Consider the following 1,059,209-nt stretch of genomic DNA (forward strand, 5'->3'; position numbering starts at 1 on the left):
TGTCAAAGAGTGTTTTTCCTATGTTTTCCTCTAAGAGTTTTATAGTGTCTGGTCTTACATTTAAGTCTTTAATCCATTTGGAGTTTATTTTTGTGTATGGTGTTAGGTAGTGTTCTAATTTCATTCTTTTACATGTAGCTGTCCAGTTTTTCCCAGCACATTTTGTTTATCCATCAATGGACTTTTGGTTTGTTTCCACCTTTCAGCTATTGTGAATGATGCTGCTTTGAACCCTGGTGTACAAATATCTGTCTGAGTCCCTGCTTTCAATTCTTTAGGGTACATACCAAGAAGAAGAGTTACCAGCTAATATGGTAAATCTATATTTAACTTTGAGGAACCGCCATAATGTTTTCCGCCATGGCTGCACCATTTTACATTCCCAGCAGCAATGTGTAAAGGGTCCGATTTCTCTACATTCTCCCCAACACTCATAATATTTTTTTAATAATAACCATAGTAATGGGTGTGAAGTGGTATCTCACTATGGTTTTGATTTGCATCCCTCTAACGATTAGTGATATTGAGCCTCTTTTCATGTACTTATTGGCCATTTGTAAATCTTCTTTGGAGAAATGTCTATTTAAATTCTATGCCCATTTTTAAATTGGGTTGTTTGGTTTTGGTCGTTGTTGTTGATGGGGTTAGGATTTTATTCTCAGTGCTGTGGCAAGGCATCGTGGCACTCAAGCAGGGAGTGACATTTTAGGAAGAACCTGTGCCTTTTTCTGAGGGATTGTGTGATATTCTCCAGCAACTCTGGTTGCTGAGTCCAGAAGCATGGTGGGTGGATACAGATGACATCACTAACCACAAGCGTCTTTGTTCACTGTGAGCTAAAAATGTAGTGTAATAATTAGGGCGGAAGGCTTGGGTTCTATTTTTCCTCCCACAAACTTCAGCAACGTCCTATACGTCTATGCTGCTCCCATAGTGTCCCATATTTTCCATAAACTGGGGCTGAGGTGGGGGGGGGGGCTGGCACAGACAGCTCTGAGCCTGTGAAAGGTGATTCACTCTCCAGGGCCCGCTTAGTCCTGCGGGTTTTTTAAAAAATTCAAGTGTAGTTGATATACAATGTTTCAGATATACAGCAAAGTGATTCAGTTACATACATATATGTATATGTTATATATATACATAAACACATATATGTTATATATATAACACATATATGTGTCTATATATGTGTTACATATATTTGTTATATATAAAGCACACGTATATGTTATATATAAAACATACACGTTATATGTTATATATAAAACATGCATGTTATACATGTTATATATAAACATGTTATATATAAAACATGCACGTTATATATGTTATATAATACATATGTTATATAAAACATATATGCTATATATAAAACATAGTATGTTATATATAACATATATGCCTTATATATGTTATACATATAAAACATACATGCTATATATACTCTTTTTCAGATTATTTTCCATTATAGATTATTACAAGATATTGAATATAGTTCCCTGCACTATACTGTAGGTCCTTGTTTATCTATTTTATATATAACAGTGTGCATGTGTTAATCCCAAACTCCTAATTTATCCCTTCCCCTAGTTCTGTAAGTCTTAAAGGGCCTGACGAGGGAAACCCAGTTAGTACAGGCACTGGTCTCGGTTGCTGTGATTACGGCAGAGACACCTGTTCCTCGGGGAGCTGGTGACGTTGCTAATTCGCCTCACACCAGCCCAACGGGAACAGCAGAATCTGAGTAAGAGGTCAGTGATGGGGAAGTGGTAGGGTTTCTGCTGTCCTGGGAACCAGTTCCCTCACCCCTGGGGTTATTGCTTTTATACAGCCCAGTACATTCAAGTCAGAACTCGATATTAGACTTAACAGAGCACTTGACAATTTTACCAGTTTTTCATATTTTGTTCTTCCTGTATGTTCTTGTTTACCCACTAAGGCAGTGGTTCTCAAACTTGAGTGCATTAGAATCACCTGGAGGGCCTGTTCAGCTACAGAATGCTGGGCCCAATCTCCCCAGACTTCTTACTCAGTAGGTCTGGGGTCGGCTCAAGAATATGCTTTCCCCACAAGTTCCCAGGGGTTGCTGCTGCCGCTGATCTGAGCCCCCTCTTTGAGAGCCCTCACATGAACACACTAAGCCTAGCTTTGTGGGATTGTAGAGCAGCTGATTTAGAGGTCTTCAAATTGCCGTGATTGCAGCTGCTTTTCACCATGGCCTGGAGATAGGCTGCTACCTCCTCTGGGGAGGTTTTCTTCTGCCCTACAGTACGCAAGGTGTGTGTGCGTGTGTGTGTGTGTGTGTGAGAACACAGACATGCCAGCCCATGACCTCTGGGGATTCTTCAAAGCCCACTGTTTTTCTGTGCAGACACTGTAAGTAGAAAGCCCCAGGCCCTGATACGGCTGGGAGAAAATCACTCACTCTTTTTCTGCTGTTTGTTTCACATGATGAAAAGGAATAATGCTATTGTCTCTATTGCTCAGGAGTACACAAACATTTTTTAACACCCATGAAAACCTTCTATCTCATTCAGACAGTTCATTAAAAAAATATTAATCGAACATCCAATTTATGATACATTCGTTCTACATGCTGGAGATACAGCAGTGAACACAACAAAATAAGTCCCTGATCAAGTGGCAGGGATATGAAATAAACAAATAGAAAGGTAAGTATGTTGTACGTCCAATGGCAATAGCTGCTGTGGGGAAAACAGGGTAGAGTGTGGGAGGCAGGGTGAGGTGGGAATGGAAGCATTTGCCCTTTATGTGTGTGTGCATGCACACAGTGGTCAGGGGGGCGTCTCTGAGAAGGTGGCACTTGGGCATAGATGTTGAGGAAGTGAGGGAGTGAGCCACATGGAAATCTGGAGGAAAAGTGTGCTAAGCAGAGGGAACAGCATGTGCAAAGACCCTGAGGCGAGACCACCCTTGGCATTTCAGGGAATAGCCAAGAAGCTAGTGTGGCTGGTGCAGAACCACGTAAAGAGGAGAGGGTGAGAGGAAAAGTCAGAGAGGTAGCCGGGACCAGCTTGCATGGGACCTTGTAAACTACTCCAAAGACTCGGTGGCTTGGGCGCATCATCGTCATCGGAGGGTTTTGAGCAGAGGAAGGGTCCAGTGGGATTTACATGTTAAAAGGCTCTTCCTGGACATCAGTGGAACGTGCATGGTAGGGGAGTTATGGGCAGGGGGAGCAGGAAGACCAGTTAGGATGCAGGTTCTATAACCAAGACAAGTCTTTTTTTTTTTTTTAACATCTTTATTAGAGTATAATTGCTCTATAATGGTGTGTTAGTTTCTGCTGTGTAACAAAGTGAATCAGCTACACATACACATATATCCCCATATCTCCTCCCTCTTGCGTCTCCCTCCCACCCTCCCTATCCCACCCCTCTAGGTGGTCACAAAGCACTGAGCTGATCTCCCTGTGCTATGCGGCTGCTTCCCACTAGCTATCTATTTTACATTTGGTAGCGTATATATGTCCATGCAACTCTGTCACTTCGTCCCAGCTTCCCCCTCCCCCCTCCCCCTCCCCCTCCCCCTCCCCCTCCCCATGTCCTCAAGTCCATTCTCTACGTCTACATCTTTATTCCTGTAACCAGGACAAGTCTTTTTTTTTTGGCTGTGTTGGGTCTTCGTTTCTGTGCGAGGGCTTTCTCTAGTTGAGACAAACGGGGGCCACTCTTCATCGCGGTGCATGGGCCTCTCACTATCGCGACCTCTTGTTGCGGGGCACAGGCTCCAGATGCGCAGGCTCAGTAGTTGTGGCTCACGGGCTTAGTTGCTCCGCGGCATGTGGGATCTTCCCAGACCAGGGCTCAAACCCGTGTCCCCTGCATTGGCAGGCAGATTCTCAACCACTGCGCCACCAGGGAAGCCCCCCAGGACAAGTCCTAATGGTTGAGGGGATCAGGTTGCAGAGGTGAAGGTGATGACAAGTGGTGGGGTTTCGAAGGAAGAGCCAACAGGATTTACTCATTTAGTTGGGAGGCGGGAGAGAGAGGATCCAGGATGACTCCAGGTCCTTTGGCAACTGGAATAACAGTTGCCAGTAATTAACTGAGCCGGGGAAATCGGCAGGAGAAGCAGGCCTGTGGTCTATCTAGCTGAGCACCCAGGAGAAAAGGAAAATGGAACAATGAAAGGAAAACAATATAAAATATAAAGGGAAATCACCCAGGTCCTACAACCTCTGCAGAGCTGGTGTTTTTATTTTTTTGTGATTCTTTCCATTTCCTATTCTTATTCATTCCTAGTTTGCACATAGGGGTAGTTAACATTATTGAGCAGTTAATATATGACAGTCACTGTAATAAGCATTTCTCATGCATTATCACATCAAATCCTCCCAACAGCCCAGAATAAAGATCACAAAAACTTAGACTGGTCGAGTAACACCCAGCTAGTAAGCAGAACTTACTGGAACTAGAATCTCACCCAGGACTGTTTGACTTCAAAAATCCAAGTTATTCCCTACTATGCTCCATTTCTTTATTATGTACATATATATAAAACCCAGAGAACCCTAAGTCTTACATCTTTTGGAGCCATCCTTTCCTTTCTCTGGTACTGATGGAATTCTTCACCTTCCACAAGATTCTTTTTACGGATCACTTTCCTTGGAATGTCTGAAATAAAGTGGAGATCTCCAGGGATAAACGTGTAATCTGCCGTGAGGCTTATTGACTTGTTACAATGGGGGAGAGCATTCCAGGGGAAACAGAGTGTCTTATCACACAAAGGAGGTGATGAGGTTATCACAGGATTGGGGGAGATGGTGGGATTTAGCTCAAATTCAAATAAATCAATGTGAGGGGTTTGAAGCAAAGTAGAGCTGTATGTAAAGGAATTAACATCAGCCTGGGCTAAGGGGCAGACTCAAGTTTCCTTGGAAATGACAGGGTTAAGAGAAACGTGGGCGGTTGTATCCAAAGCCCCTTACTTGAGGCTCTGCACCTGGGTTGGAAATCCGGGCTGTTTCGTCTGCGTCCAAGATGGCTGAGATCTCCCAGGTAGGAGAGAGGGGTTCCATTCTTATGGAAATGATTTCGAACAGGAAAGCTTCTGGAAGCTTATAATTTTAGAGAATAAGGTTTCTAATGGCTATGTCTTTTTGCTCATTAACAAAAGTGGTTTTTCCGAGATTCTCAGAAGGAAGCTGGCTTCGCCGCTCCTTGCCCTTGTTCCTGGGGCTCCTGTTTTTTTTTTGCCAACCAGGATCGCCCTGCTGTGGTCCTGTGTCTCTCCGTCCCATAAGTTCCACTCACATTGGCTGCTGATGCGTGTCTGTGTGTTAGGGGTCATGGTGTGGGATTACAGGACCATGAAGATGACGCTGCCAGATTGCACTACCAAGATGACTGTCTTAAAAATCGTTTCCTGCCTCAAGGAAGTTGTCCACTGGCAAGTCTTGCTTACTACCCTTTTCTTAGGCTTCTCTGCTCTCCTTGGGTTTCTGCGTCTCCGAGCTTTCCTCTTCTCTCCTGTTCTGAGGCTTCCACTGCTCTGCTCAACACTGTATCCCCAAATATGCCGCGCTCTCTTATGCAAAGCAGTTCCAGCCTGTCTTTCCCTTTTCCTTCCAAATCCTGGCCGGGTGGCTGATGGTGGTCGAAGGTAAAGCGACTCCCCGGGATGGTGGCGCCAGAGCCCAGCTGCAGGGGCTCAAGAGAGCCCAGGAGATGCAAGGAAGGGAGGCTCCCGGGGCTCATCCACGTAGAAGGTTCATGCCATGAAGACGCAAACGCAGGTGCAGTGTGGTTTATTTAAAATGCAGGGGCTTTTCTCGGCGTTACAGTAACGTTACATTAACAAGATTCACCTGCTTTGGAATCGGTGTGCCCAGAATGAGCAGCCGGTGTCCTGTATCTTGAAGACAGACCTAGGAGAAGCGAACTGGAAGGAGATGGCTCGAGCAACGGTGTTACCCGCCGTGGGCAGGAGCCGGGACCTCTCTCGGGCACGTGCTTTTAGGTCATCGAAGAGCTCCAGCTGGGCGCCAGAGCAAGGAAACCAGTTCTGAGTCATTGCACAGAGCAGCCGCTTATTTACTGAATACAGTTTTTATTGCTTACCGAGTGCCAGGCACCATGCAAGGCTTATAGGTAGAAGGTGAATCGCATGTGGACTTGTCCTCAAGGAGCATAACCCAGTAGGAGAGACAGAGAGAAAATAAACGATTTAAATAAAACGCACAATGACAGCAACGGGAAAAGAACTTTAGTAACATGATACCCAGGAATAACTAGACGTCAGAAAAGGAAGGGAACTTAGGCTGGATTAGAAAGTCGGTACAATTAGGAGATGAAGTTTGGGCTGAGGCTTTATGGATGAAAAGGGGACAGTGTGGGAGGGAACAGAAAGCGCAAATGGTCCATGTGCCTGGGGTGGGAGATTCAGGTAGGAAATTGGCTGGCAACCAGGCTGGATAAATAAGCAGGAGCTGCTGGTGGGAGTGTTTGCGTGACTGAAGAGCCGGCAATTGTGGGGAAGCCATTAAGACTCCCTGAGCTGCCCTCCTTGAAGACGGGATGTCTCTGGTCCCCCTTTCATATGCACGGTACTTCACTCAATGCATGTAAACAGAAGTGAGTGAGGGCGTCCCATTTGCCCTTTAGGAAAGACATCTGGATGCACGCAGATGAAGTACCAGAGGCAGGGAGGCCAGTTAGGAGGGTTAGGAGGCGATGTGGACAGTCCATCCCCTGGGAGAGCCCGAACTGAGGCAGCTGTGGGAGGGTTGAAGGGGAGCAGAAAATCACATCCCAAGAAAGGCTGGAGGATGGCTGGGAGCGACCACTAGAGACTCTTGTGCGGTAACCAGGGCCTCACTGAGGACAGGAGCCCAGTGGAGGAAGAGACGCAAGCTCTGTAAAGTTTGGGAGCAAATGCCATGACCCTAGGGAGCCCCTAGAAGACACTCACCACTGCCCAGGTCACAGCTGGTTCGGGCACATGGGAGAGACCATTTTAGGATTGCTTTCTGTTTTTTGGGGGCTTGTGCCTGTGACTTGGTAGGTGAACTTGGATGGGTTATTTCACCCTCATTTCACATTTCTACTTCACTGCAAAGTGGCCGTGCCCGTCAGGGTGTGACTGATGCTCTCCATTAGGCTGCCTGGGGCCATGAGGGGTGTTCAGTGGTGTGTAATTAATAACTGCTAACAGCTCTATTATAGTATACATTCAAGAGTAAGCCGTAGCATTTATCTTCACCACATGAGTAAGAAGCATCATTTGATGAGATATTGGAGGAATTTGCTGGAAGACATGCCCGTGATATAGTGTGAGGATGAAGAACAAAGGAAGACCTGGCTTTTTTTAAGGTGACATTGCTGATCCAACAAGTATTAACTGAGGACCTACTATGTGCCAGGAACTGTACTAGGCGCCAGGGATAGAGCCTAGTGAATGAAGGAAGCAAGACCCCTTCTGATGGAGCTGAGCTTAGTGGGGGAGGCAGGCAATTAACAAGTAACAAACAAGCAAGATAATCAGATGGTGGTTCAGTGCAGTGAAGAGAGGGAATTCCTGTGGCTGAACTCAGGTTAGGGTGCTCGTGGCTCAAGAATCCGATACTGAGAGACAGGAGTTGGGTAAAAGGAAAGATAGCTTTATTGAGGAACCGGCAATGCTGGGCAGGAGGCAGAGTCATGTCCCAAAGAACCAGCTCCCCCTTGTGGGCCAGGGGCAAGAGCTTTTAAAGGGGAGTTTCAAGGGTATGTGGGGAGGGGGGTCCGTGCAGAACAGTACAGGCAGCCCTGACCATCGTCTCGATACTGCTCATCGGTGGTGGTCTGACCAGCATCATCTTGATCGTTTCAAGTACAGTTAGTCTTTAGTTCCGGGGTACATTTGTTCCCATTTCCTTGAGGGCAGTTCTTGGAGCTGTGGCAGCTTGCGTCTCAGCTGCAGTCTGCTCATCATGTGGTGAACTTCTTCCGCCTGGTGGGGTTTCAGGATCTACAAAACAGCTCAGAGGACGTGGCTCAGAATATTATCCGCAGCCCTTGAGGAGGAACTACAGGTCCTTGACTTTGTTTAACGGCTAAACTATTATCGTTTTGTCTTGTTGGACTGTTTTCCTTTGTTTCTGCATTTTCTCATTTCTCTGCTTAAGTTCGTTCTTTGGCTGAAGTTCTCCTTCAGACAAGAGGCAGGGGGAGGACATGGTTGGGGGGCGTGGTCTGTCCTGAGAAAGCCCCGTAGGGCCCTGCTCCGTTACGTTAACATGGCAACAGGATCGAGTGTGTAAGTCAGGGTGGTCAGGGCAGGCGAGGCTGAGGCCGGAGGGTGAGCTGCAGTCAGCTGGTGGAGAGCAAGTGGTGCCCTGACGGGGGACTCTGGAAATCCAGAGAGCCTGGGTGGAGGATGGGCTTGTGCTGGAGCAGAGCAGAAGGGGAGGATAAACTGGGGGCGGGGGCAGTGAGCAGGTGGGCTGCAGATCGCAGAGCCCTTCATGTGGTCATGAATGTTCACTTTATTCTCAGAGCAGCTGGGGGCTGCAGAAGGGGTTAAGTGGAGGAGAGACTGGTTTGCCCTGCGGGAACGTCACCCCGCCACTGAAGGGAGGAGGAAATGGAGAAGGGTAGGAGTGAAAGCAGGCAGCCCAGCTGGGAGGCCGAAGCAGCTTTCAGAGCTGCACGAGGGTGGCTTGCATTAGGTAGCTGTAAACACGGGGAGCATAGGGCGAGGCTGGGAAGTGTTCTTGAGGCAAAGTTGATGGGCTTGGTGTGTGATCCAGTGTGTGGTTTGAGGGAAAGAGGGATCCAGAAACACCTCTGCAGTTGGACTCGAGCACTTTGGGTGGAGAATGGGCATCGTGTACTACGATAAAGCGTCCAGGTAAGGCCAATGCGCCATGCTGGACACCTGGAGTCTGAGATACCCCTCGGCCATCCAGATGGGGGCATCCAGAAGGCAGAGCTGGGCTCTGAGTCCGTTGCCCAGAAGCCAGGCGTGGGATGGAAATTTGAGAGTCACCCATATATAGATGGTTCCATTCAGACTGTAAGACGGGACAAGCTCGCACGCAGAGGCTGGGAAGGAGGTTCCAGCCAAGGAAATGGCGGAGGAGCGGCAGGTCAGGTAGAAGGGCAGTCCGGGGCGCACGGCACACAGAAAGGCGAGAAGGAGAGACTTCTGGAAGGAGGCAGGTCAAATGCTGCTGACCCAACAAGTCCGGGGAACTGAGAGCAGAGGATGAACAACCCGGGGCAGCTGGTGACCTTGACTTAGTAACACACTTGAGCCATGGCGCCACTGCTTCAAGCTGGCAGGAGATGGCTGAACTGAGAACTTTCATTACACCTCAGCTTGGTAAGGGCCCTCCGGTCTCCCCGGGCCCCGGATCAGGTTGATATAAACAGTTAAGGAACAGTGATTGTGGTAAGAGCTGAGGATGGCTAGTTGTCTATATTGTCAGGAAACAGCCACAGGCTTTTCCTCAAATCCATCCTCAAATCCATCCTTTCTTTAAACAAGTGTCAGAGCAGAAACAGCAAAATCTGACTTCAGAGTGGGTTCCAGAGACTCACTGCCACATGTTCCTCCAAGAAAAAACAGTCCAGGGGACTTCTCTGGTGGCGCAGTGGTTAAGAATCCACCTGCCAATGCAGGGGACATGGGTTCGAGCCCTGGTCCGGGAAGATCCCACATGCCGCAGAGCAACTAAGCCCGTGCACCACAGCTACTGAGCCTGTGCTCTAGAGCCTGCGTGCCACAACTACTGAAGCCACGTGCCTAGAGCCCACGCTCCACAACAAGAGAAGCCACTGCAAAGAGAAGCCCGTGCACCGCAACTGAGAATAGCCCCCGCTCGCTGCAACTAGAGAAAGCCCGCGAGCAGCAACGAAGACCCAACGCAGCCAAAAAAAAGAACAGTCCAGATCTGACTATTCATTTGGCTCAAACCACGGAAGTCTCCATAAAAGGCAAGTTGAAAGCAATGGTGGTCTAGGCTTCAGGCAACTTTGATTAGGGATACTATAGGAACTCGGGTAATCACCGTCAGAACTCACATAACCGCCTTCTTGCAGTGGCCTCTTTCCATGTTCCTGACTACCTCGGAGTACAGGCTGCTTTGGCCTTGATGAGACGTGGAAGTGTTGAGAAGAAACGAGAGCACAGAGGGTGTGACCTCCCCGGGTCTCAGGGCCACCGTGGGAGGAACAAGGACTGGGGCGGAGGGCTTTGGACCCCCAGCTTTGCGTTCTTCCTACTCCAGCCAGGGATCCTGAAAACTGCTTGTTGGTACTTCCTTTACCCACGTCCTCTTAGGGGCTTCCCAGTCATGTTAACGGCCCTTGTCATCTGCTCCCTTACCTCCTTCTCTTTCCTACAACCATATGCCCTGAAGAGAAAATGTACCTAGGGCTAGAGAGAGAGTTTATTACCTTATGGCCTTCTACTTTCTAGAAAGACCACGCAGGGATCAGCCTCAAAGACGCAAAATAAAACAGTTATCTGTATGTGTGTGTGCAAGGACTCACTCTCTCTCTCTCTCTCTCTGTCTCTGTCTCTGTCTCTCTCTCTCTCTGTCTCTCTCCCTCCCTCTCCCCCACCCTCTCTCTACGTATATATATATATATATATATATATATATAAAATATATATACACACACATATCTTTGTGTGTATATAAATATATATCTAAATATATTTTATATAAAATTTTAAAATTATTTCATTATATGTATTATATCTTTTTTTTAATCTTGTGATAAAATTAAAGTATCAGCCATTAGGTCCCTATAGGAATGAAATATTTGAACGTGGCCGTCCTTTGGCCTTGATGTCCAGTACAGACTAACCAGAGCAGGACGGCTTTGGTGGAAGAGGGACAGCGTCCTCTGCTCTTTGTTCAGGACGGTCACAGCCCTCGAGCCGTGGTGGCCAGGTGCTCAGGTCGCCCTTGGCCGACGCGCCTCAGGATGCCCAGTCCGAGCGATCCGAGCCCACCTCCGGCGCGTGGTTCATCTCCATAACTGCTACAGCTCTCGGAGCCCCATGCTCGCTGTGCTGACCCGGCGGAGGCCCCTGGGGACTCTTTCATGCTGTCACTGCCCGAGGCTGGCTGGGACCAGATGGTGTAGGTGGGCCCTGGACATCCGGGGAAGCTCTCTGCCCAAAATGATCCCCCTCACTGTGGCATGAAACACCCTTTCTGTTAAAGACCAGCAGATCAGTTACTTAATGTGTTTATATTGAAAGTATAGTTGCCTTACACTATTAGTTCCAGGTGTACAGAATAGTGACTCAATATTTTGGTAGATTATACTCCATTTAAAGTTATTATAATATATTGGCTATAATGCCTGAATTATACACTATATCCTCGTAGCTTATTGATTTCATACATAGTAGTTAGTACCTCTTAATCCCCTGCCCCTATCTTGCCCTTCCTCTCTTCCCTCTCCCCACTGGTAACCACTAGTTTGTTCTCTATATCTGTGAGTCTGTTTCTGTTTTGTTATATTCATGCATTCGTTTGATTCTGTATATGTGATAACGTATTACAGTATTTGTCTTTCTCCATCAGACTTATTTGACTAAGCATAATACCCTCCAGGTCCATCCATGTTGTTGCAAATGGCAAAATTGTATTCTTTTTTATGGCTGAGTAGTATTCCATTGTATATGTATGCATGTGTGTGTATCATCTTCTTTATCCATTCATCTGTTGATGGACCCTTAGTTTGCTTCCATATCTTGGCTATTGCAAATAATGCTTCTGTGGACGCTGGGGTGCATGTATCTTTTTGAATTACCATTTTTGGTTTTTTCTTTTCGGATATATACCCAGGAGTGGAGTTGCCGGATCTATTTTTAGTGTTCTGAGGAATGTCCATACTGTTGTCTATAGTTGCTGCAGTAATTTCCATTCCCACCAACAGTGCGGGAGGGTTCCCTTTTCTCCACACCCTCTCCAGCACTCGTTGTTGTTGTTGTTGTTTTTTTCACACACACACACTGTATTTTATTTTTACAAGAGATAAATAGACTGACACCAAGCATTGTACATGGATGACCACAACAAAAGCAACAATGATTGCAATTACCAAACATGAAACACACTCATACTATGTCATAATATTGACATTCAGTCCAGTAATCCTCCACTGTAACAGCTCCTTTACTTTGCAGTGAAAATTGATTTGTATATTCTTTGCCTCTGAGACCTTGTGGGATTTTTTTTGTTTTAATTCAGACAGAAAGTCACAAAAATTATACTCATCCTCATCAGTTCACTCAGTCCCATGTAATTAATTTTTTTTTTCATCTTGATCTTTTTTTAGCACTTTTATGAGTTCATCAGTTTTTCATTAGAGTTCTGAAAATGCTTCTTCATTCAGTTCAGCAGTACAGTCCGTTACCAGAAACCTGTACTTGTCAGAGTCTTTTCCATGAATTTCTTGAAGATGAAACCCTTTTATAGGAACATATTTGCAAAAGCATCAGAGTACACCCAGAACTGTCTGTAAATGACAAAAGACTTAGAAATGACCACAGTTAAAGTTTTTATGAAAGTTCATAATAATGCAGTTGACAAGAAAATTAGTTATTTCTGAGATATACATTTTAAAGTAATAACTAGGATTATTACTTATAACATTATACCAGAACATGTAAGATTTTTAGAAATTTCATGTAATGTCTGAAACATTTATATTAACATATTTCCATACATATTTCCATACAAATACAAATATAAGATTTTTAGAAATTTCATGTAATGTCTGAAACATTTATATTAACATATTTCCATACAAATAACCCAATGAAAGTTTAGTATTAGTTGTTTTGTTTGTTTGTTTTTTTATACTGCAGGTTCTTATTAGGCATCAATTTTATACACATCAGTGTATACATGTCAATCCCAATCGCCCAATTCAGCACACCACCATCCCCACCCCACCGCAGTTTTCTTTTCTCCACACCCTCTCCAGCACTCGTTGTTTGTGGTCTTTTTGAGGATAACCATTCTGAGAGGTGTGAGGTGGTGTCTCATCATGGGCATTTCTAAAAGTGCTGGACAGGGAGGGGGCAGTTTCTAGACAGTCTTTTCTTCTGTGCCCAGGGAGACGAGGTCGCTTAGGGGGAATGCATCTCCTCTTTCCTGTATTTATTCATCTGACAAATATTTGAGGGAGTATTGTGTGTCAGGCGCTGTTTAGATGTGTGGATATGATGGTAAACAAAACAGATTGAAGCCCTCAGTCTCACAGAGCTTATATTCTAGCATGGGGCGGGGGGAAATAATGGAGAAATAAATGAGTAAAATGAATCGTGTGTGTAGTTGGTGGTTAGTACTTTGGAGGAAGATAAAGCAGAGGGCGGCAAGGAATTCCAGTGGGAGGGGGATTAATGATGCCCTTTTAAGTAGGATGGTCAGGAGAGGCCCCCAGGAAGGAGGGAGGTTATGCAGTTATGGGGGCTGGGAGGTATTCCAGGTAGAAGGAACAGCAAGGGCAGAAGTCGGGAGGTAGGGTTCTGACGGTGATTGAGGAGCAACAAGGAGGCCCAGTGGCTGGAGTGGAGGAGGTGGGGAGAGTGGAGGGGAGGGGGTTAGAGGCTGGAGGGTAGCAGCTCATGCACAGCCCTGCGCTCTGAAAGCAGCGGGCACCATCGCAGGCTTTTAAGCTGGGGAGCTGGATGGTCACACTTACAGCAAAAGTATCACTCTGGCCACCGTGTTCAGGATAGATGGAAGCGTAAACCGTAGGTCAGCTGGGAGGCTCTGGCCACGGCCCAGGTGGGAGATGGCAGTGGGGACCCTGCAAAGGGAGGTCTGTACAAGGGATGATTCAGGGACCCTGAAGACAAGAGCTACTTTCTCCATAACTTGGTCTGTTGTGGAGTCTGCCCCAAATCTCCCTGGCAGACACACGTGACTCCAGAATCACTGATAAGCCCACTGGAGGGGGTGTCCACTCACCCTGCTGTCCCAGGCCCCAGGGCTTGGACCGTGTGTCCCCACTGCCGCGCGTGTCCTGGCCCAGCCGCAACTTGTGCTGGGGCGCGGCACCTCATCACCTCCTGCGCAAGCAGGACGGGTTGAAGCCTCGTCGGTGGCAGGGCTGAAGGCACCGACGCTTCTCACCTCTTCCTCGTCCTCTACGCCTGTTCAGGTCTGGTCTCTGTGACCTTGGACATGCTGCTAAATGTATAACCTCCCTGAAGACCAGCTTTTGTTGGGTCAGAGGGGGGGGAATGTTTGAGCTGTGATTTCTGTGTTTATTCAGCCAGGAGGCAGGAACCCTGAGTTCTTGGAAGGGCATCTGTTAGACGGATGCAGATGGACATGGCCACGGCCCGGCCCTGGCACGTTTGCTGTCCAGAAAGGCAGCTCCTGCCCCTCCCCACCCGTGGACAGGAAACCACAGATGGCCGGGCAATTTGATGTGCTGTGGTGTTTTCAAAGCTCCCAGAGTGGCGCGTGCGGCCACGCTGCTTGCTTCCAGGAGGGTGCCTCCAGTGCGGGGAGTTTGTCATTTGTCTACAGCTCCATCAGAAGCGTTGTAGTAGCACAGACCCCCGGCAGAAGTGGCCTTTCTCTAAATGCCAAGAAAATCACTGGGTTCAGTTGCACTGGGTTTGTAAAAAGAGCTAAGCCAGAGTGATTTTTCACACCTGGTGCTTCCCCCGGTTCACTGTGAACGTGACAAAACATTCCGGTGATACTGAGATCATTTGCCCTATTTTCATGATCTATTTCCTTAGAAAAGATGATTCTTTGTTGCCCTTTTAAAATTTTTATTATGAGTTATTTTGAAAAGATGATTTTGTTTTTCAGTGTGCAAAAGATACCCTTCTTCAGACTTGGCTTTTTTAGGTTTTGTTTTAAGTTTAGGAATGCCATGCCATAATAGGTACAAAATGACAAATGCATTGGCCTTTTCATGCAGAATTCCCACTTTTGGAATTTATAAGTTCACTTCCGTGTGTATGAAATAACATCTCAGCATTGTTTGTAAAGACAAAGAGAAAACTCGTTTAAAAAAAACAATGCCACACCTTCACAGTGGGACCCTATGCCATGTAAAGAGGGATTAGGATGTGCTTTTTATCGACATGGTAAGGTTTCTAGGATATGTGATTCGGTGGAAGAGAGAAAGAAGCCAAACAGCATTAACTTCTGCATAAGAAATGGAGGAAAGTGACATATATTTGTATTTGCTTACATATCATAAAGAAACACTGGAAAGGAAAAGAAATTGATGGAAATTATTCCTTCAGGGCAAGAGGAATGGAGTGGATGAAGACACGATGCAGGAGCCTTCAGTGTATTTTTCTTTTTTTTTTGGCCTCGCTGTGCGGCATGTGGGATCTTAGTTCCCCCACCAGGGATCGAACGTGTGCTCCCTGCATTGGGAGCGTGGAGTCTTAACCACTGGGCCGCCAGGGAAGTCCCCTCAGTGTATTTCTTTATTACAGTTTTGATATTAGAGTCACTCAAATGTTTTACCCCCGCAATTTTTTTTTTTAAATAAAGACAGACACACCTGACTATGTCCAGGCCCCAGTGCCTCGTCGCTTGACTTCTGACAGTGGTGCAGGGAAGGGCAAAGAGTTTTGATAATCATGTAATTTTTGAACACCAGCCAGTGAAAGGCAGGGGTTGAGGGGGGGCTCCAGGGGGAGAGACTAAGACCCAGGACCTGCCTGGAGGCACTTGCAGCCTAGTGGAGGGGGGCAGGTGAGTAAACAGCTGGTGATAACACATTGCACTGAGGGCCAGGTGAGAGGAAAGTACAGGATGCTGTGGTGTTGGGTGGGGAAGGAGAGGGTCATGGAGCTCCCACAGAGGATGGGGCTGGAGATGGAGGTGGGAGGTGAGGAGCTGGAAAGAGAAACGGAGAGGCTCAGCCCAGCAGAGAGAAGAGGACTGAGTGTGGAGGTTTGGTGTGCTTGGGGAAATGCAGGTAGTTCAACACAGCTGAAATGGAAGGGGGGGGTGTGTCGACAGGGGACTGATGGGAGGTCAAAGGCAGGAGAGAAGTGACCTAATCTTAAAGGTCCTTATTTGTCATCCTGTGACAGATGGTGCTTGTTGTACTACCAACACCCTTCCTCCCTTTATCCAATCTGCCATTTGTGGTTGGCATATGAGCTCTTGGAATCGAGACTACATTACCCAGCCTCCTTTGTGAATGGGTATGGCCATGTGACTAAGTCCTGGCCAGTGGGATGTAAATGGAAGTGATATGTGCAACTTCCAGGAAGTGCCTTTCAAAGGAAGGAGTGTGCCTTTTTTCCTTTTCCCCTTCCTCCTGGAATGCAGATGTGATGGCTAGAGCTAGAGAGCAGCCATTTTGGCCCCAATGGAAGACACTTGTAGAGATGAGTAGAGCACTGAGACTTAAGTACCTACATTTATATAAGAGAGAAATAAATTTGTGACCTAGTTTAAGCCACTATAAAAGTTCTCTTTTACTTGTAGCTAAATCCAATACTAATTAACCTGGGTTTTAAATTTCTACTACATATATTCCTCAGTAGTTTGGGATTATGTTTCCAATATATCCAACTTCCCTTTAATAGCTTTATCTCAAGCTAGGAACCCTAAGTTTAGCCTGCGAATATTTTTGGTCTGCACAATGTCTTTGAGTGAACATCTCTTTATTCTTTCTACCCGTTCAGCATGTGTTTTTTGAATCATTGAAAACCCATGTCCTTCTAGCTTGATATCACATGTTTAAGTTAAGTCAGTATTGCAGAGTGGCTAAAAGGGTGGGCTGTGACACCAAATTGCCAGCATTCAAATCCTGCCTCTGTCACTTACCAGCTGTGTGACTTCAGATAAATTACTTGTTCTCAATAAATCCCAATTTCCTCCTCTTTAAAATGATGAAACAGATAGTCCTTCCTTCATGGCCTTGTTAAGAGGATCGACTGATAAAATGCAGGAGGAGCAATTAGCACAGTGCCTGGTGCTTGTAACTGCCCGATATATACTAACTGCTAGTACATTTAGGGTCTCCCATTCTTGAGAATCTTTAAGCACATTTCAAAGTCTCATCAACATACCCCAAACTCCCAAAAGTCGTATGAGTAACTTAGATTCACCCTTTCTATTAATAGGTACAAAGAGGTGAAATTGTCTTTTCTGCAAAGCATGGACACAGTAGAATCCAGATCTACTCATGTTCACAGATTAAAGTTAATATGCATGAAAAGAGTTTTGTTAGTTCAGAGATTTATAAAGGAGAGAGTCTGGCATTATTTCCTTGTCCATTTTAATCTACGTGCTAACATGTAAGCCTCCTAGTGCTTGCCCCTTCCCTCTTGCATTTATGTTCCCATCTTCCTCTTTCCATCTGGCTCCCATGGATGACAGAAGCCTCACAGGAGGGGAGGGACGTCCTTTCCCCCCAGTCATCACCACCAGACACTGAGCTCCCATTCTGTGCCTCTCCTTACCTGCCACCCCCAAAACTTGTGCAATAAATGGGAAAAATTATTCCTTCGAGCATCTGCTCTCATTGGCAGGAAGAATGAGGTGAGTATAAAGTATTCAATGTGGAATTACAGGGCTGCTCCTTATGGGGTTGTATCTCACAGCTGACGGGCAGGGCACAAGATGGCCCTAGAATTTGCATGTTGGATTTTGCATATATTGCCTGTGAATTTAGGAAAACTATTTGATGCAGGCTGTGTTCTGCAGTGAGACTGCCTGGATTCAAATTCTGGCTCGGCCACTTTCTCCCTGTGTAGATTTGGGCAAGTTCCCTAACCTCATCTGCAAGTGGGGACAAAAACCCAGCCCTGCCGTAGGAGACGCAGAGATAGGAGAGAGCCATACATGGAGCGTGCACGGCGTAGCACCTGGCCCCGTGGAGCACATGACGAGTGTTTGCTGGGTTGATTAAGTGATGTCTCTCAAGGAGGGTTAAAGTTTCCTCCTCCCTGAGAACTTGGCTCTCATTTGACTCCTAGCTGTAACTCACTGGGTTTCTTTATAGGCAAAAGTCTTTCTTCTCAACTAGATTATGGGCTCTCTAGTTTCTTTCTCCTTCTTTTCAGGAATCCTTTGCCAAGTCTAGCATGCACCTGTATCAGCTTTTGCTGCGTAACAAACTACCTTAAGACTTACTGACGTGAAATAATAATCATTTATGTAGCTCATCATTTTGTAGGTTGGCAACTTGGGCTGGGCTTAGCTGGACAGTTCTGGTCTCAGCTGGGCTCGCTCATGTGTCTGTGGTCAGCTGGAGGGCCAGCTAGGGGAGGGCTGGTCTGTCACAGGCCCGCCTTGGATGGCTGGGTGCTGGGGCCTCTTTCCGCATGGCCTCAAATGCTCTAGCAAGGTAGCTTGAGTGTGTTAACAGATTGGCTCCAGGATCCGAGAGCACCATAGAGACATAAGCATTCTACAAGACCTTCCTACTGTCCTGTTGTGCAAAGGAAGTCCCGTGGCCAAGCCCAGAGGCGGTGGGGGAAGGGATACCAGAAGCCATGGAGACAGGGGGTGTGAACAAATTAGGGCCCATCCTTGCAACAGTCTATCATGGACCTCAGAGCAGAGTTTTCATAACTGTTTACCAGTTGAGTGGTTACAGTCTGGCCCCCTTTCCAAGCTGGGTAGCTGTCAGAAGCTGCTGAATCTCTGCTTCATTTTCTGAGGCTGGCATCCCAGCCAGCTCTCTGCAGCATTCTGGGCTCCACATGGGCAGCCAGGTGTGAAGTGTCTATCCCCCTCGTTGGCTCCACCTAAGAAGACAAAGTAGCGAAGTCCAGGGATCCATGTTTCAAAATCCCAGGGGGTACCACTTCATTTTTTTTGTTATGAATGCACTCCCTTAATTGTGCAGTGCACGGCCTGTGCAACCATATGTGCCAGTGCTGAGGCCCCAAGCAGAATCTCTCTCTGGCGATGGGAAGCGTTTCCAGCTGTACTGGGTGCTAGGACACTGTGTGGTCCAGAGGGAGGGGGAGAGGTGGCACAGCCGTTAATTCTTCCATGTTTTCAGACGGGGTTCATCTCGACCTCATCTTCGTTTGTAAACGAAGCAGCTTGCACCCGAGTCCCTCAAGTAACTTTTCTTCCAGCTCTAACTTTCTTAGAGGTTCACAAAATACAGTGTTAATGATACCAGTTAATACCACTCTAGCTGAGGGGAAGGAATGGAAAGGGAACTAGCATTTATCTAAAGCCTCTTAAGTACCAGGCACTGTATATATATGTCATCTTATGTAATCCTCACACCAGTGATGAGGATGGTTAGCCCAATTTCTGTAGAAGCAGAAACTGGAATTCAGAGAGGATAAGTAACTTGCCTGAGGTCACACAGATGATATACAGTGGGGCTGGCATTTGAACTCTGGTCGGCCTGGCACCAAAGCCCTTTGCCCTCTGCTGTGCTACAGCAGAACCCGGGAGAATAGCAAACAACTTGCTATAACACTTTCCCCCAGTGTTCCACTGACAGTCACCTGTTGCCGACATCAGACCTGGCAGGGGAATAGGGGCCTCGGCAGGTGACGGGGCGCTCCGAATAGCATCATGAGTGAGGAAATAGCGCAGCTGATCACCTAGGCCGGAGGGCAGGTCATTGGCTGACTGCCGACTTTGGGGAAAATCAACTGTTTACCGGACATAATCAAACAAGGAGTCTTCCAGCATCAAGGTATATGAGTTTTGGCAGGGAAAGATTTGATGACTTAATGGTGAGCACTGGAGGCTAATTTGAAAACGGCAGATAACTCCATCTATACCTAAGCTGGTAGGCTGAGTTATTCAACTGGAGTGCCCGCGAGCCTGGAGACAGTGTCGTTTCCGTTGGATGGGCTAGAGGCTGCTCAGTCCCAGAGGGTGGCTTCTGTTGCTCTTCAGGACCTGCGACGTGCTGGGCCCGTTCGGGACAGCGGCCTGCCTGCAGGGCTGGCACCTCCTGAGGGCTCAGTTGACTGGAAGCAGCTGTCAGCCCTGCTGGACGGGTCTTGGGGCTTCAGAAGGGGACGTGGGAGAAGCTCACAGCTGAGCGTCCAAGTCCCTCATCTGCCTCTGGGCTCTCTACAGCCAACGCTTTACCTGAATTGAGGACGAGAGCTTGGCTAATCTGCAGATAATTGTGCATTTCGACCATGGCTGCCAATGCACCCATCTGGGCTTGGTGCCGGGCTGTGAAGGTGAATTAGCGTTTCCTTCTCCTGGCCTCACCTGTGGTTACAGGCGGAGGGCAACCAGGCGACTTCAGTGTGACACGCTAAGTGATCGGAGAGCACGAGCGTGGGCAGCCCTGGATGGGGGCATGGGGGTCCAAGTGTGTATCAGCCTGTCAGGTATCCTGAGGAAGCTCCCGTTCCCAGGTCGGACAGGGGAAGGCGATGCTGATGGAGCCCTGGATGCCGGTGGGGGGCTGCCTCCTCGGGCCATAGGGGCCCCTGCCGGGATGCCATCATTGTCACCAGGCTGGTCATCTCCCTTGCCACTGTCCAGCCCCACTCCAGCTGAGGAGGCCATGCGGGGAGAGGGACCTCAGGAGGGTCAGGCGGGGCTACTTGGTGGTCATACAACAGTACCTCTTTACCAACTGGACAGTCTAGGCGGGCTGTGCGTTCATCTTTTCACCACGTTGCAGCTGGACCTGTGTGTCCAGGGTCCATGTCACACAGGAAGAGCGCCTAGGGCAGGGGGAAAGGCTTCCTGGAAGAGGAACATGAAAGAAAAAGGTGAGAGGAGGACTCCAGGAAGAGCGAGTGGTTTATAAGGGCCACGCAGTTGGGTGGGGCTTGAATTAACCGCAGACGTAGAATGAGGTGACAAGGCTGGAGACACGAGGGGGGAAACTCGAATGCCATTCTCGGGAGCTTAGAATACTTTCTGCTGGTGATGACATGTTGTTTAAGGGTTTTAAGGGGCCATTAGTAATAATGATAATAGCCATTTAATGAGTACTTACTGTGTGCTATATTTATAGAATATGCTAAGTGCTTTACAGTCTTAATTCTGGAATTCCTAACCTTATGAGTTAGGAATTACTGTTCTCCATTTTACAAAAAAGGGAACCAATGTATAAGTTGACTTTCCACAGCTTGTACACCCAGTGTCTAGAACAGCAGGGATTTATACACAGGTCTTTCTCCAAAACCCACCCCCTTAACCAGTTTCCTATGTACTACTTCAAAGAGAAGAGGGCTTAGACTAGAAATCGCCACTTGCAACATGGATGGCGAATTGAACGTGGACAAGATTGTAAGCCTTTGTCCACTGAGCCTTGCGCCTGGCATATAGTGGGAACTCATAAGGAATTCATTAAATAAAGAAATGATTGGAGGCGGGGTGGGGCTGGAGAGTGAGGAGACTACCGTGCTCGTGCATGGGCGGGAAGGCATCCTGAGCTAGAAGGTGGTCTCATGCATCTGGAATGGTTCGAAAGGTATGGAAGAGGTAATGTCTCACACTTCACTGAGTGGTCTGTGAGAGACCTATTCTGGGCACAGCCAGGGTTGAGTGGGACAGCCAGGGGAAAAATGTCTTTTGGGTATGTGTCTGTTGGATGTGCGTGTCCAAAGCTCATGGGGAGGTTGAGGCAGCAGATAGAGACTTGGGGTCCGAAGATACAAAGTTAAAACTCTGTGAGTGTCCACGAAAGGCCAGGAGGATGGGAGGGGAACCAGGAGAGAGGGTGAGAAGGAGCCTGGGGACGGGGGGGACAGACCGTGGGTGTGAGAGGCCACCCTTTGTTGCCGTGGAGAGGACAAGGATTCCCATGTGTTGTGCTCCCAGCGTGTGAGGTCCACACTGGCCCCGCTGTGGCCTCTGAGGGCTCTGCTAGGCTCTTGGTAGCCCCAGGGGAAAGGTACTGGGTGTTGAAGGAGAAGCAGGGGAGTAGAAAGGGTGCATAACTGTTTTTAAGCATCTCATTTGGAAGCCATGTGTGGGTGACTCTGATGTATACGGCGGTTCCCAAGGGTCTCTGTAGTGTGGTGTTACTACCATGTCTAAGATCTTTTACAGTTTAGCACGCTAAGATTTAAGTGTAAATATTTAAGTGTAATTGTAGCCTTTGCGACGGGGGGGAGTGGATCTTAAAATATAACAATAGTGTATTTGTCGTGTTCTCTTAACATTACAGGATGTGCTAGCAATCTCCCTTCCACAAGGGTGCTCTCTAAAGCGCATCCTACTTGGCTACTTTCTCTTGACTTCATATTTGCACCTGATGATACAGAAAAAGAGCAGGGGCTGAAAACACCTAATGTGTCTTGTGGTTAAGACTTGGGTTCAAAGCCTGCCTGTCACTTTCTATCATTGTGACCCTGGGCAAATCGTTTAACCTCTCTACCCGATCTCCTCATCTACACGACGGATGGGTATAATAATAGCAATAGCTGGCGTGGCTAAGTAGAAGGCATTTCACACGAATTTCCTAGTGAGTCTTTGCAACAATCCAGGAACTGTTATTATGTTTTTGAATTGAAAAACAGAGTCATTTGGGTGATGGAAATGTTATTATTTTAAATAAATTAATAAGTGGCCATTTAAAAAAATCTCAGTTTTAAGTTCTATTATGGAAAATATGAATAGATAAAATCCACATAAAGGAAAACTCCCTGGGGCCCTCAATTAATTAATTAATTAAGGCTGCGTTGGGTCTTTGTTGCTGCACACGGGCTTTCTCTAGTTGCAGCGAGCAGGGACTACTCTTCATTGCGGTGCACGGGCTTCTCATTGCGGTGGCTTCTCTTGTTGCCTCCTTCCTTGGAATCTTAGGAGACTCCCTCTGATGATCAGCCCTCCCCTAGGCACGCAGGCTTCAGTAGTTGTGGCACGTGGGCTCAGCAGTTGTGGCTTACGGACTCTAGAGCGCAGGCTCAGTAGTTGTGGCGCATGGCCCCAGTTGCTCCGCGGCATGTGGGATCTTCCCGGACCAGAGCTCGAATCCGTGTGCCCTGCGTTGGCAGGCAGATTCTTAACAACTGCGCCACCAGGGAAGCCCTGCTATTCTACCTGTTAAGAAGGCAGATGGCCCCTAGCGTCTAGTACAGGACCTGCGCATAATTAATGAGGTTGTGGTCCCTCTCCACCCTGTAATCCCAAATCCCTGTACCATCCTCAGTTCAATTCCTCCTAACACTCAGGTATTTACAGTCCTCGATCTAAAAGATGCTTTCCTCACTATCCTTCTCTCCCGAGATTCTCAAGGCATATTTGCTCTTAACGTGGACGGACCCTGACACCCACCGCTCTCAACAACTCACCTGGACCTCCCTCCCCCAGCGATTTAGGGGTAGCTGCACCTCTTGGGTCAAGCCCTAGCCTCTGATTTATCCACCCTGTCACTTCCGGGCAGCACTCTTCTTCAATAGGCTGATGACCTCCTCCCGGCAGCCCAGACCACAGCGCCTCCCCTCCCAAAACCGTAGCCCCCCTCACCGACTTGGCTCTACGAGGCTACTGAGTCTCTCCTTCCAAAGCACAAATTAATCAGGTCACAGCCAAATGTCTAGGATTTCTCTTGTCCGCAGGACAATGAACAATCACTACTCAGCACAAAGAGCTTACAGCCTTTCTCCTCCGCCCCATAACAGAAAGGAATTAAGGGCCTTGCTGGGCCTCACTGGTTGCTTTTGCATCTGGATCCCCACTATGGCCTTACAGCAAAACCTCTTTATGTGGCCCTCTAAGGACCCGAAAACGAACCCCTGGCATGGAACTCCTCTCTCCAGTCAGCCTTTACCTCTCTCCAGACAGCCCTCACCTCTGCCCCTGCCCTGGCCCTCCCAAACTTAGATAAGCCCTTCTTACTGTGCACCCATGAATGAAGAGGGATCGCGCTGGGAGTCTTGAGACAAAAATACCACCCAGCTTTCACCTCTCAAATTACCCAACAGGTGTCTCAAGCTTTAGACGTTAAATACAAACTACATACAGCCTGACATCCGCAATTGCAGGTAAAATAGAAAAGGCTCACTCTTCTCTTAAAAAGACAACTTACCATGTTTGCCTTTGAACTCAGTCAGAGCTGGCAGAACTCCTTCCCTGTGCCCTTTTCCGACTCCAGACTGCTCTGAAGGCCCCTCGTGCCTCAGTCCCTTTGAACTCATATACGGATGCCCAGCTCTTCTTGTTCCCTTTTCTACCGTGAAACCGCCTCCTCTGGGCTCTTACCTCCCAGCCTTAGAACTAACTCGCCACCTTTTACGGACCCATACTAATAGATACCTACCCCAACTTCAGGACTTGCCCCCATCTACAATCCTACAACCTGGGGAATGTGTCCTATTAAAGGACCTCACCTAACAGAACCAATAGTGTGTATCTGTATCTCTCTCTCCCCCCTGCTCCCGCCCCATAGATAGATAGATAGGTAGGTAGAGAGAGAGATGTATGGATATACAGATATAGATATATAGGAGGAGATTTATTATAGGAATTGTCTCGTATGATTATGGAGGCTGAGAGCTTCCATGATCTGCCATCTGTAAGCTGGAGATCCAGGAAAGCCAGTGGCATAATTCAGTGTGAGTCTGAAAGCCTGAGAATCAGGAGCTCTGATGTCTGAGGGCAGGAGAAGATAGATGTCCCAGCTCGAGAAAAGAAAGGGAGAGAGAGAGAGAGAATCAATGAATTTGCCCTTCCTTCACCTTTTTGTTCTATTCAAACACTCAATAGATTGGATGATGCCCAGCCAGGCACGCTGGGGAGGGTGGTCTTTCCTCAGTCCACCAATTCAAATGCTCATCTCTTCTGGAAACACCCTTACAGACACACCCAGAAATAATGTTTTGCCAGCTATCTGCCTTTGCTCTTTCTGGCCTTTTGTATTTTCTTATGAATTTTAGGATCAGCTTGTCAATTTCTTAAAAAAAAAAATTCTGGGATTTCGATTGGGATTGCATTAAACTTATAGATATATTAGGAGAACATTTAATTATAATATCACGTCATACAGTCCATGTACATAGCATACCCCTTGATTCATTTGCTTTTTCTTTATTTTCTCTGTGTAGTGTATTTTTAGTTTGCATTGCAGAGTTCTTGTATACCATAGCGGTTATTGAAGCTCTGAGATGTTTCAAAGGCAACCAAAGGATAAATTGAGAAGGCTAGACACATTCTATTGAGTGAAAGTTGAAATATTTTTCAATTAACTCAGCAACCACCAAACTACACAGCCATCACCACAGCAAGAATCTGGAGTGAACTTCAATCCTCCTTTCCAAAGGAAAAAGAAGACTGCTGTGGTTGAATTGTGTCTCCCTCCCCCCTGCCCCAAAAGATATCTTGAAGTCCAAGCTCCCCTTCGCTTGGATGCAGGAGAGTCTGAGAAATACAGTTTTTGACATTTGAGTCTCTGTAATGCAGGAAGGCACACGGAGCAGCAGGAGTGGGTGCTGAGTGAGCCAGCTCGTAGCATCGAACACAGGGTGGAAGGGTGTTTCTTTACTGCTTGGCTTGTGTCAGGAAGAGAAAGTCCTCCAGGTCAGTTTAGAGGGTCTTCCCCATCTCTGAACTTCTCCACAGTGTCTTCTTTTGGCATGCTGTTCATTTCTACCTATGTCTCACTCCTTGACCCCTAGTCGTCTTGGGTTTTGAGATTTAACTCTTTCCTGCCCTTTCCTTCGTGAAGGTAACATTAGCACCGGTTTCAAAAGCTCTGACAATTCACAGCATCTATTTCCCAGTCCATAGGAAAAACTACCAGACGGTTGGTTCGTGTGCCTTTCCAACATGTTTGAGGCAGAAGGTGATTCTCGAAACCTCTAAGCCCCTCCTCCCTTTGCTATCACTTTTGTTCTCGCAGTTCTATTCCTGGGACAGGCTGCAGCTCTGTCTAACGATAGCACCGCGTGGCATCCTGCCTCTTAGTCTACCTCTGATCGGCAGTACATTCTTCTCTCCCCTGGTGCAGCTGACTGTCGGGTGCTTTCGAAATAGGATCAACAACACATGCTGCTAGCTGGCAGCAGTGCACACTCACACATATGTAATGTGTGTGGTCTAGCCACTCTTCCACTATGGCAACGGGGCACAAGCCCTCCGAGATTGCCCTGGCACAGCCCACAGCAGCCAGTGGCGTGTGGATGGGCTCTGGCAATGGCACCTGTGTGATCTGGTGAGGAAGAGTGTGACGTTGCCACAGTGCCCAAACCCAGGCGCCATCTTGCCCCTTCTTCAAGTGTGAGAATGACAGTAGAGCTGGTTGCACTTGTATTGCTTTGGGGGGAGGTAAAGAGCGGGGGTTTTCATGGGCTCCCGTGACGGTTGGCTCCACGTTCTCCTGAAAAGCAAGCTGCACTGAAAGCTGCTCTCTGATCTTGCCTAAGCTCTTTGACAGACATAAATTTGCTGCTGCAGCTGCTCAGATCATTTTTAATCTTGGGCAAAGGAGAGGCTGGCTCTTGTACTTGACAACGGGATGTGATTGGTTGAGTCAAGCTGGCTATCGCTTCCTTGATTTCTCGACTTGAATTCATTTTTACTGTGTGTATCAGGCAGGGTCCAGGCAGGAAACAGATGGACTCCTCTCACTGGTGAGTTAATTAAAGCGATTTTTATAAAGTGGAGGCGAGTGGTATAGGGGTACCAGCAAGGAGCTGTTAAGCATCTTTTGGTGAGATGAAGGGGCAAGAGGAGGGAGCAATGCTGAGAACTCTGGGGAGAGGGATTGTGCGGAGAGGCTGCCTGACTGGAGCTGTGACCTTCAGTTCAGAGAAGCAGCCACTCCGTGGCGCCCAGCAGGGAGGGGCTGGGGGAAGACACCCTAACCTCAGATTCTTCCTGCCCTCCAACCTCTTCCCCTCATTGAGCCAACCCAGCCAGAAACCACAGGGCAGGGAGCTCACATACAGCCTACATAGGTCAGCCTCCCGGGGTTCAGTGAAGGGTACAAAGTGGAAGTGGAAAAACAAGTAGAAAATCACCAACAACTACACTGGAACGTACTAGAATGAGTTCCCCCCACTACGCTTGGGCACAAGAAATGTCTCATTGCTTAATTTTTCTAAACTGAGATAAAAATGCCTCAAGATGCCATTATTATCATAGATCACAAGTGAATATCAATCACTAGGAAGCACCCCTGTATGACACTGGGTGATAAAATATCCTGGCTCTTATGTGACTGTGGGAAAAATTGGAAGGGCCTTTTCCTTAGCTCACAGGGGCCCCTTTCTGTAGCAGACACCTGTGTTTTTGCCAGTTTGTTCCTTTGTTTTAGCAAACAGCCTCTCGTGTTCATGTGGGAAATCACTCCCTCTTAGTTGTATGTATACTGCTTGGGGAGATTGTGAGCGAAGTGCCCTGCCCTTCCTTGGCCAAGGGGGTGGGCAACCACCCCACCAAGCCAATCACCCTCAATTTTGAATTGAGTGTGATTTTGAAAGTTTGAATTGAAGCTGAGTACTGGATACCTGGACAGAAAATAGTTGAAACCAAAGCATCCCAACAGTGGAACCCCAAGGAGAGTGGACATCACTGGTTACCTTGATACCCTGAACTTGCCTGATTTCTGTCCTTTTGGAGACCTCGGTTTTCAGTTTTCTCTTTGGTTCTGTGAGACGCCCTTCTTAATCACTGCCATTGCTTTTTTTGCTTACAACCAAAGCATCCTTATAGCTACACAGTTGTTGCCATGGCAATGCCTGCTACATTGGTACCTTTGCTGCCCTGGTCTCTGATCTCCCAGCTGCACTGGGAGAGCTGCACGGAGCTCTTTGCTAAGGTCTTCTCCCAACCACAGGCTTGGCCAGAAGGGACCCTTGTCACGGCTTGGAGAGCTGCAGGCTTAGTGTCCAGCCTGTCATTCTGTCTCCAAGGAGCTGCCTGGGGACAGAGGACATGTCCCCACCACTTGTACAAAGAACTGTCCCTGCACGCCCTGTTCGCCTCCTTCATTCCTGAGGAGTCAAGACTGGGTTGGGCCAGTTCCCTCTCTTCCAATCCTCAGCACTCTCCTCTTTTGGACAAGTGACCTCTCTTACCTTGGTAGCCCACAGTTTTAAAAATAAAATCTAACTCTTCCCAGGCAAGATAAGTTTTGATTTCTAGAGTTCAAAGGCCTTAGACTATCTTCTTAAATGGTGGAGTGCTGGAAAAATACATTATTTTGTTGTGAGAAAACTTCAGTACAAAACCAAAACAAAACAATACAAAAAAAAAGTTCATTTCTCAAATAGCTTATCCTGTAATATTACTTTCTATATCTTTTGACAGAATGAACCTAAACCTACAATGTGAGTATCTGGGGGATCTTCTCTCTTTCTCTCTCCTCAAATATAATTGTCATGAATATAATTTACTAGTAAACTATAAGGGATTTCTGTGTTTGCAAGTAAATTATATTTATCCATAATTGAATATATGCCACTATATATAAACAGTATTTCTTCTGAAACTGCTGGAAAAATGAATGAAATAATACCTACAATAAATGAATCCCTACTGATTCACTGGCACTGATCTTTAATGATCTTAGTCAACATAATTAAGACTAAAACTCACTGTTTTGCCCTGACTTCCCTCACTGTATCCCTTTGTCATCACTCACTCATGCATCAAGGCTCATCACTGTTCCCTCCACAACCCTTCCTGTAAGCCTCTATCTTTGGTGGGTAATCTCCTTCTGGTAAGCCTTTTGTCCTTCCATTCTTTTCCATGTCTAAGTCATATCTCACCACCTGTAAGAAAATTTCCAAAATTGATTGGAATTTTGCCTTTATATAATATGAACGTATAATATAAATTCAAATACATGTTCACTCTCTTATGCTTGTATGTATTTATGTCTGTCTCTAATCTATCTCTCTACCTATCCATCCATCATCTCTGTGCTTATATAAGAGACTTTGTTCATGTATTAAAACTTAATTATGAACAAGAACCCATTTATATATAAAGCAGAAGAAGCAAATGGGGGAAAAACTCTTCTTTCCCTTGAATATGTCAATTTGCATTTATTGAAGTTTAGACAAATAGAAATAATTTTCTCTAATTTGCTTCTTGAAGAAAATGAATTAAAACCATCCATAATAACTTAATGGTAACAGATTAGGACTCTGTACTGACAAGGGAGTCATGAGAGTACAAAAGGGCACAATGCTAAACGTAAGCAAAGTAGGGGCGGAGTCAAGATGGCGGTGTGGGAAGACGTGGAGTTAGCGTCTCCCAACAGCTAGGGCGCCTGCCGGCTGCTGGTGGGGGACTCTGACCCCCAGGGAGAGGAGAGGAACCCCAGAGTGAACCAGTAGGACGTAGGGGGACCGAGGGGGGAGGAGAAGTGGAGGCCAGACAAGATTGGTGCCTCTGAGGCTGGGGAGATCAGGAGAGGCAGGTGGGAGGGACTCTCCGGGAAGAGCAAGAGAGGAGTGGAGGGTGATCCCCTGGCCCACGTGGGCTGGGGAGCCTGCTGAGCTCCCAAGCCAGTTACCCTGCCCTCCAAACCCCCCTCTAGGCCACGTGGGTCCTTGAGGGCATAGGAGGGAGGCTGGGGAGATCAGGAGAGGCAGGCAGGGGGCCCTGCGGGAGGAGCAGGAGAGGAGCGGAGGGCATTTGCCCTGCCCACTCGGGCACAGGGAGCCTGCTGGGATCCCAGGTGAGGTCCCCTGCCCTCTGAGACCAGGGATGGGGGGCACACCTGGGCCCATTCTGTACCTTGAGCCTAAGCCCCACCCCCCAGAGCCCCCAGGGCCTTTTCCAGCCCTGTGGGTCCTCAGCATTGGCCCCACCCACTGCCCAAACCTCACCCTTGCTTAGGCCCCACCCTCCACAGCCAAGGCCTTCCCCCCCACCCTTTTTTTTTTCTTTCTTTTCCCTCCTCTTTCTTACTGTTGTGGTACTGATGTACCTTCTGGTTGTTGATTCATCTATATTTTTATATTCTTTCTAACATATCTGTTAGTGTCCTAGTCTAATTTTATTTTTTACTTTGTTCTCTTTTTTTTTTCCCACCCCACGTGGCTTGCGGGGTCTTGATTCACGAGCCCGGGGTCAGGTGGAGGCTCCTGTGGTGGGAGCTTCAAGTCTGAACCACTGGACTAACAGAGAACCTCAGACCTCAGGGAATAGTCATGGAAGTGAGGTCTCACAGAGTTCCTCATCTCAACACCAAGACCAAGCTCTACCCAATAGCCTACAAACTCCAGTGTTACAAGCCTCAGGCTAAAGAACCAGTAAAACAGGAACTCAATCCCACTCATAAAAAAAAAAAAAAATGAGATGGCAAAAAAATATGTCACAGATGAAGGAGCAAGGTAAAAACCTACAAGACCGAACAAAAGAAGAGGAAATAGGCAATCTACCCTGAAAAAGAATTCAGAGTAATGATAGTAAAGATGATCCAGAATCTTGGAAATAGAATGGAACCACGGATTGAGAAAATACAAGAAATGTTTAACAAAGATCTGGAGGAACTAAAGAACACACAAACAGAGATGAACAACACAATAACTGAAATGAAAAATACACTAGAAGGAATCAATAACAGAATAACGGAGGCAGAAGAATGAATAGGTGAGCTGGAAGACAAAATGGTGGAAATAACTGCCAAGGAGCAGAATAAAGAAAAAAGAATGAAAAGAAGACAATCTCAGAGACCTCTGGGACAACACTAAACATACCAACATTCGAATTATAGGGGTCCCAGAAGAAGAAGAGAAAAAGAAAGGGTCTGAGAAAATGTTTGAAGAGATTACAGTGGAAAACTTCCCTAACATGGGAAAAGAAATAGTCACCCAAGTCCAGGAAGCACAGAGAGTCCCATACAGGATAAACCCTAGGGGAAACACACCAAGACACATATTAATCAAACTAACAAAAATTAAATTCAAAGAAAAAATATTAAAAGCAGCAAGGGAAAAACAAAAAATAACATACAAAGGAATCTCCCCATAAGATTATCAGCTGATTTTTCAGTGGAAACTGCAGGCCAGAAGGGAGTGGCAGATATACTTAAAGTGATGAAAGAAGAAAAACCTGCAACCAAGGTTACTCTACCCAGCAAGGATCTCATTCAGATTTGATGGAGAACTCAAAAGCTTTTCAGACAAACAAAAGCTAAGAGAATTCAGCACCACCAAACCAGCTTTACAACAAATGCTAAAGAAACTTCTCTAAGCGGGAAACACAGGAGAAGAAAAAGACCTACAAAAACAAACCCAAAACAATTAAGAAAATGGTAATAGGAACATACATAACGATAATAACCTTGAATATAAATGGATTAAATGCCCCAACCAAAAGACACACACTGGCTGAATGGATACAAAAAAGACCCAAATATATGCTGTCTACAAGAGACCCACTTCAGACCTAGGGACACATATGGGCTGAAAGTGAAGGGATGGAAAAAGATATTCCATGCAAATGGAAATCAAAAGAAAGCTGGAGTACCAATACTCATATCAGATAAAATAGACTTTAAAATAAAGACTGTTACAAGAGACAAGGAAGGACACTACATAATGATCAAGGGATCAATCCAAGAAGAAGATACAACAATTATAAATATACATGCACCCAACATAGGAGCACCTCAATACATAAGGCAAATGCTAACAACTATGAAAGGAGAAATCGACAGTAACATGATAATAGTAGGGGACTTTAACACCCCACTTACACCATGGACAGATCATCCAAACAGAAAATAAATAAGGAAACACAAGCTTTAAATGACTCAATATATCAGATAGATCTAATTGATATTTATAGCCTATTCCACCCAAAAGTGGCAGAATACAGTTTCTTCTCAAGTGCACATGGAACATTCTCCAGAATAGATCACATCTTGGGTCACAAATCAAGCCTTGGAAAATTTAAGAAAACTGAAATCATATCAAGCATCTTTTCTGACCACAATGCTATGAGATTGGAAATCAATTACAGGAAAAAAAACTGTAAAAACCACAAATACATGGAGGCTATGAAATAACCAAGAGATCAAAGAAGAAATTTAAAAATACATAGAAACAAATGACAATGAAAACACGAAGACCCAAAACCTATGAGACGCAGCAAAAGCAGTTCTAAGAGGGAAGTTTATAGCAATTCAATCTCACCTCAAGAAACAAGAAAAGTCTCAAACAATCTAACCCTACACTTAAAACAACTAGAGAAAGAAGAACAAAGAAAACCCAAAGTCAGTAGAAGGATTAGAAATCATAAAGATCAGAGCAGAAATAAATAGAAACAAAGAAAACAGTAGTAAAGATCAATAAAACTAAAAGCTGGTTCTTTGAGAAGATAAACAAAATTGATAAACCCTTAGCCAAACTCATCAATAAAAAAAGGTAGAGGACGCAAATCAATAAAATTAGAAATGAAAAATGAGAAATCACAACAGGCACTGCAGAAATACAAAGGATTATAAAAGACTACTACAAACAACTATATGCCAATAAATGGACAACCATGAAGAAATGGACAAATGCTTGGAAAGGCACAATTTTTCAAGACTGAACCAGGAAGAATTAGAAAATATAAACAGACGTATCACAAGTAATGAAATTGAAACCGTAATTAAAAATCTTCCAACAAACAGAAGTTCAGGACCAGATGGCTTCACAGGTGAATTCTATCAAACATTTAGAGAACAGCTAACACTGATCATTCTCAAACTCTTCCAAAAAATTGCAGTGGGAGAAAAACTTCCAAATTCATTCTACGAAGCCACCATCACCCTGATAGCAAAACCAGAAAAAGATATCACAAAAAAAGAAAATTATAGACTAATATCACTGATGAACATAGATGCAAAAATCCTGAACAAAATACTGGCAAACAGAATCCAACAGCACATTAAAAGGATCATACACCATGGTCAAGTGGGATTTATCCCAGGGATGCAAGGATTCTTCAGTATACGCAAATCAATCAGTATGATGCACCACATTAACAAATTAAGGAATAAAAACCATATGATCATCTCAATAGATGCAGAAAAAGCTTTTGACAAAATTCAACACCCGTTTGTGATAAAAACTCTCCAGAAAATGGGCATAGAGGGAACCTACCTCAACATAATAAAGGCCGCATATGACAAAGCCACCACAAGCATCATATTCAATGGTGAAAAACTGAAAGCATTTCCACTAGGATCAGGAACAAGACAAGGATGTCCACTCTCACCACTCTTATTCAGCATAGTTTTGGAAGTCCTAGCCACGGCAATCAGAGAAGAAAAAGAAATAAAAAGAGTACAAATTGGAAAAGAAGAAGCAAAACTGTCACTATTTGCCGATGACATGATACTATATATAGAAAATCCTAAAGATGCCACCAGAAAGCTACTAGAACTAATCAGTGAATTTGGTAAGGTTGCAGGATGCAAAGTTAATGCACAGAAATCTCTTTCTTTCCTATACACCAACAATGAAAAATCAGAAAGAGAAATTAAGGAAACACTCCCATTTACCACTGCAACAAAAAGAATAAAATACCTAGGAATCAACCTGCCTAAGGAGGCAAAAGACTTGTACTCAGAAAACTATACAACACTGATGAAAGAAATCAAAGATGACATAAACAGATGGAGAAATATACCAGGTTATTGGATTGGAAGAATCAATATTGTGACAATGACTATACTACCCAAAGCAATCTACAGATTCAATGCAATCCCTATCAAACTAATAGTGGCATTCTTCTCAGAATTAGAACAAAAAATCTTACAATTCATATGGAAACACAAAAGACCCCAAATAGCCAAAGCAATCTTGAGAAAGAAAAACGGAGTTGGAGGAATTAGGCTCCCTGACTTCAAACTATACCACAAAACTACAGTAATCAAGACAGTATGGTACTGGCACAAAAACAGAAATACAGATCAGTGGTACAGGATAGAATGCCCAGAGGTAAACCCCGCACATATGGGCACCTAATTTATGACAGAGGAGGCAAGAACATGCAATGGAGAAGAGACAGCCTTTTCAATAAGTGGTGCTGGGAAAACTGGACAGCTACATGTAAAAGAATGAAATTAGAACACTCCCTAACCCCATACACAAAAATAAACTCCAAATGGATTAAAGATTTAAATGTAAGACCAGAAACTATAAAACTTTTAGAGGAAAACATAGGAAAAACACTCTTTGACATAAACCACAGCAAGATCTTTTTTGACCCACCTCCTAGAGTAACAGAAATAAAAACAAAAATAAACAAATGGGACTTAAAAGCTTTTGCACAGCAAAGGAAACCATAAACAAGACAAAAAGACAACCCTCAGAATGGGAGAAAATATTTGCAAATGAAACAACAGACAAAGGCTTAATCTCCAAAATATACAAAAAGCTCATGGAACTCAATATCAAAAAAAACAAACAATCCAGGTAAAAAAGGAGCAGAAGACCTAAATAGACATTTCACCAAGAAAGATATACAGATGGCCAACAGGCACATGAAAAGATGCTCAACATCACTAATTATTAGAGAAATGCAAATCAAAACTACGATGAGGTATCACCTTACACCAGTCAGAATGGCCATCATCAAAAAAGCTAGAAACAGGGGCTTCCCTGGTGGCACAGTGGTTGAGAATCTGCCTGCCAATGCAGGGGACACGGGTTCGAGCCCTGGTCTGGGAAGATCCCACATGCCGCGGAGCAGCTAAGCCCGTGAGCCACAACTACTGAGCCCGCGGATCTGGAGCTTGTGCTCCGCAACAAGAGAGGCCGCGATAGTTTTGTAAGGAGGATTAGCCCGTGCACGAGAGGCCTGTGCACCGCGATGAAGAATGGCCCCCACTTGCCGCAACTAGAGAAAGCCCTCGCACAGAAACAAAGACCCAACGCAGCCATAAATAAATAAATAGAATTTTTTAAAAAAGCTAGAAACAATAAATGCTGGAAAGGGTGTGGTGAAAAGGGAACCCTCCTACACTGTTGGTGGGAATGTAAATTGATACAACCACTATGGAAAACAGTATGGAGGTTCCTTAAAAAACTAAAAATAGAACTACCATATGACCCAGCAATCCCACTACTGGGCATATACCCTGAGAAAACCATAAATCAAAAAGAGTCATGTACCACAATGTTCATTGCAGCACTGTTTACAATAGCCCCGTCATGGAAGCAACCTAAATGCCCATTGACAGACAAATGGGTAAAGAAGATGTGGTATGTAGATACAGTGGAATACTACTCAGCCATAAAAAGAAACGAAATTGAGTTATTTGTAGTGAGGTGGTTGGACCTAGAGTCTGTCATACAGAGTGAAGTAAGTCAGAAAGAGAAAAACAAATACCGTATGCTAATGCATATATATGGAATCAAAAAAAAAAAGGTACTGATGAACCTAGTTTCAGGGCAGGAATAAAGAGGTAGACATAGAGAATGGACTTGATGACATGGGGTGGGAGGGCAAAGCTGGGGCGAAGTGAGAGTAGCATCGACATATATACACTGCCAAATGTAAAATAGTTGGCTGGTGGGAAGCAGCAGCATATCACTGGGAGATCAGCTCAGTGCTTTGCGATGACCTAGAGGGGTGGGTTAGGGAGGTTTGGAGGGAGGCCCAAGAGGGAGGGGATATGGGGACATGTGTATGCATATGGCTGATTCACTTTGTTGTGCAACAGAAACTAACATGGTATTTGAAGCAATTATACTCCAATAAAGATCTATTAAAAAAATAATGGTAAGCAAAGTTGATCTACAAGGGCTTATTGTCTAAAAAAAGTTAACTATCTAAAAATAAACAATTAGTAATAATTTTGGTAGTCTGGAAGATGAAAATTTTTATGAATTACTGAAAATTCAAGTTACTGTTGGGAGAAGACAAAGAATACTGTACTGTGATTTACGATTATGAATCATAAAATGTCAAATTTCAATGTAAAAGAGAAAATTCTTTATTGTTTATATTTTATGTTCCAGGGAGCAAAGAGTGATTTCAGTTTCTTGGTGGTTTACGTCCCTCAAGTACCCTTCAAAGAATGCTTACAAATTTACGCATGTCTGCAGAAGTTGATGAGTCCCACAAGAAAAGACTTCTAGGTACAAAAAGTTTTTCTTTACTATACTCAGGTGTCACACAGATTGGAATTCTATTAGAGACAATTCGTTTGTATGATATGTTGGCCATATTTTCATGATTTAAATTAATTTTGCAAACCTTTATTGAGCATCACCATCTTCAGGGAACTGCAGAATAACATAAAGATGCTGAAGACTTGGTTCTGCCAAAGGATATTTAGGTTGGTGGGCTCCCTAGGCATGATAATAGATAACCATATGTGGTAAAACAGGAAATGTGCTCCAAGAGGATATAAACACAGTGGTGAAGGAGGGAGCTTGGGGAAGGGGTGAGGGGTTCCCATGGAAAGAGGTCTTCAGGGGTCCTGAAGCTGATGGTCCTTAAGCCTGCGTGGGGACTTGGAGAACAATGGAGTCCCAGGACCAGAGAGTCACTAGAGCACTGGGGACACAGACTCGAGCAGACTTTGCTTAGGATTGGCCCTGTCTACAAAATCACTAATGGAATTCAAACTCGCTAGGAACACATCCCCTGACATTTGAAAGCTGGCCTTCCAGGTGGATTTTTCTGGACTCTCACTATGTATTTTGAGCCTCTGAGTCCAGAAGTAGAGGTGTCAGCATGCAGTCTGACTTGTTGAGTTGGAGTTTGCTCTAATGCCTCCCTCTTGTTCCAGGTCCCCGCTCCTTCCTTTCAGAACCTTTTTGAATTCTGTCTGAGCGCATTTCTTGCTGCCCTGCCTCTTAGACTTGTCCCCGTTTTATTCAATAAGATGTCAATGCACCGACTACCTAAGGACCTGGGAAAGTTGAGCAGCATCCCAGATTGATTTCATTTCATCTCATTGGTCCCAACCGCTTTTTAGATACTCCAACGACTTTCACCTCCTGCCCACTGTATATGCCCCTAGAATTTCCCTGTCCCTACAGGAATCCATGCCAACAAAAAGGGGTGAATCAGAAAGGAAAAATCAATTATATTACATTTCTAATAAGCTCATTGACCAAAGTCTACCAGGCCATCACTTGTTCTGGTCCTTCATGCTCTAGACCTTCAGGCCAGTGTTTCTTTTTATACTTGTGTTAAGGAGTTGGGTTTGGATAGGAAGGAGTCTGAAGTACAGCACTGGTTGCTGCAGCAGCAAAAAGGATGCTGCCTGAGTTTCCACACTACCGGCCAGGATTGATGACTCAGCAGTACTGATGCGTGCCTTCCATTCAAGGTCGTAACAAGGGATTTGTCCTGGGCAGAGAGCCAGTACACCACCTGACTGGCAGATGCCTTTGCCCAGAGCTCTTAGGTTCTCTTCCCACGCAGAGGGGCCCTAGTGGTCCTGGGAAGAAGCAGTCCTATGACCTAGTATGTAAATGAACTCCTTGGAATGGATTTTGGGGACTTGGCGCCCTTTTGCAGGTTTTAAAAGAAGGGCTAATCCTCCTTACAAAACTCTTTTAGAAATTGTGCCAGCCTGGGAATGGCATTATAGGGCCCTAATGAGCAGATAACTGGGACATCAGGAGACCTGTCTGGTCACTTTGATGTAAAATGAGAGAGATGGATAGATGTTATGTGTAATTAGTCTTTGTCTTAATCACATTCCAGCCACATAATCAACACCTAGTCCCAACAGCAGCTACAGATGAAATGGACAAAACTCTAGTAATTAAGGTAGACTTCCCAAACATTTATATATATTCTCTCATTCTATGTGAACACATGGTGTATAGGAGCATTAGTATTTAACATAACTGCATGGTTGAGACCATTTCACAATATGTGGCTGGAGGAGTCGGAAATTTACCATCTACTTATTGACTTTTTGGGCATTTGGTATTAATTATTTTATGTTGAACATTCTAAGCATTTTTTTTCAGGGACTAATTAGGATGTATTTCTGTTTCCATTTGGGAAACCTCAGAAGGGGAGGGAGGCTTACCTCTGTACATTGTGTAATTAATTCTTTTTTAGCTCTTATTCTATCAAAAGTAAGGAATGAAGATATCTCTATGGCTTTCTCATTCTAGCCTCAACTGTCTTTTGTTCTTGTGTTGGGCCCAGCGCAGGGGCTCCTAGGTCCCTCCTGTTAGCAACGAAGAGAAAGAATGAGGTGCTGGCTGCCAGCATCTGGTTTGATTCTAAAGTAGAAACAATATTTAAATTACATGTTAATGCTGGCCCTGCCCCTATGCAGCCCTGGGAGAAATAATTACTAAGACAGGAGTTAATGTGATGAAAGAACAAGTGATAAACATGGAAATAAAGTACTTAATGGCAACTATTTCATAAGATAGTGTAATAATATTTAGCAAAGACATTACATTTTCTCTCTTACATTATTTATATTTTTAGGTTAATTTCCCTCTAGTTTCTATATTACATGATTTGTATAATTTTGTTTTTAAAAGTACTCTGGAATGGAAAACTTTCCTGTATTGCATATGGTGAATTTAACTAGTTTATCCTTTAATATCTTTAGTATTCTTAAGGAGACTTCTTCCTGAGAATGTGATTAGAAATATTTAGTACATTCCTATGAAATGCTAATATTGTTCTCTTTTTTACATTAGTAAATATTTAAAGTATAAAACCATTTTTTAAAAATAGCATGTTAGTGGTGGATTTGCTCATGGTCATAGAAGCTACACCTTTGGAAATAATTCCTGAGGTTCATTCCCAAACCCCTTTGCTCTCTCTCTTGTATTAAAACACATCGCTAGGGAGTGTTTGGTCTCCAATCTCCTGTGAGGGAAAAGTTGGAAGTCAACCCTGAAAGAGACATTCACAGAGAATCGCCATGCAGGGATTTGTCTACTCAACTTCACAGCAATGCTGAGTTTATAAACCCCAAATTTTCTTTGCTCCCAGCTCTTCGCTTGACTTTTCCATCTTGACACTAGCTCAGGGTGAGGAGTAAAGAATGATGACTTCAAGTTGTGAGTTGTATGTCTTCAACTTGTTGACCTGATAGGACCCAATCCTGTTAGTTCCTATGGGATGACAATGAATTTATCATTTATTGTCCAGTTGCAGGAATTTTTCCTTCTGCCTGATGCTCTGACTTCAGTTGTACAATTAGGGCTGAAACTCTCTGATCTTTGTGGTTGTTGCTTGGCTGGCTGACATCTGTGTTCTAGGGTGATCTTTGGTTTGACACAACTGGATAGCACAGTTTGCTGTCTGTAGAAGTATGCATTCCTTTAAATAAATCTAGTGCACAAAAATCAAGATTTGAAGAATCCACTGGTAGTATACTTTACAAAGAGATTATTAGTTTTGAAAAAGTTTTTATCATAGCACTCAACTTTTACAAAGTGGGATCCATCCATATCTGTTCTTTATCTAACATTCCATTTGTCAGTTAGAAGCAGTGTTGCTATCTTATTTGTTTGGATTTTTGTAAAGATAGGCTACTTTCACAAATATAAGCAGCAGGAAATATTAAGACAATCATCTAGATAATTCAAGCCAAAAATTACTTTGACATCATCACAAAATTATAGGAAAAGTATACCTGAATCCATATTACCACTTATCTTGAATTTTCACATATAGCTTTGGAACTTTTTTTCATCATCAATTATGAAAATAAATCACATAATAATTAATATTTTGGGCCAAATTTTAGCCATGTTCACAGTTCTATTTTTTTAAATAAACTTAAAAAAATTTTAGACCAGAGTTATATTTGTAGAAAAATTGAGAAGATAGCACAGAGAATTCTCCTTATAGTCCACACTATAGTTTCTTTTATTATTAATGTCTTATAATATGTATGTATGGTACATTTGCCAAAATTAATGAATCAATGTTGATATATAATTATCATATCAATAATAAGATAAAGTCCATACCTCATTCAGATTTTCTTAGTTTTTACCAAATGTCCCTTTTCTGTTTTAGGCTCCCATCCAGGATAGCACATTTTACATAGTTGTCATGTCTCCTTAGGGTCCCCTTGGCTCTGACAGTTTTTATAGACTTTTCTTATTTTTGATGACTTTAACATTTTTAAGGCACACTGGTTTGGTATCTTGTAAAATGTCCCTCCATTGGGGTTTGTTTGGTGCTTTTCTCATGGGTAGACTGGAGTTAGGGCTTCTGGGGAGAAAGATATAAGTAGAAATAATCTACCACTTTCATCACATCGTATCAAGGGTACATACTGTAAGCATAGCTCATCACTGTTGACATTGACCTTGATCACCTGGCTGAGGTGTAGTGTTTGTCAGGTAGAACACTCTTTTAATAGGCAAATTCCCACTGCATATTTAAGAGATGATGAAGAAATTTCTTCATGTGCCACCTGTTAGGACACAGCTTTTAACTGGAGGAAATTACACCCATAATGTTAATTTTGGGCAGTGAGAGATTGCATGGATATGGAATGAATCAAAACTACCTATAATTGACCAAACAACTGAATTTCTGATCAAGTTAAAATTTCATTTGATTTTTAAATGTTTGTAAGTATGAATAAAACACAAAAATTGCTTTTAAGTATTCTGAATCCTATACTGTAGTAAACACCAGACTTTTTACTATTGAAAGACAAAGGTTAATTGTAATTTATTCATTAAAGTATTTGAATACTTCTCTGTGCTGGTATCACAGATAGATATGTTAGAATTAAAACCTATCTTTTACTTCTTCTTACCTGTGGGCCTTTTATTTGTAGGAAACAGTAAGGATTAGGGAAACGGCTAGACGTTGGTGAATGAGTTAGGTCATTAAGGAGGTTAAAAGAAATTATAACTCGTGGGCTATGTAATATGACTATGAAACATTGTCTGCATAAAAGTAGTTGTTGATAACTGGAACTCCCGTCAACTAACCCAGACGCAGTCATTCATCAACATTATATACACAAACAAAGAAGGCGTATTCACAGGGGTCAATTTGAAATATGTCTGTGAAGCATTTTCTCTTCATCTTGCTTAGTTTCATGCTGGCCAAATCATTAGAATTTCCTCTTTTTTGCTCTCTAGTGGATCAGCTATTGGTCTGTATCCATGAGAAGGCAAAATGCCCAGTTGAACAATATATCCAGTACTTTTAGGAATATCCCTGGAGATTAATTTTATTTGACCATTTAAGGGAGAAATGTTTAGTGAAATACATTAACGCTCTGTAGGATGACATAGTATATAAAATTACACCTGCCTGATGAGATGTTTAATAAAATTGAGCACCAGTTCTCAAACCTATGAAAAGAAGGAACAAAATATTGTTCTTTAACATGATAAAAAGTTCTACTTAATATCATAGGTAAAAATCATGCTGAATTTACATATATTCAGAGTTATTCACCCTCAACCTGCTACAAAACAATTTCATCCAATACAGTACAATTCAATGCAATTATGTACTGAGCACCTACTTTCTAATGCTCAGGATACAGTAAAGAGCAAAACAGGCTTGCTGTCTAAAGCTCACATTTTAGTTTAGGGGTGTATGGGAGGGAGACAGGTAGGGAGATGGGAAATAAATACATATATGCAATGTCACATGGTGAGAAGTGCGGTGGAGAAAAATAAAGCAGGGAAGGCTTAGGAAGCCCAGGGGAAGAGGATGTAATTTAAAATAAGGGAGTCAGGAGAGGCATCACTGAGAATCTAGCACTCGAGCAAACACCTGGAGGAGGTAACAGGAAGAGCTCTCCCCGTACCCGGGGAAGAACTTTCCAGGCATCCACAGTAGCAGGTGCAAAGGCTCTGAGGCAGGGACATATCTGATATGTTCAAGCAATAGTGGAGTCTCTGTAGCTGGAAAGAAGCTAATGAGGAACAGAGTCTTAAGTTGCATAGAGGGAGGAGGTAGACCATTTGGGGCTTTGCAAGGAACTGTCAGCACTTTGGAAGATTTTTGAGCAGAAGTATGACAATATCTGACCTAAGTGCTCAAAAATTATTCTAGCTTCTCTTTTGGATTGTGCTAAGGAGGCCATTGCAATAATGCCTGTGAGAGAGCTGGGTTGCTGACACGGAGGAGTGGAAATGGTAGGGAGGAGTGGGATTCTGGAGGAGTTTTGCAGGTAGAGTCAGCAAGTTTTGCTGACAGGTGAAGGTGGATGTGAGTTTCTTTTCAGCATTGGCAGTAGGCAGGATGGAGTGGCCTTCATAATGACTATTTTATAGAGATTTCTATTTTCTTGTCCACATAATAACGTACAAAAAAGAAATGAGCTTTTTTTTTTTTTTTTTTTTTTTTTTTTTTCCACACACACACACACTGTATTTTATTTTTACAAGAGATAGACTGACACCAAGCATTGTACATGGATGACCACAACAAAAGCAACAATGATTGCAATTACCAAACATGAAACACACTTATACTATGTCATAATATTGACATTCAGTCCAGTAATCCTCCACTGTAACAGCTCCTTTGCTTTGCAGTGAAAATTGATTTGTATATTCTTTGCCTCTGAGTCCTTGTGGGATTTTTTTTTTTTTAATTCAGACAGAAAGTCACAAAAATTATACTCATCCTCATCAGTTCACTCAGTCCCATGTAATTAATTTCTTTTTTTTCATCTTGATCTTTTGTTAGCACTTTTATGAGTTCATCAGTTTTTCATTAGAGTTCTGAAAATGCTTATTCATTCAGTTCAGCAGTACAGTCAGTTACCAGAAACCTGTACTTGTCAGAGTCTTTTCCATGAATTTCTTGAAGATGAAACTCTTTTATAGGAACATATTTGCAAAATCATCAGAGTACACCCAGAACTGTCTGTAAATGACAAAAGACTTAAAAATGACCATGGTTAAAGATTTGATGAAAGTTCATAATAATGCAGTTGACAAGAAAATTAGTTATTTCTGAGATATACATTTTAAAGTAATAACTAGGATTATTACTTATAACATTATACCAGAACATATAAGATTTTTAGACGTTTCCTGTAATGTCTGAAACATTTATATTAACATATTTCCATACATATTTCCATACAAATACAAATATAAGATTTTTAGAAATTTCATGTAATGTCTGAAACATTTATATTAACATATTTCCATACATATTTCCATACAAATACAAATATAAGATTTTTAGAAATTTCATGTAATGTCTGAAACGTTTATATTAACATATTTCCATACATATTTCCATACAAATACAAATATAAGATTTTTAGAAATTTCATGTAATGTCTGAAACATTTATATTAACATATTTCCATACATATTTCCATACAAATGCAAATATAAGATTTTTAGAAATTTCATGTAATGTCTGAAACATTTATATTAACATATTTCCATACAAATAACCCAATGAAAGTTTAGTATTAGTTGTTTTGTTTGTTTTTTTATACTGCAGGTTCTTATTAGGCATCAGTTTTATACACATCAGTGTATACATGTCAATCCCAATCGCCCAATTCAGCACATCACCATCCCCACCTCATCGCAGTTTTCCCCCCTTGGTGTCCATATGTCCATTCTCTACATCTGTGTCTCAACTTCTGCCCTGCAAACTGGCTCATCTGTACCATTCTTCTACGTTCCACATACATGCATTAACATACGATATTTGTTTTTCTCTTTCTGACTTACTTCACTCTGTATGACAGTCTCTAGATCCATCCACTTCTCAACAAATGACTCAATTTCGTTCCTTTTTATGGCTGAATAATATTCCATCGTATATATGTACCACAACTTCTTTATCCATTCGTCTGTTGATGGGCATTTAGGTTGCTTCCATGACCTGGCTATTGTAAATAGTGCTGCAATGAACATTCGGGTGCACGTGTCTTTTTGAATTACGGTTTTCTCTGGGTATATGCCCAGTAGTGGGATTGCTGGGTCATATGGTAATTCTATTTTTAGTTTTTTAAGGAACCTCCATATTGTTCTCCATAGTGGCTGTATCAATTTACATTCCCACCAACAGTGCAAGAGGGTTCCCTTTTCTCCACACCCTCTCCAGCATTTGTTGTTTGTAGATTTTCTGATGATGCCCATTCTAACAGGAGTGAGGTGATACCTCATTGTAGTTTTGATTTGCATTTCTCTAATAATTAGTGATGTTGAGCATCTTTTCATGTGCTTCGTGGCCGTCTGTATGTCTTCTTTGGAGAAATGTCTATTTAGGTCTTCTGCCCATTTTTGGATTGGGGTGTTTGTTTCTTTGATATTGAGCTGAATGAGCTGTTTATATATTTTGGAGATTAATCCTTTGTCCGTTGATTCATTTGCAAATATTTTCTCCCATTCTGAGGGTTGTCTTTTCGTCTTGTTTATGGTTTCCTTTGCTGTGCAAAAGCTTTGAAGTTTCATTAGGTCCCACTTGTTTATTTTTGTTTTTATTTCCATTACTCTAGGAGGTGGATCGAAAAAGATCTTGCTGTGATTTATGTCAAAGAGTGTTCTTCCTATGTTTTCCTCTAAGAGTTTTATAGTGTCCAGTCTTATATTTAGGTCTCTAATCCATTTTGAGTTTATTTTTGTGTATGGTGTTAGGGAGTATTCTAATTTCATTCTTTTACATGTAGCTGTCCAGTTTTCCCAGCACCACTTATTGAAGAGACTGTCTTTTCTCCATTGTATATCTTTGCCTCCTTTGTCATAGATTAGTTGACCATAGGTGCGTGGGTTAATCTCTGGGCTTTCTATCTTGTTCCATTGATCTATGTTTCTGTTTTTGTGCCAGTACCATATTGTCTTGATTACTGTAGCTTTGTAGTATAGTCTGAAGTCAGGGAGTCTGATTCCTCCAGCTCCATTTTTTTGCCTCAAGACTGCTTTGGCTATTCGGGGTCTTTTGTGTCTCCATACAAATTTTAAGATGATTTGTTCTAGCTCCGTAAAAAATGCCATTGGTAATTTGATAGGGATTGCATTGAATCTGTAGATTGCTTTGGGTAGTATACTCATTTTCACAATGTTGATTCTTCCAATCCAAGAACATGGTATATCTCTCCATCTGTTGGTATCATCTTTAATTTCTTTCATCAGTGTCTTATAGTTTTCTGCATACAGGTCTTTTGTCTCCCTAGGTAGGTTTATTCCTAGGTATTTTATTCTTTTTGTTGCAATGGTAAATGGGAGTGTTTCCATAATTTCTCTTTCAGATTTTTCATCATTAGTGTATAGGAATGCAAGAGATTTCTGTGCATTAATTTTGTAACCTGCAACTTTACCATATTCATTAATTAGCTCTAGCAGTTTTCTGGTGGCAGTTTTAGGATTCTCTATGTATAGTATCATGTCATCCGCAAACAGTGACAGTTTTACTTCTTCTTTTCCAATTTGGATTCCTTTTATTTCTTTTTCTTCTCTGATTGCCATGGCTAGGACTTCCAGAACTATGTTGAATAATAGTGGTGAGAGTGGACATCCTTGTCTCGTTCCTGATCTTAGAGGAAATGCTTTCAGTTTTTCACCATTGAGAATGATGTTTGCTGTGGGTTTGTCATATATGGCCTTTATTATGTTGAGGTAGGTTCCCTCTATGCCCACTTTCTGGAGAGTTTTTATCAGAAATGGGTGTTGAATTTTGTCAAAAGCTTTTTCTGCATCTATTGAGATGATCATATGGTTTTTCTTCTTCAATTTGTTAATATGGTGTATCACATTGATTGATTTGCGTATATTGAAGAATCCTTGCATCCCTGGGATAAATCCCACTTGATCGTGGTGTATGATCCTTTTAATGTGTTGTTGGATTCTGTTTGCTAGTATTTTGTTGAGGATTTTTGCATCTATATTCATCAGTGATATTGGTCTGTAATTTTCTTTTTTTGTAGTGTCTTTGTCTGGTTTTGGTATCAGGGTGATGGTGGCCTCATAGAATGAGTTTGGGAGAGTTCCTTCCTCTGCAATTTTTTGGAAGAGTTTGAGAAGGATGGGTGTTAGCTCTTCTCTAAATGTTTGATAGAATTCACCTGTGAAGCCATCTGGTCCTGGACTTTTGTTTGTTGGAAGATTTTTAATCACAGTTTCAATTTCATTACTTGTGATTGGTCTGTTGATATTGTCTGTTTCTTCCTGATTCAGTCTTGGAAGGTTATACCTTTCTAAGAATTTGTCCATTTCTTCCAGGTTGTCCATTTTATTGGCATAAAGTTGCTTGTAGTAGTCTCTTAGGATGTTTTGTATTTCTGCGGTGTCTGTTGTAACTTCTCCTTTTTCATTTCTGATTTTATTGATTTGAGTCCTCTCCCTCTTTTTCTTGATGAGTCTGGCTAATGGCTTATCAATTTTGTTTATCTTCTCAAAGAACCAACTTTTAGTTTTATTGATCTTTGCTATTGTTTTCTTTGTTTCTATTTCATTTATTTCTGCTCTGATCTTTATGATTTCTTTCCTTCTGCTAACTTTGGGTTTTGTTTGTTCTTCTTTCTCTAGTTTCTTTAGGTGTAAAGTTAGATTGTTTACTTGAGATTTTTCTTGTTTCTTTAGGTAGGCTTGTATAGCTATAAACTTCCCTCTTAGAACCGCTTTTGCTGCATCCCATAGGTTTTGGGTCGTCGTGTTTTCATTGTCATTTGTCTCTAGGTATTTTTTTATTTCCTGTTTGATTTCTTCAGTGATCTCTTGGTTATTTAGTAACGTATTGTTTAGCCTCCATGTGTTTGTCTTTTTTACGTTTTTTTCCCTGTAATTCATTTCTAATCTCATAGCGTTGTGGTCAGAAAAGATGCTTGATATGATTTCAATTTTCTTAAATTTACTGAGGCTTGATTTGTGACCCAAGATGTGATCTATCCTGGAGAATGTTCCGTGTGCACTTGAGAAGAACGTGTAATCTGCCGTTTTTGGATGGAATGTCCTATATATATCAATTAAATCTATCTGGTCTATTGTGTCATTTAAAGCTTCTGTTTCCTTATTTATTTTCATTTTGGATGATCTGTCCATTGGTGTAAGTGAGGTGTTAAAGTCCCCCACTATTATTGTGTTACTGTCGATTTCCTCTTTTATAGCTGTTAGCAGTTGCCTTATGTATTGAGGTGCTCCTATGTTGGGTGCATATATATTTATAATTGTTATATCTTCTTCTTGGATTGATCCCTGGATCATTATGTAGTGTCCTTCCTTGTCTCTTGTAACCTTCTTTATTTTAAAGTCTATTTTATCTGATATGAGTATAGCTACTCCAGCTTTCTTTTGATTTCCATTTGCATGGAATATCTTTTTCCATCCCCTCACTTTCAGTCTGTATGTGTCCCTAGGTCTGAAGTGGGTCTCTTGTAGACAGCATATATATGGGTCTTGTTTTTGTATCCATTCAGCCAGTCTATGTCTTTTGGTTGGGGCATTTAATCCATTCACGTTTAAGGTAATTATCGATATGTATGTTCCTATGACCATTTTCTTAATTGTTTTGGGTTTGTTTTTGTAGGTCCTTTTCTTCTCTTGTGTTTCCCACTTAGAGAAGTTCCTTTAGCATTTGTTGTAGAGCTGGTTTGGTGGTGCTGAATTCTCTTAGCTTTTGCTTGTCTGTAAAGCTTTTGATTTCTCCATCAAATCTAAATGAGATCCTTGCTGGGTAGAGTAATCTTGGTTGTAGGTTCTTCCCTTTCATCACTTTAAGTATTTCATGCCACTCCCTTCTGGCTTGCAGAGTTTCTGCTGAGAAATCAGCTGTTAACCTTATGGGGGTTCCCTTGTATGTTATTTGTCGTTTTTCCCTTGCTGCTTTCAATAATTTTTCTTTGTCTTTAATTTTTGCCACTTTGATTACTATGTGTCTCGGCGTGTTTCTCCTTGGGTTTATTCTGTATGGGACTCTCTGCGCTTCCTGGACTTGGGTGGCTATTTCCTTTCCCATGTTAGGGAAGTTTTCGATTATAATCTCTTCAAATATTTTCTCTGGTCCTTTCTCTCTCTCTTCTCCTTCTGGGACCCCTATAATGCGAATGTTGTTGCGTTTAATGTTGTCCCAGAGGTCTCTTAGGCTGTCTTCATTTCTTTTTATTCTTTTTTCTTTAGTCTGTTCCGCAGCAGTGAATTCCACCATTCTGTCTTCCAGGTCACTTATCCGTTCTTCTGCCTCAGTTATTCTGCTATTGATTCCTTCTAGTGTAGTTTTCATTTCAGTTATTGTATTGGTCATCTCTGTTTGTTTGTTCTTTAATTCTTCTAGGTCTTTGTTAATCATTTCTTGCATCTTCTCAATCTTTGCCTCCATTCTTATTCCGAGGTCCTGGATCATCTTCACTATCATTATTCTGAATTCTTTTTCTGGAAGGTTGCCTATCTCCACTTCATTTAGTTGTTTTTCTGGGGTTTTTTCTTGTTCCTTCATCTGGTACATAGCCCTCTGCCTTTTCATCTTCTCTGTCTTTCTGTAACTGTGGGTTTTGGTCCACAGGCTGCAGGATTGTAGTTTTTCTTGCTTCTGTTGTCTGCCCTCTGGTGGTTGAGGCTATCTAAGAGGCTTGATGGGAGGCTCTGGTGGTGGGTAGAGCTGACTGTTGCTGTGGCGGTCAGAGCTCAGTAAAACCTTAATCCACTTGACTGTTGATGGGTGGGGCTGGGTTCCCTCCCTGTTGCTGTGGCGATCAGAGCTCAGTAAAACCTTAATCCACTTGACTGTTGATGGGTGGGGCTGGGTTCCCTCCCTGTTGGTTGTTTTGCCTGAGGCAACCCAACACTGGAGCCTACCCGTGCTCTTTGGTGGGGTTAATGGCAGACTCTGGGAGGGCTCACGCCAAGGAGAACTTCCCAGGACCTCTGCTGCCAGTGTCCTAATCCCCACGGTGAAACAGAGCCACCACTCGCCTCTGCAGGAGACCCCCCAACACCAGCAGGTACGTCTGGTTCAGTCTCCCCCAGGGTCACTGCTCCTACCCCTGGGTCCCGATGCACACATTACTTTGTGTGTGCCCTCCAAGAGTGGGGTCTCTGTTTCCCCCAGTCCTGTCACAGTCCTGCAATCAATTCCCACTAGACTTCAAAGTCTGATTCTCTGGGAATTCCTCCTCCCTTTGCCGGACCCCCAGGTTGGGAAGCCTGAGGTGGGGCTCAGAACCTTCACTCCAGTGGGTGGACTTCTGTGGTATAAGTGTTCGCCAGTCTGTGAGTCACCCACCCAGCAGTTATGGGATTTGATTTTACTCTGATTGCGCCCCTCCTACCATCTCACTGTGGCTTCTCCTCTGTCCTTGGACGTGGGGTGTCCTCCTTGGTGAAGTCCAGGGTCTTCCTGTCAATGATTGTCCAGCAGCCAGTTGTGATTCTGGTGCTCTTGCAAGAGGGAGTGAGAGCTCGTCCTTCTACTCCGCCATCTTGGTTAATCCTCAAGAAATGAGCTTTAAAAGGAAGTCCATTAGAAAAGTATGATTATATACCTAGAAGAGGTAAAGTAATCAAGCAAAGCTATTAGAGATAATAGAACAGTAGAGAAAAACTGCTGGTCAGAAGATAGGATCACACGAATAAGTCCTATACTCAAGTGCCTTTATTATCCAGCTAAAAAATATACTAAGAAAAGACTTCCAATTTATGATAGCCACAAAATTGGATTATGTGTTAATTACACTTGTATGACGGTATATAACACATATCAAAAAAATCTACAAAATTTTCATGGTGAAAAAAATGACTGAATACATAGAGAAATATGTCCTTTTTCTGGATAAGAAGATCGAATGGGAGCGGCAATTATTTTCTGTTTAATTTGTAGTTTTAAGACAACTTCAGTTGAAATACCAGTGATGTCACTGGTGTTTTGTTAAAGAATTCAAAATAATTGGTTCTATAGTATACTTGGAAAGACAGACAAAAACATGAAAGTTTTAATGAAGAACTAATAATTATGAAATAGACTGTTTAAAAAACAACAACTGAGCCAGTGTAACCCTGGATTAGAAGGAAAAATATAGACCGTTGAAATAAAATAGAGCTTGCATAAATATTTTTTAGTATGTATGAAAAGATAATATATGGCAAGTGAGTATAATAGAATTATACAGAGCATAGTTATTTTATACATGCTTCTAGAATAATTTGATTTCAATGTGGCAAAAAACAAATTTACCTCAAAGAATTAAAATAGAAAATTAAGTCATATGCAAAGAGTTTATTTAAGCAAAGACAAAAACCATTTTAGATTATTAGAGAAGTTATGAAGAAAAAATGGGCAAAGCTTTTAAAATAAAATTCAAACATCTGTACAATTAAAATAAAACAAAGATAAAATAGCAGCAAAATAAAGAAAAAATATATATATATTTTAATAAATTTATTTATTTATTTATTTATTTATTTATTTATTTATTTATTTTATGGCTGTGTTGGGTCTTCGTTTGTGTGCGAGGGCTTTCTCCAGTTGCGGCAAGTGGGGGCCACTCCTCATCGCGGCGCGCGGGCCTCTCACTATCGCGGCCCTCTCACTATCGCGGCCTCTCCTGTTGCGGAGCACAGGCTCCAGATGCGCAGGCTCAGTAATTGTGGCGCACGGGCCTAGTTGCTCCGCGGCCTGTGGGATCTTCCCAGACCAGGGCTCGAACCCGTGTCCCCTGCATTGGGAGGCAGATTCTCAACCACTGCGCCAGCAGGGAAGCCCCCAGAAAATATTTTTAAGTACTTGCAGGAAGTCCAAGTGTCACATGGGCAGTGTTATTAAATGTTCTTTAGGGTTTCTGATGTTTTACAAATATATTTATGCAACAGATAGAAATTTAATAGGTAAAATATATAAAGAGCTTATAAAATGTCTAAAACTACCACCAGATCTCCCACAGACAAGCATATATGTCTACATCTATTTACAAATATTGTGTAAGCAAATAAGTCACACAAAAGAAAAACTTCTTAACCTCATTTATAAGAAAGTAAATAGAAATTAAACTAGTTCCAGAGTAAATTGCACGCCTATTAAATAAGTCAACATCAGAGGAAGTGCTGATGAATCCTGAAGGTGCCACTGCAGTAGAGATGACACGATAAATTGATTCAGTCCTTCAACAGGGCGATAGTTTAGGCAACATGAAAATATTTTTAGCTTTATTCTAGGAATCTTAGTATGGGGAAGCTTCTGTATGAAAATAATCGAAAGGAAAACAAATGTTATCTGTACAAAGGTGAATTATAGTGGTATTACCTGGGATAGTTACAACAATAACTAGAAACCAAATAAATGTTCAACACTTGAGAACAGTGAAGTAATCTATAGTTTAATAATCCGATGCAAGGCTGTTTATTATGAGCTTAAGGCGGGGAATTAGAAAAATAATTATCAGATAAGGATTATAGGGAGAAATAGCAAAGGACAAAATTTTGATCATGATCCAAATATCACAGAATGTTTACCTATGGTTAAAGGTGAGAGATGTTATCAAGAAAGGTAGTTGAGTCTAGATGAAAGAATTTGGGATGTAATTTGTGTAACGTTTTAAAAAATCAACATTAAAGAATTAACGTTAACATCTGCGTATAGCAATGCATTAATTGGAGGTATTCGGGTGTTACAAGAAATGTATTGATTTGCCCATTTCCTACGCTTTGTCTTCCTTAAGCAGTATTGCTCATTGCATTTTGGAACTGGGGGGGCAAAACACCAAGACTGTCGGCACCTTCATTCTGTGGGCCCTTGGGGAGGGGAGTCCTGGAGTAGGTGGGGCTGGGGGAGTTGACCCAGGCCTCTGTGCTGCATGGAAAACACATGACCTAGGGTTGGGGACAGAGTTGGAGTCTCTTGTGGAACTGGAATGCTGGGCATAGGACAAAGGCAGAGCCAGCTACGTGGATCCAGCCAGCCCAGCACGGATGTGGCAGATGAAGGCTGTGCGTACATCTTGGCACAATATCGGATCCCACTGGGCTCCTTGCTCTGGTTGAGAGCTAAGAAGGACTGTGTTTGCTGGTGAGAGGCATTTGTAACCCCCCTGGATGGCCCAGGGAGGCCAGGGGTGGGGCTACCATCCGCAGTTGTACTTCAGAGGAGCAGGTAGAGACCTGGTGTTTGAGCCTGGGTCTGGGCTACAGCAGGACAGGGTAGGTTCTGGGCTGGGGTCTCTGAAATACATTACAGAGAATGTCCAAGGGAAGCATGCCCTCATGTAGGCCTTGTAGGGGGTGGTCATCCACTCTGGAACCCTGTGCATTCATGTTAGGCAACAGCTCCGAGTGAGGGGCCTGGCATGGGGGGCAGGGTGGGGAGAGAGGAGGTGTGAACCATCCAGGGCATTTTATCCTGGTGAAGCAGAAACATGAGGACTGTCTACTGAGATCAAGACCATGGAGTGAAGGTGCTTCAAGCCCTCCTTAGCAGATTAAAATATCTGTTTCCACTCCTCCTTCACATTTTCTCAACATTTCTGTGCATTTCCACCTTTCTCTTCATCTCATGGGAAGACGCAGCCCTCTTTCCGGTGAAAAGTAATGCCTCTGTCTGGGATCCATTCTCCCTTGATTCCTTTGGGATTTATAGCGCCCTTTGTCTTTTCGTCTTGCTGGCTTCTTTTTATGTGCCTTAAAACACAGCCGGAGCTCTTCTGCTTTCCATAGCCACAAACAAACAGCAGTGTCTTCTCTTGACCCTACTAGCTCCTCAATCTGTGCCTTCCTTCTTATTTAGGTATTAAATGATTTCTAAAAACATCATTATTTTACGTATTGAAAATATAACGTAAGGACAATTTGAAAAGTTTTAAACAGGAAAAAAATCATACCATTCTAAAAGAACTAACTTAATTCTGGGGGTAATTATCATATCATCACATTCCTTAAAAAACAACTTTATTGAGGTAAAATTAACATGCAGTAACCTGCAGATATTTGAAGTACACAGTTTGAAAAGTTCTGACACATTTCTACATCCATGAAACCACCACCCTAATGAAGATAATGACCTACTCATCACCCTCCAAAGTTCCTCGTGCCCCATGGTAATCCCTCCCTCCTGCCTACCCCTTGTTAGGCGTCCACTCCTTCCCACCCCATCCCTATTCCCCAGGCAACTAGTGATCTGCTTTCTCTCACTATACATTAAATTTTCCGATCCATGAGTCCAGTATATCTCTCCATTTATTGTCTTTAATTACATTTAATAATGTTTTATAGTTTTCAGTGTAAAGACGTTTCACATCTTTGTCAGATTTATCCCTAAGTATGTCATGTTGTCAGATGCAATTATAAATTCTATTTTTAATTTAAATTTCCTATTGTTCATAGTTGGTGTATAGAAATACAGTTGATTTTTGAATATATCTTGTATCCTTCAGCTTTGCTAAACTTGCTTATTAATTCTAGTAGGGTTTTTTTTGTGTGTGTGTGTAAATTCCATTGGATTTTCTACATGAGAGATCAAGTTGTGTGTGACTAAAGACCATTTTATTTTTTCTTTTCCAAACGAAATATGTTTTATTTCCTTTTCTGGTCTTATTGCGCTGTCTGGTATCTCTAGTTTGATGTTGAAGAGAAGTCCAGAGAGTAGACAACCCTGCCCTGTTTTTGATGTTAGGGGGAAAGCATTTGGTCATTCTCACTAAATATGATAATAGCTGTAATTTGTTGTAGATGCTCTTTGTCAGGTTGAGAAAGTTCCCTTCTATTCCTGAATTTTTTAAAAAATCAGGAATAGATTTTGAATTTTGTTGATTGCTTTTTTATACATCTGTTGAGCTGATTTTATGGTTTTTCTTTTTTAGTTTTTTACTATGATGAATTATACTGGTTGCTTTCAGAATGTTAAATCAACTTTGTATTCTTGGGATAAGCCTTCGCTGGTCATGATGTATTATCTTTTTAATATACTGTTAAGTTCTATTTTCTATAATTTTGTTTAGAATGTTTGCATCCTTGTTCATGAGGGATAATTAATTTTTAGTTTTCCTTTCTTATATTGTCTTTGTCTGATTTTGACATCAAGGTAATGCAGGCCTTATAAAATGAGTTCAGAAATATTTCCTCCTCTTCCATGTTCTCAAAGAATTTATGTAGAATTGTTATTTCTTCCTTAAATATTTGCTATAATCAGTGAAGCCATCTGGGCCTGAATTTTTGGGGGGGGGGGGGTGGGAAGTTTTACTTCTTTCTTTCCAATCTGTTTGCCTTTTATCTACTTTGTATTTCTGAAAAAGTCTGTATTTTGCTTTTGTTTTTTTAAGTTACTTTTGTTGGATTAAAGAATCCTAGAATGATGGTTTTTCCTTTAAATTTTTTAAAGGATGTTGCTCCACTGTCTTCTTGCTTATGTTATCAATATTTCTGATAAGAAATCTAATGTTACCTTTACATTTGTTCTTCTGTGTGTAATATATGATTATTTCCCTCTGGTTGCTTTCAAAATAGTTTCCTTATCACTGATATTGTGCAATTTGATTATGATGTTCCTTGGTGTAGTTTTCTTCTTGTTCCTTATGCTTAGGGTTTGTTCAGCATATAATATGGGGAAGTTCTGGCCGTTATTTCTTCAAATATATTTTCTGTGTCTCCCTTTCTTCAGGGGTACAAATTACACATATATTAGGCTGCTTGAAGGTACCCCACAACTCACAGATGCTCATTCTGTTTTGTTTAAAAAAATTTTTTTAATCTCTGTCTTTCAATTAGAATAGTTTTTAATGTCTGAAAGTTCAAATTGGTTCTTTTTTTTTTTTTTTTTTAAATTTCTAAGAAGCACATGCTTTTTGTTTTTTTTAATTGTATAGCTACTTTATTTATTTATTTATTTATTTATTTTTGGCTGTGTTGGGTCTTCGGTTCGTGCGAGGGCTTTCTCTAGTTGCGGCAAGTGGGGGCCACTCTTCATCGCGGTGCGGGGACCGCTCTTCATCGCGGTGCGCAGGCCTTTCACTATCGCGGCCCCTCCCGTTGCGGGGCACAGGCTCCAGACGCGCAGGCTCAGTAGTTGTGGCTCACGGGCCCAGCTGCTCCGTGGCATGTGGGATCTTCCCAGACCAGGGCTCGAACCCGTGTCCCCTGCATTAGCAGGCAGATTCTCAACCACTGCGCCACCAGGGAAGCCCTAAATTGGTTCTTTTTTATGTCTCTACTTAACTTTTTGAACATATTTAATAAAATTATAATAACTCTTTTAATGTTCTTTTCTGCTAACTCTAACATCTGTGTTAGTTCTGGATGATTTTGATTGATTTGTCTGTTATTAAATGGTCATACTTTCCTACTTCTTTCCATACCTGGTAATTTTTATTAGATGCCAGACATTGTAAATTTTACCTTTTTGGGTGCTGAATATTTTTGTATTTCTATAAATGCTCTTTAGCTTTGTTTTGGAACACAGTTAACTTACTTGGAAGTAGTTTGATGCTTTCATGTCTTGCTGTTCAGATTTGCTAGGCAGACTCAGGGGAGTGATCAATCTATGGCCAATTATTCATCACTACTGAGGCAAGAACTTTCTGAGTGTCCTACCTAATGCACCATGAATTATGAGGCTTTCCTGGCTGGATGTGTGAACAGGTACTATTCCTGGCCCTGTGTGAGCACTGGTCACCAATCTTTCTAATCCTTTTAGGTGGTTCCTTCCCCAGTTTCTGATAGTTTCCTCTCAGTGATCACTATTCAGCTGAATACGCAAAGGGACCCTTTTATAGATCTCTGAAGTTCTCTCTCTCTGTACCTCTCTCATCTCCAGTACTCTGCCCTGTGAACTCTATCCATCCTGGTGTCCCCTGACTCTTAGCTTTGTCTCCTAAATTTGGGGAATCTGCTTGATTCCACTTGGGATCCCCTCTCTGTTCTGTGGCCTGGAAACACTCTTAATTCAATAATTTGGGACAATTAGAAGGTGTATTGTGGATCATTGTCCTTTGTTGTCCTGCGCCCAGTATCTTGAAAAGTATTGGTTCATATAGTTTGTCAGTTTTTTTGTTTGTTTTAGGTGGGATGGTAAACTTGTTGCCTGTTACTCCATCTTGGCTGGAAGCAGAAGTTCATTCATATCCTCTTAAAATACAACTATTTACATGGTTGCAGTTAGACTATATGTATCATTTTATGGTCATATAAACATTATATCTTAGACAGACAGTTTCCCTATTTCTAAATAGTTTTCATAATTGCCCTTTTAGTAGCTGCAAAATATTCCACCGTGTGCCAAATTTATTTGAGAGCATTTTATACATTAAAGAATGATTGATTCCAAAAAGGAATTTCAGATGGCTTACTGACAAAAAAAGCCTACTAAATAAGAGTAATACATTATGAATTAAAAGGAAAAACAAGGCTGAGAAAAACCAAGGAAGTGATAATGTCAACTATGATAATATCTGCTCTAATTGAAAGTAAAATTAAGCTTTGGGTATTCTGGCAGCCAAATGTGCCAACTGTGATTAGTTCCATTATTTTCACTATCCGAATGTAAAGGAGACTTAAGGGGAGCTAACAGTTACTGAATGCCTACTATGCGCTGCTTAACCTAAGGTATAATAATATTTGATTTGATTTTCACCTCACCCTCCTGCTACCCACTTGGGGTCACAGAGCAAATGACAGGATAGCTTTCTGACGTCCAAGAGTAAAATGGCACAGCCGGGATTCTGAGGCTGAAGCCGTCGGTCACACCGGCTGCCTCAGGAGGGACAGACATTTTCCTTGTACTAAATTCCAAGAGAAGTTTCTCACATGGGGCAATTTATACAGGCAGCAGTGAGTGACCCAAACATCAGAGTCTACCCAACAGTTTCATACTAAATACAGAAGAGGTTTTTATTGGCTTTTTTTTTTTTTTTTTTGCAACAGCTTTTCGTGGGTATGACATTGAACTGTCCTTCAACTGAGGAGCTTTTAGGAGGAGCTACACGGAAAGGAATTATGTCGCTTTCGTGGGATGTAACATTAGCCAAGGATGGAACTTAGTTACTTAGAGGACAGGATTACTGTTCTCCACATGTCCTAGTTCTGTGATCTTGATTGCTCTTGGACAAGGTTTTGAAAAGACCTAGATAGCTCATATCTCACTGTTTGTTTGTCTGTTTGTTAAGTGTCTGTTTTACACTAATTGACTCCTCTTCCTTACAGATTGCCCCACAATCCTTCCACTTTGATTTCTAGGTCCATAGCTCTACTAAGAGCTCTGGGCATCTTTGTTGAGGGACCATTGTCACTGGAATTCTGGGGTTCTCTCCCTCCTCCTCTGTCAGACTGCTAGTTTTCCTCACAAACTCCCCATGTTGTACCCAGCCCTTCCCGGGTGCTGTCTTTGCCCCTTTCTTCTTGTATTTAATATTTTAGCGTCTCCACTGGTGCCCAGTTGAATATTACTGAGCACCTGCTGCTCTGAGCTTGATGCTCAGAGCTATAGGATTTCACAGAGAGGAGTGGTACCTAGTTCTGACATCTGGTTGTCCATGACGTTTGGTTGTTCATGTTATTATACTCCTAGTAGGAGGATAATAAAAGAAAGTGAATGATTGTCATCAAAAACAGTAACTTAAAAGCTGTACAGACAAAGCAAATTTGAATGCCCAAATGGAAAAATGAGGAAATATTGCGTGGAGGATATAACTTCTGACATTGAAAGTTTTGTAAACATACACACTTTCGCCGGACTCAGTTGATGTGGCCCCCAGCCTTGCTTGGCCCTGCCGTGGCCCCCGGGATTTAGCTGTGTGCTCAGTGGGGAGCCCAGCTGCGCCGTCACCGTCCCTTCCCTCCTCCTGGCACTGCCGGCCGTCCCAGCCTCCTTCAGGGCGTGGGCCAGGCTGCGGGCCAGCTCCCATCACACGCACTGAGGAGGGACCTTCAGCACTTCTAGTGCCTGCGTCCCATCTGACTGACCCACAAAGGCTGCGGGTGTCCCTCTGTTTCTGGGCTCAGATGCCATGCCTTTCTGTTCACAGCTACCTGGAGGAGCTGGTCAGGTCACTCTGAAATGTAAGGGAGCTCATGACCTGTGGAGTCCCTTTGGCCAACCAGAGTCAGCTGATGGGCAGGAGCAGGCTGGTGACCCGCCCGCCCCCCCCCCCCCCACTTCCTCTCCTTGATGTACTATCCCAGGGAATAAAGTTCCATGCCTGTCTGGACACCCTTCCTCACCACCGAGCGTCTGTACTGTGACCAGCTGCGTAGGTACCACCTAGTACCCACTCTCATCCCCTCCCATCTCCTTCATTCTCGCTGCCCTGAGATGACACCTCCCAATAATGTCTTCATGTGTGAGATCTGCTATAGGCTCTGTTCTCTAGATTCTTTCTTCTAGGGCAAAGATTCAGGGTGAGGCTTTACAAGCAAAGTAGAGAGAAAGGAAGGCAGGTGTGCCAAGGTCCAACATTGGTGGCTGACATGAAATCTCTCACCCTAGTGTGTTTTAGGCTTCTCAACATCCAGAACTTCTTGGGCTGGGCCCTCTTCGGGGTACACCCTCCCTCTGCCCACATCCGCCGGTTGCAACAGCACCGATGTTCACTTTTTCCTTATGCTTTCTATATTTTCCAAGTACTTAGTCCATGTGGAATCATAAACCAGAAGTCATAAAAAAGAGGTTCTGCTTATTCCTTAAATTCCAGCTCAAAAACAATGACGTTCTTAAAGCTGAAAGTAAACTCTCTCTGCTCTGTGCTGCCTGAACGGTTTTTAGGTCACTTAATAGCATTTATCACATAACGTCTTGTACCATAAATGATTCTTGGGTATCATCACATCTACCAGATAAAAAGCTCCTTGAGGGGAGAGATTATGACTGAGTTTTGCACCTTCTACCAAGCCTATCTTAGAACACAGCACACAGTAGGCACTCAGCAAAGATCAGTTGAATACACTTAGCAACCTATCCATGAGGTTAAGATAACCCTGTAGATACATTCCTTAAATCATTACTATTATTATGGTTAATTTTGAATTTTTTTTATGAAACCCACCAGCACATCTAGAATGTTCTGACAGCTTGGTGCAAAGCCACACTCACGTGACTCAGATCATACTGTGAATTTCCAAGCACCTGACAGTGGGGAGTGATTCTCAGAAGTTCCTGAGGTCAAGGGCATTAAAGTCCAATCCAACAACATGGAAGGGAGTTTTGACCCATTGGGCCACCATAGGATAAACAATGAGAGAAGAAACTTTTCATTCACTCAGTTAATATTTTTGAGCACTTACTTTATGCCAAGCACTGTGATGATCAAATAAATTGCTTTTAAAAGTATAAATTATATAGGGGCAACAGCTATACCCATCCATAGGAACTTTTAAAAGTTATTAATTTCTTCCCCCCAGTTTTTATTTGGAAAATTGTTTTCCATGTTCCTATACTTCATACTGTGTAGTTAATTCTAAGGAGTTTTTGGAGTCATTACAGCAGGTGAGTAAAGGGAGAAATCGGAAAAGGACATGAGAAACTGTTGCCAGAAGTATTAGTAATTGCTATTTTTAGTTGAAAAAGTGGACTCCATAATAAGATATAAGCTTGGCAGTGCTCATAAAAAAAGATGCTTTAATTTTCTTAAATCTCTGATTCTGGGAAGCCTTTGGAGCCAGTCATTATATAACAAGACTGGGCAGACTTCCTTTTTTTTTTTTCCTTTGACATCTTCCCAGGAAAATGCTGCATGATATGATTTTCAAAGCTAATTTCCTTTTTTTCTTGTCTTAAGCAGTGTCCCTTGCTACAAATTAGCCTCCCTAAGCTAGAGAGTCTCCTTCAAAATTCCTAACAGGCAGCCTGGTGGAGAGATGGGAGGGAAGGGAAGGGAGGGAGCAGGGCGGGAGGGAGGGAGGGAGAGAGAGGTAGAGGGTGTCTGTCTGCCGTGTACATGTGGTGCAGGCAGGGAGATCAGAACGCTCACAGAACAGGCAGTGTAATTACATGGTCCTTGGAAGTATGTTAGCCCCACGGGGAACTTGGCTTGCCCTTCTACTTAGGGAGGAAAAGTAGATTTGGGGATGGTGGAAGGGGTCAGTTCATAACTGACTTCCTGCTCAGTGGTGATGAGGGCATCTGCCGATCTCCAGTGACTGCCTGATGCTCGTGGTCAGGCTTCACTCTCTTGCTCCCAGATACTTGATTTTGCAAAAGGAACACACCTTTCTGCAGGAAAGAAGATACTGACCAGCTTGCGAGCGGTAGGTTGACATCCAGCGTGTTTATGCAGCAGAATTGCTGAGAGATGCAGAGAAAGCGGGGGGTGGGTGGGGTGTTATTCGGGCTGATTGATTTATCTCCAATAGGAAATGATTTATTTTAATTGTCAGTTAAAAGAAGAGCTGCTGCCTAGGCTAAGGTATCAGTTAAGCATCCTATGTTGTAAGCTTTTATGTTTGTGTTTGATGTGGCTTCTGTGCTTGTACAGCTTAGGGAAGCTAGGCAGGACTCACCTTTAAATAACCTGCAGCTTCCTATTTTTCCTTTTTTTTTCCTCTCTCCCTAAGCACTGTTCCCACCCCTTCTTGCCAACATCCCCCTGACCTCCCCTGCCACCCCATGTGAAATGTGGCCGCTCGCATCCCGAGCCCTTTGCATCCTGAGTCTGGATTTCTGGCTGTTTTTGCTGCAGGTTTCTGTGGATGCTTTGCAGTCACCCAGGGCCCAGGCGGACTGACTGTGCAGGAGGTTTGTGCGTGGGAATCGGAGACCATGGCAGTGCAGCTGGTGCCAGACTCCGCGCTCAGCCTGCTGATGGTGAGTGCTTGGGAGGCGGAGCCCAGGCAGCGCCCAGCTCCAGCCTCCCCGCATCACACCCGCACACCGTGGTCTGCCGCTGCTGCTTCGGTGGCTGCAGACACGTTCAGGCTCGCTCTGCTTTATCCCGCATGCTCTTCTGAGATGATTTCTGGGGTAAGAGTCTCAGCCATGACAAAGCATTCCCAGGGAAAAGAAGCGTTAGATTTGCCATTTTAGAAACTTGTTGCTTAATGCTATTTTGAGAGATGTGCTGGCAGACAGGTGCTGAGAGCCCCTGGAAATAGATTCCCACCAACGCCTCCCCCTGGCTCTCTGCATCCTTCCCCCCTGCCCCACCCGCGCCTTTTGTATCTAAATCGGGGTAATCATGTTTGTTTACATCTTCTGTGGCAACTGTGGAATTTTTTTGCCCGCAGGGCGATCGAATAGGCTCTCCTTTCTAGGTACCCGTGTGTCTGCTTAGATTTCCCCATAGAAGCAGCCCAGGGGGTTGGCTGTGGCCTTTTGTGGCACTTGGGCTGCAGAGCTGGAGAATGCTTATCTCCCAACCACATTGCTGGGGAGACCCTGGCAGGCCTCACATGGATCACTGACCTACTTTCAGCTGCTCTGTGGTTTCCCTCATGTTAAGAAGGCCTCCTCTCTTAGTATATTTAAGCAAACAAGGTCAGTGGCATCACCTTGTTTTAACCCAGTCGACCTTTTGCTTGGCCCTAGGTTCAGGGTTTGCTTTTGCTGTCCTGTTGCTATACCCTCCTCCTCACCGAGTAGCCCACATGCCCTCAGAGATGCTGACGGAAGCTGCCTGTGTCAGCTTGGTGTCACAGTGGCCCGGGAGATTTTACACACAAAGCATAAGTACTTCTGCTGTGTATATTGATCTCTGTTTTCCCACTGAGAAGGGGAGATGCTGCTCTTTGAGACCTGGGGAGTTTATTAAGTTCACTGGGAAGAGGAGCCAGCTGGGAGCCTGTCTCCTGGGTGGTAAGCCAGGTCAAGCTAAGAGACAGATATACCTTGGTTCTGTGTTACCCCGGGAGTGGTTTCGGCCACAGAGGTATTTGCAGTGATTGAGATCTCACGGGTCTCTGCTGACTTCCGATGTCACTGGGAGAGAAGGATGGGAAAGAATGAAATTTGTTTTCTGGGGAAATTACCCTTTAAACATCTTCCGTCCCTCACGAATTCTATTGTCTGGTGATGCTTTAGCCTCCATTGTCTGCTTGTGACCACATAAGTGGATGGTAGGGGTTCTGAGTATCGGTGACCGTGGCAGGCACGGAAGTGGCAGTAACTGCGAGGACCAGGGGACTCCCGGGAAACTGGGAGTCTGGGTTATGTGCGGAAAAAAAATAGACATGTGTACACTCATGTGCAGGTATGCACGTGTATATTATCTAATATCGTTTAATAATACAGAAATAAATCCTGCATTATGCTAAGGGAGAGAAGAAACATGTTCTTGAAAAATGGCCTGCTTGCCTCCAGATTTCTGCTCTGAATTCTCCCTCGTGCTTCTGAGCACTCGGATTTGTGTCTGTTTTACTGGGATCCCTAAAGATACATCCTCGGTGCCCAAGCAGCTCAGCAGCCTGGCCCAGCTGCTCCTGCCACATACACACCCACGTTCTACTGTTCCCGGGGCTCCCAAATATCATGGTTGCCACCCTGGAGGTCTCTGCAGCCCAGACTTTATCCTCTGTTTGTCAGCGGCCTCTGCCCTCAGATCTCTCCCCAGCGCTCACCTCCTGCCCGGATTAAAGGATTGTGTGCACGTCTTGCTCGGAAGCAGGGGGAAATAGCTCTTGACACTGTGATGGACCATTAGATTAGAGAACCCTGGAGCATTGTGTGTAATCGGGGTCAATGCATGTTTTCTGGTTCACATGTGGTTTGCGGGAATTTTCTGCTACGGACTTCATTGCTTTTTTCATTTTTAAAGGGTAAAACTTAAAGTAATTGCGTCCCTGATCAACTACATGATGAGTCTCAAAATTTATAAGCAAGTCCAGGAGGAAAGAAAGGAGGAAAAGAGGCCATTTAACAGAGTTGCTTTGGCTGTGAGTTCAGGAAGGAAGCTGTAGACATTATTACTTATTAGCTAATCAATCAGCCGATCAGTTCTCAGTATTTATGGAGCGCTCACTGACTGAGGGAAGCAGCATGGTGTAAGACCAAGAGCGGGAGCCCGAAAAAATACCCAGTTTGGGGGAAGGTCACTATCAGGTTTCCTGATGGCAATTCTGGTTCTGTGCCATGGAGTCGCTGGGCTGCAGGGAAGGCCAGGCAGGGGGATACAGCCGTGTCCCTTGCTTTTGGATAAGGAGACAGCCAGAGGTTGTATTCAGTGTAGACTCCGAATGGCTCAGGGCAGAAGATGTTTACTTGGTTGTGGAAACGGCAGCAGAGTCGAGAGTTGGAGAGCCCTGTGTCCTGTTCCCAGCTCTGCCACTCACTGGGTGATCCTGGGTGTGTCACATCCTCTCTCTGTTCCTTAGCCATTTGCTAACTGAGGGGGTCATACTCATCACTAGGGTCCTCTTCAGCTCTGTTAAGCACGGTTTGAGACCTCTAGGGATGATATCTAGAACAGAGCTCCTAATGCTTTATTCAGCATTGTGTCTTATTTGCATCCTTAGCACGTGAACAGTGGTGCTTTTGGAAATGTGTTTCCATCCATGAGGCTTTTAAGCCAGGGCAAGTATGCTTCATAGTATTTTCTGGAATGGGTGATCATTAGGGTTCATTCACACTCTGCTATCAGGAGTCCTACCCCACGGGAGCTTCATTTGTATGACTGAACAAGAGCAGGTGACTTTTGAGAAATACCTAAGGTGCCTTTGCACCGTGGTGCTGGTTTGGGGCATCTGGGAGGGGTCCTGGGCTGTGAGCATGCTCTGACTCTTTATGGTGGGGGATTTCACTGATGCTTTCAGTGGGGAGCTGCCATGGGGGTGATGAGCAGCCGTGTAATATGGAGCCCCTCAAACAACCAAAGAAGGGTGGTCTTGGAGAGGATGAGTGCCGGTGGTGGAGACAGCCTCCCGTGGTGCGGAAAAGCCCATCTTTGCAGAAATCTTGGGAATCAAGAAAAGATAATGCTGCGTTCACCACGCTGTTGGGAGCCTTCAGCCTGATGTGACTAATTGTAGAGCAGGGAGCTCTTGGCTGTGTGTCATTTTCTGAAGTCATGTGAGTTTGGGGGACACTGCAAGGGCTGGAACGTACTAGAGCCAGGGATTCGTTGATTATTTCTGAGTGACAGGATAGAGATTCATAACCGAGGGCATACCGAGGTGGTATTATGACATTTTGCCTCTTAGATTCTGAAAGCTCTGACGCTGATTAAAATGGTTTTAAACGTAAATTAGCTGGCTAGGTAATAGTGCACATTATGCTTTTCTACAAACAAAATTTCTTTATATACATTATCTCACTTAATCCCTTCAACAATCCTATTTTTAAGACAAAAAAATTGATAATCAGAATTAGGGAAACTGTCAGTGATCACACATCAGAATTTGATATGCAAAGTCTCAAAATTGGGGTCCTCAGACTCTCAAGCCAGTGCTCTGACACTGTATCACAGCTTGAGAACTTGGCTACCAGGATCTTCTAACACTTTGGATCAGGCCCTCAGGGGGGCCTTACCTCGGAGCCCTTCTGCATTTTCCATGTTTCTACGAGGGTAACCCTGTCTTCTTGATTATCATTATTGTTTTACATGTAGAAATGTAAAATCAAAAATTGATACCACAAGTATGGCTCAAGACATGTGGTTTGACTCTAGCCAAATGAAGTATTTTTATATCCATAAAAGACTTGCCATGTTTTCAAGGTCCCATTCTCTTGGACTCTGTTTCTAAGAAATTGCCAAGAGTCATGTTTTACAATAGGAAAATTAAATACGTAAAAACTCTAATTCATAATTCAGAGAAATTAGTAGGTGGTTATTCACAATGAATGAAGGGTGTGAATTAGACTATCCTGAAGGTTCTTTCCATTCCAAGAAAAATCGATTTCATATTTCTGGGATTTTCTCTAATAGAGTCACTCCTTGATCTGTTTTCAATAGATTCCAGTTGATAACCTGCTGTCCTGTAACTTTATCTCTCTCATTTCATTTCATTTCATTTCATTATAGATTCTTCTGTCGTCAGCCATTTTCCTCATGTGAACACTTTCCTTTTTAATTATCCAACAAATATTTGCTGAGTATCTACTCTGTACAAGAAGACTATAAGGGGGTCACTGGCTTTAGTGGACTTACAGTCTAATTGGAGAAACAGGATAGAGACACATGGAGACTATGTTAGGAATTCACAGGACAGCTTCAGAGAATCACAGAAGAACTATAATAATACAGTGTATACCATCACCAAGCGAGCCCTGGGGTGTGCTGAGTTCAGAAGTCCTGGTGTGCACTGATTGTTAGAATGGAGGAACTGGCAAAGCTAGGCAATATGTTGAGGAATGGATGTGTTAAGAGAGCAGATTTGAGGTGAGGAGAGTGACTGAATTACAACCAAGTCTAGATGGTGTTTGCGAGATGGAAAAGTCATCTGGTTTCGATAGAGTGGCTGTGGGTAACACAGGGTTACATGGTCAGAAGGGCAGGCTGGGGTGTGACCAAGGTTCTAGTTCTATTACTATAACCTAATTTTCATCTAAATTCGACAAGTGACAGATCTGTATTCAGAATTTCTGATAAGACCACAGATTTTTCTCCAGATCCCCATTGGCAAAGGGCATAGAATAAAATTGAGTTCTGTCTTGAGGAATCTTGCTCTTGAGTTAATAATAATAATCCTTATGTTTTTTCAAAGTGCTTTTGCATCTGTTGTCTTACCAGATGTCCTCTGCAAGCCGAGTGGGACAGGCACTCTTTCTTTTATATAATGAAGCTGAGACTCAGAGAAGTTAAATGATTTGCCCAAGGTGAAATTGAGATATTACCCAGGTTTCCATGATGGCTAACTCATAAGTTTGAAAATGTGATATTGACAACCTTTATGGAAATTCAGAGAATATTACAGAGTGTAACCATCTAAAATATTATACACGGTGTGGGACCATCTAAACATGGGGCTTGGGACAGGGACCCTGGATGTTCTGGTCTACAGGTGTGACTGGTTCTTAGTATCATTTATCTTTCTGGTTTAGTTAAAGTAGAATAATTATTCAGAAGTCTCTGGGAAATCTCATGTCATTGTTACAACTAAGGCAGTAGCTAAAATACTTCTTACACGCAATTATCTAGTTTCTAAGGTGCAATTTTCTATGGGTAAATCTGAAATCTTGATATCAACAATTTTTTTCATTAGTGTTTAATGTATAAATTTATTCGTCTCAGAGGGTGAAATTTGAAATCAATGACAGTCACATCACCTCTCTTAGATCATTTTTTTTTTTTGCTAAATATATTTTTATTTCATTTTATGTCAAATCTGTCTCTCTGGTTGAGACAGAGACCTACTCAAACTAGCATTAGTGAAGAGAGAAAGGTATTGACCGATGTAATTGGGAAGTCCAAGAAATGACACAGCTCCAGAAAAAGCTGGATTGAGGACTTTGAGTGACTGCATCAAGACCCTGTTTCTCTGCCTCTCCCGGTGTCTTGATTCTAGTTTGCTCTCTGTCACCTTCAGGCTCTGACAGATTCTTCCCCCGGCAGCTCTGGGGTTACTTGTCCTCAGAGTTAATGAACCCAGATAAATGAGCAAGACTTTCCTTACAAGTTCCTTTCTTACCATCTGTTTGGCCCTGTTGGATAATAGCCTTGTCCCAGGCAAATCACTGGGTCCAGGGGTGGGTTCTTTGACTAAGCAAGTTGGCTTTTGTTTCTGGACCTGAGGTGAGGAAGGAGATGGGTCAATTGGCTGATAACTCCATCTGAATCACATGGAATGGGAAGGGCAGGTTCCAAAAGGAAAAGAACCTCCAGAAGAGGGGAAGGGATATAGCAAGGCGAAAACAATAGAAGTCCCTTACAGTGGTCATTGCACCTAGTTTACCATTATGGGGCTCCTACAGAACTAGTCAGGGAGGTAAAGCATCAGTGAACCCTAAATCATAGGTTCCGTTTCCCTCAAAATAAAGATAAATGGGAAAGCCCAGTTGTCTAAATAGTTTATGTCAGGTTGAACTAGTCCTGCCATCTCTAAAGTGGGGTAATAATAGCTACTACATAAGATTTGGAATAATTCAATGAGATGTGCATGTAAAGTACTTAATACTGTTCCTGGACCAAAGCCAATTCATAGTAAGTACAGTTGTACCTCAGTATCCCTGGGAGGTTGGTTCCAGGACCCCCGTGGATACCAAAGTCCTCAAGTTCCTCATATAAAATGGCATAGTGTTTTAATATAACCTACACACATCCTCCCATACACTTTAAATCATCCCTGGATTACTTATAATACCTAATACAATGTAAATGCTATGTAAAGAGTTGTTATACTATATTGTTTAGGGAATAATGACAAGAAAAAAGTCTGTACAGGTTCAGTACAGGCACAACCATCATAGGCCTAGCTACGTAGTACATGTCAGCAACAATGTAATATTATTAGGGACTGCTTTCACTTAATGACCTGAAAGAGAAATACATAGAATAAAACACAGAATATTTAAAATACAAGTACAAATAGAAAATATAATTATAAATAGAAAAATATAAATTTAAATAGAAAATATAAATTTATTCTTTCTCTCCCTCTCTCCCTCTCTCTCTCTCTCTCTCTCTCTCTCTCTCTCTCTCTCTCTCACACACACACACACACACACACACACACACACACACACACATACACATATCCCAAAACCCTGGTTCTTCTCTCTTGGTGACCCTCGTGTGATGATGGTGATGGTGATAATGGTGATGACGATGGCTGCTGTATGGCGCCTACAGTGCGGATGTGATGAGGTGACAAGGCATGTGGGCTCTAGGTAAGTGGTGAGACATCAGGCTAACTTGAAGCTTCTCACAGGACGTCAGAAGGATCATCTGTCAATACGTAGGAAGAACTGGGTTCCGACTGTAGAAACTGATGCTTTGGAGGAGGTCAGTGATCTGTGGAGGTTGAGGGCTTGGGATCTTCAAGCGTCGAAGGTTGAGGCTTCAAGGTTGCAGATGCTTTAGTTAGAAGCATTGTTACAGGAAGCTGGTTCTTCTTTTTCTTTGCATCAGCAAACACATCTTGTGGTGGTTGTAGGCATGTTGTTATCCCTCTGGTGACACAGAAGCCTCGTTCCATGGAAGGATCGTGCTCAAGAATCATATCCTTTAACATTTGTGCATGTTGAAAGCCTGCCTCAAAATTTTCAAGTGTCCAAATTGATGGCTCTGCCTCCTATAATTTTCTGCATCACCATCATCTCTGGAGAATTTCAGCGTTGGTAAGGGTTTCTCTATGCTTTTCTACACGTTCCTCAACATCATCCTCAATCATGTCAGAGAATTCTTTCCCACCAATTTCCCTTGCAGCATTCAAGGTGTTCCTGACTTTTTTATCAAGAGCAGGGAAGCTCCTGAAATCACTGACTACCTCACTCCATAAAGTCTTCTAACGTGCATTGAGTGTCTCCACTTGATGGCATCCACAGCCTCTGGAATTGTGAAGCGCTGCCACAAATCCGTGATGCTGCTGTCAGGTTGGCATCAAGGGCAGCACAAATCCTCCCGAAGGTGAGGGGGTGTAAGTCACCTTGGTGCACTTGATGATGCCTTGATCACGGGGCTGCAGCAGTGATATAGTGTAGGAGATGGGAACATCACTTCCACATCCTTGGCGGCAAAGTAGAGAGATTGGAGGTGGCTGGGAGCATTGTCACTTCCAAGGAGGACCGTGAATGGCAGCTCCTTCTTTTCAAGGTCTATTTCTTCACTTGAGGAATGAAGCGCTGGTGGAATCATTCCAAGAACAAGATGGCCATTACCCAAGCCTTCTTGTTGTGGTGCCAGAACAAGGGCGGGAAGTTTTCATTTTTGTTCTTAAGAGCCTGGGGATCGTTTGTTCATTTGCTCATGTGACCTGCTGTGTCATCACACGGCACCAGAGTAAGAAGATCTTTCCAGGCTTTGAGCCTCAGGGCTTGCTTGGCACTGGCACTCAGGGATGTAGATATGACTGGGCATCTTCCTCCAGAACAAGCCCGGATCATCACAAGTGAAGGCTTGCTCTGGAAGGTAGCCTTTCTCTTCCATGAGTTTCTTGAGCTCTTCTGGGAGCTCTGATGCTGCCTTGGCATCAGGCGATGTGGATTCTCCCGTGATCTTTATGTTCTTGAGGCCGTAGCACTATACATAGCTACATGGCCACCTCTCACTAGGTCTGAACTCCTTCCTCTTCTCGACCCTCTCACGGTAGTGCTCATACAGGCTAAGTGCTTTTTCACACATAATTTGGCCATCAACAGGGACATGCTTCTGTGACATGTCCTCTAGCCACACACTTAATGCTTTCTCAGTCTTGCAAGCACTTTATCACCAACCAGAGAGACCCCATTTGTTGTTGGAGGAGCAGCGCAAACACTTCCATGAACTTCAGATTCTTTCTGGTTTATTGCTTGAATGTTGGATTTGAACTCACCGACTCTGGCCCTTTGGCAAGCGACACGACACTTTTCAAAAGATCTATGATTCTAACTTTCCTATCAAGAAATAGCCCTTTATGCTCTCTCTCAGCCTTTGAGGGATGGCTTTGACCACTTAACTGCTTTGTAGGAGCCATCTTTTCACAGAGAGAAAGGGTGCACACAACACAAGCAATGAACAAATAAGACAGGAGGTGAAACATGGTTCACACAGCAGTGCTGTGGAGTGACTGAGGGCCTGAGAAGGTGGAGGCTACAGCAGGGTGTGCCTACACGTCACTTCATTTGCGTGGATTCAGCAGTGCTCAGCACACGGCTAATTTAAGTTCCACTTTTTGGAACTTTCTGGAATTCTTTTTCCGAATATTTTTGATCTGTGGTTGGTTGAATTTGCAGATGCAGAACCTATGGATATGGAGGGCCAACTGTATTAACAGTTGCTTGCTTTATCATAAAATGATATGAAACGACCATCCACCTGAACTCATCTCATTGGGTTTCCTGCATGAGCCAGAGTCAACCTAAAATAAAAAGTTGCCCAATTCCCTCTTTCTGCAACCCAGTCTCTGGACGATCTGTGACCACTTTTGGACAATCAGCCAATGGTTTTAGAAAAACAGATGCTCCGAGGGTCAGGTGAACCATTCCAGTTGTGAGCAAATCTAAATTTGCATTCCTGTCTTGAATAACTAACAAAATTTTCTTACCCTCTGAGAGGAGATGATTAAAATATGGGCTGCAATATGTTCTCTCTGGCAAATGCAAAATGCACGCCATCCAGGCCTGGTACACTTGACTAGGCAGCTATTAGTGCATCTCTGCTCAAAATTAACTGTGTGGCTGCTTTGCAGAGTTTAATAGCGGCGTGGAGAGCATGTGCTCCTGGTGCAGGTAGCAGTTTCTCATTGAATTCTCTGCCAAAGTAGGAAATTGGGACATATGATATGTAGTCTGGTCGTAATCAAAGGTCCTGGAAACATGCTTCACTAAGACCATGTGGTACATACTGAGTGAGACACAATTCCAATGTCAAGGTAACATTGACCTGCATCTCAGTGATGAGTGCTCTCTATAACCTTGGATATTGAAATCTTAGTCTCACCATCTAGACCTGGAGACCTAATTTTCCTGAGCGGTAGATGCACTTCCTGTCCCCAAGCAACGTCATGCACACCCGTGATTTTAACTTTCGTCTTACATTCTCCACTCTCTGATTATGTTTGTGGCTCAGGCTTGCCCCAAGCTCCTGATGACTACCAATCTAAATGCTTGTCGATTTATCCTCCTGCTTATCCCACAGGTACCTCAGACTCAGCACACCCCAGAGAGGACTTACGTTCTCCTCATTAGTCTGCATGTCTTAGCGTCATTGGTGAAAACATCATTTTCCCTGTCATCCCAGAATTCACCTTCGACTGTTTCTTCTCCCTCATCCACCTTGACCAGTTATCACCTGGTCCCGGTGCTTCTGCTTCCTCCTCTTCTCCCTCATCTGGCCCCTCCTCCCCATCCCCCTGCCTCTGCCATCATTCAAGTCTATAATCTCATGCACCTGGGCTACCTGGAGAGCCACCTGCCTGGTCTTCTTCCTTCTATGTCTGTCTTCTGTACATTTTCCAGAGTGATAGTTATAAAATGAAGGTCTACTTTCTAGACCTAAGATCCTCTGATTACACCTGATTACACACGGAATAAGGCTCAAGCTTTTTAATATAACACATATCACTTCTAGCTCTGGCCTCTGCCCGCCTGCCTGGCCTCATGTCCCACTGTTCCCTCCACCAGCCCTCCAAATTCCTATTCTAGCACTTGTACGATTCCTACCCCTCACCCCTCACAAATGCCATGATGGCTCAAGCCCATGCACTATTGGATGTGCTCTTTCCACTATCCGGATTATCATTCTTTAAGTTTTTCCTTTATTTCATTCATTCATGTATATTTCATTCATATATTTTTGTCTGTCTCACTTATTGGTAACACTGCTGTATGATATTTGACTTTTATATCTATTTTCCTTAATAGAATGTGAGCACATCAAAAATAGAGAGTAGGTGCCATCCATTCATTCAACAAATATTTACTGAGCAGCTACTATCTTCTGACACTGTTTTAACGTAAAGGATGCAACAGGGAACAAGCCGGATGGGGCTTCTGCTGTGCTTGAGCTCACATTCTCTGGGTGAGAGATTGAAAATAAATAGAAATATCCAAGAGTCTTAAGTGCCCTATCGGGAATTTAAAACAATGACGGGGAGACAGTACTCTAGCTTTAGAGTGGGGGACCAAGGAAGCCTCCTCTGAGGAGGTGGCATTTAGGCTGAAGGGTGATTGGTAAGCAGGAAACCGTGGTTGAAAGCTATGGCCTGGGCTTTCTAACCAGGGAAAACGCTGTAGGACCGGAAGGAGTTTAGCAAGCCTCAGCTCCTGGCACTGCACTCAGTAGATTGGGTAGATTGAGGTCTGGCTTGAGCATTTCCAAGCTTTTGCACTGGACCAGGCTCTGGGAGGAATTTGAGGTAAGTCCAGCACATGGCCCTTACCCAGAGCTTTAATCTCATGAGAGAAATAGAATTACAGACAACGTCAAGGTACCATTGCATGAAAGGAAATGGCCCTGCATTAATGGGTGTGGTACCAACAATGTGCAGGAAGGAGTTCAGAGGAGTGGTGGTGGTCGTGTGGGCAGGGGGGACGGGAGGGAGGCTTAGAGACCTAGCTAAGACAGTCTGCAGGATAGAAGGACATCAAGCCATTTCAAAGGTGCACTTCCCCCAGTTTTATTGAGATATAATTGATATATAACACTGTGCAAGTTTAAACTGTACAACATGTTGATTTGATACAGTCATATATTGAAAAATGATTACCACCATAGCATTCGCTAACACCTCCATCATGTCATATAATTACCAACTCTTTTTTTTTTTTTTTCTTTTGTGGTGAGAATATCTAAAATCTACTCCCTAGCTACTTTCAAGTGTGTAATACCTTATTAACTATGTTCACCATGCCGTACATTAGATCCCTGGAATTTATTTATCTCCTAACTGGAAGTTTGTACCCTTCAACCAACATCTTCCCTTTTCCCTCACTCCCCAGCCCCTGGTAACCACCATTCTACTCTCTGTTTCTGTGAGTTTTGCTTTTTTAGATTCCAGATATAAGTGAGATAACACAGTATGTCTTTCTCTGTCTGGCTTATCTCACTTAGCACAATGTCTTCAAGGTCCATCCATGTTGTTGCAAGTGGCAGGCTTTCCTTCTTTTTTATGGCTAAATAATATTCCACTTTATATATATTCCACATCTTCTTTATCCATTCATCTGTTGATGGGCACTTAGGTTGTTTCCATGTCTTGGCTATTGTAAATAGTGCTGCTGTGAACGTGGGGGTGCAGATATCTCTATGAGATCCTGGTTTCATTTCCTTTGGTTAAATACCCAGGAGTGGGATTGGGGTGTGTTTATTTTTGATGGGAGAGGGAAGAGAGGAAGTGTCTTCCCAGCAAAAGGAACAAAGTGATAAGGGAGATTCAGGAGGAAATGATTATAAACAGCCAAGTGTAGAGAGGGGACGAGGGCAGAGGCGGGGATGTGAAGGAGGGATTGGTCGGGAGCGTATGGGACGAAATGAAGGGCAGGAGTTGGAGGAGGAGGAAAGCTGGCGAAGTGAGCTGCATCCAGATGAAGGAAGAGGCTGCAGATGCTTCTGTGAGCACCTGGAGGGGAACCTGTCTTGAGTGAGGACTGACTTAGTGGGTGTGGCAGTGGGGAAGTCGAACGTGGAGGTGGCACGCAGGCTGCACTGGGGAGACGGAAGGGAGAACACCAGAGTCACTTGCACAAATTCGGGTGGGAGGTGAAGAGGCAGCGTAGTGGTGGCCGTGAGCGAGGAGCAAAGTGGATGAATTCAAGGAGCATCCTGAAGGCAGACGCATCAGAACGATATGACGGGTTGATGACAGGGGACCGTGCCCAGGGAGGGATCAGTCAGGACGACAGCGTGTTGGCTATTGGAGCTGCAGGGAGTGGTGGCAGATAGGAACAACTTCGGGGTGGGAAATACAATTTGAAGGAGGATGGGCTGCAATTCACGTAGGATCCTGAGTGGAAGGGGCTGAGGTAATAACAGGATTTCCCGGAAGAGATGTTTGATGGGCAGTTGGAGATGCTGGTCCCTTTAGGTCCATGATTAGATTTGGAGGGCCAGAACCGGAAGTTAGTCCAGAAACTCAGGAACCCTGAAGAAAGATCATGGGGAGAAAAGAACAGGAGGCCAAGCCTGCGAAAGGGGAATTCCAACAGTTGTGGTTAGAAAGAGTTCATAGTAGCTTGGTGCACAAGGCCACATTTGGACCAGATCAACGTCACCTTGACTGTGGTAATTTTCCTTACGTTAAATGCACCACATGGCCTCACTGGAGCAGCCAAGGAGCTCTTCTGCTAGGTGTCGGTTACAGATTTCTGTAGTGCACGGCTGAGCTAGGAATGTACATAAGCAAACTATTACTAAACTTCACAAAGCAGCTGGAGTTATCTATCCTGTGTGTGCGTTCCACTTAGTACTGCTGCGTAGCAACTATCCCACACTTCGTGACTTAACACAACCGTTTTTTTGTGCTCACTAATGCTACGGGTCAGGAGTTCCAACAGGTGACAGCGGGAATGGTTGTCTCTGCTCTACAGTGTCCAGAGCCTCAGCTGGGTAGGGTCGGAATCTGGGCTCACTGGACAGCTGGGCACTGGCATCTCCTGGAGGTGTCTCCATGCACATGTCGTGGCGGTGGTGTGCTGTCAGCTGGACCACAGCTGGGTCTGTTGACCACAGTGCCCGTCCAGGGCCTCTCCCTGTGGCTTGGGCTTTCTCACAGCATGGCTGCTTCAAGGTATTGCACTGCTTACGTGATGGCTTAGGGCCCAAACCTGAGTATCTGAGCTAACAAGGCAGAGCTGTATGACCTGTGGTGACCTAGCCTCAGCAGTCACGCAGACTTGCTTCTGGTTGCCAACAAGTCACTAAGGCTAGACTCGAAGGGAGAGGATTAGCCCTCACCTCTTGATGCAAACATGTCAACATATTTGAAGATGTGTTTAAAACCACCACAGTGTGTATTCATTCTTTGTAACCTAATTTCATCGTCCTTGAGGGTCTTTTACTTGTTCAATTACTCACAGCTTGTCTATGGGACTTTGCTCAGTGGAAGCATTCCATAAATATTCACTGATGGAATGGTAGGTTGATATCTGAAGAAGCCAATTTTTAATTTTTTTTTCCATATTAGCAAAGAGTTGCATTAGAGTTTTCAGGTTTTCATCCGAACTCTGAATATCTGGGGAGTGACATGTGTTTAGTGCTTCTATGTTATACCTTCAAAGAATGTCCAGAGAATGTATGAGTCATGAAGAATGGCCTGACCTGCCAGATCTGTGACCTCTAAGGTTCCCGGGTTTAGTTCCCCCTGATGATTGGGAGCTAATAAAGCAATAGTCTTGCTTCCTTTACATGCTTGGTATTTGGACTCCTGATTTGTTTCATGTCTTTATTGCCCATGTGTCAAGGTAAAAGACGGGACAGAGCTTGGTGTTAGGACTGAAATGCTTTTTTTTCCCTCTTGAGGAGTGTGAGCAAAATGGAGCCGTAATGAACACGGCTGAGGTCATTTCCCAGGGATTAATGACAGGGAGAATGTGTTCATGGCCTGAGGCTTAGTCTTCAGTCATTAACCTAGCTGGTCATTAATATTGTCAAGGAATGCTTTATGTTGGGCCATTACAACCACTGCCATATGCTGCTACAATTGGGGACATGAACATTACCCATGTCAACAACTGTTTGTTTCCTCTCGATTCCCCATGATTACTGGGCCAGGCAGCCCTTTTAATAAACACTTGGAAGGCATGAAGCACCAAGGGCAGGAAAATTTGAAGCTTCCCTTCCCTCCTCTTCCCTTCCCTCCTCTTCCCTTCCCTCCTCTTCCCTTCTTCCTCCTCCCTTACCCTCCCCTCTTCTTCCCTTCTCTTTTAAAAAAACATTTATAGGGGGTAGCACTCAGACATACATTGTGGTAAAGCACTAGGATATGGGAATAGATTTATTAATACCACCTGGTCCCTGCTCTCAAGAAGTTTAGCGTTTCCATTGGAAAGGTCAAAAAACAAATAATTCCAACACAGCGAGTTAATGTTATGGCAAAGAAATCGTCAACATGCTGTAGAACACAGGAGCATAGAGCAGCAACCTCTAAAGGGCGCTGGTGTTTCAGGTGAGTTTTGAAGGATCAGGGTTGGGAGGTGGATCATGGCGGTGGGAGTTCCAGGTATAGGGAAGAGTAGACACAGATGCAAGTGAGAAAGTTGTATGTTTCAGCAACCATGTGACATTTGGGTATGGGAAAAGCAAGAGGGAATGGCAAAGGTGAGGCCAAAATCCTGGCTAGGGGCACACACAAACTGTTTTCTGAACAAATGGTAAGGAGTTTGAACTTGAAACTTACTAACATCAAGTCATTAATGATTTTAAGCAGGGGATGATGTGCTCAGAGCTGAGATGCAGAGCTATCACTCAGGAAGCAGTATGGAGAATGGATAGAAAGGAGGAGTGACCTGAGGGGAGGGAGCCTGGGCAAGAAGATATGGAGGTCATTCTGTTGACAAGCTAGCTGGACTAATGCCGGGCCAGTGGGGATGGAGGAGAGGAATGGACTCATGGGCCACTGCCGTGGGAGACAGAGAGGGGTGGTTCGTCATGACTCCCGTTAATAAATAAAATAAATGCCTGCTCCAAGTAGCTTTAAAACGGAAAATTCTTTAGTTCATATATCAAGTCCAAAGGTAAAGCCGTTGCCAGGCTCTGGTCCCACACCCACTCCCGCCCACTTTGATCTCTTAGCTCTGCTCTGGTCTGTGGGCTCTGCCTGCAGGCTGGCTTCCCTCACATGGTCACAAGGTGGCTGCCGGCAGCACCTGTTCAAGCCCAGGTGGAGAGAGGAAACATCTCTCCTCAAGATAGGAACAGTAAATTCTTCCTTTCTTTTTGAGAGTGCCTACTCAGATCACCCACCCTCCCCAGGGGAAAGTCAAGCACCCATTGGCTGAAGCCTGGGATTCTGAACCGGCCACTAGCCAAGGGGCATGGAGTCATCCTGCTCGGCTTGGATGTATCAGTATTTCCTGCTGCAGCTGGGAATGGGGTCAGTTTCCCATCTCACATGAAAGGGAGGGAAGAAGGTGGGTGTGCTTGCTGCAGAGACAACCAACAGTATCTATGCCTGGAGCACAGAAAAGGACACTGAACCCACCAGGGAAAGCTGGAAGAAGAGGGAGGCCGGTATGTGGACTGCAAGTTTTTTGAGAGCAGGACCTTTGTCTCATTCACTTTTGCTTCTTTAGCTCTTAGCTCAGTGCCTGGCACATAGTAAGTGCTCAGTAAACATTTGTTGACTGAGTAAAGGCATCTAGGAAGAGGCAGTACCTGAGCTTGAAGGTACAGACCATGAAATGAAGTAGACGAAGGGTTTCAAGCCAAGTTAAAAAGAATTGGGGAAAGTAAAGAATCTTACAGTTGCATGATACCTTTCAGAGAAGGCAAGGAGTTCAGAATTACTGGCACAAATGTCCAAGGCAGGGAGAGGCCAAGGGTGAGGCTCGAGAGGTAAGGAAGGACCATACTCTGCTGAGGAGCTTCGATAATCACTTATAGAGAATGGAAGACACTTGGAAACTTTTAGGCAAGAGAATGAAATCATCCCATCTGCATGTGTATAGATCACTCTGCTAAGGAAGTGTGGCAGACTGCTGTAGGACCATGAGAAAGACATGATGAGGTGAAATCAGCAGTTGATTAGCTCTTGATTGGATATGCTAGGCAGAGGGAAGGGTCAAGGATGACCTCAGGTCTTTATGTTGGGTGAGAGGGCAGGTGGAGATCACAGGGCGGAACCGATTTTAAAGGACTAATGATACCTTCTTTTTGGACAGGTTCATTTCAGGAGCCAGTGAAACATTCTAGGGGAGGTGTTTAGCTGTGGTCAGATGTATGTGTGTGAAGTTGGGGAAGAGTTCTGGTCAAGACATGCATATTCAGAGTTGTCAGTATTCAGGGGGTGGTTAGAACAACACGAGAGAATGAAACCACCTGGGGAGTATAGACTGGGTGGAGCTGTGAGCCCTGGGTGAGGCACTGAAAGGGTGGGGAGTGGAAGGACAGCCCATAAAAGAGGCAAAGAAAGAAAGTCAGGGAGGTGGAAGGAGGTCCAAGAGTATGTGCTGTCTTGGATGACAAGAGAGTGGAGGGTTCCAGAAAAGACCGAGGTGTGACGATCAAGACTGTGAAGTGCAGCAGAGACTAAGGAAAATAAACACTGAGACACTGAATTTGCCAGTCACGATGGCAGTGGTGACCTTATGGCGAGATGCTTCATGAATGTGGTAAAATCAGAAGCCAGGTTACAAATGAATGAAGAGGAAATAGGAGGTGAGGAGTAAACACAGAGAGGATATAGGAGATGGGGAGAGGAGATGGTAGCCTGAGGAGTGGGAGGAAACGAGGTATTTCAGAGATGGGGAAATCACAAGCATTGTTATAGACTCAAGGAGAGAGGCTCAGAGAGATTGCAAGATTAAAAGTGTAAGGGGTTTGGGGGGATGTTGGCAATGCTTGCCCTCACAGTTCCAAGATGGCTGCAGCTCCAACCATCACGTCCCTCACTCCTGTGTCCAAAAGCAAAAAGAAGAGGAAGAGTAAAGAGAGCTCTCCTTGTGTCTCTTAATTTCTATCAAGGAGGAAAATCTCTCCCAAAATCTCCCCTTATTTTCCCTGGTTAGAACAGAGTTCCCGTTATTTTCCTTGGTCAGAACAGAGTCATTTATGTGACATGTTGCAGATTGGTTCACTCAGCCCCCCTCTCATAACCCTTCCCCAGAATGCCCTCTTAAACTATTGGCTGGGGATCTAAAACATGCATTTCCCAACCTCCCTTGCAGCTGGGGTTCTGCATGTGATCTGGCTTCCGCCAAGCTAGCTCTCTGGCACCAGACTTGGAGGAGCGAAGTGAATGAGTAGAACTGGCTGTTGCAGATTTTCTTGCAAGCAAGATGGCAGAGTGTTAGGTTCTTCGGGACCAGCTGTTGTGGAGGTGCTGGTGTCCAGTCTCTGATGTCAGAGGTGGTGGCTGAGTGACACTCTGGGGTCTGGAGATATGTTTTGGCATCACTCTTGGCTCGGTGGTGAATGACCTTGATCATCTGGTTTTCCCATATATTCTTAAACTACCTAATACCCTGTAGTAATTTCCTGTCCGCTTACACTAATTAGAGTGGATTTTGTTGTCTGCAACAAAGAACCTTGAACAACACGCAAGACCGCTCCAGCTGTCAGGGAGGCTGGGAAAGAGAATCACTGATTTTTCTAGGCTCTTCCAGTAGAGATGAAGGTTCAGGGTAATGGCTGTTTTGTAGGGAACCAAAAGGATCTGCCATAGATAAGCATGGACCCAGATAGGTTTGCAAATAGAACAGACTAGGTGAGTGTTTTATTTGGTACACGATGTTTTTAGGGGACCATCAAAATATTTAAAGTATAACCATCATTCTGTGACAATGGCTTATGTGAAAGAGCTATTAGTACAAAAGCTAAACCTATTTCATCTCTGTTGTCATTGCTGACAACAGCCTTTGAAATACTATTCAGGCCACCATCCAAATTTGGGAGATGACAGTTACAAAATAGAATCCAGGAATGGGAAGAGAGGAAGGAAGAAAGATTGTCTTTTTAATAAATATTATAATTTTAATTATGATTATGTAGACAAACAGGCAATATGATTTTTGAAACTCTTGGTAGATATTTAGCCATTTGAATCTTGGATCCAAATCCTTTTGACTACTAATACCATTTTTTGCAAATTAAAGTTTCTGGCTAGTTTTTAAAAATACAATTACCTTTACATGATATATGTAGCTGTTGTATATATATATTTTTTACACTCTGGAAACCTCACATCCTAGTTCCTTAATCCTTTAGATTATTGTGTATCCTTCCAGAAGTTGTCTCTACATATGCAACATCTTTCCTTGTCAGTCCCTCTAGTGCTACCTCATTCTTTTTAAAGACTATATATTGGTAATATTATATTGTATGAATGACTCATAATTTATTTAAACAATCCATTATTGATGGACATTAGGCTATCTTCAATATTCTGTAATTACAAACAACCCTACAATGAAGATTCACGGTGCATCCATCTTTGCAGATGGCTTGAATATACTGTAGGACAAATTCCTAGATGGGGAATGCTGAATCAAGGGTGTATCATTCAAAATATTTATGGATATGGACATATTACTGTCTTCAAAAAGGCACCATGCAAATTTGTTTTTCAAAATTACACTTTCAAAGCTCTAGGTTTATAAGAACCCATTTCTGGGACTTCCCTGGTGGCACAGTGGTTAAGAATCCACCTGCCAATGCAGGGGACATGGGTTTGATCCCTGGTCCGGGAAGATCCCACATGCCGTGGAGCATCAAAGCCCGTGCGCCGCAACTACTGAGCCTGCACTCTAGAGCCCACAAGCCACAACTACTGAGCCCACGTGCCACAACTACTGAAGCCCACGTGCCCTAGAGCCCTCATGCCACAACTACTGAGTCCACGCACCACAGCTACTGAAACCTGCACGCTCTAGGGCCCACGTTCCGCAACTACTGAGCCTGCATGCTGCAACTACTGAAGCCTGCATGCCTAGAGCCTGTGCTCTGCAGCAAGAGAAGCCACCGCAATGAGAAGCCCACGCACCACAATGAAGAGAGCTCCTGCTCGCCTCAACTAGAGAAAGCCCTTGCGAAGCCAAAAAAAAAAAAAAGGATCCATTCCTATCTGCTGGTACAGAATACAGGGACTATAGGAAAAGTGGGCTATTCTCCAAAGGGTATTTAGAATCTTACTGTATAAACAATTACTGCATTAAATGTCTGCAAAATTGAAGTGGCAAATGAGCAGTGAATATCAATTACACATCTGTTCCATCTCAAAGGCAAATGGCCTTTTAATTTTATATCCCAAGTATTATACTCAAATTTCATCTCTTCCTCAGATTGCGCCTCTCTCTTCTTTTACTTTCACTGAGAAAATGGTTTATTGCATTTTTCACATATTAAATTAATTTTAACAGAAAGCACAATGGAACTTTCTTACACATTTTAGTAAGCACATATCTTGGATTGGGATTTAATCCATTAACATATATAGGGTCCCAGTAAGTGTTTAAACACTGAGGAGTGCCATTCAAGAAAAGTTATAAGGTCCCTGCCTTCAGTGATCTTACAGTCTGGGTTGAGAAATCGACATATAAAATGTAAATGATTAAAGGCCAAATACAAAGTAGTATCTAAATGCTATAATGTGTAATTTAACTATTCATACTTAGCAAAGCAAAGAAGGAAGAGGTTGCTTTGCGTGGGGGGCCATCAGGGATTCTGTGAGACAGATGGGTATTGGTTTGGTTTTGAGGGGTGGGAGGGGAAATGGAAAAGCTCTCCCCAAAGAGATGGGGAGCAGGGTGTGGTTGCCATGAGCCGGTGGAACTGAGCGAGACCTGGGTTTGGGTGGATGAGGTGGGATGTCGTAACAAAAGGCCATGCTTTTTGGTAGGAATATATAGGAAATAATAGAAACTGAGTGTGATCCACTGGAAGGAGCCTTTGGGAGAAAGAGGTGTAGTGTGTGCAGAATGGCCCCCGAGAAGCAAAGTGGCTCGTGGTCTGGGCTCTCACACTGAGCCACTTGAATCTGAAGTGGACCCTTCTTAGTGTCCCACATATAAATGCCATCCTTCTTTGTTCCAGCACTTTGTGAATTTATCTAAATTTGTCCATCCTCTAGAGAATGAGAGAGCTGTTTTCCAGGACTGGATGTTCAAGAAAAGATTAAAGACGGGGACCGGTGGTGGGAGAAGAAGATGGAAGCTGGGCAGTGTTCCAGGCATTCAGCTACAAAGGGGCTGAGCTGGTGGTGCACGGGTGGGAGATGGACAGTGTGGGTGGAACTCGGAGGAAGAGCAAAGCCAGAAGCCACTGGCCTTGGTGCCACATGCAGGTGAGGGGCAAGTCTGTTCAGTAACCCAGTAAGTATTTACTGCTGGTCAGCTGTGTTCAAACCCCATGCTAGATGCTAGAGGGCAGTAAAAGATGACCAAGAGAGCTTGAAGGAGCTACATATTGTGTGCATAGAGAAAGAAACAGGCCAAATAAGGTGAGAACCCAGGAGAGGTATCAACAAAATGCTGCAGAGATTCAAGGAAGAAAATATCTTAGGTGGCTAGGGGTCAGGGGGACATCCGAGGTGGTGGCCCTTGAGGACACATTGGAATTCAGCTTGTAAGGTTGAAGAAGAGGGTCTGGGAGAGCAGATGCCCAGAAGCAATGAGCAAGAACAAAGGAAGGCAGGCGTAACAGTGGTGCACCCCGCCACTGATGCACGGGAACAGTAACCGGTCGTTCTGGGGGGGTTACACAGATGGCGGACAGGGAGCGGGCAAGGGAGGGCGAGGGAGTCAGGCCAGAAAGGGATCTTCTTTCAAGCTCTGAATTTGAGGCTGAGGAGTTTCCTTTGAATTAGGTAATGAGGATCCACTACAGATTTGTGAGCAGGGACGGGTGGGGAGGTGTTCATGGGGAGGGGCCATGGCGGTGAGCCAATGAATTGGGAGTGGTCACAGGAGATCTGGAGGACACGAGTAGCTTGAGTGGTGAAAGTGGTGTCCTCCCAGTTAGACAGGGAGTCAGGAACAAGGACCAGAGTGGCTGGAGTCTGAAGTGCCCACTCAGTGCATCCCTAGTGACGGTAGACCTTGGGCCACCTTGGAGGTTCTCAGAACTTTAGATGACCCAAGAACCAGCGTGGCAGTCTGTTCCAAATTCAGGTTCCAGAGCCATAACCTCCAAGACTAATTCTCTACATCTGGTGTGGCCCCATGAATGAGCGGTTTGTAGAAACCACTCCAGATGATTCTGTTTCAGGTGGCCCGAGGAGCACACGTTGAGAGCTTCTCTGTCCCTACATGTTTATCTGTGCATTGACTGTGGTTTCAATGCAGGCTTGCATAAAGCATTTTCCCCACCAAGGAAGAAGGGGATGGAAGGAAAGGAAAATGTCAAAGAAGGACATACCACTGAATCCTTGAATAGCTCTTCAGATACATTAAAAAAGTTGGCATCTGCTCATTGAATTTTCACAGTTCTTCCCAATATTAGCTGTGACTTATAGACGATGTCTTATAAGATGATTAATCAAAGGGTGATTTGATAGGTTGCATTTTCAGTTTTTGTGAAAACGATGTGTCTGGTTCCTTCAATCCCAACCTGATTTTGTCAGTACCGTGTCATTATGGGGTGGTGGTTTTTTTGCCTGTCTCAGACTGGTGTCTTCCCAGCGATCAGGGCGGTATTTCATAACAATGGCAGCGATGGTCATGAACATGCTTCCCATCAACGCTTGAACCTTTTTAAAGAGTGTGCTTATCTTTCAACCTGAAAACAGACTTAAAAGAGGCACAGTAACTACTCAGAGATGAAAGATATTTGCAGGGAGAGAAAAACCTTTGAATTTATAAAAGAGGTAGCTATTTCATACGAAAGCCGAGCTATATTTCTCCCTCAATCTGCTCCTGCATAATTTTATCCGACTTTTCTAATTATGGTAACAGAACAAGAAAAATCCAGACTGCTGTTCACATTCGCACTACTTTCCTCAAGGGGGGAAAAAAAATTGGTAGTCAGTATCTATGCCAGAGAAAGGGAAACAAAGACAGCATGTAAATTTTCTTTGTGTGAGTTATCCTTGGCGTGTTTCTCCCTCTTCTCTTCCCAAAGTCATTTAAAAGAGTGTCACTTAAGACCAATTAAAAGGATTTGGATGAGAAACTTAGAGTTTACAATTGGTACCAATCAATAGTACAGTTTGTCCATCAATAGACTCTGAAATGCTCTTCAAAAATGACTATATTTAACTGTGGCTAAATGATTAGAAAATGAAATTTCATTGAGCAAGGTCTCCTTTGTTTGAAAGACTGAGCTTCAGAGCACTGAAAATCAGTTTCCTTTTGTTTGTTTATGTCAAAGGCTTTCAATTAGGTAAGGAGAAACTGATGTATCTTAGATATTTTCCAACACAAAGGTTTTGCTGCTGACTTTTCAATACATGCCTTGTGATGAATCCTGTGGAGAAAGGAAGTGAGAAATTGGGAATCAGGACCCCAGTAAAGACTAGGAACCAGGACTAGAGTCGGTTCTAAGATGAAGGCAAATATGTCTTTCTCACCCAGAGAGTATGTTTAAACTTAAAGCTCTGTTAAGACTAATTCCTTATCTTCTCTGGAGTTTGGGAAGGCAAATAAATGTTGCTAAACAAAAACTGTCCATGGAATTTTCCCACTGTTTTCTCCTCGTTTCTGAAAGAACCTCAGTGGAGTTGATGATCCCTGTCACAAAAGATGTCGCTCTGAGCAGGGAATACTTTTGTTTCTTCCCTTTTGGTTTTCTTCTGCAGTTACCTGAACAGTGTAGCTGGTGAGAGAGGTGTTTTCTCACCCTCAACAGGACGGACAGTGGGTAGGTTAGTAGTTCTGGCTCTGGAAGATGTGGAATTAAAAGGAGAAGAAAGAGGTTTAGCGTTTGCATTTCAAGATATCTTTTAAAAGCATTGTGTAAATGTCACTACTGGCAACCTCAAACCAGACCAAGTAGAACGTGTCATGTGATCATGTTCTTTTTCTTTTCATGACTCATTTTTGGGGAGAGTGATTTCTCAGTTGGGGACATTCTCCTTGATTAATATTGATATATGTATTAGTCAGTATATTGGGCTGTCATAACAAAATACCACAGACTGCATGGCTTAAACAACAGACATTTATTTCTCACAGTTCTGGAGGCCAGGCATTCAGGATCAAGGTGCTGTCCAGTTGGATTTCTGGTGTGAGCTCTCTTCTGAGCTTGCAGATGGTGTTACCAAACCAAACTTGGGTCTGCTCGCCCACATGCAGTAAAGCCAATCTACTGACACTGGGTTATGGTGAAGGAAGGTACAGCATTTATTGCAGGGCACCAAGCAAGGAGAACAAACAGGCAGCTCATGCTCAAAAGATCCGAACTCCCTGATGGCTTTCAGGGAAGGGGTTTTAAAGGCAGTGTGAGGGAGGGCTGTAGGGTGTGGGATCAGCTCATGCACATTTCTCAGATTGGTTGGCATCAAGGTGAAGTTTCAAGTAGTTTAGGGTCTGTGCTCTTGCAGTCAGCAGTTTTCATCTGGTGGAGGTCTGCTTCCTGTAAAAACAACTTAGGAATGTGTGTCAGGCCTTTATCTCTATCTTTCAGGGAAATGGGAGTTTGGTGATTCTGTGCTGTGGCAGAATTATAGTCTAAATTGTTACCAGTTCTCCAGCCCATCAGCTATTCTTTGTTTCTTCATCTTCACATTCCTAATCATTAACTCTTGAGTCAGCCTTTTGAGACTCAAGGGAGGCCTGGGAGACTAAAACAAAAGCCTTTTACTTCAAAGGACAGGTACACAGGGGCTTGTGTATACGGCTTCATTGTCAGCCTTCTCACTGGGTCCTCCCATGCCAAAGAGAGCAAGAGAGTTCTTAGTGTCTCCTCTTATAAGTACACCAATCCCCTCAGATTAGGGCCCCACTGTTATGACCTCATTTCACCTTGATTACTTCCATAAAGTCCCTATTTCCAAATATTGTCACATTGGGGGTTAAAGCTTCAACATACAAAATTTGGAGGAACACAAACATTCAGTCCATTAAAACTGGTTGACATAGCTTCATGCAAAGCCTAGCCCTTTCTGGGGTGTTGCTTTTCCCTTCTAATTGTCTCTGATTCATCCTTGGCTTTAAATTAATAGCTTTATTAATGTGTATTTTGTTTCTAGTGACAAATGCAAATGTGTTATCAAAGAGAAATATCAGAAGTCAGAAACTGAGAATCAAAGAGAATTGATAAACAGTATTAATGGCTGATAAGTGTGAATAGATCCCTAAGATAGCAGAAGTATTTGACTTTTATCAACACTGCTGCTTTTCAGCTCTTGCATTTTCCTGCCTCCTATACTAATCACGGGAGTAGAGTCTTTTTGGAGGTTAAAAACAAATTTTTATAGGCTCTTGATTTTGCTAAATGTTATCAGATATTCTCCCTGGTCCCCCCGTCCCCCTCCTCACCATGCCCCCCACCAAAGTTTCAGATGTATAAAGTCATAGCTTTTGAATGATGGACAAGCCATTTTACCCTTTTCAAGAGCTGGAGAAATTTAAAATAAAAATTTTAACCACTACACCTTAAACAGAAGACTTCACTGAATATTTACTAAGCTGTTACATCTACATTTCTTCTTCTTCTTTTTTTTTTTTGTAGCATATGCGTTTCCCTCAGAGGGGCATGGGGTTCCTATTATGGACCTACATCAAAATATCAGAACCGACTCCCTTAGTTCTTTTCCATGGAGAAAATGAGCAGATGTCTGGTGGGGAGTCTCTGTAACCCTCTGTCCACATCCTGAAGTTCAGAATTGCTTGGGTATTACTGCTGCCTGCTGTTATGACATCCATAACCTTGAAATGGAACATTGGATCTTTCTAATGGCATCTCAGTTTGTTCAGCTGTTCACTACATTCTCAGTATTAACTCGTTACTGTTTTCACTGCAACTTAGAGCAGTCTCCTGGCTTCTCTTGGGTAAACGTTTACTTTCCCACCAGGATGGTACTGATGACCTCTCAGTATTGGGAGAAGATATTTCTCAACTCCTTCCCCTCATTTCCATTTTGAACTTGGCTCATTTTAATTTTCACTCTCCTACTTGAAACGTGTATATAATTCCCTTCAGGAAAAAACTTTTATGTTTTTCATACAACAGTTGCTTTCTGGGATCTCACTCTCGGTATAAGGGTTATGAACCAGATATTTACGAAGGCGCAACTAACCACCAAGGGGAACCAATAGAGAAAACATCTGGTACAGAAGATTGCCACGATTATGAGCTGTATTATCTTATTACTAGCATTAAACTCTATGGAGATGTTTCCTTGGATTGACATGTATGTGGGTTCTAATACATGTTGTACTGTGCTGGAGACTCAAGTATTTTTAATGGGAAAAAGTACAAACCATATTACTTAAAATGCTTTTTTTCAGCAGTTTCCCATGTGCAGTATGCTATTTTGAAGTATTTTATAATTTGAGGTGAGTTTATGGGACATATGACTCTCCTTGAGGCACATGCATATCTGGGGAAAATGTGAATAATAGAACCTGGCAGAAAGGTTAAAGACAAAACACAGAGTCTCTTGAGCATTTTCACAGACCTAAAAATCTTTCCCTAACTTTTTTCACACCAACCAAGAAGAGGTATGTGCTATTAACAAGTGTTGGTGGCTGAAAGAAGGATAATATCATCCGTATTGATTTGGGTTCCCCTGAGGCCAGGATTTGAGCACAGGTTGTTTATTTAGGATGTGATCCAAGGAGATGCGTGTAGGGAAGTAGGGAAGTGGGTCAGGGAAAGAAAGGAAGCCAGAATAGGAGGCATCATCAAACTAATTTCCTCTGTGGACATGGGTCACTCAATCAGGAAACTCCTGGAGAAGTGGAGAAATGCCTCAGACTTATCCCAGCACAGGGGAGAGGCAGCTGGGGTATTTATCCACCAGCCCTCCATCTGCCACTTGCTGCAGGCTGCTCTGGGGCCATTCATTCTCCATCACTTCTGATTTGGCACTTCCCATATGCTCTGAGATGAAAGAGGATTCTCCCACTGCCAGGCAAAAAGTCCTCAGGCAGAGTTTTTAAGCAGTGATTGAGGAAGGGATCTGGGGGAACATGGGGAGTGCCCACCATAGTGTCAGTGGACAGAACAGCCACTCTGGCTTAGCTGGAATCGACATGATTCAAGCAGTCTTCCATCTAACTGTAAACTAAGACTGCCACCCATGAGTAGTAAATAATGAGATGCTGTCTATAAATGCTGAGAGTGAGATGACCTATTTTTATTAAACCTATTGCTCTCAACATCACTGATCAATAGGGAAATGCAAATCAAAACCACAATGAGATATGACCTCATATACATTAGGGTGGCTACTATCAAAAAAGAAAGAAAGAAACCCAGAAAATAACAAGCGTTGGTGAGAATGTGGAGGAATTGGAACCTTTGTGCACTGTTGATGGGAGTGCAAAATGCTGCAGTTACTGTGGAAAATAGTATGGCAGCTCCTCAAAACATTGAAAATAGAATTACCATATGATCCGGCAATTCTGTTTCTAAACATATACCCAGAAGAATTGAAAGCAAGGTCTCAAGGAGTTAGTCGTTCACCTATGTTCATAGCAGCTTATCTGTAATAGCCAAAAGGTGGAAGCAACTCGTGTCCATTGACAGAATAATGGATAAACAGTGTGGTATATCTGTAGAATGGAATATTATTCCGCTTTAAAAATGAAGGAAATTCAGACACACGCTACAACATGGATGAAACTTGGAGACATGACGCTAAAGGAAATAAGCCAGTTACAAAAGGACAGATGCTGTATGATTCTACATGTAGAATCATATGTAGAATGATTATGTGTATCGAGAGTAGTTAAGTTGCATAGAGAAAGCAGAATGATGGGGCTCAGAGGTCAAGGGGAGAGGGAATGAGGAAAGAACAAAAATCTGCTGCTGCAACTTTGTTCTTCTACTTCTTTTTACTTTGAAGTCTTAGATCCTTTCCTTCTGGCTGCAAATGCTGCCCGTGCCAGCCCTTGTCTCCACTCCCCAGCTCAGCACAGCTGAATTCACTGGCTGCCCACATGTGCAACCTCAGACCTGCCGGAGAGTCCTGACCATCTGGAGAAGAGCATGATGGATTTCAGTGCTTTCTCCTTCTGTCCAGTGGGTCCTGGATAGAGGCACGCTTCCCAACCCAAGGACCTAGTAGCCAAGTCGCAGTTACTAAGCAGCCACTTGGGGCTTTTCTGCAGATAATGTGTGTGCTGCCCGGCCCCGCTGTCCACAGTCCCCCGACGAGCAGCCTCAGCCTCACCAGGGCACTTGTTACAAGTGCAGAATCTGGGGTCTCACACTGACCTACGGAATCACGATCTGCATTTTGACAAGAAGCCCCAGTATCCTTTGCACATTAATATTGGAGAAGCAGTTGGATAAACTCCAGAGCAATGTTTCTCACCCTGGATGTACATTAAAATCATGGATATGGAGGAAGCTTTTTAAAAATTGCCAATACTCTGAAATTCTAATTGCGTTGCCTTGGGATAGAGCGTACTAATTGTTCAATCATTTACTGAACAATTATGTGCTAAGCACTGTTCTAAGAAGTTCATATGTGTTAACTAATTTAAGCCTCACAAAACCCCTATAAGGCAGGCCCTATTATTATCACCATTATGCATTGAAAGCACAGAGAAAGTCAGTAACTTGCTCAAGGTCACACAGCTGGTCCATGGCAGAGTTGGAATCTGGAGTCTGACTCCAAAGCTCATGTTCTTCACCATTATGCTATTTTTGAATAAAGTTCCTTTAATACAAAGTGAGAAGGCCTCTGTGAATACAGGAGGGCAGGGCAGATCGAACTTACATTGTGTAAGTTCAAGGCAGAATACAATCCATGCAGGGCAGATTTCACTATGAAGCTCACTCGCTGAATTCAGCTTGACTCTGCATGACATATGAGTTTGATTTTTTAACACTTACGAGTTGCCCCTTACACCCACCTGCAGGCCAGCCAGGTCAGCCTCTGGTGGTCAAAATTTGTCATTGCCCTAGAACTGGTTTCAGGCAAGTTGGAAGAAAGAAGAGTTCTGGAGAAAACCAGCATGTAAAGAGCGGACTGAAGGGGATGAAAAATGCAGGAAGGGACTTTGGAAGAAAGGCATCTGATGCACTATGTAAAAATCAAAGCTTTCCCACTTCAGTGAGGTCTGTTCCATAGCCACCTGGACTTGCAGGACACAGTTTCTCAGTTCCTTTTCCCACACTCATTTGGAAAACTCCCCTGGGAATTATTCTCCTCTCTCAAGCCTTTCCTAACTGGCTTCCTTGGGTCAGTTGATGCCCTGCAGTCATGACTCACTGAGTTCCTTCAACCTGTACCCAGTCATTCAGGGTTCTGCCTGTTCCTTCTCCAGGCAATTTCTCTTTGCCTTTTTAAAAGCACTGGCTCAATTCCCCGTTCTTGAATCTCATTATCAATTTTACTCTCTGTAGATCTTTTCTGATTCATTATAAATTTAGCATTTCTAAATCCTACCATTACATTGGAAGATACGTTTTCTTATAGGAAAATAAGTACTACACATAGTGTGTAGTTGTATTCATAGGTCTTGAAAGAAGATAATGTAAAAAACAAAAAACAAAAAACCCCAGCAGCATTTACTAGGCACTGAGTGTTTTTTTGTAATAGCCAATATTCAGTCAATTGAGTAAAAGAGTGAGGCTTGGGGGTTTATACAAAAAACAATTTTGCTGTTAAGAGCAAATTGGCCCAGTGCTGAAAGTAGAATGCCCTGCCCTCTGCCCAGGGGACTTTTCCTCTTTCAGCACCTGAGATGGGAACAGTTCCCACAGGAGACCATTCCATTCCACCAATTCCTAGTTTGAGGGGTTCCCCAAACCACCTTTAGTTTCAATAATTCTCTAGAAGGACTCACAGAACTCAGTGAAAGCTGTTATACTTATAGTTACGGTTTATTACAGTGAAAGGATTCAGACTAAAACCAGCCAAGGGAAGAAGCACTAGGGCAGAGTCCAGGAAAGTTACTAGATGTGGAGCTTCCTTTGTCCTTTCTTTTTTTCCAGCTTCAATGAGGTATAATAGATATATAACATTGTGTAAGTTCAAGGTGTACAAGGTGTTGCTTTGATACATGTATATAAGGTGCAACATTATTACCAACATAGCATTAGTTAACACTTCCATCCTGTCACATGATTACATTTTGTGTGTGTGTGGTGGTAAATTCAAGATCTATGCTCTCAGTAACATTCAAGTATATAATACAATATTATTAGCTATAGTCACCATGCTGAACATTAGTTCCCCAGAACTTGTTAATCTTATAACTGGAAACGTATACCCTTTGATCAATATCTCCCCATTTCCACCTACCTCCCAAACCCTTGTAACCACCGATCTACTCTCTGTTTCTATGAGTTCAGCTTTTTTTTAGATTTCACGTATAAGTGATACCGTACAGTATTTGTCTTTCTCTGTCTGACTTATTTCACATAGCATAGTGCCCTCGAGATTCTTCCAAGTTGTCACAAATGATAGGATTTCCTTCTTTCTCAGGGCCGAATAATATTCCATTGTATATATACATATAACACATCTTTTTTATCCATTCATCCATTGATGGACACTTAGGTTGCCTCCACTGTCTTGGCCATTGTGAATAATGCTGCAGTGAACATGGGGATGCAGATATCTCTGTGGGAACCTGATTTCACTTCCTTTGGATATGTACTCAGAAGTGGGATTGTTGGATAATATTCCATTGTCCTTTCTGTGGACTTGGGACGCATGTTACTTTCCTGGTATAGGTGTTTGGCAACCTGCATGGAGTATTGCCAACCAGGAAAGCTCACCCAAGCCTTTGGTGTCCAGAATTTTCACTGAGGTTCAGTCGTATACTCGTATACCTCCCACATGGCTGACATTCAGTCTCCAAGCCTTCCAGAGGTAGAATTAATGCAATGTGGTCCAAAGCCCCCATCATAAATCATACTGTTAGACTGTCCAGTGACCAAAGCCCCCAGGCAAACTAAGACACTCCTATCAAGCATCATATTCTGGGGGCCCAGAGATCACCTCCCAGTATCTGAGGCAAAGGCGAGACCTCTCTTTGGGTAAAAATTCTTCAGTACACAACCCCCTCACCTCCTCCCTAAGGCCTCAGTCTTACTGCCCTTTCTTTAGGGAAGCTTTTCTTTTACCTCAGGGCTGTCCTTTTGTTTTGTGGTCTCATACACACCACATTCTTTTCCTTCATAATATTTCACACCATCTTACATCAATGATTTGAGTAAGTATCACATGAATCTCTGTTTCCCTCATTGGATTATGCATCTTGTGAGGGCAGGGATTGAGCCTGCCTTGGTCACCCATACAGGCCCAGATTTTAGCACAGTGCTGGACTCATAAAATTACCTAAGAAACAAATTAGTAGAGATCAGGGCCTGGAATTAAAAAAAAAATAATACTTGGAGACAGGCTAACCACTTATGTGATCTTGGACAGGTGAATAAAAGACAATGTTTATACAGCACTTGACTCAGGGACCGGCACAGTGGTACTTGGGTTAATCTTCCACGTCTTCAAGCCTGTTGTCTTTTGTGTAATTGAGAATTGACTCTGGGGTAGAATTCAGCAGTTCAGTGTCACAAATGAGAGACTTGGGGATGATCCGAAGGCTGGAGAGACATGGAAGGACCTTGAATTTTGTGCTTTGCTAAGGAAATGCATCCCACTTGGAAAGAGGGAAACCAGAGCTTTTATGCATTCACCAACCTTGTCAAGTAGATCTTTCTGGATTACATCACACAGGGTGGGTGTCTAGCTAGGTTCCCTTCTGAATTCTGGGGCACAATTTGTTCCATGGGAGATCCTTCTAGAGCCTTCCTTGTGTGCTTCCACTTTCTTGCCGTCCTCTCAGCCATGCTTCCTTGTGCTGTCCTGAGCAGAAAGCCCACCCATTCTATGATGGCTTTGCTTTCTTTCTCCTCCCCACCCACAGCCTCCTCCTCCCTTGGCCTCAGCTTAGCCAAACCACACATACTGAATTCTTCCAATCTTTCCTGACAGATCAGTCCTTCTCAGACCTTAATTATACACGTTACTCTCCTCCGAATTCCCTTCAGGCTATTGGCTCTTTTCTGGCCGTTGACGTGTTTTGTCTAAAGCAGCTCATGCCGTTCTCGGGAGGTGGGCATTGGTGCTTATGGCCAGGACCCCACAAGGACAGATGAGGGGGTGACTGGAGTTGGGGAGGTAAGGTGTCCTGCAGGAGTAGAGGTTAGGACGACTCTCACCTTAAATTCTGGCTCTCACACTTAATAGCTGTGTGACACTGGGCAATACTCAACCTCTTCAGCTACCTCGCTTGAAAAATGGGGTGAAAATAATACTTATATTGACTGGGTTCTTATAAATATCAAGTGAAGTTCTCGGCCATAACAAGTACTTCTTCGTGGGGGCCTTTATTATTAGCAGCAGCCGTCAGCTTGCCCTCCCTCCTCCACACAGCTCACTACCCATTAGCTTCTCCACTGGCCAGCCATATGCCTACAAATCAGTGTAGTCCTTCAGGGTAAGGTTTTGCTGCTAAAAGGTCATGGTTAGAATGCACCTGGAGCAAGGCATAAGCAGAGAAGAGGAGGCCTTTCCTTTCCACGGAAACTTTGGCAGGAAGTTGTCTATCAGAACAGAATGGATTACAGGTTCCTTAGCTTAGGAGTTTTGTCACCTTGTGTCTGGACTACAGGAATCGCTTCTGGACAGATCTCCTTGTTTCTGCAAGGCTGAACAAATGTCTGGTTTCCCAAGACTGTCCCAGTTTAAGCACTGAAAGTCCTACCACCCAGGAGACGGGGCAAATGGGAGCAGTAGGTCATCCTACAGAGAATGCCCCTTTTCCCCAATACCTTAGATAATTCCCTCCTAAAATTGATCTTGGCACACCCCTTTATCATGCGAACAACCCAGGCTTCCCCTTGTTCAGTCGGGCGGTTGTAGCCTTTCCCAGTATGGTCCCAGCTTGCTTCCCAGCCTCATTTGAATGTCCTCACGCCCACACTTTGCTCCCAAGGGCTCCTCCCTGTCCTCCTGGCATGTTCCTCCATTCATAGACCTTTGTTCTCCTGTTCCTACCCATTTCTGAAGTGCTTGTCCCTACAAAGTCTGCTAATAACACAAATACAGCCAGTCAGAGAATAGTTGATCCCAAGTTTATGAGTGGTTCCAATAATCTCCCTAAACCTGGCGTACTTCCCCAATTTATGTTCCCTGTCTGATTCACGTAGGCATTCGAGCTTGGCAGTTACGATACAGTGCAGGGGTTGGCCTGCCTTCTCTTAACCCACCTGCTCCTATCCACTACTACCTGAAGGCAAGAAAACACAGAAGGCAAACAAACAAAATCAGGAAATCAAAGCATGAAATAAAATGAGAACTTTAGTAAAAAAAAAAAAAAAAATAGAAACCATAAAAATGGACCAAACAGAAATATTATGTCCCACAGAGCCTAAAATATTTAGGGCTTTGTGGGACATAAGTTTACTGTTGCAGCAACTCTATTCTGTCTTGGTGGTGTGACAGCAATCTTAGCTAATACGTGAATGAGTGACTGTGCCTGTGTTTTAATAAAACTTTATTTATAAAAACAGGCATTGGGTTGGGCTTGCCCCTTGGTGCATACTAGTTCCTGATCCAGTTTATCTCTCTCATTTTAGAGATGAGGAAACCAGAGAGATAACATCAGTTACTAGTTTGTAGAAGAATCGACACTAAGATCTCAGTGTTTTAGATCTCAAGAGCCCAACACAAATACTTCTACTTCGTGTCATCATTCATCCACTACTGGTCAGCCTCACTCCTGGGCTGTAATCCTGCCCTGCTGGATGCAGTGATATGATTGGAGCTGTAGGAATAAGGGTGGAAGGTACAGGTGGTGGAGCTTATTCAAGCCTATGATAAGGAGATCCTTCTCCCCTGGTGGTCTATAACAGCTTGACACTCATGCACCTTAGAAGTGGTGTATGCTTCACTACATTCTTCACTCTTTCTCTGAGTATGATTTCTTAAAATGGAAGCCTGAATGATTTGCATAGTCTTCTTTATATTCTCTTTTCTAAGGAAAAAAATTTAGAAAAATATCATCTGAAAAGAGCCTATGGAGAGCTGGGGTTCTCTGGATCTGGCAGAACTGTAGCTGGTGGAGTTAAGGGGGAGATGACAAATAGGATTTGTCTTGTGGGATATTTCTGTTCAGTTGTTCCAGGATGCCTGCAGCACTGTGGTAAGAACTATGGAGTATTCAGGCTCAGAGAGAGAGAGAGACAGAGAGCTCTGTGACTGACCACTTATCTCTGCCGTGGCACAGAAATAAGGAAGCGGGCATCCAGGCTACGTATTTCCACCATTAATTTTAGGACAGGAAGATAATTGGGAGGACAAAGTTGCATTAGCTTTCTTCTCCCTTGCTGTTCCTCTCTGGGACAGTAATGAAGACAAAGCTGTAAGAAAGGAGGCTCCTGTGATGGAGAGATGCCCAAGAGGGAACCGAGTCAGGGAGGAGAGTGGTTGTAATTCATGGTGATGACTCTCAAGCAAGTAAATGAGCAGATAGACAGGAATTCATGCATTAATCCCCCTTTGGCATTAGGCACTTGGTCTCTCTTCTTCTCATGTGGTCTCCACATTAGCATTTTATGTTAATGAGCAGCTAGAGCTGCTAACCCGTTTTGCTGGTATGTCTGCGATCCTCTGAATGTTACAGATGATGTAGGGAGATGGATCTTGCTGATACCCGAGGGCAGATGGAGGCTGATGACAAATGCTTGGGGATCAGAAAAGTGGCTTCTGGATGGCCTAAGCCTGACAAGGCAAGGGCAGGAAGGCCTTTCTGAGAAGATGACAAACAGGATGTGGGGAAGCAGAGAGTTCCTGCTGCAGGTCAAAGGACATGCTGCACCCACATCTTGGAGCAAGAGACTAAGATCTGTTCTTTCTCTTGAGCACCAGCCCCTATTTTTCAGTCTGTATGTTCCTGCCTGTGAGTAGCCTTGTCAGGTCAGGCCAGAATTTTATTGCTTTGGCCAAAGGCCTTTACAGGAAATATCCTCATCCAATAAGTGTTTATGACGTTGTGTACATCACCGGGTCCTTGGCTCTATTTTTCTTCTGGTGGGAGCAGGATGTGAGTTATGACTACAGTAGTTGCCCTGTCATGCCAGGTGACTCACTTTTGCATTCTATCTTATAGCCATAAAGACACTTCTTGTTAAGTAATTAAAAAGATAGAAACAGTCATTGGGAAAAATTTTTCTTAACGAAGTGCTTAGGCAAAGAGAACTGTATCATGCCTCACCACTTCCAAAAGGATTGTTTTTTCATTATGTTTATTTCACACAGGTTTAGACTGCTGCATCCTGTTTTCTGAAACTATTTTTGAGATAATAGAGCTTTTTAAAAGCTTATGCTATTGGATTTATGTAATTTTAGTATTTGCAGAAGATTTTGACATTAAGCAGTAAATTTTATTCTTTAAAATGTGTGTTAAACTAAAATTTCTGTATTTCCTGCCCACCTCCCTCTCCCAAACTTCTTGTAAGGGAAGGCTGTCCACCCATAGCCCCTGCTGCAGTCTTATTTTATACGCTGTACCACCTCCCCATCTCCTCTCACCCCGGCACATTGGACAAGGGGTAGCCCAGAATTTAGACAGTGCCTTTGACATATGAGCCTGATGGGCCTCCCACAAAATGTGATCTGGGTGCAGCAGATTCCTTGGTCTGGAACTGGGAAGAATGGAGAGATTGAGGCAGCAGAAACTGACATAGAAAGTTCAAGAAATACATGGGGTCAGAGAAGCTACAATGGGCTTATTCTTTGTACCTCGAAAAGCAAAACAGAAATGAAATTAGTCTTTATTTTCCTCTTGATGTATGGTTTTTTAATCACTTGACTTTTTAGCAAATTAGAGCTTCCCAGTGAATTATATCTTTGGTGGAAGTTAGTGTTTCGGCAGCTATGGTAAATCCTAGAGTAGACTAGGGCATCACACAGAGGGAAATGTGGCCTAAAGCTGCCTCAATGGGCTCAGCCCTTCAGGTAACCTGGAAGGGTCACATCATGTTGATGTGGGGCTCTCATCATCTCTTCCGCTCCATGTAAACTTGTCCCAAAGCCCAAGTTTATAGAGGCTGACCCTCCTCGGAATCACTACTTTAAGGAGGGAGAGGATTAATCTCATTATAGGCAGACCTTGGAGATACTAGTGTTTGGTTCCGAACCACCGCAATAAAGTGAATATCGCAATAAAACAAGTCTCACGAATTTTGTTTCCCAGTACATGTAAAAGTTATGTTTACACTGTACTGTAGTCTGTTAAGTGTGCACTAGCATTATGTCTAAAAAAAAGTACGTACCTTAATTTAAAAATACGTTATTGCTAAAAAATGCTCACCATCATCTGAGCCTTCAGGGAGTAGTAACAGTAGCATCAAAGATCTCTGATTACAGATCACCCTAACAGATATAATCATAATGAAAAAGTTTGAAATATTACGAGAATTATCAAAATGTGACTCAGAGACGTGAAGTGAGCAAATGGCGCCTGTAGACTTGCTTGATGCAGGGTTGCCGCAAATGTACACAATTTGTAAAAATCGCAGTACCTGCAAAGCGCAATAAAGCAAAGTGCAATAAAACAAGGTCTGCCAGTACTAAAAATGCTTTGTCTTTGTCTGACTCTAGTTTCCCCATTTACAGAAAGTGGAGACCCCGGTTTACCCCATCCCCATGCTGCTAGGGTAGATAGAGAATTAATGTGAGACCCTGAAGTAGATGTGCTGAGTGATGCAGAGGGCAGATGCTATGCAAATGAGGGACAGAATAATAGCCAAGCTCAGCACACCTGAGCCCATCGTAACCTTTGCGTGGCCTCCTTGGAAATAAGACGGGAGCTGATATTTAATCAAGCTTGTGTTTTTTAGAAGACTGTGGTGGGGAATCTTGCCAAGCAGATTTAGGCTTCGTGACCTTTCTTTGCCATTACAAATAGTGTCAGTAGGTTAACGCGATGCAGGATGTACTCACTGTGGTAGAGAAAAAAACCTTTATGCCTTTATTAGGCTTTTTTTGGAAAGATACTAAAGGCCTCCATTTCACTGGTTTGTCCATTTGAATCTGCCTGAATTTGGGGCCAGGTTTCACTACGGATGAAGGGACCGTGGTCATCATGCCTCTATCAAGGGTCACTGAGCTACGGATTGCAGTACTTGGCAGGGATACTGCATTTACTGCAAAGCCACAGGCAAGGCCTTATTATTTTATCTGGAGGACGTGGAGGACACCTAATATTTGTACTCGTCCCTTTTTTATTAGTCCATGCCATTTGAAGTCCTCAAGGTCCTGACTTTTAACATCACGGATGGGTTAAAGCAAAGACTGCCTATTTTTTAATTAAAACGTAGGAGATAGGTCATACATACGAAAGAATATATAAAAATGTATGTCCATTCTAAAGAAGAAGAATGAAATGAACATCAAAGTACACTTCAGTCTGAATAGGTAACAGAATATCAACAGCACTTAGAAGTCCTGGGTCCCTTCCCTGTCTGCACCCTCTCCCACCCCACGTGGAGGTACCAACCTGCATTTTACGTTAATTGTTCCATTGCTTTTCTTGGTGGTTGCACTGTGTCACTATCCCCAAGCAATACATTTATTTTTGCCTGTTTTTGAATGTTATAGAGATGAAATTATCCTGTATGTATTCTTCTCTGAATTTCTTCTTTAACTTGACAGGATCTTTGAGATTCCTTCACATGGATATAATGTTTAATTATGAATATGCCATCATTTATTTATTCATTAGACTGTTGATGAGCATCTGGATTGTTTCTGGATTTTTGCTAGGATGACAGTGGTGCATGAACATTCTTGAATGTGTTTTCTGGTGCACACGCTCGAGAGTTTCTCAAGGGTTTATACCAAAGAATAGAATTGTTGGGGCTTAGAGTAAACACAACATGTGTAATGCAAAATGTTTTCAACAAAGTTGCACTAATTTAACCTCTAACCTCTAATGCCATGGGCAAGCATTACCTGGCCTATCTACATCTTCATGAAAACTTATAATTGCCAACCTGATACTGTGAAATGATAATCTAACTCTAAGCATGAAATGATTTTTGTTACTGCCCCAGTTTGTGAAATAGGGCACTTTTGTTCACTGGACATTTGAATTTCCCCTTCTATAAAATTCCTGTTCTTTCACACATTTTTCTATCAACTGTTTGTCTTTTTCTTATTAATTTTTAGCAGTTTGTTATAAGCTCATAATACTTATCCTTTGTCAGTTGTAAGTGTTGTAATATCTACATTTGGTGGCTTATATTCTCACTCTTCTTAAGATAATAGCTTTTAGTGAGCAGAAATTCTTGACTCTAATGTAGTCAAACTTATGAATCTTTTCTCTATGGATTACACATTTGTGTGTTCAAGAAGTTCTACCTGGAGGTCATAAAGATAACTTTTACTTCTTCTAAAGTTTTATCATTTTCTCTGTGGAGTTTCATAAAATCTACCGGGACTTATGTTTGTGTAGGTAAGAAGGAAGATATGCAATCGAATTTTTTCATTGAATTGTCTGTCCTTTTCCCACTCATCTCCAGTGCTCTTCTGTGATAAGTAAAATCTCCATACATATATGGGCATTTTTGCCCATGGGCATATTTCTGAGCATTCTATTCTGTTCAGTTGGCCTGTTTCTCATACCCTGTGCCAACATCAGGAAGTAATGTTTGAGTGTAGAAGATCACAATCCAGTTTTTTCACTTTATTTCTCTTCCCAACTTGCTGTGAATAAATCTCACATTCCTAAAGTGTCAGTTATTTACAATGGAGTCCAAAACCAGTTTCACTGCTAGTAATAGATACCTTTTATTGAGTTCCTCTGTGCCAGGCATTGTGCTAGGCATTTTGCATATATTTCACACATTTTAGAACCCAAGACACTGTGAGGTAGCTATCATTATTTCCATTTGACAGACGAGGAAACTGAGTTTAAAAGAAATGGAGTAACTTGCCCAAGATCCTACAAGATGGAAACATGCAAGACCATTCTCCTTCAATGCCTCAGTGCTGCTTCATTCAGTTTATTCAGGTATTTTTAATACATGGTGATGGCTTACTTGGACTGAGGAAAGTTTAAATTCCCAGCATGAAATTGCACATATTCCCTCTTGTATGATAAATTGCAGTTTAATTGGAGCAAATCGATCCCCCCCTTCTCCCATCCCCTCAACTCTAGGCAAACTACACTGGTGCATCCCAAGAGGCCTGGAGGCTTACTTTAAAGTAAGATTTTGCAGTTTCTCTCTGGGAGGACCGGAGCATCTCCGGCTTCGCCGCAGGGAAATTGGGCCGTGAGCTTTGTGATGAACACCCCACTCTTAGCCATCTGTTCAAATATTTTAGCCCTAGTCACATTTCTTGAAAAAAAATAATGGTGAAGATGAAGAGGCTCACGGGGGGGTGGGTTGGCATACATCCTTCCTCTCAGGGCTGGTGTCTTTTCATCCCCGTGTTTTTCCCCTGGGGAAAGTCGTTTCCTCTGGAGCCTCAGTGTCCTCTGACAGTGGAGGATGAACAGCCTCTTCTCCACAGGGGTCCAGGGGCGATGCTGTGCTTAGTTTGTAAGGCGCTCGGAGGTTTTTGGCTAAGAGTTGTTTTGTCATTTCTGACGTTAAGGAATTACTGTCTTAACATCCTAGTTTTCTGAAACCTGATATTTACCGTTTTTTCCATTTGCCTGGTTTTTGCAAAAGAGACCTCAAGAGCTGGCTGAGAGGAAAGGCTTAAGAAGGTTGAGAATACTTCTTTAATGGGGGTGAGGGGCGGTGATGTGTAACAAGAAAGGAATATGGGCATGGGTGAAGAGGGACCTTGTTTCTTCACTGGTAGAAGGACAAATATCTTTATGATAGGAACTGTCTTATTTATAAGAGTTGTTGTTATCTACCAATACTACTGAGCCTTAGAGGATGTTGGGTGGGGTATCCCGCCCCCTTTGACTGATATCTCACTCCTTGGATCCTAAAGATCTTCTGATCCTTTGTAATCTCTTCTACAATGTTTATGTGTCTGAGAGAAAGATACTGAAGGTGTTATCACTGGTATCTTAACCAATTTATTCAGTTGCTTTAAAAACGTATTCAGTAGCTAAGTGTGAAAACCAACACTAAGGTCAGGGGATATAAAAAGAAAGGAAATAGCGCCTTCTTCTCCCTTTAGGACCTTGCAGGCTGGGGCAATATACATAAGAAAGCTTTGTGTGTAGCAGGATCTCTGTCTACACACACACACACACACTTTCTATAGAAACTCAGAAGAGGGCCATCCTGATCCTGATGGCCAGCCTGCGCTGCAGCAGGGGTGACCTGATGGCCATCTGAGAGCATGAATGTGTCATAGAGGGGGCGGCATATCAGAGAATAAGAGGGTGACAAGAAGAGAAATTGGCACACTGGTAGGTGAAGCTAGAAGATAAACTTTGCCTGCTTTGCAGTTTTATTAAAGATTGACCCTAACAGTACGGAATCCCAAAAGCAACTTGAAACATATTCTTTGTGAGAATGGAAATGTGCTGTTTCTATTGCTTCACGGGGGGCCGTGGGACTGCCACCATTTTGAGTCTTTCAATGGTCCCACCGTGCGGGCAACTACATTCCTGTCCCTGAAAGTCCTTGGCGAACTTCCCCATGTGGACGTGGTCTCCTCCCGCCCCCTCCCAGCCTCCAAACCAATCTGATTTTTTGAAGGGTTACTTTTTTAGGTTTCATTTGTACAGAGCAGATCGAGGGCTCTCCATCCTCCCCATGCTGGGGAAGGACGGTGCCTTCCCTTTGCAACAATGAAAGTGGCTTCTGCCTTCGAGGCAGGCGTGCACCTGGCCTTGTGCTGGGAAACACAGCTGCTTGACTGCGGGGGGTTATTAGAGACTCAACCTCACTGGGGAACTGGGAGGTATGTTTCTCTTCACGTAGCTCTTTCCCCATCATGGCAATTTCAGTTTTACTGGCACATTTTTCCTCAAGCCATTACTTAAGAGAGAGCAGCATGAATATGAATAATGGAATTTGAGCAGAAAATTTCCAGTGGCAAGAAGAGGCTGAGCCGCCAAGTCTCGTTCAGCCTGGAGACTTGACCACATGCCTGAGGAGCACAGGGGTCTGGGCCTGCCCATGCTTTCATTTAAGAGACAGGAGCTAGTTGAGTGAGAATAGACTCCAAAGCTATCATATCCTTTCTTTCTCTTTTTGACTGTGTTTCTAAAAGAGCGAAGAAATATCTAGCGAGAATCTGCAGTTCCTTTTCTGAGGCAGCCAAGTACAAATCCATTTGCTGAGTCCAAGAGGAACTGGGGCTTAGCTGAGAATGCCAAAGCTTTGCAAAGCAAAATAGGAAGGGCAATTTCTGATCTTAAATTAGCACCATCATGCATGAGGAGAATTCTAATGGTCCACATGTTGTGTTACACGGCTGTGATATTTTAGGAACTTTAAAGTTCTCGCACAGATCCGCCATTTTGCGTTCTTGAATAAATATGTAGGAAACTAGTATTTCCCAACCCAGACTGTTCAGACCAGAACATCATCACCACCATTTGATTAGCTTACTGGCCCTTGAGGCCAGTGGAGCTTCTGATCTATTGACTGCCAGTCAGCTGGCACTGATCCGTGATCTTAAAACTTGAGACGAGAGAGTCATTACTTTTCAGGGGAAGCTGGTGTTGGGCTCACGAGAAGAGCCGGGGAGCAGGTATTTATTGTGCATATTCAGTGCCGTGTCCTATGGTAGGTGCTTCACAGGTAGTAATTTTCTATAATCCTCACAACAGCCTCGAGATGTATTATGATCCCATTTTACAGATGGTCAGATAAGTTGAGTAACTTGCTTACATCTCACAGACAGCGTGTCTGTGAGGGGACAGACCAGAGTCACTCTGAAGCTGCCCTCTTTCCACTACACCAAGGCAGTGATGGGAACAGCAGTGTCGGCTAGGATTCTGCATCCCATGTGCTACAGGGGTGGGTGCTGTCTAACGTGGCATTTTGTAAAACTCCATTTGCGTTAAAGGGAGAACCAATCTCGAAGCCTCCGATGTTCCCTTCAGTTGAACCTCACTATTCAGACTAGTGTTTTCCACCCATGTCTTGCTCATGTCTAGGATATTGGTAGCTGCAGGAGTCTACAGGTTGTAGCCCCAGTGGGACACTGAACCCTACAATGGGCTTTGTGAAGACAAGAATTGGGCCCAGACCCAAGAACGTAAATATGGAAATTAGGCACGTGAGCTGGGGGAGTCCTGCTGGAGGGATTCGCTTCGGGGGTCCATAGTATGCTTTGCTCATCACCCCAAGTCTGACCCTTCACTGTAGCCTTACTGGGAAGTGGCATCGCTCATTCTAATGTAAGAAGTCAAATGAACGTTAGACTTTGCAATACTTAAACATATTAAACCCTGCTTTATAGTACCTCAACTATTCAGATTATTAGGAATTTTAAGTCAGCACATTCGAAGTATTCCTTCATTAAATGAACAATTACTGTGTACCTTCCATATCTCAAGCCCCATGTTGGACCTGGGTATCAAATATTTCCTAAGTGCAGTCCTCACTCTCAAGTACCATCTAGGGGAGCTCCATAGTAGTGCAGAGGAGAAGGCAGCTCCCTTCTGCTGTGGATGTAAGAGAAGGCTCCCCAGAGAAAGATACTTTTGAGAAGGGCCTTGAAGGATGAATAGGAGTTTTCTAGGAAGAGAAGGCAGGAATGAGGACTGGAGATATATTACCACCACACAAACATTTAGAATAAGTACTGCAGAAGTGCATATAGCACAGTACAAGTTTTGCCGTCACTACACTTATTTTATTCCCAATGTGTTTAGCTCTGCAACAGTATTTTATAATTTTTTTTTTGTTGCTGTATATTTCGGTTACCACCATCACTATCTAAAAGTGTGATTTGGCATACATACATTAAGTTCAAGTAAGTAGAGTTTATTCAATGGTGATATGCATAGTGACAATTTGGGGCACCTTAGGAAGGTATACAATATTAGCAACCTGATATTTATTGAGTACCTACTTTACGTCAGCCTCTGTGGTATTGGTTACCCATGTAACCTCATTTAACTTTTACAACGATCCTATGAGTGGAGTATTTTTGCTCATATTTAACAGTTGAGATAACTAAGACTCAGAGAAGTATAATAGTATATTTGGACTGTTTGGGTTTAGATAACAACTCCTTACTTATTAGTTTTTGTTTGACCATGAGCCAGTTACTTAACCCTTCCAACCAGCAAGCTGGTAGTAATAATAGCATACTTATCAAAAGGTTGTCGAAGGATCAACTGAGTTGATCTCTGTTCAGCCCTTGGCCCAGTATAGGTGCTCAATGAAGTATAACTATTTTTAGTTATTATTCCAGAGGTTAACAAACTTGCCCAGAATTAATCACTATTCTATCTGATTCCAAAACATGTACTTGTGTGTTTTAAAATTAGAGCTCAGATTCCATGACCTACAAGGATTATTCACGAGATAAGCAAAGTTGTTGAAACAACATGTATTACAAATAAATAGTTGAAGGTCAACACTACACACAATCAATGGAATTCTTATAATTATGAGGCAGTGAGTAAATGGATGTAAACCCAAGAGAAAATAAATATTCAAGAGTTTTGAATGCCAATACATGGGCCAAATCTGAAATCTAAAAATCTTCCATTCTTGAATTTATTTCTTAGTCTATCTGGTTGGTTAAGGGTTTTTTTTTTTTCCAGTCTTTTCATCTTTACCATGGATATAGAAATATATAGGGTAAAGCAATGATATAAGTCTGTAATTAGGTGTGTTAAATATTTTATATCCAGCCTTATTTCTTTTCAGTTAGCAGCTTTTCGACCATTACCAATTCGAACTCTGCTGCTTTAACAATTGCAAATTTTGGCAGAGGTCATTCTGATTTAAAGCCATTCGAACCCTGAAATCTTGCTAAGTTAAAGTCAGCTCCTGCTAGGAATCCGAATCTGAAGATGGGAGGTTTAGCTGAGAATTAGGTTGGAGGAGAGCTTGTGAATGACATTTAGCAAGTGCCACTCTCTGCAGACGCTGCTGTTTGATAATCCCGTCATATTTGTGAGTTGGAGCTTCAAGCTCATGCCTGGAACTCACAAGAGACAGTAATGTCCTTTGAGGACACAACTCTAAGTGTACAGTAGCAATGCTATCTGGACTTTGGCTTTCACAATCCTTTCTGGAGGGATGCACTTTGGTGTTAGGGCAAACCCCAAGCAACTGCTTTTTTCTGGTTGTAGCTTAGGTGTAAGCAATGTTTCCTGACCCAACAGTCCAAGGAAGGGAAGGCAAGGAGGACCTTCCAGCCTGTCTGATAAGATCTCTCTGAGAGCAGGAGAGAGAAGGGAGGAGGTTGCATGTATAAATTTTTGCTTGGAGGACCCTGATTTCAAATTCTCACCACAGCTAAATGATTGATAATTGATGAGCAAACTTGTACGTATCTCTTTCCAGACGGGTTCTCATCAAACCTGTATCTTTCCAGGTACAAAGTTCATATATGACCTGGAGTCTGAGCTCTGTTGATTCTCAGTTTCTTTATATAGTTTATTTCTGCATTTTTTTTTTTTTTGTCCTGGAAGGTTCCTGCGCTTTTAGCTCCATTGAACTCCATTTAGCATTGGGAGTAACTAAGGGGCATCTCTTTGGAAGCCTGTGACAGAACTGTATTCTAGAATGCATTCATGTCCCCGTCTCTCCTACCTTTGTTTAATCTGCTAAACTGTTGCTGCCTCCTCACAGCTAAAGCAAAGGTGATTACTCATCTTATTAGAGTGTTCGCCTGGAGACTTCTGAGCCTTCTGGAAGGATAGATGAATCACAGTTGCTAGTTTATCTTGTCTGTAAGCAGGAGAGGTGACTTAGCAAGCTGTGAGCTTCTTGGGATCACGGTCTAGAGCAAGCCCCTACCTTTAAAAAGGGTACTTGCCAGCCCCTCATAAATGCCTTCACACATACTTAATTTATTGACTAGCTTGTTCCTACATGTCCCTGTATGAGTCTACTATGTCTGGGTTAAGATCAAGCGAGAAGAGGTTATCATGGCTCAGAACAGGCATGGTTAAAAGTAGATTAAAATGGAGAGTTCGCATTTAATGGGTACAAAGTTTCCACTGGGGAAGATGAAAAAGTTCTGGGGATGGATGGTGGCATCGCATGGTTGTATGACTTTGCGAATGTCCTTAATGCCACTGAGCTGTAGACTTAGAAGTGATTTAGATGGTAAATTTCATGTTATGTATATTTTACCACAGACTGGGTGGTATTTAAACAACAGAAATTCATGGTCTCACAGTCCTGGAGGCTAGAAGCCTAAGATCAAGCAGAGGTGGTTTCTTCTGAAGCCTCTCTCCTTCACTTGTAGGTGGCCGTCTTCCCCAGGCATCTTCACATGGTCATCCCTCTGTGTGTGTCTGTGTTCTAATCTCCTCTTCTTAAAAGGTCACCAGTTGTATTGGAATAGGGCCCATCCTAGTGACCTCATTCTAACTTACCTACCTCTTTAAAGGCCCTGTCTCCAAATACCATCACATTCTGAGGTCCTGGGAGTGAGAACTTCCACATATGAATTTGAGGGAACACAATTCAGCCTGTAAGAAAAATAAAATTTTAGAAAGTAGTTTGGACTTGGTTATCAGAAGGAGTTCAAAACTTGCAATTTCTAACGCAGTAGATCTCAAATGAGGCGTGAGAATGGCCTGCAAGTTCTCCACAATTCACACACCTTTCAGAATTTTAATATATGGGCCTAGATCTTTTGAAACACCTCCCTGGGAGCACAGTCTGGCAGGAAAGGAGGAGAGAATGGATCCACTTATTTCACAGCTAAATCTAGAGCTGTTTGAAAAGGATTCTTTTTTAATTTAAAAATCGATTTGGGTAAATTTAGATGATGTTGTTTATACATACAAGTCACTTACATGGTGGGCTTGACCTTGGTAGGTCTGAGACGTAAGCAATCTCATAATGTGCATGGCCCGGGTCAGGGTGGGATAAAGCCACCCCGTCAGGAGCGGGAGTCACCATGATGCTTTTCCACCAGCTGGGCTACAGGGAGCTTAGACGGCCCCCTCCCTTCCCCCTCTGCTTTGTCCCAGCACCACATTGCACTCCCCAATCCCAGGAAGTATTGTCCTTAAAAAATAAATGACCAGTTGTGTCCCCAGAGGGTCAAATTCTACTCAAGAGCTGTCAGGAGCCCGGGGTGGTCTGCTTACTCTAACACCAATTAACATGGTGATATTGGGCAGTTCACCTCTGTGGGCTCCAGTTTCCTCATCTGTAAAGTGTGGGACACACACTGGATGGCAAGAATGTGTCGTGGTTATGCACGTGGGCTTGAGTCAGGCAGACCTGGGTTGGAAGATTGTGTCGTCTTGAACAAGTGACTTCATTTTTGACCCCCAGTTTCTTCAAAATGGGGGAGATAATGGACACTCTGTTTCTCGTAGAGTCGTGAGGATCAAGGAGATAATGCACGTAAACTCTAGCGTCTAGTAAACTCCCATGTCTTATCATCATTACCACCATTACCATCTACCATTCCAAACTCAGAACAGCCTGGTTCTATGATTCTAAATCACAACGAAGGGGATTCAGTTTGACTAGATGAGAAACTAACTGTCTCTTTCTTTTTTTGGAATTGAAGTATAGTTGATATACAATATCATGTTAGTTTCAGGTGTACAACACAGTGATTCAATCATATATATGGGGTTGGCCAAAAAGTTCATTCGGGAACTTTTTGGCTGACCCAATATATTTTCTTCTTCAGATTCTCTTCCCCCAAAGGTCATCAGAAAATGTTGAGTATAGTTCCCTGTGCTATATAGTAGGTCCTTGTTGGTTGTCTATTTTATATATAGCAGTGTGTATATGTTAATCCCAACCTCCTAATTTATCCTATCCCTTACCCCTGTTTCCCCTTTGGTAGCCATAAGTTTGTTCTCTATGTCTGTGAGTCTCTTTCTGTTTTGGAAATAAGTTCATTTGTGTCCTTTCTTTCTTTCTTTCTTTCCTTTCTTTCCTTTCTTTCCTTTCCTTTCCTTCCTTCCTTCCTTCCTTCCTTCCTTCCTCCCTCCCTCCCTCCCTCCCTCCCTCCCTCCCTCCCTCCCTTCCATATAAGCAATATCATAAGATACTTATCCTTGTCTGGCTTACTTCACTTAGTATGATAATCTCTAGGTCCATCCATGTTGCTTCAAATGGCATTATTTCATTCTTTTTTATGGCTGAGTAATATTCCATTGCATATACACACACCTTCTTTATCCATTCATCTGTCGATGGACATTTAGGTGGCTTCCATGTCTTGGCTATTGTAAATACTGCTGCTATGAACATTGGGGTGCCTGTATCTTTTTGAATTGTGATTTTTTCTGGGTATAGGCCCAGGAATGAGATTGCAGGATCATAAGGTAGCTCTGTTTTTAGTTTTTTAAGGAACCTCCATACTGTTTCCCATAGTGGCTGCACCAATTTACATTCTCACCAACAGTTTAGGAGGGTTCCCTTTTCTCCACACCCTCTCCAGCATTTATTATTTGTAGACTTTTTGATGATGGCCATTCTGACTTGTGTGAGGTGATACCTCATTGCAGTTTTGATTTGCATTTCTCTAATAATTAGCTATGTTGAGCATCTTTTCATGTGCTTTTTGGCCTTCCATATGTTTTCTTTGGAGAAAAGTCTATTTAGATCTTCTGCCCAGTTTTTGTTTGGGTTGCTTGTTTTTTTGATGTTGAGCTGTATGAGCTGTTTGTATATTTTGAAAGAAGTGTGAAGAACGTTATGAGCAGTAAATTCAGATTCTTGACCTGAGTTTATAAAAGCTGAAAAACCCCACTTCTTCAAGGAAATAGTTTACTTTGATAGTGGCTTTGGGTTTATGCTTTCTAAACACCCACAGATCAATGCCAGGCGATCGATGACCCAGGCCAGGTGCTCAGCACACCCTGAAATGGCTCGGACCCTGCGAGATGCCCATGTCTCCCCCAACTGATGCACCAAGTAAACCAAAGTACAGAGAGAAAGGGGAGAGTTCCAACAGCACAGCTGAGATTAACTAGAGAAAAGAAATCCATGCATTTCATCCTGAGAACACAGAATTAAATGCAAAATAGCAGAAAATAAAGATTGCCCTCCTGCTGTCCTTGCTGCAGGTCTCCTTTGTAACATTTGTCAGACAGGATGAAATTGATGGCTTTACTGGGCCAGGCGCAAAGCTCCGTGATCGAGCTGCAGACTACACAGTCACGTGGTCACCTGGAAAATGCATGACCCCCGTCAAACTCCAGGCCTGGGGCCAGGTGGGATTCTTTCCCCCCATCTCATTCGTGAAACATCTCAAAGTATGCCGCTTTTTTGTGCCTTCATTTACGTTCCTAAGAAAATGGAGTCTGGCCCTACTTACTTATTTCAACGAAAGGTTATAAGGATAAACATGTTCAAAGCTGTTTAGCAGCTAAGATGTAGACTTGTATGAATGTGGGGAGATTGTTGAATTTTCATGTTGATATGGTGACCTTAGATAAACGTTTTCCAGCTGACTCTTGAATAAAGTGGGTTTAAACTGCACTGGGTCCACTTTTACGTGGGTATTTTTCAATAGTAAATGTTGTAGAACTACACGATTCGCAGATGGTTCAATCCACAGATGTGGAGGAATCATGGACATGGAGGGCTGACTATATATGTGGCTTAACCCCCTGCACTGTTCAGGGGTCAATTGTATTGGAAAAAAAATTACTAATTGATTTAAAGCCATATTCCGAGCCTTAGTCTCATAGCCCACTGGGGAAGATGGAGACCCCCTGGGTGTGGGGGACAGTAGAGTGGGGAATAAATTAAACCTTGATTTGGAAATGATTTGTAAGTTAGAGGAATGAGATAAACTGCAGAGGAAATCTAGAAATAAGTTAATGTAGCCTTCACTGGTTGAGTCCCTACAAACGGAGTTTCAAGCAAGGACCACTTTTCATCTTTATCCCTTAGACTGAACATCCTGAGACTAGGAACCCAACAGGGTTGCTTTCCTTTCAGGGGATCCACAATTTCAAATTCTTAGAGCATCCTAACTGATTTGAAATTTAGGGCTCCAGGCTGTCAAAGAGGTCCCTTTAGTTAGAACCCCAGAAAAACTGATGGACAGGACCCAGGGTCCTGTTGCTGGGAGCTGAGTTGGCGGGCAGGTCAGGTGTTGGCTGAGGGACCTGGGCTGGGGGAATTGGGTGCCATTCAAAGCCTGGCACGTCATGATGTGTTCCCTTGGTGTTGAATCTAACCGCAGTGTTCGAGGTGCAGAGCTCAGGCCATTGGGAGGAAATGACCTTGAGAAGTCAGCGAGTGCCAGGGCTCCCCTACCCCTAGGTCCTGCTGGGCTGGAGCCCCTTCCCTGGCAGGCGAAGAGCTTATGGATCCACAGAGAGCATCCTCAGTAGGCAGCTGGACACGAGGGGAGGAGGGGCTGGAAAGGGAGACCGAGTGGAAGGTATAGTTAACAACGTGTGGAAAGGGCTTCTTGCCTCCTTGTTTGCTGAGAGGTTTCCCTCCATCTCTAAACCAGATTTCTCCATCCTTCCTCGTGCTCAGACGTAGATTCAGACCTTCCTCCCTAATGACTGTGAGGGCTTCTCCTGAGAACCTCATCTGGTTGGGGATGGCGGGACACTGGGCCTTTGACACCGCCCACAAGTGTGAGAAACGTGGGCTGGGAAGCATGGAGGAGGCAGACACACCGCTGATCACATTGGAATGAAAGGCAAGGCTTAAAAACCACAGAGAAACAAAAAATAAACGGAAAGCAAAGAAAACCCTCTTTGGCTCGGGAGGCTCTGGTGAGGTGAGGATTCTAGCCTTTTCCTCCTGCCTGTGGGAGCCTGTGATAAGGGGCCAGCTTTCCTCACATGATTTTAGACAATTTCCAATTTCCCTGGGAGGGAATGGAAGCCAAAGGCAGGGGGCCAAATGGCAAGTTGGACCTTGAAAACGGGGACATGGAGTTCCTGAGCTGAGAGGCCATAAGCCGGGGCCTTCTCAATAAGGGATTCTGGAGGGAGCTCCAGAGGTGGGGAGGAAAGCAAAAGAGGGTGGTGAGGTTTGTTCCAAGTGACTTTTTGTGGGGGTCTTAGGAAGCCTCCTTAGAGGAAGTATTTAAGTTGAGCCACGTTGGGCCAGATTGTGAAGCTGGGTACTTTGAACTTGCACTCAGCTCTCGGAAGCGCACAGTGCACTCAGAGGGCGGTGTTTCAGGCAGCGTTTCACAGTCATGACACTGAGGCATGCATTTTAGAGCCAAAAAGGTCCTTACAGATTAACATAAAATACTGTCTTCTGCTGGGGAAAAAAAATCCCTTAGAGGTCATTTGACTTGGTCAATGTCAAACACGGGCAGGCCAAGGCCAGGTCCTCAGTCTCCTGATGCACTCTGATGTTTTGTGTTTTTAAAGACCAGGGATGGACTCCTGATGGAAAAGGCTTCAGTGTTTACCTAAATACAGAGATGTTTGCATTTAACCACCTTTATCATCTAATGGCAGTCTGGTTGTATGTAAGACAAGGCAAAACTTCAAAACACACAGAAACAGCTTAAATATTATCTGAAAGTGTAAATTGGCTTGATGCTCTGCTCTTGGACATTTTTATTTGTTTGTCCTTTCTATATTCCCCTTCTTTGGGTTGCCTGACATCTTTTTTTTTTTTAAGTTCTCTTGGTTCTTTTTTTTTAAATTTATTTATTAATTAATTTATTTTTGGCTGTGTTAGGTCTTCGTTTCTGTGAGAGGGCTTTCTCTAGTTGTGGGAAGTGGGGGCCACTCTTCATTGCAGTGCGCGGGCCTCTCACTACCACGGCCTCTCTTGTTGCGGAGCACAGGCTCCAGATGTGCAGGCTCAGTAATTGTGGCTCACGGGCTTAGTTGCCCCGTGGCATGTGGGATCTTCCCAGACCAGGGCTCGAACCCGTGTCCCCTGCATTGGCAGGCAGATTCTCAACCACTGCGCCACCAGGGAAGCCCCTGCCTGACATCTTTGAATAGGTTCAGCATATTCAAACGGCCACTAACTGGCTGGCTGATGATCAAAATACCACTTGTGTTTGAATATTTTGGCTAAAAAGAAAGGCAATATTGCTGTACACACTTCCTGATATTTTGTCCGTCTATGCCATAAGACATTATACATTTTTAATACTCCCCTTATAAAGCTTAGGTGGGTTTTATTTTCTTTAATCTTATTGGGAGAGGTTGAGACTTTGGCACTCAGCATTAAATGTTGTTCAGTCAGTCTAAGTGCTATGAACATAAGTCTGGGAGGTCAGTGATGCATGCAAGGTTTTCTTGACAGTCTCCATGTGCCCAGGATGGGACAGAGAGCCTGACACCCAGGAAATCAGACCCTCCCCTCATCGAGACAAGGTGAAACTGCCTGGCACTGGCCAGAAGCTGGAGTCAGAAGGTGGATTTTGAAGGGTTGACCAGAGCAGGAAGTGTCTTACCAGTGACTGTAGGAAACAGGAAAACCAAGACTAAAGCTTAAGAGAGAGAAGGGTGTCAACCTGGAAACTGAAATTCCAGTGCTGAGACCAAGGGTCAGGGGTAGGAACCCGTTTGGGATTCAGCTGCCAAACTGAATCTTGATATCCAGAGATTTTAATCAAAGGACCCAAAGTCCCATCCCCATTCATCCAGAGGACATGGAGTTCTGTTTCAAATAAGAATCCTGGAGTCAACTCTGACCACCCAGAGCCCCGAGCTGAAGGTATGTAGAGATTAGGTCCCACCAAGACTCTTGCCACATCTGTGTCTAGTGTTTGGATCTGGAAGGTCTATGAAAAGGTTAGAATTCACTTCTACCTTGAATCTAAGCCCTGTTTTATTTATTTTTATTTTTTGGCCACACCTCATGGCTTGAGGGACCTTATTTCCCCGACCAGGGATTGAACCCGGGACAAGGAAGTGAAAGTGCCGAGTCCTAACCACTGGACTGCTATGGAACTCCCTAAGCTCTGTTTTAATTTGAAAAGGTGAGCAGGGAAGATTGCTAATTTCATTCACTCAAAAAAAAAAATTGCCAGCTCTGTGAGCTGATAGGTTTAATATCACCTATTTTAATATTTCATTTGCAAAACGAATTTTCTTGAATATTGTTGGGAGCCAGTGTTATGACTAAGAAATGACAATTGAATACTTGAACATAGATCAACTGAATAACAGGGAATCTTTTTTTAAATAAATTTATTTATTTATTCATTTTTGTCTGCACTGGATCTTCGTTGCTGCACGCAGGCTTTCTCTAGTTGTGGCGAGCAGGGCTACTCCTCATTGTGGTGTGCAGGTTTCTCACTGAGGTGGCTCCTCTTGTTGTGGAGCATGGGCTCTAGTTGCGCAGGCTTCAGTAGTTGTGGCACACGGGCTCAGTAGTTGTGGCTCGTGGGCTCTAGAGCACAGGCTCAGTATTTGTGGTGCACGGGGTTAGTTGCTCTGCAGCATATGGGATCTTCCCAGAACAGGGCTCAAACCTGTGTCCCCTGCACTGGCAGGCAGATTCTTAACCACTGTGCCACCAGGGAAGTCCCTATAACAGGGAATCCTTAACTGGCATTTCTCCATCTTGCTGTGTAACTTCAAATCACCATAGCTCTCTACAGTGGCAAAATTGGTTACTTCCTTACCCCCAGGAAAGATATGTTTAAAAAAAAAATAATAGGATCAGGAAACTTGCACAAGCCTCTTAGACAGCCTCATCCACCAAAGGGCAGACAGCAGAAGCAAGAAGAACTACAATCCTGCAGCCTGTGGAACAAAAACCACATTCACAGAAAGATAGACAAGATGAAAAGGCAGAGGGCTATGTACCAGATGAAGGAACAAGATAAAACCCCAGAAAAACAACTAAATGAAGTGGAGATAGGCAACCTTCTAGAAAAAGAATTCAGAATAATGATAGTGAAGATGATCCAGAACCTCAGAAAAAGAATGGAGGCAAAGATCGAGAAGATGCAAGAAATGTTTAACAAAGATCTAAAAGAATTAAAGGAAAAAACAGAGATGAACAACACAATAACTGAAATGAAAAATACACTAGAAGGGATCAATAACAGAATAACTGAGGCAGAAGAACGGATAAGTGACCTGGAAGACAGAATGGTGGAATTCACTGCCATAGAACAGAGTAAAGAAAAAAGAATGAAAAGAAATGAAGACAGCCTAAGAGACCTCTGGGACAACATTAAATGCAACAACATTCACATTATAGGGGTCCTAGAAGGAGAAGAGAGAGAGAAAGGACCCAAGAAAATAGTTGAAGAGATTATACACGAAAACTTCCCTAACATGGGAAAGGAAATAGCCACCCAAGTCCAGGAAGTGCAGAGAGTCCCATACAGGATAAACTCAAGGAGAAACATTCTGAGACACATAGTAATCAAATTGGCAAAAATTAAAGACAAAGAAAAATTATTGAAAGCAGCAAGGGAAAAACGACAAATAACATACAAGGGAACTCCCATAAGGTTAACAGCTGATTTCTCAGCAGAAAGTCTACAGGCCAGAAGGGAGTGGCATGATATGCTTAAAGTGATGAAAGGGAAGAACATACAACCAAGATTACTCAGCCCGGCAGGGATCTCATTCAGATTCAATGGAGAAATCAAAACCTTTACAGACAAGCAAAAGCTAAGAGAATTCAGCACCACCAAACCAGCTCAACAACAAATGCTAAAGGAACTTCTCTATGTTGGAAACACAAGAGAAGAAAAGGGCCTACAGAAACAAACACAAAACAATTAAGAAAATGGTAACAGGAACATACATATTGATAATTACCTTAAACGTGAATGGATTAAATGCTCCAACCAAAAGACACAGGCTTGCTGAACGGATACAAAAACAAGACCCATATATATGCTGTCTACAAGAGACCCACTTCAGACCTAGGGATGCATTCAGACTGAAAGTGAGGGGATGGAAAAAGATATTCCATGCAAATGGAAATCAAAAGAAAGCTGGAGTAGCAATACTCATATCAGATAAAATAGACTTTAAAATAAAGAATGTTACAAGAGACAAGGAAGGACACTACATAATGATCAAGGGATCAATCCAAGAAGAAGATATAACAATTATAAATATATATGCACCCAACATAGGAGCACCTCAATACATAAGGCAACTGCTAACAGCTATAAAAGAGGAAATTGACAGTAACACAAAAATAGTGGGAGGTTTTAACACCTCACTTACACCAATGGACAGATCATCCAAACAGAAAATTAATAAGGAAACACAAGCTTTAAAAGTGCACAGTAAACCAGATAGATTTATTTGATATTTATAGGACATTCCATCCAAAAACAGCAGAATACACTTTCTTCTCAAGTGCACACAGAACATTCTGCAGGGTAGATCACAGCTTGGGTCACAAATCAAGCCTCAGTATATTTAAGAAAATTGAAATCATATCAAGCATCTTTTCTGACCACAACGCTATGAGATTAGAAATCAATTACAGGGAAAAACACATAAAAAACACAAACACATGGAGGCTAAACAATACGTTACTAAATAACCAAGGGATCACTGAAGAAATCAAAGAGGAAATCAAAAAATACCTAGAGACAAATGATAATGAAAACACGACGATCCAAAACCTATGGGATGCAGCAAAAGCAGTTCTAAGAGGGAAGTTTACAGCAATAAAATCCTACCTCAAGAAACAAAAAAAAATCTCAAATAAACAATCTAACCTTACACCTAAAGGAACTAGAGAAAGAAGAACAAACAAAACCCAAAGTTAGCAGAAGGAAAGAAATCATAAAGATCAGAGCAGAAATAAGTGAAATAGAAACAAAGAAAACAGCACAGATCAATAAAACTAAAAGCTGATTCTTTGAGAAGGTAAACAAAATTGATAAACCATTAGCCAGACTCATCAAGAAAAAAAGGGAGAAGACTCAAATCAGTAAAATTAGAAATGAAAAAGGAGAAGTTACAACAGACACCACAGAAATACAAAGCATCCTAAGAGACTACTACAAGCAACTCTGTGCCAATAAAATGGATAACCTGGAAGTAATGGACAAATTCTTAGAAAGGTATAACCTTCCAAGACTGAACCAGGAAGAAATAGAAAATATGAACAGACCAATCGCAAGTAATGAAATTGAAATTGTGATTAAAAATCTTCCAACAAACAAAAGTCCAGGACCAGATGGCTTCACAGGTGAATTCTATCAAACATTTAGAGAAGAGCTAACACCCATCCTTCTCAAACTCTTCCAAAAAATTGCAGAGGAAGGAACACTCCCAAACTCATTCTATGAGGCCACCATCACCCTAATACCAAAACCAGACAAAGTTACTACAAATAAAGAAAATTACCGACCAATATCACTTATGAATATAGATGCAAAAATCCTCAACAAAATACTAGCAAACAGAATCCAACAACACATTAAAAGGATCATACACCATGATCAAGTGGGATTTATCCCAGGGATGCAAGGTTTCTTCAATTATGCAAATCAGTCATTGTGATACACCATATTAACAAATTGAAAAATAAAAACCATATGATCATCTCAATAGATGCAGGAAAAGCTTTTGAAAAATTCAACACCCATTTATGATAAAAACTCTCCAGAAAGTGAGCATAGAGGGAACCTACCTCAACAAAATAAAGGCCATATACGACAAACCCATAGCAAACATCATTCTCAATGGTGAAAAATTGAAACCATTTCCTCTAAGATCAGGAACAAGACAAGGATATCCACTCTCGCCACTATTATTCCACATAGTTTTGGAAGTCCTAGCCACAGCAATCAGAGAAGAAAAAGAAATAAAAGGAATACAAATTGGAATAGAAGAAGTAAAACTCTCACTGTTTGCGGATGATACGATACTATACATAGATAATCCTAGAGATGCCACCAGAAAACTATTAGAGCTAATCAACGAATTTGGTGAAGTTGCAGGATACAAAATTAATGCACAGAAATCTCTTGCATTCCTATACACTAACAATGAAAGATCAGAAAGAGAAATTAAGGAAACACTCCCATTTACTATTGCAACAAAAAGAATAAAATGCCTAGGAAAAAACCTACTCGGGGAGACAGAAGACCTGTATGCAGAAAACTGTAAGACTGTTGAAAGAAATTAAAGATGATGCCAACAGATGGAGAGATATACCATGTTCTTGGATTGGAAGAATCAATATTGTGAAAATGACTATACAACCCAAAACAATCTACAGATTCAATGCAATCCCTATCAAATTACCAGTGGCATTTTTTACAGAACTAGAACAAAAAATCTTAAAATTTGTACAGAGACACAAAAGACCCCGAATAGCCAAAGAAGTCTTGAGAGAAAAAAATGGAGCTGGAGGAATCAGAGTCCCTGACTTCAGACTATACTACAAAGCTACAGTAATCAAGACAATATGGTACTGGCACAAAAACAGAAATATAGATCAATGGAACAGGCTAGAAAGCCCAGAGATAAACCCACGCGCCTATGGTCAACTAATCTATGACAGAGGAGGCAAGGATATACAATGGAGAAAAGACAGTCTCTTCAATAAATGGTGCTGGGAAAACTGGACCGCTACATGTAAAAGAATGAAATTAGAACACTCCCTAACACCATACACAAAAATAAACTCAAAATGGATTAGAGACCTAAATATAAGCCTGGATACTATAAAACTATTAGAGGAAAACGTAGGAAGAACACTCTTTTGACATAAATCACAGCAAGATCTTTTTTGACCCACCTCCTAGAGTAATGGAAATAAAAACAAAAATAAACAAATGGGACCTAATGAAACTTAAAATCTTTTGCAAAACAAAGGAAACTACAAACAAGATGAAAAGAGAACCCTCAGAATGGGAGAAAATATTTGCAGATGAATCAATGGACAAAGGATTAATCTCCAAAATATATAAACAGCTCATGCAGCTCAATATTAAAAAAACAAACAGCCCAATCCAAAAATGGGCAGAAGACCTAAATAGACAATTCTTCAACGAGGACATACAGATGGCCAAGAAGCACATGAAAAGCTGCTCAACATCACTAATTATTAGAGAAATGCAAATCAAAACTACAAGGAGGTATCACCTCACACCAGTTAGAATGGGCATCATCAGAAAATCTGCAAACAACAAATGCTGGAGAGGGTGTGGAGAAAAGGGAACCCTCTTGCACTGTTGGTGGGAATGTAAATTGATACAGCCACTATGGAGAACAGTATGGAGGTTCCTTAAAAAAGAAAAAATAGAATTACCATATGACCCAGCAATCCCACTACTGGGCATATACCCAGAAAAAACTGTAATTCAAAAAGACACATGCACCCCAATGTTCACTGCAGCTCTATTTACAATAGCCAGGTCATGGAAGCAACCTAAATGTCCATCAACACATGAATGGATAAAGAAGATGTGGTACATATATACAATGGAATATTACTCAGCCATAAAAAGGAACGAAATTGGGTCATTTGTAGAGACGTGGATGAATCTAGAGACCGTCATACAGCATGAAGTAAGTCAGAAAGAGAAAAACAGATATCGCATATTAACGCATATATGTGGAACCTACAAAAATGGTACAGATGAACCGGTTTGCAGGGCAGAAATTGAGACACAGATGTAGGGAACAAACATATGGACACCAAGGGGGGAAAGCAGCAGCAGGTGGAGTTGGTGGTGTGATGAATTGGGAGATTGGGATTGACATGTATACACTGATGTGTGTTAAATGGATGACTAATAAGAACCTGCTGTATAAAGAAAGAAATAAAAAAGAAACCTGGGACAAAAAAAGAATAATGATAGGAAGGTGTTTCAGTGCCTGAGATGACTAGTTGAGTAAAATATTTGCCAATTAAATTGATTAAAATATTAACTTCAAACATAACTGAGAAGTTGGCATTCAAGCCCCTTTTGAAGGTGTAAGCTTTGAGTGAGTCGACATTATCGACCATCCTAAAGCTAAATCCTTCATGGAAAGACAAATGAGGTGGCTTCAAAATGTCAGTCACTGAGATTGCCATGACTTTAATGCAAATTAATTGTTTTAGGAAACCTTGAGAGACTGTCTTAGAGAAAATGAACCTGCCCTCAGAAAATTCCAGAGCTGCAAAATGGCAGAACAGCAATGGAGTTGTTAGGATAGAAGGTGGCTTGGATAGCTTAGCTGCAGATCACTTCTACTTCCATCCGTTCATCTTTCACGATATGAAGGTAAAGGAAGTCAGTGAAAGGAAGGAAGGTGATGGTAGTGGCAAAGACAGTTAGCCCTGAGCAAAGGTCCCATGCGCTCCCCTCAATTTCCCAGCATTCTTTGAAGGCAAGGTAGGATCATGTGACTATTTCTGGCCAATGTCCTGGGAGAGGAAGTGATACTTGTCCCTTTTCAGCTGAGGCAGTTAAGAGCAGGTACACCTTCTCCATCTCTTTCCTTCTGCCTACACCAACTTGGCTGTAGGAAACCATGCTTTTCTGATGGCGTAGCAACAGGATGGGGGAAGGTTACCTGAACTGCATCGGGCTTTGCATGAGAAGAACAAAAATAAAAAAGCATTATTTTACCAGAGTTTTTTGAGATACCAAGGTTTGTTAGGGTCAGTCTCTCAGAGTTATCTGAGATGTTGTGTCCCGGGCTTAAGTCCTCAGATTTGTCCACGGAATAAAACGTAACTCTCAAATAAAAAAAAAAAAATCAGGATTTGTTTGTTCCTGTACGATAGCCTGTCCTAACCTGATCAATATGATAGGTCTCTTTATGACTTTTCTGACAAGTGATTGGGTAAAGTAACAAACAAAATAATACATTATTAATTAATAGAAAGGTTAATTATAAATGTACTTATTAAGCTAATTATTAAGTAACAGCCATAAGAGTTCCAGTGAAAAGAGTATAGAAATGCCATGATGTTGGCCACTTCCAGGCCAGGGTGGGTTAATTTTACCCCAGCTAATACACTTATAAAGTATGTTTTTAAAAATGCAGATTAAGTCACAGAACATCAAGAAAATGCCTCTCTCAGGAGTTCCCTGGTAGCCTAGTGGTTAGGATCCTGGGCTTTCACTGCCATGGCCTGTGTTCAGTCCCTGGTCGGGGAACTGAGATCTTGCAAGCCACGCAGTGTGGAAGGAAAGAAGGAAGGGAGGGAGGGAGGGAGGGAGGAAATGCCTCACTGTCTTCTTAGCTTAATTTTTTTTTATCAGATGCTGATTATTTAAATAAAAAATGATTTAATGCAAAGATATCCTGAACCCAATATTGTAAGATGTTCTTAAGAGTAAACAAGAAGGTTGTAACTGATTACAGCTGTATTCTTTTTTTTTTTAACATCTTTATTGGAGTATAATTGCTTTACAGTGGTGTGTTAGTTTCTGCTTTATAACAAAGTGAATCAGCTATACATATACATATATCCCCATAGCTCCTCCCTCTTGCGTCTCTCTCCCACCCTCCCTATCCTACCCCTCTAGGTGGTCACAAAGCACCGAGCTGACCTCCCTGTGCTATGCGGCTGCTTCCCACTAGCTATCTATTTTACATTTGGTAGTATACATAAGTCCATGCCACTCTCTCACTTCGTCCCAGCTTACCCTTCCCCCTCCGTGCATCCTCAAGTCCATTCTCTAGGTCTGCATCTTTATTCCTGTCCTTCCCCTAGGTTTTTCAGAACCTTTTTTTTTTTTTTTTAGATTCCATATATACGTGTTAGCATACAGTGTTTGTTTTTCTCTTTCTCACTTACTTCACTCTGTATGACAGACTCTAGGTCCATCCACCTCACTACAAATAACTCAATTTCGTTTCTTTTTTATGGCTGAGTAATATTCCATTGTATATATGTACCACATCTTCTTTATCCATTCATCTGTTGATGGACACTTAGGTTGCTTCCATGTCCTGGCTGTTGTAAATAGAGCTGCAATGAACATTGTGGTACATGATTCTTTTTTTTTTTTTAATACATTTATTTTATTTATTTATTATTTTTGGCTACATTGGGTCTTTGTTGCTGTGCATGGGCCTTCTCTAGTTGCAGCGAGCAGGGGCTACTCTTCGTTGCAGTGTGCAGGCTTCTCACTGCAGTGGCTTCTCTTGTTGTGGAGCACGGACTCTAGGCACGTGGGCTTCCGTAATTGTGGCATGCAGACTTCAGTAGTTGTGGCTCATGGGCTCTAGAGCGCAGGCTCAGTAGTTGCGGCACATGGCCTTAGTTGCTCCGCAGCATGTGGGATCTTCCTGGACCAGGGCTCGAACCCATGTCCCCTGCATTGGCAGGCAGATTCTTAACCACTGTGCCACCAGGGAAGCCCTACATGACTCTTCTGAATTATGGTTTTCTCAGGGTATATGCCCAGTAGTGGGATTGCTGGGTCGTATGGTAGTTCTATGTTTAGTTTTTTAAGGAACCTCTGTACTCTCCTGCATAGTGACTATATCAATTTACATTCCCACCAACAGTGCAAGAGGGTTCCCTTTTCTCCACACCCTTTCCAGTATTTAATGTTTGTAGATTTTTTGATGATGGCCATTCTGACTGGTGTGTGGTGATACCTCATTGTAGTTTTGATTTGCATTTCTCTAATGATTAGTGAGGTTGAGCATTCTTTCATGTGTTTGTTGGCAATCTGTATATCTTCTTTGGAGAATTGTCTATTTAGGTCTTCTGCCCATTTTTGGATTGGGTTGTTTGTTTTTTTGATACTGAGTTGCACGAGCTGCTTGTAAATTTTGGAGGTTAATCCTTTGTCAGTTGCTTCATTTGCAAATATTTCCTCCCATTCTGAGGGTTGTCTTTTTGTCTGTTTATGGCTTCCTTTGCTTTGCAAAAGCTTTTAAGTTTCATTAGGTCCCATTTGTTTATTTTTGTTTTTATTTCCATTTCTCTAGGAGGTGGCTCAAAAGGATCTTGCTGTGATTTATGTCATAGAGTGTTCTGCCTATGTTTTCCTCTAAGAGTTTTATAGTGTCTGGCCTTACATTTAGGTCTTTAATCCATCTTGAGTTTATTTTTGTGTATGGTGTTAGGGAGTGTTCTAATTTCATTCTTTTACATGTGGCAGTCCAGTTTTCCCAGCACCACTTATTGAAGAGGCTGTCTTTTCTCCATTGTATATTCTTGCCTCCTTTATCAAAGATAAGGTGACCATATGTTTATGGGTTTATCTCTGGGCTTTCTATCCTGTTCCATTGATCTATATTTCTGTTTTTGTGCCAGTACCATACTTTCTTGATTACTGTAGCTTTGTAGTATAGTCTGAAGTCTGGGACCCTGATTCCTCCAGCTCCCTTTTTCTTTCTCAAGATTGGTTTGGCTATTTGGGGGCTTTTGTGTTTCCATACAAATTGTGAAGTTTTTCGTTCTAGTTCTGTGAAAAATGCCATTGGTAGTTTGCTGGGATTGCATTGAATCTGTAGATTGCTTTGGGTAGTATAGTCATTTTCACAATGTTGATTCTTCCAATCCAGAACATGGTATATCTCTCCATCTGTTTGTATCATCTTTGATTTCTTTCATCAATGTCTTATAGTTTTCTGCATACAGGTCGTTTGTCTCCTTAGGTGAGTTTATTCCTAGGTATTTTATTCGTTTTGTTGCAATGGTAAATGGGAGTATTTCCTTAATTTCTCTTTCAGATTTTTCATCATTAGTGTATAGGAATGCAAGAGATTTCTGTGCATTAATTTTATATCCTGCTACTTTACCAAATTTGTTGATTAGCTCTAGTTTTCTGGTTGCATCTTTAGGATTATCTATGTATAGTATCATGTCATCTGCAAACAGTGACAGCTTTACTTCTTCTTTTCTGATTTGGATTCCTTTTATTTCTTTTTCTGCTCTGATTGCTGTGGCTAAAACTTCTAAAACTATGTTGAATAATAGTGGTGAGAGTGGACAACCTTGTCTTGTGTTCGTGATCTTAGTGGAAATGGTTTCAGTTTTTCACCATTGAGAACAGTGTTGGCTGGAGCACAGCTATATTCTAACGGTTGTCATTATGGCATCTGCCAGAAGGAACTTTGAGAGTTTGCTCTATAAATGAGCAGAAATACTAATGGGTTCTCTAGTGTCAATATGCAGCAGGCAAAATTGCTTCTGCAGTGGGTGGGAGGGATTTCCCTTTAAAGGGGATGAATGGGTAAAGGATTCTTCAGATCATGGACCATTTTAGTAGGCAGGTTAATAGTTCCCAAAAGATATCCTCATCCTAATCCCCGGAACCTGTGAATATGTTACCTTACATGACAAAAGGGATTTAGCAAATGTGATAAAGTTAATGACCTTGAGATAGGGAGACTATCCTGGCTTATCCAGGTTGACCCAGTCTAATCACACATGTCTGTAGAAGCAGAGAACTTTTCCCAGCTGGGGTCAGAAAGAGAAATGTGACAATGGGAGCAAGTCAGAGAGATGCTTCTTTGCTGGCTTTGAAGATATAAGAAGGACCACGAGCCAAGGAATGTGGGCAGCCTCTAGAAAGTGGTAAAGGCAAGGAGACAGATTCTCCCCTGGAGACTTCAGAAAGTAATGCATCCCTGCTGACACCTTGATTTTAGCTCATGTCATTAAATGTAAGATAATACATTTGGGTTGTTTCAGCTGCTACATTTGGAGTAGTTTGTTACAGCATCAATATAGCATACAACCACGGCAGATTCTAAGGCCACTTGTAAAAGCTGTGATGTAGTTGCCATTTCAAGCCTCTTCTTTGTTGGGCTTCTGAGCAGTGTGGTATTTAGTGAGAGTACCCACCTGTCCCCCACTCCTTTCAGTCACCACCCCTTCCCATGGCCTTGCCCAACCAATGCATCCACAGACCTGTTGTAGTATGACTTTATGGTTCAGGATGGTTTCTCTGTAAACACAGAGAGAAATCGAAATTTATCTCAGGTTTCCCCTCTCTTAGCCCCAATTACTTTACCCAGACCTCAAGTAGTTGTGTCACTGGCTGCCTGTCCTTGGCTTTTATCCCAAGGGATATGCTTAGTGGACAACTCTTACCCAGTGGTTGCTTCCAATGTGAGACTATTTTTTTTTAATACTATTGCTAGTTGATTTGGAGCATTTTTAAATTGAGGATGAGCACAAAATATGTAGGAACTCTGAACAGTTAGCTTTGGCTCTCTGGATGGTTTGACGTGGCCGGGAATGCTGACTTGCTTCTATTAGCTGTTGGCTTAGCTTGGACAAAGCATTGTCTCTGACTGTCTCATGCATGCACATGAATTGCAAATGAAGAGCCACCAAGCTTTGTATTTCCACAGGGATATCATGTCGATTTCATAATGCATCAGATATTTTAGACCTTAAGTGGCTTTCTCCAAATATTAGTTAATCTGCACTAGTTTGTTGGAGCCCTTGGCAGGTAGGTAGCACATGAAGAACTATAGCAATTTATTTGCTATATTTTTTTATGAAGATGACTGAAAAAGTAAATGAATTGAGGGAGTCTTACAGTATATTGCATTTGCGGTGTTTAGGCCTATTTGCAGAAAATAAATAGACCTAGGGCTGAAGGATTATGGATGAAGAGGGTCCAGGGTGTTCATTGATTAGATGAAGACATCTATACAAAGAATTCATGTTCAATTTTCTGTCATGTGTATTATTGTGGGCAGTACAAGTGACCTATAGCATTGGAAGAAACTGCCTTTTGCTACCTAATGTATTTGTTGAAAAGTATCTCTTGTTTCGTGTCTACAGCTATGCCATGATTTGACAGTTGTGTTTCATACTTGAAGCAAAAAACAGAACAAAACAAATACACACACACACACACACACACACATACATACCTACACACAGGTTATCCCACTAATAAATGGCTAAATCTGAGCTAGACACTTAAAATATGTGTCCTCTGTTTTAAATTAGATTGCATTCTAATATTTGTAAATCAGTTATTTAGAATCTAGGATGCATTATTTCCTATAAAATAATCCTACAGTGATTAGGTATATGGGGCCTAGGTCACAAACATCTATTTATGTCATAATAAAGCTAAGTGATGTTTGCCAGGATGCACAACTAGTAAATCGAAGAGCCAGGACTCAAATCTGAATTCTGAAAATGTGTTCATCTGCTTCTATTAATTTATGCTAACATGTACATGATTTATAAACATTTAACCTAGAGTACTTAGCGTTTTAAAAGAGGTTTTTTGTTCACTTAAATGAATTCTTAATTGGCTGAATTGCAGACACTGAAAGAAAATGAATAGTCATCCATTCGGGAAATAAAAATATATATTTTGGCCAGAGAGGCTATATCAAGTGGCTTATGAGTAAGAGGAGGGCCTTGAAATTTGACAAAGCCATAATGTCTTTATTGCTTGACGTTGGGCAAGTTACATAACGGGCCTCTTGTTTCCTCATCTTTAAAATGGGTCAATATACACCCAGTTCCCATATTGTAATGAGATGATATATGAAGATACAGCTTTAAGCTATGTGTGTTTTTCCTGGTTTCTTCTCTTCCTTCTTTGAAACCTCCAGACACATGTTCACAAGAAGTACAGTACACATAGACCTAATTTGTCTGAAAGAAACCTGTGATATATAAAATAATAATTTAAAAAATCCCAAGGTCTTGATCTCTTACCTTTTTTAACCTCTCTTTCTTTTCTTCAGCCATAGACTTGATTTGTAGAACTGGAGCCAATTATGTTTTCTCTATGTGCTTTTGTTCTGCATCTATCTGCCTGCCTCAGGCATTGGGTCTCTCAAATAAAACATGTTTTGTCAATACACAGTGCTAGCAACACTGAAACTTAAATGCTGCTTAGGAATTCTGAAGAAAAAAATAGCTTTGTTCTTGATTATTTCCATGACACAGTGTGGGAATTCATTATATTTAATGGTAGCTCGATGATCTAAATTGTGTATGGACTACAGCATGAACATTTATACCCATCTCTTCACCCTAAAATTCTTAGTGTCGTCCAGAGAGTAGTAAAAGGATATAATTTATAATAGTATAATTAACTTTTGATTATATTTGCAATTACATTTCTTGGAGTCTCTTCATAAGAAAGAAAATAAAGGGAGTTAAACTAATGTATACTCTCAAGTATGAAAATATGATATTTTTTCTCATTCCTCATTTTTTCTCTATTTATGAATGTATTATCTTTATGTCATTAATATCTGGGCGAGCATTTTTCAAACAGCTTTTTCTGCTTTCTGCTTTATTGAGTGTTTGTGTGAAACAATCCTGCATAGCCTTACACACACACACCCCACCCTGGGAGTTCCAAGCATCAAATGAAGCAGAAATGGGCTCATTTAATTCAGTGGTTCAATGGCATTTTACCAGAAAATATTATTAATAATCTTAAGGCACCTCCCCACAGTTTTTCGAATTTGGAGAGAAACTTCTTGAGGGATAAGGGATAAGCAGTCGTTTTCAATCGGGGGCTATTTTATCCCCCCAAGACCCACCCACTAGGGGACATTTGGCAACGTCTGGAGAGATTTTTGTCTGTCACAGCTAGGGAGAAGGGGTTACTGGCATCTAGTCCGTAGAGACCAGGGGTCTGCTAAACATCCTGCAGTGTACAGGAGAGCCTCCCAGTACAGAGAATTAACCAGCCCCAAATGTCAATAGTACCAAGCTTGAGAAACCTGCTCACAGCTTGCAGCCAGTTCAGCTCCCTGGTCCCCATGACTCAGCAGTTTTTATGTTGGCTATCTTAAGTTTATCTTCTTTGTTTCCAAGTCTGAAGACTTGTGCTGGGGGCAAGAGGGGATTTGGGGGCAAGATGCTGAACTACTCTACATACTTCTCTATTTTCAAAGTACATCACAACCTGCTCTCTATGTCTTCTTCCAGCAAATGGCTGCTCTTATCCCGTTTGACATCCAGATCATTCTTTCTCAATTAGGACATGTTATAAGGTCCATTTTTCATCATGTTCACCTTATTTTTTAGACTGAATAAATAACTCCTGTTGAAATAATAGGGAGAGACAGACATGGCACACTTTGACAGTCCATTGTTGTAGTGGTTTTGGGGGCAGGTAGAGATGATGTCTTTGCTTCCACATGAGTTGAGGGGGGCGGTGATGGGGCAGCACCAGGTGGGATTTATGATGCATGGTTGCTTCTTTCTCCTTGGTTGCTCTGGCAACCAGCAACACACACATGTGAAGTCACAGTCCCAGCCTATCTGGAGGGCACTGATTTGGGATTTTAATACGCAGATATGAAATATCTCTACTTCCTAGAATTCCATCGCTACATCCCATCACTTAGAACCATTCCTAAATCCTTGTCGCGTACCTAACGGGCCATTCCATTTTAATCCTGTTAGGATTATTAGAAGTCACTATAGAAATAATCAGTTTTGATTTTCTACCCTCGGAATGTATTGAATCTTTAAAAAATTATATTCTGTTGTTTCTAGCTGTATAATTTTATGTATCAATATATGAGTCCTTGTTCTAAAGTTTATATGATTTACTTAAAATTTTTTCATCTAAGTTGATGGGAATGTAAATTGATACAGCCACTATGGAGAACAGTATGGAGGTTCCCTGAAAAACTAAAAATAGAACTACCATACGACCCAGCAATCCCACTACTGGGCATATACCCTGAGAAAACCATAATTCAAAAAGAGTCATGTACCACAATGTTCATTGCAGCTCTGTTTACAATAGCCAGGACATAGAAGCAACCTAAGTGTCCATCAACACATGAATGGATAAAGAAGATGTGGTACATATATACAAAGGAATATTACTCTGCCATAAAAAGAAACGAAACTGAGTTATTTGTAGAGAGGTGGATGGACCTAGAGTCTGTCATACAGAGTGAAGTAAGTCAGAAAGAGAAAAACAAATACCATATGCTAACACATATATATATGGAATCTAAGGGAAAAAAATGGTTCTGTAAAACCTAGGTGCAGGACAGGAGTAAAGATGCAGATGTAGAGAATGAACTTGAGGACACGGGGAAGGGGAAGGGGAAGCTGGGACAAAGTGAGAGAGTGGCATGGACATATATACACTACCAAATGTAAAATAGCTAGTGGGAAGCAGCCTCATAGCACAGGGAGATCACCTCGGTGCTTTGTGACCACCTAGAGGGTTGGGATAAGGGATGGTGGGAGAGAGATGCAAGAGGGAGGAGATATGAGGATATATGTATATGTATAGCTGGTTCACTTTGTTACAAAGCAGAAACTAACACACCATTGTAAAGCGATTATACTCCAGTAAAGATGTTTAAAAAAAAAAGAAGTAATGGGTTTTCCTGAATATTGTATACATCCAGAAACATCTGCCAAATCCCTATGGAAACTTTTAGGTTAAAAAGAAAAACTTATTGCTATGGTCCTACAGATACAACCAAGGAGAAAATACCATCTGTTCATTTTAATCAGGCATAACCTTAAACTAAGGGCATTGAATGAGAGATTTTTTAAAAGGACAATGATAATAACATTAACATATTTTGTTATAATTGTGTGACACTTTAAAATTTAGAAATCATAATAGTTTACCTTTATTTGGGGAATATTATAGATCAGGCACGCAAAGTATTTTGTATGGATTATTTCATTTTATCCTCACCACCATCCCATGAAATGCTACGACTCTTACTCTGCTTCAGAGATGAAGAAACCAAGGACCTGGAGATGTTTGTGTCTCATCGAAGTAATAAGTGGTTGAGCCACAATTAGAACCCAGACCCACGGGATCAGATGGTGGGTTCTTAACCACATGCTTTCACGGGCACCATCACGCTGATTAGAAAGGGTACAGCATCCGGAGCAGCCACTCCAACTCCCACAAAATATATGTAGGTTGACTGCCTTCATTCATTCATCTCTCTGTTTTCTCCTTGACACATATCCACCCCATCTCTGCTACCCGTCAACTTGGCATCCATGCTTGATGCCACAGGGCAGTGATGGCTATGTAAGTTGGCACCTTTGATCCCTGGACCTTTAAGTCTAACCCTGCTTCCTTCTGATTCCCTCTAGTGCTGGCTCATTATTGCCCCCAGATTAGACAGAGACATGATATGATGGTTTAGACCCACAGTGCCCCTCCAGCTGTCTACCCTCAGCGTCTCATAGCAGTGAGCCAGCTGGAGGTGGGCCGTGAGCTTGACGTTTCTTTAGGGCTTGAGCTTAACTCCATAACTTAATTTTCTTTGATCGGAAAATTAATATTTTAAGTTACTCACCAGGTAATTGTCTTAACTTCTACCTCCTGAACCTTTGACAAGAGTGAACACCCTCGAAAATCACACATCGTTCACCAGCGGTTTCCTGCTCTAGGACACAAGGAATCATGCCTACTACAGATGTCTGCTGTGCTTTGGGAAACAAGGGGAGGGATCCAACTGTTAGCACAAGGGGCTGTGGGAAAAGTTCAGAACAAGTAATGGGCAAAAGGGTCTTTTCTTTTCCAATACTTGGGATAATGTTTATGGATTACAATATTAAGTGATTAGTTCATTCCTATGTCAATGAAATGTAGAGGAAGCAAAAGTTGAGGGCAGGGAAAATATGGAACAATGGGTTATTTTAATTAAATATTCCATAGGAATTCCCTGTATTCAGGCTAAGTAATATTACAACAAAATTTAGGGGGCATCCACATTGTTTTCTTTTAAGCTAAGTTAGCACTGAGCACAGGGCATGATATAGCGTTTGAAATATGGAAGACATTCAATAAATATCTGTTGATTAAATTAATAATTCATTGTTGGCTATGCATCGGTCATCAGCAAGAGTCTGGCAGTACCTCAGCTATGAAACAGTAACGTTGGGGTTAATGACTATTTTAAAAGGGAATTAGTCAGCCGTTACGTGACATGGAGATCCAGCCCGTATATTTTCTACCCTCTTTCGGGATGATCTTGGAGGGGCAGCCGTGAGCGGTGGCTTGAAGTGAGATCTTAGTTCCCAGCCCAGGAATTGAACCTGGGTAGCCTGGATGAAAACCAGGAATCCGAGCCGCTCGTCCACCAGGGGCTAGAGGCTAGAAGCAAAACGCCCCTGGCCCTTGCCCCCACTGAAAAATGCATTTCTCAAGGAGGCAAAAACTGTAAAAACAGGTGCAAAGTGCATTATTAGAGACACAGCTCAGTAAATGGGAGAGCACACCGAGAAGCAGTTTGTTTAGTTAAGACCGAAGCAAGGCAGAGATGCACACCTGGAGAGGAAGGTGTGGGCGTCCTCCCTATTGAGGAGGAGCTCAATAATGAGGCGGTTAAGTCATTTATATAGGGCAGTTCTTCTGGGTCTTTGTTTACCTTTGGCCAATTATCTGGTTTCTTTTTCCGCACCTGACCTGCCCTAGGACCCTCCCCAATATGCGTGTGCAACTTTTTTCCAAGATGGATTCCAGCCCAGAGGCCCATAGGGTGGCCTTAACATCACATACTATGGGGTGGTGCCCCCTCCTTTTTGACCCCCAAGGAGCCTTTCTGCGCATGTGCAATGTCTCCCTTTCCCCAAGGATGGGAGATACATGACCTCTTGATCTTTTCATCAAACAGGGTTTAGCCCCTCTCTGTCCGTTCCATAACTGTTATCTTCAAGGGTCCGCAGGAGGCAAAGTCCAGCTATTTACCCTGTTCCTGTTGTTATTTCCATCTCGAAGTGCAAAGAGGAGGGTGGTTGTAATAAATATCCAGCCTAGAGCCCACCTGCCTCCTTCCTCAGGAAATGTAAACAGGAGGCTAGTTGTAAATGCCTAGCCTAGAGCCCATCTATCTCCTGCTTCAGGGATACTCATATCAGTGGAAGCTGGGATAAAAGAAAAGACAGGAAAATGCATCTCAGAGACTTGTGCTTTCTTTTTTTTTTTTTTTTTAACATCTTTATTGGAGTATAATTGCTTTACAATGGTGTGGTAGTTTCTGCTTTATGACAAAGTGAATCAGCTATACATATACATATATCCCCATATCTCCTCCCTCTTGCGTCTCCCTCCCACTTGTGCTTTCCTTTATGGAGAGAGAAGGGCTGCAGTGTGCCTAGAGACTCCAGGAAGTAGCTTCATCTCTGCTCAGTTACTCCATCTCTGAACTGGGCATACTCATAATTACCAGCTTCACGGGAGGGCTGTGTGGATTAATGAGCTCATCTCATGAAGTGCTGGGCAGGTGGAAAGGTCTTGAGGGGTGCTATGATTGCACTCATTAGTTTTCGTAGACACTCTGGGAGAGAATCTCTAGCAAGGAGACGTGCAGTTAATGCTGCAGCTCTTTATGGGGAGTGTGGGGATGTTTGTGCAGGGAAGAAGAGCCTGCTGCGTCTCTGCCCAGTCTCTTCCCTTGGGTACCGCTGACTGCTTATGCCCCAGCTCCAGTCTACGCCCACGCGCCTTCTCTGGATCGCCTCTACTGGCAACTGAACTGTCTGCTGGAATGTCTTAATTAGGTTTGGGACTTGCTTATTGCCTTAGTCCATTCAGACTGCTATAACAAAATACCAGAGGCTGGGGGGCTCATAAACAGCAGACATTTATTTCTCACGGTCTGGAGGCAGGGAAGTCCACGATCAAGGTGCCGGCAGATTTGTGGTCTGATGAGAGCCTGTTTCCTGGTTCACAGATGTCTGTCTTCTCGTTGAGTCCTCACAAGGCGGAAATGGCCAGGAAGCTCTCTGGGGTCTCTTTTCTAAGGGCACTAATCCCATTCATGAAGGCTTCACCCTCATGACCTAATCACCTCCCAAAGGCCCCACCTCCTACTGCCATCACATTGTGGGTTAAGTTTCAACACATGAATTTTGAGAGGACGTGAACCTTCAGTCTACAGCTCGATCAAGGGCAGGCATGAGTCACAATGGAAATTAAGTGCCTTATAGCTCTTCTGATGATGCCAAGAGCTCCTTGAACATTGTCCCTGCCCTGCCCATGCCCTAACCCCAGAATACTACGGCGTTTGGGGGCCTTGTCTGGGATCTAAAGACCCCACCACTGACGCTGCCACCTCTGTGATAGTCCCTACAGCATCTTCCTGGGGCAGTGGGCGATGGTGTATGGTACACTGACAGATTCAGGAAACTCAGAGTCACCTGTGGGCAGGGGTGACTTTCCTGTGAAGAAGATTTACAGGGAACAACCTGGATATTTTGAGATTCCAAAGCACATGGAATGGATCCACTATTAATATTTGTTTAAAAAAAGAAAGTTTATGAAACCAAGGGAAAAAATGGAAAATTTTCGCAATTCTTAATAGCCAGCTTGTTCAGCAGCTTTACAAGTGATTTATGTGGCCAGCCCTCACCTCCTCCTGAATTAGCTGAAGGCAAGGCCATGGGCTCAGTTTCTGAGCCAGGGCCTCAGCTCTATCAAGAAAGAGCTTCGCTCGGATGGGGCCAGTGGGGAAGGCCCCACGCTGGGCTATCAGGCTGTCGTGCCAGCTCCTGAGAGGGGGTATCAGTGTCCTGCTTCCTCGAATTAAGTCGGTTCAAACTTTATGGCTCTGTCTCCTTAAACACTGCCATCAGAAAATAGCACATGAGTCCCCTCCAGGCCATTTGTCCTGAAAGGAAATTTCCGAGCAGGGCTGGGACGGGGATCCAGGCCAGGGGGCTGCTGTACTGGTTCATTTACCCCCTTTGCCAGCTCTGACTGACAGAATGAGAACAGCATGGACCGGATTTGCTGTTTCCTTCTTTTATGGCTTGCCCTCTGGTTTCCCTGATGAATTAGAGAGCTCTTCAGTATGCTGACTTGTTTAATTCACGTGTAAAAGAAGATGTTCTTGAGGAGGGGATGCTGTCACCAGGATGCTTAACACACCTGAGGTCTGAGGCCCCAGGACAGCCACCCTGGGGTCTGTGATGTGCTTTCCGTCTTTTTCCCCATCACTGGAGCGTTATCATTTGTCTCTCACCCCCTCAGGGATGGGAAAGAGGCTCATTCTAAATGCCTTCTGCTGCTCACCACCCAGAAGCCTTTTGCGTATTTGTAGATCACCAGCTCTGACAAGGGTCTGAGTCTGCAGGACGAGGTGAGGGCAAGTCAGCCCTCTGAAGAAAGACCCTCGGCTCCAGCTCCTTTCTGCCTGCTCCGCCATCACCATGCCAGCGGCACTGTGTATGCTTGCGCTCCAAGGCCTTCTGGATGAGCCTCATTACACAGAATATCATCACGAATATTTACATGTAATCATTACCAAGAATTTGCACGGTGCCAGGCGCTGAAATTTTTAACACGCATGACGACCGCATGCTGTATTTTAAGCAGGTATTTTAAGCCCGTTTTATAGAACCAGGATTCAGAGGAGGTGGTAACTTGGCCAGCGGTACCTAGTTAGTGTTAGGGACCAAGAGAGGAGATAAGCAGGCTAGGTAGGTGATGGGAAGCAATGTCTCAGCCCAGTTTTCATGTAGATATTTGGAGAAAAGCACAGACTGAAGTATGACATCTGTTTGCATTTTGCGGCTTTGCCACAAGAAGACGGGTTTTCCCCAAGACTTTCTACCTGTGAATCAAAGATTATTCTTCAAGAAGGTTTTGGAAGTGTAAGGTGGAAGGAGTATGTTGAGGAATGAAAAAAGAGGTGAAGAGACAGAGAAGTCAAGATTGGGGGACGGGGGAGATGAAGGGTGTGTGTGTGTATGTGTGTGAGACTGTGAATCGCTGCCTCCCACCAGCCCCTGGTTGGTTAACAACCTCTCTTGAAACCAGTGCCTGGGGTGGAGTCTCTCAGTTACTTTGCTTTGGACACAAGTGGATTCAAAAGGACTTTGTAATTTTTTAAAATAAATTTATTTATTTATTATTTTTGGCTGCCTTGGGTCTTCATTGCTGGGCACGGGCTTTCTCTAGTTGCGGCAAGCGGGGGCTACTCTTCGTTGCGGTGCGCGGGCTTCTCATTGCAGTGGCTTCTCTTGTTGCGGAGCATGGGCTGTAGGCACGCGGACTTCAATAGTTGTGGCATGCGGGCTCAGTAGTTGTGGCTCGCGGGCTCTAGAGCGCAGGCTCAGTAGTTGTGGCGCACGGGCTTAGTTGCTCCGCGGCACATGGGATCTTCCCGGACCAGGGTTCGAACCCGTGTCCCCTGCACTGGCAGGCAGATTCTTAACCTCTACGCCACCAGGGAAGCCCAAGAACTTAGTAATTTTAAAAGATGTTTATTAACTACATTAATGTCGATAAAAGATCCTTCCTGGCTCTCTCCTTCAGGCTATAGAAGAAGGGACTAAGGTACAGAGAAGTTAAACGATTTACCCAAGGCCACTAAATCACCATCGGCAGAGCTGGGACGAGAGCCGGGTCTTCTCGCACGGTGCCTGAAGCCTCCCTCCCTGGGGCCGACGTGCACCAGGTTGAGATAGGACCGAGCAGCACTGCCATGGCATCCTCCCTGGAAGGGAAAGCGTTTGGAAAAGGAAGCTGTTGGAAAGCAGCTTCTCTGACAGCTCTTTCAATGGTGGAAGAAGCAGCTTTGATTTGGGTCCTTGCAAGGGAAGAGCTGGGCATTAGGGCTGGTGGTGAGGAGGTCACCTTTCAGTTCAGGACCACCTGGATGGCGAGATAACAGGGACATAGTGACAACCAGTTTTGCAGCAAAATCCATTCTGGGCACCAACTCTGATGTTCAAAAAAAGAAATCACTGGAAAAAGATTTGCTCTAAAGTGACTCCAGAACGTCAGGCATTTTGTGATGCCTTGGGGATGTCTGCTCTCTTTGAGCCTTTGTTTCTTTTTATTTTCCTTCTTCTTCTAAAAGGGGAACTACTGCATGGAGAATAATACTTAAAAAGAAATACCCCCTCCCCATCGCTGTGATGTAGGACTCCTTGGTGGCAGGGCTAATGATGACTTGGAAGTGAGGCCACATGGGTTTGAATCCTATAGTTAACCTTTACTCACCTTCTTCACCTCACTTTCCTCATCTGTAAAATGGGGATTAGGATAGTACCTACCCCATAGGATCGTTCATAAAGATCAAATAGGCCAACATTCATAAAACATTCAAAACTACCTGGCATGTGACATTAGGTCTGTATATATATTTGTTAAATAAATAAAAACAATTAACTACCAGCCAAGCAGAATACAGAAGTGGTGTTACGGGTCAAATGTGGGTGAGGACTTCATTCAGTTATGACTCGGCCCCAGGTTCACTTAGATACATGGAATGTGGTCCATGTGTTGGCAAGTGCCACAGCCATGAAGGTAAATTCACTCTTTTGCCATCTTGGATGAGTGATCCAAATAGCACGGCACTCATCAGCCTTGGATCAGTAAGTACAGGTCCCTTCTTTATTTTATTTTTTTAAAATTTTTATTTATTTTTGGCTATGTTGGGTCTTTGTTGCCGCTCGCGGGTTTTCTCTAGTTGCAGCGAGTGGGGGCCACTCTTGGTTGCGGTGTGCGGGCTTCAGTAGTTGTGGCTCGAGTGCTCTAGAGCGCAGGCTCAGTAGTTGTGACACACAGGCTTAGTTGCTCCGTGGCATGTGGGATCTTCCCAGATCAGGGCTCGAGCCCGTGTCCCCTGCACTGGCAGGCGGGTTCTTAACCACTGTGCCACCAGGGAAGACCTAGGTCCCTTCTTTTTGATACTCACAGTACGAAGGCATGAGTTCTCACCATATTCATAGCTAGAATCAGCTCCCCTCAGTCACACTGCCCAGTTGTCCCTGAGGTCCCCCGAAGAGGTGCCCCACGTGCTCTCATTTTACACGTGTTCTCCTGTCAGTGCCCCCTCCTCCCACATGCCCAAGACTGTTGACCTCAGAGCTGCTTGGAGCAGCCTCATGCCTGCCCCTGCCCTTCATGGGGAGGCAGTGTCCATGTCAAGATAAATCAGTCCACATGACTCAAATCAGGCCTGACATGCAGTAAGTGCTCAGTAAATGCGCACTATTATTGCTAAGACTGTTTTCTCGGGATGCCTCCTGAGCTTCTAGTTCCCACAGTGCTGTAGCCTGGTTAGTTTCCCTGCAGATGTGGGGAGACCGGATGCTTCCTACTCAGAAACATTTCATTTTCTGGGTGCTGCTGTGCCTACCATTTTATAACATTTTTCTTAAGTATTCCGGTCAGTTTCTGGCCCATACTCCTCGCGTGAATCCCATGAAGTCTCTCCTGAAAATCTTTTGTAGCTCTCCCTTTTCTAATCGGATGGGCTCACCCTCAACCCGAGAGGTCAGATCGTAAGAACAGCCAACATTTATTGAACTCTTGCTAGATGCCAGGCACTCTTTTATGCGCTCGGTAACTGTGATATCATTTAATCCTCTCAACAACCCTATCAGGTTGGAATTATTAGCAATCATTTTATACATGTTGAAGCTGAAGCCCAGAGAGCATACCTTGCCAAAGGTTTCCCAGCTAAGAAATGGTAGAGTGAGAATTCAAACCAGTGATCTGTTTCTGGATCCCAGGTCCTAACCAGTTCACCACAGTGATGGAGAACAGAGGTCATGTTACCCTAATCATACTCTGACCCTCCTTTATTTCCTACCTTGCCCAGTGGTACCAAAATCCCTTCTTTACTCCTCAGTTGAGATAGGAATCTTTCTCCATATCTCAAACTGATGTAAACATTTCCTGGGATGCGTTGGGGTGGAGGAGTTGGTTATACCTTTGAAGCATCAGCTACACATCAAAGCTATCTGTTAATAAGGGCTGCTATCCTGAAGCACAAATAGCTGATTCGTATGGCAGTGGTCTTAACCCCAGGACCCAGAATGGTCTTATTCATTATCCTTAAAGATTCTGTCCATTGTCCCATACGTGTCACTATGCTCATTTAATAATGCAGTTGTAATGCTTACTGTGTAACTGCTATATATCTAATAGAAATGCTTGCTAAAGTTCTCTTCTTCTCTTTTTGATATCTGTTCTTTCATTTATTGGTTTCTGCTGCTGTCCAAGTAGATGAGAGCAGTCAAGTTAGCTACATTAAAATGTGGTCCAGAGAATTCTTCACATTTAGTTTCTTCATTCATTTATTCATTTATCAAATATGTATTTAGCCCACCACATGTAAAGAATTCATAAACAAGCGTAAAAGCAAATGTAAGGGGGATAATATTCCCGATATTAAGCCAGTATGATTTGATGCCCCCTTAAATCGTGAATCCATGCAGCCTCTACCTGCAAGACTGACTCATGAGGCATATTGCCCTGAGGAAGGAAAGGTTGGACGCTGCTTGAACAGAGAGACCAGGGACCATGTTGATGGTGCAAGACCAGACTCCAGCCTCTCAATCTCATGTGTTCACTGCCCAGACGACCATCTTGTATTAAAATTCCCTCCAAGTGGTTAGGCATAAAGCTTTTAGAGATCAGCTACTTCAACACACTCCTTTTCCCAGTGAGAAAACTGACTTAGAGAAGTGAGTGACGTACTCAAAGAAGTTAGTGGCAGAGCCAAAATTGACCCTAATGCTCTTTTTGGAATCTAACAATTCTGAACTTTATAGCACCGTATCTTCTTTGTTACTGGGGGAAATATCTAGGTTTTCACCCATATTCATGTTTTATTTTTAATTCATTTTTATTGTCAAGGAAAGAGTTTGTCCTGACAAAATCCGTGTTTCGTCATTGCTGGCAGAGTTTCTCTTAAGAACAAAGGCGGAGTTTGTGAGCCTGGCTGTGAATGTGTCATCTGTTCTGCCCCTTGTCATCTGGTAGCTAGCGGTGGCCAATTTGAAGTGGTTAAGATCAGCATGTGCCTTGAATGGTGATCATTCTGGCTTCAGTTCTAATCTTCACAATGATTTGACACTGTCATTAAGGTGTCAGGCCATGAAAGAAAACACTCTTTACTTGTGATTGAATGAGTATTTGGGACAACTGGTAACCCCCTGATTGGATCAGTATGTGAATCTTGAGCCCTAGAGGACTTTTCATGTTTTCTCTGTGTTGTTGCAGCTGTTTTGGGCTTGACCCATTGACACAGTCACTGTTTGGTGTCCATATCTGCAGACTGGACAGTTTCCCTCTGCTAGATGGTTTGACCTGTGGGGACTAAAACTGCTTTATTGGTTTACTTGAGGATAAACAGATCCCCATCTAAAACTCGGATCACTATGAAAGCAAATGAGAGTCCACATGGTATAGAAGGAAGAGAGGGCAATGGATGGAAGTTGGATCATGGCGGGCTGGAGTCTGGGTCTTTCCATGACCTGATGAGGCTCTACTACATGTCACTTCATGCATTCCACTTTGTTCCCCTTTCTTCATGGTGTCAGTGATATCCTGCCCTGTGAGTCGGGGTTAGCTGCCAACCAGACGAGGCATGGATTGTATTTCTCCATCTCTGGACCTTATCTATGACATAGAGATCCTTAGAGATTTTCTCTTTCTTGAGAAGCTAGTATTAATTTCCTCTAAGTATTGTTAGGAAGAGTTAGAGGCATATGTGAGAGAATAAGCTGGAACCATGTGTGACTGGGAGATGCTAATGGGACACTGTGGTCATTGTGGTATGCATCCAATGAGCCCTCCAGAAGCTGATTCCATGGTGACAGTGTCATGCTACCCCTCCCCCACTGTGGGAAACCCATAGTCAATAGGTAGGAGACCTACAAGGTACATCCAACTCTTTGTGCTTGTACATTTGCCAAATGAAGCTAATTCAAAGATTTTCCTTTTTAAGAATATTTTCTCGGATGAAAGAATTTATGGTCACTATTAAAACTGTGAAAAGAGGAAATTATAGAGGAGAAAATTAAGATGACTTCATATTGCAACATCTAGAGGTACGAAGATTTTAATATTGGCAAATGGCTTCTCTGAAAAGTTTTCCAGTTGCGTTACCATTGCTGGAATATGAATGCCCATTTCACTGCATCGAAGCCACATTCATTATTAAAATTGAAAAGAAATGCCACTTTTATCAATGAGAACTGGGAGGCAAAGCATTGTTTTAAATAATATTTTTGTTAATATAATTATTGAAAACTATATATTTTTAGTTGTGAATTTTTTTTTTACACTTTTGACTATTTTTAAAATTTGTTTATGTGTTCTTATTGAATTTTAAGGCCACTTTGTATGTTTGGTACATTAACCATGACATGTCATTGTTATAAATATTTCCCCATACTTTTTTTATGATTCCATTCTTTTTGTTACAGGGTTATTGAGGTATGATTAATGTATAATACACTGCACATATTTAAAGTGTACATTTTTGATAAACTTTGACATATGTATACAGTCATCAAACCATCACCACAATCAAGATAATGAACATAGACATCATTCCTAGAAGTTTCCTTGCGCCCCTTGTAATCCCTCCCCCCAACCCCCCGCCATCCTCAGTAGCAACTGATCTGCTTTCTGTCACTGTATGTTAGTCTGCACGATCTAGAATTTTATATAAATGGAATCATACAATACATACTCTTTCTTTCTGGCTTATTTCACTTACCATAATTATTTTGAAATTTATCCATGCTGTTGCATGTATCAATATTTCCTTTCTTTTCTTGTTGTTGAATGGTATTTCATTGTATGGTTAAACCACAATTTATCTATCTTTTAAACCACTTGGTGGACATTTGGGTTCTTTTCTGTTCGGGGATATTACACATAAAGCTGCTGTGAACATTCCTGATCGAGTCTTTGTGGAGCCATATGCTTTCATTTCTCTCAAGTAAATACTTAGGTACAAAATGACTGGATCACATGCTGGGTGTAGGCTTACCTTTTTAAGAAACTGACCAGCTGTTTTCCAAAGTGATTGTAGCATTTCACATTCCCACCAGCAGTGCAGGAAAGTTCCAGTTGCTCTACATCATTACCAACACTTGGAATAGTCAGCATTTTTTTTTAATCCTTTTTTTAAAATTGGGAGATAGTTGCTTTAGCATTTTAAATTTGAGCAATTCTAGTGGGTGTGTAATAGTGTCTTTTTGTGGTTTTAATTTACTTTTTCCTAATAACTAATGACGCTGAGCATCTTTTCATGTGCATATTGCCATTCTTATAGCTTCTTTGGTGAAGTGTCTGTTAAAATCATTTGTCCATTTTTTATTTATCTTATTATTGAATTTTGAGAGTCAATATATGTTTTAGATAAAACCCCTTTGTCATATGTATGCCTTGCAAATATTTTCTCCCAGTCTGTGACTTGCCTTCTATTTTGTAACATGTTTTTTAAGGGCATAAGTTTTAAATTTTGATGAAGTCAAATTTATTGATTTCTTTTTTTTTATAGTCTGTGCTTTTGGTATCCTATTTTAGAAATCTTTTCCAAACCCAAGGTCACTAAGAGTTTCACCTATGTTTTATTCTAAATGTATTGTAGAAAGTGATCCTGTTTTAGTCAACTTTTGTATCTAGTGTGAATTTAATACAAATTGTGGAGAGTAAAAGATTATAACCTATTGAATAAAGTAAGAATCCATGGGTCTAGTTTTATTTATTTTTCCATATGGTTATTCAATATTTCCAGCGCCATTTGTTGAAAAGATTTCCTTTTCCCACTGAATTTTTTATTAGTGTCCTAGGGCTGACATAACAAATTACTACAAACTGGGTGGCTTAAAACCCAGAAATTAATTTTCTTCTAGTTCTGGAAGATACAAGTTCAAAATCAGATGTTGGTAGAACCACACTCTCTCTAGAGATTCTAAGGCTGAATCCTTCCTTTCCTCTTCCCAGCTTCTGGTGGTTGTTGGCAATCCTCAGCACTCCAAGGTTTACAGCCACTCCAACTTCTGCTTCTGTCTTCACATGACAATCTTTCCTCTATATGTGTGTCTCTGTTTTCTCTTCTTATAAGGACACCAGTCATACTGGGTGTAAGGACCACCCTACTCCATATGAACTCAACTTAACCAATTACATCTGCAAAGACCCTATTCCTGATTAAGTTCACGTTCTGAGGTTCTGGGTGGACATGAATTTAACCCAGTATAAGTTACTTGGGCACCTTTGCTGGAAATCAATTAACCGTGTATGTGACTTATACTCTTTGATTTGGATCATTGCTTTTATGCTTCGAAAGTCATTTCTCATCCCGAGATCAGTTTAAATATTAACCTCTGTTTTATTCCAATTTCTTAAATGATTTAACTTTTAAAAATTTGAAGTAAATTTTGGAGTATGGTATATGGTTACACTGTAAGGTTATTTTTTTCTCCAAAATAACAATTTTCTTTTTTCTGCCTAGTGCCTAGTATTTATTTAATGTCTTAAATTCTAAAGATATATACATGATACTTTATATAAATGTCTGTATATGATTACATATACTTTTTTAAAAGAGCCATTTTCCATTTGTGGGATAATTCATCTCTTGCCCTTACTGCTGCTTCCTTTAAGTTCTTATAAGCGTATACATTAAGAACAATTTAATGACCACTTTGTTCTATTACTGTTTTTGAGATTTGTACCAGTACTACACTCTAATAATCATTGTAACTTTATAGTTGGCTTTAACAGTTATTAGGGAAAATCTATTACTTTCATTTTTTTTCCTCCTTATTTGTCAAAATGAACTTTAAAATAATTTGGTCAAAATTGTTCAAGTCCATTGTAATTTCTACTCAACTAGCATTGTACCAATGCATAATTTTGTGGAAGACTGCCACATTTTCAATTTTAGTCACACCATAGAGATATCTGTTTATGCCTTCTTTTATGTAAGTTTTTTATATCTTTCATTGAAGCTTTATAGTTTTCATCACATGGGTTTCTATTACACATTTCTTATTAGCATCATTCCTAGATTTTTCTACTTATTGCTTTCTGTCATAAACTGAGTCTTTCTTTTCCCTATTATATCTTTTAACCAGTTTCGGCTAGTGTATAGGAATGTAAATGTCTTGGTATATTTATATTTTATCTGGTCACTTAAACTACCTTTATTAATTCTGTGATTTTCAAAATTGCTCTTATCTCCTTTTGGCATCCAAACTTTAAACTGTGTTTACTTATTTATTTTGGGTCCCTTTCATGATTGTTTTCTGGTGTCCGGACTAATCACCTTTTCAGATCTGCAATTTGAGGCAGGTTTGTGTCTTCAGCTCATAACTAAATTCCCAGTGTCAGGTGGGTGCTATTCTGCTAGTCGGATTATCTCTTGCCTTCACTGCTTTGTTTTCTGAAATTCTCAACATTGTGGGGCATTAAAATGTACAATTCCCAGTGAACAGTACTACCAGGGCTCTTCTTTGGTCCCATCTACATTTCCTTTTGGAGGTCATACTTTGGCACAGTGTCCCCTGCCATTTCCTGTCCTGGGTCATAGCCTGCTTGTTTCCTGAGAACTGCTCTTTCCGGTCGGGTGGAGGAACTGGAGTGGGTCGTAGTGTGTTGTAATTCTTTGCCAAACTGTTGTTGAAATGTTAGGATAGTTTTCTTAAATTCTTAGAAGAGATGCTTACTATTTATCTGGAATGCGTCATGCTGTCATGCTCTGTAGAAATGATTAATAATGACACCAACTCAGTTACTTAGTCTTCAGTGGAACTAACCTTGACCAGAGCAAGGATGAAGACAACATAAAATTCTTAGCATGAGCAAAATCTTTGCTCTAATAAAAGAAAAATATACCCATGTCTTTTAGAGATGAATATATCTACTCCTGGTCCTTAAATGTTGTCAAAGCAATCTATTTGATTCAGAACTATTTAGATTTGTATTTGGCTTTAATACAAATTATGGAGAGTAAAAGATTATAACCTATTGAATAAAGTAAGAATCCATGAGTCTACACTGATATAAATAGATAAATAAATAAATAAAGGAAAGCTCTTCCTTAAAGTAGAATGTCAACTAATAAATGCAAAATAAATTATGGAATTAGAAAAACACCATTTGCCAACTAGTGTAGTGATAATTGGGTTTAGCATAGTGGGTCAAAGTTTGAGGAATAAAAGGGTATTTACATAGTCTCCAAGTATATCCCCACAAGCTACTTTTTGTTACAAAGAGAAAATAGTAACATTACAGTATAGATACATGGCAGACACCACCTGAACCAATGATTAAAGGAAACATTGCCAGAAATGGCACGAATGGACAGCCTGTGCCACCTGACACCATGCTCTGAGAACTTCGCATTACTTCTAGAGTATTCCTGCCAAAAAGCATAACTGGGATCTAATTATGAGGAAGCATTGGACAAACCCAAAGTGAGGAATACTCTCCAAAATAACTAGCTTGTATTCTTCAAAAATATCAATATCATAAAGTACAATGACAAATAAAAGAGTCAAGAATTGTTGTGGATTAGACATGACATCTGAATGCAGCATGTGATGTTGGATTTTCTTTTGCTGTAAAGGGCATTATTGGGACAAATGACAAAAAAATCTCAATAATATTTGTAGGTTAGATGATAATGCATCAAAGTTCATTTCTTGATTTTGATGATTTTCTGTGGTTATGTGAGAAAAGCAAGTGGAAAAATGTTAACGTCTGACAAATCTAGAAGAAGAGTGTCTGGTCACTCTTCTTTCTCTTCTTGAAATTTTTTTGTAAATCTGAAGTTTTGTCGAAATGCAATACAAGCAAATACAAATTTTAAATTAAAAATACAAAGAATGATAGTGATGTCTCATTTTGTACTATGTTTTAATTGTCATAATGACAAGCACTTACATAACACTCTTTGGCACGTATTTTATATATATATATATATATATATATATATATATATATATATATATACGCATTTAGTCTTTCTCCTGTGAGCCAGGTGGTGGTGTTATTCCCATTTTCAGACCTGGAAATTAAGGGACAGTGAGGTTAAATAATTTGCCTGTAGTTATATGCTGGTAAAGGGAGGACATAGGATATGAACTCCCAGGAATCTGGATCCAGAATCCATGTAAGGGCTGAATGAATCACATAGACTTCTTATTTCGACACTCATTAATACCACCTGGAACCCCTTTTTGGAAATTTCTATTTGGAGTCTGTAATAGTTATCTGCTTCTGTACAATGCGTTACCCCCAAACTTAGTGGCTTGAAATAATAGACACTTAATATCTCACAGTTTCTGATGGTTAGGAGTCTGGGTGCAGCTCAGCTGGGTGTCTCCGGTCCAGGATCTCTCAAAAGGTTGCAGTGAAGCTGTTGGCTGGGGATGTGCTCTCATCTGAAGGCTTGCGTGGTGGATATTTGCTTCCAAGCTCACTCATTTGGTTGTCAGGGGCCCTGGGTCCTGTACCACATGGCCCTCCCACGAAGCTGCCTTGTGACAAGGCAGCTGGATTCCCCCAGGGCGAGCAAAGAGAAAGAGAGAGAGAATGCCTAAGACAGAAGCCACAGTCTTCTTATAATTGGGCCTCAGAAGTGGCATCCCATGCTATAGTCTATTCATTAGAAACAGATCAATAAGATCATCTCACTTGGAAAGAGAGGGGATTTCACATTTCACTAGGGAGTAAATGCCGGGAGGTGGGGATCATTGGGGGCTGTCTTAGGGGCCACCTACCACAGAGTTTATGAATCAGTTGTGTACACGTTTTCGTATTTATTCTCGTTGGGTATAATGATCTCTTGAAAGAGGCCAGTTTTTGAATGTAGCTAGAAACCACGTGGCAGGGGAATGGAATGGTAACTTACTAAGAGACAACCTTGCTTTGTCCTGGCAGTGAGTACAAATTGGCTTCCTATTACCTTTTTCAATCCAGTACCATTTTCCCTCTAGGTACTGGACATTCCTCCCAGTACCAGCAAGTAACCGGCTGTGACTTTGGGGCCTCCCCCAGAGACTGTCCATTTCCTTTCTGCTCACTGCATCCATGTCTTCATCGGCCTGGCTGTGCTGGATTAGTGGACTCCCTGAGGGTAGAGAATGTGTCATTTTTGCCAAATCTGTTACTTCCCACCTAGCACAAACCCTGGGCCAGGAACTGGGTTAAGAGAGCACTAGCTTCTTCCCTAGGAGAGCTTGATTGATTTTTGGCTGTAGCAGAGGGTCTGACATATGCCATGTGCTTTGCACACTTGGTTGGTTCTGTAAGACAGGCTATTATACCTGTGCAGTTGTAATGGGGAGACCAAACCGATTTTGGACTCGATAACTTCCCAGGATTACAGCCTTAATCTTTTCCCCTTAATTGGAAAATCCTTTTGCAGGGCAACACCTCTGTGAAAGTAATCCAGGCAACAGTTTATAAAACAATACATCATTTCCACCCTGTTCTGTCTCCTGCCATTCCACGTGGCCTGTTTCCTCTTTCTTGACCCCCAGATTCTCACTGTTGGAGTTATGTTTTTGGGATAGGCGTGACTTCGGAAGGGGGAAACAGAAAAATAAAAATGAGAAAATAACCACCTCATTTAATTCCATCTCCCAAGATTAACTAAGTTAACCTGTTGTTGTGCTTCTTCCTAGTCTTTATATATATAGCCTTTTATTTAAAAAAATAATAAAGCTAGGGAATTCCTTGGCAGTCCAGTGGTTAGGACTCCACGCTTTCACTGCTGAGGGCCTGGGTTCAATCCCTGGTTGGGGAACTAAGATCCCACAAGCTGCGAGATCAAATAATAATAATAGCAAAGCTAGAAGCATATTACACCACCTCTCATTTTTTCCACTTAATATTTCATGAATGTTAAATACGGCTGCTTACCATTCCAATGTGAGTATATAGTTAGTTTAGCACATCTCTCATTGTGGATGCTTAGTTTGTTTCCGAGGTTTTTCCCTTAAAAATAATGCTATCATGAATATCCTTGAGCTGAATAATCATGCACATTTCTAATGGGTTCCTTCTGATAAATTCCTGTAAGTGAAATTATTGGGTCAGAGGAAGGGATGAGAATTACCTTGGATTCTGAGAGCAGCAGGGAAGCTCTAGAAAGGGAATTGGCTGCAGAAAGTGGACATGAGGTCAAGGGCCACATGGGGGGAGCACGGGCAGTGGTGTTGGCGGTTCAGCACTTGGCCCTGCCGAACGGCAGTCAAACACTAGCTTTTAGCAAAGTTACTTCAACCTCTGAACCTCAGTTTTGATCGGTAAAAGGGGGTGAATGATCTCATGTAAATCAGAACATAGGTCCAAAGGCTTTTGCCAAAATCATCCCTTAGGAAAGAAGGCATGTCCAAAAATTCAAATCCTTATAAAGTGTCTCAGATTTTGGGATGCTGTCTCACTGACTTTAACTGAAAAAAAAAAGAAAAAAAAAAGGATTGTTTAAAGAAAATACATTGGCCTGAAATGACTTCAATCAGTGCTTGTTTGGTATGCTTACAGAGGTTTTTTGACAGAATCAGTCAACAGAAGGGAGGCAAATGACTTGAACACAGATTTAGCAGTTATTTCTGGGAATCCGACCTCATGAATTGCGAATGCTGGATGCCATTGTAAGCAGACCTTCTGAAGATTCCCTTCAAAGGCAACAGTGGTTACATTGTGGTCCTCGTAAATATACACCTATAGTTTCAATACATAAAACAGCTGTCCTAATGCTGTATTAATGGGTATTCGTGGCTTGGGATAAACTTTCCAGTGACAGTGTGCTGTATCTCAAACAACTGAGATGGAAATGAAGATGACGTGTCCTGGAAAAAATGAATTGACTCAAAAATTGACTCTGGGGATAATGAACATGCAATGAATAAAATTATGTAATGATATGTCAGACTGGAAAAAGACAATATTTCTCCATTAATGTATAATTTAAATAGTATGTGGTTATAAATATGTATGTGCAACCGAATTAATAAATTAAATTTTGTTAAGTCATATTTACTTTAGCTACTGCCCTAAGAGTTTACTTAATTGACTGGATAAAAAATTGGTGTTAGGGCTTCCCTGGTGGGTCAGTGGTTAAGAATCCGCCTGCCAATGCAGGGGTCCCAGGTTCGAGCCCTGGTCCGGGAAGATCCCACATGCCGCGGAGCAACTAAGCCCGTGCGCCACAACTACTGAGCCTGCGCTCTAGAGCCCACATGCCACAACTACTGAGCCCGCGTGTCTAGAGCCTGTGCTCCACAACAAGAGAAGCCACTGCAGTGAGAAGCCCGCACACCACAAGAAAGAGTAGCCCCTGCTCGCCACAACTAGAGAAAGCCCACACGCAGCAACGAAGACCCAACACAGCCAAAAATAAATAAATTAATTAATTAAAAAAAAAAATTGGTGTTGGAAGGATCTTCTCATTGAGTAAGATGGGTCTCCTTATATTTGGGGAGACGTATTAGTTATCAAACTCCTGATGTTGTGTGAGAATAAAAATGTGATGTTTATCAGATGCTCAGCCCTCTGCCTGGTGCATAGCAAGTGCTCCACTCACGCTGGCTCTTGTCACGGGGCGTCAGATGGCAGATGCTGACTCTGGATGAGCACCCATTGGGACTGGGGGAGGCAGGAGGGCTCTAGGACAGAGGAACATAAGGCAAACTTACTTATTCTATCACGTGGCTTAGGACAGGATTTGACCATGTACAGTGGCTTGTTTCCAAAAGCAATTTTTTTTTAACTCTTAGAAATAATGTTTTGGGTGGGGCCCCAGCTGAGCTTTCTGGCTCTTGTACAACGTGTGGAAGCACCTTACAAATTACAACCAAGCTATTTCATGTCCTCACAACACATAGAAGCGAGGAGTGACGGCTGGGCTTTAGTTCACGGTTGAGACTTCATGGTGCCGAGCGGGTCCCATGTTCTGTGCAGCTGTCCACACCCTGTCCTTCCCTTCATTTGAACCTCCATCAATGGGGCTCGTTCCCAAGCCACTTGCAAGGAAGAGGATAGATGTGTCTTTATACCAGCTTCCTCTGCCAGGCTGTGACATATGGATCCTTGGGCCGCTCTCCAGAACACTGGCTAGAGAGAGAGACAGACAGAGAGAGATACAGAGACAGAGAGAGTGAGAGAAACAGAGATAGAGAGACAAAGAGAGAGAGAGAGAAAGAGAAAGACAGACAGACACAGAGAGACAAGGAGACAGAAAGAGACAGACAGAGATAGAAACAGAAAGATAAAGAGACAGAAAGAGACACACAGAGAGAGAGACAAAGAGACAGAGAGAGAGAGACAGAGAGAGAGGCAGAGAGGGCTCTCTGCATGGTGAGCTAGCTAGTTAGCAGAAAAAGGAAATGGGAATAATTTTAGCGTGATCGTATTCTTCCTGACAGGTGCTCTGAGCTGCGTCTTCATTTGTCGTGTTTTGGGGACTGTGTAATGTCTTCACCCCAGGGCCTGAGGCCTGAACCTGTGTCTTTAGGAGCAAGCGGTCAGCAGTGGGACCACTGGGGAGATAACTGACCATCTTTCTGAGGCTGTCTCTGGCCACATAGGTAGCAAACCCAACTTCCCCTGGGAAGAAGGCAGGGTTCCTCTGGAGATGCCATCCGGTCTCCCACTAGTCTCTTGGGGTCACTGGGCCCCCTGTGTGGCCAGCAGTGTATACGTGTGGATGCCAGAGGAGACCCGCTGTTTCTATCCCACCCCACCTCATGCTGGTTTACACACTGAAAGAGCTGCTCACGTAGCTGCAGAGAACTGCCATCATCCTTTGATCATTTGGAAAAGCCTCCTTTGAAGAAAAATGGTCTAGGGCTTCACGTCCCTGTAAAGGCTACCCAGTCCCTGCAGCTTTGCCTGTGGGCCTACGGCCTCCTCCCTTTCCACGTCCCTGGACTGGTCACCCTCCCCCCTCCTGCTGCTGGATGCATGAGCTTTCCTTTCCCACAAATCTTCAGTCTCTCACTGTCTCCACGTGTTCTCCCTTCTCTGTTTCCCTTGAGGAGGGTCCTTACCTCCCTCTCTTCCTTTTTGGCACCGTACCTTCCTTTGGCAATGGTGCTAAACATTTCTGCCTAGTGGACCTGGTGTTTTGTCAAAATAACTTAATTTCTCACAGCTCATTCTATCAGTGGGATAAAGGCTCTGTGTGTGTGTGTGTGTGTGTGTGTGTGTGTGTGTGTGTGTGTTTTCTTAGTTGTTTTTGAACCAGCACTCCTTAGGCCTATGTATTTGAAAAGTACTTTCCTGATAAGAGTAACATTAGGTCTTGTGTTTGGCTGTGATATGTTTCTTCTTGATAAATTGACTTTGACTTCGTTTCTCTGTAATCCTCCTAAATCAAAGACCTAGATTTTTTAATTAGACCTGAGAAAACTTTGGTGGTTCAACCAGAAACCAAGCACTGGCCAACTGGAAGGTTCCTACTGAGCCTGGGACCACGTCAGTGTTTAGGGGGGTAGAGAGTGGATCTGGGGGAGTCCCTTGCAGGGGTAGGTCAGCAGCCCTTGAAGCCTTCCTTTGGGTCAGTTCCAGGATGATTACAGCAAAGGCCTATGAGAGTTGGGGTTCTCTGTGGACGACGTGCTGCTATGTCCTCATGGCAAAGCAGCTTTAATTGTCCATCATTAGTAGCTAATGAAGGTTTTCAGAGTTGCTCTGGCAATTGGCAACCAGGAGAGGCTAGAGCTGCCATAACAAAGAACCACAGACTAGGAGGCTTACACAACAGAAGTTTTGTTTTGTGGTTCTGGAGGCTGGAAGTCCAAGATCAAGGTGTCAGCAGGGTTGGTTTCTTCTGAGGCCTCTCTCCTTGGCTTGTAGACGGCCGCCTTCTCCCGGTGTTTTCACATGGTCTTCCCTCTGCATGTGTCTGGGTCCAAATTTCCTCTTCTTGTAAGGACACCAGTCATATAGGACTGCTGCCCCCGCTAATGACCTTATTTAAGTTAATTACCTTTGTAAAGACCCAGTCTCCAAATAGAGCCACATTCTGAGGTTATGGTTTCAACATAGGCATTTAAGGGGGATGCAAATAGGCCTCAAGCAGCTTCTGGAAAGCACTTTGCTCTCCTCTAATGCTGTATATGTACTGTATATATTCCTCTCTAACTTACTGCCTGGGTGTTTTATAAGTAGGAACTCATTTTCTCCACACGTCCATCCCTTGGGTAGGTATTAATTTCTTCACCATTTCACGAGGAAACAGTAAAGGAAGGACATCCTGCCGATACCTCAGAGCTGGTCACCGGCCCGTGGACCAGAGGCTGGACTCCAGCACCACACTCTCCTCCCTGTGCTGATGATACACCCCAGCTCCTCAGCCCACACCCCTCCCCCAGCACCACTCATCCTGACCTCAGCGCCTAAGAAAGGCTCCTCAGGACACAGGGTGAACTCTGCCGTGCAATGTCTGAGCAGACTCGTTGGAAGAATGAACATTAGGGTTTTATCGCCTCATTTTACAGCTTGGGTTGTAGGATGTTGAGCCTTTTGTGGAAGATTCTGTATTCAAGGGATCCAAGGGCACCGAAGGACTCTGCTTTCCAAAGAAGACTGTTCTTCCAGAAAGGTGGTGCTTATTTAGAGGCAAATCAAGTGAGGCAAAGAAACCATCACTTTATCTTGAGGATAAACAACATAGCCCTTTAGAGGTGACAGATAATAACTCATAATGGTCTTTAATGGTCAAACTAGACATGAATGTTAAAGGGAATATTATATTACAGTGGAAAGCGAACAGGTCCTGGGGTTTTAGCTGTAAGTACTACCTCACTGGGTATGATGTTTTGGCCTCAACTGCTTCATCTGGAAAATGGGAATATAATATCTCCTTGCAGGGTCACTGTAGGGTCACAGATTACAGACATATCTTGTTTTATTGCACTTTGCTTTACTGCGCTAAATATATACTGCGTTTTTTACAAATTGAAGGTTTGTGGCAACCTCACATTGAGCAAATCTATCGGCGCCATTTTTCCAATAGCGTCTGCTCACTCCGTGTCTCTGTGTCACGTTTATGGTAATTCTCACAATATTTCAGGTGTTTTCATTCTGATTATATTTGTCATGGTGATCTGTGATCATTGACCTTTGATATTACTACTACAACTTGCTGAAGACTCAGATGATGCTTAGCATTTTTTAGCCACAGAGTATTTTTCAATTAAAGGATGTATTTTTTTAAAAACATAATGCTATTGCACACTTAGTAGACTACACTCTAGTGTAAACATAGCTTTTCTGTTTGCTGGGAAAACAAAAAACTCAGGTGACGCGCTTCATTGCACTATTTACTTGATTGAGGTGGTCTGGAACTGAACCTGCAATATCTCTAAGGTCTACTTGTATATATGTAAGGTACCCAGTTCAGTATCTCAGTTGTTTTTTTGATTTTGTTGCAAAAAATAGGCAAGGCTAAATAAACTGCAGTAAAAACTTACCCACAATCTTAGTGGTATATCACTACAAATATTTATGTCTAGTATAGTATGTCTACTCCTGACCCTTCACTCTGATAGAAAAGCCACCATCTCAAGCATTGCCAGTCACCAGCCATCTCTGGAGAATCTTGTACCAACAATTAAATGCTTCAGTTTGGGAGTGACACCTGTTGCTGCTCACAGCTCATTAGCTGGACCCGGTCACGTGGCTCCACCTAGGCGCTGGGGGCCCTGTGTGCAAACCTTCCAGCGCCCGCCAGGAGGAGCAGGTGAACAGCAGTAAGGACACTTCTCTCCACAGAGTAGGTGTTGAGTGCGTGGTACCAACATTCTTATGATGGGTCCTGCCTTTACTGAAAGCCATTGTTCCATTTGCTCTCTTTCCAGCAAGACTTAATGAATCCTAATTCAGTAGTGGGCTAGTAGATTTAGCTGCACGTCCTCTTACCCCCTCGCCCTTGGGGAAAATAGTCTATGAATATCCCGAAGTCAATTGTTCTTCTCTGAGCTGTCGCAGTAGAGCTGTGTAGGTTCACTTATAAAAAGAAGGCATTTCGACCATACGCTGGAAAGATTTTATGAGCATGCGAGTGACATTGTGTGTTTGTGTGTCTCGGGCAGAGAATGAGACTCAGAGGTAGTCATTTTTACCTGACTCGTACAGCTGAGGGCCACGCTGCTTTTTAGCACTGACCTGGCTGTGGTTACACTGACGTCTCCCCTTTACTTTTTGAAAAACTGTAGTAAAATGTACATGATATAAAATTTACCATTTTAACCAGTTTTAAGTATTTAGTGGCATGCAGACATTCACATTATCGTGCATGTATTGTGTATCACCACCATCCACCACCAGAACTTTTTTCATCTTCCCAAATGGAAGCTCCACACCCACTAAACAATAACTCTCCATTCCCCCTCCCCCATCTCCTGGGAACCACCGTTCTACCTTCTGTCTCTGAACTTGACTACTCTCGCATCAATGGAATCACACAGTATTTGTCCCTTTGTAACTGGCTTATTTCACTTAGTCACAATGCCTTCAGGTTTCATCTGTATTATAACAGGTGTCCAGATTTCCTTCCTTTTTAAGGCTGAATAATATTCCATTATATGTATAGACCACATTTGGTTTATCCATTCGTCTGCCAGTAGACACTTGGGTTGCTTCCGCTTTTTGACTATTGTAAATAATGCTGCTGTGAACATGCGTGTGCAAATATCTGTTTGAGGCCCTGCTTTCAATTCTGGGGGGGATCTATACCCAGAGTGGAAGTACTGGATTTTATGGTAATTCTATTTTTAATTTTTTGAGGAACCGCCATATTGTTTTCCATAGTGATTGCACCACTTTCCATTCCCACCATCAGGGTACCTTTTACTCTTTACTCCCTGGCTGACATCCCCATGGAGAACTTGGGAGTATTAGCTGCTTGTTTCACATTCTGGTACAAAGGACAGGGTCCCTCCTGCATCCCATCTATCATGACTTCATCTGGCATTTATTGCCTCCTTATCCTTGTTTTACTTCGTAATTTTGCTCAGAGGTCATGTACTAGAGGCGTAGGTTATACTTTCAATTCTGACAAAGAACGTGTGAACGGGGAAGTTATCCTTTGTATGTTTCATTGGACTTTTGTCATTTTTTATTACCGTTACTATACTTGCTATACCTATGGGCTATCTGTCACTGAATTTCTCCAATATTCTTAGTAACAATGTGTAAGAAATACAAAGTCTAATATAGAAATGCAGCTTCTTAGAGATTTGTGGGAATAAAGTTAATTTGAGGAGTGCATTTGATGTTTAGTTAGCATCTGACTTTTAGGTGTGCTAGACATATCTGACTACATGCTACCGTATCAAAATACAAAACAAAACAAAACTTGGGGAATCTAGCTAAACCTGTGGATATTATCCTCCTCCATCCCCTCTCTCTATGACTCTGGATGGTAATAAATATCCCATCAGTAGAATCTGTCCTCATTTTCTCAATATAATCTACACCCTTTTACTTTGAAATGATGACTTCCCCCATATCTCTTAGGTCCCCAAGCCTGAAAGGATTTTAATTTCCCAGACTTGAGAGCTTAGCCTGTGAGGAGAGGTAAAAATAAATGCTTTGAAGAGCCATATGGAGAAAACAGCCCCAAGTTCTCCAAGGCTCTGCTACTCACTCCTGCAGCCTGGCCATTCTCCCTCAGCTTTGTCTGAGCAAACAGCACTCCCCTCCCACCTGGGCGCTTAGCTTTCCAAGAAAAGCAGGTTGGTGGTGATACTAGCTTAGGAAAACAGAAGATATCCGAGCTGTGGCCTTGTTCTTCCTGCATGGCCAGGAAATCCCTACCAGGGAGCTCCTGGAGTCCTCGGGAAGCCATCTTCCTTTACTTCCAGGCAGAGATGCACATGCAAAGGACAGTTCTGTTATTTTATCTTATTTTATTTTCGTCATCTCTGTTCCTGACACCACCTATGTATAATTCTCAATTGACTTTTTTTTTTTTAACAAGGAAAAAACAATTCCCTCCAATACTTTATAGAAGGGGATTAGAGTCACTGTGACAATTCCAGGCTGGCTAATAAATAATTTGAATGTAAATTATATAGACTCTGAACACAAGTGTGTGAACTCACAGGTGTCCTTCAAACCATTGTACTTCCATATTTCTGCTCTTTATGGAAGACTTTTTTTTTTAAACCAAGAGTTAAAAATAAACTCATAATTGAAATCTATTTTATGCTAAATAGGAATATCAATTACTGTTGAATAATCAGCCTCACCTGATTATTTGAGGTTATACTCAAAATGCTGACAGTAGCAAAAAGGTTCTAGCAGCTATTTCAAATAACAGGTTCAGAAAGTTTCAACTGAGTCACTATTGGGTCGTTTAATATAAAGAGCCCAAGTCAAAGCCAAGCTTGTTTAATATACATTCTTTTTTTCTCTAAATGGGGACTGACGGGCTATTTTCTAAATATGGTGACATGAAATTACATTTTACGCTAGCTAGCTATTTTATTATAGGCTATTTTTCACACAGGCTATTTTATAGGACTGTTTTATTATATACCTTGAAAGCACTGCATTTTGGTAGAAGATATTCTGTTCTCATTAAACGAGCAGAAACCTGTGTAGACTGAATTAATAGCCAACAGGACTCGGGTAACTGATTCTTCATTTGCAAAATGCTGAGCCATTAAGAGGATCAATCAGTAGGGGGTGGTGTAATCCACAAACACAGACATTTTTCCCCGTGGTTCTGTTCATGCATCTGAATGCAAAATTGTTCAGGATATTTTTTTATTTTTGAAGTGCATTAAGGAAAAAGGCATCCCAGCAGGGGCTTAATAAAGGACTTTTTTTCTCCTTTTTCCAAACTTTTTATATTCATACCAGGCTTTCTAGTTTGGAAACCATTTTGAAGTCAACGTTATGAATATTAAACAGGGAAGGGAATGAGGCCAAGCTGTTACCTCATAAAAATCAGATACTAACCCTTTCCCATTCCCTGGGTGGAAGGTGTGATATGCTCAGAATGACCGTTTTGATCTTGTTAAGTGGTCAAATTTAGTAATAACGGTTAAATCTCATGCAAGCACAAGGGGGGTTATAACTGGGGTGGATTTGTGAGGGGGTCCTAATCTCCAGAGCACAAACTTGAACCTCCATCTGGAGACCGAGGTGGTCCTGTTGAACTGAATTAAACTAAACATTGCTGGTGTTGCCCCTAACAACAGTTGCTAGGCGACCTTTGCCAGCATGTGGAGGGGTGGGAATCACTGCACGTCACGGCACTTTTTATCATCATACACCAGCGGTCTTGTTTTGGGAAGGGCCCGACACATATATTGAGTGGGCCACGTGATAGAAATGTCACACACACACTGGGAAAGGGAGGCATTTGGGAACGGTCTGAGAAATCAGAAATAGTTGTCATGCAGCTGGTATGGCATCCCTGCCTGTGTGATCTCTGACTAAAACTCCCAACATGGGCTTCAGTTGATTGACAGCGTTGAATTTAGTGTGTGACCATCCTGCTCTGTTGGGGAGGCTGGAAAGGGAAGGGAAGATGGAACGAGTAAAGGTGAAGATGTCATTGCTCCATCAGTATTGGCTGTGTTGGGTCTTCGTTTCTGTGCGAGGGCTTTCTCCAGTTGTGGCAAGCGGGGGCCACTCTTCATCGCGATGCGCGGGCCTCTCTCCTTGCGGAGCACAGGCTCCAGACGCGCAGGCTCAGCAGTTGTGGCTCACGGGCCCAGCCGCTCTGCGGCATGTGGGATCTTCCCAGGCCAGGGCTCGAACCCGTGTCCCCTGCATTAGCAGGCAGATTCTCAACCACTGCGCCACCAGGGAAGCCCACTCCATCAGTATTGGGATGGCGACTCTGGTAGCAATCTACGTGGTACCCTGTGTTACAATATACTGACCAAGTGAGCACACGTTGAAAGCATTCTCTCAATCAGTACATGATTTGATTTACAGATCGCCAAATATCTCATGATGTTATTCACTTCCCGAGGTGCGAAGGGTCCTAATGCAGAAGTCTATTTACTCTTTTAAAGGGGTTACATCTATTGCAGCAGAAAATGTCGCCGCCGTTCATTGAACAGATTAGCTCAACACAAGCAGAGCCCAAATGACTGTTTCCAAAAATCACACTGCTCTTTGGGCTGAGCAAAGGCTTGGAGGGGCGTCTTTTCTTTTTTATTCTCCTATTCTCTTTCCACGTGGCCAATCTATGCAGTCTCAGCAGCTGGGCTGAGATGCCTGTGGTTTGAGTAGTTAGATTGTAAATCAGTAGAAACCTGTCTGACCCCGCCCTGCCTTTACCGGTTTTAAAGGAGCAATTCTCTACAAGACTTTCTTTTAAAAACCAATTAAAAAGCTATTTTTAATTAGAGCAAATGAAAGCAGTTCATAAATTTATTAATCCCTGGAGCGTCATACAACCTAAACGACATCCCTGCTTCAGAGATTTCAACTCTTAAATGATCCAGCTCTGTTACCACAAAGGAAGCGAGCGTCTCCAGGACATTTTTCTATGAAGGTGCCAGATAATTAAAATGACAGTAGCTCCAGGGTGAAACGTCATACCTGCCTTCCCATGTTCTCAATATTAGAATTGCATTTAGAAGACACTTTTATAGGTCACCAGGCAGGAAGGGTAGAAATAAATCAATGGAAAAAAAAGTGCATCTTGCTCAAAAAAGAAGGGGGGAAAGAAATAGATATTTAAAAGGTCCTTTGGAGAAGTGATGGGTCAGAGGACGTTATTATTTCCCTAAGGAAGAAATAAAGTGGGTGATGATCTGATTTCTGGACAGAAAGTCATGGCTCAGGACTCTGGCTCTGAGATCAGGTCTGGATTCATTTACTGTCACCAACACTTGCTGATGACCCACATCGGACAAGTTATTTTATCTGGATACGCTCCTGATTCTCCTACGAATTTCAGTTAGTAAATACATCTTACGTACACGCAATACATAACTACAAGATTTGATGACACATAATATGTAAGGCGCTTAGGATTGTGCCTGGCACATGGTAAGCCTGCAACAGATGTTAGGGTGGTTGTTGCCTTATTTTTGCTGTAAATCGCTGAGAAAGTTGTTCTTAGGCAGGATTCCTAAAGGGAGCAGTGAGTGTTATTTGAACGTGGGGAGCGGCACTTGCTGGCAGGTTGGAAGCGTCCTGTCAATAGCGTGGACCTATGGCGGAATCCTGGAATGACATGAGCAGAGTAGGAACAGATGCTACCGAAAGCAGATGAGGATAAAGGTGACACCTGCCCGCCTCTAGCAGATGTCAGAGGGAGGTCCTTGGCTGATGACTTTGAGCAGCCTCACCGTGGTGGACACTCACAGACCCAGAGTAAATAATGGGTTCCCAGAGGGACCTTAAGTGGTCAACATAATGAATAGCATTTGTGTTGAACTTCATAGTTCCTCACATTATCCTATTTGACCCTAGCAGCAGCCAAGTGACATAAATAGGGCTGGGGTTCTTTCCTTCCTCTCTGTCTCTGTCTGTTTCTCAACAGAAGAGAAAATGATGGTCAAAATCTGTGACTTGCCCCTGATTCAGTGAGTCAGCCTGAGAAGCAGAGGCACAGGGACCTAGCACATGTGTTCTGACCCAAATCCCACACGCTAGAGCTTTGGCTTACTGTGACGGGGCTTGGTGTGCCCATGTCATATCACCGTGTCCCATTTGGCTTCAGTGCAGCTGAGGCGACAGCACTTACATGTGGTCAGGGACCCACCCGGACCACAGAACCTTGGTTTCTCTCTATCTCCCCTTCCAGGATCTTCCCAGAAGACTCCAGATCCTGAAGTAGGAAAGTTTAATGCCCTTGGAGACTATCCTCAACCAATGGGGGGGTTGGGGGGGTGGGATGGAGTTGGTGGATAAATGCCCCAGCTTCTGGTCCCTCTGGGGACAGTTTGGGGGGACATTCTGCAAGGCTTCTTAGGGGTCCCCAGTGAAGCTGAGCCCCCCTCCCCCTTGTCCTGGCAGTAATCAGCTCAATAATGAGCCTTTTCTGACTTCCCTTCCTCTGTCTCACTTTGCTGCCCTCTCACTGCTAATGCTCGGGATTTCCTCTGCCATAAACTATGCACATCCTGCATTCAGGGAAACCCAAAGGAAGGCAACAAACCCTTAACGAGGAAGCTCTAAAAGTGACATAAAGCTGTTCTAATCAGGAAGGACAAAGGCCATATTTAATATTCCAGTTTAATAATTCAAAGGTACTCATTTGGTAAATGTTGGAAATTAAAAAAAAATATTCCACTTAGATTCAGAATTCAACAGGGCAAAAGGAAAACTTTTCCCCATGTGTTGCTTTTTTTTTTTTTTAATTTATTTATTTAAATTTGTGGCTGCGCTGGGTCTTCGTTGCTGCACGCGGGCTTTCTCTAGCTGCGGCGAGCGGGGGCTACTCTTCGTGGCGGTGCGCGGGCTTCTCATTGCGGTGGCTTCTCTTGTTGCGGAGCATGGGCCCTAGGCACGCGGGCTTCAGTAGTTGCAGCGTTGTTAAATGGGTTTGTCTTCTGTGGAGCCCAGTGGCCTGTGTCCTTGTGGGTTTGCTGTCCCTTAACGAAGGTGCTGGCCAGATGCACAGAGCTGGAGCACAGCTGAGGGCCTTTGCTGCCTCCATGCAGTCTGGTTCCCTTTGCTGGGTACGTGCAGAAATGTAGAGGGTCCTCTGTCCTCCCACCTTGGAAATCCCACCACAGAGTTCTGTGTGGGAGGCCAGCCGGGGCCAGTGGTGGGTCAGGGAGGGCTGAGCTCTCAGATCCGGTCCCCTCCCCCTGCTTGGGCTCCTCATCATCACTCGTGGGATGCACGTGGGATATAGGGTAGAACTCTGGGTGTGAGTTCAGGCTGCTGCCTCCTGTAAAAGTCACTTACGTGCTCTCTCTGGCCTTTGGCTCCTCATTTGGAGAAAAAGAAAAGGGAGCAAAGCTAATGAAGATGTGTGTATATAACTTTTGGAGTTGTTGTAGTCACAGAGGTGGAGATATACATGAAAATGCTTAGAATACCAAAGGGAACAAAGCAAGTGTTAGCTCTTGATTTTTAGGAGGTGAGCAGGGGACAGGAGAAAGAGAAGAGAAAAGGTGACAAGGACCCTGCTTAGTAAGTTCCATCCCCTCGGGCTCCTCCCTCTGCCTGACCACGCCTCCCCTTCCCCTGCAGCCCCGTTTTTGCCTGGCCCACTCCTCTCTGCCTTCCGGTCTCAGCTTAAAGGTCACTTCCTCCAGGAAGCCCGCTCTGACTGCCCCTCCACTAAGTCTCTGACGGGTGCTTCTGTGCCCTTGTGTCAACCTGCACTTGACCTGTCAGAGCCCTTCCTTCATTGCCTGTGGTTTGTCTGCATTCCCTACAGCCCCATGACGACAGCACCTCACCACTGGAGCATATCAGTACCTTACCCAGCAGGCCCAAAATGGGGGGTAAAGGACTAATATGAGAACAGATGTGTTCTCTTAATCACTCCATGGCTGAGATTTTGGCGACCCAATATTCTTGGTCTGAATCATCTTAACCTTGTTACTAATCAACTACTGTAGTTACTAAAATACCAGAAAGTACAAACCATTGGGTGGGATATTTTTTAGTAGAAGAACAAATCATTGACTTATGTATAGACATTAGAGTTGCTTTATTCAAGTTCAGAATTAGGAGTTCCAGCTTTTCCTGAAGGTGAAGGAAGCCCTGAATGCTGCACTTTGGAGATCTGATCTACATAAACACTGTCTATTGAAAACTTGTCAATATACAAAGTAGACGCCATCAACAACTCACCTTATCAATATACTACATTGTAAACTTTAAAAAATAGGTTCCCACTCCATCTGATTTCATTTAGTGGAAGGAATATTTTTATTTACTGAGTGCTGAAGGCACAGTAAGCATGTGAAAATGAAAGATAGACATATTTTATATATATATATATATATATATATATATATATATATATATATATATATATATATGCACCAAAATTCCTTGGGAAATTTCAGCACATTGTACATAACATGCATCTTTTTAAAAAAGCTTAAAATTTAAATGTCAGAAATATTACTGCTCTGTACTTAGTGCCTACATCTTTTTAGACACATTTTACAGATTTTCTTTACAGCAAATCATGCTCAGTGAAGTTACAGTTTAGTAGTTAATCTCTGTACTGATTTAACACACAGGTATATTTTCTTGTGACTTTCATGTTTGTAGCTTATCTTAACATAAAAGTATGAAACTACTACTAATGGTACAATGATAGCTATTGATCTTTCCTGCCCAGTTAAGTAACAAAGAATAGAAAGGTGTGATGAGAGTTTGATGCAGTTGATGTCAAATTATGATTAGTTCATATCACTAAAGGCTATAAGGGCTCCAAGTGCTAAACGGGGCATAGCCCAGCCCCTGTGTTCACTGCAGCACATTCACAATGGCCAGGATGTGGAGACAACCTAAATGCCCATTGATAGATGAATGGATAAAGAGAGTGTGGTATATTCACACGGTGGAATATCACTCACACTTCAAAAAAGAAGGAAATTCTGCAATATGCAATAACATGAACTTCAAGGACATTACTGAGTGAAATAAACCAGTCACAGAAAGACAATATTGCATGATTCCACTTACATGGGGTATTGAAAATAGTCAAATTCATAGAATCTAATAGTGGAATGGTAGTTGCCAGGTGTCAGAGGGTGGAGAAATGGGGAGCTACTAATTAACAGGCATAGTTTCAGTCAAGTAAGGTGAATAAGCTCCAGAGATCAGCTGTGTAATATTGTGCCTGTAGTCGACAATCACATACACTTAAACATGTGATGACAGTAGGTCTCATGTTAAGTGTTCTTACCCCTATAAAATAAAATCTAAAAACACAGAAAATATAACAAAACAAAGCTGCCTAATGGTGGGCTCCCAATACAAGTATTTTGATAGTGCTTGGGATTTTTAATTTGCTGTGGTCGTTCTTTATTTTTCTTACCAAGGCAGAGAAGCAGGTTTAGAAGAATGAGGGGGGTGTCCAATCAAGGTCTCTGTATTGATTTAAGATACCTGTTAGACGTGGCAATGGTGACTAGACACCGAGCTGGAGCCCAGCGCTTGCAGGAAGTCTAGGATGGAGAAATAAACGTGGGCAACATCAAATGGCCCATGCCATTCAGAGCATGAGCTGGGTGCAGTCATCTAAGGAGTGCAGCTAGGGAAAGAAGGAGGCTCAGCCAGGCGCTGCAGCGTTCAGCAGTTAAGCCAGGTTCTCCTGGGGCATTCTGCCCACCTTGACAGTTCTGCTCAGCAGGAGAACCCCAGGGAAGAAAGAGGCCCAGCTGACCCCAGGCACAGTAACCTCAGTGCCGAGAGGGTAGTTGCCAAGCACCAGCCAGACACAGTACTTATGCTGCTGTAAGAGCCTGTGTTCCAAAGCTCCCCCCAGGCCAGCACTGATGGTGCTCCCTCAATTCCCCCACCTCCCGCATTTGCCCCTGGAAATAGAGGTCTTGGAAACACTCCGCATCTACCTTGCTTCTGTTTCATCTCTATCAATATACCCTAGCCACCACAGGAGCCAGGGGCAGGGGAATTTCTCTTCTCTGCCTTCACCCCAAACCCCTCTACTGCCTAGTTGCTTTGCTTCCACTTGGAATTCCTGAGTTCCAGCCTAGTACTGGAAGTCAGATGACCAACTTGTTCCCGGTCCTCCCTTTTATAGCATGGGCCACATTTTCATGTCTTTGGATTATGGAATTTTGCTTCTAAATCGTGCAGAGACAGTAAATGAGCTGGCTAGGTGTTGGCCCTTCTCTTACCACCATCTTCTTTGGTGAAGTCATTTTTCCAGTTTGAATAAGAATAAATCATTGACATATAAATAAATCAGTCTCTTGTGGGCACTGTATGCACAGTATCTCTAATGCTCACAGTGATTCCTCAAGTATAGGCTTTATTATCTGCTCTTCACAGATGAGTAGACTGAGACCCCAAACCCCTAAGTCATTTGACCAAGGTCGCACAGACGAAGGTGGATTTTCCTTGAAGCCTTGTTTGGCCTTACTATTCAATATCACCTGTTCTTAGTGTTTGCCTCTTGGATTGTTCACTCGTTTATTTATTGGTTGGCCACCATCTGAACTCCCTGCCTATTTAAGGGCGTCTCGCACCCGATATGTAGGACAGGGTCCCACGGCCCAGGATGGAATCCAGGCAGTTGGCTGTCTGTGCCTGGTTCTCTGACTGTGCAGAGACAATGCACCAATGCAGGGGCAGTTACAGATTATTAGAGGGGTTCCCAGTTTTAATGGCAGCATCAAGCACCCAGCGGTATGGGGCCAGCTGTCCCAACCAACTGACAGTGGGGGACCTCGGCTATCTCCTCTGCTACCTAGACCCCTGGCTCTTCTTCATTCTCTCACTCTGGTTCTCTAGTCTCCCTCTCAGTTCAAGTGTGCTTCTCTTCATCCTTCCAGTAATGCCTCTTTTGCTTGAATCAGCAGAACTGCTTTCTTGGATTACAACCAAGAGCTCTCATCCAATGCTGCTGAGGAATCCAGACCATATTCTACTAATGGGGTGTTTTACCCGACAAAAGATGCCCCCCTAAAGAGCTATAAACAGGACAAGGCTGAAGAATGGAATGGGACCAAGGGAAAGGGTTTTACTTTGCTCTTCTTTACCATTGGATTGAAGACAAGTGCAGCAAAAAGAGCGTCCCTTTTAGGAAATCCTAAAGAATGTGAAAGACTCAGAGACTCTATGGAGAACAGTCACGGATGAGACTTGATGGAGTTCTTTCTGTTTCGCCCTCTTCCTGGACCTGTGAATTCTTGTTACGGGGTTTGTTGAGACTCAGATATACTCTCTTTTGCCCTGGGTTGTTGCCTCCTTCACTGTCAAAGGTTGAACTTTCTGTCTGATTCTTAGCAGAGTCATAGGTGAATATAATTCGGTATGAGGATTAGGATCTGGGCATATTCTGTACAGTCCTTACAAGGTCATCCTAATTATTTCCTTGGCCTGGTAGATGGCACAACCGGCAAATAGTGCTGAGGACAGAAGTTATCCTTCCACACTCCAGGATTCTCTCTTCATTTCTGTGAGCTCTACAACAGCACAGCAGTCTTGGGCTGGCTGGAGAGTTGTTGGAAAGAAGCTCCCCTATAGGACACATGGCAGTGGCTGATTCTGTAATACATGTGTTAACAGGCATAACAAACATCCCATTAAAAAAACCCCATTGAAGCAGCAAAGGGACAGTTGTCATCACTGGTCTGGAAGATGTATTATAGTGTGGCACAGGAAGTAAGTCTGAAGTAAAGCACTTCTGGCAATGCAGAGGTGGGTATGTGTGGGAAGATGGCATTGCTGCCAAAAGGCTGCTGAGGCTGCCCAGAAAGCCCTCCCATTGAAGCATCACCCAGAAGACATCCCTGTGGTGAGCAGGTGACTACAGGGGGACTACTTGCTAACTGGAAGAGAGCTATACCTTCCACTTCTGCATGTGTCTATACAGGAGCAAATAAGAAGAAAAGTAACAGGAGCTACAAAAGTACAATTGATAAAGATAAATGCTTTAAAGCCCGAGCGTGGAGCAAGTTTAGAGCAACGCTCCATGAATCCTTCATGAGTCACAGAAGTGATTGATCTAACGTAGAGCCCCAAAGGGCTGTTAGTAGATGTGGGACCATGAAGGTTGCAGAATTTGATCAGAAATGAGAAGATCTGAAAGCCTAGCATAGAGACGTTTCCCCAGCTGTTCATGGCTAAAAGTTTCCGCCATCTTAATAAGGAAGAATTGGTCTTTGGCATCAAGCTCACACTATAATTATTGAGTTCTGTTTCCAGAACAAGACCAGGTCCCTTTTGATTGTGGTCCACAGCCCACATTCATAACCCAGAGCCACATAAGACCTGCTCTGGCACTGAACACGTCTTCAGAATGCCTGAACCCAGCCCCGTGGGACACCATTCTGGGGCAATAAGTCTGAACATCCCTGTGTAAGATGGGCTCGTTGCTGCCTATGAGAAATACCCTCGTGCCCAATTCACATCAACCCTGGGAACCCTCTGAGGTGGTCCAGAGGACCAGTGATAAGAACTTTATGTGCACACAAAGGGAAAACAGATCAGTGGGAGAGGCTGCTTCAGAACTTAAGGACTTCTCACCAGGGACTGATGTAAACCAATCCAGTAACATAGGGTTGGAGCAGTTGATTCAACCAGTGCTGATTTTTTCCCATTCCCTGAAGTCCTAGTGAATAAGTAATCAAAACGCTAGACGCTTATCTTCAGAGATGCTCTGTCAAGGGTTGAGACAAAAAAGATGCATTTCATTTATCTGTTTGCCTGGTCCGCAGCTCTGTAAGAGTGCCTAGTGTTTGGGCTTAGTCTCGGGAGGGAAGACAGTAGCTTTCTATGCTTGGGATTTCTTTCCTCCCCCTTTGTCTTGGCGCAAGAGCAAAGAAGAGATGTTTGAATTCTCAGCAGTGGCGAAACACTGCCTATTTAGAATCTTTTCCCCATGGCAGGCACATTGACTTATTATTTCAGACTCACTTTCAAAAAGAACTTTCCAGCTGTTGAATGTTGAATTAGAACTTGAAACGGATTCTGATCCTGACTTCAGTTCTCCGCACTGCAAAAGGCAATCAACGGCGTGGCTCTGTGGCTTAACTGTGGCTGTTTCTGCCTCTCCTGGCTGCCTGTGCAGAGCCCATTCTTCTGTAAGGAAGCAAAGCAAGCGGGCTTCTTCCGGCTCGCCTGCTTTTATTCTTTTTTAGTCTGTTTCTATTCTTGTGAATTTGCAAAGCTCTTACATTTTACACTGAACTGAATCGGGTCACAAAAATGCCCAGAATGATTGTGTTTTGTGGCGGAGTGGGGAGATGGGATACCGTGAAATCAGATGGTTTTGAGGACATATTTTTATGCCTCGGTGGAGGTTGAAGAACTAGTATCAATAATGACCATTTAATGAGTACTTACTCTCATCGTCCCAATTACCTTTATATACATTACCTTTAATTCACAGTGCTCCTGTGAGGTAGGTATTATCCCCATTTTACAGATAAGTAAACTGAGTTTCAGAGGGGTTAAGAAAATGGCAGAGGGTCACATAGCTATTATGTGTCAGAACTGGGTTGGAATACAGATCGGTCTGATTTTCATGAAGTCTGAATTTTTGTTTTCTACTCTGCCACTCTGTCCAACTAAAAATTACTGTGCAGGCTTAGGAGTGCCAGTGATCACTCTTATGAGCAGCAATAAGCAGCCGCAACAAAAACAAGCAACAGTACTAACAGCTAGTATTTACTGAGCACCTACCAGATGCCGGGTTTGTCTGCATTATCTTTGTAATCCTCACAGCAGTGTTGTGATTTAGATGCTATTTTTATTCCTGTTTTGCGAACAAGGTAGCTGAGACCTAGCATGGCTAAAGAACTTGCTCAGGCTCCCACAACTTGGACATGATAGGGCAGAGCTTTATACCCAGGTCTGCAGTATCCAGACTCCAAGTTCTTAACCATTTCTCAGTGACAGTGAACAAAAGTGTCCTTAAATCCAGTATCAAGTAGGTGGAAGAAGAGGGTCCCACATTCCTCATTTCTGGAATGAGAGACTGTCATGAGCCTTCTTTAGATTGTAAAGGAGAAGCACACGCCTTTGCTTGTGTTTTATTCAGGGAAGTGTGCACAGTGCTGTCCTTAGAAAGACGGGCAGTGATTGTATTTACAAGAAGCTCTCTGAGCAGCTGAGACCTGAAAGTTCTCTGACCGTTAGATTAGCCCGTCTCTGTAGACAGGGGTGGAATGAAGCAAATTGGATTTTCCATCAATTCCCAAAGGGCATGAACTCAACTTTTATAGTTCATAGGACAATTCGAGTTTTGATTTGAGGCTGAATGACCCCATGTAGAGAGGACAGACTGGCTAGATTGTATGAACATTCAGCTCTGTTTCAATATGGGAACTCTGGGGAGGCTGAATTTTAGTTTTATGTTTTGTATAGAACTTGTTGACATTAAAATGCTTGGTTTTTGAAATAAAAATACATGTGTGTTTGTGTGTTTGTGATATACTATGACAGCCTTGTGTAATTGGCCTTAAGAAAAAAACAGGATCTCCAAATACATTTTATAAGCTTGAAAGTGTCTGTGGTTGCCATTTTCCCATACCTAATTTTAGTCTTAAAAAATGGCACTTAAAGCAGTGCAATATATTGAGTAGCACAAGTTTAAATGATGGTGTAGACATGCACAAAACCCCCTGCAACATGTCTACTCATGTCACCAAGTTGGCTTTAAATTAATTTTGTGTCTATGCTTATGCATTGGGTCTTCACTTTTTAAAAAAAATATATATATATATTTATTTATTTGGTTGCACTGGGTCTTAGTTGCGGCAGGTGGGCTCCTTAGTTGCGGCTCCAGGGCTCCTCCTTAGTTGGCATGTGAACTCTCAGCAGCAGCATGCATGTGGGATCTAGTTCCCTGACCAGGGATCGAACCCGGACCCCCTACATTGGGAGCTCGGAGTCTTATCCACTGCGCCACCAGGGAAGTTCCCGAGTCTTTACCTTATTACCTCTGTGGAAAACCTCTTTTTCTGAATATGCTTTTAAATTTTGAACTATGTTAAGCAAACGATGACAAAGGAATCTTATCCTGGATATGAATCCATTCCACCCTCCCATCATGAAAAACGTCCACTTTTATCACAAAAACACTTCTCCAGTATGGGTGATGGAGAAGGGGAACAGGGTAAGGAAAATATACATGAACACTTAATCCCAGCAGTCCCTATATCAAGCTGTAGGGTGTATTCTTGTGCTTGTATTACACGGTGGTTCAGCTGATACTGTGGGAATACTTAACATTTGAAACTAAATCACAAGGCAGTCTTGGGCAGTCTGATGCAAGAGCTCTAGAAAATGGACTTTCACATCCCACTTTATGCCTTTGAACTGTGAGGGCTTGATCATAATTTTTCTAAATGTAAGAAATTAATTGGATGTATTTCTCAGTGACTAAAAAAAAACCCAAACAGAAATTAGTGATTTGTATTAATCCAGACCCTAATTTGCTTTAACTCAATTACTCCAGATATATGAATCCTCTGTCAGCTCTATCACATATTGACTCAGATTTATTGTTTGTTTCCTTTATGTCAAAAGTCTGCATCTTACAAACTTCAGCTATTATCACCCTCTTGTTTCCAAATCCCACTTTCTCAAACAAACCTCATTCTGTATTTTTGGACCATAGCTATTTACTTTCTCCTAAGAAAGCAGAGTTAGGAAAATACTATTTTCATCTACAAAATGAGACATTTGTAAACTGGTGTATGGGTAGGTGACTGCATAATTAATCATCCAGATCTGTGCACTTGTGAGAGTGAATGGGAATGCTATTAAAATTATGCCTGAACAATAAATTGATGATCCCAATCAAAGGGAGACATGTGGTCACTGACAATTTGTGAAAGTATTATCAATGTGTACTTTCTGTGAGTATACAAATAGGATTTGAATTTTGCAACTAAAACTATAGCAGATCTTCCAACATCGTTACCTACTTTGAATCTAGATTGATTAACATTTGATTTTGCTAAGATTTCTGGTCAGAAAGCTTTGTTAGAAAAATTAGTTACGAAGTTATTATTTTCTTTTTCTTTTTAAAATTATTTATTTATTTATTTGTTTATTTATTTATTTATTTATGGCTGTGTTGGGTCTTCGTTTCTGTGCGAGGGCTTTCTCTAGTTGCGGCAAGTGGGGGCCACTCTTCATCGCGATGCGCGGGCCTCTCACTATCGCAGCCTCTCTTGTTGCGGAGCACAGGCTCCAGACGCGCAAGCTCAGCAGTTGTGGCTCACGGGCTCTAGATTGCAGGCTCAGTAGTTGTGGCGCACGGGCTTAGTTGCTCCGCGGCATGTGGGATCTTCCCGGATCAGGGCTCGAACCCGCGTCCCCTGCATTGGCAGGCAGATTCTCAACCACTGCGCCACCAGGGAAGCCCCGAAGTTATTATTTTCAAAAAATATCTAACAATGCTCTTTAACACCTGGGACGAGCCTGGAACGACTGCTGGGTGCTAGGGATGCAGTTGTGTGCCAAGTAGATACAGTCCAACCCGTTGTGAAGCTCACAATTCTAGTGGAGAAGGTAGATGACCAAGTGGACCATTTCAGTATTTTATGATGAGTAAAGAAGGGATGCCATGAAAATACAAAAAGATGACACTTCTCACAGCCTGGGTGCAAGTGATACCCAAGCTGGGCACTGAAGGATGTGTAGAAGTTGCAAGGGTGAAGAGCTTAGCAGCAGTATTCCAGCTGAGGGAAGAACATGTTCAATGACAGAGGCAGGTAGGCGGGTAGAAGTAGTGATGGGGATTGTGGCGTGTCTATTCTGATCATTCTATTTTCTCAGAGAAATGTGAAGGAAAGTCATCATCTGAAAATGAAGACTGAAAAATACTGTAAGCATTGTTGGCCAAAAAAAAAACAAGAAAAACTAAAGTGTGACATACCAAAAAACGGAGTTGTCAACCATGTGAAACAACGGAAACTTGCCTACACTGCTGGGCATGAAAACTGGTAGACCCGCTTGGAAAATAGTGTGACAATATTCAGTAAAAGCAAAGATGTTCATATCCTATGACCCAGCAATGCCATTCCTAGTTATTTGTGCTATAGAAATGTGTGCACAGGCGATCGTGGCCCCTGTACAAGAATAATTATGGCATGATTGCTCTTATGGTAGGGAGTAAAATTATTTAAAAAAAAATAATAATAATAACCAATCATCAACATAGTGGTTACCATTAGGAGGAAGGAAGGGGGCTGTGATCATGAATGAACATACTAAAAGATTCTGAAGTACTAACAATGTCCTATTTCTTAATCTGGATGATTTGTTAAACTGTAAATATATGTTTTTTGCACTTTTATAAACTGTTCAATTCCAACATTAAAAAGTATTTTTAATCCCTTAAAAAAAAGAAAAAAGAAAAAGACGGAGAACGTGGCCCCTTCAGAAAAGTGGAAGTAGGTCACTTTTGCTGGATGTGCAGCCCTGGGTGGCTTGTGGTCGAGCAATGTGGCTCAGTATGCGGACCCAGATCCTGAAAGGTCTTCAGAGCTGTGATGAGGACTTCTGATTTCATTTCGAGGGTTAGGGGGCCCCAGTGAAGTGCTTTAAAGGCAATAGCAAGTGAGCCCTCTAGGTCGAGGTGTGAAGAGTAGATGAAGGGTCTGGAGGGGGGGGTCATAGGAAGGAAACAACAGAGGCCTAGAAAGGGCAGTCACTGTGATGAAGAGACCCTCGGGGTGCAGTCAGTGGAGTGGACAAGGGCTTTGATGTGTGGGCTGAGGGAGACCAGGGAATTAAGTGTGTTCTCATGGGTTGAACTGTGCTCCTCCCAAATTTATATGTTGAAAACCTAACCCCTAGTGTCCTTCTGAAAAGGGCACATTGGGACACAGACATAGACAGAGGAAAGACCATGGGAAGACACACAGGGAAAAGACAGTTATTCTAAAAGCCAAGGAGACAGGCCTCCCTCTCCTCCCGCTCCTCCCTCTCCTCCCTCTCTTCCCTCTCCTCCCTCTCCTCCCTCTCCTCCCTCCCCTCCCTCTTCTCCCTCTCCTCCCTCTCCTCCCTCCCCTCCCTCTCCTCCCTCTCCTCCCTCTCCCTCTCCTCCCTCTCCTCCCTCTCCTCCCTCTCCTCCCTCCCCTCCCTCCCCTCCCTCTCCTCCCTCTCCCTCTCCTCCCTCTCCCTCTCCTCCCTCTCCTCCCTCTCCTCCCTCCCCTCCCTCTCCTCCCTCTCCCTCTCCTCCCTCTCCTCCCTCTCCTCGATGTTCCTTGCTTCCATAGATAATCCACTCTATAGGAACAAAGACGTGGTTTGTCTTTTTTTTTTTTTTTTGAAGTATAGTTAATTTACAATGTTGTGTTAGTTTCTGGTGTACTGGTGTACAGCAAAGTGATTCAGCTCATATATAATATCTATTCTTTTTCGTATTCTTTTCCATTATAGTTTATTATAAGTGGTTTGTCTCTGAAATATGAATATCCTCCATCAGATTAAAGACTTGTCTTGCTGCCCTAAGAACCAGTCACTTGCTTTGAAATAATTCTGTATCTCGCTGCTTTCACCCATTATGCGCTGATTTTAAAGTTTCATTTCTCTCATTTCCACATTCTTGGCGATGGGGGTTGGAGATCAGGATTGGGGATGAGGCCTCACTATAGTTCTCATGCCAATTTCTTTTATTTTAAAAAAATTTTTATTTATTTATTTATTTATGGCTGCGTTTTTGGTCTTCGTTGCTGCGTGCGGGCTTTCTCTAGTTGCAGCGAGCGGGGGCTACTCTTCGTTGCGGTGTGCGGGCTTCTCATCGTGGTGGCTTCTCTTGTTGCAGAGCACGGGCCCTAGGGGCATGGGCTTTAGTAGTTGTGGCGCACGGGCTTAGTTGCTCCACGGCATGTGGGATCTTCCCAGACCAGGGCTTGAACCCATGTCCCCTGCATTGGCAGGCGGATTCTTAACCACTGTGCCACCAGGGAAGTCCCCCAATTTCTTAAATAGGTATAAATATAATATTTTTAAAGCAATGATTTTAGTAACTGTTATTTCAGGCTCAATGTTTCGCAGCAAATTTTTTAAAATGTTCACTTGTAAAATACTGTTAACTTACTCTCACCTGGTGTATATTTAACCTTTCACTCATCCCACTATTTCTCACAAGAATGCCAGGTCTCTTTGGAGTCAGGTGACTCTCTTACCCTGGAGACTCTTGCTTTTAGAACTTCTTATAATTCAGATGACATGGGATCATAATGGAAAAGGCAGGGCACATTTATTTCAGGTTTGCTGGTGCATTTCTTTGAGACCTCTCGGAAATTTTCCTTTTCCTTTTACTCTGTGAGGCATGGTTTCCTGTGGGGCTGCTCTCCATCAGTGACAAGTTGGACTTACAAGTAAAGTTGATAAAATTTCCAACCTCTCTCCCTGTAGCTGCAGGCCAGTGAAATTAAGTTAATCAGGCCTTCCCTCTTAACATGACTGTCATCAAAAGTCATATGCTCTCAGGAGATAAGTACGAGTCTCTTTTAAGCTTCCTCTTTCATCTTTTGCTGCTTCTGGATAGTGATGGGGGCGGGCCCTTGAATGGCCGAAGCCGGCAGTTGGAATTTTATCCACGTAGGCTTGCTTGCAAGTTGCTGGTATATTGAAGTTCTTTGCAGGAAAAATATTTCAAAATCTGGTCAAGGTGCCACTTTCACAGTCAAAAACGCTTCCCTTTAAATATGTTAACTAGCCTTTTAAGTGGCTAAACGCCAGATCTTTCTTCCTGGTCTAAGGAGCAGGAGTGAGGGAAGAAAAAACAAGTAAACACAGCTCGGCTCTCAAAGGGCCTCTGTCTGATGGGGAGACCGCACGTACACAAGTGACAGTCACACAGTGGCAGGTGTCCCAAAGGAGCCACACAATGTTGCAGAAGGATAAGGATGGGCAGCTCTGCAAGTGTGTGCCCCGCATTGAGAAATAAAGACCTTGATTCATAAGACGCTCCTCAGAAACTGAGCTATTTTTATGGAGTTGGGTTCCTGCACACTTTTGGGGGGCAGGGATTTGGAAGAGGGGGGCTTGTTTTTCCCATCAGGGGGAGCATGGCAGCCCTGTCCTGGGAGTGAAATGGGCGGGACCTCTTCCGCAAGCAGAGCAACGGACGGTAAATGTCACCTCGGCACAAAGCCCGCAGGGCAAAGCTCCTTGCCGCAAACGACCAGCTTTAGAGAGAAGTTCCCGAAAATCTTTGCAACCAGCCCCTTAGCAGGAACAAGGGCGGTAGGGGGCTCCATGATACATGGGCCCGTGGGGTTGAAGAGGCGAGTTCAACCCAGAGCTGGAGGGTGGCCAGGGGGTCCCCTCCGCATCACATGAGCCTCTGCCCATATATCGCACTTGGCTCTTCTCAACACTTCTCCAAGAACCCCTAAGAAAATAATCGGAGCCACCGAAACCGGAGTCTGTCACCTTCCAGAGGGCAGCTCTCCCCAGAGAGAAGCACGGATGTGTCCCCCAGCCTAGGTTTGGGGAAGGAAGGAGGAGCAAGTGTGTGTCCCTGGTATGCATGGAGAAAGGGTGGTGCAAGGGTGAGGGTGTCATGCTGGCCTTGCTGAGCAGGTGCGCCTGAACCCCCAAGAAATGTGGGCCATAGAGGTCTTCCTCTCAGGGGAAGTGGAAATCACTAGACCAGTGGTTCTCCCTAGTTTATTAATTTCAGGGCCCCATGGCGATCGCCGCTAGCCGGAAGCACCCCCTGAAAGCAACAAGAAAACAATAAATAATATTTCTCTCCTCAAGATGCATTCACTCCAGTGATCTCCTGGACTTGCCTATTCAAGGCTGTGGTCCAATTCTGCAGCAAGTGGGGGAGGGATGGGAGTAGCACAGGTTGGATGGAAAGGGGTCACACGTGATGAGAATCATATTTTGAATGTCATTTTAAGAAGTAGCTTCGGGCTTCCCTGGTGGTGCAGTGGTTAAGAATCTGCCTGCCAATGCAGGGGACATGGGTTCGAGCCCTGGTCTGGGAAGATCCCACATGCCGCAGAGCGGCTAGGCCCGTGAGCCACAACTACTGAGCCTGCGCGTCTGGAGCCTGTGCTCCGCAATGGGAGAGGCCGCGACAGTGAGAGTCCCATGCACCGCGATGAAGAGTGGCCCCTGCCCGCCGGAACTGGAGAAAGCCCTCGCACAGAAACGAAGACCCAACACAGCCAAAAATAAATAAATAAATAAATTTATAAGAAGTAGCTTCTAATTTCTAAGTATCTGTTCCTACTGCTGGTTTAGAATATCCACTGTTACAGATGGCTTAGTTTCTGTGTCTCTATCTCTGTCTCTCTTCAAAGCAGATTCTCATATCTTCTGCTCTCAAAGGATGATTCTGATTATTCGACCACTGGATAACCTCACGTACCTCTTTTATTCATGCTCCATGGTGGGCACAAGCTGGGCTAGGTATTTTGCAGACCAGGGAGCACCAAGCAAACCTATGTTCTCTAAATAATGAGAACTTTTGCTAAGTGAGGCTTTCTAAGGTCTGTTGATAAGTATTCTGCACCGCCAGTAAAGAACCCAAACACACAGGAGTTTCAAATGATTTCACAGCTGATTTATATGCACTAAGAATAATTCGCATCATGTAATTTTCCTTGCCAGATTGATTCTCATTTGAATATCGAAAGATATGTCATTTAAAAATAATTTCATACTTCACTGCTGAACTAAAATTGAGACATCGGACACATATGGCATGTGTGTGTGCTTGTGGGCAAGAGAACAATCACCTTCTCTCTTAGGAAGGCAGGGACAGCAAAACCCACAAGAAGTAATTAACCAGCTTTCAGAGACGCAACCATCGTTTTTTAAGCCTGTTGTCTAGAAAAGTATACCAGGCCCTCACTACTCAATAGTCAGCTGCGTCCCACCAGTAACACAGGGGAGTTTGGAAACAAAATCATTGGCATGAAAACTCTGCCAGTTAAGAAATACAGATTCAGGGAGAGTGCTGCATTAATCTTCTTCAAGGTAATGATTTGAGAGCTGCAGCAAACTGATTTGGGTTTGAAGAAAGGAAGATATTGTGATCCATCTCCCCAGATCACGCCATCCAGGGCTGGCCCCGGCACACTGGGGTCAGAGAGCCCATCCTTGGTACCTGCCCCACACAGCGCCTTCTCTGGGGCATCTCACCCACATCCCCAGGCTTCCTTTTCCATGTTTCTCCAGACTCTGATATGAAGCCTCCATTGTCGCCAAAACTCGCTGCTTGGCGTCCCTCCTGAAAGCCCTCCACCCCCGTAGATGCAGCAGTTTGCCCCGACCTGCATAGGGCAGGCCCTCAGTCAAGTTCCGACAGGAATGCTCACCTAGTCAAGAGGGTTTAAGGCCCCTCGGGTCAGTAGGGCAGCACCCACGGCGCTGGACCAGCCCTGCCTCTGCTCTGCCCACCCAGGATCCTGGATCGGCGCCTTGCTTCCCTTTGCCTAAATCTTGCCACCATTGGCTGCATGATCCCCTTTATTCTTCAGGACTTCTTTCCTCAGTCAACGTGGTAGGATTCCTGCCCCGTACACCTACCTCAGTGAGCTGTGCCCTGCCCCGGAGGTGCGGACCCTCTCCACCCCCGCCAGGCAACTCCTCCAACCCCTCTGCCTGCTTCCCGAGTGCCGAGGCCGCCAAGCAGCCCACTCAGAAGCCCTCTCATCCGGCTGGTCCAGTGCGGGAGGACCTTGGGTTCTGACACTCCCTTCTCACTGATTTCAGTCACTTTATTTATTTTTTTAACATCTTTATTGGAGTATAATTGCTTTACAATGGTGTGTCAGTTTCTGCTGTATAACAAAGCAAATCAGCTATACATATACATATATCCCCATACCCCCTCCCTCCTGCGTCTCCCTCCCACCCCCCCATCCCACCCCTCTAGGTGGTCACACAGCACCGAGCTGATCTCCCCGTGCTATGTGGCTGCTTCCCACTAGCTATCTATTTTACGTTTGGTAGTGTCTGTACGTCCTTAAAAGTCACTTACTGCAGAATCCGAATGCTTTCAAGCAGTTCAAGTGAATTTTCTCTCATTGGTGAGGTTTCAGAGAGCACAGCAGTGATGAGAGGACTTTCAGGCCATATAGCTCACACATACCAAACAAATTCAATGATTGGCTGAAAGGCTGGAGGTAGGGTTGGGCCGTGCTGAGCCCCCTTTGGCGCATGGGGTGGGGTGTGGCACAGGGCACTGTGATTGTCGATTTCCAGGAAGGATCTCGAATTGCCCTGTCCAGTTAACAGAGGTGAAAGGATTCATGTTTATTTTTGAATGGCATGACACATTAGTAACATTATCAGTAATACAAATAAAGTTAAAATTGCTTTCTGGGATGAGGTGGTATAAATGGGGCATTTGAGGCTTGACTTGATGGAGTTAATTCACATTGACCTGGTGTTGGGGGAGTGTCTTTGGAGGAAGACAATAAGTGGCAGTTGGTCAGTGTTGGCCAGTTTGGGCCCCTAAAGGATAAGAGTAAACCAGTGTTAATCACTAGAACCTAGGTTCTAACAGCAGAGGAAAATGCAGGTCCTGGACATTCAGGGCCAGGTGGTCACCATGGTCAGTCGACAGTGTGGCTTAAAAACCAGCCTCTTGCTCCAGATAGTATCTGTGATGAGACTCATAATAAGTCATGTAAAATTCATCCTAGGAATCTCCACTCTCCTTTCTTGTCTTGAAATAAAGGGAAAATACTTTCATCCCTCTTGACTGCTGATACTTCCGAGCTTCAGGAAAAACTCATGTGATTCATCTTAAAAACCCAGGCCCTGACCCAAACCCGATGCCCTCCTCCCCACAGTCAGGTTTTGTTCCTGTACTGAGTCTGGACTATGGACATCTACAAGCACCCGCCTGCCTACCCTCAGCCCCTCAGAAGCTCTCAGGACCCCTGTCTGAAGATATTCCATCCAGCTTAGCTGTCTTTGTTTGCTCCTCCATTCTTGAAAAGCAAAGCAATAAACGTAGGTACTGGAGACAGGATCACACGGGACAACACAACTCAGTCAAGAGAGCAAGAGTTTGTAACCTGAGACTTGATGGACTCCCAGGTCCATCACTGCCTCATTCTGTCATCTCAGAAAGATGTTTTTCTGAGCCACAGTTTCCTCATTGGATAGAAACAGTAATATCCCAATAAAAATAAGAATAGTAATATCCATGTTGCAAATTCATGGCGGTGTTAGCATATGCTGACACACAGTAGGTGCTCAGTAAATATTTGCGGAATGTGGTGGATTAGCCAGTTTCGCACACGTCAATCCTGATGTAGGTTCCAGGACATCCAGGTCCTCATCAAAAGCATCTCACAGAGATGGCAGGGGCTGTTCTTGAAGAATCCAGAGACTCAAGGTGCCCATAGTCACAAAGAGAACTCACACCAGTGCTCAGACAATGCAAAGTAGGAACACTGGCTTTTGAGATTGTCTTCACTATTCTGTTCCTAGTTCTTTTTGTCACACAGACAGCCCTGCTTATCTGACTTACTCTTGCTTATTCTTTGGCTTCCTCTCACCTCCTATTTTCCTGGCCCTTCCCTTTCTTCCTCTTCTTTTTTCATGAGCAACTCCATAGCTAAGATCCATCTTGATCCAGCCTTATGACCTACCACAATTTAGGTGAATTGCATGAGATGGCATGAGAGTATATACAAAAGAACTTTGTAAACTCTAAAATGTTTGTTATACAAATGTAAAGAGTGATGATGTTGGTGGTGGAAATGGTGCTTTGTCATTTTGACTGAATCCCAGCAGTTTAACCCTAGGGAAGGTAACTCAGCAGTTTTGGGTTCTGATTTGGGTCAGTTAATGAGCATTTAGACAACTATGCCTACTTGGTGAAAGAAGATTTGTGTGTCTAATCTTTAGGAAAATCTTCAACTTTATTTCATGCCAATTTAAACCAACTAAGTTGTCATGGAATTGGGGAAATGATTGGATATGGATTGCAAAAGAAAAGGAGAGAGTAGAGATAAATGATGACAATTTTGGAGAAGACCCTGCTAGCCTACAAAGCACCTTTGTGAGAATTTCCATAGGTGGTCCTTCTGGTAGATGGATAGAGCCCTGTCCCAGGGGTGGGGGGGGGGGCCCAGACTGTAGAGAGCTGGATGTGACCAGGTGCTCCCGTGCAGGCCACCACCTGTCAGCCCTGATGGGTGGTGCAGAGCGGGAACCATGGGTCCGCTAAGTACCAATGCTTAGGATTATTTCCTTTGACATCTTTTACATTGTCTACAGGGTAGAGTGCATATTCATTTTGAAAACTTATTCTGTATAGTAAAATGTTTAAACAAAAAGATGAGTGCATCAGGTATAATGACAGAAAAGTGAGGAAGTGAAGGTAACACTTAGGAAATCCTGTGGATGGATTTTGGGGAAGAGTTCCGAGCACGTTCCTGTGTCCTTGGCAGCCAGTTATGTTTCAGGCACATAGTAGACACTCAGGAAATGGATGTGAAAGAAATAAAGAAAGGGTAGGAATGTGGGAAAAGGGGGAACATATAGAAGGAGGTTCTGGATACACAGAGTTTAGGGAATTGGTCCTTTTCTGTGGGATCTGTCATCTCACCAAGGAGGAAGCCTTGCTGGTGATTTGGTAGTTGGTACAGACTGATAATTTATAGACTCTTTAAAGAACTTGAAGCATCCTTTTCCCCTGACCAAAGGTATTTTTGAAAAACCAGAAGTCTATTTTCCTTTCGAGCAAAACCAGGTCGTATCCCTACTTGGGATGGGGGGGTGGGTGTGATTCCTGTCATTTTACCTCGAGAAGGTAAAGAGACCAAGAAGGAGCCTGAAAATGTTGGGGTGTTTATGAAGAGAGGGGAGAAAATCAAATGGAGTTTGATGATGTTTGAAGTCGATTTCATCATGAATGGTAACAATGGGGTAAATACTTGTTCAGCAAATCTCAGAATTCTGGAGGGAACTCGGAATAACCACAGTTTATGTGAAGCTGGTGGGTTTCCTAAGCCTAAACACAGAGTTCATGTCCCAAAGCAGCAGATTGTGGCCTTAGATACCACTGTCAGAACAAGGTTGAACTTCTTTTCCCAATGGGTAACGCAGTGTTAGCAAAAAGAGTTTTAAAAAGAAGAAAATGAAATGACCTGCTCAGGATGGTAAGGCTTTCAAGGTAAGGATGCAAGGCAGCCAGGAGGCATGGAAAGTAGCCACTGAGAGTCCCATGACTAAATTCTTAAATAGTGGGAAATGGTTAATTTCACAGTAGGCTTTCCTTGTTCTTTGGCAAAACTTGGTGAATTTACCGACTGATTGGTTAATATAGACTTTCACTCATGTGTTTGTACTATTCTTTCAAGCTTTCCACCAAGCTCTTTAAATAGAACCTCTAAGAAAAGCTTTCAACATGAGTGGGAGAAACAGCTGGACACCTTTACCTAGTATTCTATAGGGAACTGTGTTATTACACTCGGTTTTATTAAATTTGCTTTTCTTCCCACTTACTTAATGCTCCTTTTCTCTAAAAGAGGGGAAAAAAAAGTCTAAAGTCACACTTGTTACTTTCAGTTTATGAAGTTAAAAAAGTTACAGTAAAAAAGAAAGCCATGCTTTCATGCTTTGGCTAAGATTAGGCATTCAGTAGTCTTATTAATGATATTCTGGTGTTATATTAACTTTTCAACCATACCTTGCAATTCAAGTAGCAGACGGCAAAAACAAAAAACAAAAAACAAAAACAAATTGCACATACTATTACATTTTTTATGAGTAAGAAATATTGGTCCCTTTCAAACCTGAGTAGTTCATATTGATGGCTTTAATTATTTGAGGGGCTGGCTTGTTTTTCACTTAAGTATACAGATGGAATTTAAAATAACTTTTGAACCCCTGGGATGTATTTATTTTCCATGGCTTTTCCATTAAAGTCAAGACAAAGGCTTCTGGAGCTGATGGCATCTACCTTTTTCCTGCTTCACTGGCTGCTATTGTGTCATTTCAACAGTCCAACTGTTGGCATTTTAAAATTCTCACATTCTTTTATCTGAAATCTAATCTAATGAAGTGACCTGGTTCATCATGCCTGCTCTAATTCAGCCACAATAATAAACTGCAAAAAATTGGGACAATGTGCTTTTTATTATATACCTGTTAGCTTTATTGGTGTGATTCTGCCTTACAAATTATGATATTCGAGTATAAATTAGCAAGGGGCTATGTTCTTTGTTTACATTTAGGCACAATACAAAGAAAACTTTTAAAAATCACAGCTGGTTTCCTTCCTTTCTATTTTTCCCAGAATGCTTCACTTGGTTGTATCCATGATGACAGTGGAGTTCTAGACACAGGGGAAATATGTCAGATACAAGGTTATCTGTGGACAATGGGACTCTGAACATCAAAAATCATTGTTTCAATTGAGAATCTAGAGAGACCCTGCCTACCAGAAACTCACAAATTTTAGAGAAATATGATAGAAATAGATATGTGTGGAAATAATGATGCTGTGTAAGATAATGTATATTAAGTACTAAGTTACAAAAATTTTGAGCTCGAAAGAGACAGGTTAATAGAGCTTTTGAGCTGGCAGGACCTTTAGACTCATCTAGTTCCACTCCTTTATTTTCCAGAGATAAAACTGAGGTCCGGGAAAGTCAAATGATTTGTCTAGGGTCACTCCAGTGTACACTCAGCAGAAGCACAGCTAGAACAATGTCCGCTAGCTCCCAGCCCAGAACTTTGGGTCCCATCACTGTCTCCCCTCATCTCCACAAGGACGACTAAGGAAGCCTTCATAGCACACATGGGATTGGAGTTGGGCTTTGAAGATCTAAGTTCAGAGCCTCTAGGTAGAGTTGTGCAGGTTGGACTCTGCACATCTCTGTATGTGCCCCCGTAGATGCTCATGACCACCTCCCGGAGGGGAAGACAGTCTAAAAAAGGACAGGATTTATACAGGCAGAGAAGACGAAAGCTCTTCTAGCATCTCTCCCTCGGCAACTGTAAAGCACTGTGTCCTTCGTTCAAATGGCATCAAGACAGCTACAGTCTTCAAATGTTGAAAGGCCACCTCTGGTTCTTCTGTTCCCTGGGTGCTTCCGGTTGAGTAGACCACCTGAGCCCAGGGCAACCCTGAGGGATGATCTGGTCAAATCAACAGGACCTCCCTTTAGGACTGGTCCTTGGCATTGCTAAAACCTTGGCTAGGGCCTGAACACTGGCTCCACTGCTTACTGTCTCAGTGGGTAAGTTACTTAACCTCTCTCACTTCAGAGATAATGATAGCACCTACCTCATGGGGTTGTTGTGAAAATTAAATGAGATCATGCTTATAAAGCAGTTACCAGGGCACCTGGTCTAGAGTCCCTTCCAGCTGCTTCGTCCATTACATGTCTTAGTCCATTCCAGCTGCTATAGCAAAAAATACCATGGAGTGGATGGCTTAAATAACAAACATTTGCTTCTCACAGTTTGGAGGCTGGGAAGTCCTAGATCAAGGTGGCAGTAGACTCAGTGTCTGGTTCATAGATGACTGTTGTCTCCCTGGATCCTGACTTGCTGAAGGGAGAAGGGAGCTCTGAGGGGATCCCTTTATAAGGGCACTAATCCCATCATGAAGGCCCCACCTTTATGACTTAATCACCTCCCAAAAGCACCACCTCCAAGTACCATCACATGGGGGATTAGGTTTCAACATATGAACTTGGGGGGTACACAAACATTCAGTCCACAGCAGTAAGTGTGAAATAACTGTTCACTATTTGAACCACAAGGGCTCTGATCCATATCACTTATATGCAGATCTAAAAAATAATACAAACGAATGTGTATAGCAAAATAGGAACAGGCTTCTAGATATAGAAAACAAACTAGTGGTTATCAGGCGGGGGGACAAGTTAGGGGTATGGGATTAAGAAGTACAAATTATTATGTATAAAATAGATAAGCAACAAGGATATAGTGTACAGCACAGGGAATTAAAGCTGTTATCTTCTAATAACTTTTAATGGAGTACAATCTGTAAAAATACTGAACCACTGTGCTGTACACCTGAAACTAATATAATATTGTAAAAAAGAAAAAGACAGTTACAGCCTTAATGTTGACATACCTTCTTGAAACACAGCTCACCATGGTGCCGGCGCGAGCCTTCCATCACAAAGTCACAAAGAGTCGTTCTCCTGCTCTCCTGCTCTGCTTTCAGGGCATCTTCATATGCTTTAAGGTTAGAGATCATTTCTCTGCCTGGTGTTCAGTGTCCCCAGGAGAAGAGCTGGCTGAGCTTGTGGCTGGCTTCACAGGGACTAAATGATTTTCGGTATCGGGAGTGCAGATCTTCCATTAAGGAGGAAATAAGATCACTGGATGCTAGGAGCTCAGGGCAGACATCTGATCCAGCGCCCTCTTCTCTGATAAGGTGGCAGGGGTGGGGGTGGGGACATTTAGGTGAAGCTGGAGGGACAGCTGGAGCTGTTCCACCTCTCACTGGAAGCAGGAGGTCTTTGGAGGCAAAGGGTAATGATGTGCCGTCTCTTATAATTAATATTCTCCCGAAGGCTCTCTTCCCAGGGCGGCTAATACAGAGCCCTCAGTGCCTCTGTATTCTGGGGTGGACGCCGCTGAGCAGCCTTGTTGGCGGGGGGCCCCATCGGGAGGGCATCAGAGGGGGGTTACGGCAGAGAGGGCCACCCCTTTCTCCTGCTAGGAGAGGACGCCAATTTGGAGCTATCCTGGGGCACTTCTTCAGCCCAAACAATGACTTATTGTCTCAAAGCATCAAAGGGGGGATGTCTGTTCATACCCTGGGCATCCTTTTTTTTTTTTTTTTTTTTTTTAAAGACAGGGTTCTTTTTTTTAAAGAACACTATCTCCTTTTTTAATTTTTTTTTATTTTTAAAATTTTATTTATTTATTTATTTATGGCTGCGTTGGGTCTTCGTTTCTGTGCGAGGGCTTTCTCCAGCTGCGGCAAGCAGGGGCCACTCTTCATCGCGGTGCACAGGCCTCTCACCATCGGGCCTCTCTTGTTGCGGAGCACAGGCTCCAGACGCGCAGGCTCAGTAATTGTGGCTCACAGGCCCAGCTGCCCCGCGGCATGCGGGACCTTCCCAGACCAGGGCTCGAACCCGTGTCCCCTGCATTGGCAGGCAGACTCTCAACCACTGCGCCACCAGGGAAGCCCCGGGCATCCTTTTGGAGCTTGAATCTGCTTCGTCGTATCACGCGGGTTCCCACTAAAGAGAGATGAAGAAAATCCGGCAACCTGTTTCCCTGTGCTGAGGCATCTCTGAGATACAGTCAGGGCTTTTAAGCACTTTATATTGAAATACCTCTTCTGGCAGCCCGTCTACAACTTCCATTAGGAAATTGGATTATAATGTGTTGTAATGTCTGACAGTTTTCCAAGTCACTTAATTTGACTCATTCTTGTGATTCTCACTTAAATGTTAGATCCCCGCTCCAAATACTTTGTGGTCTCAGGAATGTCAGAATGCATTCTATTCCAGGCTGGCCCACACCAGACACTCATTTGTCCTTTGCTGTCTTGGGGACAGTGGGTAAAGCTTCAGGGGACCCAAGATAAGTAAAATACAATTTTGCCCCCTAAAGATCTTAGCATGGCAGAGGAGGGGAGGGAAATTTAAGAGAAATAGTAAGTGACCCTTTACAAACGATATGTACAGTTTGGTCTGATGCCTACCACAGCGCTGTAGAAATACCTAGGAACCTCACTTTCCTTGTCTGTGAAATGGAGATGGATCTCTTAAACATTTCAGTTCCCCTCCCTGGCTTTTCAGCATCATAAATAATACTGTGATGAACATCCCTGGGCAGAGACCTTTGTGGCACTATCGGTTTTTTAGGCTAGCTCCCCAGAAGTGGAGGTGTTAATTAGGTCAAAGGTTTTGAATGACTTTAAAGCCATTGATTGGGCTGGATGAAACTGCTTCCCAGAAATCTTGTATTATTTTGCATTTCAATCAGTGGAACATGAGCCTGTTGATTTCATCTCCAGTGTTTTATGTAATTTTTCAAAAATATATTTTGTTTCTCTTTTTAAAGATTGGCCTTTGAACTAGCTTTTCAATATGGAACATTTGGGTCTATAAATAGGAGACAAAGAAAAGAAATTAAGATTAAAAGGAGCAACAGAGCATAAAGTAGATGAATATATATATTATAATTCAAAACACAGGCCTCTAGTGTGGAAAAGACAGCGGCAATAGTTTTTTAAAAATACTGTAAGTAGTGGGTCCATCTTTTCATCTTTTTGTTCCAATTTAAGTGCTGGCTGGTTGTCAGTGGGTGGTTGGAATGGGCAGAAGAAATGTGAGCTGTCGTGTTGAGAAGGTTATGAAAACCTTGTGTGCCCGTGTGGTTATGTGAGAGTCTGTTAGATTATTCTGAATATTTAGCTTTGAAAATAACCAACCAATTATTATCTATTAGCAGTGGCTGGACATGATGCCCATCAAATGGGGAGGCCGACCGGGTCACTGACTCGAGGCCTGGCCCCTGGGTGGATCAGCCGAGAGCCAGCGTTTATCTGTCTGAACCCACTCGCTGCAGAATATACAATAAATCTCAGGAAGAAATAAGAGCCTCAAGAAGTGACAAGTTCTGGGGACAGTCATCGTTCTTGTTTACTAAGTGTACAGAAAGTCCTAACAGACCAGACCAGACCCTTCCGTCCCCCAGGGAAACAAGCTGGAGGCCTGGCTGCCCCCAAGTAGTCTCTGTTCGTCCTTATCCTATTTATCCTTGGCATCATCTTTGCTGTACTTCAAAGAGTGGAAGTGTGACCCCCTCCAACGGCTAGGCGCTAGTTGGTGCTTGTGCCCTTTCCAGGGCGAAAGGCCTGCGTGCGTATCATCTGGGAAGGTCAGGCAGGGCTGAGGAAGTTCACGGATGAGCTGTTCCATGGGCTTGAGTGAAGCATCCCCAGCGTCGTACACACTTACTGTGATGAGAAGGGTGATTGCAATTGGCTCACGAGATAAGGAGGCTGAGAAGTTCTCATGCCGAAAACTTGGCCTCTGTGCACCAGTGCTGAATCGAATCTCACAGACAGAGTTTTGGGTGAAGTAGAAAAGAATAGTTTTATTGCTTTGCCAGGTAAAGGGGGACACAGTGGGCTCATGCCTTCAAAAACTGTATGTCCCAACCCCATTTATAGCAATGGTTCAAGGGTGGGGTTGCTGATAAGCATCAGGGTGTGTGCTGGGACTGTAGTCCTTTAACCTGGCCTCAGGTGGTCTTCTGGTGAGCTTCTGTGATTCTCCAGGTCATCAAACTGTGACCTCTCTGGAATAAACAGTGCTTCATCAAGTAGTTAATGTCTTCCATTTGTTGGAGCTGTTTTCGTTCTGCCTAAGGGTTCAAAGCTATTGTTATGTGTATCCCTTGAGGTGGAACCAGGACCCTGTCCCAAGGCTGCACTATTGTTTCTTGACGGCTCCTCCCTTGTCTCTGCATCCCCTCCCTTCCCTGATTAGCAACTGTTTGAACCCGCTCCTTGGAACTTGGAAAAGGTCTTGGAAGCTGAAGCCTATTTCCTACAAACAAGAAACGGGGGACAGAAAGGCTTCTGTGCCCAGGAGCCCCACAGGGTCCTGCTTGGTATCAGTCCCACGATCTGGCATCCACAAGCTGGGGAACCAGGAAAGGCAGTAGTATAATGCAGTCTGAGTCCAAAGGCCTGAGAACCAGTTGAGCCTATGGCATAAATCCCAGGCCAAAGGCAGGAGAAGATATGTCCCAGCTCAGGATTAAAGGGATGAGATATGTCCCAGCTCAGGATTAAAGGGATGAGATATGTCCCAGTTCAGGATTAAAGGGGTGAATCCCTCCTTCCTCCACTTGTGCTCTATTCAGGCCCTTGATGGGTTGGATGGCGCCCACCCACTTGGGGGGAGGTCCATCCACTTTACTGAGTCTCCATTCAACCGTTAATCTCATTGGGAAACACCCTGACACACACACCTAGAACTAATCTGGGCATCCTATGATCCAGCTGATGCACAAAATTAACCATGACAATGACCTTGGGAGCCTACTTTAAAGATTAGGAAATCTTCTTTTGCGTCCCAAATAAAGCAGAGGCCTCATAGCCTGCAAGAATGAACACAGTTTCTAAACATGAGTCACCTAGGCCCCGGGGAATTTCTGGCGTCTGAGTCCACATTAGTAGTAATATCAGGAAGTCAACCAAGCTACAGGGAAGGTAGGTTCTCAGAGTGTCAGAAAGCTTACAGCAATATAAACCAGCTACATAGTGGAAGCTGAGTTCTGTAATCCTTCCATTGCCTGGAGAACTTTCTGCAGAGATGGAAAGGTTCTGTGTCTACACTGGGCAATATGGCAGCCACTAGCCATGTGTGGTTGGGTACTTGAAATGTGGCCTGTGCAACTGAGCAATTGAATTTGTAATGGTATTTTATTATAATTCCTTTTAAGGTAGATGGTCCCTTGTGGCTGTTGGCTGCTACATTGGCTAGCACAGAGGTTTCAAACAATAAAAAAGCTTTTTAGGTTTATGGCTAACAATGTTGAAAGCCCAAATCCTGTTTTAGGTAAACTTTTGATTTATACAAAGAAGTAAAGTGTTACTGTTATCGAAAGTGGGGTCTGGCTGCTCGCAGCTCTAAAGCCAATAAAGAAGCGAGGTTGGTGGAAAGGAAAGTTTGCTTTATTTCGGAGGCCAGCAACCAGGGGTGGGGAGGGCAGACTCCTGTCCAAGTGAAACAGGAGGGAAGGGGGCAGGACACAACCTTTGAAAGAATGACATAGCCCGAGGACATGACGTAAACTGATTAGAACCAAATGGGCCCAAGATGGCAGACAAGTCAACTTCCACTAAACCTTGAGCCTCAGTATACGCTCACTGTAACACATCAGCAAGCTAAATGACACACCCACAGGTACCATGACAGTCCCAAGGCCAACCATAAGGATCAAAAAGTGGGCAATGGCCCAATTCCTGGAAATCCCCACCCCTTCCCGAGATAGCTGGAATACTCCTCTCACTAGTTACCTATGAAATTACCCACCCCAATAAAAACTGACAACCCCATACCCTGGTGCCTTTCTCACCTTCTGAGATCGCCCACACTCTGTCTCTGGAGTGTGTTTCTCTCTAAATAAATCCACTTCTTACCTATCACTTTGTCTCTCACCAAATTCTTTCTGCGATGAGACATCAAGAACCTGAGCTTCATTAAGTCCTGAAACCAGGTGTGTGATCACAGTTGGAAGACCATGGGTTTTGACCGAGTTCGAGTCCCCGCACGTGGGTTCAGGTCCCAATCTGAGGTGCACAGTTTCGCAAAGGCCAACTCCCCCACTGACCATCAGTGGGCAAAAGCTTTTGTAGGCAGAGAGAGAGGGCTACACGCAGAAACAGCACAGTCAGCTCTGACAGTCGTCTTGAAACTGGTCATGGGGTGGTCTGACCAGCATCATCTTGATTGCTTTAAGTACAGTTAGTCTTCAGTTACAGGGTCATTTTTTTCCCATTTCCTTGAGGCCAGCTCTCGGAATTGTGGCAGCTTATGTCATTGCTACAGTCTGGTCATCATGTAGTTAACTTCTTCCACCTGGTGAGGGTTTCAGTATCTATAAGACAGCTCACAGGATATGGCTCAGAATATTATCTGTAGCCCTTGAGGAGGAACTAAAGGTCCTTGACTTTGCTTACTGACTAAACTATTATTATTTTGCCCTGTTTGCCTGCTTTTCTTTGCTTCTGCATTTTCTCACTTCTCTGATGAAACTTATTCTTTGGCTAAAAGTTTTTCTACAGACAAAAGGCAGGCAGAGGACATGGCGGGGAAGGACCATAAGGTCCTGTTCTGTTTCATTACCATTTAATCAATAAAGAAAAATGAGGCAGCAGAACTTGGGTAAAGAGCAGCTGAGGCAGAGGAATGTAATGGAGCTTGGAGAGGATGGTAATGAATTTTTTGAAATGCAACCAAGTTGGGTTTGCTTGCTGGGGTGTGCTTTGCTGGGGGCATTTATTCCTTTTCTTTCCTTCCTGGTTGCAGAGTTATTTTCGTGGTGCGGTGTTTCGTGTTCAGTAGGCTTGGTTTTTCACACAGCTGGGGGATCTCGGCATGAAAGCTCTCTGCCTAATCTTCCCGATTTCTCCCTGCTCAGTCCTGCTGCACAGATGTGAGTGTGATGCTTTCATATTTCTCCAAAGACACTGATCAAGTATGACAGTTTCTATGATGTGCCCACTTAGAAAAATAAACAAAATGCAACTTTATTCCATAAAGTATAAACTTTATGGAATAAAGAGGTCTTGGTGAAAGGAATGTCATAGACCCAAGTGTTGCCATATCTTTTTTATTCCTTGGTGGAGTGGGTCCTAGTCGACTCATTTTACAGTTGTGAGAAAAAGAATTGGCATTGACTGTGGCAATCCACCTCGACTTGAGATAACTCAGTCTGTTGTGAGTTTCCACTCTCACATAAAGCCTCATTATACTAATCAATAATTATTTATGGATGGATATAGTGATATCTTTCAGTAAGTTTCCCTTTCTTCTTTTCAGCCATTTTTCAATGCCAAAGGCACCTGGTGAAATAAGAAAGTTGATTATCCAAAGAAAAAACTAGCTTTCCCATCGCTTACAAAAGGCCTCATCTCTCCATTTTTTTTTAATGGTAATTGATCTGTTTTTTGAGGTATAATTGACAAAAACCTTATATGAGTTTCAGGTGTACAACATAATAATTTTATACTTGTATCTATTCTGAATGATCACCATAATAAGTCTAGGTAACATCCATCCATCGTTGTTACAAAAATTTTTTTTCTTGTGATGAGGACTTTTAAGATCTCCTTTCTTAGCAACGTTCAAATATATAATACAGTCTTATTAACTGTAGTCACCATGCTGTACATTACATCCCATGACATTTATTTTATAACTGAGTTTCCACCTTTTGACCCCCTTCACCCATTTCATCCACCCCCCCGACCCCTGACCCCAGCAGCCACCAATGTGTTCTCTGTATCTATGAGCTCCTTTGTTTGTTTGTTAGTTTTTTGAGATCATATAGTATCCGTCTGATTTATTTCACTTAGCATAATGCCCTCAAGGCCCATCCATGTTGTCTGATTTCCTACCTTTTTCGTGTCTGAGTAATATTCCATTGTATGTATAGACCACATCTTCTTTATCCATTCACCCATTGACGGACACTTAAGTTGCTCTCATATCTTTCCCATTTCCTACAAAAGAATTTGTCAATCTATGTCTACTCTCAATACATGCAGAAATGGAAAAAAAGGGGAAATTGCAAAGATTTCTAATGATGATGGCACAGAGCCAAAGATGCAAACAAGGCAGGTGACACCCATGTGTCCATGGAAAGTACTTACTGATTCAGAAACCAAATGATCAGGACTGTAGGGGAATAAGAGTAAATGTAGTTGAGTTACTATCTGTTCTATATGTTTGATATTTTCTAGAATATAGTATTAGGTCAGCTATTTATTGGATTCCCCCTCTCATGCGTGTGACGTTGCAAAAACATTTTCTGTTAACTGTAGGAAGATGACCTGTGTAATAATTAGGCTCAGTTTCAGACAGCCCATCTCTACCCAATTTTGAGATGGAAAATGAGAAAATAGTATCAGTTGTCAACTTCTTCTACATGATATCAAATATTCAAGTAACCAAGTATTTAATTTATTTTAAAAATGTATAGGTGCTGCAATAAACATTTAAATTAAAGAAGTGAAGAAAATGGAGCAAAAGGAAAATAAGAAAGACAGCCAGTAAATGCTGAGTGTGCCACCACATTTCTGTGTTCCGTGGACCGTGGGCACCAATCTGACTCTAAATAACCTAGCAGCCCCTGCTTCCACTTGTGTCACCATCTCAACTCTTTTTTTTTTTATATAAATTTATTTATTTATTTATTTATTTATGGCTGTGTTGGGCCTTCGTTTCTGTGCGAGGGCTTTCTCTAGTTGCGGCAAGCGGGGGCCACTCTTCATCGCGGTGCGCGGGCCTCTCACTATCGCGGCCTCTCTTGTTTCGGAGCACAGGCTCCAGACACGCAGGCTCAATAGTTGTGGCACACGGGCTTAGTTGCTCCGCGGCATGTGGAATCTTCCCAGACCAGGGCTCGAACCCGTGTCCCCTGCATTGGCAGGCAGACTCTCAACCACTGCGCCACCAGGGAAGCCCCCATCTCAACTCTTATGTTTGGGACCACACTTTGAAAACCTAGCAATTCCAGGAGACTGTTCAGGTACATTTCCTAATAGGATGCACGTTGCTGGATGAAAGTGAGGGTTGAGAAGCCACCAAAACTGTCCTGGTCTGTCCTATAGACTCCTGACTCCCCACAGAGCCCAATAGCAGAAATAGCGGGATACAGGTCGAGCTGGCGTGACACGTGGTGGGGAATGAAGAAGTAGGACTTTTCTGTCTCTTCGGAATGGTTTGGGGATATTTGTTTCTCAAGCTTGCGTATGGAATGTTCTCATTTTCTACGGTTAATAAGCTGTAGACACTTAGGCATTAGCATGAAGTTGGCATTTTAACATGAATTTTACATGTATGTTTGTGTGTATCACAAATAACTTCAAAGCAATATTATGGTATAAAACAGTTGTAGTAGTAGTAGTAGTAATAATAAAGTGTAAACCTTGCCATAACTAGGGTGACTTATATATCCTATTTGACCTGAAGAGTTTCGGTTTATGTCTTTTGCCCCAACATTATTATAGAGTCTCCTTCACTCTTAAAAGTTATCATAACACAATAGCCATAATACCATAAATGGGGCCCCAATATGTTGGTTCTACCAAATACGAAGTTCCTTAATGGTGAGGTTAATGAACTAAACAATTGAGCTTCTGGGTTGGACTTTTGGTCACAGCCTTGTTGTGGCGCCACCTGGTGGCAGCTCTCTGAGCTAACTTAAATATCCATAGGGACAATTCTGGGTATTGTGACTGGGTGAGACTTGGAGGACAGTAGTAGCAATTCTAGGATTCTCCCAATTAGTTGGTTTCCAGTTCATGGCTATTGGGCTGGCAAACTGCTGGGAACTCATCCATTCATCCTAGACAGGGTTGCCTGCCTTCTCCTGCCTGGCCTAGGCTTCCCTTTGACAGCATCCTTCCCCATGACAAAAGCTTTGCCCACCCCATTTAGAGAACTAGGTCTGGACACAGAGGTGGGGGGCAAATCACTTTATATACGAATCACTTTATATTTGATTTCAGGTTATCACAGTTAGCATTGGTAATCACAATAATAGTTAACATTTACTGAGAGATCGTTGTGGGCCATCAGTGTACATTGAGAAAGGCATTTCTAATCAGACACCAGATAAACATAAGCCTAAGTACCCTGTAGACTCTACTGTGATACACACCCTCCAGCCAACCTCACTGAAGTCAGTGTCTCTCCATATCTGTGAAGTATGTAGGAAATATTATTTTACTTTGTGCTTGATGGTTTGTTCTTGTATAAAAGTAGAGCCTTCTGATTTTAAATTGAATTTTAGCCTTTGATTTGAATCTTTCATGTTCTTCGTGTGCCTCAAAGCCATTTGATAATAGGGATATTTTAATGTTTTACAACATCTCTGAACTCTTGCAGGTTGAGCTAGTGTGTCTCTGGCTGAAGGTCAGCCTAGTTAAAGACTCTGGGATTCATCCTTGTAGGGTAGGTCAACTCTGAGTAGCTCACAGTTGAATTGATCTTAATTTCTGGTCCCACTCAGCCCCAGACACTCCTGGTTTCTAGTAATGAGATTCCTGCCATGGTCCCCTGTGACCACACATGTGCAGGGGTGTGTGTGTGTGTGTGTATTTGTGTGCATGTGCATATGTGCGTTTGCAGTTATACTGGAAAGGTTTTTTTTTTGAATTTTTGAATTTTATTTTATTTATTTTCTATACAGCAGGTTCTTATTAGTTATCTATTTATACATATTAGTGTATACATGTCAATCCCAATCTCCCAATTCATTCCCCCCGCCACTTTCCCCCCTTGGTGTCCATATGTTTGTTCTCTACATCTGTGTCTCTATTTCTGCCTTGCAAACTGGTTCATCTGCACTATTTTTCTAGATTCCACATATATGCGTTAATATACGATATTTGTTCTTCTCTTTCTGACTTACCTCACGCTGTATGACAGTCTCTACGTTCATCCACGTCTCTATAAATGACCCAATTTCGTTCATTTTTATGGCTGAGTAATATTCCATTGTATCTATGTACCACATCTTCTTTATCCATTCGTCTGTCGATGGGCATTTAGGTTGCTTCCATGACCTGGCTATTGTAAATAGTGCTGCAGTGAACATTGGGGTGCATGTGTCTTTTTGAATTATGGTTTTCTCTGGGTATATGCCCAATAGTGTGATTGCTGGGTCATATGGTCATTCTATTTTTAGTTTTTTAAGGAACCGCCATACTGTTCTCCATAGTGGCTGTATCAATTTACATTCCCACCAACAGTGCAAGAGGGTTCCCTTTTCTCCACACCCTCTCCAGCATTTGTTGTTTGTAGATTTTCTGATGATGCCCATACTAGCTGGTGTGAGGTGATACCTCATTGTAGTTTTGACTTGCATTTCTCTAATAATTAATGATGTTGAGCAGCTTTTCATATGCCTCTTGGCCATCTGTGTGTATTCGTGGAGAGATGTCCATTTAGGTCTTCTGCCCATTTTTGGATTGGGTTATTTGTTTTTTTGATATTGAGCTGCATGAGCTGCTTGTCAATTTTGGAGATTAATCCTTTGTCAGTTGCTTCATTTGCAAATATTTTCTCCCACTCTGAGGGTTGTCTTTTGGTCTTGTTTATGGTTTCCTTTGCTGTGTAAAAGCTTTTAAGTTTCATTAGGTCCCATTGGTTTATTTTTGGTTTTATTTCCATTTCTCTAGGAGGTGGGTCAAAAAGGATCTTCCTGTGATTTATGTCATAGAGTGTTCTTCCTATGTTTTCCTCTAAGAGTTTTATGGTTTCCAGTCTTACATTTAGGTCTCTAATCCATTTTGAATGTATTTTTATGTATGGTATTAGGGAGTGTTCTAATTTCATTCTTTTACATGTAGCAGTCCAGTTTTCCCAGCACCACTTATTGAAGGGGCTGTCTTTTCTCCACTATATATCCTTGCCTCCTTTGTCATAGATTAGTTGACCATAGGTGTGTAGGTTTATCTCTGGGCTTTCTATCCTGTTCCATTGATCTATATTTCTTTTTTTCTGCCAGTGCCATATTGTCTTGATTACTGTAGCTTTGCAGTATAGTCTGAAGTCAGGGAATCTGATTCCTCCAGCTCTGTTTTGTTCCCTCAAGACTGCTTTGGCTATTCGGGGTCTTTTGTGTCTTCATACAAATTTTAAGATTTTTTGTACAAGTTCTGTAAAAAATGCCACTGGTAATTTGATAGGGATTGCATTGAATCTGTAGATTGCTTTGGGTAGTATACTCATCTTTACAATATTGATATTTCCAATCCAGGAACATGGTATATCTCTCCATCTGTTTGTGTGATCTTTGATTTCTTTCAACAGTGTCTTACAGTTTTCTGAGTACAGGTTTTTACCTCCTTAGGTAGGTTTATTCCTAGGTATTTTATTCTTTTTCTTGTAGTGATGAATGCGATTAATTTCTCTTTCTGATCTTTCATTGTTAGTGTATAGGAATGCAAGAGATTTCTGTGCATTAATTTTGTATCCTGCAACTTTACCAAATTCATTGATTAGCTCTAGTAGTTTTCTGTTGGCATCTTTAGGATTATCTATGTATAGTATCATGTCATCTTCAAACAGTGGCAGTTTTACTTCTTCTTTTCTGATTTGGATTCCTTTTATTTCTTTTTCTTCTCTGATCACCATGGCTAGGACTTCCAAAACTATGTTGAATAATAGTGGTGAGAGTGGACATTCTTGTCCTGTTCCTGATCTTAGAGGAAATCCTTTCAGTTTTTCACCATTGAGAATGATGTTTGCTGTGGGTTTGTCATATATAGCCTTTATTATGTTGAGGTAGTTTCCCTCTATGGCCACTTTCTGGAGAGTTTTTATCAGAAATGGGTGTTGAATTTTGTCAAAAGCTTTTTCTGCATCTATTGAGATGATCATATGGTTTTTATTCTTCAGTTTGTTAATATGGTGTATCACATAGATTGATTTGCATATATTGAAGAATCCTTGCATCCCTGGGATAAATCCCATTTGATCATGGTGTGTGATCCTTTTAATGTGTTGTTGGATTCTGTGTGCTAGTATTTTGTTGAGGATTTTTGCATCTGTATTCATCAGTGGTATTGGTTTGTAATTTTCTTTTTTTGTAGTATCTCTGTCTGGTTTTGGTATCAGGGTGATGGTGGTCTCATAGAATGAGTTTGGGAGTGTTCCTTCCTCTGCAATTTTTTGGAAGAGTTTGAGAAGGATGGGTGTTAGCTCTTCTTTAAATGTTTGATAGAATTCACCTGTGAAGCCATCTGGTCCTGGACTTTTGTTTGTTGGAAGATTTTTAATCACAGTTTCAATTTCATTACTTGTGATTGGTCTGTTCATATTTTCTATTTCTTCCTAGTTCAGTCATGGAAGGTTATATACCTTTCTAAGAATTTTTCCATTTCTTCTAGGTTGTCCATTTTATTGGCATAGAGTTGCTTGTAGTAGTCTCTTAGGATGCTTTGTATTTCTGTGGTGTCCACTGTAACCTCTTTTTCATTTCTAATTTTATTGATTTGAGTCCTCTCCCTCTTTTTCTTGATGAGTCTGGCTAAAGGTTTAACTTTTTTTTTTTAATCTTATCAAAGAACCAGCTTTTAGTTTTATTGTTTTTTCTTCTATTTCTTCTTTGTTTCTATTTCATTTGTTTCTGCTCTGATCTTTATGATTTCTTTCCTTCTGCTAACTTTGGGTTTTGTTTGTTCGTCTTTCTCTACTTCCTTTAAGTGTAAGGTTAGATTGTTTATTTGATTTTTCTTGTTTCTTGAGGTAGGATTGTATTGCTATAAACTTCCCTCTTAGAATTAGGTTTTGGATCGTCGTGTTTTCATTGTCATATTTCTCTAGGTATTTTTTGATTTCCTCTTTGATTTCTTCAGTGATCTCTTGGTTATTTAGTAATGTATTGTTTAGCCTCCAATGTGTTTGTGATTTTTTACATTTTTTCCCTGTAATTGATTTCTAATCTCATAGCATTGTGGTTGGAAAAGATGCTTGATCTGATTTGAGTTTTCTTAAATTTACCGAGGCTTGATTTGTGAACCAAGATGTGTTCTATCTTGGAAACTATTCCATGTGCACTTGAGAAAAAAGTGTAATCTGCTGTTTTTGGATGGAATGTCTTATAAATATCAATTAAATCTATCTGGTCTGTTGTGTCATTTAAAGCTTGTGTTTCCTTATTAATTTACTGTCTGGATGATCTGTCCATTGGTGTAAGTGAGGTGTTAAAATCTCCCACTACTTTTGTGTTACTGTCAATTTCCTCTTTTATAGCTGTTAGCAGTTGCCTTATGTATTGAGGTGCTCCTATGTTGGGTGCATATATATTTATAATTGTTATATCTTCTTCTTGGATTGATCCCTGGATCATTATGTAGTGTCCTTCCTTGTCTCTTGTAACATTCTTTATTTTAAAGTCTATTTTACCTGATATGAGTATGGCTACTCGAGCTTCCTTTTGATTTCCATTTGCATGGAATATCTTTTTCCATCCCCTCACTTTCAGTCTGAATGTGTCCCTAGGTCTGAAGTGAGTCTCTTGTAGATAGCATACATATGGGTCTTGTTTTTTTATCCATTCAGCGAGCCTGTGCCTTTTGGTTGGAGCATTTAATCCATTCACGTTTAAGGTAATTATTGATATGTATGTTCCTATTACCATTTTCTTAATTGTTACGGGTTTGTTTTTGTAGGTCCTTTTCTTCTCTTGTGTTTCCCACTTAGAGAAGTTTCTTTAGCATTTGTTGTAGAGCTGGTTTGGTGGTGCTGAATTCTCTTAGCTTTTGCTTGTCTGTAAAGCTTTTGATTTCTCCCTTGAATCTGAATGAGATCCTTGCCGGGTAGAGTAATCTTTGTTGTAGGTTCTTCCCTTTCATCACTTTACATATATCGTACCACTACCTTCTGGCTTGTAGAGTTTCTGCTGAGAAATCAGCTGTTAACCTTATGGGACTTCCCTTAAATGTTATTTGTCATTTTCCCCTTGTTGCTTTCAATAATTTTTCTTTGTCTTCAATTTTTGTCAGTTTTGATTATTGTGTGTCTCGGCGTGTTTCTGCTTGGGTTTATCCTGCCTGGATTCTCTGTGATTCCTGGACTTGGGTAGCTATTTCCTTTCCCACATTAGGGAAGTTTTTGACTATAATCTCTTCAAATATTTTCTCTGGTCCTTTCTCTCACTCTTCTCCTTCTGGGACCCCTATAATGCGAATGTTGTTGCATTTAATATTGTCCCAGAGATCTCTTAGGCTGTCTTCATTTCTTTTCATTCTTTTTTTCTTTATTCTGTTCTACGGCAGTGAATTCCACCATTGTGTCTTCCAGGTCACTTATCTGTTCTTCTGCCTCAGTTATTCTGCTATTGATTCCTTCTAGCGTATTTTTCATTTCAGTTATTGTATTGTTCATCTCTGTTTGTTTGTTCTTTAATTCTTCTAGGTGCTTGTTCTTTAATTCTTCTAGGTCTTTGTTAAACATTTCTTGCATCTTCTCGATCTTTGCCTCCATTCTTTTTCCGAGGTCCTGGATCATCTTCACTATCATCATTCTGAATTCTTTTTCTGAAAGGTTGCCTATCTCCACTTCATTTAGTTGTTTTTCTGGGGTTTTATCTTGTTACTTCATCTGGTACATAGCCCTCTGCCTTTTCATTTTGTCTATCTTTCTGTGACTGTGGTTTTCATTCCACAGGCTGCAGAATTGTAGTTCTTCTTGCTTCTGCTCTCTGCCTTCTGGTGGATGAGGCTATCTGAGAGGCTTGTGAAAGCTTCCTGGTGGGAGGGACTGGTGGTGGGTAGAGCTGGGTGTTGCTCTGGGGGGCACAGCTCAGTAAAAGTTTAATATGCTTGTCTGTTGATGGGTAGGGCTGGGTGGGGCTGGGTTCCCTCCCTGTTGGTTGTTTGGCCTGAGGCGACCCAGCACTGGAGCCTACCTGGCTGTTTGATGGGGCAAATGGTGGACTCTGGGGTGGCTCATGCCAAGGAGTACTTCCCAGAACTTCTGCTGCCAGTGTCCTTGTCCTCACGGTGAGCCACAGCCACCCCCAGCCTCTGCAGGAGACCCTCCAACACTAGCAGGTAGGTCTGGTTCAGTCTCCCATGGGGCCACTGCTCCTTCCCCTGGATCCCGATGCGCACACTACTTTGTGTGTGCCCTCCAAGAGTGGAGTCTCTGTTTCCCCCAGTCCTGTCGAAGTCCTGCAAGCATGTCCTGCTAGCCTTCAAAGTCTGATTCTCTAAGAATTCCTCCTCCCACTGTCGGACCCCCAGGTTGGGAAGCCTGACGTGGGGCTCAGAACCTTCACTGCAGTGGGTGGACTTCTGTGGTATAAGTGTTCTCCAGTTTGTGAGTCACCCACCCAGCAGTTATGGGATTTGTTTGTATTGTGCTTGCGCCCCTCCTGCCATCTCATTGTGGCTTCTCCTTTGTCTTTGGATGTGGGGTATCTTTTTTGGTGAGTTCCAGTGTCTTCCTGTCGATGATTGTTCAGCAGTTAGTTGTATACTGGAAAGGTCTTAAGATGGGAGGCAGAATATGTTTTTGCAGTTCCTGGCCATTGTAACTGATTTGCCTTCCCTGAGAAAAGTCTTTGTTGAATCTCTATCTCTACTGATCTTTCACAACAAGCTAATAAAGAGACACGATCACTGGTTTCTGAATATATTGCATGAAATATTTCAGTGTTGTGAAGTGGTAAAGAACAACTTGACTCAGATTCTTAGTTCGTGTATGGTCAGTGTGGGCACAGGAAAGTATGGCAGTGTGTACAATAGCCTTCTTCCTCTGTGAACCTCTCTTGGGCTGTATGTATGCTGAAGATTTTGATGGACCTAATCCAACTTGCAACAATTAATTTCCTAATGGGTTATACCCTCAGAAAAGGAACTGGTTTCACTCTGCTCTTTTCTAAGTGTTACCACCTCCTTGCCTGGCAATCATCTAAGGAGTTGAATGGACCCAGCTTGACTCTTCGTGTAGCAGGGACACCTGGAGATTTCTCATCCAGAAAAGTCAGAGCTGATGCTCAAAACTGAGCAAGTTTATTTATTATCTGAGGTGAGAATGGAATAAATGGGGAACCTTAGGGAAATGATTTTTACAGGTAGTTTTCAGCCTATAACTGCAGCCCTGCGTGTCTCTGCTATTTCCTGATGGGAACTGATTTTTAATGCAAAGAAACACAGGGGAGACATTTTACTTTTGTGAGAACGATTTACTCTCTCACACAGGTATGCTTCTCTCCCAGGTATGTTTTCTTTTAAAATTCTGCTTAAATCCTGAGCCAGATTTTAGAGATTCAGTTTCTAGTTCTTGTTTCTAATTTACTGGATTATGATAGGCAATATCCTGAATGCCTCTGGGCATTTCCACTCAAGCAAAAATAAAAATTAGGACATCTAGACTCCATAAAAAGGATTGTCAGAGGAATACGGTAAATTATTTTTGACACTATAGAAGAAAGAAATAACATATACTACTACTAAAAATTCTTATTGTTCTATTTAAACCTGCCCTGAGAATAAGAATTCCTATTTAATTTTTAAGGAAGGAAGGGAAAATAGCAGAGAGACAATTACTTAATGCTTTGACCAGCCTGAAGTGGAAAAGGGGACATGCCTCTCCAAAACCAGGATGCGGTTCATAATTTTCATCTAATGGTCTCTGTGAAATCAGATGAGGCATTTTTTTAAAGGACATTTGAAATATAAATATGAATAATATTTTTTAAGAGCAAAAGGAAGCTTTTAAATTTTATTTAAGTAGATAAGAAAGAGGGGGATCATGAAATGTGAGACTTCATAAATTTCATTGTCTTAGCATTTCAGAAATTAAAAGTTCTCAAAGGTAAGAATGCTCCTTGTTTTTTTTAACCACAAACCTCCTCAACGCCTAGCCCAGTGGTGTGAAAAAAGGCCTCAGTGTGTGGTTGATGAGTGAATATAGGAATGTATATGTGGATGAATTAATGAAGAAACAGGTGAATATTCTGGCATCTCCTCGGTGGTTTGTTTCTGCCTGTTTTAGTTATAGAATTTCATTGTAGGAAACTTGGAAAATGGAGATAAATACAAAAATGAAAATAATAATCACAGGGGTCCCATTATAAAGATTTTGGCATATTTCCTTCTGTTTTTCATGCATGCAGACTACACACATATACACACATTCATGGGTTTATGTATAATTATATATTCATTTTTATAACTCGACATCATAATATATCATTGTGATTAACTATTTCTCCAATTAATATTCTATTGTGAATATTTTCACAAATAAAGTGTGGTTAAAAATATGATTGGATGTACCTTTAGAGAATTAAATTGTCTTGCAGATTGGACATTTAAGTTTTACTATGAAATAATTCTGTAATGAGTTCTGTGTGTATAAATAGTTATGCCATCTTAAGACGACTTCCTTAGGATAATTTCTAGATATAGAGGGAAGGTCATTCTTCAAGCTCTTGATTTGCTTTGCCGTGTGTTTATTAACATTTTCTATTTCTCCTTTTGCCTAGTCATGCCCTCTGCCTACAGGTGCCTGTTTTATTGGGGAAGGTGAAGCTTGTCTCTCCCGTAAGGAAGTGCACACACCCAGTCACCTGCTGGGGGATAGGACAGGGCAGAGAGCAGCTTTAGACATCTAAATCCAATCTTATGGGGCTCTCAGTATTTTCCAGCTTAAATCCAGATGTTGGTGCAGCTGCTGTGGAAAACAATTTGATGTTTCCTTAAATAGTTAAATACAGAATTATCATATGACCCAGCAATTCTACTCCGAGGTACAGACCCCAAAGAATTGAAAGCGGGGGCTCAAACAAATACATGCACACCCACATTCAGAGCAGCATTATTCCCAATAGCCAGAAGGTGGAAACAACTCAAATACCCATCAACTGCTGATTGCATAAACAAATCACCTGATGGATATTATTCAGTCATAAAAAGGAATAAGGTACTGACACAGGCTACAACACAGATGAACCTCAGAAACATTACTCTGAGTGAAAGAAGCCGGACACAGAAGGCCACATACTGTATGATTCCATTTTATGACAAGCCAGAATAGGTGAATCTATAGAGACAGATCACAGTTCGGTTGTTGCCAGGGGCTGGGGAGAGGGAGGAATAGGGAGCAACCGCTTAATGGGTACACCTTTCCTTTTGGGGTGATGAAAATATTCACCATATTTTTGAGGTTATGAAAATATTCCCCTTTTCCTTCTGGGGTGATAAAAATATTCACCTGTTCCTTTTGGGGTGATGAAAATATTTCAGAACTAAATAGTAGTAGTGGTTGTACAACATTGTGAACGTACTAAATGCCACTGAATTGTTCACTTTTAAACGGTTAATTTTATGTTGTGTGAATTTCACCTCAATTTAAAAAAAAAGGAAAATCCTTATACTCATGTGAAACTCAAGCTCTATCATAGGTCTAAGGTGCAGCCTACAGCATATAGCACATACCTAGGTGAACGTGAGTCAGTCTATCAGCAGACTGTGAGGTTTGGGGATGTGGCAGGGATGGAGGTGGTGTAAGGATGGCTGAGTGAGAGGATGGGTGAGTGAAATGGGAGTGATGGTTCCTTTGTGGATAATGGGAGAGGGTCATCTCATATAAGTATCTATACGTGCATATGCAATTTTTAGTTTATTACTAATGTGCTATGCTTACGATAACTGATTAACAAGGTCTCTTGTTTATTCCATGGTATTTGGTTTTTTCCTATGAATCTTTTTGGTCTTTGTAAAGACTCAACGTTTAAAGAACCACTTTAATTGTTGCTAAAGAGGCAAACTAGAAGCATAGAGATCTAAGTGGCAATTTCCGACAAGCAGTACCCCCGTGTAATAGTGTCTCAGCAAAGACCATTCGGTTCTGGCTTCGTCTTCTGTTATTCTTGCCCTGAGTAGAGCTGCCCTTTGAGGTTATCCGCTCTTGCCTTTCCCTATACTGTCTCTGCCCCGTGTCTCCAGATTCTGCCTGTTTTGAAGAATCCAAACCACGTCTCCCAAGTGCGGTGACTTCTTTCCCTGCCCCCCACCCTAATTCTCCTCTTTAACTGCCTCTCTACTCTCTACATTCCTACAGGACTCTGGTCTCTACTGTATCATCTTGCTGGCTTCATAGACCATCTTTTATTAATTATGAATGATTTCTGGTCTCTTCTCTACCCCCCAAATTTGTAAGTTCCTTGAAGATTCATCTGGATCTGGTTCTGTATTCATTCCTATGGTTTTTCATTCACTGGGCAGCTTTTTTTTATTGCACACTTGGTGTGTGATAAGACACTGTAAGGAATAGAAAGCAAGGCAGTATGACGTTTCCATCTTACGGATGTTTCATTTCTCATTGATGAGACAAGGTCTTCAGACCTGAAACAGTTAAGTACAAGTGTCACCAAAGGCTCTCCCGTTGCCTCCACAGCACAATTCTCAGTGCAAGGTACATCCCTGGGTGCAGTATTCCTGGTGGATTGATTGATTCATTAAAAGGCAACCTAACAGGAAAAAGCAAGGTAGAGTAAAGGTACAGTTCATTGGTGTACAGACAATCAAAATGTGTTTAAAAGTCATCTGAAGTAAGAGAGTGTTCTTCACCAGATCATGATTGCCAAAAATCTCATTCAAACATAAAACAAAATTAACCATGGTTGGCCCAGAGTGGAATTTCTGAACAGGGTATTTAACTTGACCTAGATATTGACAAGGATAACAGTGCAGTCCTTGATGTTGAAGTCAGCAAACACAGGCTGTTATTCTTTATTTTTTTTGTGGCATGACTCTCTGTGCAAATATATTTGGTGCACATTGCTGTGTACACAGCCCTGACACTGCAACCCACTGGGGGTGATTAGAGATGTAATAGCAAATAAATACATCATCCTCTGGTAGATTCTGGTGACCTCTGGAAGAAAACGTTGACTCAAGAGTGCTTAAAAACTTCTTCAAGGAATTCATTATTTTTTAAATTCAGTTATGTAGAGGCAGAGATGTCAGTTCCTGGAAATTCACAGACTAAAAGTCACACATTGGTAGTGCCTTACCCACCAGTGTGCTTGAGTTTACTGTCTGACACTGTGGAGAGAGCAAGAAGGCACTTCTCTGGAGAGGTTTAGAGAGGGGAAGAAAATAAATAAGTCCCAGAGATTCTGAAACTCTCTTAAGGAAAGAGGTTCAAAGGAGAAGTCTTTTACATAAACCAGAAGGTTTGAAGAGGCTGATCTGGATGAAGAAGAAGAATGTGGAGGAGACCTTGTCACACAACCGTGTCCTCAACACTTTCCTTTGAACAGCATTTGTGTTTCCTGACTATGTATTCCAATTTTCCCATTTTTTTCTTTTACACCAACTAAGTTATTAGAGTTGTTATTTTTAACAGCTGATCAGTCTCTTTCAACATCTTTCAAATAAGGTAAACAATGTGTGTGTGTGTGTGTGTGTGTGTGTGTGTGTGTGTGTGTGTGTGTTTATTTCCAGAACGGTGGTTCGTAGTGTTAAACGAAATCCTTTTAGCAATTCTCATGGAGAAAAAAGTGGAAATGACATACCTATTATTCCAGATCCCAAAGGAAGATTTTCATACAAAGCCTGGAAATGTAAGTTGGGATCACCTTGGATGATAAGGTGATGGTAACTTCAGAGATAAAGAATCACCAGGGAGGCAGTTATGCACCTTTGACCAGGACTCAGAACTGTTGATTATTAGCAACTAAGGCTTAAAGTGTGATCAGTTAAGACCAGTGGGGATTGAGGCCTGGATGATGTTTCAACTAGGGATATGAAACATATAACTAAGGATATCCTGGTGAAAGAGGAGATCCACAGCCAGTGAGAAAATAATTTTAATTATAGAATAAAGAGAAAATAGAAAGCAGGAATGAAGCGACATCTAGGAAATACGTATATAAAGAGCTGCAATCGTGCATGAGGAGATAAAGTGTTTACCAGGAGGAAAAAAAAAACCCAGCCAGTTGAATTGAAAAATCCCGTCTAAATATGAAAGCAGGGAATATATTCTGAAGCTGGGAATATTCATCAGTGTGTTAAATGTCACACATTCTAAAAATACGAGAGAGGTTTCAACAGCCCTATCGTTGAAGACTGATGATTGGAATTTTGCTTTTTTGATGCCACAGCAATTCAGATGGTTCTTAGGTCTCCATAGCAACAGCCTGATGCTACTTTTTGTTCTTCTGAGTAGTCACATGATGCCTGATGCGCTGCATGGGAAACAGAAAAGCAGTTGATTGTATTTCCTAATTAGTGACATGGAGACCAGAACCATCACGAAGAACCTCTATTAGGTTTGGGTCCAGGCCTTGTAAACTAGAGCAATCCCATGACAATCTTTCTTCTGAGAGCTGGTACTTAAACTGGGTGTCAACCTTTGCTTTGATGAACCACAGCTCTATATCAACAACATTGTCGTTTTATGAATTGTGTGTCCATCTAGATAAAATTCCCTTAAGCAGATGACCCCTTCCACTTGTGATGCCCAATTTTCTTAGAAGTTGCCACCAATATATGAGATATATGAGTGGTGGTCATTAGCCATGAAAAGTCTCCCATTTTCACTCTAGGATGAGCAACAGAGTAGCCTACTCGGACAGGGGCATACTGGTGTGTCATGAAACAATGGAGAAGTCACTGTAATGGTCTGTACCTCAGTTTTCCCATCTGTGAAAGGGGGGTGATGAGCAAAGCTTTTTTCTTACATAGCGATGTCTGCAAAACATTTAGACAAGTTTTGTCAAACGTTGTTTCAGAAAGTGATGTACTTGTCAAGAGAACCCCAACTGCCCAAGGTTTCAACTGCTTGAGAGGTGTCAAGGTGCTCCTTGGCTTAACCAAGAGTCAGAACACCATGAAGCTCGCAAGCATAAGGAAGACAGATAGAAATCTTTCCCGAGCTCTCCTTAAATTTATAAGGGATTTCTTACTGAGGCCGACTTACATTCCCAACACTTTCACCATCATTCTCGTTAATGAGTATCTGGCTGAGTTAAGATCCATCTAAACTCACCTTGACATTGGCTGTTTTTCAGTGGGAGTCGGAAGTTTATGGACTCCAGTCCTAAGCAGTGACACCAACATTTGTTATCCTGCCTAAATCAATTCACTCCTTTATGTTATTCTTCCTTTGTATGAGAAGACATTGATGCAAGAACAAAGACTGTTACCTTGTGTACAGGAGGTAACCAATAAATACTTGTCCTCCTTCCTCTTCTTACTCCTTTCTCCATCTAAAATTCTTACATTTCTGGAATTTTGCTATGGCAGGGGAAGAAGTGAGCCAGGGATGTAAGTGTGTCTGGAGCTAAGGATAACTTCTAGTGATGCTACAGCAGCAGCAGCAGTGCAAGGTGTTAAGGTCTTATTCTCTATAGGACACTATACATCGATAGAAATACAAAGAGCTATGAGAGGGTTAAAATGCAGTTGAAGGTTAAAAGATAGCAACAACAAAGGTAGCCTAAGCTAAATGTCAAGTAGGCAATATAGCTAAGGGGTGAGCTGGTTTGCTGAGGGAAAGCTCCCTGAAGGAAGAGGAGTGGCTGTGGACTTTGAAGAGAGCTAATATTTATTGAGTGCTGATTAAGTAAAGGGCACTGGGCCCTTTGCCTGCTTTATCTCATTGATTAAGGGGGAGATTCTTGATAAGGGGATAGAAGTGGGAAAGTGGGAATGACTGAATTATGCATTTCGCAGGAGGGGAGGTAAACAGGAAAGAGGATGGTAGGTGACCCTAAAAGCCAAATTAAGGAGTCTGAACCACATTTTCATGTAATGGGGAGCTATTGTACATTTTTTAATGGAGAATGCTGTGTACCCAATTGTACGATTTAAGAAACAAACACTGGTGAAGTCAACCAGGAGACCACTGAAACAGCCTAGGCATTAGGTCTTGGGACCTGGGCATAGGAGGAGAGGTAGAAAGCAAGGAGGAGTATAAGGTTGACTGGAAGAATTATTACCATCAGTGACAGCGTTTGGAGGTCTGGGGAGGGAGCTCATTTGGGAGAAAGAAGGTTAGAGTTGAGTTTTGGATGTATTAATTTTGAGGGGACTCCACATAGGTGGAGATATCTTTCCTGTAGGATATTAGAGATGGGGAATTTGCACTGTGGGGTCTGCTGGGATACACCCCCTCACCTCCCTCATGGGGAACTGGGAAGGCCACAGCCTTCTGTCCCCAAGAATACCCTACAGCTGTTGAAGTTAAGTCACAGATGTCTCTCCTGGGGATGTTTTGGACTAAATGAAAAAAATGAAAAGAATCCATCTCTAAATCCTTCTCCTAAGGTCTCCCAGGAAGCAAGAGCCTTATGCAAATGGTGTCTCTGGGCTTCTTGAAACAGACATGCAGATTAGACCCCGCAGTGGCTTCGGGTTATGCCATATTAGATACATAATAGGAAAAGTGGGGTGGAAGTTTATTTCTGAGCTATACATCTGGGAAAAACTTGTCTAGACACAGACTCTGGCAAAGGATGATCAAGATGTGCAATGGCCTTGGGTTGGTTTAACAGAGAAAGGGTAAGCGAAATCAAGGCCCAACGACCCAGATTCAAAGCATTCCTTTCTCCTGGGCATTGTTTTCTTTCATTCCAAACTCTCTGGTTGTGTAACTGTCTAAACATATTCAGACATGAAAGGGAGACACCCTAAACTACTTTAGTGATCATGTTTGTTTATGCACCATTGTGCCTGCAGAGTTGCATCTTGGCGATCCCTGCCTGAGGATACAGTAAGGAAATCCAGCGTTTCCTTAAAATAAAAAAAAAAGAAAAAAGAAATACCACTTTATTCCCCAAACTTCTCTCTTTTCATTTCTGACACATAGCCCATGTGCCATACATCTGGGCTCCTTTGAAACAAAGCTTCAGGAGATTTATTTCAGAGAGAGGTGAAAAAGGAGTTATGTCTTGCCCAGCCCGGGCATGTGCGTCTGCAAACAGTCAGGATGCCCCTCGGGAGATGGGCATGATGCCTTGCGTAGGGAACTTTAATCTTTGTTGAGCAAATAAATTCACGTAAATTGGAAAGAAAATACCATTTATTTAGGAAGGTTTGGGAACATTTGAGAACTAGTAATTTTCCCGTTTAATAGAATAGAAAGTTGGTTAAGAGAAGCAAGGTAAATAACCAAGATTATTCAACAAGTTAGATATAGAAAATGAGTTCAGGTATAAGACCTTTGATGATCTGGTTTTAAAAGGTCCAATCCCTTTCCCCAGACCATGACCAGGGGGTCATTCCGTGATCATAGCAAAGTTTTAAAGCAATACCTATTTTTCTATAGCTGTGTTCCATATCATAACTTCTCTTGATGCTTATGATTAATTACCATTATGTTTAAAGGCAGTACTCTTCACATTCAGAGTTTGGTTTCTTGGGGTCAGGCTGAGGTTCTGAATCAGAAAAATCATGTTTTATTAGAATTGAGATAGAAATACTCCTCTTGTCTGATTAAAATGCCAATGACTTTGTGACCTCAGGCATGCCTCTTTTTCTGTTTATGAAAGAAAGTCACTAGTTTTGCTTTTAAAGCACATACTTAGATCTCAAGGTTCAGATACAGCTTGTGAACCAGAGTGTGTTTCCAGGTTTTGGGATAAAAGATGCCCATCAATATCTATCATTAATTCCATGAGTTTGACACAGTAAGAAATTGAATTAAGCAATTATTTTCCTTTGTGCCTCAGGTCAAAACTGGCCAACAAAATTTAAGTTGCAGGATTGATTTGAAAAACTCCTCAGAGCTATGAAAATAATGCACATTGAGGCACATTTGGTGTTTGAAAGGTCACGTTCTCAGCATAATTCCATTATTAGGTAATCTCACTACTGGTAATTAAAGAGACCATCAAGTACTGTGCAGGTATGCACACTTCAGCTTGTCGTGTTAAATAACTTAAAAGAATCAGCACTCATGAAATAAAAGAATTTCCTGCAGAATGTGAAGTAAATTAATATGCAAATTTTCAAGAAAACACTGACAGTATAAAGTGAATTATGCCTATTATTTCATTTGTGCGTGGTGTCTAGATTTTTTCAAACACTGTGAGGTGTAAATTAAGTTTTAAATTAGGGAAAATCATATAACCTGGAGATCACTTGTCAGCACTCTGCACACCTTGGTGTTCTTACCTTTGTCCTCAAGCATCATGTTATTTTCTGCCTCTGTATTTCATTTTCATGTGTTACTCTTTCTGCCCGAAATCCTCTCTTCAGTCTGACCCTTCTCTGTGCCCATCCCGCCATCTTGACAACTGTAAGCCCCACATAGTGGCCTTGAAGCCATGAAAATAGCCCCCGCTGTGAAGCCTCCATCCACAGTGCCATGTGAATCAGTACTTCTCCTACCTTTGGTTCCACTTTAATTGTCCAACCCCACTCTGCTAGTTCTTCCTCAGTGTAATCATCTCCAATCCTTGGAATTCTTCAAGAGCCATGACCAGTCTTCATTACTTTGGTAACCTCAGAGCAGAGCCTCTGGCTGGGCTTAGCATACAGTAGGTTCTTCCTATTGACAGAATGTTTGTGTCCCCCAAAATTCATATGTTGAAACCTAATCTCCAACATGATGGTATTAGGAGGTGGGGCCTCTGGGAGGTGATTAGGTCATGAGGGTGGAGCCCCCATCAATGGTGTTAGTGCCCTTAGAAAAGGGACTCCACAGAACTGCCTTGTCCCTTCCTCCACGTGAGGACACAGCGAAAAGACAACAGTCTATAAACTATGAAGTGGGCTCTCACCAGACAGTGAATCTGATGGCACTTTGATCTTGGCCTCCTCAGCTTCCAGAACTGTAAGAAGTAAATTTCTGTTGTTTATATGCCACCCTGTCTATGGTATTTCTATTATAGCAGCCTGAATGGACTAAGACATTTCTTAACACATACACGTGGCTTGAAAGAACCATGCAGCATCTCGGTGCCCAGCTTAGATGAGCTCAGTCATTAATGAGGTGCTTTTAGGATGAAGATGGGGGCTCTCTTTCATATCCTCAGAGTGTGTGGTGGGCACATTAGAGAAAAAAGTTCTTGTTCTGTTTACACAGCTTGAGGGTTCAAAAGTCTTCAAAGCAGAAACTGCTAGGATTCCCGTCTCTGCACATCACTGTCATTTTTGTCCCATCCATGTCCAGGTTTTGATTTTTTTTTCATTTGATTGTTTGTTTTTTTTTAAATTATTATTTATTTTATTATTTTTTTGGCTGTGTTGGGTCTTCGTTTCTGTGTGAGGGCTTTCTCTAGTTGCGGCAAGCGGGGGCCACTCTTCATCGCGGTGCGCGGGCCTCTCACTATCACGGCCTCTCTTGTTGCGGAGCACAGGCTCCAGACGCGCAGGCTCAGTAGTTGTGGCTCACGGGCCTAGTTGCTCCGCGGCATGTGGGATCTTCCCAGACCAGGGCTTGAACCCGTGTCCCCTGCATTGGCAGGCAGATTCTCAACCACTGCGCCACCAGGGAAGCCCCAGGTTTTGATTTTTGAAAGTGATTTGTCTAAGGCCTGATCTTCCTGAACATTTTGAGAGAAAGATCAAGAAAAAGTGTTTCCCCTACATAATATCCTTCAGCACAATGACTTATTTGGAGCATTGAAATAAGGACCCCAACAGAAACAGGAGGCCTTAAAAATGCTAACAGATGCCTTCTTTGCAGGGAGGAGAGTGGAGAGGGGTAAAGGAACATCCAACTGCTTCCCCCTCCTTGGGGATCAGAAGGAAGGCAAGTGCCAGCAGCTTTCTCGGTGCCTTGCACCCGGTACCCTCCTTCAGCTTTCTCCTTATCTGTGCTCCCAGAGGTCTTCTAAGCAAACACAGGAGTAATGGTCTGAGGCCACAGCAGCTGTTGGTTTCCTCCCTCTTGACAAAAGCACTTAAACCAAAAACCTTAAAGAAAAGAAAGAAAGAGAAATGTAAATACCTCTTTTCAAACACCTTGCAAAGTAATGTCATTCTGTTCTTTTTCCTTTTGTAAAACAGACGGGGTAGGTAGAGACCCATTTCCAGTTAAAGTTTGCATGAGGATGAACAAAAACAGTTTTCTTTTTCCCACCGTGTGGCACTTTTTCAGAAAGACAAGAACTGCTGAAGGAAGATGTCTCCCAGGGCTAGATTCCAATTAACTGCTGTACTGATTGCTGATAACTTTTGGCAATTGCTGTTCTTTAGAAAGTGGGACAGAGCATCTGAAAGATCATAAAGATGAGATGACTGATCAACCAAGACTTAGAACCTAACACCCACCTTCCCACAGGCTTCTGCAATTTTAGAATGAAAATAGTGGAGGGAAAAAAGCACTGAGAATGAAATGTTGTCAGTCTTGTGCTTGATATTCAGTAATGCAGAAGCGCTAGTGTGTGTGTCTTGAAGCTCAGATACTGATCCAGAGGTCTGGAAAATACTTGAATGATCATCATGTCCATCGCTCTACATGACTTGTTTTCGGAACTGTGTAGAGTAGGAAAACTTGAAATTTGGAGTTGGAAATCCTGTGTCTAGCTCTGGTTCTACTGTTTAGAAACTGTGATCTTGGATAAGTTATTGTCTCCGTTAGCTGCCTAACAAACACACTGCCTGGGATCAGCAGACTAGACGGGGTGTGCCCTTCCATGGACATTGTCAACCTTCTGTTTGTACTGCATTTGTTAACATCCCACTGGCCCAAAGCAGTCACATAGCCACACCCAGAGGAAGTGAGAGAGCATGGCAAAATCTGAGTGGCAGATGGCATGGATAACAGAATGCATGAATAATTGAGGCTAAATGATGCAATCTACCACGATACTTAATTCTCTCCTTCTCCATTCTCTCATCTGCTAAATGGGGATAATAATGTACCATTGAAGACAAAATGAGATGGCACTTAAAAGTACTCAGCTCAAAGCCAGAACAAAACTGATAGTCCGTAAATGTTACTTTCTTCCTATTAGCCTCTCCAACCTTTCGAAATGGAAATTAATACCTGCCACACCATGCAGGATTATCGTGAGGTTCTAAAAAGGTGATGCGTGTGAAAGCACTTGGGAAGACCGTCAATCAGTATATAATTTTTGTATTGCGATAACTTATAGAATGTTTCTCCTTACAGGATACAAACATAAATTCAAGCATTTGGATGTTAATTCACAATTTTCATTGAGCCGTTTGGTTCAGCATGTAGCAAGTGGAACGTTTCTCTGTGATATGTTTTGATATTTACATTATAAAGCAAAGTAAATACGTGTGGCCCAAGATCAAGGGCAGAGGCAGCGGAAAGTAGATATGGGAGGGAAATTTATGGCATGAGTTAAAGTAAGCCCCAGAGTGTTGCCCAGGAGATCTGGAACCCATCCGAGAATGAGGTCTTTTCTATGCTTTATCACCCGAAAGCCTAAGTCTTAATGAGGAGATTTCCCAATAAGAAGTAAGGAGTGATGGGTCACAGAGGGAAAACCCTAATGTTGTCAGGTCAGAGTCCTCTTATCTTAATAAATCGAAACTGCTTATGAAGCTGGGCAATACCATCCTCAGATAATGAGCCTTAAATGTGCAACTGGCTGTGGTCCCCAGAGACTACAAGGGGCCTAAAGAAATTAACCTTGAAAATGGAGAAATGTGGGGAAGAAAGGGTCGGCATCTTAATGCAAGAGAGGTGGGAAATCTGAGCCTTTGACCGAAACCTGTCTAATGGCCTTTGTGACATTTCCAAGTGCTCCTGGTCTAGAGAGGTTTATTATGAAGTTCTTTCTTCTTTTTTTTTTAATGTCAAAATGGGGAAGAAGGATGGCCAAAAGGAGAAAGGTATTTGCTAAGAGAGGTTCCTTGGTGCAGGGATGTTCCCTCCAAGGTCAGAAGCCCCTACCACGCAGTGGAAATTCCTTGAGGCAGACTTGAGCCAAGACTCCCTTTCCCTATGATGCAAACTGAATTGATATTTTACTGGTTTCTGTATATTTGATATCCATTGACTTTTTCTTCCAAGGCTGCGTTAATCCCCGATGGTAACTCCTGCCCTTTTTGAAGTGGAAGGATCTCTTTCAGACCATGAAATTGTAAGCAGAGAGTGCCTCGACCTAAGGAAGTCTAGGGGGAGAAATGTGAATGATTGTTCCCACTTTTGCATATTTTGGTCACACTGATCATCTTTAAGAGCGTCAGGAGAACCAGTGAGCTGGTGGTTATTGTCAACTGACATGGCACCTCTGTTGCCCAGGTTAGAATATTTCCTAAAAGCTCCCCCACCACTACCTGCCCCTTCCCATCCCCCAAATAAATCTAACAAATTTAGATATAAGGGATGGATTAGTCAGTCTTTAAAGGACTTGGAAATGACAGGCAGTAAATTGGCTGGTATGGTCCATCTCACAAATAACTCGCTTTCTTTAATAAACACCAGACTTGTGCTTGATGAGTATCTTACATGGTAACTGGCTTGAGGTGGTTGGCCAATGAATATTGTTTTCATGAACAAATAAGTGAATGAGGTACTAAAGTTTACACAGTAGCCTAAAATCATACAGTTTCAAATGCCTAATTTGCAGTCAGTAGCTAATAAAGAATGGACCATGAACTCTTTATATGTCTTATGTTGGTGGAGGAGATGGGAAGGAAACAGTGTTCCTACTGCCGGTGGCCTCATTGAGCTAAATGGAGATCCATTGTGTGGGCAAATTACTTAACCAAAGCAACCGCAAAATAGCAATAAGCATAGTACCTCGCTCATAGGGTAGCTGAGGGGGTAGTGTGAGCTAATTCATGAAAGTCGCTTAGTCCAGAACCTAGTACAAGATAAGCGGTTGAGAGCCATCATCATTTCCATCTTTACCATCACCATCAGCATCACCTCAAGATCCTAATTTGGTCCAGGTCCTATCAATGTTCAAAGGTTTAGGTTAGTCAGGGAGCTCTCAGCCTGATCTCGGGTGGCCTCGGCCTGCAGCGGTGGCTTGAAGCAGGTTTTGGTTCCCGGGCAGAGATTGAGGTCGGGTCGTGGTGGTGACAGCACCAAATCCCAGCCACTAGACCAGTGGTCAGTGACAAGGACCTGGCCCTACGGCTTTGCAGAAAAAGAATTCCCACAAAGATGGAAAGTAGTGAAACAAGTGAAGTGTTCATTAGGAGAGAAAAGGATACAGTATGTGTGGATAGGCACATGGCCGGGCTCAGAGAGAGAGTCGCGCCCTCGTGGTAGCTTGAATCACTTAATATGGGGCATTTCTTCCGGGTTTCCTTTGGCCAATCATTTTGATTTGCCTGGTTCAAAGTTTGTATTTGGTGTATCTCAGGCTCTTCCCATGAGTGCACACGCACCTCTTAGCCAAGGTGGATTCTACCGAAGAGGCCTGTGGGTAGACTTAGCCACTTAGCATCACTCCCCTCTTGACCTCCAGGGAGCCTTTCTGTACGTATGTAGTCGGGGAGGTCTCCTGACTTCGAGAATGAGGAATATGTGGTCTCTTACCTTCTATCTGGGCAGGGCCCAGCCTCCTCTCTCAATTGTCCTGTTATTCTCGTCTCGGAGTATTGGCCCACAGGACACACACTCCAGCCGTTTGCCCCGGGGGTCCATCTGTATCCTGCCTCAAGACTACTATGAACATGGTGAGCAACCCCAGCCTCCAGGAGCTGGAGGACTGGAGTGTGAATGCCCAGAAGAGTTATACTCTCCTCCTTTGGTGTGATAATACAGGAGGTTCCAAATTCCCTCCTCAAGCTTCTTCCTCTGGCTCAGGAAGGCTGTTCTGGTTCCAAAAACTATGCTTGGAGTTGGGCAGAAACCAACTAGCCTCAAACATATAATCAGTCTAATTTTTTTTCTAACCTGGCACAGTCCTGTTCTGTTCTACCACTTTAACCCTTTGGGAGATTTAGGGTCAAAGAGAGTAACAAGAAGCAGGAGGTTATCAGTTGTGCCAAAGATGAAAAAAGGTCAAGGAGAAAGCTCAAGAAAAGTGATTCAAATAGGTCATCTTGGTGAGAGGGGCTCCACGACTAGGAAGGGACAAAGACCAGAACAGAATCCTTCAGAAAAGAGTTGTGGGAAGTAAAAGGTACGCAATGGATGTCCTTTGTCCAGGTGATTGAGGAATCAAGCAGGATGAACACTAAATGGAATGAGTGATGTGTCAAAAATGAGTGGAAGAGCAAACCTGTTTTAATGTCCAGGGCTAGGAAGTGGGGCAGGTGAGCGTTGCTATCTTGAAAAAACAAGAGTGATTTTATCTCTCACTCCCCTGCAAAAAAATAAAGCCCTTGATGGGATAAAGGAAGGATTTGGGGAAGAGGGAATATAATTAAAGATGGAGGTGGAGGAATGGCATTCTTGTGGAACAAATTAGTTTTTAGTTGCCTCAGAAAGTGAATAATGGGTATCCTGCTAGCAGGAGGGTCTCAAAGAGAGTGGAGTCATAGTGGAAGGGGAATCTCATGGTAGGGTTTACAATCTTACAGAGAAACACAAGAACATGGGTAGAGGTTGTTATAAAAACTGAGCTGACAAGGACTTTCTCTATCCTATTCTCTGCTGTATCACCTGAAACTAGAACAGGCCCCAGCCCGTAGTAGGTACATTACAACTCTTTGTTGAATAACTGAATAAAAAAAAGATTAAGAGACTCCCAAATACTGGTACACTGAATACAAAAAAGTCATGGTTAAGCTAATAACTAGAGAAACAAGGTCCAGAGTCCCCCAGAAATGACAGAGATCAAAGCAGAGTGTTGCACTCAATATGCTGGGGTTATTGAAGTTTTGCCAGGATGCTAAGACTCCGGCCAAAGGATGGAAGTACCTGGTTGAATGAGAATGAGGTTGCAGTTGTGCACCTGAGATGTAGTAGGGAAAGGTGAAGAGGAGAAGACTGGTGATCAGCCAGGTAGAGGAATCAGGGGGTGATAGAGTTGACGTAGACCCTGGGGTTCTTTAGAATGCAGGTGTATGAACTGGAGGAGAAAACATGGGTTCATCAAGGATGAAGAACACAAATGAAGGAAGAGGCTGGGTAAGAGGACCAACCTCTGACACCATCTGGAGGTCAGCATGCGGGTTGCCCCATCTTGGAGATGTATCAAGAGTCAGGCATAAAAGCAGCAGATAGAGAGACAAGTTCCATCCAAGGGACAGGGGGCATCAGCCTTTAATATCGTTGCTGAGGTCGCATACGGTATGCGTGTGTCACATGTATATATGATGTACAGATTTCGAATTATTTCCACACAGAGAATTTCTCAAGCATGAAAACGTTCCAGAAACCCTCATCTTTTTCAATTTCATTGTGCCCTGACCCAGGTCTTGGCAATACTTTTTCACTGTCTACTTTTTACAAGGGAACAACAAGGCTGAATGAAACACTCAGTCCTGGTTTATGTGGAGTCCTGGACCACACACACACACACACACACACACACACACACACACACACTTAATATTTCATGCCCAGCTGGACCACACACACACACACACACACACACACACACACACACACACACTTAATATTTCATGCCCAGCTGTTCAGGAACCGAGTCCATAAATCTGCTTCTGAAACTTTTCCTAAGAAGAGGCTTTGCCTATATGCTTGTACACATCTGGTCAAGCAGCGAGAAAACCCAGTTCACTATCCAGATGTTATGTCAACACTGGGCTGAAAAACGGGAACCTAGAAATACCCAAGTGGTGAGATTTCTTTTTCGGCTCTCTGCGCACCGGCCAGAACGCCAGCTGAGTAACGGTGGCAGCCTTTACGTGCGCCTTGCCACCATGGATGCAAGGCTGTCAGGGTCCGTTCCTTAAAAGAGGAATGAATGAATGAACAGCTCCAGCAGTGCCTTAGGCTGTCAGCTCTAGAGAGAGCAGCCGTGGAGCCGAACCTGGGGAGCCGGGGGCTGCCCGGGCACAGCTCAGCCCCCCTCGCCTCCTGTCCTGGGTGAGATGCCCCTGTGCTTTGGTGCAGATCACTTTTCTTGGCTCAAATGCAGTACCTAAGACAGGAATCATTTGTCAAGTGAGGCTGGGACACAGAGAGCTGTAGGCAGATTATGGAAAGAGAGAGGGAGGAGAGAGAGGGAGGGGAGAGAGAGCGCGGGAGAGAGAGAAAGAGGGAGGGAAGAGGGTGAGGAAAGGAGCAGGCTTCTCCAGGAACAGGGCTTTTCCCCAGGCACTGGGGATTCAAGTTAGACAGGGTGGCAGTTCCCTGCCACCACCGGGGAGAGGGGAGTGACCAGCAACTCCTGGCATGGCTCTTTTCATGTGGGATGCTTAAGGGCTGCGGGCAGAGAGAGTAACTTGGAGGCGAGGGAAGCTGGCATGAGGATTCCGCCAAAATGGAAGGGCTCCTGTCTCCGATGAGGACGAAGGTAAGGAGACTGGATCTCAATTCCTTTTGATTGCGCTTGGAGGTACAGAAAAGGCCGCTGAGGTGCCCGAAGCCTCGGTGAATGGGAGGCTCGCAGAGCTTTTGTCTTGTTTCAGAACTAGGCTGGCGAATGCAACTGGATCTCTCAAAGAATAGGCTCGCCTCAAAGGCAGCTTGATCAGGAGGAAGGGGAAAGCAGGGGGGAGAAAACCATCTGTCAGCGTGGACAATGGGAATCTTAGTAAATGAGTTCTCCTCTCGGTGATTAGACAGCCATATTTTAGCAGGATTTCCAGTCACTCTTCCTTGGAGGCTGTGCAGCCCTCAGAGCTGTTCATTGCAGGAAGTACCGATTTCTCTATTGCTGTTTAGCAGAAAGAGTAACACGTTTTAAAGGAGAGCATGCCCAGCTCCCACTCGAAATATCCTCTTTCCTCCTCCTCCTCTTCTCTAGAGCAAGAGGGCAAGGGAATTCTCAGTGGAAAGTAGGTTAATGCATTCTGGAAGCCAGCGTGTTCTCAGAGAACTACCAGACCCGCGGAAAAGAGTCCAGTGCACTGGACTAGCCTGCCGCCTAGAACTCGGTCCTGTAACATTTAGAGACGCTCGTGGGAAACAGCTCTCTGGTCTCCGGGAGGGTCTGGGAACTTGTTCTCCTGGCTGGAGTTTGTTTTTTCACTTGAAAAGGGGAATGCCGTGAAGATGGGGCATTAAAAGCTCAGATGATGAGGAGTCGATTTGATATCTAGTGTATCCACATGTAACTCTAAATGGGTGTGCCAAAAGTTCTAAATCGTGCTAGAAATACTACCTTTCCAAAAAATCAGAGGGAAATTGGCTCCAAAACCACACAGCAGAGTTGAAGCCAAAAGATTAAGGCTTTGATTTACCTCATCTCTTTGATGCTCCATTTAGTGATTTCAACACAAATAGACTCTTTTGTCATTGAATATTTTTTTTCCCCTGCTAGTTAATGAGCATGACCACAATATTTTAAGGGGATGTTAGAACTAGAATCTTAAGCATGAAAGCCTCCCATCCTTCGGGAGAATTCCCCATTTCCCCGTCGTGTTCCCCAGTCATTTGACAGTCATTCATTAGAAGGATCGCCCCAAGTGAGTTGGTTACCAAAGTTTCTAATCACAGCCTCAGCTGATCTCGTGCAAGATCCCCTGTGTGACCCGTTTGCTCTCTTGGAGCACATAGCTGACATTGTTCTGGTTGCAGGCTGCGTACCTCAATCCAAGGTGCTGTGGAAACAGCAGGTATCGTTTCCCATGTTGTCCAGCACTGCAAAGAGAATGGCAAATGGCATTGGATTCCTGTGTCTCTTTACTGACAGGGTGGGGTGTGACTGCTTTAGAGGATGGCATGAAAATCTGTTCGTTTGGCCAGCTTTTGAAATTGCTGCCACTGACCCTCTACCGTGGTCTTGTGCTCGGTCAGGCTCCCATCAGAGCTATGAATCTGCACTCATAACCTTAATGCAAGTACAACTCTCATAGACTTGGAGGGGAGTTCCCAATGCAAATGAGTCAGAACCTAAACACTGCGTCAGTCACACTGGAGGCTGATGAAAATGGGAGAAATGGATGTCAGTGGGTCAGACTACTCGTATATTATGTTTATCAGTTTAATTCACATCATGGCTTGTTCCTTAACCATTATATCACACAATGAATATTGAAACTGCCGGGGCCGGAGGGAAGGCTCCCACTAGAGTGCAAACATAGAATCTCTACATAGCAAACCGACTGTTACTCCAACCCACTAATTTTTAGGTTTCATGAGATTTGTGTGTGTGGATTAAATTGCTCCTGTGAATTCTTTTTAAGTCTCTTTCCTTCTGACTCTGGAAATCGATAGGTCCATATTGAAGATTCAAATTACATTTGAATTTGGTAACTTCCAGTATCATCATGACTTAGGGGACAAGACTTAACTGTGTAGAAGTCAAAAGGATATCCCTTTGGTGGGTCTCAGCTTTGGTTCCTTAATTGCCCTGTCCTGTGTTGTTGAAATTACCCAGTGGTTTTTAAAAGTGTATCCAAAGACTTAGATGAGAGGCAGTGGGTTGATGTTCTTACACTTTGATCCACGTTGTGTCTCATTAAGTCTATTCTGGGATATTTTCCCCCTTTCATAAGGATTTAGCTGGAAGTTTCTGATTTCAGAGTATCCCGATGGGTTGGACAGAGAAAGCCTCCTAGCGCTAAATTTTGATGTGTTATGGTTACTTAATAACTTACTGACAGTTTAAAGCAAGTGTTGAGGTAAATTGGACATCAGGCACTAATTTCATTATGCCGTGTAATAGACTTAACCAGTCTAAATCATGGGTGCTTAATGCATTTTTATCTTGGGATTTGCATAATTGGCACATAAATATGCATGAGATTAACTGGAAGTGGCAAAAGGAGGTGGGCAAAATGTTCACGAGTGTTCAAATTAAGGCATTTGCAAAGAGGGCATCTGAGCACGAGGGTCTCCTGGGTGGTGGCCACACTTGACATACCTGGAAACAGACAGGGTGGCAGCTGGCCTCCCCACGTCACAGTCATCGTGTTGTCAGTGATGCGGGGACTTGCGGCAGCTTTTGGCTTGTGGCTGGATTCACTTGAGTATACTACTTATTCTTCCTTTTATATATAATGCAATCTCAGAGCGTCTCCAGGCTGATGGATATACTTGTGACTGGCCTCCTGGCAGGCCACGACGCAGGTCTCAGAATTCTAACCATAACAAATGATGTTTGCAGAGGCTGGGGGAAGAAAAAGAAAGAGGGGCACCGATTGAGTCATTTCTCCTAGGAGGGTCAAGGAAAGAATTTTATAATTAATCTTCTTTGTGCACTTTTTAAAAGTGTCCTTTTTTAATTTGATTTTTAATCTCCCAACTTTCATAATTCTCGTTAATCCTCTGTGCACTGCCTCCAGTGAATGAAGCTGGCAAAAAAATTCCTCTCATTTTCAGCTTCCGGTGATTCCTGCTTGCCAGTGCCTGCTACAAAATTCGCAAGGGGAGAGGAGAGAGGAGGAGAAGAAAGGGGAGGGAAGGGGAGAGGAAGGAGGGAAAGGAAGATGGCTTGGTTAAAGGTCTGACTTCTGGTTTTTCCTTTCCGTTTTACTGAAATGTAATTGACATACCATGGCGCTGTATACGTTTAAGGCGTGGAGCGTAATGGCATATGTATGTATTTCAAAATGATCATCACAATAAGTTTATTTAACATCCAGCCCCTAATATAGTTACCAAAAAATGTTTTTCTTTGTGATGAAAACTTTTAGGATTTACATTCTTAGCAACTTTCAAATATAACATCCAGCAATGTTCACTGTTCTCACCATGCTGTACGTTACATCCCTAGTACTTAGTGATCTTATGACCAGAAGTTTGTACCTTTTGACCGCCTTCCTCCAATCCCCCCTCCCCCGTTCCCCGCCTCTGGTGACCACAAATATGATCTCTTTTTCTGTGAGTTTTTTTTTTTTTAATTCCACTTATGAGAGAGATCATACAACATTCATCTTTCTCTGTCTGACTTATCACACTTAGCATAATGCCCTCAGATTCCACCCATGTTGTCACAAATGGCAAGATTTCCTTCTTTTTTATGGCTGATTAGTATTTCATTTTATATGCGTATATATATAAAAAATTTCTTTTATTTATTTATTTGTTTATTTATTTATTTATGGCTGTGTTGGGTCTTCGTTTCTGCGCGAGGGCTTTCTCTAGTTGTGGCAAGTGGGGGCCACTGTTCATCGCGGTGCGCGGGCCTCTCACTATCGCGGCCTCTCCTGTTGCAAAGCACAGGCTCCAGACGCGCAGGCTCAGCAATTGTGGCTCACGGGCCTAATCGCTCCGCGGCATGTGGGATCTTCCCACACCAGGGCTCGAACCCGTGTCCCCTGCATTGGCAGGCAGATTCTCAACCACTGCGCCACCAGGGAAGCCATAAAACAATTTCTTCATCCGTTTATCCACAGATAGACAGTTTGGTTGCTTCCGTGTCTTGGCTCTTGTAAATAAGGCTGCAGTGAACAAGGGGGGCAGATATCTTTTTGAGTTAGTGATTTCATTTCCTTTGGATAAATACCCAGAAGTGGAATTTCTGGATTATATGGTAGTTCTATTTTTCATTTTTTGAGAAATGCGAGGTCCATCTTTTATATCCAACATTACAGATATGTTTTATCAAGCACTTGCACTGTAAATGGATTGAAATTAACTTCTCTACAAAGGATGGAGTATTAACTTTTAAAAAGTTTAGTTTGACAGCTTAGTAACTCTTCTGTGTGCTAACTCGGGTTTTTAGAATACCGTGATACTCTTGCCTTTATTATCTGCTCGCCATTTATAATTAGCTAACTCCCCAGAGAAGGTGCTATTTATGTCTGATTCCCTAATTTCTGCCTCAAAGATATTGTGTCGTTTACTGCACTTCAGTTACTTTTTTTGAAGGAATGACTTCTGATCTGTGGCATAAGGTAGATATCTAAGGGAAGTCATTCTGAAAGGATCAGGCCATTTATGAAAGGGATACTGAGGAGAAATGTAAGCTGAGCTGATAAAGTGTAAGCAATTGAAATTAACACAAGAATTGTGTCTGGCTCTTGTGCACCCAGGGTAAGTACCCCACGCAGCAGCTGCTGTTAGTTCAAGGACGATCCTTCTCCACCACACTGCACTTTTGGAAGCACATTAGATACAGATGTAAGATGTGAACATCCTAAAATTACAGGCAATACAGAGAGCAAAAGAAAGAATCAAACGAGTACAAAGGCTCTCTGGCTCTTTAGACCAATTATCATACAGTACAGGAAACCCTTCAAGTCACTTAGAATTGTGCTAAGGCTGCTTGAGACTTTGCCAGGACTCCATGGAGGAGAGTGTCTGAAGTGACTCATTGTGTTCTACCTGCTTGATGCAGAGATTCTGATAAAATATTGGAATCTCCCTTTTAAAGAACTCTCTGAACTGGAAGTCAGTACAGACTAAAGAATGGTGTAGTCTGAGTTGGGAAGACTAAGGGGGGACTTGACGATTACTTTCAAACACATTAAATATACACAAGATTATTCACCAGCTAATGACAGGCTATACTTTATCTTAATGGAGACTTGAAGCAGAGGAAAACTGCTGGAGCTGAAACATGTCAGCTGTAGATTAAATTCAAGGCAATGTTTCTTGACATCAAAATGTTTTCCTGAGAAAGGTTTATACAGTTTCTAATCTAGAGGCTTCTAAGACAGGTAAGGATGATCCTACCTGTGAAGCCAGGAGGAGACTTTGAGACATGCCCTGTTTTTATGATGCTGTGAATATTCACCATAAAGCCAATAAAACCAGAAATAGGTTTGTTTATGAGGCATGCATCAGATTCCTTTACAAAGAGCTACTGTAGTGCATTTATTGAATCCCTCACCTCAGTTGGGTACGAACAAGAAACAACTTTATTCTTTTTTCAAACAACCTCTTTCGAGGAATCTGTGAATTGTGGAGAGGAAGTTGGGGACCATAGGACAATTTACCTGGTTAATGAGAGGAGATGCACGAGTCACCGTAGCCTCTCCTGGTCAGACTGCAGACTACTTTGAGCTCCTGTAGAACTTGTGGTTCAAACTCTAGCTCTGCCACTGACTAGCGTGTAATTTCCTGAGCCTAGTTTTCTCATGCATAAAATGCATACAGTGATGGGACCAATACCGTAGGTTGTTGTGAGAAGTAAATAAGATAATTGCTATAGGGTCTTGGCACGCCATAATAAATGTTAGCTATTACTAGTATCAGTGTGTGAACAAATATATAAATGAATACATACAGAAATGCAAGTCATGTGACAAGTGTTTGGAACTAATGGTCATAGTCATGAGTACAAGTAGGAAAGGCAGACCATCAATCTTCGAGCTGAAACACAGAAGGAAAGCCCCCTCCCACCTGCAAGACCCCTGTGAAGTCAGGGCCTTGCCTGTCAAGGTGCAGCTCCAAGAGCTCAGAATAAAACAGATGCCTTTGGAGCGTAAATCAGCTCTCATTACTGTCAGGCCTTTCACAAAAAATAATTATGATAGGGAGATTGTTTAGAAGAAAAGACTGTAGATTCTGCTTAAGCTGAAATGTTTCCTCTCCAGGACCTCGAGAAAATCACTTTTCTGCCCCAGGTTTTGGTTTTGTCATCTCTTCACTGACACCTTCATAAAAGCACAGTCTTTCTTTTGTGCTTTAGATCTTGTAAAGTTGAACGTGCGTTATCTTATGTGATCTTTACTGCAGTGGTCACAAGCCCCCTGGGAGGAGAGAGCTGGGAACAGGTAGAGGGGTGCATCCGCTGGGTCTGCCCAGACAGAACAGCCCTCCTGTTTCCCAACAGTGAGGGCTTGGTGCTTGGAGACCAGACCTGGGCAAATGCAGGACCCAAGGCTTGTTCCACCTTCCATGCCCCAGAAGGCAGGTGAAAGAGCCAGGAACAGACCGCGAAACAGCCTGGCAACTGTTGGGCTTTCAGAACCATGGTTGGTCCTTTTTCATCGTGTACCAACAAAATTCCTGTTGGCCCAGGAGATTTCATGAAGTCACAGAGGAGGCCGCCTGGATGGCCCTGTGGAATGAGAAAAGGCATGGACCACTGGCTTCATCAGATGAGATAACAGGGCCCCAGGTGGCCACTCCCAGGGGCTGGTAAGCCAAGCTCCGCTTGTATTGAATACTTGGGAAAAAGAAGACAGATGAAGGCCCTCAAGCCCCTGACCTCATGCCGTATAATTAAACTGGAATATGAGTGTGGCAGGTAAATGTTAACATGATTGAGGGAGGGGAGGGTGTAAGATGAGGATTTTTGAGCATTTCTGATACAAAAAAAAAAATAGGGAGTTGATTTATTTGTGGTAATTCTGTTAATTTTCTGGTCAGATCTGTTTGGTGCATTCCCAGCAGGAGAAGGGTTCTCTTAACAGCAAAGCTGCCGAGCAGGAGAAAGTAACCCGGCAGTTCTTCTGTCTCATTTACCTGTCCGCCCTACAAGGATGGAAGAAGCGCTCGGATCGAGTGTCAGGGAATAAACTCATTTCCTTCTGTCAGGGTTGCACAGACAAAAGGGGACGGGTTAAAGGGCCACAAACCAGACAAAGCAACCCAATCCCTTTCCTTGAAAACAATCTGAGCACACACTCTAGAAGCTGGGAGCAGGGGCAAATGCTGTTTCCAGAGGGCACATTCCTTTTCACTAAGTGCGATGCTTTTTAATACAAGTGGATGAGAGCAATTGGATAAATGAACTCCACGTTGGTATTCAAAGGGAATTATGTTAATGGTAATAACTGAGTGTCTTCAAAGGGATAAAGATGCCTCAGGGAGGATCCTACTGAGTCCTGGAAGGCTTCCTTTGTCTTACGTGAAGAGCGTGAACTCCAACGTGTTTTCTAAATAGGGAAGCTGAAACGTAGTCATTTCCCCTCAGATTTCCAAGTCAGACACTGTATTTAGCGCTGGGGAAAGCAGTTTAGAAAACACAACGTAGGGTACTATGAAATTTGATAAAGACCAAAGTCCTTACTTAAACAATTTGTTTTGAGAACTAGAATAGCCCCAAGTACATACATGGACTTTCTATTATTCTTCTGTCTCTACAGACTTTTGGTGGGAGATTCATATTGTGTGTGTGTGTGTGTGTAGTTGTCATTCACTTTCAAAATTGATGCTTCTGAAGATGATTCCAATGCCAGTGCACGTGGTAGAAATGGAGTAGGATTTAGATATCTTCCTAAAGGCTATAAAACAACTTTTAATTTATTTTACAGGTTAAGTAAATCATGGCTAGCTCTTGGGTAGGGCTCTTGGGCATGTCTATTACGGATAGATTGGAAGGATATTAACATTTACTCTAAGTTACTTTGTTTTCAATGTTAGGGATAAAAGCATAGTATGTGCCGAGGATGTGCTGTAGTATATGACAAGGAGTGAAGAGTATGCAAGTTCTCTAACTTGGTGCTGGCCAATAGAAATATAATTTGAGCTACAGGTGTAATTTTAAAGTTTCTAGTAGACACATTAAAAAAAAACCACACACACAGCTATAAGTAATTTTAATGATATCTTTTATTTAGCAAAATATATCTAATATATTATCCTCTCCCCATGTAATCAATATCGACATTATGAATGAGATATTTTACGTTCTTTTTTTGTACTGTCTTCAAAATCTGGTGTGCATTTAATGCTTACAGCACGTCTTGACCCAGACTGGCCACATTTCAAAGGCTCAATAGACACACGTGGTTGGTGGCCACTGTGCTACATTCTAGGGCATCTCTAACTGATTTATTGGTACAACCTACAGCTGGGATTGGTCTATACTGGTAAATTGCAATTGCTATTCTAACAGGTTATTTTGACAATGTCGGCTCTCGCCAGTGCTGCTTTGTCATTGGGATTTTGACACAGCCCGGGAGCTCCGGTACAAACATATTTGGTGGGATGAATGCCCAGAGTGCTTTGACCTCTACAGTGAAGGCTAATGGCCACACACAAAGAATGAATGAGCTCAATGCCCTCATTGTGCAAGAGGGACGGGGGTCAGGTCAGAGGGGACATGTGGACACCAGGGAACAGAGCAGTTCTAAGTGGTTCATGGGGTTGTTTTCCACACTTTCCTCCCAGTCAATTTAACATTAATCTTGAGTTTCTCTCTTTTTTTTTTTTGCCATTCCAAGTGTTGTTTCAGGTCTTTGCCTTTGGTTTAATCGCATTCCTGTAAGGATTTTCTGTAGCTGGTTGCTGCAGACACCAGGGCACTCTGTGTAGAGGTATCGCCAGCCGGGGGAACAGTTTCCTCCACCATCCCCAAACAACGGAATCCAAGTTCTTGGCCCTGCTGACCCTGATTATGGGAGGCCTCCAGGATCCCTACCCCCAGCCCCCAACTCCCTCTCAAGTTTCATGGCTACATATCCAGATAGTTGTTTGTTTCTGTTGTTCTTGTTTTCATCACCCCCTGGATATTCTGGAGACATTTTTAACTTAATATAAGCATAAACTCATCATTACGCCCTCAAGCTCCTCCTCCTTCTGTGTCCCCATCTCACTAAGTGGAAGCCCCCTCCATCCAGGCTCAAGCCAAAGACCTGGTCTTTACACCCTCTCCTTCCCCGCTGACTCGTCACATCCCATCGGTTTCCACGTCTCAGTGTCTCATCTCTGCACTGTGTCTTGTGTCTTTTCCTTCCTCTTTATCCACGTGGTCACAGTTGTAGTGCGAGTGGCCATCTTTTGGGTGAATTCTCGCTAGAGTCTCCTCGCTGGGCTTCTGGTCTCCAAGACTCCCTCCTTCTAGTGCATCAGTTTATTCCTGATAGAGCCACTGTTCTTAAACACAAACCCAATGATGCCATTTTTCTTCTCAAAATTCTTCTCTAGCTGTTCCCATCGCCTACAAAGAAAATTATCCCCCCTAGTGTGACACTCAGGTAATTGTTACCTACCAAGGTCCTTGGCCTCCTTAATCAGTAGAAATTGATAAGAGGCCAGACAAGAAATTCAGGCAAGGCTTTATTGGGCCCCTGCTGCAGCAGAGGGGAGCGAGAACCAGTAACAGGTTCCCTTGCTCGCTCCCTGAGGGGGAGCGAGCTTGTTCCTTACATGGGGTGAGGGTAGGGGTGTGTCCAAGGGTCTGGTCAGAGGGGTGGCTTAGGTGTTTTGCCCACACCTTTGGAGGTGTTGAGTGCAGGGGGCATGCGCAGTACCCTGCTTTTGCTCTTGGCTCTTCAGAAGTGGCAGTTGGGTTTTTGGTCTTTTTGTATCTTGTCCATAATTTGCCCCAGCTGTGCATGCATGCAGTTATTTTTAGTCCCTTATAGTTTCTTTGTACTTTGTTGCTCAAGGAGACGTTTGTCCAGGTGCAAGCACTGAAGCAAAGCGTCCCAGGTCTCAGGTCTCAGCATGTCTCATAATCAGGCCCCTCCCTACCTGTTCAGTGTCTGCTGTTGCCACTGCCCCCGGGATGTCCTACTGTAGCATTACTGACGCTTCACCCAAATCCATGGTTTCCCTGTCCTCTGTGCCTTCGCACCCACTGAGTCTCGTGCCTAGATTCAGCTCTCCTCCTTGTCTGCCTAAAAATTCTGTAGGTCTCCCCTAAATAACTCAAGTGTCACTTCTTCCATGAATCCTTCCCTGAACTGAGGTCAGAGTTAGGTCTCCTTTTCCCACGTCTCCACTATTGCACCCATACACCACCCGACCCCTGCCCCGTACACGTCACACTAAGGTGTTCAACAGCTCACTGTGGAAAAAGGCAAGACCACCATCTAAGGGTTAAGCTCTCAGGCTTGTCCCACATGGATAGTAAGTTTGGCCAGATGCAGAATTATCATTTCATTCATTCAGTGTCTGCCTCATGTCCTGTGCGTGCTGTCCCTTGGATGGCTAGCATTCACCTATAGATGTGTGGGTGCCAGATGCAAAAGCCAGGGTGTCTCCACTGCAGCTGGAATAACGGGGCTCAGCTGCAGTAGGAGCTGTGTCAGTGCTGGTGTTGGCCGAGCTCCAGTACGATGGCGCCAATGATGCCATCTGCTGAGTTCCACCCACTGTGATTAGCACGTGATTAGGTGTTTTCATTCCCATTTTAAAGCTGAGGAAACTGAGGCTTGAGAAAGTCAAGTAACTTTCCCAAGACCCCACAACCATGATGGGGATAGAGCCAGGATCTGACCCCTTAGTTGGCCTCAGATCCCACATTTCTTCCACCATACCAAATGCCTCCCAAATCTGTGATATGGTTGGTGGTGGTATGAGTATGGTATACAGGTGATCTGGTTCCTCAGGAAGAAGAGTAAAGGACGAACCGGATTACAGTGGGTCCTGGGCTCCACTTGGGCACAGAGACAGACCAGGAGCTGTGGAGAAGACTTAAAGGCTCTCCATGTAAGGTCAGTTCCTACAGCATCAGAGCAAACACTGTGGATGCTGTCTTATTAGGTCGATCTGATATGGGACCTCCTTCGAGGAGAACAGGGGGTTGCTTTGCCACTTGGTTTTAGAGCCAGTTCACTGCAGCTTTCAGAGCTGAGCCCCGAGGCTCCCAAGGGGTGGTGAGTTTTGTCTGTGAAAATACACGTGTTCCTTTGTTCTGCTCCCAGGAGCTTCACCTCTATTAAACAAATGAACCAACCACAGCAACGCAACCAACTGCTTTGGCATGAGTGCATTTGCTCTAAGAAAACATGTATCCAGATTCCTGTAAACTACCTTTTGCCTTACAGACTAATGTTTTCATGGGGAGGGTCTTGATGGACTAATGAGACTCTTTGATGGACCCAGTGAGATCATCGGGCAAGGCTTGTGCTCAGGTTTACAAGCTGTGGTCCAGGAACATCTAGGAGTCTATGAAAGCTTCAAAGGTTTCCAATGAAGTATTTTCCAAGCAGAGTTGAGTTTTATGTAAGATGGCAGATTTGCTAAAATGCCTTATTTATCATGACTTATTTCAGGTATACAAAAACACATAAAGAGTATAGACCTATATAACTATATGTGTGTCACCCAGATTAAGAAATAAAACATTGCTAATAGGGTGTTATCCCTCTCCTTACCTTCCCAGACGTGACGTCCATTTTATAACTTTATTTGTATTTTTACTACCAATGTTTATAATAAAAGGTCAGTGATATTATATGTGTATTTTAGTGCTTTCCAGAAATTGTGCCTAAGTATATGAACCTTCTGTGACTTGTTCTCTCCACTCAACAGTTTGTGTGTGCACGTCACCAACATGGATGAGTACAGCTGTAGGTCATTCATTTTCCCTCCTGAAGGGATTGCTAGAGAACAGCAGTGCATGAATCTACCACAAGTCCTATATCCATTCTCTTTCTTTTTTTTAGTCATTGCAAACAATATTGCCCGGTCCATCCTTATATACGTCTCCTTGAACTCATAGGGGAAAGTTTCCCCAGTGTCTACACTGGGAGGGGAATTTCTGAGCTGGGAGGTATGAACATCCTAACATTTACTAAATTGCTCTGCAAAGACAGTGACCATCAAAACACATTTTATTTCCCTGTATTACACCTTTCTCTTCACTGTGTTCTTTGTTAGGCTTATCTGTGTGCAATTAAGGATGATGCCAAGAATAGAAACAGCATAAATGTTTCTGTCTATATACACAACATTTATTATACTTGTTGCATTATGTCTTGAGGATGAAAGTAAGAGAGAGATTTGATTACTTCCCTCCAAAACCTCCATCGGCTGTCATTCTACTCTAACATGTACATTCTTTCCTTTTTTAAAAATTTTATTTATTTATTTTTTAAATTGAAGTATAGTTGATTTACAATGTCATGTTTGTGTCAGCTATACAGCACAGTGATTCGGTTATACATATATAAAAATATATTCTTTTCCCTCATAGGTTATTACAAAATATTGAGTATAGTTCCCTATGCTATGCAGTAGGTCCTTGTTGGTTATCTATTTTATGTATAGTAGTGTGTATATGTTAATCCCATCCTCCTAAGTTATCCCTCCGCCTCCTCTTTTCCCTTTGGTAACTATAAGTTTTTTTTCTATGTCTGTGGGTCTATTTCTATTTTGTAAATAAGTTCATTTATATCTTTTTCTTTTTAGATTCCACATATAAGTGATATCATATGGTATTCGTCTTTCTCTGTCTGACTTACTTCACTTAGTATGATAATCTCTAGGTCCATCCATGTTGCTGCAAATGACATTACCTCATTCTTTTTTGTGGTTGAGTAATATTCCATTGTATATGTGTATCACATCTTCTTTGTCCATTCATCTGTTGATGGACATTTAAGTTGCTTCCAACTCACATGTACTTTCAATGTCATCATCCCAATATCCCAGTGCCCTCCCTACTGTGCATTGCATTATATGTATGGCATTAATATATGTCACTAATGTATGTATATATGTATTTATGGCATTAATCAGTATGCCCTGATCTGGGGTGACTTGATTTTACTGGGGTTTTTTATATGTGCTCCTTTGCTCTGTCCTTTACATAAAAGAACACATATAGAAAAAGAAATTTTCTTTACAAAAAATTCATAAAACTATAATGAAACCTGCTAGACTGGTACTAAAGCCAAGCCCACCTCCTTTAAGGCTGTCCAAGGAAGGAGAATCTCCACATGGAAAGAGATGGCAGCTAATCCTCCAAGCTTCTATTCCTTTTTCTGGAGGCCCAGCTTCCCAGAGGAATTGCTCAGTATTTATTGCCACCACTACTAGGCTGGCCTCAGAGACACTATTGCCAGTTCTGCTTCTCAGGGGGCCTCTGTGAGCATTTTTATTTTACATTTCAACCCAATAATCTTCAAAACACAAATAGTAGGAGAGGACTGTGTACCATCTGATGCTTCCTCATCTGATGACTGCCCCCAAGCACAGGCCCACGATTGTACCATCCACTATATTTCTTTCAGGCTAATGAGGAAAGAGCAGAGATTTACTTAGTAACAGATGACGTGGTTCTGCCACATGCAGGGCCAAGGGCATCACCCTGTATCATTAAAGGTTTTGCAGAGCTTTGAGCAGGAAAAAAATGAGAGGAGAATTGACTTCTCAGACCACACGTGGTAATCTCGGCGTGCCACACTCGAAAGAACCCACCATGTGTGGGTCAAACATATTCACGCTGAGAGCAGCAATTTCGTTTCAGCCAAAAAATATCATCAGTTTAAATCGATGTTAATTTGAATTTTATTGATTTTACACATATATGTGTGTATTTAATTTACAAATTTGACATTTTAGTTATATAAGAACTCTAAGCAAAGAAAGATATCTTTTTTTAATGGTTGCAAACATTTAAGTAACTAAAATTATTATAAAAAGAAGTGAAGCCAGCCCCGGAAGTCTGGGAGTAGGTTGTCCTTGAAAGGGGTTCACACATTTCTCAAGAGAAATCAAATCTCTTGGTATAGCTGAGACCCAGATGGAACATTTCCCTGTGACTTTGTCATCTCTGTTGGGAGGAGTAAGTCACTCATCTTCAGTCCTTGTGGAGGCTCCTATTTGTCCCCTTCTTTGGCAGATGCCTTCCTTCTTCATTACCTGCAGTTCCTGCAAAGCTGCCGGAGGCTCTCAAAATCCATATCCTGGAGCTTGAGGTCAAGAGAGAGACAGAACCTCCCTGCCCAACCTCTCTGGGACCACTTCCTGTCTGTTACTTCCTGTTTCAGTTGGGTCCAGTCAAGTGTTTCAAACCCAGATCATTTGAGACAGGGAATTGCTTACCCAGGTGCTGGAAGGGGTGAGAAGCTGAGCAGGGGATGGTGAAGTGACAGCAGGAAGCCACTATCTCCCCCATAAGGCTGTAGGGACACAGGGAGGAAGTGAGGTTACCTGAGTGCACCACCCTGAGCCAGCTGTCAGGAGTTAGGGTCCCAGCGGGGGCTGCCTGGGAGGAGCCAAGTTCATGGAGGGAGAGACAGCCAAGGAGAGGCAGCCCTACAAGCTCAGAGAGAAATGCATCTCCCTCTAGTCTTCCCTCACCACTTCCCATTGTCAAAGCCAACAGCCAGTGAGCCTGGGAATGCACTTCCCTGTGACCCAGAGCAAGGGAAAAGAGGGAAACAGGCATATGAAGGCATGCCTATTGAGTTGTATTTTTTGTACGACGACCCTCTTCTTCTCTCAGATAACTGACACTGGGAATGACCCTTTATGAGTGACACCCCCTTTGACACATTGGTATGGCCTCACTCTATGTTGGGAATGGTAAATAGGATTCCTATTTTGTACCATTGTCATTGGTTGCTGTGGCTGCCTGGGTCCCCGTGTTGATGTTCCTGTGACTCTGTGCATGTGCAGTTGGGAAAAGAGTGAGTGATTGATTAATCATGCCTGTCATGAGTGCAGAAGGCGAGTTTCAGCACTCATGTTTGGTATATACCATCTCTATCTTCTGGCTTTATCCAAAAAGTCATTCAGGAGACAACATATAAAAGTTAGCATCTGTATGTAACAGATTTGAATCTTAGTCTGTCTACAAGGCGTAGGTACACAAGAGTGTCCATTGCTTTATTTTCTCAAATTGAATTAATTTGAGTCTGAGTTTTCAGCCCTGTAGATGGGCAGGGATTACTCTCATCACTCTTTTTACGTGGTGCATGGAAAATGGAAAACGACCTCTTTCCTCCAGTCCATCATGGCCACCACTGACTGCTCAATGTCCAGCCTCCGTGAGGCAAGTTGGGTAGCTCTCTGCTTCCCTGCCTTGTGTGGGACCCTGGAGTCTTTGCCAAGGTCTGGAACCCTAGTGCCCCGGGTCTGGCATTCCCAGGAGCCCCTTGCTGCCATCTCCCCCTTGGATCCTGCCTTCTTCCTGGGGCTCCACCAGAGAGTGGGGTAAAGATCTCTACTCTCACGGAACCACCTGACCTCTATCTGCATCACAGGCTGGGGGAGTCTCTCTCCTCTACATTCTTAAGTCCAAGAGGCTCAACAAAGGGCGTCCAGAAGGAAGACATTTGTCCCCAGGTATCCCCTTTGGTCAGTGCAACCAAGATGCTGACCAGATATTTTTATTTCCATTTCACTGGCTGAGTTACTCTCTTTAGACTTCTCTAATGGGAACACATGGATATATCTGGTTCGGCTACATATCTATTTATTTTTTGGCAAATTCTGGTGTATTAAGAGACGGCATGAATGCATTACATTGCCTTCTCTTTGTGTTGCCCAGAGTCCCATTCTCTCTCCCTTCTCCCCCTGGGAATCCTGGCAATATCTTTTCAACGAGCTGGGTTTTAGGAAACTAGAAACTGGGGTAGAACGTGTCCTGCAAGCAACTTCTTCCTTTGGGCTGGGGTGGAAACTTTCCTGAAGTGAGAGGCACAGGAGGCTGCTGCCTTTCTAAAACAAAGGAAAGAAAAATATAAGGAGAAAAGAAATTAAACATCTCCAAAAGTAACCTACAGCATTTCTAAGAAGCATACCCTGGAGGTGGGAGGGAGGGGGAGGGAGAAAGGGTTACAGGGAGGATGGGCTGCTCTCCTTGTAGAAGGTTTTCTTCCTCTAATCAGACATTCATCCTCCTACAAAGGGCAGAAACCCTCCCAGGCACAGGGTGTGTGCCAGCAAATAAACTACCAGAACTACCTCAAGGAGCTTCGAACTGGGAAGTCAAGGTATTTCAATAACCTTGGTCTTCGCCTCTGTCCATGTGAAGTCCCTAGGCTATCACTAAGGTGTGATTCTAAACTGAGATTGCTTTAGAAAAACCCTGTAGTTGGCAATTACAAGGTCTTTCTGTGAATGAGTATGAAATCGGTGGAGTAATTTATAGAGTAATTTTTTAAAGTACTGATGTATTTACACCTTGTTTCATTAGCTAAAGCTTCCTGGGAGAGGAGCTGGGGAGGAAAATGGAAATGTGTAGTTTGGGGTTCCTGGCTGTGAGCGTGTCTCCTAGGAAACCACGTGTGATGGAGTGTGATAGGGTCTCCAAAACGGGAGAGGAGGAGTGAGAAATACGAAGGCGAATATGCACAGGGAAAGGAAAAAATAAATCATTGGCTGAGCCCCACAGTCTTTAATTCGTAAAGAAAATACTCTATTTTTAGTGAAATCTTTTGGAACTGCCGATAAGGTCGAGGTGGGTATAGGGTGGGGGAAGTCAAAACGGGTATATTGGCTGGACTGGAATGCAATCTAATCTCATTAATATGCAAAAAATTAAGCAATGTACAAGTGAAATAACAGCATCATCTCTACTTTGGCATCCCAGCATAAATGAAAATAACAATCTAATTATCCTCTGAGAATGAAGCTGATACTACTTACTCCCTATCAGCAAGTCATAGGCGTTGGTTTCTTTTGACCAATGGAGGCCAGGTGTGAGATTTATGAAATGCCCATGCTCCTTCATCTCCTTCCTTTTATGACCAAAGCATCAACCTAGATCCTAAATGAAAGAGCGCTGGCTAGGATGGGGATGCCCCTTGGGGACAAGAAGCCTATGAGTTAACCCCCTGTCCTCCAACCTCCCTGAGGGTGGGAAGTGGAGCTGGCTACATGTTTACGGTGATGGGGGGATATTTAAAAGGCATTTACATCAAACCCACTGGATATTTCTATGCCTCTAATATCGATATAATTAATACTGAAGTACAATATTAAGTACATTATGGCAGGAATCCAGTTGCACGATGAATGTTGTAATTTCTTTTTCTTCCCCCGTGCTGTACATTACGTACCTAGGACTTATTTATTTTATAACTGGAAGTTTGTGCATTTGGACCCCCTTCACCCAATTTACCTGCTGCCCCATCGCCACCTCTGGCAACTACCAATCTGTTCTCTGTATCTCTGAGCTTAGTTTTTATTTTTATTTTGTTTTGTTAGATTCCACATATAAGTAAGATATATGGTATTTGTCTTTCTCTATCCGACTTATTGCACTTAGCATAAATGCCCTCGAGGTCCATCCATGTTGTCACAAATGGCAACATTTCATTCTTTTTTTATGGCTGAATCATATTCCATTGTATGTATGTATGTATACGTACATACACACACACACACACACATGCATGCACACACATTTTCTTTATCCATTCATCCACTGATGGACATTCAGGTTGTTTCCATATTTTAGCAATGTTTCCAAATCTTAAGGTGATGGGAATATTTAAAAGACATTTACATCAAATTCACTGGATATGTCTATGCCTCTAATACTATTAATATTGAAATATTAAGCATATTATGGGAAGCAGTTGCCTGATGAGTACTGTAATTTATTTTTCAATTGAAATTCTTCTGTGACATGTGTTTTCTGCGAAAGCAATAGACCCTGAAAGAGTACAGTTTCACTGTAAACAGTACAGCTCATTAAGTTTTAAGAACTTGGCATTGAGTTGATCATGATGTTTGTGGGTTCTTAGAATCACCCTTATCAATGTTTTGTCATTTCTGTGCTTTGGTGTGTGAATTAGGTTTATTTTCAGTGATGTGTATACATGTATTATACCTCGTTTATAATTACAAGTGTGTGGGCGTTTGCATATATCTGGGTCTGTATGTTGGAAGTAAAGTCTCAGTGTAAACCTTTAATCATCTAAGAAATACATTAACATTATGAGGTCTTGCCCCAGATTTTAACGTTAAACATTCCTGGTTCTACAACTCCTCAAAGAAGCAGGGGGAAAGGTTTTTTTCATTGTTTCTTTTAAAAGAGGGAGGGGTTTCCTCTGGATTTTAGAACACTTTGAGAACATCTTCTTTGTTCATTCATTGTTTGCAAAGGAGAGTTCCTGGTTGAGGACGTGGTCAACTCATGGCCATGAGTTCTGGTCAAGTGAGTTGAAAAATGGAATGGTGATTTCTATAAAATGGATGAAAAGAATAAAACAGTCATGATATGTAAACTTCCTGGAGCTCATTAACCTGGAAATGGAAAAAGGGCAGTTAAAACACTTTATTTCCTTTCCATATCTGTCTACATCTCATGGACTCCAGAATGGTAAATAGGGCATGTTCACTCGTCAAGTGCATGGTGGGACTGAGTCTTCCCCAAGACCTTCTCGGTAACACTGTAGCACAGCACAGTACTTATTAGCAGAGGGTGTACCTCTTAAGGGAATGAGGACAGCCAACATTATTGAGAGTGTTCTTAAGAAATTAATGGAACTAAATGATCCTCAAACACCTTGAGATAGGAAGAATTTCAACCATTCACTCCTTTACAGATAAGGAAACTGAGGCACAGAAATATTAAGTAATTGTTCCAAGATCACATAGTAAGTGAAGGAGCCAGGATTTGAACCCAGGCAGTGTGGGTCCAGAGCCTGCATCCTTAGCAAATCTCTGTGGCACCTCTGGTCTGGAGTTGTGGCTTGGCCCCAGCATCTAGAGCCAATTGACTCCCATTAGGAACATAATGGACACCCATCAGGTCTGGCTCTGGACCTTCTCACCCCCACCTGTCCTTCAGACTCTCACCTGATTTGGCTCATAAGCTATTCATTAGCTGCAGGTTGGCATGAGGAAAGGAACATTTGTATCTTTTCCAAAAGCTACTGTGTCCTAGGGTTCCGAAATCTGTAAAATCCAGGCCATCTTTCAATGAGCTGTCCTGTCTGGCATTTTGTTTATTTATTTATAATTTATACTTTTTGTCTAAAAAGGAGTTGAAGCAGCATAATAAATATGTAGACATGTGCTTATTAAATGAAAATAGAAAATTGCAAACCTAAAGAGGAAATGAAGCAAATAGATGATGATATTTACTATAATTAAGCATTGCTGTCATTTGCCCCGACTGATCACATATAAAACTGCACATTTATTTTCAACCCATCAATCAACTCATTTGAACTGGGAACCTGCCTCGTGCCCAGCAAGTGGGTGCTCTCGGTGAGACAAAGATGTTGATGACATGGCTATTGAAGACATGGCTAGATACTGACATTGAACCTCAGGGAGAGTCTGGCACACGTGCACCGAGATGAGAACGAGATCACATCTCATGCTGTGCCGTATTGTGTCAGAAATGGTGTCAGGAGGGGCTCTGCGAAGTGAAAAACCGGCCAGGTGTGGGAGAGTTCATCCATAGACTTTCAGGATTCCAACAGGTATCAGTTACCTCATCATATACTGATAATGGCCATGATAAGAGTCAACAGCTGGAAGATGAGTAGGGAGCTGCTCAAAATGGTAAACACTGCTTTGCTATCTACTGCGTTGTGTCCTGTTGTGTTGAATTGTATCACATGGTACTACTATTGGACCCATGCATCTTCAGAGGAGATGCCTGGCCTGCTTACCTCCTACACTATGTAGAAATCATTTCCTTCCTGTATCATTTTTGTCACATGATCATCTAGCTGCCACATCCAACATAGTGGAGGAATGATGACAAAGAGAAGTGCTAACGTTTATCGAGCACCTTCTGTGAGCCAGCTTTTAAGCATTCCCCATGTAGAACTCACTGAATCCTTACACTAGCTTTATGAGGTAGGGCCTGTTACCAACCCCATTACAGAGATGAGGACATTGAGACGCAGATATGTTTAGTCATTTGCTTAAGGCCACAGGGCCGGCAGACAGCAGAGCTCTTAACCACTAAGCCTTCTGAGATGATGATTTCATTTCCAGATTGTATCGTTAGGAAAATGTTCTAAGATTTATCTGAAATCTACCTTCGCCTGCCGAGATCCAGTGATCCTATTTTATCCTATCAGTATAGAATAAGCTTGTTCCTCTTCCAAAGGAAAATGTTCCCAAACCTTTGTCAGGAAGCCTGCTCCTTACTTCTAAGGAAGGCAAACACACCTCCAGTTATTTTAGGAATTTTTTGTTTTTGTATTTTGGATCAGTTTCTGTCTCAGGCAACATAGTGAGAGATTGAGTGAGAGCCTGTCTTCTGGACCCAGGCAGTGTAAGTTCAAGTCCCCGTTCTGCCAGCCATTAGCTTTGTGACCCTGGACATGATGTTTAACCTCTTAGTGACTCAATTTCCTCAGCTAGTAATAGTAAATATAATTTTTGAAGATATAATTACTAAACTAATAATAAAATCAGCAAAAAAGCCTTGTCATAATGTTTAAATTGTTCGTGTGTATAACATAGGGCCTAGCACAGGGCAGGTAGGTCTTATGATTGCTGGAACCCGCCTCCTGAACCTGGGGAACAATGTCTTAAGAAGCAGCCCTCAGAACTGGACACAGATAGGATGAGACACTGAGCGTCTCAATGACCTGTGTGTAGAACTCATTTTTTAAATCGGTGAGCATTAGTTGATTGTATATATTATCTCGATATGGGGAAGAGAAGGAAGAGTGTGATCTGGGGGAGGTTTATTAAGTGACTCTTCCAAAGTCACTCAATAAATCAGTGGTAGAATTAGGATTACAATTCTAGTTTCCTGTGGCTTTCTTGCTTACTTAGCAGTTTTCCTCTGTGGTTGTCACCCACCTTATGTAGGCTCTTTATGCTTCTTCCACTTGTCCTTGTATGTATGTGTTTGCTTTGTCTTTCTGTTTCAGTGTAAGCTTACTTCTGTTCACGGTAACACTATTCTCCAGGTCACCCCAGAAATGAACCTTGAAGTGACCTTGGATTCCTTTCTCTTCTTTGCCACCTACATCTCATCAACCACCAACAATTCCTGCAGGCCTCAGTAAAACGAAGGAGGAACATTAGATGGTTTCAAAACACCTTTCAGTTCTAAGAGTTTGTCTTGCTAAAGCTGGACAGTAGTTAAAGCAGTAAAAACAGATTTTAACCAGGAACTACTGCAATAGAGGAAAAGAGACCTAGGGGAAATGGAATAGGGGCTACATTCTGAACATAGCATGGACAAGTGGGGATTTATAGCCAAGGAGCGGAGGGGGGATCCGTGGATAGAAAATTACTAAGAGGAGACTTCAGGGGTAAGGGATGATTCTGGCTAAAGCAACTTGATAGGATTCTTGCTGAAGGAAGGCCGGGGTGATCGGACATCGCCTGAGGAATCTGATCAGATATTGACATGATCAGATGTCAAGGGTGGGTATTCTAAACCAACTTGACAGGATTCTTGCTACAGTTGGGTGATGCCGGCCCCACAAGGACACAGGGATGGACACTGAATGTCAAGGCCTGGAGGATTTAGAGGAGCCTGACTGGTGAAGGGGAGAGTCTGTCTCGGTTTCCACGGCTTTGTCTCAACCCCATGATTGCCATCTCCAGAATTTCTCTTAAACCCACATCCTTCTCTGCAGTGTCCCATTCATCAGGCTTCATCACCCAACCCCAGAACCAAGCAGGGTATGAAACAGTTTAGGGTTTTCTCATGCCAAAGCTACTCCCCACTCGACCCAAGGCTTGAGAGATTGTCCCCTGTCTTTGAGGCTCAGAGATGGCCATTTCGTCTATCAGAATAAATTCCCATGTGGCACCCTGGCATGATAATACCCTTGTGAGTAACGCAAATTGTGCTGAGACAATTACCAAACATGATAAAGCCGCCGACAGCAGATAGAAAAATGCTGTAAAGACACATTTACTGCCAGTGGGATGGTTTAGAGCAGAAACCCATAAGAGTTTTGTGCTTTTCAATTTGGGCAATGTAAATTGTGTGTGGTGCCGACGAAAAATAATTATTTCTACTATTTGAAAGTTTCACCTAACACACCAGAGATTAAAAAGTAAAAAGGAGGGCTTCCCTGGTGGCGCAGTGGTTAAGAACCCGCCCACCAATGCAGGGGACATGGGTTCGAACCCTGGTCTGGGAAGATCCCACATGCCGTGGAGCAACTAAGCCCGTGCGCCGCAACTACTGAGCCTGCGCTCTAGAGCCCACGAGCCACAACTACTGAGCCCGCGAACCACAACTACTGAGCCCGCGTGCCACAACTACTGAAGCCCGCGCGCCTAGAGCCTGTGCACTGCAACAAAGAGTAGCCCCCGCTTGCTGCAACTAGAGAAAGCCCACGCACAGCAACAAAGACCCAATGCAACCAAAAATAAAAAATAAAAAATAAAATTTTTTTTAAAAAGTAAAAAAGAGCAAAAGAAATAAGAAAGAATTCTGTTGAGTTGTTAGACTCTTGTTTTCCCTCCTCCCCTCTCCCCAACCCTGAGAACCAGTTCCCAGGGGAGTTTCTATCCTTGTTCTCTGAAGGCACTAGTGACCGTGTGACCGAGTGCTGTCACTCCCAGGAGTAATGCTGATTTGCATTTACACAACCTAAAGTGAAATGAATGAACTTCCAAGGAAGAAATTTTGAATATCAGCCAGCAGGTGGGGAGGACTTGGGGGCCCTCAAATCCTCCCCAGTAGCATATAGGTGTCCCCTCTTCCACTTCCATGTTACCCACACTTCCACATCTTTTCAGTGTTAACACTTTACTCCGCCTCTTCCACACTCTCACCCTTTGTCCTCACTTAGTGAAAAGGGTACAGACACTCTACCTTGTGTTCCATTTTTATTACACTAACAGCATGTACTTTGGCAGCCAGAAATGGCAGGAAGATCCAAGCTCAGATGTCTAGGAGGCTCAGGCTTTAATTCTACCCATTAAAATACTCTCTGGCTTTAAGCACTTCTCCATACCCTGTTCTCATTTTCTCTCATCTGGAAAGGAGGGTGTTGGGTTATACTATCACTCAGAGACTCTTCCAGCTTGGAAAGCCCTGACGCTAGTCATGATTACAGATGCTGGTTTTGGAGAGCTTATTGGATGCAGACTCTTCAGATCCGTGTCCTGGAGCCAGATCTCCAGTTAAGGGTGCACGTCTCAGTGTTCCTGCTTCTCTTAGTTCTCTTAGGGTGTGGGATGGGCTTTTTACGGTATTTGTACTGGAAGAAGCAATCACCATGAGATTACAGCTTCTGAAGGGTCAGCATTTTACTAGGTCACCTCTTCTGCTTAAATTGCTTGACAGTTACCTTTAATAGCAGAGAGTACCCTTTACTTAGAAAACCCATGCTCAACAATTTAGAGGAGGTCACCAGATCATGTGTATAAATGATGCACTCATCCTGAATGACCAGAGAGGAAGCATACTGAAGGGGTTAATGATGAGAAAGCTGGAACTTTCTGACAAAAACATCTTTCCTGTTGGTAGCACCTTTGTTTAAAAAACTACTTTTCCATTCCTTATAATGTCTATTATTGATCCTAATAAAAGCCAGTCACCCAAACTGTGTTTTTTTCACGAACCTTCCTTTGTGACGGCTGAGCCAGCAGAGCAGATGTGCATTCTGTGATGTTTAAAGGGAAATGAGATCTTTCAGTCGACCAGCCTTTGCTGAATATTCCATCACTGTGCCAGGCATCAGAGGATCCAAAGACACAAGAAGCTGGTAATGCTGGGGAATCACACACACACACACACACACACACACACACACACACTCAAACCCCAAACTCTAAACCAGAAAGACCGCATGGCGAGAAGCACTGGAGAGAAGAAAGTGGAAGCAACCAACCTCGATGTGAAAGTATTGAGGGAGGAAGCAATTCGTCTTGTCTGGGGGCGGGGAGTGGGGAGTGCTGGGGCGATCCTCAAGGGAGGTGTTAGGGGAATGGCAACCTCTGAAGTGAACTTTAAGGAGAATTAGGATTTCAGTAGGTGGAGGGGATGGAGATGGAGCTGTGGAGGAAAGTGTTATGGTCAAGAGGAACGGCTTCCCTATTAGGGTTCTCCAGGGAAATAAAACCAATAGGATGTGTGTGTATGTGTGCGCACACACACACACACACACACACACTCTTTATAGATATGTAAAGAGATGTGTTATGAGGAAATGGCTCATGTGATTATGGAAAACAAGTCCCAGGATCTGTAGGGTGTGCAGCGAGCTCTAAGACCGGCAGGCGTGAGACTCGGGGAGAGCCAGTGTTTCAGTTCTAGTCTGAAGGCAGGAGGAAAGCTGATGTCCCAGTTTGAAGACAGTCAACCAGGAAGACTTCCCTCTTACTCGGGGCAGGGTCAGCCCTTTGTTCTATCCAGGCCTTCAACTGATTGGACAAGGCCCAGCCACGTGGGGAGGGCAATCTGCTTTACTCGATGTAACCATTTAAATGTTAATCTCATCCAAAAACACTCTCACAGTCACATCCAGAATAATGTTTGACCAAATATCTGGGTACCCCGTGGACCAGTCAAGCTGACCCTTAAAATTAACGATCACAACCTGGGCAAAGGCAGAGCAGAGGGTAGATGCTCTGTGTGTTTCTGGATGAGTCCCCGACGTGAGAATGGGCAGGAGGTGATGAGCGATGAGGCTGAATAGGTTGTATAAGGTCCCGTGGTGAAGGGGCTTAGGTGCCCTGCTCTCTGGACCTCTTTTACTTACTCGTAAAATGTGATAAAAACGCTTCCCTCACAGTTGCTGTGAGATTTAAGTGCAATTCCTGCAGTGGCTTCTGCGGTGGCTGGCACGTTCTGGAGGCTCAAAAATACTCATACCTTCCCTTGCATCTTCTGAGTGGGGACTTGTAAAGTCTCCTTGTCTACCCATTCCTGGGCACAGGCTCCTGATAAAATATCAGATCATCACTGTCTCTTAAGCTCAGAAAACGTGCCCAATCTTCATCTCCTCAAAATCTTCCCTCTCCCTGGAGTGTCTTCTTACCAGTGCCTGTCTCTGCCCCCCACGGCTAGCACCTTTGGACAGATGCCCCTTTGGGACAGACTGCCACAGCCTCCCTTTGTGGTTGAGTCTCTGCTGTCCTTGGGGGTGTGCTGATCAGTCACTTGCCATTTTGTGTTTCAGTATTTTAACAGGTAGAGGTTGTATTAGCTGAATATCACGGATGCTAGTAGATAGGTTAAAATTACTAGGCCTCCAACTTGCTACTGGTGGTCCCTTGTCCCAGCAGCATTAGGAAGATAATAAAGCAGGTTGGATTTATTTATTTTGCTATCACTGTCATCAAACATTTACCAGAACTAGATCATTATCTTAGGGAGAAAGAAGAGCCACTTACAAGGCTGTAGAGAGTCTTTTCCACGAGACACCGTTGGATTCAGCTGCTTTGTTCTGCCCACCATATTGTGAAATCCTGGAGAACAAAGGAACATCTTGGGTACCTTGGTGTTGCCAGCAGTGAACACTGTGCTAGGCGTGTAGATAGTTTGTGAATGAATAAACAAGCTTATTCTTTTTCAGTTTTTTTTTTTTTGGTTAACCATTTTATTTCACTAAGATGATAAACACAGGAAAAGATAATTTAGGAGAGAAGAAGTGGATTCGTTTGGGGATGTGTTGAGATTGACATGTGTCTATGTGTAATCTTAACTGCTAATCTTGTCCAGACTATTATTTCTTACCCATAATCTTACTATACCTTCACCACATCAGTTTCCTCCAAATCTTTTCTTCATACAGAAGTCAGCCTGATGTTTATAAAAGCAATTCCAAATATATTCCTCTGCTTGATACTTGATAGCTTTTTTATTGAAGTATAGTTGATTTACAATGTTCTGTTAATTTTTGCTGTACAGCAAAGTGATTCAGTTATACATATATATACTTTCTTCTTTTTAAATATTCTTTTCCATAATGGTTTACCATAGGGTACTGAATATAGTTCTCTGTGCTATACAGGAGGACCTTGTTGTTTATCCATTCTGTATATACTAGTTTGCATCTGCTAATCCCAAACTCCCAATCCATCCCTCCCCCAACCCCCTTCGCCTTGTCAATCACAAGTCTGTTCTCTATGTCCATGAGTCTGTTTCTTAAACAAGCTTATTGATTCCTTTAGCATCCAGAGCTAGTTGAAAACTCAATGACCCATTTTCCATTCCCATTCAGTAAATACGTTCGTCACATTTCGGTCTCTCGGCTTACCTGCCGGGATGCTGAAGTGCTCTTTCTACCTAACAATAACTTCATATTGTGAAGAGCCTGCTTACACTTGCTAACTGGCCGGGTGAGTGCAGAACAACTCAGTTCAAAAATTTTGGTGTGCCCAGCCCCGAAATGCTCCCCAGGGCAAAAGGACTTGGGGCTTAAATAATCCCATAAGAGAAGGAAAAGAGGCAGGAATGAAATAGGTTCGGATAGGGTGAAAACAAAATTAGAGAACAGAGAAAGGAGGGCAGCAGAACACTCTTTCATATTCAGAGGTGGAGAAAATATATAAGCAGTCAGCAGCTAATGAGAAGAGAGATGATCAGGGGTAGGCGAGGAAGCTGGAGCGGGGGATGGGGAGAGCTGGGGACCACATCTTGGAGGTGTTTCTATGCAGTGAGAGCAGGTTTTCCTGGGCTACGTGGCGTGAATTCTTATCATGCCTCCCTACTCATCTCCACTCAACTTCAGTCACTTCACTCATATTAGGCAAACAACTTCTTAACGTCAAAATCAGTGTGTGCTGATGGCTCTGGAGGTGCAGGGGAAAATTCAAAGGGTGGGAGTTTCAGTGGGAGAGGAAGAAAGAGAGAAAGATGCCAAACCAACTCAAAGGTTCCGTTCAGTCAAACCCAACATCTTTTTGTCACTTGTCGTTGCTTCAAAACACACACGTTCCCAGGTAGAATTAAAAGCCCGGCTCAGATAGCCGGCTGTGCTTGCAGATAGATTGCAAATCTGGTTTCAGAGTCCGAGTGCATCCATTGGGGATGGGGCATTAGTCCTATAGAGGAAGATGGTTTTTAATGAATTCAGGGTCAAATTATACTCGTTCTATTCCAGTGGAAGAAAAACAAAGCAGAAGTCATGAGACCCTCCTTATAGGAGTCACCTAAAGAAAATTCCTCCGCGTGTGCTGGCTTTCAGGAGGTCAGAATAGCAAGACCCTTGGAGGCTTCACCTAACGAATAGCATGGCTCTCGTTGAGTTGGAATAATCGGCAAGTGCTGAATCAAGGTGGGAGTGACATCATGGGGATGTCACCTGTAGGGGGGGGATAAGATAGGTGCATGCACAGGAACGTCACTGCAATTTGGCATTGCTTCATGGCAGTGCCCTTACACGTCTGCAAAATGCATAAAACTAATTATGAACACTTAAAACTTATGGTCCCTAGAGATTAGTTAACAAGATGGTAAGAAAACTTTGAGCAACCTGGCTAGAAAGGGCAGTGAAAGGACCAGGGCTGCCCTTGATGAAGATGGGAAGCCCGTTTAGGGAGGACCCAGGGTATGTTGTCAATAGGTTGAGCATTTAGAATTCACCTCTTGACCATGCACCTCTGAGCACTTGAAAAAGTGAATCAGAAAGCTGAATTCTCAGTTCAATACTGCCCTTGTACTGAGCACTCGCTTTCTTATTTAAAATTTTTTTCTATGGAAATAGAATGGCAGGTTACCTGTGCAACCTGTAGTCCTAAAACAAAATAGTGCCTCAAAAACTCTTTGATTTCCCTCCTATGGAGTTGTCAAGGGCATTGTATTCTGAGCCTTGACATGATAGGGTTTGTGACCACGTGTTTCTAAACTTGGTCGAGTCCTCATCCTCAGTAATCCTTCTGTTTTTTAAAATCTCCCTTGTCGACAGCCAGACAAGACAGGGGTAGTGAATATTTTTCCCCCATTGCCTTAGTCTCCATCACTCTCTCCACCTCATTTATCTTTCTATCTCTCTGATTGTCCTTCCATTCATCCATCCACCCACCCATCTATGTATGCTTTCCAAGGCTCATTGAAATCAAAAAAGAGTTCAAGACATCTTGTAAAAGACATGCTTTATAGCAGAAAAGGAACAAAGAGAGAAATACAAAGGAAAATGGTCACAGGAAACCGAAGACTGTTAGTCTTCATTTACCGGAAGTCTTGTAGAAATTATCAAAAGGTAAATTACCGCTGTGGCTCTAAATTTGCTAGTAGTCACAGCAAATAGAAGAAATCAGCCTGTCCCGAGACTCACAGGTCGTATCAGATGCTAAAGAGAAACAAGTCCTGCAAACCCCACCTCATCTTCCCCTCTCTCTGCCCATCACCATGTGCTCATAGCAAACTATTTTCCCATCTGAATTTACCTTGTGTAGGACTAACTTTTAATACTAGAGGTGGAGAAAGAGGGAGGCCCTTTGTCCTCTAAATGATGGGCTTTTTTCAGAGGATACAAAATCACAAGATATGGGCAGTAAGTAAGCATGATTTAAAGCCGACTCCCATCCTCCAAGCAGGGAAGAAAGGTCCTAGCTGAGCAGGGGAGGAAAGGATTGTGTGCCCACCTCTCTGCATGGGATGCAGCACACAGGAGGGAGTGAATGTTTGGGAGTGGATCCCCGGAAGAGCTGTGTCCTTACTCTTCCAGCAGGAGAAGGACCAGGACATCTGCCAGCTGGGCCTCGGCAGCCGCTGGATGGGGTCCTGCTGGCTCAGGCTGTCCCCCAGCCATGGCTACCACACCCTCCCTACCCTACCTCCCAAGGTCCTGTTGCCGGTTGAGATGGCCAAGCATCTAGAGACCGTGCTGCCCGGGCAGGAGGGACCCACAAATGCTTTGAAAATATATGGCCAAACGCCCGCCTCATTTTTACATTCTCCAACATTACTTTAGCACCTAAAATCAAACTCAATTATTCACTCAATTTTCACATGCCATCTTTATAGTTAAAGCCTAGAGGCTTTTACAAAGTGCTCTTTGCTTGGCCCCAAATAGCCATGTCCCAAAGACCCCTTAGCAAGGTATGATCCTTTCCTGCTAATTCGACATCTATCGATTCTATCATAGGCTGGATTGAAATCACTTATTCCTTCCACAGCCAAACTTTTGAACCAAATCTTTGAAAGTTTGGTCAGAATTCACTTACTCAGATTTCGCTGAGATTTTCCCTCCTTCTTTTTATTGATCTTGCTGATGAGGGCACAGCAAGATAAAATAGGACTAGCTGTTCGTAAATTAAATAATCGGGACGGCTGCCGTGTCTTTAGAATTCTAATGGTACAAGGAAATACAGTTGCTGTCAAGAACCTACTGTAGAGCACAGGGAACTATATTCAATATCGTGTTATAACCTATAATGGATAAGAATCTGAAAAAGAATATTATATATATATATATATATAAAACTGAATCACTTTGCTGTACACCTAAAACACTGTAAATCAACTATACTTCAATTTAAAAAAAGAGAAAAAAGAAAATACAGTTGTTGAATCTATTGAAAACCATGATAGGGGCTCAACCCCTGTTCAGCAGGTCACAGTGAGGCCAGACCACACCTATGTCAGAATAAGACTCGTTTCCCTCCACCCATGATGTGACCCACAGAGGCAGGACTGGGCTGGTGACACGTCTCTCTGGTGGTTTCCCGTGACGGCCGTGGTGTGTCCTGGTCCTGCCGTGTGCAAAGAAAACTCCAACATCAAATGGAGGGTTTTAAAAGAGAGGAAGGGGGGGGTGGTGGAAAATACTCAAGACCCAGCTGTCCTACTCAACTCGGGCTGTTATAACACATTATCATAGACCCAGTGGCTTCTACAACAAACATTTATTTCTCACAGTTCTGGAGGCTGGGAGGTCCAAGATCGAGGTGCGGGCAGGTTCAGTCCCCTTCCTGGTTTGCACATGGTTGCTTTCTTACTAGGTCCTCACATGGCCTTTCCTTGGTGTGTGCATGCAGGGAAAAAGAGAGAGACAGAGACAGACAGAGATATTTTGTGTCTCTTCCTCTTTTTATAAGGATGTTATTCCCATCATGGGGACCCCTCATGACCTCATCTAACCCTGACCATTTCCCAGAGGCACCATCTCCAAATCCCATCACATTGGGGATGAAGGCTTCAGCACAGGAATTTGAGGAGGATGCAGACATTCCGTCCATAGCACCAGCTGTCCCTGTCTTCATCCTCCTCCCTCGTTCCGTGACAAGAGCCTCACAAACTCCCAGGTGCCTGTGGGGTAGCTCGTAGGAAACAGGTTCAGTGTGGCTGGCAACAGTCAAAGACATTAGGATGTGAAAGCTTCCTGCCGTCTGCTGCTGCGAACCCTTGACAGCCTCCCCATCCTCAGCACACATGCTCTCCTCTCCTCTTCCTTCAATATTTCTCCGTCTGGTTGGTTGGCAACTTAGAAAGGCAAGCGTGACTCCCTGGGAACTCCCACCTGACTATGTACGTGTACATCTTCTGCCCCGTTGGTCAGAGATAAGACATTGGAGAGTGCCTGTATGACTGCAGGTCAGAGGGTGACTGCCAGCAGAGCAGGGGGCTTGGGATGGGAGTACAGAGGTGGGGTGTTTTGATCAAGAATGAAGAGGTCATTGTAGTGGTCGCAGCAACAGGACAGAGGTCCATGATTTCAACAGCCCAGCTCCCAGCCCTGACAGCGTGGTGCAGCCCTTGCAGGAAAGGAAGAATGGGGCTTCCTGGGTCGGCAACGTGCAGAAAATGATCCCATCCATCTAGGGGCACTGTGTCTTGTGTGTCTGTCTCTCCTGAGCCAAGATCTTAAAATGTATTTTCGTCTATGCCCAAATTTCTTGTAATGGCCTGGCAAGTGGGTCAGAAGCTTCAGATGAAAGCCTCAGACGTTTGATACAGGAGCCGGAGAGCCACACAGCTGAGCCACAGACACTTAACTAAGTCACTCTGTCTGTTTTGTTTGTGGGTTGGATCTTTGTCTTTTCCAACAGTCTCCAGGATGGTCACACTTAACTGGATTTCACCATCAAGGCTGAGTATTGAAGCAGGGCGTCCCAGGACAGACACCAGATAGAAGAGACAGCAGGGTGGCGGGAGAGCAGTAACTCAGATGAACTAACTAAGCATCCAGAAGCTTCCCTTTCCTTCTCCCACCTCCCGCCTCCTGTCCACTGTGCGGTTCCACATCACCTTACCCTCCCCTCTCTCTGGTGGTTTTGCCAGTCCTGGTGTTTCGTGTGTGGCGTAATTAGAGGAGAGATTTGTGAACTCTGTAATTCATTGTTTCCTTTGTTCTAGCAAAAGTATAATTCGGGGATTTGTGTGGTTCAACTCCATACTACAAACGCTGCAGTTCGGTGCTCGTGGTGTAACAGGCCAAGTATAGGGGAGCTGCGGAGAAGGTACGCGAGAATTTAACACTGTCTGGTGCAGCTAACCTTTTCCGAAAGAACAACAGACCTGTACCTCTCCAGGTGACAGACATACAAACCAAAGATGCTGGGTTCCACCTGGGCACGTTAACCTCAGACCGAAGCTTGAGCTCCAGTCTGGGATCTAGCTGAGATGTCCCGCTGGACAATTTAGGAAATGCAGAGGCTTAATCTCAAGCTAAATAGATTTCGAAGCCTCCTGGGAGCCTGGTGTTAGGCGTTTTGAGATAAGTATATAAAGCTTTATTTCCTATGTCGAGTCAATGTACACATCTACAGATGGATGTGTGCAGGTATGTTGCAATGCTAATGCCTCAGTTGTGTAGCTTATATACAAATGTTTAGGTGTGTGATCATCACATTGTTTTTCAAACATGAATGAGAAACTACAGTATGAGTCCTGTGTTAGGTGTCACTTAACAATGTTATCAAACATTTGCAATAAACCCTAAGGAGAAAAAGTAAGAACATTGACAATGGCAAGTGAAACAGACAAAGGTTTCCAGTTTGGTGGAGGACAAAGGTCTCTGAGTATAGTAAAGACAAGAATGGGAGACATGTGGGCGTGTGGGGGAGAGAAATAAGTGTCATGACAGCAAAGGGAGGCGTGCTCCCTCCATCTGTGACTGTCGCCTGGGGCTCAGGGGAAAGGAAATCTTGGGTGGGGAGGAAGCATGGTGGGTCCACCAGGCAAGGAAACAGCCTGAATCCAACGGTAGGACCACAGCCCATGGAGGCTGGCAAGGAGGACAACCCCGGGGAACCAGGAGAACAGAGAGGGCATGCTGCAACATGGAAGGAGCTGGAAGGATCATCTACCCAAAACTTCAGCTAGGTGCCCGCAAGGTGGAAAATGTGGCAGCGTGTGGGCAAAGAGGACTGACAACTTCAAAGGTCAACCACTGACTTCTTGTTGCTTCATGTTGATTAAAACTGTTAACATCACCCAACAGTAAGACTTCCTGTCTCATATGTCAGATATTTCCCAACAACCCTGAAAGATGAGGGAGAAGGAACAGGTCAGCTCAGCAGTAGTACACAGGACGAATTACCTAGGGCAATGCATGCATGGCCCCACTGGCAGGTGGCTGAGAAGGGCCCCTTCCTCCCAGGTGGGTGGTCTGTGGGTGGGTGCCTCTGTTTCCAGGGGCTGGCCTCCTGCCCAGCAGATGGGCTGCCTGGGAACTCTCTTTCCTAGCAGGGAGCTACCTAAAGTCAGTGCTAATTCCACCATGGTATTGACCCTCTCTGCAACCCCGAGCTGGTTTTTAAATTGCTGATTCCAAATTGCTTCTACCGTTCACATATATCTAGGAGTAGTAATGGTATTGTTATAAATTATGGGTGATTTTTAATCAGTAAGCAGCCCTGAGACTCTTAGAGGAACTGTTTTTGTTTGGTCTTTTCCTGATTTAAGTCAAATAATCAAAGGGAAAAATGTCTCTGTGCTTTGGTCCCTTGAATTATTAGCTAGATAGACTGTAATAAGATGCTTCACTCCCATTCACAGTGGTGGAAAAGAGAGAAAGATTAAAGGCTGTTGGGGTGAGGTTGCTATCAGTGGAAAGGTCCATGCATATGAGGAAAAGCATGGGTTTGAAGAGGAGGTAGGGGCAGGAAACATGTTATTTGGGTGATAACGCCTGTACTGTTGATATACAAACTTGCAAAGGAAGCTTATTTTCTCAGCTAGAAAACCAGCAGCGTACCTTCCATTCACGTACCCGGCACTTTTGGTGATGATGATGATAATGATGGTGATGGTGATAGATGACGGTGATAATGATGGTGATGATAATGGTGATGGTGATGATGGTAGCAATTGATATGCATATACAGGCAGACCTCATTTTATTGCGCTTCGCTTTATTGCATTTTTTTTTTTTACAAATCAAAGGTTTGAGGCAACCCTGCATCGAGCAAGTCTATCGGCGCCATTTTTCTAAGAGCATTTGCTCACTTTGTGTCTCTGTGTTACATCTTGGTAATTCTCGCAATATTTCAAACTTTTTCATTATTATTATATCTGTTGATCTGTGATCTTTGATGTCACTACTACAACTCACTGAAGGCTCAGATGATGGTTAACATTTTTTAGCAAGAAAGGGTTTTTTTTTTTTTTAACTTTGGATTTATTTATTTATTTATGGCTGTGTTGGGTCTTCGTTTCTGTGCGAGGGCTTTCTCTAGTTGTGGCAAGTGGGGGCCACTCTTCATTGCGGTGCGCGGGCCTCTCACTATTGCGGCCTCTCTTGTTGCGGAGCACAGGCTCCAGACACGCAGGCTCAGTAATTGTGGCTCACGGGCCCAGTTGCTCCGCGGCATGTGGGATCTTCCCAGACCAGGGCTCGAACCCGTGTCCCCCACATTGCCAGGCAGACTCTCAACCACTGCGCCACCAGGGAAGCCCAAGAAAGGGTTTTTTAACTAAGGTACATACATTGCTTCTTTAGACATGATGCTGTTGCACAGTAGAGTGTAGACGTAACTTTTACATGCACTGGGAAACCAAAAAGTTGTGTGACTCGCTTTATTCCAGTATTCATTTTATTGCAGTGATCTGGAACCAAACCCGCAATATCTGAGTCGGCATGCCTGTAGTGCTTTACAATCTACAAAGTTATCACAGGCTTTTTCTCATCACACAACTAGGACACCCATCTACGTAATGTATGGGACACTGAGTCAGGAGGCAGAAAACCTTAGACCCTAGATTTGCTCAGCTACCATATTCAAAGCCAGGTACCAACAAGCACATTTATTTTATTTTTACAGGGAAAACGTACCAAAATTTGCATGAGATTTGAGTGCCAAGGATTCTTGGAATATAATGATTGTGCAAATGGTGTTTGCCCTCAATAATGTCACAATCGAGTTAGAGGGAAGAATCACATGTGCCTATTATCACTCTTGAAGAAGCAAAAGATAAGAATTGATAGGAAAAGTGGTCCAGCATTTAAAAGTGAGCTCAGAGGAAGTGAGGTGGCTGGGGGTCATTGAAGAAGGCTTTCTGGAGATGGAATTTGAATTGGTGTTTGGAGGATGGGTTGGATTTCAATAGGAGGTGGGCCAAAGTTATTTTGGGGAGAGAAAATGTCTTGAGCAATGACATAGAGGAGATAAATGTGAACACGTAGAGGGAGTAATGAGTGATCCACTTGGGATACAGCAGAGGACACAGGAAAGAGAGTTCTGAGTTAAAAGACTGAAAAGGTAGGTAACTGGTCCAATTGTGAAGGGTCTTAGAGGCAGAGACGGATACTGTCATCATCTCATTACACAGGTGAGAAAATTGTGGCACAGAGAGGACACGGTCAGAGAGCCAGGGCGTGGATCTTGGTGGTCTCGCTCCGGAAGCCATCCTCTTAGATAGTACATGACAGGGCTTCTAGTCTGGATGCTCTAAAACGCTCTACGTCTCCAGCTTCCCCGGAGTGTGGTGAGGCCTCCCCTCTACCTCCCAGGGCAGTGGAATCAGCGTCACTTATTTTGCTTTGGGTTGCAAGCAATAGACCCCAACTCAAACCAATCAAAGGGAAATGGATGACCTCACAGAACACAAGTCCCGAGGTCAGGCAAGAGCCATCGCCGGTCAATGCAGCGGCTGAACAGGGACATCCAGAACATGCTGGTCCCCGCCCCTCCGGCTCCAGCCTCTGGGTCTGCTTCCACCGATGGCTGAGCTCTCTCCACCCCCTGCCTACTTACCTCCCGAGCCTCAGCTCAAGTGCCGCCTCTCCAGGGCAGGCTTTCTGACTCCCTCACGCCATCCCTTCACTGCCAGGGCTCCTGCAGTGCACGTGGGTCTCCTCCTCGCAGCAGGGCTGCACTTTCTCTCGTTATGTGACCCTGTCATTAGTGTCAGCCCTTCCTGTTAGGCTCCAAGCTCAGTGAGGGAAGGAACTCTGTGCATTTTTTGTTCACTCTCAGGTTCCTAGTGCCTGCCACTCAAATACTTGTCAAGTGAATAAATGATAGCTCTGCCTGGTACCTGGGGACCCAAGGACTACAATAAATATGTAATATGGCAAATCACTAATTTTGATTTATTCTTCCATAATGGCTTTTCCCTGAGGCAAATTACTATTGCTTTCTTCACCAAGAAGCACTTTCCTCTTTCTCCTTCCTATGAAACCCACTTTTGTTTAGATAGCCACACAATGCCCTGTTCCAGGAGGAGATTCTGATTATTCTGCCACCCTGGGGTGTTTCTCTGGCAACTGCTGTTGGCCCAGGAGTGACCCATGTCCTAAGCTGCCCAGACTGAAGGGAAGGACATATTTTTGGAGGTAAACGAGGCTGCCTGTTGGCTCAGCTGATGCTGGTGGTCATTTTGTGGCCAAGGTAGTGCCAGTGGAGTTGGAAAAAAATGGAGAGAAATTTAGTAGGTAAAAGTGAACAGGACTTGGTGATATTTGGGGACATAAGGAGTGAGGGAGAAGGTGGTCTTAAAGACCCCTCATTTTCTGGCTTGGACCACTGGGTGATAGATAAGGGTTCCAATCACTGGCTTGGACCACTGGGTGGATGAATGGAGATTCCAATCACTGGGATAGAAAATACTGGATAAAAAAAGACTCATCCAGGTCAGATTTTCGTGCACTGCTCCATAATCGGTTCCATAAATTAAAGTAAGTCCTAATTCATCTCCTCCTCTTGTTTGCTTCCGTTGTACCGTGTTCGGCCCCCTGTTCTATTTATTACAGTTCTCCTTGTATCAGACTTATTTACGAATGTTTGCATTTCTTCCTTGGACCAGCCTGAGAGCTTCGAGATAACAGGAGACATGCATTCCCTTGTATGTGTGTGTGTGCGTGTGTGTGTGAGACTGCATTCCCCACAGCAGATGATTGCTTTGTCCACAGTCAGTGGTAGATAAATATTTGCTTGATTTAGCTGGGCTGTAGCTTTGTGAGGGTCAGACAGCCACGCTTTGGTGGAAGAGCTGCATTCTAACCTTGAAGCTGACAAAACACCCACCTCATCATCTCCCCTCCCTCCTGACTGTGCCTTTAGTTGTTGCGTGTTTGAAGAGTTCATCCTGCAAGCTTCTCCAAAGTTCACATGGACCTTTGCCAGCCTCGGGCTGTTGGCAGGGTGGCCGTGTTTTTGAATGTCCTCAAAGGAAGCTCGCCACCCTTTTGTCTTTGGAAGGTAGAGGCACTGGCTCCTCCCTTTTCTTATGAATAAGTTTGCAATTATTTTGGCAGATCTAAAATATTTCAAAGGCAGTAGAGAAGCATCTGGGGGACATTACTTATAATTGCTTAATATTATTATCACATTTGCTTACAAGAAAAGAGAGGCAACCTGCCATCAATCAAGGGAGGGCATATTCATAGGCACGGATCACGGTGCTTGCTTTGGAATGTCATGGCAACCGTCCCACAGTCCGGACTTGATGACTTCCTGCTGCATTCTCGGTCGTAGCTGAGTTGCTTCATTAACTTTACTTTCTTTAACCTCATTTGTAAAAGGAAGCTGGAAAACGGCCCTACACGGGGCTTCCGGCTCCTCTGCTCTGAAAAACTGATGTTACAAAACAAAGTAGAATCTCTCCTTTCTATCCTTCTCCAAATACAGTCTATAGTTGTACTCAGAGGCTCTTGGGTCCTACTGTAGCCACCAAGGAAGGACTCAGCCAGAGGTGAAAGGAAATTCCACACTATACAAACCTGTCTTTTTACAGGTGAGAAAAATGGAATCAGGAAAGGTGCACACCCAGCAGTGGATAGAGTCCTGTTTGGTGATCAGGCACCCTTGGGTTCAAATCCCGGCTCCATCGCTTACTACCTAGTTAGGTACTTACCTCTGCCAGAGCTTCATTTTTCTCCTCTGTGAAATGGGGGATTATAACACCTGCCTGGGAGCACCTGTTGTGAGAATCCCAGATCAAGCAACCATCATGATACCTGGCACAGAGCAAGGGTTTGGTACCTGGGTACTGAAATTATTCTGTCTACAGTCACAAAAGGAGGTGGCGGGAAAGCTGGAACTCAGATTCTCATGTCTCCTGAGTCTGGCCTGATTCGACCACACCACTCTGCTTGAGTCAGGAGGCCTTGGAGTCGGGGCGCTGACAGTATCTGCTCCATAAAGGGTTTCCCTCATTTCGAACCCAGAGACTAGTGCTGTCCAGTTGCAGGGGATCCCGGTGTGGGTGGGTAAGCTTTTGGTCGAATGTTTGCCCTAAGCCCCGCTCTCTAGAGCATTTTACAGAACCCTCTGCATTCTCCTAGGGGACGTGGGGAGAATACATGGCTGTACAGGGAGTTGCCAATAACATGGCCAGTCCCAGTCTGAAAGACTCGGGGGCTGCCTGCACGAAGACGACGACCACTCCACTCAGATCCAAGTGACCACTGGGCACAGAGCTGATGACAACAAGATACTCACAGGAGTCACAACGCTGGTGGATGTTTAAACTTCAACATCAACTCCAAGACAGCACGGTGGCCTCTCTCCTAGGACTGGGGCCAAGCACATCAGAGGTCTTGAAGGTTTTGAGAGGTGAACGGGATTTCTAGGAGACAGAAGGCTTTTCCGTTGAAGAAAGGCTGTATGTGGAGTGTGATTAAGAAAACAGGCCCAGGGTCCCTTCACAGCCAGAAGGAAAGATGGGGGAGCCCGGCGGGGTGGCCCTAGACCTGGAGAGGAGCCCGACCCTTCCGGTTTCCTTATGCAGGGAGAGGACAGGGGACCCTCCAGTCCTGTGCGTTTTGCCTTTGTTTTCACAAAGTAATCCTTCCAGTTGGCAAGAGAAATGGAACTGGAGACAGTTGCTGGAAGGTTAGGCCGGAAACCCAAAGAAGCTGGCAAGAAGGAAAACTTCCGGAGCAGAGGTAGAATGGGGGGGGGGGGGGTGCGTGTGTGCTCGCAGGGGCACTCCGGTAACACGCGGGTGTGAAGCTGCCGGCTCTCAGCCAATGGGGAGCGTGACCGCAGAGCAGATCCAGCTGATTGCCCGCCTCGGCATGGCGGGGCCAATGAGAGCTTCAATCTGCCTGAAGTCAGGTTTGTGATTAATTTCAGCAGCAGCTACCTTTCGGGTCATGCAATGCTTTATGTTCACTTTCTCATTTAATCCTCACAACATCCCTATGAAGCAAGTACTTTGATTCCCCTTTAACAAATGGCGACAACGAGGCTTAGAGAGGTTACGTAATTCGCCTGGGGACAGAGCTGGTAGGTAGATGAGCGAGATTAGAACCCAGCTTTCTCGCCCTCTGACGCACACACTCGCGCGCTCTAATCGTGTAGCAGTAGAGCCATTCTGTGCCAGGCACACACTTTCCCTATGTTAACGTAATGCTTACATCCGCCTTGTAAGGTCAGTACTACGGCTAACATCGTCTCCGTCTAACTGATGGGGAAACTGAGGCACCAGGAGGCTGTGATTAGCTCCAGGTTGCACAGCTGGTGGGTGGCAGGGCCGGGGGAGGAGCCAGCTGGAATGGGTCCCACATGCTCGCCGTTGGCTGTGAAGCTGGTGGCTCTCGATGTCTGGTCCCCGGAACCGCAGCACAGACATCACTCAGAACTTGTTGGAAATGCAGATCCTCAGGCCTCGAATACCCAGAATCAAGGCCCCCAGCGATCTGGCCCTGCCCACTCACACCTGCAGCTGGTTTCTCTCCAGTTCACAGGTGATGGTGGCTCCTCGAAGCGTGGTCTGTGAACAAGCCGTGTCCACGTCAGCTGCTGGGGGGGAGCTGGTTAGCACGGCAGGGCTCCACCCATTCTACGCAATCAGAAGCTGCGTTTTAACAAGATCCCCAGGTGATTTATACGCAAGGTAGAGGTTGAGAGGCACTGACCTGTAACAGATGAGGTCACGCCCGCAAGACCACCCTCTGATCTTGCTGCTTTGGAGACAAGGAAGAGAGGCGAGCTGGAGGGACAGCAGCCAGGAGACGCGGTCCTTGCCTAGGATACTTGTGTGCTGGTTAACGTAGCAGTAGCTGCTGTAGCAGGTAAACGAAGTCTCCGTGAATTTACAATAAGTATTTCTCACTTGTGTGGAATCTAATCAGAGGGGAGGGCTCTGCTCCCAGTAAGCTGGAAGTGAAGCCCATTACTTGCGCTAGAACTCCTCGGCTACCTCTAAGCGTAAGGGAAGGTGGAAAACGTGGTCAGGCTGGGTGCCCAGGAAGAAGCTGTAGTGAATAGCCTGCAGTCCCCACCCCAGTTCAAAGGGAACTTTCAGCTCTCAACTGTTCATTTATTCATTCAGTGAATGCGTAAATGCATGAATGGTACTGAATAATGAATACAATTCATGTATGCACCCGTTCACTCATTTATTCACTCAACAAACGTGTGTTAATGTCTGGTATATGGAGGGACCTAGAATAACGGGAATGGAACTGTTCCTCCTTGCCGAGAACTCAGCATCCAGAGGGGAAGATGAGCAGCCCAGTGACTGGAGACCACGGACATGAGTAAGCAGGAGTGCTCTGGGAACCCAGAGACTATGGGCACAGGCAGGGATATCAGGGAAGGCTTCCTGGTGGAAGTGACACTGAACTGAGTTTAGACATATGGAAAGATAAACAAGGCAAAGAGTGAAGTCTGAAGACTCAAGACTGCAGTGCAAGCAGCCTGTGTGGAGTCGTGGAGGAGCTCAAGTTTGGGAAACTGAGACATTGGTCGGTTGGATGATGGTTTCGGGGAAGGATGAGGGATGTAGGGGAAGACAGTTCAGAAGGGCTGAGTGGCCTGTCTCCTGGAAGGTGGGAAAAGGTGTACCTGCGGTCTGGCCCAGGCTGGCAGGAAAAGATGCCAAAGGTTCTGACCACACACTTGCATGCCACTCTCATGCCTAGTCAGCTGGAAAACAGACAGACAGACAGACACACACACACACACACACACACACACACACGAATGAGCTTCCTCCCTAAAATGCCCCTTTGTAACTCTGCAAGAATGGAGGTGCAAGCTGCTTTAAATTACCCCTTATTTTATAGTCCTGGCACAGCTGTCACCTGTCTCACCCTGGGGAACTCATTACTGAAGGAGGGACATGCAGATTTCACCTGTTCCCTTGGTCTTGGGTGGCCCTGGGTTTTCAGAACAGCCAGAAACCATATCTCCACCAAACTGTCAGCCCCAAGTATGTCCTTCAGCAGGTCTGTGGGACAGGATACAAAGCTCTGTCGGTCGTAATTAGGGAATGATTAATAACTTAATCAGAACAAAGAGCAGCCCACAGGATGTTACCCCCTCTCATGTGTTGGGCTCTGGACCCCCATTAATCACGGGACGTGCCGAATGCAAAAGAGACAGGTTGATTTGAAGCTTAGCGTTGGGGTAACCTCACCATTGCTCCCTGATCTTCTTGTAAAATGCTGCCAGTATATCACAGCGAACGTCACCGTCATTCTGTCTCCCTCGATTCCCAGCCTCTATTCCTGATGAGCTTCTTGGGCAGGGAAATGTCATTTCTGCACGTCGAGGATGCTTGCTCCATCCCACCTCCTCCCACCGGGGGTCCTCAGAGCTGCTCCACAGCAAATGCACAGGCGAGGAAGTTCCCTGAGGTTCAGTTCCACCCCAGCGACCCCGAGCTCTGCTGTCGCCGTCATGCTGTCTCCCACAGAAGGCAGGTTCCTCCTCCCTGACCTTCTCTTCCTCTCCTAAGGATGCTCCTGAGAGATTCTTCTCTTGCAGCTCTTGGTTCACAGGAGCCTGTAGCCCCAGTGTCTGCAGGGGTGAGAATGTCATCCTCCATGTCTGTCACCCCTCTGAACTTGGGCACTCGCTGGTTTGCCCTGGCTGCCGGCAGGCGACAACCCCTGCATCCCTCAGCACTGCTCCGGCCACCTTCCTGGGCTGCACACTCAGCTGGAAACCAATTCCTTCTCCAACAAAAGACTGCTGGGTCAACTGGGAATCTTTGTCCCTCACTGTAGAAACACATCTGGCTGATTATGAAGGAAAGAAATTGGTTAAAAGGGAGACCACTCAGGAGGTTACAGAATTTCCACGAGAGCCAGAGAATTGCTGGGATTCAGGGTTAGATGGCTGGGAGAGATGCCCCAAATCTCACCACCCAGTGACTCCCCTGAGGACACCATCACCTCCGCACCATGCCCAGATGCTGCAGCTCGCACCCCTGGACACCAGACACCCTCACTGGGATGGCTGCTGCCACTGCTGGCCTGAGGCCACACGCTCTCCCACAGCTGCTGCCATTGGAGATGCCCCTTGGTGCCCAGGACTCCTTGACACCAGCCTCTGACTCCAGGTATAAGGCCAATGCATACGCCCAGGTCCCGTGCCCACACCCTACCTCCACAGAGGCTGGGAGAACGAGTAAGCGCCAAACATTTTCAGCTTTCTTGGCAGGAAATTGTCTCCAGGCCACCAAGTCTCATCCGGTGGGCATGCCCCAAACAGGAAGGAGGTTCATTGTTGGCTGCTTCTGTGTCGTGCCTCTGTGGGATGAAGTGAGGGTTAAATACATCAACGCTGGGTGGCTCGTAATATTATTTATAACAGGTGGTTAACACTTTCAGACACTGATTTGTGGGTTCACTCTCCATCCTTCCTGCCACTTCCCCAGAGTCTTTGCTTGTAAACATCTGCTGTCTGTCTCCCCACCTAATAAGGGCTGGTCACCTGTGACACGCTGAGTCTTCAGGGGAAGAAGGCCATGGGAGTTTTGCTTCTGTTTGGCTAGTGATGGAGGCCGTTTCAATTAAATTTCTATCTGTCATGTCCCTGCCTTTTCAGTTTGATGCCAAAAATGGACTCTGTCGCTCTCAAGATCTCCAATTGCTGTGTCTTTAACATTGGCCACGTAGACTACATTTAGGGCCAAGAACTTCAGGGATGCTTGTGAAAATTCAGATTCCAAGGCCCTGGCTCCAGAGATTATGGGGTCTTGGGTATTTGATAAAACTGTCGCAGAGGTTTGAAGTTTACATTCTTTGGCAATTTCACAGTGTCTCTGGACATCACCATTTCCCAGGTGCTGTACTCACTGCTTGAATATTTAGGGCATCCAACCTCACCCCAGGCTCTAAACAGGCTCACACACCTGTAGCCAAGGAAATACATCGCAGCTGTCCTAGGCTTCCAGGGTATGCTGCATGTGCTTCCGTGAGTCGCCAGGATGCTCTGTGGGAGTGAGTCAAGGTCTCTGCTCCATCAGCAGATGCCCAGGCAATGCTATTCACATTGAGATGGGAGCCAGCTCCCTCCACCCTCTCTTTCCCAGGGACCCGGCCTATCTTGCTTGGAGTTAACTTCAGCGGACCATGTTGGCCTCGTGACGGAGCCTCCTTCCTTAGCCCCACTGGGTGAAAAAAAAGAGTGTTCATTGCCTGATGCCTTAGGGACACAGAGATCAGTGAAGTCGGCTGCTGAATTCTCAGAGTCTCAGAGACCCAAAGTCACTGTGACCCCCTTGGCAGTACAATAATTCCCCATCAGCTTCTAGAAAATAGGACTCCTGCTGCCTTAGAACTAGAGGGCAGTGGCTCCGATGATAAGGAGGCCAGCCAGCTGACTGTCACTTTCACAATGAATGAAGGTTCATCTTTATAGTTAGGGCTACCTCCTTAGCCTAGTAAGGGACTCTCATTCATTCATTCATTCATTTACTCATTCAGCAAATATGACTTGAGTGACTGCTACATGCGAGGCCCTGTTCAGGCCCTGCCTTGTGATGAACTCAGGCCCTCTCCTGGGTCAGTGGAAAGGAGCTGGTGTGAATCTGGGCCTTGCAAGAAGCAGACACCAGGTCAAGGTTACACATGCTAAGATTTTATTAGGGGAAATGCCTACATGAAAGGCAATGGGGAAGAGCTGGGAAAAGCTGGGTGAGCCCTCAGAAGGCAATGCAAATCTGACCTGGAGTGAAGGGGAGAGGGAGCGCTATGATCCGAAGGTTTGTGTCCCCTCCAAATTCATAGGTTGAAATCCTTACCCCCAAAGACGATGGTACTAGGAGGTGGGGCCTTTGGAGGTGCTTAAGTCATGAGGGTGAGGCCCTCCTGAATGGGGTTAGTGCCCTTGTAAGAAAGGCTCCAGGGAGATCCCTCACTACCTTCTGCCATGTGAAGACATAGCAAAATATCTGTGACCCAGAAAAGGGCCCTCAACCAACCATGCCAGCACCCTGATCTTGGACTTTCAGCCTCCAAAACTATGAGACATAAATTTCTGTTGTTTACAAGCCACCCAGTCTGCGGTGTTTCTTATAGCAGCCCAAACAGACTAAGACAGGTGGAGCAGTTTGGATGAAAGCATCCCAAACCACTGTGCTTGTGCCACTGGGGAGTACTTGAGCCTAAACTGGCCGACAAATGAGTCCAGTGTCTCCCAGGAATGGACCGCCTTAGCATCTCTGCCGCACTTGGTCGTAGGTGGGGAGCAGCCCTTGGGTGGTGATGCCTCAGGGCCAACACAGAGATGGATTTCAATGCACAGCAGAGGGCTCTGGATCAGTTACGCTCTCTGCTCTAGGAGGTCTGCCAGGCGCATTCCCCTGGTGGCCACAGAGCCATGCTTTTCACCAAAACCAGAGAGGAAGCATGAGTGAATTTTGGCATGAAGTCAGAGCTATGGTAAGAGGAAGTTACATCCATCTTCCCAAGATGGCTTAGGCTTGCTTGGATGATAACCGTTTCCTGTCTTCTAAAGACAAGGAGTAGTTTATGGCGGGTGACTATAAATTTTGCCAGGTGCTGGTCTGAGTTCACTCTCTTATTTATGGGGGAAGGGTGGACTGGGCAAATGTTATGAGATGGCCCTTGTTTGCTTCTTGTTTAAAAACTGCTGCAAATGGGGGTTTTGCATGGTAAGGAAGCTGAGTTCAAGGATTAGCCCCCCAGGACTCCTTTCTGCTTCAAGATCCTGCAATCAGAAGCCCTCTTTCACCCCTTCTGCCACTTTGTACATCAGGGCTTCTTTATTTGCAATGTCAGGGCTCAGTAAATCCCAGGATAAGCAAGTATTGCAGTAATTCTCAATATCCTCTTTCAGCTGAGCTAGAAAACACAAGAGGCCTAACACTTAAGTCTGTTCAACCCACCAGTTCCAACAGGTTCAATTTAATCGTAACAGAGGAAGAAACATGCAAAAAACCACCCACCAGTGTGCATTCTTCACCTGAATCCGAGGTGAAAAAACAAGCTGTCATGGCAGCTTTTGGGTTTTCCCGACAGATGCTACACACGTTTCCAGAGTGAAACATGTTCCTGTTTTCCTGTGTCAGCTCTGGTTCCTAATAGGACAGAGCAATGAGGCAGGGCATGGAATTTTCATAACCAAGCCCTCCATTTACATGCAGGAAAGCTGAGATAGCCTGGGGAGAAAAACAACTATCGCACTGAGATCTGAAGTGTTTCTGAATATTGGTGCTGTTTTCCCCGGTGCTTTGAAATTGATGAGCATGGATGAGATTTACAAAATATTTCTTCAGTCTTTCACTCAAAGGTATTTATTAAGTGTCTATTATGGGCAAGAGTTTTTTTTTTTTTTAGAGATACAGCCAGAGATGCTAATAGAGAAGGAGGTGGGGTTCAGGGGAGTTAAATGGAGTTTTCCATCCATTTCTATGCATGAGATAGAGGAGAGTATAATCATATAAGCAATACCTTAGTCTGTGGTAGAAAGACTGTAAGACTAGGAATCGTCTGTCTAACTAGGTGAAAGAGTAATTATCTCTGATTTTTCTTATGTAATCTGTGATTCCATGAGAACTATGGGATAAGCTACAATTAGCCCAACCACTGATGGGTTGGGACCTTTGCATACGTAATGATCAAGGGATAACCAGATATGCCTGGACCTCCATGCACTGGGCTATGCAGTGGCCGCTCGCACACGTGGTTACTGTACACCTGCAATGTACCTGGTAAGAACTGAGGTGCTCTAAATATAAACGACACACTGGATTTCCACAATGGGGCTGCTCTATAGTGTAAGCTCCTCGGGGACGAGTTCTCCTACTGTACCCTTAGAACACAGCCCAATTCCTGGAATGTACAAAGTGGTCTAAGATGTTTTCCAGGTAGGCGAGAGCATGAGTTCAGCACTGCAGCACTGTTGGTGGTGGGAAGGTGATTGTCTATTATCTCACTCGGCACCCACTCTTAGCAGCCCATTCGCTTTCCTTCCAGTTCTTTCGTACCTTCTGATCGGTCCATTTGGAACTTGCTCTAAGGCATCCAGGTGGCCATCACAGGTCCGGAAGCACACCTACTTGTGCTAATCCTGGCAGCCTAAATGGGGGTTTTGCAAGCTCAGTTAACTACCAGTGGATCTGTGGGGTTCAGAAGCTCTCTGAAGGGGGCTTAATTGTCCATACTCAGATTTCTCTTCATGCTTTTTACCTCTTACATTTTTCCAAACATTTTAGTTGATCCAAAAGAAGTGTGTGGCCATCCTTTCTGTTATCTGATGGTTCTATGGCCACCATCCCTTCTGGAACCATTCTTCTGACTGCTCTTTCATCGTCAGGTTTCCATTGGTCCTTTCTTTCTGCTCTTTGTGGGTCTGCCCCTCGTAAACTACAGGCTATAAATGCTTGAGAAGTAAGGAAGCAAGAATGGGCTTTTTAGAATTGTGTCTACAAATAAGAATAAATCTGTTTCAAGTGAGGGCTTGAAGAGCCATCCTGTAAATGACATTGACTTTGGAACACAGACTTGCGCTATTTCTGTTGGCTGTTCCGAGGACTTCTGCTCATCACTGGTCCTGGGCAACATTTCAGGTGAGGGGTGTTATTAGGGAAATAAGCTCTGAAAAGTGAAGTTAGGTTTTATCTAGGATGATGCTGTGTTTGGAAAGTTAGAAGCCAGTGGAGTGAGGTTAAGACAGTGTTTGGCCGAAGCATTCAGATCTACCCAACCACACTTCCAGATGAGTATTTCTAAGAAAACATATGCACAGAGAACCAAGAACGGTGAAGATATATCTCCCTGCTAGCTGGGCTGTGATCTCCTGCACCACGGTGGAGCTCCAATAATCTGCGTGAAATGCCCTCAGAGGACTGTCTTATTCAAGCCAGGCTACTGTGAGCGGAGAAGAACCAAAGCAGCCTTTTTTTTTTTTCCAATTGAAGTATAGTTAATTTACAATGTTGTGTTAGTTTCAGGTGAACAGCAAAGTGATTCAGTTGTATATATATATGTATTCTTTTTCAGTTTCTTTTCCATTATAGGTTATTACAAGATATTGAGTATAGTTCCCTGTGCTATGCAGTAGGTCCTTGTTTCTTATCTATTTTATATATAGTAGTGTGTATATGTTAATCCCAAACTCCTAATTTATCCCTCCCCCCACTTTCACCTATGGCAACCATAAGTTTTTTCTCCATGTCTGTGAGTCTATTTCTGTTTCATAAATAAGTTCATTTGTGTCATAGTTTAGATTCCACATATAAGCAATAGCGTATGATATTTGTCTTTGTCTGACTTACTTCACTTAGTATGATAATCTCTAGGTCCATCCTTTTTGTTGCAAATGGCATTATTTCATTCTTTTTTTTTTTTTTTTGATGTGGGGCATTATATTAGCACATTATTTTTTTTTAATTTTGGGTTTATTTATTTATTTATTTATGGCTGTGTTGGGTCTTCGTTTCTATGCAAGGACTTTCTCTAGTTGCGGCAAGTGGGGGCCACTCTTCATCGCAGTGCGCAGGCCTCTCATTATTGCGGCCTCTCGTTGTGGAGCACAGGCTCCAGACGCGCAGGCTCAGTAACTGTGGCTCACGGGCCTAGTTGCTCCGCGGCATGTGGGATCTTCCCAGACCAGGGCTCGAACGCGTGTCCCCTGCATTGGCAGGCAGATTCTCAACCACTGCGCCACCAGGGAAGCCCTATTTCATTCTTTTTTGATGGCTGCGTAGTATTCCATTGTACATATGTACCACATCTTCTTTATCCATTCATCTGTTGATGGACATTTATGTTGCAAAGCCGTCTTAAATGATGCTCTCAGAGCCCAACCTGCATCTCAGAAGGTAGGACCCAGTGGGTGGCAGGCCAGAGCTTGCCCACAGAGAGGAGAACCCAAGGAAAAGAGTGAGGGAGAATGGGGAACAGATCTCCCCAAGTCTTGGGGAGCTTGTCCAAGCCACCCTCCCTAAATCTTTTTGGAGCACAGAGAAGGCAAGGGGCAGGGGTGACCTTTCAGAGAAGCCTCGGGGGTGGAGGGGGAGACTGAATTCCAAAGCAAGCCATACCCAAGCGTGTTAAGCCTTTGGAAGAGCCAGCCACTGAGACGTAGCCCAGTCCGTGCACTGGAGTCTGACCAGCCCACATCAGCTCTCAGCATCCTTGGAGACAGGATGGGTTGGGGTAGTGTGAGGCGTAGAAGAACAGACCTTCTTGACCCTTGACCCTGGAGGTCAAGAGGTCTGACTTCCAGACTATCCAAGTAGGAAACGTAGTGTTTGCTCCATAATAGAAAGCTGAAGAAGAAGAAAAACATACGCATACATATACACACATATATGTACATTTCTAATTAGAGCTTCACGAATTAGTCTTTGATTTGGATAATTGAAGAGACGAACAACAAATGATTTCTGAAAATGGGTTTGTTATTTATAGTTGCCTTTTTTTTCAGAGGAACACTTTATCCAGTAACGGTGATGACAAATGAAATGAAAATCCAAGTACCTCACAGCATTCTTTGAGCTGGTTTTCCCTTAAAGAATGCAGAGTATAGAGTCACTAAAAAAGATTTTAAGGATGCATCTGTACTAGACACACCAGCTCCTGTCCCCTACCCGCACCAAGTCATTCAAGCGGGCCTCTTGTGTGTACTTCCCAATTAGCACACACTTAAACAGCCACTATTTAATAGCTCCTTTGTATGTCTCCTTAATTATAATAATTATACCCATTGAGTGAGGATGGAGATGGACGTATAGAATGGCATGTCCTTTTGAATTTGGGAGAAATAAAGTTTAATCATTACCTTCCCATAATCCTGACCTAAAGCGTGCAGATGGGGAGGTCCCAGGGGAGCTATTGTGAGCTCTTCAGAGCCGTCTCATTCTTTTGAAATCAATTGAGAGAAAATGCAGACCTGGCCACATCCAGACCCTGGCAAAACGTTCCTCACAGCTCTGTCTTCCTCTCTCTTCTCTGCACTGATCCATCGCACATACCTGCCAGATTAATCCTCCTAAAATGCCACATTAATCACGGTACTCCTGCTCGCCTCCTAACTACACAGAGCGTCACATTCAAAACCACAAGCCGCTGCTGCAGGGCTCACGTTCTCATATCTGATCTTCCCCTTCAGGTACCTCCAGGCCGGTCCCCTTCCTTCTGGCAAACCACTCTGCTTAACGTGTCAGATAGTGCGTGGACTTTCCCAGCACGAAGCATTTGTTCACACTATTCCCCAGGCTGTAAGTTTCTTTGCCGTTTCAAATGCTACCTTCCTTCCTGCATTCATCACTGAGCACCTACAGTGTGTGAAGAACTGTGTGTGAAACACCCTCCTTCCCCAGAGCACACAGCACTTAATTTTCTGTCATTAATTTGTCAATTAGTCATAGAATCCTGTGACAATCTCTTATGCTATTACAGTCCACTGTATTGGTCTATTCTGGCTGCTATAACGGAAGACCATAGGCTGTAGGCTTGTGAACAACAGACATTTATTTCTCACAGTTCTGCAGGCTGGAAGTCCAAGATCAAGGTGCTGGCAGATTTGGTGTCTGGTGAGGACCTGCTTCCTGGTTCATAGACAGCCATCTTCTTGCTGTGTCCTCACATGGTGAGAGGGGCAAGGGAGCTCTCTGGGGTCTCTTTTATAAGGGCACTAACCCCATTCAAGAGGGCTCCCCCTCTGCAAGCTAATCACCTCCCAGAAGCCCTACTTGGGAGTGAGGATTTAGTGTATGATTTTAGGGGGGAAGCAAACATTCAGACTATAGCATATACTGTTCATTTTTCACATGTGTTTATCTCATCTCTCAAGGAGATTTCAGGTTTCTCAGTACAAGAATCATGCCTTATTCTTTTCAGTACCTGACATAATGCTTTGCCTGAGCTAGGTATGCCCAATACATGTTTCTTCTATGGATGAACCAATTAATGAATGGATTGATTTTATTAAAATTCAGTCTTAATGATGTCTGTACTCTGATCTTTCCCACAGTAGCGATCTTTTCCCAACCGTAGCATTTCAAGCTTAGAAATCCCTCCAGGCAAGAGACAGCAGTGCCGCCTAAGTAACCCTTTCTTGAAGGGAGGGCTGTGGAGGGGAGAGTAGTCCCTGAACTCGACACATGTGCACTTTACAACCATCCAACAAAACCATGAGCCTGATTGCAGCTTCCGGTGTTAACCCAGCATTCTTGATGGATCCAAACCTCAGGGAAACCCAAGGCATAGAGCCCTGTGGCTTTACAAAGCAGAAGTAAATAAGAGTTCAAACATGGCCTCTGCACTTGAAGGACGTTACACTGAGTGAAATAAGCCCGTCACAAAAGGACAATTACTGTATATTCCACTTCTGTGAGGTACCTGGAATAGTCAAATGCATAGAGACAGAAAGCAGAGTAGTGGTTGCCAGGGGCTGAGGGAGGGGCGTGGGGAGTTGTTTAGTGGCTACAGAGTTTCCGTTTTGCAAGATGACAAGCGTTCTGGAGATGGTTTGCACAGCAATGTGAATGGACTTCCCACCACTGAACTGTACGTTTTTAAATGGTTAAGATGGCAAATTTTATGTTGGGTGTATTTTATCACAGTTTTTTAAAATTTAAATGACCATTAAAAAGAAAATGATAACTGCTCATGAGAGAATTCTCACAAGTGTGTTTGGCAGATTAAAATCATTTCAACAATGGCAAAAAAATTCTTCTTGATTTTCAGCATAACAAAAGGATTCACAGCTGTTTCTCAAAATAAGGGAGAAGTCTGACTGAGGGTAGTTCAGGTGGCTAGATGGACCCTTCCCTGGAAGGTCTTACAATCTTGTCTTTTTTAAAAAATAGATACACGTCTCAGTTATCTAGAATGTGTGTTTCTGCATCATCTTCTTGAATCATAAAGAAGAAAGCCTTACAGATCACTTTACAACTTATAAAACTGCTCATATTCCTGTTTTCAAAGACGAGAATGGCACAGATGTCTTCAGCACCCCATTTCCATGTTTGATCATGAGCGAGAGGGTGTTTTCTTTCTTTCGAATGAATTCTTTCCATTCTTTTTACAAACCAGTGTCTTTTTATTTGGTCTTCTAAATTAAACTGAAAGATCTTAGCAGCCTTTTCATGCAATCCCTCTTATACTTACATAGTTGAAAGCAGTGTTTGTGTGTGCATAACTTTTTTTTTTAACCATATCTACTTTTGATAAGATTTTCAGTACTTCGGGGGCGAAACATTTAGGAATAGAGGAGAGACCATTTGTAACAGGTAGGAATAGTGAAGACTTTTAGGCACCTACATGGAGCAGTTCATGCCCATTGTTGACGAATTTTGCTACAAGTTTTTCCGGCAGCTTAGACACAAAGGGAAACACATCCGATTATGTGTTTTGTTTTCTACCAGTAGAATATGTTCAAAATTAAGTGGACTTGAATACAGTAATGGGACACCTCCTTTTACTTTCTTTAGAAGAAGTATATATAATTCTGTTTACTTTTCCTTATAACACTAATTTTCCATTTGTGGGTCAAGTTCTCTCTTTGTAGTTCTTTCCATTTCTCTGTAACTTCCATAACACAGTGAACCAAACTGGACCTTATGCTCTACTGGAGAGCCGACTGGATGAGACTAAATGAATGAGTCTTTCTCAGCCTGTGCAGGGTATAATATCTCACTCATTGCTACAGCCTCCAAGGCTTTTTCTGAGATGCTTTGAGCCAGCATTTTCCCAGCACATGTGTCGATCATGAATGCCTACTATTCTGGAGGCTGTGAAACTTGAAGTATCTTGCACTTGGTGGGAATGTAAATTGGTGCAGCCACTATGGAAAACAGTATGGAGATTCCTCCAAAAGTTAAAAATAGAACTACCATACAATCCAGCAATCCCACTCCTGGGTATATATCCTAAGAAGATGAAATCACTGTCTCGAATAGATATCTGCACTCCCATTTTCATTGCAGCATTAATCACAGTAGCCACGACATGAAACAACCTAAGTGTCCATCAACGGTTGGATGGATGGATAATTATATATATACATAAATATAATGGAATATTATTAAGGCATGAGAAAGAAGGAGATTCTTCTGTTTTCAACAACAAGAATGGACCTTCAGGGTATTTTGCTAAGTAAAATAAGTCAGAGAAAGACAAATACTGTGTGATCTCACTTCTATGTGGAATCTAAAAAGGTCAAGCTCATAGAAACAGAGTAGATTGGTGGTTGCCAGGTATGAGGAGTGGGAGAAATGGGGAGATGTTGGTCAAAGGGTACAAACTTCCAGTTATAAGATGAATAAGTACTAGGGATCTAATGTACAGCGTGGTGACTATAGTTAACAATACTGTATTATACACTTGAACGTTGCTATGAGAATAGAATTCAATGTTCTCTCCATAACAACTACAAAATGGTAATTAGGTCCAGGGTGTATGAACTAACCTTAGTGGGGTAAACATTTCACAACGCAAGTGCATATCAAATCATCACACTGTACACCTTAAACTTACATAGTGCTGTAGGTCAATTATATCTCAACAAAGCTGAAAAACAAACTTTTTAAGGCCCAAAGAAAAGAGGAAACCATGAAAACACATTTAGCTCTTAATACAACCCATTGCTTACAGGTCAGGCTCGGTGCCAGGGACCCAGTTGTAGGTAAGTGGGACATTCAAGCTGAGATTGTAAGGATTTGGGGGGCGGTGGGGAGAAGTCCACCAGAGTGACAGGAGGGCACCCCGTGCCCAGAAGTCCTGCCTGTGATGGGGAAGAGTTTGGTGTAACTGAAGTTCGTCCATTAAACACTGAGAGTCCTGCATCTTCCCTCCTCAGATGTCATCTAAGGACACAGTTCTCACCCTGCCCCACAGCACATGCAAGTAGGAACCTTTCAAAGGTTGCTGTTTGGAGAGGATTGTGTGAGGTGCTTTTGTTTTTCCCCTTACAGGAGAGGAGCAGACAGTAAGAGCCATAGGATTAAGTTGAACCACATGAAATTGCCAGCTTCGTGGGTCACCAGTGGTTGACCACTGGCAATTTCACACGCTCCAACCTCATCACTCTGAGACTTGGGACTGGCCCATGGAGACAAGAGTGGTCAGGAAATGTCTCTTGGCTTTATGTCTCCCTCACCTTTCTGCAGAGGCCAGGCTGTTGTTACAGCACAGACTTGGTGTCGGGGGTGGGGAAGGGAGGAAGGAAGATAGATAGATAGATAGACAGATAGATAGATGGGTGGATCTGGGTGACCTTCCGACTAACCATTTCAATAAAAATTCTGGCAGTGGGCAGACAAAGTAAGGCACCCCCTTGCAGAGCTCTGCCTTCATTTAGCAATTATGTACTAACTGGAACCTGATATTTGAAAGATGCTAATTATATCAATTAGGTTTACATTCAGCTGTTTATAATTTTAAAAACTAAGGCTTACCAGGGTTACTAATAGTGGCCTAAACAGGATGGGTATTTATTGCTCTCTCACGAACAAAACCATCCACAGGTAGTCAATCCGGGACGGGTGTGGAGGCTCTGTGGTCAGCAGGGACCCAGGCTTCTTGAGTTTTTGTGCTCCATCGTCCTTAATATATCACCTCATGCCCCCAAATGGCTGCTTGAGAGCAAAACATCACATCTGTATTCCAGACCACAGTGAGGCAGAAGGGGGAGAGGCTATGTCCTCCTGGTTAAGGAGACTGCTATTAACATCCCCCTAGGCAAAGCTTAGTCACAGAACATATCTTCCTGAGAATGCACCTGTATACCCTTTTAGATGGGCTCATTGCTGATCTGATTAAAACACATGTTTTGTTACATGGAGCAGAGGATAAAAAAGCACGTCAGGGTTGACACCTCAGGCTCTGTTACTTTTGCAATGGAGCCTGCCGTTGGCCAAGGCACCTGTGTCAAGGAGAGACTCATGTCATGAAACCAGATACAAAAGATGCCCAAATAGAACAAAAAGCAAATCATGTCATGCTCCTCACCCCGACTATTTTTTAAACACTCCTGATTTTTTATAGGCTGGGTTTAGAATTTCGGAGAAAAGAAAGCTTCAGGAAGTAGCTGTGACAAGTTGCCCTGCGTGAAACCTCCTGTGCATATAATCACTGCACCAGATATAATTGGGAGCTAATTTCATATTTCCTGGATATCATATTGGAAAATTGAGCTGTCAGATCTATTTAAGGGCTACATGCCAAATGAGAACACCCAAGCCCTGCTCTTTTCAAGCATACATTTCTGCAAGACCTTATTTTTCTCTCAAGACAACAATAACATTGTACTAGGAGCCAAATCCATCTAATTGAGGAAGCTTTTGAAGTTCAGATATTTGCTGTATATAAAATTTAGGGGCTTCCCTGGTGGCGCAGTGGTTGAGAGTCTGCCTGCCAATGCAGGGGACACGGGTTCGAGCCCTGGTCTGGGAAGATCCCACATGCCGCGGAGCAACTGGGCCCGTGAGCCACAACTACTGAGCCTGCGCGTCTGGAGCCTGTGCTCCGCAACAAGAGAGGCCCGATGGTGAGAGGCCCGCGCACTGCGATGAAGAGTGGCCCCCGCTTGCCGCAACTAGAGAAAGCCCTCGCACAGAAACGAAGACCCAACACAGCCATAAATAAAATAAATAAATAAAATTTTAAAAAAATTTAGAAAACTTACAGGAGACAATATATAGCTGAGGGGAATCTTCTCTGAAGTATCTTTTCCCATGTAAAGTCCCTTACGTTTCAAAGCTTTTAAAATTGTGGATTGTAATAACAGAGGGCTGATGTCTTATGCATTATGTGAGGTTCAATTGGGTCTTGATAATCCATGGTCAGGTTGCCCTGCCACACCTGTGTCATCACAGGCTTGGTGAATAAGAAATAAGCAGGGCATTATTCAGTCTGTCTCTTGAGAGAGATTAAGCTACATGCTGTGAATGTATATTGCTGAAGCCTTACTGCTGGTGTGGGACCGTAGGTTCTGTCACTTATCAAAGAATCTTCCAGTCACTGGACAACCCCATCTGCATTCTCTTCCCGTAGCTTTTTCTGAACTCTTTTGCATCTTGTGTTTTTTCAGAATATGCTTAACTGGGAGGAAATCTGCATCTTCTATTCCCTAAGTGTGGTAGTCCACAGGTTGGCCTGAAATCCACTGAAAGCAGCTTGATTTTCTCATTTGATTTCTAGAAATGGTTGAGAGATGATGGTCCTCAAACATCTGGTGGGAGATATGCTTAAAATTAGATGCGATGACCTTGACAGGAAATGCAGAAATGAAGAGGGAGCTGGGGAGGAAGAGAAGGAAGAGAGTGTAGTTCTGGGATTTGCTCCGTGAGTGCTTTGTGGGCATTATTCACAAAGAGAGATGTGTTGTGTTGTGTTGTGTTGTGTTGTGTTGTGTTAGCATAGAGGCCAGGCTCAACACTGGAAGGTAGAAGTTCTCAGGCACAAAGATGGCGACTACACAGACCAGATCCAAATACGAGTAGGACGTGAAGCAGGTAGAATGGATATTGGTTTCTTCTTCATCTCCTTGTGTTGTTTTTGTTCTTCACCTGACGTTCCTTTCTACTTTGATTCCCAGTGTCATTTTTTTCCTCTCTTCTCTTGCCTCAAAAGAGTCTGTTACAACTAATTTACACCTAAATTGTTATAAAGTATAATGAATTCCATTGGAATTTCAGCCAATGATGATTATCTGAGAAAGGATCTTTTGAGCAGCAGATCACAGATGTCTTTTTTGCCTATTCGTAAGACTGTGTGGCAGGTAACTTTTCTTTTTTTCATAGATTTGTCTTTTTTCATTGATTTTATTTACTTCTAAGTGAAGTAGAGTTAATTTACAGTGTTGTGTTAGTTTCCGGTATATAGCAAAGTGATTCTGCTATACATATATATATATTCTTTTTCAGATTCTTTTCCCTTATAAGTTATTAGAAAATATTGAGTATAGTTCCCTGTGCTATACAGTAGGTCTTTGTTGATTATCTGTTTTATATATCAGCAAGTAACTCTTGTCAGAAAAAAGCCTGGGAAGTGTCTTAGCAAAGTCAACTCCCTATAGATTGCAAGTCAGTTCCACTAGTTTCATTACCCCCAGTGTAGTACAGGAAGTTCTAGGTGATCCTGTAATCTTCATGAGATATAGAGTTGACAAAAGGATTACAAAATCACGGGTGAGAAGCTATCTAACTTCACTGAGCCATCCCCTAGCCCAGAGGTTTATCAAACTTTTTGGTCTTAAGTGAAATATGTTCAAGTAGAAACAGTATGGGATTCTTAACACGTAAAACATTGAATGGATAAAGCAGAGCTGCTTGGGGGTAAGCCTGGATGGGCATCAGGCAAGAAGGATTGGTGAGGGGCAGAGAAAGCCAGAGGCTCTTGCAGGGACCTCCGGGGTTTGGAGCCTAGAGTCTGAACATCATAGCACCATCTAACCCACCCATCGCAAAGGTCCAGAAGCTTGAGTTCTGAGATGCTAAAAGACGTGCTCACAGAGTTACACAGCCCGGAGGGGCCGAGTTAAACCAGACCCAGCACTCTAAGCTTCTAGTTCAGAGGTTTCCCATAACGGTGAGCAAATGACTGATTTTCCCTTCGATGTTTATGTTTTCCGATTATTTGAAAACCTAGAAAGTGTAGGGAGTGTAAGGGAAAAAATGAAATCCACCTAAAATCCCATCAATCAAAAAAAATGTACATGCTATATTTCCAGTATAATCTTAACTTCAACAATCTTAGACAGATTTGACTTTTCTCAGGTTGATTCGAATGTGTGGTTGATTCTGAGACCCAGTGAATATACAGAATCAAATGTCCCAGGCCCTAGATCATAACTGTGTATGGAAAGATTGAGCTGTTTCATTTATTCAGATTTTTAGGAAGGAGAAATCTATGGTGGAATAGTCTTTTTGAAATTGTTCTTCCTAGGGATTTCCCTGGCGGTCCAGTGGTTAAGACTTCTCCTTCCAATGCAGGGGGTGCAGGTTTGATCCCTGGTCGGGGAGCTAAGATCCCACATGCCTGGGGCCAAAAAACCAAAACATAAAACAGAAGCAATATTGTAACAAATTCAATAAAGACTTTTAAAATGGTCCATACCAAAAAAAAAGAAAAGAAAAGAAATTGTCCTAAAACCTCCCTAACTAGTTATCCCAGCACCCAAACCCAACCTATCCTTGCTGAGAATGATAGACTAATTTTAAAATATTTGCAAGAGGGCATTTTTCTAGGCATTGCTCCCCAGTATTTCTAGGCATTGCTCCTCTGAGTATATCAAGCTCTGGCTGCAGCTGAATGTTTCAAATTAATTCTTTGAAGCTCCAGCACAGATGCTACTTCAAATAAAAAAGCGATAGAAAAGGAAATGCTTCTTTTACCACATGCATTAAGTGATTTTAAATTCATAAGTTCAGGTGAATCACAATGAGAGTGGAAATGAAGATGACATAAATCATAGGGCATCCCACGTGGAGCAACTGGCTTTGCTGGGCTGATTGTAAAATAAGGACGGGATGAGCCACAAAAATCCGGCACATTTGGGGTAAAAACCAGAGATCTGCCCTCTACCTGAGAGTTTGCATAAATGTCAGGAACAGGGAATTGAGGGGAGAGCCAGTCATTGGAAGGGGGGGAGCGGGGGATCATGCTTACCCGAATGCCAGGTTGCCTTGGTTCAAATCAGGCTCTGTCACTTGAAGCTTATTTAATGTCTCTGACCATTTACATCCCCATCTATAAAGAGGGGAACTAAAAGTGGTACCAGTCTTTTAAGATTTAATAAGCCAATATACATACATCATGTAAAGCAGAGTCTGATATATCATGTTCAATGAATATTAGCTATTTTGATTATAATTATTATGCAACTTTCTGATTTTTACCCTCTTTGACCTCCCATCTCTCTTCTAACTCTGCCCTGGAAATTTAGACTAGAATGACTATTTTACTGGATGCATCTGGAAGACCAAAAGAAGGATGAACCATAGTTATGGGTTTGGAGCTTAAGCCAAAAGTCAGGCCTGAATGTGACATTGATGGAGTGTGAAGGTCAATTAGATAGAGCGAGCCCTGTATGCCTGGGCAGCCCCTGAGACACAGATGGAAGAGAGGGCACAGAGTTTCCTGAGGCAGATAAAATCAGCTTCCATTTACTGAATGCTGTGTGCTGGGCGCTATGCTAAGTGGAATGTATCTGTTCTTCCCTTTGATGCTCTCAGCACTTCGTGTTTTCAGATGAACAAGTAAGGGTTAGCGACGTCACACAACTAGCCCAAGGTCACACAGCTGGTAGGTGGCAGAGCTGGGATTCCAGTTGAAGTCCAGTCAACCCCAAAGCTCATATGCATGCCCACTGTGCCATACTGCCCGCCAGAAGGCAGGCCAGGTGGGGCCATAGCGGGAACAAAAGTCTTGGTCCTTTGGAACACTGAACAGTGGGGTTCACGTGACTGTGGGGCATATGAAAAGGACATGAGGCTGGATCAGGGGCCCTTAAGCGCCATATTCGGAAGTATTTTCTTTATCAGTCAAGTGAAAGGAGTCATTGAGGGCTTTGGATATTGGAGAGAATCATCTGACTTGCATTTTAAGAACATAACTCTATTGGCAACTTATGGGGATGGATTTGTTGGAGAAGAGACAGGAGTCGGGGTGGCCAGTTTGAAGACTATGACAATAGTCCACTGAGAGCTTCCTAGGCTAGGAAAATGGGAATAGAAAAGAAATTGTATATATATGTTTAAATAAAGATCTAAGACATCATCTAACCATAAGTGTAACAATTAAGGACACTGACTCTGGAACCCAACAGTCCAAAGTCTGAATCTCAGTTCTGTCCCATATTAATTGTTTAACCTTAGACAATCAACTTCCTCCTTTGTTAAGACAGAGAAAATGTTTGTCTTACTTAGTTACAGCTGCTATAACAAAATACCATAGACTGGGGTGGGGCATATAAACAACAGACATTTATTTCTCACAGTTCTGAAGGCTGGAAGTTCAAGATCAGGGTGCAGTTATGACTGGGTTCTGGTGAGAGCCGTCTTCTGGGTTACAGACTGCCAGCTTCTCGTTGTAACCTCACATGGCAGAAAGAGGGCATGAGAACTCTCTGGGGTCCCTCTTATAAGGGCCCTAATCCCATGCATGAGGGCTCCACTCTCATGACCTAATCTCCTCCCAAATGTCCTCCCTCCTACCACCATCACACTGGGGGTTAGGATTTCAACATATGAATTTTCTGAGTACACACAAGCTTTCAATCCACTGCAGTGATGTTATTTTAAAGGGTATTGTGAAAATTAGGATTTAAAAAGATGAATCACTTAAAAACAATTATAATACAGTTGCCTAGCACATGGTTAGTGCTCAAAAAATAATAGCTACTTTATTATCATTATAATAATTATTAATATTCCCTGCCTTAGTCCTTCCTATCAACCAGAGAACAAAAGTCTGCGGAGAAACAGAATTTATGAATTTTTAAAATTTCATTATGATCTCATTTAAACAATTTAAATTTTTCAAAAATTATATTTCTCATGTTTCCTTTGGACCAGTAGGGTTGAGAATCTGTGGTGTGTAGCATGGTGTCTTCCACAAATAGACATTTGTTGTTGTTGTTCTTTAGTGAATGAGTAAAATGCAGTCCATCTAAACAAGCCGTCTTCTTAACGCCCCCCATTGGATGGGTGGGGAATTACGCGCTGCTGTCATGTTTCTTTTTCATTGCCTTTTTGCCTCAGACCCCCCTGGGTCCCCAACTCCTGGACAGCGGAGTCCAGGTCGGCCTGACTCTTTTCATGGCCAAGCGGAGTGAGCCCCACGCAAAATTAGTTGCTTAAAATTTACTTTGTCTCCCTGAATTATCTGTTGTAAATTAGGAGGGAAATATCTAATAACTAAAAACATATTTATTTGCAAAGTTGGGTTAAGGAGTCATTTTTTTGCAAAGTTGCCTAGATTTCTGTGAAGTCAACTCCCTACCTCTAGGGAGATTTGGGAATCACAGGATCTCCAAATTGCTGCCAGGGAAAGTACTAATTAAGAATGCTTGGCACTATTTTTTTCCCCAAGAACAGGATGCTGAGGGTTATTTTTACAACCTCTCTCAGTTGGGCACAGACGATCCAAATTCATAGCATACTGGAGTGTTCTAGTTTTTCATTTTTACTCCTCAAATCTTGTTGTTCTACTGGTTTTGTTGATCCTTGGAGAGCGGGTCCCCTGTCAGTCTCACACTGGTGCCCTTTGGACTTGCCCTGGGGTGGGGACGCCAACCTCTGGATGAAGCACAGTGTACTTAAACTCTGGAGGAGTTGGACGTTGTTGGGAAAGCATGTTAGCTGTGCTTAATTATATGCCACGTCATCGTATGTGGGCTAACACCTTTACATGTGGTCGCTGGTTCGTTCCTTCGTGTTGTATAAGGATTTGATCCACCACGTAAGATAGGAACAATGATTCTGGAGAAGTGGATCCAGTGAACAACACTGGCCCACTGGCTGCACAGTGCTAGAGTTGAGATGACGTTTAGAAGTACATCCGTAAAAGTAATTCAAACCGAGTGATCCCCTGCGATGTGCTTAGACTCTTTATGCATCGCTCTATTAATAGCTCAGGTCCCCAAGGATAGAGCAAGCATTCGAATCCAATTGACAACTGTAAGTTACAGTACAAAGAGCATCAAATCAGTGAATGACCCAGTGCCAAAATATCAATAATAATATCACCATTTTTGCAATGGGGCAAATCTGTTCTGAGGGTGAAAGTGATGGCTAGCAGGAAACACACACAGTTACAGAGTCTTTTAACACTGAACTAGTTACTCTGGAGGATACCTGGGGGAGAGATGTCATGAGTTGAATGGTCCATGGTCTCTTGAGTGAAAAGAACAAATCTTAGAGTTTCATTTTGGTCTCATTTAATTATTAAAATCAGTGGATTCGTTTTCCTTAGTTTCTGAGCCAAATGGCCTCCCCATTTCCTTAATGATCTGAGTCATTAAAACTCACCCCTTCAGAGACAATGTACAATAAGACAATAAGAGACTGGATGTCATCAGTTTCTTAGTGTTCACATAGCATATACACACACATGCATGCGCATGTACTCGCACACATATACTACCATGTACGTGTGTGCACATGACACATGCTCCAATGGCAATAGCCACTGCACATCTCATTTGCACAAGTATCATTACCTGAACCTGAGCAATCCACTTCTCCAGCATGTTCACAGAACCTGGGCAGGCCTGAGAATCTGGGCAGGGCTGAGGGCTCTCATGATCCCAGTAGAGAGAGAGGTAAGGTGGATTCTGAAACAGATGGACAAGATTGAGCCACACGGCAGCGCTCACAGAGTCAGTGCCCACGGCCACCTCCCTCCGACAGTTCTGTGTGCGGAGTGATGGAGGAACAACATCCTTTCAGTGCCCGGTGACCCTGGGTGTGAGCAGGAGGCAGTTACCCTGGCCCTCTCTTGATTTGGGAGGTTACAGCCTTTGTGTTCACGCTGCAGGGAGATTGGCAAAGACAGCTGGGGGTTAGGAAAGCTGCACATGATTGCATTTCCGTTCTGATTACATTTCCCTCCCTTCTGTGATCGTCCCGTTACCATAGTTTTCATGCCTCCGACGCACAAACTCTGGAGCTTCGGCACCAGCTGCTTCATTCCAAACACCTTTTTTCTCTACCAAGCGCTTAACGTCTGTATACTGGGCCATGCGACATGTGGCCCTGCCTTTGGGGTCAACCAAGGGGCGGGCAGAGGAACAGACTGATTCTGTCCAGCCGGGCTGTCCTGATCGGCAGCCCCATGCTGTCATGAACTGCTGACCTCAACCTGCTCTTTCCAGAAGGTTCCACCGGACAGCGGCTTCATTTATGTGCTCCGCTCCAGTGGCTTGAATTTCATTATCTCCTCCGTGGCCCTTTTGGCAAGAGCTTCTACCTTCCTGCTCCGGGCACCTGTTAAAGCTATTTGCCTTTTTTTTTTTTTTTTTTTCCCGTCTATAAGTTGAGCTTTATTTTGAGTTCACATGATCCCCAAGGCAGCTTTTTTTTTTTTTTAACATCTGTATTGGAGTATAATTGCTTTACAATGGTATGTTAGTTTCTGCTTTATAACAAAGTGAATCAGTTATACATATACATATATCCCCATATCTCTTCCCTCTTGCGTCTCCCTCCTTCCCACCCTCCCAATCCCACCTCTCTAGGTGGTCTATTTGCCTTTTAAAAAGCATTTCCTTTCCAGCTCTGGTTTCTTTTCCAAGTAAATTCACTAGGTGGCAGCGAACAGTGAGGGAAAGAAGGTTGCTTTCGAAGGGTTTCCAGGGCAAGTGCGGCTGAACAGTCTAGGATATCTGTGAGCCCTGGGCTCCGACATCAATTACAAATAGAGACCAACCTGCACTTTTAAGGGAACACCTCGTATTTTACTAAATGATGAAATACAAGATTCATTGTCAGACCTCCTCTTAGCTCTCTGCTCATTTCTATTCGGGTTGTATTCATAATATTGTTGAAGCTGACAGCATTTATTCATCACCTATAAACGTATTACCTTTCCAGAAAACAGTGATTACAAGCAGGTCCTCCTCATCCAGTCAAAACTTCCATTGTGTGTGGAAGTGTGAAGGTGTGCGTGCTTTCTTTAGAAGGCAGGAGAGCCTCACGATTCCTTGGAAGATTTAGGTGGTGCTGTCCTTTGATTAATTTCTCTATGGTAACCATCACCTCCCTTGCACCCTATTAGATGTAGGCTCACAGTTTTCGCAGCAGCTAAAGCCTGGAATCTTATATTGCCTCTGCCTCAGGAAGACTCTAAAACTTCAGGTTTATGAAAGGACACTAAACTCTTATCGCCTATGCTCTCAATTAGTTTATTGATACGCTGCCTGGTTTTTAACCTAAATGCACTGTGTTTAGAAGGGAAGAAAACGGTTCTAAATCAACCAGAAAGGCAGTTTCCATAAACTACCTAGTCTTGCCTGTGGCCGGAGAGGTTGACCTCACTGGGATCAGGAGTGCAGACACTGTCATGTCACAGCCTTTGCACCCCCTGCTCTCTGCCCACGGCCCTCCCCTGGCCCTGGCCCGGGGAACATAACAGAAGTGAGGCAGGGGGCTCTGTTTCTAGCCAGGCATTCGGGGGCCAACAGCATCACTGCAATCAGCCGTGTTGCTGCTCTAACCCTCATCCCATAGTCCAGCTCTCATGACTAGGCTTCTCTCAACTTCTAGATCCTTCTCTCCATCCAGGTCTCTGCCCTGGTCTTGGTAACCAGTCCCTCCCTCTAGTCCTGCCTTGCTCTCGCCAGACACCTTCCGAGGCTTTTACATCTGAGCCTGGTCTCAGGACCCCACTCTCTGGTGCAGACCGTCCCCCCTCCAGTGTCTCTGGTCGCTGGATATTGCTAAGTTCTGGGTCCCTGAGAGTGTCCTCCACTGCGCTGTTTGGATGCCACGTGATTCCCCTTTGACCCCCTCCCATGAGATCACCACGAAAAACTCCAGCTTTGCTGATGCCTGCGCTTGATGAACTCTGTGGAGGGTTACTATGTGCGGGGCTCCGAGCTGGATACTGGAGATGCAGTGGAAATCAGACACGGTCCCTGTCATCAGAGAGCTTACACCCACCTCCAGATCTGCGTTCTGCCTCGGCACCTTTTCCCGAAGCTGGCGGCAGGGTCTGTTCCTGTGCTGGGCCATGGTCGATCCCGGTGTCCCCGGTCCTATTGCTGCAAACTGGGGTGTGGCTGGCTGCGCCTGAGGCCATCAAAGCGTCCTGCTCAGTTTCAGGTAAAACTCCTTCGGTCACTGTCCTCCAGCACGTTGGGGCTACGGTTAATCAGCACGTGGAGGGAACCGGAGAGCTGAATAGCCACTTACTCACTGTCTTCCTGGGTCAGGTGTCCCCACCAGCAAGTGCAGCACAGAGCAGACATGAGGAACCTTCCTGGCTTGGGGTGTGAAGCCCTGGACCACTCACATTCTGCCTGATTAACTTGCTGTAAGAGAGATGAATGTGTCAGGAGTGTAAAATCACCCCGGCCTTGGGTTTAATCGCATAGGTCATCAGGAGATCCTGAGGTGGCGTTGAGCTGAAAATAAGCCATCCCTTGCTAAGGAGACAAAATTGACTGAGGTCAAGTTTCGATATGTAGTGGACAGTTGTACCTTCTAGAAAAGCTGTGCTTGGGATACTTTGTTAATTATCTTCTAAGTGAGTAGCGTGGGTTGTTAATAACACTGGCAATTCCAGTTGGGGACTTAAAGATACACATAATAAATCTTAGTGATGTACTTGCTGGATACACGTAATAAATCTTAGTGATGTACTAGGTGGAAAGCAAATAAGTAAAGCCAGGCTCCTCTCTGGTGCTCCCATTGGAATGAGGCAAGCATGGTAGAAAGATACACTCATAGGGACACTAAGATTGGAAAACATCAGTTCAATCAGTTCTTAGGAAAGAGAAATCATTACATGCATGGTGCAGTTTTGTCATGCAGCTCTTTTCTCTTGCAGTTAGGGGAGTGTTTTGTTTTGGTTTGTTTAGAATGCTGTATGGAGCTACCTTGTCTACCGTGTACGTATATATATACATACACACACACATGCACACAAACCACCTGATTGCTTTTTAATGCATTTTTCAAAGATCAAATGACTTACTTAAGAAGTTAAGTATACAAGGAAATCCCTTTTAGGAGTCTGAACATTCTTCCCTCTCTTTCTTGCAGCCTCGTGCATGGCTTGTAGTGCTAAGAGGTTTGGTGTCATTTCGTGGTTTGCTGGTCTATACTGTCAGGATCCGAGGGCGGTGACTTCAGTGTTGGTTTGGGTGCTTAATTTGCGTGCTTCTCTTTCACGAGAACTGAAGCTCAAGAATTTATACCAGTGACAGAAAGATGCATTGCAAAGTCCTGAACCCATGCTAACAAAGTACCCTTGATGCAGTTCATAAAGTTAGAGGGACTTCCCTGGTGGTCCAGTTAAGACTCTGCGCTTCCAGTGCAGGGGGAACAGGTTCAATCCCTGGTCAGGGAACTAAGATCCCATATGCCGTGTGGCATAGCCAAAAAAAATTTTTTTTTAAAGTTAGAAATAGAGAAAGAATTACAAATAGTGCCCAGGCCCCGTTGCAGTCTGGTTCCCTCCTCCTTGGCCAACTGGCAAAGGCTTTAGCACAGAGGGGCTGGCTGGGGCGGTGCATCCTGATTTGAGCCCGGACGCTGGTCTCCTTGCCGCAGTTCTGCGTATCCTGCCCCTGCCTAGCGCACGGCCCTGAAAGGGGGCCCCTTCCTGACCTGATGACCGCTATCATGCAGATCCTAGAGTGTCTTTGGGCTCCGTCACTGCGGCTCTCCAGCGTGCACTGCAAAATGCCCCATTCACGTTCCTAATACTCTCCCTGCTTCCCTTCCTGTTTCCAGTTCCTATCTGTCAGGTCTGGGCAGCGCAGAGCTATGAGAGGATTACCTTTTGTGCACTCTGTGAATATACCAAATATTCTCTCCTGTGTGGTGAGGAATGCACAGCTCTCCAGGGTTTCAGAGAAGAGCAAGAATATCTTCTAAACCGAATGCTACCTTGAAGTCCCAACTCCTGCTACTCAGAAAGCTTTTCCTTTACAGTTATTTCTGGGTCCCTGCTATAAATATCCTCCCAGCAGCCATCTGCCCCTGCGGCAGAGTTTTACAGTTTTATGCTGGCTGTTTGGGTTACACAATCACAGGACTGCCAGCCGTTCTAGAGCCATTTCAACTATTCCTCTCTCTCTCTCTCTCCTAGAGAATATCGTCCCTGCTCTGTTAGGAGAGGGCAAGATTTATTTTTGTTGCCTGAAAAATCTGTGCAGTTTATACAAAGCAATCAGCAGGTGGTCAGCTCATGTGGTTTAATCCATGAGCTCATGAAGAGGAGGGAGGAAACAAAACGAGGTCTGGAAATTACCTCGACATCTGGGCTGTGAGCTCCTGCTCCATGGTGCTGGGCCAGGTCCCTCCAATCAATCCAGACTGTGGGTGATGGCATCTCTCAACGGGGCAGGGGAGAGGTTTTCCCACAAGAAAAATTTCCAGTAAAACTAGAGCTTTCTTTTTTTTAAAAGCTTGAGAGGGTATACTGTTTTACAATTCACAACAAACAAGGCGTTTTGAGGCCAAGACCCTAAAGAGATAACCACCGCAAAAGCGGCCACTGAAAGGAGCATGTTTGAAAACGTATTGAACACATAGAACAGGCTGGCCCTGTTCCCAGTGGACTGCGTGAGAGGTGGGGGAACGGGCCTTTGTTTTCCCTGTAACAGGTGACAGTTCAGAGTTGGACCAGCCCATCCTCTCTGGGAACCGGGCTGATACGTGCACGCAGGGGCTGGTTGGCCGGTTCCCTGGGGGGAAGAGAATGGGTCATGGGTGGGAAGTGAGCCAAGGGAAGCCACACCGTTCACTGTGCTCTCCCCGTGGAAACAACTTCCAGGGACCCCTCGCCAGGGGCTGGTGGGAACATAGATAAAGTCAGGAGTAGGCTTTGCGGCTGTAAAACCAGCTGGGAAAGTAAATGGACTCCATGCGCTGGGGACATTCCAGGAAAGAGGCTTTGAAGTGGTGGAGACCAGAGGTTGGCTGAAAAAGCCCCACTGGCTCCCTCATAAATGAGGACTCATCTTACAGGCCTTTCCCGACACCTCCGACCGCTGCCCCGCAACCCTTGCTTCTCCTCTTTCCAGACAAGCCGGCAGTTGCTGGGTGATGGTGGTGGCAGAGCTAGGGATCTCCTAGAGTCAGACAGGAGAACAAGAATGAGTCCGCTCCGTGTTTCTTTATGCTGTGGTGATCGCCCATAATTCTAAGAAAACACATAGTATATCAATAAAATCTCCAGGAGACATACACACGAAACATTGTCAAGATAGGCTTTCTTGGCAACATTAAACTATACTCTGGTCAAGGAGGGCCACAAACTTTGCCCCAAAAATGACCCTGAAAAAAATGGGAAATCCATGAAATCAATGTTGGAAACAGGCTTTGAGCTGAGATGAGGGAGTTTATGATACAATACTTTTTAATCAAACTTGATTATCCCAAATTCTATCGATGGGAAATAGACCTATTTCACTTACAGAAGGTAAGATGTAAATCATAACAAAGTACATTATGAAGAATTTTTTAGCATAAGTATTTTCTAACCTTTGTTTAGAATACATGAACATGGATTCACATCTTTTATATTGGCAGACTTGATGTTCATATTAGTGAATTTGAGCCGTTGTCAGAAGCTGAAGTATCCAAGATTAATCAAATGTTGAGTCTACTAAAGCAGAAAAGCAGGCTGGTACATTTGAAAGATTTTTTGTCAGAATGGTGGAAACCAAACTGAGATTTTCGTTTAGGCTTAGTTAAATAGTAATCAAATTTAATCAGTATATCCCATTCCCCAGCCTACCTAATTAGTTTTACTTCTTTGGCGATAAATAGAAATGTATATCATTTCCATTTATTTCACACTTATAATAAATGTGGACATTGGCTACAGAAGTATATATCTAAGGTGGAAGTGCATGCCTTTGTATATATGCTGGAGGGTTCTTGAAAGACCGAGGCACAAAAGGCTTACTGCCAATCCCATTAAAGTGGAAGGCAGAGGATTTTGCAAAAGAAGAGAAAAATTGCTTGCAATTCTCATCAAAATCATCCGCTGTGTGCCTGTTGCCGTCCAAAAAGGGTGCTGATGCTCAAAGCTGTGAAATGAAGGCATGGTTCCTGCTGCTGAGATGCACAGTTAATGCACTTCCCTCCAAGTTCATGAACCACATTTGGGACCAGGCGGATGGTCCATCCCCCAAATCGTGACTACATAAATTTCACAGAGAAGAGGTTTCAACAGGATAGTGAGCACAAACGAATAGACAGGAAGATTGCAGCAGCCCCCAGGCCTCCTCTCCGAGCTCCACAGGCTGAGCTCTCACTGGCGTGTCACAGTACCCAATGTATGAGGCAGGCAGCCTCTTTTCCTGGCATCCCCAAGGGCACTGAGTTGAAAGGCAAGCTCTCTGGATATGAGATTCTGAGCCCTGTTTAATCTCTCTGCGGCAGAAAGAATTTCTGATAAGGGGGAATGTTCCCTGCAAACTGTCAGAGCCTCACCCAGGCGTTGTCAAGCCACAGTACCAAGACTGGTGATTGGAGAAAATAAGAATGCCTGAAAGCTACCCTTTGGTTAGTACTTACTGGAACCCACATGAGGGGCTGTGTCCTTTATAGACACCATCTCGTGTAAACCCACAACCCTGGGGGGTGGAGATTCACATCAACATTTACAGATGAGAAAACTGGGACTTAGAGGGAATAACCCGCCCAGCAAATAGGAGTTAGGATTCAGCCACTTCTTGCCGCTTCCGGTATCCAGGCGCTGTCCTGTAACGGCACAGGGCAGCCTACCTTGCAAGGTTTTCAGAGCATGGGATGAAAACTTCTTGATTTACAAACAGAAGGAGGAGTGATTCCCTTAGTAAAAATTAGGAGAATTTTTTCTAGCATTTAGCAAGGAGATGTTTCAAAATGGACCTAAGATTTTGTTTTTATTCAGGTATGGTAAGGCCAACAGAGCAGGAGATAATTGCCATGGAAAAGAAATTGTTACTCAGAGTTCCCAAGGGGAGGGGGCATGGCATGCCATGCAGGGTCACACAGGGAAGCACCAGGGTCGGTCGGGAGGCAGAAAGAGCAAGGGAAAGGCATGGGTAAAAGCCTTTATTGTGCTTTTTCAGGGGAAAGAATGGGCAAGGATAGGTGAGAAGCTAGGCAGACTTACAACTGAATACTTCGATTAACGTTGGCAGACTCTGGGATATAGACGTGGTCTCTAGCTGTCCTGTATCTGGCCCTGGGGTGATTTAGGGCAGGGGGATAATGTCCCCTGCAGAAGCCTGACAAAAGGAGGTAGGTTGGGGTATGGACCCGGAATTGGTTGGTTTGCATACCAAGGTGTGTTGGCAGGCAAAGTGTTTGCTGCCTCTAGGAATTACAGGAGCCCCACCCCTTACCCCGTTCATGGCTTTGCTTGCCATGGTTTCAGTTGCCTACAGTCAACCTTGGTCCAAAAATATTAAATGGAGAATTCCAGAAATAAATAATTTGTAAGTTTTCAGTTTCGAGCCATTCTGAGTAGCGTGATGAAATCCTGTGCTGTCCTGCTCCGTCCTGCCCAGGATGTGAGTCACCGTTCTGTCCAGTCATACCCCTTAGTCACTTGGTAGCCACCTCAGTTATCAGATCGACTGTCCAGTTATCACAATGCTTGTGCTCGAGTCACCCTTATTTTACTTAATAACAGCCCTAAAGCCCAAGAGGAGTGATGCTGGCCATTTAGATATGCCAAAAAGGAGCTGTAGAGAGCTTCCTTTAAGTGGAAAGGTAAAAGTTCTCGACTTAATAAGGACAGGGGAAAATTGTATGCTGAGGTTGCTGAGATCTAAGGTAAGAACAAATGTCCTATCCGTGAAGTTGTGAAGAAGGAAAAAGAAGTTCATGCTAGTTTTGCTGTTGTTCTTCAAACTACGAAAGCTACAGCCACCGCGAGTGGTGAGTGCTTAGTTTCCTTTAATGGAAAAGGCATTAAATTTGTACAATAAGATATTTTGAGAGAGGTTGAGAGAAAAAGACCACATTCACATAAATTTTATCACAGTATCTTGTTATAATTATTCTGTTTTATTATTAGTTATTGCTGTTCATCTCTTACTGTGCCTGATTTATAAGTTAAACTTTATCATAAGTGTGCATGTGTAGGAAAAAACATAGTATATATAGGTTCAGTACTAACTGCAGTTTGCAGTCATCCACTGGGGGCCTTGGAACGTATCCCCTGCAGATGGGGGCGAAGGGTAGGACAGCAGTTAATCCTGGGAGAAGCAGTCCGTCCTCCAGGCCACAAGGCTCCAAGATTTCGAAGCATCATAAAATATAGAAAATAAAAACTATGATTAGTTCAAGAGAGCACCTAAAAAACCCTCTGTGCATGTGCCTTTTTTACTTTTCCCCGTGACAACATAAGCAGCAGTCACGGCTACAAACGTTTTATGGGACAGTTTTGCTGCTTTCAGAGCACACTGCCTATGGACTGTTTACAAGTCTAAGAGGACTGAAACATGGGCTTGTTTGCTATTTTTCTCTGGGTGTAACCTCTCATAAATGAGTCTTTATTAGCTCGGGCGCTTGACTCATGGAAATATTTCTTTAGAAATATGATCATCTGCTTCTTTAACAACCAAAGTTTTCATTCCCTGGAGTTTCAGTGGGACAAAGGTGGGGACGAGATGCCTAACAAAAGTATGGATGTCGTTATAAGCTTTGTATGATGCTCATACCAAGTTTTTCTGTTTTATTTATGTCTTTTGCCATTAGCTGCCTTCTTTGCTACCAAAAATGAAGGAACGGTGGCTAAGAGAGCTATCTACCCTAAAATCTATTCTAAACGTCTCCTCATCCATTGGTGGGCACTAGAAGGGTGGTTAGAGACACTGTCCAATTCCTCTATCAATTCACAGCTTAGCTCTGCCCTTAGGTGTGTCCCCAGACTGAAGCCATGCCTGATAGGGTCACCTTGGCCAGCCTTCCCTCCACCTGGAAGCACCTGAGGATCCAGCTCCTTTTACGCTCAGACAAAACTGAGTGGAGACAATAACAGTGCGTTACACTCCACCCTCCCTCCTCGCCCTTCCTTTTGCAGAGGCTGATGGCTGAGAGCAGAGGCTCTGCAGCTCGACACTGGGTTTTCTCATCTGGCTCCGTACCTGACCAACTCAGTGACCGGGGCTGGTCACCCAACCTCTCTGTGCTTCAGGGTTTTGCCCCCTAATCTCCAGAATGCAATGATAATAATAGAACCTATATCATAGCATTGGTGAGAGGATGAAATAACTTTTCCAGGGACAGAGTAAGGGCGTGTAAATGTCAGCTGTTATTAATGATCTTTGGAACAGCATTTGTCCAAGTGGGGCCTGTGGTCCATCTGCACCAAAATAACCTATGCTGCTGTGGCAAAGTGTCCTACAGAATCCAAGTCTCTAGGGGAGGTTCCAGGATTCTGTTCCCCAGCCGGTTCTTAGACATACACAGCCCACTAATGTGTGAGAACCACACCTTAAAATTTACGGTTGAAAGTGGTTGGGATAGAGGCTTTTCAGGCAGGCAGATCTAACTTTAAATTTCGCCTTACCTCTTAGATGGATCTGTGTGTTGCAGAACAAGGTTCTGGATTTCTAGTTTCTGGCAACTGCTGTTTTGGTACATTGAGATATTAACATCTATTTTGTTCAACAAATATTTATTAGTGTTGCTATGTATACGACACGTGCTTGGGGCGGGGGATATTAGTGAACATTCTTGAAAAATCTATTTGCTTAGATCATTGTCAAACCTTTGCAGGGCACTATAGATAATTCCCAATCAAGGCCACCCAGTTTAATGATTATTTATCATGATCATTGGTAGGTCTGAAAAGGCCATGGAAGAGATGATCTGTAGAGTCAGCTATGGGCTACAAAGCCATTCCCTTTACATTTTGACAGTGTCCATGAAGACCAATCACTAATCAGACACACCTGAGTTTCAGATGCCTCCTCCTCACCTGGCCCCCACCTCACCACAGCCTGGTTGCAGGGAAATGCCAGAGCAGTGGGTCATTGGTTGTACCACTCAGCCCAAGAGATAGCATTACATGGAGGAAGGAGTACAAGGGCTTAAAGTAACTAAGCCAGTTCTGTCACCAAGTAGCTGGTGACCTTGGACACAGTACTACAGACTCCATGAGCTGCAGAGCCCTCTCCTGCAGAACAAGGATGTTGGACTCAAAGAACTCTACCATCTCCTCCAACGTTATCAGCCCATGGGAGATCTATTCCAAATGCAATTAGGAGTTCTAGGCTCTCCTTGAATACGTAGCTTTCGGGACCCCCGATATCTACCCCTATCTCCCACCCTCCACATCCGTAGGGCTTCTAGTCACTCTTGGAAAAGAAAGGTTGAGTTCTGTACGAAGCCTCTTGCATTGGTTGGCAACAAAGATGACACCTCTTTTGCAGAATCCAAGCCTGGAATATTAATAAAAACATCCTAGCTTGTATCTGTGTTTTTAACAATGAGTAGAAAACCTTTGAAGAGTATGGTTTGAATTAAGGCGGGTAAACCTTAGTAAAAATTACATGTTGAATGGTCTAGGGCAGTGCAAGACCATGACTAGAGCCAGATGACCAGATTGGAGGGCTGAATTTCCACAGGAGGAATTTGCTTGTGTCACCTCCAGCAAGTTACCCATCCACTCTTGAGCCCAAGGAGAGCGATACTTGCCCCCTAAGAGTGCTGTGGGCATCAAAAACAATACTGAATGTCTAGTGCTTGGCAGAGATCCTTACGTCGTAGAAGACACTCGGTATATGATATCATCATCATCATCATCACCATCATCATTATATTATTATTACAACATGATCACACTTTTACATTTTCCAGGACATAAAGCTTGCTACTGAACTTTCACTTACTTTATCCTCCATCACCCCTACCTACAGGGTATGCAGAGCTGGTACTATTTTAGATGACAAGTCACAGGCTGGGTCAGCCATGATTCCCACCCAGTTCTTCTTCAGAGAGTCTCAGCTGAAGGTGGTTTTCGGGTCTCCTCTTCCATCTGAGCGATCCAGCGAGGTGCTCGCAAGACCCCCAGGGCAGGCACCCAGACGCTGGGAAAGGCAGCCAGGCGCACTGGCCTTCATCCGGTCACCTAACGGAAACTGACAGATGTCTCTCCACCTAGTTTTTGTTTTGTTTTGTTTGGGGCCCTTTCGTCTTCATTGCACATGTGCAGGAGGAAGTTGATACCAGAAATGTCACTTCAGCACAGACCAGAAATTGACTGCTGTGCTTTTACAAGTCAGGGGGAGTTTATTAAAAACTAAATTGATAGCTAGAAAGGGCTCTGACTAGAAGAAGCCCATAAACTTAATGGTATTTATTAATTTATGGGCTATTATTCCAAAATGAGTCATCTCTCTGTAAAAGCCTCGAGAGCTGGGATTTGGTTAGGACGGTGCTTGCCGTCTCCCCTTACAGAGATGACGACAACCCACCAACATCTGAGCTGGGTTAGACGCCCAGCTCCACTCTCCCCACTTCAAACCGAGTGCCTTTCTCTTTGACTTGACACATTTATATGTCTCGTTGAGATCAGTCTCGTAGTCCGATGACACAAGCCTGGCGGGTGATCGGGAAGGCAGTAGATGAGCCTTAATGAGACCCCGACTGGGTGCTGGTCCCCAGGATTCTTCTCCCAGCTCAGCCTCTTTCTGGCATGCCGAGTCTCCTCTCAGGCTGCCGTTTCCTCATCTGCCAAGTGAGGGGCTAGCATCACTAGCTTCCGATGTCCCTTTCCTAATTGCAAGCTGTGCTCAGGATCCAAAGGCATCTGGCCCAGCAAAGTCCTGGGAAACAATCCCCAGCCCAGGAGGGGCTCGCCGTCTCATCTTAGCCTGGACACTCACGTGGCACCAGGAAAGAGAGGCCCCAGCAAAGAACATGCCCTGCGTGTCAACTCACTGATCCCCATGAATCCAGTGAATGAGAGTCCAAGGTGCTGGAGGGCTTGACATCGTGGGTGGGGTCTCCCTTCCTAGACTAAACCGTGCACAGGACCCAGTTCCCATGTCCGCAGCTGGGAAAATATGGAGGAAAGGATAGAATATCATCACAGCCTTCAGTTGGTGGGTAAGAAAGTGGGAAAGCAGCAACGGAAGTGGATATTTGGAAGTCTGTCTCTATAGGACACTCCAGGTGGAGCGGGGGAGGAGTCTTTAAGTGACCCAACACTAGAATCACACAATCTTGCTGAGCGCCAAAGGTGTTTGAGGCGCTAAAGGACACACAGAAACATCTACACGGTCTGTTACTCTCTGGCCAGTGATCTGTTGTCTAAAACACTGTAGGTTTCACCCATTAAACACCATTGCTCTATAGACTTGATTATCTCAAAATTAGTGCTAGATGTCAAAGAAAGATGGAATCAGAAACCATCATTTTCATTAATGGAAATATTAGAAAACACTTTTATTGTTTTTATCTCATTTACTTTCTTTACATTTTTGAGGTATATAAATATACCTAACATGTATTGCCACTTACTCAATGCTGGCCCCTGTTTTAAGTGCTTTCTGTGGCATCACATGTTTAATCTTCACCTTGACCTCATAAGGCATTTGATGTTATTATCCCCAATATGTAGACAGGGGAAGGGAAGCTGGGTTTACATATGCAGGTGGCAAGTGGAAACGTTGGGATTTGACCACCTGCAGGATCTACTGTTAACGTCTCTGCTACACTGGGTCGCTTCCCTCTGTGCTGCTGCACTTGACTGCTGGGGTCAGGGAGAAGGAAAATGAGGGACCCTGGACCCTCTGAGGTGACCAAACCTGGGTTGTCCCAGTCTCTAAGGGAAATCCTTCAAGACCTGGGGGTATTACTGTTTCCCTCTTCTAGTGAGGAATTCTTGGGACTCATCCAGAACATGGAGCCTTAATGCAAATGGCCAGTTGGAAGGGGCTGCATAGGATACACCCGTTCCCACAGAGAGGGATGACAGCCCAGGACAGCAAGAGGTTGAGTGGTGCAACCGGAAACGTAGGTTTGGAGCCAGAAGACCTGGGTTTGAACTTCACTGTCTTTGGGGAACTCTCATAACTTCTCTGAGCATCAGTTCCTTTGTCCATCATCTAGAGGTCATAACCCCTACCATGCCCAAACCCAGAGAGTTGTTGTGAAGGTCACATGGAAAACAGATGTCAGACACTATAAAGTGCAACATGTCTCAGAGGCTGCCTCGCACATAGTAGGTGCTCAGTGCATGACTGATTGAGGCAGCTTTATTCCGTGTGCCTGTGTATCTTGTGGATGGGGAGAAAGGTGGCTTTCCTCATGTGCCACTGAAAATGAATCTGTTGCCCCAGACATAGTCTGGCCCCGACTAAATGAAAGATGAGTGTAAGATTTGACACACAGTAGGAAGACTTCCTGAGAGTCAGGGTTTTAAAGCCTGGAGTGCATTCTCACAGGAGTATCAAGGTCCTTCTTACCCCTGTTAGGTTTGGTTTCAGGGTAATCTTGCCGGGAGACACAGACAATCGAGAGAAACCCTACGGGTCCTTCCTCCCCTTTGGATTCTAAAGGAACGGACCTGAGACTATTACAACCAGGGCTGCTGTTCCTTTAGCGTCCTGCGACGTAGACTCTGGGAGATGAACCTCTGGCTTGTATTTATTACATTTGTGTTTATTATGATTATTCATTCATGGGAGTGGTCCTTTGCAATGGGATGCTGTCTGCCTCAGAAAGCTAATGACAAGGGTCATTAATCCTTGAAGCCAGGGTGATCGTCAGGTGGATTGAGGCTGAAATGATTCACCATCATGTAATGTTTTGCACAACTGGGTTCATTTTATAAGACCCTTTCTCATCTTCTCCTTTCCCTACCCCATGCCCTACTCACGTGTGGGTGAGGGCGCCGGCACATGCACACACCACGTAACACACACACCACCTAGCCACAAGCAACAGGAATATTCGAGATGGATGTGGAGCCTATGAAAATGGGTCTACTCCTGAGTATCTCAGGGGACGCAATCTCTGATTTAATTATGTAACCCTCTTAGCATTAGACATAAAACCTCAATCCAAACAGGTCTGCTTCACCCTGTGTTTGCTTCTTAAAAAATGAATGCATTTATCAAATCTTAAGAGACGGTTTCTCCAAATGCATCACTCCCGACAAGCTTCCGTGTTGCAAAGGGCATCTCAGAATTGACAAGAGTGACCTCCTAAGAGAAGGGCAACAAAAAGGCTTTCCACTCAGTTGGAAAGGGATACAGAAATTGACATGTTGCCAGTACTAATAACAGTGACTGCAAATACTTAGGGCCCACTTACGAAGTATCCTCCTGTGTACTATCCCCTTTGAGCCTCATAACAGCCCTGAGAGATCATGGAGACGGCATTGTTATTCCTGTTCTTATTCTCACTCGAGGATGAGAAAGCCCAAGCCCTGAGGTTCCACGGGCATCTGGCAGCAAGGAAGGGCCAGCATTCCCGGTGACCGGGTCCAAATCTTCCATCCCAGTGAGAACAGCTTTTGGTGGAAAAGCAATTTGGGGCCCAGAGGACAGTTCTTATAGCATCTATTTCTTGTCTCGTACATGGTCCTCAGTCCCAAGCAGCATTTTTAGTCCCTTGCGATACCTACCCAGGTACCGTGGCAGAACCTGGGATCCCTGGAGTCTCCTCACTTCTCTCAGTGTTGGAGCGACACTGAGCTGGCCCTGAGGGAAACTGCTAGAAAGTACTCCTAGACCCAGGGCCTCTGTTAAGAGGATCAAAGTGCAAAACTCCAAGAGCTGGCTTCTCTACAAGCCTCTGGACTCTGCCCTCTCCTTCATGTTCACTCACCCCATCTTGTATACATCCTCTCTCAGCCCCTGTATCTCTTCATCTGTTACTCTCCCCTCTGTCTCTCCTACTTGCTAGCTCACACTTCATTCAGCCTCGTATGCTACGGCAAATTGTCCCATTCGGGGAATATGTGTGGAATGAACATAGGAAGACATTAATTAAATAATTCATGACTAGGGAGAAATCCAGACGAGTGTAGGAAAAGACAAATTAGTGGATTGTATCTATCTTGTTCCTTCCCCACCCCCAAATGAATAGTAATAGATTTAATAACTATACACATTTTAGCTTCTTAAGGTGATGGTTTTAGCCCAGGCCTAGAAATGACAAAGTAAACCCAAGCACACCGTATTCTTTTGCTATGCTCACAAACTCCCCAGTCCTCGTGAGCACACAGATAACCCGAGAGACACCAGTAGGAATTCACAGACAGGCCCTCGTGACACAGCTGCGGGCTGCTGGGTGCGACCCATGCTGGGTGGATGAATAGGTAAAGGGATGCATGGGGGGCTGGCCTCATAGCACTGAGGCTGGTTTTTCAGAGGCTCAGGAGTGGCAGACAGACCCAAGACTGGGTAGCCATCCAGCTAAAGTCAATTCTTCTGGCAAATATTTGTACCTTCCCGTGATTAAAGGTAGGCGGTATATTACAAGCTCATTTTAAGCTAAAGTATACTTTGCCACTGTTGGTTTAGAGAAGCAACATGGTCTACCAGGAGGAGCAATGGCGCTGGATGCAGGTAGACGGGAGTTCCGGTTCTATCTCTGTTCTTAGTGCCTGAGAAAGCTACATCAACCCTTCAGACCTTGGTTCCTTGATTTGGAAAATAGAATGAATGGTAGGTAATGCATAGTGTTGTTCTGGTGATTGAATATGATAAGGGAGGGAAAGTATTTACTATGTACCTGGATTGACTAGGTTCCAAGGAAGTATTTCCTCCTTGCCCTGCCTCTCCTTTTCCCATTATAGTAAAGTAATCAGATGAACAGAATTTCACCAGGACATAAAGTGCTTACTGGAGAGAGAAAAAAAAACATTTTTCAAGAGATGTAAATCACTGATTATTTGTATGCAAATGTGAGTATAATTTAAAATAAGCCAGATCTAGTCATTGCTGACGATCTTGCAGAACCTTTCCCTCACAGTGCTCTACAGGCCAGAAGTTGGCTTGAGCTAGTGTAGCTTTTTTCTTTAATTATTTTTATTATTTTTTAAAATAAATTTATTTATTTTATTTATTTATTTTTGGCTGTGTTGGGTCTTCACTGCTGCACGCGGGCTTTCTCTAGTTGCGGCGAGCAGGGGCTACTCTTCGTTGTAGTGCGTGGGCTTCTCATTGTGGTGACTTTTCATTGCGGAGCATGGGCTCTAGTCGCGCAGGCTTCAGTAGTTGTGGCACGCGGGTTCAGTAGTCGTGGCTCACGGGCTTAGTTGCTCCGCGGCATGTGGGGTCTTCCTGGACCAGGGATCGAACCCATGTCCCCTGCATTGGCAGGCAGATTCTCAACCACTGTGCCACCAGGGAAGCCCCCTTTTTTCTTTAATTATTAAGGGCATCTTTCTTTGACTGTACTCTATGGAATATGTAGACTGTCAGCTAGTCCTGGGTAATCCCCATGTCTGTAGTGTTTGCTGTGGTATAAGCTTCTGAAGGACATAGATTAAACCATCTAAGAGTAAGTCCCCTGAAGTCAAGACCTGAAGGCTTTTTTTCAAATGGGAGTTATGCCTCCTATTACCTAGTCCCGCGTGCTTAGCAGGTGTTTATCTGTGTTATCATCTTTAAAACCCATCTTACCCCTGTGTGAGTCTCTTTCTCTCCTCCAGTAGAGTCCTCTCCGTTCCAGCTGTGCATACCATAAGCAGGCAGATGGACCGCAGGTCAGTCCAACACCCTCCTGGATGAGACATTTCCTCTTCTATGTGTTCAATAGGCATGAACTCTGAACGCATTCCTCCCCAGGGGCATTGTACCTGGACACAGAAATGCTTTCGCACAGCAGTTTATAGCATTCACAGTAGCTGTGATTGTCTTCTCGACTGTTGACTTTGATCACTGGTGCTTTTCTCAACTGTGTGTATCCGTTTCAGACATGAAACAGCTGATAATTCATCTTGTTGAAGACCCAGGTCTTAAAATCAATATTTACACTGCTGACTCTCATCCTTAGCTTCTGGACAAGTGGAAGAGTGGAGAACAGAGCCCAGGTTGAGGGGCAGTTGACACTCTTGAGTTGTTCATCCTCCCTCCCCCTTCCACTGCTTCCGACTTTGCTCTGTCCACTACTGAGACCCCATTCCATAACCCGCACCCTTACAATTCAGCTTGACTACCCTTCTAATTGCCACCTAAGTACTTTGTTGGTGCCATGGTACTACCTGCACAAAATTTAAAAGGAGGTTTTGGTGACTCAATTCATGCAGGGCAACTTCCAATCTTCCAACACCTGAGTTATCAGGAATTTTAACCTTACCATTTGGGTGGCAGATGACTGCCCATGAAAAGGGCAGACTCTTTCCCCTGAACTGCCCCTTGCTCCATCCCCTCCCCCTATAGCAGTCCTGGGGCAAGCTAAGACACGCCCAACCTCATCAGCCATCCTCTGAGATCTTTCCCACCATGGATACCAGCCATGTAGTATCTGACCACAGATCCCAGTCATGTTTTGGTTTTGGAGGGTATATTCAAGGTCCTATGTGTTTAGTTTCAACCACACAACCACAAAACCAACCATCCAAAGATGATGGGCAAATTAAGTGAATCACCTGGGAACTTGAGGAATGTTAACATTTCTTGCAGACAACCCAATGGATCTAGTTCTTCATGACCTAAAACACCTCCTTTCATACAAAGGTGCTTCCAAGTTTCCCATCCCATCAATCTCCTCGCAACCATTCCCTCAGCTCCACCAACATCCCAGCATGCAGGTCACCCTCACTCCCCGCCTACCAAAGGAATTGTAAGAAGTACATCAATCAGCAAGATCCCCAGAGACAGCATATAAATAGAAGAAACTGCCTGGCACTAACATCTGAGCCAAGAGACAGGGACCCCCTGTTTTGCCTGGAAAGCTGGTATGGGTGCAGGTAAGACTTACTCTGTCCTCACAGAGTGAGTCTTGTTCTTGATTCTTTTCTCTTTTTCTAATACTAAGTTATTTTTCTTTCATCCTTTTTTTTGGCCCTTTCTCTCTCTTTCCCTTCATATAAATTATAAACGCGTGTGTATATTTTTCTAGCAATCAGTATCCCTAACTATAATTTCCCAAGACTTGCATTGAAGAAACAAACCACATAACTGGGAAGTGTGTGGGGTTAAGGGAAAGTAGAAAGCTATTTTCCAGAAGCATGTTTTATTACTTTTATGACTCAGATGTCTCCATCTCACCTCATTTTCCTTTAAGGCTAACAGTGTAGCAAACTGAGATGCACAGATAGGGATCTCTGGGGGGGGGTGGAATATGTGCAGACAAAAAGCTTATTAGCATAGTTTCCTCTCTTCTAAAAAAAAATCCTCCCCTTTCCCAAAATAACTGATAAATGATCCTTGGTGGTGGTGGTTTGTGGTGCTGCTTCTATGTAGTCAGACGCCTACTGTGTATCTTGCTGAAAATTAGAGCTTCGCAGCTGTGGAAAGCAAATGTGGATGCTTGCTCACTGGGTAACACCACTGAGGTTCGGCAAGCACTAGGCTTTAGAAGACCAGCTGAGGTCAACTTACAGAATTTAAAATCTCTAAAATATTTTAGATTTTGCAATTGCCAAAGAACGCTTACAACTTTGAAGAGTGAGGGTTATGTGAACCCTACATTGGGCCCAAAAGTTGCATAGCCACAGTTGTTATTTTTGGCTTATTCTTCCTCGTGTCTCCTTCACTTGGCACTTTGAGGACATTATCCTGGGGAAGTAAAAACTTCTGACTTCCCAAGACCCCACCTGTGCCTGAACTCAGCCCCAGCATCTCCTTGACACTACATTGCCTTGCCTCTTCTTAACCACTTGGCCATCGAACTCTCATTGTGCAGCTGACCTCAGCTAGAGATCCAGAAGCAGTCCTGTTAAACACTTGTCGTGAAAGATGAGCGGTCAATTGACTTGAACCTTCCCAAGAGAATTTTTATTTTAAAGAGGACATTGTTAGCATGAATCAATGTCGAGTAGGTGGAATTTCAGGTAGAAACGTCAACATTTATTGAAGGCTTATTAAACATTGGTCACAGTTCTTTGGGCTTTATGGCAAAACCACAAAATTAAGAGAGGCAGCCTTGTGAAACTACAGGGAAAGAAATACTTCCCAGCACCTCTTTCACTCTCCCTCTACCCCAGCCGCCAGCTCCCACTCATCCAAGTGTCCACCCCACTGTCACCATCACCCAGTGTTCTCATCAAGTCAGTCTCCTTCATTCAATGATTGCCTTGGAGAAGATGCCCGGTAAGCACATATCTTTCTGCACATGTGTCTGGTCATCTTCTCTGCCCCATTACCACCCGTATCTTAAGCCACCAAGAGCACCCAAGTCCTATCCACTCACCTCCTAAGAACAGAGTTTAGGGACAATAATAATTCAGAAGTTGAGTTTTCTTCCTATACTGTCTCCTTCTCTTGCTCTCCTAGTTTAAAAATATTTTCCAATCCAAAGTAGGTTTTTTTTCTCCTAAATTAATTCTTTACATGAAGTATTTTCAGATGTTAAGAAATTTCGGGATCATTTCCAAGGACATTTTTTTTCTTTACATTTTTAAACGTAATTCATCCCAAACCAAAGATTTCTCCTGTGTTTTGGGAACGGAGGCATGATGTATGAAGGGTAAGCTTAACTTTAAGCTGAAAAATCAGGATTTACGCAGTGGCCATTGTTGACACGAACTCTGTTTAAAAGTCATCTGCATTAAGTAGACTTCGTCCCCAGCTAGGTCAAGATGCCAGCCTGATTTAATTTTGAATCTCTTGGAGAACTGGTTGCCTTTCTGAATGTGGCATGGAATTTGGGGGGGATTATGTCAGCCTTGGATTTATGTTTGCTCTTGACAAGCTTCTGAGAAACTGTGATCCAAATGCCCTCGCAGGTGGAATGGCCACAAGGAGCAGCAGAAAGGCAGCTCGAGAAAATGAGGAGGGTACCAGTGGTCAGGGATCTGGGCTCTTTCCCTGGTAAGGGGTGTTGGCCTTGGCACATCAGTGACCTCAGTTTATGACTTTTCCCTAGAGAATAATTACGTTTATTTCCCTAGAGAATAATTACTTTTCCCTAGAGAATAAAGGTTCACCAGTACAGATCTTATCTTGCAAATTTTCGATTCTCTTTGATTCGATTCATCAATCTTGTTCTGAAATCCTTGCATCTTCCTTTAAGAAACTAAGGAAACTACCTTTGGCAATGAATCTGTCAACTCAGTGATCTTGAAACATAACCTTCTCCGGGATCCTGCTGGTCAGTGGTGTTCTGAGCCGCCATGTTTGCAGAAACCATGTCTGCATCTGTTTGCTGTTGCATCCCCAGCACCTAGCACTGTCTAGTACACAGTAGACATTCAATAGATAGTTGTCGAATGAATGAATAAACCAAGATATAGCATTAAAACATGGATAACAGTCCAAAGGAGCTCCAGAGCCCTGAGATAGATGAGTGGTTGGTGCTTCTGAAGCCCCCAAATGGACAGCATTGCATTATCAAGTCCATTCTTGCTCAGATGGAAGACTAACTCTTCCTGTCGCTGCCTCTCTTCAGTGCTTACTCCCCTTGACCATTTTACTTTCATCCAATTCTTCTCCAGTGGGCTGCCCTATTATACTGCTAATAAAGTGTTGGTAGAAGAAAGATACTGGGGGAAAAAACAAGTAAAATAAAAGATTAAGGGTGAGGAATGTAGTGTATAGTTGTCTTTTTTTTTTTTTTTTTGAAAGTATAGTTGATTTACTATACAGTAGTTGTCCTTTATGCATCTCACTTCTTTGAACTGTAACTCCATTACAAGATGAAGGATCTTATCTTCCAGATTTCTAGGATGACTACTTGGGGAGGAGGTGGGGGAAAGAGGGTAGAGTAGATGCTGGATCGCACCCCACAGGGGTCTCCCCAGGAAGGAGCACGGGATGGGGTATGGCACTGTGCTCAGAAGGATACAGGGAGGGGGGTGGTTGGCAGTGTGAGGACAGAAGGAAAGAAGCGGAGCAAGAATTTAATTAAGTTCTGGTCACTGTGAGATTTGAGGGGAAGGAAAGTAAATGCACTGTGGTGCTCCGTGTGAACCATCCCTGCAAGATCACCCACAGTGAAGACCTTTTGTTCTTCAAGGCTGATGGCTGTTGATTTGTGTTGAATAGACCAGCCCTACAGGCAGCCCAATGCTTCTTTTTTTTTTTTTTAAACATCTTTATTGAAGTATAATTGCTTTACAATGGTGTGTTAGTTTCTGCTTTATAACAAAGTGAATCAGTTATACATTTACATATGTTCCCATATCTCTTCCCTCTTGCCTCTCCCTCCCTCCCACCCTCCCTATCCCACCCCTCTAGGTGGTCACAAAGCACCGAGCTGATCTCCCTGTGCTATGCGGCTGCTTCCCACTAGCTATCTATTTTACATTTGGTAGTGTATATATGTCCATACCACTCTCTCACCCTGTCACATCTCACCCCTCCCCCTCCCCATATCCTCAAGTCCTTCTCTAGTAGGTCTGTGTCTTTATTCCCCTCTTGCCACTAGGTTCTTCATGACCTTTTTTTTTGGTTCATATTACTCTCAAAATAGCCAAAGACAGACAGCAAATGTTTGAAAGGAACATTAAGGACCAGGAGAATCTTCTATAAAAGCTGTAGTTCCCAAATATTTGGTTTCATGAGCCATGAAAATATTAAAAATCTCTTTGAACCTAACCTTAACATTTTGCCTTGGGAAGCCACTGGGGCAGAGAGCTGGGGGGACCACCCTACATTAACACCATCATAATAGTAAGTGAAACAACAAAACATTGGAAAATATACACTTTTTTTTTCAATTTTTTTTAACATCTTTATTGGAGTATAATTGCTTTACAATGGTGTGTTAGTTTCTGCTTTATAACAAAGTGAATCAGCTGAATGTATACATATATCCCCATATCTCCTCCCTCTTGCGTCTCCCTCCCACCCTCCCTATCCCACCCCTCTAGATGGTCACAATAGTACAGTCTTTAAAGTTGAATCCATTTGGCTTTATGGAAACTCCCTTACAATTTTTCTTATTTTTCACATTTCCTCATGGACCAATACAAAATTCTTCATGAGTCCCCAGACCAGTGTTTATGCACAGCTGTCCTGGAGGCTCCAGGGCCAACAGGCTGAACTCAGATGAAACTCACAAAACCTCTCTCAAGAAAATATGCAGATACACACAAGCTTTTGCAAAGAACTTCAGGAAGTTCATCTCTAAGATAAGCACTTGTGCTGCAGAGATCAGTCATTTGAATTCATCATACCACGGCCAGTCATTTTTGCAATCTTATCTTAATTTTATAGCTGTGCATACCAAGGAATGGCAGTTCAATAACTTACAGTCTATCACCATGTGAATTAGTGGCAGACCGAGGAATACAATTCACATGATCTAAGTTCAACATTGACTTAGCCAAACTACTTAACACTCCGAGAATATAACATAGAGGGCAAATGATATTTCCCCAACAATACTGAAAAGTAAATCAGCAAATCCACTTTCTCCCTACCCTGGAGGCAGGAGTGGGGATTGGGAATCGGGGGAGATGGGGGTGATTGGAAACAGAGCAACACTACAAAAAGAACAAAAGTGATGCCCTTGGACATGCGAGAATAAAATAACCGCAAATCATTCAGGATATTTTTAAGAGAAAGAGAAAACTGGCTAGATAAGACAGCTTCCTTCATCTCACTTAGCCTAGGGGGGAAAAAAAAAACAGGAAGCAATTCCAATTAACCCTAATAAAGCTAACATCCTAATATGTGGGTAGTTCAGCTGCTACCCAGCAGTGTATGATAATAGATGTGTGAGAACTTCAAACTCACACATACGTAAGTGATATCATACAAACATAATGAACAAAATACAGTAATAGAGACATTTACTAGATTATAATTAATCAAAGCTTTATTGAGCTTGAATTTTTCTATACCACACTTGAATGATAAAATCACAGGGAAACAAATAAGTAGTGGGGATCTGGTCTATATTATCCATTCTTGATCACAGCCAGTTGAGCCTCCCAAATGTTTCCTTCAGGCATGTGGTATAATTACCTCCTAGCAGAGTCATCAGGGAAATGGCATCCTGTTTCTTTCATTGACATCAGCCAAGCCCTGGGGCCTGGGGCTGGAAAAGGCTGACTTTATAACATTCCCCACAATTCCTGCTAAGGCGTCAGTGACTTCATACCTGACTCCGCTAGGGCATATTTAGGCTGTGAAAGATGATCCTAGAAAGCACATGACTTCATTTATTGAAATGAACTTCTAGTGGTAGGATGTCAGATGGAGTGGAACACTGGATGGAAAAGATATTTGGAGTGGAAAGAAACTTTCCCAGCGCCAGTCTTGCTCTGCTTGTTCTGATTTTTGATCCCTAGAATCAGCCCTGCTCCTGCGGCTACTATTCCTGTCAATGAGATGCCTCCATTTGCATATATACATATGGGTGTTGTGTGCATGCCACCCACTCCTCCCCACTTCACATTTCCACTGCTTTTGTTTTCCGGAAGTCACAGGATTCTTATCCCAGTATGACTATGTTAGCAGGGAGAATTAGGGGCTAGGGCTCTGATCACCTCTAAACCATCCCATGGAGAAGAGGGTACTGTGACATTCTTCATGCTTTATTCAGTCCCTGGGTCTGTATGCCAGGAGGTGAGGCATCCAAAAAAGAAGGGACCAACTGTGTTCCTCTTCTTTCATGGGGGCGGGGCTTCTTTGTTTCATCAAGTTAAGCAATATTAGGCCACTGTTTATTTAACTTTAGTTCCAACAGCCTTTCCAATAGTGGAAATTTCTCCCGGGTTCTATTATTTGGTGTTTTAATGTTGGATACTGGAGTGAGTTCTTAGCATTTTCTGTGACTTAGGTATTTCAGTGGGAAGTTGGAGAGGTTGCATTAAGGCCTCCCCTCATAGGCTACTTCAAACAAGAACTAGAAAAACAGAGTTGGACTGAATGAGGCTAGTCTCCCATTCTCCATCTGTCTCCTCCTATTACTGGCAGAATAAAATATCAGAAATGGGTGTGAATAAAGACCCCATAAGCCATCAACAGGGATTTACAATACTCTACCATTCAAATTAGGAAGCACTGGGAAAATGCTTAAAAATGACAAGTCATTCGATAAATGCTTGGTAACATTATTATAGTGTATTATTATTATCACTGCAGTTTTGCATGCTAAAATTGCCTCTGCTGCTGTTTGAATGACTGATCACTTCCTCAATGTTCAAAATAAGCATAGTATTCTGATCGCTGAAATTCACCAGGAGCTCCACAGTAACGGGCACCAGCAAAGTGCCCTTAAAATTTCATGCAGAAGAAATCATAATTTCCCGAGAATAAGCATTTATTGTTTTCCAAAGGCTGAAGGAAAGCCTTCCCCGCTGGTGGCCATGGCAGTGTAGGGTGGAGGAATTAGCGACTTGGATGGCCACTTTCACATGGCGCCCTTTTACAACAAGGAATATTTCTGAGGCTGCTGGATGTGGTCATAACGACGTGTTATTTAAAAGCACATGGAAGGAAAAGTGAAACTGTGAACACATGCATTCTTTCTGTGAGGCTGTAGTTAGGGAAAACACAAATATAAAAATAGACTATTTTTAGGACCCCAATATCTCCGGCTCCATGAATGCTTCTGAGTCATATGTTATGAGGACACACTTGGCTACTGTTGGGCTGCAGCTCCCATCCAGCTGGGGGGCAGGATTAAGCGGCATTCCATTGTTGAGTGCTTTCCAGAGAAATTGCTAGTGCGCTCCTGATTGCAAAATCTTTACTCATGGTATTGACTTAAGTAGCAGGAAGAATATGACTTGATTTTTCAAATCCCTGGTAGATGTACGGCTGCTTTTAAGCTTTTGAACCATTCAGTTGGCCTCAGAAGTCTCAGGGAAGCTGTAAAATGTCTATTTTCAGATCCTTAAGTTTAGTGCGCTTAAAACTCATGGGGCAATTTTTTAATGAGACGTATATAGCAAGTAGACTTAATTCTTATGTTTTGACTACAGCGTCTTTTTTACTGAGGCAGATAGGAAACTGTAAGGAGTTCGGAATGCACCAGCAGGAGAACGCATGTCAGATGGGCATTAGCTAAATCCACGTGCACAATTGTGTGGTTTTTTTTTTTTTTTTTTTTTTTAATTTTATTTATTTATTTATTTATGGCTGTGTTGGGTCTTCGTTTCTGTGTGAGGGCTTTCTCCAGTTGTGGCAAGTGGGGGCCATTCTTCATCGCGGTGCGCGGGCCTCTCACTATCGCGGCCTCTCTTGTTGCAGAGCACAGGCTCCAGACGCGCAGGCTCAGTAATTGTGGCTCACGGGCCCAGTCGCTCGCGGCATGTGGGATCTTCCCAGACCAGGGCTCAAACCCGTGTCCCCTGCATTGGCAGGCAGATTCTCAACCACTGCGCCACCAGGGAAGCCCAATTGTGTGGTTTAAAGCTGTGATGCCCCATCCATCCTAGTTTGATTGGATAATAGCCAGATAGTTATTAAGAAATAACTGCATGCCCAGCAGTGGTTTGAACCTTGTGGGGTTTCAACAGAACAATAACAAGTTTATCACTAAATTAAGGACATGCAATTAAAGCTTATGATGTAAGACTTTTTTTTTTAAGAGGAAAGGAAAAAAAGGAGAAAGAATTTTGGCTTTATCTTTAATCTGGGGTATGTTGCTTGAACTCTCTGAGCCTCTGTTTCCATATATGTAAAATCTCCAGAGATAATAAAACCAACCTAATAGTGTAGTTAGAATAATATATTAAATGTAAATGGCATAGCAAATATTTGGCTCATCTTGATGAGGCAAATCAGGGCTGAAATTAAAAGAAGAATCTGGATCTTGCCTCTGCTTTGAAGAGTTGGAGACTGACTCTTGTTAATGTCCAGGAGTAATTCAGGCTGGAAAGATAGACACAAGGTAACCATGGCATCCAGAAGACTGAGATGGGTACCAAGATACTAGACATTTTGATTTATTTTTATCATTTGAGATTTATAACTTCGACTGGAAATATTTATGTCTGCAAAATAACTACATTCTCTCCTTATGTATAAAGCTCTTAAAATAGTGTCTGGCTCATATTAAGTACTTAATAAATAATCACTAAGATGTAAGTTGTATGATTAGAGTTAACATGAGAAGCACTGTCAAAAAAACAGGAAAATAGCCAGGACATGGAAGCAACCTAAATGTCCATCAACAGATGAATGGATAAAGAAGATGTGGCACATGTATACAATGGAATATTACTCAGCCATAAAAGGGAACGAAACTGAGTTATTTGTAGTGAGGTGGGTGGACCTAGAATCTGTCACACAGAGTGAAGTAAGTCAGAAAGAGGAAAACAAATACCATATGCTAACGCATATATATGGAATCTAAAAAAGTGGTACTGATGAACCTAGTGGCAGGGCAGGAATAAAGACACAGATGTAGAGAATGGACTTGAGGGTGCGGGGTTGGGGGGGGGAGGCTGGGATAAAGTGAGAAAGTAGCATTGACATATACGCACTACCAAATGTAAAATGGATGGCTAGTGGAAAGCTGCTGCGTAGCACAAGGAGATGAACTCGGTGCTTTGTGACGACCTAGAGGGGTGGGATAGGGAGGGAGGGAGGGAGGCTCAAGAGGGAGGGGATATGGGGATATATGTATACATATAGCTGATTCACTTTGTTGTACTTTGTTGTACAGCAGAAACTAACACAACATTGTAAAGCATCTTTACTCCAATAAAGATGTGGAAACAAACAAACAGGAAATATGCAACGTCTGTAGGATCAGCACATTGTGTCCCTGGAGACAAAACCACTGGGAATTAAAACAAGGGAGTTGGAGGAATAAAATGAGTGCCAGCAGAGTGGATGAGTGGACACTATAGTATGCCCACCCACCACCCATGTAACCCACACCTCCTCTGAATATTACCCTGATTTTGTTCAATACCCCCCACTCAGGTAAAGCCAACCCACCCCCCGTTCTGATGGTCAACCCCGTTGGGCTGGGACAACACCGTCCTTACTGCAGCAATTAGTTCCAGTCCGGCAGTGGGAATGCGGTTAACAAGATGAAAGGGAGGTCTGTTGGGAGGCGACTGGCAGAGCTGCAGGAAGGGATGCCTGTCTCCTCTCTCTGGACAGAGTCTGGCCTGGATGTGACACGTAATTCACTCATAGCAGAGAGTTTCCAAGAAATCCCACCTCTAGCTTTTACATTACTCTTGGTTTTAAGGTAATAGCACTGGGACTCCAGAGGAGACAGGAGCTAATACTAGCCACCTGGTTTCACTTACACGCAAACATTAGATTCCACAGTGACGTTCACAAAACATAACTAGATTTGGACCAGGTTTGCTCCCTCTTTCAATCCTGATAAGATTTGCAAAAAGCTCTTTGATTTTTGGGTTTTTTTTAGTTGTTTTTAACCAAAATTATTGGATAAAGTAGGTATGCTTTGCATTTTGCTTTTTGTATTCTCTGTTATATCTCAATTCATCATTTTTGCCTTGACTACAAGAAACATTTTTAGTTTGACCACAGCATTTTTTCCCTGCTTCCACCCACCTTCTAAACCAAGGGTAGACATTATATGTGATTATGGCAGCCTAAAATGCCACTTTGGGCCTCTGAGTGCTTCATATCCCATTTGGATCTGTGGTTTAGGTGGTGTGTGTGTGTAGACACGTACAGCCAGTCTGCTCTCTGGAGACCCTACAATTGCAGGGTTCTCTGTGCCATGTCCCTTCACCAAAGGGCTTCCTGGAGACTTCAAAGACCACCACGCTGGGACGTGTACAGTGTTCCCACCAGCCGACCCCCTTCCGGTCGAATAAGCTGCCAAGAAAGGACCATGAGAATCCAATCCCTGCTCACCTAGATGGGGTTCTCAGTCAACAGCGAATGTCTGTATTTATCCTTTTTGTGAAACTTAGTCAATTTTTTCTCTAGTTTCTACCACACTATGGTAAATGGAAAGACCTGGATTTGAATAGTAACTTCAAATAGTTACTTGAATAGTAATAGTAATAATGTTAAAAAGATACCTTTCATATTTCATCTCTCTCAGACTCTTCCACCCTCTGCCAGCCTTATTGATCCAGACTAGACAATGTACCTAAAAGATAAATGGAGGAAAGATTCTAGAAGGAGAAATGAAGATTTTTTTTTAATGTCTGAAACATTTATATTAACATATTTCCATACATATTTCCGTACACATACAAATATAAGATTTTTAGAAATTTCATGTAATGTCTGAAACATTTATATTAACATATTTCCATACAAATAACCCAATGAAAGTTTAGTATTAGTTGTTTGTTTTTTTATACTGCAGGTTCTTATTAGGCATCAATTTTATACACATCAGTGTATACATGTCAATCCCAATCGCCCAATTCAGCACACCACCATCCCCACCCCACCGCAGTTTTCCCCCCTTGATGTCCATATGTCCATTCTCTACATCTGTGTCTCAACTTCTGCCCTGCAAACTGGCTCATCTGTACCATTTTTCTAGGTTCCACATACATGCATTAATATACGATATTTGTTTTTCTCTTTCTGACTTACTTCACTCTGTATGACAGTCTCTAGATCCATCCACGTCTCAACAAATGACTCAATTTCGTTCCTTTTTATGGCTGAGTAATATTCCATTGTATATATGTACCACAACTTCTTTATCCATTCGTCTGTTGATGGGCATTTAGGTTGCTTCCATGACCTGGCTATTGTAAATAGTGCTGCAATGAACATTCGGGTGCATGTGTCCTTTTGAATTACGGTTTTCTCTGGGTATATGCCCAGTAGTGGGATTGCTGGGTCATATGGTAATTCTATTTTTAGTTTTTTAAGGAACCTCCATATTGTTCTCCATAGTGGCTGTATCAATTTACATTCCCACCAACAGTGCAAGAGGGTTCCCTTTTCTCCACACCCTCTCCAGCATTTGTTGTTTGTAGATTTTCTGATGATGCCCATTCTAACAGGAGTGAGGTGATACCTCATTGTAGTTTTGATTTGCATTTCTCTAATAATTAGTGATGTTGAGCATCTTTTCATGTGCTTCGTGGCCGTCTGTATGTCTTCTTTGGAGAAATGTCTATTTAGGTCTTCTGCCCATTTTTGGATTGGGGTGTTTGTTTCTTTGATATTGAGCTGAATGAGCTGTTTATATATTTTGGAGATTAATCCTTTGTCCGTTGATTCATTTGCAAATATTTTCTCCCATTCTGAGGGTTGTCTTTTCGTCTTGTTTATGGTTTCCTTTGCTGTGCAAAAGCTTTGAAGTTTCATTAGGTCCCACTTGTTTATTTTTGTTTTTATTTCCATTACTCTAGGAGGTGGATCAAAAAAGATCTTGCTGTGATTTATGTCAAAGAGTGTTCTTCCTATGTTTTCCTCTAAGAGTTTTATAGTGTCCAGTCTTATATTTAGGTCTCTAATCCATTTTGAGTTTATTTTTGTGTATGGTGTTAGGGAGTATTCTAATTTCATTCTTTTACATGTAGCTGTCCAGTTTTCCCAGCACCACTTATTGAAGAGACTGTCTTTTCTCCATTGTATATCTTTGCCTCCTTTGTCATAGATTAGTTGACCATAGGTGTGTGGGTTAATCTCTGGGCTTTCTATCTTGTTCCATTGATCTATGTTTCTGTTTTTGTGCCAGTACCATATTGTCTTGATTACTGTAGCTTTGTAGTATAGTCTGAAGTCAGGGACTCTGATTCCTCCAGCTCCATTTTTTTGCCTCAAGACTGCTTTGGCTATTCGGGGTCTTTTGTGTCTCCATACAAATTTTAAGATGATTTGTTCTAGCTCCGTAAAAAATGCCATTGGTAATTTGATAGGGATTGCATTGAATCTGTAGATTGCTTTGGGTAGTATACTCATTTTCACAATGTTGATTCTTCCAATCCAAGAACATGGTATATCTCTCCATCTGTTGGTATCATCTTTAATTTCTTTCATCAGTGTCTTATAGTTTTCTGCATACAGGTCTTTTGTCTCCCTAGGTAGGTTTATTCCTAGGTATTTTATTCTTTTTGTTGCAATGGTAAATGGGAGTGTTTCCATAATTACTCTTTCAGATTTTTCATCATTAGTGTATAGGAATGCAAGAGATTTCTGTGCATTAATTTTGTAACCTGCAACTTTACCATATTCATTAATTAGCTCTAGCAGTTTTCTGGTGGCAGTTTTAGGATTCTCTATGTATAGTATCATGTCATCCGCAAACAGTGACAGTTTTACTTCTTCTTTTCCAATTTGTATTCCTTTTATTTCTTTTTCTTCTCTGATTGCCGTGGCTAGGACTTCCAGAACTATGTTGAATAATAGTGGTGAGAGTGGACATCCTTGTCTCGTTCCTGATCTTAGAGGAAATGCTTTCAGTTTTTCACCATTGAGAATGATGTTTGCTGTGGGTTTGTCATATATGGCCTTTATTATGTTGAGGTAGGTTCCCTCTATGCCCACTTTCTGGAGAGTTTTTATCAGAAATGGGTGTTGAATTTTGTCAAAGGCTTTTTCTGCATCTATTGAGATGATCATATGGTTTTTATTCTTCAGTTTGTTAATATGGTGTATCACATTGATTGATTTGCGTATACTGAAGAATCCTTGCATCCCTGGGATAAATCCCACTTGATCGTGGTGTATGATCCTTTTAATGTGTTGTTGGATTCTGTTTGCTAGTATTTTGTTGAGGATTTTTGCATCTATATTCATCAGTGATATTGGTCTGTAATTTTCTTTTTTTGTAGTGTCTTTGTCTGGTTTTGGTATCAGGGTGATGGTGGCCTCATAGAATGAGTTTGGGAGTGTTCCTTCCTCTGCAATTATTTGGAAGAGTTTGAGAAGGATGGGTGTTAGCTCTTCTCTAAATGTTTGATAGAATTCACCTGTGAAGCCATCTGGTCCTGGACTTTTGTTTGTTGGAAGATTTTTAATCACAGTTTCAATTTCATTACTTGTGATTGGCCTGTTCATATTTTCTGTCTCTTCCTGGTTCAGTCTTGGAAGGTTATACCTTTCTAAGAATTTGTCCATTTCTTCCAGGTTGTCCATTTTATTGACATAGAGTTGCTTGTAGTAGTCTCTTAGGATGCTTTGTATTTCTGCGGTGTCTGTTGTAACTTCTCCTTTTTCATTTCTGATTTTATTGATTTGAGTCCTCTCCCTCTTTTTCTTGATGAGTTTGGCTAATGGTTTATCAATTTTGTTTATCTTCTCAAAGAACCAACTTTTAGTTTTATTGATCTTTGCTATTGTTTTCTTTGTTTCTATTTCATTTATTTCTGATCTGATCTGATCTTTATGATTTCTTTCCTTCTGCTAACTTTGGGTTTTGTTTGTTCTTCTTTCTGTAGTTTCTTTAGGTGTAAGGTTAGATTGTTTACTCGAGATTTTTCTTGTTTCTTTAGGTAGGCTTGTATAGCTATAAACTTCCCTCTTAGAACTGCTTTTGCTGCATCCCATAGGTTTTGGGTTGTCATGTTTTCATTGTCATTTGTCTCTAGGTATTTTTTTATTTCCTCTGTGATTTCTTCAGTGATCTCTTGGTTATTTAGTAACGTATTGTTTAGCCTCCATGTGTTTGTCTTTTTTACGTTTTTTTCCCTGTAATTCATTTCTAATCTCATAGCGTTGTGGTCAGAAAAGATGCTTGATATGATTTCAATTTTCTTAAATTTACTGAGGCTTGATTTGTGACCCAAGATGTGATCTATCCTGGAGAATGTTCCGTGCGCACTTGAGAAGAAAGTGTAATCTGCTGTTTTTGGATGGAATGTCCTATATATATCAATTAAATCTATCTGGTCTATTGTGTCATTTAAAGCTTCTGTTTCCTTATTTATTTTCATTTTGGAGGATCTGTCCATTGGTGTAAGTGAGGTGTTAAAGTCCCCCACTATTACTGTGTTACTGTCGATTTCCTCTTTTATAGCTGTTAGCAGTTGCCTTATGTATTGAGGTGCTCCTATGTTGGGTGCATATATATTTATAATTGTTATATCTTCTTCTTGGATTGATCCCTTGATCATTATGTAGTGTCCTTCCTTGTCTCTTGTAACATTCTTTATTTTAAAGTCTATTTTATCTGATATGAGTATAGCTACTCCAGCTTTCTTTTGATTTCCATTTGCATGGAATATCTTTTTCCATCCCCTCACTTTCAGTCTGTATGTGTCCCTAGGTCTAAAGTGGGTCTCTTGTAGACAGCATATATATGGGTCTTGTTTTTGTATCCATTCAGCCAGTCTATGTCTTTTGGTTGGGGCATTTAATCCATTCACGTTTAAGGTAATTATCGATATGTATGTTCCTATGACCATTTTCTTAATTGTTTTGGGTTTGTTTTTGTAGGTCCTTTTCTTCTCTTGTGTTTCCCACTTAGAGAAGTTCCTTTAGCATTTGTTGTAGAGCTGGTTTGGTGGTGCTGAATTCTCTTAGCTTTTGCTTGTCTGTAAAGCTTTTGATTTCTCCATCAAATCTAAATGAGATCCTTGCTGGGTAGAGTAATCTTGGTTGTAGGTTCTTCCCTTTCATCACTTTAAGTATATCATGCCACTCCCTTCTGGCTTGCAGAGTTTCTGCTGAGAAATCAGCTGTTAACCTTATGGGAGTTCCCTTGTATGTTATTTGTCGTTTTTCCCTTGCTGCTTTCAATAATTTTTCTTTGTCTTTAATTTTTGCCACTTTGATTACTATGTGTCTCGGCGTGTTTCTCCTTGGGTTTATTCTGTATGGGACTCTCTGTGCTTCCTGGACTTGGGTGGCTATTTCCTTTCCCATGTTAGGGAAGTTTTCGACTATAATCTCTTCAAATATTTTCTCTGGTCCTTTCTCTCTCTCTTCTCCTTCTGGGACCCCTATAATGCGAATGTTGTTGCGTTTAATGTTGTCCCAGAGGTCTCTTAGGCTGTCTTCATTTCTTTTCATTCTTTTTTCTTTAGTCTGTTCCGCAGCAGTGAATTCCACCATTCTGTCTTCCAGGTCACTTATCCGTTCTTCTGCCTCAGTTATTCTGCTATTGATTCCTTCTAGTGTAGTTTTCATTTCAGTTATTGTATTGGTCATCTCTGTTTGTTTGTTCTTTAATTCTTCTAGGTCTTTGTTAATCATTTCTTGCATCTTCTCAATCTTTGCCTCCATTCTTATTCCGAGGTCCTGGATCATCTTCACTATCATTATTCTGAATTCTTTTTCTGGAAGGTTGCCTATCTCCACTTCATTTAGTTGTTTTTCTGGGGTTTTTTCTTGTTCCTTCATCTGGTACATAGCCCTCTGCCTTTTCATCTTCTCTATCTTTCTGTAACTGTCAGAAATAAAGATTTTGAAAGTATGCATTTCAAATTGCATATATCCAACTACATTTTGTCCTTGAAAAAAGCAAAAGATATGTAAGTTTAAACTTCAGATTGGCCCTAAACCAGTGAATTCAACATGATGGATAAATTCATTATGAAAATAGCCAAAATCTCCTCTGCTTTCTCATCTCTGAGGGCAAAAAGAAGGAAAGGAAGCTGGTATTTGGGAATGTGGTATATTTGGTAAGAGGAATCTCCGCCCACCACCACCTCCTTCAACCAAGCCTGAGTTTTTCTAATCATTTCTCTCCAGTTTCACCTCTTCAAGGAACCAGAAATAGACACACATCTATGGTGGGTTCAATTTAAGACCTTAGTGAATGTGAATTAATTGATTCCTTTGTAGGGAACTAGATATTACTTCTCTGATCAAAACTGTTATTTCTGTATGAGTTTGACTATTATTCTTTAATCATGTTCACCGACACAGACAAACTAAGTTTGGTTTCTAGAGACTGCGATGCATCAAATGAGTGTCAAGAGTATAAACAAACACACTAGATGGGAAAGGGGTCTTTTGGTTTCAAAATTGGCTGAGCCTACATTGACTTCTGTCTTGCTGGATTTGTGTTTCCCTCTCTTTGAAATGTCTTGAGTTGAAGCAGTAATGCAAAATAGCCACAGAGCCTGATGTTTATTATTTTCTTGTATTTGTCAACATAACATATTCTCATAAATCCAGCTCTAGAGTGAAGACAACGTGTGAGGAAGATGCTATATTCAGATTGTGCTGAATAAGACATGTTCTCTCTCTTATTGCTTTCATCTAATTAAGAATGTTGCTGTATTTACTGGGATTTGAAAAGTAAGGTACCAGTGTGTTCTCTGCCTGTGTTGCCTCAACGGAGAGGCAAATAAATAACGGAGTCTAGGGTCTGTATTGACAATGTTACATGACGAAACTTCCACTGACCTAAAAGCAAACTACTGTCATTGCAAAGCTCTTTGAGGCCTCGTTCCCCATGCCTGGCTGAAAATTCTTGCATTCTTATTGTCGGCTGCTTTTTATATATGACAAGCCCAAAGAAGTCCAGAATATGTCAGTCCACTTACTAAGGCTTCAAGGTTTTGTGGCAGAAAGTCTGCTAGGCCTGGCAGGGCTAAATATAACCATAGAAAAATTCACTAAGGTAGACGTCGGCAACAATGATTTTTTTCAAAATATCCCATAAGCAATACCTTTTCTTTTTCTTTTGAATACATTGATATGAGGGGCAGAAAGCAAAAACTCTCACAGGAGTGCTTTTCTCTCACTAGGGGAGACAAAGACGCAACACAGAGCTGAGCTCTGCATTTGAAACGCCTTAGTATTTGCACGTGAATGAACCGGAGCAGATGGTGGGGGGATGCCTTCCCCGGGCTGTGGGTTCGGATAGGGTGGAGGATGCGTGAGTGGCAGGTTAGGTGGCCAATAGCAAAGCAGTGACGCCACACACACCACGGCGGGTACAGAGAAGGGGCACCTGGGGCTGAGACTGGTCCTGAAGAAATACTGGGGGAAAAAATCTTTAAAAAAAAATTATTTTCAATTGAAAAAAGGTCAGGAGGTTGGTACGTTAAAACTGGAAAGCGCAAATATCTTTAAAATGAAGGCAGGCATAATTTAGTCTTTTTAATCCTTCAGTTGTTTCAGAAGTTCTGCGAGAAAACAAATCTGGGGATCCTTCAGTGCCTGCTGTGTGCGCAGTTCACTGATTTTAGGTTTTGAGTATATATGCATGTGTGTGTGTGTGTGTAGCTGGAACAGTGTAGGGGTGGAGGGTACAGGGAAGTCAGAAAAGGAGATGCAAGCCTTACTTTCTATTCCTGAGGATCTTACTGTCTGCATGGGAACACAGATCATTACAGACATGAAGACGAACGTGGCGTCTGGGAGGAACGGATCCACTAATGCACGCTCCTGTAAAGGAACCCGATAACCTAACCTCCTTGAATCTTCCTTGGAAGAACACAGACTATTAATTACTTTATTAACCAAGTGACTGTGTTTCAGTTTCTGGGGACAAGGACCAGATAACACTTGGGTGGTTAGAGGTGGGGTTTTCTTTGTGGTGAATCAGTGCTCTCTCCAGCCATCTTCCTGGGAGGAGGCTAAAATCGAAGCCCCAGCGAAGTGGACTTGAGATGGGGTTTGGGAATAAATACTCCCTCTCTTAGGATCTGAGAAGACAGTTTTTTTCTGAAACTGAGGCCTGGAGAGACCTGGGCATGGGGTGATGCTGGGTAGCCTGGCCTCGCTCCTTGGACACTGTCCAGGTTCTATGTGGGATGCTGGCTGTGTACCAGATGGTAGGATAGGACTGTACCTGTAGGGCAATTTCCATTTTTCTTTGCACTCTTGTTGAATGTTCAATAAGGCCTATAAAAGTTGCAGGCTGGTCTCAGTCGTGGTTTGGGAAATTAGGCTTAGGACAGAGTTGGGCAGGGAAGAAAGAAAGAGCAGTGTCCCCAGTCCCAAAACCAGAATTGGAGTCTCAGGGTCTGGGCTAGGAGAGGCAATCTCTCCAGGGTCACCAGCAATGGAGGAGGTGGCAGGGACATAACTATAGATGAAGGGCTAGAACCAAGCACCCAGAGCTGTTTGTTCCAGAACATACTGAAGACAGGGGCTCAGAAAATGCTCAAAAATAGCAGGGGTCTTTTTGACGGAGGTGGGCTGGTACCATAATAATCTGGGTATAAAAAGTAAGTGTAACCTTGTCTAGAAGGCAAAGGTGGGTGACTCCTAGGCTATAGGGGTGAAAAATCAACAACTGAAACCACGTACTCAGAGTTACAGACTGAATTCTTGTGTCCCCAAAATTCATGTGTTGAAACCCCACCCCCAATATGATGGTATTAGAAGGTGTGGCCTTGGGAGGTGTTTGGGATTAGATGAGGTCATGAGGATGGGGCCCTCATGATGGGATTAGTACCCTAATAGGAGCCTGGCAGACTTTCTGCCACAAAACCTTCCCCTCTCTGCTCTCTGCTGTGGGCAGATATAAGGAGAAGGCAGCCTCTGTAACTTGGAAGAGGGTCCTCATTAGAACCCAATCAGGCTGGCACCCTGATCTCAGACTTCCACCCTCCAAAACTGTGAGAAATAAATCTTCGTTGTTTATAAGCCACCCAGTCTATGGTATTTTTTTTTTTTTTTTTAAAGTAGAGGGAAGGATTTTTTTTTTAATTTATTTATTTTTGGCTGTGTTGGGTCTTCGTTTCATGCGAGGGCTTTCTCTAGTTGCGGCAAGTGGGGGCCACTCTTCATCGTGGTGCGCGGGCCTCTCACTGTCGTGGCCTCTCTTGTTGCGGAGCACAGGCTCCAGACGCGCAGGCTCAGTAGTTGTGGCTCACGGGCTTAGTTGCTCCGTGGCATGTGGGATCTTCCCAGACCAGGGCTCGAACCCGTGTTCCCTGCATTGGCAGGCAGACTCTCAACCACTGCGCCACCAGGGAAGCCCCCCTATGGTATTTTTGTTACAGCAGCCCAAAGAGACTAAGACACTCAGGGAACCTAGAAGAAAGGAGTTGGCTGAGTTGGGTGAGAATAGAGAGTTAAGAGTCACAGGAAAGGTATATTTGAAGTGAAGTTCTAGGGAAATGGGGACATGGAAAGGAAAGCATCCCAACTTCCAGCTGGGGAAACCTGCAGGCTGGGCTCTGCCAATATCAAAGCCCTACAATTGATGAGATTTTCAGGCTGCACACGGTGCTTGCTGCATACGCTGTCCCCAAGAGCCTCACATCCTTTGTTTTGTTTGGCCATGCTGTGCATCTTGCCCGATCTTAGTTCCCCAACCAGGGATTGAACCCACACCTTCGGCAGTGAGAGTGCAGAGTCCTAACCACTGAACCACAAGGGAATTCCCTAGATCCACACATTTTGAAAGGTGTTAACTTGTGCAGGAGCAGAATTACTCATGGAGATGTGATCCTCCTTTGGCACAGCCGATCAGCCATGCTCTGCCATCACTTAACTTCTCTAAGCCTTCGTTTCATCATCCACAAAACAGAGGATAATAACAGTAACCACCTCACAGGGATCTTGTGGGAACTAAACGAGTTGATTCACACAAACCTCTCAGGACAGCTGCTCCTGGCACCAGGGAGAGGCCAGTAAGTGAGAGCTGTTTCTGCCTAATGTGACTTTGCTCTCTGTTCTGACTGCTTTACATGGATGAACTCAATCTTCACAACAACTCTGGGAGATAAATACCATTAACCCCATTTTACAGGTGGGAAAACTGAGGCCGAGAGACGTTAAAAGAATTGCCTAACACCAGTGTGTGTGTTGTAAGTGATGGAGCCAAGCCTACACTCACACAATGACTTTTTTGCCTCCACATATAGGTGCTCAATAAATACTTCTTGGTATGAAAAGATGGGCTGGAGGGAGGTGTGGTAAGCATGCTGGGGAGGGCAACTGTGAAAGCATGGTCAATTCATAAAAGCAAGATTTTCCCTCATGCTTAAAAAATCTTTACAGAGTAAGGCCCAACTTTTTTTTTTTTTAATAAATTAATTTTATTTATTTATTTTTGGCTGTGTTGGGTCTTCGTTGCTGCGCGCAGGCTTTCTCTAGTTGTGGCGAGCGGGGGCTACTCTTTGTTGCGGTGTGCCAGCTTCTCATTGCAGTGGCTTCTTTCGTTGTGGAGCACGGGCTCTAAGCACGCGGGCTCTAGAGCGCAGGCTCAGCAGCTGTGGCTCATGGGCTCAGTAGTGGTGGCTCACGGGCTTTAGAGCGCAGGCTCAGTAGTTGTGGCTCACGGGCTCCAGACGCACAGGCTCAGTAGTTGTGGCGCATGGGCTTAGTTGCTCCGCGGCATGTGGGATCTTCCCGGACCAGGGCTCAAACCCATGTCCCCTGCATTGGCAGGTGGGTTCTTAACCACTGCGCCACCAGGGAAGCCCCAAAGGCCCAACTTTTAAAAAAAGATAAAATCCAATAGCCCCTAAGGACATTTAAGAGAAAAAAGATTTACCGTAGACCACTGTGAATTATGAGGAGGGGAAGGACACAGTTTGGCTGACCCCTTTCCTGATATGCCAACAACCAAACTGGGGGTAGGAGGGGGTAAGGAGATGGGGGTGGATTCCAGGGGGGGTTTTGGGTTTTTTTTAAGATTTTGTTTATTATTTATGTATTTATTTTATTTACTTTGGGCTGCGTTGGATCTTAGTTGTGGCACGTGGGATCTTTCATTGCAGTGCACGGGCTCTTCGTTGTGGTGCTCTGGCTTCTCTCTAGTTGTGGTGCTCAGGCTCCGGAGCACGTGTGCTCTGTAGTTGGCAGCATGTGGGCTATCTCTGGTTGAGGCGCGCAAGCTCAGTAGTTGTGGCATGCAGGCTTAGTTGCTCCACAGCATGTGGGATCTTCGTTCCCTGACCAGGGATCGAACCCACGTCCCCTGCATTGGAAGGCGGATTCTTTACCACTGGACTACCAGCGAAGTCCCTGGATTCCAGTTTTAAAACGCCATGGTTTACCTTTGGTTCTTAAAGTTCTGGAATGCTTGCCAGCATCTTTCTTCAACTTCCTGTTATCAGCCTGTTTTGAAGTCTCCGTCTAGTGTGAAACTGTCTGCTTCACCATGAATTCCTTATTTATGTTGATCATTATCTCCTCACCCCCCAAGTCCCCAATGCACATTCGTAATTCTAATGATCTTAATTGCTCTGTTTACAATCTTTGTAAACTTGTTTATTTGAAAAAAGGTAGGAGAAAGGTCTCAGGTACAAATTAAACCAGTACATCCGTAGGTGAGGAATACAGCAGTGGACAAAGCCAACACTTATCTCCCAGAGTGACTGGCTTCTCAGCTTTTTTCCACATGACTCTATGAGCCCTCGGTTGGTCCTGAACCCAAAATCCTAGTGGCCGTGGTCATTTCATGCATCCTTTTTGAACTACAAGGGGGTTTCTCCACGTTCTGCCAATAAGAGATGTTGTCGTTAAAGACCAACTTTTAGTTTGTCGTTAAAGAGCAAACTTTAGGAATTGGAGGTCAGTTAGTGAGTGGCAGTCTCCAGGGCCAGAAGGAAAGAAATAGATTTGTCTTAATAACAACCAGGGAGAGCCCGTTCTGTTTCCAAAAATCACTATTGTTTTTATTACTGTAAAACACTGCCCTATGTAATAAGTGGGGAAGCTTACAAAAATCCGTCATACAAAATGAGGGATTATACTCGTAAGGGGAAAACAAAGTGAATCAGGCATTCTCAAAGCTCACTGACCAGAATTTCCAAAGTCCCTGCTTCTCCATCCAGATCCGTTCCAGGCCCAGAAGTTGTGTGCTCTGGCGTGAGTATCCGTGGGGACCATTCTGGGTTCTGTAGCTGGATGGGACTTCAGAGCACTGGCGTCCATCCTAGTAATATCTTGGTTGGCTGGTTCACTCTTCAGCCTTATTCAGGGTCTTTGGTTACTGGCCCATCCCCACTCCCACGTTCCTCCTCTTCCTCCTTCCCCGTAAGAACTCTACCCCACTTCCCCATTATCTTGGGATTTTACTAACAAAGCAGAAATAATGTCTAATGTTTACTGAGTGACTGTGTGCTAGGCTGTGTGCTCAACCCCTTATACATTGTTCACTGAGTGGTCAGAACCTCTCTCTGAGGTGGACACTGTCACTCCCCCTTGGTGGGGAAAGAAGCCAAGACTTGACCTCAATAGTCTATCTCGGGCCCCACAGTGGGGAAGCAGCAAAGCCATGCTTCTCTGTCCTATCTAACTGCAAGGCCTCTTTCTATTCCATGCCAATACTTCGCTACTCGTTGGTATTCAAACCCCAAGGAGTCACATTCTCCCACACTTCTTGGACTTGGAAATCCCTCAAAGGGGAATATCTCTAGGATGGAAAGTACTTCTCATCCTAAAGTTTCCCTTTTCATGTTACAGTCAGTTTTGCTTTCTGGATTATTCAGCACTAGTACAAGGGGGTTCTCATTTGGGTTTTCAGAACACAGATAGGAGAGAAACCAACAGGAATATTTAAATTATCTTCCTATCACTGAGATAGGAAGCAGCTGTTGAGCATTTGAGATTGTATCAGTGAAAGATTGGATAGAGTTTATATCAACCTCCTTGACCCTTCGGCCTCTGAAATGAATAAAACTGACTGTGCTCTGGTTTGAAAAACTGAAATGAACCCAGTGGCTTCTTTTTCTTCTTTCCTTTCTTCCTTCCTTCTTTCTTTCCCTTGTTTGTTTTTGTCTTGTTTTGTTGTTGATGATGTTCTTCTGTTTGGGATCTTGAGAGCCTGGTTGATAAGCTGATAAAACCTTGGCCCTTCTACCTAGAATCAGGCACCTGTATTTATTTACACAAATTTTGTCTATGGTCTTTGAAGTTTCTCAGTCCTCTTGAAGACAAGTGTCACAAGGTAAGAATCCCTATAAACACAATCGACATTGAATCAACAGTTTGTAAAAGGAGATGCTGCAAAGCCATCAGATGGTCAAGCTCAGGCCTGGGCAGTGGGTACGGGGTGACTCTAGCTTTAAGGCCCTCTTCTTTCTCTCCCAGCCTTTTGCAAAAGCAGCACCACCTCAGACCTGGGTTGCAGAGAACAACCTGTCACTTTGTCCTGGATGATTGGGGTATCAAGCTCTGGGCCACTTTCCAGTGTGGTCTACAGTGTGCTAGGCCTGGACCTTTTGCCTCTCACAGGCACATTTAGCTGGCACTCCAGAAATTTCCACAAAGGCCAATTCCTACAGAGTTCCATAAGGGAAGACGTTCCCATCAGGGACGAGAGGAGAGAGCAGAGAGTGTCCGTGGACTACACACTGGGAGACGGGCATTTGAAGAACTTTCTTGCCACAGCCTGGAGCCCAGCCCTTCAAGACTGTGGTATTGTTCGGGGGCTTCACTGCGAGGTGCTGGTCTACTACAGCCAAAGCACATCAGAATCAGTGGGCAACCTTTGCTCCCAAGTAACCAAGGAGATGTTCTTCACATCTTTTCCACCAGGCAAGGACAACAATAAAAGCGAAACTCCAAAGGATAAAGAAGTTCAAACAAAACAATATGCATCGGTATATTTCCACCATGAAGAATCTATTCTTTCCTCAACAAACCTGTTTAATGGAATTAATATTTTAACACAAGAGCCATCAAAATTCTGTTCAGATGAGGACATCACTCTGCCTCACAGAGGGTCATTCCACAATATTCTGAGAGTGACATTGGAGATGGAAGCCCACCACTGCATCTCCTGACAAATCAGAAGGAATTTGGATTGCAGGGGTCCCAGGACAGAACTGTACAGTTTATGAGTCTTTCTCTTCTCCAGATAATCTCCAGTGACCAGCCCTGATGACCATGCTTAATAATAGAAGCAGCTACCACTCGGTGGGAATTTTACATCCCCACATTTGGATCAATTTGGATTATCCTCATTAGAGCAGCCAGAAAATCACTCCCTTAACCAGTCTTTGGGCTGCTGCATGGCAAACCCAGGCAGGATACTGAATGCCTGACCATCAAAGCATGATAGCTGTGAGCACCAAAGGCCTGATCGTCACCCTGAGCGAGCAAATGATTTCCTTTATTGAGTCACGAACCAGAAAGTCTGGAGTCAGGAATCTCATGAAAGAAACAGCAAAGTTGAAAATGACCTCCACCTTAGCATTAACAAATAGTAAAATAATTCTGCCTTTGTCTGTTTGTTTTTTGGCCACACCGCGTGGCTTGCGGGATCTTAGTTCCCCGACCAGAGATTGAACCCAGGCCCACGGCAGTGAAAGCACGGAGTCCTAACCACTGGACAGCCAGGGAAGTCCTAATTCTGCCTTTTGTTTTCTTAAAATGTGGTCAAATTAGGCCCCCTGGACTCAGCTGATCTGGAAAAAGAGTTTTTCTGAAAAAGTTATAGAACAGTTTTGCATGTTGCCATGTGTCTTTATATACTATTTTTGAAGATTCCTACAAGATAATATAGAAAAGGAAAATCATGGCCTCTCTTGTGACATCAATAAGCTTTCACCTCCAGGTTTTATGCAGAAAAAGGTGTCACAGTTCCTAATCACTGTAGTCACTTTAGTGCAGCGGGGATTGTAAAGTTCGATTGTGTCTTAATTTTCATTGCTGTGTTTTATTCCCTTATGTGATTACACAATAGGAACATACTACATATTTATCTGTTATACCTCTGATGGGCATTTGGATTGTTTTTATTTTGGAGCTACCATGAATAATGCTGCTATGAAAATCCCTGGACATGTCCTCTGGTGCTTATATGGACACTTATTTGGGGGGAACTTATTTTTATGGGAAACTTATTTTGTGGGACGGTACATGCCTAGATGTAAAACTTATTTGCAAATGTTTCCTAACTTTAAATCTTGTTTAATCAAATAACTCAGGTATGAAGATTATAATGTGTTTCCCTTTTGGTGCAGAAAACAAATTCATTTATAAACAGACGAAAATAATTTCAGTTAGTCAGAATTTCAATGACAGAAAGTTAATCTGTAACTACAATGTCGAACTATTGGAAGTACCGCCGCAAAGCAAGGCTTTTCAGAGAACATCATCAGAAAGGCTTTTTTGAAAAACGTCACCAGCATGCCAAGTTAGCTTCCTTGAAAAGCAGCTCTGAAGAATTCAAAGGACAGAAAGAGCTCTGTTTTATTTGGAGAAAGCAGAAGTGTTCCAATTGCCCCATTTCAGCATGAAAACTAAAAGACAAAGCGAAAAGAAGCGACTGGAACTCCACATATTTTATGCCTTTTTCGAAGCCCTCCTAGTTGCTGTTTCCAAAACTGCATTACGGTCAGATAAGTCATTTTGCTGTCTCACAAGGGAGTCCTATAATTCCTTTAATTAAGAGGAAGTAAAATAGTTATACCACTCTGAAGGCCTGGCACATGTTACTTCACAGCCCCAAGAAATATATTTCTGTAGGCTTGTGGGTCAGACACCTGGCCGTTCCATCTCTTCACCCCCCGCCTCTTCTGGTCCAGCCACCTTCCCATAAATGTCTCCGTTAAAGGAAGACCTGTGTGAGTGAGCACTGAACCACTGTGACCACTGCAGGCCGGAGCTCTCTCCTTACGCCCTCAGTGCCTGTGAAGAATGCGTTTCAGAGCGGGTCAGGGAGATGCCTGAGCTGATCTAAGGCCTCTGAGGAGTCCGTAGTTCTGTTAAGAAAGGATGGAAACGAGAGCACTGCACCTGGAAATGTTACGTCTGGATCCGGGTCCCTGGGTCCAAGATGGCTGCCAGCAGACAGGCCAAATGAGGCCATAGTCCCCAGGGCATGTTCTCTCATCTCCAGAACACAGTCAGTCTCAGATGAATCTTACACTCCTCCCAATTTTAAGAATTGCATCACTCTGTGTTTTTTGCTCCAACATTAATGTCAACTGAATTTCTTTAGTACCATTATTGAATCTCTCCATTACACAATGGAGATGCTATTAAGATTATCTTGTAAATGAATACCAGACATTTTCCAATGAACCCCACCATCACCACCACCACACACTTTTTAACCAGCTTTGCTTCCTCATAAGAACTCTCTGTTTCGTCCAACAGAAGAATGATTTTCCCTCCGTGACAGGGAACAAGTGATGGTTCACAAAACTAGAATGTTGAACACACACAAGCCCAGTGTAGTGGTTACATCACTGAATCTGGAGCCAGAAGGCTTGGGCTCACATTCTGAGTCCACCATTGGACTGGCTGTGTGACTGTTAGCAAGTGTCTCTCTGTTCCTGAGTTTTCCCACCTGTAAAATGGGGGTGGAAAAATGATAACCACCTCATAGGGCTATAGTGAGGATTAGATAAGTACATATTTGTAAGGCAGTTAGAACAATGCCTGGCACAGGGTTAAGATTAGATGGGAGATAGATAGGTAGATAGATAGAAAGATAGATAGATAAATGGATGGATAGATAGATGTTAGATAAATGATGGATGGATGGGAGAAAGAGGAATGAAGGAAGGAAGGAAGGAAGAGAGGGAGGGAAGGAGGAGGAAGGAAAGGAGAGAGAGAAGGAAAGATAGAAAATGGATGGATAGATAATAGATAAATGATGGATGGATGGATGGGAGAAAGAAAGAAGGAAAGATCAATCGGTAGATAGATAATAAATGGATCGATGATGGATAAATGATGGATAGATGTATGTATGTATATATGTACGGATGGATGGATGGATGGATGGAAGAAAGAAAGAAAGAAAGAGAGGATAGCTTGATTGATAATTAGATAGATAGATAGATAAGCAAGTAAACAAGCAATAAGATCTTACTCAGAAACTAGAAATACAAATTCTTAGATGTGAAAGACCTGCCTCACCCATAGTATGTATAACATCTACCCCTTTGTGAGCAAAAAGGGATATTATTAAATAGCAATACAAGTAAATTGTCTAAGTACAGGTCATGTTCTATAAAATAGTCTTCTAACAATTCATGAGTCTAAGCATTTCCAGCCACAGGATTAATAGCTTGGTGCTTGCGGCACATGAAAAAATCACTACAACCTCAGTGCAAATCCAATAGAAAACAACAAGCTCAGTAAATATATAATATGTTTAATTAAGTTAAATTAATTAAATTAATTATTTAGTTTGTTGGCTGCCTTTCTATAATGATTTTTTTACATGTCCATGAAATAACTGATATCTACACTGTCCTTTCCAAAAATGCTCAAGAAATGGTGTCCTGAAGATCAATATTATTATCATTTTGTCCAAACACAGCTAGTGACCTTGAAAGTAAGTGGAAACCTAAACAGAGGTGAGCAACAGCAGAAAATAGAGGCCCATCGTAAATTCAGTGAGGCACTAGGATCAACTTTACTGATGGAAGTCAGTGGTCACGACTCTTTGATCAACAAAGTCACCGGGGAATCTATAGCTGTACCTAGAGGAGTTGACTTTCTCGTATATCTTGGCACATAGGGGAAATTCTGAGGACCTTTATTGTCTACCCTGCTGATCCTTTATGAGATTAGCTTCTGAGTTTGGTAGATTTGAAATGGAGTAGCTGATAAATGTTATCAATTTTATACAGTCCGCATCTGATCAAGTGTCATGGTCCGAAGTCTTTCAAGAGTCAACCTTTTCATCGCTTTGATATCTCTTCTCAAGGGCAAAGGGAAACTTTAGGAACGAATGAATTACCCTTTGCTCTTGCTTCGTGTCGTTGTAATTTCCAGTCATCCTAACAGGTGCATTTTGGAGTAGGTAATACAGAGATGCACGAGGGAGCCATTAATAAAGATTCTCTTAAATTGCCTTTAAGCGTGGACTTCAGTGGGTACATGGGTCTAACATCTTGCTGCTAATCATTAGTTTATGCCCGTTACCAGAATGTTCATGAGACACAGCTGGACCCATCTGGATCAATGAAGACTTGGTTTAAAAAAAGGGAATTCATGTTAGGGAATTTTTGTGAACCACTATTTTCAATTAATAAAGGAGATTATAAATTGAAGTAAAAATGAGATGCCATTTTTCACTCATCATATTGCCAAGATTCAAAAAGTTAGCTGTCACACCGTGTGGCTGACAGTGTCAGGAATCAGGCACGCTCTATTTTCTGGGGGGGTATAAACTGGCACAAACTCTATGGAGGGTAAAATTTTTTTTAACGTACGTGACCTTTGAGTCAGCAATTCCACCTCTAGAAGTCTGCACCCAAAAATGCATTTTCATGTTGTGTTAGTGACACATTCGAATTCCCATCAGTAGGGTGCAGATTAATGAAATATTCCAGACAGTAAAGTACTATTTGCAGTTGTAAATACTTGTGATATACCCTCTATATATTGATACATATAACATAACAAGTGGTAATATTTTATGCCTGAGTCTGATTAGAACACCTCCAGAAACAGTAAAGGTGCTTGCCTCTAGTACGAACTGAGTGGCTGTAGGTCAGAGATATAAAACAGAGAAACTTTTTCACCTGTTCTCTTGTTCATTTTTAATTTTGTATCATCTGCATATGTTACCATTCAAAAACCATTAACAAAAAGAGTTTCAAAAAAGGGGGACTCAGTCTTGTGCCTAAGAATCAGTTGTTCATTCGCAAGCACATGCGTAGGGAAGAGATTTCATCGTGGTGAGGAGTGGTAGCGCCCAGGGAGCCCTCATGTTTCCAGAACACACCTGGAAGGACTTGGGTCGACCAAGAAGCAAAATAAGATCACTACACTCTCCCTTGGTCTGGCTTTGTCCTTTCTCCACGCTTCTAAAACTGAAGGCAGAGTGTTTGTTTCAGCTTCCCTTCTCTGCCTGGCCGATGTGCTCTTCCGTGGGTTGACACTGAACTTGTGGGAGAGAAGGAACACATGGAGAGGAAGGTGGAGGGTCTGTTTGCAGCGATTCACCGATGAGCTGTTTCTGCATATCTCTAGTCTGTGTTTTAGTAGCAGTGTGACGACACATTGAAAACCAGGGATATAATCCCAGATGTTAGAGCTGAATTGTAGCTGATGATCCTCTGGTTCCAGGCACCAATGCCTGCCTGTAATAAACTCCTCACCAGTCAGCAGCACAGAAAATACAGACAACAGAGGGAGTTCTCCATCCGGCTGAATGCCATCCACTTTAAATTCTGAGATGATCTCCTATTTTTTAATTTTATTTATTTATTTATTTATTTTTTGGCTGCGTTGGGTCTTCGTTGCTGCTCGCGGGCTTTCTCTAGTTGCGGCAAGCTGGAGCTACTCTTCGTTGCAGTGCGCGGGCTTCTCATTGCGGTGGCTTCTCTTGTTGCGGAGCACGGGCTCTAGGTGCACGGGCTTCAGTAGTTGTGGCGCACGGGCTCAGTAGTTGTGGCTCGCGGGCTCTAGAGCGCAGGCTCAGTAGTTGTGGCGCACGGGCTTAGTTGCTCCGCGGCATGTGGGATCTTCCCGGATCAGGGCTTGAACCTGTGTCCCCTGCATTGGCAGGTGGATTCTTAACCACTGCGCCACCAGGGAAGCCCCCTTTCCTATTTTTGGTGTGTGTTAAAATGTCTTTCCTTTAATAAAATCCCAGCGATGGCAGATGCTAATGGCCTTGTTTTGTTATTTATTCTTGTTAACACCCCAACTTAGCGTATGAGATATTGGCAACCCTTGCTTGGTCCTCCCAATAGTTAATTCGATGTGCAAATTGTAGTGTTCCGTGATACCCACTGTCTGGAATCCCTTGTCTAGGCTCGGCCCGGATTTAGACACATGCAGAAGCTGAGCCCACAGAGGCTGCGAGCCTCAGGCCACAGATGAGGGGACCCCAGTGTGAGTCCGGCCTCAGCTGCACTAGAACAGCCTCCCTGCGGGGTGACAGGGAGCACAGGCCTCACCGGTAGCCACACGAAAACCCAGTTATGGCAAATCCTGGCCGTTGTGACGCCATCCATGGGACAAAGCTCTCAGACCACTCACGCTCCATCTTCAGTCAAAGGTCCTTCTGTAAAAAGGGGGGAAAGCGATATTAGCCCTTCTAGGGCAGGCCTCAGTGAAAATGTAAGGGCCTGGTCTCTGGAGCAAGGCTGCCATTGTGAGATAAATTCAGGTCATTTCACGTCCTTCTCTCTTTGGGGTTAACACTTGAGCTAAACTTGAACAGGGATTTGTCAACTGCATGAGGAGCTCAAGTTATTTATTGATTAGGGCTGTGAGTTATGGGTAGAGACCCACCCAAAGCCCAAGATCTGATCATCCTTCCCCCCCAACCCCCGAGTACTTCTTATGAAAATATTTGTCTTGTTGTCTTGTGGAAGCTTCGTTTTTCTCAGTGATGGGATTATATCAATCTCATAAGCCTTAAAAGCCAAGAATCATCCTCGCATTGCCATTTTTCAGCCAGCTGTACCCAGAGTGCTCTTCCAAGTTCTGGGGGGAGATGTGGAAAACGCAGGGCTCTGCCGGCTGAAGGATGGAGAAAGTCAAGAGTCAGTCTCTGGATGCTGACCTGACCACCTGTGAACTCTTTTTTTTTTTTTTTTAGTTGAAGTATAGTTGATTTACAATGTTGTGTTAATTTCAGGTGTACAGCAATGTGATTCAGTTATACATATAGATATATCTATTCTTTTTCAGATTCCTTTCCCTATAGGTTATTTAAAAATACTGAGTAGAGTTCCCTGTGCTATACAGTAGGTCCTTGTTGGTTATCTATTTTACATATAGTAGTTTATATCCCAAACTCCTAATTTATCCTCCCCCCCTTCCCATTTGGTAACCATAAGTTTGTTTTCTATGTCTGTGGGTCTATTTCTGTTTTGTGTATAAGTTCATTTGTATTCTTTTTAGATCCCACATATAAGTGATATCGTATGGTATTTGTCTTTCTCTGTCTGGCTTACTTAGTATCATAATCTCTAGGTCCATCCTTGTTGCTGCAAATGGCATCATTTCCTCCTTTTTCATGGCTGAATAGTATTTCACTGTATATATACACAACTTCTTCTTTATCCATTCATTTGTTAGTGGACATTTAGGTTGCTTCCATGTCTTGGCTATTGTAAATAGTGCTGCAATGAACATTGGAGTGCATGTATCTTTTCAAATTAGAGTTTTCTCCGGATATATGCCCAGGATCACCTGGTGACTCTATTTTTAGTTTTTAAGGAACCTCCATACTATTCTCCATAGTGGTCGTATCAATTTATATTCCCACCAACAGTGTAGGAGGGTTCCTTTTTCTCCACACCCTCTCCAGCATTTATTGTTTGTAGACTTTTTGATAATGGCCATTCTGACCAGTGTGAGGTGATACTTCATTGTGAACTCTTAAGAGAGCTACACTCACAGGAGGCCAGCCTGCCACAGCTGTAACAGCTGTTTGGGCTGCTATAACAAAATACCATAGGACCAGGTGGCTTTTAAGCAAGAGAAATTTATTTCTCACAGTTTTGGAAGCTGGAAAGTCCAAGGTCACCGTGCCGGCAGATTCAGGGTCTGATGAGAACCTGTTTCCTGGTTCATAGTCCTATCACTTCCCAGTTTGTAGACGACTATCTTCTAGCTATAACCTCACGTGTCAGAAGGAAGGGGCAAGGGAGCTCTCTGGGTTTCTTTTCTAAGGGCACTAATCCCATTCACAAGGGCTCCGCCCCCATGACCTAGTCACTTCCCAGAGCCCCCAGATCCAAATACCATCACACTGGGGATTAGGTCTTCTACTTATGAATTTGGTGGGGACACAAACATTCAGTTCATAACAAGTAGTAACCATCCCATAGTTCACATGCCCACAGCATCTCATCTTAGACTAGCTCATAGTGCTTTATCGGGTTCATGTTCAAAACAACCCTGGAAGGCATGGAAATCTTTAACTCCTGTGCCACTTGAACAGATGAGAAAGAGTTATCAAAAGTGTCTGTAAAAGATTTGGGAGGATATGGTAAGGATCTGTGCTTCCACAGCCTGCATTTGAACTCCAGAAATCAAGGTGCCCTGGAAGGTGCAGGTGGTGGAGCTGGGGCGATTATCCTTGGTGCATTCCCAAGGTGCCCTGCTGGGGGTGAGCTCAGAAGCTCCACAAGCCTCTTTTACTCCAAATGGTAGAGCAAGTGACAGGTGTCGAGACTGAAAGAAATCAGACGAGTATTTATGTGTTCTCTCCATCATCAGCCCAGAGCACCACTGCATGTGCCTGACACGAGTTTCACAGCCTGTTAGTTTTGAAAGTCTTGAAATTCATCCTTGTGAATGGGCAGGGGATGCAGGTGGGAGAGGCAAGGCCAGAGTGGGGTAGGGGGGACAGATGTGGAGGAATAGAGCCTTTGTACTTGTCAGAGAGGCTGTCAAAATTGAAAAGGCATGGTGAGTAGGGAAGACAAGGTTGCTTGTGTAAGCCCCGTGACACAAACATGGGAGGAACGAGGCAGACACTGCGAGCGTGGTCTGCTGATAGATACCCCCGCCTGGGGCCACGGCAGTGCCAGTCTGCCAAGGGCTCTAGACAGGCAAACCTTTTTTTTTTTTTTAATAGATCTTTATTGGAGTGTTTGTCCTCCGAGAGACAGCTCAAGCAGACAGGCGAGCCTTTATTACTAGACCCAGACAGGCAACTGTCTGTAGGGCCATCAAAAGAGCCTGTTTTACTTAAACATGCATATCCTTAAAAACCCTCTCTTTCTAGTTTTAAGGTAAGGCAGAAGCTTGACCGACAAGTATATCAATAGGATAGTGATATCAGTTGCTTTTATATGTATCATTGGGAATTTTTTGCACTATAAACTGGGCTTATGGGATGTAACTGAGTGATCAAAATAAAAGCCAGTGGTTTTGCTTTTTTAAAAAAATCTCAGTAAATATTTCATCACTTTCAAATCACTGTTCACATTCACCAATCGAGGCACTAAAAGGGTCAACTAGATTATCTTAGTGACCAATTCTGATCAACTGCACGGTGGTCTGATCCACTGCTTTGTAGTTGACCTTCAAAGGGTTTTGTTGAGTAGAAATTCACTGCAGTAGCGTGAACAGAGAGAACCCTCCAGAAAAACATCTTTGCATATTCAATTGCTTACTGCATTGGGCTTGCACACCATTGTACTTAATAGAGATTGTTTGATATGACTTGAACCATGATCTCTTTGAACTGAGGACCTCACCTCTGCAGAGTGTTCACACTCTAGAAGTGGATGATTTGTTTTCAGGGCTGCGGAATAACATAGTTCTCTCTAGAAGACTGGTTCGCCCACAGCTTACCTAGGGAGGATGGAAGGGAGACTGGCTTCATGTCTGTACAGGGAATCCAGCCAATCCCTGCCTTCCAAAGATTTCCCTTCCATCTGCGTCCTATCAGCAAAATATTGAGGCTGCTGGAGGAGGTTTTTCATGGACTTGGGAGAAGGAAATGGTCAATGACATTGAAACAGAATGAAACTGGAAATTTAAAAACATACCCACAAAGGTTATTTGAATGTGCAGAGCAAATTCTAGCCATTGCCTACCATATCAGGTGTGTTGCTGATTAATTGTCCTTAGTTCCAGCACGGTGGCAAGTGTCAGATCCTTCTCAGGTGGCCACTAAGTTTTGATCAGTAGTTGGAAGTGTATTTTTTTTTCTAAATGAGATGTGTACCATTAAAATGATGTCTATGGGATGGTGTCAGGATCCTGTGCTGCCGATACTGAGACGTTGGCTGCTACCTTCTCAAACCCAGTGGTCTCTGGGCTCAGACCCCTAGGATCCATCAGTGCCCCCAGCCTTGCCCTTGCCACTTATTGCTGCAAATGCCATCCTCAGGAGGCATGCTCTATACCTGACTCACTCTCATTCATTTCCCATGGGGTGGGAGTAATATCCTTTCTTTTTTATCAATGAGCCCTCTCATCCCCTAAGTCCCAGAGTGAGTGCTCCCCAATAAGGAAGTACACTATTCTTCCATATTCTCAATAAAAAGTATAAAATTCCACCAGCGCCTCTTGCCAAGTCTTCCCTAGACTGTAAGTCTTGAAGAAAGAGCTGTGTCTTGACCTTCTTAGCAGCAATAGGACTCATCCCAATATCTGGGCCAGTTGCTAAGTAAACATTTGTCAAAAGGATGTGTGAATGAATGAACAAATGAATGTTCAGATTTTATATAAGCATCAATAGAATGTCTCCATAGTTACCAAAAATGTTTATCAATTAGAATATATTTACTAAAAGAAACTTCCGCGTTCAATCTGCCCAAGCCATCCTTTACCGTATGCTCATATATTGATAAGCACTGATGCCGGCGAGCTTGCCTTATCATGATGCATCTTCAGCAATTTCCCTGCCTTAGGACTAGTGTGGTCCTGCTGCCTCCAGGGTACCCAACTTCCTCCCCATGGTTCATATCACCCACTAACACCGGAACTCATACCAAATGCCTCTTGTGGGTGACATCCACAATCCACTACCTATTTCCTCATTCTCTCTTCATACTAACTCTCTTCTGGTCAGTGTTTCCCCTTTGGAAACTGTTAAGGTGACTTTGTTTCTAAAAAGTAGGATGTTCTTGATACATCCTCCTTAGAGCCCTAGCTCAAGAATATTAACTACTCACACTGCCCAAATTATGCACAGTCTCTTGTCCTGAACTTTGCTGTTTATATTCTAAGAGAAGCCATGCCTTGGACTGACTATAAAACCATGTAAAGTCATTGCTGGGACTGGGAGACTGGCTGCCTTAAATGAAAAATATTAACTGTTCTGCATTGGCTGATCCCTTGTCCATCCCAGGAAAAGGATTAATGAAATACACCAGTATATCTTCTTTGAAATTCTGGATTTTTGAAATACTATGTCCAAAATGAACTCTTAAGGCAAGGGGCTCAAGAAAACCTGATTTTGAAAGCTCTCCTGAGATTCTCAGGAGACCAGAACAGTATTGCATCTGTGTATACATCTCTCCTCTCCAGCAGTCTCCTGGTTATGGCCGATTGTTTACCCATCGCTCTCTTACCTGGTAAGAGAAGGTACCTGGCATTTTGAGTTCCTTCAAGGCAGCTATAGTTTTAACAAAAGACAGCAACTACATGGCAAGATATCAGCTAGTGCTGAGTCTTGGTGGCCGACATCGTTTGCTCTGGTCCTCGCCTCCACTGCAGACACGGGAAACACATTAGCTAATAGGGAGGTCTGTGAATATGAGTTTGCCCATCAGGGAAATATATTTTCTGTACACTCTTGGCTATAGGAGCCATTCATCACCACAGTGCCCCCCCCTCCCTGGTGCCTCCGCCTAACAAGAGATGCTTGTCATGAAACCCACTCTAATTCCCCTATTAGAGGCTCAAAAATGGAATCGAAGCCATAATTCAAGGAACATTTATGTACAATTTATGACCGACTTGTCTACTCTGAGAGACTCCAAATCTGCTTTATAAATAATATGATGCTTCGTATCAGTTTTTTTCTTGGTCCTTTATTTTATGCTTGCTTTGTTTAAATGTTATATGCCGAGTGAAGTGGGTCTGCATCTCCTTTGGGAAAATGAAAATTCATGGAAAGATACTAAATTGGAGAGTTTCAGCTGTTCCCACTTTAAAGAGCTCTGACAAAAAGGGGTGGGGGGAGTTTTATTATAGTCCAGAGGGTTTCATATTTTTGTTTCCTTCTCCGTACCGTGTGGGCCACCTTCTTCTTTGGCATAAGTATTGACTGTTAAGTGGTCATAGCCTGTTTGGAGTCAGAGGCTAGAATTTGTGTGGATTATTCAGTTCAGCAATTATTTAGGGAACAGGACAGAACTCACTTAGTAGACCAAGACTGTTTCTGTTAGAACACTCACAGGAAGGATGGCCACTGTAGGCTTGACAACCAAGTGTTCCTGAGAGATTTACTCAGGCCTGAAAACTTGTCCAAAGTAGTGGTCTTTCTTAAGATGTAAGATTTCAGCCTTAAAAGGGAAAGATGTTCTGACAAAGGCTGCAGCCTAGATGAACCTTGAAAACATGATGCTAAGTGAAAGAAGCCAGACACAAAAGGACAAATATCACATGATTCCACTTATATGAGGTATTGAGAATCGTCACACCTAGAGAGACAGAAAGTAGCATGGCGGTTGCCAGGGGCTGGGGTGAGGAGGGTGGGGAGTTGTTTAATGGGTGTAGAGATGGAGTTCTACAAGATGAAGAGAGTTCTGGAGGTTGGTTACACAACAACGTGAATGTACTTAACACTTCCAAACCACACACTTCAATACAGTGAAGATGGTCAGTTTCAGGCTATGTGTATTTTACCACAATGAAAATCTTTTAAGTTAAAAAAAGAAGAAGAAGAAGAAGAAGACGCTGCAGCAAACTTGAGAAGCAGAAAAGGAGAAATGGCCTTTGCAAGATTGGATTGTCTTTCACTGGCAGAAGCTTGAGGAGTTGACACAAGAGATTCAATTTTTTTCCTTGATGTTTATCTACTCTTGAAGAGGAGGGGGTGGGGAGGACGCAGGACGGGGGAGAGTCTAAGGATCTAATAATATTCTGAGGAGAAATTTCGTTTCCTTGTTTTTCACAAGACTATGTGCTTTTCTGTCATCGTGTACAGAACAAGGTCTGATGGGTGTTTCACAAAGAACCATTGATGGCGTGTCTGTGTGAATTGCCCTAGCATTGGTCACAGCCAACTTCTGTAGGACCCACTGCCCCCATTCTACAATACGCTCCAGTGTGTTTGGCCGTTTATGAAAGGTCACAAACGAACTGAGAAACGGGCTGGAGTCAAAAACATGTGGCCCTATAAATATCAGAGTCAGACGGTTTATTCCATTTTTTCCCACTCTCCCTACTCACCCCATCTTGCTTTCTCTCTCTCTTTCACCCACCACCAGGGTTTCCCTGTGTTTCCTACCACACCTTGGACCGTGAAGTTATCAAGAGTCAGGCAGTAGCTGGATTCTTCACCTGGTGACATCACTTTGTGCCCAGTCTGGTCCCACAGCATCCTTAATACAGCTTTTTTTTTTTTTTTCAATCCTGTAAGATTTCTGGCTACGAAGCTCCAGCCAGACAGTCTGCAATGCTCTGTTCTCTTTTGAGGGTTTCCGCCTCCCATTAGCAGCGATTCTGCCTTGTGACTAAATTTGTCTCCGCGTGTTCTGAGCGGAAGAGTTTGCAAGTTTGGGTCGTCAGTGGGGCCTGATCACCCATCGGATCATTCGTTATGACTTTAGCTGCCAGACTGGAGGACTTTGAGGTGACGCTGGAACACCTGCTCATGGATGTGTTTGTAAGTAAAGGCAGACCCTCTTCTGCCACCCCCAGAGTCTCCCTGTCCCCATCACTGAGTCTGATTCTCTTCCACAATCATCCAATCCTCACCGTGCTGTTAATTTCTTCCTCGTGGGCCTCTGGGGGGAGAAAACTGTAAAGTCACTAAGTGCCTGAGCTGTGCGGATTGGTCTATACAGATTACATAGCAGGGAAGCAGCTTTTTAAACCAAGTAACATGCAGAAGTTGAATGAATGGGGTGAAGAAATAGAAAACATTTGCCAGAAGAGACCAAAGCAGTTTCAGAAGGCATTGCCTAGGAGAATCAGATTCATTTGTAAAGTGAAGTCATTGCTCCTGAAAAAAGGGAGAGGGTATACTGAAAAGTCTGTGCTCTTCCAATGGAGAAGGCGGAAGACAGGGTAGAGTGAGAACTCCCCTCTCCAGGGCCTGGATCCCTGCCTCTTTCGTAGGTGTTAGGTTACCAAGACTTCCTCAGGAGTTGATTTTATGGGGTGAGACTTTTCGAGTGACTCTCTTTTAAAGAAAAAGCAGCTGACAAGGACACTTCTGTGCCTGTGATGAGCTCAGAAACACAATCTTTGAAAATCCCCGGCGTTCATAGCAACCTAAACAGCATTGCTACCTCCACGCCGACCACAATCTTTCTCAGTCTTTTCTGGAGGTTTTCTGTCCGTGATAGGTCTGTCTGTTTTGTGTTCTTGGCGGGGGCTTAGGGAACTCCAGACTGTGTGAAACATGCAGGTGGTAACCCAGCTGGAGGTGTTCTCCTTCCAAGAACAACACCGGCTCTGCCCTGGGAAAGGCAGCTGGGGTAACATTTCAAGGACAGGCTAGTCTGCCTCTTGAATCTGGAAAAGGCTTTTAGAGGGTTGGCTCTTTCTATACTATGCATCACTGAGGCCCTTTCAGGAACCTTTCAGGGAATGGTGTGTTTTGGCAGACGTGAAAGTCTGGGGTTTTTTTTCTTTATTAATTTATAATTTGTCTTCAAATTGAGGCAACATGATGCTGGCAGGATTCCCAGAGGGAATCAGCCTTTCCAGGGCTGGGTACCAGGATCTCAGTGACTCGCGGTCGTTCTGACTGTAGGGTCGGGAAGTTATGCCTTAAGAAAGAAAGCTGTCAAGAATGGAGAGGGTCCTTCTGGGTTTCCAGTGATGGGAGATTCACGGCCGGTATCCTTACTTTATCTGAAGTATAAATAGAGACTGAACAACAGAGACAGAACAGCAGGGAGTTTCTTTGATAGCTGAGAGCCTCAGCCTGCCGTGGTAGGGGCTGGTGGTGGGTGGCAGTGGCTCTGGGGTCTCGTGGCGGTGGGTGTCTGTGGCATACCAGAGGTTCGGGGTGAGTTTGGCTTGGGGGAGAGGAATGAATCCAGAAGCTGTTTTATTTAAATACCACAAAGTCATTAATGCGTCACCCTTCTCTCCTTGACTGCCCCCATCCCTGTGTTCTTTCCCCAATACTTCCACCTCCATAATCTTGTTTGGAAGCTGCTGGAGGGGACTGCAGTCATACACTCCATCCTTCTCGGTAAACACAACCCATAATTTCATGGCACTGGTTTAGGTCCTTACTACCTCTCACTTGGACTAACCATCTAATTATTACCCTGCGTCCAGCGTTTCTCCTCCATTTCATCCTACCATTATCATCTCTAGATCAACCTCCCCACACTATTTTTTTAATTTATAAAAAATACTTTTAGACTAGTTTTTAGATTCACAGCAAAATGGAGCAGAAAGTACAAAGATTTCCCATATCCCCCCATCCCCACACACTCACTGTGGCTATCCCCTACAAGAGTGGTACATTTGTTACAACTGATGGACCTACATTGACACATCATTATCACAAAAAGTCAGTATTTTACATTAGGGTTCATTCTTGGTGTTGTTTGGACAAATGTATAATTACATGTATCCACCACCGCTGTGTCACACAAGATAGTTTCACGGCCCTAAAAATCCTCTGTGCTCCATCTCTTCATCCATCACTCTCCCCTAATGCCTGGCAACCACTAATCTTTTTACTGACTCCATAGTTTTGCCTTTTCCAGAATGTCATATAGTTGGAATCATACAGTATGTATCCTTTTCAGATTGGCATCTTTCACTTAGCAATATGATTTTTAAGTTTCCTCCATTTCTTTTCACGGCTTGATAGCTCATTTCTTTTCAGTGCTGAATAATATTCCATTGTATGGATGTACCACAGTTTATTTATTCATTCACCTACTGAAAAACAACTTGTTTGTTTCCAAGTTTTGGCAATTATGAATAAACTTCTGTAAAAATCCATGTGCAGGTTTTTGTGTGGACATAAGTTTCAATACATTTGAGGAAATACCAAGGAGCTTGACTGCTGGATTGTATGGTAAGAGTATATTTAGTTTTGCAAGAAACGGCCAAATTACCTTCCAAAATGGTTGTGCCATTTTGCATTCCCCCTGAATGAGAGCTCCTGTTACTTCACATCCTCAACAACATTTGGTGTTATCAATGTTTTGGATTTTGGCCATTCTAATAGGTATGTAGTGGTATCTCATCATTGTCTTAATTTCTTTAATGATATATGATTTTGAACATCTTTTCATGTGCTCACTTGCCATCTGTATATCTTTTTTTTTTTAACGTCTTTATTGGCGTATAATTGCTTTACAATGTTGTATTAGTTTCTGCTGTATAACAAAGTGAATCAGCTCAATGTATACATCTATCCCCATATCCCCTCCCTCTTCCGTCTCTCTCCAACCCTCCCTATCCCACCCCTCTAGGTGGTCACAAATCACTTAGCTGATCTCCCTGTGCTATGCAGCTGCTTCCCACTAGCTAGCTATTTTACATTTGGTAGTGTATATATGTCAATGCTACTCTCTCACTTTGTCCCAGCTTACCCTTCCCTGACCCCCGTGTCCTCAAGTCCATTCTCTATGTCTGCATCTTTATTCTGTCCTGCCCATAGGTTCATCAGAACACATTTTTTTTTTTAGATTCCATATATATGTGTTAGCATACGGTATTTGTTTTTCTCTGTCTGACTTACTTCACTCTGTATGACAGACTCTAGGTCCATCCACCTCACTACAAATAACTCAATTTCATTTCTTTTTATGGCTGAGTAATATTCCATTGTATATATGTGCCACATCTTCTTTATCCATTCATCTGTCGATGGACACTTAGGTTGCTTCCATGTCCTGGCTATTGTAAATAGTGCTGCAGTGAACATTGTGGTACATGACTCTTTTTGAATTATGGTTTTCTCAGGGTATATGCCCAGTAGTGGGATTGCTGGGTCATATGGTAGTTCCATTTTTAGTTTTTTAGGGAACCTCCATACTGTTCTCCATAGTGGCTGTATCAATTTACATTCCCACCAACAGTGCAAGAGGGTTCCCTTTTCTCCACACCTTCTCCAGCATTATTGTTTGTAGATTTTTTTGATGGTGGCCATTCTGACTGGTGTGAGGTGATACCTCATTGTAGTTTTGATTTGCATTTCTCTAATGATTAGTGATGTTGAGCATCCTTTCTTGGGTTTGTTGGCAATCTATATATCTTCTTTGGAGAAATGTCTATTTAGGTCTTCTGCCCATTTTTGGATTGGGTTGTTTGTTTTTTTGATATTGAGCTGCATGAGCTGCTTGTATAATTTGGAGATTAATCCTTTGTCAGTTGCTTCATTTGCAAATATTTTCTCCCATTCTGAGGGTTGTCTTTTCATCTTGTTTATGGTTTCCTTTGCTGTGCAAAAGCTTTTAAGTTTCATTAGGTCCCATTTGTTTATTTTTGGTTTTCTTTCCATTTTTCTAGGAGGTGGGTCAAAAAGGATTTTGCTCTGATTTATGTCATAGAGTGTTCTGCCTATCTTTTCCTCTAAGAGTTTTATAGTGTCTGGCCTTACATATAGGTCTTTAATCTATTTTCAGTTTATTTTTGTGTATGGTGTTAGGGAGTGTTCTAATTTCATTCTTTTACATGTAGCTGTCCAGTTTTCCCATCACCACTTATTGAAGAGGCCGTCTTTTCTCCATTGTATATTCTTACCTCCTTTATCAAAGATAAGGTGACCATGTGTGCATGGGTTTATCTCTGGGCTTTCTATCCTGTTCCATTGATCTATATTTCTGTTTTTGTGCCAGTACCATACTGTCTTGGTTACTGTAGCTTCGTAGTATAGTCTGAAGTCAGGGAGCCTGATTCCTCCAGCTCTGTTTTTTTTCCTCAAGATTGCTTTGGCTATTTGGGGTCTTTTGTGTTTCCATACAAATTGTGAAATTTTTTGTTCTAGTTCTGTGAAAAATACCATTGGTAGTTTGATAAGGATTGCATTGAATCTGTAGATTGCTTTGGGTAGTATACTCATTTTCACAGTGTTGATTCTTCCAATCCAAGAGCATGGTATATCTCTCCATCTGTTCGTATCATCTTTAATTTCTTTCATCAGTGTCTTCTAGTTTTCTGCATACAGGACTGTTGTCTCCTTAGGTAGGTTTATTCCTAGGTATTTTATTCTTTTTGTTGCAGTGGTAAATGGGAGTGTTTCCTTAATTTGTCTTTCAGATTTTTCGTCGTTAGTGTATGGGAATGCAAGAGATTTCTGTGCATGAATTTTGTATCATGCTACTTTACCAAATTCATTGATTAGCTCTAGTAGTTTTCTGGTGGCATCTTTAGGATTCTCTATGTATAGTATCATGTCATCTGCAAACAGTGACAGTTTTACTTCTTCTGTTCCAAATTGGATTCCTTTTATTTCTTTTTCTTCTCTGATTGGCTTGGCTAAAACTTCCAAAACTATGTTGAATAATAGTGGTGAGAATGGGCAACCTTATCTTGTTCCTGATCTTAGAGAAAATGGTTTCAGTTTTTCACCATTGAGAACGATGTTGGCTGTGGGTTTGTCATATATGGCCTTTATTATGTTGAGGTAGGTTCCCTCTATGCCTACTTTCTGGAGAGTTTTTATCATAAATGGGTGCTAAAGTTTGTCAAAAGCTTTTTCTGCATCTATTGAGATTGTCATATGGTTTTTCGCCTTCAGTTTGTTAATATGGTGTATCACATTGATTGATTTGCGTATATTGAAGAATCCTTGCATTCCTGGGATAAACCCCACTTGATCATGGTGTATGATCCTTTTAATGTGCTGTTGGATTCTGTTTGCTAGTATTTTGTTGAGGATTTTTGTATCTATGTTCATCAGTGATATTGGCCTGTAGGTTTCTTTTTTTGTGACATCTTTGTCTGGTTTTGGTATCAGGGTGATGGAGGCCTCATAGAATGTGTTTGGGAGTGTTCCTCCCTCTGCTATATTTTGGAAGAGTTTGAGAAGGATAGATGTTAGCTCTTCTCTAAATGTTTGATAGAATTCGCCATCTGGTCCTGGGCTTTTGTTTGTTGGGAGATTTTTAATCACAGTTTCAATTTCAGTGCTTGTGATTGGTCTGTTTATATTTTCTATTTCTTCCTGGTTCAGTCTTGGAAGGTTATAGCTTTCTAAGAATTTGTCCGTTTCTTCCAGGTTGTCCATTTTATTGGCATATAGTTGCTTGTAGTAATCTCTCATGATCCTTTGTATTTCTGCAGTGCCAGTTGTTACTTCTCCTTTTTCATTTCTAATTCTGTGGATTTGAGTCTTCTCCCTTTTTTTCTTGATGAGTCTGGCTAATGGTTTATCAATTTTGTTTATCTTCTCGAAGAACCAGCTTTTAGTTTTATTGATCTTTGCTATTGTTTCCTTCATTTCTTTTTCATTTATTTCTGATCTGATCTTTATGATTTCTTTCCTTCTGCTAACTTTGGGGTTTTTTTGTTCTTCTTTCTCTAATTGCTTTAGGTGTAAGGTTAGGTTGTTTATTTGAGATTTTTCTTGTTTCTTGAGGTAGGATTGTATTGCTATAAACTTCCCTCTTACAACTGCTTTTGCTGCATCCCGTAGGTTTTGGGTTGTCGTGTTTTCATTGTTATTTGTTTCTAGGTATTTTTTAAGTTCCTCCTTGATTTCTTCAGTGATCTCTTGGTTATTTAGTAGTGTATTATTTAGCCTCCATGTGTTTGTATTTTTTACAGTTTTTTTCCTGTAATTGATATCTAGTGTGATAGCGTTGTGGCTGGAAATAATACTTGATATGATTTCAGTTTTCTTAAATTTAACAGGGCTTGATTAGTGACCTAAGATATGATCTATCCTGGAGAATGTTCCATGAGCACTTGAGAAGAAAGTGTATTCTGTTGTTTTTGGATAGAATGTCCTGTAAATATCAATTAAGTCCATCTTGTTTAATGTGTCATTTAAAGCTTGTGTTTCCTTACTTATTTTCATTTTGGATGATCTGTCCATTGGTGAAATTGGGGTGTTAAAATCCCCCACTATTATTTTGTTATTGTTGATTTCCCCTTTTATGGCTGTTAGTGCCTTATGTATTGAGGTGCTCCTATGTTGGGTGCATAAATATTTACAATTATTATATCTTCTTCTTGGATTGATCCCTTGATCATTATGTAGTGTCCTTCTTTGTCTCTTATAATAGTCTTTATTTTAAACTCTGTTTTGCACAGGGAGATCAGCTTGGTGCTTTGTGACCAGCTAGAAGGGTGGGATAGGGAGGGTGGGAGGGAGGGAGACGGAAGAGGGAAGAGATATGGGGATAATATGTATATGTATAACTGATTCACTTTGTTATAAAGCAGAAACTAACACACCGTTGTAAAGCAATTATACTCCAATAAAAATGTTAAAAAAAAACCAAACTCTATTGTATCTGATATGAGTATTGCTACTCCAGCTTTCTTTTGATTTCCATTAGCATGGAATATCTTTTTCCATCCCCTCACTTTCAGTCTGTATGTGTCCCTAGGTCTGAAGTGGGTCTCTTGTAGACAGCATATATATGGGTCTTGTTTTTGTATCCATTCTTTCAGTCTTTGTCTTTTGGTTGGAGCATTTAATCCATTTATATTTAAAGTTATTATCGATATGTATGTTCCTATTACCATTTTCTTAATTGTTTTGGGTTTGTTTTTGTAGGTCTTTTCCTTCTCTTGTGTTTCCTGCCTAGAGAAGTTCCTTTAGCATTTGTTGTAGAGCTGGTTTGGTGGTGCTGAATTCTCTTAACTTTTGCTTGTCTGTAAAGGTTTTAATTTCTCCATCGAATCTGAATGACATCCTTACTTGGTAATCTTGGTTGTAGGTTTTTCCCTTTCATCACTTTAAATATGTCCTGCCACTCCATTCTGGCTTGCAGAGTTTCTGCTGAAAGATCAGCTGTTAACCTTATGGGGATTCCCTTGTGCGTTATTTGTTGTTTTTCCCTTGCTGCTTTTAAAATTTTTCTTTGTATTTATTTTTTGATAGTTTGATTAATATGTGTCTTGGCATGTTTCTCCTTGGATTTATCCTGTATTGGACTCTCTGCGCTTTCTGGACTTGATTATTTCCTTTCCCATATTAGGGAAGTTTTCAACTATAATCTCTTCAAATATTTTCTCAGACCCTTTCTTTTTCTCTTCTTCTTCTGGGACCCCTGTAATTCGAATGTTGGTGCATTTAATCTTGTCCCCGAGGTCTCTGAGACTGTCCTCAATTATTTTCCTTCTTTTTTCTTTATTCTGCTCTGTGGTAGTTATTTCCACTCACTTATCCGTTCTTCTGCCTCAGTTATTCTGCTATTGATTCCTTCTAGAGAGTTTTTAATTTCATGTATTGTGTTGTTCATCATTGTTTGTTTGCTCTTTAGTTCTTCTACGTCCTTGTTAATCATGTCTTGTATTTTCTCCATTCTATTTCCAAGATTTTGGATCATCTTTACTATCATTACTCTGAATTCCTTTTCAGGTAGACTGCCTATTTCCTCTTCATTTGTTTGGTCTGGTGGGTTTTTACCTTGCTCCTTCATCTGCTGTGTGTTTCTCTGTCTTCTAATTTTGCTTAACTTACCGCATTTGGGGTCTCCTTTTCACAGGCTGCATGTTCGTAATTCCCATTGTTTTTGGTGTCTACCCCCAGTGGGTAAGGTTGGTTCAGTGGGTTGTGTAGGCTTCCTGGTGGAAGGGACTGGTGTCTGTGTTCTGGTGGATAAGGCTGGATCTTGTCTTTCTGGTGGGCAGGGCCGCATCTGCTGGTGTGTTTTGGGGTGTCTGTGACTTTATTATGATTTTAGGCAGCCTCTCTGCTAATGGGTGGGGATGTGTTCCTGTCTTGCTAGTTGTTTGGCATGGGGCATCCAGCACTGGAGCTTGCTGGCTGTTGGGTGGAGCTGGGTCTCAGCATTGAGATGGAGATCTCTGGGAGTGCTCTCGCCGATTGATATTATGTGGGGTCAGGAGGTCTGTGGTAGTCCAATGTCCTGAACTCAGCTCTCCCACCTCAGAAGCTCAGGCCTGACACCCGGCCGGAGCACCAAGCCCCTGTCAGCCACACAGCCAGGTACGTGGGGATTTTCTTGCCTTTTGGGAAATCTGAGGTCTTCTGCCAGCGTTCAGTAGGTGTTCTGTAGGAGTAGTTCTACATGTAGATGTATTTTTGATGTATTTGTGGGGAGGAAGGTGATCTCCACGTCTTACTCCTCCACCATCTTGAAGGTCCCCCTGCAATAGGAGACTCCACTGAAGACACCACCCTCCCTCTGCAAGAGCTAGAGGTGCAGAGACATTTTTTTCAGAGGGTTTGCAGCTTGCTTTTTTTTTTTTTCTTTTCCTTTGTGCTTCATCTAGTTTCACTTGTTCACAGTGTGCTTCATGCAGAGGCCTCACACCTGGCACTTCAGATCAGAGTGCATAGTGAGAAATGGCTGCGCTGACACTTCTGTATATCTTCTTTGGTGCGGTGTCTGCTCAGGTCCTTTGTCCATCTTTTTTTTTTTAATAAATTTATTTATTTATTCATTCATGTATTTATTTTTGGCTGTGTTGGGTCTTCGTTGCTGCCCACGGGCTTTCTCCAGTTGTGGTGAGCGGGGTCTGCTCTTCGTTGCAGTGCAAGGGCTTCTCATTGCAGTGGCTTCTCTTGTTGCAGAGCATGGGCTCTAGGTGCATGGACTTCAGTAGTTGTGGCACGTGGGCTCAGTAGTTGTGGCTCGCAGACTCTAGAGCACAGACTCAGTAGTTGTGGTGCATGGGCTTAGCTGCTTCAAGACATGTTGGATCCTCTCGGACCAGGGCTCAAACCCATGTTCCCTGCACTGGCAGGTGGGTTCTTAACCACTGCGCCACCAGGGAAGTCCCTTTTGTCCATCTTAAACCTGGCTGTTTGCTTTCTTATTGAGTTTTAAGAGTTCTTTGTATATTTCGTTACCAGTCATTTGTCAGATATGTCTTTTACAAATATTTTTTCCCAGTCTATGAAGTTTCTTCTCATTCTCTTAATATTATGTTTTGCAAAGCAGAAGTTTTTCACTTTAATGAAGTCCAGCTTATCAACTATTTCTTTCATGGATCTTACCTTGGTGTTATGTCTAAAAAGGTATTACCATATCCAAGGTCATCTAGGTTTTCTCCTATGTTATCTTCTTGGAGTTTTATAGTTTCATGTTTTACATCTAAGTCTGTAATCCATTTTGAGTTAATTTTTGTGAAGAGTATAAGGTCTGTGCCTAGATTCATTTTCTTGCATGTGGATGTCCAGTTGTTCCAATGCCACTTGTTGGAAAGATTGCCTTTGCTCCATTCTACTACCTTTGCTCCTTCGCCAAAGAACAGTTGGCTTTATTTATGTAGGTCTATTTCTGGGCTCTCTATTCTGTTACATTGTTCTATTTATCTATCCTTGTACCAATGCCATACTGTCCTAATTAGTGTAATTTTCTAGTAAGTCTTGAAGTTAGGTAGTGTCAGCTCTCTGACTCTGTTTTTTTCCACCAACTAATCTGGGTCTTTTGCCTCTCCATATAAAGTTCACAATCAGTTTGTTGATATCCATAAAATAACTTGCTGGGATTTTGATTGAGATTATATTAAACATATAGATCAAGTTGGGAAGAACTGATATTTTGACAGTATTGAGCCTTCCTATCCATGAACATGGAATATTTCTCCATTTATTTATTTCTTCTTTGCTATCTCTCGCGAGAGTTTTCTCATTTCACTCATATAGATCTTGTGAATATTTTGTTAGAATTATACCTAAATTTTTCATCTTGGGGGGTGCTAATATAAATGGTAATATATTTTTAATTTTAAATTCCACTTTTCCATTGCTGGTATATAGGAAAGCAATTGACTTTTGTATATTAACTTTGTATCTTGTAACCTTCCTATAATCACTTATTAGTTCCAGGAGTATTTTTGTCAGTTCTTTCAGATGTTCTACATGGACAATCATGTCATTTGTGAACAAAGATAGATTTATTTTTTCTTTCCAAATCTATATAACTTTTATTTCTTTTTCTTGTCTTACTGTATTAGCCAGGACTTTGTTCAGTAAGATGTTGAAAAGAATGATGAGAAGGACAAACCTTGGCTTGTTCCTGGTCTTAGTGGGAAAACTTCAAGTTTCTCACCACTAAGTATGATGTTAGTTGTAGGTTTTTGAGGGTATTCTTTATCAAGTTAAGGAAGTTTACCTCTAGTCCTAGATTACTGAGAGTTTTTATCATGAATGGGTGTTGGATTTTGTCAAAATCCTTCTCTGCATATACTGATATGATCATGTGATTTTTCTTCTCTAGCTTTTTGATATGATGAAATACATTAGTTAATTTTTGAATGTTGAAACAGCCTTGTATACCTGGGGTAAATGCCATTTGGGCATGGTATATAATTCTTTTTATACCTGTTGTATTCAATTTGCTAATACTTTGTTGAGTATTTTTGCATTTATGTTCATGAGAGATATCAGTGTGTAGTTTTCTTTTCTAGCAATATCTTTGTCTGGTTTTGCTATTAGAGCAATGCTGGTTTCATAGAATGATTTAGGAAGTCTTCTCTCTGCTTCCATCTTCTGGAAAAGATTGTAAAGAATTGGTGTACTTTCTTCCATAAATGTTTGGTAGAATGCACCAGTGAATCCATCTAACCTCTGGCTTCTCTCAAGTTTTTTTCTTTATCATACATGCACCCCTATGTTCATACCAGCACTATTTACAATAGCCAAGACATGGAAGCAACCTAAATGTCCATTAACTGATGAATGGATAAAGAAGATGTGGTACATATATACAGTGGAATACTACTCTGCCATAAAAAAGAATGAAATAATGCCATTTGTAGCAACATGGATGGACCTAGAGATTATCATAAGTGAAGTAAACCAGAAAGAGAAAAACAAATATCATATGCTATCACTTATATGTGGAATCTAAAATATGACACAAATGAACTTATCTATGAAACAGAAACAGACTCAGGAGACATAGAGAACAGATTTGTGGTTGCCAAGGGGGAGGGAGGGTGGGAGAGGGAAGGACTGGGAATTTGGGATTATCAAATGCAAACTATTATATATAGGATGGATAAACAACAAGGTCCTACTGTAGAGCACAGGGAACTATATTCAATATCCTGTAATAAACCATAATGGAAAAGAATATGAACAAGAATTTTTTTTTAAAAAAAGATATTTTTCTTTATGTTTGATCTTCTGAAGTTTGACTATGATATGCTGAGGTGTAGTTTGGTTTCTTGTGGGGTGGGGGATTGTGTGTGTGGTTTTGTGGTGGGGGGTTGGTTTGGGGGTTTTTTAGGTCGGGGAGGGGGATTTATCTGGTTTGGTATTCTCTGAGCTTTCTAGATCTGTGGTTTTGGGCCTGACCCTGAATTTTGGGAAATTCTCAGTCATTATTTCCTCACACATTGCTTCTGGTTTTTTTCCTCTCTTTCTTCTCCTGTTTCCATTATGCATATGTTACACATTTTGTAGTTGTCCCACAGTTCTTGGGTATTCTATTCTGTTTTGGGTTTTTTTTTTCCAGTCTTTTTTCTCTTTGTTTTTCAGTTTTAGGAGTTTCTGTTGTCATATCCTCAAGCTCAGAGATTCTTTCCTCAGCAGTGTCCAGTCTACTGATGAAACCATCAAAGGCAATTCTTCATTGCTGTCACAGTGTTTTTGATCCCTAGAATTTCTTTTTGATTCTTTCTTAGAATTTCCATCTCTCTGTTTTTGTTATCTGTCTGTTCCTTCATATAGTCAACTTTTTCCATTAAGGCCCTTAGGATAAAAATCACTGTTTTTGTTGTGGTTGTTATTGTTTGTCTGTTTGTTAGTTCCTGGTCTGATTTAATTCCAACATTCCTGCCCTAGCTGACTCTGGCTCTGATGTTTGTTCAGTCTCTTCAAACTGTTTCTCGCCTCTGAGGATGCCTTGTAACTTCATGGTGGACAGGACGTACTGTGTAAAGAGACCTGTGGGGAACAGGCTTTTAGTAACGTTGTGGTGAGGCCGGCGATGGGGCATTCTACACTCCTACGTGAGGTCTCAGTCTTTTAGGAGCCTGTGCCCTTGGACTGTGAACTTCACAGTACTTCTCAGGGATTTTCCCTCCTTTAGGTGGGACAGGATGGGAGGAGGAGGAAGCTGGAGTTGGCATTTCCCTTCCCCCAAGTAGGTTATACTCTGATACAACCTCAACTGTTTAGGCTCTGGTGAAATAGTTTCTTCTTGTTAAGAACAGAATGCTCGGGGCTTCCCTGGTGGCGCAGTGGTTGAGAATCTGCCTGCTAATGCAGGGGACACGGGTTCGAGCCCTGGTCTGGGAAGATCCCACATGCCACGGAGCAGCTGGGCCCGTGAGCCACAGCTACTGAGCTTGCGCGTCTGGAGCCTGTGCCCCGCAACGGGAGGGGCCGCGATAAGTGAAAGGCCCGCGCACCGCGATGAAGAGCGGTCCCCGCACCGCAATGAAGAGTGGCCCCCGCTTGCCGCAACTGGAGAAAGCCCTCGCACGAACCGAAGACCCAACACAGCCAAAAAAATAAAATAAATAAATAAATAAAGTAGCTATAAAATTAAAAAAAAAAAAAAAAAAAGAACAGAATGCTCTGATGCATCTCCACATACACATCCCTGAAGAATGCTGAGAATGAGTTTCAACATCACACGGACTTGGGGTCTCAACCCCAGGTCGGCAAGTGTTTAATCTTTCTGAGCTCTGATTTCCTTGTCAATAAAGTGTAGGTAATACTACCCAGGTTACAGGATCACAGTGAAGGTTTAAAGAGGTCATTTAGAGCAAGTGCCCAGGGCCATGCCTGATGCAGAGGAGGCACTGGGCAAGTTAGTCTTCTTCTTCCCTTTGCCTTCCCCTGGAAAAGGCATTGGTTTTAAGTCCCTAACCATAAAAAGTAATTTCCCATTTCTTCGCCCTTAAAGCTCTCTCTCACTCTCACCACCTAACCTTCCCCTTTGAATGATCAGGGATTTGGGTTCTGTCGAGGCACAGCGCTGGCTCCCTGCCTCAACCAGACCTGCCTCTGGCCGTTTCTCCTGCCTGCTTCCGAAATGGCAGGAGGTACCCGGTCCTGAACTCGTGCAGCAGCCGGCAGGGGGATAGAGCACTGGCCACGGGCTGTGCTTGGCTTCTGCTCTCCAGCTGGGCTCCCCTGGTGGGGCCATTTAGCAAGGGGACCTGGGTCTCCACCTCCCAGGAGAGAGCCAGGGAGTGTTCGACATCCCACAGGGCTTAGGAGGATAAAAACCCATGTAAGAATGAGGGGGCGTGACATCTACAGCCCAGTGTCCCCCCCACTCCGCCTTCCTAGGCACTACAGGCATTCTCACGTGCGTCTAATTGTCCAGAAAGAATATTTGCTTTTGAGTGCCATTAGCCTTGGGTTTCCTCCATAGCTCATTAGACTGTCGTCTCACTATCTCAAGAACAGCTGTTTCCATATTGACACTTCCTTTCCAGGATTATGAAGGGCCACTGGGGGTTTCGTGGGAATGCAAGGCTTCTGCAAGATGAGATAAAAGGAACACATCAGGCCTGGTGTTTTGTAATTAGTCGTCACCAGTCTGGGGCCCTTGTAGCTGCGATGCTGCCGGGTTCACAAGAGAAAATAACACACACGTGTGTGTACATGAGCATGCACACACACACACACAAACACCACACCGAAGTAAAGAGCTCAAAAGGTGACATCAGGACTTCCCTGGCGGTCCAGTGGTTAAGGCTCAGCGCTTCCACTGCAGGGGGCACCGTTTTGATCCCTGGTCGGGGAACTAAGATTCCACATGCCACGAGGCATAGACAAAAAAAAAAAAAAAGAGGTGTGATGAGTCAAAAGCATGAATGACCCTTCAGGACTGGTTCCAGAATTGATGGCAGTGCCCTTGCTGATGTATGTGCCTTTCTCCTTTTGTCTGTCTATCCTCATCTTGTTTCAGAGGATTTAAGGTGCTCCTTTCCGAGGTATAGTTTAAAGGCTAGGCGTTCAACAGCTATTTCAGTAGCAGATCTGTGGACGGAGAGCCCTGTAACATACACTGAAGGGAAAGAAACCAGACGAAATGAAGCAGGTCTCCTGAAACATTTACTTGTTGGATTAAGTAACCCAGTATCTGGACTCAGATCTGTCCATTCAGAAAGAGGCCAGGCAACCCAGGTCTCCTTCCACAGCCCGGCGTCTGCTATCTGCGTTCCATGCACACCTTCTCAAGGCCATGGGTGCCCTTCTAATCACCACCCACTGCTCCCAGGCCTCCTCTGGCTCAAACCGCCTTGAACATTGTTACTTCTCTTTACAGTTTCTCGTTTTTATCAAAATCATACGTGTATGTGGCAATTTTCATAACATGTTAAAGTTGAAGAGTACTAGAAAACTTATAAAGAAAAATACCAGGGTCCATTTCCCTTCTTTCCATCTCTGAGTCCCTCCCCAGGGGCACTCATGGACTTTCAACTGTTGCTTCAGATTTCTCAGTCATCTGTTTATACTGTGGTTTCTTTTTTTTTTTTTTAATTAATTTATTTATTTATTTCTGGCTGCATTGGGTCTTCGTTTCTGCGCACAGGCTTCTCATTGCGGTGGCTTCTCTTGTTGCAGAGCGGGGGCTCTAGGCGCACGGGCTTCAGTAGTTGTGGCACATGGGCTCAGTAGTTGTGGCGCGCAGGCTCTGGAGCGCAGGCTCAGTACATGTGGCGCACGGGCTTAGTTGTTCCGAGGCATGTGGGATCTCCCCAGACCAGGGCTTGAACCCATGTCCCCTGCATTGGCAGGCGGATTCTTAACCACCGTACCACCAGGGAAGTCCCTATACTGTGGTATCTTAATTACTCAATTTTTGGTATTTTATGCTGCCACCCTGAAAGATGAGGCTTAAAATTTACTTCCATCGTACTCCACATCCCTACCGGCACACACATATCTCTTCTCTACTATCTTTTCAATATATCTGTATCACAGTTTAAATCAAAATTCAGTTTTATTGTGACTACCAAGATATTGTTTACAGCTGAGGACAGTTGTATAGTATCATTGTATATCCTGGATTTTCCAACTTTATGTTTTTCCAGGAATTAACAGTTGCCTTGTTTCATTGTTCGCTTACTTAATATTCTATTGTACCCATCGCGCATTTTTCTCTACGATCTTCAGTAGAGCTGTGTCTCTCCTCTCAATTTGGCAAACTCATTAGACCCTCAACCTATTCCTTTTTTCTTTCTTTTTTTGAGGCATCCTTCCTGGATCCCTCCATCCTCCTGCACCAATTGGACTAGCTCTGTAAGTCTCTTGTACCACTGTCTTCTTGAGGCTCCTTTTTCCCAGTACTCTGGGAACTCCCTTTGCACCAGTCCTGTGATCTGTTCTCCTTTTCTTGGAACTCATGTTCCCCTCTTTGTAGGTTTAGCTTTCTTTTGCTGGAGATTGTCTTCCAGTAAGCTCCTAAGAAAAGGTGCCTGAGAAGTAAATTTTTGTGTTCTTGAATGTCTGCCCTCACACTTGACTAATAACTTGTCTAGTGGTTATTTGTCTGCTCTTGAAATCCAGACCTACATGTCCAGGCTTGACTCCCCTCTTCAGTACCAGGTCAAAATGTTCAGGCACCAGAAATTCTGTCCATCCAGAGCTACACATTATCATCTCTCCAAACCTCCCCCTTCTCCTGTGTACTTATCTTAACTAAATAGGACCATCCTTCCTCTAATCCCTCGGTAAAGAGGAACACTGTTCTTCCTTCCAGCATTTATAACTCGCCAACATCTTGTATTCAACCTCTCACCACCATCCTAGTTCTGGACTTAATCATCACTCGTTTGGACAATTTCAGTGACATTGTAACTGCTCTTCTTGTCTCTATACACCTTGGCTCTCCATTCTACACTTCATCCTTTATCACTCAAGTTCAAAATATTCAGGAAGGTAGTATCACTTCCTTTCAAAAAGTAACTTTTAATGATTCCCTCTTGCAAATAGAATAAGATCTAAAATATATTCTTCTATAGTATGAAAGTCAGAATCTGGTCTCATTGTCATTTCTGACCATCCTCGTTGTTACACATGTGATTCCACTGTCTCATTCAAGTTTCACAATAGTCTTATTATCTGTATCCATGCTACCGAGGTTTAAAGTTCAAATAGAATGGAGTACCCCAAGCAAACAGTAACAGAATCCCTCACCCATCCTCATTTACATCTAAGGATTTGCCCATTGAAGGTATTTTGCCCATTTTGGCCATGATCTGATATTGGGAAACCCTTTGGCATTTTGACTTATGGGACCCCTGTAGGGCACACTTAAGGTAAGGCATATTCCTACAATATGAGACTTCTGGACACCCATCTTCCTAGCAGATTCAAATGCTTTCTTTCCTCTCCTTGAGAAAATACAGGCCATGTGGCTCATTCCAGAGACCCCTGGGCAAATGGGCAGTTACCCTTGTAAATGACATGTTCCTGGGCACAGGAAAGAAAGCAATCTGCTGGCCAAAATGGAAACCACCCTTTTTTGCAGCATCAGAGGGATCAGTTAAACCAAGATGAACCATTCTCCTATTGAAGAAAATTACATGTTAAATTTCTCCTCCCGGAAAAAGGAAGCATGGAAATTAGAAGCAGATTTAAGAGTTGGTCATTTACCACCCAATGCTTAACTGAAATTTGAGAGCTAAAAAAAAAAAATCAAAAGTCAACATCCATTGACTGTTTGAAAGTATGCTACATATATATATTAAGCTAATCCTGGGTAGTCAATACCACAGATAAGTAATTATTTACTTGTCCATTCTAGGTGCAATTACACAGTTTAACCAGTGCAAGCACTTCATAAATATAGCAAATCAATGCTAGTTATCAAAATCCATCCACAACTGATAGCACATGAAAAAGGGCTTTGCAAATGGCCTCGAAAGCCAGTCTACACTGCCAGCCCCACACAGGTCAGGCTATTTACTGCTTAATCACACAGGCATCCCAGCAATCTTATTGATTCCTCAGGACCTGGCCGTGACATCACTCCTAATAGCACGTGCAATTAGCCATTACCACCATGCAGAAGAGCCATCATCCCAGGCTGCAGCCATTGATTGCCTGACTTAGCCTCATGCTGGGAAGGGCAAGTGAAGCTCTGATGGGGGCAAATCATACCCGGGTCGCATGTGAAGAAGCTTCCTAAGGAGGAATAAGATCCATCAGCTGCTTGCCATCAGGAGCTCTGCCTGACCACTCTTTCCATGGGTGGATAGTTGAATGATCCTGCCACCATGCTGATGGACCTGTTGCTGGATGTCCATGGAGCACGAGTTGCTAAGACAGAATGTGGACGGATCTTCCTCACAGGCCATTAATATTTTCCACTTGACATTCTCTTTGGCTTGATCATTGCCATAAAGATTGAAGGAGATTCTTGGATGCCTGGTTAGTACACAAGGTTTCCATCAGCACAGGCTACATCTTCTTCCCTATCCTGGAAGAGGGTGAGATCTGGTTTCCTTTGTGATGGGATGTGTGTTTTTGAGTTGATGGGGATAGAGGGTCTTATTCTGGGCTAAATTCTCTGCTCAAATGAAACATCCTCAAGAGGGAGTTTTCAAAGTTCCGAGAAGAAGCGTCTTTACCCACCCCCAAAAAAAGGGGCTTGCTGCATGACCTTTAGGGAATTCAGACGGATGAAACATGGCCATCATAGCAGGCTGTGTTTGAAGAGGGGGAGAGGTAGATGGTGAGGTCCAGGAGGGCTGTTGTGGTGACAGAGTTAACAGGAAAACTGTGTGTGTGTGTGTGTGTGTGTGTGTGTGTGTGTGTGTGTGTGAGATTTACAAAGAACTTTCACAAACATGATTTCATTTCCTCCTGTGGGGTAGGTAGGTGTGCAGTAACCTTCCAGGTGCCAACTCAGGTATAAGGCCGGTGTCCTTTCACTTCCCCATCACAGAGGGGAGCTGAGTTTCAGGAACAAAAAAGTCTTCCAATAAGCAAAAGTTCTCTTGTGTCCTCAATTCTTGGCCCAGCACCTGATACACAGTAGCCATCTAGGAGAGTGTAACAGTTCATGTACTGTGAGGCTGCTTACAGGGGACCTTGGACAGGTGACTTCAAGGCTCCCTGCTTCGGTTTCTTCATCCAGGGAGAACAAGATTATCTATTTGATAAGGTATTGTGAGAATTAAACGAGTGACTGTACTTTTAAAAACCTTCAAAAGAGTGCCTGTAATAGAATGTGCTGGGTAAGGGGGTTGCCATTATGTTATTAGACACTCAGTCAAATAATTGTTGAATGAAGGATGTGCAGCCCAAGCAATGAAAAGAAATGACAACATTGGTTTAGACAAGGGCAAGGCCAGTGTGGAGCTTGGTATGGAATACAAGACCACAGGCAGTGTCAACTCAGAAGCGAATAGTAAACTCATCCTCATCCACCAAACCTTTTCCCAGCAAGGATAATTGGGAGTCAAACTGAAGGATTCAGATGAAGCTTCATTTATTTTCTTTGCCAGGCTGGTCATGGAGGGGCACTGTTCAGTGAAGCCCAGGACAGAGCCCAACTAGGCAAAGGGAGCTTGAGACAGAAAGAGAGAGAGAAATAGGGAAGGAAAAATTCATCTGCCTACCCAAGCTCCCTACAGTTCTACCCACTGTTTCTTCTAAATGCCGTAGCAGGAGGGAAAGTCTGTCCAAAGATGGGTAATGCCAACCATGCATAGCATCAGTGCAAACCTTAGCTCCAACCAAGAGAAACCTACACTGTCCCGCACGGGGACCCGTCAGTAATCCCGCAGGCCCCGGGCACGTGAGGTCTGGTGACACCAGAGTTGCCCCACGTTCTCTTCTTAGGGATATTGGGTTTCGTGTTTGGCCTGAATTCCAGCCATTTTCAAACAGAAAATTATGGCTGTCAGCAGTATTTCTGTTTGCATAGCCTCAGTCACAGCTTACTCTAATAAGACGTGACATGAATCACGCAGGTTAGCCGAGTTAGGAGCTAATGGAAATGGTGCTGGAATGTTGAAGAAAGACAGAGCTTCCCTCCCTCCTGCTGGAGGAATTTTCCAAATTGGTTAGGAATGTGTTGTCTTCACGTGTGTGTTTGGGTCAATCTCTGCCTATTTACTCTCTCATCCGTTTTACATGACAGTTGTTAAAAACTCCAAATGTCATTCAAGGCTCCAGCGCCCCCGTCCCCCAGCTCAGGGTTGGTGTGGGGTGATGCTGGGTGTGGGGAAGGTAGGAGAGGTCAGGGCAGGAAAGTCTGTCTCTGGGACTGGCAGGTATTTAAACCCAGTCTTGTCCTTGCAGGGTTCCTGTGGGTTCTTTGAAGACCCTGCCCCGACCCCTTTCTCACTGCTGGGGATTCCTCACTGCGGTTCCCAGGCACACGTGATACCTCTTAATATCCTCAAACCCAGTACCAGTGTGTCGGGGGCGAGTGGTCCCCACACCGACGATTCTCCAGCACCAGCCGCTGTCTTACAGTTCAGCTCAGTTCTGACACTGTCTACCCGAAGACGGCACTGGATCCCACAGGTTGAGGGCTCAGTCCTACAAGACTGCCCTGCCCCACTTCAGACGCCAGCTGCAAGCCCAGGTTATCACCTGAGCTTCTGACCAGATGGCTACAAATCAGACCCCCTTTGGGGGTTTGATTCCTTTGCTAGAGTAACTCCCAGGACTCAGAAACATTTTAGTTACTAAATTACCAGTTGATTATTAATGGATATAACTCAGGAACAGCCAGATGGAAGAGAAGCATAGAGCAAGGTGTGAGTGCACCAATCTCCCCCAAATCTCTAACCCCGAAGCTCTCCAAACCCCGGACTGTTGGGATCTTTAGGGAGGCCTCCTTACATAGGCATGATTGATTACATCATCGGCCACTGGAGACTGATGCAACCTCCAGCCCCTCCCCCCTCCCCGGGGGTCAGTGGGGTAGCACTGAAAGCTCCAGCCCTCCAATCGCAGGCTTGGTTCCTCTGAACCAAGCCCCATCCTTAGGTGTCCTAGGGACTTTCTAAAAGTCACCCGTGAACATAACAAAAGGCACCTGTTAGGAAATTCCGAGGGTTTTAAGAGCTCTGTGCCAGGAAAGGGGACTAAGACCAAATGTATATTTTTGATTATAGATCACAGTATTCTACTCTCTCCCAGTTGGCCATGTAAAATCTTCGCCCCCAGCCTCTGTCAGCCGCCCTTCACACAACACACTGAGCACCTAGGATGAACCGAGGCGATGGGATGGGATGGGACTTACCTCCCCTTCCTTTGCTGCCAGCGGCTGCTGCGCTTGGTCCCTTTCCCTGTGACCCTCCCCGCGGGCACCTCACAGCCCCTCTCCCCGGGCCTGCGGCTCCCCATTCTGCCTCTTCCCCCTGCCCGGACAGCCTGCAGGGCGAGGTCGCCTGAGGGCTTCAGACCCTCCCTCGCAAGCCCTGGAGTAGGTGTAGGCGAAGCTGGCCCCTGCTGCCTTGCAACCGCCAATGAAACCGAGAAAGAGCCCTTTCACGTCCTGCTTAACGGACAAGAAATAGTGGCTTGAGATGGACGTTAGGAGAAGCATCTCATCTGTCCGCTTTCTGTTGTCTTCATTTCCCTAATATAAGCCATTTCCACCTTTCACCAGAGAAAGAATGAAAATGAACAGAAAGGCCAGAGATGACCTTCTTCAGATTGATTCTGTCCTTCTTTCCCGAAGGGCGCTTAAGCTCACCCTCCAACACGTCTCAGCTCGCTGCCCTTTGACCCTGACCCCAGGCTCACAGGGACCTCAGGCTGCCCTCTGACCCTGGAGCTTCATCATGGCACCCCTCCCCCTTCCCTACAGCGTGCCCTCAGTCCCCTCCCCCAGCCGACACCTCTGTGTCCTATGACCCCTTCTCACGTTCTGCCCAATGAACAAAATCGAGCAGTGCCAGTGAGCTGACTAGTGCTGGTGAGTTACAGTCTGCGGTGAGTCAGGCATCCACGTGGACCTGCCAAGGGCCGAAAAGATTAGCCTCCCCGATGGTCACTGCAGGCCCTGGGCCAGCAGCTGGAATGAGCCCTCGGTCCTGGTATGTCAGGCTCACTCTGGGCAGGAGGATGCGATGACCGGTTCCCATTTCTGTTGCCAGTGTCCTCCCAGGAGGTCACCCGCCTTCCCCAGGGCTGCCTAGCAGGCGCCAGCACGGTCAGCCGTCCGACATGGGGGTCAGCGCTCGCACCCGTGCACACGTCACCCCGTGGAACCTTCCCTCTCCTGCTTCCCACCAGCACTGGCGTCAGCAAAGGCTTTCCCCCTGACAGGCCATCTTCCCCAGCCCCCTCTTTCCCCTCCTGCTATCCCTGACCATTTGGTTGGATACATCTTGCTTTGGTGTGTCAAGACCATTGATTTTCCTGAAGTATGGCTCCATCGATTCCTATGCATTTTCATTTCAGGGTTTGAATGTGAACACTTTCACTGAGACTGGAAGGACATATTCAAAACGAACAAATACAAAGCTTCACCAGGGACTTCCCTGGCGGTCCAGTGGTTAAAGACTTCGCCTTCCAATGCAGGGGGTGTGGTTTCGATCCCCGGTTGGGGAGCTAAGATGCCGCGTGTCTTGTGGCCAAAAAACCGAAACATAAAACGGAAGCATTATTGTAACAAATTCAATAAAAACTTTAAAAATGGTCCACATTAAAAAAAAAAATCTTTAAAGAAAAAGCTCCACCAGCCTTGAGTGGGTGCTGGCCTGCCAGAGGCGTCAGAAGCGGCAGCTTCAGGGACTCTAGAACAGAGGGGCGTCTTCCCTACGCCATCTCCCAGCAGCCTTCACTGATACCCCGGCCCGGCAGCATCCTCCCCGCCTGTCCCGTGCCCACTGGGCTGTTCCCTTGATGCACAGGGAACCGTGTCATCCGCCACCGTGGTAAAACCATGCTCTCTCTAAGTAATACAGTCCCTCACTGCTATCCGCAGGGGCTTGGTTCTAGGACCCCTGCGGATGCCAACACCTGGGGAAGCTCAAGTCCCTGAGAGTTGGCCCTCCGTATCTGCAGGTTCCACATCTGCAGGTTCACCCAGCAACGGATCAAAACCTATATCCATGGTTGGTTGAATCTATGGATGCGGAACCCACAGATGGGGAGGGCTGGCTGCACTCCGCTCCAAAGGCTTAGCTCCAAGGGACGCCAAGGCAGCGGTTCCAAAGACTCTAGCACTGCTCAATATATCGCCATTTCCTGGATTGAAATTCTCTCTTTTTCAAAGACAGTGGTCTTTCCATTTCCCTGATGGGCCCCATGGATACATCTCCTTTCTACATTTCCAAAGTGCTGTAATCTGATAAAGTCCTCAGTGGCAGGTGAGAGTAAGGGACCAAGTCAGGCCCTGAAGTCACCCAGACTGACTTTGGTTTCCATCTTAGCTCTGGCAGTTCTAACTGTGCTACCTTGGTCAACTTACTAACCGTCTCTGGGCCCCAGTTTCATCACCTGTAAAACATGGCTAATGGAACTTAATTCCGCCATGGAGTTAACCCTTGGTGACCTTCCAGCATGTTGCCTGGCAACTGCTGGGTACTCAGTAAGCCTAAGTTACCCTCGCCTCTCCTAAAGTGGTCATATCCGCTAAGGTATGAGTGCATATCCCCTCCCAAGGAACATATTTGTATTGTAACAGTGTAACAATGGTCTCCTGGAAATAAATAGTTTAGACTCAATAATCAATTTAAAATGTGTAAATCTCAAACACCCACAGCAAGACCGTCAGAAAGATCGTTTTGCACAAGCTGAACTTTGAGAGCCTTCACACCTCTCTGGGGAGGTGTCCACCTACTCCGTGGGGACTGGGGAGGGCTCTCTATTAGCTGGGAGGAGGCGCCAGTGCTGACATGAGAAATGACCCTGCTCTCCACACCCCCAGGGTAGGGAATGGGGGTAGAATGAGTGGGGCTCAAATGTGTGGGAGTCTGGCCAACGGTTATTTTTGTTTCCATTAACATTCTCTTCTATATGTATTTTAACTTTAATCAAAGGCATATGTTTTTGTTTTATTTGCACTTAGTTCATCAAAGTGTCCCTTCTGATCTGAACTATGCCACGAAGCCTTGAGCTCTTCAGCGAAACACTCATTAATACCCCTGGGAAACAGGAAGTTGCATTTAGTCAAATATAAATAAATCCAGCTCCCAGGGGCTTTACCCTGGCCTGGGTCAGGAAAGAGACGGTGACTTCTCAGTTGATCTGACCCATGGCCCCCTCTCGAACTGCACTTGCAAACAGAATCCCAGAGCTTTGGACAGATAAGGGTTTAGAAAATGTGCCTATCCTTTGTTCAAAACTGTTACGGAATCGAACAGGGTTTTATAAAGGAAAGAGAGTCTATCGATCTAGCCAAGCTATTGGGTAGCATTCCAGATGTATTTCCACGGGGCAGTGCAGAAAGGAAGTGAGAAAGAGGAAGAAGGGTCTGTAAGCCTAAGCCATCTCGCCAAAGACTCTCTGCAGGTCATGCTGGAGAAATTTCCATCTTCCCCTGTCTCCCCCCTTCCCTCTCACTGTTTCACAACTCTCAACGGCACATATGGAACCCATTACGAACAAAGCCCGATTGTTGTATATTTGGAATTTCCCACATCAACTTGATGCTTTCTTTAACTGCCTCTTAATATGTGTCTAAGTTGGGTGCCCAGACCCACGTCTCCATCCCTCCCACCCCACCGCAAGGAGCACCCCGCTTCTAAGAGTCTTTTTCCTGATTCATTTTCGAGCAGCATAGAATTCCACTTTTTTCCCTCTGCCCCCCCCAACGCCCACTTCCCATCAGACTCTTAGAATAAACAGAACTTTCTTTTCCGTCGTTTTCAATAAACGGGTCTGTAGAGAATAAATAAAAGCTGGTTCCCAAAGCATAAGAGTGATATTAGGCAAACACCCAAAAGCATGGGATTTTTTTACAAAGGAAATGGCATCCCTTTCATAAAACCCCAGAACAGAGTGAAGCAGCGGAGGCAGAAACACGTTAAAAAGAAAGAAACTAAAATACCTCCAACTCTGGAAGCCCCTTACTTGTTTATTCTTTTGAGTAATTTTCTCTGCTATAGAAATAAGCAGATTTAGGAAGGAGTAGAGATGGAGGCAGTTGCACAAATGAACGATATATCAGAAACAAAATATTACAGGACACTTAAATTTTTAGAGCATGTGTACCAGCAGTCTGAGAAGCTTGTTCGATGTGGAATTATACCATCTGATTAGAGAAGAATAGACAAATGTGATGGGTAAATCTGAGCATAGACAGTCCTTTTCAGAGTTTGTAAAATCAAACATAATTTCTTCATGTTTATTGGCACACATAAAAATCAATGCTCTGTAACACAAACATTTAAATGAGGAGATGCCAAATGCGAGTCTGTCTGGTATATTTGATTTGATTCATCTGAACCATGGGATACAAACATTTTCTCCTTTCTTCCCTCACACTTCCTCTTTGTCGACACCATTCACATATATAATTAACTGTATGCCTACATTTATTTTCTACCCGTTGGAAAGCAGGAAGGAAAAAATATGCCTGTCTGATGCTCAGGGTCATACTTATAATTTATGACTGTGAAGAGCGTTTCCCCACCAAGTCCCCACTGTGTTATGTCACTGCCCTTCAAATATTTTTCCTGTGTCCAGAAGAGAGTGAAATCAGAATGCAGGATTGCACATTAATCTCCACACCAGATGGTGATATTCCAAATAGTCTTTTTAAGGTGAGCATGTGACCTACTGTATGGCCAAGGGGCTTTGGAGTCACGTGATGGGATGAATACTACGTCTGATAGGGCTTCGATTAGACAACTGACCTGGTTACCGTCTGCAGCCACGAGAAGCAAAGTTGACATTTCTGGATCACTCTCCCCAGAAGCGTCATTTGCCCACCCCTAGGACATGCAGACTCACCGAGGGACTGACTGACAGGCAGGGGCAGACAGGAGGGGGCTGGGCTGAGCTGCGGGAGACGCGCTGAAGTTGCAGAACTTGGGCTCTTTTTCTTCTTCCCCATCCCCCCACCTCCTGACACACCACATCTTGGCTCATAGGTCGGAAGAAAAAAACTCTTTCAGTTATTTGATATTTGGGAAACCTCCAGGAGTTTCCCAGTTTTGAGGACGCCTCCGTCTCTCCCTTGGCTGAGCACACACACACACACACACACACACACACACAACACACACACACACACAACACACACACACACACACACACACGGCTCTACACCATGGTGGTTCAGGCTGCAGTGGCTCCGAATAGATCCCAGAGACTTTTACTGAAAATTCCTTATGGATCTCTGAGAAGACGCAGCGTGGAGAGGGTAAGCGACGTGGCGGGCTGTTTGTTCTTCACCCGAGCAATTGCTCCAGAGAAAGGGAGAGGTTTCTTTTCGTTGTACATAGCATCCCTTCTGGTAGTCATGTTTTCCTGAAAAATTCAAATTCCTGCGACTGGGGAATACTATGGCATATGTAATTTTTTTTCTTTGTAGATAATGATGAGAAATTTGAAACAAATGTTGGTCGGCTGTGCATGGGGGTTGGGACTGTTAGAGATGAAACATAAGAGAAAAGATTGGGGAAGGAACTGCCCTCTGGAAAGAGCATGGACGATGAGAGTGCCCGTGGAGAAGAGCTTCAGGCTGCAAAACCTGTTTTCCTCTCTGTTTAGTGAAACAGATTCATTGGTGCAGCAGGGCTGCAAATTTCCTTTCCTCTGCTGGGTGACAGTGTCTTCAAAGGAGGCGATGATAAGGAGCTGTGACGCTTTGAGGGTTTAAATGATGCACCTGGTTGATTAAAATCCCCTCTGTTGTTTAGTTGTGGTTGTACTGTTTCAAATACCTTGCTGTCATTTGGGGTTTTTTACCATTATGGATTGTGGCTCTCTGTTAATTTTCTGAAAACATGCTTACTTTACGGTAGCACCTGGCAGAGAAGATGCTGTAAAACAATAACAGGGATTTGTCCTTCTCTGGAGTGACTGATGTAGTTTGGGGGATGATGGTAGTTAATGCAAATCTGGTCGTCCTCAGGACGTTGGGCTCATTCACATGGGGACAGCGCCTGTACCCACGCAGGGGTGGAATGGTTTGCGGGTCTCAGAAACCCCCAAAGCCCCTGTTTGCATAATGGCAGATCCCTCTGCGGGCTGTGGATGTCTACTTAGACATTTTAGGTGAAGGCATGATCTAAAATCAATAAGGCAAAGAGGATCACAAACCGCTGTCGTGATAGATAAGCGACCTGCCGCGTCTTATAAAGGGGAACAGCATTTAATTCAAGTGACTTTTTCTGGTTTGTATACTGACTACTCGGTGATTTTTAAATTTAAGGAAAACATGAGTCAATCTTTAAAACTACGAGGGGCTATCGAGATTTCCAGGTGGGGTTGATTTCCTGACTTTTGATGAGTTACATTTTATTCTGCCATTTGAGTAGTAATGGAAAAAACTTCTCTTCCTATTCTGGCTGTGTGTAGGTCTTTCTTTTGAGACATATTTCTTGGGCTCCATATCAGGGTCATCAACTTAAATGTATTCAGGGCCTAATGCGTGCTCCCTTTTATACCAAGAGTTTTACAGTATAGGACCAACTGTTAGAGCAAAATTTGCAAATTGTTCATTATATTTACAAATGTAGCTTATCTTGAATGTGATTTTAGGTTCCGGTGAAATTTTTTTTCCTGTATGGTAACTAAGTTTATATAATATGTTCTGTTCACAAAAGCTCTCTTGGAAATGTGAGTTGCCCATACTGGAGTTGTACCACATGACAAAACTAAGGAGAGAATTAATCCTGCACATTTGCACAAATAATCCAGAGTAACCTATTTAGCCATTAGAATCTCCAGATGGACGTTTAATAAATCATGTATGTTTCATAAATCCAGATATATTCACGTACCATTTCTGTTATTCGTTTAAGAAAAACTGACAATATATGAGCACAGTGTCAGATACAAAACCTGTCTATTGTTGTATGTGCTGGTGTATACCGACATTCAAGACACAGACCTATGTCCTGTCCTTGGGCACACACCAGTGTCTTAGGAGTCTGATCTGAAAACTTCTAGGCCCTTAAGAGAAGCATGTCCCTCACTGGAGCATCAGATGTCCTGTTAATCTTCATTGCCAGCTGTGAAGTGGTAGGCTGAGACACCATCACTCACAAGAGGAGCCCCCTTGCGTTCCTACAAGGCTACCCTCTCACCCTCCACCATGGGGAAGAGTGAGACTAATTGGAACATATGACGTCATGTCGATTTCAATTGGATATTTTATGCCATCGCTGGTTTTATGACAACTTTCACAATCAGAGTCATCTATTTATATAAAAGGGGGGACAGGAAAGGTGAGAAATGGCATCTGCTTTCAGGGCAGACACTGACAAACAGCATTCTTTTCTCGGGACTCCCTGAATTAAAAGCAGCAACAGCTTTCTCGGTTACATCTGCAGCCTAGAGTGTGCCAGACATCCGAGTGATTTCTATGGTCTCATGATATTTAATGATGGTAAGACCTCGCATTTCTATAACACCTTTACCCCAATGGACTTTCTTATCTGTTACCTCCCTTTACGATCGTGAGCTGCTAATGAGGCACAGAGAATGGGGATTATTACCCTTGTCCTGTATGAACAGGGAAACCAAGGCATGTGGAGGTTTAATCTTCTGTCCGGGGACATACAGTCAAGGACAGAGCAGGACCTCAAACTAGGGACCTGGTATCTTACATCCCTGCCGTTGGGCCAGTGTTTCATCACCTTTGCTCCTTGAGGGAGCTTCGACATTGCAGCCTGGCCCTGAGAAATGGGTTATAGCCAACCTGCCACTAGCACTTCACAGGAAAGGAAACTTACCAAAGGCAGAGATGCTGACAGCCAAAGAGAAGAACTCATGACCTAGCGCACTGACAGTCATGGGCCCTTACATGTCCAGGATTAAACAATGGCTTCTGTTTTCCAACTGCCTGGAAGTTGAGTAGAAAAAACAGAAATGCACCTTTCTAACTCTGCTACTTAGACAGCCGTCAAATCCTGATTACAAAATACTCAGGCTGGGAGACCAGGCCTGGTTCTTGTTCATATGTTTTCACAGACAACCATCAACCAACCCATCACCATCCTAGGCAGGGCAGAAAACGAAATCTAAGATGCCATGTTTGGAGATAGGAGATCTGAGGTTTATATAAATGAAACTGTTATAAGTCAATACAATAGGGCTCTAGTCCAGCTCCAAGATAACTAATAAAGGTGATTCAGGTGCAACAGGAAGCAGCCAAGTGGGGTGGAAAGGGTGGGGCTTGCAGCCACACTGTCCCCAAGAAACAAGAGCCTCACTGCCTGCTAATTGTGTGACTTTGGCAGTGACTCGGGCTTTCTCAGCCTGGTTTATTCATCTGCGCTATCTATCCTTGAGGACGGTTATTAAGGATTAGAGGTGATGTATGTAAGGCCCTACCATGATACACGGCGTGCAGAAAGAAGGTAATCATTAATGATGGGCATATTTTTAAAATTTATTTTATTGAACTATAGTTGATTTACAGTGTTGTGTTAATTTCTACTGTACAGCAAAGTGACTCAGTTATATATTTTTATATATATAACTTTTTATATAAAAAAATATATTTTTTTCCATATTCTTTTCCATTATGGTTTATCACAGGGTATTGAATATAGTTCCCTGTGCTATACAGTAGGACCTTGTTGTTTATCCATTTTCTATATAAGAGTTTGCGTCTGCCAATCCCAAACTCCCAATCCATCCCTCTCCCACCCCACCCCTTGGCAACCACAGGTCTGTCCTCTATGTCTGTGTATCTGTTTCTGTTTCGTAGATAGGTTCATTTGTGTCATATTTTAGATTCCACGTATAAGTGATATCATATGGTATTTGTCTTTCTTCTTCTGACTTACTTCACTTAGTGTGATAATCTCTAGGTTCATCCATGTTCCTGCAAATGGCATTATTTCATTCTTTTTTATGGCTGAGTAGTGTTCCATTGTATATATGTACCACATCTTCTTTACCCATTCATCTGTTGATGGACATTTAAGTTGTTTCCATGTTTTGACTATTGTAAATAGTGCTGTGAACATAGGGGTGCATGTATCTTTTCAAATTATAGTTTTGTCCAGATAAATGCCCAGGAGTGGAATAGCTGGATCCTATGGTAGTTCTATTTTTAATTTTTTGAGGAACCTCCATACTGTTTTCCATAGTGGCTGCACCAATTTCCATTTGATAGGCATATTTTTGAAGTTTGACTTTGAGTAGAGGAACACTTGGCTTGTGTTTTTAATAACCAGTAGCCTTTTACATACATTCTTAGTCACACTTACTGTCACCCAAAGATGTCCTTTAAGGGATATTCACCCAAGAAAGCCAAGACAGAAGTATTTCCTGGTGATAACTTCCCTTGAACTCCCAATTTTATGTAAGACATAAAAAATAGAGTGTTTCAAATTCATTGCACACCAGTGCCAAGTAAGTAAACTTACTCAAGCCCAGGTACTTCAGTAGGGTCTTTTCCTTCTCGAGCTGGGAAGGTAAAAATGAAATTCATGGAAAATTCTAAGAATGTAAGAACATAACATATAAATGAGTTAAGGAGAGAGCAAATGTGGACCTTTTAGGGGGGAGTTTGCTGTGGAGACAGGGTGAATGTTGTATTAAGTTTCTATGACCCTACAATATAAGGAAATTGTTCCACATTGGAGATTACCGTTATAGGTCCAAAACCTAGGAATAAGCGGGCCAAGCTGTGTGTGGCCCAGCACGCATTGTTTTAGTGTGTGTGTTTATTCAGGATGCCCATCTCCCCACTGATTTATCCTCTCTGTCATCCAGACCCACGTTTCCTGGGTCTGGATGACCCAGGGTGGAGTGGACGTCTCTCTTCTCTTGAGGCTCTCAATCCCTCACGTTCAACATGTTCAAAGTGGAATTCATCCTCTCACCCACAGTCCTGCTCCGATTCCTTCAACACCACCAGCCATCTAAACACCCAAAGGAGAACCCAGGCATCTTCCCTGCCTCTTCCCTTTCCCTGGGGTCCGCCATCTAATCAGTCACCAAGTGCTGCCAATTCGAGCTCCAGAACCTCTCTCACATCTAACTCCTCCTCCCCATTTCTTGGTTCAGGCCTCCATCATCTTCCACTTGTCTACTTAAAATCCCTGCCTCAAGATAAGTACAAATGTCTAAACATAATTATAAGGCCCTCCGTAATCGGGATGCTGCTACCCTCTCCAGCCTGGTCTCTCCCCATCCCTTACCCCGGGTACTGTACACTCCAACCATACTGAACACGTCTGCAGTTCCTCCAAACTACCATGCTCTCCCTTGCCACAGGGCCTTTGCACGTGCTCTTGCAGGCTTGACACACACTGCATCCTCCCTCCGCCTCCTTAACTTCCGATTCACACACTTCAGCCTAAAGATAACGTCCTGTGGGAAGGCTTTCCAGGTACCCATCCCCTCCCCAAGTATGAATAACGGCTCTTCCTTCAGGTTCTCAAAGCTCTCTGTATCTCCCTTACAATAACACAAATGACACTGCATTGAATCTGCCTGCTGCCTGTTTCCTCCACACCCATGACAACAAGCTCCTTGAGGACAGGGAACACACTTCGGCCCCTGGTTCCTAGCAGGAGGGTGAAACATTCGTTAGATGAGAGAATGAATGAAATCTGGAAGTTGCTAGAAACTTCCCTCAGGGAGAAAATCTGGGAAGAGGATCAGAATGAAAACATAAACCGGAACAGCCTCACATCTTATGTTAAATGACCACCAGCCCCATTTTTGCTGGTGGAAAATGTGTCCACACTTATATGCTGATACAAACTGAAGAGACAAATGCTTTTCTCCTATTTATTCTGAAATCTGAGACGTATCTTGAAGGGGAACAATGTGTGTATGTGAACAACGAATCAGACTCATTCTATGTCTCTTCACAGAGTAATAGGAATTGGACACTTTTCTTTAAAAAAATAAATAAGAAAGCATTCTCTTTTTTTTTTTTTTTTTTTATAAATTTATTTATTTATTTATTTTTGGCTGTGTTAGGTCTTCGTTTCTGTGCGAGGGCTTTCTCTAGTTGTGGCGAGCGGGGACCACTCTTCATCGCAGTGCACGGGCCTTTCACTGTCGTGGCCTCTCTTGTTGCGGAGCACAGGCTCCAGATGCGCAGGCTCAGTAGTTGTGGCTCACGGGCCTAGTTGCTCCGCGGCATGTGGGATCTTCCCATACCAGGGCTCGAACCCGTGTCCCCTCCATTGGCAGGCAGATTCTCAACCACTGCGCCACCAGGGAAGCCCAGAAAGCATTCTCTTTTACCACAGTTATTTAAATATCTAAGTAAAAGGGTTTTTTGTTTTGTTTTGGTTTGGGTTTTTTTTGTCCTGGAAAGACTGAATTGGTGTGGTATTTCTAGAGCAGTATTTTTAACACAGTGTAAATTAAACCTTTTTGCACCCACATTATTCATTATTTGACGTGTTATTCCAGGTTGACGTGTGGCCTGTCTATTATTTTGCAAACCGTTACATTATCACAGCTGCTAAGCTGCATAACTTAGGAATTCAGAATACAACAGAGTCTCTGTCGCGGAGTGTGTGGTGCTTAGATTCTGAATGTATTCATGCAGGGAAGTGTGAGACTTTACCAAAAACACATACAGCAGACGGCTTTTAGTGGATGTTTATTACCATGGAAAGCAGACAGCCCAGAAACGGTTCAGACAGATCAGTGTATTTATTCACACATATTATTATCCAGCCCCCTCATCCTGCATAGGTTCTGTTCTTTCTATAAATACACACCTCTCTGGAGGAGAAAGAACATGCACTATATCAGGGGCTCCAATTCTCGGGTTCACGGGCTGCACTGAAGGCCGTGTTCCCCACGTTGGTTAGTCCCTTGTGATTTTAAGTGACCCCAGATTGGTGCACCAACATTTATTTTATTTCTCACAGCAGCTCATGTCAAGTTAAACCAGTGACTTCTCATCTTGGCCAGAATGAGATGGCATAATGGAAAGGCTGTCCCTCTACTGGGTCCCACTCCAGGGTTCTCATTCCTCAGGCTGGTGGGGAAAGCAGGACTGGAAATCTCTCTTCAAATGGTCAAGACTCCCAGGAACCTCACCATCCTGCCCCGAGCTACAGCTCTCAAGCTCAGCATGAAACCAGGTGATGGTTTCCCTCTTTCGACTACTCATCCCCAGGTCCTGAATCCTTCTTAGGACTCTCTTTAATGTCTTGGGTCAGATGACATCACTCATCCTACAGCAGTGCTTCTCAACCTTGGCTTCACTCTGGAAGCACCTGAGAAGCTTTAAAAATCCCAACACCCAAGCTGTACCCCAAACCAGTGAATATCAGCATCTCTGGAGAAGGGACCCAGGCATCATCCGTAGTTAAGCGCCCACGTGATTCTACTGTGTGGCCACATTGACAACCACGGCCCCAAGGGGAGATTATTGCCAAGATGGATTGTCTGGGCAAGATCCTAGCTTAAAGAAATTAGCCACTTCCTGTGCTTTCCGGTGTCTTCACATAAAAAGGAAATAAATGAGTCAGTTGTGTTGGATTTTTAGTCAAGAGTGTCATTCTCAATAGGAAAAAAAAAACACTTCATCTTTTAAAAGTGTGTTCGTATACCTGGGACATCTTATGAAGTGTCCAGCACTTTGAGGTCACTTTCTGGATAATTGAACACAGCCTTCTGAAGTCATAGTGGCTAGTACCATACAGGACTTCCTTTTAGATAATTTGAGATCAGAAACACCCAATCCAGCTACTCCAGCAAAGTTCTTCTCCACTGGAGCAGGGACAAAGTCCCTTCCGGGTGTATTTCAACCCACCATCTTGCAGCCATGTTCATAAAATCAATCCTGTATTTGCAGGACACTCTCTGTAGGTATTTTGAAAGCAGATCTCTTATAAATTGCTCTAGCAGAGTGAATGCTATCCACCTGTGTGATATAAGAGTTTCTTTGAACACATAGTTGAAAACAATCCCCTTTTATTTGTACTGATTTATCAATGCGCCTCTGAGAACAATAGCGTCTTATGCATAGGAAGCAATATAGAAGAAACTCTGCCATGGATCTATGTTTTCTAATCTGGGAGTGGATGAATCACACCTGTGGATTTTTCATTCTTTTTTTCTCTTCCCTTCCTGGTCACTCAATTACTAACTGCTTCAAAGGACTTGATCAGTTTTTCTACTAAGTCCCAGAGCCTAGAGCCATGCCTGGCACATATATAGCGTGATTATACATTTATTGAATGAATGTGAATAGATGAATGAAAAGAATGTTTTTATGGTTATAAACTCAAACAGAATTGTCACTCAAAGAATAGGGTTGCAAAGTGCCTGCATTTCTTATGCCGATAAATATTTGTGTCATTATCAGTTCTTAACAAAGTGACTCAAATTAGGATGCTAGGTCTTCTTGGTAGAGAACTTGCTCATGAAAAACTTCTTGTTCTACTCAATACTCTGTAATGACCTATATGAGAAAAGAATCTAAAAAAGGGTGGGGAAAAAAAAAGAAAAACTTCTTGAAACCTTACTACACAATTAACCCTTCTGAGTATGTGGGCGGCCGTTTTCCTTCCCAATCAGAATCTGTGTGTATATTTCAAGATAGTCCATAAACACGCCCCTGATCTTTTTCCTCCGCTGCCTGCTGAGTTTTCTCAAACATGCCAAGGTCACATTTCCACGTGGATAGGTTGCTTCCAAATGGTTCTTCCCGTCTCTCTATTGGAACATTAATCAGGAAAACCAATGAGGCTTTTAAAAGTATATTAATCACTTCTGGAAAACATGGTTCAACTTCAATTAAAAAAAAATCTGTCTCAGAATATAAATACGCCAGGGAATCTAATATCTAGGACCCAGCACTCTATTTTTTAATTCTACAGATTTTTATTTAACACCTACTACATGCCAGGCAGTGTTGTAGGCCCAGGGGCTGTAACAAAATCTCTGCTTTCATGTTGCGGTGGGCCTCCCTTTTACGCTGATGTGGAACCTGCAGATACGGAAGGCTGAAGTACCATGTACTGTGCCACTTTATAGAGGAGACTTGAGCATCCATGGATCTGGGTCTCTGCGAGGGTCTTGAAACTAATCCCCCACAGATACCCAGGGATGACTGTAATTGGTGCTAAGGCCTCTAAGGAAATACACAGCAGGATAAGGAGGGAGGAGAGAAGGGTGTGCTGCATTTTCTACGATGTGGCTCTCTGTTAAAGTGGAATTGGAGGAGAGGCGTGATGAAGTGAGGGAGCAGGACGTGCAGCCGTCTGGGGAGAGAACACGCCGGGCAGAGGACACTTCACGTACACAGGTGTGATGCCAGAGCACACTTGACGGATCTGAGGAGTAAAGGGGGGAGGGCCGGGGGTAAGCGGTCAGGAGCAGCAGACAGCGAGGTGTTAGGAGCCCGCGTGACCGAGGGCTGCTCAGGCCAGGATGAGGACTTCGGGGTTTTACGCTGAGCAGGACAAAAGGAGATGAGTGGAGTGGGGAAAGAAGGATGACCTCAGCTGACATGTTTTAAAGGAGTCCCTGCAGCTACTAGGCTGGTAGGGAATCAGGCATGGAAGCAGGTGACTCATTAGGTCATGAGTGTAAGAATCCTGACGAGAAATGCTAACTCTGGAGGTGGTGAGAAACGAATGGATCCTGGATTTGTCTACAGCATAGAATTGACAGGATTGGCTGAGGGATTGGGTGCTAGAGAAAGCGGAATCAAGAAGAGGAATCCCCACCCTGAGCAGCTGGAGAGTGGAGTTGCCGCTGAGATGGGGAACACTGCAGGACCAGCTTGGGGTGATGACAGCAGGGGCGGGGAGATGAGGGGTTCTACTTGGATGTGTTAAACTTGAGATGATAGTTAAAAACGCAAACGGAGGATGTTAAAAAGACGTTTGGTGTTTAGGCGAGAGTCTGGACTGGAGATATAAATGTGGACGGTAATCAGGGGGATGATAGAGCTGACTTATCCCAGGCTCTGTGCTGACTGTGTACATCTCTTCCTAGCGCCACATGCAGTGACCACATGTGGGCAGGTTGAAATGGGCAGTGATGGGAGAATTTACACCGTGGAAACTGGCAAACATTACAAATCGGGGCTTTTTCTTCTGGGGAGTCAATGGTTGAACAGTTTCTGGTGTACCCTTGGAGGATAGTGTTAATAGCCGCAAGACTAGGTGATGTTACCTGGATGGTAGCACAGAGAAATATCACGGGACTGGACCCAAGTTTAGAGACCACCTCCAGGAGGAGGAGCCAGCAAGGAAAGACAAATAAGTGCATCCAGGGAGGTGCAAAGAGAATTGAAGAGAATTTCTCAGAAGGGAATGTTGGACTGTCCAGTGCTGCTGATAACCAAGTGCAATAAGGACTAGGAAATCATCTGATTGCTGTGTTGTGAAAGAGCTTGTGTGCAAGCTGCGTGCATCAGAATCACCCGGGATCACTTTGTCATAAAGCAGAAACTAACACACCATTGTAAAGCAATTATACTCCAATACAGACGTTAAAAAAAAAAAAAAAAAGAGTCACCCGTGTGTTCTCTAAACCCATAGATGCATGGTCTCTTCCCAGACATACTGAATCTGAACCTCTGAGGGTTATAACATGGACTAAAGTTTGAGAATGGTACCGGAAGTATAGCTTTCCAGAAAAGGAAAAAAAAAAAAGGCACCAGTGAGGTAGAGAAAAGAGCACAGCATAGGGAGGGGGAAATAATGGAGACAGGAAAAGGAAGAAACTCTCAGGACAATTCTTGCTCAACCTGAGGTCAGTCCTGGAACGAGCAAGTAGAGACCAGGATAAGGAATAATGGGTGAAAGTTATGGCAACCAAGGCCAGTAGTAAATCTTCTTCCCTACAGTATCCTAGAAAATCAGTGCTCCTGTTTTAAACAACCCCCCTCAACTTAAACCACTGTGTCCGAAAAATAAAACTGCCATCAGTCCCTTAGAGCTAGTCCAGCTGAAAAAAAAAAAAGGCAAGAGAGAAGATGAAAGACAGATTTCAACATCTTACGTTGATCACCTGTGTCAAAAGCCAGTACCCCACCACTCAGCCTTAGCTTTCCTGAGATCTCTCTCAAGAAAACCTCTTTTCTTTTGCTTTGTTTTGTCCTGTTTCGCTTCTGAAAATATTTTAAAAATGGGTTGCTGCTATCATGTGTCAGAGCTTCATAACCCAGCCGAGTCCCAGAATAGATTTAGAAAGTATAATTTAGGGCTGAGCCAGCTACCAAATGCCTGAAATGAGCAGGTCCTGATTTGAACCCTGAATGTTGGGGTTTCCTATTCTGTAAAAGCGAATGGATTTGGATCAAACTGGAAGAAATCACGTGTTTGACATCAGGTTCTGTCTCATTGGGTTTTCGTGGTGTTTCTTACAGAAGAAAATCTTGGTCTTATCTGCCAGTTGGGCTGAAGGACGGTAACGGCCTTTAGTAATGGGAACATAGCCCTTTATGTGGATCCTGTCAATCAAAGGGTTTCTGCCTGGGACAACTGAGAATATCCACCCAGTCAGCACATGCATAATTCCCCTCCCCACCCCCTTTCATCTTCCTTTTAGGAACATCAAATTCGGACTAGTGAAAGGGAAGCTTTAAAGGCAGACGTGTTGTGAGTCCCTCCCGCGATTCCAGGCTGATGTTGGGGAATTAGGCTATTTCATTTTCCAAGCAGAAGCAGGTGTGTCTGGGTACGGACGAGCTCAGAGCGCAGTGCCCCGAGAAAGCTCTTCTCCTCCTTGCCTTGCACTGCCATGTTGCACAGCCAGCTCCATCCACGTAGGCAGCAATGCAGGCGCCGGGTTTTACAATCCTTCTTGTTAAAATGTCCACCTAAGGGAAGAATGAGGAAAGGGAACCCCCCCATCCTGCTGGGTCCCAGCTTTGGGTTTTCAAGCATCAGAGCATTTAGGGAGAGGAGCTACTAAAGAAAGAAAAAAATCCTCTGGGAGCACACAAGGGGTACTCGTTGATTCGAAATCAGCAGCATAGAATACTATGCTCACACCAGGGCCCCCGGATGGCAGCTCTGCGCTCCTCCTGAGGGCCTCTCCCAGGGAGCGGGAGACAGGGTCCCCAGGCCACACACCACCCCATTCCAGCACCTGGGGGCAGGGGGGCGGGGCGTGGTGAATACCAATATCCTGCAGCATTTGGCTTGGCCAGAGTCCATTCTTTTTTTTTTTAATGTTTATTTATTTTATTTATTTATTTTTGGCTGCGTTGGGTCTTCATTGCTGCACACGGGCTTTCTCTAATTGCGGTGAGCAGGGGCTACTCTTCGTTGTGGTGCGCAGGTTTCTCATTGCGGTGGCTTCTCTTGTTGCGGAGCACGGGCTCTAGGCACGTGGGCTTCAGTAGTTGTGGCATGCGGGCTCAGTAGTTGTGGCTCGCTTGCTCTAGAGCACAGGCTCAGTAGTTGTGGCACACAGGCTTAGTTGCTCCGTGGCATGTGGGATCTTCCCAGACCAGGGCTCGAACCCGTGTCCCCTGCATTGGCAGGCGGATTCTCAACCACTGCACCACCAGGGAAGTCCCAGCATCCATTCTTAATCATCTTAATAGTCCTTATTTCTAGCACAATCCCTGGATGTGTGTTTTGAGGTTCCCTCTGAAGAGCCCAACAGCAAACAAAAGTCTCTTCAGGACTCTGTGACTTCCTTTTTCCTTCAGTCAAATGGCCTTAAGGTGGCATGAGAGAAACATGTATCACGTGTCTTAGAAGAGGGCCTGTGCAGGGCAAGACTCTTCTTGCTCCTTCGGGGACTCACGCATCAGAAATTGGCTGTTTTCAAGAGTTAATATCTATCTCCTGTGGTACCCTTAGGACCTCATCCTTCATCTTAATCCTGGGCTGCCTCTATTCATGCTTGTCATCCTATAAAATAGGGCCTTACACAGGCATTATAACTCAGATGACCACAGGCGTCAAGCAGGTCAAATACATGGAGGTCAAGAAGGAAAGTTGTACGTTGCAAACTGGAGATCTCGTATCTTAGCAAATGACCACCTACTACTCAGCTTTGCCACGGGGAAACTGGGGCTGGTGTTCCTGGATCTTCTGATTTTTCAAAGGAAAATCTTTGTGCAATTTTCTTATAAGTAAGAAAATATATATATGTGTGTGAGAAAGAGATGAAATATCTCAATTTTTATATGCTGGCAACAAATCCAAGCTTAAAGAAAAACACTGCATGCCAAATAAAGCATGTTTACAGGCTACATTTGGCCCACAAGATGCCAGTTTTCAACTTCTACAATAAAATGAGCACCATCCCACCCCAAATATCTATGTATTCTCTCTTCCCAGTCTTGAATATCATAAAAAGGAGACAGCATGATACAAAAAATAAATCTTGGAGTAGATCCTCAGGCCCTCCAGCTGGCATCCTAATCCTACTGCTAAATCAGAATTTAAAAAAAAACTCTTCTGATAGATCAAATGCAAATTTTAAAATGCATTGAATGCATGTCCTCCAGCTATAGGAAATAGGAAGACAGCATCCTGTTTGTTGAGTGCGTGGTTTTATTACCTAGTAAGAGGAATAGCACTCAAGAAGCTCCTGAACCTACAATCTAATTATGACCTGATAGGTCATCTAAGTGTCAGCCCATTCTTTTGCTTTTGGCAAATGTTCTCCGGTATCAAAGTGGACCATATCAAACAATTTCATCCAGTGAAGCAATTGCTCCATCACCTCGAGGTTTACTTTGCTACTAACTCATATTTACAGACCAGCAGTGTGTGGTCTTACCCCAAACCAGACATAGCACAAGAGCCAAAATGAGGTTCTTTTATGATCCAGGTGGTTGGCCGGTAACAACGGAACTAAAATTTTTTTCATTTTCAATCATCTCTTTCATGCTCGATGGAGGAGAATTCTGGGGTCCCAGCCAAGTCCTTGAGCAAGAACTTGAATGGATTCACAGTTCCTTTTCTGATGAAAGCATTGGCTCTACCCACAGGAATTCTTGATCTTACCAGGATGTCAAGGTAGAATGGTGCTCCAATGGGGGGACAATACAAGGCATGCTTCTCAACTGTCCCTTCTGAGTGGCAGCTCTCACTTGGACCCACAGCAGAGATGTATCTCTTTAGTTTTAATCTCAGAATATCTTCATTTCTACCTCTTGCTGGAGGAGGCCACTGTGAAATGCCTGCCCTCCAGCACTTAACCAAAGCCTTCCTAGGGACATCTGACACCCAAGAGAAGCAGATCAAGGGATATGGTAGCTATTCATTACCTCAGTCCTTTTTACTTTATCCTTATGAAGTTAAATAATCAAGTATCAATATACCTGGACCATATGTTCTCAGCTGCCTGCTGAGATTCTTTTATTGAGTTAAGATTTAACTCATCCTTATTGAAGGCTGATATCCTTTTCTTTAATCATGCAGCACCCCATTCTGGACCTGAACTCGGGCCAAGAGAGCTAGGACTTGGGCAGGGCATGGAGTGTGGTGGGCAGGATTTATAGAATATAAAACCAAGGCAAGGAATGAGAGTTTGCTGGTGGCAGGAATCCCTAAAACAAGCCCCATGGACAGGTTAATGGGTCCTGAGTGAGAAAGAGTTGGATGGAGCTGGAGAAATCTGGAATGACATGGTTGATGGAGACCAGAGAAATTAGAGGAGAAGAAGTAGGTTCAGAGCAAAGGTAGGAGGAAGAGTCTGGAGGAATCTCTTGATCCGCTTACAGAGCCAAGGGCAATGTCTGGGCACAGCCTGGGCTGTGGACAGGCAGAGAGTAGGTAAGGTACCACCTTGCTCAGAAAGCCAACAGAAGAAACATCAGTAAAAATGCTTCTGTAGCTTTTTCAAAATGACAGAAATAATGTTCCTCGTGTTTTTCAGTATTCCTTCTATAAAGTCCATCCTGTTCATTCCTTTTGGAGCTAATAAGACGTAGATGATTCTTCTCTATTACCTTTTTACCTTTGCCGCCAGGAAACTCAGAGCTAAAGTTGGGGCCCAACTTGCTTGTTCCAGCTGCCTTTTCGCATTATCTCATCCTTTTAACTCATTTTTATCCTTTTCTTTTTTTCTATTTTACACTGTCCTTAATTTCCTAGTTTACCCTTATATTCCATGTATACAGTTGACTCTTGAACAATCCAGGGGTTAGGGGAGCCAATTCTTGGCACAGTGGAAAATCCACGTGTGATTTACAGTTAGTCATCCAGATCTGCAGTTCCTTTCTATTCACAATTCCTCTGCATCTAAGATTCCACATCTGTGGATTCCATCATCCACAGGTTGTGTAGTACTGTAGTATGACTACTGAAAAAAATCCACATATAAGGGGGCCCACACAGTTCAAACCGTGTTGTTAAAGGGTCTGCTGTATATTTATGTGCATCTATTTTGCTCCCTGCCCAGCAGCGTGGAGTCCTGTAACTTTCTCTTCTGTTTGGGTTAGATTCTGTAAGGGAAACCAACACAGTGGGAAGAGAGTCAACTGGGAGTAAAAATAGAACAAAGCATACTGCTTCCCTTCTCTTGGCAGGGCTAATGATCCCAACAGGTGTATCCAAAATGCTGCCAGGTAAGCCGAGCCCTGGGAACTTTGTGCTCTGAACAAGGCAGTGCTTTTTCCCAGAAGGAAATGAATTCATTTGGAATGTTTGGTCCTGAAAAACAGAGCCCTTCCATTGTGTGCTGTGTGGACTCAGCAACTTAGTGCAGCTCCTTGGTGGCGGTTGGAGGAATGCTCTGGGGAAGATCAGAGAATACACTCTAGACAGTATCCCCAGGGGAGCAGCAGAGGTGCACCTCCTCATTCTGAATCTCCGTGTCTGACGCCCACCTTCCATACAGGCTGCAACTCTGCCTGAGGATGGTTCTTCTGTAGAGTCCTAACTTGTGCTGAGGGCCGAAAGAGAGGTGTTTCTGCTTTTAAGTTCCCACCGGGATGCTGGAAGCCTCCGTCTTGTCCTTTTCACCCTCTGCTTCTTTTTTCTTTTCCTTTCTAAATTTTGCCGTCAGCGTGCTCCGCTGTAAACGATCAGATGCACAAATAACAATAGCTTCCTGGGAAAGCTTTGCTGCTGCAGGTGCTGGGTCAGTGCCAAGCAGAGGAGGAAAGGCCAGAACACAGTTTCAGGGAAACCGCAGCATTCAGATAGCAGTTTCGGGAGAATTGTTTGATTTCCATGAGGGATGCTGGCTCCGTATCCACCGTGAAACCTGGCTCCAATATCTCCTCTTTGGGGGGTGGGGGGACTTGAGCCCCACCCCACCCCCGATACCTTGGCTTTCTTGTTTTATTTGTTTAATGTTGAAGAACAGTTCATTACCAGAATCTAGTCTCTGATCTTGGCGTTCATGGGAACAAAGATGAAAAAAACAAAAGCTGGGAGGCGATGAGGCTTCAGGGGTCAGGTTTACTCCGAGAGGAAGAAGTAACACATCCCAAATGCTGGCTCCGGTACTCAGCAGCTTTTTGAGAATTTCTGACCTTGAAATGTAAGGTGTGACTGTCCTGGGGCTTGTCCACCTTGCCAGGCTATCAGAATGCCCATTGCTCAGCTAACTGTCAAGGAAGCAAGATATCGCTCCCTGATGGCTAAGACATCCGGCCAAGAAGCTCTGGCAGAGGAAGGTCTCCTGAGTGCACTTCCTTCCATCCTGCAGTGAATTAACTGGGTCAGCCGGGGTCAAGGAGCAAATATCAAGTGACACATTTTCCTCCCTCCTTCCCTAGTACATCCCCCGACTCGGCCCCCAGGGAGAGAGAGGGCAGACATGCAGGGGCTAGATGGTCGCACCAGGCCAGGCCCCTCAGAAAGGAGAGGAAAGCATCCCCTTCTGCGGTTTTTCAGGCACCATGTCCTTTTCTCCCCTCTCCTCCCTCTGCAGATTGATCTCAGGTCTTCAAGAAAATGACCAGGAGCCAATTCAGACAGAAAGGAAGTTGCTGAAACCCACGAGATCTTGACCTGATAGACAACAATGTACATTTATTCAATGAGCTCCTACTTTGTGCTTTACAGATATTTTCTCCTTTAACCCCCAAACAGTCTCATGAGGCAGGCTTTCGTGTGCATCCCCACTTTACAGAAGAGGGAGGCAGAACAGAGAGAGATGAAATCATTCGCCCAGGGTCCCACAGCCGCCAGCACTGGCAAGTCCGGGGTTTGAATCCAGGCAGAGACATCTCGGAGGGAATCTGATTGGGGTCTAATCTGGAAGGAGGGCCCGAGCTTCAGAGAAGAGGGTCCTCGAGGAAGGAATGAGGGTTGCTAGATTCGGCAAATGAGAATACAGATGCCCAGTTACATTTGAATTTCAGATAAACAGCAAACAAATAGTGCTTTAGTGTAGGTCTGTCTCATGTTGTTTATCTGAAATTCAAATTCAGCTGGGTGCCCTATATTTTGTCTGGCAGCTCTGTCTATAGGGCCACTTTTGTTTCTCTCTTTGTCTTGTCTTTCTCCCATATTAAGTATGCTATCTGCCTGCTCTCTTTGATTTTTCCTATGTCCTTTTGTGCTTCTGCACATAATCTTGCTTCAGAATCACTTGTTAGCAGTGATCTAATACTGCCTGAGCATCCATAATATGCCGGGGCTTAGATGTTGTTCAGGAAGTGGTGGCCTGTGCCTTCTGGGACAGTAGGTGTTAGGGTACAAACATTAGGCATCCTTGCTTCCCCCATAGAAGTAGAAGTAACTGCTGCTGCAGGTGGGAGGTGCCACTAGGGGGCCGAGAAGCCTTAGATAACTCACCCCTGACTCAGCCAGAGGAGTTCCGCTTCTAAGATATTTGTGTTTCCACCCACAGTTTCATTTGGGCAAAGATTTCCAGTTATAGAAGATCACTCTTCTAGACTGTTCTGCTCTAAAGCAGCACTGCTCCAACATCAACGGACAAAGGGATCATCTGGGGATCTTGTCAAATGCACATTCTGATTCAGCAGCTCTTGGGTAGGGTCTGGGAACCTGCATTTCTAATAGGCTCCCAAATAGTGCTGATGCACTAACATGTCCGCAGAGGACATTTTCAGTACCTCGTGTCCTAACTGATGTACATGGACATAGATTATTTTCCCTATCTTTGTTTCACATGTCATCTATCTGTCCTCTTATCAGTCTGTGTCTGTCTCTATGTCTGTCTATCCATCTATCAATCTATCATCTTTACCATGACTATTTCATACAAACGTTTGGTCAAGATCACTGTGAATGTCACTAACCCATTTTTTTTTCTCTTATACCATTTATTGGTGATGGGATTACACTGGAAATCAATCCCAACAAAAGAACCATCCTGAATAGAGTCATTTTCGAAGTGAAACATTGCTTTGAAACGTAACATGTAAGAGACTCAACTATGTCATCAGGGAAGCCCTTGGTTTTGTGTAGACACCTCAGCTGGGTGTCTCACAGGTTTTACTCCATAGCACATCCACGAATTGGTGTGTGTGTGTGTGTGTGTGTGTGAGTGTGTGTATTACCTGTATCTGTGAATGAGGAACCATATTTTAGCCGGGCTTCTTGGAATAGATTTGCTCATATTGAGATGCAGGAAAGAAAGGAGTTATTTTTGGTCAGTGGGTTAGTGACATTCACACCGATCTTGCCCACTCAATGAGCAGTGAAATCCGCATGGGGCCAGGGGGTCGTAAGAGAGAAAGAAAGGGACACAGCACACTGAGATGTTCCTTTCTGAAAAGCATTCCTTCCTTGGATACTGTGGGTTCTTAAATATCTAATCCACTCCGAAATGGTCCATCCCCCCTTGATGCCCAATCAAGGTCAGAGAGTCCACTATGAGAATTTTACATTTGCCAAATTTGGAAGTCCAACAGACCTGAAACAATTCTGGGTCTTAAAAAGTCTTTAACCCTTGCATGACCAAATGGGAATCTTTATGGGTTACGCGTAATCCTAGGAAGTCCTCTGCACGGATTAAAGGCAGATCATGGTTCATATATATGAAGGAGATCATTTCTATTTCCCTCTCAGTTTTGTACAAATATTAAATAAAATAATTAGGCCTAAGACACCAGCCCTGGCCTATTGTCCGATCAGATTTTTTTTTTTCCACTTTCTATCACATCTCAAATGTACATGTTTCTGTTAGATGTATTGCTCTTCCTTTTAAAAAATAAAATTAAGTGTTTATTTTTCGGCCACAGATGATATCAAGTGCTCCTGCCTTGGAGTGATTTAATGTTTTTTCCCTCTTCCTTTACAGCTGTGACCTAGTTAATTGTAGGTGGGGGGCAAACTCTGAAATCATTCGACTTTCTGCTTTGTTTGGAAATCTCGCTCCGTGAAATTGTAGGATGTCCTCCTTAATAACAGGAAGTCAGGTCTCGAGATCAGCACCATTTGTGTCCTTTGTGCATTGAGATAAAGAAGAGTGTTTCGTCTGCAGTTTCCTCGTGGTTAAGGGAGAGGGGAGAGGGGAGAGGGGAGATAGAGACATGAAAATGACCCAGAGATGAGTCATTTCTTATTTCTCTTATTCACTCTTATTTCTAAAACAAGAGTCTTTTAAACGCCCTTTGTTGAGGGCAGATTGTAACCTCTAAAATGTTCTGCCCTCCCGGCCACAGAGACAAAGGAGTAAGTGATTCAGGCTCTCGGTTTGGCTGCTTCATGCCTGCCTTTAGGGAACTCAAGTCCTGAAATATCACATCATTAAGAAACCGTTTTAATTTAGAAATAAATGTGCATTACTAAGAGTCAGGCTTTTCAAGTCAACGAGCAGGTCCTTGTGGTGGGAAGAAAACTTGGATGCCTTTTAACAAAATATTTCTTTTAACTACTGAATTATTTTTCAGGGGGTCGGGGGGCAGCAGTGGTGGGCAAGGAATCATTGGGTAGAAGGTCCCTAAGTGTTGATTTTCCATTCCCCAAATGGGGAAAAGTTCATTTACTAGCGCCTACCATGACACTCAGAGGTAAATGGCAATTCGTCTGAAAAGAATGTCCAAGAATGAAATTGTAAACAGTAAAAACCGTGACTGACTCACTTCCATTTCTCCCCATCGCCCTAAATCCAAGAATCAAGGGGTGTCGTGGGCCTCGATCAGTGGCTCTCGGAAAGTGTAATCCCAGAGCCAGAGTTTCAGTCTCACCTGGGAACACGTTAGCAATTCAAATCCCCGGGCCCTACACCTGATCTACTGAGTCAAAAAACTCTGGGGTGAAGCCTGGAGGTCTGTGTTTGAACACATCCTCCAGATATTTTAATGCAAGCTAAAGCGTGAGAACACTGATCTGAGCTCTTAGGTAACATTGTGAGTGAAAGGAACTCATCTTCAAGACGCAGGGAACTCAGTGTTGGTCTGTGGCCATGGTTCTTTTCCATGGCTCTATGTTAGAATGACTGGGATATTTTGTTAAGAGTAGTAATACCAACTCCCTCCCCCAGACTCATAAAGTCAGAATCTCTAGGGATGGGGCCCAGGTAAATGCACTTCATAAAAGCTTCCTGGCTGATTCTAATGGGCCAGCCAGGGCTGGCAACCAGTGGTCCATGGAGGGACCAGGTAAGGGAGGGTTGCTAAGTTGGCTGAAATGCTGATGCCTGGGGAGAGGGGGGCTGCAGTCCACAGGGCAGGATCCAGGCAGGCCCTGCAGACTTGACATTCCAGGCAAGGGAGATGTCCAAAGCCAGTGGTGGCGTCCCTGTGATCGGTGGCCACAGTGGGGCTGGGGGAGTTTCATTAGGAGCCACTTGGTGGTTGTCAGAGCCCACCTTGCTAGACCTTCCAGGTACAGATGTGAAAGCTGCCAACACCCCCTTCCTAAATCAGCACAATGGACAAGGTCAAGGTCAAGTCTGGCCAAGTTCCAGGAGGCTGAGCAGCGCTAGCAGGAAGCATCTACTGGCTCTGAAGCCTGGTACCCAGTGGCTTAGGTGGTGCCCGGGACCCTCAAGTCCCCGGGTTGGAGCTGTTACCCCCTAAACCCAAGCCAAACCAGTGGGCTTGTGCCCTTGACCCTGATCTGCATCTGCTTTCCCACGGAAGCTGGAGCCTGAGGGGCTGCAGTCTTGCTCACTCTGCTCTAGCTGGCGGCCCTACTTCAGATCAGAAAGGACCCCAATCCATCTCCTGCATCTTTCCACATCCTGATGCTGAGTCTAGCTCAAACCCACCACCAGAAGCCAACCTATGTTCAGGGTAATTTAAATGGGGTCACAGCCTCAATCAGCTTGAAGCCACTGACCCCCAAAATACCCTAGGCCAGTGCGATCTGCTCAGAGGGCACCACCCATTCCCAACTTCCTTTTCTTGCCCTTGGCCTTCAGTGGAGGAACTAGCCCACCTCATGGCTAAGGCCCGTTGGGTCACGATGAGCAGAGTGGTCCACGCGGAGGGTCCAGGAGGAGGCAACTGTGAGGGCCACGCCGGCTGCCACCAGCACTGGACTTCAGAGCTGGACTCTGGTTCCAGCCTGGGAATGAGAATGCAAATCAAGCAGATGTAGTAAAGGTCAGGGCTGCTGAGGCAGGTGCGTGCCAAGTAGCACAGGTTCACCTGAGGGCCACCTGAGCAGAGCCCATTTACATAAACAAGTCCTAGAGGTCAGTAGTTTTGTGTCTGCCCGCAGGGAAGGTCCCAGGCTGTCTCAGGAGCTGCCCAGGAACAGGACAGAGCAGAAGTAGTAGGTGAAAAAGATGACTATCTAAGGGTATGTCCGTTCCTTCCAAACTTCAACATAGACTCATCAGATGATCCAGCATTCCATTTCTGGCTGCAGACCCAAAAGAAATGAAAACAGAGACGCAGCTATTTGTACACCCATGTTCGTAGCAGCATCATTATTTTTTTATTGAGGTATAGTTAATTTACAATGTTGTAATAGTTTCAAGTGTACCGCAAAGTGATTCGGTTTCATATATATATATATATATATATATATATATATATATATATACACACACATATCTCTCTCTCTCTATGTGTATATATATATGTATATATATGTATGTTCGTGTATGTATTCTTTTTCAGATTCTTTTCCATTATAGATTATTATAAGATATTGAGTATAGTTCCCTGTGCTATACAGTAGGTCCTTGTTATTTGCCTATTTTATGTATAGTAGTGTGTATATGTTCATCCCAAAGTCCTAATTTATCTCTCACCCGGCCCCCTGTTATCCCCTTTGGTAACTATAAATTTGTTTTCTATGTCAATTTCTCTTTTGTAAATAAGTTCATTTGTATCATTTTTTTGGTTCCACATATAAGCGATATCATATGGTATTTGTCTTTGACTTACTTCACTTAATATGAGAATCTCTAGATCTATCCATGTTGCTGCAAATGGCATTATTTCATTCTCTTTTATTGCTGAGTAATATTCCATTGTATATGTATATGTATATATATACATACATATATATATATATATATACACACACACACACACACACACACCACGTCTTCTCTATCCATTCATCTGTCAATGGACATTTAGGTTGCTTCCACGTCGTAGCAGCATTATTCACAAAAGCCACAAGGTAGAAGCAATCCAAGTGTCCATCAACAGATGAAAAGATAAACAAAATGTGGTATACACATACTGTGGAATATTATTCACCCTTAAAAAGGAAGCAAATTCTAACACAGGCTACAACATGGATGAACCTTGAAAATATTATGCTAAATGAAATAAGCCCAGTCACGAAAGAACAAATACTGTGTGATTCCACTTGCATGAGGTACCTCGAATAGGCAAATTCAGAGAGACAGAAAGTAGAATCGTGGCTGCCAGCTGCTGGGGGGAATAGTACGATAGGCACGGAATTTCAGTTTTGCATTCTAAAGATGGATGGTGGTGATGATTGCACAACAGTGTGAATGTACTTAATACCATTGAACTGTATGTACACTTAAAAATGGTCAAAATGGTAAATTTTATGTTTATGTATATTTTACCACAATTTTTTTTAAAAAAGATCAATATCTGAAACCCACAAGGGTGGAGGGTAGGAAACCCAACAGGTAAACACTTCCACGCCTCACAAAGGAAATGAGGAGGGGCTGTCATCCTGGCTTGGGCTCTGAACACACATTCAGTTTCATGAAATCCCTGCCACATAGGCTGCTCTGTTTTTCACATTTTGAAATGCAGCCCGAGTTTTGGTGGAGAAGGTAGAGTGTTCCCTCGAGAGAGTGCCTCAGGCCACTTAATCGTGGCCAAACTCAGGAAGGAGATCTCAGACCTGCCCATTACCCGTGCTTAATTAACAAGAAACCTGCTCCCAGCTGTGGTACAATGAGGGCGTCGTCCTGGGTTTATTAAGAGACGCAAACAGAAGGCACTTAGCTCCTAAGTGTCTCCTTACAGCCAAATCTTAAATCATCACCTTTGTTTCGGCATCAAGGGGGAAATAAACAATCCCCTGATCCAATTTCCTTTCTCTCTGGCAGAAATTTACCTCAAATTATGCCACATAGAGACTTCATTAGAAAAAAGGGAAGAATTCATTTTATCTTTCATAACAAATCAAACAATAAAGTCTCAGCTAGTTTTCCTTATAGGTTTTCAGATGCTTTCATGGCCTGAAAGCATGGTGGGTATAATTACATTTTTTCACTTGCATCATTAAAGGGCATTACATTTCTTTCCATCTCCTGTTTCCCTGGCCCTCCTTCCTGTGCAATTTTAGGGTCGCCAATTGAGGGAAAGGACCTCTTGCAAATTAGGAGACACAGTGAGCCTTGGGTTAAGTAAATGTTTCACTTATATGGGCTGCTTGGCCTCTGTCAGAAATTGGGAAGACATAGGAGAGATCTAAATAAAAGGACTTTTAGATAGCTGATACGGGTACCTGCTGGAGCCTTACTTCCTCCTGTCTGTGCACTTGGATTCTGGCAGGTCCCAACTCAGCTGCTTCTACCTGGAGTTCGTTACACCCCTCTAGGAGCTTGACCACTGCTGTAAAGGGAAGGATGTGAAATTCCCTGGCACAGGCAGATGGAGGAGGGTCCAGCCAGCCATGCTTTCCCTCCAACCTTGCATCCAGCAGTGAACCCCTGGCTTGTCTTTCCTTATATCTTTTGGTCTGTTTGCTCTCAGCCCACCTAGTTTCCGGCCTTCTGGTTGACCTGAACTCTAAATTCATTGTTCACAGCTATTTTGACTGCCCGCTTTGAACTCATTGATTTACCTTGACCTTTAAACTCTGGATGACTCTGGATATCTGTGACCACTGACGTGATTTCCTAGCCATAATTTGCCTAGATCTCCAACCCCAATATAGTTCTTGGTTTTCCACCTCTGTTGCTAAATCCTAAGCTATCTCTATTATCCTTGGTCAGCCATGGATGCAGAACAGACCACGCTACCCATAATCAGGCTAATTTAAATGGTTCCGAAAAGCAGCACTCCAAATAAATATTTTTATCCATAAGAGATCTTAATGAGAACGTACAGTATTAAATTCTTCAGTGGTAGTTTAGGTAACTCACTACATTAATAAGCTTATCCTAAAACAGGCCTAATTTTGTATATATCAAAGGATTTGCTTCTTGGTTCGCTTTGAATTTGTAATACAAACATCCAGTTCATGGACTGTTTCAGTCCCCCTTGACAAAGTCAACTAAAGAACTCGTGGTTGCTTTTTGTTTTGTTTTATGTTTTGGGGTTTTCTGTCATTGCTATGGAGATTGTTTCATGAGAGGAATTTTATTAACTCTAGAAAATGTGATGGACTAGAGTAAAACAGATTTGTTGACACAACCATGTTGGAATATAGTCTCTGGAACCAGGCATAGCTGCGGGACTTCTGGACTTGGTGGTACTAAGGGTAAAGAGCTCTGGGGTGGGCCAGAATGATGGTCAGGAGATAGTCTCCCAGCTGGGTTCTTCGGATGGCAGACATATTTCTGTATTTCTCTGCTTTCTTTTTCCTCTTGGGAAAAGCATTCCAAGAAAGCAAGGGGAAAATGTAGCGTAGAGAATGGCTTCCCAAAGCCATTATCTCACCAAAATTGCATCTGACCTACAAAAGTGTCATTGACCACACCTCCATTAGCACAGCCATTCCATCCCCATTCATCAAGCCTCCAGCACTGTCATTGTCATAGCGCGTCACGTCTTCACAACCAAATAAGAAAGGGGATGTAGGGCTGACCCTACGTGCCTGCTCTTTGAGAAACCAAAGCAAGAAGAACAACGGAAACTCCTATTATGGAGCTTAAGCTACTCCAGGGTAGATTTTATGAAGACATGTCACCCAAGAGCAGCAGGAAAAGCCACGAGCCTATGCTTTTATATAAAATACACATTTTCATTCATTCTTTGTCATTACATTTCTATTAAGCTCAAGACGCTGAGGATTAAAAAAAAAAAGTAGGTTTGCTACATTAGAAGGAATTTTAGAGAAATGAGTAACAAATTTCTTAAAACCTTCTAATATGTTATGAACAACATAAGACATAAGAACATCAGGCCTGCAGTTGGGGCAAGGGTTAAAAGGAATTTAAGCTATAGGTAAAAAAGTAAGTGTTCTTATCTTGATTTACCTCTTACCAATTCTACTTGCCTTCCTTTATGTCTGGAGGAGAAACATTAACTTCTGCCTCACTGAGTTATCCTTAAACCTTTTCACAGCTTCTAGACACAAGTTTTCTAACATGTTCTTGGTTCCCACTTGGAGGGAAAGTTATCTCTCAACAGCTCTCCTCTGAGCAGTTAATTCACCTTAATTTCCCTCCATGAGAAGGAAGAAGAGATGGTTCTCAACGGAGGGCAGTCCCCGCTCCCAACTTTACAACTTCACTCCCGACAGGCCCCAGACCATTGCCCTCCCAAGCGCTTACAACCCCGAAACAACACAAGGCATCTATTTTTTTTTCATATAAGGCCATGATCACATAAACACAGGCTTGCAAAATATATGCTCAAAAATCATCCTTGGCCACTGAGTCCCATGGAAACCAAGTAACAAGAGATTAAGAAAGAGAAGAGCTGGGGGCATTTAATTTCTCTTCAGGGTCTGGACTGATTTGATTCAGGCGGCCCTGATTTTATCTCTACTGGGGCCTGGCATGTATATGAGAACTGACTTTTGTAATCAGGGTAATTGATAGGATGACATCACTTTTATGGCCCTAGGATCCCTTGTATAAAATGGTTTGTAGCACTTGTGGGAAATATTTCTAAACATAGCTCTTGGCGTGCAGCTCTGGAGTGCTTAAGCCAGAGGGCAGCTCCTGCCTCTCTGCTACTTTCCCAGGGACCCAAAATATTTTTATCTACACAGCCAAGCATTTTTTAAAAATTATTCTCCTACCCCCAAATGATCAGAGTGTGCTCCCCAGCATTTATATGAGCGGGTCATTTGGGATCCCAGGTTGAGGAATGATGACGCACTGATGACTCTTTGTCAGAGCTGGGATGTTTTCCAGACCCAAATATGGGATTCAGTGTGTTAGTGAGCAGCTCTGAAACGCCTCGGGATTTCAAGAGATTGTTTGGGTTTGGGTTTTGCATGTCGCCCACTCACTTCACCAGACAAGTGCTATTTCTAAATATCCTTTTCCCAAAGAGCTGGCACTGGGATTATAAAGTGACAAATGGGAACTTCCAAAAGCATTTGGACTTTTGCTCCCGCTGGTGGGCGTGACAGTGTCAGAAGCAGAAGGAGAAGGAGGGGGAGGGGAAATTCTGGGCTCTTCTGTGCCTTCTGCCTCTGTTTCCCCAAAGTCCATCTGCACGCTTGGGGCTAAGTCAGGAAAGACAGCAGGCCGGCCCTGGAAAGGCAGCACTGCCTGCTGGCTGTCGGGCCCCACCCTACCCAAAGCCGTATCTTAGAACCCAACCAGGAAAGTAAGATCGCTATCACTTCATAACCACTAGGATGGTTATAATCAAAAGGACAGGCATTAACAAGGTTGACAAGGATATAGAGAAATTAAAACCCTCATACACTGCTGGTGGGAATGTAAAATGGTGCAGCAGCTTGGGAAGACAGCTTGACAGTTCCTCAAAAGGTTAAACATGGAGATACCATATGATCCAGCAATGCCACTTCTAGGTAGCTCTCCAAGAGAGATGAAAAATATACCTCCACACAAAAACTTGTACATGAATGTCCATAGCAGCATTATTCATAATAGCCCCAAAGAATAAACAACCCAAGTGCCCACCAGTGGATGAATGGTTAAACAAAATGGGTTATCTCTACACGATGGAATTTTATTCAGTAAGAGAAAGACATGGAGTGCTGATACAGGCTATAACATGAATGAACCTTGAAAACATTATGCTCTGTAAGAAAAGCCGGGCACAGAGATCACATTTATATAAAACGTCCAGAATAGGCAAATCTATAGAGACAGAAAGTAAATTAGTGTTTGCGGGTGGCTGGGGGAAGGAGGGAGAAAAACGGGTAGCTGATAGGTCTGTGGTTTCATCTTGGGGTGATGAACATGTTATAAAATGAGGTCGCGGTGATGGTTGTACAACCCAGTGATACACTAAAATCCATTAAGTTGTATACTCTAAATGGGTAAAGTGTATGGGATATAAATTATATCTCAGTCATGTGTTCTTTTTTAAAGAATACTAACAAAGAATGCTGGGCCACCTTCATTTAAAAAATAAAGTTTCCAGTTCTGCCCAAACTGGCCTTTTTGATTACACATGGAGATTTAATAACAAAAGCATTCAATGGATGGAAAGAACTGTATGTGCAATAGATTTCAACCCAAGTTTGATCCTGTGTTGGAAGTCATGGCGGGGAGGGGATATAGAATTAAAACGTGAATTAGCAGCTAAGGCTGGAAAGGTCTGTGACACAGCAATGTTAACTGTACACAAAACCCAAAAGAAATCTGCTTTCTACAAAACCTAAAGATATGGTTGACAGGTGTTTCTGAACACCCCCCTGCTTTTCCGCTCACTGCTGTGGATTCGTTTGTTTTCCAGCACCTTCTCAGGCTCACGTTGGAATAAGTTGCCTGTTGACCCTCTTTAGGTCTTCCAAAAGAACAAATGTGGCTTTTAGCAGGCCTTAATTCCGGCTGAAACGCCTCGGCATCGGGTCTCAACGGGACCGGGCCTTGATGTTGGAGAAACTGCCCTTTCTCTTCAGGTTCTATCAGCAAAGGATAACATAACACAGGGGTCCCCAACCCCCGGGCCGCAGACCACTACTGGTCCGCAACCTGTTAGGAGCTGGGCCGCACAGCAGGAGGTGAGCGGCGGGCGAGCGAGCAAAGCTTCATCTGCCGCCCCCCATCGCTCCCCATTCTCGCGTTTCCGCCTGAGCCGTCCCCTGCCTTCTGTGGAAAAACTGTCTTCCACGAAACCGGTCCCTGGTGCCAGAAAGTTTGGGGAGCGCTGACATAACGCATCTAAGAGGATCCTTTTAAAAAGGCTATTTGTGCCTCCCAGTAGCTGACTTTAACCTGACACAGAGTATGGGAGTTCTCCAGTCAGTCTTATGGCTGACATTTTCTAAAACAGATGTCAGTAAATAATCAGCGAATAATTAAGATGGGTTAATTAGATTGCATTTCTGAACGTATTTCTTTGGTTGCTGTAAATAGACTTCTCCGCATGTGTACCATTTCCTGTCTTTGTGTATTTGCTAATTTTGTTCCTAATGACACTACGCATTACTTCCAACTTAAGAGTTTTTCCAGTTTCTTCTCGAAGCAGTAATTACGTCTGAAAACATCCCTGGAGTCAAGCAAAGGCATTTATTGCTTTTTTAAAAATTCCTCTGTCTTTACAAAAACAGTGAGGAAAGTCTGGGAGCAGGGGTGGAAAACCCAAAGGCATGGAGATGGAGGGAGCTGGACCAAGGGTGGAGCAGCTGAGAGAGGGGGGCCCAGGTAGGGCCCTGCCAAGCCTCTCCCACCCCCCCAACCCCCGCCATGCCCTACGAGGCCCCACCCACCTCTCCTGCCTTTGACCTGGGCACGAACTCCTGGCTTCACCAGGCTTGCCTCTCCCCAGGGTTAGCACCATATTTAGAGCCCCCTCGGTTCCCTTCCCAAACGTGGAACCACAGAACCAGGACTTTAGTTCTCCCTGTCATGTTCCCCCCGCAGGGCAAACGGTAGGCAAACAGGCAGCAACTGACCCAATCCTGCCAACTAACTCAAGACTTACACTCTTCACCCCAAACATAAGCAAAAAGGTTCATGAAAGGAGGGGAGATGCAGGATGGATCTTGACGATGTCTCCTGGGCATCTCACGGTACTCCTCTCCCTTTAGATACCCAGCGGGTCACCGATTCATTACTCCTTAGGTTTAGTGATCAACTGTCTAAATGGCAAATCACCTAGAAAAACCCAATTTTCTATTATTTTTGAAGAAAGAATAAAGAAAATGATTTAAAGGAGTTGGGAGTCAGTAAGACAAATCCAGGTCATTTGTTGGCCTGGTGAGCCCTGGTATCATGTCCCAACACCATCGCAATATTCACATGGCCTGGACAGGTCACTCTGATTTCCTTCTCTGCGACCTGAAGGCGCACACACAGAGACACACATACACACAGATGCACACACAGACACACAGAGATACACAGATCTGTATCTGATTGCTTGAGCATCATAAATCCCTTTAAAAGCACAGGGCATCACAGTCAATGGTAGCGGTGCTGTTTGCATGCACAGCCTCAGATGCCATCGGGAAAGCTGCCCTGTGAAAGTCTGAATTAGTGACCGAAGGTCTAGGGCAGAAACAGGCATGACTGAAGAGACGGGGCCAGCGAAACTGGGGAGCATCGTCCACCTGCACTTGGGCATGACCCGTCCCTGTCACCTGTGTCTCCACGGGCTCGAAGACATCTGCTGACGTGACCAGGCTCAGACTGCAGGCTCCAGAGCCAGTCTCCGCAGAGGGCATCCCTGCCCCCGTGTGCGGTAAAGACCTCAGGGCAGCTTGAGTAGGTCTTGCTCTTCTCAGGAATTGATATGTTTATATTCAGGCGTGTTTTTAAAAAAAGCTTCTTATGGCACATTTAGACTTCAAAGATTCCCAGACCGTAAGCTAAATATATATTTAACTTTTTTTTTTTAATTTTTAAAGTCACGTTATTTAATCGTAGATTTAAAAAGTGGCTTTAAAATTATCCCTATCCATTCCATAATTACATGCTCTGGATAAGAGCCTGGTTCACGGCCAAAATCCCCAGAGGTTGGAGAGTGTGAGCTTGGGGACACAGAGAACAGCTAACTATGATACAGCTTGCCTTTGTTTTTTCTTGAAAATACCACGGCAGTTAGCTAATGTTAATGGAGCAATCACTGTCCGTATACTATTTGGTATTTTTAAATTTACCTTCCTTCCTTTCTTTCTTTTTCTTTCTTTCTTTCTTCCTTAGTAAAACTATCTCTGCTGATGCCTTTGTAGAAAGACAAGATTCCTTTGTAACCCCCGCTGCCTTTTATTACGGGGTGTGTGAAAATAAAGGAATAATACACAGGAATGAAATCATGCAGTATTACCCTGGAGCCATGACTCACGGAAAAATGATAAAACTCATCCAAGAAGAGTTTAAATGAAAATGGTCTTCACATAGTCATTAAATGAATGAATACATTGATCCACAGCAAAAGGAAAAAAAGGGATTCCAAGAAGGTGACTTAGAGAAACACAAATTTGGAAATGATCTCAAGAGTTTTATACTATCAGTGATAGATAATATCCTAGAATTACCTGATCGTGGGAAACGCTCCAAAAAATTAAACTAGCGTACATGCCACACCCTGCGTTATCCACATTAAGAATATCCCCTGATAGGGACTTCCCTGGCGGTCCAGTGGTTGAGACTTTGCCTTCCAATGGAAGGGGTGTGGGTTCGACCGCTGGTCAGGAAGCTAAGATCCCACATGCGTCGCGGCCAAAAAAAACAAAACATAAAACAGAAGCGATATTGTAACAAATTCAATAGAGACTTTAAAAATGGCCCACATCAAAAAAATCTTTACAAGAAGAATATCCCCTGACTTAATCCTCACAACAGCCCTGTGAGGTTGGTGTGATTTACATCACTATGGATAAAGAACTACTAAGTCGGAGAAGTTAATTTGTCTGACCTCACACAGTAAGTGGTAGGGCCAAATTCAAACTGTTATGTCTGACGTCAGGACATTCTAGAAGGTAGTGAGTTATGAGTTCTGTGAGTTATGTTCTACTAGTTTCCTGATGACGTTAAAGGTTTGAGTTGAAGAGACAAGATAATCCATCAATCAGTCAATATAAAGAATGTGCAGAAGGCAAATATGCCTCAGTGACTACCACGCACTCAAAATGATGTTGAGACTTAAACACGCCCTTCTCTTAACTGTACAGCTTGTGTTATGATGGAATCTTCTCCTACCTCTTCCCTCCCCTTCTGACTTGGGCATCTTGTCTTTTGATCTATAAGCTATTGAATTAGAAAGCAGATGCCCTTCTGAAACATGGTTTAAAATAATCAAAATAATCATAATAAAATAATAATAAAAACAATAATCAAAAGTAATCAAAACTCAAAATAACTTGATTGACATCTCAAATAGCTGTACCTTGTTTAACTGGAGGTCCTTCCTTGGATTAAGGTCACCACAGGGCTTATCTAATATGTGATAAAGTCACAAGAGCATTTATAGAAAATGACCCTTCATGGGGAAAAGGAGATAGGCTACCTTTACCCCCTTTATCTGCTTTCCTCCAAAATCGCAGATGTGGATATTACATCTAATAGATAAGTTTTCTTACTGCCCTTTTCTTCCTAACCTAAACTTGGGAGGTTTCCAAAGTAAATGCCTGGCTTTTTACAAATTGCCCACAGAAATAGCAGTTTTTCCCAGTGTTGATTTAAAAAAAAACAAACAAAAAAAAACCCAAGCTGGCCTTTTGGCTTGCCGTGCAGAAACTCTGGTTCTCGAAGTTTTAAAGAGTTAAGAGACTAGATGGAATGCCTTGGGAATGTTGGCGCAGAGGCTGAAAATCCATCCCCTTTGTTTCTCACCCTGGATGGAATCCCGGAACCAGGAGCACAGTGATGACTCCGGGTTCACGTTCTTCTTTAAATTCTGTTCCGATGTGCGCCGAGAGTCAGCCGGGGGTCCACCGAGGTCCACCAAGTACCTACCCACAGTGGAGGAGGCTTACCTAGTCCCTGGGGACTTCCCAGAGGCAGCGAGAAAACATTTTCATTTAGGAGCCGTTTGCTCATCCTTAAAGGAAAACAGCCCCAGAAGATTAATGAGGGTGGTGGGGAGGGAAGCCGGGGATGAGGACAAAGGACCAGGAGGAGACAGAGTTATTTGGATTCAATTTTCCTGGCCCGATGACATCTCAGTGACATTTGAACTTGGCGTTAGGAAAAGAACACAGCCCTGCGTGCATGTGGGTCCTGGGACCGGAGGGGCAGAGGCGGGGCCTGGGCTGGCATGGCTGCGGGGCCGCAGGGCTCCGAGGACCTGCTGAGAGGCTGGGACCGGCTGGTATGGGGCCTGACTTGCCGGGTGCTGAGGACGTGCCGAGGGGGGAACCTGCGGGTCCTGCAGCTGATGCTGAAACCATGGTGCATCTCCAGGGCTGTCTACCAGGTGGGACCCGATGCTCCTCTTCTGTTTCTTTGCAGCATGAGAAACCCATAGGGGATGGTGGGGAAGGGGTGTCAACTGCTGTCACTTGTGTATTATGTCCAATAAATAAAGGGAGGGGTTCGCTTCAGCTGGCATCTCCTAGGTGCCAGGCGCGGGGAGAGGTGTGTCGTAAGCAGGATCTAACTCAGTTTTCCAAACAACCTGATAAAATAGGCATTTAGGGCACCTTTTGGAGATGAGGTTATTGAAACTCAGAGAGGGACGTAAGTTGTTCAGAGTTACCCAGCTGGTAACTGACAGAGCCCTGTGATTTACACCCAAGTAAAAGATGAGAATGCCCTTTCCACAAGTTCATGCCCCTCTCACAAGAGATGCTGTTTTCTCAAAGGGAGAGTGTGTGTGTGTGTGCGTGTGTGTGTGTGTGTGTGTGTGTGTGTGTGTGTGTGTGGTATAGAGGTGGCAACAAGCTGATAAGGGACGTTGGCTGCGCGGGACACCAGGTGAGGAGGGAAGAGCGCTGAACAGCAATATCGGGTCCCCATCCGCCCATCCTCACCTCCCTCCCCTTTGGTGGCTCCCCTAGTCAGACACCCCCACACAGAATGTGAGAAACCGGGAAAGTTTTCTGCAGGAGGGTGGCCCTTCTGAGTCAGTTGGCTGGGGATGCAGAGCTCTTAAAAAGAGAGAGACAAGAGAGTCTGCTTTCCCATCCAGACTGGTGGCATGAAGCCAGGGCCCTGCCGGCCACGGGCGTTTCAGCCCTGACAGCCCAGCCGAACCTGAGGAGAAGGAGCCAGACTTACTGAGGGGGAGTGAAGGCAGATGAGCAAAGGGGTAGCTCTGCCCCTCCCTGGTTCTTGAAGGAAGGTGTCACTAGTTCTTCCTCCATTGATGCTTTCTTATAACGCAGTTGATTTTGCTGATTTAACTTGAGTGGCTTGGGTCCTCTCTCTTTGCTTCCCAGACTGCTTGAAAGCAAGCAGGCACAGCTGGCCTTTGTATTTTTAGGCATAATTTGGCGTTGTAGAATCCCTTAATGAACCATAATGGCTAAACAACCCAGGACCGTGTAACCACCCTTCCCCCCAAGCCCTCCTCATGGAATGTCCAGACTTGCATTGAAGGGACAGCTCCTTGGAAAACGCACCCAGGAGCCCTGAGTTGATTTTACAGAGGGGCAGAGTCCTTCCAGAACCCCTATTCCTTCTTCTGCCCACAGGCAGATGGGATGAAGACTTTTCAAGTGGCTTGCAGAAAGGGTTGTTTGTTTGTTTTTTTTCAGAATTCTTGTGTCTGAAGGGCTCATACCCATGGTTTTACTGTAAACGGCAACTATGTCTGTAATAGATCATATATAAAAGAAACTTGAGAGAAGTCTTCTCAAATTTGACAACAATCTGGAAAGTCTACACAGTGTTTCCCATGACGAATTGTGAATCTGAAAGACTTCTGGAAAAAAAATCTCCCAGATGGGAGATTCAAGCAGTAACTATCATGGTTAGTTGGTCCATTTTTTTTTTTTTAAACCTTGGTTTTAGAGTCAGTTCTCCAACAGCTTGGTGTTTGGGGGTAATTCCTTAGTCCAGATTAGTCTGTCTTATTTGTTGCTGATTATGAATGAGTTTGGGGGTCCTGGCTTCTCACCTCTGTCTCCCCCTTTCTTTTTATCTCCTGTTTGTCCTCCCTTATGTTTCATCAAGTTACATAAAAATCAAGATTCTAAATCGAGCGAGCAGGGTGGGCTAGCCCCACCTCAGGGGGGCTTTTTTAGGAACCTCCCTTTGTGTTACAAGTGTGTTGGAGAGAACATTGAATTATCGGACACCAGGCCTGGAAAACATTTTCTTCCTGCTTCAACCTCAACTCGATTCATCAGACACTTACTGAATAACAGTTGTGTGCCTGGCCCTTGGTAGGCAATTGGGACTCAGAGGCTAATCACACCTCATACTTGTCCATGGTTTGTCTCTGGCCAAGCTGCGCTGGTCAGCCAAGCCAGGGTGCCCAGAGGGCAGATGCCTATGACCCACACAGCCTGTCTGCAGCCAGCAGTTAATCCCCGCGGGTGGGTCTGGAAAGCACTTGTGGAGGGGAAAGTCAGGACAGCAGGTCTAAACTAGTTCACTGACCTAAGAGGCCAGGTTGACCAGTTAGCTGTCTGCAGAGCCGGGCTAAGGGGCTTGGAGAAGGAAGGGAAGCTGAAAGCAAAAGGCAGCTGCACTGGACCTGGGTGAACTGAAGGAGTCCCAGATGAGACTTACCATCTCCTGGGCAGCTTTACCTGCTCCCAGACCTTTTACCTGACAGATGGGTAGGTTTTCCACACCAAGCAATTCTGACACTTAACTGCCTGGAGTTAGCACAAGTTCAGGTTAAGGACTCAGGTTACGGACTGCCTCCACACTTCAGACACCAATCAAGCAGGGTTGGTTTAATGGGACACGTACAAAATACCAGCCTGTCCTCAGGAGCTCACAGCCTCCTGGGGAAGAGTCAAGAAAACAAATCGAGTTTTCAAGGGAAAAACAGAGAGTAACTAATTTTCTCAGAGAAGACTGTTCAGGAAGTCTTTTATTCTCTCAGAGCCTTTGCTTTCTCAGTTATAGAGTATAGCTTCATAGCAGTGTAAGGGATAAATCAGGGCATATTTGTGAAAGTGTGCTGTAAATATAATACTAAAGTATATACAAATGGGAAATGTTGTTTTTACTGAAGTTGCTGTACAATATTATATAAATTACAGGTGTATAATATAGTGAATCATAATTTTTAAAGGTTATATTCCATTTATAGTTATGATAAAATATTGGCTATAGTTCCTGTGTTGTACAACATATCCTTGAAGCTTATTTTATACCTGATAGTTTGTACCTGTTACTCCCCCACCCCTATATTGCCCCTCCCCCCTTCCCTCTCCCCACTGGTAACCATTTGGTTGTTCTCTATATCTGTGAGTCTGCTTCTTTTTTGTTATATTCAGTAGTTTGTTGTATTTTTTAGATTCTACATGTAAGTGATATCATACAATATTGGTCTTTCTCTGTCTGACTTATTTCACTTAGCATCATGCCCTTTAAGTCCATCCACATTGTTGCAAATGGCAGAATTTCATTCTTTTTTTATGGCTGAGTAGTAGTCCATTGTATATATGTACCACATCTTCTTTATCCATTCATCTGTTGATGGACACTTAGGTTGCTTCCATATCTTGGCAATTGTAAATAATGTTTCTATGAACATTGGGGTGCATGTATCTTTTCGAATTAGTGTTTTGTTTTGTTTTGTTTTTCGGATATATACCCAGGAGTGGAATTGCTGGGTCATATGGTAATTCTATTTTTAATTTTTTGAGAAACTTCCATATTGTTTTCCACAGTGGCTGCACCAATTTATATTCCCACCAGCAGTGTACGAGGGTTCCCTTTTCTCTACATCTTCTCCAATATTTGTTATTTGTGTTCTTTTTGATGATAGTTGCTTCTAAATCTTGGCTATTGTAAATAGTGCTGCTATGAACATTGGGGTGCATTATCTTTTCACATGAGTGTTTTCATTTTCTTCGGCTATATACCCAGGATTGGAATTACTGGATCATATGGTAGTTTTATTTTTAGCTTTTTATTATTTTTTTTAATGTACTGTATTCTTACCACTTTTTATCTTGGGAAAAGTTCATCAAGAGTGCCTTTATTTACTAGTGGTAAGGTGATTAATGGCCTTTTTTTAAAAATTTTATTTATTTATTTGTTTTTGGCTGTGTTGTGTCTTCGTTTCTGTGCGAGGGTTCTCTAGTTGCGGCAAGTGGGGGCCACTCTTCATCGCAGTGCACGGGCCTCTCACTATCGTGGCCTCTCTTGTTGTGGAGCACAGGCTCCAGACGCGCAGACTCAGTAGTTGTGGCTCACGGGCCTAGTTGCTCCGCGGCATGTGGGATCTTCCCAGACCAGGGCTCGAACCCGTGTCCCCTGCATTGGCAGGCAGATTCTCAACCACTGCGCTGCCAGGGAAGCCCGAATGGCCATTTTTATGTATTTCATTTAGGCAATTGTCTAAGGAAAAACTCTCTGTTTTCCTTTACTTTCACTCTGCTTTATACTCACAATGCTTCTGATGCCAGATGGGTAGGTTTTCCACACCAAGCAATTCCGACACTAACTGCCTGGAGTTAGCACAAGTTCAGGTTAAGGGCTCAGGTTAAGGACGTCCCCCACACTTCAGACACCAATCACAAGTCTCCAGTTTACCCACAACTTCTGGCTGACTTGGCTACAAATTGGAGGTTCCCACGATCCCCTCCTTGGATTTGGTCATTTGCTAGAACAGCTCACAGAACTCAGGGAAACACATTTATCAGTTTATTACATGATAAAGGAGATGAGAAAGGATACAGATGAAGAGCCAGATGAAGAGATTCATAGGGCAAGGTCTGGGAAGGTCCTGAGTGCAGGAGCTTATGTCCCTGTGGAATTGGCAGGCACCGTTATCCCAGCACATGGATATGTTCACCAGCCCAGAAGCTTTTTGAACCCTGTATTTTGGGGATTTTTGTGGAAGCTTCATCACATAGGCATAATCAGTCATTAACTCAGTCTCCAGCACCTCTCCCCTTCCCAGAGGATGGGGTGGGGCTGAAAGTTCCAAGTTTCTAATCATGGCTTGATCTTTCTGGTGACCAGCCCCCATTCTGAAGCCATCCAGGAGCCCAACAAGAGTCACCTCATTAGAACAAAAGACATTCCTGTCTTCCAGGAAATTCTAAGGGATTTAGGAGCTCTGTGTCAGGAACCAGAGTCAAAGACCAAATATTAGAACCGAAGATACTCCTAGTGCTCTTAGGAAATTACAAGAGTTTGAGGAGCTCTGTGCCAGAAACCGGGGGACAGAGAACCATATATATTTTTTTCTATTATTTCATAGCAATGTTTTCATGGTTTACAGTTTCTCCATTGGCTGAAGTGATGGCTGTCAGTCCCTGGCTGGACTTTTTTTTTTTTTTTTTTTTTTTTTTATGGCTGTGTTGGGTCTTCGTTTCTGTGCGAGGGCTTTCTCTAGTTGCGGCGAGCAGGGGCCACTCTTCATCGCGATGCGCGGGCCTCTCACTATCGCGGCCTCTCCCGTTGCGGAGCACAGGTTCCAGACGCACAGGCTCAGTAATTGTGGCTCACGGGCCTAGTCGCTCCGCGGCATGTGGGATCTTCCCAGACCAGGGCTTGAACCCGTGTCCCCTGCATTGGCAGGCAGACTCTCAACCACTGCGCCACCAGGGAAGCCCCCTGGCTGGACTTTTGATTCGATTGGGGAGCTTTTAAAGCAACCCATGCCCAGATCTGACTCCTAGGGATTCTGATTTAATTGATCTGGTGCCTACATATGTATGTTTTTAAAGCTTTCTAGGTGATTCTATTGTGCAGTCCAGCTGGAGAGCCTCTGAGCTGAAGGAGACTTATTCCACTGTCACATAGTAAGCAGATGCTTACAGAAACCCCAAGAGGCCGCATCTGAGTCACTGTGGGGGCCACGTTAAAAAAAAAAAAAATATATATATATATTTTTTTTTTTTTTTTAACATCTTTATTGGAGTATAATTGCTTTACAATGTTGTGTTAGTTTCTGCTGTATAACAAAGTGAATCAGCTCAATGTATACATCTATCCCCATATCCCCTCCCTCTTCCGTCTCTCTCCAACCCTCCCTATCCCACCCCTCTAGGTAGTTACAAAGCACCAAGCTGATCTCCCTGTGCTATGCAGCTGCTTCCCACTCGCTATCTATTTTACATTTGGTAGTGTATATATGTCCATGCCACTTTCTCACTTCATCCCAGCTTACCCTTCCCCCTCCCCATGTCCTCAGGTCCATTCTCTACATCTGCATCCTTATTCCTGTCCTGCCCCTAGGTTCTTCAGAACCATTTTTTTTTTTTTTTTTTTAGATTCCGTATATATATGTATTACCGTACGGTATTTGTTTTTCTCTTTCTGACTTACTTCATGCGATTCATGAGATTAGTAGGAAGCACTAATAGAGGACAAAAGGGATTGTGTGACATCTAAGAATGAGGGTCACGAATAATGGTTTGATGAGGTTATCATGAGGATTAACTCAGTTCAAAAGAAACCCATTGCTTGGCACATAAGAAGCACTCAGTAAGTATTAGTGGCTTTTATTATTACAAGAATAAACGTGATCACCCATGGTCGCAACTGTGAGAAGGGTATGATTTGACCCTTAGTGCGGCAGTGGCTTTCTCTAGAACAGGACTCAAGTGTGGCTCTGGAGGGAAACCTTCCTCATTTCCAGATCCCCATCCCAGTCTCAAAACAATGGCTCTGGCTCTGCTGGAGCCTGTCAGGCAATGCAAGTCTCTTCTCTGCAGGGACTATTGTCTTCCTGAAGTGACTCTTCCTCAGGACTTCTTTCTCACAAGGGTTAATCATGGAGCCTGAATGTTATATAATTGGGAGTGAGGATGTTTTAAAAGAAAAATAATAAAAAATTATACAAACTTAGGTGTGGAAGGAAAATCACAACATGTTACAAACAGAAGAAAGGTGACAAATACCGTAAGCATCATGAAATCCAAAATAGTAACAAGTTTATTAATTAACTGCCTGATACATCTCTATTATACATTTTTTCCTACATACTTCGGCTGCCTACTCTTCCGTCTGTTCTTCACGAGGCAATGACTTTGTAATATTTTCTGTAGTGAGGGAAGAGAAGGAGAAGTTGGTCTTTCCTCTAACATGGCTGATCAAAATCTGTGTTTTTATTACTGTTAGTTTAGAAAGGTCTTGTTCAGATTCACAACTTGTCTTTGGAAATATTGGGCACATTTTTAGGATTGTGAAATTTGGAAATCCTTCTCTCAAGTTTCTTCTATGCATGATCTATTATCAAACATACTGTTTATAGTAAAGCGACAATAAAAGAGAGCTGTAAGCAAAGGAATTTTGGAAAAATTCAGTTATGTTCTATTTCCTTTGATAAAGAAAAAAATTACATGATGCTTTTACAATTGCCTTTTTATATTATATACACTCCTGACAGAGACAACACTTTCACTTTTGACTGGGGGTTATGAGAACCAAACTCTCTACTTATAATTTTGCTGGTCTGTTGAATGGAAGATTTCTCCCCAGACTATGTTCTGGCTCCCTGCATTTATATGTACATACTTTTTATTGAAATATAATTGATTTACAATGTTGTGTTAGTTTCAGGTGTACAGCAAAGTCATTCAGTTATACATATATATACAAATATATATTCTTTTTAATATTCTCTTCCGTTATAGGTTATTACACGATACTGAGTCTAGTTCCCTGTGCTATGCAGTAGGTCCTTATTGGTTACCTATTTTATATATAGTAGCGTGTATATTTCAATCCCAGACTCCTAATTTATCCCTACCCCCCTTCCCTTTTGGTAACCATAAGTTTGTTTTCTATGTCTGTGAGTCTATTTCTGTTTTGTAAGTAAGTTCATTTGTATCATATTTTTTGGAGTCCATATATAAGCAATATCATATGATATCTGTCTTTCTCTTTCTGGCTTCCTTCACTTAGTATGATAATCTCTAGGTCCATCCGTGCTGCTGCATTTTGGCTCCTTGCATTATAGATCTGATTTCTCCTATGTGGTGGCCACACACTTCCATAGCCAGGCGCTGTAAGATGTAGTAATAGCTGGGTAAGACCCCGGGCCCTGTACCTTCATGGACAACAGAGAGTAAGTCAGCACTTAAGGGTGAGGAGTAAGGCTGGAAACCATCCCTTCAATGGTATCATCCATTTCCGTCTGTTCATAGATAGATGGAAATGACTGTGAACTTCATATATATATATCCCTCTAAACCCAAACTACATGTATCCCAACTCAACTTTCCCTGAGCTCAATTCCAAAAAATACCTGTGGCCATTCCAATGCTACGTGATCAAGATGGGAAGCTTAACAGAGGGTAGGTCAGTGCAGAAAGAGACGGTAGTCATAACTGACGGCAATTAAAGTAGCTCCCTTATGCAAATATGGCTATGCACACATATTACTAGGTATCATCCCAAAGACCTGGAAAAGACCCCAAGAAGTGATGGGCCCTGAAGTTTAAGCTTCATTAGCATCATGATGAATCCACCTTTGTACCCTACCACCCCACCCCTTATCACCAGTATGAACTACGGGAAAATTAAGATAAATAAGACCAATAACCTGAATTATTGCTGTACCATAAATTGCTTCTGGCCCCAAAGATGGAGACCACATATGTAAGGCATATGGAGCCTGTTTTAGATTATTTTTTTTTCCAGTTGGATGTCATTCATTTTTTCAATTTTTTCATTTTTGGTCTATTTGTAGAAACAGTACCCTTCATGAGAGTTGTCAACTTTGTTTCTGTTTTTTATTTTCTGAAACCTGCTGAACAAAGCCCAAAGAGGAAACTTACCTGCTCTTCCTGACTTCAGGATATAAGCTGTAGGGAAGAAACTAGGAGTGGGAAAATGTCCCAGTGTACGTTCCCATCTTCTTCCAAGAAGTGTGGTTTCTTACATGGTTTTAAAATCATCCATGGTTCACCCATCACTGCTTCTTCTAGAAGAAAATACGGACCAGTGGCTAGAGTGACAACCAAGTGTCAGGAGTTTGGGAAGAGTCCTTTTTTTAATTATATAGAGTGGTTCTGACCCAATGTTCTGACACTGACTATCTGTGGCCCACAGAACCAGGCCTACATTGACCTGTATGTACTGCATTTCCCACAAACGCTGCCAGAAAACAAAAACAAAAACAAAAAAATGACAATAGGCGAGCCAACAGAGGAGATTGCTTTATCACCCCAGGATGGGGTTTATAGTCACAGAGAATGATTCGTGCATTTTCCTCTTAGTAGGAATTGTGCTTCTGAAACTGAGAGGTTCTAGAAATAGGAATCATTTTGAAACTGCAACTTTATCAACTGTCTGCATGATGAGTTATAATGATATCAGTGGTAGATTCTCCTAATGATGAACATTCCTCTAAAGGGGGATTGGGTTTGCAGTGATTCATTTGCATCTTCTAAAGCAACTAATACAACCAGCCTGGGACCGATGGATGATGCCTGATTTCAAAAAACATTCCCACATGTGCAAAGCTAGGCTTTGATGCTCAATTTGCTATTTTTGCTGTTCCTCTTTCATCATTTCATTCCGGCAATGTATGTTTTCCAAGGGCTGTGCTTTTCATATTATTTAGTGCCCACATATGGTACGGGGCTGAGCCTTTTCTCTGATGATCTATAACATGTGTTATGGTTATAGCGGAAAATAATAGACTTGCACCAAGAAGAACAATTAGCAAATTTATTCCGTTCCTTTCTACCTTTTGTCAAGTTTGTGCATTTGTTTGCTTCAACCTTTTCTGCCACTCATTATGGCTGTTGGTGCCTGTCAGTAAAGGATGATGTGTTTGCATTTCTGCAGATGTGCTTGAATGTTACACACCCTGTGTTTGCAACAGCATTTTCTTACATTGACAAAGAATCACGTCTTTGCAACAGGACCATTCAAAACTCTTGAGTTTGCAAAACTCATTCTTGAATTTTCTAACAACATATTTACAAACAAAGCAGGATCTCAGTTTTTACTTTGTTCAGAAAATATTTTTGAGTTTGACATGGGGTATGTTTTCATCCTTCTTGAAAGCACTTTCCTTGGTTCCAGTGAGAAAATAATACTTTCAAGGTTTAAAATTAGCTGTCAGTCACTACATCAAGCAACTCACTTTGGGCCAGTCCCTCCCAACATATGCTAATTTACTATGAAAGCATCGTGGAAATCAACTCAGAAGTTTTTCTTTTGACCAATATCACACACTACCTTTGAATAGTGAGGGCTTCTAAACTTCTACTCAGGTAGGGCTTGGAGACAGTAATCCCACCAGAAGGAGAGTAGCCAGTTTTTTGGTTAAATTGTACGTTTGTTTAGGGGTCTTTTGGGCTGAGGCTGATGGAGACTGGGGAATCTAATTTCTCTGCCATTGCCTAGAAATAATGATTATTTAACTAAATGGCAAGTCTTCGCCTAATCTCCTCAAAATGCCCTATTCTTCACAAAGTGGTGTCTTTTCAAAATCCCATCAATTGAGAGACAATTTTTTACACTTTCTAACTTCAAGAAAAACATACATGCATCTTTTTATAGTTTACGGAGTACTGTCAAGTGCATTCTCTTATTTTTGATTCTTGACACCAGTGAGAGGGGTTATAAATGAGAGTACCACATCAAGGCTCAGAGAAGTTAGTGGCTGGCCTCTTGTCAGGTAGGACTTCAGCATCTATGTTATCAACATTTGTTCTGGAGTGATGATCACCTATGCAAGTGCCAGCTGATTTCAAGGCGTCTCTTTCTACAGAGTGATTTGGGAGAAGATGGGCAGTAGTAGCTGCAGAAATCAAATATTCTAAATTATATTTTGTAGCTATACTAATAAATCGGGGTATGGCATATTTCTACCTCAGTTTCCTCACTAAATGAAGATTCATTCATTCACTCAGGTGTTTGTTCATTCATCTAACAAATAATTAACGAACACCTGCTAAGTGCCAGCTATTGTGCTGAGTTCTAGAGATAGGATGGTGAACAAAACCAAACATGATTCCATATTTGTATAGAGATTATGTTCCACTGGGAGAGTTCTGACAATCATTCACTCAACAGTGCTAATATAATAATTATGCAAACTCATGGGAAATTAAAATTGGAAGTCAGTGCTTTGAGGACAAGGTACCCAATAGCCTAAGAGGGTTTAACAAGAGAACTTACTTGTTCTGAGACATCAGGGAAGCCTTCCTGAGAAGGCAATAGATGAGCAGAAATCTTAAAGACAAGTGAGGGTTAACTAGGCAAAGGGGATGGGCAGAAATAACACAATGTACCAGCCCAAAGCTGCTGCAGAAAAAAGGAAGACAATTAGACTGACTTTGTTAGGCTAACAATCATGCATCCTTATGTAATAAGTGTAATGTGATTTATGTCATTTACAATAATGGTGACCATAGCACTTGACCACTGGTCGCTCTTCACGAGCCTTGTCCTAACCCAGCACTGGACCTTCTGAAAACAGCTGGCCTGTTCTGGAAGCCTCACCATCCAGCCTCAGCTGGAAATTTTCTTTATTCTCAAGGGTATGAGCTCATCCCCACACCAGATGGGTTCCTAATAAATGATGATTGTGCAATCTGATTATTTTCATGTCATGCTAACCTTCTTTGGAAGATGGAAACAGGGCCTGGGGTCTCTTTATCATCTTCCTAAGTTGGAGGAGAATTTCCTCATTATGGTTGCACACCCTGTATTTTGAGAGAAAACTTACATTGTAGAACTAGGTGGCAGTTCTGCCCTAAGGGTCCACTAACAATAACGTTTTAACTGTGGACAATCGATTCATTTTTCTCAAAGGGTGCATGAATTAAAGTAAGTTGGGCTTCTGCAGTAGATACCTTGGAAATCTCAGTGACTTATCACAACAACAATTTAGTTCTCACTCATAATATAAGTCCAACATGTTCTGGTTGCTAGACGGCCTTCCCCAGGATCTTTCAGGGTCAACTTGTGACTCATCCCTCCTCTAGGGTCTCAGTGACCTATTTATTTAGTAAAGAAGAACATGGAAGGGAAGCACCCCTGAGAGTTTTTCTAGGTCAGACCTAGAAATAGAACTCTTCCCTTATACTCACATCCCATTGACCAGAAGGTGGTCACATGGCCAACCCCCAACCGTTAGGGATGCTGGGAAGATCAGGTGGATGGGCAGCTGGCCCACCTATCACAAAGGGTTTAGGGCTTGTGCCCTGAGTCAGTGAATTCGGTATAAAATCCCAGTCCCCAGACCAAATCTTCTTATCCGGAAACAGAAATAACTCTATTTACCACTTACGGTCATCTTTAGGGTTGAATGAGGCATTATATATAAAATACTTAGACCAAGCCTGGTAAATAATACCAGCACAATAGATCTTAAGCCATTATTATTAATTTATTCATTGGCTACAAAATGAAAGCAAATGTAAAGGTACCTGAGCCTTTCGTATCCTCTCCTCTGAGAAATGAATGGGGATATAAAACAATATTCTTTAACTTCTAAAAGAAGAAAAAAATACTCAGTTTCCAAATTTGTACAAGACTATTCTTCGTGAGCATCCTTTAAGTTTCTAGGGGAAATTTAAGGAAGTCTTTTGACAGACAATTGTGTCAGGAAATAAACAAGCTATGATCCAAGATTCTAAGTAGGCAATCTTGGTGTCTTAGGTAACGGTGGCCTCTGGGGACCCAGCGCTGAATGAAAGTCCCAAGGTTGGTGGTTCCTAGAAATCTGAAGGGCCCTCTGTTCTCTCCTCCCTGTGGAGCCAGGATCCAAGTGTGGGGGACTGCCTCTGCCACACCAGGCAGCTTTGTTGGTGCTTCCCTAGGCGAGCATTTGGTTTGTGATTTCCCTGTTTTGGGGTGGCCACTGTGGCTTTTGCACAGTGTCTGCTGGTCTGGGCCAAATACCCTGCAGTTTGCTTTCTCTCTTGGCCAAGCCCAGAGCACAGGGCACCACCACCCCCAGCATTTTCGGAGCAAGAGGATATCCTTGTTGCTCTTCAGCCCTGGGCGCCAAATTGCAGCTGACACCTCGTTTGAGGGCTCTGATCCAGGCTTGGCAGCGGAAGGGCAGCGAGTGCCAGCTCTCACTGTATGCTCAGAGGCAGGCATGGAGGACCCCCATGAGGCGGGTTTGACCTCCTTTAACACCTGAGGTTATATTTAGTTTCCTCCCGTGCCCATGAAGCCGTAGCTAAACCCTTGCAAAAAAATTGGCTCAGCTGTGTGTCACAACCTGGCCTTCCTCTAAAAGGTCTCTGCAGGGTATTGAGATCAAATCCTTAAAAAAAAAATCCCAGCTTTTGAAGAATGCGGATAGACATTATCTGATTACCAAGGAGGGGGTTGCTGACAAGAGATTGTGAGAATTCCAGCCCATGCTGTCTAATAAAATTCCCTTACTTAAGCCACTTAGTAGAATAAAATACTTGAAGTGCTGGGGAATCTTGTTAACTTAGTCAAGAGTAATCTCTTCTCTGCTGTTGAGGCTACATCTCAACCACCCAAGGAAACTACGTGTCTAGACTGGCGATAACTATGAAAGTAAAATAAATTGAAGGTGTTTGTTGAGTTCTGTTCCAAGCGCTTTACATATACATTAATTTTCTCCATGATCCTACAATGATTATCCCACTTTATAGGTAAGAAAAGGGAGGTTAGGTCACCCAGTTCAAGGTCACGCAGCTCGTAAGAAACAATCAGAGGCCAGATGTTTAGTGATTGTAGAAAACCCCTATTCACATACTGCAGCATTAATCATCTACCACCAGGAGGTCCCTCCTGTTGCCACCCTTGGTTCCTACAGCCATTTGAGTGATGAGTTTCAGGTCAGCGTGGCATTGGCGTATGTGGTAATCCTTGAGATACGGTCCTTGGGTGGCCTTTCTCTCTCTTCTAAAACTCCCTACCGGCAGTTTCCTTGTTGTGTTCGGGATTGAAGGATAAAAACAGAGCTCTTTCCCATTGCCTGAAATCTAGTGAAATACACAACCATTTCTGCCTTTCAGCCTAGATGCTATTACTTTGGTCTAAGTTAGAGTTTTGTTTTTGTTTTTGTTTTTTTTTGGCTGCGTTGGGTCTTCGTTGCTGCTTGTGGGCTTTCTCTAGTTGCGGCGAGCAGGGGCTACACTTTCATTGTGGAGCACGGCCTCTAGGAGCATGGGCTGCAGCATGCGGGGCTCAGTAGTTGCAGCACATGGGCTCAGTAGTTGTGGCTCGCGGGCTCTAGAGCGCATGCTCAGGAGTTGTGGTGCACGGGCTTAGTTGCTCCTCGGCATGTGGATCTTCCCAGACCAGGGATCGAACCCGTGTCCCCTGCATTGGCAGGTGGATTCTCAACCACTGCACCACCAGGGAAGTCCTAGAGATTCTTGATAATAATAGCTGACATTTATTTAAGGCTCCATATATGCCTTTCACGTGTATATATTTAATCTTCATGGCAACAATATGAGAGGGTTCCATTATTGTCCACGTTTATACCTGAGGAAACTGAGTCACCAGGACCTTAATGTCACTCACCCAAGGTCAAACAGCTGGTGAGCTGTGGAGCCAAGATTCAAACCCAGTCAGTTTGACTTCAGAGTTCAGAGTTTGAAGCACAAGGCACTGGGGAGGTCCCGTATGAGAAACTGCTAACTGCAAAGCTGTTTTCGTGGAATCCTTGCATTATCTCCTTCTTGCTTCTGTTTCAGTTTCATGGTCACCTGTCTACAGCCACGTTAACCATAAGTGGAAATGTCCCTGCCTTGTTTCGTTGTTGTTTTAGTCAGTCATCACATATTTCTTGATTGGGGCAGGGTAGCATGGCACTGATGGAACCCTGTAGCTCTAGGGCTGAATCTCAGTTCCAACATGTAATAGCTGTGCGGGCGTTATCTTGTTACTGAGCTGCAGCTTCCTCCACTGTAAAATGGGGATAAATAAGACCTCAAAATTGTGTCGTCGTGAGTGAGATATTGACATAAAGCTCTTAGCATCCATCTGGTGGGCAGGAAGCATTCAATAAAAGGTAGCCATTGCCGTTGTTAACATTGCTGTTTTACATTTCAATCAACAAACATTGACTAAGTCCTGTGCCAGTCAGTGTGCTAATACTGAGAGAAGAACAAAAGGCTAGGTTAAGGCATTTGCTACAAGTTTCAAAGCAGCCAGGTAAACCAGTCAGGTAAGTAGTGAAAAGATAGCTAGGGATGTGTGGCAGTAGGCGATAGATGCCAAGTGAGAAGTTCAGACAACAAATCCTGTTGGATTTCAGAGAAAGAAGGGACCAGGGCTCAGAGCAGAATTCAGGGAGGAAGACAAAGACCAGACAGGATTTAGCAAGGCTGTAGGCGAAGGGAAGTTTCCCAGATAGAAAAATTATTGCAAATATGGGAAAAGGTGTGAGAGAAACAACATCGGATGTATTCACAGTTACCATATATGATCCACTTTCTAAGTGGGGCTTATAGTACAGAGGGAGAGAGGGAGAGCTGGGGGCCAAAGAGATACAAGGACCAAAACAGGACTGAATGGAAGGGGGAACTGAAGGCAGGAAAAAACTAGTGATTTGCTCAACCCCATGAATTAACACCAAGGATTCCCAATTTCCAGCCAGATTCTGAATGTGAGACACTGGGCTCTCCCCAGCAAAGGAGGGTTTACACTCCCTCCTTTTTCTTTAGACCCTGCTTATGATAAAGTACAAGCCAAAGAGAAGTGGAAAGGTTAATAAACATCAACAGTGAGGCAGTAGAGCCCCTCAGAAGTACCTGCCTATTTGTTGAATCTTTACCCTTCAAGACACACTTCCCTTCCCACCCGCATCTGTACAGAGGCAGAGAACCACCTCCAGAGAGAGCGCTGATCTTGTTATTCACCGACTGTTTGGGTTACCCTCTGGTTCAGGGCCTGCTGACGCTCTCCATGACTTTCGTAGCCAGTTGTTTAACAAGAATGTTCTGGATAAGCAGACACTCAGTTCTCAGGAACTGAGGAAGTACCCGGTGTGGCGGCTGGAGGGAGGCTTGGAGCTGAATGCAGATCTCGTTGTGAATCTCAGGTCTCAAAAATGCTCAAGATCTCCTGCTTTCTGCCCCTCCCAGGCGCTTGCTGAGGGCCAAGACTCGGAAGGAGTCCATTTGTTTTGTTTTTCTCCTCCAACCCTGTACTGTCCTCCAAATCATTATTGATGCTCAGGAATGCACGTCAATTCATTTGACTCTTAAAACTCACCACTAAATCCATTTTCTGTGCCACTGGGAAAAATACACAGCCATACAGCCACTATTATTTTCTTATTTTTTCAGCTAGTAATTTATTTTTTTAAAAGTTTTCTTGAGGTATAACTGGCATACAGCAGTTTAAGACATATAGCATAATGATTTGACTTACACATATTGTTAAGTGATGACCACAGTAACACATATTGTTAAGTGATGACCACAGTAAGTTTCGTGAACATCCATCATCTTGAATAGATACCCCCCAAAAAGAAAAAACTCTTTTTCCCTTGTGATGAGAACTCTTGGGGTTTACTCTTTTTACAGCTTTCATCACCATACAGCAGTGTTAACTACAGTCATCATGCTGTACATTAAATTACATCCCTAGTATTATTTATCTTATAACTGGAAGTTTGTACCTCTTGACCACCTTCATCCAGTTCTTCCCAGCTCCCACCCCTGCCTCTGGAAACCACAAATATGATCTCTTTTTCGATGAGTTTGTGGGAGTGTTGTTGTTGTGTTTTTTAGATTCCACACATAAGAGACATCATACATTATTTGTCTTTCTCTGCCTGACACACTCAAGGTCCACCCACGTTGTCACAAATGGCTGGATTTCCTTCTTCTTTATGGGTGAATAATATTCCATTGTGTATTTATACCACAACTTCTCTATGTATCCATCACTACAGAAAATTAGTTTGTTTCCATGTCTTGGCTATTGTAAATAACGCTGCAGTAAATATAGGAGAGCCACTTGTAATTTTCGATTAGCATCATGGCGTATCTGAGATGAGCAGGGACTTTGCTGTCAGACTGATACAGGTCCAAATTATCTGTCCTCACCAAATACAGGTCCATCATCTACCTGTTGCATGAACTTGGCAGGCTTCTTAGTTGTCATGAGCCTCGGTTTCCTCTTCTGTAGAATGGGGGTGAAAATCAATTTCTTGTTAAGATTGTTTGAGGATAAGATAGCCTACCTAAAGCACTCAGCGTATTGTATACACATACGAGATGCTCAGTAAAGGGTAGTCATTCTGTTATTAATCCTTCATTTGTCACTTAAGCATTCATGGAAGTCTAGCTTTGCTAGGAAGGCCCTTTGCAGCAGCTGTAGAGATAAGTGTGAAAGAGCTTAAAATAAAAACCACCTTGATGTTTTTCACATGCATTACCAATTTCAAACCAAGAGTGGGAGAGCCTGAAAAATATAGAAATATACTTTTGACGTACTGCGTTATATATAAGAACTATGTTCTTCTCCCAGCATTGATTCCTAATCAATACCCACCTTCCCCCCAATTGTGCCTTTCTGGAAGGCTGGGTATCTCCACGAATGGAGCATGGTTTTTCTGTAGGGCCTTTAATACACTAGAAATTCTAAAACAAAGTAGACCTCGGCAGGGCACTGGGTCCATGTCGGCAAGTAAGCCTGCCATCAGGCAACACCGCTGCTATTACAATGTGTTTTTAATTAAGGAAGGAATTGTAACGCCAGACTTCAAGGGTTAGCTCCTAGGCCCACATGAAAGCCCATGGGCTAATAGTACCACTCATCTGGGAACAGGTGCCTGGAGCCAGAGAGAGCTTTCTTCACCCCTGCGGTATTTCAGCCTCACCAGCCACCAGATTCTTCTTCGTGCATTTACACCTCAGGAGCTTGGGTCAGAAGAATGATTAAATAGCATTTAGGAGCAGAATTATTCCAATTGGGTAGAATGACTACCTTACACAACTGAATATGACGTATGCTTTGCTAAGATCCTGTGACGTTTGAAAAATGGAGCAGGTCCAAGAAAGAAAATCATGTCAATGGCTAAAAGAATCAAAGTCAAGGTCCTTTATTAGGAGAAAATGCGAATTGCTTTTAAAGACAATGTGCTGATTATTTCTAGCCTACCTGCGACCTAAAGTATCACAAATTAAAAGGGTAACAACAGAGTCAAGATAGCGTGGAGAGCCTGCATTTCACACGGGCGCTCTGGGCAGGTTTGGTGTGGGGTTTTTGACCCCAGTGTGCGGGTCCGTGATATACTCCAGGTGTGACCTTGGAGGAGCTTGGCTGATGACCCCAGCCAGTCACACAGGCTGCCAGCAGGAGGGGATGGGGGTGTCCTGCCATGGGACTGTGACACCTGTGTCTGGGCGGGCTCTGATGGTGCAGGGACCACGATTCTCATTTGGAGACGCTTTCCCATTACATGAACAGCCAGAGCCACGGGGCACCATAGGAAACTGATCAGAAGGAGGTCTCTCCTTTTATTTATTTCTGTACAAACATATCCCAGCCCAGAGAAGAGCAGTGAGACTTGGTGGAGAAGTGTAAACTGCACACATCTGGGTCTGTTTCTGCCCTGACCTCCTAACACAGCGCTAGATCATTCATTTTTGCTCCTGATTTGTTTTTCGTAAAGAAAGAATGAGGATGGGCAGCTGCCCTGTGGTGATTCTTTGCAAAGTGAACTTCTTGTCTGATTATGCTAGGCTGAGTTCTGAGGTTTTACAAAGGGTAAAAATAGTTGGTACTTCCAGGGTAGTGACAATACGTAGTTCTTTCATTTCTTAGAGGAAACATGCCATAGCTCACTTTAGAATAAAAAGGGAAATGTTGCACATGTTACAGGAAAACGTTCACAAGGTAATGGTATGTGGGAACAAAAATAGGATATACAACTCTTCAGGCACAGAAATTCCCATTTCCCAAAGAGAACATCTATATGGAAAATTCAGGTGAAAAACACTGTTATCGCAAAATTGGGATATCCATACTTCCCATATGTCAGGTACGAGGCGGTGTGTTCTCAGATGTAATTTTATCTTCATGTAATTCAGTCCTCACCACAGTGCTGCTAGGCAGTGGCTGTTACCACCATCTTCATTTTACGTATGAAGACGCCAAAGCTTTAAAGTTTATGTAATTTGCGAGGGTCCCTCAGTAAGAAGTAATAGAACCAAATTTGAACCATGGCAGATGTTCCTGGAATTCACGCTCTTAAGCCACCGTGCTGTAATATAACAGTTATTTCTGGGTAGTGGAATTACAGATACATTTTCACTTCCTTCCACTTTTCTGTGTTTTCCAATTTTTTTTTTTTTTTTTTACAGACAGCACATATTACCTGAAAAATCAGAAAACAAACAGCATAAAAAGAGGGGTGGGTAACTATATACGTTGTGGGGAAAAAAAAAATCTTGCTTCATCTAAGAGATGTTAAATTAAGCCAGATTTAATTGGTTCTAAAGTGAGCCACTTCTAATTTAAGATGAAAATGTTAAAGAACATCTTAACTCCAAAACATGGAAAAGCAAAGAGAACAGCTATTCTCACCTATCACTCGTCTGTAAAATTTTAGGTCCTAGTACCTGATCATCCTTCATGTTTTCCCACTGATGAGGATGACATTCCCCACCCCCAAACTTGGCTAGCTGAATCCCTTCATTTGTACTCTTTTTCTCCTTCTTCTCTCACCTCTTTCAGAAGGACTTCGCCTCTATAAACTCTCCTCTGCTTCTTTCATCTTCAGTGTTTTCTGGACACTGGTTTGGTTTCCTCCCGGTTTACACTCAAACTGAGATCTCCCCGCCTAACCTCAGAAGTACATCCTCTCAAGCCGCCACGATTCCAAGACAGCACACTAACGCTGTCCTCCCTCCTCTGCTAGCCATCAGGTGGAACTCACTGCTCCTAGAGTCCCCTGCGTCCTCACCAAGCACTTCCTAAGCCCGTGTGATCTTGGCCTCTGCCCCTCCTGTCCTGTTTCTCTCAAACATCACCACTGACCACCTGTTGCATCCAATGCCAGGTTCCCACCCTCCGCAATGTGTCTGTAGCTTTCATCACCTTTTCCTTGGAGGCACTCAGCACCCTTGGCTTCTATCCTCCTGTGCTATCCTCCTCCCCTTCCCTCTCAGTTTGCATTGCCAGTTTCTCTTGATCCTCATTCCATCTAATGGATAAACCAAAGATCAATTCTCAGTCTTGTTTTATTCTCTCACTTTGAATCTCAGTCTTCTTTTAGTGCTGCATGTTCATGGCATAGTTTATTCTTGACTCTCAAGGATGTATATGGGAAGCTTACATGCTATTGGGCAAGAAGGATAATAACTAAACAAATAAGCAGGATAAGGTCATCAGGAAGGACTTCCTGACCTGGCATCTGAGCTGAGACCCAAACGATGAAAAAGAACCAGGCAAGCAAAGTTCTAGAAGAAGAACAGAGGGCAGAGGGAAGGGCAAGTGCAAAAGTCCTGAGGCAGAAACAAACCTGACCTGTTCTAGGAAGAGAAAGAAGACGGGATGGCTAGGGTACGGTGAGCAAAGGACAGAGCAGAAGAAAGGTCGGATGGAAGGGTAGACTTCTCCATGAAATATTAAATTTCTGCATCCCTAGGTTGCTTTATTATTGTTATCATTATGCCTTCACACAGCATTGTTTACAGAATGTCTCACATCTCCTACAGGAGGCATCTCAAGTGAGAAGATCAGATCTTACTTATTTTTCTATCATCTCTGGCCCTAGATCAGCACAGTATTAAATTAGTTGAATTTCAGTGAAGGAGATAAGAGAAGACAGAAATGAAATCTGCTCAGAAGCAGACTTTCTCCAAGTTAAAACCAGTCTTAGAGTCACTAATCAAGACGATGCCAGAAATAACATCACACTGAAACATCAGTAAAATTCAGCCAGAACAACTAAGGCAAGTGTCCCCCCTTTTTGTTGCATCCTCCTGGCTGGGAATTCAGCATTCCTCAAAGCCACTCATCTGGGGCAAGATTTTAGGGTGTGTGCCTGTTTTTCATCTCCGTAGGACCAGCTGTGGGTGGAGGAGAATTCCTCACATGGGATCAGGTCACACTGCATTAACCCAGGAGACTCTTTCCTGGGGAAATCGTCTACATGTTGCAAAGTTGGTAACACTGCTAATTAAAGAAACATTTTCTGAGATTCTGTGATCGGTCATAAGAAGTATTGACTCTTGATGACATGGAGAATGACTACCATCTCATTTCGTGCATTCCAAAGAGGAAGATACACAGATGTGAATGTCTGTTCTCCCTCCCCATCGCTTCTGAAACAAGACGCTGAGAAATCTCAGTGGCGTAGCGTGCAGCTTGGAGTTGGAAAACCGAGTGTAAAGGGAAAACACTCACATTGCCCCTCTACTCTCAGTACTCTGCTACAAGACTGCTTCACTCCTGACTCCAGAAGTGTGGGTTTTCCACACGTCAGGCAATTCTGTGACACCAGCTGGATGTCCCACAATTTAACGCAATTCTGAGATTGGAGATAGCATCAGATCCCACACGTTAAGAGTTCAGTCCCACAGGACTCCCCCCCAACCCTTTTCAGATGCCAATCGCAAGTGCAGGTTGTCACCTGTGCATTGACCTACTGGATGTCAGAAGTTCCCAGCACCCCCTTCTCAAGTTCTATTAATTTGCTAGAGTGGCTTACAGAACTCAGGAAAACAGTTCACTTACTAGATAACTAGTTTATCATAAAAGGATATAACTCAGGAACAGCCAGGTGGAAGAGATGCATAGGGCAAGGTATGTGGGAAGGTGCGAAAACTTTCCATGACCTCTCTGGGTACCACCCTCCCAGCACCTCCCCGTGTTTACCAACCCGGAAGCTGTCTGAACCCCGTGCTTTGGTATTTTTATGGAGGCTTCAATAAGTAGGCATCGTTGATTAAATTATTGGCCACTGGCGATTGATTCAACCTCCAGCCCGTCTCCCCTTCCTAGAGGTCGCAACCCTCTAATCACACAGTGGTTTCCCCTGGCAACCAGCCCCCGTCCTTAGGGGCTTTCCAAAAGTCACTCCATTAACATAAACTCAGATGTGGCTGAAGGGGCTTGTTATGAATAACAAAAGACACCTTATCACTTAGGATATCCGGGGGTTTTAGGAGCTCTGTGCCAGGAACAGGCTTGAAGACCAAATATATATTTCTGATAAATCACAGTATCACACCTAGGTTCAGTTATCAGCGTGGTAGCAGTTATTAACTGTCACCCACTCTGGAACTCAGTGTCCTTGTCTACAAAAGTAGGGACTTATAAAATCTACCCAATAGAGTTGAGTGAAGATCACTAGTTTGTGAAATTGCTTTGTGAATCATAAAATGTCTTACAAAATTTAAGTATGTTTGAAGCTTTTGAAAAATCTTGGCAGTATCGATTCTGGTCTACATTGTGTTCCTTTTGATGAAATCTGGTCCTGGACATGAGCTGCTAGGACCCATGCTGTATTTCCCAAATCAGGGTGTTGAGTACAAAAAGAAAACTCCCCTTGAAGTCATGTATTAATTCACGTGTGAACTAAATTGCTGTGTAAGTAAGCAAAGCTCTACCTAGAAAAAGTCAGTTTTAGAAAATGCAAGCAGAAAACCTCTCATTTAGAACATGGCGAAAGTTCCTCTCACAAATCCCCCCTTAACAGGGTCAACAACTTCTTTACCCTGGGTGTCATCATTCACCAGAACAGCACAGTTTTTGCCAAAGATCAACTAGCACTGACACACTGGAATCAACCCAAGTGCGTAGTTTATCTTAGGGTTCACTCTTGGTGTTATACGTGCTATGGGTTTAGGCAAAAGTATAATGACATGTATCCATCATTATAATATCATAAGAGTATTTTCAGTGCCCTAAATCTATGCTCTGCCTATTCATCCCCACCCCCAACCCAAAGAACCCGATCTTTTTATTGTCCCATAGTTTGGCTTGCTGGTTGTTTTCCTACAATCATTATAGGCTGTCCATGCTGATTGGGCGGGAGAGGGGAAAGAAACCAAAATGATCTTTTTTTTTTTGTCTTTTTTTTTTAATTGAAGTGTAGTTGATTTACATTGTCGTGTTAGTTTCATGTGTACAGCACAGTGATTCAGTCATTCTTTTTTAGAGTCTTTTCCCTTATAGGTTACTACAAAATATTGAGTGTAGTTCCCTGTGCTATACAATAGGTCCTTGTTGGTTATCTATTATCTATTTTATATACAGTATTGTGTATATGTTAATCCCAACCTCCTAATTTATCCCTCCTACCAACCCCCTTTCCCCTTTGGTAACCTATGTTTGTTTTCTGTGTCTGTGAGTTTCTTTCTGTTTTGGAAATAAGTTCATTTGTATCTTTTTTTAAAAAGATACATGCTGATTTTTAACTGATCACTTTATAGCTCAGCCAGGAGAAGGGTAGTAAAAGAAAAGAAGTGCAAGTTGGAGGGTGTAAAAGAAAAGATGAGAAAAAAGACTGGATTCTATTCCCATGGTAAAGTTCCATTAAAAAGTGAGTCAGCGGCCACTAGAGTCTGTGGAGGGACCCAGGGGAGATGGAATGCATTCCGTGAATAAAAGACACATTTATGTGACTTGGGGGAAATGAGGGAAACAGACAAGTGACTATTACACCAGAGCACCTGGAATCTTTGCAAAGATGAGAAAAAATTTCCCCTGTCCTAAGACACCTCTGGCATCAGCTGGTTTCTGAGAAGGAAGAGGTAGAGCAGGGGATTCTGGGTAACCAGTGCATCTCAGCTTCCTGGTTCCAGCCTTAGACCTTCAACCCATCAAATGTGTTCATTGAGTTCAGGGAAGGACTTGCCTGAAAAGTCCATTTGAGTTTGTTCTTCTAGCTCTGAGCTTCAGGAAGCATCCATGTGTGCCTCTGATTTCACTGGCTATCCCAGCCTCCTCGTGGCCAGGCATGCTGGGTCAGGTTAGGGCTACCACCAAACAGAGTTAAAAGCAGATCGGATCCCTTCCTTTGCCCGTTTGGATCCCAACTCATCATTGTGGGACCCAAAATTATTCCACATCTGGGCAGTGCTATTTTTACCTCCCTAAACCACTTGGTGTATCGCTCTGAGAGTTGGGAAGGCAAATCCTGAGGATGTGCAAATAATGCTCGGGCTCTGATTTATGGCTCTGGTTTCAGCCAAAGGAACGTAAAATTGATGCATCTAACCTGGCCTGGTCTGGCTTCTTCCTCGCAGACTGGAGAAGTCAGCAAAAAAATGGACTTAGTTGCTGCTGATACCTGGATAAGGAGAGAGAAGCAACAGCCAAATGCATAGACTCCTGCACTGTTTAACTGTGGAGGTGGCACGATTTCTAGGGCTGACCCTGGATATATAATAGAGCACGCTTTATTGAACTACTTGTCACACCGAGCATGAAAATTCTCCCAGCCCAGTTTATATAACGTACTCTTCCAGAGGCGGAAACCGGTTTGAATTTGAACCTCCCCAGAGCCCTGCCTGGCAGATTTGCAGACAGCGGTGCCCATGAGACATCTCAAACTTTACAACTACATATTTAAGCATTTATGAGACTTGAACTGTGTTCCATTAAAATGAAAAAAAAAAAAAAAAAGAAAAGGAGAGAGAGAGGCAGAGGAAAAAAAAAATCCTGAGACTTCCAGCAAGGGTAATTAGCCCCAAATGTTTCATAAAGGATTTGATAGCGTTCTGGTTTTAAGTTCCTTTCCCAGGTCTGTTGTAGGAGGGAAAGAAAAGAAAGGAACTTATGAAAAATTCACCATTGCTTAAAAAAAAAAGAAACTTGTAGGACCAAACCAAGCGGCCAGACCCATATTTAGGAGGGACCTAACCACACAGACCTCAATCTCAAAGTAACAGATTAAAATTTTACCGATCAGAAAATATTTAAGACATGGACTTGGCAGTTTTCATCTGCCACACCCAGGAAACACCTTTTTTTTTTTTTTTTTTTTTTTTATCCCCTTGTGTATTTACTCTACATCTTGCCTGTTGGGTCTGGGCTTGGCTTTGCCCACCTTCCCTCCAGCTCAGGTATATTTCTCAGCTGTTACTCTTACTGCATCGATGCTGGTAGAGAGGCATGAAGGGGCTGTAATAACAGAGATGCTCCAGTAGAGCCAGCGCTAATCCCCTGGCCAGGTGACATCGCCTAAACGTGGCTCTACCTCCCTCAATGAGGGCCACACCACAGGACTGTCCCCAGCAGCCTGGGTCTCGCAAAGACTCCATGTTCCTGATTGGAGGGCTAAGGGTCTCTCTCTTCATGTTGCTGTGGGTACAGGCAGAGAGGGCACAGCACCAGGAGGTATTTATCAAGCCTTCCCATGTCACAAAAGAAGCTTCCAGAGCAGTCAGCAGCTGAGACAGCACTGGTCTCCAAAAATCACTACGAACTTATAAACAGGGGAGTTTTCTGTCCAATGGCAGGGAAAACACCTTGAAGGTTAAGCAGATCAAAGAGTGGTGTGCTCTGTCACACTCTGCTAATGGGTGTGTGGTTCCCCAGCTCATAAAAGAGCCTCAAGAAATAAGCAGACCTCCCGGATGGTTTCAATATTCACCTGCCGGGGAAGGGGGTCCTAGACAGATGGCCTCTCCTGGTTTCTCCAAGTCTTTCATTCTGTTGCCTCAGCATGGAAGAAACATCGAAAGTTCTTCCTGATGCCCCAGTGATACATGACCTTATCCCTTTCACGGCCACGTGAGTTTGCCTGCCTTCCCACCTTACTTAGCAGGACCCCTGCTCCAGGCCCCTCTGAGTCAGACTTTCAACAGCAGTTTAACCCACAAACGTCACCCTACTGCCATATCAGGTATTTGGAAAGGCATAATAGCTATTTGGCTTTGGTATTATTTAAAAAGAATAAAAATTATTGGCTTTATGATTATGCCAAAAACATTACTTTTGGATTTAGGTCTGTTTTTCATCAAATTATCTGTTTTGATCAAGAGTTGGAGCTGGCTTTTGTGTCTTCATGCTGGACATTTTGCCATGTGAAAAAGCCCAGTTCTTCGCAAATGCCATAGAAATTCACAAAATGAAATATATAACCCATAGTTTTAGGATGACTTAACAGTGTTTTATAATTCACGAAATCCCCCCTCCCCAACTCTGTGTAAGATCAGACATTTTATGACAGAAACCACAATATATCTGCTTCTCTCAAGGCAAATAAAAGCAAAAGATACATCTTTTTTTTTTTTAACCCATTCATTTTATATGGGAAGAAGTTTTTCTGTTTTTGCAGAAAATTCAGAGACCTCTGTAAAATTCATCCACATTTTTTCTAAGCATCACAGTCAGAAAAAATCAAGCCGAATGTCTTAGCCATTTCAGTTTGTTGTAACAAAACACCGGAGACTTAATAACAATAGAAATTTATTTCTCATGGTCTGGGAAATCCAAGATCAAGGTGCAAGCAGATTCGGGGTCTTGTGAGACCCCCTTCCTGGTTCATAGATGGTCATCTTCTTGCTGTGTCCTCACATGGTGTAAGGGGCAAGGGAGTTCTCTGGGGTCTCTTTTAGGAGGGCACTAATCCCATTCATGAGGGCTCCACCCAAAAGCCCCACCTCCAAATACCGTCACATTGGGATTAGGTTTCAAGATATGAATGGGGGGAGGGGAACACAAACGTGCAGTCTGTAGTGCTGTAATGTCCTGTACACTGTTCCAATCGTGGAAACCCAGGTGTGCCCTCAACCATCCTCCCTCCTTCCCTGGTGAAGCCTAGGTAGCCTGCAGGGAGCCCCTGATCTCTTTCAGATGCCTTCAAGCTGAACGTGACTTTCAGACTTGAAGGCATCCTGGGTTCACAGAGTTCAGCCTCAGCAAGTCCGCTCTCCTGTGAAGGGCACAGGGACACAGCATTGCAGTGAGACAGCATTGGAGAAGCCAAGATAGCACGATAGCACTGGGGGGGTGGTGGTGAAAGGGAGACCTCATTAGTGCCTTTAATGAACCTTCCCTGGTTTCATTTGTGGCTGAATCAGAACCTTTCTGAGTCATTTACCCTGTCACAGAGCAGTTTTCAGAGCAGGTAACCATCCTCAGAAAGGCTAGGACTCCTCCATCCCAGGGAGATAGCAGTGAAAATGTACCACTGCCCAGAACGGAGGTCGCCGTGCTGGCCTGGGGATGCTGGGCACCTGCCTTTGGCACCTGCCCCTCAAGCTCACCTGAACAAGGGGCTATGGGTACGAGCTGGGCGTGCTGGCCTCCAACCTGCATGTCCGGTGGTCCCTCCAGTCTCTACTAATAGGCTCGGAACAGGGTCTAGTGTCCTCAGCGACCCCCTGGGGAGCAAGCTAGAGTCACCTCTCCAGAAGACCTCAAGCCTTTTCTGGGATCACCCTTTGCTACTTGGTTCTCCTCCTGTGGGCACCGCCCAGAAGCAGGGAGATTCCATACCGGGGCAAGATTGATCCTACTGAGATTGCAGGAGAGGTTCCCTCCCTTCCAGGAGCAGTCATGAGGTCGTGGCCACCTTCTCTGAAAGGGCAAGCACAAATCCTAACTACAGTTCTACCGGCCTGAGCCTCTAGGTAGCAGAAAAGTTCCCCTAGGTCACCTACCACCTGAGATTCTTCCCTCACCTTTTCATTTAGGTCAGTTTAGTTTCACTCTGTGTTTCTTGTTTTTTATTGAAGTACAGTTGATTTACAATGTTGTGTTAATTTCAAGTGTATAGCAGAGTGACTCAGTTACATAATACATATATATGTGTGTGTGTATACATATATTCTTTTTCAGATTCTTTTCCATTATAGATTATTACAAGATATTGAGTATTGTTCCCTGTGCTATACAGTAGGGCCTTGTCGTTTACCTATTTTATATATAGTAGTGTGTATATGTCACTTTGTTTTTCTGAGCCTTAGTATGAGTGTGCCCTGTTTTGGGAAAGCAAGGCTATGCGTTTTCTTTTCCACTGGCACTTTGAACTGAATTTAATTGGACTCTTTCAACACGTGGTCCTTGGACACTGAAATGTTGCATTCTTGGTGTCTTTCTCCATCCTCCTCATGGGTTCATTAGAATCCACCCATCCCACTTTCTTACTTTGTTGTCAGTGGCACCGTAGAGAACTGGTCCCATCCTGGCCTCTGACTGGCGGTGTAATCATTGACCCACTAACAACTCTGGCCCACAGCTTACTGGAGGGTAGGACTGAACAGCCCTAAGGACATTGCTGGGCTGCAACCTTCCACGAGCCTGTGGATAAGACAACAGGGTCAGGTCGTCTGGCAAGGCAAAATGGATAAGCCCCATCTTGTAGCTATCTTCCTAGGGCATCAACCAGACCCTTCCCCTGGCAGCGTTCTCTTCCCAGCACTATCCACATCACGCTCCATTCCTCGATCCCTTCAGAATCCACCAGGTAAGAGAATTAACAGGGTGTGAAGAAGCAGAAATGGAGCCCTTTCTGCTCCAGACTCATAGCTCGAGATTGAGAAAGAGAAGTATTCCCAGAGTAACAGATGGACATGATGCAGAAATCTAATTTTGACATGAGGACAGTTTTTTTTTAATGGAACAAGAAATGACATATATGGCATCATATTAAATGTAAAGGCTCCTGACTTTTTTTATATGAAATCAACACAACACTGAAGGATGTCCTTTCTTGGAAGTGGACCAGGAGTAATCCTACATTCTTGCCCCTTCCAACTACAGCAGTCTCATATTCATAAGTGGACACTAGAGAAGGCTTGCAGGGCTGGCTTTGGCCACAGGACTTAAAGAAACTGGCTGCCCATGGGACGAGTCAACCCATGACCTTGACCTCAGATGACACTGCTCTGCCTGAAACAGTGTCAGACCCACAGGGAAGGAAGGATATTGCTCATAACTCCTTCAGGCTCACCAAGCAAAACATGGGCGGTAGTAATAGTTCTCTCTTTCTAACTCATAGGGCCACATGGCTTGTGGTACAGGACTTCAACAAGTATCAAGTTGTTTTCCTGTAATTATTTCTATCAGAGAGCTGCACTGTTGCTTTGCCAACACACTGGAAATGAATACCTTGGTAAGCCTTACAAGAGTGGATCCCACTGAAGTTTACAAAGTAACTGCCTGTTACTGCCAACTGCCTGTTAGGACATGGAACCTTATTTTCCAACCTGCGTGATGAGATGGGAAAATCTTTTTGCTGCCAGGAAGGGAAATCTGTTTTAACGTAGGCTCTGTACCGACTCCCCTTGTGGCCATCCTGTTGAAAAGGCATGTAACACATTTAGAAGTTGTCAGGCAAGACACTCACTCTACAGCACGGTAGATCATTATTGTTCTTGGCTCCGCAAACCCACTAGAAGGTTTTGTTCCATTCTATATTTAGTCACGCCTGCTATGAAGTTAAGAATACTTTTATATCGTTGACATTTGACACATAGACATTTTTCTGGAGGGACAAAAACATTCAAGCTCTCTTGTTAATGTTGGGAAAGTCCAATCCACCCCCCACCACCAAATGTGGCAGTTTCTAAAGTCAGAGCCAGGGACTAACCAGCCAGAAGTTTATATTACAAATAAATCCCACACGTTATGCCAGGGAAGTATGTCAAGAGGCTGACAGTGAAGCTGGCCAAGCCAAAATGTTTCCTGAAAAATTAGAATTCCCAAATAATGAATTACAACTTTTACCTGATGAAAAATAGAGGCAAATTGGGTTGGTAATCCGACAATAAAATAAGGACTAGGTCCAAAGCATAATGAAAATCATGTGGGTGAGAATTTTCAAAACCTCAAATGATCTCCAGGCTGGTTTCTGTCTCTAATCTCACTCTGCATTGATTAATCCCGCGAGACTGTGAAACATTTAAACTGCACAGTCAATACCGGAGTTGAATTTCCTGCAGCTGTTTCAGGGGGTCTCTCCTTCCCATGTAGCCCCACTTCCTCCAAATCCAGGGTTTGCCAACCTGGACACTATGGACTTTTCAGTCCAAATCATTCTCTGTAGCAGGCGCTGTCCTGTGCATTTTAAGACCTTTAGCGGCATCACTGGTCCCTACCCACCAGATGTCAGTAGTAGCTCTCAAGCTGTAGCAATCAGAAATGTCTCCAGGGCTTCCCTGGTGGCGCAGTGGTTAAGAATCCGCCTGCCAATGAAGGGCACACAGGTTCAAGCCCTGGTCCGGGAAGATCCCACATGCCGCGGAGCAACTAAGCCCGTGAGCAACAACTACTGAGCCCACGTGCCACAACTACTGAGCCCACGTGCCACAACTACTGAAGCCCGCACGCCTAGAGCCCGTGCTCGGCCACAAGAGAAGCCACCGCAGTGAGAAGCCCGCGCACCCAACTAACGGTAGCCCCTGCTCACCACAACTAGAGAAAGCCCACGTGCAGCAACCAACACCCAATGCAGCCAAAAATAAATAAATAAAATAAATAAATTTATTTTAAAAAAAACCCCACCACAACAGGAGTGATTTCTGAACACCAGAAAAACTTTCTCATATTGAGGGTCATTAATTATGACATATATCTGATAACAGGACTTTTGAAGGTCTTTAAAAATTCTATTAGAAGACTAGTGGGTAGTAGATGGTTTAGGTCAGGGCACATAAATAGAAGAGAATTTCCTTAAAGTCCTTTTTCAAACTTTCTGTTTACTTTTATATGGAACAGAAAAGATGTGAGTATACAAGAATACAAAGGAAAAGTAGATTATTTTGCAAGAGGTTTTTTCCTTCTTTAACTGAAGAACTGGCATTCAAAAAAAAAAGAAGACACCAAGAGTATGCTTAAATGAGAAACAGTGGAGAATGAAACTGAGAGATTAGTGGATCATTCATAACAGAATATAATGGTTACAATTAAGAGATTTGCCTACTGGTAAATGTTTCAGAACACACGTGTTACTAACTGCTCCTCCATCCCTTTCACTGGAAATGGATTTACAGATTGAAGAGCTTTTTAAATTTTAATTTTAAGTCCCCGTTTTTTAATTTAGATTTTATTAATCTTCACCATAAATATTAATATATGAGCACCGATGCCCCAAGGGCCTCAGCGTAGCCTCTCACAAAGGATAATGAAGATCACTACTGCAGTTCACCAAAAAGCAGCGTGTAAAAGAACCTGACAATTTGCTACTCAATTTGAAGTAGGGCTAAAGCAAAAAGACAGCCCTCCTTCTCCACTACCACATTTAAAGTAACGACGCCCTAAGTATAAGTAGGATGTATTGAGAGGCTTGTCACTGGGTTGCAGTGGGAGGGATTTTGGCTTCCACTGTTTAACGAGTTCTTAGCTATCAGCACAGAAACCTCAAGTTGTTTTTCCGTTTATCTGCTAACTATTGTTTCACCTCCCCTTTCTGCTTCACTAAGTACATTCTCCATGGGGTCAATTATTCCAGATCTTGCTGGAAGCACCTCTGTCATCCGGAGTCCCTTAACAATTCACCTGAGGTTTGCTATTAGCAAAATGAGAGCTCCTCTTTCCTCTCTCCAAAGAGGCATAGCTTCTGGGGATGGCAAGCATTTCATGCTTTCCAGGGATAAAGGGGGTTACCCGCCAAAAGGATTGCAAACATGTCACCCCTGGAGGCCTTTTTCAGCCTCTCGTTTGCTGTCAGGAGACTTTCCATCTTGCTGAGAAGCGAAGGCTCCCTGGGCTAGCCCAGCCAAGGTTGCTACCGCTGCCTGTCCAGCCATTGGCAGAAGAGACTTCAGCTGCATTTATTAAAGGGATCAGAGGCAGCACAAAGAAATGTCAAAACAATTTATTTAAGGGGAAAAGCTTAGTTAACACACGAGTCTACAGCGTAAGTGATGAAAGCATAACAACAGGAGAATGTTTTTTTCTTTTTTATCAAAGTAGAACATAGACTTGTAGATCTTTAGGACTCAAAGCAACCTGGGCATCCTTGGTTCACCGCCTCATTTACAATGAAGGGCCATTCTCACCCCACCCACAGTAAGAGACTGGGTCAAGGAACCCCGTGGGGTACTCAGATTCTAGCCCTGGGCCATTCTTGCCTCTCCACCACCCCTTGGTGATTTAAAATTGTGACTACTATCCAGCCTGAAACAAGCTGAAGCTCTTGACTTTCCCCTAAGTTCATATGCTGATCCCTCCAGGAAGCTTTCCTGGATGTGCATGTCTGTCTTATGGTTATTTGTGTACCAGCAGGTCAGGGTAGGAATTATATCCATTTCCTTATATCTTGTTTGCCATGTCTGACCCCCTGGCTTGGACAAAGGAGAATCTATAGAACCTCTTTTTGTACAAACATATTTTCCTTTATTTATGCAAATCTTGCTGGGGGGTGGTGGGGGGATGGTCAAAGGGAGCAGAGGAGAGAGATGCATCCTGGACAGATCAAGCTGGTTCAGGGCACTTGGATTTGAGGGGCAGACAGACTGTGATCAAGTCCGTTTTTCCACTTAAAAGATGCGTATCTTCAGGGAATTCGTGTGACTTCCTAAGCCTCCGTTTCCAGTCTGTAAGAAGGAAGGGAACCTAAGGGACCATGCCTGGTGCGAGACGGCAACAGGGTGACAAAGTGCGAAGAGCCCAGCGTAGCCCCGGGCACGTAGGGAATGCTCAGGACAGAGCTCCCAGTGGCTCTTCTCTCCCGATGGTATTTGCTTCACTTCCCCTCTGAAAAACTCATACCAGAGATGATCCACTTGTTTGGACCCTTTGCCGGAAACATAGGCACACTTTATATAAAGATATTCTCACAACACATTGCACGTAGATCATCCGGGGACTTTCTGGAATACCATCCATCAGTGGGTATCATTTCCAGAATGAGGGCTGCTGTTCTAGTCTTAAATCTACATAGTTCTTGTCATAACTTGATATCAAAATTTTTTTTAATTTTTTTGAATTAATTTATTTTTGTTATTTATTATTATTATTTATTTTTGGCTGCGTTGGGTCTTCGTTGCTGTGCGCGGGCTCTCTCTAGTTGCGGCGAGCGGGGGCTACTCTTCGTTGCGGTGCGCGGGCTTCTCATTGCGGTGGCTTCTCTGGTTGCGGAGCACGGGCTTTAGGGGCGTGGGCTTCAGTAGTTGTGGCGCGTGGGCTCAGTAGTTGTGGCTCACAGGCTCTAGAGCGCAGGCTCAGTAGTTGTGGCTCACGGGCTTAGTTGCTCCGCGGCATGTGGGTTCTTCCCAGACCAGGGCTCGAACCCGTGTCCCCTTCATTGGCAGGCGGATTCTTAACCACTGGACCACCAGGGAAGTCCCCGAATTTTTTACAAGGTAATTATCATGTGGTCCATTTTTAGTTTCTCTGCAAGAAAGCCAAAATATTACTTAGCATCCTAGTCTAATGCTGTACTAGTCTAATGCTGTACATGTAAAAACATTCTGCAAGTGACTGACAGGAAAGAGGCAGATCATTTTATTTCAGCAGACGTGTAGAGACTAAAGCTTATACTCTGAGGAAGCATCAATATTTACTAACAAGATGTAAGTGGGATTATCTGCAAAGTTTGTTTTCCTCTGTCCTTTGGTTAATGAATATGAAAGGACAGTCAACTTCTCCAATTTTAAAAAGCATTTTTTTAAATTGAAGTATAGTTGATTTACAATGTTATGTTAATTTCAGGTGTACAGCAAAGTGATTCAGTCATATACATATACATATATGTATATATTCTTTTTCATATTCTTTTCCCTTAAAGGTTATTACAAGATATTGAGTATAGTTCCCTGTGCTATACAGTAGGACCTTGTTGGTTATCTATTTTATATTCAGTAGTGTGAACATGTTAATCTCAAACTCCTAATTTATCCCTCCCCTCCCTTTCCCCTTTGGTAACCATCAGTTTGTTTTCTATGTGTGTGAATCTGTTTCTGTTTTTGAAATAAGTTCATTTGTATCATTTTTTCAGATTCCACATATAAGCTATATCATACGATATTTGTCTTTGTCTGACTTCACTTAGTATGATAATCTCTAAGTCCATCCATTTTGCTGCAAAGGGCATTATGTCATTCTTTTTTATGGCTGAGTAGTATTCCATTGTATACGTATACCAGATCTTCTTTATCCATTCATCTGTCGACAGACATTTAGGTTGCTTCCACGTCTTGGCTATTGTAAATAGTGCTGCAACAAACATTATGGTTTTCTCCAGATATATGCCCAGGAGTGGGATTGCAGGATGATATGGTAGCTCTAGTTTTAGTTTGGTAAGGACTCTCCATACTGTTCTCCATAGTGGCTGTATCAATTTACATTCCCACCAGCAGTGCAGGAGGGTTCCCTTTTCACCACGCCCTCTCCAGCATTTATTATTTGTGACTTTTTAATGGATGGCAAGGACACTTTGAGAGCCCTGTTTTTGCAGCTCTAGAAGTAAGCCTGTCTCTCCAGCAATTAAATGAATAAAGTGGATCCCCAGATATTTGTTGGGGGAAGGATTCCAACTTTTCTCCAAATTCTGATGTCCACGTGTTGAAACGAATAGTTCCCTCCGTCGTGCTGACCAGCACAGTCGGAAGCTGGGTTGTCTACACCTTAACTAGGATCTGTTCCTTGTTCTCTCAGTCCTTTGATTTGGATATAAGAAATCAGATTAAGGCATCCCTAAAACTGAACTCCTTTTAGCTCTCTTCAAGACCTCCTTCCATATTTTTCACCACCCTGGATGCTGTCATCATCAATGTTTTTTAGGCATAGAACTCATATATTTTTTCCAAAGTGTGAAATTTTAATTAACCCCGCATACAGGTGCTTGCCAAATCCTGTAGTGCTTTTTTGGATCATGTCTTTTAGATATTCATTCATAACAGTTTTAATGTTACTTTACAACCTTGGATGATTCTGGCTGTTGCTGTTTTCTGCATAACAGTTATTGAGCTGTCAAGGATACTATATTTCCCCACACAGTTACATGGGTGATGTTTCTATATTTTGTTCCCAGAGTTCAGCTCTCCTGATGGTTCACAGAAATGAGTTGCTCCTCCACGTCTGTCTCACCACCTGCCTCCCTCTCATCTGTTGCCCAAGTCCCTGGGGATGCCAGGTCCTTTCTTTCTTTGCCCCGAGTACCCCCGGAAAGAGAAGCAGGAGGTAGGCAACACACATTGGCCATGATCATCTAAAATATCAACAAAAACAATGAAACTTCTCCTTACCTTGGAAAACCGAAAAGGAACCTTTGTTTGTTTTTTTTTTTTTCTGAAAGGGAAACTTTTAAACATAGACAAATCCAACCTTTAAAAACATCCTGTTCCCCTACTGCTATTGTCTGTATTGATTCCTTCCCATTATGTTTGGAGTGTGACTTCTGTCCTGTATATAATTTAGAAACCATTCACTCTTCTAAATGCAGCCAGAAGTGTTCTTTTGATTACAGTGAATAAAATCAATTACTTGAGTATTCACATGCCTAGATATTGCAATGTGTTATCCACTATCATTTTATATGTGTTCGTAATTTCTTCAGCTAAACTGAAAGTTCTTTGAGAATGTCCCTTCTGAAAATACACGGTGGGATGGGATGAGTATAAGTTCAAGATGAGTCAAGGGTGTTGCCAGCGGCTAAGGGAGCCCATGCAACCTTAAACCTCATTCATAGAATCATGGGACCAGACAGTGCGAGAAATTAATCAGACTGGCCAGCCCTCCCCATCTGGAGTGCAGTGTAGCCTCTGCTGAATCACCATCTAAACAGAACTTTGAGAACCTGTAGTTTGCTTAGAAGAGGTTTTCAGGTGATGAAGAGTCTGGAAACCATGTCTTTTGAGCAACAGAAAAAAAAAAATGGAGATGTTTAGCTTAAAGAAGAAAAGACATAGGAAGGACATGGTTGATTCGTCATCAGTTAAAATTAATGCATTCATTCAATTTTCATTAAACAAACATTTGTGGAGCACCTTCTGTGTACCAGGGAAAGGACACCACAGGCGAAAGAGAGGGACTGGTCACAGCTTTTGCAAAACTTAGAGTTAGTTGTGGGAGAACCAGGAGAAAAGGTTTTCCGAGGGGGCCGTATGGTTTGGTTAGGAACTGCTTCTCTACAGTTCTGTGGGCAAAAGAGGCTGTTTCTGTTTGCCTTACTGTTTCTTAATTCTGGATCCTTTCGTTCCTATTTAACTGCTTTTTTTTTTCTTTCTCAAGAATAGACAATTATGCTCGAATGGGAGATGTGTGGTGATTGGGGGTGATGGAGGTTTAGAAGCTCAGGCAGGAGCAGGCAGCCAGCACTCGGGGGTCAGAAAAGCCCATTCTGAGGAATAACGTGGTGAAAGCTCTGAAATGGGCAGGGGGAGGTGGGATTCATCAGTCAGCAGGTCCTGGGGGTGCAGAAATGCATCAAGGCTGGAGGGAGACTGGATTTGGTCAGCCCTGCCTGGAGCCATCCCAGCCCTGAAGGGGGTGAGTGGGGTGGCCTGAGCCTTGGTGGGAGGCATCAAGGGACCTGCATCCTGGACCTCCCTTGGTTTCAGTTTAGCTGTGGGACCTTGAGCAACGGCCCAGGCTCTCCAGGGTCTCCCCTTTCCTGGCCGCATATGGAAAGACTGAATTATCTCAAAATTTCTCTCCCCCCTTGACTTCTACACAGCTGCATCACGCTTTGGGTCTAAGATTAAAATGTTAGAAAGATTTCCCAGGACCAGTATCATTTAGGCAAAGACTAAAAAGGCTAGGCTCTGGGATTCAATGGTAATTAAAGGGCCCTTTACCTTATTACTCTTAACTCTGCCCTGTGATGTTCCATAATTAAGTGTTCTCTCACTCCGACCACATTTTTCCCTAAAGCTGAAATCCCTTTATCTGTCTCTCCACCCCCCCCACCCCGACCCTTTGGGGACTATCTAGCAGGGATGCTCTGCTTCTGGCTGGATTTTACAGTTGATTAGAGAGAATCATCTTGTACACCATAGGAACAAACCGTGCCTCACTGCAAAACTATCCAAAAGCTGTTTACCAGCCTCCACGGCTGCAACTGGCCTGTGAAGCTGACGGCTTCCTCTCTGATTCCTTGGAAGGCTCACACAGGACAGGAAACTCCTGTGGCTTATCTAGCGGAGGCCAGCATTATCAAACACTCAACGGGGAAGTTGGGTGGTGGCAGGAACGACCCTCTGCTCACTCAACACCTCTCTGTTAAGGTTCTCAGCCAACCGCACAAGCCACCAAATCCAGAGAACTGTCTTTGATCAAAGCAGCCTGCCATGAGTGACAGAGGCAGCATCGACTCTGCCCTATGAAGTTAGCCATTGGGATTTTAGCCAGAAGTGCTCCCACCACACACAGTTCTGTGCACCCATAAGATCATCTCTGCCTTCTGACTAAGTTTGAAATGCCACATTATTACACGCATCTCTTCTTGATGGAAATTCAAAGTCTTTTTCCTGGAGAAAAAGATTAATTCTCACACTCTGTCCTGGCCCAGAATAATAATTATTATAATCATTTTGGCTAATATTTATTGCATGCTGATTATGCACCAGGCTCTGGTCTGTGTGATTTTCATGGAGTATCTCATTTCATCTCCACAACAACCTTATAAGGCAGTTATAAGCCATTCCCCATTTAAGAGGTGAGCTAACTGAGGCACAAAAGGTTTAATTTAATTCGCCCTGTCAAAGAGCTGGGAAGTAGCACGGCCAAGACCCAAACCCACGGAGATCAAACCCACGGAGACCCAAACCCAGATCTTGCCTCTTTACCACTGCACCTTACTGTCATTTTGCCGGCTGAGAACTTAAATACCAAAGATTGTAAAAAGTGGGCATAAGTTCACATTTGGGACAATATCAGAAACTAGACCTCCAGCTTCGGGAGCTGTCTCCTCCCCTCCTTTTATTCCACTTGTAGAATTAGGCTACGTGCCGTGTGTTTCTCCAGCTCAGGGCTCTCCTTCCATGGATGACCTTGTTTGTCATCTTCAGAAACTGGCTTTCCCTCTAGAAACAACACTTCCCTGCTCCAGATCTGACCATTGGAAGTCTTAAAGGTGCATCACTCCCGTGAACAGGAAACCCAAGACACGGGCAGGCTTGATGCCAAGGGGGCTGTGCCTGGCGCTCAGGAAGGTCTTCAGCAAGCCGTCATCCTGGAGAACATATAAGGAAGTCTTCCAGACTGCCTCCTAATTATTCCATACAGAAAGGAACGGACTGGACAAATTGTGAACCATCGAGCTGTCACCGTTACTATAGGACGAGGAAAATTTACATTTTGTTATGTCGAGCGGTAACTTAATTTAAAAATAAAAAATTGCCGCAGGCTGCCATCCCACAAACAATGTGTAGCTTGCTGGGCAAGCCAAGCACTTCTACAAATCATAAGGAAATAAAACGTGAGGCTAACGGGATGGCTTGGCACAGGAGGAAAAGGATCTCAAGCATGTCCGGTTAATTTCAGGTCAATGTCTAATACACCATCAAATGCTCAATCACGTTTGGAGCGAACCGGAGGCATAGCTACATAAAAACTCCATGTAACACTATTCCAAGTAGGCCTCCTGCTTCGCGTTATTCTGTTACACGTATCTGTTAAGGTGGAAGGAAGAGGGAAGGGAATTGGAGAAAGTCCCCCGTGATTTACACCCTCTGGGCCTTCTGAGTGTCCACTTGGTCCTCTAGCCCTGGGGTGGACTGAGCAGTGATGGGCCATTCCCAGAAGTTCCCATCCCCTGCCCCGCCACACCGCCACACATCCCGCGGGCAGCCTCCAGCCAGCCTCAGCGTGCGTGTGAAATCACACGATGGGCTATTAAAGAAAATATGTAATCTCCACTTATCACTGAAGAGAAAAAGAAGTGAAATGGAACCACTAAGATAAAAAACCCAACTGCTAGTCTTCTAGAAAGAGTCTTTATCTTTTAATTCCACAGGTTAAAAAAAAAAATGCCTTAGATCATTTGCCTCAACCCAAGACACAAATGCCAATCCAAATACTTGCAAATAGTTGGATTTTCATTGACTGAAATTCACAGTTCAGGATTTTATTTTATTTTTTAAGTAGAAGAGGAAAACAGGCTCAGTTGTGAAATCAGCTAAAGATGTGTTAAGTAGAACCATCCTTTTTCTCCTGGCTGAATTTCTACTTTTTAAAATAGATCATTGAGTGATCATTTTGAATCCCAAACACAATTCAGTTGAATTGTGAAAATGGACTCTAAAACTGACACTAGGAAAAAAAATCAATTTCATTTCTTAGGATCTCCAGCTTAATGTACATGTTCCAAAAGAACTTAAACTTCTTGGACTTCTAATGCTGCCAACTACTTTAGAATTTAAAGATCAAATTGCGTTCACCTTTCATATGTTGTTATGAAATTACAGCCCCTCTTCTGTGCTGACCATCTCTCCACATATATAGAATTTATAGAGTCTTTGCATTCATGGTCATGTTAGCTTCACTTTTAAGAGCCAGACTAATGGAAATAACTAGACTCTTTTTTTTTTTTTTTAACTTTGGGTTTATTTATTTATTTATTTATTTATTTATTTATTTATTTATGGCTGTGTTGGGTCTTCGTTTCTGTGCGAGGGCTTTCTCTAGTTGCGGCAAGTGGGGGCCACTCTTCATCGCAGTGCGCAGGCCTCTCATTATCGCGGCCTCTCGTTGTGGAGCACAGGCTCCAGACGCGCAGGCTCAGTAGTTGTGGCTCACGGGCCTAGTTGCTCCGCGGCATGTGGGATCTTCCCGGACCAGGGCTCGAACCCGTGTCCCCTGCATTAGCAGGCAGATTCTCAACCACTGCGCCACCAGAGAAGCCCTTCCTTGGCTATTTTTAAATGCTCTTGCTGCTCCTTGTATCCAGATAGAAGGAAGAAACCCACTGAACCCAGTTGAAATTCAGATTTTTTACTTCTTCAGTGGTGTGGGAAAAATTGGATACCCGTATATGATTCAGGATGCTGTACAACTCAATCTTCAAGCAGAAATTCATGGACAGACATGAATTTAGGGTAAGTCTAGTGCTGTGGTCTGAATGTTTCTGTCCCCTCAGTATTCATATGCCAAAACCTAACCCCCAATGTGATGGTGTTAGGAAGTGAGGCTTCTGGGAGGTGCTTAGGTCACGAGGGGGAAGCCCCCATAAGTAGGATTAGTGCCCTTATAAAAGGGACCCCAGAGAGATCCCGAGCCATTCCACCATGTGAGAACACAGAGGGGAGTTGGCAACCTGTAACCCAGAAGTTTCTCACAAGTCCCCAACAATGCTGACACCCTGATCTGGGACTTCCAACCTCCAGAACTCCGAGAAATGTCTTTCTGTTTTTTATAAGCTACCCAGTCCATGGTACTTGTTATAGCATCCTGAATGGACTAAGACATTTAGGTTCTAGGAAACATTTCCATTATTATGGAATTGGTCTTTCTAAATAGATGATTTTACATGCTAGGGGAGAGAAGAATGAATGAATGACCTTGGGCTTCATTCTAAGTAGAAATCATAAATAGAGATTTATTTTGAACTATTTGGACTGGAAAGAACTTAACCAGGCTATCTTCTTTGGAAAGGGGGGGGATTCGATAAGTAGGAAGAAACAGAGAAATTCCCGAGTGACCCTGCAGTGGCTATTTATTTCTCTGTTCTGAAAGTATCAGGTGCTCAGTGGTGCCTCTGGATGTCTTTCTTCCCTTTATTCTGTGTATCCTTGTACATTCTCACCTCAAGCACATTTTTCTTATTTGTCTATGTAAGGAAATTGTCTAAGTCGAGGAGGACACATGAAGATCTGCATACTCAGGGAGCTCTGAGTGAGGAAACATCCTCCCTTACTGCTCCAGTCAAAACTGTTTCAACAGCAACTGGGGGCCACAAAGGAAATCTTGTGCTTTATGCTGGTGTTTGGAGGAAGTGGCATTAAGAAGCCTGCAAATAAATAGCCAAGTTTCTGATCTTTACCTTTGACTTCTAAATTGCTGGCTGGTCATTGGCACTGCTGTTGAGTTGCTTTTTTACTACAAACAGGAGCTGCTTTGGGTATTGCCTTGACCTTAATCAATACCCACTCCAAAAGAGAACAGCCTATTAGATCATCTTTAGCCTTCCTTCCCCTGCACCTTAAGGGGTCCAGACAGGATTATTCCCTACATCTCAAGTATTCCCTACATCTCAGACCAGCCTGGCTGCAAATGACTCCAACAAGGAGGCTTTCACCAGCTCTCTGGGGATCTGTATTCACAGGTTGAGAAATGTTTCCCAAAACCCAGCCTTGCTTTCTCTGCTCTTCTATTTCTTCACGTAACTCTCAGTTAATGCCCAATACACCAAAGCAGAAACAGGTCAAAGCTGAATATATTCTTTCACTCTGGTTTTCAGATCTCTGTAGCCAAGAATTTCTTTTTTGAACCAGATGCCTAAAAGGAAGAAGTGCAAAGTTGATTTCCTTGAGCAGCAAATTTTTACCACGTACTGTATTCAATCAGTCAAATACATTTACTGATTGATAACATGAGATTACCTAAATAAAAAACCTTTATACTAAAACAGACAGACAAACAAACAAACAAAAAACAAACAACAAACACCTTTCACTACAGTGGAAAATTTCATAGTGTTACACTAAAAGTGGGTTTTAATGAAGAGAGAAAGGGTAAGATTAAAAAGCATTGACGTTCCCCCTCTTGCCAAAATTAACTTTCTTAGGGAAATGGTCTGAATAAACAGGAGCTGTAAGTGGGAAGTGATCAGATCAGCGAGGCTGAATTTTTTTTTTTAACATCTTTATTGGAGTATAATTGCTTTACAGTGTTGTGTTAGTTTCTGCTGTATAACAATGTGAATCAGCTGTATGCATACGTATATCCCCATATCCCCTCCCTCTTGCGTCTCCCTCCCACCCTCCGTATGCCACCCCTCTAGGTGGTCACAAAGCACCGAGCTCATCTCCCTGTGCTATATCCTGAGAAAACCATAATTCAAAAAGAGTCGTGTAGCACACTGTTCATTGCGAGGCTGAATTTTTGTACACAAAAATAAACATGCAAGTGCTTTTGGCTGACTGTAAAAAACTGCGATTAGAGGAACTTCTTCATATGATGTCTGCATCTCTCTCTCTCGGCCCAGTGGTCAAGTTCAAGGCCCATCCTTGGTGCAGTGATTGAATCTAAATCCTGACCAGTGATGTGACCAGTCCCAGCCATCCTAGTGGTCTCTCCAGGTGACTGCAGGGTCTCTCCAGTGGTGTCACAGACAGACATGCAGTCAACATTCAATGAAGAAACACTCCAATCGGATTCTCTATGAAGTCCTTCTTTCAACAAATGGCTGTGATATGCCAAATACTCCTCTAAATACTGGGCATAAAGCAGAGACCAAAACACACCCAACCCCACTGTCATGGGAGTCCCTTCGCATGGAAGAGGGTAGGCAGAAAATAAACAACCTGTACTGTGTCCAGTGATGGGCAGTGCCATAAAGAAAAGTGAGGCAGTCTAGGAGGACAAAGAGGGGTAGCAGGGGAAGGGATGTGGTTTAGATTGGATGATCAGTGTGGCTTCCCTTTGAGAGAAGTCCTTTATAAACCGCGAGACTCTGTCTGGGGAAAGAGAGTTCCAGGCAGAGGGAACAGTAAATGCAATGGCCTGGAGGAGGGAGCATGGCTTGCCCAGGGACTGGAATAAAGGGAGGGAGAGAGAAGGAAATTGGGAGGACATGAGTGGGAGTTGGGAAAAGGTATTCCAAATCATGTTGATTTCTTTTCTAGGCTGGGGTATACACTTTAGGTTTTACTCTGAATTAGATGGGAAGTATTGGAGGAATTTGAGCTGAGGCATAATGTGCTCTGGCTTATGATTTTAAAGAATTGTTCCAACCGCTGCTTGGACAATAGACTCCCGGAGGCCAGGTTCTAACGTCCACGTTGTTTAATCATCCCCTGACTGGCCAGCACAGAAAGCATGTTCATGAGACTTGCAAACAATACAAGATAGGGAAAATAAGAGAATCGAGATCTTAAAACGTTTCTTCTTAACTTTTAAAACCCAGCTAAGTAGCAGCCTTTCTCGGCCCCATACCCCTAGTCCCTACGCCCCCTGCCCTGATGGGTAGATTCTCTCGGGGGACGCTCCCTTAACCCCCGTACACACGTCAATCACCATGTTCTGGGATTTGCAGGTTTAGCCCTCTCTCTCCCCTTCAACACTGAGCCGTCCTTGAAAACAGGATGGTTCCTTAGTCACCTTCCAAGGTAGGGATTTAGTAAAATTTCTTTGAATCAGTGAATTCTTTAGCAGTCTGTTAGGACGGATCTGAACCAATAAGATGAAATGTATTAAAAATCAACTGCTTATGCATACGATAGATAAGGCTGACCTTGTTACGAAAGTTCAGGTGAAAGAAATATCTGATTTTTAGCAGACCTTGAACTCAGTATGAGGTATCCATGTGATAGAGCTGCCTTAAAAAAAAAAAAAAGTTGGTGACGTCTTGTGGTCTAAGCAGGTTAGCCATTTGCTGATCAGAACAAAAGCTCTGTATGGGATACATGGTGCTGTACTTATCATCTGGTTTGGATTTGCGTGTATAGTGGTGTCTATATGGGTATGTGTGTGCACGTGTGAGCTGAAACAGCGTAATCTTTTCTTTCATCAGAATAAGAGCCCAGCCGGCAGAGCCTGAATCTGAAATTGTGATGCCAGTAGTTTGGAAGCAGAAAAGTCCACACTCAGGAACACCTGTCTGGCGGCTGGGTGTGTTGTGTCCTTGGCCTTTTAACTTGGCCTCGGACTTTGTAAACACCTGAAAAAGAAAGCTGTACATGTGCATGTACACTACAGTATCCCCTGAGACGAACAGGGAGGCCTGATTTACTTAAGTACCCCCTTCAAGGGAACATGTGTGCAAGTTTATAAAATTCAAAGAGATGGACTTTTTTATATAAAATTGCCCTTGGAAAGCCTCGCTCCCATAGACCTCCCACTCTAGAATCTTCTACTACATGATTTCTTCTGTGTCCAAGTGTGTTCTTTGTTATTTCTTTCAAGAAAATACATGATGATCCTGGGTTATCATTATGGATGGAGTGCATTTTTTTTCATCCCATTTGCTCAGTTCTTACAAGTATAATTTAACTAAAGAATGAACTCCTCACAGTTGGTTATGATACTGAATAAGAAATCAATCCTGCAGTTTGAATATAGTCTATTTATTGCTGACAATTACTGTAGTCTGAAGAAGTCATAAATAGACAGACATGGCATAAATAGTCGACATGCTTCATTGTAGTGATTCAGTTCTACTGACCATATCCTAGAGAGAGAGGAAAAAAATGACAAAGCACTGTACTTGTTGGCTTCTGAATTATTTTTAAATGGCATCATCTGATTCTAATTGTGTCTCCTATTTGGGCTTTTTCTAGTCAGAAGCAATGTGATCTTGTCATTAGAATAATAAAACAGGAATTGTACCTACTACTCTTAGTCAAGGTGGGAGGAGAATGAGAGCTTTGTATTTTTAGAGTAGACTCCACTTAACCTTATAGATAGAAATCAATCTTCTCTAAACACTGCAAAATAAACAACCTTGTTCTAACTTCTATGTGACTTTGACAAGTCACTTAACCTCTCTGGGTTCCACTTTCTTCTATAAAATAAAGGGGTTGGACCACATATTCTCAAACAAATTTTCTGGCTCTGTAAATGCCTTTAATTGCTGTTATAATACGTGCATTGACTTTGATCTTAAAGATCACTGTCTCTCTGCTTACTTTCATAGTTCCTTAACTTTTTATTCTTCACTGCGTATCTCAACATCAGGGGTAGGCAGATAGACAGATGGACAGATGAATTGCCATATCTTAGTTCAGGCTGCTATAAAAAATATATATACACCATAGACGAGGTGGATTAAACAACAGACGTTTATTTCTTACAGTTCTGGAGGCTGGGAAGTCCAAGATCAAGGTGCCAGCAGATTTGTTGTCTGGAGAGGGCTCTCTTACTGGCTTGTAGACGGCCACCTTCTCACTGTGTCCTCCTATGGCAGAAAGGAAGCTCTGGTGTCTCTTCCTCTTCTTATAAGGACACTAATCCCAATCTCATGACCTCATTCAGCCCTAATCACCTCCCAAAAGTCCCACCTCCTAATACCATCACACTGAGGGTTAAAGCTCCAATATACGGATTTGATGGGGGACACAATTCAGTCTATAGCAGCCACCATACAAAATGTCTAAATTCTTAACATATAAGGAGGCAAAGCTTGCTAGAGAAACAATATGGAATAATGTAAGGGCACTGGACCCCCACAGTTTGAATTTCATTTCGGCTCTCACTAGCTCTGTGACTCTTCCTTATCTGTGAAATGGGGATGTTACAAGGTTTAAGTGAATTAAGATAAATGGAGTGCTTGGCATGGTGCCTGCCCACAGTAAGAATTTATTATATGTTTGTTACTATTCTGCTGTTGAAACACCTGTACTGAACTGATCCCGTTCTAAGAGCTGCAGAAGGATTTTTAAAAGAAAAAGAAAACGATGCATTAAATATAAAAGTTGGCTCTCAGGCCCTCATAAACATAATATGTGTAAAATAATAGTGAAGGGCACTTGCCTAAAACAGAATGCTCCCATGGGAGAACCCAGTATTTAATTTCTGACTTCCTAGTACTGTCAGGGAAATATTCTTAGATATAGTGGTTTTCCAATACACATCCACAGTATTAAAATTCAAGTTCTGATAGTATGTCCAAATTTGGATGCAACCAAAGGGTATATTGTACTGTAGGTTCTTACATCCTGGAAAGAATTCCTATAAATCACCTTGAAAGTCTGCATTCTGGACAAACTAGTTCAATATACTAAATAATTGGGTCTAAATAACTGGGTAGATGTAGGTAAGGGCAGGTGGGATGTGAGGGAGGCGATGCAGGTGTTCAGTTAAAGAACCTCATCATGACCTTGAGGACAGTATTGCAGTGTTGTCTGGAATGGATAACATTGTATCAGTAGCTACCTAGTTTTGCTTCCACCAAAGTAGTGCCTAGGTGTTAGAGGAATGCTAAAATGCCTGACTTTATTTTTCTTCATCTAACTGGTTTCAGAAAAATTTGCTGTGACTCTGGAACTGCTTTACACTTGAAGGCTTTCTCCCATTGCTGTAAACTCTTTACCAATTTAAAAACCCTGCTCTCTTTCTGATAGGAGAGATTTGGGTCTATGGGGGAGAGGTTCTGGAGTTATCAGGGGCCTCTTTGATGGTCAGATGTTCATGTAGGGGCATAATTTCAATCCAAAGTTTTAAAGAATTACTGAGGATTTCGAAATAGGTATTCTTCCACTTAATTGCTACTTTTGCATTTATTGGCGCTTTTTATTGTATATGTATATATGTCATTGGAAGCATTTTCTACACTCTAACTCCAGCAATAATGTGTTATTCTTTGAGATACACATACCACAAACATATTTCTGAAGGTCTCTAGCTCTTTGTAAGTATTCTTTCCTTCTCCACGCTTCCTTTCAAACTGTTTATGCTGTTACTGCGCAGAAGTAAAGTGGGACACATAATTGGAAAATACAGGCATCTAGTTGCTTATTAACCCATTAGTACAATGATGAATGAGCCACTTCCTAAGTAAAACGATACCCAACTGCAGCGTAAACAAAGTACCAGACAACTGGCTCATTTAAAAGTCATCACGTTAGAACAGGGATTTCCTTTTTAACCTTTTCCACTAAGGGAAAAGGTTTTCTTTTTGCACATCAACCTTATTCATTAATGTTATCTTGTAAACCCACTTATCTAACAAGGATGGAGCTAGAGATTATCATACTAAGTGAAGCAAGTCAGACAGAGAAAGACAAATATCTTATGATATCACTCATATGTGGAATCTAAAAAATGATACAAATGAACTTATTTACAAAACAGAAATAGACTCACAGACACAGAAAACAATCTTATGGTTACCAAAGGAGAAAGGGGGGAGGGAGGGATAAATAAGGAGTTTGGGATTAACAGATACACACTGCAATATATACAACAGATAAGCAACAAGGTCCTACTGTATAGCACAGGAGACTATATTCAATACCTTGTAATAAACTATAATGTGAAAGAATCCGAAAAAGAATATATATACACACACACATATATATAACTGAATCACTTTGCTCTACACCTGAAACTAACACAACATTGTAAATCAACTATACTTCAATTAAAAAAAAAAAAACACTCAAAACTTTCTCCTGCTTCCGTTAAGTCAAACTTCAACAGCCTTCATAGTGGAGGTTGGCAATAAGCTGAACTGAAGTTCAAGTTTTGCTTTGCTTGGAAATTTTTATTTCCTTTTTATCGTAAAATAGGTATTAACTTTTGCATTAAAAATGAGTGAGGGGGGGTGCCTTCCCTGGTGGTGCAGTGGTTAAGAATCCGCCTGCCAATGCAGGGGACACATGTTCGAGCCCTGTTCCAGGAAGATCCCACATGCCACGGAGCAACTAAGCCCGTGCGCCACAACTACTGAGCCCACGCGCCACAACTACTGAAGCCCGCGCGCCTAGAGCCCATGCTCCGCAACAAGAGAAGCCACTGCAATGAGAAGCCCACACACCGCAACGAAGGGTAGCCCCTGCTCACCGCAACTAGAGAAAGCCCACACGCAGCAACAAAGACCCAACGCAGCCAAAAATAAAATAAATAAAATAAATAAATTTATAAAAAATATATATATTAAAAAAAATGAGTGAGAGGGGACTTCCCTGCCGGTCCAGTGCTTAAGACTTCACCTTCCAGTGCAGGGGGTGCGGGTTTGATCCCCGGTCAGGGGGCAAAGATCCCGCATACCTCGGGGCCAAAAAACCAAAACATAATACAGAAGCAATATAGTAACAAATTCAATGAAGACTTTAAAAATGGTCCATATCAAAGAATCTTAAAAAAAAAAAATGAGTGAGAGAGGCAGAGGTTTTTAAAGAACGTTATATTTTCCTATGTGTACATAGAAAAGAACGTTGGTCAATATCTAATATCATAAAAATAAATTCTACCTAAATTTTTGTGCAGAAAATCCCACATATCTATAGTAATTGCAAACATTTTCAAAGCAAGTGTGGAAGAAACCAAAGAGTACAGTATCTCCCCCTCAGCGTCCAACCAGATGCCACTTTAGAAATTATGAGAAACCTCCTAAATCTAAAAAGAAGCCACCAAAAGCAAGATATCTATAAATGAGCTGTAAGGATACCAAATAGAATGGACCCTGGGTATTAGGGGGACATTTGTCATTTAAATATGTATTTGAGGGCTTCCCTGGTGGTGCAGTGGTTGAGAATCTGCCTGCCAATGCAGGGGACACGGGTTCGAGCCCTGGTCTGGGAAGATCCCACATGCCGCGGAGCGACTAGGCCCGTGAGTCACAATTGCTGAGCCTGCGCGTCTGGAGCCTGTGCTCCGCAACAAGAGAGGCTGCGATAGTGAGAGGCCCGCGCACCGCGATGAAGAGTGGCCCCCACTTGCCGCAACTAGAGAAAGCCCTCGCACAGAAATGAAGACCCAACACAGCCATAAATAAATAAATAAAATTTTTAAAAAAATAAAAATAAAGCAAATAATTTTTTAAAAATATGTATTTGAATTTTCTTTTTTTACAAAGTCCATTTTGCTTTGTTTTACAATATTCTTGACTGACATTCATGCCTCACACTTGGATGGTTCCTTCGTTGCCTAGCCCAGAGCATTGCACATAGTAGACACTCAATAAACATCAGTTAAGTGAATGAATAAATAGATGAATAAACCACTTTCAAAACCTCCTTCCAAAACAATGTTCCTAAATCGATGAGTTTGTGACTGCTTATTCACAATCTTAGAGCTGGGGGCTAAGAGTGGGTCGCTGAGACTAGAAATATCATTTGACATTTATTCATTCAACAAGAATTTACTGAGCCTAGTGGGTGTCAGGTACTGTTCAAAGCTCTGAGATACAACACAGAACAAAATGGATGGAAACCATGCCATCATGGAAATCACCTAAGATGGGGAAACAGACAATGGACAAGTCATCAAACATATGTTAGGAAGTGATAAGCACAAAGGAGAAAAACAAATCAGTAATGGGGGAGAGAATGTGTTGTGGGCAATTTTAGATCAAGGATCTCCTTTTTAAATTATTTTTAAAATTTTTATTAGAGTATATTTGATTTACAGTGTTGTATTAGGTTCAGGTGTACAGCAAAGTGAATCAGTTATACATATATGTATGTATGTCTATTCTTTTTCAGATTTCTTTTCCCAATAGGCCATTACAGAGAATTGAGTAGAGTTCCCTGTGCTATACAATAGGTCCTTATTAGTTATCTGTTTTATACAGAGTAGTGTGTATATGTCAATCCCAATCTCCCAGTTTATCCCCCTGTCCTTACCCCCTGGTAACTGTTAAGTCTGTTTTCTACATCTGTGACTCTATTTCTGTTTTGTAAATTTTTAATAGCAGATGAGTTGAATTCTCCCCACTGGAAAGTCTGTGGACGAAAGTAACAGTAACCACTTTCCATAGAGAGTGCTTTAGAGTTTACTATGCTCTCTCCCACATTTTTCTTGATTTATCCCCCATTTTATTGATGATAAAACTGAGGGTCATGGGCTTCCCTGGTGGCGCAGCGGTTGAGAATCTGCCTGCTAATGCAGGGCACACGGGTTCGAGCCCTGGTCTGGGAAGATCCCACATGCCGCGGAGCAACTAGGCCCGTGAGCCACAATTACTGAGCCTGCGCGTCTGGAGCCTGTGCTCCGCAACAAGAGAGGCCGCGATAGTGAGAAGCCCGCGCACTGCGATGAAGAGTGGCCCACGCTTGCCGCAACTAGAGAAAGCCCTCGCACAGAAACGAAGACCCAACACAGCCATAAATAAATAAATAAATAAAAATAAAATTAAAAAAAAAAACAACACAAAAAAACACACACACACACACAAAAACAAACTGAGGGTCAGAAGCTGATGAAACAGCTTGGCCAGAGCCATACAACCAGTGAGCAGTGGTGCCTGGTGCTGGCCCAGATCTCCTGTCCCCTCTGCCTGGTGATACGAAGTGTCCATCTGTGTTGCTCCTGCCGACAGGGGAATTAAGGAAGACTGTGATGGTGTGCTTGTGTTCTGCTCAGAGTTGCTGACTCATGAAGTTTGGTATTTACATAAGTTTGATATTTACAGTTTCCGGGTTTGGGGGTTTTTTTCCTCACTAAGGGGATTAAAAGTACAGTGCATGCTTATTATTTTTTTAAAAAATCTGCACAGTATTAAGATACAAAAAAAGAGGGGAATTGGGTAAAATTGAAGGATTTCCCAACAATCTGGACATAACCCTCCTCATCCATCCTGTACTTATAAATCTTGAATTATGCCCTAGCTAGGAGCTGCCACGTTGGTGCAGCACACATTTGTCATCTGGGCCATCACCTGACTTGTTATTCATGAAACTCAAGCCACTTCTTGGTGATGAGAGTCTTTATCAGATAGTATGACTCATCCCTGCTCTACTGAATTTTTACAAATTTCATTTATAATTTCAATTAAGTTTTGAGAGCCAAAACTTCAGTAGACCCTCAGAGATGATTCTTTTCCCATTTAGAATTGTCCAAGTATAAAATCTCAAAGCAAATTTGTCAAACACAGAGCTTTCATTTTAAATGTGCTCAACCACTCTTTAGGTAAAATCCTAAGATCGTGGCCTGTTTTTTGGAAAATGAGTAGAATGTTTTTCTTCATCCCCTAAAAACAAGCGAATGAATAAAAAAGCAATAATCAACAAATGTTTACTGAAAACCTGGCATCACTTTAGTAAGGTGCTGACTCGAAACTAGAGAAAAATATAGATGTGAGAAGCAGATGGAGAGGTTTGAATTCCAGCTCTACTTCTCACTGAGTAACCTTGGGCAAGTTAGCCTCTGAGCCTCAGGTTCTTCTTCTGTAAAGTGGGCATAACACCTGCTGTGAAACGTCACAATAGGGACTAAGTGAAATATAGACTGTTATGTGTCTGGCACATAAGTAGATAGTCAATAAATGGCATGATAGTGGGGCTACTGAGTGCCAATTTTACACCTGTTGGGCCTTCCCTCTAGGGCAATGAAGACCTTGACTTGGTCTACGAGCCCCCAAAGCCAGAGGGGGTAGACAGGGCTGAACCCCAAGAGCAGCCAAAGGAGCCAAAGGAGCAGTGAGGTCCAGGAGATGGATGAAGGCAGCCTCAAGAAGTGAGGAACAATCCAGAAAACCCAAGAGAGGAGGCAGAAAGCAAAACCAGAGCGAAGAGTCTACAGCAGGGACCAAGCAGATTGGAGTGTGTGGTTCAGATGACAGAGCTGAGAGGGGTTCCCTGAAATTGTCCACAGGGGAGAGGGGATAAGATGAAACCTAGAGGATTCCAAGCCAAGCCAGGTCAGGCAGCCATGGAGGATGAGGGGCCCAACAAATGAAAAGCAGGCTTCTATCTTGGAGAGATTGTGCATTTCTAATTGACCTGCAGTCAGCACCATTCCAGATAGTGTTTATTTCTCAAATTCAAGGCTTCAGGGGTGCTTAAATTCAGACAATGTTACATTTGTTCTCTAAATACAAATTACTAGTGTTGGGAAGCCACAGTGCCTGAGCCAGCCACTCAACTGGAACTCTTTGTTGGTGGTACTTGCTCCCCAACTCTGAGAGTCAGAAGAACCTCAGGGTCGGGAGTCCATCTACCCACCCTGGGAGGGGTTCCCACCCCTGCAGGATCACAGGTGGTGCCCAGCCTCTGCAGGGACACTCCTGGTGACGGGACACCCACCCACTGTGTCACAGGGAAGCCACCCCATTGGTTAGCACATCTGAATTACACAGTCAAGGTAAAGTCTGCACTCTTAAAGCCCCCTCCACCCCGGCAGGGGTCCTAGTGTCTTGCATGAGCACTTAACACACGGAATCTCCCCGAGATCAACTCTCCAGGTAGCTGGCTCCCGCCTTCCCTCCACCAGAGCTATTCTTTCAGGGACTAAACACCACTGTTCCCTTCAGTCACTGAAGTGGGCCCTGAAAGTTCCCCATCCTTAATTACACTCATCTTGACAGAGTTAAATTTGCAAGCATTCATCTTAAAATGTAGCCCATGAAATTACACACAGTAATTCTTATATGTTCTGAATTGGTCCTGTGAATGCCCCTGTCAAGAACACTGTGATTTATTTCGTCTACTAATATTGCACTAGATTTCAAGCCCACCCCATGACACTCCAGGTTCCTAATTAAGCATATTGTCAATAAAATTCAGGATTTTAAAAATATTAATTGCTTTTTTTCATCCTAAATTTATGCAGCTAGTTTGGTTAAACCCACAATTCCCGCTGTTAAATCCATCATTCTCTCTTCTCAGACCTTTTTGAATCTTGCTTTTTATCTCCCTTTTTAAGTGTTTGTCATTTTGAAAATTTGATAAGAATTCTTCATAATTTCAGCCAAGGGATTACTAAAAGTAGTTATCTGTACATAACCAGGAACAAGGCTCTCTGATACACAACCAGAGACGAATGAAACGCTTATTAGACTACAACTATTATTCTTCTTAATAATATTGAATGCCATTGATTATTGATATAATCAATATTAATTGAGCATACTCTTGATAATGGTATTACTGTCAGTGCTTATCACAGGCATATTGAATACAGTTACTTAGTATCTACTATATGATTTCATTAATTGACATTCTTTGTGTATGGTTATTTTATAAGTTATGAACCTACCCATGGTAAGGATATACCCCTATTTGTTTTGTTTTGTTTTAATTTTTATTTTATTTTGTTTTCAATTTTTTTTTTTATATTGGGGCATAGGCATAGTTGGTTAACAATGTTGTTAGTTTCATGTATACAGCAAAGTGATTGAGTTATACATATAGATATATCTATTCTTGTTCAAATTCTTTTCCCATTTAGGTTATTACAGAATATTGAGCAGAGTTCCCTCTGCTGTACAGTAGGTCCTTGTTGGTTATCTGTTTTAAATATAGTAGTGTGTACTTGTCAATCCCAAACTCCCAATCTATCCCTCCCCCCAGTATACCCCTATTTGAATATTTCCAGACCTCATGTTACAATTATAGAATTCAAGTACACACGAGAAACTTGGTAAAACGTTCCACTGAAACTAAAGTATACTCTGCTGATCACCCCTAGCAAAAAGGAAACGAGGCTAGGGCTTAACGCCGGCTCCGGACGCCTTTACGAAAGGAGGTGTCCGCTGGCGCCTTCCCCTTCTTGGGCACAGCAGGGCCACAGCTGAGTCACTCAATAGGTCTTGCATCTTGCCCATGGCCATCCCCTTCCCAGGATGCAAAGATGCCCCAAGGAGCTGGAGAGGTGTTGCGTCTACAGATGGTCAAGCCTCATCTCCCTTCAGACTTCTTCACCCACTCATGACAGTCGCCTTTTGGAGGCTCTGCCCTCCCTCCCTGCAATCGGCTTCCGCAGCATCTACCTCCCTCCCCGACCACAGACCGTTCCCACCTTATAGACTATGGACTTATTTACTTATCTGTTTGTTGCCTGGCTCTCCCGCAGGAATGCCAGCTTCATGAGTGCAGGGACAGGGACTCCGGGGGCGGGGGGGTGGGTCTCTTTTGTTCACTAACTATATCCTTAGGACTAAAAATAGCACCTGGCCTGTTGTAGGATCTCAACAAATGTTTGTTAGATGAATGAATGGGGATCATGTACTGGAGAGGATTTATCTAGACCTCTACTTAAATGTCTCCCGAATTCTTATGATTATAGGGTCCTCCAGCACCAAGGACCCTAATGGCAGAGAAGAGCAAAGACATGTTGCAGAGCCTGGGCACAGGGGCCCTAATGAAAGCAGAATGCTTTTGATTCCCGTACCATATGGTTCACCCATTACAGTGTACGATTCAGTGATTTTCAACAAATTCACAGAGTAATGCAACCACCCCGACAATGAGTTTTAGAACATTTTCCTCATTCCCTGAGAGAAATCCTGTACGTCTTAACCATCACCCCCCTACACACCACAAGTGTCCCATCCCCTCAACCCTAGGCAACCACTAATTTACTTTCTCTATAGATAGACTTGTCTATTTCAGGTAGTTCATGTAAATGGAATCAGACACTACATGGTCTTTTGTAACTGACTCCTTTCACTTAGCATAGTGGGTTCAAGGTTTATCCATGTTGTAGCTTGTTTCAGGACTTAACTCCTTTTGATAGCTGAATAATACTCCATTGTATGGATACACCACATTTTATTTATCCATTCATCAGCTGATGGACATTTTGGTGGTTTCTACTTTTGCCTCTTATGCCTAATGTTGCTATGAAAATTCATGTACAAGTTTGTCTGATGTATGTTTTCATTTCTCTTGGGTATATTCCTAACATTTTGAGGAACTTCCAGACTGTTTTCCAAAATAGCTGCACCATTTTGCATTCCCACCAGCAGTGTGTGAGGGTTCCAGTTTCTCCCCATCCTCACCAACACCTGTTTCGGTAGGCTGCCTTTTCTTAGTCTCGTTGTTTATCATACATTCCTTGTAAATTTTGCATTATTTTTATAATATCAAAGGTTTATTTGTTGAATTTCAATTAGTTACTATGAGGAAAAATAAAGCAAAACCCCAAATTGAAAGGATTTGGATTGTGCCTATGCATTTTGGAAAACTGAGCTGCGTTCGAGAAAACTGAAGAAAGCTAAAAATGTCTGTTTCAGTGTCCAGAGAGTTTCTCTTCTCCGTTTTGGTGCTTCAGTATTTTGAGGACTCAGACATCCATAAATATGTCGGGAGGAAGAGCAACGTTTCTCTCCCTGCTTTCATGCTACGCCAGCATAATCGCTAGAGATTCCCAGAGATGCGACCAAACTATGGAGCATTTTTAGACTCCTGCAGATGGAAATGTCAAAAATGCTTCCTCTTGCATATGGTGAACGGGGAGGGTCTCTGGTCCGTTAGCCAATCTCTTTTAAATCCTCAGGGACCTCAGACTTTCAGTGAAGTAAGATGACTGAGGGTGTTTTTCTTTATTTTACCCCCAGCAGGATGGTTTTCATAATATGAAGGAACTTAGAGTTACATAACACTGTTCCCCATCAACTCCTTGCATTCATTTCCGGAACCTTCTTTTTATGGAGGTGATCATCCATTTTCAGAAAAAAATATTCATAGCTTTGCTTACCACTGGTTAATTGTGAAAGGTCAGCCTTGAAAAACATTTTGTGAGCCATTCTTCAACGTTAGTAACTTTGTTTGGATTTTTTAATTTTTGAAAAAATTTTAAATTTTTTATACAATTTTTAAAGGTTATACTCCATTTACAGTTATTATAAAATATTGGCTATATTCCCCGTGTTGTACAATACATCCTTGAGCCCATCTTACACCCAGTAGTCCGTGCCTCTAACTTCCCCACCCTCATATTGCCCCCTCCACCACTGGTAACCACTAGTTTGTTCTCCGTATCTGTGAGTCTGCTTCTTTTTTGTTATATTCACTAGTTTGTTGTAGTTTTAGATTCCACAAATAGGTGATATACAGTATTTGTCTTTCTCTGTCTAACTTACTTTACTTAGCATAATGCCCTTCAAGTCCATCCATGTTGCTGCAAATGGCAAAATTTCGTCCTTTTTTATGACTGAGTACCATATCTTCTTTATCCATTCATCTGTTGATTGACACTTAGGTTGCTTCTGTATCTTGGCAACAGTAAGTAATGCTGCTATGAATATTGGGGTCCATGTATCTTTTCAAATTAGTGTTTTGTTTTTTTCAGACATACACTCAAACGAGGAATTGCTGGGTCATATGATAGTTCTATCGTTAGTTTTTTGAGAAACCTCCATACTGTTTTCCACAGTGGCTGCACCAACTTACATTCCTACCAGCGATATACAAGGATTCCCTTTAAAGGTTGTAGTCAGCGTGGGGGGGGGGGGTTATTTGTTTGTTTGTCTGTTTTTATTTGCTTTCCATGAAGAAAACTAACAATTCATCTCTGAGTTTGAAAATTCCAGCTGGCAGTTTCCTCTGGCTGAGGGAAAAGATATGCTCAGAATGCTATTTTTCAAAAAGTCCAATTTCAGAGGCACTTTTCATTTTCTTAAAATTTCCTTAAAATGACAAGTTTTCAAACTACTAGATATTTGCCTTGAAACTCCCAGAGGCTTAAGAGTCGACTGTTCCTGGTGAATGCTGCAGGGACTGCTGGCGCAGACCCCAGGGCAGCATGGTGTGATGCAGCTGTGTGTCCGTCACAGACGGGTGCCAAGCTGGGTACATGACCGTTTACTGGTTCCAGCAGCTGCTGTGCTCAATAAAACATTCACAGATCTTGTTGGAAAAAAATTATGTCATTTGGCCATCAAGCCCTTTGCAGATTAAGATATTTTCACCCATTTCATCAGCATAAGTATAGCAAAAGGAAAGAAACTGAAGAAATTAACAGCTCTGCTTTCTGTAGGGTGAGGAACCAAGTTAGCCTGTGCATCAATAACCATTGCTGTGTCACAAATCATTGCAAAATGTAGCGGCTTCAAACAACCTGCCTTTAGTCAGCCTGTGATCGTGTATGTCAGCAATCTGGGCTGGGCTCAGCAGGGCAGTTCTTCTGGTCTTCCTCGTGCATCTGTGCTCAGCGGCCAGTCAAGCAGGCAGCTTCACTGATCTCAGCTGAGCTCTCTCACCTCTTTAGGAATTCATCTGGGACAACTCAGCTGACTCAGCTTTGATCCACTAGGTCTCATGTCTTCCAGGCTTGTTCCTAGGACAGGAAGGCAGTGTTCCCAGAGATCAAGTACAAGCACAAAAGACCTTTTGAGGGCTAATTTTTAATAGGCATGTTGTCGCTTCTGCATTTTACTGGCCAAGGCCAGTCAGAAGCACAGTCCAGATTCAAGAGGAAGGAAACAGACTTAACCTCTACACATCCCTTCACAATCATTATAAGGAGCCTAGATTCAGGGAGGGATTGTGGTCATTTTTGCAAAAGATCACAACCTATTTTATGACTGTTCAAGAATGTATTAAGAACACATTAAAATGTGTCATTCCGTTATATTCTTTGATCACACAGCCTTTTTTTGGGGGGGGGGGGGGGACCATGCTGCGTGGCTTGCGAGATCTGAGTTCCCCGACCAGGGACTGAACCTGGTCCCTGGCAGTGAAAGCACCAAGTTCTAACCACTGGACCACCAGGGAACTCCCAACACACAGCTTTTAAAACTTATAGCTTAAGTTCTTCTTTTGGATGTAAAAGAGATTGACCATATCTGTAACAAAGGACTGTGTCAAATTTCCTCTTTTGATATGGGTTTCATGTTTCTGAAAATTCTGAATCTGATCCCAAAGAACATTCCATGCAATTTTTGTGGAGGTTTTCATTTTATGGCTCTCAGATAAGACTTCCTCCTTTTTAGTTGAAAAAATAATAAGGTGGCTTTTCTTCAAAATGTGTATAATGACCTTTTCAGTGTCACTGAAACAGTAATGGGTTGGAGCAATTTTTGTTTGTTTTCTTACACAAGAGGTACCGTGGCTTAGGAATGCATCTATAATAATTAACTCATATTTTAAATAAGCACTGAAAAACATCTGAAACCTTTTCGATGAACAGTTACTGTTTTTTATGAATTCATTAGTTGTAATTCACTAGTGAGTATCATATGTTTTCATGCTGGTTTCAACTATTGCTACAAAAATTTTAAATTAGTGTATTTCTAAAGGGAGGGAAAGAAAGAAGAAAGGAAGGAAGGAAAGAGGAAGGAAGGAAAGAGAAAGGGAGAGAGGGAGGGAGGAGGGAAGGAAGGAAGAAATTGAAAGAAGGAAAAGAAAGAAAGAAAGAGAGAGAGAAAGGGAGAGAGAGGGAGGGAGGGAGGGAGGAAGGAAGAAGGATGGAAAGAGGAGAGAGGCAGGGAGGGAAAGAAAGAAGGAAGGAAGGAAGAGAAGATAGTGTGAATATGGGGAAATTGGGAATTTTATACATCGCTGATGGGAATGGAAATTAGTTCAACCACTTTGAATAGCAATGAGAAATAGCTAGTGAAGATAGACATCCTACAAAAAACAATTCCATTTCCAAGTGTTTATCTTACAGAAATTCACAGACATATACTCAGGAGACATACACAAAGATAGTCTTTGTATTATTCCATTCATTCATTCAGCAAATATTTATTGAACACGTACTATGCCTCACATACTATTTCAGGTATTATGGATATAGCAGGGGACAAAACAAACAAAAATCTTGCCTTCAAAGAGCTTAGGAAGGATGACGGAAAATAAGCAAAATAAATTAGGAAAATATATGGCAGGTAAATTCATGATAAGTGTTATGAGGGGAAATAAAACAGAGAAAAAGAATTGGAAGTGTTGGGAAGGGGTTAAAAACTTGAAGAGGATGACAGGAATGGCCTCATTGAGTACATGACAATTGGGGTTGCTAGTTTAGCTAATAAAAATACAAGACACCCACCTAAATTTGAATTTCAGATCATCAGTGAATTTTCTAAGTATAAGCCTATCCCATACAGTATTTGGGACATGCTTATACTACACATTTATTCATCGTTTATCTGAAATTCAGATTTAACTGAACATCCTATATATATATTTTTAATTTATTTATTTATGGCTGTGTTGGGTCTTCGTTTCTGTGCGAGGACTTTCTCTAGTTGCGGCAAGCGGGGGCCACTTCATCACGGTGCACGGGCCTCTCACTGTCGCGGCCTCTCTTGTTGCGGAGCACAGGCTCCAGACGCGCAGGCTCAGTAATTGTGGCTCACGGGCCTAGTTGCTCCGCGGCATGTGGGATCTTCCCAGACCAGGGCTCAAACCCGTGTCCCCTGCATTGGCAGGCAGATTCTCAACCACTGCGCCACCAGGGAAGCCCTGAACGTCCTATATTTTATCTGGCCATCCCAGTGACAATTGAGTAAAAACCTGAAGGAATAAGGAAGCAAATTAAGCAGACATTATAAGAATGTTCTTGAATGAAGGAATAACTGAGAAGTAAGCATGGCAGGCAGGGGAAAGAGTAAGAGCAAAGGCCCTGGCCAACTGTATTTGTGAAAACTTAGAAGTCACTAATCCCTCAGTAGGAGAAAGATAAATGGCCTGTGGGCTATTTGCACAGTGGATTCAAATGGGTGGACTAAGTCTAAATGTGTCAACATGGACAAGTCTCAAAAACATTCTGTTGAATGAAAAATAAATTGCGAAAAGATAGACCTGTTCTGGTGCATTTGTGTAAGGTTTAAAAGCACACATAATAGTATATACTTACAGTACCTATATGTATGCATATATAATAGTATATGCTTATGGCTATGTTTGTATGTAGTCAAAGGATAAAACAAACATGGGAATATGGGAATGATATACAGAAACTTTAGAAGAGTTTCAGCCTCTGGGGAGGGAAGGAGAAAGGATGAGAGCTCGCTCTCTCTCTCTCTCTCTCTCTCTCTCTCTCCCCCCCCCCCTTTCTGTCTCTTGTCTCTCTGTCTCTGTTTCTCTCTTTCAATAAAAACAGTCTACTATTTGCAACATCATGGATGGACCTTGAGGACATTATGTTCAGTGAGATAAGTCAGACAGAGAAAGACAAATACTATATAATATCCCTTATACGTGGAATCTAAAAAAGCTGAACTCCTAGGAGTAGAAACAGAGAGTAGAATAGTGGTTACCAGGGACTGGGGGATGGGAGGATTGGGGAGATTTTTTTTAAGGGTACAGTCTTACAACTAGAATATGAATTAGTCCTGGAGAGCTAATGCACGGCATAGTGATTACAGCCAACAACACTGTACTCTAAACTTCAAAGTTGCTGAGAGACTAGATCTTATTTATTCTTACCACAAAAAAGAAATAATTATGTGATGTGATAGCAGTGTTACAGCAGGAGCCAAATTGTAAAGTATAAATGTATCACATCAGCACCTTGTATTCTGTAAACACACACAATGTTATATGTCAATTATATCTCAATTAAAAAAATTAAGTCTAGAGCAAATAGGGCAAAATGTTCAGTCTTAATGGTATTCAGGAATCTATTTTCTGTACTTTTCTGAATGCCTATGTTTCATTTTTTAAAATACTTTTTAAAGAAGGCCATCAAAATTTAACAAGAAAAGAATTTTAGGTGCTTTTGTATTATGAGGGACTCACTACAGTGGGAAGGAACTTAGGAGTGTGGACATACCTGGTCTTGTAACTACCCTGCATACATACTGGGAGGGGACAGTATTGGTGAGCAGTGCTCAGGAAAGGCTACCTGTTTTAATTCTGAACGTCCCACAAATTCACAGGGAGCCTTTGGGCATGCCATGAACTCCTTATTGCCCATTTCCGCATCTGTGCAGCAGAGGTGCTTAGACAAGCCTTCAAGCCTCAGAGCGCTTCTATGAACAATGCTTACGGACACAGCTGCACAGGCACTTATTAAGTGTCCAAGGAACGAAGGGTCAGGGCATTTAGTTTTGTCTAATCTGCGATCCACCTTGGTTTTCCCATTGAACTGGAGATTGAACAGACCTTAAAAAGTCAGGCTCATTTTCTAGTTCTCTCCAATGTGCCCTCAGTGGCTGAATGAAGTTGTAGGTGTCCTAAATGGACCTGAATCCCCTCTTAAGTTAATCACAGATGAGCAGAGTGAACACTCCCTACAAGGACAGGGCATGCAGGACACTCAGAAGAAAGGGCTGGAATTCAGGACACTATTCTTTAGGATCAGGGTATTTCCTATGATTTATTTACAGGACTTACGTCACCTGGCATCTCATTAAAGCTCACAACACTTAGGTACAGGGCTTAAACCAAACATCAACATCTAACACAGCAGGCAAGGAGGTATTGTATATAGACAAAAGCTGCCAGATTTCATGCCCTTAGTTGACACAGGTCAATGCAAATAAGAATATTAATAGCATATGTTTTATTCAGCGTGTGTTCTGTGCCAAAAACTATCCGTTTTGCAATGCAATCCTCATAGCAACCCTCAGGAAACTGAGGCTGAAAGAACTGTAGAACCCATTAGCCCAAGATTGCTAGTATGACTAGTACAACAGCTAGTAAGTGGTTGACCTGTGGTTCAAACCCAGGAAGTCCAGTGCCATAGCCTGCACTCCTAACCACTTTGCTATGTCTCTCGGCGTCTTGGGGCAGGAAAGTGGATCCTAATACTGGTTTCAGCCTGCCGTGTAGACAGATAAGGAAGGTCCTGCCTGAAGAATTAGGTTGACCTGTTCAAAGCTGTACAGGAACGAGGAGCAGAATCAGAGATGCTAACCACTAAGATTACGGTGACAGCAGAGAGCAGAGAGCATCTGCCAAATCACTGTTGGCAAAAGTACACACCAGGGCTTATGCCGGGGTTAGCCAGCTCGGGGCAGCGCCGAGTCAGCTACGTGCTGTCACTGGACGTGCCGGTGGGGACCACCTCCTGATGCCTGCAGAGCTCTGCTTGGGTGGGGATGATTTTGATGACCAGAGGCAGCTCGGGGCAGTGATCGGCAAACCCGTCACCTAGATGAATATCATCTTTGGTGTTTCCCGCTTTCCATTCCTTCCGGGAGCTCCCTCACCATCCATCCACTCCACCAGAAAGCAATCCTGAGACTTCTCGCTGTGAGCCCTTAGTTGACCAGCTTCTGGTTTTGCTCAAAATTAAGCCTCGCATTTTGGAGGCTTAAAAAAAAAAAAAACTACATTAAAACCCTTTGCTGGAATGCTTTACAGTTGCCACAGAACAGAAACTAAAATAACCTGTTATACAATTAGTCACAAATACAGTCCTCGAGTTTTGGAGGAGTTGAATACAGAATCGGATTCAAATCTGCCTCTTTCTGGGTATGGACTTTTGGCAAGTTCCTTAATGTTTCTGAGCCTCGATTTCTGGATCTATACAATGGAAATGAATAATACCTACTTGCAGCGTTGCTGCGGGAATTAAAGATGATTTATTGAGTGCCTGGTACCACTCAATAAATACTAGCCATCGTTATTACCATCATCACCATCATCCTATCCCAGTTTAGGTTATAACCCATTTCCAAGGGAATTTTCTTTGCAAATAGCACAGAAGGCATCCTCTGAAGATTCTAAAGCTACTTTCCTTTCTCTCCGCTGTATCCCCTCTTCTACTGAGAACTCAAGACCAAAACTATCCTCAAGCATCCTCACCTCTGCTCAGGATCAGCTATTCAGACCAGTGTTTATTTGCTTTATTGTGCACTTTTGAGACAGTGAAAAAGAGGGTGAAATCCAAGAAAAGACCTGTGAAGATCTTCCCAGGACCCCACTAGAGAAGAATATAAAATACGAATATGAAAGAATATAAGCCAAGAAAGAACCTTATGTTTCTGAAAGCCAACACCAAAACAATTTAGAGTTTACTAGGTAGAGACTGAGAGGAGAGATGGAAAAACATCCATTACAGCTGCGGGATTATTAAGTGTTTTTATCAGGCCTCCACAAACGCTTTGAGAAATCTGCAGAACGCACTGCAGAAGGTTCCACACCACTCGCCCTGGCTCGGTTCTGAGCGACAGAGCTCATTTATAGCTTCAGATTGACTATAATTTAGGCCGCCTTTATTAAAACAATTACACGGAATTGCATATAAACACCGATCAAATGCTGTTTCCTACCATCACAGATGCTTCTCCTGTTTTTTATTAGCTGAATGGATTTCACTCTAAAAATCTATTGGGTAATGATCATAACGCTTGGCCGAGAGAAAGTGATAAAGCAACATTAAATATAATGTGTACAGATGACCAAACTTTGAGGACTTCGAATAAAATAAAAACAAAAACAAAGCACCACCATGATTCCTGCCTTGGAGGAAATCCTGAGTGAGGCATATAGACAAATGCAGAAATGGTTACAATAAAGTGCTACAAATGGGTAGAGAGATGCATGGGCTATTTCAGAGCAGGGGAGGGTTTTAACCAGGTTGTAGGCAACAGGGGGACGGGGACCACGTCAGAGTCTGTTCCCTGCCATGTCTCAGCCCCAACCAGTGCCTACTGGAGAATATCCAAGGATCTTTGGCTTTATCCCGGGTAGAAGAGGAGATTTTTCTTTTTTTTTTTTCAGAATGGAACAACATGTTCATATTCATTTTTGATATGGAGGCAACCAGTTATGAAGGGTTTCCATCAGAATTAAATTCTTAAAACCACAATTCTACAGGCAAGAATGTTTATTCCTTCATTTAATTCATCCTTCAATGAATACTCATTGAACGTCTAATATGTGCCAGGGACTATTCTAGGCTCAAGAGAGTCAGCCAAAAAAAAAACAGACATAAATCCCTGCTCTCCTGGGAGAGACAGATAATGAACAAAACATACAAACAAATAAGTTGTATAGTCTGTTAGAAGGTGATAAGGGAAACCGAGAAAAATAAACCAGGGAAGGGATGAGGGTGAGGGGCAGAAGCAGGAGGGCGAGAGGGAGGAGTTGCTTTCTTAAGAAAGATGGTCATAGATCACAGTGAGTTTGGCATTTGAAGAATTGAGTGACAGCTATGAAAAAGAAATAAAACTTGCTTCCATTTCTTGCTACTGGAAAAAAAAAAAGATGGTCAGAAAGGATCTCTCTAAGAAGGTGATATTTGAGCAGGGACCTGAGAAAGGTTTGGGCTTGATTGGGCTGATATCTGGGGAGGTGCATTCCAGGCAGAGGGAGGTGCAAAGGTCCTGGGCTAGAGAGAGTCTGATGAGTCTGGACAACAGCAGGGAGGCCAGGGTGCCAGGAGCAGAGCGAAGACCGCTCTGGCAGAGGAGAGATGCTCGGAGACCGGCAGCGTCAGCATCCCAGGAACTTACTAGAAATGCAGATCCTTGCACCACAGCCCAGACTTATGAATCAGAAACTCTGGGGGGCCTGGGGGAGGTGAGACCCAGCGATCTGTTTTGACAAGCCTCCCAGGTGATTCCGATGCTGGCTTAAGTCTGCCTGAGAGCTAGGTCCTGAGCCCTCTTTTCCCCCTGACAGTATCTTTCCTGGACAACCTCATCAATTTCCATAGGTTTAAGTGCCCTCTATGTACAGGCGTCGCCAACCTTTTCCCTTTTCCACCCAGATATCTCTTTCTGAGTTCTAATCTTGCGTATCCAATTCGTATCTCAGCAAACAGCCTAACCAACTGCCTATTTGAGTCAGAACCTTAGAAACTTGCTTCACTGAACCCACCTTATTTATAACGTGAATTATAGCAAATTCTTTGCCATTGTAATCTGGGGTGGGTCTGATCTTTATTTGGTGGCAGGAAAAATATCATCACATCACAAGTCATCACTCGATGACAGTTTTCAGCCCCATCTCAACTCCAGGAAACTGACTTGCCTTTTCTCCTTGGGGCACAGGTGCCTCTGTTCTCTTAAATCCTGGGGGCCTTCCTCCTAAACTGGCTCATGGTTCCAATACATTCTTATTGCTTGCTTGAGAGATTGAGTAATTGATGTCACCTGCACAGAAGCCTTCTCTCTATTATAAGTTCCAACCGAAAAAGGAATGCTTGCTGAAAAATTTTTTCTATTCAATTTCACAAATATTTCTGTCTTAACTCCCTTTCATAACGAGGTGATGGGCCCACGAGTAAATAACGAGTATTGAGTCCCAGCTGATAGGCACTGTGTTAGGTAATAAGGGATGCAGTGCCTCCAAATACTTGACCAATGGACGGTGAGATGAGTGAGGGTTAATAATCTCAACTCGGAACTCAGACCACCCAAGTTTGATAACTGGCCGTTGCCTACTTTTCATCTGTAGGACCTGAGGTGGGTTATAAACCCTCTCCCTGACTTATTCCCTTCCTTCCAAATGGGGCTAATAATAGCACCGACCTCCCAGGGCTGTTGAGAAGATTAAATGAGTTATTGTATATAAAGCACATAAGCAGTATCTGGCACCTGGTAAGTGCCAAGTGAGTCTTAACTACGGTTAATATATATTTCAGAGCAAATAAACAGAAAGGGTTTGGTGAGAGAGTTAACCTATGTCCTTGAGTGTACTTCTAATGTACACCGATTTTATAGTATGGTACTCACCATAATACAGCTGCTCCCAGGGGCTCCAAATGACATTAATTAGCTTGTGATGTTTTGATTGATTCTTGTCTGTGTTTCACAATTACTTGCCCTGGGTTTTTACTGCCCTGAGTTGAGACAGTCTAAATCAGGATCCCCAACCAGGAAAAAATAATAAGCAACAATCTCATGTAATGAGAACATAACAAGATTATAAAACATAGCTATTAAAAAAATGACATTGCTATTTAAAAAAATAACGAACTAAAACACAGTTATTAGATGGTTTCTTCATATACCCCAGGGACCGCAGTCTTAAGTGCTAGCTGTCTGGCCAGGAGAGGAGATGGAATTCTTTCTTTTTGATTGAAGTGGCTCAGAATTGGCCTTTAATTGACCTGGGAGTGAGGAGAGAAAAGGATTGGGTATAAAAATGTAATAGGGTTCACTTAAAACCAGTGAAGGACTTTAACCTGCCCCAGAGGAGTCTTGCTCTATCCTCAAAATCTGGTGAAAGTAGAAGGAAAAGATGCCAGTATTATTTTCTGGAAACATCTGAACGGAATGTAAATCAATGTCTGTTTGGTGCAGCTTAGAAACTAATGTAACAACACAACATACTATCACCTCCTGGAGGCTACCCAACTCCAACTGTGGCTCAATCCATAATTAATAGTGTATATAAAGTAAGTGCATGGCCATGCTCACCGTGATTGCCAATATATTTCATTTGTATTGGTATGAGGTAGTCAAGCTTGCAAGATAAGAGCTCAGGGTCACAAAAGGATGACTCTGGGTTCAAATCTGATACACAGAGTCCCCTCAGCTTGTTACTTCACCTTTTTAGACCCCAGGTTCCTCATCCATAGAAGAGAGAGAAAAAATAACTTCCACCTCATAGGAATCTTGTGATGATCAATGAATGTTTTGGAAAGTTCTTAGCACTGTGCCTGGCACAGAATATGCACTCGTAATAATGTTAGTTATCAACTGTCATCAGTTGTGTGGTTTTGAAAATATTTAATATGTGTTGAATCCATGGTCTTCATAAGGCTAGAGAGAGAGAGAGATGATTCTCAGGCCAGTTTTAAAGGTGAAGAAACGGGCACCAAAAAATTAAGAGACTTGTTCAAGGTCACACTGCGCCTTCAGAGCAGGATTCCAGGGCTGTCCCATGTTATTGGTTCTTAGCAAAGGATTGTGCAGCCCAGACTCAGATCCAGCCCACGCTGGTATCTGTCCTCAGCTGGGCAGATACACAAAGGAATGAGTGGGGATCATCCTTCTCCAGCAGCAGTGGTACTCTGGCTAAGATCCAGGCTGAGGCATCTTCTCCTAACGGCTCCATGTACTGCCCCGAGCTTGTTAGGAAAGCTGTGACTGCAGACCCCAGAGTTAAGAACCAGATACTTTCTATTAGTGAAGTGGGTCTAATTTTTGCTCTGCAACTTTGGGTGTAAAAAAATCACATTAGTTTACTCCTCTAAACCCAGTTCAATCTACGTCCTCACTCACCAAGGTGACAGGAATTCGCTCATTCTTTCCTCTCCACCAACTCACATTCTATCAATACCTCAGGACAGGAAAAGGGTCTCTTGTCATTGATCCAGCATAGATGCCACTGAGATGCTCACGTACCCAAGAACTTGAGGTCCACTTTAAAGCCAAAGACTCCATCCCTCCTGGCCGAACCCCAAGATCCTTTGCTGTGCCTAAGACACACCTCTTAGCATTTGGTAACTTCCTCCATTGTCCTCCGGCTGCCCCGGCAGGTGACCAGCGCCCTCTTGAGGCACTCTGTAGACATGGAGTACGGGTCTCTCCAATTGCAGGTGGCACCCCTTTCCTTCCTCCGGGGGTGCTACTGCCTTTCTCCATGCTTTTCTCCATTCCCCATTTTCAAGCTTCAGAGCACCTCTCCTCTCTTGGAGACTTTAGCTCCTTTCAATACAAAGCTCCCTAACTCTTTGTGAGAACCCCTGGTAATCAGGTCTCAAAGTCCTGCTTGCCCTCTGGAAGAACCAAAGGAAAAGTATTTCTCCTTCTTTCTGAATCTTCTCCAGCAGTAAAAGCAAAACACAAAGGCATATGTCCAGAAACCAGCCTTCCATGTTTCTTTTTTCAGTTAAGATTCTTCAAAAAGCATCACACTCGAGCTGAAAATGGAAACATGCTCTATTCTTTCATCACAACTACATGTTAGGGCTGGCCGATGGTCCAACACTTTGCAAAGATCCTTTGATTCTTTATGTCTTTGCAAGAAACTGCCTGAATTGTCAGTGGTAGAATTGGCTTCTCTTCGGAAAACAGACCATTACAAAATTCTGACTGGCATAGCTTGTCATCCATGAACTCCAAGGATCACTGTTGGTGAAACAGAGAATATATTTCCTTCATATTTTCATTAACTTCCAGATGATTTAAGTTTGAATTTTTATCTCATTCATCAAGTTTTACCATGGCCTATTTCTCTCAGTACTTAAATTCTTCAAATGTAGTTTTTCTTCCCGAAATTTGTATCCATTCTCAGTTTGGACTCCAAACACAAAAGGCTTAGGGGGTAAAGACAGCCTGTGTCGGGGACTAGCCTAGGCCATGGGGACAGAGTGAGAATAAAACACATAAAGGCCCTCACATGTATATGCTTATATTGCCAGGTCCTATTCTAAGTTTTTCACGTATATTGATTCATTTAATCCTTATAACAACGCTATGAGGTAGGTAGTATTATGATCCCCAATTCATAGGTGAGAAAACTGAGGCACAGAGAGGTTAAGATACTTGCCCAAGGTTGTACAGTTAGCAGGTGGCTGAGGCAAGAGCCAGGCTCTGGAAGTCTGACATCAGTCTGTGCCTTTCACACGCAGCTGTGAATACCAATCATAGTTAAGAAGGAAATAAACAGGCTAATGATACAAAGAGCAGCTGGGGAGGTCACTTCCCACGTGCTGATCAGGGAAGCTTATCTAGGAGGCAGGGTTTGAGCAGAAACCTGAAGGATGGCGAGGAGCCAGCTATACAAAGAGTGGGTGGGGCGGGGCGGGGGCGGGCGGTGAGCATTCCAGGCAGGAGAAACAAGACATGCAAAAGCCAAGAAAAGGAAAGAGTCATTCACGGGCAGAAAAGTGGCCTGGTGGCAAATCATAGAGAGGGACTCGGAGAATAACACGGGATGACGATGGGGAGGATACTTCAGGAGCAGTGAGAAGCCCGGATAGTTGTAAGCAGAGATGTGACATGATTGGAGTGGCTTCTACAGTCATGGGCTGCTGGGGGACAAGGGGACCAGTGAGAACCAGGAACACAGGGAACCTGGAATAGGGTTATGGAGCTGAAGGGAAGAGAGAGTGATGGGTCTGGTGGCCGCACACAAGGCTGAACGGATAAGGAGGGCCTTATGCTCCGGACATCCCAGCCATCTAAAGAAGCGAGGACTTCATTCCTAAGAGCCAGGGAAACCTTGAATGGGTTCAAGCAAAGAAATCCTATGATCAGATGTGAGTTTCAGGAGAGTGACTCCAGGTGGTGTGGTGAATGCATTTGAGAGACAAGACTGGGGTCCAGTCAAGAGGTTGCTAGAGACATGGCGGTGAAAGGTGATGTACACTGACCGAGGCTAGGGGCAGGGCCTACTCATGCAACAAAGATTAAGCAATGGGCACCAGGCACTGCTGGAACAAGTCAGACAAGGGGCTGCTCCCAAGGAACTTTCCAGATCTATTTATGAGGATAGGCTTGGTGATAATTTGACAGTGAGGAATGAGTAAAAGGAGGGAGATGAAAGATCTCTCTGTCCCTGTGAGGAGAGGAAGGATGCTGTTTAGTGAGACAGGGAACCTGGAAAGGGGCTTTACCAGTGGGTCAGCTTGATTCAGGACATATTGAGAATTCCAGCGGCCAAGGTGGAAAGGCAGGAGGTGGATGTAGATGGAATCCAAAGACTCTTCTAAGGATGCAAACTGTCGGAAGAGAAAGGTTTGAACATTTCCTCGATCCCCACCTGTTGGGTGTTGCAGTCAAAACAAAGCAGCACTGGAAATAATCTGCTTCCAAAGCAATAATATTTCCTCTAAAGGCCTCAGAACACGAGGCGATGGGCTTCAGTTGCAACATGAAAGAACAGGGCTTGGCATGAGAACAATCCTCAAGGACTTCAAAAATACAGAAACCTCCCATTCAGCTTCCCATTCCTCAGATTCAGATAATCAAGTCCCCCAGCCAGGAGCATGTGATCACCACCGCCTGAAATAAGATGGGTAGTCCTTCTCACAGGCGTTCACCTTTTCCTCCAACACTGACTTGGAGGAAAAGTTAGATGTTTCCTTTCTGTGGATTGTGAGGCCTTCTTGAACTGTCAAAAATGTTCACCAGAGATCATCAGAGAACACACAAGCTGTGTGTCTGGAAAGATCAGTTGGAAGACAGGATGTGTGAGATTTCTTTTTATTATAAAGTTTGTAAGTTTTCACTCCTGCCCGTGTCCTGGAAATAATGGTATCAGTATACCTGGGTCTCCTTCAAACTACGCTGAAAGGGGAAACAGTCCCTCCCTTGAAGGATGGGTGGATGGTTGGATGGATGGATGGGTGGATGGGTGGATGGACGGGTGGATGGATATTGGGAATTCAAGTGACGAGTGAGTTCTAGGGAAAGATTTTACCTCTGAGACAAGCTGGCTTTTCCACCTTCGCTAAGTGGGTGCTCCCGCCTCCTTCTCCCTTTATTTCATCAACCGTGTTTTGACAATTCATGAAAAAAGGGGGAAAAAAAGTGTCTAAGGCCAATTGAGCTCCTGAAGTAATAAACATTTAGACATACAATGTGAATTGAGTTACTGTTCTCGGGATAGTCTCCCAGTGTGTTTCTCTTTTTTGGAAAGAGAACGTGTCAGGCCGTCTTCCTCCCCCAGGCTCTGGAAATGGGAGTCTCCCCTCCGCAGTAATTGTTGCGAATCCTGACAATAGCCCCACGACTGGGTTATCGCACAGGAACTTCCATTTCCAAAGAGTTGAGGGGAGATTAATGCAAGAAAACTGGACTAGATCGAGGGATAAGAGCTGCACCTTCCGCCAAGTTCAGCCAAGGTAGCCTCTTCCTCCGGCTCCCAGGGTGGGAGGGGGCCTCCCGCGGCGGGTTTCGGTGGGTTTGTCGGGGACGGCGCCGGGTGCGCGGGCGGTCCTCGGGCTCGGAATCCCCGCTCCTCTCGCGCACGCCTCTGGCTCCGCGCAGCCTCTGCGGCTCGGCGGCTGATTCGGGACCTAACTTGGTCCCGATCGCGTGTGCGGCGGAGCGGGAACCGGGGGCTCGCGGGCTGCGCAGGGGCCGGGCCGGGCCGGCGCGTTCATTGTTGTCCGCGTGCGGGCGGCTCTCGGGGGTGCCCCGCGGCGCGCGCGGGAGGCGGCGGCGCGCTCGGCCGCGCGGGACTCGCCGGAGCCGGCCTAGCCCCCGGCCGCCGGCCGCCGGCCGCCCCGAGCGCGCTCGCCGTGCCCGGGGGCGCCGCGCGGGGCCGACCGCGATGCGGAGGGCCGGGCGCAGCGGCACGGTGCTCGGCGCGCGGGCGAGGGGCGGGCCGGCGGCGGTGCGCCCTGGCGCGCGGCCAGGCTCGGCGTGAGCGGCGCGAGCGGGCGATGGGCTGACTGGGGACCCGCGGGGGCGGCGGGGCGGCGGGGCGGCGGTGGCGGGGGCGCGCGGAGACCGGCGGGGTGGCTGCGGGCGCCGCGCGGCGGAGGCGGGGGCGGAGGCGCTGGGCGCGGATGCCGCCGGCTAGGCCCCGGGCCTGCGCACCCGGGGCGCATGGGACGCCCGTTTCGGCGGATCCGCCGCTGCAAACCTGAAGTTCCTCGGCTCCCCGGGAAGCGCCACGAATAAAAGGTAATGTGTCTTTGTTTCCCAGCCGCGACTGCGGGCAGGCGGTGGATTCTGCAGCACTTCTGGGTCCATTTCTGGGCCGGTGAGAGGGACATGACACTTCTGCTTTACGGAGGACGTAGAGCATTTAATGCCGCAGATGTGACATTGTTCCAGTGCACACCCCACGTGCGGCACAGACTCTACTCCCTCCTGCTACCCGCTCTCCCCGCACCCACTTTCTTTGGCATCTCGACCTCACACTGGCTGGGTCTACCCGGGGAGAAAGGAAAGGACCTTGCTGCAGGCAGACCTGGGCGTGATTTTGTTCTTTTTTTTTTTTTTTCTAACCGTTTTTCTGGAAATGACAGGGCAGTCCTGTTCTTTGGGTGGGTTCAGGAGGCAGGCTGCAGATCGCCGGCTGCCTGGGACTGCTAAAATGGACTGCTCTTTCACACTCCAAATGGCTGCAGCAAGTTTAATGCAGGGAGACAGCGGGAGGAGGAGGAGGAGGAGAGGAGGGAACCCCCTTCAGGACGAACCCCCCAAACGCAGTGCTTCTGTATTGCAGGCAACTGCCCAAATGTGGGCGCCTATTGCATTTAGAAAAGATGAACCGGTCCTGTACTTGGAGAGCCGTGTGGGCTGCCCGTATGTAGTCAGGAACTCGGTGCCTTTCTCCAGTACCTCGTTAGGAGAGTAACTGCTCGGTAGATTCAAGCAAATTCTGCGAAATTTCCAAGGGATGGCTGTTCTAATAATAGGTCTGGCGGATGCTTCTTAATAGACACGCTCATTCTGAACGGTGCAGCAATGCCAGTCTCCCCGGAAGCTCTGCTTGCTGGGAAAGGCGATCCCCTGACCTCCCCGTGGATGGAGGAGGCTTTCTCCCCTATGAATGGAACATCCCAGCAGAGACTGTTACCGCTGTTCTGGCTTCTCTCAGTTTGAATCCTCCCAGCATCTGGTGAAAGGGATTCTCAGAACACCTAAGCCAAGCACACTTCTAAATCCGAGCTCTTCAGTGGGGATGGCTTATTCGGTGTTGGAGTAGCCCCAGCTTTATTTAGACACCTGGTCAGGCTGATTTGATCTGCATTTACCTGAGTGGGTTTTGAACAGCTTCTCACATACCCCTAACACCTCGGCACTATAAGTCTGGTCCTTTTCTCAAAGCATGACTGTGATGTTCGGGGAAAGCACCAGTCCAAGAGCCAGGGGCAAACTTATGACTTCATCCAGGGAAGCCACCGCTGACCCTGGGGGAACTGTCTCAGGAGTTGGATGCAAAATCTATTCCGTACACGTAGTAGAACTTAGCTCTGTGTGCCGTTTTTCCAATGTGCAACAAAGTGGGAGGTTGATGGGGGGGTGGGGGGCGGACACATTTCATTGTTTTGTTTCTGGTTTTTAAATTGCTTCAAGTTCATTCCTAGCGTTTGGCCCCGTTTTGGAGTCTGACTTGGACATGGTGGGAAGACTAAACCTTCGGATCAGCAGAAATCTGATTTTGATTCTCAGCGTGTTCATCTCTTGCAACCTAGAGGGTCAGAGGATGAGCCTCTTCTGTTGGCTGAGGGGTCCCTTCTGCTGTGAATGAAATCTGGGTTTATTTAAGGTACACCAGGAATGGGGGGGTCCCGCAGCAGGTAGACTTGAATCTCTTTGGTCCCAGAGGTTAAATAGCTGCAGTTAATTTGATTGGAAGCAATATTTGGACTTGCTTTGAAATCAACACTATATTGTCCTGCTGGTAAATACAGTTGCCTCCAAATAACTTGGAAAAAAGTGATGCTTGATGTGCAGAATTGTGTGGGTAGAAGTAACCTTTTAGAAAAACAACAACATTAAACTCTTCTTGTGTTAAAAGGGAGTAGTGTTAGTTGAAATGAGGATCAGAAAATCCCTCCACCCACTTTAAAAATTTTTTTTTCTTGAAATATAGTTGATTTACAATGTCATGTTAGTTTCAGTCATGTTAGTGTACAGAAAAGTGATTAATACATATATGTGTGGGTATACATATATACATATATATATTCTTTTTTAGATTCTTTTCCATTATAGGTTATTACAAGATATTGAATATAGTTCCCTGTGCTATACAGTAGGTCCTTGATGATTATCTATTTCATACGTAGTAATGTGTATCTGTTAACCCCAAACTCCTAATTTATTCCTTCCCCGCCTTTCCCCTTTGGTAACCATAAGTTTGTTTCTCTGTTTGTGAGTCTGTTTCTGTTTTGTAAATAAGTTCATTTGTATCTTTTTTTTTTTTTTAGATTCCGCATATAAGTGATATCATATGATATTTGTTTTTCTCTGTCTGACTTCTTCACTTAGTATGGTAATCTCCAGGTCCATCCATGTGGCTGCAAATGGCATTATTTCATTCTTTTTAATAGCTGAGTAATATTCCATTGTATATATGTACCACATCTTCTTTGTCCATTCATCTGTCAATGGACATTTAGGTTGCTTCCATGTCTTGGCTATTGTAAACAGCGCTGTAATGAACACTGGGGTGCATGTATCCTTTCGAACCATGTTTTTCTCCAGATATATGCCCAGGAGGGGGATTGCTGGGTCATATGGTAGTTCTATTTTTGCTTTTTAAGGAGCCTCCATACTGTTTTCCATAGTGGCTGCACCAGTTTACGTTCCCACCAACAGTATAGGAGGGTTCCTTTTCTCCACACCCTCTCCAGCATTTGTTATTTGTAGACTCTTTGACGGTGGCCATTCTGACCGGTGTGAGGTGATACCTCATTGTAGTTTTGATTTGCATTTCTCTAATAATTAGCGTTGTTGAGCATCTTTTCATGTGCCTGTTGGCCATCTGTATGTCTTCTTTGGAGAAATGTCTATTTAGATCTTCTGCCCGTTTTTTTGATTCCTCCACCCACTTTTATTCTGACCAAGTGTGATCTGCCGCTGTTGTTGGCAATATTCTTTCTGGCACTTGAACTAATTATATTAATAAGACTTGTTATTTACGGCATAGGGCCTCTTTGTAATTTGTAGACATTGTTGCCAAGTCCCCTGACAGCCTAGCAGGTGGCAAGTGCCATTAACATGATCTTGTCATGGGAGAAACCGAAACCCCTTGAGGTTCAGTGAGTCACTGATTTCATAATCCATGAGATCTGCCTCCCAGATGTGGGTGGTGCTCAGCTTTATTGTAACGGCCCAGTTACAGTCTGAGGTCAAAGAATAAACCAAGAATGAGTCCTTGGGACTTCCCCGGCCGTCCAGTGGTTAAGACTTCCTGCTTCACTGCCAGGGGCACGGGTTCGATCCCTGGTTGGGGAGCTAAGATCCTACGTGCTACACAGTGTGGCCAAAAAAACAAAAAAAGAATGAATCCTTGCTTGTGTTCTGGAACTTGGCCAAAGGTTCTATGGACTAGTGAGAATGCCAGAGTTGTAAAAGAAAGGGGTCCTTGAGTCAGCCTCTATGAGCTGATGAGAAAGTGTGATCGATTTGTGATGGGAGAGGCAGTGATGAGATGAAAGGTCCAGGAAATTGAGGGGACCTGTCAGGGTACCTCTGTATTTACTAAATGTGGGGTTGAGTGTGACTGCCTACAGAGAAGATCATTACTGACTTTACTGAGTAAATATACCACTCGTGCTCACGTTATTAGTGCTAGTGTGTGTGTATAAGTAAAAGACTTAGAGTTTTATTCATTTGTCATATACTTATCAGTTCTAAGAGTTGCATTTAGCCTGACACACTGAATGACTGAAAATATGATGGGGCACATTCAAAACTCAAGCTTTGTTCTGAGAAATTTTTGCATATGTCAATACTTTTTTAAGAAAAAGGAACAGTGTAGCTTCTGGAGAATATCCATTTAAACTAGGTAAAGTGAGAAAGACATGCTAACAGTTAAATAGGTTTTGAAGTTAGTTTAAACCACACTCTACACAGTATCAGAATGTATAAGTCTAGATTCACCAATGGCTTTCATTCCTATCTTTTATTTATTTATTTATTTATCTTATTTATTTTTGGATATCAGCTGATGTGTCAGTAACCTTTGTGGCAGAAATTCTCTATTTGGGTTTATTCATTGTGAAAAATTCCAGCATCTCTATTAGAAAGGATCTCTGAGACCTCATGGGGAGAGAAGCCATGGGATAAAGATCTTCGATCTAAGTTTCAGAAACTACATTCCTCTTGAGCTAAAGATGCAAAAGAGGAACTACCTTACAGGATTAGCACGTACTCATAACCTCCCCAGGACACTGGTTATCCATTCTCTCCATCTTGTCCATTTCTGATTCTTTGCTGTCCATTGCTCTCTGAATAGGTAGTTAAAGGAACAAAAGTAGATATTGGATGTCTCCTAAAAGGTAGGAGTTGATGGGAGAAAAAGAAGAGAAAGGATCATTCCATCAGTTATGTAAGATACATAGATGCTTGAACTTTTCCTACCGTAAGCAAAATCAAAGACTTAAAGAATCTGGGAAAAGTGGCCACTACAAGTCGAACCTGTTGGGGAAGGATGAGATTTGAGTATTTTATCTTATGCTGTTTATTCTAGCCGTAATCAGACTGAAGTGTATTGGCAGTATTTTCCATTTCTGTTTTTGCATTTTCCAGGACATTTAATCTGAAGAGCTGGTACAATAGCTCTTGGAACTCTGGGCTCCAGGGTCACCACTGCACACAAAGCCTGCTGGTTTTGCTACTCTCTTTTGCGAGTTTTCCGAATCAGCATAAATCCAGCTTATCAGAAATTCTCTCCACAGCACTTTCCTTTTGGTTCCCTAAATCCGTCAGCTGCCACTCTTTCCCCTGTCCTGTGGGATCAGCATGTCTTTCTCTTATTTATAAGGAATAATTTAGACACACCCTTACTTTTGAGGCTACCATCTCTACCACTAGCCGCATTATCCTAAAAGTATCTATCATTATGCCTCTCTTACTTTCTCAGAAGACGATGAGAGCTCTTGCTACCATTTAGTGAGTTGCATTAATGCTTATTTTGGGTGCTGTTGAGTGAGTGAGTATGTGTGTTTGTGGGCGGGGGTGTGTGTGTTCAATTCTTAACTTTATCAGTAGAAATTAGGTATTTTTTCCCCCAAAGAGAAGTACTTTTCTCCTTGAAGATGGAAATTACTGCTCAGAATAAAGGCCATGGTTGTTGGAAGGGATTGAAGGGATCTGGTTCAGTTCAGTAATCTTATGACTACCAAATGATCACGAAAAAATAGGCTTGTAGGTTCCGTTTGAACTGAATGAGTAACCCCTCTGTAGATGATCAAGCATCGCTAACTCCAGTTCAGAGATGGAGCTGATAGGAGCCAACTTGTTACAAAGCCTGATCTCCATCGTATGTGGTGGTTTCTGTTTTTTAATTTTAAAACTGAAGCTCTGGCCATTCCTTGATGCAGTGCAAGAAGACGTGAGTTGTAGGTGGTCAAGAACATTTGCACATGCACACCCTTCTCCCCAAACTCTGACTACCTTCACACGCGCCATCTTGCTCCTATCTTATTAGTGATTATTTGCCAGTCCATAGTTACTGCGCACTTTCTGTTCACTGAAGGATCCCTACCTTTACCCTCTGCTCATGGTGGGCACTCAATAGATCCTGTTTGAATACGAAAATTCACTGAGTGACTCTTCATACCAACTGCAACACTGATATATTTCAGCATCTTCAGAAACCTGGAAAACCCAGTGGTCTAAAGAAAAATGTCCTCTTAGGTCCTCCTGTATCTAACATTTTTTATAAGTCTGTTCTGTGGTGTGGCCCCTCATTCCCATTTAGCAATACCTTGCCCGTCTTGGTACTCATGCAAAATACCAAACTTTTTGACGGTACTTCGAATTAGCCAAAAGCTATCCTCTCAACCTTGGGCTCTAACTCCACAATTTCCATCAGAGTTAGCCTGTTCTTCTGGTGATACAGGCTTCTTTGCAGGGCTTTTGCCTTTCTTTGTCCTTGCTGTATGAGGAATGCATGAAAAAAATGGCATGCAATGGGGAATTAGATTGATAATGCATGACAGCAAATGGAAATAATAATCGGAGAATTGCCAGGCTGTGCCATTCATAACCATAAAATGCACAATTATGCTCTCCCCACATGCCTGTGAAAAAGTATATACTTGTGACAAACCCAAACTAGGAAACCCTAATAGTGTGGAACCCTCTGGTGCTGGGCAACACACCTACACACAGTGGGTAGTGCACTGCGGGCTCACCGATTTCTCTGCACCCTCTGGTTACCCCCAAGAGATATTGGATACTTATTTCTCTGTTGCTCAGAGAGAGAGCAGAAAAGAGGGGAGGGTGGTGAGGACAAGAACGATGGGAGCTGAGCACAATGCAGGGCAGTGTTCTGCCTTCTCAATCCCCTTTTATTGGGGTGGTTGAGTGTTTTGTAGCAGAGTAACTACAGAGTGACCAGTAGCACAGATGTAGCCGGCAGGTCTTGGCAGGAGAGCAGAGACCACGGATCACAGTAAAGCATCAAGGGCTGCAGTCACACTAAATGTTGAGCAGAGACTGTGGACCACGCACATACGAGATTTGGGGACTCTCCATCAAATTCTCCATTTGGGGATGGAATTTTTGGAGTGAAAGGGGACATAGAGATCATTTTTACAAATGAGGAGATGCTCACAGATGTTCAGGGACCTCGCCGGGGTCTCCGTTGCAGGGCCAAGACTAGAGTCCCTGACCACGTGGTTTGGCGCACAGAGCGGGTAGGGCTGTGGTGTCATGTCCCCCGGCCTTGGACTTCTGGCTCTGCCCCTTCCTGGCTGTGAGGCCTTGGGTAAATTACTGAATCTCTCTGAGCCTCGGTTTTCTTATCTGTCAGAAAAGTTATATTCAGTGGAGCCAATGAGGTGATATCCGTGAAGCACCCAGCACAAAAAAAATAAGGGCGCCTCTTCTAGAATCAGAAATTTTGTCTTTGCACTCCCCCCTCCCTGCTTGGCTTGCTTATGTCCCTGGAGGACCCAACAGGACTGACTGCAGGAGGTTTAAAACGTGAGGGGTGTGAGAAGGCCACTGGCCGTGCAAGTGGAGGAATTACTGAAATAAATGGCCCCTCCTTACCTACAGTCCTGGAGTGACTTTTATAAATAGAAAGCAGCGCTAAGAAAAAAAAAAAAGCACATTAGCTCTGATACTCCATAAATGTCACCCGGCCTTGCAGGAAGGATTCTGCCGGTAGAGACATCACCCTGGTGATCCTCTCCTTATTGGGACGGAGGAGGCTTATTAAGAATGGGCGGCATCCTGCTGTACCCGTGAGTCTGGACCGAGTCCAGGAACATTAAAGTGGTGAGGATTGCTTGGGGGAGGGGAAGGAAGAGAAGAAATATGATTTTTGCCTTCGCACTCGTGGATTCTATCACCCTACCTTTCTGAAATTCTTCCGTTTTCAGGATTGATCAGAAAGCTCTTAGGGCTTTTATTTTGAAAAAATTCTCCAGTAGAAATAAGGGTATGTCAGTCAATGGTTATGCCATCCTTTTTCTTTTAATTGAAGTATAGCTGATTTAAAATATTGTGTTAGTTTCGGGTGTACAGCAAAGTGATTCAGTTATATGTGTATTTTTTCAGATGATTTTCCAGTATAGGTTATTATAAGATATTGAATATTATTCCCTTTATTATACAGTAAATCCTTGTTGCTTATCTATTTTATGTAGTTTGTATCTCTTAATTACATACTCCTAATTTGTCCCGCCCCCCTCCCTTTCCCCTTTGGTAACCGTAAGTTTGTTTTCTATGTCTGTGAGCCATTTTAGTTTCATAAATAGATTTATTTGTATTATTTTTTAGATTCCACATATGTGATAGCATATAATATTTGTCTTTGTCTGACTTACCTCACTTAGTGTGATAATCTCTAGATCCATCCATGTTGCTGCAAATGGCACTATTTCATTCTTTTTTATAGCTGAGTAATATTCCATTGTATATATATATAGGGGCTTCCCTGGTGGCGCAGTGGTTGAGAATCTGCCTGCTAATGCAGGAAACACGGGTTCGAGCCCTGGTCTGGGAAGATCCCACATGCTGCGGAGCAACTAGGCCCGTGAGCCACAACTACTGAGCCTGCGCGTCTGGAGCCTGTGCTCCGCAACAAGAGAGGCCACAATAGTGAGAGGCCCGCGCACCGCGATGAAGAGTGGCCCCCACTTGCCACAACTGGAGAAAGCCATAGCACAAAAACGAAGACCCAACATAGCAATCAATCAGTCAATAAAGAAATCTTAAAAAAAAAAAAAAAAAAAAGTTGCTTATATATATATATATACCACATTTTCTTTATCCATTCATCTGTCGGTGGACATTTAGGTTGCTTGCATGTCCTGGCTGTTGTAAATAGTGCTGCAGTGAACACTGGGGTGCATGTATACTTTTGAATGAAGTTTTTCTCTGGGTATATGCCCAGGAGTGGGATTGCTGGATCATATGGTAACTCTTTTTTTCAGGAACCTTAGTACTGTTCTCCATAGCAGCTGTACCAATTTACATTCCCACCAACAGTGCAGGAGGGTTCCCTTTTCTCCACACCCTCTCCAGCATTTATTGTTTGTAGATTTTTTGAAAATGGCCATTCTGACTGGTGTGAGGTGATATCTCATTGTAGGTTTTTTTTTTTAATAAATTTATTTATTTTGTTTATCTTATTTTTGGGTGAGTTGGGTCTTCGTTGCTGCGCACGGGCTTTCTCTAGTTGTGGCGAGCGGGGGCTACTCTTTGTTGTGGTGCGCGGGCTTCTCACTGCAGTGGTTTCTCTTGTTGCAGAGCACAGGCTCTAGGTGCTCGGGCTTCAGTAGTTGTGGCACGTGGGCTCAGTAGTTGTGGCTCGCAGACTCTAGAGCACAGGCTCAGTAGTTGTGACGCAGGGGCTTAGTTGCTCTGCGGCATGTGGGATCTTCCCAGACCAGGGCTCGAACCCGTGTCCCCTGCATTGGCAGGCGGATTCTTAACCACTGCGCCACCAGGGAAGTCCCCTCATTGTAGTTTTGATTTGCATTTCTCTCATAATCAGCAGTGTGGAGCATCTTTTCATGTGCCTGTTGTATGCCATCTATTTCTTAACAAAGGCAACAATCCAATCAGTATGTAAAATTTTTGGTTATTTTCCATTCATGGTCAACAATTAGAAAGATTTTCACCTCCAATTTTCTTATTTATATTTCACCCAAGTACTTAACGCAGCGAGTGAATGGAAGAAATAAGCCTAGAACCTGAGTGTACCACATGTTTGTGTGAGTTTTATTAATTGCATCTACCATCTGACCGCTCTGAAAATACTGGGAGAGTTTTCCTCACAGTAGGAGAAATCAACATGCCAATTAGCAGAATATTCATCAAAAATTATCTAAGCACCTAATAACCTTTGAAGTGTTAAATAAAATAAATTAGAATGAGAGATGGTCCATCTTCTGGAGATGGATTAAACAGGCACACACACGGGCAGCAGAATAAAAGCATTAAACAAATGTAAAAACAAGGAAAGTATTTATAGAACATAATGACCACATCCAGAACAAGGATATATTTTAGGTGGATCTTCAGGGACAGCTTATAGGCTTCGTTTGCCTAGACAGGGTGGAGTGTGTCTGTCATTTTATGCAGAAATTGTAAACTGGTATTTGTTTGTAGTTCCATCTTTATTGTGGAATATGTGGTTTTCGCTCGCGCACGACAGTTTAGTTTCCCTGCCCTCCTGTTCCTAAGGTTATAACTTTATCAATGCAGATTTTGTGCCCTTTAGATACAGATATCTTGGAAAGATACTCAAATATATCTTGATAATAATGTCCAAGAATAATATCCCAAACCACAGTCCTTTGGTTTTTTTTTTTTTTTTTTTTAATTTTATGGCTGTGTTGGGTCTTCGTTTCTGTGTGAGGGCTTTCTCTAGTTGCGGCGAGTGGGGGCCACTCTTCATCGCGGTGCGCGGGCCTCTCACTATCGCGGCCTCTCTTGTTGCGGAGCACAAGCTCCAGACGCGCAGGCTCAGTAGTTGTGGCTCATGGGCCCAGCTGCTCCGCGGCATGTGGGATCTTCCCAGACCAGGGCTCGAACCCGTGCCCCCTGCATTTGCAGGCAGATTCTTAACCACTGTGCCACCAGGGAAGCCCAGTCCTTTGGTTTTTTTAAATGACTAAGTTCTTTTTGTCTTGCCGGTAGGACTGATCACACTCCTAAAGAACGAACAAAACCAAACTGAAGAAAATCTAAAAACTATAAATTTTGTACTGTGACTTTGGGTTTTATGTTGGAAATAGAAAACCGTTCATGTGTGAGCCTCCTTGCTTCTTGTTTGTGGAAAGGTGGGAGCGGGGAAGCTCGTGTTACTGCAGCTTTCTCTGTTGCCTAGAAGGTGATGATGAAATAGCACAGCATTTGCCTGCCCCTTCCCATCAGACCCTCCCTGGTGAGACTGCCTGTCAGACTGGCTTTGGAACAGCTGAGTCTTTGTTTGGCTAGTTATCAATGTTCAGTAAATACAGTTCCCCAGGGGAACCTCATTATTCTAGGAGTCCCAGAGTCAGCCAATGCTTTGCTGCGTGTCCCTTTGTATTACCAGTTCCACCTGTGGTTTTTTTGATTACCCTGTTTCTCTTCCTCCTAAGGCTTAAAAATCATTGTCCTGTGATAAATGACTCACCATCTCTCCTCACTCTTCCTCTTTGCTACATTACTAGCATCAAACTCTTCTGGCCTTTTACCATCAATTTCTCCAATGCCTTGTTCCTATGTTTTCTTCCCAAGTTCTTTTGGGGTGAGGTGCTGACAGCCACTGCCATGGTTCAAGCTTTCCTCTTTCTTTTCTGAGTTATTGTAAAATGATCACCACTTATCTCTTTACCACCATCCTACTGCGCGCACACAGACACACACACACACACACACACCCCCGCAAGCACGCCCACAGGCATCCCCTCTCTCTGCCTCTCCTTGCCGCCCCCCTTCATTCCCTGTAGACCACAGCCCTTAACATGGAATAAAAGGCCTCACCACAACCTGGTAGCTTCTTATTTCTTAAACTTCTTTTCTCACACTATCCTTCATACACTGTCTTGGTCTGTTCAGGCAACCATAACAAAACACTCGGTGGCTTATAAATAACAGACATTTATTTCTCACTGTTCCGGGGGCTGGGGAGTCAAGGCACCAGCAGATTTGGTATCTTCTGAGGACCCGCTTCCTGGTTCATGAATGGGGTCTTCTCACTGTGTCGCCAAACAGTGGGATGGGGCGAGGGATCTCTCTGGAGCCCCTTTTCTAAGGGCACTAATCCCACTCATGTGGGCTCCACCCTCATGACCTCATCACCTCCTGAATATCCCACCTCCCGATACCATCACATTGGGAGTTTGTGTTTAGCATATGGATTCTGGGGGGGACACAGATACTCAGTCTGTTGTGCATACACCACCACACACCCTTGCCTTTCCCCACGCACATTTGACCTTTGCTGGACGTCAGCTTCTTGCAAATACTCACCCTTCAGATTAAGAGGCCCGTCCTGTCCCTTGTCTGCCGGACACCCCTGCTCATTCTTCAGTTCCAGCCTGCAGCGTTACCTCCTCCTGTCCCTCCAAGTGGAGCGAGTCTTCCTCCTCTGTTCTCCCACAGGAATCTCACCAGGTCACTGTTCCAGTTTGATCTCAAATTCGAATGACCCGTTAATGTGTATGTCTCTCACTGTAGCTTCTACGGGAAAGAGCATGTCTTTATTTTTTTAACTTAATTATAGTTGATTGCAATATTGTATTAGTCTTTGGTGTACAGCAAAGCAATTCATATATGTATGTACGCATATACACATATACACATTTTTTTTCTGATTTTTTTCCATAAGAGGTCATTATAAGATATTGAATATATATATTGAATATAGTTCCCAACAAGTAGGACCTTGTTGTTTATCTCTTTTATGTATACTAGTTTGTATCTGTTAATCCCAACCTTCTAATTTATCCCCCCTCCCTTTCCCCTTTGGTAACCGTAAGTTTGTTTTCTTTGTCTTTGAGTCTGTTTCTATTTTGTAAATAAGTTCATTTGTATCATTTTTTTTTAGATTCTACATAGAAGTGATATCGTTAAGGTATTTGTCTTTTTCTGTCTGGCTTACTTCACTTAGTATGATAATCTCTAGGTCCATCCATGTTGCTGCCAATGGCATTATTTCATTCTTTTTCATGGCTGAGTAATATTCTACTTTATATATATATATATATATATATATATATATATATATATATATATATACACACCACATCTTCTTTATCCATTCATGTGTCAGTGGACATTTGGGTTGCTTCCAGTTGGTGAGTCAGCTATTGTAAATAGTGTTGCTATGAACACTGGGGTACATGTATCTTTTCGAATTAGAGTTTTACCCGGATATATGCCCAGGAGTGGGATTTCAGGATCATATGATAGTTCTATTTTTAGTTTTTTTAAGGAAGCTCCATACTGTTCTCCATAGTGGCTGCACTTAGTTGTCTTTGATTCTGAAGCACCTTCTATTATGCCCGGCATTTGGTAGGTGCTCAGAAACGTGAATGAGTGATTATTTGTCACATATTGTGGTGTCTCATTTCTTTCCTTGCTTGCATATAGCTGGAACTGTTTTTTTTTTTTTTTTCCTGCTTAAGCCTGGTGTCCTTACCTGTCTGTCAGCCCTCCTCTGTCTGCACGTGTCTGTGTCAAAGAGTAAACAGTAAGACAACAAGGATGGTGCAGCACAGCTAGCGTCCTTTATATGAGGGCGGGCCTTGCACCCCAGCTGGCAGAATGGCAGAACGTGCCTGTGCACGCAGTTCCTTCATTTATTCATTCATTCAGTAAGGTGGTGAGTCAGCCAGTCATTCTGACTCATGCACTTACTCATGTGCCTCTTCTGTCCCAGGAATGTGTCAGCAAACAAAACGAACCCAACTTCTTGCCCTCATGGAGCTTGCACTCTACGAGGAAGAGGCAGGCAAGACACATAGTAAATGAGTAAATTATATAGTGTGCTAGAAGGTGGTAATTGCTGTAAGAAAAATAAAGCAGAGGCTGGGAAGTATGGCAAGGTTGCTATTTTAAATTCAGAAGTCGGAGGAGACGTTATGAAAAGGTGATATGTGAGCAAAGCTTTGAAGGAACTGAAGAGGTGAGTGAGTCATGTGGGTGTCTGGGGGGAACATTCCAGACAGAGGAAGGAGCTCATCACAGGCCCCGGGCAGAAGAGTGACCTGTAGGGAACAGCAAGGAGATGAGGGGGGAACAGCAGACCGAGTGAGGGGTTATAAAGGTAGGCATCACGTGGGGCCTTGAAGGCTTCTGCACTGGGGGAAATGGGACTGAGCGCTGGAGAGTGTGGACGTGGGAGGCACCCTGATCCCACTTGGGCTGCACAGGGACGGTTTGGGTGCTGTGTGGGGACCAGACTGCAAGACAGACAGAGGGAAGAGCAGGGGTGCCACTTGGCTGGCCATTGCAGGAATGGGGCAAGTGATAAAGTGAAGGTGATGGAAAGGGGCCAGGGTCTGGATACTCTGAGATTTTCTGGTGAGTTGGAAGTGAGATGTGAGAGGACAGAACATGATGGTGCAGAGCTGGAATGGCTGTCAGCTAAGAGGTGAAAGCTGCGGGTGGAGATGGTTTGCAGAAGAAGGTAGGTCAGTAATTCGCTTTGAGTCTGACATATTTAACAGCTATCCAGAAGGAGACGCTGAATGGTCTCAGCTTTACGTATGTCATATACAGGCCTGGGGAAGGAGAAATTCCAGGTAGAGACACGAAGTGGGACTCAGCCAGATAGAGTTGATATTTAAAGACTTCGTGGCTCAGTCCTGGATATGACAACATCTGAGAAACACCGTAAATCCAATTCACACTTCAAATTTAAAAAATATAAGATATAAAAAATGAAATAATTTCTCCTCAAAGTGTGAAGAACTCTGCTGAGATGTACGGCTGCATACGTTGCACTCTTCGGTCACTTATTCACTCAACGAACGTTCCTTAGGTGCCAAGTGTATGGTGTGTGTACACCAGACGTGGCTATAATAAAATTCAGGAAAGTAACAGCAACAACGAAAACAAATTGGACTTTTCAGATCATCCTGATGGTCTGTCCCTTTTTTGATGCGTGAAAGGAGTGACTCTCTCATATTTTAAACGGATTTATTGATGTATCGTTGACACACAATAAGCTGCGCGTGTTTAAAGTGTACCGTCTAATGAGCTTTGACATATATCCACACCTGTGAAACCATCACCACAGTCAAGAATTGTAACTCCATATTTTCAATCAATCATACTTCCCAAGAGTTTTGTGTGTTTCAAGCTCCATGCTGGACACTATGAAGGATGTAAGATGAAATCGCTGCCTCATGTATTTGTTCATATTTAAGATTCTGCCTTTCCCTAAAAAGTGATCTCATCACACACTCATTTCCATGTCTTTTCTCCGGCGTATGCTGAAAATACACTCAAGTTTGGTTCCCAAGGCTTTGGAATGACATGTGTAAACCATTTGACACCCGCGTTCCTGGTTAAATCAGGAAAGAGGAAAAGATCAGGAACCCTGCCATCTTTTAATCAGTTCCGATACAAGCAGAAACTTCTCTCGTTCCTTCTTGTGTGGAAACAGCCCAAACAGTAGGCTCTGTTTCCTCCTTTTTTCCTTTGTGTAGGCAACAGAATAATTACCTCCTGCCGAAAGCTTGGAGAAATCGTTCTGTGTCCAATTAGAATTTTTGATTTGACTAACAGATCCAGGATCATGCCTTTATTTCTGTAACTGCTCTCAGTGAGATGCACCCAGGATGTTTCTAGCTCTCCCATTTGCCGTGGCCATTGCATGTTACGGCACTGCGTTACACCCTGCGACCCGCCTTGCCACCGAGGGGCATCCTGGGGTGAAAAGGAGGGGGGAGCCCTCCTTTGGTTTTGGAATCCTCTCCCTCTGCCTTCCCCCCCCCCATTTCCCTTCCTTTCCTAGTCTGATGCCCCGCCCCTATTTGTAAATGGTGCTGGGGAACAAGGGGTCCTGTCCTGTCCATGACGCTGCCGCAGCAGAAGCAGGAGGCCTGGGAGCAGGTCTTCAGGAAGCCTCTGCGGTGGCGCCCCAGGCAGCCGGCCAGCGTTGAAACCTCCGAGATGAATGGAGGGTAAGATCTGCCAGCACAGCTCATGCAAGAGTGAGCAGTCCCTGCCAGCGACACTCCAGCCGAATCCTTTCCAGAGAACTCGGTTATGTAAACATCTAGGCGGCAGCCTCCAGCCCAGATGGACTGCCCTGTGCCGACGCCTGAGGTAGCTGTGAAAATTTCCCTCAATGCAAGCAGTCCAGGTTCCCAAGCTCTCCCTGGAGAGCTTTTTATTGGGGGCCTTGGGCCGGGGAGGGACCAGGGCTTGTTCCTACCTCCTGGAGCTGGGACCATCCTGCAGAGCTGTGGCTTTCCAGATCAAGGCACCCATGTGCCCCGGGTCTGCTGTGCTGTGATGCCATTGGAAATATGATCTGATTTAAGCATGAGTCTCAGAAGGATCAGCTCTTGGGCTGGAGCGCTTCCTTCCAAGCCGGGAAGATTTGGCATCTGCGTACTGGGCCCCTGGACTCAGGCACGAGTGGCATGTGGCTGCTTTGTATCTCATGCAGGTTCTGTGAAAGCAGGTGGCCTGGGGACCAGTCCACTGTCTTAGGCATCTGTTCTCTCCCACCTTGCTTCAGAGTCACCAAAGACCCAAGCATGGAACTCCAGGAGCTTGTGGATGTCTGAAATACTCTTTTCTGCCCCTCACATCCCTCGGGGTAGTGGAGAGTTTGACTGTATAATACACAAAGCGGGTTGTTTGTGGGAGGGACAGTCCAGTCCCAAATTCTCTTATCTGTGTGGCAAGGCACCCCAGCTATCACTGATGATAATTCTGCTCGTTTGCCATGTCATCACGCAGATGACATAAACCACAAAGAATGCATGTGTTTCTGAGCCTGGGTTTGGGGGTATGTTTCTACAGAATAGGCAAATTAAAACATAGCTCATTAAACGCAAATCAAGTTCTATAGTACCTATAGTTTGGAATTGCCCTTGAAATGATATATATAAGAATATATGTTATTTGAATGTATATTAATGCATGTACAAATATTTATTGAGTGCCTGTTACGACGGTCATGTCATTCTATTTCAATCGTATATATACACACATATATATAATTCAAGATCAACAAAATAATTTACAATAAAAATGTGGTAACCTATTGCTTAATAAGACCCATGGCTATAAATAGTGTTGTCTCATCCCACTGAGCACAACATAAGCAAAAATAAAAAATTAAAATGACAGATTGAATTAGACATTGGAATAAAATAGGCAGATTCATGTTACCAAGAAAATGTCATTGGTTCTTGGTTGTCAATTACATGAAGAGCAAACCAGCTACAGAAACATATAACCACCCCACACAGCATTGCAGTTTCATGTGTGTGTGTTTTTTCTTTTAATTTTTATTAAGGTATAGTTGATTTACAGTGTTGTGTTAGTTTCAGGTATACAGCAAAGTGAATCAGTTATACACATACGTATATCCACTCTTTTTTCGATTCTTTTTCCATATAGGCCATTACAGAGTATTGAGTAGAGTTCCCTGTGCTATACAGTAGATCTTTATTAGTTATCTATTTTATATATAGTAGTGTGTATATGTCAATCCCAATCTCCCAATTTATCCCTCCCCCACCTTTACCCCCTGGTAACCATAAGTTTGTTTTCTATGTCTGTGACTCTATTTCTGTTTTGTAGATAAGTTCATTTGTACCCTTTTTTTAGATTCCACATATAAGTGATATCATATGATATTTGTCTTTCTCTGACTTACTTCACTCAGTATGACAATCTCTGGGTCCATCCATCTTGCTGCAAATGGCATTATTTCATTTTTTTATGGCTGAGTAATATTCCATTGTATATATACCACATCTTCTTTATCCATTCCTCTGTTGATGGACATTTAGGTTGCTTCCATGTCCTGGCTATTGTAAATAGTGCTGCAATGAGCATTGCATTTTAAATAGAGGACTTTTAAAAAAAATAATTTTATTTATTTATTTATTTATTTGGCTGTGTTGGGTCTTCGTTGCTGCACGCAGGCTTTCTCTAGCTGTGGCGAGCGGGGGCTACTCTTCGTTGGCTTCTCATTGCAGTGGCTTCTCTTGTTGCGGAGCACGGGCTCTAGGCACACAGGCTTCAGTAGTTGTGGCATGCAGGCTCAGTAGTTGTGGCTTATGGGCTCTAGAGCGCAGGCTCAGTAGTTGTGGTGCACAGGCTTAGCTGCTTCGCGCCATGTGGGATCTTCCTGGACCAGTGATCAAACCCGTGTGCCCTGCATTGGCAGGCGGATTCTTCACCACTGCGCCACCAGGGAAGTCCCTAAATAGAGGACTTTTGATTGCACGTTTATACAAAGGAAATTGGTAAGGGAAAAAGTAGAATAATGTGTTTGTGCCTACCATCTGCAGTGTGATTTTCTTAAAGTCTTCTGAAGCAGTCAGTGGATGTGGTGACTATTTGTTTCATCAAAGTACGTGTAATATTGTTAGCAGGAAGCATTATAAGTAAATACATTAGTTATTAGAATGAGTCTATTTTGGGGGGACTTCTTGTTTATAGGTGTACACGTATATCCATGGCTCATACCTTAGAATGTGTCCATCCACCTTCCCTCAGAGTCCAGTAACCCTTTCTACAGCATCGCAGGCTGACAGTCTTCTGGCCCTTCCTGATTACTTGCAGTGGTGGTGGGGCAACTTGTTCCATTTTGAACAGTGATGCTTGTTAGAAAGTTCTCCCGTCTATTGAAATCTGATGTGTCTTTTGAAACTTCTACTCATTGATCCCATTTCTGCCCGCCAAAGCAAAGTTCTCCCTTCTCATTAAGTTATCAAACACAATCATCAAATTAGCTTTAGATCATCAAATTAGCAAGTCCCCACGTCCAGGCCTTCCCAGGACAGTCCAGTTTATACCTAGTACCCCCGTGGAATCCATGATAGCCTCCCTTTTCACTCGCAGAGGTGTCTTGCATGGGGGATAGATGACAGGGTCCCTCTCACTGAAGCCAGCATGCAGCTTTTCCATCAGCCCCGAGAAGACATGGTTTCCATATCTTTACCCAGTCTGACTACCCTTCTTTGGTCTTGCTCTGCTTTCTTTCATGTCCTACCCGAAAATATGGTACCCAGAATTAAACACAAATTTCCAGAAATAGTTTAATCGTAGTAGAGTGTAGGAGACCTCTTGATTTCATTATTCAGGATGCTGTACTTCTAACTCGTGAACTAAGAACAGGACCTGAAACCATAAACAATATGACCCCCAACTTGTAGACATGGAAGCTACCATCTAAACAAACCTCTTGTCATCTACACATTTGGTCAGCACACTTTCTGTGTCTGGTTACAAATCGTTGGGGGGTAATATGGATATGGAGAGCTTATGTTTAGTATCTCTTTATAATTTACCAACTGCTTGTGCATTTTCTAAGGCAGTGAGCCTCAACACCTGCAATTAGAACCCTCTTTCCAGGCTCCCCTCATTTTTACACCAGTTAGGATTAAATTGATTTGGAAACGTGGTCCAATGGATACTTAACTATCTCATCAATGGTTTAGCCATCCTCAGACGATTGATATAAGTTGCTCCTTCTTCCTGTTGTCATAAGTAGGGTTCTCCAGCTGTATTTCTCACTGCTACACGCCCACCCACCGCCCTGTGCCCCAGCTCTACTGCCTGGCTGATGTTTCCAGAACATGCCACGTTCTCTCCCATCCAGCTCTTCTTACGTCAGGTTGTCTCTGCTGGATGTCCTGTCTTCAGATATCACTTCCTCACCTGAGCACTCACCCATCCTCCAGGTATGAGTGAGGGTCCCCCCGACCCTCTGCCTCATTGCATCTTATACCCACCCCATGGTCACACAGATTACACTGTAATCTCCTGTTGACTTGGGTATTTCTTCTGCTGGACATAGACGCTCATTAAGTATAGGAACAAAATTGTGTTCATCATTATATATCTAATAAAATGCCAGGCACATAACTATGTACCATAAACATTTGCAGAATGAATACACACTATGATGGACACTACTATGTATAATCCTTTAAACCCATTTCTCTCATTTCATGAGGGGCGGTCACTAGATTACTCTCTGGATTACTAGAAAGATGGATAGATCTTTTCTAGAGGAGAAATTACTGTCAAAGAAGATGAACTTTTTAGCCATTTGCATCTTAGTTTTATTTCCTGTAGGCTATTAGTAGTCTTCTACTTAACTTGTAGTCATCTACGAATTAATTAATTTTATCTTTAACATAGTAACCCTTCATTATAGTTGTTGTCTCTTCCCCCCCAACTTTGCATTTGCTTTTTCTTTTTGCTGATGGTGATTTATGGAGTAAAATTATTTTAAAATGTAATCAAATCTATACATTTTTCACTTTTGGCTCATCCATTGCTTTTATGCTTAGAAAGACCTGATAAACCTATCTATTTTTAATATTTAACTGTATGAAGCACCTGAGATTTTTTCCGGGGAAAGAGGTGCAGTTAGTTTATATTCTTTTAGTCGTTAGTCCTACCGTTTCCCTTCTTGGTTGAGAAGATTAAACTGAGTGGTCCAGCAGCTCATCTTTTAACAAAAATCCATTAGCACCAAACAATGAAAACTTTCCTTTCCTTGCTCTTCTTGCTTGGAACGTGTCTTTAAAGGTTCTTTCATTGTCCTTAGACTCCCCTTATTTTAAATCCCAGCTTCAGTGTTCCACCTCTGTTCCTCTAAACTTGTGACACTTTCTCATCTATGTATCGATACAGAATATGTATAATGTACTCTATGCCCCTGACACGTTGTATATATTATACTACAATCTGGTCACCTTTGGGAATCCTCTGTGCGGATACTTTGTGTTCTTTGGATGTCACGATCTTCACTTTCTCATTCAATTTTATTTTTATTATGTTGTTTTTATCTTTAAAGTTTATGTGTTAAAGTTTCGATCTCATACAAAAAACATTCTTTTCGATCCACAGAGTCAACCTTATCTTTTTTTTGGACTTTTAAAAACCATTTTCCTTGAGTCTGGGGTCCCCGTCAGACTATCCCATCAGTCCTCCTTTTCTATAAAAATTCCAAGTACAGTCATCAGAACAAAAGAAAGTGTAGATATTTGCCTTTTCCTTTGGAAAAAGCATCTCCATTTCAACCAAAACTCTATCCCTGAGATACTGAAGCCAGAACTCCATGTGCCAAAGCCCAGGTGTCATTTTCCTTCTTCTTTCCTCCCTTCAAGGAGAACAGCGGGATGTCGGATGGTTTAGAAGGGTTCTTGCTGCTTCTTTGTATGTTTTGTTTCTTCGGAGCTTATACCTTCCCAGCCAGCCTTGAAGGACGTCTGCACAGACACCTGTGTCGTGAACAGTTGTCAGTAAGAATAACACCCTGAATCTGCCAAGAGGAACAGGCGAGGCCTCCTTGCCAGCAAGAGGCCTTCGTCTCCTCCTCCAGTGACAGAGCGTGTATGTGGCCTGGCAGTTCTTGTGGTCGCCACCGTCGTCATCTTACACGTGACGCTGGCACCCCTAAACCTCCATTCCTCGCCTGGCTCCGGCATGCCTTCCACCAGCTCTCTGTGGACGCTGGCAGGGAGCGTGGGATGAAAAGCAGCCATTGCTGTTTGGGGGAGGGCTGGACCTGCAGGTGCTCTGTGTGGGTGGAGTAGCCCCTTTACCCGGCACCAGGGCCCCGTGGCCTCTGCTCTGTGAAGACCTGGTACTTGCTCAGCGCTGGGGACAGCCACCCAGATGTTGCCCGCCCAGGCCATTGTCCTCTCCCATCCGGCCACAGCGGCAGACAGCCTGGCATGAGTGGCCGAAAGCTGCAGCCTCACCCAGGCCATCCTGCAGGTGTGGAGGTGGGGGCGTGGCAGCAGTTGATGAAAACCGGGTTCCGCCCTGCAGGGCAGGACACGTAGTCTCTCGTCTCCCTGACACTGCTGCTCAGAGGAGTGTCACCTTCCCTGACTAAGACTTTTTTTTTTGGCTGCGTTGGGTCTTCGTTGCTGCGCGCGGGCTTTCTCTAGTTGCGGTGAGCAGGGGCTACTCTTAATCGCGGTGCCCGGGCTTCTCATTGCTGTGGCTTCTCTTGTTGCGGAGCATGGTCTCTAGGCACGTGGGCTTCAGTAGTTGCAGCACGTGGGCTCAGTAGTTGCGGCTCGCGGGCTCTAGAGCGCAGGCTCAGTAGTTGTGGCTCATGGGCCTAGTTGCTCCACGGCATGTGGGATCTTCCCGGACCAGGGCTCGAACCCGTGTCCCCTGCATTGGCAGGTGGATTCTTAACCACTGCGCCACCAGGGAAGTCCCCTGACTAGAGACTTCTAAAGGTAATATTGAGCCCACTCCGTGCCATGCACACTCTATGTGTGTTAACTTAGTTATTCCTTTCAGCAGCCCCACAAGGTTGGCACGAGGATGGTCTCCATTTCATAGACTGGGGAGTGAGACACAAATTGGCAAAGTGCTTGTGGGGGGTTACACCCAGCTAGCCCCCAGCGAAGCTGGGATAAGACACGAACCCAGGTGGTCAGGCCCCAGAGCCCTCCTCCCATCCTCTGTAAACCCCGGCGCAGTGACCTGGGGAGGACAGGAGGGAAGGCTGCAGGCCTGGCATTGTAGCTGCCGGCCAGGGGTGGGAAAATCCCCCCACGGGGAGGAGAAAGCATGTGCATCAGCACAGCTGAGTCTGCAGGAATGAGTGAAAGTCATGTCCGTCTTCCCCTCAAGCCAGTGACCTCTGAGAATCTAGATGGTGCTTCCTTTGGTCACCGCTGTGTCTCGAGCCCCTGGCTTGGTGCGCGGCCTGGACCAGGCTGGCAGGGGTGGTCCTTTGTGTCCATGAGGGAAGAGGAAGTGTTTCCAGGCAAAAGAGACAGCATGGGCCAGGCCCTGAGGTAAGGGAGGCCCTCAGGGAAGCAGAACTCAGAAGTCCAGGGCAGGTGAGTCCTGGACTTGGACTGGTCTTGGAATTGCAGGGATGGGGCCTGGGGAAGGAGAGCATTTGAAAAAACCAGATGTGGTGAGGTGAGGCCAGATCTCAGAGGGCTCGTTATCCAGCGTTCAGATACTCATCTCTCACAAATGGTAGCCACGGTGCTAATCAACGAGGGATGTTTTATAACCACGTCGGGAATCTCCTCCTCAGGCCTTTATTCCCCAAGGCCTTCCATCCAGATCTGCTCAGGATTCTGCTGGCTAGACATTCCCACCTTCTGTTTCCGGCCGGCCTCTATCCAGGCTGCCTGAGACTCCCTCTCTGGTCGAAACTCCCAACTCCCCTTCACCTATGAGAAAGCTCTATTCCCTTTGCCCATCCCTCTCCAAATAATAATAACAATAATAATGGAATGTCAAGTAGCATGGAGTCTCCATGGATCTTCAGAGACTTTAGTTCTTCTGGTTGCAGAACCAAAGCTTTGTGGGACCCTAGGCCTGGGTAGAAAGCAAAAGCTTGCCTGTAGATGTGCTGTGAATGAGGTGAATATGGGTTAATATGTGTATTTTGGGTAGAATAATGGATTGAGATCTTGCTAATATACTCAAAAGGGTGGTCAAGAAAATCCTGTCTTCGGAAGATGCTCTGGCAGTGGCAGGAGAAAGGACAATCAGGTTATCGTTCTTTCAGTGTCCAGCTGGTCAGAATGTAATTCAGAAAGCTCTGCTGCCTTCCAGGGGCTGGAGGCCTCACCTGCACTTCCGTTAACTTCTGTTAACTTCCGTTAACTGAACTGCAGTGGCTTCACTGCTCTGTGGTCGCCAAGGTGGTGTCCTTGGTGCATAACCAGGGCCCCTGCATGTGGCTCTCGCAGTGTCCCTTTCCTCCTGACCATTTAGTCAGAGGGTTGGCTCTCAGATGGGGGAGAGCAATCATCTGTCACACTCTGGCCCTGGGCTGAAATTCCCCACTTGGGCCTTGACCTTCTGTATCTGAGACGAACCTGTCTGACTCCATGTCTATAGCTTGTCCTCAGATTGCAGTGTCTTGTTGGAAGGGGAAAAGAGTCCCCTCCTTCCCCACATCCCACAGCAGAGCTCTGGGTAGGAGTTCCTCTCCACTGGGGTCACACGAGCCCATCAGTGGAGCTCCTTGGCTGTCCTCTTCTCCGACCTATCTGAGTCTATCCCTTGTCTTCTCAACTTTAGGCCCGGAGACCGATTATTAATGTTTTTTGATCCTCTCCCTGCAGTCCCATCTGGAGAGGATTGAAATGATGGTGCAGTAGGACTTGTGGCTTGATCACACACAGCAGTGGTCTGCAGGGTGGTAGAGTCGGGGACTAAAACGGTCCACCTGTTACCGGGTCCAAGCTCATGCTGCTTGCTGCATGACAGGCCAGTAAATCAAGAGATGAGTTGCTGGGGTAACGGATAGCGACTTTATTCAGAAAGCCAGCAGGTCGAGAAGATGATGCACTCGTGTCCCAAAGAACCAGCTTGCCCAGGTTGGAATTCAGGCTTCTTTTGTTCTAAAAGGGGAAGGGGTGTGGTTGGCTGTTGCAGACTTCTTGCTGTCGGAATCCTTCATTCTTGCAGCTGTCCCCATAGGTCTGGTCACAATGTTCCTATAAACCTCCAACAAGACAAATGTTGTTATGACCCAGCAATCCCACTCCTGGGCGTATACCCAGAGAAAACCATAATTCAAAAAGACACATGCACCCCAATGTTCACTGCAGCACTATTTACAATAGCCAGGGCACAGAAGCAACCTAAATGCCCATCGACAGACGAATGGATAAAGAAGATGTGGTACACATATACAATGGAATATTACTCAGCCATAAAAAGGAACGAAACTGAGTCATTTGTAGAGACGTGGATGGATCTAGAGACTGTCATACAGCGTGAAGTAAGTCAGAAAGAGAAAAACAAATATCGTATATTAACGCATGTATGTGGAACCTAGAAAAATGGTACAGATGAACCGGTTTGCAGGGCAGAAATAGAGACACAGATGTAGAGAACAAACGTATGGACACCAAGGGGGGATAGTGGCGGGGCGGGGCGGGGGTGGTGGTGGTGTGATGAATTGGGAGATTGGGATTGACATGTATACACTAATATATATAAAATAGATAACTAATAAGAACCTGCTATATAAAAAAATAAAATAAAATTCAAAACATAATGCAGTTAATGGATTTGGGAAAAAAAGACAAATGTTATTTTCTGTTCTGTAACTTTTTATCTCTTAGGAGTGGAAAAGTTATACCTTTAAAGGTCAGAGCCTTGAGAATGGGGTATCCTGTGTGTTGTAGGCTGTAGGCAACATTCTTTCAGTGATTAACTTGCAGGAAAAGCAATAGGATACAAAGGTTAAAGAAAAAGAGACAGATCCCATATGGAGTCAGATTTGATCTTCCCTGTGACACACCTGCCCACGCAGCCCTCCGCTGTCCCCAAGCCCTTAGTACCCACACAACACCACGACTCCTCTTCTTGTGTCACCAGAGAAAACCCAGTTTCCTTTCGCTGGAGGCAGAGAGACCCGGGCAGTAGCCACGCCTCAGTCTGCTTTCCAAAGATCCTCCAGTGAAACACTGGCCGCACTCATGACCTGATCAAGTGCACACTTGCAGCGGGTCAAGCTTTGAAGAATGCAAGGCTGTTTCCATTCTTTTTTTTTTTTTTAATATTTATTCATTTATTTATTTATTTGCTTGTGCCAGGTCTCATTTGCAGCAGGCGGGCTCCTTAGGTGTGGCTCACAGGCTCCTTAGTTGTGGCATGCGAACTCTTAGTTGCAGCATGCATGTGGGATCTAGTTCCCTAACCTGGGATCGAACTCGGGCCCCCTGCATTGGGAGCACGGAGCCTTATCCACTGCGCCACCAGGGAAGTCCCTTCAGTTCTTATATTACATTGCATTGCCATGTGAATTTGTTTATAATAGGGCCACGCATTTAGTCACTTTCATCTGGGTTTTATCAGTTCTGACTGTATTCAGCAGCCAAGAACCTCAAGGACATGCCTGTGTGTGTCCTTCTGAACTCAGGAGACTCATAATAAAGGCAGAGGTGAAATAACTTGCCAGAGGTCATGGAGCAAAACTGGGACCAAGTCATTCTCTCTGAATCAGACTTCTGCTGTCTAATACTTGGTATCTCCTTTCTTTCCATTAGCATCTTTATTTCAATATGATGTCACTTGGAGACAAAAAACGGTAATAAGCTTGAGATAAATCAGACAGAGGGAAAAATCATAGTAAAAATGGACAATATACCTTTAACTTTTTTTAAAAGTTATAGACAGAGGCCCCTCATGCACTTTCTTTTTTTTAACATCTTTATTGGAGTATAATTGCTTTACAATGGTGTGTTAGTTTCTACTGTATAACAAAGTGAATCAGCTATACATATACATATATCCCCATATCTCCTCCCTCTTGACCCTCATGCACTCTTATTATAATGTATGAAATATACACTATAATAACTTATTATATCTGGTATGTCCATGGTACAGGTTAGGTGTGAGCGGCAGATGGATGGATATTTTTAACAACTTTTAATTTGCCTGAAATCCTTTCTATCTGTGTAGTTATTTACTGTGGGCTTGACTTTCTTGAGGCCACTGTGAATGTGTTGCATTTATTCGTCTCCTGGATGTGACAGCTTCATAATGATTGCGATTCTGGTATCCTATGACTTTCTGGTACTTAGTTGAGTCCTTGGGTCCTCATTTATCTGCAGAGGAAACTGAAGTGGAGAGAGGGATGTGACACACTGAGGTGACCCAAACAGCAGAAGCCCCAACAGTGAGTTTCCCTGGGAACTTGCAGTCATGTCTCTGGAATTTCCTTCCGAGCCACAGAATGGCCTGGGTCAGAGGGCAGATTGTGAGGTGCTGCTGTCATACTTCTGGCATCCTCGGGTTGCTCCGTGGCTTCATGGACCGTGCTCACAGGACGTGCTCTAAGACTTACGTCTCTAGGTTTGGGCCTTGGCTTGGACACTTCAGAAATCGGTATTTTCTCTTTGATGATAACGTTTTAAAGGGTCGGATTTCGGGTTGTTTGGGGGAGTACTGACAATTCTCCAAAGTGTGTTTTGGAAATGTGAATTCTTCGTTTTGTGCAATTCCAGTGAGTCTTTAATATTTCTTATTTTATTGTCCCATGAAGTATTGTCTCTAAAATGAATCTGAATCACAACTTGGTAACTTATGCAGAGCTGTAAACAAGTAGGCACGTGGTAACGTGACTCTCCTCCCCCTCCCTACCCTCACCCCAGCCCCCAGTGTCTTAGTGATAACAGTTCCAGTATAAATGAGTCTCAGGAAATATTATGGCAACATGTGTTAATTGAATGTATTTTAGTTTTTATTTTTTGAAATCGTATGTTTTTCTAAGTTTATTACCTGTTGCCCTGTTGTCATTTGCACAATTGCATTAGTTTTCTCTGAAATTATTATGAACAGGGGAACTAGGGTTCTTTCTTCAGAGTACTTCCTCCACATGTATATACCATAGTAGATGATACATTTGACAAGGGGCAAGAAAAAGGGGAGAGTGGACATCCAAGAAGTGACTCAAAGAGGGAGAGAGAGGAGGGGGTGATGGGTAGAGAAAGAGGTGATAACAAGAAGCATATTGAAATGGGGTTTACTTAGTTTTGAATTTGAAGAGAAAACATTCCTAATAAAGCATATTTTCACACGCTGAACCCCATACTCCTCCATGTAAAGCTCTTCAGAATCGCCCTTTGGGGGAGTTTGTCGTTGCTGGTTAGGTGGGTATTTGTTTTTCGGTAATGCCCTGCAGAGGGGCCTCCTCTGTCATGTTTGGACAGAACCCCCTTCCGCCATCAGGAGTGTGTCAGGCTCCGGTAGATGGAGGCCCTCAAGCACAGGTATTTATAATCCCCGCCTTTCGGATCCTGTGCTCCCTGAACCCCTTCTGGGGAGCACAGTCTGTCTCCCATGAATTCCTCCCGCAGGGAGAGAAGGTGTGAGACTTTCGGTCTTGAGATTTCTAACATCTGTGGACAATCACAATTCTCATTTGTAAATTAATTAGTTTGATTTGAGATGTTAAGATCTAGGCAATCTAAGAAGAATTTGCTGAGAAGGAAGCTTCTCGAGCTCCATTTCCTATGGCTGACCTCAAAGTGTCCTTCATTTTTCTAGATTAAGTTTCTTTTTTTACATTTTTTTTTAATTTATTTGTGGCTGTGTTGGGTCTTCGTTTCTGTGCGAGGGCTTTCTCTAGTTGCGGCAAGTGGGGGCCACTCTTCATCGCGGTGCGCAGGCCTCTCACTATCGCGGCCTCTCTTGTTGCGGAGCACAGGCTCCAGACGCGCAGGCTCAGTAATCGTGGCTCACGGGCCTAGTTGCTCCGCGGCATGTGGGATCTTCCCAGACCAGGGCTCGAACCCGTGTCCCCTGCATTGGCAGGCAGATTCTCAACCACTGCGCCACCAGGGAAGCCCTCTTTTTTTACATTTTTCAACTGAAAAAGAAAAAAGATGTGAAGTCATATTTGGGTAGGGGTGGGGATAGGGGACCACCCATAAGCCTATCAACCTAGCACATCAACTGTCTTATTTTTGCCTCTTCATTCCTGTACATGTTCACGACAATTTTATTGGCTGCCTTTATAGTACACGTCTCATATTCTACTATGTTCACTTAAGCTCATGTTACAAATGCATTTCCATGTTTATATGTAGTTTTCGTGATTCGGTGTGTGTCTTAACAGCGAAGTTGGATAAGTGGGGTGGACACCTGACTTTCAAAATAACACATTTCTGTGTATCCTTTGGGGTCACAGTGCACTCGGCGGGCTTCTGCTTGGTATGGAATTGTACCGTAACAAGTCGATTTATGGCTGGAGCGGTAGCCAGCTGACATCTGCAAGAAGCCTTGTTCTCCAAAAGCATTTCCTTTGAGAGTAATGCCAGCCCTCCAGTTGTGCCTGAGCAGCTGAAAACAAGAACAAGGAAAGCAATATTTGTTTACAATTGTTAGTATTCAGAAGAAAATTTCACTACGCCCAGGAAGCCAGACGAAGCTGCAGATGTCCAGTTGCTCTTTCTCCGCACACACCCAGGATGGCAAACTTCTTCTGAACTGATGACGAGAACAGGCTGCTCCGATCTCCCATCCGTGCAGAATAGACAGGTCTCCCTTTTGAGAAGAAAAGTCACAGCTGTGCTGTCAAAAGAAAGTTGTGCTTTCAAAGACGTGATGATTCAAGGTTGAGTTTCGGTTTAGACTCACTTCTCTGTGCTGACTTTTCTCGGGGACAGTTTGCCTTCCAAAAGGGAGGCAGCTTGTAAATTTCCTATTAGAATAGGGAGTGTGCTTATAAATTCCTCAGGGCTTAGTAGTGAGATTTTGTTGAAGAGGAGAATGAAGTTGGAAGCTCCTTGGGTAGATCTTAACATCTGGATGCATAGCTACTTCTTTAAACTGCTGAGCAGATAAGGTGAGATTAAGGGAATGGTAATTGTATGTTTCAGATGAAAATGAGAATCTCACGATACACTTTTAGGTATGGGTATGAACTCGGGGTCACGTCACACTTTGCATGCTTGGAAATATTTTGAGAAAATGATAGGCTACCTCTTCTTTATGACTGTGATTAGAACTTTATTTGATACAGTAATGTCTTGGGTACCAATTTTCCTTGGTTTTTATACAGCTTATTAGAACGTGAATAAGTAACTCAAGAACATGTTTATACCCTTAACCTTTTACAGTAAAAGGAAGTTCAAAACTGTGCTTTAAATATGCACAGGACAAGCAGAATTGCTTTCTAAAAATTCCTTAAAATTGTCCCCACCTTTCAGAGAATTTTCTCAAATTGTTAATAAATGTTTTTGAAGGAATTCCAAAATAATATGCCAGGTGGTTGTAGCACTCTCCTTTCTAGAACTCCCTCTCTGTTGATCTTGAGTTCTTCCTAATGAGAACTCAAGTGCTAAATATCTAAAATGCTATCCAAAGTACCTGTGCAGTTGCTGTCAGCTGCCCTATTGAAACTTGAACATTTTGGGTGCACTTTTCTTTTTCTTTTTTTCTTTTTTTGTCTGCGTTGGGTCTTCGTTGCTGCGCGTGGGCTTTCTCTAGTTGCGGTGAGCGGGGGCTACTCGTCGATGCGGTGCACGGGCTTCTCATTGCGGGGGCTTCTCTTGTTGCGGAGCACGGGCTCTAGGCGCTCAGGCTTCAGTAGTTGTGGCATGTGGGCTGCAGTAGTTGTGGCTCGCGGGCTCTAGAGCGCAGGCTCAGTAGTTGTGGCGCATGGGCTTAGTTGCTCCGCGGCATGTGGGATTTTCCTGGACCAGGGCTCGAACCCGTGTCCCCTGCATTGGCAGGTGGATTCTTAACCACTGCGCCACCAGGGAAGCCCTGGGTGCACTTTTTTGCTAAAAGAATAATTTATACATTTTGGTATGGAAGCATATATTTGAGTGTAATTTAAAATTATAGTAGTTTTCTTTGAACTTTGAGGGGTCAATTATTGAGATGAAGCTGATAGATTTTTTTTTCCAGCAAAGTTTTTTATTTACTTTGTAAAAGTTGTTTTCTTTTTTTAAATTGAGATATAGTTGACTTATAAGATTATATTAAGGCATGCAACATAATGATTCGATATCTGTATATATTGTGAAGTGATCACCACAGTAAGTCTAGCTAACATCTGTCCCCATATATGTTACAAAATTTTTTTCTTGTGATGAGAACTTTTAATATCTGCTGTCTTAGCAACTCTCAAATATACGACACAGTATTATTCATTATAGTTAGCATGCTGTACAATACATTCCCAAGTCTTATTTATTTTAACTGGAAGCTTGTACTTTTTGACTGTCTTCCCCAGTTCACACCCCCCCATGTCCATCCCCTGTCTTTGGCAACCACCAGTGTGTTCTCTGTATCTAGGGGCTCATGGTTTTTTGGTTCTGTTTGTTTGTTTGTTTGTTTTAGATTCCACATATAAGTGAGATCATACAGTATTTGTCTTCTTCTGTCTGACTTATTTCACTTAGCATAATGCCCTCCAAGTCCATCCATCTTGTCACCAATAGCAAGATTTCCTCTATTGTACGGCTGAATCATATTCTTAAGAATCACTGTGAGTGATAATATATATGACTTGATGGAAGCGTGAATAATAATACGACTTTGATGCCTTCTTCAGGTGAAGGAGAAAAAATTCTCTCGTAGGAGTACGCAGCAGCTTTGCATGTGCCGATGATCAGGGAATGAGCCGGGTTGGGCAAGAAGAGAAGAGGCCACCTTCTGCATGTTTCCTGGAGGAGGCGCTTCCAGGAAGGGACTCTGATGCCCATGTAGTGAGGCAGGGCCGGAATCAGCCCATGTGCATCCTTCCTTTAGATCTGCATGAAGTGGCTGGTAGCTGGGGAAGAAAAAGGTGGCTTCAGTGGGGTCTACAGTCAGATAAAAATCCAAGGACCGAAAGGAGTCCTTGGGTCTTCTGGTCCTGGCAGCTGTACTGGGGCAGCTCATGAGCACCAGTTGTTATATTTTCAGGAATTTTGTGCTCCGCTTGTAAAACATAGGCATTATTAACACTGAATTATATAAACTTACAGTTAAATAAATTATATTAAAAACAAGGGTAATGAATACTATAATAACCACATAAATCAATCCGCTTCCTAATTATTTTACTGTCCTTTGCTAGCATCTACACTCTTGAGGTGTGTGTATTGGTTTTTGTTTTGTTTTGTTTTGTTTTGAACTTACTAGATTACTGGTTTGTTATAAAAGGACAAAACTCAGGAACAGCCAGGTAGAAGAGATGCACAGGGAAGGTATGGGGAAGGGGCATGCCCTCTCCCAGCGGCATTCTATCTGCAGGTGGTGTGTATTATATCTGTCTGTTAGAAACACTCAGTGTTGTCCTGACAGTAGCTTGAAATCAGAGATGGTGAAGATACTTGGAGCGGCAAGACACTTTTTGGTTAGAGTGGTGTCCAGCTGTGACATCTACCAGAAGGCTTGCTCTTCAGAGGATTTCCTTTGAGGGTGATGCCAGGGTTCCAGCAAATGTTACAAAGTAAAACTCTCTCCTTCCAGAAAGCCAACTGTTAAACATTCACCAGCACCCCCATTGGGCCTGCCCATTTGCTTTTGTATCTGAGATTGGGGTGCAGAGATGAACAGAGGCTTGTTCAAAGTCCTGCAGCCAATAAGCGGGGGGGCTAAGATTTGTCTTGGGTCTTCCAGTTCCTGCCAAGATGCTCTTTCTATTACACAGATATGTTAGTGGTGAAAGGCACAAGGGTCAGGGGTCAAGTTCAGCTGTGAGCACTTATCTCCAGGGTTCCTGTAACATAAGTGAAAGCTCTGTACGGAGTAGAGTCATAAATGAGGAGAGGGGATGATTAACACAGAAATCAAATGCAGTTGCCAGTGGGGTGGTCGTCTGCTCCCTGCGATCAGTTAGGGGGATAAATCGAGAGGTGCAGAGACCAGATACTGAACTGTGTTCCTAATGCGCGGTGATAAAATTATTGAATGGAAGAATGACTCAAGAATGAAGAACATTTTTCACCACCTGATATTATGTTATATACGCATTTGCTAATTTATTTTACATCTCCCCCGTAAGAATGTAAGCTCCATGAGGGCAGGGACCTAGTCTTGTGTGCTGCTATACACCCAGCTCTCAGAATAGTGCTTGGCACACAGAAAATGCTCAATAAATATCGTTGAATGAATGAATGACCCAATCCTGCCGCATCTTGGCCTCATGGCTCCAACTCCCAGGGGAAGTTTTGCCCAGAGGAATGTGCCTGGTGACATCCAGCATTGGGGACCCTCTAACCTGTGAAAGGCCGCTAGACTCTTGGTGACCATCATTTGTCTTTTTTCTTAGATGACGGAAGGCCGTCGATGTCAAGTACATCTTCTTGATGACCGGAAGCTGGAACTCCTAGTACAGGTAAATGACTTTTGGCCAACTTTCTAAGTTTCTTCTGTGACTGATATTGTTCAGACTTTGATTCAGCTGAAGGGTGGGTGAGAATATAAACTATTTTAAAACCTCTATTAAAATCTACGAGTGAGGACTGGGGCACACCGTGGTATTCGTGTGTGTGTGTGAGTGCTATTTTTGTTCATTCTGTTTCTTTGTGCACCACGCCTAAGGCATTCGAGGCCAGATGTAGATCTAACCTATTGTTACAAATCTCTAGAAAAGGAAATTCCACAACTGCCATTAACTAATCTTTCTACATGGAAGGAGTTAACTATAATATAACCTAGAGAACTCTTGCTACAATTAAGACTGATTTTGTCATCTTCCTGGCTCAGAGGGGAGAAACAGTTTGTTGTTTTCAAGTTACGCCTTCATAGATGTGAAGAAAGAAAAACGATCCCTTGGCTCTGTCTTCCCTCTAAGGGCTCAGTAACCCCCGACCCCCGCCCATAGGTCATCACTGTCATTGCCGTTGACCATCTATATGTCAGTTAACACACAGGAAATCAATCCATCTATCCCCAAACTAAGAACATATCAGTGGCAGAGAAGTCAGAGCAGGAATAGGAATCATAGACCCTGGTTTTGTTCAGCTTCAAAAAATATCTATCATTGTTTTCCTCAAAGCCCCAAAGAATGAAGTTTCCAAACTTGATTTAAAGAACTTAATTCTAAATCTGTTGCTTGCTTCCAGCTTTTCTAACTCTATTTGCTTGATATTCTCCAATGTCTATAAAATTCTCAGGGCAGTGCTCCTTATCCCCCCTCATATTTTGCCCTGAAGAAGCTACAGTACATCAGGAGGTTGAAATGACGCCCAGACACTCAGATCTCTTACTTGTACTTGCTGCTGGGATTTGAAAATGTTCAAACTGCTAACTTAAAGAGTGAATAGTTTTAATAAGATTTCAATTATAAAGGTACTACAAATGCAGTGTAGGAAAGAGAGAAACCGTAGGAAGAAGCTCAAAACCATAACATACTAGTTTGACTACTATTCTCACTTTGGCAGATTTCTTTCCAGCTTTTTTCATGTTTGTATTTCTTACATGGTTGTAATCATAATGTGTGACTAATTCTCTATTTTATTTTTTTCACTTAACGTCTTTCATTAGCCTTTTCCAAGTTACTTAAGTTGTCATCTTTGTTAATAGCTGCATAAATTCCAGAAATGGATATTCCATTAGTATCAAATCGTTTACCCATTTGGGTCCATTGAAGGTTTCTTTACAATTTTTCCACTATTACAAGTAAATGCTGTGATTAATTTATCTACCTGTGTAAGGTTCTTTCACATTTTGGATTACGTCCTTATTAGACTAGATTCAGAGGATCACATTCGTTTTAAGAGTTAAAACCCCCGCTTGGATTTGGAGGGTGGGGCAGTGGACAGGACTGCAAAGTGAGCAAGATCTCTTCAATTAGCAGCGTCACTAACTAACAAAGCACTTGGAGCTTTAAATTGTTAAGAATCATCTTCAGATGCTTAGAGGTGAGTGGTCTGGTGTGTTTTAGATGCTTTTTTTATACCAACTCTTAAAGGCTTAGAAAGCGGCCACCCTCTTAAATAGGAATTAAGACCTCAAGTGGCAGTGAAATGACAATCGTTGGCCAGCCTGCCCTGGGAAAGTATGATTGGGGGCATCTGAAGTGGACCCGAGTCACAGAAAAGAGATGTAATTACTGATGTACAGCAGTTTTGAAAAGGTCATCCTCAACCCTTCACCATCAAGAAAATGTTGAATTAGGCTAAACAAGAGAAGTTCATACTCTTCCCATCCCTTTTTAGAACATGCTTCAAATGTTATTCCCTCTTCCTAGAACACTCCTTCCTGTACCCTCACCTCTGTCCCTGGATGGTTTCTGTTAAACTTTCAGTTCACAGCTTAGAAGACACTTTCCCCCCCCAAGGCTTTCCCTGGCCTCCCTGCCCCTCCCAGGTCTGGGTCTTACTGTTACCAAACCAGACTTGGGTCTACTCTCCTGCATGCAGTAAAGCTGACTGCTGATACCAAGTTGTGGTGAAGGGAAGTGCAGCATTTATTGCAGGCACCAAGCAAGGAGTTTGGGCAGCTAATATTCAAAAGGCCTGAACTCCCAATGGCTTTCAGGGAACGGTTTTTAAAGACAGGGTGAGGAAGAGGGTTGCGGGGTGTGTGATCAGCTCATGGACATTCTTCTGATTGGTTGGTGGAGAGGTAATCGGGAGTCAACATCATCAACCTTCTGGTTCCAACCAGTCTGGGGTCTGCGTGCTTGTGGTCAGCGTACAGTTAACTTCTTCCACCTGGTGGGGGGCTTAGTGTCTCCAAAACAGCTCAACGGATATGGTTCAGAATATTATCTATGGCCCTTGAGTACTTGATTTTGTTTAATGGCTAAACGATTATTATTTTCTCTGGCTTGACTGTTTTCCTTTGTTTTTGCATTTTCTCACTTCTCTGATTAAATTTGCTCTTTGGAACTTGGGGAAGACCTAGGAGGCTAAAGTTCTTCTATAAACAAGAGGCAGGTGGAGGACATGGGGTGTCTGTCCCGGGAAGGCCCCTAGGGTCCTGCTCAGTGACATTAGCTGTCACCCTTCCCCCTGAGGTTTCCCTCTTACTGTCACAACTCATCACAACTCACTGCCATCGCCTGTTTACTTGTCAGCATTTCCCAGAGCCACCAACAATTTGAGGGCTGGGTCTGTGTCATGATCACTGTGGGTCCCCAGCACCCAGCCCAGTGCCTGGCACATAGGTCACTAAATAAATCCTTGTAGAATGAGAGAATGGGCAAATCCTAAGATACCATGGAATTACCTCCCCAAAGGACCATAGAACCAATTGCTCTGCAGAGAACCAAAAAAAACAAAAAACAAAACCATGGAAGCAACCTAAATGTCCATCGATGGAGGAATGGATAAAAACAAGATGTGGTGCATATATACAATGGAACACTACTCGACCATAAAAGAGAACAAAATAATGCCATTTGCAGCGACATGGATGGACCTAGAGATTGTCACACTGAGTGAAGTAAGTCAGACAGAGAAAGACAAATATATGACATTGCTTATATGTGGAATCTAAAAAAATGGTACAAATGAACTTATTTACAAAACAGAAATAGAGTTACAGATGTAGAAAACAAACGTATGGTTACCAAGGATGAAAGGGAGGTGAGGAGGGATAAATTGGGAGATTGGGATTGACATATACACACTACTATATATAAAATAGGTAACTAATAAGGACCTACTGTAACCAGACAACCACAGAGATTATTTCCTGCACCGGTGCAGACCTGGCCACTGTGAATGAAAGCATTTCCCTTCTCTGGGTTACAGAGCACCATGGCGATAATCCCAACATTGAAGGCTTATTATAAAGCCGTTTGAGATTACGTAGTGGAATCTGCACATCCAAATTCCTGTTGACCTTGAGTAAATCCCACATTACCTGTACAGGGGAAAGAGCAAAGGTCAAGAGTGCACGTACGGGAATTTAATATTTGAAAGGCTTATCCCTAAATCCACAGGCAGGTAGGTCCCTGACACCCATGACATTACCATGTAACTCCCTAAGTCCTTAAATTGCACTTAAGGACAGCTGGAACGATGCTATGACACAAGGATGTCATTCAGTAACAAGTCAGGCCTTCAACTTTGGTCATGCATTTGGACTTTGTTCAGCTGCGTCACACTCCCATCCAACCCGGAGACAATGGCATTTGCTCTGTTGCCCAAAACTGTTTCAACCAATTAGAAATGTACTTGAAAAAGCCTGCATCAAAATGAGAGAGGCCCCCATCATGTACGTCTCTCAATCAACCTCTTCTTGATGCTTCTATAACCAGACAAGAGGGTACCATGCATGTTTTGTATTAAACTGAACTTCTCACGTCTGGTCTTCATACAGTTATTCCTTTAAAATGACTTTCTTCACTTTTTTTCTGACCTGAATGCATGTTTAAGGGAGCATTTGGGAAGCAAAGAAAGAGAAATGTGCTTTAGCCTTAGTGAGAGTCATTGCAATAAGATGGAGAAGAATTTCCTGACAGTGAGGGTCGGTTGGTGGAGAACTGGAAGCCATAAATGGGAAGATTCTGGGCCCTTTCTCTTGGGTTTTTTAAAAATAGAGTAGATTTTCGCTAGATTGGAATGCCTGAGGTGTGGTCCTTCCTTATTAGGGTCTCTTGAGGCTTATGATACTATATGACATCCTGTCCTACAGGAAGAAAGGCCAGTGCAAGAAAAACAGACCTGTTTTTTAAAGCCCTTTCCCAGCACTTTAGATGAGTGGGTATTATGCTCTGTTGGCAGAATTTCTTCCCTTTGATGATAGAGCCGAATTAGAGTCCTCTCCATCCCCCAACTCTGCCACAGTGGGAGCTGTGATGTGGGGCAGATCCTAGGATTACCGTGTCTCTCTAACCCCATCTCTAAGTGGCCATTGGCAGCACGTTTATAACTGTCTACTTCATTAAAATAGAGGAACAAAGTGTCCTGTGATTCTAAGAAATGGAACAAACTTCAACAAATCAGTGTTTCTCAAGAGAATTAAAGATAGTAGCTAGACTATTGTTCTAAGTTACATGGTGTCCCTAATCTTGAGAAAACCAGTGGGACAGAAACATCAGGAGAGATTTAACGCTACACTGCAGAGTACATTGGAGCCCTTGAAATGTGGCCAGTCCCAATTAAGATGGGCTGTGAGTGTAAAATATGCACCAGATTTTGAAGCTTCATATTTTTTTAAATAAAAGGAAAATACCTTATTAATGATTTTTATATCGATGATTCCATGGTGAAATGATAATATTTGGGGTGAGATGAAAGAAAATACATAATTAAAATTAATCTCACCTATTTCTTGTTCCTTGTTTCATGCGGCTACTAAAAACGTTAAAATTTCCTATTGGGCTCCCATGATATTTCTGTTGGACAGCGATCTTTTTTTTTTTTTTTTTTTAAATAGATCTTCATTGGAGTATAATTGCTTCACAATACTGTGTTAGTTTCTGTTGTACAAAAAAGTGAATCAGCCATATGCATACATATATCCCCATATCCCTTCCCTCTTGCGTCTCCCTCCCGCCCTCCCTATCCCACCCCTCTAGGTGGTCACAAAGCACCGAGCTGATCTCCCTGTGCTATGCAGCTGCTTCCCACTAGCTTTCTGTTTTACATTTGGTAGTATATATATGTCCATGCCACTCTCTCACTTCATCCCAGCTTACCCTTCCCCCTCCCCATGTCCTCAAGTCCATTTGCTACGTCTTCGTCTTTATTCCTGCCCTGCCACTAGGTTCATCAGTACCATTTTTGTTTTTTTAGGATTCCATATATATGCATTAGCATACGGTATTTGTTTTTCTCTTTCTGACTTACTTCACTCTGTATGACAGATTCTAGGTCCATCCACCTCACTACAAATAACTCAATTTCGTTTCTTTTTATGGCAAGTAATATTCCATTGTATATATGTGACACATCTTTATCCATTCATCTGTCGATGGACATTTAGGTTGCTTCCATGTCCTGGCTATTGTAAATAGAGCTGCAATGAACATTGTGGTACATGACTCTTTTTGAATTATGGTTTTCTCAGGGTATATGCCCAGTAGTGGGATTGCTGGGTCGTATGGTAGTTCTATTTTTAGTTTTTTAAGGAACCTCCATACTGTTCTCCATAGTGGTTGTATCAATTTACATTCCCACCAACAGTGCAGGAGGGTTCCCTTTTCACCACACCCTTTCCAACATTTATTGTTTCTAGATTTTTTGATAATGGCCGTTCTGACCGGTGTGATGTGATACCTCATTGTAGTTGTGAATTGTATTTCTCTAATAATTAGTGATGTTGAGCATCTTTTCATGTGCCTCTTGGCCATCTGTATGTCTTCTTTGGTGAAATTTCTATTTAGCTCTTCCACCTATTTTTTAATTGGATTATTTGTTTTTTTGATATCGAGCTCCATAAGCTGTTTGTATATTTTGGAGATTAATCCTTTGTCCATTGTTTCATTTGCAAATATTTTCTCCCATTCTGAGGGTTGTCTTTTCGTCTTGTTTATGGTTTCCTTTGCTGTGCAAAAGCTTTTAAGTTTCATTAGGTCCTATTTGTTTATTTTTTATTTTTTATTTTTATTTTTTATTTTTTATTTTTAAATTAATTTTATTTATTTATTTATGGCTGTGTTGGGTCTTCGTTTCTGTGCGAGGGCTTTCTCTAGTTGCGGCAAGTGGGGGCCACTCTTCATCGCGGTGCGCGGGCCTCTCACTGTCGCGGCCTCTCCCGTTGCGGAGCACAGGCTCCAGACGCGCAGGCTCAGCAGTTGTGGCTCACGGGCCCAGTCGCTCCGCGGCATGTGGGATCCTCCCAGACCAGGGCTCGAACCCGTGTCCCCTGCACTAGCAGGCAGACTCCCAACCACTGCGCCACCAGGGAAGCCCCCTATTTGTTTATTTTTATTTTTATTTTCATTATTCTAGGAGGTGGGTCAAAAAAGATCTTGCTGTGGCTTATGTCAAAGATTGTTTTTCCTATGTTTTCCTCTAAGAGTTTTATAGTGTCTAGTCTTACATTTAGGTCTTTAATACATTTTGAGTTTATTTTTGTGTATGGTGTTAGGGAGTGTTCTAATTTCATTCTTTTACATGTAGCTGTCCAGTTTTCCCAGCACCACTTATTGAAGAGGCTGTCTTTTCTCCATTGTATGTTCTTGCCTCCTTTGTCGTAAATTAGGTGACCATATGTGCGTGGGTTTATCTCTGGGCTTTCTATCCTGTTCCATTGATTTATATTTCTGTTTTTGTGCCAGTACCTTACTGTCTTGATTACTGTAGCTTTGTAAGTACAGTTTGAAGTCGGGGAGCCTGATTCCTCCAGCTCCATTTTTCTTTCTCAAGATTGCTTTGGCTATTCGGGGTCTTTTGGGTTTCCATACAAATTGTAAAATTTTTTGTTCTAATTCTGTGAAGAATGCCACTGGTAATTTGATAGGGATTGCATTGAATCTGTAGATTGCTTTGGGTAGTATAGTCATTTTCACAATATTGATTCTTCCAATCCAAGAACATGGTCTATTTCTCCATCTGTTTATGTCATCTTTGATTTCTTTCATCAGTGTTTTATAGTTTTCTGAGTACAAGTCTTTCGCCTCCTTTGGTAGGTTTATTCCTAGGTATTTTATTCTTTTTGTTGCTATGGTAAATGGGATTGTTTCCTTAATTTCTCTTTCTGATTTTCTGTTGTTAGTATATAGGAATGCCAGAGATTTCTGTGCAGTAATTTTGTATCCTGCAGCCTTACCAAATTCACTGTTTAGTTCTAGTAGTTTTCTGGTAGCATCTTTAGGATTTTCTATGTATAGTATAATGTCATCTGCAAACAGTGAAATTTTTACTTCTTTTCCAATTTGTATTCCTTTATTTCTTTTTCTTCTCTGATTGCCATGGCTAGGACTTCCAAAATTATGTTGAATAAGAGTAGCAAGAGTGGACATCCTTGTCTTGTTCCTGATCTTAGTGGAAATATGTTCAGTTTTTCAGCATTGAGTATGATGTTGGCTGTGGGTTTGTCATATATGGCCTTTATTATGTTGAGGTAGGTTCCCTCTATGCCCATTTTCTGGAGACTGTTTATCATAAATGATTGTTGAACTTTGTTGAAAGCTTTTTCTGCACCTATTGAGATGATCATATGGTTTTTATTCCTTAATTTGTTAATGTGGTGTATCACATTGATTGATTTGCATATATTGAAGAATCCTTGCATCCCTGGGATAAATCCCACTTGATCATGGTGTATGATCCTTTTAATGTGCTGTTGGATTCTGTTTGCTAGTATTTTTTGTTCAGGATTTTTGCCTCTATGTCCATCAGTGATATTGGTCTATAATTTTCTTTTTTTGTGATATCTTTTTCTGATTTTGGTATCAGGGTGATGGTGACTTCATAGAATGAATGTGGGAGTGTTCCTCCCTCTGCAGTTTTTTGGAAGAGTTTGAGAAAGATCAGTGTTAGCTCTTCTCTAAATGTTTGATAGTATTCGCCTGTGAAGCCATCTGGTCCTGGACTTTTGTTTGTTGGAAGATTTTTAATTGCAGTTTCAATTTCATTACCTGTGATAGGTCTGTTTCTATTTTCTAATTCTTCCTGGTTCAGTCTTAGAAAAGTGTACGTATCCAAGAATTTTTCCATTTCTTTGTGGTTGTCCGTTTTATTGACATATAGTTGTTTGTAGTAGTCTCTTATAATCCTTTGTATTTCTGTGATGTTAGTTGTGATTTCTCCTTTTTCATTTCTAATTTTATTGATTTGCGTTCTCTCCCTTTTTTTCTTGATGAGTCTGGCTAAGGGTTTATCAATTTTGTTTATCTTCTCAAAGAACCAACTTTTAGTTTTATTGATCTTTGCTATTGTTTTCTTTGTTTCTATTTCATTTATATCTGCTCTGATCTTTATGATTTCTTTCCTTCTACTGGCTTTGGGTTTTCTTTATTCTTCTTTCTCTAGTTGCTTTAGGTGTAGGGTTAGATTGTTTATTTGAGATGTTTCTTGTTTCTTGAGGTGAGATTGAATTGCTATAAACTTCCCTCTTAGAACTGCTTTTGCTGCGTCCCATAGGTTTTGGGTCATCGTGTTTTCATTGTCATTTGTTTCTGTGTACTTTTTATTTCTTCTTTGATTTCTTCAGTGATCTCTTGGTTATTTAGTAGCACACTGTTTAGCCTCCATGTATTTGTGTTTTTTACAGGTTTTTTCCTCTAATTGATTTCCAATCTCATAGCATTGTGGTCAGAAAAGATGCTTGATACAATTTCAATTTTCTTAAATTTTCCGAGGCTTGATTTGTGACCCAAGATGTGATCTATCCTGGAGAATGTTCCATGTGCACTTGAGAAGAAAGTGTATTCTGCCACTTTCGGGTGGAATGTTCTATAAATGTCAATTAAAACCATCTGGTCTGTTGTGTCATTTAAAGCTTGTGTTTCCTTATTTATTTTCTGTTTGGATGATCTGTCCATTGGTGTAAGCGGTGTGTTAAATTCCCCTACTATTATTGTGTTACTGTCGATTTCCCCTTTCATGGTTGTTAGCATTTGCCTTATGTATTGAGGTGCTCGTACGTTGCATGTGTAAACATTTATAATTATTGTATCTTCTTGGATTGATCCCTTGATCATTATGTAGTGTCCTTCCTTGTCTCTTGTAACAGTCTTTATTTTGAAGTCTGTTTTATCTGATACAAGTATTGCTACTCCAGCTTTCTTTTGATTTCCATTTGCATGGAATATCTTTTTCCATCCCTTCACTTTCAGTCTCTATGTGTTCCTAGGTCTGAAGTGGGTCTCTTGTAGACAGCATATATATGGGTCTTGTTTTTGTATCCATTCAGCCAGTCTGTGTCTTTTGGTTGGGGCATTTAATCCATTTACATTCAAGGTTATTATTGATATGTATGTTCCTATGACCATTTTCTTAATTGTTTTTGGTTTGTTTTTGTGGGTCTTATTCTTCTCTTGTGTTTCCCACCTAGAGAAGTTTCTTTAGCATTTGTTGTAAAGCTGGTTTGGTGGTGCTGAATTCTCTTAGCTTTTGCTTGTCTGTAAAGCTTTTGATTTCTCCATCGAATCTGAGTGAAATCCTTGCTGGCTAGAGTAATGTTGGTTGTAGGTTTTTCTCTTTCATCACTTTAAGTATATCCTGCCGCTCCCTGGGTCATTTCATCTGTTTGAACTCAGTTTCTAATTGATACAGTGAAGATGTACAGATTTGACACATGACGAAGAGTTTCTACAACGTGTCGAAGCCTGAGGGTATCAGGTGTGGAAGAAACTTAGACAGCAGCAGATTAAATAATTCTTGCCTTCTCATCACTTATCTCTGTCTGACAAAGATGCTAGTGATACTGGCTTAAAGGTTAAGTAAGTTAATATGAGCTCTGAATAAAGCAGCACTGAAGGCAAAGTAAATATTCTTACCTATAATGGGCTTAAAAAATACAACCTGGATATGACTTGTTAAGAAAACCTGGAGCTCTGTTAGTGCTACATGGAATAAGTGAACAGCCCTGGGTTCTCTGCATGTGCGCACACACCCACATACACACCCATATACACACACACCCTCTCCCCCCCATCCTCCACTACTTCTGTGGTTTATCACGTTCTTCTGTAAAAATACAAAGGATTGTTCTCTACCAAGGAAGCCAGGAATTCCCTCAGAACACACTTTGCCAAGAAAAGAAATATACAGAGTTGATTCTGTATCTTCTCCACCGAGAAGGGTGGTCTGCTCCACTCGCTGGCCCGTCTGCTGAAGCGTGAGCTGGCTCGGCCATCTGCTTCTGTCTGGTCTGAAGTCACCAGGAGGTGCAGTCTCAGCCAGGGGTGGGAAGCCCTGTGCAGAAGCTGGGAGCAGACCGAGGGCCCGGGGCGTGATGAACCTTCTGTCCGGGACCTCCCAGGCCACCAGCCCACCTCATAAAACGAGCCAGAGGGGGAGTCAAGCAGCACTGCTTTGGGCTGACCTCAGACGTCACCGTGAGTACCGTCACCATTTATCAAGCTTCTCGCTGCAAAGCTGGGCACTCCCCCAAATGAGCCAAACAGATGTCTTTCCAGCCCCTGGAGGAGGCTGATAATATTTAACATCTTAAAGGCACATGGTGAAGCAAATAGATGTTAAGGTATAGATTAGAGGTGGCGAACATAATGGTGTGGAATGGTCACTCTACATGGAATCAAAAGCTCATTTAGTGGCTTGGAGAAATAAGAAATAGTCCTTAAAGTATACCCATGGGAGCCACGAGCAGCTCACGAGTTTCCCCCTTTGGCGAGAAGAGTGAGGGGCCTGTACATCCTCCCTTCTGCATCAAGGGCCTTTCTGGAAGAGTTGGTGAACTCTGCTGTGCTTGACAACAAAAGAGAATCCCAGTCTCCTGGCGGGGCTGTGACAGAGGAGTGTCAGGATACGGCAGATTGATGCAATCATCCAGGGGCCCCACCCAGACATGCATCCCAACATGCACGCACAGGTCCAGGAGCAGGCAGCTCAGCCGGCCACAGGGCGAGGAGGGGAAACCATCTCCCAGGCAGTTGGGGTCCAGGCTCCGGCTGCCTAGCAGTATCCCCTTCTTTGCCCCCCTCCCCTACCTTACCCTCCTTCCATGCCCACCCCTCCGTTTCTGTGCCCCATTCTCCCTTGATGTTAGTTTTAACCAGCCTTTAAATGTACTGCTTGGAACGATTTGAAACGGCCAATATTTGGCTGACTTTGTCCTGCTGAAAGGACAGCTTTATGGGGTTGTGTGGAGGACGAGAAAGGAACTTTTAAGAGAGGAAGACAGTGCATCTCCTCCCCTCCCAGGAATGAGCCTCTGGAAAGTTGATATCGCGGCTTGGTTTTGTGTGTGTGTGTTACTGCTGAGTTATTTGTTTCTTTGATCCCTTTACAAACTCGTTTCCACAAACTCTCTAAGGTAGCCCAAGGCGGTGTTGGCAGAAAGGAGCCTTGGGAGACGGGTGGGAACTGTGGCCTGCTGGTTTAGCATCTCTGCTCAAGAGGGATGAGAAAGGTGAGGGATAAAGACGAGCTTAACGCACAGTGCAGGTCAGCAAAATGTGAATAATTGTGCTTATAGGGGAAAGACACACAAAACACACACGCACGCGTACCCACTGCCCTCACCCTCACCCCACCCGCCAAGGGGGTGTGGAGATGGAGAGAGAGCTGGCCATCTGGAAAGGGTGGCTTCACAGGAATCTGGGCGTTAACAAATCTGGGTGTTGTTTTGTTTTTCCCCGCTAACTCGCAGATTGATTTTTGGCACACGGCTCATTTCAAGTACGTGCGCATTTGGTGAATCTCTACTATTCATCTTTCCCTGCGCTATGCAGATCTCAGTGTGCCTTCCTTTGGGGCAGGAGGTCATGTCTAGAGGTGAGAAGTGATTATTCGGGCTGTACGACTTTTTACACATCCAGGGGTGGGTGTTCTTAATTCTAAAATGGGCTGCATGTTCTCACGACTTGCTCTCCAGTGACCGCGACAGCCCCCCTTTCTCTGTGCAGTTATACCAAGGGCACCCCGTCCTCCATAATAAGGAGAGGGTGCAGGAGGATTCGGGGGGCAGAGCTGTGCTTTCTGGCAGCCTTTGCTGCAACTCGTCCCATCTGGCCCAGAGATGGATGGAAGGGAGGGAGACGGGGGAAGCGATCCCCTCTCCTGGGAAATACGGTGTGATCCGTATCAGAGGTGGTGGAGAAGGAATCGGAGGTCTGGGGACATCTCAGCTGCTCTGTGCTTTCCCCTGCCTCTTCCACCGCTGTGGCCCTGCCTCAGAGCCCTTGAATCTCTCTGCTGTCCAGTTTCCTCACTTGCCCAGCAAAGACCTAACAATTTAGCTGTCAAACAACACGGAAGATTTCCAAATCTTTCCAAAGACCCCGTCTCACACCTCAGCCACCTCCTAGGTACAGGCAGACCGTGGAGATATTGCAGGTTTGGTTCCAGGGACTGCAAAAAAGCAAGTCGCACAATGCTTTGTCTTTCTCTGTCTGACTTATTGCACTATGCATAGTACTCTCCAGGTCCATCCGTGTTGTTGCAAAAAATTTTTCATTCTTTTTTATGGCTGAGTAATATCCCTTTGTGTGTATGTGTGCGTGCGTGTGTGTGTGTGTCATGACTTCTTTCTTTTTAATTTATCTTATTGAAGTATATTTGATTTACAATGTTGTGTTAATTTCTACTGTACAACAAAGTGATTCAGTTATGCATAGATATATATTCTTTTTTATATTCTTTTCCATTATGGTTTATTATAGGATACTGAATATAGTTCCCTGTGCTATACAGTAGGACCTTGTTGTTTATCCATTCTCTATATAATAGTTTGCATCTACTAACCCCAAACTTCCAGTGCATCCCTCCCCCACCCCCCTCCCCCTTGACAACCACAAGTCTGTTCTCTATGTCTGTGAGTCTGTTTCTGTTTCATATATATGTTCATTTGTGTCATATTTTAGATTCCACATGTAAGTGATATCATACGGTATTTGTCTTTCTCTGTCTGACTTATTTCACTAAGCATAATACTCTCCAGGTCCATCCATGTTGTTGCAGATGGCAAAATTTCATTATTTTTTATGGCTGAGTAATATTCCTCTGTGTGTGTGTGTGTGTGTGTGTGTGTGTGTGTGTGCGCATCGTGATTTTTTTATCCATTCATCTGTTGATGGTCACTTGAGTTGCTTCCATTATCTTGGCAATTGTAAATAATGCTGCTGTGAACACTGGGGTGCCTGTATCTTTTCAACTTAGTGATTTCATTTTCTTCAGATACATACCCTGGAGTGGGACTGCTGGATCATATGGTAGCTCCATTTTTAGTTTTTTGCGGAACCTCCATACTGTTCTCCATAGTGGCTGTACCAGTTTACGTTCCCACCAGTAGTGGTACCAGGGTTCACTCTTCTCCACATCCTCGCCAACATTTATTATTTGTTGTCTTTTTGATGATAGCCCGTCTATAAAAATATCGAATCACTATGTTGTATGCCTGAAACTAATATAATATTATAAATCAGCTATACTTCAATTTTAAAAATTACGTTTACACTAGTCTATTAAGTGTACAATAGCATTGTCTAAAAAAATGATGTACGTAGTTTAATTTAAAAATACTTTACTGCAAATACAACATTGTAAAGCAACTATACTTCTATAAAAAAAATACTTTATTGCTAAAAAATGCTAACCATCACCTGAGCCTTCAACAAGTAGTAATCTCTGCTGGTGGAAGGTCTTGCTGACTGATCAAGGCGGTGGTAGCTGAAGACCAGGGCAGCTGTGGACATTTCTTAAAATAAGACAACAGTGAAATTTGTCACATCAGTTGACTCCTCCTTTCATGAACAGTTTCTCTGGAGTATGCAATGCTGTTTGATGGCATTTTACCTGCAGTAGAACTTCTTTCAAAATTGGAGGCAGTCTTCTCAAACCCTGCCGCTGCTTCATCAACTAGGCTTATGTCATATTCTAAGTCCTTTGCTGTCATCTCAACCATCTTCACAGCGTCTTCGCCAGGAGTAGCTTCCATCTTAAGAAACCACTTTCTTGGGCTTCCCTGGTGGCACGGTGGTTGAGAATCTGCCTGCCAATGCAGGGGACACGGGTTCGAGCCCTGGTCTGGGAAGATCCCACATGCCGCAGAGCAGCTGGGCCCGTGAGCCACAACTACTGAGCCTGCGCGTCTGGAGCCTGTGCTCCGCAACAAGAGAGGCCGCTATAGTGAGAGGCCCGCGCACCACGATGAAGAGTGGCCCCCGCTTGCCGCAACTAGAGAAAGCCCTCGCACAGAAACGAGGACCCAACACAGCCAAAAAGAAAAAAAAAAAAAAAAAAAAGAAACCACTTTCTTTGCTCATCCATAAGAAGCAACTCCTCACCCATTAAAGTTTGATCACGAGATTGCAGCAATTCAGTCACATCTTCAGGCGCCACTTCTAATTCTAGTTCTCTTGGGGTTTCCACCACATCTGCAGTTGCAAGAGTGACGTCAAAGATAAATACAATGAATAATGAAAAAGTTTGAAATATCATGAGAATTACCAAAATGCGTCACAGAGACATGAAGTGAGCGAATACTGTTGGAAAAATGGCTCTGATAGACTTGCTCAATCCAGGGTTGCCACAGACCTTCAATTTGTAAAAAACAAAACAAAACAAAAACAGAATATCTGCAAAGTACAATAGACTGATGTGCAGTAAAACAAGGTTTCCTGTATGTGGAAGTGATCATCTAAGTGGCAGCTCCAACTCCACAGACCAGCCCCAGCACCTTCCATGCTCCTCTTGAAATCCAGGTCATCATTTCTTTGCACCTGCTTTAAAGGTGAGCCTACCGTTCTCCAAGGCAACCAAGCTTAGGAACCCAGCCTCCTTTTTTGACTTACTCCTCAACGCTTTTCCCTTCCTGAAGTCTTGCCGGGTTTTTCCCTCTTAAGGAAATACCTTCCTCCTCCAGTTCTGCCGTCACCCTTGTGGGTTTGCCGTCGCCGGCATGCTCATTGTCACCGTCTGTTTGCGCTGGTCCTGTCGTAGCCTGCTCGCTCACCTACGTAATTCCATCCCAGTCTGTCCTGCATGTCACACCCAGGTTATTCTTTCTGAACTACTGCTTTGTAACATACCTCTGCCCAGAAGCCTTCAGTCGTCCATCCTGTTTGAATTCTTCTGTCGGACTCTTACTTCCCTCCATAACCTGACTTTGTCAAGAGCAGTGTATTAAAGAGACGAAGGGTGTCATTTTGCCCCAAACTGCCTCTTCCACTGGGTGTGCCCTGTGGTGTCGTAGGTGCTACCCTTGGGCCAGCAGAGCGGGGGTCCTAAACTTCACAATTGCAGGGAGTTGTATGTACAGTGATAGACAGGTGCCGCCACGTGACCCGACTCTAGTCTTTTAGACCAATGGTTCTCAAGCTGCTTTTAGTTCCAAAATCCTTTGTCCAAAATCATCTAAATGGAGGAAGTCTGAACCTCTCCGGCTTGTTCCTTACCCCTGATAGGGATTCCCCTGAGGGGGTCTCCGCAGACCCCTCAGGATTTGGAAATCAGTATTCTAGTTAGAAACCAGCGGATGGAAAATATAAGTGTCCTTTGCTTTATGCAAATGAACACGTTCCTGAACAGTTCAATGTGACTTGAGCTTTAATTGCGTAAGTCAATTTTTAAATGCTTTGGGAAATGTTATAGCTTAGAGATTCATCATCACATTAGCTAACTGAGTACTTCTTTCTGTACCAAACTGTTCTAAGTGTTTCCTATATGCTGAATCATCAGATGATAATTAGCTCCATTATTCTTCCCATGGTTCAGATGAGGAAATTTCGGCACAGAGCAGTTAAGTAACTTATTCAGGGTGGCACAGCAGGGAAAGAGTAGATAGCTGATTCAAAATCAGGCTGTCTGGCTCTGAGGAAGGGCCGCTTGTCACCAGTACACTGAGCATACAGGTTCTGGGGCCAGATGGCCTGGCTTCAAAACCTGGCTGGAATTCAAAACAGTCAAGGTCCTGAAGTTACCGGCTTAACAGTTAGTAGCTCCATCACCTTGGTCAATCGTCCAGCCTCTTTAAGCTTCAGTTTCCTTAATAGTAACCTGGGAATCATTACTGCCTCCAGTCCTCCTGCTATAATTTCATCTGTAAATTGATACTAGGACCTGTCTCACAGAGTTATGATTAGGATTCAATGAATCAGAACATGTAACATGCTCAGAAGATTTCCTGGAACATCACGGGCCATCAGATGCCCAGCCTGGACCACTTAGTAGCTATGGTAACCTGGGCAAGCCACTTCCTTTGCTATCTCTCTGTAAAATGGGAATGTTAACTCCCTCGGCCTTTGGGGAAATGCTACGTAATTTGTGGTGTTATTATGCCTAGGAAGTCATTGGTCTTCCTTATGACTCTGTACAAGACTTTATGGAGTATTTCTAGAGTTCAGTGCAAATTCATTTGACAAGTGATGGGGTTGAGTGTCAATCAAAAATGTCTTAATTGCTTAACCTTTTAGGCTTCCCAGCACATTGTCCCCCGATCTTTTTATGAACACTGGTTATCACTTCTAATCCTTCCAATGTCATATACAACTCATATGACAAGGTCATAGAAGACAGGCAGGATATCAGTGGACATGTAACCATGCCGAGTACTGATAACCATCTAGCTGAGTGAATTCGGTTGTGACTTCCAATTATGTCAAAGCATGCTAATCACTCGTCATTCTGGGGGATAAAATAAGAAAAAAATGATTTTGATGGTTGCAGCCTAGTATCTTATAAATGCCCCTATCCGTAATACTTTACATTTAAAATGATCTTGAAGCATAAGCATATATAAATGGCTGTGACATGTGGGAGTGTAAAAACTGAAGGCAAACACTATGCCTCATGAACAAGTTAGTGATTGGTTTCCCAGCTCATGATTCACAATCTCAAATTTCCCCAAGTTCACGCATTTCCCATTAAGGGCTGTATCCTTCCCAGAGAGTGTGGCGCGCTTGCCAGATTTTGTAGCCCAGAGTGGGATGGACATTTTTGGGCATTCAAATGCGTTCTTTGCGACTCTGCAAGGCTCAGAAGAACATGTGCGTAAGCAGGCCTGGTGGAATCCCAGCCATCTGAGATCATTCCCAGGAGAATTGCCTGGCTCCGGAAACGCCTAACTGCCAGTTCAAAACTGGTCGCAACGTTTTTCTTGGGGGAAGATTTTAAAATCTCACGCGGAGTCCTTTGCCGCTGGCTTAGATCAGTACAGTGATTCTTTTTTTAATCTTTATTTTATATTGGAGTATAGTTGATTAACAACGTTATGTTAGTTTCAGGTGTACAGCAAAGTGACTCGGTTATACATATATATGTATCTATTCTTTTTTCAAATTCTTTTCCCATTTAGGTTATTACAGAGGATTGAACAGAATTCCCTGTGCTCTACAGTAGGTCCTTGTTTGTTATCTATTTAAAATACAGCAGTGTGTACCTGTCAATCCCAAATTCCCAATCTAACTACAATGATTCTTCCATTTTAAACTGTTGATAGATCTTAGGATGCATTACGAGATTAAAGCTAGTCATATGTCGCTATTATAAAAATCCTTTATTACCTTTCCTTACTTTTGTAATAGAGTCAGTGATTTTTAAAACAGCAGAAAGAGTATCCGTAGATTCATACAAAGGTATGTTGGACTGTAATAATCCTCCAGATGACCCCAGTTCTCCATTTCATTTAACAGCCTATCTGTCACAGAGTCAGAGAGGTGTGGGTACATCACTGCCTTCTCACCCGCCTTTCGGAGATTAGTAAAATGATACATGAACTAATGAATACTGTGATATCGGAGTGCCTGCACCGTTCAGTTGGCTTTGTCACACACACACACACACACACAATATGTGTATCTTAGGGAGTAGCACTGCCATGTAACCCTGAGTTCAACAAACAGCGCACTCACCAGATTGTATTCATAAGAACGAAAACAACCATCTTTCAGTTCAGCTTCACTTTGCGCTCAGTGAGATTAAGTGCAGTTCCTCCTGCGGAAGTTCTCAGGCTCCCTGACTCAAGTGGTCACGAGCTGGCTCGCAGCAACTCCAAGTGCCACATCTTCACGCAGCCACGGTCCAAAGCAGGAAGGGAGCTTCTCCTCTTGAAACTCTTTTATCGTGGAGGGAGAGCCTCCCCTGTCCCCTACTTCCCTACCCACCCCAGACTCTAGTTGGTTCACATTCCCGTGTCCGAACCAGTCCCTGACAAAGGGACTAGAAATGATGGGATGGGCTTAAACCAGCGCTTCTCTAACTGTTGTCCTCGATGGGCAGCGTTGGCACCACTTGGAAGCATGTTGGAAACGCAGATTCTCCAGCTCCACTCGGGATGCACTGAACCAGAGACTCTGGGAGTGTGGGGTCCAGTGATGGAGCCAGAATCTGGTTCCGTGCAGCCAGCCTCTGGAGCCTGCGTGCTCACCGGGCACACTGTATGTTAAGGCAGTAAGACTCTAACATAGAGGAAAGTCCAGATCTCTACACCTTTCTGGAGCTTCCCTCGGGGGCTCACAGTTAGGGCCAGGGTGCCGCTGTGGTTCCCAGACTTCGGGATTTAAGGGGCTATACAATATAAAGATGAAAGTAGGGCTGGAATGTTTGCTGTTTTTGCCAAGTAAGGGTATTAAAAAATATTGCTGACTACGTTAACATTCATTTATTTAATAAAAAAGAAAAACATATACCAAAAAGGATATAAAAGCAGAATAAAGAGCAGTCTTTTAAGTAGGATACATTTCGCTTTATGAAACGTTTACATACATTAATCTTGTTTTCCTTGTTTCACCACTGGCCCTTGGTGAAATGGACCAGGGTCAGTGGTGAAACAAGGAAAATAAGATTCATGTATGTGGGCTTCCCTGGTGGCGCAGTGGTTGAGGATCTGCCTGCTAATGCAGGGGACACGGGTTCGAGCCCTGGTCTGAGAAGATCCCACATGCCGCGGAGCAACTAGGCCCGTGAGCCACAACTACTGAGCCTGCGCGTCTGGAGCCTGTGCTCCGCAACAAGAGAGGCCGCGATAGTGAGAGGCCCGCGCACCGTGATGAAGAGTGGCCCCCGCTTGCCACAACTAGAGAAAGACCTCACACAGAAACGAAGACCCAACACAGCCAAAAATAAAGAAATAAAAATAAATTTAAAAAAAAAAGATTAATGTATGTAAACTTTTGGACCAGGGCTCCAGGAGCCATTGATGTGATAAAGCTCGTACTTTGGATAAAGTCAGATCCCAGTTTGAATCCTGACTCCCTCTTCCCATGTGGATGGTGTGTGGGCTTGGGAAACATTTACCTGTATGAACCTCAGCTTTCTTGCTGCCAAAATGGGAATTGTAATAACTACTTTGCAGGATTGTGGTGAGAATTAGAGATAATGAAACCGGGGCTTCCCTGGCACTACAGTGGTTAAGACTCCACACTCCTACCTCAGGGGGCACGGGTTCGATCCCTGGTCAGGGAACTAGGATTTTGCATGCCACACGACACTGCCAAAAATAATTAATTAATTAATTAAAAAGAAAGAAAGAACGAAACCAAGCACCCTAGTCACGGGTGTCCCATAAATGGTGGTTGCTTTCGTCCAAAAGTTGACTCCACACTCTTGAACGAATGAACAAATGAATGAATAGCTTTCAAAGCAAAAACTTCTTGATTCTTCAGTTTAGGACCTCTGTCCTCATTTAATTATTGTGACAAAGGGGCAATCAAATTCTTTTTCAATGAATCCAAGCGTAGGGACTAGATATACTGAAAAAAATAGAGAGGAACATAAGAGTGGGCACAGGCTCACTAAATTATTATTGGATAATCATTTTAATTCCTAAAATCAACCAACCTTGAGCTTGGTTGTTCTTTAGCCTCTAAACACCTCTGCCTTCAAGCGTGCGTAATAATAGCCGATCTGTGACTGACCACGCCTCAGGTTGTGACATTCACAAGGCAGCACAGGGTCACAGGGCGAGGGCGCGGCTGGATGGAGGAAGGAGGCTGCAGCAGTGCAGTGCGCTTCTGGCACCAACCACTGGGAGTTAGTGCAGACCCCACCCGTCCCCAACCAGACCGCCCGCCCTTCAGAGACCCGCCACAAGCCGCGGGGTCCACGGGCCCCCTGCACTTCTGACCAGCTGGCTGTAAATGTGGGGCTTCCCATCAACTTCTGAGGTTCAGCAATTCACCAGGATGACTCATGAAACTCAGGAAAGCATGATACTTAGGATTATAGAGTTTTATTATAAGGGATACAAATCAGGAGCCACCAATGAAGAGACACATGGGATGAGGTCTGGGGGGTCCCGTATGCAGAATTTCTGTGCCCTCTCCCTGTGGAATCAGGACGCATCCCTCTCTCAGGGCAAAACCACGTGTTCACCTAGCAGGAAGCTCCACCGAGCGTCAATGTCCAGAGTTTTATTGGGGTTTCATTACAGAGGCATGATTTTTCTTCATTTTTTATTGAGATATAATTAACACATAACATTGTTTAAGTTTAAGGTGTACAATGTGTTGATTTGATACACTTCTGTATTGCAATATGGGTACCATTAAAGATCTAGTCTCTTAGCAACTTTGAAGTTTATAGTACAGTATTGTTGACTATAATCTCTATGCTGTGCATTAGATCTCCAGGACTTATTGGGATGGCCAAAAAGTTCCTTCGGTTTTTAAGTAAAAATGAAAGACACATTTTTGATTTTCACCAAGAACTTTATTGAACAACATATTCACCCTTTTGCTCCACTACCTTCTGCCATTTTTCGGGCAACTTCATAATTCCATCTTCCCAAAACCTTTTATCTTTTTGAGCAAAGAACTGTTCCAGGTGCCTTCTACAGTCTTCCAGGGAATTGAAATTTTTTCCATTAAGAGAATTTTGTAAAGACCAAAGTAAATGGAAATCTGAAGTTGCAATGTCTGGTGAATACGACGGACGAATTAGAACTTCCCAGCCAAGCTGTAACAGTTTTTGCCTGGTCATCAAAGAAACATGTGGTCTTGCGTTGTCCTGATGGAAGATTATGCGTTTTCTGTTGACTAATTCCAGGAGCTTTTCATCGAGTACTGCTTTCAGTTGGTCTAATCGGGAGCAGTACTTGTTGAAATTAATCATTTGATTTTCCAGAAGGAGCTCATAATAGAGGATTCCCTTCCAATCCCACGGTATATACAACATCACCTTCTTTGGATGAAGACTGGCCTTTGGTGTGGTTGGTGGTGGTTCATTTCGCTTGCCCCACGATCTCTTCCGTTCCACATTATTGTACAGCATCCACTTTTCATCGCCTGTCACAATTTGTTTTAAAAACAGAACGTTTTCGTTACATTTCAGTAAAGAATCGCGTGCGGAAGTATGGTCAAGAAGGTTTTTTTTTGATTAACTTATGTGGAATCCAAACATCAAAGTGATTCGCATAACCAAGCTGATGCAAATGATTTTCAGCACTTGATTTGGATATGTTGAGTATGTCGGCTATCTCCCATGTGGTATAACGTTGATTGTTCTCAATTAATGTCTCTATTTGATCACTATCAACTTCGACTGGTCTACCCGACTGTGGAGCATCATACAGCGGGAAAACTCCAGCCCGAAACTTCGCAAACCACTTTTGACACGTTCGATCAGTCACAGCACCTTCTCCATACATTGCACAAATCTTTTTTTGTGTTTCAGTTGCATTTTTACCATTCTTGAAATAATAAAACATAATATGTCGATAATGTTGCTTTTTTCTTCCATCTGCAATATTAAAACGGCTACACAAAGATTCACCAATTTTAATAAGTTTTTTTAAATGCACGCTGATATGACAGCTGTCACAATACAGTTTAACAAAACTTTCAAATGAGGTTAAAGACAACTAAGTGCTACTAGAGCCGTCATACCGAAAAAACCGAACGAACTTTTTGGCCAACCCAATACTTATCTACTGGTTGCGGTTTGTACCTTTAAACATACATCTCCCCAATTCCTCCACCCCCAGCGCCTGGTAACCACTATTCTACTATTTCTATGAGTTCAGCTTTTTTAGATTCCATGTGTAAGTGAGATTATGCAGTATTTGTCTTTCTCTGTCTAGCTTATCTCACTTAGCATAATACCCTCAAGGTCCATCCATGTCACTGCAAATGCAAGATCTCATTCTTTTTTACAGCTGAATAATATTGCATCATGTTTGTGTGTGTGTGTGGGTGGGTGAGTGGGTGTGAATATCACATCTTTATCCACTCATCTGTTGGCAGACACTTAGATTGTTTCCACGTCTTGGCTGTTGTGAGTAATACTGAAGTGAACATGGGAGTGCAGTTATCTTTTGAGATCCTGGTTTCATTTCCTTTGTACATACACCCAGAAGTGGGATTGCTGGATCATATGGTAGTTGTATTTTTAATTTTTGTTGGAACCTCCATGCTGTTTTCCATAGTGGCTGAATCAATTTACATTCCCACCAACAGTTACGTAAGCATGATTGAATTGTTGGTCATGAGACTGAACCTAATCCCCAGCCCCTGTCCCCTCCCTGGAGTTTGGGAGGTTGGGCTGGTGACCAACCCACTCCTCTAATGACAAGGTTGGTCTTTCTGGTGACCAGCCTCTACCCAAGACATCTCATTAGCACAAACTCAGGTGAATGGTGATTCATGGTTCCAAGGGACTCATGAATATCAAAGGTACTCCATTACTGGGGAAATCCCAAGGATTTAGAGTCTCCTTCCCAGGAACCAGGGACAAAAGCCAATCAGATTCTTTATTATACAACAGTAGCTAATGATGCAGGCATCCAAGATCTGAAGGCTTGACCTGAGATTGTTGAAACAAGACCACATTTAATACATGAACTCTCAACTGCCCCCAAGCATGAACTTTGACACCAGACCACTTTTTAACTGTGTGACTCAGTCAGTTTGGGCTCCCATAACGAAATACCACAGACTGGGTAGCTTAAACAACAGAAATTAATTCTCTCACAGTTCTAGAGGCTGGAAGTCCAAAATGAAGATGTTGGCAGGTTTGTTTCTCCTGAGGTCTCTCTCCTTGGCTTGCAGATGGCCGCCTTCTTGCTGTCCTCACATGGTCTTTTTCTGTACACACATCCCTGGTGCATGTCCCTGTTCTTAAAAGGTCACCAGTCCTATTGGATTAGGGTCCCACCCTTATGATCTCACTCAAATTTAATTACCTCTTTAAAGACCCTATCTCCAAACACAGCCACAGGGGGTGAGGGCTTCAGCATATGCATTTGTGGGGCGGCGGGGGGACACAGTTCAGTCCATAAGAGTAATCTTGAGCAAATCACCACTTTAAGTCTTAGCATCTAAATCTGCCTTTTTTTTTTTCAAGAAAGTAAGTAAAAGAAAATAAAAGTGGATGACGATCCATCCTTCGAAGGGCGGTTGTGAGGCAGAAAGGTGTGCAGAGCTGCTCACCACTGGCGTCCTAGGGAACGTGGGCCTCACACCGTCATTGTTTTTATAGGGTCGCCCTGGCATGCTGCCTGGGGGGAGTCTCTGGTTTCTCCCCGCCTGGGGAGTGGGTGTGTCATGGGGCTGCTTCTCTCAGTTCTGGCTCTGAAGGCAGCTGTTGCCCTCAGACTCAGTGCTTTCCAGAGGGAGTCAGAGCTGGGTCAGCACATGCCAGCTCAGACCCAGGTCAGCGCTCTGGTGGTAGGTGTCCACTACTTCCTAATCTCAATCACCATGAAACCTGGGTGTCAGCTGGTAAGGCCCCTTCCTCTCCTGATCCAGGTGACTGTGTGCATTGAGCAGTGATGTGAGTCTGGGTTGGATGACCACTGAAGCAGCCATCTTTGACATGACCACAAGGCATTCTGGAAAAGTACATGAGGCTTAATCTTAAATTCTCAGTGTTCAGCAACCTAAATGTCCATCAACAGATGAATGGATAAAGAAGATGTGGTGTGTGTATATACATATATACCCTGGAATATTACTCAGCCATAAAAAAGAATGAAATAATGCCATTTGCAGCAACATGGATGAACCTGGAGATTATCATTCTAAGCGAAGTAAGAAAGAAAAAGACAAATACCGTACAATATCACTTATATGTGGAATCTAAAATAAGACACAAATGAACTTATCTGTGAAGCAGAAACAGACTCACAGACATAGAGAACAGACTTGTGGTTGCCAAGGGGCGGGGGTGGTGAGGGAGAGAAAGAGTGGGAGTTTGGGATTAGCAGATGCAAACTATTATATATAGAATGGATACACAACAAGGTCCTACTGTATAGCACACAGAACTATATTCAATATCCTTGATAAACCATAATGGAAAAGAATATGAAAAAGAATATATATATGTTATACACATGTATATGTATAACTGAATCACTTTTCTGTACAGTGGAAATTAATACAACATTATAAATCAACTATACTTCAATAAAATGAATTTTTTAAAAACGTTCTCAGTGTTCAAAAAGCTTAAAGAAGAAAGAAAAGAGAGAAGAATGCTAATTGTGTCCTAAAGCCAAATGAACCAGGACCTCAATGAAAACCTCTACAGACTTCCTCAGAATCATCATAGTGGGCATTTTATGGCAGGAATCCTATTGGCTGAGATGATTACCGAGGAGGGTCATTCAAAAAGTATTTCCTCATAAATATAATTTCCTTCATCTTCTGTTCAGTTAGATGACTAAATACTTTACCATTTTGAGGTGACCGCCTCAAAATGTCTTCAGAAATGGCAATTCTTCAAGCCATGCCCTAAAGTTACGTCTGTCATTGTGTTTATCTTATTCTTCATCAGCTGGCTTTTCTTCAATGTCATGGTCATGGTCAGTATTTTTAGACCAGATAATAATGGGAAATAGGCAATGTCCCCACCTCCCAGGAGCTTACAATCTAAAGAATATCATGCCAGTGCAGTCAGATACATAGAAAACAATTCAGAGGGTAAGTGATGCATTAAACCAAGGAGTGCATCAGGAAGAAATGAATTTCCAAAAGGAGACTGTAAATGGAGTACTGGAATTCAGAGTCTCTTTCCCATGACGTTTGGAATAGAGGAATGACTACAGAAGAAAAGTTATGCCATGTCTTTCACAGGAGGGATGATTTCTGTGGGAGTTAAGCCTGCTTTGCTTCTCCACCCTCTTGAAAGGTCTTCACTAGGTAGGTTACCATGGAGGCCAGAGACAGATTCCTGGCTGTTCTCATGTTGTCAGAACATGAAACAGAAGGAAGAGAGGGAGGGAGTGAACGGAAGATGCCCAGGGGTTCGGTGTAAGCAGAGTCACGTGGATTGATGATCACCTTGCAGAAGAGGAGTGGAATTGGGCTTTGATGAGAAGGAAGCAGGAGGTCATGCAAGCAGCTCACTTTTGAGTTTCTTGTTGGTGAGTGCAGGGTTATACCCTCCGAGTTGGAGCCCCGGCTGAGCATCTATATGATGCCAGCACAGAGGCAAGATTAACTTTGAAGAATCATATTGCCCAAGAGGATAAAAACTCAGAAGCTGCTCGTTCCAACAGACTGTGGCTGAAAATATGACCCTCTGATCCTTTGTAACAGTTGTATGTTCCCCACCGCTGACTTTCTGTGATCCATGGAAAGCTCTAAACAGTTTCATTGAACAAGGTCAGGAGTCTTGGCTGGAATTCTTGACTTCTTGGCCCGTGTCATGGGAGAAGTGGTGATTCAGAGCCCAGCTGGGACTCCAGAACCTGAGTGTGTCGGGGCCCTTGAACCTTGCTGGCCTCGGCCCAGTGTGCTTTGAGAGAAGTTTCCAGCTTAGTGACCATATTCAGGGAGAGAGAAAGGAGGCAGTTTGGTTGGTTTAAACTTGTATTTCTAATTTGGGATGGTTTTCTCAAAAAGTCACCCTTCTAAGGAAACCATTCTCTGAACCAGCATTCCCCAAAATGTGCTCCTTGGAACACGAAGCCCAGAAGGTTCTCCATGAGGGGAGGGTCCCGTGTCAAGGAAGTTTGGGAAATGCCTCACAGTACATTTCCGTCTGAGATATGGGTGCATTTGCCTGTTAAAACCATTGAGGAAGGCTGCAGTGAAGGCACCTGGTCAGCTAGTCTTCCAAGGCCTCCCTCCCCATGAAAATCCCTCCGTCTTAGACCGTAAACTCCTTTTGGGTGGTCCAGCTTAGTGAGGTGCAAAGGGACCGGGGTCTACGTCACAACACTCTGCAAAATGCTACATCAGACTCCATGTCCGGACGCGTCCTGTCTCAGCCCCACTGGGGGCCAGTGGGACAGCTCTGAGCAAGCCACTCAGCCTTTCTGTGCCTCAGTTTCCCTAACAAAAAGTACTGATTTCTGTACCACCTCTTTTTCCTTCTCGGGAAAGCTACCAAGATCATGACAAGATGACAAGAACGTTTTGAGTGCTTTAGGAACCTGGTACCACCACAGTGTTGGATGAATGTCCTGAGAGTTCCTTCCAAGAAAGAATGACGTCCATTCCTTAGAGACACAATTCCGTGCTGAGCTACGTAATGCCAGGCCCATCGTCCTTGCCCTCTAGATACTCGTTGAATCAGTGAATAAAAATAATAAGGATATATAAAGAGTATGTAACTGTATATAAAAAAAGTACCTAAAAATATATAACAATCATGAATACCTACATGCCATGCACACTTCTAAATATATTTGTATGTTTTGGCCGATTTTCCTGACAACTCTGGGAGAAACTGTTCTTATCTCCACTCCACGGTTGAGGAAACAAGTCACAAAGACTTGAATAAATTGCTGAAGTTTGCACAGCTCCAGGAGTGAAGGAACTGGGCTCAGACCCCAGTTCGTCTGATATCAGAGCCCTCTCTTAACCATTCTGTATGCTGTCGTGCTGAATGAAGGTATTTTGAAAAGGAAAGAAAAGCGTTTGCAGCAGCATGGATGGACCTAGAGATGATCACACTGAGTGAAGTAGGTCAGACAGAGAAAGACCAATGTCATATGATATCCCTTACATGTAGAATCTAAAAAATGATGCAAATGAACTTATTTACAAAACAGAAACAGACTCACAGACTTATGGTTACCAAAGGGGAAAGGTTGGGGGAGGGAGAAATTAGGAGTTTGGGATTAACATATACGCACTACTACATATAAAATAGATAATCAACTACTGTATAGCACAGGGAACTCTACTCGACATTCTGTAATAACCTATATGAGAAAAGAATCTGAAAAAGAATAGATATATGTATAACTGAATCACTTTGCTGTATACCTGAAACTAACACAATATTGTAAATCAACTATAATATAAAGTAAAAATTAAACTTAAAGGAAGGAAAGAAAAGTATATTTCTTTCTAGTCCAGTGTGATGGCCTCTGTCTCAGGCCCTCCTTTGGCAGCCGGACTTTTTGGTCTTGGGCAGATGGTGGTGTGGTGATCACTTGACTGTGTACATGGCCTTCACAGGGAAGGATCTGGTTGTCTGAGTGTCCCTTTGCCCAAATGGGACTAAGGAAGAAACTCAACAGAGCAGAATTCTAGAGGTAAGAGTGAGATCTGTGTAGCCAAGAGGAGAAATGTTAGCCCTGTTGGCTTAAAAAGCCACTTGGCTGTCTCTCCAACACCTTTAAATCACCCCCTTTTAATAGCCTTCCTGGAAGTATGTCATACATGGGCCTCATTCCTTTTTCTATTGATGTCCTTTGTAACCCTGAAGACTATTCTCTGGACCAGAAATTTCAGGCATGTCAATTTAGTCTTCCATATGCCCTGACGGATGACGTCAGTCTGTTCAAAAGCTTTCTTTCTAATGTTAGGCTTTCAAATCCTGGTTCCCTGTGACGATTCAAACATTAATGCTTAGAGGAGCTCAGAGGAGGCTTGGGGGTAAGGAGTTTGATTCCTCCCCATTTTTTTTTCTTCCTGGAGAAGAGGACAGGGGATTGAGCTCATGTTTGCAGGCAGAGTTATATTTTAGGGAAGATTAAACTAATTTGTGTCCAGAGACTGGTTTCTTAAGAGAACTGGCTCTCCTGCCACAATTGGTATTTTTCAGACTAGCTTACGTGTCCTCAGGGAAGAGAACTTCCTTCCTCGTTATGTGTGTCCACTGTGGGCTTAGCTTGTGAACCCACTTCTGTGTGTGACCAGATCATCTGTCTAAAAACTCCCTGGGGGCCGGCGCTGGGGGGAGGGACTTCCTTTTACATACTTTTCACTGTGGATGCCTTTTACTGTTTGAATCATGTGCCATCTTTCTTTTTAAAATAAAAAAAAAAGTTTCTAAGTATCTTTAACAGCTTTATTGAGACATAATTGACATACAGCAAACTGCATATATTTAAAGTGTACAGTTTGATCGTTTTGGTGTGTGCATACATCTGTAAAACCATCAAAAAGTCTAGCTAGGTCTGTAAGCACAGCCAACAAGTGCATCTTTCCTGAGCCCACCAGAGACCCCCAGATACTCAGTATCCCTTCCTGATGAAGCTGTTGTTGGTCGTGAGACTCCATAATGTGGTCCCTGGATGGCCCGGCCATCAGCTTGTCACGGGATGCTCTTGGGCTCTCTGAAAACCACATAAGGAATTTTAAGGGTTCTGTAAAAAGGAAAGGCAAGCTTTTTTTTTTTTTTTACTTCTCCACGTCTTTACCCCCAGACTCTAAGCTGGGGTATTCTGGGTCATGAATGCAACACAGGGTGCTGTCCTGGCCTTGGCAAGCTGGTGGGGACTGGAAACTGGGTGCACTAATTTCTAGGGCACACTCAGCATGCACGGAGGGTTTCACTTCTTCATCTGCTCCAAGGCAGGAAGACTGGGCAGAAAAAGTCTCAGGAACGGGGCATTGCAACAGGAAGTGAACCTGCAACAAATGCTGAAGGAGGGCACCAGTGGCGAGGGCTAGGGTGTGTATCAGGCCTTCAGCTCCTGAGAAAGTTCCCTGTCACCTTCCCAGTGTGTAGACAAGAAACCAAAACAAGTAAAGATGCCCAGGGTTCTGTTACTTTTAAAATGTTGAGTTATGAAAGTTTCATTTCAGACATGCCCCTCTTATTTATGCCTCTGACTTCCACACAAAGGCAATTATTTGCAATCCAAATGCAAAAGGTCGTGCTCCAAGCTTAAGGTCATGGGCATCTTTCCTCATGGTTGAGTGCAGTACATGAACAGGCCGTATAGCTTTGCTTATGGTCGAGAGCTTTGTAAACAAACTTAATCCAAATGATGTATCTAACCTGGCCCAATTCCCAGCATGCCATGTGCCCTTCCTGTTCTGTGTCATGCTGTGGCCTGGCTCCGCGGAGATTCTAAGTTTGTTCCTGTGGCTTGCTGTTCAATGTCACGGTTGTGATCTATTCAGAAAGAAACGGGTAGGGCTTCCCTGGTGGCGCGGTGGTTGGGAATCCACCTGCCAATGCACGGGACATGGGTTTGAGCCCTGGTCCGGGAAGATCCCACATGCCGCGGAGCAACTGGGCCCTTGCGCCACAACTACTAAGCCTCTGCTCTAGAGCCCGTGAGCCACAACTACTGAGCCCTCACGCCACAACTACTGAAGCCTATGCTCCTGGAGCCCATGCTCCGCAGCAAGAGAAGCCACCGCAATGAGAAGGCCGCGCACCACAATGAAGAGTAGCCCCCACTCACCGCAACTAGAGAAAGCCCATGTGCAGCAATGAGGACCCAACGCAGCCAAAAATAAATAATAATAAATAAAATAAATATTAAAAACATATTAAAAAAAAGAAACGAGTAAAGATAAGTTGAGAGGCAGACCTTTTGCACAGTCCTGTGTTGATTAAAAATGAAATATAGGGCTTCCCTGGTGGCGCAGTGGTTGAGAGTCTGCCTGCCAATGCAGGGGACACGGGTTCGAGCCCTGTTCTGGGAGGATCCCACATGCCGCGGAGCGACTGGACCCATGAGCCACAATTACTGAGCCTGCGCGTCTGGAGCCTGTGCTCCGCAACAAGAGAGGCCGCGGATAGTCAGAGGCCCGCGCACCGCGATGAAGAGTGGCCCCCGCTTGCCGCAGCTAGAGAAAGCCCTCGCACAGAAACGAAGACCCAACACAGCCATAAATACATACATACATACATACATACATAAATCTCTTAAAAAAAAAATGAAATATAAATGGCATCTGTAATGCATGGAGAACAGAGCATGCTGCTTTGAGTGACACATAGAGGACACACACCCCAGTTCAGGCCACGAGGACCTAAGCGGCGTCTCAAATCACTAAGAGTTTCCTTTCAGGACTGCTCTTTTGAAATAGAATTTTTTTTAAGTTCCATAGTTTTCAGATTCAGTTTAAACAGTATGAAATGTGTGTATCCCTTGTTGGAAAAGTTATGGTGGGGCTACAAACAAAGATACTCTTAAGGTTGGATTCTTATAGGGAATTAGTGTGTTTTCTGTACAACTAGACTTTCATGTTTATTATCTTTGTATCTTACATTTTTAATACGTTGTATTCACGAAACACCAGAGTGAAAGATCAGGCAATAGAAATGCGATAAATGATAGAATTCTGAATTAAAGGTGTTAAAGGTGTTAAAGACCTGTAAGTTTATGTACTTCTTCTCCTTCCCTCTTTTGAGGCCATACCCACTCAATTTTGAAAATAACCCTTGCCTTCAAAATATACTTGATGCCTTGTTTCACGGGGCTAGAGTTTCAGTTTTGCAAAATGAAAAGAGTTCTGGGGATTGGTTGCATAACAAAGCAAATGTCCTCAATGCTACTGAACTATACACTTAAAAATGGTTAAGACGGCAAATTTTGTATTACGTATGTTTTACCACAATTTAAAAAAAAAACTGCCCTTGATACCTTGCCACCTTCTTGGAAAGCATGTTGGTGGTCAAAACCTTCTTTAAAAAAAATAATTTGATTGAAGTATAGTTGATTTACAATGTTGTTAACTTCTGCTGTACAGCAAAGTGACTTAGATATATATATACATATATTCTTTTCCATATTCTTTTCCATTATGGTTTATCACAGGATATTGAATATAGTTCCCAGTACTCTACAGTAGGACCTTGAAAAACCTTCTTAGTGAGGGAATTCTTAATGTCTTTGCTAATTCCCTCCTCATAGAATTTCACATCATAGCCTCTTTAGGAGAAAGAAATAAAGAGGAGCTTAACACCACCTGTACAACACGCTTTCGCAAGCACAAATGGGATTAAAGAGTAACCCTGCTTAGCGTTCCCTGACCCACTGGATACTCAGGAGGAGAGGAGGAGGGGAGAGTTCTTCAGAGGCTCTGAGACCCCATGGGGAGGGTTCAGACCATCTTTCCTTAGACCTGCCCCCTGAAGGAGGCCAGAGTCAGCCCGCTGCCCTGAGGTGCTCCCTGGAGAAAGATGGGAAACGCAGATGACACACTGCCACTCCTGCAACTCAACAATTCCCGGGGAAGGAGAGTAGCCAGGAGGAGCTTCCAGAAGCGGGGAGGTCCCTGCAGCCAGGGTCAGAGGCTGCTCCCTTTTTGTGCCTCTTCCGCCCATGCTCACTGCCCCTCCAGGAAGCACAGAAGATTCCTGGACAGACCTGCTAAGGGTGGTGCCCTCTGGCTTTTCTGGAATGTTCTGCTCCTGGCTGCATGTTCAGACCTTGGCTGTAGGATACCACCCAGCCTACTGATCACCCAGGCAGAATGCCGGGACATTTAGGGTAGCCTAAAGGGCATGAAATTACAGTTTCTCTTCCGAATGGAAGTAGAGATGTTTAAGCATTTCCCGTGGACAGGCAGTGATATCTCTCTGCGCTTAAGGCAACTCAGCAGATGGTCCACCCCCAGTTTAAATTCGGACTCTCCCCTTGCTAGCTCTGTGATCTGGGGTGATCTGTCTAGCCTTGGTCTCTCCAGACATACGGGGGGGCTTTACCTTTTTCTTCAGTTCCTGACTGTACTGGTCACATCTGATCACATAACCCCCCTTAGCCTGTAGAATCAAATCCCAACTTTGTGACGAGGCCCAGAGATCTGTTATCTTCCTTCAAGGTCCATCCTCTGTGGGTCTTACACACCTTCAGATGTGTTACCATTCGTCCAAGTTTGATTGAGTCATGCCAGGCCCTGCTTCTGTTATAACCCTTGCATATTGTATTACACGTAGTGGGTTGGTTTGGGGGTTTTGTTTAATTCTTTCTTCCCCACAAGCAGCATCAGAAGCGGGGAGTTATGGTCTCACGGTTCAGTGCAGAGGGTCTAGAGTCAGACCGCCTGAGTTTGAAGCCCAGCTATGGCGCGTAATAGCTGTGTGACCTTTCCTGTAGGAATAATGTTAACAATAGTACTTGCTTCATAAGGTTGTCGAGAAGATTAACTGCAATGACGTGTATATTACTGAACACCTGACTAGATGCCGGGCACCGTTCTAAGGCTTTACCTGTTCTAAGGCCTCTAATCCTCACAACACGTGGATGAGATACTGTTTGTTCGTTGAGAGGTTCATTTAACTTGCCTGAGACCCCATAGCTGGTGAACGGCTTCTGAATCAGGGCTCTGAACCCCGTGGCGTGGGGCAGGTGAACGATGTGTAGTTGTGGCTGCTTCGCCGTGAGCTCCTTCGGGTCGGGGACCGTGGCTGCCCGTCGTGGACCCTCACACCTTGCACACCGCCCAGCACACGACGGTTGCCCCATAGATACCGCCCGGCGTCCAGGGGAAACGTCTGTGGGAAGGCAGCCTATAAACTACAAGTTGTCGGAATCCTGATAACATCACAAAGAATCTCGCCCCCAACACACTGCTGCTTCCTTCAGAGCAGCTCCGTCCCAGCTAGAATCAGTTAGAATCAATGATTCCTGGGCCTCCCCTCCCCCTCAGATCAATTAAGCCCCACCTCTTTAGGGTGGGACTCAGGCGGCAGTGGCTTCTTTGACTTCCCAGGTGGTCCTCACGTGCCACCAGGGCTGGTTATTGCTAACGTAGAACATCCCAGCCGACGTTTCTGCACAGACCTCCTGCTTCCCATTCTAGAACCTCCCATTTGGAGGAATGCATTTTTAGAGCACAGTGGAGAGTCCTTGATTTCACTGTTGCTGTTGGTGCACCAGGAGGGCACCTCAGTCAAGTAGTTCGAAAAGTCAGCCTAGAATGTATCTTGTAAGAGATGCTCAAAGACAGTACAGTTGGCCCTCCCTATCCGTGGTGCTGCATCCGCCGATTCAACCAGCCACGGGTCGTAAATATAGTACATGATCCTGGTTGTTGACTCCACAGATGCGGAACCCACGGATCCGTAGGACCGACTAAGGGACTTGAGCATCCACAGATTTCGGTCTCCTCAGGGGGTCCTGGAACTGATCCCCTGCAGATACAGAGGGCCGACTGTAGTCAGTGTATGCAGCAAACGCAGCATTAGGTTCAATCTCCGGGGACCCACATGGGGCAAATTGGTCCTCCTGATCTAATGTATCACCACAGCCCACCTCACACGCATTAGAGTGGGTTTAATTTTTGCTTTTGCTCTGTTTTATTTTTCCCTCCACTCTCTAAGAAAGTGAAAGTCCTGAAGATGAAGTGCCAAGAGATCTTTCTCTGGCTCTGCTAAAACGGTCCTGAGGGATTGGGCTTGATGAGTTCTGATGGACGGATGAGTCAACCCGGATTGAGGCTCATCCCAGAGTAACTCAGCCCCGCCCCCAGTGAAGGCCAGGATGTCCCCCAGTGATGACGCCTCACAGGAGGTCGTCCCCAAGGAAGGCAACATGAGACGAGGATGTTGATGGAGGTGGGGGTGTGGAGGGGGAGTTGCAGAGAAAGTGGCAAAGAAATTAACAAGCATGAAGTAATAATCATACGTCAAAAACTGAATTACAGGGGCTTCCCTGGTGGCGCAGTGGATAAGAATCCGCCTGCCAATGCAGGGGACACGGGTTCGATCCCTGGTCCGGGAAGATCCCACATGCCGCGGAGCAACTAAGCCCGCGAGCCACAACTACCGAGCCCGCGTGCCGCAACTACTGAAGCCCGTGGTCTAGAGCCCGTGCTCCACAACAAGAGAAGCCACCGCAATGAGAAGCCCGTGCACCGCAACGAAGAGTAGCCCCCGCTCGCCGCAACTAGAGAAAGCCCGTGTGCAGCAACAAAAACCCAATGCAGCAAAAAATAAATAAATAAAATAAGAATAAAAATAAATTAAAAATAAACTGAATTACATTTTATACATACTCTCTTATTTCATCTTCACAACATTCATAAGGTCAGTGGAATTACACCCATTTTACAGAAAAAGACTGATTTCTCTGAGAAATTAAGCTCCTTGGCCATGACCCCACAGCAGTTTGTGAGCCATGGTCCAATCCAGGTCTCTGACTTCAAAGCCTTCCTGTTTCCTGACAATGATTCTGGGTTCTTAAGGCCACAGTTAGAAGCCCAGGTCTCCAGAGGGCAGCCTGTGAAGTGGACCTCATCCAGAGGAGCGCTTCTTGGGGACCAGAAAACTTTGTCCTGAAAACGCAGCAGAGACTGGAAGTGAGGGTCCCACCTCTCTCTCTGTGCCTCTTTGTCCAACTGAGAAGTGTCTTGTGGGAAGACTTAGGTCTGGAGTAATTCTCAAAAATCAGAAGTTACGGTACTGAGCACACATGTGTGCTGTACACACACATACACACTCTCTCTGGATGACATTGAACATGAACGTAGAGAGTCAGACTTTCCTTTTAGCCTCTTATGGAGGGTTCAGTGGCCGTGCTGGGGTTGCATTCATGGGGAGCCTCGTGCTGGCTCTGCGGCGGTGGGCACAGGTGAAACGGAGCAGTTGGAAGTTGGCTGCATCTCCCAACTTCTCTGCACCGAGAACCAAGAACCCCGCGGCCAGGAGAGTCAGTACGAGGACCAAGAACCCCGCGGCCAGGAGAGTCAGTACGAGACCAAGGATCTCTGCTCTCGGCCCAGGGCTCTTCCTCCTACACCCTGACTTCGGCGAAGCTCTGCGAGGGGATCCGTCTTATTTTCATTATTCTTTCCCCTGCTCATTGTAACGTTACTGCCATCTTGAATCCTTGACTTCTTCTATAGGAAGCCTTCAGAGAGGCCTGGCAAGGCAGCAGCACAGAACAAAATCTCTTTTGTGCCTGTGACCTGGGCCAGGGTCTGACCCTTTGTCGCACAAGTGGAGGAAAGGGGGACCAGGAGTGACAGCTCCCTCCCCAAAGGACACCCTGCCTAGCAACCAGTGACACCGCTGCCACGGGGTCACAGCCTGCGATGATTTCTCTCTCCAGACTGACACGCTATTAAGAATGTAAAGCGTACTGACCCGACTCTACAAAGGGAAATGGAGGGCCTTAAGAGAGAGAGTGGGTGAAGGGAGTCTGCAAAGGCCCCAGGTCAAGCCCCCAGATGAGTCATCGCCTGGCGCAAACACCAGCCACGCTCGGGCGGGGCGCGGAGGGTCTTCGGCGCTGCGTGTGAATCATCTCCCTGCAAGTCTAACAATTCAGTGTCGCAGATGGCCCTGCCAGGCACCCCGGATTTATTTTGATGAAATGACTTTTGACTGGAAGAGACAGGCAGGTGACGAGGGCAAAGGCTGGGGTGCACACCTTTGTCCTGGCTTTCCTTTATCCCCACTGACAGGCCCCCCCCCCACTTCCTCAGTTGGGGCTCACAGGATAACACACCGAGAGAAGACGTGAGCCCCCAGCCAGACCCTCCTCTGGAAGACTGTTGCTGAACACGTACAGAGATCCTGGCAGCTGAGGGATGGCTCCCTGACGCCTCCTGAGGCAGATGTCCTTGCTGGCTTTGGAAGGCACTTGAGTCTGGTGGGACCTAGAACGAGGAGAGACGAGCTCACTCAAGGCCCGTGTGAAGACTGAGAAGGACCTGGACCTGGGAATGGAACTCAGGGGGAACACTGGTGTTTATCAGTATGAAGGCTTCCCTTGCTCCGATCATTCCTCCACCTCACTCTTCACTGACTGATGGACGGATTCATCCATCCACTCATTCATTGATCAACCCGGGCCGTCACTGGACATTGACCATCTGGCTCAGGCTCTATGGAAACAAAGATACAGGCGATCCTGCTCCCCAGACATGGTCATTCTTGAGGAGGAATAGACTCTGAGCACAGATGCGTATGTCGTGGGACCAGAGCATCCGGGGAGGCTGATGGACCCCGTGTGCGTGACTCACGTGGCGCTGCTGGGGCAGCCTGGGTGGGAACCGAAGAGAGGGTGTGAGGTCAAGGCAGCTCTCTCCGCAGAGGGACTACGTTCAGGGTCTTGAATTAAAAAGCTAGTTGGGGGGACTCCCCTGGCGGTCCAGTGGTTAAGACTCCGCACTTCCACTGCAGAGGGCACAGGTTTGATCCCTGGTCGGGGAGCTAAGATCCCACATGCCACACCTAGCAGCCAAAGCAAAAAAGGTAGTTGGGAGCAGCAGAGAAAGAGGAAGGGGCCCAGGGGCCACAGGAGCAGATGTGCAGTGGAAGAGCCCGGCAGTAAGGGAAAGAACAGGGCCCCCAGACACAGGTGGAAGCTCCCTCCCACTCTCCCACCCACCCGCCTGGCTTGGGGGGTCTCCTCAGGGTGGGCTTGCAGACCTGCCCAAGAGGAGATGCAGATCCAGACCGTTTCCCACCTCCTGGCTGCCTGTACCAGCACCTCCACTCCATCCCGCCCGGGTCCGAGGGCACTTGACTTAGCTCCCCTGGCTTCGCTTTTTCCCAGCGTGACGTTTTGGATGTTGCCTCTCGCCTTAACAGTCTGCAAGGAGGCTGGTGCGCTCCGCCAGAATTGGGACTGACTGCCTATTTCTTCTGTGGCTTGGCTTCAGAATCAAGACAAGACGTCAGTGCCAAGCTGCCTAATGGCTGACGTGAGCATGTGTTAAGAACCTAATAAAATAGCGCCTCCAAAATTTCTGGCCAAATTCACTTATGTAAATACATCTAACATAAGGCCTCTCCCAGAATATCCCATCGGGCTTCAGGAGACAGCTTTAAAACCCGCTCCAAGTGGAGAGGGTGGTGCATAGGGGCTAAACTACGAAACGGTTCATGGGAGCTGCATTTCTGTCCTTCCCAGGGACCATGTTGAAGACATGCTGTCTGCTGTCCCTCACGTGTGGAACCAAACGATAAATTCCTTCTTGGATGTACTCCCAGGAGAAGGCTTGCCTGCGCCTGTTAACTCAGCCTGCTTCTTGGGTCCGTTGACAAAGACTGTAACCTAGTCAACAACAGGAACTCGTTTATTTCATGTGTTTGAGCATCTTCAGTGGGCTCTGTCTTATTTCGTGTTTTAATCCCCCTGTTATATACCATTTAAAATTTTGTAAGCCTCCTCCGAATCTTCTGGAAATGGGGGGCTGGGGGGATGAATGTAGGCAAATAATAAAATAATATTTTCGATCTGAGAACGAGGGTATTACAAGCGCGCAGTTTTTCTTCGGACCCCGCAGCACATCATCTGTTCTCATCCACTTAATTAGCACGGCACGTGCGAGGGGCTGCAGTGCTTTTTGCCTTGTTGTCTGACTTCAGTGAAAGGGCTCTTCAGGAATAAATCTTTCTCAGCCAAAAGTTGACCTCCCCTCCTTCGTTTCCTGGGACACCAGTGCCTGTGCACTGTCTCATCTCTCTCCCACCCCGGCGAGAGTGCCTTTTTAATTATATTGAAAATGACATCATCATCGGGCAGCGCGCACTGCCTCTCTCTAGCATGTACCTGCCAGCAATTTGCAAGAGCGATGGGGGAAGGGTCCGCAGGGAGGAGACTTGGGGAACTTCCAAACATCAGAAAGCCAGCGCCGTGTCTCCATACATCCCTGGAGCAGGAGAGAGACTTCTTTCTCTTCTGGCCAGTAAACGTCGTTTTAACCCTAAAGAAGCAGGAGGCAGGGACCGATATGAGAAAGTAAATCAGTCGAGTGAATGGAGGCGAGCATCAGTGAGCAGACACTGGGAGCAGAGACGGTGTGCTATTTAGGGCATGTCTACCCAAACAAGTTCACTTCCGAGGGAAGTCGTCTGCTTTCTGTTCTCCTGACTGCCTAGCGATGATTTATGCATGGTTCCTGGGATAAAGGATATGACAGTTCACTCAAAAGAGGATTTAGATTGCGATCAGAGCAGGTCCTTGTCAAAGTGATGAGAGGATAAGTCATTTGTATGGGGAGTCAGTTACTGACAGAAAGAGAAAAGGGGAATCTGCCTTTATTCAGCATCTTTCGTGCACCCGGTACTTTATAAATGATCATGTATTGACTCCTCACAGCAACCCATGAAGTAGATGTTATTGTCCCAATGTTTCAAGGTGAAAATAAATGCTTTATTTATACATGGAATAGAATTGGGTTTCCAAGCCCTGTGGTCTGACTACAAATCCACTGCCCCGATTGCATGAAAGGGGTGCTTACTTTTTAAGATCCATCACAGCATATATAGATGGATCAATCACAGCCATATATATATATATATATATATATATATATATATTTTTTTTTTTTTTTTTTTTTTTAATGCCTCACAACTCCCCACTCTCCCCATCCTCATACTGGAAGGCAAGCTTTCTATTTCCGGTACGTGGGTGAGGAAGCCATATTCTTTGAACATCAGCCGTGCCCTTGGCAAAGGACAGTAGGTGCCACCCTTCTGTATATTACATGAAAGGTAGCAATCAGCCTACCTGTCCCGGAAAATGGCTCTACCCTAACCCTTCCTCTCTGCCCTATTGCCGTATCATCCCTTTACTAATGAAACTCCTAAGAGGTCCTAGCTACCGCTGACTACACAACTGATTGGAATGGTTGAGCCTTGCCTCAGATTCCGTGGCTTCCTATGGACCACACAGAGCTAATTGCAAAACTCCGATGTCCTGCGCTCTGGGATGATGCCCTTCTTCACTCTTCCCTGAACATCAGGCAAAGGGAATAATTCAGTGTGCAATGTCGTGAAGACCTCAAGTTGGAATTGGTCTGGGTGCCATTTGTCCCACTGGAAAGGTGACCAGTTGGCCGGTTTGATCCTGGGGAACTCACTCCAGGATTCACCTCCCAGTGAATGTATGGGTGGTTTACATCCAAAATAGTAATTTACTACTCACTGTAGAACAAGATAGGGTCATAACCCAGAATGCAGGGCAGGCTTTGAGTTAAAGAAAAAATAATAGAAGGGGTAGATAAAACGACTGTGGACGATGAATTCCAAGAACCTTAGCATCCCCCATATTTTCTTCAAGTGTCTCCGAATTGGGGCTGCAGACTTGTCAGCCTGACCTTGGTAAAGGCAAGTTGAGTACCGCACATCTTTTTGTGTTTTCGCCTCACTGAAACCGTTATCATTTCATGAATGCGGAGAGGCTGCCGAGGGGAGCCACCCTGGATGAGCAGTCCTTGTAACATTGCCCCGAGCAGGCTGGAGTCTGGGGGTTACTATGTTAATGAGCAGGCGCTCCCTAATGAACACCTGCCCGCCCGCCCAGAGTCCCAAGGGGAGCAGATCCTGAATAAAGCAGGCTCCCCAGACAGCTGGCAGAAGCACTTTGCATTTCTGGAGGAGTAATAATTATGTGCGCCTGTCAAAGCCTTCCCATTGGGCATCATTCAAATGCATGGATGAGAAAGACTCGGCTTCCCAGACTGATTTCAACCCCAACTTTCCCCCACGCTGGGACCAGGGTGAATCTTAGCAAAATGTGGAAGAAACCATGTGGAAATAAGAGGATGAGAACAAGGGAATAAATTAGTATCATATAAAGAATAATACATAGGAATAGTACAAAGGGCGGGGACGAGCAACTGGGAAACAAGCAAGGTTAGTCCCTGATGCTGGGTTAAAGGGCAGAGTCTGTTGAAAGGAATACAGACACAACACATCTTTTCCTGGGTGTACAAGTAACTTTCCCAAAGTATATGTCACAGCCTCCTTCGTGGGTGCCTGGAGGTATGTGACCCCATTGAAACCCAGGGGCTCTTTTGCATCTGGGCATATGGTATCTGGACCCATCCTTCTCCATGGGGTACCACGATCTCTGCTTAGCAGCTCTGTGCTTCCAACCAGCCTTGAGAGGGCGTGTGGGTTTCATCCTCCCTGTGGTCAGCTTTCCTGCTAGGCTGGTGTAACAATCAAACAATGACCCTTCAGTCTATCCCCATCTACCAATTAAAAAAACCTGTGTGTCAAGCACTGTGCTCAGGGGCGGGGCTACAGATATTGATCAAACCTGATCCCTGCCCTCCGGGAACATAGTGTCTGGCAGAATTCTATTGCGCTTAGAAAAAGCAGCTTCAGACCCCTCCTGTCTGTGCTGTTTGTGACTTGCTGGATCTGTACCCGGCATTTAAAACCAAAGCTTTAGAGTCAGTCCCAGACTCAAGCCCCTCGTCTGCCCTGTGCCCTTGGGGGGTTGTGACCTTGAGCACAGTAGCTGTTCTAAGCCCCAGTGTCCTCATCGGTACAACGTCGCAGGGTTGCTTTGCTTTGAAGATCAAATAAGATCACATAAGTGAAGCATGGAGCCCAGAACCTGGCAGGGGGAGGCCTGTAGAATATGATGGTGCTGGGGCCAGAGGGGCGGCAGACGCAGGAGGGAAAGCTGGGGAGGAGCCAGGAAACCTGGACCTTAGCATAATGTGTGCAGTGACTGCTTTTTGCCTGCCAGGACCCACATGTGATTGACGCCCTTTGGTTTTCTTTCCTTCCTGTTTCAGATCGTTGCAGCCTTTTCTGAAACCACCTACTTAAGTGGTCTAGCAAAGGACTGGTCAGGCGCTTGGGTCCCATCCCCACATGTGCCGGTCACTAAGGTGACCTCCCTTGTCCGTGGACCGGCTTCTCGACCCCTTGAACCTTAGTTTCCTGCCCTGTCAGTTAAGTGGGTTGGGTAACCAGTCTCTCTGGCTCTTTATATGATCCAGCGTCCCTAGGTGACATACCCACCTGACTGTTGAGTTAAATCTGCGGATTACTAGCTATGTGCCTTTGGCAAGTTACTGCTTTCTCTGTGCTTTGGCTCCTTCTGTATCCAATGGGGGTAATCCTGGCATCTGCCTGCTGGGTAAGGATTGATTCAGTTCTGCGCTGGGACAGAGGCTGCACCCAGTAAACGGAAACCGTTAGTATTGGCTGTGTCTGGAGCCAGCTTGGCTGAGATGCTCTGCTGCTGGTCCCTCCTGAGTCGGAGGTAAAGCATTCGTCTTCTGTCCACTAACGAGCTGGGGTTCTTACTGGATGGGGACCTCCCAGATGGAGAGATGCTCCCTCTGGCAGGACCCACTGAGCTTTACACGCCCCGCACCCCTGCCTATCCCAGGCGCCTGGGAGCCCAGAAGAGCAAATAACCCTACGTAAAGGAAGCAGTGCCCCGTTTGCCCCCAGCCACGGAACCCAGGGGCTGCTCAGACGCGGTAGGAAGGAAGCCAGCCTCCCCAGCTAATCAGCCGGAGCGTCAAGGGGGTGACAGGCAGGGGGAGCGCGGCCAGACCCGCGTCTGTGTGCGCGATGACCTCACGCTTTCTCTCCATCACCGGCGCCCCCTCCCCAGGACGAACGAACAGCCAATGAGCGCTCGGCTGCTTAATGCGGAGCCCCCAGGGGGAGGGGGAGGGGGAGGGGGGGAAGGGAGGGCGGGAGCCAGGCTCCCAGCTGCTCTGGGAAACACAATAACAGGCAGGGCTTCAAAGAGGCCGCAGGCTCAGGCATCGTTGATTCCGAGCTGCCCCCCTTCACCCCCCTCTCTCCCTCTCGGTTTTCAGAAAGGTTGGAGAGAAAGGGCACGCTGACCACGCTTTCTTGCCCGCTCTCAGCACTGGACTCTCTGCCACCTCCACTGACGCGGCCACTCCTCCGGGGCCGGGAATCACCCTTTCCTGGGATGGGGCTGGCGGTGCCGTCGGAGCGGGAGGGTGTGGCCCAGCTGCGGAGCTATCCGCGGCAGCCTGGCGGTCCCTGTGGGCCCTGCAGCCAGAAGCGAATTGTCCAGATCAGCCTTGGGGAGGAGGGAGAGGTGAGAGGGTCAGTCTTTGGGCCGTGAGTCCTCCCAGACCACAGATGGGAGCCGTGTGATGTTTTAATTTTTTTTAATGCAATTCAGAAGTGGCCATTCCATTGATTTTGAATCTGTGAGCTGCCCCCAAGGGAGTGGCGGATGACAAGAAAGGGCTTGAGGGGAGAAGTCACTGAGTTGAAGCCCACGCTGCCAGTGACTGACCCAGGGTCAGTTCTGATACAAAGGCTCCTCCACCTGGACTTGCGTATGTGGCTTCCTTGCCCAGAAAGTCAATGGCATTATAAAGAGAAAGTGCAAATACTAGTAAAGGGCTTTCTGCTGAGATCCCACTTTATGTCTCAAACAACCAGCAGATTTGGGGTTTCCTGCTATTAGGACCTGCCAGGCACTGCGGGGCTTCTGCCTGAGGGTGTGTATTCGTTTCCTGAGGCTGCCGTGACAAAGCACCACAAACTTGGGGGCTTAAAATAACAGAAACATATTCTCTCACAGTTCTGGAAGGCAGAAGTCAAAATCAAGCTGTCAGCAGAGCCAAGCTTCCTCTGGAAGCTTGAGGGGAAAATCCATTCTTAGCCTCTTCTGGCTTCTGGTGGTTGCCAGCCTTCCCTGACATGCAGCTTCATCGCTCCCATCTCTGCCTCTGTCTTCACACGGTCCTCTAGTGTGTGTCTGTCTCTGTCAAAACTCCCCCAGTCTCTCTCTTAGAAGGATCCATGTGATTGCACTTGAGGTCCACCTGGATAGTGCAGGAGACGCTTTTCCTCTCAAGGATCATAATCACATTTTTGTAATGGGAGGTCATGTTCACAGGCTCCAGCATTTAGGATGTGGACAGAACTTTTTGGGGGCAACCATTCAGCCCATTACAGGACACAGCAAGTCATGTCACAGAAATTCACCATGTTCATAGCAGCATTATTCACAAAAGTCAAAACAGGAAAGCAACCCAGGTGTCCATTGATGGATCAATAAATAAACAAAATGTGGTTTATCCACACAGTGGAATATTACTCAGCCCTAGAAAGGAAGGAAATTCTGACACCTGCTACAATGTGAATGAACCGTGAGGATGTTATGCTAAATGAAATAAGCCAGTCACAAAAAGACAAACGCTGTATAATTGCACTTAGATGAGGTACCTGGAATAGTCAAATTCATAGGGAAAAAAAGCAGAATGGTGGTTGCCAGGGGCTGGAGGGAAGGAGAATGGGGAGTTGTTGTTTAATGGGTACAGAGTTTCTACTTTGCAAGAGGAAATATTCTAGAGATTGGTTGCACAACAATGTGAATATACTTAACAATACTGAACTGTGTACTTAAAAGTGCTTAAGATGGTCAATTTTATGCTGTGTGTTTTACCATACTTGTAAAAATGTTTTAATTAAAATAAATTTATCACAACACAAGAGCATGCATGCCAAGCGTGAACCAAGTCCCTGTGGTAAATGCTATAGGAGTTCAGAGGAGAAAGAGACTGTTTGGAGGTAGGATGATCAGGGACGCCTTCCTGGAAGAAGTGGGCCTTGAGCAAGATGAAATTCAAATGGGCGGGGAGAGGATGTTGTGGGCAAAGTTTTGGAAATAGAACCGAGATTGGTGTTTTCTTCACTCTGATAGATTGGATAAAAATGAGTACTTTTGGAGGGAATCGGGCAAAAGTGAGGTTGGTTAGGAACTAGATTCAAAGAGTGGCCTTAAATACCAGACTGACATATATAACTTGATACCATTTAGGAGATTATTGTAATAATTCATAGGTGAGATAATGAGGGTCTGAAATAATAATGAACACATAGAACATTCGCTTTGTGCCAGACACTTGCTCTAAGCACCTTATGCAGGTCAATATTAATTCATTAAATCCTCATAGCAGCCCTGTGATGTGGTGTGGTCCTCATCCCCATTTTGCAGCCGAGGAAACTGAGGTACAGAGAGCTCAAGTGACTTGCCAGAGCTTATATAAGAAAGATGGTTATGTTAACTGACAGATTTAAGAGATCCAGGGGGGATCCAGAATGGTTGCAAAGTTTTTTAGAATGAGTGACTAGACCCTTGAGAAGGTTGGGAAGGTTTTGGAGAAGGAAGAAACTAAATTTAATAATAAGTTTAATGAATAAAGAATCAAATTTAGGGCAGGAGTTCGATTCATCAGTCTAGTTCATCACTTTATAGAGGGGAACACTGAGACTCTGAGAAGTTAAACGGTTTGTCCAAGAGCATCTCTGTGGGATGGATCCATGTTAAGTGGAAAGTAGAATATGTGAGTGATAATAAAAATATTCTGTGGGAAACTGGAGAGGAGCTTGGGTACCACCTGGTCAGCTGATGGCTCTCCCCAGCCTGCCTGGACAGCTCACGAGTTCACTAGAAGGATCATCGGCCAAGGGATGTGCCCAGAGCACTGTACAGCCATGCGTTCGTGCGAAGTGTTGTTTTGATCTTTACAATCCAATCATGTCCCACCTCGGAAGGCAGCATAGACGGGGCCCGTTCCAGAACCCTGTACATGCTGGCGTGTGCACGGCTTCCCACTGGAACAGTTCAGAACCCTTGGGAACTTAGATCTGTGTGGTAGAGTCAGACGTTTATAAAGAGATTCTATTTATCAGATATAAGGAGGAATAAAAGCTTAGAAGGACACAGTGGAAAAAGAATCTGAGATAGAAAAAGAAAATAAGAAAAGCTATTGAGTGAACAAAGTTCATTACAGGCTGAGAGAAAGTCAGTCTTTTTTTTTTTTTTTTAACGTTTTTATTGGAGTATAATTGCTTTACAGTAGTGTGTTAGTTTCTACTTTATAACAAAGTGAATCAGCTATACATATACATATGTTCCCATATCTCCTCCCTCTTGCGTCTCCCTCCCTCCCACCCTCCCTATCCCACCCCTCTAGGTGGTCACAAAGCACCGAGCTGATCTCCGTGGTGACCTGGGCGGGCCAGGATGGCACCAATGACCCAACACAGGCTGTTTCTAACCCAAGACGCGCAGGGCTTGCCTTGCTCACATCGGCACTGAGGCCCCGGCCCGGTTTGTCCTGTAGAACTTGACTGGGCTACAGGCTGCCTTTCTGCCCTCACTCCCAGCGCGATCCTGCAAAGCTCCACAAATGTTTACAACAAAGTAATTGGCAGATTGTAATCAGCAGATTCTGTAAACATCCCTTCAAAGTACATAACAGCATAAAGCTTTCTACCCAGCAACGTTCGCCAAGTGAGTTTAAGAAATGTAGTTCATTAATCACCATCGCGTCAAGGTGGGATATTGTCTTAGTTTGCAAGATCAGGAAATCACAGGCTGATGCCTTAAATGGTTTTAAACTTACCATACAGGGAATTAAAGTTTTGGTGCCTGAACCAATCAGGATAGATTAGGTTATGCTGTGATGACAAACAACCGCCAATGTCAAGGTTACTTAACAATGAGGTTTATTTCTCACTCATGCTACACGTCCATCAGGGGGATGGGAGAGCTCTCTGTCATTGATGGAGCAGCTACTCGCTGGGGCATTGCCAGTCACCATGACAGTGGAAGAAAGAGTGTGCCTTTTAATGGGACTTAAGATTCAGGAGTTCTAACCTCAACATCTTCTGGCATCTGTTACCTCCCCCTTCAATGCCTTTATTTCCCCATGTATATATTGTGGGTAATTAATGTAGGCTTTTCTTTATTGAGGGTGGTGCTTAGGATCTATAATTACTGTTGTATGAAGTAATGGGACTAACCTTTTTTAATATTTTTTATTTGTTTATTTATTTTATTTTATTTTTTTATAAATTTATTTATTTATTTTTGTCTGTGTTGGGTCTTCGTTGCTGTGTGCGGGCTTTCTCTAGTCGTGGAGAGCGGGGGCCACTCTTCATTGCAGTGTACGGGCTTCTCATTGCAGTGGCTTCTCTTGTTGCAGAGCCTGGGCTCCAGGCACGCGGGCTTCAGTAGTTGTGGCACACGGGCTCAGTAGTTGTGGCTCGCAGGCTCTAGAGCGCAGCCTCAGTAGTTGTTGCTCACGGGCCCAGCTGCTCTGCGGCATGTGGGATCCTCCCAGACCAGGGCTCGAACCCGTGTCCCCTGAATCGGCAGGCGGATTCCCAACCACTACGCCACCAGGCAAGCCCACCTTTTTTTATTTTTTGACCAAAGATATGCATCCAAACGGATCCTATCCTTGAAAAGAGTTAGGCTGAGATGATAAAGTTTATTTGAGGGATGCTGCTATTGCTCAGATCCTTTTAGCTGCGTTCAGTGTATGCGTCCCCAAGAAAATTTGGTTTTTTACTGTAGAAGTTCCAATGTAAAAAAGGATTGCGGTGACAGGCTAAATCATAGGGATGTGTCACCATGGAGAAGCCAAAAGTCAGTGTCAACAAGGCTCCTAAGGTGACATCCATTATTCTGGTGAATTTTTCAGCATGTCAAGTCAGTCCCCTAGCTCTGCATTGCAGAAACTCGATTGTTCATCCTCGGGGGAAGACTCACATTAACCAAGTTCAAAGTACCTGATGTATAAATCAGTATTGATGTAGAAAATGTCAGTGTTCTGGTTTCAAGTGAGCAATCTAACCCTCACCCAGATAGGGCCCTCAGGGCTCATGATCCTTGACCTCTCACCCAGGAGGCAGAGTCAGTAGAAGTGGGGTGGCAGAAGGGTAGTACATGTGACCTGTGAGGCCAGTCTGACTTCATTTGGAAGCCTGGCTTTGCTGTGAGACAGCCTGCCTGATGTCTCCAAGTCTCAGCATCATCACTGGCAGGGGAGTGACAGTCTCTTATTTTAGAAGATAATGCAGTCATGTAGGAGACTGCTCAGCAGCATATGTAGGACAGGGCAATCACACCTCAATAAGTTCTTTGGAAGCTATGAGATTGGAGGAAGGGGAGTTAAATAGGTAATTTGAGTGTTTCAAATGACTGGCTAAGGTCATGCCTCCATGTCTGCCAGAGAAGAAGCCTTACCGCTGGGACTCAAATATTTAAGGCCTATTGGCTAAGACTGCATTTGTTTCCCCAGCTCATTTCCTTTTCCCAGACTCCCCTCCATCCCCCACCCCACACACACCGGTCATTCACCCAGCCCCTTCTATGGAACAATTACTATATTTAGTCATGTTATAGATATACTATTATTCCGACCCTAACAGTAATTCTTTTCTCTTTCTGGGTAAATTTATGTATCGCTGGTCAATTCCATTGGGACGTTGTCTTTCAAGTTTAACTCTCAAAGAGAAGGAAATCTTATTCTGTCATTTCCAAGTTTAGGCTGGAAACCTCACCATCACCCCTAAGAGCCCACAAATAATGACTTTATAGTCATACCTCGTTTTATAAAACCGGCTTGATCCAATGTGCTCCTCACCTCCGCCACCTCTGTCACCATTCACCAGACTGGACTTCACGTGACTTGTGAAAAAAACCAAGTCCGTTCTGAGTACAAGAAGACTTATCACCAGTGAGGATGCTTTTATACATGTGATACAAGCTTCAGAGGCAAACCCCAAAGGTTATCAAAACGTTTAAAGAAATAGCAGGTTATAGAAATGCTGTGACCGCTGTGGGAGGAACGCAGACATTTGGATGGATAAGTTACAGTGCATCCCAGTGTAAAAATCAGCCACGTTACCTTACATTTGGTCACAACCTCTACATTAAATGCTTTGTATCTGGGCAGCCAGGTACCTTATGGGGACGGAGGTGATGCCAGCAACATGGCCTGCAGCATCGCACAGCAAACACAGTCTGAGGCCTCAAGAGCCCCCTCGCCTTGGATTGATACGTTGCCCTTTATCAGGGATGCTCTGAGATGCGCCACGATGGTTCCCCCGCCTCCCCCGCGGTATTCATGAAGGAGCGCCCTACATGCAGCCTTGAATTCCCTAACGGTTACTTTTTCACTTTTTCACGTTTTAGTGTGAATGGTAGCATAGACTATTAGATGACATTGATTTATCAAGATGGATTTTCCTGTCGATTTATTCATGTCTTCTAGGGGGAGGAAGCCCTGCCCTCGCTTCAAACCCACTCCCATCATTTCTGGCAGTTTTCATTGGTAAATTGATGGTGATTGAGGCCCGGAGGCTGCCATCCTGGGAGCTCAGGATGAGGCAGCAAAGAGGGAACCATCTGCTTTGGCTTTTTAAAATGAACCCTAGCTCTTACTCTATGCCCTGATGAAAGTTTAAGGTCCTATTGACAAGTACTATGTGCTGTGCATTTTTGTATCTCCTGTAGGATTGGCTAGTGCCCTATACACATTAGACAGGAAATGTTTGTTGAATTAAAAGGAAGTACACCCGTCTTAGTCTGCCTGGGCTGCCATTACAAAATACCACAGACTGGGGGGCTTAAACAAAAGACACTGATTTGGGGGACTTCCCTGGCTGTCCAGTGTTTAGGACTCCACGCTTCCTCTGCAGGGGACATGGGTTCAGTCTCTGGTCAGGGAACCAAGATCCCACGTGCTGCACAGTGCAACCAAAAAAAAAAAGAAGACACTGATTTTCTCACAGTTCTGGAGGCTGCAAGTTCGAGGTCTGGGTGCCAGCCTGGTCGGGCTCTATGAGGGCTCTCTTCCTGACTTGTAGATGGCAGCCTTCTCACTGTGTCCTCACCTCGTGGAGAGAAAGAGCAAGCAAGCTCTCTGGGATCTCTTCTTATAAGGGCACTAATCCCATCATGAGGGCCTGCTCGCATGACCTCATCTAACCCTAATTACCTCTCAAAGGCCCCACCCTCCAAATACCATCACATTGGAGGTTAGGGCTTCAACACATGAATTTGGGAGGAGGGGACACAGTGGCACCAAAAAAAAGTGAAATAAGAAACTAAACTGTGATGTAACTCTCTTTTTTTTTGCCACCTTCACCCATTTCACCCACCCCTACCCCCTCCTCTGGCAACCACCAGTTTGTTCTCTGTATCTATGAGGTACTTTTTAATTTTATTTTTTAGATTCCACGTATAAGTAAGACCATACAGTGTTTGTCTTTCTCTGTCTGACTTATTTCACTTAGCAAAGTACACTCAAGGTCTATCCATGTTGTTGTGAATGATAAGATTTCCTTCTTTTTTATGGCTGAATAATATTCCATTGTGTATGTATACCACATTTTCTTTATCCATTCATCCATTGATGGACACTTAGATTGCTTCCATGTCTAGACTTTTGTAAACAGTGCTGCAGTGAGTATGGGGGTGCACTTCTTTTCGAGTTAGTGTTTGTTTTTCTTTTAATTTATGTATTTTATTTATTTTACTTTTGGCTGCATTGGGTCTTTGTTGCTCTGCGTGGGCTTTCTCTAGTTGCGGCGAGCAGGGGCTACTCTTCGTTGTGGTGCACGGGCTTCTCATTGCTGTGGCTTCTCTTGTTGCGGAGCACGGGCTCTAGGTGCACGGACTTCAGTAGTTGTGGCTCACGGGCTCTAGAGCGCAGGCTCAGTAGTTGTGGCTCGTGGGCTCTAGAATGCAGGCTCAGTAGTTGTGGCTCACGGGCTTAGTTGCTCCGCGGCACATAGGATCTTCCCAGACCAGGGCTCGAACCCGTGTCCCCTGCATTGGCAGGCGGATTCTTAACCACTGCACCACCAGGGAAGCCCCCAAGTTAGTGTTTTTATTTCTTTTGGATAAATACCCAGAAATGGAATTGCTGGATCATATGGTAGTTCTAAAACAGTCATATAACTCTTGATTTATTGTCTTATCCACCCTCTTAATAGAGAAAAGCAACAGAGTAACGACCAAAACAGGAAATATACTCAGGAAGGGTATCCTAATGTGCATCAATGCACACACATGTACACACACACACACATTTTCTCTTCTCGAATCTGTTTCTGCTCTGAGCTTGGAGTATGCGTGGAACAGAACAGTCATCGTAAAGGCAGTGCATCGCAAATACCTGAACCGGGAGGCAATTTAGAAATAACTGTTCCCTTTTGGCCCCGTGTCTCCATCATCAGCCTTTCCCTCCTCCCTGACCTCTGAGCCTGGTGGTCTGTGGTCATCTCAACGGTGATAGACCAGAGTGATTGATGTATTGACAATACAAACAGCCGCAGTGATTTCACATCTAAGGGTCCGGCACACTCCTTTGGATTGGCAGAAAATTTTAGGAAAGAGTTCATGATAAAAACATTCTTTGGGGGACTTCCCTGGTGGCACAGTGGTTGGGAGTCTGCCTGCCAGTGCAGGGGATATGGGTTTGAGCCCTGGTCCGGGAAGATCCCACATGCCACGGAGCAACTAAGCCCGTGTGCCACAACTACCGAGGCTGCGCTCTAGAGCCGCAAGCCACAACTACTGAGCCCGTGTGCCACAGCTACTGAGCCCACATGCTGCAACTACTGAAGCTCACGACCCTAGAGCCCGTGCTCCACAATGAGAGAAGCCACCGCAATGAGAACACGTGCACAACAAAGAGTAGACCCCGCTCGCCGCAAATGGAAGGAGCCTGTGCACAACAACGAAGACCCAATGTAGCCAAAAATAAATACATAAATAAATTTATAAAAAAAACAAAACAAAAAACCATTCTTGGGTAAAACTGTTCTCCTTTGGAAAGTCAAAGTTTCAGTTTATTCTTAAATACTATTCCCAAGGCCCTTTGGCATTAATGTTAACATTTCTTGCAGGGAGGTACTTCTGTTGTTTGGATTTTAAATTATGGGAGCATATAGAGTGGTCGAGGGCACTCTCTGGAGCCAGGACTCAAATCACAGCCCCAGCACTTACACAGAGGTGCTCAATCTTTGGGCACCTGTTTCCTCCCCGTACAATGGAGTTAATAATAGAACCATCTCACAGGGTTGTGATGAGGGTTAGAGAAGCTGGTGTTTGTAAAGTGCTTGGAACAGGGCCTGGCACGTAGCAAATACTAATTAAGTGCATGTGAAATATATATATAATCATATTCTACAACATGTTAATTATAATATTAATATAGTATTATATAACATATGTGTTATACAATATATATTTGACATACATCATAACATATATTTACTACATATATATGTGTACATATATATTTTTAATAAGACATCTTCCTGTCAATTCACTGTAAAATGTTCTCCTGTGTGGGGAAGGAAGCCACAGGGTTTGACAGCTGTGTTGGTGAACAAGTACCATTTGCTGATAGAAGAAACTACCAGGAAACAAGGTCTCAGTCCATTGATGGCCCTGTCCTCATTGTCTACTCCTTTGGGTTTTATAAAAATCATTTGTATGGATGTTCTTGAGCTTTGGGGCATTCCTTCCAAAAAATTATGTAAACCTGAGATTGCATGTTTTAGGAAAAGTAATCTCTCATCACTTACCCTTTTTCCATTTTGTTCTCCCTCCAGCCCAAGCTTTTGGCCAAGGAGCTGCTTGACCTCGTGGCATCTCACTTCAATCTGAAGGAGAAGGAATACTTTGGAATCGCCTTCACAGATGAGACGTAAGTGCCCCGTGTGCTTGGAGAACCTGAAGGGGAAATAACAGAACCTGAAGTCGTACTATCTCAGCTGTCCACGGTGAAGGCAGCTGCAGGCCACTTGGGTCTTGTGGTTCAGGGTCAGTCCAAGTTCATCATCTGAATTTCAAAGGCCTTGTGATCATGCCTGGAACGGCCAAAGGATATAATTAGGGTGATGCTCATATTATGAAATTATGAGGTAAACCAGTTCTTATAATCAAGCCGGTACGTGTTCAGAACTGAAATGTTTATTTTTAAAAAAGTGGATTTGTCTGGGTTTGTTTTCTATTAGAGTTAAATGAAAACTTCTGGAAATGAAACATTTCTCTCCAGTGTTGGAATAACAATAACAGGAAGTCAATGCGATGATAAATTCAATATGAAAAGTATATGTGCAGTTTCACTGTCAACGCTGAAATAGAATATAAAATTCGAAAATTCAGATTGTTCATCTGTTGAGAAGTACATTTGCGTTCAGTGATCTTTCCGTTTGGCTCTATACAGCGGTGTTTTGCAACACAAGGAAGGAATATCTTTACTAAAATTTCAATTTCCTTCTTAATAAACTGTTCGCAAAAGACAGCAGTGAACACCTGCACAGATTCCTGGATAAAGATAAGCTGTTCTAAGCAAGTGTTTCACAGTTTTCTTTCCTCTGTGTGTACACATACACACGCATGCACATACACTCCTCCAAATCCTCAGAGTTACAGAGGTGACTTCCTACAATACTAATAGATCAGGCTTCGGTTAGCGGCTGGACAAGACAGCTCAGGGAGGCTATGCCCCATCAATCAGATGGAACCATCAAGGCAGGATGGGCTCAGAGCAAGGGCAGGGGGCATCCCCGTTGGTCAGTAGGAGAGATGACCAGGTGTATCTGCGTGAGGACCCTCCGGGAGCTGCACGTGGACGGGGTGGCCGTAGCATTTATGATCTAAATCGGGACCCTGTGAGTAAAAGGGGGTGTAAATCGGTACTGTCGTGGGCAAACTGGACAGGTGATCACCCTCTAAATTAGCAACCTTTCAGGTGGTAGTGTGATCGGGGAGCAGCGTTGGGAGCAGAGTCACACCTGCCTCAAGAAAGCCAGGGTCCAGCGGTTAAGACTCCGCGCTTCCACTGCAGGGGGCGCTGGTTCGATCCCTGGTCAGGGAACTAAGATCCCGCATGCCACGTGGTGCAGCCAAAAACAAATTAAATTTAAAAAAAAAAAGAAAGCTGGAAGGAACAGGTTACGCCCTGGCCCTGGAGCCTCAGGGAACGGAGCCAGAAGGAAGGCAGGAGTGGTTGCTTCTGGTCTAGAAGGTTCTCTGTGCCTGCGCGTGGGATCCAGTAACCGGGTCTGTGAACCAGAGGGCTGGGATGGGAAGGAGCCGGCAGAGTCATTTGAAAACGTGCTTTAAGACAAACACGCATCGAGAATAACTACTTCCGCAAACGCAGATGTTTTCTACCCTTTCTCCTGAGAATCACTGTAAACCCCCTCGATCGCCACTCAGACGTTTTTTCACTAATTAGAAAGAAACCACAGTTTGAATGCATCACATTGTTCACATTTCCCAAGTACGTTTCCTCTTCTAAGAGAGCCAGTGAACTCGAGAGGAGTCCCAATTAGACTTCGCTTTTGAGTAAACAAGAGCCAGAGAATGAGCTTGTTGTCCTGGGCCAAGGAGCAAGAAGTCCGCTTGCTGAAGGTTTTAGACCACAGCCCTGATGGTACCAGCCAGCAGGACATGAACGTCAGGGAGAAAGTGGCTCTTCTCCCGGGAGAGACGCAAGCAGGAAAACCACACAGCACCGTCCGCCTGTCCCATCGAATGGAACCTGTGTGCTCCGGGTCTGTCTTGGTGCTTCTGGTTCCCTGGGCCGGCAGGGCAGGCTTGTGTGTGTCGGGGGTGGAAGGCAGAGAGAGAGAGTCCAGGCTGGAGGGGAGGGTCCCTCCCGGTCCCTCCCCGTGGCCTGGTGGAACTGGCAGCTGGAGGGCCCTCTGGGGGGCGGTGACGGGGAGGATATGAGCCATCTTCTGGCACTGTCCAGGGGAAGAGTGGCCACCACCAACCTCTTCACCCCGAGCCTGGGCGGGGGCGTTCCTCTGGGGACTGTAGGAGTGGCAGGCGGCCAGCCACAATCAGCGGACAGGGCTTTGCAGCTGGCAGACGGTTCCTGGAAAAGAGGTGGCAGATGGGCCTGACTCACCGGGAAATGGTGAGTGTCAGGGACCCCGAGGAAATCAGGAACCGGGCCTCCAAGGGACTAGGATGAGGAGACAGAACAAAGAGGAGACGGGATGGCGGTGACTCGGGGATGGCCGTGACTCAGGACGTAGTCAGTCATGGGCTGACAACACCTGGGGCCAAAGGCGTTGGCTGGGGGCCTCTTTGGTCATTTGACCTTTTCTCCTTTTCCTGCTGGAAAAGGAATGAATGAAAGCTGTCACCACAGAACGGTGCCTGGGGGGGGGGGAAGCTTGGTCTAGGGTGGTGATCACAGGGCAGTAACCACTAGGCTTGCCCTGTGGCCCCGTCCCCCAGCCCTCACACTGGGCACCACTAGACACTAACACAAGATCATTTAATAACTGTGTTTTCAAATTGTGCATGTGTATTGTGTTGTGTGTGTGTGTGTGCGTGCGCACGTGCGTGATTTCTGCAGGTGCTACGCTGCATATTTTATAATAAAATGCATGGAACTTTCATCCTTTATTGCGACCCATGGTGTACTCCGTGCATTTGCCTTTTTTCCTAATGCAAATCAAAACGAGACTAACTTAGAAAGTGCTATAAACGATAAAATACTGCACCAGTGTTAGGTATTCCCAGCAGTGTTATCATTCCTAGTAGTAGAATATATGACACGTAGGCCATATGTGTCATAGGTCAGTGAGTCTTTCACTATGAACTGCTGTTGATGACATTTTGTAGGATCTGGACGGGCCTGGAGAAAAGAAATATAGAGCAGAATATAGACAAAATTGCAAGATTCTCTAAGTAGGGGTGTCCTCACCCCTAAGTTGTATTCATTAATAGTGTGTCCAAGGCGACAATGCAAGACTCAGTGCCCAGAGATGTTTCCTATTGTTAATCAACAATTGTGTGGGATTAATACTAGCTCCGCCTTCTTTTTCTTAATTCAATTTTTAAAACTTTCAATTTTGAAATAATTAGATTTACAGAACAAAGATAGTACAGAGAGTTCTCCTATACCCCTCACCCAGTTTCCCCTAATGTTAATATCCTACACACCATGTGATAATTATCAAAACTAAGAAATTAACATTGGTACTATATTAATAACTGAACTACAGACTTTATTCAAATTTCATCAGTTTCCCATGAATGTCTTTTTCTATTCCTGGATTCAAGTGCATTTAGCCCCTTTTATTTTTAGTAATTCTGCACAAATAAAAAGATATATACAGGCATACCTCATTTTATTATGCTTTCCTTTATTGTACTTCACAGATACTGTGTTTTTTACAAATTGAAGGCGTGTGGCAAACCTGCATCGAGCAAGTCTGTCGATGCCATTTTTCTAACATCATTTGCTCATTTCGTATCTCTGTGTCACGTTTTGGTAATTCTCACAATACTTCAAACTTTTTCATTATTACTGTATTTGTTATGGTTTTCTGTGATCAGTGATCTTTGGTGTCACTTTTGCAAAAAGATTACAACTTACGGAAGGCTCAGATGATAGTTAGCACTTTCTAGTCGTAAAGTATATTTAATTAAGGTATGTACCTTGTTTTTTTAGACATAATGCTATTGCACACTTAATAGACTACAGTATAGTGTAAACATAACTTTTATGTGCACTAGGAGGCCAAAAAATTAGCGTGAGTCACTTTATTGCGACATTCACTTTATTTCGGTGGTCTGGAAGCAAACCCCCAATATCTCTGAGGTGTGTCTGTAGATGATTATCTGTGAATATCTGAATTGTGGTGATACATGCACACAATGACATTTTGGTGGTCTTTAAAACATTCTGAGGCCAAGTAAGAGCCTAGTATAAATTTGATCTTAAAATAATTATTAATGTTTTGCTACAGACATGATCCTCGACCTTGACTCCACATTGAAGTCACCTAGGACACCTTATAAAATGCCGGTGCCTGGGCCCTACCCTCAGAAATTCTGATTTAATTGGTCTGAGTGTGGCCTGAGCATCAAGATTTTTGAAAGCTCCCCAAATGATTCTCAGATGCAGCCAAGTTTGAAAAGCCCTGTTCTAGAGAAAGGGTAATGTTGGTGTAAATTACCTCTGCTCCCTCCCTCCAGATGCAGGAAGAGAAGCTGAGTTCACTCAAACTTTGAATGTTTGGGACCCATCAGGACACACACCAGGAACTTGCAAAGTTATAAACTCTCCCCAACTCCAGACTCTGGAAACCTGTTTGCAAACCAACTCAGAAGTTCAGATTTAATGTTTCCTTGAGTGCAAATAGAGTAATCAAGATTTTCATTTATCAAACATTGGTGTCCATCATTTAAGGAAAGTTATTTTTACATGTTATTTTCGAAATATTTCCACTGCTGTTTCAATAACCGAGTTGATTTTTTTTTCAGAACTCATGGTTCTGACTGTACAATTTAAATCCATAAAGCCCTATTCTTGGTTATATGATCTAGTCTCAGTCATAATTTTAATTTCCTCTGTTTTGGTGTCTTTACAAAAAACTATATTGAGGTGTAATTGACATACTAAGCTATACATATTTAAAGTGTGCAATTCAAGGAGTTTAGACATAGACAAACACCTGTAACACCCAAGTTTTTAATTTCTTTTAAATCTTATATTGGACTATAGTTGATTTACAATGTTGTGTTAGTTTCAGGTGTACAGCAAGGTGATTCATTTACACGTATAGATATATCTATTCTTTTTCAAATTCTTTTCCCATTTAGGTTCTTATATAATATTGACATATGCAAACACCTGTAACACCCAAGTTTTTAGTTTTTAAAATTAAAAAACAAATTGTTGACAGAGAATCCCATCATCAAAAGCAATAACTAAACAACTTTTAGACTATTCAGCAGAAGTTGTCAAACACACCCCAAGCTGAGGTCATGATTATGTAAAATATTTAAATTTGAATCTCTTCTTGTAAATGTTAAGGATTGTTTGTCAAATGCTGTAAATGAGTATCTATGTAAAAATACTTCAAGAAGTACTTAGGAAGTTGAGGGAAAAGGTTAAGAAACTCAGTTAGCCACTATTGCACATTTTCAAAGCCACATACAGTTAGAATGTATTTTCACCTACCAATTAAGAAAATGAGCAGTTCTTAACCTCTTATTTAATCACAGACCCCTGTGAAATTTCAGTTACATTCCCTCACCTCCACAAATGTTTACAAACAAAATAATTAGTGCTTAAGTTTTAGAGGGTTCACAGATAGTCTGAAGACAGAATCTAAGTTTAAGAACCAATTAAGGCTTTTTTTTTTTTTTTAGCAACATACTATGTCTTAATTAATTGAGTCGTGGATAGGTACTGTTTAGAGAGTGTGATTTATCTGGATAATTAAGGTCCAAAATGCCCCCAGCACACTGGAAATACATCCGTAGACCCAATGCCAGGACAATGGGGAGAATCCTCTGTCCTACAGTGTTCTTGGGTCCTGCATCCCAGGACTGGCATTGACTGAGACATCTGGAAAGGGTCTAGTTGATGAGCATTTCCCAGTCATAAGCTAATGTACAATTTAAAAAATAAAGTAGAAAAACAATTGTCCAATTGCAGAAGAAACCTCCACAAGATGCAGCCCTGGGAATGTCATTCATTTAGAAATAGGTTTGGGATTTCCATTCATTAAATGCTCTGTACCATGAGACTAAGGAGAAAATCAATGACTACAGCCTCGGTGCCTGGGTTGTAATAGCTGCTTCTGGGAACACAGCATTCAGCGTTCGTTACCCCCTCGGAGGCGGCCTGCGTAGACCCTCAGATACTGCGGAAAACAACAGAAACTTCTGTTCAGTAACTGGAAAGGGGCTTTAGCAGAACTCTTCCTGTGTGCAGCTAAGAGAAATAAAAAAGCATGAGGCAACCAGAGGGGACCTTAGAGATCCTGGCTTTCTCCTGACCTTTTCCTTCCCAAAGCGAGTGGTACGGGGGCACTCGGATCCTGGACGAGGTGAATTCTCATCGAATATGGAGATGGTTTAGTTAAGGCAGGAGCGGTGTCTGTACGTGGAGGGCAGTCACGGCACCAACAGCAATATTGATCTGTGGGGCTTATCTGAGGCCAGTGTATTCACTTCTTAGCAAATGTTTATTTAGCATCCACTGTTAAGCCTGGAGATACAGAAGTAACTGGCCTTTGACCCCTTGGAGAGCTTGTATTTTTAGTTTAGGAGGTAAATATTAAGATAGAGTGTAGAGGGCTTCCCTGGTGGCGCAGTGGTTGAGAATCTGCCTGCCGATGCAGGGGACATGGGTTCGAGCCCTGGTCTGGGAAGATCCCACATGCCGCGGAGCAACTAGGCCCGTGAGCCACAACTACTGAGCCTGCGCGTCTGGAGCCTCTGCTCCGCAACAAGAGAGGCCGCAATAGTGAGGGGCCGGCGCGCCGCGATGAAGAGTGGCCCCCGCTTGCCACAACTGGAGGAAGCCCTCGCACAGAAACGAAGACCCACCACAGCCATAAATAAATAAATAAATAAATTTATTAAAAAAAAAAAAAAAGAGTATCAAATACACTGGATCAAATGTTTAAAAAAAAAAAAAAAAAAGATAGAGTGTAGAAGGTACTAGAAAAGAAAATTTGGGATAGCCTTCAGAGGACATAGTGGAGCAAACAATTCCTCCGTATAATAAAAAATTAAAGGCATAAATTCAGATGGACAAAAGAGCCCATGATTTAGTCATCTGGGCTCGCCAGTACATTCCTCACCTTTATCTGTGTGCGTGCATCTCTCTTGCAGGCTCTCTCTCTCTCACTCATACACTCAACATATCAATACTTGAAAGCCATTATTTGAGGGATTCTAGCTAGATCAGTATCCCTGAGCTGTCCTTGCTGAGCACACGTACTTCTGATTCAAAGACACTGAAGAGCAATATCTTCTAACTTTTGAAGAACTCCCCACCCCCTCTCTCCATCCAGTGACATCTGTAAGAATTTCATCTCTTGTTTAGACTTTCTTTGGCAGCTCATTCCATACGAATCAGCTGTCTACAATAAAAACCTCTGAAGGCACAGAGTCTCATTCTACCCTGGGGTCCAAAAAGTGATGGGTTCAGATAGACTTATCACACACCTCCACCCTCCAGTGACTTTCTGAGAAGAAAGCTCTCCTTAAGGCCATCTCTATTGAAGGTGCCAATGCTTGGACCAAAAATCTATTTGTATTATATGTAGAAGCTAAAAGCAATCTGTTAAATAAATGCATCCAATTTCTGTTGCCTTGAAGCAACTGCATATTTATTACTGACCTAACAGTTTGACCTATTGCCACCATAAACCAAATGGGGGGTGTTATCTCGATCAGCTTTAAAGATAGTTATCAGTCAAGCAATAACAAAAATACCCTGAGGGTCTGCTGGGACTGGTTTTTTTTTGTTTTTGTTTTTTGCTTTGTTATCGGCAAATGCACTGATGTGCATTCTCAAATGAAAAATCAATGAGATAATGAAATCCAAGCTATCGGGGATCTCTTAGTTAAACTGTATAGAGAAAATGCTTCTTTTACTCTTTGCTTCCCATCCCACCCTAGCTTAAAGGAAAAAGAAAAAAGAGTTTTGAGGAAGAGACCTGATGTCAGGAACGTGAGGTGTTACATATGAAAGAAAAAAATCCCAGACAGAGGAATCCTTGATACTGTTGGGTGTAGGAAATGTGACTTTGAACCCAACGCAATCAGCAGAAAATATTTTAACAAGTTGGAAAGTGGTGGCCTCAGAACTGGGGTTTTTAATCCATCTCTTAGCTTTTGCCTAAATATTGGGCAGTTATCCTGAGGGACCTGGGGTGGGTCACTGGTCCCTCAGTCTTTCCCTTTGTAGCACCTTCAGTGGAGAGATTTTTTTACAGGCACATAAAGTGGAAGGAGCGACTTCCTTCCACCTGAGGGTCCCGGGACTCCAGGTGCAGGAAGCCCACCTCCCCGCAGATATTGGAACCCTGCCTCTGTCTGTGTGTGTGTGTGTGTGTGTGTGTGTGTGTGTGTGTGTGTGTGTGTGTGATGCCATCCCTCACAGAACTGGGGTTGAGGAATCCAAGTAGGGCACATGGGGGAAGGAAATTCATTTTTCTTCCAAGGCCAACTATTCGCTTTAGGGGGAGTTCTGGCCTCCTTGTTCTTTCTGTTTTTTGACCATTTTCTCACTTTCTAGTCATTTCATGGCTTGATCAGTGCTAAACTAATATATGGCTGGGAACCAAGGAATTCGTCCCTAGACTGCTGTTCTTTTAAAAAGTTGAGTGTAGGGAATGAAATTACCTAGGGAGGGGGGATCCATCTACCTATTTGTCCTCTGATAACGTGGATGAAGAAGATGGGCAGTGAGCAAACCCAGTAGGGTGGTATCCAAGTGCTGTGCATGTCTGTGTCTCTTCAAGCAAAAAGTCCCCATTTTCAGGTTCTCCACCAAGTGAATTATGGCCCCCAGAAGCCAAGTCAAACCCCCAGTGGTCTGAGTGGTCAGAAATGCTGTGCCCTTGGGGTGGGGTGAGGATTTCTCAAGCCTGGCCCATTGACTGATCTTGAGAGCACAGGTAAAACGTTCCATCTCTCAGTTCCTCCTTATTCCTTGAGTTTGGGACCAGAGGAAAACCACTGAGCACCATTCTAGTCTGTCCTTCTTGAGAGGATCCTTAAGAGGTTATCTCACCAGACTCTTTATCAAGAATTATTGCAAGGCAAAAGATTAAAATTTAAATCTCCATGGTCATTGAATGGATTTCTGTTCCGAGTTTTTGCATATTCTGTATATATTTGGCCTCATTCACTACAGGGCCAAACTAACAGCCAACGTTGTTTCCATCCCCCCTGTGACCCTGAGGCCACACTCTGAATCACTTCCTTTATGTAACTCTCACATCCCAAGCCAACATTCTCCCTGTCCTTAATCACCCCGGGGGCCAGTTACCAGAGAACCAGGGACAGCTCTTATGCCTCAGGGTCCACCAGGATTGTTCAGACTAGCCAATCCTAAGCTGTTCCCCCTGCCTTTTCCACAAAAACCCTAAAAAAGTCTCTGGCCTATGTCTTCCCCATATTCCTTTCTGCCTTATGACCAACACTGGTGCTTCTCCTCATGGCCCTGCATGGTGTAGGTGCCTCTCATTTCCAGGAAACTGTGAGGAACATTAAACTTTCCCTTCAGTGGCATTGACCTCTCTGTGTTGTCACTCAGTCACTTTTATAAATTAAGATCAGGGCACAAATCAGCTGCTTTTGGAGGTAGTTATCCGATCAATGAGCAAGTACTTTCGAGTCCGTAGTATTTACCAACTGCTGTGCTAAGATCTGGGGATGATTTTTTTTGTTTGTTTAATGTTGAAAACTTACAACTTAGATGGAGAGACAGGTCATGTTTTTTAAATAACTAATTGCACAAGGCAGTGCTAAATGCCTTGCAGATGACACAAACCAGAAGCTCTGGAGATGTTTGAAAGAAACCCCAGACGTAGGCAATCAAGGAAGACTTCACTAAAAGTAAGACTTGAACTCAGCCTTGAACAATGGCTATCATTCAGATAAAGAGGATGGAGAGACTGTTCCAATGAGGAGAAACCGCATGATCAAAGTCCTGGGGTGAGTGTGCATATGGCGTGTTTGCAAGAGGCTGAGCACAGAGAGAGAATCCTAGGAGATTTGGGACATTTTCAGAGGCTGGAAAGCAGGGGCTATGGCTTATTACTCCCCAATAATGAGGTCGTTTGTCTTACCTTCCAATTAATCAAAAATGCACATGCTGTTACCTTATAGGGTAGATTTCTCTGTGTTTTTCAGATATAATAAGTCTGTTGAGGAGAAGTGTGTACACAGAGTAAGTTCCGTAGACTTCGGGAAGTGCAGCAGCAGAGGTGTGCCTGGGATGGGTGCCGTGTGAGTCCAGAGGAGGACCCACAGCCCAGGCTGGTGTGTGGTGTGAGGGAAGGGGTGTCGGGGAAGGATTTCTGGAGGAGACATAGGAAAGCTGGGTCTTGAAGGATGGGCCAGACTTCGCTGTGCTGTGAAAGAGAGGAAAGGCATTTTAGGCAGAGGGAACAGCATGAGCTAAGGTGCAGAGGTTTGAAACAACATGATCCCCGAGGGGCATTGTCGGCATTCAGGTGTGACCAGAGACAACAGCAGCCTCCAGGCCTTCTGTTTCCAGATCCCATGTCCCATTGGACGAGAATTTATCCCGCCTTTCTGGAAGATGTTTGTCCAGTCGTTTTGCTTAGAAAACTTCTTTTTTCATTCTTTTTTTACCCTTACTATACTCAGAGAAGAGTCACCAAGCATGAAACATAAAGTTAGTACAAAAAAATTTTTGTCTAGGTGAAAATTCTTGGAGGAGAAAGAGGCCAGGTTCCTCAGGCGGACACTCTTCCAAAGCAGCTCTCATCCTCACCCCTAGAGCCACAGGTGTAGGCTTAATTAAAGAAGGGATTTGCTTTTTTGTGCAAAAGGTGGAGTTTAAATGACATCTCAAAATGACATCAAAAAAGAGATGGAAGCCTCTAGAGTGTTCTCTAGCTTTCATTTTTTGGAGGCTTAGAGGAGCAAACATTTTAATACAATGATGCAACAGCTTTTGTTTAATAAGCGCCAGCCTTTCACACAGGTATCTATGTTATAAACATCAGTGTTACTCAGCATCAGGCCCTGAGGAAATGTTGTGCAGTTGTGTCTGTTCGGCATGAGCTTACTAAGTCAAGGCGGTTATAGGACTCTGAGACCTCCAGGATGATGGACCGAGATTGGGGAAGGAGAGGAGAGGAAAAGGACAAGGGTAGATTGCTCTGCTTCTACTTGTTCTGTGATCCTGCCTTGCTCTTCAAAGACCAACCTCCTCAACTTGACTCCAAGGCCTTGGTCACCACTCTCCAGCCTCATCCCTTTCTACTCTCATGACACAAAGGTTTCTTCCCACCTCAGGGCATTTGCACATGCTGGCCCCGCTGCTTGGAAAGTGGTTTCCCCTTCCTCTTTGCTTTCCTCTTGTCATTCTTCAAATCTCAACTCAAACGCCAAGCAGTACTTCTCAGACCTCAGGACTAGATCAGGTTCTTACAGGTTCTCGTAACTCATCGTCCTAATACTATTAGTAATTACATAATTGTGGAAATAGTTGCTGAGTGTCTGTCTCCTAACGAGAATATAAGCATCAGGGGAATAGGGACTGTGTTGATTTCACTTACTGCTACATCTCCAGACCCTTATTTGAAGAAGGTGGTCAATTAATATTTATGGAAGGAGGCAGGGAGAGAGGGAGGGAAGGAAGAAATAAATGCAGAAGTGACCCCATTTATATATCATCAGATATTTCCGTGGTTCACTTTAAAATAGCTTTAATGAGTTAAAGTTGACATGCAATAAACTACATAAAGTGTACAATTTCGTAAGTATTGACATACGTCTACACCCATGAAACCATCACCACCATCAAGATAATGAACATCTCCATCCCAACCAAAAGTTTCCTCGTCCTCCCTGTGATTCCCCCCCATCGCCCACCCCCAGGCAACCACCAATCTCCTTTCTGTCACTGCAGATTAGTTTGTACTTTCTAAAGGTTTCTATAAATGGAATCATACAGTCTGTACTCTCTATTGTCGGGCTTCTTTCGCTCAGCATAATTATCTTGAGATTCGTCTTTGTTGCTGTGTGTATTAATAGCTCATTGTCTTTATCACTGGGTAGTATTCCATTCTATAACTCAATCATAATTGGTCCATTCCCCCGTTGGTAAAAATTTGGGTTGTTTCACGTTTGGAGCGGTTACAAATAAAGTGAACATCTGTGTGTAAAAGCCTTTGCGTGGACGCCTGCTTTCATTTCTCTTGGGTAAATACCTAGGAGTGGAGTGGCTGGGTGGTATGGTCGGTGTACACTTCATTTCTAAAGAAACTGTCTCTGATTCACTTTGCACCCCATCTGCTTCCAGCAAGATGTTGTGAAGATTGCTAACATGTTTCTGAAGTGTGTTTGGAGGCCTTCAGGAGAAAAGGCAGTCAGAATGTGGTGGTTAGGGAATTCAGGACAAGAAAGAGAGTATGATTGCCTTTTCATTTTAGTGCCATTGAGGAAATGGACTGGGGATCTCAAACCCCCGACTTTGACTGTCATGCAGTATCTCCCGCTGACGCAGTATTCCCCCGATAATTCCCTTGGGTTCTGCAAATACTGAGCACTTAAGAGTGAGGCAGAGGGCCACGTTTATCTGTGGTCCGGCATGTTTTGCAGCACATATACCTTCGTCCCAAGAAACTCCGGCAAAACCCAAAGCCCTAACCCACTGGTCTCTCTTTTCCTCAGGGGACACTTAAACTGGCTTCAACTAGATCGAAGAGTCTTGGAACACGACTTCCCCAAAAAGTCGGGACCAGTGGTTTTGTACTTTTGTGTCAGGTATGTACATTGGGTATCCATCCTTTCGCTTTTTTTTGTTTTTTCCCCTCCTTTGTCAGAAAAGTCTGGGAGGGTAGAGCGATCCAAGAAAAGGGAAGTCAAGTTTGTCTTGGTTCACTGCCAGGAGTAGAGGTTGTGGTATAGCTTCATTCCCAGCAGATGTAAACACAGGGCGTGAGTGTGTAAGGCATGTCGGCGTGTGTGCGTGGACACACGTGTTTGTGCTCTGACAATAGGATGCTTGTGTGGAATGAAAATAAAACCCTTTTTTTTTGCTTTTTTGCGGGGGAAGGAGGGCATATATCTCAAAGGAAACTAAGTCTCTGAGAATAACACAAATCCGTGGTTTCTTTTGGCGGCCTTCAAAGCTACATAGCAAAAGTCTGCGTATTCTTTCCTTCTGTCACAAGTGCTGCTTGGCATCTTGAAACTTGCCTGTTTTATCCCAGATAGGAATAGCTGAAACCCAGCAGCAAACCACAGATTAACGCATTTCCCACTAAGGGAGGCTATGGTGTAATACTATATCAGAAACAATAGTCATTTTCTGTTCATTAACGTACTGTAAGAAGTTTTATTTCGTGACTGCAGGTAACTGTATGATTCTTATAGCTCATATTTGCAATAGTCTTATGAAGTCAACCAGGCTGACCACTTGGGTTTGCAGAAGGTTGTGTGAAGCCAGAGGGGGATCATGTCATGGGTTCAAGGGCAAAGTACAAATCGTGCGTAGCAAAGCCAGGATCTGAGCCCCCAGATCTGGCGGCTCCCTGAGCACCCAGTCTGGGGAGCCATCAGGCTGTTTCTGTCTACACAGCTGCAGAGGTACTTGGGTTCACATGTCTAACCCTTCCACTCAATGCATAGACCCAGCACTTTTTAAAAATGGGAACAGAAATTCAACAGCAGGACACCAATGCTTCACAATTCAGTTCCTACTAAAAAGCACAGCCAAGAACACAGTTTTAAGCGTAGCCGTCCTGATACAGCAAAAGGCAAAAATCAGAGGTAAAGGGTCCCTTTCACAGGCGGGAGTATGTGTCATTATCTCAGCTGGCTGAGTAAATTTAAACTTGCATTTAATCCCTTTTTGATTTGTTTAACAGCTGCAAACATAGCAGATCTAATCTTCGCCATTTCCATCCCTGATGGGCATGATTTCAGTGTCATCTTCTCTTTAATGGCGGCTCCTTTTTCTCAGATAAATGGAAAAGTCATCCTATACAGCCAAGAGGAACAGTAGCGCCGGGAGGGGTGGCGGCATCAGGGGAGACTCGGTTGCATTTAAGCAGGTCATTAACCCGCAGTGGGAGATGGGTGCATACACTTGCCATGGATCAGGCCCCCCTCCTTCGTGATGCTTTTTGCGAACATTAGCCAAGAAGAGAAAACACTGGGCTGGTTGCATATTAGCTGTTTTTTTTCAAGTGTCTGTTATGAGTTGAGTTATTTGTGGGTTTGGGGAGCAAGCCTTGGAGAAAAGCCTGGAACGCCGTGAGATTGCTGGGTTGAAGTGTTTGTGGCCGAGGTTCTGCGTGCAGATGGGTCCAGATCACTCCAAGCCAACGTCTCTCCATGGAACCGGATACACAGAGAACCGCCAAGGTAGATCCAGCCTAACAGTAGAGCTGGGGATGGGGTGACTGAAGACCCAGGGACATGCGTTTTCCTAGTTGGCCAAAGCAGGCGCCTCCCCAAATGCTCCTTAGGAAAAACTCTCCGAATTCACATTTAGGGATGGACATCTTACAGAAATACAAGGCAGGGCTTTCTCTAGCTCATCCTGCAAGCGGATCTTTCTGGAGAGCCCCAGGTTTCTATTTCCAGTGACCTCTTGGCCACCTGCGTACATCAAACTCAACGGGTCCAAAGCCAAATTCATCATCTTCCCAGCCACCCCCCACCTCCCCAAACCTGTGGTCCCATCAAATCTGACGTCGTTATCCATTCAGTTATATAGGCTTAAATCTTAAAATCTGTCCCCCTTTCCTCTCCCTCAAATTCTTACGGGCATTAATTCTCTGCTGCTACTTACGAAATCTGTCTCCGCCCTGCCTTCTCCTCTTTATTACGTGAACTCAGGCCCTCATCTTCTGTCACCTGAATTTTTACAACTGCCTCCCGGCGTGGGTGTCTCCCTGGCACTGGCCACGAAGGATCCTGGTTCCCGGAACCCCCGCTCGCCCGAGTCCCCACTTTGCAGCCGGCTGAACAGCATGGTATCAAAATACTGATAATTTGTCTTCTCCCAGAGAGGAAGCAGGTTCTCCCACAGGGGTGAATTCTGCACTTTTACCTTGATTTTCAGCCTGGGAAGAATTCCCAATTTATAACTCGGTGCCTTTCTGAGGATGCCTATAGGCTATTTTCTACAACCGAGTGGTATGACAAATTATCTTCATAAAAGACCCAGACCTTGGAATATGCTGGAGTCTCTAAAAGAGCTTCTGACCAGCTGGACTCTTTCCCTGTGCGTACACACTGACCTTTCTAAACAAGAACCCAGCTGTCCATCGCCCATGCATCCCTGAAGCAGGCTGGCTCTCCAGCCCCTCATCGCCTTTCTCCTTTCCTTTAAACATCTATATGTTACATCTATATAACACGTGTACAGTTACATAGGAGAATAAAAGCAAAATAGAACCAGCTGATAAAAGAGACCATGGAAAAGATCAGCTGCCTTAAGCCAAGATTTAAGAATTCATGGAGTGGACATCTTAACCCTGTGTCACCGAGGATCTACGTTTGGGCTGCCACCCAGCATAGCTTGTTACTTGGCATTTATATATTCTTCCGCTGCGATGCATATTCAAAACATCTGTGAGAGTGAGGGCAGAATTATGGCCTCCATTCAACCAATTAGGAAAAATAAGACCCAAATATATGAAATAACGTGAATTGGAACTCACAGAATTTTGCTTCATCCTCTAAGCCAGGAAATCAGCATTTCCTCCTTGGAGGGTGTGAAGCTGGCTGCAGGACAGTCTCAGAATGACAGGAAGGAGGGCTAAGAACCTGCCTTCACGGACCCGTTATTTAGCCTCACAGGGACTTGATCCCTGTAATTCTCATCAGTCAAGTGACCAGGAATGGTCACAGTGGCATCAGGGTCTTAATAATTACCTAAAAAGGAAAAAGGTCAGAGAAGAGGGAACTGTCCATTATTACGGATGAATTATCTTCACAACAATCCTTGAAACAGGTATTATTTTTCCTAATCAAGATAAGGAGATGGGGGCCCAAGATGTTTAGGTAGATTCTGCCCCCAGGCATGGCTGGTAAGTTATTGTATCTGTTCAGCCAGATCTGACCCCAGTGGTGGGGCCCCACCCCTTACACCACGTGGCCTCCGTCTCACAAGTGAAAAGTGACATCAGGATTGCTAACCAGAGAGCCTGCCGTTGCTGCCTGTGCGGCAGGGCCAGAGGACCCGAGTTGAGGTCTCTGACCTTGGCCCATCTCGGCTCCACGCTTGGCCACACCTGCAGCACCAGCATCCATCTGCAAAGGACAGAAGCCCCCACCTCTGGGCAAGAGGTGTCGTGGAGAGCAGCCCTCCCAGGCCTGACCTCGCTGCTCTGGAGCTACCCAACTCAGCACCATGACAGAGCGCCCCCTGCGGGGGACAAAGCAACCTGTAGTGCCAAAGCTTGGCGGCCCTATTGGAAACCACCTTGGGGGAGGAAGGGGCATCCTCAGTGGGAAAGCAGGCGTTTCCAGAAGCTGAGATGTGTGCTGTTAGTCCCACTTGAGAAAGACTTGCCATCTCCTGACAAGGGGGACGTCCAGTGGGGAAGCGTTCTGCCCTGCCCCGTGCTCTCTCCTCTTCTACAAAGAACACTCCTCAGTCCCACCAGCCCCTTTTTGTCACCCTGAGCTGCGTCACTGCTGGGCCTTAAGAACCAAAAGCCACTCTCATTTCAACTGTGAGGTGTCAACAGCTTTCTCACTTGTGAACTCCATGCTACGTACTCACCATTATCGATGGATTTGGTTGTTGATTCACGGATATTCATTGGCACTTGCTATGTTGCAGGTACCATTTGAAGAGGTAGGAAGAGAGAAGTGAACAGGTGAACAAGCACCATCCCCAGCTTCCAAGGTCTCTGTCTGTCTCTTACACACACACACACACACACACACACACACACACACACCCCTCATCCCATCTTCCGTGGCTGGTGGGTCCACCTGTCCTCCAGTTCCAGCTCCTCCCACCACCTCAGGGAGCTCGCCCCCTCTAGTCTCCCCTCCCTTTTTCTCTATCTTAAGCTGCTTCTCCACTGACCCCTCCCCTCCACGCCCCTCCATGGTGCTCCCACCCTCACAAAAGAAAATACCCTCCCTGACTTGTCTCCTCCTACAGCTACCACCCCTGTTCCCCCTTCTGTTCACAGCAAAGGTTCAGAAGGATGGACTTGCTGCCCCCTTTCCCATGTCCCATTGATCCCTCAGTCTCCAGGGGTCCAGCTTCTGGTCCCATCACCCCCATGGTCACTGGAGGTCTCCGGGCACCAAATTCCACAGGCGCTTCTCTGCCCTCCCCTGTCTGAATCAAATAATGCCATCATCTTTCTGCCCCCAACTCGCTCTTCTTTCCCTGACACCTCCTTATCTCTGCGATGGACACCACCACCCATGCAGCCCCCCAAGCCAGGAACTTGAAAGTTGGCTTTGACGTCATCTGTTGTCTCCTACCTGCTCCCTTCTCTGGCCTCTTATGCATGAACTCTTGTTTTCATGTCTTTAAGAGCTCCATCCCTTACTTTCCATGCCCACCCTCCCTGGCTATAATTAGGGCCTTCATAAGCCTCTCCTGGTCCTGAATCTCCTTGTTCATCTCTGCTTCTGGTCTTGGCCCCTTCCATTCTATCCTATGTGTTGCCACTGAGCACCTTTCTAGAATTCTTATCTGATCCCCTACTCATGGTGTTCCTGGCTTTCCATTATCATGCTAAGGCCGCCCTCCGCATGTCCCTTGTGACCTGGCTTGTGCATGCCCGTCCAGCCTCATCTCTCCCCACTTCCTGCCCCCTCACACACATCCGTTACAAGCAGCCCAGTGATCGGTGTATGACCAAGATCGAACTCAACGACAAGACCCTTGTTTAATGCTGTGAGGCAAGCTCCCCAAACTGAGAACAATGACCCTCTGGTAGTGTCCACCAGGCAAGCTTAAGAAATAGGTCGAGAAAAAATAGAAGGAAAATATGCCTACCCACCCAAGGGAGCCCCTCTGTCCTTTTTTTTTTTGTAGATACAAGTTTATGCTCAGGACGATTCCTCCATGTCTGGGCTGTTCCTTTCATTGTGTATTCTCCAGCCATGTCCTTGGAGCTCTGGTCATCAACAGTGTTTGTAGGAAAATAAATAGAGATTAGATATGTCTCCTCAAACTTAGAGTTTCACAAGCAATAAACAAAAGTGAGCTACAGAAAAGAAAAAAAAAAAAAAGAGAGAGAGAGGAGATGCCAGGAAGCTTTAATCTGGGAGAGGGGATTTTACAATTGAGTTCATGACCTGACTGTTGGTCTTTCCTGGCTGATTAAGACAGCAAGTGCTGTTTCCTGTCACTCACGGTAACAATGATGGCATGGATCTAAAACGAGGTGCCTGCTAACCAGAACTTGCTAGATCTCAACTGGGTGTCCCAGTTAGGATTTGCAGCACTGTGGAAATTCTCAACATCAGAGATACTTGGCCGCAGAAACTCACAGCAGTATTAATTATCCTTCTCATTACGATCGCTCCTTTTTGCTACCAAAAGCAGGCCTTCCAAATGTGACATTTGTGTTCATTACAAAATGAAATCACTGGGCCATTTAATTAACACTTGCTGTAAATAGTCAGTGATTCCCAAGTGCCAAGGGGTTGGATGTGAGAGGGGGGAGGAGGAGCGAGGGGGCCCCGTGGAGGAAACGTAGCTGATGTCATCTTGCTGGATGGTGTTCAGTCTGCCGCCCCCTGACACTTCTACACGTTAAAGGGGACCAGACTCCCCAAGGCTTCAGAGCCTTCAGTGTTTAATATGCTCAAACATGTAATAGCATAGCACATATTTATTCCTACTTAGACCTTCTGATAATATATCCTCAGATTAGCGTCATCTGGGTCAGGTTGGGTGTGGCATCAGTCATGGTACTGAGCCAGCTTTGCCCTTGGCCTAGAGCACCGTTTCCTTTGACTCAAAAAGAAGCCCTAAGGGACTTCCCTGGTGGTCCAGTGGTTAAGATTCCGTGCTCCCAATGCAGGGGACCCAGGTTCGATCCCTGGTCAGGGAACTAGATCCCACATGCCACAACTAAGAGGCCGCATGCTGCAACTAAAAGAACCCACATGCCACAACTAAAGATCCCACATGCCTCAACTAAAGATCCTGCATGCCACAACTAAGACCCAGCATAGCCAAATAAATAATTAAGTATTAAAAAAAAAAAAAAAAAAAAGAAGCCCTAAGATTCAGCCCTACTGGGAATTCCCTGGCAGTCCAGTGGTTAGGGTTTCACGCTTTCACTGCTCAGGGCCCGGGTTCAATCCCTGTTCAGGGAACTAAGATCCCACAAGCTGTGCGGCATGGCCAAAAAACAAACAAAAAAGATTCAGTCCTACTAAATATGCTGAAGAGCCTGTTTTAAATAGTAGGTTTTATTATTATTCAGGTACTTGGGGCCAACAAATCAGGAGATGACTGCCATTGAAAACAGAGATTGCTACTCGGTTCCCAAGAGGAGGGGGTACCCCATGCCAGGCAGGGCCACATGGGGAAGCACCAGGCTCGGCCAGGAGGCAGAGGGAGCGAGGGACCTGTGGGCACCAGCCTTTATTGTGGTTTCTGCAGGAAAGAATGGGTGAGGCAGGGTAAGCATGCTTAGGATTGGCTAGCTTAAATAATTTCAGCAGGCTTTGGGGCATGTTACAACTGTCCCAAGTTATCCAGCTGCTGGCCCTGGGATGATTAAGGTAGGTGGATAGCGGCCTGGAATGTGAAATCCCCATAGGGGAGGCGAGGAAGTGTATGTGGGTGCTGGATTGGCTGGTCTGCCTGCAAAAGGTGTGCTCACAGGTGAATCCTTTACCATCTTTAGGAATTGGCTAAGCCTGGGAGGGGCCGTCCCTCCAGGGTCAGCAAGGCCCCAGGCGTCAAAGCATCCAAAACACATAGTTAATACAGAATCAGACTTGGAATTGTCCACACAGACCCTCTGAACCTACGAGACATCATTCATTTCCTTAGGTTTACCCAGAGACCTGGAATTTCCTTTGTGAACCCGGTCTTTGAGGAAGCCCTCTGCGCTGGTAGGTAAGCAAATGCAACATCGCCACCTACTGCCCAAAGGGAGGACCTTTGACCAGGCTCTCAGGAAAATCCAAAGAAACAGAACTGGCATCAAGACTTTGAACACACACCGTCAACCCTCCCCATTTCCCTAGAAGTGTCTTCTCCAGTAGTGTGCGCTGGGCCTCGGTGTGGGATTGAGACGTCTGAGGTCTGTTTTTCTCTGGGCACTTTTGACTCACCTGCTCCCTAGCGCAGATGGAAAGTTCGGGATGAATTAAATATCCAGGGTTACAGAACAATAATATGACAGGCCTGGAACTCACAGGATTTCCCAGGCTGTTTCTTGGTGATAAAGGTTAACAGGAAACTGCTTTCCAGTTTCTTTCAAAAGGAGGTGATTTTTTTTTCCCGTCCATCTCAGAATATGCTTGTTATTTCCTCCACCTTCCTGTCTCTTGTGCAGCCAGGGAACAAATACTGTCTCAAAAGGCATAGAATTTGCCATCTCGCTTCAGTTTTCCATTATTCGAGAGTTGGAAAGGGAAGTATTACTTTTTTTTCTTAATATGCTGTTGAGGAGAAAATGGGGGGCAGGGGGGCAGAATGTCTTCGCTCCTTAATTCTCAAGAATTAAAGCAAATGGGATCAAGATGTAAGGCATGGCTTTGAAAAAATTAAGTTATTTCAGACCCAACAGCTTTAGACTCAGAATTATTATTCCAGAGCTAAGGTCACTGTCTGGCAAACTCTAGAAGCCTCTGCTGTTCTTCTGGCTCTAGGATTGAAAGTCAGCAGCAGCCCTGCGTGAGCAGCTTTCCATGTTCACGGTGAAAGAAGGGGCAGAGGGACCGGGGCTGGGTTTGGAGTATAAGACCCCCAATCATAAATGGTCTGGGAAATCATTTATTATTTTTTCTCCCTCCTGCATTGTCTTCATCGCCCATTTCACTGTCCAGTAAGAACTCCCACCAACGGTGTGTGGAGGGGAGAACAGTTGAAAGCGTCTTTCATTCATAGAACGTTAAATGTTGGTGCCAGGCTCTGGATTAGTGCTGGGGATGCACAAATGAATGAGATTTGGTCCCAGCCCTCAAGGAGTTAGCAGCCTACTAAGAAGGCCTCTCAGGGAACAGAAAATCACGGGACCACGGGGCCACGGGGCCACACAATAAGCAAGAGGGAGTCACCGGAGCCCAGGGGAGGAGGCCTTCTGTGGGGACCGTCCGCAGAGTCAGCGAAAACTTGTGGTGACCCTGAGTGAGGCTGAAGGGAGCAGGAGTGAGCTGGGGTGTGCAGGAGGATGGTTCTGGAAGTGAGAGGAATAGCTCGGACACAGGCACAGAAGCAAGATTGATGTGTAATAGGCCACGCCTGCAGGTCGCCCAGCTGAGCTGGCTTTGCTCTGACCCACCCAGAGCCCCATCCTGAGCCTCTTGTCACCCTTTCCCCCTCCCCTCCTCTGCTTCCTTTCCCTTCCCTTCCATCTGTCTGCCTTCCTTCCCTCCTTCTGATTTTGCTATTCTGACTACCCCTTGCCAAAAACTTTACAACGGATGTAGACTTTTTAATTACATCAAATTTAACTTACAGTCGGTTCTCCATATCCACAGATCAGATGTGAAACCCGCGGATATGTACTGACTGTATTGCACCATTTTATTTACTTTTTTAAACTTTGTTTGTTTTAATTTATTTATTTTTGGCTGCGTTGGGTCTTCGTTGCTTCGCGCGGGCTTTCTCTAGTTGCAGTGAGCGGGGGCTACTCTTCGTTGCGGTGCACGGGCTTCTCATTGCGGTGGCTTCTCTCGTTGCGGAGCATGGTTTCTAGGCGCGCAGGCTCAGTAGTTGTGGCTCGCGGGCTCTAGAGCGCAGGCTCAGTAGTTGTGGTGCACAGGCTTAGTTGCTCTGCAGCATGTGGGATCTTCCCGGACCAGGGTTTGAACCTGTGTCCCCTGCATTGGCAGGTGGATTCTTAACCACTGGACCACCAGGGAAGGCCTCCTGCACCATTTCATATCAGGGGCTTGAGCATCTGAGGATTTTGATATCCTGGGGGAGGGGTGGGTCCTGGAACCAATCCCCTGTGGATACCAAGGGAAAACTGTGTTTTGCTTTGAGATGTAGAATTTGCTACTATATTTCACGTCTCCATTATTAGGGGAGTGAAAGTAGTACAGCTTTACAATCCCTCTGAGATCACCTCAGACCCTTTATGGAGACCTCCATGACCTAGAATACTTGCTCCAAAAGCTGGGGGCAGGTGCATTTTTTTTTTTTTGGTAGGGAAGGGGGTGGTTGTAGAGATCAACCAGCCAACTCATTCCCAGGCTTTGCATGAATAAAGACTATATTGTAATTTCCAGAAATTTTGTAGACCCTCCATGATGGTAATTGTCAGACTAATATCTGTGGATTGAAAATATCTACTAATCTCTGAAGTTACTCTGGATTCAATTACAAATGTAAATGAACCTGTGTTGTATTCATCACGACAGCCTCTGCACACATCTGTAAAATGGTCAAAGAGGTTGTTTACTTAGTCTGTAGACAAGAGGCTGCAAACTGGGGGGCCACGGGCTTGCCCAAGCCTACACACACATTTTGTTTGCCTCCCAGTGTTGGTGTGTTGGTTTTGCTGTCGTTGTTGTTGTTTTAATCTGAGTTAGGTTCCAGTATTTGAAAGCAGCAGACTTCTTAGGTGGGGAACTGCTGACCACGTCCTGCTGTCTTTTACAGACTGGCAAGCAGAAGCCCAGCAAGGTTATGGGACTTGCCCTGAGTCACACAGCGCTGGGCCTAGATCACTGGGCTCTCGGCTTCCTCCCCAGGATTCTTTCCATCACATCGTAACGCTGTTCTGGACGATCATAGCACTTGTTCCTTCTCATTTCACCTCCTGCCCCCTCTTGGGGCCCCCAGTTCCCATGAGGCAGGTACCCAGTGCCCTCCAGGGGTTGCCACCCCACTCAGAATCTCTTCCCCTCCAAGGCTCTGCGTGCCAATCATTTCCTTCTCCCCTCTCATCACAGCTCCCTCAGTGCAGCTGATCCTTAGACAAGTACAGGTGCCGTACCTAATTAAGGAATTGAATAAACTCCACAGTCGATGTGTAAAGGATCACTGAATGTAAACTTAAATAATTTCAGCATGTGTTGTCTTGAAAAAAATCCGTAAGTTTCATCTGGATAAAAAATCCAATTCTCATTTGGCTTCATGTGCATGAATATCACGGCTTTTAAGAACACCAGCCACAGCTCTCGGGATGTGCAGACATCAAAGCCCACCTTGCCATCTTCACGAAGATCTGTTGTAACCATCTCAAGGAGAAATAGGGCCCTTTTTTCGATTAAGCAGAAGAAATTATCTTTTAAAACTCCAGCTCAACAGTGATTAGGACAAAAAGTAATGCAGTGGAAACAAATGACATTATAAAAAAATTGGAAAGCAGGTAATGAAAAAGGAAGTAAATGGTCAAGTTCAAGTTTACTCTTAGAGGTTGATGGCAGGCCGGCTCTTTGCTATGAGAAGGGCTGTCAGTCGTGATGGTCCTAACCCACGGTAAACGAACTTGAAAAGCACTGTTTTCTCCCAAAAAGGAATGGTGGAAGCAATAGATGATGCCTTTTTCTTTTGTTCCTGTTGGATTGGGAGTCCTTATCCTCAGGTCAAATCGTGTAACTCAGAGAACACTTGATTTTCTGCCTGATTGGTTGATGCTTCTGTAGTTCACTGGCAATTTTTCTCTTCCAGGTTCTATATAGAGAGCATCTCATACCTAAAGGACAATGCCACCATAGAGCTCTTCTTCCTGAACGCCAAGTCCTGTATCTACAAGGTAAGAACTTCTTCTTCCTGTTCAGAGTTTTCCGTTGAAATCTGAAAGTCTCCTTTGAAGCTGGGAATCCCAACTTGCTGCCTCTAATGCGATTTTATTGATTAGTAGAAGTAATTTATAAATTAATGACTATAAACAAATGAGAACTCTGTGGAGCTAAAGCTATCGGGTGTTCATAACGTGACTACTTCCAATCCCATCACTGTGTTGTAGCTCCCTGGAGGTGTTCCTTAGCTTGATTTTAGGGGTCTCCTGAACTTGGCAACTGTGGCCAAGAGAGGGAAACCCAGACCAATGTGACAGATGCACTAGGTCTCACAATTATAAATGAACCTCTTATGACCAAATGCATATATATTTGATCGTTTTTGGATGTTCTGGAAGTATCTCTCAAAAGGATGCTATTGGCACTTTGGGTGAGACAATTTTTAATTTTTTTTATTGAAGTATAGTTGATTTACAATGTGTTAATTTTTGCTGTACAGCAAAGTGATTCAGTTATACATGTATATACATTCTTTTTCATATTCTTTTCCATGATGGTGTATCCCAGGATACTGAATATAGTGCCTTGTGCAACAGTAGGACCTTGTTGTTTATCCATCCTATGGATACTAGTTTGCATCCGATAATCCCAAGCTCTTACTCCACCCCTCCCCCACCCCCTCCCCCACCCCCCTCCCCCTTGGCAACCACAAGTCTGTTCTCTATGGGGTGGGACAGTTTTTTTACCATGATAAAAGTTACCATGGTCTCCATTGATAAGTGTACAGTTCAGTCGTATTAAGTACGTTTACCTTGTTTTACAACCATCATCACATCCATCCACAGAACTCTTCATCATACAGAACTGAAACTCTGTACCCCTTAAACAGTAACTCCCCATTCTCCCCACCGCCAGCCCCTGGCAACCTCTATTCTATTTTCTGTCTTTATGAACTTGACTACTCTGGGTACCGCATGTGAGTGGAATCACACAGTATTTGTCCTGTTGTGACTGGCTTATTTGACTTAGCATAATGTCCTCAGGGTTCATCCATGTTGTAGCCAGTGTCAGAATCTCCTTCCTTTTTATGGCTAATATTCCATTGTATGCAGTTACCACGTTTTGTTTATTCATCCACCAGTCAATGGACACTTGCGTAGCTTCCACCTTTTGGCTGTAGTGAATAATGCTGCTGTGAACGTGGGTTTATAAATATCTGTTCAAGTCCCTGCTTTCAGTTGTTTTGGGTGAATACCCAGAAGTGGGATGGCTGGATCATATGGTAATTCTCTTTTTCGTTTTCTGAGGAGCTGCCATCCTGCTTTCCATAACGACTGCACCATTTTATATTCCCACCAGCAGTGTGGAAAGGTTCCATTCTGCACATCCTTACCCACACTTGTTATTTTCTGGGTTTTTGTTTTTGTTTTTTTTTTTAATAACAGCCAGCCTAGGAATTCCCTGGCAGTCCAGTGGTTAGGACTCTGTGCTTTCACTGCTGAGGGCACTGGTTCAATCCCTGGTCGGGGAATTATGATCCTGCAAGTTGCACAGTGCAGCCAAAAAATAAGTAAATAAATGATAGCTATCCTAGTGGTATTAGGTGGTATCTCACTGTGGTTTTGGTTTGCTTTTCCCTGACAATTAGCGATGTTGAGCATCTTTTCGTATGCTCTTTGGCCATTTGTACATCTTCTTCACGGACACGTCTATTCAAGGGACGGTTCTTAATTGAGTGGGACAGTCCCTTGCATCCAGTTCCCCCATATGCTTGTAGTGTTTCCTTTCATTGGATAACCCCAAATGCCCACAGAATCCAGCACACACCCCGTCCCGGGGGAGAGGGGCTTGCAGAATACCGCTCCCCCCCCTGGGTTGAGACCCAGAACTAGGAGAATGTATTTAAAGTAAACACCCACTCTGCACCCGCCCCCCCAACACGCCCCCTCCTGTCTCAGGAGTGCAGCCTTAGGTCAGCTCATTAATGACCAGGGAAAAGGACGGCTGATACTTAATGCCCGTGGCGCCGTGGTGGGCTTGGTGCTGAGTGCTTTCTGTAAGTTGTGTGCTGCATCTTTGCACCATCTCTGAGATGAAGACTATTCTTTATCTTAGTTTTCCCTGTGAAAAAGGGGAGGCGCAGGGTGGTTACGAGATTCACCCAGGGCTGCATATCTGCTGAATGGCAGAGTCAGTCAGAGCTGAAGTTGGCAGCCTGATTCCAGATCACAGATCTCACCCACTGGGCTGCACTGTGCCCTGGAGGGCAGACTCTCCTTAGAGAACTTCAAAGCCAAGTACACCTGTTGTAACATGGTCAATGGCTGTATTCAGAGGACATCCCACTGCCTGTATTTTCCTGTTTAACTAAACCTAGTTTTGGGGGATTGCAACAACTGACTACACATTAAAGCACACACACAGGTGAAGCGGTCTGTCGGCCATCACGTTTCCTTCTGGAAGTTCTTCAGCACATCACTGCACAGAATAGTTCCACTGAATGCAAATGTTCAAAATCATGGAGGGCGTGGTAGTGATCAAATTCAGTTCTGTGAAAGAACCTCGCTTGGTGACAGCTGCTGAACCAAGATTTAACCTGGGCTCAAGCCCAGAGCGCTCAGATTACAGTATTTGGGGGTTTTGCTGAATGGAAGAACAAAGACGCTGCATGTAGTTCCAGGGACTTGCAAATGTCTTCCTCTCTCTAAACGCTCATTTTCTCATTATAAAGTGGAAATAATAATACCAGTCTTACGTACCTCATAGGTGGCAAGCGTCTCTGATGGTGTTTGTTTAATCCATGTGAAAGCACTTTGGAAGAATTCAGGAATAAAAAGTGAGGACTGTCCACCAGGGGGCAGACTTGGGCAATAAATGCCTGGGAAGTTGCTGATGGGGTGAAATCGCCCTCAACCCCAGCAAGTAAAAAGTTGCCCCAAACTGTGCTTATACAGACCCCTGGGTTAAGGGAGCAGACATGGTTTTTCTCGGAGTTGTTCAGTTCAGTCTCGTCACAGATGCTAAGCTGAAGGTGAAGATTTCAGTGCTTCTGAACATAATGATCACAGAGGACTCTGGGACTAATGGGAAATTTTTTAAAAAAATCCCCAGAACTAAAGAGGTGATGCATTTGGAGCCAGCCACATTGAGGGTCCAGGTGCCCACAGCCATCAGCCTGCCTGCTGACCTGGGTGGTGTGTGCCCTTCTAGAACCCCAGCTGTCTCTTCTCAGCATCTGTCCTGGAGCTTAGTGAGTCGCGTCAGTGAGCCCGAGATGGCTCTTCTGAAGGTTACATAGGAGACAGAATCGCGTCACAAGGCCACCCGTCTCCTTCCCGTCATCAAAATAATATTTTCATTTGCATAAGTTGACACTTAGAGTCTATAAAAATTGTTTCACTTATCTTACATTTTTTGAGGCTTATGAGTGGGATGGAATCGTCATCTTTACTGAGGGAGGAAACCGATGCTGGAGAGATTTAGTAACTTAGTGAAAGACAAGGAACCAGAAGTGGTGGAACAGGCTTGGCACAGTTGTAAATATGTAAAGATGGCAGAAGGCCCTGGAGCAGAATGATTGTGATTAGGGGTTTAGACTCCGTGGCTCACAGACTTGGGTTCCCTTCCTACCTCTGCCTCCTAGCAACTGCAATAAATGTGGACACCTTCTGTGACGTCTCCAAGCTTAATTTTCTTCTTCGGTTGAACAAGGATATTAAAAGACCCAACCCACCACCTTCCTGGGGAGATGAAGCGAGATAGACGTGAAGGTGGTTAGCACCCAACCAGGCACGTTATTAGCTCCCGCTGAGATAGAATTGCTTGCTTGGAATCAGATCTGAGTTCATCTTGGCTGCGATTTTCTGTGTGCTGCCCACACTGCCCTCTGGCACTTTGGAGGCCTCAGTGGACCTGAGAGTGGTGCCAGACACGTAACCGGTAGGTGATGCTGATACCAGCTGACCCAGCACCCTCCCTGTGTCTTGGGGAGCGATTCCTACAACGTACTAGAATCTAAGTTGTTCGGATACCATAAGCTGTTTATTCCTGCTTCCTCCAAGTCCTTATTTTATTCGCTTTTTTTAACGCATTCACATTTATTTTTATCTAAGTAATATATGCCATGGTTTAGAAGCCACATGGCTCTAGGAGGCTGTTTATGAAAAAGAGCCCATCTCACCCCTCCCTGCCCCCCGTCCCCCCACCCCCCGCAACTCCTGCCACTTCCAGCAATTTTAGCTGTTTCTTCTGGTATTTGCCTCTCTCTGTTTCTAAATAATGGGCACAGGGTGTTATTCCTTGATTTATCCATTTTTGATGTACTGAATTCCTCGTAAGGTAGGTGAGGATTGAGGTCTCCTAAGCAACCACCCACACTTTCCTTTTCCCATTTTCCCAGTATGGTGATAGCACAGTTCTGGGCAAAAGCCATACCCATCAGCATTACATTATTATGACTAATCCAAGTAGCCTCCTAAGGTTGTGATTCCTTTTTTAGACAACCAGTTATTTTACCTAAAGGTAATAATAATTGCCTTGCTGTTACTTGTTTTAGTTTCTATGTACCCATCATTTTTTTTCCAAAAGCTACAGATTCCCAAATGTCTACTGACGTCAATTTGCATATGCATCAGATAATTCATCCATTCCTCTCTTTAGCTTGGTTTTTGTTGCTGCTGCCTTTGTTGTTTTTCCAGGCACCTCCCTTTTAGAGTCCTCTGTCCTTCTGTTCCTGTCTGGACATGGCGTCATTCATAGACCTCAGCCCAAGGTGCCCCTTTCCTGTCCCGTCTTCCCTTCACCCCAGCTCTGGACTGGGTGCTTTGCTTCCTGGATCCCGAGTCTTCCTGTGTTTTGTTTTACACCACTGTTTCACTGGAGAACATCCTGCAGTAATCCAGAGAAACTGTATATGAGAAGTAAACTGTTTGGGTCCTTGCATATCTGAAAAAGCCTTTGCTCTACTTTTATATCTGGTTAATAGTTTGACTGGATGTGGAAATACAGAATGACTTCTCTCGGAAAGTCAAAGGTGTTGCCTCAGAGTCTTTGAGAGTTGCTCTGGTGAAGTCTGTAGTCCCTACACTGTATGCGGGCTCTCCCCACCTCCATGACCACCTACGGGATCTTTTAGGATTTCTTCTTTATTTCTCTTCATCTGAGGTTGCAGGATGGTGCGCCCTGAAGTAGGTCTTTGTAAGCCCACTATGTTGTGTATTCAGTGGGCGCTTACAGTCTGGACATTCGTATTCTTCAGTTCTGGGAGGTTTTTTGTATTGTTTCTTTAGTGATGTCTCTCTGTTTCCTCTGTGCTCTCCTTCTGGAGCTCCTGTTACTCAGATGCCGGGCACAGCCTCCTGCTTCGATCTCTGGTTTCTCCTATTTTCCATCTTTGTCATTTTGTTCTACTTTCTAGAAGATTTCCTCAATATTATCTTTAATCTCCTCTATTGACTTTTTAACCTTTGCCATCATGTTTTGAATTTCTCAGACTTCCTTCATATTATCTGATTTTTCTTTATATACATGTAATCCTATTATTGTCTTTGAGCCTAATATCCTCTTATCACTCCAATAATATTAATTATCATGCATGTTCTGTTTCCTTTGTGTTTCTTTCCAGTTCTTTTTTTTCTGTTTATTTATTTTGGTCTCTGTCTTTCATGTAGGAGGCTTTCCATCCGTATTTAAGAGTGAGGCACTCAAAAGCTCCAAGTGCCCAGGTGGGGGTGGTCCTCTGTAGCTGTCCCTGTGGAGTGTCCCAGTGGCAAGCTGTTTCTTTCAGTGGGAACCCCAAGTATCAGTGCTTGGTGACTTTTCTCGTGGCTTTTCATTGTCTCCAGAGGATGTAATGTCTTACTTCCCTCCTGGGATGTCTCCTCCCACTTAAGGGTCTTGGGGACGGAGTGACCTCCATTGGGGTGTAGGCCCCCTTTTTAATCCCTGAGCTCTCGGTCTACTTCATCCTAGCTTCCTACGCATCATCTTCTCCAGAGAGCAGACCTCTGATCTCTTCAACAGCACAAAAGCGAGGAAAGGTGTTTTGCTTTGTTCATTTGTTTTGTCATTTTCCGCAAACCACGAATGCCAGCTCTCACTTTCCACTCTTCACCAGGAGATAGAAAGCAGAACTGCAGTGGATTTCTCTCTCACTTCTCCTTGCTTGACAATCCCCCTATTTTCTACCAAAAGAGCAGGAAATTACAGTCATAATCTGTCCAAGATGCAGAAAGTTAGAATCTGGTCAGGAACGAGCCGGGCTCTACTCGTCTCCTTTAAGTGGAGCAGGAGGAGGTATCAAAAGGGGTCATCGACACCCCACGTGGCCGCTGCCTTCACCAGCATTTCTGTTGTGTTTCGACTCATTCAGGGGACGGGGGGGTGATGGAAAGGAAACTTATGACCAAGGGATGGATGAAACTCATTGAGAAATGTGTGTCTAGTTCTGAGGAAAACTCCCATGGGAAGTGAGCCTGGGATGATGTGTGCTTCCTGGGAAGCGACATGGGAAAGCAGAGCTCTCCTGCCAAGTTTTCCATCTGGCCGTTTCTCTCTTGGGATGTGGCTTCCTCTGTCAACCGGAGAAGGCCCATCAGTCAGCCCCGTGGGGGGCAGTGGACTTGCTGCGCTGGAGGGGGTGCTGGGGTGGGCGTGGACCCTAATCTCAGCACTTCCACCGCCTTCAGGACTGACTCCTGCCTGCTCGGACTTCTCCACCGGCAAAGTGAGCTTGCTGTCAAAATTAGGCACCACAATAATTTTCAAGAGCTCTGCAGACAACAAGTGCTAGGTCATAAAATGTCAAAATGTTTTTTTTAATTTTTAAAAAGAAGGATTCCCTTAGATGATAGATCTTAAAGTTATAAGGGAAACATAGAATTCTGAAATCCAGCTTCCAGTCATCTTCAGAGGCGTACCTTCCGAGAGATAAGAAAAGAGGCTCCCGGGACTTCCCTGGTGGTGCAGTGGTTGAGAATCCGCCTGCCAATGCAGGGGACACGGGTTCGAGCCCTGGTCCAGGAAGATCCCACATGCCGAGGAGCAACTAAGCCCGCGCGCCACTACTACTGAAGCCCGCGTGCCTAGAGCCCATGCTCCGCAACAAGAGAAGCCACAGCAATGAGAAGCCCACGCATCGCAACCAAGAGTAGCGCCACAACTAGAGAAAGGCCACGCACAGCAACGAAGACCCAATGCAGCCATAAATGAATGAATGAATGAATGAATGACAGAAAAGAGGCCCCCACGCTGAAGGACCTTCCACTGCTGTTCAGTTCCTCAGAGGAGCAATTTGATCTTTAGATGATTTAAGTTGGGTGAAGTAAGGGACTGGTCAAAATAACTAGCAGCTGCCCTGTTATGAATCTCACGTTTGAACGGAAGGGGTTGACCATCCACTCTTTATATACACGCGTCACATTTAAATGCTTGATCTCAAAATTTATCTTGTCCGAAATGATAACCAAAGAAACAGGGCCCATGGTCACCATCTGAAGATGCACAGAAATATGTCTCCTGGGTTGGAGGAGAAGTGGGCACCAGCATTTTTCTGAGTGAATTTTGACGATCACCTTCCACTGACCTCTCACTAAACAAGGCGCATAGTCAATGCTCAGTAAATTGTTTTTAATGGCTTCGTTTCCAATCCCAGGGAGAAAGGATTTGCATATTTCCTAGGAAATTACCAAGTTTGGAGCCTACATGTACCCACTGAGAGCAGATCATGTCAGAAAAACAAACAAACTTAAAATTCCTCCTTTCTGTGGGCTGGGGGGTCTTGTCCAGCCTTCTGTGCCTAGACGTCCCCATTGAACTAAGAGCGTCACATGTGATTGAAGTTCAAACAGTCATCCCTGGGCCAAGTTTGCTGCTTTGGTCTAAATACCATCACTCTTGCTGAAATTAAAATAAGCAATCTTTATCCAAGATCTTCCAAGAGATTTGCTAATGAGCAGAGGATATCTCATCTGAAGATGAGAGAAACAAAAGCCCAGAATCAAGTCCCACAGGACAAAGGAACCAACATAAACATTTGTCTCAGACTCACAGAATCCTGGTCCTTATCTCTTAGGTGGAGGATTGCCAGCTTGGTGTGTGTGTTCACATGACAGAGAGAGGAAGGGGAGGAGGACAGAGAGGGACTTCCATCTTCAACCCTCTAGAAATAAACGTACGCAGACCCCTTATCTGGGCTGTGCCCGTGGCCTCTACAGGAGAGATTCCTCAGGATCGTGAAATGGACTCTATGCAGTGGACAGCGGGAGAAATACCCGGGCCACCGAGAGAGAGAGTGCCCCAGACAAACATGTGGCCCAGAGAAACATGAAGGGACTTGACTGATGAAAAACCAGCAAAGGGCTCAGAGAGGAATTGTGCAAGATCACATCAGTCTCATCCTGCTTCTCAGCCCCTGATGGCCTTCGGGCACCTTCCCGTAGCCACTGTAGGTTGTGCAGTGAGGCAGGGTGTTACATGGGCTCAACGAGGCTGAATGTGGGTGTCAGGACCCACTGGGATGGTATACGTGCTGACCGATACACACACACATGTAGACACACACACAATGCTGCCCACCTCTTTAAAAAATAAGTCTTACTATAGAGTCCAAAAACCATTATGGAGAACAATATGGAGGTTCCTTAAAAAACTAAAAATAGAACTACCGTATGATCCAGCAATCCCACTCTTGGGCATATATCCAGAGAAAACTCTAATTCAAAAAGATACATGGACTTCCCTGCTGGCACAGTGGTTAGAAATCTGCCTGCCAGTGCAGGGGACACAGGTTCGAGCCCTGGTCTGGGAAGATCCCACATGCCGCGGAGCAGCTAAGCCTGTGCACCACAACTACTGAGCCTGTGCTCTAGAGCCCGCGAGCCACAACTACCACAGCCTGTGCGCCTAGAGCCCATGCTCCGCAACAAGAGAAGCCACCTCAATGAGAAGCCTGTGCACTGCAACAAAGAGTAGCCCCCGCTCGCCGCAACTAGAGAGAGCCCGCGTGCAGCAGCGAAGACCGACCTAACGCAGCCAAAAAAAAAAAAGACACATGCACCCCTATGTTCATTGCAGCACTATTTACAATAGCCAAGACATGGAAGCAACCTAAATGTCCATTGACAGATGAATGGATAAAGAAGATGTGGTACGTGTATACAATGGAATATTACTCAGCCACAAAGAAGAATGAAATAATGCCATGTGCAGCAACATGGATGGACCTAGAGATTATCATACTAAGTGAAGTAAGTCAGACAAAGATGAATACCATATGATATCACTTATCTGTGGAATCTAAAATAATGATACAAACGAACTTATTTACAAAACAGAAATAAAGTCACATACATAGAAAAGAAACTTATGGTTACCGGGGGGAAAAAAGGGGGGAGGAATAAATTGGGAGATTGGGATTGACATATACACACTACTATATATAAAATAGATAAGCAACAAGGACCTACTGTATAGCACAGGGAACTCTATTCAATACTCTGTAATGACCTATATGGGAAAAGAATCTAAAAAAGAGTGGATATATGTATATGTATAACTTCTGTACAGCAGAAGTTAACACAACATTGTAAATCAACTATAGCCCAATAAAAAGTTTTTTAAAAAATAAAATAAAGTGTAAAAAAAATAAAAAAGATTGCAATAAATGCTATAAAATGCTGAAGAACAGACAAAATTGTGGAGTTCAGATGATTCAGAAATACCAGTAAGTGAAAATAAATAATGCAGACCCGATATTTGTAGTGAGTCTCAGAGTTTCCAAATCACCTCTACATTTCCGCCTCACCAGACTCAATACAATAATTGGAAAAGTAATTGTTCTCCCCATTCTACTGACGAGGAAAATGAAACTCAAAGAGGTCCAGGGATGTATTTATTCAATGCCCCGGAGTAGAAATAGTCTTCAAGAGGATGGCAAGAAACCATCCTCTTCAGGCGTTTTGTGGGTACAAAGAAAGATGGTTACAGTGGGTGAGGATTTACCAGGAAAACCATCGGGCAGCCCTGCAGGTCGTTCTGCTTGGACTTGGCAAAGGTCGTTCTCATTGAAATCTTTTCAACCTACCATGTGGTTGCTCATCGTCTTTCCTGTTATAAAGCTCTCATGAATCTTCCATGAAAGCTGGAATTTCTCTCATTCCTGGCCAAGGAGGAAGGCTTTTCATTAAGCTTCTCAGCTGAGTCTGCAGACCACCACCAAGGCCCTCGGATCGAGGGGGTCGTGACAAGTTCCTCCAGCTCTCAGGACTTTTGGAGGCCGTCCTTACACCTGTCACTGGGGATTCTCATGGGGCCTCTCTGGAACATTCAGAGACCCTCAGAATGGAAATCTTTTTGAGCATATTGTTAACCGTGAGGCTGCCAATATATGACCTCAGGCCTCCTCCTTCAGCAACTTGTAGAACAATGCAGAGTGCCATCCTCCCCAGCCCTGTCTGAACACACACACACACACACACACACACACACCCTGCAGAGAGTCACGTTTTGTCTATCCATACCACGTGGCAAAAGATCAGAGAAAGCGGCACACATGATTCAGTAGTAAGTAAAACAGATGTCCAGAGGACACGTGAACTCCATGACATCACTTTCCCTTCCATCAGCATCCCCCTGTTACCCGTGAGTCTCAGGAGAAAATGACTCCATGCCAGCCAGACCACCCTAGATTCCCAAGGAAGACTCCAGCTCAGCAGACAGCCCTGCCGACACCCCTCCTCAAATGGCTCTCAGAGCACTGGGGGCACAGAGGAGCGTCCCACGTCCAGCCTGTGGGTGATGCCAGATGGGAAACACCCGTACGTCTTCCTTGAAGGGCCTTCTACTCCCCATCCTTCTCCATTTCATCCTCGGTCGGGGGAAAACCCAGTGCCCCAGGAAAGTAAGGGATTTTTGCATGCACTCTTTGTGATCTTGTTCAGTTTATTTGCTCTGCTTGAGCAGAAACACTTGAAAATAGCCACCTCTGCATTTGAGAGAAGCCAGATGAGAAAAAGGTGGAGTGATCCTTGGAATGTTATATGGTAGGCGGATCCCTGGAAACATCTGTCCACTCCTCCCCACGGGGACTCAGCTCTCAGGGTTTGAGGTACAACGGGAGATGTGTGGTGTGGGCAGGAAATCTAGAGCTCTGTTCCATCGCAGGGGATAAAATCACCCGGGAGGACGAGGTATAAAAGGGGGAAGGTATTGTAAACAGGAGACATCAGGAAATCAGGCAGAGGCTGTGAGGTAGGAAAGCATTTTCTTCGCCATTAGGAGCATCTCTTCCCCCACGCCAATCCCCGTTCCTAGATTGGGTCTTATAAACACCATTTAGACTCTGTACTGATTGCTCTGAGGACAGATGATGCCATGATTCTTGAACTCAATAAATACTAAATGGAAACGGTGAGAAGGAATACTGCAGCTCTCTTTCCCATCAGATTTTGCAGGAGTGGGGATGTCTGGGCCACCTCATTCTTCAATCCTTTTCCCTCTTACCGGTCATGTTCTGGCTCTCATTGTTTTTAATATCTTCACTGGGAGATGGTCAAGGTCAGAGAAGGTGGAAACTCACCCCAGTTAGAGGCACTAGTTCCCACTTACCCTGAGGACACATACGGTAGGTGAGAGAGAACTCGTATAAATCAGGTTCGATGTTTAAATGGGCATCTTTGGTAGCTTGATTCTGAATATTGGTACATTACAGTTAATGCTGCCATGCGATTAGCGTCTGACAGTCTCTCCTGGAACTGCAGAATGGACTGTGTAAAATCAAATCAAATAGAAAACGACCGCCCTCCGCCTTCCCCACTCCTGCCCCCCTTCCCAAAGGTATAGATGTTTCCCTTTAGCAGATGAGTCAAGTAATGAGCTAAAAACAATGTTCACACTTAACAGGGTTGTTCCCGATGGTTGGTTTTGAGTTGGCCTCTCCTGGGACGTTAACTATTAGCCACCATTGACCGTTGCCTGCAACCTCGGTGTAAATGTTTGACGGAGTACGCTGACAAGTACACACCAGTGACTTCAGGAAGTCGACTGGTGGGAATGGAAAGGCACATAGTGCGAGTAGAAATGATCCATTGTGGAAACCCTGTACGGTGTTTCTGTTAAATCATTTGTCCACTGTTAAATGATTTACATTCTGATGGGACCTGGTAATCCCAGGACTGCAATTCCAAGCATTCCTGCACACTCCAGCACTGACAGTCTGTATCAATTACAGTGTCCGTAAAGCTCCTTCAGCTGGTTAAGCATAAAGAATTATTGTCCCCAATCCTTCCATGTCTCTCGTTAGTTCTCTCAGCCCGCGCTCCAAGGTGGTTCGGTGGCAGACATTATTATCCATATTTGAAATTCCTAAGCTCGAAAGAGCCTGCAGGATATCCTTCCCTCGAAATACACAGGCTTGCTTCAATGAATTGTTTTGAATTACAGGGGCCACTTCTGGATCACACAAAAATAATTAGAAAATTTGTGAATCAGAGTTTGGTTTATACGTCGAAAAAAAAGTAACCCTTGTTTTGGCTAACTTTGATGCCACATGTGGTCCTGAGACCATGTTGGCTGAGACTGTGACCTGATTGGTTTGGGGGAGAGCACGCCCTCCAGAAGGTCAGACGCTGGACCAGAGGTTGGGGGTGCTTTCCAGCCCCATCACAGCCACTACAGCCTTGTGACTTTTGGGGGGTCCCTTGATGGCTTTTGGTTTCTGTTCTCAATGAAAGCGGGTGACTGGGCTAGCTGAGGTCTAAGTCGGTGCTAGCTCTAATTTCTCGTGCTCCAGTCACTCACTGTAGGATCTAGTGGTATTAAGGAGAGAAAAGAAAGGCGGGCATTTCTAATTGTACTTGATAACAGAAGTACAACATCAATGAATTTGGTTATTCTTCTTGCGTGCTGGTGGACTCCAGGTTTCCCTTTGTCTTTAAGATCTGAACTGTAGATCAAATACAGTGTTGTGCACTTAAAATCTTGTTAGGAGGGTAGATCTCACGTTAAGTGTTCTTACCTCCCCCTGAGAAAAACACACAGAGGGACACAAGGAAACTTTTGGAGGTGATAGATGTTTATTACCTTGAACATGGTGATGGTATCACAGGTGTTTGCATATGTCTGAACTAACACATTATATATATTAAGTGTGCAATTTCTTTCTGTATCTATTATACCTCAATCAAGCTGTTAGATAAAAGGAGATGTGGACTATATACATTTTGAAATATATTTACATAGGAGTTTTTAAAAACCTACGAGAGCCTGATGTCCTTTTAAGACCATGTCCATAGATCACAATTAAATATTTGGGGGAAGAACTAGAGAACAGAGTATTTTTAAACTTGGATTCTCTAACAGTGTGGACCAGTAGAACTTTCTACAATGAGCGAAGTGCCCTGCATGTGCTCTGACATCATGGTAGCCAACAGCTACCTTGAAGTATTGAGTACATGAAAGAGATGTGGCTAGTGCAACTGGGGAATTATATTTTTCATCTTATTTAATTTTAAAAGAGTCACAATCCCACTGTAACCTTTTCTTCAATAAAGCCTTATTCCTGGTTCTGAAGTAGAGTTTAGAGAGAAAAATGCATGTGGTTATCAAGTAACCTTACTCCACTGATTAATCAGGTTGACAGATTTGTAAAAAGCTGGGGACTGGCCCATCCCTTAATTTCTCATGAAGACAAAGATGAAGCCCTGGAGGCAACTCTGTAGACCCACGACCACTGGATTCATTCTAAAAGCTGTAAAAAGCATGTCAGGGAGCATTCAGGTCCAAGTAATTCAGAGAAGACATTCTATGAGTGCTTGAGATTTTAGGGAACACCTTAGAAAAGAAATACCCATCCTCTTTGGGGAGAGATCATAAAGAAATCATCACTAAAGGACCAAACTTATCTTCCTTGGTTTTCCTTTCAGGAGCTGATTGATGTTGACAGTGAAGTGGTGTTTGAATTAGCCTCGTATATTTTACAGGTAAGTCGTCTCCCCCTCGTCTTTGTATGCCAGGGCCATACACAGAAGAAAGAGGAATAAGACTTATCATGCATGGCAATTGTTATATCCACTAGCTGTTTGACTTCTTAATTATTTTTAGCCACAAGCAGGAAAGAGCTACTGGGGAAACTACACCATGGCAGCAAATAGAGTCTTCTCTATTCTCTGTTCTTCTCCAAAATTTTAAGACTGTATATCTCTGCAAAGGAAAATTGCGAGTATAACCTGAGATTGGGGGAAACTGAGACCATCCAGTGACCCCCTTTTCTTCAGGTCACTGGAGAAAGCCAAGTAAAAAGCAGGAATTAATTGCCAGGAGAATGACTGTCATGAAAGACAAGGAAAAGATCCTTAGCTTATGTGAAAAAGAGGCATACGGAATATTAGAAACACTGGCAAGATGAACTAAAATGATGTCATTAATTTATTCCTTCAGCAAGATTTAGTGAGCAACTACTATGTTCCAGGTGTTATGCTAATGCATTACAGATTCCATGGTCCCTGCCTCCAAAAGCCCACAATACAAGATAAAACAACAAATAACACAAGACATAGACACATAGACAGTGCTATCCAGACAGACATCCAGGTTCAGAATCTTTAAACTGGAAAAAGTTAGATCAGGGCTTAGAAATGGAAACTTTCCCTTTGTCATTATGAATCACTTTCTTTGTATATAACTTTCTAAAGTTTAATTGTCTCATATTCAAGCAGTAAATACACGTGTCCTTCCTTAATTATACTATAGCTGATAGGACGAAACAGCAGTCAGTCGGACTGATTCAGTAGAGGACTTCATTACAATGTATTTTAAAATCTGTAACACGGGATCAGAATGTGTCACTGATGCTGAATTTTCTTCTTCTACAGGAGGCAAAGGGAGACTTTTCTAGGTGAGTTTACAAAAGTTTTTGGCTTAAAAAAGTAGTCTGTTGCATCTCTATTAAAAGAAACTATTCTGTCTTTTCTTCGTAGGAGGACAATTTATTAATATTATATCTTAATGTTGAAATCCAATTCCCAACTTGTCAATGGAAATAGATACATCAGGCAGAGAAAGCGTAGTAATAGGAGGATATTCTGTACCAAATGAAAGTTACTAAAAGGCTGAGATTAGAACCCACTGTCACACATGGCCATTGTATTGAGGTGTGTCAGGTTGCCCAGGTGTCTTCGTGGAGCCTTGAATTATCACTGTGGTATGAACTTGACTAGAGATAACCCCATGGATGCACACATCTTTTTTTACCTCTGTTTTAGTTCCAACCCTGAAGGTACAAAATCCTAGCCCGCAGGAAGATGTCTTTCATGAAAGTGTTACAATATAAATATCCCACTTCTACTGTCTTTCCTTTTCCAGATGTTATGTTAGGGAGAGAACATAAACAGACTTAACCATGGGGAAAAATGTGCCCTGCTTTAATAACCCTGTCGATCCACAAACTTCAGTCTCGTCATTCATTTCATTAAGCGTGGCCCGTTGACCAGTAGGGCTGAATTGCCAGTCTCTCCTGATCATTACTGGAGACAGAGTAGGGGTTGTAACCATCCACCAACAGGACTGTCTGCTTAGAGACAGACATCATTCCTGGGATTCTGTTTTATTGAACTCCCCTGAGGGAAGTCCAGTATAGCTCATTCTTTAGAATCAAGGTCTAGAGATATGAAGACTCAACCACATGTACAAGAACAGCATCAGGGCGTGGGATCCTGGCCCATCATTAGGAAATTAGCAGAATTGGTATGAAAAAGAAATGCAGATTATACCTCTGCTCCGTGAAGGAACTTGGGTGTTTTCTCTTGCTTTGGGGGATCTGATCTGCAAATGCAGCCTAAACTACTTCACCTGGTGGTCTACCTCTACTTGTCCAGCTTTCTCAACTTCATGCTGAGTGGTTTTTCAGGTCTTAGCTGCCTTCTCTCTGCTCCCCATGCATTTCTAAGGCTTTCTAGCAAAGGCAGAGGTATATTTTCTCACTCAGATATCTCAGCAAAACCAAAAAAATTCTTTGACAATCTAAAACAAGGGTCAGCAAACACTTTCTGTAAAGAACCAGACAGTAAATACTTGGGTTTTGCAGGCCACCCAGTCTCTGTTGCAACTACTCACCCCTCCCTTTCTAAGTGCAAAAGCAGCCAGAGACAGTAGGTAAGAAATGAGTATGTCAGTGTTCCAATAAAACTTTATTTATAAATTCAGAAATTTGAATGTCATATACATTTTCATGTACCACAAAATAGTCTTCTTCTTTTGATTTTTTTTCCCCCAGCCATTTAAGACTTTTTTCTTAAGATTTTTTTCCCAACCATTCTTAGCTCACAGGCCACATAAAAACAAGCAGGGTTGGCCAGTGGGTTGTAGTGGGCTGACCCCTGATCCTAAAATATAGTCCCTTCAGCTCAGTTTGATTATTTGTAGAAGGAGGCCTCCAGGCCCCTTTGATTTAGGTTTCCCAAGTTCTTGCTATGAAACAGAGGTAGTCCTTTTTTTGGGGGGACGATGAAGGTTTATTTATAGCCTTAGCAGGAGACCTTGTAGGTAGCCAGTAACTGTTGACCGAATGCAGCATTTTCAGGATCTAGAAACTATACTTTGTTCTGTTTTTCCTTTGTTAGTTTTTTATGCCTTTCATTTGGTATTGGACTTGAGGCTCTTGGTAAGTGCAGGTTCATATCTATTTACAAAGGGCTCTGAAGTCCCATGAAAAAATGGTTTAATAACCACAGATCCAGTGGATTCCATTGTCTGGTCTACTTACTCTGAAGATACTTTTCCCCGCCTTTTCTTTCACGGGCTCTGAACTCCGCTGTAAATATTATTTATTTTTGAGAGTCCCCTGACAGGATGGAATGTGAGCTGGGGACAGCGTCATCTGGCCCCGCAGATCCTGGGAACGTGGGGCTACAGGGATGGTCGGTGGGGAGGAAGGGCAGGCCTGGCCTCCCGTAACTCATGGCCCCCTCATGAGCTTGTGGAATTCCAGCTTGTTGGCTGCAGAGAAACAAAGGATCCTGGTTTGGCTTCATTTGTCAAAGTGTTCCCTCGCAGTTTGTTTATAACAGCAGCTGTCTGGGGTGAGAAATAGCTGTCAGGGGAGGGGAGAGGTCAGACACCTTATCCAAAAGGTCAGTTTATCTCCCAGTGTAAAACTCACGTCACAGAAGTTGGGATTCCCTGATAAACACTGTTCTCTGTACAAGCCCACGGTTAGTATGCTTGAGTGGCCCGGAGTTTCGGAACAAGAGAAGTAATCCAGAATTCCTTGATTTTACCTGTTCCCATCCACATCTGGGAAAATCCCCATAACGTTGAAATGGACCACATTTGGTTTGGTGGCCAAACGTCTGGCATTTTAGATGTCCCGTTCTCATAGTTTAGTATTGTAGAAAGTTGTTTTTGCTCTATTAATGAATGCTGGGCTCTACAACCTTAATTGTATTTAACTGAATGGCTTTGACTTATATACATACCCTGTAAATACAGTACATTTTCCTGAGCAGCATTCATAACGTAAGATGTCAACTTAGAACACACAGAGCACCGGGGAAGCATTTTATATAGCACGTGGTCCAGGGCTTAATTCTGAGATCTTCTAGAATCTAGAGGATCAAATAACCTTTGAAATTAATGGTCTCACACAAAAGGCAAAGTAACTCTTTCATAGCCTGATGATCCTGAATCTCTACCTTCCTAAAAAGCTTCTTTACCCAGGATGTTGTTATCCTGTATGTTTACATTTCAATGAATATATGCAGATTACATTTATGTGGAATGAGTATTAAAAATCTATATATTATGGGAATTCCCTGGTGGTCCAGTGGTTAGGACTCGGCACTTTCACTGCTGTGGCCTGGGTTCAATCCCTGGTTAGGGAACTAAGATCCCGCAAGCCACTCAGTTGGGCCAAAAAAAATCTACATATTATGGGAGCAAGTTCCTTGATGTACAAGAGGAAAAGGGTTCTTTTTACAAAAAGGAGAAGTCGAAAGTGCTGATATTACTTTAATAGAACGAGAACTATGTAAGGTCAACCTAGAGCTGTAACTACTCTTTCTCATGAAACTCACAAGCTGTTCTGTTTCTCCTTTTGGACTCTTTTGCTCAGCAGACCCCTGAAGGCTTATTCTTACGTAACCCCCTTTTCTTTCCAGTTAATGGAAATGTTCACTTCCTTGTCTTATTGAGCTTGAAGGATTATTCTTATGTAACCCCCTTTTCTTTCCAGTTAATGGAAATGTTCACTTCCTTGTCTTATTGAGCTTGACAATGAAATCTTGGGTTCAGTGTTGCTGAAAGAAAATGAGTGAGGTATAGATAGGAAGTATTGTCCATGATAGGAAGAAATATATGTCACCCATATTCATATTCTAGCATAGACAAATTTGTAAGGTATCGTGAAAGGTTGAGGAAATCATCTTATCTAAAAATATTTTTTCCCTTGTATTATTTTCCTTAGCACAGCATGTAGTGATCGTATTTCATTTCCTGGTACATATGTATGTAAAAAAAAAAAATGTCCATCAACAATGAGGAAATCAGTGGAGTTGGCATTTCTGTTTAAAAACAATTGAATAGCCTAAGAACTGTTCATCATGGCAGCTATATAAGCAAGTATTAGGTTGAAAAGGGTCAACACAGTTTTAAAAACAAGAAGTTCTCCTTTGATAATCACTCCTGAGCATTAGTCAGCTAATACACATTTTCTAGGATTTATACATACTTTATTCATCACAGACTCTGCAGTGGTTTAAGTGCCGAGCACTGATTTTTCTTATTAAAAAAAAAATTCCTTGTAAAATAGATAGCTAGTGGGAAGCAGCTGCATAGCACAGAGAGATCAGCTCCGTGCTTTGTGTCCACCTAGAGGGGTGGAATAAGGAGGGTGGGAGGGAGACGCAAGTGGGAAGGGGATAAGGGGATATATGTATATGTATACCTGATTCACTTTGTTATACAGCAGAAACTAACACAACATTGTAGAGCAATTATACTCCAATAAAGATGTTTAAAAAAAATTATTTTATACATTCAGTTACCATAGAAAAATAATACTCTTGTCTTTAAAAAGGTCAGTTCAGGGAACACCTAATTTAGTCAACTGAACAGGACATTCAAACTGTATAGTTACATTCTAATTTAATGTAATAGAAGACTTATTAATACACTGCACTAAGCAAGGTATTACTTAAAGAATTTGATTTTTTTGCTTTTTTCCCCTAAGGGGACCTTAACTGAAAACCCTAGTGGCTAATCTTCATACTCTGATTTTGAGAATAGCCTCACTTTTTACTTTCTGTCAGCCTTTCTGAAAGGGGGCCACCAAAAAAAAAAGGAGGGAAAAAAATCATTTTAAACAACACTTTACCAAATCGGTGAATTGATTAAAAATACTTTATGCTGAAGCACATAAATACATTCCCAAATCACACTGCCTTTGATATAAACAATCATCCACAGATTAACAAGGACTAGTAAAAAAACATCTGTTCTGTAGAATTTTTTGCTAACAAGATTTATTGAAACCAGACCGGTAAAGCTCGGTTCCTCCAGGCCGTCTGTTGGGACCTGGACATATCTTTGTTACAGAGAACCGGATGTATTGATGCTGATCATTAAAAGACTTATAAGGACCAGTAAGCAAACAGCACCTGAAAAGGGCTGATATTAAGGAAATCCCATGTACAGTTCTGTGGGTCACATTTTGCTTACCTGTTAGGCAAAGCTCATCATGTACTTTAGAGGTGATGGAAGGCTGCCCTCCATCTGCAGGTTGTCTGTTCCAAGGAAACACAGCAACCAACGTCAAAAAAGCAACGCTGTGATTGAGTACAGAGGGGTCAGTTTCTGTGACATCCGTACAAAGTTAAAGGCTGGTGCCAGTGGGAGAATATCTGCTTATCAGAGTGCCAGGGTCGGTAAGAGTCTCACCGTGACCCTGATTTATCAACCTACAGGGTTCCAATTCTGCTTCTTAATAATAATAATAGTAATGCTTTAGAAATAGAGCAACACGTTACGCCATCAATAGAAATGAGTAGCAGGGAAATTGAGTTTTACCTCCATTTTAGAAAAGGAGTTGGGGGCTTCCCTGGTGGCGCAGTGGTTGAGAGTCTGCCTGCCAGTGCAGGGGACACGGGTTCGAGCCCTGGTCTGGGAAGATCCCACATGCCGCGGAGCAGCTGGGCCCGTGAGCCACAATTACTGACCCTGCGCGTCTGGAGCCTGTGCCCCGCAACGGGAGGGGCCGCGATAGTGAAAGGCCCGCGCACCGCGATGAAGAGCGGTCCCCGCACCGCGATGAAGAGTGGCCCCCACTTGCCGTAACTAGAGAAAGCCCTCACACGAACTGAAGACCCAACACAGCCAATAAATAAATAAATAAATAAGAGGAAATATTAAAAAAAAAAAAAGAAAAGAAAAGGAGTTGGAGTATTTTTTTGTCCTGAAAAATTCCTTTCAGCTTCCACGGACTGCCTGGTCTTACTTAGGTCTCTAGAAGAGCAGCTAGAAGCAAAAAAAAAAAAAAAAAAAAAAAGGTGAAGACCTTTTAATATTTCCTCTTCTGTAAACCATGGGACCATGTGTTCACTAAGCCAGAAAGATAAAATGAAATTTCTGTGGGGAAAAAAAAAAAGTACCCTCTTGATTTTTGTGTTCTTTGTATGAAATCTCGTCTGCCTTTTTTAAGAGCATTTGTGAATTACTGCAAATGAAACTTGGCTTACTGGTATCTGAAAATTCCCTATTTGTAGGCTTTCGTTGTTTCGTTTTGTTTTTTTGTCAGACTAGATGATGCCTTTTAGGCAGTCATAGGTTAAAGGAAGAATTTTAGAAGATCAACAGGAAAAGAAGATAAAGGGCTGATTTTCTTCTAAAAGACTTTTTTTGGTAACATAAACATTTGTACAGATTACTATCTTTAAAAAGATGACAACATTATTTTCTTGCCCTGCTAGGAGACAGCGTTGAAAGTTGATTAATCTCAGGCAGTGGTCTATAAATCACAATTCTGAGTCTACTAACATCATTACTTTGCACTTACCTAAGTGGTTTTACTACTGCAAGTCATAGCGGGCTGAGGGTTAAAGCAGTATTAGAGCATTTGATCATTTGGGGTATATTTTCCTACAATGTTTTAATTGGCCTCTTGAAAGAAAACAGCTGATAGGATCATATACTAAGAGAAATCGATTTGCTGAGACTTTTAGATAATTAGTAAAAAAAAAAAAAAAAAAAAAAGACTCAGACAGCTGTGTTTGGAAGAGTCAACATTTGGAATACAACTTACATAACCTAATAGTATCTTTAATACCCAAACTTGCAAATTTCCCTATTGGAAAATGACTAGAAAAAAAGTCATCTGTTAAGCTTGAAATACATGCAGCCCAAAGGAGAGTTTTTGTGGGAAGAATTTAAATTTATATAATTCTCGTATGTTATTTTATCAAAAAAAAAAAAAAAAAAGAGAGAGAGAGAATGGGGTGTGTGATGTTTTCCCATGACTTCTAAAGGACTTAGAGGGAGAAGCAGCTGGAATCTTTCATGCCAGCAAGACCTTTTGAAAGGAACAGAATCTGAAATTTTGAAACAAAATGTTCAAGTGGAAATGTTATTACAGAGAGCTTTGTTTTGTGCACAAAAGTCCATTTTACTGAGCTTTTCAAGTGTGTAATTCACAGTTTCCAAGCATAGAAAAGTATTCAGATAGGGTATTTTGCAGGATGATATTCTTCCAATCCTATGGGAATTGTTTAGATATACAGTAAAGGAGGAAATTTTGTATTATGACAGTTTGTCTCATTTGCTAAGCATTTCTTTAATATCAATATCATATTTTGAGTTGACCTTGGTAATAACAAAAAGGTTCACGGCTATGACATTATGTCAGTTTTTCAGAGTTAAGATTTTGACTCAAAAGGATAACATAGAAAATTAAACAGCTTTTTGAGTAAAATTATTGTCTCAAATTGTAGGCTTATAAAAAAATTTGTTTTGAATTTTTACAAGTTTACATCTATGTTAGAAACTCAAAAAAGGTTTCCTGTCATCCTAGAAAACCAAACTCACTAATCAAGAAAGAAATCTTTACTTAGATAAAGTAGCCATTACCATCAGAAATAAAGGCACATAATTCATAAATGTTGGTAATTTTGCCCCTCTGTACAGGTGGCAAATTAGTGTGGCATATTTATCCATGATACATGCCCAGAATCCAGAATCCTCTGCTGGAAAAATCTCAGAAGGACCCGCAGGTGCTTCCCTGGTGTCTGCAAATGGTCACACAACTACAAGAGAACCCCCACAAGTGTCATCCTCAGCCACCAGTTCTGTGAGCCTCCCTGTACCCCTGAAGGAGAGTATGTGATAGGGAGGAGATAGCCAAGTGTCCCCATTTTCTTTGCTTGAACCTGAAGTCCAACTTGGTTAAAAAAAAAACAAAAAAGGAGGAAGAAGGGAAGGGAAGGAGAGAAATTGTTTCCTGCATGGTTATTAAGATAAGCAAAGAAGAGAAAATCTACAGCTCTCCTTATTCATCTGTCTCAGAGTTTTCTAGATGTATTGTACCATTGAATAAAGTAGTACAGATCCACAATGCATCTCTGAAACTTTAGGGTCCCAGTGTTTCTGAACCCAGAACTTTGTGGGGTTTAGATGGGTAATGCGGAGTATTCCGTAACACCCACGGCAGCGTCTGAGGCAGCTCCTGGAATCCAGTCTGTTCACGCTTCTGCACCAGATTATGGATATTCACACCAAGTGGAAGAGAGAGAGAAAGGTCAAGCATTAGGTTCACCACCAAGTTGGTTAGAAGGCTTTATATCTTAGAGATTTTCAGATTTTGTAATTGCGGATAATGAGGACCCGTAATACTCTTTTTAACTTAGGAAGTCCCTCTCCCTGGAGAACTTGCCCTTCATGATACACTCATGAAATACGGAGGAGTTAGTAGGACACTAGCATCATGTTACTGTCTCTGAGTTTCGTGTTAGTCCTTTTTTGTGACACTAGTGTAACTTTCTGGCTTTAGTGCTCTAGTGTTTTAGTACCAGGACACCTCAAAACCACTGGTTTCAGGAAGAATTCTTCCACACGAAGCCAGTTCTGTCTGCCCCAAGTTTGTCCTGCAAGTTATGGACATCTCATTTAACCCAAAGGGAATCTTCTGAAAAAGCATTTTGTCACTTTTTAAAGGAAAACAAGCACCTTGTGGATTTTGCTAATCATCCTATCAAATTTCATTTTTGCTTTCTTCACTTTGTGGTGTCTTGGTTAAATTTGTTCTTGTTGTTATTTGTGACAGATCCCCCAGTTGACGCATATTGCTAGAAACCTTAGTTTTCCACAGTAGATCATTCAAACTTCCCATGTTTTATGAGCAGGGTGGACAGTAGAACCACGATCCATCATCTTAAAAAACAAAAAACAAAAAGCAAAAAAACCCAAATCAAAGGCTAACACTTCATTGAGAGACCAATTTTTTGCTGGCAGCATTAATCACTACCTAAAAGTTGTGAATAAAATCTGGTTAATATTAAAAATAAGAAGACTTCAGTTTTACTCTCAGTTTAGCAAGTGACTTTCCAAGAGACCTTTTTTCTTTGGCTAGAAATGGAAACTGACCGCTGTTTGGAACAAGGAACTGTTTTAGGGTATTTTATAAGTTGGCATTTATCATGTGTCCTGACTCTGGGGGAAATGTCCAAGTAGAAGATCTTGAGAGAGGAAGCTGGGAACTTCTAGCACATTCTTTCAGTTTCAGCTTCCCAAGTCTCTGGAGATAGAGTGACCAGGTCTCCCATTAAGGCAGCTTTGTGATTTGCAGCCAGGGTATGGCCAGATCATCTGACAGGGCTGGCCCCCTCTAAGTCATTACAGATGTTTACAGACAGCAGAAAGGCAAATAGGACATTTCTACATAGTTGTCCTTTGGGACGGTTTAAGAGCCCTGGATCCCTTCCAGAATGTAATGGATTTGGATGGGCTTCACGCCTTCGTGATTTCTTGTTGTATTTGTCTGTGTCACCTGGCCCTGGGGGAGCGCTAAAAAAAAGCCACTGCAGCTCCAGCCAGGAAGTCAGACCTGGGACTCTCATCAGGGACGTTTGTTTGCCAACAAATGAGTGTTTAGTGGGTAAGATAATCTCTTCCTCTCTTCGTTCCTTCCTTCCCCAAATATACTTTAGATGTGATGAGTGTGAGTTAAACCCACACTCGTGCTTCAGCTTAATTGTCTTTCTCACAGTTCCATTCAATAAACATTCAACCCATAAGGTGCCACCCTAGGTACTGACGAGTCCATGAAACAAATCCCTGTTCTCAGGGAGCTTATAGTTAATAAACAGGGAAGATAAGACCCAGAAACTCATCACTGTAGGCTCTTGGGTGTTCGGGGACCTGAGTATTCCTTTATGCCTTAATAACATGCTAGTAAAAATTCCAAACTCTGCTTGGGAATTGAATTTTCCTAAACACAAGGAGGTGACCTGTTTGAAAAGCTCCAGTGCTGACCCTTGCCTCCTGGCTAAACTTGAACTCTACCAGCCTGGCATGGAAGGTCCTCAAAATCCTATGCCTAATCTGCCATTTATTTGGTCTGCTTAACCCTTCCATACCACCCGTTCTAATTGATCTCTTCAGTTCCTGGCCTCCATACTCTACTGTATTCCACTGAGCAGAAAAATAAGATTCCTGTCCTTTTCTCCATGTGGGCCCTGCCCCAAAGTCTGCTTTTACAACAGAGCCCACAGGGGCCTTCCTTTCCTGCAAACTTTTTAGTTTGTTGTTTGAATCGACATGATCCAGTGCTGCCCATGTAATCAGTTCTCTTTTTATTCGCACCTCTCACTCCCTGCACTGAATTGTGAGCACCTTTTGAATGAGGACTATGGCTTATCCTTTTTTTATATATCCCTATATCAGAGGCTCCATAAATACATTCAACTTATTGATTATTAATCAATAAATCCTTGCCACCTACGTGATAACCATTCAAGGTTATTGATTTCAACAGTTACAAGTTGAGATTTTCCTTCCGGTTGGTTGTCCCAAGTCAAGATTCACAAACTTCACTGTCACTGCTTCTTAGTCCACTTGAAAAACACCCTTTCTGGGAGCAGCTATAAGGTCACATCCACGTGTTTCTTTGTCACCAGGTACATGAAGTATGGAAATGGTTTTGCCCACTGGCACTTGGCATCCGAAGGGTAGCTGCTGATTCCTAGCTGGAGGCAGTGTATCTGGCTGGGCGGGGGCTCACGGAAAGGCGTGTGACTGTGGTGTTCCCTCCTTCCTTTGTATTTACCTGTGAGCTCCTATCTCCTTGCTTTTTAGATGCTACTGCCCAAGGTCCCGGTGGTCAATATTTGCCTTGATTTGCATGAGCAGAACAGAAGCTGCTCCCATAGCCTAGGTTAGAACTGTGTGTACATGCAGGCTTCACGGGGTGACCTCTGCTCCCCAGCAAGGGCCAGGAGGCGCTCTGGTGGACCAGTATAGGGAGACACCTTTACACAGCAGAGCCATCCCAAGTGGATGCTGCTGATTGGCTCTGGAGGTAGACAGTGGGGGCCAACGCCCAGACGTCCCTGTCCCAGCAGGGGTGCGGGTCTGTTGAGCGCCCACAGGGGAGTCAAGCCTCTGAAGCCCCCTGGTTAAATTAGGGGAATTTAAAGTACCTCCCAAACCTGAGATCATGTGAATCCGAAAGGAAGGAAGAATTTCTGGTCCAGGGACCGGACGCATAAGACCTCCTCCTAGTGCCTGATAATCCACTTCACACTTTCTAAGTCGTTTCTGGATCTTGTCAAAAGCAAATGACAAATGAACTTATATACAAAACAGAAATAGACCCACAGACATAGAAAACAAAGTTATGGTTACCAAAGGGGAAGGGGGGCAGATAAATTAGGAGCTGGGGATTAACAGATACACACTACTATATACAAAATAGATAACCAACAAGGACCTACTGTATAGCACAAGGAACACTACTCAATATTTTGCAATAACCTATAAGGGAAAAGAATGTGGGAAAATATATATATATATATATATATATATATATAACTGAATCATTTTGCTGTACACCTGAAACTAACACAACATTGTAAATCAACTATAGTTCAATCAAAAAAAATTTTTTTTAAAGCAAATGTTATTCATTTGTCATATTTTGGACAACACTTTCTAGCATGTGGTCAATCCAGGCAAAGAAAACTGGCCTGTGGGTTAGTGAGGGAAACAGCTTAAGGAGAAAACAATTGAGCTGTCCATTCTCAAAGCCCACGGCGGGGCCCTCAAGACCTCCCTAAGGTCCCCCCGTGGGGAAAGTGGTGACCCTTCTGCCCACATTCCTGCTGCCCGGGGACACTCATCCGTGCCCCCTTGGCATGCAGGGCTTGAAAAGAACCCGCAGGCATCCGAGACGGCTCTGCCCGGCCCTGCCCTCTACAAGGAAAGGCCGCTGGGCTCTGCGTGCTGTGTGTTCTTTTGCGTCTCTGTTAAGTAAATAAGTACAAAGAAAGCACCACTCTTCACTAAAGGGGGACAGATGCGGGGTCTGAGGACAAGACTGGGCCGGGTCGCCTCGCGTGGTGCTGTGGCTTTCTCCGAGTCTGATCATGTCTCTGCCGTGCTGTCTGTCTGTCTGCCCTGTCTTCCAGCAACGAAGTGGTGAGGACGGACTTGAAGAAACTGCCAGCACTTCCCACGCAGGCTCTGAAGGAGCACCCCTCCCTGGCTTACTGGTAAGCCCCCTTTCTCTGCGTGCCCCAGGCATCCCCCCTCCAGGAGGGAGCCCCTTCTAGGGATGCAGGGGGCTCCGGGCGACTGTCCGTCCTCCCCGCCACCACGGGTCCGCCTGCACCCCAATCAGACAGCGACTCCAAACTGTATCGGGTGGCTTGAGTCTTCATGAAACTGTTTTCTACATTTATTTAAATAACATGAAATGTGGGAGACCTCTTTTCCCTATTTTCTTTCTTTAAAAAACAGAAAAACAAAAAAACCTTCTAAAATTTCCCTCTGGATGCTTTGCCTCCTTGGAGATTCTTTCATGAGCTCCTAGAGTTTCGCTTTGGAATCCTTGTCATTTGATGACAGGATGTGTGGGGTTTTGAGATGTGGGAGCAGGGCAGGGTGTTTTTCTTTGCAGAGGAGAGAGATTGATTCTTTTATTTTCCCACAATGTTTAATATCTCCTGATTTAGCTTCCGTGTAACATTACACCACAGTTCATCTGTCGGGCCCTAAATTACTGATTCTGAATGAATCGCGCACTTGAACAGTTCCCAGGTTGTGGTTCGGGTCACAGTGGAGCGGGGTTTGCATTGCCGGGCAGTGTGTTGAAATACTGCTGGGCTAGCGAGCCCTGACCACTGTCCTTTGAAAGCAAAATGCCGCTCCCCCAGTCGTCCTTCTGACTCCTTGACAAAAAGCACTGTAACGGCTTTTATTTAAAAAACAATAATAAGATAAAACAAAAATCGCAGAACAAGTCAATCTTATTGAATTATAACATATGACTTTTAAGCACTTCTGTAATATGCTTTATGAAGTTGCCAGTTTACTAACATTTCATCTTGTCCAGACACCTTTCCAGTCGACAGACTAGTTATTCAGTGATCCGGGTGGCTTTAAGGGATTCCTTTGGCTGGGATGGGGTGCGTCTTGCTGCAGAGGGCATTAGCAGGATGAAACTCCAGTACGTAAATCATTTCTTGCCAAGAGACCAAGTGATGGGGCAGCTGGATGGGAAACAAAAGAGCTGAACCCTGAGGCTGAGAGCTCCCACCCGTGCGCTGGCATCCCCAGTTTCATCTCTCTGAACTGTTCTGTTGCCATTCTTTTTTTTGGTAACACAGGTGTCCATAAATAGTGGCTTTAGATCCTTCTAATTTGCCCCCAAAGAGCAAAATTGGTTTAACGTGCAAAGACTTTGCATGTGTCAATTTCCAGACTTCCAACCTGGCGGCGTGCACATACGAACACCCCCAGATGGCACTCCTGTTCCCTTGCTCGTGGAACCCAATTGGCCTCTCCCCAATTCCTTATGCTCCCTGGGCCTTACCTTCTCTATCCTCCCATTGGTTCATTTTCAGGAAACCAGTGGTGAAGGAGCTCGAGATGCAAGGAAGTAACTCGAGAAGCTGGTAGATCCTACCTGGTGAAATGTATTTGCCAGCGGGGGCTGTAGTGTTGCTGGGTTGTCTGGAATCAGAGTTGCTTTCAGCCTAATCCCTCCCTCAATTATCTCATGTGTTTGTTTCCAAACGTTTTTTACACCCTGTGCTCATTTCCGAGCTATGAACACCTCCTTTCCTCTCCTCTTTCTCTCTCTGGATTTTCTTCTGTTACCTCCACAGTCTGCTCTGTATGCAAACATTATCACCAATACAGAGACTCCTTCCTTCACGCTTATGCTTTCTCTTTTGCCGTTATGAAGAGCTTCATCCAAATCTACATCCGTAGCTGTCCTGCCAGAACAGCCCTCTATCTCTGTGACCAGGCCAGCGCTTTCCCCAGGCCTCATTTGGACCCAGAGGTGCCTGTGTCACTGTCTAAATGCACTGGGAGGATGGCAGGACCGAGGGAGGGATGTTCCTGAAGCAGGTACCCTCAGCTGCTCTACAGCTCAGCTTATGCACAAACAAGCCAGTAGCATGAACCATTCTGATGATGCGTTGCTTAAAAAAAAAAGTATACACACACACACACATTCACAGATGCAGTGGACAACCTTCAGGCCAAAAGAAGCCACTGGGAGCCCATCCACCACTAGTCAGGGAAGGCATTACAGCCTAGTGAGCAAAAACAGTGGGTTTTAGAATCCCAGCCAAGCCTCTGAACTGTGGGGTAATGATAGTCCAGGAAGCTCGTGTGATTTCTCTGCTGCCTCGATTTCCCATCTCTAAAATGGGACTAACCCTATCGACCAAATTCAGGCTGTAATTAAGAGAGGAAATAAAAAGGCACAGAATGCCATCAGGAAGTAGGGGAACGGTGCATAGTGATGCTGAGTCATCACGTCATAATCCTTTCTGCTCGTTTCCCCCAAGCGTTCAACAAGCTTGGACTTCTCACCCCACGTGATTTCTCTATCGGGGAGGCAGCCGAGGCACAAAGTGCCCAGGGCCACAGAACAAGGCAGCATCAGGGCCCCGAGCTGGATTCTCTGGAGCGCCTCCGCTGCAAATGCGGGGCCACTCATACCGCCCATTCCAGGTGTCAGGGGACCTCTTCCCGTCACAGGCCGACGGCTCCTCCGAGGCAGGGAGCCCTGTGGCCATCGCCTTGTTTCAGGGCTCCTTGTCTGCAGAGATGGACCAGCCATCCCATGCCTGGGGCACGGTCAGCCTTGGTCATTTGCCTTTTTCCTTCATGTAACACCGTGTCCTCCAAACGTGCTTTGGGATCCCGTTTCCTCTGCCTCACGGGTCTCTGATGATAATCCCGTTTAGTCCGCGCCGAGCATCTGGGGTAGTTGGTGCGTGTGAGTCATCTGTCAAAGCCTGGAGAGGGGCAGGAGCGGGGCCGGGGGCGGAGTGGGTCTCAGGCGGCTCTTGTCACACGCCAGCCCGTGGAGTTTCCACTGGGGCAGAAGAGGTGGGAAAAGCCGAGGAAGAAGGAAGATACTGTGGCCTTGCGGTGGGTCTCAGACAGCAGGAGGAACCGGGCGAGGCAGGGTGACCGATCCCCACAGCTGTCAGGCACGGTGAGACCCCCCAGGCTCGGACCAGTCAGTCTGTGAACAGCTGAACAGCTGCCCACCGGTATTGCTGACACCGCTGGTGTTTTTCCCGACGCCGTGCTCATGTTCACAGCCACGGCACTGTGTTAAGTTCCGTCTCCCCTCCTCCGCCCAGGGAGCCAGGGACCCTCTCTGCAGCTCTGTACCAAGGAAGCAGGCCTGTGGCTATGCTGCGTGGCTGGACCCCGGGCCTAGGAGTCCACCTCCCCAGATGCCACGTCGTGTGGCCACCCGGCTGTTGATTCAGTGGTTGGCTGGGGAGGAAGCTGGAAGGGTAACCCCAGAACGTCCTGACACGACTCTGATGCTCTGGGAGGCTGGTGTCGACCCCAGAGAGGACGCTTCTGGAGAATTCTCTGTCAGGAGAGGGCTTTGTCCCCCTCCGCGTAGAACTTCCGTGGTGTGTGGGAGCCGAGGAGAAACAGGGCTGCAGCTGCCCCCTTCTGAACAGAGGTGCCCGGACCCCATAGACATGACCCTCAACTAGACCGAGGCCCCTCGTAGGCAGCCATTCCCCATCCGGGGCATTAGAGAAGACACGTTCCTGTGAGGGGCCAGCCTTACGTGCGTCAAATTCCAGAACACTACAGTGAAGAGAGATTCATGGAAGATTGGGAGAGTAACGAGAAGATAACTAAATGAGCCCCAAGTACTAGGTGATGAACACATAGAATGTGTGACCCCCCCCCAGAGGTGGCCTCGCTGGCAAAGAAAGAGGGGGGTGAAAGAAGGCTTTTGATCAGTTCCGGGGTACTAAATGAATAATAGCTCGTAAAGGTCAACCAAGGAGGTCTCGAGGGTTTGTCCCTGGGGTCGCCTCCTTGTCACGGAGTCCCCGGGCCAGCGGGGAGGAACGTGAGGCAGAGGCGTGAGGAGGAAGGCCGTGCGGCCCGGTCCCAGAGGCCAGGCCTTTGGCCGTGACCCCTCAGCAAGTGGGATGTGCTTCCCCTGTGATTCCCAAGGTTGCTCCTGAGCCTGCAAAGGCAGCGGGGCACGGGGTCACTTCCCAGAGGGGCCCCTGCTGCCGTCCGCCCTGTCACAGGAGGGTGTGGCCTGCATTGCCCCTCAAGGAGCGAGCTGGCCTCTTGCTGTGTTAGAACTAAGGTTTCAGAAGGTTCCGGGGTGGCCCTCTGATTTCTGCCTCCTTCTTATCTCGCCAGCACTCCTCTGGGCCTTTTATTGCTTCACGGTCTGTGTTAACCGGCCCCAGATTCCAGAACTTTCCCATCCTCCTTGGACGCCCTCAACCCTGCCTGCTAACTCGGGGTGGGGAGGCCATGGGCGTCCTGTCAAGAGTCCACGCCTGCCTGCCCCACCCCGGAGGCCCTGTGCCGACGGGATGCGGGAGCTCAGGAGGGGGAGGAGGACCCGAGGGAGGTCGGCCAGAGCGTCCACGCGGACCTCCGGCCAGTAGCCCTCTCCCTGTCCTCTGTCCCGTGTCCCCCACCCCCCACCCCCTGCTGGCACGCACACTCCCCACTTCATTCTCTGCTCCCACAGTATCATTTCTTACAAGGAGCCAAGCCGCAAACCCCGGGCTCTCCTTTTACTGATGATAAGCCCAAGACAAAGAGAACGCGAGTCCTCTGAGGGGAAGACAGAAGGTTTGGGCACATCCTTCGCCCTAGGCATCTCACTTGGGCTGCGTTCGGACATGCTACTTTCAGGACAAGTCATTTTTCCAGGAGCTCTTGGCTCCTTGGAGCTTCTCACGAGGATGCTGGGGCTCACAGATCTCTCCGTGAGCGGGGAGCGGGGCCGTCGCCCTGGGGACTGAGACAGAGGCTCCTTTCCTCTCGTTCTAGCGAGGACCGGGTCATCGAGCACTACAAGAAACTGAACGGCCAGACCAGAGGCCAAGCCATCGTCAAGTAAGCACCCCCCAACCCACAGTGCTGCTGAGGCCGTGTGTGTGCGTTCACATAGTGGATGTCAGGGTTGTTCAGTTCTGCTGGGAGAGATGTAGCTCCGGGGGCGGGTGGTTCCCTGTATTTTTCACGGAAATGATTACTCTGAGAACTGTATCACATGCACACACACACCAATACGTATATGATACCAGTTCTGCCGAATAACCAGGTGTGTGTGTTGTGTTGTCTTCCCAGCTACATGAGCATCGTGGAGTCTCTCCCAACCTACGGGGTTCACTATTACGCAGTGAAGGTAAGTGAACTCATTTGGTGAAAGTTGCCACCATGCCCTTAAAAAAAAAAGTTCTCATTTTTTTTTCTTTTTAATCTTACTGAAGATTTTTTGGGGAGTGGGGAGGACTTGGACAGGAAGATCGCATACTAGAGGGCGTTGGGACAATGGAACTTCCTCCCCTAGTGTAGTGAGACTTGATTCGGGTTCTCTCCAAAACTCACTTGCCTTTTTGTGAAGTGGGTGTGGTAAATGCCTACTTCTTCATTCTCAGAAGAATCCTGGAGATCAGGACTGCAGAGCCTCTCAGCAGGAAAATTCCATCTAAGCGCAAAGAACAAAAACTTTAAGCAGAATCAACAGTGTTTTTCTTGGTGGTCAAATGCCACATAGGCAACTTAATAGGAGAAGTGGGACTATGGGCTGACAAATCGACAGGCTCTGTCTCCTTAAAGAAGACTATGGGCAATGGCAAGTCCAATGTAACACAGGCCCCCTTCTAAATTCTCTTGCGTTTTATCCATAATGTCCCAGACTGGGATCTCCTCTTCGAAATAATAGGTAATGATGTCCTCACGCACCCTTTTCTATCCTGAGAAAGGATAACTTCCTTTCCTTCGTTTACCCCAATGTGAAGTTTATCAAAGTCATTGCCCAAAGTCCAGACAAAAAGAGCAGAAAACACTTCTGAACTCAAGACAGTCCCACCAACCAACCCGAGATTCCATGCTTTTCCACCGGTTTCCTTCCCCGTGTTTCCACCCAACTATATATATTTTTAAAATATTTTCAGGTGAAGTTTTATTTATTTATTTATTTTTTAATTTGTTTAGTTTTGGCTGCGTTGGGTCTTCGTTGCTGCGTGGGCTTTCTCTAGTTGCGGTGAGCAGGGGCTACTCTTTGTTGGGGTGCGCAGGCTTCTCATTGCGGTGGCTTCTCTTGTTGCAGAGCACGGGCTCTAGGTGCACGGGCTTCAGTAGTTGTGGTGCACAGGCTCAGTAGTTGTGGCGCATGGGCTCAGTAGTTGTGGCGCACGGGCTTAGTTGCTCTGCGGCATGTGGGATCTTCCCGGACCAGGGCTCGAACCTGTGTCCCCCGCATTGGCAGACGGATTCTTAACCACTGTGCCACCAGGAAGCCCCCGACTATATCTTTAATTCCTTTAGACCAGAACATACACCGTGTTTCATTCACTGTTGTGTCGCCCACGGCAGTTTGCACGGCACTTTGCACATCCTTGGTACGCATTTTAACATAATGGCCTGTATCTTCCTCTAAACTGCAGCCTTTTGATGGCAAAGACTGTTGCACTCTGTTATATTTTCCCAGAACCCAGTGTAGCGCCTGGCACTTAGTAGATACCCAGTAAATATTTACCAAGTACCATTATTGAGAATTGAATTGAGTAGTTGGATGTACACATTTCCGTGGTGGGAACAAATGTCAGAATGATATCTGTGGAGCTCAGTTATGAGGCATGTATGGGGACTGCAGTCCCACCCAGCAGCTCAGTCCAGGATCTGTCAGAGCCTGCAGTGGTTCAGTTCTTCCTGATGTCCTTCCAACACCCTTCCCACCAACGGAAGCTCTTCATCCCTCTTCACCATGATGCACAGACCTCATAGGACCATCACAGCCATCCCTGCCCTGCTTAAGCCTAAGCTATAGTCTGTCATGAGAAGTGTGACCTGGCCTCCTGGGCTATCTTCTGTCCCACATGAGAAGGATGGATCCTCTAAGGAGACCTACCCCCTGTACAGCTGGCTGTGCCCTGGGGATGCGGCCACTGGAGCCAGTGGGCAGTCAGCTCCCCAAAAGGAAATGGAATTGATCACGAAAAGAGGCTCAGAATCCCCCATTCTGGCTGCCAGGGTTCAACTCTTACACTGCTAGTGAGAGTTTGGAGCCCATGTCCATCTTGCCATCTTGCTACCAAAAAGGAAACAGAAGGGTCCGGCAGTAGTCCTGACGTTATTACAAGAGGCATGTCACAGAAATCAAACTGCGAGTCTCTCCCTCAGTTGTGGAGATATTCTACGGTGATGTTTAGCAAAGGGGTCTGCATTCAGGAATGGGAGCCAGGAACTCGAGAATCCCCGACTCCATTCCATTCTCTGATTTGCTGTTTGTTCTTAGCTTGACCTCACCTCCGTCACTCGTAATTAAAATAGAGATTATGAAATTTGCTTCTCCAGCTAGCCCACAGAAGTTTTCTAGATGCTGGAAGACTGTTGAGATGGCTTGAGACAGCTAGATGGGAAGGCTTTGAGATAAAACCTCATCTGGTCTTTTACTTGCTTAAACCTGTGTTCCATTTCCTCCTCAGCCCTAGAATTTGACAGAAAGGCAACCTCTGATATGCATGCTTTCTGCCTTCCAATCAAACTTTAGAAATATGCTCCTTTGCAGCTTGTTAGAGGCCAGAAGCAGACCTTGCGATTTTCCAAGTGCCAAGTGTGCCTGTGTGTTTGGCTCTTGGAATCTCCAGACGTGAGTGATTGCTCTCCTATCTATTTGGAGAAAGAGCCTAATTAACTATATCAAGACTCACTGTTTGGTGGCCTTGTAAATTTCACAATGCCACATTTCACGGTGTGATGAGAGCTCTTACCTCGACAAACTGAAATTGCAGTCGCCTTCATCTCTCCTCTTGTTCTGTTCTCTGAAACCATTGCAGTCACCCGGGCACTTTCCAGAGACAGGGGTTTTATACCTTTAAAGAAATTCAGAAACTTTTGTAAAAATTCAAAATGTATTTCTTTTGCCCTTTACCTTTGTGCTTACCTTGAACTAACTCTTGCCCCACATATATTTGAAAATGCTGAAGCCAATTGTGAGTTTTCAAGACATCCACCATGGGGTATGTTAGATCATTCACGCATGTGGCAATTAGGACAAATCCAGGGAAAGGCTGTTTGATATGCCCACTGTCAACTCCTAGCATTTGGGAGCTTCTAATTAACAGTCTTGAATGTAGATTTACAACTTACAGTCTGGGGAGCCAGAGGTCTCTGTTATAGGAATAAAGATGGTATTGGTGTTTTTAATTCAGTTCCCAGAGTGTCTAAGCTTCGATTTTGCTTCCGCAGTCCTGCCAGGTAGCTACTGTCTTCATGAGGTGAACAGGATACACACCTTATGAGCACCTGCCTACCCTGCACTACCATTGGCCTGCTGGGGGGAAGGGGAGGGTCTTGAGTAGAGTAGGATGCAACCTTTGCATGATTTCTTTGTCTATAAAATTAGAGGAGTCCTTAATAAGAACCTGCTATATAGCACAGGGAACTCTGCTCAATCCTCTGTAATGGCCTATATGGGAAAAGAAGCTACAAAAAAAAAAAAAAAAAAGTGGATATATGTATATGTATAACTGATTCACTTTGCTGTACCCCGAAAACTAACACAACATGGTAAATCAACTCTACTCCAATAAAACTTTTAAAATAAATAAATAAATAAATTTATTCAAATAGGGGAAAAAAGTGATATAGAAAACTTGAGCTAGTTTTGAGAGCATTTCCACTGTTCTGGTAGGAATAAAATAAATATGCACGTATGAGCTACAAAATTAAAAAAATAAAATTAGAGGAGTCTTAAACGCATATTACTAAGTGAAAGAAGCCAATCTGGAAAGGCTGCATATTGTATGATTCCAACTCTATGACATCCTGGAAAAGGCAAAACTGGTTGCCAGAAGCTGGGATGAATAGGCAGAGCACAGAGGATTTTTAGAGCCATGAAAATACTCTGTGTAACACTACGTATATGATGGATACATGCCCTTATACGTTTGTCCAAACGCGTAGAATGTACAACAGCAAGAGTGGACCCTAAGGTAAACTATGGACTTTGGGTGATTAAGACGGGTGAGTGTAGGTTCCTCATTTGCAGCAAAGGTACCACTCTGGTGCAGGATGTTCTTCACGGGGGGGCTACACATGTGTAGGGATGGGAGTACATGGGAAACTCCTGTACCTTCCTCTCAATTTTGCTGTGAACCTAAAACGGCTCTAAAAAAATAAAATGTTTTAAGACAAAATTTTTAGAGGAGTCAGCTTCCGTAGTCTCTATGGTTCCTTCCAGCTCTGACAGTCGATGACAGTTTCTCGGCTCAGAAGGTCGTTCTGTTAGAATGTTCAGCATCTCTCAGATTTTCCCTGTTAGTAGGTGAGGGGCCCAGCTCGGAAAACCTAAAGTCTTAGAAGGAGAACAAAGAACAAGGCGTCCACTTCTTACTCAGAAAGGGGGAAAGGACCCCAGGTGGTTAGGAGCAGAGCTGGGTCCCCACCCCAGGGCACTGTCTAAGTCACTTTACTGAGCATCCTTTGATGACAGGGCACACCCGTTAAGGTAAGGCACAGAGAGGTGGGCTCCGTCCACTTCAAGGAATTTGCATTTCCCTTTGTCTTCAGGTGATCAGGAGATCTCTTGGTTCTTGTCTGTCTTGTCTGGTCCCATGCTTACCCGTACTCCTTTTGATGTCCTAGGACAAGCAGGGGATACCGTGGTGGCTGGGACTGAGCTACAAAGGCATCTTCCAGTATGACTACCACGATAAAGTCAAGCCCAGGAAGGTAAGTGTGCTCTCCTTTGTGGGAGGATGGCACTCAGGTGGAGGGAGAAACAGGCAGAGAAGTGACTAAAAATGTTACCCCGTGCAGCCTCAGGGCCTCTGGGCACCCCCTGGTCTCCTGCTAATTTTGGGTGTATGCAAACTCCTCCGCAGTCATCCAGCCTGCGTTCCCTGGGGAAATATTTTTCCTCCCCGTCACTAAGGAAACGGAAGCTGTTAAAATTATTTAAGGTAAGAAGACTAGATCAGCTCACCCAGGGCAGATGGACCAGAGGACTTTGAGAGACTGTCCTGTTCCTTCGTTTCCTGGGGTGCCGTGTGCTTGAGAACATGAGGGAGCATCTCTCTTGAATCCTGAGGCTAATCTGAGTTTTCCCAAAGGTTTGTTTTTGTTTTTTTGTTTTTTGTTTTTTGGACAAGGGGAACTAAAAGAAGAGATTGTAGGCCCAAAAGAGGTGAAAACTAAAGACGCATGAGAGGCTTTCCTGCAAATCCAGTAAATATTTTCTGGCATATTAGAAGTGATCAGAAATCTGGAAGAAATAAGGTCATTTGCCAAAAAAGAGAGGGAAGCAGAAAGGAGTCTGCAAACTCACAGTGAAGCCAAAACAGAATGTTTGAAGAGGACACAGGGCTTGAATTTTCTCTGTTTTTGTTTCCACACATTTTTTAGACCAGAACAAATTGAAAAATTATAATGGAAAAATATCTCTGAGGTGAGAGCTGTCATTCAACTCCTCCGGCAGAGAAAAATGGGGAGACGGTATGCGGTTCAGACCCTGAAATACATATTAAAAGTTTATCAAAACCACACTTGCTTTCGGAGGGAGAAAGCAATATAGGTTCATTATGTTATTGCATAATGCTTTCCAAGCTTCTTTATCCACGAACAGGATTGAAATCCACACTACATATATGAGCTTATTGTAGTCTATCCAGTTAACATCTGCCTTTAGCCAGTTTCTTTATTAAATTGATAGAAAAAAAAAAATGGCCCTGTGTTGAGGAGGATTTTCACTCAATTGATCGTCAGTCAGTTAAGTTCTGTGAAAAGATCTGGAGCATATGATGGAGGGATGCTTCCTTGGGGACAGTTCCGTAGGAACCTGGCCGTTTCGGGGACCATTGTTTCGTGACTGTTTCCAAAACCCCTCCAGTTCCCTGCTGTAGGACGTGATTTGGACTCTGCGTTCTTATTTTTTCCCTCTTTGTTTTTCTCAGTCACTGGGTCTGTACTTCTTCCACACTCTCTGTTTCTCTCTGCCTCTTTCCCTTATGACCTTTGTAAGTTTCTGTGCTTTTTCTTCTCTCTTTACTCCTTCCTTCTTCTTCCATCCACTGTCCCCTCTCTCCAACTTGCTTGGCCATTTTTTTCTGCTCACAAGAGCCACGGATACTCCTAGATCTTTTAACCCAGTCCTGGTTACAATGTATCCAGCTCTTGATGGCCCACACTGGTGGAGACCAAGGCCAGCTTGGACGATTGGGGTCTACAGTGGAGTTCATTAAAATCCCACAGTTGAATTCTTCTCTCCCTCTGAATGTATTTGAAAAACGTGCTTACAAGTATCGGTATGTGTTCAGTTTAATTTATTAATATGTTTAAGCTCGCTTTGTTTTTCTAATTGAGGTGCTAATGAAGATTTTAGAGATAATGAGGTAGCGCTTGATGTATGTGATATATGTAAAACGCAGGGTGTGACACAGCGCAAGGGCTCAATAAATTGTAACTATTCTTGTCAGACTCCAAAACGGACTTCAAAATATGGAAAAGTAGGAAGCGCAACATGTGAATAATCAGCCTTTGAATAAGAGAATTTACTCTCATTGGTTGAATTTATGCAGGTCAGTGGATTAAAAATGTTAAAAGGTCAACACATTTATTCCGGATTTTGCCTCTATTCAAACTGAGTTGTTATTTAAAATAACGCACGCTTCTGTGGCCTCTAAGGAAGTAGTTGGGATTCTCAAGTCTATTGCTAATTGAGGGACAACCAAGCCATCAGAGTCATTAGTCATTCATTCAGAAATGTTTATTAAAAAAAAAAAATGTTTATTGCGTACCTGTTATATGCAAGGCAGACCACCAGGTGCTGAGATAATTAAGACACATCAGGTCTTCAGGACCTGCGCGTGGTATCAGGGAGAGGGGTGTGGTAATTGCATCTTACAGATAAGAGAGGTCTGTGTGAGGGTTGGTGGGGAGTTAAAGGAGAGAGTCATCAGCTGGGCTTAAGGAGAAACGTCTTCACAGGCAGCAAAGTAGGAGCTGAGTCTTAAAGGGCGGACAGAGGTTTTGCAGATGGACGAATGGGGTGAGGAGGCACACAGGTGTGCATGGAAGCGCCGTGAAGGAGAGCAGCGTGGCGTGATGGAGAAGCACACAGCACCGCTGGGGCCGGAACGCAGTGGGAGAGGAGCCAGAGGGGAGGCTGGTGGGGCCCCAGCAAACAGAATCCTGAGGGTTTGCTAAGAGGGTTTCATCTTTGAGACAGAGGAGTGACCACATGAGACCTTCATAGTCAGAGAAACATCGTTCTGGCACCTGGTGGAGGTTGAGTGGAGTGATACAGGGCAAGACTTGCCAACCGGGACATCGTTACATTAGCGTAGGCCAGAGCTGGTGGCGTGGCTTGCGGGTGGCTCTCTGTGCCCGGGATAGAGAAGGGGAATTGGAAGTGAGATGTTTAGAAGGTGATGTGACTGATCAATGGCGGGATGCGGCAGGGTGGAAGTTGGAGCAGGAGGAGAATCTAGAACAACTTCTCGATTGACCAAAGCCTGGGATATAAGAGAAGGGGAGAGAAGTTCAGTTTAGGACATGCCGAGTTTTGGGCCGATGGGACATCCAGGTAGTGGTGGCAGATAGGCAGTGGGTATTCAGTTGGAGCTCGACAGTATCAAGAATTTCGAACCAGAGACTGAACAGAGAGAGGAACGGGAGAGGCACTCGGCACGCTGGAAAAATGACAGTAGCTGTGAGTGGCTTTCAGTTCCCCATCGTGACATCCCCTGTGAGGCAGAAGGGCAGGGCCGGGACCAGGACACCCTGGCCCTTCTGTAACCTGGGGAGCCGTCTTTAGGAAATGAATGTGCAATCTACATATAAAATTAAGAACGGGCCTTTGAAAAGCCTATGATGGGAACTCCCTGGTGGTCCAGCGGTTAGGACATAGAGCTTTCACTGCCGAGGGCTGGGGTTCGATCCCTGGTCGGGGTACTAAGATCCCACAAGCCGCCTAGCGCAGAAGAAAGGAAGGAAGGAAGGATGGAGGGAGGGGAGGGGAGGGGAGGGGAGGGGAGGGGCCCACGAGGGGAAGAGACCCAAAGTTTCATTAGCCCGAGGGGTATCCGCCTCTGCTGAGACCTGCCATGGGCCCTAAAGACTTCGCCTGAGCCGTAGGTGAGAGGTCCCAGCTGCAGGGGGAAGGATGCAGGGCGTCTCTTCCTTCCGCTCACAGCCAGTGTCATCACCTTCATAAAAAGGCCATCTCTGTTTCGTGGAAGGCACCTGTAAGTCCCTGAATGCACAGGGCACACTCCCTGGCTCCGGACCTGTGAATCTAAAGAGACGCGGGCACGTGGTAGTGACCACTGGTGCACATCACACACGAGTGCCCCAGTCTGTCTTCAGCTAAAAATCAGAAACTCACGTGAAACTGTCGGGATGAAGAGATGCCCCAGTCTCCCCTGGCCCCACCCTCTGCCATCTCTGACCCGGCCGCTGACCGTTTAGAAAGCCTCCCAGATGATTCCGACGTGCGGGCAGAGTTGAGAACCGCCGCCGCGGGCCTCCTTTCCGAACTCAGACTCGGGGGAGGGTCAGCCAGGCGCAGCAGGTGCGTCCGGCAGGGCCTCTGCACTCGAGGAGCTGGGGACAGGGCTCAAGTCCGGGCCGGCCCTGAGGGATGGGTGACCCTCCAGGCGGCACCACACCCTCGCAAAAGGGGCCAGGCAGAGCTTGGCACCCGGGACCCCGGCAGTGCTCGGGAAACTGGGAGTGACGCCCAGTTCTGGGCACCTGAAGGCCTTTTTGTAGCAACAGCTGCACCTCCGGCCCAGGCACAGGCCTCCCTGACACTCTGACCCAGTTACAGCAGCTGTGTCACATGGTACCACCATGCTAAGAGCCAACATTCAAGTAGAGGCAGGGTCAGGGTGAGCGACTCCCTCGCCTTCGGAGGGCCTGGAGGCCTTGTCTGGCATCCACAGCTGCAGAGCTTCAGCAGATAATGCACGCAGCAAGCGGCGCTCAGCCTCCTACGAGACTGCGCTCAAGTGCTTCCACATGGGCCACCAAGAAAGGAGGGGTGGGTGGCTGATGAGTGTCCAGAAACGGGCGGCACCGTAGCTGCTCCAAGTTCCCCGGGTGGCGTGCAGTTTGCCACTCTGGTGGCAGAGTCTACCCTAAACTGCTTAATCCTCACTCTGAAGCCCTGGGGGCTTTGGGGGGGATGGAGTAAAGCACAGGGTCCCTCACCCATGGAGTAGGGAGAGCATTCTAGGCCCCTCCCAATCACGTGCCCCTATCTGCTACCTGGATCTTCTAAACAGACGCCTGGCCTTGCAGAAGCACAGCCGAAAATGCAAGCTGCTGATGTTAGAGAAAAAAAAAAGACAGCTTCTTTGCCCTCAGGGCACATGTGTCAGGAACAGCGAGACACGTGTGGACACCCAAAGAGGGCGTTTTGGCTTTTGTGTATGTTCAGAAGCTCAAGGCCAATTTCAGAGGTATTTCGGAATGATGTGTGCAAGAATAGCCCCCCAAATCCCTAAAAAACCCACACATAGGACTAAAAACAGTTAAAATATACAGTACATCCACATACACCAGGATAGTGGCCCTTGCTTGTGTAGATGAGCTCTTTTAAAAGATCAGACAGAATCCCAAACAGTATCCAAGGACAGATTGCAGAATTTTTATAAGTTTTTAACTATCCCCCTATCAACTCTCACTAAATCCTCCTATTTCCCTCCTTCACCCAGTGATGTTTTCCCTCTCACTTGGCCTGCCTCCCCATTTCTGCACTCTTGTTCCTACTAAAATACTGATCACACTGCAAAACGTGCCTCTCTTCTTCCCCATGATTCTGGGGTGATAATTTTAGGCACCGTTTGTGAGTGAGGTATCAAGAGTACAGGAATGGCAGTATTTACATGTCTAACTGTCTGGGTTTAGCAATAGTGAAAAACGTGCAAAGAGGGTCACAGTGGTGAAAAAAAGAAAGAAAAACCTTGCAGCTACATAGATGATCTTACCCTGTTTTCTCCTATGTACCACATTCCCTTTTAGAGTGTGTTTGCGTGTGTAGGAACGGAGCTCTTCTCAGGTGAGAGGTCCTTTATTCCACCAGGTACTGTCCTGTTGGCTTCAGGGAATCATGAAACATTGTCAGACCAGCATTTGGGAACTTGAAGTAAATCCCAAGCTTCGTCTTAGGTTGCATTTATGGCCAAGGAAAGACACCCAAGCATCAAAAAAGAGCAAATGCCAGCTACGTAAAGTGACCATCCGTGGGGACACGCCGCAGAGCCGCTGGCTCGTCAGTCTCAGATAGTTGTGTTAGCACAAGCAAGAGTGTTTCTTCTTCCCTGAGAACATTTGAGTGAAAATCAAATGATATGTACTGAAAAGGCATTGCTTATTAACTCCTGCAGAACCGGGATCAGCTGGGGCAGAGATAAATAAAGCTGGACATAATCGATCACAAAGGGCTCCCTCTTTTAGAGGAGGACCTTGCATTCCTTAGATCAGAGCCTGGAAAAATCCGAAAGCTCTGATCTCTGGGACAATCTGCCTCTTCTTTGTAGCACCAGGACCCAAGGCTTTGGGCGATTAGCCTCTCCCACACTCAAGACTCAACCCCCAGCAGTGCCAAGCTGAGCTGCCTTCTCTGTCCGCCCGCTGGAATTTGCACTTTCCAAACCTGTGGCCAGACCAGCCATCGAATCATGAGAAAACGTTATCATTTACAACAGAAAACGCTTTCCGAATGGGGTGCCAGGAAGAGTTAGGATGAAGATCCGTCCTGCAGGCTGTGTCAGAGAACATACGCGTTAAAGAACGAACAGTGTGAAACACATAACTCCAAAAAAACCTCCCTAGAAGGCGTATTCGATATCTGTAAATCATCATCTACAGCTGCAGCCCATTCGCCAGCCTATATTTAATGAAATCTCTCCATGGGGGGAGGGATGGTAGTGCTGGTCCTTGTTACGTATTCAGCAGACAGCATTTACTTATTTATTTGATGTGCAATTAGGAGCGCTTTTATGTTCACTTAGGTGCACAATTAGGTGCACAGAGGGCTCCCCTCTGAGACATTAGGAGAAGGAACCAGAGTAAATGGTCGCCCCTTTCCCCAGAGCAGCCAATGTAGCTTCCTATGCTTCCTAAGAGTATTTCAGAATTGGGGGCATTAGCTCAGAGAATTGATGCATTGCTGTCACTTCCCCAGATTAGTAAAGATTTTTGAACTGGATGAGATGATGAAACAGGAAGAGAAAATAATATTTACAGGAAATACTCCATTAACTGTGAACCGACTCCCAGCGCAGTCAGCCTGCTGAATTATTCAGCGTGATAAGCACGCCATTAAGTGCTTTGCCAACTTATTTTTCAGCTTCTGTTTGGATGCACTTGACTCATCATCGGGCTGCCGGGCCCTCTGCCTCGGCAGGCCCTGGGCGGGTGCCTCCCTCATTCCGTTATCTGTATTCCCCTGGGAAACCGCACCCTAGGCTCTCCGGGGAGGAAGAGCTCCACGGACTACTTTTAGCATTCCTAGCGTTTTGCAGCCTTTGCTTTTTCATCATCAGATCGTAGGGCTTCTCTGTTGCCTCCTTCAGACCTCACTCAGCGCTGAGTGGACCAGGAAGGGTTCCATGCCTGTGGGTGACAGGCCCTGGCCATGGGTCATCAAGGAGAGCCAGCCTCAAAGCTGAGGGGCAGGCCTGCCGGAGGGACGCTAGGGTGCAGGGCAGGGGAGGGGGGCAGAGAGAGTCACCAGCGTCTGCCATCTTAAAATAAGTCCCCAAGAAAGAAAAAAGCAGTTGTATTCTAGGAAGATTGAGACGCTCTTCTGAAAGCATCAGTAGACAATAGACATCCTCTCCTCAAAGCACGTGTATTAGGCATGGCTGAGTTCTCTCTCTTTGGAACGGGAACCGCAGTCTCTCCTCCCATCCAAGAATTGCCGTCCCCTGAAAGCGCTGAGCTAGAGCTTTAGACCAGCTCCAGTAGAAGGTGTTGAATGTGAAATCCTCTCCAATAAAATGGACCCCGTAGGAGAATTACCAAGTTCCTATCGTAAGCCAGGCCCTGCTTGAGGCCCTGCAGGTGTTACAGTGAACAAAAGAGACGGGTCCCTGCCCTCAAAGAGCTTAGAGTCTAGTGGCAAAGACGGTCAAACGATCGCATTAGGTAAATCTGTAACGTAGAGTGTCAGAGTATTGAATTCTACGAAGAGACAACCAATCAATAAGGAAGAGGGGGATGGTCAGGGGTGGTCTTGCCAAGGAGGTGACTTTAAGGGACTCCGCTCCGAGTGTTGCATCCCCTGGGAAGCAGAGTTAGGGATTCTCGCGCAGGAAGTGTATTGGGAAGTGGTCTGGAATCAACAGCAATGAGCAAAGGGAAGGAGACAGGACCCGGCAGAGGGAGAAGCTGAGCTGGGATACAACCTTAGGGAAAGCTGTGAAGCTGCAACAATGGGCCGTCAATCATCAGACCCATCGCCTTAGCCCAGCATCAACCAATCATTAGATACAGGTGAGCCACAGGCGTGGGGTTGTGACCTTGGGCAAGATGGCTCTCTACAGCTGAGGGCAATTCCCGGAGAGAGGATAAATCCTTCAGTCCTGAAGGAGAGGCTGGTCGATGCAGTAGCTTTTCCTGCAGTGGTTCCCCCAGTGTGGCCCTCGGACCAGCAGCCGCTACATGATCTGGGAGCACGTTAGAACTGCAAAGTCCAGGTCCCCACCTGAGACTTCCAGACTCAGAAATTCAGAGGCTGGGACTCGGCAGTGTGTGTTCTCACAAGCCCTTGAGGCGATTTGAAGACAGGCTACAGAGTTTGAGGATCATTGCTCCACACACAGGTAACGGGAACTTTCTTTGTGATCCTACTTTGTTGTTTTGTTGTTAAGATATTGTAGTCTGAGTTAAAATCAAATTCCTTCTTGTAACAGTTATGCCTTTAAAAAAAGATGTTTTGTAAGCCAGTGGCCTCCATATCCATTTAAAGGCCCAAAATAAATCTCAAAATCTCAACCAAGGAGGAATTTGAGGGCTATTCACTCACTCCCAGGGTATTCAGAGTTGTGATAAACTTGTTTAACCTCTCTGTGCCTCTGTTTTTATGTCTGTGAAATGGAGACCCTAAAACAGGAGTAATAGTCTAATTATCTTCATCTTGAATATGTTTGCATCTCAAAGAGTTGCCTGTTCCCCAAGATAAAAGCGCTGTTGCCCTTGACATAGCAAATATCGTTACAGTCTCTCTTACGCTGAACACAGAGGCAGGATCAGCGCGAGGAGCAAACAGAATCCCTTTGTTAAGAGGATTGATTTTTTTTCCTTGGTCATTGGATCTGGGAACCCAGGGTCCCTTGGTTCCCACAGGTTCTTCTGGAGGCCGTTTCCAAGCCTGGTCCTGAGTAAGCCACCCCTCCAAGGACACCTACTTGTATCCTTGTTGAAACTGTCTCCATAATATTCGTGCTGGTATCAGACTGTCCCTTTTGAAAACGATGCCCGTGAGCAGAAAATAAAAGCATGCCTCCATCCAGGTGGATAATCCTTAGAAGCTATAACGTGAGAGTCATTTCTCTGTGGAGGTACAGGAGGAGAGAAATGCAACTCTCCCTTTAAGAGAGGCAGGTCCAGCTCTCTCCTGGGCTGACATGCTTGGAGGTAGCTCTTAGAGGGAGTACACTCTGCTCTGAAGAACTCACCCAAATGTTCTCTGGTTGCAAGGGTTAATCTCCAGACCTGGCATCACCCTTTGGGTGCTCTGTTCCTGCGCCCACCTCCTACTGTTAAATCTGGTGGGAAGATATCTGGCCTGGTCGTCAAGCCCCCTCAGTTTTAGCTCCGGGTCTGCAAGCTGAGTCGCGTCCATGGGCCTGTTTCCTCATCAACAAGGCAATGATACAGGTGATGGTGAATCTTGAGGTTGAGAGAAGCAGGAAAGGAGAAACAGGGGAGAGGAATGAAGCAAGGGGCAAGCTCATTGTAAAGCCAGAAGGGAGTCCTTCATAAAAGGAAAAGCAACATTTTCCCAGAAGAAAATGGTAGAGGGAGAAAATGCCAGTTTCTAAGTGGGTAAATCCCTGTCTGTCTTTGACTGTTGTTCGCGTTAGCCAAAGTGCCAGCTAGATCTGAGCAGACAACCAAAAATAGTCTCCCAGCCCCCCCACCCCCCACCAGCTGGGGCCTCTGTCCCTTGTGTGGGGTGTGAGGTCTCCCGGGGCTCTTCCTCGTGTGACAGCACTAGGATGGCCATAAACAGCCACGTGGATTGGGACGGAGAGTAGGGGTCAAACTCAACAGTCTGTATTTATCACATGCAAATAAACACCCGCGCAGCCAGGCCAGCGGCCCCCTTGAGACTGATGAGCTTCTAAATAACTCACAGAAACAGACTCCCACTTCTCAGGGCGCCCCATTGACCTTGGGTGCAATCTGCAGATGCACATCAAAACCCAGTGCTGTTGCTGGATCTCCGTCCTGAGTAGAGGCGCCTCCAGAATCCCCGCCCACTCCAGTGAGCCCTGAGCCAGTCATAGCTTAAGAGTTGATGGGTTTTCTCTGGCTTAAAAACCAAAGACTTGGCCAGGTTAACAAGAACATCGACCACCTGGGACTCAAAAAGGCACATTTCTTCTATCTCCCACCGTTCTTTTAAAAGCGTTCTTCCCTAGAGGGAAACGCAGGCAGCCCGTGATTTCTCTGATCACTCCCAGGTAATACAGAGTCATGCAGTCGCTTTAAGCAGCAAAGTTAATTTTATTAAGAAATGAGAGTGTCCGGTCCTTGATAACAACCAAAGTTCCAAACTTGGTCTAAAGTTAAATCCTGCCCCCTCTCCCAGCTGGACTGCCTCAATCTCCCCGTCAGCTCCTTGGAGGGCAGCTAGCAGCCCACTTCTCGTGGCGTAGATGTCAGCAGGAGCCAGGGGCAGTCTTAAGTGGCCCTTAACTTCAGGAGACACCTGTCAAGCTCTCCAGGCCACCCTAGCGAACCTTTTCTCACTAGGTTTGCAGAAGGCGTCCTCCACGTCCCCCCCTCTGGGTCAGGGAAGCTGACAGCACACCTCTCTCCCTCTCAAATCCTCCCTCAGTTTCCACCTTCCTAAACACTTCATACCCCAATGGAGGGTGAGAGGTTTCAGAGTCACGTAAACAGTAATGTTTTTTAAATGTAAAAAAAAAAAAATTGTGATAAAGTATGCATAACATAAAATTTACCATTGGAACCACTGGTTAGTGGTTCAGTATTAGGTATATTCCCACTGTTGTGCAACCCGTCTCCAGAACGTTGTCTTTGTGCAAAACTGAAGCTGTCTCCGTGAAACAATGATTCCCCAGCCCTAGCGCCCGGCAACCAGCATTCTACTTCCCTCTCTATGGATTTGATTCCTCTAGAGATCTCATATAACTGGAATCATAGAGTATATTTATTTTTGTGACCATAGGGTTTTTAATATCCAAACCAGGACACTTTTGAGAATGGAAGAGGGCACTGGTTAATGATGACACCCCAGCGTCAGGCAAACCAGGGCACATGGTGGCCTCTCGAGCCAGGGGGGTGACCCGTGAAACGGGCTCTTGGCCCTTTTGTTTGTTTGGGTTTTGCCTGTCTTACTGGGTGGTCTGCTCACTACTCACTTTAATGAGATCGATCATCGTAAAGTCTCGGCCGGTACATCACTGTCATATCCTATGGCTCTGGCTGTGCCGTGGTGGCATCACCCACCGATGGCATAACTCCTGACCAACTGTGCTGAGTTCAGAACTGGGGCAACCCCAGAGAGCCCCGGCCAGTGAACCTGTAGACCATCCCGGCACCCAGGGCTTTCTGGCATTCGCAACAGGTGTTTCTGATGCTTCATGGGGATTTGAAAGATTCCTCGTCAATCCTGAGAATCTTTCTGGAAAGCGTACACGGGCATTGAGTGTGGTCCGTGGGCAGACCCAGGGCAGACCCAGCCTCCTTGTGATGGGTGCCCCTGTTCTGGCCTTTTATTAGGAGGTCGAAGAGCCAGGGGAGCTCCAGATGCCCGTCTCTCCAGGCCTCCCGGACCGTAAACCAGCCCCCAGCCCTGCCTGTAACAAGGCTCAGGAGGCACAGCTGAGCGAATGGTCTGTGCATGGGCGTGCACACGTATATATCTTTACTGATACATATTGAGCTGATACTTGGAGCTGTGAGGGTTGAAAAACCATCTGAAACCCAGTCCCTGGCCAGATTGCTCACATGGCGGTGGTGGAGAACACCCCGCAGAGGTGCCTCGGCCATGACAGCCCAAAGCGGTCAGGCTGGAGGTCAGTTGGCACCTGCAGAGCCCACCCCAGGGGACCCGAGAGGAGAGCTCTATAGGAGGACCATCCGACCAGGGGGAGTGGGGGGCTGCTTATGGAGAAGGGGCGGCCCTGGGATTAGGGGGCTTTAGCCTGGACTGCTGGCTCCTTTTAAGTAATTAGTTTTACTGAGTTTTAACCAAAGAGCATCTTCTGATTTATGGTTAATGCAGAGTAGGATTTACCAGTCAAAACAGTGGAAAGGCCTCAAGGGAGCTCTTGACTACTCCCCATTTCTCCCCAAGCCCCACGAACCTACTTTTCTCTCTGGTCTTGCCTATTCCAGACATTTAGTATAAATGGAATCATAGAATTTGTGGCCTTTTGTGCTTGGCTTCTTTGATGTAGAATAATGTATTCAAGGTTCATCCATGTTGTAGCATGAATCAGAAATTCATTCCTCTTTATGGCTAAATAAGATTCCATCATTCCCTGTTAACTTCAGCATTTTCTGCACTAACATAGCAAACACACACACACACACACACACACAATGGTGCCTTGGGTTTTTGCACTTCCTGTGTTCCCTCACGTGGGTGTACGGCTTTGCCCCAGTTTCCCTCTGGTATCCACTCAGCTGTCACTTCGGTGAAGGCTTCCCCGACCGCTTTATAAACTGTGACAACCCCTGTCCTAGCCTCCTCAGAACCTGCTACTCTCTAACTTCCTCACTGTATAGTTCTCTTATTTGCCTCCCTGGCCCCTCACAAAAATGTGCAGAGACTTTTGTCTGTTTTTTCTCTATTGCATGCCTGCTGGTAGCGCAGTGCCTGACCCATGGTAGATAACATATACTGGTTAAATGAACAAAAGCAGCCAGAGCAGAATATCTACTAGCTTGTTGGAAGCTACCACTAATTTTGAGGTCATCTCCATGTATATGTGTGTAGTGGCCTCAGAGATAGGATAGTGTAGCTCCTATAAGGAAGGGTTGGAGAAAGCTCCACGTGAAAGGCCAGACGTCTGTAAAGAAAGGGAGGGAGGAGGGAGGCATGAGAGCTTTTTACAGGTTAGATTTGTTGATTGGGGGGAAAACAAAAGCATAAAATTTCCCCCCCAGTCCATCTAGACTGTCTCTTGATTTTATTTTTTGTCTCTTGGAGCGAAAGTACCCAAATTGCTACTAGTAACTATATGTCGAAAGTGAATTGCAGGAGGACACAGACCACTGAACTATTCCAGTTCATCTGGATGCCTTTTCCTGCTTAGAAGCAGGAAATGTTAGGCTGAGAAACCCTGCTTGTTGAATCCAGTCACCTTTGCTTTGTCTCAGGGAATCTCAGCTTGTTTCTGCTGAGCCATACGATACTTAGGGAGCTCTGTGAGATTTTTTTTTTTTAATGAGCATGATTCAGAGGGGAAACCCGGGCTGAACTGATCTTCCTGAAGTGTGAACCTATTTAATACTAAACCCTAGCACAGCCAGAACGGTGTCAAGCTCTCACTCCCAGCGCCTGCAGGTAGGGCTGGGGGACTCTTACCAGGAGGGTCCTGCTCTGGATCATGCCTGTCAAAGAGCCCTAAGCCAATCGAGGCAGTTTCTAAGCGGAGTGGCATGAGGAGTCACTCCAGGTCTGTACTAGGATGCCAGCTCGAGCCCTTGAGCTCCTGGAGACCGTAACTTCCCCCATTCACTTCGGAGGAGAGTTGAATTCAGACAGAATTACCAGAAGAAGGAAGGGCTGTGGTTGCTGGGTTGCAGCTCTCGGGCTGGCCCTCACTGCCACTTCCCTGTCGCCATATCCTGTGCAGCTTAGAAATGTATTAACAAGAGGTGCAGGTTCAAGGGCTGGTGGTTCCTCATGGCACGGAAGTTACCTGAATTTTGAGCACCTAGGGGTTCGAATACCATCTGCCACCATTTATCATCTGTGTGACTTGGAGAAAGTAACTTAACCTCTCTGAACTTTGGTTTCCATAATACCTACCTCACAGAGCTTTTCATTCATTCACTTATTCACTCAACAATTACTGAATGTCTAATATGCCCCAGGCATTGTGTTAGGTGCCAGGAAAATAGCCTCAACAAGCCTGGAGTCGGGTAGGAAAGATAACTGAGTAAAAAAGACGCTTGTGACACAGGATGCAAATTGCTTGGCAGAGGGTAGTACATGAATCTCTGGGAGAACTAGCCCAGGTTAGGCCTGTTAAGTCAGGGCGGGGGGGGGGGGTTGGGGACAGCAGTCATGGAAAGAAAGTGGTTTAGGACAGGCTGCTGAGAAGTACCCATTTCCTCCTCTGCCCTCACCCCTTCTCCCCCAAATTCACACTTCCCCACATTGACCTGCCCACTTCAGGATTCCTCTAGGAAAATGGAACAAGGGCAGAGCTTGAAATATTGAAATAGGAGCAGTCCTCCTGGGAAGACAGAAATTCTAGAATTTCTGTCCTTACCTCTAAGAAAACATCCCCTCATGTTTCTTCTTTCTGGGAAGGCTAAAAGGCGGAGCAGATACAGCACTGCTTAGTAAGAGGAACCCGAGAGAGAGAGAGAGAGATGACCAAAGTCAACCAGGGTGCCAGCTGCCGAGATGGCGTAACACCGGCCTCCCTGCTCCTGCTGGCTGCGGCCACCGTCACAGAGCAGCCGGCTAGAGCGCACGTGGTCTCGGCAGCAGTGTGACTCGCCGAGCAAGCCTCCCAGCCCTGGCCCCGTGCCTCTCCGTCCTCCACACCCCCTGAGACACTTTCCAACCAGGAGAGCCTGGGGTTCACACCTGCCGTCTCCGCAGCAGTGGTCTGCCCCTCTCCTGGTACCCACAGCAACCAGGATCTGCAAGGCCTTCCCCTCCCCAAGAGGATGAGCCAACCCTTGAAGCACTGGGTAGTTTAAAGTGCACACAAGCTGCTCTTAAATAATTATCCCCATGGAGCCCTTGCTAGTTGACTAATTTTTTTTTTTAACTTTTGTTTCCCAGATAACACAGTGTAACAGAGTATTGTCATTTTTTTTTTAAGCTTGATTAAGCAGGGGTTTAGTTATGATTGTTTACCTTTATTTATGTAGAGCTCGTTGCCAATCCATTGTTTTGCATTCTACCCTGTCTCTCGCGGCTTCAGCCAGCCCCCATCAGGGTCTCACTGTGATGCCGCACCTCTGGGCAGGGCCACCAGGTGTAAGACAACTGATAACTGCCAACTCCTCTCCCCCCGCAAAAAAATATAGAAAAATACAGGTTTCCCCAAAGTCTGTCCTCCAAAGTAGTCAAAACAAAAACCCTTACAGCAATCCAAGAGATCTTTGCCATTGCAAGTGGAATGGCCCATCATAATTCCCCACCCGAGATGGACCAACTACTTCTCAGACTAATTCCCTCTTTGAAGCATCCCATTCACTGAAGTCTTCACAGGTGTGATTAGCCTTGAAGTTTTTTTTTTTTTTAAAGGAAAGGCTGGAGCCCAGAGAAGTGAAGCCACACCAAACTGGGCCACCATGCTCATTGCTAGAAAAACCAAAGCTGGACTCAGGTAACGTGAATCCCTGGCCAGCTTCTTTCTCCCTTTGGATACTAACTCACATCCATCCCCCAGAGGCACACAGAGGAGGGAAGAAAATTCCATCAGGAGGCCAAGGATAAGAAAGGAAAAACACTTTCAGCTTCTCTTGAAAGATTTTACATTTGCCAAAGCTTTATGGTCAGGTTCTTCCCCAAGAAAAGCCAAAATACACACAAGAAAATGATACAGAGAGATACCCCCCCTAGGGAGAAAATTAAAAGGAAATTGCGTCCAGTGGGGACAAATAAAATGGCCTGTTTTCTCCGGAGGCCTGTTAAATATCTGTGGATCTTCTTTCCCTCTGTCTTCCCCTAGTAACGACTCTGAAGCCAAAGGAAGCTAAAAGGTTTTTGATGGGTTAAAAAGAGGCCATCCATTAAAGGGTCAAGGCCCAGCGCTCTGGGCATCTGTCACTGAGTTAACCAATCAATTGAGAGCTCCTGTGGTCTGACACTGAGGAGTAGGCAGCCGGCCGGAAGAACATCTTGACTCCATTAGGTCTGGCTGTGCAGAAAAATTAGCTGTTGTTTTCTTTGCTGGGTTATGTGGTCCTCTTGGAAGACAGTGGAAGCCAGGGAGTCCTCCTTGAACACAGGTCCTGAGGACACTGGTAGGCTCACTTTGCGAGCTAATAATCTTTGGACATAGATTGCCTGTCTTGGAGGCTCTGATTTGGATCCCAGTCTGGCCCATTCAGGGTACTGCTGAGCTGTATCACAGGAGGGTACTTTCCTCTCTGGGCGAATGTTGTGAGATGAGAAGTCACAGCAGGGCGACTTCCCTGGTGGTCCAGTGGTTAGGACTCCGTGCTTCCACTGCAGGGGGCGCCGGTTTGATCCCTTGTCAGGGCACTAAGTTCCCACAAGGCGAGTGGCCAAAAAACGTCATAGCAGGAAAGTGGTCCAAACTGACTCTGGTCAAAATTGTGGTGGACCCAGGAATTGACTGGAGAAGGATTGGAAGCAAAGAAGCTGAAGAGAATGCGTCAAACACCAACTCCAGTGGATGAAGGAGACGCTGGGTTAGGCTTACACTTGCATCGTGAAAAATCCAAGGAACAAAAAACATTTTTTAAAATGCCCGTGGCACCATATTAGCCATCTTTAAAAAAAAAAAAAAAAAATGCACAAACCTGTGCTTTGGGCTACGTGTTCAAAGTAATCAGAACTTTTTTTTTCATGAAGAGTAGCGTGTGAATGATGGCGGGAAGAGAGCATGATGGCTGCTATTTGAGTGCTAACTGCTTACCGGGCTCCACTTGAAGCACTTCGTATGTATTAGTTCATCAATTCAGCAGCCCTGTGAAAGTAAAACCGGTGTTGTTTGGAGTTGTATTTCAAAGACGAGAAAAGAAAGACACAAAGAAATTTCATTGCCAAGAATACACAGCCAGCAAGTGGCAGACAGTGTGACTTGGAAAACCGTGCTTTTAATCAGGAGAACAGTCTGCTCCTTTATCTGCGGGTTCCACATCTGTGGATTCAACCAACTGCAAATCGAAAATATTCAGAAATAACTTTTAAATTCCAGAAAGTTCCAAAAAGCAAAACTTGAATTTGCTGCGTGCCAGCAACTATTTACATAGCATTTACATTGTATTCGGTATTGTAAGTAACCTAGGGATGATTGAAAGTGTACGGGAGGTTGCATGTCGGGTATATGCAAACAGCACTCCATTTTATATAAGGGACTTGAGCATCCTCAGATTTTAGTATTCGAGGAAGGTCCTGGAACCAAGCTCCTGAGGAGGCTGAGGGACAACGGTATTCTGTACTGCCTCCCATAAGTAGGAAATGTTTAAAACAAGCTACTTTGGAATTTAAAAATAAAGAGTAGCAGGGTGGCATTCCAAGGATTTACAATGCTGACCTTCAACCCGTGCTTAGGATGCCGGAATGCCCACACACATGCCCCTCCTTCTGCGGAAAAGGAAGCCAAGATAAAGAGCGACTTACAAAGTCAGGACTATCACTGAGGCCTCCTGATTTCCAAGTCAGAGTTCTCATCGCTAAAAACGATGAACCGAAACCCAGGAGACTCTCAGCGATGGTCATGAATGTTGATTCTGAAACAGAAGCACGAGACCTATCTTCATAAGCTGGTGGGGTGCCTCCCTAGAGTTTTAAAAGCCTGAAGCTATAGATGGTTTTAAACTCCATCATGAAGTTAGTTCCTATATCATGGATACAGTCTGCTTTGTGTATGTCGCATGCTCCCAACTAGGTTGTAGGCGCCTTACACATATAAACGTATGTGAGGCGTCATGTCCTTTCTCTGTCCTATTAGCATAGGTTCATGCAACGTAGATGTCACAACTTGAATATTTGGAAGAGGATTGGGGATTGGTTGTTACCTAAACCCCCAGGGCCTTGTTTCTCTCTTTTTTGAGCATAAGGTAAAATGTATTGAATACCCATGCAACCGATATAGAAACCTCTGACATATGGTGTTAACCCGCTAAAAACAGCACTGCTTCTGTTGTTCCCTAGAATTAGTTCTTGCGTGACAGTAAAGCCTCATCAGGGGACACCTGATAAAATTCTCTGAACGTGCAGGCTTGGGGTTTCTGTGTTGTGCTCCCATTTTAATTCAAGTCCATCCTGTTGGGGTTGAGTGATTCCTTTTGTCCTGTATCCCTCACGATGTGTGGCAGCTCATTTTTATTTGCCGAAGTGCATAAATACACCTGGAGATGAGTGAGTGACAGCCCTACTTCTAGAGGGTGAACAGAGCAGAAATGAAATCAGGAAGTGGGTTTTTTTTAGTTGGTATGTTTCATCCTGAGTTCAGAGGTTATTCCTGGCTGTGAGTCTGATTCTTCTTACGAGAGAACTCCTTGCTGGTGTTTGGAAGGCAGGCAGCCAAGAGCCTTTGGAGAAGTGATCACTTCAAGATCGGCTCGAAACAACTCTGTTCTTGCTCATCGTCGGGTCCTCCTGGTACGTTAGAAAGAGCCCAGGACAGAAGTCCCAAGAGTGGGCCCGGCATCAATTACTTATTTAACCTCTGCCCCCCACCCCGGCCTTGCTCTATCTGTGGGAGATGGGGGACTGGCCAGATGGCTGACGGGATTCAGTATAATGGTCCCTCTAGAAGCAGCAGGAAGTTAGTCAGAGAGAGGTCATTAAGAGGCTTGGTGACTCAGCCTCAGAGACAGGAGGAAGACGAGGCTCCCCCAAGTCCTGGTCAAGAATCAGAGCCACTAGAGCGGGCTTCCTCTCAAGCCTTTATTTCCGCCTCGTTCCGAGAGCTCACCCACCACCCCACGTGCTGTGCTAGCGCCCAGTAAACACTGGCTGTGGAGGAAGTCTCAGGGATCCAAGGCCCCTCTGCCTGTCCCCGCTGTGCCTTCACCCACTGAGAAAGAACAGGACATGAGTCCTTCTTGGCCCTGACCTTCAGCGTACACAGGATGTGGGAATCTGGCAGAGCAGCTACTAGGACCCAGTAACCTGGTCCTGCTCGTTAAGTGTTTTTAGTGCATCCTGCTGTGCAGGGCTCAAAGGCTCTGTTTATTAGCCACTCTTGTCTGCTTTCCGTGGATAAACGTTTCCCATCTCCTCTTTTATACATTATGACATTGGGGCCCGGAAAGGGGAAGTGGAGGGCCTGTGATCACTTGGGAATCACACATCTGGGTCAGAAGCCACGAATCCACATCCAGGACCAGCCATGGTCCCAGCCATGGCGACAGGCACGCTCTCGATGAAACCGCTTCTGGATGGTTTCTCTGTGTTTTTGTTTTCCAGGCAAGGCCAAATTATTAAGGCTGTTCTTAATCATGATTCTTGTTGTTTGTTAGTCCCTGATGGAAAGCTACGGATACTGAGGCATCTCTGTGTGGAAAACCAGAAGAACCCAGGTCTCTGAGACAAGAAAGGAGTGATATGTATTATCGTTTACAGCCTGTAAAGGAAAGAAAATCCAGTGTGTAGGACGGAAAAGATGTGGCTTTATACTTCCTACCTAGAGTCACATTGCTGCTTGTTTGTAAAAATCATTCCACTCATAAAGTTAACCATGCATTAGTGAGTAAGAGCTGTTCCCACTAATTGGGGGACCTGTGGGGAAAGGAACAAGTTAGAGGTTAGAGTAATGGGCCAGGTGCCCTTGATTCCTATTTCTGGTTCCTTCACTGACTTGCTGTGTGGCCTTAGGCATTTTCCTATAATTTCTCTGGGCCGCGTTTTCCCCAAGAAGAAAATTTCCCACTTGGTCTTCTTGGGGGGATGCTAAAAGATCAAAGAAGAGACATCTGCTTTTTAAAGATGCCCAGATGAAGTGCATTAGAAAGGCCTTTTTCATAGGTATTAATAAGCCCTTTGATTACTGATAGACCGTGTGTTTGAGCTTTTAGGTACCTCCTTGGGCAGAATTGGCCATAGAAATTAGGCAAAATCCTGAGGGCTCTAGCCCAGTTGTAATCATCATTGTGTGTCTGGCGAGTCTTTATGGGGTGTCTTTAGCTGGTGATGATGGGTTATGATGGCTGCACTGAGCCCGGGAGGCTCCCCTGAAGTGACACAGACGATCAGGGGCCGTCCCCAAACCAGCACATCGGAGCCCAGTGTACCCTGTTCATAAAGGGAGGCCCGGTCAAGCGTCTGCTCTTTATCTGCTTGTTGTTCAACTCTGCCAGCGTCAGAGGGGAGGGTGTGGTAGGTGGGGTCCCTGTGCCCACCATCAGCCCACCTTGGTGCGTGGGGGCGTCCAGCTGCCTTCATCCTCCTGTTCCCCAACACCTGTCTCCCCGAAGTGGGGGGGAAAGGACAAGGCCATTGTTCCCTCGTGAGCACCTCCTCTTGGGATCCTGGGACCTTCCTGTCCTGGAAAACTGCCCTCCTTCCCTCCCTCCCTTCCCAATATTTCATTTGAAAAAAAAAAAAATAAATAGATCCCTGCCTAGAGCAAACATGAGGCAAAGCCACTGCTCTACCCGCTGCTGGAAATGTCTGCAGACAGTACATCCATCCTCCTGGGGAGATGCCAGGAGCCAGGCCGTCAGGGTTCAGTGCCGAGAGAGCAGGAATCTGGGCAGGGGCAGCAGGTGGGAGGGCCACAACAGAGCCCAGGTGGTTTTGTTTCGGTCCTTGGCAGACGTGAGGCTCTCCACACCAGCAGCATGGGGGAGCACTTCCGGGGAAGGCCCGGCGTGTATTCTGTTTTGCAAAAAGTCGGGGAGGGAGGAGTTGCCAGGGAACCCCCCGCTCCCTGAGTGTTGGGCTTTGGGGTTTTTCACCAGGTGGGGGGGGGGCTTCCGACCCAAGGCCCAAGAGAGGTACTTGCAAGCACACCCACAAAGAGAAAGCTTGTGGAGGTGTGCCCATCAGATGCACCTTCCCCCAAGCGCTGCCCAGCCCAGGACAGCGCCCGTGGCATTAGCACCGGTCAGGACCAGTGACATAATCTGCAGGCCCGGGACAGATGAAAATGCAGGGCCCGTTGATCAGTCTTATTGAGAATTTCAAGATGGAGACAGCAGAACGTTAAAACCAAGCACGGGGCCCTCAGGTCACACACCTGTGAAGTGGGTCCTGGGTAGGTGGGTGCAGCACAGGGACTGCGGGTCCCCCTCAGGGACAAGCCATCTACCAGTCACCCCTCTCTTCAGAGGAAAGGGGGGGCAGGGCACTAAATCTGTACACTTCCTTGAAGATTTCCAGGATGCAGATCATCATCCTTTATTGTCTTAAACCCTGACAACAGGGCTTGAGTTTAAAAAAAAAAAAAAAAAACTTAAGAATTATTTCGGTTGTTCTGGAGTTAATCTCCTTTATTCGCCAGGATTTGGGAGAAGTAAGAACAACTAGGAATTGCACTGAGATCCGAGTTCATTGAGCATTTACTTTGTACTGGTACCGTGCCAAGGATCTGTTGCCTCTACCTTAGAGGAGCATTATTGCCATTTTACAGACGGGAAAACTGAGGCTGAAGGAAATGCAGTCACTTGCCTAAGGTCACACAGTTTGGATATAGGGGAGTCAGGATTCAAACGGATGCAGTCGGAGTCCAGAGCATGTGTCTGGCCATGTTGTTCTGTGTACTACCTCCAGGTTATAAGGTTAAGGAGCTGTAAGTTCCGGTGCTTTTGTGTCTGTAGCTAAGTTCAGGTGGACTATCTGTATATATCTAACAATGGGGGGGTCAGAGAGGAAATTTTCACATTTCACTGAGGGATTTAGCAGAGCATCAGATAAGAGCATAAGACTCAGACCTGGGACTCAAGTAACCGACTACACAGGTGGCATTTCATCTGTGATCTGACACAAGGCTATGTGAGCTCATGTAGGACTTGCTTTCCTTGGAACTGACCTGAAAGGAGAGAAAGAAGTACAGTTTTCCTTGGACTTCAGAGCAAAATGTACTCTGAGCTGGGAACAAAAGAGGTAGCTCTGGAATCAGAAAAAAGACATGTCCTCCTCCCTATTAGTCAGACAAAATACTTGTAAAATTCTGCAGAGCAGGTTGTGAGAAGCATGCAGCCATTCTAGAAACAATTTTTATTCCAGCCCAGTTTGACAAAGGGGCGAAGTCCTCTGGCCAAGCCGCGAGGAGCCATGTCCTGGGTAGAGCAGGGCCGGGTGGCTGGGACACAGAAATTGTCATCTTTAAGGAGAAAATGTGAGCAGATCAGAGAGGGTCAGGGGCCCCCGTTGAGAAGATGCTGGGTCTCGGATGAGACCCTAAAAAGCATTTGCCTTAACCGAGTGGGTGAAGAAAGGATCAGGGGAGAAATCGGCCACTCCCAGGATGAAACTCTGTTTGACCCTTCTTTGGGCTCAATAAACTCAGATTCTCAGTCTATAGTAGGGGCTACAGTATGCATCAAATATAACTATGAATGTTACGGGCATAACTTGAACCTCTTTTGACATTTCTCAGAGAGTTTAAGTAACTTTCTTTTTCATCCAATGAAAGAACCCCCTTCCCGAGTAATGCTGCAGCCTTGATTACTCCCAAACATCTTAGTTAACAGGCGCACTCGTCCCAGGAGGAATGTCCACCAGGGCCAGAGGGGCCCATCAGGCAGTGCCAGGAACTCTGTTTAGCTCCCACTGTTCAGAACTGCCTTAATTTCGCTCTCTGCCTCCCTGAGCGCAGCAAGCTCCTGGCTGCAGAGTCCTGCCAGCCCCAGGACTCCTGATATTCTTTGTGCTGCAGAAAGAAGCCGGGCTTGACAGGCTCGTATTGTTATCTTGAGTTGCCTGCCCCCAAATAGAGTCCTAGCAGCACCCCCCCCCCTGCCTTTCTCGGGGAAGCTTCCCCAGGCGCCCCAGATCACCAGGGCGAGCTGGGCTCTTACACATTCATGGGCAGGAAGTGTAGAGTCCCGAGGGGAGGCTGGGAATGTGACCGCCTTCCCAGTTCGGCCCTGGAGGGAGGAAGCTTGGTTCCGCGTGCAGGCAGATGGCTACTGGTCCCTCCCCCCGCCAGCCCGCCCTCCTCTCCCCCCACCTCCCCCTCTCCTTGGAGGGAAAAGTCTGCAGAGCTGGGAACTGTCTTGGAGAATTCAACAAAGGCCAAGCAGAGCCGGGGAACCACTTGAAAAGAACTTGTTTTGTTCCCGTTGAGAAGCCTGCAGGAAAATCCACAGCCACATTGCTGGGGTTTTGAACTGAAGAGCAGCGTGCGTGTGTGTGTGTCAAGCAAGAGGCACAGGAGGTGCAAACAACTACTGTTTCAGCTTTGATAAGGAAACTGCCAGCTGTGAGTTCAGCCGCAGAGGGAGGACTACAGCCGTGAACCGCCCACTCTTGAACTTCAACTGCATTGTTTTCTGTCCAGATATTCCAATGGAGGCAGTTGGAAAACCTGTATTTCAGAGAGAAGAAGTTTTCTGTGGAAGTTCATGACCCACGCAGGTAAGCTAGACAAGTCCTTTTCTTCTGGGAGCGTGTGGCCTCGCCGGCATATTACTTATATTACTGTTTCTGTGCTGTCACTGTTCATGTTAATTTGGGGGGGGAAGAGGATGGTTGATCGGGAGAATAGAGTTCAAATAAGACAGCAGAGCTTTGTTTAGTTCTATGTGTTGAGAAATACAGTGAGTTCGTGTGTGTGTGTGTGTGAGTGCGCGCGTGTGTGAAATTAGCAGTACCACGGTCATCTCATCTGGCTACACGTATTACTTGCTCATACGCGTGGAGTTGTCTTTACAAGCCGGGGCATTTTAGGAAAGATTTGTAGCACTTCGGAACAATCACCAAATTAAAGGGAGCGGTGGTCTGAGTCCTTCTAGGAAGTTTCTGCCAGAGGAGAGTCTGAAGGATGGCTTGTCAGAGCTCCTGAGAACGTGTCAGGTTGAAGAGTCAGCAGCAGAACGAACCTACGGCGGAAAGAGTTGTGCTAAATTGTTTCATTCCGTGAGCTGTGATTTTAGGGTGTTCGCCGTGGTGGGTAGATGTGAAAGAAATACAAGTCTTTCTCTCCACCTCACATTGTATCCCAGGGGGCACTCGGGTCAAAGTCAATGCTCTCCAAGTCCAATGCCAAACAATAGGGTCCCATTTTGGAATGCAGCAAGCCCGGCGTGGAAGGTTCTCGGGGCAGCATGTACCGTGGCTTTTCCTCTCTTTGTCTGCTAGTCCTAGAGTTATAGGCAGCCCAGAAGCGGCAGCAAAATTCCCTAAAAACAGACCTAAGGCTCAAGGATAAATCGCTTTCGATAGGTCTAAAAGCAGACTTAGAACAAGCAGGTAGCCCTGGGAAGACAGTGGAAAGATGAGGCCCTGTGGAGGAGAAGGTGTGGCTGTTAGGTGCTGTCCGTACCCCAGCGGCCCTGGTTCGGGAAAGAGGGGCTGTTGCCGTCAGTCCCTCAACACACATGGCTTCCGCGCTCAGACAAGCCGAGGTGCCTCCCAGAAAGTTCTCAGCATGAGAATAAGATTTTGCCCCATCAGAGGATGAGGCTTGTGGGGTGATGTCCGTTCCTGCAGCCAGTGATAACCCAGGAGGACTGCTGTGCCGCTTGCCTGGCCACGTAATCTGCGTGAAACAGAACTCCCCCCGACACCCCGTGGTTACTACGCAACAGGCAAGCGGAGAACATCTTAGAGATTCGTGTCTCGTTGTCAGGTGATGATAGAGAGCGTTGGCAGTATAACAGCCTGTGCAGCGTTTTTTCAGGGTCCTGTGATGAAGGGTCTCAGGATCCAGAGACCCTGTCTCTGCAGAGCAGGAACGCATTGATTCAGGCCAGGTAGGGGGGCGAGGGATGCTGAAAGTAATGTCCCAGCATGAATGTTGCCACAGTGGGTCAGATGCAGAAAGCGGATGACTGACAAAATAAAGACTGGAGATTGGATGGTCTAAGAGGCTGAGCGTAGGACTAGCCAGACTCTCCAGGCCTGTGCTCTGCTGGGAATTCTGCTAATGCGGAGGCACCTTGGACGCATCCTGGAGTGAGTGGGCGGCGGGCGGTGTGTGTGTGTGTGTGTGTGTGTGTGTGTGTGTGTGTGTGTGTGTACGTGTACTCGTCGTGTTCTTTCTGTGTCTGGGTCTATTGTCCTATTCGTGATGTAATACTAAATTCCCTTCCCTTTCCCAAGACCCAGGGATATTGGAAACAGTCCAAACCTCATGTTACTATCATGTGGGCTTTTAGCCTATTAAATGAAAGTGATCAATCTCACATTTGTTGAGTAGCTCCTATGTCCAGGCACAGTTACATGTCCTGGGGTATAGAAGGAAGCCCTGAAAGAACTTCTAGCACAGTTGGAGAGACAGAAGAAGGAACTTGATGTTTATTAAGTGTTTACTATGCACAGTCACTGTTCTAAACACTTGGATAGTTATCTCATTGGGTCCTTGCTATACCCCCAGAAAATAGGTACTAGTATTCCTGTTCTACTTGGGAAACAGGCACAGAAGAAGCAGAGTAACCGGCTCCAGGTTACAAAAAGCGAGTTAAGGGGTAAAGGCAGGATATGAACCCAGGGAGTCTGGCTCCAAAGCTCATGTGACTTACCGCCATGCTATACACAGACAGCGGGTACCAAGTGCCAGACGGCACAGCCTATAAATGCTGAAGGTGGCCAGGCTGGTCTGGGGAGGCTTCTCGCGAAGGAGAAATCTTAGCTAAGGATGTAAAACTCAAGGTGGGCCCTCAGGGGGATAAAGATGTCGGGCAGGTGGGCCTAAGAGAGAAGTGCAGGAGCCAGAGGCAGGCTGAGCACAGAACGTGAGCACGTCCCCTCAAGGAAAGTAGTCCTCTGTCAGCTAGAGACACGCAGGGAGAGGTGAGGGGAGACAAGGAGAGGCCAGGGACGTGGCTTCCTTGATGGCAGTGGTGGAAACCCAGGTTGACAATGCCTTTAAAGGCACCTTTTCCAAATGCTCACCAGGGCAGGCGAAGGGGATTGTTCCAGGTTAGCTACTTAGTTTAGTGGCCAAGCCAAAGCTCCAACCCCGTCTTCTGGGGGGTTGGAGCCCCACCTGGCGCTGCAGTAAGCATTGCTCTACGGCCTCCTGGCTCTGCTCCAGCTAAACCTGTCATCCTGCTGCTGTTGCCTTGTTTATTTGAACACAGAAGAGCCATCTAATCAACTGTACTGTGTTGGGATGGTTCAGGGGTCATCCCCTCCCCCAAACCAGGAAGGAAGCCAGGACCAAAGTTATAGGATGGCAAGTGTGGTGCAGAATCGTGTCCTGAAGATGGATGTCCTGGGACACTGCGAGGGCAGGGCATGGCTTGGCTGTCCCAGAAGATGCTTCCAGATTTGCTCTCCTGGACCGCTGTCCTAATCGATACCCAGCGTTGTTTCTGCGGTTCTCTGGGCTTGGCAAATATTCCGTTTCTAAGGTTTTGGCAAAGCAGAAGAGTCGGTGGGATGGGAAGAGCCTGAAGCAAACAGTGTAGAGAAGAGATAAATTCATAATCAAGCAGGAGAAACACTTTGAGAGCATCTGATTTAGGTGCTTCTGGGAACTCCCAGACCAGCCAGCCTCTTCCCTCCCCTCCCCCACCTTACCTGAAAAACACACCTAGCCTGGCACTGCTCTCACTACCGCCCCTGAAATACATTTCAAGTTACTTTTCCTTTCCAATTCACCTTTTCTGGGAGAAAAAAAAAAATGAATTTACTCCCAGGATCAGCCATTGCCACGGAAGCCAGAGCGAGTATTCAGATCAGTTTCTTTTTACGCGTGCAGAGACCATGCGGGTTTCCTCCTCACTCTCTTGCTGGCTCCTTTGCCATTATTTTTAATTGTGTGTTCCTTTGTGAGCTGGCATTTTCTCTTAACTTTAGTTATAACCAAAGGGAAGAATAACACCCTGCTTAGAATCAGTAGCATTAACGAACCACCAGATTTGAATTCCTCCTTAAAAGTTGGTCTGGAGAACACCTACTGTTAAATCTTGAGCCCCCAGGGGAAGGTGATCAGAGCAGCTTCTAATCTTCAAGGGAAAACTTGCCATGAAAATAATGTGATTATTCACAAGTCCTGACTACCCCAAGGTTCATCCAAATGAGATAGCTCAATCTTGAACACACATTGTTCTTCTGATGTGCACATAAGATACCCCAAACCTCACCCCACTGTCCCATCACATTGCCCTACACACACACACACACACGCACACACACACACGTGCACGCACACGCATGCACATGCACACACATGTATGGAAACACATTCTCAGATTTCACTTGCAAAATCATGTACCCATCCTGTAAAGTATACTTCACTGAGAACATAATCATATAACTCTTTTTCCCCTTGATTCCACTAATGTGATGAATTATGTTGGGACCGTTCTTTCCCACCTTCAATTTAAAGTCTGACTGCCTCTCAGCTCCGTGCGTACGTCCTCCACATCTCCTACACAGACGTGTATGTGGACATGGGTAGTCGGTCGGCATTGGCCGGGCTCATTTCTTTCTGCCTTTCCTCTCCTGATTCTTCATACCCCACCTGCCCTCTGAATATATTTGAAACTGATAACCAACTTTCGAGGAAGATGGCGTGAGAGTCATGTAAGGAGCCCTGATTGCCTTAGATGCTGTGGCATTAGAAGAGAATTTACTCATCCTTCACCGTAGGCAGCTTTGCCTGGTTAATAAAGGACATTGTCAAAGGCTTTTCCTGTCTCTGAAGTTTGTCTTGGCCCAGTGCCAGGAGCTGAAGACCAGAAAAGACCGTCCCGTGACCTAGAATGACCTGTCTGATTCCAGACAAGGCAGAGGCTTAGCCAAATTCTGAACCCTAAGGAGCCAGTAAATCAAAAGATTAGCATGATTCACGGTAGCCAAGATATGGAAACAACCTAAGTGTCCATTGATGGATGAACAGATAAAGAAATTGTGGTGTATATTCACAACGGAATATCATTCAACCTTAAAAAAAAAAAAAAAAAGAAGATCCTGCCATTTACAACAACATGGATGGACCTGGAGGGTATTTTGAAGTGAAATAAAGCAGACACAGAAAGACAAGAACTGCATGATCTTACTTATAGGTGGAATCTAAAAGAGTCACAGAGGCAGAGAGTAGAACAAGAGTTACCAGGGACGCGGAAGTAGGGGAAATGGAGAGAGATGCTGGTCCAAGGGTATACAAAGTGCTAGTTATGTAGGATGAATAAGCCTAGAGATTTAATGTACAGCCTGGTGACTGTAGTGAATAACACTGTATTATATACTGGAAGTTGGCTAAGAGTGGATTTCAGGTGCTTTCATCACACACACGCACACACGATGGTAACTGTGTGAGGAGAGGAAATGTTCTTTAGCTTGACTGCAGTGATCACTTCACTGTGTATATGTATCAGTACATCAAATCATCATGTTCTGTACCTTAAATAGAATCAACTCTTATTTAAAGAATAGAATGAAAAGATGGGCTCCGCCAGCCAGTTCCGTGTGTGCGTGCACGCGTGCTAATCTGTTACCTTTATGCCAGAGCTTTTAGGACCCAGTGGGTTCTCGGTAGAAGCTGTTGACGGAGGATCATAGCCCCTCATTGTAAGCATGTTTGACCCTTCTGATTCTTGCTCTCCCAGGGCTTCAGTGACGAGGAGGACGTTTGGACACAGCGGCATCGCAGTGCACACGTGGTACGCGTGTCCGGCACTGATCAAGTCCATCTGGGCTATGGCCATTAGCCAACACCAGTTCTATCTGGACAGAAAGCAGAGTAAGGTAAGTCCCTTTCCTGGAACTGGGAGGGCCTCTGACAAGACCAGACCTTCCCCTGAGCTGTGAGCAGACGAGGGCCCTTGTCTGGATCTTGTAGCTGGGGGTTTAGGAGTTGGATGGCTGGGGAGGCCCTGCATCCCTTGCTCTGAGATGTGCACAGGTGAGACTGGCCTTTTAGGACCATAGGAGGCAGCTCCTGAGATCAGCTCTTGAAGAGAACAACATGTCCTCAGCGACTTGGTCAACCACGGTCAGAGCCACTCAGACCATTTGCTGCAGCCAAGTAGGGCCCTTTTGAGGAATTCCCCCCCATGCTTCTGAACCTCAGGAGCCTCTCCTGGAAGTAAGCAGTCAAGTCCTTTTGGGTGTGTAAACAGTGGCATATTGTTTTCCTTTTGAGGGAAAAAAAAAAAAAAGGAACCATTCGCAACTAATAGACACCACCTAACTGTTGAGGATAATTGCTGTGAAAACCCTCCAGGCTTTTCCAACTGCCAACTCCATTTCTTAAAAATGCAAAACCGGAAACATTATAATAATAATAATTAAAAAAAAGGCAACGAGTCTGTTTCCCTAAGGTAGACCTGGAGCCTCAGGCCGTAGTAAACAGTCATCCTCCAAGGGAGGTTCGACCCAGCCCCAGTTCAGACACACACATGGGCGCGGTGGGAAAATGACGTCTCCTTGGTTCACACACAGCTTATATCAACCCTCTGCCCCCTCTTCCTCCAGCCTTGTCTGCCGTGCTTCCCTTGCCTTCCCCGCACAAGCCACTCCCATTCATTACCCCTCAGGTGAAGAGCCATATCAAGATGGGCTCTGCACCTTTCTCAGGATCCTGCTGGCTTGGGCCAGGTGGGGAGTGGAATACAGAGCTTCAGAGGGAGATCGACCTTGGCCCCTGGTCTAGTCAATACCACCACCTGTGGGAGGTTTTATCCCATCCCCTGCGTCCTAGAGAGGGGAGGAAGTGGCAGGACCCTGGGCTTACTGGACCCAAGATTTATTGGATTGGTGCCCTTTTGGATGCTTGTGGCTTCCTCTTTTGCCTTATTTTCCTTCTGAGTGGAGTTGCTCTTTCCCTGGCTTGGGGGGAGGATTGGAAGGGAGAGAGTTGGGGTTGAGTGGGAGGTAAGAGAAAGATAGTAAGAAAACAGGACAGGAAGAAAGCAAACAATCCCTCGAGCCATAATTCAGTTTCAATCACAGCCTTTCCCATGTAGGAGTCACGTTCTCCTTTGTAACACATTTTCTCTTCTCCTAAGTCTTCTTCCTCCCCCCCCCGTTTTGGTCATTTTCGGGGGGTGAATGGGAACAGTGTGGAATATTTTTGTTGCCAGGAATAATGAGAGTATTCTACATCGCTCCTGGTGATGGTGGGCATTGGCACAGGAATTTGAGGCCCGATTAGATCCAAAGAAACGGGGCCAGAATCTTTTGATTCATGCTTTAGATTGAGACAGTGGTTGGGTGTCAGTGTTTTGCCCTCCAGTGGCAGGAGCTGGAGGTCAAAACCTGAGAACATTGATTCCATCCTCCGTATTGTTTGGCAGTGCGTCATGAGGGGTAGAGAGTCTGGCAACCCACCTGAACCCCACTGCCAATTCCTCTTGCGGGCAGACCCTACACACACTGATTTTGAATGGGGAAAAGAAAAAACCTATCTCACCCTAAGGATGGTATATTAGCTGTTAGAACTCCTCCTCCCTGTGCTGGCTTTTTACATTAGAGGATCTATGGGGTAAGGCAGGAGGCCCATCCTTAGGGCTCTGCAACCCTGCTCTCAAAGATGGTCTTACTCTGCAGCTGGAGAAGCCTTATTCAGCAGGCTTACAGGTCAACCCATTGATGTAACAAGTAGACCTCAAAAAGTAACTATCAAAGATCACTTATTAACAAGAAGTGTCTTTCAAGAGACCAAACCAAATGCTCACAGCAATAGGGAACTTTCAGCTCGGCCACCCCTGGGGGACTGAAGGAAATGCACCTACTCCCAGGAGCAGGATAATTTTCCCCAGATAAGCTCTGAATGTTCATAGTGCTCCGGAGCCCATGTATTTCTTGTTGGAACTGGTTGCTCAGCCTGTGGTGACTGGTGAGGAACAAGTTCCCCCATAGGGAAGTCCAAGGACTCTGCCTTCCAGTTCTCTGACCCCGGGCAAGTCTTTCCTCGCTCCTGCTTGCTTTCCACAGTTAGAGAACAGCAAAGGAAATTCCTGACCAGAATCACTGATCAGTCCAGTGACACAGTGTTGGTGAAGTTGCTTTAGGAGATGTGTGCTGTCTCTCACTACTATCGTTACTAATCCAACATACTGTTCCCTGGCCGACACCTGTGTGTAAAGTTTAAATTCTCTAAAAAGTTCCCCCAAATTAAATCAGAGATGATCAAATTCACCTTAGGAATTGTGTTACAACACCTTTCATTTCTGGAATGTTCTTCAGACAACAGTGATGTGACCCATCTGCAGTGGGCAGGATGGTTCAGGGTGAGTGATGGCTGGCAGGCCTGGAATGAAGTGTTTTCAAATATTTCTGAACAGCCAGTGTTGGCTGGCATACTGGCCATCGCTTCACACTCTACTGTATCAGGCCATGCCAACCATTCCTTTCTCTGAAGTGCTTCAGCAAAGCCCAGGCCTCCCGAGGGATGCTCATGAACCCCAGAAACAAGTGCAATCTAGTGGTTGGAGCCAGCAGGGGTGGGTAGCTGAGAAGTCTAGTGTCCTTCCCCTGGCACTTGGTTATTTTCTTCTTTCAGGGTCCTAGTGTAAATCACTTAAGAAAATCTCTCTCTCCTTGTACCTCTCTCTCTCTCTCTCTCTCTCTCTCTCTCTCTCTCTCTCTCTCTCTCTCTCTCTCTCTCTCACACACACACACACACACACACACACACACATACACACACACACACACATGACACACACACACGCCCGCCCACCCACCCTCCATCACCAAAGACAGGGCAGAAAGAGGCCGTATTGGTTCCTTTCTGGCAGCTCATTCAGAATGAGGGGCTGTGCTGGCATCAGTCACATTTGGTAAATTATATCCGCTGACCCCAAAGATCAGAAATGTTGTCAGCTAGATCCTGCCAACGTACGAACCCCAGAGCCAAGGAATGTCTTGTAGAGTTCGGAGGAAAATACTTGAAAGCTTAAATTGTTTAGTCACTGTTCCTCTGAATTCAGATTGAGGACTTGTTGAGTTGGCCCCCAGTCCAAACATCTTTCCTTCTTCTTAATCTTTTTTTTTTTTTTCCTGATCCAGTCTGCTATTCTTCATTCCATCTAGATCAAAAGCCAAGTGAAAGCACGTCAGGAGCCAATTAAACCTTGCTTACAGAATACCCATAATAATACTTAGTACAGCAAGACCCTCCGAGCAAAACATCCAAAACTTTGGAGACTCTTTTGCTTGGGCACAAAGACTTGACTTTATAAGGAGAGAATCTCCCCATCAGTTCATCTCCTCTTAGTGGTCTCTCTCCACCTGGTCTATTCAGTCATTGTAATATTTCCATTCTAGAGAGAAGCCAGTAATTTCCTAAAACTTCTAAGACTCTAGTCTTCCTTGGGAAGCATATCAGTTGTCCCTTTTCTGTATTTTGTTTCCTGCCTCCAAGACTGGTGTGGCAGGGCTGGAGGTGGGGTGGGGACAGGTCTTCCTTGAGATTAATGAGATCCCCCAAAATCTCCAGTTGAGTCATTCATTGAACCTCACTTAGCAAATTCCTGCCAGGCCCTGATTTATATCCTATTCCTATTCCAGTGTCACTGGCCTTGATGTCTAGCATCTAATTTCGTCCTGATATCACACCTCCGTGGTGTGGGTTTTAACAGCTCCATTTTACAAGCAGGGATCTCAGTATCAGAGAGGTTGAAAATCAAGGTCAAACTGTGATTCACTGGGAAGAGCCAAGATTTCAGTCCAGATCTTTCTTACTTCAGAGCCCAGGTCCTTCAGCATGCTGAAGTGGTCTGTGTCTTCATGAGTTATTCTTGCATAAGTGCAAGTGTGGGCTTCTCTTGGTAAAGCCTGGGCCTTGGTAAAAGAATAGTGCTGAAAGAAAGGAAGTGACGGATTGTGCTTTCTGTGCTTTGCTCAGAGGATAAAACTCAGCCAGGTGGATGCAACTGATATACTGTGTCAAAATGAAGCAGAGGCGTTCCTGCTTTCCGCTACAAGCCAGAAAACCCTGCAAGGGTCTGGCAGCTGGGATTATATTATGAGCAAGGAAGCCCTCACCCCAGGAAGGCAGCCTGGTTCTGAAGGCAGGGACAAAAGTTGAGGTCAGAGAGGAGACATCAGTCAAGGAAGGACCAGTGAGATAGAAGAGGGTAAGGAGGAAAATGGGTCAGACCCGGTGAACAAAACAAGCAGAAAGTCTCAGCATTTCCTCTGCCCCTCAGACTCTCATCTCATTCACGTGAGGAAAGTACTTGGCGGTCAGAAGTCATTGTCTTTCACCAATTTTGGCATCAACACGGAGGCCAGAGGAAGGGCAAGGCCTCAGGGTTCAGACAGACCCTGCTGGACCACTGCGGGCACCTGGGCTCAGGATGCGAATAAGAGGGAGTGGGCACTGGTCTGCCCATCCTCCGTGGCTTCTGCTGTGTAGCGGACAGACCTAGTCTCACACCAGTGAACACGCATCAGAACCTCAGTTGGGACCCTCAGCTGGCTCCATCCACGCATCCCTGCCTAATCACCAGTGGCCACAGAAAGATTAGCACATGTACAGGTTACACTAGGATTTATAGTTGTTTTCCAAAAGTCCGCAGTGCAGCGAAAGCCGCTTCCTGAAGCATTGTCACAAATTGATTCCTTGAAGAAAGAAAAAAAAAAAACATCCAACACACGCAGGGCACACGCAAACCCACCTCTACCTCCCAAGGTGGGAACTAGAGCAGAAAGCTTCACTGCAAACAGTTGATTTTAGGAACGTAATCATGAATGCAGAGTCCTTTTCAAATTGCTCTAACTTGCTGTTACTGTTCGACAAAGTGGGCCAGTTAATTTGTAGAATAAATGGAGTGGACTTTTAACCATAATCTGAAGACTTTGGCTCATATGTTTAGGTACCAAAATAGAAGCAAAGCACCGTGTCAGGTGCCCCCTTGGTGGGAACCGAGCATCCAGATGAGCATTTGTGCCAGAAGCCCTTACACACCACGCTTGCAGGTTGACAGTGTGGTCACTTCCCAACCCTCTAAGTTTTCATGGCTCCGTGGCTAATAATGTAAGAGTTTAAACCACCTTAGAATTTACTGGAACTTCATAAATTTGCTTCAGACATCTCTTAAATCATTCACAAAGCTGAAAATTATTTTCCCCCCTTCTTTTAAGCACAAAATCACGTAAAATTGCTACTGTTCGTTGAGAGCTATGTAGGAGGCGGAAGGGAGGGAAGAAGAGGGGGAGGGGAGGGGTGGAGGGAGGCCTTCACTTGCCTTACTTCTTTTGACCCTAACAGAACCTGGAGCGGTAGGTGGTGCTTTCCCTGTTTTATACTTGGGAGTAATGAGGCTCCCTGAGGTTAAGTCCTTCCCTAAATCAGGACTCCACCGAGGTCTGTCTGACTCCGAAGTCCACACTTGTAAGCCCTGTACATACAGCCTGTGGGATAACAGGCTTCGAAATTCCTTGCCGTGTCACCTCTGGAGCCTGATCTGCTCCCACCGGGAAGCTTCAGGGGATGAGCCATGGGCCCTGGGGACACAGAAAAATGCGGCAGTTCGCAGGCCATGAGGCCGTTTGCTAGATCTCGGGAAGACAGGCGGGCGAGCGAGCGATCGCTGTCGTCGGCGTGTCCTGGCTGGGAGGGGAGCGTCCCCCGTCTAACCTGTCCAACCCGGTGGTCTCTCTAGTCGAAGATCCATGCCGCCCGCAGCCTGAGCGAGATCGCCATCGACCTGACGGAGACGGGGACGCTGAAGACGTCCAAGCTGGCCAACATGGGCAGCAAGGGCAAGATCATCAGCGGCAGCAGCGGTAGCCTGCTGTCCTCAGGTGGGCGGCGTCCCCCGCGGACCCCCGAGGGGCCCCCGGGGTGGGGGGCGTGCTCCGAGGAGGCGGGGCTGAGCCGCTGGCTCTCACATCCTGAGCAAGTTTTGCGGCCCAACGGGGATCGGAGGAAACGGCCAAGAGTTATCACCGCGTGGAAGCAGGGGAGGGGGAGAAGCGGCAGTAGAGCCTCACGGTGCGGGAAGGCCACCTAAGTGCCTTCGAACAGCCCCCAGAGCCTTCCCAGTGCTGATGGCTGAGCGGCAGGAATGCCGGCTCCAAGGACTGAAGGCGCGGGCTGCCTGTGTGTCACTCAAGGAGAATTAGACGAGGAGGGGCTGAAGGTCAGGGTCGTGGTGCTTGCTGAGTGACCTACATTCTGTTCCCGGGGGACTTCTCGAGGCTTTCCAAAGTACAGAAAACCCTTGATCGTTTGGAAGGGAGAGACCTGTCGCAGAGTGTGGTCTGGTGCACTTTGAAAGGGAGGGTCAAGGGATCTGATTGCCGTCTGTTTGTGCGGGGCCCTGGGTCGTTTGTCTTGAGGTGTCGGGAGGGGCAGAAATGCCCCGAGGTTTGAGATGGGGCTGGACTTCAGGAGGAGGGATGCCATTGGCTGGGGTGACAGGAAGGGGAGCGGTTTTGAGTTGGGCAGGGAGTGAGAGGGAGGCAAAAATTGTCTGGAACTGTTAGAAAAGTACAATGCAGTTCACTCCCCAGGCCACGTGGTCAAGGCCTGATTATTCTGGGAGCCAGTACACACTTCCTTGCCTCCGAGCCAGAGAGTAAAGCAAGCAGTCTTTGCCCTACCTCATTTTCCAGGGTCATCTCTGTACATGTGGTGACTGCAGATGGTAACAAAATAAAATAAAAGGAAAAAGACAGGAGGGGGTGGGGAAAGCCGAAAGCTGCCTAGTTAGCTCCTGGGCTGGTGGAGTCCAATGAGAGCCAGGGAAAACCTTCAGACCTGAAGGGCGAGGGTGAAGATGGACAGGCTTTTCTAAGGTCCTGGGAGGACCCAGGTCATGTGTGCACGGGGCCAGGCGTTTTATAAAATCTGTGAACGTAACACATTTTGCATTCTTTTTCTTAAATAGAGCCACCAAAATTATATGTAGGTTTCAGGCTCTACAAAGTTGTTTCTGCCTCTGCCAGATCACCGTTAAGGTTCACTGTAAAGTAAACCTCTCACTGTCCTGGATTCTTAAAAAGTTTTCATCAATACAATGGGCCAAGTAATCATGGTTTCTGAGGCTTAGAGGTTTACAGTGAAGACCGTGGACAATGCTGTAGCAAAGGGAATGCTGTTCAAAGTCCAAGACCCCTGCCTCGATTTCCAGCCACTTCCTATCCCCTGCAGAATGATGAAGGGCAGGGCCAGAGTCAGCCCTGTGATTGTCCTCTACACATGCCTATCCCCCGTTAAAGCCCAGAGTCTCAGATCTGAGCCTGGATTTAATCTGTCCACTGTCTTCCTAATCCAGCCACAGATGAGCCCGCCTCTTCCTTCAGCCTCAGTGAGGGGTGCACCCCTGCTGTGGTTTGAATATCCCCTTGGAAATCTGCGTCCGTTCTGAATGTGGCGTGTTATACCCAGGAGAATAGATTCTTCCAGCTCAGGGGTTCCCTGCCCTCCAAGTGCATCGGAACCCCTTGGAGGGTTCGTTCCAACTCAGATAGCTGGGCTCCAGCCCCGGAGTGTCTGATCTGTAGGTCTGGGGTGAGCCTGGGAATTAGCATTTCTAGCAAGTTCTGACAAGTTCCCCGGTGATGTTGATGCTGGTCTGGGGACCACACTTTGAGAGCCACTCTTCTTGGTGAAGAAGAGATAAAAGCCTGAGGTGGGTGTGCAGCTCAAGATCAAGGAACCTAGGTCTCCCCGCTTTTACACCTGTGTCCTGGTCCACCTGCTCGGGCCCTTTGTCTCTGGCAGCCGCCAAGGGTACAAACGTAATAGCAGGTAGAGAGGAGGGTGGTGAACAGGAGCCCCAAAGCGTCTAACACGGAACTGACACCATTCAACTGTCAGAAATGAGATCCAAGGACTTCCCTGGTGGTCCAGGGAAGACCCTGAGCTTCCACTGCAGGGAGTGCGGGTTCGATCCCTGGTGCGGGAACTGGGATCCCCAGGTTTTTTGGCAGCACGGCCAAAAAAAAAAAAAAAGGAAAAGAAATGAGATACCGAGATCCAGGCATCTTCAAGACTGGAAAGCAATTCCTCTCTGTTACCGCCAACAGCTTGACATTAATAATCAATCCCGTGGGCTAGGAGATGAATCAAAAGAAAACTTTCCTGCTGAATCCACTCCCGCACCTACTATAAGCATCTTTATCTCAGGATATTAGAGCAATTTTTTCATGTCTGATAACTTAGTGACGAGGACCCCGGGCAAAGCTGTTTGGGCATCGATGGAGGTAGCTGAGGGCCCCTGCCTGCCCCACTTCTGCAGTGGCTGCATCCTTAGGACCGGGACCCTCGGCCTTTTCCCTGCCCCCCTTCCGCTGCTCAGCTAAGCAAGAGGAAAGCTGGGCAGACGGGGGAGGAGGTGGAGAGGTGTGAGCCGTGCCCCGTGACCAGGCCAGGGAGCGCTTCAAACTCGGCCCAGCCCTGCAAGGTAGGTCCTGAAGAACGGTCCTTAACTGCTAGGCTCCGTGGGGAGGTTTCCCCCGCTCCGACTTAGGAAAGGCCACGGGTCAGTGGAAGGAGAGACCTTGCACGGCAAGTGTTCCATCAGTCAACTCGGGGAACTTCTAGGACCTGTCCATCTGGCCATCACTGCCACCAGGTCTGCGATTGCTGCCCCTCTGACTTTTCATGTGCAGGAGAAGATGCCTTCACCTGAGGCCTTGCAGTCCCACCTGGAGGGGACAGTTTTCCATCCCCTACCAGATGGAAATCTAGGCTAGCCTCCCACCCGTGCTTTTCATCCTTTAGTGCGTCCTGCCTGACTGCGTGGGGAGAACACCTTTTAGTGATGGGCTCCCAGAGAAGGAGAGGGCGTCGCTCTTTCGGGATGGCCTTGGTTTAAGCACTCTTTTTTTTTTTTTTGATAGAGGAAGTAACTGCAGTGGTTTTTAAATTTATTTATTTATTTATTTTTTAAATTATTTATTTATTTGTTGGCTGTGTTGGGTCTTCGTTTCTGTGCGAGGGCTTTCTCCAGTTGCGGCAAGCGGGGGCCACTCTTCATCGCGGTGCGCGGGCCTCTCACTATCGCGGCCTCTCTTGTTGCGGAGCACCGGCTCCAAACGCGCAGGCTCAGTAGTTGTGGCTCATGGGCCCAGCTGCTCCGCGGCATGTGGGATCTTCCCAGACCAGGGCTCAAACCCGTGTCCCCTGCATTGGCAGGCAGATTCTCAACCACTGCGCCAGCAGGGAAGCCCTAAGTACTCTTTTTATGACACTTTCCAGACCCTATGATCTACCTCTCACTCAGGAAATAGGATACAAATAACCTAGTATCCTATTGGATCAATTATTGTCTCTCCTTCACCTACTGCCTCATGCTAAAAAAAAAAAGATGGTATCTGATAAATAGTCCTGAAAAGCATTCTGAGAAACTGATCATCACTTGAGAATTCTTTCTGCTACCTCTAACCCTGTGCCTAACACTCAGTAGAGTAGATGTTCCATACACGATTTTTAAAATGTTTTACATGATTTCCCCATGACTCATTTATTTACTGACTGGAAATTTGTACCTTTTGACTCGCTTTACCTATTTCACCCACCCTCACCCCCTGTCTCTGACACCCGCCAGTCTGTTCTTTTTATCTATGAGCTCAGGGTTTTTTGGTTTTAGTTCGTTTGTTTTTAGAGTCTATGTATCAGTGAGATCAAATGGTATTTGTCTTTCTCTGATATACTTCACTTAGCATAATGCCCTTGGGGTCCATTTATATCGCAAATGGCAAGATTTCATTTTATTTTGTTATGGCTGAATAATATTCCGTTGTGTGTGTGTTATAGTTACAATTTCTTTATGCATTCATCCACTGGTGGACACTGAGATTGTTTCCTTGTCATGGCTATTGTGAATAACGCTGCTATGAACATGAGGGTGCAGATATCTTTTCCAGTTACTGTTTCATTTCTTCAGATAAATACCCAGAAGTGAAATTGCTGGGTCATATGGTAGCTCTATTATTAGTTTTTTGAGGAACCTCCACACTGTTTGACATAGTGACTGCACCAACTCACATTCCCACCAACAGGGTATGAGGGTTCCCTTTTTTCCACATCCTCGCCAACATTTGTTGTGTTCTTTTTGATGATAGCCATTCTAACAGATGTGAGGTGATTGCCCATTGTGGTTTTGATTTGCATTTCCCTGATGACTGCTGATGTTGGGTATCTTTTCATGTACCTGTTGGCCATTTGTATGTCTTCTTTGGAAGATGTTTGTTCAGATCCTCTGCCCATTTTTTTTTTTATAAGAAGCTGTACAAGTGTCAGGTATTATTACTTTGTTACATTGTTTACTATTTAGGAACTATGCAGACTGCTGAGTGCCTGAAATACAGCTGGTGCTTATCAAATGCTAATTCCCTTCACCTGTCACTTGAAATGTAGCCCCTGTTCTTGGCCAGTTGCAGTAGTTCTCAACCTCGGCTGCACGTGGGACTCACCTATGGAGTTATTTATTTATTTATTTATTTATTTATTTATTTTTGGCTGTGTTGGGTCTTCGTTTCTGTGCGAGGGCTTTCTCTAGTTGTGGCAAGCGGGGGCCACTCTACATCGCGGTGCGCGGGCCTCTCACTGTCGCGGCCTCTCCTGTTGCGGAGCACAGGCTCCAGACGCGCAGGCTCAGTCGTTGTGGCTCACGGGCCTAGTTGCTCCGTGGCATGTGGGATCTTCCCAGACCAGGGCTCGAACCCGTGTCCCCTGCATTGGCAGGCAGATTCTCAACCACTGCGCCACCAGGGAAGCCCCTGCCCATTTTTTAATTGGATTTGTTTTTTGTTGTTGAGTTGTATAAGTTCTTTATATTTTTTGGATATCAGTCCTTTATCAGATATATGATTTGCAAATATTTTCTCCCATTCAGTAGGTTGCCTTTTCCTTTTGTTGATGGTTTCCTTTGCTGTGCAGAAGCTTTTTAGTTTGATGTAGTCCCATTTGCTTATTTTTACTTTTGGTGTCAAATTTAAAAAAATCATCACCAAGACTGATGTCAATGATACACGATTATTAAAATTAAATTTTGAAGGATACTAGTAAGAATCCTGCATGTGCTGCATTTTAAGAAACTTCTACATTCCCAGAGTGTGTGGTAAGATCCTCGTTCCTTGCCAAGATCGCTCATAAACCTGCCACTAACATTTTCCCTCAAATTGTACTGTATCGCTTTTGTCATGATGGTATCAGACCTTCAGAGGTTAATCTTGTCAGACCAGGCTCCTCCTGCAAATACCATCCTTCCTCATTATCTTTCATTTATCCTTCCACCCTTGTCTGTACCCAAATTGTGCCGTAACTGAGCCGTGTAACCACACTGTGATATTGCTACTGTATAAACATTTTTTCTAGCTCCCGAACTTTGCTAGGGACTATGCATAACATTTAAAAAGTTACAGCTTCTCTCCTCAAAGAGTTTGCGTACTATTTACTGATGTAAAACAGAGATAAAATATTTCCAACTCTTAGTAACTTTGAAGGTGATTTTCCTATTTAACAAGAGTACATCATTACAAAGTACTGGACTTCAGTCATTTTAAAGCTATCTGAGGTCTCAGATGCTAAAGAAATGTTATTGGTATCATTAAAGAAGTCAGAAGTCCACACTTATTAATGACCTGAGCCAGGGGCTAACATCTCAAAAAGAAAAGGTCTGCAGAGTTGAAATGATTTACTAAGGCTCGGGGCCAAGACCCTCTGAGTTCTTCGGTGGTAACACCCAGGGCTGTCCCGTGGGAGACCTGTAGTCCTAGTAGAGACCCTTAGAGGTACTGAGCCTTCTGAGCTGTGTCGGATTAAAAGGGGTCAAGCCCTCACCTCCCAGAATTGCACTGGATGAGATTCAGACCCTAGGAAGGTTATGGAACCCGCGTCCCAAATCCATTCGTGAAGGGACTCCGGCAGGCAGGCTTTGAAAGGAGGTGAGGACCCTTGTCCCAGAGCATCCCCTGGAGGAAGGGACATTGAGGCAGCTCAGGGCGCAGCCCCCCTTCCAGGCCGGCAGAGCCTCACCCCCGCCCCCATCTTGGTCTCCTCACAAGCTCTGCACCTCTGGGTAACCAGCCAGCCTGTTGCCTGACCACTGCGGGGTGGGAGAGGCGGGGTGGTGACAAGCAGGGGACGATGTAGTCACTGTGCCCTAGGAGAGCCTCCAGATTTTCCAGGGTTCAGATAGAGTTTGAGAGGACAACTGTGAATTCAAAACATTTGCTGATGATGATGATTTCAGAATTCAGAAAAAGCATCCGAAATCCTTTCTGTGGGAACTTTAAAGGGTTTATTCCTCTCTTCCTTACCCCCATTTCTTGAAATCTCAAAAACAGATGGGAAAGGGGAAAAAAATGGAATGACAAAAGAAAAAACAAAACAACTGCATGCTGAACACGCATGGCCTTTCCATAGCTCCTCTGAAAGCGAGAAAAAGTGTAGGATTGTCCCAGCGTTGCTTCTGGAATTTGCCATCCCAGAACAGTTCTGGTTTTAGTAGGAGGGGAGGGGCTCAGGGAGATGTGTTTTTGCTCTCAGCCGATTTAAAGAAAATGGCACAGACTGGCTTAGGAGACACCCTGTGTTCTGCAGGCCCATGTGGGTTGTGCATTAACTGCCCCCAAACAAAAAAATGTTACTGCACATCCTTTCTTAGAGGAATAGAACAATGAGACTGATGCTGGCTTTTTGAATGGAAATACAGGGCCAGAAGCCACCCACTGTCTCCAAAAACAAAATGGCATGTTGTGTCTATAAATAGGAATTGGGCTGTGGGATTAATGATACAGCAGTTGAGTCATCGTCATTGTCAAGGGCAGGATTGCAAAGAATGTGGTGATGGATATTTGGTTAAAAAAAAAAAAAAAAAAAACGAAATATAACAAAACCCTGCAGTCTGCTGGGATCCCCCGGCTCTGTCTGACCCTTTCCGCTCTGTAGAAAAACATGTTGTACTGAGTGTAGGGCCTGCTCTGCCTGGGACCCATCCACGTCCATGACTCAACTCTTCACACGTTCGCCCTCTCTGAATGCCAGCACTTCCTGCCATTGTTGGGCAGTTTATTAATAACTAACATAATAACGAGGGTGCCAGCTGTTTGCTGTCTCTCCTTCCAGAGAACTGATCTGATAGGGGTCTGCCAGCTTTGTGGTCAGGGCTGTATTCAGCTTAAAATACACGGCCTGAAGTTGGTATCAATCACATGATGTTTGGGGGCTTTTTTCTTCTTCTTTTCATCTTCATCCTTTTTTTTTTTAAATACAGATTTTATTCCTACAGTTCAAATTTATTTCCTTTATGTTTTGCAATTATTTTATGTCAATTTTTTTTTAATTGGGGTATAGTTGTTTTACAGTGTTGTGTTAGTTTCTACTGTACAGCGACGTGGGGTTCCCTGTGCTATACAGCAGGTTCTCATTAGTTACCTGTTTTATACACATCAGTGTATACATGTCAATCCCAATCTCCCAATTGATCCCACCACCACCCCCCGCCACTTTCCCCCCTTGGTGTCCATATGTTTGTTCTCTACATCTGTGTCTCTACTTCTGCCTTGCAAACCGGTTCATCTCTACCATTTTTCTAGATTCCACGTATATGCGTTAACATAACGATATTTGTTTTTCTCTTTCTGACTTGCTTCACTCTGTATGACAGTCTCTAGATCCATCCACGTCTCTACAAATGACCCAATTCCGTTCCTTTCTATGGCTGAGTAATATTCCATTGTATATGTGTACCACATCTTCTTTATCCATTCGTCTGTCGATGGAACTTTGTCAGTTTTTTTGCTGCCCAGCACGTGGGATCCTAGTTCCCCAAGCAGGGATGGAACCCACGCCCCCTGCATTAGAGGCGTGGAGTCTTAACCACTGGACCGCCAGGGAAGTGCCGTTTCCATCCTTTCTTTTTGGCTCTCGTTCTGTCTCTTCCCTCTGTTTCTCTCCAGCCTTTCAAAGGTTCTGTTATCGGCTGCCTGTCTCTTCTTAAGTCTAATGATGCCCAGGATTCCAGGGGCCTTTCGTGTTGGTCCCGGGCTCAGTGCCCTGCAGATGGGCTTAGCCGGCAGCACTGCCAGAGGGCTCGCCTTCTGCCAGGGTGTGTTTATATGGGACTGTGTAACCGGTGAGGGCTGCGAAATCTCTTTCTGTGGGATGGATGTTTCTGGCCGTGGCTTGAGCAGGACAGGCCTGAGTCAAAATTGTGAGAAGACAGAATGGTTGTCCCTTTCTGCTCTCTCACTGGGGGTAAAAACAAACCTAATAAAGCCATTTATACTGATATAGTTACACCCTCCCGTGTAAAGGAATATTTGCCTGCTAAAGAAAACCAGGGCAGAATGATAATCTGTAACCTTAGTGAACGACTTTGATGGAATTTTAAAAACTGAAAAAGAAATATCGCCGTCCCCTCCCGTAGCCTTTGCTCTCTCTTCCCATTTATTGAGACCAGCCTTCTCAATATTACAGTCGAATCACAGAATCTTGGAGCCAGAAGGATAAGCCCCCTTATTTCACAGTATAAGAAATGGAAACCGTATAAATTAACTCATAACAGTGGTTTCAGCTAGATAATTTACCAGATGCTGCTAATTTTTTAAATCAGTGGTTCACTTCTCTCCCTCCCTCCCTCTCCCCCAACCCCGAACCTTTCTCTTTTTAATCATCTTTGTACCCTTCACCCTTTGGTGAAAGTGCCACTGAGCACTTTTTTTTTTTTCTGAGTCCCAGAGACTCTTCGCTGCCACCAAATGGTGTTTATTTTCAAAGCGCTCCCATTTCACTGCTCTTTTACATGCACTGTTTTATTTTTAAAATATCCGACCCTAATGAAAAGTTCTCCAGGCGTGCACTTTTCATGTGAAAAAATCACATTTCATTCCCTGAGATGCTCTCCAGAGATCACACACAGTTATCCTGAAATCTGCCAGGTGGCTTTATTTCCCATGTTCTCTTAGGATATCTTTTCTGTAAGGAATTCATAATTGAGGATTTGTAAGGCAAATAAATATCTCTTCATCATAAAGGGTTCAGACCTTTTCCCTTGTATTTATTCCTGGGGTGTCTGCCAAAACTTTTCCTTAACAGCTTTTGTAGATCTGCTGGGAATATGCCTACTTTCTTTTTTTTTTTTTTTTTTCCGTAAAAGTCTAAACAGACAGATTGTCATTTCCTTCCCTTACTTTTAGGACAACAGATTTCTTTCTTCTTTGGGGTACTGTTTGTTTCAAATTTCCCCTGCTTTCAGAGAGGAAAGAACCCCTTCTGTCTCCTGAGATCAGCGGGGCTGGTCATCAGAATTCCATCTGTGTAAAAACAGATGAGCCCCGGTTCCTGACAACATTCTGTTTAAGAGGATGCGTTCTCATATCCGGTGCGGAGTAGCCCAGAGTCTTTTGAAAGATTGGAGCACGTTCTCCATCTCAGCCCGATGAGGACATCCTTCCCCACGTTTGCTGGCTGGGAGGGGAGCTGCCGTTTGTGTGAGCTGGCCCTCCCCACGCATCCTGCCCCAGGGCACCAGCTGCCCACTGGGCGACATCTGGAGTTCCCTAGCTGGAGCACGAGAAAGTCCAAGAGGCGGTTTCTCCAGAGGTGGCAGAAATATCTCCGCCAACAACATCCCTAGCATCCGGGAGTTCACTCGGGAGATTTCCAAAGACCCACTGAAAGTGACTTTCTGATCTTCAGTGCATCATTCAAACACTCCCGGCTGTGTTTGGATTGGAATTGTCTTCTTTGGGGTCAGATCTTTTTATCCTCCTCTCCAGCCAGCTGAGGAGTGACCTATTTCTATAAAGGATGTGGATTGAAAAATGATCATCAGAGAGCCAAAAACAAAAGACATTTTCAGTCTGGGTTCATTCAAAGAGATATTGACTGAGCAGTAAGCAGGGTGAAAGGTTTTCCAGAGAACTAATCTGATGCTGATCATCCTGGCAGCGGACCACAGGGCGACTCAGCCTCCTCAGACCTCGTCAGCCCTGCAGGTTAATTGCCTAATTGGCCTCGGGATGTGGCAGCTGCCATCTCTCCCGTTCAAGTGCGTGGCTCATCTCCTTCCTCCCACTGGACAGCTTTTCATGGCCGGACCCCAGGCTCTCTGAGGGCTGGACCCACGTCCAGTTACCTGTCTCCCCCACCCCACCTTGCACACAAAAGGTGCTTCAGAGACTTCTGTGGCTTCCTTGGCGCACCTGAAGGACCCGTGGGCTCCTCCTCTCTGCCTACGTGTTCCTCCGTGCGGTCCCGCAGAAAGGGTCTGGGCTGGAGAGGCAGATAGGCTGGCACAGTAACCGTGTTTATTACAGCCAGACCCAGTTCTCCTACCCTCATGGTGCTTCCATTCTAGGGATGCAGCAGACCAAACCGCCAAGTTGGAATCCCAGCTCTGCCTCCTAACATCCCAATGACCTCTTCTGTGAAAATGGGGATAATGTTTCTGTGAGGATGAAATGAAGTAGGACGTGTGGGAAGCTCCTACCAGGAGTTCTGTAAAAATCCCCTCCCTTCCCTTCTTCTCCCGAGTTTCCTGCATGTGCACCTTCCACCAGCCTTCTAGCTTCTTGCCTATTCGCTGTTCTTCCTCTTTTACATTATGAGGCTCCCCAGAATTGGGGTGCCAACTCCTAACAAAGGCCAGGGGACACTCCTGAATACAAATAACTACAAATACTCATGTAGTGCCTATTACGTTCTGTTCTAAGCATCTTGCAAGCCAATGCGAATCAATCTCATTTGATTCTCCCAACTTTTGAAGAAGTCCTGTTTTTTAAATTTATTTATTTATTTATTTATTTTTTGGCTGCATTGGGCCTTCGTTGCTGTGCGGGCTTTCTCTAGTTGTGGCGAGCGGGGGCTACTCTTCGTTGCGATGTGTGGGCTTCTCATTGCGGTGGCTTCTTTTGTTGCGGAGCACGGGCTCTAGGCACGCAGGCTTCAGTAGTTGCAGCACATGGGCTCAGTAGTTGTGGCTCATGGGCTCTAGAGCGCAGGCTCAGTAGTTGTGGCACATGGGCTTAGTTGCTCTGCAGCATGTGGGATCTTCCCGGACCAGGGCTCGAACCTGTGTCCCCTGCATTGGCAGATGGATTCTTTTTGTTTTGTTTTGTTTTTAATTATTATTTATTTGTTTGCTTTTATTTATTTATTTGGCTGTGTTGGGTCTTCGTTTCTGTGTGAGGGCTTCCTCTAGTTGAGGCAAGCAGGGGCCACTCCTCATCGCGGTGCGTGGGCCTCTCACTATCGTGGCCTCTCTTGTTGCGGAGCACAGGCTCCAGACGCGCAGGCTCAGTAGTTGTGGCTCACGGGCCTAGTTGCTCCGCGGCATGTGGGATCCTCCCAGACCAGGGCTCGAACCCGTGTCCCCTGCATTGGCAGGCAGATTCTCAACCACTGCGCCACCAGGGAAGCCCGGCATGTGGATTCTTAACCACTGAACAACCAGGGAAGCCCAGAAGTCCTGTTTTCATTCCCACATGAGAAGGGAGGGAACAGATGTAGAGCAGTCATGTGACGTTGCCGAGTCCTCACAGCTAGTATGGCACAGAGCTGGGACACAAGCCCTGACTTGTTAGCTCTGAACTACTACCAGAAGTCTCCGGAAGCTACCAGACCAGTTGACGTTTCCCGAGGTGTATTCACATCACTCTTTCCTACAAACTTGGTGCTACTTGAAAGTTTGACCACCACCAACAACGAAGTATTTATTCGCTACTTAGATCTTTCAAAGGCATTCAGATCACTCCTAGTTTTCCTTGGATTCGTGCACCAATTGATTATGCTTGGACAGTCCTTTCCAGCTAGCACTTGGCTACTGCTCTGTCACTCTCTACATTTTGAAATCTCACTCTTCTGGCTTCGGTAGAGAGCATCCGTCCATCTTCGTACTTCGTTAATCCCAAACAAAGCTCAGATTAAACTCTTACTTAGTATTCAGGTTTACAGATAATTTGCTTTGGCCTGTTGATAAGATGCAGAGGTCAGTCCTTTAGGTGCTGGTTGATAATTAGACATTTCCTTTTGAGTTGAAGCAAACTATAGCAATAGCTGGGAGAAGGACCAGAGTTGGAGGGATGCGTGTCTGTTCTGGAGGCGGAGATGGGAAAGAAAAGAGGAGAAAGATGGCGCTGTATGTAAGGGTCCTTTTGTAAAAATTGCAAACCTGACTGCTAGAGGTGAGAGGGAACTGCCTCAGTAAGCTGTTTATTTCAGTACTAGATTCTTCGAGTTTGGCGGAATCTTGGGGGTTAGTTAACTGGTCATTTTCTAGTTGGGGACATCATGGCTCTGAGAGGTTAACAACCCGAGATCTGACACCAATTAACAGCTGACACGTGTTGGAAATCCAGGTGTCTTTTATCCTTCACTGCTCCTCTCAGAGAGAGCGGATTTCCATCTTGTTAATTTCTAGGGGGCTGCACGTATAACCTTGGAGTGGGGTTGCCTGTGAAAAGGCATGTGTGTGTTCACGTAACCGGAAATGGACAAATCATAGTAACGGAGAGCTTCTATACCGTTCATCAAGTGCAGCTGCCGACTGGAAATTATTTCTGTGTCTAGAATCGTTTTAGATGTGCTCACAAACCTTTAGTTTGCAAGAGTCTCGTTGCCCTGCGCCCCTGAGGCTCTTCTGACTGCGTTTCTCCCTGGATTCATTCTGTTCTGTCACTTGAGAGGATGAAGAGTGACTCTCTGCCTCCCGATTTCTGCCTCTCTGGCTGGCCTTCCTTTCAGATGTCACGCGTGCCGTTCAGGGGATGTCTAGAGGGTGACAGCGTCAACATCTCAGAGCACTTGGGGCTCCTTCTTCTGATACTCTTGAGTTTCGTCAGTGCTCTGTGCTGTTGGTGTGGTCATCTCATCCCTGGGCACTCGGCTGCCCTCCCCCCAGGGTTGCCACATTGGCCTGGTTGCAGGTAATCGCCCGACAGCTTCAGATCCGACAAGCTCCAAAAGAGAGCAGCTCTCAGCACTCAGCACGCTTGCCCAGACGGTACATTTCCTTTACAGAAACAGAGGCACCGGGAACCTCTTTTTCAAATGCATTGTGACAAGAACCCCACTGCAGAGCTGTCCTAGCTTGAGGGTGGAGTGGGGGGCCCCAGAACCTGCCGAACCCCTTGACTCCGTCCCAGCCTCATCCACAGGCGCACCAAAGGCATAAATGCAAACCCAGGGGCTCAAGAAACGAAATTTGAAAACAGTGCCTAGACCTCTGTTGCTCCTTCTAAAGATGAGCTTTGGAGCCCGAGTGGTAGCTGCGTTGCACAGAGCTTCTCTTCTTTGGCAAATGGCTCCTTGAGTAATGGTGAGGAAGTCATTTCAATCATTTTTGTCTTTCTAATTCTAGCCGGAATGTCCCTGTGTGGGTATGTGCACTCACTCAAGTTAAGTCCACCCTAGATACGGGGGGGGGGGGGGGGGGGGGGGGGGTTACCTGTCCCAGGTACAAGCTAAATGCCGAATGTGCGTGATCTCATTAGTCTTTACAGCAGATTGAGGAGGGCAGGTCACTTGTCCAAGGTCACCCGTCTAGTGAGTGGTTTAGAGCGCATTAAAACCAGATCGTTTTACCCTTTACCCACCATCCAGGTTAGATGAAAATGGAACTCTGCATGTCTAGGCCAGGCCAACTCACTTACTTTGCAAAGACTTGACTTGGTACCTGGCACCATATTCCTCGTGAAGCAACTTCAAGAATAAAGGTGTGAAGCAGAGCCAGCCAGCATTAGTGGTGCCAGATACGGAGAAGGCCTCTTGAGCCATCACTCTGTCTTATATGGGTTTGGTATTTAGGCTAATTATTATAAGTAATCATAATTTAGGTACTGCTAATGAGCTCAAGACCAAAGCTTAACTAATCCATAACTAGAGATCAGATCATCCAAAAATTCTGGGCTTTACCACCAGGAGTTTAATGTTGTGATTTTTGCCATTCTTGAATATAGTTCATTCTTAGATTTGACTTCATAAATCATCATCTCCTATTGAGAGGTTAGGCAGGGGTGAGAGGGAAAACAATGAATTTTTCATTTGTGCTAGAAATCCTTTCATCTTCTTGGACCCAAGTTTCCCCAGGTCTGTTTTTTTAATCTAAAGTCTGACTTCCTTCCAGTATTATTTTACCTTCTTATTAATTCTTTAGATGATGGAATAATAGAGCGTAGCTCATTAAATTTTCCTGCGTCTTCACCTGTGATTGGTGACTGTGACTCAGGGAACAAGATTACGATTCAAAATGATTTAGCTGTGTTACATTAGATGAATGTAGACTGCAGATAGTTCAGGACTAATAAGCTCAGGGTAATTGACTTATGGGGATAGAAAACCTGAAGCATTTCAAAACGGGGAGCCTGCAGTAATGTCCAGCCATGTGTCACATGAGTACGACACCATGTGGATTTAGTATCTGAGAACCATGAGGTAATGGAGCCTTCGTGAGGGTCAAGCTTTCGCTTGAGTTTGCTATTGAATTTGGAAACATGCAATTGAAGCAGGACGAAATCCAGGAAAGAGCTACAAAAATGATTAAAAGTTTGGAAGGTCGATTCTATAAAGAAACAACCTACAGGTACTAGATTTCTTTACGGAGATGAGATACAACTTAATTATAGCATCCAACCATACGATTGACAACATTTATTCGTTTGTTTATTCAAGCTAATATTTATTAGCTACTGTGGAGGCATAAAGATGGTACATTCCCGCAGTGATGGAGATTCTCTATTTCAAGCTAGAATGAGTCAAAATGTATTGTACCTAAACACTGAGAATTCTTGAAGATTAGGGTTATAAGAACTTAGGTGCCTGGTAATTGAGGGAATATGGGGATTCCTGCTCAGAGCCTAAATAAGAGTCAAATCTTATATTTATGGGGATGATTTGAGCATCACAGGGTTGTTGTTGGTTTTTATTTATTATTTATTTATTTATTTATTTTGCTGCACCAGGTCTTAGTTGCAGCATGCAGGAACTTTGTTGCCACCTGGGGGATCTTCGTTGCAGCATGCGGGCTCTTTAGTTGTGGCATGCAGGCTCTTAGTTGCAGCATGCGGGATCTAGTTCCCTGACCAGGGATCGAACCCCGGCCCCCTACGTTGCGAGCGCGGAGTCTTAACCACTGGACCACCAGGGAAGTCCCCATCACAGAGTTTTTGATACAAAAGCATAGAAGTCCCTTCTAGTCTTGTGATTCTGAGACGCCTTCTTTAACCACTGGAAGAAACAGAACAATCGACTCTGGGAATTCTGATTGGATCATTGTCAAATCTGTCATTCATTCACTGAATTGTCCCGAAATGTTTCCTAAGGAAATACAATTCCTACCCCTCCCTCCAACAAATCCCGCTAGAATTTTTACTGGTATTGCAATGATTCTCTGATTTAGTTCCTGAAGAATTGACATCATTACAACGTCTGGCTTCCAATCCATGACCAGACTACATCTCTCTCTTGTTGGAGGTCTTTCGTTTTTCTCAGCGGAGTATTATACTTTCCATTGTAGAGATCTTGTCCATCTTCCATTAGATGGATACCTAGGTGTTCGATGTCGTTTGATGCTGTCGCAGATGGCGTGATGTGAGCCCCTTGAAGGCACACCCAGTAATGCCCATCCGTTTCTAAGACTTCCGCTGTCCATGGACACGAGAAGCAAGCAATAATCAGCTTTTCCTTTCTCAGGGAGTCAAGGCGCCTTGTCTAGCCGTCCAGGTAGAAAAGGTATAATAGCTTCACTGCAGGAAACCTATTTCAGAATCCAAACATTGCAGCCCAGAAATGATTCTCTGGTCTACCCTAAATCTCTCCAGTTGGCATTTCAGCATATTTTCCTTTTGTTTGGTTTACAGTTTTTGCCTTCCACAGAGGTTTCCTATCTAGCAGTCTGCTATTTGACTCGTCAAGCAGATGGTTCTGTGCTGCATATAAAAATATGTATAACTTTTATTTGGAGGGAATTTGCTCATGTTACAGTCTCGAGTTCAAAAAATACAATACAAATCTAATTTTATTTTTTAAATATATGTGCTTAGGTAAAAGGGCTAAAAGAAAATGCAAGACAGTGGTTATCTCTGGGTGACTAGCTTATGGATTATTTTTGTACATGTCTACATTTTCAAAATTTTTATGATAAACATGCGTTATCTTTGTACTAAGCAAAAATAAGCGTTTTTAAATAGAAAAAATTAAAACTTTGTATTAAAATGGCTGGCTTAAACTTTACTTTCCCCTTCACGGCATAAAAAGTCTATTAAAATTTGCTAGTGAAATTGAAATGGGTGTGTGACATATCTTAAGATAATCAAAGAAGAGGCGTGTAAATTTTCCCGCCGGTCCTTCTGACCAGCTGTAAATTACCCAAAGTGCTGAGAATCCGCCCCTCACCCTTGGAGCTCTGGGCACCTGTTTTATTTCACACTCTCTTGATTCCTGGGGTAAATCCCACAGTCACAGCGTGGGCTCCGGTTCAGTTCCTTTGTGGTCCAGATGTGCGTCCCCTCGTCAGCTGGCCTAGTAACCCCACTGTTAATTGACAGGTTCTCAGGAGTCAGATAGCTCGCAGTCGGCCAAGAAAGACATGCTGGCAGCCTTGAAATCCAGGCAGGAAGCTCTGGAGGAAACGCTTCGCCAGCGGCTGGAAGAGCTGAAGAGACTCTGCCTCCGAGAAGCGGTAAGCATCGCTGGTTCGTCCTGTGGGACTCTTGTGTTGTCTGTGCCCTCATCTGTCTTCGCATATTTATAAAAGGCAAGGGTCGGCGTCATAAAGGGCATAAGAGGGAAGCCAGCCCTCTTCTGTTGATGGCCCCCAGCCCCCGGGATGAGCCCCATCAGAAACAGGAGTCTTGGACCATAATGAAAACACTCTGACAGCAGTGAAAGTGGGTCCTGGCAGAATCCCAAAAGGGACCCCACTAGGGGCCAAATGCCAAGTAGTAATAACAGTCCTAATAACAATTGTAAACAACAACATTTGCATGGTGCCCCATGGTTTATAAAGCATTTCCTCATATGATAGTTCCCACGCTGGATGGAATGGTTTGCCAGCTTCCTAAGATATTGTGCCTGAGTTTATCCTTGTGGTGGCTTTTGTTTCTCTTGAGTGTATTTCAGATTTATCTTTGGAAATCATAGTGAGGAGCACCTTTGGGCATCAACGAGGAAATCAGGATTTCACTTGATATAAAATCCCCTTCAAAACTCATGATCTGGTGAATCTTTCACTTTTTTTTTTTTTGGTAGATGATGCATTTTTTTCCTTTAGTTGTTGTTTGTTTGTTTTGTTTTTACAGTAGGTCCTTCTTGCTTTTCTGTTTAAATATAGCAGTGTGTGCATGTCAATCCAAACTCCCAATCTGTCTCCCACGCCTTTCCCCCCCGGTAACCATAAGTCCATTCTCTAAGTCTGTGAGTCTGTTTCTGTTTTGTAAATAAGTTCATTTGTATTATTTTTTTTAGATTCCTCATATAAGCAATATATGATACTTGTCTTTCTCTGTCTGACTTATCTCACTCAGTATGACAGTCTCCAGGTCCATCCATGTTGCTGCAAATGGCATTATTTCATTCTTTTTAACGGCTGAGTAGTATTCCATTGTATATATGTACCACATTTTCTTTATCCATTCATCTGTTCATGGACATTTAGGTTGCTTCCATGTCCTGGCTATTGTAAATAGTGCTGCAGTGAACATTGGGGTGCATGTATACTTTTGAACCAAGTTTTTCTCCGGATATATGCCCAAGAGTGGGATTGCTAGATTGTATGGTAATTCTATTTTTATTTTTTTGAGGAACCTCCATACTGTTCTCCATAGTAGCTGTACCAATTTACATTCCCACCAACAGTAGGAATTACATTCTTCACACCCTCTCCAGCATTTATTGTTTGTAGATTTTTTGATGATGGCCATTCTGACCGGTGTGAGGTGATATCTCATTGTAGTTTTTTTTTTTTAATATAAATTTATTTATTTACTTTTGGCTGTGTTGGGTCTTCGTTGCTGCATGCGGGCTTTCTCTAGTTGAGGCAAGTGGGGGTTACTCTTCGTTGCGGTGCTCATGCTTCTCATTGCGGTGGTTTCTTTTGTTGCGGAGCACAGGCTCTAGGCGCGTGGGCTTCAGTAGTTGTGGCACGTGGGCCCAGTAGTTGTGGCTCACGGGCCCTAGAGCTCGCAGGCTTCAGTAGTTGTGGCGTACGGGCTTAGTTGCTCCACAGCATGTGGGATCGTCCCGGACCAGGGATCGAACGTGTGTCCCCTGCATTGGCAGGCGGATTCTTAACCACTGCACCACCAGGGAAGCCCCTTTCATGGTAGTTTTGATTTGCATTTCTCTCTGTGATGTTGAGTGTCTTTTCATGTGCTTTTTGGCCATCTGTATGTCTTCTTTGGAGAAATGTCTGTTTAGGTCTTCTGCCCATTTTTTGATTGGGTCGTTTGTTTTTTGGATATTGGGCCATATGAGTTATTTGTTAATGAAATCCTAGCCTAGTCATCTAAAAAATCTTTTAATTTTAGGCAAAGCAATGCTTCCTCAAGTGTATATATACACAAGGCTCATGTCTCATTGGGATTTAGAGACTGTGGCAGGTCACTGTCTCTATTTATTTGAACATCTATTTCCACCACCTTCTGCTTATTCCACAACTCCTTGTTATCATGTTTGAAGACTTGCTTTTTTAATGCATCTCGCGCTATTGTGCGTATGTGTGTATGCACACACGTGTGCATGTGCTTGCACGCAGACACCATGGGGTGGGAGCCCTCAGGAGAGAGAGTGTTCTGTATATAACATTACAAGGAGCTCTGCTGGTCAACAGTTCAGAAAGGGAAGTGGAAAGAGGTTCCCAAACTAGGTTGAAGAGCCCTACTCCCCTCCCCCCAATCCTAATGCCTTGCCCCAGGAAGAATGAAACAAGGGGCCACAGAATGAGATCATATTACAGTTCAATTTGGCTTAATTATGCTCTGGATTGATTCAAACCGGAGCTGGCTCAAAGCAGACCCACATTAGCGCAAATCCTTTGCAAATATTGGGAAAGCAATTGTCCCAGCTGGGGGATGTGCTCTGAGATACTGTTAATATCAGCAATCTTTTTGTAAAGAATACACTGGAAGGATTGAGAAAACATGGGTGTGGGTGTCTGCATTTAATAATTTGTAAAGCCTTGTTGTGTTTTTAATAAAGGCAGCATCCCCAAACCCAGCAGGGAATCAGCATCAGAAAACTGGCGAAACATGTCCGGGCAAGGTTAACATGTCTGGTGAAGGTCTCTGTGCCTCTCGTAAAAATAAAAGCAAAATAAGGAAAACAGAGCTCCTGCTTCTTACTATGTGGACACCAGAAAACAGAACTTGAGCAGCAGAAGAAACTTCACGAGAAGCCGGCCACATTGTCCTGACTCCTCTGAGGTTAGGGGACAGGAGAACTTCTGTCCTGACTCTGTCCTGCTCTTTCTGTGTCACACACACCCCCTCAGCTCAGGGTATCCAGAAGTACTTTTTGTCCCCTGGGGTGTGGGGCAGCCAGAATGAGGTGCTGTGGGAGCGTCTGGCAAAATATAACCAACATAAGAAGAGAAAGGGAACCAGGCCGAGCCCTCCACAAGAGTGTGTTAAATTCCTCCTTCCCCAGGCAGCTCTCGTTACACGTGATGTCAGATTAAATATGGAGAATCAAGGCCTGGACTCAGATACCCCCAAGCAGATGGTGGAAAATCAGTAGCTTCATTTTTAAAAAAGATATTTTGTTTTAAAACCAAAGACTCTTTTTTTGTTCTTCTTCTTCTTTAAAGTTTTTATTTCATTATTCTAGGGAGACCTGGTACTCTCGCTGGGACAATACAGATTCTCAATTTGCACTAATTACTAATACAGCTGTTCAATTTTTCTTTTACGTTGTAGTAGCTTAAATTCACAAACTTAGAGACAGCATTTAAATTTTTCATAGATTTTTAAGAATTTTTATTTTATATTAGACTATAGTTGATTTGCAATGTTGTGTTAGAAAACCACAGGCTCTTTAGAGTTACAAATCAATGGCCATTTTAACAACTTTTCCCTCCTTTTTATAAGTTTCAAAGTAAAAAAGAAAGTCCTAATAGTATAAAATCCTCAATATGTTATTTATAGGCAGACTTTTAGGGAAGCAAATAAAATGTTGCAGAATAAACACACAAACTACTTGGGAGACATTTGAACCACGTTTAGAAAAAGAAGAAAAAAAACAGGGAAGAAAATTGCAGAGCATTTCATACTCAAAGAGTTGGCCACTGTGCTCTGAAATGCTAACAGTGAGGAATAAAAAGTCCAAGAGGTCATTTCCCAGTGGCCTGAACCCAGGAGGAAAGAGGCCCAGGATCGCAGGGAGTGGGTGTGCTTGTACATGCCGGGTGTACCCCCCCGACACACACATACCCCAGTGTGTACAGACACACACCCCAATGTGTACACACAGCAGTGGCACAGAGAAGCCATGTCGCTCCTCCTGTTAGAAGGTCAGACTGCCCGTGGAATCTGATGATCAGGGCTTTCCTGCCCTTACGAGGCTGCCCGGCACAGAAGCTCTCTGCATGGGTGATGGAGTTCCCGAGAAGAGCCTGCCTTGGGTCTTTGTGCAACCTCTGTGTTGATTTGGGACTAGAGACCAGGGCTGGGCTCTGCCTGGAAGGGCCACCGGTCCCTTGGAGGCAGGCAGTGGGTCTCCCAGGGTTTTCTGGTCCCTGGAAGTGTCTCCTTGCAGTGGACGCCTGGACTCTACCACGTGGGTTAGCTGCTGACTCAGATTTGATCTCTATTGAGCCCAGACATAAGCTGCTCATATAAAGCCTAATTCTAACCCTGAATCATCCCACAGACCTTTCAGCGATTGCCCGGGACCATTGTCACCACGGTGGTCTGTCAACTAAATCCACTGTCGTTATACTCAACAACAGTTAGATTTCCAGAGCCCCAAACGCACATACACCAGATTTTTTTTAAGTGGCCATGTCAGTAATATGGATTATATTTTCAGTTTCGACTGAAACTCGTATTTGTACACATTTAATGTCTTTTCAACTCAGCCTGTTCCTTGAGCATCTGGCCAGAGTAGAATAGTTATTACTCATACTCAGTTTCTAAATTATATAATAATGCCCTTTTCTGGAATTTGCCATATAGATACCACGCTTCCTAAGAAAACTCATTTGAAAGACCCATTTTAAACTCAGATATTTGGTGCAGTGAAATAAGCACAGAGTATGGAGCCGGAAAGACCAGAGATCTCATGTTGCCTCTGCTCTTACTGGCTGTGTGGCCTCAACAGGTTCGTAGTAGACATGCCAGACATGTGAAATTAACAAGTGAATGAAATTCGGGTTTTTATGATGAAAATCAGTAGTGATTTTATTTACCCGACAGGAATTTACTTTGGGGGAAATCTTTTCCAAGTGCCTCTGTTCTGGAAAGGAAGGACTGTATTCTCCTACGTTCTTGGAGAAATGAAATTGTATTGCGTAAGATTATGGTTTCGAATCTGTGCATTGAATCTGTGCTTTGAAGTGTGTGTGTACGTCCTAGAAGCCAGTCGTGTACCCCACTCTGATTCCTTCTCCCCTCGTGCTGTCACACTTCTGCAGGAGCTGACGGGCAAACTGCCCGTGGAGTATCCCCTGGATCCAGGAGAGGAACCACCCATTGTTCGAAGAAGAATCGGGACAGCCTTCAAACTGGACGAGCAGAAAATCCTGCCCAAAGGAGAGGTACGTGCTTCTCTCTGTGGCTGGATTCTCTTACACGCGCCTCACTTTCCCGCTTGTGAGGGCGCCTCGCTATTCTATTAAGGATGTTTCCATTCTACCGGATGCCATTTCCTCTTTCCTCCTGAGTTGCTCTCCTTTTACCTTTTCTTAAGTTAGCTGCTTGGTCAGTATGTGGCTCCCATTGGTTGGATTGGCCACCTTGCGTTAATCTGTAAGCATTTTGATTTCTGTGGAGGCTGTGTGTCTAAGTCAACAGGCTTGTCGCAAGCAGCAAAGTTAATGGGAGAATAGTCCGTAACACTCATGTGTTCTTCTCCCAGCTCTTTGTCACTGAGAGCCAAGCGTACTGTCTGATCTATGACAGAAAACGACCAAAGAAGAAAGAACACTGAGGGCACGCCAGCAGGTGCAGCGATGCCACTGGCCGGGGAAAGACAGTCGGGCCTGCCCTCGGTGGTCCTAACTCCACCCGGCTGCTAAAATCACTGCCCGAGCGTGAGCAAGACACTGCGCCTTCCCAAAGCACCCCTCACTTGACCCTCTTTGGACTAAACCTCGGCGGGGGCTGGGACTGGAGAGTTCAGATCTGGGGGCAGCAGAGCCTTGGGTCTCCAGCTGGTTAATAAGTGATCCAGTCTCAAACCAAGAGAAATTCAAGGCCAGGCACACCTCAGGCCCCAGGGGCACGTACAGGAAATGTCTTTCCAGATTTATTCCGCATACAGTTACTCATTACAATGCTATTGAGCAGAGGACTTAAAAGGGCAGGAATCGAAGCCGGTGGAGACAGGAGTTCTGTGCGTATTTAGTCTTTTTACAAAGCGAGGGGAACCGACGTTCTCGCGTGACACGTGCAGTGGGCGAGCATGGGGCTGAGTTGAGAGGGGAGCTCACGCGCCCTGGAGACAGTGGGAGGGGTGGCTCGGTCTCCTGAGATCTGTGGTAGCAGGGCCCCGTCCGCGGGTGCTGGGAGCACTGGTGGACACGCCAGAATGCCTCACCCAGCTCTGGAGGCGCTTTTCCTCTTCTGTAAAATGACGTTCGGAACCCTCATTTCTCTGGCTGTCGCTGGGATTAAGAGAGCCAGTGCACGGAAAATACTCAACTCGGCGCTGACACCTGCTGGGCGCTCAGTAAACAGGAGGAGGTGTCGGAGAAGGTGTGCTGGGCTGGGGCTGGGCCTGGGATTTTACCGGGGTCAGAACTGGGGTGCGGGCCGGTGGGACTTAGGAAACCCTCTGGTGGAGTATTTTTCAAACCCAGCTGTCATCCGAATTGCCTGGAAACTTCCAGTCCTCTTGTGCTGGGCAGACACCTGCACTAAAGGATCCAGGGGAGACCCTGCATGAATGAGCGCCACCCACCTGCACCCCGTTGTTCTTCCCAAGGTCCCATCACACCTACTCGTGGTGCCTCCTCTACACTTTCCAGTAAAAGATGACTTAGGCTCCCTGAGAATCCCACTGCATCCCTGCCTCCTCACCTGCCTCTGCAGACATCGCTGGGAAATGCCTGTTTCTCCTGAGAATGCCCTTGACGTCCTTGTTCACACGGCAGGCAGCCATCTGCACAGATGGGCTGCCGGCCTCGTCCTTGGCTCGGTTTAAGTAGCAAGAGTTTGTCCTGGGCTCCCACAAAACTCCGGGTCGGTGTCTTGGGCCAGGGCTGCCCTGACAGCCCGCGAGCAGCTGCGAGGCTTTGTCCTTGGTGACTTGTTTGTCTCAAGGCCCCGGGCAGGAGTCCACCTCGTCACTCTTCTCCCGGGAAGAAACGCAGCGGGCATTTGCAGGAACTGGGGAGTTTATTAGACCCGTAATGTTAATAATAGTTCCTTTAATCCTCACCTTCCCCTCTCACCCCTGGGCCCCCTCCCTTCGGTGCTCAGGAGGAGGTGAAGTCCAGCTCAGAGTTGTGTGCCTGATGGGGGTGCCCAGCCTGGCACGTGGGGCTGAGAGGCGAGGCTCTCGTATCGGCCTGTAATTCGGAAGGTCTCTTGGCCCCAGCAGACTTGGTGACCTGCTCCTCCACGGTTAAATCCGTTGCTTTCGGGCTTTAGCCAGACCGGGGACCCCCCCAGAGCAAGATGCGCGCTTGGGCTCCCCTGGCCTCGCCGGTCGGCGTTTGAAAAAGGCACCAGCTGAGCCGCAGAGAAGCCGCAGCTAGTGCGCTGGCCCTGCTTTCGTCCTCTGGGCCCACTGGGCATCTTCTGGCAGCCACAGCTGCATTTCTGCCGGGTCCAAAACTCCCTTTGAGGGAACATTCATCCATCTGGTCCTTTCGGCCAAAGTGAGGGGTAGAGAGGAGGGAGGGAGGGAGGGAAGCACACAGGAGAGGAAGGAGTGCCCAAGAGTGGTCCAGGAGGCAGGGGACCCGGCTCCACCACCGTCCGTCCACACTTGGGGCGCGGCCGCTGGTCACCCAGTGGAAGTTTTACATAGAGGCAGGTGTGAGCGGACGGCCGGAGCTTGCAGAAAGAGCTTCCAGAGGAGGCGTGAGTGAGTGCGGGTAAGGCCCAGCGTGCAGGGCTCAAAATGCAAGAGGCAGAGGGCGTGTGTGCAGGGGGGGCGCCCATGGGAGCCCCCTGGTAGCAAACCCCCAGTAAAGCACGACAGAGGCCACTCTGAAAATAGCGCTGCCCCCTCTGCCCCAAATGGGAAGGAAACACCAACCCAGTGGCCTCTGGATCTCCAGGAAGGCTGGGTCTTTGAGAGCCTTGCTGGAGACCTTGGAAATGAACCCCAGTGACCTCCAGGCCTGCAACAAGGAAGCTTCTCAGGGACGGTGCGTGTCTCCAGGATGGAACAGGGGCCGAGGGTCTCAAAAGTGGGCGTGTCCAGGGCCCTGGCTGCCGTGGACCGGAGGAGGGGGCGCTGCGGGGCGGGGCCGGGTTGGCGTGGGTGCCGAGGCTGCTGGCTTCCTGTACGCGTGTCTCCAGGGACGGAGGCTCGCTGGCCTGGCGCGGGGGCAGGAGGACGGGTGTCACCCGCTCGGCATCCCCCTACTTGTGGTCTCCTTCTCACAGGAAGCCGAGCTGGAGCGCCTGGAGCGGGAGTTTGCCATTCAGTCCCAGATTACGGAGGCTGCCCGCCGCCTGGCCAGTGACCCTAACGTCAGCAAGAAACTGAAGAAGCAGAGGAAGACCTCTTACCTGAATGCGCTGAAGAAGCTGCAGGAGATTGAAAGCGCAATCAACGAGAACCGCGTCAAGTCTGGGAAGAAACCCACCCAGCGGGCCTCACTGATCATCGAAGGTCAGTGCCAAGCCCACTCCCCACTGTGGGCGCCGCCCTCCCCCACCGACCCTCAGAGGACTGGGTCTTCGTCCAAGGCATGAACCGAAAGCCCAGCCCCCTGAGCGACCTGGCAAGCTGCTTAACTAGTCTATGCCTTAATCTTTCCATCCATAAAATGAAACTAGAAAGACCTGAGCACAACGAGAGCAGTAACATGCAGTCAGATCCAGAGATGAAAGGGGTTACACCAATCAAATGGTCATTCTTCCTCCTGATGGCCTCTTGGGAGAATGCTCCTCTCAGCCCTCACCGGGAGCTGAGCCCGGGGCCAGCCCAGGCTCCAAGGTCCTCAGAGACCTGGTCACCCTACCCAGGTCTGGAAGGAAAGCCAGGTGGCTCAGGCACCCTGAGGCCGGCATCCCCGTAGCCCTCCTCTGTCTCCAGGGGCTCCTGTCCCAGTGCTTAAGCTAGGGAAGACTGGGCTGCCCCCCTCTGGTAGTCTAGAGCCCCAAACTCTGATCAGGAGGGGTTAGGAGTGGGTGGGGATTATATTCAGTGAACATGAGTAAGAGATACCCCAGAATTCACCACCAACCGTCAAGTCTCTCCAACTATTATGATCCTTTTTTTTTTCCTTAAGTCAGCAAATTCTTTTTCTTTTAATAGAAGTATAGTTGTGTTGTATCACGCTGTGTTAGTTTCAGGTGTACAGCAAAGTGATTCACAAAAGAATAGATGCGTGTATTCTTTTTCAGATGCTTATAGGTTATTACAGGATAATTTAACATAGTTCCCTGAATACAGCTTATTGTTTACCAAATTCTTTAAAATATATATCAAGTCTTCTTTCATAGTTTATACACATTTAAAATATTTTTGCTCCAGGAAGACAGAAAGTAGAAGAGAGGTTACGAGAGGGCACTGGGAGAGGGGAACAGGGAGTTACTGCTTCATGGGGACAGAATTTCAGTTTGGGAAGATGACAGAAGTTCTGGAGGTGGATGGAGGTGACGGCTGCACAACGATGTGAATGTACTTAATGCCCCTGAACAGTTGTACAGTAAAAATGGCTAAAATGGTCAATTTTACATTATGCGTATTCTACCACCATTACATATATTGATGTATTTTGCTGCAGCCTAAAAATGTGGGTATCCTGGGGGAGGGATGATTTACTGGTGACTCCAAGATGCTAGTCAAGGCTGTGTCTCCTAATTGTTCATAGTTCATCAAGCGATATGAATAAAGCGAATTCCTAGTTAAAAGTGAGAGAGATCATAAAGAAAAATCCTTTTGCTCTAGGTAATTTGGAATAACTATCCTTCCCCACCTCGTCCCTTTGTCACTGGCCAAGACTTTGTCACTTTCCCTAACAGAGCTGCATTCAGCCAGCCCTCCTCTGTCTAATGCCTCTTGGGACCTCCTTCTGCCCCCTTGAAGGGACTTGGTGGGGTCCCAGCACTGTGGAAACGTCAGCAAGGCTGACAGAGCCTGGGAAGGGCGCCGGAGGGATGGACGTCCTGCTGGTCGACCACAGAAGAGCGTGGTTTGCCGGCCTGCCCAGTGAGGGCCATTCGGTGAGGACGGCCAGCAGAGTCTGTTTGTAAATCGCTATCTGACCAGCTTGGTCCCATCTGTGCCCGTAGCCGTTCGTTTTTAACCGCTCAAGGATGGACCTTCTCCATTTTGCTGCCTCCTTGAAATAACGTTTCATCACACGACGAGCCCACTTCAATTAGAGGAGTGATTCATGTTCTTCTTCCTCGCCTTAGCCTGGTTTGTTATTTGAAGAGAGAAAACATTAAGCTTGGAATCTAAAGACCTGGGACCTTTTGCTAACTTAGCCAGGAGAGCAGCGTAGCCTCAGACAAACCACTCCCCCCTAGACGTCCCTCAGTTTCCCCAGCTGTTAAAGGGGGAGGATCATCTTTCTGTCTCCCTCTGGGTGTGTTCTCATGGTTAATTGAATAGTGTCTATGAAAATAAGCTTTGGAGAGAGAAGCTGTATTTATTTAGAAGCTTGTTTTGTCTGCTAATGACTCATGAAGTTTATTGAGAAGCCATTTACTGCCATATGAGCCAAACCAAGCTCCTCGCCCTAGTTTCACTTGTGTAGAACAAACGGCAGTTCACTTCCTTGGGTTGACTCAGAACACGCCCTGAGCTGGGACGATGATGTGGCTTGGCCAGGCCAGGTGGCCTTTATATTGGATATTAAACTGCTGAGCATTGTTTTTGCCAATGAAACAAAGACCAGGCACATTGCAGTGTCAGGGATGGGGGGTGAGTCATGACCCACCACAGGGACTGTCAAAAGAAATGCCCAACAGCATTCTGATTGTGTTTCATGGGTTGTTTTCTGATAGAGGAGGGTATGGGGTGGTGGGAAACCCGCTTTTTTCACAGATAGGGCTTTGTCTAAGGGATGTGCTCACCTCATAGACTTTTGCTTTTTGTCTTCTCAGATGGAAATATTGCCAGTGAAGACAGTTCCCTGTCAGATGCCCTTGTTCTAGAAGATGGTAGGTTGTCTGTTTCCTGCTTGAGAACTCGCAACTGGGATTAAGCTGTGTGTAGTCTGGGACAGCCCAGTGGGAAGCCAGGAGCCAGAGCAACTTGGCGCCAGGTTCCCTGTGATTCTTTCATTTCCCATTGGTCATCTGTTTGGCTGAGAGTGGGTGGGAGCTACAGAAACACATGTCTATTGGAATTTTATTATGTCCTGTGGCCCGGAGGTAAGATTTAAGGTGATCGTGAATGGTGTTCTACTTTTTTAGTTGCCAAAACCACATTTTTACCTGAACAGACAATTTAAACACCACGCATAGTTTCCTTTGGAGTATTTATAATTTCTGGAGGAAAGAGGTGGCCATTGGTTTGGGTCACAAAGATTGAAACCTGCTAGCAGAGCCTGGGGGTAGCCAGAAGCAAACAAGCCTCTGCACCTTCCTGAGAAATAGTGAAAGTGAAGGGGAGATGTCCCTTTAGACTCCTGGTCAGGCCTAGGAAACTGTCTTCTTCTTTCCCATTGACCTCTAAAAACCTAGTGATTCTCAGAATCTTTTCCTGGGAGATTCTTACAAAAACAGAAGTGACCCGTCCCCTCCCCGCAGCCCATCACCACCACCACCACCACCACACATCGGGGAAGAAGGGATGCCAAACCCAGAAGCATCTCTGAGAAGGTTCCCATGGATTTAAACCCAACCTGGGGAGGTCAAGGCGTTAATGACGTGGAAATCTATTAAGTGGCAGTTACTTTTTTTTTTAATTAAGTAATTAATTAATTTTATTTATTTTTGGCTGAGTTGGGTCTTCGTTGCTGCACAGGCTTTCTCTAGTTGTGGCAAGCCGCGGCTACTCTTTGTTTCGGTGCGCGGACTTCTCATTGCGGTGGCTTCTCTTGTTGTGGAGCACAGGCTCTAGGCACGCGGGCTTCGGTAGTTGCGGCATGCAGGCTCAGTAGTTGTGGCTCGCGGGCTCTAGAGCGCAGGCTCAGTAGTTGTGGTGCACGGGCTTAATTGCTCTGCGGCATATGGGATCTTCCCGGACCAGGGCTCGAACCCGTGTCCCCTGCATTGGCAGGCGGATTCTTAATCACTGTGCCACCAGGGAAGTCCTGTGGCAGTTACTTTTTTTGCGCTTTAGGGAAACCTCAGGCGGGCAGTGGTAAGTGGCGATTCAGACAGAAAACATGAAAGATCTGCGTGGCTCCTAGCCATAATGATAACCGCAAGGATAATAATCACTGACATTGATGTGGGGAAAGGCTGGCGGCTTATTTACCCAGTTGTCTTGGCCCTGCTCTTTGCCATCAGATTGTCATATTTTAATTCATTACACTGGTGGGAGGAAAGGACAGGCCTGCAGGGGAGCAGGGGGCGTGATTTGAGTATCAGAGATCCAGCCTGTGGCCTCTGTGCACGCCAGTCTCTGCAGGGGGGGAAACGGGAAAGTTTGAGGGAGACTCCTCTGTGACGGGGCAGGTATAGGTTGTCATTAGCTGATGTTGATGCAGCGCCTGTGATCAGTTTCCTCCCCATGTGTCAGACCCCGGACCTCCCAAGGGGCATTACTGCTTCACGTGGGCCCCCAGTCCCATCGCAGGCTTGCTCCTGCCAGGGGCTCTTTCCTTACTGATCTGAGGGTAAAAGAGTGAAATTGTAGCACATGCCCGCTGACGGCTGACGTCTGGGCGGAGGTGGGGTAGGGTGGCGGCGTCTGGGGGGTGGACGGGAAGGATGGCCCTTGCTCACTTCCTCTCTTTCCTCTTCGTGCAGAAGACTCTCAGGTCACCAGCACACTGTCCCCCTTACAGTCCCCTCACAAAGGGCTCCCTCCTCGGCCACCGTCGCACAACCGGCCGCCCCCTCCCCAGTCCCTGGAGGGACTCAGGCAGATGCACTATCACCGCAACGACTATGACAAATCGCCCATAAAGCCCAAAATGTGGAGCGAGTCCTCCTTAGATGAGCCTTACGAGAAGGTCAAGAAGCGTTCCTCCCACGGTCACTCCAGGTGAGCTGGGCCGGGAAGGCCACACGAGGTCACTGTCCACGCTTGGGCAGACTCCCAGGGCTGTCCTAAGTAGCATCCGCAAGTCACCCATCCCCACGGCCCTGGGTGCGCGGCCCTGGGGCTGCCTTTCAGCAGGGCTGCGCCACAGCGCCCTCTGCTGCTGACCTGCCCGAGGTGCAGATTCGTCCTTCCCAGGGAAACGGGGGTCTGGGCTCCCAATCCACGTGTTGGCCCCTGGCTTGAATGTCGTTAAATTCCCTGGGAATTAATTAATTAGGAAATCTTAGGCAGCAGTACTCCGAAATGGCAAATGAGAGAGCCCACTCGTTAAGAATCCCAGAGTGGCTCAGAACCCTGAACTATCAGCCGAGAGAATTCTGGAGCCAAACAGCTGTAATCTTAGCTGTGTATCAGCAGCTCGTTACTCAGCTGATGTGGGAGAGAGGGGTTTGGGAAGGCGTTTTTGGACAGCTGCTCTGTTTTTCTCCTTTCCTTTCATTATGTCCTGTAAAGCTCCCAGTGGGTACCCAGACAGGTAAATATCTGTCTCTTAGAAACTGTGGCTCAGGGCAGGGGCTTCGCAGAACAGTCACACTGCCTGTCCCGGAGAAGGCTGGTGAGGGTCTTCATCGCACATTGCCCTGGGCGTCAGGGATAAGGGCTCACCCACTTCTGGGGGAGTCCCGGGCAAGCTTCCCCGACACCGAGATTGAAGGCCCAAGGCCATACATAGTCAGCGACCTGCGAGAAGGTGCAGCTCTGTCTGGCGGTGACCAGCGTGGCCTCCTCTGCTTTGCAGTAGCCACAAGCGCTTCCCCAGCACGGGGAGCTGCGCTGAAGCGGGCGGGGGAGGCAGCTCCCTGCAGACCAGCCCCATCCGCAGCCTCCCGCCCTGGAACTCGCAGTGCAGCATGCCGTCCACACCCGACCTCCGAGTCCGGAGTCCCCACTACGTGCATTCCACGAGGTGAGTCCATCCATCTCCCTCCCTAGACCAGACCTGCCTTTGTAGAATCTGGCATTGCTGGACCCACGCTGGCCCAGATAAGCCGTGAGCTGGAGTCAGGACTGAACCAGCGAGGTAGGTTCTTCTTTAAGGGAAGCAGAAGCAAGAACTGAGCTGGCAGCCGGAAGCCCGTGGGAGCCAAGAGACACGTTATATCCCACTGTCCACACCCAGTGGGTAGTTGGTCGGGAGTTGGTCGGATCATCCCCTGGAGACAGTGGGCATGGAAGGAGCTTTCCTAAGCCACAAAAGTGGAGGCCGGAACGGCTACCCAGGCTAGCAGGGAAGAGCACCGGGACCAGACAACCTTGCCCTGGTCGGGGGGTCTTTACTGGACAGTCCTCATGTATCCTGGACTTCCTTTAATGCCCCAAGGTGTAAATTCATTCAAGAGCAAAAGGAACAGGCAAACGTGAGGCTTCGGTGAATCACACCTTCCTTTCCTAAAAAGAGGCAAAACCAAAGCCATCACTCCATTTTCTCTAAAACTAAGCCCATAGGGACCGCAGCTCGAAGGACAGATGGTGTGATCTTCTGTAAGTGGTGAACCATTTATGTAGGGTACGATTAAGCTCTCCAGGCAAGAGTCTCTTGTCCATTCATTCTCATTCACTCATTCATGCAACAGATATTTATCAAGTGCCTGTATGTACCAGGTACTATTCTTGGGCATAGAGCCGTGGACAAAACAGACCACGCTGTGCACTCATCAGACTGACGTTTTAGTAGGAAGAGAGTCACAGTAAAGAAATAAGTCAGTGGTGACAAGTACTGAGAAGAAAAATGAACAGGGCAAGTGAGTGAAGGGAGAAACCGTTTAAAGGAGAGCATCGGAGAAGGCTTCTCTAATAGGGTGACATTTGAGCAGAGACCTGGATGGAGGGGGGTAGCAAGCTCTAAGGATATTCAGGGAACAGCAGGGTCAAGGCCCCAGACACAGGCCTGCACTCAGCATGTTCCAGGAGGCCGGTGTGGCCAGAACAAAGTGATGGAGTGGGGTGGGACCAGAGAGGAAACTGAGGCCCGAGTCAAGGAGGGCCACACAGTGGGGACTTCGCAGGCTACCCTGAGTGACAGTCAGCCCTGGGAATCGCCTCTTCCTGTACTTGGTCAACCCAGCCATGGTGAACTTCTGTGCAGTCCTTGTACTCTGCCCCCCCCCATATTGATGGATATTTATCGTGTGGTTCCAATAAGCAGAATGGATTGTAAACAAAGAAGTGGTTAGTATTCGCGGCCGGCATTTTTAAGGGTTCCATGTGCCACCAACCTTCTGTTTTAGACAAGTGTTCATGGGGGAATGGAAATCTGTCCAGTACTCATCATAGTACTGGGTGGAACCATATGATTGCTTCTGCTGGGCTGTTTCTTGACCTACAAAAATGGGCATTTCATCTGGCTTAACATAATACCAGAACGGGGATGATCTTGGTTCGCTGGTGTCTATAGAATCTCTTTCCACCTTAAAAAAAAAAAAAAAAGACCTGGCTATTGGCATACTTTTTTCAGAAGCCCTTACGTGGGCACTTTGTCCCCATCGCCCATTCGGAATCGAAAATCACGGCGGGGATCAGCGTCCCCTCCCGGCCCGTCTTCACCTGGGAGGAATGGGAAGCACCTAGATCCCCAGGGTCCCCGCCCTTAGACGCGCTCTCCTAGATGCGCGTTTGCGGGAGGGTCTGGGCCCTGCGGTTGCGCGCTCTTTCCGAGCCCGACGACCGGAGCATCGCCGAGGCGCCAGTCCCTCCCCCGGGCGCCCCCGACCCAGCGCGCCGTGGTCTCCCCGCAGGTCGGTGGACCTCAGCCCCACGCGGCTGCACAGCCTCGCCCTGCACTTCCGGCACCGGAGCTCCAGCTTGGAGTCCCAGGGCAAGCTCCTGGGCTCGGAGAACGACACGGGGAGCCCCGACTTCTACACGCCGCGTACGCGCAGCAGCAACGGCTCGGACCCCATGGACGACTGCTCGTCGTGCACCAGCCACTCGAGCTCGGAGCACTACTACCCAGCGCAGATGAACGCTAACTACTCCACGCTGGCCGAGGACTCGCCATCCAAGGCGCGCGCACGGCAGCGGCAGCGGCAGCGGGCGGCGGGCGCGCTGGGCGCGGCGAACTCGGGCAGCATGCCCAACCTGGCGGCGCGCGGCGGCGGCGGCGGCGGCCACGGCCACGGCCACGGCCACAGCCACGGCGTCTACCTGCACAGCCAGAGCCAGCCCAGCTCGCAGTACCGCATCAAGGAGTACCCGCTGTACGTGGAGGGCGGCGCCACGCCCGTGGTGGTGCGCAGCCTGGAGAGCGACCAGGAGGGCCACTACAGCGTCAAGGCGCAGTTCAAGACCTCCAACTCGTACACGGCCGGCGGCCTGTTCCGGGAGAGCTGGCGCGGCGGCGACGAGAGCGACGCGGGCCGCCTGACGCCCTCGCGCTCGCAGATCCTGCGGACTCCGTCGCTGGGCCGCGACGGCGGCGCCCACGACAAGGGCGCGGGCCGCGCCGCCGTCTCGGACGAGCTGCGCCAGTGGTACCAGCGCTCGAGCGCCTCGCACAAGGAGCACAGCCGCCTGTCGCACGCCAGCTCCGCCTCCTCGGACAGCGGCTCCCAGTACAGCGCCTCCTCCCAGAGCACCTTCGTGGCGCACAGCAGGGTCACCAGGATGCCCCAGATGTGCAAGGCCACGTCAGGTGAGGGGGTGGGGTGGTCGGCGCGGTCGGCGCGGCGCGCACCTGGTCGGTCTGGAGGTGAACTGGTGGGGATTGAAGGTGTTCTTAGAGCAGGCAGGAAGGAGAGACGGTTAATGCTAGAAACCTAGCTGTCAGATGTGTGAGACCTTCCTTCCCCTCCTTCCTCACCCCTCCCACTCTAGCCTAGGTTTTGCCGAGTGAGGAAGACCTGGGCAGGGGTGGGGCAGCGCATCCTAAACCCCAGCCCAGCCCAGCGGGGTGCAAACCATCCCTGCAGCCACTTGTCCTTGTAAGGACGGAGATCCAAGCAGTGGTGAAGTCCGTGCCTTTCAGGGTTTATCCAGAGGTGCGCCTTTACCCTGGTGAAGGGGGCGACAGTAGTAGGTGAGAGACAGCAGTGGGTTAGAGACCTGAGCGGTACCCTTGCAGGGGAGAGGAACACTTGAAGCCCTGAGATTTGGCCAGTGTCTCCCCCAGGTGGCGCAGACCGGCTGCAGAATGAAGTGGCGAGCTCCGCCTGTGACTTGCCCTGGTGACTTCACGGAAAACTCGAGACTGCTCCTCGAGATCCCGTTTCAATGATGCTATGTTCTGACCAAAGTAATGTTTGTAAAGTGCTTCTGATGCCCCGTTGTTACATCTTAAAGTTTTCATCATCAGAGGCAGGGTTACCGCATATGCTTGTACTCAGGGCATCGAGCAGTACCGAATCAAGTGAAAAATGGAAGAAACCCTTCTCTTCCTTAAGTTAATCCCCTTCCCACTCCGTCTCCAAGAAAGAATAACGATGATTAAAAAAAAAAACCAGTGTTTGTCCAGCAGTCTCCACGTCCCTGCGGGGTTTTCAGCGCCAGCAGACGCTAACTCAGTTATATATCTTAGCGCCCACAAAGAGGGGAGATTGTGCGGTGATGAGAGACTTGATCGGAGCGCCTTTCTAGTTGGTAGATGGGATGCTGCCCGATCATGAATCGCCTGATAAAAACCAATTAAAAAAAGAGAGACCACATCACACTGACTGTAGGAAAGAAAGTGGGAGAGGATTTTGAGACATAATGAAAAATGATTTTTAAAGTATCAGAATAAAATGAGAGCAGCAAATGAAAGGAAGTCCAAGTCAGGATTTGACTTGTGACTGGAAGGAAGGTTAAGGGCGGGCAAAAATCCAGGGAAGGGAGAGTGATCTTATAGACAGAAACTGGGGGTGGGGGGGTTCCTCTTTGGGGAACCGAAGGAGATTCTTGGGGCCTGGGGAGAGCCGGGCGAAAAGGAAGGACCGGCCGGCTGCCCGGGGGTGCCAGCTCACAGGGCTGCTGCGTCCTCCCCCCCGATTCCCAGTGACTCGTTTATTATGGCGTTTATTATGTCACTGCCGAATGACAAGTTGCAGAGACAGGAATAAATATGGTTCAGGCAAGGGTGAGAGAACCGTGGACTTCAAGGTCCGAGAACCTTCCCCAGATTCCTCTGTCATCTGTTAAAATCAGCCCAGTGAATTATGCCATCAACTTCCTAGGAGGATTTTTGAGAGTAATGAATGAATATATTATGTATATCATTTAAAGACCATGGTCCCCTGTAACCCTATTAGGAGAAGCTGAGGTTGGACAGGTCAGGAGTATTTATGTTCTGTCGAAACTGTAGCACTTGTCTAGTAGATTTGCTTTACCTAAAGAGATTCGGTAAATCTTTTGGAACATATTTTAGACTAAGCATCCTAATGAAAAAGATTGCATTCCCAAGGAAGCAGAGGGATGCATTTAAGTAGGATTTACTTCCTACTGAGTTTTCCCAACTAAAAAATCCTGCCCACATCAGTAAGCTCCGAGTAGTCAGATTTGGATGAGCTTTGAAAAGCCCTGCCCCATTTGAAGGGTCCTAACGTGGTAAATTATAAGCCTGAAACGGCAGAGACAACAAGCTCAGAGAACCTTTCTGGAGGTTTTCTGTTCGTAATAAAGAACAGCTTTAACATTGGGGCCGTATCTGGAAATGCCGTGTCCAGAGAAACAGGTCCTCCCTGCGCCAGGCCAGCCCAGGTCCCCCTCCGAGGACAGTGGGGGCTGTCGCCATCCCTGTGGCCACTTCCCAGTGGCAAAGCGGGGACCTAGGACCCCAAGCGAGCTTGACTCAGAATGGAGCTGCACGGCTGGGGGGAGAAAACGTCATTGGCCAAACGTGGGGAGAGGAGAGGGGTGGACGTTTTCCCACGGGGACCCTGCCACGGGGTCACAGGCAGCATCTCTGGAAAGACGCTCCTTCACTGCCCCGTGTCTGACCCGTGTCTCTTCTGCGCCACCTACACGCAGCTGCCTTACCTCAAAGCCAGAGAAGCTCAACGCCGTCCAGTGAAGTTGGAGCGACGCCCCCCGGCAGCCCTCACCACATCCTAACCTGGCGGACTGGGTGAGTTCCCCTTTCAGACCTCCGACCCTCCCTTCCTGGTTTGCAGTGATCCTCCGCGTTCTTCGTCAGTTAGAGCATAGCAGGTATAAGATCCTAGTGACAGAGGGCTTATCGGCAGAAGGGTGAGGTACTGGGAAACCGGGAATGATGTACAGCGCTGGAAACTTCTTCCTCTCTGGAGAAGCCCCAGGCACTGCTGTTACCTTCCACCCCCTCCTTTCCGGCGCTGTCCCTTTATTCGGGTGGATTCTCTCTACTCTCCTTCAAAGTTGGTGATGGTCCCGAAAATGTGGAAGGAGCCGAGTGCGCTTCTTTGGCCAGAATTCCACACAGCACTGGACTTGGGTTGCGATCACCCCAGGCCAGCCAAGGAGAGATTCAAGAATGCACCCACACCCACCCCCGGCCTGAGCCCCAGCCTGCTGCTTTGCATGCTTGGCAGTGTGTCCACTGTCTTGGTGTCAGGATGCTTCTTAAGGAAAAAAAAAAGCAGAAGGCTCAGATTCTATCTCAGTCCCGGCCAAGCCCTTGTTCAGAACCAACAACAAAGGGGGTCGGGTACCTTGAGACCCGAAGAGGTGGCCCACGGTAAAATGATGAAACCAAAACTCAGCTCCTTTTTCAGCTTTAAATGTAGGCAGAGAACACCACATAGAACAGTAAATCTCATGGACACTTAGGATGTTTTCATGTACAGAAGAGTCCGGCAGGTGCACGTGACCTGCTCCCTGCCCCCCTCACCATCCCTGCCTCTTCCGTTGCTCCTACGACGTGGCCTCTAAGCGGATGCTCTATTCTGTCGTTATCCAGTGGCTGAAGGGATAAGAGGTCCCTTTATCCAGCTTTATTCAGGTTCTCGTTTGCTGGGGCATCTGTCGGGATGTCTGGGGAAATCTGACAGCTGTGAGTTACACCAGAGGGAAACTACAGGACCCAAACTGGCTCCACCTTTCAGGCTCTGTTCTTGGCAGACATTTTTTGTTGCTGCATATTTATCTCTAGCGATTTTAAACCAGGCTTTATTCAGCCTTAGTGTTTGACAGAAGGGGAGCTCACATTTATTGACTGCTTGCTGTGTACTCAAAGGCTGGAAGCTTCTTCTAACATAGCTGAGCTCATATAATCCTCACTGCAATCTTGCAAGGGAAGTACCCAGATTTTTTTCGTTTTATAGACGAGGCTCAGAGAAAATCAGTGTCTTCCCAATGTCGCACAGCTGGATGGTGCTGGAATTTCAGCCCTGCACTCTGTGAGCCCACACCAAAGCCTCGTCTTTTTCCACCAAGCCAGTGGTTCTTAAAATGTGGTACCCCAGACCAGCAGCATAAGCATCGCCTGGGGTCTTGTTAGAAATGCACTTGTCGGGCCCATCCGTGACCCACTGAATCAGAAACTCGGGGTGGCGCCCGGCGGCCTGTGTGTTAACAATCCCTCCAGGGGATTCTGATGCACTCAGGTGTGACGATCCATCACCGACCCACCCCACGCCGCCCCTTACTCTCTTGAATTAACAGACCCTGCGGTCCCAACTGCCGGTGTTCTGTGTCCACTCCCACTGTCTGTCTGTAGGGCAGCAGCTACCCCCGTCCTTATTACACACCCTTATAACACTACCTTACGTGCCACCCACACCCCACCTCTAGCTCGTGTGGTCAGGCAGCTGCTGCAGGGCTTAGGGCCCAAGAGTTTCAAGAAGATAGATAGATAGATGGATTCATAAAAGAATGACAGATCTTCTGTGAATATGGTACCTCCACTGGCCAACCCATCTCACCCCGAATAAGGACCTTCAGATTTCAGGCTGACTTTCTGGCTCCTCCAAATTTTCTGGATCACACCCAGTCTCACCTGATCTAAATACATGATTGTTACTTGACTGACAGCAGGCTTTGGAACTTTCGAGCACCCCTCACCTGCCTTTCCCCTGGAGTGGATCTGGGAACATGCCTATGTTTGATCACACACAGCTAGTGAGGATTCGAGACCAATTTGAAACAAAAAGGAATTCTGGTCCTTAAACTTTTATCGGATTGAGTTGAATTATCATTAACGAACAATAACTGTTCTCTGTGATGTGATAAGAAAATAAGACATGGGTCAAAAGTGCCAAAGCCTGGCTGCCTTCCTAACAAAACTAAAGAGGTCTTTCTTTGACGCCCGCGAGGGGGCTGAAAGTTGCGCAAGGCCTGTGTCATGTGTCACCAGCGCTTGGGTGCATAGTCAGCTGGGCTTTGCAATGCATTAATAAGCTACTAATCGTGTCTGTGTCAGCCCCTCTCTTTAACCTGACCTCTCTTCTCTTCCTTCTGCTTTCCTTTGTTCAGAGAAGCAACAGAAAGCTCGCCCATTATGGATGGGTCTGAGTCTCCAACTCACCAAAGTACTGATGAATAGAGGTATCGTAAGGGCATGTTTCGTTCTTACAGCCTTCCCCCTTCACTGCTCATGAGTCTGTGATCTCAGATGTGCTGCATCTGTGTTGCCTTTGCCCGTATGTATCATAATTTCCAGAAGGAAACATCTGAGTGGTGTGGAAGCCATTATTTTCATGTCTTATTTCTAGATACATGTGGAAGTCGACGTTTATATGTATGTTTTTACATCAGGTGTGTGTTAGATATCCCCACTGCTGCTTCCCAGAAAAGACCACAAAGTATGTTTTAGACTTTCCCAGGCTCTTCGTACATGCAGATGCTTGTAGAAGCTATTACAGGTTTTAGTGCTCAATGTTTGTTGAAAAGAACAGCATCGTGCAGTTTATATCTCCAGGCGCCAAGGGCAGACTGAGTTGGTCCAGAGCCACGTGATCACCCACGATTTCATCCCAGTGTGCTTGAGTGACGGCCGTGCACTCTACCAAGCGCCGTAGGGCCCTGCTTTCCAGAACGTGATTCACAGACGAGCACCGTCCTCACCATCACCCAGGAGCTTGTTAGGAGGCAGACTCTTGGACATACTGAATTCAAATCTGCATTTTAACAGGATCCCTGGGTGAATCAAATGCACGCTGGAATTTGCAAAGCCCTGCTACAGCGGGCATAAAAACATGAACACCTGGTCTGGTTCCTGTCCTCAGGGGGAGACAAGGTATTGAAATTGAGAGCATTTCAAGGGTTAACTAAAAAGCATACCATTCAGAAGTGGCTAAAAAAAAGTGGTAAGTTTACTCAATCAAAAAATGTCTCTTGCAGCACTTACGTATTAAATGCCCTGAGACTTTAAACAAAATGCTGAAAGGTTTCCAAGGGGAGAGGGATCCCTTCCAAGGCCCGGGGTGCGAGGAGGGGGCTCGAAGGGTGGAGGCCCGTTCAAGGGCAAAAGCAGCACAGAGGCAGAAACAAGCAGGGGTGTCTGGGGAACAGCAGAGTGTCATTTTGCTGTAGAGAAAGAGTGAGACTTAGCCTGAAAAGTAGGGTAGGACAAGATCCTGAACCAAAGCGGGGAGACGTGGAACAATTTTTACTGCAAGTGCCCTGCGCTGGCAGATGGGGGATTCGGAAAACAGGGGCTGAGCCTTTGAGAGGAAGATGATGGTGTTAAAAAAATTCAACTGAGCATATTTGAAAGAGCTTACGGGCTTTATTTCAGTGATTCATGAATCAGGCAGCAGCCAGTCCGGCAGATAGAAAGGAGCTCTGGGGAGCTGTACAAAACGAAAGACATGCAGGCAGAAAGGAGCAGGAACGAGGAAGTTACACCAGGTGAAAACGCGGGTTGGCTGTAGCCCACTCGATCTCCGTTAGGGGGCGGCAGGGGTCTGTCGGGCGGACGCCCTCCCTCATGCTGATCGGCGAGTCCCGATTTGACTGGTTAAAGATTCCTTTCTGGGGGAGCGGAAACTATAACGTCACGTCTCGGTTTGGTGATATGGAACCTAGCCTAAGCGACTTCATTTTGGGTTTGCTGTCTTGTTTTTAACAATTCCCCCCTTTTCATCAGGCTCTGAGCCTAATTAAGAGAAGTGATCAAAATTTAAGTCATTAGCGCTACTCCCAGCTATGGCTTTGGCGTTCTTACCATTTTTTTGCTGAATCTCTGTGTGGTCTTCACAGGTCACGGCATTGGGTTCACGGTCTTTCAGTCGGTCATTCTCTTTGTTCCTTTTCTGACGTTCTGTTCTGAGGGAGATCATTTGCTTGGTAGCTAGTGGCTGCAAAAATGCATTTAAAGCTTTTGCGAGAATACAGCACACTACGGCAACTGCCGTGACTATTATAAGCAGAATAATCCCCAAAGATCGATCCCGTTGGCTGGTTTGTTGGCCTAAGAAAGTGACTGGTTTGTTCAGTAATCTTACGTGGCTGAGTCTCGCCTTCCCCAGAAGTGTTGATCCAGGTGCAGCAAGTGGTGGTGGTCACAGCACAGACATCTCCTTGTTCAGCTAAAGGATAATCAACCAGAGGCTTCTCTTAGTATCAAGAACAACTTTGGCCAGAGAGTCTAGGGATTTTCATTGGGCAGCTGTTGCTTTACCAGCGGATTCTGGAATCTTCAAGAGGTAAGGAGAGCTTCCTGGTCGTGGCCTCATTTGCATCAGCTCCTGGCCGGCGGAGTAGGGCTGCACCAAAGGAAGCAGATTTTGAACCACTGAATGCTTCGCGGTAATTCCTGTTTCCGTCTGTGGCTCGGGCCCCAAAAGGTGACAGCCGTAGAGGCCAGTACACCTGAAGGGTCTGTAGACAGCACAGGTGGTTTTATTCTCGTTTCCCTTGCCTTGTGTCCCTTTCTTTGTACAGAGCCTGGATGCAGGGTTCCCCGGGGTGTTAACCAGAGACAAGGAAGCAGATCCCCAGGGTTAGGGAGTGGGACACAACAGAAAGGTGGGCTGGCTGAGGTTGGTCCAGAGAATCGGAGGCATTGGAAATCAGGGAGCAGTTCGTGATGGACAGAACAGCGTAATCCCCGGCATCGTGATAATTCAAACAGTCTTTGAGGTTAGATTTACCCCCCTTTGCAACGGCCTTAGGTATGTGAACAATGGCATTATATTTCCAAGCCAGAGCAAAGCAAAAAAGATGGACAGCAAGAAATCATAAAAACCTTCACAGTGTGAGAATTAGGAAAAGGATGGTCAGAGAGGGAAGGAAGAATGGAAAGACATGTTCTTGATCTGACATCTTGGGAGGAGGCAGTCTCTATCTTGATGGTGGCTTCTTCTCTTGCCAGTCGGTTTGATTGATTTGAGATCTCCAGCTTTTTTGCACGGGACCAGAAGTCAGGTGGAGCCTTCATCAGTTGTGAAATATGTACCCAAGGTTGGACCCCTTGTGATTTGGCAGCCATGTGGTGGCCAAGAGTTCTTGGTAGGTTCCTTGCCATGAATCTCACTTTTGCAAAAGCATCAGAGTAAAACAATATCTGTAAATGACAAAAGAACTTAAAAATGCCCATTGCTAAAGATCTGATGAGAGTTCATTAGAATGGAATTGACAAGGAAATTTGGTTATTTCTGTGATAGACAATATTTTAAGATAACAAGAATTATGACTGATAACATTATACCAAGACATATCAGATTTCTAGGAATTTCACACAATTTCTAGAACACTTAATTATATTAATAATTGTTATTAAAATACAAATAACCCAAGATGATTTATCATCACTTAGTTGGCAATGCTTCCCATGTAACTGAACAATAAACCTAAGTAGTTTAACATCTCTCATGAGGTAAGAGACAAATCCTTTGAAATCTGATTTAGATAACCATAAGAACATGGGGGGCACAAATGTACTACGGTTTACAAGATACTTGTGTCAAATTGGGCAAGGAGAGTTATGATGAGAGAAAGGTAAAAATAAGGCACTGGGAAACCGGGCTGCAAAAGTTTAACACTGTAGCTGACATCGAAGGGACTTCAGCTGTTGCTTACGATGGCACTAAGGATGAGAGAAGAAAAATCGGGTTACAGGAAGGACCAAGGAGTCTCCAACCTTACAGACAGATCGGAGTTTTAAATGACAAATACAGAGTCTGAAAGGTCACCTCCCTTGGCAATTGCCTGGGAGACACGGGCAACCCAGAGAGAAAACAGGTAAGTGGAGGAGTCTGGTTAACTTCCCCCATCGTGATTTCCACAGTAAAGAGAACAGTGGTGGAAATCAAGTTAAGTTATACAGGCCTGGCCCGTTGTCTTGGGATAGCTGTCTATGTCTGATGTCGTCTGCTTCTGGTGCCGGGAGATCTTAAGTGTGAGATCACCAGTGGCTTTGCTGGTTCGTTCTGGTCCTGTTACTCCTTTCAGGTGGGCCGGATGCCTTCAAGTTTAGCTGTGCAGGAACTGGCGAGCAGTACCAGAAAAGATCCTTTCCAAGGAGCAAAGCAGGAGTCCTTTAGTTGTTGGGGTCTTTTCCAGCGGATGTATTCTCCAGGAAGTAGGTCATGAGAGGTGTCAGTGTCAGGCTGTAATCTTGTTCAGCATAAGCTTTTTAACCTGTAGGAGGAATAGAGAATAGATGACTAGCAATTTTTTAATAGGTCCTGTTGGGCAATTTGAGGGTCACAGTATGGAGACTGAAGCAGATGCATGGGTCTGCCAGATACTGTTTCATCGGGAGTGAGCTTAGGTTTTTCAAAAGGCAAGGACCTTAGATGCAAAAGGACCAGTGACAGCACCTTGGTCAAAGTCTCAGGAAATTTTCCTAATTGGATTTTAATGATGTCATTAGTCTTTTCTCCTAGTCCTGAATGCAGCCTGTATAGCATAAGAAGGACTCTCCAGAGTTCTCGGATTACCTGGCCAGTAAAATGAGTTCCTCAGTCACTATGCAAAAATGATGGGGGTGCCCCCTATAGGGAAGATGTTTTGAAGTAATTTCTTTGCTACAAAAGAGGCAGTTACTTATCAACAGGAAAAAGCTTCTACCCAGTGAGAAACATACAGATCATTTGTTCTTAACAATTCTGTTTAGAATAGTCATGAAAATTTCTCGAGGCATTAAACAGCTAGCCAACATCTTAAATTCTCTTCCTTGGTGACAAATTTTGTAATAGAGATTAACGTGAAGTTATTTGACTAATAAACCCAGGTACAATAAAAGTTGTACATATGCATTATATTTAACATACCTACTTTAATTAAACCAACAAACTTAAGTTAGCTTTCATTTACTAAAGACTTTTCCTAGATCATGCTTGAACTTGAAAAACATTTGGGTTAAGTTTCTGTATTTCAGAGTTTTAGAATACTTAATTTGATAATCGCTTATTTTTCTTTAAGCCAATTAAATATGCTCTTTTGCAAATTAATTTTGGCAATACCACTCAGAGGTAGAAAAACATTACAAATATACAATGTACATAGATAAACATACAGACAGATGCAGAGATCGTAAAGCTTTTGTTTTAAAATTTTAGCCATGAGACAGGTACAATAATGCAAAACTTACTAGTTTATTAGAAGAACAGTTTTATCCAAATCCTGTTTCTGGAAGTTGGAGTAAGGTAGGGTTACCTGCTCAGATGGCTAACGCTTTTCATTACTATTTGTGGAGAAGACACTTAAGATTTTTCACTCACCTAAGCTCCAAACAGCCTTCCCCATCTTTTTTTCCTTCTGGCGAGAATTACCTGCCTGAAGTTTGTGTTTCTAAGAGCTGGCCTAGGTAGGAATTCTTGGAGGAGACCAGGTAGAACATTCACAACTCAAAGGCACAGGGAAAAAAAATGGAAGTTCGTCCAGGAAGGACTTTTCTTTCTTAAATCCAGGTATTTTACAATGTCTGCAAGCCTTTTGAGATGAAGAAGGGATGTCTGGGGATTGACAGAAAGGATAGGTGGGCTTTGAACTGCCTCTAGAGCGGCATCTCTGTTCTTGTAAAGATTAGGTCTGTAAGACAAGGACAGTCGGGGAATTGGGTTGCAACGTGAAGGACATTATAGCCCATCCAACTGCATTATCTTCTATTTGCTTCTTTAGATCAGGGAGAAGATCTTCAACTAAGATGGAATTCAAGAGATTCCTATGCTCTAGATTTAGAGCTTTGTCTTTGGAATGTTTTTCTTTCCCTCTGGGTACATAGCTTCATTTTGACTTAGGGGACAAAGCCTTTAAAAAGTTCCTAACGGGCTCTGTATATCAGCTTCCAGTTTGGCCAACTTCTGACCATAGAGCTACTTAAACAATCCTTTTAAATATCTTGTCAGGGGGACAAACAGTAAATATTCCTGGCCATATTGAAAGACCCCATGGATGCAAGAGGCATTCCCAATGAGGGTGCAAAGGACACCACTCTCCCAAGCTCCAGAGCCACTCCCAAAGATAACCAAAAGAAGGAAAGACTTAGTTCCCCTGAGGGCTGGCACTAATCGATAGGACCTCAGCCACAAATGTAAGGTGCAACTTAACACTTCTGTTATAGCTGCCCAACCTGACGGTCGCCAAGCCAAATTCTCAGGACACAAAACGAGACAAACGAGAAGGCAACAGCTGTCCCTGGGAGAGAAAAGATCAACCAATGGGTGTGGATTTGGAAAGGAAGGGACATGAACATTTACCTTTCTCTCTCAACTGGGCAATGCAAATAGAGATTCAGGAGAGCTGACTCTGGTCAGAATTCTCACCCCTTCCAGCTTCTGCCAGATTTACCAGGATCCCATCTGCAGGCTCTGGAACAACAAAGGTTTAGAGAGTATAGCTCCACTAATCTACCAGAATTTGGCAAGGTTTTCCATTAATTTTAGTTTCCCCTTGGCTTGTGAAGGGAATAACTGGTAGCAGTTACAGAAGAATCCATGGAGTCCCATCAGCCCTGGAAGAGCCCGAATGGGGGTCCTTCTTTGAGGGTAGATATGGGAGTGTCCGTAAGGCCACCAACTTGATGGGCTTCTGTTTACAGTCATGCAGTCTCTTCAAAGTGGGGAGACAGTGCAGACAGAGGACGAGTATAATGAGGCAAGGTGGAGAGAGGGGAGAGTAGGAGTTAACATCAGTCTTACAGTCTTTTATTTTGGGTATCTCTTGTATCTTAATTGTTTTATTATCCTTTGGCAATGAATCTTTCAGTGAAGCTATTTGGGAATTTTGAAGCCTTTTGGAGGCTTCCTCACGCCAATTAAAATAGGTATTCCATTCCACTTGTTTGATTTGGGAGCCCTTGCTTTCGGGTGCACTTCTGAAGTGAACAGTCTTGGCTAATTGGAACATTCCTCATGGTGACCATTGCCATTTTAGTTTGTCTTCAGTAAGATTGGTCCATGTGCATGCAGACAGACCAAAAATTTTTTTAACACAAAACTGCTGGGGGTGGTTCCTAAGGCCGGCGGGGCGGGGGCGGGGGGGGCACCCTTAAAGCATTTTGATGACTGGGATCCCATTTTCAGAGTTTTTCCTAGAACAAAGAAAAAATCCTCGATAGCCTAAGGCATGAGCTTAGGGCTGGGACTTGGGTATTGTTTGACAGTTTGCCTTTCACAGGATACTTGTTTGTCCGGGTGGACAGCCTTTGCCCATGACCAGGGGTCTCATTACATGGAATTTTCCTGCAGGTGGCCAGTGACCTATTGTGAACCTTGCTTGGCTGTGACCACCTTATCCTTACCCGGGAGCCTTGTGTTTTGCAGACAGTTGTCTCTCGTTAGGTGTTTGACCCATGCCCTCCAATTTTTGTTTTAGTTTTGCTCTCGGGAAAACTACACGTTTGAATGTGAACCAAGTGCATTCTAATTCAGAAACCAAAAGAGTACTCACCAGAAGGACAATCTGTCCTTGCCTAAGTCCTGAATAAAGTCGGACAGATCAACCAAAAGGAGGGAGCTTGAAATCAGAAGTCTCCTTTGGATCCCATGGCTGCCACCACTGTTAAAAAAACAAGTTCAAAGTTTAAAGATCTTGTTGGCTTCATTCATTCAAGTTGCAACCCAGTTCCTTATGGAATTAGAAACTGTCCTTGTCTTACAAACCTAGTCTTTACAAGAACGGAAATGCAGCTCTAGAAGCAATTCAAAGCCCACCTATCCTTTTTTTTTTTTTATCAATCCCCAAACATCCCTTCTTCATGTCAAAAGGCTTGCAGACATTGTAAAAGACTGGATTTAGGAAAGTAAAGTCTTTCTTGGAGGAACTCCCATTCTTTTCCTGTGCTTTTGAGTTGTGAATATTCCACCTGGTCTCCTCCAGGAACTCTTACCTAGGCCAGCTCTTAGAAACGCAAACTTCGGGGAGATAATTCTTACCAGAAGGAAAAAAGAAAAGCAAGGCTCTCTGGAGCTCAGGTGAATGAAAAACCTTAAGTGTCTTCTCCACAGCTGAGCAGGCAACCTTAATTGATTCCAGCTTCCAGAAACACGATTTGGATTCTACTGTTCTTTTATAAACTAGTGGGATTTGCATGACCACACCTGCCTCATGGCTGCGGGCAAACACGGAGCCTGCGTGTTCTCTTTCCATCCCTGCCTCTAGTTCCTGCGCCTGGTGTTCACATCCTCGGGAGGAAGCGCACAGCCCTGTGGTGTGAAAGCTGCTTGGCCATGCTCGGGCATTTGCCCGTCTCTGACCAGTGACTGGGGTTAGAGGACTCTGGCCCCCCCGGGCCACTTGGCCACCCTCAGTGAGGGTAGGGCAGACACCCTGGTGGAACACACCACCAGGACGACGCAGAGTTAGGGAGAGACTGTCCCCCAATGAACAGCATATGTCCACCGTGGGGTCCAACCACCTTTTGCCACGAAAAGTCTCTCAATCCCTCAGGCACAATGGCACAGGTCAGTTTTATCAGGGTGGAGAGAGAGTTTGCAGGGTGGGTAGGATGGAATCAGCTACTTACCACCGGAAGACCGTGATAGATGGGCAGGGCCAGTTCCGGAATTAGGGCCTTGATGTTACTTTGCTTCTGAAGCCACCTTTAAGCGTATTAACCCCAGTATATATTTCAGGGGTTCCAGGCACAGGACTCTCTTTAAAGGCCATGGTATGCTCACAGAGGCCTTGGGTTTTCCAACGTTGATGGGTTTTTTAAAAGCCAGATGAGAAACCTTCATGAAATCCAGAATGCCTTCATCCACTTGTTCCTAGAGAAATCAGCAAATCAAATAGAAAAATGGCGATGACGGCTCATTCTCAGTCATAAACTGGTTCACAAGGTTGTGCTGAAGACGCTCCTGAAACCTGCTTTTCTTTGAGTCTCTTCCTGCCACCCGTCCACAACCATAACGGTAGCGCAGGGCATGGGGAGATCAGCGGCAGGGGAGGAAATCACCTTCTGACATTTATGCAAAGTCCTGATGCTGTTTCCAAATAGGTATTTCAACCCCCGAAACGGCGTGTGCTCTGGGGAGGTCAAACTTGAAAACCCAGCTTGAACAAACCCACACCTACTAACTCAGAGGCACAGACCCATGTCCCTCACAGGAATGTTATTCCAAAAACTGAAAGCTGTGGTTAAAGGCCTACAGGTTTCATCCCTTTAGAAATCAGCACAAATGAACACTCAGAAGTTACCAGGAGTAAAAGCTCTAAACAAAGGAAGAGCACAGGCGGTAATCCAGGCCACTCTGCAGCTGTTCCTGCACAGGGCACCGAGGTCAGCCATGCCCACGTCAGGGGCTGCGTGCGGCCAGCAGGGCGGGGAGAGGAAGGTAGGACCCCATCTCCTCGGGCCAGCGTCTGGGCGCCTCCTGGGCAAATTCCAGCCCATTTCTAGATTCACTGAGATGAAGTGTGATCTTTAGCCCTGAAAGAGCTAGTTTAGGATCAGTGGGGAGGGGCCGTTTTCCCTAATAATGATGCCTAGTAATGATCATGGGCATCAGCATATCCATGTGATTGCTTCTTGATATGTAAAAACCACAGCTGACCCTTGAACGACACAGATTGGAGCTGCACAGGTCCACTTACACTCAGGTTTTTTCCAACAAATACAGTCGGCTGGCCCTCCGATCCACTGATGAGGAACCCACAGATACGAAGGGCCAAGTGTACTGCACCAGTTTATATCAGGGACTTGAGCATCCTCGGACTTTGGTAACCAGGGGGGCTCTTGGACCCAATTCCCTGCAGATACCAAGGGACAACTGTACCCAACCTGCGTCGTGACGCACAGCTGCAAGTCTTTTTTTACAAAGTCTTTTCTATACGCTTTTCTGTATATTTTCAATACTTTTTTTGATAATCACACAACAATACATGTTATTTCAAATAAACAGCAGTAAGACTCCATTCAAAATATCACCTCAGTTTCCCTACAGGGAAACCTGCCATTTCGCATGTGCTTCCGGGACAGAATAAATATCTGGGGGACGCTGGTTACACCTGGGATCTCAGGGAGGACAAAGCAAGCCACTGTCTGAGAAAAAAAAAAATCCTGCGGACTCCAGCCGGAGGGGTTCTGGGCCTTGGCTGCATGGGAGAGTCACGTGGGGGGATGTGAAAGCTCCTGACACTCACGCACACCCCAGACCGATTAAACCAGCATCTCCACGGTGGGCCCGGACAGGAGTGTTTTGGGGGTTCCCGGGTGATTCCCACATGCAGCCAAGCCTGAGGACCACCGCGTAAGTGTTAGCTCCGTTTCCCTCCACAGCTGTGCAAGGTTTAGGTCCCCTCTGTGTGAATGTTTTCCCGTCGGCGCGAGCCTGCTGTACACAGCCTTGTCGCAGGCCTGGTTCCTTATGAACAGGGAAGACTAGCGATCATTATCGGCCCCCTGTGAACACGTACTTCTGAACGCAGACTGCTAAGTAGCATTCCCCCCTAACCGTCTCCTCTCGTCCTTGGATTCCCTGCAGGAGCTACAACGATAGCTGTTTCCTGGATTCCTCCCTCTATCCAGAACTAGCTGATGTCCAGTGGTACGGGCAAGAAAAAGCCAAGCCCGGGACCCTCGTGTGAGCCAGCCGGCCTCAATCTGGCCGCCTCGACGCCATTCTGAGATCACCTCACTGCCTCTCATTTGCCTTACCCAGACGCAGTGTCACCCTGCACCAGCTTCGGCCCTCAGCACTTTTCTTCTCCTGTCTCCGCGTCCCCCTCACCCTCCAACAACCTGACTGAGGAGACATTCTGGAAGGTTCCGGTCCCACTGTGTGTCTCCTGGCTCCCTTGCCCAGAGAGCCAGGCACCAATCCTCAACGGCACCTTGGTGGCTCCCCCCTGCCGCGACAGCCCCCTGGCCGGGAACCATCAGGGAAGCTGGCTGGCCTGGATTCCTGTGGGCTAGTGGCATTGGTGGAGACCAGGAGAGGGGACTTATGTACAGGGCGATCCAGAAAGACTGTGAAAGCTGGGGCCCCCCTGGAGGCCCACCAAGCCCTTGGTGACGAAGATGCCTCGTGCGAACATTCAGCGGACAGCTGAACTACTTCCTGGGAGGAGTGACTGTTGCGGGAGCAGGGAGAACGGAAACAGAAGCTGAACACGTCAGAGAAGCATCCAAGGATCACAGTCAGTTATGCTGCCAAAGATTTTAAAAAATTAAAAACTAAAAACACAAAAAATTAAGAGGGGCCAAGAGGAAGACGTTCTTTCTGCAATGAGACCTCCTTTAAATCCTCCACTGCTATTGCATCCCACACATGAAAGTCAGCCATCTGTGACGGGTGCCCCTCTTCACCCCGCTCCATCGAGAGCCTGAAAACTAACCCCATGTGATGGCCACGTCGGGGGACCCCTGGCTGGCACTGCTGACTTGGATCTCCACGAGTCTGGACCCCAAGGAGAACAGACCCACGGGGAGTAGCGGAGTGTCCGCTTAGCCCCGGCCTGCATGGGGGGTTCAGCCCAGGACACAAAGCTGCTTTCCTTTGCGGATTTGTAGGAAACGTAAGGTGATGGTTGCCAAAAGTGGTTCTCTCTCATTAAAACAACCCGTAAAAGTGTACCCTATTTATTTCTCACAAGGTGTTTCATTTGATTTTGTATGGGAAGCCAAGGGGAAAGCACACTGCGATCCATTCAGGTGTTTACCTGCCGTGGCCCATCTTCTGTTTGTTAGCACTCGTGTGACGAAGAGCTCAGGTCCGATGGCACCCGGTTACCAACGTGCCGCTTCTTCCAGGAACCCGACTATGCCCCTAGGTAGGAAGACCGCACTCACATGTCTACTAGCTGGCAGGCAGAGCAGGGTTGAAAAAATATATCAGCTCCCAGAGGGCCCATGTGCCTACGACATCATCAGCGACCTTGATGTGTCACGACGGTCTGCAGGTACCAAAAAAGGAAGAGAGAAGAAAGGTGTGTGGGAGCTGCACGTTTACATGTGTTTTGAGCTATGCTTAATACACAACTGGAAAGCCATCCATCTTCAAAGGCCTCAAAAATACTTTTATAATACTAACAAGTGCACACTCGTAGTTGGGTTATTTCAAATGGCACAAACACGGTCTCCACAGAGGTGGGATGCTGTGCTTATTGGCGCAAGTGGCGGGGCGGGGGGGAAATTTCTTTCCTCACTTGTAATGACTTCCTACTGGAAAGGCAGTGGACAGCCAGAGACAGGAGCTGGGGTGGGGGAGATTTGTGGGCAAGCAGAGTTGAAGTTAGCTTTAGCGTAACAAGAAAAAGCTTTGTTTTTTATGTATAGGTAATCCAAGAATAAACAGTAGACTCTACCAGACCAGGAGGGTAAGAACGGACACTTAGCATTGGTTAAAATGAACTATCAGGAAATACCCACGGCGCTCCCCCTGCGGGCTCACGGCAGGCTGGGGCCAGGCTGGACGGCTCAGGGCCAGGCTTCCCTGGCTCTGTGCACGGGCTGGGTTGGTGATACCAGCTTGCGGAAGGGATTAATATTCACAGAACACTTTAGGGGTAAATCCTGCAGGGTAAATAAAATTGGTTATGATGATATTAAACAATTCTGGGGATTGACACGGGCAGGGGTGTTGCTCTTATTTTGATGCTCAGAGCTACAAACGGCAGGTTTTTCTTTCCCCATTCAGAAACATTCTGTATTAGGCCAGATTCTTTCTCCCAAAAGAAGATACATGAATAATCAAACTGAACTCTGTCCCAGAGGAAAAGTCAAAAGGGAAATAGACGAGGTGGCAAGGTTACATACTGCGCATGATACAACAGGGATAGTAGTTTGAAATCAAGTCTGAAGTCAGTCGGATCAAATTTTTAGCCCAGTTGGGTTACAAAGACTGAGAGACGAAAATTCTTTCTAAACACTTGGGTGTGGGATTTGGGGGGCAGAAAGGAATGGAGGCAGGATAGAGGGGCAGAATTACAGTTCAGGCAAACAGTAATGATGGTCCGGTAGTAAAGACGGAGATTAAGTAAAACAGGTTTTACTGTTGAGCTGCGTTCAGTTCCTACAGGATGTACGTAAAAGTGCTGGTCCTTTGAGACTGACGTGGTTAATGATGAGTGTGGTGGGAAATGATATAGTTACTGTACACAAGCACTGGCAAGCTCTTTATATATCCCTATTTCTTTAAAGCAAATTAAGATGAAATATGAAACCCCTGGTCTGATACAAAGCCCCTATTGGATTCTTTGGATAGTGTAAGAAACTGCCTGTTTAGCCAGAAGGCTGGTGAAAACACCTACGTCAGACTTTGTTGTGAGACAGGTGGGTTTTTCTAATTTGATCATATGCAGGTGAGTGTTGAAACCGTTCAAATTCCAATTTGTTTTCATTCGGTATTAGTTTAGTTCTACATATAGCAAACCCCATCCAGGTGCTATCAGATGACCAGTTACTGCTTAATTAACTAGGTGTAAAGTTTTACATATACATTAATGTCAATAGTTTATTACAAGTCGTGTAAAATGGACTCTAGTTTAATACTGGGGAAGAAAGGATTAGGTCGTCGCTCCTGAAACTGACTTGTAGAGCATGTAAAATGATTTTACTGGATTCTGTTCAACTGTAATCAATGACAAAGATGTATGTTGTAGACAAAGTTGCAGAATTAAAAAGAAATCTGCTTTTAATTTATTCTTTTTGTATTAAGAATTTGTATAGTACCTTTACATTTTGCAAAACAGTGTTGTCAACACTTATTAAAGCATTTTCAAAATGAAAAGATCTCAGTTGCCTCTTGGACATTCTGTTTGTTTCTAAGTGATAAATACGCACGCTCCGGGGATCTGTCATTCAGTTGCCTGTGCCCCATCTGGCTCCTTTTTTAAAGTCAGTCTATAGAGGTGATATTCTCAGTGGCTTACTCCATGATGTAGACAAGCTTGGTTTGTTTAGTAGAAGCTAATTCCCTCTTATTCTAGTTTCCTTTCTTAATTATACAAAGATAATATATTCTTAGTTAGGTATTCCTCCTACTACAAAAAGGATTTGAGATGAGAGGTCAGCCTTTGTTAGGATGCTATTTTAGTATTTGTATCACTGCTCATGACAAATAGTTACCTGTGTGCAGTATGTGCTAGGCTGGGTACTGTTCCCACCGAACAGTGCCACGTGGAAGAAACACCAAGGGCGTCTGGGCTCTGGAGGTCATCGTCCTTCGTCTCTGTCCCCTGTGGTCCCTGGTTCTGTGTAGGACAGAAAGGGCCAACTGGGGAGACAGGCAGGAAGCTCAGGCTCTTTACCACCACTGCTGTTCATACCACAGCTCAGACTCCTGTCACCCACCCTCTAAATCCTATCACCAAAGCAACAGCCCGCTGGGCCCGCAGGTACAAAAAGCCCACACTGATGGGCAAATCGGTGACTGGCTTACTTTAGTGGAGCTTTTGCTGCAACTACATCCCTGGCCCCCTAACCCACACTGCATCTCTTCACTAGCATGAAACTAGAAATCTGGCAGCCAAGAGCATCCTGGGATGGAAAGCCTTGCTGAAGCATTTGCCACCGGTGTGGGTTAACCAAAATGGAAACAAGCCATTGAGAGCTTGAAGCACGTCTGGAAGCAAGCCCATCAGGACAGCATCTTATACTTCCTAAGACTGTCCTTGGCAAAGCAACGAGGGCCTCTGTACCGAGGTGATCAACACTGATCGCAAACAAACAGGATCTCCCGTTAAGCATTTTCCATGTAAATATGTCGCCGCTCAGGAAAGAAATCTATCTCCTATTAAGCTCTATCACGTGAAAGCAGCTGGCCCACAGGACGCTGGGACATTCCCGTTTCTTTCCCACTCCTTCCTACCTCTCACCACCCATACACACACACACACACAAGCACACACATGCACTCCCCTTACGTTGTGTCAACAAGGCAATTCCAAACAATCATTATTTTGGTTATTAGAGAACACAGTAAATAACCTGATTGCCGTAGAAAGCACTAGAAATAGCCAGGCCTCTCCTTCCTTACTCCCAGAATACCAGTTCAAAAAGGCTCAGACACGAAATTCTCTCTAAAAAGAAGAGCACCAGAGAACCCCTGATGTGGGCCAGCAAGCAGGCAGGGGCCCGCTGTTGAAGCCAGTCATTCACTCCACATTGTGTGATGGGTCCAGGTCCTCAAAACCTTACATTCTCGCGGACTAAACAAACAGGCACACGACCACAACATAAGGGGAAATTAGGTCACCAGCATTAAACAGATAGAAGGAAGAGAGTAAAATGAGCCCCATGGATAAGAGGTCAGCAAGTGTGTAATTGAGATCTCTCGCTCGTCTCTCGTTCAAGGAGCTGCCTGGTCAAAGAGATGGTAGAGAAAAGGTGAAAGGACGTGCAGAGGTATAACCTCTGTCTTGCACAAAATCACACCCCCAGCATAGTCAGTATCTGTTCAGGTAACAGCTGAAGGACCTGGGTTGCAATTCAGGAGTATAAACAGCGAGCAGGTTAGCTGATAGGGCCCATGTTGTGCAACTGCACCAAGATTTTTTTTTAAATCAGAAAACCCCATTTTTCTCTCCATACATTTTTATCCCCACAAAAGAGTAGGTTCCTTTTGTTTTTCACCCATTCATCCTTTTTCTATCAAACCCCCTCCAATCATGCTTCCATTCCTCCCACTCTACCAAAACCACTCCTGTCAAGGTCAAGGATGCCTCCCCACAAGGCCAAATCCGATGGTTGATTCTCTGTTCGCGTGCTATGTGACTTACCCGTAGCAATGGGCACAGCTGATCCCTCTGGCGTCCTTCATGGAAACACTCTTGCCACCTGAACCCAGGGCAGCGCATCCTCCAGGTTTTCCTCCTCATCACAGTCAGGGCTCCTCCCGCCAACCTCCTTGATGGTTTTTCTTCATCTGCCCGAGGTCTGGGCGCTGGAGTGTCCCAGAGCTCAGTTCAAGGCCTCCTCTTTACCATCCACAGTCATTTCCTGTAGCTCTCCTCTTGTCCATGGTTTTAAGTGTCTTATGCTGAGGACACCTGTGTCTCTCCCTGTACCCTGGACCTCAGCTCTAAAACGGGTCCAATCCTCCAGCCCACTCAACAGCTCCACATGGATGTCTAACGTGCTAACACGTCCAGAGCTGAATTTCTGACGTTCCCTCCAAACCTGCTCCATTAATGACCTTCCTCAGCTGAGTCAGAGGCAACTCCAATCTTCCAGGGCTCAGGCCAAATCCCTTGGAATCAACCATGATGACTTTCTTTCTCACCTCATGGTCAACCAAATGGATGTGAAATCCCTGCTCTCGGAAGATATATATTCTCCTGGGAGTAGAAGGAGGGGGTGAAAATGAAAGCAAATTACATTAGGAGATGTGTCATGAGGACAGTATTGGGTAAGCAAGGTCAGTCAGTGGAAGATCTAGCCCAGGACAGGAGGAGCAACCCCTTCTCCTCCAAGTAAGGTAAGAACAGGTGGTGAGTGTGGGAAACAGACCTGAAGCTTTGCCTCCATACTCAACCCGGTGTGAGAAAAGATAGGTGAGGCCACCCTCCAGGTGAGACAGGAAAGGAGGGTAGGGTCGGGCTGGAGCAGAGTCACAGGTGAGAACAGCCCCAAGAGGAGAGGAGGTGGAGAATGCCCTCCAGGCATCACTTGGGGCCCAGCTGACACCGGACGCTTGGCGTGTGCACCCCCTCCAGTGGCACCTGCTGGTGGGCGCAGGAGGGGACAGATGGAACGTGCCAGGCCCGGGCTGTGTAGTGCAGTGTGGCCAGAGGGCAACAGGGCAGGAGCGTAGACGGTCCTGGTGATTGAGTGAAGCGGTGACAATGGGATCTAGACGGACTACACAGAAAAGCAAAGCCAAGGTGACGATGAAGTAGCAGCGAGCGGAGGAGTGAGTGGACAGAAGGTCTTGAAGAGACTGAGGATGAGCAGGGTGGGAACGGAGGAGACGGGGCACGAGGACAGGACTGCACGCCCGCACAGGAGGTGAAATACCCGCTTCTCCATCGTCTCAGTTCTCCGCGCTTGGGGTGAATCCCAGGATCTAGGAGCAAAGGCCACGCATGCCAGTGGGAAGCCAACCTGAGCTGGGGGTGCCGGAAGAGGACCCAGCTTCATTCCCTCTCGCGCAGGAACTGCAAATCCGGCTGGCTGTTCAATCAGGAGGCCAAGACCACGCCTCCTGGGTTGAATATCAAGGGCTGTGAACAGGATAGTGAAGCGGCGACAGAGGTGATAACCAAGGGAAGCAGCCTGCACCCTTAGGGCTAGGAAACAGAGACAAGGGACTCTGAAGACCCAGAAGCTGAAGGGGGCACCCACGGAGCTGGGAGTCAGACCTCTGAGGCGTGGACACCGCGCAGCTGGTACCGGTGCCTCGCGACGTGGCAGGACCTCACGGAGCCGGGATCCAAAGGTCTGAAAGGGGCACCGGCTGACGGCGCTGCGATTTTCGAGAGGCAGAGCTGGTTCTATGAAAGTGTGGCAATCCTGCGAGCCAGGACCTCCTCCTCCAAGAATGAACTGTCACTGCTGGGCTGCGACCCGCGGCTGGGCCAACACCGCCAGGGACAGGAGGCAAACAGAGAGCAACAGGCCCCTTCTTCCCTCCTCGGGGTTCCCATCTCCCGTGCGCCCCACCATCGGTAGAACCCAACAAAAAGCCAGTCAGCAAAGGAGAAATGTGGTTTGCAGGGTCTCATCCCGAAGCAGGGTGTGGCAGGTGCTGCGGGAGAGGCAAACACAATTTTTTATAATTTTGCAAAAAACACATGTACCCTTTCGGCCCACGTTAGCGTAATGTGAGTTACTGTTCTAGAAGGGACCGTGGTAATAACAGGTGGAAGCATATCAAGATACTTTCCCCCGGGACTTCCCTGGTGGTGCAGTGGTTAAGAATCCGCCTGCCAATGCAAGGGACACGGGTTCCAGCCCTGGTCCGGGAAGATCCCACATGCCGCGGAGCAACTAAGCCCGTGCGCCACAACTACTGAGGAGCCTGCGCTCTAGAGCCCACAAGCCACAACTACTGAGCCCACGAGCCACAACTACTGAAGCCCACATGCCTAGAGCCCGTGCTCTGCAACGAAAAGCCACCGCAATGAGAAGCCCGAGCACCACAATGAAGAGTAGCCCCCGCTCGCCGCAACTAGAGAAAGCCCGCGTGCAGCAACGAAGACCCAACACAGCCAAAAATAAATTTAAAAAAAAAGATACTTTCCCCCCAAAAGAGGAAAGCACAATCGTGCATTTTCTCAAACACCTTTCACATCCGTAGAGGTATTCAGGAGTTTATTCCTCTCAAAGTCATTTCTAAGTCTAATGGAGATTTGGCAGTAACACAAGAGAAGAAGATCTAGATGCCTCTGTCCAACGGAGTGACAAGAATCTCCACCACAGGCCAGACCTGTCTGCTCTGAAACCTGGCTGTCTCTGAGCTGCCTTTAACGTCCGTTTGGTTCATGGCTTTTCTGCAGTTGAAATGACCTGGTGCCGATATCCAGAGCTCATTCCCGCAAACACTGTTACACTTACGTGTATCATAGTAGGATGTGGACGTGGCAGAGTCAGGTCTTGTTCCCGTTGGGGTAGACGGGACCTCAGGGCACTGGGACACACTTGCTACACGCCTCAATGGTTCTGAAAGCTGAGAAATCTGAGTAACGTGTATATTGCTTAGGGACTGAATTCCACAGAATATATGGAAACACAACTGCAGGAGCTTACCCAATACTGTCCTCAGAGAACGTGAGGTCCAGAGGAAGGCAGCTGTGACGGTTAATTTTATGGGTCAACATGACTGCGACCCGGGTGCCCAGATGTCTGGTTAAACGTTACTCTGGGTGTGTCTGTGAGGGTGTTTCTGGATGAGATGAACATCTGAATCGGTGAACTGAGTAAAAGATTGCTCTCCAGTGTGGATGGGCCTCATCCAATCTGTCGAGGGCCTGAATAGAACAAGAGGTGGGGTGAGGGAGAAGCTGCTCTCTCTGCCTGACCGTGGAGCTGGAACGCTGGTCCTCTCCCTCCCTCGAAGTGGGACTTGCCATAGGCTCTCCTGGATCTCCAGCCTTTGGATTCAGACTGGAATTTACACCACTGGCTCTCCTGCTTGCAGACAGCAGATCATGGGACTTCTCAGCCTCCATAATCAAAGGAATCAATTCCATATATACAATCTCCTTGTAGGTCTGTTTCTCTGGAGAACCCTGACTAATACAGTGGTTCAAGGTTTGAACAATGACCCCCACGATGCCATTAAAGAACTGACTCCACCATCTTTAGCATGGGTCTCCCACTGTCAAGACTGCAGGATGGCTGCAAAGCACTGAAGCATCATGACCACTTTTTAGGAAAGAAGAGAGAAAGGGCAACATTTTTGTTAACTAAGTCTCTCTCTTTTTTTTTTTTCTTTTTTAGAAAAGCAATAGGTTTCCTGGAAGTCCCACCCAAAAGACTTCTATCCATATTTATTGGTAGAACCTGTCACAAAACCAACTCTAACTTCAAAGGGTCCCAGGAGAGCAAGTAGCTTTTACTGTGCTCACTGCAGCTCTGCACAAAGTAGGGCTCTGTTGGTAAAGGAGAGGAGAATGAAAACAGGGTAAGCAGCTGTCAGTGTCCACACCACACATATACAGTCCATAAACTTGCAGACCTAAAGAAGAAAAATACAAACCAAGTCTTAATGAAACAGTAATCTAATAAAACTACAAAGTTTGACAAAAATACAAAAACTCACACGATTTCCTCTTCTCTCAAATCCCACACTCAGGCATGCCACTATGAAAAGATTGTTATTTAAGATTCACATGATTTGATTTTTATAAAATCTATCTGGCAAAGATAGCTGACAAAGGTTATGCCTGAGCTAGTTACAAGATTATTTCCCCTATGCATAGAAAACCCTGCATAAAGGCAAGCCACAGGGCGGGAGAAGTATTTGTAATATATATATATCTATCATAGGACTCATAGCCAGAATATATAAAGAACTATAAGTCAGTAAGAAAGAGGCTGGGAAGTCAACAGAAAAAAGTGGACAAAAATAAAATCTTGAACAGAAACTTCACAAAAGATAAAATCCAATGGCCATTCAGTACGTATGAAAAATGCTCGACTTTGCTTGTCCTCAGCGAAATGCAAATTAAACCCACAATGTGATGCCATGTTAACCCCCCCCAGAAGAGCTGAAGTGGAAATGACAGAGCACATACCAGGGGAGGCTCGGATGTGGGGCGCCTGGACCCCTCAAATCCTGCACGTGGGATGGTAACCTGGCACAAGCCCTTTGAAAACCTCTGCAGTGATACCTTCTGAGTACATGCATATCCTGTGCCCCAGAAATTTCTCAGCTTCGTATATACCCTACAGAAATTTATACTCACCAAAAAGTGCATGTACAACCTTCATACACAAACTGGAAACAACTCAAATGTCTATCAAGAGTAGAACTGGAGGGCTTCCCTGGTGGCGCAGTGGTTGAGAGTCCGCCTGCTAATGCAGGGGACACGGGTTCGGGCCCTGGTCTGGGAGGATCCCGCATGCCGCGGAGCGGCTGGGCCCGTGAGCCACAATTGCTGAGCCTGCGCGTCTGGGGCCTGTGCTCCGCAACAGGAGAGGCCGCGATGGTGAGAGGCCTGCGCACCGCGATGAAGAGTGGCCCCCGCTTGCCACAGCTGGGGAAAGCCCTCGCACAGAAGCGAAGACCCAACACAGCCATAAATAAATAAATAAATAAATAAATAAATAAATAAATATTTAAAAAAAAAAAAAAAAGAGTAGAACTGGAGAGAGCAGTGAGAATGAAAGAACCACACAGACACACAAGGATGAATATCAGAAACTGTAAGTTGAGACAAAGAAATAAAATGTAAAAGGAGTCACGTATAACTGACCTCATCTATAAATGGGCAAATTAAAAACAAGCAAACTCCTTTTTATGGCTGAGTAATATTCCATTGTATCTACGTACCACATCCTCTTTATCCATTTGTCTGTTGATGGGCATTTAGGTTGCTTCCATGACCTGGCTATTGTAAATAGTGCTGCAATGAACACTGGGGTGCATGTGTCTTTTTGAATTATGGTTTTCTCAGGGTATATGCCCAGTAGTGGGATTGCTGGGTCATATGGTAATTCTATTTTTAGTTTTTTAAGGAACCTCCATACTGTTCTCCATAGTGGCTGTATCAATTTACATTCCCACCAACAGTGCAAGAGGCTTCCCTTTTCTCCACACCCTCTCCAGCATTTGTTGTTTGTAGATTTTCTGATGATGCCCATTCTAACTGGTATGAGGTGATACCTCATTGTAGTTTTGATTTGCATTTCTCTAATAATTAGTGATATTGAGCAGCTTTTCATGTGCTTCTTGGCCATCTGTATGTCTTCTTTGGAGAAATGTCTATTTGGGTCTTCTGCCCATTTTTTGCTTGGGTTGTTTTTTTGATATTGAGCTGCATGAGCTGCTTGTATATATTTTGGAGATTAATCCTTTGTCAGTTGCTTCATTTGCAAATATCTTCTCCCACTCTTGAGGGTTGTCTTTGCGTCTTGTTTACAGTTTCCTTTCCTTTGCTGTGCAAAAGCTTTTAAGTTTCATTAGGTCCCATTTGTTTACTTTTGTTTTTATTTCCATTACTCTAGGAGGTGGATCAAAAAAGATCTTGCTGTGATTTGTGTCAAACAGTGTTCTTCCTATGTTTTCCTCTAGGAGTTTTATAGTGTCCAGTCTTACATTTAGGTCTCTAATCCATTTTGAGTTTATTTTTGTGCATGGTGTTAGGGAATGTTCTAATTTCATTCTATTACCATGTAGCTGTCCAGTTTTCCCAGCACCACTTACTGAAGAGACTGTCTTTTCTCCATTGTATATTCTTGCCTCCTTTGTCATAGATTAGTTGGCCATAGGTGCATGGGTTTATCTCTGGGCTTTCTATCCTGTTCCATTGATCTTTGTAGAGACGTGGATGGACCTAGAGACTGTCATACAGAGTGAAGTAAGTCAGAAAGAGAAAAACAAATATCGTATATTAATGCATATATGTGGAATCTAGAAAAACGGTACAGATGAACCAGTTTGCAGGGCAGAAATCGAGACACAGACGTGGAGAACAAACGTATGGACACCAAGGGGGGGGAAGTGGCGGGGTGGGGCGGGGGGGTGGTGGTGGGATGAATTGGGAGATTGGGATTGACATGTATACACTAATATGTATAAAATAGATAAATAAGAACCTGCTGTATAAAAAATAAATAAAATTAAATTAAAAAAACAAAACAAAACAAGCAAACTAACTCATTCAGGGAATGACTACTAATGGGTACCAGGTTTCTCTTTGGGGTGATGAAAATGTCCTGATGAAAATCAGGACCATGGCTCTGACTATAATGAGGCATGAAGAGATTTCTGGGGCATTAATAACATTATCTTTCCTGACTTGGATGCTAGTTACTTTGGGAGATGTTCACTTTGAAAAAAGTTATGATATGGTACTCTTCTGATTTGTGCACTTTTCTGTATATGTTACATTTCAATAAAAAAATTTACAATAATGGAAATGTAATCTAGCCCTGAGTCTTGGGAAATAGTCTTCAAAGGGCTAAACAAACCCTCAACGGGTAACTTATTAATAATACCTGACTCCTGGTATCTCTGCCCCAATCCTAACTCATGCTTTCAAAAAACCTCTTATTTATTTTATAATATCTTATTTATTATTGCTGTATACAATGTACAGCCAGCCCAAGGTTGTATCTATCTTTACTGCCAAATTTCTTACAGGATTATATGAGGCTTGTCCTGGTGCTTCTTCTATGGACAAGTCTCCCCATTTGAAACCTAAGAATTATTACTTCAAAAGTATTTAACATTTGAAGCACTCGAGGTTTTATCATCTGCTAAATTTCACATTAACCTTGAGAGCTAAGTGTTCTCTCTCTTTGAATTAAAACAATAAAAAAGAAGTAGAGTCCTATTGCCCTGAATTTATCCACCAGGTCATTTCCTTCCATAACTCTTATAACTCCTTTTAATCCATGGTTTTCAAACTGCTGGTCACAACATATTAATGAGCTGTGAGCCACTTTAGAGGGTCACAACCAGCATGGTTTTTTTTAAAATTAAGAAACACAACAGAAAACATAAGAACGTACCGCACGTGGCATGGTCAGTGCTTTCGTTACACATGCATATATGCAAGGAATGTTGGGTCTCCACGCACTTGTTATTGTTGTGAGTTGTGGTCAAAACGCTTCAAAGCTACAACTTTAATCCTCCCACTTCACAGGATGGCAGAATCTCGAAACCAGGTTCCGACGACAACACTCATGGTTTATGATGTCTCCTAAGCCTCAGGGGGAGGGCAGTTGGAGAGCAAAGGCAATTTGGTTTTGGCAAGTTGTAAAATCTGGGCGTGCAGAGGGCAAGGAGAGCCGTCTACGCCAGTGACTGGATTGTGGTGGCAGGAAGCTCGGTGACTGCATCTGTGATCACCAACGATGCTCAGAAAGCAGCTCGAACCTTCTTAGCTGCCCTCCGTGGTCAAAGTAATGGGTTCACCTTGAATGCTGTGAGAAGGCTGACAATTATTTCAAAGCTGGTGCTTAAGGACATAGAGGAGAGACTAAACAAAAGGAAGTGGGCTAGTTAAACAGAGTAACCATTACCATCAACACAAGGACTAGTTTGGACAAGCTGTGTAAGAGTTTGTGGAAAAATAAGTAAATAATCAATGCTTTCATAATAAACTGTTTTGGTAAATGTAAAAAACATTTTTTTTAAACGAGCCTGGTTCCAGAATCTTGAATGGGCTCGGCTCACACCACAGCTGCCGCCGCCCACACTGCATTCCCCCAGTTGGTCCACACCACCAGAACTTATTTTTAAATTTCAAAAGATTTTAAGGTTACTGTTAACCATTCCAGGACTACTGCGTAGTTGTAACTCAGCCAATCCAACTGCAGAGTCTGTGATGGAAACCAGTTGCCGTAATGGTGTTCCCACAGCGACCCTCCGGGAACTGGAGCTGGCTCCTGACACTCTCGACAGCTGGAAACTCTTACATAAACCTGCCATGAGAAAGTGCTTTCAGTTCAAGCCTCCCAATGTGACTCCGTACCGTGAATTTCTATGGGATAAACATTCTTCCAGGGGCTCCCGGGGCTTCATGGGTGAGGACGGGGAGGAGGGAGGCATGACCCACTAAGTTACGCTCTTGGAGATATTTGCACAAAGGAAACGGCCGCATCTCAACCCAAGCTCCCCTTTCACTGAATCTGCCCCACTTAGTTCTACTACCCTTCCAGGTCCAGAAGCAATAAAGGGGGTTATTGCAGGGCTGAAAAGGAGCCAGTGATAGGAATCCCCCAAGTTCAAAGCTACCAAACGCTTACTTTCTTTCATATAAAAAGACAATTGTATTTCTACAGTATTTACTGGTGTCAAGTCCCGGGACAATCTAAAGGGCTAGAGTGGGTCAGGAGATCACCAGAAGGAAAAACTTAAGAAGTCGCGCTGCTATCAACCCTATTTTCTATTCCTCCAAATTCTTCCTGAGAGCTCAGAGTCACAGCGTATCCTAAATGCTGTTGCCAGTGACAGCTGCCTTCCTAGCTCTGGTCTCTCGGGACTCCTCCTCCTTCCTACAAGATCAGGACGTCCTTTCTCTCTCCCCGCTGTGTGTCAATTGCCTTTGGCCTCAGCCTTCTTTTCCTAGTTTTCCCCAAAGGCCAGAATCACAGCCATGACCTCCAGACGGCCGCAGCCCCCTGCTGCAGTGCTGAAAAATACTGCTCAGTCTTTGCAGTTGGCAAGAACACTCCTAAGAAAAGCAGTATTTACTTCTGAGGGAAAACCAGTGTTTTACTAAATTTGAATCCAGAAAGACACGACTCCTTTGGAAAGGAGTCTGAGCAGGTGGGAGATAGAAAGGGAAAAATATACTTAGTTCAGGATTGTGACTGATTTTAAAAGACAGGCCTTTATTGTTTTAGAAATAGCTAAAAAATAGAAATACGTAGCATCTGGTGAACTAAAACTTTCATGATTTGGAGACTGTGAGAGGTCATTTTTTAACACACCCCCATGGTATCTGCAGTCCTCTGAAGATCTTTCACTTCAGGGAAACGGAAGACTTTTCCACAAGATCTACGTCTTTCAACCTAAGCCCAAAATGACCAACATTCACAGCACTGTAGAATACAGTACAACTCTTTTTTCCAACCATCTATCCACACTGATCAGTTTTAGAAGATACTGGTGTCACATGACACAGTTTCTTCTTTGTGGTGGGATATTAACTGACAGCAAATGGGAAGACAACACGAAATCAGCTGACTACCATGCTGACTGGGAATTAAAAAGAAGTGACCTGGGGAGTGTTCGTTCAACAATATTTATAAACAAGTCCTATACAACAAGACTACACAAGAAAAGTCTAGACTGTTGTCATATCTTATGAACGTCCGTCTCTTATTTGCTCTAGTAAGCTCTCTTCGGTTGTAATTTAGTAAGAAGAAACGGCTTCTAAGGTAGGCAAGGAACCCTGATTCAATTCAGGACAGCAGGCCTCAGCCACCATCGCACACATGACCAGCGGACACGATCGGCCAGGCACAGCCACAGACCCCACCAGTGGCCAAAACTGGCTTTCGAGGCTTCCCAAGAAGGGCCAGAAGAAGTGACTGTGAGCCCACCTGCACCCGCGCACCTGACTCCAGCCCCACCACACTCTCGATCCTTCTAAACTCAGAACTGGCTCAAAGTGTGAGCAGCTATAGAGCCTGGACACAGTAAATGCTTAATAGACGCTCCTACTAGCACTGCCGACGCTGCTAGCACGCTGCTGCCACCACCGCTGTTCTCGTCACATGAGCCCACACTGACCCTGACGGCAGGCTGGGGAAAGCTACTTTGTCTTCACTCTAACAACAAGGACACAACTGTTATTTACTGAGCTCTTACTTGCCAGGCAGCGTGCTAAGCGTTTTCTTTTGCTTAAATACAACAGTGATGCCATGAGGTATGTACAAGTATCCCCACCATTTGCAGATAAGGAAGCTGAGGCTTGGAGAGATGAAGTGACTCGCTCGTGGCGCACGTGCATACTCACACCCTTCCGTGCACGGGTGCGGAGCTGCAGTCCGAGGCGAGTTAGTTCTGACTTCGGAGCCGCACTCCCACCTCTAGCCAGCAGTGCCAATCCACCTACTCAGGCCACTTTCTATTTCCCCACCTGCCTCTATCCACTGAGTCCTCTCAACCTCTAAAGCGCAGTGATTCGTCACAATTATCTGGGGGTGACACTGTGCAAAAAGAAGTCCTCGTTTGTGCAAAATCAGACCCAGGACCTACTGTCTCGGGCAGCGGCCAAGAGTCCTGGCATCCTCCTCTCCTGCAGGGCGGGATGGAGCTGGGGCAGCTGTCCACCACCGGTCTCGGGAGGATGGCGCTCGCGGGCAGTCCTATTCTAGGAAGAACCAGCGGCAGCAAAACATCCCCGTTCCTGGCTTGACAATCCATCTCCCCACCTTGAACCTGGATGCACTGGGGTTACTGAATCTGAACTTCTGTTGGTTTAATATACCATCTCTGTGTTCCAAACTTCTATTTCCTGTTAATTGTATCTGTCCCGAGAGATGACCAATACTAAAATTTACACACTTTAAAAGATAAAAGCAAGCTTTGAAATGCAAGAAAAATAACACGTAACAATAGTAACATTTACATTCAAATCTATTGCAAGATGGCAAAAGTTCAGCAACATTTAAGGACTATCAAGTTTCATTAAATGGTTCCATGTTTTTGTTGAAAATATAAAAATATTTTTCTATAAACACTTCATAAGAGGCAATGTGAAAATTACCATATTTTACAGAAATAATTAAGTCCATCCTCAAATGTTCCTTTTCAATCCTCTAACTGCAACTTCCAGCTCTAGAGGGGAAAAGTTATTTTAAACCCTGTCCTGTGACTGTTGTCTACACATTTAAATTATGAGGAAAAGTCTTTAGAACTTAATTTTTCGACTATTTAAAATAAAAGCAAGACACAAAAATCACTTGGCAGTCAGATGTGACATGAGAGCCAACACAGTTCTTAAAACCAAGAGTTGCATTAGGCAGAACTCAGAGACCAGAAATTCCTTTTTCTTCTTCCCTCGTGCCTGTTGGCAATTCCACAAGTCCACGCCAGGCTTAAGTTTCTTGTGATATTCACGGGCCGCACACAGATCTCATAGCGCATTGTACTCCACACATTTCGATGGATCTGTAGGAAAGTGCTTCTGGCAAATGGTCATTAACCTCTTCAATCCCTAAGAAAATAAAAACAAATAACGGTTGGTTATGATATGGTTAAACTATTCTCAATCACCCTCCTCTGTACTCACTCCAGTTTACCAACGTCCCCGCTAAAATGCAGCAGTCCCCTGCAACACCACTCAGATGTACACTGAAAGATTTAATTGTGTGCACTCAGAGAAAGGTACAAGATGGTCACAGCTTGTTCACAAAAACAATAACATCAAAAGTACCAGAAACAACCCAAATGTCCATCATAGGAGAATATGTGAATAAGCTTTAGTATGCTCACAAATGGAACATACAACATCAGTAAAAAAGAATTACCTAGAGCTACAATTCAGCCTTTCTCCACCAGGTTCCAGTAGAGAATCAAGCCCTGCTGGCTAGCCTAAAGCATCCGTTATATGTAATGAGACAGCCCCTCTCCGACGTACCCTAAAAGGGTGCTACGTGTGTCCCAGCCTTGGGAGGAATGAGAAAACGGGCACTCAAATCATCTTCTGTGTTCTACGGTCCAGATGAGGAACTCTGGTTGAGAACAATGGATATACATGAATCTCAGAACGTTAAATGTAAAAAGCAAGTGGCAAGGGGCTTCCCTGGTGGTGCAGTGGTTAAGAACCCACCTGCCAATGCAGGGGACACGGGTTCGAGCCCTGGTCCGGGAAGATCCCACATGCCACGGAGCAACTAAGCCCGTGTGCCACAACTACTGAGCCCGCGCTCTAGAGCCCGCGAGCCACAACTACTGAAGCCCATGTGCCTAGAGCCCGTGTTCCGCAACAGGAGAGGCCACCGCAGTGAGAAGCCCGTGCACCGCCAACGAAGAGTAGCCCCCACTCGCAGCAACTAGAGAAAGCCCGCGGGCAACAACGAAGACCCAACGCAGCCAAAAAAAAAAAAGCAAGTGGCAAAATGCTATATACAGTATTATACCATTTAAAACTTTTATTATATATACTTTTTACAGGTTACTTTCCATTTACAGTTTTACAAAATATTGGCTGTCTTCCCCGTGTTGTACAGTACATCCCTGTGCCTGTCTTACACCCAACAGTTTGTACCTCCCCCTCCCCTATATTGCCCTTCTCCCCCCGCCCCCCAACTGGTAACCACTGGTTTGTTCCCCGTGTCTGTGAGTCTGCTTCTTTTTGTTACGTTCACTAGTCTGCTGCATCTTTTAGACTCCACTTGTCAGTGACGGCACTGTCTCTCTCTGACTTGTTTCACTTGGGCACAACGCCCACAAAGTCCATCCCTGCGGCTGCAAAGGGCAAAGTTTCACTCTTCATGGCTGAGCAGTACTCCATTGTATATATGTACCACCTCTTCTATCCATTCGTCTGCTGATGGACACTTAGGCTGTTTCCATGTCTTGGCTACTGTAAATAGTTCTGCTATGAACATTAGGGTACATGTATCTTTTTTTTTTTTTTTTGAAGATAGATTTTTTTTTTTAATTAATTAATTTATTTATTTTTGGCTGTGTTGGGTCTTCGTTTCTGTGCGAGGGCTTTCTCCAGTTGCGGCAAGCGGGGGCCACTCCTCATCGCTGTGCGCGGGCCTCTCACTGTCGCGGCCTCTTGTTGCGGAGCACAGGCTCCAGACGCGCAGGCTCAGCAATCGTGGCTCACGGGCCCAGTTGCTCCGCGGCATGTGGGATCCTCCCAGACCAGGGCTCGAACCCGTGTCCCCTGCATTAGCAGGCAGATTCCCAACCACTGCGCCACCAGGGAAGCCCCATGTATCTTTTTAAATTAGTGTTTTTGCGTTTTTTTTATTTTATTTAATTTATTTATTTATTTATTCATGGCTGTGTTGGGTCTTCATTTCTAAGCGAGGGCTTTCTCTAGTTGCGGCAAGTGGGGGCCACTCTTCATCGCAGTGCGCGGGCCTCTCACTGTCGCAGCCTCTCTTGTTGCGGAGCACAGACTCCAGATGCGCAGGCTCAGCAATTGTGGCTCACGGGCCTAGTCGCTCCGCGGCATGTAGGATCTTCCCAGACCAGCGCTCGAACCCATGTCCCCTGCACTGGCAGGCAGATTTTCAACCACTGTGCCACCAGGGAAGCCGTTTTTGGGTTTTTCTGGATATATACTCAGGAGTAGAATTGCAGGGTCATATGGTAGTTCTATTTTTAGTTTTTTAAGACACCTCCTTAATGCTTTCCACAGCGGCTGCACCAATTCACATTACCACCAACAGTGTACAACAGTTCCCTTTTCTCCTCATCCTTGCCAACATCTGTTATTTGTAGACTTTTTAATGATGGCCATTCTGACAGATGTGAGGTGATATCTCATTGTGGTTTTGATTTGCATTTCCCTGATGATTAGCAACGTTGAGCATATTTTATGTGCCTGTTGGCCATCTGCATTTCCTCTTTGGAAAAATGCCAATTCAGTTCTTCTGCCCATTTTTTAAGTGGGTTATTTGTCGAGCTGTATGAGCTGTTTATATACGTTGGGTATGAATCCTTTATCGGTCATATCATTTGCAAATATTCTCTCTCATTCAGTAGGTTGTCTTTTAGTTTTGACAATGGTTTCCTTTACTCTACAACAGCTTATAAGTTTAATTAGATCCCATTTGTTTATTTTTGTTTTGTTTCCATTACTCTAAGACAGATTCAAAAAATATTGCTTCAATTTATGTCAAAGAGTGTTTTGCCTGTTTTCCGCTAGGAGTTTTACAGTATCTGGTCTTACACTTAGGTCTTTAATCCATTTTGAATTTAATTTTTGTATATGGTGTTAGATAATGTTCTAATTTCATTCTTTCACCTGTAGCTGTTCAGTTTTCCCAGCACCACTTATTGAAGAGACTGTCTTTTCTGCACTGCATATTCCTGCTTCCTTTGTCGTAAATTAACTGACCATAAGCCATAGGTTTATTTCTGGGTTTTCTATCCTGTTCCATTGATCTATGTGTCTGTTTTTGTGCCAGTATCATAATGTTTTGATGAAAGTCAGGGAGTATAATTCCTCCAGCTCTGTTCTTCTTTCTCAAGATCGTTTTGGCCATTCGGGGTCTTTTGTGTTTCCATACGGATTTTAAAATTAGTTGTTCTAGTTCTGTGAAAAATGCCATTGGTATTTTGATAGGGATTGCATTGAATCTGTAGACTGCCTTGGGTAGTACGGTCATTTTAACAATATTGATTCTTCTACTATTATGCCATTTCAATACAACTCAAAAACAACTTAAAAATAATATATTGCTTAGAAATACACACATAACATGGTGGAATTATTTTTGAAAAAGCAAGGAAATGACAAATTGTGGATGATGGTTACTTCTGGGGTACAGGAGGAAAATACAGATTCTATGATCTTCAGAAAGTTCTAGTTCTTAAGCCGCCGGGATTAAGGCCTTTACACATTTATCTTATTCTTTGCTTCATAACTTACATATCACATGTATTCTTTTTTACATACCAAATATTACACAATAAAAAAATTGGACTATAATCACAAAAACTAGCACAACACCCCAAACATGACCTGGCCAATTCTGCAGAATGTAGTCTTAGTACTACTACACCGCTTTTGTTCTGTACCTTTGGCATCTGTTACCATGGCCTTCGGTTCTTTTTAGACAAATGCAATACACACCACAAATTCCCATGATGTCACAAATTTCAGACGCTTTCTATCTCTTCTACGGTTTGGCCAGTTCTCATCCAGTCTATAACTTCACAGTGATATTTTTAACTGATGACAAGAACTGTCACAATTAAGATTCAATCAGTCCCTTTCAACTCATCCTTCGGTCTGTGATCTTTTAAAATCCTTAGTGGGCATTTTACTTTCAGTTATTCTTCTTAGCTTTCTCATCGAGCAGGGAGCAAACATGCCTCTAAGTCATTATCCAAATTCACAAACAGGCCAGGGGCAAGGGCAGGAACCTGCGATGTACCACTACAGGTCCCTCCAGAACGATCCTGCACGTTTTACAGCTAGCACTGGGTCCTAGTTACTCTTTTATCTAGCAGCCTACACATGTCCTTGTTCACACGGAGGGACTTTGTCAGATGTCCTGCTGAAATCTGGACATCTATAGCAATATTGATAAGTTATTAAAAACGACAACCAAGAACAGCAGCACTTAATTTTAATGATCTCCAAAGCAATTTTTGGCACAAACTATTTTAAGGTTTCTCACCTTGCATTCACAAAAACTGAAACGGCCCAGTTCCTATCACAGCAAGAAGAACAATGAAATCCCATCAGAGGCCAAAGGTTGACTATGTTCAGGTCTATATTAGATATGAAAAAATATATAGCACACTGCCTGGTACTTAACTAGTATTCCCCCCAAATTCATTTCCTTTCCTAAAAATGATACAATGAAATATCATCTGCTCTTAAAAGAAGAAAGAGTTTCATGACCCAGTGGGAAAAGCAGAGTATGTTGCTGGAATTATACATCTAACAACAGAAAAGTGCATCTAGAAGTCTGAGCAGGAAGGGTAAACCCCCTCAAAATACATACTAATGTTAACAGGTAGCGAAAGCATCACCAAAGATCTAGAACTCTTACTCTGTAATTACCTACATATTCAAAGAACACTTAAGCTAAGTGAAATCACCAAAAACAAAACAAAACAATGAGGTAAAAAGCCTGCCAAATCTCTTTGGTACCATAGTAAGCAGATAACACAAATATAAATTACTTCTATGAAGTGAGCTATAATCTAAGAGATTCAACATCAGAGAAACATGGTTTTCAGACATTTTACGTCAAGCCCTTTGTGGGTTCAAAGATTGTCCATACTATGCTATTTAAGGAGTGGGAGCGTGGAGGGAGGTTACCTTTCAGCTGATTTCCAAGAAGGAAGACTTTCGCCAGCCAGTGCAAAGAAAGCCCGGGGAATCTGCCTGCTCAGCGTTCTGCCACAGCGCCTAATCGGGTGTTTGCTTTAGGACAAAGGCCCTGCCCTCTCATAGTCCAGCTTCTCCTGCTGGGAATTCTAATCATGTGGCTGCAGAACTGGATCTGTAGCCATGGAAATGTATATGATATCATTAAAAGGATCCTAAGTCTCCTGAAGGAACAGGTGAGAAGAGAGGCAAAGCTAGGAAAAGGGAACAGTCCAATGAAAGACTAAACAGCTTTAATCTGCAGCAAAACACAGCAAGAATTATGATGAGCCAATGAAAGGCAAACAGATGGTAAGATGGCTGGGGGTCATTTTCCTTACACTGTAGGAATTAGAATTTTAGGCGTCTGTGCCTTATTGAAGATATCTGTGATGCTTATTTACACTCACTGAACAGACTCTATGCTTAAAAAGTAAATATTAAGAGTACCCTGTCTGAAATCTTAGCTGTCAAACAGGTGTGAAACTCAACAGTCTCCATCATAAACAGTTACCATGGAACGTTACAGTAAATTTTTGCCATAAGGACTGACAGCACCCAGCACAGAGTTTTAAAGGGGCATAATCTGATGATAACATATGAGTATTTTCCAAATGGAAACAAAACTTTTCAGTTAGGTCCCTCAGGATTTTAGTTTCAAATTGCTTGGGGACGCTTAAACCAGTAAGACAAGGAGCTGCTTAGCTCAGCTTATTGCAAATAGCTTTTTAAAAACTAGTAGTATTTTTTTTTTTTTAATTTTATTTATTTATTTATTTATTTATTTTTGGCTGTGCTGGGTCTTCGGTTCGTGCGAGGGCTTTCTCCAGTTGCGGCAAGTGGGGGCCACTCTTCATCGCGGTGCGGGGACCGCTCTTCATCGCGGTGCGCGGGCCTTTCACTACCGCGGCCCCTCCCGTTGCGGGGCACAGGCTCCAGACGCGCAGGCTCAGCAGCTGTGGCTCACGGGCCCAGCTGCTCCGCGGCATGTGGGATCCTCCCAGACCAGGGCTCGAACCCGTGTCTCCTGCATTAGCAGGCAGATTCTCAACCACTGCGCCACCAGGGAAGCCCAAAAACTAGTAGTATTTTTAAATATAATTTTCACTTTTATAAAAGCAATACATTTATTCAATAAATCCTTATTCAGTGCCTACTACGTGCCAAGCACTGCTCTAGGCTCTGGGAATAGAGCAGGAGAAAAAAAAGAGAAAAAATCCTCACCCTCATTGACAATATATTCTAATAAAGGAAGACAGACGAGAAACAAAATATGTAAAACGGACAAGAAACAAAATGAATATGTAAATATCTAACGTGTTGGATGGTGGCAAGTGCTATGGAGAAGGTCAGGCAGGCAAGAGGCGCGTGTGGATGTGGGAAGTGACCGGAAGGGCTCTGGCTCTCCCTGAACTAGGGAGCGACTGTAGGGCTCTGAGCAAGAGAGCATCACAGTCTGGTTTGTATTTTAACTGGATCCCTCTGGGTGCCGTACAGAGACTGAACAGAAGAGGGGCAAGGAAAGAAGCGCAGAGAGGAGACACTGCAGTCATCCAGAGAAGACAGGCAGGTGCCAGACCCAGACGGTGGCAGTGCAGGTGGTAAGAAGGGACCACCCCAGATGTAATCTGAACATGGGACAATCATGGTTTGCTGACAGGACACGGGCTGAGACACAGAGAGAACAGCCAAGGGTAATCCCATGTTTTGTGTGCATGTTATTGTATGTATTTTTAAAATCACATAGTTCTTCTATCAAATAATAGCAGTCCCCTGCCTCACCCTTTCCAATCCCTAATTCCAGCACCCCAAAGGCAACCACTCCAAACCTCTTAAGCGTTTCTTCTGGTATCTACTGCCATATTTCTAAATACTACACGCTGACAGTGCTTGATTTTTTCCCCGTTTTTATTTTTCTATCTCCTATGAAAGGTGAAGATTTCATCTCTTACACTACGTGCACTGGCCCCGCGTATGCACACACACGCCTTTCTCTCCCTCTCCTCCCCAAAGTCACAGTTCTCAGTGAACACGATGTTCAGGATATACCTCATAATGTCTACACAAATACTGTCCAAAACAGAGCCAATATCCTTTTTCTTAGGTATTTCTCCCCATCTTTTTGCTTTTCTGTGTAGATACCAATTCATTCTCCAACAGTGAGACTACTCTCAATATGACCAAACACATCAGGTAGTGTATCTGTTCCATTTTTTTCCCGGAGCCCTCTGTCTTATCTGTTCCATTCTAGATCAACTGAATTCCAAACCTCCTTGTACTGCTACAATCCTAGAGCATCCCTTCACCTTCAACCTGGGAATTCCTTTTGCCCTACTCCTGTGCTGGATCTTGTTTCCTGGATCTTTGTTTGCTTCCCTCATTTTGGTGGAGTACATCCTCAAGTATTAGCAATATAACATAGTGGAGTTAAGACTATCCAAGTTCAAATCCCAATTCCACCACTTACTAGCTGTGTGACCTTGGGAAATAACTTTTCCATGCCTAAGTTTCCCCACTTGTAAAACAAAGAAATCATAGTATCATCCTCTTACTACATATGTGAGAGAAAGAGAATATATATGTGCTAAGTTGCTGCAGTGAGCACACAGTGAACACCATATAAGTGTTAGCTACAATGATAATGATTCCAGAGAATGGGTATGTGACACAAGATGGGTCACATTTTTGAGACTTTTCCTGTCTGAAAATATCTTTAACCTATACTCACACTTGACTGCTCATGTGGGAATAGAATTCTGAGTTGGAGACTTTTTCCCTTACTAATACAAAGGCATTGCTCCACTGTCTTCCAGCTTCCAGAACCGTTAATGAGAAGTATGAGGGCATTTTAATTCCTGAGTCTTCATAAGTGACCTGTTTCTTTTCTCCAGAAGCACTGAAAATCTCTTTATCCTTGGCCTCCAATATTTCATTATATTGAGCCTTGATGTGAGATCCTTACTATTCATTTGCTATGAATTCAGTGAGCTCTTTTTTCATTCTAGAAATGCATGTCCTTCAGCCCTGGGAATTTTTCCTGCATTAATTCTTTATTTCCTACCCTCCAATTTCTCTGTTCTCTTTTTCCTGGAATTTGAATAGTTGCAGACCTTATAAATTGACTCTTTTGTTCTTGTATCTTTCATAGTTCTGAGATTTCCTCAACTTTATCTTATAACCTTTTTATCTAATTTTTAAATTTCTGCTATAATGTTTAACTTCTGAAAGCTTGTTTTAATTTTCTTTTTTTGTAGCTATTGTTATTTCATAGTTACAACCTTATCTAAGGATATTAATTTTTTAACCAAAGGGGTTTTTTCTGTTCCCTATGCTATAATTCATTTTCTCTCAACTCCTTTTTTTCCATGTGTTTTGGTCTCTGTCTTTCATGTTGGAAACTTTCCCTGAATGTCTGATGATCCTAGGTGAACATGCATATTTATGAGTAAGGCAATAAGGAGCTAAAGGAAACTCACCTAATGCGCAGGGCTCATCAATGGAACTTCATTTTAGGACAATATGGCAGCAAGTTAGTTTTTTCATTAGCAGAATACTAATTGTTAGTAACTGTACATCTTTTCTCTTGGGTCAGTTCACAGAGAAGAACCCTCCTGTTTCCTGAGGTGGGATAACAGCCTGGCTGCCAGCATCAGAGGGACCAGTGGAGAAAAGGAACCAGAGGTCTCATCTGTCAACACACAGACCCTCACTTGAGTTGCCTGTTTTGAGTAGGGCATCTCACCCTGCCTGAGACTACAAATCCCTCAGAAAGTTAACCTGTTTTCTGCTATAAGGGAGAAAGGCAGGAGGGCCCACTTGCACAGGGTAGAAGGAACCTCTGGACTACTTATCGTAATTCTCAACCACTCCTTCATTTTCAGTCCCATCCCATGGTCCAGTCTTTTTTTTTTTTTTTTTTGAAGATTTTTTTGATGTGGACCATTTTAAAGTCTTTGTTGAATTTGTTACAATATTGCTTCTGTTTTATGTTTTGGTTTTTTTGGCCACGAGGCATGTGGAATCTTAACTCCCCAACCAGGGATCAAATCTGCACCCCCTACATTGGAAGGTGGAGTCTTACTGGACTGCCAGGGAAGTCCCTGGTCCGGTCTTTTAAAAGTACCTAAAAGTCCCATGTCTTGAGCCTTTCCAGATTCTACAGAGTCCTCATTAATGGCTCCTTAATGACTTTCTCCCCATACAATATTTAACTAAAACTGATTTTTTTTTAAGTCAATACTGTTTCTAGGAAAATATTCTGCACTTAAAAGTCTAACTGATGTGGGGCTTCTCTGGTGGCGCAGTGGTTGAGAATCTGCCTGCCAATGCAGGGGACACGGGTTCGAGCCCTGGTCTGGGAGGATCCCACATGCCGCGGAGCAACTAGGCCCGTGAGCCACAACTACTGAGCCTGCGCGACTGGAGCCTGTGCTCCGCAACAAGAGAGGCCATGACAGTGAGAGGCCCGCGCACCGTGATGAAGAGTGGCCCCCGCTTGCCACAACTAGAGAAAGCCCTCGCACAGAAACGAAGACCCAACACAGCCAAAAATAAATAAATAAATAAATAAATAAATAATTTAATTAAAAAAAAGAAATGGTTTATCAGAGCCAAGAATGCCAGGAGGTAGCATAAGGCCACTTTACCCACAAACGTGTGACATATAATCTGATGCATAGGGAGTGTTTACCAGCTAACCATGACATGTGCATACAACACATGGATCCAGTTGTGATCACTCACTGCAGTAATGTTTCTATTATACCATTTTCAGCAATTCACGAACATATTATAAATTTACAAATGTTCCATGAACAACTAAATTTGACAAATTCTAGTACAGGTGAAATATGCCAAAATCTGAAATGCGGATATAAATACCTGACATAAAATGCTGGAATGATGTTTTTACCAGGGAATTTACAAACTTAAGGTTATTGAACACAACTTGCCAGAGAAGATTACGGGACATTTTGCCTTTTGGAACAGTGAAAGCTCGAGAAAAATTATCTGGAATGAATATTACTCCTTCATCTTCTAATCCCCAAAGAAACCTGTGTTGTAACACAGCACACAGACAGACTAATCTGTAGGAATCAGGGAGGGTATCCACAGGAAACAAAGGGCATACTCAAACTGGGTAATCTGACGGTAGTAGTCCCAAGGACTTTACAAAGGCGTGGGCAAGACCGGGACCCATGAGCTGGCAACGCTGCAAAGCTGTGGCTAGCCTGTTTTCTAAGGGGGCAAGGGAGAAGAGTGGCTACCAGAAACCCCGAGAGGGTAACTAACTGTACGGAGACAGCTGTGGCCTTGGGTGGAGGGGTGTAGTGACGCTACAGGGAGGAAGCCAGGGAAATAAACATTCCCCCACCTACACAACGCCGTCCCGTCCTCTCATCGCCTGCCCCGTTCAGAAGTCAGAGGGCAAGGGAGCCCGTCCGTGTTGCTCATAAAAGCCAGGCTTCCAGGGCACAGAACAAGGTGAGGAAGGATGGAGGGGGTCTGGAGGACAAATCACCGTGCGGTGTCAATTTCAGCTTTTCTTCCTGCTCTTCTTTACCAACAAGTAAAGAACACCCAAGATATGAACCTTTTCAAGAGATGTCTTGAAATGACTGAATTATAAAGACTCTAAATAATCAAGAACTTCCTTTAATCTGTGTAGAAGAAGCTTCACCCAAATCTGGGCCAAAGGCTACATCTGCATTTGGCAGACCAACCAAAGTCCTTGAAGTTCCTACCAACAATTTCCATCTCACCCTAGATTTGAGGCTAGCCAATAAGCTATACAACTTCTCTTTGAGCTACATGGTGAGCAAACCCTCCCTGTGGTGTGTTTAATTTTTGTGAGAAAGAGAACACTTCAAACAACTTTCAGAGTTTAAATTCTATAGAGGTTTGCATAAAACCCAAAGATGAAATCATGTTACAGTAAAGAGCCCCCTGAATTGTTTTTACCATATTTCAGAAAACAGTTACTTCTCACCAATATTTCTACATTAAAAAAATATTATATATTGCAAGATTTCATTTAAATGATGTCCAAGAACTGGCAAAATTAACCAATAATGACACATGTCAAAACCGTGGTTATTTCTGATGGGAGGAGGAATTAGGCTAGGAAAAGGAATGAGGGAAACTTCAGGGGTGCTGCTTGAAATCTCCTATGATCCAGACCTCAATTTATGTCTTGATAAATATCACATACATATGAAGAATCATTGAGCTGTACAATTAAGATTAGTACACTTTACAGGCTCCACTGTTTACTAAGGTTTATTATATCTCAATTTAAAAAGAAAAAAATTATTCAACATAGTTTTGGAAGTTTTAGCCACAGCAATCAGAGAAGAAAAAGAAATAAAAGGAATCCAAACCGGAAAACAAGAAGTAAAACTGTCACTGTTTGCAAATGACATGATACTATACATACAGAATCCTAAAGATGCTACCAGAAAACTACTAGAGCTAATCAATGAATTTGGTAAAGTAGCAGGATACAAAATTAATGCACAGAAATCTCTTGCATTCCTATACACTAATGATGAAAAATCTGAAAGAGAAATTAAGGAAACACTCCCATTTACCACTGCAACAAAAAGAATAAAATACCTAGGAATAAACTACCTAAGGAGACAAAAGACCTGTATGCAGAAAACTATGAGACACTGATGAAAGAAATTAAAGATGATACAAACAGATGGAGAGATATACCATGTTCCTGGATTGGAAGAATCAACGTTGTGAAAATGACTATACTACCTGAAGCAATCTACAGATTCAATGCAATCCCTATCAAACTACCAAGGGCATTTTTCACAAAACTAGAACAAAAAATTTCACAATTTGTCTGGAAACACAAAAGACCCCGAATAGCCAAAGCAACCTTGAGAAAGAAAAACGGAGCTGGAGGAACCAGGCTCCCGGACTTCAGACTATATTACAAAGCTCAAAGCTACAGTAATCAAGAAAGTATGGTACTGGCACAAAAACAGAAATATAGATCAATGGAACAGGACAGAAAGCCCAGAGATAAACCCATGCACATATGGTCACCTTATCTTTGAAAAAGGAGGCAAGAATATACAATGGAGAAAAGACAGCCTCTTCAATAAGTGGTGCTGGGAAAACTGGACAGCTACATGTAAAAGAATGAAATTAGAACACTCCCTAACAACATACACAAAAATAAATTCAAAATGGATTAAAGACCTAAATGTAAGGCCAGACACTATAAAACTCTTAGAGGAAAACGTAGGCAGAACACTCTATGACCTAAATCACAGCAAGATCCTTTTTGACTCACCTCCTAGAGAAATGGAAATAAAAAGAAAAATAAACAAATGGGACCTAATGAAACTTAAAAGCTTTTGCACAGCAAAGGAAACCATAAACAGACAAAAAGACAACCCTCAGAATGGGAGGAAATATTTGCAAATGAAGCAACTGACAAAGGATTAATCTCCAAAATATACAAGCAGCTCATGCAGCTCAATATCAAAAAAGCAAACAACCCAATCCAAAAATGGGCAGAAGACCTAAATAGACATTTCTCCAAAGAAGATATACCGATTGCCAACAAACACATGAAAGGATGCTCAACATCACTAATCATTAGAGAAATGCAAATCAAAACCACAATGAGATATCACCTCACACCGGTCAGAACGGCCATCATCAAAAAGTCTACAAACAATAAATGCTGGAGAGGGTGTGGAGAAAAGGAACCCTCTTGCACTGTTGGTGGGAATGTAAATTGATACAGCCACTATGGAGAACAGTATGGAGGTTCCTTAAAAAACTAAAAATAGGGCTTCCCTGGTGGCGCAGTGGTTGAGAATCTGCCTGCCAATGCAGGGGACACGGGTTCGAGCCCTGGTCTGGGAAGATCCCACATGCTGCAAAGCAACTGGGCCCGTGAGCCACAACTACTGAGCCTGCGCGTCTGGAGCCTGTGCTCCACAACAAGAGAGGCCACAATAGTGAGAGGCCCACGCACCGCGATGAAGAGTGGCCCCCGCTTGCCACAACTAGAGAAAGCCCTCGCATAGAAACGAAGACCCAACACAGCCAAAAATTAATTAAAAAAAAAAAAAAAAAAAAGAAACTAAAAACAGAACTACCAAATGACCCAGCTATCCCACTACTGGGCATATACCCTGAGAAAACCATAATTCAAAACTTCAGGACTTCCCTGGTGGCGCAGTGGTTAAGAATCTGCCTGCCAATGCAGGAGACACGGGTTCGAGCCCTGGTCTGGGAAGAGCCCACATGCCACAGAGCAACTAAGCCCGTGTGCCACAACTACTGAGCCCGCGCTCTAGAGCCCGTGAGACACAACAAGAGAAGCCACCACGAGAAGCCCGTCCACCTCAACGAAGAGTAGCCCCTGCTCACTGCAACTAGAGAAAACCCGCACGCAGCAACAAAGACCCAACACAGCCAAAAATAAATAAATAAATAGATAAAATTTATTAAAAAAAAAAAAAAACTTCATGTACCACAATGTTCATTGCAGCACTATTTACAATAGCCAGGACATGGAAGCAACCTAAGTGTCCATTGACAGATGAATGGATAAAGGAGATGTGGCACATATATACAATGGAATATTACTCAGCCATAAGAAGAAATGAAACTGAGTTATTTGCAGTGAGGTGGATGGACCTAGAGACTGTCATACAGAGTGAAGTAAGTCAGAAAGAGAAAAACAAATACTGTATGCTAACACATATTTTTGGAATCTTAAAAAAAAAAAAGGTTCTGAAGAATGTAGGGGCAGGACAGGAATAAAGACACAGACGTAGAGAATGGACTTGAGGACACGGGGAGGGGGAACGGTAAGCTGGGACAAAGTGAGAGAGTGGCATGGACATATATACACTACCAAATGTAAAATAGTTAGTGAGAAGCAGCTGCATAGCACAGGGAGATCAGCTTGGTGCTTTGTGTCCCCCCTAGAGGGGTGGGATAGAGAGGGTGGGAGGGAGACGCAAGAGGGAGGAGATATGGGGATATATGTATACATATAGCTGATTCACTTTGTTATACAGCAGAAACTAATACACTATTTTAAAGCAATTATACTCCAATAAAGATGTTAAAAAAAAATTAAAAGAAGAAAAAGAAAAATTACCCTATTAAATGACTTTCACTATTACCTCCTCAGCAAATATCTTAACGTAGAAAAGGTTTGGGTTTATACATTTACCAGGGGTCAGCAAACTACGGCCCACGGGCCACTCACCCCTTTTATAAATGGAGTTTTACTGGAACACGGCCACTGGCTGCTTTCACACAGCTGCAGGGTTGAAGAGTTGTAGCAGAGACCTATGAAGTCCAAAGCCTAAAATATTTACTACCTGATCCTTTAAGTGTGTCACTTCCTGACTTAAACTTCAAATAATATATTTAAACTGTCCCTTTGTAGGAATAATTCAACTCAACCTCACCCAAATACCAAAATAAGAGGAGAGAGATTTAAAAGACAGCTTAGGAAATCACACAGTTAATTGTAATCAAGAATTTCGTAAAACGCTAACATGGGGGTGGCAGCATTCTGCCTTGAGCTGCACTATGGGTTTATTTTAAGACAGATCAAAAACTGGTACTTTATTTGGCCTCACACAATGCTAATTTTTTGTTTTTGTTATTGCCAATATTTTAAAAATAGGAGCATATGCTTTTTTAAAAAATTAAGGATTCTAGTTATCTCACTAAAAAATAAAGGAAGATGGAACAACACTAGCACCATATTCCACAAGGTAACAACGAGCTAAAGCGACTCCAGTAACGCTGAGGCTAAGACTCCGCTGACACTTCACACTGTGCTTGCGCCGTCCACTTTTTAAAGTTTTTATTTTATACTGGAGTATAGCTGAACTAACACAACATTGGTAATCAACTGTCCACCGTTCTTATCACAGAGCTGAGAGGAAAGTGAAAATACTGCTTCTACCTGTGGCTACGTGAAAAAGGAAAAGAAAAGAGAGCCCGAGGGTCAGGGGCTTCTTAACACTCAGCTCGCCTGCTACCCGACTATCCTGGCTGTATGAGTTTGCAACCTCGGGTTTAAGCAATGGCCTCCAGGGAAAACGGCAGAGAAGTGTCAGAGAAATCAACAGACCAGAATGGGCAACAGTTAACTGGATGTTTGCACACATCAAGTGGTAGGGATCTCCCCCATATCTTCTAAAGCAGCCCTACTCCTATTTTAGGGTAATTCTGCCTGTTAAAAAGCTTCTTTGTACTATTTTTGCAACCTCTTACCAGTCTCTCATTGTTTCAAAATAAAAAGATTAAAAAAAGAAAGAATCCTTTCCTTACACTGATTAGAAATGTGCCTTCATTCCTATACCTTACCTGGTCCTTAACTGCATGGGACAAGTTTAATCCCTCTTCCACCAGAAAGTTCTCTCATTATCTATAGTTACCCAGACCCCCACCAAGAGTCTCCTTTCTCAAGGACTAGAAAAAAAAAAGCAAGACTTTCACCTCTCTCGTCCTCTAGAGTATTCATTCATTCGGCAAATATTTACTGAGCACCCACCATGAGTACTATTCCAGACTCTGCGGATACGACAGTGAACTATGCTCTTGCCTTGTGGAACTTATACTACATTATTACATCTAATAATGTAGCATAAGCTATCATTAGACTTTCCAGTAGCCATACTGTACTGCTGTTATTGTACTTAAATTCCCTAATTCTTCCTCATATACATTGCTCAAACTGTTCGCTCAAGTCTAACTTGACTTGTTAGAAGCCTAACTGGGTTAGACTTCCAAATTTCTTTACGGTCATCATTGCTAAATATTATATTTTTAGAATCTGCTTTTTTCTTCAGTCTGTCAAGAACTTCTGGAATGCAAATTTCTTTTCCACCTGAACGCACACCCTATCCCTTGTGTTCTTACTGTCTGTTAATCTGATAAATATACCTCTCAGTACAGTCATCCAAATTGGTCATTAAAATTGTTGATCAGGGGCTTCCCTGGTGGCGCAGTGGCTGAGAATCTGCCTGCCAATGCAGGGGACACGGGTTCGAGCCCTGGTCTGGGAAGATCCCACATGCTGCAGAGCAACTAAGCCCGTGCGCCACAACTACTGAGCCTGCGCGTCTGGAGCCTGTGCTCTGCAACAAGAGAGGCCGCGATGCTGAGAGGCCCACGCACCACGATGAAGAGTGGCCCCCGCTTGCCGCAACTAGAGAAAGCCCTCGCACAGAAACGAAGACCCAACACAGCCAAAAATGAATAAATAAATAAATAAAGAAGCTTTCATTTAAAAAAAAAAAAATTGTTGAGTAGCACAGTATTGAGGTCACTAAGAGCCCCATGGCATGTCCCTAGCATGCACCCAAACAGACACGGATCCATTATTTAGTATGCATGGCTTCTCTCACTCAGCAAGCTGAGTCCACCTGATTATTTTTTTTTTTTTTAATGCCAATTGAGGAGTTTTTTTTTTTTTTTTTTTTTTTTATTTATTTATTTATTTATGGCTGTGCTGGGTCTTCGGTTCGTGCGAGGGCTTTCTCTAGTTGCGGCAAGTGGGGGCCACTCTTCATCGCGGTGCGGGGACCGCTCTTCATCGCGGTGCGCGGGCCTTTCACTATCGCGGCCCCTCCCGTTGCGGGGCACAGGCTCCAGACGCGCAGGCTCAGCAGCTGTGGCTCACGGGCCCAGCTGCTCCGTGGCATGTGGGATCTTCCCAGACCAGGGCTCGAACCCGCGTCTCCTGCATTAGCAGGCAGATTCTCAACCACTGCGCCACCAGGGAAGCCCCACCTGATTATTTTATCGTATTTACATCTGTACACAAGAATATTATTGGATTTAGGTCAAACACCTTCCTAGAGTTCAGATACAGTATGTTTGCCAATTTTCCCCAATCACCTTGGGAAAAGGGGGGAAAAACATTTTAATGGGAAGAGAAGAGTTAAAAAGGAAGAAAAATGGAGGGAGGATAGGTCCTGTATAGCTTCCAAAATAAACCAGAAGTCTTTAAAATACTAGGCATATTTTTAAACAGAAAAATCAGTTTATAAGATGATGGTAATCATACCACTGTCTAAAGAAGATGCTGTCTTTAAGACAATTTATCTAATTATATGAACTCTTATACACACTATATAGCTTTGGCCATGGTATAGCTGAACACAATTAGCAAATTTAATCACTGGCAGCTGTTTTCTATTGTTAAAGCCAAACCACTTTTTTTTTTTCCCAACTAAAAGCTTTTTGCCTTCGATACGGTCAATGGTGGTTATTAAGAAAATGGAAATGTTTTGAATTTCCACAAGTATATTTGAACTCTACAAGTTCTACAGTTCACACTAGGGGGTCAGGTTGAAATCATATTTTAAAATGCTAATATATATGAATAAGGTACAAAGCATGACACAAAATAACCTTTAGCACTTGGAATTGAAATGAAATAAAAAGATAATCCATGAACATGATAGTGAGTGTTGTCTGGCACAAATTCTGAAAGCACCTGCGGCATTTTAAGTGAATCTTACACTTCAAATAAACTTTCAGAGTTTCATCTTCAAGTTTTAGAGTTAACATCCAGCAAAAGTCATTATACAGACACAACCTGGGATTTTTGACACCTTGGCAAAAGCTAGATTACAGTTTAGGGTTTTTTCCCACTAAAAAGAAAAGTTTAACCCAATAGCAGTGTAACCAGGTTTATGTGAGGCAGGTATAACTTTAAGAAAATAAACTATAAATACTGTAAATCTATTTGTGTACCGAAGTGTTGTTATAAATTATTTAAAAATATTTACTAGCCAAATTTTTACTGTTCATACCTTTTTAGCCTAGATGTTAATCTACCCTGAAAGTAACAAAATGTGAATTATTGCAAAATACTCTAAATTCGTCATTCTTTAGTAAACTCCCAAAGCGAACAGCAATAGTTTTATTTCACTACTGAGGTAATTAAAGCACAACACTTCACCCTGTCTTACATCATATATGAAACCTAAAAGGTTTCTATTTTACAGTACAGTGGAAGGTGTCTTAAATACAAGTACTACTTACATAAAGAGTGGACTTGCATCCTATTATGCTATATCCTATCACTATAATTCTCCTCCTCTCAAAACTTAGTTTGAGAACCGGGGAATGTTAACCTCCAGAGCACTTTGCCCTCCAAACTGCTTACCTGAATATATTTCCGCTGCGTCTCATCATTTAAAACATGTGCCACGTGCTTGGAAAAAATCTTTTCCCTACCAGTTCTGGCATGGATGCCCACCATAGTGACACCAATGGGCCAAGGGGCATTTCCAATGGCCATCTGAAGATAAGCGTCATTAGCCTAAAAAGAGAGTTGAAGAAGAGATCAGGAAAGCAGAAATATTCTGCTGGTCCAAATTTTCATTTAGTATTTCACAGCCCTTCGTGATGAAATTTTCATCCATCTCTTGGGCGTGTTGAAAATATTACCATTCCCATTATTTGAACAAAAGAAACTAAAATATGGGGTGACTGACGTGCTTACCCAGGACCACAAATGCCTGTGGAAAAACAGAAACCAACGCTAACCCAGTGAGTAAAAAGACAAAACATTCCTTTGCAGCCCTGGTGCACTGGAAGTTAATATATTTCAGATCTGGAATTACCAGGCAGGTAATCTGATGCACTGACAAAAACTCTAGTCTGAGTTTCCGTTAGACCTAGTCTTCTCCCTAGGTGGTCACAGAGAAGACAGAGGCTAACTAGTTTTTCATAATCCAACCTGAAACTACAACTACTCCCTGCACAGCAGTGCAGACCTCTGAAAGCAGTGTGGGCTCTGTGTGCTGGGACCATCACATCAGGCCCATAGCAGATGTGTAAACAGAGATTAAATACTGGCTCTCGAGCCAAATAGCTAAAGGATGAGATCATTTCACTTTGGCCCCCCAAACCTCCCACCTGCCAAGAACCTTAAAAGCGACAAAATGAGAAGAGAGAAAGCAATGAAGAAAAATGGCTCTTTTTCTAAACCAAGCCTGGCTACCTGGGCTGGGGTGGGGGACAAAACAGAAAGCAAGTAAACTCTAAAAGACCCCAACGGTTTCAGAGAGGCTTACACAGCCAGGCCTCAAAGAGATCTTCATTTAAAAATCAAACAACTATGAGACTGATATACGGAAATTAAAACAGCATATACACATTTTTTTAAATCACTGATACTTGTGTGTGTAAAGTTTAATACTGGATATTAACTGATAAAATTTCCAATATTCAGTTTCCCCAAATTTCCAAAGAAGACTGTCCTAATATTAAGTTTTAGTTCTTTCTGTACTTTATATAAACTTTCACCAGAGAATGAGAAAAGTAACAAGAAGGAAGGCATCGCCTCTAGTAGGCAAGTGCCGTGAATTCCTTCTGCACCGATGGTGACCTTATCCATCCATCCCAATGCAATCATCCCTGGTAAGCTCCAGGCAACTCATAGAAACTATCCAAAAATAAAACTCATAGCTATAAAGCAGAAACGCTTTCTTTGACTAACCAACAGGCTCTCATCTAGAGGGATTAAAAACACTACTTTAGCCCATTAGCATGAGGCTCTCATCAAGGAGACCTCCAGTCACCCAGGATCACCCACAGTCCCTTCTGAGGACAGACACTCAGAGCACAGGAATAAGCAACGCACCCCCACTTTTCTGGCAGAGCCCCATCGAGGCTCTGGAACCGTCACTGGAGATGCTGCACGGACCCCCCCACTCCTCCCCTCTTGGGAGGCACAGCCACTGGAAGCCTCCCTCCTCACACTCGGCTGATGGCCCACGAGCAGGGGTGCACTTCCAATCCCATTAGTGGTGCAAGAGGCCCTTCTCTTCTTGTTCGCCACACTGACTGATGGCCTTCCACCTCCTTTCTAAAGTCTACCCAAGGAGCACGTGGACACCAGAGCTCTCTCCTCTGCCACCTGGCCCCAGAGTCCGTTCAGGAATAAAGGCACTGCAGCAGGGGAAGAGTCTCCCCTCCTGGGCTTTGCTATTGTTGCAGTACTGAAATGGGAGAGAGAAGTTCTGGCAGCCTTACTTAGAACATTTTCTCAGAGAAACCAGCATAAAGGGCGGTTAAATTCCACTGTATCATTAGTACAATGGTTCAGCTATATTATGGATTAAGTAGGTTTTTATAGCTGGCCTGGGAAACTAATCTACGTAACATTGCTTCTACGGGAAAATTTGTTCCAAGCCATAATCAACAATCTAAAAACCTTGAAATTCAATCCCATTCACGAAATGAACGCTGCCTATATCCAGTTCGTGAAGAATCTTTACACCTTCCTTAAAAATGACTAAAAAATACAGTGTGGTCTGAAACTTTATTATTCATGCCTAACAATAAAGCTGACAATATATTAGAAAATGAAAGTTGTTTTTTTTTTTTTTACTACTAATTCATTTCACATTTATTCTTAAATCTTCTATTAAAATACTCCCACACGAGATGAACATATTATGTACACAACCTAGGTATGCTCATAAACATAATTCTGATGCACAGCATGGTAATGTACCTTCACATATTCCCTCTGCAACATGAATTTAATGATATCTGTTATGGATTCTTTAATATCGGCAGGAAGATTCTGGAAAAGAAAAAAAAGCATAACTAAATTTTGGAAGCTACAGTGTATAGTTACAGACTACATTTATTCTAACTTTATATATTCTATTTTTAAAAAATCAGTTAACAAAAGCATTTTTTGCGAAACCTCACCCTTTTCCGTAGCTTTCTGAAAAGGGGTCTGAGATAGGACTCCGTCTGTTTCTGAGTAGCACTGTTCAGTTTACCCTGTACACTGCGCTTCACATAATCCTCTCTGGCATTCAGCTCCTTAGCCCAAACACCAAGAAGAAACTGTGGAAAAAAGGGTAAATTTAGACTACAATGCCACCCAGTGGTTCTGTAAGTTTAAAAGTTCTCTGATGCACAAAATAGTATACACTCATCCTTAGAGTAAATGTCTTGACTGATTAAAACATCAACCAATATGTAACTAATGAACTATCTCTGCTTAGTGCGTCACGTATGTTTTAATGTAGTACCTTTGGCAAGTCACAGACTTCCCTATTCTACACCTCTCCCAGCTCAGATGCAATCCATTTCCCCTGAAAGAGCTATCAAATTTCACAGGCAACTGCTTGACAGAACTTTTTTTTTTTTTTAACATCTTTATTGGAGTATAACTGCTTTACAATGGTGTGTTAGTTTCTGCTTTATAACAAAGTGAATCAGTTATACATATACATATGTTCCCATATCTCTTCCCTCTTGCATCTCCCTCCCTCCCACCCTCCCTATCCCACCCCTCTAGGTGGTCACAAAGCACCGAGCTGATCTCCCTGTGCTATGCGGTTGCTTCCCACTAGCTATCTATTTTATGTTTGGTAGTGTATATATGTCCATGCCACTCTCTCATTTTGTCACGGCTTACCCTTCCCCCTCCCCATATCCTCAAGTCCATTCTCTAGTAAGTCTGTGTCTTTATTCCCGTCTTGCCACTAGGTTCTTCATGACTTTTTTTTTCCTTAGATTCCATAAATATGTGTTACCATACTGTATTTGTTTTTCTCTTTCTGACTTACTTCACTCAGTATGACAGACTCTAACTCCATCCACCTCACTACAAATAACTCAGTTTCATTTCTTTTTATGGCTGAGTAATATTCCATTGTATATATGTGCCACATCTCCTTTATCCATTCATCTGTCGATGGACACTTAGGTTGCTTCCATGTCCTGGCTATTGTAAATAGAGCTGCAATGAACATTTTGGTACGTGACTCTTTTTGAATTATGGTCAGAAATAAACTTTTACTTGTATTTCTATTACATAAAATTCAACCTACCTAGACTCATCAGCCATAATGCCATATGTGCTGTGATATTTAATCAATCTTCCAAGGATGATGTTGTAGTATTTGGACTTTCTACTTTTGCAGTAGAGACCACAATTCAATTAAAAATTCCCTCTAAAGTGCCTGACCAAAGGAGAAGGAAAAAACGAACGAAAATAAAAGAAACTATGACCAGCCCCCACCCTGCCCCAGAAAACTACCCAGGTGCCCCCTGAGTTAAACTGCACAAAGAGCATCCTTCCCAGAGGCAGGTAAACACTGAAGGCTGAGGAGGCCATACTCCCCTAGCGGTGTTACCTATGCATGTCCTACATAGGGAGAGGCTGTCACTCAAAGAGGAAATTCTAGTTCATGCTAGATCCCACCACGCCCTAGCTAATTCCATGCCAAATCCTCAACGGATTGAGAATCCTGATGGCTAACTGTGTTGTATTTAAACTGTAAATACAAGTAAAAGCATTTCTTGCATTTATATCTCTTGTTCTGAACACAAATAATTTGTGAATAAATGTTAAAAGGAATCTGAGATTTGCACATACTCTACCTAAACCACTGAAGAGAGGAATTCCGGGAAGAATGAATGAGCTAATCGCAAGTCTTTGAAAGGTTACTCGAGTGCTTTTTTCCCTGTCAACGTCTTCCCACCTCCTTCCATTCCTTACTGTCATCATCTCTCAGAAAAGCTTCTCCTTATTGCACTCCTTCCCAGAGTGTTTAAAATAAATTTTTTAATCCTTAAAACTTCTTGTTCATTCCACTGCTATGATTCTTTTCAGTGTATTTACATTAATAAGTCAGCCTTACAAGTGCTATGAAGAAAGTAAATATACATTTTCTTTGTTTAACCTCTATATCCAAGCACAGCAATATCATAAACACCGTACGTGCAGAAATGTTTAGGGAGGATTTCCCTTTCCAGTCTTTAACTCTTAAACAATTCAAAAATGAAAAACCAAAAAAAAACAAAAACAAAAAAACAAAAAGTAAGACCAGTTCTTAACTAAAGAAAACGTGTCCTCCTTTCCTAGCCAAAAAGTACATACCTTAAGGAATTTGGTAATGATGTCCATGTCTTTATGATCATCACCTTTTCCTAAAGACTCTCCCAGTGCCTGAAGAAAAAGAATGCTTCTGTTCATTAGTCAAGAACAACAGCGGCATACATACATTACCAACACCAGACTAAACATGGCTCTTTATTACATATACGTATGGTCCAATTTTGATTTAAAACCCTGATGGAATTTCTAGATAGATTAAAAAAAAAAAAAAAAAAGACAATTTGTCATTTAAATTTAGAGAGCATGTTATCTTTTATGACTCAAAGAGGGAGTAAAGGGAGTGACTGCTAATGAACATAGGGTTTCTTTTTAGGGGAACAAAATGCTGTAAAACTAGATTGTGATGATGGTTGTAGCGACCTGTGAATATACTAAAAACCACTGAATTGTACACATTAAATGGATAAATTGTATAGTATGTGACTATCTCCAAAGTTGTTTGAAACGAAGGAAAAAGGAAAAAAATGTCCAGAACTGGTTGCTCACACCAATTATTGCAGTAAAATTTAGGGGGTCGAGGTATAATTAAAACGACATCTTCCTTAACTACAATCTCACTCACAGCATGCAATGTGGGTTAAGAGCCAGGAACGAAAGGTAACAGAAAAAATAACTATGTTTTATTAACCATTAAGAACTTTAAACTAAGTCATATTATTTTTGCTCATGCTAGATATTTAGATAATACAACTTTTAAATAAGATTACATATATCACTCCACATTCGACACACTGGCAAAAATAAGAAAGCAAGATACTGCCAAGGGTTGGCAGGGATGCAGGGATACAAGACCCTCACACAGTGCTGGTGGAGGGTAGAGACTGGCAAACCCATTACAGAGAGCAATTTGGCAGTACTCAGACAAGTTAAACATGTATCAGAAGCAATCCTGCTTCTGCTCCAGAGGGGTCATGTGCAAGATTGTCTGTCACAAAGCTGTCTGTGGTAACACGGAGCTGGGAGCAATCTCACTGTCTGTCATTACGGCGAACAAAAAGTAAAAGGCAGTGAATGCCACAGTGTATGAAATGCTATGTTAACAGTTAAAATCAAAGGTTTAGAGGTACATAAGGTATCAAGGATGGAACTTAACATAGTTCTAAGTGGAAAAAAAGTGAACAGAATGAAGAATTTCACAGTAAAATATCATGTATGTACATACCAAAACACATGCAGACAAAACACTACTGGTTCTACAAGACCATCAACAAATCAAAGGATACACAGCAAACATATCAGAATGAATACTTTTGAAGGCAGGAAGTAGGGGAATGTGTATAGGAAATGAGAAAAAAGGGAGTGAATAAACAAAAGGCACGGAATAGAAGAAGGGCCTTTGTAGTGACCAAAGACACCAGCACGCTGTAAACTGAACATTCTGAGGAGCTCAACCACCTACTGCAGGGAATGAAAGGCGTGACGGGGAATCAGGGAAGGTGGGGGAGAGATCACCTCTAACTCTTCAATTGTGGTGTTTTCTTCATGAACTTTCAAATCATTCTGGGTGTCTTCCTCTCCAGGTTCCTGGCCACCCACAAGTTCATTCAGGTACTGCTGATCAATCTTATCCAAAGCTGCTTTCAGATCATTCCTCAATCCCTGAGGAAAGGTAAAAAGTTACATCTTGTATGAAATTTCACTGATGTTTCACTTCTGATTTCTTCTCTAATAATGAGTATAATCCACTTTTTTCTCCACAAAGAAACTCAAATAATATTTCAATTTATTATACAGCTATCACCACTGTCCATGCAAAATCAATTCTTATGAACATATGTAAATTTAAGAGAATGTACACACAATAGGTAATCTGATGGCCAGAAAAATAAAACATACAAGTGACAAATCCAAATAGGAATAGGCATTAATGCTGTAATTTTCTAATGAGGCCCTAGTGAAAGTGACCAGGTCTCCACTGGTCCCCAACCCATTTTCCTGGTTCACTGAAAATGTCTAACAACTGCAACTATTGATACTTTGAACTCCCAAAACATTTGGAAATGTCAACAGTATAAAACCGGTGTCTCAACCATATCCTAGGATTTCACTATGTTTCTAACAAACCAGCAAATTCCATATTCTATTCACTTCCAGTTGGTGACCACTTGGTAAAAATGGAAGCCTTAAAGCTAGACCCTTGGCATATACCACATACAAAAATTAACTCAAAATGGATCAAAGACCTAAATGTAAGAGCTAAAACTATAAAACTCTTAGAGTTAACTAACAAAACAGAAAACAACCTGATTTAAAATGGGCAAAGGACTTTAACAGATGACATACGAACGGCCAGTACGTAAATGAAAAGATGCTCAACATCACTGGTCATTAAGGAAATGCAAATCAAACCACAAAGAGATACCACTTCACAACCATTAGGATGAATATTATCAACAGAAAACAGAAAATAACAACTTGGCTAGGATATGGAGAAACAGAACCCTAGAGCACTGCTGGAAATGTAAAATGGTACAGCTGCTGTGGAGGATGGTATGGCAGTACCTGAAAAAGTTAAACATACCCACAACCAAGACACATTATAATTAAAATGTCAAAAGTTAAAGACAACTCCTACAATACAACACAGGCAGAGCACTCTTTGACATAAATCATAGCAATACTCTCTTTAATCAGTCTTTAAGGCAAAAGAAATAAAAGCAAAACCAAACAAATGGGACGTGATTAAACTTGAAAGCTTTTGCACAGCAAGGAAACCACCAGCGAAACAAAAAGACAACCTACTGAATGGGAGAAAATATTTATAAATGATGTGACCCACAAGGGGTTAATATCCAAAATATACAAACAGCTCATACAACTCAATATCAAAAAACAACCCAATCCAAAAATGGTCAGAAGACCTGAACAGACATTTCTCCAGAGAAGACATGCAGATGGCTAACAGGCACATGAAAACATGCTCCACATCACTAATTATTAGAGAAATGCAAATCAAAACCACAATGAGGTATCACCTCACACCTGTCAGAGTGGCGATCATCGAAAAGTCTACAAAACAAAAGTTGCAGAGGATGTGGAGAAAAGGGACCCCTCATACACTGTTGGTAGGAATGAAAATTGAGATAGCCACTATGGAAAACAGTATTCAGGTCCCTTAAACTAAAAACAGAACTACCATATGATCCAGCAATCCCACTCCTGGGTATATACCCAGAAAAAATGAAAACATTAAATTCAAAAAGATACATGCACCCCAATGGTCACAGCAGCACTATTTATGATAGCCAAGACATGGAAGCAACCCAAGTGCCCAACAGGCGACTGGATTAAGAAGATGTGACACACATACACACACACACACACACACACACACACACACACGGAGGAATATTACTCAGCCATAAAAAAAGAATGAAATTCTGCCATTTGCAACAACATGGATGGACCTGGAGAGTATTATGCTTAGTGAAATAAGTCAGACAGAGAAAGACAAATACTGTATGATATCACCCATACGTGGAAACTAAAAAATAATACAAATGAAAGTATATGCAAAACAGAAAGAGACAGGTATCGAAAACAAACTTGTGGTTACCAAGGGGGGAAGGAAAGGAGAGAGGGACAAATTAGAGGTAAGGGAGTAACAGATACGAACTATTATATTTAAAATAGATAAGCAACAAGGATATACTGTATAGCACAGGGAATTATACCCAATATCTTGTAATAACCTATAATGGAATATAATCTGCAAAAACCTGAATCACTATGCTCTATACCTGAAATTAACACAATACTGTAAAACAACTATACTTCAATTAAAAAAAAAAAAAAACCAAAGTTAAAGAAGGAGAGCATCTTAAAAGCAGCAAGAGAAAAACAGCTTGTTTTGTACAAGGGAACCCCGCTCCCCCATAAGACTATCAGGAGATTTTTTCAGCAGAAACTTTGCATACCAGGAGGGAGTGGCACAATATATTCAAAGTGCTAAAAGAACAAACTTCCAAGAACATCTACCTGGAAGAATTATCATTCAGAATTGAAGGAGCAACAGTTTCCAGAGAAGCAAAAGCTAAAGGAGTTCATCATCACTAAACCAGCCTTATAAGAAATGTTAAAGGGACTTCTTTAAGCTGGCAAGAAATGGCACTAATTAATAACAAGAAAACATATGAAAGTATGTATCTCACTGGTAAAGGTAAATATATAGTAAAAGTAGTGAATTAATCACTCATAAAGCTAGTATGAAGATTAAAAGACAAAAGTAGTAAAAACAACTCTAACTACAATAATTAGTTAAGGGCTACACAAGACCAAAAGATGTAAAATGTGGTATCAGAAAAATAAAACGTGAAGGGAGGGGAGTAAAAATGTAGAGCTTCAGAATGTGTTCAAATTTATGAACTTTTAGACTGCTCCAGTTATTTATAAAATAAATAAATCACAGGGATATAATGTACAGCATGGTGACTAAAGGTAATAATACTGTATTGCGTATTTCAAAGTTACTCAGAGAGTAGATCTTTAAAAAAAAGTCCTCATCACAAGAAAAAAAAATTTTGTTGTAACTTTGTATGGTGATGAATATTAACTAATTATTGTGATCATATAAAATCATTATGCTGTATACCCTGAGAAAACCATAGTTCAAAAAGAGTCATGTACCAAAATGTTCATTGCAGCTCTATTTACAATAGCCAGGACGTGGAAGCAACCTAAATGTCCATCGACAGATGAATAGATAAAGAAAATGTGGCACATATATACAATGGAATATTACTCAGCCATAGAAAGGAATGAAATGGAGGTATTTGTAATGAGGTGGATGGAGTTAGAGTCTGTCATACAGAGTGAAGTAAGTCAGAAAGAGAAAAACAAATACAGTATGCTAACACATATATATAGAATCTAAGAAAAAAAAAAAAAAAGGCCATGAAGAACCTAGTGGCAAGACGGGAATAAAGACATAGACCTACTAGAGAATGGACTTGAGGATATGGGGAGGGGGAGGGGTGAGATGTGACAGGGTGAGAGAGTGGCATGGACATATATACACTACCAAATGTAAAACAGATAGGTAGTGGGAAGCAGCCACATAGCACAGGGAGATCAGCTCGGTGCTTTGTGACCACCTAGAGGGGCGCGATGGGGAGGGTGGGAGGGAGGGAGATGCAAGAGGGAAGAGATATGGGAACATATGTATATGTATAACTGATTCACTTTGTTATAAAGCAGAAACTAACACACCATTGTAAAGCAATTATACTTCAATAAAGATGTTTAAACAAAAAAAAATCATTATGCTGTACACCTGAAATTAATGTTATATGTTAATTATATCTCAGTTTTTAAAAAGTACATAAGAAACTCTAGTATTTGGGACAGGCTTGAATAAGATTAGAATACAGCAGGTTGTAATAAATTAATATTAAAAGCTAGAAGATTTTTCAAGTAATGAAATGAGAAGAAAAATTAAATCAGGTAACAAAAACTGAATAGTTCACATTAGCATTTTAGACTATCTTTTTTTTTTTTTAATATTTTTCCCTCTTATCCTGTTTTTTTTTTTTTTTAATTTATTTATTTTATTTATTTATTTATTTATTTTTGGCTGTGCTGGGTCTTCGGTTCGTGCGAGGGCTTTCTCTAGTTGCGGCAAGTGGGGGCCACTCTTCATCGCGGTGCGCGGGCCTTTCACCATCGCGGCCCCTCCCGCTGCGGGGCACAGGCTCCAGACGCGCAGGCTCAGCAGCTGTGGCTCACGGGCCCAGCCGCTCCGTGGCATGTGGGATCTTCCCAGACCAGGGCTCGAACCCGTGTCTCCTGCATTAGCAGGCAGATTCTCAACCACTGCGCCACCAGGGAAGCCCCTAGACTATCTTTTGATAAGGAAAGTGACTCAGGAGATAGAAGAGAAACAAATATCAGTGAAATGAAGCATTACAACACCACTTACTCTTTCCAAGAATTTAAGTTAGGAAAGTTTAGATAGGACTGAAAGTAAAGAAAAACAAATTGCTGTGCACATTAATTATATAAATGAAAAAATTTTTAATTCATTATGTTTTAAAAAAAAGTAAAAAAAAAAAAAAGTTAGACACAGAATCACCATATGATCTAGCAATTCCACTTCTGGGAGTATATGCAAAAGAAGTAGAAAGCAGGGACTCGAGCAGATATTTATATAACTTGAGTCCATAGCAGGATTATTCACAATAGCCAAAAGGTAGAAGCAACCTACACGTCCATCGAGGGTGAATGGATAAACAAAATGGGGTCCATATATACAATGGAGTATTACTCAGCCTTAAAAAGGCAGGAAATGCTGACACCTGGTACAAAGCAGCTGCACCTTTAAGGCAGCATTCTAAGTCAGAAGGCCAGTCCAGGGAGCCCTCAGATGACCTCAGCCACAGCCCTCACCTGACTGCATCACATGCAAGACCCCAAGCAAAAAACTGCCCAGCTTAATTAGCCCAATCGAACCACAGAACTGTGAGGGAGAATGACAAATTACCTTAGGTTACTAGGTTTCAGGGTGGTTTGTTACCATCATAGATGACTGAGAAAGATTTTATAATAATGAATTGTTTTAAGTTGTAAGTTTTGGGGTGGTTTGTTACACAGCCACAGATAACCACACCTGTCTCTCACTGAAAGAGCAAGTAAATAAGTTAATAAGGCCACAGAAGATCTGAACACCACCACTGTAATTGACATTTATCCAAAGCATAAAACATACTCTTTTCAAGAGTCCATGGAATATTCGCCAAGACAGACCATAAGCTGAGCCATAAAACAAGATTAGAGTCCTAAAAGTAAAGCTAAAACTATTAAAGTTTTAGAAGAAAATACCATCTCTTTAAGACCTTAGGGTAAGCAAAGATTTCTTACGCAAAACACCAAAAGCAATAACCATAAAGCGAACTTCATCAAAATTTGGAAGTCCTGCCCATGAAAAGGCACCATTAAGAGAACACGTAAGGCCTAGACTAGGAAAAAATAGACACAAAACATGAATCTGTATATCTGACAAAGAATCCAGAATACACATAAAGAACTCCTATAACTCAAAAATAAAAAGACAAACAACCCAACTGAAACATGAACAAAAGACACACTGCATAGAGAAAGATATGGCCAATAAGTCTATGAAAAGATGCTCATAATCTTTAGTTATCAGGGAATTGTGAATAGAACCACAATGAGATACTTCCACAATACAAAAGAATGGTTACAATTTAAAAGACTAACAATAACAAACACTGATGAGACACTGGAAATATTTGGCATTTCCTAAAAAGTTGAGCATACATTTACTCTTACTATACAGCAATTCCACTTCTAAGCATTTACCAGAGAGATAAAAACATATTTACCCAAGAGGAATAACACAGATCCAAAAAAGATCTGTGTAAGAATGTTCACAGCACTTTTATTCATAACAGCCCAAAGCTAGAAACATATTCTGATATATTCATATAGCTGAATATCATCAGCAATGTAAAGGAACAAACTACCAACATCCACAATAACATGGATGAATCTACAAAATATCACACTGAGCAAAAGAAGCCAGACATATCCTCTAAATTCACTGATGGGGATATAATTTAACAAGGTGGTTGCCCAGGAGTGGAGGAAGATGAACCCGGGAACTGGCCAAGGAGTGCTGGGGAACTTTCATGTGTGTGTGATGAAAATACTCTGTATCTTCATAAGGGTAGTGGCTACACACTTGCATGTATTTGTCAAAATGCACTAACTGCATGCCCAAGATGTGTGCTTTTTAAAAGAAAATTAAAGAAAACCTGGGACTTTCCTGGTGGTCCAGGGGTTAAGAATCCACCTTCCAATGCAGGGGACACAGGTTCAATCCCTGGCAGGGGAACTAAGATTCCCACATGTCGCGGGGCAACTAAGCCCGCACGCCGCAACTACTGAGCCCGTGCACCACAACTAGACCTCGAGTGCCACAAGTAAGACCTGATACAGCCAAAAATAAATAAATAAATACATACTGAAAAATAATAAGTAAAAAAAATAAACTCACGCACACACAAAAGTTAAAAAAAAAAAAAGAAAATTTATATTCAGCAGCAGTAATCTGGCAACTTTATTTTTCCTTTTTTCTCTATAGTAATGCAATTAGTCGAGCTCTGTCGAAGTCCATACTATTCTCATTTATATGGTACAATGACATTCTTCTAGCTTTGTTCTGACTTCTTACCTTGTTAACTTCCGGTGTGAGGATCTCTATTTTTCTTAAACGTTGAAAAGCATCATAATCAGTTTCTCCAAAGAGTCTGATTGGTTCTCCTCTTTCTCTTAATCTCCTGATAACCTATTAAAAAAAATACATCAAACAACAATAGTAATTCCCTATGACATTAGTAATAGTAATTCCTATTTTAGGAGACCAAACACTTATTTTGGTAAGTGAAAAGTAGATGCAAAAAGTAAGTTATACTTTTTTCTTCTTCAGTTTCCATTAACAGATATACTGAATTATTGTCACACCTTAAATAACCCTAATGGTTTAGGTCATTTGGCAAGTGTTTCAGAAAGGACCAATCTGTGTAGTAGAATACATAAGAAAAACATTACGATGGGAGGGAGTGATAACATTTATAAAGCGAAAAAAATAAAATAAAATAAAACCAAGCCTGGAGTCAGCGATAAGTCAATGACCATAGATAGCCGTGAGTCGGCACTGCAATACTACATTAAAACCAAAAACTAGTCCCTCAGAAGAGAAAGTGAGTTACAAATGGAGGGAGGGGGACGTGCAGGGCTTCTGAGGGGCTGATAATACTCCTCCTTGATTTCGGCCATCGTCATACAAGTGTTTGTTTTGTAATTATCCACTATATCGCACATGTTTTACACACTCTTTGTATACATGTGGTATTTCATAAAAAGGACAAACAAGAATTATCATTAAGAAAGTAAGTTGTAATTTTAAAAATACCAAGAACTTTATCTGGGAACATAAATAGTATCACACTTAGAAACCACTGGCAGGGCTCCCACTGGATTAACTGAGACTCGGTATTAAAAAACTTAAGAGGTCGTCTAGTGCTATCTCCAATCCACGCAGAAATGACCTCAAAAACACCTTCTCCTGGTCCCTGTCTGACAAATGACAAAAGTCACACCCCTTCATGAAACAGCCATCCCATTTTTGGACAGATATGTTATGCTTCTCAAAATAAATAAAAAGCTACCTCTCTCAGTTATCTCAGTTCTTCTTTATGAACGACAGAGAATATTCAATGCTTTTTCAAAATTAGAACTGTGGTCAATGGCTCTTTTTAAAAATCTCAAATATTCGTTTCAGGCCAAGTATTCAAAAGTCCTTCATCTAATTTTCACACACAGCTTCTGGAATCAGCCCTCCTTTCCTCTGAGAGTTTCCTTTTGCTCAAAGTTAATTTCGTTGTGTACCTTGTGTACAGTCTGAATTCTTTTTTCACAGGAATATCTTAAAATTTTGTTGTTGGTGTTATTGCTGAAGGAATTTAATAGTTGATACTGACCAGGGTATGGGCAAATACTACAGCTGAGAGTATGAACTGCTATAACAAGTCTGCAGGGCTCTCTGGTAATATGTATCCAGAGCCTCAGGCATGTCTATAGTCTTTAGAACAGACTCCAGAAATCATGTTTCTAGAAAATTTTCCAAAGGAAAGTAATCATACATTATTACACATGCACTGACATCTGTATGAGGGCATTCATCTTAGTGCGATCTAAAATAGGGAAATGCTGAGGCAACCTAAATGACCATTAGCACAGAATTGATTTTAAAAATAATAAAGTAGTTTTTAAAATATGGGAAATTATGCAGTCATAAAGAATCATACAGACCTCTGTATTTTGACTTAGAAAGATGTATTAAGAGGAAGTAAGTTACAAAACACTAACTTACTTTCTCTTAATACATAATTTATATTATTTTAAATTATTTAGACAACTTATCAAGTATAGTTATTTAGAATATATACATTTAATTATACTTACTTAGAATGTGTTTAGTTTTTAAAGTTCAGAATGATACATTCTTTAAAAACAACTTAAGACATAAGATATTCGACAACAGTACCAAGAAAAGCAGAGATTAATTTAGAACCTCATGAAGAAAATTGAACTAGAATACTGTGCAGTTAAGTCATTTTATATGGGAAATAATGACAAAAGTTATTGGAAAGAACCAGAGATAAATGCAACTGCTGTGGAGATTTTTCTTTTTTTTCCCACAAAACACTCATATAAAAACTTACCTCTTAGCCAAAAATAAATAAATAAATAAATAAATAAATAAGAAAATCCTTTAAAAAAAAAAAAAAAAAACTTACCTCTTGCCGTGATAGTAAGCGGCCCCCGCTTGCCACCACTAGAGAAAGCCCTCGCACAGAAACGAAGACCCAACACAGCCATAAATAAATAAATAAAAATTTAAAAAAAAAACAAAAACTTACCTCTTGCCTAGAAAGTGTCATGGGTAATTTTTCTTCTGCCAGTTCAAGTTCTAATACTGGATTCGATGAAGTTAATGGTTTCTGGTCCTCCTCTTTTGGCTGTATCTACATTAATAGCCAAAAGAAACGAAATTCTCCTTTTAAAATATAATATGGTTTAACATTTATCATTCTATACATTAGGTATTCACTGAAATTAAACATGTTTTAAATATGGAAGGTTTTCTAAATGTTCCTCTGAGCAAAGAGCTCATAATTGATGTACATGCTTGTGAGAGCTCAGGGACACCCACGCAGAGAGCATGCACCCAGGAGACAGCATTCTTGCTACAGAAGTATAATGGTTTCCACAATCAAAAACTTTAAAAGGCTGAAATTTAGACTTATTTTCTCCCTAGACTCCAAGATTTTTACTTTCTTCTTAGAAACAATCAGCTTGCTCTTCTCCTCTTTGAGAAAATCATCTTACAGGGTTATTTGATCCTTGCTCTGGGTTTAAAATGAAGACCAAAGAAAGGAACTGCTCTCTAACAAAAACCTGTGAAGCCTCAAGCTCCAGCTCTTTCCTCTCCTGATTTTTGAAAGGTGTTTTTCCAAGTGCACAGGAATCACTGCTGGAGGTGCAGAAAACTTTCCGACGCTACACACAACTTGCCCACAAACTGAGCTGCAAACCTTGTGGGAAAATAATGAAAACCAGCACCTCTCTACTCATAGTACGCAAAGAACAGAGTGGACATTCTTGCTCATATGAACCTGCAGAGAAAAAAATTTCTTCATATATTTTCTTGAGTCTGCTGCCCAAGTCACAGTTTACGAAAATTGAGTTCAGCAATTTATAAGCCCCACTGTGTGGTCTGTAAAAAAGATACTGAAACATGGTTTTCCATCTGAACCATAAGACAAATCTCAGATGCCAAAAGAAGTAAGATCAAAAAACAAAAAAGATCAACATTAAGGAAAAACTCACATTGTTAAGAAAGGCTATATGGTTAAAATGATATAATTTATGATTCTATAGGTTAAAGATTATGTTAATCAGTGTTAACAGTGGTAACAGAAAATTTAGGTAAAAAAACTAAACTTGCATATTTTCACAGACCAAATCAGCATCAAGCCCTAAAAAAAAACGGTAACTGGTTTTTATAAAGGAATAAAAGTAACACATGCTGTATTTTCATTACTACCAAGAAGGAAATATTAAAAAGGCTTTAGATAGAAAACCCTGTGCTTTCTTTTTAAGCATAAAAACAGATATTGCTCCCAAAATCTCAGGATAAAAAGCATTTTCAATTATAGAATGGCAGTGAATAGCTTTAAGGAAAAGATCTAAGACATTCTGTCAGCTGGACTCAACGTTACAAGCAGTACCTTTACAGTAATGATTTTGCTTCAGTGCTTTCCTCTATATAAGCAAGAAAGTACTGTCGTTATCACGGAAGCAATCTAAACAAAGCAAAACCGTCACTGTTTAAATTATTTTCCTACCTTATCAAAAAGTTGAAAACAATCAAATTCAGGGATCTGGGAAAGCAACAAGTCAGCAGACTAAAACCCATGGTTAAGTGATTCTTATTCTAGTTCAAGTGTGAGTTTAGATAATGCTGGGCAAACAAAAGATGAGAATTCTTCTTTCTGAATATCTATCTATTCGATGGTTATTTACATAAAACGTATCTTAATTTCCTAAACTAGAAGCAAATGATATCAATGTACCTATGGAAAATATCAAAATACAAACTTTCATATTTTAGAAACCTATCAGAAATACATTTTTAACACTTGCCCTCTCCCAAAAGTACCAAAAGAAAGCAAACGCATATACATACCATTTGCATTCCTCATGCTTCTTTCTAGAAATGCTATGCCAGATAAAATTAATTTCCAGAACTTTCTCCATTACATGCACAAGAGTATTATTTTATATTGATGTTTCACAAGCAAAAAGTCGATTTCAAATTTATGATTTGTCAAAATTATTTCAATAGAATCTCTGAATTTTGTTTAAACAATTATTCAACTAGATTTAGCCTTCTTATAAAATAATTTAAACACAACTTCACCTCATTACCTTTAACCCCTCCCAATAAAACCCCAATACATTATTAACTAGGTAATCTCAAAGATAATTTTAGTCATGCTTCTAAAGTATACAAAGTCTTCCAGACAACTCATTTATTTCTAACAAATATTTCAGTATCACATTTTCTATCCAATAGACTAAGCAGTGTTTGAAATGTGATACCGTATTACAAAAAATGACACTGTATCTCAGGCAGAGGTACTTAGGGCCAAAAGGGATTATTAACACTGCAAACATAAAAACAATGGCTTAAAATATTCAGGAGAAAGCAGGGAAAATACCCCTGCTAATGCCACTGTTGTTGAATGAATAAAATCTTTTGAATCCTTTAAAACTGGACTTTTATTGGGAGAGGTGAGGAGAGGAGTGGTGGTGATGGTGATGAAAATGAGGCAGAATCAGATCCAGGACTTAATTAAAAAGAAAAAAATTCAAGCTTTGATCTCAAGCCACTTCATGCTGTCCACAAAAAGCCAAACCATTCCAAGCCAAAAGTCATGCATGTATTCTCCTGATTTCAAGATTAAAAAAAAGAAAAAGGAAAGAAAAAAGAAAAACAGAAACTCATACCTCTCCAGATGGCTTCTCATTTATAGGCTAATGTATAACATTAATAAATTGAACAGAGATCAATCGTTTTGACACTTTAACAACAGCTGTATAAATTTAAACTCAGAAATATAAATTTAACCTAAAAGCAGGCGTTCATACCTTGTAGCCACATCTTTCAAAATATGCTTCCTCTTCTTTTTTTGCAAGTTCACTACGCTTGAAATATTTTTTATTTTCCTATTGAAGAAAGAAGTAAGTTAATGTCTTTGGGTAAAATTTCATGTCCCTTGGTCAACAACCTTGAAAGTTTTTCAAGAATTGTAAAGTTTTTTGGTTCACAGAGGTTATACTGATTTCCTGAACACACCACCTGTGCTCAGCCCCTGTTCTAAACATGAGGTATTTCTCTTGCAGCATCAGTTTGACGGACATATCCAACAGCACAAAGAAGAAACCACCCACATTTTCCAAATGTTCACACTGTTTTTTTTTAGTTTCCCAGTGTTTGAATTCAATTTCTACAAATGGATTCATTATGAACCACGTAAAATGAGGTACTTTAATTATTTTCTCCTAACAGAACCAATCAAACCAAAATTATGGTAGCTCCAGCTGACATGTTAAATCTCATTACGAAGAGAGCTCCAAGGGTGTGTCCAAATTCTTTTTTGTCATCTGGAATCTTATTGTAATGATCAACTGTATTAGTATTAAACAAATTTTTATAATAATCGAGACACAGAATGGTTTTGGAGAGTCTCTTTAGTAAAAAGATGGTTCAAAGGTATTTGTTTTAATATGACATGCTGTTAAGAGACAAACTCTAAATCTAGTGTGGCAGGGAAAAAAAAAAGGTTAGTTCTTTCCATGCTATGCATAAAATTATCCTGTTAAAAATACAGTCCCTTGATCATTTTGTAATGTATAAAACTATCAAATCACTATGTTGAGCACCTCAACTAATGAAATATTTTACGTCAATTATAATGTAAAAAATACAGTCCCTAATTTGGAGGCTTGTTACTATATGCTTCTTAGATATCATGTCATTGATGACTTAGCTCAAATAAAGATACTGCCCTACTTTAGTAGTAGTAACCAAAATAGTACCTCAATAATACCTCCACACATGTAGTTAGCACCTCATAGCTCCACAGCTCACTCACTCAGGCAGTGATCATCAATGGATGCTACAACCATGACAAGAAAGTGTGACGGCGAACAATGGAAAGATAAGGCTGCCACACTTGAACCCACTGCTCAAGTTTGGCATCAATACCACGTACGTCCTATGTGAAACATGTAGGAAGTACATAGCAGACCACTTAGAAGTGTTCTCCCTAAAAATCTAAATCGGAATCTAATCAAACAATTAACTTCCAGTTTACTAGAAATGTAAGGCATAGAGGAAAAAGCTCCAAACACCACTGGGAAGCAATCAAACACGAGCACATTTTACAAAACTAGCCCCAGTTTCTCCAACAAGTTGATGCATTAAAAAAAGTGGGGGATCTGGAAAATGTTTGCAATGAAAAGAAACCAAGAGTCATAATAAACAAATATAATGAGTGGACTTTGTGTGGATTTGATTTGAATAAACCAACTGTAAAAACATATATATGTATTTATTTTAATTCAATTGGGGATATTCGAACACGAGAGGAGTATCTGATGGTATTAAGGACCCAATTTTAATTTTGTTGGTTGTGATCTTAATTCTATAAAAACATGGTCTTATTTTCTAGAGTTATATGTGTTGAGGAAAGACAGGAATTCATTATACAACTCTATTTGTGTGTATGTTTAAAACTAACAGCTCATGGGGCTTCCCTGGTGGCGCAGTGGTTGAGAATCTGCCTGCTAATGCAGGGGACACGGGTTCGAGCCCTGGTCTGGGAAGATCCCACATGCCACGGAGCAGCTGGGCCCGTGAGCCACAATTGCTGAGCCTGCGCGTCTGGAGCCTGTGCCCCGCGACGGGAGGGGCCGCGATGGAGAGGGGCCCGCGCACCGCGATGAAGAGCGGTCCCCGCACCGCGATGAAGAGTGGCCCCCGCTTGCCGCAACTGGAGAAAGCCCTCGCACGAACCGAAGACCCAACACAGCCAAAAATAAATAAATAAATAAATAAATAAATAAGAAAATCCTTAAAAAAAAAAAAAAAAAAAAAAAAAAAAAAACTAACAGCTCATAACGGTTTTTTTTTTTAAGTTCATTCATTAACTCAATAAATATTTACTGACTTATCTGCTGTACCCCAAGCGCAGCTTTACAGGTATAAAAATGAAGATGTTACCCGGCGTAAGGAACTGATGGTATCACCGGAACATCAAAACTACTCTAAGAAAGGTGGGCGCAATTAATACTAATCCCACTGTGGAGGTGAGAAACCTGAGAATTAGAAAGGTCAGGTGACTTTCCCAGAACTCAGTGAGCCTCATGAGTTAACAGAAGCAGGACTAAGAACGCTGGTCCTTAAATCCTTTGTGCTGATCTAGTATTCAAGTTACAGTTCTTCACTCCCAAAACTCATTTCAGCATCATAAATTGTTCCTTTTGACTATGTAGCATGTACTGGTCATATTTCAAATAAGTGCATTGTTGACAAACATGTACTGGCAGCCTCTCAGAACGAGTTGATACGTAGGAAGAAAGTAAAAGGACTCTCCAGGCCAGAGGCCATGGTCCAATCTTTAACTATGGTATCTTTTACTACCGTCTCTCAATTCCATTGAACACACCTAACAAAACCTTAAGCCTTGAACATCAATTCTCAAAATGTGGACTTCTGGGGGGTCCCTAAGACCTTTTCAGAGGTTCCACAAGGTAAAATTTATTTTCGTAATAATACTAAGATATATGTGCCCACCCCTTTTTCACTGTGCTCAATCCTGCACTGATGGTACAAAAGCAATGGTGACGAAAACTACTGGAACCTTAGCATAAATGAAGGCTAAGTTTATGTACCAGTGGTCACTGTATTCTTCACCACCATGCACTTGCAGGAAAATAAGAAAGCCAGTTTCTCTTAAGGATATCTTGATAAAGTACAATTTTACTAAATCTCACCCCTTGAGTACATGGCCTTTTAATATTTGGTATGACGAAATGAAATGAAATATATGAAGCACTTCCACTACATAATGGAGTAGGATAGTCCTCTCAAAGAAAAGCAAACTGGTTGATTATTCAGACCTGCATATCTGGCAAATATTTTCTCAAAACGGAACAAAGCAAACCTGTCACCTAAAGGAAAACAATGATAGTATTTGTTGCCTATGATAAAATTCCACCTGTCAAGCGAAAATCAGAAGGGTAGAAAAGTGGTATCCCTCACTGTGAACTTGATGGCTTCCTAATACTTAAAGGCTTTTCTGATGAAATCAGTGGTGACATTAACAAATGTAATTTTTTAAATATTGTCTAATGAAACACATCAACATTTAGAAGATCTGCATAACTCAGCAAAGTTGAAAAAAACTCAGGATGTTAACAAAGGCAAGAGTTTACAAAATCATGCACAGGCAAAAGATCTATGACCAGGATAAATCAGAATAGATCTAGAGCAGAACAGGTCAATGGATTTCAATACACGAAAAGTCTACTGATATGCGTCAGAATCTAAGCTCTTAGCTAATCTTTAAGAAACTTACCACTTACCCAGTTTTGGTGTAGTATCAAAGAAAAACGTCCACAATTACTGAAAAGGCTATTAAAATACTCCCTTTTCCAACTACCTCTCTGTTTCAGGATAAATTTTCTTCACATACTTGAACAAAAACAACATATCGCAACAGGTTGAACAAAGAAACAGGAGAATCCAACTGTCTTCTAATATACCAGAGATTAAAGAGATTTGCAAAATGTAAAACATGCCATTCTTCTCACTAAATTTCTTTTGTTTTGGAAAACATTGTTTTCGTAAAAATGTATTATTTACGCTAACATGACGGATTTTTTTTTACTGTACTTCTACAGAGAATATAAATATACATTTTTAATATCCCAGTTTTAATTTCTAATAGAGTAATTATCAATAAAGACATTCTACATAAACAAAGCTCTCTGGAGCTATCAGTAATTAAGAATGTAAAGTGATCTTGAGACCGACAAGTGTTCTGTCCTACAAGAGTCCACTTGCTGGCACTCTCCACGCCTGCACCTAACTCTTAAATGCTGGGAATCCACTTGCGTCCCAATGCTGCCCACTGATCCTGGTGTATTTACCCAGCTTTCTCTCCTATTGTCTACATTGATCATTACTCATTCTCCATTCTCTCAAACCTCTAAGCCCTTTATTTCTCCCCTTATTTCCAGCAAATGACTAAGCCACTCTACAGAGAAAAGGGGAGCCAGCAAACAAGAACTCCGAATTCCTCCCAGCACCAATCCCTTCATCTCAGAATGGAAGAGGAAACCCTCGCCCTGTCTAAGGCCAACCCCTTCCAGCTGTCTTCCAGATCTCAATTTCTCCTGCCTTTCTCATAGTCAGCTATCTGTTTTCTGCATCTTCACCTTTTCCTTCTCTATTGGCACAAATGATCATCACTTACATATGTTCAAGGCTCTGCAACCTTAAAGGAAAAATTCGTTACTCTGCGCTGGGTATCATGCTAAGTACCAATTACAGCAGAAGGACAATAAAACATTTCTCTATTCGGTCTCCATTTCCTCACCTCCAGTTCTCTTTGCAGCTGCCCAACAACTGGGAGTCCATTCTTAATGCTCCACTGAAAAATCCCCTGAGGTCATAACTAACTTCCAAGGTGCAAAACTAAAGGATCCTCAAGTCAACTGCTAATTCCCTCCTTCTTCAATTGCTTTCTTCTCTTGGCTGTCAGACAACTTTCTTGTTTCTTCCTTACCTACTGGTTTGTTCAGATTTTCTATTTCTTGTTTTTCTGTCACTTATTTCACTTTGATTTTCCAATTTATTAGAACATATTAATACATTATTTGCCCTAATTATTGTTTTATTATTTACTGTTTTCCAGTAACTTTCATATTGGTTACTATAGTTCTTTCCTTCATTGTTTCAATTTCAGGGTTTCCTCGGTTTCTGTTAAAGGAGGGTTTTTTTTTTTTTTAATTAAGTGGTTTCTATATTTTTATAAATGAAAAAAGCAAGTGCAGAAGAGTGAATCTAGTATGCTACCGTTTGTATTCAAAAAGGAGAAAAGACATTTGCTTCTTCACATTTGCTTTTATATGCATGAAATAACTCTAGGAGACCCCAAAATTGATAATGTTAGCTGCTCTGGAGGAGGTGAGCTGTACAGCTGCGGGACATGGGTAAAAGGAAACTTTTTATTGTACACCCTTTAGTATGTTTTGAATTTTGAATCATTTGAATGCATTACCTATTAACAATAAATTTAATTTTTGAAAATTAATTTGCTTTTCATTTTAAAGAGTCCTAGTGAGAAAAATATAAACATTTTGCTTCATACTATGTGACCCCTCACTTCAGGGCAACAAAAGGTTATCAAAAACAAAAGGTTCCCTACCATGTTTCAGATGTCACTCTGCACACTTTTTGTTTAGAAACAAGAGCAGTTTATATAAGAAAAGCAAGTTAAGCAGTGACATCTAATTATAAAACATTATTTTATAAAGCACACTGAAAACATACTTTGAAATACAAACCACGGTGGATACATTTACGACAGAACTGAAATTGTAGGATGTAAGGATTAATAATACACCCCCCTTTATAGGTAAGTCAGGCAGGGTAGAGAACTTGCCCAAAGTTAAAGAGCTCTCTAGTAATGGAGCCCCAAGGAGACTTTAGGACTTGTTTACTCATTTCACAAATTTAGTTTCCTTTCTGGCTATATTCAAAGATTCTGAACTCTAAGTTTGCTGAATTAACGACAGAATATACAACAGAACCCTACAAACACAAGTCTGAAAGTGGCTGGTAAGGATTTTAAGACAGCATGTGAACTGACAGTAAATTTATTTGGGTTCTCTCCTAAAGCACCTGACCTTTCCATTGGGCCTCTCACTCCTGCAGATTTTAGAAATGAGTTGAAAAGGGTATACATAAAGAGCACTTCTCCTTTTAAAGACAGAACCTAATTCCTGGTGGTGCTTCATACATGTTATTCTTGGACTTTGTCCAAGCTGTACTGTCTGGATTATAAACCTGAGATTCGCGGGTCTAAAGAGAACAAGTCTTTCTACCCCATCACCGGAAACGTCAGCCCACGTTAACGAGGGAGAGTCAAAATGTAAAACCACAGGCAACACGACTGTCACCATTTCATTAACTAGAAGCATCACTCCTTCAATCAGATTAAGGTTTTTAGTGTTTATATAAATGAAACACAAACATCAAGAGTTCTACAAAAAGACACTGGAGAGCTAACACATACACAGCCCGGACATCCAAAGCAGAGCAGTATGTGTGAGACCACGAACCACGTGGCAGGGTCAGTTTCTGGCTGAAGAATGGAAATAAGCCTTAAAGAGTCTCAGGTAATAAACCTAACGGTTGGGCACTCAAACACAATTTAAAGAGACACAGTGATTTTCAAAGTGAAAGAACTGTCAACTGTCAAGGGATCCTGTGAGCCAGGCAGTATGTTTTCTCAGTGATGCCATCCAAAATAGGAAACTATACCGAAATCTACCCTGCACAGGTGAATTCTATGTACTTCATAATTATATATATTTATATCATTACATATAAAATTATGTAAAAATGTATGCAAGAAATAACACCAATCTTACAAAGTCTTCAAGAAAATAAAGTGAAACAGACACTTACTGTATGATCCGACCACTCCACTCCCAGGCATTTACTCAAGAGAATGAAAGTGTACGCCCATACAGAAACCTGCACACCAATGTTCACAGCAGCTTTAGCATAAGAGCCAAAAAAATGGAAACAATCTGAATGCCCATCAACAGGCTAATGAATAAACAAATTGAGGTATATCCATACAATGGTGGAATACTGCTCAGTAACAAAAATAATGAAGTCTTGATACAGACAAATGCATAAATGAATCTCAAAATTATTAGGCTGATTGAAAGAAAGCAGATAAGAGAGGAACACACTGAACAATTCTGTTTACATAAAACTCTACAAAATGCAAACTAATGCAAAGTAAAAGAAGGCAGACCGGTGGTAGCCTGTGGGCAGGGTGGGTAGGGCACAGGCGGGGCGGGAAAGCAGGATCACAAAGGGGCACAAGGAAACTCTGGGGTGAGATGAACACGTTCACCCTCTTCACTGTGGTGACAGCATCCAGGTGTAAACATGGCAAAACTCACCAAACTGTACACTTTAAATATGTGCGGTTTACTGTGTGTCAATGATACCTCAATAAAGCTGCTTAAAAAATAAATAGCACAATATGGCAGCAACCTAAGTGTCCATCAACAAATGAATGGATAAAGAAGACGTGGTATATATACACAATGAAATACTACTCAGCCACAAAAAAGAATAAAATTTTGCCATTTGCAGCAACATGGATGGACTTGGAGGGCATTTGCTAACTGAAACAGACAGAGAAAGAGAACTACTGTATGATATCACTTGTATGTGGAATCTAAAAAGTACAACAAACTAGTGAATATTTTAAAAAAAACAGACTCACAGATATAATAGAGAACAAACTAGTGGTTACCAGTGGAGAGAGGAGAAGGGGGAGGGCAATATAGTGGGAGGGGAGTAAGAGGTACAAATTTTTAGGTATAAAATAAGCTACAAGGATGTATTGTACAACACAGGGAATAGAGCCATTACTCTATAATAACTATAAATGGAATACAGCCTTTAAAAATTGTGAATCACTGTAATGTATACCTGTAACTTATATAATATTGTACAGCAACTATACTTCAATAAAAATAAAATTAAATTAAATAGAGTGGTAGCATTTACACTGCCTGACATTACAACTCACCAGACTGCGACAGCAATCAAGACAGCGTGGCACGGGCATAAGGATCGACAAACAGATTAGGACAAGGGAGCAGAGCACCCAGAACCGAGCCACAGTTAAACTATCACTGATTTCTGATGATGCCAAAAGCAACCAAAGGGGAAAGAAAAATATTTTCAATACATGGTGCTGGAACAAATGGATAATCACATGGAAAACAATAAACCACACCCCTACCTCCCATCATACAAAGAAACTAATTCAAAAAATTTTTAACTGTTTTTTATAAAAGATGAAACCATAAAGCTTTTAGCTCTTATAATAAGAGTATCTTGGGCTTCTCTGGTGGTGCAGTGGTTAAGAATCCGCCTGCCAATGCAAGAGACATGGGTTCGATCCCTGGTCCGGGAAGATCCCACGTACCGCGGAGCAACTAAGCCCATGCGCCACAACTACTGAGCCTGCGCTCTAGAGCCCACGAGCCACAACTACTGAAGCCCACGTGCCACAACTACTGAAGCCCGTGCACCTAGAGACCGTGCTCCACAACGAGAAGCCACCGCAATGAGAAGCCCAAGCACCACAAGGAAGAGTAGCCCCCGATCGCCACAACTACAGAAAAGCCTGCACGCAGCAACAAAGACCCAATGCAGCCAAGAATTAATTAATTAATTAATTAATTAATTAATTATTTTAAAAAAATCTTACTCTCCTGAGTAAATGTCTAGGAGTGGAATAGCTCGATCACGTAGCAGGCCTATGTTTTCTTTTTAAGACATTACCAAACTGTTTTCCAACAGGTTATACTACTTTATATTCCTAGATAGGATACGGTCAACAATCACCATGAAAAATTGGTAAGTTGGCTTATTACATACACCAGAATGGCTGAAACTAAAGACTGACAACACAAACTGTTGACACAATGTAAAGATCTGAACGCTTTTACTTTGCTAGTGGAGATGTGACACGGTCCAACCACTTTGGAAAAAGGTCTGGTGGATTTCTATAAAACTAAACCCATAACATACACCATGACATAGCAATTCCACTCCCTAGCATTTTCCTAAGAGCAATGAAAACATGAGACTTGCACAAGAGGGTCCACAGCAGATTTATTCATAATTGCTAAATCCTGGAAACAGCCCAGCTGCCCATTATCAGAAGAACAGATTAGATTAACAAACTGGGTCTATTTGTATAACGGAATACTTCTCAGCAATAAAAGGAGTAAACATCTGATACATGCAACAACATGAATCAAATTCAAAACATTATTCTGATTAAACAAAGTGGGTCATATAAGAGTACATAGTATGATCCCATTTATGTGAAGTTATAGGGCTGGCAAAACCAACGGACAGTGGAAAGAAATCAGTACAGCAGTTTCTTCTGGCGGGGAGGGGCTGACTGGAAGGTGGAATGAGGGTAACAGTCTGTATCTTGATACAGACTGGGATACACAGGCATATGCATTTGTCAAAATTCACTGAATGGTACACTTATGATTTGTGTATTTCTTCATACATAAAATTTTGCTGACATACCAAAAAAAAGTATAAACAAACACTGAACACTAGTCAATGATACACATGCCAAATTATATTTTGGCAATTATGTTACATTACATTTTAGGGGTAAAGTGCATCAATGTCTGTAAATTGATTTGAAATGCATAAAGATCAGTACATTGTCTTCATGACCCTGTCTGCAGCTGGAAAACACTTGTCTATGGATTTGCTGTTCCACAAGAGCCACCTCACCTTTGGTCATTTCAAGTGGTTTCCCAGCCTTTTATGGTTCATCTGTGATAGGTGAAACAGTAATGACTTAGCTTGTGAGTGCCTCTTGTCAAATTGTGGAGAAGCGGCCTTCCACTATCCTAAAACGTTCTGCCTGTTTTACTATTCTGAGGTAAAAGTAGTTTCTGCATTGCTAGATGGATTGATGAATGGATATACAATGATGGAGAGATGGACAGTTACATGATAAAACAAATATATTAAAATATTAATTGCAGGTTTAATCACAATATCTAGATGGTAGGCGTATGGGTGTTCACTGTACAATTCTTGAGTTTTTGGTACATTTAAAATTTTTCACAGTGAAATGCTGAGGAAAATAAATCTTTGCAGATGTCAAAACATGGTATCAACATGACAAACTCCCTACCACACTGTTTTCTGACTATACCAAAAAAACCATGAAAGGCTCCTAAATGACCACTAAAGAAAGAGGCGGTGGAGAGGATTATAGAAGACCGTGCAAGCAAAGCGAGGAACAAGTGTGAAGAAAGGCAAGTTCAAAGACCTGAATAAATGAAACAGGTTTAGAACTGGAACAGCTGATTGGTTGTAGGGATAAATGGGCACAGAGATTTTCACCAGCCCAGAAATGACTGGTTCTTGACCTTTTTGTCAAAGATCCCTTTATTTTTTTTAATAAATTTATTTATTTATTTTTGGCTGCGTTGGGTCTTCATTGCTGCGTGCGGGCTTTCTCTAGTTGCAGCGAGAGGGGGCTACTCTTTGTTGCGGTACGCGGGCTTCTCACTGCAGTGGCTTCTCTTGTTGCAGAGCGCGGGCTCTAGACACGCAGGCTCAGTAGTTGTGGCACGTGGGCTCAGTAGCTGTGGCTCACAGGCTCTAGAGCGCAGGCTCAGCAGCTGTGGCACACGGGCTTAGTTGCTCCGCGGCATGGGGGATCTTCCTGGACCAGGGCTCGAACCCGTGTCCCCTGCATTGGTAGGCAGATTCTTAACCACTGTGCCACCAGGGAAGCCCCAAAGGTTCCTTTAATAATATCATCAACAGGAGGAGGGGAAGAGGGGTCACATGTATACATACATGCAAAATTTTTTATAATATTTCAAGGAACTGATGGATACTCTGAAGTCCATCCAAAGGCTCCACTTAGGAACCCGTTACAGGTGGCAACTGAAATCTAGAGGTGAATATGAAATTAATATAAGAGAATTTTCAGTGTGAAGAGAAAGTAGCCTAGGCCTGAACTTTAAGGAAAACCAACATTTAAGGGATTAAAAGCTAAACAATAAAAAAACAAAGAAAGAAGAAGCCTGTAAAGGAGATCAGGAATAAGCAGCCTGAGAAGAAGGAAAAACAGGACGCTGTGGGGTAAGAGACGTCAAGGGAAGACTGAAGAAAGTGGACCAGCCAAGTGCAAATGATGCTGAGGTTAAGAAAGCATGGAGGTCACTGCGGCCCCTGATGAGGATGGATTCAGTGTAACTGTCAGGGCAGAAGTCAGGTTAAGGAGTGAGTAGGAAATAATAAGAAGCTTGGCTGTAAAGAAAAAGGACGGCTGTGTTTAAAAAAAAAAAAGATGGGAGAGATGTGTATGTTTCGGGGCTGCTGGAGATAAGCCAGTAGAGACTGAAGACACAGAAAGAAAGGAGACAAGCGCTATTCAGATTCTGATGACGCTACAAAAGATGACAGCTGGGCTCCTACATGTAAGTGGAAGGTTTGACCCAACATACAGCCAATACCTCACCCGCTTTAACAGGGGAAAGGGGAGGCATTTCTTGCCTGATGGCTTCCCTTTTCTCTGTAAAACCGAAAGTAGGTTCCTTAAAGAAAAGGACCAAGCATTGCTTTTTAAAAAATCCTCTGTGGCACACAGTGTAGTATCTTGAATATAAGAAGTATTCAAAAAATATTGGAGGAAAAAACAAAGCTAAAATTCTACACAAAGTCCATGCTCAAAACTGCAACTAATAAAACTGCTAATTAAGCCCCACTGAGTCCTGCAGTAGCCTGGCTTTCCCCATAAATGAGGCTTTGCGTTAAATGAAGACTCACCAACACCGGGGCTCCAAAGCACTGGCATTCTAGCAATACAGATACCACATTTACCTCCAAGTAGTTACACCAGGTAGAGCATTTAGCACAGGTGGCAGGAGGCTACTTTAGGAGCTCCTCCAGTTTTAATAAAGGGGCTCTCACAAGCTCAGTGTTTACTATCCAACTCTCAGACTAACAATAAAAAGCTGGGACACCATGCTATCTATAGGATGGATAAACAACAAGGTCCTACTGTATAGCACAGGGAACTATATTCAACACCCTGTGATAAACCATAATGAAAAAGAATATATATGTATAACTGAATCACTTTGCTGTAGAAATCACAGCAGAAATTAAACACTACATTGCAAATCAACTATAGTTCAATAAAGCTTAAAAAAAAAAAAAAAAAAAAAAAAGCTGGGACATCACTCAAAATGACCAAAGAGGAGGTGGCGCTTCTGGAAAAACAATACAACAGAAACAGGCTTTTCCCAGCTACAGAAAGGGTAATGAAAAGGATTCACTGACCCCCAACCAGAATTGTTTTTAAAAATGAAACAGGATGGATTAAAACAGTGAAACATATGATAGAATCACATGTAGTTAAGACAAGAAAGGTTGCATGAAACTTTTTTCATACTATCTGATGAAAATACAGATTTATTTCTTACTGTGGCTAGAGCAGTGAAAAAAAGTTTGAAAGTTACTGACAGACACTATGATACAGAAAGATAAAGGCTATAAAGCAAATGATTCTGTATAAAATTTTACAGCTGCAAAGCAAATAACTGTCTCCCCAGGCCTAAAAAAGAAAAACTGTCCAGTTACACGTGTGGCCCTATGTTATGCAGGAGCACTCACCCACAGGTGGGGACCTGAGATCCACCCCGCCCTGCCACACGGCTAGGATAAAATGATGCAACCCTCATGGGCACGATGAAGTCTCGGCTTCGTCATCCATGGAAACAGCATCCTAACTGCCCTATGCACCAAGCAGAGCTGTTGGAAAGCTCAAATGAGAAAGCATATTAGGGTGCTTTTCACATATGTTAATTTAATTTTAAGTAATTTAATTCTTAGATCAACCCTATCAAAACTAGTTCTATGTTCACAGGGTGGAGATAAATAAACAGCCTGTCTGTAGTGGTGAAGAGAGCAAGCTTTAGAGTGGGAGAGATGGATTCAAATTCAGGCTCTATCTCTTGCTAGCTGTGCGATTCTGTAAATCAATCTAACTTCTTTTAGCTTCAATTTCCTCATCTATAAATGGGAGTAGCAGTAATTTTATGGGACTGCTGTACAAATTATATGAGGTATGAGATATGAAGCATTCTGCATAATGCTTTGCAGATTACTATTAACATTACCAGAACTATGACTTTCAGTATTTTAATCCCCATTTCATGTATTTCCTTTGCTGGTATTAATTGGGAAATCAATCTTACCTTCTGGCCAGGGTTATCTGAGTAATTAAATCAACTATCAAATTACAAAATGAAAGACATTCCAGAAAAAGTTTATATGTGATGATAAATTAAGAACAATTATGTAGAATCAGTGTTTTTGTAATTGGTCATTTTTAAAGGCTGGTCTATTTCCATGACAAAGAACCTGATTATGCAAACACAACACTGTAAGCCCGGAGAGTGCGCTCAGCTTTTCCTGATTCAATTTTCCCTCTAAAGCACTTTAAATTTCAACACCTGGCTCTAACACCCACTATGCATTTCAACATCTAAATTAGCTTTTTCAAATACTCCGAAACCACTCATCAAAAGAAAAAGGCCCCTGAGTTACAGATGAAAATACCAGTTACAACTATAGACAAGCTCTCTCCCCGCTCCCTGCGCATTTGCTAAATAACATTCTATTTAATTAGTTCCACTTTGTTAATTGTTTTTAAAGTTTCAATGATTAGGAAAGCTGCCATCTGCCAAACAATCCCAACTTACTTGCACTACATCATAAACATCAATCATACACTACATCCAAAGACCTAAGTCGTACTGTTCTCAAAGTGTGGTCCACGAGACCCCTGGAGTCCTTGAGACTCCTTGAGAGGGTCCGTGAGATCAAAACTATTTTCAGTACTAAGGTATTATTTGCCTGTTCACTCTGTTACCATTTATACGAAGGGTGAAAAGCCATGGTAAGTCTCCTGAAGGCTTCACAAGAATCAAGACAATGGCACTAAACTGTACCAGCTGTCAATGATTCTTCAATGCTCAGCACTAATGGGGGGGGGGCAGTTTCACTTAACTATCTCCTTTATGAAGTAGTAAAATTATTAACTTTATTAAGTCTTGGTCCTGGACCACAACTTTGTAATATCCTGCGAGACAAAACAAGAAGTATACATAAAGCACAAACCCTTCCTAAAACGACAGAAGTGAACGGCCAGAAAAACTGGGGCACGTCCGAAGAATAACTGGCAGATGGGAACGGGGATAAGAAACAGGTGGGGCGGCGGGTAGGGGAAATCGCCAAAATCTCGGGGTTTCCTGCAATTCCCACACCTCCATCCCAAAGGCTCCCAAGTGACTACCAAGGGCACAGCGGTCTAGAGGGAGCCGCTCCGGGGTAGCGGCGGGGCTCTGGCTAAACCCCATCCGGCAAGGACCCCTTCAGTACCGTTCTCCTCCCCCAGACTCCCCTCCCCCACGCAAACGCTCAGCTCCTCCGTCGCCAACGCCCCACGACCCCAAGGATCCTCACCACCAACAGGTTCCTGTCCTCCACCAGCTGCCGCTTCCGGAGGATCTCCGATTTCAGAACGTCCATCTCGCTGCCCGGGTTGAAGCTCGAGTTTTCCTCTTCTCTCTCCGGCTCCCTGGACCAAGCCTTTTCATCCAGCCAGCCGCCGCGAACGCACTACACATACCGAGCCCAAAACCCGAAGAGCAACAACAGACAGAGCCGCTTCCGGCGGAAGCTGAGGTGAGCGAGAGGAAAGAGCGCTCCAGGGCGCCTGTTGTTGACGAAGCCGCTGAGGGTTAGCGCCCCTGGCGGCGCCCTCCGGAAGTGCGCTTGTAGTTTCCCATCCACGGATATATGAACAAACGTGGGCTGAAACACGAGTCTTCTAAATCGATGCTGCATTGTTTAATAAGTTATATACCTATGTCAACTATACTTCAATTTAAAAGGAGAAAAAAGTTATTATACCTGCTTGTACCTGCTAGTTCAGGTGCAAAAGCTCCTTAGCAAAACACCTCAATTATGTTCATTAACGCCAGATCTTTACTTATTATACGAGAAGTTCACGTCGGAGTTCCTGAAGTTACCTGCTTGCCAAAATCAATGTGCTGGAGTGAGAAAACCCTGGACAATAATACTAGCTCAAAAGTATAGTGTTCATTGCTAGCCTGTGAAACTTCCAGTAAACTTAGGCAATTACATCCATTTAAGTCATTTCAGAGGTAGAGTTGTCTCTCCTCCCTGAGTTCTAGATTGCTTACATATCTTGGTGATAATTTACCCCAGGAATCTGAGATAATCTCTTTGGTCACGTGTTCAGCAATCAAGATTTTCAGTGAGATGATTGAAGATGTAATCAGAGATTTTTATTTTTTAAGTCCAACCCAAGAAGAAAAACTAAATTGGTGAAAAAATTATATCAGAGATTTTAATTTTTAAAAGACCTAAAAACTAGGGCTTCCCTGGTGGCGCAGTGGTTAAGAATCCGCCTGCCAATGCAGGGGACAGCAGTTCAAGCCCTGGTCGGGGAAGATCACACATGCTGCGGAACAACAAACCCTGTGCGCCACAACTACTGAGCCTGTGAGCCACAACTACTGAAGCCCGCGCACCTACAGCCCGTGCTCCGCAACAAGAGAAGCCACCGCAATGAGAAGCCGGCGCAGCAAAAAGAAGAGTAGCCCCCGCTCGCTGCAACTAGAGAAAGCCCGTGCGCAGCAGCGAAGACCCAACGCACCCAAAAATAAACAAACAAATTTATTTTTTAAAAAGACCTAAAAACTGTTTACAATGCATTTATTTTTGGTTCTATGCCATTGAAGCTGTTTTTAAATTTCTAGTTAAGTCATTACTGAACAATATTTGACACATTACTTTTCCCCACCCAAAAAGGAAAGAAATATTATTCAGTTCACTCGGTTCGTAATGGGTGAGATGGTTTAGCAAAATAAAAGATAGAGAATTGTTTGTTTCGATTTACAAAGTATTTTTATTGTATACGTGTGTGTTGGGTTATATTTCACCTGAAAGATATCTGACTTTTGCCAGAAATAAATTAACATAGGAAGTTAATTCACTCTGAGCTAAGATGCTTTGCTAATTTTTAGGGCTTTTGAAAGCTTTTACCAAAAAAAAAAAAAAACTCCTTGAAATAATAAACATGGTAACATTCTTACATGGATTTCTGTTTCATGAGTCACCTATAATTCAATAAGCAAATAATAATTTATTAGCTTTTTCCTGATTTAGGGTTTAGAAATTATGACGAAAAAACCTGAAGAGTTGATGCAGGTGATTGTAACAGTAATGGAAGTTTACAGAGAAGGAACACCTGGCCGGATGGGAGATAATTCGTGTAAACCAGGGAAGATAGTGCTTCTGTAAAAAGGCTCCTTTTAAATTTCAGACGTTCATTGATTTTGATGTTTATGTAAACATGCGCATTAAATCCTGATAAGGGCCTGAAATGGAAGAATAGGAAAGATGTGTGCTTGAACAAGCAAACTGATAAGGAAGCTTTTCAATATAAAAGGGGAAAAAAGATGACCAGGTGAGCTTAAAAACACTCAATCCTGATTCTAAGGACTCGTGCATCCCCTTCCATCACAACAGGTATGTAAAAAGTGAAATGTTGGAAACAATCCAAATGTCGTAAACGGGGGAACGGTTAGATAAGTCATAGTTCAGACGTACAACTGAATAATATGTTCCAAAAAAATTCAGTGATATGAGAATGCTCATGACATAATGTTTAATAAAAAAGTAGGATAGGGCTTCCCTGGTGGCGCAGTGGTTGAGAATCTGCCTGCCAATGCAGGGGACATGGGTTCGAGCCCTGGTCTGGGAAGATCCCACATGCCGCGGAGCAACTAAGCCCGTGTGCCACAACTACTGAGCCTGCGTGTCTGGAGCCTGTGCTCCGCAACAAGAGAGGCCACGATAGTGAGAGGCCCGCGCACCGCAATGAAGAGTGGCCCCCGCTTGCCGCAACTAGAGAAAGCCCTCGCACAGAAACGAAGACCCAACACAGCCAAAAATAAATAAATAAATTAATTAATTAAATTAAAAAAAAAAAAACCTACTTAAAAAAAAAAAAAGTAGGATAACGAAACTAGAAAAATAGCATATAGTCTCCCTTTGGTAAGAAAAGCATATAAACCTAGAAAAATGATTAGAAGGAAACATATCCAAATATCAGATTGCTACCCGTCAATGGACCCCCTGGTGATTCTTCTTCTTTATACTATAATTGTACAAATTCCATAATTTGGGAAAAAAATCCAGAGAGCAGTCATTTTCTGTTTTATTTAATTATTATTGAAATTCTTTATAAAATTTCAGCACTACTACTTTAGAAATTATGTATGATAAAATTTAAATAACGCCAGTAAAAGAAAACAAAGGATCAGACCAAAAAAGAGAGAATTTTTTTAACCTTCATACTTATTCAATCAATATTTAAATGTCTTCTATGAGCTCTGTAGTATATTAAGCTCTGTGGCTTAAACCAAATACAATACATAATCCCTACCCTTGAGGATGTTACCAGCTAAAAGTTAAATTATAAAAGATAAATACAATGTAGTAGCATGTATGGGGCTATTTAAAGTATTCACAGGAATTAAAAGAAGAAATAGTAAAAATCAATATGTATATGATTGATGAGATTATTCTTCTGTTGAAGTAACCCATCCTAAGAGAGTATCTGTCATTTCTGGAGAATGGAGGAAATACCAAATTTACTCAGGACCATCTGGGTTTGTTTTGTTGCTGTCCTAAAGGATAGAATGTAACTTCTTTTTTGAAAGCTATACAATCACATATAGGGAGTACCCTGGTGGTCCAGTGGTTAGGACTCGGCACTTTCACTGCCAGGGCCAGGGTTCAACCCCTGGTCATGGAACTAAGATCCTGCAAACCAAGCGGTATGACCAAAAACAAACGAAAAAAAAAATTTTTTTTTTTTAAATCTCATACAGTAGCCCTCCATCTTCAACACGCCTCCGAATAACCCAGAGGAGTTTTTGAAACCCGGTCTGGGGGTCTCCATCCCCCAGAAAAGGTCTGTGGAAGAGCCCAAGAATTTGCTTTTTGAACAAGTTCCCAAATGAGGCGTTTGCTGTGGATCCAGGGACCATACTTTGAGAACTACTGATCTAATATATTATGTTGGAATCTCGGGAGGCAGATGAGTCAGAACGTCGGTTCGCACAAAGTCCTGATAAACAGGACGGGGGAGGAAGCTGTGTCAGTGTCTGCGGCACTGTTATGGGGCCTCTCGGGGTCCCTGCCCAGTCACAGTGGTGCTTCTACAGATTTCCTAAATAGAAGATGCAGGCTGCATTTGGATCCAGCCATATTCACAGGCCTGCTTTCGTGTGGTCACACCGTGGGCTGGTAGCTGACCTCATCTGGGCCAGAGTCTGTGCCCTAGAAAATTGACATTGGAATTGAGTCAGTCTTTGCAAGTGCAGAAGGTGTGACCTGGAGAGTGGTGGAAACCGTTCCAGTGGCATGCTTGAGCCAGACCAGTCCATTCTGACCTGCAAGAGCCCACGGCTCTATTTTTAAGAATTTTGGAGTCAGCTGTTAAGCACAGCCATGGTTAAAAGTTAAATGTTTATTAACAATTAAATACATTATGTTATAAACAATGGTAATAAATACACAGAACCTATTACTTACTAATTATATTACTGCATTTTACTATTATTTATGCTCTTGGAGTTAGTTATGACTGTTGCACCGTTGTGGTAGAAATATAATATAATGTTGAACTAACTGCATGTCTTTCCCTGACACCACAGTTGAGGACCTCATGTTGGTAGCTTGAAATTAGCCATAATGGGAATATTTACACCACAGAAATTGGCAAATGCTACCAATCTGGACTTGATTTATTGTTTTGTTGATTGTCTAAGCTTTAAAATGTTATGGGGAAAACGTTAAAAATGTTAATAAATGTTTCTCAGCCTTGGGCCAGATAATTCTTTTCTGGAGGAGAAATGTTGTTAACCCTACTCAGTAGATGCCGGTAACACCCTTTCTGTAGTTGTGACAACCAAAAATGTCTCTGGACACTGCCAACTGTCCCCTGACAGGCAAAATCTCTCCCCAGTTGAGAACCACTGATGCAAATGAAATTTAAAGCATCGCGTCTATAGCCATTACACAGTAAAGAGGACAAAGATTTGAGGAGATATTCTTCCAGGATTTGAAAACTATTATGTGATTCAACAAAGTCTCTTATGTCACTGACACACATGTGAAGTTCTGACGTGCATCTTTGTTGTTTCACTTGTGTTTTCTTCATTAATTTAAGTAAGGATTCATGTCAAAGCTGGACGCATTCATCAATTATTACTATAGGTTGGCTGGGAACACAGGAGTTCTACAAAAATCAATGAAAGCATTCTGTGAGAATCAATTGGCTATACGGAATTTACAATAAAGAGTATAGTATCATTCATTACTGCCCATAAATTGTCCTCCGTATCCTTTACATCGGTAAAAATTATACGAATATCTGTGCACACTTCTTTTCCTTCAGGGACCAGTTTTTAAACATTTACCAGCACAGCACTGGCCATTACCCACTTCCCATGTGGGCGTTGCTAAACTATTCAGCAGAGAAAGTTTGAATATCAAGGAAAAAAAGTAAAACAGGTTTGCAAGAAGAATCATGACTGACAGACAATGGAGAGGCTTCGGCCTCTGGATTTCCAGTTCTCTACTTTGGTCTTCCAGGAGTCTAGCTTCCACCTCCACACCAAAAACACTACTGAATTTACCTTTTTAAGGTATACTTTTTTTCACATTTTACTGTTTCTAAATTCAGGATGCATTTCACAACAAACGTGTTTGTAGTGAGTGCTGTGGGACTCTGCACAGACACTCTGTTCAGGGCCAAGGCACACATCCCCCATCTGCCAGGAGCTGGGGACACACAGCTGCCTCCCTCATGGGTACAGACCCAGGGTGCAGGGACCTGCCTCAGCCAAGGTTACAGCCCCTCCCAGGGGGGCACCCACCACCAGGGACTGACTGGAGATTTCAAGGCCCAGCCCCATTGCCTCATCTTAGGGCAACTCTAAAGGGTCATTTTAGCTCCCTGCTCCCCAAGGACCACAGCAGATCTCAGTTGACACTTCCTCGCAGTGTCAAAGCTGGACACTTCTCCCTCTGCCAAATCCTGCCTTCCTCACTTCCTTACAAATGCATCTCCAAGAGCAGTCTCTAGGAAACCACAAACACGCGCCTGCAAAGAGAAGAAATGCTTTGGCCGGTAGACACAGGTACCGTGGTTCAGTTGTCAGGAGACTATTAAGTCAGCATGCTAGTTTTTACATCAGTCATTTTTGTCAATAACGTTAGCCAGTTACTCCAGAGCTGGTGACACTAGCGAAACTGAATTTAAGGATGCTCAAATTTGAGAAGCAGAGCTTGGATCCTGGTAGGTTTGTAAACAGCAGTGACCCTGGTTGAGAGACCAGTGGACAATCCCCACTGACATCTTTTTCTCTTGGACTTTCCCAGTGATCAGATGAGAGGGACAGACCATATACCACATCAGTCCCCTTTCCTTCTTCCTTGACACTTCTTGTCTACTCTGGTCATCCCTTCTATCCTCTTTGTCCCAAAGCTTTCATACTGTTTTATTAGTGGGGTATGTAAAATGAATGAAATAAAGAGTGAGTCCAGTGCCATTTGCAACAACATGGATGGACGTAAAGGGTATTGTGCTTAATGAAATAAGACAGAGAAAGACAAACACTGTATGTTTTCACTTATATGTGGAATCTGAAAAATAAAACAAACAAATGAATATAACAAAGCAGGAACAGACTCACAGACACAGAGAACAAACCAGTGGAGAGAGGGAAAGGGGAGGGGCAAGACGGGGAAGGGGAGTAAGAGGTACAAACTGAAAGGTATAAAGTAAAAAAGTTACAAGGATATATTGTACAGCATAGGGAATATAGCCGATATTTTACAGTAACTTTAAATGGAGTATAATCTATAAAAATATTGAATCACTACATTGTATGCCTGAAACTAACATAGTATTGTAAACCAAGTATACTTCAATGTTTTTAAATAAATAATAAATTGATTTAAATTTTTTAAATAATTAATTAATTAAAAGAGTGAGTCAGGAGAAAAAAAATCAAGGTTAGGAATAAGAATGGAAAAATAACCAAGGATACAACAAGCATTTAAGGAAATATGAGAAATCCAACCTGCAACTCAATGGAAATAAATTTGAAAACCCAAAACATATGAATGATTTCCTAACAGAAATTTAAGCTACCAAAATTGTTCAACAAAAGGTAGAAAACTGAAATAAGCAATAACAGCAGCAAGAAAGAAAAGGTGATTGTAGATCTCCCATTTTAAAAGGCACCAGATTCAGATGTTTTCACTGCTGAGATCCATGTAATCTTTAAAGAACAGATAACCTAAACTTTCTGGGCTCAGAACCTCTTTCTATTCATAAAAATTCTTGAGATTTCAGAAAGGCTTTGTTTATGTGAATTATAACCATCAATATTTATCATACTAAAAATTAAAACAAAATATCTTAAATTATTAATTCATTTTAAAATAACAATAGCAAACACATTACAACTTAATAGAAATAACATTTTTGTGGAAACATGACGTTTTCAAAAAATTTAGGGAGAAGAGTGGTATTCATTTACATTATTGCAAATCTATTTAATGTCTAGCCTAAATAAAAGAAATCCAGCTTCTCACATCTGCTTCTCCATTCAATCTGCTGTAATATGTTATTTTGTTTAAAGTATGTGAAAAAGGGAATTCCCTGGCGGTCCAGTGGTTAGGATTCCGCACTTCTACTGCAGGGGGCATGGGTTCGATCCCTAGTCGGGGAACTAAGATCCCACAAGCCTCACGGCACGGCCAAAAAAAAAAAAAAAAAGTTTAAAGTATGTGAAAAAAATCTAGCTTCACACAGCTATGTAGCTGGAAAAGAGGAATATCTTAATCAGATAATTGTGGGCTTTCTTCTTTGATACTACACCCAAACACGACAACTGGTAGTTTTGTAAAAGTTAGTTGCAGTATGGAATCTGAAATCATATCGATAGACTTTTCCTACTCTGTTACATTAAAATCCATCAGTCTATCTTGAACTTTATTTATTATTTAAAAAAAATTTTTATTGGCGTATAGTTGATTTACAATGTTGTGTTAGTTTCAGGTGTATCTTGAACTTTAAATGTATCTTTTACTTGTGCATGATTTTATAACATCATGCATTGGTCATTTGGAAAATATTAGTTCACTGATTTATGAAGGTCTTCCAAACATTGACATACTATATTACATAATATTTTTAAAATCACATTTATTAATATCACCCCTTCCATCCCCTTAGAAAAGCCTTTTATTATTGGTGGGAATGTAAATTGTTGTAGCCACTATGGAACAGAATGGAGGTTCCTCAAAAAACTAAAAATAGAGTTGCCATATGATCCAGCAATCCCACTCCTGGGCATATATACAGAAAAAACTATAATTCAAAAAGATACATGCACCCCAGCGTTCATAGCGGCACTATTCACAATAGCCAAGACATAGAAAAAACCTAAATTTCCATCGACAGATGAATGGATAAAGACGATGTGGTATAGATATAGACATAGACATAGACATAGACATAGATTGATATATATATATATATATATATATATATATATATATATATATATATATATATATATATATATTGATATTGATATACACACACACACACAATGGAATACTACTCAGCCATTAAAAAGAATGAAATAATGCCATTTGCAGCACCATGGATGGACATAGATAATCTAGAGATTATCATACTAAGTGAGGTAAGTCAGTAAAAGAAAGACAAATACAATATGATATCACTTATATGTGGAATCTAAAATACGACACAGATGAACGTATCCATGAAACAGAAACAGACTCACAGACATAGAAAACAGACTTGTGATTGCCAACGGATGGGGGAGGGAAGGATTGGGAGTTTGGGATTAGTAGATGCAAACTATTATATATAGGATGGATAAACAACAAGGTCCTACTGTATAGCACAGGGAACACTATTCAATACCCTGTGACAAACCATATGGAAAAGAATATGAAAAAGAATACATATATGTATAACTGAGTCACTTTGCTGTACAGCAAAAATTAACACAACAGGGGCTTCCCTGGTGGCGCAGTGGTTGAGAATCTGCCTGCTAATGCAGGGGACACGGGTTCGAGCCCTGGTCTGGGAAGATCCCACATGCCACGGAGCAGCTGGGCCCGTGAGCCACAATTGCTGAGCCTGCGCGTCTGGAGCCTGTGCCCCGCGACGGGAGGGGCCGCGATAGAGAAAGGCCCGCGCACCGCGATGAAGAGCGGTCCCCGCACCGCGATGAAGAGTGGCCCCCGCTTGCCGCAACTGGAGAAAGCCCTCGCACGAACCGAAGACCCAACACAGCCAAAAATAAATAAATAAATAAATAAGAAAATCCTTTAAAAAAAAAAAAAAAAAAAAATTAACACAACATTGTAAATCACTACACTTTAATAAAAAAAATTTTAAAAGCTTTTTAATTATAGGGGAGATATTAAGCTCATGGTGTCAGATACAATTTGCTAATTGTAAAATGCTAGTTTTTACTGAAATCTCATATTTTATCACTAGCAACAAATATTGTCAGTTGTTTCCTTTAAGTGGCAGGCTCACTTTGTTCTTTTGCAAGGAAATGTCTCCCAATACCCAAGTCTGAATAACCATATTCTGTCTATTGGTTATTCTTTTAAGTAAAAGTAGTATCCTACAAAAAAAAAAAAAAGAAGCTAGTTCAGCTTGCAGTTCAAACATCACACATGCTTTTCCTAAAGCTGACCATCAGACTTCAGTATGCAGCAGAATTGCTTTATGAGTACTTTCTGTTTCATCACACAGGATATTAAAAAGATGCCTACCCATGTGGCAAGAGTTGATAAAATCAATCATTTTTACTGCTTTATTAAGAACTTTTAAAGTGAAGCTGGCTTTTGTGTGTGTAAGTGCATGAAAAGGAAGAATCTGTCTAATGGTATAGTTTAGAGTCACCACTTTGATTCATGCCACTGCATCAGTGTACTTACTATTGCTTTTCTACCTTCAGTGCAGATGTCAGCTTTCCAAAAAGTAATATATAAATTCCGTGTTTCACTTATACTTTTTATGGAGTGGGGTTTTGTAAGAGGAGAAAATTATCTTAAAGATCATATGGAAGTATACCTTTCCAATAATAGCCACAAAAATGGTGAAAAAGTGTAGTGGGTTGTTACTTCTAACCTGAAGGACTAACAGCTAAGGAACTGCTGTCCTACCGTAAACAATTATAAAAGTGGGCAAAATAGATGAAACCACAATTTTTCAGACATTGGACGACAGGCAGCACAGTGCTGTGATTCTAAGACCAGGGAAACCAATGAGGTGAGCTACTACCTGGAGGTAGTTTCCAGGATACAGCACAAAGGCAAGCAGAACCCAGTCGTCTCACTGACTTGACGAAAAGAGTTCTGGGAGACTAAGGAAGCTACATGTGTAGGGCAGAATCCCAGGGAGAAGAGAAGCACTGAGGGGGAGATCTCAAGAGATCTGCAGAGGAGGCCCTTCAAATCATTGGCTGAATCCTGATCTGCATATGTTTAGATGAAACTCCCAAGGCTGCTGAAGAACCACCATAAAGCAGAGGCCACACTCCGGGCAGAACTCACATAGGGATAGGCATACACAAGGCATAGAATAGAGTCTTCAGAAGGGAATCACCTACGTAGTGATGATCTAAATGATCTTAGACTTCAGGCTGCCCTTACTCACCCTATAAAGCAGAAAAGCCAGCCTCAAGAGGGTCAGTCTGATTCCAACTAACTGAACTGTGTGTCAGGTCAAAGGCCAATATTTCTGAAGGAGTACAACAAAATCCAGCACCTAACAATATAAAAATCCAGTGTCCTGAAATGCAAACAAGATTTTCAGGCATGCAGTAAATATAATCCAAAACCAAGAGGAAAATCCATCAATAGAAATAAACCTAGAAATGACAGAGATGATAAAATAGGAAAGCTTCTAAACCAGCTATTATAAATATGCCCCAGATGCTCAAAAATGTAGAGGAAGACAAACATAATGGAGAGAGAAATGGAAGAAAAGTCGTATTTAAAGAGGAACAAAGAAAAGATTGACTACAGACTTCCTATTAGAAATGATGCAAGCCAGGAGACTTTTTTTAAGTACTGAAAGAAAAAACCGTCAATCTAGAATTCTACACTCAATAAATTGATATATTAAAAATGAAGGCTAACTAAAGATTTTTTTTTCATGCAAATAAAATTGGGAGTGTAAATCAGCAAACTGCACTATAAGAAATATTAAAGGAAGTTCTTCAGATGGAAGAAAAATGATACAAAAGGAAAAAGAAGAGTGTAGAAATGCTAAACATGTATACAATATATAAAAGATTTTTTCTACTTTTTAGTCTCTTAAAAGAAAAGTAATTAACTATGTTTTTAAGAAAGGTAATTTACTATTTAATTAATAATTACATTAAATGTAAATTGCCTAAATAGCACAATTGAAAAGCAGAGATTATCAGACTAGATTTTTTAAAAAACTGCATATGTCTACAAGAATCCTACTTTAAATTGAAAAAAACACAAATAAGTTAAAAGTCAAAGGATGGGAAATGATATATGCATGCAGCCATTAATAAAAAGAAATTGCGAGCAGCTATATTAATATCAAAGAAAGTCAATTTCAGAATAAGGAATATTACTAGGGAAAAAGAGGCGTATTTCAAAATGATAAAGTTGTCAATGTATCAAGAGACATAACAGTCCTAAATGTGTATGGACGTAATAACACAGTGTCAAAATATATGAAGCAAAAACTATTAGAACTGAAAGGAGAAGAAAACAAGTCACAATTATAGGTAGAGGTTTCCACACACCATTATCAGTAAATTGATGGAATAAGTAGACAGAAAATCAATAAGGATAGATCACTATCATCTAACCTGACTTAATTAAAATTTATATAACACTTCACCCAAACTTCAGAAGGCACACACACTGTTTTAAAGTGCATTTGGAACATGCACTAAGACAGATCACATTCTGGGACATTAAACAAGTCCCAGTAAATTTAAAAGAATTAAAACCATACAATGTATATTCTCCAAAAACAAATAAACTAAATTAAAAATCCATAACAGAAAAATACCTAGAAAAATCCTCCAATATTGGAAACTAAACAACACACTTAAAAATAACCCATAGGACCAAAGAATAAATCACAAGGGAAATTAGAAAGTATTTTGAAGTGAATGAAAATGAAAATGCAGGGTATAAAAATTTGTGGGATGGAAACAGAACTGTCCAGGCCCTGATAGAGTCATTGAAGAAATTACCAAATATTTAAAGTAGCATTTACACATCTTTTGGACAATTTCTTCCAGAAAATGGAAAAGGAGGGAATACTTCCCAACTTATTTTATGAGGCCAGCGTTCCCCTGATACCAAAACCAGACAAAGACAATACAGAAAAACAAAGCTACTAACCAATACCTCTTATGAACTTAGACACAAAATTCCTTAATATTTAGCAAAATATTTAGCAAATTGAATCCAACAATGTATAAAAAGAATTATATACCATAATAAAGTGGAATGCAAGGATCCTTCAACATCTAAAAATCAATGAATGCAATCTACCATATTAATAGGCTAAAGAAGAAAAAGCACATGGCTACCTTAACTGACAGAGAAAAAACATTTGACAAAATCCAACACCCACAGCAAGACAACAAACTAGGAAAGAGCATTTACAGAAAACCTACAGCTAATGTCATATTGAATGGTGAAAGAATGAATGGTTCCCCATTGGCTTGGATAAACAACCCAAATGTATATCAACTAATAAATGAATAAACAAATTGTGGTATAATCTTTTCAAAGGAATAATAACTATTCTGCAATAAAAAAGAATGAACAGCTGAGACATGCAACAACATGAAAAAGTCTCAAAACATTGTGCTAAGTGAAATATTCCAAACACAAAATACCATATACTGCATGATTCCATTTTTATGAATTCTTTAAAAATTAAAGCTATAGTGATCGAAGGCAGATTAGCGATTGCCAGGAGCAGAGGTTGGGCTGGCAATTGACTCCAAAGGGGCAGGAAGGAGCTTTTGTTGCGGGGGAGGGAATGGAACTATTTCTATATTATGAAGTGGTTCAATATATCATGAAGTGGTTACAAAAAAAAAAAGACACTTCTAGACACTCCCAGACACTCCCTAAACTTCCTATCGTCTCATATATTCCATAGTCCTCCAACTGCATCCGTTCCTTATCACCCCTACCACTCTCTTCTTCGTGCTAACCACCACACCCAAAATATGCACACTCCACTAGTTTCGGGGGGAGGGCACCATTTGTGACCACAGCTGCTACAGTTCATAGCACCCAAAAGGAGGGACAAAACATTGCAAGTTGGCAGTAGCAATGATCATGAGAAAGCTGGCTATGAACAGCCCCCAAGTGTTAGAAAAATCTATCAGAACACGATTATATGCTCTATTTCATCCATCTTGAGATGCTCTTTTTTTTTTTTTCACATTTTAACTTCTCTGAAACAGAGATGCATCTTCAGTTGATGACATCATGCAATTGTAATTGGCTATGTTTCTTTTCCTTAGCGATACATGGTGCACCTTAGAACTGACGGGATCCCCGGAGTCAATAAACTGCAGGATGGCTGGACAGAGGATACACAGGCTATTGCTGTGGCTTACCGGGGTAAGACAGCAGAGATGGGAGCAAAGTCTGAATCTAGAGGACTGGAACCCATGTCCTGGGCCAGAGTCTCCCTGTTATGTTTGAAATTAACAGCCCTGTCCCCACCTATTCCTGTCCCTTGTTGAAGCTGAGGAGGTGCCCTGGCAAGTGGTGCCAACAGACTCTGGAGCAAGAAGTCACTAAGAGAAATTGCTGGAAGAGATAGTGCTAGGGAAAGGTAACAAGAGCAGCCTTCATCTCCAGTAGATGGCGCCACAGAGAAGACAAATAGATGGGTCTGGGCCTGGCTTGCTGGAGTTAGAGCATGGTTGGCCAACCGCACTATGAAATTAGGTAACTAAGGAACGGGCCACAGTGCTACTAGTGGACTAGAGGACGGGACCTCTCCACTATAATGACTTATCTTCCTGAACGTCAGTTTCTTCAACCGTAAAATGAGGGGTAATAATAGTACCAACCTAGTAGAATGAGTACATTGATTAAAAAGACATATAAAGGGACTTCCCTGGTGGTGCAGTGGTTAAGAATCCGCCTGCCAATGCAGGGGACACGGGTTCATGCCCTGGTCCGGGAAGATCCCACATGCTGCAGAGCAACTAAGCCTGTGCGCCACAACTACTGAGCCTGCGCTCTAGAGCCTGCAAGCCACAACTACTGAGCCCACGTGCCACAACTACTGAAGCCTGTGCGCCTAGAGCCCGTGCTCTGCAACAAGAGAAGCCACCGCAATGAGAAGCCCGAGCACCGCAACGAAGGGTAGCCCCCGCTCACCGCATCTAGAGAAAGCCCACGCGCAGCAACAAAGACCCAACGCAGCCAAAAATAAATTAATTAATTAATTATTTTGAAAAAAGACATATAAAAAACATATGTGAGGACTAAAAACAGTGCCTGCCATATGGTAAGTACTCAATAATTTTATGTAGCACCATAGTCATTTCCATAAATATTTAAAAATACATCCATTCATTCATTCACTCATTCTTTCAACAAACATACTTAGCAGTTATGATGCTAGGAGCTGAATAGCTTATTGTATTTTGTTACTGTTCTTTACATCTTTTTAATCCGCTTAGAAATAGCCAGTAGCAAATGCCAATTCCTCATAAGTCTTACTTACCCTCCTCAATATATTTTATTTCTGTTCCATCATCCTGCCAGTTAAGCAATTAGTTGAAAATACAGCCAGTTTTTACTCTTTATATTAAAACCAATACTATTGACTCATCACAGAATATCCCAGCTGTTAGCATGCCAGCAATGATATAGAAAAACACACAAGGCTGAAAAAAAGAGAAATAGAAAGTGGCTTTGTCACTTAAGGACCTGTGATTGTAAGACAGTCATCTGCAAAATAAAGATAATACTACACTGGCACAGAGTTTTGAGAGAAACAAATGAAATTTTGGACTTCCCTGGTGGCGCAGTGGTTAAGAATCCGCCTGCCAATGCAGGGGTCACGGGTTTGATCCCTGGTCCAGGAAGATCCCACATGCCGCAGAGCAACTAAACCCGTGTGCCACAACTACTGAGCCTGTGCTCTAGAGCTGGTGTGCCGCAACTACTGAACCCACGTGCTGCAACTACTGAAGCCCGCGCGCCTAGAGCCCGTGCTCCTCAACAAGAGAAGCCACCGCAATGAGAAGCCCGTACACGGCAAGGAAGGGTAGCCCCCGCTCTCCACAGCTAGAGAAAGTCCACACACAGCAACGAAGACCCAATGCAGCCAAAAAATATATATATATATACAAAGTTTCTGGACTTACAATAAATTGTGATAAATCTGCTTTAAAAAAAAAGAAACAAATGAAATTTTATATGTGAAAATACATAAATTTATTATTATGAGTAGACCCTAATCATAACAGGTTTTGTTATCAAAAATAACATACTACTCCAAAACTAATATATGTCAATTACACCTCAATTTTTTTTAAATTAAAAATTATTTTCTTTTGATTGATAAATATTTTTAGCAATAAATATATTTATATAGTAATTTCCTACTGAAGAATTCATGAATTTAGTTCTCAGAATTCCTAAGAGAGCTAAGAGACAGAAATTAATATGTTACTCTGAGTTTATATACCATTTTTCATTGTATTGAAGAAAGGAAATTATCCAAGATTTATTAATGGGCACTAGTGCTAGATCTATAATTTGTACTTCCTACTTCCCAAATTTGCATTTCTCCCCTTGATTCTAAGCCCCTTAGCCTTTCAAAAGGAAAAACATACTTTTAGACCAGTGGTTTCTCAACCCTGGCTGCTCAGTAGAATCATCTGGGAGCTTCTGAAAAATACTAATGCCCAGGCCTTATCCCAGACCAATTACATCAGAATCTCTGAGTGCGGAGTCTGGACATTTGTCATTCTAAAAGCTTCCCAGGTGATTCTAATGTGATCCAATGTTGAGAATCACTAGTAGTGAATTAAGTATCAGTTATGCAATTTAAAAATCACACACGTGCAACAATACACTTTCTGATGCCAACTTCTCACCTGACATGGTTTTGTTGAGCACGACCTGCACACAAGGCACAGCACCAATTGTTGACTGTCATGGCATCCCCATCACCCTTTTTTTGTATCCCCATCACCCTTTACTTATATTTTTCTTTTGTGGTTAATAGTCCACCTTATTGTATAGATATTTGTGTACATATTTAAGCCATCTTTTAGAATATACCTTTCTTGAAGACAAGAACTATGACAGTGCCCTTTAATGGCAGAACTTCACTAATTGTTTCAGTTGCCCACCTTATAATTTCACTGTAGAATGGCCCTGTATCCCATCTCCCCAGCTTTCACTCCCACCTTGCACCTCCCCTCTGACTAATACACCTATTTTCTTTTCCTATTTTCAGCTTTCACATCCACACACTTAATTTTGTTTTCATAGAATTCCATTCACCCTTCATACTCATTCTTCCAAATGTTTCCCCCCACCCCAAAATCACCAGAATGGCTTTACAATTCTTCCTCTCCCTCCATGGTTCTTCCCTTACAGTTTCACCCTTTTCCACTTCCTGCTAACTCTTTGCCTCATTCCCTCTCCCTATCACTTAACCGCCTTTCTTCTAAGTTTCCCACAAGGGGTATTAGCCCTATTCAAAAGCATTAGTTGCCTGAGGGACAGAGTTGGGGTGTTCGTGAGCATCACTTCTGGCCAGTGTTGGCGAGGTATTCCATGAGAGCTAGACCATGAAACAAAAGAAAGGGTAGCAGTGGGTAAAACCAGATCATCCATTCATCTGTACTGGATAGGCAAGGTTGGGGACAAGCAGTGGGTGAGGGTATGGGCCGTTGTTGAAATGCCAAGTGGAAGAGGTAAGCCAAGAAGAATAGCCAGCAAGTTCATGGATCCAGCCAAGAGGAGATAGGTTAGAGTCAGGGACAGATAGAGAGGAAACATAGGTAACAAAGTGCAGAGATCAGAGTCCGTGAGCCAGTTAATGAATGGACTATTTACAGCTTCGACTTTGAACAGCACTCCACACCTCTTTTTGCTGCACCCTGTCAGTCTTATAGCACTTAGATGCTTTCTCACTCTGCTCCTTATAGACCTTTCTCCTGAGTGTTACCACATTGGGACTTGTGGGCATAAGAGGTGAGAAATGCCATGAAGCTATAGTCCTTAGACGGTAGACAGATAAATTATTCTTATATGTGGTTCCTATTAACAGGGGGAATAAGGAGGTAATGTCAGGAGTTATGGGGGCTGGGCTGGACCAGGCAGAAGTGCTGACCCAGAGAGGTGGAAGCAGAGGTAATCTTAGGGGTAAATGCAAGTTACTGTTGTGAAGAGAAATTGAAAGTCCATGCTGAAAGGACAGCATCAAGCATGAGATTGGAGGCTCAAGTGTAAAGCCATAAATAGGAGGAGGGGCAAGGGATCAAGAGCCAAAGGGATCAGAAATATTTTCATGAAGCAGAGTGCAATCATGAAATAAACATTAATCGTCCCAGCCTGTGCACAATGTATCAGAGCAGGAATTCATGAGGATTGGACTCGTGTGCTAGGGGTAGCTAGCTAGTTTAAGGACACAGGGTCAGATTAATTTCCTCCAATAGGTCCATCCTATCAGGCAGGATAGGCCCAGAGCTGCCCATCTGGGTTTTCTTGATGGAGGATGGAGCTGCTCTCTTGGGTGTGTATGAGTAGCCCGTGGCCATCCTTCAGTCTGTGCCCCTCCCACCGGCCCAGAGTTGGAACAGGTCTTGAAGGTTGTGGCTACGTCAGCCTCACTAATCATTTATCTGCGCCTCATGTAAGGTTGCTGGGGTGAGTCTTTAGAGTGTGTAATAGAGGACAGGTGCTAAAATATGTGGAATAGCATGTATAGGGGGAACTGAAAACGGAAGGCAATCAGAGCTATGAACTTTGTAATTCCGAACTTTGTAATAGGCTCCCTGGCAAGTACAGATGGGGAGGGTGGTGGAAGGAGAGCCAGGAGGTCTCCCATCTGAATCATTCCCCTTGCTATCTGGTGCTTATTGACCATGGCCTTGGATTGTAATGTCCCTTGTAATGCTGAGGGAGTCCTACTGGTGTTTCTGAGCAGCCTGAGCTCCTGTACAGAATTGACCAGGAGCTGGGCTCACAGAGGTTCTGGATGATACCAGGAAGAGGTGGTAGTAAAACCATAAATACCACAAAAGGGAGTATTCAGGGGACATGAGTTCAGAGAGCTGTTGTTTCTGGACTACTCGCTTATCGTGTTCATCTTTGCCATCATTAAGGTGCACAGAGAGTGCCACTTTCCAAGCCTCCTCTGAAAATTGTTGTCCACAATCAATTCTGTAGCTGCATAAGAATATCTGGGTGCTGATGACGGTGAGTTCCAAACTGTCCCAGGAGAGTCATTAATGCAGACAATGTTTCAGACTAAATCATAAGACATAGGGTCCTTGAGCACAGTCCTGCCCTGACCTCCCCCAAATGGGGGGTAGAGGATCCACTTGGGGGTCCTCTACCCTCAGCATAACTTGGTGACAGTAAGTGACAGCTCTACCGGTAGCTCTTCCTTGGCCTTGTTACAACTATCCTCCAATCCCATAAGGTGAATAACATCACCACCTGGGCAAACAGAGACACAGCATGATCAAGTGACTTGCCCAGTCACATAGCTCTGAGCAGAGGACCCAGAACTTGAAGCCAGGTTGGCCTTGTTTCAAAGTCCATGATCTTACCAACTAAGTTAGCACTGCCTCAAGGTAGAGGACAGTACTGGGGGACAAAAAAACACAGCTAAGGGCCACGTCAATCAGATGACGGTCAGGGCTTGTTGATTTCAACATTAGTTCCCATCACAGCCAAAAGGGAAGGCAAAGTGAGTACACATTATGGGCACCTGGTGTTCCAGAAGGGCACTGGAGCCCAGCTATGCTAGAATCCATCTAAATCCAATGTGGAGGTTTTCAGTGAGTCTTTGCTGGGCTGCCTAGAAAAAGATGTTTTCGCTGTTGTTGCTTGTTTGTTTTTATTTCTTTCTATCAAGGGTCAAACCTGCTTCTGATGGTTAAATGATGACTTTCTCAAAATGGCTATGTTTATACTCACTCAAGGCTCATTCTAGGACCTAGGAAACATCGGGACAGCAATAAATTAATCAAAAGAATCATTTAAATCAAAGAAAGAGTCTAAATAGGAAGTAAGAATTACAGTATCTTTAAAACAAATACAACTATATTATAGAAATTTGGAAAATAGAGAAAATAAAATCACATGTAATTCCAACTCTATTACACAATCACTGTTACCATTTGATACCATTTATATACATATTTTATATGCATATTTATAGACTTGTAATAATTATGTGCATATTATTTCATATCTTTTTAAAACAACATTATATCATATGCACTTTTCTATCTAGAGTAATAATCTTCATAAGTTTATCTAGTTATATAATATTTCATTAAGTGGGCTATAACTAAAATTAATTTAAATCATTCCTCTGCTGTGAGATATTTAGGTCATTGCAAGTTTTTGCTATTATAAATTATTCTGCAGTGAACATCTTTATGCAAATGGCATTTTATTTGCATAAAATATTTTAGATTCATTACTTCTTATATTTACTACCACTCTAGGCCAGATCTTAAGCACCACACAGCTCCATTAATGAATTCAAGTGCTAGTCAGTGCCCCCAGTTTCTGATCTACCCTGCATAACACTAAGAGATTAATCATCCTAAAAATGCCACTTTCATCATGTCACTTTCTCACTTGAGATATCCTTCTCTGCCTGCCTTCCACCACGTGGTCTAATTTGACTATTCTATTATAACCTTTATAGACCAAATTGGAAGTATATTGGGGCCCCAAAGGCTAATCAGCAGGACCCAGGAAATAAACTGGAGCCAGTGGGACCAGATTTAGAATACACCAAGCCAGGAACAGTGTTGGGTCCCAAGATGCATGTCACAGTGTCTCTGGAGCAAGAAATACTTGGGTCCAGTTCAAGTTGGATCCACCCAGGTGGGCTCATCCGGTAAGGAAGGGCCTAGCCTTAATGCTTACTGAGCAGTGGTAATGCACATGGTCAGGATGAACCAGAAACCAGAGTCCACGGGAAGTTGATCCAGGCTGAATGAGACTTAGAGTGGATGGAGCAGTGTCACACACTGGGCACAGAAGCCAGCAGGAGCTAGATAGGGGATCAGAGCCTAGTAGGTCTAGGTTTGTGCCATGGTTCCAGAGCTACCAATTACTAGAGTGCAAACAAGGAACAGGACAGAAGCCCGGCAGTATAACCTAGGATTTCGTGGGGAGCAACAGGAAGGGCTGTACCTACAAGCAGCAGGCAGGCTTGTAAGCAATCGGGTTTTCAGGGAGTCACTACATTAGATGTGTGGTTGACAGCGGCAGACTACACCTGGAACTAGTGGACCCCGGTTCTTAATCTATTACCCGTAGACAGAGAAAATCTATGACTCAGAGACTGTGAAGACTTAGCCTGTGGATGTGGGCACCCACTATCTGTAGGTGGCAGAGACTGACATCCAGAAAGATCCTCCACCAAAGACAAAATAAGGAAAACACACATCTATGTGTGTAGAATAAAATGCACATGTCTGCGGCAGCCCACCAGCCTCTCAGCACTCCTTTTTTTTTTTTTTTTTTTTTTTTGGTTAGAAGACATTATATGGTTAAAAAGATATATAATGCCCTATCAATTTCACGTAAACAACACTCTAGTGTAAATTATCTATTTCTCCACAAATTAAGAATTAGCCGAAAGCTGATTTAGGTTGAGGGCAGAAAGAAGGCAAGAGAAATTCAGAGCAGGTAGTGCACTATTAGCCATTGTATTAGTCAGGGTTCTCCAGAGAAACAGAACCAATAGGCCATATATATATATATATATATATGGAGAGACAGAGAGAGAAATTTATTTTAAGGAATTTTAAGGAATTGGCACATGCAGTTGTGGGAGCCGGCAACTCCAAAATCTGCAGGTGGGCCAGCAAGCTGGACCCAGGGAACAGGTGATGCTGCAGTCTTGTGTCCCAAGAAATCCTGGAGATAGAATTCCTCCCTCTTTGGGGAACCTCGGTCATTTTCTCTTAAGGCCTTCATCTGTTTGGATGACCACCCTCAAACCCCATTATGGAGGGTAATCCGCATTACTCAAAGTCTACTGATTTAAATGTTGGTCATATTGAAAAAGCAACATCTGAACCGGTTTTTGACCAAACAACTGGGTACCGCAGCCTAACCAAGTTGACACACAAAAATAACCATCACAGCCATGAAACAAATCGAGGTCGTTGAACCCCTGAGCTTGGGAGAGAGATAAAGACAAATGTATCTTCTCCCAACTCTTCCTAGATGGTGTGACCAAACCCAAATTTCTCATTCTTATATTTAAGGACTTAGTCCTCATAGCGCCTGAACACAAGCCTTCACGCGAGTCAGGTCAGCTCTGCCGCTTACCCATTCACTAGCGTTCACTCGCGGCCACCCCTGATGCTGTGAAACTCAAACCTCTCTGCCTGTCCTGTCCTCCCAACTCCCTCAAGAACAAGCTCCCAACAACGCTTCTCTACCAAGATCTCTTTCGCATGCGGGCTCACACCTGTGGTGGCACTTTCCTTCTGACCAGCTCTTAAAGGAAAGATACAACATAGCATCAAAAAGAGCCACAGTTAGAGAAATGAAACCTGGAACTAGAATTCTTCCCTCTGCATGTTAGTCAACCTGAAAGACCAGCCATACAAAGGAACGCGTTTGAGAGCCATTCTCCACCTATTCATGAAGCTCAAGAACACGGCGGGCACTAGTCAAGGTCAGCAACACTTTTTCATAGCTGAGTCCTGGCTCCTTTAAACTTTCCCGTATTGCATCATATATTTAGTTGACTGTAGCCAAATTAAGCACAGATGATAATACAGAGTTGATTTTTTATTTTTGAGATAAAATTTACGTGCAGTTAAATGCATAGATTTTAAGTGTACAATTAAATGAGCTTTGATGAATGTATACACATGTGTAAACACCACCCTGGTCAAGAAAAAGACATTTCACTATAATGCTTTCCTCATGGAATTGACGTTTTAAATTTCTTCTATTTTTCTTTAGTTTTTAAATTAATAGAATTTATTCTTTAAGAGCGGTTTTAGGCTACAGAAAAATGAGCAGACTGTGCAGAGTTCCCATGTACCCCCTTAATCCTCCAACCAAGTTTTCCTTACTATCAGCATCTTGCATTAGTATGGTACATTTGTTACAGTCGATGAGCCTATATGGATACATTATGATTAACTAAAGTTAACCTTCTGGGTAGCTCTTTGTGTTGTACATTCTATGGGTTTTGACAAATGTATAATGACGTGTATACACAATTACAGTATCATACAAAATAATTTCACTGCCCTAAAAATCCCTTGGGCTTCACCGATTCATCCCTCTCTCCCTCCCCTAACCCCTGGAAACCACTGATATTATTATTGTTTCCATAATTTTGCCTTTTCCAGAATGTCATACTGTTGAAATCATACAGGGTGTGTTTTTCTGATTGGCTTCTTTCACTTAGCAATATGAAGTTAAGTTTCCTCTATGTTTTTTCATTGGCTTAATAGCTCATTTCTTTTTATCACTGAATGATATTCCATAGTATGAATGTAGCACAGCCTGTTTATCCATTCACTGACTGAAGAGCTTCCAGGTTTTGACAATTATGAATAAAGCTGCTGAAAACATTTGTGGGCAGGTTTTCATGAGAATGTTTTCAACTCATTTGGGTAAATACCAAGGAGCATGACTGCCAGATCATATGGTAAGATTATGTTTGGTTTTATGAAAACAAACAAATAAAAAAACTACTGAAGTGTCTTCCAAAGTGGCTGTATTCTCACCAACAATGAATTAGTTCCTGTTGCTCCACATCCTCACTAGCAACTGGTGTGTCAGTGTTTTGGATTTTAGCCATTCTAATAGGTACATAGTGATGCTTTATTGTTGTAATCTCTGATTCCTTAATAACATATGATGTTGAGCACCTTTTCAAATAATTATTTGCCACTTGTATATCTTCTTTGGTGAGGTGTCTGTTCAGATCTTTTTCCCATTAAAACAAATTGAATTGTTTTCTTATGGTTGAGTTTTAAAAGTTCTTTATATCTTGTGAATATCAGTCCTTTAACAGGTATGTGTTTTGCAAAGATTGTCTCCAATCTGTGGCCATTTCTTTCTCTGAACAGTGTCCCTTGCAGAAGTTTTTAAAATTTTAATGAAGTCCAACTGATCAATTTTTTCTTTCATGGATCACGTTTTAGTCTTTGTTTTTCTTTTTCTTTTCTTTTTTTTTTTGGCCATACCACGTGGCATGAGGGATTTTAGTTCCCTGTTCATCTGTCGATGGACACTTAGGTTGCTTGCATGACCTGGCTATTGTAAATAGTGCTGCAATGAACACTGGGGTGCATGTGTCTTTTTGAATTATGGTTTTCTCAGGGTATATGCCCAATAGTTGGATTGCTGGGTCATATGTTTAAATACCTTACTTTTAAATGCAAAAGGACAGCCCATGATCACTAGGCAACTGAGGAACACCTCCAGTGTTGTTCTTTTTCAAGATTGCTTTGGATATTTTAGGTCTTTTGCCCCTCTACATAACTGTTCCGATTTTTCCGCCATAGATTTGTTTTGTCTATTCTAAAACCTCATATAAATGGAATCAAATCGTATGTATTCCAGCTTTGTTCACTCAGCATAATGCCTGTGAAATTCACCCATAATGCTGCATGTACAAGTAGCACATTCCTTTTGATTACTGAGCAGTATTACACTGTATATCACAATTTTTAATACATTTTCCTACAGATAGATATTTTTTCTCCAGATTTGGGCTATTATGAAGAGAGCTGCCACAAATATTCAAGTCCAAGTCTTTGAGTGGATATACAGTTTCGTTTCTCTTGGGTATATACCTAGGAGAGAAATTATCAACCCTTTTCCAAAGTGATTTTATAATTTTACATTTTACTGTCAGCAATTTCTGAGAGCTCTGGTTGCTTCACACCCTCCTCTCAACATTTTCCATCATCAATTTTTTTTAATATATTTTAGCCATTAGAATGGTATCTCACAGGTTTTATTTTGTTTTCAGAAGTGGGTATTTATTTATTTTGGAAACAATCTCAAACTTAAGAAAAGTTGCAGGTAAAGTACAAAGTACATTCCCCCACTTGAACCAGTTGAGAGTAGTTGCCAATATCATGTTCTTTACTCCCAAATAGTATTTTCTACAGAAAAGGATATTCTCCGGCATAATCACAACACCTTCGTCAAAATCAGCAAGTTCGCATTATTACATTACTACTATTTAATCCTTTTACCCCATTTAAATTTTACCAATTGTCCCAATAACATCCTTTAAAGCAAAAGGAGCCAGTCCAGAGTTACATACGTACATTGCATTTGTTTGTCACATCTCTTTAGTGTCCTTCAGTCTAGAATAGTTCCTCAGTCTTTCCTTGATTTTCGTGACCTTGACAATTCTGAAGATTACAGAACAGTTATTTTGTAGAACGTCCCTCAGTTAGATTCAGCTAATGAATCCTTGACAGGAGGACTGCAGAAGTGATGCTGTGTGTGTTTTTCTCATTGCATCCCGTCAGGTGGTTTTGACTTCCATTTGTCCCATTACTAGTGATGCTATCTTTGCTCATTTGATTAAGATGATGTCTGCCACACTTCTCCACTGTAAAGTTACTTTTTCCCTTTGTAATTAATAAGTGCTTTATGAGTAGGTAATTTCAGACTATGTAAATATCTGTTCCTCATCTAACTTTCAACTCATTCACATATTTATGTATTTCAAATGTGGATTCATGGATTCTTGTTTTATTCAATGGCTTCTAATTCATTACTATTATTTATTTTGATGTCATACTGTCCCAGATTTTGCCAGTGGGAGCCCATCCAAGCTGGATTCTCTGTCCTTTGACTGATTCCCACCATTCTATGGAGATTTACTTATTTTCTGGCACAAAACGTTCCAGGCTCATTTTGTACATTCCCTACCCCAGTCCTCAGATCAGTCATGTATTCAAAAAGCCTTGATTCTTTTGGTTGAGAATGGTTTTCAGAAGTCAAGATTAGGCCTTTAGATGTGCTCATTGCCATTAGGATGTTGATGCTTTTGAGCCTTGTCTGTGATCAGAGCTAGAAATTACATGGGTGTGTGTGTCTATGGATATATATATCCACATATATACACATATTCATGGACATATATACAGGTATATATGTACATACATACACATATTACGTCTATATTTATGTGTTTACTTATGTATATTGAAAGCCATTGATTCACGTGAATTCCAATACTACTGGTTCATTCTAGTTTCCTGCTTTTATATTTGTAAACTCCCTTTTCTGACCATAAGAAACATAATACCCACTATCATTAATATACTTTCTGCTGTTTGTTTTCTATTTGTCATATTCATTCTCTGTTCCTCTGTACCTCTTTTCCTGCCTTCTTTTGGGTTATTTGAACATTTTATAGTATTCTACTTTGATTTCTCTGATGGCTTTTTAGCTATATATCTTACATTATTTCTAGTACTTGCTCTAAAGATTTCAGTATACGTCTTCAACTTGTCACAATCTACTTAGGGTTTATATTGTACTACTTTACATAAAATATAGCAACCTTCTTTTACTATAATTTTATTTACTACTCCCCCAAACTTCATAAAATTATTCTCATATTTATTACACCTACTTACATTATACACCCGACAACACAGTTATAATTTGCAGTATGCAATCATATGACTTTTCAAGAAGTTAAGAAAACAAAAGAAAATATGTACATACCCTTATATTTACCCAAATACTTACCATTTCCTGTGCTCTTTATTGCATCCACTGAATCCAAGTTACCATCTGGTGTCATTTCCCTTCCACTTGAAAAATTCCCTTTAGTACTTCTATAAGAAATACTAAATATACAAGTCTGCTGGTGATACATAGTCTCAACTTTTATCTGAAAATATCTTTTTTTTTTTTTCCGGCTATGCCGCATGGCACGTGGGATCTTAGTTCCCCAACCAGGGATCGAACCCACTCCCCCTGCATTAGAAGTTCAGAGTCTTAATCACTGGACCACCAGGGAAGTCCCAATCTGAAAATATCCTTATTTGCCTTCGTTTTTTGAAAGATAACTTTGCTACACATAAAATTCTGGGTTAACAGTTTTATTTACTTCAGTACTTAAGGACATTATTCAATTGCTGTCAAGGGTTGGGTTCCCTGGGAGATAGACTCTGAAATAGAGTTTATCCAGCAGTTTGTTTACTAAGGAGTTTCCTTGGTATCAAAAGCTTGGAAAGGGGAAGGAAGCAAGAGTAGCGAAAAGGCAAAGTTGGGCTGTGATGCACGCCCTATAACAGCCTCAGCTGACCCCCTGGGGGAGATCTGGAGCAGGGATGGCTCTTTGGATCGTCTTGTATTGCGCCAAGATGGTCAGTTCTTTATACTCCTGCATTGATCAGTCACTGGCTGTAGGCATTCCAGGAAGGGACATGACCTTGAGCGAGGCAGCTCTCTACGGCTGAGGCAAAGCCTGAAAGAGGCTGACAACTGAAGGCTGTCTGCCAGCAGGTGGGGCAGCAAGTTTTTCACTGAGGGAATCTGGGCGTGTATCGCGGTCTTGTGGCCTCCATTGTTTCAGATGAGAAGTCTGCCATCATTTGTGTTACTGTTTCTCTTTATGTAATGTATAGGTTGTATTTTCTCCTGGCTCCTTTCTCTTCAGCTTTCAGCAGTGTGTCACGGGTCTAGTGTAGCTTTCTTTGTATTTCTTCTGCTTGTGGTTCACTGATCTCCTTGGATCCATAAGTTAGTGTTTCTAATAAAGTTGGAGGTTTTCAGCCATTATTTCTTTAAATATTTTTTCTTCCCTCTTCTCTCTCTTTACTCCATCTGGCACTCTAGTTACATGGATTAGACTGCTTGGTATCGTCCTACAGCTCTCTGAGGATCTGTTTATTTTTCTTCTATATTTCTTCTCCTTTTCCTTGAATTTGGACAATTAGTCTTCAGAGAGTTCATTTTTAATATTTTCACCCAGATTTTATCATTGTCATCTGTGGGAAGGTTAGTCCAACCAAGCTAATCCACCACTCCCAGGAGCCGAATTTCCCAGTATTACTATTTTGCTCCATGCCGGAATCACACCCCCTTCCCCATCCCAGTTTTCTTTGTTAGTAGAATAGGAATTTTATTAAAATGTCCATCCTCCTCCCATGTATCTCTGGGGGTAAATCCTGATTTGTCTATGTCAGTGCTGTAATTCATTTCCCCTGCCTCAATGATATGTTTAGGAAGGGTCATCTCTCAGTCAGGAAACTAGAAGCTACTCTCTGCAGGCTAGATATAAAGGGTTCTAATATAGGGAACTGGTGGTTTACCCAAAAAAAAGGCCTAAGGGAGCAGTGGTCAGATAAATCACAACTGACCTTCTCAACTTGAAGCACTCAAGCAGGCTGCTCTCAAAACTCACCTTGAAGTTTCTCTGAGTATCACATCCTCTCACAGTTCTGGCTAAAACAGATGGAGAATAATGGCCTCTCCATCACTCTGACTCAAGGGTGCCTCCTGCCCACATGCTCTAGTCTGGAACCATACGCTAAAGGGGATTCTAGCAAATGTAGCTCCTGCCTTCTCCTCTTCAGAGCAAAGGAGACCTTAGAAGGGGTGGTGACAAGGCCAAGTCAACAACAGGTAATCCAGCACGTGTGCCAAATCAGCCAAAGGCGCGGGAGGCGAAGGGAGCTGGAGAGCTTCTGATAAAGATTTGCTGATGAACTAAAGAAAACAAAGACTCACAGTAAGAACAGTCTCTCTTCGTTTTCCACTGGATTTTTTTCCCATGTGACTCTTGGAACCAAAGACTCAATCTTATGATCATGGGGGGAGCCAGCTGAGACGCAGGCAGACAGCATCTGTGTGAAGCTTGTCCAATCTGAATTTCTTGTTATTTGAGAATAAATGTTATTATTTAAGTCATTTTCAATTGTTTTTTTCTGTTACTTGTAACAGATGTAACACATTACTTAGATCATGGAGGTAAGTCCCAAAAGAAACCATTTACAGGAGTGAAAATGGGAGCCTTGATGGAACAAGACCAGGGGTAATGAGATGTGGTACAGAGCACATTGGTTTTTATTCTATGCCTTATGCTATTTCACATCGTAAAGAAGACATATGCACTACTTGGACAAAAAATTGAATTAGAAAAGGGACAGTCTGACATCTCATGTCCATCTCCACATTGTGCTTTTCTCGATTTACTCTGATCTGTAGAACAAAAAGAAACGGCAGCTAAATGCAACAGTTCGTCCTTGCTCCTATTTCAGGCGATCATCAATTGCAGCTGCCCACTGAAGAGCTTCCTAAGTGAATTCCATTCTCATCCCCCTTGATCTACTATCTGTCACCAAAATAATCATTCCTCAGGGCAAATATGATCACATCCCTCTTCTGCTTAAAATCTGTTATCAAGGGACTTCCCTGGTGGTCCAGTGGGTAAGACTCTGCACTCCCAATGCAGGTGGCGGGGGTTCGATCCCTGGTCAGGGAACTAGATCCCGCATGCATGCCACAACTAAGAGCCCGCATGCCGCAACTAAGAAGTCTGCATGCCACAACTAAGACCTGGTGCAGCCTAAATAAATAAATTAAATAAATAATAAATAAATATTTTTAAAAATCCTGCTCTCACTAGGGTTGTCGTGAGTGGCTCTGAGGAAGGCCAGTTTTGGGGGGCGTCCTGCGCTCACTGAGGGGGCACCTCGGGAACGATGGCAGAAGGAGATAATCGCAGCACCAACCAGCTGGCCGCAGGGACTGCAAGTCTGGAAGAGCAGCTGCAAGGATGGGGAGAAGTGATGCTGATGGCAGATAAAGTCCTCCGGTGGGAAAGAGCCTGGTTTCCCCCTGCCATCATGGGTGTGGTTTCTTTGGAGTTTCTGATTATCTACTATCTAGATCCATCCGTTCTGTCAGGTGTTTCCTGTTTTGTTATGTTTCTGTGCTTGGCTGACTACCTTGTTCCCATTCTAGCGCCTAGAATTTTTGGCTCCAATAAATGGACCACTGAGCAACAGCAGAGATTCCATGGAATTTGCAGCAATCTAGTAAAAACTCGACGCAGAGCTGTGGGCTGGTAGAAACGCCTCTTTACACTAAAGGAAGAAAAGCCTAAAACGTACTTCATGACCATGATCATTTCTCTTGCTGCGGTTGCTTGGGTGGGACAGCAAGTCCACAACCTCCTTCTCACCCTCCTGAGAGTGACTTTCTTACTCTTGCTTCCTGGACTAAACCAACATGGGATCATTCTGAAGCACATTGGAATGGCCAAAAGAGAGAGAAACAAGCTTCTCAAACAAAAAGAAAAGAAAAATGAATAATGCATCTGCTTTGTTCAGTGTGATTAACGGCGTATACGTTGTCCTTGGGGACAGTGTCTGTTATGCTGTCTGGATACTAAAACGTTATAGAAGTAGCTTTTGCTGTCCCTCATTCTGCCCTTAGTTAGTAGAAATTCCAACCTGCCAAGTAAGGCTTTATGCCCAGTGTCTTCATGGGTGTGTTCTCATCAGCTGGCCTTATATGGACAACTCATTCATCATTACCACCTGTCTTGGTTTTTCTCACCCAGGGTTAACTGAACTCTTACTTTAAAAATAATATAGTGGTGAAGTTCATCCTTTAGTACAGTTAACAGTGGCTTGGGAGAACTGTTCAAGTTGATCTTTGCTTTAGCTGGATACAAGATCGTGGTCTGTGGCTACAGGAAGCTTGTTCTACTGTCTGCTTCCACACTCTGCTTAAACAACTGTCTGGCTTCGTGAATATACAAACCAAGTTTACCACTTCTGATGAAGAGACCAATTAAGATGCATTCCTCATTCTGTCTTGATACCCTGGGAGAAGAATCCTCGTGGAATAAAATGAAAGTAATTCCATGGCCTAGTATGTGTTGGCTTGTCCCTTGTGCAGAATGTAGCAATTTGTTGGAAACATTGATCCTTCCTCCCAGATGGGGAATCTGACAGGCTTAGAACTCTTGTTCCCTTGCACTTAAACTTGAACTTAGTACATCCTTAAAGGCTTTTTAGTAGCAGGCTTACACAAGATGGTATTTAGGATTTTTAGCATACCTTTAATTTCAGATTTTCAGCTAACTGAAACTAAAGTACATAATAAGTTAAGAGTCATGTCTATGGCCTTCACTCCAAGACCAGCCAATAAAGAACAAAACTCATCCTGTGTTTAGTAAAATTCATTTCAGTAGAAAATCCTACTAGCTCTTCAAGACCAGAATAAGCCTTTAAAGGTAAGCCTCAAGATTCTCATTTTATGGTAACACTGGCTGCTTTTTGTCCCCATAGATGGAGTGGTTGAAATCTGTAAGAATGAACCTCTGAGGGCTGGAAATGTGACATATTTGGGAACAATTCTTAAACTGATTAACTAGCTGTAATAAAGTTTTGTGAATTTATTGCACTGATGCTGTAACACCTGGACCTTGTGGTATATCTGTTCCTAAATAAGTGCTGTTTTCTCCCCTTTAATATTGCTGTAACAGTGGCACCCATGTAGCATATGTTTGACTTCTTTTTTAATGTTTCGTATACAAACTACCATAATTTACATGTGTTTCCTCATTGTAAATAAGCTTGTCTTCCTATCTGGATTTTTGTGTGTATGTGTGCTCTACCAATTAACTACTTTTGCCGTTTTAATCCTGTATTATTTCTTCTACTTTGTTTTGTGTAAAAGGGGAAAAATAAAAAAGCTGGAATCCCCCCACCCCCCAAAAATATCCTTAATCGGGATAACCAGCAAGGACCTACTGTATAGCACAGGGAACTCTGCTCAATGTCATGTGGCAGCCTGGATGGGAGGTGAGTTTGGGGGAGAATGGATACATGTATATGTATGGCTGAGTCGCTTTGCTGTGCACCTGAAACTATCACAACATTGTTAATCGGCTATACTCCAATATAAAATTAAAAGTTACAAAAAATCCTTAATCGGACTCACATTGTCTCTACCAGATGAAGCCCAAATTCTATAATACGGTATCCAAGACTCTTCATGATTTGGCCCCTAATGCTCTCATGTACATATTCCAGCTATTCTGAAAATTTTACTTTTCTTCAGACATGCCACGTTCTCTCAGACTTCCATTCCTTTGCATACACTGGTTCTTTGGTTTGGAAGGTCCATCCTAACTAACTCCTTTTACAGCTACCTCTTCTGTGAAGATTTCTTACCACTACCCTCCCACCCCCCAGTCCTTCTGCAATCTTTTCTTCCCAGTGTGTCATGAATATCTATAGCCTCCATCAGCACAAATTAGATTACAGATCAAAAGTCACTTACTGGGAAGTCTGAAATCCAGAAAAATCTAATGAAAATATTTTTTGGTAACTCATTGGAGGGCCAAAACTGAACTATTTGTATTTATAACCTCAATTGATTCTGCCTCGTGTGAATATTCACTAATTTTGTTGCAGAAATATTAATGAGTTTCATTAGAGTGAAGCCTCAGACCTTACTGGTGTTCTTATGTAACATGTAGCATATGCACCTGAGGCCCATTCCAAAAATGGCTACTGCAATATTTTTCATCCCACAAGTTCTAGAACTTTCACTACTCATCAAGAGGTGAGGTCTATTTCCTCTCCCCTTAAAATGAGAGTAACATTAATATGGCCTTGATGAGTAAAAGCCATGAATGACACCCATTGACTTCCAAGGCAAAGTCATAAAAGGTGATATGCAAGAACTTCTGCCAGTTCTCCTCTCTCTCAGAATTCTTCCCTTGGAACCCAGCCACCATATCGTGAGGAAGCCCAGCCACATGGTAAGACCACTTGTGGGTGTTCTTGCCCACAACCCCAGCTAAGGTCTCAACCACCAGCCAGCATCAACTGCCAGATATGCGAGTGAGTGATGCCTTCAGATGTTGCCTGCCCTTGGCATTCAGGTGCCCCAACTGTTGGCCGAATGGAACAAAGACAAGGTCGTGCCACCACGCCCTGCACAAAATGCAGATATGTGAGAAAAATAAACATTTTTGTTGCTTTAGGGCACTAAGTTTTGGGGTAATTGTTCCGCAGCCGTAGTAACTGGAATCCCATCTTTGCAAAAATGTGAAATATTCTGAATTCCAAAACCCATCAAAGGTTTCAGATATGTATACTCTAATTGTGCATTTATATATCAATTTTCCAATGGAATTAGAAGTTTCTAAGAACAAGAACTAAGTCTTTTTATCTTGGTATTCTCAAAACCAATATCTAAGATTGGGTAGGTCCATGAGGCATGTTTATTGAACGAATTTTGAATGAATGGATCAATAAACAAATGAATAAACACAGTTCCAAACAAACGGTTATTTTAAAATAGTTTTGTGGGGGACTACACTTTCATTTAACTCAATCCATTGCTCAAAAATAATTTAGAATGACTTATTTTTATAATTATTTTCAGTTGAGGAGCTATACAAAAAGTGTCATTAATTTTGCTACTTTGTTTTTATCCAAAAGTGTTACCTGTTATGATTACATACTTTACCCATCAAAGTATGTTCCAAATTGTCTTTGGCTGTTTCCAAAAGTCAAACGCATCTTCAAGGATGAAGATTTTCCATTACTGAGAACAATCAAAACAATTTGACGTAAACTCTGAAGGTAATTCCAAAACAGGGATCCCAGTGTTTTTGAACAAGGCAATGTTCAAATGCAATGCAATGCAATGATGCCTAAATGCAAAGATTTCAACATCCATGTCGACAACTTCGGGGAAAAAAATTCCATTAATTTGGAGTGTAAGTTCTACTATGCATGACAAAAATATGTTTATCTCATGGTCACACATATATTTATCTATATGAGGGGAAAGGGAGGAAAGGAGGTAAAGAGGAAATCCACAGTGTCATGAAGACATGAAAAGATGATGTCAATTTATTTTTTAATGTTCCTGTTGAGAATAACTGTTTCAGTGCTCTCAGGGAATCTTATAAAGATGGAATAAACGAGGCACTAGTTTTACAGTTTTGCTGCCCAACGTTTTTTTGATGAGAATTTGGTGGATCCTTACTGCCCTGCTTTCCCCCCTCTTCACTTTGTATGAATAGCATAAGCTAGGTTGTATGTAGGGGTACCCGAGGATAACTCACATCCCGAGGAAACAGCACTGTGACAGCAAAAGGTCATTAGATAAATATAAATATTGGGCGCTTCCCTGGTGGCGCAGTGGTCGAGAATCTGCCTGCCAATGCAGGGGACACGGGTTCGAGCCCTGGTCTGGGAAGATCCCACATGCCGCGGAGCAACTAGGCCCGTGAGCCACAATTACTGAGCCTGCGCGTCTGGAGCCTGTGCTCCACTACAAGAGAGGCCACGATAGTGAGAGGCCCGCGCACCGCGATGAACAGTGGCCCCCGCTTGCCACAACTAGAGGAAGCCCTCGCACAGAAACGAAGACCCAACACAGCCAAAAATAAATAAATAAATTCATAAAAAAAAAAAATTAACCACAGTGTCTCAGAAAATGTCAAAAGGGGGACAGATCTTACAAACCCCAGCAAAACTTCTTGAAAATCCTTTCTCCTCTCTGAAATCTTCACTGAGCCCCACAGGAACAGTGCCTCCAGACTCCCTTCTTTCTCTACATTTCCCCTCCAAACTCCCCTCTCCCCCTCTGTCTCATATCCCCCCTTCCACACACACAGGACCTTCTTCCTTTTCTGCCTTACCACTCTCATCTTCTGAATCTGTTCCTTTCTCCTTTCGTCACTTTCTGAGATCGGTGGAACTGTCCTCAGCTGCATTTCATTCCCTCCCTCTCCCATTAACCTGGTGCAGGGCAACCTGGGACCAGAGACACAGTGTCGGTGAAGACAGGATTCTCCTTGCCAAGGTGAGAAGCGGGAGAGGCTGTGAATCCTCAAGTATTTTTTCTCTTGTCATACCAACAACCTACAGGCAGAATTACGTTTTACTACACAGTCTGATGGGCAACCTTAACCAGATATACTGTTAGGACATCATCAGGTACAACATGGCCTGGCTATAGCGCCCAGGTGAACAATTCAGGGAACATACTCACTGATAAATATTGCTGCAGCCCTGCTGGAAGCTGGTTAAATTGGTATTGATTTCAATGGCTGGGTAAGCAGTCCTACGAGGAGCTTTCTCATGTCTGGGGCTGCCTCATTCCTGAGGACCTCTTCCTTTTCCGGATACCTCAGCACCACTTTTCTAGGCCTAAGATGGTGTTTAAAGCTCCAGAAAGTGCCAAGAACCCTCCTACATCCCCATACCCTCCCTTTCTCTCTGGACTCTGAACCCTGGGTGAAGTTGTGGAGACTGAAGTGTAGGGAAGCTGCCAGAACAGAAATTCCTGTTAATGATAGGATTGCCAAATAAAATATAAGCCACCCAGTTAAATTTGAATTTCACATAAAGAATGAATGAATTTTTAAATAAACTATAAGTATATCCCATCAATATTGGAGACATACTAAGAAATTATTCATTCTTTACGTGAAATTCAAATTTAACTGGGGGCTCCTGTTTGATTGTTTGCTGCTACCTAGATCTGGTAACCCTAATTTATGATAATCAACCAAGAGTGAAAACCTTAGGCTTAAAAGTGGGAATTCCTAGGTATATACTGCCTCTTGAGTTGCCCACAAGAAAATATACCTGAAACATCAAAATATCAAAAAAGCAGTCTCTGAAAACGTCAAGATTAGACAGAGGGAGTCTGCAGCATTAAGATGCTTAAGTAGCTGGAAATGTTTTATTGGTGTCCTACAGACAGAGACCAAGTCAGCTACAGTCTAATCTGGCTAATTCTCACTTTCCTATCTTCAATCCTGATCATTCTCATAAAAGAAGAAAAAAAAAAAAAGAAATTTCACCCTAATTCTTCAGAAAATGAAACTATTGCAGTGTCACTTCATAGGGCTAAATCATTATTTTAGAAGCAAATACGGAATATATTTTTACATACTTATACACTATTTCAGTTAAATTAGTAAAAATTATTAGAATTGTATAGATGTATCTATATAGATTATTGATTACTAATAATCAAATTATAAAACCAGAAGAATCACCAAATTACCCGTTTCATGGCAGATATCCAATTTATTTGTTTTGCTTTGCTGTTTTAAAAACTATTGCTACATTACCTCCACTAGATACAGATCTCATCAAAGCATTCTTGAGCAAAGGTTTTAACTACAAAGGATTTCACAGGTGAAATGAGCCCATTTGGTCCCCCAGCAAGGATGGAACAGAGCCCGTACAAGTTTAGGGGCAGCAGTAGCTATGGAAAGTAATGAGTGAGAAGCAGCTTCCTGCACGCACAACTATCCCCTGTTGCCTGAATAGGATGGGGGCTCCCAGGTGAGTTTGAGTTAATGATAAGATTCAGCCCGAGCAAAAGCAGAGCTTCCCTGAGAACAGATCAGGGAAATGGGAAGAGGTATTCGGAGCATGTAAGAGGAGTGGAACAGGAAGAGGCTTCAGAGTGAAGGCACAGGCAGTAACAGATGACAGTGCTGTTTATGTCTCCTCCGAAGAAGTCCAAAAACGACTTCGCACGTTCAGCGCTCCGTTTGAAAGGATGCTATTCTGCTGAAATATGACTTCAGAGTCATGATGGTTAATTTTATGTGTCAACTTGACTAGGCCATCGGGTCCCCAGATTGAACGTTATTTCTGGGTATGTCTGTGGGAGTGTTTCTGGATGAGATTAGCAGTTGAATCAGTGGACTCAGTAAAGTAGATCCCCCGCCCCAATGTGGGTGGGCATCATCCAATCCATTAAGGGCTTCAACAGAACCTTGAATAGAAAAAGGCAGAGGAAGGAGAAATTTGCCCCTTTTGCTTCCTACCTGTCTGCTTGAGACGGGACACTGACCTTCTCCTGACCTTGGACTGGGATTTGCACCATTAGCTCCTTTGGCTCTCAGGACCTCAGACTCAGACTGGAATTACACCACCAATTTCCCTGGGTCTCCAGCTTGCAGATGCATTTCATGGGACTTCTCAGCCTTCGTAATCACACGTGCCAATTCCTCACATAAATCTCTTTATCTGTATGTCTACTGTTAACCTAAAACAATAAAGCAGCCAATTATTTTACCAGGAAAATGGGTTTATACTGGAGCAGCAAAGAATTGCCATTCAGGGTACACAACTATGGCGAACCACCTGCAAGTCTGGTAAAACAAAGGAGAGGAAACTTTTTATAGAGGAGAAGGGAGAGTTGGGAGGGGCTATTACAAGCAAAGAGTCCATTGGAGGAAACTGGGAGTTGGAAGTACAGTGGCTTTTCATTGGCTGAGTTGTAACAGTCTCTGATTGGCTGAGCTGTTGCCAGACAGAGAGAAAATTTTCCTCCCTCCTACTGGCCTTATTAAAGTAGTGTCACTTCGTGCTGGAGATACAAAGTAGGTCTCTTTCTATTGGCATCTGTATTGACCTCAAGCGGTATGTGTGTGATCGCTGTTCTGCCTCCCAACTCCATTTCAGTGAAGTTCCCTTCATTAATTTTCACAGTATGTATATGTATATCTATATATCTATTGCTCTTCTATTGGTTCTGTTTCTCTGGAGAAGCCTAAAACAAGTCCGTTAAGCATCACAGAGGGAAATGAACCCATACTCGCCAACCTGGAGGCCTCCTCTGGCACTTCCTCTCTCCCCACCCCCAATCACTCACCATCTGAATTCCATTTCCTATGTTTCATTCAGCGTTTTAGAAGTGACCGCCCTGTGAAAACAGCAGCTCTTTCTCATTTTAGCAGCTAACCAAACTGTAAACTCACCGCAGGCAGGAGAGGTCTCTCAGATCTGTATTTCCCAGGGGCCTAAAACCTAGAAGCAAGTGCTTTGCGCATGGATAGGAGTTTCAGTGAATTAATGAGTGTAATCTCCAAATTGCTAACATTTACAAACAGTAATTAGCATTGTATTATTAATCTCCAAAATCAAACAAGACTGAATCACAGAGACCATTCTGCCTTTACAGTTCTCACACAGACTCCTTCAGAAAAAGACCGAAGCACTCTGTCAGGGGAGTGGAGAACAGACTGCAGACTCTGGAGGTATGGCTGTGGCTTTACCAAACTTTGACCAGCATTAAATTAGCCAACAGAAAATGAATGAAAGTCCTGTCAGCATGTTACACACATTGGGGAAAAGAACATATGAAATTATATTAAGAAAATACGCCTTTCTTTCTATAGAATTTGTTCATTTGATCTTTATCCCAAACCTTCTTTGACATGATTAACTAAAGACTGTAAACCGAAGATGTGAAACACACAAAAGCCCATTAGATTACGTAGCCCACGTTATTGGGCCCCATGTACAATTAAGTGTTCTTTATAGAAATATTTTCTAGAATGTTGTCTAATCCATTTCCAGTAGATTTGCTCTAAATGTTTCTAAGTCTTTTTCTGAAGAACTTATTCCAATTAGGCACATCTTTGATACCTGACAGTTATTGAGATTTCTATTTCAATTTGTCTTATTTAAATTTTGCCCCATTACTCCTACTTAGACCCTTTCCCTGTCACCATATTGTAGATAGTTTTCATATTCCCTTTTAGGCATAATTTAACCATGCTTCACACATTAACTTGAGTAGACAGTATATGGTATAAATTACAGAGAACAGCGATGTGTGAAGACATTCTGTGAATAAATTAAAGCATTAATTTCAGACATATCAAACTAACACTTTTCAAATTTGTGGTTCCTATAATTTTCAGACCTGTTTCTGAGGTCTTTGGAATGGGGGAATTGAATGGAAAATTAGTCTAAAACTTCTACTTTTATTTCATAGGATGGAGACCGGCCATTCCCATGAATATTTAAAAGAGGAAGAATTTTAAAAAGTGAATTTAACACAGAGGACATACTCAGATTTAAGGAGATGTTGACATTCAGACATACAGGTGAGAAAGATTGTGTTTAGCAACTCACCAGACATAATCACCACCAATCTAGCAGTGAAGAGAATTAAGGCTACTGCCAATCAGGAGAGGACTTTACGGCCCTCTGTGTATTTCTGCAACTTGGTACAATGAGTCTGGGTTGACTGAAGAAGTGAACATGTTTATATTATGAAGGGAAGATTTAAAAATGAGAACCTAGGGCTTCCCTGGTGGCGCAGTGGTTGAGAATCTGCCTGCCAATGCAGGGGACACAGTTTCGAGCCCTGGTCTGGGAAGATCCCACATGCCATGGAGCAACTGGGCCCGTGAGCCACAATTACTGAGCTTGCGCATCTGGAGCCTGTGCTCCGCAACAAGAGAGGCCACAACAGTGAGAGGCCCGCGCACCGCGATGAAGAGTGGGCCCCGCTCGCCGCAACTAGAGAAAGCCCTCGCACAGAAACGAAGACCCAACACAGCCAAAAATAAATAAATAAATTAATTAATTAAAAAAAAAAACTGCTAAAAATGAGAACCTAACTCAAATTTAACCGAAATCTCTAGGTGGAAATGAAAATATTCGCAGCACAGGCTCTCCTGGGATCCTGGGGTTTCTGGCTTCCACAACTGATACAGAATCACAGGATATACATGGAACTGGCACCAAAACACACACACACACACACACACACACACACACACACACACTCCTTTTTAGGTAGTGAGACTTGAGAAAAAGGATCAAGTTCATTCTTGTTTCCAGTTTTATTACTCTTCATAGTATTTATCACTTATGCCATATGTTTTATTGCCTCTCTCCCCCAGCTCCACCTAGAATTTAAGCTCCATGAGGACAGAAATTTTGTTTTCTTTTGTCTTGTTCACTTCGGTGTCCCTGGAGCCCAGATACTGCCTGCCACATAGTAGAAGTTAATAAATATTGGTTGAACAAATTAATTTATTTGGCACTGATTTCTCTAGTTAAGGAATCAAATAGAAAGATACCATGCGTACTTCTCTGCTAAAAAGAGCTAACCCTCCCTCCACAAACCAATATAGAATGGGAAAAAGTTCTTTAATTTCCTAAAGGTAGGCTTTGAGATAGTATTAGTCCTCAAAATATAACTGGGAAGCATCTAACATCTGACCATCTAATTAAGGTCCTAAAGATGATGCTCATGAAGGCAGAGGCAGTGTCCCATTTTTCTCTTGATATCAGCTCATGACATGGGCCTGGGATGAGGTAATAAATAAGACCCAGTTGGAACAGCTGACCTAGACTGTGTTAACCCCCTATCTGAGCGCTTACATGCTTTTTTGGGGGGGCTGCACTGGGTCTTAGTTGCGGCATGCAGGATCTTCACTGTGGCATGCGGGATTTTCTTAGTTGCGGCATGCGGATTCTTAGTTGCAGCATGTGGACTCTTAGTTGCGGCATGCATGCGGGATCTAGTTCCCCGACCAGGGATCAAACCCAGGCCCCCTGCATTGGGAGCACAGAGTCTTACCCACTGGACCACTAGGGAAGTCCCCGTGAGCACTTACATGCTTTAATTCATTTACTTTTTACAATAATTCTGTGTGGGGGGTATAGTTCTTACCCCCAGTTTCCAGTTCTTACCATAAGGCATTCTAAGAGGATTAGTATCAATAAGTAACTGCCAATTATCAATGTATTGTCTCTCAGCTCCAAACCCACCCTTCTGTGAGTGGGAGGCTGGCGGAATGTGAGGCTGTCAACAGAGGGCGCCAGAGAGCACTGCAAGACCACAGCCCCAGGCAGACCCTCCATGGCAGGTATTCAGCATGGGAGCCCGGTGGCTACCTTGGAGGAGTCCAGCTGCTCTTCGGGCCACAGTGTCCTCACTGGGAGCTGTTTCTGCAGACCAGCTCTGGTCCCACCTTCGGGAACGTCTCTCCCCACTAGCAGGCTACATGTTCACAAGCTAGCCACAGCTTCTCGGAAGGGGAGTGACTCCCAGCCTTGGGGTTGGGGGTGGGTTAGGGGGGTGGAGGTGGGAGTGGGCCCCTCCCTTCATCCTAAGTCCCTTTATTGTCCCCTCTCCTTCAGCCAAGAGGCAGTGGTTGCAACCTCTGTACCCCTTGGATGCTTTTCACCCCGTTTAGGAGCTAAGCTCCTTCTACTGGTTAGGAGTTCTTCACATTAAATTGTCCCGATATAGCGCTGGGAGGATGCTGTATTATATCAGACCCCGAACTGGCCAAGATGGTGCCGCTAGGAGGCAATCAAGCTGGACTTCAAAGCCAGGAGGTCTGATACCAGAGGACACACTCCAAACTTCAATGCTATGTTGTCTCAAACGTTTGGGAGAAAATCCAGGTTAACTTCCCCTATGGCCTGGGCACCACTAATGCCACAGGAAGAATTTACTTACCTAGGAATTTCATTCAGTGGCAAAGATGAGAATTGCGACACAGAAGTGAGGTACTCGATTGCACCTCCTCAAGTATGGTACAGACTAAAACCATGACCATAGACCTTAATATTTCAAATCACTTCCACGTGCAGGATTTTACCCAAACAACTTTGTAGCGGGAATAAGCCGTGTGCTGTTATTCCTGTAGATATAGAAACTGAGGCCTGGAGACATTAAAAATTTACATGGGTAGTTGTACTAAGGTCTCCCAACTCCCAGCCAGAACTTTGTCTATAATACCACCGTCTTGTCTTGAAGTTTAGTTGCTCTGGAGTCAATCTGACAAGGAGACCAAAAAGACCCACGTCCTAATTCTTGGAACCTGTGCATATGACCTTATATGGAAAAAGGGTCTTTGCAGATGTGGTTAAGTTCAGGATCCTGAGGCACAGAGATTACCCTGGAGAATCAGGGCGGCTCTAAATGCCATCATAAGAGTCCTTATAAGAGATAGGCAGAGGGCTTCCCTGGTGGCGCAGTGGTTGAGAATCCGCCTGCCAATGCAGGGGACACGGGTTCGAGCCCTGGTACGGGAAGATCCCCACGTGCCGCAGAGCAACTAAGCCCGTGCACCACAGCTACTAAGCCTGCGCTCTAGAGCCCGCGAGCCACAACTACTGAGCCCGCATACTGCAACTACTGAAGCCCACGCGCCTAGAGCCTGTGCTCTGCCGCAAGAGAAGCCACTGCAATGAGAAGCCCGCGCACCACAACAAAGAGTAGCCCCCGATCGCCACAACTAGAGAAAGCCCACGTGCAGCAATGAAGACCCAACGCAGCCAAAAATAAAATAAAATAATAAATAAATTTATTAAAAAAAAGAGAGAGAGACAGGTAGAGACTTCACACACACAGAGAAGGTGTCGTGAAGACAGAGACAGAGACTGCAGGGATGCGGCCACAAGTGAAGGAGTGCCTGCAGCCTCCAGAAGCTAGGGAGGCAAGGCCCAGAAAGAGGCCAAGAAAAGTTCCCCTCCACAGCCTCTGGAGGGAGCACAGCCCTGCTGCCACCTGAACTTTGGCCCAGTGGGATGGATTTCTGACTTCTGGCCCCCAGAACTGTGAGAGAACAAATTACCACAATTTTAAGCCACCAAGTTTGTGGTAATTTGTTACAGCAGCCTCAGGAAACTAATATATTGACAAATTCAAGTTTAAAAGAAAAGCATGCATATAGAAAATAATTTTTCTTTTTTTTTTTTTTGGCCGTGCCACGCAGCTTGCAGGATCTTAGTTCCCCAACCTGGGATCGAACCCACACCCTCAGCAGTGAAAGTTCGGAGTCCTTACCACTGGACCACCGGGGAATTCCCTAGAAAATAATTTCTTAACGTGATATAAAAAGATCTATACGGTTGATCCTTGAGCAACACTGATTTTAACAGCACGGCTCCACTCATACTGTACTTGGATTTTTTCCAGTAGTAAGTGTTACAGTGCTGCATGACCCACAGTTGGTTAAATCCTTGGTTGCAGAACCTCTGATGTAGAGGAACCGCATATACAGAAAGCGGACTGTAAGTTACATTCAGATTTCTGACTGCGCCGAGGGTCAGCGCCCCTAACCCCGGAGTTGTTCAAGGGTCAACTGTAAACCCACTTTCTTTAAATTTCAGAATGTTAAGAACGTTCAGAATGAAAATACAAGCTACAGATTAGAAGACATTTGTAATATAAATATTCTACAAAGAATTTATATCCAGAATATAGAAAGAACTCCTTCAAATTAATGAAAAAGACCAACAACTCAAAAAGTTTTAAACGGCCAAGAGACTTGAACAGGTCCATCACAGAAGAGGATGTCCAAGTGACCGACAAGCACATGAAAATGTGCTTAATGTCACTGCAAGTTAAAACCCCAGTGAGACAATGGTATACCACTACACCCTGATAATACCAAGTGTTGGTGAAGATAAGGGACAGCTAGCGCTCTCATACACTGCTGGTGAGAGTGCAAATTGGTACAACTACTTAGGAAAACTATTTTACAGTACCTACTAAAGCCAAACATATACACACACATATATATATATATATACTATAATTCAGAAATTCCACTCATGAACATATACACAAGATAACATGTGCTTATGTCCACCAAAAGATACAAACTGAAATGTACAAGAATATCCATCAAGAGTAGAATGGATAAAAATTTGTGGTATGTTTATAGAATGAACTAATATAGAGCAAAGAAAAAGAATGAACTCCTACTGTACCCAACAACAGAAATGAACCTCGCAGACCGAATGTTGAAAAAAAGAAGTCTGACACAAAATGGTACACACTGTATGATGCCATTTTTATGAAGTTCAAGAACACGTGAAACCAAGCTATAGTGGTAGAGGTTAGACTTGTGGCATCCTTGTGAGGGTTACCTGCTGGGAGGGGAGCAGCTCCCACAGGAGAGCTGACTGGTGTGCTGGAAGTATTCTAGATCTTAACCTGGAGGGAGGGCGGTTATACGGATGCAGACGGAAGCAAAAGAAATTGATTGAGGTGTACACTTAAGAGGCATGTTCTTTACTGTATATGTTAGATCTTAATAAAAAAAGAGCATTAAATTTTTATCTTAAAGAAATGGCAGAAAGGTAGTAAGGTTAACGTATCATATTTAAGAGTCAGGAAACCGGTATGGCAATCGAGTTTCACTAAAAAATGGTCTTATGAAAACTGATTTTCCTCATTTGCAAAATTGGAATATTAATATCTACCAACCTCCTATAGCAATTAAGAGCATGAGATAATGTGTAAGTATTCTTGAGTTCCTATAAGAGAAGCCTCATATAAATATAAGGTCACATTTTGGGTGGCACATTCCAAGATCTCATTTTCACTTAAGTAATCTCTTACAGATACTACCTCCTGTCTTTTAAGTTACAGTCGCTAAACCCATAAAGTAAATGAAAGTGGAAACTTGAGTTATGCCAGCAACAAATTGATAAACTGAGGCTCAAGGAGGGCCGCCTCTTATTCTTTCTATGACCCTTCTGAAGGGCGATCATCATAAAATGAAAAGTTAATACTTATTAAATCTTCCTGAAGGATTCAGAATCTACTTACAGGATTTTCAATTCCAGAGACTCCAATCAAAGATTTATAAACAGCCTCAAGCCCTAATACCATCCTGCTTATCTGCTTCTTTTTGAGGGTTAAACAATAACCAGGTGTAGTCATATCTATGTACACAGCATGGTTGAAATCATGTAATTCCTCTAAATCTGAGCCACCTAATGTGGTAGCACTGGCCTTATGTAGCTATTAAATACTTGAATTTGGCTAATCTGAATTGGTTTGTCCTCTAAGTGTAAAATACACACCATTTTCAAGACAGTGTACACAGAAAAAGAATGTAAATGATCTCATTGATATTTTTATATTGATTACATGTCAAAATGATAGTATGTCTAATATACTGGGTTAAATAAGATATATTATTCAAATAAATTTAACCTGTTTTTACTTTTTAAAAATGTGGCTACTACAGAACTTTAAATTTAATTTATGGCTTGCATTATATTGTTATTGGACAGCAGGGCTGTAAATAAAGATGGAGATCTTCATAATGCTATTCCTCTCAGGACAGAGTTTTCAGAAATGGAGTTTTAAAAATTAGGGTTAAGATTGCTTAAATGTTCTCTGGCCAAATTACCTGTCTTATGTCAGAGATTAAAATCTACATTTAATCTTTATAATCAACTGAGTTTTAGAATGGTCATATGATAAGATATTTGGCCTACCTGAAGTCATGGAATATTTGACCAGTTTTCCCTGAGCTTTAATAATATGTAAACCTGCGGTTCTAAAACCTGTGGGGAAACTTGAACTATTGAAACAGGGACGTGACCTTAGTACATCTCCTACAGGACTATCCAGAACACCCCAACACAAAAACTATATTCAATTAACCAAAAACAATACTGCTACAAACTGAACTGTGTCCCTTGTCCCCAAACTCTTACGTTGAAGCCCTAGCCCCCAAATGGGATGGTATTGAGAGGTGGGGCCTTCGGGAGGTAATTAGGTTTAGATGAGGTCATGAGGGTGGGGCACTGATGATGGGATTAATGTTCTTATAAGGAAAGGAAGAGATCAGAGCTGTCTTTCTCTTCACCGTGTGAGGTCACTGCAAGAAGGCGGCCATCTCCATGCCAGGAAGAGCGCCCTCACTAGGAACTGACCCTGCCAGACCTTGATCTGGGACTTCTAGCCTTCAGAACTATGAGAAAGTAAATTTCAATTTTTGAAACCACCCCATCTACTGTATCTTGTTATGGCAGCCCAAGCAACTATTACCTACCACTTGAAGCAATCTCTTTCTAATTAAACATCATAATTAATCTTTACTTAATGCTAATTATGAATATATACCTTTTTGTTATATAAAGGCATGGTGGAGAATAAACAAATATTTGTTGATTTTCTCTACATGTTAATAGGACAGGCCTGACCTATGGCCTCTGGAGACCAACTTGCTCACACACCATTTTTGTTGAGCCAGGAAAAAGGGTCAAGGAGAATGATCATTATTTTAAAACATTATCACAATGAAACATTTTTTCTTAACTGTATCAAAATTATTTTCTTAAGCAAATGGAATTCATATTCCCACTTGAACTGAAAATGTTAAGTTGTTAATATCCCCCTAGGGATGTGCTTCCTGGTATGTCACCTTCAATGATTTTATCATAGCTTAAGCATAATAAAGATCTCATTGTATGCTCCAAGGCATGAACGATCCTAAATGCTCCTCAATCAGTACAGTGCTCAGCCTTGTGGCTTCCGGAATAACATTTTTGTTTGTTTGTTTTTATTTATTTTGTTTATCTTTGGCTGTGTTGGGTCTTTGTTGCTGCACGCGGGCTTTCTCTAGTTGCAGCGAGAGGGGGCTACTCCTTGTTGCGGTGCGCGGGCTTCTCATTGCGGTGGCTTCTCTTGTTGCGGAGCATGGGCTCTAGACACGCGGACTTCAGTAGTTGTAGTGCGCGGGGCTCAGTAGCTGTGGCTCGCGGGCTCTAGAGCGCAGGCTCAGTAGCTGTGGCGCACGGGCTTAGTTGTTCCATGGCATGTGGGATCTTCCCGGACCAGGGCTCGAACCCGTGTCCCCTGCCTTGGCAGGTGGATTATTAACCACTGTGCCACCAGGGAATTCCTGGAATAACATTTTTAAAGGCATTACAAAAAAAGAAAGAAAGGGTCCCAGGCCAGGGAGCAGCCTCATACGCTTTGTTTCTTTAGAAATCTTCAAAACATCTTTAGGTGCTTGGTTTTAAAGAAAGAGGGGGAAAAAATGGTAGAGAACCAAATAGGGTAGTTGATCAACCCTTGTTATCACGTTAATCCCTTCTCCCACCTTTTAGAACTCCAAAAAATCTATACAAAATTTTGTCCTGCACATATCTTCTTGGAAAAGGCCCTGAGCTCTGAACATAATCTCTGAGGAGACAGTGACCAAAAAAGTAAAGAACCTCTTATTTAAGGGTTTGCTTTAGCAAACTCAGTGAACGGTCCTCTTTCTCGCCTCCAAGCCAGGTAAAACCAGCCTCCCCACTTGCCACATACAGGTCACCTAACATAAGACCTCAGAAGGCATATCAGGCTCTGCTTCCACTCGTTGCTGGGTTACCTTGCTCCTTGATTTAATTTCCTGGTGTGTATATGTTTACTCAGGTTGCTGTCTCATTTGAGTGAGACTCGCAATGGAACCTGTTACCACATTTATCAACATACCCTCTCCCCTTATTCCTCTCTACTCTTTTGAGGCCACCTGAACTTGTCACAGTGCTGGATGGGTTGTCCATCTGTCTACTCTCTTTGTGTTCTGGTCTAGAGATGATCAGTTTGGTGGCGGTACTTTTAAGCTCGTCAGATCACATTTCTGTCCCGCCAGTCCCAGGTGGTATAGAATTCTCTTCCATTCCCACAATAACGTTGTTGTGAGAAAGCAATGGTGTGCTCTTAGCTCCCTAGAAAAGAATATTGTAAAAAACTAACACAAGCTTTCGGTTTCCGCCAATTATTCTGGCATTGTCACATCAAAAGGCATAGCCCTCTGCACCTGCCTTGGCCATTTCTTCCCTAAGAGTCAGCAGAGCGCTCGGGCACCCCCTGACGTCGCACCGCTCACCCCTTCTACCCTCCCCAAAGCCCCCATTTCAAGTTCTCTCCTTGAACATAACCCCCGATCTTCCTACAACCCTCCTCGTATTGGGGTAAAGAACTGAAGCTCACTCTTTTCCATACTCGACTCATCAGTCAATTCTGAAAGCTCTTTTCCTTGCAGAGCGCAGATGGGTAAGTTTTTGGGTTTCGGTTGATTTTTTTTTTTTTTTTTTCCCCTAAAACTTGCCTGAAACCAGTGAGTCTGGCCCTCGCGCACCCGGAATCTCAAGGCGGGGAGTGGGCTGGCCAGGAGGGTCCCCGACACGCAGGGCTGTTGAGAACGAGATCGGCCCCGGGGAGCGGCGAGGAGACGCAGGCGAGCTCGGGGCCCGGAGCCGGGCCCCCCGGGCAGCCGCGCCCCGACTCGCCGACCCCCGCGGCGCCGGCGGCCGGACCCCCGCGCCGCGCAGGGCCCTCGGTCCTGGGGGGACGGGAGGGCCGGCCGGCCGGGCCGAAAGCGCCGCGCCGCGGCCTCCGGCTCCTCCTCGAGGCCAGGCCGGTGGGTGGCGGCGGCCCGGGTCCCCGGGGATGGCGGCGGCCGCGCTCCGCCAGCAGGTGGCCCCGGGGTCCCGGCGGCGCCGCCTCCTCCCGGCGCCCCTCCTCCCGCGGGGGCGGTCAGCGCCCCGACCCGGCTGGCACCCCGCCGCCGCCGCCGCCGCCCTCGGCCCGCCCGCCGCGTCCCCGGGGCCGCGCTCGCCGCCGCCGCCGCGTCCGGAGCTGCGCCCAGGCCGGCCCGCGGCGAGCGCCCAGAGCGCCGGCAGCCCCGGCCCGCCCTCCCCGCCCCCCCCCCCGCCCCCAGCTACGCGCTCCCCAACGGAAAGTTCGGCTCCCGTGGCGTCTCGCCCGGCAGCCGGGGATGAGCCGGGGTCGGGGGGCGCGCTGAGCGGCGGCCAGGAGGGGGCAACTTCTCCCGGGAGAGCGCCTCCCGCCGGGCCCCGCCGGCCGCAGCCCCCGGCGGGCTCGAGTGGTTTTTCCCTTGCCTGTGCCTCCCCCCTGCGGATCCAAGAGACGGACCTAGGTCCCCGCGCTCCCGCTGCCGGGTGACAAGAGCCAGCGCCGCCGCCGCCGCCGCCGCCGCCTCGGCCGCCGCTCCCTCCGTCCCTCCGCCCGGCCGGCCGGCCGCTCCCGGCCGCAGCCCCTGCCCTGCCCGCCCGCCCGCTGCACCATGGAGTTCTCGGAGAGGAAGCGGAGCAGGAAATCCCAGAGCTTCAAACTGGTGAGCCGAGGTAAGCGGCGGGCCGGGCCGGGCCGGGCGGGGGGCGTGCGGGCGGCGGAGCGAGGACTTGGCGCCGCGTAAACAGCCCCCGGCCCCTTGCCCGTCGCCCGGGCCGCGCAGCCAAGTCCCGGGGGCCCGGGGCTCCCGGGCCCCCCCGGCCCCCTCCCGAGGGGGGGCTGCGGCCGCCCACGCCGGGCGGCGAGGAAAGTTGTGCCGGGGGGAGGCAGGATGTGATTCCGCGTAAACAAGTCGGAGGGCACATCAGGAAATTAGCAAACAATGACACTTGGGGCGCGGAGAGCCTTCTTTGGTATTCCACTCCTGTGGCTCGGCGGCGGGGTGGGGGAGGACGCCTGTCCATCAGGCCGTGCGGACACCAACCCGGACCAGTGCTTGTGGTGGGTTGGGGGTCGGTGTGTTTTCCAACCCCCAAAGAGGAGGAAGAAAGGTGTTGGTGGCGTTTGGAAGATGGAGAAAGACGCTCGTTAGGTGTCCAAGCCCAAATAAGAATTGTTGACATTCAGCATCTTTTCTGGGTACGTTATTTGGCCTGGAAAGGTGTTTTCGAATAGATCACTTATCCGTCAGGTAAGTATCATTAAAAAAAAAAAAAAATCCAGCCGACCCTTGACGATTTAACAGGTGTACACCGCAGTCTCTGGGCTTGGGTTTGTTTCATCAGGCGAGGGGAAAGTTGAATAGTCCTGCCTGTGGTCAGTGACTTGTTAAGAGTCTCTGTTTTTCCTGATGTGACTTCGAAAAACGATGAGAACTTAAGGGCAGACGTAAAAATGTGTCTATCAAAATGCATCGTGTCACCTTAAATTAGAGGCAGGTGACTTTTTTCTCCCCATCATGTCACAAGTCCCAATATTGAGTTTAGAATGATCCTGTTTAAGTATCGCCTTTGAATCAGCTTGAAGTCACAACCAAACCAGAGAACCTGTCCACTTTGGTCCTCTGTTGTTTTATCTAGCATGGGCATCAGAGCAGAGAGCAAGGCGATTGTGTTAACAACCTGGAGAAGTCCCATGTAAGCTGATGAAAATTCGAGGGCGATTGCAATTTCCAGCTAAGCTGAGCTAACTATGATGCAGATTCAGTAAAGCCTGCTTTGGGTTACTCTGAAAATGGTTTGATTATAGACATTTTGGAGATCTACTCCTGTTTCCTCCGATTGAGCTTGGATACTGTTTAATGAAAAAAGCCTGAAGTAGTTTTACGTATTCAAAATATTTGGCTTTTCCTTGTCTCTACGTACATTTTTTTCCCCCAGCAGTGTTGATTGCTCAGTCATTTGTACTTTAAAAGTCCCTCCATATTTGACTGGCCTGTTGGTCTATCTGATTCATTCTGGAATGTAGGCTGCTTTCTTATTTATGACCTCAGGGAACCTACTACTTTATCTTAAAAGTGAGAGGAGTTTTGTAGACCTTGTCCTGGGAGGTCTAAGGCCCCAAAAAGGGAATCGCTGTTAACAAGGGACTTAGTCTAGTTTCTTACCTAAGCGATCCTACTTTTTAGAAACAGACAACTGCCAAAGCACAGTAGCCTCTATAGAGAAGCTTGTAAAATACTGTGTCTTAAAGTTTGACTGACATAGCAAGTTTGTTTTTTTCCTTTTTTAAATAAAATTATGGGTCTGATTTTTCTCTCTGCTCTGCAGGTGCATTTTTAGAACATAAACGGTTGCATATTAAAGTGCAGTAGCTGAATGCAAGACTCACTTTCTTATCCAAATTATACTATACTTGAAATAACAAATCAGTATTTTTCATGTGTGCTTGCCTGTAAGCTGCTCAAAGGCTGGGGTTTTTCTGGGTAAACTGAGAGTACCAGGTAACTCTAAAGCATACTATTCATCTACTCATGAAAATGCGTTGTAGAGATAAATTTGGCATCTTCCCCTGGCCTATGATTGGGCAAGGTTCTTTCTATTCCTTGTAAACATACTTGTCATTTGGAAGAAAAGAAGCCTCGTATGTAATTGGCATCTGTGGGCCAAATTTCCTGTGAAAACTGTGTGATCAAGCAGAGCTGTTTTCTAAAGTCAAAGTAATAATTTCAAGTCTGTGTACTTCTCTAGAGTAAGCAAAGTTGTAGGGATGACCAGTGACTACAAATTCTGTGATTAACCGAGTTCTCGAAAATTATATTTATAAATTAAAGTATAGCTTATACCTACTATGTATAATGAGATGCTAGCCTTTCTTGCTTATTCATATCTTGTAGGTCATTAGAATTCTAATTTTTTGTTGTCTTCTCACCCCAGATTATCACCATGAGGTCTATAAGATCTCAGAATTCAGCACCGATGTTAATGGGGAGGCCAAAGAGACACAACCCACTTTTTTAGGTAGGTTCTTATATCAATTAATTTCTCAGCAAAACAGCATGGCCATTTGCAATTAGAGAGAAGGAAAAAAAAAAGATTGTGCCACAATGGGAAATGTCTGCCATTGCTTAATGTATGACATTCTTTTCAAGACCTTTTATTTTACAGATTGCCAATATATCCCCTATTAACATTGCTAAAAGTTGTAATTTCAGACATAAATGTTTATTAGTGTCTACACACAGTGCTAATTATCACTCACACCCAGAGCCAGATGCTGACCGTGCAGTTTTGTGGCTCTGCGTTCACCCCATTTACATTGCGTATTCACTGGCATGCTTCACTGGCAATAGTTTGTGTAATTGGGGTATTACATCTTTGACATCTGGGTAACAGAAATTCAATTTCCAAGAAGCTGCTATTTGTTTGGTTTTGCCTCTGCCTTGGGTGGGATAGAGGATTAATATGCTGTCTGATGATAATGTCCCTTCACCTCTGTGGCCTGGTTGCTAATCCTGCCATGACAAAATTAAATTAACTCTCCAGCCAAAAAGCGGAAGGAAAAGAAAAGTGTGATTGTCCGCTGAACCACCTCTTGATAGGACTAGCGATCACGGAGCTACTCCTCATCTGTCTGGCTTTGTGTTCATTTCACACCAGCATCGGTGGTCAGAGAGAAGAGCCAGGCTTTGCTCTCCCCACCCTCCTTCCCAGCTCACCCCAGGGCCAAGCAGAGCAAAGCAGCATCTTGGAGGCCATCTGACAAGAGTAGCTGCGTGATGGATGAGTAGGTCCCCCAAGATGATGCCCCTCTTTCCAAGTGTGGTTTTTGGTGCACATACTGTACCTGAGGGGCCTTGCCCGTGCAGTTTGTTATTTGCAGACCATGAGCCAAAAATTAAACGATTTAGGATTCTGCCACGAAGAATGAAGTACCCGTGAGGTTGGAGTGGAGGGTACATCATGGCGCTTGGCCTTCACCTTACCCATCCCCAATACCTCCTCGAGCCCCAGGGGCAGGGTGAGAGCCGGGTGCCGCACACGAGGAAACAACACGGGAGACGGTCCTAGCAAGAGCCATTGAAAGCAAGGGCCAGAATGGCCGTATCTCTGGGGAGAGTTGATAGGTCTTAAGGAAGCAGGATGTGTGCTCGGACCCAATGTACTGCCAATTAAAACAACGAGGAAGCCAGGCAGTGGGGCATTCTCACTCTTTTGCTTTGAGGAAGAGCAAGGGTGGGTTGCAAAGGACTGAGAAGTCAAACAGATAATGAGTAGAGGTAAAAGGGGAGGAAAATAATGGTATTTCTTCCACAAGTGAGCACCAAAGGCACGTGAATCTTTCCATCCAGGCAGAGAGCATGACTGAGGCCAGCACTGTTCTTGGCACCTGTTTACTGTTCAGAGGTCTAGAACCCAAAACGGTCACAGTCAAGCGAAACGCTAAGACCCAGCAGGAGGATATTCCTGGCTTGTACTCTCTTCAGTTCCTTCAACTTACTCAGAATCCTGTATTTTCAGTTCCCTAAACTCGATCAGTTGGAATTCTATATATCAAAGCACCACTCGATCTGACCATTTGAAATGAAGAACTTGCCTATTAGTAGAAAAACGTACATTTATCATAAAAAAGAACATCACATCCTTGGTTTCGTTCATCTCCAACAAAGCAGGCTTTTCCCCCCTTTCTGCTCCCTACTTGGAAAATGGTGAGGGCGCTACACAGTAGGTGGATTCTGGGTACGAGAGAGTGAAGGATGCAGGGCAGGAAGATGCCAGCGCTCGGAATTTGGTAAAAGGTAAACTCTCCACGGGGCAGGCCTGGCTTCGTTTTTCCTAGCTCGAGTCCAGGGAGATAAGAGACCATCAGTGAAAGGCCAGGCTTGGGATAAGTTTCTCAGTTGTTGGTCAGGGAGGCCTTTTGACATCAAGAGACAAAAGATGGACCAGCATGAAAATGCCTGGGTTATTCTCAGTCTTATGCTTATTCTGGGAAAAGTGTGATATGGTTCCCAAAGAACATTTCTCTTTTGTGATCTTCAGGTCAGTTTGGAAAAAAAAAAAAAAAAGTGGAAGCGCAAATGATGACGCAAACCTGATTTCGAGAGTAATTGAGAATAGTTACTGATAGCATATGAGAATCAGAATTCTGTTGTTGACAGTGTAATAAAGTGGACTTTTACTTAGCTAATAGCTCTTATTCACAAATGTAAATCACGTTTGTTTTGTAAATGGCTTGAGTCTACCGATAGTATTACTCATCATGGCGCAGAATTCTGCGTGAGGTCTGTGACATCCAAGGGAGTTTGTTAGCAAAATAGCAGAACTGTTTCACCTATAACGCATTCCTCACACATGGCCCTCGGGATGGTGTATGGGATCTTCTGTGTTCAGACGTACATATGTGTCATCTTTGATACTATCTGTGCCTATAAGATTACACTTCATGTCTCAGGGAAAGAGAACGCTCCAGAATCTGGCAGAGGTTCCCACCTCAAATCAATTTCCTCGGAATATTTTCAGGCTGTTGATTCATGCAGCACATCCAGCGAGGTAGGATAGCTCAATGGTGTGAATGGCTTGGCTGAGCGCTCTGGGCGTTCCTCCCACATTTTTAACTTGATAACAGGATCCGAAGAGGTTACTTTACCCTGTGGACGTTGGCTTTGTCAAGTTGGCCGTGATGGGCCACTATGAAGATTGGGTCACTCTTTTGGAGAAAAACAACTTAATTCGTTTTGATCCATTCAACAGGTGTTTTTTTGAGAATATATGACGAACTCAGCACTTTTCTAGAGTGGCAGTGGGGTCAGGGGAAACCAAAGAAGTGGATAGGACAGGGACCCTGCCCTCAAGGATTAAAATCCAGTTGGGGTGACAGGACAAATTCAGGGCACAGTGAAGGAGCAAAATTCAGTCCGCCGTAACAGCTGCGGTTGTCTGAGTGCTTGCTCTGTGCCCAGCGTCGAGTCGCGTACTTGACGTGAAGGATCTCATTTACTCCTCAGAGCAAATCTGTGAGGGTTATCACCATCCGTGTTTTTGTAGATGAGACTTAGAGGTGTCAGGTGGGCTGCCACAGGTCTCCCAGGGGACAAGCGCCATAGCCGGGACCCCACGCAGGTCCACCTGAGCTGGAAACACCCCATAGCACGCACAGCGCGTGTGCGTGATAAATCACAAATGTGAACCTTCCGGGCAATGCGCAAAAGCAGAGCTGGAAGGGAAGGATCGCATTCAGGGTCGGGTGGAAAGCTCTGGAAGGGGGAGATCTTGAACTAGGGGAGGACTTGGGTCGGCAGAGGGGAGCTGGAGAAGGTTCCAGGTGGGAGGGGTGGTGTGAGTCTCGGCAGAGGGGAGCTGGAGAAGGTTCCAGGTGGGAGGGGTGGTGTGAGTCTCGGCAGAGGGGAGCTGGAGAAGGTTCCAGGTGGGAGGGGTGGTGTGAGTCTCGGCAGAGGGGAGCTGGAGAAGGTTCCAGGTGGGAGGGGCCCGTGCGGTAGGCTGGGCGGTGTTGTTCCCATTCCCCAGAGGAAGAAACTGAAGCTCAGAGTTGAGTGACTTGCTCATAAGCAGCAGAACCTGGAGTAAACCCAGGTCTCCTGTCCAAAGATCCTTTGCCTCCGCCTGGTTGAGCCGGGCAAATCCCAAGGATCATCGGAGAGACCTCAGCTGGCAGCAAGGCACGTTTAGGAAGTATTTTAATGAGACAATGAACTTACTATTCATAACTATAATGCAAACATTTCATAAAATCTCTTTTTATAGTTGGATTTTTTCCAGATTTACTATCACAATAGATAAATATGAAACATGTCTCTTTTTCAGGTGTCTGGTCCATTTACTCATTCAGATATTTATTGCACTCCAATTATGTGTCAGGCCCTGGTCTAGTTGTTCTTTTTAACATTCAGTCTGTGACACAACTTTCAGGAGATGAAGCTCAGGGTGCAGTAGCCAAGCCAAGTGAGCAGGGTCTAGATCTCCGATATTTTGAATCTCTTTTCAATGGCTTTCTTGATGACAGCGGCCTCTACCAGGGTCCCCAGAGTCTCGAAATTCTCTTCGGGTTAGAAATGCAGCCAACAAGAGTAGGTGTCATTCATCGAGTTTGCTGTGTGTCAGGTACCATGCTAAGAACTTTGTTTTTTGTTCTTTGGGTTTTTTTGGCCGCACCGCACGGCTTGCGGGATCTTAGTTCCCTGGTCAGGGATTGAACCCGGGGCCACGGTGGCAGTGAAAGCACCGAGTCCTAACTACTGGAGCTCCCCGGGAGTCCCCATGCTAAGAACTTTGTTATCCTATTATTTGTCCCATAAAAGATATTATTATTTCCACTTCACAGGCGAGGAATTTGAGGATTTCACAAAGTAACTCAGTGACAGAACCAGGATACAAACCAGGGTCTGTCTGTCTCCAAAACCGTGCCCTTAACCACGGGAAAGGCTCGTTCAAATGAACTCCTAGCTGGGACCCCAATATGTACAGAAGTGGAAGAAGAGTGGGGCAGCCAGGAGCAGGCAGAAGAAGCCCAGAGCACCGTGTCCCATGTCCCACCCTCCTCTGCCGGCCTCTGCAGAACTGTCAGGGTGCCCTCATCACTGTGTAAAAGCCTCTTGTCCAGATGGTTTCCGAGAATTCCTGCGGCACTGAAAGTATATCTGGTTCTACCGTGGGTCCAAAAATGGCTTCAAAAACAAGAGCAAGCAAAGTCAAATCTGAGAGCCTCTTGAGGAGACCTAAACACTGATGGCTTCTTTCAATATAAGTGCACATAAGTACATGTGCTTCTGTAGCTGTGGGTGCAGACTTAGTTGTCCTTGGAGAGCACTTACTTTACTGCCTGAAGTTCTGGAGCTTTTGCTGCTAGGCCTGTCTCATACTTCCATTAATCACTGAGTTAATATCATAACCACACCATGAGGTAGGTGTTATGTCCCTTAGACAAATGGGAAGCTGAGCTCAGAGATGACAGTGACTTGCCCGAGGTCACACAGGAATTAGTAGCTGGCCCCGCTTTAAATCGGGTGCTTTGACATCTAGTTCTGTCCTCTTTTCCTTAAGCCAGAGCGGCCTGTCCTCCCCGTCCCCTTCTGCCCACACGAGCTGATCTTAGTATGTAATTCATTATTCTCTCCCCTGCTCAGAGGCTTAACTGCCTTCTCATGGATTCTAGGGCCAAGGTGAAATCCCTTAACTGAGTCCTGAGTATCCACAGTCTGCCCCTAATCTGCATCACCATCTTCGACTTTGATGTAATTTACCTCCCTGGAACCCAATTGCCCCCCCCCAACAAAGTAGGACCTCCAGGTGAGAAAGGGGGCCCCACCACAGGTAGAAGGAAAGGGGGCGGCCAAAGGCTTGGGCGCGGGGAAGCCCGGGACCCATTTAGGAAGAAAGGAACTAAGGTTTGTTTAACATCCACCAAGGTCGGAAAACCCCAGCTTGAATCTCAGGTTAACAGTTCAGCACACCTCGGACAAGACTCTTGAGGGTTTCCTTTATCTTCCATAGTGCAATACTGGTGGTGGTCCTGAGTCCCTCATCAGATGCCCCGACAGCATGCAGGACGTCCTATACGGTGAAACACATTTTCAAAGTAGAAAATGCTGTATTCTTATTTTTATCCCCTTCTCCCTTCTCTGACTTAGAGGTTATGCTTTCTTCTTGGACACCTCAGCAGTAAATAGGAACACCGCTCTCCTATGGCACTTACCATGGACTGCCTAGTAGTTCCTCATTTTTGTACGTGCCTTTGCTGTGCTCCAGGTCACCCCAAACACTTCCCACGTTGAACTGTGGTCGTTTTTGCCCCATCTCTCCTCATGTACATTGGAGGATCACAGAGCAAGTGGCACCTGGATTCTGTCTTGAGTCCTTTAGACCACTTAGCACAGCATTTTGTTTGATCACAGTCGGTACCCAAATTATCGGTACTCAAATCTGCGTTATCTCATTGCATGAGTATACTGGATACGGTTGCGTAGGACTCTGAAGATTTGCTTTAAAATATACTACCGTCTTGAGACTTTAGAGACAGTTAGTGAGCCAAAGATATGCCTCATTTAACCGAAGAAGCTTTGGTCATGTACTAAACTAGCGTAGAAATTGGGGATTTCTGATGTTGATGGGTGAGAGACAACTCGAAATATAATTTTTTTTTCAAATCTAGAAAAGACCAAAAAGGAGAGGAGCTCGCATATGAAAGCAGCGGCATGTTGCAAACCCAAACTGAAAAATAACATATGTTCCGCTGGCTCCGTACTCCGCTGTGATCTTGGCACACCTTCATAAGGGGGCTGAAGACTGTCTTGTCCTGTTTGTAAGCCCGTGTTTAGAACTGATTGTCTGGCTCTCGGGCTCCACCTGCAGCAAGTTTTCCTACCTGGATTTAAGAAAATCCATGCAGTAAGCAGCAGCAGACCTTGGTGAATGGCCCGTTTGGGAACCCTGCCCCGACCCCATCGCACAACTGCACTCACCTGTCTTTCTGTTTCTCATAAGAGCTCGGTGTGGTTCAGCAACCGCCGTATACGTGAAACGTGTGATGGGTTGTGAGAGTTGGCTTTTCTAGTAACGATCACGACCGTATCACTAACACAAAGAAATCTTCATGAGGGACAGAATCTAAGAAGATGTCTTAACAATTTAGCCTCCCTGGTTCCCATGGGAATATGGATGTTTCCTTTTGGAGGAAAAGAGCACGGCCATCCATAAGATGAAAGAAAGACTCCGGAACAGTGTGTTTTGCATCTCAAAGTTGAAAATAGATCTAGGACGTTTATGCAACAAGTCTGTTATTCTTGAAAGTAATAGATTATTGGAGAGAACACTACCTGGGAAGGAATGTTAGCGCAGTAGCAGGATGCACGCCAGGACCTATGGTGACTGAGGCAGGGGACACATGGAGGGCCCCTGGAGAATCGCCCCCTTGCCTGAACCTCCGGTTGTCTGTGGCTTTCAGATTAGGACCCAGATGAGATAAGACGCTGCATGAACTGCCACCTGCCTGCCTCAAGCTTATTCCTGACACTGCCCTTCCCACCAAACCACTTCCCATTCCTGCAGCGGCCTCACTTCCCCTCTTTACCTCTTCGCCTCGGTGGCTGCACGGACCACCCCCTCTGCTGGCAACCCCGCACCTGCACCATGCTCCCTCTGCTTTGCTTGGCTCTCTCATCCCTAAAGCCTCCAAGCTGACTTCCTCCAGGCAGTCTTCTCTGATTTCCCCCTCCCCTCTCCTTTCACAGCATCTCTACCAAAGTGAAGGCACTACCAGTTTACTTCTGTCTCGCCCCCCTGGGTTGGAAACTCTCTCATGGTCATCTCTGTGTCCCCACCGCCCAGCACCACACTGGTCATATCACAAACATCCAAGGATGCTTGGCGAATGTGCCAGGAGCCCGATTTCAAATTAAAAATAAAGCAGCGAGATCAGCCATCTTGAAGCTTTATCATTCACCTCTTTTACCTCCCAACTCCCATCCTGGCTGCACGAGGTGAAAATCTACACATCCTCCTCAGTAGCTACCTGGACCTCACATGGCAGGAGTAACATACACCAACACTGACAATGGAACAGTTACTTTTCATTACACATTTTTTTCCCTTTCTTACGAGGTTAATAGCAGGCCCCCCTTTTATTTATTTCTTTATTTTTGGCCGAGCCACACGACTTGCGGGATCTTAGTTCCCGGACCAGGGATCGAACCTGCGCCCCCTGCAGTGGAAGCGAGGGGTCTTAACCACTGGACCGCCAGGGAAGTCCCCAGGCCCCCTTTTAAAGTTTAACTTGGGAATAGGACGTCCTTGTGTGTATCCCCGCCCCCGCGCCCAGGGCCTCGCAGGCTTAAGCTGCACGGTGTGAAGGTGCCCCTGGAATGTTGCAATACCGTGGGCTTGGCATCTGCTCTGCTGGTCCCTGCCTACAATCACCTCTACTAACTGCCTTGCCCGTGAGATCCTCTGTTGACCGCTTGAGTCTCAGCTTGAATTCCTGCAGGGCAAGACTTAGAGCTTCCTGTGTTCCCAGCGCACAATACCTGGCACCAAGTAGACTCTCGATAGCTCATTTTGGATAAATGAATGAGGACCATGTTAAGACACGTTAAAATGTAGTTTGCCGCCAGTTATCAGCTGATCCGAGTGGGACAGTTTGTTGAGCCGAGACGGTTTTCTTGGGCAGGGCTGTCCTGTGCGTGGAAGGAGGTCTAGATCTCACCCTCTGAATGTTGGCAGTATAAATACACATGAAGGTCGGGAGCGTCCCCCCCAGTCATTGCGATGATCAGAACTGCCCCCAGCACACGTGAGCCAGAGCGTGGTCCTTAGCAGGCCAGGGCTGTGGGGTCCTTTAGCTTTGAGTGGAGAAAAACTAGTGCATTGCCATAGACTGCATGCCCTTCCCTCGCCGTTCCCTCTCAGATGCCCGTATGAAGGGGGATAACAGATGACAGAGGCTGTGATGGACCAATTCAGCTGTATCACCATCCCGAGAAGAGAGAGATCAAAGGGCACGTTCCGTTCAAGGTCAGGTTACTGTGCCTCCTTTCCGCACAAAGGACAGCTTATTGCCTGCATATCTGATCATATATTTTAAAACCAGTAAGAAGTTTAGACAGATTTTCTTTCGAGATTCCAGACAATCAGTATCCTTGTAAATAAGAATCCATAAAATTGTTTTCTTAGTATTGCATTTTTTTCCCAGCATGTACAAATATATACGGTGTTATTTGAATTCCAAGGGTTTTACAATGTTGTTTTTTTTTTTTAACTTGGAAATCAAATTTTATATCTGAAAGGTTAATGGAGAAAACTAATTATGCTATCTGGTAACCAAATGTGTGATGAGACGTTTGTCTCTGTAATTAACAGCAAGGAACTTTTATAGTTTCATAAAATTGAATGCTACATACAGTATTCTGTGAGCATTTGTTCGGACGACGTGTCCAAAACAGAGATGTTTATGGATGATATAAAGTTGAACTGAAATGTAATGCAGGTGTCTGCTGTGCATCTCACAGAATTTCTCATTGTTGAAATGAAAGCCAGAAGATTAATAACTTGACTTTGTCATGATAAAATAAGTAATGTGTTCTTGGAACAGTGGTATGGTACATAAGTTACTCAGTAATTCCAAGAATTTATTCTGTTCCAGGAATAATATCCTGAACGATTTATTTTTACAGAAAAAGTTGATGCAACATAATAGCCTACGAAGTTGCTTGTATGGCTAAAGGAATTATATCTCAAACGTGACTTCACACCCACACATAAAGTGTAGAGAACCCCACAGAAACGCAAGGTTAAGGCACACCTTGAAAGGAAGAAGTCAGGAGGTGCAAAAGTAAAGGTTCTTCTGTGAACATTAACTCATTCTCCTCGCACCTATATAATTTTTTCGGTTACCAGCAAGGCTTTAACGGGTGCCCTAATAAGCATCGTGTGGAATATGGCGGCGCAGCGTTTGCTGCAGGAGTGGGAGCTCTAGCCGTGCCTGTGAACTGCTTAACTCCGCCCTGAAAGAGGGAGCAGCGCAGCCACGAGGGGCCCAGACCTAATCCGTCTTCCTCTGGCTCCCTTTGGTCATTTTGGGTCACTCAGTCTTATCCTTTGTGAAATGGGGGAAACGGTGCCCTGTCTGTCGTCTTCGATAAACTAGGAAGGCGCTGAGGATGAGACGCGTTCCCTTGGGAGAGCTTTCATAAAAGACACGATTGCCTCTAGGCACCAAGTGGCCTCATCTTGCAAACCCCACGCCCCACGGAAACCGGGGGAACTTCCGTCACAGATGCCACAGGTGTTGGTTTACGCCTTGTACATCAGTAGTGTTTGGGTTTTTTTTTTTTCCCCAGCTCTCCTCAACAGTAGCGTCCCAGCATAGCTGATACTAGAATTTACCCATTCCTGTATGCATTGGTAGGTCTTTATTGAGCAGCCCCTGGTGCCAGGCTAGGAGATTTGACAGCCCACTGGGGTGTGACGGGAACACAGAACCAGGGGACCTCACCTGGGGAGTTAAGGGATGTGACCCTTGAGAAGAGGACATTGAAGCAGAGAAAGACCTGAAGAGTAAGTATGGGGGTGGGGCCGAGGCTGTGAGCCGGTCAGGAAACGACAGGCCCCCAAGAGCCGAAGACCTTCCTTAGAGCGGATGCAGAGAGCCCTCTGGCCATCCAGGACAGTCGCTAATGGCGTTCGGATTTAATTGTCCTGAAGTGAGGCCTGGGCGCTGGTATTTTGTCACAGTTGTCCAGGTGATTCTACTGTGTGTCAGACCCCGGAGCCGCCATCTAGAACAAGGGGAGACGTGGCAGGAGCCAAGGCTGGAGGAGCCCCCAGCACAAGCGCTGGCCTCCATCCCCAGGTGGCCGGCATCCCACCGAGGCAGGCCACGTGATGTGGTTTGCATTTCTGAAAGATCACCCTGGCTTCAGGATGGACGTGGCTGGGCGGGGAGCAGCGCTGAAGGCTTTTGGCCGTAGCCCCATCAGGTGGTAATGGGAGGCGAGTGGAAGGACTGAAGAGCAATCTAGAAGTTATAATAAGCAGGACTCAGTGATTAATTGGCTGTGAGAGGCGAGGGATGGGAAATGAGGCCCAGGTTTCTGGCTTGGACAGCGGGTTGGTGCTATTTATTAAGGCTCGGGGATAGTCATCATAAAATACATTTTTGGATGTGATTTTAAGGTTGCTCTTGAAATGTGCAAGTGGAGCCATCCATTGGGCAATTGGATATGTGGGCCTGGAGCCCCGAAGTGGGATCGGGCCCCCCACAGACAGACGGTCACTGGAACCAGAGAGAGGCTGGGGGATCCAGGAAGTGTGCGGAGAGGGCCCAGGGAAACTTGGCATTTAAGGCAGTGACCGTGACCTGTAAGTGCGTGGTGAAGTGAATTTAGCAGATTGTCACCAACAGGAACAAGAAGAAGAAGAGAAATAGAAAATATCAGAGTGTCTTGCATGCAGGAAGGATAAATTCGTGAAACTTTGGTTTTCTTGCTGTGAATCACAATCAAAAAAGTTTGGAAGCCTCTGATTTAAGCTGTGGTTGCCTCACCCCTGGAGATTTCCCCTTGGCCTCACTCAGGGAAGGCGACCACTGCCAACCTCCAGGTGCCTTTGGGCCCAAAGTCATCAGAGTTTCTTGAGATTCTTGGAAGAGAAAGGTGCTGTGAATGTGATCCGTTTTCATCATCATTAACATTATTTACATTGAAGATGAAACTGTACGACAGCATGTGTATTTAAGTTGGAATATTTTAAAAAATTTAAATGCCTGAAGAAATATAATACCGCCAGTCCTTAATCTTGTTCATCCTTAACTGACCCACGGTGTAAATACGTGAATTAACATCTCAGTCAGGAGGGGGGATGTGTACTTCTGTACTAGCGTTCTTTTTGAGTTTTCTGTACAGTAGAGCAGAGGGTCAAGATTTCAGATTATATTGAAAGGGATTGTCTCTTTCCAGACAGTAAATTATGAACATTGTCTCTCATATTGAATGAAGGCAAGATTTTGGTTATGCTACTCTAGGAAAATGGAAGCAGCCCTTGATCTACAATCTTGTTATATTTTTCCTGTGTGTATTGTCAGCCTTTGAAGACTTTTGCTTTACGTTTCACAGAACCATGAACACAAAAAAATTCTTATTCTGCTTTTTCCAAGCTAAAATATTTGGCTTTTGTAGAACCAACAGGACTCACATGAACCATGTTTTGAATTTATAGGACACGCCTGAGCCTTCTTCTTTTAGTTTGAAACAGTACAACTAAGTTGGACTCCATAAAGATAGTTTGGTCCAAAGGTTTCATTGTTTCCACCGTGTGTATTAAGATAAGTAGGGGGTGAAGGTGCTGACTAGTTGAAACAGCGCCCAGCGCAGGTCACAACAGCTTCCTGGATGCTACGCAGAGGGACTGTTTTGTGGATGGAGCCCTTCCTGCCATCCAGCTAGTTAGTTTCCCGAGCGTCTTAATAGAGCAGTGAGGCTCATGGACCTCGGAGTGTGGCGGGTCTCTAATGTCTAAACTCAGAGTCTCTGTTTTGTCCTGGGTGAGATGTATTCATAACATCCGAACCTCTTAGCTTGTGATCAGGATTAAGTGCAGGCGGCGTGCTCGCCAGAGGGCCTGGTACACAGTAAGCGCTCCATAAATGGTAACTTGAACACTTTTCCCCCTAAGCACGTCCAAATTCCTTTAAAAAATACATGGCTTGTAATGAGCGTCAAAAGAAAGTCATCTTAGGCCTATACCCCAGGGGTTGCAAAATATGCCCCACCCAGGCCCTCCTTCCTTGACTTTCTCTTGCTGCCGTCTCTGGCCACCTACTTCCCCTTCCTGCCCAGCTTCATCTTTCCTGGGTGACTTAGAGAAGATTTTTTTATGTCCAAAGCTGCCTCTACCAGTTGCCGTATACCCAGCTTTACCTTCCCACAGGGAGAAGATTGTACATAATTCTTCCAGATTATTTTTTTCTTACAAAAAAGTAATACATATTCATTCCAAAACCACTTTGAAAGTTTTAACGTGTAAAGTTGAAAACAAGGTATAAAGTAAAAAGTCCTGTCCCAGTCACACTCTCCAGCAATAACCACTGTTTTTTTTTTTTTTTTTTTGGTTGCACCAGGTGTTAGTTGCAGCAGTAGGCGGGCTCCTTAGTTGCGGCTCGCCAGCTCCTTAGTTGCGGCACGTGGGCTTCTTAGTTGTGGCATGTGAACTCTTAGTTGCGGCATGCATGTGGGATTTAGTTCCCTGACCAGGGATCAAACCCTGCATTGGGAGTGCAGAGTATTATCCACTGCGCCACCAGGGAAGTCCCGATAACCACTGTTAACAATAGTGTGTGTGTAAAAAATACACGTGTGTGTGTTACAAAAAGGAAAATTGAATCATCCTGTATAACGTTTTGTATAACCAAGTCTCCATCTGTTCCACACAGGTTGAGTGTCTAGTTTGAGCCAAGTAGTTAGGCCCCGATTATCCAGTGCTGAAGGAAGTAATCATGGTCTCAGACATCATGGAGTTTCTAGTTTATCCTTCACTTACTTCCAAATGACTATAAAAGGTCCATTTCATTCTTTACAGACATGTAAAGATATACTGTAATCTCATTGTACGGATATGCCATAATTCACTTATCTAATGCTCACTGATTGATGTCTGGGTGGTTCCCAGTGTCTCCCTAGGAAAATGAGGCTACCGTGAATGTCCTCGTACTTGTGTCATGGGTACTTGTCGGAACGTTTCTGTAGGATAAATGCCTGTGAATGGAATTGCCGAATTCCCTCCAAAAAGATCCCCCAACAACAGCCTAGAGAGGGGACCGTAACCCTACGCCTTCACCCAAAATGGGCTTCATGAATCTATAGTCTTTGCCAAATTAATAGATAAAGAATTTCACATTAGTTAATTTCCATTACATTAATAATTAGGGACATTAAGAGATTTGAACTATTTACTTCTCGTGTGAATTGCATGTTCACATCCTGTGCCCATTTTCCATTGTTAGTATGTGTCTTTTTCTTCATTGACTTGTAAGACCTCTCCCGTGTATTTGGGATTTTAACTCTTTGGCTTGATTATTCCTGAACATTACTTGAAGTGGTGGCTTCTGACCTACCCACTTAATGTGGCTGGAATTACAGTCCACGTCTGATGAAGGAACGTTCTATTGGGAGGCCATGTTGTATTTATCGTAAAATCAAAGTTTTCCATGTTATAAGAACACCTGGCGGAGAGGAAAGTAGATAAACTCTCTGAACTGGTTGGGTAGTTCTAGTGGTATCATAGCACTCTCTTCTTCTCATAGAAGTTTATTCTCCTCTGTAGGTGTTCTTTGAGGGACACGTTTGAAAGCAGTGTGACAGCCCATTTTGATTCATTTCCTGGCATTTCTCTGCTCCCCTGGCCCTTCTTACCCGTCTCAAGCCCTTCTTGCCCTTTCTGCTTTGAATGCCCGTTTTCCAGCCTGGACCCATGGCATTCTGTCTTGGGACCTGTCCTGGCGTCAGCTCCTCAGCCTTGATTAAAAAGAGCTCCAGCCTCCCGCCCTGGCTGTGGGTGGGCCTTGCTGAGTGCGCCTGCCCACGTGTTAGGAGAGAGGCCCTGGGTCCTTAGAATCATTGTGCATCCATTTGGGTCCCATGCTAGGCTGTAAACTCCTGCAGGGGAGAGACCGTATCTTGTACTTCTTTTCTTTTTCTTTCTTTGCTCCCACAGTATCTCATATTTAGTAGTAGTACAGTAAATGTTTATTGAATGGATGAATGAAACTGGTATTATCTAAATAGATTTGAAAGGAACCTCATTGTCCTTTCAGTGAAAACGCCATGTACGTGTTGAGCTGCTTAATTATTTTCCACCGAAAACTTCAGCTGAACGGATAGGTCCTCCAGCACGTGGCAGCACGCACGCGGGTTAACGCCTCCTGTTCAAAGCTTTTCTCAGTGGCATTTAGACTCCGTTGTGTCCTTGAATGGACTCCAAGGGCTGTTTCAGGACTGCGGGTTCTGGCACGTTCTCTTCGGTAGAGCTCGGCTCCTTTTTATTTTGGGGGGTTCCACTTCAGATCGCTGGGGAGGGAAGGGCTCGCTTGGTAACCGCCACTCTGTGCTGTAGGGCTCTTCAGACCGCTCTTGCCGAGTCAGAGCCCCAGGCTTGCGTGTCCCTGGTAAACATGGCTGTGGTCCCTGGGGACGGCCAGTTGTGACCCTGATAGCATCCGCAAGCCAACACGGGTTTGGAGTGGGGATGCCAACCCCGGGTCTTCTCAGAGCGCAGAGTGCGCCCCAGATGCCTGGCTCTTTGGCTCACTTGTCAAGCCATGTGGTGAAGAGAGCCGGGGCCTGGGCCTGATGGACCTTGCCTCCTTTTTCCTGCTCTTCCTCTCACTGCTGTCATTTGACAGGTTGTAGTTCAGCCTTTTCTGCAACATGGCTCCATGCCAACTTCTACTCGTGTTTGAGAGGAGTTATTTGCAGCGTTCAGTATAAATCCTGGTCATCTTAGTATTCCTCACTGATAAACTCATCTTGTTTCTATTTCACATATCATTACCTGGAAAATGCAAGGAGTTTTAAAGCTTTTTTTTTTTAAACGTATATTCACAGTGACACGCAGCCATCACCACTGTTTCCAGAACTTCTTCAACATCCCAAACAGAAAGAGTTCTTGCTGTCACTCCTTCTGCACATCTTCTCAGATGTCCCGCCTCTGTTTCTAGAACTGGCAGGGTCAGCTCTTTAGACCATAATGTTGCCCAGCCTCCTCCCTGGAAGCTACAATTTGAGTCCACTTTTTCCTCGTGGATAAAGAACAATGTCCGTAATAACTCGTAGTGTATTTGAAGATAATTAAGTCACTCAATAGCCATTTATCTCTCAGAGAAACGATCCAACTTCTTTAACCTTTCCATGTTCCTTTCCTCTTTTTTGTTGACTTTTGCACGATCTCCTCAAGTTTCTCAACAGGCTCTTTAAAAGAGCGCAGAACCTGGACCTGATGGGAGTTCCCTGGTGGCCTAGTGGTTAGGATTCCAGGCTTTCACTGCCATGGCCCGGATTCAATCCCTGGTCAGGGAACTGAGATCCCACAAGCCCCAAGGCCCCAAAAAACAAACAAACAAACAAACAAACCCAAAACTGGACATGATGCCGTAGTAAGAGTCGGCCCATACTGGATGCAGTGGTGACTGTCCCGCCGTGCTTTAAGTGTCTGTCGGTCCTTTGGTAGAGGTGAGTTACCGAGGGGCATCCTGGGGATGGACTTGACGGTGGGTCAGGGTACATGAGGCGCTGGAGGTGACGCGGTTCTGACCGCTGTGACTGCTGCCTGCCACGGGGACGGGGGTCCAGGAGGAACAGGTGGACTCCTTCCCCAGCTTGGACACAAATCAGGTGATAGCTCTTTTAATGTTGAAATGAGGGTTTTGAGCTCTCTACGTTGTTAGATTAATAGGAAATCTGGTATCTCCGAATACGATGACCTTCCACCCTGTGAATTGTTGGTGAACTGCAGGGGCTGACTTAGTCCAGAAGGCCAGCTACCACTGGTAGTAATAGTAGCTACTGCTACTATGGGAATAGTTCAGGAGCACTGCTTCACCGTCAGCTTTGTGTACATTTCCAACTGCCTGCCGATTATCTAAGTTGCCTTTGTCAAAACTAGCCTCGTTGTATCGCCACTTCCCTGCACCCTTCTAATTCTCTGACTGGTGTTAACATCCATCCGGTCCCCCAAACTAGAAACCTTGGAGTTACCTTTAATTGATTCTCCTTCACATCCCACCCCCATCCCCACATCCAGTGAATCACCGAGTCTCTCTGGTGAACCTTCTTAAATGTCTCTCTTTCCATCTTCTCTCTCCAGCCCCATCCCCCAGTGCTGGTACAGATGGGCACGGTCACTCACATAGCCTTTAGCAACAACCTGCTGGCTGGTTTCCTCTGCCCACACTACTTTCACCATAGTTTTGCCAGATTTGTTTTTCTAAAGTAAGGTCTGATTATTGACCATCCTTACGTTAAACGAGATAATGAATTTTAAACTACCCAGAGCAATAAACCAGTTATCTCCAGCACAAAATTTTTCTTCCTTAACCTGGTACCTTACTGCGATGACCTCACTGTACATTTCCACTTCATCACCTGCCACTTCTCTTGATGAGCCTTAAACTCCCGGCACACAGACTGCTGTTCAGGAAGAAGGGTGGGAGGTGATACAGCTGTGGCATCAACTCAAACAACAGTGAGCTTCTGCCTGGGGCCAGAAGAGTGATGTTTGGGGGGGGGGGGCCACCGTCCCCAGCCCCGAGGGAATGGGAGGTGAATAATTTTCATGAGGGGCTGCAGGGAGGCAGGGTCCTCAGAGAGGAGCTGATTTTTATCTCTAGCAAGGAAGCAGAGGCATCTACAGATCCTGGGGCAATCTGCTACCTGGAGTTCCGGGGGCACAGAGTTAAAAGAGGTGTAGGGTCAACAGAATGGGGAGAATCAGGACCATTTCTTAGAACAACAAACCAGTATAAAGGGATTTGGGTAGAAGATGTTGAAAGATTTGGAGGGGGAGTACCTTTCAGTTTGAACAAGATGATTTTTCTATCTCTGGGGTGCAGGAGATGCTTGATAAATGTTTATTAAATGATTTATTTCTGGTACTTTTTCAGTCCATCCTATTAATATATTGTTTGTTTATAACCTTAGGATCACATTTAATTATACTGGACTTCACTCTGCTTTTGATAGGACATTTCTTTCATTTACTTAAGAAAGGTACATGGAATGCCTACTGCATGTCAACACCAGTTAATTTTTAGGGCAAAGATATGGTGACTGTTCTTTGTGAGTCTTTGTGAAAAGAAGGCATATAGAAACGGACATACAATGTTTATGTACGTCATCTCACTCTATGTTTGGGCATTACCGTCTTTTTTTCTTTTATTACCCCAGACCATGAATAATCGTGTTCTGCCTAGTATATCTTTCTCTCCTGGCCAAGTTAAAGGAGATCCTGTATGGTGACTTGTGTATTGCAAGACTCTGTATGTATTATATAAATTCTTTACGTAAAGGAAAGTGATCTAGTAGAGTCTTGAGGTTTAGCAAAGGGTAGAATCCAGCCTACTATCTTTTGTAGACCTTGTCCAAAGGAGTCTAGTCAGGAAACGCTCAAAACATTTTTCATTTAAGGCTGTTTTACCTATAAGGCAGCCACATAGCATGGATCCATGTTAGTAAGATTTCTTACTGTTTTGTCTTTTCTAAAAAGATGCAGCCCCTTGCGGTTAAACATAAGTAAAGGCATAGTTAGGTTTGGAAAGGAATCAGGAAAGTGCACAGCTTTCCTTAGGGAATCGTGCTTCTTTAGAGCTTCCTTTTCCTGACATTTATACCTGGAGAAGACATTGCCTTAAAACTGGAAAGACAAAGAGAGGTCAACTAGGGCTTCGAATCTCAATCTCTTAATACTTCCTGCCCTTTTTTTGTTTTTTTTTTTTGGAATCAGGGAACTCGGCTTCACTGTGACAGTCAGAATAAGCCCACTTTTTCTGAGAAGGACTTTTAGAGGCATTCGGTGCCCTGTGAACATCTTGGTAACGGAAAAACCTGCATCCCTCCTAGACTGCCCTGTGTCCCCCTAGGTTATGCCCAGCAAGGTCTGGTTCAGAATTCATTTTACGGTTCAGGAAGCTGAAGTCAGAGAACGGCAAGTGGCTTGTCTTGCATCAAGTAGCAAGTCGGCACAGTTGGAAAGCGAGTCCAGGTCTGGGGAGCACCAGCCGCGGCCTGTCCCCTCACCCACACACCAGCATCCGTGGTCTGAGCCTCTGCGGTGCCCCTGCTTGCCTGCGATCCCCGCACCCACTCCATCCCCGTGCATGCAGGCTGCTCAGCTTTTTCTGTCGTCCCCACTTTTAGTCTTCAAGTCTCCCCCCCGGCCCTCTGCTCCGTCCCTCCCAAATGTGCTTGTGCGAGGATACTCTCCCCCTCTCTGCAGAGCGCATCATCGCCAGCCAGCGTGTGATGTGTGATCCGGTTCCAGGAGCTCTTCCCCCAGGCGGTATGGTCAGGGCTGCTCCCGACTTCTCTGGCTAAAGGAAGGACAGTTCAGTTACCCGTTGTCCCCTGGGGACGCCCAGCGTGTGTCCTCTAAGAAGCTCCCCGCAGCCAGCCTGTTTCCAGCCTTCCCCGCATCTCTCAGTCTCTCAACTTTCCTCTCCTTGACTTGGGCAATTGTTGCACCTTTCTACGTTCCGTCCCTTCAGATGTCCCGCAGTCAGATGTACTGTGAGCTCTCTTGTCAGGAAGTCAGCCAGCTCTGCTGCCCTCCTTCACAGACCCCTGTTTTCTTCCTCCTCGGTCCCAGGTCCTGGTCTGTTGTTGTGGTTGGTTTTTTGTTTTGATTTTAGAAGAAATGTTTCTAAACGTCAGCCCACCGCCAGGATCCCCCTTGATGCTTGCGCCTTCTTTCCTCTGCCGAGGAGCCTGGACTCCCACATGAAAATACCAAGTATGCAGACTTCACGCTGTAGTTTCAGTCTTGTAATCTTCAGAGCTACAACTTCTGGGGCTGTGAAACGAAGGTCATGACAAAGCAGATTTGCTCTTCGAAAGTTCCAGGATCCTCATGACTTCTTTCCCCGCCCAAGACAGCACTTTATCATAGAATTCAGTCCCCGGAGCAGAGGGGGAACCTTTGAAGAGAGCATATCCCTGTTGCTGTGATGCATCAGGGTTCATGTGCAGCTGGCACTGACCCGGGGGCCAGGCAGTGTGCCTGCCTTCATCCGGCTTGGCTGGTGCAGCTCCCGCCAGGGAGCCAGGAGGGAGGGCAGCGGCAGCCACCAGCCGGTGTCAGCTAAGATCAGCGCGCCGCAGGTGGGTGCGTGTACAACGCCCTTGATCTAGAAGATCAAGGATAAAAACGCTGCAGGAAAGAAGCTGCTCCTCCCGAAACTGTGCTGCTACTCTAGCCGGGAAGGGTTAGGTTTGGATGCTGAAACTAACACCAACCACACTGGCCTATAGATGTATCTTGCAGAATTCCTCTGGGACCTCTTCCAGACACGCCCTGTTCCCCAGACATCTTGAGAAACGTGTAAATTTTGCTGACTCTGCATTACTTAAATTGTGCTTGGTCATTCATTCTCATAAAATCTGGAACGTGATTTATTGTTTCTATGTTGTCATTGTCACAGGTGTTTGAAGTGAAAAGAGTTTTATTACAAATTAAAATATTTCTCCTCTCAAGCCTATGCCCACACAGAGCAGAACTGTAAATCTGGAAATCTGTGTTATTTCTATGTTTGCTCATGTTACATGTTAGACAGTTAATATTTTTATTATTTTAAAAATTGAAGATACTTATTTGAAAACAGTATATAAAAGCTCCCTTGTATTCAGTAATGTATTCATATATTAATTAGCTAAATATCTAACTAGACAACACAAAATACCTACATTCATTGTGCAGTTAGTGCCACAGAAAAATCTGGCTAATATGATGCTGAGTGCATTAAAACATGATTGTATTAAATGTGCTAGATTTATCTGCAAGAGCTGTGTTTTTCCAAATAGATACTTTCTGTGGGCCTTTTCCTTTTCTTGTAGTTGAAATTGCAGGCATTTAGTAGAGTGACTGTATGAGTGTGTACACATACCCTGGCATTAGACTTTTAACACCCAGATTAGAGAAGAAAAAAAAAAAAAAAAAACTACTTCTCTTAATCTTTGTAAAGATACTGGCTGATGACAATTTAAGAAGATAGTATGTTTGAAATAGCTCCTAATAGATCTAGGCATCCTCTAATGTTATTATTTACAGAAAATATTTTATAGCTGTATAATTTGAGTCATGTTTAAGTAATATTTATTAAGTACCCTCAGTGCAATACAGATACCTTGGTTCAAAAAAGAAAAAAAAAATCCTCTGAGGAAAGAAGATTCTTAAAAGAGAGGCTTGCATCTGGAGTCAGTAATCATTCCCATTTCCAAAGAAGGACGAAGGGGTGGCTTTTTTTTTTTTTTTTTTTTTGGTGGTGGATTATTTTTTCTTTCGCTAATTTACAGTGATATCTCTGGCCCCATTTCCATTAGGAGATGAAAGCATGGAAATTAAAAAACAAATTACAGGAATGAGAAGATTACTGAATGACAGCGCTGGGAGGATCTACCAGCGTGTGGGCAAGGAGGGGGAGAAATTGAAAGAAGAACCCCAGGATTTGGATTCGATCTGGCCTCAGCGTTTGAACCCTGCGGAGGCCCCACCTAGCCTCCACCCGCCTTCCCGTGGTGCGTGGAACGAGTTGCCACCCCAGAGTGGGCAGTTCTCAGGGCAGTATGGCACTCGCTCCAGAACCTTCCAGAGCCAGCCCCACTCCGCCGGGAGCTCCAACGGTATGGCCGTCTTCAGACGCTCACAAGGCTTTCGGGGCCATTGCCCCAATGTGTTTTCTGTCTAAATATTCAGTATGTTCTTTGAGTTCAACATATTAAACCCTCCCTTAATCACCCACCTGCCTTAGCTGAGTTATTTTAAAAGACCAGGAAGACAGAAAGGAAAAAGTTGAAGAGCATCAAAAACCAGAATTGAGACGCAGGAAAAACTGGGGGTTCTCCATTAGAAGGGATAGTTTCTTGGTAGAGATTTTAGCCCTTTAAGAAGTTTAAAGCCATCATTTGCAGAGATAACGATACTATTGTCACAAAAGACTGAACAGTTAGGGCAGAAAGAGCTCCGCTCTGTCATTAAAAGAAGCTTCCTGGTCACGTGGTGTATTAACACATCCCCTTGCCTAGTCTCGTGCTTTCTTCATTGTATCGGAAGAGTCAGTTAAAGGCAGGACTGATGACCCCGCCCCCAGGTGACACCTTCACTTTAACCTCACTTCCAAGCTACAGAACCTGATGATCCATATTTTACAACCTGCTTCATTCAGGTTGAAAATTATTCCTTTAAAGTAAAATTTCCTTAATTTAAATTCCTAATTTTTTTTTTAGTAATTTTTATTGGAGTATAGTTGATTTATATTGTTGTGTTAGTTTCAGGTGTACAGCAAAGCGAATCAGCTATACACATACATATGTCCCCTCTGTTTTAGTTTCTTCTCCCAGATAGGTCACCACAGAGTATTGAGTAGAGTTCCCTGTGCTATACAGTAGGTTCTTATTAGTTATCTATTTTAAATTCCTAATTGTTAAGAAAAAAAATCAAATGGCAAATGTTTTTTCAAAGCGTAAGGAAAAACTCGATCATTTCTCCATTCACGTTAATTTTCCCTCCAGTGACATGGGATGTTACTCGTTCTATAAATTATGTACAGATGTGCAGAACTGTAGTTTACACAAAGAGAACAAGAAGAAAGGAAGAATGCGTTTTCAGTTTCCTTGAAAAGTTAAGGATTTTTTTTTTTTTCCCATACATCATCCCTCAAGAAAAAGAGAACGACTGTGATTTTCTTTTTCTTTTTAAACACAATTTGCAAGAACCAGTTCAGAGGTGTGAAGAGCCATCCTGAGCCACGCTGCTGAGACAGGGAGGGACCCCAGGAGATGTACGGGTGTCTTCTCTCTCTCTTAATTTTACATAAGCCAATATCAGCTTCACATGCTGGCATGCTTCCAGGTTAGAAGGAGATGGCTCTTTAAAGACTGCTCTATAAAAATAAAAAGGGCAGTTCTCTTTAAAATTAGAAAATGATTTATAACAAGCTGAAAAGGGTTGGTTTTGTCCTCTAAAAATGAGAAAGCTAGACTTGGGGTAGTGACTAGGAATATTCTACAAGGTCCTAACTCCACTGCCAGGCGAGAAATGATTAGAGAAATACAATAGCCTTAGGTATGTAGGAAGTTAGTAAGCCCCACATCAATAAGTGTTGGGTGAGCAGTGATCTGTTTTCCAGGATGCAGCAAGGACAGGGGATTTACTTTGGAAAATATTAGTAATGGTAAAAGTTGCAAACCTGAATTCCCCCATATTCGTTTAAAAATAGATCTTTTTGTGTTGATTGCTTGCATGTTTTCGATAGGAATGCATTTGGTGTCTCATTGGAATTATCTGCAGTTTTAAAGTTGTAACATCTCAATGTGCTACAACTTTGAATGTAAGTAATTATGCTGCTCCAAACATGAAGTATATCCACAAATAATGCATACTGCAGGATGTAAATTCCATTTACTGTATAGTAAAAGATATCACTGGACCACAACCTTAGAACTTCCCCCTTCCACCTGTGAAAAAACCGGAGTGACAGCAGTCTCTTATCCTGATCCACTTAAAGGTAGCAGGGTTGGATACTGAGACTGGGAGAACTGCGTTGAAAGCGTGTTTTTCCAAATGTCCCGTTTTATTACAGGGGTAGTAGGAAGATATTTGTTTACATGTAAGGGAAACAGAATAGGATAGTTTTATGAAGGAACAGATACTAAATTTAAACAGTGGAAAAGACACTAAAGTGAAATTAAAGAAATGGGAATGGAAAAAAGATGTAGAAGGATCTCCTTTATGAAGCTGGAGAAAATCCAACACACCAGCACCCTCTAAACCCTCAAGTTCAAAGGGATCCTCCCAGACCCTTCTGCCCCGGCTTTCTCCATCCCAGACATACCACACCCAGAGTGAAAGTTTAATGTGTAGACCGTTCTTAATTTTTGGAATAACATGATTAATGATAAAACTATTTTTTAAACAGACACATTTAATTCTTAATATGAACCCTCAGGACATATCCAGCTACCAGGTTGTTTTTTCTTTTTTCTTTTGGTAACACCGTTCTCAGAGCTAGTTTTGTGTGCAATAGCATGAGTGTGTCTCTAGTGAATTTTTCTGTAATTGTTACCTGAGATGAACTGGGGTGACAGTGAATTGTGTGTGTCCCGTTCATGCAGGCTCTGCCACCCCGAGACACAGCACACACCTGACAGTAGAGAAGCCTGGATAATTAGATGAAGGCAGACCCCAAAATTTAGGTTGTCCAAATTACTGGGTACATTTTCCTCAGGCATGATTTCCTAGTTAACTGCACAGGCTTCAGAAGCCTGTCACGGTATCTTCCTTTTTTTTTTTTTTTGGCTCTTTATAATCTTGCTTTTGCTTGGCGTCCGTCATTCTTTTCTTTCGTGCTCAGGAGAACTTCCAGTGGTGAATTCGTCAGTTGGATCAAACTGCTGTACTTGTAACTGCCAGTCAACGTTGCAGGCCATTCTCCAAGAACTCAAGACCATGCGGAAATTGATGCAGATTCAGGCAGGTACGAAGATCAGGCCTCGGATGGAGGCCTCGGGTTTTGAATGCATATGTGACATCTCTAGTCAGGATGTTCATGGTGCTTTGATTACTCTCTGCTTCCCTCCTTGCTATCCTTTTTTTGTTTGTTTGTTTGTTTAGTTTTTTTAAAAAAAATTTTTACTGGAGTATAGTTGATGACACGCTTCTTCAATTAGCCATTTTCTCCACTTTTTCTACAACCCATCTTCCCATTAGCAACTCTAACAAATGCTTTATGGCTGGTGCATGTGCTCCGGATACTTCACCCCGTCTCCCCACACTTCACAAATGTCAGCTAATTAAACTTTGAAACAATTATACCCGAAAGTGGGCAGAGCGCTCCGGCTCATTTTCCTAATGTGAATCAACAAGGAGGTTCACGTCAGGGAAGGAGGCGAGAAGGCTCATCTTCCCTCCCGAGGGGCTCGGTTTGGGGGCTGCGTGCATCTCACATGCTCCCACTCCTGCACAAGTTCCCACACGCGCGCACACACCCGCCCCCCCCCACTGGGCTCCGCGTGACAGGTGGGGAGCTGCGCATTTTTGTGCACACGAAGGAGCCCTTAGGCAGCGTGGGCTCCGCTGGTGAAGATTCCAGAGCATCAGCTGACAAGGAACGTTGGCCCTCGGGCCCTGCTTGTGGCTTTTCTCCTTAACATGCAGGTCAGAGAAGCTCAGAGACATCTCCTGTTTTGTCTTTTTATTGACGCGACGCTGTTTTTGTTCTCGCCCCTGCTGGACAAGTTGAAGAACAGAAGAGCAGTGAACCTGCAGTTTGGGGTCAGAGTCCCCATGTCTCCCGTCCTAGCTGTTTAACTTCTCTGAGCCTCAGATTTCTCGTCTGTAACTGGAGTATTAATATCTAACTCACAGGGTTGTTGTGAAAATGGAATGAGGCAGTAAATGGAAGTGAACTCTGCAAAGCACGATCCGAGCCTCAGCTATTTCGTTAGCGTTGTTACAAAGCCCGGGAGCATTTCATAGAGGTCTAGAAGTCCAGGCCCTTATTATAGTGGATGTGTTTTCTAGTCTCCACAATTAGGGGAGAGAAAAAGGACATTGTTGTGACAGGTACAGAAAGTAACAAATCATTTTATTAAGCCCCCCCACCCCTCGTCAGGGAAAGCTGCTCCTTGAGCAGGAAAATAGCACCGTCTTTTATGACTGTCACCCCTACTACCCCCCTTTTCTCTGTAAAGGTATTCAGAAAGGTCACTGTTCAGAAATCGTACTTGGTGCCGTTTAGTGAATTCTAGTACAATTTTAATATTCAGTGATGTGGTTTGATGTAAAGAGCTTCAGACTAAAACATATCAGTCACCCAAGATCACGTGAAAGTAAAATGGGCAAAAGGCTTTCTGAGAAGCGACATCTAATTTTATGCGCTGGATTTGGTCTTATCCCAAGGAAAAAAAAAATAAGCATTTTGGTCAGGCCAGTAAGCATTTAACTTACCTTGTTCCACCAGGATAATCTGTGTTCTTATTAACCTGGTAAAGGTTAACATCTGCTAAATAAGGAGCTCAGAAAGAAAGGTTACTTCATTCGGTACAGATTCTTTCCTCAGTGGAAGAATTTGTTAGCACTTAAGAAAATGTGCGTATGAAAGTGTAATGATTTATTTTGTTACTTAAGCTCCTTACTCCTGAAATGGCAGACTACAAATTGCAACCATTTAAATCCTTGACTGAAGCCTTTTTAGGATCTATTAAGTAAATGCCTCTATGTCACCCTGTTTTCTTTTCTGAACCTTTGCAGATTAGGGTGGTGAACGACTCCAAAGCTGTAGGAGAACCCAAAGGATAAACTGAATAAATTACTCTCCTTTTCTTAAACTTAAGAATTTGTGTTGAGTGCGTAGATTTACTTAAGGTTTATTGCCTATAAAACGTAGATTTAAATTCTATTTAGAAAGTTTCACCTTTACTTCAGGGAGAAAGCCAGGACTAAGATCAAGCGGTAAGCTCTGGATACAAAAGACTACGGCTCACTCTGTCCAGACTTGCGGAAGGAGGAGAAAAACTTAGACAGTACCTGTGTTCTTTAAACTTAAATCATTTTGTTTTTAATTTTGGAAAGTGAGGCTGGAGTCCTAGACCATAGATAATTGCTTCGGTCGTCCATCTGGCTTTCGGGATGGAGACCCAGCCGCCTCGGGTGAAAATTTGGACCAAACAGAGAAAAGTTCCTGTCCGGCTTGCATATGAGGATCACTTGAGAAGCTTTAAAAAAATCCTGATGCCCAGGCATCACCCCTGGAAATTCCAATTCAGATTAATCTGGGGCGAGGCTGAGGTATTGGCTTTTTTTTTTTTTTTTTTTTTTAAAGCTCCAGGGTGATTCTGATGTGTAGCCGAGGTCGAGAACCGGTGAGCTAGACTAATTACTGCATGGGCGGTTAAAAAACTTCTCTGCTCATTTTGCAGTGCAAGTAGTTTGTTTCTAATACTTATTTTTAAATTTCTGTCCAGCCTAGAGATGCAGATATCAAGTTCAGAGTACAAATATTCTTTATTTGCAACCTGATAGGAAATGATCCATATTACGTGCATGTAAAGATCTTTAGATTTTCATTTGGCTTATTTTTAGACGTGTACTTCTGTAAAAAAAAAACAAAAGTGGCTATGTCCTGTGGTTGTATTTATCAAACCATATTAACACATGAAGATTTAAGTAATAATGCCATATTTTCCTACTAAACTTTGCATCAGAGTATTTTTATTTATTTATTTATTTATGTATTTATTTATGTATTTGGCTGCATTGGGTCTTCGTTGCTGCACGTGAGCCTTCTCTAGTTGCGGCGAGCGGGGGCTACTCTTTGTTGCGGTGCATGTGCTTCTCATTGCGGTGGCTTCTCTTGTTGCGGAGCACGGGCTCTAGGCGCACGGGCTTCAGTAGATGCAGCACGCAGGCCCTGGAGCTCGAGGGCTTCAGTAGTTGCAGTGCGCGGGCTTCAGTAGTTGTGGCTCGCGGGCTCTAGAGCACAGGCTCAGTAGTTGTGGCTCGCGGGCTCTAGAGCGCAGGCTCAGTAGTTGTAGCTCACGGGCTTAGTTGCTCCGTGACATGGGGGATCTTCCCGGACCAGGGCTCGAACCTGTGTCCCCTGCATTGGCAGGCGGATTCTTAACCACTGCGCCACCAGGGAAGTCCCCAGAGTATTTTTAAATGGTTAATAAACGTTACTTCTCGAAGGGCACCTATGAGAACTGTAATTAGCATCCTTGGTTCCCTTAAGTACATAGGCAGCATCAGCACCCAGTTCTTGATGGGTGCTTGTCATCTTTGGAACTCAAACTGTTTCTGGGTCTTACTGATTTGCTCTCCTTGTACAGAATTATAGCCTTCCTCTTTTTCAGCTACATGAAACTGAGGCACAGAGAAGCAGCCTGGTCAGAACCCAGGAGAGTGGTATGTGGAGATAGTTGATGTGTGGAACAGCATTGGTTTGTGAGGCCGGATTAACTGGACCTGAAACTGACCGGCAGGCCTGGCCCACATGCTTACTGGTCATTCCTGAATGACGCTTTTGATCAGCTTTGCCCCAGTGACCGTCCTTGCTCAGCCTTTGTCAGTTTTGGCACCTGTAGGTTGCTGGCTACTGATCAGTTTAACCTCAAGTGACAACTGGAATATTCCTGAGACTGGCTTGCCAAAAAGCGTGGACATCCACACCGCAATTTAATTTCCGGAGTTCTCAGTTATACAAGAGTGTCATGGGATGTGTAAAGTCATGCTTCAGTGTTTTTTCATAGCTCATCATCCTTTCCTCCTGTTGATTACCCACCAGCGTTTGGAGCAGAGTTTTCTCTTGGGTTTTTCTGCCTGTGGACCTTTAAGGCTGCATTTGGTTATCTTCAGGTCCAGCGTGAGGTTGATTTCAGGGTGCCTCGTCCTTGAGTGAACCCCCTTCAGCCTCAGTTTATGAAGCAAGTACGTACTCCTGAGTTAGAGACAAGTGCCTGTACCATATTTTTGTTTGTTGTTCGCAGTTGGAACCCAAAACAGACAACAACCCCCAATTTCCCTTATCTGCTCCCAGCGAACTGCCGTCTCGCGCAAGAGAAATAAAAAGAAAAAAGTGCCCCTGAAGACTGTGGAACCTCTCACTGTGAAACAGAAGCCCAGTGCGTTAGAAGCCGAGAAGAAGGCGGTGGTGGCCCCCGAGAACCCCAGTCTCCCCTCGGCCGAGCACGCCTCCCCCAGGGAGAACCACATCCTAGGATTCGGCATCGTCCTCGAATCACCGGCCTCTGATGTAAGTGGATGTTTTCTGGCTGCTGACGCTAATGTGTAACTTTGCCCTTAACTAGTTCTGCCCAAGAAAACCAGGGAAACTTGCAGAATACACGTGGGAAAGAGGAAAGGAAAACTCTTTAATAATTTCCTTGCCCAGAATTTTCTCTTCTGAAAATCTTAGGCCTTATTTCCTTAAACATGTTTGCATTCTCTCTGACAGAAGGATGATGGAGTTCTGCTCACTAATTTCGTTAACATTTTTAATTTTGAAGCAGCCGTTTTCAATTTCCTCAGCGTAGTGAGCTAAAAGAACATAATTAAATCCTTTGTAGATGGGCATAAATGAACAGAACCCTACAGATAAGGTCACACCTTTCTAGAAACACAAACTAATAATAAAAAAAAGAGCAGCGGTGCTACTTCTATTTTATAGATGCAAGCCACACTGCTAATTAAGTTGCAGTGCCATGCCATTGAGTCTGCGTAATGATAGGTTAACAGCCTGCAAAGGTTTCTCTATTTAAATACCATCGCTAGAAGGTCGTCGCAGCCCAAGATGCTGAATGACATCTAAGACATCCGTCTGACTTACCATTTTATAGTCCCACGGCCATAAACGAACGTCTTCAGTAATGTGCTCTATCGGCCGCGGCGTACTCTCCCTGCAGTACCTTGATCTGAGTACACTGATGCCGTGAACCCCAGCTCGTTGGGAGAGTTCCTAAAATAAACAAGGATGGGTGAGCTATTATTACCAGGTGGCATAGGATGAGAATCCCGCTGAGAACTCCCACAGGCCTATATAGGATGAGAGTTTGGCCCTACCTCTTCAACTTTAAATAAGAAATAAATTGCTGTTTTAAATCAGTTGTTCCTTTCAAGTTGCAGAAAGACGGTCTGCTAGCACGGGTCTTTAAAAAAGGGAGGCAACAAAAAGAATCATCTCGTGATTTGGTTAGACTAGAAAATCATTTGACCTTTTATCCAGTCCTTGGCGTGAGGGGTTCCTGTTTATTTGTTCCTTTACCCACGAACACACACGCAATTGTTAAGAAGTTCTTCTAGACTAAAAACTTAGTTTTAAAAAATCATTAATGACGACAGCATTCTACCCTGGGCCAGCTGGCTCATTTGATCCTACCCCCTGTTACTGCAGCTGAGGCCCTGGGTTCAAAGCCCACGTGGATCACACATTTGGAAGCAGAGGTAAATGATTCCACAACACACAGTACATTCAGTCTGAAGCAGTTTTCATAATACTTTTACATTTTTCTTGAATTTTTTAGGCCTTCTTTTCTGTGATAGGCATTAATGTATCAGGAGCAGTCATTTGAGTTGTGAAAATCATCTCTTGCGTGAGTCGATCTAACGCTAATAACTGAACTTGCTCCTTTTTAAAAAATTTTTAAGGTCTAAATGGACTTCAGAGATAAATTGAGAAAGATGTGTTAAAGGCTTTATGTACATTAGTGAAATAGAATTTTTCTTATCTTTACCAATATCAGTATTGTAATTTAAATACCAAAAAAATAATTTGCTTTTTATTCATGATGATTTTTGCTAACAAGAGGTATTAAATTTAATAAAGCACGTTCAGAATTGTCCATGTAAACTCAGTTAGGTGCTGACTGTCTTTGACTGAAGAATAACATGCTTCTAAAGAAAAGCAAAAGCATACATAGATATTATCTTTACATTATCCAACTGATATGCCCTTTGATTCATCTATTCCACGGAAATTGTCACTGCACCTAGAGGACCACGCAGTGAGTCCCATCATTAGAAATTTTGTCCCCGGATAGTCTTGCTGGCATGAATGAGGCTGGCCCTTTAGGTGATGAGACCATCAGTGCTAAGGCATCTAAATTTAGGTGCCCTTCTAGTCTTTTATTATTTCTTAGCCGTGAGCCTTTTAAACTTTGGTGGAAGTCCAGAGGAGGAAACAGAAAATAGATCATAATCTTGTAGGAATTATTCTATAAAATCAGTTGGAGAAAAGGTAATATAACTGGATTATATATAAGAAGATGGGCATTGTGTATCTGAAGATGGGCTCTGAAAAGTACCCAGTGTTGGGACGATTAAGTCCAAAGTACTTATAGGATTGGGCGTGTGGTCCATTGTAGTTAGAGCAGCTGTGTGGCCTGCACTGATAGCAGATGATGATATAAACATGGGACGAGTCAGACAGTGAAAGCCCTGACGTGTCCTGCCGAGGCCCTTGGGCCTTTTTTATCTTGTGGGCACGAGGAAGCCACTGCAGATTTCAAGTAGAGGAATAATCATACCTGTGCTTAGAATGGAATCTGGAACAGCACTATGGATGATTGATAAATATAGAAAAGAGACTAGAGGCAAAGAGACCAGGAGGAAGATAATTCCAGGCAGCCAGGCAAGAGACGGGGAGGGTCTGTACGTGAGCAGTGAGCCTGCAGGGACAGAGAAATGAGAGGCACCCGGGGGTACCCACACAGAGGACTTGGTGACTCAGGAGAAGTAAGCCCCACATTTCTATCCTGGAAAACGAGGTTGGTTACTAGATGGTACTGATTTCCTTAACTGAGACAGGGAGGACAGAGCAGAAGCAGGCCTTCAGTGCTGGATGGGAAGGAAAAAGAAGCTGAGTGTCCTCAAAAGGTCATTAGACGTTTGGAGCACAGGAGAAAGATTAGAGCGGGAAGCAATGAAAAAAGGACACATAAAACCTGTGCTTTATTGCTTTTTAAATGTAAAAAAACCAAATTACTGTAAATTGTTTGAAGTTCACAATGCATTATCTCTTTTTATGCTGTGACTTTTGGAGTCACCCAAATACAAATTTGTGTATCTAGGCACAAGCACGAACATGAGGGGCTGTAGATCACTGCAGGTGGACCGCCGACCCTCTGCCCCCTGACGGGTATCCCTGCTCAGTGCAGAGAAACAGGGAGCCCTAATCAAGACCAACTGCAGTCCAGCACCTCAGAGCGCTGTCAGCACTAAATGACCTAGAGCACATGGGGACACCCTGCTGCAGTGCCTGGCACATAGAAGGTACTCGGTAGATGGCCAGACATCTCCATTTGTGTTAAGCACGATATACAAAATCACCTTTTAAAACTTTGGGTCTAGGACTTGGCGTGGCGTGAATCAGAACCCTCTCGTCAATTTAACTCCTATTTTCTTGTTCTTTCCCTGTTATTCCTCACTGCGCACACATCCCCCCGCCCAAAGCACCAATACGATTTCAACAATCCTTTATAGAACTTGCTATACCAGTTTGTAATTATTTACGTGATTTCCCCTCCTTCCGCCTTGGCTTCTCAAGGGCAGGGAATAAATTTAAAAAAGAAAATAATAATAATAATAGCATTAATAGTAGTAGTAGTAGTAGTGTTTGTGTGCTATCCTTTGCCAAATGATTTTTCAAATTTCATCCTTAATCTTTGAGGTATTATTACTATCCTCAATTTATAGATGAGGAGACGGTGGCATAAAGGGCTTAAGTGGCCTGCTCGAGCCCACAAAGCCAGAAGGGTGGAACTGGTTCCCAGACCAGGGCTGAGTGTGCCCTTACCCACTGAGCGCCAGACTTGGGGCCCCGCTCTGGCCCTGTTCTTGAACGTGACCACCGCTCACTAACTGTTCATGAGACGATCGTAACACAAAGGAGACCTGAAAGGTTAGACTATGGCTGTGTATGCTGTTTACTTGGAAGTCTCCGGGGGAGACCTTCATGGTTAAGGGTGCAGCCTCTGAGGTCAGGATGCCCGGGCTAGAAGCCCAGCTGTGTGACCCCGAGCAAGTGCACCCACCCTCGCCTCCCGCAGTTTTCTCTCCATAAAGTGGGAATGATGATAGTGCTAACCTCAGAGACGGGGCTGGCTGGAAGAGCTAAATGAAGACATCTATGTAAAGCACTTAGAATGGTACCTGGTATGTCTTAAGCACTCAGTAAATACTGGGTCTTTTTTACACCTTAGCAGTCCTAGCTAAGTACCTTTATAGGGATAAATATACATGTTTGTTAAGTAAACTTATGTGTACATATGCATGAACAAATACACATGAGCTAATAGTGTTTTTAAAAAGAGAGTGGCCAGGGCTTCCCTGGTGGCGCAGTGGTTGAGAATCTGCCTGCCAATGCAGAGGACACGGGTTCGAGCCCTGGTCTGGGAAGATCCCACATGCCGCGGAGCAACTAGGCCCGTGAGCCACAACTACTGAGCCTGCGTGTCTGGAGCCTGTGCTCTGCAATAAGAGAGGCCGCGATAGTGAGAGGCCCACGTACCGCGATGAAGAGTGGACCCCGCTTGCCACAACTAGAGAAAGCCCTTGCACAGAAACGAAGACCCAACACAGCCAAAAATTAATTAATTAATTAATTAATTTAAAAAAAAGAAAAAAGAGAGTGGCCAGAAATCCTGCCCCTCTTTGGGGGCAGGATTACTTGACCCATTTTAAGTTAGCACATTAAATAAAACTGAAACCTGAACTACACAGAAGCAAAAGCAGAAACCCCAAACCAAATTTCAGATTTCAATACAATATTTAATTCTTTCTTTAGGAGTTCCCAACCCAGTACTCTACCAGTACTCAGACAAGACAGTTGTGAATTTTTTACAGTCACTGTTTTTCCCTACCTAGTTGGATTTATTGGCTTTTCAGGGCAGATGTACGTGGCTTAGGTTTATTTCCTTGTTGTTGCTTCTTGTTTGGCTGGTTCTTTGGCCACGATGAAACACTAACATCAGTTTTTTAAAATATTTCAAAATGTTTTTTAAAAACATAGGAAATGTTTTTCTATTTGTTGTCGTTACTATGAATATTTTCCAGTAATCCTAGGCAACACAGAAGTTATCAGAAGATACAGCTGTGGATATCCATCAACTTAAGATAATTTTGTCAATGTTTATATCATTCTTAAAATAAATAATTTAAAATGCATTGGTGCTTTCAGCATAAATAGCTCCTGAATTCAGAATCTGTTTTCTTAATTTCTTCTTAGCCCAATAAATAAAGTAATCCACTGGGAATTGGTAAAGCAAATCAATCAAGCAAGTGATTTTTTAATTTATTCATCGACACACTGAAATGAAGGCAGTAATATGCTTGAGAGTTTAAGTTCTAGTGCAGACTGCTTGGGTTCACATCCTTGCTTCACCACTTATTAGCTGGATAACCTTAAACAAGTTACCTAATCTCTCTAAACCTTAGTTTTTGCATCTGCAGATTGGGGATCACGAAAGTGGCCGCTTCATAGGATGGTGAGAATTAAATTAGAAAACCCATGTAATGCGCGTTAGCCTAGGGCCTGGACTATATATAGTAAGTAGCAAAGACGTGCTAATCGTAGCGCCATTTTCCAGGGCTACTGAAATGAATGAAGTAGTCCTCGCCCTTCAAGTATACCATATGAGGAAGCCACATAAACAGTCAGCACAGGGTAGTAGGACGTAAGGCTAGCAGGCTGTCAAAGTGGAGCTGGCCTCTGCCCACAGGGTTAAGGACTGGCTCTCAGTGGTGGACACCTTCTCCGAGGAGCAGTTTCAGTGGAGTTGTGATGGAGGAAGCTAGACTGCAGTGGTTGAAATCTTATGTGTTAAACATTCTGGCTCAAATAGCTTGAGCATAAATCAAGCCCAAGTCCTCAGTCATTAGTTTACCACCTGAGAAAGGAAGATGCTGAAAACATCCCTGAATGACTTGACAGTGTCTCATTATGCAAGTGCATGGAGGCGTTTTCAAGGAACCAAACTGTATTGTCTTTTTAAAAATTAATTAATTAATTAATTTTTATTTATTTATTTTTTTGGCCATGCCACAAGGCTTGCGGGATCCTAGTTCCCCGACCAGGGATCAAACCCAGGGCCCCGGCAGTGAAAGCACCGAGTCCTAACCATGGACCATGAGGGAATTCCCCCCTGTGAAATTCTTAGTTCTACCAAAATTTTGTCAAATAAAAATCCATAATTGACTTAATAATCCAGAATTGACTCTTTAATGACTTCCTGTAATTATCATCCTATTCAACATTCAGTATGTGCTAGTCTAGAGATTACGCCTACTTTTGGATAGAACTCTTGCCTGAGCATTTTTTACTTGCCTTTTTACACAATGGGTCCACCCACAATGGGGTCTCTGCCCCCTTGATGCAGTGGTTCTCGGTTCTGCCACGTCCCCAGGCCACGCTGTTTTGAGCTATGCCAGCTGGACCAACGAGAGCAGGCCCGCCTTCCAATCCAGTGGGTTCTTGGGGCTGCCCAGCTTATTGGCCATGGTCTTGGAGTGGCATTTAATAAACAGTAACAGTAATACTTGCTAAATCTACCTGGAGCAGACCTGAGTTATAGGGAACAATTTTAGTTTTTCTCAAACAGAAGCAGATTGCATTTGCGAGCAAAATACAATCAGTTATGAAGGGGATTTGTGTGGTTTTCTTTTTATTTCATAAACTAAAACTCATTTTTGTAGAAGTACATCTAGTACACCACTAAATAAATACTAAGTGAGAAAAAAGGATCATTGTATATGATAATATTATGAACAGAAAGGTTGAATTTATAGCTTTTAAACATTCTTAAAAATGTTGTGGGTTTCCCTGGTGGCGCAGTGGTTGAGAGTCTGCCTGCCGGTGCAGGGGACACGGGTTCGAGCCCTGGTCTGGGAAGATCCCACATGCCGCGTAGCGGCTGGGCCCGTGAGCCACAACTACTGAGCCTGCGCGTCTGGAGCCCGTGCTCCACAACAAGAGAGGCCGTGATAGTGAGAGGCCCGCACACCGCGATGAAGAGGGGCCCCCGCTTGCCGCAACTAGAGAAAGCCCTTGCACAGAAACGAAGACCCAACACAGCCATAAATAATAAAATAAATAAATAAATAGCATTCCCTTTAAAAAAAAAAAAAAGTTAAGGGAAAAAAAACCTTGCAAAATACATGAAAAGACTAGAGAAAATAGTTATTTAAAAAAAAAAAGGAAAAAAATGTTGTTATATGTTTTCAGTCCAAATCCTGCCTTTTCATCCATAGTTTTCTTGTAGGTTTCAGTCTTGAGCCAGTCTGAAACTTGACTAGGTAGCAAGTCAAGTGTAAGAACTATTGTGTATAATTAACCAGTTTGCAATTAAAAATCTGGGGCTAATGCCCAATATAAACAGTCATGCCCTTCCTTTTACTCTTTTAACCAATGACCACATGTAGCTTTTTACATGTCTTACTGTAATTTGCTACTGACAATACCTTATATAAAATAGCCAATATCAGAAATGTTCCCTGTGTGATTAGTTTGTTACGATTGCCTTAAAATAGTTTTACATATTTTTCTTTAGATTATACAGGGGAGTCACATGATATGTTCAGAGACTTAGGGGAAAATCTTTTAGTCTACCAGGTGTTAAGGGATCCCCCCCCCAGCCAAACTAGATCTTGACCCCAACTACTTCTAAGCAAAGGGAGACCACAGTTGAAATGCAGAGAGAAACAAGACGGTTAATGTCCACAGGCCTGGGTCCAAGAACATTTTCAAGAGTCTTCATGACTACATGCAGTTTTTGCCTCCCGAACTTCACTGGGTGTAAGATGTAACACCACTAGATAGGAAAATTCAACATTTGACACATAACTGTGCGAAGTGGCTGAGGTACTGAAACTCGGCAAGACACACATGGAAATCCAAATTTATAGTGGGAATTCAGACTCTTAACTCTTAAAATGGTGACTCCAAGTGTCGTAAATCCTGCCCCATACTTTGGATGTCATCATTTAAAGATCATATTACTTCAGTAATCAGTAGAATCTGTAAATTAGTGTATTAGCTGTCTGTCCTCACTTGGGTATCAAATAGTAATTCTGTCAAAGGAAGTGTAGCTTTTAAAATGATATTCATTTGGAATAGTGGTGGTTTCTATCATAGCCATCGTCCGTAAGCAGAGAGATCTCGCTTCGACTAGACAGTAAACAAAAGGAAGAGATTCAAGCGTACAATTAAAGAGTTTTAACCTGTTTTTAAATATAAGTGCAAAGTTGTGGATCATTACACGGCTGTAATCCACCTGTGATTATATTTCTAAAGTGGAAGAAATAAAAAGGTTTCAGAGTAAAAATTTGAGATTAATCAACCTTGTATCTTTTCTTCATGTCTCAGGACATAAAGCTCCCCTCTTTTTTTTTTTTAAGGAACTGGTTTGTTGTTTTGTGGCCCCTTAGTGCTCACTGACAACCAGCTAAGAAACTTGCATGAAAGAAAGGATGTGAGGAGCAGCGAGGGGCAGAGACCAGTCACCTTGGCCTCTGCTGCTGGCCTCCACCTAATAAAACTGACTCCTTTGTAAGGGACGCATAACTGGGCCAGTTCATGTTCCTTGATCTGGAAGGAGCGCTCCAAAATAACAACAACTGTCTGGCGGTAGAAAGTAGAACACAAAGCATCGACAGCTTCTGCGTCGGGAGAGCATCTCAGAAATCAACATGCTACTCTGATCCCATAGGCAGTCTCTTGGCTCCACAGAAACCTCCAGAGACTTCGTTTTAAGGGTTGCAGCAGATGCCAGAAACAGCAACTGCATCTCTCTCCTAAATCCTACCTCCAAGGCCCTGATAAAATGCTATCCTGGCCCCCTAACCAAAACCCCTCCCCCCCTCACCAGCCAAATGCTGCCTAATGGTCTGTACCCCTCTTGTAGCACTTATCGTTCTCCACTTTGTATGCTGGGGGTTTATGAATGTGTCTCGTCTAGTGAGGCCGACCTTAAACTCCTTCCACACGGAGGATGCTGAGTAAATATCGATTGACTGAGCCAGGGCCGTGTTCTCTAGGTAGCCTGCTTCCTGAGCCAGCATGGGCCCTGCGGGGAGAAGACTGGCATGCTGGACCGGGCAGGGCAGACTCCACACATGCTTCCTTTATGTGGGGATAAAAGACCTCGAAATCAATACTAGTCATTTTGAATGAATTCTTACATAGTGTTTTGTTGATTCTGAGAAAAATCTATCAGGCGCTAGTTGGGTGTTTGGCACTCTGAATGCAAAAGACAGTACACATTCTGATGAGAAACACAAACTCCCGACTAAATAAATGCAGTGTGAAAAGTGCCAGAAACATAGTTCGTAGAAAATACTCTGCATATGTGAAGAAAGAAGTGGCTAGTTCTGCCTGGTGGCTAGTTTAGGTCAGAGTCTCTCAAACCGGGTCCAAGTCCTACAAGATGGCTGAATTTTAGACACCTGCTTGGTGGTATCAGAATCCAGCAGAGATACCTGAACGAGAGAAGATGGTATGGTATCTTTCCCTTTTCTCTCTTACAAATTTAAGGGCTACTGTACCCCCCAGCCCAGGTCCTCAAATAGCTGTGAGTTGCTGTTTCTATAAAGTAGACTGTGGTCCTTTTTTTTTTTGTTAATGGCATCCAAATGATACAGGAGCGCTTAGCAAAAATCTGTGGTCAGTTCATTTAGCATAAAAGGTCTAAATGCAGCCATAGGATGTGCAAAATCAAATTCTGATTATAAATAAAACTTTATCTTCAATTTTGATGGTAGAATTCTCTCAATCCTAACATTGCTACATCGAATCATTCAACAAACGTGCATTGAGTGCCGAGTGTACAGCTTCTGTCCCAGGAGTTGGGGGCACAGAAGGTCGGCCTCTGCAGACCTTCACCAGCACTGAGGTGCAAAAGTCAGGAAACCATCCGGCAGCACTGTGTTCATAGTGATATTTACCAAGCATTCAGAGACCAAAAGCCAAATGGCAAAGTAGAGCGGAGAAGTGAGATGACTTTCTGGAAAATCCAGTTGAGAATTCCCTTTGGGAGCAACAGGGCCCCAAGTCGTCCCCACGTCATCTGATTCATTTAAGTCCTTCTCTGAGCCCTTTAGTCTGACCGCAGGACAAACAAAAATAATTCCTACTCTCCAGGAGAAAAACTAGTCCCAAATCCTCACATTTCTAATATGACTTAGAAAATCTAAAGTAGTATCAGGTTTGCAAAGTTTTAACTATGGTATCTAAGAAAAAGCTTTTATGATACATCCTAAGTGAAGTTTCCTTCTGACTTTTTTTCTAACGAAAGTTTACCAACTGCATTTCTTCACCTTAAAGTTATTATTTTAAAGTCGTCGTGTTATAATCAACAGTAAATGACTTAGTAGTTTAGATAATGACTAATGAACTTTTATCTATTTAACAAGAATTTATTGAGCGCCTACCATGTGCCAGGCCCTAGAGATAACAAAGCCTGAGTTCCAGGCAACAGGAAGGGCCGTGATCTAATCAATAATTATAATACGGTGTAATAAACACAGTCATATAAGTATGTCAAATAAATAGCAGTGACAAAGCACGCATAGCTGCCTCCTCGGGAAAGAAACAGTTAGGAAAGGCTTTGAAAAGGAAATGGTGTGAGCTGGGTTGAAAGATGGGAAGGTGGGTTGTAAACGTCCATGGCGTGTACATAGAGAATGTATTACCAGTGTCTGACCTTATGTGGTAGAGTCCAAGTTGAAAGGCCCCTAATCGGCCTTCTGATCCAGTATCCCAGCCAGGAAATCCCAGCAGGGAAGCACTGTGACTTGCACACTGGTTTTCCACTGGTGCTCTGGGATAGAGCTTCGGATTTTCCTCCCAAAAGCAGGGATCCGGGCACCTGCTCAGCATTTTATTTATTTTATTTATTTTATGTATTAGTTGACATAAGTTTTCACTGGAGGAAAAAGAATACAGCTCCACAGCTTAAAACCACTGGCCTAGTGCCAAGAGCATGGGACCTAGAGGGTAGCCTCGTGTTTGTGTCCTTAGGCAAATGAGGTCAAATTATTTAATGCAGGAGAAAGTGATCTGTAAACAGTAATGCACTGAGTACGTCTAAATTATTTTTAAGTCATGTTTGTTATGATCTCCTTGGGCCTGTGTTCCCTCCTTTACAAAATGAAGACGTTTCACCCAGAAGTCTCAAGTCCCCTGGGTAGCTCTAGAATTAAATGCTTTGGTAATTATCCAGCTTTCTCTTAACTTTTTCTAAGGATGAGAATGCGTTTTGAGCGTACTCCTTTCCACTGCTTTTGACAAGACTTGATATTGGAATTAGAGCATCTCATTTGGTGAATTGTAACTAGTAATTGGTTTTGTAAATCGCAAACACTGGCACACAAAGCTGAGGCTGTGTGCTTTGCAGAGTATATGGCCATTGCAAGAGCTAGTGATGTATTTTTGTTGCACATATGCCCAAAGTTGGTTGCTTCAAATCTTGCTTTTAATGACATATTTATGTTCTTTTGGTAGCCAGAAGTGCAACTTGCTGAAGGCTTCGATGTGTTTATGCCTAAATCTCAGCTGGACTCTATACTGTCAAACTACACTCGCTCAGGAAGCCTTCTGTTTAGAAAACTGGTGTGTGCATTTTTTGATGACAAGACTTTGGCTAACTCCTTACCCAATGGGAAGAGGAAAAGAGGACTCAATGACAACCGGAAAGGACTAGACCAAAATATTGTGGGTGCAATAAAAGGTTGGTCTGCATCATTTCATTTTACGGGGTCTTTGCTAAGCTTTGCCTTCATTCCATAAAGATGCAGCTGAAAGTGTAGTAAATGAACTAGAGGCGAATTTAACTTGCCGCTGGCCATCTGCCCACCGGCCTGGCTTTTGGGTGTGAGCTCCCTAACTCTCCGCCCCAAATACCACTAGAATTTGCTATTTCAAGGTGATATTAATTTGTTAAAATCAGAATTTAAGAGCCAGTCTGATCTGCTGCAGAACCGAAAAGTTGTTCCTTAACTAACTTTGAAAATGAAAGTATTTTTTCCTTTCAGTCATTTCTAACTAAGAACGTCATCAAAACAGGACTTCTACTTAGATTTTTAGTTGTAAGTAAGAATAAAGCTGTGATGCTCTTTTGAAAAGAAAGTAAAAGAGTTATCTCCAAAGTTCAGAAGTTGCTTTACCAGGTCACTGCTTCTAAAGATACTTTAAATGGAAGTGATCCCACTGTGAGCCAGACCCTACTCTGCTCCTTCTGGTTTTGTGACATGCAGTCGTGCCAGTTACATGCAAACAAGTCCCTGGGTCTCCCCATTAACACCTGTGAAGGTGTGTCTGAATCCCACTGCGTTACGATTAAATTTAATTTTCCTTCTTATTTATTTCTTACTTTTAAAATGTCCTTGGGACTTCCCTGGTGGTCCAGTTGGTAAGACTCTGCGCTCCCAACCCAGGGGGCCCAGGTTCGATCCCTGGTCAGGGAACTAGATCCCACATAATGCAACTAAAAAAAATAAATAAAAATAAAAAAGATCCTGCATGCTGCAACTAAGACCTGGCACACAGCAAAAATAAATAAATAAATAAATAAATTTTAAAATAAATAAATAAAATAAAATGTCCTTACTTAGGACTCTGATAAATGTAATTTTAGGTAACAGAAGTATTTAGATGTGACTTTCAGAAAGAATGTAAATGAATTTGCAAATATAAACATAACTGCCATGAAAATGAAATTTCGGATCAGGCCTCAGTTACCCCAGAATCACTGCTCAGGATATCTCTCCCCGCCCGGGTTGCCGTGTTGTCTGGCTGTGGACTGGGACAGACACACAGAGCGCTGCCCCCCAACCCCTGCTTCCCCCACCGTGCAAAATGAGTAAATGAATTCAATAGCACTTAGAGGGTACTTGGAATCCCACAATTAACTTTGCAAAATAATACGATTTTTAAATGGAGTTAGCAAGTACCAGGCAGCCTTTGTTCACGGCCAGAAGGACATGAGCCTTCCTTAACAGAAAACTTCTCATTCTCCAACAGAGTTTTTTCACTTAAAGTGACAGTTGAGTTGTATTAAGTAAGCTACAGAGATATCACAATCTGTGCCGTTTCTGAAAAGAATGATTCAGCCTGAAGCGACACTAAAAACCAGATTACAGAATTTGACAAATAGTCAATGATGTAACTATGACTTGCTGAAGTGAAGAAGGGTCCCATTTGGATTTAATGTGGCTGAGACTTCTGGAAACATGAAGCGCAAGGCTGCTGATGCTTTTCATGCTGAAGCTTTTAAACATGCTGACATGTAGCCAGGGATTGTTTTAATGTTCTTTTTTTCCAGGGCAGTATATTAACAATACGAAAGTGTTTGGAAATTAGGGAATCATAAATGACTGTGTTCCATTTTAATGACAGAAGAGTTACCCTAATCATAGATGACAATGAAATATATCATTACAAGTAGACTGATACGGGTTTTACGCTACCATTTTCAATCTAGACTGGACATCATACAGCAGTTTGAAAAAGTGTATTAGAAACAGAAATAGAAAACATCCCTTCATCTTCTTCACAGCCCTCCTCTTTAGCTAGAAATAAAAATGGCAATGAGGGCTCTTCTGCCCCCAATGCATAATAAAGCAGATTATTCAAACCGAAGAACTTACACTTTCCATACTCTTCTTTTATTGTTGAATTAAACTTGGCATTAAAAAATTCTTTTAGAACAACAGAGTAACTTTAAAACAGACAGAAATCCACCCATAAGGCACCAACAACCTAAGGCCACAGATATTGTATCTTCACTTGTTTACTTGCCGTGTTGATTCATAGAAATATTTCAGTTTTGATTTTTTTTTCCTTGATTACAAAAGTAACACACGCTTGTAAAAAATCCAAACCATAAAAAAGCATAGACAGCTGAAAGGCCTCCATCATCCCACTCTTCAGAGGGTACCATGTACATTCCTACAATCCTCATTCAAAGTATGAATGTGGTGTCAGGTTTGTCTCTCGTACAAAGACATCCTGTTCATACAGATCAGCCAACGTTCTTACCTGATTTATTCTGACAATTTCTTACAAGCACCTTGAGAAGAAGCTTTGTCTTCCTATTTTTTATTACCTGTTGCACTTCACTGAGAGCTCTACACATGGTTGGGTTTCCATGAAGACACGTTGGGTGAGTGAGTGGACATAGGTTTTTATTTTTCACCTTGACTTTGTCCAGGTTTTTATTTTTCATCTTGACTTTGCCCTTAACTTATTGACATAATGGGCCTAGTACTAAACATCCATCCTCAGGTCTTCTCACACCTAACTTGGGACGATTGATGTCAAAATGTTGCTGTAAATTTCTACCACTTAATAAAGTGCCCATGAAACAAACAAAAAAAATGGAAACCAAAACTGAATATAAATTTGAATATAATTCTCTTAATTCCCTAATACTTGTTTTCTTTTCATGCCATACTTTGACTCGCTAAAAGTTTATTAACCCACATACTATACTATAAAGCGATTTTTGGAAGTAGCTATTAATTGAAGGTCTTTTTTTTTTTCTTTAACAAGAGAAAAATCACACAAAATTTAATACCATGTATACATGGGAGAGACCCAGGAAATCTGAGCAACTCCTAATTGACGGTCTTATTGAATAATTATACCCAGTTTTTCATGCTATTATTAGAGTTAAAAAAAGAAATTTATTTCCCTAACCAAGTCTTTCGAATCTGAGTAATCTGGCAAAGCGATAAAATTGTTTCTTTCTACATAATAATGGCAAGAAGACTACTCATGTTACTACTGCTGTCTACCACATATTTTGAAAAGATTTTGCAAATACTAAATACTCAGTCTTTCTTCCTCCATCCTTTATGGGACAGTGCACCAATACTGTATTAATTTGAAAAGTTCTACAACCTAGGAATATACATAGACTGGTTGATTTTATAAAACCTTCAGTAAAAACAACAGTGGAGGCTGGATTTTGTTTCAAACAAAGTGATGAGGTTGGTTAAGACAAGAATGGGAAACAAGATAAGGAAAACCTGTAAAATGCTCATAAATAGGAACAGAAGTGGACTGAAAAAGCAGAGTTTATTGTGGGATTGTTAACATAGCTCTTCGTAGTTATAATTAAGATTCCCCATAGTACAGTATCTTGAAAAATATGTATAAGCCTCTTTGTAGAGATCACGCTTTTCACAGTCTCATCTGTTTTATGGTAGGTACCACTTACTGGTAATTCATTAAAAATTCATTTATAGGTATGACCCAAGGTGTTGATGATCCTTAATTAGAAACATTCACCTGAGCACTTTGAATTTAACTCTGGGAAGAAGCAACTTAGGATCTTATTAAGTGGAGTCTTAGGTTTTGGTGCTAAGGATAGTTTAGTATCCTAGATTTAATTTGGAAATGATTTTACAGCCAGGATGCAGAATGGAGGTCAGGACCCAGGTGTACTCTCCTCCCTTTATGCTTTACCTGCCAAAGACCACCTAGTTCTTGGTGTCCTATGCCCAGGAGACCACACAGGGTGACCTAGTGAGAGTTATCAGATACTGACATAATCATTGCACGTCTGAATGCTCTTCAGAAAAGTGTAGTTGCAGTAAAGCCATTTTTAGAACCTGGGTTATGGTTTTTAATTCAGCTTCATAGTGATTAACTGAGAAAGTTTTATTACTATCAAACTACACTAGGTTTTTGAATCCTCTTGCATTCAGAGGAAATGACGTCTGCTTATCAAGTGCAAGAACCACTCTACTGCCCTTGGTTCACTCCACGTAGCACAAACTGCACTGCTGCTCTCGGGGTGCATCAGTTCTGCTGACCGGCCGGGATGGCCCGTGGGGATCAGAGCATCCCTGGGCGGGAGCCCTCCTTAGGTGGTGGTGCTCCAAACACTCGACTATGCTTCTGACACTTCATGTGACCTCACCCTTTCATAGGCTCTGCTGAACAGACCACCAAAACCTCTCCTTTTATTCCAGCAACTCTAGAGACACGTAGGGTCTATATTTGCCATTTTGGAATTCCTTTATTTTCCATTTTTATTGTATATCGTCACTCATTTCCTTGGATTTATTCCCCAAAAGTGAATAGCTGTTTTCTATCTGATCTCAAATAGACTTTAATATGTTTGGGAGTGGAATCTACATCTGATTTCTTATTTCTTGATAGTAACTTCTGTGTGTTCTGAGAACTCCCTGTAAGAACAAGGCTGAAACATCAGCTTGGATTCGAATACCCCTACGATGTTGATGATTTTAGTTCCATTTATGGGAGAGGAAACTGAGGCTATGAGAAGTTAAGTAAACTTAAAGGAAACAACTAGTAAGTGGGAGAGCCGAGATTTAACCCCAGGCCTCTCTCACTCCAGAGCCATTACTTCATACCTTCTATGAGGACTATATGAAAAGAAAGAAAGGGGTCTCAGCTTTAAATTTCTATCTTAAAATTTAGCACTTTGGATTCTTTATAAATTCCACTGGGAAGGTGGCCATACTAATGATTTTAAATGACCGCTCAGTTGCTGTGTTGTATTCAGAATGAATTTCTAGGTAAAGCTTAGCTGTCCTTCAGTTTATTTACTAGCTTCAAGGGCAGGTCGTCCTTTGAAGACAGTGAGAATCAGTCCCGTCATAGTAGAGAGAAAAATAGAAGTGTGATCCTTTCCCTAGGGAAAGAGACTCTTCCAGTGCACAGAACCACAAAGAAAGAGTGTACAAGTTGCCCTGCGTGGAAGTAGTCTTCCAGCGTTGTATGTAAATTCAATTCTAGTTGAAGTGTTTGGCCATTGGAACCAGTTGATAAATGCTTTCATTCAAGAAATCCTTTTGGAAAATGAATATTCATTTGTTAACTAATCTGTTCAGATTTTTACATATCGGATCAGCTTAAAACAGGATAGACCTGCATAATATATGACAACAAAATAATCTATAACGACTATTTAATGACATCAGATTCATAGCTTGTCTGTAACTATTACCTAGTTTTTGTTATTTGCATTCTCCCTCTTTTTATGGAGGCCCAGTGACAGGTGGGTGATGTTGAATCTTGGTCATTCCATACGCAGAGCCCTGTGTGTTCAGCCCCTTGCCTAGCTGGTCTCATATTTCAGTGTGCACCAAAATTACCTGAGGTATTGGTTCAAAATTCCCCGATTTCTGGGTCCCATCCTCGGAGGTTAATTCAGTAGGTGTAGGGTAATCCCGGGAATCTGGATTTTGAACAAGCACCTGCAGGTGACTGGGGCAGGCTGTTCCCAGACCACCCTGGGAAGAGCAGTGCCATCCCAGCTCCGATGCTGACCGCTGGTTCGATCAGTCGCGATCCGTACTCGCTGCACAGCCCTCCTGCACACGTCCGTCCTCCCCTGTTGCTAAGAGCGCCCCTTTCCTGTAGGCTGCCCTGCGTCTCTCCTGGAGCAAATGAGAAGATAACGTGTGTCAGCGGCTCTCATCCGATGACTCTCCGGGGCTTAAACTGATTCTTCCCTGTTGTGTTACACAAGGGCCCTGGTTTCAGATGAGCCCCCAGTGCCTCCCAGGACTTGAGTGGTTAAGTGCCTCGTTTACCAAAGTGGAAGAGGAGCATTGCCAGACTTCAGCGCAAGTCTAGCAGGTGGAGCAATAAACAAATGTGTCGTTTTCTGCGAAGCTTTATCATCACTACAGAAAATGTCATCTCCGTTCTTGGCAAGCACTCAGCCAGGCTCCCCGATGGCATATTTGAAGCACTGAGCCAGCCAACTTGCGCACCAAACAGTGCGATACAGAAGACCCACTGGTCTTTGCCGCTTTTCCGATACTGGATAAGTCACGAGAGCACCAAACCGTTGGCAGTATTTTCACTGACCTCACAAACGTAGAAATCATCAGCAGGCATGACGTTGCTGTTAGCCACGCTTGCGCTTATTACGCACCCACTGTGAGGCAGGAACGGGTGACAAAGACTAGTGAGGCGTAGCCCCTGACCTTCAGGAGCGTGCAGTCCAGCGGAGTGACAGACATGTAAACGGTGAGCCAGGACCTAGAACCGTCTCCAAGATAGAACAGAATAAACGTCAAGTGCCCATTATTCATGGAGGGAGAAAGCACAGAGGCTGGAAATCCCAGTAAGAGAAGGGCTCACGGAACAGGTGACATCAGAACCAGACCTTGAAGGATGAGCAGTGTCCCAGATGCAAAGAGAATGGAAGAGGTTAACTTACAGAATAATTTCAATGCAGCTTCAGTGAAGTAAGACATTGCATGAAAGCCTTTCGCCCCCAGAACTGTTTAAAGTCTATTCTAAGCGTTGGGCCATGAGTCCTCACCAACCCGTTCACCTTTAAGCGTTTAACTTCTTGAATATAAATGCCATTGCAATGGACCCAAACACAGTTTGCCCCAGGGGTTTTCAACCGGGGCTGTGCTTCTTAAAGCTGCCTCGGCCCCATCCCAGACTTAATGGACCAGAATCCTTCGGGTTGGGGCCAGAGAGAGTGGCAAGACTGTCCCTGCTTTGTCACTGGTCTTCCGTAAGCTCAGAAAAGGAACCTCCCCTTCCTCAAAATGACAACTCTATCCGCATAAGGAGCAAAGGGAAACGTGGAGACGTTTGTTAAGAAGGAGTTTGTGGCTTTTGTTGATCTGTCTTCAGCCCATCACACCACGGATGGCAACCCATTGTGGATTAACTTGCAGGGACTCAGTTCTAAGTCCCGGTTACTGAATTCTCACCCAGCCTGCATTTCATAAACAGCCTGCATTTCATATGTTTATGTTCATAAACATAAACAGCCTCCTGTCAAAAGAGATGAGTTTCTGTCGCACAAGCAGGGCCACTATAGCATGACTGTGTGTTTTGCAGTGTTATGGGCACCCTTCCCCTTGTGGACGTTGTCGATTTGTTTATTTATTATGACAGTTTTCTGGCAGAGGCAAGTCGCATGTCCCAAGGAAGGGGCAACTTTCTAATTTGCATCATGGCATGACATGGGCTAGCCACAGCCCTGAACCTAGCAAACAGTGTTTTCTGTGTAGCCCGTCTCTTCTTCCTTTAGATCCCTGAATTGTGTGGCTGATCTGAAACGCTCACGAGTATCTTCAGGTAATGCCACATCTCTCCTATTTTCTTTCCCACTGCTGGGAAGCAGAATTGGATAATGAGTCCAAATTTGGTCAAATTGCATTCCTCGTAGCTTTTCTCCTGGACCTATCCTTGGTGCTAGTGATCTGGCAATTATTTTAATTCATTTCCACGAAGAGTTATTGACTCTCTCATACAAGGTATGCTGCAGAAATCTGAGAGACTCGGGAATTGACATTTGCTTGGATCGCTGCCCTAGAGGGGTTTATGCAGCTGATCATGGAATAGTTGCTGTCACTGTAGTACTAGGGACTGATGGTAAGCCCACAAAAAAACTAAGGATCTATGTCAGCTTCCATTAGGAAAATGCCTCAAAATCCATAGACCTTTATTCAAAATTGAACTGAAAGCTGTCATCTTTTGTGGCTGCCTTGAAGACATCTTTGTACGAGAGCGAGCCTGGCTGCATCTGTCCGGTTAAGAGCATCCTTAGAAGAGAGAGACGCTGCCTCTCGGAATTAGTCGGGTTTTCTCACCGACTGCTCCTTAGAGTCAAGTCTTCTGTTATGCTGACTGTGTTTCCAGGTTCTTCTTTCTGGTGCTTCTGGCTCTTGGTTAGATTTTGACACTTCTCCATCATCAGCTCCTGGGATTTCTCAGAACCCTGGTGCCCCTGCATCCACCCTGTCCCTTTGATCACAGAGCACATCCAGTGTTGGTTATGTTATGCACATGTCTCCCCCAGCCTCTTCATCTCCCACCGTGTGGAGGCAGCTTAGCCATCTACAGCTAAGTGCGGGCAAATCCTAAGTAGAAACGTGGACAGAAGCCCGGAGCAAGGGAGACAGTTGACAGCAGGGACCAAGACACGCAGGACATCCAGCCTAACCACCGGGCATGGGGGCCTGTCCTGGCCTCTTTCTAGAGTCAGGGGTGGTCCTTCTTACCCACACGTGCATCACCTGAAAGGTGGCCTGGGGCTTCTAACACTAACACCCCCTAGCAGACACATTTTTTTATGCAAGCTATTTATTCATTCATTCATTTATTCTTTCATTAATTCCTTTACTGTGTGCCTCTGTTACACACCAAGCTCTGGGTAGGACCCACTCCCTGTCCTCAGCGAGCTGAAAGTGTTAGTATGGGGAGTAACTGGTAGTAGAGAACAGAGGTCGGGGAGATAGATACGTAAATAGGTTACTGATGTAGCAGACACATTATTTTTGACAGAGGCATCAACATTCTCCTACTTTTCAAGTTTGAAAGTTCAGAATCACCGTCAATGCCTTTTTTTTTTTTCTTCTGCTACTAACCCCACTTCACGACCCGGTCCAGTCTGTTCATTTTGTCCTTCCTCTCCCATTCTCCAGTGTCTGGCTTCCCTGACACCATCCTAGGCCAGCTGTCCAGCACCTTGTCCCTGAAGTTTGGCAGAAACACTCTTTAAATATCCTCCCTGCCCCTCATTTCTTCTTCTGTAAGACAAGAGTTCATGACGTTTTTCCTACCACTTCTTTGCCCATGAAATCAAGCGCAAACCCTGGCCTTTCCCAGACTTCCCGTAACTTGATTTTCCTCTCCTCCCAACAACATCTCCCTGGGCTCCTACCCGGCGACCCAGCCCAGCACTGACACTGTTCCTCAAGCATCACATACTCATTTTGGACTTTGAGTTGTGCTGTTTCCCCCAGGGCTACAGTGCTCTTCTCTCTTTGTAGACAAATCCAGCTCATTCTTCTTAGTTCGGCCCAAGTCTCACCATCTCTCCCATGAACTTTCTCCTGATGCCCGAGCCTCCATTGATTTCTCCTTTCTCTAAATTCCTATGGCATATGTTACCTTTAGACCACTTAGCAATACATCCTGACCCTTAGCTTTGCTACTCATGGTTTATGTGAAGGATGACTGTATCATTTATTGCCCAAACTGGGACTCTTTTGAGAGTGAAAATGGTGCTGTTAATCATTTCACCAGGAAAACAGACATTTTGAACTATCCTGGGCAAATCAGGATCTACGGTCATCCTACTTGTGTTTAGACATCTTATCTTTCCAACAAGACTGTAAGTTCCTAGGGAGCAAATCTTACATGGGGAATATTTGCTTCGTATATTCCACGGCACGTGAAACATAATTAACGATCAATAAATGCAGGAAGGAAAGAAAGAGGGATGGAGGGAATCAGGCAGTCACTTCATCCTCACTGAAAAAGATGGTTTCTTAAAAATCAAAACACAACTCCAGGACTTCCCTGGTGGCGCAGTGGTTAAGAATCCGCCTGCCAATGCAGGGGACACGGGTTCGAGCCCTGGTCCAGGAAGATCCCACATGCCGCAGAGCAACTAAGCCCGTGTGCCACAACTACTGAGCCTGCGCTCTAGAGCCCACGAGCCACAACTACTGAGCCCGCACGCCTAGAGCCCGTGCTCCGCAACAAGAGAAGCCACCGCAATGAGAAGCCCGCGCACCGCAAGGAAGAGTAGCCCCCGCTCGCTGCAACTAGAGAAAACCTGCGTGCAGCAACGAAGACCCAACACAGCCAAAAGAATAAATTAGATAAATAAATAAATAAATTTATTTAAAAAAGAAAACACAACTCCACCCCATTGGATGTATACAAGGCATGAATAACAGGATAAGCACACAGCTTCTCCATGACCAGTTGGAAGAGGGCAGCTGAAATTCGAGAAGGCAGAATATAAGTTTGAAGATAGAAGAAAAACAGCAACAGACAAATCAAGTGGTGCAGAGCACTCAAGAAGGGTATAAATCGTGTCAATCAAAACCATCAAGGCGATCCTGAGCATAAACCCTAATTTGTATTCCGTGGGGGCTCTGAAAGTGTGGATTATTGTTAAATGTCAAAGAGCAGTCTCCACAACGCGCAATACAGGAAGTGTAGTTTCTCGCACTTTCATTCATGCCAGAGGGTAATCATCTCCACAAGGTAAAGTGTAATCATTTTCTTGGGGGATTTTGATTTTAAATAAATCCCAAGATGCAATCCCTAAGCAGACTAAATGTGCCATTTTCTGTCTTTACCATCTCAAGACTTCTTGATATATCTGTATACTTATCCATCCCTGTGTTTTTTTAGCATCCATCCTGATGGCACCTTGGTGCCTCAAAGAGAGTATCAAGGAAAAGTTTGAGAACTTTTCTATTGTCCGCCTCAACATAAGCCCCAAATTTCCTTCAAGCTGATCTCAATTAGAAGGGAGCTGTCACCGTTAAAAAAGAACAGGAAACAAAATCTGAGGCATCAGTCCTGTCCTAATGCCCAGCATCTTCACCCCAATGTTCACTCTGCGACATCAGCCACAGGTAGATGCAGGCAGGGATGGGGCAAGTGTGTTGCTCTGATGACCTGATCCCCATGGGCAAGGCCCGCATCACCCCCACTGCTCTCCCAGCTCATCATTCTTATTCTTCCCACCTTGGCCATCTCTGAATTTAGGTGGTTGTGAGGGATAGGATGGTCCCTGAACTTCCCAAATGTGTCATAACTCATTCTGGTCCTGTGGCTGTTACTGGCTAGTGGGCGAACTCAGGACCTCATGGAATGACTTCGAAAGTTCATGTGCCAAGAAACCCTAGCTTTAAGAACTCAGAGAAAAACTCAGCACTTTCTCCTCACTCATTTCTATAAAGAACAGATAAACATAGAAGCATTCTATGAAGCAGTGCTTGGGCACTTGGCGGACACGTGCTTTTGTGCCACTGACCAACTGTTTGAACTGATGATTCTCGACCTTTTAAATTTTGTTTCACTTGAGGCTCTCAGTTCCAGATCTATGAAATAAATGAGTTATACTATTTCCAAGATGCCTTCCAAGTAGAATTTCTATAAATCTATGATCTTGAAATATTTCTCTTTGCCAAAAAAAGGGGTAAAGAGTAAAACACCATTTTATCAAAGTTTGTTATTAACCAGATCTTAATATTTAGCAGATATAAGACATCCCCTTAAAATACACCAAGCACGTGAAGCAAACGTGTTACAGCACTGCAAGCCCAAGCCGAAGGAAAGTGTTGTACTTCCCACTAGTTGTGTTGCAGATTAGGCCTGCTGAGGGCTTTCTTAAATAAAAGTAAATTAAAATGAACTTTGTTTAATGTAAGACACCACTAAAAGCACTTCCTCTTAGACAGAGATGCCATTGTAGCAAAAACTAAATAAAGGGAGACAGAGGATACTGCTCTCTCCCTCCTACTCTGGCCTCAGATCTTTGAGAATCACTGTGATTCCACAAGATTGTTCAAACCTCCAAGTCCCAGCAGTCTGGGGACAGTGAAAGGAGCATCGTGGGATGTAGGTTTACTCCCAACTCTGCCGCGTAAGGTCTTGAAACATTACCTTCTCTTGAAAAAAAAGGAGTGTGGCTTGGCTAATTCTTCCAAGTCTCTTCCAGTTCAGAAATACTATGGGTCAGTGAATTTTGTCCAGATTCTCATAATTAAATAAATACGACTGGGAATCAGCTTTATGGATAACTAGATTGCTTTTCATTACAACAACCAACTGGAAGTCACAGCCCCATGCAAGGGCCAGCACTAAGGCACGAAGTATTCGGTGGTTGTTATTGGTAGCTATCACCCTGCTGGACCAGCTGATTGCCCTGCAGTCTCCTGCATATGCAATTCAGTAGGATATTCCGATCTCATCAATAAACACATTATTGTTTGCATGACTGTATTTCCTTATCTTTACTTCTAATCTGGAGACTTCGTATTTAGGTGCATTCGTTGACGAACCACTGTAAGTCTTATTGTTAAATCAAACCTGAAATGAATTCCAGGACTCTGTGTATTTCAAGACCAATGGCTATTTACTGAAGAAACTCTTCCTTCAGTTCTTTCAAGTTAAGTCAAAGACCAGAGAAAAAGAGTTTCTCAGATTTATTCTTCCACAAACCATACATTTACGCTGCCTGTTATGTGCCAGCCATGAACGAGAGAGCTGTGATCTCTGCCCTTGTTGAGTTTATAGTCTAGACGATCACTAGACGGTATTATTTAAAAACCACTGGTTAACGAACTCAGGGAGTCCTTGCCTGAGAAGGTCGCATTTCTGCTGAGACCTGCAGGGTGATGGATTCTTGCCTGCACCTGTTCCTCCCAGCAGGCCGATCACCCAGTCTTCTGGTTCTCTTTTAAAGAAAGCTTTTGGTGCTCATCCTGAGAGAGTGTGTGTAAGGAGTGTGCTTGAGACTAGTCAGCACTGGCATTTCCATGGCCTCATCCTAGGAGACATTGTCTGATTTCTTCATAGACTGATTGAAGAACAGCATTTGTCCCCATTAGCAGTAAGTAGTCTTGAGGTCAGAAGTGGAAATAATGGTATTCCTCTTCATCTTGAATGTGTTGAAGACATTTTCCAAGATTCCTTTTCTCTCCGTCTTACCACTGAGATTGAAAACAGATGTTAGATTTACTTCATACCCTCCCCCCACCCCGCTCCTTTATTTTTTTAGAAATCAAAATGTTCCTCACCAGACTCTTTCTCCCTCCTGCTCCAGAGTAACGTGAAGTTGGTGTGAATCTTCCCTGTTCATGCTATTTTTACTTTACTGCTTAAATGTGTATCCATACCTCATATTTACTATCGTTTTGCGAATTTGTGAGTCTACATATGATACACGGCCTCATGCTGTACTTTTGCAAGTTTGTGTCTTTTTTTTCTCAAGTTTATCCATATCAGTACACTTATAAAACTAGTGTATTCATTTTAACTGCTCACCACTGTATAAATAAAGCACTTTCTTTCCCCAGCCTTCTGTTAAGGGACAGTTAAGTTGGTTCTCCTTGCTCCCGATTTTCCACAGTGGGCAGCGTGCAGTGGGCAGTGGAATTGAGTCTCCGGGTAGAAGCAGCGTCAGCACCACTAAGTGTTGCCAAATGGCTCCCTAAAGCCAACAGTATCATTTAGACATCCACCAGCAATGGATACAAAATCCCGTTTTTCCTCATTCTTGCCAACATCTGGTGTTAACAAATTTTACTCTTTGCCAGTCTGATTGGTCTCAAATGACACCTCAGTGGTGGGTTCCCCGATAATTAATGAGGTTGAGCGTCATTTCATATTTATTACTATTTGGTTATTTTGCTCTGTGAATTTCCATCCTTTTCCTATTTTCCCATTAGGTTTTTGTTTCCTTATTGACTTACATGAATTCTTTCCTCTGTTACAGGTATTAAAAATACTTTTTCTCACTTTCCGACTTGTAGAAACTTTGCTGGCGAAGTTCTTTATCATACCAAAGTTTAGATTTAACAGTCAGATAGATTACTTTATTCTCCCTGCCCTGATTATGTAATGACATTCTCTTTTTTTTTTTTCCAACAAAATTTTAAGGTTTTCTCTTTCATATTCAAGTCTTTTATCCACCTGGAATTTACTTTTGCCTAAAATGTGAGGGAGGGACTGAATGTGTTTTTCTCTATGGGTCGTCAGTCATTTTAACACCATACTTCTTTTTTTTTTTTAACGTGAATTGTAATTCCACCTCTTTCATAGACTAAGCTCCCCTTTTCCATGTTTACACTTGGTCTTTTATCTGCCTCTGAGCCAGTACTACACAGTTTTCATTAGTTTGGCATTGCAGTAATTCTTAATATCCTACAGGTCATGCCCTCCCTTTCTTCCCCTCCACCCCCATCTTTCCTTCCACATTTGGTTTATTTTTCCTCAGGTACATACAGCCTTTAGTAATTCTTTGAATGCCGGTCTGTGTGACATAGTCTTTCAGTCTTTGTTCTGCAGATGTCCTTATTTCACCCTCACTATACACCCAAGCTACCCGAGTCCGTTACCCTCTCCCTTCCATACCAAGGCCACCTGGGCCCCTTAATATGGGGGGACCATGATCTCACAGACCTGCCTGGGTCTCCCTCCCCCGTTGGCTGCCACGCTTCTGCTTTGTGTGGTTGAAAGTAGAGCAGCATTCATGGCTCTCGCATGGAAGCATTACCTTAGCTGTCAACTTGCCTCTATGGAGAATTCGGTCATTATATTCCTTTTACAGAACCTGTGTGCTCATATACAACGTTAAGTTAAAAATTAATTAATTTATGTGGAAAATAATCCCTATTAGCTGTGCCATCTTGGGCTGGTTATTTAACCTGCCCGAACTCTGAGCTTGTCATCTGTCAAATAGGATCACAATACCTGTGCCACCGGGTTCTTGCCAAGATTAAATGAGATAGATAGACGGTACTTAGCACATGGGAGGTTTCAAATCATAGCTTGGAAAGAGTCAAAGGGAAGAGGGAAATGTGGGAGGGGCACTGGCTTTTATCCTCACTGATGGAAGGAGGTGGGTACAGCCCGAAGGGAAACCTTGTCCGCTCGGTTCTCTTTCTCACCCTTGACCCGGGCCGCACAGCCTCAGGCAGTTTGGCAGATCTAACGAGGACCCCACTTTCAGTTCTGCTTGGTGTAAGTCTTGATTTCCGCTTGTCTGTCTGACCAGAAGTTAACACTGAGTCAACAAATCAGAAGCTGGGCTCTCACAGCTGGCCGGAGTTTTAACCCAGTTAGAGGATTTCACAGTGAAATTAAAGCTCTATAAGTCTTCTCCTGCTTCGTAAATTGTCTGTGTGATCCAGTGGCTTTCTTTAAACATCCATACCATATCCTGCTTTTCTCAGTGCAGAGAGGCAGAAAAACCCTCATGAAGAGTCCTCTAGGAACTATCGTGTGAACAGACAGCTGTTTGGGGAACGCAGCCGATCCGCTCTGTTCCCAGCTCATCACATTCAGACACGCTACACACCGCCGTGTCATTGATGATTATATTAGATGCCAGGTTCCCAGGGAAGGATCCACTCAGCCACCACTAGCTTATTCATTATTGATACACAGTTAAAGGGCATGGCTCGAGTGAATGCAAGCATCTGAGAAAAGTCCTTATTCACGTACAGATCAAATTGAACATTTGTCATTTCCCTGGTGACTTCACATACTCTTTGGGCCTTGGGACCTCAAAGTATGTTAAGCAGAGTAGATGCTTCCACTCTTTTATTTAGTTTAATTGTTGGGCTTAATCCACTTGTTCAGATTATTTGGACTTGTTTAATATTATCCCTTGCTTCCCCTTAATATATTAAAAGAGAAGAGGGAAATTTCTTTTTAGGAACTACTGCATTCTAAGGATAAATGCAAATTGTTCTACTCTGATTCTTAATGACCCACTATTAACATAGTAGGAAACCCAGCTCAGAAATGCAATACCTCTTTTCACATCATTACTCCTAATGGAACTATTACCAGGATAATAGCTTGACCTTTAGCTATAGATTCACATAGCAAAAAATATGTTCTGCTTACCCGATACCTCTATCCACATAGCATATGGAGTGTTTTCAGATCAATACAATGACTGTCCTTTGGCCCTGTTCTCAGGACTCCTCTGCGCATGTTACAGAAAGAATAGGATTTTGTCCTCTGTAGGTAGATTCTAGTTAAAAGTTTCTTTTGAGTGTAAGCCACGAACTAGAATGTCAATAATATGCCCGATGGAAATATTTATTTGTAGAGGCATTTTTCGGAAAGCCCAATGCTTTGCAAACAAAGGGAGACCCAGGAGGCAGAGATTTCCCTGGCTTCTTATGATTGAAACCAGATAACTTTTCACTGAAAGGAGAAAAAAATAACCAGAAATTGTCACCTTTTGAACGAGCAGCAGAATACTTGAGCTTAAAATGATGAGGAAGATCCGCTTGGAAGCCACCTACACAGTGGGAGACCTTCCCTCTGTTTCTCCTAAACTTAGTCGTTGACACACGTGGTTGCCGGGAATCATTTTGATGTTGGCATAATCCAAATCTGTTTTGTTAATTTCGAATCTCTACTTCCTAATGTGGGCTAATTTGGATGCACGCATTTCCCAATCGAAGAAGAGAGGGGTTGCTATGGAAATTAATTACATAAATAACATTACAAGGAAGGAGGGAGATGTTTACTTGCTAAGACGGTGTATTCAATCATTTCTGTGGTATACATTTTCCTATAATCGAATAGGGTGCCAAATACAAATATTTCCTTTTGTTCGTTAAAACACGATTTCAAGAACTTTTCGGCAACCCTCTGATTAAGAAGTGTCATTGTGGGCATCTGAATGTAATAAAACCTTATTTCTTTAAATATATGCTATTAAGACTTCCTACTAATTCAGATAGGCCTTTCTCCCCCAGTTAGCCTAAATATCTGAGCTACTGTATTTACTTCCATTAGAAACAAAAGTAGAAAATATGTTTGTTTATTCTTCAAATGTTTATGGAGTTCTTAGTCCAGGGCACTGCAGTAGGTGCTTTTAGGGAGACAAAATAAAGACCCCCGAAGACCCCTGTCTATAATCTGGTACAGGAGATTCAGAAGCACCCCTACCCCAGGGATGTTGTCCCCTCTGCATCTCTCCCAGGTGGAGAGATGCATGCTTACTCGCATGCCCCATGTATCATAGATCGGGCAGCCTGGTTGATATTCTCCCTGGACCTTAATTCTCCCTCCTCCTCGTCTCGCCTCCTCTTCTCAGTTGGGGCTAGGATGGAACCTTTCCATCAGCACAGCTCTGCATCTTCCTTCCTCTCACTCCCAGGTCCTGCTGCCATCTTGGATAACTTCACCATCCACATGAGAGATCCCTGTGACCCCCTAGCTAGATTGCCCAGACCTCGTCCACACTGGCTTTCATCTCCACTACACTTGAACCCCACACCGTTGACCACACGTCCTGCTCACTGCCACCATTATACTCTCTGTTGCCCCTTTTCCCCGGCATCTCCTTGCCAACCCCACTGATATATCCATTCCCTGGTCTCCATAGATTTGCCCAAGTCTAAGCCATTTTCTGGCTTCACGTGCTTTCCAGATACGGGTGGAAAGGAAGGGTGGGTGAAGAAAGCTGTAATTTCATTCCAGGGGGCATCTTCACCACCATCTTCAATGCTTTATATCCTGTCCTTCTGCCAAACCTGTCTGGCAAACTCCTAACCCTACACCAGCCCTCGCATCGGGTGTCTCCACCCCAGACGAGGAGCTGCCAGGTGCCCTGGAGAAAACACCTGCCCTATGGCCGCTGCCGCCACAGGCATGCAGCCCCACTCCTTCTCGGCATCCTGCGCCCTCGTCTGCTGCCTTCCCGTTCCTGTTCTCCTCTGGGCAACTCCAGACGTTCCCACACTCTCCATGCCCTTCACCACTGAGTTCATTGAGGCATCAGGAGCGATGATGACCCATCTGGACCCCTTCTAAGTCCACCCCTGTCTTCCCCTCCTCTGGGTTCAGAGGAAATTTTCCTCCTGGTCCCGGTCGAGGGTAATCCCCCATCCCTCTCCCGAATGCCGACCCCCCACCCCAGTTCCTCTGGTATATAGTTCCTTAGACTGTTCCCTCCTCCTCCCTGGATCCCCACTGGCCACAGTGCGGGCCGCCTCCCCCATACCCAGCCTTCCTCCCCCTCCCCTTCCTCCTCCCAAGCCCACCGCCAGGCCTGGTGTTTGGAGAGTGTCATCTGTGGCCACCCTCCCCACGCCCTTGATGACGGCCTCCAGGGACCCTCTCCTCACCTCTTTCCTGGCCTTTCATCTGCACTCGGGACTGTGGGTCCCTCCTCTTGGTTATATTCGCACCACTTTTGCCTGCACAAGCCCACGCTTCCCGGCTCCTTCCTGGACTCCTGTGCCTCAACCTCCTTTCAGCCCCAGGGGTTCTCTCTGCTCTGTGCTTGGCCAGTGCTCTGTTCACTCGCAAGCTTCTCCCTGGTCCCTGTTTTTCCTCTTGTCGGTTTAATGACCACATATACGTTTGTGCCCCCTCAAACCTGCATCTTCCTCCAGGACCCCTTCCCTGAACCAAAGCCTTCTGTACTGAAATACCCGCCAGCTGTCCCCACGTGGGGACTCCGCAAACACCCCAAACTCAACGTGTTCCAAACCACACCTGATGCATCTCGCAGCTCCCCTCACACACCTTCCTCCTGTATTCACCGGGTCATGGGATTCTCCAGAAATGCCAGTTCCTGATCTGTTCCCGTCATCCCTTCGTCTTCGCTAGCACTGGCCCCGATTCCCGTGATTGTGTCGATCCCTGAAAGGCCTCCCCTGCTCCCACCCCCTCACATCTGCCCGCCCCTTGCTGCCCTGCATCTCTTCCTGCACAACTGGATTGCTGATGTTTGTACACTCGGCCCCTCGGATCCACAGGCTCTGCCCCTGTAGGTTCAACCAGCTGCCAATCAAAAATATTTGAAAAAGAATCCCAGGAAGTTCCCAAAAGCAACACTTAAATTTGCCAAGTGCAGGCACCTACTGACATAGCATTTACATGGTATTAGGTATAATAAGTCATCCAGAAATGATTCAAAGTATACAGGAGGATGTGGATAGGTTGTATGCATATAATACACATTGTATATACAGAACTTGAGCATCCGTGGATTTTGGTACCATGGGGGTCCTGGAACCCATGCCCCACAGAGTCCAGGGGACGACTGTTTATGACTTTTTCCCCTTCTTTCATATTACTATTTCCTTAGGATAAATTTCTAGGAATAGGATTACCAGTCCCAAGGAAGAACAGTTTTACGTCTCTCATTATATAGAACCATCTTATTTCCCAAAAGCGTTTTGCCAATTTATGCCAACAGTCATATTTGAATGTGCCAGATCCACAGAATTTTATCAATATTAAGTATTAGCTTAATTGTTTTTCTAATTTGGTAGGTATAAAGTGTTTTGCAACTTGGGGGCTTACATATTATTTGAACGTTTTTTGCTAAGTGTACTTTTTCCATTTATTGGTGGAGGCTTGAAGTTGCTCTTTCGTTTGGGATGAGGTCTTCCTATCATGGCAGATTTAGTGCAACTAGATCTGCTCATTCAAATGAAGTGTTTATTTTTTATTCAATAGAAATTTTACAGTTTTATGTAGTTGAATCTGTCAACATTTTCCTCTGTCCTTTCTTTTTAAAAGAAACCTTTAAAATGTTAAAATTATCGATGTTTTAAATACCAAGGAGGCAGTGTGACGTGACCGCATAGCAGGCCTTGACCTTGAGGGGAACAGGTTGAAAAGTGCTCAGGAACGACGTGTGAGGCAGAAATGCCAACCCCGGCGCTGCGTGCACCATCACACGCTGTGCGGCTTTACTAAGATAACTGTCATGGCACGTGACTCCAGAGTTTCCTTTGTGCTTACTAGGGAGCGCTTTCCCAGGAGCTGCTAGTACAGGATGCAAGAGGTTGACTCAAAGCAGGATTGGAACTTTCACTAACACCCACCTGCACTGCCTCTATGTTGAGTGCCGATCGACCTAGCAGGAATCACCACGAGAGTATCATCTTCTTGTGTAATTTTCCATTTGATTTTGGGTTAACAGAAAAGTGAAATATGTGGATACACTTGCAGAATTCTGTCATGGGGCCAATGGACCCCTAGGAAGCATTTTCTCCTCTGCCCGTAAGACACATACACATGGACGTGGAGCAATTAGAAAGAGTAGTTTCTGTAGAACTACTTAATATCTGTAACCGGTTTCATTTGGAAGCACAGGACATGGTATGTAGGATGGGCCCTGCCAAGCTCCATCTTCACCAGAGGAATGCCGTATGGATTTTGAGACTGTCCACTGCAGAACTGACATCTTTTAGAAGTACACTCTTTTTTTTTTTTCCCTTGGGGTTATGTTCCTTTTTCAGAGCTGCATATTTTCTTTGTTAAAATATTTAACAATATTTCACATTTTCTTTCAGTCTTCACAGAAAAATACTGCACTGCTAATCACGTGGATAAACTTCCTGGCCCAAGAGACTGGGTTCAGATTCTACAGGATCAAATCAAACTGGCCAGAAGAAGGTTAAAAAGAGGCTCAGGTATGAATAAGCTGCAAGAAAATAATTGCAGAAGCGCTTTATCGAATTTTTAGATGATACAAAGTACAATTCTTTGCTCTCGGATACTTCATTGTCTTTTGTCTTTTAAAGGAGAAGCTTTATATAATGTGCTTTGGTTTTGTATCTTAAAATCTTAGTCAAATGATTTTGAAATTCACCTTAAGATTAAACAGTGAAAATTATGTCAGGCCATTTACTTTAAATAGTACAAATGAAAAAGATTGCTAATCTCACTGGTGGTCTTATGTATGAAATGAGGTGTCTCTTTTGTGATTTATTTCTATTGCCTATTGATTTTTATTTGTTTGGATCTGCATGACTTCATAAAAAGTACTAGTTGCTTAAGGTAAAAAAACACACACACACACACAAAAAGAAGATTCTGTAGAAATATATTTAATTGCATGGAAAGGTGTTCTTACTGTACTAAGTGAATAAAATAAATTATAAATTAAAACACACACACACACACACACACACACTCACACACACACAATAATCATCTTACCAGAAACACCATGTAAAATAGAAAGGGATTTTTAAGTCAGATATTTACTTTTTTCTTTTTTTTCTTTCAATCTGGGCTTGGTGGTTCTGGGATCATTCTTCCAGGAAAGGTGAACACCAGTTGAATTATGACTATTTAGAGTTGGTCATTTGAAATCTCATTCTCCCCAAAGTGACAGTGGGACAATTTACCAATGAAGAATCCTTTTGAGGTCAGTTTTCTGCCATTATGTAGGAATAATCATCCCTAGGAGGCCACAAGCCTCTAGATATTATTTTTAAAAAACAAAACAAAGAACAACCGATCAAACCTCAGGCCCCCTGGCCTGCTAAGAACCTTCTGTGCTTCTGTAGCTGTGGTGTAAGAGTTTCGGAGACAGGATTTAGATGCTTGAATGTCACGCTTTGGGGGTCCATAGAACAGCAGTACAAACGCGTGAGACTGTCTGTAACACAGCCTCTTACTAGAACTTTCACTGTGAGTAGAAGTAACCGTGACCAAGCCTGCCGAGGAGCCCAGCCACCAGCCCCAGGGAGGAGAGCTCCGGGCTCAGGCTGGGAGTGCCCTTGACTCGACAAGACACAGGGCACCGAGGGACTGAGTGGTTTTTCAGCGTGAAAAACCTTACAGTTCTATAAAAGTAGCTAGCAAGACGCTAAGCTATCCAGCTATAACTGGATGAGCTTTTTTTTAATTAAAAATCTTCCCTCCCTCCTTTTTTAACCTTTTGACTTCTTTTACACTTAACTGATGCTCTTTTTATAAGGAGCAACGGGCTACTAATATTTTTAATGGGTAACCAAATGGATTATCGCATTAGGTAACAAGTCACGTCAGAGTCCGTAGATCTGGTTTCCAAGGCTCATGTCCGCTCTTCACCAGCTCTGGACCTTGGACAAGCCACTGAGTACTTCTCATCTCGGGTCCCCATCACGAAGTGGACATAGAGGTACAGCCTGCCTCAGAGCTGTCCTGAGTCTCCAGGAGCGGGTTGTACATGAACGTCTGTATCAGTGAAGCTAGTGTACCCCTCGGACGATGTCTTTGTGCGCAGCCCTGCTTGGCGGCATGGAGGTCACTGAGGCAGCCCCACGTCGTGTGCTCGGTCAGGGGACCGGCCAGCCTGCTGTGCTGGGGCAGCTGCTTTGCTCCCGTTGTCCCGGCATGATTGTCAGTGACGCCCCTTTCACTCTCAAAGGCTTTCAGGCTTGGGCAGTAAAGCAGGCGCTCATCCTCCTCCTCCGTCTCCCAGTTTTCACTGTTGTCTTCTCCTGCATCCCCAAATCATCGCAAATAAACACAGCGTGGTGCAGTGGAGAGAACAGGTCTGCTTTCCTGGCTCTGATCTGCCATTTACAATTTCCTGGGAACCTGGACCAATTTCTCAACCTCTCTGAGCCTCGGGTTCTCCATTTATATAACGAGGCTGATACCTAGCTCGGGGTGTTTTCAGAGTTAAAATTAGATAATGCAAGTATTGCCACCGATAGAGAGCGGACACGTAATAATGCTCAAAAAATGCCCACGACCTTATCCTCCTTCCCTTTGCTAACCAAAAACAAAACAAAGCAGTTCCTTTCTCCTCCCGACATTGTTGGTCAGATTTCTTCCAAAAGGGCCTGCATTCCCTGAGTCCGCCTCCCCACCCAGTTCAGTTTAGAATCCAGGGCATTTTGCCCCTGACCTCACTCCTCTACGTACGTGAACATTTGCCGCGTTTGCGTCCGGGTCATCAGATTTCACTTGTTTATATTAACACTCAGACTTGACCTCCGTATTGATTTTTACCCTTTCGAATCGCGTCCTTCTTGAAACTCTCTTCCTCCAGGCTCTGTGATTTCATTCTCTTTGTTTCTCCTCCAAGTTCCCTGTCAGTGCCTTGGGTCTCCTTCCCCACCTCTTTCTCCTCTGCCCGCCTCCTAAACCCGGGTCCTGGTTTCCCTCTTTGGTGCTTCTTCTCGTTCTCGTTGTGCGTCCTCCCACGTGACTTGCACTGTCCCATCATCGGGGGCTCTCCAGTGTGCAGCTCCAGGCTCGGCCACATCCTGGGACCCGAGGCTCCACTCCCTGAGCCTCTGCTAATGAGGTCCGGTCATGCCCCGCGCCCCCCAGATTAAATACTTCTGGCTTCCTGTCCGCCCAGGTAAAAACCCTCCTACATCCCCCCCAGCACGGCGCGCACGGTCCTTCACGGCCTAGCGCCGCCTCACCTCCTGCCATCGCCCGGTGCGCCCCTGGGCCACAGCGGACCCCGCCCCGCCCCGCCCCGTCTGAAGTTGGCGGGCCTCCCACACCCAGGCCTCCCCTCCGCCCGGAAGCACGAAGCATCTCAGAGGCTACTTTCTCCAGGAGGCCTCACAGGCGGCCTCGGCACTTTGATCTTCTGCCACCTGAATAGTGACAGGGACACACCTGTTTCCTCCACGAGATCCACAGGAGCAGAGGCTGCATGTTTCTGTCCTAAGCATTGAGAACACTGTGTCACACAGCGTGGACACGCCCGGATATTTGTTGAATGGACCAGTGAATGGGAATGAAGGGACAGCTGTCCACAGCAAAAAGGTCTTAGCTCATCGCGGTCCCGGGAGATCCTGGAGAATATTCCATGAGTTCCTGACTGGAGGTTCAGAGGCTTCCTCATCCCCCACCCCTAGAACCCGCGGGGAGGCCACGTGCTGGGTACGCCTGCGGCCACTCGCCTGGCCATCCCTGGGTGCCCCGTCCTTCGTCCTCAGGCCCTTTCTCTCACTTCTCTGTCCCTGTCTCCTGAGGCCTCTTACTTCACTCCTGATCGCCTCTTCTCCCAGCTCCCCCAAAGGTTCAGAGACTCGGGTCAAGGCGCCCAGACCTCATTCTGGGTGGCTTAACTGAGAAACACCTGGGAAGATCACCCTCCTGCCAGCGGCTCTCTTATCTCTTCTTAGGCTAAAGGTCCCCTGCCTCTGCCTGGAGACACCTCACAAAGGCCCCTTTGTGACTCTGCCCCCTTAGATTTCAGGCTCCAGGGAAAGCGCTTTTTGCGATTGACTGACAGGTATTACAAAAGACAGCACCCCGCGAGTAACCCCTCCTTAAGTAAGCACTGGCGTCCTGCTGGGTGCGTGTCTCCTCAGCTTTATTTTCAAGTATAAGCTGAGCCGTGTCCTTGCTAGTTAAGTATTAAGTTGGTCTTATGTTGCCTAAGTGCTGCGTTAGCAATCCTGATGGTTTTGAATATGTGAGAACTTGTACCTACCTGTTGCTTTTCAGAGCAAGTTGTCAAACCCAAAAAACAAAGACACTAAATACAGTATCAGAGAGATCTAAGATTTGTCATAGTGAAGAGACTGAAGTGTAATACTCAGTCCGAAGGAAAGGCAAAGGGCCAGAGTGGCCAGGATCCGTCCACCAGCTGCCCTGTGGTCCCCGCGCCTTGGCCCCAGCCGCGCCACCAGCTTCTAGCAAATCTGCACTTGCTTCCTCTACCTCGGACCTCCTCCTGCATCACAGGGGGTGGTGGCAGGACATAGGAAATGCTTGGAGCTCCTTGGGAGCTTGAGGGAAAAGGACGGTATAAATTCAGGATCCGGATGTTACTGACTGAGGGGCTTCAGAGACAACCCAGAGGAAGCAGGAAGAGGGCTTGGTGTCCCAGAACCTGTGCCTCTAGCTGGGGAGAGTGATTAACAGTCCCTAAAGGAGCTGAAAAGTTTCCGTTTGAAGAGTCACCTCCGAAGGTGGAGGACATACACGTGGGGAGCGGAGCGCTGGGCGTATACTGAGTACATTGGAGAAGGCTGTACTCAGAGACACGGGAGCAGCTCTGCTACCAGAGGCCACGTGACCAGAAGAGCAAGTTCTGCTGCAATGTTGTTCCCCCCACTGTATGTATTTTATACATAAACACACCTTTTTTTTCTGTTGTCAGATGCTGAGACCAGTTATTATTACAAGTTCTGGTCTCCACTCCCTTCCCCACAGCGTACACATGCACACAGTGGGGACCTTCCTCCACGTTCCTGCCTCTCTTTCCCCCAGACAGACTGGCCAGTGAACACGCTTCTTAACCATCTCAGGGTTTGGATTAGTAATTCGTGTGCCTGTTGGTACAGAATGGGGTGCAGTCTCCCCCCGCCCCCTGTGGAGCATCTCACCCACTCAGATGATCGTCTACCCTGTTCCGGAGTCATCGTCTCATTTGAGTGAGGATGCTTCCACTCTGACACTGGGTTTAGATTCTCTGCCTAGAGAGTTGTGGTTGGCACCTTGGCAGGTTTCCCCAGCCTGTCCAGCAGGTTCCATTAGCGTCTGAGAAGGGCAAGGTGGCTGAAGGACAAAACTAACCCTGACGCACAGACCACACAAGAGCAAGATGACAGCACATCCACAGTGACCTGCCAAATAGGCTTTGTCTCCCAGTTTTGTCAAATCCTGTCCCACCTCATTCTCCCCAAGCGGCACAGAAGTGGGATCCCAGCAAACTGGAACCGGAGCCATGTGCGTTGCTGTCGTCATGCCGATGAGAACTGAGGGGCCAGGGTCGGTGCTATTGCCTGCTCTTTTTTTGTCTCCTTTTCGGTCTAAATGACAATACAGCATCTCATGGATATTCTACAGCTTCAGTCTTATTTATCACATCTGGCTCACTTCCTGGAATAAGGTACAGACTCTACCTGGGCAAGTAATCAATTCGCTGCTAAAGGCAGCCCGCGAAGCCTCCAGAAAAAGGAAGTGCCCCTCACAGATGTGAAAGGTTGTTCTGCGAATCCAAATAGAAATTCATTTGGGGCTCTCATCACGTGTAATAAATTTTTTTCGATAACTGGAATGATTCCTTTTCTGGTGTGGATTTTTATTATTTTCATTAGATCACTTCCTCAGCGCAAAAATTGCAATTTTTTTATTTGTGTTGGATCTAAGAGTAAAGCTGTCGCTGCTATTAAATTTTTATTGGACTTGCTTAATCTTTCCCAAATTTCACAACTTGCCTGTCACCAGAGAAGAAAGATTGTGCGCTTGTTGTTACAGACAGATGTTATAATCAAATTTAAGTTAACAGTCGTGTTCTTCATCCGCAACACTTGGCCCTGTTTGTGCAGCGGGCAGCTACTCATTTATACATAATCCTTTACAGATTTGGGGTTGTGTATGTTTGGTTCTTAGGAAAGCACATAATTGCACAGGCCTGTTTTTTTTTAAAGTGAGGAGAGCTGAATTACAAAGGGAAGATAAACTTACACCCAGAACTGATTTTTGTCATCAGTAAATGAAAAGCCGCTTTTCATGGAAGGTAGAGAAAGTTACTAAAGTGTCAAATGAACTAAAACTTGAAGTTTTACAATTGTAGCTTATAGTGATGCATGTGATTTATATTTGGACTGTTCATAGCGAAGAGGTCAAGCCCAGGCATTAACCTGAGTCAAACCCTTGGTACGTCTTAACATCTGTTTGTGTCCGTTGCCTCATTTCTTAAAATGAGCATAAGATAGACCTGCCTTGTAGGGGTTGCCAAGGGTTAGCTGACACAATGCATATAATAACTGCTCAGTAGGTGGTATTCAGTAAATGGTGATGCTTATCATAGCTATTATTATTATTATTACTGAAGACTCTTTTAAATCTTCTGGTTCCTTTAGCCAAGATGCCTAGTCCAACTTTTTTTTTTCCAATTAATCACATCCTGGGATTGATGATAAGTCCAGTATTGCATGTCTTGTGCATAACTGTTCTAAAGGATCTTATTTTATGTACTATATGTATCAGAATAGTGTACATTGCCATGTGATGTAAAAAAGAAAAATCGACGGAAATAATGCAGCCAGCTATCTAAGTGTTATGCCAACTAAAACAATAAATAAACCTTGAAAAGTGGGGAAAAAAAAAATCCCAGACAATGAAAGAACTACCGTGTACTTCATCTTCCTATTCAAGTTCACTTAAGCCAATCAGAAGAGAATAATATCTTCTAAATATAAAAATAACATGTTTGTTATTTTTTAAATATATAAGAAAAATTTAAAAACTCAAAGAACAAAATTTTAAATACCCATAAGCTTTTCATCCAGAGAGAAACACTGTTAACATTTTAGTATGTCCTGTGTTTTGTCCATAAACCTATTTATAGAATTCTAATCTTACCATTTATCCCATTGCTTGACTGGAATGTTTTATGCAGTATTAAACATTCATCTACAACATAATTTTTAGTGGTTGCTGCTCTTTTTTTTTTTGAATTTTATATTTTTTTATACAGCATGTTCTTATTAGTTATCTATTTTATACATACTAGTGTATATATGTCAATCCCAATCTCCCAATTCGTACTGTTTGTTCTCTACATCTGTGTCTCTATTTCTGCCTTGCAAACCGGTTCATCTGTACCATTTTTCTAGATTCCACCTATATGCGTTAATATGCGATATTTGTTTTTCTTTCTGACTTACTTCACTCTGTATGACAGTCTCTAGGTCCATTCACATCTCTGCAAATGGCCCAATTTCGTTCCTTGTTATGGCTGAGTAATATTCCATTGTATATATGTACCACATCTTCTTTATCCATTCGTCTGTCGATGGGCATTTAGGTTGCTTCCATGACCTGGCTATTGTAAATAGTGCTGCAGTGAACATTGGGGTGCATGTGTCTTTTTGAATTATGGTTTTCTCTGGGTATATGCCCAGGAGTGGGATTGCTGGGTCATGGCTACTGCTCCTTTCCAGCCAAAACTGGTCTTGATGACTCTGTCTCGGTGTTTTTGTGGTGGATTTAGCAGGTGAGGGGCAATGGGTCTTTCACCGCGGCCAGCGTGTGGCAGTCTGAGGGCAGGATGGTGGAGGGGTGAACCAGGGGAGATCTCTAAACGTCTCCATCCATCTCTGAACGCTGATTGTGTTTAAAGCCACGGCAGTCAAAACAAGAACATACCATTAGTTTGCTTCCCAGCAACTCAGCATTACAACGTGTTACACTGGGCAGCCCTCACCTGACTGGCCTCACAGGCACACGTGCAGGAAACTTACAAGGGGGTGGCAGCCCTGGGACAGAGGGAGCAGGGCCAGTATTATCCCAGCAGCCGTGGAATGTTCTGGCCTGTCCACAGCACACTGGGGAAACTGACAAGCCCAACACTTATCAGGAAACGTACGGGCACCTTCTTTTTTGTACTTGCTGGAAGGTTTTCTGTGACGGAAGGATCTACCTTTGGGAAACTCTTCAGGAGATTGAAATATATCAGAGATGAGCAAAGTTTTGCATTTTAAAGCACAGAAGGGACAAATCATTTGAAGAAACGCTTACTCCTTCTGATTTTATTCATGACTAAATTAATGCCGATTTTAGATTGAATTTCCAGTCATCTCCAAAGAAAGGTTCGTTCCCAAGCAGTCCTAAGCCTGCCCCACTAGAATGGTTCTGAGGATGACAAGTAAAATTCTACCATAGGAATTCACTGACCTCCATGCCTTCGACGATCATATTTAAACAATTCACGCCAGATTCTGGGTGGATACTTAAGCCTATATAAATAAGCGAAAATGAACTGAAATCATCAATGACTGATAGAATAAGGTTCCTAAGATATAAAAAATTTTAATAGAGGAAGATGGATTTTATATCATCATTTTAAAAATATTTAAATCGTGGTACTAAAATCTCTACTGTGAACTGGCTGAAGCTGAGAAGGGAAAAGAAAGGTGAAAACTATCATGTGCGCTGGAGTTTTTAAATTGTATAACCTTATTCGGCAGAATGAATGAGCTCCCTGAAACTAATGAGATTTGTGTTTCATGTTTGTAACCAGCAGAGGCAGCTGACGGTGATGAACGGCTGGACTACGTTTCTCTACCCCCAACAGGTAAAACACATTTCCATTTTCATCATCTGCTGGAAAATACAGCACGTGAGAATATCTGCATTGAAAATGTTTTTAACGTCAGAGATGCAGATGCTTGAGCAAACTGCTTCTGTAAGAGGCCCAACCCCTAGTAATCAGAGGAGCTCAATGCCCTGCATTCAGAGAGATTTTGCACATTGAGTACGAAAAGCTGCAGTTTTCTCACATTCTATTTCATCTGCCTGATAACCTCAGAACAGCAAGTCCTAAGAACTTAGTGTCACAACGTTTTGCCTCCCCAAGCCCTGGGACATTAAAAAAAATATTTTAACACGAAATGACATTTCTGTTTAGATCAGGGATCATCCATTTTATGATGAAATTCACATGCGTTCTGGCCTCACCTCCCTCGCAAAAAGCTTTGAGAGGCAGTGTCATTGCTCTTCCTATAATGGGCACCGGATGAATACTGTGTCTTAAGTGAGGGATTGAATGTGCCAATCCCATGTAGCCTGGGTGGCACATTCCTAACGCTGTAACCCGATCAGCCGAATACACCATCTCACTGCCGCATCTGCTGCAGGGTTAAGCCATAGACTTAATTCTGACTTCTTCTTATTTGACTCTCAAGTAATCCTTCCGACCCTGGGCTCCTCCCTCTGCATCGGTTCTCGCCCGAGAGCCTGAGGGACAGGTGTCTGATCAATGAGCCATGTGACAAAGAGCTTATCCCCTCAGTTGGTCTCAAGACTCTTCACTTCCCTCAAAATACCTGAAGGTTCTCTAACAACCAAACCCAGACACACACACACACCCCAAAAAAAACCCTGTCAATGAAAAAGCTCAACTCCGTGTTTTCTCTCCATTTGGGGTGGTAAGTTTTAAGTTAGATCCAGCAAGTATGAGAGGAGTCGTTAGTCTGTGTAGGAACTCTGCGAGGCCCCGTGTTCACAGACAGCGCTTGCCCTGAGTTCACGGTGTAGCAGAGATGTACGTTAGTGAACTTCAGAGCAGCCAGAAAACTCGGACACGCAAATGATACGGTGCTTTCTCTGTCACTGAGTAGCTAAGCAACAGATCGATGGACAAATAAACGAAATGACTGCAGAGGGCAAGAGCAACCTGCTTCTATTGCGTTCTCACTTTATATAGTCATTATAGAAATTACAGAAAGGGGAGTTCTTGTTTGGCTATGTTTCCACACTTATGAATCAAGAGAATTGAAATGCATGATCTCTATTGTTCCTTCCCAACCTGTGCTCCTCTGAGTATCAAGACAACTCCGATTAGCCTCGTTCTGACCACCCACTGTAGGTAGAGGCATGAAGCACTGCTACTAATGATGAAACTGTGCCCTTTCGGGAGGCCCTCTGGAGGAACACCTTGCTGTTCTAGTTGTACTTTCCAGGGTTCCTCCCCCATCAGCCCCCCATGACCCCAGGACATTTGCACTGCCCGTCCTGGCCACCATCTGACACAGTGGGCTTTTAAGAAGTATTATTACTGGAAAACCATTCCCCTTGAAATAATACCTTTGAGTTTTCCTGTCTGAAGATGGAGGCAGAGAGATGTTTCAGATCAGAAAACTGAACACAGGATGGTAGAACCACCTCATGGAACCGAAAAGAATTTCAAGGAATCTGAGAAAGAAGGAATGTTAGAGATCATCTAGTCCCGTCCCTTCTTTTTATCCAGTCCTTTTATTTTACAGGTAAAAAAGCCTGAGGCCCAGAAACACTATATGACTTTCTCAAGGTCTCACAGCTGGTTGGTGGCCTGGCCGGAGCCCAGGCCTCTCAACTCCCAGCCAATCCACTGCGTAGCTTTCTCACACCTTCTCTGTATGTTTCTTAAAGATCCTAAGAGGTGATGGATGTACTAATCCCTTTAGGATTCCATCTCAGTGTCGGCCCGTCTTCACAGTTAGCGCTCAGTGTCGCCCCGTCTTCACAGTTAGCGCTCAGTGTTGCCCCGTCTTCACAGTTAGCGCTCAGTGTCGCCCCGTCTTCACAGTTAGCGTGTCTGTCGTAAGTCAGCCTGAAGTCCGCTGCAGCTTCAGCTCTCGGGTTCTTCCCAAGAAGACCCTACCCAAGGCCGTGAGGCCCTAAGGAGGACAGTAGTAGGACGCCTCCCGCAGGTTTTTCCACTAGACTCCTGATCGATATCTGATACAAATCACTAAACAGCATGATAAATAATACCACTTATCACCTCGAAAAGGGGGAAGAGAAGTCACGGATTGGTGCCCAAATTTTGCAGTTAGGGAATTAAACAATCTCGATTAGACCGGCATGTCTCTGGAGTGCCTCTCACGTGAAATCCCAGCCTGGGGCTTCTCTGCACACAGCACCACGACTTAGTCCTCCCTCCTCACGTGTCTCCTTGATGAGACCGTCCGAGGGATGAATTCCACCTTTCTCGTCCATGCATCTTCCTCCCTGCATTGGAGACTCACTGGCCAGACCTTCCTCATCTGGTCTGTCTGAGCTGGCAACAGTTGGTCCTTTTTAAAGATTTAACAGTGCCTTTATTACCTTGTTAAGGTCTTTTTTCTCCTTCCAAATTCATGTGTGTTGGGAAGGGGTGGGACGGGGGTATAAATCCCCAAGTGTTTCTATGAACCAGAACCGACCAGGCCACGGTTACAGTCAGGCGTCAGATGACATTTATCTCAGTCCATTAACACTTAAGCAAACTTCTGTTTGTCTAGTTTTAACAAAAATGGATACAGATTTTTCTAGTGGAAAAACATATTTTCTTAATTTCTTTCCCCTCAACCCTGTCAGTAAGTGTTTTTGAGCGATGCCAGGAATCAGCACTGAGATAGGTGCCGGTGAACAAATCCCACCCTCAGACCAGAGGCAGAGGCTACTACGGCCCAGGGGTGGAGACAGAGCTCTGATAAAGGAGAAAAACCACCATAAGGGAACAATTTGGGGGGAAAAAGAGAACAGAGAATAAAATCGAAACAGTACTAACATTTAAAGGCGGCTTCTGGATTTGAAATAGAATAGTACGGAGCGCAACTAGGCTTAGCATTGTTTGGTCATAAATTGGCATTCTTTTACACACTTTTTAGAAATTAATACAGAAAAGTGTAAGGAAGAAAATGTAAATTACTTTTACCACTCAGAGACAACCATTATTGTTGGGTGTTTTTTTCCAGACTTTTCTCTATATTTTTTAAATTTATATAATGGAGGTCAAATCCATCCAATTTTGATTCCTAAAGTTTTGTTCTGTTTTGTTTTACCACCTAACAAGCGTTTCCCATTTTATTACAAACCTCCATACACATTATTTTAATAGCTGCACTATATTCCGTCTTACAGGTCATATCATATTTTATTTAGCCATTTTCTACTCCTGGATGATACATAATGAACATACTCTAATAGTAACCCACATTCATGGGTTTTCCTGTAAAAATCATCATTACAGATTTCTAATGGCTAAAATTACTCATCTAGCACACCTAAAGCCTTGGCTAAAAAATACTGATTTAGAGGTGAAACAGACACCTCACCAATGAGGTCCTGCGTCTGGCCGTGTCATAGAAAAGCGTACAACTCTTCCTTAGAGAAGTGGCCCCCCTTCACGTTCTTGTCTCTGTTGTAGGTCATATATTTGACACCAGGAGAGAAAACACGGAAGACACAGAGACAGCTTTCACTGCCTAGACTTTCCTTTAGTGACACTGCTTAGTGCACGCATCTCCTCCATTGGAATTTCCTCAAAGATCCACTAGCATTTCAGGTTACTGCAAAGTGTGGCCGTTCTGTGAAGCTGACCCGTCACGTTTGAATAGTTTTCATATTCTTTCTTTGTAATGTGTGATAATCAAGCGTCCAATTTGGTCTAAGATTTTTAAAAATCATCTTTAGAGTTGAATTCTCAGCCTTTAAATGTCCAGCATTATCACTGGGTTGGTTCAGTGTCCATGAAAAAGAAGCAGTTTTATTTTCCCTGTTTTTTTTTTTTTTCTTTTTCAGTGTGAATATGGTATAGAGTTTTGAAGCGTATTTATTTTAATGTAAATTGCTTAGTTGCAGTATACAGGAGAATGGCTCTTTCCGGACCAAGGAAGCAGTGTTGAAGGCCAAACTTAATTAGAATCTTCACCAGCTTAGAAGATGGAAAAGTTGTTTTGGGAGACAGGACAGCTCTGATCTATTAGATGAAATCATTTGTGGCATCATATCTCCCCAGAATAATCATTTGTCACTGATAAGTGCAAACGATACGTAAATTCTTAGGAAAGAAAAATCTTTCATGTAGGTTGTGTCGACACAGCAACAAAATAACTAATTAAAAGGTGAGAAACAAAGTAACCAGCTATCCACATGACACCTGACAACTGTTTTAACAGATGGTTTTAACTGAGTGATCCAGGGGGTTGTGGCATCATGTGGCAACTGGCCACAGATGTGCTTAATCTTATATACTTCACGTGGTTCTGGTACACTTGCCCCCCCCCACCACTTTATATAAAACTAACAAGTGAAAATGTGGATTCATTTTAAAGAAATATTTTTGGCATGTGGGTATTTGTTTCACAGAGATATTTGCCTCCAGATTCCTTTCTCTAGTAAGGTGGTGAGTTTAAAATACCTGTTTATTTGGAGGCATTGCATTTACACTTCATTTATTGTATAAAGCAAATTACCGTGAATCTTTGGCACTTGACCCAAAGGCCAAAAGTTGGCTTGAAAGAAATTTGGACAGTAGAAACACCGAACCCCCGGGGCGTGGGGAGGGGAAATGCTGTGCTACCATTTAACACACGTCCCTAGCACTTATTTTATCGAATCGGAGAGTGTAAGAGCTCAGAGTTACCATTAGTCCCCCTCCCGCGGTCTGTGGTGAGGCGGCTAAGGAGAAATGAGGATCACGGCTGCCCAGCGCCGGGCAACAAGCCATCAATGCGCTGGCCAAGCCGGGAACCTCAGTTCCTTACTACCCCATCCCAGGTACCTGTGCCATCACGTCACTCGGGGCGGCTAACCCTGGGCTAGGAGGGGAGCTCTAGGGGGGGTCAGTACCCACTAAAGACCAGCTAATCAACCCAAGACCATAGGAGGCATTCCTGTGATGTGACAAAGCTGGTCTAGGCGTGGCTTATGGAATCAATCCACCTGCTAGACAGCTACATCTCATACACGTGTGTCTTTTATCCTCTTTTCGGAGCCCCAAGGAAGGTTCAGATCAATGGTTTCCATCACAGGCTTAGCTAGCCTTTTCGATTTCAGGCCAGTTAGTAACCCTTCCCTGACACCAGCCTCTCTGTTCAGCAAGGAGTCTAATGAAGTACCGTGAACCCAGGCTTTTGTTTTTCTGCAAGATATGTTTTAAAATTTGTCTTCTGCCTCTCAGAAGGAAGTCTTTATCAAGGGAATTGAAAAGATTAATTAGTGACCTTTCAACTCTGTTACAGTAAGATGAATACATGGCGAATAAAAGTAGAAACGTTTACCTTACAGCTGTGGAATCTGTTAAATATACACCATGAACCTTCAAAGCACTTCCTGCCAAGACTGGGCGAGAGCTTGAATTTTTCAGTACCTGAGGGGTGGGTGGGGATTGCTGGGCTCTCGAATGTGTGCAATGGATTCACAGATTGGAAATACACGGCATAAAACTGCAACCGTAAAATCATATTTTATAAATTAAAACTGTGTTTACTTAACTGCGACTACTGTTCAGACTTTATTCAGAAATCCTTTTTATAGGCTTTCTTAGCAAATAAAAAAAAAAGAATTATTCCATATCTATGGATAAGGTCTCAATCTTCTGTATATATGTTTTATTAATATGTAAATATTTAGATTTTTTTAAGATTACTATGTTCTTTAAAAAAAATTCAACACAAGGCTGGTTGTGAAAATGGTGTATAACACGTGCTGTGATATCAATTCCCAAGACGCCCTTTATGTCTGTTCTGGAAGAATACAATAAATTACTTTAATTGAATGTGCCTGTCTCCTGCCTGTGTGCCAGCCCGCCTGCGTTTATGAAGGGGAGCCAATGCTAGCCATTAATTAAAAGGTATTTATTAGTACTCTGGTGATCATATGCAGAAAGTTTTCTCTCCGTATGAAGTTAATTTTTAAAAATAAACGAACGAACCAGATTGCCACCAGAAAGAGTGTCTCAGAATGCATGAAGTCACAGGCTCCGCCTGGCAGTTAGATCAGCGGCAGGTCCCACAGTAACACTTGAGCAGTAAGTAGTGATCTGCTTGAAGCCTAATTTTAACTGAATTAGGTAGCTTCATAAGCCTCACTTAAACGGTTAAGCCCTGCTTCTATGGAAACAACACATCAGAAGGACAAATCAATCTTCTCTAACGCAAAGTGGCTGTTCAAACCTAATTGCTTTATTCTCCTCTCTGAACACAGGGGGGCGCTACTCCTCATGGGGACTTGCCCCCTCCTGCCTCCAAAGGCACCCAGGGCTGGCCCGCCAGCACTGTCGTTGCTTTGGTTTGGGGTCTGGTTCTTGGGCCCTCATGTGGAGGCATTGGCGCTGAGCTAGTCCACAGCTGGGAGGAGGGCAGTAGTCGCGGGTAAGAAAGCAGCCGGATTGCAGGAGGGAAGGTGATCAAGGTGAACTGCTTGCAAAGAGAGAAAATCTAAACTACTGCCAGCTAGAGTCTTCCACGCACGCGCAGCCCTTGGAAGCTGGGGGCCTGGCACTAGCCGGCCCCTCCTGCTGTAATCCCCGCAGGGCTTGGTGCGGCCCTTTGTGCGGGGAGATTATTTGTATTATTGTATTATTGCCACGGCACATGATTTGGCCCCAGGCCCCCGGGATGCCCTTGCTCCCACTCGCTGGCAAGGATCTGTGCCTCGTATGTCGCCTGGCTAACACCCTGAAGGGCTTTTCTCATCCAGTGGGAGGGGACCCAGTCTTACCACCAGAAGGGGCACCATTTGCATTCTCGTAGAATAAGAGCTCACACACCTGCCTCAGTTGTTTCCCCTCCTACAGGCCCAGCCTTAAAACCAAGTGATGGGGGCTTCCCTGGTGGCGCAGTGGTTGAGAATCTGCCTGCCAATGCAGGGGACACGGGTTCGAGCCCTGGTCTGGGAAGATCCCACATGCCGCGGAGCAACTGGGCCCGTGAGCCACAACTACTGAGCCTGCGCGTCTGGAGCCTGTGCTCCGCAGCAAGAGAGGCCGCGACAGTGAGAGGCCCGTGCACCGCGATGAAGAGTGGCCCCCGCTTGCCACAACTAGAGAAAGCCCTTGCACAGAAACGAAGGCCCAACACAGCCATAAATAAATAAATACATTTAAAAAAACAAAACAAAAAAAACCAAGTGATGGGGGGACGGCGGCTGACTCATTTCCCAGCTGCCCCCTGAGTCCAGCTCAAGCACTTACTGAACCCCCACCGTCGTTAGATGCTGTGTTGGTTTAGCACAGCCGGGGTTGGGATGCAAGGGACGAGGGCTGACGCTGGGGAGGCCTGTCGGCCCGGTGCCATCCACGCCAGGCCTTATGGACCATCCCGAGAAGCTGGGCGCACGTAGGGGCCACTGAAGCGTTCTGAGTAAGAGGTCCAATCAGAGTCATAGGCTCTCTTGATCGGTCTGGCTGATGTCTGGGACGTTAACTGGAGGGGGGCCCAGCCTAGAGCAGGGAGTCCCATTAAGAAGCCGAGGGAATAGCTAGGGATGGATAAAGAGGACCCAAGAGGACAAAGCCCCACATGCTGAAGCACAGGAGGACCAACACGGCTTGGAGACGCACTAGCTTGGGGTGGAGGAGGGAGGAGTTGTGGAAGCCGACACCCAGGTCTCTGGCTGGAGAATCGTGCGCGTGTTATTGGCGCTCCCGAGACTGGGAACACGGCGGGGAGGGGCGACTTGGAGAAAGATGATGGACAAGTTCAGGTGCACACGGTACTCCATTCCTTCCTTCACCGAGTGGTCGCTGAACATTTTGGGTCTGCCTGGTACTGTTCTGGGGTCCAGGAGCACAGCTGTGAGCCCCGGGGAAACACCAGCAACATAAGGCCCGTTGAGCTCCTGAACGAGAGGAGGGAACTTAAACTGGGTAGCTCTGTCCCAAGCTAGAGTCGATCAAGATTTGAAGCCCCATTCATTCCGCATAATTCGAGTCTGAACTAAACGGCATCATCACAGAGCTCACAGGTAGCCCCCAGTCTGCATCAAGTCACAGTCTTTTCGTCCCTTTGGGTCACTTACCACACTCTAAAATTGTCTTGCTTATTTATGTGTTTACTATCTGGTTTTTCTCTGGAATCTAAGCATCGTGATGTCAGGGATCTTATCTTTAAGGCCACTTAGATTTCAGTCCTTGGGGAAAACATGTTTTTAGGAGCCCCGACTCCCCATCCTCCCCAGCAGAGGCGGACTAGGACGGACATTACCCTCTCCCGCTTCCGTGTCTCGTAGCCTTAGATCACGTGGACCTGCTTTGTCCCTATGTCGACACTCCTCAGAAATGTTGGCGAAACCGTGTCCATAAATCTGCCAGAGAGATACTGGGTGCATTCCATGAGAATCTGGTAACTCTAATGATTCAGAGCAAAGCTTTGAATTTACACAAACCAACTCCTTTTGCATTTTGTGACCTCTCAAAGCAGGCTATTGATCATTTCCCCTAAAATATATATATTATATATATGTTTATTATTTATTTCCATTTTGTTATCAGTGAAATTAAATGTAAAGAGTCATAATGGAAAAGCCGAAGAACAATCTAGAAATGGAGCCTATGTGGGGTAATCCACAGCACACTGTGGTTTACACATACTGATGTTCCAAATAGACTCGATACTTAAGGGCCTTTTTAATTGCGTTTTACTTTTTTGCCATTTTTATCTGTTAATGCTGAGAAATTGAAGGACATTTTAAACCTAAACTTTGAAACTAAGCTACTTCAGCTAATTCCTTTAAAACGCCTTCCAAAAATGAAGCTGATTGTGAGTGTGTTAAAAAGAAGAGCTGATCAGAAACCAGCTCTCCTGAACTCCAGGTGTGCATACTCTCCACCAAGGTGCCGCCCAGATGCAAAACGTGGAGGGCCCTGGATGTGAATATGGAGCAAAAACTCAATCTTACAAAGGAAATTTGAGCATCCTAAATTGGTTCAATGAAGTGGTGGACCAGCTGCACATTCCGGTAGAAGAACTACTTTCTGCTGTCCTCTAGCAATGGAGGGAGAAAGAATACATTATAATTAATAACACTTACTCTATATGTGACTGAATTAAGCATCCTCCAAAAGTGATGTATGTCTAACCACTGGATAGGGAAAAATCAGACACAGTTAACAATCTCATGCCCCTCTTGGGATCAACACTGCAGCACTGCACCGTCTTCAGGAGAAATATTTCACTGGTGTGAAGCAATGCCACCTTCCTCCACTCCTACCTCACTGACACTGACACTCCCTGTAACACAGACCTATAGCTGTGGGCAGCTTTGACTCAGTAAAATTTTTGTTTATTTCTGTGGTTTGTGTCATGGACTATTCAAGTGTGTTTGCCCTACCCGCCTCCATAATGTTGGTGTTCCCTGGAGGCCATAACCACAGCTGGTCTTTCCCTTTGTCCCGGTGGATGGGCTCAACAGGCATGGTCGACAGGGTAGATTTTAAATGTCCACCTGACTCCCAGATGCTGGAGACAGCAGCCAAAGAGACAGGAGCCGAAATGCACCTTGATCATGCCTAGGCTAGCATTTTAACATACAGCTTTAGAAAATGAGCAAACTCTCAAAGACCAAGAAATGACTTTTGATTGGAAAGTACCCAGTGATTTTGGAGGAGGTGGTGGAAGCTCACAGAATTAGTCTGAATTCATTTGAAAGCTTGAATGCAGGAGAAAAGTCAAGAAATCCTTTAAAAATTGTGAGAGACTTACTCCCCTCCCGTCCTTCCCCCATTTAAACATAAAACCACAGAAATTGAAGCTGTGGTTTTGATACAGGAATAGACAGATCCATAAAACAGAATGGAGATTTAAGGAAAACCTTGTCTCTATACAGCATATATTAAAGGTATTGTAATAATTAGCATAACATATGTTCAGCTGCTGTAACAAAGAGCCCCCCCCCCAAATAAAGTGGCTCAAATGCAATACAGACATTTTCCCCTCCAACTCATAATAGCCTAGAGGTGGGTGGGTTGTCCAGGGTGGTGGTAGGCAGCTCTCCTCCATGTGGTCATCCAGAAACCTAGTTACATCCATGTTATTGTTCTGTCACCCCTGCGGAGACATCCACGTCCACATGGTCAAAGCTGGCTCGCCAGCACAGGTCTATATTTAAGACTATGCAAAGGGCGAATAATGATGGAGGGGGAGCAATTTCCTTATGAAGACATGACCTTGGGACTGCATACATCACTTCTGGTTATATCCTATTGGCTAAAACTTAGTCAGACGGCTACATCTAGCCCCAAAGGAAACCAGGAAAGAGAGTCTCTAGCTGGATGGCTATGTGCCTACCCAAAACTTTGATTCTATTAGTATCAGGAGGAGGGGAAGAATGAATACCAGTGACAATCAGCTGTTGGAACCACTGGTGCCATCTTCACTGTTTGGAAAAGGATGAATTCTTCAGTAAAAAGTGTGGAGGAAAACTAGCTAGGCATTTATGAAAAGTTTAGACATATACAAAATTAGCTCAGAATGGATCATAGACCCAAATGTAAAAGCTATACAACTATAAAACTCTTAAAAGAAAACACAGGAGGAAATCTTCATGCTATTGGGTCAGGCAATGACTTCTTAGATTTGACACCAAACACAGGTGACAAGAGAAAAATGAACAAACTGGACATCATAGAAATTAAAAACTTTTGCCCTTCAAAGGACATGAAAAAAGTGAACAGACAACTCACAGAAGTGGAGAAAAGATTTGCAAATCACGCATCTTGTATAAAGTATAAAGAACTGGTATCCAGAATAGACAAAAGAACTCTTACAACTCAAAAATAAAGACAACCCGACATAAAAAGGGGCAAAAGATTTGAACAGACTTTTCTCCATAGAATATATATAAATGGCCAGTAGGCCAATAAGCATATGAAAAGATGCTCAACATCATTAGTCATTAGGAAAACACAAATCAAAGCCACAATAAGATCACTTTACACCTACAAAGCCGGTTATAATCAAAATGACAAACAAGAACAAGTGTCGGTGAGAACGTGGAGAAATTGAAACCCTCAGTTGTTGGTGGGAATGTAAAATGGTTCAGGCTCTTTGGAAAACAGATCAGCAATTCCTCAAAAAGTTAAACATGACCTCGCAATTACAGTCCTAGGTATATATGAAATACAGATTTTTTTTTTCCCTCCAACTCATAACAGCCTAGTAGTGGGTGGGTGGTCCAGGGTGGTAGTAGGCAGCTCTACTCCATGTGGTCATCTGGAAACCCAGTTACATCCACTTTATGGTTCTGCCACCCCTGGGAGACATCCTCGTCCATGTGGTCAAAGCTGGCTCACCAGCCTAAGTCTATAATGAAGACTATGGGAAGGGGGAATAAGAGTGGAGGGGAAGTTCAAGAGAGCTGAAAACATCTGAGCGCACAAAGACTTGTACACAAATGTTCAGAGCAGCATTATTCATAGTAGCCAAAAATTGGAAACTTGAGTGCCCATCAACTGATGAATGGATAAAAAAAATGTGGTATATCCATGCAATGGAATATTATTCGGCAATTAAAGAAAATGAAGTACTGATACATGCTAACATGGATGAACCTTGAGAACATTATGCTAAGTGAAAGAAACTAGATACAAAGGCCACATATACCACTCCAGATTAGGCAAGTCCATAGAGACAGAAAGTAATTAGCGGTTGCCTAGGGCCAGGATGGGGAGCAGTAATGGGAAGTGACCGCTAATGGGTGCAGGGTTTCCCTTTGGAATGATGACTATGGTCTAAAATCAGACAGTGGTGATGGTTGTGCAACTCTGAACATATTAAAAACCACTGACTTGTATAACTTAAAAGGGCAAGTTTTATAGTGTGTGAATTATAGCTCAATAAAGCTGTTAAAAAATTATAGTTAAGTTGGACCCTCTTACTCTCTGTGTGACAATTAATTCCAGATATTTCAAGGATTTAAATAATAAATAATAAAAATACTAGAAAATAATAAAATAATAAAATAATTATATAAATTATGTATTATATAAATTTTTATATTATCTAATATATAAATTTTATATATTATATAAATTATATAAAAATACTAGAAAATTTGTAATTAATATTTATATAAGCTTGAGGAGAGAAAGGATTTCTCAAACATGATGCCATAGGAAGAAATGATCAAGTAAAAATTGATTAAAATTTTTAAATCATACTTCAAAAGTTTTACAAAGATAAACAGCAAGTGACAAAATGAGAAAAACATTTGCAGGATAAATCTTTTAAGAAAGAAGATACCTATCATATATCCAACTCTTATAAATCAAATGTCCAATAAACATTAAAATGCTAAAATTAAACCAAGAAATGCAAATTAAAACAGTAGTAAGAAAATTTTGGTTATTCAGTTGGAAAATATTGAAAGAAAGGTAGCACCAGTGTTTTTTTATGATGAAGCGAACATTAGTTACTACTAATAGGCACATTAACTGGTACAATATTTCTGAGGACAGTTTGCCAATAAATATCAAATTTGTTTAAAACTTTTGACCCGGCAATTTTACTTGAAGGAATTTATCTGGAAGAAATAAAGATCTGCCCAAAGATCAAGCTACAGGGTGTTCATCACCACATTGTTTAATATTTTTAAAAATTAAAATGATTTACATGTCAACAATAGTTTAAACCATAATACATCCTTAAATCAGAATACTGTACAGCCATTTTCTGAAATAAAGACTTAAATATAAGACACAACACCATAAAACTCCTAGAAGAGAACACAGGCAAAACATTCTCTGACATAAATCATACCAATGTTTTCTTAGGTCAGTCTCCCAAGGCAGTAGAAATAGAGGCGAAAATAAACAAATGGGACCTAATCAAACTTACAAGCTTTTGCACAGCAAAAGGAACCATAAACAAAATGAAAAGACAACCTATGAAATGGGAGAAAATATTTGCAAATGATGTGACAAACAAGGGCTTAATTTCCAAAATACAACTCAACAACAAGAAAACAACCCAATTGAAAAATGGGCAGAAGACCTAAATAGACATTTCTCCAAAGACATACAGTTGGCCAACACGCACATGAAAAGATGCTCGACACCGTTAATTATTAGAGAAATGCAAATCAAAACTACAATGAGGTACCACCTTACACCAGTCAGAATGGCCATCATTAAAAAATTTACAAATAACAAATGCTGGAGAAGGTGTGGAGAAAAGGGAACCCTCCTATATGGTTGGTGGGAATGTAAATTGGTGCAGCCACTATGGGAAACAGTATGGAGGTTCCTCAAAAAACTAAAAATAGAGTTGCCATATAATCCAGCAATCCCACTCCTGGGCATATATCCAGACAAAACTATAACTCAAAAAGATACATGCACCCCTATGTTCATAGCAGCACTATTCACAAGAGCCAAGACATGGAAACAACCTAAACGTCCATTGGCAGATGAATGGGTAAAGAAGATGTGGTAATATATACAATGGAATACTACTCAGTCATAAAAAAGAATGAAATAATGCCATTTGCAGCAACATGGATGGACCTAGAGATTATCATACCAAGTCAGTCAGAAAGAGAAAGACAATACCATATGATATCATTTATATGTGGAATCTAAAATATGATACAAATGAACTTATTTACAAAACAGAAACAGAATCATGGACATAGAGAACAGACTTGTGGTTGCCAAGGGGGAGAGAGGTGGGGAAGGGATGGATTGGGAGTTTGGGATTAGCAGATGCAAGCTATTATATGTAGAATGGATGAACAACAAGTCGTACTGTATAGCACAAGGAACTATATTCAATGTCCTGTGATAAACCATAATGGAAAGAATATGAAAAAGAATGCATATATATATATGTGTGTATAACTGAATCACTTTGCTGTACAGCAGAAATTAACACAACTATACTTCAAGGAAAAAAAAAAAGAATACCGCACAGCCATTTTCAGTGGTGTACGCAGAGATCAACAGTCAATTGATTGAAAAAGGCAGGTCACAGAACAATAGGTACTTTAGGATCTTTTGGTTTTTTTAATAACTGAACTCAAAAAAAAAGTCTAAGAGGACATGCACCCAACTATTGATAGCTACCTGTGAATGGTGAGATTATGGGTACTTTAAATTTTTCTTCCTGTTTTTTACCTCAATTAATTTTCCTGTAATGAACATGTGTTGCTTTTGCAATGAAAAGGGAAGTTATTTTTTAAACATTTTAGTAATGCAAAAAACTGTTTATAGCATGGAGAAATGTTCACAATATATTTGCTATTAAATAGCAATGTTCAGCCTGATCATACTTTTTTAATTTCAGAAACTCATTTATTTTTATAAAGTTAGTTTAATGGTCATTGTGTGTAACTACAGACAAATTGCAGCATGTCCAAAACTATACCGACATCAACAACCTCCTACGCCTTTAAAAAGTTATAGACGATGTGTCACCCATTGGCCTGATCACATTCTTTAAAAAAATATTTATACACATACACATGCACAGAAAAAAAGAATAGAAGTTGTTAATAGTTGTTAGCTCTGGGTGGTAGAATAATATGTGATTTAAAAAAATTATTTGTGTAACTTTTCTAAAATGAACATTTATCATTTTCTAAAATGAAAAAAATAAAGGTAAAGGAAGAAAAGGCTCAGTGGTCTTTGTATTTGTATGTCATGCTCACTGCTTGGATACTGTTAGGAATACCTGAAATATCGATGTAAAGTCTTGTAATACAGGCTTCCAAAGTATCATATAAGCTGCAAAAACTTCAGCTTGTTACTCTAATAATATGTACATTTGAACTGATTTACAGGGCTCTGGAAGTTAATGCTTTACTTTGAAGGGGGGAAAAATCATTCTGCAGCTTAACAGGAAAAGGATATCCTCTCTGCAGCTTGAAAGGAAACCAGAGCTGATGATTTATTAAAAATGTATTAGTTGCAAGATACGAAACCCATCTGAGGTCTAAGTGCATTTGACACATCAGTTCAAAAAACAATTCCGCCAGGGCCTTTGGGATTTGGGGAGAATGGCTACCTAAGAAAAAGAAAACGGGTGGGTTCCTGTAACAAATGAAACCAAGACACAGGCAGCAAGGCCACGACAGTCTTCACTCACATGCTTATCCCTCTGTGCAAGGTGACAGGGACCTAACCGGAGATGTGCTTTGGAAAACAGATTGAAGGCTGTCAGGCCCACAGGTACTGCCCACTCTCTGTGAATACCAGCCAACACGTATTGGACACATAGTACAGGCCAGGCACTGTTCTAATGCTTTAAAGTCCAGTTTAATTCATATAGTCCACAAAGCCATCCTGTGAAGTAACTACTAGGGTTATCCCCATTGAACAGATGAAAAAAGTGAGGCAGTTTGTTCCAGTTCACTAAGGAGTTGTTTTTAGCCAAGACTTGAGTCCAGGGAGTGTGACACCAGCTCGCATTCATCTAGACATTCAGTAAAGTGTTCAGAATAACCCCGTTGAAAGGCCAGGCCTATCTGAGTTGCCTTTACCATGCCCTTTATACTTTAGTTTGCACAAAAGTATTGAACCAGAAATGATAACACCGTCCTAAGTATTTTACAGATAAGAATTCAGTTGATCTCCGTTCTAAGTCTGGAAGTACCACTATTATCCTCCCCATTTTACAGATGAGGAGACTGGGTTACAGAGAGCTTAACTAACTTGCCCAAAGAGCTAATAAGTGGCAGAGCCAGGATTCAGACGCAGGCATTCTCATCTAGAGCCTATGCTTCTAATCTCTGTGCTACAGGATGTACTTCTGTGTACATGTCTTGGATGTTTGTTCTATGTCAGGCCTTGTTTTAAGTGTTTTAATTGAATCATCTCGTTTGAAATATCCCCAACACACTGTCAGAAAGAGCCGGGGAAGTAGCTAGTGTCTTAACCTGACAACAGGTTCTTTGTTAAAAGGTTTCCAAAAGCACACAGCAAAGTGGTTAACAGAGGAAGTTTTGTAATCAGAATGACCACGGTTTAAATACTGGCTCTACCATTTACTGAGCTCGGCTATCTTTTTATCCCTAGTTTCCTCCCCCACTCCACTGTCCATCCGTCCACCAAAAGAATTAGAGGAGACAGACTGAAATGGAGGTGAGACTATCCCCAGCATGATGAAAGCCACTGAAAACCCCTCACTTCGGTGGGGGGACATTTGCTGCAGGTGGCAGGGCTGGGGAAGCCGGAAGGGCGTGATGCCCAAATCAATGGTTCTCAGAGTGTAATTCCCCAGACCAGCACCATCACCATCACCTGGAAAACTTGTTAGAGATGCAAAACCTCCAGCCCCGCCCCGGACCTGCTGACCTAGCAGCTCCTGGGTGAGGCCCGGTGTGTTTGAACACGGCCTGCAGGCCAACCAGACGCACACGAAAGTTTGGAAGCCACAGTCCTAGAAGACCTGGGCAGTATGGCAAGGCCCCAACCTCAGAGCACGACATGGATGACCAGTAACTTGTGACTACGGATAACAATGTGAATTCGCTCCCTTAATGAGTCAGAGCAGATTCAAAGCTTTCCCTGTGATAGCATCACTGCCCCTTGCATTCTCATCGGAGAGAACGGGAAGGCATTACAGAAGCAAGTGGAAGTGCCAGTTCCCCAGTGACCGGTGGAGGCGGGGCAAGCGTGGGGAAGAGTTCAGACTCAGCCCCCTCTTTTTTGGCTGCTGGATTGAGGCCCCTAGAGGGCAGGGACTGACCCCAGAACTCTCACCTCCTTGGGCCACATACTCAGCCGGTCACTCCCTCCCAAGACCCTCTCAGCTGCTGTGTTCCTCCCGGACCTCCCCTCCGTCCCTTCCATGGTTGCCCTAGACAGTCATGTAAGCCACTCAGCAGCCCTGACCGGCACTCCGCCCTCCAGGGTGACCCTGAGCCGCACAAACAGGATGTCCAGGAGGTGGGGAAGCACCAGCTGAGAAGAAACCGAACCCACAAATCCCAGAAGACACTCAGCAAACCGACAGCTATTTACCAGGCCCCTACCTCAGAGGGCCCTGCACCAGGAAAGGGGACTAAAAGTACCTAGCACATGGTTACTGCTTGTAGGGGATAGATGAGGAGGCAGGACATCAACCCAGCACAACTGCAGAGGCAGGATAAGCTCCAGAGGCTCTGGATACACAGTTCCTCTAACCACCAGTAGAAAATATTTGGGAAAAAAAATTCCAGAAAGTTCCAAAAAGCAAAACTTGAATTTGCCCCATGCCTGGCAACTATTTACATTGCATTTACATTGTATTAGGTATTAATTGTATTAGGTGAGTTATATGCAAATACTAGGCCATTTTATATAAGGGACTTGAGCATCCGAGGATTTGGGTATCCGCGGGGGTCCTGGAACCAATCCCGTGGCTGACTGTATATATAGAGGCATGGGAGGAAATGAAGCTTGCAGCCAAGTGGTCAAAAACCTTGGAAACCAGAGTAAGGAATTCCAGATTGATTCCATAGGCCAGGGTTTCCCCAAAGCGTTAGTATACTTCTCAGAATATTCTCTTGGTAGAATTTTAACAGATGTTATGGGACTGAATGGGTTCTAGTACCAAATCCAATGTGGGGAGGGGATCCCACACCAACAAGCGATTCTCGGGACACCAGCTGGGTGTCCTACAATTCAGCTCCGTTCCCACAGTACCTACCCAGACAGCATCAGATCCCACAGGTGAGGGGCTCAGTCCTAGGAGGCTACCCCGGCCCCCCACTCAGACTCCAGGCACAAGTCCAGGTTACCGTCTATGCTTCTGACCAACTGGCTATACATCAGAGGTTGCTACAACCTTCTCAGGTTCGAGTACTTTGCTAGAGCAGCTCACAGAACTCAGAGAAACATTTTACTTACCGGATCACCAGTTTATTACGAGAGGATGTAACTCAGGAACAGCCAGACGGAAGAGATGCATAGGGCAGGGCAGTGGGAAGGGGCTGGGAGGTTCCATGTTCTCTCCAGGCACCACTGTTCCGGCAGCTCCATGTGTTCACCAACCCAGAAGCTCTCAGAACCCCACACTTTTGATTTTTTATGGAGGCTTCCTTACGTAGGCATAAGTGATTACATCATTGGTCATCAGCCCCTCTCCACTGGATGCGGGGGTGGGACTCAAAGGTGCAACCCTCCAATCACAGGGTTGGCTCCATGGCAACCAGCCCCCATCCTCAGGTGCTTCCAAAAGTCACCTCATTAGCATAACAAGCGACACCTTTGAGGCTCTCACAAGCTCATAGGTCTTAGACATTCTGGATTGGACAGTTTCACAGGTATCTCACCTGCAGGACCTCTTCAATTGTGAATCTCTGGAGGCTGCGTTTTACAAACATTTCAATATAGAACCCTTTTTCAGAGGACTAGCTCCATGTAACAAACTCAGTTTGTAGATTTCAATTGGTGGGTTGGTGGGTCTGTTCCTGCTGTGATCTCCTCAGTAGCTTGTTGAGAATACGGCTTCGGAGGTCTCCTCACAGCTCCTCTGAAGCAGAAATACTGCCCCAGGTGAGTCGGATGTATCATCAAGCTTGGGAACGATCGGTTTCCATTGTTGCAACTGAATTCTAAGGGCCAATGATGATGGGAAGGGGCAGGTGGGAGGAAGAAGGAATAATAAGCAAGACCGCATGGCTTAGATGTGGGGGCCGTGAGGGGATCTGGAGTGTCACCTACAAATTGGCACTTGCCATCTACCTCTACGAGGATTCAATTACGAGCCGCTGCAGCTGCTGACCTTCAACACGCCCTGAAAGGAGCTCAGGGTGAAGATCAGAAATGAGGCACTCTGTGCTCTGGAGAAAACTGGCAGAAGAGATCTTCAGATAGGTATTTTCAGGTGAAGATTTTCTGAGCCCAGTTCTTGCATCTCCTCATATCTAGAAAAGCACTAAAATCCTTCATGGTGACGTCTGCTCCTCGTGACTAGCAGAAACCTTCTACAAAAAAATATGTGCTTGATTGCATGTATTCCCCCTTTACCAAAATCACATATATACTGACCTTTCCCCCCTAGCTCTTTGGAGCGGTTTCTCAGAGCTATCTGAAATGCCATCTCCCGGGCTATAGTCCTCATTTTGCCCCAAATAAAACTTAACTCACAATTCTCATGTTGTGCATTTTTTTCAGCCAACAGGAGGCAGTGAGGGGATATGGGGGCCATGAGGGGATATGGAAACCCTGAGGGGGAAGAGAGGTACACCGTCAGGAAGAGAACAGAAATTGGAAGGAAAACCTCACTTCTTAGTAGAAACAACCCACACTTGTGGAGGGGCTCGTGGTTTACAAAGTATCTTCCAAAATACCAGCTGAGCTTCTTACAATCCCATGAGGTGGTTAGGAAAATGATCTCCATTTTTCTTGGTTTAAGGAAACCAAGACTAAGTGGATAGGCGCTTGATTTTCTTTACACTGTTCCGTATCTAGCTGCTCTCTTCGCTCTGAGCAATTGCTAGAGAGACGCGGGACCATCAGCATCCCAGGCAGCAGCGGTAGGGATGCCTGTACCAGCAGCAGGCATCGGCCCAGACCTCGCTCAGGGGCCGACCTGGCTGTGGTCACTGCCGTGCAGCCCCTGGAATGCCATTTTCCTGCCCTTTTTCCAAATCTGGTTCCCCGGCCTTCCCCCCTGCCTATTTTTTTTAAAATTTATTTTTATTTATTTATTTTTGGCTGTGTTGGGTCTTTGTTTCTGTGCAAGGGCTTTCTCTAGTTGCGGCAAGCGGGGGCCACTCTTCATCGCGGTGCACGGGCCTCTCACTATCGCGGCCTCTCTTGTTGCGGAGCACAGGCTCCAGACGCGCAGGCTCAGTAGTTGTGGCGCACGGGCCCAGTTGCTCCGCGGCATGTGGGATCTTCCCAGACCAGGGCTCGAACCCGTGTCCCCCGCATTAGCAGGCAGACCCTCAACCATTGCGCCACCAGGGAAGCCCCCCCCCCCGCCTATTGTGTGAGCTACCCCATCTCCCTCCATACCTACCTTTTCTAAGTTAACCAGAGTAGGTTTCCACAGTTTCTAAAAAGCTTGACTTGAATGAGAAAGGTCAAGTGTGGGCATGAACGTCCATTTCAAAATTCAAATCTTCCGCTGTGCCTGGCTGGGGCATTGAAAAGTATAACGAGTTCGAGTTTAGTCTTATGATAATGTCAGTGATGAATGTTCAAGTGGGAATTTCCAGTAGGCATTTGGAGATGCAGGACTAGTGTATGCAATAGAGGTCAAGGTAGAAATATGGGTTTAGGGATCAATTCCACTGAAATCATGGATATGAATGAAATAGCTTTGTAACAGGTCAAGCTGTGACAGCAAGCAACTGAAAGCACTCTGGTGATCCAAGGCGAACAGATTCGCTTGAAAAGTCCTAAGAAGAGCTTTGGAAAGAGAAGAAGCACGGCTTGGCCGAGGAAAGTGGAAAGGCAAGACATTTGAGAAGACTCCAAGGTGGATGCCGCCTACGTTTAGAGAGGCAATTTCTTAATATCGAGGGGAAAAGTAACAGTAATACAAAAAAAAATATCTTTCACTCAACAGTATGTATGGTATGATCCCATTTTATTTTATTTTTTAAATGTATATATTTGCATCAGTCTGGAAGGATCTACATCAAAGCATTTGCAGTGATTATCTCTGGATGCTACAATGACAATTTTTGTTTCCTTGTTTTCTTATTTTCCACATTAAGCATTCATTGATTTTTTTTCCCAGATACAATTCATAAAGCATAAAATTCACCATTTTAGAAGGTACAGTTCAGTGTTCTGAGAATATTCACAAAGTTGTCTGACCATCATCACTCTCTAATTCCAGAAAATTTTCATCCTTCCAAAAAGAAACCCTGTGTCCATTAGTGGTCACTCCCCATTCCTGCCGTCCCTCCCAGCCCTAGGCAACCACTAATTACCTCCTGTCTCTATAGAGCTGTTTATTCTGGATGTTTCTTATGAATGAAATCATGCTGTATGTAGCCTTTTGTGACGGGTTTCTTTCCATTAGCATCATGTTTTCAGGGTTTATCCATGTTGTAGCTTGTGTCCGTACCTCACTGTCCGTTGTTGCCAAATAAAATTTCCTGGCATAGCTGTTCCATATGTTGTTTATCCATTCATTAGTTGCTAGACACTCGAGCTGTGTCTTTCCACCTTTCCACTACAGCAAATAATCCTGCGGTGAACATTTATGAACCAGTTTTTGTATGAATGCATGTTTTCAATTCTCCTGAGTATATACCTAGGGGTGGAACTGCTGGGCCATATCTGTTTAGCTTTTGAGGCGCCACCAAAGAGTTTTCCAAAAGGTCTACATTCTTTTACATTCCCACCAGCAACGTAGGAGGGTTCTGGTTACTCCACCTTCTCCCTAACACCTGTTAACTTGTTAACATCACTTTTTAGAAAGGATGGAGAAAACATGTGCTAAGGGGGCCCAAGACCCACCGTTCTTTTCAACAAACTTAATCCTTCTTGTGATTTTTCCACAGACGAAAGGTAAAGCATGCAAGCATTCTTCTGTAATAATATGATAGAGAAGCTGGCATTTATTGGATTCTTATTGGCCTCTGGGAGGGTTAATGTCGAACTCTGTGATGTATTATACTATTGAATATTTACAGAAAACCCTGGGTTTGGAACCTATTCTAGAGATGAAGAATGAGGTTTCGAGGTGAAGTGACTTGAGCATAATGACACTGACCCAAATCCGAAATTCTTAACCATCCACTGTGACAGCTAAAAACCTGCCTCTCCTTCTGCTGTTTCTGGCTGTACACACCATGTGTCATTTCCATATTTTCCCAGGGGAAAAAAACCTTTCTCAAGATGATTTTTCACAAGTAAGTCAGGTACAATTTATCATACTCTTAATGCTAACATATTCTGGAGATGCAAAGCCTATAGCATATGTAGAAATAACTTGACTCAGCAGTGTAAACATTAACTCAATGCTTTTTAAAAAAATGAACAACCTTGTTTCTCTGAGTTGATGTGATACTTCTTCTCTCCTGCTGGATCTTTTATTGGCTCATTGGTGCCAGTAGGAATGGGTTCTAAAACTGATTAGCCCGGAGAAAGACTGTAATCAAATAAATCTCAAGTTAGCCATGCTTTCAATTTTGTTTAGAAGTGAGATTTTTTTTTTTTTCCCAACTGTGCCTTGTTTCCCAAAGAAAGCATGGTAGATTTTGTGTTCGAAAACACGTTTGCCTCTGTGACTTCCAATGACAGCAGAACCAATTCTGTTTTGTAACTGGCCAATTTCAGCTCCTGAGATAGACCCGTGGAAGAAGAGGGATGTGAATAAGATCTGAATAAAGCATATTATTAGATCTCAAAGAGAATCAATAGAATTTAATGTAGTTTTCCTTGCCTTGCGTCAATAAAGCAATGTTGTTAGGAAGGCATTACAATCTTCTCTTGTGGGTTTGAAAGCTTGTTTTCTTGTGGTGGTGATGGTTGATTTGCCTGAGTCGCCTGTCCTAAGGACTGATTTGTTTGGTTTTGTAACGCATCATCCCTGCATCTGTAACTTAAGGCTCAGAACACCTAGGGAGGTAAATAGATGTTATTTTTATTATCTGTGCTATATAAATAAATTTTAACCTAGAAAGATGACATGGCCTAAGTCACACATTCAGCTGCATTTGGTAGGTTGATGCACAATTCTAGGCTGAACCTTAATCTGCTTAAAATCAAGAGAAATCTGGAAAACCACAGGCTCACCCATTATTTCTCTGCTGGTGAAATTGAGACCAGTTGGTTAAAGGGCTCTAATGGGCTGAATTGGCCCCAGAATTCATATGTTGAATCCCTACACCCCCAGGACCTCAGAATGTGACTGTATTTGGAGATAGGGCCTTTAAAGAGGTAATTAATTTAAAGTGACATGATTAGGGTGGGCCCTAATCCAATATGACTGGTGTCCTTATAAGAAGGGGAAATTGGGACACAAGACACGTACAGCGGGAAGACAATGTGAAGACACAGGGTGAAGACAGCCAACCACAGGCTAAGGGGAGAAGCCTGGAACAGACCCTTCTGTCACAGCCCTCAGAAGGAACCGACTCTGCCCACACCTTGATCTCAGATTTCTAGCCACCAGAACGTGACACAAGAAATTTCTGTTGTTTAAGCGGCCTAGTCCGCAGGACTTTGTTACAGCAGCCTGAGGAAACGAATACAGGGCCCTCTGCTGCCACTTTGCTGATGACGAGTGTCAGGCCCCAGGTCTCCTGACATTGATCTCAATGCCCCAAGATCGTGCTTTTGAGGCTTACTGAGCGAAACCCAGAAACCACAGACATACCAGCTGTTTGGTGCTCACATGCATCGTATTTATCTTAGATCCCATGGAGGCCAGTCTCCTCTCTGGTCAGAGCAGCATCCCCCGGAAAATTGGAATGCAGGATTTGAAATTTGAGCCATCTGGTCAACCGGTCTGAGGTTGACCTGACATCCTACCTTTCTTGCTCCAGTGCTCTTGCTGGGGAAAGTTTCTCCAGGGAAATCTTCACCCCTGTCTGGATTCCCAGAAGTTGTGCTGACTCAGAACCTCTTTTCGGACATCCTGTGATTTTGTGAAAGAGGCCCCTTTGCTCTGGTCAAGCGCACGCCTCTCTCCCCTGGGGCAGAGTCCTGCCTCTCCACTGGGGCCCTTTTTCAGAGGAAGAAGGAAGAAAGAGTGATGGGGCACTGTGCCTAGTTCAGGCACGTCTCACTTAATCTTCACCTCCCTGAGGGGAAGCCACCATCACCTCCATTTGCTAGATGGAGAAACTGAGGCACATACTGGTTAATCCCTCACCCCAAATTCACGCAGCTCACAAGGGGGAGGTAGATTTGCCTTCCGCTCTCTGACTCAGGCCTGTGCTTCTGCTACCTCAGAATGCCATTGAGAGAGAGGCAACCAGATTACCATCCTCCTTACAGACCCCACACGTCCTAAGATAACAAAGGTGAAAAGGCCCAGTGAGGACCTTGCTGAGCTGGGACTCATGACATTTTGTCTCTGGAAGCTTCAGATAACACCTCTCCATGGCTGATGGCATACTTTCTGTGGAGCTCTAAACAGCGCCACTGAAAGGGCGGTCTGCAGCGGGAGGGCCTCAAAGGCTCGGTCCCTGCTCCAGAATGAGATGGAGACAGAAAGCAAGCAGGAGCATTCAGGGGCATTCATGCCAATTCAACAGCAATGCTAGGGCATGGAACCCAATCATAAAAAAGAAATGAGCTTGTATTTCATACAATCATCTCATTTTTCTCAGCACACATCATACTTCATTGTAAATAACAAAACTGGTCCTTGGGACTTCCCTGGCGGTCCAGTGGTTAGGACTTGGTGCTTTCACTGCCATGGCCCTGGGTTCAATCCCTGGTCAGGGAAGTAGGATCCTGAAAACTGAGGGGGGCGGCCAAAAGAAAAAAAAAAAAAAAAACTCGTTCCTTATCATGGACACCTTGAGAAGCACTGCCCAGAGGCCAGCATAAATGACTAGGGAGACAAAGAGATGATGGGGAGGCATGGAGCCCAGGTGTTATGGGCTAAATGTCTGTGTCCCCCCAAAATCCACATGTTGAAGCCCTGACCCCCAGTATGATGGTATAAGGGGGTGGGGCCTCTGGGAGGAAATTAGGTTTAGATGAGGTCATGAGGGTGAGGCCCCCATGATGGGATTAATGCCCTTTTAAGAGGAAGAGACACCAGAGTGTTCTCTCTCCGCCCTGTGAGGACACAGTGAGAAGGTGGCCGTCTGCAAGCCAGGAGGAGAGGCCTTACCAGGAACCAAGTCTGCTGGCACCTTGATCTCAGACCTCCAGCCTCCATAAGTGTGAGAAATAAATGTGTGTCGTTTAAGCCCCCCAGTCTGTGGTATTTTGCTATAGCAACCCGAACGGACAGAGACTCTGGCTCTGCTACTGACAACCCAAGGCCCCGCGGCTGAGGCTGAGCCTCCTGCAGTCTGGTGCTTCCTTTACTGGCAGTATTTCCTCCCTCGGGTCCTTAACAAAATTGGCAGGGTTCCCATGACATGACATGACAAAGCCAGTTCCCCAGGACACAAACCTGCCCCTACAAGGTGCTGGGTTTGAAGGCAGGTCCTAGGACACATCACACGCCATCCCCTTCCTACTGCCTGACTTGGGGGCCACAACCTGCCCTCATGCCATCCCTCAGGTCTCCATCTCAGGAAGGAAGGGCTGGGGCTCATAATCCCATCCCTCCCACAAAGCCAGTCCCACCTCGAGGTGGGATTCCTTTTGGAAACTCTCCTACCCCTTTCTTAAATCTCCTTATAGCAATCATTTCCTCCTCTTCAGTATAAATGGTACGTTCCACTTTTCTGCATTTGTGAAATAAATTTGTATCAAGAATAAGACCATTTTTATATAACGCAACGTGCCTGAGACTGATTTTGTTGTTGTTTTAGAGAAAGGTCCAGATGCTTTAAAAGTTTATGAACAGCCACCCAGCTCTCGACAGCAAGCAGAAGCCTGCAGCCCCCATCACTCATTTCTCAATTATCCTGGGAGAAGTAGGTCAGGGATGAAAGCAGGCCCGGGAGGCTGGGGGGGTGCAGCAGGACAGCAGGAGACTGGCCCTGCCGTTAACGAGGGTGACCTTGGGTAAGTCTGTGACCCGCCCTGTACCTGGCTCCCCACAAGGGTTTGGAGCTCTGTGACCCCATCCTTCTTGATAAGGTCACTTTCTACAGCGGCCATCCTGTCCTTTAGCTTATCAAACAAGAAGCCAAATGGCCTGAAATGAGCCTCCCTCCCTGCCCCCGTCATTCCCCAGGCTGTCTTGTTAATAGGAAAGTAGCCAGAAGGTAAGCAGCCGAGAGAAGGAAGAGACCCCCCTGACGAACAGCCAGTCCTTCGAGGGAACCTCACCCCCGAGGGCCGGGGGGACAGTGGCTTCAGCCTCCTGGACCTCCCAGCAAAGTCTGTGCTTGTCTTTGTAGTTGCTGCTGCCCACGAAGCTGTACCTGGCTTCTCTTTCCTGCCTAACAGACACCGTGGTTTCCATCAGTCTCAGGCCACTCCCCCTCCTGGAGGCTCCTTCCTCCCCTGCACCCTGCACACTCTTCTTCCCATGGCCCCAGTTCTCCCGCCCCCGTCCTTCGACACCTACCTAGCATTTACAGCGCACAAAGCACATGCATCGAATCCTCGCGATGTTGTTGATTTATTGGCTTCTGAACAAAAATCTCCAGGTCTGGGGAGCTGAGTGTAATTTTTGCCTCCGGTCCCCTGTCTACCCTGGGCCACCACAATCAGAGGGGGCTTGGGGGCATCAGACACTTTAGGTACATACCGTTCTTCCTGTGAGCCCGGCAAACCCTGTGAGACCGGGGTGGAGAGCTCCCTTTTGTAAACATAGAAAGTGAGGCTCACTTGGATGCCTGGGCACAGACTGGATGCCCCGGGGTGTCCACTGGTTTCAAAAAAAAAAAACAAGCGCAGGCTGGTCACGTGCTGACTCAGGGCCAACGCAGAGCCAGTAAGAGGCAGAGGCGGGCTCAGCCCTGGGTCTGTGTGATGCCAAAGCCCCCTCTCCTCCACCAGACGTCCCACTCTGGCCTCTGCCCTTACCCCTCGGGGGTGTGGCCCCTAGGATGCCCGAGCAGCTCGGAAAGGTAGCAGACACAGAGCCTCTGGGATGCCCAGTGGAGAAGGAGGGTCCAGACGAGGAGAACCAGCTCTCCACCCGGAAGCTGCAGAAGGCTTGCCCTTCACCTACACAGCAGAGCAGAGGCAGCTGCCGGGAGCCCAGGGTGGTCCCACCAGGAAGCGGGGGTGGGGATTGGCTTGGGTTGGGTTGGGACAGCCCAGTGACTAGGGATACTGGATACTTGATGGGGTTGAGGACACTGACAGGTCCGTCCTGCCCCAAATGCCAGTAGGGCCCCCTGAAGAATCACGAGCCCCTTCAGCCAGCTTCTCCTTTTGCATCTGACCCCTCACTGCTGTCTTGACGTTGGCCCAGAGGACACCGCCCAGCGCTTCTGGGGCCCACGGGCTGCTTTCAGGCTGCTGGAGAAGCAAGGCATTCAGAAACCCGTGACCAGCCCTCCCTGCGCTTGGGGCTTTTAATCTCCTTAATTGAAATTGATTGGCCTCTTGGGAGGCAGCTCTGCATTGGCCCTGAGCTTCAGCAGGTGATCAACTCCTGCTTCGTTCTTTGAAAGACCAATTGACACACCAGGGCATCTGATCTTCTCCCTGAATCCTGGGCCCCTTTCCTGACCAGGAGCAAAGCCAGAAACAGGCACACTTAACAAAACAGCCCAGGAAATAAAAGCGCCCGATAAAAATAAGGGGAGAATATTCCAGTCCCACTGTGGCTTAGCATTATACAAAAGGCCAGTCAAAACCCCATTACCGAGGAAAGATGTAATCACACGCGGACGGAGCTGCGGCAGGGGGAGCGTGGGCCTTCGGCAGCTCACAAGATAACCAGGCGGGGCTGGAGCATCTCGAGGACCCGGCTGCAGAAAAGACAAAAAGGGAAGAAAAGTGAAAGCCCATCTTAAGTTAAAAGCAAACCAAACATCGAGAGAACGGTTTGAGCGTCCAGATCTGTGTTCATCTAGACACACAGCCGTTCACTCCCCACCCCCACGTGGCTGGAGCTACTTTACAAACCGGTTTGGTCCGTCATACCTCTTGGAGAATCTTCTAATAGGGCCCCTTCCTTACCAGGCTGATCCCATATCCTGGAAACATCCCTCTGGGGGTTCTCCTGGGATGGGCCGGTGGGTCATTTCACCGACTGGGAGCTGGGTTTGAAAGGGCTGTGCTGGGGGACTCGGGCCCCCTTACGGTTTCCAAGCCCTGGGCTCTGTCCCTGCATTGGCTGTGCAGGGCGGCACCAGGACACAAGACTCACCTTAGAGGTAAGGAAACACAGGCCTGACAAGGTAGGTAATCATTAGGAGTGGCAAACTCATCCTAAGACCATCGTGCTGCCTGGCCTTCTAAAGGTCAAGTTGAAGGGACCCGGATGTGCCCTCCCCAAGTACGCCACCGTGGCGTAAGGATTATTTTAAACTGAAGGCAAGTGAGAATCAGCAAGACGCAGGATGAGTTCTTCCTTCCCCTTTTCTGCCTAAAAGCAGGGCATAAAATTCCCTTGGTGAAGGTTTCCCCCTCTCCTGTACTAGAAAGAGGAGAGAGACTCTTATCACCAAGACAGAGTTGTCACTGAGATGAATCTGCATAAACAGACCTTATTAAAATAACCCACGGGGCTTCCCTGGTGGTGCAGTGGTTGAGAGTCTGCCTGCCAATGCAGGGGACACGGGTTCGAGCCCTGGTCTGGGAAGATCCCACATGCCGCGGAGCAACTAGGCCCGTGAGCCACGATTACTGAGCCTGCGCGTCTGGAGCCTGTGCTCCGCAACGAGAGGCCGCGACAGTGAGAGGCCCACGCACCGCGATGAAGAGTGGCCCCCGCTCGCCGCAACCGGAGAAAGCCCTCGCACAGAAACGAAGACCCAACACGGCCAAAAATAAATAAATAAATAAATAAATAAATTTATTAAAAAAAAAAAAACCCCACAAGAATTCCCTGGCGGTCCAGTGGTTAGGGCTCCACGCTTCCACTGCAGGGGTCATGGGTTCGATCTCTGGTCAGGGAACTAAGATCCCACAAGCCACTCAGGATGTCCAAAAATTTATAAAAAACAAAACAAACAAACAAAAACCATTATCTTCCATTAGTTTCCTCCTTATATTTCCTAGTCACTTCTCCACAATGTATTGTCTCTAGAAGCCTAAACCTCCTTTCCTGTGTTGAAGATGATATATAAATGCCCAAATTGAGACTACCTCTTTGAGTTTCACTTTTTTTCTGTGAACTCTGTGCATGTAAAATATTAATCAAATTCATCTTCCTTTTCTCCTGTTAATCTGTCTTTTGCTGGTTAAATTCGCAGGCCCTCAGGTACTGAACGTAAGAGAGTAGGGGAAAAGTTTTTCCTCCCCAACGAAGTCCAGAGACCCAGATTTTAAAAGCAGAGATCCAACTTGTTTGCTGCAGAAAACTCCATTTTTAAGTAAATTCAAGTTGAAAGTGGCTCTTAATCTCCACTTTCTCTAGCAGCAGGAACATGACAGAAGGATGAAGCAGAGGGTGAGCTCTGTAAAAACAAGGGCCATATCTGTCTCAGTCATCATGGAGCTAGTGTCTAAGGGTGACTAACATATGGTAGGCACTCAATAAACATTTGTTGAATAAGTGAATAGATCAATGAATAGAGGGATGGATGGAGGTACATTGGATCAAATAGGGTTGGAGCAACTGTATTGTGCAGAAAGTAAAATTGTAGCTTATTGAATACAGGCTCCCATAAAATACCACCAAGACAGACTGTTGATAAAGCAAAGCTCCCAGCAGTAAGCGAGGGCACTACTTGGCAGTCTTGACAGCGTCTCTGAGTCAGGCAGGTGAAGTCAGGATATTCAGCTGGTCGAAGGTGGGTCTTTCAGTGTGGGGATCACAAGGACGGTGTTAAGTCTCCTGATGTAATAATTCCGGATTGTGGGCACAGCAAGGTGTGTTAGCAGTCATTTGATGTTATCTATTGAAAGGCTAAGCAGTTTTAAGTGGGTTTGGGGGAAGTTCCTAAAATAATAGTTATTTGCAGCTTTTATCTTCCTGGGCAAGCGCTTCCGCAATGGTTAAATCACATTGGCAAAGACAGTGGAATCAAGTCATGTCGGTGAAGACTGCGTGGTACAGGTCACATTAACGCAGACGTAAGTAAGCTCTGTGGACATGGATGCTTTCCTTGAGCCAGTGACCTTAAGTAAACCACTCTCCCTCTGCACTGCGACATATACAGAGAAGTAAAAACCATGTTTGTCCACAGGAGTACAGCAAACCTAAGTGGGCTCTAGGGTAGGTGTGGTGGCTAATTTCCGGTTAAATAGGGGTGACACATGTTAAACCATCCAAGGGAGAGGTGATTCAAGTATGCCTTAGACTTCAGTATCTGACAATAGCCCTGAGAGGCAGGACCAGCAACATAACTTGCAGAGCCCAGTGCAAAATGAAAATGCAGGCAAGGGGGGGCCACTCTTCGTTGCGGTGCGCAGGCTTCTCATTATGGTGGCTTCTCTTGTTGCAGAGCACGGACTCTAGGCACGTGGGCTTCAGTAGTTGTGGCGTGTGGGCTCAGTAGTTGTGGCTCGCAGGCTCTAGAGCACAGGCTCAGTAGTTGTGGCACACGGGCTTAGTTGCTCCACGGCATGTGGGATCTTCCCGGACCAGGGCTCGAACCCGTGTCCCCTGCATTGGCAGGCGGATTCTTAACCACTGCACCACGAGGGAAGTCCCAAGAAATAATCTTAATATAAAAGGATAAATATTGTATGATTCCACTTACATGAAATATCCAGAATAGGCAAATTCATAGAGACAGAAAATGCCTTAGAGGTTATCAGGGGCTGAAGGGAGAGGGAAAGGGAGGATTATTGCTTAATGGGTTTAGATTTTCTATTTGGAGTAAGGAAAAAGCTTTGGAAATAGATAGTGGTGATGGTTGTACTAAACTGTGAATGTAATTAATATCACTCAATAGTATACTTTTAAATTATTTATTTATTTATTTATTTCATTTATTTTTGGCTGTGCTGGGTCTTCATTGTTGCACGTGGGCTTTCTCTAGCTGCAGAGAGCCGGGGCTACTCTTTGTTGCAGTGCGAGGGCTTCTCATCGTGGTGGCTTCTCTTGTTGCGGAGCACGGGTTCTAGGCACATAGGCTCCAGTAGTTGCAGCATGCAGGCTCAGTAGTTATGGCATGCTGGCCCCAGAATGTACGAGTTTCAGTAGTTGCGGCACGTGGGCTCAGTAGTTGGGGCTCACGGGCTCTAGGCATGCGGGCTTCAGTAGTTGTGGCACACGGGCTCAGTAGTTGTGGTTCGCAGGCTCTAGAGTGCAGGCTCAGTAGTTGTGGCGCACAGGCTTAGTTGCTCCGCGGCATGTGGGATCTTCCCGGACCAGGGCTTGAACCCATGTCCCCTGAATTGGCAGGCAGATTCTTAACCACTGGACTGCCAGGGAAGTCCCAACAGTATACTTTAAAATGGCAAATTTTATGAAGTGTGTGGGTGTGTTTTATTTCTAATTATGGTAAAACACTGGGACATATACTTTGCCACAGTAGGAAAGTGATTAAATAAGAAAAATGAAGGATTCCAAGATGGCAGCAGCAGAGCATTAGTCACGTGCAGGGCCCTTCTGAGCACGGGGTTCTGTGGGAAGCCAGCTCTGCCAAGAGGACAGAGACCCCCAAATGTAGGTGTCACGCCGCATTCTGGAGACTGAGTGCTGCCTCTGGGTCACTGAAGACCTCCTCAAAGTGCCCAGCCTCCAGAATCTTCTTGTGCTCAAACAAGGACGGTAAACATCGCAAGCCCTCACCTTCCTGCTACCCGCCACGCCCTGCCTGGCCTCCTAACATCACGTCCAGAGGCAGAGCTCAGGAGACTTCCCAGTGTCAGGCCTGGAGGTGACAATGTTTATGGGACGTTTTGCCTCCTCGTTCTGGCCTCCGTTATGGTACTTTAACCCCGTGGTACCATTCACAGGGCAGACGTGTGCAGCCAGGGACACACAGGGAGCAGCAATCTAGCTGGGTCACTCATCTGGTAACTAGGCGGCCAGCCACCTCCCCCACTGCCTGGCATTAGCTGAGCGCCCTCCCTCCATTCCTTCTGCTTTTGCCTCCATGCAGACTACATCCCTCACTCCTCTGGGCTTCCTCTCGCTCTGGATCCATTAGGTGGGACCTACTGGAGTTCCCCTGGGGGCGCTCTGGAGGGATAAAGATGAGGGATGAGAGGGTGGTAGAGTGCGGCCAAGAAGGAGCTCTGGCCTTGTCATCCAATTCAATCAGAGTCTACGGATAACATATATTAGGTACCAATGAGAGGTGAGAAGGTAATAAAAAGGTGAGCCAGGCATGGCTCTATCCCGGGAAACCTAATGAAAGATTGCCTGCCACCTTTGCCTCGCATACCTTAGATGATCGGCCCTTGATCTAGGCTTTACTGAGCAGAGAGGATGCCCTTCTTGTGACCCAGACCAAACACGGGTGCTCACTCGGTGAGCTTTCCGAGCCCTGAGGCCACCTCTGGCTGTTTCTGCTCATTGGTGGCCTCAAGCTGCTCTACCTCTGGGCATTCACTCAATAGGAGGGTGGGAGCTCTGCTTGTTGGCCGAAGACAGGCCCCAAACAAGACATTACACAGTAAAATTACATGAAGTAGTTCTCGAGTTCTGACCCTGTCTACCATTGTAGGATTCCCCGGCCACCCCAAAAGCCTCTGTCTTCATTTCTGGGACATCTCATGGGGGGATCTCATGGGTAGGTGTGTCCTTTCACAACCACGTGGCACGCACTTCTTCCTCCAAGTCTAACTGTGGTTGCCTACTAGGCTAGGCACTGCCCCAACCTCTCAAGGCCTGAAGGTCCCAGGAAGGTTCCTCCCCCCAGTCCTGTCTCCTGCTGCTCAGGGGTCTGCAGTCAGGCTGAGGCTTCTCTTCAAGGCCCTGGACATCAAGACAGCCCACCTGCTAATGCCTGTTCTCCCTAAAGAAGAGAGAAGCCTGAATCACACGCCCCATCCTCCCCATGGTGGGCCACTGTGTAGGTTTCTGAGCACTCCTAATGCAGTGAGGAGCATTCAGGAGGATGGTGTATGGCCCTGCTGTGCTAAAGCTTGCCCTTCAGCAAGAATATACAGTGGAGGGCTTCCCTAGTGGTGCAGTGGTTGGGAGTCTGCCTGCCGGTGCAGGGGACACGGGTTCGAGCCCTGGTCTGGGAGGATCCCACATGCCGCGGAGCGACTAGGCCCGCGAGCCACAACTGCTGAGCCTGCACGTCTGGAGCCTGTGCTCCGTAACAAGAGAAGCCGCGGTAGTGAGAGGCCCGCGCACCGCGATGAAGAGTGGCCCCCACTTGCCGCAACTGGAGAAAGCCCTCGCACAGAGACGAAGACCCAACACAGCCATAAATAAATAAATAAATTAAAAAAAAAAAAAAGAATATACAGTGGAAAAAACAGTCACTTCAGCAAGTAGTGTTGGGGAAGCTGGACAGCTGCATATAAATCAATAAAGTTGGAACGGTCCCTCACACCATGCACAAAAATAAACTCTAAATGGCTTAAAGACTTAAATATAAGATAGGACACCATAAAACTCTTAGAAGAGAACATAGGCAAAACATTATCTGACATAAATTGTACCAATGTTTTCTTAGGTCAGTCTCTCCCAAGGCCACAGATATAAAAACAAAAATAAACAAATGGGACCTATTCAAACTTACAAGCTTCTGTACGGCAAAGGAAACCATAAACAAAACAAAAAGACAACCTATGGAATGGGAGAAAATATTTGCAAATGATGCAACTGACAAGGGCTTAATATCCAAAATATACAAACAGTTCATACAACTCAACAACAAAAAAACAAACAACCCAATCAAACAATGGGCAGAATTCCTAAATAGACATTTCTCCAAAGAAGACATACACATGGCCAACAGGCACATGAAAAGATGCTCCACATTGCTAATTATTCAAGAAATGCAAATCAAAACTATAATGAGGCACCACCTCACAATGGTCAGAATGGCCATCATTTAAAAATCTACAAATAACAAACGCTGGAGAGGATGTGGAGAAAAGGGAACCCTCCTACACTATTGGTAGGAATGTAAATTGGTGCAGCCACTATGGAAAAGAGAATGGAGGTTCCTCAAAAAACTAAAAATAGAGTTGCTATATGATCCAGTGATCCCACTCCTGGGCATATATCCAGACAAAACTATAATTCAAAAAGATACATGCACCCCTATGTTCACAGCAGCACTATTTAAAATAGCCAAGACATGGAAACAACCTAAACGTCCAATGGCAGATGAATGGATAAAGAAGGTGTGGTATTCCATATATACAATGGAATACTACTCAGCCATAAAAAAGAATGAAATAATGCCATTTTCAGGAACATGAATACAACTAGAGATTATCATACTAAGTGAAGTCAGAAAGAGAAAGACAAATACCCTATGATATCGCTTATATAATATATGGAATCTTAATATATGACACAAAAGAACTTATCTGCAAAACAGAACAGACTCACAGACATAGAGAGTTTTCCAAGGGGGAAGCGGAGTGGGGGAGGGAGGGATTGGGAGTTTAGGATTAGCAGATGCAAACTATTATATATAGAATGGATAAACAACAAGGTCCTACTGTATAGCACAAGGAAATATACTCAATACCCTGTGATAAAACATAATGGAAAAGAATATGAAAACAAATGTATGTATATGGTTAACCAAATCACTTTGCTGTACAGTAGAAATTAACACAACATTGTAAATCAAAAATACTTCAATAAAATAAACTTTTTTAAAAAAAGATTGCCCTTCAGGATTGGTGCTAGGCCTGGGATCTGCCTTGCCAGCCCTCCAGGCAAACCCAGATGAGTCCTGAATCCTGGAGATTTAAGTTTGGTCGGCAATTTCCAACATACTAGAAGTGTAAGGTCTAGGTGTGTCACAGCAGAGAAATATCCGTATATTTTAAGTCCTCTTAAATAGAGAGGACTCTCTCCTCCTCCTCTTAGGGCATAAGTTTTAGCGTCAGAGGGATGAACATGTGTCATGCTCCAACTACCTTTGTCAGGGGTTTAGTCAAACCACTCTTCTTTCAATCATGTACTGAACAGACCTGCTTTTCTAATGTCTTTTAATCAAAAGACACTACCTTTGGAAAATGTACTGGAATATCTCCCCCTGCAGAGGTGGGTCCTCTACAGCCATGCTCTGATTTCACAAACCCACCTCCCCACCATTCACAGGAGGCTTCCTTTGCAAAAGTGTACCCTTGCCAGGCTCTGAAGGGTAAATTCATCTTTTTGACCTTGCAAGGACACGTTTGCTGTAAGCACTCACACTCCTTCCATCTTCCTAGGCTAGTCCTTTGTCTGGTACAGAAAGAAAGTCTAGAAGTCAGAGTCTGAAGATCTGGACTTGCTTCCTGGCCCAGCTTTCCATTATATAACCAGGCAGAAATTCCCTAATCTCTGAGCTTCTATTTTGTCATCTGGGAAAAATATTGAATGTGAGGATCAAATTAAGAACGTGTGTTAAGATGTAAATGCTTTGCAAACCGTCAATCACAGTGCATGGGAGAAACTGTGTCCCTTTGATCAGCTTGGGTGAACTCTTGAGTCTGGGCATTCCTGGGGATCATATGCAGGAGAGGTAATCGCAGGCTTTCCGATCATATTCCTGAAGAAGCTGCCCAGAACGTCACATTCCTTGGGCAGGGTGGGGTTAGGAGATGTTGGGAGACCACTGTAGTAAGACCCTCCCTGCTGAAACAGCTTTTATCAGTGGCAGAGTGTGAAGGAGGGAGCTATATGTGGGGACAGGGAGGATGGGGTTGGGGGGAGACCCCTACTGAGTAATTTGATTAGAACAGCCCAGTGCTTACTGGGGGTAGATAGGAGAACAAGTGGGGTACCCAGCCAAGCTCAGGACAAACTTAGGCTGGCGAACTTGACCCTACTTTAGGGAGATTGGAAAGCTCTTAGGGATAGAATTCAGTGGAAACATTTGTTTTTTGATACAGAATCTTCCCACTTAAGTGAAGAGTAAATACCAAAGAAGAGACACATGTCAGTCTGTGGAAACTGACCCATCAACCTGCTCCAGAGTAGCGAGCAGGGGCCTCAGAACAGAAAGACGTGTCACTTAGTACCACAGCCTCTGTCAACAGAGCTATTATCAATGAGAAGATCAGCTGGGGAACGTCTGGGATCCCTGTTCCTACCACATGCAGGGAGGACTGACCCAAGAGAGCAAAGGAGGAAGGGGCAACACGGAGGGGCGGGAGGATGAGGGAGGAGCCTGGGTAATGAGCCGCAGTATGCTGGCCCCTGAGAGAGACCATCACAGCGTTCTAGAAACCAAAACAGCCCCCTCGCTACATCTTTCTGCAAAGTCACCACTGAGCTCCTCCCAAACTACTTCCTTCAAAAACTCACGGAGGGCTTCCCTGGTGGCGCAGTGCTTGAGAATCTGCCTGCCAATGCAGGGGACACGGGTTCGAGCCCTGGTCTGGGAAGATCCCACATGCCACGGAGCAACTGGGCCCGTGAGCCACAGTTACTGAGCCTGCGCGTCTGGAGCCTGTGCTCCGCAACAAGAGAGGCCGCGATGGTGAGAGGCCCGCGCACCGCGATGAAGAGTGGTCCCCACTTGCCACAACTAGAGAAAGCCCTCGCACAGAAACGAAGACCCAACACAGTCATAAATAAATAAATAAATAAAAGACCGTGAATTTCAAAAAAAAATTATAAAACAAACAAACAAAAACTCACGGAACCCTGACTGTCCACAAAAATGTTCACCAACCCTGCCATAAGATCAGGCTATTAGGTACATCAAACACACACCTGGAGCGCAGATGCCCTCCTCCCCCTGGAACGCACTCAGGAGGAAAAGGCACACATACCATCCCTTGATTTACATAAATGTCAGCCCATCATGCAGAGCAAACAAACCCTGGGTTGAATCAGAGGAAGGTAAAACCAACAGAGCCCAGCTGTATGAATGGCCTGCTTGCCGAAGTTTAAGACGCCGTGGACAAGCTTTCACAGTCTGTCCATTACTACAAGATCACTGCCGTGGCCTTGAGCCCCTACAGGGCTCTGCATGTCATACAGGCCATAAAATTAAGCCTTGGAATCCCACTACTGGGCATATACACTGAGAAAACCATAATTCAGAAAGATACATGTACCACAATGTTCATTGCAGCACTATTTACAATGGCCAGGACGTGGAAGCAACCTAAATGTCCTTCGACAGATGAATGGATAAAGAAGATGTGGCACAGATATACAATGGAATATTACTCAGCCATAAAAAGGAATGAAATTGAGTTATTTGTAATGAGGTAGATGGACCTAGAGTCTGTCATACAGAGGAAAGTCAGAAAGAGAAAAACAAATACCGTATGATACCACATATATATGGAATCTAAAAAAAACGGTACTGATGAACCTAGTGGCAGGGCAGGAATAAAGACGCAGACGTAGAGAACGGACTTGAGGACACAGGGGGGAAGGGGAAGCTTGGACGAAGTGAGAGAGTAGCATTGACATATATACACTACCAAATGTAAAATGGATAGCTAGTGGGAATCTGCTGCATAGCACAGGGAGAGATCAACTCGATGCTTTGTGACGACCTAGAGGGGTGGGAAAGAGAGGGTGGGAGGGAGGCTCAAGAGGGAGGGGATATGAGGATATACGTATACATATAGCTGATTCACTTTGTTGTACAGCAGAAACTAACACAACATTGTAAAGCAATTATACTCCAATAAAGATGTGAAAAAAAAATTAAGCCTTGGGATTATAATCTAACCCATACCTAAGGGCGGCACAAAGATCAGAAAAGCTACAGAGCTGTTCTTAGAACACTGGGTGATAAACAGCTTTCAACATCCAGAATTAACTGCCTGGAATGTGTCCCCAGCTCCCTGCATTTCTGATCCCTGGGTAATACCACCTTCTGCCTTTTTGCTTTCCCAGCCCTTCCACCAGTTTTATGACTCAATTCCCTATATTAAATCCCTCTCTGTTTGAAATGCCTAAAGTGATTTCTGGTTTTAATGACCAAACATTTACTGACAAATCCTTCTTCAATATTTTTTTTCTTTTGGATATTTGTGTACAGGCAGACCTCCTTTTATTGTGCTTTGCTTTATTGTGCTTTGCAGATACTGCATTTTTTACAAATTGAAGGTTTGTGGCAACCCTGCCTCGAGTAAGTCTATCGGTGCCATTTTCCCAACAGCATTTGCTCACTTTGTGTCTCTGAGTCACATTTTGGTGATTCTTGCAACATTTCAAACTTTTTCATTATTATTATATTTGTCATGGTGATCTGTGATCCATGATCTGTGATGTTACTACCACAACTTGCTGGAGGCTCAGATGATGGTTAGTAACTTTTAGCAAGAAAGTGTTTTTTCATTAACGTATGTACAATGCTTTTTTAGACATAATGCTATAGCACACTTAACAGACTACAGTAGAGTGTGAACATAACTTTTACATGCACTGGGAAACCAAAACATGTGTGCAACTCAATTTATTGATATTCGCTTTATTGCAGTGTTCTGGAACCAAACTCGCAATATTCCAAAGTACACCTGTAAACACCCAACTTTTCATGTTTGGGTGCTGTCCTTTGTCCTCATTTGGCTAAATTCTCTGACAAGTACTTTCTGCTTTTAATTTTTTCAGTTGTCAGTGTTTCTTCCCACCACCCTCTCAACGTTGGCGCACTTTGCTGCTTGCCCCTAACTGGGTTCCTCTGCTTTTAGGCCACTGTTATATTAAACTGCAGAACAAACTTAAGCACTGGGCAGGCCCAACCCCTCCCTCCGGGGACACCTGGGAGCTCCACTGAACCTTTTAGTCCACTGGGTCATTAACGAGAAAGGTCTGCCTCAGCAGGACCCTAATCCTGTCGATGGGAGCTATGCATAACTAATGAAGAGGAAAATTGGGAGCCTGGTCAGTCTCAACACATCCCTAATAATCTCTGCATTTCCCTGTATATCTTCCTTCCTTCCAACATGAGCACTCCAAATCCACCTTATCCCACTAACGGTTTCAAGTCTATGTTTTCTCTTCCTTTCCTCCCCATCTCATGGCACTTGGCTTCATAACTGGTTACCCCAGTTTCTCAGTAACCCTGTGCACATTTTAAATACCACTTGCCTTGGTCTCTGGTTGTGGATCCTAAGACGTCAGTAGGTACCCAGCAACCTGGGAGATTTAAGAGTAGGCACAGGGACCATTCTGAATTTTACTACCCTAATATTTACTCATCGTTACAGTAAAACCTTGGATAAACCAACAGGGATGGAGTTGTTGTAGACAGACACGTGTTTCACAGAACTGGAATTTACACACTTAGGCAATAAAATGCTGTTGACTTTTAAATGTTCTGAGGAAAATATTTATGAAGCATATTCAGTGAAGGAGCGTGACACAGTCTACCTTTTCTAGGTGATTCAGGACTCACCCAGATTCCTCCCCTGAGGGGCTAGCGCAGGCTGTGACCTCTGTTTAGAACGGTCCTTCCCTGCCTTTGCCTATTTAAAGCCTCCTCATCCTCTGGCTGTCAGCCCCAAGACCATTTTCCTCAGGCACAACTATATCAATTTACTAAAATGCGTCAAACTGTTCGCTTAAAATGGGTGAATTCTGTGGCATGTAAACTGTACCTCAGTAAAGCTATGAAAAACAAAACACATTGTCAAGGAGGTGGAACATACCAACCCTCCCCCCTAAAATGTAGCTGCTTCACAGTATGTAAAGGGGGAGGGAAAGACCTTCACACTGGAGAAACCTGATGAAAACTATGTCAGCCAGATGGTCAAGGTCAACATCAACAGTGATGTCATGTGGACAGGACGTACCCTTGATATGACATGATGAAAATGGCACTTTATCTCTGTGGTCTTCCTCCCAGAAACCATAACCCCAGTCTAATTATGAGGAAAACTCCAATACAGGTGCATCCTACAATATACCTAACTAGTCGTCCTCAAAACTGTCAAGGTCATCGAAAACAATAAAAATCCAAGACACTGTCACAGCCAAGAGGAGCCTAAGTAGACATGATGATTACAGTGTGGGATCCTAGAACGAAAAAGAACATCAGGTACAAACTAAGGAAATCTGAAAAAAGTATGGACTTCCGTTAATAATAATGCATCAATATCGGCTCATTACTGGTGACAAATGTGCTACAGTAATGTAAGATGTTCAAAATAGGAGAAAACGGGTTTGGGATAGATGGGAACTCTCTGAACTATATTCACGATCTCTCTGCAAATCTCGAACTGTTGCAGAAAATAAGGTTCATTTAAATCACATTAAAAAAAAATGTCCCCAATCTAACATTACACCTAAAGAAACTAGAGAAAGAACAAACAAAACCCAAAGTTAGCAGAAGGAAAGAAATCATAAAGATCAGAGCAGAAATAAATGAAATAGAAACAAAGAAAACAATAGCAAAGATCAATAAAACTAAAAGTTGGTTCTTTGAGAAGATAAACAAAATTGATAAGCCATTAGCCAGACTCATCAAGAAAAAGAGGGAGAGGACTCAAATCAATAAAATCAGAAATGAAAAAGGAGAAGTTACAACAGACACCGCAGAAATACAAAACATCCTAAGAAACTACTACAAGCAACTTTATGCCAATAAAATGGACAACCTGGAAGAAATGGACAAATTCTTAGAAAGGTATAACCTTCCAAGACTGAATCAGGAAGAAACAGAAAATATCAACAGACCAATCACAAGTAATGAAATTGAAACTGTGATTAAAAATCTTCCAACAAACAAAAGTCCAGGACCAGATGGCTTCACAGGTGAATTCTATCAAACATTTAGAGAAGAGCTAACACCCATCCTTCTCAAACTCTTCCAAAAAATTGCAGAGGAAGGAACTCTCCCAAACTCATTCTATGAGGCCACCATCACCCTGATACCAAAACCAGACAAAGACACTACAAAAAAAGAAAATTACAGACCAATATCACTGATGAATATAGATGCAAAAATCCTCAACAAAATACTAGCAAACAGAATCCAACAACACATTAAAAGGATCATACACCACGATCAAGTGGGATTTATCCCAGGGATGCAAGGATTCTTCAATATACACAAATCAATCAATGTGATACACCATATTAACAAATTGAAGAATAAAAACCATATGATCATCTCAATAGATGCAGAAAAAGCTTTTGACAAAATTCAACACCCATTTATGATAAAAACTCTCCAGAAAGTAGGCATAGAGGGAACCTACCTCAACATAATAAAGGCCATATATGACAAACCCACAGCAAACATCATTCTCAATGGTGAAAAACTGAAAGCATTTCCTCTAAGATCAGGAACGAGACAAGGATGTCCACTCTCACCACTATTATTCAACATAGTTCTGGAAGTCCTAGCCACGGCAATCAGAGAAGAAAAAGAAATAAAAGGAATACAAATTGGAAAAGAAGAAGTAAAACTGTCACTGTTTGCGGATGACATGATACTATACATAGAGAATCCTAAAACTGCCACCAGAAAACTGCTAGAGCTAACTAATGAATATGGTAAAGTTGCAGGTTACAAAATTAATGCACAGAAATCTCTTGCATTCCTATACACTAATGATGAAAAATCTGAAAGAGAAATTATGGAAACACTCCCATTTACCATTGCAACAAAAAGAATCAAATACCTAGGAATAAACCTACCTAGGGAGACAAAAGACCTGTATGCAGAAAACTATAAGACACTGATGAAAGAAATTAAAGATGATACCAACAGATGGAGAGATATACCATGTTCTTGGATTGGAAGAATCAACATTGTGAAAATGAGTATACTACCCAAAGCAATCTACAGATTCAATGCAATCCCTATCAAATTACCAATGGCATTTTTTACGGAGCTAGAACAAATCATCTTAAAATTTGTATGGAGACACAAAAGACCCCGAATAGCCAAAGCAGTCTTGAGGCAAAAAAATGGAGCTGGAGGAATCAGACTCCCTGACTTCAGACTATACTACAAAGCTACAGTAATCAAGACAATATGGTACTGGCACAAAAACAGAAACATAGATCAATGGAACAAGATAGAAAGCCCAGAGATTAACCCACGCACCTATGGTCAACTAATCTATGACAAAGGAGGCAAAGATATACAATGGAGAAAAGACAGTCTCTTCAATAAGTGGTGCTGGGAAAACTGGACAGCCACATGTAAAAGAATGAAATTAGAATACTCCCTAACACCATACACAAAAATAAACTCAAAATGGATTAGAGACCTAAATATAAGACTGGCCACTATAAAACTCTTAGAGGAAAACATAGGAAGAACACTCTTTGACATAAATCACAGCAAGATCTTTTTCGATCCACCTCCTAGAGTAATGGAAATAAAAACAAAAATAAACAAGTGGGACCTAATGAAACTTCAAAGCTTTTGCACAGCAAAGGAAACCATAAACAAGACGAAAAGACAACCCTCAGAATGGGAGAAAATATTTGCAAATGAATCAACGGACAAAGGATTAATCTCCAAAATATATAAACAGCTCATTCAGCTCAATATCAAAGAAACAAACACCCCAATCCAAAAATGGGCAGAAGACCTAAATAGACATTTCTCCAAAGAAGACATACAGACGGCCACGAAGCACATGAAAAGATGCTCAACATCACTAATTATTAGAGAAATGCAAATCAAAACTACAATGAGGTATCACCTCACTCCTGTTAGAATGGGCATCATCAGAAAATCTACAAACAACAAATGCTGGAGAGGGTGTGGAGAAAAGGGAACCCTCTTGCACTGTTGGTGGGAATGTAAATTGATACAGCCACTATGGAGAACAATATGGAGGTTCCTTAAAAAACTAAAAATAGAATTACCATATGACCCAGCAATCCCACTACTGGGCATATACCCAGAGAAAACCGTAATTCAAAAAGACACATGCACCCGAATGTTCATTGCAGCACTATTTACAATAGCCAGGTCATGGAAGCAACCTAAATGCCCATCAACAGACGAATGGATAAAGAAGATGTGGTACATATATACAATGGAATATTACTCAGCCATAAAAAGGAACGAAATTGAGTCATTTGTTGAGACGTGGATGGATCTAGAGACTGTCATACAGAGTGAAGTAAGTCAGAAAGAGAAAAACAAATATCGTATGTTAATGCATGTATGTGGAATGTAGAAAAATGGTACAGATGAGCCAGTTTGCAGGGCAGAAGTTGAGACACAGATGTAGAGAATAGACATATGGACACCAAGGGGGGAAAACTGCGATGAGGTGGGGATGGTGGTGTGCTGAATTGGGCGATTGGGATTGACATGTATACACTGATGTGTATAAAGCTGATGCCTAATAAGAACCTGCAGTATAAAAACAAACAAAACAACTAATACTAAACTTTCATTGGGTTATTTGTATGGAAATATGTTAATATAAATGTTTCAGACATTACATGAAATTTCTAAAAATCTTATATTTGTATTTGTATGGAAATATGTATGGAAATATGTTAATATAAATGTTTCAGACATTACATGAAATTTCTAAAAATCTTATATTTGTATTTGTATGGAAATATGTATGGAAATATGTTAATATAAATGTTTCAGACATTACATGAAATTTCTAAAAATCTTATATTTGTATTTGTATGGAAATATGTATGGAAATATGTTAATATAAATGTTTCAGACATTAAAAAAAAAAAAAAAAAAAGTCCCCTGTTTCTCAAACCAAATCAAGTCCCCCCTGCTGTAGGTTCATATAGAAACGCAGACTATTGACTAAATGAATTAACCTATCACCATATGCAATTATGTTTGTGTGTTTTGCCCACTGTATCCTTGGTATAAGGTTAGAGCCTGGTTCTTGATAGGCATTTAGTAATAAACATATAGCAAGTGCAGTGTCAGAGAATGTTAGTTCCATGACATCAGAATTGTGTCTGTTGGGACTTCCCTGGTGTCACAGTGGTTAAGAATCTGCCTGCCAATGCAGGGGACACGGGTTCGAGCCCTGATCTGGGAAGATCCCACATGCCGCGGAGCAACTAAGCCTGTGCGCCACAAATACTGAGCCTGTGCTCTAGAGCCTACGAGCCACAACTACTGAGCCCACGTGCCACAATAATTGAAGCCCACGTGCCACAACTACTGAAGCCTGTGCGCCTACAGCCTGTGCTCTGCAACAAAGAGAAGCCACCGCAATGATAAGCCCGCGCACCACAACGAAAAGTATCCCCTGCTCGCTGCAACTAGAGAAAGCCCGCGGGCAGCAACGAAGACCCCAATGCAGCCAAAAATAAATAAATAAATTAATTAATTAAAAAAAAAAGAATTGTGTCTGTTGTGTTCTCCACTGTATCCTCATCACCCAGAGGTGCCTGGCACATGAGACACTCAACAAAGTCTCGTTCCCAAGTTGAGCCAAGGAATCCTTTCCCCAGTGGTTTGTTTGCGTTTGGGATAAAGACATGTTAGCTCAATCTGCCTGGTCTCTTCAATAAAGCCTGTGGAAGTATTAACGGCAACAATGTTTCTCACCAGGTGAACAAAAGGCACAGGGATCTGGGCTGTAACAAGAGGGAAGAATGAAGTCAACACTCAGCGTGAAGGAAGGACAAGAGACTGAGCAAGAGGCCCCTGGGATTCCCCCCAGGGCTGTCCTCTCTAGTTCCAGGCAATTCCTGGGATCCTCTGTGTCCGGGAGACCCTCCTGGTATGTGAAGTCCAATGACATTGACCATGAGATCCTGTTGCTTAGTTCAACTTCACTGAGACTTCATCTGTGTCATGTTTGACTAGCCTGTGTTTCTGCTATGAAAGATGTTGAATCAAATTAATGTGGGAACTATCACCTGTGCTATGATGAAGAGACGGAAAAAAGACAATAGAGCAGAAATGGGGACCCTAAAGGGAAAGTAGAGGCTATTAAAAAGAAAGAAGAGAAAGAACTGGAAAGAAATGAAAACGGCCTGACAAGTACACAGAAACAAACACGGGTTTCAGAGTGCTGTGAATTCATGAGGGCTTAATTTCCAAAATATACAAACAGCTCATACAACTCAATAAGAAAAAAACAAACAACATAATCGAAAAATGGGCAGAAGACCTAAGTAGACATTTCTCCAAAGAAGACATACAGATGGCCAATAGGCACATGAAAAGATGCTCAATATTGCTAGTTATTAGAGAAATGCAAATCAAAACTACAATGAGGTATCACTTCACACTGGTCAGAATGGCCATCATTAAAAATAATAAATGCTGGAGAGAATGTGGAGAAAAGGGAACCCTCCTGCACTGTTGTTGGGAATGTAAATTGGTGCAGCCAATATGGAGAACAGTATGGAGTTTCCTTAAAAATCTAAAAATAGAGTTGCCATATGATCCAGCAATCCCACTCCTGGGTATATATCCAGACAAAACTCTAATTCGAAAAGATACATGCACCCCAATGTTCATAGCAGCTCTGTTTACAACAGCCAGATCATGGAAACATCCTAAACGTCCATCGACAGATGAATGGGTAAAGAAGATGTGGTACATATATACAATGGAATATTACTCAGCCATAAAAAGAATGAAATACTGCCATTTGCAGCACCATAGATGGACCTAGAGATGATCATACTAAGTGAAGTAAGTCAGAGAAAGACAAATATCATACGATATCACTTATATGTGGAATCTAAAATATGACACAAGTGAACTTATTTACCAAACAAAAACAGACTCACAGACATAGAAAACAAACTTATGGTTACCAAAGGGGAAAGGGGGGGAGGATAAATCAGGAGTTTGGGATTAGCAAATATATACTACTATATATAAAACAGGTAAACAATAAGGCCCTACTGTACAGCACAGGGAACTATATTCAGTATCCTGTAATAAACCATAATGGAAAAGGACATGAAAAAGTATGTATATATATATGTAACTGAATCATTTTGCTGTACACCTGAAACTAACACAACATTGTAAATCAACTATGCTTCAATTTAAAAAAATAAATTTAAAAAAATAAATAAATAAATAAAAATCAAAGCGTTGTGAATTCGTTCCTCCAGCAAAGATGTACTAAGCACCTACTATGTGCCAGGTTCCATTCCAGGTGTCAGTGAAACGATGGACATGACCACCCTCAAGGAGCCTGCAATCCTGGTAGGGGCGGGAGGTGGGAACAGAAAGTCAACCAATAATTAAACAAAAGAGATACCAGAGACCGGTGAGTATTTAGACAGCAATTTAAAACAGAGAGTGGGAGTGAGAGACTACTTTGTACAGTATTGGTTGATCAGGGAAAGTGACATTATTTAAATTGCTCTCCGAAGGACGAGAAGATGCTGCAAGCGTGAGGGTGGAGGAAGGTGTGCGGGGGCTGCAGTCCAGCCAGGGGGAGAGCCAGTGCTCTAAGGCTCCAAGGCAGGTTCTGAGGAACAGGGCGGGGGTGGCCCCTGGGGAACATCTAATGTCCGGGGACATGCTGTCCTCACAAGGTGGTGGAGGGGCAGTGCCACTGGCATCTAGGGGTTAGAGGGCAGTCAGGGGTGCTGCTGAACTACAGTGCAGGGGACAAACCCCCACGCAAAGGGTTATCCAAAATGTCAGAGGCGCCGGGTGGAGAAACCCTGCCCTCAGGCCATTACACGCTTGGCATCTTCACGGTGTAGAAAGCAGGACACCACACGCGGAGAAGAAGAGAAGAGAGGGCAGGGCTATGAAACCACCCGCCTTTGTGTGCCTTGGCGAGGAGCCCACGAATGTTTTAAACCCGGCAGTAAACACGGACTCGTTTATTTTTGGAAACAGTTACTCTGGCTCTTGTGTGGAATGTGGGAGGAGGGGCCAGGGTGAGTGAAGGAGACCAGGTGGGTGACTTTTAATAGTAGAGAGAGGGGATGGCGGCGTGGGCGCTCATCATGGAAGGAGAGATGGAGAAGTAAAGAGCTGAGACTGATTTCAGAGGTGGAACTCACAGCTCTTGCTGACAAAGTGAACTTGGAGGGTGAGGAGAAAAGAGGAATCAAGGGTTCATGGAAGTGAGGTATCACCTCACACCAGTCAGAATGGCCATCATCAAAAAATCTACAAACAATAAATGCTGGAGAGGGTGTGGAGAAAAGGGAACCCTCCTACACTGCTGGTGGGAATGTAAATTGATGCAGCCACTATGGAGAACAGTACGGAGGTTCCTCAAAAAACTAAAGATAGAACTACCATACGACCCAGCAATCCCACTCCTGGGCATATACCCTGAGAAAACCATAATTCAAAAAGAGTCATGTACCACAATGTTCATTGCAGCTCTATTTACAATAGCCAGGACATGGAAGCAACCTAAGTGCCCATCGACAGTTGAATGGATAAAGAAGATGTGGCACAGGGACTTCCCTGGTGGCTCAGTGGTTAAGGATCTGCCTGCCAATGCAGGGGACACGGGTTCGAGCCCTGGTCTGGGAAGATTCCACATGCCGCGGAGCAACTAAGCCCGCGAGCCACAGCTACTGAAGCCCACGAGCCACAACTACTGAAGCCCGTGCACCTAGAGCCCGTGCTCTGCAACAAGAGAAGCCACTGCAATGAGAAGCCCGCGCGCTGCAATGAAGAGTAGCCCCCGCTCGCTGCAACTAGAGAAAGCCCGTGCGTGGCAACAAAGACCCAAAGCAGCCAAAAATAAATAAATAAAATAAAGAAATTTATAAAAATAAATAAATAAATAAAATATCACCATGTTACCTTTAAGAAACAACAACAACCCGCATAGCACAGGGAGATCAGCTCTGTGCTTTGTGACCACCTAGAGGGGTGGGATAGGGAGGGAGGGAGGGAGGGAGACGCAAGAGGGAGGGGATATGGGGATATATGTGTATGTATAGCTGATTCACTTTGTTATACAGCAGAAACTAACACACCATTGTAAAGCGATTATACTCCAATAAAGACATTAAAAAAAAAAAAAGGATTCATTGAAGGATTCACGGCCGGCTTCATGGGGGTGTGATCAATGCCAACAGCCGTCCCCACCCAGGGTTGGCGGGGACCTCAGGGTGGCTCTCGGCCACCATGGTTCCAGGTACTGGGCACATTCCAGCACGGAGGCTGCAATCCCCCCAGGGCGGCCGGTCCGCTGGGGGCTGGGGCACAGAACTGTAAGAAGGGGGATTTGGCTTCCCTGCTCCTGCCTGGGGCTCCCCATCTTCATTTAGCACCAGGTCTGGCAAATTATGTAGCTGGTTCCGCTTAAAGGTTTCCATTTTGAGCAGCCAGAGTTTTAATTAATGTCATTTACCAAAATGGGGAAGAGTAGGATGGGGTAAGAAGTGCAATTTGGGACTTGTTTAATCTCGAGATGCCTGTGAGACATCTAACTGAAAAGATCAAGTGGGCAATTGTGTAGTCTACCTACAGCTCAGGAAAAGTATGAAGTTATAGATATAAAGCTGGAATTCATCAGCCTGTAGATAGTGTTTAAAACCATGAGAATGATGGTGCAGCTATTGTGAAAAACAATAGGATTGGTCCTAAAACAATTAAACATAGAATTACCATAGAATCCAGCAATTCCACTTCTGGGTATGTACCCAAAAGAAGTGAAAGCAGGGACCTGAACAGCTATTTGTATACCCATGTTCATAGCAGCATTATTCACAGTAGCTGAAACGTGGAAACAACTCATACGTCCATTTATAGACGAATGAATAAACAGAACGCGGTGTAGACATACAAGTGATATTATTCAGCCTTAAAAAGGAAGGAAATTCTGACACAGGCTACAACATGGATGAATCTTGAGGTCATGATGCTAAGTAAAAGAAACCAGTCACAGGGCTTCCCTGCTGGCACAGTGGTTAAGAATCCGCCTGCCAATGCAGGGGACACGGGTTTGAGCCCTGGTCCGGGAAGATCCCACACGCCGCAGAGCAACTAAGCCCGTGAGCCACAACTACTGAGCCTGTGCTCTAGAGCCCGCAAGCCACAACTACTGAGCCCACGTGCCACAACTACTGAAGCCTGCGCACCTAAAGCCCGTGCTCAGCAACAAGAGAAGCCACCGCAACGAGAAGCCCACGCACCGCAACGAAGAATAGCCCCCGCTCGCCGCAACTAGAGAAAAGCCCACACGCAGCAACGAAGACCCAACGCAGCCAAAAATAAATAAATAAAACAAATTTATAAAAAAAAAAAAAAAAGAAAGAAACCAGTCACAAAAGGACAATACTGTGTGATTCCAATTATATGAGGAACCTAGAATAGTCAAATTCATAGAATGAATGGTGGTTACCAGGGGCTGGGAGCAGAGGGAGATGGGGAGTTATTGCTTAATGGGTGTAGAGTTTCCGTTTTGCAAGATGAAGGAGTTCTACAGGTGGATGGTGGTGATGGCTGCACAATGTGAATGCCCTTAGTGCCACTGAACTGTGCACTTAGAAATGATTAAGATAGTACATATTATGTTATGTACATTTTACCACAATAAAAAAGAACTTATTATTATTTATTGAATGCTTTGTCTATGCCCAGCACTGATCTAAGTGCTTTCCTTGTTTAAAACTCATATAACCCTTCACAACAGTCTTTAAGGTAGGTCTGACATTATCTACCCCATTTTACAAACACGGAAACTAGTGACCAGAGATGTTAAGGAACAAACGTAAGCTCACACAGCTTCTAACCGGCTGGGGTAGGATTTAGACTCAAGAGGCCTGGTTCCAGAGCCTAAGCTTTTTTTTTTTTTTTTTTTTTTAACATACTGTATTACCTGCCAACAGAGATTATGTCATATGCTATGAGAATACACGTTTCACAATAAAACACTAATTTTTAAAATTAAAGGCTGAATTTACAGCCCACAAGCAGCTAGGTCCTGGCCTTTCACCGTACTCCAACATCACCTCCCAGCACGGAGCCTGGCACTGCAGAAGTGAAGAGAAATCATCCAGGGATGATCACTGTATCATCTCTGAGGAAACTGTTGTATGACCAGAGACATCCCCAGGAAATACATACCAGAGGGTCTCCTGCTGCGTGTGAAAAGGTCAGGATAACCCATGGCCCCTTTCCTGGTCCTTAGGAGGATACAGCGTGGACTCAGCCAGCCCACGAGGCCAGGCCAGGGCCCCAATCCCAGGACAGGTACGCTTGGGGAGGAGATGTGCAGTTCCTTGGCGTTGGAGAGAGGCAGTTACTGGGCTATTTTTAAGTTGCTTCATTATGTTATCAATTAAACCTCTCAAGCAGAAGCAGTGCCAAAGCCGTGGAAACTCCAGGCCTGCAGCTGGGAAAAACGCGGTGGCTGGACCACGGTATACAGAAGCTCTTAGTTATGAAGCAAAGTTAGAGCTGGCTGGCAGCGGGAAGGTGCAAACCACTAGTGGGGATTCCCTTTAGAGATCAGAATTCCCTCACTCAGAAACACATCCCAGACTGTCAGGAACCCAGGGGCCAGTGTCGGCGCTGGGCAGGCCTGGGTCACTGAAGTGGACGGAAAGCAGGAAGGGCCAGACAACAAGGATGTAAAGTGTCCTCCTGGCTCAAGTTCTGGGTGGTTGGAAGAGGGTGAGCGGCCTTAGATTGATCTCGAGGCAGAATCCCCAGATCTGAATGCATCCTTTAGATGCGGGGAGGCCCAGGCCCCAGAGCGGTGAGCAGGCAGCCCCCTTCCTAAACCTCCCTTCCAGGTGGAACTTAAGTTGACCCATCGCCATTGCCTTTGAAGTATTCCTTACCTCTCAGCACCCCCCTTTTTAAATTTACTTATTTTTATTTATTTATTTTTGGCTGCGTTGGGTCTTCGTTGCTGTGCCCGGGCTTTCTCTAGTTGCAGTGAGCGGGGGCTACTCTTCGTTGCGGTGCCTGGGCTTCTCATTGCAGCGGCTTCTCGTTGCGGAACACGGGCTCTAGTCAGTAGTTGTGGCTCGCGGGCTCTAGAGCACAGGCTCAGTAGTTGTGGCGCACGGGCTTAGTTGCTCCGCGGCATGTGGGATCTTCCCGGACCAGGGCTCAAACCCGTGTCCCCTGCATTGGCAGGCGGGTTCTTAACCACTGTGCCACCAGGGAAGCCCCTCAGGCCCATTTCTGAGGTGGGAAGGACTCTGACCTCAGCTGTGCGACCTGGGTCAGATGTTCTGGGTGAGCACGGCCAAGGCTCCTCCTGGTTAGCGGGCCCTGCCCTAGTGACATTCACACCAACAGAAAGAGAATGAAACAGGGTTCCTTTCTCTGGTCCCAACTTTGAGGAGGGCAACTTACTTTAAGTTCCAGTTTTTAAAAAATCAGCACCTTCTTCCTTCATTACTAAATATTGGGTTGGCCAAAAAGTTTGTTTGGGTTTTTCCGTAAGATGTTAAAGATGAAATTTTGGCCAACCCAATACAAGCTTTAAGCACATACTCATCTCCACGCACCACCCCAGCACACACCCATCTTCCTAACGCCAACTGCTCCATAACTATTGCTGTCTTGAGGTGTTTGGGATCCTCAACACTTGACATAAACACATTTAAATATATATGTATGTGTATTCGTCTGCTAGAGCTGCCATAACAATATACCACAGACTGAGGGGCTTAAACAATAGAAATGTATTTTCTCACAGTTCTGGAGGCTGGAAGTCCAAGTTCAAGGTGTGGGCAGGGTCAGTTACTGCGGAGGCCTCTCTCCTTGGCTTGTAGACAGCTGCCTTCTCTCTGTGCCCTCACATCGTCTTCCATCTGCATGAGTCTGTCTTAGTCTGTTTGGGCTGCTGTAACAAAATACCACAAACTAGGTGGCTTGTAAAGAGCAGAAATGCATTGCTCACACTTCTGGAGGCTGGAAGTCCAAGGTCAAGATGAGGATAGATTTGGTGTCTGGTGCGGCCCACTTCCTGGTTCATAGACAGCCGTCTTCCTTCTGTGTCCTCACATGGTAGAAGGGGTGATGGAGCTCTCTGGGGTCTCTTTTATAAGGGCACTAATCCATTCATGAGGGCTCCACCCTCATGACCTAGTCACCCCCAAAGACCCCACCTCCAAATACCATCTCACTGGGGGCTAGGATTTAGCATATGAATTTTGGGGGGACACAAACATTCAATCTATAGGTGTCTGAGTCCTAATCTCCTTGTCTTATAAGGACACCAGGTGTATTGGATTAGGGACCATCCATATTTCCCAAATTACCTCTTTAAAGGCCCTACCTCCAAATACAGTCACATTCTGAAGTTCTGGGGGTTAGGGCTTCAATACATGAATTTGGAGGGTGGGGTGGGACACAATTCAGCCCATACAGTATGGAAATGACTGAGGAGGTTCTGCTGAATACAGCGTTAGCACAAGGCCCATCAAAGATGTTTTGTTTAACTTATCAGAAATAGCTAAATTTATAGCAAGGAGGCAGAGAAACTATGTTTTGTTATCTTCATTTCCATTCTCACCACTTTTAAAGGAAATTTCTAAAACAACACCTATAGCAGTAAATCTCAGCACTCATTAGCTATGGTTTTCTCCTAAATTTTGTTTTAATACTTCAGTTCTCTGATCCTTCCTCAAAGCAAGGCAAATATCAAAAAACAGCCCCCCAAAAAACAAAACAAAACCCAACATGTTAGCATTATCCCCAGGAAACGGCAACCCAGTAAGCAAAAGAACCCAGCCTCCCTGGGTCACTGGACTCACAACCAGAATCCCACCAAGCAGAAATAACAGGTGGTAACATTTAGGGCATTCCTTGTTTTTTGTTTTCCTTTTTCCTACCTATCAGTACCTTATGTTGCTGAGAAGGCAGTTCATATTGAAATCAGTCTTGCTTTTTTCTGCTACACTTGATCAGACTCCTTTCCTAACATCGTTAAAAATTATTCACTGACGTGTTGAACGGCTGCATAATACTACATGGTGTTTCATGACGTCACTCACCTATTTCCAACTGTTGGAAGCAACATTTAGGTTGTTTCCAGTCTTTCTCAATTACAAATAATGATGACAAACATCTTTGGTTTATATCCTAGCCTGTGTTTCTGAGCATTTCTTAGGCTAGATTCCTATTAGTGAAATTACTCTGTCTAATGTACATACACTTATTTTGAAGGCTTTGGGAACATAGGAAAAGAGCTGTCTTTTCAGATTCTGTGACTTTGTGGGTCAGGCCCTCCCCTGATGTTAATCCAGCATTTGGTCCTATGTTCTTACCAAGGTATCTTTGCCCTCTGCCACCTTTCCACCCAAGCACAATTATTACTTCCAATAATTACAGGCTGCTGTGATAGGTACGAGGAATAAAAAGCACCGCAGCCGCTCATGGGAAAAAAAAGGTGAGGAGGGGCGTAGAAATGCCTGCATTTACGAAGCACTTTTCCTCCAAAGAGCTCAAAGGTTTTCCGAGACATGGTCTCGTTAATCTTCATAGGTCTGTTATTTTTCCTTCTGATACAGATCCAAACATAAACCTTATTTGTTGGCTTGCATTTATGCACTCACTGTGCTCCAGTTTTCTTGATGTTCCCTAAAGTGACTTTTATATTTGGGACTCCTGTTCATGCAGATGACAAAAAAGCCCCAACCGGGTCTATTCATCGCTCACCCTTAAGACCCACAGGAGGAAAAGAGGAAGGACAATTGGTCTCATCTGAAGAATGAACAGAGAAGTTCAGTAGCCCAGAGAAGTTAAGTAACCCAGCACAGGGTGAAAGGGGGATTCAGGGCAGAAGTCCTAAATGACAGCTGCACACGAGGCAGGTTGCTTTCTTTCGAAGTTGCTTGCTTACATCTTTTTGCACAAATATATTCACAATTTCTGACTCTGTAGACATTTCGAAATGAATCGTGGTAGACGGAATATTGGCTCCCCCAAAGATGTCCACCTCCTAGCCTCAGATCCTGTGAATACATTACCTTAGGTGGCAAAAGGGACAGACTTTGCAGATGTGATTAAATTAAGGATCTTGAGATGGTGAGATTATCTTGGATTATTAGGTGTAATCACAAGGATCCTTATAAGAGGGAGGCAAAACTTTTGTGCATCAAAGGATGCTATCAAGAGAGTGAAACGACAATGTGAGAATGGGAGAAAATATCTGCATATTGTATGTCTGATAAGGGATTAATATCCAGAATACATAAAGAACTCCCACAACTCAATGACAAAAAAACAAACAATCCAACTAAAAATGGGCAAAAGATTTAAATAGACATTTCTCCTAAGAAGATATACAATTGGCCAATGAGCACATGAAAGGATGCTCAACATCATTAGTCATTAAAGAAATCAAAACTACAACAAGAAACCACCTCATGTGCATGAAGATAACTATAATCATAAAGACAGACAGTAACAAATGTTGGTGAAGATGTGGAGAAATTGGAACCCATGCACATTGATGGTGGGAATGTAAAATGGTGCAGTTACTATGGAAAACAGTTTCGCAGTTCCTCAAAAATCTAAACATAGCATTTTCATATAATCCCACAATTCTGCTCTTAGGTATACAACTGAAAGAAGTGAAAACAGGAACTTAAACATACTCCAATGTTCATTGCAGCATTATTCACAATATGGAAAAAATGAAAATAAGCCAAGTGTCCATCAACTGATGAACAGATAAACAAAATGTGGTGTATGCATTCAATGCAATATTATTCAGCCACAAAAGGAATGAAGTTCTAAAATATCCTACAACATGGATGAATATCGAAAACATTACGTTAAGTGAGAAGAACAAACACAAAAGGATAAACACTGCATGACTCCATTTACATGAAATATGCAGAATAGGCAACTCGAAGAAACAGCAAATAGACTCGAGCCGGGAGAAGGGAATGGGGAGTTAGTGCTTGGGCGTGGAAGGGTTTTGGAAATAGTGGGACTGATGTACTACATTGTGGCTGTAATTAATGCCACTGAATTGTACACTTAAAAAAAAAGGTTAATGCCAAATTTTATGTTATATATATTTTACAACAATAAAAATAAAGAGGGAGGCAAGGGGGTCAAGGTCAGAAAAAAGAGATGCAAGGACGTAAGCAGAGATTGGAGTGACATGCTTTGAAGACAAAGGAGTAGGGCCGTGAGCCAAGGAATGACGGCAGCCTCCAGAAAAAGGTAAGAAAACAGATTCTCTCTGGAGCTTCCAACATCTTGATTTCAGCCTTCTAAAACTCTTATGGGACTTCTGACCTCCAGAATAGTAAAATAATAAATTGTGTTGCTTTAAGCCACTAGGTTTGTGGTAATTTGTTACAGCAGCAATAGGAAACTAATCACGGATGTAAAACCTTATTATATTATTACAGTTCACTCACATGATACATGAATTCACTGTTTAGTTGATCCACGTGACTTTTAAAGTTCCACACCAAAGCACGCTACAGTTTGGGTACAAGAGCTGATGTACTGGCCTGAAGGGCGCACTGAGTTTAACCAAAGTGTGATAGATCAGACTGGGATTCTTCGAGGGACCCGGGCTGTCAGACAGTGGTCCCCTTTCATGAAAAGATAAGCTGTGGAATGGATTCAGTTAACGACATCCCAAAGAAAAATATTTCTACAAAAACAGCCCTGAAAATTCATACATATACGAATTGTGTGATTTATGAAAATTAGAGCTGTGTGACACAAGTGGGACTGAATTTAGAGACCACATTCTGTGTTCACTGCTCTCACGTCTTCTTGCACTTCCTGCGTCTTCTTTACACCCCTGTAGCACCCGGCCTGGCCTCTTATCACACTGTTCCCTTGAGGGCTGGGACCAGGTCCTATTAAGCTTGGCGCCAAGAGCACAGAATTTACATTTTCATCCTTATCTCTAACTATGGAATGAAAAGCTTTCTTTTTGATAAACCACTAGGAGGGGAGATAAAGTTCTGGAGAGTATCCGAAAAGATCAGGAAAAACCAGCATGTCCCAAGGACATCTACATCCTAGTAAGAGACACCTAGAGATATAATAGGATTAACTTCACAGCACCTACAGAACTGTCATACCCAGCCCTGCATCTCTCCACCCTCTCTCCTAACACCAGCATCTTGATTCCTAGGCATATCCTGGTGGTTTTTCTCTAAAAACACCAGCCTACAGTTGGTTCAATCCCTAAGATTCTCTGCTGAATTCCCAAGCTGCTTCTTATGCATTTATCACCCTTACCTGACTTTGCTCTATGAACTTGATAATGGCTAATCAAGTATCAGACAAGTGCAGCCGGCTCCATCACCTGAGCTCCAAGCCAGGGGCTGCGGATGTCCTTCACGTGGTGGCACTGGGTGGGTACAAAGGCTCTGCTGGCGGGGGTGTCACAGCCAGAGATATGGACTCAACCATCGTCCCCAGGCACCTGTGGCCCATGGTGGAGGTAGTGGGTTTCTGCCAGTCGCAGCGGTGCCCTTTGTAACTGCGGTGACGGACACAGAACCAAGGATGAGGGGCAACCAGGTGGGACGGCAGATGCCCAAGGCTGCATTTAGCACTCTGCCAACTCACTTCTTCCCAAGAGTGACCTGATCAGTGTTTGGTTTCTTGCACTTTGCTTACAGGCTGAGGTAAAGAAAGAAATACTGGTAAATCCACCTGCCCTTTCTTTCTTCCTGTTCTCCCCAGGAAAATCACAAGTCATACACAGTGGATCAGTAAACAACAAAGACCTTTGTCAAAAAAGAGCAAGGGAGAAAGTGAACAGAAGTCTGATAATCTGTCACTGCCACTTAACAGAACATTTCTCCAAATCGCTTTAATTTTTTTCTAATTACAGAAGGAATGCATGTTTATTGTAAACAATTTGGAAAATAGAGAAAAACACGAAGAAAAACGGCAAATTATCTGTAATCTTACCATCTTGAGATACCACTGTCCCCGCTCTAACACCCTCTATACTCTTACTCTGCCTTAATTTGGTTCAGAGTCTTGTTATATTATTATTACTATTACTGTTGTTGTGGTTGTTGCTTGTTGCCTGACTACCTCAGTAGAACATGAAGCCCATGAAGGCAGGGAATCTGCATCCCTGTGCACCAAGGACAGTGCTCAATAAATATTTGTTAAATGAGAAACAGTTGAAAAGACACGCGCATCCCAATGTCCATAGCAGCACTATTTACAATAGCCAGGACATGGAAGCAACCTAAGTGTCCACCGACAGATAAATGGATAAAGAAGATGTGGTACATGGGACTTCCCTCGTGGTCCAATGGTAAAGAATCTGCCTTCTAATGCAGGGGACGTGGGTTCGATCCCTGGTCAGGGAACTAAGATCCCACATGCCACGGGGCAGCTAAGCCCATGCGCCACAACTACTGAGCCCACCTCAACTAGAGAAGAGAAAACCCACATGCCACAACCAGAGAGAGGTCCGCAGGCCACAATGAGAGAAGCCTGAGTGCCACAACGAAGAGCCCACGTGCCACAATGAAAAAATCCCGCATGCCTCAAGGAAGATCCTGTGTGCCTGAAACTATGACCCGACACAGCCAAAATTAATTAATTGATTTAAAAAAAGAACCATGCTTATTTAAAAAAAAGAAGATGTGGTACATATATACAACGGAATATTACTCAGCCATAAAAAAGAACGAACAAATGCCATTTGCAACAACATGCATGGACCTAGAGATTGTCATACTAAGTGAACTAAGTCAGACAGAGAAAGACAAATACCATATGATATCACTTATATGTAGAATCTAAAAAAATGGTACAAATGAACTTATTTATAAAACAGAAACGGACTCACAGATGTAGAAAACAAACATATGGTTACTGGGGGGAAAGAGGGGGAGAGATGAATTGGGAGATTGGGATTGACATATACATACTATGATATATAAAACAGATAACTAATAAAGACCTACTGTATAGCACAGGGAACTCTACTCAATACTCTGCAATGGCCTATATGGGAAAAGAATCTAAAAAAGAGTGGATATATGTATATGTATAACTGATTCACTGTGCTGTATGGCAAAAACTAACACGACATTGTAAATCAACTATACTCCAATAAAATTAATTTAAAAAAAAACAACAAAAAAAGAAAAACAAATCAGCTTTTAATCTTTTTTTCTAAAACAGCTATATACATAAGTTATGTTTATAAAGCATTACTTTTGTTAATTTTAAAAACCATTCTATTACCAAGAGCCCCAAAGAGAATATCTGAAATACTCATGGTCTGAAAAGTAGAGCCCGAATGGACTCACCTACCCATTTATTCCTCTCGGGGGGAGTTTCAAAGCAGCAGCTCCGGGGAACAGATGACGTCACTGCTCCAGCCAGGGCTGACGGCCTTGGAAAGGTGCACTCAGCTTATGTGCTCTCCCCTTAGCTTCACGCAGCTGCTGGTGTGCGCACGGATACACTTGAACAGGTGATCGGGTTGCCCAGGAGGTAAGGTTGAGCAGGCTGGACGCTATGGAAGGTCAAGGGCGTGAGGGCACCAAGGAGCAAGTGCAAAATTAAGGCATCTCAACAGGTGATTACTGGACTCTCCAGCTCCCTCCATTCCTCACCCTCAGATCTGCTTTGCCTTCAAACATTTGAGAGCATCTGAAATGACCTATTTCAACACGCCTTCGCTTTATGTCAACGTCTTCCTGACTCTCCACCTATTCTTCTCTTCTCAGGAGCAAAAATCCTCCTTCCTTCCCCTCGTTCCTCCTTCCTTGTACTTGTGACCTTAATGATGTCCCCTCCCAGCATCGCTAGGATTCTGCTCCATGGTTATCTCCTCTCTCTACTCTTACCTTCAGTTTTTCCAGATACATTCATTCCTTCCCCTCTTTTTATGACTGTTCTCGAACTACCCAGTCCCCCAAATAACCCTCCTTCCCACTCATGCTACCCATCTCGTCTCTTCCCGCATCTTCATATTGATTTGATTGAAAGAGAAGTTTACACCTGTTGTAAATATCTCCCTCCACTCACTCTTTCCTTAACTTCCTGTAATCTGGTTTCTACCTTGATTCCAGGACCGTCAGTGACCTTCTACCTGCTCTGTCTGAAAGCCTTCACTCACCTCATCCTCTCTGTAGCATCTTACACTGTCAACAATCATTGTCACCTGTACAACGACTGGCAAGCGTGGTCTCCTTCAAATTCCATGCTCACCTCTCTATGCGCCCTCCTGATACAGCGTACACACTGATGACAAATTAACCTTCCTAAGGCATAATCTTTCTAAGGTGTTGTCTAAGATCAATTTCTTCCTATGGCTAAACCAGTAAATTAGAAAAAGTACTAAATATACTGGGTCAGGACTTGAGCAAGTCATTTAATAAGCCTCTCATCCTTGGACAGAAGGTTGAGAGATGTGGACTAACATATAACCCAGAAGCATTTTAGCAGAAGACCTTACATCCATGCAAACAAAGCTGGTCCAGAGCGCAAGCTCAATGATGGGGCTCTACCCACCGTCAGCTGTGGTGCAGTGGGCGTGGCCGCTTCCACTGTCAAGAGTGGTGAATCTGAATACAGTAAGTGCTAAGCAACGTCCCGCAAAGTGACTCCAATTTGTTGCCTCACCTATCCTGCTCCTTCTAAGTTTACCTTTAGTGTAGCGATGGCCAAGGCGAGGCATTGTGGAGCCATAATCCTGATTTATCACGTCCTTAGACCCGAACCAACACCGGGATACCGGTCTGTAATACCCAAGAAGGTCTCCAGCACCCAGGCCTCTTCGCCAGCTCTCACTGTCCTGACTCAGTCCTTTCCTGCCCAGGATCTCACCCTGTCTGCTCAAGAGTGTCCTCTCAAAACCCTCCTGTCCTTCTCCCGAGGTGCATCCACTAGACACAGGCTTCCTTAGGACCAGATTAACGTGTACTTATCATTATAATATCATTAGCATGAGGAAGTGCCCTCTCCTCCATTCTGTCCACCTGCGTCTTGGCTGGCTCACTGTCTTCGAGCCCAAAATGTCATCATGGCAGACACCTCCTCGTTCTCCTAGCTGTTTCTGCACAATTTCTGCAGGCTGGTAACAGACCTTAACTTCATTCACTTAATGCATTCTGTTTCCACTAACCCACCCCCAAACTCCCCTTCTCCAAAGCAATACATTTCTCCTACTCAATACTCTCCAACAAGATCATTAAGGACTTTTAGTGCAGGTGAAACTGGTCTATTTTGGCAAAGGGTATCCATTCGAATGTAAATGAGCAAGGAAGAGGAAATCTATGACTGATCTAAAAATTATCAAAGTCAGACCTGCATCCATCATTAAAGGGAATACACCCGGGGAAGGCAGTTTTTTTGTTTTTTAAAGGAAGCTGTTTTTTTTTTTTTAAAAGTCTTTATTGAATTTGTTACAATATTGCTTCTGTTTTATGTTTTGGTTTTCTGGCCCTGAGGCATGTGGGATCTTAGCTCCCTGACCAGGGATCGAACCCGCACCCCCTGCATTGGAAGGTGAAGTCTTAACCAATGGACCGCCAGGGAAGTCCTGGGACAGCAGTTTTAACCCCTCTTAATCACGTGGAATTTATGCACAAATGCACTTATGAACAGCTTGTTTGTAAGTAGAGGCACGTTGGTATGGTTCAGTGGATTAATAACTTGTTGAACAACTTTACCAAAAGATATGGGTTGGTAGACCCATGTCAATCTTTTTTCTTTTTTAAGAAACTTACAATTTTTAAAAAATTGAGACTATGATTTACAAAATTTACAATATGATGTCAGTTTCAGGTGTACAACACAGAGATTCAAAAATGTTATAGCTTACACTCCATTTACAGTTCTTATAAAATATTGGCTATATTCCCTGTGCTGTACAATATATCCTTGTGGCTTATTTATTCTATACATAGTAGTTTGTACCTCTTAATCCGCTACACCTATCGTGACCCCCTCCATCCCTGTCCCCACTGATAACCACTAGTCTGCATAGTCTGTAACCACTATATCTGTGAATGTTTCTTTTTTGTTATATTCACTAGTTTGTTTTATTTTTTAGATTCCACATATAAGTAATAACATACAGTATTTGTCTTTCTCTGACATTTCACTATGCATAATATTTTCTATGACCATCCACATTGCAGCAAATAGCAGAATTTCATTCTTTTTATGGCTGAGTAGTATTCCATCGTGTGTGTGTGTGTGTGTGTGAGTACCACATCTTCTTTATCCATTCATCTGTTGATAGACACTTAGGTTGCTTCCATATCTTGGCAATTGCAATCCATGTCAATTTAAAATGAGGTCTCTATTGCTTGATCAGTCTTCATTTCTGCCCTGTTCATGCCTTTCCAATTTGTGAAGGGATAAGAAAATCAGTGCTGAAGAATAATTTTAAGTAAGAATAAGGGTTCTCATACTAATATAAAATGAACATGTGTCCATTAATTAACTCATTAACTAACCATGAAGGCAGTAAAACATTACAACTGGCTCCAAGGGGAATCCAAAGAACGGGCAAGTATAGAAGCAATCAGAAATGCTGAAATAAATTTGCTAATCGATGCAAGCCTGGCAGCCTCTTTCACGGGGTGCAAATCAATTGCATGTCCACCAGACAAAATTCATTTTTCTCTTTCTGGACAAGAATTCTTTGCATTACCACTGTGTGTTTTCTACAATTTATATTTGCAAAACAGTTCAGTCAAAAACAATGAAAGACACAGACCCCCGTAAAACCAGACAACCCAGAAGAATCTGCTAGATGATACCCAGCAATCCACTGAATGGAAACTCAGTAATCTTTTTGCCCATTTCAAGGCCTTTCACAATTTTTCCTGACAATAAGAGGAAACAATCATAAAGCAATCTGAGGTCTTTTGCAGGGACCAAGTAGAAGTAGAGAATAGAAAAGGTTATAGCTTAGCAGTAGTGCCTTCGGGAATGGCTTAGGAGTTGAAATCAGTATTATGTTCATCAGTTCAGTGTGATGAGTGTCAGTATTACATTGAGTGTGACTCCCAAAAAAATCTTAAATTTTTTTTCCACTTCAGGCATCTTCTGTAGAATGAGAGAAGGGAAGGGTCTGCTCTGGTCAGCTGTGATCAGACAACTGGGTTCCATGTCCCACATTTATTTATTTGTTTGTTTGTTTATTTGGCTGCGTTGGGTCTTCGTTGTTGTGCGCGGGCTTTCTCTGGTTGAGGCCAGCGGAGGCTACTCTTCGTTGCGGTGCGCAGGCTTCTCATTGCTGTGGCTTCTCTTGTTGCAGAGCACTGGCTCTAGGCACGCAGGCTTCAGTAGTTGTGGCTTGCAGGCCCCAGAGCGTAGGCTCAATAGTTGTGGCACATGGGCTCAGTAGTTGTGGCTCGCGGGCTTAGTTGCTCTGCGGCATGTGGGATCTTCCCAGACCAGGGCTTGAACGTGTGTTCCCTGCATTGGCAGGTGGATTCTTAACCACAGAGCCACCAGGGAAGTCCTATGTACCACATTTTATAAAAACTGGAGACAGTCAGGCAGGTAAAGGAATGTGGAGTGGTAGAGGAAACCAAGAATATTTGGTCTAGAGAAGAAAAATCTCAAATAGGAATGGGATAGCTGTCTTCAAAGTCTTACAGGACAAATGTGGAAGAAGGCTTAAGGAAAACCTTCCTAAATTATAACCCAATGTATGGTGATGTTGACAACAGCAGTCAAGATTTATTGAGCTTTACTCTCTGGCAAATCCTGAGCTAAGCACTTTACAAGTGTCATCTCATTAAACCCGCACAACAAGGAGAATCTAGTGGCCAAGTCTAGACTTGACAGTCAGAGATGTCAAGCTTTGGATGGAACCAAAGGCCTTTAAGTCCCTTTGAGCTCAGAGATCACATGGTTCTGTGTCCCTCTGCTGCTCAAAGACCTCCAATAGATCCCTACTGGCTACTATGTTAGGTACACATTTCTCAGCCTGCCAATAAAGGCTTTTCACGGCATGGCCCAAATCACTCTCTCTGGGTTTGTCACCTGAATACTAACACCCAAAAAAGTACCAAATCCAGCCGTGCAAGGTTCTCAACCAACCCTTCTTCAACTTGACCACCTCTCCACATTCTATCCATGCTTTTCCATCTCCGATGTTACCTCCTCCGCAAAGTCATTCTAGTACCTTCTTGCCCTCCTCTTCCACCCTCTTCCTCTCTCCAGTAGCATTTTGCACTCCTTCTGCTACACGCTGGCCACTGTCATAGTTAATAAGTACTTGTTTAATCTCTTCTACCAGCTTACAAACTCCTTGAGGGGAGGCTGTTGGATGGATGTGTTGAGTGGCCAGAGAAGGAAGGTGGGACTTAAATGGGGAAGAAGAAGCTTGAGGAAACTTCCAAGGCAACAGGAAGAATGCCAGGTCCTTCACCAGGGGAGCAATTTCTGGAATGCCTTTGCCACTTGTGCTCCTCTGAGTTATTCTCTTTTTTCTCACCTCTTAACAGAAGGGAGGATGGAGCACTCTATTCTTCTGGAGGCAGCCTGGCTTACCTGCAGAGGATGGCATTCCCTGTGAGATGACAGGGCAGTTGGGGCTTCCTCCCTTCGGTACCCAGACCCCAACAGCAAGTCAACAAGGGTTTGATAAATGACTTATTTATTTATTGTAGTTGGCGTCAAGACTGGACAAGTACGTTTGGGTCCAGATTATAGAAGGCCTTGAACATCAAGACAAGGGGAGCGCCTACGGATCCTTGACCCAGAAAGTGACTTCCTTACATGATTCTCTCTAATTGTCTTGTACGTATTGATATTTTTTTTCAAAAGTGTTTCGCAAATATGAATTATCAGGTCCAACAGGACAGTAGGAGGAGCCAGTACGAATAACCCACAGGGATGGTCCACAGGGGCTAAGGGCCCTTCCAAGACACATATAAGTACAAATTCCATGTGAATATTTTTACCTGGGCTGTTCCCTCCAAATATTTTTAACAGGGCCCAAACCCATTGTGGAGCGCCTGTAAATTGTTTGTATAACATTAAAAGATATATTTATTGTCACTTATTTGATGAAGGCATTGAAACAATATAAATCCAAATTTGTGTTCTTGTATTTTTTTAAAGATTTGTTTTTTGATGTGGACCATTTTTAAAGTCTTTATTGAATTTGTTACAATATTGTTTCTGTTTTCTTTTTTTTTTATAAATTTTATTTATTTATTTATTTTTGGCTGCGTTGGGTCTTCGTTGTTGTGCGCGGGCTTTCTCTAGTTGCGGTGAGTGGGGGCTACTCTTTGTTGTGGTGAGTGGGTTTCTCATTGCGGTGGCTTCTCTTGTTGCAGAGATTGGGCTCTAGTTATGGCACGCGGGCTCAGTAGTTGTGGTTCGTGGGCTCCAGAGCACAGGTTCAGTAGTTGTGGCAAACGGGCCTAGCTGCTCCGCAGCATGTGGGATCTTCCTGGACCAGGGCTTGAACCTGTGTCCCCTGCATTGGCAGGCGGATTCTTAACCACTGCGCCACCAGGGAGGCCCTTGCTTCTGTTTTATGTTTTGGTTTTTTGGCCGCGAGGCACGCGAGATCTTAGCCCCCCAACCAGGGGTCCAACCCGCACCCCCTGCATTGGAAGGTGAAGTCTCAACCACTGGACCGCCAGGGAAGTCCCATTCTTGTATGTATTTTTTAAAAAAATATGCTCATACAATCTTTTTTTGACCTCTCATTCACCCACGTCTTGCTCTAGTTGCTCGAAAACGTTATCGCAGATATTTGATAGTTTTGTGTTTCCCCTGCTTTTTGTCATCTCCCACCTAGACCTAGAATACGCTTCGCCCCTCCTCCACAGGCACAGAAATGTCCTTTGCCAATTTCCCTCTCCCCCAAATCCATAAGAGCCTCTTGACATGTCTGCTTTTCTCTGGAGGATTTTCCCTCTTTCCTCGCTTAGCTGTTCCACCGCTCTGTTTCAGTGAACTGTGATTTACTTGGGTCTGGGGCTCTCTGGTTCCCATTACGGAGGTCTGACTCTCTTCCTGTGCGAGGCTGCAGAGAAAGCGAACAGCCCAGTAAACCAGCAGGAATTCTCGCTTATCAGTGGGTTGCCTGCACTTTTTACATCTTTTTTCCAGAACCACGGAGTAGGCACCTCCCCACCCAGGAGCTGGGTGGTCTCCTAGGACTCTGGCCATCCTGCCCAGTGGAAATAATATGAGGATGGTATTCTGAGCTGCCACTTCATTGTCAGCCTTCAAAATAATCCTCTCACGTGGGTTACTACCCCGATACCACTGATAGAGATGCAATGTGGAGAAACTGAATAATATCCCCAAAGTTCCAGAGCTAGTGAGTGACAGAGCCAGGATTCAAATCCAGCCTTCCTGACCCAACATGTATACCCTCCCTGCAAACTTCATGTTTTGCACTGGGTTTAGAAGACTTACATTTTCTTTAACATGTTGCCCTAACACAAATTTCAAAAAGTAAAAACAAATCGCTCCATTAAAAAATTCACATCTCCCATTTGCAGCAACATGGATGGACCTAGAGATTATCATACTAAGTGAAGTAAGCCAGACAGAGAAAGACAAATATCATATGATATCGCTTATATGTGGAATTCAAAAAAATGATACAAATGAACTTATATACAGAACAGAAATAGACCCACAAACATAGAAAGCAAACTTATGGTTACCATAAGGGGAAAGGGCGGGGAGGGATAAATTAGGAGTTTGGGATTAACATATACACACTATTATATATAAAATAGATAACCAACAAGTGTATATAGCAGAAGTGTGTATAGCACAGGGAACTGTACTCAGTATTTTGTAATAACTGATAAGGGAAAAGAATCTGAAAAAGAGCATACACATATTATTGAATATGTATATAACTGAATCACTTTGCTGTACACCTGAAACTAACATGACATTGTAAATCAATTATACCTCAATAAAAAAGTAAAATAAAATAAATTCACACCTGAACACTCTTGCACAATAATACTAACCCTCTTGTAAACGTATTTGCTTCGTCACCTGTACAAACATTCCTCACCAAACTGCCCTTTGTCTGCTTCTCATTGTGAAATGCAGCAACTATATAAAACGAAGGATCAAAAAACATGGATTAATTGCTTAGGGGATGCATTTGCCTTATTTCCTATAGTCTTCTTTTCTCTTCTTCTTTTTCCGGATTGTCTCCCTGTTTCTGTTTCTAGAGGTTTCCTTTTAAAAAAAAATTGCCAAGATTTTAATGAACCCATTCACATTCATTCCCTGCCTCTTAACAGCTTCACCATCCTGGTCTCCTGTCTTTGGACCCTGGATAAGCCCACAACACGCTCACACATTGGAAAGCACAGCCCCTTCCCTTAGACCACTGTCAAGTTTACAGCACCCTCAAATTTTGCTCAATTGAAGGGGATGCATTTATGTCCTTCCCTGTTCTGTTCCCTGTGGTGACCTTCCATCTAGAACATAAATTCATTGTTTTCCTTTTTAAAATTTTCTCAAAGGGGTGCCAAGAAGTATGAAAAATCATTTTAATTACTCAAACAAATTAGTAGACAATTTAAAAGGTGTAAGGGACTTCCCTGGTGGTGCGGTGGTAAAGAATCCACCTGCCAATGCAGGGGGCACGGGTTTGAGCCCTGGTCCGGGAAGATCCCACATGCCGCGGAGCAACTAAGCCTGTGCGCCACAACTACTGAGCGTGCGCTCTATAGCCCGCGAGCCACAACTACTGAGCCTGCGTGCTGCAACTACTGAAGCCCGTGAGCCTAGAGCCCATGCTCCGCAACAAGAGAAGTCACCGCAATGAGAAACCTGCGCACCGCTATGCAGGGTAGCCCCTGCTCGCCGCAACTAGAGAAAGCCCGCGCACAGCAATGAAGACCCAACACAGCCAAAAATAAATTAATTAAATAAATAAATTTTAAAAAATAAGTAAATAAAAATAAAAGGTGTAAAAGGGTATACGTCCTTGTCCCCGTCCCTCGGTTTCCTACACACAGGCTACCACTCTCACCAGTTGGTTGCCATTTCAAACAAGAAAGATCTGTGCGAATAGTTTCCTGCTCCCTGTGGCTTTCAGCTGCTTCAAAGAAAATTCACCCATTCAGTTCGGCCTACTTGAATCACTACTCCGCCTTCAGTCTCGACTTAAATGGTACCTCCTCCTGGAAGCCTCCTGTCCCTCCCAAGCCTGTGACACTAAGCACTTACCCCATCGTCCATCAAGCTTACCAAGCAGGATGGAAATTGCCTGTCTGTTTCTTATCCCGGGGCAGGACCTGGCACACAGATGTATTCAGGAAATATTTGCTTAATTAATGTAGTATCTGAATACCAATGGATATTCCAAACTATGCATGAAGTCCAGGGAAGGCAAAGGCAAATAAACCAAGGTGTCTACCTTGGCATCTTCATATAGTTTACCAAGAAAAAAAACAAAAGCAGCAAGAGAAAGATCCACTTGCATTCATCTTACTTTCAATCTAGCTTCATTTAGTAGCAGTATTTCTCATTTGCACCACCTGTTCTTCCTCTCACTGTTACTAAGTGTTCTGCAGTCACCCTTTATTGCCAAAATGAGTCCTAGGAACCCCATTAGTTTGTGTTGGCCAAAGCGTCAAAGGCTGAATATTTCACCTTGCCTTGCTTGCCATTTTTCCTTTCTCCAAAGTGGCATCTGATTGACTCTCCAGTGCCAGCTATTGAGAATACTGGCAGGCAATTAGCTGGGGAGAGGGTACCACTTATTTTTATGACTTCAATCGAAAAGTTACATACAGTTTACAAATATACAGTCACCCCTCCGTATCAGAGGGAGACTGGTTCCAGGACCTCCGCAGATACCAAGATCTGAGGATGCTCAACTCCCTGATATAAAATAATAGCACAGTATTTGCATATAACCTACCATACAATCCTTTGTATACTTTAAACCATCCCTGGATTACTTATAATTCTTAATACAATGTAAATTTTATGTAAATAGTTGCCAGTGCCCGGCAAATTCAAGTTTTGCTTTTCAGAACTTTCTTTTTTTTTTTTTTCCGAGTATTTTCAATCCACGATTGGTTGAATCCGCGAATGCGGAACCTGTGGGTACAGAGGGCCCACTGCAGTCTCGAAATATACTGAGAGGCAGCATGTGTTGCTGCCCTGGAGAGTCAGAGCAGAAAAGTGGTATTAAGGCTCAGCGGATCTGTCCGGGTCTTCTGCCAGCCTCCAGACCCTGCTCAGGCTGGCAACAGCTCTGAGCTTCTGCTGTGTGACAGGACAGCGTCTCTGAGTCATCATCGTGGGGTTTGTGACACGTTAACTAAGCTAACAAATGCAAATGTCCAGGAGAATATCTGACTTGTCCTGAAGGTTCAGTATTGCTAAGAGAGGAGAAGCAATTCCTGCACGATGATGACATCTTTGGTACTTATCATTTTTAAATTATTTTAAAATTTAAAGCTACCTTACTACAAAATCCTACTTAAGTGAAATGGAGCATATGCTCTGTGCATCAGCCTTGGGCAAATCACCTTATCTCAACAGTATCTTTCTCCTGTCAGAAATGATGAGTTTGGGCTAAAAAGATTAGACTCCCAAGAGACAAAACAACCAAACTCGATGGGTGAAACTTAATTGGATTCTTCTTTAAAAAAACAAAAAAAAACTCATTCAGCTCAATAGCAAAGAAATAAACACCCCAATCCAAAAATGGGCAGAAGACCTAAATAGACATTTCTCCAAAGAAGACATACAGACGGCCACGAAGCACATGAAAAGATGCTCAACATCACTAATTATTAGAGAAATGCAAATCAAAACTACAATGAGGTATCACCTCACTCCTGTTAGAATGGGCATCATCAGAAAATCTACAAACAACAAATGCTGGAGAGGGTGTGGAGAAAAGGGAACCCTCTTGCACTGTTGGTGGGAATGTAAATTGATACAGCCACTATGGAGAACAATATGGAGGTTCCTTAAAAAACTAAAAATAGAATTACCATATGACCCAGCAATCCCACTACTGGGCATATACCCAGAGAAAACCGTAATTCAAAAAGACACATGCACCCGAATGTTCATTGCAGCACTATTTACAATAGCCAGGTCATGGAAGCAACCTAAATGCCCATCAACAGACGAATGGATAAAGAAGATGTGGTACATATATACAATGGAATATTACTCAGCCATAAAAAGGAACGAAATTGAGTCATTTGTTGAGACGTGGATGGATCTAGAGACTGTCATACAGAGTGAAGTAAGTCAGAAAGAGAAAAACAAATATCGTATATTAATGCATGTATGTGGAACCTAGAAAAATGGTACAGATGAGCCAGTTTGCAGGGCAGAAGTTGAGACACAGATGTAGAGAATGGACATATGGACACCAAGGGGGGAAAACTGCGATGAGGTGGGGATGGTGGTGTGCTGAATTGGGCGATTGGGATTGACATGTATACACTGATGTGTATAAAACTGATGCCTAATAAGAACCTGCAGTATAAAAAAACAAACAAAACAAAACAAAACAAAACAAAAAACAAAAAAACAAAAAAAAAGTGTTTAATTATTCTTGGCATTGCTGATATTTAAATATGACTGCCTATTAGATATTATGGAATTATTATTTGTTTTCTTAGGTGTGAATTTAAAAAAAATTTTTGGTGTGATAGAGTTTTCATGGGCAGGTAGGAGTACGTTCATTACTAACAGGAAATGCATACTGAAGTATCATGATGTCTGCAAATGTTTAGGAAAAAGAATATTCAAGTTTGTGTACAGAAAGAGACTGAAAGGAAGAAATAGAGAAAATATACCATTTTTACAAAATGATCTTTGAATTCCCTTTTTGCAGTCATTTCAAATTTCCAAGAGTGCATCAAAACCCTATGACCAAATATATTGAAAATCATTTTTTTAAACCAACAGTCTAGCCAAACAAGAACACATTCTTTATGCTCTAGTTTTGGTCTTTAAAAGTCTAAATATTCTGTCCCATCTGCATCATCTTAACAAGGTTTCAAAAATTCTGAGTACACTAAAAATTATAACTTTTCAAGGGACCCTCCTTCACTGGTGGGAATGTAAATTGGTGCAGCCACTATGGAGAACAGTATGGAGGTTCCTCAAAAAACTAAAAATAGAGCTACCAGGGACTTCCCTGGTGGTCCAGTGGTTAAGACTCTATGCTCCCGATGCAGGGGGCCTGGGTTCGATCCCTGGTCAGGGAACTAGATCCCGCATGCATGCTGCAACCAAGAGCCCGAATGCTGCAACTAAAAGAGCCCACATACTACAATGAAGATCCTGCATGCCGTAACTAAGACTTGGCACAGCCAAATAAATAAAAAATAGAGCTACCATGTGATCCAGCAATCTCACTCCTGGGCATATATCCGGAGAAAACCATAACTTGAAAAGATACATGCACCCCAATGTTCATAGCAGTACTATTCACAATAGCCAGGACATGGAAACAACCTAAATGTCCATCTACAGATGAATGGATAAAGAAGATGGGGTGTGTGTGTATATATATATATATATATATATATATATATATATATATATATATATATATATACACACACACACAATGGACAATCACTCACCCATAAAAAAGAATGAAATAATGCCATTTGCTTGGATGGACTTAAAGATTATCATACTAAGTGAAGTAAGTCAGAAAGAGAAAGACAAATACCATATGATGTCACTTATATATGGAATCTAAAATATGACACAAATGAACTTACCTACGAAACAGAAACAGACTCACAGACATAGAGAACAGTCTTGTGGTTGCCAAGGGGGAGAGGGTGTGGTGGAGGGATGGATTGGGAGTTTGGGGTTAGCAGATGCAAACTAGTATATAGAAATGGATAAATAACAAGGTCCTACTGTATAGCACAGAGAACTATATTCAATATCCTGTGATAAAACATAATGGAAAAGAATATATATGTATAACTGAATCACTTTGCTGTACAGCAGAAATTAATACATTGTAAATCAACTATACTTGAATAAAATAAATTTTAAAAAATTATAACTTTTGAAAATTCTGTTCATCAGTTTTATTTATTCTAATTTTTACCAACATTTTGACTCCCTTCCCTTCCCTCAATGATCCTTCATGCTTCCGGCTTTCATCAGGACCTGTCTTGCCTTTCCCCTTTGGATCTTACTTTTGTATGTCTTCATTTTTTCTCTCATCTCCATCATTTACAGAGATTTCTTTCTTCCTTGCTGTCAATATTTTCTTGTAGATTTGTCTCCTGTTCTGGGCAGTATTTTAGTTCTCTAACTTATCCTGCCTTCACCGCACTTTTTGTTACCTCTACATCTGTTTCATTATCTTCTATCATCCTCTATTCCCTGGAAAGGCGGACCCCTGGACATCCCCACTGATGCCCCACCCCTCTGTCTTCCTTTGTTACAGGCAACCCTCTGAGTGCTTTTTCAAATCTGGCGTGGTTTTATTTAAAATAGAAAAACTTGGGCTTCCCTAGTGGCGCAGTGGTTAAGAATCCGCCTGCCAATGCAGGGGACACAGCTTCGAGCCCTGGTCCGGGAAGATCCCACATGCCACGGAGCAACTAAGCCCGTGCACCACAACTACTGAGCCTGCACTCTACAGCCCGCGAGCCACAACTACTGAGCCCGCGTGCCACAACTACTGAAGCCCGCGCACCTAGAGCCCGTGCTCTGCAACAAAAGAAGCCACTGCAGTGAGAAGCCCGTGCACCGCAACGAAGAGTAGCCCCTGCTCGCCGCAACTAGAGAAAGCCTGCGCGCAGCAACAAAGACCCAATGCAGCCAAATATAAATAAATAAATAAATAAATAAATAAATAAATAAATAAAAACAATAAAATAGAAAAACTTAAACTTTTTTAAAACATTGAAATGCCAAGGCAGTAGGAATTTTCTCTCCAAGAATGTAAAAACGGAGCCAGCCCAGAACCAGTCCTCCACCGTCAGATCTGGTCTGGTCTTTTGGCGGGAGTTTACTTGGTTGATTAGGTGCTTTGCGAGAAGAAAGCCGGCCCGCCTGCATCAGTGTACTTGGACTCCCATCCGCAAGCGGTGGAGTTCACCCAAGTGATTGCTCCTCTCCCCTCCCCCACGCCCTCTGTCCCCACCCCCCCAGCCACTCCCAGAGCTTCCTGTCATTTCACCTTTTCTCTGGTTCACAGAACCCCTGAATGATAATCCTCTTTTATTTTCCTGAACTTCTGAACTCTTCTTGCTTGCGTCTTTTACCTCCGGTCTTTGGCAGTCAGCCTCGGATTCCTTTATCTGCGCTCGGCCTGGCTGATTCTTTTTGCCCACGGAGAATAAGAAGGACCGGTTTCCACCGTCTTTTCTCACTTTTGATCACAATGCCAGGCCATGCCGCATTTTTTGTTTCCCCTGTTCTCTCCTTCGTTTTAGTCGACTGAACTTTTCCTTTCGTGTCTGGACTCAGAACCCAGTGATCTTTTTTCCTTTTTCTCTGCTCTCTGGTCTCCATCGTGGGAGCTACCTCGGTGTGCTACCCCTACCCACCTCTTTTATTCTGATTCTGGGCAAACTGAATCGTCCATCAATCCCTCATGTACCACCTCGTCGTGGAAGGAGTTCCCTGCAGTCTGCACACCTGAGCTGGTCAGCTTCAGGAGTCCTGTGTTCAAGGGCTCCTTCACCCTGTGTTTACAGGTTTACTGCCCGGGGTTCTTCATAATCATATAACCTTGCTCTGCTCTCAAAGGTGGAAGGATCATTCCATCATCTCCCTGCCACGTGCAACATTCCTCTGTCCACTCCCCGATCTGGCCCAGTATTTCACTTGGTATTTCATTGCTGTGTATTTCATTTCATTGTCCTGGCATTATTTCATGGTCGTGGCTTATTAGCCATCTCAAACTAGCATCTTTTGTAACCACGTTATTTCTCGTTTTAGACGTAAAAGCATTTGTTTCTTGTCCTGCTTGGGGCTGTGCCTCTGGAAAATTAAATCACAGGCTCCCGTATCAATCCCCAAATACTTTTTAAGATGTGTCATGTATTGTCTTCCTTTGAAGGCTTAGTACCACTTATTCTAGGGAACTAAATTTCACCAATGTGTCTCCTGGGATTACAGTCAAAGACTTTGTACTCTAAATTCTCTAAACAAAATTCCTGCCTTGGAATGTTTTTCAGATGACAAAATGCCCTTTCTGAATGACTGGGTGATCAGTTTCTCTCAAATCAGCCAACAACTTGTGTTAAGTCCTTACTCCTCATGGAAAACAAGAAACTCAGTATCACTTCGTACCTCTGACTCTTCTCGGTAAGCAGTTTTTCGTCTCTTCTCCCAAGTCTCAACTTAACATCTGGCTGCTTCTATCGCTTTTCTATTCTGGGTCTGTGACTAAAACTCATCAGAAGAAAGCTGTTCTGTGCGAATTGCCGTTAGCATGCCATCAGCCAGTCGGTCAACAGGTATTTACCAAGCAATTCTGGTGGACAGTCATCACAAAAATAGCCTTGGCAAAATCCCATGATGCCAAGGCATTGAATCAAATTGCGAGAAGTCCCCCTCACCTCTAATGGCAAAACGGCAGCACTCCTCTGGGTCATCTGCCCATCTTGCAGGACACACGGTGTCAGGGAGGAAAAACCTTTCCTCTATCCTCTTAAACTCTGTCACCGGGGGCCTGCAAATTACACTAACAAAAGACAAAATAATTGGAGAAAAGGCATACAGTTTTAACTAATATTTTACATGCATGGGAATTTATAGAAAAGAACTAAAACTCGGGACTTCCCTGGTGGTCCAGTGGGTAAGACTCTGCAGCCCCAATGCAGGGGGCCCGGGTTCGATCCCTGGTCAGGGAACTAGATGCTGCCTGCTTGCTGCAGCTAAGAAGTCTGCATGCCGCAACTAAGACCAAGTGAAGCTAAAATAAATAAATATCAAAAAAAAAAAAAGAAAAGAACTAAAACTCAAAGAGGTGATTAGACTCGGGGGCATATATATCATTTTAACAAAGGAAAGGGGGTTTGGGCTTCGAGGCACAATAAATTGTGGGGAAGTGGCTAGGATGTACATGGAAGAGCTAATGGAAGATAAGGGTTATTTCAGTAAAGTCTGTTTATGCAGACTCATCTCGGTGCCGATTCTCTTTCTCTGGTGATGTGAGTCGTTCTCCTCCTGGTACAGGAGAGAGGGACTCTTGTCACCAAGGGAAATTTATGCCCAGCTCTAGGTGGATAAGGGGAGGCCAGAGAATTCTTCCTGCATCTGTTGATTCTCAGTTGCCTTCAGCTCAAAATAATCCTTATGCCAAAGTGGCATATTTGGGGTGGTGGGGGGACCTCCTGATACCCTTCAATGGTTCCTCCAATAAGTGCAACCGTGCTGACATTTTCTACTGGCACCTTACAGAGAGCAGTGCTTTCTGATTAGCATTCCCATTTTTCAGTTGAATACACTGCAGCTTTGAGAGATGAATGCTTTTCCTTCTCTGATCCAATCTCCAAATGACTCGATTCAGTTCCCTTGTGCAGTTCTGTAATCTCACTGTCTTCCCTCTCCAGCTCATTCATGTAGCCGCCACTGAAACTGTTGAAAAAAAAAGTCTATTCTGCTCCTTAACCTTCATAGTGGGGACCCCTTGGTTTTTTCTCCCTGATTTCTCCCACTATCCCTGAGCAGAAGAATGAAAGACACTGAAGCAAGGAGAGACCCAAAGGAAGCTCAACGTTTGCAGCCATAGTTAGAACCCACATCATGTGCCCCAGATCTCTGTGCCCTGTGGTTCATCCACAAGCTTGCTCTTGTGACCATCTCCTGCTTTAGCCGCGAGGGTTCCACGGAATTCAAACCCTGTCCGCATTGCCTCCAGGGGGTGCTCCTGAGCTAATGGTCCCCCTGATTTCCCAATTAAGGGTCTCCCTAAACATTCCAATATCAAGAAATGTGAGCCCTTTGGGGCAGAAACAAAGTAAGGACCTACAGAATCACAGCGTTTCAGAGTCCCAATAACTCTGTTTTCCCCGCTGGAAGAGCGTGCAGGCTGTGAGTTTGATGATGGTGATAGGTCGGTGGACCAGGGGGTTGGCACATGCCTCCAGCCAGAATCAAGTCTGTTCAGAAGCTTCACTCATGTTTATTTTCTTCTGCCACTAATCCTTCCTAGTGCCCAAATTTCATGATGTTATTTGAGTGGAATTAAATTGGAACAGCTTACATTATCTGATTAATTAGCGTCAGCTTTGACTACAGTGATGAAGAGGTCCAGTCCTGTTAGTGTAATATCCCGCCCATCAGGCTGCGGTTACATAACACTGGGAAGGGCTGGGAGAGAGAGTTGGTCTATTCGTTTACGGATATAGGTAATTAACCTGAACTTTGTTTTAAAAAATTAGGAGGGCAACACAATGGAATATTATTCAGCTATGAAAAGGAATGAAGTACTGAGGCATCCTGCAACATGGATGAACCTCAAAATACTATGCTAGGGAATTCCCTGGTGGTCCAGTGGTTAGGACTCCGCGCTTCCGCTGCAGGGGGCACGGGTTCGATCCCTGGTCTGGGAACTAAGTTCCCGCATGCCTTGGCGTGGCCAAAAATATATACATGTTATGCTAGAGGATACAAGCCAGATACAAAAGGTCACTGACTGCATGATTCTATTTATAGGAAATATGTCCAGAATCGGGGAATCCACCGAAAGGGCCCACAGATGGGTGACTGCCAGGGGCTGGGGGAGGAGGGAATGGGGAGTGATTGGGAGTGGGGTTTCTTTGAGGAGTGATGGAAATGTTTTGGAATTAGGTAGAGGTGGCGTTTGCACAACATTGAGAATGTACTAAATGACACAGAATTGTTCACTGTAAAGTGGTTAATTTACATTATATGAATTTTACTTTGATTAAAATACATATATATATATATAGAGAGAGAGAGAGAGGCAGACAGACAGACAGGCAGACACAGGGCGTAAGAACTCACCTGATAGTGATCTTTTTTTTTTTTTTTTTTGGCTGCGTTGGGTCTTCATTGCTGGGTGCGGGCTTTCTCTAGTTGCGGCGAGCGGGGGCTACTCTTCGTTGTGGTGCGCGGGCTTCTCATTGAGGTGGCTTCTCTTGTTGCGGAGCACAGGTTCTAGGCATGCGGGCTTCAGTAGCTGCAGCACGCAGGTTCAGTAGTTGTGGCGCACGGGCTTAGCTGCTCCGTGGCAATGTGGGATCTTCCCGGACCAGGGCTCAAACCCGTGTCCCCTGCATTGACAGGCGGATTCTTAACTACTGCACCACCAGGGAAGCCCACCTGATATTGATCTTTAATTTTTGTATTAATTCTTTAATGGGTCCAAGTGGTGTATGATCTGAAACTCTTGCCATACGCCTTAAAAGGGTTTTCTGTGTGTATGTTTTTAAAATAACTAGAAGAGGAACTTCCCTGGCAGTCCAGTGGTTAGAACTCTGTGCTCCCACTGCAGGGGGCACAGGTTCCATCCCAGGTCAGGGAACTAAGATCCCGAGTGCCGTGGCACAGCCAAAAAATAAAAAATAAAATAACTAGAAGACTATGAAGATGAAAGGCATATTTGACAAAAGTTTATGTTAGATAAAGTGGCTCTGAGAACCAGTCAGCAGAGGTTGTTCAGGTCAAGGCCACAAGTGCTAACCGAGAACTCAGTGTCCAAGGCCCGATCCTCCCCCCACCAAACGCGGAGGCGACGAAGACCCCAGCCCCGTCCAACTGGAGATTCTCAAGGAGGGTGTGGGCACAGGAGTGCACAAAACAGAGTATGATAAGTGTGCAAATAAAAAGTGTAAACACAGTCTGACCGAGGGTCTAGGCTCCAGTGCCCCTCTGTAGGGGCTGCGTTTGAGACGGGTCTGGGAGGATGAAGATGGTGATATGAGTATTACAGGCAGAAGGATAACGTGATAAATGGGGGGGGGGGGGCGGCAGGAGACCCTGTTTATAGGCATCATCTCCAGCTCGGCCTGAGAAGAACTGGAACTGGGGTGAACCACAGACGTGTGACAGCTGGTGTTCTCACTCTCAGTTTCCATCCTAGTCTGCAAGTCGACTTTCACTTCAGTCCTGTGTCATTTGTCAGGCCCTCAAGCAATGCTGATCTGTGTGCGCGCACACACACACACACACACACACACACACACACACACTGAGGTACCTATCTCAATATTAAGCTTTCTAACACACAGGTAGTTTGAGTGATCTCCCTGCCCCTCAAAATCCTTGCCTACTTGATCCTTAGGCTTACGTTATTTTAACCAAAGGCAAAGACTGTCATTCTATAACTAAAGGTAAAATTTAAGACATAAGTACACTCAAAGAGGTGATGTAGCATAAAAATATCCTAAACACAGGCACCACATTAAAAAATAGATACATCAGGTTTCATCAAGATTAAATTTTTTTGGCTTCCAAGGAAGCTATCCAGAAAGTAAAACCATGATCCACAAAATGGGAGAAAATATTTGCAAATCTTATACCTGGTAAGGGTCTGGTATCCAGAATACATAAAGAACTCTTATAGCTCAACAATGAAAAGACAACCCAGTTGAAAAATGGGTGGAGGATTTGAAGAGACATTTCTCCAAAGACATACAAATGGCCAATAAACACATGAGAAGATGCTCAACGTCATTAGTCATCAGGGGAATGCAAATCAAAACCACAATGAGATAGGACTTCACATCCACACTTATGACCGTGACCAAAAAGGCAGACGGTGACCAGCATTGGTGAGGATGTGGAGAAATGGCTCCCTCAGATATTGCTGGTGGAATGTGAAACGGTGCAGCCAATTTGGAGAACAGTTTGGCAGTTTCTCAAAAAGTTAACCATAGTTCCCACACGACCCAGCAATTCCACTCCAAAGTATATAACCAAGAGGAATGAAAACATTTATATCCCCACAAAAACCTGTACAGGAATGTTCACGACAGTATTATTCATATTAGCCTCAAGGTGGAAACAACACAAATGTCCATCAACGGATGAGTGGATAAACCAAGTGAGGAACACAGAATATTCTTCAGCCATAAAAAGGAATGAAGTACTGATTCGTGCTACAACATAGACGAACCTTGAAAACATTCTTCTAAGTGAAAGAAGCCAGACACAAAACTCACATCCTGTAGAATTCCTTTTATAGGAAATGTCCAGAAGAGGCCTAGCTCTAGAGACAGAAGGTAGCTTAGTGCTGGGGGTGAGGGGAATGACTGTTAAACACAGAGTTTCTTTTAGGGGTGATGAAAATGTTCTGGAGTTAGCGGTAATGGTTGCACAATGTTGGAATATACTAACAAACCACTTAAAAGGAGTGAATTTTATGATATAAGTATTATAGCAAAAAAAAAAAAACCCCAAAAACTAAGGTATAAATCACCTTGATGAGCTCCTGAGAGCAAACGTTAGCTGGGAGGATAAGGGTGAAGCAGCAGGAAGTTGCAGGCGCCCAGGCTGGCGGTGTAGACAGGCCCAGACAGGAGAACGGGCCCTCTGCCCTAAACTACAATCTGTCTTGGTCATTTTAGGTCATATTTCCTGCCCATCTTTCCTCTCCCACTGTAGAAGGAAAGTCACCTCAACCACGGGAGGGAAAGTAACCAAAATCGACATTCATAGCCTTGGAAGTCATTTCGGGCACCAAAAAACAGACAAGTGACTTTCAAAAAGTGCAACCAGCAAAACATGTATCTATTTTTCTCACAGCTAAGAAAGAGAAAGGATAGTGACAAATCCTGGCTTCGGGAAACGCTCACTTGCCAAAAGATTATCGAAAGCATGTGGTCCCAACTCGATTGCCTGTCTCTCCACACACGTCTCCAGATGATGGAGTGAGCTGGGCGTGTTTACATAAAACACGGTCCTTGGAGCCCAGCAGATGTTTGCTGCCTTCCAGGAGGGGCAATTGGATGGCCGGTTTGGTTACGTGGCACTGCCCACTTGAGAAGGTAACTTGGGAGCTTAGTGCTGAAGGAGTATCCTTGGGGGATCTACCAGCTGGGATCAGGTGTCTGAACCTGGACGGAATAATTACACACCCCCTTTCACGACAAAAGGAGATACCCATTCCGTAACCCGAGAGGGGGATTTGACTTTCAAATTGTTAACAGACCTTGGATCAAGCGAGAAGCTTGGGAGGGAAAAGCAAGCAGCCTTTGGATGAGTCCTGAGGTAGGTTGGATGGTCTCCTGAAAGACTCCCTAGTCTCTGATTAAACTTCTGCCATCTTCCCTCCTACACTACTGTCCAGAGCAATCACTGAGAGTTTCGAGAAGGTCTTTAACTTATGGCTGCGGTTCATGGTACAATTATGCGGCACTGATAAAGAACCACATGGATTAATACGCGGGATCATAAAAGGTTTTTTTTTACAGAGGCACGTGAGAGGAAGTATTTCACAACAGGTCAGGAGGGGACCAAATATTTCAAGTCTGTGGCTTCTTCTGTCTGGGGGAAGAGAGCTGGCCCGAAGATGAGACGAAGTTGGGGGAGTCGGGATGGGGAGTGAAGAGAACGCCAGCTCGCAGACACAATGAAAAGGTTGGGACCACAAAAGTGGGATGAGACGGGGAACAAAAATTGCCTCTTGCTAAAGAGTTTGAGAAGTGGCTGCTGCTAACATACGTGATTTGAAGATTTTTAAAAAATCACCGTCCAGCCTCCACCTATAGACACCCAGAAGCAGAGAAACACAAGATTAAAGAAGAATTCAGAGCGGTCAGTAAACACAAGACCATACCACCTCCTCACCTGGACCATAGGTGCCTCTGCCCATCTCTGCCTGGGGTTTTAAGAAAAATGCTGATATTGGTCAGTTTTTAACCCTAACTTAAGTTGTTGTCATTTAAGCCTTTTCTGGACAGTCTCTCTTCTAAGATCTTGGCTTTTAAGTTAACCTAAATGAGCCTTCTATTCTTTTCCATTATTTTCCCTGTAACTTCTTGGGGCCTTTTCAGGTTCTATTGGGGTTCCCTCCAAGCACGGATTCTCTGAGCCTGAGTCATACTATATCACGTAACTGCTAGCTCCGTGTGGTCCCAGAGCACTTGAGACGTGACTAATCCCAACTGAGACGTGACTAATGCCAACTGAGAAGTGCGCTAGGTGTTAAAATACGTCGTCTATCAAAGACTGAGATAATTTAAACTCTTTTAAATATTGGTTACAGGTTGAAATGGTACTATTTTGGGTAAATGGGGTTCAATAAAATATATTATTAAAATCGATTTCATCTGTTCCTTCTTTCCTTTTTTAACGTGGCTGCTAGAAAATTTTAAGTTGCACCTGCGGCTCATATCCCATTTCTATTGGCCAGAGCTACTTGGAGCTTTTAATACATGGCAGCACACGGTGAATCTCTAGGAGGAGACTGTAGTATGCAGTTTCCAAACACATATGACCACACAACCATTTTTCACATGGCATCTTGTTCTAGTTGTATATTGATTCTCCTTCACAGGTCCCCAAAACATAATCATGTCCATTAATTCCCATGAGCGGCTTGGAATCCTGTTTAGTGAATGACAGTAGCTGCAGTGCTCAGCCCAGAAGTGCACCTCCCAAAGAAATTCACTTATGGGGAAAGAAAAAGCAGTTGAGACCTTTTGAGGATGTAGCTCATGATCCTGACCGCTTTAACATGGTCAAGATCAGCAGAGTAACTTTTCTGTCGGTGTTCAACGTGAGGGTGGTTTTAACTAAACCAAAATGAAAGTACATTTTATCATTTCACCATATCCCATAGAACCTGATATTTGGAAGGTACCTAATCCAATGCCCCACGTCGTATTCTAGATTAGGGACCAAATATCCAGCCACTAATAATTTGCTGAAATATCTACTGAATGTCCACTATGTGCCAGGCTCTTGTTTCATGTTCACCAACAAGCTTACCCAGTTGGTACTATTATGACCAGTCCAATTTCATAGGTGCTGGGAAGATCAGAGAGGTTGGACCACCTCTCTGAGGCCACACAGCTGGAGGGAGGGGCTGGTATGCGTCTCCACTATGCTTTGCTGCCTCTGGGAAGTGGAGGGACTTGCAAATATAATACATCAGACCTAACATTTCAGCTCTTGCAGAGAGTAATGTACAGTGTTTGCAACAGACAAATGACTGCTTTAACATATTCAAAAGTAATATAATTGTTTTAAACAATTTTAGAGCATTAAAGTAACAAAATGGAAATGGCCAGAAAAACCCTTGCTTTTCCACTTTTTCATACCTACAGGTGGAAGTTTGCTGTGATGTTTATTTTAGTTTACTTACATCTATATACTGGACATCCTGGTCTTTTGTGAATTTACATAGTTGAGTTTCCGTTTGCAGACATGGGAACAAGACTCCCTTGTAAAAAGCTTTGAGCTTTTCAGATTTCAGGGCCAAGTCAGAGAGAGATTGGGGTTATATTCAGCTGTGATTTCTACCCGGCACCCCCAGATCATTTAACGTTTTGAAGATGTTTGGCTATTAGTTAGTTCCTACCTTTTTCAGGAGGTAGAGAAGGAAACGGAAGCACAGAACAGAGGGAAGCCTCCTTCCCTGGGCCAGAGCCGACTCCAGCAACAAGGATCCTGACTCAGAGCATTAGGTTATGCTGCCTCCTACTGGCCAGAGTGAGACTGCACAAAACACACCGGGAGGAAAATTGTAATTCAGCGCTTCTCAACTTAATTACTATAGACTCTTTCTAAAGGGAAAAATATATATCTTAAATATACCTACAGTCCGTAGATTGAAAAAACACCACTCTAAATCATGCAAATAATGAAGTTCAAATAGCAACCAAGCCTTAAATTCAAAGAGGTGCCTTCAGTTTCCACGGGAGATCCTGCAAGGCAATTAATTACCTTTGTTCTCAGGTCAGGTACCTCCTGTAGTTCCTGCAAAAAGTCTGGCAGTAAGGATGACCTTGTATCAAGGGCATCTCTCTACTTAACTTTTGGTGCTGATTCTAACTCCATTCCTACAGAAACATATTCTTCCCTTGGCTTCTGTGAAACTGTACTTACCCCTCTTCTTTGCCATCTATACCTTTCTGTCTTTTCTCCTCGAAAATGGGGAGGACATCTTTGCCCTGTTTCAGCCTCCCGTCCTCTTACACGTTCTTGTAATGAGATCTCCTCACTCTGATGGCTTCCAGTCAGACCTTCTCCGTCAACCCTTCCCGCTTCCAACGCCTTCACAGGCAGAATCAGTCTCTCTCTCCTCCAGGCAAACACATCACCCTATCCTGAACTCTGTCGCCTTGTATAAACAAGGTATCTGTCTCCCCCTCTAGTCCTCCAGTAATCTGAGGACAGAAGACCACGTCTTAGACACTTTGGAACAATACCCTTATTGATATCACCTGAGCTTGAAAGTATGCTCAGCATCGTTAAAGGAATCATCTCGACTAAGATGTCTGAATAAGACAATAAGTTAAGTTCATGACTTAATAAGACAAATACATAAAACACTGGAATACAAAACGAAATGGGAGAGATAAATGGCAGGTTACAGAAGCCGATAAAGCCTTGGACCAAGAGAGCACAAAGGAAGAAACAATCGCCTCCAGCTACATGTAGAGAGAGGAAATGGCATTTGAGGCTGATCTGAAATGATAAGTATGTATGGGGGTTGAAGTGGGGAGAGTGGAGTTGTCATATATAGAAACTACTCCGGACAGAAGAAATCCAAATAAAATAAAATAAAATACAAGCCTCTGAGACAGGAAAGTGTGAATATCTTCTATGAGCAAGGAAAAGTGCTGTTTTTTCCAGAGTCTTCTTTCAGGAGGGAGAGAGAGAAAGGCAGATGGGGTCAGGTCACTGAGGGTCTTAAATGTGAAACTAAGGAGAGTAGTAGGACATCTTGACCAGGCAGGAGCTGGGGTGGAGTGTCCGTGGGCCGGTGGAGCACAGACACTCCGGTACCCAGGTATCCAACTGCGTCCAACTTGCCCTTGGGCGCTGTAGTACTTCTGGGAAAATGACTTGAACTCAGTCAGCCCCAGGAGTTCGGACATATGTAGACAGAGGACCTGGTGTGAGCAGCTTCGAGGGAGGGTCCATGGAGGCTGCGTCTGACTGGAAAACCAGGCACAGCCCCAAGGCTGAGCGTGGGGAGGGGACAGGGGAGGGAGGCCCAAGCGCCCCAGGGCAGCGGGCACCAGAACTGGGGTGGTGTATGCAACCGTGATGAAAGGGCATTTTCTTCACCTCTGGAACACTTTGGGACACGGGCAACTTTTGGAGGGACACCCCCTGCCACCTCCACCTCAGACTGAGTGTACAAAGGAGATAGCATTCTCTTCTTTATATAAGAGCAATGATTTCCAAATTTGAGCATGCACCAGAATCGCCTGGAGGGCTCGTGAAAGCGCCCCATACGGGGCCCCACCCCCATAGCATCTGAGTTAACAGGTCTGGGGTGGTGCCCCCAAATTTGCATTTCCAGTACGTGCTGAGGCCAGGCGGATGCTGATGGTCCAGGCACCTCTCTTTGAAAACCGTTGTGCGAGAACATCCCTGGGAGGAAAATGCTGTCTAAGAGTAGGACCCATGCCTGTTCTGTTCACCATGGAGTTCCCAGCACCTAGCAATGTGCCTGAGACATAAAAGAACCTCCAGAAATATAAGGCTAAGAGCTGGTCCTGAACAGATGCAAGGCCAGAGAGCACGTGACACATAAAAGCCCGATCACAGAGGGAGAGACTGCCCCCGTCTTCAGACGGAACAATGTCGAGATTGGTGTAACACTTATTTTAACATTTAATGAGTTTTCTTAGTTTTTTTTTTAAATAAAATGTCACAGATAGAATTCTACCACAGCTACCGCCTCAGACTTTCCTCCTCTCCCTCCCAGCAGGTAAGCATATCTTGCATTCGGTGTGATTCCTTCTCATCTTTGTCTTTATGAATTGATCATATATATATACATATTCAATGTTTAATGCTTTATTTATTTAGTTATGATTATTTAATATTTTTAAATGTCATGAGCACATCATCTAATGCATTTCGTGGTGCGCCTAATTCTGTTCATTATGGGGGTTTTTTTCCCCTTAAATTGTGGTAAAATAGATATAACTTAAAATTTACCATTTTAAGTATACAGTTCAATGGCATTAACTACATTCATTTTGTTGTGCAAATATCACCAACCCATCCATCTCTGGAACTTTTTCCTCTTCCTGAATTAAAACTCCATACCCATCAAACACTAATTCCCTTAACATTATGTTTTCACAGTCCTTCAACTGGAGACATTGACTTGTCCTATCAATCATTTTAACTGCTATATAGCATTCCATGATATGACTGTGCAACCTTTATTTTCCCACCTCCTTTTTGATGGAAATTTAAATTATTTCCAACTTGCAGCTATTACAAATATTCTGATATATGACTCTTTCTTTGTACATACATCCCCCTAGGAGAGGAATTAATAAGAATCAGAGAATATATCCATCTTTACTAGAGAGCATTCAATCCCTCCCCAAAATGGCTTTACTAATTTCTATTCCTGCCATTAGCATAAGACAACCCCAATTTCCCCACACTCCTGACAACATTTGGTCTCACTGGACTTTTAATTTTTGCCAATCTGGTGGATATAAAATGGTGTCACATTTTCATTTGCATTCTTTTTTTTTTTAAGTGAAACCAAGCTACACATGTAGTTTTTTAAAAATATTTATTTATTTTATTTTTTTGGCTGCGCCATGTCTTAGTTTTGGCACTCAGGATCTTTCGTTGCGGTGCGCGGTCTCTTCGTTGCAGAGCGTGGGCTTCTCTCTAGTTGTGGCGCACAGGTTTTGTCTCTCTAGTTGTGGCGCGCGGACTCCAGGGAGCGTGGACCCTGTAGTTTGCGGCACGTGGGCTCTCTCTAGTTGAGGCGCCTGACCTCAGTAGTTGTGGCACATGGTCTTAGTTGCCCCATAGCATGTGTGATCTTAGTTCCCCAACCAGGGATGGAACCCATGTCCCTTGCATTGGAAGGCGGATTCTTAACCACTGGACCACCAGGGATGCCCTTCATTGGCATTCTCCTGATTTCTGGTTAGGTTGAACATCTTTTTATGTATTTATTAGCAACACAAATGTCCTCTTTTCTGAATTCCCTGTTCATATCTTTACCACTTTTTCTATTGGTTTGTTTTTTCTTGTTGATTCATAGGAGTTCTTTACATACTTTAGAAAGTGTTCCTTTGTTGATTATGAGTTACAAATATCTACTCCCAGTCTGTGGCTTGCCTCTTGGTGTAAGTATCTTTTTTATTCCACATAAGTTTTAATTTCAATATAGCCAAATTTATCATTTTTTTTCATTTTTACTTGATGCTTTTTGCAGCTTACTTAAGAGCTCCTTCTTGCTCTGAGGACATAAAGAGAAACTCTTATACTTTCTTTGATAAGTGTTGATTTTTTTGTGTGCGAGTATGTGTGTGAAAGCATTAATTTATTAAATCTATGCATTTTAACATGCATTTTAATGTGTATGAGGGTTGGGACCACAGTGTGGAAGCAGAGACATCAGTTTGGGGAATGTCTTAGTTTGGGATGCTATAACAAAATACCATAGACTGGGTGGCTTAAACTACAAATATCTATTTCTCTCAGTTCTGGATGCTGGGCAGTCCAAGATCACAGTACTGGCAGATTCAGCATCTGGTGAGAACCCTCTTCCTACTTGTAGATGGCCACCTTCTTGCTGCATCTTCACATCACAGAGGGGGAAGGCTCTGATCTCTTTCTCTTCTTATAAGGGCACTAATCCCATCATAGGGGCCCCACATACGTGACCTCATCTAAACCTAATTACCTCCCAAAGGCCCCATCTCCTGATACCATCACATTGGGGGTTAGGGATGCAACATGAATTTTAGGGGGATACAAACATTCATTCCATAGCAGAGACCACTGCAAGTCATTCAGGCATATGAAATATGAACTTAGGAAGAACTGGTGGAGGAAAATAATGAATGGATTTGAGCAATATTCGGTAAAGTAGAATCAACAGGAAGCCAGACCCAGCAGAGGAAATCACCACCAACAAATTGTCAGGGGTGCACACCCCTTTTAAATGAATCACAGAATCTCCAGGTAGAAAAGGATCTTAAGGCTCACCCAGTACAACCATCCACGTGTTGTTTGGAACCGGCCACCAAGCATGGAAATGGAAACATGCCTGCTCACTCTCTTTGAAGAAAACAGTACCACCGCAGCCAGGTAGACTGGCTCAGCTCAGAGAAATTCAAGCCAAGGAGGGCCAAACCTGAACCACGTCCAAAACCAGACATGGTCCCTGCATTCCAGATGTGGGTGCCCTGAGAAACTTAAACTAAAACCGATTTCTGCCTCCGCCGTTATTTATTTATTATTCCTCACTTGTATCCTGTATGTCTAGTTTCGTGTCTGGAGGCCCCGAGGCCGGGTCCACCTCTGAGCCGTGTCCAGCGCAAGCCTCACACACTGCAACACAGAGCAAGTGCCAGACAAGGACAGGAACCCTCGGGTAGGATGAACTCAATCTGTAATTCTTTTCCCAAGCAGCCTCACAGCAGAGGAGGTAATTAAGGAAGATGGTGTATTTGGGAGCAAAGGGCGAAGTCAGCCACAGATTAAGTATGGGGAACAAAGAATGTGAATAAATAGCTGCTCCTCTGCTGGCAGAACAGTGAACTCTAGCCCACTTAGGGCTTGGTTCTGAAGTCAATTTTTATTTAACCAATTGTGAGAGCAGGAAAGAGACAGGAAGCCTGAATCTTATATCTGCACAGACACATCATCTCTACCTGTGTTCTCTGCTTCTCCCCTTCCTCGCCTCTTCCTCTCTTTTCTCCTCCCCCCACCAAATACTAGGGAGAATTGGGCTTCTAACACTCATCATTCATTACAATATGACTTAGACACTAGGGGGCAGGGGAGAGCCAATTACACGCAATTCAGAAAAGCGGGAAGAAATGCACCCGAGCCAAGTAACCAAGACCCTTCATTTGTTATACTGCAGAACCAACCCCTGAAGGACAGGCAGCTGGAAATGGCTGGGATAGGATCTCTGGCTAGAAGGCAAGAGCAGCTTTCCTTAATGGAAGAGGGAATGGAATGGTGGAGGGAAAAACTGGAAAATGAATCAGGAGTGGATGGCTCTCAAGGTCTCAGGATTTAAGGGGGGCGGGGGGAGTAATCTATGCATTTTTGGAAATTATGTGCAAAACCTCACTCATTTCAATCAGTGAAGACAGGAAGAGAGAGGGATGGGAAAATGCAGTTAAAGAAAATAAACTGGTTTTATTTCCCTCCGTGTTATCTCTCATGTATCAAAGAGACAAAGGGAAAACTTAATTAATTTTGTAGTCTTTGCTACTCTCGGGGTGCAAACAATGAAATCTTCACTTTATAGCACCAAATTAATCACTTTTGTGCTTAAGAAAAATGGGATTCGCCAGGGACAACACCACAGCATAGTGGGATCTTGTGGAATGTGGCTAAATTTTGGGTGGTGCAGAGCCAGAATTTCGGAAAGCATCATATTGTAAATTGTGTTTCAGTGGAGAGTACCCTCCTCGGCCGATCACACTCAGAGCCATGCATGCGGGGTGCTGCAGGAAGTGGGTCTCAGGGGGAGCCCCAGGCTTGGTGGGGAGAGGGGAGACCCTCCAGGGGGCTTGCAGGGGACTTCTTAACTATGGGGTCTACTCCAACGAGCTTCCTTCCTTTTGAAGTAACCAATTCACTTCTTCTTAAGTCAAACACCATGACTTGAATTTCTTGTGACTTTTTTTCTTGCCAAAAAAGCTATGGTTTTTACCAAAGATTGTAAAAGACCACTGAAGAAAATAAATGATTACTGTAATGACTGTAGCATTAATGAACTAATGGAATAATGCACTCCCTATATTTCCAATTGCTTCTCTCAATTCAGATTCTGTTCTCCCCCAGCATTGGCCACCATATTACTCAGTTTGGGGGGATCACAGACCCCTCCGGGGAGCTGATAAAAGCTAGGACCTCTCTTCCCAGAAATGCACAAGTAGGTACAATTCTGCATGTAATTTCAGAAGGTTCATAGATCTCCCCCTGTCCTTTCTCTCCAAAAAAAAAAAAAAGAAGAAAGAAATCCCTGAGACCTTGACTTAGCACTTGGTATTACAGCAATTCTCTTTCATTGATTGGGATCTTGACCTGTTCACAGAGTCCCAACACTGAGCACAGCACCTGCAAACTAATAGCTGCTCAAAGATAAGGCTTATTGTTCACCTGACTTTTCAGGCAAGAATGATGGAATGAGGGACTTCCCTGGTGTCCAGTGGCTAGGGCTCCATGCTCCCAATGCAGGGGGCTGGGTTTGATCCCTGGTCAGGGAACTAGATCCTGCATGCCACAACTAAAGATCCCATGCTGCAACTAAAAAGAAAAAAAAGATCCCGCATGACGTAATAAAGATCCCGTGTGCCACAACTAAAAACAAAAAGAGATCCTGCATGCAGCAACAAAGATCCCTCACAGCCAAATAAATATTAAAAAAAAAAAAAAGAATGGTGAAATGAGAGAAATGATATTTAAAAACACAGAGAAAGGGCTTCCCTGGTGGCGCAGTGGTTGAGAATCTGCCTGCCAATGCAGGGGACACGGGTTCGAGCCCTGGTCTGGGAAGATCCCACATGCCGCGGAGCAACTGGGCCCGTGAGTCACAACTACTGAGCCTGCGCGTCTGGAGCCTGTGCTCCGCCACAAGAGAGGCCACGATAGTGAGAGGCCACGATAGTGAGAGGCCTGCGCACGGCGATGAAGAGTGGCCCCCGCTCGCCGCAACTGGAGAAAGCCTTCGCACAGAAACGAAGACCCAGCATAGCTAAAAATAAATAAATAAATAAATAAATAAGTGCCCTTAAGCCTGTATAGGAATGAAAAAATAAAATAAAATAAAATAAAATAAAATAAAAACACAGAGAAAGCATGTGTATGTCGCTCAAGAAAAAAAAAAATTGATTGGCCTTTAAGCTGTTACCATTTTTACTGGGATTTGGATCACTGGAAAATTTCATAGTGTGAAAAAAGAGCCAGTTTCTCTTATATAGACAGGGATCTGCAGCCTTAGTCCTTGAGAGAGTTAGATTGATCTAGAAAGATGTGTAGTTACAAGAATAAGCCTAGGGACTTCCTTGGTAGGACAGTGGTTAAGAATCTGCCTGCCAATGCAGGGGTCCCAGGTTCGAGCCCTGGTCCGGGAAGATCCCACATGCCGCGGAGCAACTAAGCCCGTGCGCCACAACTACTGAGCCTGCGTGCTGCAACTACTGAGCCTGCGCGCCTAGAGCCCGTGCTCTGCATCAAAATAAGCCACTGCAATGAGAAGCCCGTGCACCGCAACGAAGAGTAGCCCCCGCTCGCTGCAACTAGAGAAAGCCCACAAGCCCGTGCGCAAAAAAAAACAACAACAAACAATAATGCTGGCTGTGAGGGGGGTCGACAGTGAGTGGTTCCAGGCACAGACGCTACTTTGCTTTCCCACGAGAGCTGCCAAGGCCCCATCTTTCCTTTCCAGGCTCTGAATTTATTACCTCCAGCACTCCTGCTTCTGGATCTGAATTTCTGCCCCGCTCCGCCCACCCACAGAAACCTACCTTCCGTAGGGGTTCTGACACTCGCCCCCAGGCCCTAAACCCTGCTAGCAGACAGTTCTAGGGCTGCAAAGCCAGGCCTGCAGGGGGTGATGGGCGGTGTGGAAGGAACACTCATGTAATCTGCTGGGGAGCAAGGGATGGCCTAGTGGATCCTAGTCTGGCCTGGGCTGAGAGGGAGGGAGAAGGGAGAGCAAGGTGTCCAGAAGGTGTCATCCTAATGGAAGCGAGCGTTTGTAGTCCCTGCCTCGAGGTGGAGTGTAAGGGATAATGTCTCAGGCATCTGTGTGACCTCAACCTTGGTCCAGCAGACTGTGACCCTTCCGGTCAGGCCTCATTTGTGTGAGAGGACAATGCAGATGGACAACACCCCACTTGGGGGAGGGGGAAGGTAGCTGCAGGATGGTAAACCATCCTGTTATTTGCGGGGAAGCATAAGAAGCAGGCTGCGTTCTCAGTCACTTGACAAGTGCTTAGTGAGTGCCTGCATCTTCGAGTGCGGACTTGGGGGACAGATGGCCCGGGTTCAAATCCAAGTCCTCCACTTTCTGCCACTGTGACTTTGGACAAGTTACTCACTGTCTCTGTGCCTCTATTTCGTCACCTATAAATGGATAATAATGGTACCTACTCCATCCGGTTGTTCTGAGGATTAAGTGAATTAATCTGTGCCGCGCTCTTAGAAGCCTGCCTGGCATGCACACAGCAAGCGATTTGAAGTGTTAACTGTTGTCACTACGTTGAACCCATAGCCATGGTCCTTGCCTGCATGGAACTGACAGTCCATGAGGAAAGCAGAACAAACACTGTACAATCCACCCACTAAACTTAGCTACCGAAGCATCCATACCTGCTTCCTCTTCTGTCTCCATCCAGGTGCCAGAATGCCTCGCCTCTCCCCTACTTCCAGGATCTTGTTCTACCAGCTACCCTTCCTCTTTCCTACATCTTTAGTCTCCTTTGCTTTGCTTTATGCACCTGTTCAAAGCTTCTCAGGTTCTAAGAAACAAACCCCTCCTCCCCCTCAAGTAAATGTCTCTCTTCTTCTGCCCCTTCTACAGCATGCTTCTTAAAAGAGGTGTCTACACTCATTATCTGCACTTGCCAACCCACACTCACTCCTCGGCCCCCTACACCCCGTCTTCCACCTGCACTTAAGTACCCCAAGGCCACTAAATCCAATGATCTATTTTTGGTCCTTATGTCGATTTTCTGTAGCACATGACAATGTTGACTCCTCCTACCTTCTTACAATTTTCGTCCCCCAACTCCACAGTAACTCTCTCCTGTCACTCCTACCACAGGCCAGAGAATGCACGAGGCACTGGGAGGCAAAGGTATTCAGTCTCCCCAGGAGCTCGTGGCTTTTAGTGGGAGGGGGGAGCGGGGGGAGGTGTGGTGGAGAGATTAGGTACATGGAATAATTGCAAATCAGCGGGATGAGTTCTAGGATAAGGACCAAAATAGGACGGCGCAGCTGGTTCCTTCAGGACGCTCAGGGGAGAACCCATTTCCTTGCCTTTTCCAGCTTCTGGAAGCTGCTCACATTGCTTGGTTTGTGGCCCCATATCACTGTGACCTCTGCTTCCTTTGTCACAACTCTTCAGGCTCTCTTGCCTCCCTTTTTTTCTGTATAAGGATCCTGCTGTTACACTGGTCCATCCAGATAATCCAGGAAAATCTCATCAAAAAAAAAATCCTTAATGGGACTTACGTGGTGGTCCAGTGGTTAAGACTCTGCGCTTCCACTGCAGGGGTCATGTGTTCGATCCCTGGTCAGGGAACTAAGGTCCCGCATGCTGTGTGGCACGGCCAAAAAAAAAAAAAAAAAAAATCCTTAACCACATCTGCAAAGTCCCTTTTGCCAGGTAAGGTAACACAGCCACAGGTGATTAGGATGTGGATATCTCTGGGGACCACTATGCTGCCTACCATAGATGCAGTTCTCCCTGGAGTAGCCAGACAACTGTTCAGAGAGAAGACTCTCGGAGGGGAATTTTATAGGGTTAGTTCTTATTTGCCAGAAGGGGAGATAAGGTGGTACAAGCAAAGGACTAGCGCCTGACGAGAGGCTAAATGTAGAAAGAGAAGGTGAGCCTGGAGATCTGTAAGCACCCAGCATGGTTGCATGTCTGAAGAACAGGAAGAGGGTACCTTCTAGAGATTATATGAGAGAGGAAAAGTAGAAGCTGGATCGTGAAGGTTTTTTTTTTTTTTTTTTTTTTTTTTTAACCATATTGAGTCTGAAATGTATCTGAAATGCATTTACTTGGCCAATGCCATTACTTTAGACTGTGCTATGTTTTCTTTAAAACGTTCTTTAGGGACTTCCCTGGTGGTCCAGTGGGAAAGACTCCATGCTCCCAATGCAGGGGGCCCGGTTGGATCCCCGGTTGGGGAACTAGATCCCGCATGCATGCCGCAACTAATAAGAGTCCGCATGCCTCAACTTAAAAAAGATCCTGCGTGCCGCAACTAAGACCGGGTGCAGCCCAGATAAATAAATAAATAAATAAACCTTGGGAATTATCATTAAAAATAAATAAATAAATAAAATAAAGCAAATATTCTAAAAAAAACAACTTTAAGTTGAGTCACTTTTTGTCCTAAAGAATAATGCCCACAAAATCACAGGTTTTATATGTTAGTTATATCTTTCCAGTGTGTGTTAAAATGTGTATATAACTATAAAATGTTCTTCCCTATACCCCCTAAAATCACGCACACCCATGAATGAGTACCATACTTTGAGAAATGGAGCCAGAGGCACGGAAACCACCTAAAGGTTTTGAGCAGGGAAAGAAAGAACGTGATCAGGGTTGCCTTGGATCAATATCATTCCTGTAGCATTAATCACTTTGGACTGAAAGGAGACCGGTGAAAATCACAGCAGAAAGCCCGTAAGGGGCTTCCCTGGTGGCGCAGTGGTTGAGAATCTGCCTGCCAATGCAGGGGACACGGGTTCGAGCCCTGGTCTGGGAAGATCCCACATGCCGCGGAGCAGCTGGGCCCGTGAGCCACAATTGCTGAGCCTGCGCATCTGGAGCCTGTGCTCCGCAACAAGAGAGGCCGCGATAGTGAGAGGCCCGCGCACCGCGATGAAGAGTGGCCCCCGCTCGCCACAACTAGAGAAAGCCCTCGCACAGAAACAAAGACCCAACGCAGCCATAAATAAATAAATTAATTAAATTTTTTAAAAAAAGGTAAAAAAAAAAAAAAGAAAGCCCGTAAGTTAGGAGACTTCCACAGTAGTTGAGGGGAGAGATGAGACATGAACAGAGACGGGGACTGTGGGAGGGGAGGGGAGGGTTTGGATGTGAACAATATCAAGGCGGTAGAACTGACGGGTAACAGTGAAGACCGGAAATGGAAAGGGAGGAGCTGGGGGTGACTGCCAGGGTTCTAGCATGTGCAGTGCAGCAGATACCCGTCCATCCACCAAGATGGCACATAGAGGGGGAGCTGACGGGCGGGGGAGCGGGGCAGGGTCGGAAGGGAAAGAATTGCTTTGGTCTGGAACATGCTCGATTTGAAGCGTCTGTGGAACACCCATGTAAGTACTTGAATGCCTGTGTCTGTGGCTCTGGGGACTGGGGCATCATAGAGTGCCAAGCTGTCCAGTAGAAATAGGCTGTGAGCAACCTATGTCATTTTAAATGGTCAGGTGGCCATATTTAAAAAAAAAAAGTAAAGAGATAAAATGATATATTTTATGTAACACAACATATCCAAAATATTCTATTTCAAGATGAATCAATAGAATAATCACAAAGATATTTTACATTCTTTTTTCATTTTCAGTCTTCAGAATCCAGTGCATTTTTGACAGAGAGCACATCTCAGCTGGGACATTCCAGGCACTCAAAACGCACCACGGAGAATGTTACCGTATTTATTGGACAGCACGGCTCTAGAAGCACTTGCTGCAGGCAGGCCAGGGTGATCAGATGTTCACCTGCGGGATGGTGGAGGCTGAGGACCCTGGTCAGATACTGAGGGTGATCGGATTTGCTAAAACTGGATTTTACAAGGAAGCGCACAGATGGGTCTAGAAGGTTCAGGAGCCTGACTGAAGTTTGGCCGAGCAAATCATCTTTGTCACAATTCCACCCATGACACCTGATCAATATAACCTTTGGAGTGGGGCTGGTAAATGCGTATTTTTAACAAGCCTCCACCAGATAATGCAACCCAGGAGAACCATCTTTCAGTTGGAGCCAGTAGGACCTGAGAACTCAGGGGAGATGGTTCCCAACAGGATGGGGCTCTGATGAGCCGCCTGGGGAAGACTCATAGAAAGAAAAAAAGCTGATGGGGGGAAGCACAGAGAGAGGCTTGTGTTTAGGGCAAAGGAAGGGAAGGATGAGAGCTCTGGTGGAGTATCTGTCCCCAGCACTGTAGCCTGGCTCCAGGCTAATCAAGGCATCGTGGCTTAGACCAGAGTCTACAAACTCTGCTCGGGAGAATCTGACTCAAGCTGTCCTGGAGCTGCCGGAGGGCTCCAACCCCAGGGGTTGGGGGAGGAAGGAGTGGGCTCTGAGGATGCTCGCCTCCCACGCAAAGCGGGGATCAGCCTCTTGCTGGCCCAGACATTCAGTTTTGAAACTCCGCAGGGCTCTGTCCAAGGTCTCTTTCTTTTTCTTCCTCTACTCTCATTCCTGGTTAATCTCACCCCTTTCCGGGGCTTCAAACTCCATTTACATGCTGATGGTGCCCACATTTGCATCTCAGACTCAGTGCCCACCCCTACTCCAAGGGCCAGACCTCATTTTACCAATTGCCTTTTGCCTAGAGTATCCGGCGGGCGCCTGAAATTTAACATTTCCAAAGCTGAACTAACCCCCAAACCTGTTTGCCTGCTAATAAGTTCCTGTTTCAACTAGTGGCCTCACTACTCACCCAGTTCTCCCCAAACTAGAAATCTGGGTGTCATCTTACGCTTCTTCCTCCAACCATACACGAAATCACCTGAAATTCCTTCCTTTGTCTGTATTCCTGCAACTTCAGTTCGGATACCCTCGACCCCATGCTTGACTAGTACAATTCCCTCCTCACTAGAGATGTGACCCCATTCTCCCTTCTGGGAGAGGGCATCCTCCCAAATGTGGTACAGCCTTCATTTACAGGTTAAACTTGTAAAACCCAAATCTGACAAGCTCTGCTGACCACGGCATAAACAGCAAACTCCTCAGCATGAAACATGCTTCCTCACAGAGGGCCCTGCTTACCTCTGTTGTCACCTTCCCCCAATCCCCCAAATCTTTTTTTCTAGTTGTGACATTTTTTTGTTAAAAGATAAACACAACATATCAAAATGCCCGGAACAAGTCACAAAATCGATTTTAAAAGGGAGGAGATGAGCGGAGTTAAGATATCTGTATCCTCCTTCCCTGATTCCGAAGGTCTGGAGTGTTGCCTGGGGACTGCCTGTACCTGCGTTTCCCCAGGCGATTCAGAGGCAAATCTAGGTTTGTCAACCAGTGGGTTATGCCACTCTGACAACAGTCCAACACATCAAAGAATCTAGGCTACTATGTTCTTTCCTAACTTCCTGTAGGGCTGCAGAGAAAAGACAGAGAGGAGCCTGCATCAGCCTGGTCTCCTAGACCGCATCACGATTGCAGCCTCACCTAGATCAAAACCCTGGGGAATTGCCAAGCAGAAATTTTAAGAATGAAAAGGCCATCTGCGTAGCCTACAAACCTGACAACAGAACCTACAGCACCTTTCGGTTAAAAAACACTCCTGCCCCAAAATACATTTGGAAAACGTTGAACCACTCTAGAAAAGTTTGATCGGCATCCCCTCCGTCACTTCTCGGTTTTAAGGGAAGCCCTAAAAGACGTCATAGGAAAGCATTTTGCTTTATTTTACTCAGCAGTGCCTTAGAAAGTTGAAAACCTGAAAAAAGTAATCTCAGAAGCTGAATCGCTCCTATGGGTGTTCATTCAAACACAAACAGTATTAGGCTGCCATGTTTACTTGAATCCGTGGAGAGCAAACAATGTAACTGAGGAACCTTAAGCTTTGACTTCCTACCAAGCACATGAAACGTTCAAGAAACTTTGCAGAACGTGTGCACGTTCACTAATGCTCATATTAACTCCCGAGCCAGGCTGAACAATAGAAGGGAGACTCGTTATTAACGAAACGCGCCGTCTGTGTTTCGCAGTCCTTCATCGCAGCAGAGGGGGCCTTTCCTCTGCTCCGATTCGATTTTCAAATTGTTTCCACGCTCACTGTCTGCCGGTAGGAACAACGGCAGCGCTCGGGGGAGCAGGTACAGCGTCCCGCAGAATGCAGCGCGGTTGAGCCCGGCCAGGTTTTGGGACATTCCCGGCCCTTCCAGCGGATCAAGGAAAAGGAGGTGGCCCGGGCGCCAAAGGCTGCTGCCAATGCAACTCGCAACTTTTGAAATCAATCCTTTTTGCATCATGCAACGGATGCCACCTCTCCTCGGGCTTGCAACCCCCCACCCCTCCCCCGAGACCAATCATTGCCGCGCTCGGGCCTGCACATCGCCCCCGCCCCCTTGCCGGGCCGCACGCAGCTACCGAGCCGCTCCGGTCGCGGCCCGCCGCCTCTTAAAGGGAGGGAGCCGGCCCTTAAAGGCCCCTCGCGCGCGGCGCACGGCGGCCCCGTTCCCGGCAGGGGCCCGCCGAGCCAGGCCGAGCTCCCGCGGCGCCCAGGCGCGGCCCGGGGCCCTCCCGCCCTCCGCGCCGCCGCCGGGAGCGGCCTTTTTATTCAGGCGACGCTTAAGGGAGCCCGGCGGCGCCCGGTGCATTGTGGGAGCGGCGGAGTCCCGTTCGCGGGAGGAGGCGGAGGGCGCAAAGCGAACCGGTAAGCGCCTGGCTCGGGGAGGGGGGGCGAGACATCAGGCTTAAAGGGGAATATTCGTCCGCAGGCCCAGGGCGGCCGTGCGGATCCCCTCGCGGGCCGCCTGGGCGCGCCGGGAGCCGTGCACGGTCGGCGCTCTGCAGCGCAGCCTGGAGAGGGGCCGAGCCAGGGCTTGGTGGGGCCGCTTTAAAAAAGAAGCACCGCCCGCGCCGCCGCCGCCGCCGCCGCCGCGCGGGGCCGGGGAAGGAGGGAGGGAGAAGAGGGCGGGGGAGGAGTGGAGGGGGAGGGCGGCGACGCAGGGGTTAATTTTTTCGCCCGCCGACATTTTTGTGTGGCGGCGGCGGCGGCCCGCGCGCGCGGCGGGAGAGCCCAGCCCGGTGCCCGGGGCGCGGCGCCCGGCGCCTCCGGGCCCTCCCCGCTCCCCCCCGTCCGCGCGCGCCCTCCCTCCGGCCCTGCGGACGCAGCCTGACCCCGGGCGTCCCGGCCCGGCCGGCCCGCGAGCCGGGTGACCCGCCGCGGCCGGTGGGCCGTGCGCGCCTCACGCCCGCCCCGCGGCCTGGCCGCGCGGTTCCCGCCGCTGCCGCCGGGACAGAGAGAGGGCGGGCGGGCATGGCCCCGCTGGCCGCCCCGCTCCGCCTCCACCGGGCCGCGCCGCACAAAGAGCCTGGTCCCGGGTGGCCTTTAAAGGCGGCAGCCGGGGATTTAAGGTGTTCCCGAGCGCTGCTCTGCGCGCACCGGCCGCCGCCCCGACGTGTGCTTCCCGGGGGGTGCGCCGCCCCTGCGCCCACGTCGCCGCGTCCCCCCCGTTGTTTATTTCCTAGGCTTGGGGACCTGGGGGGAGGTAGGTACCGGGCTGGGGCTGCCCCCTCTCCCGCCCCCACTTACCGTGCTCCCTCGGCTCTGCGGCCAGCTTGGCGCCCTCGTTTGAAAAAATTAAAACGTGGCCGAGAAGGAAGGGGTTAACTGTTGTTTTTAAATATTCATGTCATTGTTTAAAGGTGTAAACAGGCGGCTTCGGGGTTGGAGTGGACTGCGTATTGTGCCAGCCCCCCACCATTAATTACGCCTTTCCTCACGTCCCCCTCCATCCCCCCACTTTCTCATCCCGTCCAAAAAATGTAAGAATTTATTTTTTTTATGATTCGGATGCGATGTGTGTGATTTACGTCCCTCGTTCCATTTGGAATTTTAAAACTCCTGAGTGCCTTTTGGGCTTAAGGTGTTTTAAACTTTTTGCCCTTAAAAACCTAGGAAGATTTAAAAGGAAGTTAGCCCCCTGAATTCCAAATACCCCTCCCCGCCTTTTTTTTTTTTTTTTTTTTTTGGATAGGGATTGGAGGTAGGAAAATAACTGGATGCCTCGTGAGTTGGATTTTTTTTTTCCCCTGGTAGGAGTGAGGCGGTGTTAAGTGCGAGGCATTTGGTGAGGAAAGGACTGTTGTTTTTGTTCCAAACCCTTCCAAGTCAAACTGCTATTGGACTTTTCCTAACTCTAAAATGGCTTCAAAATTCCCAGCTCCATAACTTAGCTCTCCTGGCGCCCTCCTTTTGGACAGGTGGTTTTCTTGGAATGTCGGAAGGTTTACTCCTTTACGGTTGTAGGTTTCAGACGGAAATCATTGCTCACCCCAAACATGGTTTTGTAAAGACAGTTTGGATTACTGCCCAAATTCAGGCTCTAGGAGATTTATTTTAAATGAGTGATGGGCTTCGCAGGGGATCGAAAACTATAAATGGGAATTATGTTCTTAATGATAAATTTTATAGGGGAAACTGACCCTAAAACTTGGGGTGTCTGTAGTTCTATGCCCAGTAAAGTATCAGTCTGGAAGTTTTGTAAACCCCGGGAGCACGTGGAAGGTTTTCGTTTAGCTCCAAAGGCTTCAAGCTTAGAAAAGTTTGTTCCAGAAACTTCCAGTGGTACCAAGTACCATAAATGCTAGTGATTTAGTACAGTTTATTTTATCACTTTAGGTCTGCAATGAGACAGTAATGAGCAGTAGCATATTTTATCAATGATGTGTGTGTGTACTAGTTTGTTGGGCGGGGTGTTTGCTTTCTAGGAAATAGCACTGAATTAAAACATCAGAAAACTTTCCACTGCTCTCTTGTAGAAAATGAGCCTTGCTGTGTTTAACAGCCATTCCAGTTTTCAAGTTGTGTTCTTTAGAGAGGCTTCCTGTTAGTTTTGGATCATGTCGTGTACTTCTGGCTCAGAGTGAAAACCTGTTTTTCTAAAATTGAACTTAGCATCGTAAAGAATTTCATCAAATGCATATCCACCAATGTCCTTTTCATGAAAAGTATCTGTTAGGCATATTATTTTTCTTTGTGAGATAGCAAAAGATGGCAAAAGGTCTTCCTGAAAAGTCACTTTAGCCAGGGCATTTAATTTCTAAACCATAGTACTTCCTGGTTGATAGGTGAAGTGACTAGTTTTCCTGTAATGCTGCCGGCTAGAAGAACGTTTGGGACTTTTTACTCAAGATGGCACTGTGTCCTGTAAGTCAGCTGGCCCATAGTTCCGTCTTCCTTGCAGCCCCTCAGAGCCACCATTATAACAACACAGACATCAGATCTCCTTCCATAGAATATGTCTCTAATGGTACAGTCACCTTTTAAAATGACTTCTTCTAGCTTATGCATCACTGCGACAAACTATTGTGGTCCCAGATGGCTGTTTCCCTGTGGTCTTGGTGATTGCAGCCCTTTTCATGTTTACTTTTCACTGTCACGTATTCACTCAATAGATTCTTGGCGGGTACTGGTAAGAAGAACTCTTCTAATGGTGTCTTTGTGTTTCGGTGCTACCCAGGTGGATCTGTAAAGAAACCAGCCGCGTAGGAGAGGGAGGGGAGGAGCCCAGCGGTGAGGTGTGTGCGCCCAAGAACCATGTCTGCGCGGGAGTCCTTTAACCCGGAAAGTTATGAATTGGACAAGAGCTTCCGGTTAACCAGATTCACCGAACTGAAGGGCACCGGCTGCAAAGTGCCCCAAGATGTCCTGCAGAAATTGCTGGAATCCTTACAGGAGAACCACTTCCAAGAAGATGAGCAGTTTCTTGGAGCAGTTATGCCAAGGCTTGGTACGTGAACCGCTGTTTCTTTCATATTTCCCTGAGTAGAGCATCTTGGCTGCAATGTAGTCAGTGAGTCAAAAACTAGATTTCTCCTCCCATGTTGCCTTTTTTTTTTAAATTTCTGCAAGAAGGATGCAAAGAGCAAAGCAATGGTAACTGTTACCTTATTGTAACTTATTTGGAGGAACTACTTGAAAAGCATCAAGAAATGTGCTCTAACCATTTTTAAACTGTTACTATGCGATTGAGACAATTGTATTACAGTAAAAGCATTTTTTATTAAATCAGAGTAGGAAAGGTGTCGTGTAGGACACCTTTAAGCATTGTCGTGCAGGACTGGGAGAGCAGTGCCTGGCTTGGGAGCTCGGGGTTCCTGTGCAGCAGGCATTGTTTGAAAAGCTCCCATGGGGAGGAGGGAGACACAGCAGGTGAGAACACTGGATGGGGTCTGGACCCCAGGATGGCATCTGGACTTGAGAGCCGTGTTTCCTTGACCCAGCTCCTGCTGTCTTTAGTGGTTTGCCTTTTCTCAAACACAGAGCTCAGAAAGAAATTCTAGGCTACTGGGATGCTGTTTGTTAGCTTCTCTTACGTGCTTTGTTAAGTACATGATGCAAGACTGTGATCACTTTGCCTTTTGAGTGTTTGACATGAATTCTAGGAGTTTGTGGGTGTTTTGTAGTTACGGTGTGTGAGTTGATCAGCTTTCTTACATAAGGTTTTAATTGCATTTCTTTTATGGTCACGTTCTGTCTTACAACATTAGTTTTGAACCTAGGGTACTCCTTTCTTTCCTGATGTAGAAAGCAGATAAACGCAGAGTTGCTTTGGGTGGGAGAGGAAAATTCACACACTGCACTCTCGGGGCCTGTAGGGCTTGCAGGAGCTCAGTTAGAAAATCGTCCTCATCTAGCTGATGTCTCAGCGTGGAGAAATACCACATGAATGAGGTGGAGTGGATGTCAGCTTGCTTGTCAAGAAATGAGAACATACTGAGAAGGGTCTTAGATAACTTTTGTCGGGAAAGATAAGCTACCGAATGGGCAAAGACAAATGCAGTCAAAACCTCATGGATAAAGTAATCATTCCCTTCTGTAACCGCCCCCGTTGACTTATTGAGCTCTCCATGGAGCTCAGGAAGGCTGGGTAACCTGTTCCCTGTCACTTGGTGGGGGGTCAGGAACTGGCATCCACAGCTTCCAATTCCTCTGCCCACCATACTGCTTGTCATCTGGTTTTTAAGTCCAGACGTGTTCATGGGGAGAGGAGCTGCGTCAGCTGTAACTCAGCAGTGGCAAAAGGGGACAGATGTCGACAGCAAGGATACAGGCAGGAGAAAGAGAAATAAATGTTACTCTGTGCAAGTTCGTAACCCTCCTGAGCCTCAGTTTTCCCATCTGTAAAATGGGGTAATACTACTCACTGTTTGCAACTGTTGTGAGTACCAGAAATTATCCGTGTATGTGTGTATATGCACCGTGTGCATCTGTACCCATATACATAATACTTGTGTATGTATGTATATATGTATGTTTATATAATGTATACACACAAGTCTGTTGACCTGTTTTTTAAAATTTTTTTCTAAAAGAGTGTCATATTTCCTGGATTCTAAGGATGAACCGTAACAGTTGTTAAATATACACGTTTGTTAAATGTATTCTAACTAAAGAAATGTTAAGATAAGTGTGTCTTAGTACTTGGTACCTCTGTTGCCTGATGCTTAAGAGCTGCCGTGTGTTGATGGCTGCTGGCAGTGGGGGTAGAGTGATGATTTGGGTTGTTATTATTATTATTATTATTATTATTTTTTTTTTTTTTTTTTTTTGATGGATAGTTTCAGTCTTGCTGAAACCTAGAATTCCCCGTCACCGCCCACTGATGATGACATACACCCTGCTCGGTCTGGTATTGGAGGCTCTCTCTACTCAGGCATTTACCTGCCCTCTGCCTGGACTGTCCCTGTCTCTCTCAACTTGATACCCTCGTTTGCAAGGCCCACGGCCTGTCCCATTCTCACCCTCTCTCTCTTCCTTTCTTGAAATTTGGTAGGTGATTTGTAAACCAGTCACTACAGACCAGTGCTGTCCCAAAGAAAGATGAGGTGAGCCACCTGTGTCATTTAAAATTTTCTAGTACAGACAGTTCCGTTAAAAAAAAAAAAATAGAATCAGGGGAATTGAATTCTAATATATTTTATTTAACCCAGTATATAAAAACTATAATTTCAATGCATAGTTAATGTAAAACATTGCTAACAAGACGTTGGTTTTTCTCGGTGCTACGTGTTTAAAATTGAGTGTGTGCACTTGCAGCGCATGTCACTTTGGAATTGCCCCATCTCACATGCTCGGTAACCGCGTGTGGCTGGTGGTTCCCACGTGGACAGCCCTTGACCCTCCTTCTAACATGGAGTGGTGTCCTGGTGGAGAGAGAGGACTTGTAGGTGACGGAAGCTTCTTGTCAGCCCCAGGAGAGTGCTGGGGAGTCATGGTTCACATGCTCTGATGCTGGGTATCAAGAGAAACTAACTGCTTTACAAATCAAAAAGACTGAATTCCAGTTTAAGAGTCCCACATTACAAAACATTTAAAGCTAACTTTCAGCAACTCTTTTTAGTGTCTCTTTCAATAGTCCTATAGTTTATATGAAAATCTAAAAGAAAACAGTATTTCTTCCCTCCTTTCCAAAGTGAGTGGTAATATACTTGGAATTCCCAGTTGTTGGAATGATCAATTTGGGGAGCGGTCAATATGAGTTTAATTGTGGTTCTTGCCCTGTTTCCTCTTGAGTGCTATAGAACGTCGTTAGAGGGCATTTCTGCATACATGCATCGTCGAGATGAATTATCACACACTTTCTGATCACTGGTAATGGGTGTTCCATTGTCACAAATTTGTGAGACTTGCCATTCTGAAGCAAAGTCCTCCATTCCCTAACTGGATCTTCCACCAAGAGTTTCTGCTTTGCCATCTAGTGTAGTAATAAAAAATCAGCCTGCCTTCACAGAGTGATCTTTCACTAAACTTGATTTTATTTTAGTGTTAGTAATAATGTATTGGGACTTGACACGGTGCTGGGGTAGTTGTGAAAGAAAGCTCACACGTAGTCCTCTCTGTGTGACTCGGGTGTGGTTTATTCTTACTCCGTTTGAAATTCTGAATCGAGAAGGTAAACATCTACCTGCTTCCTTTCGTACTTTATGGGATTTGTCCTTTGCTTTTGGCCATTGGGCTGCAAGGTTGAAATACTTCCTAAGGGCCAGAGGGCATCCTCTTGAGAGAGGTGAGTGTAGGAAAGCACTCCATTAGGGTTACCTGGTGAGAGGCCAGTCTGAATTTGAAGTGTTTGCATTACAGGTGATTTTTTTAAAAATGTAGCCTGCAGTAGCTAGTCTTGACTGTTTCTAAACTGATTTCAGGAAAAGGGAACTGTTTCTAATTAGCCCATCAGTTGTCTGTGTTATCTTTCTAAATGTTTAGGAACAATTTTTAATAAGTTGAAATAGATCCCATAGGCTTGTTAAGCGAATTTTTCTTTCCCTGCTCATTAAGTGAGTAGAGGTGATGTAAGTTCCCCACGAGTGGAATGCGTGGCATTTTAAGGTTTCTTGGGAGCCACGGTGTTTATATACGTGCTTGATTGGAATCAATGAATACCTGTTCTAGCTTTGTCCTTTTCTTTCTTTCTTCTTTCCTTCCTTCCTTCCTTTCTCTCTCTTTCTCCCTTCCTTCCTTTCTTATTTTTGTCATTTTTGACTAAAATGTAGTATAATAGCATTTTTTAAAATTTTTATTTATTTATTTATTTTTGGCCGTGTTGGGTCTTCGTTGCTGTGCGCAGGCTTTCTCTAGTTGCGGCGAGAGGGGGCTACTCTTCGTTGCGGTGCGCGGGCTTCTCATTGCGGTGGCTTCTCTTGTTGCGGAGCATGGGCTGTAGGCGCGCAGGCTTCAGTAGTTGTGGCACGTGGGCTCAGTAGTTGTGGCTCACGGGCTCTAGAGTGCAGGCTCAGTAGTTGTGGCGCACGGACTTAGTTGTTCTGCGGCATATGGGATCTTCCCAGACCAGGGCTCGAACCCATGTCCCCTGCATTGGCAGGCGGATTCTCAACCACTGCGCCACCAGGGAAGCCCTATAACAACATTTTATATGTGTAAAATATTTTACAGATTTTCTGTTGGAAAAACAGAATGATGCCCAAAGATCTACTCCTAAGTAACCATGGAGAAGACAAGCCAAGTTCCATTTGTGCTGTTCTCATCTTTACAGAAATTCTACATGGTACCAGTCACATGATGCAGTAACACAAAGGAAAACTCCTGTTCAAGGCGTCGTTAAAGTCTAAAAATTGTACCATGTTGAAGTTGAGTCTTTGTGACTAACAAATTGTGTTCTCGTTTTCTATGTTAAGCTAGTTTTGTTTCACGTTTACTTCAGTTATGCTTCTTGATAGGAAACACATTGCTTTGTTGGCGGTGAGCAGTGTTCCGTAAGTGTCTTATGCAAAACCCCTCCTATTCAGAACACTGCAGGTACAAAATGACATGGCTCTTCCTGTTGACTTTTGGATGATGATGACCCCCATCTTTGCAGGCATCGGGATGGATACCTGTGTCATTCCTCTGAGGCACGGCGGTCTTTCCTTGGTTCAAACCACAGATTACATTTATCCCATCGTCGATGACCCTTACATGATGGTAAGTTTAACCGACGTGTTTTTACATCTGGAACTGCTTACTCGTTTGGTTTTGGGTGGTGGCTGGGGTTTTGTTATTCGTGTGTGGGTTTTTTTGTTTTCGTTCTACACAAACTGCTCTCATCCTGCCCCTGCCCTGACTCCCGTGGTTGTGGATCTGATCTGGTCGACCCCTTGCTCGCACTTGACACCGTGCGTGAGGCAGGCGGGTGAGGTGGTTGGGGGGGCGTCCCCTGCTGCGTTCGTACCTGCCTACGTGTCTGTGCCGGAACACCTGGGGTCTGTTAAGCATGTCTGTTGACTGATGTGTTTGTAGTGTTCTCCTTCATTTCCTTGTACTTTTCTTTCTTTGACATTTGTAAACGCCACGCTCCTGTGTCTCACCGTCCTCTGTAACAGGACTGATCCTAGATGTCTCTGTCCAGAAAGGAAGAGCTTAGCATCTCCGCACCGTTAAACCTGCCCGTTTATTCTCATTCTGGTCACTGCCCTCGCCGTGTCTTATTCCACTGTTCAGCGTGTGCATCTGCCTACTGATCACGCTCTGCTCAGACCCCCCCTCCTGCTCATCGCAGGGCTGCTGCCAGCAGCCCCTCCTCCTTCCCAGCTGGACCCTCCACCCTGGCAGCTGGGAGGGGCCGATGGAGAGATTGGCAACATCCTATCATTAGAAAGTGCCGGAGGCCCTTCCTTGTGCCAAGGGCACTGGGATCGAGCCGCACACGTAGGGCCTGAGGCCGGGAGGTCTGAAGGTGGGGAGGGTTGCTCACCTCTTTGGGTACCCGCGACAAGCACGCACACTTCCAGAAACCTGTTTCTCACCTCTCCTCTGGCGCAGTGCTCCTGAGAGCCTGTGCACGCCACGCGCCCGGTGTCCCACCTGTCCGGGGGCCCAGGTGGCTAGAACCAGAGTTCATCCTCTGCCAGCATCTCGAGCGCCCACACAGAAGGGGCAGCAGATCGCTGCAGCCCGAACCTGTGTTTGGCGCCTCCCAGCTGCTGACCCCGCTGCGCCTGTGACCTCGAGTGAGTCACAGGAGGTCATCAGGCTCCCTGCCGACCTGCCAGGAAGTCGTGAGACAACATAAGCGGGCAGTGGAACGGCCACTGGAAGTGATAGGAACTTGTGGTTTGATTACCCTTACGTCAGAAAGAAAAATTGGTCACTTTCTCCTTTACTGTCTGGAGAAAGGCAATTAAAAAAATTTTTTTAAATGTCTGTTGGCAGTAGAAAATCTTTATTATCATATTTCTGTTGAGTACTGTTTCAAAGTTCCTCAATAAAACCTTATAGTTTACTGGGAAATGCTTCTCTTTGTCTTTAGAAAACAATCTGCTTTCAGGCCTAGGTGTTGTTTATTTCTTCTGTCTTTTTGTTTCTCAACCAAGATGATTTTCCTGTTTATCTCGTACAAGAAGCTCCCAAAATTTCTCCATCTAAGTATATAAAACCCATCTTCTCTATAACCAATAAAGTTGACATTTTTAAGGATCTGTTCAGGATAAGTGGCTGTTTCCACGTTTTCTTTAGGACAGTTGTTTCCCAGCACTTTCACTTTGGCTCCTCTGAAACCAACCACTCCAGGCTTTTCCCCGACATCTCCCCGCTCCCTGTTCAGCACCTAAATAAACTGCAGACTTCTCCCTAAATTTTAGAATGGGAGAGAACCTGGAAACGATGTGTGCTGCCCGAGAAAGGAGAGGTGGTAACGGGAATGTCCGAGAGTGGGTCTGTGATGGAGGAAAGGCGGTGAGTCTGTGAAGCACGGAAGCCGAGGACCACGTCCTGGAAAGTCCCCTCCTGGGTGCCCCGGAAAGTCCCCCGTGGCGCCTGCTCACATCTCCCCTCTCTTCCAGGGCAGGATAGCCTGTGCCAACGTCCTCAGCGACCTCTACGCCATGGGGGTCACAGAGTGCGACAACATGCTGATGCTCCTGGGAATCAGCAATAAGATGACCGACAGGGTAAGCAGGAGCCGGTCCGGCGGCATCCTCGGCCCCGGTTGTGGTCCTGTCACTTGTCTGTGGCCTCCTTTCCCGCTGTGAAGTCAGGCTGTCCATGGCCCGTCCGCCCTCTGCTTGTTGGCAGCTGGCAGCGAATTAAAACAGGCTGGCCTATTCGTGTTTCCGTCCCCACCACCTGCTTCCGTTTCTCTCTCCTGGCGTACTGAAGCCAGCACGTTTGCGTGTGTGTTTGCTGTGGTGACGTTTAAGCCTCGGTGACAGCACCTCCGGGCCAGGCCTGGCAGCCCAGGGTGCGGCGCCGAGGCCAGGCACCTGCCTCTTCGGTCGCGGTTGGCTGGTGACGTAGACAGCGGTGGGGCTGGGGTGCCCCGTGCTTCCCGTGCTAACCCGCTAGCATCTGTGGCCTCGTCGCCTGACCTCTTCCTTGGCCCAGAGATGAATTCCTGTTTAGATTATTTTTGACAGGTAATTGGTTTCGTCCCCGCCAAACGTTTGCCCTGCGCATAGGACTGAGCATTCAGCAGGCCCTTCTCTGCCCTCACAGCGTGCTCTCGGGCCACTGCTTGTACACAGACACCTGGAGCGGGCGCGTGGGCACGCATTAGCTGGTCACGGGATGGTTAAGGGCCGTTCAGAGAGCTGGCTCAGACACAGGGCAGCCCTGTGTGCCCAGCCTGTTCCGGTGTTTACTCCTCTGTCATCTGGGCTACATTCATGTTGTGACCTAGAGCCTCTTCCAACTTTTGATAAAAGGGCTACGATGTGAACTGTTCCCTGCCCCTTCTGTAAACTCTCAGGACTTCCTGTAAGGGCTTTATGATCTTTTTATAACTACAGGTGTAGACTCTCTTTTCTGGGTTTTGAACTGAATGATGTGACTTTTAATTTGTGTCCTTTTAAACCGTAGGAAAGGGATAAAGTGATGCCCCTAATTATACAGGGTTTTAAAGATGCAGCAGAGGAGGCCGGAACATCTGTAACCGGTGGCCAAACAGTGCTAAATCCCTGGATTGTTTTAGGAGGTGTGGCTACAACTGTCTGCCAGCCCAACGAATTTATCATGTAAGTTGATTTCGGTTTCATGTCCCGTGGCCAGGTTCTCTCTCTCTCTCTTTTTTTTAAAAATATATTTACTGAGATACTAATTCACATACCATAGAGTTCACTTACTTAAAGTGTTTATAAATTCAGTGGTCTTTGGTATAGTCACAGGGTTTTGCAACCCTCACTAGAGTCGACTTCACGACACTTTTATTGCCCCAGCGAGAAACTCCCATCCACCCCCTCGGCTGTCACACCCCACCGCCAGCCCCCATCTCCATCCCCCAGCTCCATCCCGGCTTCTTTCACTTCATAGAATATTTGCATAATTTTTTTAAGGTGCATCCATTTTGCAGCATGTATCAGTACCTCATCCCTGTACATAAAAAAGTTTTAGATTTTTTTTACTGAAGTATAATTCATATAACAAAATTTCACATAACATGAAATTTAGCTTTTTAAAGTACGCAATTCATTGGTTTTTAGCATTCACGAAGTTGCGCAACCATCACCACTATCCAATTCCAGAACATTTCCGTCTCCCCAAGAAAGAAACCTTGTATCCGCAGCAGCCACTCCCAACTCCCTCCTCCCCCATCCCCTGGAAGCCACAGATCTACTTTCTGTCTCATGGATTTGCCTGTTTTAGGCATTTCATATAAATGGAATCATGCAACATGTGATGTTTTATGTCTGGCTTCTTTCACTTAGCATGTATTTAGGGTTCATCCATGTTGCATGTCTGTCACTACTTCATTCCTTTTTATGGGTGAATAACATTCCATTGTATGGACAGACCACAGTTTATTCATCCAGTCATAGGTCATGGACCTTTGAGTTATTTCCACCTGTGGTGAGTGATGCTACTATAAACATTCGTGTGCAAGTTTTTTGTGTGGATATACATTCCAGTTCCCTGGGGTAGATACCTAAGAATTACTGGGTCATGTGGTAACTATTTAACTTGAACAAACTAAGCCAGCTCCCCACAGCCATGGATGGGACCCTGATGTCTCCACATCCTCACCAGGACTTGTTTTACTGTCTTTTTGGCAATAGCTGTCTTAGTGGGTATGAGGCGATATCTCACTGGGTTTTGATTTGCATTTCCCTGGTGGTCAGTGCTATGAGCATCTTTTCTTGTGCCCTCTGGCCATTTCTAGATCCTTGGAGAAGATTCTCTCTTAACACAGGTTGGCCCTTTTCGTGTTTGATGTCTTGTTAAGAAAAGCCACCTTGTCCTATTCTCAGAGGAAGCAAAAGCTCCATTTGTTTTATCTGATTTTGTGAGCCGGCACTGTGTTCAGAATTCCGGGGGTGTGAAAGGCCCTGTGGTGCAGAATCCCTCACCTGCCCTCAGTCATCAGTGTCCCTTCTTGAGGCAGACACTTTTACCAGTCTTGGATATTTTTAACCAAGTAACTCTTGACATTCAGATTATCTTCAGTTACGTTGACAATATACATAGTACTCCAGCGCATAGATCATCTTGCATGTGTGACTCTTGGTAAGAAATGTTTCAAAATGGAATTGCTGGGTCCAGTGCCTGTGCACCATAATTCTGATCGATGTCTTCAGTTTGCCCTTCATAGAGGCTCCACCAGCAATGGGTGAGAGTGCTGGGTTCCCCCATCCTAACTAGCAGAGCCTGGTGACAGCCTCCTTGGTCTTTGCCTTACTCCTGTGAGTAAGGGTGAGTGTAATTTTCATGTATTCATGTCTTTGGTCCATTTTTTGACTGATGGGTGCATCCATGTTAAGGGTCTTGCCTTTTACCTACATCCAGGTTTTATTTTCCTATGTTTTATGTTGGTAGTTCTCAAACTTTCCACTTAGATGGGACAAGAGAACTTCCATCTGTCTCACCCATTCCAGCTTTCCCATAGAAAAGGAACCCAGCAGTAGCCAAAAAATGAGAGAGGAAAAAATAATAAAACAGGCTTCAATGAATTTTTTGTCAACAACATGTATGCTTACTTTGTAAAATAAGAAGGCACCTATGCAGGTGATTATATTTTGTAAAAGACTGCCCACAAACTTAAAAATAACCCAGCAATTTTATCATACTTCACTTGCTGATACAAATTTGTAGGTTGCACATAACCAGTGACACACAAGAGCACATCAGCTCTCAGGTACAGTTGAGTCAGAATTGAAAGACATTTATGTCTTAAGGTCCCATTTTTGGAAAAAGAGTTTCTGGTATATCCTCCCAGAATTAATATTTTTCAAAGCTAACAATGGATATAGATACTACAGGATGAGTCAAGGAGCTAGTTGTTGATTTTTAAGTCTGTGCCCCTGGCTTTTTAATCGACTTGTATGAGTATTTGAGTTGTTCGCTGTCAGGGGACGGGATGGCTGTGTGGACAGCTCCTTGAACTTGGACAAGAAAGACATGAATGCTAGACCCATGTCCTGGTCGTGAGGATACAAGTGAGATGGGAGTTTTGTCTGAGGGGGGACAGTCTTTCTGCTTTTAGGGCTGCCTTTTTTAGTATTTGCCTTCTGTCTTTAAGACAAGGACCAACCAGGGACCCTGTGTACCAAGTAGGAAACTTACTGGTCATAACTCTGAGTCTGAAACATTGATGCTGAAATCACCAAAACATTAGACCCACAGATTCTAGCCAAATCCCACATCCTGAGAAATCCCACCTGCATCTCTATCATATAAGTGATTGTAAAAAAAAGAAAGAGAGAGGGAAAGAGAGAGAGGAGAGAGAGAGAGAGAAAGGAAGGAAGGAAAGGGAGGGAGGAAGGAAGGAAAGAAAGAAAAAGAACAACAGTTTTTGTTCCAGAAGTCTTGTTGCCTCAGAACCCTGGTGGGTCTATGTTGAAAAGTACACGAGAGCATGGCTGAATCAGGGCCTGATGAGGCCTTTGAAGACTAAGCGATTTGCTTTTTTGGGACACTAATAAGTCACTGGCCTAAGTGTTGTCGAAGTCTGTGGCCTCCTCACTTTTCATTTAATGTTTTGTTCATCAGTCATCCTAGTAGTAAACGGCAAAGCTCTAATACATGGCATTAGTTGGCTTAAGTATAAGTGAGTGTTTGCAAACACACATGTGGTTTTACCAGCCTTTTCTTTCTCCTGTTTAACCAACGATGATGAACTTATATCCTCAGCTGATTTGACAAGGACCTGCCTGTGCTCTCTTCTTCAGGCCGGATAACGCAGTGCCAGGCGACGTGCTCGTGCTGACCAAGCCCTTGGGGACGCAGGTGGCTGTGGCCGTGCACCAGTGGCTGGACATTGTGAGTGACCTTCACCTTCCGGTGTCAGCAGTGTGGTTTCTAAAATAAGCTCTTCTAGTTTTAGTACCAGGGAGTGTGCTGTCCATCTAGGCCTTCAGAAATCCTGGGAATTGTCCCTATTCTTTTATTAGATCCAGGTTTCATGTACTGAATGCTTGAAGTAGGTAAGCCCTTGCTCGGGGTTCAGAGATAATCCATAACGAGAATTTGGGGAACAGTGAGTGCGGTTTATCTGTTCATTTGGTGCTGAGATGGGTGTGTCTTTCATACTTAAACAACACTAAAAAATAATACAGAGGAGGCAATTCCCTGGCAGTCCAGTGGTTAGGACTCCACACTTTCACTGCCGAGGGCCCAGGTTCAATCCCTGGTCGGGAACAAAGATCCCGCGAGCCGTGCGACGGGGCCAAGATAATAACAACACAGAGGAGAATGTGTGCAAGGTTTAATATTTGAGGTATAAATAAGGCCAGGCTTATTGACAGTTTAAATTATTTTAGTCATGAGTTTTTTGGTCATTTCTGGTTGCTTGTTTTGTCTTTTTAAGCTAATGAGTAACTCAGAACATTTTGATAAATAATTATGTCATGGAGAAAGCATCTAGAATATGAAGATATTTATCCTGAGTCACTTTCCAAGTGAGCTATGATCAGTCGTTCTTCATTTAAGACTTTTCATTGCCATAACAACTCAAAAATTAATATGATTGTGGTATATTCTCACATATCTCAGTGCTTTTAATTTCTACAACTGTCATCTGAAACCATCAGTCCTGAGAAACAATTGAAAAAGAACAATTTTATGTTGTTCATCAACCAGGTATATCTTAGCTTGACAAACAGAGCAGAGACAATCTCTTAAGGAGGCTGCATTCTTCAGTTATTTTTCCCTTCTCATCCAGTGAGGATGGGGAGATTTCCCATCGGGTGTGGTCACCTGTGAGTCAGACCACAGGGCTTTTATAGGGCAGTAATCCAGAGGTGCTTTCCAATACGACTGCCCAGGTGAGGCACAGGGGGGTCCAGGAGGAGGGGCTCTGGGATCCTTCTGTTTGTCCCACCCCCAACTTGACACTGCCTTTGCTTTTTTTTAACCAGTTTCTTAAAGATGCTCAGAATTGAAAAAAGCAAGTTTCAAAGACAAAGTAACAGCACAATACACTTTCATAAAGGTCAGAAGCAACCCAAGAGTATTGTTTGGGCATCTATACGTATGAGGATACTATTTTTTGAAAGGCAGGGAAATGACAAGTATAAAATTCAGAACCATTGTTACCTCTGGGGGAGAGATGGGGGCAGGGGGGGGGGATAAGGGAGGGACGCAGAGATAGACTTAAGTTACTGTGTTGGGCAGTAGATATTGGGTATTACCAAGAAAGGAACGAATGCACGAAGCTGGCTATTAAAATGGACCGTGATGACTGTGTGTCAGGAACTCAGCGTCGTGGTGCCAGATCCTCTGAAAATCAGACTGAGCAAGAAGGGGGAAGACGGCAGTCTTTCAGAGGGTGTGCGTTGTGGTCACCCACGCCGTCCTCATAGCTGATACAGTTGAAGTTGTGTCCCGTTCATTTGTCCCTCAAGAGGACTTGATCCCAGAATTCAGGGAAAGTCAGTAAGAGTATAAATTACATGAAAAATGAAAGCCATCCGCTTACTAGGGGAGATGGAGAAGAGAACCCAAGGACATTCAAAACTGTCTTGCTGGTTTCACGTTTCCAGTACACTGCAGCGTTTGACTACAGAGGTGTGGCTGAGGACAGAGAAGATGCCGGATGATATGTCTAATGGACACCTACAGCAGTAGTCACGGGGGGAAGAGCTAGAAAACTTAATATTGTGTGCCGAATTAGGGAAGCAGAACTCCCCAGAAGGCGGCTAAGGAAAAAAGACGCTCTTCCAGTGGTTAGAAACAGAGACTGATCACGCTTTTTCTCTCTTTGCTCCCTCGCCTGTGTTCCTGTCATTAGCCTGAGAAGTGGAATAAAATCAAGCTGGTGGTCACCCAGGAGGACGTGGAGCTGGCGTACCAGGAGGCGATGATGAACATGGCCAGGCTCAACAGGACAGGTGCGGCCAGGGCTCGCCTCGCAGGGGTTGGCCAGCTTTCTGAGCAGGGCCAGGGCGGGAGACACTTCAGGCTTTGTGGGCCACAGACAGTCTCAGTTGCATTGATTTTCTTTTCCCCCCATGACTCTTTTAACACGTTTTTTTTAAAAAAAACCAGAAAACAAAAAACCAAAATACATTTTTAGCTGGAGGAACTGGCCATGGGCCAGGTTGGGCCAGTGACTGCAGAGCCCCCTCTGTCGGTGCCTGGAGCGCCGGTGGGACTCCAGCTACGTCACATGTTCTTGACAGAAGCGTGGGGTAAATGTGACTCACCTTAGAGGAGGTAAATGGCTGGCCACTGGCCTGAACGGTGCGCTAGGTCAGGTGGTGAGGCCATGAGCGTTTGTCCCCAGCCACTCCTCTCTGACCTGTGCGTCTGGAGTTCTCCAGGGCACTGCGCCTGTGCCAGCGTCTGTGTCCCCTCTGGCTTAGGATCGCTCACCGTGGGGGCAGTGCCAGGCACCGGGGAGAAGCAGAGAAGTATGGATGAAGTCATCAGTTCACTTTCTGAATCTATGAAACGGAGAGCTGAGGTCACATTTCCTCTCTGTTGCTTCAAATTCTACATTCCTGTGATGATGGGCAGCATTGAATTCCTCTGCACCCCAGTACAAATAGAAGAGAAATTTATACAGCATGTTTTCAGAAATACTTGACTTACTTATTAATTTAAAGTGTTAACCTTGTCATATTTTTAATTCCCAGATTTGTGTATATGAATGAGTAATGACACTCATGCCATAATTTTTTCTTGACATTTCATTTCTAGTTCTAGATTCTTAATACTGATTAGAAAGTAATAATAATAATAGTGGTTACCATTGATTTGGTAGTTATTATGTACCAGGAACCTGACATATTTCTCATTTAATTCTTCCGACTACCTTATCAAGGTAGCTACTGTTATTCTCATTTCACAGGGAGGCCAAGTAACTTGCTCAAGGTCACACAGCTAATCGATGGGGACCTAGGATTTGAAGCCAGATATGCTTTTAATGCTTTGAAACTACTGCTTATAATGCCTTTAAGTGTTATATTCTATCCTTTTCTTAATGATTTAGTAAGAAATCAAGGCCATCTCCACAGTCTTTGTGCATAGTAATTGAACCAGTACTTTTGTACTATGCTAAGAATCTTAAAAGCAGTTTAAAATAAAACAGGGAAGTTCAGGAAAGGGCCAGAATTCATCTTCTGGGAAGCAGCAAGGCTTGCCAAGGGACTCACTTGATGCAGTTTAAGCATCTTACAGTTGATTTTTATTAGCGTTCATACCTGTATAGAAAGCACCAGGTATATTTTATAATTAAGAAGGAAGCCCTTCTTGGGTGTCTTTGAAGTCCTAACCTCTGACCAGCCAGAGGAACCCTTTCTGGAAAAGCATCTGTGTGGGTCGCTCTGTACAGAGGATTTGGAAGCAAACCAGCATTTAGAATGTGAGCTCCAGGAGGGCAGGGAGCTCTGTTTTGTTCACTGCAGTGTCCACAGCACTTAGAAGAGTGAAGGACACACCACAGGGGTCATTAAATCTGGATGAATGAGTGAACTCTGTGCTAGCCCTTCTTTTTGGTACTCCATGGACATCTTTTTAACAATCCTGTGAATTGGATCCTGTTTTTCCTCCTTTGGCTGAAAAGATATACATGTGAGAAATACACACAGGTCTATTCTCAAACCCAAATCTGTCCAACTTTATAACGGCCACTGTTTCTCCAACTTGTTCCATCTACATAAGCCTATGATAGAAATTGGTACAGTTTTATTCTGGAAATACCAGTTTTCTTCCTCATCATTGATTGCATGTTGTATTTAAGGACCTGGGTTTGGGTTGTGTGGCATCCTATTTTGGAACTTTGAAGATACCTGAAGACAAAGTTCTAGATGAAGTTCAAAAATCTTACCCTAAAAAAAGTCCCTGTTTATTTAGTTACTCAGGGTTCCCTGAGCCAGCAGTCAGAAATCTCATCCCTCCCATTCTACAACTTCCCCCAAATGACTCTGAACCCAATATATGTAATACTTAAGCCATGAAGTCTTCAATTCTCTAAAAAGAAGAAGAAATTTGACTGTTGAACAGGGGATCTCAAAAGATCTTCTCCGAAACTCTTTAGAAGTCACTTTAAAGTGTGAAAAGAGGGCTTCCCTGGTGGCGCAGTGGTTAAGAACCCACCTGCCAATGCAGGGGACACGGGTTCGAGCCCTGGTCCGGGAAGATCCCACATGCTGCGGAGCAGCTAAGCCCGTGTGCCACAACTACTGAGCCTGTACTCTTGAGCCCACGAGCCACAACTACTGAGCCCGTGCGCCACAACTACTGAGCCTGAACTCTAGAGCCCACAAGCCACAACTCCTGAGCCCGTGTGCCACAACTGCTGAAGCCTGCGCACCTAGAGCCCGTGCTCCACAACAAGAGACACCACCACAATGAGAAGCCCAGGCACAGTAACAAAGACCCAACACAACCAAAAATAAATAATAAATTAATTAATTAATTTTAAAAAATAAAATACAATATGAAAAGAGATTTTTTACCAACATCTGCCTTTCCCACCTTCTTTATTAAAATTTTTTATTAGATAGTTGATACAAAAGTTATTTTATAAAATATGTGCAGGGCTTAAGGAACAGCAGTACAGTACCCATGTGTCTACCATCTCATGTGAGAAAGAGAACATGGCCTTACAAGCCCAGAAGGGCCCCTCCCACACCCAGCTCGGGAAAAGGGGCGACGCTGTTCTGAATCTAATGTTTATTCTCACGTGTTTTAAACTGTTTTTGCCACATAGCCTTGTACCCTTAAGCAATAAGTTAGTTTTGCATTTTTTGCTTTATTAAATCATACCTGTGTCTGTTATTTTATTTTTGCTGTTTTGTACACTGTTTAATATTCCTGAGTGTCATCCCTGGGGTGTGTAGCTGTATTTCATTGTCTTCACCGCTGTATAATCCTCCACTCCATGACTGCTGCTGAGAACTTCTGGTGCACATGTGTAAGAAAGAGGGCAGTACTGCCTCAGCTTTTCTAGAAGGTGCTAAATGATGCCCAGAGTGGTGGTATACCACAGTTTTTGAGAGTATGCTACATTTTAAAGATTTCTTTAATATGTTTTCTCTTCCTGTTTGTTTTCTATAGTTTTTCTACTGTAAAAAAAATCATATGCTAACTATAGAAAAGTTTTCAGAAAATGAAAAAAGGGAGAGAAAAAACATTGTTCATAATCCCACCAGCCAAAAACAGCTTCTGTTAATATTTTTATGTATTTTTCCAGGATTTTTTCCTTTGGTTGGTTGGTGGTTTACTGTTGTCTTATTGTTGATGTTGTAAACTAATGGTTAGCGTACATTTTACTTATATTTGGAATTCGCTTTTATTCATTTAATATCACTAAATTCTTTTTTCCATATTATATAATCCTAGTACACATAATGTTTAATGGCCAGATGTTCTACCAGAGCGATATAGCATAACTAAATTACTTTTTGCCTACTTTTGAACAATTTATTTTGAGATCAAATTTTTTTATAATTTTTTTTTCCTGCATTCCAGGAGTATTTCTTTGGCAATATTCAACATTAAGTTGAATTGTAGTTATTTAATTCTGTGTTCTCAGATGTTCTCATCACTTACAACCAAGGCTTTTCATTCGTACTTCTCTTCCTGTGCCGTTCAAAATGTCTAAGGAGTCTTTTTCCATTTTTGGTCCTTCAAATTAAGTAGTTTAACAATAAGAAAGTAATTTGTAATGGATTTATTTTTACCCATGTGGGTTATTAGTTTGTTTATAATTTGAGCATTTAAGATTCCCCATCCTTAAGTTGTAGACATTGTTGGTAGGGATACAGTATGGCAGAACACTTATGCAGGAGTGTTTGGTCATATCTAGCAAAATTCTGTGTACGTTTATTTTGACCCAGAAGTCCCACTTCTATGCGTCTGTCCCAGAGCTACAGTGGCCAAAGTATGAAATGACTTGTGTACAAGGCTACTCATTGAAGCACTGTTTATAACTGCAAAAGAAGGAAACAATCCAAATGTCCATCACTAGGTGACTGATTGCATTATCTCACCTCCATGCACAGAGGAATACTATACAGCTATAAAAAGGAACAAGAAAGCTTTATTACTAGGGAGCTATCTCTAGGATATGGCCAGATGAAAAAAGCAAAAAGGACAGAGCATGTATGTAGTATGCTACATTTTGTATGTTCATAAATGAATATGAAGTAATAATATGTATTTTATACTTTCAAAAAGAAACAATGGAAAAAATAAATCATTAATAAAAATTGTTACATATAAGAGGGAATAGGGAGGAAGCAGACCCTCTCTGAACATGCTTTGTTTTGTAAGTTTGACTTGGAAGTAAATGTTTTATATAGTTTTCTATACTTAAAAGTTAAATTAAAAGAGCATATTTTACAAATCCGAACCAAATTTTTTTAAGGTCGTTCAACATATTTCTAAGTTATGGCAAAATCACATGAAGAATTATTTCAGATCACTTTGAGCCTGGTAGTTTCAGGGCACACCCTCAGAACAAAAATCCACAAAAATATTTCATTGTTATCAGTGGGTTTGTGTTTGTGAGAATGTTGGTATAGTAAGATAAAGCAAATAAGTTAATGTAGTTAGGAACAAAGATTTTAAGAATAAGAGAGAAGTAATAAGATCAAAGAAGCTAAGTGAAATCTGTAATCTTTAATTCGGAATTAACAGTGTGAACTCAGGATTTTTTTTTTCTATAAAAATGTTTATTTCCGTGCCTATTGAAAAGGCCTAGAAGTAGTGATAACCAGCAGGCCTGAAGTCCTAGTGCCCAGATTCTGTTCGGGAAGTTAATGTTTTCCACTAAAAAGTGCCAGGACTCCCTGGGGAAATGGCAGATTCCAGTTCTGGGACAGGAAGTACAGAAGCTAAGCCTGGACTTCCTGTGCCTGAAAGTGGTGGCACTGTCAACGACTAGTGGGGTCGTGTCACTTCCCCACAGCTTGAAGGGGCTCCCGCCCGTCACAGGGGAGAGGGGGTGCAGTTTGAGTATCAAAGACAAGAGTGACCATATCAAGTATCTAAACAAATGGTAATTAAAACTTTTTTGGTCACCTTTGGAAGTTGCTAGGGCACCAACTTGTTCTGAAATAAAAGGAATCAACCCCCTATTTTACCTGTTTTATATGGAGTGTATTTCAAGAAACCATATTTTCTAAAAAATTCTTTATAGACGTCACATCTAATAAACACACGAAAAATGATGGAATTACAAAGTTGCCATTTTTGCTGCTCCATTGACTTAATGAACCTCAACAGCGAACATCAGTGGCTGCTCAAACCTTTTGGTGAAAGGTTCTCATTGAGATATTCCCCACCCCCATGAAGTATTTTTGCCAGCAAAAAATGAACCTGAGTCTCTTGGAGCCTTGGTCCTAAACACCAGTACAGGAAGTCGGGAAGATGGTAGAACATGTCAGCATCAGGGAAGATCACCACATCCATAATGCAGGAGATGCTACAGAAAAAAATGGCTCAGTTTCCACAAATAAATGACATGGGGGGAAAAGGAGGGGAAACTGTTAAAAATTAAGAAGTTTAAGAGAGAACAATCAAATGTAGTGTTCATTTTGTTGGTGTGATAATGACACTGTGGCTGTATTACAGTTTTTTTATCTTTTAGAGGCACACATGGAAATACTGTATTTATAGGCGAAATGATATGATTGGGGTTGGCTTTAAGGTTGCCCACGCCCCGGACCCTCCACATCCCCCAACAAGTGGGCAGGAGTAGATGAGGCCCCAGAAGAAAGGTGGTGATGGTTGAAGCTGGGTATTGTTGGGTACGTGGGAGTTCGTTGTGGGTTGCTACTCTCTCTACTTTGTGTTTCGTTGAAATGTCCGTAGTAAAAATTAGCAACAGTAATTCCCCATACAGGGAAGAAGTGGTAATCAGTACCTCAAAAATTGAATCCCTCTTATTGACTGTAGGATTCAGTGGGTCCTCTTGTCTACTGTGGTCCTCAAAGCTTGTCTAGGATGGCACTGGGAAGAGCTGAAGTGCAGGTCTTGGCTTTGTTAAATGTCATCGGCTGCGCCACTGCACCAGGTGCAGGTGTGTTAATAGGATGGCCCGCCCTAGTTGCTTATCTAGCACCATGGCCTAGAAGGGTCGATTCTCCTCTCTGCATGTGTCGTTGAGATTGCACCCAACTAAAAGAGATCTCGGTCTAAAGGGAGGAAATGCGCCCCAAAAAGGCATTCACCCCAGAGTACTTCTGTAAACACAGGGCATATTTCATTCCAAAATTAGCCTTTCTGTTACTCTCCCCCCTAAAATGAAATACTTAGGTGTGACTCTAAAATAAATATGTACAAGCTCTATATGAGGAAAACTACAAAACTGGTGAAAAAAATTAAAGATGTAAATAAATGGAGGTATTCCACACGCATGGATAGGAGGACTCAACAGTATCAAGATGTCAGTTCTTCCCAACTATAGGAGCGATGCAACCCCAACTAAAATTCTAGCAAGTTATTTTGTGAATATCAACAAACTCATTCTGAAGTTTATATGGAGAAGCAGCGGACCCAGAACAGCCAACACAGTGGTGAAGAAGAGCAGGTTGGAGGACTGACACTTCCCAACTTCAAGACTTCATATAAAGCTGCAGACATCAAGACAGTATGGTGTTGGTGAAAAAAGAGACAGATAGATCAATGGAACGGAAGAGAGAGCCCAGAAATAGGCCCGCAAAAGTATAGTTGAACTGCTCTTTGACAAAGGAGCAAAGGTAATTTAATGGAGAAAGGATAATCTTTTCAACGAATGGTGCTGGAAAAATTACACATCCACAGGCAAAAAACAAATCTAGACACAGGTCTTAAACCCTTCATAAAAATTAACTCAAAATGGATTGTAGACCTAAATGTAAAATACAAGACTGTTAAACTCCTAAAAGATAACATAGAAGAAAATTTAGGTGACCTTGAATTTGGTGATGACTACTGAGATAACACCAGAAGCGCTATCCATAAAAGAAAAAATTGACAAGTTGGACTTCATTAATATATAGAAACTTCTCGGTGAAAGAGAGAGAGGATGAAAAGACAAGCCACAGACTAGGAGGAAATCTAAATCTTCACAAAACACGTCTGATGAAGGACTGATAATCCAAAATATACAAAGAACTCTCAAGACCCAACAATAAGAAAATCCAATTAAAAAACGGGCAAAAGATCTGAACAGACACCTCACCAAAGAAGGTACACAGATGGCAAATAATCATATGAAAAGATGCTCCACATCATATGTCACTAGGGAATTACAAATTAAAACAACAAGATACTACTCCACGTCTACCAGAATGGCTGAAATCCAGAACACCAAATGCTGGTGAGTATGTGGAACAATAACTCATTGATTGCTGGTGGGAATGCAAAATGGTACAGCCACTTTGGAAGAGAGGTTGGCAGTTTCTTACAAAACTAAATCTAATATGATCTAGCAATTGTGCTCCTTGGTATTTACCCAAATGAATTGAAAACTTCTATCTACCCAAAAACCTGCACACGGATATTTGTCACAGTTTTATTTATAATTGCCAAAACTTGGAAGCAACCAACAAGTCCTTCAGTAGGTGGTGAACAGATAAATAAACTGGTCCATCCAGACAGTGGTATTGTTCAGTGCTAAAAAGAAGTGAGCTATCAAGCCATGAGAAGATACGGAGAAACCTAAAGTACACATTACTAAGTGAAAGAAATCAATCCGAAAAGACCAAATATTGTGTGATTCCAACTCTCTGACATTCTGGAAAAGGCAAAACTATGGAGACAGTAAAAAGATCCATGGTTTCCAGGGGTTGGAGGAATGGGTGAAAAGGTGGAACACGGAATTTCTATGGAAGTGAAAATACTATGTATGATACTCTAATGATGGATACACGTGATCACACATTTGCCGACACCCATAGACTGTACAACATCAAGAGTGAACCCCAGTGTAAGCTGAACTGGAGTTAGTAATAACGTATCAATACCGATTCATCACAGCACCACACTGATGCTGGGTGTTAATGCAGGAGAAATGGGGTTGGGGGGGGACCGAACGGCAACTTCCTGCACTTCTGCTCAATTTTCTCTAACCCTAAGACTACTCCATAAAATAAAGTGTATTACTTTTTTACATTAAAACATAAAAAAGAGATTAACCTTTTAGACATCAGGGAAGTACCTTGAATTTAGGTCAGACAGTCTTAAAAGATCTTGTTCTTTGATTTTAGGAGAGTTTAGACAGGTTTACCTTTTGTTGAGATAGCATTTCCTCTCTACAGATATTTTAGTTTACTGGGAATTTACTGTTGGTTGAAGCTGCTGTTCTGAGTGGTTCAAATTGAACTAGGAAACCAACTTTCAGAATTGCACCCCAGGTTGTGTTGATTTCACTTTCATCGTATGCTATCTCCGACCAATTAGTAGGAGTTTTGAGATCAAAGCATAGGTAAGATCTTGAGTTGAGGAAGGGTGTTTTCTCGGGGTCTCCATTCATGACACCAGATGATAAAGGCTCCTCTGTCCTCTGGCAGCGGCGGGACTCATGCACACGTTCAACGCCCACGCGGCCACTGACATCACGGGCTTCGGGATCCTGGGCCACGCGCAGAACCTGGCCAAGCAGCAGAGGAATGAGGTGTCCTTTGTGATTCACAACCTCCCAGTCCTGGCCAAGATGGCAGCCGTGAGCAAGGCCTGCGGAAACATGTTTGGCCTCATGCACGGGACCTGCCCAGAGACATCAGGTACCAGGGCCCCAGGCTGGGTTGAGGGTTAAGCAGGGAGGCCAGTGGGACGTCCCCGAGGAGGAGGAAACCAGGTCCAGGAGCTGGACACCCCCCAACCCCATATGAGGTTTTGGCTGCAAGGCTTCTCAGCCCCCTGCAGCGTCTCCCTGCCTGTGATGCCGTCCTGCCTGTGATGAGCAGTGTCATTTTCAGTCCAGTGTTTGTGTGTTTGGTGATGGGATGGGAGGGAGGGAGGGCGGATATGGGGAAAATAGGTCATCATTCAGTTTCCATTGACAACTCAGCATTTTAAATAATCCATGTATCCATAGGTTACATTGAAGAGGCTGTATTTGCAAAAAAAAGTCTAAAATTGCTGTTTTGAGATGAAATAGTATACTATGTCTCCAAAGTACCATTTTTTTTTGGTCCCGTTTTTTTTTTCCTCTTTACCTGGATCTCTGTTTCGTCTTTTCAGTTCCCCCGCCCCCCTCTTTTCTCCCCCTAGTTTCTTTTACTTATTTTATTTTTTCTATAACTCAGTAGTTTCCCTACCCTGGTAAAACAATTGAATCATCTGGGCATTAAGAAAAATACCCATGCCTAGACTGGACCCCTAGGAAACCTAATTAAGTCAGTCTGAGGTGGGCCTGGTCATGAGAAATTCTGACGCCCAGAGGCCAAGACCACAAAGCCCCACCCACGCACAAGCCCTGTAAGGGGGCCTGGGGTCTCTGGTGGGCCTCTCATGGCAGTAGAGAGGACCCTGCCACTTCCTGGCCTCGAAAGAGATATGAAATCCATTTCCTAGAAATAACCTCCAGGAGGGCAACTGAACTGCTAGTAGAACGGCTCCTGCCGCCTGGAGGGCGTGGAATCAGTTGGAATAAACTGACGAATATTCCCAACTAATGCAACCTGTCTCTATTCAAATATGAGAAGTTTTCCCTTTTTTGTAAAAGTGTAGTATATATTTTTTCCTGATTTGTGTTTCTTCTACTTACAAATGTATGAAATATTCTGGCCTAGCTACTCAAGTACCAATGAAGATTTCTTTTCATATATCTTATATTTTTTCTATTTTGAAGATAATGACAGAACCAGTGACAGAACCCAGATACTTTGAGGCACGCACACTTTCTTCCTGACCTTAATTTTTAAATTTAAAAAATATATATATACCAAAAGCCTTTTTTTGTAAAATGAGGACTCCATGTAGAGAATCAAATAGAAAAGGAAAAGTTCTCTTTTGTCTTTAAATAATCCTTTCAGCGCAGCCTGGAAAAGATAGCCTCCACGTATATTACTGAGCCTCAAACACCTCACTCCTACCTCCACAGCGTCAGACGATTCACAGGTGGGGCATTTTCATGATTTAAAGTTTGTTGTGTGTGTTCTGAAATACAGTAGGAGCTGACCGAGGAGCTGCTTAATGACTCCGCAGTGTAGTCTGTGGAAGAGGTGAAGGCAGTGCAGCCGGCTTCTTGGTAGAATGTAGCTCAGTGCAGACGTTTTCTAGAGAGATAGTGGCAGGGAGACTGCAGACACAGCATCACAGTTAATGGTAATCCTTTTTTCTTTTTTTTCCCTTTGCCAGGAGGCCTTCTAATCTGTTTACCGCGTGAGCAAGCAGCTCGGTTCTGTGCAGAGATAAAGTCCCCCAAATACGGTGAAGGCCACCAAGCATGGATTATTGGGATCGTGGAGAAGGGTAACCGCACGGCCAGGATCATAGACAAACCCCGGATCATCGAGGTCGCGCCACAGGTGGCCACCCAGAATGTGAACCCCACACCTGGTGCCACCTCTTAATCTAGGCCGAGGCAGCTGTGTGGTTTTGTTTTTAAATAGCTCTATTTCCTTTATCATCATTTCAATTAAAGACTATAAACAACAATGAAAAAATCTCATTGTGTCTACACATCTGGTGACCTTAGGTCGATTTGTGAGTGGATGCAATTAATCAAATAAAATCCATTGCCTTTTTTTCCCGTTACATTAACTGAAGATGCACCTGATCTTGAGGCAGCTTCTGAGTTGAGAATTATATTGTTATCCAATACTGTTGATTCATTTTGAATCTTTAGACACTTATCTCTTGCCGAGTAGGCTCTTTTTAAAGGTGCTTTCACGTAGCACGGACATTACCCATCGCAGTGTCAAATAGCAGTGTGTGTCTTTTCGTTTTGTGTATATTTATCAGTATCAGTCTGATCCTGTTTGAAGTGTCTGGAATGGTACTCTGGAAAGACAGAATTGGGGAGTGAGTGACAAAATGGTACCCCAGCAGCGAGAGGATTGCGTGAGTCCTTTGAGTCTTCTAATTCCAGAGCATCTCTTTGACCCAAGAGTGCATTCAGTTAAACCAGGCGAGTGCTTAACTCTGCATGGGAAGCACTTTGAAGACAAAAAAGAAATGTTACTTCTTTGTTAATTGTAGCCTTCCTAATACTTACAGTAATATCATTAACTGTTTTCTTTATCAATAGCAAAAAAGGACACTTTCTGCAATGTAATTAGATGTTCGATAGTGCAGCAACGAATTGCCCTCCGAAAGGGGGTTCGTGTATAATACTCATTTACAAGTCAACATATAATTAGCTACACAAATAATTTTTAAATATAATCAAAAATAAAGACTGTTCTGTGGATAGTAGTGTTTAATACATTTTATATTTTGTATGGTGATTTCAGGCCTTTTGATTTCTTAAAATCAGCGGCTATTTAGCCTGATCCTTAGCATTACTTTGTCCTTTGCGCCAGTACTTTTTCCGTGCACGCTTCCTGTGATCTGTGTGGAAACGCGTATCGCCAGCTGTGCAGCTCGGACTTCGACTTGTTATTCAAATAAATATTTAATTTTTTTTATTGCTCTTGTATAATCAGATGCCCCTTTTAGTATTATTTTAGAAGCATCGGGAGGGTTTTGGCTAAAATACAGTTTATTGGGGGAAAACTAGATTTTAGTTTTATAAAACTTTTAAGTCTTTCACGGGACCTATATTTTCTTGAGGTAAATTTTGTAGTTCTAGAACAAATAGGCAATCTAAAAAGGTGTTTATCGGTGTTAACTTAAAAACAGAGGCTTCCTTATACTTTCACCTATGGAATGAGTAGGAGGGGGCTCCTGTCCTCAAGCACAAGTGCACTGATTCCTCACGTGTCTGCGCTGGAAGCTTCTGAGCGCTTCCTGCCTGCAGGCGCCGAAGCCGAGAGAACAGCCAGACTTCTTGCCAAAGGAAACCACCACCTGGGAGACGAAGCCCTGGAAGAGGCTCCACCCTGGACGCGTCCTTCTTCAGGGGCCAAAGCGCAGCCTCTTCGCACGTGTTACTGGAACTCAAGCCATAAGTTCGGTGCGCGGGACCGAGGGGCTGCGGCAGAACTGAAATTAATTGGACGTTTTATAGGAATTGAAACCCATGTTGGTCCTCAAAAGCTACAAGCAGGTGGTCTGCAAAATAAAATGTGTTGGAAACCTGAGTAAGAGAAACATACTGTTGAGCTTTTTTTTTCTTTCTTTCTTTCTTTAAATACAGGCGTGACGGCTAAATCTGAACTACTTTCAATGTTGACCATGTCTTGAATGCTGATGGTTTCCTTGGTGGCAGGTCTGCTGAGAGGAAGTGAGCCAATTGAATGATGCACTTGAGGAAATCATCTTCGTGAAGATTCATGTTTATAAAGAGAAAATGCTGGGTACTTAGAAGTCCATGTAATCGAGGAGGAAGAACTGGGCTTTAAAGGGGTGTTTCTTAGAGAGCGAGTCCACATCACACCTGCATCAGAATCACCTGGGGATGCTTGTCCCAGTCAAACTGTTGGCCCACCGCAGGCCAACAGCATCAGAATTCGGGGGCGGTGGGACTAGGGAAGCCCGCTTAAGTGAGCGCCCTGCGTGGCTAGGCACACTCGTTGCAGAGGCACCGAGGGAGGGAGAGACCTTGCTTTTACCACACGCTTTTCTGGGAATTTTCAAGTCTTGACCATTCTGTTTATTGACATCTGGGTCCAACAAAACAAACAAAAAAAACCCCAAGTTATCTTGCACGTTCTTTGAAGAATCAAGTGATTGTCACTGAGTATTTGAGTTCTTGGCAAAATCTATGGAGACTATTTTAAAATTCGGTGAACAGTTAATAAATAGGCAATTATTTGACTTTCTGGTAGAACTTTAAAACTTCACACTGAGGTGTGTTCATCTTGGTATAGAGATTTATTGCCTTTCAACCCTATGATGTTTTGGCATCCAAAAATACAGTTTGTTAGAATGCACAGCATTGGTGAGGACAGCCTACAGAGCCTGGACCCTGAGGAGTTCAGTAATTCCTTTAGGAAACAGGAGTCATTTGCCAGTGAATATCAAAGCTGGGTCTGTTAATTGCACAGGCTGTGTTGAAGGATTTATTGTGATTCAGTCCAGGAAAAGAAACAAGTACTGTGTTAAGCAATATGTACTTTGGGGCTCAGTATTTTTAAATAACTTAGTATATTGTAGTTTCCAAATTCTGCATGCCTTATGAATAAATGCAAGTGTTTCAAAATCATTCTGATTGTAGATGTATAAGCCAGCAGTTTCCAGCCTGAATTTAGCATTGCCCTTGAAAGAGTTAATCTGAATTCTAAATTTTACAGTGTTATTCTGTAAAGAAAGACCAGAATAGCTATACTATTCTTAATTTTTAGAAGTAATAAAGCAAGCATAGATGTTGATGCTTCAGATACTTAACTGTCACGTGTGCACGTGTGTGTGTGTGTAAGTGTGTATATATCTCCCTGAGCTGCTCATTTCCACACCAACTCACCCTTTTCCTCTAGATTAGGTAATGGCTGCGTAGACAATATAATTTACTTTGAACGGTAATTTGTACCTTTTCTCATTAAAGATCCACAGTGAACCATGCAATTATTAAATGTGCCAGGGTCCACCAGGAAAACCCACAAAGCCCTGGTCTTAAAAGTGGAGCATTAGAATATCATTTTGCCTCTGGTTTTGTCTCCGTGTCTTGAAAGACTGGGAGTCGGTGGATTGTCTTGCCTTCATCCAGTGAAACAATCGGTAAGATGGGGAGTTCACAGGTGTCTAGACACGTTCAAGAATTGCCGGAGGGACTTCCCTGGTGGTCCAGTGGATAAGACTCTGTGCTCCTAATGCAGAGGGCCCGGGTTCGATCCCTAGTCAGGGAACTAGATCCCACATGCTGCAACTAAAGATCCCACACGCTGCAACTAAAGATCCCTCATGCTGCAACGAAGACCCGGCATAGCCAAAATAAATAAATAAATAAATATTTTAAAAAAAAATCGCTGGAATCCAAGTCCGCAATCAATGCCAATTGCTTTGGGTTAGTCAGCAAACACTGGGGGAATAGGGTTCCTATGGTTCACAGTCCTTGAATATCTGAACTCTGAGAATGCAGTTGACGTTTTCAGTGGTTTCTGACGGTCCTTCCAGTACTGTTGCCTCTGGAGGGGGTCTGTGCTTGGGAGGACTGCATATCCAAAACCTATCAAAGCTTCGTGTGAGGAAACAGAAGACCCACGAGAGTGCTGATCTGGTGGCGGAGGTCAGTGTGCTGTCTCCTCTCTGCATTTCAGGGACGTCAGCCTGCTCACACTGAAGTTTAGGGAGACCGATGAAACGTTTCGTTGGTCATTACCAATGATCAAGTCCTATATCTTGCCTGGTTCTTAAAGCAGAGCCGTATAAAACTGGTGTCTCAAACACAGCCCTGCTTTGGTCCATTTTGAAAAAATGAAGAAAATGGTAAGAGCTGAGCATTGCTGTTTTTTTTTTTTTTTTATAAAAAGGCAGATTTTATTTCTAGTACATTAATAAATAATACAAAGGAATCAGAAGACAGCCAACCTGGACAATTTTAAAAGTTAAAGGGACTTCCCTGGTGGTCCAGTGGTTAAGACTCCACGCTTCCACTGCAGGGGACACGGGCTTGATCCCTGGTCAGGGAACTAAGATCCCTCAAGCCGTGCAGCACGGCCAAAAAAAAAAAAGGTAAAAAAGTTTAAAATTAAAAAAAAAAAGTTATAGAAGGAAGTGGCCATGGCCACCTTATGCCAGTGAAATCGGTCTAGTAAGTCTACCTACATTATGAAGTTTTGGGGTGTTGCTTCAAGTCCAGGGAACATTTATTTATTTTCCCCTTTTTATTTTGAAAAAAATTAAACATGGAAAAGAAGGAATAGTAGAATGGACACTCCTAGAAATGTTAAGTTGTTGATATTTTACCACACTTCTTTCTCTCCATGTATAACACAAGCAGGCACACATTCATACATATATACATACACACTCTGGTTTGGTTGTGACCAAGCCACTCACATAGGTAGACTGCAGACTTGGTGACACTGTAAGTGGCAGGTGAGGGATGTCACACTGTCCTAGCAGGTACTTTCCTCGGCTAAGCAGACTGCCTTGCCTCTGGCCATGGTGTTTTCATGGCAGTTTTTATATTTTAAGGGAAGAATGAAAGAATTTCCAGAGTCTGAAATAATGGAGGTGAACAAAACTAAGAGAAATGCCAAACGAGTAATGGAGCTTTTAAAAAATTGGCATATATTAGATACATTGTTGTGCGACATGTTTCTTTTCACTTAATATACCCTGGACCTAATTTCTTATCATGTTTAATGCCAGAACTATCCCCGTTCACTTCAACCCTCAGGTAGTATCCCCTGGTATGGCTGTAGGATACTCAGGCATTGAAACAGAAATATCGAAGATGTTTCTAATTGTCTCCAGTTCACTCACCTTCAGTTTTGTTGAACACTAATCCTTGAAATGTTGAAAACCTAAATGTTCACTCCTGTTCGAGGCGACAAGTGTTGGCTCAAACACAGTACTTAAGTTCCGTTCCGGGAGCACGTTCGTAAGTCCAATTTGTTCATAAGTCCGACAAAGTTAGCCTCGGTACCCAACTAACACAATCAGCTATATAGTACTGTACTGTAATAGGTTTAGAATACTTCTCACACAAATAATACATTAAAAAACACACAAAAAATAAAGAAAATATTTTTAATCTTACAGTACAGTACCTTGAAAAGCCCAGTAGTACAGCACAACAGCTGGCATCCAGGGGCTGGCATCATCGAGTGAGCCGGCAAGAAGAGTTACTGACTGGAGGAGGGGGAGGAGGTGGGAGATGGTAGAGCCGAAGGATCGTCAGCGGTAGGAGACGGACGGCAAGCTGCAATTTCATGCATGCCTGACGTTGATGGCACAGGTTCTGTTTCCTTGCTGGATTCAAGTCTACCTACCCTCTTGAAAAACGATCCAGTGATGTCTGGGTAGTAGCTCTTTTTTTCTCATCAGAGATGACACGGTAGCACTGGATTACATTCTGAATGGCTGCTGCAACCTTTGTCTACCAGTCTACGTTCGGGTCCCGTGCCTCAGAAACTAACAATGCCTCCTCAAATAAAGAAAATCCCCTTGCCGTCTCCTCATCGTGAATCTCTTCAGTTTTTCAGTTTATTTCTTCCTCTCGTCTCTCTTCGTCCTTTCTCTGGAGGCAGATTCCATCAGATCTTCATTAGTAAGCTCGTGTTGCACAGCAAGGAGTTCAATGAGATTGTCCTCTCGCAGATCTAGCTTGAAATAAAGAAACTGTACTACTGTACTCTATACAGTACTGTAGAGTAAAGTGCACAAAAGCACAACCGCTTGTAGAGGATGCACTCACGTGACAGTGTACACCAGACACGTGAACTAACTTACGTGACTGGACATGTAAACGCCGTTCTCATCTGGGAAAGTTTGACACTTGAAGGTTCGTACGTAGGGCACTTACTGAAAATCAGTTAACAAGCACTGCTTAAGTGGCCCTGCCAAGTGGGGCCGGCTGGGAGGAAGATTTCTTCACCACTCACTGCTGAGCCCTGGGCACCTGGCAAGCCTGGGCCTACAGGTGCCCCGTGGCATAGTCTGCTTTTCTGACGTGCAAGGATAAACCAGCAGGTTATAAGCGGTATTTTAAAGAAACATCCAATCCCCAAATACTTGAATTGTAAAAGAGCAGAGAAATTCTGGTCTTGACACATCTTCTAAGGATCTTTCCCTCCCCTGGTTTATAGTGTTTCCCTCTGACCCACCAGTTCCCAGGGTCTCTGGTACCAACTTCTCTCCCTGTCCCCTGTCCCTTCTGGCTGCATGTACTCCCCGTGGAGAAATGCCTTGTATAGATCCTGAAGCCCTTGCCAGGTACTTACTATCTTCCTCTTTAACTAGACTGTGAACTCTCTGCTAACATGAATGCTTGCCCGTACCCCTCTCTATTTTTCCCTGTACTTTGTGGACAGCCCTGCACAAATTCGGTACCCAAGAAGTGTGTGAAGTTGTGTTCGTTGATTTATCTTCATTTCATGTTGGACAATTTACCCTAGTCCTCTTGACATTTTTCAATCCAAACAATTCCATAAAGTGATAATTTTATCCTTTCATTTTCTGCTGAACTTGTACATATATAGCCTTTAGTTTCTAGTTCCTCCCGAAAGATTAAAAACCTCTCTGCACCACACATTGCCTCAATTCTGCAGACTTGTTTGAATTATGGCTGACATCAGAAATGGGCTTGGAGAAAATAAACTTGCATCTCTTTGTCCGGAAATGATTTATAGGAGGTTTGTATTATAACTTCAACACACAGCTTAATTATATTTGTGCCCTTAGAAATATCTTTATGCTGTTTTTCTTAAATTATTTTCATAAGAGAAGACCATGATCTTTATGGGACAGATGCAGAAATTGTAAGTCAGAGCTAAAGGAATGGAAATGAGTGCTCTGTGTGTGTCTGTGTGTGTGTGTGTGATTTTTTTTTTCTTGTTTCCTTCCTCCTTACCCTACCTTCACCACAAAAATGCCAGAAATCAGTGGTTCTCAATGGGATGGAAGTGAGGGTAGTGGTATGTCAAAGTCACCTGGAGAGAGTCTTCCTTGGGTTTAGGGCTCACCCAGGATAAGCTCATGGCTAGATCCTTAACTTAATCACATCTTTGTGGACAAAAAATGTCACCTTCCATATCAGGAAACAAAGGATGTTGTGGCCATCATCCAGCAGCCACTGCAGCCGCCCCAGACTGTGCACCCTGAGGGGATTCAGGGTGGAGAAAACACGGGATACCAGCCTTAGATAGTTAAGGTGCACATCAGAGGAATGATTTCAAGGAGCCCAGACTCTTGCATCTTCCCATACAAAAGAAAAGTGCTAAATTCATTAACTTGAGACAGCCCGTTGTTTTTCTTTAACTAACGGTAGTCTTTTGACGTTCCAACTACCTGGGTTTTGTTTTGTTTTTGTTTTTGTTTTCTTTTGGCAAAACTTCTCTATATCCTGGCTCCTCCTTTACAGTCGCTCAGACCTATCTGAGAGGCTGTCTCTCTCCTGGGCTTATGCCCTCAGCAAGTCTGCCGAATAAAACATAATTCTCCTATGCATTTTCTTTTCAATCGACATCTGCAAAGACCCTTTTTCCAAACAAGGTCACAATTACCCTTTCCAGGGGTTAGGACATGGACATATCTTCTGGAGGGGCCTCCGTTGTGAGGGAAGATCAGAAATTCCGTTCTGAGACATCTGTTAGAAATCCTAGTGACGATGTGAAGTAGGCAGTTGGATACACAGGGTTTGGAATTTATTGGAGAGTCCAGGCCAGAGATATAAATTTAGGGATCACCATTTTACAGAAGGAACTTAACATCCTGAGGCCGGAGATTACCGAGGGAACTAGAGTTTACAGAAAAGAGATGTCAAAGTGTTAAGGAACCATTGACCGAAACCACCCACCTGGGCCAGGCACAATGATAACCGCTGGCCTGAGCTGTCTCACATGACGAGGTCCCGATAAAGAACATGGTGCTGCCGCTGAAAACTAACCGGGAGAATTCGGGAGGGGCCACAAGGAGGGAGGAGACCCCAGCCCATAGTATGTCTTGTAAAACTAACCGGGAGAATTCGGGAGGGGCCACAAGGAGGGAGGAGACCCCAGCCCATAGTATGTCTTGTAAAACTAACCGGGAGAATTCGGGAGGGGCCACAAGGAGGGAGGAGACCCCAGCCCATAGTATGTCTTGTAAAACTAACCCAGAAGCATTCGGGAGGCGCCACAAGGAGGGAGGAGACCCCAGCCCATAGTATGTCTTGTAAAACTAACCCAGAAGCATTCGGGAGGGGCCACAAGGAGGGAGGAGACCCCAGCCCATAGTATGTCTTGTAAAACTAACCCAGAAGCATTCGGGAGGCGCCACAAGGAGGGAGGAGACCCCAGCCCATAGTATGTCTTGTAAAACTAACCCAGAAGCATTCGGGTGGGGAAAAAGGAGGAGGGGGGAGACAATATGTCCTGCTAACCTCCCAGAAACCGTCGCGCTGGAATCCATCTGGGCTGAGAGCTGCGTGAGCCACCAGGAAGGATCCTGAGTCAGACTACGGGGTTAAGCAAGATGACTGGCCAGAGACAACCGGGAAACTAACCCCATCACCATAAAACCCGAGACTGTGAGCCACATGGCAGAGCAGTTCTCCTGGGTTCCCTCACCCTGCTGCTCTCCGCCCGGGCGCCCCTTCCCAATAAAGTCTCTTGCTTTGTCAGCACATGTGTCTCCTTGGACAGTTCATTTCCAAGCATTAGACAAGAGCCCACTCTTGGGCCCTGAAAGGGGTCCCCCTTCCTGCAACAAAAGGACTGAATTGGGAGCCCAGGGAATGAGGAAGAACCAGCAAAGGAGGCTGAGAAGGAGCAGGAAGTGAAGTCACTTCAGTGTTTCACTGGGTCCAAGCTGCTCAGGCGTCCAATAAGTCTCGACATGAGAATTGACCATTGGATGCTCAACGAGCTCGTGATTACTGGTGAACTTGACAAGAGCAGTTTCAGTGAAATGATGAGGCTAAAAGATTGACTGGCTTCCAAAGGAAGATGAGAAAAATTGGAGACAGTGAATTTATACAATTTTCTCAAGCTTTGCTGCAAAAAGATAGAGAAATGTGAGTGACAGCTGGAAGGAGAGGAGAGGCCAACCGGGAGCTTTTATAAAATAAGGGGGAAAAGAGCATGTTGTATGCTGATGGGGGAAGGACCCAACAAGATGGAGAAGGAGAGGAGGAGAAACATCAAGACAAGGGATGCACAAGGGGAGGGCTAGCTTTTGCTGGGAGCACTGAACAGTCCTTCAACAGCAGAGCTGCAGGTAGATAGCAAGTGTGCTGGCTTCTGGTTTGGTTTTTTTTGGCTTGAGGGATCCTCAGTTCCCCGACCAGGGATTGAACCCCGGCCACAGCAGTGAAAGCCCGGAATCCTAGGCCACCAAGGAACTCCTTAAGTGCACTTTAAAACTCGCTTACTCAGCCCTAAAAAAGAACTAAATAATGCCATTTGCAGCAGCATGGATGGAGACTTTAGAGATCATCATACTGAGTGAAGTAAGTCAGACAGAGAAAGACAAGTATCATATGATATCACTCATATGTGGAACCTAATTTTAAAAAATGTTACAAATGAACTTATTTTCAAAACAGAAACAGACTTACAGATATCGAAAACAAGCTTCTGGTTACCAAGGGGGAGGGATAAATCAGGAACTTGGGATTAACATATATACACTACTGAATATAAGATAGATAACCAACAAGGACCTAGGACCTACTGTATAGCACAGGGAACTCTACTCAATATTCTGTGATAACCTATATGAGAAAAGAATCTGAAAAAGAATGAATATATGTATATGTATAACTGAATCACTTTGTATACACCTGAAACTAACACAACATTGTAAATCAACTATACTCCAATAAAAACAAAAAACAAAAAACAACTCGCTACCAAATAACGTGGCCTATAGTCATATCTATTTTTCTCAAAAGGAAATGGCATTTTTCAATCTGGAATTGATTACATTTTCTCATTCATATAATGAAATTTTCTTAGTGTGCACAACACTTGAACAATTTAATCCAAGGTTTTCCTAGGTCCTAATTTTTCTTAGCTGCTCAAATATATGGCTATTATCTAAAAAATCATTTCCTTTAACATCTTACACATTGGGAAAAACTATTCCTTAGATGATTTTGAAAACTTCTATGTTTCAACATTTGTCTTCAAGATTACTTTCAATATTTGGGTAAACCAAGTACATTGCTTGAAGGGGGGAAAATAAATATTTTATTTAATAAGAAATGAATAAATATCAAACGCTGAAGAAGAAATTGTCACTCCTGTGATAATGTTCACATTCCATTAATGTTTTGTTTCAATGGTTGTAAACTATTTTTATTTTAATAACACAATTACTAAAGATGCCTACCTAGAGAATTTCCAAATAATCCAAATTACCATTTTTTTTTTTTTTTTTGCCGTGCTGCACAGCTTGTGGGATCTCAGTTCCCCGACCAGGGATTGAATGTAGGCCACGGCAGTGAAAGCGCCAAGTCCTAACCACTAGATCACCAGGGAATGCCCCCAAATTGCTATTTTAAAAAACTAGTAACATTAAAGATAAAACAAAACAAAACAAAAAGCTAGTAACATTTACCTCTTTACCTAAAGGACAATTTATTGTTTTAATTCCCAATGGAATCTTAAATGGAAAATTTAAACCCAGCATTCCCTCTAATTTTAAAAAGGCAGATAACAACTGGAAGTACTCAGGGATTTCCTCATCTCTTCTAACAGTCATAAACTTATAAACATCCATTGTGTAAATGTCTGATGGTAGAGAGGGCAGGGATTTTCACACACTTGTAAAATGAGGATATTTTAAGGTAACATTAAAAATACAGGTGTAGATAACTTCATTTCATTCCGATTTCTCATTGGTCAGGAAAGCCAAGGCTTCTCGCAAGGCCTGTGAGGATAAATGTCTTAATCTTTAAATAATTTGGGCATAAGATCTAAATAGACATTTCCCCAAAGAAAACATACAGATGGCCAACGTGCACATGAAAAGATGCTCGTCACCACTAATTATTAGAGAAATGCAAATCAAAACTACAATCACCTCACACCACTCAGAACAGCCATCGTCAAAAAGTCTACAAATAATAAATGCTGGAGAGGGTGTGGAGAAAAGAGAACCCTCCTGCACTGTTGGTGGGAATGTAAATTGGTGCAGCCACTATGGAAAACAGTATGGAGTTTCCTTAAAAAACTAAAAATAGAGTTGCCATATGATCCAGCAATCCCACTCCTGGGTATATATCCAGAGAAAACCATAATTCAGAAAGATACTTGTATCCCATTGTTCATAGCAGCACTATTTACAATAGCCAAGACATGAAAGCAACCTAAATGTCCGTCAACGGATGAATGGATAAAGAAGATATGGTATATATATATACAATGGACTATTACTCAGCCATAAAAAAAGAAGGAAATAATGCCATTTGCAGCACATGGATGGAGATGTGCTAGAGATTATCATACTAAGTCAGACAGAGAAAAACAAATATATGAGATCACATGTGGAATCTAAAATATGATACAAATGAACTTATCTACAAAACAGAAAGAGTCAGACATAGAAAACAACCTTATGGTTACTAAAGGGGGAGAGGGGATAAATTAGGAGTATGAGATTAACAGATAGACACTACTATATATAAAATAGACAGACAACAAGGACCTACTGTAGAGCAAAAGGAACTATACTCAAAATCTTGTAATAACTTATAATGGAAAAGAATCTGAAAAAGACTATATATACATATATGCATGTATAACTGAATCACTTTGCTGTACACCTGAAACTAACACAATATTGTAAATCAACTACAGTTCAATAAAAAAAAAAAATTCAGGTAGAGGTGGACTGAATTGACATATTTACTTTTTTTTTCCTCCTCCCAGCAGTCTCCACTTTTCACCACGCGAGGGCAGTAACGAGATACCTATTTGACCATTCCCGTTCTGTCAGGGGTTTTCCTCAGAAAGATGCAGATTCTCTTTCCTGTACCTATCAAAGGCCAGATACTTCGTTTCAAACTATGATAAACACAAGCGTATCTCCTGAAAACCCTTAGAGATCCAGTCGACAAGTTCAGGGTCAGGTTCCAGCCACGGGATGAGAAGTTTAAGGGGAATGAGGTTAAGAGCTAATAAGGGAAGGCCCAGGGCCCTCCTGTTAAGTAAAAGAATCTGGGAGTGTGGGTAAGGAGGAATCATGGAAAAAGAATAAAGAACCCAGAGGTGGAAGCCCAAAGACAGTCCTTTCTCCTTTCTGCCTTGGAGAAAACAGGCAGCAGCTTACAGTAATTCTGAGTTCTGCTTCTCTCCTTGACTACGGCAGTTTCACCACGTTATATAAAGGCATCATTAAGAAATCAAAACATGTTTACGAGGTGAGACATTCTGAAAGTAACTCTTTAAGATCAAGAAACAATTAAAAAATGAGAGAAAGCAAACCCAAGGACATTCTTAGCCAGCCATCTGTAGATACTAGATGGAAAAGAGATCTTATGGAAAGAATTTCTAGTTCTTACAGCCACTATGGAAAACACTATAAAGGTACCTCAAAAAATTAAAAATAGTACTACCATATGATCGAGCAATCCCAGTTCTAGGTATTTATGCGAATGAACTGAAATCAGGATCTCAAAGAGATACATACACCCCCATGTTCACTGCAGCATTATTACAATAGCCAAGATATGGAAACAACCTAAGTGTCCATCAATGGATGAATGGGTAAAGATGACAGGGTATATACATACAATGGAATGTTATTCAGCCTTAATGGAGAAGAAAATCCTGCCATTTGCGACAACATGGATAAACCTTGAGAGCATAATGCTAAGTGAAACAAGCTAATCACAGAAGGACAAATACTACATGATACTACTTGTATGTGGAATCTAAAGGAGTCAACCTAAAAAAAAAAAAAAAAAGTCAACCTCATAGAAGCACAGAGGAGAATGATGGTTACCAGGGCATGGGAGGAAGACATGGAGAGGTGCGTACAAAGTTTCAGTTATGCAAGATAAAACAGTTCTGGAGATCTGCAATACAGCATAGTGCCTGTAGCTAAAAATGCTTCATCCTGTACTTAACATTTGCTAAGAGGGTAGATCTTATGCTGTGTTCTTACCACACACATACACACACACACACACACAAATGAGATAAACAGTGTGGGAGGAAACTGAGAGGCAATGGATGTTTATGTCCTTGATGGTGGTGATGGTTTCACGCACTCATCCCCAAACTCATCCCATTGGGGAAAAAAAAAAAAATTCTAGTTCTTTACTAAATTTAAAATTAGGGAATTCCCTGGCAGTCCAGTGGTTAGGGCCCCCGTGCTTCCATTGCAGGGGGCACGGGTTCCATCCCTGGTCGGGGAACTAATATCCCGCATGCTGCGTGGCCCGCCAAAAAAATAAAAATAGAAAAATAAAAAATAATGTTATACCAGACCGTGGTTTAGACATTTCATAGAATCATTTATTTCCTACACTTTTTTAAAATGACCAAACTGTTTCTAATATTTCGGACTGGATTCCCACTAAATTAAAGGTCTCTTTTGGAAAGCACATGTTACTTCCAGGGCTGAACATTTGAATTTTTATTCCTTCAGCAGTTTAGTGGAAGGATCAGTCATACAGCATAAAATAAGTGGAAACTATGCCATTAAGCATGAGTTATGTTCTGGCTGGATTTCTTCCTGGGCGATCTTACCCTAGTGACTGAGCCCTTGGGGACTAGCTTCCTGCTCTGTGTGACAAAGATGACCTCTGCGATCTGCTAGAAGCAAGGGGCTCAGGCAGCGGCCCAGCGCTGTGGTCGCCACGTGAAGCTGCGCGCAGCGCCCTAGGCCGCTCCCCGGAGGCGGCGCTTCCTCGAGCCCCGCGGCCCGGGTTGAGCTGCGTCCGTGCCAAGCCCCGCCCGCCGCGCGGAGGCGGGGTCGCCCGCAGAGTTAAGTGCGGCCGAGGCCGGGCCACAGGGTGTCCCCCCCGCCCGATGCCATGGACAAGGATCGCGCCTCCGCCCGCCTGCGCGTCTTGCTGCGACACCTCGGCGGCCGCTCGGCCGGGGCCGTCGTATCCTTTGGGTGCGCGGGGCTCGAGCTGGAAGGGTGGTGGCTATCAGGGCGCATCACACAGCCGCCGCGCCGGCTCTTCCTTGCTCCGTGCCGCCTGTCCCCGTGATGGTCACGTCTCTTCCGGGCCCTGGGGGCGAGGACAGGTGCGTCCCCAGGAGCCGGTGGTCCCCAAGGCCCCAGAGGGGACCGGCCCGCCCGGTAGGCCCGGGACTGCTGGCCCCAGCGACTGGAGTGGCGTCGCTGCAGCCTTCCGGGCCCTCAGGGCCTCTGTTCCCCGGTTTTGGGGGGGGATGGGAAGTCGTTACCGAGTGGGCCTGCACTTGGCCGCGCCTGATGGCCGCGGCTGCCCAGAGACCGAGACCGTAAACGGGGGCGCAGAGCTACCTGGAGGAGCCGCGGAGCCCTCTCAGGGCGGAGCCGCCCCCCAGCTCTTCCTTCTCCAGGGGAGCCCCGTGGAGCTTACACTGTCTCCTGGAGAAGGGCTGGGTGCCCCGTGTCCGCTCCTGGTCAGGCCTCGAGAAGTTAATCCCCGGGAGCATGTGTGCGCTACGGGCGTTGGATCCAGAGAGATGTCACTGTGCGACACAGAAGTCAAGTTGACCTATAGAATTGTTTTTGTCTGCTCAGATTAAGTGTTCTCGTTCAGCGCGAACTTTTGGAAGCTCCGCAGAAAACTGGGCCTGGGATTTTTTTCCCTTGTGACCTGTTCTGCTATATTTAGGATCCTGAAATCTTTCCTAAAACGATCTTACTGGCTGTTTCTTTTACTTTCACTATTGCTCTCTCTGCTGAATTCCAAGCCTTGATGAATCAGAACCGTTGTCAATTTAAAATCTCATCCACAAACTGATGAAGGGAACCCAGGTGACGCTGTAATCTCATTTTACAGTTGAGAAAACAGTCGAGGCTAGGAGAGATGAAAACTCCTGACCAAGGTCATTAAGGGAAGCAGTGGTTGTCAAACTGCAGTCCCCGGACCAGCAGTATCAGCGTCACCTGGGTAATTGTTAAAAACGCAGATACTCGGGCTCATCTCAGACCTGTGGTATCAAAATACCTGGGCATGGGGCCCAGCGATCTGTTTGCACTTGTTTCTGATACATTTTAATTGTGAGAACCACCAATATACTGGGACTAGATATAACTGGAACTAGATTCAGGTTTCCGGGCCCAGACTGTCAAAACTTTTATTTTTATTTATTTTGTTAATAAATTTACTTATTTTATTTATTTATTTCTGGCTGCGTTGGGTCTTCGTTGCTGCGCGTGGGCTTTCTCTAGTTGCTGCCAGCGGGGGCTACTCTTCGTTGCGGTTCGGGACTGACATTGGGACTGTCCTGGCTTTTTGCTGAGAACAGTTGACAAAGAGGTTAACTCTCTCCCTTGGGGAAAACACAGTAGCTGGTAACTCTGACTCCTGGCGCCTGCCTCTCTCCTTGACGTTTTTTTTTGGCCTCACCACGTGGCTTGTGGGATCTTAGTTTCCCCGACCAGTAATTGAACCTGGGCCCTACGCAGTGAGAGCGACGAGTCCTAACCATTGAACCTCCAGGGAATTCCCATCTCCTTGACTATTATATTGTCCCCAGTTATATAAAGACATCATTCAAAAAGGATAACATGTTTAAGAGAAGTGACATTCTGAAAGTAACTCTTTAAGCTAAAGAAACAATGAAAAAAATGAGAAGAAAAAAACCAAGATGCTAAGTCAGTCATCTGTGATTACTGGATAGAAAACAAAAAGGAATTTCTAAGTTCTTTAAGATATTTAAAAAGATACTCTACTATGTGGATCATATTTTTCTTGGAGTCATTGTTTATTTTATAGACTTTTTTTTTTTCTTTGAGAAACCATAGGTAATTCAGAGGCCTGTGAAAGGCTGTATCGCTGAAAATCTTAAATCTAAGGCAACTAGTGTTTTTTTTTTTTTTTTAACTTTTTTTTTTTTTTTGTCTGTGGTGTGCAGCATGCGGGATCTTAGTCCCCCAACCAGGGATCGAATCTGTGCCCTCTGCATTGGGAGCGTGGAGTCTTGACCACTGGACCTCCAGGGAAGTCCCTCCTTTGTCAATTTTTAATTGGGTTATTTATCTTTTTATTATTGAGTTGTAATAGTTCTTTATTATATTCTAGATACACGTCCCCTATCAGATATATGATTGCAAACATTTTCTCCTGTTCTTTGGGTTGTCTTTTTTTTTTTAACATCTTTATTGGAGTATAATTGCTCTACAATAGTGTGTTAGTTTCTACTGTATCGCAAAGTGAGTCAGCTATACATATACATATATCCCCATATCTCCTCCCTCTTGCGTCTCTCTCCCACCCTCCCTAACCCACCCCTCTAGGTGGTCACAAAGCACCGAGCTGATCTCCCTGTGCTATGCGGCTGCTTCCCACTATCTATTTTACATTTGGTAGTGTATATATGTCAATGCAACTCTCTCACTTCGTCCCATCTTGCACTTCCCCCTCCCCATGTCCTCAAGTCCATTCTCTACATCTGCATCTTTATTCCTGTCCTGCCCCTATGTTCATCAGAACCATTTTCTTTTTAGATTCCATATATGTGTTAGCATATATTTGTTTATCTCTTTCTGACTTATTTCACTCTGTATGACAGACTCTAGGGCCATCCACCTCACTACAAATAACTCAGTTTCCTTTCTTTCTTTTATAATTTATTTATTTATTTATTTATTTTTGGCTGTGTTGGGTCTTCGTTGCTGTTCATGGGCTTTCTCTAGTTGCGGCAAGTGGGGACTACTCTTTCATTATGGTGTGCAGGCTTCTCATTGCGGTGGTTTCTCTTGTTGCAGAGCACGGGCTCTAGACGCACGGGCTTCAGTAGTTGTGTCACGGGGGCTCAGCAGTTGTGGCTCACGGGCTCTAGAGTGCAGGCTCAGTAGTTGTGGCGCACGGGCTTAGTTGCTCCGCGGCATGTGGGATCTTCCCGGATCAGGGATCGAACCCGAGTCCCCTGCATTGGCAGGCGGTTTCTTAACCACTGCGCCACCAGGCAAGTCCCAACAGTCCTAGTCTTGAGCCAGGGTTGGCAAACATTTTCTTTAAAGGTAGACTTTTTTTTTTCTAATGACCAGCCAATATTGCTAATATTTTGGACTAGACTCCTACTAAGTTAAATTCCTCTTTTGAATAGCACATGTTTCTCCTTATTTCTAGAATAGAGCCTTTCCATTTTTATTCGTTCAGTAGTTTGGTAGGAGAAATAGCCAGGGGGAATGGAATAGATATAAACTCTGAATACCGTGTGGAAGCCTTGGCTCAGCTGTTTTCTGCTGGGTGACCTTGGACTAGTTACTGAGCTCTCCTAGCCTAGGGTTCCTGCTCTGTGCAACAGGAATAATAAAGCTCCTGGCTCCCAGCCACCTCCTCAGGCTATTGTGAAATGAAATGAGGTAAGCAGCAGTGCATCAGAGCTTACGTGTGTAATCAGTTTGCTTGGTGACCATTTAGGGCCCGTCTTCCCTTGTGAAAACCAATCCAGGGCAGACCGTTCCTAGAAAAGGTTGACACCTAAATTTTACTTTATTTGCCTTAACTCACATCCTAGATAGCTCACCACACTTCAGGGACTGTTCCTCCTGGCAGTTTCCACCCTCAACAATTCCAGTGAGTAAATCTAATTTTAATTTTTAACCATACAATGTATTTAAAGGTTTTTTTTTTTTTCTAGTGGTAACTAGGATATAAAATACATGTTGCCCGATGAGAATTCATTATACAAATCCTCCATTTCCAGGATTTGTTCTAACGATCATGGAAAATTTTGAAGACCCTGACTTTTTCTATATGTATTTTAAAGTTCAGAAAGGAGGAAAAATGTGAGAAAGTGCATAATCTTATTTTATAAAATTCAGGCATGGTACATCTCATTTAAATTAGTCTGTTGTTTGGTTAGTCTGATGTATTAGCTAGCATCTTTGGTTTGTCTTAAAATCACCTTTGAAGTGGAAAACATTGATCTCCATGGAATATTCTCATAGGGTCACAGTTCCAAACCAGAGTAATGGACAAGGTGATCTGAGTTTGTGTGTGTGTGCTGTACACTTATTTAGATTTTTGTTACTTTGATTTCTTCTGTGAATGCATGAACTAGACAATTAAAAACATAAAATATATCAGTTTCCCATCTGAAAAACCCATCATAAAATATATTAGTTTCCCAACTGAAATACATATTCATTACAGAATAAATTTTAAAATCAGAGAAATAGGAGGAATTTAAAAAACATCATCCATAATACCATTACATAAAGGCAATCACTATTAAAAATTTTTTTGTGTATTTCTTTATAGTCTTTTTTTAAAACAAGTAGTGTCTTGGTTTTACATCATTGTCATCATATTTTAATTTAATAGGCATTGTCCATGCTATTATATGCTCTTTATTTTTAATGCTTGAGTCGTATCCCATTGAATGGATATAATATGATTAGTTAATTATTCCTCCATTTCTTGGTGATAGTAATTAATGCTTTGGATCTAAAGCTTAAAAATTTTTTTCAGATTATTTCCTTAAAGTCTTAGAAATAAAAATGCTTAGTGGAAGAGTACATACATTTCTCAGGTTCTTGATACATATTGTTAGGTTGTGATTTGTAAATTGGACTTATTTGAGATTTTTTTCTCCTTTAGGTATACTCGGGATAATAATGTTCTAAGCCTAGAACAGAGAAAATTTTATGAAGAAAATGGATTTCTTGTCATTAAAAATTTGGTGTCTGATGCTGATATTCAATATTTTAGGTACAGTAACACTATTTGTTATATAACAGAAATATGTATTATATGTGTGTAATGGGAATATGAGTAAGATTAGCTTGTGTATGTACAGATATTTTTCAGGGATTGGGTTTGTTAGGAAGTGGTTTGTTAGAACCTGGGCTCGAGCCAGGGTGGCTGGCTTTAATCTTAGCCCCGTCGCTTAACACTGTATGTATGAGGCAATTCCTTAACCTTTCCATGCCTGTTTCCATATCTGCAAAATGGGGGAAGTAACAGTACTTATGTCCTAGAGTTGTTCTTAGGACTAAATAGGTAAAATAGAGAGAGAATACTTTAAACAGGGCCTGGCTTATTGTAGTGCTAGGGAAGTGTTTGCTCTTTTATTCAGATGAAACCAAATCACAAATATTTCCCCACTGGTCTGCTAAGCTAAGGAATATTTGAATTCTGGGAGCAAGTTTCAGCCTCATGGTTAGGAGGCAGGCACTTCTGAGTTGGCCATTTTCTCCTTCCTCCCATCAGAACTATTCAACCTGGGGCTAGAGGCCAACTTGGTGCAGAAAAACCACCCCCAAACCTTCGAGTCTTTCCACAGAACAAGGCCAGGGAGGTGCTTGGAGCCTGCGGTAATGACATCATTTACCAATTGAATTTTCTAGGGACGAGTTTGAAAGAATCTGCAGAACGAAGGTGAAACCACTGGGATTGATGGTGATGAGAGATGTGACCATTGCAAAATCAGAGTATGTGCCGAATGAGAAAGTGATTACCAAGGTCCAAGATTTCCAAGAAGATAAGGAACTCTTCAGATACTGCACCCTCCCTGAGGTTCAAGGCCTTCTTGTGTTCCTTTCTCTTTAAGCTAATTGCCCATCTGCATGCCTGCCTCTGATATATTATTATTATTATTATTATTTTTACTTTATCTAGCTAGCCCTTTTCTACTGGGGTCCTAGAGTGGTGGTTCTCAACCAGAGATGGACATTTGGCAATGTCTGGAGACATGTTTGCTTGTCAGGCAGGAGGAATGGTGTCCTGTTGGCTTCTAATGGGTAGAGGTCAGAGATGCTGCTACTTGGGCCCAGGGATGCTATAATGCACAGAATAGCCCCTTCCCACAAGCAAAGAATTATCCAGCCCAAAATGTCAGTAGTGCCAAGACTGAGAAATCCTGCTTTTGCTAATTATTTTTGGTGAAGAAGAGCAGGAATTCTGTGGTAAGAGAGAGCCTTTCTCACACTTCATACAGGCACTTCCACAGGGGTGATAGTGCTGAGGCTATTTATTGTAATATCCATTTATTTTTTCTTTTTGTTTTATGATCTGGTCAGTAGAGGTGTGAGTCTGTTTTTAAATGTAAACTAGGGCCTCCCTGGTGGCACAGTGGTTAAGAATCCGCCTGCCAATGTAGGGGACACGGGTTTGAGCCCTGGTCCAGGAAGATCCCACATGCCGCGGAGCAACTAAGCCCGTGTGCCACAACTACTGAGCCTGCGCTCTAGAGCCCACGAGCCACAACTGCTGAAGCCCGCGCGCCTAGAGCCTGTGCTCTGCAACAAGAGAAGCCACCGCAATGAGAAGCCCATGCATTGCAACTAAGAGTAGCCCCTGCTCACCGCAACTAGAGAAAGCCTGTGCCCAGCAACCAAGACCCAATGCAGCCAAAAAAAAAAAAAAGCAAACAAATAAATGTAAACTAGTTTTTTAAAAATTATTCTTTAAGAGTAGTTCATATTTATAAAAATATCCAAATAGTATAGAAGGACATGAAAAGTGAATTCTCCCACCCCCAGTGCCACTCACTGTTCAGTTTTTTTATGTATTCATCTAGAATTATTTCAGGTATAATCAAGCATATCTGTATAACCCCACCTTTTGTGTAACAGGGAATATACTGGTTGTCACTTTGTTTTTCCACTTGCAGTAGATCTGAGACATCTTTCCATATTAGTATCTATGGATCTACTTTATACTTTGTAAACTATTGCATAGTATTCCACTGCATAAATGTACTACAGTTTATGACCATTTATTTAGAATGGTTTCAAAGGACACTTTGCACAAAGTACTTATTAGAAACTATAACCTCAAGTGCTGTTAAAAAATCTGATTCATGAAGAAAGACTGTACAGCTGAGCCACCTGGGATGTCGGGCCCCTTGGGTTGGGGATGGGAGGAGAAGTGGCCCCTCTGAGCCATGCGTTCTTCCCGACCTCAAGTCCTGTTATAGAAATGGACGTTGTGTGGGTGGATCGAGGATAAAAAGCTGGAAATCACAGGCAACATGTGGTAGATTAAGCTCTATCGGGACTTTCAGATTTCCTACCCCTGTAACGTGTGAACCACATATCTGGTGGTTCATGCAATGATTTTTAGGAGGTAGGCATTCTTTTAATAGCTGGGTATTTATTTTAATATGTATTGGAAAAATGAACCAGCACCTCAAATCCATGATTTCAAGAATATTATTAATCAGGATAAAACTAAGTAAAAGAGCGGCTTCCCTGGTGGCGCAGTGGTTAAGAATCCGCCTGCCAATGCAGGGGACACGGGTTTGAGCCCTGGTCCGGGAAGATCCCACATGCCACGCAGCAACTAAGCCCGTGAGCCACAACTACTGAAGCCCGCATGCCTAGAGCCTGTGCTCCGCAACAAGAGAAGCCACCGTAATGAGAAGCCCGCGCACCGCAACAAAGAGTAGTCCTCGCTCGCCGCAACGAGAGAAAGCCTGCGCACAGCAACAAAGACCCAACGCGGCCAAAATATAAATAAATAAATTTTTTAAAAAAGAAAAAAAACTATGTAAAATAAGTGAGTTAATTTAATTTAGGGAGAATATTGGCTAAGTATATTGGGAAATTCTGCAAAGCAGGACAGAAACGGTGAGGATGGCTCTTGAATGACGAAGGTTTAGAAAATAGCAGCCTAAGTGAATACTAAAAAAAAAAAAAAAAAGACAAAAACAAACTTCTTATTAAAAAAACAAGCATGAGGCCTGACTCCTGAGATTTCTGTAACATTTCAAGTGTTTCGTACTCAAACTGCCAATATTCCTTATACACAAGAGATCAAATAGTGAGAAAGCCGTAGAATGTGCTTCATTTTTTGGAGTCAGACAGAAAGGGAGTTTGAATACCATCTTTTTCATTTAACTGGCCCTGCAAACTTAGGCATCTTATTCGTGTGGGGCATTCATTTCAAAGTATTATTAATGAATGGGGGCATTAACTTTCAGGGACTATTGTGAGGCTTAACCGAGCTGATGTGTCAATATATAGAAAGCCCCTGGCAGGTAGGAGGCATGCAATGTTGAGTCCTTTCTGCTTTTTACCCCTTTCTAGTGGGTCTGATGCAGGAGGTGGTCCTCCCTGTCACCTGCTCCCATTGCAGCTTATTCCTCATAGCGTGGGTCTCAACCACATCGCCCATGTCATTATGTGTTTAACATCTTTTTTCCCACCACCATATAAACTCCTTTGGGGCAGGGACCCGCTTATCTTGTTCACTGTTGTGTCCCTATTTGCTGTCACTCTGCCTGGTTCAGAGACCTTAGGAAGGAGTTGTTGAATTAACGGCCATGCTGATTGTGAAGTGGCCTCCAGGCCCCTGTTCTCCTGCCCTCGGGGTTACTCATGACAGCTGCAAACCTGTCCGGGCCTTTTGTGGTCCCTTCTTACGAAGAGTCTCCATGAAGGAAAAGGAAGCTGCCTTCTCACTGGGCAACTGCCAACAGCTTTGGTGGAAAGAAGGGCATTCCTGCCCTTTGCAGTTGGTGTCTCACAGAAACTCATGTCTCTCTTGTAGAAGAAGCACTCATGTTTCCAGCTGGCTCCAAAAAGCCTGTCTAGTTCAGAGTGTTGTAAATTTCCAATGATTTCCAGTTGCTGACTTTTCCATGGTTGGTTTGCAAGGTTGTGAAATATCGATTGATTGTTTTAAACAATTGCCATCTGAGTTCTTGTATAGATAGATGTACTTTGTGCCATCTGCCTATGTATCTGATTTCCCATGAACTTTTTTCCCCCTTTCCCTTAGATTCTGAAATATGTGGAGTGCTTCACTGGACCCAATATTATGGCCATGCATACAATGCTGATAAACAAACCTCCAGATTCTGGTAAAGAGCTCTGATTTGTAAAGGAAAAGCAACAACAACAACAAAAAAAGTGTTTAAGTACATAAGGTTGATGTCCTAACTAACAGCAATGTGTACAACTGCTAAACTTTGCGTATATGAATATATGTACTTTTATTTAAGTCTTAAGATAGCTTACATCATAAAAACATTGAAGTATAGGGTTATCGCTGGGTTTTTACACAACTGGCTTCTGAAAGATGCAGTTTAGTAAACACGACTGTCCCTACACCCCAGAGGCTCCTGTTATTCAACATCCCTAAGCCTTGTTACCACTCTCACCCATGCATGAGAGTGTGGACCTTGCCTTCCTGATCTGAAGACATTATTATTACTATCAAAGTTAAAACTATTCTTAAAAATCATATACCACAGTTATTCTTAAATATTCCTGTGCTTGCTAAAATGTAGCTTCTAAGGCCTCCCTCCTAGAGAGACTGATTCAGAAAACAGAACCCAGGAATCTGCATTTTTATTAACCATACCCAGAGATGCTAATGCAGATGGCTCTTGGGCCACACTGAGAAATTCATCTGTACCAGCGGTAGTAAATCGGCCATTAGAGATTCTTGATCCTTTTCTACTTTGTCGTCCTCCTGATGGCTGGGAGAGGTTTATGTGACAGGTCTGTAATTTAACATCAAGTCTTTCCCTCCTTGGGCGTCTTGCCTGGAGAGATCCGGTGGCCTGGGGGAACCACGTTCAGAGGGCAAAGCTTGGGAAAAATGTAAATGTGGGCCTAGTATCTCTGATTCTCCACATTGATTGTACACCAAATGCTTCTAGTTTGGTGGGGAAACCTCTGAGAGGCCTTTTATTTAGTTAGTTAGTTAATTAACGAATATATTTTTTTGTATCAGCCACTTTGAAGGCTATCAGAGGACCTCAGATTTGACCACTCTCTTTAATTAATCAAGCTTTTTTTGGGAATACTAAGCTCTGTGCCCAAATCAGAGTTAGGAAGGAATAAAGCACAGTCGAGATGATGACATATGTACAGCATGCTAGAAAATAGTGTAAAGTAGCCGTTGGCTACCAGAAGCCCAGAAAGAATTACAGGATCCAGAGTTACTGTGCTGATGGGAATTCTCTGGTGGTCCAGCACTTAGGATTCCATGCTTCCACTGCAAGGGGCATGGGTTCAATTCCTGGTTGGGGAACTAAGATCCCTCATGCCTCGTGGCACGGCCAAAAAAAAAAGACAGAGTCACTGTGCTGATTCAGTGTTCCAATTTGGTGCTTATCTGTTGAAGCTGGTTTTCTTTAGCATTGTTTCATCTGTTTGCTTTTGCAGGGATAGGTCATTGTTCTGGTTTTTCAGGCAGAGGAGAAGAATTCTGAGACTTGAGTTTATTTATTTTAACAGCAGGTTCTGTTTTAGGCAAGAAGACATCCCGTCACCCCTTGCACCAGGATCTGCACTATTTCCCCTTCAGGCCCAGCAATAGCATTGTTTGTGCCTGGACAGCCATGGAGCACATCGACCGGAACAACGGCTGTCTGGTCGTGCTCCCAGGGACACACAAAGGCCCCCTGAAAACACACGATTATCCCCAGTGGGAGGTAAGTCTGCCTGGCGGCTGAGTCTTGATAAGAATCTTTTGTTGTTTTGATTTCACATCAGTATATATAAGGAGCTTTGCCAATAAGATGACATTTCCTTTCTTAGCAAAACATTGTTCTAGGATTTAGAATAAGGATCAGGGAAAATTCAAGGATGTCAGAGAAAATGATTGTCTTTGTTCTTTCAACAAGTGCTTGAAAGCCAACCAAAGTGGGGAACTTTGGTGATGCTATAACAGATCTGAGATTATGAAGCCTAACTGCAGAGGTAAGACACAAACACGGCAACACCAGATGTGTGTGCCAAGTGCCACATGAGTCTTACACCCTGCTTGGTGGGTCTCGCAGTAAAGAAGTGGGATCATCTCCTTCCAGCTGAACAGACCGGCAGAGAGAGGCTCTGGGGAGGACTGAGTAGTATCCTGTTACGAGGCTGTTCACGGTTTATCGATTCAGCTGATGATACTGGAGGACTTGTTTAATGCTTTGGGGTCTTTGAGTGATGAGATCAAATTGGTTCTTCAAGAGCGATAACCTTGTGGTCTGGCACAGAATGTACTGCAGGCAGAGAAACCAGAGAGGAGACTCTTAGCGTTTTAGGTATAAGGCAATAACGTCTCAAAAATCCTATAATGATGATCAAGGTGGGAAGAGCACCTGTTGTTAAGGCAGACAGAATGGACACGGTTCTGTGGGATGTAAAGAATATGGCTCTCAGGACTTCTGTGCCAACTAGTGAGAATTCTTCTTTCTTTTAAAAATTAATTAATTTTATTTTTGGCTGCATTGGGTCTTCGTTGCTGCGCACGGGCTTTCTCTAGTTGCGGCGAGCGGAGGCTACTCTTTGTTGCGGTGTGTGGGCTTCTCACTGCAGTGTCTTCTTGTTGCGGAGCACGGGCTCTAGGTACGTGGGCTTCAGTAGTTGTGGCATGCAGGCTCAGTAGTTGTGGCTCGCGGGCTCTAGAGCGCAGGCTCAGTAGTTGTGGCTCACGGGCTTAGGTGCTCTGTGGCACGTGGGATCTTCCCAGGCCAGGGATCGAACCCGTGTCCCCTGCATCGGCAGGCGGATTCTTAACCACTGAGCCACCAGGGAAGCCCCTAGTTAGAATTCTTGCACTGAGGATTAGTGCTAAGTGAAAATATTTGAGTCTAGATTCTGATATAAAATCTGAAATTTGTCGATTAAGTTGAGGTTTAGGAAAGGTTGGTGCAAGCAACAGAAGTGGGTTTTCACTGACTTCAGCCGAAGGGAATGTTTTGGAGGGCTGCAGGGGCATGCAGAATTGGTGGGAAGGCTGGCCAGCTCTGGGGGTTGGGGGATGGGGAATGAAAGAGGGAGTCCTTGCTCGGTGGGAACAGTTGGGTGGGGTACCTGGCATGGGCAGTGAACCCTGACTATGTCCGGTCTCTTCGATCCTCTGCTCAGATTCAAAGTGGCCACAGTGGGAGGTCAGATTAGCTTATCTTGGTTACATATCAACCCTGTGCACGAGAGAAGCTCACTGGGTCGAAGTCCCAATACAGTGCAGTACGAAAGTAGTCATTCCCCAAAAGGAATTTGTATTTGGGATAGTCTTAGGAAAGGAAATGGGATGCTACCCTCCAAAGACCCATAAAGGTTTGCAAACTTTGTCACTTCTCATTTTAGCTTCTTCCATAAAGACATAACCATTACCTAATACAGTAACTAACTTTGAAAATAGTTATAAACAGACATAATGTTTTATTTATTTTATTATTTTTTAAAATTATTCTTTATTTTATTTATTTATTTTTTGCTGCATTGGGTCTTCGTTACTGCACGCGGGCTTTCTCTAGTTGCGGCGAGCGGGGGCTACTCTTCATTGCGGTGCGCGGGCTTCTCATTGCGGTGGCTTCTCTTGTTGCGGAGCACGGGCTCTAGGTACGCGGGCTTCAGTAGTTGTGGTTCGCGGGCTTCAGGAGTTGTGGCTCGCGGGCTCTAGAGAACAGGCTCAGTAGTTGTGGCACACGGGCTTAGTTGCTCTGCAGCATGTGGGATCTTCCCGGACCAGGGCGCAAACCCGTGTCCCCTGCATTGGCAGGCGGATTCTTAACCACTGCGCCACCAGGGAAGTCCCCATAATGTTATAATTTACTATTCTTTCTTTACGCTGCACGTGACATGCGTGGTTTTTCAGCCCAGAAAAACTGAGTATTTTCTCTCCCCTAGTTTGGGAGAATAGTTAGCTTCTCAGAGATGCTCCTGATTAACAGAAGAATGATTTATGCCAAGTTCCAGGTGGGAAAGAATGATTATGGGTTAACCTGGAAAGGTGGTCTCCTGCATTACCACAAAATGCAAAGCTGATCTAGATCTTCATTTATAATTCAGTAATGAAGGGTAGGTGGAAATTCCAAATTTTTCATCTGGTCTAAAAAGTCCATGATTTTAACATCAACATGTGGCTTTCTAAAACCAGTCATCTGAGAAGCTTTGGTATATGTTTTTTTTTTTTTTTAATCTAATTTATCTGTTTCTCTTGGAAGAACTTAGAGAAGCTTTGTTTTTTCCTGATGAGTCATTGATAAGGGTTTTAATTAGTGGCTTCCTCACATCTGGACTTGGCTTCTCTCGTGTTTTAGGGAGGGGTTAACATCATGTTCCACGGCATCCAGGACTATGACAAAAATAATGACCGGGTGCACCTCCTGATGGAGAAAGGAGACACTGTTTTCTTTCATCCTTTGCTCATCCACGGATCTGGTCGCAACAAAAGTCAAGGATTCCGGAAGGTATGCATTCACATCACGGCTCTTTCTGAAGACGAACGGCTTAGGAACAAAAGTGCCACGATATAGTCAAAGTTAAAGGATTTGTGACTTTTAACTAAACTGCCCTTTAGTCTGGTTTATTTAGCAGGAAATATATTTGCCTCCCTCATGCTTTCTTGCTCACAGCAGTAAGGAGCCAGGTGACCTCAGGATCCCAGCCTACTGAACATTCATGGAATTGCTTCAGAGCGAGAGCTTACTTCCTTGGAAGCTGCTAGCCTATGGTTTCAGAGGCAAAAACAAAGGCAGACATACCAAATAAGAACATCTGGAATGTGTACAGCTCATATAAGAGGAACGTTTGTAATATTATTGCTCCTGGGGAAAATATTATTGATCGGAACGGAAGGTCTGAATTGGCCACCCGGAAATCAGATATGGCCATGTTTTTCACCCCTTAGCCTCAGTGTTTTCAATTTCATGATTTTAGTGCTTACATTAAAAATTGACATAATTTCTCATAAATTCCCAGATTTCTTGCCTCTCTAAGATTCCGCAGATCTGACGCTACTATGGGCTCACATTTCCCTACGATGACGTGGCTGTTTATACTAAATATTCGGGGCTTCTTTGGGGCTGAGTGAAGTTTTCCAGTCTGTCACAACAATCCCTTTTGTCTCCCTAAGGCTGAGGGTTAGTTGTCAGATTTCATCTTCCATTCATTCGAATATCCACCAGGCTCAACAGGACCGGCATGAGCATGAGGCAAGAAGGCACGCCCCTCAGGGGTACCCCAAAACCTCAGCAGTCCAACTACATAATATTTTAATGTAGTAGTTTAAAAAATCAAAATGAATGCCAAAAAATCCATGGTGAGCGCAATGCCAAAATTTTAAAGACGAGGTCAGACCCTCCACTACCATGACCCTCAGAACTGTGCAAAGGGGTACAGGCACTACGCTGGAAATAATGTGTTTTAATATACTGACTTGGTAATTTTTCCATATTTTTTAACTGCTTTAATGTTTGGGGAAATATTAACCATTAAAAAGTACATAAAAGGGTACAGATAGGACTGTACATTTTTTCCTTTTTGCCTCAGGCTCCAATATGGCTTGGTATGGCACTAGGGCTTCCATGGGGAATAAAGTTTGTGACTCAACTGCCTAGAAATTTGATATTTGGGGCAAAGTAGGAAGCTCTTCTGATGGGTGCAGTCACCCTAAGATAACTAACCTGTGACAAGGAAGGTGAGTTTTAACTACCGCCTTGCAAGTTAGATCTGTTTATAACTCCTTTGAGAATGGGGAGAACCAAGGAACTTCCATCTTACCTTCAAAAGGAAACAAGATGGGTATTGTATGTGAATGCGATCAAGCTTTAAACATCCTTTTGATTCAAGAGGGGTGTCTGCCTATTATTTTCTTTACAAGGTCTTTTCAGTTTTTTCACCCCATAATCTGTGGCCATTGAAATACCAACTCATTACAAACTTAACTGAGTAACTTCTGTAACTGAGGTGATGAGAAACCCTGCAATACATTCCTTTGTAGGACTTGGCAGTATCCACTCATTAGAAAAATCAAATGCTAAAAAGTTAAAGACTTCTTACTTACATAATTCTGTTCCCTGCCCCGTATATACCTTTGGAAAATAAATAACACAGCTAGTGAAAAACGTCTTGTAATTTCTCCATTAGCCTTTAGCTGGGTGGAAAAAAAAGCAGCTGAGCCATCAAGAGACTGATTTAGGACACATGGGAACAGCATTCAATCTAGAAATCAAATGCTCAGTGACAGAACTGACTTTCTAAAAGAAGCCTCCTTGCTTGGTTGCTGGTGTTAACGGGGTGTTTTTTGTTTGTTTGTTTTTGGGTTTTTTTTGTAACATGAATCGATTCACTTTGCACAGGCAATTTCCTGCCATTTTGCAGATGCCAACTGCCACTACATCGATGTGAAGGGTACCAGTCAAGAAAACATTGGAGAGGAAGTTTTAGAGATAGCCAGTAAAATCCATGGAGTGAAAGACGTCAGCCTGAAGGTATGTTAGTATGAAATGACAAGGTAAAGATCTTGGTTTTTTCTTTTCTTCAGATGCTTAATAATTCTCATACCTGATTTAATTTGAAAGTATAAAATGCTTGGGTTTAGAGCTCGTTTCGGAAACATTGCTGAGACCTAAGAATGACAGTGGAGTTTGTTTGTACTGCTCGCTTCCCCAGTGTGGGAGACCTGAATTCTGTAAGTCTCTGGGCTGTCCTGTGGTGCGCAGGCCATCGTGTTGCAGAACGGACAGGTAGGAGAGGAGGTAGATAACAAATTCAGAGGAGAGGAAATGCAGGACAAGGCTACCTTCTGAACGCACACGTTTTAAAGGTTTGGGCTGTCAATCACAGGCCTCCTTTGTTTGGAAAGAAGAGAGTATATGCATTTGGAATTCCAGTAAGACTCCCAGAAAGCAATTCTCAAGCAAGTGTTTGTTTGGGTCAGTTTGCATCTGGAGTTTAATGAGAGCCTGCATGTAGCAGAGATGAGAGATCACTGATGCTTGTCATAGTGGGCGTAAGACAGTATTTCATATGCTTTCCTAATTAATACACCTCATCTGTAGATTTGTTTTTAACTGGTGAACATTCCATGCTGCTGCTGATCGATTACAAGTTATCAGTCAAGGCAAATAAATAAACGTATTTGCATCGTAGATTATGTACATTTTAGCATCTGAACCGAGAAGCTGACCCTACTTGTTAAATGTGCATTAGATAACTAAGTGCATCTATTCTGGGGGCGACATGACCCCCAAATAGGCTGAGTGTAATGATAACTCAGGGCCTTCTGGTACTCTGAAGAGCCTTGCTCACCAAAGGCAGGGTACCATCTTCTGAAACAACTTCCCAGCGCACAAATCTTCCTCCACCCTTAACCCCTTTTCTCTTTAGAATCTATGAATGTATCCCATATCTGAAAATGCTCTGGTCTCACATTTGCACATCCTGGAAGTCTTGTCCTTCTCCCTTTGTCCAGTACTTAAATGTCCTACAAAGGCAACATATTTTGCCAACTGGAACTTCCATCCAACACCCTGAATTTCAAGGCAGGAAAAAAATGTATATATTATGTTTGAGGTCTGTCACAGTTGTACTAAATGAATCAGTTCCTGTATTTATTTTTCGTTACTCTCTCAGCTATAGTTTATTGGCTTTACTTAAAAGAACAATACTAACTTCTGCTATAGAGTTCTTTGTCAGGTACAAAAGCACGTTCATATCCCTTTTCTTCTTTTCTTCACCAAAACCCAGTGGAGCAGTCATTATAGCTCCAAGCTTTTAATGAGAAAATGAAGAGTTCAAGAGATTGGCCTCAATTACATAAGTGATGGAGATTTCAGAGTCAGGTCCAGTTCCAAAATCGTTCTTCCCAGGATACCTTGCTGTTTGCTCAAAAATAAACAAGAAAGTCTGAATTGTTTTATTAGGAACAAAGAAGAAAAAAACCAAACCAGTAGCCCAGGACATCATTTTCATGATAATGATCTAATCAGGGGTAGATGACTCAGAATGGGGCAGGCAAACATCACCAAGGAAAGCAGGAGCTTGGGTACTAAACTGTTTGTATTGTGACCAGACTTAAGAGCCAGTTCCAACACCTGTAATCAACACGAGTGCCAAATAAAACAAGACTGACAGTGTGGGGACTCACTGTCTTGGCTTACAAAACATGATTTTAGATGTTGGCAGGTACATTAATTGGAGTCTCAGAATGTGGTTTATTTACTAACTGTTATGACTACTGTGGATGGTTTTTTTTTTCTTTTTTTTTTGTATTTAACCACTTGTAGATGCTAGTAATCTACTTTGTCTTATGGTGAATAGGTAAATCAAAGTGTCCCATAAACTCATTGTGTTTGGTATTATTTCCAGGACGTTTGGAGATTTCGAGCACGCGTCGTGAAAGGAGAAAGAATCAACCTTTGAAACAGCCCTTTGCTCAAACTCTTTTCAAGAAAACCAGGATAGAACAAGGTTTTGGAGGAAAACCTTTTCTCAATGAGATGATCTAATCTTTTCTATCCACTTGTTAACAAAATCAAAGTGCACAGATCCGGTACTTAATTGCATACGGGTAATTCTGCAGCACGGTGGGGTGGCTTTAAAGAATATAAGATCAGTAAAAGTGAAATATTACTGTTTTAAGGAAAACTTGGGGTTGCAACTAATAAAGGTGATGCATAATTGAAGTCTGTTCGATCAGTTTCTTTCACTCAATTAGCTCTTTACCCAAGCAGGGATTAATGTTCCCACCACCTCCCAATTTTGTGTTGTGAGAGATTTCTTTTCAAATCTGGAACAATGAATATTAGAGGCACAGTTAGTGGAGGGCCTAAGAAGGGCATCAGGGAGTAAAAATATGGGTGGAAACTCATGTTCTGACACAGGATTTCCTTCCATGGCCTCTCCAGCCCAACCACCCTCCTTAAAGACTGGATCTTTCCAAGTCTTTTTCTCTAAAGCAAGAAGACCAGGGTAACTTTCTCTGCCAATTCATATTGGGCAGGGCAGCTGAAAACCTTCAGCATTTACGAATGAAATCTAACCTCTTTCAGGGTCCTGGGAAATGGTTAGATACTGTTGATTTGGATTTCAAGTGGCGTGGACTGGGGGAATTTAATAGAGCACTGCATTTCTACACCAGCAGAGGGCAGCAAGGAGCCACAGTCCTTATTCTTAAAAATTCTAGTTAAAGCTTTAATAAGAAAGAAAGAGTCTCCTTTTTTGTCATTCTGCTATGCACGTTTTCCTAAATCTAGCTTCACCGTTTTTGTCAGTTTCTCTGTGAGAACACCCAGTTTAAGCTCAGCTCTAGCTAGACACTGGGGAAGACATGAGAATCCCTGACAGGGTCTAAGGATTATGGAATAATTGGAAATAAAATGTACATAGGGAAAGCCAGCGTAAACAGCATGTATGGGGCACTGTTCTGCAATAAACTTTTCAAACTAATTTTGAATTTAAAATAAATGTGAAAAAATACACTTCAGCAGGAAAATCAGAGAGCAGAATTTGTCACTTCCCTTGTGCTTATTTATTTATTTATTTATTTATGGCTGTGCATGGGTTTTCTCTAGTTGCCGAGCACAGACTCTAGGCTCATGGGGTTCAGTGGTTGTGGCACGTGGGCTCAGTAGTTGTGGCTCACAGGCTCTAGAGCACAGGCTCAGTAGTTGTGGTGCACAGGCTTGGTTGCTCTGTAGCATGTGGGCTCTTCCTGGACCAGGGCTCGAACCTGTGTCCCCTGCATTGGCAGGTGGATTCTTAACCACTGCGCCACCAGGGAACCTCCCCTCCCCGCCCCCGTGCATTTTTGAGTGAACTCCAACTAGTCAATTGGGAAACATTTCCCATCTTAGCCGTGTCCCTTCTGCCTACTAGTTCATCTAACAAATATCCAAGCATCTGTTACTGAACCAGGTTCGTTTTGCACCAGTTTCTAGAAAGGTTTTTCAAGCCGAAATGCTGAGACCCGGGGTTTGCAGCCAAGAGAGGAGACGGGAGAACAAAGTCTCAGATCTGCCTCCTGGAAGGCAAGGGGCTTGGGCTATTTATGGGATAAGGGAGCAGGGCGGACTGAGGCATGGGGGCATGGAGAGCATGGGGAAAGGTGATTGGGGAAAGGTGCAGTCAGGTCATCACTGTTATTCTGCCCAGGTGTGGCTAAGCCTCAGGCCTCTGCACGTTCAGAAAGGCAGGCGCTCTGCACAGACCCAGGGTGGCGTCTTCAGCCCCCTCATGTCAAAAGGTCACTTAACGGAGACTCGCGCATGCCCAGCTGGAGGGTTGGTGGTCCTATCCGGTCTTAACCAGTTCACCTCCAAGCAGACACAGCTGACTCCAAGTTCTGGGGCAAGAACTCAGGCAAACGTCTTATAGCAACAATTAAAACGACCTTGGTTAGTGGAGGCAGGTGAAATGGATTTGACTAACGATTACCCACGCTTTCACATTCACTCCGTGTAACAGGACCAAGTATGGAAGGAAGGCAGTAGCAGGATGAACTTGACTGCTTATTTTGCTTATGGGACCCCTGGAAAGTTGGGAGCCCGATGTCCGCTGGAAATTGATGGGCTGGGATAGGAATATCACTAGATCTTGGCAGAATAAGGAAAAGCCTGGAAGAATAAGGAAAAGCCTGGCTTCACAGTGGGTGAAGGGGATTTATCCTGGGCTTATGTTTATTTCACCAGAGACCCATCTAAAAAGAGTATATGAGGTACTCAAAGCACAGAACAAAACAAATAGAAAGGATCCTCTTTTTCTACGATATTTGGGACTAATCATAGGAAAGCCAGAAACCTTTGCTCCTGGTATCTGCTTGGAGCTCTCCCCTTTTAAGCCACAGATTAAATGAGTTTGAAAAGCTTATGATTGCATCAACAAAACATGATAACATTTCCCAAAGCTAATTCTAGTAATACAGTGCCACGGTTCAAACCATCTCAAATTTACCTGTCAAAATCTTTCCTTACTAACCCAACACAACCTGAATTAATCTCTCCTTCAACTCAACTCTTGTACCCATCCTGTATGTATAGTACATACCACCACCTGGCCCTTAATACATTTCCTGAAAGTATGATTTTCCCGTTTGTAAATATCCTGCCTTCCTGAAAAGAGATAGTAAGACCCTTGAAGGTCCTGCCTATTCCTTTGGGCACCTCTGTTACCACTCACAGTGCCCTCACATATGAGACCCTTGCTATTTATTGCTTATTCAATATAAGCACCAAACTTCTCATTTTTTGGGCTGTGCTGCACGGCATGTGGGATCTGAGTTCCCTGACCAGGGACTGAACCCCTGCCCCCTGCAGTGGAAGTGCAGAGTCTTAACCATTGGACCACCAGGGAAGTCCCTCATTTTTGTAACTGTTTATCTTACGTAAGACAGTATGTCCCTCTACCCTCCTACACTGTTGGTGGGAATGTAAATTGGTACAACCATTACGGAAAACAGTATGGAAGTTCCTTAAAAAACTAAAAATAGAACTACCATATGATCCAGCAATCCCACTCCTGGGCATATATCTGGAGAAAACTAATTCGAAAAGATACATGCACCCCAATGTTCATAGCAGCATAATTTACAATAGCCAAGACGTGGAAACAACCTAAATGTCTATCGACAGATGAATGGATAAAGAAGATGTGGTACTTAGATGCAATGGAATATGACTCGGCCATAAAAAAGAATGACATAATGCCATTTGCAGCAGTGTGGATGGACCTAGAGATTATCATACTAAGTGAAGTGAGTCAGACAAAGACAAATATCAGATACCACTTATATATGGAATCTAAAAAAATAATACAAATGAACTTATCTACAAAACAGAAACAGAGTCACTGATGTAGAAAACAAACTTATGGTTACCAGGGGGGAAAGGCGGGGGAGTGGGTGGGGAGGGATGAACTGGGAGATTGGGATTGACACATACACACTGCTATGTATACAATAGATAACTAGTAAGGACCTACTGGATAGCACAGGGAACTCTTCTCAATACTCTGTAATGATCTATATGGGAAAAGAATCTAAAAAAGAGCGGATATATATATATGAACAACTGATTCACTTTGCTGTATGGCAGAAACTAACACAACATTGTACATCAAAAAAGAGAGAGAGCATGTCCCTCTTAAACACACTTGGCCTGTGCAGACTTGGCCCCGATTTCCGGTTCCTGATGTGTTTTTCCCTGAGCGTTCCAGCCACCTCTCACTCCACTGCACTCTTCACCTCTTCACCAGTACCTCTTTCATGTATGTTGGGGGACAGGGACGCTGGGAAAGGAGGTGACTGTGACTGAGAAGTTTGGTTACTCATCAGAAGCTCCACAATAGGTTTGATTGTGTTGAGTTTGATATCTATTTTTAAGGTGGATATGCTTTAAAAAATTTTAATTGTAGTAAAATGCACATAAAATTTACCACCTTAACCATTTCTAAGTGTACATTTGAGTGGTGTTAAGTACATTCACATTGTTGTGCAACCATCACTGCCATCCATCTCCAGAGCCCTCTTCATCTTGCAAAACTAAACCCCTACTCCTCATTTACCCTTCCCTCCAACCCACAGTACCACTAGTCTACCTTTTATCTATCGCTATGAATTTGACTATTCTAGGTTCCTCATATAAGTGGAATCATACAGTATTTGTCTTTTTGCGACTGGCTTATTCCACTTAGCATACTGTCCTCAAGGTTCATGTATGTTGTAGCAAGTGTCAGAACTTCCTTCTTTTTAAGGCTGAATAGTACTCTACTGAATGGATAGACCACATTTTTATCCATTCATCCATCTGCAGACACTTGGGTTGCTTCCAACTTGTATCGATTGTGAATAAAGCTGCTATGAACGTGGCATAAAAATAACCCTTTGAGACCCTGTTTTCAATTCTTTTGCGGAATTTCAGGATCATATGGTAGTTCTGTTTTTAATTTTTTGAGGACCCACCACATTGTTTTCCACAGCAGCTGCACCATTTTACATTCCCACCGAAAGAGCACAAGGGTTCCAATTTCTGCACATCCTCTCCAACTCTTATTATTTTTGGTATTGTTATAGTAGCCATCCTAATGGGTATGAGGTGGTGCTGGGTTAGATATTTTTGACCAAAGTAAAATCCTTAGCTCAGACTGGTACGGACAGTTGAAAGTTGACTACCTTACTGAAATAGAGTAGGTGGAGGGAGGTGGTGTACATCTCTATCATTATGTAAATTCCCTCACTGTTCCAACCTGGAAACTTCTCCATCTCACAATACTTTAGTCTTTGGCTAAGACATTGTCTCTGAACTATCAATTCTATCTTCTTCAGAAGGATACCTTTGGTTCTGGAAGTTCACAGGGACAAAATTATTCCAAATAAACATAAGCCACTCTTGGGTTTTAGTTCTAATGCCATTATCCTGAACAAGGCAGGTCCCACATAGGCTGACCCCCTTTGTCATGTGTTTGCAAGATGGTTGAGAAGGTTCCCACTTCAAATCATCTTCCACCCATGTCATAAATTCCACCCTAGCCATGAGTTTGAGGACCGAGCCTCTTTCTAGACGTTCTTTTTTAAAAACTGGAATTGACTTTATTTTTAAACTAATTAATTAATTAATTATTTTTGGCTGTGTTGGGTCTTTGTTGCTGCACGCGGGCTTTCTCTAGTTGCGGTGAGCAGGGGCTACTCTTCGTTGCTATGCGCGGGCTTCTCATTGCGGTGGCTTCTCTTGTTGCGGAGCACGGACTCTAGGCATGAGGGCTTCAGTAGTTGTGGCGCACGGGCTTCAGTAGTTGTGGCTCGCAGGCTCTAGGGCGCAGGCTCAGTAGTTGTGCTCACGGGCTTAGCTGCTCCGTGGCATGTGGGATTTTCCTGGACCAGGGCTCGAACCCAAGTCCCCCGCATTGGCAGGCAGATTCTTAACCACTGCGTCACCAGGGAAGTCCCTAGACATTCTCTTTTAAAACTCAAGTGCCTCTGGAAGTCTGGCATTAAATCCTAACATCTTAGTGGGACATTTCCTCCTTTTTGATAAGAGAAATGGAACAGCCTTGGGAACAAAGGAAAGACAACACATGTGGATAGAAAAGCAAAAGGGAAGAGGGTCACGGGAGGTGGGTAACAGTGATGCAAGGTGACATAGGCCAAAACTGGCCTTTCACCAGAACTGGCACTGAGCCCATGTGTACCAGAGCAGTTGTATCTACTGCTGAAATACGGAAAAACCGTCATAACAGTGGGTAGAGAGCCGTTGTCCCGAGCATTTCCACCACCACCCCCCAGGCCAAGTGCCGCCTCTCCATCCCAGTTGCTCCCACCTTTTTCCTGGGACTCCTCCCCACCCCTTCCCAAATCCAGCAGCCAAAGGGGACCTGCCCCAGGACCGTGGACATGCCAAGCCTCACTAGTTATTCAACATCTTAATGTCACCTGCTTCCAACAACTGTCAAGTGGACAATAAAGCAAGTCTCGGAATAAATTCTGCTACCGATTCAAACAGCTGTTGGCAAATGGACAGAGAAGTCAGTCATCTAACCTGGTCTGTTCATCTCAGATCTCTCTCCTTTGCCATCCTGGGGTAGGAAACAGTGATCTGAGGGCAGGTGAGCCTTCTCATTTGATCCGGCCACAGGGTCCTTGTGAATGAGGGTCCCTGGACCTAGAATGCCATACCATTGGGGTCTGGTGGCTGTTTGCTTCTGTGTTGTATATGCAAGGAGAGCTGTGCCCACACACTCTTTCTAGCCACAAGCAACACTCTATTAAGGATGGAACACTGTTTCTATCTTCCCTTATGGGAATTACAAACCCTCTGGTGCAGATTTAGATAATGATAGTTAAAGTACTTGAACATGAGTTCCTGGTGGGGATACTTCAAATGCTGACTAATCACTCCGAGGGTGCAGATTAAATTTAATTAACACGCACCCATATTCTGCACTGTTGATTTTTTTGAATATCAGCTTTATTGAGATATTTTGCATATCAGAGGGCTCACCCATTTAAAATACACAATTCGGTGGCTTTCAGTAGATTCACAGATATGTGCAACCATCACCACAGTCAATTTTAGAACATTTCTGTCACCTCAAAAAAGAAAGCCGGTATACACACAATTCTCCTGAAAACTGTCATTTCTTGGAACAGAGTTGGGTGGGGAGAGGAAGGACCAGGACTTTTCTCTTTTATTTGATTTTGATTGAACCAGGTGAATGCACTCCCCATTCAGAAACTAAAGCAAAATTTTAAAGTAAAAAAAATGAACAGGAAGAAATTGAGAGTGACTCAGAGACTGCTCACTAAGGGGTGCAAGCAAAACTCTCTCCGCCCTTCTCCGGATTTCTGCCCTAGGTCAGGAGTCAGTGATCTTTCTCTGTCAAGGGTCAAAGAGTCAAAAATATTTATTTTTGGCTTCACCGGTTATACTGTGTCTATTGCAACAATTCAGGGAGGCAGCCGGGGACCACACGTAGCCGTGACCCCATGAAGCTCTATTTACAAAAACAGGCGGCCTGTCAGATTTGACCCCGGGTCCTGTTTGCCTGCGTGCTCTGGATGAATGCACAGAGTTAGCAGAGCAAACAAGTCCTTTGCACCTTGGCAAGAAGCATCTGGCCTGGTGGCAGCCGTGCCTCGGGTGCACCCACGGTGCTTCTTTTTTAAAAAATAAATTTATTTATTTATTTATTTTAGGTTGCCTTGAGTCTCCGTTGCTGCGCGCGGGCTTTCTCTAGTTGCGGCGAGCAGGGTTACTCTTTGTTGCGGTGCGCGGGCTTCTCACTGCGGTGGCTTCTCTTGTTGCAGAGCACGGGCTCTAGGTGCGCAGGCTTCAGTAGTTGTGGCTCACGGGCTCTAGAGCGCAGGCTCAGTAGTTGTGGCTCACGGGCTCTAGAGCTCAGGCTCAGTACTTGTGGCGCACGGGCTTAGTTGCTCCGCGGCACGTGGGATCTTCCTGGACCAGGGCTCGAACCCGTGTCCCCTGCATTGGCAGGTGGATTCTTAACCACTGTGCCACCAGGAAGTCCCCGCACGGTGCTGCTTTAGGACAAAGAAGGTGCCGTGAGCCTGGCCCTGCCCAGTGCAGAGTGTGGCTTGCTTTCACGTGTGATGGACGGCTGTTCCTTTTCTGCTTTTCTTTTTAAAAATGTATTCTTATTTTATAAAATTGAAATATAATTGACATATACCATTGTATTAGTCTTAGGTGCACAACATAATGATGATTTACATATATACTGCAACATGACTACCATAACTTTAGTTAACATCCTCATTTTTTTCCTTGATGCGGCCCATTGTTGATCTTGATTAAGTTAGGGACACCCCCGAGACCTGTGGTGTAGTCTGTAGTCCAGAAAGGAGCTGCTTTGAGGTGCAGTGGAGATGCTGATAGAGTCACAGAATCCACTTAATTATATACATCAATGTCCATCAAAACTCTTGGTTACAAACAACAGACACAGATCATGACCACAGGCAAAAGTCATGCGCCGTGCTGGCAGGCTCTCCAGGGCTCAGAGACATGCAGGCAGCCAGGAGGCCCGGTGTGCAGTGGACAAGAGCACACACGAAGGATGGGCTGGGCCAGTGGCCGCAGCAACAGCTGTGACCCTCCCACCCCCACCCCTGACCCTGGGGCCCCTGCTCTGGAGTCAAGACCTGGGGACAAGCTCTGGGGACAGAATGTGAGCCACATGCCACCTGCTGGCTGCCACCGAGGTGGGGAGAGAGAGGACACCGGCTTAGAGACGGCCAATATTTGTTACCGGTCTGAGACAATTTTTAAAAATTGTGGCAATGTGTGGAGGTATCTCTAGTGGAAAGAAGGAGTTAGGGGCCAAAAGGATATACATAAAAGACCTAACTTTTGTCTCTCTAAGTCACTGATTTTGTGTCTCATTTCCAGAACAAAAGGCCTCAAAGAACATAGACTTTATTAGGATAAATGTGGTCAGTGGTGTCTTCAACTCCCAGAATACATTTTTTAAAAAACTTTTTGATGCTACTATTTCTTTTTTAGTATTTATTTATTTATTTGGCTGTGCCAGGTCTTCGCTGCGGTGTGCAGGATCTTCAGCTGCAGCGTGCGGGATCCCCAGTTGTGGCATGCGGGGTCCAGCTCCCTGACCAGGGATCAAACCTGGGTCCCCCCGCATTGGGAGCATGGAGTCCCAACTGCTGGACCACCAGGGAAGTCTCTGACAGAGTACATTTTACTATCTATGTTTTGTGGAGTTTTAACATATTTTCATATGCATTTCCTCACTGGACAAGCAGGACAGTACAGTGGAAAGATGAGCTTGGAGGTCAGACAAACTTGCATTTAATTCCTGGCTCTGATATTAAATAGCTGTGTGACCTTGGGCAAGTTACTTAACCTCTCTGGGTCTCAGAATGCTCATTTGAAAAATGGAAGTAATAAGGCCTGTCTTTGAAAGTAAAAATATCCAGCTTGTTGGTGGAATATCAAAAGAGATCATACAGTGTAGTAGGCATTCAACAAGTGTTAGTTATTATGCTTATTTTTTTTTTAATTAATTAATTTATTTATGGCTGTGGTGGGTCTCCGTTTCTGCGCGAGGGCTTTCTCCAGTTGCGGCAAGTAGGGGCCACTCCTCATCGCGGTGCGCGGGCCTCTCACTATCGCGGCCTCTCCTGTTGCAGAGCACAGGCTCCAGACGCGCAGGCTCAGTAATTGTGGCTCACGGGCCTAGTTGCTCCGCGGCATGTGGGATCCTCCCAGACCAGGGCCCGAACCCGCGTCCCCTGCATTGGCAGGCAGACTCTCAACCACTGCGCCACCAGGGAAGCCCTGCTTATTTTTTTTAAATATTTAATTTTATTTATTTTTGGCTGTGTTGGGTCTTCATTGCTGCGTGAGGGCTTTCTCTAGCTGTGGCTAGCGGGGGCTACTCTTCGTTGCGGTGCGTGGGCTTCTCTTTGAGGTGGCTTCTCTTGTCACGAAGCACGGGCTCTAGGCGTGCGGGCTTCAGTAGTTGTGGCTTAGTTGCTCTGTGGCATGTGGGATCTTCCCAGACTAGGGATTGAACCCGTGTCCCCTGCACTGGCAGGTGGATTCTTATCCACTGCGCCACCAGGAAAGTCCCTATAATGCTTATTAATCCTCACAAATGTGAGATATGAGGACAAACATGTGTTGCCCCATTTTTTGGTAATCCACTCTCTGAAGAGAAATTTAGTTGGTTTGTGCAAGAGTTGAGACTGGAAGATCTAGGAGTTCTAATTCCTAGATCAGATGCTTTCTACCACACCACACTCAGAATACCTGCTGATGGTCTTTACTTATAATCACAAAGAAAATCGTGGTTGTGGTTTATTTTCCTTGGTAGAATGTAGAGGATGCGTGACAGGAAGTGTCTATGTGAGCTCTGATTCCTTAAGTCTCAGAGCTGGAGGCAAAAGCTTCTGCACTGACTCTGTTGGGGAGGTGAAACCCCAGGAGACGAGAGTGAGGGAGGGGAGGGGAGGCTGGGAAGGAGAGGGAGCAGAGGCCAGATGGCTGGTGTGACACTGAACCAGCCACAGCTTCACAACAAAACAGCCTGCAGCTTGGTCACAGGGACATCTACAGAGAGGGCCTGGGGAACTTCTGTCGTCGGAGGATGGCGTGGGGCAGCAACGGAGCAATTTAACTGCTGACTCTTTCCCTTATCCCGGGGGATAAAGATGGCATGGTCAAAAAATTTGGGGAATGCTAAACAAAAACAGATTTTCCAGCTGCAGGACTTGTCAGAGCCTTTGGCCAGTCAGCACCTTTGGCCCCATATATGGAGGCACCTTGGCAGTCAATTATTTTTTAATAATATCAATTTCTCCTTTAACCAGTAACAGCAGTAGCAGCTAACACTTGCATTATGCCTTAGTACGTGCCAAACACCATTGTAAGCACTCAGCTTTATTGAGGCTTTCAATTCTCATAACGACTCTACAGTTATTATCCCCATCTTACAAGAGACAACTCAGGCACACAGAAGGTAAGTAGTTTGCCTAAGGTCACACAGCTAGAAAGTGGAGAAGCCAGGATCTGAACACCAGCAGGCGGGCTCTTGAGTCCTTGCCACTTTGTCATTGGACTAATGCATTAAAAGATCATATATAACATTGTTTATGTATTTTTAGGCTTCTCCCCACTTGGAAAGACTTAGAAAGGGGCCCCCAATGGGGCCCCACCCGCCTGTGCATAATGCACCTCTGCCTTAATGCCACAGCTGCTCAAGTCAGTCCCAAGCAGAGATTTAGGCCAGTCCTTCTTGCACACAGTTCAGCACTGATTCTGGGGGCTTTGTGACTCAGCCCTGGGGTCTGGCCATGGGCTCACCTCTGAGGAAACATAGCTTTCTCCTCCAGGTGCCTTGGAAAATCTCCTCCTGGTCTTGAACCTGCACTTCCTGATCTGTGGGCATTTCCCAGACCAATGTCAGAGCCAAAGAAACAAAACCAAAAGCAAAACAGTCCCCAGCTCTCCTCAGGGACTCCCGTTAAGGGTCTCCCTCTGACAGGCTGGAGGTGAAATCCCAGCTCTATTATTTACCCACCGTGCAAAGTCACTTAACATCTCCAGACCCCAGTTTCTTTTTTTGTTTGTTTTTGTTTGTTTGTTTTTCTGCACCACACGGCTTGTGGGATCTTAGTTCCCCGACCAGGGATCGAACCCAGGCCCCCTGCAGTGGAAGCGCCGAGTCCTAATCACTGGACCGCCAGGGAATTCCCCAGACCTCAGTTCCTTTATTTGTAAGATGGGGCTTCACTGGGTGGTCTTGAAGAATAAATGAGAGTGTTGGGTATACTTGTTTTCTGCTCTTAATTGTTTGTTGAGAAGCCTATTCAGACTTCACTTGGTAGAGAAGTTCTTAAAAATGAGGTCCAGGGACTTCCCTGGTGGTCCAGTGGTTAAGACTCCACTCTCCCAATGCAGGGGTCCCAGGTTTGATTCCCTGGTCAGGGAACTAAGATCCCACATATTGCAACTAAGCCTGTGCTCCGCAACTACTGAGCCCGTGCGCTCCAGAGCCTGCACAGTGCAACTAGAGAGCCCGCGTGCCGCGATGAAGACCCAGCGCAGCCAAACATAAATAAATAAATAATAAAAATAAATAAGTAAAATAAAATAAATGAGGTCCATGTTATCAATAAAAACAAAGAAAATCACCCCCAGGTCAGAAGAGGGGTGCCCCAGACCAGCTTCAGTGAGGGTGACCTTTGGGCCCATAATCTTGTGTTGGTCCCTCATTGCCCTGATGGGACCAAGCATCTTCCTCTGAAACAAAACCAACAACAAAAAAAAATGCACATATCTTCCATCATCCTGTGGTTGGAGGCCCTCAGACTGTTCCCATTCACTCCTCATATCCTCATAACTTTTTTTTTAAACACCAGGGTTACACATATAATAGGTGATGATCTGCTTGTTATTAGGGTATTTTGCCTCATTAAATTCAGATTCCTTGAAAGGGATGTGGAAAACTTGGACAGGGTGAGTGGGAATGAAATAATTAGAGCGTTGGAAACTAGGGCTTAATAGATGGCAAAGACAGCGTGAGACAAAGATCTGGGGCTAACCAACATTTTGAGTGATCTGAAAAATTTATGTATGTTCCTTCCACACTTCTGACTCAACCCTCAGAATTTCACTCCAAAAAGTCTCACAGACTCCCCAGTCACACAGACAAACTCCCTTTCATACCTCTTTACACAGAAGACTTCACTCACACAAGCCTACATTCACCCACTTGTTAACACTTGTACTGTTCACACAGACACCTTTTCATGCAATCCCTCAATGGAGAAACCCAGACACCAGCTGATGCGTGTGTGTACACACACACTCACATCGCACAATAGCATTCCAGTCCTGTGCTCTCAGATTTGCGTGGAAGCAAAGAGATTTTCTTCTCTCAGTTTTCATCCAAGTTCCCCATAGAAATCCCCTTCAACAGGTATTTATTAAGTGGCCATGATGTACCAGGCACTGTCGTGACTCCTGGGAGCAACAGAACTGAATAAGACGTGGTCTGTGCTCTCAAGGAGCTCAGAGTCGACTAGATAAGGTGCCTAGGAAGGGAGGGAAACCATGTTAAAATCTAAATGCATGGGGTGAGACTGGTCCTAAAATTGATGTGGGGCATGGGGAAAAGCAGGCAAAGGGGAGAGGGGGAGAGGAGGGGACATGAGGAAGAGAAGGTCTCTCCTACCCGGAAAGGGAGGTATTGGAAAGAAGGGGGAGCTTGAGAATAATCTTGAAGAATCAGAAAGCCTTTGCCAGGTGGACAAGGAGGAGAAGGTGGTTCACCAGAAAGAGAATGTGAAGAAAAGGAGAATCTGCATGGCATGGCAGGGGTGTGATATGCCAGACAGAGGGAGAGGGGGTCGAAGAGGTAAACAGGCACAGATGACAAAAATCCTCTTACACCATGCAAAGTCATGTGAAATTTATTCACTATTCAGGGGTGAGTCACTCAGGATGCTTTTGGTGGCAACTGACAGAAGAAGTTGCCTCTGGAGGTTTAACCAATAAACAAAACGGATTAACTCATATAACTGGAAGCCCAGAGAAAGGGCACAATGTATTCAGTGTCCTCAAAGGCTCAGGTTGTTTTCACCTCTTTCCTGTTCCATCCTCATCATGTTGCTCACTCTTCTCATGATCACAACATGGCTGCAGTGGCCTCAGGCATTGCATCCTCACATGGCAACATCCAGAGGCAAAAAAGAATTGTATCTCTTTTTTATGTGGGCATTGCCATCCCATGCAACAACGAGGGAGCTCACTCAGGGGGTCTGATGTGGTGGATGCTCGCCCGGGAAGTTCTGCGCATGCGGCACCATCTCCCGTGAACACCCACGGTGAGTCATGCCTCATCTCTACTTCTACAGAGATCCTGAGAGACTGAAAAGGAAGAGCGGGCGGCAGCTGAGAAGGCTGTGACCAAGGAGGAATTTCAGGGTGAATGGACCGCTCCAGCTCCTGAGTTTGCTGCTACTCAGCCGGAGGTGGCGGACTGGTCTGAAGGTGTGCGGGTGCCCTCTGTGCCCATTCAGCGGTTCCCCACTGAAGCCTGGTCTGCAGCTCCCCCTGCTCAGGCCACTGAATGGGTAGAACAACCACTGAGTGGCCTTAAGCTGTTTTTCCACAAACTCTTAAAATGGAAATAGGTTGATGGAAAAGAAACAGTTTCTAAAAAAAAAAAAAAGAATTGTATGTCTTTTATGTGTCTCCTTTCCAGGACTCAGGAGCCCTTCTTTGTGTTTCTTTTTAAAAACTAAGAATCCAATAAATAAATTTATAAAAAAAAAAAGCCCAAAAAACTAAGAATCCTTTCCCAGAATCTCCCCCATTCTAGCAGGCTTGCTCTCATCCCTCAAGTTCTTATGCCCTTTCTTAAGTCAAGGATTAGCAAGAGGATTACTTGATTGGCTTGACTAATCAAGACCCATCCCTGGGGCTGGAGATGGAGTCCAGGGATCCTGGAAGCCAATGGCTGACAGAGAACTGGACAAAAATCTTGGCTCTACGGACAAAGAAGTGGGTGGCGGCCACCATCACTGTGCTGTGCATCCCAGGAGGGTTTTAGGTAGTGGTGCGATATGCCTGTGCCTGCCTGAGGTGTCTCAGACCTTTTCTCTTCTCTCTCTCCTCATTCTTGACATAAGAGAAGTGACTGAGATCTTCCTGTTTGGGCCACAGAGAGTTGTTTGTTTGTTTAATTTTTTTTAAGGTATTTAAGTATCTATTCTTTTATTTATTTATTTATTTATTTATTTATTTATTTTTTATTATTTTTGTCTGCATTGTCTACTGAAGCCCGTGTGCCTAGAGCCTGTGCTCCACAGCAAGAGAAGCCACTGCAATGAGAAGCCCGTGCACCGCAATGAAGAGTAGCCCCCACTCGCCACAACTAGAGAAAGCCCGCACACAGCAACGAAGACCCAACGCAGCCAAAAATAAATAAATAAATAAAAAGAGTCAATGCTTCCTTGTATCTTACAATTAAAAAAAAAAAGTCTGGGACTTCCCTGGTGGTGCAATGGTTAAGAATCCGCCTGCCAATGCAGGGGACACGGGTTCAAGCCCTGATCCAGGAAGATCCCACATGCCGCAGAGCAACTAGGCCCATGCGCCACAACTACTGAGCCTGCGCTCTAGAGCCCGCATGCCACAACTACTGAAGCCCACGTGCCACAACTACTGAAGCCCACGTACCTAGAGCCCATGCTCCGCAACAAGAGAAGCCACTGCAAGGAGAAGCCTGCCCACCGCAATGAAGAGTAGCCCCCGCTCACCACAACTAGAGAAAGCCCGCATGCAACAATGAAGACCCAAAGAAGACCCAACACAGCCATAAATAAATAAATAAATAACTTAAAAAAAAAAAAAAAAAGTCTGTGTGGGCTGGTCTGACTTTATGATGAGAGGATACAATGCACTTTGCAATTTGGTGAGGTGTCAGGCTTTCCCCTAAAGTAAAGAGCAAAATATGCAGCTCCAGTATTTGATAAAAATATATATGTAAGGCAAAAAATTATATATGTGTGTATTTACATATATATGCATATTTATATATGTATGTATATACATATATATGTACAGCATGCTTGTGATGAAATTTTTGTTAAAATAATTTATTAGCAAATGCTTAATAATAAATAATTTTAGAAGTCTTGATAAAATCCTTCTTATTCAATTTTCCAGAAGCTGGGAAAGCAAATGACTTTAAAGAAAGGTAACACAATCTTTTCTAACTCTGGTGGTTTCCAATTTGCTTTCATCAAAATTGAAAAAAGGTGTAATAGATCTGTCAGCTGATAGGTCCTTATGAATGACATTCGACGACAGATTACTTATGTGATTTTTGGCATATAACTCAGAAAACTTTTGAAGAATTTCAAAGAGTGACCTTGCTACAATAATAAAACTCTCTGCTTCATCTATTTATTTATGGGAAAAAGCTTCATCAGTTTTCTACTAATGAAAATGAAAAAGTAGGAAGAATATTGCTGAATCTTGTCTCAATCTAGCAATAAGTAAGAGTCATCCACATATATATATATAAAATCTAATTTGTCGGGACTTCCCTGGTGGCACAGTGGTTAAGAATCTGCCTGCCAATGCAGGGGACGGGTTCGAGCCCTGGTCCGGGAAGATCCCACATGCCGCGGAGCAACTAAGCCCGTGCACCACAACTACTGAGCACACATGCCATAACTACTGAAGCCCACGCCCCTAGAGCCTGCACTCCACAACAAGAGAAGCCACCGCAATGAGAAGCCTGCGCACAGAAACAAAGACTCAATGCAGCCAAAAATAAATAAATTAAAAAAAAAAATTGAAAAAAAAATCTAATTCGTGAAGAACAACTATGCTCAATTCACAAGGAAATGTTTAATGATTAACATTTATAAATAACCGTTTGTTTACCGTATAATAGATAACAATTACTTGATCAGTTATGCACTAATATTAATTGTAATAACAACTCAATCCAGAAAAAGAAATTAACGCTAGGGACCATGGTTTCGGAAAGAAAAATGTACTCGCAGAAAAGTGTGACAGAGTGATAAATGAAAGACTTACAAGCTTAAAGATATATTGCATTAGGAAAATACTTTGTGAAGAAGCGAATGAAAAGGCCCTAGGGCCTTAGCACTTGCTATTTCATCCCAGTGGACTGGATATAAGAATTCAAAGGGCAGGGCTTCCCTGGTGGCGCAGTGGTTAAGAATCTGCCTGCCAATGCAGGGGACATGGGTTCAAGCCCTGGTCCGGGAAGATCCCACGTGCCGCGGAGCAACTAAGCCCGTGCCCCACAATTACTGAGACCGCGAGCCACAACTACTGAAGCCTGTGTGCCTAGAGCCTGTGCTCCGCAACAAGGGAAGCCACCGCAATGAGAAGCCCGCGCACCGCAACGAAGAGTAGCCCCTGCTCACCGCAACTAGAGAAAGCCCACGTGCAGCAACGAAGACCCAACACAGCCAAAAATAAATAAATAAATTAAAAAAAAAAAAAAGGAATTCAAAGGGCAAAAGGAAAATATGTCAAATTTCCAATTGTTAAAGAAGAGCATTCATGTATTTTTTCAAATGGATGCTGGTGACTATAAAATCACTATTGTATTTAGAGTCCCTGAATATGTTTAAAAGAGAGCAATGTTAACTTAAAAATGTGAATGACTATAACATCTCTAAAATCATTTGTAATTATTTAAATTTATAACAGAACTGTAGATAACATCTTAAAATGTGTGAGGAGAATCATAGTTTTTCAAAGTTCTTTTACAGGCTAACTGACATTTATAGAACATTACACTCAACAACTGTAGAAATCACTTTTTCTTTGCAAGTGAACCCAAATTTTTATCAAGATACACCATACGCTGGTCACAAAACCAGTGTCAATAAATTTCAAAGGACTGAAATCACACTAAGTATATTCTCTGACCATAAAATGTTTCAGGAGGAGATAACTTGGAAAATCCCCAACTACCTGGAAATTAAACAACACACTGTTAAACAACACACAGGTCAGAGAAATCACAGGGGAAATTAGAAAACATTTAGAAATGAATGACAATAAAAATACAACATATCAAAATTTGCAGTATGCAATTAAAGCAGTGCTGAGAGGAAAATCTATGATTTTAAATGTTTACATTAGAAAAGAAGAAAGAAGAAAAGAAATAAGCTTGGATCAATGATTTAAGCTTCCCTCTTAAAAGAAGTTAGAAAAAATACAACAAATTAAACAAAAAAAGTAAAAGAAAAGATTTAAGAGTCAAAGTCAATTAGACACAAAATGGACAAACAACGGGGAAAAATCAATGAAAACAAAAGTTGGTTCTTTGAAAAGATTAATAAAGTCAATAAATACTTAGCAAGACTGATAGAGAAAAAAGAAAATTTGAATTTCCAATATTACGAATGAAAGAGGGGACATCAAAACATGTCACTGAAACACAAAAAGTTTAGTAATAGGAAATTATGTACAGCTTTCTGCCAATAAATCTGACAGCTTAGATGAAATGGAAAAATTCTTTGAAAGATACAAGTTTCCAAAACTGACACAAGCATAAATAGAAAATCTGAATAGTCCTGTATCTGTTAACAACATGGAAACTGTCATTTGTAAACTTCCCACAAAACTCCAGGCTCAGAGGAAACTCCAGGCTCAGATGATTTCACTAGTGAATTTATCAACCATTTAAAGAAGAAATAATATGAATCTTACACACACTCTTTGAGAAAATAGAGGAGTAGAGAGAATATTTCCTAACTCATTCTAGGAGGCCAGCATTACCTGATACCAAAATCAGTAAAAGATATTACAGGAAAACTACAGGTGAATACCCTTGAACATAGATGCAAAAATCCTACACAAAATATGAGCAGTATTCGGCAATAAATAATAAGGATAATTCAGTATAACCAAGTAGGATTTACCCCAGGAATACAAGAGTGGTTTAACATTTGAAAGTCAATCAATATAATTCATCACATTAACAGAATAAAAGAAAAATCACATGATTATCTCAACAGATGTAGTAAAAGCATTTCACAAAATTTACTAACAATAACAAGTCTCTCAGTGTATTATACTAGGAATAGAAGGAAACTACCTCATTCTGATAAAGGATATCTGCAAAAAACCAACCATTAACATCATATTGAGTGATGAAAGACAACACTTTTTCCCTAAGATGGTTCTCTAACATCTCTATTCAACATTGCATTATAAGCTTTAGCTGCTGCAATATGGGAAGATAAATAAAAAGAATCCAGGTTAGAAAAAAAAGGATAACTTTTACTCACAAACGATAAGACTGTGGACATGGAAAATCCTAAAGAATCTACAAAAAACTACTATAGTGAGGGAATTTAGCCAAGTTGCACGATAAAAGGTCAACATACAAAAATAAATAGCATTTCTATATATTAGCAGCAAACAAGCAGAAAATAAAAAAATTAAATTCCTTTAAAAAAACACATAAAATACTTCGGGATAAATCTACAACAGCTGTGCATGGCCTCTACGCTGAACCATAAAAAACACTGCTGAGAGAAATTAAAGATCAAGATGAATGGAGAGAGAGGTCATGCCCATTGACTGGAAGACCTAATATTGTTAAAATTGCAGTTCTCTCCAAATTAATCTCCTTCAAGTGTTTCTATAATGTATATGGAAATACAGAAGAACCTAGAATAGCAGAAGGAAGACCAAAGTTGGAGGGCTTACACTATGTGGTTTTAAGACACTATAAAAAGCTACAAAAATTCAGGCAGTGTGCTGCCATAACTGACATAAGGAGAGACAAACAGATCAATGGAACAGAATATCCCCACAGGAGTATGGTTAACTGATTTTTGACAAAGGCATGAAAGCAATCCTACGGGCAAAGAAAAAGATTTCATCAAATGGTGCTGGAACAATCGGATATTCATAAGGAAAAGATATGAATATTGACTCCTGTCTCATACCATACACAAAAGTAAGTCAGACAGGGGACTTCCCTGGTGGCGCAGTGGATAGGACTCCGTGCTCCCAATGCAGGGGGCCGGGGTTCGATCCCTGGTTAGGGAACTAGATCCCATGTGCATGTCGCAACTAAGAGTTCACATGCCGCAACTAAGGAGCCCACGTGCTGCAACTAAGGAGCCGGCAAGCCACAACTAAGGAGCCTGCCTGCCGCAACTAAGACCTGGCGCAATCAAATAAATAAGTAAATAAATAAAAATTTAAAAACAAAATAAGTCAGAGAAAGACAAATATCATATGATATCACTTATATGAGGATTCTAAAAAAAATGATGCAAATAAACTTATTTACAAAACAGAAACAGACTCACAGACTTCAGAAACAAACTTATGGTTACCAAAGGGGAAAGGGGGTGGATAAATTGGGAATTTGGGATTAACAGATACACACTACTATATATAAAATAGATAAACAATGAAGACCTACTGTATAGCACAGTCAACTATATTCAATACTTTGTAATAACCTATAATGGAAAAGAATCTGAAAAAGAATATATATGTACATGTGTATATACATATATATATATATATATACACATATATACATATATATATATAACCGAATCTCTTGGCTGTACATCAGAAATATTATAAGTCAACTATACTTCAATTAAGTAGATAAATAAAAATAAAGCAACTAAAATTTAAAAAAATTCAAGATGGATCATAGATATAAACATAAAACTTGTATACGAAAATAGAGAAGATTTTTGAAACCTTGGAGTAGGTAAAGAGCTCTTAGAGCATAGAAAGCACAAACCATGAAAAAGAAATCACTAGTCATACTTTATTAAAATTAAAAACTGCTGGGCTTCCCTGGTGGTGCAGTGGTTGAGAATCTGCATGCCAATGCAGGGGACACGGGTTCGAGCCCTGGTCTGGGAGGATCCCACGTGCCGCGGAGCAACTAGGCCCGTGACCACAACTACTGAGCCTGCGCGTCTGGAGCCTGTGCTCCGCAACAAGAGAGGCCGCGACAGTGAAAGGCCCACACACCGCGATGAACAGTGGCCCCCGCTTGCTGCAACTAGAGAAAGCCCTCGCACAGAAACGAAGACCCAACACAGCCAAAAAAATAAATAAATTAATTAATTAATTAAAAAAAAAATTAAAAACTGCTGCTCATCAGAAGACACAGTTATGAAAATGAGCAGGGAAGCCACAGACCTAGAGAAAATATTTACTGACAAAGTATTTTAAAAATATATTAAAAATTTATATCTGACAAAGTAGAATACCGAGAATATAGAAAATCTATAATAAAAAGACAAACCAATACAAAATGGGCAAAAGATTTAAACAGAAACTTTACAAAAGAATAAGTACAAATGGCCAGTAAGAACATGAAAAAGTGCTCAATATCCTTAATTATCAGGGAAATACAAACTAAAACCATAATGTAATATGGTTTCATTAAAGCCCACTTGATTGGCTAAATTACAAACACTAACAACCATCAGATGCTGGTGAAGATGTAGAGCAACTGGAACTCTATACATTCCTGGTTCCTCACACTCTAGATTTTGAGTCAGAAAGGTGACATTTAACTATCACCTTCCACTCTGTTTTATTCTTTAATTTGTCCAGGACCCCAGTAAGAAGAAGGGGGCCCCAACAACTCTCATCCCTAAACTGGTGAAAATCCCCACTCACCTCCTGCCTCGGGGTTATACTGACACTCAAGTGTGGTAATGCAGGTCCTGGGACATCACAGAAAATCAATCATACACAAGCTCCCTTCTCATTTTTTCCTCCAACAGCTGTCCCTGTGCTTGGAAAGTTCTGTCCCTGCCCCTTTTATGCCACACAATAGCCAGTCTCTGCTTCTCTCGTTCCCCAGCTATTTCCAGAAGGATGAGAGCTTCAAAGATCACTAACCCTCCTGCCCAGCCCTCCGGGGGCTGCTTCTCTGCCTGCCCCAACACTAGGTGCCCTCCCTGGAATTAGCTGTGACAAAAAGTACAAGTGGCAAGGATTTGTGGTAGGGAGAGGGGGTGCTTTTTTCCTTTTTAATAATTTCACCAGAATTGACAACTCATGCTGTTAAGACACTTTAAGGTCTTGGAGTAGCCACTTTCTTGCTTTCCTTTAGTGAAAACAAAACTAAACAAGGGACTTCCCGGGTGGTCCAGTGGTTAAGACTTCACCTTCCAATGCAGGGGGTGCGGGTTCGATCCCTGGTCGGGGAGCTAAGATCCCACATGCCTTACGGCCAAAAAAAAAACAACACATAAAAAAACAGAAGCAATATTGTAACAAATTCAAGAAAAGACTTAAAAAATGGCCTACATAAAAAAAAAATTAATTAATTAAGACAAAACAAGAGCTGAGCTTCAGAGCTTGAAGCCTTTCTTAGGGATTGTCTGGCAGCAGAGAGCTCGAGTGGGAGCCTGCCTTGGGAAGAGAGGTTGCCACTTGCCCCGAGTCCTACCAGGGACGTCAGGAAAACTGATGATGTGAAGGATGGTGCTTCTGCAACAAGCTGTAAAGAGTCACGGTTCTTAGGATAGATTTGCCATATGCTTAGGTTTTGGTCATGTGCAAATGGAGAATGATTTTTGAGCTTCCATGCCCTAAGTTAGGCTGTTTTTCAAAACGGCGCTACTCAGAGTCTAACCAGGTCATAGGTCAAGACACCATTTTCACCTGAAGTCCCCTCTGGTCAGAAGAGATGACCTTGAATTCAGAATCTTTCCAAGTTGACCCAAAGTCAGATGCATGAGGGAGATGATTTTCCTTCTTTCCTATGTCCATATCTATACCTATCCTTCCTTTGTTGGATTTTTTGCTTTTTCAAATGAGAAGACCAATAACCCCAGTTTGGAATTCCTCCCCTGCTCTCCGTTGAAGGCACGCTGTGTTCATCCTTCAAAATCTCACATCTTCCTTTACACCAGGGCTTTCTTAGAAGCTTCCCTGCCTACACTGACTGCTCTCCTAGACAATTCTATCTCTCCCAGTGCCTGTGGTGCTCACAGCTTATTGTCATTTAAAAAAACTGTTTCCAGGGGGCTTCCCTGGTGGCGCAGTGGTTGAGAATCTGCCTGCTAATGCAGGGGACACGGGTTCGAGCCCTGGTCTGGGAAGATCCCACATGCCGCGGAGCAACTGGGCCCGTGAGCCACAATTACTGAGCCTGCGCGTCTGGAGCCTGTGCTCCACAACAAGAGAGGCCGCGATAGTGAGAGGCCCGCGCACCGCGATGAAGAGTGGCCCCTGCTTGCCACAACTAGAGAAAGCCCTCGCACAGAAATGAAGAACCAACACAGCCATAAATAAATAAATAAATAAATTTAAAAAAACTGTTTCCAGGGAATTCCCCGGCGGTCCAGCGGTTAGGACTCTGAGCCTCCAATGCAGGGGGCACAGGTTCGATCCCTGGATGGGGAACTAAGATCCCACAAGTTGATTTACAATATAGTGTTAGTTTCAGGTGTACAGCAAAGTGGTTCAGTTGTACATATACATATATCCATTCTTTTTCAGATTCTTTTCCCATACAGGTTATTACAGAATATTGAGTTCCCTGTGTTATACAGTAGGTCCTTGTTGTTTCTTTTATTTATAATAGTGTGTCTATGTTAATCCCAAACTCCTAATTTATCCCTTACCCCAACCTTTCCCCTCTGGTAACCATAAGTTTGTTTTTGAAGTCTGTGAGTCTGTTTCTGCTTTATGAATAAATTCATTTGTATCACATTTTTGGACTGTATATTATTTGAGGGCAGTACTATATAATTATTATGTAACACTTATTACATTATGTTTGTTCTCGGAAATTAGATTATTGACAAATGCCATTCTAGCTACAGACTCTCTTGCTATTAAATGACCAAGTCAGATCTTCCCAAAATAGGCCATGGGATGTTAAAGGGTACTCCATGAATAAAGATGGCATGGTCAATTCAATTTGGGGAATGCTAAACAAAAACAGATTTTCCAGCTGCAGGGCTTGTCAGAGCCTTTAATATGCTCCTGTGCATTGTGAATCTGGCACAAAGGAGAAGGATAGAGTCTATATAGTACTCCCCAAATTTATTTGACCCTGAAAGCCTTTCATCTCGGAGTATCTTGTAGTAGAGGGTGTCCAAAGTTTGGGGAACCTACACCCTAATATATTCTCCAGTGCTGGGCTGTCACTGGGAGTGACAGGATGATGCCCTCTCCCTCCGGTGAGATGCATTTTGGCGTCTGGTGGGAGGAAGAGGGTCAGGGGTCTTGCCTGCTATTTACCAGTCCTTTTGGTCCCCCAGGCCTGTCGTGTAGGACTTTGCCTAACAGAGTCCCCTCGCACCCCAGTCTTGCCTGCAAAGCTGTCCCCACAAGTTGGGCAAGACGGGGGGCCTGTGTGCCTGTCTTCCTTTAACACGGCTCAGCCCTGGCCCAAGCTTCTTGACGTGACTTAGGTTCTCTCCTCCCTGGGCCTGCCTTATGTCGTGCCGAGCTGTCGTCCAGACTGCGGAGAACCCAGGATATAAGCCTTATATTCACAGGATTCCTGGATGGCCAGGGACCCAAGTCAGCTTGGACCACACTTCTCGTCCCACAGACCTCGTCTGTATGCTCTGCCATGGGCCTTGCCTTTCTGTTCCCCCAGAGAGCCCATCCTGAAACCAGAAATCAGCTCTGTATTTTATCTCCAGAGAGATAGCGCGCCTTTATTGAGAAAAATGCACAACTTTCTAGGTGCCACTGCAGATCTAGGTTATCGATAATACCTCTGTCCCTGCAAAATTTAAAAAAAACTTTTTTAATTGAAGTATAGTTGAATTACAACGTTGTGTTAATTACTGCTTTACAGAAAAGTGACGCAGTTATACATATATATACATTCTTTTTCACATTCTTTTCCATTATGGTTCATCACAGGATATTGAATATAGTTCCCTGGGCTATACAGTAGGACCTTGTTGTTTATCCATTCTACATAAAGCAGTCTGCATCTGCTAACCCCAGACTCCCAATCCATCCCTCTCCAAGCCCCCCTCTCCCTTGGCAATCACCAGTCTATTCTCTAGGTCCCTGATTCTGTTTCTGTTTCATAGATACGTTCATTTGTGAAAGACATGAATTTTTCAAATTACACACACAAAGACTCTTAGAGGTTGAGGCCCAGTGTTGGTATTATTTAAAATAATTTATTTTATTTATTTATTTTGGCCACACCACACGGCATTCGGTATCTTAGTTGCCCAACCAGGGATCGGACGGGTGCCCCCTGCAGTGGAACTGTGGAGTCTTAACCACTGGACCGCCAGGGGAGTCCCCAGTGCTGGTATTTTTAAAGCACCAGGGAGATCTGAATTCACAGTCAAGTCTGCGAACCACATCTCTAAGCCCTCTAGAGTAAAGCTAATGTATATCCATCCATCCCAAGAGTGAGAACATTCAAGTCTCTCCATCTGACAGCAAGAGCAGAGTCCAGAAGTTCAGTCTCTTTCCCACTGTACATCACGGGTCCTGCAGGCAGCAGAACCATCTGCCTTGGTGGCATCTTGGGAGGTTAATCTTGGGACCACGGCCTAGTGAGATTAGGGTTTGTGCTGGAACCTTGCCTCGGTGAGTTGAGTCCGTCAGCAGGCTGGGTCAAGTCTTCAGTTCCTAAAGTGGTTGTAATTGCTAAGCTGTTGTCATCATGTAGAGCAGTAAACCCTTGGGGGTGGGCTTCTCACCTTCAAGTGTCACCTTCAGGACAGGGGCTTCAAGCCACTCTGACCGGGAGGCTTTTTAAATCCCTGACGGGTCAACTTCTGAGCAGTGAGGGCTAGGGGTGTGGTGTACCAATAACCCAGGCACCAAGATGCCACTCCCGAAGCCTGGGGTGGCTCGGAAAGTGGGCAGCGGTTCAGTCCCATGGGTCAAAGGCAAGAGGCTGCTGAGGAAGGTGGGAGCCAGCGAGTCTGGGTCAGAAGGCTCAGGCTCCTACGGTTAGGGCACGGGCGACCATGGCGGCACAGGGCGCTCCAGAGGTGGCAGCTACGTGCTCTGCTCTAGTTGCTGCCATGGGTAGTAGAACAAGGGTCCTTCACTTTGTTTCTTTGGGGAGAGATGAGCCCCAGGTGACTCTCAGTCTAGGGTCTTAAGCCCAAGCTATGACAAGTCTCAGCAGTCTTAGTGATCAGCTCTTGCTGGCTCCACTGACAAGAAGCCCAAGGGATGCTGGGTGAGGACCTGCCCAAGACCCCCCTTCACTGACCTGAAACATCCCTCCACCCCCTCTTCTTCCTCCTCTACCTCTCCTCCCCTTTCCCGTCCCACAAGACCTGCCAAAGCGACTAATTTTCACAACAGTGAAGATCTACCCATTCCAGGTGATTGATCTTCTTCCAGAAAAATGGGCCCAACTCACCTTTCCCTAACATCACTAACTTACTTTACTCACCCCTACTCTAAAGGGATTCCTCAGCAAACCAGGAGAACCTGTCACGGTGGAACACCTTTCTGGTAGAGCATTTGGCTACCTACACTGTTGTGGCTTCTCATTAGCAACTACTATACCATCATGTTCTCCATCTTTCGTAACATTTCCAATACGTACACACTCTTCTCCCACACATACACCATAATGTGTGCCCTGCTGTTTTATTTAGACTGTTTCCACTTTTCACTTTTGTAAGTATAGATACTTTAAACCTCGGTGCACATGAGTCTTTGTAATAGGTGTGGGATTTTGGGTGAGGGTTAGGGATAGTACGTCGGTGTGAGAAACACAAGAGGTGGCAAAGAGGAGAGGTGGGAAAAAATACAATGTAATTTTAGATGATTCGTGAGTAATTAGAAATCTCTGAATTCACAGGGATATTAATATGTTCAGCTGACACAGGACAGACACTGACCAATCAGAATCAAGGCCAGCTGTGGGAGCAGAGCAGGGTGCCCCGCTGGGCCAAGCATCATCCCCTTGGATAACGGACTATGGAAAGTAGGGGTCCTGGGAGGCAGCCTGGGGTACCTGGGGCAACAGTGGGTGACAGATGGCTCAGGAAAGTGGCTACTGAACAACTGATAAGGAAGTATTCTGATATTTTAGTAACTTGTTTTAGCCATAACAGTGCTTGCCTGCTGAATATCAACCCAGATGTTCACAGCAGTACTCCATGCAGCTGTAGAATACCCCACGCCCTTTTCAGACCTTTCTCCGCTAATGTGTCATATAGCCTAGTGGTGATGGTGGAAGACAAATGCTTCTTGGCTTCCTTGTATGGCATGTGGGGAAAGCAAGACACAGAGAAAGGTTTATAATTTTCTCTATAAACTCAAGGAAGTCGTTGGTCACACTGAGAACAGAACATTAGCCTAGTGATGTCGATTGCACTGAATGGAGACAACTCCTGCCAGACTTAATTTCAGGGGGAGACTTCTAGACACCGTTTTCATAGGGACTGATAATATTTCCATGGCACACGAGGGAAAGAGCTATAAAGAAGCTCTATGACACTCTGGCTAGGTGCTTAGAGAAATGAATGTCTTTCACAGGAAAATAAGAAACCAGAAAGGTTTTAGAAATGTTGTCCTGACTCACGAAGCCCTCATTTTCCACACCCACCTGTGTCAACACAGTCAGATCCAGAGGGACTTCAAATGAGTTGAAACTTTATTTTTTGTAAACTATCACTCTCTTGCCCAACAAATAAGCCTTCACATTCACATCTATACGGTGTTTCCTTCTCACTGAGGAGGCGGCAGGAAAGGTGTCCATCTACGTGCTCTGTGTGGGCTCCTGGGGGGGCCGAACTCTGAGGACTTCCTGGTTCCAAGGGTCATGAGTCTCCCTTTTGGTACAATCCTTAACTCACCTCTACCACACGGGGAGGTGCTCAAGAGCATAATTAGTCCATTGAAAATGAAGTGAAATGAAAGAACATAATATATTCTTAGTATTAGTTATAGACAATGGGCTTTTCTATATTTAGTTCAGGATAACACTTACAGTTGGGCCATGGCATCTGGTGACCTCACCTGCACGGACCCACTCCCTAAGGATCATTTCCACTTACATGAGTTATGCCCTCTTTCCCTGGTGGATCAAATGAGATGTTGAGTCAGTGCCCTTGTCAAAGTTAAAACTGCACCAGACAAAGCAAGGAAGAATTTATTCAAGACTATTGCAATAGGGACTTCCCTGGTGGTCCAGTGGTTAAGAATCTGCCTTCCAATGCAGGTGACGTGGGTTCGATCCCTGGTTGGGGAACTAAGATCCCACATGCTGTGGGGAAACTAAGCCTGCATGCCACAGCTACTGAGCCCACATGCTCGGGAGCGCCCCGTCCCCATGCCACAACTAGAGGGAAGCCCGCGTGCCACAATGAAGAGCTCGCGCACTGCAACGAAAGATCCCGCATGCCGCAACTAAGACCCGACACAGCCAAATAAATTAAAAAATAAAACATAAAAAGACTATTGCAGGCTTCCCTGGTGGCGCAGTGGTTGAGAATCTGCCTGCTAATGCAGGGGACACGGGTTCGAGCCCTGGTCTGGGAAGATCCCACATGCCGCGGAGCAACTAAGCCCGCGAGCCACAACTACTGAGCCTGCGTGTCTGGAGCCTGTGCTCCGCAACAAGAGAGACCGCGATAGTGAGAGGCCCGCGCACCGCGATGAAGAGTGACCCCCGCTCGCCGCAACTAGAGAAAGCCCTCGCACAGAAACAAAGATCCAACATAGCCAAAAATAAATTAATAAATAAATTTAAAAAAAAAAAGACTACTGCAATAGAGGAGAGAGACTGATCTCAACTCCACTGAAACAAAGGGCTGGAGATTTTTTTTCCAATTGAAGTATAGTTGACTTAGAATATTATATTAATTTCAGGTATACCACATAGTAATTTGATACTTTTATAGAATATACTCCATACAAAGTTATTATAAAATATTGACTATATTCCCTGCACTGTACATTACAGCCTTATACCTAGTAGTTTGTACCTCTTAATTTCCTTCCCCTATCCTGCTCCTCCCCCTATACCTCTCCCCTCTGGAAACCACTAGTTTGTTCTCCGTATCTGTAAGTCTGTTTCTGTTTTGTTGTATCTGTTCATTTGTTTTACTTTTCAGATTCTACATATTAGTGAAAACATACAGTATTTGTCTTTCTCTGCCTGACTTATTTCACTAAGCAGAATACCCTCCAGGTCCACCCATGTTGCTACCAATGGCAAAATTTCATTCTTTTTTATGGCTAAGTAATACCCCACTGTATATATATAGCCCACCTTGTTTACCCATTCATCTGTTGATGGGCATTTAGGTTGTTTCCATACCTTGGCTATTGTAAATCATGCTGCTATGAACATTGGGTGCATGTATCTTTTTGAATTAGTGTTTTTGTTTTCTTTGGATAAATAACCAGGAGTGGAATTGCTGGATGGTATGGTAGACGTGGACAGGTTTTAAGAGCTAGGGTAGGGGGAATCACAGGCCACCTGTGTTTGCTAATTGGCCGTCACAATTGGAATAAAGTGCCCACCAAAGTCAGGTGCCTACCCTCCCACAGAGGGCAAAAATGCTATCTCCTTTGGTGTGAGATAGAAGTGCTATCTCCTTTGGTGTTTTCATTTCAAAAACATGATTCCCGGGAGATTAACCAAGATGGCGGAGTAGAAGGACGTGCTCTCACTCCCTCTTGCGAGAGCACCAGAATCACAACTGGCTGCTGGACAATCATTGACAGGAAGACCCTGGACTTCACCAAGGAGGATACCCCACGTCCAAGGACAGAGGAGAAGCCACAGTGAGACGGTAGGAGGGGCGCAATCAGAGTAAAATCAAATCCCATAACTGCTGGGTGGGTGACTCACAGACTGGTGAACACTTATACCACAGAAGTCCACCCACTGGAGTGAAGGTTCTGAGCCCCACGTCAGGCTTCCCAACCTGGGGGTCCGGCAAAGGGAGGAGGAATTCCTAGAGAATCAGAGTTTGAAGTCTAGTGGGAATTGATTGCAGGACTGTGACAGGACTGGGGGAAACAGAGACCCCACTCTTGGAGGGCACACACAAAGTAATGTGTGCATCGGGACCCAGGGGAAGGAGCAGTGACCCTGGGGGAGACTGAACCAGACGTACCTGCTGGTGTTGGGGGGGTCTCCTGCAGAGGTGAGTGGTGGCTCTGTTTCACCGTGGGGATAAGGACACTGGCAGCAGAGGTCCTGGGAAGTTCTCCTTGGCGTGAGCCCTCCCAGAGTCTGCCATTAACCCCACCAAAGAGCACGGGGTAGGCTCCAGTGTTGGGTTGCCTCAGGCAAAACAACCAACAGGGAGGGAACCCAGCCCCACCCATCAACAGTCAAGTGGATTAAGGTTTTACTGAGCTCTGATCGCCACAGCAACAGGGAGGGAACCCAGCCCCACCCATCAACAGTCAAGTGGATTAAGGTTTTACTGAGCTCTGACCGCCACAGCAACAGTCAGCTCTACCCACCACCAGAGCCTCCCATCAAGCCTCTTAGATAGCCTCAACCACCAGAGGGCAGACAACAGAAGCAAGAAAAACTACAATCCTGCAGCCTGTGGACCAAAAACCATAGTTACAGAAAGACAGAGAAGATGAAAAGGCAGAGGGCTATGTACCAGATGAAGGAACAAGAAAAAACCCCAGAAAAACAACTAAATGAAGTGGAGATAGGCAACCTTCCAGAAAAAGAATTCAGAATAATGATAGTGAAGATGATCCAGGACCTCGGAATAAGAATGGAGGCAAAGATTGAGAAGATGCAAGAAATGATTAACAAAGACCTAGAAGAATTAAAGAACAAACAAACAGAGATGACCAATACAATAACTGAAATGAAAACTACACTAGAAGGAATCAATAGCAGAATAACTGAGGCAGAAGAACGGATAAGTGACCTGGAAGACAGAATGGTGGAATTCACTGCTGCGGAACAGACTAAAGAAAAAAGAATAAAAAGAAATGAAGACAGCCTAAGAGACCTCTGGGACAACATTAAACGCAACAACATTCGCATTATAGGGGTCCCAGAAGGAGAAGAGAGAGAGAAAGGACCAGAGAAAATATCTGAAGAGATTATAGTCGAAAACTTCCCTAACATGGGAAAGGAAATAGCCACCCAAGTCCAGGAAGCGCAGAGAGTCCCATACAGAATAAACCCAAGGAGAAACACGCCGAGACACATAGTAATCAAAGTGGCAAAAATTAAAGACAAAGAAAAATTACTGAAAGCAGCAAGGGAAAAACGACAAATAACATACAAGGGAACTCCCATAAGGTTAACAGCTGATTTCTCAGCAGAAACTCTGCAAGCCAGAAGGGAGTGGCATGAAATACTTAAAGTGATGAAAGGGAAGAACCTACAACCAAGATTACTCTACCCAGCAAGGATCTCATTTAGATTTGATGAAGAAATCAAAAGCTTTACAGACAAGCAAAAGCTAAGAGAATTCAGCACCACCAAACCAGCTCTACAACAAATGCTAAAGGAACTTCTCTAAGTGGGAAACACAAGAGAAGAAAAGGACCTACAAAAACAAACCCAAAACAATTAAGAAAATGGTCATAGGAACATACATATCGATAATTACCTTAAACGTGAATGGATTAAATGCCCCAACCAAAAGACATAGACTGGCTGAATGGATACAAAAACAAGACCCATATATATGCTGTCTACAAGAGACCCACTTCAGACCTAGGGACACATACAGACTGAAAGTGAGGGGATGGAAAAAGATATTCCATGCAAATGGAAATCAAAAGAAAGCTGGAGTAGCTATACTCATATCAGATAAAATAGACTTTAAAATAAAGAATGTTACAAGAGACAAGGAAGGACACTACATAATGATCCAGGGATCAATCCAAGAAGAAGATATAACAATTATAAATATATATGCACCCAACATAGGAGCACCTCAATACATAAGGCAACTGCTAACAGCTATAAAAGAGGAAATCGACAGTAACACAATAATAGTGGGGGACTTTAACAGCTCACTTACACCAATGGGCAGATCATCCAAAATGAAAATAAATAAGGAAACAGAAGCTTTAAATGACACAATAGACCAGATAGATTTAATTGATATATATAGGACATTCCATCCAAAAATGGCAGATTACACGTTCTTCTCAAGTGCACACGGAACATTCTCCAGGATAGATCACATCTTGGGTCACAAATCAAGCGTCAGTAAATTTAAGAAAATTGAAATCATATCAAGCATCTTTTCTGACCACAACGCTATGAGATTAGAAATGAATTACAGGGAAAAAAACGTAAAAAAGACAAACACATGGAGGCTAAACAATACGTTACTAAATAACCAAGAGATCACTGAAGAAATCACAGAGGAAATAAAAAAATACCTAGAGACAAATGACAATGAAAACACGACGACCCAAAACCTATGGGATGCAGCAAAAGCGGTTCTAAGAGGGAAGTTTATAGCTATAGAAGTCTACCTAAAGAAACAAGAAAAATCTCAAGTAAACAATCTAACCTTACACCTAAAGAAACTAGAGAAAGAAGAACAAACAAAACCCAAAGTTAGCAGAAGGAAAGAAATCATAAAGATCAGAGCAGAAATAAATGAAATAGAAACAAAGAAAACAATAGCAAAGATCAATAAAACTAAAAGTTGGTTCTTTGAGAAGATAAACAAAATTGATAAGCCATTAGCCAGACTCATCAAGAAAAAGAGGGAGAGGACTCAAATCAATAAAATCAGAAATGAAAAAGGAGAAGTTACAACAGACACCGCAGAAATACAAAACATCCTAAGAGACTACTACAAGCAACTTTATGCCAATAAAATGGACAACCTGGAAGAAATGGACAAATTCTTAGAAAGGTATAACCTTCCAAGACTGAATCAGGAAGAAACAGAAAATATCAACAGACCAATCACAAGTAATGAAATTGAAACTGTGATTAAAAATCTTCCAACAAACAAAAGTCCAGGACCAGATGGCTTCACAGGTGAATTCTATCAAACATTTAGAGAAGAGCTAACACCCATCCTTCTCAAACTCTTCCAAAAAATTGCAGAGGAAGGAACTCTCCCAAACTCATTCTATGAGGCCACCATCACCCTGATACCAAAACCAGACAAAGACACTACAAAAAAAGAAAATTACAGACCAATATCACTGATGAATATAGATGCAAAAATCCTCAACAAAATACTAGCAAACAGAATCCAACAACACATTAAAAGGATCATACACCACGATCAAGTGGGATTTATCCCAGGGATGCAAGGATTCTTCAATATACGCAAATCAATCAATGTGATACACCATATTAAAAAATTGAAGACTAAAAACCATATGATCATCTCAATAGATGCAGAAAAAGCTTTTGACAAAATTCAACACCCATTTCTGATAAAAACTCTCCAGAAAGTGGGCATAGAGGGAACCTACCTCAACATAATAAAGGCCATATATGACAAACCCACAGCAAACATCATTCTCAATGGTGAAAAACTGAAAGCATTTCCTCTAAGATCAGGAACGAGACAAGGATGCCCACTCTCACCACTATTATTCAACATAGTTCTGGAAGTCCTAGCCACGGCAATCAGAGAAGAAAAAGAAATAAAAGGAATACAAATTGGAAAAGAAGAAGTAAAACTGTCACTGTTTGCGGATGACATGATACTATACATAGAGAATCCTAAAACGGCCACCAGAAAACTGCTAGAGCTAATTAATGAATATGGTAAAGTTGCAGGTTACAAAATTAATGCACAGAAATCTCTTGCATTCCTATACACTAATGATGAAAAATCTGAAAGATAAATTATGGAAACACTCCCATTTACCATTGCAACAAAAAGAATCAAATACCTAGGAATAAACCTACCTAGGGAGACAAAAGACCTGTATGCAGAAAACTATAAGACACTGATGAAAGAAATTAAAGATGATACCAACAGATGGAGAGATATACCATGTTCTTGGATTGGAAGAATCAACATTGTGAAAATGAGTATACTACCCAAAGCAATCTACAGATTCAATGCAATCCCTATCAAATTACCAATGGCATTTTTTACGGAGCTAGAACAAATCATCTTAAAATTTGTATGGAGACACAAAAGACCCCGAATAGCCAAAGCAGTCTTGAGGCAAAAAAATGGAGCTGGAGGAATCAGACTCCCTGACTTCAGACTATACTACAAAGCTACAGTAATCAAGACAATATGGTACTGGCACAAAAACAGAAACATAGATCAATGGAACAAGATAGAAAGCCCAGAGATTAACCCACGCACCTATGGTCAACTAATCTATGACAAAGGAGGCAAAGATATACAATGGAGAAAAGACAGTCTCTTCAATAAGTGGTGCTGGGAAAACTGGACAGCCACATGTAAAAGAATGAAATTAGAATACTCCCTAACACCATACACAAAAAATAAACTCAAAATGGATTAGAGACCTAAATATAAGACTGGCCACTATAAAACTCTTAGAGGAAAACATAGGAAGAACACTCTTTGACATAAATCACAGCAAGATCTTTTTCGATCCACCTCCTAGAGTAATGGAAATAAAAACAAAAATAAACAAGTGGGACCTAATGAAACTTCAAAGCTTTTGCACAGCAAAGGAAACCATAAACAAGACGAAAAGACAACCCTCAGAATGGGAGAAAATATTTGCAAATGAATCAACGGACAAAGGATTAATCTCCAAAATATATAAACAGCTCATTCAGCTCAATATCAAAGAAACAAACACCCCAATCCAAAAATGGGCAGAAGACCTAAATAGACATTTCTCCAAAGAAGACATACAGACGGCCACGAAGCACATGAAAAGATGCTCAACATCACTAATTATTAGAGAAATGCAAATCAAAACTACAATGAGGTATCACCTCACTCCTGTTAGAATGGGCATCATCAGAAAATCTACAAACAACAAATGCTGGAGAGGGTGTGGAGAAAAGGGAACCCTCTTGCACTGTTGGTGGGAATGTAAACTGATACAGCCACTATGGAGAACAATATGGAGGTTCCTTAAAAAACTAAAAATAGAATTACCATATGACCCAGCAATCCCACTACTGGGCATATACCCAGAGAAAACCGTAATTCAAAAAGACACGTGCACCCGAATGTTCATTGCAGCACTATTTACAATAGCCAGGTCATGGAAGCAACCTAAATGCCCATCAACAGACGAATGGATAAAGAAGTTGTGGTACATATATACAATGGAATATTACTCAGCCATTAAAAGGAACGAAATTGAGTCATTTGTTGAGAAGTGGATGGATCTAGAGACTGTCATACAGAGTGAAGTAAGTCAGAAAGAGAAAAACAAATATCGTATATTAATGCATGTATGTGGAACCTAGAAAAATGGTACAGATGAGCCAGTTTGCAGGGCAGAAGTTGAGACACAGATGTAGAGAATGGACATATGGACACCAAGGGGGGAAAACTGCGATGAGGTGGGGATGGTGGTGTGCTGAATTGGGCGATTGGGATTGACATGTATACACTGATGTGTATAAAACTGATGCCTAATAAGAACCTGCAGTATAAAAAAACAAACAAAACAACTAATACTAAACTTTCATTGGGTTATTTGTATGGAAATATGTTAATATAAATGTTTCAGACATTACATGAAATTTCTAAAAATCTTATATTTGTATGGAAATATGTATGGAAATATGTTAATATAAATGTTTCAGACATTACATGAAATTTCTAAAAATCTTATATTTGTATTTGTATGGAAATATGTATGGAAATATGTTAATATAAATGTTTCAGACATTACATGAAATTTCTAAAAATCTTATATTTGTATTTGTATGGAAATATGTTAATATAAATGTTTCAGACATTACATGAAATTTCTAAAAATCTTATATTTGTATTTGTATGGAAATATGTATGGAAATATGTTAATATAAATGTTTCAGACATTACATGAAATTTCTAAAAATCTTATATTTGTATTTGTATGGAAATATGTATGGAAATATGTTAATATAAATGTTTCAGACATTACATGAAATTTCTAAAAATCTTATATTTGTATTTGTATGGAAATATGTATGGAAATATGTTAATATAAATGTTTCAGACATTACATGAAATTTCTAAAAATCTTATATTTGTATTTGTATGGAAATATGTATGGAAATATGTTAATATAAACGTTTCAGACATTACAGCAAACGTCTAAAAATCTTATATGTTCTGGTATAATGTTATAAGTAATAATCCTAGTTATTACTTTAAAATGTATATCTCAGAAATAACTAATTTTCTTGTCAACTGCATTATTATGAACTTTCATCAAATCTTTAACCATGGTCATTTTTAAGTCTTTTGTTATTTACAGACAGTTCTGGGTGTACTCTGATGATTTTGCAAATATGTTCCTATAAAAGGGTTTCATCTTCAAGAAATTCATGGAAAAGACTCTGACAAGTACAGGTTTCTGGTAACTGACTGTACTGCTGAACTGAATGAATAAGCATTTTCAGAACTCTAATGAAAAACTGATGAACTCATAAAAGTGCTAACAAAAGATCAAGATGAAAAAAAAGAAATTAATTACATGGGACTGAGTGAACTGATGAGGATGAGTATAATTTTTGTGACTTTCTGTCTGAATTAAAAAAAAAAAATCCCACAAGGACTCAGAGGAAAAGAATATACAAATCAATTTTCACTGCAAAGTAAAGGAGCTGTTACAGTGGAGGAAAAAAAAAAAAAAAAACATGATTCCCAGGTCCTCGAGAAAGACACTTCCTGGCTTGAATGTCTGGCAAGAGGTTAGAAGATTTGCATACATTTCAAAGGTGCAGGGTAAGAATTTACAAGCGCATG

The 1,059,209-nt window shown here is 43.9% G+C and overlaps 5 protein-coding genes, 3 long non-coding RNA genes, 2 other non-coding genes and 1 pseudogene across 30 annotated transcripts; 7 read left to right on the plus strand and 4 right to left on the minus strand.

Annotated features, from left to right (window-relative positions):
- Positions 1-212,734: 212,734 nt before the first annotated feature.
- Positions 212,735-687,140, plus strand: FRMD4A (FERM domain containing 4A). 10 transcript variants are annotated; one of them, XM_057544409.1, is made up of 24 exons: positions 354,698-354,850; positions 489,489-489,554; positions 540,943-541,037; positions 553,538-553,630; positions 564,660-564,744; positions 578,650-578,706; positions 579,598-579,620; positions 591,391-591,474; positions 596,282-596,347; positions 596,582-596,639; positions 601,106-601,192; positions 624,058-624,134; positions 629,276-629,414; positions 635,282-635,423; positions 652,119-652,252; positions 657,200-657,322; positions 660,345-660,573; positions 663,021-663,077; positions 664,836-665,073; positions 665,873-666,040; positions 667,869-668,764; positions 671,074-671,170; positions 673,495-673,566; positions 683,895-683,974. In XM_057544409.1, exons 1-23 carry the CDS (start codon positions 354,758-354,760, stop codon positions 673,562-673,564), a joined length of 3,177 nt encoding a protein of 1,058 aa, XP_057400392.1. In that variant the 5' UTR covers positions 354,698-354,757; the 3' UTR covers positions 673,565-673,566; positions 683,895-683,974. The 10 variants fall into 10 exon arrangements, with proteins under 10 accessions (XP_057400394.1, XP_057400393.1, XP_057400392.1 ...); XM_057544407.1 differs by lacking the exon at positions 354,698-354,850 and adding an exon at positions 386,820-387,115; XM_057544411.1 differs by lacking the exons at positions 354,698-354,850; positions 673,495-673,566 and adding an exon at positions 212,735-212,805 and having other exon boundaries at positions 683,895-687,140.
- Positions 535,417-541,002, minus strand: LOC130707723 (uncharacterized). The gene is made up of 4 exons (XR_009007741.1): positions 540,916-541,002; positions 538,109-538,212; positions 536,921-537,004; positions 535,417-536,103 (listed from the first exon to the last, which is right to left on the minus strand). It is a non-coding gene; the product is annotated as an uncharacterized LOC130707723 (long non-coding RNA).
- On the minus strand, positions 674,739-694,070 carry LOC130707722 (uncharacterized). Its single transcript, XR_009007740.1, has 7 exons — positions 689,131-694,070; positions 687,479-687,603; positions 685,072-685,305; positions 681,935-682,178; positions 680,860-680,967; positions 679,668-679,778; positions 674,739-677,604 (listed from the first exon to the last, which is right to left on the minus strand). It is a non-coding gene; the product is annotated as an uncharacterized LOC130707722 (long non-coding RNA).
- Positions 694,071-700,091: 6,021 nt separating this feature from the next.
- PRPF18 (pre-mRNA processing factor 18) lies at positions 700,092-751,178 on the minus strand. 2 transcript variants are annotated; one of them, XM_057544417.1, is made up of 11 exons: positions 750,981-751,178; positions 736,718-736,795; positions 736,577-736,603; positions 733,924-734,028; positions 731,673-731,786; positions 724,934-725,080; positions 723,464-723,532; positions 721,279-721,419; positions 721,076-721,147; positions 718,718-718,873; positions 700,092-700,689 (listed from the first exon to the last, which is right to left on the minus strand). In XM_057544417.1, the coding sequence occupies exons 1-11, from the start codon at positions 751,044-751,046 to the stop codon at positions 700,609-700,611; spliced, it is 1,056 nt and encodes a 351-aa protein (XP_057400400.1). In that variant the 5' UTR covers positions 751,047-751,178; the 3' UTR covers positions 700,092-700,608. The 2 variants fall into 2 exon arrangements, with proteins under 2 accessions (XP_057400400.1, XP_028024258.2); XM_028168457.2 differs by lacking the exon at positions 736,577-736,603.
- Positions 751,179-779,638: 28,460 nt separating this feature from the next.
- Positions 779,639-780,253, plus strand: LOC130707709 (ADP-ribosylation factor-like protein 6-interacting protein 1; annotated as a pseudogene).
- Positions 780,254-798,083: 17,830 nt separating this feature from the next.
- Positions 798,084-874,928, plus strand: BEND7 (BEN domain containing 7). Of its 8 annotated transcripts, none has more exons than XM_057542097.1 (9): positions 798,084-798,640; positions 800,903-800,986; positions 821,560-821,859; positions 824,589-824,711; positions 828,721-828,986; positions 840,225-840,450; positions 860,537-860,656; positions 868,966-869,016; positions 874,476-874,928. In XM_057542097.1, exons 1-9 carry the CDS (start codon positions 798,580-798,582, stop codon positions 874,502-874,504), a joined length of 1,260 nt encoding a protein of 419 aa, XP_057398080.1. In that variant the 5' UTR covers positions 798,084-798,579; the 3' UTR covers positions 874,505-874,928. The 8 variants fall into 8 exon arrangements, with proteins under 8 accessions (XP_057398080.1, XP_057398082.1, XP_057398079.1 ...); XM_057542096.1 differs by having other exon boundaries at positions 798,085-798,640; positions 868,963-869,016; XM_057542095.1 differs by having other exon boundaries at positions 798,085-798,640; positions 872,614-874,928.
- On the minus strand, positions 829,624-950,281 carry LOC130707488 (uncharacterized). Of its 2 annotated transcripts, none has more exons than XR_009007385.1 (4): positions 950,182-950,281; positions 920,438-920,586; positions 896,528-896,633; positions 829,624-829,688 (listed from the first exon to the last, which is right to left on the minus strand). It is a non-coding gene; the product is annotated as an uncharacterized LOC130707488 (long non-coding RNA). The 2 variants fall into 2 exon arrangements; XR_009007384.1 differs by lacking the exon at positions 829,624-829,688 and adding an exon at positions 889,719-891,690.
- Positions 841,114-841,186, plus strand: TRNAG-CCC (transfer RNA glycine (anticodon CCC)). Its single transcript has one exon. It is a non-coding gene; the product is annotated as a tRNA-Gly (tRNA).
- Positions 950,282-964,829: 14,548 nt separating the features above from the next.
- SEPHS1 (selenophosphate synthetase 1) lies at positions 964,830-993,549 on the plus strand. 2 transcript variants are annotated; one of them, XM_057542101.1, is made up of 9 exons: positions 964,830-965,143; positions 967,956-968,225; positions 972,813-972,916; positions 974,773-974,880; positions 975,788-975,942; positions 979,090-979,180; positions 981,150-981,249; positions 989,863-990,075; positions 991,655-993,549. In XM_057542101.1, the coding sequence occupies exons 2-9, from the start codon at positions 968,033-968,035 to the stop codon at positions 991,867-991,869; spliced, it is 1,179 nt and encodes a 392-aa protein (XP_057398084.1). In that variant the 5' UTR covers positions 964,830-965,143; positions 967,956-968,032; the 3' UTR covers positions 991,870-993,549. The 2 variants fall into 2 exon arrangements, with proteins under 2 accessions (XP_057398084.1, XP_007189970.1); XM_007189908.3 differs by lacking the exon at positions 964,830-965,143 and adding an exon at positions 965,523-965,981.
- Positions 993,550-995,171: 1,622 nt separating this feature from the next.
- On the plus strand, positions 995,172-995,244 carry TRNAR-CCU (transfer RNA arginine (anticodon CCU)). The gene has a single exon. It is a non-coding gene; the product is annotated as a tRNA-Arg (tRNA).
- A 10,700-nt stretch (positions 995,245-1,005,944) lies between these two features.
- Positions 1,005,945-1,023,525, plus strand: PHYH (phytanoyl-CoA 2-hydroxylase). Of its 2 annotated transcripts, XM_007189907.3 has the most exons (9): positions 1,005,945-1,006,103; positions 1,009,681-1,009,739; positions 1,010,766-1,010,876; positions 1,011,515-1,011,683; positions 1,014,891-1,014,972; positions 1,016,372-1,016,553; positions 1,019,158-1,019,307; positions 1,021,198-1,021,329; positions 1,023,209-1,023,525. In XM_007189907.3, exons 1-9 carry the CDS (start codon positions 1,006,029-1,006,031, stop codon positions 1,023,260-1,023,262), a joined length of 1,014 nt encoding a protein of 337 aa, XP_007189969.1. In that variant the 5' UTR covers positions 1,005,945-1,006,028; the 3' UTR covers positions 1,023,263-1,023,525. The 2 variants fall into 2 exon arrangements, with proteins under 2 accessions (XP_007189969.1, XP_057399488.1); XM_057543505.1 differs by lacking the exons at positions 1,014,891-1,014,972; positions 1,016,372-1,016,553.
- Positions 1,023,526-1,059,209: the final 35,684 nt, after the last annotated feature.

Source organism: Balaenoptera acutorostrata, chromosome 3, assembly GCF_949987535.1.
Source record: "Balaenoptera acutorostrata chromosome 3, mBalAcu1.1, whole genome shotgun sequence".
Taxonomy (NCBI): Eukaryota; Metazoa; Chordata; class Mammalia; order Artiodactyla; family Balaenopteridae; genus Balaenoptera; species Balaenoptera acutorostrata.

Bases quoted from the DNA above. Each gene is read 5' to 3' on its own strand.
- FRMD4A (XM_057544406.1), top strand. From the start codon at position 386,957: ATGGCTGCGGGGCCGCAGGGCTCCGAGGACCTGCTGAGAGGCTGGGAC. The intron at 489,555-540,942 runs GTAAATGACTTT...TTCTCCCTCCAG, and splicing joins AGCTGGAACTCCTAGTACAG to CCCAAGCTTTTGGCCAAGGA. The intron at 665,074-665,872 runs GTGAGCTGGGCC...TCTGCTTTGCAG, and splicing joins TCCTCCCACGGTCACTCCAG to TAGCCACAAGCGCTTCCCCA.
- PRPF18 (XM_057544417.1), bottom strand. From the start codon at position 751,046: ATGGACGTTCTGAAATCGGAGATCCTCCGGAAGCGGCAGCTGGTGGAG. The intron at 736,796-750,980 runs GTGAGGATCCTT...TTTCTTCAATAG, and splicing joins AGGACAGGAACCTGTTGGTG to GAAAATAAAAAATATTTCAA. The intron at 721,420-723,463 runs GTATGTACTTTT...TTTTTTCCACAG, and splicing joins TCATTACCAAATTCCTTAAG to TTTCTTCTTGGTGTTTGGGC.
- BEND7 (XM_057542094.1), top strand. From the start codon at position 798,580: ATGGAGTTCTCGGAGAGGAAGCGGAGCAGGAAATCCCAGAGCTTCAAA. The intron at 800,987-821,559 runs GTAGGTTCTTAT...CATTTCCATTAG, and splicing joins GACACAACCCACTTTTTTAG to GAGATGAAAGCATGGAAATT. The intron at 824,712-828,720 runs GTACGAAGATCA...TGTTGTTCGCAG, and splicing joins ATTGATGCAGATTCAGGCAG to TTGGAACCCAAAACAGACAA.
- SEPHS1 (XM_057542101.1), top strand. From the start codon at position 968,033: ATGTCTGCGCGGGAGTCCTTTAACCCGGAAAGTTATGAATTGGACAAG. The intron at 968,226-972,812 runs GTACGTGAACCG...CCATCTTTGCAG, and splicing joins AGCAGTTATGCCAAGGCTTG to GCATCGGGATGGATACCTGT. The intron at 975,943-979,089 runs GTAAGTTGATTT...TCTCTTCTTCAG, and splicing joins CAGCCCAACGAATTTATCAT to GCCGGATAACGCAGTGCCAG.
- PHYH (XM_007189907.3), top strand. From the start codon at position 1,006,029: ATGGACAAGGATCGCGCCTCCGCCCGCCTGCGCGTCTTGCTGCGACAC. The intron at 1,009,740-1,010,765 runs GTGAGTAAATCT...TTTCTCCTTTAG, and splicing joins TTCCACCCTCAACAATTCCA to GTATACTCGGGATAATAATG. The intron at 1,010,877-1,011,514 runs GTACAGTAACAC...TGAATTTTCTAG, and splicing joins GCTGATATTCAATATTTTAG to GGACGAGTTTGAAAGAATCT.